General features: G+C 42.0%; 1 protein-coding gene, 2 long non-coding RNA genes and 2 pseudogenes across 7 annotated transcripts; 1 reads left to right on the top strand and 4 right to left on the bottom strand.

Moving 5' to 3' along the window:
- Positions 1 to 141,977: 141,977 nt before the first annotated feature.
- On the top strand, positions 141,978 to 799,500 carry AGBL1 (AGBL carboxypeptidase 1). Its single transcript, XM_044232424.1, has 23 exons — positions 141,978 to 142,065; positions 143,700 to 143,846; positions 146,532 to 146,663; positions 150,590 to 150,683; positions 201,967 to 202,004; positions 221,722 to 221,930; positions 228,528 to 228,693; positions 229,837 to 229,904; positions 233,700 to 233,816; positions 234,840 to 235,417; positions 237,152 to 237,235; positions 237,484 to 237,570; positions 240,201 to 240,349; positions 241,873 to 241,960; positions 250,124 to 250,268; positions 263,648 to 263,801; positions 358,020 to 358,200; positions 455,967 to 456,096; positions 473,420 to 473,551; positions 481,970 to 482,146; positions 581,111 to 581,274; positions 749,946 to 749,954; positions 795,273 to 799,500. Exons 1-23 carry the CDS (start codon positions 141,978 to 141,980, stop codon positions 795,469 to 795,471), a joined length of 3,336 nt encoding a protein of 1,111 aa, XP_044088359.1. The 3' UTR covers positions 795,472 to 799,500.
- On the bottom strand, positions 432,529 to 432,767 carry LOC122894827 (annotated as a pseudogene).
- A 7,527-nt stretch (positions 799,501 to 807,027) lies between the features above and the next one.
- LOC122894370 lies at positions 807,028 to 846,931 on the bottom strand. Of its 5 annotated transcripts, none has more exons than XR_006381782.1 (5): positions 846,013 to 846,302; positions 844,082 to 844,221; positions 841,272 to 841,456; positions 831,730 to 831,811; positions 807,028 to 807,067 (listed from the first exon to the last, which is right to left on the bottom strand). It is a non-coding gene; the product is annotated as an uncharacterized LOC122894370 (long non-coding RNA). The 5 variants fall into 5 exon arrangements; XR_006381781.1 differs by lacking the exon at positions 807,028 to 807,067 and adding an exon at positions 812,192 to 812,358; XR_006381780.1 differs by lacking the exons at positions 807,028 to 807,067; positions 831,730 to 831,811; positions 841,272 to 841,456 and adding exons at positions 843,356 to 843,919; positions 846,795 to 846,931 and having other exon boundaries at positions 846,013 to 846,217.
- A 1,313-nt stretch (positions 846,932 to 848,244) lies between these two features.
- Positions 848,245 to 899,442, bottom strand: LOC122893296. Its single transcript, XR_006381607.1, has 3 exons — positions 899,401 to 899,442; positions 892,442 to 892,506; positions 848,245 to 849,803 (listed from the first exon to the last, which is right to left on the bottom strand). It is a non-coding gene; the product is annotated as an uncharacterized LOC122893296 (long non-coding RNA).
- A 219,699-nt stretch (positions 899,443 to 1,119,141) lies between these two features.
- Positions 1,119,142 to 1,119,263, bottom strand: LOC122894815 (annotated as a pseudogene).
- Positions 1,119,264 to 1,153,433: the final 34,170 nt, after the last annotated feature.

Genomic DNA, 1,153,433 nt, shown 5'->3' on the forward strand with positions numbered 1-1,153,433 from the left:
ACCCATGAGAGGAATTTTTCTTGGCTTGCAGTGGCCACCTTGGCTTGTGTCTTCTGCTCTCTGGTCTCTGGTAGAGAATGTCAGAGGCTTACGGTTCCTTGTCATGATCTGGATGAGGAGCGTCCGGTGAACCTTGCTGGGGTGCGATGTTGCAGACGTGGGGTGGCTGTCGGCATCAGTCCCATCGGGTGACGCAGAGGCGCTGGCCGGGAAGGATGGCTGGTGTTTCCACACACCGAGTATGACAGTCTCCTTCTAGGGCTTCGGTGAGGATTGAGACATCATGTTTCTTTAAAGCCTTTTGGAAATAAGACATAAATACATATGTTTTTCACGTTTATTTTTTCATTGTGGAGATAACATAAAATTTACCAGCTTCATCACCGTTGAGCGTGCAGTTCTGTGGCGTGATGCACATTCACAGTAGTGTCCATGCATCCCCACCGTCCATCTCCAGAACTTTCTCATCTTCCCAGACTGAATCTCTGTCCTCATTAAACACTGACGTTCCATTCCCCACTGCCCCTGCATCCCCCGGTAAATACCCTTTTACCTTCTGTCTCCATGAATTTGACCATTCAAGGTAGTTCATATAAATGGAATCATATAAATTTTGCCCTTTTGTGCCTGGTTTATTTCATTTAGTGGGATGTTTTCAAGGTCATACATGCGGTAGCAGGTATTGGAATTTCTCTCCTTTTTAAGGGTCAAATAATATTCCTCTGTATGTATATACCACATTCTGTTGAACTTAGTCATCCATCCATGAACATTTGGATTATTTCCATCTTTTATTGTTTAAAGATTTTATTTATGGATTAATTTATGAATTTATTATTTTTTAATTTATCAGAGAGAGAGTGTGCTCAAGCAGGGGAAGTGGTAGGGAGAGGGAGAAACAGGCTCCCTGCTGAGCAAGGAGCTCTATCCCAGGACCCTGGGATCATGACCTTAGCCCAAAGGCAGATGCTTAACTGAGGCACCCAGGTGTCCCTGGATGGCTTCTTTTAACTGTTGTGAATAATGCCACTGTGAACATGTGTGTACAAATATCTATTTGAGTCTCTGCTTTCAACTCTGCTGGGTATATACCTAGACATTGAATCGCTGAATCATATGGCAATTATGTGTTTAGAAATACATATGTTTTAAAGATGAAATTATAGGGCAGTGTCTTGGTCTGCTCAAGCTGCTATAACCAGAATACCTTAGACTGGGTGGCTTACAAATGGCAAAAATTAATTTCTCATGGTTGTGGAAGCTGGGAAGCCCAAGGTCAAGGCACCAGCAAATTCTGTGTCTGGTAAGAGCCAGCTCCCTGGTTTATAGATGGTTGTCTTCTTGCTGTGTCACCACGTGGTGGCAAGGGCACGGAGGCTTTCTGGGGTCTCTTCTGTAAAGACACTAATCCCTTCCATAGGGGCTCCCCTCTCATGACCTAATCACCTCCCGAAGGCCTGATCTTCTAATATTGTTACATTGGGGATTAGGTTTCATTGTGTGAACAGGGGTGAGGGGAGGCACAAACATTCAGTCTATGACGGGAAGTGAAACTATTCTGTATGATACCATAATGCTGGATATGTGACGTTAAGCCTTTGTCCAAACCAACAGGATGTACAACATAAAGAATGAGCTCTAATGTCAACTGTGGACTTTAGTTAATAATAATGTCTACTGGGTGAGGTCAAGAAGATGTCACTGCTCATTGACCCAGGAGGTGAGGTCAAGAAGATTGACCCAGGAGTTGGACCCAGACAATGAGAGGCCTCTCACCCCTCCCTGTCCCTGGAATGTGTTCTTTGCTTGCCTTCCCCTCTCCCTGTAGCTGCCCCAAGAATATAGCCTTGAGAGGTGATGTGGTGTCGAGATCATCTGGATGGTATATGTGACTGAACACAGTTAAGGCCTTTCCAGAAACTTTTAAGATTTGGTGGGCAGGTGCAAAGGTGTCATCATCTTGATGTCACCCAAGCCAAGTCTTGTATGCAAGTCCCCTTGCTTATTAAACCTGCCACCTTCCAATCTGGAGTGACTGCTTATTCTTCTGAAGAATAGGGAAGAGGTATATTCCCTATACCTGATTTCCAAGTATAGGGACCTGTTTCAGATGTCACCTGGAAACTCCCTCATAGCTTGCAAACCAACAACATTTTAATATTGTCTCATTAATTGCGACAGTTGTGAGAAACCAAAGCAAGACGTTGACATTAGGAGAGACCATGGAGGGGGTTATGTGGGAGCTGGGGTATATGGGAATTCTTTGTGCTTTGGGATCAGCTTTTCTATAAACATAAAACTGCTGTAAAAATAAAGTTCACCAATGAGAGAGAGAGAGGGAGAGCACATGCAAGAGGGAACACATCATGGAACACTTCGCTGAGTAGATCCCACATGTATAAATGGTTGCTTCTCTTCCTTCACTTTCTCTGGCAATCACCCTGCCTTGTCTGGCTATTAAACATCGTGGGCATCGTCCTCTTCTAGGAGCCTGGGAAAGCACGCCAGGGACAGGATGGCACTTTAACTCATCATCTCATTCCCTAGGGGTCTGCTCTCTGGTACCCAATGCCTTGTCTTTGTCTGTCACTTCTAGTATCTGACCTTTCTCCTTATTTCTGGAATGTTCTGCGAACTCTCTCACCCTTGCTCGTGTCACACAGAAGAGGAGCTTTGCTCACTAGGGAGAAGGACATGGATCTCTAGAGAAATCTAGTGACCCCATCAGGGTCCCAGAGTGTGACCAGAGCACACGTAGGACTGGCTGCTGCCTCCAGGGCCCCTGATGGGTGCCTGTTTTGCAGAGTTTTCTAGAGAGCAACATTGTCAGTGAAAGAGGTCACTGTGGAGCCTTTTAGGTCTCCGGTTTTTCCTCAGGAAGATATAAAAATGACTTATTATGGTTTCTAAGTCTCCATTTGGGGCTTCTGGCCACACAGTGCCAGTGTGTCTGCTCCAAGACACAGATACTTTGTACAAAATAAATAAATAAATAAATAAATAAATAAATAAATAAAAAGAAAGAGAAGGGAAACCGTTGGTATTATAAAGATGAAAGGTGGTTGGAGTCAGAATGCTAAGATTTTACTGCTCGTGGCTGGCTGGGATTTTGACTGGATAGAGGTTTTGTGTCCTTGAGACCAAGATTCTGTTATTTATTCAGTGATAACAGATCTGGCTGAGGGCAAGTGAAAGCAGGAAGGGAAGGGAATAGCTAGAAGCCACATACCCTTCATAAAGCCTCAAAGATCCCATGAGTTCTGGGGACGAGGGAAGCTCTTCTCACCTGAGTAAAGGTTCTTGAAGGAAAATCTGCATCCAATCTGGTGTGGGGTCCAAGTTCACTGAAAAGCAAGGGATTCATATAAAAGTCGTCCAGACTGTCGAAGGTCTGGGAGCCTGACAGAAACAAACCCCAAGCTATTCTGTAATGATATTTTACAACCCAGAGCACATCAAAATCCAATAGGGCATACAATACTTGCTGAGAATGAGCTAACACAATGGTAATAAAAAAAAGACCCCTCAAAAACCATATAAGCAAACTAACCACCAAGAGAAACAGTCTGCTGAAAAAACAAACACAAATTAGTACCTCAAGACATAAAAATGATAGAATAAGCTGGGGGGAAAAAAACCCAACTCGGTAAAATAAGTATGTTCAAAAAAATAAGCAAGAAAAGATAAGGAGAATCATAGTAAAATAACAAGACTAACTATTTTCCTCACACATTGAACATTTGGAGACAAAGGATCACCTTATTTCATTCCCTCGGTGCCCCCAGAGCCTAGGATCCAGTAAGACTCCGTGAATGTTAGAGAGGCTGAGCATAGGTGATATGCATGTAGAGCCTGCCCCTATCTATTCCCTGTGTGCCAAGCTAGGACTGGCACGTGGTCTCCAGGGAATAACTCCAGGATCTCCTCTCTGGAGACCTGGTCTTCCTTTTCCTTCAGTGGTATAAGGGTATTAACCACAGAATCCAGTATATGCCTATTTCGTAAGCTGGCACAGGGTGAATGAAACAGAGTAAAAGTAACTTTCTGTTCAGAATGACCATTGGTACCAGAAGGTCTGATTTCTTCCCCCAAAAGGCTATGACACAGAACCCTGTAGGACTCACGCCCCTATGCCCACAGAGCTCCCCACTGTCCAGCTAATCCTGTGGGAGTCTGGTGAGGTTGGAAGACCTTGGACTTGTACCAGAAGCCTTGGGTTCAAGATATGTCCTAAGAAACGTTAGCCTAGTTCTTATGGGAATCTCGCGATGTTTCTGAGCTTCAGCTTGTACCATTGAATGGGGTGGATAAGACATGGCCAGACCTCTCAGGACTGCTGGGGAAGCTGAAATAACAGAGTGAGAACACTTGATAAAAGCTGAAGGGCAAAATAATATGAAGGAGGCTGACCTCTGACATAGAGAGTATGTAAGGGTTATATTGGAGATGAGGGTGCTGTGGTTTATAGGGATGGATCCTTGGAGGAGGTAACATACGATAAGACTAGCAGGAAGACTAGAAGTGGCCAAGAAAATGGGGAACGGGGAGAAAAAAGCCATTGCTGGCAAAAAGAAGAGTATGCACAAAGATCTAGAGAAAAAAAGCTCCTGGCATCTTGGAAAGAAAACCAGTGGGGCTGGATCATGTTTGGTTCATCCTGGCTGCTTCCATGGAGTCTGTGCCATGGAACTTTCCAGGTTTTGTCCCCATAAGCCATTGATCAATGACAGTGGCCCCCGTATCCCACCCCACAGTCTGCTCCATACCGTGCGCCCTGACTACTCAAGCTTTTTGGTACTAAGCTCTCCTTGACCTCACGTCAACCCTTGCTCTGTCATCTTCTGCATTAAATTCAGATATCCACAGTGCCAGGGGCTATGCCTCTTTTCCTTCACCACTCTCTCCTCTCTCCCCAAACCTTCTCTACCTAACTCTTTTTGTGATCCTCTTCCCCATTCATTTTCTTTTTCTCAGCTACCAGTTTATTTTAAATGAGAGGTGAGCTGATATTAAACAAGGTTAATTTCACAGCCAATCAGCACAACACACATGACAAGTATCTGTGAAAACAAGCATCTCAGGAGGGTTAAATCAGGCTAGAAAAGGACTTTCTAATGTCGGGCTTGGAAACATTGAATCTGGAAGGAGACAGATAAGGGAATCCAACCAACCCAAGTACAAGATCCTAAGTGAGTCAGCCATTCCACATGTTTTCTTACTCATCAGGCATTAGTGTTGGAGGTAGAGGGACACACTGAAATGTCTAAGATATGGTCCTTGCCAGAAGGATGTTCTAATTTATTTTAGAGAGATAAGAGGAAATTAGAAAGAAAATAGAAAGAGCAAACAGCCAACATTTTAGAGAGAGTTTATTAACTTCCCATTCACACGCTTGACTCCGAGCTAAAGAGAGATTATTTTCTTCAAACTTGCTGTTGAGCTATGTTCGGGAGACGGAGTTGGTTGAGTATGTCGTGGGCTGTGTTGAGAGCATGGAGTCAAAAGAGGACACTGCTTATGGTGTTCAGAATGTCTGGACAAAGAGGGGCACTGGGCTTGCTGTGACAGCAGGATCTGGCTTTTTTAGAGTTTGGTGGGTAGATTCTCTGTGGGGAGATACCTACAGTGATGGAAACTTGGAACTTCAAGAGCCTATAGCCTCCCACTTAAGGATGGAATCCCTTCCATGGTAACCCTCTCAGGAACACAGACCAGCTAAGGAGATAACACAAGGGGTTTTTGGAGTCACATGGATCTGATCTAGCTCCAGTTCTGTCACTTAGGACCATGGGGGAGTTGGTAAATTTTCTAAGCCTGGAATTCTTGAGGCTGGTTGCAAGTAACAGAAAATCCCATTGGAATGGGTTCACATGGTATTTTCTTCTGACAGCAAATGTGTGGCATTTTTCCCCATCCCAACAACCAATTCCCTAATTCTCTGACACCAACTGGGTGTCCAAGAATTCAGGTCAACTCTAACAGTATGGGGAATTAGTACAGACCCCACAGGATAGGAGTTCAGTTCCACAAGACCATCCTACTTCATTTACCAGTCAGAGGTCCTGGAGGTAATCTGAGCTTCTGATGGACCAGGTATAAATTCAAAGGACCACAGCTTCCCTTCACAGGTTCAATAATTTGCTAGAATGATTTGTAGAATTTAGGAAAGTGCTTTATTCATACTGCCTGTTTATTATAAAGGAAACAACATGTGTACTACCTTGGAAGCTCTCCAAACCTAGGTATTCAGGTCCCCTGCCCTTGCCCCCTGCCCCAGGGGGTGAGAAGCCCCATCTTAAATCATTCATTAGCATAAACTCAGGTGAGACCCAAAAGGGCTGGTATAAATAACAAGACACTCCTACCACTTAAGAAATGCCAAGGGTTTTAGGGACTCTGTGCCAGCAGCCAGGGACAAAGACCAAATACAGGCACTTTATTATATCACAGAGTTTAATTATGACCAGGGTTTTGGGACTGTTTGTCCTGTGTCATGGACATTCACAGCACGTGTTCTAGCTGTAGACACAGCTGGTTTGGGAGTTACTTCCCTCCCTTGTTCAGCCTCATCCTCCCTTGGTGGTGGCTACATTCTTGGTCAGGATCTTTGCAAGAGAAGGAAAACAGATGGCTAGCAGCCTGTGACTTTTCTTCTCGGAGCTTAGCAACCTCTACTACGGAAAACGTCCCATTCCTGATAATTTCAGCAGAAGAGTCTCCGGGTTTCTGTCTTTTGTCTGGCACGGGCCACATGTTCGGCCACGAGCTGACCATGTGGTCAGGTGGGCTCCCCTCCAAGTACAAGAGCCAAGAGTGGGGAATGAGCAGAAGAAAGGGGAGCTTGTGCCACCAGAAGGAAGGAACACAGTGGGCGGCAGGAGTTAGCTCTCGGATTCCTTTCCTTATCTGTAAAATCGGGCAATCACTTCTTCCCCGTGGGTCAGAGGTTTGCTCTGATGCCTCTTCTACCATAGTCTACACCTGCAGGGCTCCCTCCAGCACACAGGGTGTGTGCGCTCTGAGTATTTGCCCAGCCTGCGGTCCCTTCGGGTAGATGAAACCAGAGTTTAATCATGGTTCCCACTGGACAAAGTTTCTCCACCTTTTTTTTCTAGACTTCAGTGTATCCATTCCTCATCCTGGTTATACCGGGAGCATTTACAGAATACAATATTCTTCCTTGGCCTGTATCCTCTCACCACTTTATGTGTTTTTTATTCGAGCCCGTATTTCATCTGAAAATGTCAAAACAGTGCCCACACACGGCCAGCACCCAGCCAAGAAGACAGAGTCACTCGATAAGGCCTGCCAAATGGGGTTCAGTGCTTATCTGATCATGAATCACGAAAGCTTTTTGGACAGATGGTGTAATCATATCCGAGAATAATGACCTTTCAAGAGTGATGCTAATTGGATCACATGGCACGGGAGTTTCACATCTGTCACAAGAGCGTTCACACATGGCAGAGACTAAGTTTCCTTAAACTTTGGTTTGTTTCTATCTCCAGAAGTGAGTGGAGCTTACTTTGCCGTGTTCAGTAAATACTCGCCGCGTGCTAACGACATCGATTCACTCTCTCCATCCCTGCCTCATTCATTCATCCGTCCGTCAGGCACAAATCTTCTCACTATCTCCTACGTGCGAGACACTGTTCAACATGTTTTCACTCCGTGAAGATTTCTTTCCAGTTAGGGGAAGGTGAGGAACAACCAAGCAGACCAATAAATAAATAATAAGAATTCACCAACAAGAGACACTGTAAGCATGGCCAATAGGGGAGTCATAAGTGAGTGTGTGGGCATGTGTGTGTGTGCGTGTGCAGGAGACAGACTTGGGAAAGCTGATGGGGCCTAGGCAGTGACATTTCTGCTCATGTCTGAATGATGAGAGGGACCATGCGGTGACCTGTGGACAAGGGTGTCTGGAAGAGAGAACAGAGAACAGTAAATGCCAAAGGCCTGAGCTCCAAGTGAACTTGGTTTGTTTAAAGATCAAGAAGGGTACTGTAGCCTTGACCTGGCAAGGGAGGGGCAGAGTAGATCAGAATGAGGTCAGACAAAGAGGGAGGCGCCCTGGTAAGGAATTGGGTTTAATTTGCTTAAAACCCAATATTGGTGAATACTGACGTTATGCCACCTAACATACAATAACTCATGTAACTGTCTCGAAAATTATGTGGGGCGAGTACGGTTATTAACCTCATTGACAGAGCCAGACACAGAGGCACAGGGTTGTTAAGGTTTGAACTGAGATCCAAACCCAGCAGTTGGGTCCAGAATGGAAGCCTCTGTGTGCTTCGAAGCTGGGATAACATATCCATCTCACATTTTGCATGTCTCTCTGGCTGGGACGGATGACAGAGGAGCAAGAAGCTAGCAAGGACAAGAGTTAGGAGGCAGCCGTACGGACGCAGTCGACAACTCACTTTGTTGAGGGCTGTGGCCTTAGAGAGAGAAGCGGAGGGATTTGGGGTGTGTTTTTGGCATCAGGACTTCAGTGGGACCGGCTGTGCCTTGTGACCCAGAGCAGGCATGACACAGATTTCAGAGAGGGCAGTTCCGTCTCTGCTCTCACAAAGTCCCTGTCGAAGGGTGCAGACAGATGCATGCTTGTTATTTACATTGAGGGGCTCATTTGGCAGTGATCTTGGCTTCTGCACCCGTGCAATCATGGGAGTACGTTTATGCCACGGAGAGAGGGGAGCGTCATCATCAAGGAGGCCTTGGGCTAGAAACACACATGTTTATTTTCCTTGATCCTCCTCCCCCTTGGATTCTGGATGTACAAATGTAGAGTGAAGTCATGGTTTATTTCCTCTTCCTCCAGCCCCAATGACCCAGGGAAAGTGCTGGGGGCTCAGTTAGCGTCCTTAGCCACGGCCCAAGCTGACAGAAGCATTTGTTCTCTGAGGTCCTGAGCTCACCGTGTCCTGAACGTGCCAGGCTGCCTGCCCCTCCAGCCATCCTGCCCCTGTGTTTCCTTTCACCAAAGCCCTCCCTCCTATGCTCCCTGCCCTCCTCCTCACCCTTCAGATTTCCAGGCATCTCGCTGCCTGGAAGGGCGGTCTCTGACGCTTCCCAGCAAACCAGCCCCAAGCTCTGCTCCCCTCCTGCCTTTCCCCTTTACTCCATCAATCCTTTGGGTGAATGCTAACAGTCCCACTGCACTGCCGGCTTCTCAAGAGCTGGCTGTGTGTGGGTATGTGATTGTGTTCGCGTAGGTACACATGCCTGTGTGTGGATTTGTGTGTGTGTTTGTGTGGCTGTGTTTTTGTGTGTGTGTCTGTGCTACTGTATATGTGTGTGCCTGTGTGAGTGTATATGCGTGTGTTTGTGGGAATGTATATGTGTGTGTCTGTGTGAGTGTGTATGTCTGTGCTAGTATATATGTGTGGTCTGTGTGAGTACATATGTGTGTGAGTGTGTTTGGGTGTGTGTCTGTGAGTGTGTGTCTGTACTGGTGTATATACATGGTCCATGTGAGGGATATATCTGTGTGAGTGTATGTGGGTGTGTCTGTGTGAGTGGGTCTGTGTGACTGTATGTCTATGTGAGTGTGTGTCTGTGCTAGTGTATATTTTTTATTTTTTTAAAAGATTTATTTATTTATTTATTTGACAGGCAGAGATCACAAGTAGGTAGAGAGGCAGGCAGAGAGAGAGGAGGAAGCAGGCTCCCTGCTGAGCAGAGAACCCGATGCGGGGTTCGATCCCAGGACCTTGAGATCATGACCTGAGCCGAAGGCAGAGACTTTAACCCACTGCGCCCCCCAGGCATCCCTGTGCAAGTGTATTGTGGTCTGTGTGAGTATATGTGTATGTGAGTGTATGTGGGTGCGTCCGTGTGAGTGTGTGTCTGTGTGAGTATATATGTGTGTGAGTGTATGTGGGTGTGTCTCAGTGAGTATATGTGTGTGTGTGTGTATATGTGTTTGGGTGGGTGTCTATGTGAGTGTGTGTCTGTGTGAGTGTGTGTGTGAGTGTGTATGTCTGTGCTAGTATATATGTGTGGTCTTTGTGAATACATATGTGTGTGTGAGTGTGTTTGGGTGTGTGTCTGTGAGTGTGTTTCTATACTGGTGTATACACATGGTCCATGTGAGGATATATGTGTGTGAGTGTATGTGGGTGTGTCTGTGTGAGTGGGTCTGTGTGTCTGTGTGACTGTATGTCTATGTGGGTGCGTGTCTGTGCTAGTGTATATTGTGGTCTGTGTGAGTGTATGTGAGTGTATTTGGTTGTGTCTGTGTGAGTATATGTGTGTGTGAGTGTATTTGGTTGTGTCTGTGTGAGTATGTGTGTGTGTGTGAGTGTATGTGGGTGTGTCTGTGCTAGCGTACATGTGCGTGTCTGTGTGCATCGGTGTATTTGCTCTTGATATCCCCGTGTCTGGCCAAACACCTGTCATACATGGGCAAGAACTGCAAAAAGAGGTTTTAGGCTTTAAACAAAGAAGTCAAGGACGAATCGTGACAACGCAGAGAGAGCAGGAGCCACAGAGACACAATCATGCGTCGGCCCCTGTCGTCGGAGCTAGGACGGCTTCCTCAGGCTCTTGGCTCCCCGAGTAGGAGTGGCCTGTGGGAAGTCGGAGTAAAGACATTAACCCTGCTGAATCTGGCTCTTCCTCGGGGCAAAATCCCTCGGCACGCTGGCCGGTCAGGCTGTAGCTCGCAGTGAGCAGCTTTTCCAGTTGAAATGTTCAATCATTTTTCTTTCGTTATTTTTCCTCCCCTGGGCAAATTTACCTCCGCACAATAATTACCTTATTCAGATTCTTTGAAAATGTCATTGGGTTTGATAGCTTCTCTGGTTGGATTTGCCCTCATGGGCAGATGGGAGGGCTTTGACAGTATTTATGTCCCACTATGCAGAGTGAGCAGAACAGAGAAAAATGGGGAAGAAACACTTAGGTTTGGAGAGATGGTTACTTGGAAAAAAGCAAGTTTTGAAGAACAGGAAAAACAAGAGAGCCATCGATTACTTTATTAAATATATCTTAAAATTTTGTGTTTTCAAATGCATTATTTTTTTAGCCATCATTCATTCATTCATCATTTTCCGCACTAGACTTTCACAGTATATACCCCACATGCTGTAGGGGAAAGGACCACAGACCTAGAATTCGGAAACAAGACTTCACCGTGCACAAGATCTGCCTGGCTGGGAAGGAGGGGGAGTGTGCCCACCAGCAGCTCCCTCACACGTTAAAAAGTCAAAGCTTTCCTTTATACCTGAGTAAAACCCAAGACCCTTCCAAGGTTTGCCTTCTAATTCCCGGGGAAGAGGAGTCTTGTGACCCTCCTGCAGGGAAGGTGGAACTTGAAGACACAACCCAGAGGAGAAGGAGGAGGACCTTGGGGTTGGGAGTCAAACTCTTTGCAAGAGTTTTGGAAGGGTTACAAATGACATATATCTGTAAGGGGACACCATATTTATCCCACAAAATATTTGGGATCATAGCAGGTCACGGTATTTATGCAGGGGAGTGAAACAAACAAAGTCTACCTAGGAGTTACAGCATCTGTCCAGGAGAATAAAATATTATGACATCCAGATTCCGTTGGCTGGGCAAGATCCTTTTCATTTCCAGAATAGGTGACCTGAAGGTCTGAAGTTACAGAGGGACTGATTTCCTGGCCATATGTGTCTTCACTGTGTGGGAGTCGAAGGTGATTTAAGGAGATATCTAAAAGTGAGCCCCAAAGCATTGCACTTCTCCAAACACCCCAGTTGTGAAAATCTCATTCTGGATGCCCATCACAAGTTCACAACCAGACATTCAAGGAACCACGGGGAGATGGACTTGGAGGCCCAGCAGAGCCTCTCACCGGGGGCCGAGCGACTGTCACCAGTCACCTGGTGACGGAATCTACGGTGTCCCAGAATCTGTAGAACAGATTTCAGAGCCACATTGAAACCCTCTCACCACTCGGATGCTGCCGGCTTATGGGACTTCAGCACTAAAGTGGGTAGGGTCAGGAACACAGGACTGGTTATTGGTGGTCGCTGTGGGGTCTGGATTTCAGAGACTGGACGGTCAACTTCCTGGCTCAGAGGTGGCCTGGCTGCTCAGGACATGGCGGGGTGGGAGTGACGGGGCGTGGACCAACGACATTAGGTTCTCGGCATTTCACTCGGTTCTCGGCATTTCGCTCGGTGGCCATAGGGGAGGCTGTTTTCACATCAGGCAGGAACTATGGCTCATTATTCTGAGTTTTACTTTTGGACATTTAGCTTCTGATCTGTTTATCTCCTTGTGAGATAACTTACCTCCTTTAATAATTCCTGTTTCTGGGGCTGCCTGGGTGGCTCATGGGGTTAAGCCTCTGCCTTCATCTCAGGTCATGATCTCAGGGTCCTGGGATCAAGTCCCGCATCAGTCTCTCTGCTAGGCAGGAAGCCTGCTTCCTCCTCTCTCTCTCTCCCTCTCTGCCTACTTGTGATCTCTCTCTCTCTCTCTGTCAAGTAAATAAAATCTTTAAAAAAATAATTCCTGTTTCTGCTCAAACTAGCCAAAGTAGACTCTGTTGACAACTAAAAACCATGACTGGGCCACTATGTGTTTGAGGGACCTTGTCCTAAAAGTAAGATCAAAAGGGAGGTTGGAAAGGAGGGAGCAAGGGAGGAGAGAAAGGTTGACCAATGGATTGAGAATCCGAAGCCTCTGGTTATAGAACTGAGCAGTGACTCTGGGCAAGTTTTTTCTTATTTCTTAGCTCTAGAGAATTCATAGTATTCTGGGTAAGGTATTTAAAAATTATTATTATTATTTTTTTATGAGTAAGTTTTAAAGGTCCCTTCTGGTTTAAACATCCTTTGAAACAATGTGATAGTTCAATGTTTTATATGATATTTGCTTTTTGGGTCTTTATTTTTTGCCATCAAATGAGTAGAATAAAGTAAGATTTAGATGGGACCAGAGTCACTGATTTAGATCAATCCAAGAAAAAAAAAACAAAACCCATTACATTTTCTTCAGGAAACTGTGGGCAGCAGCATCCCCCTTTCCCCCACTACAGGGCTGGGGCTCAGGGAAGAAGGCAGAGCTCCCCATGCCTGGAAAAGGCTTCTCCTTGGCTGGCAAGCTTTGCATCATGAAGCAGCCCATTCCTGTCTTTCATGGTGTGATATAAAAATCCATGACATGAAAATATAAAAGAGACATTTATCAAAATCCTCAGCGTAGTTAAATCAGCGAACTGTGCACCAGCACATTTATTCTTATTAAGCATTAAAATGGCAGAAACAAGGGGTTGTCCCTGTATCCCCCAGCAGACCCACCTCCAATAAGGTGGGAAGACAACCTAGCAAAGTTTCCTTCTAGAAGACCACGTGGGCTGGCCAGCTTCGTGATATGGGGTGTGTATCAAGATGGTGGGGTCTGAGCTTTGTTTCTCTCTCTCTGGATGAAGGCACTGTCTTCCCGGCTGTGGATGCAACACCCTGTTTCAGGGACAGAGGAGACCAGGGCAGGGGACAGCCTGTCTGTCATGAGAAAAGTCTCAACATTTCCAAATTCTCCTCCACCCAGAAAGAGAAGCGGGGGTAAGACTACAGCTGGGATTCCAGCTGTCGGGGTTGGTTTTCTGTGTCAGCGTGGCTGATGCTTCCCAGTTGTTTGGTCAGACACTAGTCTGATGTTGCTGTGAGGGTATTTTTAAGATGTGCGTGACATTCAAATCAGTAGACTTTGAATAAGGCAGATTACCCTTCCTAAAGTGGAGAGGCTTCATCCAATCACTTGAAGTCCGGAAGAGCCAAGACTGAAGTTTCCTGAATAGGAAGGAAATCGCAAAAATGGCAGCACAGAAACCTGGCCTGAGTTTCCAGCCCATTGCCCTGTGGAGTTTGGACCCAAGATTACAACATCAACTCTGACCTGGATTTCCAGCCTGCCCTACAGTTTTCAGACCTGCCAGCCCCTACAGTCTTCTGAGCTGGTTCCTTAAAATCTCTCTCTCTCTATATATATATCTCCAATCTATGTCTATCTATATCTGATCTATATTTATCTAGCTCCTCTTGGTTCTGTTTCTTCGGAGAACCCTTCTGATTATTCTATCAGTCCCGTTGCTTTCCCCATTCATAGTGTTTCCTCCATATTGTCAATTTCTTCACCTGTAGAATGGGGATGAGACAATATCCCTATGAAGTCCACTAAGAGTTTTTGGAAATACACTCCCATCACCTTCCATGTTAAGATCTCTTCCTGGGCTGTAGTCTTTCGGTTATACAAATGCCTGGGCCCCCTCTGAGAGTCTGGGTCAGCGGACTCAGGGTGGGCATTGGGCATTCAGTCCTTAAAATGTGCTTCCAGATAGGATGTGTAGGGGGGCATAGTTGGTTAAGCATCTGACTCTTGGTTTTGATTCAGGTCAGGATCTCAGGGTTGTGAGATTGAGCTCTGCCTTGGGGTCTGTGCTCGGGGTTGAGTCCTTGGGATTCTCTCTCTCCCTCTCCTGCTGCCGGTTCCCTCCACTCACACGTGCTTTCTCTCTCAGAAATAAATAAATAAGGTAGTAAATAAAAACGTACCCTAGATAAGTTTGGTGTGAGGGAAGCTGAAGACCATCGGCTTGGTAATAACACTGGGCTTTCTTCCCATCCCAGGAGTGTGATGATCTGTTCACTCTCACCATCTCACACACCAGTGGAGATGTGTGGAACCTTCACACCTTCCTCTCTGACTATTCCTGCACACACTTTAATCCGACTGAAGTCCACCCCAGCAGACAGATGCTCTCAGGTTCAGCAAACTCCTATTCATCTTTGAAGGCTCTGCAGAGAGGCCATGTTGGCCGGGTCTCCAGGGCACTTGCCTATACGTCCAAATCCTCTGTGACATTGATGGCATCTCACGTTACCATGGTACCGTCTGCCTGCTCTTCTCTGGTGGGCTGCAAGCCCTCAGAGTGGAGCCTCACATCTTGGTGTCCTCATGACCCGACGTGGTTCCTGACATATAAAGTTCATTAAATTTTTGCTGAATTTAAATTGCAAAGCAAGCTTCTCTTGTATGGATGCCACGCTCACCAAGCAACCTTTTGATAATTTGACTTCCCTGGTGGCTGCCAGGGATGGAGCAAATGCGTGTTCCGACAGATGTGACTGTCTGAGCCACACGACAAGGCATTCATTTTTAGCAGGGAATTAATAAATTGGAGTCTTGGTTTACACATACAAAGTTGGCTGAATAAATGGCTTGCTTGTGGTCATAGCTCAATTACCCAAATACAGATGATCCTCCTAGCCTATTATTTGCAGACTGATTTTTATTTATTTTCTTGAATTGGCTCTTGTTTTCAGCCCTGACTTGTTTCCTCTCTCCTCCCTTCTTTATAAGCACCGATGTCATGTCACCGCTAATGTCCCCGATGGCTGGGCTCAGATCTAAGGCGGGATCCGCCAGATGTGGGTACCGTGGGTCCCAGCCCCATTCCTGATCTTCCTAGATTGCTGCGGCAAAATGTAGCTCGGGACTGTGTCTGCGTGCATGCCGTGAGGAAGACAGGGCCCTCACTTCTTGGTTGGAAGGTGGGTGCTGAGGGCTGAGTCAGGCTGACTTGTGTAAGTAGACTCTGATCTCTCCCCCGCCTTTTAGGTCTGAGACAGCTGGGCCATCTCACGTACTTTGCTCTTTGGAGCTGCTCTGACTGCAGACATTGGCATTCTAGCTCGGTTGCATAAAGCAGGCTCTCTTTGGTGGCTGTTGAAGGCTGTAAGCCCCATGGGCAGAGGAGTTTTCCCCAGATGAGCCCTGGAGTCAGTGCAGGATAGCCGGAGCCCCCCCAGCTAGGGATCGGTGCATGTGGGTCCCAGCTCTGCCTGCTTCGGTCCCTGTGCCTCCCTCCCGCCGTGGTCTTACCACCTGCATGAAACTTGTGGGGCTGCTGCAGGAATGAGACCCCCTCCCAGCCTACCATCCCGAGGAGCTACTGATCTTATGCTGAAGAGGGGAGGGTGACAGGGGCCGGAACAACCAGCTCTTGTGGCTTGGGCAAAGACATGTGATGAAACCGTAACACAGCTGCCCAGGAGACTGAGTGACCGCGCCCGTCCTCTGCGTTCTCTCTCTGAAAGTCTGATTTGGGGAGGTAGGGTGGGGGTCCTGATGCCTGGAGCAGCCTGGGGTGGGTCTTTCAGCCACTGACAGGGTGCTCTGTGTCCTGTGGGAGTCTGAGAAGGCAGTGGGGGCCGAGACGAATCAGGGAGAGCAGGTACAAAGCAGAGCCCAGAGGTGGGAGCTGGGGTGTGGATGTGGGCAGAGACCAGGCTGGAGCATGGAGAAGCCCCAAGCTGAGTGGGGGCAGGGCTGGTTCCAGGACACAGCAGGGTGAGTGTCATGGAGGAGAAGAGCCTGCCGGGGAGCCGTCTGTGCACTGTGCTGGGCAGTGACTCAACCTGTCCACGATGAACACTACAGGTGGCTCTCCCAGCCCCTCCTCCCTCTGACCCCAGCCAGCCTCCCCGCCCAAGAAGCTCTCTGTCTCTTCCTGGGCCAATCGCAACAGGCAAGAAATAACCACGAGGAACCCCGGATCACTGCTTCTCCCTCAAATTGCTTCATAATATGCCTGGGCCCCATCCACAATTCTTAAATTACGTTTTTCAGGGAAGGAGCCCAGGAATATGTATTTTTAAAAAAAGCTTTCTAGGGAATGCTCATCTGTCTCTCCAAAGGGGCTTTGCTATGATATGTCCGAGTACTTCTTACAGCTTACCCAGAAGTTGACACTCAGTCCCTGGTTCACCTTTTATGGCTCCTAGTCCTCTTTCACAGACAGCGCTAGGGAAAGGGCAGGAACTCTGGACATATTTAATAATGCGTGCGAGGCCTGGGAATTAAAGGCCACAATAAGCACACACACCCAAACACATAGACGTTCCCAGATGATTGCATATGATTCGTTCCACGGGAGAGAAGCGTCTGCTGCAGGAAAATGACAAAGGGCCAAAGAGAATGAAAAAGAAACCGGAAACCACCTACATTCTCTGTGGGCACTCAGAGACGGCCGATCCCAGGTGCTCGCGCGTGGTCTGTGGCTTTGGATCGACACGGGGTCATGCTGTGTACGCTCTTTTATTACTGTGCCCAAGCAATGATTTCATTAGGAAATCATTATGAAAAATATCTCAAGGATGGGATATGGGAATCCAAAATTAAAAGTTTGGGATCCCCCCCACCCCAATATGTATCTGACACGTACGTCCATCCACACACAACCTCAAAACATAGCATGACACATTAAATATTTAATTTGAACACATGATATGAACCTATTTTCATATGAACTATTTTCACTGTATTACTTTTCTGTTCCCTCTTTCCAATAATTTGGTGATCTATGAATAATCGTAACAAACTCCCCTCAAAGGTGGTGCCTTAAAACGACAATTCATCGTTTCTCGTGCTTCTTTGGGTCAGCGATTGGGACTGGGATCAGCCGGATGCTCCTCCTGCTGAACTCACCTGTAGGATTCTCAGATTTAGCGAGCAAGGATATCCCGTTAAATGGGAACCTCAGATGAGCCGTAGCTAATTTTTAGGGCAAGCATGTCCACGTGATATTTGGGAGAGAATAATGTCAACAATTACGCCTTCTACCATTTCAGCGGGTCAGCCTCCTCACCTGGGGTCACTCATTCTGGCTGGAGGGCCCTGGTTCCCCTCCAGGTGGCAGCTCACCTTGCTTTAAGCTGGATGGGAGTTCATCACAAGGTGGGCTCAGAGCAGTGTTTCAAAAGGGCAAAGGTGGAAGCATTGGAGGTCATGCAGTGTCCCTTCGTCCTCCTTCTAGAGGTCCAACAAGTCACAGGCCAGTCCAGTTCAACAGATGGGAACGAGTCTCTCACTTTTTTTTTTTTTTAAGATTTTTAAAATTTATTTGACAGAGAGAGAGAGAGAGATCACAAGTAGGCAGAGAGGCAGGCAGGGAGAGAGGGGGAAGCAGACTCCCTGCTGAGCAGAGAGCCTGAGCCCAGGACCCTGGGACTGTGACCTGAACCGAAGGCAGAGGCTTACCCCACTGAACCACTCAGGCGCCCCACAGACTCTCTCTTCTGATGGGAGGAACAGCAAGGTGACGCTGTGAAGGCCCTGAATCTGGGGTGGGAGGCATTCTTGCAGCCCTCTGTGCAAGCAGAGAGTCAGCATCCTTCTCTAGCATTGACGACATGGCCTTTTATTCTACGGTGCCGTGATTATTTCCCATGGTCCATATTTGATATTTAGATTTGATGCCAAGAACAGGATTTTTTTGTGTGTTTGTCTGATTTTCTTGTATACTTTTTTTCCTTTAAGAGTTAAAAACAACTGCCTAGGTTCAGAGCCCAGCTTTAGCATTTACTAGCTGTGTGTCCACGGGGAAAATCACTTGACATCTTTGAAACTCAGTTTTCTCATCTGCAAAATGGACACACCACTGTGACTCACCTCATCTCTTACTGGGATGCCTAGATAGATACTGAATTTCAAATGACCAGTAAGGAGGAGTCAAGATGGCGGAGAAGCAGCAGGCTGAGGCTACTTCAGCTAGCAGGAGATCAGCTAGAGAGCTTATCTAAAGATTGCAAACACCTGCAGATCCATCGGCAGATCGAAGAGAAGAACAGCAATTCTAGAAACAGAAAAACAACCACTTTCTGAAAGGTAGGACTGGCGGAGAAGTGAATCCAAAGCGACGGGAAGATAGACCCCGGGGGGAGGGGCCGCTCCCAGCAAGCGGCAGAGCAATGGAGCACAAAATCAGGACTTTTAAAAGTCTGTGCCGCTGAGGGACATCGCTCCGGAGGCTAAACCGGGGCGAAGCCCACGCGGGGTCGGTGTGGCCTCAGGTCCCGCGGGGTCACAGAAGGATCGGGGGTGTCTGAGTGTCGCAGAGCTTGAGGGTATTGGAGCGGGAAAGCCGGCTGCAGAGACAGAGCCGACAGTAAGCTCGCAGCTCGGGGTTACCTTGAAGCGGCCGCAGGCTCGGTGAGCTCGGAGCGTGGCCGGAGGTCAGGCAGACGGGAGATACTGGGCGCTGTTCTCTGAGGGCGCACTGAGGAGTGGGGCCCCGGGCTTTCGGCTCCTCCGGGCCGGAGACCAGGAGGCCGCCATTTGTATTGCCGGCCTCCGGAACTCTACGGAAAGCGCTCAGGGAACAAAAGCTCCTGAAAGCAAAGCCGAGCAGATCACTCAGCCCGGCCCCTGGTAAGGGCGGTGCAATTCCGCCTGGGGCAAAGACACTTGAGAATCACTACAACAGGCCCCTCCCCCAGAAGATCAACAAGAAATCCAGCCAAGACCAAGTTCACCTACCAAGGAGTGCGGTTTCAATACCAAGGAGAGCAGCAGAATTCCTGAAGAGGAGAAAGCAAAGCACGGAACTCATGGATTTCTCCTTGTGATTTTTTAGTCTTGCAGTTAAAGTAATTTTTTTCTTTTTCATTTTTTTCTCTTCTTTTCCTAAAATTTTTTTTAACTTTTACCCTTTTCCTTTTTAACGTTTTTTAACTAGTTTATCTAATATATATATTTTTTCTTTTTTATACTTTTATTTATTCATTCTCTCTCTTTTTTTCATTCTCTTTTTTTAATTCTTTTTTTTCCCTTTCTTTCTTTTTGAACCTCTTTTTATCCCCGTTCTCCCCCCTCACGATTTGGGATCTCTTCTGATTTGGTTAAAGCATATTTTCCTGGGGTTGTTGCCACCTTTTTAGTATTTTACTTGCTCCTTCATATACTCTTATCTGGACAAAATGACAAGGTGGAAAAATTCACCACAAAAAAAAAAAGAACAAGAGGTAGTACCGAAGGCTAGGGACCTAATCAATACAGACATTGGTAATATGTCAGATCTAGAGTTCAGAATGACAATTCTCAAGGTTCTAGCCGGGCTTGAAAAAGGCATGGAAGATATTAGAGAAACCCTCTCGGGAGATATAAAAGCCCTTTCTGGAGAAATAAAAGAACTAAAATCTAACCAAGTTGAAATCAAAAAAGCTATTAATGAGGTGCAGTAAAAAACGGAGGCTCTCACTGCTAGGATAAATGAGGCAGAAGAAAGAATTAGCAATATAGAAGACCAAATGACAGAGAATAAAGAAGCTGAGCAAAAGAGGGACAAACAGCTACTGGACCACGAGGGGAGAATTCGAGAGATAAGTGACACCATAAGATGAAACAACATTAGAATAATTGGGATTCCAGAAGAAGAAGAAAGAGAGAGGGGAGCAGAAGGTATACTGGAGAGAATTATTGGGGAGAATTTCCCCAATATGGCAAAGGGAACGAGCATCAAAATTCAGGAGGTTCAGAGAACGCCCCTCAAAATCAATAAGAATAGGCCCACACCCTGTCACTTAATAGTAAAATTTACAAGTCTTAGTGACAAAGAGAAAATCCTGAAAGCAGCCCGGGAAAAGAAATCTGTAACATACAATGGTAAAAATATTAGATTGGCAGCTGACTTATCCACAGAGACCTGGCAGGCCAGAAAGAGCTGGCATGATATTTTCAGAGCACTAAATGAGAAAAACATGCAGCCAAGAATACTATATCCAGCTAGGTTATCATTGAAAATAGAAGGAGAGATTAAAAGCTTCCAGGACAAACAAAAACTGAAAGAATTTGCAAACACCAAACCAGCTCTACAGGAAATATTGAAAGGGGTCCTCTGAGCAAAGAGAGAGCCTACAAGTGGTAGATCAGTAAGGAATAGAGACAATATACAGTAATAGTCACCTTACAGGCAATACAATGGCATTAAATTCATATCTCTCAATAGTTACCCTGAATGTTAATGGGCTAAATGCCCCAATCAAAAGACACAGGGTATCAGAATGGATAAAAAAACAAAACCCATCTATATGTTGCCTCCAAGAAACTCATTTTAAGCCCAACGACACCTCCAGATAAAGTGAGGGGATGGAAAAGAATTTACCATGCTAATGGACATCAGAAGAAAGCAGGAGTGGCAATCCTTATATCAGATCAATTAGATTTTAAGCCAAAGACTATAATAAGAGATGAGGAAGGACACTATATCATACTCAAAGGGTCTGTCCAACAAGAAGATCTAACAATTTTAAATATCTCTGCCCCCAACGTGGGAGCAGCCAACTATATAAACCAATTAATAACAAAATCAAAGAAACACATCAACAATAATACAATAATAGTAGGGGACTTTAACACTCCCCTCACTGAAATGGACAGATCATCCAAGCAAAAGATCAGCAAGGAAATAAAGGCCTTAAACGGCACACTGGACCAGATGGACGTCACAGATATATTCAGAACATTTCATCCCAAAGCAACAGAATACACATTTTTCTCTAGTGCACATGGGACACTCTCCAGAATAGATCACATCCTCGGTCCTAAATCAGGACTCAACTGGTATCAAAAGATTGGGATCATTCCCTGCATATTTTCAGACCACAATGCTCTGAAGCTAGAACTCAACCACAAGAGGAAGTTTGGAAAGAACCCAAATACATGGAGACTAAACAGCATCTTTCTAAAGAATGAATGGGTCAACCGGGAAATTAAAGAAGAATTGAAAAAAATCATGGAAACAAATGATAATGAAAATACAATGGTTCAAAATCTGTGGGACACAACAAAAGCAGTCCTGAGAGGAAAATATGTAGCGGTACAAGCCTTTCTCAAGAAACAAGAAGGGTCTCAGGTACACAACCTAACCCTACACCTAAAGGAGCTGGAGAAAGAACAAGAAAGAAACCCTAAGCCCAGCAGGAGAAGAGAAATCATAAAGATCAGAGCAGAAATCAATGAAATAGAAACCAAAAAAACAATAGAACAAATCAACGAAACTAGGAACTGGTTCTTTGAAAGAATTAATAAAATTGATAAACCCCTGGCCAGACTTATCAAAAAGAAAAGAGAAAGGACCCAAATAAATAAAATCATGAATGAAAGAGGAGAGATCACAACAAACACCAAAGAAATACAAACTATTATAAGAACGTATTATGAGCAACTCTACGCCAACAAATTTGACAATTTGGAAGAAATGGATGCATTCCTAGAAACATATAAACTACCACAACTGAACCAGGAAGAAATAGAAAGCCTGAACAGACCCATAACCAGTAAGGAGATTGAAATAGTCATTAAAAATCTCCAAACAAACAAAAGCCCGGGGCCAGACGGCTTCCCGGGGGAATTCTACCAAACATTTAAAGAAGAACTAATTCCTATTCTCCTGAAACTGTTCCAAAAAATAGAAATGGAAGGAAAATTTCCAAACTCATTTTATGAGGCCAGCATCACCTTGATCCCAAAACCAGACAAGGATCCCATCAAAAAAGAGAGCTATAGACCAATATCCTTGATGAACACAGATGCGAAAATTCTCACCAAAATACTAGCCAATAGGATTCAACAGTACATTAAAAGGATTATTCACCACAACCAAGTGGGATTTATCCCAGGGCTGCAAGGTTGGTTCAACATCCGCAAAGCAGTCAATGTGATACAACACATCAATAAAAGAAAGAACAAGAACCATATGATACTCTCAATAGATGCTGAAAAAGCATTTGACAAAGTACAGCATCCCTTCCTGATCAAAACTCTTCAAAGTATAGGGATAGAGGGCGCATACCTCAATATCATCAAAGCCATCTATGAAAAACCCACCGCAAATATCATTTTCAATGGAGAAAAACTGAAAGGTTTTCCGCTAAGGTCAGGAACACGGCAGTGATGTCCATTATCACCACTGCTATTCAACATAGTACTAGAAGTTCTAGCCTCAGCAATCAGACAACAAAAGGAAATTAAAGGCATCCAAATTGGCAAAGAAGAAGTCAAACTATCACTCTTCGCAGACGATATGATACTCTATGTGGAAAACCCAAAAGACTCCACTCCAAAACTGCTAGAACTTGTACAGGAATTCAGTAGAGTGTCAGGATATAAAATCAATGCACAGAAATCAGTTGCATTTCTCTACACCAACAACAAGACAGAAGAAAGAGAAATTAAGGAGTCAATCCCATTTACAATTGCACCCCAAACCATAAGATACCTAGGAATAAACCTAACCAAAGAGGCTAAGAATCTATACTCAGAAAACTATAAAGTACTCATGAAAGAAATTGAGGAAGACACAAAGAAATGGAAAAATGTTCCATGCTCCTGGATTGGAAGAATAAATATTGTGAAAATGTCTATGCTATCTAAAGCAATCTACACATTTAATGCAATTCCTATCAAAGTACCATCCATCTTTTTCAAAGAAATGGAACAAATAATTCTAAAATTTATATGGAACCAGAAAAGACCTCGAATAGCCAAAGGGATATTGAAAAAGAAAGCCAAAGTTGGTGGCATCACAATTCCGGACTTCAAGCTCTATTACAAAGCTGTCATCATCAAGACAGCATGGTACTGGCACAAAAGCAGACACATAGATCAATGGAACAGAATAGAGAGCCCAGAAATAGACCCTCAACTCTATGGTCAACTAATCTTCGACAAAGCAGGAAAGAATGTCCAGTGGAAAAAAGACGGCCTCTTCAATAAATGGTGTTGGGAAAATTGGACAGCCACATGTAGAAAAATGAAATTGGACCATTTCCTTACACCACACACAAAAATAGACTCAAAATGGATGAAGGACCTCAATGTAAGAAAGGAATCCATCAAAATCCTTGAGGAGAACACAGGCAGCAACCTCTTCGACCTCAGCCGCAGCAACATCTTCCTAGGAACATTGCCAAAGGCAAGGGAAACAAGGGCAAAAATGAACTATTGGGATTTCATCAAGATCAAAAGCTTTTGCACAGCAAAGGAAACAGTGAACAAAATCAAAAGACAACTGACAGAATGGGAGAAGATATTTGCAAATGACATATCAGATAAAGGACTAGTGTCCAAAATCTATAAAGAACTTAGCAAACTCAACACCCAAAGAACAAATAATCCAATCAAGAAATGGGCAGAGGACATGAACAGACATTTCTGCAAAGAAGACATCCAGATGGCCAACAGACACATGAAAATGTTCTCCATATCACTCGGCATCAGGGAAATACAAATCAAAACCACAATGAGATATCACCTCACACCAGTCAGAATGGCTAAAATCAACAAGTCAGGAAATGACAGATGCTGGCGAGGATGCGGAGAAAGGGGACCCCTCCTACACTGTTGGTGGGAATGCAAGCTGGTGCAACCACTCTGGAAAACAGCATGGAGGTTCCTCAAAATGTTGAAAATAGAACTGCCCTATGACCCAGCAATTGCACTACTGGGAATTTACCCTAAAGATACAAACGTAGTGATCCAAAGGGGCACGTGCACCCGAATGTTTATAGCAGCAATGTCCACAATAGCCAAACTATGGAAAGAACCTAGATGTCCATCAACAGATGAATGGATCAAGAAGATGTGGTATATATACACAATGGAATACTATGCAGCCATCAAAAGAAATGAAATCTTGCCATTTGCGACAACATGGATGGAGCTAGAGCGTATCATGCTTAGCGAAATAAGTCAAGCAGAGAAAGACAACTATCGTATGATCTCCCTGATATGAGGAAGTGGTGATGCAACATGGGCGTTTAAGTGGGTAGGAGAAGAATAAATGAAACAAGATGGGAATGGGAGGGAGACAAACCATAAGTGACTCTTAATCTCACAAAACAAACTGTGGGCTGCTGGGGGGAGGGGGGTTGGGAGAAGGGGGTTGGGGTTATGGACATTGGGGAGGGTATGTGCTTTGGTGAGTGCTGTGAAGTGTGTTAACCTGGCGATTCACAGACCTGTACCTCTGGGGATAAAAATATATGTTTATAAAAAATAAAAAAATAAAAAAAATAAAATAAAATGACCAGTAACTATTGGTCCTTATTAAAGGTAAATTCCTAGAAGTGGAATTTTTAGGTTAAGAGATGTAGAGATAGTTAAGACATTTGCTATCTATAAATTAAAGGAATCAGGTTTTGAATTAAGGAGAAGAAGGCTGAACTCAATAGCCTAGGGGTTAAGAATAAGACTTTAGAGCAGGAAGCAATCAAATATTACTATGACTTGGCATGTATGTATGTAGGTATGGTCTAGACTCAGTGTGGAGCCCAGTGCGGGGCTCAAACTCATTACCCTGAGATCAAGACATGAGCTGAAACTAAGAGTTGGATGCCTAACTGACTGAGCCACCCAGCTACCCCTGTTTTGTTGTTGTTGTTGTTGTTTGGTTGGTTTTATTGGAACACAGTTATGTCCTTCTACTAATGCATCATCTCACAGTGCTTTTGCCCTATGCAGGCAGAGTTGAGTGGTTGCTGCAGAGACCTATTGGCCCACAAAACTGAAAATATTTACCATCTGGCCCTTTCCAGAAAGTTCTTCCACTACCAGTTTGGAGTAGGAGAAGACTGCACTCTGCCAGGCACCCTCTGTGTGGTGGCAGGTGTGTGCGCATGTGTAACATGTATGTAGCCAGAGTATGGGGTATGACCATCTACCTTTGAGCTGTTTAGAAAATTTTCTGTACTCTTAATACTGCTATTGACAGAACGTGCTGAGCAATGCTAGAAGATGCTAGAGGAAGATGTGTGGAAGTCGGGCTGTGGGAAATATTTAAGGAAGTTTTCCATTGGCAGGAGCCTTTCCAGTGTGCCTGCTCACCCAACAACCAGTGGCCCTGGCCTTGCCTGCATGGCCTGACCTCTCCTAGCACATAGCTCTGGCCCTACCCACTCTCAATTCTGGAACCTTCTGAGCTCCTCACACTGCATCTGTGAAACCGGTTATCTGTCCTGCCTTCTGTTGACCAGAGGGCCATCGTGTGCCCTTCAGTCCATGGACCAGGGCAAGGGTACCTGTTAGGTCCTGAGCACTACACTCTAAGCTGGAAATTGGTTACCTTGGAAGCTCTGTTTCCATCTTTACACCAATGCTCTGAGGTGGGTCTTGTTCTCTTGGCTTTATAGACTCAGAAACTGAGGTTCAGAAAGGTCACATAACTTTCTCAAAGCCACACAGCCATGAAAGGACTGGAGCTGGCATTTGAGCTATGTGACTCCAAAAACTTGTTCTTACTACCACACCAGAGATCTGACAGTCTAGCAGAAAAGAGGTCATGGTACAAACATTTTAATGGAAGTCCCAAGGAGATCTCTTCCATATAAATGTAGATAAACACTAGGAGAGTCCAGAAGAATAAAGGGTTATCTTATTAGATAGAAACATTTGATCTTTTTTTTTAATTTTATTTTATTTTATTTTTTTTCCAATTTATTTATTTTCAGAAAAACAGTATTCATTATTTTTTCACCACACCCAGTGCTCCATGCAAGCTGTGCCCTCTATAATACCCACCACCTGGTACCCCAACCTCCCACCCCCCCGCCACTTCAAACCCCTCAGACTGTTTTTCAGAGTCCATAGTCTCTCATGGTTCATCTCCCCTTCCAATTTACCCAAAAGCACATACCCTCCCCAATGTCCATAACCTTCCACCCTTCTCCCAACCCCCCTCCCCCCAGCAACCCACAGTTTGTTTTGTGAGATTAAGAGTCACTTATGGTTTGTCTCCCTCCCTATCCCATCTTGTTTCATGGATTCTTCTCCTACCCACTTAAGCCCCCATGTTGCATCACCACTCCCTCATATCAGGGAGATCATATGATAGTTTGATCTTGATTGGAATTCCAGATGGCTAGGATAAGAATATATGTTTTTCCAAATCTGAGGTCTGTGGTAAAATTAAGGAGACAGAAACAGTGGAACCAGATATGTTGGGTCAAAAACTGGAAGGTAAATGATCATTTCACTGAAGAAAGAGGTTGACTCTGGGCGATGTCATGGGGAGGCCCTCCTGCTTGAAACCCACAGGCTGCTGTGGTGACTCCAGGGGGAGGTCCATCACGGGCCCCAGAAAATGTTTAAGGCAGACACACCATCACTTGTGTTGGGCTCTGTCTCTTGGCTCCCGAAGCCACCCCACCTGGTCTCCACTGCGTTTGCTGACAGTGCAGCCAGTTGAGGTACTAAAGTTAGGTTCTGGGCGCCCCCTCTGTCCAGTCCAATTCTGGAAGGGAATAATTGTCACTCTGCACTCTCTTTTTTTTTTTTTTTAAAGATTTTATTTATTTGACAGAGAGAAATCACAAGTAGATGGAGAGGCAGGCAGAGAGAGAGAGGGAAACAGGCTCCCCGCTGAGCAGAGAGCCCGATGCGGGACTCGATCCCAGGATCCTGAGATCATGACCCGAGCCGAAGGCAGCGGCTTAACCCACTGAGCCACCCAGGTGCCCCACTCTGCACTCTCTTCTCAAGTCTCGAGAAGCAGGAAACAGTCAGTCAACAGCACTGACAGGTGTTAACTGTGTGTCTGTGGACAGCAGTTCCCAACCTGTGCATCTGCCAGCCAAGCATCCAAGAACCTCATCTCCGGTCTAGGTGAGAACCGGTGAGACTTGTCCTTCAGAAGCATTATGAAGGGGTGATGAGACACACATGCTCACGCTCCCACCCAGGATGTGTTAGGTAGAGGAGCTCAGGAAGAGCCCATGGAGGGAAAGAAAGACAGAACACCACTGAATGTCTCCATCTTTAATTGCTGAGCCCAATGCTGTGCAGACGTGACACATTTCATTTTCAAAATATGATTCTCTGCATGGATGTTTAAGCTGGAACTAGAGGAGATCAAAGACAACTGAGTTCAGCTTCAGGTAGTCTGATTTCATTGGTCTGGGAAGGAACCTGGGATGATGTTCTTAAAATGCTCTCCTGGTGATTCTGACATGCTGTCAGGACTGAGAAGTGCTGGGATGTAATCCAACCTGAGTTCCAAACTTTGCAGGAAAAGAAACAGAGGCCAAGAGAAAGGCTGTTGCTGGGAAGCCACCTGCCATGAACCAAAATGCGGAAAATCTGCTAGGCTAACTCTTGGGGCTTCTTTCATTTTGTGTTCCTTGTTTCTCTTTCCTCTTCAAGAGAAGTTGAACTTGGACCTGTGGTCAAGTTCAGACATCGGACCCTTCCCCGGACCGTCTATGACCCTGTGACTCCCTCCTGTCCACTTGTTTCCCAAGTGACTTGGTTTCCACTTTTATTTTAATTGATAAAATGTCCCTTCTGGAATGTCATGTCTGTTTTTCCTGCTCATTCTCCTGGAAGCAAACGGGAAAGATTTATGGCTCCTTGTAAAACTCCAGCCTTGTTTAGAAATTGCTTGTGATTGATTAAGTAATAAAAATGCTTTTAAGACAGGGAGGTAAATCTCCCTGCTAATTGCCCTGTGCTTTACATTAGAACCTTGTTACACTGCCTGATGCTTTCCCAGGCTGGACAACTTTGTAATTTCCATCACCCTGAAAAGTCACATTGGAATCATTGTCTGCAGCTTTTTTCCAGGACCGAGACTGTTAAAAGACACAGACAGATAATTAATGGGCCAATAAACACAACCAGCAAAGCATTTGAAACAAGAGAGCAAATCCCTTCTTCCCTCTGAGTGTGAGTTCCGGCGTTCATCTGGGTGTGTGAATGGGAGCCAAGCCCCCATGGAAGGGTGGTCCAGATGGGAGATAGAAGAAGTTTCTCAGCCTCCACCCGCCCTTCCCCTCTTTCTAGCATAATGGTCTGCGGACCCTAAAAGATGAATGGATGATGAGTCAGGATCACTGGCTTCCAGCCAGAAGGGATGAAACTTGCATCCCAGGGGGGAGAGAACACATTCCTGGACAGGGGGACAGGGCACAGGGAGCATCTGGTATGGGGTCTAGTGTGCCTGGATTAGATGGTTGGCTCTCTGAGCCCTGAAGGGATACAGTGATGCAGCCATCACCAAATTCACTCTCATTCTCCATCAACAGAGTCATTGTACTCTTGTACAACCCTCTGCAGTTTTCAAAACTTTTGAAGCCCACAAGAATGGCATGAGATACTGAAACAGCTCTTTGTGCCCCTCTTCTGAGCTGTCTCTGGACACGGGCAGTTTCTAATCAATCTGGGAAGCCAGGGAAATACTTCCACTATGGAAACAGGAAACAAGTCCCCAGGGAAGGTGTGGTATAATAAGAGTGATATTTAGTCTTTGTCCCCGGTTCCTGGCACCGAGCTCCTAAGTCCTGGGAAGGTTTTGAGTGATAAGGGTGACAGAAATCCTTTTTGTTCTGAAGAGGTAGTGGGTCCCTAGACAGCTTCAGGATGGGGACTAGTAGTCAGAAAAATTAAACTTTGATTAGAAGCTTGGAACTTTCAACCTCACCTCCCAACCTCCTAGAAGGGGAAAGGGGCTGGAGATTAAGCTAATCAATAATAGCCAATAATTTATTCCATCATGCATATATAAAGAAACTTTAATAAAATTCCCTAAACAATAGGTTCAAAGAGCTTCCAAGTTGGAGAACAAATCCACATGCTGAGAGGATAACACACCCTAACTCCAGGAAGGCAGAAGCTCCTGTGGTCAGGACCCTTCTGGACCTCATCCTATGTACCTCTTCATCTGGCCATCAACTCATATGCTTTATAATAAACAGGTTACAATAAGTGTTTTCCAGAGTTTTGTGAACTATTCAAGCAAATGTGAAAGGGAGGTTTTGGGAACCCCCAGATTTTGTAGCCAAGTCAGAAAGATGTGTGGGTAATCCAGGGATCTGGTATTTGTGGCTGGCATCTGACGTGGGTGCAGGCTTGTGGGACTGAGCCCTCAGACCTGTGGAGTCTTTACTAACTCCAGGTAGTTAGGTTGGAATTGAATGGAATTGTAGGATACTAACCAATTCTGGTTTGGTGGGGGAAGTGTCAGAATTCTTACACATTTGGTGTCAGAAGTGTGAGTATAAACACCTGACAAGGGTTTCTGAGTGTGCGGGGAGAACTACCTAAGTGGCCTCTGACGTTTCTTGTCTCACCATGGCCAGCTGTCTGATTACCTCTACTTACCACTTTTTAACAGTAGCAGCTTTGGTAGGCATATTTGCCTTGGGGCAGATCCAATTAGCCAGCATATTCTGCCTAGTGCAGATGTTAGGGATAGCAAGTGCCTGAAAAAATAAGGCAAATTTGTAATTGGCCCAATGAACTCAAGAGAGCCCTAAGTAAAATTACTTAGAGAATGATTTATGGTTTTGAGCATTTTTCTGAGGAGGGTCCACTTCCTTTATCAAAGTTTTAAGGGGTTTACAAATCAAAGACAATTTTAAAAAATCCTAGGGGCACCTGGGTGGCTCAGTGTGTTAAGACTCTGCCTTTGGCTCAGGTCATGATCTCAGAATCCTGGGATAAAGCCCCGCATCAGGCTCTCTGCTCAGCAGGGAGCTTCCCCCTCTCTCTGCCTGCCTCTCTGCCTACTTGTGATGTCTCTCTGTCAAATAAATAAATAAAATCTTCTTTAAAAAACCCTAAAGTTGGGTTGAGACTGTAAGAAAGGTGGCAGGAGCATTAATTCTGACTCAGAGGGTCATGGTGGGGCTTTACAGAGGAAAGGGCATTTGGACTAGGACTTGAGGGAGAATAGGTTGTCCAGGAGACAACTAAGGGAATTGCAGCAGAGGTATCTTATGTGCAAAGGTTCAGAGTTCTGAATCATGACTTAACTACAGACCACAGGGAAAGGAGGTTGGAACAGAAGGCATCAAGGAGAATGCACCTGGAAAAGCAACACTGCGGGTTAGGGTTTAGGCTTGACCCTTAGGTCCCCAGACACTAACTCTCCCTTGTGTCTACTGCATGATTGTTCTGTTTGGAACAAGACTGTGACCAGTTCAGAGAAGGGAAGTGAAGTGAAGTATCAGTTAAGTCCAGCTGTCAGGGGGCAAAGCAACTTGGGGGACAGTGACATCCAGAGGACTGAGTGGGATAAAGAGAATACCCTACCTCAAATATATGGCTTGGCCAGCTATTCTCAAACTTACTTAGGACTCCCCTAGGACTTTCTGTCCTTCTGAGTCCCAGCATTTCTGGACCGGCTTCCATAAAAAGTCATTCTGCTCTAACAAGTCACTGTGGAAAGACTGTTTCCCCGAGGGAGTTTCAAGTTTGACCATGGCCAGCTGGGAGCTTTTTCACCTGTCTTAAGGATAATATGTAGGTCAAATGACAGAGACAGACCATAAGTGTAAATATGTCATTATGCTTTTGTCACAGCATTAATTTAGCTATTTCTTTCTTGTAATGCATCGGGGACACCCAAGCTTCAAGTTACCAAAGAGAGATGTTAGCTTTGTAGAGATGACTTCACTCAACTCCTGGCATCCTCAGCATCCCTGAGAAGAGGAGATCCATGTAGGAACAGGAAAATGATGAGAATCCACAGTGAAGGCGGGGTCTTGGGTGTAGAAATGCTTCTCTTTGGGTTATGCCTCTGGTCCTGCCATGAAGAAACTGCTCAGATTTGGTCTCAGATGAGTGACAGCATTCAAGCTCATGTGATAGTAGCAAACAGATGATGGGAAGCTCCCTAGCAGCTCTGCCCACTCCTTCTGACCATCCTGCTGGCCAGGCTCTCCTGAAGTCTTAAGCAGGGCTTGCAGTTCTGTCCTGGCAGTGGGCCAACTTGTCACTGCTATGTCCCCTATGAAAGGTAGAAACTGGGGAAACTTGGACAGACAGAAGGTCCCTGCCCTCCAAGACCTGGCTGTCTATATTGCTGAGTCTAACAGAGTAACAAATTCTGATCCAATAAAATAAGTAGTGAATCATTACTGAGTACATCCCAGGAGTTATGGTGCTTTGTGTCTGATTATTAGTGGGGTTATCTCATTGAGTCCTCCCAACTGCCCTGTGGACTAGGTACATGTACCCCCCCACTTTACTGATAAGAAAATCAACGATTAGAGGAGAATCAACTTGCCCAGATCCCCACAGCCAGTTAATAGTGGACTCATGATCCAGACCCAAGCCACCTGGCTTCAGAGGCACACACTTAACCACTATGCAGTCCTGCTGCTGAGGTCCATGGTCAGCTGGCCTCAGTCCCCTAGGCATCCTATACACAGGGCAAGGTGGAGGAAAAGGCTTCTGGGTGGCTCTTATTCTAGAAGTAAAGTGGAAAAAGAAGAGGTGTCTCTCAGAGATCCGAGTTGATGCGAGTACACAGGAAGCATGCCATAACTTATGGAGGGATGGTCTGGATGGCAACCAGGCAAGGTGCCAGGCTGTCCAGGGGGCTTGAGGCATAGAGGCTGCCCAGCAGGTCACTTCCAGATCTTTCTCCTGGGTGGAGAGAAAGCAGCCAAGTGGTTGATTCTTCTGGGGTGGACAGTCCTGTAGATCACTGAGTGAGGCTGGGAGTAACAGAGCCTGGCTTTGCTGAGGTCATTCTCACGTGGAGGGCATTATTTCCTCTCTTTGTCCATCTTTCCAAAATGCCGAGGAGAAGCAAGGGCACCATATGTCTCACCAGACGCACATAACAGTTACCACAGCCATCGCCATATTGAGGAACTTAGAGAAGTCTCATTTGTTGGCCTGAGTGGGCTTGGGGAACTCCTCTGTCCTCCAGAAGTGGTCTGTGGCAGTGACTAATGATGGCCTAATGGGGTGTAAACAAACAGGAGAACCTCAGCATCCTTCTGAGGAGCCACTGACTCAAACCACCTTTGGGGCTGGCCTGACCATGAGCCTTCTCCACTGTTCCTGAGTCCTCCCTGGGAAAAACCTCATGCCTCTTCCTTCCAAGCTATGTCTTATGGTGTCCAGTCGTTCATCGGGAGGAAAATATATTTCTCAAACATGTTGGTTTATCAGAGTTGAAAAGAAACATCATTTCTAATGGAAAGTGAAGTAGGTCAGCTCCTTTCTATTCCTTTTACAACGTGCAAAAGCTTAGTCTTGGGAAGTGTGTATGCAGGTTGAATAATTGCAGCAAATATTTTAACCATGGTGATCTCTTGAAGGTGTTTAAGCAGGGAAATACTACAATCAGATTTGTGAGTTCTTATTCAACAACTGAGGGTTATAGTTAATACTCTGCTTGGTTGGGATGCTCTTGAGGATAAGGAATGAAACCCTCTTTCTGCACCCCTAGCATCTGGCAAACAAGTGCCTTATACTTACTTGCTACTCAGCAAATCTTGAATACATGAAAGAATGTGCATGAAAGTCTGCAAGTGCAGGCAGGAATGAGGCCGGAGTTGGAGGTTGTGAATTGGAAACTGGAAGGGACTAGAACCAGGGGAAGAGGCCAGAGAACTCAGACATAAGGCCAGGGAGGCGGACCCATTATAGAAATGAGTTCTGGAAAGGGGAAAAAAATGGGCGGATGCAGGACATATCATGCAAGCAAGATGGTCACTTATTTCTATGATGTAGAGCTGCGCTGTCCAATAGAACTTTCTATAATGATGGAAACGCTCTGTATTTACATTGTCCAATATGGTAGCCATTAGCCATATGTGGCTCTTTGGCACTTGAAATGTGGTTAACGTGGCTGAGGAACTGAATTTTTAATTTAGGAAATTCGTAATTAAATTTAAATATCCACATGAGGCGAGTAGCTACCATATTGGGTAGTATACTCTATTATCTCCAAATCACAGAAATGGTTTTGTGGGTCCGGGAAAAAGATGGCAAAGAAATTGAAGACAAGAGTAGCAGCAGGAAATTCTACGGTGAAATCTCAGGCTTGGGCTGTTCATCGTAGGTGCAAAGTTGGGAAATAAATAAAATGACAGCATCCCAAAGATGGTCAATCTCATATCCTTGACATATGAGCTGACTTGCAGCTGGAGTCATTTTGCCATTAGTTTTACGGTAAAAAATGATACAAAGTGTCTCTCTGCTTCTTTGGCATCCCTTCTGGTCCAGGTGAGGATGCTATCTGTTTCCCTTTCTGTGCTTCATGCAGAGGTGTGTGGATGAGTTTTCACTGGGAAGGATAATCCAATCCAGCCAAATCTAGCCGGGCCTTTCATGGGCACTTACAGCAAATTAACCCATATTTGCTCTGGCAGAATATGGGGGGTAGGTTTTTATTTTGCTGGCATCATGTGCATGTAATAAAAGTGCCCTTTTTAATAAAAATCAATGACAACTCTAAATACACAGTAAATGTTGCAACATTAATAAAACACACTGTGTATTAAATCCAACTTTACTATGCAATGTGCACTATTTACAGCTTTCACTTCAGGCCCAATCATGCTTCTGGCAGTGAGTTAAATGGCCTCAAACAGCTGTCAGATGGTGTGAAATGAACACAGACACAGGGTAAATAAAACTCAAGTGAACCCGGATGTTCTTTCTCAGCACCGAGAACAGCCCTGGGTGACTAAGGTAGGTGTGTGGTCTGCAGCCATCTGCATGGTGTCATACAGCCTTCCTCCCTCTGACTCTTTCTTCTTCTCTTCCTCTCTGACTCTCTCTTCTTCCTTCTTAAGCGTACAACTTGAGCAACACAAAGGAGATTAAAGGCATCTCCTGTTATCTAGAGGCTTAACAGATGATTGTACAGATTAAACATGAACTATATACATGACAAAGTTCTTCACGGATTCCCTGATGTTTAAAGGATATAGGTTTCTGATTCATTGTATGTGCTATTTCCTCCCACTGAATTGCCCCGCCTTTTCTTCCCCACCTAGAAAACTCTTACTCATCCTTCAAAACCCGAATCAAATGTCACCTCCTCTGTGAAGACGTCCTTGAGCTCCCAGGAAGAGTCCATAACTATATTGTTTGTGCTTTCATCATACTATTTTTTCTATTTCCCAATTATAGAGATTATCACACACATACACACATTCTGTAGTGAAATTCCTTGTCTTCATATTTTGTGACTCTTACCCTGAGACCTCCAAGGATAGGAATTTTGATATGCACATTTCTGCATCTTCGGTGTCTCTGGCCTTGCCTAGCACATGGAAAGTTGCATGACCAACACTTCTTTCAAGTGAATTTGATGACATATGTAAGGCTGTGTTAATGTAGCATCACTAAGCACTGCAGAATCTGAAGGAAGTGTGTGGGTCAACTCCGTCTCTTCACCTAACTGAAGACCTATAATGTCTTCATCACTCAGAGTGGTGGGCCTTCGTCAGCCATGCTCCCTCTGTCTTGTGGCTCCATCGTCTTTAACACCTGTCTTCCAAGGTCCCTGGGCTTGACTTCCTCTAGCTGGCAGAAGGGAAAGAACTTGAAAGGTGTTAGGTGGTGATGGGGACCAGGTAGATGGAAGGGAAACGTGCATAGCACACTGTCTACAGCTCAGGCCATGGCCATGCTGAACTGCAAGACAGGCTGGGAAACAATTCAGCAAACTGCCCAGAGGAATAAGTCTGCTGCTCACATAGCCAGTTTGAAGAGGTAGGCAGGGCCCCAAACATCTCCCCTTTATTAGTGATGTCTGGACACGTTGGCTTTCCTGATTTTCTTTCTTTTTTTTTTTTAAATTTTATTTATTTATTTGAGAGAGAGACAGTGAGAGAGAGCATGAGCAAGGAGGTCAGAGGGAGAAACAGACTCCCCATGGAGCTGGGAGCCCGATGCGGGACTCGATCCCAGGACACCGGGATCATGACCTGAGCTGAAGGCAGTCGTCCAACCAACTGAGCCACCCAGGTATCCCGGCTTTCCTGATTTTCTTTGTGCCCAGCACATTCCCCCTCTAGGTGTGCTGTTTCCTCTGCCCAGATCTTTTTTCCCAGGTATCCTTGATCAGTCTCGAGAGGTTTACACTATTCTCCCACCCAGCTCCCCTCTTGCAGGTTTTATAGTGCTCAGTACTCACTATGGTCAAATTGTCACTCACCTCCACCGGGTTGCAAGTTCACCAGAGCATGGTCCCTTTTAGCAATAGACCACTGGCTGCTCCTGATTGCATCTCAAGGACCAACATCTGGGCCAGAAGCTCAGGTTCCTCCAGGGGCCAATCTGACAGTCTCATTCTCTTTCATATTGATGAGTCCCAAAGAAGATTCTTTCAGATCTTCTACTGGTTCTAAAGAACCAGTTGGCATGGAGGATGCCTGGATGACTCAGTCAGTTGAGCATCCGACTCTTGATTTTGGCTCAGGTCATGATCTCAGGGTCCTGGGATGGAGCCCCATGATGGGCTCTGGGCTTAGCAAGGAGTCTATTGGAGGATTCTCTCTCTCCTTCTCCCTGTGCCCCATCCCCACCCCCGCTCATGCTCTCTCCCTTTCTCTCTCTAAATAAAACCCCACAAACCAACCAAAAATACCCACTTGGCACAGGATGTGGGATAAGGCAGTCGAGATGTCTTAGGATCAGCCCCATCTTATAGGCAAATGCAACACATGATATGTTCTATAAAAATGAATGTTAGGAGGCTCTGTCTCTGGATGGTCAAACTGAAAATTTAGGAGATGACTCGAGACCAGCTACTTTCTTTTATGTGAACTTGGGAAACAACTTAAATTCCATGGAGTCAGTTTTCTGTTAAAGGGCCTGACAGTACAGAGCAGAGCACAAGTAGAAAGCATTGGGGCTGACGTCTAGTAGGAACTCAGTATGTACCTCTCCCATTTCTCTCCCACTTTATCCCTTATTTTCCTCCCTGCACCCCCACCATTTCCTTCCTCTTCCATGTTTGTTTGTTTGTTTTAAATAGCGTGGGTCTTATATGAAGATCTAGCAGTGTGTCTCCATTTGCCTCTCTCTCCCAGAGCTTGCAAACCTTTTCTGCCTACAGGACTCTTCCTAGGGCCTTGTTGACCTCCCTTGTCCCCCCAGCTTCCAGCACAGACCGACTTTCCTGAGAGACCATGTGACAGTAAATTTCTAGTACATGTAGTTAATAGGTTAATCGGTTTCAGGAGACCCAACTTGGCCCATATTCAGAATGTAATAATGATTTGTGCTTTAATTGGTTTTCCCTCATTTGGGGCCATGGGAACACAATTTCCGCAAATTCTCAGTAGGATTGATGGTTGAAGTAACCACTGACGTCTGCTTCAGTCAGACCGAATGTGAAAAGGTCCTTCTAGGACATAACACACATCTCTGTTCTTTCCCACAAATGGGGGCACCAAGTAAGGTGCCCACATGCCTGCTAAGGGACCGAATCCAGTCCCTAGAGAGACGCTTTCAACCAAGTCATTTACAACTGCGTCTGCTCCATTCGCTAGGCAGCCATGACAGCGTGGCTCTTCTGGAAATGCAAGTACCATATGGACAGGAGAGCCCGAAAATACTCTAAAGTTTTTTAATTGGCTTGCTTTCAATGAAGAGTGAGAAAGGTGATCATATAAAAAAATTCTGGGGAAGGACGTGAAGGTTTTGACACTCCCTGGGTTCCATCAAGTGATTGAAACGGACAGAGGCATGAGTACTGGTTCTTGGGTGAGCCCTTTGAGGGGATGTCTTTGTTTGCCTTTTTGTCCCAGGGCTTAGCCCATTAAAAATGCCTCATATTTGATTTCATGAAATAAAATTAAAAATTCCCTGGACTTTTAACTAAGGTTGGAAAAAATTGCACTGTACAAGAATACAGCTGGATGGGCGCCTGGGTGGCTCGGGGGGTTGGGCCGCTGCCTTCGGCTCAGGTCATGATCTCAGGGTCCTGGGATCGAGTCCCGCATCGGGCTCTCTGCTCAACAGGGGCCTGCTTCCCTTCCCCTCTCTCTTCCTGCCTCTCGGTCTACTGTGATCTCTCTCTGTCAAATAAATAAATAAAATCTTAAAAAAAAAAAAAAGAATACAGCTGGCTAGCATGTTAACTACATACTCTTTTCTCCACCCTATGGCTTGGTTTGTGTTGAAATCTCTCCTGTTCTTTTCTGGGCTGATTGAGCCTAGCTTTTTATTATCTGAGTGAGACAGAGAGACAGAAGGAGAGAGGGAGGAGAGGGCTCATGCTTTCTTCTGGTTTCGTCTTGTTCTTGAGTGTGTACTAGAAGGGATTCCCCGTTCCCGGCACTTTCACAAATGTGCTCTTGTTACTCTCATTTACGGATGTGAAAATCTCAGCCCAGAGAAGTTGAGGAATACGTCAAGGTTCCACATCTGAGCTAGCATCGAAACCATGGCTACCCACTCTAAGACAGAAGCTTCCCCCACCGCCCCCCAACTAAGTCCAGAAAAGGTCCAGGTGAGGTCAGCAGGAAACGAGGGAGGAAATGGGGTGCCCACAGCACGATTTTGCATGCCCGTTGGCCCGAGGAGTTACAGAAACCCTTCTGGGGCTGTTATCTCTCTATTCTCTGCCTTCCTCTGACAGCCTCAGTGGCTTACATTGTAGGTTATGTGATGGAAGGTGCAGGTGACCTTGAAATCCCCAAGGAGAGCCGTGATCACACAGTAAGGGATGGACCTGGTGGTTGTTTCCCTCACACTTAGAGACGGGGTCTTGGGAGGCTGGCACTTTTCTTAATCCCAGGGAGAATGTAATTCTGTTGTGATGAAGGAGGGGAGAGGTTTAGACTCATCTCTCTTTCTCTCCGACGGTTGCTCAGATGTGGTGATGGTGATACAGAGAAGACAAATTGTAGACTTTTGCAGCCTCTGGCTTCAGTTTCTGGGGACAGCTGGAGAAGAGAGTCTCCCCTTCTGTGCTCATGAGTTCCTCCAAACCTCTCCGCCAGACCTCCGGCAGTGCTTGGCCACCACACTTCAGGCCACCTTTTTGATCTTTTCTGCTACTCCCTCAACCCTCTTGGGGCCATGAGAGCAACATCAGACTTGCACCATGTGTAGCTTTCTGGGTATGAAATTTGATCTTTTTGAGACAACAAATCTTGTAGAAGAGCCAACGTGTCTCATGGGACAGTCCTTGGTGGCCTGGAGCCAGACGAACCTGGGTTGGAATCCAACCTGGAGCCTGTTTGATGAGGACCCGAGACTTCTGAGCATCAGTCTTCTCCTCCGGGAGACAGGGAGCATGAGTCCCACCCAGGGGAGTAGGGCCATCGGATATCTTTTGTGTAAAACTTAACAAGAACTTGCTAGGCCCTGGAGCGATATGACCGTTTCTGAAAGATGACGAGCCCAGGCTCTGGGGTCTGAAGTTGCTTTGTCAGATTCTGCACGTTACTGACCAGTGTGCACGCTTGCTTGTGTGACTGTTTGAACCTCTCTGATGCTGTAATTCGGTACTAACTAGAGGTCCATCCAGTATAACCACCTTCTAGGGTCAGTGCGAAGATGAAAAAATGTATGAGAGGGGGTAGCATAGATCTTGGTACAAAGAGGGCAGTTAATAAATGTTAATTTGCTATATTGTTAAATATTGCATGTCAATTGATATTGATATGCCAGTATTAAATATTACAGTAATACTGCTGTAACACAGTAATGATGTTGGGCTGTACTGCCCTGACTCTTCATTCAGGATCCAGATTCTCATTCCCTAGCTGCTGGGACTATTGGCTACTGACGGCTCATAGCCAACTTGGGGGCCCTTCGTTGAGGGGAGCAGCCTCACCCAGTGACAGGCCTCCTTGCTCCATTGGGAAAACTCTGCAGGACCCTGCCTGCTCCAGACTCCCCGAGGCTAAGGCCCCTATTGTAACTGCAATCTGACCAATCCTTCTTCCCTTCCCAAGGACTGACAAAAGCTCTAGGCAGGCTTTCTGAATTCCTCTTCCCTACCAGGCCTTGACTTCGGGGCTGCCATGTTTGTTTCTACATTGTCTGGTTTGGGCAAGGATCCTGGAAAGTTCGGTTGGCCAGAATTCCCCATCCCTGATATCTGATCATCTGGTCTACCTGGATATCTGAACAGGCTCCTTACTCCCCACTTTCCCTTGGTGATGTCTGGTCACCCTGAACTGCCTTCAGTAAGAACCCTGTTAGGTTGGCTTAGCTGGAATGCCCTTTACCCATCATGCCCCTCATGCTTCCTCTGAGAAATTTCCCCCATTCTGCTCCTTGGCTATAAATTCCCACTTTGCCCTGTTGACTGAGGAGCTGAGCCTGCTCTCTCTCCCCTGTTATAAAATCCTAATGGAGCAGTCCCTCGCCTCTTACATAATCTGTTTTGTGGTTTGTTAATGAATAGTTTTTTTTTAAGAAGGACTGTTCTCTAGCACTTGCATTAAGCCTCCTACATGAAAATCTCACCATCTCAGAATCTCCGTGTTTCTAGGATTTACTCTATTCAATATCTGAATCTTCTTTACAACAGAGTAAATCAGCACCAAGACCCTACCCGTGCCCCCCCCAGCCCTCGTGAGACAGGGAGCTCTCCCAAGCTACTCTGCAGACAATTCTAATAATTAGAAAATTTCTAAAAATAATATCCAACAATTATGTGGCTCTTTACTCTTACCAAGTATTTCTATATATCTTATTTCTCCTGAGTCCCACACAATCTTGGTAAGGCAGATCTTATTAATAGCCCCATTTTACAGAAGAACAATACCAGAAAAATCAACAAAATTAACTAACGTGCCCAAGATTACTTAAGGGATGATAACCAGAGACATATACAATCAAACTGGTTCCAGGATTTTTTTTTAATTAAAAAAATTGTTTTTATTTTACTGTTACTATTTTTTGGCTAATGCAGGTTTTAAAAACCAGGGTTGGAAGGACTCTAGTCTTCTTGCCACTACTCTCCTTATCTTTTTAGTGGATCACTTTACACATTTAAGTCACCCGTCTGGCCTCAGGAGAGAATGTGAATTCAGGGAATCTTACTTAGAAATGAAGGAAACTGGATTCAACCTCTGGTCTCTTAACTCCGGAACTGTCGGGCACTTACACCACGCCATCTGTTTTTCAATTTCCATGCATGTCCTCTGTTGGGGGTCCTACCACAAGCAGAAAATCCACCTGGCATATGACAATCCTTTAGTGAATTCAAGACCCCCTGTGCCTTCTTTTCCTCCATGTTGAGCTCCCCAGGCCCCTCCACTCTCCTTCATGAATCATATGCGATATTGTGATTTATAACCAAAAAATATATATTCGATCTGCATCCCTGTTTCTGGCACAGAATTCCTAAAATCCTTGGAATTTCCTAAGCGATGAGAGTCATAAAGGTGTCTTGTTTGATGAGGTGACTTTGGGAGGGCACTGGAGGTTGGGGGCTAGCTGCTGGGAGAAACAACCAGGTGACTGAGGTTTGGAAATTTCAGTCCCACCCCATGACTTCCAGTGAGAGGAGGGAGGCTGGAGATCAAATCAATAGCCAAGGGCTGATGGTTTATTTAATCAACCGTGCCTATGTAATGCAGCCTCTATAAAGACCCCCAAAGGACAGGGTTTGGATAACTTTCAGGTTGGTGAACATGTGGGGATTCAGGAAGAAGGGGCACGTTCAAAGACCATGGAAGTACTGTTCTCTTTCCAAAGCTTCCCTTTGCCCAGAGCTTCTCTCCCATCTGGCCGTTTCTGTGTTATATCCTTTTCTAATAAATTGGTGATCTAGTACGTACAATGTTTCTCTGAGGCTTGAGGGCCACTCTAGCAAATAAATCAAACCCAAACAGGTGGTCTTTGGAACCTCTGATTTAGAAGCCATTGGTCAGATGCACAGGTAACAACCAGGACTTACAGCTGGCATCTGATAGGGGCTCAGTCCATGGGACTAAGTCCCTAATCTGTGGTATCTGACACTCTCTCCGGGTTGATGGTGTCAGACTTGAGTTGAATCATGGGACACACAGCAGGTGTTGGAGACTTCCTGATAGTGTAGGGAACCCACCCCACCCCACGATGGAATTAGAATCAGAATCATAATATGGTTATGTGTTCACTTGTTATACTGGGTCCATTTAACTGGATGAGCTCCGGTTCGGTAATAGTGCTCTTAAAAATGGCCCTAGAACTTAAGATGGTTCAGATGTGACCTGACCGGGCATTGCTGTTTAATGGAAGCTCAGTGACCTCCAGAGCACCACAATCCCGGTTTAATGGCTGGTCACATAACTTCATAGATCTCTTAAGTGTTTAAGTCTTCCACTCAACCAGGAGAAACAAAGCTCATGCAAGAGTGTATCACTTTTTTTTATTATCTCTCTTAAAGTTTATGCGTTCAAATATGGTCTGGTTATGAGTTAACAACACAAGAACAATCAATACTCACAACATGTCTATAAAAGGAGAACTCACAACATGTCTATAAAAGTGAAATTAGCATCGTAAAACAATTATGGATTCAATTCTTATTTATTTATTTATTTATTTGTTTTTGCCTTGGCGAGGGGTAGGATTATCTCTGTGCTCCTAAATTAAAATTGCAATGTTTTCAAAATCCATGTTACCTTTTTTTGGAGGAGCGTGTACAGGATTTTACCATAATTTGGACCTGGCTGCACGGTCTTCTAGCTCGTTCCATTTGTGAGAAAATGATAATGAAAGAGAACATGAATTCAGGACATACCGTGTGCCCACAATCCTGCAAAGCAGGTCAGAGATATGTTCTTATTTTATCCTCACAACAGCCTGGAGGAGGAAGGTTTCCTTCCTGAGTAGCTTGCCCCGGATCACACAGTTATAAGGAGGGTCTGCAAGGATGTCTGAGAGCAGACTTGCTCCATGATAAGGTCGAAGCTTGCTTTCTTTCTGCCTATTGGCTGAGCCTATGACCCATGACCCAGTTGTTGTGAACTTGAGCAGCAAACATAGATATCCTTTTTGGTTCCCTGAACAAAATCACACACTGCGCAGAAAAGCCGGAAGGAGATCTCTGTCTCAGGGATCTAATCTGTCCCCCCTTGCCACCCCGGACCTACACCCTTTTCTGCTTCCTGTCTGAGATACGTTCTAAACTCCAAACAATTATGACTCTCCATCCTCTACTAACGTCCCAGAATAAACATTATTAGAGGTTTTAAAGATCACAGGAAAAGAAGAAGGAGGCAAACTGAGGAAAATGCCATCTAATTTTACAAGAACTAGTTGGCACTTCATTCAAAAATTCCCTTTCGAGGCACAAGTTCAAGATACCTAGTTGGAAGTTCAATCTTTAATGAATGAAAATGGCAGGGCCATTGGTTTTTAATATCCTATATAAAGTAATGACCTTATTCTATATAAGGTAATTACCCAAACAAGGTAATGACCAGTTTTGTAAGCTGCCTTTGGGGATGTGGCCAGGCAGACTGAATGAGACATGAGGTGACTCCTTGTGAAGTACATTTCCAAACACCTTTTATAAATGCCTGTTGTGGCTTCAATGGGCTTGTCAATTGTTAAGTGTTTCCAATGTCATCCTTGTGGGAGATGCCTTTTTACTATGCCGTGGCACTAATGGAGAGCCGTTTTGAGGGCATCTTTCCCACACATTGACTACTTGGCTTGAGGAGGAAAGGCCAGAAACTAAAGTTGTTGACATAGCTCTATTTATGGAAGCAATAATACTTGTTCTTGAAATGTCATTGCATATGGTTTCCTTTATGCAATAATTATACATTTAGTACCTTCATAGTTGATGTGATCTAGGGCTTATGTCTCTACAGTACCTCCTTCTCTTGGCCACAATGATGTCTTCAGAATGTCAGATATCTGTCTTCCTCCTCCTCATTGGTTACTTTTCTGTGATGGGTGAGAGTTTGCCTTTTAAAGGCAGAAAAGCATGTTGTCCCTTTGGGTTATTGATGTCACTCGTTCCCCTCAATCCTTGGTGACTCCTTGTAAGAAAGCAGAATATTTTCTTGTTTCCCAAGGTGATTTGGGATGAGAGGTGAAGGCAGAGAGCCCAGAATAAAGTTTGGGTGGTGGATAGAAATGGAAACTTGTTCCTAAAATTCTGATGGGTCTTGGTCTGATTGTGGGAAAATTGTGATACGACCAAGAGACTGATGTCTCCCACTCCATCTGCTGATTTCTATGATGACAATGACTGGGAACATATGGCCCTCTGGTCCCCTCTCCAGCCACGTGGATAGGACGTAAGTACTTGATGTCCTGCCCTAAACTTAGCGCAGTGGGCACGTACATGGACTGTGGGTCATGACAGTTTGGATGCCGACACCATCTTTTACTTCCTTGTGTGACACTTGGGGCCGGTTAAACTCTCTGTGCTTTAACTTGCTCATTTGCAAAATAATCATGATAGCGAGGAGAGGCTGAGTGTTAGAAAGTCCTAAGCAAGCAGTATGTGAGGCCAAACAGACCAGAATTTGAATTTTATCTGTGCCAGTTTCCAGTTTTCTGACCTTGAACATAGCTGACCTGTAAAATGGACGTGTTAACCATGATAATCCTCATCTCCTCCCCAGGACTTGGGGTGAGAACTGATAAAGGTGATTAATATACGCTCTATACTAAGGAGAGTGCCTGGCATATAAACACTCAATAATGATCAGTTTTATTTAACAATTAATATCATGGTTGTTTCAGTAAAAAAAAAAAAAATCTTTCTTTTTTTAATTTAAGAGCGTGTTGGTAGAGGCCAATCTGACCCCAGGTACTTGTTGTCAGACTCTGGGAACTCAGGGGAGGCACCAAATAACGGAGCTAGAGCAAGTCCCTAGCGGCAAAGGCACTGGGAGCAGGAAGGGGACAGGCAGCTGGCAGGGAGAAGGGCAGTCTGGGGGCGGGGGTACCGCCTGTCTGCAAATAGGCTGCCTTTGTGTGTGCCTCAGGCGGGCTTCTGAGAACCCTAGGCATCGCCCACCACCCCCACATGGTTCCACCTTGAGGCTGGTCCTGCAGATCCCGAGGGCTCGCTCACAAGTCCCACTGGCTCCCCGTGCGGGCTTGAGGCCGCAGTCAACACGCATTTTGAGACAAACGGGAGGTAAAGAAAGACAGCTTTAGCTTCCCATCCCAGAGCTACTCTTGGCACTAAAGAGCCTTATTAAGGTTTAGGGAGAGAGAGAAAAAAAAAACAGAGAGAAAGAGGAAAGAGGGTGGCAGGGGCAGGAGAAACACTGCCTCGTCTCACGTTCATAATATGGCACTCTCTTTCCAGGAGGAATGGATTAATAATTTACATAAGGCATTTAATTAAAAATGTGTCATCACCTCATTAATGTCTTCTCTGAGGATGCATCATTATTCTCTTTTGTTAATAGATTGGAGTGTGTGTGTGTGCCCCAGCCGCTGGCTTGCCGGCCCGAGGACCCGGCAGGTGCAGAAACAGGGGTGTGTGCGTTGGGGGGGGGGTGCTGCCTTCGTGGTGGCCTTCCACGTACTGCTCCAAGGATCAAGGAGGACAACCTTTCCCTCCCCACTCCTTGTGTCTCTTTCCGGGGCGCTGCCCTCCAGGGGGGGTTTGCTCCTGCTGGGTGCTGGGGAGTCAGGCTCTAGCAGCCTCCCAAGGCTGCCGGTGCGCGGTGCTGGGTGCTCGGGGCAGCTCCTCTCTCTCCCGGGAGATCAAGGAAGGTTGTGGAACCCCACACCGCGACAGTCCCCAGCCCTACGTTTCCTTTCAAATTTAAGTACAAGGAAGCAGAAAGGAGCACAGAGGGGCCCCAGAAGAAGGACAATGAATTATTCATCGCAGCGCCTCCTCTTCCCGTCCTGAAAGGCAGCCAATGAGAAAGGCACCTTATTCACTGGTTGAATTACCGCGGATGAATGGCTGGAGGATCCGTCTCAGAGCCGCACGTAGACTCGGCCTATTAAAAAGGCAGCCGGGATTTGTTTCAGAAGCTACCCTGGCAATGAATGAGGGCGCTTCCATCTCTGCTGCCTGTTAAAAAAGCTTCGCTTCTCACAGAGCAACTCTTTTAATTAAATCAATAATTATGTTTTATTGAATTCAATGCTCTTCAGCAAAAACCAGCACAGAGCCTCTCTGCCTTTTGAAAACTTAATTTAGGCCAACAGCGGGGTGGGGGAGGGAGGGGAGGCTGGGGAGGAAGGGGGGGCAGAGAATAGCGGAGGGAATTGGGTATTTTTAATGGCACCTGTTAGAATGTCTCCCTCCCCACTCCCCCCACCCCCTGCCCTGAGAGGCGCTGGTGGGAGTCCAGCTTCATTTTGAAACAGGTAGATTTTCCTTTTGGGTCGGGATGGAGTGGAGAGATGCTGTTTAAACCCAAGCTTTCCAATGTCCATTTTTGTTCTGGTTCCAAGATGCCTTCATTGTTCCCAGGCAACGGGAGGGAGTGTCCTGTTGGCTCTTGCCGGCTGCTCCACAGATATGATCGTGGATAGATTCTATTTTATTTTACTTATTTTTTAAGCCACAGGTTTAGGCTAGATTACTGATAATTGCAGTGACTTCCTAATTGGTCTTCTGGCTCTGTTCTGGGATCTCCCTCAACTCCAGAGTCTCAGACTGAACCTGTCTGGTCCAGTCACTTTCTTCCTTCGGAAAGGAGGCTGCGTCTTGCTGGTGTGCACCATCCGGGCCAGGCAGGGAACCTGAGCGAATGAGTGAGCAGGAGGTGGTGGGGACTGGGTCCAACTGGTGAGAGACACTCTTTGGTCTCAAAGCCAGCTCAGCTCCAACCAGTTGCTGGCACAGAGAAACAGAGCCCGCCATCGCCAGGTATTTTGACTTTTTTTCCCTCAATAAAACCTGGCAGTCCTGTCTTTTCTGTGCCATCTGTCAAGTTTTAAATATTGGCTACAGTGGTAACTAAAATAATTTGTTCAAAATACTCATTAAGTCCTTTTACTAGGCTCAGCTTGCAGGAGAACTTGTATTAACCAGCCTATGGGGGGGAGAGGGCTTTGTTTACAGGACAGGTTTTGCCAATGAAATACAGGTGGGATCAATGTGTAGGATCAGGAGCAGAAGCTTTAAGAACCATCGTGTGGCTGTGAAGTGTGTCAGACTGATGATTCGCAGACCTGTACCCCTGAAACAAATAATATATTATATGTTGATTTAAAAAAAAGAAAGAAAGGGAAAAAAAAAAGAACCATTGCATGGTTCTGCATTCTTTTTTCCTCCTCTCCAAGAATGCACCTCCCAGACAGGGGCTGCCCCCTCAGCCTCTGTGTCACATACACAGACCATGGGGGCAGGACTGGGGTCCGTGTGCAAGAAAGAAAGTGCAATTTATTAAAAGCCATTAAATGTATGGGTTATTTGTTACTCTGTTGATGCTGACTGATACACTTACTAATTAAAATATTCTTGGGGCACCTGGGTAGCTCAGTTGGTTAAGTGACTGCCTCCGGCTCAGGTCAAGATCCTGGAGTCCCAGGATAGAGTTCTGCATCAGGCTCCCTGCTGGCAGGGAGTCTGCTTCTCCCTCTGACCCTTCTCCCCCTGACCCTTCTCATGCTCTCTCTCTCTCTCTCTCTCTCTCAAATAAATAAATAAATAAAATCTTTAAAAAATATATTCTTTTGGAAACATGATGGAAACCATAAATCTATGGGTTGTCATTTTCAAACCTGGTTTCTGCAGAATAGAGTCTTTCTTTTCCTGACATGTGGGGCCCTTTCCTAGTTATGCGGCTCTCTTGTCTTGACCTTGGCTCTGCACTAGTCATGACACTCATTGTAAGTCACTGTGTACAAGGGACGCTTTGCATATGCCTGAACGTATTCTAGCCTCAGTCTGGAATACCTGCCTTCTTTTCTTCATCTAAATCTTTGCCTATAAGATGCAGCTTGAGATCTACCCTCTTTGAATCAGCTTTCTTGCCCTTATATCTCCCTATTCTCGTGCAGGATTAAGTTCCCTTCTACATACCTGCAGAGCACACCATTCAGATTTTGATCTTCCATAACCCTTATGATTTTTTATTGTAATTATTTGTAATGATTTTATATACAATACAATAATTACGATAATGTAATTATTGTAATGACTTTTATTGTAAGTATTGTTGTAATTGTCTGTCTGTCCCCACTGGAACAATGAGCTCTTGATGACAGGATCTGCACTGGTCTTGTTTACTGCAAGACCAAATGTCCCGTAGCAAATGTTAAATGGATGAATGAATGTTTTCTCACAAAGCTGTAAATGGATCAGTGTACCTCTCGGGGCTCTAACAATAACTGTATAATTTCTGAATATTAGAATACAAAATCCTAAAAGAAATCTGAGCTGGTCATAAGCATTTCAAGAATAAAACTTTATGTCAACTTCAGACATGCTTTAGGAGGATGAACAATGTTTAACTGAAATGGGGCGTAGAAGTATACTAAGAGTTTGCAATACACAGATCAAGATAACATGACCTTATGCCCCTTTAGAAGTTCACATAAAGAGGGACGCCTGGGTGGCTCAGTTGGTTGGACGACTGCCTTCGGCTCAGGTCATGATCTCGGAGTTCCGGGATCGAGTCCCGCATCGGGCTCCCAGCTCCACGGGGAGTCTGCTTCTCTCTCTGCCCTTCTCTTCACTCATGCTCTCTCTCCCTGTCTCTCTCTCAAATAAATAAATAAAAATAAAATCTTTAAAAAAAAAAAGTTCACATAAAGAATTGTGATTAAAAAAAAAAAAAAGGATCGTGATGAACACGGGTGCTGGGGTCGGTTAAGCCTCTGCCTTTGGCTCAGGTCATGATCTCAGGGTCCTGGGATCGAGCCCTGCACCAGGCTCCCTGCTCAGCACCGAGTCTGCTTGGGATTCTCTTTCTCTCCCTCTGCCTCTATCCCTGCTTACACATGTGCTCTCTCTCATTCTCTCTCAAATAAACAAATAAGTCTTAAAAAAAAAAAAGAATTGTGATGAGTAGATCTCACAGATGGGAAATATCTTAACTCCATAAATAATGCATTACTTTTCAGGAGAAAAAACAAGGATAGCTAGCAACTGGTGGGGCGGAAAGAAAAAATAATTTAAATTTAAGCAACAGATATCCTACAGGAAGAGTTTGAGCCACTTCTCAAGTTAAGTGGCCCTCCAAGGCGTCCAACCTCAATGACTGAGTAGCTCTTAGGCAGGTAGGTGGGCTCATTCATGGTGTGATAAAGGCTACCCTTTCTAATTCCTTCAATAGGCAGAGCTTGTCCTGGAGAGAGATGGGCAGATGGGTGTAAGAACCATGGGTCCCCTAGGGAGAAAAGGGAATACAATATATGACTCTACTTGAAGGTTCTATAATCCTAAAATATCTGTGTTGCCTTAAGAAAGTTTCTACAAAGGTAATTGTAAGAAAAAGACACAGGGCCTCCTTAGTGCAACTTATCATGAGGGGTAGGGTTCTGGGCTAGTGTTTCTCAGCACCAAGGCCTCAACATTTATTCCAGAAGGAAGGGTCACTTAAGGGTGACCAGTGGTGATATCTGGATCTACTCACTGTGATGGAGGGATCTCATTCCAAGCTCAAGGACTGAACACATAATTTAAAAAGCTGTGAATTGAGAAAGCTATGATCTTGGATATACAAGTCTGGGACTAGTACAGGAGTCTTTGGAAGGACCCAAGGACATCATGGCAACAGTGGATAAGAGCACATCTTCCTGGAAGGAACTAGTTTTCCAAAGAGGCACTGTTCAGAAACCATAGAAAAAATGGCCACCCAAAGTTGACAGCTAGTGGACTGACCATTGACTACCTACTTCCCTCCATCTGGTATTTGCAACAAGGACTGAGTAAACTCTGTACTAACAAAATGACCTAGCATAGACAGCAGCATCGGTGTATCTTAAGAGACTGATTTTTGAGCACCTGGGTGGCTCAGTGGGTTGGGCCTCTGCCTTCAGCTCAGGTCATGATCTCGGGGTCCTGGGATCGAGTCCCGCATCGGGCTCTCTGCTTGGCAGGAAGTCTGCTTCCCTCTCTCTCTCTCTCTGCTTGTCTGTCTGCCTACTTGTGATTTCGCTCTGTCAAATAAATAAATAAAATTAAAAAAAAACTTTAAGAGGCTGATTTTCTTAATATTATCGGCTAGACACGATTCCACATAATTTATATGTAATCCTTATCACAGTCCTTTAAGGGAGGTGCCCTTATCACTCCTATTTAACATGAGGGACTGGAGGCACAGAGAGGTTAAGTGACTTGGCCAAGGTCACATAGCTGCTAAGTTTTTGAACCAGCCTTCAGATCTGTGCAGACTAGAGTCAGACAGGAAAGCATTAACTGAGAAAATAGAAGCCTCCAGGTCTGTCCCTGAAGCTGATGAAAAGGGTGATGTGGGTTACATTAGGTGTGAAATGCAATTTAATAATTCATCTCGATTCAGTGCAATTCAACAAACCTCTACTGAGCAACATCTCCTTTTCAGTTGTTCTACTAACTCGAGGGATTCACAGAACAAACTGTATCTTTTCCCAAGGAGCTTTTGACCAAAAACCATTCTGTGCTCTGTCTCTGTTCAGACAGCGGCCTAAAGTTAATAGGGAAAATCCTCCATTTAAAGGAAAATTGCACCCAAAGAAACCCCCACACAAAAAAACCCCAACAACAACAAAAAACAGCTCTCCTGGTGTGTAGGAAGACTAAAAGATAAATCACCAGCCTGCTGCTCTGGGGCGTCTGCAGGAGAAGGAGTAAGGATGTGATAGGGTGTCACCAGTGCGTCCCCCCTCCACCCCCCGCCCCTGCAAGGAAGCACTCCACAGGAGCATGTTTAAAACCTCCTTTCATTAAGGTGTTTTCAAACTGTGACCACTGATGAGAGCTCTTCTATGGCTCAGAAACCTCCTTTGATGCTGAGTGGGTGCTCTGGAAAATCAAAGTGATTTGCTGTCTTTATAGAGTACCGTGCATGTGGGTGTCACTATTGCTTTGGGCGGCTAGAACAGAGCACCAGACCGGATGGCTTATAAATGACAGAAATGTATTTCTCTCAGTTGTGCAGGCTCGGAGGTCCAAGATTGAGGCAGCAGCTGATTCAGTGTCTGGGGAAGACCCTTCCTGGTTCATAGATGGATGTCTTCTTGCCGTGTCCCCGCATGACTGGGGGAGGCATGAAGCTCTGTTACATAGGCACTAATTCTAGTTTTGAAGGTGTTATCGTCATGACCTATTAATCTCCTAGTACTATGACCATGACCCCACCTCCTAGTACCATGGGTTAGGTCTCAATGTACGAATTCTGTGGGGGGACACAAACATTCAGTCTATAGCAATGTGTGTTGACGTATGAGAGAAATTGAGACATATCTTCTTCAGGCAGGACTCTCATGGGCAGCCAGAAACCATAGAGCTTAGCTTCCTAGAGTGGTGCCTGTTTGGGGAGGGAGAGTTCAACTTCATAGAGCAGAGGTTTGCAAATTTTTTCTTTAAAGGACGAGATAGCAAATATTTTAAGCTTTATAGACCGTATAGTCTCTGTGATGACAACTCAGCTCTGCCTTCATAGTATGGAAGCAGCCATAGGCAATATGTAAATGAGTGACCATGGTTGTGTTTCGATAAAACTTTATTAACAAACACTGATTGTGGACTGGATTTTTGCCCTCAGGCCCTAGTTTGGGGATCCCTACTTTAGATCCTTCAGTGCCAGGCCCATCTGGGCTATGGGAAGGTAAAGAAGAGTGTAAAACTTTATGCAGTGGTGACTCCTGGAGTGATATGGAAAGTCCGTGTGATGTAGAGTGTCGAGATAGATTTCTTGAATGCCTGGAATTTGCCAGATTCTGGAAAGTGAAGGTATCATTTGCTTTGGGGCATGGGCTTTGGACAGAGTTAGCACAGGTATGGTTATATAAACACCTTTTCGTTTTGGGATAATTTTAGACATACAGAGACATTGCAAAGATAATAGAGTTCACACACCTCTCATCCCCTTTCCCTTAGTGTTAATATATTTTTTATTTTTATTTTTTTATTTGGTAAATTTGACAAGTTACATTTTATAAATTTAAGTTATACAGGGTATTACTTTGATATATTTACATACTGTAGTATGATTGCATCGAAGCACTATTTGCCACATCACATTATAATAGTACAATATTTTTGTCTTTATTATAGTGTGCATTGGATCTCTCAAGCTGATTTAGTACTCAGCTGTACCGCTAAACACCATCCCCCATCCCCTAGTAACCACTGATTTTACTGTTTGTTTTTTTCTTACAGGTTTGACTTTTTTAGATTCCATATGAAAGTGATGTAGTACTTGTCTTTCTCTGTTTGACTTACTTCAATTAACATAATGGGTTCAAGATCCATTCATGTTGCAAATGGCAGGATATTCTCCTTTCTCAAGGGTGAATAAGGTTCCATTGTGTATCCCCATCACATCTCAAAAGAATTTTTTTTTTTTAGTTTAGTAGAAACACAATGTTACATTAGTTTCAAGTGTACAACCCAAGTGATTCCATTTCTCTGCATGTTTTGTGGTGCTCACCACAAGCCACCATCCATCACCAAACAACGCTGTTACAGTAGCATTGGCTATGTTCCCTATGCTGTGTCTTTTATCCCCATGACTTATTTATACCCAGAAATTGAATTGCTGCACCAGATAGTAATTCTGTTTTTTAACTTTGGAAACCTCCATATTGTTTTCCATAGTGGTTGGACTAATTTACATTCTCACCATCAGTGTAAACGGATCCCCTTTTTATCACATCCTTGCCAACACCTGTTGTCTCTTGTCTTGTTGATGATAGCCATTCTGACAGGTATGTGGTGATATCTCATTGTGGTTTTGATTTACATTTCCTTGATGATGAGTGATTTTGAGCATCTTTTCATGTGTCTGTTAGACATTTTGAAATCCTCTTCCACAAAATGTTTATTTAGTTCTTTTGCCTATTTTTCAAAACCTGAATTTTTTGTTGGTATTAAGTTGTGTTCTTTATATATTTTGGATATTAATCCTTTATCTCATAATGGTCTGCAAAGCTTCCATTCTGTAGGCTGCTGTTTCATTTTGTTACCTGATTCTTTTGTTGTGCAGAAGTTTTTGAGTCTGATGTCGATTAGTTGATTTTTGCTTCTGTTGTTGGTGCAATTGGTGTCATATTTTTAAGAAATCATTGCCAACATATATTTTTGTTCTGTATTGTTTGAGAGAGAGAGCAGGAGCATGAGTGCAGGGGGGCACAGAGGGAGAGAGAGAATCTCAAACAGGCTCCATGCTCAGCACAGAGCCTGATGTGAGGCTTGATCCCACAACCCTGAGATCATGACCTGAGCTGAAATCAAGAGTCAGATGCTGCATTAACTGAACCACCCAGGCACCCCCACACAGCCAAGACAAATACTGATGAACTTCTCCTCTATGTTTTCTTCTAGGACTTTTATGGTTTCTTGTCTTATGGTTAAATCTTTGATCCAGGCCAAGTTAATTTTTGTGAGTGGTGTGAGATAGGGTTCCAATTTCACTGTTCTTTCTGTGTTTCTTCACTCTTAATGTTCGTTTTTTCCATTACCATGGTGCATTTGTTAAATCAAAGTAACCTATTTGTGCTTTACTATGATATAATATAAGAACATGTTTGGTTTTTGTCTCTGGTTTCTGGCACAGAGCCCCTAAACCCCTTAGAATTTCTTATATGATAGCAATGTCTTTTGTAGTTCATAACAAGGCCCCTTAGACCACACCCGAGTTAATGCTAATGAGATGGTTCTTGGTTGCCAGAGGAACCAAGCCCTGTCAGCCCCTGGAGAAGGAGGGACTAGAGATTGAGTTCAATCACCAATGGCCAATGACTTAATCAATCATGCTTAATGTTACACAGCTTTGATAAAAACTCCTGAACAACAAGATTAGGAGAGCTTCTGGATTGGCAAAAACCATCCGTGTGCTGGGAGAGTGGATCACTTGGAGAGGGCATGGAAGCTCTGTGCCATGCTCCCCCTTCCCTAATACCTTGCCCTGTTCCTCTCTTCCATATGGTCATTCCTGAGTTGTATCCTTTATGATAAGCTGGTTATTTTAAGTAAAGTCCTTTCCTACATTCTGTGAGTCATTTAGTAAATTATGAAACCTGAGGAGGACTCTGTGGAAACCTCACATGTGTAGCTATTCGGTGGAATCTTACAGGGCTGCCAGGATGGGTAGGCTGGGCACCTCATATGCAGCTGACATCTGAAGTGGAAGCAGTCTTGTAGGACAGAATCATGAACCTGTGAGGGAGGTCTGTCCTAATTCTGGGTAGTTAGTATCAGAATTGAGTTGATTTGCAGGGCATCCAGTTGGTACTGGGGAATTGGCTGTCATTTGGAAAAACCATACACAATTGCTATTAACAAAATCCCAGATTTCATGTGGGACTGCATTTCCCAGAATGACTTGCAGCCAGGGCTAGTCACTTCAGAACCCATGGTGAAGGGCAGGCACGATTTGTGCATGCCTTCCTTTGGGAAACTCTCTTGTCTTCTCTCATCTGCAGACTGGCTGCAGAGGATTCTAAAGCCCTAGGGGCTGGTAGCACTTGGGTTTCTGCATCATATATGTCAAGGAAAGACACCTGTCATTTGGGAAATACGGCACTGGATTATTACATTGAGCAAGAAATAACCTTCTACTGTGTTAAGCCCGATTCATTTGCAGCAGCTGCTAGCAATCCTTTAATGAATAATACCTCCAGCAGAGGCTGGGGGCATCTTGACAACCAGAATTGGGGTGCTCCTGGAGCAGGGTACTGGGAAGAAACCAGTGGTGCTGAAACACATCCTCATTACAATTCATTGATCACCTACGATGCCTAGAGCACTGCACTCTGTATTAAAAAGCAAAACAAGAGAGACTATGGACTCTGCAAAACAGTCTGAGGGGTTTGAAGTGGCGGGGGGGTGGGAGGTTGGGGTACCAGGTGGTGGGTATTATAGAGGGCACGGCTTGCATGGAACACTGGGTGTGGTGAAAAAATAATGAATACTGTTTTTCTGAAAATAAATAAATTGGAAAAAAAAACTAAAAAAAAAAAAAGAATGTTTATACCGTATTAAAAAAAAAAGGCAAAACAAAACATAACAAGATAACAAGCAACTCCTTATACGGCTACTTATGTAGCCTTCTCTTGTTTACAGAATGCTTTCTTATTCATCTTTCTCATCTGACCTTGAAAAAAATCTTGCGAGGCTGCCAGAGTCAGGAAAACTCATCTCTGATGATGAAGCTTTTGGAAGACCAATTGGATGGGTTGATAATAAAATAACACAGGATTTGGCCCTTTTATGTGAACTCACAGCACATAAATATACATCCTTTCACCAACATTTTGATGTGGTCTTTTATGTGAGTGTGGATCTACTGATTGGGGATATACATTGTTTTTCATACACAAGCCTTATGCATAATGCATCAGCTACAATCTCTAGGGTTAGTTTCTTTAAAGTGAAATCAAAACGTAAAATACTTTCAAGGCATTAGGAGCTTAGAATTCTTCTAGATGTTATAAACTACCCCAATCATTTATGATTGTTTCACTCATACCTAATTACATGACAGTAAAAAAAAACAAACACACCCACTTCATGGAGGTATGATTGACGTGGCAAAAGCAGTGCTGTAAGTTTGGGAAGTGCACTAAGTAAGTTTGGGAATAAGTGTGCACCTGTGAAACCATCACCACGATTGAGGCCATACACATCCATCATCGTCCCAAGTTTCTCTCAACATCATCATTATTATTACTTTTTTTTTGTGGCAAGAGCACTTAATATAAGACCCACCTTCTCAGCAAATTTTAAGTAAACAGTGTAGTATTATTACCTATAGGCACTATGTGGTATAGTAGATCTCCAGATCTTACTTACCTTGCATCACTGAAATTTTATACCCATAACCAGAACCTCCCTATTTCCCCCCTCTCTCCAGACTTTGGCAACCACCATTTGTTCTCTGCTTCCTTAAGTGTGACTATTTTAGATTGCACATGTAAGTGGGATTATCAAGTATATTCTTTATGTGTCTTATTTCACTTAGCATAATACCTTTAAGATTTATCCATGTTGTTGCAAATGGCAGGATTTCCTTCTTTTTAAAGGCTAAGTAATGTTCCATTCTATATATATAGATAGATAGATATCTATCTATATATATATCACATTTTCTTTATGCATTTATCCATTGATGGACATTTAGGTTGTTTCCATATTTTGGCTATTGTAGATAATGCTGCAGTGATCATGGGTGCACAGGGTTTTTTGGTGGTTTTTATTTGTTTGCTTGTTAAGATCCTGATTCTGTTCCTTTGGATAAATACTCAGAAGTAGGATTGCTGGATCACACGATATTTCTGTTTTTAATCTTTTGAGAAACATCCATTGTTTTCCGTGATGGCTATACCATTTTACATTCTGGACACAATTTTTAAGGTCTATTGCCTCTGCTGTGATTTTCCCAAGTATTCAACTTAGTTTCCATAGAAATAAAATCTTTCTGCACTCATATTTCATTGGTCTAGATAATATTTAATAAAACCACACAGTTGTAATAATTGGCAGACCATGTTTGTGAACAAATGCGGCCGAGATTTGGTGAAAACAACAGCGTGAGGACACACTATGTATGTGAGTCAGTGCACTGTGGGCTCAGTCTGGGTATTTAGCAGAAGAAACAGAGAAGATCAGTTAGTTCAGTAAGTGATTATTAGACCTCCCACCCATCAGATACCTTTTCCTGGGCCGAATGGCCCCTTCCCATGTGCAAGGCTTGATGAGTGAGCCCCAGGCAGGATTTCAGTCCCCATACCCTCCATTAGTTAAAAAAAAAAAATTCTCATGTAGAGTACAGTCTGTATGTCCTCCTGTGGTGGTCCAGCCTATTACATCAGTAAAACTTAGACATGGCTCTGGATGAAAACAAATTAAGTGACTATCCCAAATCACCAAGTTACCAACTGGGGGCCTGGGACCTAGTTCTAAGCCTTCAACATCTGATCCAGAGAGGACTGAACGAGCTGGTCCAGGTATCTGGATAAGACATCTCGTCTTGTTTTGGTCATAACCTTTCCAGTCTTACCCAGCATTTAATATACCCCATCCAGCTCTGCACATGGCTGCTCCCAGGACTCTGCCCAAGTGTATTTTGATTTTCTCACCAAATAGGGCCTCAACCTCTGTACTTATTCTTCAAACACCTGCTCTCTCTCCTGTCCATTAAACTCCCTGACTTTTCAGGTGTCCTCCTGCTGCTGTGGTTCTCCACTCTGTACTTTTGTGCTGAAATTTAAAAAATTCCCATGCAGGGCAGCTGGCTTGCTCAGTCAGTTAAGGGGCTGACTCTGGATTTCGGCTCAGGTCATGATTTCAGGATCCTGGGATCGAATCCTGAATAGGACTCCCTGCTCACCGGGGAATCTGCTTATTAAACTGCCTCTGCCTTGCAACTCACTTCTGCTCTCTTCAATCAATCAATCAATCAATCAATCAAATCTTAGAAAAGAATTCCCATGCTGGGGTCCATGCACAACTAACTCAATCAGAATTTCTATGTATAGGACCCAGCCATCATCCAGGTGATTCAAATACACAGCCAGGATTGAAGACCACTGACTTAGAAGGGTCTGAATTATACAATCCGCCTCCAGATTGTGTCCTCTTGTGAATAGGTAATTAATTATCCCAACTTTGTATAGCTTATCATACCAACAACGCAACTCAGAGACTGGAGCCAGGAGTTTACTTTTCCTGCACATGAAGGATTCTTAATTTCTATTTGTTGGATGGTGTTTAATTGGATTTAGGGAGAAGCTCTGTTCCCAGGAGGAACTCTGTTGCATATTTTCTTGGCACAGCCAAGAGATGGCAAGGGTAAATCTGGGGAGTGGAGTCCAGCTCTCTGGCTCCAAATGATATGAATGTCCAGCTTTGTAATACGACTGTATAAGTCTGTAAGTGGTCAGCGTGTTTGGAGGAGAGTGACCGAACCCTCCACCATTATTCACTCCTTTGACCACAATGGCAACTTGAGGTCTACAGAATGAGCTTCACACTTCTTCTTCTGGCCTTTGTCATCTGGCCTCAACCTACGTACTTGTTCCAGCCTTCCATGTCCAAAGTCTTACCCTACAACTAGGTTAGTGTTATAAATACATAATGGTTCTCTTGTTCCAGACCCTTCCCTTGGCCCTTTCTAGAATTCTCTAGTTTCTTCAGAATTCTATTAATCTCTTCTATTGAGTTCTTTGCCAAGTTCTTTATGCGTCACTTCTGTGCCAGGGAGACTTCCCATTTTCTCCCCAGCACATCCTCTACCCAAGGAATTGCAACATAGTATGATTTTGTTAGGAACAAAGGCAGGCTACCTGCACCAAAAATGAACATTGAGGTTAGTATGATTTGCTCCTTTGAGAGAGACAAAGTTGGGGAGCAAGAATGGATGTACAGACCAAAAGATAGAATAATTGTCTTGGTTCCTGAGAGCTTTCAGATTTTCAGTTCTAGCATCCTCCCTCCCATGTATCCCTTGAACAAACATGTACCGAGGGTTTACTCTAGGCCAGGCCCTGTTGAAGGCATTGGTCATAGAACAAATGCAAGTGATTATTTTTGTCTTCATGGATGATCTTACATTCTAATGGGGGTAGGCATCCATAACTGAACTGGCCAGGTGTTGAGAAGTGCTATGGAGGAGGTTTAAGCTGAGTAAGGGCGATAAGGAGTCTTGGAGCAGGTGCTGTTTTCTTAGAGGGTGGTCAGCAGAGGCCTCTCTAGCAGGATATTTGAGCAGAGACCTAAATAAAACAAGGGAGCAAATGATGAGGATATCCGGGCAGGGGAAGGTGCCCCGGGCAGCTGGAACCAAGTGCCAAGTGCAAGAACTCCAAGGGATGGTTGGTGGGATTTTCATGGAACGCCAAGAGGCCCTTTGGGGCTAGTGCAGAGTAGGTAGCTACTACTTTGGGGCTAGTGCAGAGTGGGTACCAGGGAGGTTGATGGAAATGATGACGGACAGGGGAGCAGCAGGCAGCTGGGAGACGACTGCAGAGGCTTCAGGTTTTACTCGGAGTATGATGGCGAGCCACAGAAAGAGAGCAGCTTCTGGGCGCCTGGGTGGCTCAGTGGGTTAAGCCACTGCAGGTCCCCATGACCTGCTCCACATTCAGCGGGGAGCCTGGTTGTCCTTCTGTCTCTGCTCCTCCCCACTGGCATACACATGTTCTTTCTCTCTCTCAAAAAAAAAAAAAAATATATATATATATATATATATAAGTAAATCTCTTAAAAAAATTTTTTTTACAAATTATTTCGTCTACAAGTGATTATTGCTCCTGGTATGGCTTAGGCACTGTGCCGGGCTTACACGAAGTCCTCAAGCTTGGTGCATTTGCGGGCTAGTGGGGAGGCAGGTGAAGGAGCAGACTCCTCTGATACATAATATACCAGGTGTCTTAGCAGAGCTGCAAAGGGCTTTGGACAGCACCCAAGGAGGAAGGAGGACTTTTTATAAGACGAGCATCATTCTGTTGCAAGAAACAGAAATCCACTTACTCTAAGTAAAGAGGAATTTGTCGTGAAAATAAGGAAGTAGGATGTTGAAGTAGGTTATTGAAAATAAGGAAGCATTACAACAAAGATGAGAAGAGCATTACGTGTGTTTATTCATTCAACAAACGTCTGCTCGGGGTCTACGGTGTGCCAGGTACTGGGGATCGAGCAGGGAAGCTGTCGGGACAAAATGCCTGCCCTCTTGGAGCTGATATTCTGGTGGGAGGAAACAGACAATAAACGAAATGCACAGAAGGAGAGGAGACCCGGCAGCCGAGAAGGAACAGTGAGAGGAAGGAGGGGGCCCGCGTGAGGCTGTTACGCCTGCCTCACCCAGCAGGCCCGATTTCAACAAGGTCTTGAAGGAGATGAGAGTAAGCCTTACTGATCCAGGGGGAAGGAGCATTCCAGACCGAGGACGGGCGGGAGCAGAGGCCAGCGGCAGGGCCAGACCAGCGTGGCCCAGAACAGTGAGCAGGGGGACAGTCCCAGGGGACGAGGTCCGAGGCTCGGAGGCCAGAGCACGGGGGCCTCCACGGACTTCGGTTTTTACTCTGGGGGAAGTGAAACCCCACCAGAAGGGCGAAAACAGGCTTCCTGTGAACTAGACGTGCACGTGAGGGAAAGGGAAGCACCAAGGGGGCTCCAGACCCGCATATCCAGCTGGTCTGACTCCCTTCGCATCTCCTACCCCCTCCATTGATCTCAAACAGTCAACTCTTATACAGACGAGGCAAGACTCCCGATTCTCAGCCGAAGCCTCAGCTCGCCACAGTCTCTTCCAAAGACTTCGTCCTTCCTCTCACATACCCGTTTCAGCCAAACCCACTGACAAGTCTGTCTTCTCCACCTGGAAAGATACAGAATCTAACTCTCTCTGTCCTCATCTCCGGCTACCACCTTGGCCCAAAACGCAAAGTGGCCTCCTGGGCATCCCTGCTCCTGCCCCTTCCCTGTGTGGTTCAGCCTCTACACAACAGTTCAAGTGATCTTTTTTTTTTTTTTTTTTTTTTTAAATCAGATCCTTTCCTTTATTGGGATCTTCCATATAGCACTTCTTGGGATCCTACAATTTTTTTTAATTTAAATTCAATTGATTAACATATCATGTATTATTGGTTTCAGGGGTACAGGTCTGGGATTCATCCATCTTCTAGAATACCCAGTGCTCATGATATCACATGCCCTCCCCAAAGTCCACCCCCCAGTTGCCCCCATGCCCCTCTCCCCTCCGGCCACCTTCAGTTTGTTTCCTATGATTAAGGGTCTCCTATGGTTTGTCTCCCTCTCTGATCTCATCCTGTTTTATTTTTCCCTCCCTTCTCCTAATGATCCTCTTGTTTTATTTCTTATTCCTCTGTTTTATTTCTTATTTCTTATACACGTATGAGTGAGATCATGTCATTGTCCTTCTCTGATGGACTTATTTCGTCAAGCGATCCTTTTAAGCCAAAATCAGATGTTCTCTTTCTTTTTTTTCTTTTTAAAGATTTTATTTGTTTATTTGACAGACAGAGATCACAAGTAGACAGAGAGGCAGGCAGAGAGAGGAGGAAGCAGGCTCCCTGCTGAGCAGAGAGCCCGATGTGGGGCTTCATCCCAGGACCCTGAGATCATGACCCGAGCCGAAGGCAGTGGCTCAACTGACTGAGCCACCCAGGTACTCCTAGAATAATTCTAAGCAAAATATATATCCCTTTCAGGCTCAAAGGTGAGAAAAATTATAAGAGAAAAATAACTACCAAAGCATTCACCAAAGGTAAATCATTCAATTCTATCTTAGGACACATTTGCTTGGCAGACAGGAAGCTGAATTTCTTCTCCATGAGGACACCTCACAGGAGGGGATGCTCAGCTACTTGGGAGGAACATTTTGCTAAAACTGAACAAAAAGAAAACCTGAAAGGAACCATTCTGAGGACTTCAAATGTATTAGCTCCCTTATTCCTCATGACCTTCAGTCATTCTACAGATGCGAAAAACAAGTCTCAAAGAAAGGAAGCCACTGGCCTCAGGCTGCACAGCACATTGGGCCAGTAAACAGGGAACAGGGATTGAACTGAGATTATCTGGTTCCAAGGCACCACCCTCTAAGGAAACCAATGACTAGATGGGGGACAGTGAACCGTCCAGCGAATGATCCATGAGGGCTGGAGTCGTACAGTTGGCAGATGGAGAAAGGAAGGAGACAGCCTTGATCCCTCACGGCATGGGGCTCACACAGAAGCAGCCTCTGACCCCCTGCTGCCCCGGAAGAACTTGCCTCCTGTACTGGGGATGATCCAGCAGGTGGACCCTGTTTTCAGAGTTAACTGTTGAACCAGTTTTCAACCGTGTGACCCAGGCCTAGAGGTGCCTTTAGCAGCTCAGCTTCCGACTCCTCTTTCCTGCTGCTCCAGGAAGCTTCTCCATCCTTCTACCTTGCTTCCTGGGTGCCGGCTGGCCTGCCCTCTGAGTCCCATCTGTCTGGATGCCAGGCATAGCACTCACCCCCCCAGACACCTGGGTACCTGCTTTCCTTGTGGGGCCTAGCCCGGTTTCTCTTCTGAGCGGATTCTGGGACGGCTAACTGGATTTATTTATTTTTTTTTCTCTTCTGGGTGCCTTGTTCTTCTGTCCTGCCAGGTGGTGGTGGGGGGCATACCATGGAGGCAAGACCATTCTGGAAGCAACCCGTTAATCCACAGATGTCTTCTGAGTGCCTCATGCTTCTTCGTCATTATGTGACGTGCTACACAGAAGAAGTCAGGAATGTTAGCCTCAGGTCTCCCCTCGAAGCAGTCACACCATTCTTAGGAAGATGAGACTGTATGGAAAGTGATTATGGGTTGAGGGGACTGTGTGTCATGAATTACTAAATTGCACAGCGATGCTACAGGGGGCTGGGAGTCGGAGAGTGAATTCATCCGAGGTGCTTGGAATAAATCACAGAATGCCACAGTTGAAGAAGGCCTTGAATAGCATCCTGGTTGTCCCAAGGGGAAAAGAGAAGTGCAGAGAACCCAGGCCACTCACTGGAGATATGGCAGCAAAGGGCTGGCAGATCTGGTGTGGGGCTCCAAGTCTTCGAAAGCTGGGTCAAATACTCTTTTCACTCGCCTGAACTCGGTCTTTCAGGACTGGGCAAGCAAGGACGTTGGTGAGGGCTGCTGGTTACAAGGAGTTGATCGGTGGGGGTTGTAATGCCCCAATAATGGATCCGTGATTAAAGGAGCGAGACTGATACAAAACGAAGGTCAAGCAAAGCTTTATTTCATGCCAAGCATCAAGAATCTAACCGAACGTTCAGGGATGCACCTCTTACAAGAGAGGGCGACACTTCTCTGTTTCACAGACTAGCTTTTAAGGGCAAAGGCCATGCGGTCGGGCCTGGCCACGCACAGGTGGCCAATGGGATTGTAACACACACAGGAAACTCCACAGTGATGCTAGGTGACCAACTGTCTACCCTAGTAGACATGTGAACCAGCCTATTACACCTTGATTGGGATTGGCGCCCAAAGGGCGGGGCCCATACTTCTTGGTAGCCAGGGAGACAGTATGCATCCCCCCACTGATCGGATGTCTCCAGCTGGCCTGACCCACCTTTGTATCTGGGCTTTGTTACCTGAAGTTGGTTTCTGGGGACTTATCTCCAAGTAAATCCTCTGGGGGAAGGGGAGCAGGGACAATTTCTAAATAGGTCCTTACAGGGGTGTGAGCAGCCAGGAAGGAGGAGCAAGTATAAAGGTAAGGAGGAGACAAAAGGAAGATCCATCCAGGAGAGTGGTAGAGGGAGAAGCCCAGCAACCCTCTCTTGGTCAAGCCCAGTAACTTGGACGCTGTGTTGGTGGGTCCTGCCTGGCCATTAAAGTCTCGTTGCTAACTAAGCAGGCATCTCAATGTTTCAGAGTGTCCTTATGGGCAGTAAAACTACTGAGGTGTGAAGAGACGCACATCAGAGCCTTTGGATGAATCATTTCAGAAGGAAGGCAATGAAAGTCCCATCATGGGCATCATTTAGTCCCTCCATCTGGAGAGCAGGTTTTGACAGTCTTCCTAGAAGCTCGCCCAAGGGTTTCCGCTCCTGTAGGGGGTGTGAGGAGCATCTGGGGGTCCACAGAGCTGGCTGCCTCCTTCGTGTTGTTCCTGAACATGTTTATACACAGTTTATGCAGCTGCTCTGGGAAGACAGAGTGTGCTGACCTTGTTCCTTGGATAATTTGCTCTGTTTCTTACTGACTTGATTTGATAGGATAACATCACACACAGGGCTCTTCTGAGAGGCTGGGTTGATGCTGAAGGCATTGGGATGGGAGTTAGGGAAAAGGGTTTTTGACTCTACTACGAACTGGCTGGGTGACCCGTGGCCAGTAACCCAACCTCTCTGGGCCTCAGGCAGTTCAGACTAGATTATCTATGAGGTCCATTTTGGTTTTAATATTTTATGACCCTGAGAAGACAGTATTACAAAAGAAAAAGAGGGCACACACCACAGTCGGATGGACTAGATTCAGAATTAGGGCTCTGAACCTAATTTGTTGTGTGCCCTTGGGAATGTTGCTTAACTGCTCTGAGCCTTAGTTTTTCATATATAAAATACAGTGAGGGGGAAATAAAATAATGTATTTAGAATAAAGCCAGATTCATATATGCATGTAATAAAGGGTGATCTCTTCTATTTCTAGCAACATAAGGAAGCCAGCTAACCTTCATGTAAAAGTAAGTCTGCCCGCCTCCCTCTATTTCTACCTCTCTTCTACACACCTTTCCTGAGCATCTCTCTTCCACTTCCTGAGTTAGGGCTGGGGATGCACAGGTGAGTGTGGGAGAGTGTGATACCTTGTGGCATACCTTGAAGATACTGTGGGTTTGGTTCCATACCACAGTAAAGCGAGTCAAACGGATTTTTTGTTTCTCAGTGCATGTAAAAGTTATAGTCGCCCTATATTGTAATTTATTAAGTGTGCAATAGCAGTATGTCTGGGAAAAAAAACAGACACAGCTTCATTTAAAAAACACTAAAAAGTGCTAATCATCATCTGAGCTTTCAGTGAGTTGTAGTGACGTCACAGATCAGTATTGTTATATAATAATTAATTATAATTAACAGTTATAATTAATTATAAGTATAATAAATAAATTATAATTATAAATATATAGTATATATAATATAAATATATAATTATATAAATATAATCAATAAATTATAAATATAATAAATATAGTAAACAAATAATTGTTATATAAATATTAATCAATATTATTGTATTGTTACAAATACAATAATAAAGAAAAAGTTTGAAATGTTGTAAGAAGTCCCAAAATGGGATATACCCAGAGTGAACAAATGGTTTTGGAAAAATGGTGTTGACAGACTTGTTCATGCAGGGTTGCCACAAGCCTTCAATTTGTATTAAAAAATATAACATCTGTGAAGCACGATAAGGCTAAACAAAATAAAACAACATCCTCCTGTTCCCAGGAGGTCTCTGGGGATTCTTTACACAGGAGTCAGATTTGTGGCTGGTTTCTGGATGGAATCTTGTGGAAGCAGGAGAGAAGGAGGGTCTGCAAGTGGGCATGGGGGGCAGTTGTGATGTGGTTTGGGGCAAAGGACTGGGGAGTGGCTACAGGCTCGCTGTGCTGGGGCCAGAGTCTTTGCAGGCAGAGCAGGCGGCGGTTAGGGCCGTTACATTCTTCAGGCTCCATTAAACTATGCATCTTTCCCAGGGGTGGGGGGCAACAGGGCTCCAGGAGCACAGATTAATTGATCAGCCTGGCCAGCCCAGATGGGGCTACGTGGGTCCCTGGAATGCCCAACGGGACCATGGCAGGGGGGCCATATCTGGTTTGGGAAATGCCTGTAACTCGCCCGCAGGAAGTTTCAGGGGATCGCAGAATGCGTCTCTAGACTTCCCGGCCTTGGGACTGTCTGGCCCTCCCAGTGTCGCCTTGAGCTCTTGGAGAGGCGAGCAAATGGGTGTGTGTCCTGACCGAAGGTCAGCGGGCATCGCAACAAACCTGTAACCCTACCCAGGTCAAAGTGACAGAACCTGAGCCGCAGGATGAGCCAGACCTTTCCCTTCGGGGTGACATCCGAGCCACGGGCTCACCACTAAGTAGTAGTAACCTAAGAAACCCAGGGCCTCCCGGTCCAAGCTCCGGAGTGTTTACTTTCTCCTGGTGGCAGCCTGGGCCTTCGTTGACAGCCTGCCTAGGGGTTCGGTCCTGGGAGCTGCTCTCTTCCTCCGGGTTAACCCCTTCCTCAGTGACTCACACTGTGTTCCTGGGTGGGGGGGAGGCATTAAGTGGGAGGGTTCATGGGTTGGGGTGTCCCCCTTACAAATACACTTTGTCACCTACTTGTGTACCAAATGAAAGTTGAAAGGGAGGTGATGTCATTGCCTTAAAGCAGACCCCACTCTGCTCATTCGCCTCTCAGGGCTTGCCATTTTAAACCAGGAAAATAATTTTATTTGATCTATGGGACGCATTCCTCCTCCTCCTCTTTCCCCCCCCCTCCTACCCCCCGTGGTGATAAGAGGAGGTTTTCCCCCAGGATGGCGGGCATTCGCTACATCTGTCCTTAGGGGTGGCAGCTCTCCTGTCCCCATGTTCCGGAGCAGAAGGTCAGTGGGAGGGGCAGGGAGGCATCCCCGGGGGGGGGGTGCTGGCAGCCATGCCGACTTGAAGGTCCCCATCTTGGCAGTGGGGATTTGCGCTCTGGAAGGGGACGGCGGCCCATCTCTCCCAGGGCAGCGTTTCTTATTTTCCTCTGAAAATTCACGCTACAGGAATGGATCGTTTCTCACATCCTTCCTGACAGGTACAATTGTCGCCAGAAAGAGAATAAAGAGACAATGCAAAATAGCTCCTCTAAGTTGCCTTTAATTGGCTCTTAAAGTCATTTTCCCGAGATGGATTAATCGCAGCAAGACACAGTGTGCTAGCACAGCTCATAAAACCTGTTTCTCCCCCCGATCATCTTCCAAGGTGAGGGGATATTCTGGGCCGCTCTTGGTCCTAACTAAGGTCCTGTTATTAGATTTTGATAAGGGTCCGCTGAGGGGACATGCCCGCAAGGGTTTTCCCACTCAGTGCCTAGTGGACTGGTGTGGCTCCTAAGCTCAGAGGTGGGTTTTCTTTCTGTCTTAAGGTGCATATGAAATTCTTTCTGCCTGTGGAAGACGACAGACTCCCAAGCCACCATTCTGCCAACCCTGGCAGGGGGTTAGAGGTATTATGCAAAGTCTTATTCTGGGCTTGGCAGAGCTAACCATTAAAATTCTATTTCTTATTCAAAGAAGCGTCTATGCCGGTATTGATCTCAATGTTGGCTTCCATTTTCCTGTTGAGGGAGCATCCCAAGTGTAACTGATCCCCCCCACCCCACCTTCCCCAAAGTTAGTGAATTTGAAGAAATCCATTGGACGTGGCAGGTCTTTCAATTTTTGTTTTAAAGCTCTGTTACTTGGGAGAGAAAACCATGAAGGCTCAGCTTCCATGAAGAATTTAAGGCTGAAATCAAATAAAAACTTGCACAAGTTAATCTTAAACACTTAATGGTATGCAAATTTGAGTTCCTATTCATGTAAATCACTGTAATGAGAATTGGTTTCAACCAGCCAGATCAGATTTTACAGTTTCTCTCTTCTTGTTTCTTTATTTTTCTGTGAGAGTGATGCGCAGGCATGTGAGCAGTTTCCCTGGGCTTTCTGGGTGGAGGGAGGAGATTGCTGGGGTGTCGGGGGTCGGGGAGGGTACAGAGAGAGGGAAGGGAAGCAAGAAGGGCAGATGGAAGGCCAGCTGGGCTAGATGGTCTGTTCATGGCCTTGGCTTCCTCCCCCAGCCTTCAGTTTAATCCTCTTTAGGTGCTCAACATAATGGCGAAGGGGGCCAGGGTTGGAATCAGAGTCACGGGGCTCTGGCTTCTTGCTGGCTGGCTGTTGGATGCTGTCCACCACTCCTTGCCACGTGGGCTTTTCCAGCTTGTTGACTTACTTTATCACCCCAGCACAGGGTACTTCTACCACTAGTCTGTTAGCCAAGGGGAGTCATATAGTGCAATGTAATTGTGAGAGTGACATCTTATGACTCTTGCCATTTTTTTTTATTGGCTAGAATCAGGTCCTAGATCCCATCCGCACTCAAGGGGAGGGGATTCCACAAAGATGTGAACACCAGGAGGTAGGAATTATTGGCAGGGGGTGCAGGGGGCACCTTAGAGATTGTCCATCAGGTCATTTCTGGTGAACTCCATTACCAAAGGTCTTAAAAAGGTTAAATAATGTCATCTTTCAAGTTACCTTGGAAGGATATCCAGAGTAATTCCCAGGTTACCAGGGGGTGGTCCTCCTTACCTTTCAAATATTCCTACCTGTTTCAGATGTTTAATATTTCTCTAAAATGAGCTGATTTTTTTGTTGTTGTTGCTATAAATTGGTAGAAGAGAGAAGTCTTAAATGTCAAATGCTTCTCTGAGGTTAGTCATGATTGAATTTAGTTACCCCAACTTGGTCATCACAGTTCATGGCAAATGTCAGACCATTAATTATTTGCATGGGAAGGGAGATCTGTTAGGAGAAAGCAAAGGTCCCCCTGGATAAAGGAGGGATAAAAACTAAGAAGGGAGATAAGGGGCTTTGTCATTTCCATGGATCTTGCATCCTTGAGTGATACAAATCTAAATGATTGCCTGTACACATGGCTCAGCAAACGTATTGGCCAAAATGTCCCAGAAGGGAAATCCAGAGTCTCCCGTATGTTCACAAAATCCTGGTATTCCAAAAACAGTTCCATCAGAAGTTGTTAATCTGAATTATGTACTGTACAGTGGCTAATTGAACATAAGGGGAAAAAAAAGAAGTTGTTAATCAATTGTTTAACTGATAAAGAGAGCCTTCTATTGTGATGAACTTAGTAGACCCTGACCTGGAAAGATGAGAAGAGGGAATAGGGAGAAGTCCCCTGAATCACAAAAGACTTCCTCCAACCCCCGGATGATATCTCAGACTTCAGTTGTCCCTTGTAAACTGGAAATTCTCCTGGTGAAGCATTCTATCATGCTTTGTTAGTCATTCACAGTCTAGTATGAATGAGGGAAGAGGGAAATTAATTTGCCATATCTTTCACTGCCTCTGGAGTGAGAGAAACCTCACATTTCCATGGAGAAGACATTAAAACATGAAAATGAACTTTATCTATGTCCCTTCTCTGCTTGAGAATTTCAGTGGGCTCCCATTCCACATTATGGAAAATAAAACAATTTTATTTGGCTTGAGTTAACTCAATAGCTTTATCATGAATGCTCTGTCACTTGTACATTAACCTTTTGTCACATAAAATACCCCAAACTCCCTTACATAGGTTTGTTTTTCACTCTAATTTTACTCCTAGAGTGCCTCTCTGTTGTCTATAGCCTGGATGCCTGCTGAGGTCCAGTGCCAGGATCATACTGTTGGGGGAAGTTTCCCCAACTTCTCCAAGCAGGAGAAGTTGCTTTCTTCTGAGCCCTCCCATCCTGCAGCAGCCCTGGTCAGTTCATACCAGAAAAGGTTATATACAGGTTGATCTCTCCCACTATGTGAGGGCAGGAACTGTATTTTTTTTTCCACCTTAATCTCTGTGATACCATCCCAGGGGATGACAAAAACAATTACCAATTTCTATTAAACATTTATTATAGGGGTGCCTGAGTGGCCCAGTGGCTTAAGCCTCTGCCTTTGGCACAGGTCATGATCTCAGGATCTTGGGATCGAACCCTGCATTGGGTTCTCTGCTCAGCAGGTAGCCTGCTTCCTACCCCCTCTCTGTCAAATAAATAAATAAATAAATAAAAATCTTTAAAAAAAACCAAACCAAAACATTTATTATATACCAGACACTGGCTATACATTATGAATGTATCACGCATTCGAGTGAAAATAATCCTTTGTGTTATTATCCCTGTTTTAGTGAAGGGGAGACTGAGGTATAGAGTATTTATAACTTGTTAAAAGTCATGCAACTATAATTGGCAGAACCTAGATAGGAATCGAAGTTGTCTAATTCCAGAGATTTTGCTCTTAGCTATCAATGGTATTATGCATTCTACACAGCATAGAGCTCTGATGAATACATATTTGTGACATGAATGACTGAATGGATATGTCACAAGCTGGAGCATGGCCTTGTCCTCATAGCCCCTCCCCAGTGAAGCCATACCCCTGTCCAGTTTGGCATTTGGTTCCTGTAGTCCTGGCTTGCAGTCCTTGCCTTCATTGAAGCAGAAGGAAGCATCTGGACGGGTGGCCCTGATGGCTGATATCTCTATTTCTCCCCTGCCCCACTCTAGGCAGCCTGACCTTAGGAGCCCTTGGTTCCAGCTTGTTTGTGACCTGATACTTCAGCTTTGGGGCCCAGGAGCCATGAGCCTCTGGGCTGGCCCAGCTGCAAGGGCCTGATGTACATTCCACACCTGTCAGCACTCCAGGTCTGGCCACTGATGGGACAAGGCTGGACGGGAGGGTGCAGATTTTCTTGGCTCTTCTTGAAGAACTTTATCAGGTGTCCATAGCAACAAAGCCCCAAGTAGATGCTGAGCAGAGAGTTGGCCCTCTGCCTCATGGGGCCAAGGATACAGTGACCTTTGAGCTGCCACTTGTGACAAGGCTGGGAATACTGGCATGTAGCTAGCCTAAAGATGAGCTTTCCCCTTTCACTGGAGGCTACTGGAACTCAGTGTTTTCTGCCAACTACTATATGCCTGGCATTGTTTTGGGTGTTATAAACATAGAGGGCTCCCTTGGCCCTTGAAAGACTTTGAAACTAATGGCAATGGTGTCCACATAAACTAATTGTTGTAAAATATTATTATCTGAAAAACAGTCTGAGGGGTTTGAAGTGGCAGGGGGGTGGAAGGTTGGGGTACCAGGTGGTGGGTATTATAGAGGGCATGGCTTGCATGGAGCACTGGGTGTGGTGAAAAAAATAATGAATAATGTTTTTCTGAAAATAAATAAATTGGAAAAAATATTATTATCAGGACTACATTAGACATACAGGTGCTTTGGAGAGATTGAAAAGGGAGTTCTTAATTCTGCCACCCAGCAGAGTAGTGTTAGGGTAAGCTGCCAAAAGAAGACACGGTTTAGGGTAAAATAAAGTGAGTACAGCTCCTGCAGAGTGATGGGCACACGATAGTGTAAGCACAAACAGTGTCAGTGATATCAGATCGTATTATCAATAGCAACAGCAGTAGAACTCCTAGATCTAGAAGAATGGGTGAGTGATCTAAGGGACAGGTATCAGGAAATGGCTTAAGAAGAGAAAATATTATTCCTAAGGAATCCATTTAGAAAAGGTATTTTAAAAAGCAGTTAAGTTTTCAATTTGGGAAATTGGGAAGACACCCAACTTTAGCTCAGGGTTATACTTTCGGTTGGATACAACTGTGCTCTTTGGGCATATTCTTTCTCCCTGCTTTCATAATTAGTAAATGCAGAAAAATGGACTACATGTTATTCAAGTGTCCTTCTAATAGCAGAATCTACAATCTTCACAATGTCTCAATCAAAATGTCTTAGAATCAATAAAATATTAGTAGACATACATGTCTAGTAATAGAAGAGGAAAAAAATGTATTTCATAGTCAAGAGAAAAAACAATAGAGAATGACTCTGAGATATTGGAATGAACAGATTAGGACGTTAAAACATCTATTTTATTTTATTTTATTTAAGATTTTATTTATTTGTCAGAGAGAGAGAGGGAGAGAGAGCGAGCACAGGCAGACAGAATGGCAGGCAGAGACAGAGGGAGAAGCAGGCTCCCCGCGGAGCAAGGATCCCGATGTGGGACTCAATCCCAGGACGCTGGGATCATGACCTGAACCAAAGGCAGCTGCTTAACCAATTGAGCCACCCAGGCGTCCCTAAAATATCTATTTTAAACGTGCTTGAGAACTTGAAAAAAATCTGGTCACAGTGAATAAACAGATAGGTAATATTAACAGAGACATGTAAAGTACAAAAAAGAATCCAATGGATATTGTATAATTAAATATTAGAATGAAATTCCCCAAAGTTAAAAAATAATGTTAGGGAAGTGAACTTGGAAAATTAATAAGAACTCTTCATTCTGAAGAACAGAGGGAAAAAATCCTTGAAGAAAACCCAATTGAGCTCAAGAAACCAGTGTTACCGTATCAAGTGATCTAACATATATTAGTTGTAGTCCAAGAAGAAGAGAGTAGAAAGAATGGGGAATAAACAATATTTGAAAATATTGGAAATGCTAAAAATGTCTGAAATTTTGTGGAAGACAACAAACCTAACAGATCCAAAGAACGCATTGAACTCAAGAAAGATACATACAAAATAGGCCACACTGAGGTATTACATAGTAGATCTGCTAAAAGTCAAAGAAAGAGGAAAAAAGCAAAAACCTTGAAAGCAGACAAATATGACACAATATATACTGAGAACATTTATATGCGTGATCACCAGCTTCTCTGCAAAAAGAGTGGAGGCAAGAACACAGTATAAAATATCTCTTAAAAAACTGTCAACCCAGAATCCAGAAATTCTATATCCTTCAAAAACAATGGCAAAATGAATAATTTCCCAATAAATACATATTGAGGAAATTTGGTGTCAGAAGGTCACAATTTGAAAAATGCTGAAGAATTTTTTTGTTGTTGTTCAAGCTGAAGGAAAGTGATTCCTGATAGAATATCATGTCTACAGGAATAAATGACCAGCACTGGGAAAGGTAAATGAGTAAGTATAAAAGACTATATATTTTTTCTTCTTATAATTTCTTTAATAGATATATGACTGTGTTAAGCAAAATTAATATTGTGTGGGGTTTATAGCACACATTGATATACTATATATTACAGTGATATGAAAAATAGAGGAAGGCAAATGGAGTTACTCTGTTGTGTGGTTATAGTATCTTACAAGAGGTGGTTCTATGTAAACTCTAGACTGTGGTAAGTCGAGGATACATGATGCAATCTTTGGGCAAGTACTAAAATATAGTGCATAGAGGTAGAGCTGAAAAGCCAATAGCAGACTTAAAATGGAAAAAAAAAATGATTAAGCCTAGAGAAGGCAGAAGGGAAGGAAAGGAGGATCTAAAAGCAAATGAGACAAATAGAAAAATAATGGTAAATCTAAATAGAAAAAACACATGGCAGATCTAAATCCAATCATATTAATAATTACATTAAATGTAAATAAATGCACATGCCAGTTAAAAGGCAGAGATTGTCAGGCTGGATAAGAATTCCAAGACCCCACTATATTCTTTGTATAAGAAATGACATTAATGTAAAATGCAGATGGCTTGAAAGTAAAGGATGAAAAACGATAACACCATTCTTTATCAGGTAGACTACTTCTCTTCATTTTATTGAAGTCTTTTTCTGAGGTTTTGTCCTATTCTTTTGTTTGGAACATGTCTCTCTGCTTCCTCATTTTGCCTGGCTCTCTCTGTTTGTTTCTATGTATTAGGTAAAACAGCTGTCTATCTCAGTCTCGAGGACTAGCCTTGCATACGTGGCGAACTTCATTGTTCAACCTTGCCTTAACTCCTGGTTGTCCATTGAACCTTTGTGATTGTCTAAGCAGCCTGACTTATTCTTGATAGGTCCCTCTGCCAAGGCCAGTGTTCCAAGGGCAGGAGTAGGAGTTAGCGCCTAGTTTCAGGTTGATTAGAAGCTAGACCCTCATGCAGCACCTTTTAAAGTATGCAAATATAGGGGCACCTGGGGGGCTCAGTGGGTTAAAGCCTCTGCTTTCAGCTCAGGTCATGATCCCAGGGTCCTGGGATTGAGCCCCGCATCGGGCTCTCTGCTCAGCAGGGAGCCTGCTTCCTCCTCTTTCTCTGCCTGTCTCTCAGCCTACTTGTGATCTTTGTCAAATAAATAAATCAAAATTTTAAAAAAAATAAAGTATGCAAATATATATATATATATATATATATATATATATATATATATATATATATAATCCCATGGGATTGCAGTTATAAACCCTGCTAGCCTCCAGACCTGAAGAATTGATGGTATCCCCTGAGTCATAGTTGCAAAGATCAGGGCTCCAGATGGGTGTCTAAGCTTTTTCCTGGGGGTGGGGAGGAGTTACCAGCAAGTTGTAAACAGGTCAGGGGAGAGTGTAAGGAGGGTGTTTCCTGAGAGCTCTTCTGTAATTTCTAGATTTGTGGCCAACCTGACTCCTATCTCTCAGTCTGGGGATGCAGTAAATAGGGCTTCTTCACAGAAAGACTAAAGATGTGTTTCAGTTGACTGTGCTGTGCTTTGACCATGGCAGCCTACCAAGAATTGTCCTTCCTTTTCTTACAGTCCCATGGAGTCCAAGAATCCAGCCTCCCTGGCAACGAGGGCCAGAAAATCAAGGGGGTATTTCCTGTGTGGACTTCGAGTGCCTTCTAGCTTTAGCGGCAGAGTGGGAGGGCATGGTGGGCCGGGCATGCCCCCTGGCTTCAGGGAGGCAGCAAGAAAAGACTGTGTCTGTACGTGCCCACCAGCTCCAGCAAGGCAGGGGGAGAATGCCGTTGGCTGTTCAGACCCTCCGGCCCCAGCAAGGCAGCAGGAATGTGTGGTTCAATTGCACGTGCCTACCCATTTCAGCAAAGTGGTGGGCGCGCACCATGTCCATACCTGCCTAGCAGGGTAAAGAGAGAATGCAGAGAGGGTCCTTGCCGGGGTGTCTATCTCTGCAGACGTTCCCAGTTGTCCCCTGCCCTCTGGAAGATGCCTTAATATTAGCAAATGAGGGTCTGTCTCAGATATTTTAGGTGCTTTCCAAACTACTGCTTTGGCACTGGGTTCCGAGGGAGAGTGAGACCACATGTGAATCCTTTAAAAGGAGGATCTCAGTTCCCTATGGCCCTTTGGGTCCTTTGAACCCCAGTCCTGATGGTTTTGTAAGCCAGACGTTTTGGGGACTTGTCTCTCCAAGGCAGGTCACCAAGATTGGGTTGCCTGGTGGGGGTCACAAACCCTTTGCTCCTCCAGGAGAGAGTGCCGGCTTGTGAGATCCTCCCTATGGTGTCACTGCACCGCGGGGTGGGGGTTTGGTAAGACCACATCTTCCTCTCCAACGCATCTTGATGTGGTCCTTTTATCCTTTGTTGTGGTGGAACAGGTCAGGTGGTTTCTCGTTCTTTATCCGAGGGAACTCTCCTATGTGTAGCAGCAGACCCGGTGTGCCTATGGGAGGAGGTGAGCTCAGGATCTTCCTGTGACTGACCCAAGGACAGTCTTGATTTTAGTGTTGCCTGAAGACGCTCTCCCTGCCCAACTCTCTTGTGTCTCGTCACCAAGTCTGGTGGTAGCGGGGATGGCTATGCTGCTTCAGACTGCTTGCCTTTTTTTTTTTTTTTTTTAAAGATTTTATTTATTTATTTATTTGAGAGAGAGAGAGAGAACATGAGCAGGGGCAGAGGGAGAGGGAGAAGCAGACTCCCACTGAGCAGGGAGCAGGACATGGGGCTCGATCCCAGGACCCTGGGATCATGACCTGAGCCAAAGTCAGATACTTAACCAACTGAGCTGCTCAGGTGTCCCCAGACCCTTCACCTTGAAAGTGCCAAGTTAACCCTTATTCCAAGGGCAAAGCAGCCGGGGTGGTGCGGCCACAACTCCCGCAGGTTTGGCTCACATGGGCCCCCATCCATGGCTTATGGTGCCGTGGACTCCTTGTCCCTTCATCCAGGACGAGGCTGCTTTTTGCTTTGTCTGGTGTCTCAGCTCAGGCAGCTGGGCAGCAGTCGCGCAGGTGGCTCATGGTTAGGGGAGTTCATTTCAGAGTCACTTTGGTTGGACGAGAACTCACCACCTCCTTACTGGGCTGAAATATGGCTGTCAAGTCCCTTCCTCTAGCCAGCACCCTTTAATTTGCAGGGGGCCAGGACAGCACTGCTCAGTAATTTCCCATCCATTCCCCACCTTACATTCATCACTTCCGTGTGTAATTGCTCATTTCATCCTCCTACCAGGTGTTGGAGGTAGGCATTACTGAATCCTTAACAACAGTGATACTGATCAGAAGAACGACGGCGTCTATCGCGTGTGCCTGGGTGGGTCACGGTGCTGAGAACCTTGTGTTACTCCACTCAGTTCTCCTGGTCGCCCTGGAAGGTGGCCTTCTCACCCCGCCATTTAACGGAGGACAAACCTGAGGCACAGAGAGTTTAGGTAACTTTCCTGAAGTCACATAGCTCAGAAGTAAGGGGACAGAAGTTTGATCTCAGGTGGTCAGTGTTGAAAGTGGAAAGAGGCTTGTCAGAAGGGCTGCTCTCAGGTACAGTGGGAGAGGAAGTCTCTGTTGTCATCCTTCCTCTTCTGCTGGAGTCACCTGCCTTCCTGAGCATTTAAGTCACTGCATTACTTGCAGGCCTGCTAAAGGTTCTGGAGGCTGCTCTCCTATCCTCACTGCGGGACCCGCACTCACTCCTGTCCGCTGCTCTCTCCTCTGTTTCCAGGGAAAAGTCTGCATTTCTCCCTAGTGAATGTAAATCCACTGAATATCCTTCCAGGGCTTTTGTACCTTCAGCCTCTCCTCTTCTTGGAGAGCACACACACGGGCGCTTATAGATCCTGGAGTAAATCCCTGGGCAACTTCCTTATGTAACGAAACCCTAGTTTTCTCATCTGGAAATAGAAATGATGCCGCCGAGGGTTAGTACAGATTAAATTTGGATAATGTACCCCAAACAGCAGCTCCTGTCCCCAGATTTCCTTTTCTTCTACTCTGCTCCCCTCTTCCCTTAGGAATTTCATACATTCAGAGAAGTGAAGGAAATCTTTGGAGAGACCGGGGATAGTCTACCAACTCTGATATCGTGCTATCAATGCAGGCTTCTTCTGATTGGCAGAAGGCTATGGTGCATGTGTGTATCTGTGTGTGCATATGCTAGTGTGTATGCAGACGTGTGTGCTGGAGATGGGGCAGGAGAAAAAAAATCCCCAGGAAAGTAAAAATCAGGGAAACCAGAGCAGGAAATGGGAAGCTCAGGGACAGTAACAGTACATGTAAGTCACTGTTATAGATGGACTGGGCACATGCGTGTACTCGGGAAAATCGTTACACTAATCAGCTTAAAATGCATCTGAGGGGAGGGGGAGTTAGCTATTGTTTGAGTGAGATCTGGTTTCACTATCAGATTAGGGAGAAGATTACCTGAACTAAGTATTAGCAAGCATGGAGAAACATGGTCCTTCCAGTACTTTGAGCTTTTATCCTCCATCCCTCCAGACTTGCTGTGTCCGGGTGCCATGCGTACTACTCAACATTGACTCGTTTTTAAACTTTAAACTTCATCACAAGCATTAATACCTGAGAAAACATAGTTTTATTATGCTAATTAGGTTTTTTTTGGTAATATAGGTTGAAATATAAACTATAGAATTGCCTTTGAAATTTAAACTGGCACCAAAATCATTCCATGTGCCACTGGGGAGAGTGGGACACATTGCAGAGAGCTCGTGACCTGGGGCCAGTGAGTCCCTATTTTTCTCTTCATCTCAGCAACGCTGAATGTACGGTCTGGCTAAGACACCCCAGTCCCGGAATTCCCCTCTGCAACCTTTAGACCGAATGTTCTTTCAGTCCCTGCTGGGCACCCCCAGGGTTGTGGAATAGCCCTGTGGGGCAGCCCTATAAGCCCAGGGCTGTTCTGTACCTGTCCCAGATGGGACTCCCTGAAGCTCTGCCCTTTGCTTCTGGTTCTCCCTTTTGGAATACATTCCTCCTCCGCATCTTTGCCAGCCTTGGGGACAGCTGTCACATGCTTCTAGGAGGCTGAGCGGCAATGAGCAGGATAGGCTCTCATCTGTGACGCTTATGACACATCTGTTGGTGAAGTTTGTAAAAATAATGCCAGGCTCTCATCGATGGACACATCTCTGTGCAAGACACCATGTTGAACCCTGCACAGGGGGGGACCTCTGCTCAGCCTCCCTGTCATCCCTGCTATGGATGGGATGTTTGTCCCCACTTTGAGGACAATGACATTAGATCGAAAAGACGCTTTAGGATACAGGCCATGCTGAAAACTTGTATTGGTCTTACCTCTGTCTAAACCCTCAAGCTGTTCCTCTATCAACACTGTTTAGCCAAGTCTCCGTACCTTATTTTTGGTGTTGGGGATCCTGGGGAAGGAGCTCCCACTTGGCTCTGTTGCGTTTCATTCTGTAGGATCTGCTCCAACACGCAGGACTGGCTGAAGTCTTTTTGAATCCCAGCTGTGTCATATGACATATATCTATCTTTCTCAACTGAGTGTCATCAGAAAATTTGATGAGCATGCAGCCTTTATTTTCATCCTAGTCATTGATAAAAATGTTGACTAGGAAAGAGCCAGGGGACTAGATTCTCTGGGTGATGTTACACACCAGTGTCCATTTATTACTACTCTTTGTGTACTAGCATTATAGTAGCTATTAAGTCATCCTAATTGTCCAGACCTGTACTCATTCCTCCATCTTATCCATGAGATACTAGGAGAATCTTGGGTCTGGGATTATGGGGATGAGAGGAAAGGAGTGTGGTAGAGTTGACTTTGCCCAAAGAAAGGTCTGGCTCTTGCCCAGCTCTTGAAAGGTAACCTCTCAGTCCTTGGAATGTCCAAGCTTGATAAGAGTGTTTTTGTTTGCCTGGAGGCCTTGGGCCATGGTAGATAGTCTTTACCAACAATATGATTTAGGGGGGACCTCAGGCCACATGGTAGCTTGAGCTCTGGGGGAGCTAAAGTCAGCCATGTCTACATGACCAATCCCCAGTAAAAATCCTGGACAGCAAGGCTTGGGTGAGCTTCCCTGGTTGGCAGTGTAGTTGCTGGGACAAGTAGGCAGCATCTGCATGACTCCTCCGGGGGATGGACAACCGGAAGCTCATGGCCTGGTCGCTCTTGAAACCAGCCCTATATGCCTCTTCCCTTTGCTGATTTTAATCTGCATCCTTCCATGATAATAAACAATAACTGAGTATAATGGCTTTTCTGAGTTCTGTAAGTCCTTCTAGGGAATCGCTGAACCTGAGGGTGGTCTTGGGGACCCCTGAATTGCAACAGGAATCTCTGGACTATATTAAATGTGTTTTTCTTTGAAGCCAGAGGACTGAGTCTAGCTAAGCTTCTGCTTGGGTCTGCCTGTGGCTTCCCTAAATGCCTCCTTTGTAACATACAAAGAGAAGCAAGTAGGAGGACCTTTTTCTGGGTCTGCCCCAGGGCCTTACCTTCTGCTGTTGGCTGCCCCATGTGGTTTAATGCATGCTCATTTCAACTTACTGTGGGTGAGATATTATACTATCCAAGCTTGGGTCTCGGCTCCTGTCTTTTAGAAAATTCCTTGCTAAAATTCAAATACTAATGGGAAAGCACACACTAAGCTGCAGTCACCCACTCATATTCAGATTACGATAATCAGTCCACAAATAGAACCGGACTCTCATTATGATGGATTCCAGAAATGGGAGGTTTGGATGCAGGCACTGTGGGGGCTTTCCCATTCAGTTTGTGAGTGAAGAAGCTTCTGCTGTTGGGAGGGTGGTGGAAGTAGTGTTGTTCATGTCTCCACCGGGCAATGTTGAGGTGTGAGTGTTGGGGGAACCAAAGGAGGAGTGTGTTGAAGCAGACTGATGGAAAACTGAAAAAAGTTAGAGGCGAGCCCTAATTTTGTTAGAAAATCAGAAGACACAAACCAGAACTTCATTCCTAGTCTGGCATCTGTTGTGTCTCCTTGTGGGCAAATGGGCGATGATTGTCTAGAGCGTGGAGCTTTGTTGGGTGATGGGGAAGTGGATCCAAGCTGAACACGTGTCACAGATGTGTCTACTGAGAAAGAGGGAGTACACTCCTTGACTTATTTCTCAGGGGTCTTATTGAAAACAAGGTTCATGGTGCTGCAGGGGAAAGGTGTCATAAAGTAGAAGAGGGTGATTCCTTTCTGTATGGGGTTTTTACCTCGCTCTGTGCTACATAATTCTGGGGAGATGAAGCAAGAAGTGCTTTCAAATGGGGACAATTTTACTTGAGTGCTAACAGAAGGGATTATGACCACAATCTCTTTATTTTTGTCATCAGAGGTCATTTTGATGAATTCTCACTATGAGTGTGGTTTTTATTTAAAATGTTCTTTAGGTATATGTTGGGAGGTTTTATTCCCCTCACCCCTCCCTTTTCTTTCTTCTGCAGTCAAGGAGCATGGAGTAGTTTGCCCTTAAGATAACACTAGGGGGCGCCCGGGTGGCTCAGTGGGTTAAAGCCTCTGCCTTCTGCTTAGGTCATGATCTCAGGGTTGTGGAATTGAGTCCCCCTTCTGGCTCTCCACTCAGCAGGGAGCCTGCTTCCTCCTTCTCTCCCTTTGCTGCCTCTCTGCCTACTTGTGATCTCTCTCTGTCAAATAAATACATAAAATCTTAAAAAAAAAAAAAAAGATAATCTCTAGGGACCTACGAGGATCTTAGATCCTGTGCCCTGAAAAGCTCTACCCCTCACAGAAAAGGGAAATCCTCAGAAGTCTTTATTCCTTCCCTCCTGTCATTGCAAGGAGTAGGAAGTGCAAGGAGATAAGAGGGGCTCAACCAGAACCCCTCCCCAAGTAAACATGAGATGTTATAATCAGTTCCTGGCCTGACAAGTCTTCACATTTAAAAGCCATTAAGAGTGGAAGTTTCTGGAAGGCAGGGACCACATGAACTTGTCCTTGAATATGAGGGCTCAGCCAGGCCTGGCATTGAGGAGGGAATGACTAAGTTGCTGCCTGACTCCTGATTCAGGACCTTGGGACATGGAGGGCAAGGGGGATCAAGAAATGCAAATTCTCGTTCCTCTGTCATCCCAACATGCTCCGGCAGCTGCCAACTGGATGCCTTGACGGCTCATGAGCATTCCCCCAAACTCTGCACCGGGGTGTTGGCCACGAGCCAAGTCCCTTCTGTGTAGCCGTGCTCCTGGGCGGTCATGAACCTCAGTGAGCTCACTCTCCAATTTCACACACTGAAGTTGTGCCGTGAGTCTGCTGGGCCCCCGCTGTGGGATTAAAAATGGTCAGACATCACACACACGGGCTGCTCCTGGCGGTGGAATCAATTCAGTTAAAACAGGAGCCTCCCAGACTTTAGTACCCCAGTAATTTTGTTCATCAGCTGTGCCTCCTCTGGGGGATCTTGTGAAAATGCAGATTCTGATCCCGGAGCTGGGTTGGGGGCTGAGGGTTATCCACCAAGCTCCCCGGGGATGCCCCCCACCACGCTCCAAAAGCCGGCCCCTAAAGGACACCTAGGTGCTGACATGGTGAAGAGGATTAGGTGACCAGTTAGCCAGTCAAATGCTTCTGACACAGGCAAGGGGAAGGCCCAGAAAGAGGTCATGGATCCTGCCCTGGTCTCGAGGAGACTCAGCCCAGGCCACCTCACGGAGCTCCATTACCTGGATCACGTGCTTGCAGCAGCAAGAGGCCGGGTGGTGTCACGGTGAGTGCCCAGCTTCGGGGGCCAGCTTGCCTCTCTGCGAGCTGTTCCCCACACCTCGCTTTGGTCATTTGTGAAACGAAGATGCGGCGCTAATAGTACGGCCCCCCAGGGAGCCGGTGAAATTGAGCAGGTTACGCAAGGGACCCTGCTGGGAGAAGATGTCCTGTGCTTATTTGCCTCTCGGCCAGCGTTGCAGTCCCTGAGCCTGGGACCTCAGGGGGCCCTGGGCTTCGGTGCCCTGCCCGCACGGTTGTGCAAGCACTCTTGGGTCTCCTGTTACCCGGGAGCCGGCAACAGACCAAAATAAAGGGAGGGGACGAGCGGGGAGGGCCGAGCGAGCCTCTGCAGGGAGTCTGACCAGGTCAGCTGGGAATGCCTGTCAGCCGTCCAGGGTGGCTCCTGCGTGGGCCTGGAGGTGGGTGAGTGACTCACGCTAGTGCCCTCTCCACTCCCGCGCCCAAATGCTCAGCCCTCCCCAGCCCGGGGCTCACCTAATCCCCACAGTGGGAGTCGGGGGGCCTTTGCACCCGAGCCGAGGTCTAGGGTTGCACCACGGTGACTTCACACGCAGCGCCATGTGCAGCTGAGCGACCGTGCAGCCGTCTCCCGCGAGGTGGGCAGCGAGGTCAGCCTGGCAGCCGCTGCCTCCCTCTAGCCCCAATCTGGCCACAGGCAGCCGCTGCCCCAGGACCCAGCGAGGGGATGGCCGACCAGGAAGCCAGCGGGCTTCAGGTCCTGCTGCGCACGCTTCAGGTAGGAAGAGGTGGAGGGGGGCGCGGCCCGGCAGGCTGGGGCTCTGCTGGCCAGCCTGCCTCGGGGCTGTGCTCCCGCCGTCCCCTCTGGCACCGGTGGCCAGTTTGCTAACCAGGGACAGCAGAGCCTGGGAGCCAGCAGCAGCTCTCACCTTGAGGCTGAACTAAGTGATGCTGTGATCTTTAAATATTAACAACGACTGTGTCAATGAGTGTGTCTGTTTAAATTATTGAACCTGGTGGGATGAGAGGCTTGGGCTGAAGGACCTGGGTTTGCTAGAGGTGGGAAAGATGGAGAAAATGTCTGTATGACAAATGGACACCCGGCAGGAGCCCTGCCAGCAACACCTAGAAAAGCCTGGAACAAAAGGGGAGCAGGGGAGAGGACTCCTGTGGGCTTCTTCTGCTCCATGGTTATTGCAGGGGGCCCAGAGGGGGGTCTGCAGCAGGACTGCCTAGGATGCATGCGAAGCCTGCGTCTTCCCGAGTGGGATGTGGCCAGAAGGGATCGGAATCACCAGGGACCGGGCCTGGGAATCTGTCTCCTTCTGGGAGATCCTGTTCATTCCTGATTTGAAGAATTCTTGTCCTAGAATAGTAGTCTGCAAACTTGTCTGTGTGCTAGAATCACCTGCAGGGTGTTAAAAAATGGGGGCGTCTGGTACCCACTTGGCCAAATTTGGATTTGATTAGTCTGGGGAGCGACCTGAGCCCCAGAAACTTGAAAACTCCCTCAGGGGACTCCACATGCAGCTAAGGCCCAGAACCTTCGCTTTAAGGCTCAGGTAGATGCTCGCACTTAACCCGGGGCAGGGGATGTCCCACGAGGGCTGAAGAGGTCTTTTGCTACAGCATTCTAGACCAGAAGTCCATGGACGGACCTCACAAGGGGACAGGCTTTAGGGGCCCTGGGACCCCATTCCCTGATTCAGAAGGTAAATGTTTTGTACCGACGTTCCTCTTACCCTTCTATGAAAAGCTGTCTTAGTTTTCCTCTGATCCTTAAGGAAATCTGTATCCTAAAAAATTTAAGTACCAATATGGGGCGCCTGGGTGGCTCAGTGGGTTAAGCTTCTGCCTTCAGCTCAGGTCATGATCTCAGGGTCCTGGGATCAAGCCCCACATCGGGCTCTCTGCTCAGTGGGGAGCCTGCTTCCCTGCTTTCTCTGCCTGCCTCTCTGCCTACTTGTGATCTCTCTGTATCAAATAAATAAATAAAATCTTTAAAAAAATTTAAGTACCAATAAATTCCGCTTTCCAGAAGACAAAGAAACCGAGTCTGGGAAGTAAAACAGCTTCCCCAAAGGTCATGAAACTACCTAATAGAGAAACTGGGACACCCACCAAAGAACTCCCATATCCGGTAGACTTGGTGTCTCTTGACCCCTTCTCTCTGATGTATAAAAGGCAAGAATGCGTTTTAGAAGGGTTGGGGGTGGGAGTGGACCTCAAAATAAATTTGCATTTGGGCAGGTTCAATCTCCTGTATTTCCCACCAGTGGGGATTTGTAATTGATATTTAGAATGATCGCTCCAGGGCAACGCAAGATTCTCAATCATCAAAGAAAGATTTAATTATGTTCAATATACCCTACTTAGTTCCCAATTAACCAGAACATTAAAATAACCGGAGCATGCTTCCCCTGTGCGCCTCACTGATCAGAATCTAGCGGTTGAATTGGTTTGGGTTCCTGGCCCAGCCTTCTCCAAGTGCCTCCACCAGCCCCGTTCCCATGTTGCCAGCGGATGTCAGAGGTCTGACATACTTTAAAAAAAGAGAACCGGGATACTCTGTGGAATGACATTTCGCTATGGGTTTGACGCTCAGGAGATGCTGGGTTCCTGAGAAATGTTTTGCCAAAATTCTTTCCGTGGGGGAATCCCAAAGCTCTTACTAACTCAAGGCCGTCCCTCCTTCCTTGTGCACAAAGGTGATAGAAGGCTTTGTATTGCTTCTCAGACCTCTGAGGAAGACAGTGGTTACACGTGAGCAGAATGTGAATGGTGAGTTCCTTGTGTCTTTCGGGAGCACCCCAGAACGTTGCCAAGAGAAAGGAGAGAGAGAGAGAGAAGGCAAACAGACAGACAAAGCAAGCACAAGGCTGACAGATGTCCCCATGGTAGGAGAGTAGAAATCCTCACCCAAGAATCTCACCACTTCTGCCTCTTTGGGACACAACAATGAAATAAAAGGGGTCATGAAGAAATCTTCCATTTCCACATATTACCTTTCATTGTGCAAACAGGAAAGGGGGAATTGATTTTTCCCACCTCAGTTGAAATGCAGGTTACCTCTGTCCTGAAAGTATGAGAATCAGATTTTCACCCAGACGTTTTCCAAGTCTGAGGCAGAAAATCAGATTGCGTCTCGGGGGCCTGAGTGAGGGAGAGGCAGCCCACAGAGCAGGTGTGAGAGACAGAGAGAACGGGATCCCATCCCCATTTCTGGCACTTACCAGCTGTATGTCCTTCGGCAAGTCCCTCAACCTCTCAGCCTTCGTTTCTGTGTCTGGAAAAGGGGGACAATAATAACGATCCTCAGGGCCTTGTGCGAGGATTAAGAAAATCCATTTGACAAGGGTTTATAAACTATAAATGGGGAACGGCTGTTGAACAGTCGACTGTTCGAACGACTGTACTTTTTATGATTTCCCTGGTCGAGCGCACACTGGAGAAGCTGGGAACGCTTGCCTCCCCTGTTCTTCAACTTGTCCTGCTCTGCTTCCTGGGTGAACTCCAACATACTCGGAAAAAAAAGGAAGGTGTCTCAGTCTGTCCTGCTCTCGTCTCTCCGTGGGATTTGAGCTAATGGGGAAGATGGGGAGCTGCCAGGGTAGCAGGAAGTGGGCTCCGCGCCAGCTCCGATACCGCGAGTCCTCACCCGCCCGTCCTCACCCGCCCGCATCCCACAATGTGCCAATTAACTCCCTTATCAACACATGAAAAATGTATAATTATTCGGTCAGCTTTGGCGCGCTCTGAGCCGCAATGGGGACACAGTTTTCTGTTTGCATTCGTACTTTATTATTTTATGTTCTAGCTGCTCACTCTGAAACCAAAGTCTGCGTCTTTGCCAAAATGTGCATCGTGAACTCCTTTTTTCTCGACCTGGGCTCCAGGAACCTCATCTATTATGGATTGAGAGTCAGACTGTAGGATGTGTAGCTTCCTGCCTCGATTTAGTGTTAAGCTTAGATAGTAGAAAACCCAGATGGGACAACAACTTCTCTTTCTCCCTTGGACTTCTTCCTCCAAGGATTTGCAAGATAGTAACAGGTGATTTCAGCCCCTGGGCTGAGAAGAGGGAATGAGTGAAAAAAATGGTGATTGATATGTTTCATTCACAATGCTTAGGGGTTTTGTTTCTAAAAGATCTGCTTGAAAATTTCCTTTCTAGAATTCTCCATGGAGGATGTGGGAATATCCATATATTGTACATCCATAGGGCCAGGTGGAGTGGAAACTGAGCCTTCCCCCTGGACATAAACAGAAAGGTTTGGACAAATCAAGAGGACTTTAGGTAGAAAGCACCGTGTAGACTTTTAGAGATCACAGAAATGCTCTCTTGGGGTGTCTGAGATGGAGGGATTTGCAGAGCCCTATTTCAGCCTCAACACAAACGGGAAAAGAAACAGAAGTCTGTTTTAATTTCAAGCATCAGTAGAAGCAAAGAAAAAGAAAATCCCATAAGGACAAGAGCCAGATGAGAAAGGGACAGAATTGGCAAGAGTTAGCCTCTGTCAGTGTCTGAGGAAGTGAGTTGGTGCCAGTCAAACTGGAGAATGAAGGGGATGGAGGCATGGAGGCAGATGCTGAGCTTGAAGTGGGGAGAAGCCTTTATTTAATGCTTTGTTTTTCCAGGACCTGTTGCTGTCACTGTTCCTTAAGTTCTTCGGAATTAGAGATTGGAAAAAAACGAACATCTACTAAGGGTCCTCTCTATGCCAAGTTTTTCGCTCGTGACTTCACACCTCTCTCTGCCACCTGTGAGGGAGGTGTGGTTTTTCTGTCTTATAGACGAGACCACTGACTCCCAAGGGTTCATGAGAGAAACCTAGAAGATCCCTAGAGGAAAGGATAGGAAGTGCATCTTGTCAATCCGAAGTCCTTCCAGTGGTCTGTGGTTCTTACATGACCTAGGGAATGCCCACTCATTCTTTATTTTGAGGGCACTACCTTGGCCTGACAGAACCTGAAGGCTGAGGGGATGTGGGTTCTGAATGAAAGAGGGAAGCTTATTTAGAACTAAAACCTTCCATATCTTATTTGTTATGTGGATAAATAACTCTTGATAAGGGAAGGTAACACTTTTGATTTGGGTCAATTAGATATTTTCAGTATCCATCCCTCTGTCCATCTCTCGACCCATCTATCCATCCATCCTTCTATATGTTCATCCCTCCATCCCTCCCTTCATCCATCCGTCCGTCCATCCATCCACCCATCCATCCATAGTTTCTATGTGCTCAAAGAGATCAGAGGAGACTATTTGGTGGGGTGATGTATTGAGAAGGTCTTTGCCTCTTGGCTCAGTCATTCAAAACTTTTGTGCCCCAGGACAAACTACTAAACTATTCTTTACTGAAATTTTTTTAAATCTGTGAAACGAGAATTATAGTACTGACTCATGGGCTTATTATAGGTTTAGATAAAATGCATGTAAAATATGAGCATGGTGGTATGCACCCAATAGCTAATAATTACTGTAATTAAGCACAGTCCCTGCTCTCATGAAAATGTAGCATTCACGTGTAAAGGTAGGGAATGAAAAGGTTTGTAAAGCAAGTCTGCATGTGACAAATGCGATGGTAAATGTAAATATCAAAAGCAAATTCTACGGAAGTTGGGAGAAGAAACTTCTCCTGGCTGGAGATTCAGAGAAGGCCTCAGAAAATGGGTCAGATTTCAGCAGGGAAAGGGGTGGTTCCCACATTAGGGAGAGTACGCAGTGATCTTCCTCGTGTCAGGAGAGTGTGGAGAGGTTTCAGGACTTGCCATGGCACTAAGTTTGAGTAAAACTGGAAATTTATGAAGGGGAAGAAAGGAAATAGAAATGGGAGTTTGCCTAAATGCTGGAAAATCTTGAGTGCAAGCTTCAGATCTAACCAGGTCCTTGGGAATGGCTGCCTGTCTCTAAATCCAGGTGGTGGGGGCCACAGGCGAGTTAGCCAAGACAACAGTTCTAAAGAAATTTGGACAGGGGGGTCTTTTGACATGATCACATCCGTTTTTTTCTTGTCAGGTAATGTGACGTGTTCCCCATAACCACCCCATCTCTGACCTGTCTTCTGTTCCTCATCTTATTCCTACCCCTGCCCCTAGCCTCCAGCCCTAACCTGCAGACCTTTCCTTTTGATTTATTCAACCCTACACCTCACCCCAAACTGAGCCTCTCCCCATTCCTAATCCCACCTCAGGGGGAAAGCCTGGGATGAACGGAGGCTCAGGGATTGGGGGAGGAACACTGTTTTAAACATTTTCTCTTTTTCTTTCCTTTTTTTTTAATTTGGAAGAAACAAATTATTTGAGAAGCAGCATTCAAATGTTCCTGTGTCAAAGTGGCTCTGGTAACATGGTATACTAAAAGACCAGCATTGAGTTGAAAAGTCCTATCCTCTGTGAAAATACTGATTCGAAGGGGAACCTGCACCCAGATGTTCATAGCAGCATTATCAACAATAGTCCAATTATGGAAAGAGCCCCAAAGTCCATCAACTGATGAATGGATAGAGAAGATGTGGTGTATATAACTGCAGTGGAGTATTACGCAGCCATCAAAAGAATGAAATGTTGCCATTTGCAAGGACATGGATGGAACTGTAGTGTATTATACCAAGTGAAAGAAGTCAGTCAGAGAAACACAAATACCATATGATTTCATTCATATGTGGAATTTAAGTAACAAAACAGATGAACATAGGGGAAGGAAAAAGAAAAGAAAGGGAGGCAAACCCATAAGAGACTCTTAACTATAGAGAACAAGCTGAGAGTTGATGGAGGGAGGCGGGGGAGGGGCGGGCTGATGGGTGATGGGGACGAAGGAGGGCACTCGGTGTAATGAACACTGAATGTATGAAGTGTTGATCACTAAATTCTACTCCTGAAACCAACATTCCACGATATGTTAACTACCTAGAATTTAAATAAAAACTCGAAACTAACAAACAAAACAAGTGGGGTAGTTTAAAATAAGGTCACGCAGAAATGAAATGTTTCTGATTAAAAAAAAAAAAATTCGCATTACTGGTAACATGTTGAAGTAAATGGCCAACTTAGAGACCCGTACCCACAGTAGGAATCTGTAACCTGGCAACATTTACTCCACAATTTACTGTTACTAAAACTGGAGCCGCTTTTTAAAAAAGATTGTGGTAAAGGATTTGTTGTGTGAAATTCACCATTTTAATAATTCCTAAGTGTAGAGATCAGTGGCGTTAAACAATTTCACATTGTCGAGTGACCAACACCACCATCCATCTCCAGAACTTTTTCAAGTCCCCAAACTGAAACTTGGTGCCCATTAAACCCTGATTTCGCTCTCCCCCTCCCCCAGCCCTTGGCCATCTTCCTTCTACTTTCTGTCTCTGAATTCGACTGTTCCAGGTTCTTCATTTGAATGGAAGTCGCACAGTACTTGTCCTTTGTGTCTGGTTTATTTCACCTAGCGTGATGTTTCCACATGGACGCATTCTCACAAAAACTGAACAGTCTCAGTCTGAGCCCTGGGAACTGGGCAAGTATGGAACCCAGGAGGGGAATCTGGTCTGTGTTACCAATTACTGAGTCTGTGAGAGTCTCAGCTCTGAGTACGGCTGGGGGTGGGGGGGTCTCTTCATCTTTCAGAAATGGGCACAGAGAAATGCATCTTCTCGGGGGTCACCTCCAGATCCTTTTTGCTAAACCTGAAATGAAGGAAGTTGAGGGTCTGTGGGATCTGTACTTTTCCACTGAGCAAATATTACTTCAAAGTGTTAGATCTCCAAACCAGGCTGTCATGGGTGTGTAGGATGAGGCAGAGATTAATAATAGAAGAGCTTCTGGGAATGAAAGAATAGGGGGAACGAGGGACATGGAAACAAACAGCATTATGGGGAGTATGTACTCAATACATATTTTTTCTTTCCTTCCCTGCCCCTTCCTCTCCCTCCCCTCTTTCTTCCCTCCCCACTGTCTTCCCTATTTTAAATAAATTTTTGCAAACTGAATTCATCCCTGTCACTAGGACCCAGATGGAGTAACGGGGAACTCTCAGCATCCCAGAACACCCCCTTCCCTCCCTTCAGCCCACTGTTCTCACAGTGTAGATGCTAATTAGCAGCTAGCCAGGTAGCCTGGTTTCTACACCACAGATGAGTCCTACACACTCTGAACTTACATCAACGGAACCCTGCTGCCAGCCTGCTTTGTGTCTCGCTCGTCTGACTCAGCCCTGTGAGCTTCCTCTATGTGGCTGCCTGTAGTTGGAGATCATTCCCGTTCTCCCTGCTCCATTACTTGTTGTAGGAATATACCACGATTTATTTGTCCTTTCTAGAGTCGATGGTATCGGGGATAGTTTCCTTTACTGGGTTCTAACAAACATTGCTGCTGGGAACATTCTAGTACGTGTTTTTGTGAGCATCGGTGCGCATGTTGGAGGTGACTTGAGATGTTCTTCGGGGAGGGACCTTGTCAGCTTCCTGTTCTGTAGGTTTGGCTCCCCCTGTGTGATCCCTCTCATGGTACTAGTTCAAATAATAACTAACTTCTATTGAACAGTTGGGAGCCACGCAAATTCATTCCTCAAATGCCTTTTCTCATTTAATCCTTGCAGCAACCCTAAGAGGCAGGCAGTATCCGTATCCTCATTTTAAAGCACTAAAAGACTGGAGAGCTTGACAAGATTCCCTCTGTCACAAAGTGAGAGGGGGGGCATCGCTGGGATTTGAGTGACGGACTCTGACATCAGTGGTATTGCTGGGTGTCAATCGCCAGCTATACTGACTCTCTGAGGGCAAGGAAGGGCATCGAGAAGATTCTGAACAGGTGTGCCTGCTGGGAAAATGAAGGACCTCCTCCCCACCCCCCCACTCCCCCGCCTGGCACTGGGCATCCTTGGGGAGGATAGCGACTGTCCCCACAAGGCTGGAAAGACTAGCCCAGAGGATGAAGAATGAGTGCCTAGAGCAGAGGTCAGCAAACTCGGCCAGGGCCAGGGAGCACATTTTTGAGGATTTGTGGGCCACAGGGTCCCTGTCACAACTTCTTAATCTTGCCGCTGCTGCAGCTGTGGATGGTATAGAAGTAGATGGTATAGACAGGCACGACTGTGTTCTAGGAAATCTTTACGTGCAAAAGCAGGCAGGGGCCTGGGTTTGGCCGGCGGGCAGCGGTTTGCCGACCCCTGGTCGGGAGGCCTTCCGTCACAAGCCTGCTATGTCAGTAGCCGCAAAATGCCACGGGGGACCTCCCCTCCTCTTCCCTGGGTGTCCCGCTCCGCCCCTAGACTGCCCTTCTTGCTAAGGCAGCAGATCAAATGATGCTCTGGATGTCAGGGTCCCTCTGGGGGTGAGTCTTACAGAACCTGACGTGCCCAGTTCAGAAGCCGTGTCCCGAGCCCTTTCTGCTCCTGTGGCCTTCTCTGCTCTAGGGATCCGTGGAGGCAGTGACTGTGTCCGTCAGCCCTCTGGGCATGGGCTTCCAAGGTCCTTTCCACAGCACTCGTCAGCCTCACGGGTGGCGGTTTTGTTGTTGTAGCTCGCATCCCACAGCCCTGCCGGCTCAGGATATGGCTAAGCCTGCACTTCTCAAACTAGGTTCTATCGAACACCAATTTCCCAGTTTCCCAGGGATCCCAACAGGTGTTCCCCTTGCAGAGGGTTTTAGGGACAGATGGTTTTGAAATGTTGTGATCAATTGACAAGAGGTCTTTACTGAAAGATCATTAATCTTAAAATCTTTTCAAGTCTTTGTGTCTTTCAGCTCTCAGTTTAAATGTCTGTTTTTCAAAGAGCTGCCAGGCCACAAGGTCCCCTCTCTGTGGTTTGACTCTCTACATGGAACTTCTATTCTCTGGGGTGCCTGGGTGGCTCAGTTGGTTAAGCCTCTGCCTTCAGCTGGGGTTATGGTCCCAGGGTTTTGGGATCGAGTTCCCCATTGGGCTCTCTGCTCAGAGAGGAGCCTGCTTCACCTTCTGCCTGCCCCTCCCTCTGCTTGGGCTCTCTCTCTCTGACAAATAAATAAAATCTTTAGGGGGGAAAAAGAGCTTATATTCCCTGAATAATAATATTCTTTGTGTCCTCCCTTCCTTCTTCCATCAGGGTAGGAATCTCATGTGTCTTGTTTACTTCTTGTCTCTACTGCCTAAAGCACTGCCTAAATCATAGTAGGTGCTCAATAAATATTTGTTAATCAAATAATAAACGGTACATGGTATGTTAAGTTGGGGATTTAATATATAACATTTTCAAACTGTCTTGGGGACGAGATAATTTTTATGGCAAAATCCCACTCGTATCTCACAGGACATTAGGGAGACATGGAACACATTTGGGAAATGACAGTCATAGGCCAACGCTATGTTAAATCACTGTGAGTCTGTGAGGGTTGAATTTCCCCTGGTCTGGAAACAACCTCTGGCATGCCGAAACTATTCTGATCTAAGTGGCTGCAAAGGTCACTCCTTGGGAGACCTAGAGTCGTTCCTCTGTTCGGTGAATTCTACTAGCTGATGACTCCACCGCCTGTCTGCTGGTCTGGAGTAGATATGAATTCTGGTCCTTAATAAGGAGAAAGAATATAAGAAGTAGACAGGGAGGTTTAGTAGAAGTTTCTTCCTAGAGGTCAAGAGAGCCATTCTGCTTCTGATCAGGATGCCAGGTGGTGATAAGGATGGAATTAGTCTCAGGTTTCAGATGAAAGGCAAGGTCAGATTTCACAGTTGGGGTATCTGATGAAACTTTCCCTCAGGGACTTGGGGAGAAGGAAGCATCTGCAATAAATGTCAGTAATGAATTCTCTCCCTATCCTGCCGGAAAAAAACCCCAAACAAATCCAAGTGGTGTTAACATCTCTAATCTCTGGATCCCACCGATCAGTACAGTTCAATGCCCTGCATTTCTGAATACTAATCATCCTTATCCCGTCCCTCTAAAGACTCAAATTAATGCAAGTAGTTCCTATGACAATACAGGTATCTTTCACTTTTTATAATAGAAAGAGGTTATGAGCAAATCCCCTTTTCTCCTTGACTTTCACTATTAAATCATAAAATATATATTATATATATTATATATAATTATTATAATTATTATATATATTATACATCCTCATATATACATACATATCTATCATACATACATATCTATCTATCTATCTATATCTATATATCTATACATAAATATGCAATGTTTTAAAGAAAAATGATTCCCCAGGGGCGCCTTGGTGGCTCAGTTGGTTAAGCAACAGCCTTTGGCTCAGGTCATGATCCCAGAGTCCCGGAATCAAGTCCCGCCTCGGGCTCCCAGCTCCACAGGAAGTCTGCTTCTCCCGCGAACCTTCTCCCCTCTCATGCTCTCTTTCACTGTCTCTCCCTCAAATAAATAAAATCTTAAAAAGAAAAAGATTCCCAAATGACAAGCTAAAATTTTGGACTGAGGAAGAAATAAAGATGATGATAATATTTGAAGAAAAATGGGTATAAAAATTGAAGGAGTGTTTTTTGCTGCAAGCCGCTCCCACATTTGCTGAGCTCTTACTATATGCCAAGAATTATTCTAAGCACTTTACATGTATGTTTTCAGGCAACCTCACAAGACTCCTAGTGGGGTACAATTATTATCCTCATTTTACAGATGAGGAACACAAGGTGCTTGCTCCCTGTAAGTAGCAGAATCAGGATTCGAACCCAGGCACAGCCGGGCTCCAGACTGCTATTAATTAACCGCTATTTCTTAATCAGGTAGAGCATCTCTTCTGCTTTGATCTGTCCTTGTTACCACTAGACATTTTTTTCCTGATTGAAGAGGTATTACAAGAGGGATGGAGTTGAAGGGTATTAAGAGGTGTAAACTTCCAGTTATAAAATAAGCTTAAGTCATGAAGGTGAAACGTACAGCATAGGGAATAGAATCCATGACAGTGTAATAATGTTGTATGGTGACAGATGGTCACTACACTGAATGTCGAGAGCCTTGGGTAATGTATAGAATGGCTGAATCACTATGTTTTAGACCTGAAACTTATGTAACAGTGTGTATCAACCATACTTAAATAATATCAAATGAAAAAAGTAATGTAGGCTCATTCTTTTTTTTTTAAGATTTTATTTATTTATTTGACACAGAGAAAGAGAGATCACAAGTAGGCAGAGAGAGAGAGAAAGAGAGAGAGAGAGAGGAAAGTAGGCTCTCCGCTGAGCAGAGAGCCCAATGCGTGGCTCGATCCCAGGACCCTGAGGTCATGACCTGAGCCGAAGGCAGAGGCTTAACCCACTGAGCCACCCAGACACCCATTAGGCTAATTCTTATAAACATTTAATGAACACATAGATATAAATTATAGGGAGTAACCCTCCCCCCCCCCCCGCATCAAGTCCTGCTCCGAAAGATAACCCCGCAAGGGTCTGCCCTCTATTTTTTTAGATGGTTATATACATGCGGCAATATGTATGTTTCTACAACTATGTAACTATGTCTGTATCATTTTTTTTAAGATTTTATTTATTTATTTGAGAGAGAGAGACAGTGAGAGAGCACGAGCGAGGAGAAGGTCAGAGAGCGAAGCAGACTCCCCATGGAGCTGGGAGCCCGATGCGGGACTCGATCCCGGGACTCCAGGATCACGCCCTGAGCCGAAGGCAGTCGTCCAACCAACTGAGCCACCCAGGCGTCCCTGTCTGTATCATTTTAACACACTGTTGTTCAGTTTGCTTTTCCTACACATCAGTATAGCTGAGCATCTTTCAAGCTAACACATAATAGACCCAGCTCAATATTTTGTGGTAATTATATAGTAGTTTAGTATATGGATGTGCCATAATGTAAATAAAGAGAAGTGCATTTTCTTCTAGGGTTTCACTTGAATTTGACTCTGTTTTTTTCTTGTTTGATATTAGATATGTTACGTTTCAGTAGTCAACTTCACCAAACGCTTCTTTCATGGGTGATTATTATTACCGTTTTTGTAGGCACTGTTATATTGGTTTCCAGTGTACGATAGAGTGATTCAACAATCATGACAAGTGCTCTTCTTAATTTTCATGAATTATTTTTGTCCATGAGACATTTCTTCCCCATGGTCTCACTTTTACACCTAATGATGTTTCAATTTAACCCTGTTCCCTTCTCTTTTTCTTAAGTGTTCCTACTTTCAAAGAGCTGCCCTTCCAAAACCACACTTCACCAGTATGCGGCAAAACAGTTAAATTTATGTTTTTCACATTTCTTTCCTGGAAGATCCCAGTTCTGTAGCATCCAATAGAGTTCTGCTTCATAATATTTGGAAGCTTTACATTTGACATAAATGTTTCTTTAAAATGAACGCAAAAAGGTTTCTTGGCTGGGTTTCAGGAGGCCAGAGTTGATTTTGGATGCTGCCACTGATTTTCTGTTAGACTTGAATCCCCTGGGCTAGCATCCTCTATGTTTTGATGGTTTTCAGACTTCAGTGCTAGGAGATTTTCCCAGCAATATCATCTGCTTCTTTGCTATATTATGACTCTCTTGTTATGGTTCATTCATTTATTAAACAACTCTCTTGTGCCAGAGCCTGTACTAGGTAATGGGTGGCAAGATTCTCAGAATATTATCAACCAGGCACTATCCTGTTGAAAGTCTTCCAAATGCTAACGACTAATGTCAGGAAGAATGAGATCCAGAATGCTGTGGTCACACCTGTCCCCCTCTGCTGCATGGACCATTCTATCCTGTTGTGACTGGCTGAGAACACATTATTAGCATCACTCCAAGTCTCTGGAGGGAGATCAGAAGACTCAGCAGCTGTAATATGTTCAACTATGCCTATGCACCTTTGTTAATTCGTAGGTAGTCTTTTTTTTAAAAACTAAAGGGCAGTGATTCTCAATCTTTCTTTCTTTCTTTTTTTAATTCCTGGAAGCAGGGTATCACAGTTCACTTTTTGATGGCATTGGAGTCTAAAGACACTTTCCCCAGACAAATGCACGAACAAACTTTTGCAAATAATTTCAGGTTTCACTTTTTGGAAGTCTTTATTTGGGTCTGTTTCATGGCATGGAGCTCTCCAAAGTCAGAACGGTAGAGGCAAGTTCTGATTGCACAAGGGAAACCCTACAAGTCTGTCCAATTAAGTCATTTCCCTCATGTCTCCAAACTGGGCATAATATTCTTTTTTTTTTAAAGATTTTTATTCATTTATTTGAGAGAGAAAGAGACCACAAGCAGGGAGAGGGACAGAAGGAGAGGAAGAGGGAGAGAGAGAGAGAAGCAGACTCTTCAAGTGGAGAGCTCATTATGGGGCTTGATTCCAGGACCCTGAGATCACAACCTGAGCCAAAGTCAGACACTCAACCAACTGAGCCACCCAGGCACCCCTGGGCACAATATCCTTACTTCCAAATCATGACTTAGTCCTACATCTTTCATTCCTGATCTATACTTGTGAAAATCATAAATACCTTTGCTGGATCAACTGAAATGTTAATTTCCCTCCAAACAAAACAAAACAAAACAAAACAAAAAACAAACCCTAAAAACGAAAAACCAAAAAAAGCACCCTTCTCTGATAACCCGAGTAGATAACTCTCCCTCCTCTGAACCTGCAAGCCTCTGTACTTCTCAAATCATCTGTTCTTTGCTTTTTTATAAATATTGGTATTCTAGATGTTCTTTGTCTATTCAATAAACTTATATTAGGCATTGGGAATCCCAAAATAAATATGACCTGGTCGTTGTCCTCCGAGAACACACAGCACGAAGAGGAATCAGATATCCATTTGAGAATCTCCTGAAAGTTGCACACCCTCTCCCTAGACAAGCCTGTGTATACACTTTAACCAAGCACGTAAATCTTAGAGGATTTGCCTACAGTTTGAATAAGAATCTGTGCCATATGATTGCTCGGGTCGACATAGGAACAAGTGATTATAAGGCATTATTAAAAGTGAAGAGATAACAACATACCCCGTATATTTCTGGAAGAAGGGGAATCTCAAACAATCTCTAACCTTCTATGAACTTCTCCTCCTAAGGAATAGATTAGATAATTCAGAACAACCCTTGCACCGGACCCAGTTAAAAAGTGTGGATAAAATAGGGATACTTTTTCTATAGAGCTTCAATATTCTAATAAGGTAATGAACACTTAATGTACTGAGGTCAGGAGAGGTGGGCAACTCAGAGAGATGAGCAAAATTGTGGCTCTTCAGTCTTGGGAGTCATTTACTGTTTTGGAAGGTGTGGTTGGAAAGACTGAGTTGTGTGTATATTCTGTAGCTCTGCACACCAAGAACAACAAGAGTTAAGACATAGGACTTGCCGAGAATGGGGACCCTGGCCAACTACTCCTTGCTTTTGAGCTAATACCCAAAGGCCTGCTTCCTAAAAGTAAAAGTGAACTAGACATTATCTAATTTTCACGTTGAGCCATTCTTCACCTTATCTTGGTGGCCCAGAAGTATCTTCAGAATTGAACAGGTGGTCTCAGATTTCTAGAGCTCCTGTATGGCTGGAAGTACCAATTAAAATCTCATTAGTGAAAGAAAATGTCACACGAGGTCTTGCATCCGTTCTACCAATAATTTGAAAACTAGGCACAAGGGAAATAAATCAGTATAAGTAAATACCAGCAGAAATAACATGACAGAGTTAGACCTTCCAGAAAGGTCTCCAGAAACTGGAATTACCAGACCCAGAACCCAAGGGAGCTTTGGTTACTATATCCAGAGAGACTAAGGGCAAGTGTAAAAAATTTGGCAGTGAACTATAATCCATCGAAAGCGATATGGAAGATCTGAAAAGGAACCAAGTGGAAATTCTTGAACTGAAAAATAATAATTTCGATTACAAAATGAAGAACTCAATAGGGGAGGGGAGTTAAACTGTAGATGAGACTTGAGTAAGGAAAGAAGTGAAATTCAGGTCATCAGCAATTATCCAGAACGTAGCACAAAAGGCCGAAAGAATTGAACATGCAGAAGGGCAGGTAGGAGCCAAAGAAGACAGAGTGAGAAGGTCTAGCTTACATTTAGCTGAAGTCCTGGCAGGGTAGGACAGAATGAGGCAGGGGTCTTTAAAGGGAGCGTGATAGAGAGCCCCCAACCATCAAGATGCTCTCCATTCCTTGAAAACAGCCACAGTGCCTGACTCAAGTCTGTGCTCCCCAAAAAAACTAGAAGTATTTGATTGTTTGTTGAGGTTGTCAGGTGAGGAAACTTCCTTATGTTCTATTTCATTTTGTATTTTCAGAATTACATCAGAAGTTCTTTTAAAATAGTATATCTTGGGACGCCTGGGTGGCTCAGTTGGTTAAGCGGCTGCCTTCGGCTCGGGTCATGATCCCAGGTTCCTGGGATCGAGTCCCACATCGGGCTCCTTGCTCGGCAGGGAGCCTGCTTCTCCCTCTGCCTCTGCCTGCCTCTCTGTCTGCCTGTGCTCGCTCTCTCTCCCTCTCTCTCTCTGACAAATAAATAAATAAAATCTTTAAAAAAAATAAAAAAAAATAAAATAGTATATCTTTAAAACAATATTAGGAAATCACTGTCTGATGGAGATAAACATTCAAATAACCAAATCTCTGTATTTGCAATTGCCACTTCAAAATGTAGAACTTAATCTACAGCTGACGTTGTGTTTGAAGTTGCAGTTTTCGTTTGCGGTCCGATGATTTATTTCTGACCAAAAAATCCCCTCAAACTCGTTTATGTTATCTATTATACTCCATTTGGTTTCTTTGCTATTTAAGCTTTATAGCAGACTTTGGCAATGAGTTATCAATTCTAATCTGGTCACAACTAATTCAAGTATTCTATTTACTTGCCTTTGCACTATTCCCTTTAATGATATGGTATTCTGATAAGTAACTTTATGTTTTCCTTTAAAAGAGGAAACATGATGTTTTATAAGCTCCCTGGGAAATAGATTTGCAGACAGAGATCTTGCAGGAGGTTTCCTGGAGCGTGCCTGGGGTCCACACGTGGGGGGAAACAAGGAAACAGGATCGGACAGAGGGACAAGTCCAACCCCCGGTGTAGTCACAGCAAAAGTTCCAGCTGATCTCTCAGGGAGTTCTGGAACTCGGAAGGTCCTTTAGAAATTGTCCTGTTGTTTAGCGCGTGGGTGAGACTTTATGCCTCTGTCCCAGCACTGGGGACCCATTGTGGGACACGGGCTGTTTCCAGATATGGGACATGTCCTTAGAGACTCTCTAGCTCATCTCAATTCCCAGGGGGGGATGAATGAGAGGGGTCAATGAGTAAGGTTCCCTCTGGGTGGGGGTGGGGGAGAGGTGTGCCTCAGTCCTGAGGGGGAGACCCAGGAGGCCCACCAGCATCATCTATGATGCATGATGACTGATAAGACAGGGCATCAGGAGACCTAAGTTTGAATCCTACCTTTGCTGCTAAACAACTGTGGGATCTGGACAAAGGATAGAACTCTCTGAGTCATAGTTCCTCATCTTTAAAATAAGGAGTAGGGGCACCTGCGTGGCTCAGTGGGTTAAGCGTTTGCCTTGGGCTCCGGTCATGATCCCGGAGTCCTGGGATAGAGCCCCACATCGGGCTTTCTGCTCAGCAGGGAGCCTTCTTCCCCCTCCCTCTCTCTGCCTCTCTGCTACTTATGATCTGTCTCTCTCCGTCAAATAAATAAATAACATCTTTTAAAAAATAATAATAAAATAAAATAAGGTGTAGATGGAGCACGTGGGTGTCTCAGTCGTATGGTGTCTGCCTTCGGCTCCAGTCATGATCTCAGGGTCCTGGGATTGAGGTCCACATGGGGCTCTCTGCTCAGCAGGGAGCCTGCTTCTCCCTCTCTGCCTGCCTCTCTGCCTGTGATCTGTCAAACAAATAAAATCTTCAAAAAAATTTTTTTTTAAATCATTTAATGATTTAATGAGCCAGTGGGTGGCTCAGTGGGTTAAAGCCTCTGTCTTCGGCTCAGGTCATGATCCCAGGGTCCTGGGATCAAGCCCCGAATCAGGCTGCCTGCTCAGCAGGGAGCCTACTTCTCCCTCTCTCACTCCTTCCGCTTGTGTTCTCTCTTTTTGCTGAGTCTCTCTTTGTCAAACAAATAAATAAAATCTTGTAAAAAATAAAATAAGGAGTAGGAAAGAGGTCAGTGTTTCCTCCACTCTAGTTATTTGCGTGTGCCGGATCCATGCTTATTTTTTTCATACATTTAGATCTGCAGTACTGTTACTCAACACTATTGTTTACGTAACATGGTTTCTTTCCAGTAAATGTATTCATTTTGCCTTCACTGCAGGTGGCACTTTACATGCAACCATAAATATAGCAGTAGCTTTTAGCACAAATAGGAAGTGGTCGCAAAAATAAATTTAATTAATAAATTTAAATAACACAATGCCATCAAAGTCAAGGAAACACGGTCACCTGTGGACTCTCTCAGCCTGAGACCTGTCTTTTCCAAAAAGACCAGCAGCTGTTGGAGAGGAATTGGAAATACATTAACAACTAAGACTTTAACAGACATTTCCCAAAATAAGAATATACACTTTACGGAGAAGAAACATTTTTCTCCATGTGACTCAGTGATATTTAATGCTACGTTTCCTGTGGCACCAAATCCAGGTCATATCGTCTCAGTAGGGGGTTTCTGACCTTTCCAGAGAATCCTGGATTAGGTAGTTTGTTGGGTAAAAGCATCTTATCCTATGATTCTCTCTTTGCATGACAGGAGTGTTGGGGAGAAGACGTGTATGAGTTATCATTTTTTTTTAAGGTCCTACATTTATTAGACTTAGTACTGGCTTCAAGATGGAGGAATTAAATTTGTCCGTTAGGGTGCCTAATATTATGAAAACACCTTATCTGAGACGTAGCCACGGTGACAAGCAATGAGGATCTAGTGCGTTAGTCCTTCCAGTCTTCTTGGAAAAAGGAGCCTTTCACAGAAGGTAGACACCCTCTCCTTGAGCAGCCCAGCACAGCCTACCTTGTGCCCCAGCGTCCCCTCCTCAAGAGGGGTCAACCCCAAGTAGCAGCTGTAGGATGCTCTTATCCTAAGAACATGAATTTCTCGTTCAGATGCCTTTTTCCCATTGACCAAGGGCTTACCAATTTATCCTGGGACATTGAGGCTTTCACAGGAGGAGCCTAGAAAATTCTTCCCATCTTTCTGGAAGATATCAGAGCCCGCACTGAGCTGCCCCAACCTGCCGTCCTGCTTTCAGACTTCTCTCACTTCTGCACATGTTGGTCACACTCAGGAGTGGAGCTTTGAGTTTCCTCTAGAATTTCAGCTGTTGGGGCACTGGGGAGCTCTGTCAGCTAAGCCTCTGCCTTCAGCTCAGGTCATGATCCCGGGGTCCTGGGATCGAGTCCCTCTTTAGGCTTCCTGCCTGGAGATCCTGCTTTTCCCTCCTTTCCCTCTGCTCCTCCCACTGCTCATGCTCTCTCTCTCTCAAATAAGTAAATAAATAAATAAATAAATAAATAAGTAAATAAAATCTAGGGGCGCCTGGGTGGCTCAGTCATTAAGCAGCTGCCTTCGGCTCAGGTCATGATCCCAGGGTCCAGGGATTGAGTCCGCATGGGAATCCCTGTTCAGCGGGAAGCCTGCTTCTCCCTCTCCCACTCCCTCTGCTTGTGTTTCCTCTCTCACTGTGTCTCTCTCTGTCCAGTAAATAAATAAAATCTTCAAAAGAAATATAGAATTTCAGCTATATTCTAAGTTTCACTAGGGTCACTCTTCCTGATTCTTTGTTCAGCTGCTGGTAACAGATATTTTATCCCAGTTTTGGCTTCCTTTAATTCCTGAATGTTAGGATTTGGCATCTCCTACTGAATTCACCTAAACTAGTGAACCCCAGGGTGCCTAGAATTTGAGGTCGGTAAGTGCTGTCAGTAATTTCTCCCATAAGTAAATTAGGAAAATTGTCATCCTTGAGGCTCGTGAAGGCACACCTCTCCTTCAGTTAAACAAACATTCTGAAAATTCCTGAGGAATTGGGACCATGGGGCTCTTTGCGTCTAGCATAAAACCAATTTATGTCCATGTATAAATAATGATGATAACGGCGATCATCATCCTAATCGTAGAGGAGGAAGAAGGTGAGGCTGAGGAGGAGGGGCTACAAGAGGAGGGGACCAGAGAGACAGAAAGGGGAGAGCTTTACTGAGCACGTACTAGTTCCAGTGTGATCCTTTGCCTTTCCCAAGGGTAGGGCTGACAGTCTCTGTTTCTTGCTGTTTTGTTTTTAAACATATTTTATTTTTTTTAAAGTCATCTCTACACCCAACATGAGGCTCACTCCTACAATCCCAAGAACAAGGGTTGTGCGCTCTGCTGACTGAGCCAGCCAGGCGCCCTGATTTTCTTTGAATGCGGATGCCTCTGCCTGATGAAATGATCCCCCAAGATCTAGATAGAGTGCAGGTGCGCGAGCATCTGCTGTCTCTTATTCCTTCTAGACCAGCCAATCTCAGTAATTTTTATGGCTCTCTCTGTCTCTTGGAATATAGTCAGTCCTCAGGCCTGATTCAACAAGTTCGTGAAAGTGAGTTAGTTTTATAGATATGGTTTTATTTGGTGTGACTTACACGTCACATGGAATATGTGGTCTTTACAGAATGACCTGCCAAGTCAGCCCTCTGGTTTCTTCCGTCTCATCTGAGAATCATTTTTCTCTTTACCTCCAAATGTCTTGCTCCCCATGCTGTCATTTAGTTCTGAGAATGGCACAGAGGCAAAATGTATATGAGTAATAATGCGCAAATAAATGTGTGTTCAGTCGGATGCGTGGGTAACTTCTCCGGTGTCTTGTGAGCTGGTGTTCTGTTTTATTTGTCGAGCGCTTGGATATGCAGAGAGCAAGATTGTTCGATATTCATGAATGTGGTGCTTACATTACAAGTGCTTGATCTTTGTAAGATTTGGTTCATTGAATTGTTTTTAGGAGAGCTACATTCCCCATTGCTCAGAACAAAAATGCATTTGGATGTACTCAAAGTACCCACGGGCAAAGCAATTTTCATGCATGGTATGCTGGGGGTCATGAGGATGGAAGGCTGATACAACATAGAAGATCTCTGGACCTATCTAGGGGCCTAATTAGAGCCAGGAAGCCTCCGTTTGGGGGAAACCCATGTCTTTTCACTCGATTCCAGTGGTCGTCCACCAGGAAAATTTTGTGCCCCCCCCCCCCAGGGGACAATTGGCAATGTCTGGAGACAATATTGGTTGTTACAATGGCGGGGATGCCGCTGGCTCAACATCCTATAATGCTTAGATCCCAATGCTGCTAAATGCTAAGTGTCCTAGGACACACAGACTCCTGCCCCCTGCCGCCCCAATAAAGAATTACTCAGCTTAACACGTCGATACCACCGAGAGTCAAGTCCTGTTCTATTCGATCAACACTTTATTCTTTTTACTAATCGAGGCTGAAATTTAACATGGCACCATACCAGAGAGCACAGTGTAATTTCGTCCACATAACACTTTCTCTGAGAAAGATGGTGATGCTGTCCTTGCTAATTCTTGGAGTTGCTCATAGAAGAATCAGGCCAGTGAGTCTCAGGACATTTTCTCTCCTGAGCCATCTGCTCCTCGCTCCCCTCTGGCAATGTGCTGCCGAGCCCTGAGAACCAATTGGCAGTAATCAATGTGATTTGCTTTGATGCGTTCCTGGGGCCTGAGGAATTGTTGAACCCTTGAATGACACATGCCTGGAGGCAAAGAGTAATATAAGTCGCAAAGGGAAGAAGGAGACCAATTAGAGTTGATTAGAAACAGAACACTCTGTGGGAAATATATGAAGCCCAAAATCATTCAGGAAGATCCTGGCTTGCCAAAAAGCAGAGATGGACGCGGTGTCCTCTGCTTTACTAGCACACAGGAGACCACAGGACGAGGTGAACCAGGAGAACTTTATAAACACTTTGGTCCGCCATGATTTCTTTCCTGTTCTTCTGTTTTCTGCAGCATGATGAAAGACTGTAGAGCTTAATTTTGATCTGTCATGACCAGACAGTGGAATTAGCTTCAGAGAGAGCTGAATTTCAATCTTAGTTTACACATACAAACTACGGGCTCTTGGGCAAGTGGCCTAACTTCTTCAAATCTTGGTTTCCTCACCTACCAGATGGGGAACATGATATCTACCTGTCACGAAGAAGGAAGGAGAGTGTTTGGGAACATGCTGGGCTGTCTGGGCACACATAAGATGCTTGAGGAAGAGACACCTGCTTCTTTCTCCCCTGCAGCTGGAGTGGGGCCAACTCTCGCCATCCCACCAAATGTTGAGCTTCTCAGAGTGCTTATTTGGAAGTCTTTTGGGTGTGCAAGTCATGATCTAGAATTCTCAGTCGGGACAGGAGGATGGCTTACTATCCTTGCTTTACTGCTCATCTTTAACCAGCATTCTCTCGTCCATCATTAGTAGTGGGGCAAGGGGGGACGAGATGGAAGGAAGGAGGATGGCCAACGCTCGCGTCCAGTCTCTTCCCTGGTCTAGAAAACAGGAGTCTCTGAAACAGGCTAGCAGCTGTTTTGTCCTCTCAAGCATTTCTCGGACATTTGGGCATCCATGGGGGTTCCAATTCCAGTTGGAATAGTAACACCCTTGAATAGTAACACCCTGCTTTTCGTGACTCAGTTCTCTGGGAAGAGCAGTTCTCTCAAACCGTAACAGAACCGAGACCATAACCAATGAACACATGCGAAGGGCCCCAACTGGTATCATGGCATAAAACTCAGAACCGGCTTTAGGAGAGCCCCATGCTACCATGATCAGAGCTGCCTTACTCTTTAAAAAATTTTTTTTTTAAATTTTATCTATTTATTTGAGAGACTGAGTGAGAGAGAGCAGGAGCAGTGAAAGGCAGAGGGAGAAGCAGAGTCTCTGCCGAGCAGGGAGCCTGACGCGGGGCTCGATCCCAGGACCCTGAGATCATGACCTGAGCTGAAGGCAGACGCTTAACCAACTGAGCCACCCAGGTACCCCAGGGCTGCCTTACTCTTATATTACATGCAATTAAACAGAATTTTGGTTTAATTTGCAAGCCAATTATGTCACTGGGAACAACCGATTAAAGGTTAAAAGGGAAGAACACTAAAGGTAACTCTTTTAACAAAAGCCAAAAATGGCAACTCTATGTCCCAGCAGATACTTAACTTCACACATTGATTATAGTAATAATTAATTCTCATTATAATAAGACTGCATCCTCATCAAGAAAGCGGAAATGATTTTGGATGTCTCCTGCTTAAAAGAGAATGGGACATTTCAAAATGTTTTTCATATTAATCTATGTATCAGTATAGCTACATATATTTCTCTCCATATGTATCTAATATATGTGATAAAATAAAATAAAATAGGGATGAAATAAAGTGAAAAGGAATTATATATGTATTATAGTTCCTTGCTGTACTTACTAGGTACTTGGTAAATATTGCTATTAATATAAAACATTGCAATACAATAATAAGGGATAGACCCAGGTTTTCTGGGCCTGAAGCTTATACATCTTTTGGATCCCTTTTAAGAAAAAGAATACAAGGGGTGCCTGGGTGGCTCAGGGGTTTAAAGCCTCTGCCTTCAGCTCAGGTCGTGATTCCCAGGGTCTTGGGATGGAGCCCCGCATCGGGCATCGGGCTCTCTGCTCTGCAGGGAGCCTGCTTCCTCCTCTTTGTCTCTCTGCCTGCCTCTCTGCCTACTTGTGATCTCTGTCTGTCAAATAAATAAATAAAATCTTAAAAAAAAGGAAAAGAATACGAAATTATGAATATAAAATTAAAGATGAATGGGAATATGTATTTAGAATAATAAACTTTTACAAAGTAACAATTTTTAAAAAGCTGACAACACAGGCATCACAAAATCCAGAAAAATAACATATTTTTATTTACTTTTTTATTTTTTTTAAGATTTTATTTATTTATTTGACAGAGAGAGAGATCACAAGTAGGCAGAGAGGCAGGCAGAGAGAGAGGGGGAAGCAGGCTCCCTGCTGAGCAGGGAACCAGATGTGGGGCTCCATCCCAGGACTCTGGGATCATGACCTGAGCCGAAGGCAGAGGCTTTAACCCACTGAGTCACCCAGGCGCCCAATAACATGTTTTTTAAATTGACTTCCTGGCATTTGTTTATAATTCTTTTTTTCAAAAGTTTTTTTAGCTGAATATTCTCTGATTGACTTATTCACATGGCATTTTATAATTCTGCTTTCCAAAGAGAATAAGGGTAATTTAACCCATTCTTTAGCATGATGGATCAAAATTTATTTTTGAACTATTGATAATTAAAGAAAAATTTCTTTCGTCTTTCCAGCTTGTTTTGGGGTCATGTCAGATAAACTTTTAGGATTATTGTCAAATTTAAGAAAACCTCTGTTAAGTTTCTTGTAAAAGAGCTGCAAGGGGGCGCCTGGGTGTCTCAGTCTGTTAAGTGTCTGCCTTCGGCTCAGGTCAGGATCTCAAGGTCCTGGGATTGAGTCCCATGTCTGCCTTCCCACTCTGCGGAGAGACTACTTCTCCCTCTGCTTGTGCTCTCCCTCTCTCTGGCAAATAAATGAATAAAATTAAAAGAGAGAGAGAGAGAGAGAGAGAATAAACTATATTAAAAAATATAAAAATAAAAGAACTGTAATTTTTAAAATAGGTTTACTTACTTATTTTAGAGAGAGAGGGGGCTCATGAGTGGGAAGGGCAGAGGAAGAGAGAATCCCAGACAGGCGGATGCATGGCTTGATCTCACAATCCTGAGATCTGGGCCTGACTGGGAACTAAGAGGCAGATGCTTAACCCACTGCACCACCCAGGTGTCCCTCTAAGCTGTAAGTTTTGAAAGAATATGCCATAGACCATATTTCTGGCTTTGTACAATTGCCTGCCTTGTTTCTCCTGCATTTGTGTTCTCATCGTGACAGGACCTTTGGGTCATGATGCTGGCTGGTGAGTCTGCTTGGGTAGGAACGCTTCCAGAAGCCAGGATAGCTCGCCGTGACTTCACTAGACAGAAAGATTGCTACTGTACATCATAGAAATAAATCTGGCTGAACCTGGCTAACTGGGTCCTTAACTCCTAGGTCACTCAGTATGTGGACAAAGTGCTCTTGGGATGTCAAAGAGGAAAGAGACAGGGGTCTTAATGGTGGTTAAAATACCTTCCTTCTGCCAATGATATGAAAATAGCCAGGACCTCCGGTCTCAGAAGGGTCCCATGCACGTGGAGGGGGTCCTGGGCCTCAGGCTCCATGCGATTCATGGTCCGTCTACTCTGATAATAGTAAATAGCCCTGAGAAGAGAAGAGGATTAGTGGATGTGTGCCCTCAGTTGGTCAGGGAACTGGCCGGGTCACGTTGGGTAAATCATCTCACTTCTTATGGACCTTGCTTTCCTGTTTCCAAAGTGACAAGTGTGAATGCCATGATGTGCTAGGTTCCTGAGACCCCGCAGCAGTAGATGGCTTTTTGAGTGGGCTGGGCAGGGTCAGGGGGGATGGGGCCGAGCGAGAAGAAACAGTTCCTGCCTTAAGGACCGTCCCTCCTTTCCTCTCTCCCCCAGCAGAAGTTCGCAGAGCAAACAAGCCCCGTGTTTCCCAGCACAGCACAGCTAGGAAAACTCTGCCCCACTGAGTATTTCTACAATTACTGGCTGTGACAGGCCTATCTTTTAATTTCCCGGGAGCAAGTTGGAAGGAGTGAGCTTTCTGAGTGACTGACCCCAGAGTTCCCCTCGGAAAACCATCAGGGCTGAAGAATTGTCCTAGAGGCGGCAGGGCTCAGGCCAAAATCTCCCCGGCTGCTCCCAGCCGGGCTTGTTTCTGACCGTACCTAGAAGACGGGTCAGCCTAATTCTGGGGAAGGCTCCAGCGCTTTCTCTCTTCACCTCTTGGCTTTTTAATTCCTCTCCTTTGATGGGTGGATCGGGAATGGGAGACAGGTGAGTGGTGACTGGTCTCTCCTGGGCATTAATTACTTGGCACTTTTGATATGAGAACTCATTCTTTAAAATCTGAAATTCATTCCGATCTTAGCCAGCTTGACCGTGCACAGAATTCCTTTTCTGAGATTCCTTTTTGACAAACCACCTACATATGCTTTTATATCCATTCAGTTTTTGTCCTTTTTTCTTTTCTCATTCTGGAACAACCAGACATTATACTCTCCTAATCTGTTTTGCTTAGGTAGATTTTTCCTTTTACCCTTTTATTTCTAAGGAGTTTTAATGACATATACTGATTAGAATTCTTTTTTTTTTTTAAGATTTTATTTATTTATTTGACAGAGAGAGACACAGCGAGAGAAGGAACGCAAGCAGGAGGAGTGGGAGAGGGAAAAGTAGGCTTCCTGCCAAGCAGGGAGCCTGATGTGGGGCTTGATCTCAGGACCCTCAGATCATAACCTGAAGCAAAGGCAGACACTTAACCATTGAGCCACCCAGGTGCCTCTAGAATTTTTCATCCTTGGACCCCTTTGTGGATCTGTTACATTAGGGTCCTGTGGATTGGCAAATGTATAACTATGTTTCATAATTTCTAGAAGTGTATTCTTCCTCACAGTAAATTTTCCAGTGGGGCACAAAACCTGTTTACCTATAGACCCAAATATGTATAGTTGCTCTGTAAAAGGAAACCCATAGTGGACAATCCTCTGTTCAGTTATTAATGCTCCAGTATTTTATCTTAATTGGAGGCGATCTAGATAGTCCACGACTATCCATTGTTTAACTCATCTCACCAAAACTTGAAGGTTTCAAGTGACCAAAAAGATTTTGAAAACTATTTTTTTTTAAGATTTTATTTATTTATTTGACAGACAGAGATCACAAGTAGGACCTTGTTTTCAAGTAGGCAGAGAGACAGGCAGAGAGAGAGGAATGGAAGCAGGCTCCCTGCTGGGCAGAGAGCCCAATGTGGGGCTGGATCCCAGGACCCTGGGCTCATGACCTGAGCTGAAGGCAGAGGCTTTAACCCACTGAGCCACCCAGGCGCCCCTGGAAACTACTTTTTTTTTTTTTTTTAAGATTTTATTTATTCATCAGAGAGAGAGAGTGAGAGCGAGCACAGGCAGACAGAATGGCAGGCAGAGGCAGAGGGAGAAGCAGGCTCCCTGCCGAGCAAGGAGCCCAATGTGGGACTCGATCCCAGGACGCTGGGATCATGACCTGAGCCGAAGGCAGCTGCTTAACCAACTGAGCCACCCAGGCGTTCCTGGAAACTAATTTTTAAGTAGATATCCCATAAAGCATAATTATTGTTGAAAAGCTCATTTATAAAATTTTTATTTTACTTATATTTATTTGATTTACTCATTTTTTAAAAGATTTTTATTTATTTGACAGATAACAAGTAGGCAGAGAGACAGGCAGAGAAAGAGGAGGAAGCAGACTCCCTGCTGAGCAGAGAGCCTGATGTGGGGCTCGATCCCAGGATCCTGGGATCATGACCTCAGCAAAAGGCAGAGGCTTAACCCACTGAGCTACCCAGGCACTCCTGATTTACTCATTTTTAACAGTTGTTTTTAGATCCTTCATAAAAATCCCGTGAGATATTAAACAGCAGACCATCATTTTGTTATCTTTTTTTTTTTTAAGTTTTTTTTTTTTTTTTAGTAATCTCTACACCCAATGCAGGGCTCGAACTCATGACCCCTGAGATCAAGACTTGCATGCTCCTCTGACTGAGCCAGCCAGGCGTATCTTAAGTTATCTGTCTTGCTGGAACATTCTGTTACAGAGACATCTTTTTTTGGCTTTTAATTAACTTAGGTAGAATAAAAGTATTATGTTTCATGCGGATAACTCTAAAGACATGCCTGGGTTTTTTTTTGAGGTTTTTATTTTTTATTATTTTTTATTTTTTTTTTTCCAATTTATTTATTTTCAGAAAAACAGTATTATTTTTTCACCACACCCAGTGCTCCATGCAAGCTGTGCCCTTGAGACATGCCTGTTTTAACTGAGCCAACAAACTTAAGCTACCTTTTATTTACTAAAGATTATCCCTGATCACACGAATTTATAAAACATTAGGGCTAGTTTCTATATTTCTGAGAGTATACTTGATATATATAATGCTTGTTTGTCTTTAATTTGTCTCAATTAAATTGAGCTCTTTCCAAACTAATTTTGGCAATACCATCCAGACGTAGAAAAAGAATCACATGTCTAGAACATACACACAAAGACGCAGAAAACTTAGAGCTTTCATTAAACAATTATAGCCATGGGACAGGTACAATAATGCAAAAGTCACCAGTTTATAAAAGAACAGTTGGATCCAGATTGTGTTTTTGGCAGATGGAATAAGTTAAGGTTATCTGCTCATATGGGTATAGCTTTTTACTGGTATTTGTGAAAGAGACTTTTACGATTTTTCATGGACCTCGTTTTCAAAACAGCCTTTCCTTTTTTTTTTTTCTTCCTCCTTCTGATCAGAATTACCTCGGTCCCAGAGAGGAGTAGGTGGGGTATTTGCATCGCAAAAGGCACAGAGAAAGAAGGCAAGCTCCATCAGGATGAACTTTTGTTTAGTAAATCCAGATCTTTTATAATATCTGCAAGCTTTTAGAGATGAATAGGAAGGTTTTGAGATGGGTAAAAAGGATAGGCGGCCTTTGTATTATTTCTAGAGCCTCATTTCTGTTCTTGTAAAAACTCAACTCATAAGACAAAGACAGTTTTTTTTAATTCCTCTAAGTGCTGGTTGGAAACTTGAATGATATCAAGAAGCTGACCCACCCATCTAACTATATTTTCTTCGAAGTGCTTGAAAATTGGGAGAATTGCTTGAATCAGGGAGAACATCTTCAACTAAGACAGAAATCAGAAGATTCCTATGTTCTAGATCTAGGACTGTGTGTTTTGGGAATGTTTTAGTAAACCCTCCAACATGGCTTCAGAATATTTTTCTTTCCCTTTGAGTACATACCTTCATTTTAGCTTAGGGAAGAAGGCCAGAAATAAGCTTCTGTCTGGCTCTGGATATCAGCTTCCCATTTGGCCAACTTCTGACCATAGAGCTATCTAGAATAAAACAAAACAAGACGAAACAATCCACAGATCTTTTTGAATGTCTAGTCAGGTTTCAGCTGGGACAACCAGTAAATATTCCTGGCAGTACTGAACACCTCCTTGGTGTTCAAGGATGCGAGAGGCACTGGAGTCACTCCCAAAGATACCAAAAGAAAAACAGACTCAAACAGTTCTTCTGAGAGTGGGCAGCAGTGGGTAGGACCCTAGCCACATGGGGGATACAACCCATATTTCTGTGCAGACATATTTTGGGGACCCCCCAACCTAATGGTTTCTAAGTCAAGTTCTGAGGACACAAAAGGAGACAGAAGGCAATAGTTTTTTCCTGGGAAGAGAAGGGGTTATCCACCAGTGGGTATCCAAAATCAAATCCGTAAGTCACAATTAAAGATCTAAGTCTTACAAATGCTTTTTGCCTGTCAATTTATACTCGGGCGAGGAAGGGACATGAAATTTTATCTTCTTCTTTCAACCAGACACCCCAGACAGAGACCTGGGACAGCTGACCCTGCTAAGAATTGTCACCTGTTTCTAGCTTCTGTTGGGTTTCTTCTAAGCTTCTGTTGGGTGTCCCAGGATCCCGTCTACAGACTCTCGAGGAAGGTTGGTGTCCTACCAGTTCTCATCCTGGTCACCAGAAACTGTAGAGGAAGGAAAATAATTTTCCCTCTGTCATTTAGGGTTAGTGCTTGGCTGAGACCACTTTTTTTTTCCAGGACACTTCATAGATGAATAAGCTTATCTAGGTTGAAAGTTCTCCACTGAGGCCAGTGGAATTCAATATTATCTTTGTTAAGAGTAACCTGCTTGTTCAGCCATAAAATTGTATTTAGCTGAGGTCTTACAGTCAACCTCGTATAGCCCAAGTCAGACCTGGTCATTCCCCAGACCCAGTCCGGTTTCTCAGTCGAACTCGGTCTAGCTTTTGAGTCAAACCAGTGTTTCTCCAGCTAGTTTCTGGACCCAGTCTAGAAAAAGAAATGCTCCAATGAAGTCTCAAAGCACATAATGCGAAAGATGCAGAGTGAAGATGGGAGAGGGACTCACCCACCATCTCCAGAGATAGCAAGAAAGCAGTGAACTCAAAGAAAGGCTCAAGAGGTACCTACTTCTTGTTGCTCATTGCTCCTGGGGGCCCCTGGGGGCTTCCTGCAGTTCCCTCTTCTAATAGGCAGAACCGCTAAAAGATAAACGAAGGCATATGAAACATTTTAAGAGTTCATTTGAGCAAGACCTGGTCTGAATCTGTCAGTATCCAATTTAGCAGGCAGAAAGGAGCCCCGAGGAGCTGGACAAAATGGAGGACTTGAGTGTAGAAGGGTGCAGGAACAAAGAACTCATATGAGGCCCCAAGGGGGTTCCTTCTTGCAAAGTTACTTTCCTTTAGGGGATGGCAAGGGTCTGTCAGGCATATTACGTCACTAGTGCTGATCAGTCAGGCTACTCCTGACTCACTGGTTTAGGGTTCCGTTTCCGGGAGAGGGGACGCTGTAACAAAGTTGAGGCTTGTTTGGTGATGAGGAGCTTAGCGTGAGTGACTCCGATTTGGGGCTTTTTTTTTGTTTTTAATTGAAATATACTTGACATGCAATGTTACGTCAGTTTCAGGTGTCAACATATTGACTTGAGAACTACACAGGGCTCACCATGATAAATGTCATCCCTGTTGGACACCCTACAACGCTGCTACAATACCATTGACTCTATTCTCTGTGCTGTATTTTCATCTCTGTGACTTGCTTGTTTTATAAGTGGAGGTTTGTGACTCTCCATCCCCTTCACCTGTCTTGCCTACTCCAGCTTCCCTCTGGCAACCCCCAGTTTGTTCTGTATTCAAGACAACCGCTTGTTCATTTTTCAGTTAGTTAGTTGTTGTTGTTGTTGTTTTGTTTGTTTGTTTTTGTGGTTTTTTTAGATCCCACCTATAATCAAAATCATATGACATTTGTCTTGCTCAGTCTGATTTCTTTCATGGAACACAATACCCTCTAGGTCTGTCAATGCTGTTGAAAATGGCAAGATTTCATTCTTTTTGATGGCTGAGTAATAGCCTATCGTGTGTGTGTGTGTGTGTGTGTGTGTGTGTGTGTACCTTTATCCATTCATCTATTGGGCTGCTTCCACAGTTTGACTATTGTAAATAATGCTGCTATTATCTTTTTTTTTTTTTTTAACAAGTTACATTTTAAAGACTCAGGAAAAGTTTCTTAGAGAATCAAGTACAAGTGGTGCCTGGGTGGCTCAGTGGGTTAAGCATCTGCCTTCGGCTCAGGTCATGATCCCGGGGTCCTAGGATCGAGCCCCACATCGGGCTCTTTGCTTATCGGGGAGCCTGCTTCCTCCTCTCTCTCTGCCTGGTTCTCTGCCTACTTGTGATCTCCGTCTGTCAAATAAATAAATAAAATCTTAAAAAAAAAAAAAGAAAAAGAAAAGAAAATCAAGTACAAGGCATTTGTGGGAGAGTAAAAGGCATGCATTGAATTGTCCCACTGTCCCAGGCAAACAGAGACTTCCAATGGATAGAAAGGCTGTGGGTTATGGGTGTTTATATCACTCCAAATTTTTTTCTGTGCATTTCTCCATATAAATGCATGTTTAAGCAAAACAAACCAGACACACTATAAATGTATTTTGTACATTTAATAATATAACATGAATATATTTTTGCATTAACAAAAATGTTTTATGACAGTATTGTTACTGGTGATTTAATATCGTTCCATTGTATTATGGCAGTTTATTTAATGTTAGACATTTAGAGTGTTTTCAGTTTTTAACTGAAATGTTTGTCTCCATCTCCTGGGAATAATTGCAGTGGAATTGTTGGGTCAAAGGGTCTGTAAATTTTAAAGGCTTTTGATTAAGTATCTCTAAATTGCCCATCCAGAAAAGCTGAAGCAATTGAAGCTCTTCTTAGCAGTGTAGAAGAATGCCCATTTCCTTTCACCCTTACTCAGGCTAGATTTTATCATGCTTTTAAATCTTTGCCCATTTGAGAGGGGAAGATGGTAATTTGTTTTAATTTGCATTTTTTGATTACTAATGTGATTGAGCATTTTTTATAAGCCTATTAGCCATTTGCATTTCTGCTTTTGTAAATTGCCGGTTTATTTCTTTCAAGCAAGAGGATCTTCTGCTTCAGGAAACCCTCCCCTTGATACTAAGATCAGATTGATAAAACGCTGTCTTTTGTTTTCACACTTAAATGCCTCCCATTGGTAAAATGAAGACAGTCTAAAGGGAGGACGTGGTGTGGCTATAGCAACTGTTGAGTTCATCAACAATGGGAAAGGGCAGAATTTAGGCTTCTTGCCTCAAATGCTAGTTCTCAGCTCAGAGTTGCCTCTGATGACCAGTATTCATGACCATATAAGAATTTTACATTTCTCGGGGGTGCCTGGGTGACGCAGTGGGTTAAGCCTCTGCCTTCGGCTCTGGCCATAATCCCAGGGTCTTAGGATCAAGTCCTGCATTGGGTTCCCTGCTCAGCAGGGAATCTGCTGCTTCCTCTCCCTCTGCTGATCCTCTGTTTGTGCCCTCTCTCTCTCCCTCAAATAAATAAAATAATAAATTCTACACTTCTTCTACAGGAGTAACCTAAAGCTACCTTATAGTCTAGATATTTGAGTATCTATGTCAAGTAGATGTAATATAGTTTATGTTATGCAATTTCTCTTATTATCAAATAGACGGGGCATTGCCCTGCCCTATCCCTGGTTTTAAGCTCCGGAAAGGCAAGAAGATGTCTTTCTCACCTTTCAAAGTCCTCCCACACCTAAGCCAGTGGCTTATTCAGAGCAGGTGCTCTCTAATCAGTGTGAATGAATGGGTAAGGACACTTCCCAATAGTGCCATCTTTATTAGCCATTTTCTTTTATTATTTTTTTACAAGCTGTTCTTTTGAATGTCTTCAGCCACTATAATTGACTTGGTAAAGTCTGTATCCTGACCTACATCTATAATAACAAGGTTTTTAGAGAGTGAAACCCAGACTTAGCCCGATAGTACCATTTCCATTCTAGGAGATCTTGAGTTTTGTAGTCCTTTTGCAGCTTGCTATGTGGTCTTAGAAAAATGGCTTGACTTCACGGTGCTTCTCATTCTCCATGCCCCAAAGGAAAAGAGGTAATATTTGTTTGTAAGGTGCTGTGTGTTACACTGGTTCTTTGAAAATGATGAGAATTACTGTATTGCTAAAAAAAAAAAAAAACAAAAAACCCAATTAAGAGTATTCTATGCAGAGATCATTAACTACATTTGAAATAAAATGTGTGAGTTACCACTGACATTTCAAGGACTATATTTGCTAATAACTGAGCCTTGACAAATTGAAATTATTTATAAACTTGGCTGAAATGGGAATCCAATACTGTTTCTAGTCTTGTTGAACAATTCAATTAAGGAATTCTTTATACATAACATGTATGCCATTTTTCCACTTGAAATAGTACAATGATGTTACATTTGAAATCTGAAACTGGTTATTTTGACGTCGGTTCTGTCTGTTCAGCCTTGGACTAGGTGGGGTGGGGGTGGGAAGTAAATGCACACTCTGCCACAGCAGGGTTCCAGAAAAAAAGAGCTCAGAGGGACCATTTGCAGTGGAACTTGTGGGACATGACCTCTGTCCTCTACCCCAGTCTGCTTGTGTGGGCAAGTCTACTTGTTGATGATCCAGTGGGATTCCTGGAGCCCTGCTTTTGTGAAAAGCAGCAGGAACTTAATTCTTTATGGTTTGAATGTTGATTTGACCCCTGATATGGCAAGATATCTAAATTCCAGGACTGGAGTTCCTTTGCATCAGCTTGACCTCTAAAACAAAGAGAAGACTGGGGGGGGGGCGGGGGGGGGGAGGAGGAGAGGCCCAGGGAGTTCCAGGAAGGGCCTTTTCTTTTTCACTGATATTGTGGTAGGCTTCACGTATCTGAATCTTGTCTACGCTTTCGACTCTGTGACTTAGGGATCCTAGATGTCGGAGTAAGGCCAGTGAGATAACTGTGTGCTGGGTTTGGTGCAAATGACAACTCATCTCATCCTTGCTCACTTCAGAATCATTTAAGTGTGCACCAGTTTATTATGGCATTATTCACACCAATGCGGGGGCTCTTCAAGGGGTCCCTCTCTCAGTTGAATTCACTTGGAATCCAGTAAGAGTGGCCCGAGTGTTCAATGAGTTTGCTTCATTTATTGAGCTCCACAATACTCCGTAATGTAGAAAGGTAGGAAAAATTGCTGCAGACTTTCACTCACTTTTACCCCTGGGTTATGAGTAAATACCTAGTGGGGGCATGGGCTGAAGGGAATGCAGAGGACCTGAGCCAATGTCTTGGCTACTGCTACCTAAGAATGGCAGACGAGGCTGCTTTGGTTTTCCTGAAAATATCTTCCCTGAAGGATGCTGCAGGCATCCTCTACCTGGTTTGGGACACGCGTGCACTCATCCCGGTGGAGATGTGCCTGTCGAACACACTGCCACTATGTTGCGCTAGTGGATGAATGGAGCACTGTCACGCGTGCGCTGGTAAATCTTCCCTCTATTGGCTATTTCCTTCATTCTTTCATATAGACACGAAATTTCTTCTGTTTAATGGGGCTTGGAAGGACATATTAGGAAAATCATTGTGATCACTGTTCTTTAAGATATAGGACCTTTGAGGGTGCCTGGGTGGCTCAGTGGGTTAAGCCGCTGCCTTCGGCTTGGGTCATGATCTCAGAGTCCTGGGATCGGGTCCCGCATCGGGCTCTCTGCTCAGCAGGGAGCCTGCTTCTCTCTCTCTCTCTCTCTTTCTCTGCCTGCCTCTCCATCTACTTGTGATTTCTCTCTGTCAAATAAATAAATAAAAAAAAAATCTTAAAAAAAAAAAAAAAGATATAGGACCTTTGAGTGACTCTGTTGTGATTTCGTGAAGACCCGAGGGAGTATATGCTCAGAATTCCTTGCGCTCTTGCCTGGATACTGTTCAGTCGTGTCCCAATACCTGGTGCTTTGGGGTGAGGACTGCTGCTTCTCTACTTTCTTACCAGCTCCTCATTTTTTGCCCATCTTATAACACTGAAAGCTCAAAACTCTCTTGGGTTCCTCTGTCTTTTTTTTGTGTCTGTATACTCTCCTTAGACCACCTTAATCCCACACCATCTTTATGTCACTGATGCCCCCCACGCTATCTCTAGGCTTGACCTTTTCCAGAAAACTCCAGACTCAATCTAGGATGACCAAACATTCCAGCTCCTGGGAACAAACAGTCCCAATCTGTACTTGTTATCCCATTCTAATTACTAGTAGCTCCCCATTTCTCTCTCAGCAGGTCCTGGTTATGTCATGCTACACATATGTCTCTACCAGTCTGGCATCTTCACTTCAATACCTCCTAGACATCCCAATGACTGGGTCTGAAACGAAGTCCTTAATTCTTTAATCCAATTCCCTTCTTTCTTCTCAGTTAATGACATCCTCATCCACTGGCTTCAGCCAGTTATCTAGTACTTTTCCTTGATTATTTGATTTCTCTGATCCAATCAGTCAATAAACTCTACAGACTCTGCTTTCAAAAATACATCTTGGATCCGTTCAGTTCGCTCTCTTCCACTAACAATTCCAGTCCAAGACACAACTGTCTCCTACTTGGATAGATCTTAAAATCCATTCTCCATATGGTAATCAGGCTGGCATTTAAATCAGATCATGTCACTTTCTTGCCTGAAATCCTCTTATAAGAAGGTAAATAAATACTTGGGGACAATAACAGAACTTACTGTGCCACTAAAACAAGCAGGGGACCTAGAATTACTGAGTGTCATTGTGCTAAGTTGTTTGCATTTGTTCTCTCATTTAATTTAAGCTTCATCTCATCTCTGTACTGTAGGTATTATTCCAGCTTATTCCAGCTGAAACAAAGCAAAACAAAACAAGCTAACCAACAAACAAGAAAAATGAGTCTCAGAAAGAATGAAAATGTCCCTCAGCTAATAGGTGTTCAAACTGTATTTGAATCTTAGTTCTCTTAAGGACTAAAGCTCAAGGCTTATCTCTCTTTTTTCCAATCACTTTGTTGGCAAACAGTCATATTTCTTCATTTGGCCTCAAGAATACTTTCACTGAGGTTTTTGTGTTACTTGGGCATTTTGCCTAATGATGTATCAATTGTCGTCACCATAATCTTGTTGAAGGTTTTCTCTGGGGGCACTGTATTGATTAAAATTAGATTTGACTATGGATAATGAAAACAAACAAACAAAAAAATCGTTGCTTTATTTTTATTCTTTGTCACATAAAGAAATCTGGAGGTGAGCAGTCCTGAGCTGCTATGGAGCCCCATACCCATGGTTCTGGTTCTTTCCTGCTTTGACAGTGCAGTGCGTGGTTACCTCCCTTAAAATCACCCTATGTTCCAAGATGGCTGCTGGAAAGTTCTACAAAAATTGGTTCAGGTTCTAAGGAAGAGGGAGAGAAATGAACAGTTTGGTGATTGACTTTGTTTTCCTTTATTTATCATTATTTCAGTGTTTTTCTCTCCTAGTGAGAGTATGAGTGTATAAAAAATTCTCTCTCTCTCTCTCTAAATAAATAAATATTTAAAAAAAAGAATAAAGCATGGGACACCTGGGTGGCTCAGTCATTTCAACGTCCAACTCTTGGTTTCAGCTCAGGTCCTGATGTCAGGGTCATGAGACTGAGCCCTGCACTGGGCTCTGTGTTCCACGTGGAGTTTGCCTGAGGCAGTCTCTCTCCCTTTTCCTTCACCCTGACCCCCCACAAGCACACATACTCTCTCTCTCTCTTTAAAATAAATACATAAATCTTAAAAAAAGAAAAAGAATAAAGCATGGAATGAGATTGATTTGCCATCTGATTGACCTGGCTATAATTCCCAGCTTTCTCAGTGATGAACTTGGTTGTGTTGGACAAGGTGTGCAGCAACTGTAAGCAAGGTACTTTACACGGTCCTCTCAGTTGAACTCTTACTGAAGCTCCCAACGTGGACGTTATCTCTGTTTCACAGATGAGAAAACGAAGGCTCAGAATATGTTCCTGAATGTCAAGTAACGTACAATACACAATAATTAACATTTCACATGGCACCCGGGATGATCAAAACTCTTATTGACCTTGTTTTAATTCACAGTTTTCCTCCTGACTATCATATAGGGCCTTTTATCCTTCATTGTTTCCTCTTTGTTGAAGTTTTTGCAGAAAAAACCAAAACAATACAAGCTTAATGTTATCAGAGATGATTGAAGAATGTCACAGGACTTTGAAAAAAATGCATCTGTCTGAGATGTAACCCTATGGGCTTCTGATTTTGTAGGTCTGGATGTTCTTGAAGATCTGTGGGCTAAAAAATTGATGTATATCTCCATGAGGGAGACTCTGGCTGAAGAAGAGTAGCTGTCCACAAATGCTCTGCAAGTCTTAATTTGGTATCTTCCTGGGTAGAAAAGACTTTGCCTCTTCCGGAGTTTGTGCTATGATATTAAACAGCCATCCCTGAGGTTCTGGTCTCACTGACATTGTTACCACTCTCCTGGGAAGTGTCAATGTCGTCTATCTTCTCAGATTCATCCTCAGGAATTCACCCTGTCAGGAGACGCCACTCACCTTTTCCTGGGTGGGTTCGGTTTCATTTTTATAGGTACCGCCTAGGTTCTGGAAGAGCAGCTCTCATTCAAGGTCCTGGCGACCCTTGGTTCATCCTGCCCTTTTGCCTTCGCTTTTCTCTGTCTGGCAGGGGAGAATGAGAAGAAAAGCATCAAGATTCCCAATAGGCAGACTGGATTTCAGAGGACAAAAGTAATATTCAAGGCATCTCTCCCCTCTCTTTATGCTGACAAAAGGCTGTCTTTGCAGGAACTTATGGCACCGCGTACACTGTGGGCCCCCTGCAAATCAGCACCAAGGACAACATTATAATTACGCTTCTAAACAAAGGGAGCAAGAAGCTGCCTCTCAAATACCCTTTATTTGGTTGCTCGAGGGGTGCCTGTGTAAGTTCAGTGTTGGTGAGCAGGTGCAGAGGTTAAAAATACACCCAACAAAATCTAGAACCTGGCACCTTGCTTTCTGTCCTGTCAGGAATGTGAATACTTTCCTGGAGGCTTGGGTGTGAAGGGAGGTGACTGGCCAGGGTATAGGGGTCCTCTTCCCCTGGATTCTGTTCACAGTGTAGTAAAGCAAAGATAAGGAGGACTATCTAAAGCTTTGGGGGGTAGGTGGGGCTAGAAAGCAAATTTGTACTAATAAACAATCGTGAGCCTTTTTTTTTTTTTTTTAAAAATCATGAGCCTTTTAATTTCTCATATACTCTGAGAGTTAAGCCTCTGTGGCAGGAAGGGTCTCCTGGTGCACACACAATGCTAGTAACTCCCATCTTAGCTTCTACCATTTGCCACACAGACCACCAGGTACTTTGTAGTCATGAATTCTAGTTTCCACCACAAGATGATGGGGAAAGTATTGTAAAAGTCTGAGTGTCTCTCTGAGGGCACACAAAGGAGCATGTAGCTATGAAGTAGTAGAACCAAGATCCAAACCCAAAGGGTCCGAAATCTTTGCCGTCCTCTCTAAGTGATACCTCACTGTTGGCTTGGTTAGGGCTCACTGGGTTGCAAGTCATTCAAGTCTACTTTTGGATCCCTTCAAACCCCACTGAAAACACACTTGGAGTTTAATAAAATCCATTTGAACTCAATTCCAGTATACATGTAAGTGGGGATTAAGCGTGGAGATACAGACGCTCCTCACCCGACCCCCATGTCGTCTGCAGCTCCCGAATGAGCTGGAACCAGCACTTAGCTCCCGGCAGACCTCATGATGTTGTCTGTTTTGGCTTTTTCGTACACCTCAGCTCGCTCTTCTTTCTTGCTGTCAATGGGTGTCTCCTGGCTCTTCCTGTGAATTCTCTCCACGTGCCGCAGCTTCCAACCAGCAGTGGTTGAGGTGAATGTCAGACAGTCAAGGCCCCAGAGCGAGATACCACCTGCCGCAAGTCCTGATAAATAGATTAATTGGCCAAGTCTGACGGAACCTCCCCACCCCAGGACCCGTCATTTGGGACCAGCGGGGATACTAAAGCTATGTACATCTGGCTTGTGCCCACAGTAGCCAGGAAGGAAAAAGGAAGAGCAGCTCTCAGACAAGTTGGGAATGTGTGTGTGTGTGTGTATATGTGTGCACGTTTGCGTGTGTGTCTGCACGTGGAAACCAGGCCGGTAAATGTCCTGTAGGTCTGTGCAGATTACAGGGGTCTCCTGTTTGTGGTGATCCTGGTGGGGGCATAGTTTCCCACACTATCCCATTGAATTCTGTCCCTGGTGATGGCTTGCCACAAGGGATAAGATGGAGGGCGCTGGGTGGTGGCTGAAGGAAAGCCAGGGAAGAGAAGAACGTGCCTGTCACATTCTCGGCATCAGTTCCAGGCATCTGTGAGCTGCAAATAAGCCCAACAGACTGGCATTCATTCATTCATTCACTCATTCATTCCTTCACTCATCTGTTCATTCATTCACTCCATAACCCATTTTCCATTCAACCTACTGAACAGGAGAAACAGCCCTAAATACAAAGGCTCCCCATTGCCTGTAGGATAACCATCTGAACGCCTCACCAAGGCTACTTTTGCGGATCATCTGTCACTTTTCCTTGCACGTCCTTGCAGCCCTAGTCCAGGTCACAGGGCTCTTGTGCCTTCTTTATTCGATAAATGAGCATCAGTTGGCTTTAAAGCAAAGTCCCAGCATTCTCTTCCTAACTTCTCAGCAACCGTCCCCTCCTACCGCCAGAGCCAAGTGATGTCGTACCCACCACATTCCGTGGGCCTGTTTTCAGTACTCCACTAACTTGTGGGAATCCAAACTCCTCCCGGAGATCCCTTATCATCAGACGTTGGAAGGCTGTTGCAGTTAAATACGCACATCGGACCTGACTGCGATGGGAGACAGGGCCCTGAGACCTGGAGCACATGACGGAGCAAAGTAGTACGACAGGATGCAGTGGCCATAAGCCACCGTCACTATGCAACAGGCTGGATCAATCTGTTCGCATGTCTGTCTCCACCACGGTGCCACGGGCGCAATTTTTATCTCGCTAATTGTGTATGCCTTGTCCCTCGCAGAACTGTTGGCACGTAGTGGGTTCCCCATAAATTTCTGCTGAATTGATGCAAAAAAATGAGTCCAGTATAAGCATGAATGGCTATAAGGCAAGAATATTAAGTGCTGTAAAGATGTCTCTTCAATATAGGTGTCGGCCCTGGCCCGAGGATGTTGGAAGTTTTGGTCTCATGCATCCCTCACGGCACCCTTTCCTGGCTGATGTCCTACTTTACTGTTGGCATTTTTTAATTACAGAAGAAATCTACGGTTATTTCAGAAAAAATAGAAAATTGGATAAGCAAAAGTAATTTGTAATCCCACTCCTCAGGAATAACAACTGTTTACATCTGCTTCCCCAGATATTTTTCTATGCAAAACATATACATTGGTGTGGGTGATTATCTTAGACAAAGTTAATCATGCCCCTTAAATAGAGATTAGGCAAATATGGAAATTTGTAAACCGCAAAGAAATAGCCTAGCCTAACGATAACCTTCTTTATAATTAGAGTTTCAAACAGTAGGGTAAGCTGCTTTGGGACATGCTGGAGTCCCTGGATATATATATATATATATATATATTTAAATGAGAAAATTCCTTGTTTGCATCTTGTAGGTGTGATTCATGCCTCTGACGATGGCTGGATTAGAGAATTTCTAGAGTCTGAGATTCTGATCCATTAGGAGAATTCTCCTGGATTCCACAGGGGACACATTTTTCTAAAAGTGTGTGCTGTGTTGAGAGCCAGGATGGGTAGTATTCTGCTGTATTCTGCAGCCTTGTCTTAACCAGCCTAAAGCCCCAAGGCAGCCTCTCCGAAGTTGATCTTTGAACACTCTTAGGCTTACTTACACTTTTCAGGTCGACAGAGGAATTTTTGTCCCACGATGTGTCCAGTAATGCCCAATGTAGTCATTGTGCAATCAGCATTAAATTAGTTATAGGATAAAATGAAACAAATCTGGCGTTTTGAAAAGGGGGACTTTCCTACAAGGCCAGACTTGAGAGAAAGAAAGCCAAAGAACATTTCAACTCAAAAAGCAATTTGCTTTGCAAAAAGAAGTTGGAAAATTACAGCCCATCATACCTAATTACTGCACACATTTGCGTTTGAATGCAAGCTCTCCCTCCAAGGAGCTGTCTCCACAATCCTTCCACTTCACCTCTCAGCAGCCAGAATCCACTGCTGATGGCAAAACAGTCATCAGAACAACGTGATATTGTCCATTTCCTGACAGGGTCGCAGGAGTTACTGACAGATTGAGTGCTGTAGAAAGTCCTGTTCCAAGCAAAGTAATGGGCATGTGATTATGAAAAATAGGATGGAGGAGAATGTAGATATTCCCATGAAAGCTAAATGAACTAAGTGTTTCTCCCTCAAATGTTAAGGATTTGAAGGATAAGGGATGGAGCTTAATCTCACCCCTTCTGCTCCAGTGTAGCCTACCCTTAGTGATTTTCTGCCAAAAAAAAAAAAAAAAAAAAAAGAGTATGGCAAGCAATCAATAGTAACTTCACAGTGGGAGAAACTAGTAAATGCCACTTTACCCAAGTGAACCCAGGGATGACCTCATTGGTGATGTCATCATCTGTGATGTCATCTGGATATCATGCACTCTGATGGAGGATAGAAGGGCACTCCTCTGAAGACCCATAACCCTAGCCTGATAATGAAAGAAAAGTTGGTCTCACCCAAATGGGGGGTCATTTTAGAGGATACCTTTTGGTACTCCTCACGACTGTCAAGGTCATGGGAAAAAAAAAGAAAGACTGGGAAACTGTCAGAGACCAGAGCAGACTAGGGAGACTTGACAACTAAATGCAACGTAGTATCTGGGTTGGCAACTTGGAACAGAATGAGAACATGAGTGGAAAAACTGGTGAAATCCAAGGAAGTATAGAGTTTAGTTAATAATAACGTACCAATCAATGTCAGTGTGTTTGTTTTGACAAATGTGCCGTGCTATTGTAAGATGTTAACAGTGGGAAACCAGGATGACGAGTATCTTTGCAACATTTCTGTCAATCCAAAATTACTCTAAATTTAAAAGTTTACCTAAGATTCTCAAAGAATCTTTTCTTTTTTTCTGTGAAAATTTCTCTGTTATCTATTAATGGACCCAGTTTATGCCTCTGATTCTGATCCGTCAGGTGGTTTTAAAGAAATTAGTACATTCTTCATGAAGGGTGTCTATGCTTCCAACTCGATGGCTCAAACACCAGACTTGTGAGTCGTGTTTCGGGAAAGTAAAAGCTTAGCGGGAGCATTCATCATTAACTGCTTGACAGTTGACCAGATAGCGGCTCTGAAAATCAGAAGAGGGTCATAATGCTTACCCTAATTGTGTACAAAGTCACTCGTAACAGCCCGTGTAGTGGTAAGACACAATGATAATCATCCTAGGTAAAATGGGCGTAAGTGCAGTGATGTTAAAACAGTAGACTTTATTTTGTGCAGGAATGAGGAAAGGGGGCTTTAGAATGAATTAGGTCAAACACCGCTCCTAAGTACGGTTCTGCCTCTGCAGCATCTCTGAGTAAAGAAAGAGAACTTTCTTAGTTATGGTGAATCTCGTGCTTAATTTATGTGATTGGTTGACCTCCAAGAAGACAGGAGCCAAAACTTGATAGAATCAGTCATGGGGTGCCTGGTCAATTAAGTTAATCAGTCAGTTAAGTGGCTGACTCTTGATTTCAGTTCAGGTCATGATCTCAGGGTCGTGAGATGGAGCCCTGGGTGGGGCTCTGCACTCAGCGGGGAGTCTGCTTGAGGGTTCTTGCTCCCTCCCTCTTCCTCTGCCCTCCCCTATGAATAAATAAACAAATCTTTAAAAAAAATAAAAAAGGACAGAGTAGGTCAGAAACAATTCAAAAGGTTTTTAGAAGAGGTTTCCACCCTGGAATTGGGAGAGCCATGGCTAACCAAAAGAACCTACTGCCCCTTTAGAAAGAACTTCCTGCTTCCTCATTGTCCATCTCTATTAACTTTGTTTCCAAAATGAAACTTCTCATGAGTAGACGTTCCTTCTCCTCTCATACCTCTCCCTGATCTCCCACTCACTACTCTTATGTATTAAAATCAGTTTGGATTTGATCGTGATAACGCACCAATAATTTTTGTCTCTTTTGTCTTGTTTTGCAGCTGGATCGAGAACTTCCATAATGGTGGCACCCGCTGAGCCCCCCTCATCCAGGGTTTAATGTATTAATGAGTATCGCATAAGCTTAATAAACAATTGATTGAATGGATAGGTAGAATGACAGATAAATAGACATTCTGTCAAGTTATTGCCTATGGAGGAAGTCATGACTCTTTGTAACTGTACTTCTTGGGGATTTTCAAACAGTAATTTTCAATTCCTCCTCTTCAAACGAGATAGGGAGGTGTCCCTGGATCTTTGTGTTGGTGTCCCAGCCATGTCTTTCAGGTTCATCCAAAGGATCACTGTCCAAAGCAACTTTCATCACTATGACATTTATCTGAATTCCAGAAAGGAAAATCGAAACAAATTTGCACTCCTTAAGTGGGAGCATTGAATGGAGAGCTTGTAGAGTATCTCTTTAGTTTTTGGAATTCAGCCCTGGCAATTAGAGGAGAGTAGCCTGATGTCCTCTTTGTGGGTTATGTGATCCTACGCAGCTGCAGGCACTTTTCTGGGCTATTAAAATTGTGACTTAAATGGCTAATTGCCAAACATTCAGGGTTTGGTTGCTGAATCTTTTAATAGACTATTTTTCCTCCCACTGTCCCATTGTAATCTCTGACCCTTGAAGACTTGATCCATAATGAAACTACCATCTCCACCCTGAGAAACTCTTTTTTTCTATTACCTTTCCCATTTATTTAACCTCTCAACCCTCATTGATTTTATACCAGCCTGCTGACATTGATTTTCTGGAATCTTCTTGTTTCTTGGGCATGAACTATGAAAAAGACAAAATACCATCCATTTGTATTCAGTGTGGTCTTCAAGTAAAAACTGTTTACTTTCTCTTACTCTCCCTCTGCTTCATGAAATACAGTCTGGGTTCTTAAAGAACCTGGAGGGAAGCCATGAACAAGAGGAATTCACATTAAGTAGGCACAGTGTCCTTGGTAGGGTTATGGGGTGACATCTGTACATCTTTATGGCTCTGGTATGGGATGCTCACATTCTAAAGAGATATCCAGGATATTCATAAATAGAGGGTAGAGTCTGGATGAATTTAAGAATGCATTATACAGAAGTTCCTGTTGGTGAGGGATGAGCCTTTTCCAGGAGAATGGTTTACAGAATGCTGTCACATGTTACATGTTACCTAATGAGGATTAATTTTTGAACACTTTCATTTGCTAAAGGAGATCAACAGAACCTGTAGTAGAGATACAGATGAAAAAAAAAACATGTTATTAACCAAGTCTTTGGTCTTTGGATGATCTGGTTATGAATGTATAGGATATCTGGAAAGATTAATAAGATGACAAACTTATTTCCAAACTCCTTTCTGTTTAGCAGTTGCATTGCGGTTATAATTAATATAGCAAATCTTGCAAGGAATTCTCATTGCAGCTGGCCAATGACACTGAGGTTATTGGATGTATTTGGTTGGAAATATTTTCCTTTGAAGATGAGAATTACTGGAATGGAAATCATGGTTGAGTTTTCTCAGAGGTGCTTGGTGTGGACCAGCTGGTCCCACAGTGTCATGACAAGGGTTGAGATGTTTCTGATTTATGCTTCATGAGATAAAGGCATGCTATCTAGAGGGGATGAGTAATTTTTTTTCATAGTAACTTAAAGCTGAGCATTTGCAAGGTTTGTTCTGAGATGCTCACCACCAATTTGGCCTTCAAACAAGGAAATTACAATAGAAATTCTTCGACCTTAGCTACAGACCTTAGCAGCTGATGACTGTGTTTACGTGAGATAAGTCACCCAGAAGCATAAGGTCTCTTTGTGTTTTCAACCTCGGCCATAGGTTGTATGATATACTGACTCCCTCTTGTTACTGTTTGAATTTTTTCATATATAATATTGTGCTTTTCATTGAGGTTAAAGGCTTGGTTCCTCCTGAAAGGTTTAATCAATGCCAGCATAAATCTTTCGTGAATGGGGTGGGTTCTCATACGGGAAAGAAGAATTTGGAAAATATCCTTACATTGCAGGATAGTAAATCCAATGTCTCCTGATTTTACTGATTTGGCCTATAGTTTGGTGACTGTAGACATAATTTAGGGTAACCCCAGGTAGCATGGAAAGGTGGCATATACTAGAAGGATACCTACCAAAGGAAGGTGGGAGATCATACCTCTTGGGAAACCTTGGTGGGAGAGAAAGAAACTATAGTATGTTAGAGCCAAACTACCCATCTGCCAAACCCATTTTCTCTTCTTGTAATGCAAAAGCTGGAGTCATGGTAAAGTTTGTGTCCTAGTTCTATAATTTACTATGTCAGTTGTTTTGGTAAGAAGGTGAATCCCCAGGAGCAGACCATCTCCTAGTTGTACTGGCTATTCTCGGTAAAGTGCTCTCTCAACTTCTCCCGCTAACCTAACCTTAAAATATTTGGGCCTATTTTATTAATGGAGGCAAGAAGTTCCATATAGGTTATGCTAACTCATCCATATGACCAAAATCTACTAATCTTACCATAACCATACATTAGTCAAGAAAACACTTCTTAGACTGAGAGGTCCGTGACAACCAAGACTTTACTGACTTGTTTACAATGCATCTCCAGTTCCTTTACTACCCACCCAATACATACCCACCACTTACATCAACTCCGTGTTTTCAATAACTGAGTCTATCATGGGTAACTCATGAAGAATGTTGGAAATAAAACAAAGGAGAATCTTAGTCTGTGCATTCTAGAATGTGCTGGAAGTTCTTTAGTGAATCAGAACCAATCACTATAGAGGGTGGATGAACTAATAATCCTCCCAAAATAAATAGATGTAATGTCTCATGCTAACCAAAGTCACACCCTTAATTAATTCTTGGTTGTTGATGTTTTTTCAAGTAGTTGAGTAGATGATAGACATCACCGTAGAATGAGATATGCTAAATTCAACAAGTTGTTATGTAACCCTGTGTGTGTATCTGATTAATCATATGTCTGATCTGGTTTTGAGTGAAAGTAGAAACCAGGAAACTGTCTGGGAGAAGTAGTTTATGGGATGGTTGAAAGGATCCAGTTGCAAGAATATCTCTCTGACCTGGCTTTCACTGATCCCTGAAACAAAGAGAACTTTATTCTTTTGATTTATGTCATTATCCTCATTAGGTATCCTGGGAGGGTTACCATGTAACACAGGAATTAGTCATTAATGTATTAGTCTAGTTCTTGTCCAGGGCCAGTTTTGCATTTGGTAGTGTCTATAGACATTTTTGGTTGTCACAGTTTGGGGTAGGGTGGGCTAGACATTGGAATCCATTGGGGAGAAACCAGGGATACTGCTAAACATCTTACAGTGCATGGGATAGCACATCCCCGAACCACGCAAATAATTATCTGGCCCCAAATATCAATAGTGCTGAGGTACAGATGTTGGTCATAAACCCGAGTACAAGCTAAGTCATTGACAGATCCTCCCGAGGAGATAGCAGAGTGGAGGTTTTAAGAGAGGGTGGGCAAGGTAGACAGAAAGGCATTAATAGAAAATTTGGAAAGCTGGAAGCTGAATGCTGGAATATGCCTTAGAGGCTACTGGCCAACATCTGTGAACTGAAAGGAAAATAATTACATCTTCCTGGGAAAGATGCCAAATGTAGGCTCTAATTTTAGAATGTCAGAGTGTTACCTTAACTTGAGAAAGGTCAGGAGAGGTCTCTTGGTTGGGGTAAGAAGAGGGTTCATTGACCTGAAGTCAACACTGACCTCTTTAATGTGTCTCTCACTCGACTTATTCTGGATCCCAGGGGATACATTTAGGAGAGCTTTATGCTCTACCTCGGATCGCTGAGGGCACACCTGTCCCCAGAGACTCTTGGAGAACTTTCAAGCAGATGAACACATGTCACCTTTCTCTCTCTCATTCCTCTTTTCAGAGTCCAACCCATTAATTAACCACCACTGAACCCACAATACCCAAAGTAGAAAGTTGGTGTCCTACCATGAGGTCCTTTTACTGACCCCAGTCTGACATCACTGAATGCCACAGGGTCCTGGAACTGGAAGGGGCTCGACTTTTGATTATCTTAGTTGAATAATGAGGAAAGCAAGTAGGGGTCAGAGAAGGGAGGTTATTTGCTTAAAGTCATAAGGGAAAAATTAGGTTTGCATCAGATTAATCGAATCCAAGTCTCATGCTTTCTCTACTCAGTCATGTTTTCTTTTGCAAAAAAGCATTAAGAGAGAAAGAAGCTCAGTAAAATGTTTGTGATATTTTGCAGTTTAAATGATTGGTTTAGATCCTTTGTTTTTTTCTTTGCTGTCATGCATTTCAAATTCAGTTTTTAAAAATCAAATTTTCAATGTTTTTTATTGAATTGATAGTTGTTTTTTTTTTTTAAAAGATTTATTTATTTATTTTAGAGAAGGAGAGAAAATGTGGAAACTGGGGCAGAAGGAGAGGGAGAGAGTCTCAAGCAGACTCTGCTGAGCATGGAGCCTGATTAGGAACTCAATCTCATGACCCTGAGATCATGACCTGAACCCAAATTAAGACCCAACTGACTGGACCCGGGCTCCCTGTTGACAGGTTCTTTTTTTTTTTTTTTTAAGATTTTATTTATTTATTTGACAGACAGAGATCGCAAGTAGGCGGAGAGGCAAGCAGAGAGAAAGAGGGGGAAGCAGGCTCCCCACTGAGCAGAGAGCCTGATGTGGGGCTTGATCCCAGGACCCTGAGATCATGACCTAGGCCGAAGGCAGAGGCTCAACCCAGTGAACCACCCAGGCGCCCCTGTTGACAGGTTTTTGAGATTGGTGTGCATTTGCAGTTACTATTGCTGTGTCCAAAATTATCCCAACTTCATTGGCTCAAAATAACCATTTCGTTTTTCTCACCATTTTGAAAGGACTCAGCAGGGCAACTCTTACTCGGTGTCTCTTGTGTGATGGCCTTAGAAGCTGACTGAGGCTGCAATGATCTGAACATTCAACCCATCCAGATATCCAAAATTGCTCCTTCTCATAGTTCACAGCTGATGCCATGTGATCCCAGCTTTGTTGAGAGCTTAACTGGGGCTCTCTACCCACCACACCATATGGGTTTTTCCATATCTCCTGGGCTTCCTTACAGCATGGCTGCCTTAGAGAAGTCAGTGCTCTCACATCGGTGGCTCAGGGCTCCAGAGATGACTGTGCCAGGGGTCTGGGCATGAACTTTATTGGTTTTTATGGCTCCACCTTGGCAGTTAGTCCTACAGTCTACATTCTGTTTGGTGTTAAGAGAGTCCCTTGGCCAAGATTCAAGGCTGTGATTCCATGTCTTGGTAGTGGGTTGTGACAAAGCATTTGCAGACATGTTTTAAAATCGTCACAGTTTGGTTTCTAGAATTGAAGAGTTTTTCACTAAAGAGACATTAATTTAGTTACTTCAGCATGTCCTAATTTTTTTTTTTTTTTGGCAAACTTACTAACTTTTGAAACTCAATTCAGAAAATGCGAGGAAAAGTTACTCTTGTACAAATTGTTCAATGTCTTTCGGCCTCAATCTCTTCCTCAGTGCAGTAGGGAGAGGGGTACCAAATTGTAAGGTGGTTTTGAGGATTAAGCAGCAAGTGGTGTCTGAAACATAGTGGACACTTACACTATGATTATCAGTCATAATCATAGTATTGTTGGCTCTATGGGTTGCCAATTCATACCCTGATGCCTATGTCTTACTCTCAAACTGTCTAGACTATCTCTGAAAACCTGCTCTCCCAGAGTGGGTTGGGGAAGGCCATTACCTGCTGGGTTAGGGAACACTCAAGTGTTGGAGCAAGGCTGTGAGGTAACAGGCTCCTGAAAATGGGAGACACTCTAAGAGACCAGAGTCAATGTGTTCTTGCTTCATAGTTGTGTTTTAGACTACATTTCTTAGAAAATGCCATCTTCTTGGTGTTTTTGGAAACTGGTGGTCTGGTGTCCATCAGAGGCACGGCTGACCCAGCCCATCCTGGGTGCTCTTAATCTTTCATGTGTGTTTCGGAGGTGGATGGGTTCAGGGATTAAGGCAGTGAGTGGCAGATGCTGGCTAAACAAGAAGGCAGCAACTCACCTCCTCCACATTGGTGCCAAGCCTTGGGTGGGCTGGGACTTGTAAGTGCTATTTGCTTGCTGCGTTTAGATGTATTCAGAAGAGCCGAACACTATTTGGCACTTCTTCTCAGTAACCCTGAATTTTAATCTGCAAGTTTCACGCTGTAATTTGTCAACTGTGTTTGGAGAGATCTCACAGGACTCCTAGACATAGAGATGGAAACTGCTTTCCAATGAATGTCATTTAAAAGAAATCAGAGACCATTTCAGGGCTGCGATGCTGTTGATTGCTGTCATTATTACGATGACTCGAAGTCTTCACCATTTACGGGGTGGCAGCAAGTGTGCCTGGCGTTGACAAAGCACAGGATTCCAAACTGGGTCTTCCTAGAGGACACACCCTCAGCCTCTTTGAGTGTTTTGTTTATCATCACCTTCCCCCCAGTTAAGAGTGTTCCACTGCGTTGGGACCATGGTGAAGAGGGTGGAAGACTGATCCAAGAAGATGCATCTCAAAGGTCCTTCAGGTCTATTTTTAGGTTCTTCACTTTTTGTTGGGCAGCGTCATGGCGCATATTTATTTACCAGTGGTTTATTGAGCATGTGTTGTGACCAATGCAAAGAGCTAAACATTTCACACCCACTTTGGTACTTCTAACTCAACTGTACCCATGAGCTAGGTACAAGGATTAGTCCCGGGGTGCCTGGGTGGCTCAGTTGTTAAGTGTCTGCTTTCAGGTCCTGGGATTGCATCCCGCATTAGGCTCCCTGCTCTGCTGCAAGCCCAGTTCTTCCTCTCTCATTCCCACTGCTTTGTTGCTTCTCTTGCTGTGTCTCTCTCTGTCAAATAAATAAAATCTTAACAAGAAAAAAGGGACATTAGTCCCATAATGAGAGTGATAAAATGAAATCTTCAAGTGATTATGGTAACATAGGTTTATCTCACTTAAACGTACATGCTTTTGGGATGCTTGGGTGGCTCAGTTGGTTAAGCATCTGCCTGTGGCTCAGGTCATGATCCCAGGGTTCTGAGATCAAGTCCCCCATTGGGCTCCTTGCTCAGTGGGGAGCCTGTTTCTCCCTCTGCCTGCTACTCTGCCGGCTTATGCCCTCTCTATCTCTCTCTCTGATAAATAAATAAATACAATCTTTTAAAAAAGGACATGCTTTTATAATAGGTATGAAGTCTGCCCACCTGGAGCTGTCAGAGAAAGGGAAAATACTTATAGGCTTTTGGGTGCCCATGGGAACACAGGGCATGAGTGTGTGTGAATGTGTGCAGGGCCTAGACAGGGTTAAGAGGTGAAGGCTGAAACAGGCTTCTTTTATCACAATGCTTATCTTAAGGTGATGGAAAAAAAAGTACATCCTTTTAAACTCCTCTCCCTTTTCCCTACTCCAGCCTCGTGGGCTGTCTTCATGTCCCCTACCTTTGCCATGTTTCTGCCAGCCACCGGACTTTCTATACCACTCTGTATGCCACTCTCCTTTGGCTCTATTTCACCCTGAGCTTCCTTCCCTCCCATCTTCATCTGGTCAATTCCTGCTTATTCTTCAGTTCTTGGCCTTCTTGTGACTTCTTAAGGGAATCATTTTCTGACTCATGTCAAATAAGCTTATTTTACACGACAATACAAAACCTAGACACTTATCCCTAGTCTCAATTTTACACCCCTTTGGGTGACTACTTAGGCAATAGCTACTGCTCTAACTAGCTTGAGAGCCTCAGGAGGACAGGGATTGTGCATTTTTATGCTACCTGTGGTGTTCTGGTACCTAATACAGTGTTTGATACACAGTAAGTACTCAACAATGTCTGCCAAATGAATGAAAAATAGACCACATTCTATCCTACCCCACACTGGACTCTGGATATCCTCTTACCTGGGAGGAAGATCAGTGATTTCCTTAATAATTAATTACATAAGACTCAATTTCTAATTGGGATGTTTGTCAAATTCTGGGGCCTGAGAACTATGAGAAAAGAATGAGAACTATGGGATTGTTCATTCTTAAGGTTCCATCTAAAACACTCTAGCCAGAAAACATTACGCACCATTTTATTTTATTTTGTTTTACTTTATTTTGTAACACTGTGTTATAAAACCATGTCACCCATCATCCAGCTTCCGTAACTATGACAAACTCTTCTTTTTTATATGGACAAACTTTTTATACACCCCACTATTTCCACCAATACCCCCATAATATTGAAACAAATCTCATTTCATCTCATTCATAGATCTTTTGGCTCATATTCCTAAAACACCTCTCTCTTTTGAACCTGTTTCAGACTCAACAGGAAGTTTTACTTTCTTTCTTTTTTTTTTTTTTTTTAAAGATTTTACTTATTTGTCAGAGAGAGAGAGGGAGAAAGAGCGAGCACAGGCAGACAGAATGGCAGGCAGAGACAGAGGGAGAAGCAGGCTCCCCGCCGAGCAAGGAGCCCGATGTGGGACTCGATCCCAGGCAGCGGCTTAACCCACTGAGCCACCCAGGCGTCCCAGGAAGTTTTACTTTCTACCTAAACTATAGTTCTAATGATGCAGCTTCTGTCCATTTCCTCGGGTTAAAAACAGAGAACCACCTGTTACCACTTTTGGTCTTACAACCGCTTTTGGTAATTGAAGTTTGTGATTAGAGCTCCCTTCCGTCATTCATTACGAACTCCAAATTTAATAATGTCCTTTAGTTAACCAATGGACCATCACTAGTGAGTGTTCACACCGCATGACTGGAAGAACAAATTTATTTTCAGCAATATGGTTTTCTTGAGCTATGAGCTGTGTCCTGTGCTCCTGGCTCATGAGTTTGGAAGAGATTTTTGTCTTATTCTTTAGAGATCAAGAATTTCAGAATTCACAGGTTCTTCCAACCTGTGGGAAGAGTATGGTACCAGCGGTGCTATGCAAAATGGGATGGGGATGGATGGTTTTTTCACTGTCAGTAAAATTGGACCTGAACTTGAGAAAATTGGGGAGAGGGGCATGGGCTACTTCTTTTCTTCCTTCACTTTAAGCCTGTGATCGTGTTGATGTTTCTAGTTATTGGCATCCTACATTAGTCTCCTCTTTTTTTAATTTTTAATTTTTTAAGATTTTATTATTTATTTATTTGCCAGAAAGAGAGAGACAGAGAGTACAAGCAGGGTGAGTGGCAAGCAGAGGGAAGAGCAGGTTCCTCACTGAGCAAGGAACCCGATGCAGGGCTCAATCCCAGGACATTGGGATCATGACCTGAGCAGAAGACAGATGCTTAACGGACTGAGTCACCCAGCGCCTGCCAAACCACGACCCCCCCTCTGACCGTCACAATGCCTACCTGATTCACCTCGCTTCATACCATCACATAGGCATTTTACTCCCTGACCTCATCCCCAGGGGAAGGATGAGTGCAGAACAATAAGGTATTTTGTGTGTGTGAGAGAGAGACCACAGTCACATATGTTCTATGACAATATATCGATATAATTGTTCTGTTTTATTATCAGTTATTGCTGTTAATCTCTTCCTGTGCCTTATTTATGAGTGAAGATTTCTCAGAGATGTGTAGGTGTAAGAAAGCACGTAGGATAAATAGGATTCGCATATAGAGGATTCCTACTATCCGTGGTTTCAGGCACCCACTGGGGATCCTGTCAAGTGGGGACCGCTGTGTTCGATCATTTGTTCCGTCGCTGATAGAAACATTGAACTGCGTACCTTGTTAACTTCTGTAACAATGTTCTCACTGGAGTATACTTTGAGGTGAGTCGTTCATTGACTAGAAAAGGACAGCAAGACTCTGGCAGATCAGGCACTAAGCTTCCATTCCAGAATTTACCGTCGACTCTCTGCAAGATCCCATGCTAGGATCTGAAGATACCAAGGGGAACAAGACAAAATACTTGCTCCAGAGTTGCTCTCAGTCTAAAGGGAGTGTGCAAGATTAAAAAATGGTTTTCAATTCTCTACTACGCCTCCAGCTCAGAGGTGGAGCCTAACTCTGTCTACTTAAGTCTGGGCTTTGAACGGTGACTTGACAGACCAAGAGAATACAGCAGAGATGGTGGTTGGACTTTTGAGGCTTCCCCCCAGCCTCAAATGCCCCAGGATTCCAAGCCTGGAATCCTTGCTCTGGGGGAAACTAGTTGCCATGTAAAAAGTCCAATTACCTGTCATGCTGGAAAGGACACATGTGGGTACTCTGGTCAACAGTCCATGGTGAGCCCAGTTCTCCAACCTGCCAAGGGGACGCCATCCCTGCCAAGGTGTCACCGTCATAGAACTTTCAGACCAGCCAGCCCATCTACCTGCTGAGGACCACCAGGGACCTTGGTTGACACCATGGACAATAAAAGAATCCCCTAGGCAAGTTCTGCCCAAATCCCTCACCCACAAAATCCAGAGAGAAATAAAAAGGCTTTTGTTTTGACCCATTACATTTTGGCTCAGCTTGTCACTCCATAGTAGACCATCAGGACAAGGAGGTAAGAAAATGAGCAGGGTCTAGTAAGAATTCTCTCATAGGGGCACCTGGGTGGCTCAGTGGGTTAAAGCCTCTGCCTTCAGCTCAGGTCATGATCCCAGAGTCCTGGGATCGAGCCCCGCATTGGGCTCTCTGCTCAGCAGGGAGCCTGCTTCCCCCTTTCTCTCTCTCTCTCTGCCTGCCTCTCTGCCCGCTTGTGATCTCTCTCTGTCAAATAAATAAATAAAATCTTAAAAAAAAAGAATTCTCTCATAAAGGTAGGTACAAACAAATGGGTTGTGGGAAAACAAATGTAGAGCGAACAATTCAGAGAAGCTAAGACACCACATTGCATCACTTAAGGGAGCACCAATCATGTTGTAGTATTTATGAATGGCACCCCCTGGAGTTGTGCAGTGCCCAACATGAACGGACATATGGCGGTTTTGGGTATTGGGTGCCGGGAAGGCAGCTTAGCTGGGAAAACTGTATAAGAAGGGCACTGGAGCTTGGAACTGAGCTCCAAGTAGGTTTCATGGGCTAAGGCCGAGGGGAAAGAGCTAGTCCTCCAGCAGGGGGCAGCAACGTGGGCAAAGTTATGCAGTCAAGGGTACCCATGATGGACTTGGGGCATGGCCCCTGGTCTTGTGTGGTCAGCAGGCTCAGTGCTGGGAGGGATGGAGTGGCCACAGGTGAGCCTCAAAAGCTGTGTGATGTGAAGGGTCTTAATTACATATTATCATGAGGAGTCAGCAGGAGGAAAGCAATGGGAGCCGCAGATGATTTCAAAGCAAGGGAGCAACAAATGCGAAACAGTATTTGAGAAAATTGCAGTTCAAAACCCCACAGACTGTGAGAGACACTGTTTGTTCTTCCAACTGCCTGCCTCTCCATGAAAGCTTGGCAGAACCAGTTTTCATAGGAAAGTCTTAAACAACAGGGGATTACTCAATGATTCATTTAAAAGGATCATTAAAGGAAAATTGAGGCACATCACATCCTGCCTTCTTTAATTGCTCATTTATTATTACAGTGGGTGAGATAATGGCTTTGTGTTATTCTTCTAAACAGTGTAAAATATTTATTGGTAAATATAGCAGTGCATAAATTAATGCCAGTTGGGATTTGGTATCGCGTTTTTTTCTCCACCGATAGCCATAATTTTTATTTAAAGAAAAACAGTATTGTGCTGATTCCTTCTGGCTCAGGGCTGAGTGAGAATATTAGGAACACAACATCTATAGGATGATACGGTCTCTTCGTTTCCATGGGGGCTGCTGGCCTTCCAGTGGTTTGTGAAATTAATTTCTTTCCTGTTTATTAAGACCATAATGTTTGCTAAGAGGGCACGTGGAGGTGTGAAATTTTCTTCTTTGCTCCATCACATTAGAAGTTGGTAATGAACTACTTAACTAACAGTGGCTTTTACAAGGGCAGGTATTTATTATTTCACGTATCTGAAAGTGCCCAGATAGGGGGTTCCATAAAGTTGATTCAAGTGGCTTCACAATGTCAACAATGACCCAGGATCATGTCCTTATATGACAGCACCCAAAAACAGGAAAGAGAATTTTTTTTTGCCTTTTTTTCTTTTAAAGGTTTTATTTATTTATTTGACAGATAGAGATCACAAGTAGGCAGAGAGAAAGAGAGAGAAGCAGGCTCCCTGCCAAGCAGAGAACCTGATGCGGGGCTGGATCCCAGGACCCTGGGATCATGACCTGTGCTGAAGGAAGAGGCTTAACTCACTGAGGCACCCAGGCGCCCCCTGCCTTGTTTGTTTTTAAAGTTCTCTCTCTTTTTGGGGGGTGCCTGGGTGGCTCAGTGGGTTAAGCAACTGCCTTTTGGCTTGGGTCATGATCCTGGAGTCCTAGGATCGAGTCCCACATCTCGGCAGGGTGTCTGCTTTTCCCTATGACCTCTCCTCTCTCATGCTCTCTCTCTCTCTCAAATAAATGAATAAAATCTTAAAAAAAAAAAAAGAAAAGAAAAGGTCTGTCTCTCTCTCTTTTTAAATCCTAGGTGGGGGGAAATCTTTTTGGAATCTCAGCAGATGTTTATTGAGATTTCCTTATCCAGATCTGGGGTTAGACTCACCTCTTAATCAATCGCATGAAATGGAGAAAGGCTCAGAGGAGAGGCTCCGGGGCCCCTTCCTGGGGCAGGGGAGAGTATGACAAGTGTGCTCCATCAGCACACTGCTACAAATGGGGTTTTCTTGGAAGCAATTACAGAGGGATGTCTCAGGCATCTGCAGCCAAGTGTGTTGGCCACAGGTCAAACCAATTTAGGGGTGGTGATTTAGGATATTCTGCATGCCCAGCTCTATATCCCTGCTGGCAGATACAATAGAAGCATATAGAACAATGCTTGTTCTCAGAGAGTTTTAGTGGGCATTGCAATAAGGCAGGCAATTCTTAGGCTTGAGATATTAATTCAACACAATATATGGATGATCTATCACACCTTTGGAGATGGGGAATCAGAGATGAATAAGACCTAGTTCTTGCCCACAGGAATTCACAATTCCCTTCACCATCTGCCTCCTTCAATCTGGACATATGGAAGCAGTTTCATCCCCGGATGTCACCACACTCTGTCACGCTTCCCTGTGAGCTCACAGGGCTACAACATAGTTGGAACCCTCCCCTCCCACCCCCTTTCCGCCTGGCTTCTCTTAGTAGTCTCTCATGGACCTGGCTAGATTAGAGCTCCTTCCCTGGATCCTATAGCCTCTTCTCTTTGTCGTGGTCTTTACCATCCTAGGTCCTGATCGTGCGCCAGGCCTGGAACCCCATGAAGGCAGATTGCATTTTGATCAATTTGCATCTTTAGCCTGGTGCCTGGAACGTAGATGGTTTTCAGTGAACATTTGTGGGATGAGTGCATGAATAATTGAATGAAAGGAAATTAAATCTGGATCTTTTATTCCTCTTCAATAAGTTTCTACTGTATTAGTTTTTCTCTTTTCCTCTTTTTCTCATCTCCCCGTTTCCTCTCTTATGTTCCGTTTCTTGGCTCCTGATTCTAACACATGAATCCAGCATTTTACAAGTTACATAATATGGTAGAGCCTGGCTTTTACTTTTTATCCCCTTGCCTCTTCTTAAAAAGGAGAGCAATTTGGGGGGTGCTGGAGGTGGATCCAAAACCACTAGGGACTATCAGGAACCATTCAGGGACTTAGTTTTTTACCCTGAGCCACCTTTGGGTCCACTTTCAAAGGGCCGCAGTCCTGCTGTGATCGTGTGATTTATAACAAGAAAGAGAAATATATATACACATTTTAAAGATTTTATTTTTAAGTAATCTCTATACACAATGTGGGGCTTCAACTCACAACCCTGAGATCAAGAATCTCATGCTCTACCGATTGAGCCAGCCAGTTACCTATCCCCTTTTTAAAAAAAAAAATTAATACAAGTAAAACCCCAAAACGAGAGTGTTCAGAAAACTAGCTCGGTGGAGTAAAAATAAACAAAAGTAAGCCCGTTTAGAATGCAGTGGAGGGGCGAGCCCGGGGAGCTCCCTTGCCCTACCAGTTGTCAATTGCAGACCCAACAGGAAGAAACTTGCCTCCCAGGTAGATACATTTTACTTTACTATCCCAGCAGGAGGAAGAAAATTTTCCTTTCTGCCCTAGCAACAGCCCAGCCAATGAGGGGCCGCCACAACTCAGCCAATGAAAAGCCCGTATATTTTGAACTCCCGGTTTACTCCAATGGCTCTTTCGCTTGTAGTGGCCCCGCCCACCTTCCCTCTATAAAGGAGCCCCGCGCGGCTTCGTTCCCAGGACCTGGTTGTACATTTGCAGGAACGTGCGTGTGTGTTACTCCCAAACAAACCCGATGTTGCTGGTGAAATAACTGGCAGTTTTATTTTTAAGGCTACATGTGACCAGGCGGAGGTGCTCCGGGAGAATGCGGAAGCTCCCAGCTGTTCCTGAGTTACAACCTTTTTATAACAAACTGGTAACTTAGTAAGTAAAATGTTTCTCTGAGTTCTGTGAGCTGCTCTAGCGAATTAGTGGCGCCTGAGGAGGGAATCTTGAATTTGTAGCCGGTGGCTCAGAAGTACAGTTGACCCTGAACAACGTGGGCACTGACTCCCCACGCAGTCAAAAATCCTCCTATAACTTCTGTCTCCCCCAAAACTTTAACTAAGAAATAGACTAGGGTTGACTAGAAGCGGTACTGATGACGTGTACAGTCGATTAACACATATTCCGTGTGTTACCTGTATGATGTGCTGTATTCTTAAAGTCAGGTAGAGAAAGTTCCTTTAAAATAATAAGGGAAAATACATTTTTAGCACATTACTGTATTTATGGGGGAAAAAATCCCCATGCGAGTGGGCCTGTGCACTCAAACTCGTGTTGTTCAAGGGCCAGCTGTACAGTGACAACCTGGACATTGAGGCTGGAGTCTGAAGCAGCCAGTAGGGCTGTGGGACTGAACCCTTAGCCTGTGGAATCTATGCTGTCTCCGGGTACAAAGTGTCTGAATTGAGTTTAATCCTAGGACACACAGTGGCATCTGAAGCATGTTTTTTTGGTGTAGGGACACCTGTCCCCAAGCAAACACACATTGGAATTTGTACCAGAATCAAAGACCAGCAAACTCCCCAGAATGATGGCTCTGTGGCTTCTTGGTTTGCATTCCCAGGCCTGGGTAGACTCTGGAGGGGCAGGGAGGACTGACATTGTGCGCATGTATAGATGACATGTGCAGGAGGGTGGCACTCACGTGATGGGAGATGTCAGCCCAGTGCCTGCTGAGACTGTCCTCCTTAAGCCACAGCGCTCAGTGGAGATGGCAGAGCAAACCCAAGTCTTTTCCTGGGGACGTGTAGCTACCAAGTCTCAGATGTCTCATCACACCTGAAAAGGAGTTAAAGAGTTAAATATTGCTATTTTAAGCTCATTACAGATTTTTTAAAAATACGATTTTATTTATTTGAGAGAGAGCCCTCGAGCAGTATGGGGAGAGGCAGAGGGAGAAGCACATTCCCTGCTGAGCAGGGAGCCCAAACCGGGGCTTGATCCCAGGATCCTGGGATCATGACCTGATTGAAGGCAGGCACACAACCAACTAAGTCACCCAGGCTGCTCTTTAATCATTATGAATTTTTTTTCATTGATTTTCATTTGTTCAAAATAGAGCATTAATATATCATTTATCTTGATGACTGCATTTTTAAATTAAAATTTTGCACCCAAGCTGGGGCCTCATTTGCCACGTCCCAGTCCTGATCTTGGCTGAGCCATTGAAGTGTGAGTTCCTGGAAGGTGTTAAGCCTAGGATTGGAGAAAGTGTAAGCACCTCTCTGCCTTGGGGTGTGGTATTGGACTCGATGGCTCCTTTACGGTTCAGTTTGTTTGCCGTCTGAAAAACACTGCACACTTCCCCTGCAACAGCCTCAGTTGCAGGTGCTGGGAATACAGATAGGCACAAACTTTGGTCCCTTCTCTAGAGATTAATATCGAGTGGGAGTAGAGTGGGAAGCATGCCTAAGTACCATGTGGTGAGTGCGCTGTCAGAAGTAGCCCAGAGTGATGTGGGGAGCAGAGAGACCCAGACCCGGCCCGCAGGGGGGGTTGGAATCCTATAGGAGACATTGGTATACATGGGGGAAAACTGGCATTGACCAGGCTTCAGGAAGAGGGAACAGTGTGATCATAGGTACAGGGGCAAGACCTATGTGGCTGAGCAGAAAACGAGTAGTTCCACATTGTCAAAGCATATGCAGGGGTGTAGTAATGAATAACAAAGCTGGAGAGGTAAGTGGGACAGGACCATGAGGAGCTTTGGGAACCCTATTAAGGAGCTCTGACTTTATCCTACGGTAAGGGGGAGTTATTAAGGTCTTTGAAGTAGATGGGGAGCCTGAGACTTACTAATGTGAAGATTAAAGCTTTGCCTTAAATAACCTACCTAAAAAATATAGCATATAGGGCTCCTTTTTCTCCACATTCTTGCCAACATTTGTTATCTCTGGTCTTTTGATAAAAACCACTGTTGTAGGTCTGAGGTGGTTTCTCACTGTGTTTTGATTTGTATTTTCCTGATGATGAGTGATGTTGAGCATTTTTTCATGTATGTATCAGCCATCTGTATGTCTTCTTTGGAAAAATGTCTGTTCGGGTCTTTTGCCCATTTTAATATTGGATTATTTGTTTTTCTGCTATTGAGTTGTATTAATTTTTTAATATATGTTTTGGATATCAGTCCCTTATCAGATATTTGCTTTGAGAGTATTTTCTCCCATGTTGCCTTTTCAATTTATTAATTATTTGTTTTGCTGTGCAGAAGCTCTTTCTTTAGTATAATATGGTCCCAATTGTTTATTTTAGGTTTTGTTCCAGTTTCTTACCCCAGAAATCATCGCCAAAACCCATGTCAGGGCTTTTTTTCCCCGTGTGTGTGTGTGTGTGTGTGTGTGTTTCCCCTAGGAGTTTTGTGGATTCAGGTCTTACATTTGAATCTTTGAGCCATTTCAAGTTAATGTTCTTGAGTAGTATAAAAGATGGGATTCCTAGGTATTTATAAAAAAGAATTGAAATCAGACTCTTGGTGAGATACCTGTGCACACCCATGTTCACTGCAGCGGGCTTAACGATAGCCAAGACATGGAAGCAACCGAAGTGTCCATCAGTAGAAGAATGGATAGTGATACCAATCTTTAGAGAAGGGACAAAGTTTTGTGTACATCTGTGATCCTAGCACCTGGAACACAGTTTGTTCTAGGGAAAGTGTTTTGCAGAATGCTACCACACTGAACCATAAAGGAGCCATGAAGTCCGATACACACACACACCCATGCACACACACATCAGAATATTATTCAGCCATGAGAAAGAAAGTCCTCCCATTTGCAACAACATGGATGGACCTTGAGGACACCATGCTGTGTGAGATAAGTCACCCAGGGGAAGATGAATACTATAGGATATCACTTAAGTGTGCAGTGTAGAAAAAAACAGAGTAGAATGATGGTTACCAGGGCGTGGAAGTGGTGAGATTTGGTACTACCTTAGGTTTCTCTTGAGAAAATGAGTATTCATCCTTCCCACTCAGAGATGCCTTTCCCTCGGAACATTTTCGTGGATTTCTCTTCCTGCTCTCTGCCCTGTATTTCAAAGCAATCTAAGCCTGCTTCGCCAGCTTGGCGGGCAAAACCCCTTCTCATTTGCTATCTCTGCCTAAAGTATTGATGCTTCTTTTTTTTTCCCCATTATTTGTTGTTGTTGTTGTTGTTTAAGAAACACATTCTTTTCTTTTTTCTTTTTGCAAATTTTAATTCTAGTATAGCTAACATACAGTGTTCTGTTAGTTTCAGGTGTGCCCTGTAGGGATTCAGCAATTCTCTACGTCACTCAGGACTCATCAGGATAAGTGTGTCTTCATCCCCTTCACCTGTTTCCCCATCCCCCTACCTACCTCCGCTCCAGTCATCAGTTTGTTCTTTATAGTTGAAAGACTGTTTTTTGGTTGGTCTCCTTTCCCCCTTTCTTGGTTTTGTTTCTTAAATGCCATATAGGAACGACGTGTGTTGCTTATTCTCTTGCCCATCTTGCTGAGGTTACTACAAAATGGGCCCCCATACAAGGGGTCCTGCAGGCTAAATACGGAGGCAGAGCCCCTGGGACTCTTGTCTCGGTGAGTCCCCTCATGGCCACCATTGAAGGAACATCCCTTCAGCTGTTTCTCACTGCCGCCAAGTGTCTCTCAAAGGGAGCACAGCCCTGCCAGGTCCACGGGCGTCCGTGACCACACCGCGTCTCTCCTTGTGTGTTCCTTCATGACGATGGTGCCTGTGTTTTCATTGCAGAGGTCTTCTGACAAGGAGTCCATCCTGACCATCCTCCAGGTCCTCGGAGATCTGCTTTCTGTTGGTGAGTGGGAGGAGGTGGGGGGCCTGTGGCCGTGGTGTCTCCTGGATTCTGTGTGGTTTGCGGGTGGCGGTGCTCCCGGTCACGTTTTCTGTCAGAGACAATCAGCTGCCCCCAGAGTGGGCTGGTTGTACCTCGGGCTTAGTCAGGCTCTTTAATCTTGTCACCCACCCCATGGTGACCCAAACGTAAGAGGAAATTCGGCTGTGGGTGGTTATTCTATGGTGTCTTATCTGTGGTTAACCCAAGGTCCTCCGGGGGCCTGTGGCTGTCCTTGGAGGGCACCAGCCGTCCCGACTCTTCCCCACCCCTTCCTCTACTCCACTCCCTCCGCCCACTTAGAGAGTCAGGTATTGGCAGCTTCCTAACCTATGTCAAGTGCAGATGGGAATAGAGAAGCGATGACAGTTCACCACACTGGAATCAGCTGGTTAACTGGGTATGCCTCTGCTAGCTCACTTCAGTGTGAGGGTTCTGGAAAAAAGACCCTCTCAGACATTTCAGCACTCACTCGGTTTCCATTGCTACGGATGCCAGCCACATTGCATCAGGAAGAAATCTGCACACCAAAGGGGCAGGACCACAGGGAACCTCCCTCCCCAGTCCGGGCACACGGGGCTTCAGTTCCAGGAGGGAGGGTCCCTTCCCAGGGAGGTTTTCCCATAGGCTGTGCTGCCCTCCGATGGCAGGGTGACTTCCCTACAGCCTACTGCGTGTGGTACCCTGTGTAGATGGAAGTCTCTTATCTTGTGGGATGGGGACTCCTTCACTTTGCCCAGGTGCCTGGAACCCCTGCGCTGAAACCTTGCAGTTGCCCTTCTGCTATAGGAACTGACCACCGCTCCTTTCGTAGACAATGTTCCTTTTTGTCTGCTGAAACACCAGAGGGTCTTCTTTACTGATAAGGTCTCACCCTGTTGCCCACCTCGCTGGGTCAACCATGCATGGTGTGTGGACAACCACGGGGGTCCCCTTCCAAGTTGAAACGTAATCCCTGCTTTTGAGCTTGTCCTGGGGCAAAGTGGGGGAGATCCCTGTTGACGACTAGTCTTAGGTAGAAAGACCAATATACCTGATCCTAGCTCCAGGCCCTTTTCAAAACTCCCGATGTGGATGACTGGCTGGCTGTTTCTTAAAGGAGCACTCCAGCTGTTTCCCTATATGCCTTTTGTCAGTTGCTGGAGACCAGCACCATAAAGCTGTAACATCACCAATTAAATTATTTCAGGCAAACTGTCATCCGGATCCTCATTACAGAGGACTCAAGCCTACACCAGAGGGATACTGATATTCCCTTTTCTATTAAAGATATGATTCCACGGAAGCCACACACACAAGAACACACGCATACACTGAGACTCTGTTGGTTCTCAGGAAAGTGGTTTATGCAGGAGGACACACCTAGGTGCTTAAATATTCCATTATTTCTCCGTGTCTCACCCCCATGCCAGTCCCTTCCCTAAAAGTACAGCTTTACATGAGTTCCTTCAGAAACCACTCTGTTTTGGTTTCTGGTGTGAATCGTTTCTGGGGCGAACTGATCTTTGCTCTGTCTCTGTCTGAGGGGTCTGCTTTCTGCGCCAAGAAAATGAGGGTGATTATTTGGGGGCCTAGCTGTCCTCTGCTTTCTCCCTCAGGCACTGACCGAAGGATTCGCTACATGATCAGTAAAGGGGGCAGCGAGGCGCTTCTGCAGACCCTGGTGGACACAGCCAGGTCAGCTTCTCCGGACTACGATGTCCTGCTGCCCCTCTTCCGACTGCTGGCCAAAGTGGGCCTACGAGGTATCCACCCCCCCCCCGGATCTAAAGATGTGGCTGAAAAGGCACTTATGGGGTTGTTTTCATGACAGCAATTTAGGAAACTCTAGTGGGGAAGTGCAGGGAAGCCCTGGACACTTCAGAGCCGGGACCAGCCCCACAGGAGACGTCATTTTGTTGTCCAGTGCCAGGGCGCGGCCCCGAGCGGACAGGGGCTACATGGGTCATGGAGCGGATGGGGGACAGAAGGGAGGGGCTCCCAGGCAGTTTTTCAATCACTTTAAGAATAAACCGAACATTTCTACGAGCAGACTCTAACACAGAAGTTCATTATATGAGTGTATGAGTTTTCTGGGGCTCCTGTAACAAATTCTCAGAAACTGGATGGCTCCAAACAGCAGAAATCTATTCTCTCACAGTTCTGGAGGCCGGAAAGCCTGAAACGAGGGTGTTGGCAAGGTTGGTTCCTTCTGGAGGCTCCGAGGGAGAATCCGCTCCATGCCCTCTGCTAACTTCTGTGTTTCCAGTCATCCTTGGTGTTTCTTGGCTTGTACACATGTCACTTCAGTTTCTACCTGCGTCTTTACGTGGTGTCCTACTCTGTGTCCTTCTGTGTGTCCTCCTCTTCTTACAGGGACTTTGGTCACTGGATTCAGGGCCCACGTAAATCTGTGACCTCACTTTAAATAATTAAATCTGCAAAGACCCCATTTCCAAAGAATATAACATTCTGAGGTTCCAGGTGGACATGAATTTTGGGGGGTGAATTTTCAGCCTATTACTAGAAGCCACACGGAACCAGAGCTTCCCTAGTAGAGGATGGGGGCCTCGAACTCTTTCTCCTTAGGCTCCATACCCATTTCTTTTTGCTCAGAAAAGACCCTGAAGCTCCTCCCTAAAACCGTAGAACCTCTTGGCGCACAGTTTAAAAAGCCCGGACACTCAGGAGGCACGCAGCCCTTGCGACCTAGTCATTAACAGTCAAGCTCCAGTTGTGTGAGGCCTCATGTAAGTCACAGTGGGGGAGCTCCGGCGCTGCGGAAGGTGGACCTGAGTTGTCCAGTGCAGGCAGCGGCGGCCACAAGGGAGCAGGGGCTCAGGGGCGCCCTGACCTTGCACCGTCTGGATCTCTGCTTTGAGTCCATTCCACACTCCGCAGGTCACGATAGAGACCCAGGCCTCGGCCAGCACCTGCATGAGCATGTTCTCGACAAAACCAATCCAGTCCATTCATTGAATATTTAGCCCGGAATGTCTGGGCACTGTGCCAGGCGTTGGGAACACTGGTGACAAAGGCAGATAAGGGGCCCACTCTTACGGAACTTACATTCAAGTGGGGAAGGGCCGAAAGTGAATAATTCGCTAGGCAGAGTATGATAATTAGCTAGTAGCTGTGAGGGAAGGAAAAAAAGGGGAGATGTTCCTCCAAGATGGTGTGTTCAGAGAGAGGTAACAGGTGAGCCGACACTTGAAGGAGGAGGAGAAGTCAGCAGAGCAAAGAGTGGCCACGTGAACTGTAGAGAAAGATTGGAGAGACACCATCTCTACCCTGGTTGTAAGTAGTGTTAACCGAGAAGTCAAATCTGGGTTTCAGGCCTCACCCCAGCACTAATTAGCTGTGCTGCCTTGGGTAAGTTACTTACCCTTTCTGAGCCATTGGTCCCTCATCTACAAAATAGAGGTATGAGTCCTTAATTTTAGGGTTTGCTGTAAGGATTAAGTGAGGTTGGATGTCCCCTGCTTAGTGTGGGGGCCTGACAAACTAGAGTCATGTAGGTTTCATAGAAGAGAGAGAGATGCAGGATGGATCAAGGCCATCAGGGCCCTGATTCCCAAGCTCTGCACCTGGATAGTTCTACCGGCATCATTGTGTCACTGCAGCCTCTGCCATCGCCAGATTGTAGCCCTCCCCACTGCCGTGCAGGCTGCTGGGGGCTGTCCTAACGGAGCCCGAGAGACGCCTCTGTGCTGGTGAAGGGCTCCAGTCGTATTAGTTTGGTTGCTGTCTCTTTGCTGGTGTCCTTTGGTCTAGAGGTGGATATTGGCAAACTGGGTTTAGGATATTGTCTGTTTTACTCATTTCTACCTTCAGTGAGTCTGAGAGCAATTCAGGAAAATTACAGATAGAATTTTGCTCTTTAATACGTTGAGTGCCTTTCTTTGAAAAGACATTTTCCTACATAATCCTGATACCACGATTACAAATCTAACAAAATTGACAATACATGTATAATTTATACTCATTTCAGTTTCTCCAAATGTATCCCAATGGGGCAATTACAGATGTGTTCAAAGAAGAAGCCAATCAAGTTCCACACATTGCATTTGGACGTTCTGTATTTTAAGTGTCCTATATTCCAGAACTATCTTAAAGGAAGAAATTTATACCCTCCTAAACTGTAGTTCACATTTGAGGTCAGCCAGAAGCATGCGAACATACAGGGTGTGTGAGTCCTACAACCCACAAGGCCTCGTGTAAATATTACTTGAAGAATGAGTGGACTTTATTTACACCCTGCCTTGGCTCTTCTGGGCCCCCCCTGGTTCCAGTGGGGACATACTTGTAGCATTTTCCACTAGATGGGAAAAGTCACATTGGCTACGATCATTCTCTTGCCGTTTCCATCTTTGCCTTCCTGTGCTCCATGCATTGTACAGCCCTCCGAATTAGTGTGGAACATAACTAAGATGATTGATTTATGTTCCTAGATAAAAAGTTTGGACAGAAGGCCCTGGAATTGGAAGCACTCGATGTGACATTGATTCTGGCCAGGAAAAACCTGTCCCACAGCCAGAACCTCCTTCACTGTCTTTGGGCTCTGCGTGTGTTCGCCTCTAGTGGTAAGTGACTCAAATTATGGCTTTCTGGGGTGGCTTCCAGACCTGGGCCAGGACACCTAGCAACCATTTAGGGGCTGGGGTTGGAAGGAGGGTCTGGATGTAGGATATATGTTGTCCCAGCAAGATAAATAGGTCACGAAGAGTGTCATGTTCTGGAGGTTGTAGAGGTAAAAAGTTCTTTCTTTGTCTCTTCCTCATCCAGGTAGAACTCTTGAGCTCATTACTGAGGTTGGACGCCAGTATTGTTTGCCCTTGGGAACCACACATCATGTAGTCTAGGCTTCTCCATTAGTACCACATGGTGAAAAAGACTTACGACAGGAGAGAGTGTAGGGCTTTATTCAGGCCTTGTCATATTCAAGGCATAGGGCAATGTTAAGAATGACCTTCACATCACAGATCTTCGTACTGTGTCTCCGAAGTTGCCTGTTGATCACAACATTCTTTACCGAAACATCTTTACCTCATTTCTTCTCTGTGCTTCTCAACGTAGTCCTCCGGGTAACTAGATGCATCATGGCACATGGGTTCATACTTACCTGCTATCTCCTGCCTGGGATTATTTCAGGTTATCACAATAATCCTGTGTCTAGATTTACCATTTTTAGCCAAGAAGAGGGAAATGAAGCTTGGAAGAGAGAAGAAATTGCTTAAGTTTATGTGGACACGTTTGGGGGCTGAGTTTCTTTCTTTTTTTTTTTTTTTCAAAGACATGTAGGTGTTTATTATACTGTTTTTGTTTGTTTGTTTTTTTGTTTTTTTCCAATTTATTTATTTTCAGAAAAACAGTATTCATTATTTTTTCACCACACCCAGTGCTCCATGCAAGCCGTGCCCTCTATAATACCCTCCACCTGGTACCCCAACCTCCCACCCTCCCCCGCCACTTCAAACCCCTCAGACTGTTTTTCAGAGTCCATGGGGCTGAGTTTCTAACTCCAGATGTCATGTTGACTCTCCATGTGGGGACACTTGCTATGAACAGAGTAGATTCTGAACCTCCCTTCCTACATAGAATGAGCACAGACTTTATTTCTCGTTTCTGAGCCCCTTTCCTGCACAGTAGAAGTGATGTCATGCTCTCTAGTGGGAAGAACATGTCTTAGAACCAGGAAGACCTCGGTTTGACATTGATTTCATTCCTTGGGAGTCCTACGGCATGGGCACTTAACCTGTTTACCTCCCTTTCTTCCGTTGTAAAATTACAGTGGTTATAAGAGCTCCCTGACCTGGAAGATGGGATAAGGGAGGTGACTTCCATGGGTATGTCTGTCACATTGTAGCTGCTCAGTTAGTTTCCCTTCCCTGTTATACTCTTTCCCGTAGTCCTTTGAAATGATAGGAAAAGCACACCTAAGCAGAATGAGGAAGTGGCTTTTCCCCCAACTATCCTCAGAACTACTAAGATTAGTTAGCTATCTATTAAGTAGGTGGGGGTCCTATTTTATTGGTTAATTCCATTAATATCCACGGAGGACCCATAATGATAGAGTACTTTCAGGAAAAAACAAGATGGGTCCTTCACTCCATGTTCATGGAAGGAACCTCCTCCCACCCTCATATATGTTTCCAGAAAATCAGAATGGGAGAGGCTGAAAAGATCTGTACAAACCCGTCTTTAATTAAGGAAAGCCCAAGTGCAGAGCTGTGGCTTTGTGGAGAGGACAACTGTCATTAATAAGCAGCCCGAGGGTGGCTCACCCCCACTGGGAGTTTGCAACAGTGGAAAATTCAGAGTATCTTATTTTAGTTTCCTAAAGAATAATTAGGTTGAATAACTTAGCTTTCTTATTAAGTCTGTTGCTTGTAGATGTCTTGAAGAATTCCTTTTAGCAAGGGGCTCTAAAAATGTTGAGAGTTAACTGCAGGTATGAGGAGGTGGCCATCCGTCTCGTTCTAAGACCACATTTGTCGTACTTGTGAATTTTTCTATAAAGGTTATTTTAAAATTCATACCGTGAGTCTTTATACAATGACATGAGACGCAAGCAGAGTTCACGAAGTCTGTGGACTGATCGCTGTCTCTTTGGTGAATTGTTATCCACTGTCGAATGTTCCAGAAAGCTTTCTAAACAGTTCCTATCTGCGGAAAGAGTTGGCTGGAACCATAATGGGGCTGCCACAGGAAGTGAAGCCTTCGGCAGCTCTGCTGGTCAGTGGGGATGTTGGTGGAGCTGCTGGAGGCAGCTGACCTTGGGCAGGCAGCCAGCAAGGAAGAACTCGGCGGTGGGGGGGGTTTCTTATTGTCCCCATCTTTCAATTCCAAGTCTAAAGTCTTCCGTATGAGAACCCGTGCTCCTAAAACTAGTTCATCCCTAACACTACTTTATTACTAGAGTTTCGCTGAATGATTTGCCAAGAGATGGCTCCAGCATGTTTTCCCAGTTTAGAAATAAATGACTGAGTTGGTAGCCATGAGAATGGAAGATTGATGGGCAGGACCAGGATGCCAAATCTCTGAATTTGGATCCAGGCAGTTACTGCCTGTACCAGCCTCAGGAGGGACATATGCAGAGAGGGTGTTCCAGGAACACACAGTCTCTGTAATCACGAAGACATCAGCCTCAGTCTCTCTCTGGTGGACTGTACTGGGATGAACTATATTAGAGGCCCCAGATTTCCATCTCTCCTTCTTTCCCGAGGCTTGGAGCAAGCCAGGATAAGCCTCCCTTGTTTTTCTCTCTTTGTTTCTCCATGACCCCCTTGCTCTCACTCGTATTTCCTGGAAAAAGACTGGCTCAACACACAAGGCATTCCTGAGCCTTGGTTTCAGCACCCCCATTGTGGTGGAGGAAAGAGACAAGAGAGTCACATCATGCAAAATCCCTCCTTTCCTTCTTTCATGGGAACTTCTTCCCCTTGCCAGACTGATTCCGTTTTGTCTCTGGGAGGCTCTCCTTATTTTTTTGACACAACCAGAGCTCCTTCTAGCATGAGCTGAGTGCTGTGAGGAACTGGGGATGCCGCTGAGAGGCCACGGTGTCACTGGAGAGATGAGCGTGACATCCAGAGGTTTTGGGTGCAAATCACGTATCTGAAGCCCCTGGTCAGCCTGGGTCGACCAGATACCATTGTCCGTTATTTTCTCTCACTCAGATCTATGGCTTTTAAAAAAAAAAATAACCATTCAGTTGGACGAAAAGACAAAAATTTCCCAGGCTAGTGACCTTTGAGGAGGAAGAATTGATTCTTCCCTTGATGTGCTAGTAGATGGGGGCACAGTCAAGTCTGAGACTCAGTCATGGGAGATCCAACTACGAAAGCTGTTGGGGAACTTGGAACCAGAGTGCAAAAGAAAGGGGTCTGCCTTCTTCACTAGCTTGCCCCTCAAAGTTAAAGGAGCCAGTCCAAGTTGGATGGAACCTTAACCCACCCACCCATGACTTTTCTTTATGGTGAAGTCTCCCAATGGCAGAATGAGTCTAAGGAATGGTTTGGTCAGATACTGGCAGTGTGTGTGTGTGTGTGTGTGTGTGTGTGTGCGCGTGTGCGTGCGCTTGTGTGTGTGCTTGTGTGTGCCCGAGTGTATGTGTGCTCGTGTGTTTGCATCATGGGGCAAGTTGATGATGGGTGAAAGCACTTGAACGGAAAGCCGAAGGTCTGCTTTCTGAAAATCTTCTGCTTGGCATTGGCTTTGGCTATTCTGAGTAAGAACACAATGAAGAGGGACACTGGGCCATGAGGAATGAAAAAACATAATTTCGTGGCTTGGGCCCCCTTTGAGAAAATAGTATGAAAAGGCAATGTGTGCTTTACAGGTGATCTTTGCCTCCAGGCCAAGGATGCAAAGACCATCAAGTGTCCTTGCTTTTGAGTGGCCTTTGGCAAGAGATGGCGCTCCCCTATCTCTCAGGCCTACTCTGTAATGCCTAAAAGAATTCTTCATTTAGGTGGTTCAGTAACTACTGTGATTTGTTCTTTCACAGTCACCACGGGAGCCATGCTGGGAATTAATGGAGCCATGGAACTGCTTTTCAAGGTCATCACCCCTTATACCCAGAAGCGCACCCGAATAATCAGGTAGGGGCACTTGCGTAGTGCTTTTTCCCTCTTTGTAGCAGATGCAGAGCTGGAGAAGGCCTTGTGGACTCGCGCGGTGGCTTGCAGCTGAGTTGAGTGATAGCTGCCCTCTTGCAGATACGGTGCAGTAACTATCGCGTTTCAACGGGCATCCCTCCCCACCCATGCATCATTTCCTCTAATCCGCACGGTGCCCCTGAATGGCTATATTATCATCCTTGTTTTCAGATGAGGAAACCATGGGGAGAGAGCCTCATCCAAAGGTCACAATACTAAGAAATGGCAGAGCTGGGATTTGAACCTAGATCTTTCTGACTCAAAAGCCCATGTTTCTTGCCTGAAGCCTCAAGATATCCCTTTTTTGCTCATCATAACTCTACAGAGTTTGCGTAGCCCTTAAAAGAGGCAGCCTAGAGATGACAGGCAGAGGTGATGCCCCTCAGCACATCTCTAGAATTGGCCATTTCAATTTTGGTACGAGATCCGGGCCTTAGCACAGTCCATCATGGCTGCGTGCTGGTTTTGAGATGTACTTTTATGACTGGAAAATGAAATTCAGTCCCTTCTCTCTGGTGCTGCTTGCTGGAGTGGAGTGAATCACAAACCTAAAAAGGGAAAGATGGTTAGACATGAGGAGATATTTCGAACCATTAAGATCCATCATTTATGAGGGTGACTCAGCAAGGACCTTGAAAGAATATTAGAAAGAATTCGGCCAATTTCTGAGATATATGGGGTCATTTGGCAGAGTAGCATTTCCATGCCCGGCCGTGAGATTCTTCAGCATCTCAGCATCTATCTTAGGCTGTTGTTCCTCCTGACGGTTTTTCTCTTGGGTCACCCCCGGAATGCCATTAGCATTTATCCTCACCTGTGGCTCTCCACGCCAGCATTTCTTAGAGTGAAATACATTCTATTTTAGTAAAAAAAGTCCTCATCAGATACATCAAGAACTGTGGGGTTTACGGGAAGACTTTTCACGACCTCTGTGAAGCCCGAATACATCCAGAATATCCAGGATGGGTCCATGATTCACCCTGTCCTAAACCCAGTTTGGCCAGGGAATGGGTCTTGTTTGAAGACCACCATCTGGGGGGAGTCGCTGTTCTGTGTACCTCACTTTAGAAACTTCTGGAGATCAAATGTTCTGCCAAGTGGAAGTCAGTTGAATTCCACCAGGGGATCCTCAGTTAGTAATAGAGAACTTCAGGGTCACCAGCTTAGTGACCAATAAAGAGGAGCTTTCCTGAATTTCTGTAGTGGTCCCTTAGTTCCTAATAAACTTCCACTTAGTTCTATTTGGATGTGTATGACGTAGGTACATGCAGTGTTTCTCGTCCTGCGTGGGCCTTTGCTGCGGACATCTGCAGTCTCAACATGTCCTGTGGTCACCGGTCCATGAACTTGTATCTTTTTCCTCTATCGACAAGACCGCCTCTAATCTCACGGTGTTTCCATTCATCTGTTTGGCAGCTCAGGAGTATGTGGTTGCCTCCCGGACATTGTGTGAAAATCGGTGTGATGTCCCCCGGGCCCATCTGCGTAGGATGTCACCCAGTTATGTCTTCTTGCCACGCGCATGCCGTGCTGTTTGGAAGGCTTCTCTAGGACGCTTTCCCAGCCAGCCTTGGCACTAGGCTCCTCCCTTCTGGGGCACTGACAGCTTTTATTGTCTTCCTTGTTCAGGCCGAGCCGGGGCAGAGTAAGCCACAAGGCACAGAAGTCCCCTTCTCAGAGACTCCTGTCAGGTTGCTGTGTCTCTTGCTCTTTTTGCTGTAAAGTGAGTTAATTCAGGCGCAGATCGGATCAGCGTGCCGTGGGAAAAACCAGGGATTCAGAGGGGTGGGTGTTTGATATGACAAAACGAAACGTTCAGGGACCTCGGGCTGATTTCTGCATTTCTGGTCTGTTCTATAAAATGGAGACAAGATGATTTCCTCTTCCTGAGCCCAAGGCCCGATTAAACCAAGCCTCCACAGGGAAGGTGTTTCTTGGAACCACTACCGTGTGGCTCTCATGGCCGTGGCCTTCATGCTGTGCCCTGCCTTGTCCTGAGCTCTCAGCAGGCGTTATCCCATCTGAGTCTTCTCGGCGAGGCAGGGCCTATTCCTGTCCCCAATATTACGGGGGAGAAAATGGAAGCTGAACGAAGTTAAGTGATTTGCTGGGATTTAAGTGCAAGAGCTGGGATTTAAACCCAGGCTGATGCACGAGCTTTAGCTCTTTAAGCACCACTGGAGTGTCTTACACGGGTTGTTTCCAGCGTTTTATTTCTAAACCACCACGTGTAAGACGATCATAAGCACTTAGAGTTTGTTTAAATTTTTGTTGCCGTCTAAATGGCTCCTACTTGTGGAACAGTTTGCTTAACGATAGGGGAGTCTTTCTCCTCGGTAGAATGGCTATTTCCTCCCAAAGGCTAAATAATTATCTGCTCCCTCCACGTTTGGACTCTTTCCCACAGCTGCCTTGTTTTCGATCTTACTCCCAGCACCCCCATAGCCAGGTAAGGACAAAGGCACTGAAATCGGAAGACCAGCATTGTAGCCCTCTTTCTAGTAGATTCTGCGGCGAGTCATTTAACCTTTCTTCACCGAGCTTTCACATTCATCAAAGTGCGGATGTCAAGTCCTGCCTCCTTGTGGTGGTCATTAAGAAATAATGCATAAACATCTCGTGAGCCTGGAGGTGCCCTAATACTGTTAACCATTATTAATACAAATACCACTGGATACTGGGCTGGCTGCTTCAGATCAGAGAGCAGAGCCAGCGGAGAGCATGCAGATGGGAAGTTTCTGCCACTACTCACCTTCTCCCATGAACTCCTGTCCCCCCAAATAATGACTAAGATGTACCCAGTGAATTCTCAACTCCACTGGGATGCTAGAATCCGGGTTTGAAGGGGTCTTCCGGGAAGGAGATGAAGTACCACGTCAGAGGACGTGAATAGCCCTACTGAGTGTCATCCTCGAAATGCTAGCAATCTATGGGTGAGTTGTTCTCAGATGCCTTTGTGGGAGCAGATGCCCAGGGCCATCACTTTGACTCCTCCCTGCCCTGCCTGACTTCTCCAGCACAAACCTAAAATTAGTGGTGCAGCTGTCCTCCAGCGAAGCCCTGTCTCCATATAGTACTCAGGGGGAGATTTATGGCAGAAGCACTAGCCACACACCTTCTAGAGAGAAGGGACGTGCAGAGCAGTGCTCCAAGCCCTCTGTGGCCCTGTGCCTGTTCTCACTCCCAGGGGAGGTGGCTATTTTTGGCCTGGCTTTTTTCACTTCCCAAATAACCCACCATGCTGGCCTGCTTGCCCTGCCGTGTATTTGTTTTGGCCTGTACCTGTTCCCTCGTGACCGTCAGCCCAACAGGAGCAGCGTTTGCTCCTCCAGCCCTCTACCTGGTCTTGCCTGACTTCCAAGCCCTGAAGCCCCTGTCCCAGTCTCCATTCCATCCTTGGGTTCATCTACTGGTCTCTCTTCCCAGCCTACTCTCCCTGCATGTGGCCCTTGCTGTCCGGCCCCAGCTCTCCCCTCAGTGCGACCCCTGCCCTGGAATGGCATTGCTGCCTTATTGCGTGGTAGACATTCTCCCCATTCTCCAGGTCCCACCTGCTCCAGCTCGCCAGGCAGGAGGAATCGTCTCCCACAGTGCCGCTCTCGTATTTTGTTCATATTTTCATGACCCATACCAGATTTAACGTGGGCTCTGTTGGCCTACGTGTCTTCTTTTGTCTCTGAATTCTATACTTTGTAAAGGTAGAAATCCAATTATATTGACCTTGCTGCTCTCCGCAGGACCTATCTAAATGCCTGGATGATGGGAGACTGTTAATTCAATTAAAAAATGTTTTTTTGAATACCTTATCTAACTATGAGTAAAAGCCAGCATTTGGTAAGTGTACATTATAGCAGACATTTCGGATTTGTGAGCCCATTCTTCCTTGACTTCATGCTGGCTCCACATGCAAGGTTCCATCATGTCCAAACATGCCTGGGACATGGTGCGGCAGGTCTCCGTGAGTGCCGTCATGTGAGGGACTGAGGTGCCTTCTGGGAAATAACTCATTCTAGGAGAGTGAGAAGCGGAGTCCATCCGCTTGAAAGACAACACACCATCACTCACTACGGGGAAGGGAAAACTTGGGAGTCTTCTCTGTGTTCCTTACAGTTGTCCGGGGAACTGACCTCTCCTGGCGGAAGGGAAAGATCTGAGTTTGGGGGAACGCCAAGGGGCGGCATTCATATGAAAACTTCGCTTAGTTTTTGAGATAGGCTTCCAGGATTTGGTTTGATGATTGATTCAGCTGGGGCTTTAGAATTTATGGGGGAGCTTTTTATAGCAATTAGGGAGGGAGAAATGACACCGGGCCAGGGTGAGCTGGCTCTTGCTAACTTGTTCTGCTGTGGACAAGTTTGTTTATCTGCACCAGAGCTGTCTTAGTGCCATCCAGATTCACTAAGTGGGAAAATTTATTGAGTTGAAGAAGGATTGCTTGTCTGTGACCGAATCATACTGTGACCTTAGAGAAGATTATATTTGTCCCAGAAGCAGACACCTTCTGCTAGGAGCTGTGCCTCCTTCGCTCCTTTATTTCCTGAATGGACTTGAGGGTTTGGGTAATAATAATGGCCGTTTTACTGCTTATCCACCTGACCATTTCCAGAGCATGGCCGCATCTCCTCTGATCCTACTGGATTGTCACACTGTGATATTTAACCCAAGCTTTGAAGCTGAGTTACCAGCTGCTGTCATCAGTATTCCACCTGGGTCTCTAAACTCTACTGGCTTGTCTTCCCGCAAGAACATCAGCATCATTTAGAAATGGGTTGAGTCTTCCAGCAGAGAAGCTGGTTCTTAAACTCTGTCGTAGTCTCTGACCATTGTGCCACACTTTGGAAAAGAGGACTCAGGGCTGTCCTCTGGCTGAGCGAGTTCCTTCATCCCTCACCTTCATTTTCTCAATAGAGTGTTTCAAAGAACACAGGAGGTCAGGAAGTGTGTCGTTTAGGACCATGCTGGTCTCTCTCACACAGACGCAGACACCAGAATCACCAATGTCTACCCCCGCCAATGTCCTCTCAGATTATCAGCAGGGTTCCCATGCTATGATTTATACTCTTTAGGTTCAGGGGTTCCTGGGGGCCCGAGTTTCAGTGGGGCTAAGGGGGTTAGAGGCTGTGTGTTCTCCCTGTGCTCAGACACCTTGGTGACAGAAGGAGATGGATATGTCCGTCTTCAGCAAGCCCTACAAGCGAATTCTTTTGCTTACCCTCCTGTTGTAGTTCCCTGGGCTCAGAATACTTTTCGGTGATCTTCTCCCATCAAAGGCCTGATCTCAAGGCATCTCTGGCATTTGAGCTTTGCCCGAGTGCAGGATTACTGGGCATTGCTTCATTGGAAGTCCTTTATGGTGATTTCATCTTCAATTTATGAGCTATAAAAAATGTCCTGCTCCTCTTTTTCCTCCCCTGCAAATCACTGTGTTTTCCCAGAGCCTGGCCTTCTGGGCTTTCTCCAACCATCGCACCATTCCACTTTATCTGACAGATGAGTGGGGACTCAACCAAAGCTAATGGGTTCCCTGAGATTATGAGCGATTGGGTGACTCAGCTACTTTGTCACCAAGACAAAGAGGCAAATTTTCCTGTTCCTCAAAATAGCTTCTGAATTTCTCCCTGGGTGTTCATTTCCTCCTACCTCCCCATTTAATGGCTTTGTGACTTTTGCTGCTCTCCACTCAATATAATTAGACTCTGTGGTCTCTGGGGCATGGGCTCACATTAGGGGTTCCGAAGCTGTGTGCTCCAGATCACTTGGACTCAAATACCTTGGAACAGGGACAAAATTCCATCCCAGCCTCACAAGTGCTGATATTGGGAGTGTGCAACGTGGTCTCAACTTACTGACGGAGTGATTAGTGCATTTGCCACCTGACTCCAAGCCTGTAGCTGACGGTGGAATGAATAGTTTCCTACATGTATTAAGTCTTGGCAACTAGGTTGGTTGGTTTAAATCCCGTTCAGCTTCTTGGGAAGCCAGCGATCTCTCCCTGATTAGAGCCCTTCATAGATATTCAAGTCATGGAATCTAAAGTTGGAAGGTCTTTAAGGATCTGCTGGTCTAACTCTTTGATTTTAAGATGAGGTCACTGAGACCCAGAGAGGTTGAACTAATAAGTCTTCTCTCCTAGTTTCAGGACATTATTCACTTTCCTGAGATGCTCCGCTGCACAGTGCAAATTAAACATGCCCCAAAGTAGGATTTTTAACATTTATTCAACAGTATTCTATGGTCTGTCTTGGTGCTAGGCATGGGGGTTTGAAAACAACAGAAGGCACACCCTGTTCTCAAGTTGCTGATCGTATAGCTACAAGAAACATGCAGTAGCAATTTTCTGACCCAGTATTGGCTTGTGCAGTGGCTCAGCTTCCTGTTGTGTGGAAATGATTTCTTGTAATGTCTTTATCCCGAAGTGCCCTTATAACTATGCCCTGTGCCTCAGGAAACCCTGTACCCTGGAGAGCCTTCCTTGAAATGTATAAAAGTACTCCCTGGTGCCTGACATGGGCTGGGGTTGGCATGGCATCAGGCAAGGCTCTTAGTCTCTGCTCTCGCACTCTGACCCCCTGCCACCTGAGTGAGGTGGGCCAGACACCTTGAGCAGCAGGAGTTCTGGAACATGCCTGTGGGGTTTCCCTGAGTGTCCATGGCCAGTCCTTGATTAAAGTAGGATGGCTTGGAAAGCAGGTTACTCCTGCTATCTGGTATGGTATTTCTTCCTTAGCATGATGTGAGATGGCACAGACAGAAAGTTATTGACTTGTTGATTTGGGGCACATCAAATTGTATAGAAGGAGGCTCAGGAAAAAAAACAAACAAAAACCTTCTTGGACCCCGCGTATCCTGGGATGATGCTTCATGGGCCACTTCGCCATGGTGAGGTTCTCGATAGAAACTCCCATTTCCATCTTTATCTGCTGAAGCATGTACTGTCTGGACCTCTCCATTGATTTTCCCCCCCTTTATTCCCCTGGAGACTGGAGGCGGGCTGTTGAGGAACTTTTGCTTTCCATAGAAGTTAATCTTCTAGCCCAGCCTGACTCAGCAAGGAGCTTTGGCAAAGAAGGTTGTATCTTCCTGTAAATCGTACCCTCCCCGCAATACTGCAGCTGCCTACAAATATGTGGGAGAGGAGATTTGAAAAACAGGAGAGAGGTATGAAAAGATGCAATAGGTCAACAGAGCCTCTTGTGACTTTCACCCTCCACTTTGAGGAAAGTGATATTTCTAATAGGCCATTACCAAATTCAGGGACTGATTCCACACTCAGACATCACAAATGATAAAGCACATGGGGGGAGGAAACATACTCTGCTTTTCCTGTGGGGCTGTGAGTGGGTGCCTTGCCTGGAGATGTGCTTACTTAGCAGTGACAAGCCAGCTCAATTAGGTGGAAAGGAAAGGGTCAAAAGGAAGCCATTATGCAGATGTACAGTCATCTAAAGCTAGCTGCTTTTAAGAATTTAGGCAGAGGTTGTGGGATGGGAATAGATCGGAGGATTTCTCAGTTCATTTGTATTGCTACTTTAGTATTAGAGCTCACGCGATCATTAATTACATTCAACAGAGCCAATGAGAAAGATGGCTACACTACCATTTAAAATAAGTGAATTACTAAAAGTTAGGTTTGAATTTCTCTTAGGTGGTACATAATAGGTATTTAGTAAATGCTAGCTGAATGAATGAACGCTTTTATTTTAGTTTGAGTTGCCCTCTTTTAACCATTTATTCAGTAAGTGTTTTGGGGCATTTGTTATCAGCAGAGATGTGTGAGCTTTGAGATTAAAATAAATACTCCTTGCCCTCAAGGAGCTCAAAGATATATGTACACATCAGCATGTAAACCAACACACACACAAAAAATACTGTAATAGCAGGGCGTTTGAAGAAGGAAGACTTTAGTCTACCCAGGAACTGGCAAAGAGGAATTGACTGAGAAGGCAGCTTTTGCTTTGAAATAGGGAAAGAGTTTCCAGGATGTTAAGATTATAAAAGGGACAGAAGCAAGATAGGGACAGAAGCAAGTTCAAAGACTGAAAAAAGGAGAGAGAGAGAGAAACCTGTGAAGAAAATGGTGGGTTCTTATGAGGCTGGAGTATTTTGCAAGAAAGTAAGGTCCGGGACCTCACCCAAATTGATCTGGAACACTCTAGTATCTCACTAGACAATAAAAGAATGGGAATATATAATTCACAAAGAGGAAATAGAAAAACTGATAAACTCAAAAAATATTCAACTTGCCAATAATCAGAAAACACAGTTTAGATCAAGACACCAATTTAATAAATCAGAGCAGCAGACATTTTGAGAAATGAAAGTGGTGAGGATTCAATAAGATGGGCACTCACATACGCTGCTAGGAATGCAGGCTGAGAAAACCATCATGAGAATGATGGGGTGATGTACATAATTTTTTTTTGAAGTTTCCATTCCTACTCAATTTTTTCACTCCTTGAAATCTATCAAAAAGAATCCCTGAAAAAGGTAGATGAAGACTTGTGCACAAAAATATCAAACATAGTATCATTTATAATTGGAATTATAGCCAGAAAAAATCTGATAACAGGGGATGAGGTATAGTAATACTGATATAGTTATACATCATAATATTATGTATTATGGTAACACACAAAAATAGATTAGGAATGATGTATGCTAATGGTAATAGCTTATGATAAAATACTGACTAGAAAAAGTAAAGGTTCAAAATGCAGTATGATCCCAGTTACACACACACCTTCTGCTTTAGGCAGATATGAAAGAACTGGGGACAGATTCATCTTCCCACCTGAAAAAAATGAAATCATAGATAAAATATATAAAACAATGTTTTTAAGGATACTAGGCATCAGGGAATGAGGGACAGTGATCCCTGAAAGGTGAACCCTTGAATTACCATAGTTGATGACTTAGAGAGCTTCCAGGTTGCAGTAAAGAGCAGGGGACCCAAGATACAGCCTAACAGATGCCCTGACATTGATAGGACAGAGCTGAGGAGAGGACTCAGAGTCTGGAGAGAGCAAGCTGCCCAGAATTCACAGAACAGGTTGCTGGAAGGAAGAGAGAGAGAGAGAGAGAGAGAGAGAGAACTCTGAAGAACTTCAGAGGTTCTCCTTTAAGAATTCATCTGGATATTATCAGTGCGTACTTATGGGGAGACTACACAAAGCTAGGGAATGACCACCTAAAAGGAACGGAGGGAAAAATGCCTGGTGCTCACATAGAGCTAGATATAATGCTCAGTTCTACAAGGCAGACTGGAAAAACCTCATGATTTGTGGGATATTAGGTAGAATACACAGAAGAGTCTTGCCTTAGTAGTGGGGAGTAATTACCTCTAAACTGAACATTACTCTGATCCTGCCTATTATATTTTAAAAGCAGGAAGTGAAGAAATAAAACTGTGTCTAAGAAACTTACTTGCTTCAGAGTATTTGTAGGAACACAAAAATATTCAGCATTTAACAAAGTAAAAGTCACAGTGTCCAGAACCCAATAAAAATTATCAGACATTAAAAAGTTATTCTAACCATGTAACTATATATAAGATAATTTAAAAAGATACAAATTGAACTAGAGATGAAAGCTATGGTCTGCATGAATTAAGTCAAATTAGATCTGCCAGAAGAAAAGATGAGTGAACTTGAAGACATAATGACAGAAAGTACCCAGAATGAAACACAGAGAAGAAAAATAAGAAAAAAATACATGAAGAGAACACCAGTGAATCATGGGACAACTTCAAGTAGCCTAATAATATATGTATAATGGGAATCTCTGGAAAGAGTGGGGACAGAAAAAAATATTTGAAGAAACAATGGCTTAAATTTCCTAAATATGATGGAAACTCTAAATTCGGAGATCCAAGAAGCTTAATACACCACAAGCACAAGAAACATGAAAACTACCTAATACAAAACATAATCAGATCACTCAAAAGCTAATGGTAAAGAAAAAAAAATTTAAAAAGCAGCTGGAAAAAGAAGAGACATGTATGGACTTACATATGCCACTAACATATCTTTCAAAAATGCAGATGGAATAAAAACTTTTCAAACATACAAAAAAAGTAAAAGAATTCATTGGTAGTTGACAGGAAATTTCTCACAGGAAGTGTGAAAAGAAAACCTCATGCAGAAAGAAAGTAATATTGGGTGAAAAGATATTTACTCAGAAGACTGAAACACTGGAAGTAGTAACCACATGAGTAAATATATTTGATTCTTAGTTTATTATTTTAATCTCTCTTTTTTTAAAAGATTTTATTTATTTATTTGACAGAGAGAAATCACAAGTAGGCAGAGAGGCAGGCAGAGAGAGAGAGGAGGAAGCAGGCTCCCTGCTGAGCAGAGAGCCCGATGCAGGACTCGATCCCAGGACCCTGAGATCATGACCTAAGCCGAAGGCAGCGGCTTAACCCACTGAGCCACCCAGGCGCCCCTATTTTAATCTCTTTAAAAGATATGTAAGGGGCACCTGTAGCTAAGTCACATTAAATCACTGAGTCTTGGTTTCAGTTTAGGTCATGGTCTCAGGGTCATGGGATCAAGCCTTGTGTCAGGCTCCTCACTCAGCATGGAGTCTGCTTGAGATTCTCTCTCTCCCTTTCCCTCTGCTCCCCCCCCCCACTCACTTTCTTTCTGAAATAAATAAAATCTTAAACAGAAGAAAGTATTTCAGTAAAAATAATCACAATGTAGTCTGGAGTTATATTCTATGTAAAGTTAAAATGTAACTACAAGAGCACAAAGGTCAGCCTGAGAGAAATGCAAGTATTTTATTGCAGTGGTCTTATTGTGAACTGGAACAGTAACACTTAAAGGTAGACCATGATCTCTTAAGGCAAACAGTAAAATAATAAAACAAAGCATTATAGCTAAGACAATAAAGATGATACTATGGAATAAAAATATTCAATTTAATCCAAAAAAGGTGTAAGAAGAAGAAAGGATGATCAAGGAACAAGTGTTGCATGCAGACAATGAATAGGAAGATGGTAGATTCATACTTAAGTACATCAAAAAGGTATAAATGATCTAAACATCCCAGCTGAAGAATAAAGGCAATCGTATTGGTAGCTAAGCAAGACTCAAATATATGCTGCATACAAGAAACACACTTTAATATAAAGACACAAGTAAGTTTAAAGTAAAGGGATGACAAACATACACCAAGCTAATACTAACCAAAATAGTGCTGGATTACATTTACTAGTAATCAGATACAGTAGATTTCAGAGCAAAGAATATTACCCTGGATCATATAACGATAACGAAAAAGGGTCAATTTATCAAGAGGACTTGAAAACCTTAAGTATGTATGGACCCAATGACAGCACTTCAAAATCAAGGAGGTAAACATCAGTACAACTGAGGGGAGAAGTAGACACATCCATAATTAGAGTTAGAGAGTTTAATAACTCTCTCAAAAATTGACAGAATGAGTAGAGGGGAAATCTGTAAGAATATGGAAAAATTGAATAACACTATCAACCAATGTAACATAATTGATATTCATAGAATACCTACAAACAGCAGAATATAGATTCTTCTCAAGTGCCAATGGACCTTTTACAAAAGTAGAGAATATTAGGGCCATAATACCAGTCACAATAATTTCCAAAGAGTTCAAGCGGTATAAAATATAAAGTGTGTTCCTGACCATTATGCTGTTAAATTAGAAATCAATAAGAGAAGAATCTTTTGAGGAGCCCCCAAATGTTGGAAATTAAGTAACATATTTCTAGAGAAATCAGTGAGTTAAAGAAGAAATCCAAAGAGAAGATAGAAAATATTTTGAACTGAATGAAAATGAAATATAGCATATTAAAATCTCTGGGATGCCACATTCTTGGAAATTTATATATTACAGGTACATCTTGGAAAAGAAAGGCCATTCTAATTAATGGCCTCAGATTCCACCTTTAGAAACCTTTAGAAAAAGGTTAGTACCTGAAGTAAGTAAAAAGAAGGAAATAAGAAAGGTAAGAATAGAAATCCATGAAATGATAAAAGAAAAACAGTAGGGAAAAATTAATTTAATCGAAAGCTGATTCCTTGGGATCAATAAAATTGCTAAAATCCGTATTCCAACTGGCCAGGAAAAAGTGAGAGAAGACACTACTTACGATTATCAGGCACGAGAGATGAGATTGCCACAAGTTACATAGTTATGAAAAGAATAATAAGGGAATATTACAAACAACTTTATGCCAGTAAATGTGACAACTTAACATGAAATGGAAAAGTTCCTTGACACACTACCAGAGCTCACTCAGGAAGAAACAGATGACCTAAATAGCTCTATATTTACAAAAAGAATTGAAGGTATAGTTAAAATCATTCTCAGAAAGAAAATTCCAGGTTCAGATGTCTTCATTAATTAAAGAATCATATTAGCCATTGCATATAAACTATTCAGGAAAGGAAAGAGAATACTTTCCAATTTATTCTGTGAGGCCAGCATTACCCTGATGCCAAAAGTAGGCAAAGACATTACAAGGAAGGAAAACCACCAGCCAGTATCTCATATGACTAGAGATTCAAATATCCTTAACCCAAGTTTATAAAATTGATAACAACAGTGTATAAAAAGATCAAAACAAATTAAGATTTATCCCAGGAATGCAAGGCTGATTTAACATGAAGAAATCATTGTATATAATATCCCTTGTAAAAAAAATGAGAAAAGCAACAACATATGATTATCTTGATAGACATAGAAAAAACATTTGACAAAATTCAACACCATTTCCTCATAAAAATTCAACAAATAAGTAGAAAGGAACTTTCTCAATAAATCACAACTGGGAAAACCATCAAGTGATGTCATACTTAAGTGGCAAAAGACAATACTTTCCTCCTGAGGTCAGAAGCAAGACTAGAATGTCCACTTTCTCCACTTCTGTTCTACACTGTATTGGAGATTCTACTTAGGGCAAGTAGACAAGGTAAAAAATAAATAGGGACATCCATATGGGTAAGGAATAAGTACAGTTCTCTATTAGCAGATGATACGATTCTCTATACAGAAATTCTGATGGAATTTACACCCATACACAAGCTACCAGAACTATTAATTGAGTTTACCAAAGTTCTAGAATGCAAAATCAATACACAAAAATAAATTATATTTCTATATAATGCAGCAAAGCATTGGAAACTGAAAATTTTAGAATACAGTTTACAATAGCATCAAAAAATATGAAATACTTAATAAATCTGACAAAAGATGTTAAAGATCTATACACTGCAAACTATAAAACATTTCTGGAACAAATTTATGAAGACCTAAATAAAAAGAGTTAATGGCTTGGAAGACTCAATATTGTTAAGATGTCAATTTTTCTTTAATTGATTTGTAGATTGGATGCATTCCCAGTCAAAATTCTGAGGAATTTTTATTTGTAGAAACTGTTAAATTGATTCAGGAATTCATATGGAAATGCAAAGGATCTAGAATAGGCAACACGGTTTATATTTATTCTTATATTTCTTTTTTTTTTTTTAAAGATTTTATTTATTTGTCAGAGAGAGAGGGAGAGAGAGCGAGCACAGGCAGACAGAGTGGCAGGCAGAGGCAGAGGGAGAAGCAGGCTCCCCGCCGAGCAAGGAGCCCGATGTGGGACTCGATCCCAGGACGCTGGGATCATGACCTGAGCCGAAGGCAGTCGCTCAACCAACTGAGCCACCCAGGCGTCAAGATTGATTATAAAACTAGAGTAATCAAAGCAATGTAGTATTGATATCAAGATTTACAAATAGATTAATGAAACAGAATAGTTCAGAAATAAACCTGCATGTATAGAAACAACTGATGTTTGTCATATGCGAATTCCACATAGAAACAGTGGTCTCTTCAATGTATGGTCCTTGAAAAACTTGATGCCCATATGCAAAAGATAAATTTCAGCTTACATCTCACACTATAAAGATAAAATGGATAATAGCTCTAAGCTGGCAACCTACAGCTATAAAATTTCTAGGAGAAATCACTGGGGAAAACCTAGGTGACCTTTGGGCAAAAATTCTTCAGATGCAGTATAAAAAACACAGTCTATGAAGTAGCAAATGATAAAATGGACATCATCAGTATTAACAACTTTTATACTCTGAAAGTACTAGTAAGAGAATGAAGTTAGAGGTCCCAGACTGGGAAATGATTATTTGTCAGTCATATATATCATAAAGAAGTTTTATCCTGTATATATAAAGAAAACTCAAAATTCAATAATAATAAAATGAGCTATCTAATTTAAAAGGGGGCAAAAGATTTGAACAGATACACTTTAAAAAATCATTCACCGTGATTGAGTAGGATTTATTCCTGGGGTGCAAGGGTGGTTTCATATTTCCATATTAATTGACATGATATATCATGTCTATAAGAGAAAGGATAAGAACCATATGGTCATTTCAATGGATGCAAAAAAAGTATTTGACAAAGTACAGAATCCATCCATGATAAAAACCCTCAACAAATAGTAAAATAATAAAAGACTGGTTAATGATAACAATGCATCGTAAAACCTTCAGAAGGAAAGGAGAATGTTTTGTGGACCATTTGTTTTGTGTGTGTGTGTGTGTGTGGCAGTTTTAAGTTATTAGTTTTTAAAATCAGTACTTTTTAATGGAAACAACTTGACCAAAAATCTGTCACAGATTTTTGAGACCCATTAAAACAAAAGTTTAATGAGAAAAAAAAAAAGGTGTAGAGGGAACATATCTCAACATAATAAAGGCTGTTTATGAAAAACCCATAGCTAATGTCATACGTAGCGGGGAAAAATTGAGAGCTTTTCCCCTAAGCTCAGTAACAAGACAAAGATGTCCACTCTCATCACTTTTATTCAACGTAGCAGTGGAAGTCCTAGCCATAGCAATGAGATCACACAAGGAAATAAAAGGCATCCAACTTGGTAAGGAAGAAGTAAAACTCATTATTTGAAGATGACATGCTATTCTATATAGAAAACATTAAAGATTTTACCATAAATCTGGTAGAATTGATAAATTCAGTAAAGTCATAGGATACAGAATCAACATATAGAAATACCGAAATTGGTTACATTACGATACACCAATAATGAAGCAGAAGGAAGAAAAATTAAGGATTTACAATTGCACCACAAACAAGAGGATACCTAGGAATAAACTTAACTAAAGAGGTGAAAGACCTGTACTCTGAAGACTTATAAAACTCTTATGAAAGAAATTGAAGACTATGCAAAGGAATGGAAAGGCATTCCTCGCTCATGGATTGGAAGAACAAATATTGCCAAAATGTCCAGACCACCCAAACCAATCTACACATTTAGTACAATCCTTATCCAAATAACAACAGCCTTTTTCACAGAGCTAGAGTAAACAATCCTAAAATTTGTATAGAACCCCAGAAGACCCTAAATAGTTAAAGCAATTTTGTAAAAGAACAGCAAAGCTGAATGCATCATGGTTCCAGACTTCGATTATATTACAAAGCTGTAGTCCTATTGGCACAAAAACAGATTCATGGATCAATATAACAGAAGAGAAAACCCAGAAATAAATGCACAATTATATGGTCAGTTAATTTTTGCCAACGCAAGAAAGAATATCCAATGGGAAAAGACAAGTCTCTTCAACAGACGGTGTTGGGAAAACTGGACAGCAGCAGGCAGAAGAATGAAAATGGACCACTTTCTTAGACCACAAAAAATAATTTCAGGATGGATTAAAGACCTAAATGTGAGACCTGAAACCATAACAATCCTAAGAGAGAACACAGGCAGTAACTTCTTTGACATTGGCCATAACAACTTCTTTCTAGTTATGTCTCCTGAGGCAAGGGAAACAAAAGCAAAAATAGACTGTTGGAACCTCCATCAAAATAAAAGGTCCTGCATTGCAAAGGAAATAATCAACAAATCTTAAGGTCAACCCACTGAATGAGAGAAGATATTTACACATGACACATCTGATGAATGGTTAGTATTCAAAATACATACAACTCAACACCCCCAAAACGAATAAATGAATAATTAAAAAATGGGCAGAAGATATGAACAGATGTGTCTCCAAAGAAGACATGCAGATGGCCAACAGACACATGTAAAGATGCTCAACATCACTCCTTATCAGAAAAGTGTCAATCAGACATACAATGAGATACCACCTCACACCTGTCATAATGGCTAAAATCATCAGCATAAACAAACAGGTGTTGGAAAGAATGCAGAGACAAAGAAACCTCCTTGCACTGTTGGTGGGAATGCAGACTGGTGCAGCATTCCCATTATGGAGGTTAACAGTATGGAGGTTATTCAGAAAGTTAAAAATAGACCTACCTCATGATCTAACAATCACACTACTGGGGTATTTACCCAAAGAATACAAAAACACTAAATCAAAGGGATTATTGCAGCATTATTTACAATAGCTAAATTATGGAAGCAGCCCAAGAGTCTGTCAGTAGATGGATAAAGAAATTGTGGTATACATATACAATGGAATATTATTCAGCCATAAAAAATGAAATATTGCCATTTGCAATGATATAGGTGGAACTAGAGAATATAATGCTAAGTGAAATAAGAAAGACAAATACATTATGATTTCAATCAAATAAAGAATTTAAGAAAAAAAAACAAATGGGCAAAGGGAAAGAGAGAGAAAGAGAGACTAAGAAACAGGCTCTCAACTATAGAGAACAAAATGATGATGACCAGAGGGGAGGGAGGTGGGAGGCTGGGGTAGATCGGTGATGGGGATAAAGGAGACCACTTGTCCTGGGAACACCAGTTGTTGTATGGAAGTGTTGAATCACTGTGTCATACTCCTGAAACTAATATCACTCTGTATGTCAAGTAACTGGAATTAAAATAAAACAGTAAAAAAAAATTTGAATAGATATATCTCCAGAGAAGATATACAGGTGAATATGTGCACATAAAACAGGAGCAACATTAAAGTTCATGACAGAAATACATATTAAAACCACCCTATGATTCCACTATGTACCTGTTTAGTACAGTTAAAATAAAAAAGATTGATGATCACAAAGGTTGGCAAAGGTCTTGTAGAAGAAGTAGAACTCCCACATTCTGCTGGTGGAAGGATAACACCCCTTGGAAAACAGTCTGGCAGTTTCTGAAAATTGAGCGCATAACCTCTAAAAAGAGGACTACTCTTTTTCTGGGTATTTACTCAACAGAAATGATAGCATATATCCTTACAAAGATTTGTACAAATGTGTGTGGTAGCCCAAATCCAGAAACAGTAATAATTTCCACCAACTGGTGAGTAGATAAGCTGTGATACTTCCTTACAATGGAATATTACTCAGCAGTAAAAAGGGATGAGCTCTTTTTTTAAAAAAAAAGATTTGATTTTATGTATGTATGTATGTATGTATGTAGTATTTATGCATGAGCAGGGGAGGGGCAGAGGATGAGGAAAAGAGAGATTCTCAAGCAGATTCCATGCCTAACATGGGGCCTGATGCGGGATCGATCTCACAACCCTGAGATCATGACATGAGCCGAAACCAGGAGTGGGATGGTTAACCGACTGAACCACCCAGGTGCCCAAGGAACGACCTCTTGATATATGCAATAACATAAATAAATCTCAAAATAATTACACTGAGTGGAAGAAGCCAGACTAAAAAAAAAAATGTGCGCTACATGATTCCATTTATTTCAAATTCTAGCAAATGCGGAATAAAGCATAGTGACAGAAAGGAGATGAGTGGCTTTAGGGAGACAGGGATTGGGACTAAAGGAAAGGTGGAGGGGAAGGATTACCAAAAAGCACGAGGAAGACTTTGGGGGTTATGACTTGTTATGTTCTTGACGGTGATGAGGTTTCCAAGGTATATACATACGTAAAATCTTCTCAAATTGTATACTTTATATGTGTATAATTTATTGTATGCCAATTATATCTCAATATATCAGTCATAAAATCCCCACCAAAAGTGTTCTCTTTACATGGAAAATAGATGCATCAAAATATTTAAAGAACACCAATAACTAGTTATTATCTTGGGACTCTAAATTTATTTTGAATTGCTTTCTATAATTACTAGATATTAATTTCATAATTATGAAAACTAAAGCTAAATGAAAATAGTTGCAGTAGTGTCTAGTCCACCAAATATTTTATTTGCTCGTCGGGTACATGCACTGAAACTAACACCACCATTATTGAGCATTAGATCGGTCACTTCCTCGATTCATTCACAAGGGAATCAAAGTGGAATTTTGAAACTTGGGGAAGATTTCACTTCCCTGTGTCATGCATGGGGAATAGAGGATGCAAAACAGAGGTTGGTTTTCTGGGCACAGAGAAAAGCACTAGAAAATGCGGAGAAGCATGAAACAGACTGGTTTGGGGGTGAACAGGTAGTTGGTGATTTAGGTAAAGTTTGACATGAGTGGTGATAGGAGAGAAAGATGAACCCATCTAGGATCTTTTTCTCTATCTTCTCTTGCACTTTGGCTTCCTCTCTTATCCCCTTTCCTTTCTCCTCTTAGTTTGTTTTTGTTTTGTTTTGTCTTGTTTTTTGTTTTTGCATTCTAGGGAAATTCTTTGTTTTCAATTTGAATAATTCAGTCTTTTGCTATATGCTGTCTGCTATTCACTGCTTCCAACAAAGTTTCAAATTTGTGTATTTTTTTAAAAAAAGATTTTATTCATTTGACAGAGAACGTGTAAGCAGGGGGAGTGGCAGGCAGAGACAGAGGGAGAAGCAGGCTCCTTGCTGAGCAGGGAGCCCAACACAGGGCTAGATTCCAGCACCCTGGGATCATGACTTGAGCCAAAGGCAAGACGCCTAACCAACTGAGCCACCCAGGTGCCCCCAATTTCACATTTATAATCATGTATTTCATGTATATATTCAGTTCTTCACATTCTTAGTCTTATATGGCTTTGTGACAGTTTGCTCTAAGGATATAGGCATAGGTGCCATTTACAATATTCTTAAAGAAGAGACACCAAGTATTTTAGAATTCATTTCCCTTTTCTGACTGTATGTAAAGTGCATCACGGGGGGTAACCCTTGAGTATTAAGAAAACTAATGACTTCCTTTGGAAATGAACAGCAATTTTCTTTGTTGGTTCAGTAGTTTGTTGGTTCAGTTGGTTCAGTTGGTTCTGTAGACACTTGTGTTCTCTCCCATGTTGGTTTGTCATCAACAATTGAGCTCGATTATGTTGGAGTTTGGTAAAGGTTTCTGGTGAAATATTCCATGACAGGATCTTTAGGGTCAGATTAAGGGAGTGGGGGAAGAAAAAGCAACCCTAGCTGTTAGTATTTTGCCAGTTTCAAAATCTGGCAACCTAAAGAAACATCGTAGTGGACGAGGCCCATAGCCATAGCAACAGATTTTGCTTTTTTACTTCAGTATTGCTGAGATGGTGTGCCCCATCATGGCCCGCTCTCCAGTGTGTCGTCAGGAGCTGACCCTGGGTGTTCTCAGATGCGGGTATGCTAAGAGGAGGGTAACCACACTTGTGCTTTCTGAAAGATTTGCATGCTGCATTCATAGTGAGTTCTCATTTCTCTGGAATGGAGGTATTCTCCAGGAGTCAACAAGTCTCTCTGTCTGTTGTATTCTGGTGCTTCGTGGGTTAGTCTCATTCCTGATTCTCAGCAGTGCTAACATTTTTTGCAATTTAAATATTTCTACCATACTTTTTAAGGGTGAAGCCATTATAGACTCCATGACCTAGCAAAAAGTTTTTAATTTCCACTGAATCTTTAAATGTTTTATGTGGGAGGGAAAGTAGAGAGTACTCCTTCCCATACCCTCACTTGATAAATGCTCTGAGTCAGAAATAGGCGAGTTCCTGCAATTTACACAGGCAGTGGGTAGGAGAGAGGTAAGAGAAGATTTCAGTTCTCCTGGTATGAATATCCAAGTCTGTTTTCACCACACCGTGCTGCAGTGTGATGACTGCCTTTTCCTTAATGTTTAAAAGCAGGAATGATTAAATAGCTAGAATACATAAATAAAACATGTGCAGGGGACAGTTTTACTGGGGCCGGAGGGCTCTAAAAAGGAAAGAGGCAGCATCAGGCCTTGGTTTCCTTGAGGTTGAAATAATTTGTCTTTGAAAATGGCCCACCCTAATCATAGTAATCATCATCACATATAATAAAATCCCATTTTATGTGGCATGCTTCAGGCCAAATAAATCCCCCCAACATGCTTTTCAGAGTTAATATCAAGGTCTGCCAATTATAAGATGCTGTTATGGAATTAAATAATACAGTGGCAGAGTTATAATAATAAGAATGGGTAAGAGGTAAAGTGGGGAGTGATCAGGCAATAGCAAAGGAGGAAAGGAATGTTTCTGAAACAAGATCGAGAATCTATGACACGGAGAAACGGGAAAGGCAGCTCCCAGTGGTAGGGACCCACTAATCCTGAGCACATGGGTAGCCCACTGCCATCTCTTGGTGGCCATGGGTATTACAGCTCCAAATTGCCTCATCCACAAGCTGCCATACATTTTTTAAAATATTAGGAACATGTAAAATGTTATATATGATGAGAAGGCTTCATATATAGAGAGATGTTATTCCAAGACACTCAATATAGGTTTTAAAGAAACTCATAATTTTATTTTCTTACGTTGTTTGGAGAACCCATATACTGCCTTTCTGAATTTTGTTTGCGATGGGAATACAGATTCACCCCAAGTAGTATCCTGTTAGTATTCTTTTCTGATCAGAGTTGCTGGCGAAGGCTGAAATGGGTTCATTGAACCATTAGTCATATGACCATATGGGTCAATATGATTCTTTTGTTCAGAGCAGAAGTTGAACAGTGTATTTTGGAAGCCAACTGTTGAATGGCTTTTGATTTTCCATGGAATTTTATACATATTCTATTGTTTGTTTCAAAGGGAAAACAACTTTAAAAAGGAGTTCTAAGATAACTTCTGGTTTCTTAAAAGGGGGGAATTTAAAACAATTTTTTTTCCTCTTGATGCAACTTCTGTCCCTGAAAATTACCCTATAATGAGTTCTTAGAGGGTGGGACTTCATGGCTAGAACCGGTTTATGGGGGTCCAGGCCTTAGACAATTAAATTTACTCAGAAGCTGGTGTGGTTGACACGCCTCAAGATGGAGATGAAAATACCATGTGTTGTTGCAACAGAAATTTCAAACTCACATCATGATCAGTAAAAGGAAAAGTGGGGAAATTAATGACAGTGTAAGGATCGCTCTGTTTTGCATGGTGCTCCGGGCCTCTTAGCCCACCATGTCGAGTGTGGGGCTCAATTTGACAACAACCCCCTTGGACTTGTCAAAATTTTTGCTGTGGGAGTGGCATTTTAACCTTAAGAGCCAGTCTGATGGGGACCCCTGTGGCCTCCCCAGAGGTCTCTTCCAAATAAATCCCACAAAGGGTACCATTACCATAGGCTTTCAAGAATCTGATTCAGCACATTAATAAAAATGGAACATTAACTAGGAGCCTAAGATGTGCCAGACATTTTGATGGACATTATCTTATTTGGCTTCCACAGAATCACTGTGAAGTTGGCTTTTGTGCCCCCATATGACAAAAGAGGAAACAGAGTCTCAGAATTGTTTGGCAACATGTCATACCAGAGTGATATTCAAGTTAGAGTATCTCAGCCAAATTTCCAATTTTTATTTTCTTCAGACAGTACATAACCGGTTTTTCAGTTCCTTGAACCCCAGGCTACGCTTACTTCCATCTACATTGAGGATCTCCAGTCTATCATTGATACAATGCTATATCAAAGAAAGCTAAAGAACTTACATCTACACGTGCCATTTTGGTTGTAAGCAAAAACATCCCAACTCCTGTCCACTCACATATCCCCATGAAAACCAGCACATACCCACATCTATGGATCAGTTATCAAAATCCTATAAGAGTTTAGTGATAAGAAAGGATGTGGGGGAAGGAAATACATTGTTTTCCACTTTAAAAGTCTGACTTCTTTACAAAAAAAATATATATATATTTATAATTATATATATATATTTACATATATATGTGTATATATATATATATATATACATATATATATATATATAAATTTTAAGTGGAAGTTTCCAGTTCCTCTTTCCAAATAAAATCTCACATGGGGCTTCACAGTACAGCCCAGATAAGAGCAGCTTGTTGGAGGTGCTTGGAAATCTAGAGTTCTGCCTTCACTTTGTACCCTAAACTTCTCTTCCCCATCACATTCCCCAGCACTCCAGGACTTGGAGAAATGTGTGTTCTAAAAGCCCTCCAAATTATTGAAAATAACACTGGGTCTGTAGTCGTGGGTTTGGATTCAAGAGTGGGCTTCCCTTGTTTCAGTGACCTTAAGCAAATTTCACAACTTTGTTGAGTCTTAGTTTGTAAACTTTAAGAATGGGTACGGTAGTGCTTTATTCCGTGCAGCTGCTGATGGATTCAAATGGGTTGATGTACATAAAGGATATTGACTAGAACCTAATAAGCCTCAGTAAAGGACAGTACCAGTTACTGGTTACCACTCATTCTCAGTCACTCCCAAGTCCTTCTCTAAAACTACCAAGGTCAGAGGTAGGGCAGGGGATTAAACCTGTTACTGTTCAAGTGCACTACCCCCAAGGCGTATGCAGCCCAATCCCTTGGTTTACAGTGCACCTGCCATTAGACTCACCATCTTGCATTAGCATTTGTTCAAAGATCTACTTTGTTTCAGATTGTTTCCTCACCCTGTGACTTCAAGCATTCCTTCCTTTAAAGAGGAGTTGTGGGTGATGCTGGGTTTTTTGGCTAGACAGCAGTTGGAGCCAGGTTGTGTAACCCTGCTGCTCCAGAATCATTACTGACACGATAAAGAAGTAGATGATTAAGGGAAATGTTGCATCAGGATTGGAAATGAAGTACGGTTGTCATCCATTGTTAGAAGCTTCAAGGACTTCCTAGTAGATCTAGTACAGAAGGGTCCAGGCTGTGGAAAGGAGTCATGACATGAGCATCTGGTTATGTGCTTACTGACCATCTTCTTTGGACAAAGATCTACTCAAGTCCTTTACCTGTTCTTTATTTGGGTTGTTTGTCCTTTTGTTGTTGATCTAGCCAGCTTTTTAAAATATGTGCACACTATTCGGTGATGGACTCCACCCCACCTTTATGTCAGTTGTACAAGCAAGGCATTATTTCCATGGAAAGGAGAAGTAGACACTGGGCAGAAGAAGCAATGGTTGCCCACCATATTAGGGAAGTACATAAGGCAAGATTCTCTGAGGACCCCCTAAAGGAAGTTTCCCATTAACCTTGCAAAGCAATAACTCTCTACCTCAAACTTACCAGTTTTAACAAATATTTTTCTTTCCCTGGCTGGGAAGTCATTATAAATGGCTGCCAGGGAGGTAGATGGAGTGGGGAAAATGAACTAGATTTCATGATTTCTGTTGCCTTCACCCTCTATCCAAGGGATTATTAGAAGCTCATTATTCTTACCGTGTTCTACTATATTTTCAACCATGTGAAAGCCGTCACCAGATTTTTTTAAAAAAAATATTTATTTTAGGGAGAGAGAAAGAGAATATGAGCAGAGAATATGAGCAGGGCAGAGGGAGAGGGAGAGAATCCCAAGCAGACTCCGTGCCGAGCATGGAGCTCACCATAGGCTCTAGCAATACCAAGATCATGACCCCATCCAAAACCAAGAGTCAGATGCCCAACTGACTGAGCCACCCAGATGCTCCTGTCACCAGATTTTTAACAAATTCCAAAAGAAAGAGTGACCAGCCATCCTAGTTAGACTGGGCCAGTGTCAGTTTTGCTTTGCCTTGTGTTCTGGGAAATACCCCCATGAGATGTGAAAGGTCTTAATTCTGGTGATAGGTGTGGAAAGTTGAAGGGAAAGTACAAAACTCATAGGGCAACCCCAAAATAGGGGCTGAAAGTAATAGTGTCTTAAATGTCAAGTGGATTTGGCATAGACAGATAAATGGATAAATATATATCTTCTGTGGTCACCATTGTTGCCCCTGACCATTGATGCTAATGCCAGCATGGCCGAGATACTATTGAAAAAGAAAGCTGGGGGAGCCTGTGTGACTGAGTTGATTAAGTGTCTGGCTCTTGATTTTATCTCAGGCTATGATCTCTTTGATCTGTGATAGAGCCTCATGTCAGGCTTCATGCTGGCTGTGGAGCCTGATTAAGAGTATCTCCCTCTCCTTCTGCCTCCTCCTCTTCCTCTTTCTCTAAAAAAAAAAAAAAAAGGAAGAAGAAGAAGAAACAAGGTAAATGACTGTGTAAATTTTTTTTAGAAGATTTTATTTATTTATTTGACAGGTAGAGATTACAAGTAGGCTGAGAGGCAGGCAGAGGGAGAGGAAGAAGCAGGCATTGAGCAGAGAGCCTGATGCGGGGCTCGATCCCAGGACCCTGGGATCATGACCTGAGCCGAAGGCAGAGGCTTTAACCCACTGAGCCACCCAGGCGCCCCATGACTGTGTAAATTTAATGACAGACAGAAGAACACATACAACTAGACTAGGGAAGTAAATAACCAAAACCAAGCATACTGCACAATATGCAGAGAAGAATTTGGGATTGTGTGTGTTGGAGAAGAGGAAGAAAAATCACATACGATGAATCTCAGAAGCTTGGAAGGAGACAGTAAGGTACTTCTTAAACTTAAAGGTTTTCATCTCCCAAAAGACACTAAAGCTTAGTTGAAAATAGCAGCCTCTGAATTGGCTTGAGCATACTGCATGAATAAATATACATTATTGTATTATTTTCTGGAATGTTCTGTGAAACTGGATAGAGGTGCATTTTTTGATTCTGATGTCGCAGTTAAAGTATTCTGTGGTTGAACAAGAGGGGAAATTCGGTAATTAATCTGTTGGCCTTCCCACTCAAAACGCGCGGAAGCAATTAATACAATTTTTGGCTTTATAGAGATGAGATAACATCCTATAGGATGGCACATCTTGACACATTGTTGCTGGCTATGAAAAAGGTTTTAAAATGTCAGCCAGCTATAAAATATTTTCAAATGTGAGATAAGAAGAATCTCTTTCTCTAATTTGGAAATACCTTCAGTATGAGAATGGAGAAAAGGATTACTTTAAAACAGATTTATATACTGTTTCTCCAAAGCTGTTTGGCGATCTTGGAAGAGATATAAAGAAGCTTAGAAAAGGATGAACTGACTGCACTAGAATTGTTTTAGGTTGTGACAGATACTTGTGGGAAAAAACAAGAGACACATTTCTTTTAGAAATAAGACTGCTTCAGAATTTAAAAAAAAATGTCAACAGAAAGGGCAGCCAAATTAAACAGGATTTCTCAGTTTCTTTAGAAAAACTAGCTTACTTGGAATCGACCTTTGATTTCACAACTTTAGAATACTTCTGTGCTTTAAAACCATTTTCCTTGAGAGGGTTTTAACTTCGGAGTACTTCAGGATTATGGATTATTTTAGATGTGGGCATCTATTTGGTGAATTTAAAGATGCAAAAACCTGATGGAGGGACACTTGGTCTACTAAAGCAAGCCAGTGGATATGATGTGGATAAACATTTTTAAAAAAGATTTATTTATTTTGGAGAGAGAGTGAGAGAGAGAGCCAGTGGGGGAAGGGGCAAGGGGAGAGAATCTTCAAGCAGATTCCCTGCTGAGTGCAGAGCCTGAGGCAGGGCTTGGTTTCAGGGCTCATGAGATCATGACCTAAGCTGAAACAAAGAGTTGGATGCTTAACTGCTGAGCCAGCCAGGCACCCCATGGGTGGACATTCTTATGGAACTGGAAATAAATAAATAAATAAATAAAGTCTAAATACCTGGTATTGCTAATGAATAAGATCTTAAGTACTCCATGCTCACATGCTTTGTGGAGATGGTATTAGCTTGACATCTTCAAAACCAGAAGCCAGTGTAGTGTGGGTTTGATGAGAGCAGAGCTACCAGACAAAATGAATTGCATATTGGACTGTATTCAGGTTCTCCGCTACATAAAAGAGGGATGTCCTAAAGGCTGCAGGCAGTTCAGAGAAATATTATTAGAGAAGGATTTAGAAGGGTTACAGCTATTCTATTGTATCATGGGGCCAAAAGAAACATGTTGTTGTTATTTTTTATTGAATATGGATAATAAGCTTAATTAGTCCTATTACATATATCTTCTCACTTTAAAAATATTCATGTATCTTAAGAATACAGATTAAAATAGCATAATGTATATATAGCATAACTGTAACATACAATAGAGTTTTTCTTTTTAAAGATTTATTTATTTGAGAGAGAGATAATGAGAGTGAGGGAGGATGAGCGGTCAGCGGGAGAGGCAGACTCCTGCCGAGCAGGGAGCCCAATGCGGGACTCAGTCCTGGAACCCCAGGATCGTGACCCAAGCCAAAGGCAGTTGCTTAACCAGCTGAGCCACCCAGGTGCCCTACAATAGAGTTTTAAAGATTTAAGTACTCTATCAGAAGGCAGAAAGAAATATTCTAAAAATATTATTATACTTTCCTTATACATGTTATTTGTTTAGACCTACTATTAATTACTGCTAATTGCCACTTTAAGGTTTATTTTTATTTAAGTATTTGCATTATGTAACTGTAGAATAATTATAATTTCAAATGAACATCTACTCCATATTATTATATTAAAGTAATAACACATGTGTATATTTATTGTGTATTATGTTATTATGATTTTGTGTATTTGGTATGGGTTTGGTTTTCTAAAAAAGTTGGTGATTCTACCTAGATAAATGCATTACAACTACCTCTAGCCCCTCCTGGATGCCCTCTGCCTCTTCCCATTGGATGCATAAAAGCAAATATAACTTACTCAGTCCTGTAAAAACCGAGATAGCTTATAACAGTCTGGCTTACAACAGTCTGTCTTCCAACTGAAACTCTGAAGGGAAGCTAATCAGTTATCAAATAATGTGGGAATGGACTAATGGAGAATTCAACCATATCTATATAGAGCAAATATACAAAAAAGGCCATTTGAGTCAACGTGGAAAGTAATAGCATAGGGGAACACTGTGTAAAAGAAGCAAGAAGTCAGGCACTTAAAAAAAAAAAAAAAAACCAGAAGAATCTAAGCTCAAGAAAACATGACCTAAGAAGCAAATGAAAATTTGTAACAGCTGCTTTGCAATGTAGAACAATTTAAAGAGAACATGAATTCAGTGACTCAAGAGCTCCAAGTTGATAAAACAAGAGAATGAGCTGAAAAAGAATATTGCGGAGGAAGAGAAAAGTGAGTACAAATTCATTTTCCAATGAAATGAACAGAATAGGAATGGAAAAGAAACAGCGGAAAAGTGAATTCATGACTTAGAGCAAAGACTTGAAATGATAACCCTGAATGCACTAAGAAGATCAAAGAGATTAATTAATCAGAAAGACAATAATGGATACAAAGGGGAGAGGTGATGTTTTTAACTAAGAATAGTTGGTGTTCCTGAAGTACAGAGTAAAAAGAACACAACAGTGGTGAACGACAGAAAACCCCACCGTAGTGAGTCTCAGTAACCCCGGGTCCGGCGTCCTGGGACTGGCAGAATGACACCCATAAGCCGTCAGGAATTAGTCTCTTTCCAGACTTTTCTGTTCCACCAAGTTCAGTGTGTGGTTATCATGCCCTCGTGTACTAGGAGGGGAGATGCATGAAGACATGAGGCACATTGCTTTCCACTTTCTCTTTTCACTTCAGATGAATTAAGCTCTCCAGGGGATATTGGTGTATACTTATTGGCCAAAAGTTATCATATGACCACATCTAGCTTCAAGGGAGCCTAGAAAGGTGTTTTAATTTTCCTCCATCGTTGGGGAAGGCAAGACAAGAGGTTATCTATGACTTTTGGGAGCCCAGTCTGAGCCATCTACTGAAATAGCTGTCCTTGGGCATTGTCTAAACTTCAGGTCATTAAGTAGCATTATCAACATATTTGCAAGATTGATGGCAAACACTAGAATAAATAGCAAAAATATCCTTTATCAGGCTTACGGTTTGCAAATATTTTCTCCCATCCCATTGACTGCCTTTTGACTTTGTTGATTGTTTCCTTTGCTATACAGGAGCTTCTTAGTTTGATGTAAGTTTGACTTGCTTTTGTTTTTCATGCTTTTGGTATCATGACCAAAAAATTGTTGTCAAGACCAATGTCAGGAAGCTTTTCTCTAGGTTTTCTTCTAGTTGTTTCACATTTTTAGGTCTTACAGTTAAGTCTTTAATTCATCTTGAGTTGAATGTGTAAATGGTGTGAGATAAGGGTCCAGTTTATTCTTCTCCATGTTGATATCCAGTTTTTCCAATGCAAATTATTGAAGAGACTTAGACTTCTCTTTCCTCATTATGTGTTCTTGGCACCCTGGTAGAGGATTAGTTGACTAAAAATGGCCAATAAGTTTGTGAAAAGGTGCTTAGTATCACTAATCATCAGGGACATGCAGAGCAAAACCACAATGAGATAATCACTGCACATCTTTTAGAATGGGTATTACCAAAAAGACAGAAGTTAACAAGTGATGGTGAGGATATGCAAAAAAGGAAGCCCTTGTACATTGTTGGTGGGAAAGTACACTGGTGCAGCCATTGTGGAAAATAGTATGGGGGTTCCTCAAAAAATTAGAAAAAAGAAGTACTTTATGACCCAGCAGTCAGACTTTTGGGTGTGTATCCAAAGGAAACAGATGTATGCACTCTGGTCTACGGCCATACCACCCTGAACGCGCCCGATCTCGTCTGATGTATGCACTCTGACATTCATTGATGCATTAGTCATAATAGTCAAGAAATGGAAATAACTTAGGAGCCCACTGAGGGATGAATGTATAAAGAAAATGTGGAATACACACACAGTGGAATATTATTCAGCCGTAAAAAATAAGGAAATCCTTTCATTTACAACATTATGGGTAAAAATAGAGGACATTGTGCTAAGTGAAATAAGCCAGACAGAGAGACAAAGACACTGCATACGCTCACTTATATGTGGAATCTAAAAAAGTGGAACTCAGAGAAACAGAGAGTAGAAAGGTGGTTGCTGGGGACCAGAGGAAGGGAGATGAGATGTTGGTCAGAGGGTACAAAATTTCAGTTACACAAGATGAATGAAATTCGGAGGTCTAATGTACAGCATGGACATGATTATTAATAGTACTATATTATGCACCTCGTTATAAAATAGTATATGTAGTATGATCAATAGTACATATACATCTTGTTTAGCAGTCTGTTGGTTCACCCATTCATTCCATCTTTTGTCTTTATTTGATTTTTTATGGTGAAAATATCCATCTTTAGAATTAGTCAGCTGGAATCAGTTTAGATGCTCTCAATTTTGTTGGCAACATCTAAAGCCTCATGGTCAGGAGACTGATCACGGTGTTGACCTTGGCTCCATCAATGTCGTAAATTTCTTCACAGCCTGTTTGATCTGGTGCGTTTTCCTTGATATCCACGATGGGCACAAGTTGTGTTGTTTGTTATCTTCTATTTCTTCATGGTTGGGGGAACTTGATGACATGGTGGTCAGACTTGTTCCTCCGGGGGGCACCCGTCTGAGGTTATTTGGCCTGTGGTCAGCATTGTAGTGTCTTAGGCTGTTGGAAAGCCCGGTGACCTGCAGATCTTTTTTCTCTGGCTGTGGATGCCTTTCTGACCACCTTCTTGGCTTCAAAGACTTTGCTTTGACCTTGTCTTTGGGAAGGGCAGGGGCTTCCTTCGGTTTTGGTGCTACCTTTATTAAAAGCTCACCTCTCTATTGAGAGAAGACATGATAAATACCAAAAATAGATTTATTTTATAGTTGATTGTTTGACATTTTCTTTTGCTTGAAAGTACTTAAAATTATTTTTTAAAAACCTAATTTGGCTTTTTTGAAAAATAAATAAATATGAGCACATATATAACATCACCTTGATTTATTTGTAAATTTGATCACACCAGTTATTGTGATGGCTGTCTAAGGAAATTTTGGGAGTTCCTTTTGTCCCAGATGGGAATGCTGTCCCTGGCTCTATTTTGAGATGTCACTGAGAGGCAGGTGAATCGGTCCCTTACTATTGCCCCGTTTCCCCAAACCATTTCTTTCCCAGCAGAGGAGGTGACCATATGAAAGCTAGTGGATTTGGCGAAGCATAAGTCCAGAAACCAGGGCCAAGGAACACCATCATAGGGATGGGAGGTTGATCCATTAAGCAAAGACTGCTTCATTCCACTGGAATTCAGAACGATTCAACAGAGCCATGTAACCATTTGTTTCAAATGAGAAGGTGGCAGATGGAAAGTGTCATTCTGGCTCCTCATGGTTCTTTCTGGTCTTGACTCCATAGTTCCCTTGAGATGGATCCACCCCTTCATTCTGAGTAATTTTTGCTTAATGGGTAAACCTGAGGTGCTCAAGACTTGCACTCAGGCACAGAGCAGGGGGCTGGCTCCACGAGTCTCATTTGGGTGCTGGAAAGCCTTGACAGGACAGAGAAGTAGTTAGACCTCGGAATAAGGGGCTGGGCTTCTTCAGACCGTGGAGAAATCCAGCCCGTGAAGAGCAGTTCCTGTGGTTCCCTCTTGGGGTAGGTCAACATTTTAGCCAGAGCTTGAAGGTTGTTCAAAATCTATTAATTTAGGAATATTGTCCATATTTATTCTAACCGTCTGCCATCATAAACACAGAGCTGTTGGCAATAAACAGTCACACTAATTGGAAGTGACAGGACTCTTCTGGCTAGCCTGTCAGGCCAAGAGAGGGAGATCACAGAGAGAAACTGAGGTCTGCTCTGGAGAGGAGACAGCCTTGGGGGAGGATCTTTACAGAGTAACACATTCTCCTGAGAGGACTTTTGTCCTGACACTGGGTCTTGACATTCCCATTTTTTTATTTCTTCCTTTCCCTCCTCCTCACATCCTGTTGGAACAAGTCCTTGGGTTCCTAACCTGCTCTGGAGTTTGCTGCTAAGTGCCAAGTCGAAGTACATCTGCACTTTCTCAGCAAACTCATCATTTGGGTTGCTTCATAATTAGATTTTCCAAAAACCTCTCTCCTCATATATCAATTACTGCACTCCCTTAATCATCTTCCTCAATGTTCTCCATGATCCTACTCATTTGTCAAAATGTGTCTGTGCTGCGGCATTTTCAAAAAAAAAGGAAAAGAAAGGAAGAAAGAGTGATCCTTAGTAATAGTGTGCCGTGTGCAGTGTCTACTTAGCTGCAATCTTGAGATCTCCCTCCCACGTTTTTCCCTCTGCTCCCCACGTGCCCTGCCAGATGGGAGCACTGCTTTCCGAATCCGAAAAAGAGGCTTGTTCAGTTTAATGGACGTGTGGATTTCTGTGATGGGGGTTTTAGAAGGATATGCTCTGTGTCTATGTCCCTGTGTATGTAGATCTAACTTCCTGAAACATTCGCCAGTTTTACAACTAATTAACCTATGGTGACCTTGGTGATCACTCAAGAGACAAGATGAATTATGGGATGGATTCCTGATCCCTTGTTGGGTAGTCAGCACGAGGGAAGGATGTGCCCGAACTCGGACACAGAACAGGAAGCCCTTCATTCCAAAGGGAGTGCCGGAACTGCCCCCCATGCCCCTCAGTTCTGCCCTGTAATTTAATCTTGGTCCCGCCCCCACCAAAATATGCATGAAGGGAACAAGCGACCAAGTTTTAGGCAACAAACACATATAAGGAAAGATAGATATTTCCACAATTTGTCATGTAGGTCTTTCTGCAGAACCTGATGCAAATATACTGTCTTTGACATGTTCTCTTCTACTTGTAGACATTATTTTATAATGGACATATATTTATTCTTTATTGCAGTCACTAAACATGAGTGATTCACTTCTTCAGTTGATCTGTGAGAGTTTTTAAATGCCTTATTCACTGATGGATTCATTCTTTTATCACACATTTATTAAGAGTTTACAATAAGCTGGGTCCTGTGTAAGGCTGGGGACGGGATGGTGAGTAGAAACAGATACGGTCTCTGCCCTGATAGGTTTTCTAAATTCATAGAGAAAGACATATTAATCATAACATTCCATAAATACTTATAAAATCATAGTAATGATAACGTGTCTGCAAGGTGCCTCGATGAATGTCTTGTGGCTGGGTGTTTCAGATTTCTGATTAACTGAATTTGCCTGTGGTCATCCTGGACCAAATGAGACACCATGTATAGACATGCCTTTCTCTGTGATGACTGCGAAGCTGAGGTCATGTTGCATTGCCTATTTTGCTTAGGATTTGGTAGTTTTAATTAGTATTTACTACTTACTTAACATTGTTTAGCTTATGAGATTCATCAGATGAGTCCCAAATGTAATATCCCCATATTTCTAGGCATCCCCATGATGCCTAGAAAATTAATATATATATGTGTGTATTTGTACATATATATAAAAATATATATCTTAATAAAAGAGATATGTATAGCATTTGTATATAGTATTAGTAGACAGATCCTTGAAAGTCTGAAAATCATCTGGCTTGCTGGGATTCCATGTCCTTTGGATCACAGTGGAATTTGACTCCAAACCTGGTAGAAAATGAAGTTTCTTTTTACCCCGGTGTTCACTGATAAATGCCTGCATGGTAGGTTTTACTGAAGACTTGGGACCGAAGACAGTTGTGATGGTCATTAAACTTCAGGGCAGTATAGCAAAAACCCCACAAACAAAAACGGACATCCCAGAAGTTAAAAGTCCCTCAAGCATTTCCTTTCCTCTTTAGGGAATTTTTGCTTCTAGTCCCTTCAGTGCTGACTTTCATTTTCCCACATTGCTCTGTCTATCCCTGCTATGACCTGGGGGAGTCCTTCAACAATTATTCTCTTTTGTTGAAGATAATAGGATTTACTGAAGAGAACTAAAAGGGTCCCATAAGCAAATAAACTTGGGGAGCTCTGGTTCAAATACAGAGGATTTTGAAAACAGATTTGGCGGTCTTTAGTACACTAACATATGTTGTAAATTCCCAAGAAAGTGATTTTTTTTTAAAAGAAAGTGGATTTTAAAAATCTTTAAAAAGATCCATCCTAAGTATTTCTTAGCCCTTTATCATTTATGGTGACTCTGGCTGCACACAGCACAAACTCTGGCTTATAATCATCAGAGCAACAAGAAATTTTATTGTTTCACATGTCTGGAAGGTCAGCCATAGGTAGTTGATCTGTGGCTCAGTGACAAAATGAAGGGGTTAAGTCTTTCCCTTCTTTGCCTCTGCCATATTCAGTGCTGACTTTATACCTTGGTCACAGGATGGCTGAAGCAGGTGCAGATCTCAAATCTAAAATGACAGTATCCTTAAGAAAAGGAGTGACTGTTTCTTCCTGGGGCATTTTCTTAGGCGATAAGAAGCTTGTTCCCGGATCCCCCAGTAGACTATCTCTCACATGTCTTTGACTAGAATTGGGTCTCAACCTTATTGCCGAGCTAATCCATGGCAAGGAGGATGGATGAACCCTCCCTGAAGCACCTGGCTACACGGGGAGAAGTCAATACCTGCGCGAAATTGAGGTTCCGTTTGGAAGGAGATGACTGCTGGGCAGGCTGCTAATCATGGCCTTTAAAGAAACATTGACTGAATCGTGTCCTTCCCAATTTTTATATGTTGAAGCCTTAACCGTATTTAGAAATAGGGTCTTCAGGAAGTAATTAAGGTTAAATGAGGTCATAAGGGTAGGGCTCTAATCTGATAAGACCAGTAGCCTTAGAAGAAGAAGAGAAAGATCACGGGGGTGCACACATCCGAGAAAAGCCGGGCGAAGGTGGTACAGGAAGGCAGCCATCTGCAAGCAAGGAAGAGTGCTCTCCCCAGAAACCAGCCCTGTGGACCTTGATCTGCAACCTCTAGTCTCCAGACCTGTTTTTTTTTTTTAAAGATTTTATTTATTTGACAGAGATCACAAGTAGGCAGAGAGGCAGGCAAAGAGAGAGAGGGGGAAGCAGGCTCCCTGCTGAGCAGAGAGCCCGATGCGGGACTCGATCCCAGGACCCTGAGATCATGACCCGAGCCGAAGGCAGCGGCTTAACCCACTGAGCCACCCAGGCACACAAGTCTCCAGACCTGTAAGAAAATTAATTTCTGCTCTTTAGGCGGTGCAGTCTATATGGTGTTTTGTTACGGCAGCCCAAGCCGACTGATATACACAGCAGTATGATAGGAAATTAAAATAGTATGATTTCTAGAAAAATTATGAAATGCTCCTTTTTTAATACCAGTGCCATGCCCTCAAGCTGCTCAACAGAATTTGTGGTGTACTCTCCTCATCTTTTTAATGCTTACCAAAGGTCCTGTATGTTCACATGTACATACGTGTGTATACCATTATACACACTTGTTTTTTTGCTGATTACCTTTTATTTTTTAAGGTTGAATTTTACCTGCTGTTCTGCCAGTTGTTTATTCTTACTCAACAAAAACACAGAGCGCTACCCTGTTCCTTGGATGAATTGCGTAGACACGTCATGGAGACGTATTACCATTTCTTCAGCTCATCCCAGTGTGGGAGAACGTTGTGTGAAGGGGCTCCCATGCTTTGGTGAACACACGGCATCTGCTGGGATTGGTGTTCAGCACAGTAGCCTCTTGGACCTGCTGATTGTAGCATGACAGTTTCCCCCCCCCCCCGTAGGTTGTCCTAAAGAAGACTTAACTTCTTTGAGGCTCTCATGACCTTTGACCATAGCCACATGTAGTTGGCTGTTGGTGCCCAAAGGGCCAGATGACTCAGGGCACTACTGAATGACCATGTGCTGGACAGTCCTCATCTGATGCCTGTGTATCAGGAGTGCTAACATCCCAGTCTTCAGGGGACCAAACACTTGGTTCTTTCATGCACGACATTGTACTGTTACAGAAACTGCGACATAACTCAGCCGCTGACTTAGTCTGTCTTGGGTGAACTTTTCTACAAGCTACATAGCTTGAATAGAGTAAATCTGAATAATGAATTTATAACCAAGGTTTTGGCAACATAAAAAATTCTGGCCTCCCTAGAAAAGGTTTAAACATTTTCCTGTTGTTTACAAGGAAAATTATTTCCCATGATTTATGTTATTTGAATTTGATTCTGTTCATCAACAACACTCTGCAAATGTAGGAAACTCACCCTAGAAAGGCATTTAATCTTTAAGCCCACTTAATCCTACCAATTGGGGTTGTTAAAATAAACACAGGAGATTCTAACATGCCTGGGAGTTGACAAAACCACCCAGTTTGCAAAAGCCAAGATGTTGTTGTATTTATCATAGACAAAGATGACCTTCACTTGGGGACTGGATTGATTTCCAACAGAAGGATTATTCTGTAAATCCAGTTCCCATATGAGTGCTGTTCATTGTTTCACACACATCTCCGTTTGTTGACTCTGTTGTTGGAAGGTCCAGATACCCTCCAACAAGGTATTTTGAAAGGTTTGTCTAACAATCTAAGTTTTCATTTCTTCATTTTTAAAGCCTTACTTGGGTTGGGTTTATTTTAGGGGATAGCACATAGAAGTCGAGGCAAAGAAAAAGAAGCCGAGTCCTTAAACCGATGGATCGGAGAGTTAATTTTTTTTCAAATGAATCTTTTCTCGGGGACCTGGTTGGTGCAGTCCATTAAGCATCTGACTCTTGGTTTCGGCTTGGGTCCTGAGCTCAGGGCTGTGAGATGGAGCCCTGCATCAGGCTCTGTGCTCTGTGGAGCTGGCTTGGGATTCTCTCTACCTTTCTCTCTGACCCTCCCTTAGTCTCTCTCTCAAATAAATAAGTCTTTTTTAAAAAATGAACTTCTCTCTTGATTTAAAAAAAGTTAGATGGAAAAATATCTTTCCCAAGTCTACTCAATCCTTTGCACTTCTTTTATACCATCTATCATGACTTTCTAGGCAAGGGAACTTACCATTTACCCAGACTACAGACCCTGGATGGGGAGCTACTCCCCAAGCTTCATTGCTTAAAGGTGTTAACTTTATAGGAATTCTTAGTTCCATCATATTCTGCAAGAGTATAGCCACCCATATTTTTATTCATTTCCATCATGGTATTGCCACCAAGAATCGGGGCTTCTTTAAATTGGGAAAGAGGATATAGTCCTTATTCAAATTCCCACCCAAACACTTTCATGTATTACAAGGGCATGGCATATAATAATGAGGTAATAAGTACAATTATATACCTACTAATATACTTATTATCAAAAGTATATTAAGCATGTATTCAGTTATATAATCTGTGTGAATAAATTATATAAGATTAAAATGCGTATCTACTATTACCATCACACTCAGCTAATGCAATTTAATTTTATTTATTTTTAAAAATATTTTATTTATTCAAGAGGGAGGGGGAGATAGAATGAGCAGGAGGGAGGGGCAAAGGGACAAGCAGACTTCCTGCTGTGCCCGGAACCCGACATGGGCTCTATCCCAGGACCTGAGCTGAGCTGAAGTCAGACACTTAACTGACTGCGCCACCCAGGTGCCCCTTGGCTAATGCAATTTTCTTAATACATAGGGATAGTCTGGTCTACAGGTGTCCTAGAACCACTGCTGACTTGTCCATGGGTCCACTAACACCTAGGAAAGATACTGAGGGATTCTGTGTATATAGTTTCCAGATCTTTTCCTCTCTTCTCTAGAGAGAAGGGTCACCCATGAAATGTCTCCCTCAGGTAGAGGGAGAGTTTCTTGTGCTCTCATGTCCAGGGAGGCCATTTTGGGCAGGGTGTTGATTAAAGATGTCATTTGACTGTCATCTTCCTGGTCTTTTAAACTGGCTTAACTAACAAGCACATGCAGCTTCCTGCTGCCCACGTCTGAGATGTTTGACCACAGAGTAGGAGCTGCTTTAAGTAGAACATGACTTTTAGAAATCACAAAGATGATGGTGTCACATGACCCTGTGACTCAGTGGCTTGACAGACCCTTTTGTTTCTCAGCATGCAGAGACTGCTTGTTGTCCAGCTTCACGGAGCAAGCCTTGTCCAGGGGTCGGGTGATGGCATCTGGTCTTCGTCTCCACCCCCATGGCACACATCAGGCACCACCTGAGACACCTCATGGCTGGAGGGCGGGGCGGGAAGAGCAGTGGGGAGGTGCAGGGTTACAGATCGCTGAAGGATCTCAAGATGCTCATCTGCAAATGTAGAACGTGTCCAACTCTCACGCCACCTTGGGAATTTGGGGCCACCTTTTTATTGTTGAAATGCATCTATGTGGAGGTTTAGAAGCTTTGACTCTGTCCTCTCAGCCCCTTTAGATGCTGCATGGGCCCCAGAGGGCTGGAAGCTCCTTCTCTCCTAAGGGCCTTTGTAGCACAAGAGCAGGTGGTTCTGACCACATGGGGGGAGGTGCCATCAGACAAAGAAGGCCAGTTTGAGACCATCCATCTAACTTGATCACAAAAGTTCCATGAGGACTAAACTCTGTGTTGGACAGGGGAGGAAGGGGCACTTACATGTGACCCTGTTTCCTCACTTCTTCCTTCTCTTGGCTTGCCTGCCTTTCTGCCTTCATACCTTAGTGTCTTCCTTTGTTTTTCTTTAAGTAGGCTCCATGCCCAGCGTGGAGCCCAGTGTGGGTCTCGAACTCACGATCCGAGGTCAGGACCTGAGCTGACATCCAGAGCTACTCAGGTGTCCCTCTGCTTTTCTTTCTTTCTCTCTCTCTCTCTCTTTCTTTTTTTTTAAAGGTTTTATTTATTTGACATAGAGATAGAGAGTACAAGTAGGCAGAGTAGGAGGGAGAGGGAGAAGCAGGCTCCCCCCTGAGCAGAGAGCCCGATGCAGGGCTCGATCCCAGGACCCTGAGATCATAACCTGAGTCGAAGGCAGACGCTTAACCCACTGAGCCACCCAGGCGCCCCTCTGCTTTTCTTTCTTAATCAATTTCTTAGAAGAAAGTCATTGTGCTGTAAAACCAGCACCATACTTGGAATCAGAAAACCTGATTTTAGGGACACTGGGTGGCTCTGTTGGTTGAGCATCTGCCTTCGACTCAGGTCATGATCCCAAGGTCCTGGGATTGAGTCCTGCATCAGGCTCCTTGCTCAGTGGGGAGCCTGCCTCTCCCTCAGCCTGACATTCCCCCTGCTTGTGCTCTTTGTTTTTCTCTCTTACAGATAAATAAATAAAATCTCAAAAAAAAAAAACCCACCCTGGTTTTAAATATCTACTCTGAGAAAGTTTGTTCATCTCCCCAGTTTTAGTTTCTTCATAGTAAAATGGGACAATCTCAGAGCTGTTGTAGAAGATTTGAAATAAGGAAGTCAGGGCTTGGCATGGATCTTGCCACACAGTGACTGCTCAGTGGATTCCAGTGACTACCAATCCACTTTCAAAACAGGGAAGAACCTTCTGTTATGTTGAGGGCAACATATTAGTATCCTTAACATAGCAAAGCCTCAGTGTCTTTATTCCCTATGGTGTTTTTGAGAACCCAGGTAAAGAGGCCAGCCCATTGTACTGGCAAAATTGTTCTCTACCCCATGATTTGGAAGCTGGTAAACTTTCATTCAGACAACATCCCTGGAGACCTACCCCATGCAAAAGCCTTGGTGTCAGGTGTTACAAGACTTACCAGGGTACGTCCTTTCCCTGGAGAAGATGAGGTTGCATAATGGGTCTGAGGCGAAGGCATCAATGACTGTCCAACAATCCCCTCAGAAGGCTCTGAAAGAGGCTCCTGGGTGGCTCAGTGGGTTAAGCCCCTGCCTTTGGCTGAGGTCATGATCCCAGGATCCTGCGATGGAGTCCTGCATTGGGCTCTCTGCTCAGCAGGGAGCCTACTTCCCCCCTCCCTCTGCCTGCTGCTCTGCCTACTTGTGATCTCTCTCTCTGTCAAATAAATGAATGAAATATTGAAAAAAATAAAAAGGAAGAAAAAGGGCTCCCGAGAGGCCGAGGAGAATGCGAAGCGTGCGGAAATGTATCGTGGTGTAGTCTGTTTGCCAGTCTAGACAGAACACGTTCTCAGCAGTCGGAGCGCATCACATCATCTAAAAATGCTGTGCTTGTGTTTGAAAGTCGCCATGTACCATCTCACCTGAGATAGATACAACACTTGTCTTTTAAATGATAGCTCAGTGTTGAAAGTATTGTCGTAAGGCTCGTTCCTTAGGATATTGATTCCAGAAACCGCAGTCTGAATTTTTACTTCCCTTATAAGGTTTCTGGATCACTCAGGAGTAAGACACCATTGCTGGGGCTCAGGGGTGGCTCAGTCGTTTGAGCATCTGACTCTTGGTTTGGGCTCAGGTCATGACCTCAGGGTCTTGAGATCCAGCCCTGTGTTGGGCTCCGTGCTCAGCAGGGCGTCTGCTTGAGAGTCGCTCTGTCTCTGCCTCGGCCCCTCCCCACTCTCTCTCACTCCCTCTGTCTCTCGGAATAAATAAAGAAATCTTTATTTTTTATTTTATTTTTTTTTTAATAAAGAAATCTTTAAAAAAAAAAAAAAAAAGGAAACTGTTGTTTCAGAGAGAGTAGCTGGTTAGATAGAGTTTTGGTCCCCAGCTTTTCTGGCTTCTGATTGGGAGACGGAGCCCTACGTGTGCTCTGGCTCTCTCTGCCGTCCCGTCATAGCTGCGGTTTCCTTCCCAGGCTCATTCATCAGTAGACTTTCTAGTTCTTGTCTCCCGAAATGTGTTAAAACCTTGAGTTGCCGGATGACTTCCCCCTCCCACTACCTCCACAGTTAATGGAATTCTTTGTCTTTGTATTTCCCCAATGAAATTAATGGAGTTTCGGGAGGCGGGCACGTGAATTCACGGTACAAGTTTGCTTTGAATGAGAAGCCCGTGTCTGTTGTGCTGTCTTTCCACGCATCCCTCTGTCCATCCACTCACCATCCCCTCCTTTTGGTCAAGACTTGCTCAGGGTACAATAGATGAAAATAATTTAGTAATTCCAAGTGGAATAGAAAAACAGCTAAACGTGGAAGAAAAATTTCTTCCCCTGCAGTCTGAGCAAGCCATCAAACTTGCCGCGGCGTTTCTGGGTGAAGATTTTTTTTTTTTTTTTTAATATTAGTTATCATTTATTGAGTATTTTCAGAGAAATACAATATTACACCTGCATGGGAAAATCAAGGTTCAGAAAGGCAAAGGCACTTGTCCAAGGCCTCCTGTAGAAGGAGTGCCAGGATTTGAACCCAGGGTTTTGGCTCCAAGCCTCATGTCTTGACCGACTCCAGTCTCACTGCTGCCCCAGCCACAAGTCCACCCCTGCTGAGTCTCTGAAGTGTGGCACCACCATATGCTGGGCACTCTGGGTGAAGATTGACAGCTGAGGCTTATAGTAGTGGGGGCTCTGGGAAGATACCCAGGCTCTCTGGAGGGAGTCTGAAACAAAGCAGGGGGCCTCCACTGGTAGCTTTACTGTAGGCTTCACTACAAGCTTCTCGACTGCCCTGGAGGAATCGTTAGGCCGTGTCCCTGTTCTCAGCAGAGCTGAGCAACCCACCTAGCAGGACCCCGTACCCACTGCCCACCCAGTAGCTTCTTTGCTCCCTTGCCCTCCTCTCACCGCTCCAACTCACTCCTCGTATCCTTCAAAACAAAAACAAAGGGGCGCCTGGGTGGCTCAGTGGGTTAAAGCCTCTGCCTTCGGCTCAGGTCATGATCCCAGGGTGCTGGGATCGAGCCCCATGTCGGGCTCTCTGCTCACCAGGGAGCCTGCTTCCTCCTCTCTCTCTGCCTGCCTCTCTGCCTACTTGTGATCTATGTCTGTCAAATAAATAAATAAAATTAAAAACAAAAACAAAAACAAAAGCCTTCTTTGTGATACTTACTTTATGTGGTTTCTGGAGATAATATGGGGTTACAATTAAGGTACATTTAAGTTTAGCTGAAGACTTTTGAAGCCTATTCACTTATTAATTTATTTACACACCAAATGTATATTTAAAAATGACTGTGGAGCAGGAGCTATGGTAAATGTTCAGACTTAAAAGAGCATAACATAGTTTGTGTCCTCCAAGAGCTTCGAGCTGAATGTGGACCTAAATATACAAATAGATCATGTCTGTGTTACTGTACAAAGTCTGCGTGAAGAGAAAGTTCTTCAGAGGAAGACCTTTATGGAGGCTGGAACTTGAGCTGGGTGTGGGGAGATCGGTAGGAGTTAGCTAGATGGGAAAAGATACAGAGGGAAGGAAGGATTTCTAGAGAGTGGAAAGTCTGTGTCAAACCTGTGGAAAAACAGGAAAACACCAGACCGTGATGTGTGGAGGGGAATTTCAGGAGCATCACATGTCTCATGTTCTCTGGGAAGCTGTTGGATTTGTTGGCAGTAAACCTAAATCCTTTAAAGAAGTGGGGTTGCCACTCTCATCTGAGTTTATTTTTTTAAATTTTATTTTAAAAATATTTATTTTAGAGAGACAGAGAGCCAAGGGGTGGGTATGGGCAGAGGGAGAGAGAATCCTCAAGCAGACCCCCCACTGAATGTGGAGCCTGACGGGGGGCCTGGATGCCATGACCCTGAGATCATGACCTGAGCTGAAACTGAGAGCCAGCCGCCCAACCAACTGAACCTCCCAGGCGCCCCCATCATCTGAGTTTAGTGAATACCGCGATTTGTAGAAGAGAGAACTACTTTAAGGATGTTGGGATTCACAGGCATTAACCCCGTCAGTCAAGAACTGAGCCCCCAGTCACAGGGGGGCTTTGAGACAGATGTAAGTGAATAAGGGCCTCTACCGTCTGAACCTCAGGCTCTAGTTTGGAAAGAGCCTCTGAAAACTCTTGGATCTGCTTTTAAGCCCTTCGTTTTAGTTCAGAGAGAAGGATATTCATGAATCTTTGCTTGGAGGTCCAGCAATTGTGGCACCTGCAGGAGGCATCACTGAGGGTCCTGAGCATTTGGCCTGAAAGGAAGATGGCCCCGGGAGTGTTCCTCTCTGCCAGATCTACTGAGCACCGGTGGCTTGGGTCTGTGGTGGGCAAGAGTGATTCGGAGACCAGCAGCAGCACTCCTGAGAAGTCGAAGTGTGATTTCTGAGGCCCCCAACCTGGACCTCCTGAGTGAGAAATTCTGGGGATGTGGCCCCCCACCCTGTGTTAAGGGCCCTTCAGAGGATCCTGATGCTCGCTCCCGCTGGGGAATCCCAGCCCAGGGTGGGTGAACTTTTCTGGTGCGATTCCCATGCCCTGCCAAGAGAGGGAGCACTTTGCAGGCCTTTGCATCCTCTTTACCCCTTCTTTCCCAAAGACCTCAGTGGTTTTTTGAAGAGAGATGACTCACCATTAGATCCAATGACAACTTTTTTTTTCTAGTAAAATGCACATAACATATAATTTACCATTTTAACCATTTTTGAGTGTACGACTCATTGGCCTTAATTATATTCCCAGTGTTGTGCAAGCATTACCACTGCCTATTGCTAAAACTTTTTCATTACCCTAGACGGAACTCTGCAATTACTAAGGAATAGCTCCCGTTCCCCTCCCTCCAGCCCCAGATTGCCTTGAATCTGCTTATGAATTTGCCCATAAAAGTGGCTCATGTAAGTGGACAGAATCATAACAATATTTCTCTTTCTGGGAATGGCCGCCTTTTGCAGTGCTGGTTGTGTTGGTGCTGGGGGGCGCTAAGTCATGGTACTGAGCATGGGGCCCCCCGTTATACCTCAGCCAAACAGATCGTAATGGTCAGGCCTGTCTTTGTTCTGTCCTTTAGCTGGAGCAAAATCAGGTGCATTTTGATGCATTCATGAACTATTCCGGAACTATCTGTTGGGTCCTTGCTCTGTGCTCTGCAGTGAGCTAGGGATCCTGTCTCTCCTTTTGGGCATCCAGACATTTCTAGAGTGGATTGTATCCCATGGGTTTGACTAAGCAACAGTTGTACTGTAGCAATATAGCAAACACTCTGTCACATTTTATTTTGCATATATGTGCATAATTACACACTGTACTCATTATACATTTATATATGTGTTACAGTAGAGGATTATAGTCACACATCCCTGTATATTTTACTTTATGAATAATTTAAGAAAGCCCAAGGGTAATATTTGCTTTAAGTGCTAACGTGAGACTTACCCCCCCCATGTAGAGAAAGACTCCCCAGAATGTGCAAGAGCTTATTGGAATCCCCACCCTTCTTCCCCCTTAGGCATTCGTCTTCCCCGTCCTGGCCTTGGGGAGTCTCCAAAGCTTTTGCCCGAGTCCTTCATCCTCATGCTGCTGCCCCTGGATCTGGAAGTACTTCAACACTGGGTCCGCTTTGCAGAGCTGCTGCTTCTGACCAGGCGGGCGGGGTCCTTCCAGCCTTGCTCGCTACCTCTTGTCACACTCCCTGCCGACCGTTCCTCAGCGAGCCAGGCTGAGGTCTGGGTTTCAGTTTCTCTTATAAACATTTTTGGTGATGGAGGCGCCTGGGTGGCTCAGTCGGTGAAGCTTCTGCCTTCAGCTCAGGTCATGATCCCTGGGATTGAGCCCTGCAGCGGGGGTGGAGGGGTGTCCCTGCTCCGCAGGGAGTCTGCTTGTCAGCTTGTGTTCTCTCTGTCACTATTTCTGTTGCTATCTCTGTCTCTCTCTCCAATAATACAATCTTTAAAAAAAATTTTCAGGGATGGATGATGGCTCCCTTGAGCTGTCTTTGGCAGCATCTGGGTAGAGCTGGAGGGCAGGGATTGTTTTTCTTCCTCCCTGCCCTGCCCTCCCCCAAGAGAAAGAGGGACTTGTTCCATGCTGGACTCAACCTTTGCACTGTGTACTATGCATTCTTGGTTTTTTCTTTTCTTTCATGATGCAGGGGCCATCTTGGTTTGCATTTCTGTTTTGTCGTCTCTCCCTTGAAAATGGTGATTGGCAAGATCCATTTGCCATTCATTTTCCTTGGTAACCCAGCCCCGTGCATGTGTGTGTGTGTGTGTGTGTGCGCACGTGTGCATGCCTGCTTTTATCCATCCTGCTACTCTCTCTCAAGCCGGGCAGGAGGCCGGGACTGTGACAGATGGCGTTCTGGGCGCCTGTGCTCTGCAGGCAACGTGTTCTATCCCTTGTCAGCGTCCTCCTGCTTTATGCACCTGTTATTAACCAACTTCCCCGCCCCCCACCACTTTCTGTCTCTGCTGCTACACCCCCGTATTCCAGGCAGCCAGCTCTCAAGAGGCCTTAGGGTTAAGTTATCAGGACTGCTCCCTTCCTTCTTTCTGCCCACTTTTCTCCTTCTCTCTGAAAGCTCTGTGGGCCCAGTGGTGGGGTTAAGTGCCCAGAGGTTGGGGTCAGACAGACTCAAGGCCTAATTCCACCTCCGTTGCTTCCTAACGTTTCTTCGGGCAGGTTCATGTACCATGATTTGTTCCTTCATCTTTAAAATGGGGATCATTAGAGAAATAACTGAGCTAATGTTATTCTCACACTAAGCTGTGTTCGCTCTAAATTCAAAATAAATCGACACTCCTCTTGAGAGGATCGCTCTAGCTGTATCCGAAGAACAGTCTGAAGGAGGCCGGAAGTGTGTCTGGGTGCACTGATTGGGGGTTGATAGCAGTAGTTTGGGGACAGCTGAAATTTAGGTAGTTTCTGTTTATTTAAACGTTGAAGAATTTTTTCAACAACGTTTTCTGTTTTTCAGTGTAAAGGCCTTTGGTCTTTTTTGTTCAGTTTATTACTGAGAATTTTATTCTTTCTGCTGCCATTACAAGTGAGATTGCTTTTTTAAAATTTTCATTTCTGAACTACTCATTGCTAGTATACAAGCTACAATTGACTTTTGAAAAACTTTTTTTTTACTGAAATTCAGTGTAGTTCAATTCAATTTAGTGTATTATTGGTTTCAGGGCTAGAAACTAGTGATTTATCAGTTGCATATAACATCCAGTGCTCATCCCATTACCTGCCTTCCTTAATGCCCATCCCCCAGGGACCCCATCCCCCCACTTCCACTCCTCCCTTCCAGCAACCCCCAGTTTGTTTCCTAGAGTTAAGAGTCTCTTGTGATTTCCCTCCCTCTCTGCTCTTATTTTTCCTCCCCTTCCCCTATATTCATGTGTTTTGTTTCTTCAATTGCACATATGAGCGAAATCATATGGTATTTGTCTTCCTCTGACTGACTTATTTTGGTTAGCATAATACCCTCTAGGTCCGTCCATGTCATTGCAAATGACAAGATTTCATTCTTTTTGATGGCTGAGTAATAGTCCAACAGTTCACTTCTGTATATATATGTTTTTTGTGGCCACATGGCAGAACTTGTTCTGATAGTTTTTTGGTGGATTCTTTTAGACCTTGTATATACGAAACCAAGCCATCTGTAGGTAGAGAATCACTCTGCTTCCTCTTTCCCAGTCTGTATGCCCGTCACTTATTCATTCCTAAATGCCCTGGCTACGGCCTCCAGTACAATGTTGAACAGAGGTGGTGAGTGAGGATGGCCCTCCTTAGCTTGCTTCTGATCGTGGGGGAGAAAGCATTCAGTCTTTCTCTCCATGTATCACGTTAGCTGTGAGTTTCAAGTGGATCCCTTTATCAGGTGCGGAAGTTCTCTTCTGTCCCTAATGTGGTGAGGGTTTTTATCATGAGACTGTGATGGGTTTCGTCAAAAGCCTGTCCTGTGTTGGTTGAGACAATAATGTGGTTTTTATCCCATATTCTGTTATTATGGTGGATGATTACATTGGTTGATTTTCAGGTGTTAAACCAACCTTGTTCCTGGGATAAATGCCCCTTCACCATGGTATGTAACCCTTTTTGTTTGTTGCTGTATTTGGTTTGCTTCTTGTAGATTTCTACTGGTTTCTCTTCTAGTCCGTTTCTGGCTTCTACTCTTGCTTCCCTGGAGTCCTTTTTCATTTACTTTTCAAAAAATAGAGTATCCAGAGAAACCCTAAAACATGTTAGCTCATTTGCTCAAAATCCTATAGGGAATGCTTTGCTTGGAGAGAAGTGAAAGCCTTTGCCATGCTTTCCAGGTGCTGCGTGAATGGTCCCCGTTACTCCCCTTAGCTAACGCTCCCCTCCCTCACCCTCTTTGGCTCGGGAAGTCCCATGCAGCTTGCTTTTCCTCAAACAAATCAGCCTGTTGTCATTCAGAGGGTCTGTATAGGCTGCTTCTGATATTTGTATGACAACTTTGTTTCCTCCTTCACATCCCTGTTCAGAGCCGTTACCTTCGCTAGGAGGCCCATTTTAGACAATCTCTTAGATCTTAACCCATCCTGGTACATCTGATGTCTTTACCCTGTTTTTACTTTTTCTGTTTTTCCCTTAGCATTTATCACATTTTAGAATACAACTTTAATGTACTATTCTAAAATATATGTTCTGTTAACTACTTTTTTTTCACGCTGACTCAACCCTTTCGAGTGCAAAAAATCTTTGTTTTATCCATTTATCTCAGCACATAGCGTAGGTGCTCAATAAATATTTGTTTGATGAATGAATAGCACATTTAAAGTGCCTGGGCCAGAGCCTAATTTTTGGAGAAAGTTCCGTGAATATTTGATGGTGCTCTGTATTTAAATACTATTAAATGGTGGGGGTAGAATAATGCAAAATGAAAGTTTACTGTTTTCTGAAGTTTGCAAACTGGAAGAGGAGTCAGACATTAATAGACACAACTGAGTGAATAAATTACAAATTGAATTGTGCAATGAGAAGAGGGGGAAGAAAGGATAAACACACCAATAAAGGACCTGGGCCTAGACTGGCAGTCAGGGAAGGCTTCCCAGGGGAGGTGGCAGCTAAATTAGGATTTGAAGGATGAGGTATGAGCTACAGGTGAAGGAAAAGGTAAGGCTTAGAGCATTTTAGGCTGTGGCGTTAGCAAGAACAAAGGATAAGTGATGGGAACATGTTCCAAAGCTTGGCAAAAGGCTGAAGGGGCGGAAATATAGACCGTATGAAAGGGTGATGTGGGACAAGGCTAGGTGCAAGGGATGGCAGCACCGAGACTTGGTAGATTCTCCTGGACCATGTTTCGGATTTGGGTTTTCATCCAAGAGCAAGATTGGGTGTGGGGTAGCAATGGGTGGGTGCTCTAACCGGGGGTTCTTGAGAAGATCACCTTAGTTGCAACTTGAAGAACAACTTGAAGGGGGCCTAGAGTGCATATGGGTGGATTTGTTCTGGGGTTATGGCAGTAGTTAGGGGAGTGATAGGTGATTTTCATTTATTCCCTTTCTTTATGCTTAACTGTATTTTCTGATTTTTCTAAAAAGATCATGTAGCTCATTTGCATTTCTTATGCAAGAAATTAAACTGTAAATTTCAACCAAGGGCTAATAACTCTAGAAACTCTAGAAATCACATTTCTCATTGAGGTCCCAGACCCCCATGCACTTGGACTAGGGCAGAAACAACAGAAATCAAAAGGAGTGGACAACTTAAGAGCAGTCTAGACGTCAAAATGGAGGAATTTGGGTGTGTGCCCAGACATAGGTGGTCAGGTCAGGTGGCTAAGGAAGACGCAAGATCATTTTCTCAAAAAGTAGTTTTCCGTTCTCTGGGAAGGGGAGGAATGGGAGGATCCTGGCTGTGTGGAGAACATTAGGATCCTGGTACCTGATTCTAATGACTGTGAGAAGCTTTGTGTGGTGCATGTAACTGAAGACACCCTCCACCCCACGATCCCATCTCCTGGTATTCTGCTCCCCTGGAGTGTGTGTGTGGGGGGTGGGGTCCTGGGACTTGCTTCTAACCGAAAGAATATGAGAAAAGTGAGGACATGTTTGTGCTGTGATTATGTTGTGTTGTTCAAGACTCTGTCTTGTTGACACATGCACTATGGTAACTCTTCCTACTGGTGAAGAAAGTATTCATGTTGGGGAAGCCCACACTGCAGGTAGCCTCTAGAAGCTGAGAATGGTCTTCAGCCAACACACAGCAAGACACCAGGGTCCTCAGCACCAACGCTGCAATGAAATGACACTGCCAACCTCCGAAAGGTGGTTGAGGGGGAAGCAGACCCTTCCCCAGCAGAGCCTTCAGATAGAGACTCAGCCCTGACCGAGTCCCCATCTGATTATAGCCCATAGGACTGTCAACAGAGAATTTAGCTAAGCCATGGATTCCTGCCCCATGGAAACTGTAAGATAAATGAGTACTGTTTGAAACTGCTAAGTTTGTGGTAATTTATTAAACAACAATATCAATAAACTCTGTAGGTGGCAATTTCTAGATCGAAGCCATCTGGGTTACAGAATATTTCAGTTCCAAGAGGGGATTTGGTCATTTTGTTTCTCCATGTTTTGGGGGTGGGGACTCGTTTAACCCCAGGGACCTGTCCTGACTGGTAAACTTTTTTGTTTCAAAACAGAACCCCGTCATCCCCTCTCCTCCTACCTCCTTGACTGAACATTCTCTTGAGACTTTTAACATAGATGTTCTGGGGGCCAACCCTGTACTGCATTTCTTCACAGATATTTTCTGTTCCCTTGGCTTCAAGGGTCATTGCTACTAGAGTGACTCCTGAATCTCCTCAGGACCAGATCTCTTGAGAATCCTGTATTTGTGCTTCTAGCATGATTCTGAGAAGTTCATGTAGCTCTCTGCCCATCATCCTGAGCTAAGGATGTCCCAGACTGAAATGATTATCTTCTCTCGACACCTCTATTTCTCTCCTTAGCTGATTGATGTCTTTCTTGTTCTCCCATTTACGTGGACTAAGCATCTCGGGTCGTCACAAGCTGTTCCCTTTACTTGGCTCTCCACAACTAGCCTGTCCTCAAGTCCTATGAATTCTTTGCTTACAACCTTCACCTCACTTTTCCATCCTTGCCACCACCCTTTGATTAAAAATAATAATAAAAAAAAAATCCAGTGGCTTATTACCTGTGGACTTACACCTGATCTCTTTAGGATACTGGGTTATGGTCTCAAACCTTATGTCCATCACTGCCCTAATGGCGCCCCACAGTGCATTATGCATTGATCCCCAATTAGGAGCTGAGAAGAAGGAAATCTTTTCTTGTTACTCAGGAATCAGCCTCGCCTCTTTGACTACTACGACAGTTACCATGTATTTGCTGCCATATAATGTGACTGTTCGGATTCGTAGTTATTTGCTGTAGGGTGTCATGCTACTAGGTATTCTCTAGAGGGTTTGGATCTGGGAGTCACCTCGAATCTTCTGGGCAACATCAGAGGGTAACCAAGCCATACTGATGCTGTCCACTCTACCAGGCATTGTCTGACATTCATGTGCATGTCACTTACCTGCTGGCATGAAAGTTGTGATTCAGCCGCGCGTGGGGCTCGGGAGTCTCCCGCCTCGAGCAGCCAGGCTCCAGGCTTCTCGTCAACCCTTCTTTCTCCATTCTCCCTCCATGCCACCCTTTTGTCTGTTGGCCTTGTCGCCTCCTGTTGTCCTGACTGGTCTGCGTGCTGCCCATCCCTCCCCACCTCTCATGTGTCCCTCGTAAAACTATGATCTAACGGATCATTACTTCTGCAGTGAACGCCCCAAAACAAAAGTGCTGTGCAAGTCAGAAACGCAGGGTCACCTCACAGACCGGGCCTGTCATCCGGGATAGGGCTGGGTACTTTCTTTCCATGCTTCCTTCTCTGCTGACCCCCTTGATGTGGCCACTTTACTACCCCCCAAACCCTCAGAACTGATTTTCCTCTTGGGCCTTGTATACTGTGGCTCCTAGATTTGCACACTGTCTTGGGCCTCACAGTTACTCTTCCCATGTGTTTCTTTTTTAAGATTTTTATTTATTTATTTGAGAGAGAGAAAAGAGAGAGAAAGAGCACAAGCCAGGGGAAGGGGTAGAGGGAAGGGGAGAAGCTGACTTCCTACTGAGCAGGGAGCCCAATTCCAAGATACTGAGCTCATGACCTGAGCCGAAGGCAGACACTTAATCAGCTGAGCCATCCAGGGGTCCTTCAGTATGTTTCTTCTTAAATTTCATGGTCGCCAGATCATGTGGGTCATGAAGAGAGGGGCTGAAGAAGCTGAAAGGTGATTAGAAGAAAACGTGATCGGGAAGGATAAATGAAATGGCCCATCGGTGACAACTAGCCTCACCTTCTTGCCGAGCGCTGTGTGCTTGTGCTGCTCTGTCGGAGCTGGGGGTCACCCCTGCCATGGGTTTGCACTGGGGCTGGTGAGTCCCAGACCACTGATACCATAGGATTCTTCTGTCGGTTGTGGGTAGCCCTGATGTCTAACTGCTAGATTTTTATTTCAGTTTAGTTTAACTCATTATTTTTATTTTTACTGCCTCTCTGTTGCTCAGTATTGGATAATACATTGCAAAGAGGAATGTTGTTCATCAAGTGAGCAGAGATCAGGGCAGGGCCAGTGTGGGAGCCTCAGGAGAATAACAGGTGTGCAGCGAACAGGGGTGGGAAGTGCGGGTCCTGGGTGGGGGTCCCACTCTGTCTACATGTCTGTCGTCTTGGATGGGTGATCCGGCCTTGTTGACCTGTTCCCCCAGTTCTCAGGGTTGGGGGTGCTGATGGGGAAACAGATCACTCTTTAACAGGCCTTAAGGATGAGTTACTGGAACTGTGCAGAATACTCCTTTTCTTAAAAAAGAAAAAAAAAAAAAAAGCAAACAAGCAATAAACTCTCCCTTCCAGAATCACACCATTGTGTCCTTAACCTTGAAGTTTTCTTCTGTCCAGTGAGTGGTTCTTTGTACGACCTTCTCAGGCTCAGGGCACAAACTGAAAAGTCACTAAGACACGGGCCAAAGGATTTTCATTCTCATCTGTCTCCCATTGCTGCAAAGGTTGTGAAATTTTTCCATGGAATGAAACAGAAAAATCATGACCTAACTGTCGTCCCCCCCCCCCCCACATAAGGAACCAGCTCTGCTTTCCAACCCGTGAATGTTTTCCTGTGTGTCCCCAGGGCCACGAGTGTTGGAAGCAGTTCTCGCTGCAGGGCTCTCCCTCAGCCCACGCCCCAGCCCCTCCTAGCCCACCCTCCAGAGTCGCCAGGGTTCCCAAGTAGAAACCAAGAGACTGACAAGAGCCGGGGCAGGGATGTACAGCAGAAATAGAAGCAGCGTAGGGTAAGGAAGGTGGTGGAAGGTGGGAGGCAGGATGGGGAGGGGAAGGTATTTTCAGCAGCAGCCGGGACTCCTGAGACCCATTTTCAAGACAGACACTTTGCTTGGAGCAATTCTGCCTTTGTGCTTCTTTAATGGTCAGTGGTGCAATCAATAGAATGCCTGCTCGCTGGTTAATCATGCGGCTGTGTGGTGGCAGCAATGAGCCTGCTGGCTTTGGGATCCATGGGCTGACAAAAAGACCATTGAACATTGACTTTTTCACTTTTCTTTCTCTTTCCCCAGGGCAGCCGCCGAAGTCCTGGCAGCACTGCTGAAATCCAGTAAGCACCTCTTCTGGAAAGTGGTCATTTCTTTCCCCTCCGAGTTCAGTGAGAGATGCTCTCTCTATCTCCATGGCTCATTTTCAACCTGGAAGGCAATAGAGCCATTCCTGGGTCTTCGGGGGTGAGGTGGAGAGGGTTATGGCTGTTCCAAGTGCCAGGCTGCAAAGAGAGAGTGAGTATCTGTCCATAGGGGTGGGCGTGAGTGCAATGCCATCAAGGCGGTTTGCTCTAAAGGGAGTGTGCTGTCCTCTGCAGACCCGAGGAACTCTCCAGTTCCTTCTGACAGGAGCACTGTTGGAATAAGGTCCCGTTCCAGCAGGACTGTTCTGTAGAAGAAAAGGTGATGACACTGGGCGTGTGGGAAGCAGACTCTTGCTTTTGCTTCTGATCCCAGTTCATGCCTCTGTATTCTCGGGCAGGTGGGGTGCTGGGAATCGTTTGGAAAGTGTAGATCCTAATAACAAATTTATATTAAAAAGTTGGCTCTCTTCTCAGTCACTTGAGTGATTGCAAAAGAATAGCTCTGGGGGTCTGAATAATTTGAAGGTTTTTTGTTTGTTTTTTTTTTTTTTGCCTAGTAGCCCTGGTCTAATTACATCGAGAGTCAGTTTCATGTGTGCAGTATAATAGAAGGCACCATGTGTTTGGGAGCAAGGAAGTCTTAGTTTAATGTTTTTATTTTTTTCCCCCCTCCTTACCTTTTCATCTATTTTAATTTGGAGCCTTGGAAACCCGTTCCTTCAATTGTGATATTTGTTTCTCCATAGGGAGCCCGAGGCCTGTGGGTAATAGTTGAACTTTAATCAAACTTATAAATAAATAAATAAAAATAACACCTTCTCCCCCAACCATAGATCTTTGTCAACTCTCAGCACAGAGAAGGAGCCATGTCATGTAGCACTTCCTCTTGTAGGCTGAAGAAAAAGAAGAAATTATAGCTTGAATTCATGTGGTCATTTGGGACGCGATACAATACACAGGCGTGTTCACGGCTCTGGGGCCTGCAGGTGCACGGAGGGGTTTCGTACAGCCTGGGGGGGGTGCAGAGTGAGAGGTCACAGGCCTTGAGATAGGAGGGAAGAGGAGGTGTTACCTGTGGGTTACGGTCAGGTTAGGAAGGAGCCTGCCTCAGGCTGGCGTCTGGGTTCTAGTTATCTGTCCTGCCATTCCTGGTGATGATGCCACGTGGTTGGTGCTGGAAGAGTCCTGGGATTGCAGGGAGGAAGGGAGCTGAGAGGGGCTGGGGGGCCAGTGCAGTCTAGGTGGTGGAGTCCTTCATGTCTCCCAGGAAGAGAGCCCCGAGACTGGAGAAAGGCTGACTCCTTTTCTACACACACACACACACACACACACACACACACACACACCTTACACACATGCATATACACCTTACACATACACACATACACCGCAGTCTAGGTGGTGGAGGCCTTTATGTCTCACAGGAGGAGAGCCCCGAGACTGGAGAAAAGCTGACTCCTTACACACACACACACCCCTCACACACATACACACACACACCTTACACACACACCCCCAACACACACACACTTCTCAGCCTACAGAGTCCTGAGACACAATGTACCTACCATGTGTGGAAATCTGAAAGCAGGCACATGCCTGTTATTAAGTATTTCCATATGAGGCACCAGGCATGGACTCAAGGAAACCAAAAAGCAGTGACACCATAACAACTAATTCAGGCTTAGAACACATAGCCGGGTTTCTGGCACACCGGCTACACACAGCAAACTGAGTGTGCTGTGCTAGGGACCAGCTTTAAAGGTTTCTGACTTCTACTTTGCCTTCAGAGCTCAGTTCAGACTTTTGCTCTAAAAATCTTTCTCTGGGGTGCCCAGAAGGCTCAGTCACTTGAGTGACTGACTGTAGACTTTGGCTCATGTCATGATCTTGGGGTCCTGAGATGGAGCCTTGGGTCAGGCTCTGTGTTCATTGGGGAGTCTGCTTGAGGACTTCTCTCCCTACCCCTCTGCCCCTCCCCCTGCTATCTCTCTCAAATCAATAAATGAATCTTAAAACAACTTTTGTAGGCAAAGGCCATCTTTGTAGGTCGCTGAATTATTTGTGTCAGCACGTGAAAAGCTAGAAAAAAGGGTGTGGACTAAACATTAAAATGAATGAATGATTTCTGAAGGAATATATATGAATGGATAAAATGAATGAATGATACTTACATGTATGAGAACGGCAGTACCCCCCCTCTACTACCTGAACCCAACAACCCACACGTAGAACCAGTGATCTTAACATTTGTTGTTCTGATGTCTACTTAACTAGACTAATAGACTATTGGGAACCTGATAGCCTGCTGTCCTCCACATATAAAATGGGTTTTATCATCCCATCAGAAGGGTGTATGGAGTTATTTGCTAATTCTGCTTAGTCGTCTGCACAGACTTTCTCTGGATCTTGGGTTCTTTATAATGTGAGAGAGTCGGATGAGAGGTTCTCTAACATTCCTTCAATCTCTGAGTACTCTGCCATCATATATATCAGGATCTCCAGACCTTGACACTCTTGCATATTGGACTGGGTACTTTTTGGTTGCTGAGGCCTGTCCTATGCATTTCGGAATGGTTTAGCGGCATCGTGCACCTTGACTCACCAGATGCCGGTAGCACCCTCACTTAGAAAGAACACAGTTGTCTCCAGACACCACCAAATGTGCCCTGGGAGGTCAGAATTGCCTCCCATTGAAAATCACAGATACAGATGGGACCAAACGTGTGAATTGAAGGCCTTTCAAGGTTTCAGATAATCTCTCCTTGGATACTTTATTGGTATCTCATAGAAATGTTCTTCTTGCATAGCTAATCTTGAATTCCTCAGCTTTGGTCTCATTCCTGTAGGTTTAAAAGAGGTAAAAAGACTAATGGCAGAAAGTCACTTGTGGACGTGCAGAAATTACTTGGGAAGGAACAGGTTCTAAAGATCTAGAAGATCTTAGAACAAGGAGGGCAAATAGTTTCCATTACACGTGCCAGCTCCCACATGTGGGTGGAAGGATTCTGAGATCGTATTTGAGCTCAGCAGGAAAGGTGTTTAAATAGCAAAGTTTCTCATGGATTGGGGAGGAGCAGTGACAGAACTCCAGGTAGTCCCCATCTTGGTTCTACCAGCATAAGCCAAGTGTCGCATGGCCTGGAGGGTCTGGGCAAGGCTGGTGCTGCTCCACGTTGGCTGGGGCTGCTGTGCGGCAGGGGAATGTCACGGAATCCTCTAGTTGCTTTGTATGGTCTTCATGCACAGCTAAGACCTGACATGGAGTGTCTGTCTGTTTGGATCCCAGGCGAGTTTTTTTTTCAGCTGGACCTAAATTCAGGAAGTCAGTTTCTGCCTAAAATTCAAACCCTTACCATCTGGCCATGGATATCTGGGAATGTTTATGTGACCCTTTAGTTCTAAATGCATAATCCTTTCAGCTAATCATTAGTCTGGTTTTTGTTTGTTTTTTTTTGTTTTTGTGTCTTTGCTTGTCCGATCTTAATGCTTGCTTGTTGTATAAAAGTTGGCCCTGTAATGTATCTCTGTGATTGCTTCACAAAGAAGGCGCATTCCTCAGTCAAAATAAAGCCAGAAGGATGTATCTTTCTACCTTGGGGGCAGTCAGTGCTTCTGTGGCAATAAACTTGGGTGGGCTTGGGCCCCTGAGGCCAGTAGGGTCCTCTCTATACCTAATGGGTATAGAGAGTGGCTGGAGGCACTGTCCACCAGTATCAGGGAAAGCAGGACTTAGGATCTGGGCGACTTGGAGTTTGCCCACTTTAGCCACAAAAAGAGAGGGAAAGAGCACCGGGGTCGCATAGGACACTTGCTGAGTTGCCTCAGCTCTCTTCCATCCCGTAGCTACTCACGAGAAGCCAGTGTAGGGTAGGGTTTTCCTACCCTACACTGAGAAGAGGAAAACGATCCAGAAGGCATCTTTGTCTCTTTGCCTTCCTGGTGATAGCAGGCAGAATAAGCTCGGGTGTCCCAGACTGCTATTCCAGTTGTCTCCGCAATTGAGGACTCCCAACAATGAAAAGGCATTGCCCACTCAAGGGACCTTTCTGTACGTGCAGGGGCTAGAATGGTCTAATCCAAATCCCACACCGTTCATGGCATCCATTTCCCCACTCTGCTCACAGGAGCACAAACCCTACTTCGGTTTCCCTGTGTGGAAAGTGTTACCCTTGGATGCGTTAGCCTACGCAAGAACACTTAGCTTTTCATTACCAAAACTTAATAAAGGCTTTGATTAAGAAATAGTGCTTCTAGTGCAGGCAATTTTTTTCCCTCTAATAAACCCAAGCAACATACTGTCTTCTGTCTCTCTCCATCCTGTGGATTGCCTCCTGTCTGCCTTTCCCTCTGCCTGTACCCCGTGTGTGTTCCTTTCCCCCCCATCCTCTTTTCCTTCTCTCACTGTCTGCTCCCCCACCCCCACCGCCTCACCTCTTCCTCTCTTTTTTCTCTCCTTAACACCCCTTCCATGAGCATTAGGTATAAACACAGGGTGAAAACTTGCGGCCCTCGGAAATGGCGCTTGAATGAGCGTGTGGCAGGGGTCTCCTGCTTCCTGATGTGCACTGGCTCCGGCCACGAACCTTTAGGTCATGCCTCAGTGTTAACTTTGCTGCTCAGATTTAAAGGTCACATTCCCGTGACCTTTAACGGGAATCACCTGCGACATGTCCTGGTCCAGGCTCTAAGTCTCAAGAAGAAGAGAATGGTTTTACTGCAGACTACTCCCCAACTTAAGAATTAGCCTCTAGAGGAGTCTGGAAGTTGGCAGAAGCGAGGGCATGGGGAAGGTGGTGGAAATAGGAAAGTAAGTTAATAAAGGAAGGGGGATGGGGTGGAGGGAAGGAGAGATATGAGGGCGCTAATGGGAGGTTTGGCAGGAAGGTGACACTTGTCACGCGTCTTCCTAGGTAATGTTCTGGCCGGCTGGCTCCGGGAATGGGCCGTCCGCCTGTTGTGCTGGGAGTGTGGGGCGGGAGGGCCTTCCAGTGCCCAGAGCCCTGACCCTTAGAGACACCCTCATGTTCTCAGTGACCACGTCAACAGGGCAGTGACGAGAAGGCATGAGGGCCAGGCAGTTGCTTTGCTCCAAAATGTCAAAGAATGAGCCATTTTTGAGATGGACCCACCTGAGGACTTTGTAGGACATAGAGGAGCTCCAAGGAGTTCCAGAATGACAGTCTGTGTTGTAGGATGGTTGGCACTGTGATTCCTGCGCTCCCGTGGTGACACATAGTAGCAGTGGGTCAGCACAGCCTTTGGGGGACTCACATGTACCATCTGTGTCCCGTGGGGCCTGTCCTCCTGTGTCGTGCCCGCACATGTAATTTCCTCTCCTGTTACTGGGCAAGGGCCATGGGGTCAGACAGTCAGAGCTGGAAAAAACCTTTGAGGTTGCTTAGTGCAGTGGTATTCAAATTTTGTAAATTTTATTTATTTATTTATTTATTTATTTATTTTTGTAGAGAGCTCAGAGCCCTGTCTGTCCATTTTCACTGCTTTTCCCCCAAGATGGCCTCACAGACACATTGACAAAAATACAAGGCCCCCGAGAACCCACGCAACGACAACGATTGATCTTTTTTTAAAAAATTAAAATATACTTGGCATCCTAAAACATGGTATCAAGTAATAATGCACATTGATTTGATATCTTTATGTATTGTAATATAATTGTCATTATAGCAATAATTTGCACCTCTATCATGTCACATAATTATCAATTCTTTCTAGTGGTTGGAATAATTAAGATAAAATCTTCTAGCAGGTTTGGTGATTGTCATACAGTGTTGTCTATATCCCAGAAAACCGTTGGCATCATCCACCGCCGCCCACCCATTCATGTTCACACGGGGAAACTGAAGAGCAGAGAGAGGGGGGACCCCACCCCCCACCCCCAGATCTCTGAGGCTTTGAAAGGTTCCTGTCCCAGATGACTCTGGCTCCTTCTTCAGATCTCAGCACAAATGCCTTTGTCTGAGTTTTTTTTCCGAATACTAGACCCCCCACCCCACTGTCCAGTGTTAGATGCCCTGTTAAACCTTTTTATAGAACCTTGTATTTACTCTCCTAAGAACAAACCATACTGTAATGAATGATTGCTGTATCTTTGCCCATGTGTATGTGTGTATGCATTTTTCCTGCCAGGTATAGCTCCTTGAGGGTTGGGGTCCCTACTCTATTCTCCGTATTTTGCACTGGGCTGTGCCCAGAGATGCTGCAAACACATTAATGTTGATGGAGAAAGGATTCCAGCTTCTTGATTTAAGTCTCATACCCCCGCCCCTTTCTTTCTGTTCCCGGAAAGAATCAAATTGTGGTGTGATTATACACTCGATGTCTCTTCTTCCGCCATATCTTTTGGAGAAGCGTGCAATATATTTCTGTGATGAACCAAAAATCTGCTTCACATGGTATTGATAGATCTTTGCATTTGTCACACCGGGATGGACTGCTGCGATCGACTTTGTATGAATGCGGAATAACAAGCTACATCCATCACAGGCCCGATTGAAATGACAACGCAGATGTCTACAGTTTATTGAGTTCTTAGTGTGTCAACGACTCTATAGCCTATGAGGCAGGCATTGTCATCCCCATTTTACAGGCCTAAGACCCAAGGTTTTGGAAGCTTGTGTAACGCACAGTGCATGTGAGTTGGGCTGCCTTGCCCGTCTTGATGCCTGGGACCTGAGCCCTGTGCCTTCCAAGAAGAGAATAATGAGGATAGGCTTATTTAGACCAACAGCTAAAAGGCAGCTACATAAATACTTTCTAAGTATCTGAAGGATTTTGGGGGGTGGTGGTGGGAGAATTTGCCATTTAGTTGAGAAAAGAGCAGTGCATGGACCCATCCCATATAAGCATCGGAATGGGACCTGCTAAGAGTCGCCCAACACAGCAGCATGGCTGTGCCAAGGGCCAGAATCTCTGCTGTAAGGCAGAGCATCAGGGCGAACCTGATGAATGATGGGGTGAGGGAGAGGAAGGGAACCGGGACAGGAAGAATCACAGACTCCCATTATGTCATGCTGCGTTCAACTTGGCACATTGTTCCTCCCCCACCTTGGCTCAAAGTTCAGACGTCCCTGCCAAATATTTCTATCGTTTTCACAAGTACATAAAATATTCTTAGGGTTTAAGGGGAAAGGATACTGATTCTCCCCCGTGCTCCCCTTCCCTGCACCCTAGGTCAGACTCCTCTGGAGCCGGGTGGGCAGACCTGGACTGGCCGGACGGCAGCATGTGTAGTTCCACTTCTTGCCATGTGGTGGTGCTGTTCTTTTAGTTATCTTGGCTGCGGCAGTGGAATATTTATTTTCAGTGAGTAATTTGTTTATCAGGAGGTTATTTTAATCTAATTTTGGCCATATTTGCTATTCCACACTATCTGTACTTCCCAGCGTTAGCAGCTTGCATGTCTTGAAGGAAATTAGCTGAAGATGGTCTCAGAGGCATTTGCTCAGCCATTATTTAAGGGAGCTGGGAGGAGGCAGGGTGAGTGGAGCCCTGGGTTGGAAAAGCCTCTGGAATTTGTTGCATCCCCAGTGATGTGAGCATGATTGAGCAGGACTTATGGAGGGCAGGGAGCAGCCCCAGCAGCTTTTTTGAGGGCTGCCTCTGGAGAGCAGCAGCGAATCTTGCTGTTACCTTTCCCCATCTCCCTCACACCCTCACACCCTCCTGACAACCTCTCTCTTCCTCGCTTTTGCCGCCAAGGCCAAAGGCACCACTTAAGGGAAATGCCTGTCTGCCTTCCCACGGTCGGCAAGCATTCCTTATCCACTTAATAATATGCTTCTTGAACTGTTTACTGCCGACCCTGCAGGATGTAGGAAGCAGGGTGGGGTGTGGAAAGAGAATGGGCTGGGACCTGCTTAGAGTTGCCTAACACAGCAGCATGTCAGTGCCAAGGGCCAGAGTACCTTCAAGGAACAGTGATCATGGCTGTTGATTACAGAGCTCTGGCACTTACTAGGCGCCTTCCATGCCCATTTTACATACAGGGGAGGTATAGTGAGAAAGGTTCATGAATTTTCCCAAGGTCCCCAACAAGGTCAGCAGAGAGCTAGGATTTGAACTCCGTTATGGCGGTCTCTAAAACAGAAAACCTTGGGGTGCCTGGGTGGCTCAGGTCATGATCCCAGGGTCCTAGGATCGAGCCCCGCATCGGGCTCCCATGCTTATGTTCCTCTCTCACTGTCTCTCTCTCTCTGTGTCAAATAAACAAATAGAATCTTTAAAAGAATAAAACAGAAAACCTTTATCTTTCAAAGCTGATCTGTGCCCTCCACAAGAAACTGGGGAGACCTAGACTCTGCTTTTTGATGCCCTGTGTGCTCTTAAATTACTTCTTCATCGTTGCACTTGATTTCAGCTCAGCTCTGCAAAAATGGGAGGGCTCCACAAGATGAGTCGTTTGAGAATGACTTAGAAGAAGATCCCTCCCCCCCCAAAATTGAGGAAATGACACATCTTCAGCAGATAAAATAGAAGCAGAAAGGGGAGGTCCTGATGAATGATGGCCTGGTTTCTCCCTTGCTACCCCCTCTTTCCCTGGCTTGCTTGATTTATTTATTTGCTTGTTTATAATGGAAGTGTAGTTGCCATACACCCTTCTCTTGGTTTCTGATGTACAACATAGTGATTCCACAATTCTGTACGTCATGCAGTACTCGCCGTGATGAGGGTAGTCTGTCCCCATCTGTCGCCATCCAACGTCATTACTATATTATTGGTCATATTCCCTACACTCTGCTTTTTATCCCCTTGACTTACTTATTGTAAAACTCCCTTCTGTGGCTCTTGATTGCCTCCAAGAAACTTCCGTGGAAGGTCCTCAGGGCTTAAAGGAATCAAGTTTGAAAACTTCTGAAATAATTATTCACCGGACACTCTCAGAGCTCCGTCTGTTGTCTGAGATTGTGGTTTAAAGATGTGTGGACATGCCCTTCAGGGAGTTTGAAGAGTCTGCTCATTTTTACTATGTGGTGGTCCTAAGGAAGGGCTGATGTGACTCAGAAAGATCCAAAATGTTGTGTTCATTATGGAGCCCTACTGGAGGAACTTTGAAGGCTCTTGGGATTAAGAGACTTAATTAAACAATTGAACCCGGTCTCGTTAAATGGGGGAGCTTGAGCAGCCGGTGGAGATGATCATGGTTGGTAGTGTGGGCAGGAAGATGGTGGACCCCCTCCCAAGACAGCCAGGCTGTTCAGGGTACCAGCACTGCGTCCAACGGATGTGCACGTGGTGTTGAGTTTTTCCTGCTGGACACAAAAGTGTTGGCTACATAAAATACTGGAACTGGTCCCGGTTCTTACACCATGCAGGAGACTGACTTACAAGAGGTGATCTTGGACTCAGGCGGTCATGTAAAACTAGTTCTGTATCCAGAGCCTTCTCTCTTGCTTGATGATCTGCCTGAAGGTTCTTCCTCCCAAGGCCTCCTCGGGGAGGCTCAGGGTCATGTATGAAGGGTGTTTATTTGCTAAAAGCTCAAACCTCTTACTGTCTGAGGGGATGAGACCTGGCGGAGAACAGTGTTTGCCCTGTGGTCTCAAAGCTGGCTCTCAGGAGACTGTGGATTCCATTCTGAGCCTCTCGAGGTGCATTGCTTAGTGACTGTGCTGGAACCATCTCATCGGTAAGGCAGGAAATACGATACCCTCCAAGGAGACCTGGTAAGATTTAAACAAGGTGCTGGACATGTAGTGGGGGGAATCGAACACTAGACCTTAGTAAATCTCTGTAAAGATCATTTCTCACTTTGCTATCACCACCATTTTGGAAAATCCTGGGAGTTTCAGGAATTGGTCCCATAAAAGCATAAAGCTTGTTGCAATGTAAATTCATCTTACATCTCCCTGAGTGTCCGAATGATGCATCGCTGTTTTCAGCCTCTGTTCCCTCTAGAAGCTGTTTGTTGAATGCAGCATCATTGAATGAACTGGCCGGTTCAGCTGACCCACATACCCTCCTTTCCTTTCCAGTCTAGGGAATCAGGGGTTAACATTCAGGATTGCTGAGCTCTCAGTGTTTCAGATTTTAGAACTTGTGTCATCCTGGCGTAATGAATGACTGGCTGTGGATCGGCAAAGACAGAGTATCGCAGAGATTTAAAGAGATAGACAAAAAGATAAACATTTCCCCGCTCTGAAGGGGCACGGGGGCTCCTTCACCACATTCAGGATTGACTGTACAATTATTCGTTTACGCCGAGGTGTGAGTCAGGTGCTTCCTACAGACGTCTGGTATTAGCAGTTTACAAAGCACCTTTTCATGTATGATCCCATTTAATCTTCACGGTCGTCTTGCAAGACAGGTAAATATTTAACTGTAGTATAACAGTGGTTCTCAATGGGAGTTTTGTCCCAGAGGGGCCGTTTAGCGAGGTCTGAAGATAGTTTTGGTGGCCGTGTCTGCGGGGTTGGGGCTCTTGGGGGCATCTCTGGGGGGCAGAGGCCAGGATATTGCTGAACCTTCTCCAGTGCACAGAACAGCACCCCCTCCCCCCATCGCCAGGGAAGAATACTGTCCAGCCCCAGAAGGCAGTAGTGCAAGGTTGAGAAACTTCTGTAGGGAAAACATTGGGACCCAATGGGTTTGACTTACTTGCCCAAGATTTCGTATCTTTTTTTTTTTAATTAATTAAGAAATAAAAGTTGGCCTAGTCGAAATCCTGTGCAGAGGCACTGCGCAAACACGGATGACAATGAGGCTGCTCTGGTGGCAACGGGAGTTCGAGACCCCGTTTTCCCTCTCCCTTAGCCCCTCCTCCAGTCTTAGGGGTGCACAGCAACCACTGCCCTACCCACCCCCCCACCATGCGCCAGACCCCGTCCTGGCATCCCCAGACTTTTGGGTTTCCCTGCAGCCATTGCTTTTTTTTTTTTTTTTTTGAATAGGGGGTGATAACAGCCTCCTTGTGGTGCTTCAGCAAGGTGTTGGGCGGTGGAGGCAGCTGGAGTTGTAGAGGCCACTTAGGAGGCTACTGTGGACACAGTCTGGGTGGTAGGAGAGAGGACCAGATTGGATCACGGGGGACGGGAGTCAGGTTGCAACCAGTGAGCACAAGGTTCAGGTCCTGTGATTTTATAGTGATGTGCCGCTCAGGCTCCCCGTCTTCCCCCGGCGCCCCCTCCTGGCCCGGAGGCGTACTGCAGCATAAGCCTGTTGCACCATGTTTGCAGGGCTTGGCCGGTGCGTTTTCCCCCACAGTCTGTTCCCAGCCAGAAGCAGGGGACGCCACCGACAGACTGATAGCTCTCCTATCAGTCCACGGGGAAAGGCAGTGGGAAAGGCCTCAGCTTTCTCCTTCCTGGTGTTAATCCTGGCTTTCTTTGTCAAGTGTCATCGGATAAGTTGACAGCGGAAAGACAGTCAAACCAGGAAGGTTTTCTGCAGGAACCCAGAGGGGACAGTGGCTTGTCTTGGGCCTCCCAAGTACTTCTTTCCCTACTGAAGTGTAGACTCAAAATCAAACTCTAGATGGACAGGAAAACTGGAAACATTCAGGTTTAGGCAAAGATGATCATTCCTGAGGGCTTTCTTGCAGAGATGCCATAAACAAATAACCAAAAGGAGAGTGAGGCGACATATCAGCGCGATGTACCCCCTCCACTTTTGCTGAACCTGCCATGATGAATGTCCAAGTGGTGGAGGTCATGCATTCTGATCCCTGCCCTCCTTTTCAGTAATCCCCTACTGTTGTCCCTCAATTTTTTCACCTGGATTTAGCTGCAGACTCTTCATTTGTACTCACCAACTTTGGGCTTTTCCACTTGCTGGTGCCCTCAGGATTTCTGGAATTTGCTGCCACAAGAGCTCTGTTTCTTGATTTCTTCCTATCTTGCAGGTTCAGTACTAATATCCTCTCCTCAAAGGGTCTTCCCTGGCCACTCAGTCTGGAGTAGCTGTCCCCTGGTCATTCTACCATTGCCGTTTGAAAATTATTTTTAAGATTTATTTATTTATTTCGGAGAGTGAGAGACAGAGAACGAGGAAAAGCGTGCATGTGAGCTGGGGGAGGAGCAGAGGGAGAGGGACTCTCAAGTGACTTGCCACTGAGCGTAGAGCCCAACGTGGGGCTCAATCCTGGGGCCCTGAGATTTAAGATCTGAGCCAAAACCGAGAGTCAGATGCTTTACTGACTGAGCCCCCAAGCGCCACATCTACCATTACTGTTTTATTAGCAACATAACACTTGTCACTCTCTGAAATCACCTATATTTCCTTTGCACTACTTGGATCTGTGGCTCTTCAGCTCTGCCCCCGGCCCCCACCACTCCCTGCCGTGGGAAACCAGCCCCTTAATAGAAGAGACATGGTCTATCTCGTCCCTTGCTGTAGGACTCCTGTGCCTATAATAGTGCCTGGCCCATGCTGGCACCCAGTACTTGCCAAGTGTTTGTTGAATGAATGAATGGTGGTGCCTTGGGTTTTGGGTGAATGAGCCTGGTTTTAGTTGACAGTTTACCGAGTGCCTCACCACCGCAGGATCTGGCTTTCAGGACAAAATGCCTCTGCATGTTTGCCAATGCACAGCAAACCTCTCGAGTGAGTCCCTTGCAGAGAACAAATTTCAGATAGTTTTCAAACTAATAATGTTGAAAAATTAATCATAGTTCCTCAAATCTAAGCTGTCGTTGACTCTAAGATGCACCACTTTTTATGTGCCATGGAGTGAAAAAAACGCTGCCAGCTGTAATTGAAACACCGTTTTTGGTAAGAGGCACTTAATTTTGGAAATGCTAACCTGGGAAAAAAAAACACAAGCCTCGGAATGGATAAAGTGCAGGATGTGATGATTGATCCTTCTCGTGGGATGCCGAGTACCGAACTGGAGGAGTTTGGTGTCCAGAGTGTGTCCGTGATGGTGGTGGTGCCCCCGCCTCTAGCATCGCAGCCTGACACCCTTCCTTACACTTGGTTCCCACCGAGGGCCCGCGGGAGAGGCAGGTGTGGAATCCGAGGATTTCCTCAGAGTGGTACCACATAGGAATGCCTATGGTTTGGGAATGTCTCTGTGAAGAGGTATTAGAAGGAACTGGTGATTAACGCACAAAAGCAGTAGAAGACTCTAGATTTAAAACTGCTGCGAAGGATATTCTCTAACGCTTTCTATTTCTGGGGCTCATGAAAAGCCTCTTTCCTTTTTTTAAAGGCAGTCAACAGGCAAACAAGATTTGCCTGAAACTAAAATTTACTGACAGTCAAGTTTCCTGAATACACAGCTCTTCTACAAAGAGGGGGAAAAATGGATATACCTGTAAGTTAATTCAGTGTCATTATTCTTATTTGGGCTAATGATAATCGAGTAGAACTTCCAGGATCAGTGACATTAAGATTAGTTCTGCCTCAGTACATGGATGGCGGCTCCTCCCTTGTGAGCGAGCCATGGCCGCAGCTGCCTGGGGTGGGGGAGCCAGGAAGAGCTGCCTCAGTTTCTCCTTCCCAGCAGCACTGCTCATGTCTGGTCCTGACTTCCGGGCTGGCCTCGTTGAATCAAGGGCTGAGTGACAGGAAGACTCCAAACTTCTCCCGTGACCTGAGGAACTATGTGCCACGTCCTGGGGCCTTTAAAATCTTTTCAAATCTCTAATTAAAGATCAACTCTCTCCCTAATTTGGGGGATTGTGGGGGGGGGACAGAGAAGTTGGAGGGGAGGGTTGGGTGGAGGGGCTGAGCCACGGTGACATCAGCAGAAAGCCAGGAGTCCCCTCAGACACCTCAGGCTTCAGGTGTTCAAATGGCTTTATCTCCAGTAGCCTTTCAGAAACCTTCCTCAGGAAGTTGGTTATTCTGGTAATAGGTAAAAGGCTTCTTCTGGGTACAAAAAAAAAGTGTAAGCTGTCATCGCTTCATCATCAAAAGCTTTGGGAGTAACAGTCTGGGATGTAAGCTTTGGAGGCAGACGGGGAGTCCCATTGGAATCTGGAGAGGCCATTTTAAGCTCTAAGGGCTTCGGGAAGTTGTCTGGCTCCTCCCGGCCTCTACACCTTCATCTGTCAAAGGAGGACATTCGTGCTTATCTCAAAGCATTTTCATGAAATAAATGAGATAATCATTTAAAATGATTAGCCCAGTACTGAGCACATAGAAAACATTCAGTAAATAAATACTCCGTAATTGTAACTGGAGTTATTATGGGAAAGTAGGCAGCCTGTTGTTCATATAATATGATTTATAAGTCTTGGTAAAAGCCTGCTTTGTCCAGAAATATCTTCTAAATTGACTCCCTGAAAAGACTACAAAAGTAATGTGTTGCAAAGGCAAGCGTATTAGCTGTCAGTACCTCGGGTTTTAATAATGTCTCAAAGGTGGCATTCTCAGGTGGTTATTACAGAGGGGGAGTGCCGTGTCCAAAGTGGGTCTCAGTGTGGATTCCTGACAGAGATCAGGCAGTGTTTGTGATGGAATTGCTTGGGGTTGAGGGACACAGTGCAGAGAGGGTTTGGAAGCAAACCATGCTGAGTAAATGGGAGTTTGATCAGCCCAGCACAGTGGTCTTCTGCTCTGAGAAGGGGCCACTATCCTGAAAAGGACTAGCTGAATTGTTAGTAGTTTGTATGAATGGGATTTTCTGAAGTTCCTGAAAGAAGCGGTAAGGCTATTTAATTTCCCTCGGCAAGAATTCCTTGAGATGGTAATGTCAGAGCCCTCTGTGTGACTGAAGATGACTTTTGTTCTCAAGAGTGATGGGAACCTAGAATCCTTGTGTTTATTCCTGGTCAACTCTCCCTTATCCAAGGCAAGGGTGGGCTAATCACCTCTAGAACATTATCAGTTAAGAGGATCTTAGCACACTAACCTGTCTGCTAGAAAAGTGTTGGTGTAATGGGACCCAGCTGAGATAACTTTTGCCAGAGAGGGGAACAGTAAGCGTCTACAGTTTGGGCTTTTCTGCATGCACCCCTGGGATAAAGTGAGCTGTGACCCTCAGGATGTCTGGATGGGGGTGTCTAAGGACAGATGGGCAGCAAAGTAAAGCTGGTGGGATATTCTGGGGGGAGAAGTCATTACGTAGAGATTGAAGAAACTTGATATATTTTATTTATTTAGGAACTTTCCCTTGGGCAGTTATCACTGGTCAAAGCTATGTGACATTTGATGTCATCCTTATGGGGATGAGGGGATTATCATTCACGGAGCACCTGCCCTGTGCCCCGTGTTATGCTATGCACTCATCCCCTATAATAGACTTGGGAGGCTGATGTTGTAATTAATCTTTTTTCATCTTGCTTTAGTCTTTGCAGATGTTGGCAATCTAGTTCAGAGTGGCTAATCAGCGTCAGGAGGGTTACACAGCTAGGAACTGGTAGGACTCAGATTCACAGCAACAGCTCCGTGACTCTGGAGCTCCTGTTCTTGATGAGGCTGCCGCAAAGAATATGTTCACACCTTTGACCCTTTGGCACTTTATTGTCTAACAATAGAGGGGATGTTGGAATAATAAATGGATTTTGCTTCTGTTGTTAATGATAGTCCCATTATGTGTCCGATTATGTGCCCGGCATTGAGCTATCAACGTTATATGTATTATCTCATTTAATGTGCTCAACAGCTCCTGAGGAAGGGATATTATTAGTTTTGTTGTTCAGATAAAGACTTAGTGATAGGATCGTGAACCCACATGTCCCAGGCCACACGGCTAGAAAGCGGTGGAGCTCCCAGCCAGGTACGAGGAGTCCCAGAATTCCCCATTGACAGCAGGCCCAGTAAGGCCATGCAGGCTGTGTGTGGGACTATGGAAGGATAAGTTTAGAGTCTGCACTAACTTGTCTGTCTTGTTGGAGAGCCATTGGTGTTCTTTTGTTCAGCTCATTGCTCTGCTGCACATGCCTACCCGGCCTCTGTGAAGCCATCGCTTCACCCTCAACGGGCTGATGAAATCCCCAGATATGGGAAACGAAGAGCAGAGAGGGAATTTCCTTTGGTTTTGCCAAGGGGCAGTGGCAGAGGAGTGGGCCACTGGCAGGTGTAATAATCTGGGCCACAGAGCATTTCTCCACTAGCCCGTTGTGGGGCCGAATATGCCCCTAGACAAATTCCATCTTTGAGTCTTGAAGGTGTCTAGACTTTCCTCTTTAAAAGACAAACATCTTTGTAGAGATGATCTGGATCTCAAATGCCTTCGGGGGTAGTAGGCAGGTGATTCACTTTGGAAGGGGAGGGTGTAAGGCTGAACAAGGTGAGCTGGTTGCTATGGCAACGTGGGGACCATTGTCCCTGCCCATAGGCATTACAACATGGTGCGACCAACAGTCTACGGACCTGTCAAAAAGGTAACATTTTTTTACCCCTTCTGATTAGCAGAGTTCATCGTAGAGAACGTGGGGAATAAGGACTACAGAAAAGCCTAAATCAAATCTAAAAAGTCTAAAGCAAATAGAGTCCTCACTCTCTTCCTGCCCCGTAAGTCCTAGTGCCATCTTGGCAGAGTCCCCTCTAGTTATTCATTGTTTTCTTTTTAGCTGAGTGTGAAAATCTGCTGCATCAGTGGGGTCCGCACTAAAGAAAAAGTGAAACAAAATCACATTTGAACCTCAGAGAAGTAATACCTGGGGTGAAAATAAGGATCTCACTAGGTCACATTTCAGACTGATAATTAGCTACAAGGAAGACCTGGTTCAGGAGGATATGATCTGGAGAGGCCGAGGCAGGAGGCTATGAAAGGATGGGCTGGAGGGAAGGTCAAGTTTGCGTCCGTGGATTTGCCAAAGGAAAACTGGCCAGAGAGGAGCGTCAGCAGGATGGAGAGCGGGCACTGAGGGTAGCCTGGAGAGGAGAGGGGTAGTGCGGAGTGAGATGTTCAACTCAGCGCCTCTGTCTGTCCCTCCTACCCACATCCACCTACTAGTTAAGATAAACCATCCTACTTGGGAAATAAAAAAAAAAAAATTATGGAGCAGGAATTTCCAAGTAAACCTTAGCAAGAATCCCTTTATATATAAACAGACTTAAGGGTAGCTGATCAGGTTTTGAAGAGGGTCGGGGGACCTGGAGCCCTTTCCTGCTCCAGATCCTGAGCTTACCCAAAACCTTTTTTCCTGGCTCTTTGACCACCCTTGGAGACGTGTCATTTCTCTCTCAAATCGTCTAGAACTCCTGCACGTCGCTGATCTCGGTCACCCTCATTTCCTTCTTTGGCTCTCCTCCACATTTACTCCCCCTCAGTTTGCTGAATCTGCTCTTGTAGGGTTTCCGTTGCATACTGACTTGTGCAAAATTTGGTGAGGCATTCTGAGAGAAAGACTGACGGACGTAGGGATGGTGGGGGAAGGGGGTGTAGCCCTTTTAGATGTTAGTAAACATGGCCGCTTGCGGAGGATTAACAGGAAATCATGAATAAAATCATTAGGATTTAATAATGGCTTTTTCTCTGAGACAATTAAAGATTTTTTTTTCATTATCCACCCCCAAAAAGAGTGGGGGATGAAGGTCATTAAGGTAACATGTTATTAGTCTCCTACTCTTAAAACAGGTACAAGACAAACGTTCTTAACCTCTCCCTCCCCTCAGGACCTCTGTGCACCGTTTTGTTTTTTTGTTTTTTGTTTTTTTTGCTATTCTGGCATTTTTCCAGCAGGCAATACTCTAATACCTCCTACTTAATCCCCAATTTTCTTTTAAACATCAGATATTGGATAGGCTGGAACCTCATTTAAGCAGTAAAGGACTCTGGTGCTCTGTGGCTGGGACCAGCCAAGGAAAGAAATATTTTTGATGCAAAAGAATAATTCAGTAAAGGAGGTAATGAAGGAGATTTAAACCTTTCACAAACACATCAGTGGGCAAATAAAGCTCATTACTCTCAGTTCAGGGTCATGGCTGAATGAAATGTTGTAAAAGTGGGGGGGGGACACCCAACAGTACAAATGGGTCAAAAATCTCCATGGGGCTCAGCTAAGCCTGACAATTTAGAATTTGACAAACCTGCAGAAAAAAAAAATTCCTTTAATAGGAGAAAAACCCTCTGGAATAAAGCATTGAATTTTTATGTTATTTTTTCACTTATGTGCACTTACACGGTCTTAGGGAAAAATCTGACTTTGAGCTGAAATTTTGCTTCTCCAATTACCGCTCAGGGGATCTCTTTCACACACATTCTCGGCCAGAGGCCTTACTAAGCCGGCGTGAAGGGTTTGGGCAATGGAGAAATGGAGTAGTGAGAGCAGGGCTGTCGGAGTTGGGCATGCAAGGTGACGGTCTGTCTGTTACAATCCTGTGATGTGCCTGGCCACAGGCGCAGAGGTGACCAGCCACCTGCTGGAGAGATCCGGGCTCTGACCCGTTTGTCCACTGAGCCCGTAGCCCGGCTGAGGAGGTTACGCTGGAAAGGAGCGTGTGTTAAGTGCTGAGAGAGGTCTCTTGGACCATTCTTCCCTCCGTGTGTCCTCAAAGAGCATTTAAAGCATGTCTTGGGAAAATCAGGGTATCGCGCACGTATCCCGCAGGATATGTGTCTCACGGGGGGTCTCCACCGGCAGCCTTCAGTTACAAAGAAAAACTGTGCTAGTGAAGATGTGAAGGGAACCAGGAAAGCCCTCTGTTACATTTCCCCTTCGGATGGAAGAAAGCCCCATACCACATCCCCGCCTGGGGGGACTTCCAAGCACCGTCCAAACATTGTCAGGGTCCCGTTTTCCCAGTAGCACAAGGAATCCGCCTTCTCGTTGGGTAGCCTCGACGAGGAGAAATTCCTCCTGGGGCGGAGCCAGACCTCGAGTCTCCAGAAGCTGAGTTCCACGCTCTCTAGGAAAACACGCAGCACATCTGTGACTCGCAACAGCCTTTCGGCCATGGTCTCATTCAGTGACTTCTTCCCAAGCGAAGTCTGGTGATTTACTCAGCCCAGTGACTGTACCCTAAGTCTGCAGAGATTTAGCAAGGAGGAATGGAAATCTGGTAGAAATGTTTCTCTGTGTCTCTCTCTCGCGCTCATTCTTTCAACCTTGCCTCCCAACACGATTACAGTTTTTTTCTGAACTTTTCAAGGGCAAGTTACAGGTGTTCACATACTCTGATTGTGAATTTCCTAAACATAAGGATTTTCCTTTCCATAAGCGCAGTTTATCAGAACTTAATATATGCTGATATAATACTATTAGTGAATTTATAGACTTCATTTTACCAACTGTTTCACTAATGCCTTTTGTAGCCAAGGACAAAATTGTTTTCTGGCCCAGGATCTAAATTGCAATTCTGTATTGTACTTACATGTTATATAAATCCTTTAGCTCCCCCCTCCTCTCCCCTCCCCTTCCCTTCTCTTCTCTTCCCTCCTTTCCCCTGTTTTCCTCCCCCTCCCCTCCCCTCTCTCCTTCCCCTCCTTTTTTTTTCTTTGTTCCTTTTTTTTTTTTTTTTTGCCTACTTCTTTGAAGTGTATCAATCAGATGACTGGTAGCATGCCCCTCATTTGGGGTTTGCTGATTTTCCTTATGGTTAAATTCCGGCCGTGCCTTTTGGCCATGAAGACCATAGAAGTGATGCCGTGTCCTTCTCCGTGCAATGCACAAGGTGATGTTCACTTTCATCACTTGAGTAAGGAGGCGTCTGCCAGTTTCCTCCAGTGGAAAGTTACTAGTATCCGTTCACGATAAGCGTCTCGCGGTAGGAGCGCCGGACATGCCCAGAGGGGTGCGGCCGGGGGAGCCCACGACTGACATCCCTTTTCCACTGGTTTCAGAGTCCAACAGCCGCAGGGCCGTGAACAGAGGCTACGTCGCCAGCTTGCTCAGGCTGCATCTGGACTGGCACCACCGGGACGCCGCCGATGCCTACGTGCGGATCCGCCGGGCGCTGCTGCTCTGCCTCAGGCACATTGCCAACCTCCGGTCTGGCAGGGAGGCCTTCCTGGCAGCCCGGGGCATGGAGATCCTCTTCAGCTCCGCCCAGGTAAAGAGCCCTGGGGTCACCTCTGCAGGTGGGTGACACCTGGATGGTTCCCGAGGCACACAGCTGTGAGATTGTCAGTGCCTCTCTTGCTGCCTGCTGTGGGCAGAGGCTCTGGATTCAGACCCTCATCCGCTCGTTCGCTCCTGCGCGGGTGGATTCATTCATTCCGTTACGCGGGTATTGGCTGCGCTGTGCAGTGCGGTGGTCAGGAGTGTTCCCGGCCCTCGCCCTTGACGCTTGGGCAACTTTGAGACCCTCTGGGTCTCAGCTTTCCTCTTTTTTGAAAAGAGGGAAATACTAAAGCCTGGCTTGCGGCACGGCCTGACTACATTACCGTAGAGATGTGTTGGATTTAGTGGAGTGCTAGCCGCGACTTGGCTGGAGCGTGAGCGGTCTCTGGAATTACTAGCACTGGAATCTGGAGGTGACTGCGACAAGCAAGACCCCGGATCTTGTGGGGTAAACATTCTAGCAGGAGAGCCAGATACTAAGGAGGCAATGAATTCAATGAGGAGGATCATTTCATAGTGCTCCCTGACATCAGTTAAGTCAGGCCATCCTCGGTGACTCCCCCAGGTGGAGGGAGCACGTGTTCTGCGGGAGGAGCAGAGTCTTCTCTGAGCAGGTGCCACCAAGCCGAGACCTGAATTATTGGAAAAGCCGGTCCTGCCAGGTTCGAGAGGAACGGCATCCCAGGCAGAGGGGAGCACCTGCGCCGGCTGGGGCTGCTCGGAACCCCAGTAGGATATGTAGTCTCTGGTTTCCTGGATTTCAGCCCTTACAACAGTCCTTAAATGCACTTGCTTAGGACTAATTTAAACATCACAGTGCGAGGCTACATGCACCCTCTTTGTGGAGGAGGAGAAGGCTTCCCGAATATCCCTCATCTGCTCACTCCCCTTCCCTGGGGCTAGGGGCCAGCAGCCCTGCTCGATGCACACGGAGGCATGGAGCGCCCTGCTGTCTTCCCTTTACCTCCTCTTCTCTGCACCCCCTTCCTAGGTCTCCTCACTCCTCTCAGGACACGCTCCCCATTTTCTGTACCTGCACACATCCGAGGCAGGGACGCACTCAAGAGTGCTGTCTTCCAACTGTGGCATCTGCAGACTTTTCTGTTAAAACAGCATCCCCCTCTCCCCTGCGTCTGGACGATAACGTCGTCCTGGCCTGCAGACCAGTACCTGCCTTCCCGTGTGCTGTCACCCGTGGGCTTCTCTCCATCAGTGCGGCTTTCGCAGCCTCTCTTTCATGAACGAGCTTCACGGAACCTTCCTTTTCTCTGGACGAAGCTGTGCTTGGAATGTCTCCAAGCGTCACCGTACTTTGTAAGCTGTGTCCCCCCCAAATCTCGAGTGAGACACCCCCGCCGCCCCCACTGCTGATGCCTAGCAACCCCCGACGCCAGCTCCTGTGCTCTAGCCAAGTCCTCTGCCTCCTTTGGCTCTTTCTCTGCTCTGGATTAGGAGGAATTAAAAGGGCAGGAAAGGAAGAAGACAGCCCCGAAGTGCGTATCTGTGAGAGGGAGGGGGTGCAGAACGTGGCAAGAGAAGCACAGACACGAAAGGGCCCATGCGCCTGGAAACGGGGTGTACGTAAGGTCTGTCTACCTGTGTCAGGCTTGATCTTTCTCCTGGTGCCGTAGATTGCCTGGGTCCCCCAAACCCATGTGCCGAATCCCTGCTGCCCAAAGTGATGGCATGGGGGAGGTGGGGCCTTTGGAAGGGGTGAGATCATGAGGGTGCAGCCCCCGGGAATGGGATGTGTGCTCTTATTAAGAGAGGCCCCCGACAGCTCCCTGGTCCTCACTGCCTGGGAGAACTCGGCCATCTCCACCAGAAGGCAGGTTCTCCCCAGACGGGGAGCCTGCTGGTGCCTGAACCTAGACCTCAGCCTCCAGAGCCGCCTGAAACAAGCGTGGACTGTTTCCAGCCCCGGGTCTGTGGTGTCCTTCCAGGGCAGAGCGGACTGAGACAGCCGCCCCCCGCCGCGCAGGCCTCGCTCTTCGGCTGATCTTAATCCGTCCCGTTCATCCCCGGAAACCATGACCGCGCCTCCGGCAGTTCTGAGTGAGCTCTGAGCCTTTCTAGGCAATCGTCACAGCCAAGGGTGGCGGGAGGAACCCGGGAGTCTCCTGGGGCTGCCGGAACGGAGCCCCACAAACCAGAGTTCATTCCCTCCCAGGCCTGGGGGCTGGAGTCCCAAAGCAAGGTGGCGGCAGGGCTGGTTCCTTCTGGGGCCACGGAGGGGGGATCCTGCCCCAGGCTCTCTGGTAGGTCCTGCTTGCAGATTCTGCTGGTGCCTCTCAGCCTGCTGGAGCGGCCCCTCCTCTCTGCCTCCAGCTTCACAGGACGTTCTCCCTGGGTGCAAGTCTGTGTCCAAATGCCCCTTTTTGCAAGGACCCCAGTCCTATGGGAATAGAGTCCACCCTAATGGCCTCACTTTAATTTTTTTCCTTTCATCTTTTTTTTTTTATCTCAATTCCAGTTAGTTAGCATACAGTGTAATACTGGCTTCAGGTGCACCATGCAGTGTTTCCACATTTCCACACGTCACCTGGTGCTCGTCACGCGTTCACTCCTTAATCCCCGTCCCCTGTTTCCCCTCCCCCACCCACCTCTCCTCTGGTGACAAGCAGTGAGTTCTCTACGGTTAGGAGTCTGGTTCTGCAAACAGAATTTTATTTTATTTTGTTTTATTTTATTTATTTTAAAAGATTTTATTTATTTAGAAAGAGAGAGAGAATCTCAAGCCAACTCCACACTGAGTATAGAGCCCAATGTGAGCTCAGTGCAGGACCTCGATCTCAGGACCCTGAGATCATGACCTGAGTGGAAATCAAGAGTCGGACCCTTAACCCACTGAGCCACCCCTGCCCCAGGCAAGCAGGATTTTACAAGCAGTTCTCGGCAGGTCAGTGAAGACCTCGGGCTGTTCAGTAAATGAATTCACAGCAAGCTCCCAGCCTCCAGTTTCTTACAGGAGTGGACACAGGATACCAGCAGAGGCCGAACCAGGCCTGTGTGCCAGGCTGCTCTAGCCTGTGGGGCCTCTGCACCCGGGCTGCGTGCCATAAGCCCAGCACTGCTGAAGCTGTACTGATTTGAGCTGCTCATCAGTCCTCCCCCTTCTGCCAGGGAAGGGACTGCGGTCCTTGGATGGCCAACAAGGGAACCTGGGAACTAGTCTATGTCATCGTGGTGGCTGTTTGCAAATTCCAGTGATGCTGCTGCTGGTGTGCCCATAATAGCCAAAGACGAGGAAGAGACAGAATCAGAGGGACGAGGAGGAGAGAGAAGGGGAGGGGGTGGAGAGAGGGGAAGAAGAAGGGGAGGGCAGAACTTTCTAGACCATGAAAAGAAATTCTGATTTTATTTCTATCAGGTTTGAAGCAGGGGAGTGACATGATACAATGTAGGCTTTTTGTTTTTTTTTAATTGTGATAAAATCTGTACGACATAGAGTTGGCCATCTTGGCCATTTTCAAGTGTACGTTTGGTTGTATCGAGTGCGCCCACACTGTTGTATATCCCATCTGCAGAACTCTTTTCATCGTGCAAAACCGAACCTCTATACCCATTAAACTGATTGATGACCTTGACGGACCATTCCGGCTGCCGTTTGGACAGGAGGGCACCCGGGGGCACGGAAAGAAGGAGGGGGACGGGGGTTAGCTCAGGCAGAGATGCAGACGGCGTTGGCTCGTGGGGAGGAGAACTGGAACTTACAACAAGGCTTTCTGGATTTTTCCACTAAAGTGTCTCATTTTCTTATTGTGAAAGTTATTACCAGGGCTCTGTGCTGAGTAGCAGTGGCCTTCTGGGGTCTCCTTCTGCATTCTTAGGAGATTTTAGGAGCTTCGTGCTGCCTGTTGACATCCTGCTGGCGACCACGTACTGTGCAGTATCGGACAGGCACTTTGCCTGTTTTAACTCTAATTCACACACCTCCTTATGACAGAAGTTCTGTTAATATCTCTGTTCTACAGATGAGGGAAGGATAGCACAGAGCAGGTGTAGCAGCTTGCCAGGGTGATGCTGTTCGTGGTCATGGGCCGGGACTTGAATTCAGGTGGTCTTGCTCCAGGATTTGAACCGAGTGCTATACAGCAACCCCCCACCCCCTGCCTGCCAAGACCCCCAGTGGATGCGAAACTGGAGAGTACCAAAGCCATATCCACTCTGTTTTTTTCCTGTGCAATCATGCCTGTGATAAAATTAATTTATAAATTAAGCACAGCAAAAGATGAGCACCAGCAACAATTATAACATTGAACAATTACAGCAATATGCTATTATAAAAATTGTGAGGATATGGTCCCTCCCTCTTGAGATACCTTTCTGGGCTGTCCTCATCCTTCTCGGGCTGATATGAGATGATAAACTGCCCACGTGGTGAGATGAAGTGAGGCACTGGGACGTCGCGTGAGGCGGCCGACCTTCTGACGATACTGCAGAAGGAGCGTCGTCCGCTTCCAGACTGGGCTTGACCGCGGCCACCTCAGATCTGGGAATCACAGAACCGCGATAAGGAGCTCCTTTCCTCTTGCTTGCCCGCATCTCGCGGAAGTAGTGTATTTATTATTCCAAAGCTAATCCGGAGACGTTACGTGTGAATTGAGTATGGTAAGCGCTGTCATAGTTCATCATCTTTTCCAAGTAGCAGGTGTATTATTGGAAGTGATGGGGAAAGTGAGCCAGAAATTTTCACCTTTGCCCCCAATTCTGAGACAGTTGTTCTCAGGGATCCTGTTTCTTGGGGTCTTGTCATCTTTGATGCAGAACTGCCTAAGTGCCACCCTGGGATAGCAGGAGGCTGAGAGCGAGGCCCCCTTAAATTTTGCATCCAGAGCGCCTCCCATGGGCCACCTCCCGCCCTGCCCTGGGAGCCGGAAGTACCTGTCCCTTAACACTAGGGAAACCTTGGCAGGTGACTGTGGAAGCAAGGATGATTTTAAAATTCATAAAGGCTTTCCGCAGATTGTGTTTACTACACTGTTCGCTACCAACCTGATTTAGGCAGACATTCACTAAAATCCTAATACCTTGGTTCTGTTTATTTTAATACCTTGTGTATCCCCCATATTCATGGTGTGGCCCCGCCTATCAGGACAGGTGAACTTGCCTCTGTCCTTCCTCTCACTGGCCACCTGCACCATCCCATGCAAAGCAAAACACAGCATTATTGCCACATTCATCAATAATGGTACCAGTTACAATCACAGACACAACTGACTTGGAAAAGTTTTGACAGTTCCCTGGCTTGTTCCTGGCTCCGTGCTTCCTAAGAATAAAGCTCAGAACCTGACCCGTGATGAACCCATGTCCCTCCCTCTCTCCCTCCCCCAGACTCAGTTCTCGCTTTTTCCAATTACAGTACTTTTCACAAAGCACTAGAAACCATTTGACCAGTCTCAGGGGTGAGGTAGCCTTGACTGATTCCTTTTCCATGGAGAGTGTTTCCTGGGGTGGGTTCAGGACACCTGATGGGAACCATTTGAGCACACAGAAGGGGAAATGGCATTCTTGATTGTGTTAAAACATTCCTGGTTTGAACGTTGCGCTAACTGGTTTTTGCTTTTGTTCTTGTTTTTCAGTCATTTGGATAGTTTGAATTCATGGCTAAAAGTTTGTTAAATATTTTTCTCCTTTTTTTTGTTTTAAATGTGGAGCTGCCTGTAATGTGGGCCTGGATATACCGTAGTGTGGCGTCATCACAGCCCCTCTCCCCTGGGACAAGTGCTCAGCCTCCTCCCTGTCTCCTGCTATGACTTGTTGGCCCTAGAGCTCACTCGGAACCCCTGGGAATAGCAGATTAGAAGCTCACACTTGGCAACTTTCGGCACAAAGTCAGTAGACAAAGCATTTACTAAGAGCCTGAAGAAAATGGCCTAGTTTTGCCAAAGAGTTACCGGCTTATTCCCAACCCTCTCTCTCAATTTAGTAAACTTGTTTTTGCATTTTTCAAAGTGTCTGAAAAGAAGGGTCTTGTCAGGTTCCATCAGTATCAAAATGTTACATCTGCAAACCCAATTTTCCTTTGCTTTGGGTAGGTACCAAGAGGGCTCAACACCATGGGCTTTGAGAACAGGCATGTTATTTAATTTAGGTGCTTGGGATTTACTTAGTCTTTTTTTCTGATTTCATATTTTATCTTTTTCCTTTATGGTTTTCTATTCAGGTAATAGCTGAAAGAGAAGAGTAAGCCTTCCATCAATTTGGCTACTCATTCTCTAATTTAGGCAGTAATTCACAATGACACCATGATGGCTGAAGGAAGTCCCCCCCCCTTTCCTGCGCTCTCCTAGACAATGTCTTCCTTTAGCCACAGCATCCCCTGAAAGACTTTTGAGTCTATTTTCAGACTTAATTCCTTCCAATCACATATGAGCTGTGAAAAAGAAAGAAAAATGTTTCAGGTGATGCCCTGGGCCAAAGCAGTTCTACGTTAGACGGAATTCTCCATTAGAACATTCCAGGTAGACCTTCTCTGTTAAGGATGTTTGCTGTCCGCATGTGTAAGCCATGACTGGAACTACCCATCTAACAAGGGCACCCTGAGTAAGGTGTCGGCATCTGACAGGGTCTTCTCTTTGTTCAGAACTGCCTGGACGACAGACGCTTGGAGCCCGTCATCTCCGTCATGATTCAGATCCTGAGGCAGTGTTACCCAAGGAGCCCGCTTCCCTTGGTCACATCCAGCAGCGCGTATGCCTTCCCGGTCCCGGGGAGCGTCCCCCCTGAGCCTCCGTGTGCTCTCACTGAAGGTAAAGCCGGTGGGTGAGGATGAGCTTTCCGGCCAGTCTTGCAGGTTGGCAGTATTTCAGAGGGACATGGAGGAAAGTAGCATCAGTGCTTTTGCAGGCTAACCATACATTTCCAAGAAGCTAATTAGAGAAATGTATGAAAAAAAGCAAGCTTTCCATAGATGGAATGAACAGATACTAAGCTCACTTATTTTGTTCTTAATTATTAACTGTCGCCCCTTTGCCCGGTGGCTCTTGAATGCCTGTACAGTCATCTCAGCTAATTTAAAAAGAAAAAAAAGTATATCCTCGGTCCCATGATTGAGGCTCTTTACTGTACTGACTCGCTCTGGAATTAATTTGCCTTAAGGACAAACTTGAAATAAAGCTTTGGCTAGTTACAAGCCCATGCTAGTCACATGACATGCTTGAAAGTAGGATTATTTAATCTCCGTGAAGAATTTGCTGTCGAAAGATTCTAATGCCTTTCAACCCTGCCCTCTTTCACGGAACAGAGTTCCCTTGGCATCCTCTTGCCACAATGGCCCTAGATGCTTTCTGTGGTCTTTTGTTGTAACTAAGTCCCTTCTTATCAAAATTAGGGAGTCAATCAAGGTGCTGAATTACAGTGAATTTTGCCTGTATGTGATCTTTAAACTTTGGTGATGTTGTTTGCATAAGTAGTTGTAAGTTGGGCAGGGCAACCCAGAATGGTGTTCATGTGTCGTTTTTTTGTTTTCTGGTTTTTTTTTTCTTTTAAAGAATTTATTTATTTATTTGAGAGAGAGAGAGAGAGAGAACATGAGAGCTGAGAAGGTCAGAGGGAGAAGCAGGCTCCCCATGGAGCCAGGAGCCCAATGTGGGACTTGATCCTGGGACTCCAGGATCATGACCTGAGCTGAAGGCAGTTGCCCAGCCCACTGAGCCACCCAGGTGCCCTGTTCATGTGTCCTTTTATTCTGCGCTCGTTCTGCCTTCGACATGGGGCAGTTTAGACTTCATGGGTTGGTGCTTCCTCGTGCCTCTGTATGTATGATTTGCACGTGGCAATAAGCTTCAGGGTGTTGGGGGACAGTGCACTTGGTAATGAGAAAAAGGTAATGAGAACCCAGATCCGAGGCACAGGGGAAGCCGCAACCATTTTCTCTCTCTTTCTCCATGCAGAGGATTTTGAAGATGATGCTGATGAAGAAGTGGATCAAGATTCAGACTCCGAAGATACGAAAGAGCAAGTAGGTACAGCAGCCCTCACTTCCAGGGCTCTCCATATTCACGTGGTCCAGAGGGAAACACGCCTCTGTGTCCAGCTAAGACCAGTGTAACTTGTAAGGAGACACTTCTGTACTTCTACGCCAATGCCTGGCACACAGTGGTGCTCAATAAATGACAGCTACGATTGTCGACTTCCACCGAGCAATGTCTCATTGTAAAGTTGGAGGCCCTCCATTACCGAGCCACTAATGTCCTGTCAGGATGAGCCTCTCGATAGACCCTTCTGGTTGGTATATGTAATTGTGCGAATGGCTTCCGGGCAGAGACCATGGAAACATTTCCTAGCAAATTCTCTCTTGTCGATCTGTGCTTGGATCTCCTGTGGTGTTCACTTCCATTCACCGCCCAGTCTGTGCGAACTGTGCTCACTCGGGTATGGGATGTGTACGCGGGCCGGCAGGGAGGGGGGCTCTTTGGTCTCTGTCCCATGATGACCCGTGGTATGTAGAGCAGAGGTTAGCAGACTTTCTGTAAAAGATCAGACAAGGTTAGTCTAGGCTTTGTGGACCTCCAGTCTCGGCCGTAATTGCTCAGCGTCACTGTGATCGCACAGAAGCAACTGCAGACAGTAGGTAAGTGGCTGGGCACGGCTGGATTCCAGTAAAACTGTTCTTGATGAGAAACAGGCCATGGGACATAGTCCACTGACTGCACTTCTAGAAAAGGACTTTTGTCATTTCGCTGGGGAATTCTTTGCCATGGGGGATTATCCTGTGCATCGTGGGATGGTTGGCAAGGCCCTCGGCTTCTCTTCACCAGATACTGGGAGCACCTACCCTTGGCTCCTCCCTCCCCCAAAAGTCATGAACCAAAAATGTCTCCAGGAATTGCTGAGTGTCCTTTGGTGGGGGGTAGCAATGTCACTGTCCCAGAATAATGACAATGTGTCTCTGAGTTAGAATTCTGCTTCTGTTTCTGTTGGCCGAGATGGATGTGGAACAGCTCTTTCAAATTAGAGCCCCTTAAATTTGTCATCTGCAAAATAAGACTGAGAAGTAGATGCTACTTTTTATAATATTCCTGGAAATGAAACCTGAATTAAAAAAAAAAGTCTATCGTCTGTTTATTTGCCTGTCATCGTCTGTCTGTCCATCCATCCACCAACCCACCTCCTCTTTTCCTTCCCTTCCCTCCTACCTCCCTGCCTATCTAGAGAGTTGTCTGCAGTTGAGAGTTCTATCATAAGATGGTAGCTGCAGGCTCGTAGAGGCTATGGCTCAGTCTCTAGGTTAAGACCACTATTGACCCTTCAGTGTTCTCAGGGTTTTGTTGATAAATGGAATCATTTCCGAAGTCATCAGTAGTAAATTGGGTCTTTGCTGTGGCCTGGCAGCACAGGCCTATTGTGTACTCTGAGTTATTTGAATAATACAGTGCTGCGGCGATCATTTGTCAATGACACTTCCCCCTACCATCTTCCTGGCTGTCTGATGCAGAGTGCCGTCGCCTCCTGTATCTAATGTGCAGGGACAAGCAGCATGCCTTTGCCTGACTCAGGCCATTTGGAATGGAGTACTCAGGATGGTCTCCTTTTCCCCCGCCGCGCTGCAGATGATGGTGGGTTGGGGAGGAGAGAAACCTAAACAAATCAACAAATCCAGCTGGGAAAGCAGCACAGGACAAATTGGTGAGGGCCTGGAAACTATTCATCAAAGTCTTTGGGCCAAAAGCAGAGGATGAGAAGTCAGTGTGTGAGCGTGAGTTGTAGAGAAATGGGGCACATCGGAATCAGGGCTTGGTTCTGGGGTGTTGCAAAAGAGCAAGGGAACTGGCGCTCCAGCAAACTGATTTTCCTTCGTGAACCCAGAAGCATTTGCTGCAAGAAATGTGGGCAAGAAGCCAGGAATATTTGTTTCTGGTCATAGATCTGACCCAGGCTGTTAACTGATGGCCTTTTCATTTGAAAATTCTTAGTTAATAATTGGGCTCAGCTGTTTAGAAAGAATGATTAAAAGGAACTCTTGTAAGGGTCTTGAGAATGGAAAGTTGGGTGCTTTTCTTTGAAAACTCAACGTCAACATAAGAAAAGAGAAACTTGAAGTACAGACCAGATGTTGGCTATGGTTTTTTTTTTCTTTTAATATATATTTTTTATTCTTCGCAAACACAACTGTTAGACTTGGACAAGCTCTGAAGAAGAGGAGGATAAACAGAGTGTGACCTCAAGCTCTCCTCTTCTTTGCTTCCTCTTTCCTTCCTTTTTAGTTTTTTGTTTCTTGCAGGTACTTCCTTGGCCGAGATCCATTGAGAGGCTACAGGCTAAGTTCCTGGGGATGGTAATACGATAAAAAAGCAAACAAGACATAGATTTTTATCTTCAAAGAGTTTGCAGTCTAGTGAACTTAGAGATTATCCCTACCAGAGTTCAAGTCACCATCTTTGAAAGGGTGGTGAGCTCAAGTGTAAGGCGGGGGAAAGTCAATCATATCGGAAGGGTCCAATCTGAGGAAGAAGGACCAGAAAGCATGATCTGGATTATTTGGGTCCCAGAATCCTCAATGATGATCCCTGTTTGTGTTGCTGTGAGAACACGGAGGCAGGCCCATCACTGAATAAGTATAAGTGGCCTTTACAGAGGAAAGGTAGAACCCACCTGAGTGCCTAGATACTCAGGGACGGAGATACAAAGCTTTGGGGGACCAGAGATGGTCTCTGTTACCACTACTCTACTTCGCTGTTATACTGAGAAAACAACCATAGAAGGATGTGGCTGTGTTCCAGTAAAACTTTTATTTACAAAAAACCAACAGTTGCTTATAGTTAGTTACCTCCTGCTCTCAAGCTCGGTAGGTTTCCCAACCCCATGTAGAATGCATTAGGCAGCAGCTCATGGGCTCCTTACTCTGGTCATGCCAGTTACTCACTAGTGGTGCCAGATTGGGTTTCCATTGGAACCACTTCCCAGAACTTCCCACAACCCACTGCCCCTCTCAATATATCCGTGGCATTTATCGCCATTGGAAGTGACCTTCTTCATTTGTTTGCTGTCTTCCTTCTCTCCCCAGAAGGCAGATTCCACAGAACATCGACCTTTGTCTATTCCATTACCACTAACTCTTCAGTACCTAGAATGGTACCTGCTCATAGTAGGTGCTCATTAAACGTTTTTGAGAAGACCGAGGGACCTAAGTGGCAAGGGGGTTAGAAGAATAGGTGCAGTGGTCCTCATTCTGTGGTTGCTGGCGGTGGCAAGACACAGAATTCTTTCTTATCGCACTTTACTAATTTTTATATAAATTGGTTATTTATGGTGAGGACTGATAAATCCTGTGATGGATGCTGAGAAAATTTGTATACATTCTTCCTTTTCTTTTCTTTTTTAAAGATTTTATTTATTTATTTGACAGATCAAAAGTAGGCAGAGAGGCAGGCAGAGAGAGAGAGGAGGAAGCAGGCTCCCTGCTGAGCAGAGAGCCCGATGTGGGGCTTGATCCCAGGACCCTGAGATCATGACCTGAGCCGAAAGCAGAAGCTTAACCCACTGAGCCACCCAGGTGCCCCTACATTCTTTCTTTTCATTAAGAAGTATACAACCCGACGTCTTGAATTCTCCTTAGCGTAGGCTAGCACTATAATTTGGAATCAAGGAAACCATGTCCCAAGATTCTGAAAATTTGCACATATAGTAGCTTCACTTGATGCTTCTCAGGGTGGCTGTCTTGAGTGTAATATATATATATATAGATATAGATATAGATATACAGATATAGATATGTATTTAGATACTATATATATATTTCTGTATTCCATTATAGGATGATGACTTGGAAACAGATGTGAACAAGCTGAGTTCCAAGCCTGGTCTTGACCGGCCTGAAGAGGAGCTGAGGCAGTATGAGGCCATGTGCCTGGAGCTCTCCTGCAGCTTCGAGGTAGGGCATATGCCGTGGTTCTGCTCCCTGGTGATGCATGGTGGGTTCTTTGCAGAATGTGAGAGGCCAAGCAGGAGGTCTCCAGATGGAGAGCATTGCTTATCATTAGCAATCTGCTTCTGGGGTCTTTCTGAGAGTGAAGCAGAAGGCTAAGCAAAATGTGGAAAAGGGGGCCGAGCTGGATGCAGGCAAGGCACCTGGCGCCGAGAAGGGCATAGGATGACCGTACGCATCACCACCTATTGTCCGGAGGACAAAGTGCCTTGTCCTCACGTCCCGAAAGTGCACTGAAAACTCTCGATGATTTCTTGTTCCCCTGCACAACGGGAAGGTTGTCCTAGATGGCTTTCTGAAGGTGGCCAGTCCGATTCCAGGGTTTTTTGAGTAGAAACAAATTGAGAACCTTCCACCTGGTGAGGTAGTAGCTAATTGCTGCTCCCACTACGGTTGCTGTGACAAGATTTTAGACCTGCCTTTGGATCTCTGTTATTTTCTTATGGGTCTTAATATATCGTGAATTTGCCCACCTCTAAGCATACCAGCTAAATCCCATGGAGAAGGGGGGCAGCATATTCTGTTTTACTCCAGAAAATCGAAGGGGATCAGTAGGTAAAAATTTCAGCAAAGGAAATTTCAGTTCAGTGTAAGGAATACATTTTTTTTTTTTCCAAAAACAATCAGAATGGTCCTCAAGTGAAAGGTGTTGCCTTGGGGTGTAGTGAAAATAATGTAAATAAGTTTGTTCAACCAGGCTGTAAGTTTTGGGGATGTTCCAGAGGGCATTTGTGTGCTCTGTAGAATTACACTAGACCCACCCAATGCCCCTTCCAAACATGAGTTTCTATGATTCTCCCATTTCTTTGATTCTTGAAGCTAGCCTTTTCTTGTCTGACCTTAGAAAAAGCTTCTTAATTCACAGGATTTAAGCTTAACTCTGTGCCTGGAGAGTGAGGACAGGGGTCACATTGTATTTTCTATCAGGAAAGAAACACTGACATATTCTTTTTCAATTTAAACCCGAAGGAACTTGAGTCTAAACCTGGAGATAATTTGAACTTTGAAGAGACTCAGGATGCCGAGCACTACCACATTCCGCCTGTGACCTCCCCAAAGCAGCATTATTTGACTAAGGACCAAAGCTCCTGGGGGCAGGAAAGAGAAGACATGGTCCAGACTTCTCTTCTGAGCATGGTGAAGATGGGAAGGTCCACCATGCATCCAGCCTCCAAAAGAGGCCCTGGGATGAATGCATACCAAAATATGCAGTCAAATGGTCTTGGGATAGATTCTTCTGGAAGAGAAGCCCCTGACAGTCAAGCTTCCCTGAAACAGGATGCTTGGGACATAGATGTGATTTCCTGCCCAGTGATGAGTGCCTCCCTCTCCAGTTCTGCTAGGCCTACAGAAACCGCTGAAGTAGATAAGCTTCTGCAGACACATCCCAAGCATATCCCCTTCCATGACCCCCATCTCTATATGGCCAAAGCCAGAAGAACCAGATCTGTGGCTGACTTCAAGAGGATGGCATTTCCCGACCTCTGGGGTCACCGTCCACCTCCCTGTGCTCAGTCCATGCTGGAACGCAAATGTGGAGTCCAAAGGTGACATTGGTGCTGATTTGGAAGCTTTATTTTTCTCTTTAATATTTTAATTGGTAGAATGGTTTGTGTAGAGAGTTCTGCTGTCTTTGGGAAAATGAGAATCAGTCAGGAGCATGTTCAAATCCTTTGGGAAGCTTTTGCCAAAAGCAGAAGCTTGCCTCCCTCCCTGGACATGTCAGAACCACGTGTGGGATAGTGGCAGGCAGGTGTTGACAGAAAAAGAATCCCTTTGATGATTCTAATGCAACGCTGTATCCCAGAATGCTCTGTGGATCATAACAGGGAAAGACAACCCAGTTTGTCCAAATACTGGGATCATTCCTCAAAGGAAGGTTCTCAGAAAAAACAAACAAACAAAAAAAACACAAAAAAACCCCAAACCAAAACAAAACAAAAAACCAGTGTGGATTATTTGGGATCTCTCTCTCTTTTTTAAATTCACTGTAAATTGGTATTGGATCTCTTGTTGAGGACAGTTGGTGGCGTACCCCTACCTCAGAGTCTTGACCTTACAAAACCTGGCTTGGCTGGGAGAGTGTTTCTGCTGTAGCACTGAGGACTGGAGGGAAAATACGCATTCTCTAGGACAGAGACTTTAGTGGGAGGTTACTCCCAGAATGATGGAAAGGGAGCTTTGCCTTTGGATCAACATTGCGAGATTAAAATGTAAATGACTAAAGCCAAGGAAAAAGGATTTTCCCTGGAAAACAAACAGACAGACATTGACTATGCATATGCTAAGTCAGTGGGGCCAAGTGTGCGCACTAGAAAGTTTCAGGAACTTATTTCATCAGCAAGTAACTGCTCGGGCTTAGGCTCCTGCTGACATTTCTGACCTTACCCTTTGCCAGGCTCAAGTTCCTGAGAGCCACAGCACAGGGGCTGGCCCAGCAACACCTCCCCCCTTGAAAGAACATCTTGCCCTTGAGCCCAGGCCTCATGTCTACATCCTCTCTCCTCTCGCTGAACCCAAAAAGCATGGATTAGAGATTCAGGCCCATGATCCCTTGGGCTTCCTTCTGTCCCCTTACTTAAACTTCCTGACACGGGTATTTTTCAGACAGAAGATTGACCTTAATTTTCTGGGGATGACAGAACCCAAGGACTATAAATGACCCAAGAGTTCAGAGGCTTCCTGAAGCCTTGCAGGCCTTGAGGATGCTAACAGTCAACAATCCTAAAGTTTCCCTCAAAAATTGTCTCTGTGCAGGGGCACCTGGGTGGCTCAGTGGGTTAAAGCCTCTGCCTTCAGCTCAGGTCATGATCTCAGGGTCTTGGGATCGAGCCCCATATTGGGCTCTCTGCTCAGCAGGGAACCTGCTTCCTCCTCTCTCTCTGCCTGCCTCTCTGCCTACTTGTCATCTCTGTCTGTCAAATAAATAAATAAAATCTTTAAAAAAAAAATTGTTTCTGTGCCAAGGACCCTGTTACTCTCACAGCCAAGACCTTTGGAGCCTATTAGTGCAAATGCTCTTGAAAAAAATTCCCCCTCAAGTCACGAATCTTCTAGCTAAAACTCTGGAATCAGTCCGTTCTCCATTCCTGCTGTAGTTTCAGTTTTTGGTAAAGGAGGAAAGGAGGGTGAGGCAGTGCTTTACCCCCGGGTTGGGGCATCATTAATTTTTTTGTTCATAAATCTCTGATGACTCTCAAGGCCCCTCCCGGATGGCCTTAGGATGGACAGGGTAAGGAGTGAGAGCCAACCCTTCAAATGTTTCCAATTTTCCTTTCCAGGATCAAGATATTTGAGGATGTCCGGAGGCTCATCGAGCCAAGCGATGTTATAAATAAAGTCGTCTTCAGCTTAGATGAGCCTTGGTAGGTGGTCTTGAGCGTTGGTGGAATCTGGAAGATGTGTGTGTGTGTGGGGGGGGGTAGTATAGAATATCCTCTTAACGACACGAGAACAAGCGTGTTTGATGTTAGCAATCCATCCCTTCTCCCCGAAACACGGTCAGAATTCATGTTGGAGAAGCTGTGAGAAAAAGCTTATCTCTCAGAAATGTCAGGCTATGCCCAAGAATAGCAGTAACGCATGTGTTCACATGTTTCCTATTTCATTACAGGCCTTTGCAAGACACCGCTTCCGACTGCTTGCGGTTCTCCTCCAAGTTCGAGTCGGGAAATCTGCGCAAAGCCATCCGAGTGCGCGAGTGAGTACGGAAGCCCACAGAGGTAGCTCCTGGCAGCTTAAGGGAGCGGGTTGTGCCTCCCTCCTCCCTGTTCTCTGTACAGCGGTCTCGCATGGGTCCTTTGAAAACAGTCCTGGCTGGAGTGTTTATACCAGGGATACTGGCAAACAGGGCCCAGAAAGGTTTTCCGCTCAGTCTGTTGCTGGACGTCTGCGGGATCACCACTAGGGGGCTCACTGGCTGATGTCCCTGCCCGGAGGCCACTAGAGGTGAAGGTTAGGAATACACCTGTGTTCCAGATAACGGCTCCATCCGTGGGTGTGGGAGTCCTTTGACTGGGATGTTGGTACCTACGTTGATGCCGGGGCTTGTTCTGTTCACACAGCAGGGTACGTGGGGTCCCCTGGCCCTGTATGTTTTCACGTCCGTTGCTCCCATAGCTGTGGACGTAGGTGGCAGGAACGTTGGGCTACCCGTGGAGAGGAGTGTTGATCTTCGTTCAAGGGCATGTGTAGTGCCATGGCTCTCTGCCACGATCTCTCAGTCAGCTCCTATCACTAGACCAGTGTTTCCCAGGCGAGGGGGGTCTAGGGCTGTACAAACTACACAGGGAGAGAGGACACACAGCAAAAGCTTCCGGCGCAGAAGAGATGAGTATGGTATCGTTCTTCCCTTGATACCAGTGTGAACTCTGTTGTATGCCAGAAGTCAGGATTTGTCTCCATCTTCTATGGGTGAACTCCCGGAGACAGCAGTCCGGGACAGTTAATGTCGTGGGGGGTCACAGACTCGGGAATCAGAATGCCGGGGCCACCTCACCCCTGTCCACCAGGAGACTTCAAGCAATTCCCTGACTCTACTCCCTGCCTTTTCTTCCTCAGCCAGAAAATGGGGACAGTGATGGCACCCACATCATAGGGATTTTTTTTTTTTTTAATGTGAGTTAGCTAAAAATACGTCACACTCTCCGAATAGTGCCCGGCACTCAGTCAGCATGAGCTTGTCCTCGGCTGCATATTGGCCATACACAGCACAGAAATTCTGCTAGATCAGCCTGTTTTGTAGCTATCTGAGGAGTCATCTTCAAAATTCTTCTTTTTTGGGGGGGGAGGGCAGGTGAGCAGGGATCCTTTTCTGTTAGTTTGTTTGTACATGAACTATTTCAGGGAAACCCAGCGTATTAACCAAATACAGGTTGAGCTACGCGGGCTGAAGAGAGAAAGGCAGTTCTGTTAACATCCTTCTTAGCCTTCTTCTCTTTCTCTTGCCAGCTCAGCTTCTACGTCTTGTGGTAGTGCCTGCTTACATTACTCCGTTTCTCTCTATATCATGCTTAAGGGATCTGGGAGAGAACACCTAGGCCAGAGTCTCCCGGGTTTAGGGGACAGTGGTCAGTCCATGATGTGTCTGCCCTGCTGGCCTTGCTCTGGTCTCTCTTCAGAGATCTGCCTTTGCCAGAGCGTAGAACCGTAAACCAGTTAGTTATGGTCTGGGTGATGGAGTCAGAGGACGGAAAACAAACCTACGTATAGGCAAGTTTTGATGATTAGTTTTTGGAGAGGATGGTGGGCATAGCAGACCATTGGAGGGCTGTAGTCTTGTGGATTTGTTCGTATGAGTGTTGCTTCCTGGATTTTGCTTCATTTGTCGTATGTTGGGCTCGATGGTTCTCGGGAGATGCTTAGAGGGACGGTGTGAGCAGTGGGTCTCCATCGGGGAGCTCTGCTCTGCTCTGATATGCCTTCTGCAAAGCTCCCCCCTTCCAGAAACCTCACTGTACCACTTCTCAGGGGTCCAGAGTGGCAGAGTGTGAGTGGATTGGGGCAAATACCTTACCCTTTCTAGAGGAGCAGCTCAGAGAACACAGCACGGGGATGGAGCAAGCAATCATATTTTTGAACGAAGTCAAAACTGCATTGTTAATTTTGTTGCTACAGCTCAAAAAATGATTAGCTTTGCAGATAGTAACTGAGAGGGGGCATGCAGGAGTCTCCTGGGGCACTAGAACTGTTCTATATCTTGATCTGGGTAATTGCCAAACAGGAGTGTCCAGAAGAATTTATTGAAAGTCATTGAGTTGTGCACTTAAATTTTGTGCACTTTATTGCATGTAAGTTAAATCAATTAAAAAGGGACACAATGCCCACAAAACTCCTGCGCTGCTAGCCTAATTCATGTTTGCTGCTTTGCTGGGGGCTTACCTGTATGATACCACTTAATCTTTTCAAACAGCGCTGCAGGTTTAGGCACTAGTTCCATTTTCCATACGAGGAGACCCAGCCTCAAAAGTAAGGTGCAGCATCAAATAGGAATGACCTACACAACCAGATGTGATTGAATGTTCTCTGGGATAGAGCACAGTTGCATTTTTCCTGCTAGAGAGTTTCATTATTCATTTATTAAATCCCAGTTTAATTAAAAGATACGCTGTGATTGTGTAACTGATTCTCCTAATACCAAGAACCTGCTCCCCTCTCCTCCTATCTCTGCAGCCCCCAGTTTGGTGAGATGAGCTCAGTCACTGTAACTTACCAACCCGCTGAGGTCCCAGGTCTTAGATCTGTCCTCTGGAAACTGATGTGTGTGACCTCTCAGTGTTTGGTGTTTCCTTAAAGACTCGTAGCCCTCCAGCCTTGCTTCTGACTTCGCAGGTGGGAGTACGACTTGCTGGTCAACACCGATGTCAACAGCAGCCAGCACCAGCAGTGGTTCTACTTCCGGGTGAGCGGCACGAGGGCGGCCGTCCCTTACCGCTTCAACATCATCAACTGTGAGAAGCCCAACAGCCAGTTTAATTACGGTATGAGATCTTGGGCTAATGCCCTAAATCTTCTAGACCTTCCAGAAGGTCTAGAAGCTAGACCTTCTGGCTTACACCAGGAATGGCACCCCTCTGTGATTGATTGGCTTACTACTGGAAGCCCTTTTTGGGTTCCCAAAGAGTTTGATGTTGGGCAGAATGTTTCTTGTCACCATGTGTGGCAAGATGGTGGCCAACCTGTGGCAGACTGCCACCAGGGAAGGCAAGCCGGAAGTCCTCACTCTGCCATGGAATGTGAACACCATGCCTGCCATTCCACTGCTTCCTGACTGCCTTGCCCCCACCTTGAACTTTTGGAGGTCCATGAGAACCTCTCATTTATTCCTTCTCTTCATCCCCTAAATCCCACAGCAGCAAATATATTGGCCTGTTTGTCCGAGAAAGGAAAACAGCACGAGCCAGTCGGATGACACTGATTTGCACTCTCAGAAAATAACTTCTCAGGAAGTTCAAATTCTCCTGGATACTTCTCGGCCAATTTTGCGGGAGAAATTCCAGGGACAAAGTGACTGGCAGCCCACATTTACTTTGAGTGTTTCCAGGAATGGGAAATTCTACATTGCGTACGATTCAGCAAATTACTGCTGGATCGTTTACTAATTCATTGAGTGGCTTTGAGTAAGGAACGAATATTCTGGTATCTCTAGGTCTCTATTTTGTAGTGACTAAATAGATTCTTCCTGGTGTAGAAAGAAAAAGTATGAACCCTGAGTCTTGTATTTGCTCCTTGTGGCTGCTGTAACAAATTGTCAGAAACTTGGTGACTTAAACAAGACAGATTTACTCTCTTACAATTCTAGTGTCTACAAGTCCAAAATCAGTTTCACTGGGCTACAGTGAAGGTGCCTTAAAGGCCATGCCCACTGGAGCATCTGTGGGGTTTTCTCTTTGTTTGGTATTTTTTTCCCAGTGTTTAGAGTTAATGCTCCTTGGATCCCTTGGCTTGTGGCCCCTTCCTCCATCTTCAAAGCTAGCTGTGAAGCATCTCCCAGTCTCCTTCTGCCCCAGTCACATTGCTTCTCCTGTGCAGTCAAACTTCCCTCTGCCGCCCTCCCAAAAGGACATAAGGGATTGCATTTAGGGTCCACCAGGATAATCTCTCCATCTCAGAATCCTTAATTTAATTACATCTATTAAATCCCTTTTGCCATATAAGGCACCAGTCACAGGTTCTAGGGGTTAGGACCCGGATATCTCGGAGGGCTGTGATTCAGCCCATCACAGCTCTCTTTCCATTTTCTCTTTCCTCAGCGATTAATACTTTATTTTATTTTGTTTTATTTATTTATTTATTTATTTAAAATGTGGGGTGTAGGGGCAGAGAGAGAGGGAGAGGGAAAGAGACAATCTTAGGCAGGCTCCACGCTGGGCTTGGAGCCTGACACTTGATCTCATGACCCCGAGATTATGACCTGAGCTGAAATCAAGAGTCTGGGTGCTTAGCTGCCCGAGCCCCCCAGGTGCCCCTCCCTGGCGATTAATCCTGCCTTTGTTCTGTGCAGGGATGCAGCCGACTGTCTATTCTGTGAAGGAGGCTCTTCTGGGCAGACCCACCTGGATACGGATGGGCTATGAAATCTGTTATTACAAGTAAGTTAGAGCGTTGCTAGCTTCCTTTGGTCCGCTCTTTCATTCTTTCTCAATTTCCTGCTCTTCTCTGTTGACTGGAGAAACCTCAGCCCTCTTTCCATGTCCCAGTGGTGTGTGCCCTGCCCTTCAGAAGCACAAGTACGTTACATGGCGCCCACCATGGAGCCCAAGAAGAGAAGTCACCTGTCCTCACTTCGACACACTGAAACCCTTAGGCCCTGTTGTTGGATGTCAGGACTTGTGTGGACGCAGCCTGTGACTAGCTGGTCAAGCCTTCATTCTTGACTTCTTTCAGTGCAGTCCAGTGAACAAAAAATTCTGAGACGTTCTGGCCTACCCTTCTTCATCCAGTGCTTCAGTTTTCCAAAGTAGGTGGGAGCGGACTTGTGACAGGTGCACGGAAGTGACTGTTCCTCCACAGCGAGGTGACTTTTTGGGAAAAAAAAAAAAAGAGGGAGCATTTCTGGACTTCATCTTCATCCCTTGATCAGCAGCCAGTTTCATCAACTTATTCTGTAAAGTTGTGAGGGAAATCTAAATTATCCATATCTTTTGATGAAAGAAGTGGATTCCCAACCCGTCAATTGCCCATTTGTGCATTTTCTCTTGGTGGAAAATAAAATACAAATTCATACGGAAGAAAAGGGACAGGAACTGTGAGGATGGGCAGGAAATATGTAATTAATTATTAGCGCGTTGCTGGTTTCTTATAAAAACTGATAGGCTAGCACTTGTTTTATTGGATAAAGCAAGTTGTATCTCTTTCTGATATTACAAGAGGGCCGTGAGAAAAGTATTATCAGACATTCTAAAGTTTAGGATTGTTATTAATTTCAAAAAGAAAGGGGATATGTACTCCATGCCTTTTGGCTGTCGAGCCTGAGGACAGGAACACTGATAGAGCAACACAGTTCCTGACCTTGCCTATCCGTCAGACACAAAGGCAAAAATCACCATAGAGATAAGTACTGTCTACAGAACACAGAGCTGGGCTTTCTTACGGTTTGTAATAAAAGAGTTGACAGTCTTCAGTCCTTGATGTATTAGGATATGGACCTGGGCGGTATTTTCATTATACTCTTTAGAACGATAGCAAAATATTACGATTTTGTTGGTTTTCCATTCACCTATATATGGCAATTTCTCTCCGCCCTCCATATCTAGAAACTGTCAGGATCTTTTCATGTTCCAAAGAGATTTAGATTAAAACCCATCCAAAGTGGTAGAAGCCAACAATTGCAGGGAAAAACAGCGAAAGTCTGAATTTTGAATCTTGGGGTGTCCTGTGAAAATAGTAACCCTGAATAAACGTGAAGGACCAAGCTGGCTTCCGGCTTGGATCTGGAGCTTAGTAAGAGATGGGACAAGCATGACATTCAGTATTTTCTCCCAGGGGAGTAGAACTCTCCCTGGAGGCTGTTCCTCTGGGAGGTGGGGAGCAAGGAGCAGGCTTGAGGGGACTAAGCCTCTGCCAAAAAGAGAAGGAGGAAAGAAGCCTCACTTCCAAAAGCATAGCCTTGGCCTCAGGAAAGCCAAAGTTAACGTTAATAGCTGTTAGATTCATTAGCAAGACAATTGTTATGTGATTAAAGAGCAACAGAGGGGTAACATGAAAACCATGAATGTGTAATGTAATTCATTTTTCATATTGCAGTCATGAATACAACAGAGATGAATGGATAAGATTGCTACATTGTAGCGTAGTTTGTTTTACAATAATTCACCACATGATGTTAACATATTTCTAATAACGTGATTTAACCACAGGGTAGATGTGTGTGTCTCTATTCAACCACAGCTCCCTACTGTCCAATGCCTTAGATTGGAGAACATATTTCTCCCTTTTTACCCATCACAATCTTTGAGCTGATTTGCTCTAGAAGATCTGTTTGCTTTACCCCTGCCTTTGTTCTCTCCAGTGTATTAATTTGAGAGAAGTTTATATCCTATTTCTCTGTCTCCAGCACATCATCAGAAGCTTGGAAGTTCTATTTCTATTGTGCTGTTAAGTTCCCAGATTTAGTGCCACGTTCTAAAGGGGGCGCCAGGGTGCTCATTGGGCCTCAGTACATATAGGGAACCACAAATGAGAAAAGGACAGAGGGATGGGATATTCATTTCCTTCAGAAAGAGACAGCAGTGGTGATTAGTTAAGGATGTGGGCTGACAGCTTTGTGGGCCTCATCGTCCTCAGTTAGAGAGTGGTCTCCTGCCTGGTTTGATAAGATAGAGTCATGCGTGTCCTTCTAATACAGATTTGTTTATAAGTAACTTTAATCAGTTACATATGTATTATTCTACTAATATGTGCATCAGAAGACATGCAAAGAGTTAAAATTATAAGTGCTCAGAAAAAGATGGAACAATGAAAAATTACAAGTGTCTACCCAGTTGTTACATCTTTATTCTATTGATAACCAGGGCATACCGTATGCTTGGGGGTTCCCATGAAAAATACAGTTGTCAGTAGCCTTTTGCGTAGTTTTGAAAGATCTCATTAGCCAGATCGACTTTGCCAGAATCTTTGAGAACTAGTGGGAAGAGTAGAAAATAGGCCATGTCCATTCTTCCATTTTTGAGGGGTCCTTAGTGCTTAACATTTAATGTTACCATCAATCTGGCCTCCAACCAGAATAAACAACAACAAAACAACTAACGGTCTATATTGTGAGGTTTAGTTTAATTTAGGAAAATAGTCAGTCTGTCAGTCCACTAAAGTAGGCTTTTGCAGACCACCTTGCCAGAAGTTAAAAGCAAAAGATTGAGGCAGGTGCAGAGCTCTTCCCGTCCAGCAATCGATACTCAGCTTCCTGACGCATGAAAACCAGAGACGTATAATGTAATGTGTTGTTCGTATTCCGGCTCTGGAACCCAGCAGAGAAGAACAGATAAGATCGCTCTTACTCTAGTTTGCTATATAATTAGGCATCACATCAGGTTGACTTGGACGGCATAAGGACAGCAGTGTCAACCCCCCCATTAAACCTACAGGCAGCTGAATTTCCTCCTTAGTGCCTAGATCATACTCAGTTTGAGGAAAAATTCTAATATTTTCTCCTGTGCGCAGTTGACCATCTTGCCCGTCCCCCAGAATCCTCTCTCCTTCTCTGTCCCCTCCCCCCCACCCACTTTGCAGATGGGTAGGCCAGAAAGTAAAAGGGATCCTCAGGAGGGAAGGACCTAAATGAGCTGACTCCTTTATCCATGCCTCTCGTGAAAGTAAGCAAGGACACTTTCAGTTTCTGCTTTATTTACTTCCCCGTGCCTGCTTCTCCCTGCAACATACACAGCCTCACACCTTTCCGAATCCTTTCCCAGCTCCGGTCTAAAGTAATCTGGCTGCCGAAGGGCAGAGGGAGGGAAGCTGCAGGCTCAGAGCGGCCATGTAATACACAACGGCTGATCTCTTCTGACATTTATCTCCGCTCGCGAGAGGAGATGGAACAGCTCACTCATGAAGATGAATGTCGGACACGAGGGTCTGCCGGCATGCATCCTTCCGAGGGATCTCGGGGGGAGGTTTGGCGTTGTGTGGAGTGTGAGTAACGCTGCCGACACGGGGGAAGCCCGGTGGCCTGGCTGCTCTGCTTTATTAGACCCTGTTAAGTGAAATGATGCGCCCTCGTTAAACAGAGCCGGGTCATTGTAAGATTATCTACTTCACTTTCTCTCTTGGCGTTCGCTTATTTCATGCACCCGGAGGGGGGGGAAATGCGTTCCCAGCATATTTTTAAGTGCAAATGGAAATAGATTGAGTTCATAACTATGCATTTGTGTACTTTGCTCCTTGCTTCATTGAAGGCTTTATGATTATAAAAGTGTAGATTGGTCCTAAGACAAATAGTTCAGGGAGTGGAAAAGCAAAGGGGGAGCCTTTTAATGGGAAGTGCTGGCTCTATCTGACCCTGCGTCATCTTTGACCCAACATGACCTATCTAGGGTCCAGCAATTCTGAGCAAACCCTTGATTTTCACCAGGCTCCTTCTCCATCTCAAAGAGCAGATCAAGGGGAGAAGGTTCTTGGAATCAGGCTTCCGCCACGTCTCATCATTGTGTGACTGTGGGAAGATTACCCCAGCCTCAATGTCCTGATTCCTTATCTGTAAAATGGAGACAATAATGGGATGAGGAAAAGCAGGTGGAAAGTTGAGCACAGTGTCTGGGGCACAGTAGGTGTTCAGTGAATGTCAGCAGTCATCGGTAGCTGGTAGAAACTTCTCAGTGGCACCAGGGACATAAAGAGTCAGTGAAATGTTTCATTTTCATGAGTTCTCATCTGTTCTGAGTTATATTCATTCTGTTACTTTAGACTTTAAGCTTATAAGCAGCCCCGACTTGTGAAGGCCAGAACTTCACATTCTTACTTGCTCAATTGGGCCCAAAGACTTCTTTTCGTCTTACCCATTTCCAAGAGATATAATAAAAGAGATCTTGGTCTTGGGGCCCACTCGTGGGGTTGACACCCCACTTGTTATGCTTTCTGTGTGGAGTTGCTCGAGATGCTTCACGTCCATAACCCTTGATTTCCCCATCTGTGGAGTGTTCATTAACGCTTTACCTTAAAAAGATACCGGTAGGATTAGAGGTTGGAATATTGTAGGTGTTCTAGTTACTACTCCTGGAGTCCATTTGTTCTATAGACTATAACTGGACAGGTGCTAAGTCCAGCTCCCGTGTGGAGCATGAAAATACACAAGCAAAGAAGCAGAATAGCCATCATAAAGGGTTAGTCATGAGGGAGAGACAGAGTGTGGTAAGAACTGTGGAAAAGAGCAGGTATCCGGGAAAGCTTCCAGGAAGAGGAAACCCTCGGGTTGAGACTTGAAGGCAGAAGGAGTTGTCTGAATGAGGTAGAAGGAAAGGGTTGTCTGTGTAAAGAAAGAACATGGGACCCCCTGGAAATAGAAAGGATGAATGTTAACTTCCTTTCAAATATCCATCAGGATGTTCACATCACAGTTGGGGAAACAAAAGTCACTTGACCGTGCACAAACGAAATTGTTGCAAGAGAAGGTTTCACTTTAGAGTTTTACTGAACATTTCACTTTGAAGAAGGTGATCTTGGGGGACCTTCCAGGTCCCCGAAGAGGAGAGTTTTTGCTACTGGTAGAGCCATCTGGATTCTCCTGCTCTCCATGCACGGCCGCCAGGAGACTCCGGTGGGAAAACCTGACATTTGCTTTCGCCTCTGCTAGAGTTTCGATCCCAGACTAGGGTGGTCATGGAATCTCCTTCAGCAGAACCTCATCCTAAATGAGGGGATACACATTTTTAAATCCCAGCATTCTGCAGTCATCGTGGGGAGGGCTGGCTTACCGGTGAGGAGCATGTATGTATGTGTGTATGTATGTATTTATGTATTTATTGATTTAAAAGATTTTGTTTACTTTTGCGAGAGAGAGAGAGAGAGAGCAAGCATGAGTGGGGCGGGGGGAGAAGCAGACTTTCCAGGGAGCAGGGAGCCTGCTGTGGGACTTAGTTCCGGGACCCTGGGATCATGACCTGAGCCCAAGGCAGACGCTTAGGGGACTGAGCCACCCAGGCGCCCCAGTGAGGAGCTTCTAGTCTTGCCCACAAGATTCTTGCCCACCAAGCTTTAGAGAGAGAGAGAGAGAGAGAGAGAGAGTGTTTGTGTGTGTGTGTGTGTGTGTGTGTGTGTGTTGGGACCGTGATAAGGTGGATTTCATACAACCAAAATGGCTGTTCGAATTCCTTATACTTCCCTTAAATCATGGGAATGTAGGTCCACAGAAGTTCAAAAATGAAGAATCCTTTTATTTTATTTCTCTTTCTGTTTCACAGTAGCTCTTCCCTCCCTGGAGTGCAGGTTTGCTTTGAATGGTGGAAAGAGCCTAGGGGTGGGGATTTCACATCCTTGCTTTCTCTTCCTTTCATGCTCACTCTGATGGCTCGTGGGGTGAGGCTGAGTTTGCCTACAGCCAATGTCCCTGTGGTGTGACTTCGGTGTATCTAAGGGTAGAGTGCGAAGTAGACCAGGAAGTAGACCAGGAAGCAGAGCAGGAAGTAGACCAGGAAGCATGCCTTGTGTCGAAGGAGACCACCCCCAGGGAAATCTTCTATACCCAAGCAAGAAGCAGGCTCTGTGTCCACTCTTCATGGGTGAAGAACTTGGGGTTGGAGAGGCACTAGGTGTTCTGTTTCCACCTGTGTTTACCTGCATGAATATGCTATATGGGGTGTGCGCACACGTGTGTTCTCACGTGCGTGTGCTAATAGGTGATGTGCTTTTCCACATTTTGGTCGGCGGCCAACATCTTGATCATTTGACTGGCTCGTTTCCTATCCCGTGGTCGGCAGCGTAGAGAGGCGTGATTGACCAGTTCCTGTCATTCAGGTAGGTGTCCGCTGGGTGAGCATTTGCAGGGGACCCTTTTATGGGTGGAATCGGAGAGAAAAGGTAGAGCATATGTGCCGGGCACGCTTTCTGAGCTGCCATCTGCTTCTTGACATACTTTCTAATAACCAGAGCCTGAGCTCAGAAGGAAGTCCAGAACTTTGGGGAAATGTGGAGAAAGGAGACCCAATTAGGTATCAAGATCCAGATGGCACCATGGTGGAAGTTGCTGGCGCTGGAGTCATAAAGGAAATGGGTCCTCTTCATGTGATCCAAACAGTGACCGGGAGGGTCACTTGGGGCGTGCATTGTTAGGGGGTGTCCTTCTCTCCCAAAATGAGCAGGGCCCCAGGGTGCTGTGTTGGCAGAAGCTGAGGCAAGAGAAATGTGTCAGGCCATCGTCTTTGGGACAGCCACTCTAGTTGTATCAGTATCGAAAACCCACAAAACTGTAAGAAACAAGACAGTATGTTTTCTGTCTCTTCCTTTATTGCTTGCCTGATTTTGTTTGTTTGTTTGTTTGGTTTTTGTTTTGGTGGGGGAGGGGTTCATAGTGGCCCATAGGTAGCAAAAAGGCAGGAAAAAGGGCAGAAAAAAAATTTTTTTTTCCATTTTGCAAGAACAGAAATTCATTACCTGCTATTTTTTCCCTCTCCCTACCCTTTGCCCCAATAAAACCCCAAAGCACTACGGACAAGTAAGCGAATACTGTGAATGTTCAAAGGTGGAATTAATCTTTGGGTGTCCGGGCGTATTTTGCATCATAAAGCAGTCTTGATGATAACATTTCTCAGGGAAGCCCGCACAGCTGCCTCTTCATCAACAGGCAAGGCGCGGGCATAACCGGCAGCGTGTGGGGAAAATATTGCTCGGAATGTACTTCTGGGTGCAATTTACTTGGATACTGTTCTCTGAAGTATCAAAATTGGTTCTTCATCTTTGACAAAGGAAAATGCGTACTCTGAAGCTCTGAGACGCTGAACCACATTTAGGGTGACAAATGTATTCCTTTGGGAAGCAAGTATTGTACAGTGGAATGAACAAAGCCTTCCTAGACAGACAGATCTGGGTTCGAGTCCCATCCCAACCACGTTCGAGTCTTGCAACCTTTGACAAATTAATTTTCCTTAGCTTTTGTCTCTTCATGCACACGATGTGTTGTTGCAGTGATAACATAAGGTGACGTGGGTTAAGTGTCGTGTTGGAACTCAGTAGGTAGTAGTCATGACTGTTAACAAAACCACTTGGCTGGCAGAAGGGAAAGAAAGAGCTGAACTTGGGGCGGGGGTAAGGCAGGGGCTGGGGGAACCCACATTTGGGTAATAAAGTATATCTCTGCCATTGCGTCTTGAGATGCCCAGAATTATGCACATACCTGTCTGTTTTCTTGCTCCGTGACTCTGTAGCAGGGAAAGGCTCATGGTATGTGGGCCACAAGTAGGAGACAGATTAGACCTGGGGTGCCCCAGTGGCTCAGTCAGTTAAGTCTGACTCTTGATTTTGGTTTAGGTCTTGATCTCAGGGTTATGGGATCGAGCCCCGTGTCAGGCTCTGTGCTGACTGTGGAGCCTCCTTGAGATTCTCTCTCCCCTTCTCCCTCTGCCCCTCCACCCCTGCGTGAGTGTGCTCTCCCTCTCCCTAAAAAGAGAGAGAGACAGGTGGACCTGCCTACACGTTGCTGGTTTGGCTCATGACCTGTCAGTTTCCCCCTTTTCTAAACTTCACCCAAATAGATTTTCGAGTGAGGAACATTTGTCACTATATATCAGGGCAGGTTTATGGCCTCTGCCTTCTCCTTTGTCTTTCAGGAATCATTATCGCCAGCGCACAGCTGCCACGGGAGGAGCATCTGAGAAGTGTTTTTACACCCTCACCTTTGTGGTCACCTTCCCGCACAATGAGGACGCCTGCTACCTGGCCTACCACTATCCCTACACCTACACAGCCCTCCTGGTAATGTGCCCTCGGCAGCATCACCCCACATGGGCTGAAGGGGCTCTTTGGGGTTTCCCTGAAAATATTCAGTTAGGAGGCCCTGGCATCCTGGTGGGGAACGATAGTTGCCTTCCTAAGGGAGCCAGGCTTTGCTGTCACTGATCTGGTGACTTTCCGTGGGGTCCAGCTTCTTCTGTGGGCCGACCGGGAGGCTGGGGTCATGACAGGGATGTTCTGAGGCCCGCAGGAGCACCAAGGGCTCTGCATTGGCAGGTCGAGTATACGAGGAGCTGGGCCCGTGTTGTAGGGGCTCTGTCTTTAAGAAACCCTCAAGTTGAAACATGAAGTCATGAGATTGGAGTGAGATGATCTAGTCGAAATGGGGGTTAAAAAAAAAAAGGAAAAAAAGAAATGGGGGTAAAAACCATAAGGTCAGCCGAGAGGCAGATTTGCAGCCCATCGCCCCACTGAGAGGAGTGAAGCAGAAGGTAAAGACGAGGAGACGAAGCTGGAGGAAAGCACCTGAGCCCGTGAGCAAGCAGCCCCTTCAGCTTTTCTTGGTCGTGGTTCCCATGGCCTTGGACGGGGCGTGCTAGAAGAATCCATGGTATGCAGGAGGTGTGGAAGAAGCCAGCACAGAGTCACTGCAGATGAGGGCCTCATTCTGGCTACAAGAGGGGTGGAGTTCAAACTGATGTTAGCAGTCCTGGGTTGGGTCTGTCCGACCCGGCAGAAGCCTCACTGGACAGATCTGAGAAAACCGCTTAAACTGTGCGGTTGCCTGTCATTGGGAAAAGTTGGCCAACGATCCCCCGCTTCCCCCGCTGAGCTATTTCATGGCTACCCCGAGGATTAATGAGCTAGAAGTATCTTCAGTAAAGCACTCTCATCCTCTGTGTTAATGCAGAATGTTATTAGCATATTTGTAGTAATGTGTGCTCTGTGTGCTCTGTGTCTGTGTGTGTGTGTGTGTGTGTGTTATCTGTCACTTAGCCTGAAGGACGAGCATTCTCATTGTAAGTCTGTGATAAGGAGTAGGAAAAGATAATAACCAAGAACGTCCCTCCTTCAAAAGGAGCGTACAGGTATACATGAATGTTTTCCTCCATCGAGAAGGCCTGTCTGACACCACTTGGCTAACTGCTTCAGGAGAGTGTCTCCGCCCTGCGCCCCGTATCGTTGTCTGGCCTAAAGAGAAGGTTTTTTTTATTGTTTTCCCAGATTGCAAAAGATACACAACTAGTATTATTTGTGTTTCACACTCAGAGATCTCAAAAAGTTAACCCAAATGTTCGTCACAGGCGATGCCGTAACAAGCTATGTTTATTATAAAACGTGCTTTTCGCCTCTGGGGACGTAGAGCCGGCGAGATTCATGGTCGTCTTCAACAGCTGCTTTTATTGTCTTACCTGAGAAGCACCATGTGTAGAAAGTCGACTGGGGAAGGGGACTCCTCTGGGTGTGTATGTTTTGCCTTTTCTGTTGGGGGAAGGATCCGGGGGTCCCGGACCCTGTTCTTTGCCCTTGTTGGAATATCTAGACACTGATGTGATTCTCAGTGGCAGTTAATATACAGCTTTAGAGCTTGAAAGGGGTTTGGGAAATCATCTGATTCACCCTTAACATTTGCAGATGCAAACAGTGAGGCCTAGACACCTTGCACCTAGCCAGTGGTCAAGCAGGGAATTGAACCCCAGCCTTTGATGGCTAGTCCTGTCCCTTTCTGCTGTTCTCTAGAAAAAGTGTAGAAGAAATTCAGCAAAGTTCTGCTCTGGGATCAAGATCAGTGTCCTTGCCTCCTCTGATGGATAGTAGCTACTGTAACAGTAGTCTACCTTTATAGGTACATGTAGTATCAAGTTATGTGATTGTATAATGTCTGATGGTTGGTTCAAGTCATCAACCCATGGTTTTTATCTGTAACACTGAGTGCCTCAAATGTGGTTCAGCAGAATCATGTTGTTCCTCAAACACAGTGCAGTTCTTACCCCCAGAAGCTCTGTCAGGTTCTTGTGAGGGGCCTGCTGTTTCAAAGTCTAAAACTTAAGGTAAGAAGCCACATGCAGTCAGGCTCTGGCTGAAAAAGTTTCAGATTTGAATCAACTTGCAGGCACCTACCTCGCATGAACCCATGAGACCATCTCATGGTACGAATGGAACCCTGTTTGGTTCTCTCACTGTTTTTATCTTATTTTCTTTTTCCTTCCCTTCCCCTACGCTCATCTATTTTGTTTCTTAAATTCCACATTTGAATGAAATCATATGGTATTTGTCCTTCTCTGACTGACTTATCTCACTAAGCATAATACCCATAATACATCATCGCAAGTGGCAAGATTGCATTCTTTTTGATGGCCAAGTAATATTCCATTGTATAGACTTAACTGTAGGAAACACACTGAGAGGGGCTGGAGGAGACGTGGGTCAGGGGATGGGGTAACTGGGTGATGGGCATTAAGGAGGGCCCTTGATAGAATGAGCCCTGGGCGCTCTTACATTTACATTTACATTAACTGAGGAATCACTAAACTCTGCCCCTGAAACTAATAGTAGGCTCTATGTGAACTAAATTGAATTTAAATAACAAATTTTTAAAAAAGAAAATGGGACCGTGTTAGGGAAACAGCACTATCCAGATGAACCACGTCCATGGTTCTCAGTGTTACGGATGAAACCATGGGGTGCTGACTTGACCCCACCATCAGAGGTTTACCACACGCACAGCTCAGTGGCCGCGTGGACCTACAGCAGTGGGCTCCAGTTGGAGGAGCTACTGTCCGTCACACCTTATGCCTCTGGGATCCACTTACCTCTTGGGCTCTTGTCAGACCACAGGGTCTGGCATTTACAATCAACAAATAGCTTGGGAACCAGTCGAGTCAGTGGGGTGGTGATTTTGTCTGGAGGGGGGCACAAGAACACAAGAAAAGAGGAGCCCCCTCCTCTCCCCGTTCCTTGGTCTCCACGAGAGGAAGAGAGATCTTGTCAGAATCGAAGCTCACTGACTTGTCCCTTAGCCCGTGGACTGGAACCTCTTCCATTGAGCAAGTGTGAGGAGAGTTAAGAAGAGACAAAGGAGAAAGTTTCTGTTTTCAGTTCTCTTAAATGAGCAGAGCAGAGTAAGAAAGACATTTGTTACTTGAAGGTGAAAAATGATATATGATCGATTTTGGGTCTTACATTTCTGGTAATGCCCGGTCTTTATTCTCTCCAGGTTTAAGACTGTAATGGACTCTAAGTCTTCTCTTCAAAATCTCTTCCTCCCATTCTGCACACAAGGAGTACGTTCCACAGTGCACAGTACCCATTTTTATGTTTGGACATGTCCTAAGGAGAGACAGTTTTCCTTCCAGCAGATGAGTGATGAATTAAATGTGAATGACACCCTGAGGGCAGAATTAACTGCATGTTACCTGGGGTTGATGCTGAGGGGATGGAGAATACATTTCTGTGTGGAGTTTACAATTTGTAAATCTCCTCTAATATGGATTATGTTTAATAATCACAGGCATTTTTGAAGTGGAGGACATGTGTATTGGATGTTTTTCAACATGAATACAATTTTGCAACTTAAAACATTTTTATTATTCTCTTATAATATGAGAATTAGCATTTGGTCCTTTCCAACTGATGTCTTCCAGATGCTTGCCAGGAACTCTGTCAGATAATTCTCCAAATTATAGTATTAAAATAAAGCAAAAATAAAGAAATATAATATTATTATAGTTAGGAAGCAAGCAAGTGGCATTCTATTTTAACCATCCATATCAAGCTGTCAGTAATTGCAACGATGGTTCAAGTGTTAGCAATTCTCATTAAAGTATTTGGATTATGTTGTGGATTGTTCCAAGGTAGCCAGTAGTGTTGGTTGAAAATGGGGCCCCAAGAGAGTTTCTGATGGACATTTTAGAGGGCAGGAAGGTAGGATCTCACTGGGCACTTAAAACAGTACAAGTTGGCAGGAGTTAAGAAAAGTGATCATAAGTAGGGTCCATATGTTGGCAGAGCTTAAGGCTTTGAAAGTTGGAGCAGGATTTTTCAGTGGACATATATACGTATGGTGGCAGGCGTTCCCGCTATTATCTTTAGAGACGAAATGGAGTATAGTGTAGGGAAAGAGAGAATGGGAGAAGGAAAGAAAAGAGAAAATTAGAACGTCATTTGCACAGTCTTTTAGAAGAGCTCAGCATATAAGAGCAATTACCCCACGGGTTGTTATGAAGGGTAAATGACTTGCTACGTGGAAAGCGTTGGCCAAGCATGTGCGTGTACTGAGCGATATTAGATGGTAGGCATTAGAGCATTTATTCTCTTTTTTATAATGATGTGTAATCATTTTCTCCATCAGGCTGATGGGGAGATACCCATTCTCTAACTCACAATAAAATTAAAATTCTGTAAAAAAAAAAAAACAAAAACAAAAAAGAAATATAGGACCACAAGGAAATAAATACAAAGGCTACTGATGGCTGTCTTAGGGATGTTGATTAAAATAATTTTTAAACTCTCTTTTCTAAATCATCAGTGATATGACTTCATTTATTTTTAATGGAAAAAGAACATTAACATCATCTTTTCTTTCCAGTTGGCAAATCTGTGACCAGACACTTCTTAAATTAAGTCTGTTTAATGTAGGGAGAGAGGTACTGGCCGACGGGTGGTCCGAGAAAGCCCGTTAGAGCCCCGGGCGGCACGCTCTGTGGCTTCTGTTTAGCTTACCTGGGTCATTTGTTCTTACCTTGTGATGAGACACCTTCCAGTCTCCAACAAGTACATTTAAGTGACAACTGAGGACTAGTCTGTATACGGATAAAATTGGCTGTCTCCTTAGGAGTGAACTTTCTTCTGCGTTAAGGGAACAGAGAGCAGAGTAGTTTAAGGGCTACCAATGAAAAATGAGTGATTTTTGAGTGCAGGTGCTTCTCATTTTATCAGTAGCCGTTGGTGGGGGTAACCTGCTGTGGTCAAGTGAAACCTTTTCTGGAAGTTTTAAGAGAGCAGCTGTTAGGGGAGAAGGGGGCAGAAGGCTCTTGTCATCCTGGATCTCTCATGGAGAGGTAGGATTTGCTCCTAAGAAGACAGTCTCTCTGGGGCTCCCATCATTGCCGTGAACTCATTCCCATTTTTGTAAAGAAACCTGCCCCTGTGGCTCCCACAGAGCCACGATTATATCTGGTTGTTGACATGGGCTTTGAGAAGCCCTGCTCCTCTCCTCATTGATCCCAGCAAACCCCAATGACACATGGCCTTGCCGGACCCGAGGTGGACCGTTCGCCTCCAAACCGTTTTCCGGAGAACGATGCAGAGCCATTTCTGTAGAAGCAAACCCCACAGAAGTTGCTGGCTGGTTTGCCTCTGGACGTCTTCCGTATGACTGGAGTCAGGATAACGCCGTAAGGATGGAGGCGTTCCATATTCGGTGGCAGGTGGAATGGGGCAGAGATTCCCTTGAGGCGTGTGGGGAGATGGTTGCGCGAAAAAGTACAGTGTACAGAAAATGAACTTCGGCTGAAAGATGATCGGCAGCTGTTGAGTTGTGATAGTGTTAATCATAAAAAATAATCATCGAAAATTTCACAGAGAATTCACGGGAGAAGAAACCTGAAACCATGCTTGCTCCCGGATTTGCTGCGAGGCGGCACGCAATGGTGATGTTCTTGTTTATTTGAGTAAAGCGGATGCACGAAGTTACGGTGTCAGTTTCCGGTGTGTGGCAGGTGGTCGGACGTCTCTGTCTGTCCTGCGGCTATGAAGGGCAGTGTTCGCAGTGATGGTTTCTCTCTCTCTCTCTCTCTTTTTTTTTTTTTTACTTTTTTCTCTCATACTCAATTGTGTTTGGTGACTTCTGTCGTAGACACACTGCACCCAAACCTGCTTCCTATATATGATTTATAAAATCTGGATGTGTTGTTATTAATTTTTAGATTTAACATCAGACACCAAAGACCTGTGGCCTGTGTATAACTTTGTGACATCACAGAAAGATGACCAGTACTTCTGTTGAGAAGCCCTCCCCTCCCCACCTTCCATCCCGTAAGGACTCTTGTAGCCATAATGAAATGATAAATGAATTAACTTTGATGGCAAAAAAAAAAAATCCCCATAGAAACAGTTCAGCAAAGACTGCATTTTCCAAAGCACATTCTGTAGCATTCCAGTATCCTGAGATCTTTAAAGAAAAAGAGTTTAGTGGTCGTATAAATTCATGAAACACTGTGGGCTAGTTTTTCTTCTAGGTTCATAGCGCCTATTGGCAAATTGAAGAATCTGAAAAGTTCTGGGCCCGTGAAAATGTTTTCATTTTCTTTAACTCACCATGTTCCCAGGGCTTTGGCTGTGAATTTCCCACGTCTCCACCTCCCTGTCCACACCCCAGCCCTTGTAACATCCTGCAGAAGATATTTGGGGAAGATTCTGCAGAAGAGAATATTGCTTTCCCAGTTTGGGAATCTGGAATCTTGAGAGTAATCCGGAAGCAGGTGCCATGAAGTCTGGATTCAGTAATAACCAATACTGGGAGCAGCTTTCACGCAGAAACTTACAAAAGCGATTAAAATAATTCGTTTATGATCTCAGAGAGTTTCATCCAAATTCACGACTGTCTTTATTCTCTTAACCAATTTTCTGGAATCCCCTTTTACTGGGATGGATGAGACATGGCTGACAGCCTGAAAGGGACATTTCCTTCCTTGTCCTGGACCATCTCTCCCAGGAGACCAGATGGCCCACTCCTTCTACCAGGACTTTAATTACACCGATTTAATTGATTTCGCCATTTCATACATGAATTTCTTCCATGAGCTGCTTTCAGGAGGACATTTTTCTGTTCTCTAATGTTTTTTTTTTTTTAATTTTTTTAAAGATTTTTTATTTATTTATTTGAGAGAGAGAGACAGTGAGACAGAGCATGAGCAAGGAGAAGGTCAGAGAGCGAAGCAGACTCCCCATGGAGCTGGGAGCCTGATGTGGGACTCGATCCCGGGACTCCAGGATCACGCCCTGAGCCAAAGGCAGTAGTCCAACCAACTGAGCCACCCAGGCATCCCTGTTCTCTAATGTTTTGATGTTTGCTCTATTTCAAACCATTTTTACATATGCCTAATTTCATTTAATTATTGTCAGGTAATGTGGTTTGTACAGCTTCTACTTTTGGGGGGGAAAATTTAGGGAATTTTTAAAAAGCCCTGTATATGATTAGTTTTTATTACAGTTCCATGGATGTTTGAGGGAAAAAATGTTCCGTGCAGAGACAAAGTTTGACATTTATCTATAAAAACAATATTGTTCAAACACTCATATCATTATTTTTGTGCAGCTGATTTATTCAACACTTCCTTAAAGAGTCTCCTATTCCTCGTACCATTTTCCCTCTTCTGCTGTTTCTGTGATATATATTTCAATCTATGTTATTTGATTCTGAAGATTTATGAGTTTTATATGTTCATCGTGAATCGTGCCCTTTATCAAAATAAGATTTTTAAATCCCATTTAAGGTACTTGGTCTTAAACATGACTTTGTCATATATTACGATTGCCAGGCCTGCTTTAATTTATATTTGCTTATCCTTTAAGTTTCAATACTTCTTTCCTGAAATATTTTAGTGGAGGCAAACAAAATAGATCATTTAGGAGTGCTTTTCATATGCATTATGTATTTTTCTTTTCTCTCAGAGTACTTCTTATATACAGTATGTGGTGGGATTTAAAAGAAATGAATCTGAAAGTTTTTGTCATTTAATAAGGCTGTTTAATCTATTTATAGTTATAACAATTTTCAGTGTTCTTTCATTATGATTTTATACTATTTTCCATGCATCTTTGCTTTTCTTTCTGTCTCCCTCCCTCCCTTCCTTTCCTTCCTCCTTCTTCCTGTCTCCCTCCTCCTTCCTGCTTTTCTTCTTCCGTTCTCCCTCCTTCTCTCTCTCTCTTTCTTATGAAACATGGGCTGACCATATTTTCTTTCACTTTTTCCCCTTAGTGCTTATAATTCTACTAGTGTTTCACTTTTTGTTCTTAAAAAACATATTTGAGCCTATATTTCTCTATCAATAATAACAGCTAACACTGAGTGTTTCCTGTATGATAGGCACTTTTCACACTTTAAATTATAGCAACCACTGAATGAGGTGGGTATTTTTATATCCCTTTGAAAGATAAGAAAACTGAGTCACAAAGAGGCTAAGAATAGAATTTACATACCTTTTCCAGCTTCCACAGCTCAAATTTGAATCAGTTTGATGCAAGAGCCTACCCTCTCAGTCATCTTGCTATACTGCCTGTTTTCAAGGACGATACACTGTCACTATGTCTGTGTAAGTTAAGAAAGTTCATATTTTGCTTTAGTTTACTCTTCCCTCGCATATCACTTTTTAAAAAAGATTTATTTGAAAGAGAGAGAGAGAGAGCAAGTGAGCACACCGTGGGGAAGGGTGGAGGGAAAGGAGAGAGAAACTTAAGAAGACTCTGTACTGACCTTGGAGCCCAATACAAACATACTGTGCCCGTGACTGTGAGATTCCAGTCAGAACAGAAACCAAGAGTTGGGTGCTTAACAGACTGTACCCAGGTGCCCCTGCACATTGCTCTTAAATTTTTTTAAATTTAAATTCAATTTAATTAACATACAGTGTATTATTAGTTTCAGTGATTCATCAGTTGGATGTAACACCCTGGGCTCATTATGTCAAGTGCTCTTTTATTTAATGCCCGTCATGCAGTTACCCCATCTCCCCACCCGCTTCCCCTCCAGCAACATTTAATTTGTTTCCTAGAGCTAAGACTTTGTTATGGGGCATCTGGGTGGCTTGTGGGTTAAAGCCTCTGCCTTCAGCTTGGGTTGTGAACCCGGGATACTGGGATGAGCCCCACATCAGGCTCTCTGCTCGGCAGGGAGCCTGCTTCCCTTCCTCTCTCTCTCTGCCTGCCTTCTCTCTGCCTGCTTATGATCTCTGTCTGTCAAATAAATAAAATCTTAAAAAAAAAAAGAGTTTGTTATGGTTTGCCTCCCTCTCTGTTTTCATCTTATTTTATTTTTCCTTCCCTTCCTCTGCGTTCATCTATTTTATTTCTTAAATGCCACATATGAGTCAAATCGTATGGTATTTGTCTTTCTCTGACTGACTGACTTTGTTTAGCATAAAACCCTCTAGTTCCATCCACATCATTGCAAATGGCAAGATTTCATTCTTTTTGATGGCTGAGTCACACACCACGTGTTCTTTATCCATTCATCTATCGACGGACATTTGGGCTCTGTTCCTGTTTGGGCTATGGTGGATGTTGCTGCTATAAACATTAGGGAGCAGCTGCCCCTTCAAATGACTACATTTGTATCCTTTGGATATACACCTAGTAGTGTAATTGCTGCATTATAGTGTAGCTGTTTTTACCTTTTTGGAGGGACCTCCATACTGTTTTCCAGAGTGGCTATACCAGTTTGCATTCCCACCAAGGGCGTAAGAAAGTTCCCCTTTCTCCGCATTCTCACCAACATCTGTTTTTTCCTTAGTTGTTAATTTTAACCATTCTGACGGGTGACTGCCCATCTCTTTTGAATTTCATTTTAAAACTGGATGATGATACTAAGATTTGATAATCTTTATTTTCTCCCTACCTAATTATTTTTTGTAGTGGCATTATTATATTTTGATATATTTACATTTGTACTATATTTATATTTGCACTGTGTACTTGTATTATTAGATTATATTTTGTGTATTTGTATTTTATGTTTGTATTATGTAGTAACCCTGCTTTCAGTAGTCATGTAAACTCACACCTTGTTTTGTTTTTTTTTTTAAAGATTTTATTTATTTGTCAGAGAGAGAGAGAGAGTGAGAGCGAGCACAGGTAGTCAGAGTGGCAGGCAGAGGCAGAGGGGGAAGCAGATTCTCTGCGGAGCAAGGAGCCCGATGCAGGACTCGATCCCAGGACACCGGGATCATGACCTGAGCCGAAGGCAGCTGCTTAACCAACTGAGCCACCCAGGCGTCCCAAACTCACACCTTGTTTAACTGGGCTGTCTTATTATATTGTATTTTAGCTTGATTTGGGGGCAGACCAAGTATGTCTTCAAGTTACTATTTTCAGTAAAGATAAGGCGATATGTTTTCTGAGCTCTTGCCCATCTGAGCATGTACGCCACATGTGGTCATGCACGAACACTTGGCTGGTTATAGGTTTACCAGATAACAGTCCTTTCTACTTTCAAACACAACGTAGTACTCTTTTTCCTTTGGCATCTGGTGTTGCAGAAGGAAGTATAACCCAAGTATGATTTTTTTGTGTGTACATATATGTACCTGTGTAGGTTTACCTACACATGAAACACACATACCTGCTTTTTAAAAATAATCTTAATTGTAGGGTGCATCCTCCCATTCTGCCCGATAAGGAGTAGGGGTGTTGATTTTAGGTAGATCGGCAAATACACAAGATGAGGCTCTAGAAGTGTGTGGTCATGAGAGATGAAGCTGACCCTCGGCCGCAGGGTTTCTGCAACTTTCATATCTAGTTAGCTTCATAGGCCTTTTGGTCATGTGTGTTTGTGTACATGTACTTAGTCACCTTGTCTTCCCAGGGGTGTGAGACTACCTCCCAGTCTCCAGCCAGGGCATCTCAGCAATATCTGGTGCTTACTACTCAATGAACAATTGTAAGAATGGAATGCAGAGGCTTGGCTGGATACATGGGCCTCAGCTGAATTCTCCTCTTGAATCTGGGATAGACCTGCTCCTTCCAATTCCATTACTTAGTATCGTGTCAAATGCTCGTCCCAGAAATATCACCAGAGCAACCTGTTCCTAAGACAGAAGTGAGTTTATCATTTACCATGGTGTGTTGGGCTGAATAACGCCCCTCCCCACCAAAGACGTTCACATCTTCATTTCTGGAACTTGTGAAGATGTTACTTTATCTGGTATAAGAGATTTTGCAGATGTGATGGAGATGGGGAGATTGTCTTCAATTATCAGGTTGGGTCCAGTGTCATCACAAGGGTCCTTAGACATGAAAGAATGAGGCAGAAGAGTCAGGGTCAGAGGAGGAGATGTGAGCATGGAAGCAGAGGTGGGAACAATGGGATTGCTGGGGTTGGAGACGGAAGAAGGCACCATGAGGTAAGGCACCTATGTGACCTCTAGACGCTGCTGAAGGCAAGGGAATGAATTACCCTCTAGAGCCTCCAGAGAGAGTATAGTTCTCCCAACATCTTGACTTTTGCCAGTAAGGCTCATTTTGGACTTTGGACCTCCAGGACCATAAGATAATTAATTTGTGTTACCTCTGCCCACTAAATTTATGGTAATTTGTTATAGTAGCAAGAGGAAACCAACATACTTGCAAGGAAGAACGTAACAGTGTCTTGGCAGCACCTCAGAAGGGGAAGGGAGAAGGGGGGCTGTTTATTATGTCTTTAAAGTCTTGTTTAAGAGAAGGTTTTTTTTTTTTTAATGTGGGGGCTTGATTAGCATTGGGTAAAGATCATTATGCAGTGGTTTAAGATTGGGGGACAAGAATCTTGAGGAGAGGGGCTGTAAGGGTCTTGGATCAACGAGTCAGTTGTTGTTTTCTGCGGAAGAGTTGATGAGGTGTTCGTGGAATGAACAGTAAATTTATCTGTGATTTTTATTTTCCCAGGCAACAGTTTCTTAGACCAGTAGTTGTGTTGAGACAGGTAACAATAGTGTCAGAAGGCTATGTGGGGGTAGATGATTTGGGATCTCACTTGCAAAGAGTATATGACTCAGCGTCAGATCTTCAGATATTCCCGAGGCTTCTAGAAAGGTTATACAGAGGCATCTGGTAATCGCCTTCCTTGGGACTTTTTGTTTCTCCTTGCAACTCAGGTATTTTAATAGAGTACAAGTAAGTCTTAGTTTACATTTACCCAAATGCTAGGATTTTTCCTTAGTTTAGAAAATTATTTTTCTTGTTTATTTGTGAATTGATTTTTTTTGTTGCAGCTGTAACAAATTATCAAAACTTAGTTGCTCAAACAATAAGCATTTGTTTTGTTTTATAGCTCTTTAGAAGTTCGACATGGGCAAAGTCAAGGTTTTGGGGCCACGTTCCTTCTGGAGGCTATTGGAGAAGAATTCATTTCCTTGCCCTTTCCAGCTTTTAGAGGACACCATGTTCCCTGGCTTTTGGCTTGTTTCCCCCATCTTCCAAGCCAGCAGTGGTGGCCTAGTCCTTCTCTTGCTGCCATCTCTGGTTCTCTGCAGATAGGACAAGTTCCCTGCTTTTCAGCACTTGTAATTAGATTGGTCCCAGCTGAATAATGTGATATAACCTCCCCATTTCAAGTAGACCTTCATCCTAAATATATATGCAAAGTCCCTTTTGCCATGGAGGGTAAACTATTTACAAGTTCAGAAGATTAGGGTGTGGATCTTTGGGGGAGCTGTTAGCTTGCCTGCCACTTCCAAAGTAAGTCCTTTTTACGCAAGCACATCGTTTACTTTTTGAGGGCACTGCTTCCCTTTTCACAACACATTTTACAAATATTTTATATATATTTTCATAGGATTCATGTTTGTTTCATTTACCTAACAGGCTTGTCATTTGTCAAAAAAACAAGGTGGACAGTTTCCCCTTGGCTCTCGTAACTTCTCGATTATGGTGAAAACGTCAGCTCTTCAGCTGGAAGGATACATTTTGTGCAGTGACGTTCTTGGGCAGGAGGGGGCAGCTTCTCCCTCTGCTTACTGAGGTTACTACGTCGCTGTGCTCAGAGTGTGCAACGTGGGTGGGAGGAAATCTCTTAACCTCTTCCTGATCAGTGCCACTGTTTGAACAAGTGAAAATATAGGCAGAGGTCTTAAAGATTGTGGAGCTCTTAGTTCCAATGGCTAGCCCATTTCTGTAGCTTTCGGTGTTTTAAATGAGTGTGTGAATGGGAAGGTAGAAGAAGGAAATGAATCACTACCAGCTCATTGTTCTCCTCACCCAGCATCCCACGTGGATCCATGGTTCGTACTGTCCTTGGATGTGCTCACAACACTCTCCATATCTCTTGGTTCTAAAGTACCCCACGCTTCTGAAGTTCTCTGTCTCCTGTTCCCAAGCGTCCTGTCTTCGTGGCCACATTCTCTCCATATCGGGAAGCATGCTGTAGGCCTGCCCTCTTGCTTTGAGTGCGACTCGAAAACAGATACTCTCTATTGCGCAGACAGGTGTGAAAACTACATTTCCTGTTCAGCCTCCCTGACCGTCTAGCCAGTAGGAACAACCCCCTTGTTAATCATTTAATGCCTAATATTGGGCACACCAGATGAGCAAAAGGATGTCTAACCGAAGGGAGATAGATGATTATAAAACTCTGTTGCTGTTTTCTGTTGTTAGTGGTCAAAAATATTTCATGAACCATACTCGCTTCTGTTTCATCTCTGCTCCAGACTCACCTTGACACCCTGGAAAGAAGTGTGAACCCCAAGCAAGTCTACTTCCGCCAGGACGTTCTCTGCCAGACTCTGGGAGGGAATTCATGTCCACTGGTGACCATCACGGCCATGCCTGAGTCCAATAGTGCTGACCACCTGGAGCAGTTCCGTGAGTAAAAGATGACAACCCTCTTTGAAGATGTGGTGGTTATGGGGTGTCCTCACAGCCTGGGAATCTCCCTGTCCTGTTGGGATCAGAGGCTTCATAAAGGGCTGGGGATGGGTCTGTCTTATAGAAATGTACTCGCCACTCTTGGGACAACGGGAAGGCTAAATATTAACGTTGCCCTATTGTTAAAGGGAGAAAAAAATTGATTGCAAACTGTCAGGGAGAGGTACTGGTGTCACATTTTCCAGCCAGGCCCTCTTCTGCCCATAACCCACTGCGATTATACCGCTCCCAAGGCCAGGCAAGGGCTGGCAAGGAAGGAAGTTGAGTTTTGGAGCCCTGGCTGAAGAAGCCCCATCGTGGCTTGAACTGTCCAACCAAACCAGCACACGCGCGCGCGCACACACACACACACACACACACACTCGCGGCCCTGCAATGTTCCAGCCCTGTGTGCCAGTGTGACCTCCCTGTAACCAATTAGCTTGAAAAGGTGGCCTCTGGCATATCTTAGACCTTAGGTAGGCAAGAAAAACCCATCAGAATGAGGACTGCCTTGCAATACAGAAACATCTGCGCGATGAAAGAAAAGACGGGGGAGTAAAAACTCCAGCTGGTTCATCCCCAGAAGATGCAGCCTTCCCCGCTGCTGGGCTAACGGCCTTCAGGTGACTGTTGGGTGGATCCGGAATGTAATTTCTCGCATCCCGTCAGCATCTGACCATCGCGGCTTAGCAGCCTGGGTAATCAACCACCGATGATCCCGCCTGAATTAATGCCACCCGAAAATGCTATAATGAGTAGTCAGGGGTGTTCCAAAAATTCTCTTACCTGTTTTACGAATTTAAGAGCAATTTCTGTAACAGCCGCGGAGCCCTGGGCTCGCGCACGAGTAGTTTCTGGACGTTAGCGACAGCAGTCCTTCCGGCGCAGCCTTCGCTGGACGGTGTTGGTGTGAGACGGCGGGTCTGGGGAGCCTGTGTCCTTAGTGTCAGTGTCCGAGCGCGACCCGGGAGAGAACCCAGCGAGGGGTCAGCATGGAGCTGCCTCCACTTTGGCATTTTCGGGTACGCTGACCCTGGTGCACGTGCTGGTGTCAGAACTAGAGAGAGCCTTTCCCATGTTAAGGAGAGGACTTGCCATGTGGTAAAGATCCCTGAATAATTGGGCAGTCTGACATAGTTCCGTTAGTGAAAGAAAAGGCATTTCGGCACACCCTTCTAGGAGTCCGAGGAGGCTGGTTTCTCTCTGCTGCGTAAGATTAGTAATCCTAAGTGCATTCTCCTCTGTGTCTCTACAGTTTCTGCTCTTAAATGTGTGCCGAGGGGCATCGGGTTGGCTCAGCTGGTTGAGCTGCTGCCTCTTGGTTTTGGCTTAGGTCGTGGTCTCAGGGTCCTGGGATCGAGTCCTGCGTTGGGCTCTGCTCAGCAGGGGGTCCGAGTGGGGACTCTCTCTCTCCCTCTTCCCTACCCCCTGCTTCTCTCTCTCTCAAATGGGTAGATAAATCTTTTTTTTAAAAAAGTGCTGGTAGGTATAGCTGTTGTTCATTTTCAGAGGTATCGGAGGCCCTGGGTGGCTCAGTGGTGAAGCATCTGCCTTCGGCTCAGGTCATGATCTCGGGGTCTTGGGATCGAGTCCTGTGCCTGGCTTCCCGCTCAGCAGGGAGTCTGCTTCTCCCCCTCCCTACTTGTGTTCTCTTTCTCTTTCTCTCTCAAATAAATAAATAAATAAAATCTTTTATAAAAAAAGGGAATATCCCGCACAGGAGTGGGGAGGGCCCAGATGATGGTGCCATGATGCTGTTCATTTTCCTTGGGGCACAATAGACTTGCAAGTAAGTGGTGGTCATCAAGCTGAAACCAGAGCTCTGCCCCACAAGAGAGGATGGGGGAGAGCCCTTCTTCGTAGGTGTGCCAAATGCACAGTGGCCCAGGTCCCATGCTCAGAAGAAGGGCCAGGCACCTTGCTTCAGTTCTTAAAAAGGTTTTTCACAAGGGGCCCTGCGTTTTCATGTTGCAGTGGGTCCTGCAAATTGTGTAGCCAATCCTGGGACTAAGTTGAGGTCACACAGCTAAAGTGTGACAAAGCCTGGTGCCCTGCCTGTGCTACCATCCTTATCCTTTACTGCCAAGTCATGGAAGGTGAGTGGCAGCCTACCTTGCTAGTACCCTGAAAGTCGTCTTTGTGTGCACTGTGCAGTGGCTTGGTATCTTTTGTAATGATGGTCAAAGTCATCCATTTTACAGATGAGGTAAGTGGAGGCTTGGGGAGGTTCGATGGTAGTGCCCCATTAGTTTCCGATTTTGTTATTCTGATTCCAGAGTCCATACACACAACAGAACTCACACTAGGTTGACAACAAATAAGCGTATTAACCTCTTCCTGCTCACAGTGAATTTTATTTTCCTTTTCTAATCATGTGGAAACCTTCGTGTGGTGGGCGTTTCACATACTCTGGCAGGAAGACAGGGTGGAGAGAGGATTCAGAGCCGGCGGGTCCCAGTGCGGAGCTGCGGGGGCGTGGCTGGGCCGTCGTGCTGGGAACAGAGTCTCGGACCATGGGCTGCAGATCCTGGGCTACAGAATAAACTGCTTCCTTGGCAGGGTAGTGTGTGTGTGTGTACATATGTCATATGAATGTATGCCACTGCTGTGTTTCTGAGAGAGAAAAAAATCCAGCACGATATAAACACCACCTACCCTCCAAATTGCAACTATCCTTGCCTGTAAATCAGTAACAAAACCACTTAACTCCCTTTGAACCAAAAATGGGATGCCTTGCTTTGGGCAGGAAACTTACTTACCAAATGAGCCAGCACCTCAAGCCTCCCTCCAGGAGAGCCCCCGTTATGTCACCGGCTTCCCCCCTCCCAGAGACTAGGCCGTTTTCAGATCGCAGGTGTATTTAGCGGTGGTTTGGTAATTTCTGGTGTGGTGGCTGCCACTCACCAGAGGTGTTCGTGCCCTGAAAGACTTTCTTTCCCCTGTGTAGGATTATTGCTTTAGTATTTTATTTTATTTTACTTTATTTTATTTTATCTTAAGATGTTTTTTATTTGACAGAGAGAGAGGGAGCACACAAGCAGGGGGAGCAGCAGGCAGAGGGAGAAGCGGGCCCCTGCTGAGCAGGGAGCCCGATGCGGGACTCGATCCCAGGACGCTGGGGCCATGCCCCGAACCGAAGGCAGACGGAAGGCAGATGGCTAACTGACTGAGCCACCCAGGCATCCCCAGGCTTATTTTAGAAACCAAAGAAATAAAAGTGTGGCTCTGGGGCCCAGAGAGAAAGGCTCCTTACTTGAGGCTGTATCCCCTGGTGGTGGGGCCAAAAGTCCTGGACTTAGAGACGATCCGGACAATTTATTGATTACTTTTACTCCTTCCTGGGGTCTGGGCTCCAGGGAGTCTCCTTGAAGGATTAATTTGGTTTGATTTATTTTTCAAAAGAAATTTTTTTTTTTTAAAGATATTTTCCTGGAAACATTTCGCCTTATTTTCTTGATAAATATATTTTCAGCTCAGTGGTAGGCCAGCTTCCCTGGTGCATCTTTTCTCGCTGTCTGGAGAATTGAGGGGGGGCCGGTGCCTCCTCTTGGTGCTCCCAAGAGAGGAAACTCACTTCACACCTCAGAGCCAAAATGCTGCCAGAGCTCCAAGAGCAAAGTCACTCTCTGACCTTTTCAGTGCGACAGCGAACAGCGAAGTTGTCTGAGAAATTGCCCCCGAAATCATTACGGAGGAGACAGGCTTGAAGAGAAATTCAGGATGAAAGGAACCGTTGCAAAAGGACAAACAGTTCATCCTAGCTTCGGGCTCTCAGTGGTGGAGTCAGGGGGGAATTAGCAGGTCCAGGCCCTTGCTGCCTGGGAGGTTCCAGATGTTGGAGGAGCCCGGGGCCTTTGGGATTTGTAGAGCAGAGTGTGTGCGGAGTGAACAGCATCCGAAGGAAAGGGGCAGAGGCCCCGCTGGGTTGGAGCAGAAGGCCTCCCCCGAGCAGGTCTGGGGACAGGTGTGGCAGATGAGACCGATCCCAGAAGCTGCTGCTAGTGTTTTCGGAGACTAGGTTCCCTCGACTAGCGGTGATCCGGCATAATTACCCTTAGCATGGTCAGATCCTTCATACGTTCAAGTACAGTAAGTACTTGCATGAGCAGGTGCTTTGACTATGCAGCGTAGAAGTAGAGAGTTGAGAATTCATATTTTCTTAAGTTCATGTACTTTTCACAGACGGGGTGTGTGTGTCTGTGTGTGTGTGTGGTGTGCTTTTGGATTTGCAATGAAGGTCACTGTTTACTCAAACCCTAGTGAAAGTGAGTGAGAAACCCAGAGAGGAGAATGGTCGTGTGTCTCCGAGGCTGGGCCGTCCCCCAACCAGGCCTGCAGAAGGGCTGTCTCCGCGGCCTCAGACCTTCCTCTGCTTGCCGTTAGTTATCTGTATTTCAGGTGGCCAAGTTCAGGCTCACTTTGGTGAAAAAGCAGCCAGCTGCCAGGGTGGCAGGGGGTGCTCCGGGAAGAGACCCCAGGCTTCTCGCCCACAGTTCCAGGGCGGACCCCTCCTTCCGGAGCTGCCCTCATTGGGAGAGTCCTGGGAAAGGTGCATGAGGAGGACGCACCGCTTAGGAATGACCACCGTCATTTTGTTGACTTTTCCATTTCCTCCGCATTTCCCCCACAACCTCATATTCTAAATTACCATTTCAACCCAGAGGAGGTTGGGTCCCTTTCTAGTTTGGGGAGCTAGGTTTTTGTGATGGAGGCTTCCTTTTTTCCAGGGGCTTTATTGCCAAATTTCCCCCCTTTGGACAATGATGCATTCAGACGCTGCAGCAATATTGTCTTGGGCGCCTGGAGGCTCAGGGTCAGGTCCATGCCCACTCGGGTCATGATCTCAGGGCTGTGAGATCGAGCCCTGCGCTGGGCCCCACACTCAGCCGGGAGCCGCTTGAGCCGCCCCCCCCCCATCTTGTGCTTTCTCTCTCTCTCTCTTTCTCAAATCTCTCTCCCTTGCCCCTACCTCCCTCATGCTCTCTTTCTCTCTCTCTCTCTCTAAAACAAAGTAAAACAAAACAAAACAAAAAAACAGTGTTGTTGTCACTGGTCTCATGAGTTAACCAGAACGGAGGGACGAATCTGGGGGAATTTTCCAAGGGAAGACACCACTCTCTTATTAGAAACTCTCATCTTGAAGTGACTCGTCACTGGCTGACTCAGTGACTCCCAAGAAGCCAGGAAACAGCAAAGGTGGATGGGAGGGGGCGGACCTGCTATTTTTGGCCTCCGCAGACACCTCCAGCCTGCATCGTCACCGAGAGGAGCAGAGCGTAACCTTTGTGTGTTTCCGGAGGTGAGACATGTCACTGCACCGCCAGGGTCTCCTGTGGGCACGCGCTGTTCTTTCCGGGGGGGCTGAGCTGGGGGAGGCAAGAAGCTGCATCTGTGGTCGTTCAAGAACACCTTTCTTTTCTTTTCTTAAAAATATTCTCACAAAAAGCAATGTTCTATTCAGCCTGCCATTATGCTAAAAGCTTTTCCTTGGAAGACAATAGCTGTTCTCAGAAAAAAGATTTACACGGGGTCCCGAGGGTATAATGAGCTACCACACGGCACCTGCCTGGGGTTGGGAGTTGTCACTTGTAAGTGGTTTTAAATTAGAACAGAGTGGAAAAATACACAGTTACAGAGTTCCCCTCTTGGCTTCTTTGCAAATCATTTTGCATCCTCTCCGGCCTTTATTTCTTTTCAAGACACCTGATCAGGTATGCTGGGGAGGGTGAGAAGGGACAGAGCGGTCCAAGGAAAACAGAAACTTGAGTGAAGTGAAAACCTCTTCCTCAGAGAGTTTTTTTTTTTTTCTCCCTCACCCTCCTAGCCCCCACCAGATGTGTAGGGCCAAGGATTATTAAGGGATCACTAAATGTTAGAGCTTAGCAATCTGTAAAGACCACTGAGTTCAGATTTCTTACTTCCCAGGGGAGGGACTGAAGCCAGGGCTTGGCCTGACCTGTGTAGGGCACCTCGCTGGCTGATGGCAGGGGTGGCCCAAGGCCTTAGATCTCTCGTCTCCTGGTGGGATCCTTTTCTTTTCCTTCTCTGTAAAGCACTGCTTCTGACAAATATTAGAACTAACAAATGAGCTCTAAGAACATAAAGACTTCTCTCTGTGGACGTCTTTAGAATATAAGGAGTTAGAAGGGAGACACTGAACTGTGCCCTTTCCTTGTCAGGGGATTTCTGTCTCTTCAGGCAACCAGGCCTAGGACCCATGGAAGGTATTAGGAATATGAAGGTAAATACTATTTAATCCTCATCGTTGGGCACTCAGAACCTATGTGTCAGGTAGGGAAGGAGTGTGTGTATGTAAGTCTTGCTAACAGGACATCATGATATGCAGGTTAGCCCAGACCCCGAGGGATAAACACAGGTCATTGCAAGCAGACAGAAGATAGCATTTACCTGCGTGGTAGAATGTGATTCTGTTGGGGGCTTATACCCATAAGGGCGAGCTGTGTAAATCCCGTGTGTGTGGTAGTCTTCTGCTGACACAGCTGTCAAAGAAACCTCTGTCAGAAATGCTCAGAACCATTTGAAGACCTATTTGTATCTCTCTTGAGAAGACATGACAGAGGGAATACATAGAACACATCCAAACCATCTTAAATTTGTCCTCGTCTTTCTTCCTGTTATGGGTCTGTGTATACTTAAATAGGGGGTCACTATAACCCCCTCCCTTTTTCAGTACAAATCCTCAAACCTATGACATTTTGACTGGCCGACTGTCTCCTTTCTGCTTCCCATTTTCACCTCAGCAGTCCAAGAAAAGGAAGGCTACAGATCCTCTTTCCTTCCAAGGCTGGTTGCAGGGAGTGCGGAAGATTATAAAACCTTTCAGTTGAAGAGCTTTGCTTATTCCCCACCATGTAAGTATTTGGGTCTCACAAAGTTTCTACATAATACCATTTGGCCCTCAGAGTTCCCTTGTGAGCTGAGGAAGAGAATAGTTATGATGCCCGTTGTATATTGATAAAACCGAAGCTCAGTGACATTTCATCTGTATCTAGAAGTCAGACTGCCACATGCAGAGAAATGGGGGTGGGGAGTGTCTTATTTATTCGTTTCTTTATTTATTTGAGAGACGGTGTGCATCCGGGGAGAAGGAAGACAGTTGTTTTTTTTTTTAAAGATTTTATTTATTTATTTATCAGAGAGAGAGATCACAAATAGACAGAGAGGCAGGCAGAGAGAGAGGAAGGGAAGCAGGCTCCCTGCTGAGCAGAGAGCCCGATGTGGGACTCGATCCTAGGACCCTGGGATCATGACCTGAGCCGAAGGCAGTGGCTTTAACCCACTGAGCCACCCAGGCTCCCCAAGGAAGACAGTCTTAAGCAGACTCCATGCTGAGCACAGAGCCCAACGTGGGGCTCGATCTCATGACCCTGAGATCAAGCTCATGACCCTGAGACCATTATTTTTCCTGTTAGGAAGTGTCTCCTGTAGGCAATGATGGGCAATAGGATGTTATTAAGATCAGATTCGTTTTGGAGGAAAATTCTGTGGCAGTAACGTGGAGGGAAGTCCAGAGTGAGGGAGAAGTCAGGTGACATGGTCCCTGGCACAGAGGAATTTTTACACATGTAGACCCTAGATTCAGACTCACTAGGTGTGGGGGAGGAGTTCTCTAATCTTGGCTCTGCCATTTATCAGCTTGGTGGTCTTGAAAAGGGTGCTCAGACACTCTGTGCCCTGGTTTCCCTGTTTATAAACTATGAATAATAACTAGTACCTTCTTCCTGGGGCAATCTGAAGTTTGTAAAGGGCTTGGAGCAGGGCCTGGCCCTCAGTGAGTGCCCCAGAAATAACCAGAAGTGGTTAGTCATCCAGACGGGTGAGGAGGTCTTCAAGGAGGATACGTCTATGGAAATGGGAGGGAAGGGTCCGGATGTACAAGAGATGTCTCCGTTAGAAGTGAGAGGTCTCGGTGATTGGTCGGGACTAGGCACAGAGTGGAAGTATTTTGACTCTGGTTATGGGTGCACAGTGTAATGCCAACCAAGGCCTACAAGAGAACCAGAGCTTCCGTGGGGGCTGAAGGAATTCAGTTTTGGAAATGTTCATTTTCAGAGGCCTGCAAATTACATAAAAAGTCAGGCTAAACATAATTATAAAGTCAGTATGCTATAAAATATCCTCTATTTCAGAGGGAAATAAAATTTGTATTACCTGAACAATTTTCTCAATTAGCTGGGGTACTAAAAGTTGACTCTGTGTGGTTACTGAGGCAGGAACACATACTCTGTTCCTTTGACATCAATCACAGAACTTTCTATTGTGTAAGGATGCTCGTGAGCTAGAATTAATAGCTTTTAAGGGAATTAACTCCTTTACACAGTATGTACACATGATTCATTGTTCACAAAACAGCTCTGCGAGGTAAAGAAAAAAAAAAGAATTGTATTTATTATCTTCCTTTTTTGGTGGTAGAAATTGAGGCCCTGGAAAGTCCTATGAGGAGGAAAGGCCGGAACTCTAGTTGCTCCCAAAACCATCTGGAACGTAAGCCCCGTATTCTGCCACCTGTTTCAGCCGTCCAATAATGAGAGAAAATCCTCTGCCTTCAAGATGCAATTCCTTATATGTAGGGAAGGGTTGTTTACACCGCAAGTCAGGTGTGTTAGATTTCTCCAGATGTATGAGTGCATACATGGTCATGTGAACATTAATGACTATTGTGATGTTCCTACGATCTCAGTTATACCTCCTCTGCAAGGGTCCACACGCCTTTCTAACCTTCACTTACCATTTGTCACTCAGAACCTTCACCCACACTCTGTTCATTGAACACAGCATCCTAGCTGCGTCCCCTGGGCCTCTCTGCGTGTGCTGTTTCCTCTGAATAGAACCCTTTTTCTCCATAGCTTGACATGGTTGCTTTCTTCTTGTGATGGACTCTCTGCCTTGCTGGATCATTGTATTGAAAGGGACTCGTCCTTCCAGAGCCCCTGATCACGGGCCCCTGCTCTGTTTCCCTCATGGCCCTGTCGCATCCACGAGAGCACAGACTGTGTGTCACAGTTTGTCTCCACTGTTTCTCTAGGGCCTTAGACACCCTGAACACAACAGGCGTGCGCTCAGTGTTTACTACACAAATACATGAAATCCAGGTGTCTGTTCTTGTTAGCACCCACAGTTGTAGGGCCTCTAACCTTCCTTAAGAAAGAGAAGTTTCCTCTTTCCTGTTTCTTGGGGTACCCAAGGGGAGCCTCAGATTGGCTCCTAAAGCAGCCATGGCCTGCAGTCGACACTGATGGGCCACTCCGTTCTCCCTGACGGTTGGCCTTGGTTGCCTGCTGTCCCTGCTGTCGTGAAGGGACCCTCGCAGTGTCATGGCTGGGTTTCCAGAGAGCTGGATCCAGACTCTGTGCCACACCTTGACATCGCTTGTCACAAAGTCTCCCCGAGTTTCCTTTGGTAATAGCTCCTTCTTCACTGGCTAAGCGGGGACCAGGTGGCAGCCAGGGCCCGTTATCCGGGTACTTTTCTCTCTCAGGGTCCTTGTGCCTAAGGAACAAACACTAATCCAAACTTCTTTGTCCTCCAGACCTCCATGCAAAGGTTTTCATGTCTGTCAACACATGCTCGGGAAAGAGGCTCATCACCAACCCACCAGCTTCCAAAACAGTCAAACCCATGCTGTCAGGCTGTGTTAACCGGATGATACTTTGACACCTATGTTTCGGGGAAGTCTCACAACACGACCATGAACGTGTTATTAAATTTCGCATTAAGATACGTGGTTTTTAATATAACAAAAACAACGCAATTTATTTTTATGGATATTTACATATGTAGAAAAAGTGTAGAACCATGGTGAAAAAAGATACGGGTTCAAGACAGCGACACTGTCTGAGGATAGAGCAGAAGGAGAAAGAGAAATGTCTCTTAAATCTGTTTGGAAGTTTTATATTTTTCTTGTGGGGGGGGTAGTTTGTATTTTTTTTTTTTTTAAGATTTATTTGCTTTATTTTTATTTTTTATTTTTCTAAAGATTCTATTTATTTTAGAGACAGAGAGTGTGACCAGGGAGGGGGCAGAGGGGGAGGGAGAGCGAGGGACTTGGAAGCAGACTGTGTTGAGCGTGGAGCCCGATGTGGGGCTCGATCCCATCACCCCGAGATCATGGCCTGAGCAGAAACAGAGGCAGTCACCTCACCGACGGAGGCACTCAGGTGCCCCGGAAATTTGTATTTCTCAAAAGAAAAGAGTTGTAAGGAAAATCTGCCAAACTGTCGACTTTCCTATCTGTATGGGTAGGTACCTGGATGTCTGTCATATAATTTTCGTAGCGTCTCCAACTATATTTATATTTCCTTTTTAAAATTTAAAAGTTAAATTAGAAAGTGCCAACATGTCATCCTTGTTGAAGAAGTTGGTAAATTAGAGTAGAATGTGAAAATAACCTCATATTTCTCCTGTTACTTCTCACGAAGCAACGGCTGCTGACAGTCTCGTGTTTATTTTTCACAACACATGCACGTGTGCACGTACACACTCACACAGAGACACAGAAACTCATAAATACTAAGTCTTAAAATTAAGATAAAATGGACTTACTTTCATTAGCCTCCTGACAGTTCCGTCCTGTGGAGGCCTGAATTGCTTCCCCAGGAATTCTGAGAATTGACAGCCTCACCAGGTTCTATGCCATCAGTTTAAACAATCTCCAAAGAGGGGCAGGCTCACGTCATGATCACAGGGTCCTGGGATCGAGCCCCACATCGGGCTCTCTGCTCAGTGGGGGGCCTGCTTCCCCCTCTCTGCCTGCCTCTCTGCCTACTTGTGATCTCTGTCTGTCAAATAAATAAATAAAATCTTTAAAAAAAAAAAAAGGAGGTTTCCTCCTCTATGGCTCCATTAACAATGGATTTATCAATCTTCTACATTTTCTTACCTATTAGTAAAAATGACACCAGAGATCCCTCTCTCATACACCATTTCATTTTTTTTCCATACACCATTTCAATGTTATTTTAGTTTGAATTTCTTTGAGTGTAACTCAGGTGGTCCATACTTTTAAAAAACGATTTGTCATTTATATTTCTTCTTAACATTTTTAAAATAACATAATTGGCACATGATGTTACATTAGTTTTAGGTATCCATCATACTGATTTGACAAGTTTTTTTCTGATACGTTATTAGATGGTCTCTTTCTAAATGATTTATTTGGAACTGTTTGCATAGTAAGTATATTCTTTTTTTGTTAAACAGTAATTCATTCATTCTGCAGATATTTACTGAGTATATTGATGTTGCTCTGAGCACTGAGGATAGGGTGTTTAGCAGGTATGTTCTTTTTAGTCTGTCACTTTTTAAAACTTTGCTTTTTTGCCCAATTTTCATGGAGTGTCCTCTAACAGGATTTTCCTTTATACTTGTCACAGTAATGTGTTTGGGCGAAATTTCCCATTTTAAAGATGGTAGAAGTAAGACCCAGTGCATTGAAGTGACTTGTGCAGGGTTGTGTAGCTCTCCAGTGCAGAGCAAGAAACTGGAATCTAGGTCTTCTGTAATTAGGCAAAGTGCTTTATTTTTAATGTAATACTTAGAAAAGAATTTATATAACATACAGGTCTAGATTAGAGAATAACGATAAGGTACAGTATTGAACACCCAATTTAAGAAACACAATATGGTGCATATTTTAGCTCTCCTGTGACTCCTTCTGCAATGACTCCCCACCGTTCCTGCCTCAGAGTAACTGTTACTCTGAACTGTGGATTAAATGGTCTCTTGTTTCTCCTTATATTTTTAAATCACATTTTTACATCTCTCTAAACAGCCTCTTACTGAGTTTTCCTGTTTAGGGCTCTACCTATACAACCTGTATTGCGACTGGCTTATCTTGTTAAGCACGTTGGAGATTGAACCATGTTGATATGTTTGAGTCGGTACCTGAGTCATTCATTTCTCGTAGCTGTATAATATTCCTGCGTTAGAATTTAGGTCAGTTTATCCATTTTACTGTTGGTGGCTAGTTGGAATGTTCCCAGGTTGTGTTTTTCTGTTACAGATAGAGCCAAGAGTATATTACCATGGGCGTGGTTCCTAATGCATGGGCAAGAGTTATCTAGTATAGGTAATTCCAGTGACAGAATCGTAGGGTATCCTTTCGTTCAACTTGGTAAGGCCAGAGTTCTCAGGAATGGTTGTACCAGTTTGTACTCCCACAGTGTATGAACATGCCTATAGTGTCACACCTTCCCCAGGACTTGGTATCGTCTCACTTTAATTTTTGCCAGTCCAATCAGTCATGTTCAGCAGTATCCCACTGTGATTTTAATAAGGATTTCCCTCATGCCTAGTGACATTAAGCATCTTTTTTATATATTTAGGGGCCATTTATATTTTCTTTCCTTAAATATCTCGTTCATCTCAGTTCTGTGAAATGACCCATTTCCACTGGGTAGTTGGATTTATAAATTCAGTATAGCATAAATATATATATGTCTAATCTACTTAATCTTTGCTATTGTCTTGATGAGATTATTGATTATTTATGTTGCCATTATTTCAGGATTGGCTTTATTACAGTGTAATTTATAGCAGGAACGTAGACCTCTCTTAGGTGTACCATTAGGCGAATATTTAAAGTGTATGCAGGGACTCTGGGTGGCTCAGGTAAGCGTCTGACTCTTGATTGCAGCTCAGGTCTTGGTCACGGCAGTGAGTTCAAGCCCTGTGATCTGCTCCACATTGGGCATGGAGCCTACTTAAAAAAAAACAAACATGTATGCAGTCATGTGACCACCATCACAATAAAGAGCCCTAATATTTTTTCATCTCAGAAATTTTCTTTGTACCCCTTTGTGCTCAGTCCTTCCCTCTTCTCTCCCTAGCCCTGGCAACCACTGATTTTTGTTCATACAATTTTGCTTTTATCAGAATGCCATACAGGTGGAGTATGCGGTGTTTTGGCCATCTTCTTTCACTTAGTATAGTGCTCATGAGATCTTGTTGTTTGCGTGTGTCAGTCACTCATTCCTTTTTACTGTTGAGTATTATTTTTTTGAGTGGATATGCCATGGTTTGCTTTCCGTTCATCAGTAGGTAGACATGTGGGTTGTTTCCAGCCTGGCTATTACAGATAAAGCTGCTATTAACACATACAAGTCTTTCAGTGAACTTTTTTTTTTTTCATTTATATTGGGTAAAGAAGTGTGTATGTTTAAATTTCTAAGAAAGTTCCCAATTTTGCAAACTGGTGGTTCTTCCAAAGCGTTTCATTCCTGTCAGCATTATATGAGAGTCCCAGTTGGTTAATATCCTTGCTAGTACTTTGTATTTGTATTTTTTTAAAGGTTTTATTTATCAGCTAGAGATCACAAGTAGGCAGAGAGGCGGGCAGAGAGAGAGAGAGGGGGAAGCAGGCTCCCTCCTGAGCAGAGAGCCTGATGCGGGGCTTGATCCCAAGACACTGGGATCATGGCCTGAGTCGAAAGCAGAGGCTTTAACCCACTGAGTCATCCAGGTGCCCCTGTATTTTTATTTTTAAAATTTTACCATTTCTAGTAGGTGTGAAATAGTTATTTCACTGTTCTTGACTTTGTATTTCCTTAGCAATTAATGATTTACTGGAATATCTGTTAAAATTTTTTGCCCATTTTCTTATTAGGGTTGTTTGCCTTATGATTGAGTCAAAAGATTTCTTTATTCCGGATACAGATTTTTCATCAGATATGTGTTTTGCAAATATCTTTTCCTGATCTGTGAGTTGATTTTCATTTTCTTAAAAGTCTCCTAAGAAGTGGAAATTTTAAAATGATGGCATTCTATGGCCATTTGTCATTTTTTTAAAAGTTTAGGGTTAGTGCTTTCTATGTTGTAGATAAGAATTACTTACTTGACCCAGTGGTTGTTTACAGGATATTTTTACCCTTCAGGAGAAAATTGGCCATATCTGTAGACATTTCTGATTGCCACACTGGAGAGGTTACTGTCATCTAGAGTGAAGAGTCCAGAGATGCTACTGAATGGTCCTGTAATACACAGGACAGTCCCCCACAACCCACCCCAAAGTGTTAATAGTGCCGAGTCAAAGAAACCTGTGCCTACACCAAGGTCACAGAATTTTTATTCTAAAGTTTTACTTTATTTTTTTAAAGATTTTATTTATTTGAGAGAAAATGAGAGAGAACATGAGAGTGGGTGAGGGGCAGAGGGAGAAGCAGACTCCCCACTGAGCAGGGAGCCCGATGCAGGGCTTGATGCCAGGACCCTGGGACCCTGACTTGAGCTGAAGGCAGTCACTTAACGGACTGAGGTCCCTGTTCTAAAGTTTTAAAATAGTGTTAAGTTCTGCATTTAAGTATATCTGTCAAGGTGATTTTAGTTTATACTATGAGACGTGGATGAAGAACTCAGGTTCTTCTCTTTTTTTTTTTTTTTCTCTTTAAGAAAGCCTCCTGAGATTTTGAAATTTTAGAGGAATTGAAATCTTAACAATATTGTTTTTTCCTACTCATGAACATCGCATATCTCTCCATTTACTTAGGCCTTCTTTAATGTTAATGTAGTGTTTAGTATAAACTTCTTACATATATTTTTTTAGATGTATTTCGATGTATTTCACCTTTGATGCTATGGTAAGTGGCAAACATTTTCATTTTTTATTGGTAGTATATGAAGCTGCAATTGGTTTTTGTGTATCAACTTTGATTCATGTGACTTTGCTATCATTTTTCTTCCAGTAGTTTTTCGGGTAGTTTTTTTTTTCTTTTTTAATTTTTAGCATACAACATGTGCATGTTGACTGTGAACAAAGAATTTTATTTCTTTTTGTTCATTTTCTATTTTTAAATTTTTTCTTGCCTTATAATGCTGCTTGCAGACTCCAATATAATATTTAATAAGGTGGTGAGAGGAGATACTATTTCTTGTTATAGATTCGAGAGGGAAATGAGTCATTTACCATTAATGGTATTATTAGTAGCTCTTTCATAGATACCCTTGAAAAAGTTGAGTTGTGTTTTTAGTTTGCTGAGAATTTATATAAACTTGTGATTTTTTTCCTTTTTAACCTGTTCATTTGTTGCATTATAGTTTGATTTTCACTTGTTGACCCCACCTTGTTTTTTATTTTATTTTTAATTTTAATTCCAGTATGGTTAATATACAGTGTTATATTAGTTTCAAAGGTATAGCGTAGTGATTCTGCAGTTCCGGGTATTACTCAGTGCTCATCAAGATGAGTGGACTTGGGGTGCCTGGGTGGCTCAGTGGGTTAAAGCCTCTGCCTTCGGCTCAGGTCATGATCCCAGGGTCCTGGGATCGAGTCCCGCATCGGGCTCTCTGCTCAGCAGGGAGCCTGCTTCCCCTTCTCTCTGCCTGCCTCTCTGCCTACTTGTGATCTGACAAATAAGTAAATAAAATCTTAAAAAAAAATGAGTAGACTCTTTTGAGAAAAACTCCATTTAGTTGGAATATGTTTGCACCATGTTTATGAGGAATATCGATTTGTAGTTTCGTTTCTTTGCAATATATCTATTTTTAAAGGTTTGTTTATTTGAGAAAGAGGAATAGACGTAGCAGGAGAGAGAAAATTAAGCAGACCCTGCACTTGGCGTGGTGCCTGATGCAGGGCTCGATCTCACCACCCTTGAGATCATGACCTGAGCTGAAACCAAGAGTCAGACCATTAAGCCACGGCACCAGCCAGGCGCCCCTTCCTGCAATATCTTTATATGGTTTGGGTATCCGCGTAATGCTAGCTTCAGAAAATGAATTGGGAAGTGTTTTTATATTGTGGTAGTCTGGCTAAGGCCCTTCCTCTTCCCAAGACATTCATATCCTAATGAATCCTAATCCCTATTCATGTCCTGGAGCTTGTGAAAAATACCTTATATGGCAAAGACTCTGTAGATATGATTGATTAGGTTAGGGGTCCCGAGATGAGGAGACTGTACTGGATTATCTGGGTGGGGCCTCAGTGCCATCACAAGCAGGTTTGTAAGTGAGGGGGAGGAGGAGATTGCAAAGAGAAAGGTCATGGGGCAGAAGCAGAGGCGCCAAGAGAAGATGCTGCTCTAGCGTCTTTGAAGACACAGGAAAGGGTCACCGTGTCAGGAATGAAGGAATGGAGCTCTAGATGCTAGAAAAGGCCAGGAAATGGATTCTTTCCTAGAGCCTCCTGTAGGGGCATCATCCTGGCAACCCGCTGGTTTTGGCTCACTGAAACTGGTTTCATACTTCTTGAACTTCAGAACTGCATACAAGAATTAATTTGTGTGGTTGTTTTAAGCCACCTAATTTGTGGTAATTTGGTATAGCAGTCATAAGGAATTAATGCATATTATCTCTTATACTCTTACCCTTTTGAGTCTATATTGTTTATTTTAGATCCAATTTTTCACCTGAAAATTTTCCTTCTTTCTGAAGATCTTTAATATTTCTTGTATTTTGGCAGATCCATAAGCAATAACTTTTTGAGCTTTTATTTTTATGAAAAAAAAAAAGTTTTTCTATTTCCTTTTATTTTGGAACCATTTTTTGTTTTGTTGTTTTGTTTGTTTTTATTTGTTTGTTATTTTATTTATTTGTTTGTTATTTTAAACCCCTGAGTTTGGAATTCTAGGTTGGCAGTCTTTTTTTTTTTTTCCTTTTAGTATGTTAAGTATAATGTCTTCTGGCTGCGTAATTGCTGGTAAGAACTATGCTATAATTCTTATCTTTGCTTCTCCCTCTTCATTATTTTAGTTTTTCTCTGGTTGTCCTCAGTTTTTATCAGTTTGACTCTGATCTATGTGGGTGTGATGTATACATGTGGATGTATCTGTCATTTCTGTATCACTTCAAAGTTCTCTGAGCTACTTGTACCGGTGACTCATTTTTCATTAATTTTTGAAAAATCCCAGCCTTTATCTCTTCTGAATGTGTATTCTGCCTCATTCTGTCTTTCTGTGCTGGGACCCTGATTATATATGTGTTAGACCCTTTTGTATTATCCCACAGTTCTTGAATGCTTTGTTCTGTTTTTTTCTTTCATCGCACCTCCCTCCCCCGCTTGTTTGGTTTTGCAGAATTTTATTGGCCTTCCTTTAAATTCACTGATTGTTTCATTTTCTACCCAGTTTCCCAACATGCCCGCCAAGAACATTCATATCTGACACAATTTTTAAAAATTTATAGAATATCCACTTGGCTCTTTTTTAAAAAAGATTTTTTTAAAAAATTATTTTAGAGGGACAGAGCATACAGGCAAATGGGGGAGAAGGGCAGAGGGAAGGAGGGAGAGAAAGAGAACTTTTAGGCGGATTCCCCACTGATCACAGAGCCTGACATGGGCCTTGAACTTAGGACCCTTAGCTCATGACCTGAGGTGAAACCAAGAGGTGAACCACCCAGGTGCCCCTTGACTCTCTTTTTATAGTTTCCTTCTCCTTGTTAAAATTCCCCATCTGGTCATTTACATTTTCCTTCTTTTGCATGTGATCCTTAACATAGTAATCATATTTCTTCGAAAGTCCCTATTTAATAATTTTAGCATTGAACTCTTCTCTGAGCTTGTTTCTGCTTTGTATCTTGGTAGTGTTTTGTTTTGTTTGTTTTTAATTGAATGGTATTCAGCAGGTGTGGGAGAACAGCAGAGAATGAGACCAACACTATGTACATTCAGAAATGGATCTGCCTCTTTCTGTCCATGTGGAGTGCGGTGGATCTGGTCAGGAGAGGGTTTTGATCTCCTCGTTACTGTTAGCATGCGGCAGGCTTCCGTTTCCTCCAGTGGTAGTTGCTATTGTCATGCAGGTGGCTAAGAGTCTACTAGGAAGGGCTGCAGGGGGTGGGGGTGGGGGGAGCTCAGTGTTCCCGCCCCTCCACCCGGAGCCCTCTCCAGTACGTCTGCCTTACAGAGGACCTAAGGCTCCGCACACTGTTTCCCTCCCCAGGGAAAGACAATTTCTGCGTCTACCCCTATCTCAGAAGCACAGGTACTATCCAAGGTTCTGAGGGAGAGAGGGGCTGCTCCTCCCACAGCAGTGGGAGGTTTTGCTTTGTAGGAGAGAATCCTAAGAAGCTGGTGGTGTTTTTTCTTGTCCATCAACAGCAACTGACCTTCCACTTGCCTGTGCCACTGTGTTTGCCTGTAGGGGGAGCTCTTCTCACTCTCCTGCCCTACAGCGGATCCAAACAGAAGAGGATACAAGTTAGCGTGAGCTCCCCTTGTGTTCTGTGGATTCTAGTTCACACACAGTCCCACACATGGCTTTTAGGAATCTCAAAAAATTTTACTTTCTAATGAAGCAGTCCCCTCCTTCCTTCTGTACTCCAAGAAAGGGGAAAAGTTTGTGTGTCTATCTTATAGGGACTTACCATTATGGAGTTCAGTTCACTTGTCTGCTTTCTCATTTTAACCTCTGATAGGTTCAAGGAAAGTTACAATGAATGGATTATTTAGCTTTTTCTTAAGGGTAGGATGGGAGCAGTATTCTCCAGTGGCTTTCTGCATGTTTTCTTGAGAAGGTTTTTAAAGTAGTTTATTATCTTTCTACTGGTGGGTCTCCTTACCCTTGGGCTCTCCACTGAAAATCTTTCTCTCTATTGACTTTTTAGTTTCAATTATTAGAATTTTCACTTCTAGAAATTTATTTCTGCATCCGTGTTTCTGCTTTTATAGCCTTATTCTTTGCTCATATCTCAAATTTATTTTATTTCTTGATGTTCTGGGTAGTTATTTTATGTGGTTTCCATAAGTTTAGTATCTCAAGTCTCCCTTATTCTCAGTCTCCTGTTGCCTCTCACTCGTGGGGCTTTGTTTCCTGGTTTGTTTTGTGATTTTGACAGTAAGTCACTCACGATACTTGGAATTTTATCGGTGGAAAATCATCAAGGCTTGAATTGATGTTTCTTAATTTAAGAAAGCATTCGTATTGACTTCTGCTAGTCAGGTGAGAATACCAGCAAATTGAGATGACTGCATTACTTGCCTCAGATTTGGGGGCCACATATGGATACAGATTATGAATTCAAATGTATATGAAAATTTGCTTATAGGTGTGTATCCATGGGGAAGACTTGAGATAACACATTGTTCGTGCTCTCCTTTTCTGTGAATTGAGAGTGAAGACCTTTGGAGTCTCAACTTTATCCAAGAATTTCCTTTTGGATGCCCTGCGGTGGAGCAGACCTATGCTTCCCTTCTCCCCGGTCTCCTGCAGGCTTCAAAGCAGAAGCTCAAGGTCTCCAAGGCTTGGTAGAAACCCTCTGGGAGAAAGTTTGCTTTGATGTTTGCTTACGTTACAAAGTTGTTTTTTTTTTTTTTTTTTTTTTTGTCTTACTCTGTTTTTGGCAGCTACAGATTTCTCCTTTTCAGAGCGGTTCAGCAATGCATTAAAAATGACTTTTGAAACAAATATTTTATTTTAGCATTTGGTGGTTTTGTTCAGAGGAGTGTTCAGAATATTTAGTCTATTATTCGGCTGGAGATGGAGGTTCTCACTCCTTGAACTTTTCACTTTATGTGCTACTTCTTTCTATTACAAAGGAAAATGAAAGTCTGTTTTTTTTTGTTTACTATAATGGATAAGATGAATTTGAACGTCCGTTTGTGAATCTGAAATAACATGTCTGCTCTCCTATATTTAGAATTGACATTACTCCTGCTGAAAGAATGTTCTTTCTTTTCCGACTCTTGGAATACTTTTTTTTTTTTTCCTAGCGGAAAGTAAGAATTTTAATGAAGTATTTTGGAATTTCTGAATTTAGAATCCAACGAAGGGACTGGGTTTTCTCTGTTGCTTTTTCTTTTCTTTCTTTTCTTTGACATCATGACTATCATCAGAAGATGTTTGTTTTGTTGCCTTTAAGATGACTGATTTGCTCAGAGGCACCTCCTGGGTCTGATTTCAGCCATCCACATCCAACGTCAACACCAGAAACCTCAAAAAGATATGTTATTTAATCTCTCCCTGTTGTTCTGCCCTGGGAGGCTTGCTTGAGGGAACTCCAGCTGTGGGAGGAGCTCTTTGTTCCATTCCAGCTGGTAGAGATTCTTCTGGTCCCCACAGTGAAGTGTCTAAATTGTAACTTGTAGGGTAGGTGTATTTAGTGTGACTGGGACAGTGAGTGATTCTCAGCATAGCTGGTCAGTGTTCCCCATGCTCTCAGAAAGCCAGGACAGAGAGAGGGGTAGAGCCTGGAGATGGATCTTCTGTAATTAATGTCCATGAACCTACTGGGACCCTTGATTCCACTCAGGCAGAGGTGAGTGGTGAGTTTTGTGATAGCAGGAACTCCCTCTTGCTCAGTCACACAGCAAGGCTAACCTACAGAATGCCGGCAGCATTAGAGGACTCTTAGAAGTAGGGAGGGGCTGGATTAAGGTGGAGGGAAGCCAATGCCGTTGGTACATTTTCCAGTTTGTTTGCTGTGGTTTTCTATATCCCTATCCTCCCAAACAAAGCTGTAAAAAAAGGAAGTAGTTTGGCCAGACAGGCTTGTGTAAGCATGAGCGTCTTGAGGTCAGAGCTGAGAGATCACTCCACCGTTTCCAGTCACGGGAGACATCCAGGAGCATGGCTGAGTCACTGGGCGTAACTGCCCAAAATGTGATAATTAAAACGTACGCCCATAGCCACCTTGGTAATGATCTTGTGATGGAGTTCTCGCCTCAAGCTGGTGTGTGCAGTGTTGCCTTTCCCCAGCAACAGATGAGAGCATTAGGAGCTCTCATACCACAACTCAGAGGGAATCAGCAGTGCCCCAGTGTTCTCTGTGTACCTTTCCTGCAGCTGATTTTCTGTGGCTCATTGAACGTTGAGTCCAGGTGGCAGCTGTGGATTCTGACATCCCAGATTTTTACAGGGCAAGGCTGTCCTCAGCACGTAGCGATGCGCATCTGGGTTGGTAGCGGCTATTCACGAAACTGACAGGGTAAAACCCTAATTAGAAAGACCAGCAGGGCTCCCTGCACCCCAGGATGCTCCGACAGAGCTGTCACCGTCTCCCCTCGGGCAGGATCACTGAGTGGAACACGGAGCAAAAAACATTTTGTCCAATGTTCAACATAAATAACTGCCATCATTAGCAGTGTGACGAGTGAGAGGAGGACCCGCACGTTGACAAGACAAGGACGTAGGCATGGTGTTCGTGATGAGTGATGCCGAGAACTTGCAGCGGCTGGGGAAGCAGCTCTCAGCTTCTGGAAGATGCTAGCGGAGACTCGTCCTGTCGAATGGCTAGGCCCCTTGGTTTTCAGCTGACTGAAGCTTAATCTGAGGTGTTGGAACCACTTCTGGATAGGAAAGGGATTGAAGGGCATGGGAGCTCAAATCACAATTCATTTCAGTATTTTGCAGGGGCTTTTCATTTTTTGGAAGCTCAGTGATTTGGTTTTTAAAATGGAGCATTGCGAGCAGCTACCTATGCTTAGGTATGAAGTGCAACCCTGTTTATTAAGAATCTGAGTTCTCTCAAGGATTCACATATGCGGAATTGTACTCCGAGTACACTTGTGCAAACAGCATTTATTTTTATAATCAGAAAGAAATAGAGCCTGATTATACAGTTGTTTCTAAAGTTGTTATGAAAACCAAGAGTCCTTCTCTTAATTTCTTTTTGATCCATAACAATTCCTAATTCACAAGGAAGGAAAGTAGAATAGAAACTGCCCTTCTTTGAAGGAAGCTGTGATGTAATGATTTGGTGGGCAACTTACATAGTTTAATTAAGCACTCTGATTGAATCAATATGTATCCAAGAGTTCAGCCTGACAATCAGCTTAATCTCATTAAATGTTGTTCAGGCCCCAATAATTGATTAATAATACATTATCGTTTATGAATTATTGACTTCAAGTTATTATAATTGTGCCTGCTTTGTTCACAGCACCTGCTGCCACATGTTAATTATGAAATGCTCTAGCACTTTCCTTGGAATAACTTTAGAGATAAAGCTGATGGGGTTTTTAATGAAGTAAGATTATCTTTAGTTCAGAGCTGGTCAGAATGAGCTAGGCTTTCTCAACCCTGTATTATTTAATACAAGGGAACAGGCATTTGACTTTTTAAGAGCCGGGGCTGTAAGAATTAAAAGGCAGAGCTGGAGGGCCCCATGCCAGAGTTGGATGTTGAGCTTTTCTAATGAGGTAGGTGACGTCGTAGCCGTAAGCCGGGGATCCTGCTTACTGAGCGGGACGGTGCCAAACCGGTAGGGAATGGGGTAGGCCCTGAAAGAGATGCGTACTCCCATTGTCACTTGCCTAGGGGAAAGGTAAGTCCTCATAGATGGAAACAAAACAGGCAACAAACGTGCAAGATGAGTCTCCTGCCTTGCGGGAGGAACAACTCTTTGGAACTTCTGACATCAAGGATATGTACCAGTTGGTCACTGCTGGGATTGATGTTGGAGAAGACTTTCTCCTTCTGCTGAGATCATGTCAAAAAGTTAGTCTAAGGACACCTATTTTGTGCCACTAACTGGATCAGACAGTGGATATGTAGATATCATTCCTGTCCCTCTGGAGTTTAGTGCATCTGTCTTTGAGGTTTGGATATGCCCAAAGGTATTTGGGGATTCTGGTGGAATCATTGGACTGCTGTTGGTTAGGGACAGGAAGCATGAGGGCTATTCAGGGGAAATGTCCTTTAGAGGGGCCTTGGTTTGAGAAAGAGGAATTATCCCATCTAAACCAGGTTAGTTTTTGCGTGTTACTTCCCATTCTAGCTCCATTTGGTTATTTTTGCTGGTTAGTAAAATCTTGCTTCAGAGACCCTGCCTGGTGTCAGCTGCAGCACAGAGGTCCAAACAGGAGTAGCTGGGAATGAGTCCATACTTGAGGTCAGGCACAGGGATCCTGAGGGCAACCGGTGCTGGTAGCACAGTGGATTCACATTCCGTGCCGAAGGGGAGGGTGAAATCTGGGACCAGTTTGGAGAAGTCCCACTGTACCTTCCTACATTGTGAGTCTCTTTCCAAAGCCTTGTGGGAGGACCAAGGTCCTTGTGGGAGGACCGGACTGGATTTGGTTGGAGACTCCCTGGGATGTGTCATTCTCACCACTCTGGTTCTTCACACGGTGGGAGCTTTTCACTCCAGGATGAATGGGGGCTCCCACTAGAAGAGTGACAGGCTCCCCGAGAGACTGCTTCCCCACTTGGACCCCTCTTTGATCTCCAGCACCTGGCCTGGAGACCAGCAGAGTGAGAAATAAGGTCTAAGCTCTGTGTGTGTGTGTGTGTGTGTGTGTGTGTGTGTGTGTATTCCATAATAACTGCACGTTGTCAAGTATGTATCTCCAGGAGAGAAGACATTTTGACAGAGTTAGAGATAAAGCCTAGGTTTGTCATCAGTCTTGGGTTAGGCTCTTGGACTCTCTTCATGGATTTTGGAAAGTGACTTACACTCTCTCTGAGCTTCTGCTTCCTATTCTTTAAAATGGGGGTATTATCATCCTCATAACGTTGTGCTGAGAATTAGCACGGTAAGGTCAGTTTTCTGAACAGGGTGTTGGAGAGAAGGTCCTTGTTAAACGGCTCACATAAACACACTCTCACTCTGTCCTCCTTGTCTATGAGAAGCTGGTGTAACCGTCCATTTTTGGTGCCATTTTCACTCCCCAGTTAACCCACAGACTTCTGAATTGAGGGGTGCAGGGTGAGACGCAAATGGAGATAAGCTGTCTGAAGGTAATGCCAAGAACTACAGCTCAAGCACAGGTGTTTGAGTCATTTTGATCTGCGTGCAGATTTGGACTTTCTCTCATGGTAGCTGGGTAGGCTGCTCTGAAAACACTGGTCACTGGGCAGTCTCTGGTCTGAACCAGCCTCAGTTTCTTCATCCGTGATGTGACATCAGGAATATATTTTCCTGTGACTGTGGTGAAGCTTAAAACAGTCCATGCATATAAAGCACCATTCCAGATATGTAGTAGGTGCTCAGTAAAAATTAGTACTCAACACCCCCCTTACTCATTTTGTATGTGCATACTACAGCTAGTATTTATCTCCAAAATGGCATTGGTTAAAGAGGAGAACAAAACATTTCCTGTTTGTAAGCTCAGAACAGTACCTGTGGGCAGGAAGTAGCAAGAATTACACAACATCCTATCTTGAACAGCCTGAAGTTCTCCAAGGTGAGGGGGAGACTCTTTTCCATACACCAAGTTAAGGAACACCTTTGGACAGAGACTGAAGAATTTTCTCTTATTCTTGTTGTCCAAATGAACCCAAATGTATCTTACCTTAACATAAATGATGGATTTCCTTGTATCCCTTACCCCTTTCCTTATACCTAGCTTGTCTACCATGGGTGTACCCATGGTGAGTGCCTGAGAGGTTCCCCTTATGGCAGTGGAGAGAGTTGAGACAGAACTGCAGGGAGATGTGTCCTGATAACACTGATTGTGTGAAAGCAGTCTCTTAGTAGAGTCAGCTGCTGTTTCCTGACAGAAGAGAATCTCAGTTCATCTTTGGTGTGAGGAGATCCTCCAGAGACCTCACATAGTTCCCTAGAACTTCCGTTTTCTGAGTTGTGCTTGGTTCATTTTTGCTAGGATTCTCTCTCTTTCTCTCTCACACAGTTATGCCAAGTGAGTACATGCATCCATGGTGCAAGTGAAAGGTGCACACAGTAAACATAGAAATGAAGAGAGTGGGCTTTGAAGCCTGACTGTCCAGGTTCTCATACCAGGTCGGCCATTTTGTGATTGGAGCGTTTGCCTTAGAGGAAGTGATCCTGCTTTGAAAGATTTGGCAGTTGGCGGGTCCCTTGACTTTCTGCAGGCTGATATGCTCTTCCTGTCTGACTGGATTGTATCTGTAAATAGAGAACATGTTCCTGGAAAGGAGGTGACGGATCGGAGGATATAGTGACGGCATCATCACATTTTCTGGCTCATCCGGATTCGTACCTTCCGCTGCCGTGTTTCTAGCACCAGTCTGAGCTCTACTTTGTGCATCTCAAAATTTGGTCAAGTCACTGCGTGTCCTTCTCCCCCATCTTAGTTGGGTATGAGTCCTGATCTCTGGCTTCCTTTTCTTCCCTCCAAGGGATGAAGATCCTTGCCAGAACAATGCAATCCTGAGAGAAGAAGGTCTCTCAGGTGGTGGACACCTACAGTGGGACTTGCAGGGCTGGGAGCTGTCCTGTGGACAGACAGATGACATTGGCCTCTCCAGCCGCCAATCTGCGAACTTTCCTGTTGCCATATTCAGTCACGACACATATAAACATGCACTTTGGTGCTTCCTGCCTCTCATCTGTTTCCCACTTCCCCTTCCTCTCAGGTCTTTCTATCCAAGGAGATGTGCAAGAATTCAGGCTCTCGGTACTTTTCTTAAAGGAAGTCTCCACAAAAACCTTAAATCAACCTAATCTCTAGCTCACGTGTTTCCATAGCAGCTGGTCATGACGTCACAAACAGAAGTGATGACCTGAGGTGGGAATTAGGTAACAAGGGAGGTGGGCTTTTGGGAAAAAAACAAACAAACAAAAACCAAAAAACAAAAAAAAAGAAAGAAAGAAAAGGAAAACAATATCCTTTCCACACAGACTTCCTGGGTAATAAAGAACAAGGGGAAGAGATAAACAAAGAAGCAGTGAAAAAGAAGAATCATTTCCAGACCACATCAGAGAAATTAGGGGTGGAAATCAGCAATCCTTGTGAGCAGTACTTGTTTCCTTCCGGGCATTATTAGTGACGAATCTGAACAACTCTCTCAGGGTGATGAACCATGAGTAAGATGAGGAAATGAAACCCCTACTGGTTGAGGAACTTGCCAGGCCTGTGGAACACAACAAGGGCTAGCTTTGAGAGAAAGGTTGAGTTAGTATTCACAGTGAAATAGGGTAGGACAGACACACTTTTTCCATAAAGGGAGTAAAGATAAACTTTACTCTTTCTTCCATAAAGATAGTAAATTTTATAGGCTTTGTGGGCCAGATGGTCTCTGCCTCAACTACTCAACTTTGACTTTGTGAAACAAAAGCAGCTATAGTGAATACATGCATGAATGGCCATAGTTGTGTCCAATAAAACTTTATAAAATTGAAGGGGGGCTGGATTTGCACCAAGAAGTTCTTGAAATACGTTATAGAATATAAACACATTTGAGTGGAAAGATCCTTGATGGTAGTGTTGACAGCAGACTTCCTCCTGGGACTTTCTCATTTAGGCATTATGGTGTCATGAGTGAATAGAGGCATTCTAGCTTCTCCATGTAGTCAGACGAACATTTGTTGTGGGTCTGCTTCATGAACTATTCTGTTCTGGGCCTTTGGAATCCAGCAGTGTGCACATCTCTGTCATCAAAGGTTTTGCGTTATCATTAGCTGTGCTAGCTTGGGCAAACCATTGAACCAACATTACCCCGGTTTTCTCATTTGGAAATATAATTTTTTAAAAATCATGAGCCATATTATATATACAATCCAATCTATAATATGTGTATGTTGAGTATTAATAAAATAACCACCCATTTGCCCACCACCCGTGGTAAAAGAATATAGAAAGATACCAGTATCTATGAAGTCCTCTGTGTGTCTTTCCTAAGCCTTCTCCTTCTCTTCCCTCAGAATCTAGTGTTAATTATTTCTTTGCCTTATTTATAGTTTAACCGCATATATTTCATTAAAAATATATAGCTTCATTTTGCTTCTTTGATGTTTTAATTATTGGAGTGCTCTTCTTGGACATTTATCTTTTATTTAAGTGTTTGGCCTTTCATCCACGTAGATCTGTGTAGTTCTTGATAAAACCTGGGGCCCAAAGACCACTGGGGCCAGACCCGTAGTCACCCAGTGCTAGATGGAGAAACTTGCTGTAGCATGAGAGAATGGAGAATCACTTCTAAAGGGAAGTAGTAGGGAGGTATTTTAGGGTTTGGAGGCTGGCTTTGGTCATAGATTATCTTGGCAGGGATTGGTCAGAATTGGTAAGCCACGTTGCTGGAATAGTCAGAGATTGGAGCTTTAGAGCATACTGCGTTCGTGTAGAGATTCTGTTAGATCATTTTGTATGTGGTTTTATCTTGGGAGTATATAGATCCAGATAAAATGGTATGAAAAAGAGTTTGAGCTAGTATGATCTATGATGCGCATTGTGGCTCAGTTGCCTACAGCTTATCTCTCTTGTGAGTGAGGGTGCCTTCTGCAAGTTGTGGTTTCTTTCTTGGTTTCATTTTTTTCTTGGTGAAGTCACAATTTATTTATTTCTGTGTGTTAGCTTTTATTATCTCTTGTTTTTAATACATTGACTTGGATTTTCAGAACAATGTTTAGTAGAAACGGCAATGGTGAGCATTTTTTTATTGTTCTTGATCTTAAAAGAAATGCTTTCAACATTTCATCATTAAGGATGACATTTACTGAAGAGTGTGTGTGTTTCATTTATGAAGTTAAGAAATTGCCTTTCTGTTCCTCATTTGCTGAAGGATTTTTAATATGAATAGATGCTGAATTGTATTTGATGCTTCGTTCCACATCTATTGTAATTATCAGATTGTTTTTCCCTTTTAATCTGTTATTGAGATAAATCGCATTAATTGATTTTCTAATATTAAACTAAACTTGCAATCCTGGGATAAACCCATTTGTCATAACATATTATCTTTCTTATACATTGCTTGATTAAATTTGCTCTTATTTTATTTAGGATTTCCACATATGTCCATGGTTACAAGAAGCTTGTAATTTTCCTCTCTTTTGCTGTCCTTGTTTTTGTTATCAAGGCTGTGTTTGTCCCTTAAAGTGAGATGAGGGCATATTCTTTTTTGTTTGTTTTTTTTTCTGTTCTCTGGAAGAGTTCATATAATATTAGAATGGTATCTTTCCTATACATTTGGGGAAATTTTTTTCTCTGGCTTTCCCCTAGATTATGGTGCTTTCTTGTTAGGAGTTTATAACTTACTGATTCAGTTCTTTTAATGATTCAATAATTTGTTTTGGCTTTCCTGTTTCTTTTTGATACAAGTTGGGGAAGTTATCTTTTGTTTCCCTGTAATGTACCTATTTAATCTAAAATTTTTTAAATTGCTGGCATAACTGTGATTATATGTCCTTTTGTTGAATCTGTTTAAAAGTTTCAGTTTGTCTACTTATGACTTTATTTTCTTTGTTAACATTGTTTATATCGTAGTCGTTTATGCTTTTTCAAATACCAGATGCTTTTACAAGCATTTAAAGCAATCGTTTCCTTTTAAGGACCACTTAAGCTCCATACTACTGGCATTTCTATGTGTATTTTCATTTCCTGTTAGTACTAAACTTTTTCTAATATCTGTTATTATTCATTTTCTTACTCATGGGTTGCTTAGTAGTTTGTTGTAAATTTTCATATAGATGGTGTTTGTCTAGTTATTTATTTGATACTAATATTAAATTAACTTTATTATGAATATAGAATGTCATCTGCCTGCACTCAATATTTAAGGATTGTTGGGACTGTCTTTATGGCTTGGTATATTGGGTGAGTTTTGTAAATATCTACATGAAAGTTATACGTGTATTTCAACTATTAGAAACACCATTTTATATATATACATATGTATATATATAAACACATACTATACCTTATATATAATACACATATACTATTATATATAATACATATATATATTTCAAACATATATTTATGTATTTGAATCTCCTATATCTTGAATTACTTTTTTTTTAGTATATGTGCTGCCGAAGTGAGCACTTGAATAACTTTTTTTGATTGATTGACCTATAATATTTAAGAGAAGTGTGCTAAGATTTCCCATTACAGTGACCGAGTTGTTAATCTTCCCTTGTTTAGTTAACAAATTTTGCTTTACCTATTTTTTCTTTCTTTTTTTTTTTAATTTCTTTTCAGCATAACAGTATTCATTGTTTTTGCACCACACCCAGTGCTCCATGCAATCCGTGCCCTCTCTAATACCCACCACCTTGTTCCCCCAACCTCCCACTCCCCGCCCCTTAAAAACCCTCAGATTGTTTTTCAGAGTCCATAGTCTTTACCTATTTTTGAGGCTATGTTGTTAGTTGCATATAAATTTATAATTGTATTGTATTTTCCTAATTAACTGAAACATTAGTCATTATGTTAATCTTATTTATCTTAAGTGTCTCAAAAAGAATTTTGTCTTTGGACTCTTGGGTGGCTCAGTTGGTTAAATATCTGCCTTTGGTTCAGGTCATGATCCCAGGGTCCTGGGATTGAGCCCCGCATTGGGCTCCTTGCTCAGTGGGTAGCCTGCTTCTTCCTCTGCCTCTGCTCCCCTTGCTTGTGCTCTCTCTCTCTCTCTCTCTCTCTCTGTCAAATAAATAAATTAAAAATAAAATAATTTTGTCTGATATTAATAACTTTAAATTTTCTTCAGGTTTGTATTTGATTGGTTTATCTATTTTCAACAGTATAGGTATCTGAGAGCTAATTTTTTGTCAGTTGCTTCTGCTGGTTTTCATAGGTAGTACCCCATGTCTAGTATGCTTTATGACTATTGATTGTAAGATGCCCTTTTACTGGGAGCGGCATCTGAGGGACACGTTGTAGTTTGAGTTGAGGTTCCTTCTGAGAGCTTCTACCAGTCACCGGTAGCAGCCCTCTCAACATGGATACACCCTAAGTTAAATTCTTTCCTTGAGGGCTTTCAAACCACGTAAGTATGGTTTGGGACTAAATCCTAATACGTGGATACTTTTTCAGAGTAGTTATACATGGATAGTTTTTCAGAGTAGCCCCAGATTCAAGTAATGTTTCTTGTTGTCCCCTTTGAGAAAGGGTTTTACTTTTGGTTCACTTCTGATGATATGAGTAGCTCTTCGAAGTACCAGCTTTTTGTAGTGGTGTCCTGAATTCCACACATGGGCCAGACATTGGCTTCTGTCTCCTGGGCCATGTGTGTTGTCAGAGAAGAAATTCAGGTTTTTTTTAGGGGTTGGCAGGAAATTCTCTGGGTCAGAGATGGCCTCAACATTCACTTATTCCCAAGGTTTTCCGGTTTCATTTCACTCCGGAGTAGAGCACATTTCCTTTCTCGGTCCAGCGTGGCAATGCTTTGCATTTTATCCACCATTTCAGTTGCTTCTGTGGGGAGGTTGAATGAAACTGTCTTATCTACCACATTGCCAGAAATGGAAGCCTGACAAATATTTGTCATGTCTTCTTATCAGGTTGTGGGAATCAATAAAGTAATGTGTGCCAAATAGCTTTAGAAGCAATCAAGTATTTGGCTTTTCCGTAGTGACATAGACACCTGAATAACATCAGTAATTGATGTAAAACATGTCAGGCAGGCTCCATGCTTGGCAAAAAAATCAGATCAATTCACTGTATTGTAAACTGACTGTATGAGCCTTGATATTGTCTATCATTATATTGAAAAGTCATCCGATAAAGTTCCATCCATTTTTAGGAAAGGGGATCAGTTTTTTGGCAGATGATGCTAAGGATACTCTTGACTAGAGACAAGGGCATTTAGAAGTTAAGTAACTGTGAGTGCAAAGCCCTGCTCAGACCTTTGTGCTAAATGTGTTAGGATGTCTGGGTTTAATAGTGATACCTCTCATCTAGGTGTAAAAAATTAATCTCCAAAAGGTCAGTGCCCTGCCTCCACCTTGCTTGGCAGCCTCTGTGTTCAAGACTGCCAGAGTGACCTCTGAATCTATTCCTTTTGCTTGACTGAGGTCACGGACCACGGGTGCTCAGTTTTACGAAGTATTTTGCAAACTTAATGGATACTACTGGTCTCTCTTCATGGTGTTTCTCCTTTTGTCTTTTCAGTCTGACATGTCTTGCTTTTGGAAGGGATGTAATTTACTAGGTATTAACCTCTATTTTGCATTGTTGTACATCTTAGTACCCCAAGGAATGGGTGGCAGTGCGGGTAGAGAAGACTTTGTGATAATTTCTACAGTGAGATGTTTCATGTGTTGTTAAAAAAAAAAAATAGAGTCACAGCATGTTCAGTCATTCATTTGCTAATTCAAAAATCGTTAGAAGAGGGCTTATTTAGTTAGTTTCCAGCACTGGGCTGGGTATTATGGATACAGTGATGATGAAGACATAGTCTTTTCTTTAAGCAATAATGTTTCCTTAAGAGGGAACACAAAAATAGTATGCTTCAGTATTACAAACATCATGATAGAAGCTTATGCAAATTAGAGGGTATTATACATTGAGAGGAATTGAGAATGGCACATGGGAGGTAAGGGAAGAAATCAGGGGACATTTGGAAGAGGTATTGGTGCTAGCATTAAGGTGTGGAATCAGCATAGCCATTCCCCAGTATAGTGGACTAGACAGAGGGCCTTCTCTAAGCTAAAGGACAATAATGAGCAGAAGTCCACTGGTGAGAGGCAGCCATGTACATCTCACAGCCTGCCTTCATTCATTCATTCATTTATCAATTTATACTGGGTGTCTGTTAGGTGCCAGGGACTATATCAGGTATTAAATATTTGGATATAATCTCTGACCTTTTGGAGATTTCAGACTAAGGGGGAGCAGTCATAAAACAGTAATCAAATAAGTAAATAGTCACAGGATATAGTAATAGTCCTAAAGAAAATAAAGAGATTGAAGTGATAAAAAGGTGGGGTGGTGCTGGTGATTCCATTAGACAACAGTGCCTCTTTGAAGAGACATTTAGGCCAACCTCCCAACGATAAAGTGCTATACGAGAAGGGGAGTGAGCTAGGATGGTGTGTTGGGAAGAGGGCTAGAGGTTACAGGCAAATAGGGCCGGCCTGGGAGAAGCCACGTAGCAGGAATGAAGGTAGGAATGCATTCCAGGAATGAAAAGGAAGCCAGGGTGAATGGAGCCAAGCGGCCAAGGGGGAGGGTGGCCGTCCATGACACGGGCGAGCAGGCAGGTGACAGGCCTTGGAGACACAGTAGACCAGGCTAAGCAGTAGGTTTGATTTTATCCTGCAGTCAGTCTGGGGTCTTTAAAGAGTTTGGATTAAAAAAAAGTTATTGACAACTAGAATCTTAGGAACGTTACCCCGCCATTAGTAGGCAGGATAAATGGAAAGGCTAGACCAGGGAGAGAGGCAAGGAGTGATTTTTGTAAGCACATAAATAGGAAATAACTAGTATGAGTGGGAAGTAGAGAGGAAGAAAACACGTGAGAAATGTTTGGGTCCAAGAAGAGGAGGGATTGCAAATGACATCCTTGGATAGGTGGTGGTACAGTTTTTCAAATCTCTAAATTCAGCAGGAGGAGCTAGTTTTTAGGGGGAGGGCAAGTGAATTACTCTCAGAGGGATAACCTCTGAAGTCCTGGGAGCAAAAGGGAGGAGACCAGCATTCAGTCGACATGCAGATCTGTTTGGAGCTTCGGGGAGCAGTGAGGGGTTGAATTAGGGATGAACACAGGTTTGACAGGGCCCTCTTTCCTGTGACTTGCTCACTTACCTGGTGGGGAATCAGACCCCACACCTGAGGAGTGGTCGCCTCTGCCGCCAGCCCCGTGTGATTGTGCTATTGAGTCTGTCAGTCCCCTGGCCACACCTCAGCCTGCACAGCCATTGCTCAACGCCCTGGGCGAGATGAGTATAGATCAGTTAATGTCTCTTTTCTTTGTACTTCCTGGTTTGTTTTGTCAGGTGAAACACTGGACAAAATAGAAACACTGGTATTTTTTGTCAGTGTTCTTATAGAACTCACAGAGTGGGGCATTGTGAGGGAGGGAGGGCGTGGGGATGTTAGTGTTTTATCTGGCTTAGATGCTCTCTTGCATCCAGGTGGAAATAGCTGCTAGACATTGAAAAGGTGATCTTTCATGGGACTGATCCTTTACTTCAAATATTACTTCTTAATTGCTTTTCAATTTTCTGTTGGATCTCCTATAGTCAGGCCCCCAAAGGCAGTACCCCCACTTTCTCCCTGAGAAAATTCTAGCCATTCCCGCATGAACAGGAAGTTCAGTTCCCTCTCATTCTCTTGAACCTTCCAAATGTGACCACATACAGCTTCAGATAGGTGCTAAAGAGCTTTCCTTTAGTGAAAATAGAGGATGCTCTGATTGTTGACTAGTTCTCTCTTTCAACGAGTGCTGTAGTTGACTTCCTCACCACTACTGGAGAAGCTAACACGCGTTATCAAGGTGAGCACTTTTCTTCTATCAAAGCAACATAGATCAATCTCATATGCGCAATGGATATTCCTTCCCTTAAAAAGAAGATATTTTCCTCTCTCCTTGTGTATCAGGAAATGCAAAATTGTCAGGCTACACTCGCTGTGGGTACCTTTTTCTTAGCTATCTGGGCTGGCTCAAAACTAGTTCCATTGAATTCTTTTTTATTTATATGTTTTCTTTCAAGTAGAAAGGAGAGGGATATAGAGAGTGGTTTTTGGTTTATTTTTCAACGTAAATAAAGTTGTCAAATACTACAGTGAGACCACATAACTTGAGCGTGCAGAAGAATTTTGTTTCCATACTTGGGAAGGTTGGCTGGTGGGAAAGAAGATGGTAGATATAGTCTTCTTTTGAGAAACTTGATTGTAAAGAGGAAAAGAATATTAGGGCAGTAATTAGAGAAGTTTTAGGATTGAGATATATATATATATATATATATATATATATATATATATATATATATATATATATAGGTTTTTGCCTTTTTGGGCTTTTTATTTATTTATTTATTTATTTTTAAAGATTTTATTTATTTATTTGCCAGAGAGAGAGGGAGAGAGAGAGAGAGCGAGCGAGCACAGGCAGACAAAGAGGCAGGCAGAGGCAGAGGGAGAAGCAGGCTCCCTGCCGAGCAAGGAGCCCGATGTGGGACTCGATTCCAGGACCCTGGGATCATGACCTGAGCCGAAGGCAGCTGCTTAACCAACTGAGCCACCCAGGCGTCCTAACCTTTTTGGGCTTTTTTGCTTGTTTTATTTAAGAATGGAAACATTTGGGAAAGCTTCTAAAAACTTTTGGCCAGAATGGAAGCCAGTTTTGAAATAAAAGAGATTGAATACACAGCCCAAACTGGGAATGACTGATGGTGAAATGTTCCAAAGAAGCTAGAAGGAAATTAGATTAGGTTCATCATGAAAATTCATGAACAATTGAATAGGAACCTCTGCCTTGAGACTGGAAAGAAGAAAGTGGGTTTTAGACAAAAACAAAGACACGTTTGTGGATATGGGAATCAGCGAGTAGAAGGAGGTCACTCCCGTGAGCCTCAACTTTCTTCCTGGAGTAATTTGAGGTCATCCACTGATGGTGGGTTGGGTGGGAGAATAATCTGAGGATGGTCGAAGTAGAAAGTGTCATCAAAGGGAATGGGAGAAATAAGTGACCAGTGACAGAGATGGGTGATGGAGAGGGGCTTAAGGACCAATGATAAGGGAGATCGTGGGTTGGTTCCAGTCTATGTGGATGGGAGCTTTTCCCCAGCAGTGCCCAGCAGGGCTGTTGGAAGTGAGAAAGTCAAGGCGTGGACTGACCCAGTGTTGAAGGTGTGTAGGACAAGGAAGTGGAAAGACTGGGGATTAAAAGCAGACTTAGTTCATCAACTTCTGTTGAATAGAGTTAGAGTCCACTAAGTTCTTATCCAATAAATTGGTGATGTTCCATACCCCAGGTAACAGGTTTTCTCTGAACGTGTGAGAGCTACACATGTTGTCCTTTACCGAGGAAGCTGAAGGTCGAAACACCTCTGACTCACTCTCTGACAATAAATTTTATTTTTTTTTGGATGCAGACATTCTGGTCCTAATGCAAATGCCACCGGAAATTAGTTTAGTTTTTCTTATTTATTTCGAGGAACGATGGAAGCCACCTAGGAGAAGATAAATTGTAGGCATATATGCCAGCAGACGTGTTTGTGTACTTAGTGTTTGGTTATGTTTTTCCTTTAGGCATCAGCTGCTTTTTCTGTACATGTACCTCTGTGAGCATATGGCATTTTGAGGTGAGTCATAGAAAAAATTCAGCTGAGTCTGTTAATTGCCCAAAGAGACAGTTAAGAAAGCAGCCAGAATGTATCTACAAATGAACCTGAGGCAGGTGTGACTTGCCTAATTACTTGCTGATAGAAAAAGCACACCTATTCTAATTTATTTACACTCCAGTCGTGATAGGAGGAGTTGCAGCAACTGTCGGAGGGGGTCTGTTGTGGTCTCTCTGAGTAGCTTCAGGCAGTGTGTTTTAAAGGAGGGAGGGCTGTGACTTAGAATCTGGCTTTAAAGTGACGTGGACTTCATATTGACATGAACTTGAGCTAGTCTTTGTTCTGAAGCCTTAGTTTTTCTCTTACTTAAAAATGAGACCTAGAATCCTCATTTCCTCCTTTATGACTCCCACCTGTAGTAACTTCTGGTGCCTAAATATGGGAGATCAAGTTGATGCTTATTGTGGTTCTTTTCCCATAAGAACAAAAAGTATGGGATTGTAATACCACAATTTAGGGGCGCCTGGGTGGTTCAGTCAGTTAAAGATCTGTCTTCAGCTCAGGTCATGATCCCAATTGAGCCCTGTTTCGGGCTCCTTGCTCAGTGGGGAACCTGCTTCTCCATCTGCCCGCTGTTCCTCCTGCTTGTGCTTTCTCTCTCTGACAAAGAGATAAAAAAAAATTGCAGTGTAACCATTATAACTATATGGAACAAGAGGGAAGGGTAAAGCAAGTGTGGTAACAAATTAAGGTTTTGGGGAATCTAAGTGAAGTCCAGAAGAATGCTTTGAACTATGTTTTCCAGCTCTTCTGTAAATCTGACATTATTTCAAAGTGAAACTTAAACAAAAGAAAATCACAATTTGAAAACAAAGCACATCTAAGCCTAAAAGAAGGAAAAAAATGCCTGGGTGCCAGAGGTGAAGAAGAAATAGTCAGCCTGTCTGGTGAGGCTGGAGGAGATGTATGGATGTGAGCCCAGAACCATGTTCCACATGGAGACTCATGAAAACAGGCGATGTGCCCTTGTATACACAGGATGTGAGGCTGGTAGGAATGTCCCCCCATTGATGGCTCAAGTGAAAGGACCTCTTCTCCCAGCCTAGAGAAGCAAAGAGGAAGATTCTCCCTGCCCAGAGCTTAGATTGGGAAGAAAAAATTTTTTCTGAGAGACAACGAAGCCCAGATTTCTGCCACAGATGCAGAACACCAACTTGGCAGGAAGGGAATGGGTAAAGGCCCTGCTGGAACTGATTTTGTGCCCAGGAAAAGGTATGCAGAACCACTCTTGAGGAAACTTTTATAGCCAGGCGCACCTGACTTCTTCTATTGCTGAAGGCTCGCTGATGATAAAAGAGTATATACCCCACGCCACGAAATGATGCACCATGGAGGAAAACCAAAAATCACGGTAATCGGAATATTAGCCCCTAAAGAACTAGAGAAGATAGAATAATCTGAAAGAGGCTTCAGATTATTCACATTTAAAATGATCAACAAGATGGAAGAAGGAACCACGATCATAAAAGTAGAATAAGAAGTTACAGTGTAGGCATATCTAAGAAAATAAAACAAGTACACCCTTTAAAGGTTTTTTTTTTTTTTAATTCATTTGACAGACAGAGATCACAAGTAGGCAGAGAGGCAGGCAGAGAGAGAGAGGAGGAAGCAGGCTCCCTGCTGAGCAGAGAGCCCGATGCGGGGCTCGATCCCAGGACCCTGAGATCGTGATCTGAGCCAAAGGCAGAGGCTTTAACCCACTGAGACACCCAGGCACCCTTACCCCTTTTAGAAAAAAAAAATTACATTGAAATTAAAACCACAATAGACAGATGAAGTATCAGTTTAGACACAGTGAAAGAATTTAAGAAAACTGAAAATACAATTTGAGGTCATAACCTGGGATCCAGAGGGAAGTGAACACCAAGAAAGAGGCTGAGACCCATGAACAAGAGGGGGTGAGGGTCTAAGTGGATGCAGAAAGAGAGTGGAGCGTGGGAAGAGGCAATGTTTTATAGATATTGGTGGATAATCTTCCAGAAGGATGGAAGAAAGAAATCCTTATGCCGAGGATAAAGAATAATTTTGCACTTGGACACACTGAGATGAAATGTCAGGGCGCTAAATATCAAGGGAAATTCTAGAAGCAACCGAAGGGAAAAATACCTGAAATGATACAGTGCTTGATACATGTATTTCAAAATTCAAAAGTAAGATGACATGTTGGGAGAAATTTTAGAGAAAACTGTAGAGGAAAAGGACAAGGAAAAAAAAAAAGAGAGAGAGATTGAGAGGCAAATGTAAGCAATAAAAGAAAGTGCACCAGGGTGGCCCAGTCCATTGAGCGACAGGCTCTTGATTTTGGCTTGGGTCAAGATACTGGGGTCATGGGATTGAGCACCACATCGGGCTCTGTGCTTGGCACAGAGTCCGCTTGTCCCTCTCCCTCTGCTGTTCCCACTGCTCTCAAATAAATAAATAAAATTAAAAATAAAAAGTAAAAGAACAGTAGTAAGGGTACTGAAAAGAGGGAGAGTCACAGAACTCAGATCTGGGAGTCGGCAGCCCTGGGTCTGTCACCGTGGGAATTTCACCAAGTTACTTGTCTGATTGTGAACGTGGGCAGAAGGGGCACCTGGGTGCCTGAGTCAGTTAATTCATGAACTCTTGATTATGATCTCAGGGTCGTGAGATGGAGCCCAGATTCAATTCTCTCTCTCTCTCTCTGTCCCACTCCAACCCTTTTCCCCTCTCTAAAACAAAACAAAGCAAGTGCGCAGGATATTTTCTGTTTTTGTCTTTTTCTCAGCAAGCCTCAACCCTAAGATGTCAACTCCTGGCACACAGTGCTCGTTCTTTACCCCCGCAGAGCTGAGTGTGTTCGAGTTGTGACTTTGACACAGAGGTCAGCCTGCCAAGTGGTGGGGAGAAAGGGCGGAGAAATCCGGGAGGCTCCAGGAGAATCTAGGAAGAGGCCCGAACCAGCCTCCACCTGCTCCTTCAGAGCGCCCCGGCTGTTCGGTCCCTACTGGAGCTTTGAGAGCCTTGCACAGAGTAGAGGGGCCCAGGTGATCTCCCCAAACCAAAGACTATTGCTCCATCTGCCCCAGGCTCTTTGCTCAAGAGCCGCATTTTGCCCCGTTGAAGATGGGCTCTATCTCTGGAAGTCTGGGCCGTGCTTCTGTTTCGAGCTGCTGATCGTTAGTCTTGGTAACTGCAAGAGATCCCCCTGAGGTTTCACCGACTCAGGTAGAACAGAATATAAACTTATTATGGAGCATAAAACATGAGAGAATCAAACTGAAACAAGTTCAGAAAATAAATTGCATTTGGAGCTAAATGAATCATCTTCCCCACTTCTTGGGCTGGCTGGAGGAAGGCGCCTGTCAGGAATACCAACTGTGGCGTGCAAGTGGGCATTCGATGGTGCTGTCGGCACCCCCTGGTCTGGCTTTGGCCCGAAGAAAAGCAAGGGGAGTGTAGTTAGTGCAGACTTGCTGGGTGGGCTGGACGCCCTCCACTTCTGATTTGTACCAAGATGGTGACTGCAGGCAAGACTCTGCCCATTAACAGGGCCCTTGTGGGTGGATGAAGACCTGTCCCCTTACAGCCTCTCTGGGGGCACAGACTTATTGGGTGCTTCTTGGGGTTCTGAAAGCGAACAACAGACAGGCTACTGCCCCGAGAGAGACAGATGAAAGAGGCCCAAGGCAGGCTCCTGTTTTGAACATGTAATCTTTGAAAGCCTAAGCGAGAATTACCCTGTCACCCACCACTCCAGTAGGAATAGTCTTGGAGTGCCGAGGAATTATCTGCATTCGGGGGCCATGTCTTCTGTGTCTAGGATGTTGGGAGGCATTCTCAAGGACTGGCTGACAGGGAATGAGGCCAAGAATTATCATTATTAGCATGACTCTCAATAGTGAAGCATTTGATGGACATGTGAAATAATTAATTTAGAAATCCTGGGAGCTCTTGTGTTCCCAAGGCCTCTCTGTCCATTTCTCTGCTTGTTTCTATAGTAACTTGCACAGATTTACACTAGTGAAACTTTCATAAGCTGGGTTGCTATTTGCCTCTCCTGTGGTGTTTTGTGTGCTTGCCTGGATGTTTGCAGAGAACAGACAGACCTATTCACCCATGTTTTGTAAGACTCTAGTGCTACCTTGCACTCCCAGGAGACATTTGTATGTTTGATCCCAGGACCCTGGGATCATGACCTGAGCAGAAGGCAGATACTTAACCGATTGCACCACCCAGGTGCCCTTGCTGAGTGATTTTTTTGACTGAAACCTGGGCATTTTGGGGTATTATATTATAAGACTGTGGATCTTACTTAAAATTTGTTATAGCAGGTGTAGTGGGTTGAGTAGTGTGTACACCAGGAATACTCCTGTTTGCCTGGAAGCTCAGGTGGTGACCTTCTTTGGGAATAAGATCATTAATTAAGAGTCTTGAGATGAAATCATCCTGGATTTGGGATGGCCCCTAAATCCAATGTCTGGTGTCCTTATCAATAGAGGAGAGGATACAAAGAAATACACAGAAGAAAGCCATGGGAAGACAGAGCCAGGCATTAGAGTTACGTTGTCATAAGCCGCAGAACACCTGCCACAGCCAGAGCCTGGAAGAAGTGAGGGAGGGTTAGCTCCTAGAGCCTTCACAGTGAGCGTGGCCCTGCAGCAACTTAGTTGGACAGTTCTTTCTTTCTTTTTTATTTTTCTTTTTTAGTTCTATTTTTGTTTTCTTTTGTTTTGTTTTACCAGCAAAATAGGTTTATTTAGAAATAGTAGAGGAATTGCAGTTAGGGATGTTCAAGCAATGGAAAAGCACAGGCAAGTCAGGGGAGGAATATTGCTTTATGGAGAAAAGGAGGAAGTTGGGAGGGGCTGCTTTGTATGAAAGTCCATTGGAGGAAATGGAGAGTTTAGGGTGATGACAGTTCCTTATTGGCTGAGTCGTGGTATTTCCTTATTGGCTGAGCTTGTTGTTGGGCAAGGAGAAATTCTTCCTCCTGGAGGAGTAGTATAGCCTTCTTCCTATTGGGAATCAAGGTAAGTCTCTTCCTTTTGGGGTCTGCAATTAATAAGTGATGGGGTGCAAAGCCTCTCCTACAGGTCTCTCCCCCCATTTTAAAATTATTTAAATAATTTTTTAATGATTTATTTATTTTAGAGAGAGAGTGAGCACAGAGGGCACTGGTGTTACATGTAACTAACTGAACATAAGTTCTATTTTTTAAAATTCTAACTCCAGTGTAGTTAACATAGAGTTTTATAATATTTTCAGGTATACAATATGGTGACTCAACACTTCCACACGTCACCAGTGCTCATCACAACAAATGTACTCCTTAGTGCCATCACTTGTTTCCCCATCCCCCACCTACCTCCCTGCCCGTAATCACCTGTTAATAGAGTCTGTTTCTTGGTTTGTTTCTTTTTCTTTTCTTTGCTTACTTGTTTTGTTTCTTATATTCCACATAGGAGTGAGATCATATGGTATTGTCTTTCTCTAACTTGTTTTGCTTAGTGTTATACTCTCTGGATCCATCCACGGTCCGGCAAATGGCAAGAATTCATTCTTTTTTATGGCTGAGTGATGTTCCATGGTTTCACATTTCTGGCCCTAGAAGTATGAGAGAATAAATCCCCGTTTTTTGTTTTTTTTTTCCCAATTTATTTATTTTCAGAAAAACAGTATTCATTATTTTTTCACCACACCCAGTGCTCCATGCAAGCTGTGCCCTCTATAATACCCACCACCTGGCACCCCAACCTCCCACCCCCCCGCCACTTCAAACCCCTCAGACTGTTTTTCAGAGTCCATAGTCTCTCATGGTTCATCTCCCCTTCCAATTTACCCAAAAGCACATACCCTCCCCAATGTCCATAACCCTACCCCCCTTCTCCCAACCCCCCTCCCCCCAGAAACCCACAGTTTGTTTCATGAGATTAAGAGTCACTTATGGTTGGTCTCCCTCCCTATCCCATCTCGTTTCATGGATTCTTCTCCTACCCACTTAAGCCCCCATGTTGCATCACCACTTCCTCATATCAGGGAGATCATATGATAGTTGTCTCCCCGTTTTTTTTTTTTAAATTTAAGATTTATTTTATTTTTTTAAAATATTTTTATTCATTTATTTGACAGGCAGAGATCACAAGTAGGCAGAGAGGCAGGCAGAGAGAGAGGGGGAAGCAGGCTCCCTGCGGAGCCTGGGATCATGACCTGAGCCAAAGGCAGAGGCTTTAACCCGCTGAGCCACCCAAGTGCCCCTTATTTATTTTAGATAGAGAAAGCACACAAGAAAGAGGGGTAGGGAGAGAAGCCAGATATGGGGCTTGATCTCATGACCATGAGATCATGACCTCAGCTGAAACCAAGAGTCAGATGCTTATCCAACTGTGCCACTCGGGTGCCCTAAATTCCTGTTTTTTTGTTTTGTTTTGTTTTTGTTTGTTTGTTTTTAAAGCCATTACATTTGTGGTAATTTGCTATGGTTGTTCTAGGAAACAAGGTAGAATGCCTTCCTCTGGCACTGCTCTGGCGGGGGAAGGGGTGGGGTGCCCCTGTGTTACTGCCAGATGAGTGTAGACATCCTGGATCCTTGCTTAGCCTTTGTTGGCCCCCAAGGGGAGAAATCTTTCATATTATTACAGATTGGGGGTGGGGATTGTATACTAAGCTTCCAGTGATTTCATCTGGCAGGGAGGGTCTAGGGTCCCTCATGACTACTCCCTGTGTGACCTCTTCTGATAGCACACAGAAGGTGGCCTCATTACCAGGCAGTGGCAGGAGTCCTATGCCTATCAAGTGTCCTCTGACACCATCCCAGCAGAGGCTGGTGCCTCATTGCTGCGGGGGTAGGAGCAGAGGTCCGGTGTGATCTCCCCAGCACCACGTGTTCTCTGATCTCTGGCTTCTGACCTTTTTCACACGCCACTGCAGGAAGAAGGGGCAGAGGGTTGGGGTGTGTCCTTAAAGTCTACCCAGGGGATTTGCTGGTGTGGATGGGGCCTCAGTTTTTCTGTGGTGTTTGGCTGGAGTACAGTGGTTACTACCTAATTTTTCTGATCTGCGAGGCTGTCCTTTTCCTGATCCTGTGACTAGATAAAGCAGGCTTTTGTCGGGCCTTTTTGTTCCTGCCCATTGGGACTCTGGGTTTCTGACTTGCTGGGCTCCAGATTTGGGAAGCAGAAAGCAAAACTAAACCCAGGAACCTTCCTCCTGTGTCATTCTTTGGGTCGTGCAGTCCCTAGATAGTATACTTTCTTGTCTCCCTTTGTCATCATCGCCTTCTGTTTGTTTCATCTATTGCGACCAGAGATTTTAGTTGCACTTTGTGTGAGGAATGGGCAAAGATAAATCTACTGTATATTCCTCAATGTCAAAGTCTTTTGGGTGCCTTTTTAAGATTCCTCGTACCTTTACTCTTGCTAGGTTGTAGAGTTTATATTCTAAGCCCTTTCTTGATGAGTATCATCCTCCGGCCCTACAGAGATCTAGGGAATCCTCTTAGGTCGCCCTTTAATTATGAGCCCATAGACTAATCAAGTCTCCCAGATTTAAAAGGACCATGAACGTTAATGCAGTTTTGGTCAGAAATTTCCTTTGTCCTTTGCCTTTACTTGTGAATTAGCCACTTGAGTCATTGCTTTAAGGAGTAAGGAAAATGGATGGTAATTCACTTTTCTTTTCTTTCTTTTCTTTTTTTTAAAGAGAGCCTTCATTGTAGAATTTTCTGAACCATAGAATTTTTCAAAAAAAACTAGTCCTTTCAGTGTGAATAAAATGCTTTTCAGCTTACATGAATGTTTTCATGAATACAGATTTTAAAATCAACAGTTACTTATTGAAATCCTGATTCGTGAAAGGCCCTCCTGGTTTGTGGGCCTGGACCTGGCCCCTCCTTCTCCATGCTTTTCTCCTACCAAGAAAGGCTACTACCATAAGATCTCTCCTTTCCCAGTTTTGTTTTCACCTTGTTATCTAATATCCTTGCTTTATTGCCACTTTTCTGTCATCCGAGTTCCTACTCTGCTCTTGAGCATGATTTAAGCTTTCCTAGGATGAACATTTGGGAAATAGCTGAATTCCAGTCATCCTTTATGCACCATACGTAGTGTTTGATTAGGAATTCAGTTATGCTCCTTGGCTTGGAAACATTGCTTTTAGACCCAGGGCTATGTTTTCTGATTCTCTTCTGACTTTGGGGATGATTTAAAAAAAAAAAAAAGTACAGTCCCAATAATTGATTGTGTAATGAGTTAATGAAGGACATGAAGAGAATCTGGCCTAGGGGATAGGAATGAAGACTGAGAATTATGGTTTCCATAGAGTGTGTCCATTTACCCACCCAGCGAACAGAAGGAGGCCTGCTGTGTCTTATGCTGCTTACTAAGCATTGTAGAGATTTCGAAATTGAATAAAAGACAGAGTGACATGGTGGTTAGAAGCTTGAACTTGAGAGGAAGAGTTGAGTTTAGATCTCTGACCTGTTCTACTCTGGCCGTGTCACTTCGTGAAATTTAGTTTTTCTGAGCTTTGATTTCTTCATCTCTATGTTCATTATGATGAGCCAGTGACATATAACAGATGTGTGGATACCGGCATAAGGAGGTACTCAATTTATGTAGGTACTAACAAATCATGCTGCCTGCCTTGAAGGAGTTTTTATTATGGTAGAGAAGAAAATATCCTTCTGTTCAAAGTAATTAGAACATTTTTAGAATTTACCCCATGAGCCACATTTTGTGAATTCAGAGGAGAACGCTCACTTCAAACTGGCAATGGGCTGTGTAGCTCAGACTTAGTGCACTGCTGTACCCCAGTCTGGGGGTGCACAGGAAAATGGTCTTCACGAAATTGGAAGAGGAATTGGGGGGGGCAAGCATAAAAGGTGGGCTTTAAGAGTTTTCTTTAAGAGTTTCAAGAAAACTCTTAAGTTACCCCCTCCAGCATCCCAGATCTGATTTCCAGCCCTGGAGAGTGACTTTATGAATTGGCAGTGAGCTTTAGGGTTCATACCAATGGGGTCCTTAGCTGGAATGGCTGTGGTTTCATGGGGCCAATGGAAGACAGTCCAAGAGAATGGAGAAGGGAAGAGAGTGAGAGCAAAATCCTCATTCTCCCGGCTTCCTCCTTGGCTGCATGCCTCCTCTGAAGGGAGCGGCTCTTGCCGGACTCCCCCGTCCAGACCACTGTCCTTTTGAGCCGCCAGCAATGGCTCCTTCCCGTGCATGTCCCAGCCCGCGGCTGGTCACAGCTCACTCCAAGATCCTGTACTCTTCCTTTCTGTTTCCCTCAGTTTCTTGTGCTCTTTCCTCCCAGTGCTCTAAGTGACGCCCTGGTCTTCGTAGAAATTATTCTCGCTTCTGCATCTCCTCACAGGAGAGCTGCCTCATAGTGGGTTAATCCAAACACCATTCAAGCCCTCATTGAGCTCAGAAAAGCACGGATTAACGGGGCCTTGGTGGATTTTCATGGATGAGAAGGGGAAGGGGAAGTTGGAGAGCTTTTTTTCCCTCTGCATTCACCAGGGAAATTCGTGCCAACTTTTTCAGTGCTGGTGGAGGTTCTCAAGCTTCTTCTCATTCAGAGAAATGTATCTCTTTCTCTAGAATGTGACCAGCAGGCCCTGCAGTTGCTGCTTGCGGACCTTTTAATCACCTGTGTGAGCGTCTGAAAGGGCTGTGAAATATGGGCCCTGAAGGCCTCTGAACTGCCTTTTCCCTTCCTCAAATGGTGAATAATCATTGAACCACTCCACAGTTTCTGATACGAAGTTCAAATCAAGCCATGAAAAAACCCATATTTCACAAGGTAGCATATTTTTGGTTCCTGGCAGTAAATTTTCCTCACTCTCCCCGTGCCGTGGGACACATTTGGAAAGGTCAGTTTGGCACTGTGTAAATTAACCAGAGGACCAGTGGAGTTGAATGCAATCTGTTGTCAATGTGTACTGATGGGCAGAGCAACGGGGCGGGGGGCCTGGCTTGTGAGGCGGCGTGATTTGGGCAAAAAAGCAGAATTGTACCGGGGTCAGTTGTACCTTGGAGTCACTGTTGTGGCCATGCTGAGTAATCATTGGAATGGCATGATGAGGCAGTGGAAGGAAGACTTTTTCCAAAGCTTCCCTGGGGAGGGGAGTATTATACTTCCACCAAGGACGGAGCTGACAGCTCGGTGTCATGTGACCATACCACCTCTAGCGTGAGCTTTGCCGCCATGTTGCGTAAAGCCAGAGGGCGCCTTTCCCGTCATCCTCCATGGGAAGGGAGCGCCCTGGTGTGGTGCAGCGGCTGGGCTGTGCATCTGTTGGAGGGTGGGCCTGGGTCTGTAACCCCGTGGGTCTAGAAGGGGCAGCCTAGTCCAGTGGCCAAGAGTGAGAGCTCTGAGGTCCAACAGAGCTGGATGGAAACCAGATCTTGTACTTGGCAGCTGTGCGATCTGGAGCATGTCTTTTACATTTTTCTGAACCGTGGGGTCTTCACTTTAAGAATAGTGTTAACAACACCTCCGTGTGTGGTCTTGATGAAATCAGATAATGTAAGAGAGGCTCTTTGCTCAGCACGATAAGCAATCCCAGACTGTTAGCAATTACTGCTCTTATTATTGAAAATGTAGGCCCTTCCTGGGATCCCCGACCCCAAAATGGCCAGAAATGACAATGATTAATGGCAGAGCACAGAAAGGAACCCTGCTCTGAGTCTTTAGTCCATGCCTGACTCTTTTTCCTCCCTCAGTCGTGAGACGTCATCGGTGAGCACAGAGGAGCAGATCTTTTCTACAATTAATAACTTAATCAACCCATTCTTTCATTTCTTCAAAGTCTTAATCGAGACGTCCTCCTTCTCAGTACCCTCTCAGGTTCTGGAGAGCAGCAGTGAACAGAGAAGACAATCAACTCATCACATCCGAAGCTCTTTACAGTCCCTGCTTCTTGCTTGAGCGATCTATTTCTTCACTGTCTTCCTTGTCCCTGCTCTCATTCTGCCCGCAGGGAGCCTGTTGATTAAGAGGGAGAGAGGGAGAGAGAAAGAGAGGGAGGGAGGGGGGAAGGGGAACAGGGAGGGAGTAGATGAGGGGGAAAGGAGAGAGAAATGAAGGGAGGGGGTCGGGAACACTGACTGAAGATTTCTTATGGGTAGTAAAGCTAGAACTGTTAGTCAAGGCCTTGTTGCTTCCTGGAGAGACTGCTGCCTGCAAGCAATCCCATCAGGAGTGACCTCCTGCGGTCTGTGACACCAGCAGTCAATCAGTCGGCACCAACTAATTGCATATCTACTATGTGCCAGGCAATGTGCTAGGCACAGGGAGTCCTGTGGTGAACACATCAGAAATGTAGTTTAGCAATGCACACAGACATTGAAGAGGGTTTGAAAGCAGCTTCTTTAGTGATAGCAAATGTGCCAAGAAGTACAGAATGCCACAGCACTTACACTAGGAAGGAGCAGTCAGGGGAGGCTTTCCTGAGGAAGTGATCTTGTAACCTGACACTTGAAGGAGGCCTGGGAGTAGCAGGTGAAGGGCAGGTAGAGCTGCTGAGATTTCTAACAGTTCCTAAAAGAATAAAGATGTATGGCTTTTTTCTTCTTTTTTTTTGGTTTTATTAAAAATTATTTTTTTTTAAATTTTTAATTTTTTATAAATATATATTTTTATCCCCAGGGGTACAGGTCTGTGAATCACCAGGTTTACACACTTCACAGCACTCACCAAAGCACATACCCTCCTCAATGTCCATAACCCCACCCCCCTTCTCCCAACCCCCCTCCCCCCAGCAACCCTCAGTTTGTTTTGTGAGATTAAGAGTCACTTATGGTTTGTCTCCCTCCCAATCCCATCTTGTTTCATTTATTCTTCTCCTACCCACTTAAGCCCCCATGTTGCACCTCCACTTCCTCATATCAGGGAGATCATATGATAGTTATCTTTCTCCGCTTGACTTATTTCACTAAGCATGATACACTGTAGTTCCATCCATGTTGTTGCAATGGCAAGATTTCATTTCTTTTGATGGCTGCATAGTATTCCATTGTGTATATATACCACATCTTCTACACATTTAATGCAATTCCTATCAAAGTACCATCCATCTTTTTCAAAGAAATGGAACAAATAATTCTAAAATTTATATGAAACCAGAAAAGACCTCGAATAACCAAAGGGATATTGAAAAAGAAAGCCAAAGTTGGTGGCATCACAATTCCGGACTTCAAGCTCTATAACAAAGCTGTCATCATCAAGACAGCATGGTACTGGCACAAAAACAGACACATAGATCAATGGAACAGAATAGAAAGCCCAGAAATAGACCCTCAACTCTGTGGTCACCTAATCTTTGACAAAGCAGGAAAGAATGTCCTATGGCTGTTTTTTTAAAGCAGTCCTTTCCCATTCAAGGGTCTGGCATGAATCTGATGATTGGTTGGCTCGGTACTTAATTGTCAGACGACGGAGTGAATGGATGGATGAATCATTGAATGAGTGAATGCATGAGTGAATAAAATCCTCGAGTAGAGAAAACCCTAGAAGATTCTTGGATTAGGATAATTGGGATCTCAATATGTTGAGGGGGGGAAGTTACTCAGTATCTTTACTGCATGGGCCTCTTCTTGCTGCGTTTCAGCTTCTGTAATATCTCTCTCTAATGCTTCCTCCTCTTGTCGCTGGACATGAATACCTCCTCCTTGCACAGGGCACTTACCTGCTGCAGGTTGGGATCTCATTCTTTTTTTTTTTTTTTAAGATTTTATTTTATTTTATTTTTTTAGGATTTTACTTACTTATTTGACAGAGAGAGACAGTGAGAAAGGGAACACAAGCAGGGGAAGCGGGAGAGGGAGAAGCAGGCTTCCCGAGGAGCAGGGAGCCCGGTGTGGGGTTCGATCCCAGGACGCTGGGATCCTGACCTGAGCTGAAGGCAGACACTCAACGACTGAACCACTCAGACTCCCTGTAATCTCATTCTTTAGCAGCCTCTCCATTCATTCATTCTTGTATGTTGAAGAGGAGGAAGAGGAGGAAGCAGGGACTTCTGAAAAAATGGGCTTCTTGAAGTTAGTCCTGGATCACCAGCCCATAGGAAGAAGCTTGTGTACACGACAGCACTATTGGAAGCTTTGAAAATCAGTGTCAGCGATGGGCCATATAGTGAGACTCTGCCTTTGGGTCCAAGCACTGGCTGGTTTGTGTTGATCTACTTACTGTAGGCCAGGTTGGAAGGCAATGAAAAATCACCCCATTTGGTACCTCGTTTATACAATATGGATCCTGGTGGAGCTTTGAGGGAGGTATTAATAATAGCATCTGATGGCTTATTGGCCATGTGGTGCCCAATTACAGGGCTTGACAGTACAAGGTATATATTAATGACTTACTAGGGCAGATCTGGCTGGTAATTGATCACTAATGAGGCAGACTTCCTTGCATCCAGGCAAAGTAAGATTTTGAAACTCTTTTAGCCAGCCCTACGTGAATGCCTTAGGTGAAGTGATCTGCTAAACGAGTGGTAAATATTTCATGGAGAACATTTTACAGCACCCATTTGACTAATTTTTTTTCTTTTTCGTCTTCTTCTTCTTTTTTTTTTTTTTTAGAAAGTCTCAGTTGGCAGTTGCCTTTGGTGTTCCAAAGTCTTGAGTTTAGGATTGCCCCAGAGTAGTTGCAGACATTACCGGCTTTACCCTGCCATCCATGGCAACAGAGCTATGTCCAAATGACTGAGAATGCTTTCCTGGGACAGTTGAGTTACTGGCAAGTTTCATACTGGGTTCATGGAGACAAAACATAGTTTACGAATATTTCCCAAATGTCACACAAAAAAAGAACGATTTCAAGCACCTGTGATGCCACTGATGTGTCAGTGAAATGTTTTCCTTCCTTTTAGATCCTTAATTAAATCAGTGTGGGCTTTATGAAAGATGTTGTGGGTAGGTTTTCTAGAAAAGTGCTCTGAATCTGTTTTACAAATTTCGAATTTCCATCTGACCCTTTTCCTTTTTTATATTAATGAATTTCACCTAATTGAATCAGATGTCACAGATGACACGTGTTCATTCTGAATTTGAACTTCAGATCCCCTAGAAGGTATTTTCTTGGTAATGCTTAGCAAAATGATACCTATCAAATCGGTGGTGCAGTTAGAATTTGATTCACTCTATCAGCTGTATTGTCATGCGACTTAACTTTAAAAAAAGTGATTTTCCTCAAGACTTCATAATTCCTTTTACTTTTTTTTCTCTATTGAATGAATTTCACAAATTCTTGAAAGAGAAAAGATTGGGTGAGAGCCATTCTTCACGAGGTGACAGGAAAGCGAGCCCGTTGTGTACCCCCTCCTTTCCCAGCCGTGGCTGCCTGCCTGTCACCTGCCAGCCGACACCGGCCATGTTCCATGGCACCTGCCCGGCTGACTGAGGCTAGCCCGCAGAGTACCCGGAAGGACGGAGAATGAAAGGTACTGGCAGGAAGTAGGAGAAGGGGAGGGAAATGGAGACAAAGACAGACAGGGAAGATAAAATAAGAGGAGAAAAAAAAAACATTTAAAGGAAAGAAATAGCAATGAAGGTAGAAGAGCTATCAAGAGGGGGGAGCAGCTGGGAAAGGCCAGAGATACCGGGCTCCCTGGACCCCCATCTGGTCCGTCAAAGCCTTGACCGACTGCTCAGCTTGCATTTGTTTTTCCCTTTTCTGATCTCTGTAGAGCAGTGGTCCTTAACGACTGGTGATGCTTTCTTCCACCCGAGCAATGCCTAGAGATATTTTTGATTGCCAAATTGTGTGTGTGTGTGTGTGTGTGTGTGTGCACGCCTGTGTGTGTGCACATATCTATATCTATATATAGATAGATATATAGTGGGGTGGGTGTTATAGTGGTAGGAAACAGGTGTGTTGGGTTAATCGTGTTTGCAAAAATCCATGTCCATCTGGAACCTGTGAATGTGATCTTACTGGAAATAAGGTAGGTTTCCAGATGTAATTGACTTAAGATGAGATCATGCAGGATTAGAGCGGGCCCTGATTTGGTGACTGGTATCCTTATAAGAGAGGGAATTAGGGATGTAGAGACAGACACCGAGAAAAGAGAGCCATGTGAAGACAGAGGCGCGGACTGAAGGTAAGGCTGCCACAAGCCCGGCGACCGCAGATTGCTGGGAACCACTAGGAGCTTGAAGACACTAGGAAGAATTCTGTGCTGGAAACTTTGCAGGGAGCATGGCCTACTGATATCCTGATTTCGGACTTCTGGCATTGAGATCTGTGAGAGAATCCATTCCTATTGCTCTAAGCCACCCAGTCCGTGGCACTCTGTGTGATAGTAGCCCTAGGGATGTTGCTGAATACCCCACAGTGTACAAGCCAGCCCACCACGGCAATGAATTCTATGGCCCCCTGTTGATGGTGTCAAGACTGAGAAACCACTGGGGAGCTTAGGGATGTAGGTTATAAAATTTTAACACTTTATTATATATGTTTTGAGTCAGTCTTTGTGCTTGTGAATTTTTTATCTGATTCCTGTGTGTTGACTTTTTGCGCCTTTGTGTGTCCAAACAACACCTAAGTTGTGAACTCTTAGATGGTAGGGAGCATGCATTTGGTTCTTTGATTCCTTTACAGCTAATTAATATGCATTTAGTAGAAGCTTAATAAATGCTTCTTGGATGAATGAACGATGACTGTCAGCACATGATCCACTTCTGGTGGCACCTGTGCCCATTTATGTCAGTACAACACATTGTGAGGACTGAGGCTGTACTTTCCCAAATTGTGATCAACATCCCTTAAGTCTGACAATCCCGGTGGAACCTGCTGACCCAGTAAGGAAGGCTTGATGTGGACGAGATGTAGAGTGTGGTCTCATGGGGAGAGCTCTGGAGTGGACTCTTTGGGAATCTTGTATTCTCTCTGAGCTTTAATTTTCCCATCTGCAAATGAGAAGAATGATACCTCCTATGTAGTGTTGTTATGGTCAAACAGGCTACAACATAAGAAGTGTGACAAAGGTACTAAGGAAATATTTTTTATCTGTGGAAAAGCTGGGATGAGCCCCAGGGGATGTAAATACGTGCATGGTGAGGCTGTTGAGTTCTGCCTGGGGAGAAGGAAACGCGGAAGAGGAAGTAATACATAGTGTCGAGTACTTCCTGTGTGCCAGGCACTTTCTCCATTTTCTCATTTAATTGTTAGGACAAAACAATGAGGTAGCATTTGCTATTCTCACTTTGGAACAAGGGAATGAAGATCGCAAAACAGTGACAGACTCAGGTTTGAATTTTCGGCCCGTGATATTTCAGCTGTGCCTACTGCCTGCCAAGCTTCTGTGAGAAGTTCTGAGTGGTTGTTTGTTAAGTCAAGGGAAAGCGATGGGCCCAGAGAGTGCAGAAACAGAAGATAGCATATGGAGATAGCATCACGTGAGCCTGTGGCTTGTAAGGTGTTTTCTCTTTAGGAAGACAACATTCCTAGCCCGTTCTTGCCAGACCATATATCTGGGCTCTTTTTTCCCTAAGAGTAGCAGTAAGTCAGTGCTGACCACTGCTTGGTCTGCAGCACACAACAGCAGTATGTTAGGTGAAGGGTAAGAGCGTTGTCCATCACCACGGGATAGAGACAATGACGGGCCGTGATCTCAGGAGTTCCAGAGGGCACTGTACTGGGTTGTGGTCATGGAAAAATAGCTCTCAGAGTAAAGGCATGACAAGGGCAAGGTCTGGGGAAAAGATACAGGTTGTTAAGAGGCAATCCAAAAGAAGATTCCCAAACCATCTAGTTATGCTCATATTAGGGATTTATACCCTGGCAACTTCTCTGTGAAAATGTCCATGTCTCGGTGGGCCATGTCCTGATAGAAAAAAAAAATATGTGGATCCATGGGCAAGGTTTTAGCAGAACATTTTGTAGAAAAAATAAATAAGTGCATTTAAGTGATACCCAAGTGAGTAATTTTTGTATATTGTATTAGTCAACTTGCACTGTCTTAACAAAATACCAATGATCGAGTGGCTTAAACAACAGATATTTATTTTATCACTATTCTGGAGGCCAGAAGTCCCTGATCAAGGTGCACACACAAATTCACTCTTTGGTGAGAGCGCTCTTCCTGGCTTGTAGGATGCCCACCCCCCACTCCTGTGTCCACACGTGGCCTTTCCTCTGTGCTCAAACCGTCTCTTCCTCTTCTTAGAAGGACACCAGTCCTATTGGATTAGTGCCCTATCCTAGTGACCTCATTTAATGTGAATTATCTCCCGAAAGACCTTGTCTCCAAATCAGTCACACTGGTAGTTAGGACTTCCAGATATGAATGATGGAGGGTGGGGGGCAATTTAGTTGATAGCAATGACATTGACTTCTAGCCCTCCATGAATAGATGGAACATGTCTCTCAGTGTGTGGGTTGTCTACAGACAAGCTGCAACAAGAAACTTGCATGTCCAAATAGCCGGTGAAAGATAGGAATGGGAGATAATTTGTCTTACCATCTCACTTCTGCCTCTTTTTTCCAGTCTGTGAGAGTTTACTTCATAGGGTATGACATGCTTCTCCATATCTCGGTTGCTCTCGTGGCTCTGAGATGTCACATCCCACTCCTTCATTGTGGGGCTTCATCCCAGTCCAGAAATTCCTGGAAGAACCAGAAACCTAGGTTTGTTGCTGGTTAGCCCAGCTGCTCAGAGGCCCTCTGAGAGGGAGGGACTTAGAGCAAGTGACTGGTCAGCGCCTTGCGGCTGCCATGTTGTTCAGGAGGCGGATGGTGCCTCCCACAGGAAGAGGGGGATGACTGAGGAGATCCATAAGCCATGTGTCTGATACCATGGAATTTACTTCTAACGTGAGTACAAGACTCAAAGAACACCCTTCATGTGTGTTTTGTCAAAACTAGATGAGCCAAAGAATGAAAGTGTAAAAATCTTTCTGATGTCACCATTCATACAAAAATAAGTAGTTTCAGCTCGGGGAGAAAGCAGAAAATGGAACAAAGGAGTGGTGAATCCCAAAGCTGTCTGTCCCCAGTGGAGATGCGTGTAGAAATACATGTTTCGCATCTGACCCTTTTGGATATAAACTTATAAAAATCCAGAAATGTGAAAGTTTTAGTGTAGGATATCAATGGCAAATGCATTTGAATACAGGATAGTAGTAGCAAGTTAACCTTTTTCCTCTAGGGATCAAATGTCTGCTCTTGTAGAAACTCTGTGAAAGGAAATTACTTTTTTTCAAAAGATTTATTCATTTATTTGAGAGAGAGAGAGCACATGCTGTGTGTGTGTGTGTGTGTGTGTGTGTGTGTGTGTGTGTGAGAATGAGCATGTGAGTACAGAGAGGGGCAAAGGGAGAGGGGAAGTAGACTCCCTGCTGAGCATGGAGCCTGACTCAGGGCTAGATCACCCAACCTGGAGATCATGACCTGAGCTGAACCTGCTCAGATGCTTAACTGACTGAGCCACTCAGGCGCCCCAAAAGGAAGTCACCTTCAAAAATCTTTGATGATGATCACTATAAGAGAGGCCCATCCCTCACCAGCCCTTTAAAAAAAGCATGAAAGGGTAAACCTCAGTATCCACACGTGATCAGATTGACAGATGTCACATAAACCGAGTGATAAAAGCTGGAGCCTTCCAAACACAAGGTCTAGAGCATCACATATGTTAGGAGTGACCTTGACCCTTCAGTGGCACCATGGGTGCTACTGGTACCCGATCCATGGTCGGAGAAGACTGTGCTTCCTCTGCACACGGGCTTCCAACGTAAAGTTCCAGGGTAGCAGATCTGGTGTAACTATGCAGAATAGACTTAAGTCAGTTATGGGAATATAAGAATGATTTTCCCTTGCCTTAATTCTGTTCTCATATACAAAAATTGTCCACTGGAATATCACTTAAATGCACTTAATTTATTTTTTCTAGGAAATGTTCTGCTGAAAAGTTGCCCATGCATCCACATATTTTTTTTTCCTTCAGGACATGACCCACCAGGGCAGGGATATTTTCACAGAGCCATAGTCTCATTGTTTCATATCTTTTCTTGTGTTAAGCTCTCTAATTCTTCCCTACCAGTCTATTTTCTAGATCTCAGGATAAGACAAACCTCTTCAGTTAGAAAGAAAATGGCCTAGTAGTCATAAGAGATCATGCATTGCGCTGTGTTCTATAAATATGGTAGAAAGCATGCCAAGCCGTTGTTTTAATTATAAAAAAGAGATGTTAACAATCTTCTCTTAGGGAATATGTCATTCTTTTTATGAAGCATCTGTTTCAGTGGATGCCAGTTGAAAGAAATTCAGGGAGGTGGACAGAGAGTTGCCCACAAAGGGTCAGATGAGATTTTTAATTATGCCGAACTAACGGCCTGTTTTCTATTGTAGTTTTTCCTCCATGCTTTTGCAGAAGAGCTTTCGGGGAGGGATGTCAGTTGGTTTGGCAGTGGGCTATTTGAAAATATTTAGGCTGTTGCCAGGAAAAAGAGTTAAGACAAGAGTTTTATGGAACTCTATTTGTGAAATTAAATTGGCCAGGATCAGGACAGTCTTGTGGCTTCAGTCTGGTTGCGTGCCTGTAAACAAAGGCCATCAATACAAAGTGATGTTCTTCACTGTGAGGACGTAGCTAATGGGCTGCCACTGAGGCCAGCTCCAGGTCAAGCTTCATTTACTAATGAAAGAATAGTGGACTGGGGAGAACATTAATGAAACCCATCATGATTACAAAGTGGAAGGCCCTGCCTTGCTAGGAGAACAAAATAAATGTCATTCGTCTTTCTTCACATTTAGAAAGCCTTGCCAAAAATTTTGCAATGCATCTGATTTTATGATAAAATAATTTGAAGGATAAAGGAAAGTAATGAATGTGCCAGGGAAATACAGGTATAAGAGAGGTTTATTTTAGAAACTACAGGACATATCCTTTGGATGCAAGCCACTGGAATTCAGTTTTTGAGTGGGAGGGAGAATGCATAAATGGCCACAGAGGAGAGATTTCATAGCAAAAATATCCAATAACTGAGTCCAGATTTTTAGGGCACCATGGAAGTAAAATTAGAGAAAAGGAACCAGATGCCCCAACAAACACCTGGTAGATGAGACTCACAGGAGAACCAGGCCATGGAGTTGTGTTGGGCAATGAGAAGTCTACCGTAGCGGTGGTTGTTAGCGATAAAATTGATCTGAGCTACCTTAGACAAAGCAGCTGCTTTTTTCTCCCATGCATGTGTCAAGACAGAGTATACTGACTATACACGGGGTGATGTAGTCAACTTTAATTCCAGAGAGTGTGGCTCTGTGGGGGACATGGATGAGCCGTGTGGTCTGCACTTCACCTCCCCAAGAAGGCAGACTCCACGTGGCTGCTGTGCCTTCCATAGGCTCAAGCAGGGGGTGTGCCCAGACCTGGCATGTGGAACAACAGAATTTGTTTCTTACTCCAGAAACTGATCCCTGAGGGGCAGCCAAGTAGATGGAAAGTTAATGTAAAATTACTGGAAGATATGGGTGGGGTAGGCAGAAGTAAGAAAGGACTTCATTTGGTGCTTTTGGAAAATACCAGGAAAGCCCCGGGAGAGCTGATACAGTCATCTTGAGCAGTGATATGAGGATGCTGAGGTATTATATGGTTCATGATCGGATCTGTGATAATAGACAAAATGCAAGGACACGTTTTTAGCCTCTGTGTGAGATGGGCCAGTGGTCACGGCGCACTCTTGTTGACTTAGTTGCGGCATGGGCCTTTGGTCTTTGCCCTGTATGGAACGGTTCAGGAACTGAAGGGGGCCGAGGGGGAGTTATCAGTGGGATAATCAATGGCTAGATAAGCTTGAACGGATTTACAAAAATGTGTGATAACAGAGGCGGGACATCTTGAAGTGATATGCATGTTCTGGATCATCAGCTAATATTCCTGAAATGTCTGTTGGAAGTTTAGTATAAAAAGGAACTCAGATGATACATTCAGTGTAGTAAAACCAGATAATGGACCCTCTTAGATGTCCTTGCCTTAATCCCTTGATCCTGCCAGTAGGTTACTTTATATGTCAAAGGAGGCCTGCAGATATAATTAAAGTCATGGACCTTAACACGGGGAGGTTATCCTGCATTATAAAATGGGTCCAATCTATTCGCATCAGCCCTTGAAAACACAGAACGTGCCGCAGCTGCAGTCAGACGCAGTGGAGAAGGGTTCAGAAGCCACGTGGTAGAAGGGGAAGCTGGAAAGACTGGAATCATGGAAGGAAACTTGATGTTCTGTTGCTGACTCGGAAGATGGAGGAAGGAAGCTAAGAGGGGCCCCACCATGACGGCCAGCGAGGAGATGAGGCCCTGAGCCCTAAAACAGCAAGGAATGGAATTCTGCAAACACCTTGTATGAACCGGAACCAGAGCCGGAACCAGAGCCTCCACTCAAAGCTCTGGACAGGTGACACCTTGAGTTCTGCCCGGTGATGACTTTGTTGGGTTTCGAGCCTATGGAATGGTGTGAGAGATACTGCTTTTGTTTTAGGCCTCTTAAGTTTGTGGTAACTTTATGGCAGCAACAGAGAGAGAATTCATTCTCATATCTCTGTTTATATAGACAAATGCATCATTTTTAAAAAATGTGTGTGCACACAGTATCTCAGGAAAAGTGCCACACACTCCCTTAACAAGCTGGGATAAATAGAGTGCATGGGTGTATACAGTCTTGCCGTCAGGTGCTTCTGGTCCTCCCCGCCGAGGTTGGACTGGGAACATGGTGCACTCTGACCTTTTTAAAGGTCTTCAGTGATTAATTAAGGAAAGAGCCTCCCTCTGTGAGATTATCAAACTGTCTGCTTTTGAGAGCTGATGGCTCACAAAAATTTTCAGAAATTCAAACCCAGCTTCAGCCTTCATGTACACCTTTGTGAAATTTGATAAACCTTCCAGCCAGTATGTATGTGTGTGTAGTGTGAATGTGTGCAGGTACAGAACTCTTCTTTCCAAAAGGGTTTTCTAATGTGTTAAATATAGAACTGGAAATTAGCCCTTTGGAAACACCGAGATCTTGACTTCCTGTGGATTGGGACGTAGTGGGTGAAAAGAGGGTACCAGGATTTGGTTTCTATCACCACCGGTTTTCCTTATGCGTGATTTCCTGTGTTTTGAAAGCTCACTTATGAGTTTATGCAGAGAAGCAGCTCCTGCTTCTTTCTTCTCAAACATTCCGATCATAAGAATGTAATGAAATGCTCCTGGGAGCCACCCCGGTGTTTGTCTGTTTCGTTTTCAGTACCAGCAGGGATGGACAGCCCCCCCTAGGCTGCAGGGCTACGCGTGTGTGTGCGCTGCTTCTGTCGTCAACAGAGCTGTCTTTGTGTTACAAATCTCAGGGTGGATACTGAAAAATGCTAATTTATGATAAGCACGAGCTGGATTGACAGGAAGCACAACAGCAGAGGGAGAGGTTGTTTGGCGAGTCTGGGAAGGGGAGAAAGAGAATGGAAGTGAGAAATACGGAGACTAATTGGGAATCAAACCAGAGAGGTTAAAATAGAATTTTTTGGAGTTAACCCAGAGAGAGTCTTGGGTAGAAAAAACTTGGGGGGAGAAACATGTAGATTTACATGTAGGAAAACAGAAAATACATGTTTCTCTTCGATAATAGAGAAATGGTGGACGGGGGTGGGAAGAGGTGTTCAGGGAGTCAGACACCTTTCTGGAAGATCAATTAATGTCCAAATCTTGGTGCAGCCCTTGTTTTTCTGAGGATGAGGGATAGTAATAAGCCAGCATGCTGGGTCCAGTTTACAATCTAGGTAGAATTAGAAGCTATCCCAAGTTATCTCCTAGGATAAACCAGATGACTCAGCACAGGTCCTTGGCGGTGTCTCCTATTTTGATAATATGCAGAGGATTTCTACCCTGAGAGTTGCAAGGGAAGCATATGAGAACCAAGGGCTCCAGTTCCCATGACCCAAGCTTTTGTTTGGAGCAAGAGTTAGGGTTTTACCCAAAGGCAAATGAGGAGGTGTTCCTTTGGGCAGCATCTCTGGCATTTTGTTTTGTAGCCTCTTTTGTAGAGCATGATGGAGAAGTAAGGTGCAGGAGATTCTCACTTTACATTTGAGGCCACCAAGTCCCAGAGGAGTGCTGTGAATGTCCAGCATCACACAGCAGCATCACGCCAACTGATCCAAACACTGCATTTGTTTGAGTCCTAAAACCTAATACTATGCTTGTATCTCCTAAAGAGGACCTTGTTTCCTATTTTTCTGTGATCAAACATTGAGAGCCTCAGTGAGCTTTTCCATGGATAAGAGCACACTGAAGACTGAGAAATCTTCTCTTTTCTTTTTCTCAACATCAAAACTTTATTTTTTATTTTATTTTATTTTTTTTTTGTTTCAAGTTTTTATTTAAATTCTAGCTAGTTAACCTATAGTGTGATAATGGTTTCAGAGTAGTGGAATTTAGTGATTCATCACTTAGATCTAACACCCAGTGCTCATCACAAGTGCCCTCCTTACCCATTACCCATTTAGCCTATCTTCCCAACCCCCCTCCCTTGAGCAACGCTCACTCTCTTCTGTATAGTTAAGAGTCTTATGCTTTACCTCCCTTTCTTTTCCTATATTCATTTGTTTTGTTTCTTAAATTCCACAAATAAGTGAAATCATTTGTCTTTTTCTATTTTGCTCAGCATAATCCACTCTAGCTCCATTCACCTTTTGCAAATGGCAAGATTTCATCCTTTTTGATGGCTGAGTAATATTCTGTGTGTGTGTGTGTGTGTGTGTGTGTGTGTAAACTGCATTTTCTTTATCTGTTCATTGTCATTGGACATTTAGGCTCTTTCCACAGTTTGGCTATTGTTGATAATGCTGCTATAAACATCGGGAGGCAGGTGTGAGGACTCAAGAACTATTTTAGCCAGAACCAGGCAGCTCAGCTGGGACATGATTGTTATCTTGAGAGATTTGTTAGGGAGTCATGTAAAAGAGAGATTTACGGAAATTCCTGTGGTGTCAGTAGGCAGATGCACGCTTGAGGTGTAATAGTTACAGGAAAGCAGATCACAGTTCAGGATAAAGATAAGAACTTCCTTCCGACCTGAAAAGTCTAGAAATGAAATTCACTAATTTATGTGATAGTGAGTTCTTCTCTCCTAAAGTAAGTCAAGACTGACTGATTGTTTGCCAGGGATGCTGTAGAGAATTCTAGAACGGGCATGAGAGTGCAGTGAGCTTGTGCTTGATAACTCAGACCTTCAAATTCATTCATTGCTTCCCTCAAAATTAAAACTCTTCCACCCGAATGTCCTTCCCTCCCCCCCCTTTTTTTTTCAAATTTACTCTTGATATCTGTTCTCCATCTAAGCTTTTGTTCCTACAGAAGATTAAAAAAAAAAAAAGGACCTTTTGGATGGCAAAGTTCAACTTCCCTTTCTGGGCTTAATTCTCTCTTTTCCCACTTCCTTTTTGATGTGCTCATTGATTTATGTAAATGTCTCCTTCAATTTTCTGTATTCTTCTCCAGCGACACATTCTTTACACCTATATCCCATGGCTTCTTTACCCTAAAACGATATTCCTGTAGTAATTCTGCCACCTCTCCTATTTCCGTTCTGAACCTTTTCATGAAACAATAATTTGTTTACATTATTACACATTACACTTATTTAATACACTTCTTGACTCATGCTTACTCCTCAAACTCTTGTTATATGCCTCTTACCTAGTCATTCTGCTCAGCACTGGGTACATAGGTATTTGTTTCAATATTCTTTTTTTTTTTTAAGATTTTATTTATTTATTTAACAGACAGAGATCACAAGTAGGCAGAGAGGCAGGCAGAGACAGGGGGAAGCAGGCTCCCTGCGGAGCAGAGAGCCCGATGTGGGGCTCGATCCCAGGACGCTGAGATCATGACCTGAGCTGAAGGCAGAGGATGAACCCACTGAGCCACCCAGGCGCCCCTCCAATATTCTTATTCAACATTCTGGTTTTTTTTTTTTTAATTTTGTCAAAATAATTTTAAAAAAAGTTTCTTTAGGATGTTCTAATTGTCAGATCCAGCAATATCTTCTCTTTGTCCTCTTAATAAACTTCATGATCCTTTGGTACAAGTGATGCATTCTTTCACCTTCTGGAAGCCCTCTCTGCCCTTGATGTCTGTGGCAGTGATGCTGATTCCTTTTCTATTCCCCCTTCCCATTTGCTAATTACAGACTTCCCAGACAGCAGTGTTCACCCATTCTCTCTCTCCTTCTCTGTGTTTTACCCCTCAGCTATGTGATGTGTTAACTCAGGTTCAGCCACAGACTTCTATGCAAATGGCTCTCAAATTCATTAACTTAAGCCCCGACCTCTCTTCCAAATTACTGACGTGTATTTCTAAATGCCTGCTCGAGTGTTCTCCCTGGTTCCCGTAAGAATCTCAGAACCGGCATGGCAAAACCAAATTTATACCACTTCCTCCGCCCCCTTAACTGGCTCCCGATGCTCATTCTTTTTTTTTTTTTTTAAGATTTTATTTATTTATTTGACAGACAGAGATCACAAGTAGGCAGAGAGGCAGACAGAGAGGGGGGGAAGCAAGCTTCCCGCTGAACAGAGAGCCCAATGCGGGGCTCCATCCCAGGGCCCTGGGATCATGACCCGAGCTGAAGGCAGAGGCTTTAACCCACTGAGCCACCCAGGTGCCCCCTGATGCTCATTCTTTAAGTGCTGTCTGTGAAACCACCATTATTCAAGCGATCAGCCCCAAGATTTAGCAATCAGACTTGATTCTTCCTTCTTCTCACCCCATGACTCATGCCCATACCTTCCTGTCTTACCTATGATTCCTTTCAAGTGAGTATCCTCCTTTTGTATGTCCACCCTGTCTGCTTTAGTGTGGATCTGGTTATCTCTCTGTCACCCAAACCTCTGCAGTATCTTCGCCCATAATCTGTACACCTTCATTCTCTGTCCTCTTCAGTCATAACCTACATCCTCTAGAATGGTCATGCCCCGCTTCAGACACGAGCATTGGTTTCTTCTCACTGGCAAAATTCACTGCTCTCTGAAATTCCACATCGGACTTCCACAGTATAGGGCCCTGCTCCATATACCTTCACCACTGCTACTAACAGCTGCTTATCGTAGCTGACATATATGGGTGCCTGCTCTGGGCTAAGCATTGTGTTAAGTAATTGCAATAAGCCTATAAGGTACTATTAGTATAGTTTAAGGAACTTGCCATTGGTCACTGAGTTAGCAGTCATTTGATCCCAGGTGAAGGGATTCCAGAACCTTCAGCCATTCTGGTGTCCTTTGGCTTATTCCCTCCTTCTACCACATGCAGCATTAATCTGAAATTTTACCGCATCTGCCATTAACTCTGCCCCACCTCCCTCTGATTGGAATACTCTTCTATGGATTTTGTATTAGAAAATATCTGTTCTCCCAAGGACTCCTCACTGATTCTTGCCCCCCAATACAAATACATATGTATTTGTATACATATCCCATGTTTACTTTGTGTGTGTGTGTTTTTTTAATTTATAGTAATATGTATACTTTAGCTTCTTTTTTAAAAAACTTACTTTATTTAAATTCAACTAGTTAATGTGTAGTTTATCATTGGTTTCAGTAGAGTTTAGATATCCATCAGTTGCGTACAATACCCAGTGCTCATTACATCACGCGCCCTCCTAATGCCCCTCACCCACCTCCCCTCCAGCAACCTCAGTTTGTTTCCTAGAGTTAGAAGTCTCGTATGGTTTGTTTCCCTCTCTATTATGTCTTATTTTATTTTTCTCTCCCTTCCCCTATGATCTGTTTTGTTTCTTAATTTCTACATATGAGTGAAAACAGGTAGTTGTCTTTCACTGGTTGACTTACTTCGTTTAGCGTGATACCCTCCAGTTCCATCCAAATCATTGTAAATGGTAAGATTTCTTAGCTTCTTAACAGTGATATTTATCATCTCTGTAAAGGCATGGGCTGTGTCATTCACCATTTTTTGATACTTTAATAGAGCACCTTCCCTAGGACATAGTAAAATCTTCATTTAAATTGAATTGACAGGGTGCATTAACTAGATAACAGATCAAATCTTGTCCTAATTTAGTACAGTGCCCCCCTTTCATGCACTTATGATTATTACCTCTAGCACTAGTGTTTAGACAACCTGAAGTAGGCTCATTAATTTATGTCACGTGTGTGTGTTTGTGTGTGTGTGATTTCTTTACATATACAACAGTAGTATTTGTATACATATCATATGTTTACATCATAATTATATATATGTGTATAAATTTTTTCACTTCAAGAACTGCCCTTCCAAGTGAGGGAAAGAAAAGTCCCATTTCTATAATGGACAAATGATAATACCCGGAACAAGGGTAATACTGATTTCCAAATGGATGGCAGCATTTGAAAAAAATGGGTTAATTATAACCTTATTTGGGTCTCCTATATCAGACATTGAAGCTAGAGATTCATCATAACTATTCAAGTTGACATGAATAGTCTGAACTTTCTGATAGATTAGGAGCTCTTTTTTTTTTTTAAGATTTTTATTTATTTTCACGGAGAAAGACACAGCGAGAGAGGGAGCGCAAACAGGGTAAGTGGGAGAGGGAGAAGCAGGCTTCCTACCAAGCAGGGAGTCTTACATGGGGCTTGATCCCAGAACCCTGGGATCATGACCTGAGCCGAAGGCAGATGCCTAACCACTGAGCCAGCCAGGCCCCTAGAGGAGTGCCTTTTGCAAAGCTAATTTTGAGTCCTCTGACTCCTTCTGATCCCAGGAGTATGACTAGCGAAAGGTGAGCAACATGGATATGATTGGCACTTGGCTCCTTGCTGTAGATCCGTGTCCCAGGTGCCCAGGGTGGAGGGATGTGGTGGTCTCAGCAACTGTCTGCAAGAATGAATTGATATCGACCACTCGGCAGCCCTGTTTCCGAGGACGGATAATGGAATTTTGCCTCTCATGTAAAGCTCATGCTTGCAATCTCTCTCTACACCCCTTTCCTCTTCACTGAGCTGCCTGAAATTATTCATATTTCTGATTTTTTTCTTTTTCCTTTTTCTCTCTCATCCCTTTGATTTTCTCTCAATCACACCTGTTATTTGTCAGTTCTGCTTTCTAAGAGATTCTAAGTTTGTTTGGTGTGTGATGAATAAGTTTTTTTTTAATGTTTTGTGACAGAACATTTCTGGAGTGAAGGAGTGATAAATATCAAATCAAGTGGAGGCCAGAAATTTAATTTTCCCTATCAGGGCCAATCTGTGCTTCGTTTTATCCTGACAAAAATTGATATTTTATCCCTGTGATAATGGAAGCCTCTGATTGCAGTGCCTTTTCATAATTTAAAAAAAAAGAGAGAAAAACACCTTTCTCTTCCCCCAGAGAAGTTCAAATCAAAGCAGAGCAGATTCTGTGCACATCGTGAAGGAAGTCACCTTATATTCCTTCAGCCCTTTGTGTCCCCCAGCCTGGCGGCAAGTATTTCCATAAAGTTGCTCAGGTTCTTGATTTAATGTGTTGCTTTCCAGTTTTATCTCTGGTTCTCCTCCAGAAATTTATCTAGCCATGGCAGAGACACAGCCTCGCCTGCTCTCTCCATCCAGCCCCATTTCATAAATTAGGGAGGACTTGGGGAGTCCAAGATTATGTCTCAGAACTAGCCTTTTCCGTTAACTCATTAGAACTTGGCTAAGGATGGAGTGCGACCAATCGGTGCTTATTCATCAAACACTCACCTGCCTGAGTCAGATGGTGTTCCCAGGGCTCTTTAAATATCAACTCATTTACAGATTATAATAATCCTATGGTGTCCATCCCATTAAAAAAAAAGTTTTATTCATTTTAGAGGGGGGGTAGATGGCATGAGTCAGAAGGACAGAGGGAGGGAGGGAGAGAGAGAGAGACGAGACTCTCCAGCCAACGCCCTGCTGAGCATGGAGCCCAATGTGGAGCTCGATCCCCAAACCTTGAGATCATGGCCTGAGCCAAAACCAAGAGTCGGATGCTTCAGTGACTGTGCTACCCAGGTGCCCTGTCCATCTCATTTTTATAGCCATTTTGCAGAAGAGGAAATTGAGGCACAGGAAGGTTAATTAACATGAGTAAAGTTGCCATCAGGTGATGAAGCCAGGGTTCAAATGGAGCAAGGTGCCAGGATCCATGCTCTGAAGCAAGGGACAGTGCTCCCTCCACATTCCATTGTCCTGCTTGCCTTGCCTCTATGCTGGTATCATCTGCTTCTCCCAGATGCCTTTCTGGCTCCTCTTTGTTGAGTCTCTGGACTCCAGTAGAAGAATGTTGCAAACCACAATCCTTCACATTGTCCAAACTAGTTATGCTGGAAGCATTAGGATATGTTCAGATTCCCAAATCCTAGAATGACTTCTGCCTGAGAGATGCAGTCTCAGCTCACTCAGGAAGTAGCCCTATGGTTTTGGGGAAAACAGCTACTCAGCTGTTGTGTTCATCTGTGAAATGTGGTGAGGCTTGGCTAAGAGATTGTGTCTCTTCTCGCAGGAAGGTGTTAGGTTCCCACACTTGTCTGTGTATTCTTTGGGACACATAGGCTGTGTGGACTATGCTTAGAAATCTACCTCAGATGCAGCATCTATGTTCCCAGGCAGCTGGAGTCAGATTAAGCACCCTTCCCCCAAGTCTACTTTGTAGAACCTGCTAGTACTTTGACCGTCCTAGTTCTGTAGCATAGTAGGGTATTCCTCTTGCCCTTTTGACAGACTCTTTTACGATATCAAGGTATTTAGGATAAAAATGTTCCATGAGAACAAAGAGATGAAGGCCTTATGCAATCATCTGAGACTAAATTAGTGGGAGGCACAGAAGTCCTTTGAGGGAAGCCATTAATAAGTTGGTTTTTAATTCCCTATTTTGGACAAAATGCCTGATATGAAGCATGGTCTTAAATGAGGTACTTGGCATAGTGCTTGTTGTGTGGTAGCCATACAGGCCTATAGATGATGCTGTGCCTCCAGGGGCATTTTCCAAGGATTTTCACCCAGATTAATCATGTATTTATAGGTTTTATCATCTTGAGTGGATCTACTAAGAGAAAATGTGTTCTTAAGTCTAAGGGCTTCTTATTTCTGATTATTATGTCATATTCTCATAAATCTAAGTGTCCTTGTGCTAGAAATTATAGACCAGTGAGGCTCATGGATGGGTTCATTCATCTTTGAGTGCCTTGAAGTTATATTCATTTAATGTGTATATATGTATGAATATGTGCCTTTTAAATTTCACCTCATTCTATGAAAATTTGAGCATTAGTTATGAATGCTTTTGGAACCAAATGACAAAACTCAGTTCAAACTGGCTTTAGCAAGAGAGAAAATATATGGACTCATGTAATTCAGAAGTTCAGGGAATGGAAATCTTTAGGTATGATTTTATCCATGGACTAAACAATGTCATCAGGACTTGGTCTGTTGCCTTAGTCCTTCAGCCGTATTCCTCTCTCTATGGGATTCATTTTAGGCAGGCTGTTTCTACTTAGTCAACTTCTTTCAGCCCTGGATTTGCATGGTATTAATTAGCCAGTCCAGAGTCAGAAGAAAACATCTTTCCCTGTAGGTCAAGCACAAGGCCTGGAACCACTTCTTGGCGGACTGATTTCGATGCCAGTTTTTATCCAGATGCACAGTGATGATAGAACATGTGCAAGTTTCCATGCCTGCAACCCAGGGGAGAAGTCATACTCACCTGAATTGTGTGGATTGAAAGTAGAGAAGCAATAATTCACCCAGGAAAATTGAGTTTCTATTCTATTAGCAGAAGAAAGAAGATGGATGGGGAGGGGCAGGCAAAACCAAAGTGTATCATCCAGAGGTTGTGATGTCGGGCCCCTTCCTTCCACATTCACAAGCCACATGTAAGAAAAAGGCACTTATGATACTTTTCTCATGCTCTGAATATTCAGCACAGATTGATTAAAATATAAAAATGAAAAAGAAAAGAATATAAGCTAAAAAATAAGAAGCATGGACCAGAATTGGATCAGGAATTCAAAATACCAAACAGTTAGTTGACCACTGGGCTCTGAGGAGGGAAGGAGACAGTAGGCTCTTTCTGCTAAAATTGTTCCATGTGAGCTAGGGACCCAGCTCATGAGTAAGGCTCATATTTGAAATCAGAGGCTGGTGCTGAGCTCTGCCCACCCCCTACAAAGGAAAGTACACTGAAAAGAAAATTTCTGCTGACCCAGGGTTTGGGGATTTGGATTTTTAGGATTCTGCTTGTCTAGGGAGCCAGGATCAATATGCAAGCAGAAGTAGCACTGAGATGTGATAGTTCTGATATCACATTGGTTGAAGAATCCCCAAATGCTGGGGATCTCAGGGGAGGGGAAAGAAACTCAGAACTACTAGATAGGTATCTAGTGAGCACAGAAGGAAAGGGAAAGAGGAAAAAAACAAACAAGGGCAACAAAACACTCTAAAAATGAACCTATGAGTCAAAATCTGAAAATATGTGAAAAAAAGATAGCCAAAAAAGAAAAAAAAATCAATAATAAGACTATAAATTCAATCCAGGTGATTTCAAATATATGAAAATTTCATATTGAGTTTAAAGGTACTGCATTTAGGTTGTACAAAGTGATAAAAAGAGGAATAAGACCAATTAACAAGGATGGAATACATGAAACAGGAACAGGCAGAAATTAAACAAGAACAGGAAGGTGTGAGAAATAACCAGTTAGAAATATTATAAATAAAAAAAATTATATATAGCTCATTAAAAAAAAGTTAATAGGATCAGTTTAATTCTAGACACAGATGAAGAGAGAATTAATGAATTGGAAGAAATTTACTCAGATAGTAGCACAAAGAGAGAAGAAGCTAAAGTATGCCTTGAGACATGGAGGATGTATTGAGGGGCCCCCACATATATCTAATAGGACTTCAGGAATGTAATGAGAGAGTGATGGTGAAATAATACTTGAAGAAATAGTAACTTTGGATAGTATAGAAGGACCCAAGTCTTTCAAAAGCACATTCTCCATACCAAACTGAAGAAATAAAGATAAACCCACACCAGAAACATCGTGTTTAAACAGAACACCAGGATAAGAAAAATTTTTTTAAAACTATCCAAGGAAAAAAAGACAGATGGCTTTCAAAAAGCAAGTAGACTGAAAGAAACTGATTGGCAACAAGATGCAATGTTTTAAAAGAGAATGAAGTGAAAGACAAATACCATATGATCATACTCATATGTGGAATTTAAGAAAGAAAACAGATGAACATATGGAAGGGGGAAAAGAAAAAAAAAAGGAGAGAAAGAGAGGGAAACAAGCCATAAGTGACTGTAAGTGATAGAGAACAAACTGAGGGTTGCTGGAGGGAGGAGGGTGGGGGATGGGCTGGATGAAGGATGGGTGTTGAGGAGGGCATCTGTTGTGATGAGCACTGGGTATTATTACATTTAAGTGATGAATCACTGAATTCTCCTCCTAAAACCAATATTATACTGTATGTTCACTAACAAAATTTAAATAAAAAAACACAAGAAAACAAAAAACAACAAAAACATAAAAGAGAATGAAGTAGATACAAATATTTTAAATCATAAAAGATGCAGAGAGTTTAGCAGAGGACCTTCAGCCAGAGGGCAGTTAACAAATGTACTTTAGAAAGAATAGTGAACAAGACACAGAAGATGTGGTACCTGAGAGAGAATGGTGACATTGATACATTTTAGAAGAAAACTACAGTAAGGATTGGCTTCAAAAACTAATTTATTGTTTAATATTTAAACTCTAGACAGTAATAATGAGATGAAAGACAGTATTTAATGGGTACTTAAGATATGTTAAAATTCCTGTCATTTAGTGGGGGAGGGAATATATTGTGAATAACTTTAAATTTTGCCTAGAAGATTTATAGTATAATCTAGTACAAAGATAATCACTAAAACCACAGACCTAAAAATCCATAATTTTGAAACTATTAGAGAAAGAAAAGAGAGCAGATTAATTAAAATCCATTAACCTAAACCTCACCTGGAAAGGAGAGGGAAAAAGCAGAAAAGGAAAAAAAAGATGCAAATACAAAATAAATTGGTTGAAATGAATGTATATGTGTACCAATCATACCAATAAATATAATTGGATGAAAGCTATTTTTGACTGCAGTTATCAGATTGATAAAAATGGAATTTCTTTCCATCTTGCTAACAAGGGGCCTACCTGAGATGAAACTCAGGAAGTTTGAAACTATAAACCAAAAGCAAGCTTGCAGAATAACATCAGTATCAGATCGGAGAGAATTTAGGGAAAAAAATAAGAATAGGGATACAGGGGGCTACTATATAAAAATATAACTTTATATTTTTATACTGATATACTCTGATATACTGTGTTCCTACCAACAGAACAAAACCAGACAGCTTTACAAAAAGACATAGACCAATCTAGGCAGTGGATAATTTCAACAAACATGTCTCATTGGTATACATTTAATTCCACCCCCAACAAGTAGATTTACAAATCTAACCATATTCTAGGTCACAAAAATAGAATTCTCAGGCAGTTGCAACGAACCTATAACAAACAGACCAGGTTTTATGAGCAGAAGGCGATTTAATTCCCTATCAATTATACAAATATTTAGAAACTTCAGTCTTCAAGAAGATCACCCTGGAATATGAAAATGTCTTGAACTGAAGAATAGTGAAAGTACTATATGTCAAAATGTGTGGGGTAGAGCTAAAGGGATAATGAGAATAATTTTTTGCCCATTAAGCTGGCGTTGGACACCCTGTGTGATGAAGAGGCAGTTCGGGCCTGCGTGTCTGTGGGCTTGGTAAGAGGAGAGGGGCACAGAGACTCTTTGTCAAGAGTGGCTTCCGTCAAACCACATGGCCATGGCTTCTTCCATCTGGGGGAAGGGTCCCAAGCATCCTTCAGACATTACTCACACTCTTCTGCCACCCACCCCTCAACATCTCCCAGGAAAGTATAGCGCTCTAAGATCAGGAGATGCTGGGATTTTTCAACGGGCTGGCCTTTTCTTCTTGATCTGATGTGCTTGGGGTCAGGGTGGGGCTGGCTGCTGGGACACGTCCTTGTCTTTAGCTCTCTCCTGGGCATTAGTGAACTGTGGGTTCTGGGCACGCTCCAGGTTGTGCTTTCCCAGAGTTTGAAATGACAAGAGTCTCAGTTGATTCAGCCAAGAGTGGCGCCCGCTCTCCGTCTCCCTGCTTCTTGGCCTCAAATATAACATACGCTAAGGTCAAATGTAGATTTTCTTTCTTCTCTCCCTTCCTCCCTTTCTCCCCCCCTCTGCTTCACTCTCTCCGTGTGTCTCTGTCTCTTCTCTTCCTTTGAGTATCCGCCCCTCTTTCCATCTGTTTGCCCACCTCTTCCTGTCTCTCCTTCATGTTCTATTCATTTCTCCCCGTTCACACAGACACACATGTTTACACAAATGCAAATATGCACGTATATAGTTCATTCCAGTTTAGAAGTGCAGACTTCTGGCTCTTTCTCTCCTAACGGTAATGTCCCTGGCTGCCTCGGCATGCCAGCGGGGACCATCTCTGAGAACCCGTCTCCACAGGGGTGGCTGCTCTCTGGCACCCACCCCCCAGCCAGGTCGGCTGGGTTCTAGATGCTGGGAAGCCTTCTCTGGAGAAAGTACAAACCCAAGGACTCAAAGCCCACAGGGTTCAGATCAGAAGGTAGCAAACTAGTCATAGTGAGAGAGAGGTTCCTCCTGTCGCTGCTGCCCCCACAGACCCCAGCATCCAGCTGCTGTTGGGTGATGAGAGAGGGACTTAGATCTCACAGGAGTAGATTTTGGTCAAAGCACTGGCGTAACGGATCCGATCATTCTAATCCTTCTTTTCCTTCTTTCATTATTATTTTTTGTTGTTCAAAGTTTCATACATGTAATGAAATAATCCAACCAACATGAAATTTTGAAACTGGTCCCACATCCCTTTCAAATGGTCTGCAGCCTGAAGGACCATTACCTTTATAAATATACCTCCTCAGCTCTCAGTGGATTAACTCACTGTGGTTTAGTCCTTGCATCCCGGGGGAGACTTCGGTGTTACTCTGCTTGAAATTTTCCCGGCTGAATTTTTGTATGCAATGTGCTTTAACAGTGTGTGCCTCTTAAAATGTGATTAATTAGTTCCCCCAAATAGGCCTTGGCACCCTTCCAACATTTGGGAGTTCTGCTCCAACGGGCAGAGAAAATAACCTTGACATGCTGGTGCGTGAGCAGTAACAGATCAGGAATGGCCCAGAATGGGGTGGGGGTGGGGATGGGGATGGTAGTGGGCTTGTTCTGGAAGGCTGGGACCAGTGGTTTGGCTGTATGGATGGCGTCAGGAAGTTCTCTATGTCAGAGATGAGATCTAGGACACACAGCAGAAGGCGTGGGGCTGCAGACGGACAGGTGGACAGTAGCCCAGGGATTGTAATCCACAGAACTGGACAGAGTTCGGGCCAGAAGAACAGACACAGAAACTCAAGACCCAGATGGAGATTCTGCATATCACGAGGTCAGGAGCCTTTTGTCAATGATGTTGGTTAATGGAGGAGAAACCATCGGCCAGACACAGCATAACATGGGAAGACCAGAAGCTGCTAGGTCTCATACGCACGGAGGCTAGGCTTAAGTTCTTCTTGCCCTGTTTACCAGAAGTCTGACCATGAGCATAATTAACATCTGTCAGGCATTTATCTTACTTCAAGTAGAGCCAGTAAACTCCCTTCATTTTGTTATGGTGAGAATTATTTGGAATTTGGTGTGCAACCTGCTTAGTAATGGGCTTGCAGCATAGAAACTCTGAATAGCTGTTAGTTACCTCCCTCCTGCCCTGGGCAAGATGCTCTGGCCTGAGCTGCAAGAATGGAATTTGAGTCACCATCAGAGCTTTATGTAGGAGCTCCTACAGGTCTCCTACCCCAGCCTACCTTGCTTTCAGATTTGGATGGGAACTAGAGCCCAGGGTGGCTACTCAGCTTGGTGAAGGTCCTAGCGGTTGTTAGAAGCAAAGCCAGAAATATTACCGAGATTTTTCTCAATTCTAACCCACAGGCATCTCCAATTAAGCGTGTAAATACTTACTGATTTCAGTTGGAATTTGGGGTGAAATAAGATTTGTATCTTGGTGAGGAGACCTCTGGTGATTTATTACAGAGCCTATGAAGATAAGTGTAATTTTGTGTTTCAGGCATGCGTTTTTATGGCTGCCCTAGGGGTCTGCATGTTTGACTTTAATGCTTGCATTTATCTAAATATCGTAAAAGTAATAGTAAGAACATATGAGAAGACGATGTGATGTTCTTCAGGGCAGGCAACTCATCTTGCTTACACACTGGTGGTGATAGATTGCTCTTCTGTGGCCGTTTTCCATCCTGGTCCCTATGGCAAGGACAGCCATGAGCTGACTATGGAATGGAGTGAGCCAGTCTGTCTGTCTTTAACCTGTAAGCTGGGATCTCCATTCACAGCCCTGCTTCACTCATCTGTCTGGTCAGAGGAGACCCTCAGAATCCTTGCATTTCCCTCCAGTCACTGCCTAGCTTCTCTCTCAGTATACCAGCAATTGTATTGGTTTGCAAACCACCTCCCTTACCCAGTGGGCAGGGAGAGACGGAAGGAAGAAGCAGACCACTCTGGATGAGTAGGTGGTAATTTTTATAAGCAAGGGGACTTATTTAGGCAGTTTGTCTTGGGCATCTGGAAGATGAGTAGATCTCCATACCTGCCTTCCAGAATCTTAAGTCTTTGCCATAGAGGCTGTAATAGGATTCAGTCACATTTGCCATGTTGATGGTCTTAACAACACCTTTCTCTCAAGGCTATATCCTTGAAAGATGTGGGAATGGTGGGCAGAACATATATTCCAAGGGCAGGAGATGGGGATAAGGAGCTTCTGTTTGTTTGGGTTCAGCTCAAGGATTAACTGATGGCCATATCCTATTGATTACATGGAGTAATCAACATGGGGTATACCTCCCACAAGAATATCCATTTGAAGCTGACTTATACCTAGTATGTAGCAGAGCATAGTTAAGGAGGTAGGCTTAGGAGCAAGACTGCCTTAGTTGGAATCCAGCCTCTATCACTTGCTTTCTGTATGACCTTGAGCTAGTCATGTAACAATTCTGAGCCTCAGTTTTCCAATCTGTGAAATGGTGAGTATAATAGCACCCTCATCATGAGGTGTTTTGAGGATTACCATGTGTTCAAACGAAGTGCTTAGTTGGGGATAGATACATAGTGAATTCTTCTTAACTTGTTATTATTATCTGGTCCTAAAGCTACTGATTCTTGGCTTCTCTTCATGTAGTCTGCCATCCCTCCATACCCTACTCCACCATTTGGGATTCAACTCTTGATCTTGCCTTTGGGCTGAGCCCAAGGCAGCCTGTCTAAGTCGTGGCAAGATCAGAGCTGGGCATGGATCTTCCTTGAGAGCTGCAGGACTTTTGATGATGATTTATAGCATGATCTTGAGCTCCCTGGTGGACTCTACTGTCCCTTGGGCCCCAATGTCCTTCTTACAGATACATCTGTAGTGCCTTGCACAGTGCCTATGCAGAGAGGGCACTCAGTGAACTATGAGCTGACCACATGAATGAGTACATATGTGTCGTTATTCAGGGAAGAACTGCAGTCTCTTATGTACCCTTGAGTTGGTCCTACGACAGTGTACATACCATTCTGATTTCTTCTGTGTGTTACTTTCCTACTTTATAGTTTATCATGTGACAGGAAAGGGTAGCAGACTTAAGTAGGTGGGCCATGGATGAAGGAGAAGTGGAAGAACACCGTCATCAACAAGGAAATGTGTGAATTTGGACCTAGGTCAATGTCAAGGTGAGGCACATGTTGGAAACAGAAGAGTGAAGTCCTGACTTACTCCTCTTCTCAGAGTCTGAGGAAGGCAGGTGGTCACACTGTTTGGGACAAGGTGGTAGACCCCACATCAAGCTGAATCTGAGCAGATGTTTATTGAAGGAGGCCTGTGGTTGTGTGTGCAGAGAGAGAACAAAATTTTGCCAGAGAGATACCAGTGTGTCTTAGCCAGGGATAATGGATGTGTTTTAAGCACGAGTGGTAAGCAAGGAGCTCAGTGAGACAAAGGAGAAGGAGGGCTGGTGTCAGAATCAGGGAGCATTATAAGTAGGATGAGGAGTGGGTCAGTACTAGGTGAAAGTTACTACCCAAGGTTGATGAAGCTTTCAAGTCTGAGGGAACAGGCCCCACAAATCTGTCCTCACTTCTGACATCAACTGCTACTTTGGAGGCTTTCCGAAACCACCCCCAGTTTGGATAGTTTGTTGGAGGACTCAAAGAACTCACTGAAACTATGCCTTTAGTTATACTTTGTTACAGGGAAAGGATATAAGATGGAATCAGCCAAAGGAAGAGGCACAGGGGGCAGAGTCCAGGAGAGGGCCAAATGCAGAGACTCTGCTTATCTTCTCCCTGTGGAGTCATGGACAGTACTTCCTCCCCACCATGGTGTGTGATCGTGCCCACGAAGTATTGCCACCTAGGGAAGCTTCCCAGTGCCTTTGGCGTCCTGAGTTTTAATGGGGCTTGGTCACGTACTGCCCTTGTGGGTGACCTGTAATTTCCAGTTCCCCTGAAAGTCAGAAGTGATACCGCCTGGTCCAGAGCCCCATCAGAAATCACGCTGCTAACCTGTCAGGTCAGCAAAGTCCCTAGGCGAACAAAGACACTCCCATCAGGGAGGACATTCCTGGAGCCTCAGGCTCACCTCCAGGTAGCCCAGGGAAAAGGCTGGACTTTGCTTTGGGTACAGTTAATTCTTCTACTTACTAAGTGTTGGGTTGTCCTTCTCTGAATTTAATCTGTGGATGGTGATGCAAGAGGAGAAGCAGATTATAGGGGCGCCTGGGTGGCTCAGTGGGTTAAGGCCTCTGCCTTCGGCTCAGGTCATGATCTCAGGGTCCTGGGATCGAGCCCCGCATTGGACCCTCTGCTCAGGAGGGAGCCTGCTTCCTCCTCTCTCTCTGCCTGCCTCTCTGCCTACTTGTGATCTCTCCCTGTCAAATAAATAAATAAAAATCTTTAAGGAGAAGCAGATTATAAGAACTACACAGCTGGACCACATTCACTTGTGACCTTCTCTCCATGGGAAAGACAGATGGGTGGTTAGGTCTTTATGAGTAAGATCTATGTTGGCTGAGCCCAACGGGAAGAGCCCACCATGAGTCGAGCTGTAACCTTTGCTTTGCTTTCCGAGAAACCTGACTGTATCTGTTCATCCAGGTGGATTGAACTCCGTGGACCGAAGTCTCAAGAAACAGGTTTTAAAAATCATAGTCCCGTGTATTAATTTGTAACGAAGTACACACACTCACATACATACGTGTGCATGCCTTTACTAAGAACCAGGGGAAGTCACCCCCACATGGGGCCCCCGTGCCAGTGGTTCATCCACTCAGGACACCAGAATTCCCCAGAAGGCTGCTTGGTCAGCACAGAATCTGACCAAAGCAAGCTGGGTATCAGAGATAGTGGTTTCCACAGTCTGATGGGCTGGACTTCTCCCGTCTAGCAGCATTTTTGGTCTAAACAACTGTACCAGACTCCTAAAACGAGAGCACGGTTTCTCCTGGTCAGCGCTGACAAGTCCTGATTTTCCAGCTGTCCGTTTTCATTATTTCTTATCAGGTCCCAAAGGCTTCTCTCATTACCTTATTTTATATTACAATTTACAAGCTTATTTTATAGAAGTGACATTTCAGAGTAGCGGGTTCCCGGCACGTTAATCTCACTGATGAACTAGCTCTAAATCACCGCGTGGAGTGGGTTAATACTGCTTTCATCCGGCGGGGGCCGCTGTGCTGGCACGTTCTGGGGAGCTAGACTTCCCGCAGATTCCAGGACATGGTGGCGATCATCTGGAGATCAACTTTGAACCCTCTGTTCTCCTCCTCTGTAGAGACCCAGCAGGTGAGTGCTTGTATAATTGCCTGGGGGAAACAGCCAGGCTCAGGAGATGGATCTCCTCGAAACTGTTTCCCCACGGGAGATTAGAGACCATGAAAAAAATAATGGTGGGACAAAAATAGATGGTTGTTTCTGGGTGGGCATTTTAGGTTCTCAGGCAGCATCCTGGCATTGCATACCTAGGCTTTATGCTTTCCTTTGCCTGTGGGCAGACTTTGCTTCTCAATAGGGCTCATACCAGAATGTGTACATATGTATGTACCATATAAATCCAAAACGCTCTACATAGTACAGCAAGGAAACCGTGGGGCAAATTTCATAGTTTAAAATACAGCATCGTCATCTTTCTAGAGCCAGAGTCACCTTAATGTGCTGTCTGCCTCACTCAGGCAAACTTTAAAATAATATCATATTTCACAAAACCCTATTAAACTGTCACATAAATTCCCCTTATTTCCTTTTCCCGTCAATGCTGATTACCATGGAAGATATTTCTGTGTCAGTGGAAATTCTCTCCCTTCCCATCAGCCGCCCCCTCTTGCCTTGTGCTTTCGGGGGTCTGTCTCCAGAGAGCAGTCTCCTAGGATCTCTTTGCATCTTAGAACAGAGGGAAAGCCCGCCACCCTGCCCACCCCGTTGACCCATGCTGGGCTTTGTGTAAGCTCTGAGCAGCTTAAGCTTCCAGCTTTAATTGTCACAATAATACCACTGTGTTATTATTATTATGATGTTATTACTATTATGTGAGATTATTATTATTATGTTCCTTTGACAACCAGAAAAATTGAGGCTGAGTATAAATAGCTTACATGGGCTCAAGTTATTGTGACATGGAGGGACCAGGGGGTGGGGTGACCACTTGTCCTGTTTTGCCCAGGGCTGAGGTGGCGGTTCCACTGGACATGGGACTTTCAGTGATGGAACTGGGACAGTCCTGGGCAATGAGGAGAGTTGGTCACCTGGGTTTAGATCACAGTCCATTTGATTGGCTGGAAGCCCTTGATCTTAGCCATTATGGACACAGTCTCACCTTCAAAGAGTAGAATATGACATCATAATATCATGAATTCGTACGGCAATACTCGCTTTCTATTCCCATCTGTCTATATTGGGTTGTAGACACAAGTTTTTAAAGTCAAATTTGAATGATTCTCATTCAAAGTAGATGTTGTCATTCTAATAATTCACTCACCCATTGATTCATTCGTTCAATTTACTATAGCATGAATAATAATATAAATCTCCTTAATTGATCACTACACAAATTACTTAATTACATTATTGAGTAATTAGCATATACCTTATACTTTGCAGAATGCGCTATCATTGAATTTGGACAACAATGCTGTGAGATGGGTACTTTTTTTCCCCCAACTTTATTGGCATACGATTGACATCTAATGTTGTGTGAAATTTAAGATGTACAGTGTCGTGATTTGTTACACACACATGTTGTGAAATGATCACCATGATAAGGTCAGTGAACACATCCATTGCATGGTACAGTTTTTTCCCCCAGTTTTGAAATGAGGCACTGATGCTCAGAGAACTTAAGTGACTGGACAGGAAGAGCATGTTGAGCTGGGCTTCGCAGCCAAGTCCAAGGCCGGATTGCTGGCCAGCTCAGGGCATACAGGAGCACGGCTTACCTGCTCACTGTGCAGAGCTTTAGGGCTGTGTTTGAGTCTTTTTGTGTCCTTATGTCTCACTTCAAAATATAAATGCAAGAACTCTAACTTTCTGAGAAGATTCAAAATTGAGAGCTTGCTAAGTTTAAATGATGACTTGATATATAAAATATCCATTCACACGCAATCTGCAAGGCCCACCTCTGACACAATCCCGTGGCATGGTCTGGGGGATTCTTTTATTTTATATTTTATTTTAAATATTTGATTTATTTATTTGATAGACAGAGATCACAAGTAGGCGGAGAGGCAGGCAGAGAGAGAGGAGGAAGCAGGCTCCCTGCTGAGCAGAGAGCCCGATGCAGGGCTCGCTGCAGGGCTCAATGCAGGGCTCGATGCAGGGCTCGATGCAGGGCTCGATGCAGGGCTCGATGCAGGGCTCGATGCAGGGCTCGATGCAGGGCTCGATGCAGGGCTCGATCCCATGACCCTGGGACCATGACCTGAGCCGAAAGCAGAGGCTTTAACCCATTGAGCCACCCAGGCGCCCCCTGGGGGATTATTTTAAACTAAGGCACTAGTGGGATGTCATTTGGCTTGTATTAAATGGCTTTCTGGGGACCTTTAAATCTATATACTGTGCAGGAAGAACTGATGACCAAAGATCTCGTCTGATAGAATCGTTACACTTCGGGCCCACAGTCCCCGCCTTCTCATCCATCTGTCTGTGTCTTTCTCTCTGTTTCTCTGAGCATTTGTTCTCTCTCTCTTAAGCCCAGAGAGAAGAAAAGAAGCATTTCTTGCTTCTTTCATTCCTCTTAATGTATAAGGTCGTCCATACAGATGCATGGTTTAGAAACCTTTTCTGATCAAGCTCCATCTTTCCAGCTGTGCTGTTTTAAGGTTAGCCGTCCTCATAGGGATCCACGTCCCCAGCCACGGCTCAGAGGCTGCACAGTCCAACTTTACAAAGTCTTGCTTTCAGTGCCTGCCTGATTCTCAGACAGGGGACATTCCTCTCACTCGTCTTTGCTTCTCTAACCCATATTTTAATGAAATTTGTGTGTATAAGTATGCATGTGTGTGTGCGCACGTGCGTGTGTGCAGGGGACAGGTGTGTACCAGTCACAGAGCTAATTCTTAGTTCCTGGGAAAATAAAATTGAATTAAATATACATCCTCAGGGCCATTTTTAAGATCTTTTTAGGCCCAAGGCACTTTTAAGAGTTGTAGGCCCCATCCTGTGTCACACTGAACATAATAAAATGTGCTCAAATCCCACTTCAAGTATTTTTTTTTTTTTTTTTTTTTTTTACTGAAGTTGAAACAATTTCGTATGCTTTCACAATTATTTGGCTATGGCTGATAATTTATAGTTGGCTGTGATTCCTTAGCCATCAAGGTCTGTAATCAGTAATTCCTGCCAGGTACAAAAATCTAACCCTACAAATTATTTTCAAAGATAATAACATTTGTATGAATACTGAATTTAACAGTTAATGCAGTTGACATCATATTCTGTTTGGACAATCAAACATTTGTTTCAATTTCGTAGTTTCTTTTTATTTTTGAGGGCCAGTATACATGCTTTTTCAGATCTCAGATACTTTACTGAACTTTGCAAAGCAGGCTTGCTCTGAGCACTGTAGCCCACCTTGAGTTATGCTCCAGAGAGAGGCAGGTAAGCCAAGTGCAAAGCACGAGGCATAGTGGGCTCAAAGGACTTATGCTATGGTAGGTATGTGCCAGATGGCTGAAGAGACAGGCTCAGGAGTATTTAATTCAGACTCTGAAGGCAGTAAGAGGGAAATTAACCTGAAATGAGTGACATTTGAACTGAACTTAAAGTCCAGTGGAGCTCTCCAGCAGAGAGGGCACAGGAGGGCGGGCATTACGTAGAAAGAAGAGCCTGTACAAAGGGCAGAGTAGGGCACAGGGAAACAGGAGGGTTCTGGCTGTGCTCTGTGTGTGCGAGGGGGTTGCTGAGGCAGGGGTGGCCAGGGGTGAGGCTCCTTGCCCTGGGAAGGCAGATCATGAAGGGCCTTGTGCCCCAGTAAGAATTGTGCCCTTAATTTGATCCGAGGGCAGTGGGAGAGGTGTCACTGAGTATTTTGAATCAACAGGGATGCAGAAGATGGAAAATATCCAAAAGTTATTTTGGAGGCAGAAATGAGAGGCTGGGTCATTCTTTGCACGTGGAATCTGGTGAGACCTTCCCATTTGCAGTGGAGTTGTCCAAAAGGATGGTGATGGTTCACTGTCACCACGTCGGGCCACACACGGTGGTGATGAGACCCAGACACAGCTGGGTTCAAGGCCACATGCAGGGGCCGTGTGCCAGCTGCTGCCCCCACCACCAGGACCTGCGGGAGGGTTTTGGAAAGGCAGAAGGAAACACTGATGTGGCGGAGGGGCAGAAATACATCTTTGATGCTGACGGAAGCCTGGTTTGGAAGCAGCCAAAGACTTTGTATGCTGATCTCAATTTCTCATTTTCAGGCCTAAATGTGTCACTAATATCCTCTGTCAGGCTCTCTGACCAGACCAACTCTGCACACACTCTGTTGATTCCACACATCCTAAGAGCTCTTGGCCTGCCAGGGGCTCTTTCTTCTTGCCCAGTCATCTGTGAATATACCTAATTCAGAAGGTGAATACATTTAAATGGCTTAAACATAAAAGGCACGTTGCTGAGCAACTGTGAGTCTGGAATAGGCTTGTCGGGTTACGTAAGTGAAGACCTGGTGGGTCACCACTCGAGGCATTTGGTTTGGAACAGCAGCGATGATGACCCTCCTTCCCTTTCTTTTTCTCTTACTTCTTCCCTCGCTCCCTCCATTCGTCTCTATGCCAGCGCCCCCCACCCCGCTTCCATAAACACCTCCAGCTCCCCTCCACAACCCCACAACCTAGACCACGCCTTTACTCCATCGCAAGAGTAAAAATTTGCACAGTGCAAAGCAAGTAACGCAACTATTGAGATTTCCTGGCACAGTTTCAGTTCTAAAATGCTCTGCTCCACTGTCAGGTGGTGACATATGTTTGGGGCTTAAAACTCTTAAATTTTCTCCTCCTACCTTATTGGTCCTTATGACTCAGGCCCATAATTTATTCGTCGTGCAGTTTTGGCGTGGTGGCTTTTCTGCTGTCTTATATCGCCGGGTCTGGGAAGAGTTTGGGGGGAGCTGAGATTCCTGAAGGACGCGACACTGATGAGGGCAGGCTCTCACTTTGTCATTTCTAACCGAGAGAACCGTGCTGTTCAGCGGTCACACACGAGAGCGCGTTTCTGCCCCTCGCTTGGTTCATTGTCTCCTTCCCTCCCTCACGGGGGCATGTTAGCCTCCCTCGGTAAGGTGGCCCCAGCAGCCCGCGGTAACCCCGCAGGGGCAGAGACTCTGCTTCTGGAAGGAACTCTTGTCTGTCTCTGGAACCTGGAATCTGCTCCCTCAGGCACTTTGGATTCTACTCCCGTCCAGATACGTTCAGGCAAATACTGTGGGAAAGAACAAAGCAAGAGACCCGTTGTATGTGACCTGGGAGCAGAACGATTCATTAGAATATTTCAAAGTTTTCTGAGCAAAGCCTACAGCTCTTTAATTTCTTTCTTGAAGATTTGTAGCTTTTGGTGCCTTCTATTACACCTAAACCTAACGAAACATAATGTAGCTAGCGTACCCTGGTCGGATGTGTGGGATGAGTCTTCGTGGAGCATGAAAAGGTCTCCTTCCCTCTCGTTTTGGTTATTGGTATTTCTGGAAGATACTGTGATGCATAGTTCTGTTGAGATAGTGGCCAGGCCACGGGTTCTGGCCAGAGACTGCATGAGCCTTGACTGTGTCTTCACAAGGCCTCCATTTAGAAACAGTCCGTATTGATTTGGCCCCACTCTGAGTGGTCTGTAGGTGACAGAGTCCTCCTGGGACCTCCTGGAGCTTGAGGGAGTTAGTCAATGCTCTCCTCTGGGCAGTGTTCATTCTCCTGGGGAGATCGGGGGGCAGAGGCCCCAGTGCCCTGCGGTACCAGTGAGTCTGCAGATCCCAAGGCAGAATTACAAGCATCCCTGAGATCAGCTGACGGATTGGGGGTGGCGGAGTGGGGGGGGGAGCGCAGCAGCATCTGTCTGCAATTTTCCTGATGCGATTACACACTTCTCCCGAGTGACTGTCGTTTCTGTGTGTAGTAAATTCCTCAAACCCAATCCAAATACTCTATTATCGTACTGGATATATTATGTATCATTATAGCACAGATGTATTATTTTTTATTTCCAGCATATTATAATATAACAAAATCTCCTGAAAAATCTGTAGAGTTTGACGCAGATGAGGGAATGCAGATGAATTTTCTCACGTTTGTGCAGAGTCGAAAATTATTATCTCAGCCTCGATTATGCCACTTCCTCTTGGTTATCTGAAAATTGCTCAGGAATAGATTTCCTGATTTTCTCTTCATTTATACCCATTATCCAAGCCCAGTATATATATATATATATATAAAATTCAGAGGCAGAATGGAACAAAGTAAGATGGCAAGATTGCCCTTTGCAAAGAAATATGAGTTTGTAATATTTCGAAATTGGATTGTTTCACAAGAAAGAAGACAGTGGAACAGAATGTTTTGTTTGGGGAGGAAAAGCCTTATTCTTTTATTCATTTCCTTGGTGCCTTAGCTATATTCCATTGGAGTGTAATAAACTTCTACCGTTAAGTGTGGTGAAGGGGTTCAGTTAAGACAGTCAATAGAGGATCGAGGGCTGTGGTGTTCAGGTTAGCAGTCACAGGCCTCCTGAGGCTGCTGAGAAGTAACGTATGATTAGTCTGAATTGAGGTGTGCTGAAATTGTAAAATACACACCAGACTTCCAATGACTCAGGACCCTAGAATATAAAAGATCCCATTAATCATCTTCATATTAATTACACATTGAAATGGTAATATTTTTGATCTGTGGGGTTAAATGCAATTTATGAAAATTAATTTTGTGTTTTTAAAAAGATTTTATTTATTTACTTGAGGTGGGTAGAGGGAGAAGGAGCACAAACAGGGGGAGTGGGAGAGGCAGAAGCAGGCTCCCCGCTGAGCAGGAAGCCCGATGCGGGGCTCGATCCCAGGACCTGGGATCATGAACTGAGCCGAAGGCAGAGGCTTAACTGACTGAGCCACCCAGGTGTCCCTTTATATTTTTTTGTATTTTAGAAAACTGTAGCTATTAGAAAACACAGAATTTTGCACAATGTTTGTGTGGCTTGCATTATGTTTCTGTTGGATGGGGATAGCGTTGCTGCTCTGAGTGTGATCTTTGGACCAACCATGTTGGCATCCTCCCAAGAGCTTGGTAGAAATGCAGGATCTCAGGCCCCCTCTCCACAGTCACTGAAACAGAATTTTCTTTTTAGCAAGATTTCTGGAGGATTTACGTACACAATCCAGTTGGAGAAACACTGCCCTAGTGGAGAGAAGTTTCCAAAAGGCCAGAAGTCTTTCACTCCCAATAAATAATTACTTCCCTTTGGGATAAGTGATAGTTCCTTGAAGAGAGGTACTTGGTCTAGAACCCCTTGGCATCCCCAGTGTTTGATAAACAAAAGATACTCAATAAATGTTGAATAAAAGAATGGGTGCATCATCCTGCCTATTACTTGATGGGTGGAAACTTTCATAGTAGTCGCAGGAAGTGAAAGAAGCAGATGGTGATGCCTACTGAGGGCTAGTCATGTACAGTGATCTGTGCTCTTACAGCATCGTTTTGGTGTGTGAAGCGCAGAACAGCGTGTGATTGTTACATGTGAGGAACCCAGCCGGCCTCCCTGTCTGGTCTTCACAGACGTCATGCTGACTGTGGCGTGGGCAGCTGTCTTCAGGGGAGCAAAAGTACATATTGGATCCCGGTACTGCCCTCCTCGAAGCCTCCATGATTTCCCGTGACAAGCACAGCCTTTCTCTGTAAGACACGCATCGTGGGGCTCTTCCACTTTGCATTCTCTGTTCCAGCCCTGCTTAAGGCTGTGTTGGGAACCGGCTGAGTTTCCTCCTTCCAGGGGGGTCCGTTCTTAGGTGTCAGCCCCTCAGAGAGCCTTCTCTGGATTATCCTTTCTAAAATGATGACTCCGCCCTCTTCTGGATCCTCTGTTGCTTCCCCTCTGCTGTTTCTTTATTTTTTCCATAGAACTCAACATGGCATTATTGTTTGCCTTCCCCACAGGAAGGCAAGCTGCTGACAGCTAGGACTTCGACTCTCCCTGGTTCGGTGCCAGTCCCCATTACAGTGCCTCCTGAGGCACTCTTAAGAGCTCAATAAATCCTTGTTGAGTGAATGAAGGAATGAATTTGGGGGGGGGGGGAACCCAGTGAATTAATATGTTGTGGCACAGTTGGGCACAGAAGGGTTAATTATAGGAGATAATTACAGTGAATTACTCCCATCTAGTCACCAAACATCTTCTGGAAAGCCCCAATGTACACAGCTTTAGGAAGCAAGAAACGAGGCTCAGGAACTAGAGGGAAGAGCTCGGGCAGCAGTGCAGAGCCGCGGGAGGGACGGGACACGCTGGACCGGGAAACAGCACACAGCAGAGGGAAGACTGTTTGATTCAGGAGTGACGGGAAGCAAGACCAGACAGTCCAGCTGAGGCCAGCAGCTGGGGCGTTCACTGAGGGCTCTGTGAGGAGTGTAAACTCTAGCACCATTCATTATATGGGAGGTGATGCAGTCAGATTTGGGTTTTCCGTGTGTTTGTAGATCACTGGGGCTTCTGTGGGGCTAGAGCAGTTGCTGAGGGGAGGTGGGCTGTTTGTGGCAAAGAAGCGAGAGGGACGAGTGAGTGATGGAGAGAGGAGGAATGAGCGAGGGTGAGGCCTCAGAGGTCCCGGCATGATGGGGAGGACTCCTTGTCCTTAACACTTCCCAGCTCTGCTGTATGTGGTTCTTAGAATTTGTGAGAAGTTTAAGAAAGTCCAGAAGAAGATTCACGGGCTGCCAGTGGCAAGATGGCGACCTTCCTCCGGTCAGTTTCTGTAGCTCATCAGTGTGAAGAGCCTATGGTCCATGGCTTCCTTTACATCCCTGAGTCTCCTCCACGGGGCACGCTCCCCCGACGCTGGTCAGTGCAGGCGTCCCATGTCTCCTTGGTGATAATGAAGAAATATCCAAACAGAAGCCAGGGCTTTTAGGGCTCTGTGTCAGGCATTTGGGGGTATGAAGGTCACACCTCAGGCTTTGAAGGCAGGGCTCAAAGCGAGAAGGGGCAAGATCTGAGGCCACTTCCTGCCACTGGAGGAAACTGCAGTCTAGTCTGATGGCCTGTGGGCCGGAAGACCGCAGCTGGGGAGTTCGTACAGGAGGCCTTAGGAGCAGGCAGACCCCGCTCCTCTGGGAAGGATCGTGCCCCGTGTTTGGGGCCAGCAAGAGAGATCCAGCCCAACTTGGCCGTTCTGAAGTGGATTGTTAGCAGTGATTACCTTCCCTCTTTTCTTGTGCTGCCGTCTGACTTCTGACCACTTCGCCACTTATCAGCGCTTGCATCTGAATATTGGAAAAAGTGAGAAAAGAGATGAAGCTTCATGTAATTTTGTTTCTTGTTAGGAGCTCTATTAACACGGTACAGGAGAACATAATAGAACCAAAGGAGATTGAAACCCTTGGCTAAAACGTTTTATTTTTACCTACCATATTTCAGTTGCCATTGATAATCACTGAATTCAGTGCTGCGAAGACTTAAGAAAGCCTTGCTTTATAGGTCAGGAACTGTGATTTCAAAAGGGTTTAATTTTCCCAAATCCATTTAATCAGTCCGAGCCAGAAGCTGGTTGCCTGGTTCATAATTTGTGTGATACTTGATTGCCCTCAGTGTATCATCACGCATTGTCTCGATAGGATTCATTTCAGCCTTCCTCTGAAGTACACACACAGAATAATACATGGTCAAATGAAAAGAACATTGGATCTTGATTCAAAGCACCCCAGGTTTTTTTGTTTTGTTTTGTTTTTTTGTGTTTGTGTGTGTGTGTGTGTGTGTGTGTTTCCTTTTCTCCTTCTTGGCTTTATAAACAAGAAGAGAATAATACCTGTCTTTGCTTCCCAGATTTACAGTGAGGACCGAAGAAGTAATGGAGGGGAAAGTAGCTTCCCAACTGGAGGGTTCTATAGCAATGCCATCTGTGTGTTTCCCTATAATCTCACACTTTTAAAAAGCCCCAATTGTGTATTAATCTGTCAGAGAGCCAGCAGTTATGGTGACATTGAACGAAATGAAAGGGTTCTTCTGGTTCATACTGTTGAAGAAATTCAAAGAAATTAGAAATGTATGAGGAATAAGTGATACAAGCTTTGGCGAGAAGGAAATGTTTCATTACTTGCAGAGGTTAGGATAGACCATCTGCTAGTTCCAGCATGATCAACCGAAATGTGCCCACCCCCCCAAAAAAGAATATAACACAGTTCAAGAACCTGAAAATTCCAATGAAAACATTCTCCTTTCTTTTGGAAATCGTGTAAAGAGAGTGTACGTAGCAGAAAACAAAATCAGGCATTCCTACTTCTGCAGAACGAGAAGACAAACTTCTCAGTACTTGTAGGACTGCAGGATGTTGGTGGAAGGAACATGGAAAGCAATAGAAAACAGAGTTCAGCATCCGGAGTGTCACATTCCTACACTCAGCAAAAATACTTTTCAGAACTGAAGACGAGGTGGATTCATTTTCAGGCAAGGGAAGAAACCACAGAAAGGGAGAGTACTCAATTCCAGCAGACCCAAACTTCTTAGAAGCAACACTAACGGATGATTTTTCAAGCAGAAGAAGAGTGAAACCTCAATGCCACAAAGAGTGTAGAGTAATTAAAAAGGGCAAATATATCATTTGATTGAAATTAACACCATGTAAATGTTTTGTGAATCCTAAGACTTATAATGGAAATTAAAATAAAGTAATTATATTGTATTGTGATAAAGCAAAGATGCACATTATAATCTCTAAGGTAACTAATTAAGGAATTAAAGACCTATAAGTACCACACTAATAGTGCAGAAAAAAGGACCAATGTGAAAAAACTCTGCAGTTAATCCAACTGAAGACAAGATAGGACAGAAAATAGGACAGAAAATGATAGTGTTAAACCCACATATATCATTCATTTCATCAAGTATAAAAAGAGTAAATACTCCACTTAAAAATAAAATAATGTTACAGTGAATAAAATACAAATATCCAACTATACCGTACTTCCAAGAAATAAATACCTAATGAAAAATTACAGAAAGTCTGAAGGTAAAGGGATGAGAAAAGATGCACATTGTAAATACTAGCCAGAAGTCTAGTCTGTGTGAATACCTTGACAAATGAGAAGCTGAGGCAAAATATTTTAACGGAAATAGAATATTGTTATAAGGAAATAGAACCTTCTAACAGTGAAAAAAATCCAGTTAGGGTAACAAAGCAACTCTAAATCTAGGTTCAGTTAATAGCATAGCTTTAAAATAATTAACATTCCAAGGAAAAATGGATAATCTGAAGTATCTTTGGAGACTTGTTACATATGAGCTCTTTCAGGAGCTCATAGAATTATCAAGCAAGAATAATATCAATAATATGATATCACATAATATCAAGCAAGAATAAAGAAAATAGGAACTAATACTACTAACAAACTTGATATAATTGGTGTATGTGGAGCATGGCACTCAACATTCTTTTAAATACATAGATATTTATAAAACCTTATCATATGCTGAGCTAATGATCTAGGTATCATTTCAAGTTCTTTATAAATGAACAAAAATATGAAAGGCAAAGAAAGTGGAAGGAAGGATAAATAAAAATTAGAGGGCAAAATTAAAGAGAAAACGATTGATTGTAAAATAGTTTTTGGGAAAAAAGTAAATGTTATGCCCTTTATGAGAATGATTAAGGAAAAAAAAAAACCTCTGTATCAGAAATAAAGATAAGAGACCATCACTAGAGATTCTTATATATAAGAAGAGGTATTTAAAAAACAACTTTACGTTGACAAATTTGAAAATACAGTTTTCCATGCAAAATTACAGAAAAGTATAATTACCAAATGGGCATAAGAAGAAATAGAAAATCGGAACAGTTGGATTTTTATTACACAATTTGAATATGTTTTAAAGTAATTTGGAGGGGGGCGCCTGGGTGGCTCAGTGGGTTAAAGCCTCTGCCTTTGGATCAGGTCATGATCCTGGGGTCCTGGGATTGAGCCCGCATCTGGCTCTCTGCTCAGCGGGGAGCCTGCTTCCTCCCTCTCTCTCTCTCTGCCTGCCTCTCTGCCTACTTGTGTTCTCTGTCTGTCAAATAAATAAATAAAATAAAATAAATAGTTTGGAGGTCTGGGTGGCTCAGTAGGTTGAGCATCTGATTCTTGATTTTGGCTCAGGTCATGAGTTCAGGGTCCTGAGATTGAGCCTTGAGTCTGGCTCTAAGCTGACTAGGGAGTCTGCTTCTCTCCTTCCACCCCTCCCTTCATGTGTGAGCTCTGTCTCTCTAAAATAAGTAAATAAATCTTTAAGAACAAAATAAAATAAGTTCAATTTGTGATTATAGAAATCAGGTCATTATTAAAATCTTATGAGAAAGAAAATTCTAGGCTTAGCTAACTTCCCTAAGAAATATTACCATAAAATTTAAAGAAGAAGTATTTCCAATCTTCAAAAATCTTACACAGAAAAGAAAAAGAGGCAGTGCTTTCCAACTCTTCATAAGCTTGATAACTAAGCCTGACAAGGACATTACAAGAAAAGAAAGTCCTTACAGGTCATCTCTCTCATGGGACATAGATGCAAAAATTCTAAAGAAATAACCAATTCAGGATTACATTAAAGGATAATATAATCAAATTTATTATATTTCAGTAATGTCAGGTTGATAACACCACCCAGTTGAAAAAAATGCCTTGAGGTTTGGAGAGGAAAAATGAAATGTTGTTTTTGCCGAAGATAAGCTTGAATATGTAGGAAATGCTAAAGGATCTTATGGGAGGGAAAATGTGAATCTCAACCTTTACATCATATCGTAATCCAAAATTAACTTGAAACACCTTATGTAAATTGATCTGAATGTTAAACTGAGACTAACTCTTGCAGAAGAAAATTATTGTCACGTTGCGTTCGGCAAAGATTCCTTAGTGAAACACAAAGTATCCAAATTACAAAAGAAAAAGAGTGCATACATTTGGCTTTATCAAATAAGAAACTTTTGTGCCTCAAAAATACATAGTCTAGAAAACAAAAAGGTAAGCCAAAGACTTGGAGAAGTATTGACTGAACATATATCTTCCAGAGAATTACATTTAGAAGATCTGAAGAACCTGTCCCACTCAATAAAAGACAACCTGATTTTAAAATGGGCAAAAGAGCTGAACAGGTACTTAACTTAAGAAGGTATGGAAGTGGCCAAAAACAACACAAAGTTCTAACATCATTAGTCATCAGGGAAATGCAAATTGAAACAACAATTAGACGCTACTGTCTCCCCATGAGAATGGCTAAATTAAAAAGCCTGACAGTATTCAGGGTTGATCAACCAGAGGATCAGCTGGAACTCTCAGACATTGCTGGTGGGCATGCAAAATGGTCTGCATTCTTTGCAAAACAGTTTGGCAGCCCCTTGTAATAACCTACTCTCCTATTATCCTTACCGTAAGATGCACAAATTCTATAGTCAGGAATTCACTCCAAAGAAAGATGTGTATGCAAATTATAACAGCTTTGTTCATAATAGCCTTAAACTGGAAATAACTCAAATATTAAACCAATGTTTGATTGATTATATTGAGCTGATAAACCAGAGGTGTCACATCTATTGCTTTGTGGCACACGGGAATATGAGTCAGTGGCCAAAAGGAACAGATTATTGATACATTAATACAACAACGTGGATGATTCTTACAAACATTATGCTAAGTGAAAGAAGCCAGACAGGAAACTTATACGCTGTATGAATCAATTCTTATGAAATTCCAGAGAAGACAATGCTATTGAGATGAAAAGCAGATCACTGGTTGCTGTAGGCTAGGGATGGGGAGGGAGTTGCCAGCAAAACAGAATGAGGGGGATTTTTGTGATGGTAATAATGCTCTATATTATGATCGTAGTGGTTTTACAGCACTGAATCCATTTGTCAAAATTCACTGAATTGTAAAATTAAAATTGGTGAAATTTATTGAATATAAATTACACTATAAATAACGCTAATTTAAAAAGAGATGGAACACATGGTGCAGAAAATGTATATAGTGGGCCACCTTTGGTGGGAAACAGTATATTCTATAATGTATAAAAATTTTTCCCCACACCTATTTTCAGATTTTCTTTTTTCAGAATCTTCTTTCATTGACAGTTTTTCCCATATCTGTTTCCTTGCTCCTTCCTTACTCCCTTGGCCTTAAATAAATTTTTCTTAAAGATTTCACTTATTTATTTGAGAGAGAGAGAGAGAGAGAGAGTACAAGTGAGCATGAGCGTGGGGAGGGGCAGAGGCAGAGGGAAAGAGAGAGAAACAGGACTCCCCCTGCCACCAAGCGTGGACCCCTGACTCAGGGCTCCATTGCAGGACACTGAGATCATGACCTGAGCCAAAGCCAGACACCTAAACTGACCTAGCCACCCAGGCACCCCAATCAAGATGTTTTTATCCACTCTCCCAAAATGAAGGCAAAGGTAGTCTTCCTTAACTTTGAAAATCAGTCTCCTCTTTTGGCTATTTCTCCCACGACTCACCCCCAGTATCTGAGTCTTAAGCTCCCGTGAGACTTGCTGTTTGGTCATACCCTTGCATGAGGATTTTCCATGGGGCCTTCACAACTTGCAAGATGGTTTCCAGTCTCCTTAGCATTGGTTCCAAAGGTCTGCAGACACAGGTGCAAACCACTTCGTGGCTTTACTCCCATTTTACCTTCCGTATAGCTTCGGACTGTAACCACATCAAACCACTTTGCTCTTCCTCAGGCGTTAGGTGCTCTATGACGTTGTTATTTTGCAAATGCATCTACTTAGCCTTTTTCTGTCACCTTCTTCCTTTCTTTACTTCATCTGGAAAACTCCCACTCAATCTGGACAAACCAGATCCAATGTTACCTCTTCTGTGAAAATCCATTTCTTGCCTCTTTCTCCTCTGCGGTTTACTATTTGAAAATATTTTGCCTTTGGGAAAATTGACATATGCTTATTATTTTCTGAAGAGGAGAACATTCTAGGTAGGGATATAGAGGACATAAAAATTACTTAAATGACCTCCACCCACAACGTGTCCTATATATAGATACCTTTAAGAGAATGTGACAGCTACATAAAAATGGGATCCACTATGATGTAGCTCTCTTGCCTATATTTTGTCACTCATCATAGTGTCACAGATATCTTCTAGTGTCAACAGAAATATCCAGATGCCATTTTAACACTTGCCTTGCACTCTGTTTATGAATCCTTCCCTTAGCTAGTTTTTACGGGGGCACATTTAAGTCATTTTCAGTTGCTCACTTCTTTATAAATAACGTTGTGATGAGTGTTCCACGATGCTTTGAAAATGTCTTGACAAATGACCCTGATCCCACTGGATCCTGATCATCTGTGTGCCTCTCTTTCCCACCAGACTATGATTAGTTCCCTGAGGGCAGAAACCGCTATTTCCCTCCAATTTCCACAATCTTCCAGAGTGCCAGTGGGAATTTAATATAGATTATTGAAAGAAAAAAGGAAAAACTGGATGATGTTTATGGAGTTGGGTACACACGTGTATCATCACATATGTCTTCAATTCTGACTCAGTTTTTCACTGGCCGTGAGCCTGCTATCTCTTAGGCATTATATAATTCCCTCCTTGATTCTAACCTCTTTTTACAGATGTTCTTACCACTGACATAAATTCAATACTGAGCTTTAAGAATTAGCATATTGCCAAACCATGACTCCCCCATAGATTTTGGTGACCTCCGGAATAGATTTTATAAATTGCAGAGAAAAAAAAAAACAAAACGCAGATGCCTGATCCTCTTTGCCCTACCCTAAGCAGAAATGAGTTTTTAAAACCGAAATTGTCAATAACAAGAAAAAAACACATGTATGTGTGTTGCATACTCTTTGCAGCTGTTGTCTCTTAGGGGTTCTCTAGAACATCATTTGCGGCCGCCACTGAATGATCTCCTAAGTTTACTCACCAGTACAACTGTAAAATTGTCTTAAATCACAGAAGAAAGAGAGGAAAATCAACTGGAAATGGCTAACATGCTGCTTATGTCTTCATGAGAACCCACAGTTTTCCTCGTTTGCTCCATTATCATGCTCCGAGCAGCCTGCTAGGTCTTGTGGTATATTACAATACAGCACGTTATCAATCTGATTCTTCGAAGGAAAGGCACACTGTGGGCGTCTCTTTGCAAGGGCTCCGTTCACTTTATGGTCTGATGCATTGAATTGTACTGGGGAACAGGCAGTGGGAGCCAAGTGGCCCGGACAATGAGGGTGTTCAGTTGGTACTGGAAATTTACAAGAGCTTAAGCTATTTTTTATTTCTTCTTGCTGGGCTGGGAGTACTTACCATTGTTGTTCCATATGCTGTAAATGAACTTGGTTCAAAGACCACAAAGAGAGTGGTATGGAATTATAGAACTGAAAATAGTCTGCTGATTGGGTACGAATTCATCAAGCCTCTTTCTCAACAAGCTTTTTATCGGAGTGCCAATATGACTTGCTTTGGCGAGAGTGAGACATGATTGTGAGCAAATGATGGAGGAGGCACATTGGCCTTCAGTTAGGTTCTGCTCTGCTCAGCTAGCTAACTGTATATCTCTTTTCCTCCTCAATATGCTTATTTAGTAAGCTTCAGTTAGCAAGTCATTAGTCTTACCTGCAAGATGACCAATCCAATACTCGATTTCGTCAGAAACTTCCGTGACTCATTCTGTAGAAAATGGTGGGGCTGGAATGTGACCTCTGGAATTACGGCTCCAAAAGTCGTTCTGTACTCAACAGGCCATACTGTCTCTGACTCAGCAAATACATGACCTGCAATAATGTCAAAATGATTTTATGAAACGTGGCCTTTCACATGTCTTTCTCCTGCTGAAATACCATCATGGACTCTCTCCTCCTCCTCCTCCTCCTCCTTCTTCTTTTTTAAAGATTTTATTTATTTATTTGACAGAAAGAGATCCCAAGTAGGCAGAGAGGCAGGCAGAGAGAGAGGAGGAAGCAGGCTTCCTGCTGAGCAGAGAACCCTATGTGGGGCTCGATCCCAGGATCCTGAGATCATGACCTGAGCTGAAGGCAGAGGCTTTGACCCACTGAGTCACCCAGGCACCCCACCTTCTTTTTATTTTCTTTTTATGATTTTATTTATCCATTTATTTGAGAGAGACAGAGAGAGAGTGCGAGCACACACCTGTGAGTTGGGGGAGGGGCTGAGGAAGAGAGGATCTCAAGTAGACTCCATGCCGAGGCCATCTTGGCTTGATGTCATGTCCTGAGATCATGACCTGAATTGAAACCAAGAGGTGGACACTTAACCAACTGAGCCACCTAGGTGCTCCTGGACTCTCTACTTAAACTAGTGGCTCTCAACTCTCTTCCTTGCTGGGACATGCATATCAAATATTCTCACGAAGGCTCTTACTTTTTCCTCCCAAATCCAGAAAGCACACGAGACTGCATGCCATTCAAAGTAACATTATTAGGAGCAACTTGGGTGGCTCAGTCAGTTAAGCATCTGAATTTGGGTCAGGTCATGATCTCAGGGTCCTGGGATCAAGCCTCGCATCAGTCTCTCTGCTCAATGAGGACTCTCCTTGTCCCCCTATCTCTTCCCCTGCTTGTGCTCTCTCTTACATAAATAAATAACATCTTAAAACCACCAAAAACCCAAAGTAACAATGTTATCAGGATGACTTCAAACCTGATCTTATGTAAGTCAGACTTTGGTACTTTGTATATACTTCTGTTAGCTCACTTGTGGTGATTTGCTTGTGTGTTTGTCACTGTTGGCAAAGGCTATGGCCTCTTACAGAACAAGGACTATAATTTATTCAGCTTTTATATCCCAAGGCTTCTTTAGTTCCTGGAATATGCTCAAGACACCTGCTTAGGGAAAAACAACCAAATATTGTCTCCAATATATAAATGATCTATAATGGGCTGACGTGACCTGCTCCCACCATAGTCAGTAAAAATGTACCCATCTCTGCTCTTCAAACTAAGATCTCAGAGGTTGTCGGCAGATAGTGGTTTTTTGTTTTATTTTTTTTTGCCTAAATGGATGATAATAGTAATTCACTAGTACCTGTTCTTTAGCTCTGTTATTGAAAGTTGTTCAATTTTATTTATTTATTTATTTTTTGCACGGAATTAGAGACACAGTTTATTTCCTCAAAAAGGCTACAGTTTAAGGGAAGAAAAGGCATATTTAGCTCACAGTGATTTGAGTGAGTGGAAAGAAATGACTATTTTATTTATTTATTTTTTAAAAAGATTTTATTTATTTATTTGACAGAGATCACAAGTAGGCAGAGAGGCAGGCAGAGAGAGAGAGGGGGAAGCAGGTTCCCTGCTGAGCAGAGAGCCCTATGTGGGGCTCAACCCCAGTACCCTGGGATCATGACCTGAGCCACAGGCAGAGGTTGTAACCCACTGAGCTACCCAGGTGCCCCAAGAAATGACTACTTTAGCTGTTAGGCTGCTTGGTGGCTGGCATTTGATGGCAAATGCTTATTTCTTGTCCCTCAGGTGGGTTTAGGACCCGTAAGGAATTGGGTGAGGATACAAAAGGAAAAGAGAGTCAGAAAACACACACACACACAATCAGACAAGGAGTTAGAGCAGATGTGGTTAACTTCTGGTATGATGCCATGTATTCCCCCCACCTTCCCCAAGTGTATGGAGGACAGACACTATTAATCAATCAAAACACACTTTTCACCTGAGCCAGGATGTGGTCTTAGAATACATCTCAACATTACAATGGTCCAGATGTTTTCTATCAACAAGAAAGAAAGACAAGCCCATCTTTGGGCTTTTTGTCTATGCAGTCTCCATAAGGTCTCTTCAGATCGTGTATGCTCCCTGTGATTGGGCAAAGAGTGTTTTCCTGATTTTTTTTTTGCATGATTGAGATGCCAGGTGCTTCACTGTTGTCAAATCTTTTTCAATGTTTTTTGTTCAGTGTCCTGCAGACATAAAGTTCCCAGCACAAGTTCTGCCCTTGAATCCCATTTCTACTGGGGAATGAGAAGGGCCATCTTACCCACAGACCTCATAACTGAGGTGGGAGAAACTAACCTGTAGCGAATGCCAAGCAATATGCCAAGTGCCTTACTGACATCTTTTTGTTTCTCTAACACCCACACAAGATCAGTATCACTGTCCCCATTTTACAGATGAGATACTTACCTTGCAGAAATCAAATTACTCACCTAAGATCTTATAGCTGCTAAGTATGAAGATAAGATTCAATTTCAGATCTGTGACATACAGCATCATGCTATTGGATTCTGGAGAGTTAATTGTTCCTTTGGTAGTCTTGATAAAATCGGTTTCTTGGCTTCTTTTCATGCCGCTAAGTACTTCTGCTTTTGATAAAGCCTTGAGCTTTCACTTTATACTTTCTCGAGTCTTGCAGACTGTAGAGGCAAATGGAAGATGGATCAGTGTAGATCAGATATGTATGGGAAGCGGTCAGCCTATTTTGGACTTCATGCCGGTCAGGAGTCATTCTGGCCCCTGGGAGATGATCTTGTTGGAAATGGAGAGTGGACTTAGGTTTAAGTTTCTCCCGTTCCTCTCTCCGCAGGGCAGCGTCCATACCAGGTGATCACTGCCCGGGTGCATCCGGGAGAGAGCAACGCCAGCTGGGTGATGAAGGGGGCCCTGGAGTTCCTGGTCAGCAGTGACCCTGTGGCTAGACTTCTACGGGAAAACTTCATTTTCAAGATCATCCCCATGCTCAATCCAGATGGTGTCATCAATGGCAAGTACGTCAGGTGCCCAGCTCAACTGGGTCCTCATTTATGTCACCATTGGAATGCATTGTGTCGCTCAGTGGGTGTCACTAAAGAGACTTTGGTACTGTGGCAGGAATACATTTTTGGGGGCGTCTGTTAACGGGTACAAATAACAACGTGCTCTCCAAACACCCTGAGGTCATGTCAGGTTTTTGTTTTTGTTTTGTTTTGTTTTGCCTTGAATTCAAGGGCATAGGTTCATAGGCAATTAACTCCAGAGGGGTCCTTAGAAATAATCTGGTGTAATAGTCTTTTTCTTTTTTTAAGAGGAGAATATCAGTGTCTGTGGTAATCAAGTGATTGCCCAGGTCATATGGTGGGTTAGTGACTAAGTCAGAGCTCAAACTCTGATTTCTTTACAGTTAAGACCAGTGCTTTCATTTCCTTACTAATATTTACTGCAGGGGCATCTTTATTCTGAGTTGTATTTTGCTGGGTTCTGGATACAGTGCCAAGAAGGGTGTCGCTGTATGCAAATGGGATGGCTGGCATGGAATGGCTGGCGGGTCAGGGCTGGTTGAGGGAGAGATGGAAGCGGTGGGTGGTGCTTCTCCCCACTGCGTTCCCACACGCCTTCAGAACACAGGAATGGAACGAGGAAGTCCATTCCTAGGAGAATGGACTAGGAGGTCTGTTGGAAGAAGTCAGCATTTTTAGACGCTGTGAGCCGAAGTGCAGAACCAGAGCAGGTCCCCGAGGTGACGTGGCTGGTGGATGGAGCTGGTAGGATTAACTTTCACAAATTCTCAAACCCCGTGGAAAGAGACTCGAGCCTCTTCCTGTGGTCCTCGAGGATTCTTCTCACTAGGGGAATAGACATGGTATCAAAATAGAGCGTAAGATGCATTAAAAAATGAAAGAAATATAATTTCAGAGGCTATTCATGGGAAAGAATTTACAGTTTAAAATGTCAGTATTAAAGAAGCAAAGCACAAGTTTAGAAGATGAAGAAACGAGGGCAGTAGCAAAAGGTGAAACGAGATAAAATGAGAACTGCTAAAAAATATAAAAAAGAAAACAAAAATTTCAAAGAGATAAAATTTAAAATGGCTTCAACTGAACAAGAGACCCTTTTAAGAAAGATAAAATAGTAATTAATTTCTTTAAGGAAAAAAACGAAATACACGTCAAACAGCTGAGAATGGACTAGCTTCAAAGGATAAGCACAAAAAAGAATCCTGATCAGTTACAAAATTTAGAAATGTAAAGTATCATGATAAAATAGAAAAAGAGGAGCAGAGTACATTCCAAATGATAAAATATGCTAAACTATGCCAAAATGCAAGCAAGTCAAAGCTATAGACTTTAAAAATAAAATTTCAGTATATACAGCAAAAGAATAAAAAAGGCAAAGAAGTAAAGGATTCGTGTGTTCTAGCAAGTCTCCTCATTTTTGGTGGAGGTGCTTGATGGGCAGAGAGTAGGGTCCTTTGTCTTTGCCAGTGGTCACTGGTTGGTCTTCAAGCACATGGGAGGAGTAGGAGGCCAGGCCCCTCCAGCAGGAGCATTAATTAAGCCTCTGGCAGCAATTAGCCCTCTGAGACATGCGGTTGGACAAGGCTCTAGAGCGGTGTTCCCTCCTGGTCCAGTGGAACTGGGTGGGCCCCTGCCGTGTGCTATTGGCTCTGGAGATCAGGTCTAGGACATTAATGAGTGACTTCTGCCTGCTTGAGGTGCCCAGGATTTCACTAGCAAGCTCTGTCAGCCGAAATGGATGGAAAACAGCTCTGCAAGCCATCTTGAGGGACAGGATCCCGTTTCAGCATGTTCTCATCCAAGTTGGCTCTTTTCTGAAATCTCTCTTTCCATTGAATTGTCCGGGGTCTGGTAGAGAATGGAAAGCGTACTAGGTTTAGAGTCGTAACGCCTGTGTGTAATCTGGCTCTTTCCCCGAACGACTCAGTTTTCTCTTCTGTTGGAAGAGTAAGGGAACATGCTCCCTATTGACCTGGCTGGGAAAATGTCTCTTAAGCCCATGGCAAATTCAGGCTCAAGGATAAATATTGTAGTTTTTTCCATTACAACTGGTCACACCGAGACATCATGGGCTTGGTCCAGGTCTTTGGTTGAAAGGTTAATGTGGTCTCAGTCACGGAGCATCCTCCTGGCCTGGACACAGTCACTTTCAGCTCACAGCTGGTTGTTTTGGACTCCCTAATGGCAGGCCAGCTCCTTCTCAGTGACACTGCCATTCATCATCATTACCATTATTTATTATGACTAAAATTACCCTTTTTTTTATATTGCATCTTTCATCGTGGAGCTCAAAGCATATCATAGATTATTTGGATCACTCAAACAATTTTGGCTGAAAGGGACTTGGAAACCATAGTGTTATTGTACTGATCGGAAATCCACAAGTCACAGCACACCAATTTCAAAAGACACAAGACTACATCGGACACACAGCAGCTCACAGTTAAAGCCTTAAAAGTCTCAGCTCATGAACCCTTCTTCGAGCCTAGCAGACGTGTGGCTCATCTAACTTCTACTTGAACTTTCTCTGTGACTGACATTCCATTTCAGGGCATGACCATTCCGTTGTACGTAACTGGGTGGATTTGTATTTCTCTGTGCTCTGATCTTTGCCCTGTGAACTTCAAACATTTTATGCAGTCTTACCTTGGGGTGCCCCACAGAGAAAATCGAATCCCCCTTTTACATGCCTTAACTTCCCCATGGGAAGTCCGCTTTGAGTTTAATATAGTTTACCTAAATGTTGCTTATGTGATAGTGTTTCTGATGAAGATCAGTTCGCTGATTTTCTTCGGATGCATTTTTACTACTAGGCTTCTTAAAGCCTAGTGAACTGCCTTGTGTGTGGTCTGAATGACAGAGAAGCAAATTTTGCATAAAGACTGGAGAGCCTAAACCCAAGCATGGTACTTAACTTACTGGACTCTACTCTTCTTTCAAAATACTTCACGGGCCCCCGTGGGGTTTGTAAGAATGTGTAAAAGTAGAATAGTTTCCTTTTGTGGTGATGGTAATAGAGCCTCTGAGAATGGCTGAGAGGTTTTGATAATAGTGGTCAGAGAGACAAAGCCAGGATTCTCTAGCAAAAATTTAGTGGGTCTTGCCAAGCCAAAGATCTCTTAGCAACACATGTCTATAGCAGGAAAACAAACTATAAAGGTGGGTTCCCAAAGAAACAATCTACCATCTTGCTGGCCTGGTTGTTTATATGGAATTGGGCTGAGTTCTAAGGAATCCAGGAGGATCATTGACTCTTGTCATTCTTTGCTGCCTGGGATAAAAACCAAGGGGTCAACAAATTGGGTCAGGGTGGAAGTGACAATGGTGGCTTGTTCAGGGTCTGAAGTGGGGAGAAGGCAGATGATTGCAGAACATGCAGAAGGTTGGCATGGCATGTAGGGGAAGGGGTTGAAGAGATCTAGCCTGGTTTCCAATTTTTGGACTTTTGTTGTTGGGTAGAATGTAGTGACAAAATAATTTGTATGAAGTCAACACACAGCCCAACATTTTATTCACAGGAGAATTGGAGTATATTGATTCTTAGGATACATACAACTCTACAAACTTGATTTTCTTCTTCCAAGGCCATTGTGGAGCGAAACAACAATAAAGAGCAGAGGGCATCCTCTGAGTAAACACACCAAGGTATTAAGAAGTAATAGTTGAATGCTCTAGGGGAAACAAATGAAACTGTAAAAATCAGATAAAAAATCTTGACAATTTAAACTATCTGGGACCATTTAAAGTTAGTGCCAATATTCCTTTACTCCACTGTGGGTTGTAAAGGCTTTATTTTACTACAATAAGAGAACTCACAGACTTTATATAAAAAAAAAATCATTCAGCACTTTTTATGGGCCAAGAAAGAACCTGTTTGTTTGTTTTTACATAGATTTTCTTATGTAATTGTACCTATGGCCCCAAAATGCAGGTCTTCTAATATCTAGATACAAAATCTTGAGGACACAGAGGTGAAATCTTGGGTCCAGTTTAAAAACCTCGTGTTACAGAGGCAAACCAGAACTTCTGTCTGTGCTATACCACTTTTCTGTAAGGATTTAAGGGCATTCGAATTTTTTAAAAAAGTGTTCTAGCTAGGAGGGTTCATGTGTATCATTTCGTCCCGGTCCTTCAAATGTTAAGGAAACTGAAATCAGAGAGGTAAAAATGAGTTACCCAGATTAGAAAGTTAGTTCAAAACAGAAATGGCATGAGAAATTGTCTGAATAATTGAACTACCTGCACATAAACACACCTGTGCCCAAGGTTACATGGCCAGCTTGTGACAGAGCTGGGGTGTGAACCCACTCTGTCTAGCTCCAAAGCCCAGGTGCATTTTGGTCTACCAGCCCTTCCCACCCTTGGCTGGAGATGCAAATAGAGCTTCAGCGCTGTTCACAGGTACCATCAGGTGGTCTCTGAAATTAGTCTTATAGGCTTGGACCTTCATATCCAGTGTGCCTGGGACAAACCAACACACAGCTCTGTAATTTGGGCCTGGGATGAATGAATCAGTTCATTGTCAGTTTTCCTTCATGGGATCTGAATTTCCAGCTTGGCTTTGGCCTTGATGCTGCCTTGTCCTGCCAGCCTTCTTCATTGGAGAATATACCCTTTCTTGTTGCTGCCAGTTTTTGGCTATAGGCAACACCCAGCTAATTTTGAGTTGTTGTTGTTTTTTTTTTGGTCATGGAACTTGCATTCCCCTGCCCACTCCATAGTGTATTTTAATTCAGCTGAGTCTGCAGGATCCCAAAGGGCTGATGATTATCCTTCTTGGGGGGACTTCAGCTTGGGCAGGGCCATGTCCATTCCCTCCTGTTCTGATATGCTTAGGGCTTCCCTCTGATATGACCTCAACTCTCACTTTTTAATGTATTTCACATCTCTTCAGTATACTAGCATAGAGCAGTGGTTGCGTCTCAGACTTTTGGATCTCATGGAGCAGTTACATTTGAAAAGAAAATGGGCCATAGGAAGTACGTAATTTTATTATTATTATCTTTTTCAATTTGCACGAGTAAGAATGGAAGATACGCTCTGAGCTCCCTGATAACAGATCAGTGAGAAATCCCACATGGGATGTTGCTGGGGTTACCTCCCCACCTGCAGGTGATCACATGAGTGGCCTCGAGGTCTGTGTGCCGGGTTTTCAGATCACGGTGCATCAAGGCAGCCTTGCTCTCTGTGCTGTGATACATTGCGCTAGTGTGTCCGTGAACTTCCCTGTCAGAGGGAGTAGTATCGTCATTGACTGCCTTGCTTTTTCTTGTTGTTAAGCATCCCCTGGAACAAGAAAACAGGTCCTGGAACAAGAAAAGATGCCTGAAAAATGGGTCTTTAAGAAAAATAGATAATTCCCCTGGGCTTGCAATTGGTGAAACTCTGGTCTCAACCAGAGGTCACAGAGGAAAGATGGCATGTACCATTCGGAGGAAGCCAAAAGAAGCAATCAGTCCCTTAAGTGGCTACTTGAGAATGAAAACAGCTACACCAATAATCAGTTCCACATTTCCTGTGAGTAGTCCTCTTCTGTTCCATGATTTAGTAAAGTGTTAATCAGCCTTTCCATCTTGGTTCAGCTGCACTACGGAGACTGAAAGGAAGTACCTATGCCCAAGACTGGGGGTGGGGATAAGTGGCCATCATGCTTAGAGAAGAAATTCCTAAGGGAACAGTGAAGAAGAAATATAATAGTTGTGTTTTCAGAGTTATGCTCAGAAAAATTAGGACAGCAAAAAAAAAAAAAGCTTTTTTTTTTCTAGTTATAAAAATGATCCATGGTACAGCAAGAGGGTAGATGTTTCTAAAGATGAGATTTGGTTCACACTGGTGGCAGACGTCTAAAAGCTCAAAAAGGGATGCCAAAGAAGCCAAGAGACTGGTAATTGCAGAAGCAGGTCCCACCTACGAGGGTGAGGGAAGGAGGGGCAAGTGATGGAGGGATCGGAACCCAGGGGCCCGGGGGACGCTATGTAGAGTTTGGTATTTCCAATGCTGAGAAAGGGGTCTGACCTGGCCAGGGCCTCAGTGGCCTAGGGGACACAGGTGGGAGGATGGAAGAGTGTGGAGTGACCTGTGTCTGAATGCCAAGGGGACGTATCTGCCCCCTGCTGTCACCTGTGACGGCGTCTCGCAGCCTAAGAGGCAGGGCTTGAACCAGATGCCAGCTGCTGCTCTGGTCTCATTAACTGGACTGGAAAGCAGAGACGGTGCCCTTTGCTTTCTTTCCCTCCCTCAAGTGCCTGCTGTTGGCAGAACCTACCAGGAGGCCGACTGGCAAGGGAGTCTGAGCAGTGTAATTTGCAGTTTTAGCTGCCCTGTGGCAGGCCAGAGAGCTCAGAGGTGGTTGGTGAGAAGCGAACACGAAGCACCCATTTGCTGAGCTCGAATGCCCTAGCCTCGGGCTGATTACTGTATACATGTGACTTCTTTGTTTTCAAAAAATAAAATGGTTTCGTTTATGGTTTCCAATGGGGGGGGGAAAGGCATCATTACTGTAGAAAATTCCAGCGTAGAGAAGAAGCTGAGGGAAGAAATTAAAAAGCACCCAAACTCAGGGCTGCTGCATTGCGTGACTCCAAGGGACATTGTTCACATTATAATCTATGGTAATTACATAGCGCTTCTAGGGTTTGCTAACATGGAGGCCCTTTCTGAATCAGGCTGTCCAGACGTAAATGCTATTGTCAAGTGGGAGAACATTCATTAGCCATTTTTTTTGTAAGCTGACAACTCCGGGAATGTCAGCTATTTCTTTAAATATATTTCTATCTGTCTTAAGTAAGATCATATATTTTGTAGTAGAGTTTATAAACGAACATCTTCCTGTGGCAAAGAATACAAATAGCATTATTAGTTTTTAAAATGGCTATGTCATAGTATTGACATAATTAATTTTAAACAATTCTCCATTATAAACAGGAGACAGGGGAATATTCTTGTTATTCTCTTGGTGAATTCCTCTGGCTGTTTTCTTAAGATAAATTCTCAAGTCTGTTGAGTTGATGCTATGCATATTTTATATTTGAGACATTATTACCAGATTATTTAGAAAAAATGTGTAGATAGAGATTCCTACCACCAGTGGGTGAAAGTGCCTGTTCCCCATACCCTTGTCAATACATTGTATCAATCCTTTTAATTTGGGGGGGGTCAATCTGATAAGATTAAAGTATGATTTTAATTTTAATTTTTATACTTAGGAAAAAATTACTCCCACTTTGCAGGTGAAGAGAACACTGAGGCAAAAGATGAGATGACATACACAAGGTCAACACGTATCTGGTATTTTAGAGTCCGGGATTAAATTCAGGTTGGCCTGGTTGCAAAGCTTGTGTTCTTCCCACTTGGCTGTGAGCTCCGCTCATGTCCACAGTTCTAGGCAGTCATCTGGGTGACTTACCTCTTGAGTGTTTTTAACATAGAGTCTGGGAGGTAGTAAATGCCTGAGATGTTTGTTAAATCTAACCTGGGGTGCACCTCACCTTGCTAAAGTGTTTTAAGGTGTGGACTTCACATAGATCATTGTAGACCAGAGCAAGGGCTCTAAAAAGCTTTGGGCCACTTCTGTAAGAAATGAACTGTTGGATATATATTTAGTTAGATATTAGTACTGAGGTGCTGGTGCACTGCCCATAGTGTTTTAGTATAGGCTAGATTGCAAGGGGGGATTTGTATTCTACGCCTTTGAGGTGTGGTTCCTTTTGAAGCTGTGGGTGCCAAAATTACTTGGTCTTCTTTTCTTCTCTTTGTCTTAATCATCATTCATTGTCTTGAACAACAACTGAGCACACACTGGGGAGCCTGGTTGATTGTTCAGGCAGTCTCCAAAAGCCTACGGTTTAATAAGTATGGGGGCCTCTGGACCCTCCCAAGCTGGGAGGGTTTATACCCTTAGGCGGGAGTGACTCATTCCTTTATGGACTCACTGTCCATATTTGGCTTCCAAAACATTGATTTTTCCATGTGTCTGTGGCTGAGTTCTGCAGTGTTTTCTGCAAAGCGAGGGCAGTAGAGCAGGGATCCTTGGTCCAGGAGAGAAGTAAGGGTGGAGAAAAGCAGGGGGGACCAGTAAAGGCAGAGGGACACTAGCTGTCCCGTGGGCACCCTCCCAGTAGGTCTGACTGTTTCTCTTCCTCAGCACGGTGCTGTGTCCCCTTCCCTGAGGGCTTGGATGGCCACAAGCTAAAGAGGGTGTCAGGACAAAGGTCTCCATGCTGTGTGGCGTCTGGGAAGCTGAGTGACAGAGTCCCCGTGGTCTGTCCAGATGATGCTGGTGGTCACGATGCCATGCCAGGAGAGGATGTGAGTGTATTATTCTCCTTAAAACTCTCATTCCAGAGTTTCAACTCCAAATTCTCCCTCCAGCTAGGCCAGGGGAATGTGAAGTTTCTGCCGTGGAATCTCCCTGTGGAATGTTTGCTAGCCAGAGATCATATTTCTGAGCAAGTAAAGCTTAGCCTGTGCTAGTCATCCACTGTGTTACTGCGGAGCCCCGCGGCCCTTCCTGGGCGCTGACAGAGGAACGTTCACTTGCAGTCACGTACTTTTCAAAATTTAGACCGTTTTGCCAGTTTGCACTGCTTGTAACAGAGCAGAATGATCAGTGGTTGGCTATTTTGGCTCTATTTGTGTTTAGGAAAATTAAAATGTTCTGGACACGGTTGGCAATTTGGATGGAAATATCAGTGTGGGCCCAGTTCTAGCAGGTTTGTGTGTCTCTGTGTAAAGGATCTCTGGGGAGAGATGGGCAAAGGGCATTTAATCTCTTTCTCTTTGCTTTACTTTCCTTATATTTGAAAACTGGGAAAAATGTTATTTTGATCTGGAGGGGATTATTTGGTCTGAGGAACTATAATTTTCTTCGTTTACTTCCTGACTTCACTAGAAACAAGGAGGTCTCAGTCCATTTTGGATGCTAAGATAGTCTCCTGGAGGGGCACGTGGGTGGTTCAGTCATTAACGGTCTTCAGCTCAGATCATGATCCCAGGGTCCTGGGCTTGAGCCCCGCATCGGGCTCCCTGCTCAGCAGGAAGCCTGCTTCTTCCTCTCCCACTCCCCTGGCTTACATTCCCTTTCTCACTATCTCTGTCAAATAAATAAATAAAATCTTAAAAAAAAATAAAAAAAAGATATCCTCCTAGATACAGAAAGGAACATTTATAGGAATATTTTAATCTCACCAACTTCTTTTTACAACTTTATAAAATGAAGTTACACATTTAAGTTTTTTTTTTTTTTTTGAAGTTGCAGAAGTGACTTTTTGCCTTGAATTCTTCCCTTGCAAATCTGTCAGTAATTCTGAAATCATGGTCTACTGGGATTTTGTGCGACATCCAAGATTTTCCTTCTAGGATGTGGAAGGGGGAGAGGGAACCACGAAGAACTCGGCATTTGGCCAAGTTGTCCAGAGCTCTGGACATACAGCACAGAGCAGTGCGGGCCCAGAGATCGCTGAGGGTCCCGGTTCTAGAAGGAAATGTGGCATACAAAATCTTGCAGATTAACTTGTTCATAGAGATCAACATGACAATTATTTGCTCTGGGAACGCTTAAGGTCCTGCTGCTAAGTCATTTGCATAGTATTCAATGATGCATGGTGCTAGGGCCAGGGCGTTGTAGGAGAGATTTCCCAAGGGCTTCCTTGCCCACACCCGTTCCTACATACAGAGGGGAGTCAGGAGCTTGAGTACTCCATTTGCCTTTCTCAGACATTGCGGTTCTGAACAAATATTACTATTTATTATTCCTAAATTTAGGGTTATTAATTATATCAGCATAAACCTAATTTATGCCATCATAAACAGCAATAATAAATGCTGCCAAATGCTAATACCCAGCTCTTGCCAACTGTGCCTGTAGTTGATGGGTTTCCACCCCCCCTCACTTCCCAGAAGCATTAAATTAAAAATGATTCAATGTTGCAGAATCATTGATCAAGTTGGGGCTGAGGCTCTTGGGGAAATGTGCTTGTTTGTTAAATGCTGTGTTCCCTCATTGGCTGGGCCGCTTCGGATCTCTGTCTGCGCTCTGGTGTTTCTGTATTCCTTCCCCGGAGGAAGAAATGGGACCAGGATGCAGGCCGGGAGGGAGGTAGACAAACATCCATTCTTCCTTCTCGATTTCCCCTTCAGACTTCTCTCTTCCCAGTGCCCCTTGACTAACACTTTCTTTCAACATACACTTAGAAGTCTTTATAAAGCAATCCCTTGGGTATAATACAGATGTATTATTTCTCAATTCCCATCACATCTACCATGTACTTAGTGATGTATGTTCCATGCTCCCTGAAACACATGAGAGTCTCTATCTGGAGAATAGGAGGCACAGCTCTGACTAGCGCCCCCCACCCCCGCCTCTAATACTGTGTTTACTGTTCCTTCTGCCATTTACTCTTGGGGTGCTCTGCTTTGGGGAAGTAAGAGGAGATCCAGTCCCCTTGTTATCAGAGTCTTAATAAGATCTCACTGCCTTTCTCAAAGGAAACGATTTGTGCTTTTCCTGGTTTTGCTGACTTTCTTTATTTTGCTTCATCTGGGATGATTGTGATCATGATTCAGTATAAGGAATTCCTCCTGGGCAATCAGAAGGCCCAGGATTTGGTCAGGGTTAGCCTCTTTCCACCCACATGGCTTTGGACAAATCACTTAACCTTTGCACTCTTATTTCTTCAACTTACTAAGAGGTCAGTAAGCCCTAACCATGGTGCCTCCCTTGATTAGTGTCACGATCAAATACGTAGTGTTTGAAACTGTCTGAAAATACAAAAGTAAAGGTCCCTCTTGTTGTATTCTGTTGCTTGGATTTCAATGTGAGCCATGCAAAGCTCTTCTCAGTAGTCGAGACAAACAAGCTTAATGGTTTCCTACTTCCATTTCTCAGTTTCTCAAAGAGATCCAAGATAAGGTATGGCAGTGGGATAGAAATTCTGCAGAGGAAGGGACAAGGTCAATGATGAAAAAGGTGAAAAAGACTTCTTTATTTTATACATAATATATATAACTTATCATACTATATAGTATATATAATATTTATCTTAATATAATATATGTATTTTAAATATATAATATTTTACTAAAGCTTTGCTTGTCCTTGTGATTGTGATTTTAAAATTATGGAGAAGGTGTAGGACTGAATAAATTTTATAAAATATATAGCAGAATTGGAATTGGAAGAATTCAGGCAGTGCCTTTTTCCCTCCTCATGCTTACTCTTTTTTTTAAGATTTAGATATTTATTCCAGAGAGAGAAAGAGTGGGCATGAGTCAGGGTAAGGGCAGAGGGAATGAATCCTTGAACAGACTCCCCAGATGATTTCAGAATCCTGTATGCCTGGATGGGGGTCCCAGACTCACTACCCATGAGATCATGACCTGATCTGAAACCAAGAGTTGGCTGCCTAAGCAGCTGAGTCACCCGGGCTCCCCTCCTCATGCTCGCCCTTGAAATAGATCTAGTTGTCCCATCGGAATGGACGAAAGCCTGGCTTCTTGCCTTTTAGAAGCCCGCCTACCGTCAGCTTCAGGACATCTCACGTAGTGTTTCAGGGTATCTGTCATGAACAGTGTCTGTGGTTGGTGGAACCGGTCTTCTTCTCAGCCTGCAGACAGTCTCCTGGATGTACCCAGCCTGGGCATCACAGCCTTATGGCCCCCTGCTCCCATCTATCCCTGGGAGCCCCGGTTCCTAGGAAAGTGCGCCCCATCAGGAACCAGAAGGAATTGCACCTGTCAGGCTGCCCTGAGGACCAGTCTGGGGCCACAGGCTTTCCAGTTCTGGGTCCTTCCGCCTGCAGGCCCTCGTTTATTACCAGGAAAGTCGAATGCATTGCATTAGCCTTGGCAATGTGGAGCCACCCTCCCTGGCCCGACTTCCATGGTGTCTTTTCCTCAGTTATTTATCTCTCTGAGCCACCTAGCCCTTCTGAATTATTAGCCTTCTTCCTTCATTGCCCTGCTTCCTTCTTGCAAATATGCTCCTATACATCTTCACTCCGTAGGAAACACTTTCTTTTCTATTTACAGCTTCTCCCTGCTCCCCACCCCTCCCCCTGGCCCAATAACGGCCAAGGAGATAAATAAGAAACATAACTCTTTTTGGCTATTGTTTTTTTTCTTACTCTGCACAGTAATATATATAATAACAAGAAAACAAATCTTATTACTAAAGTAATTACAATAAATAAAAAATAACTGAGAGTGAGGCCTAAGGAAGGGGCACATCAGGGGAGTGATTGCGACAGGATTTTAAAAATTTAATTTACTAGTGCCAGTCTCACCGCTCTGTGGATGCCTCCCTTAGGAGATTGTGTCTAATTAGAGAGGGTTGTTATTGCTCTTTAGATACATACCCACCCCTGGTTGACTTATACTTGGGCCTTTAAAGGCAGATTCTGGCCCGAGGAATCCCTTGAGAAATTCCCTTGTCAGCAGCCCCATGCTGGGAACAGCACCATTTAGCATGTTATGGTTGTATCATCATCAAAGCTTGGGATTGCAAAGAATTGCTTGGCTTGCTTCCCCGTGACTGTAGATAATCTTCCCCTTAACCATCCAAACAGATGGGTATCCCCCCTGACATTTGTGAATGCAAGTAGAGGTCGCTGTGAATCCCTTTGTCAAATAGGCTGGTGCTGACCAGTTCTTAGAGCTCAAATGCTTCTCCGTGTCGTCAATCTAATTTTATCTGCAAGTGATTTCTGTCCATTTGTTCTTGCGTGGTCCGCAGTAGAAATGGGAACAGTTGTTTTTCTTCATTAAGTCTGACTATCATTCTGTTTATGAGAGCCATCTTTCTGAGTTCTTTTGAAAAGCTCCTTATTTGAGTTTCACTTCTCCTCTTTAACCTGAAGCATGTGTGGTTCACAGTTAGTCTCAACACGTGGCATTTTTTAACGATAATGTAATCGTCACTGGGTGGTTTTCAAGTCAGGCTTGAATGTGGAAGGCAGACTGGGCAGGGGTAGGACAGCCTAGCCAGGCTTCTCGGCAACATGTCGGCATCCTCCCAACCTAGGCTCACTTACTAAGGCATTATGGGCGGCCGTGCTCTCCGCGCTTACTCTGGCCGATTGGTCTTAGTCGTCCACACACCTGAAATCTGGGACAAATGCACAGTGCACTTATCTTATTTATTTATTTTTTTATGTCATTCCACCTCCTCTCCTGACTATCACCATCACCTGTCCCATGTCCATGATCACAACTGACATCAATGACAAGAAAATGGCCGGTATTGCTGAGTGCGTAACATGTGCTTGAAAAGGTGTAACATTTCACACCCACCGCCTCTGTTAGTCCTCACGACAGCTCTGTGGTATGTACTAATGTGACTTCACTCAGGAGAAAACTCATATTTTCAGGGCAGAATAAATGTCTCAGTGATGTAGGAAAGACATTAGCGTTCAAAGCCAATGGCCAAGAAAGAATTCTTAAGATGTCTTTGGTGCAAAAATGTGGTTTTATTAAAGCACAGGGATAGGACCCCTGGACAGAAAGAGCTGCACTGGGGTCATGGGGAGTGGTCCATTATGTACTTCCAAGTTGGGAGGCACTTAGGGAGAGCCTAAGGCCCTAAGGAATTTTGGAAACAAGGGAAGTGGAGGGGACTAGCTATTGTTGGGGAAAAGGTCTTTTAATACTGTCTAATAAAGTCTTAGTCATGAGACCCTTCAGATGTATATCAGTGGGCCATATGCTTGGGGGATGATGGACAACACTTATCTTGGGGGTTTAGAGATAAAGGGAATTTCCAAAGGAAGTTTTTTTATGTTAGAGTAGGTTTACAGGATCCTGGGGTGGGGAGGGTGGGCTGTCAGGCTAGGACTAGGATTGCCTTTTGCCCTTAGCAAAGTGTCAGCATTGAGGCAGTTGAGTCCCTAGAGGTATGTCGTTCTGCCCATTTCAAAGACTTGTTAATAGGCTGTAGGTAGTAAGGAACTGTAATAATTTCTCTTCTGCCTTTGTTTCCCACATCAAAGGGCATATAGAGCACAGAGATTGGGTGAAGAGGGTAATGAATCTGTGTGTGTGTGTGTGTGTGTGTGTGTGTGTGTGTGTATGATTTTAGAACCCACCAACTCAACCACTACAGTATGCAGGAAATCAGAAGGTGGTAGAATCCTATAAAATTAACATTGGAAGGGCTCTTGCATTTCAAAAATCTAGACCTGTCCCCTCTCCAGAGAAGAGACAAAAAAGATGCCCAGTAAGCTTCAGTTAGGTTTTTAAATTCTCACAGTGTTAGAGCTGAATTGAGAAGCCAGCCCTCTCCCACTGAATGGCCACTGAGTAGAAGGATAACATATTTGCAAACTGTGCAGATGTTGCTCATAATCTTATGCATGTAAAGTAAAGGGCTTTCTTAAGACAGAATGGGAAGTTCTGCACAGAAAAGGATAAAGTTGTTAGAAACACTTCAGTCCAGTCTGTCTGAGATGGCTTCTCAGAAGCAGTCAGACATCAAAGAGTTTTAAAAGGGGAGGGAGAAGGCCTTGGGAGTGGTGAAGGTTTCTCCAGGCTAGCATTTCCCAAACCGGTTCTGAGGGACACCAGCAGATTGGTACTAATAGATGTTTCTCTCTCTCTCTCTCTCTCTCTCTCTCTCTCACACACACACACACACACACACACAAAGAGTGCTTGGGTTGGAAACCACATTTCAAATTTCATATAAATAGACTTCTTTATTGCATAACTTACCAGTTGTGTTGAAATATTAAGGTGCCTGGAGACTATCTCATTGGGGATGGAATTTGTGACATTTACTGAATTTACTTGAACAGGGTCATATTTGTTGATGTGTATCTAGAATAGCTGGAGGATTATTAGTGATCCTTCAACTTAGCAAGTACTGCTCCAGGCTGTTAAGTGAGATGCAGACATTAAATGAAGCCTCCTTGTAAAGAAGCGCATTAGCTTTGTGGCTAAGGACATGGATTCTGAAGCCGGATTGCCTGGGTTTACCACTGATTAGCTGTGTGACCTTAGACAACCACCTGGCATGGTTGGGTTATCTCTGAAATGAGGGTTTGCTGCAGGATGTTTATTGTAGCATGTCCTTGGGGATGGGGGAAGCCGAATCAGGCACAGGGTAGAGTTGGATGTGACACGGTTATCACAGAGGTCGCAGCTGGCCGGTGAGGAACTCTGCAGCTGGAAAGGTCTTTCAGTGTCCTGGATTAAGGCAAGTAGACTCAATCTGTCTTCCGTACGTCCCACCAGTTGCACAGTCACTGAATGTGTACTGCCTCTAGAGAAGGGGCACTGACTTGCACAAAATGGTCCTTTTTAAAAAATTCAATTTATTTATTTATTTATTGTTAAATTAAATTTATTTATTTTCAGCATAACAGTATTCATTATTTTGCACCACACCCAGTGCTCCATGCAATCCGTGCCCTCTATAATACCCACCACCTGGCACCCCGACCTCCCACCACCCCCGCCACTTCAAACCACTCAGATTGTTTTTCAGAGTCCATAGTCTCTCATGATTCACCTCCCCTTCCAATTTCCCTCAACTCCCTTCTCCTCTCCATCTCCCCATGTCCACCATGCTATTTGTTATGCTCCACAAATAAGTGAAATCATATGATAATTGACTCTCTCTGCTTGGCTTATTTCTCTCAGCATAATCTCTTCCAGTCCCGTCCATGTTGCTACAAAAGTTGGGTATTCATCCTTTCTGATGGAGGCATAATACTCCATAGTGTATATGGACCACATCTTCCTTATCCATTCGTCCGTTGAAGGGCATCTTGGTTCTTTCCATAGTTTGGCAACCGTGGCCATTGCTGCTATAAACATTGGGGGTACAGATGGCCCTTCTTTTCACTACATCTGTATCTTCCACAAAACAGGAAAAAATATACAGTGGAAAAAAGACAGTCTCTTCAATAAATGGTGCTGGGAAAACTGGACAGCTATATGTAGAAGAATGAAACTCGACCATTCTCTTACACCGTACACAAAGATCAACTCAAAATGGATAAACCATTTTGACCTCAACGTGAGACAGGAATCCATCAGAATCCTAGAGGAGAACATAGGCAGTAATCTCTTCGATATCAGCCACAGCAACTTTCAAGATATGTCTCCAAAGGCAAAGGAAACAAAAGCGAAAATAAACTTTTGGGACTTCATCAAAATCAAAAGCTTCTGCACAGCAAAGGAAGCAGTCAAGAAAACAAAGAGGCAACCCACGGAATGGGAGAAGATATTTGCAAATGACAATACAGACAAAAGGTTGATATCCAGGATCTATAATGAACTCCTCAAACTCAACACACACAAGACAGGCAAACACATCAAAAAAATGGGCAGAAGATATGAACAGACACTTCTCCAATGAAGACATACAAATGGCTATCAGACACATGAAAAAATCTTCATCATCACTAGCCATCAGGGAGATTCAAATTAAAACCACATTGAGATACCACCTTACACTAGTTAGAATGGCCAAAATTAGCAAGACAGGAAACAACATGTGTTGGAGAGGATGTGGAGAAAGGGGAACCCTCTTACACTGTTGGTGGGAATGCAGGTTGGTGCAGCCTCTTTGGAAAACAGTGTGGAGATTCCTCAAGAAATTAAAAATAGAACTTCCCTATGACCCTGCAATTGCAAAAGAAGTTCCTTTTGTCTGAGGACAACTCTTTTCTTTTTCTTTTTAAGATTTTATTTATTTGTGAGAGAGAGGGAGAATGAGCACAAGGAGGGAGGAAGGAGCTGAGAGAGCGGGAGACAGACCCCCTGTTGCACAGGGAGCCCAATGTGGGGCTCCATCTCAGGACCCGGGGCTCGTCACCTGAGTCAAAGGCAGACACTTAACCAACTGAGCCAGCCAGGTGCCCTGAGGACAGTTCTGCAGGGAGGTACTCAGCTGTGAGCCTTAGCATCTGCGGAATGAGTTATTTAATTCTAAAGGGGCACTTGGAGGGACACAGCACAGCATCCACTTTGCTTTCCTTTCCTTGTTCGTGAAATGGGAACAGCAGTAGTATCTTAATAAGGTCATTGTGAATGAAATGAGTTCTTAACCAATGTGCCTGATACTTACTAATGCCATATGTGTTCCAAAAAGATCAAAAATCAGATAAATACCTAAGATAGATGCGAGCTGTTTACCCTGGAATTCGCAATTACAGTTGAGCCAGTGAAGACTGGAAGAACAAAGGTAATATATTTTTTACTTGCAGTGAGTTAAAAACTATTTCAGTGCCTATATGCAACCACAGACTCACTCCAGTGGGCCTTTTCATAGCTTTCATAGGCTGTGATGGAGAGGCCTGTACTGTGTCTTCTGCTGTGTTCTCTCCCTAATATTGTAATTATCTGATGAGAGCAGACCAGGCCATCAGAAGGCACTCCCTCAGACAGCCCATGTGTTTGGTAAAAAAAAAAAAATTCAATCCAGGCCAAGATGTGAATTGAGTAGAGATTGCTAACTATTGATCAGTGCCGACAAAGTTGATTGTGATGTTGCCCTGATCTGAAAGGAACTGTGTTCATGGACGAGATGGCCCCTCCTACAATTGATGTCAGAAGATTTGATGCTAGAGATGAACTGAGATCTTTTCCTAAGTGCAGTGTTAAGTGAAAACATCCAAAGCCTGGTCTGTACTTTTCCAATGTCAAGGCAAAGAATTCCAGTGTTTATGAGTCCTGATTGAGCTGGGCCTCTCTCCAGAAGGAGACGGCAGCACATTAATGCCCATCATTTGTAGTAGTAATTCTGGAAATTCAGACAGCAGGACTCCCTTCAACAGTAATCAAGGCCGTAGAAGTCCATCTGATCTAATGTGGGGGAGAATTTTTTTTTAATCTAATTCAACATCTAGCTATTAATCTAGTCATCTTGACACTGAATTACTGGATGTTCTAACTCAGTGGATATGGCCACTGAGAGAGTTAGTTTATAATGCATGTAGTGCAATGGATAGCCTCTGAAAAACAGCTTCTTCTCCTAGGGTAGGTCATTAAAGGTATTGCACGGTATAAAATAGATTATATATCTAGAAGAGTATTCAGAATCATTTGATTCAGCCTAGTATTCCATTGCACAGAGAAAGAAGTAGGCTTGGAGTTTTGATGCTCCTTATAAAAATTTACCCAGTTTCCTAGCATAGATGACATCAAGGCAAAAGACAATTGAATTTCCAATTTACTGATATTTCCAAGAATGCAGTTTCTTTTGGGTGGACTTTTTACCCCTAATAGATGATTCCACAGAAGAAGATAGTCTGAGTTATTGATGAATGTATTTCTGTGACTTGATCATAGAACCATGGGGTCCTAGGGAATCTTAGCATTTAGTTACACCTCCCATCCTGGGCTTGAATCTGTTTATGGCATTTCTGCCATGTATCCAGACAGTCTGTGCCACCGTGTGCCAATAGCTTGTGAACTTGTTTTCTGTGTTGGGGACTTACACCATTAATGGTAGTCCCATTGGGAAGTCATTTCCTGAACTATGGTAAAATAGGTCTCCTTGGAATTTCCACCCTTGATGCCATAAAGAATAAGTTGAGGCACTCCCCTTTGGACCTATGCATAATTGAAGACTGTCTCCATGTTCCTCCCATGTGTCTTCCTTTCTCCTAGGTAAGCATCTAGTTTCTTCCACTGCATTTGTGATATGTTTTTGGGTTCTTCTACTGCCCTGATTACTCTCTGAACTATGTTACTCATTCATTCAATAAAAGTTTATTGAACATCTGGTAAGAGATGTTTGTGAACCTGTGGATATAATGATGAACACAGCAAGCTGTTCACAGAGTAGAGGCAGAAATAGTTTAAAAACAGAACAAGATAGTGTCAGAAGTGATTTGATGGCTATTAACGCCACAGATGCCCAGAGAAAGGGTGCCTCACTTAACCCTGGGGTCAGGAACAACTTCCTGTGCCATCTGCATGGAGAGCTGAAAGAAGAGTTAGCCAGGAGCAAAGCATATGTGAGTTGGTAGAGGAAAGCGGTATGAGAGCTTTCTATAGAAGAAACTAGCATCCATATCCCTTTGAAGATGGGATTCCCAGATGACCGCCATTATCATTCTGAAAACCCAAATGCTATTCATGAAGCTTGTAGCATGAAGCATGAAGCTCTTTTGATGGCCTAATCACATTGCTAACTCATTTTCCATTTGGTGTCCAGCAAAGTCCCCAAGTCCCTTTTCATACTAATTGCCATCAGAATGAATGTTTCCTGCTGATTTCGCTGCGTGGCTGATCCAATAGGACCAACTGCTTGAACTACACTTAACTCAATTTCATCCAGTTGGATTTCATTCTTATGAGACCACTTTGGATCTTGACTCTGCCATTCATCTCACTTGGCTACCTCCTTACGTAATGCAGCCTTCAGTGCTGACAAGAATTTCTATAGTCTTTTTACCATGTCATTGATACATTTGTTGAACCTCAGTGAACCAAGGACCATATCCTAGAGTACATATCACCAAAGACATAGATGCATTTAGTTATGATCATTCAACCATTTTCCAATCTATTTTACTGCTGCCATCGAACCTATATTTCTTTATGTAACATGCAAGGGTATTTTGGGAGATTCTTGCAAATTCCTGCTGAAGGTGTGTTAAACTCTGTCTCCTTATCTAATAACCTGTCAAAGTCTGAAATGAGGTTGGGCTGGCACAGCTGGAAGGATTCACAAAGTTCTTCTTGGTGATCAGGGATGGCTTCTATGATTTCCTCTTCCTTTTCCAGGCAACCCCAAACTACCCCCCCACCCCAGTATGTTTCAGAATTTTACTACAGATCAGTGTCAAGCTGACGATTTCCTTGCTTTTTCTCATTTTCAAAAATGGAGGGGTATCTGCCAAAAAATCTCCAGTCTGTTTATTCAGAGTTGTTAGTAGATCACTGATCTTGCCTCAGGCTAATGGTGGGCTCAGCCAGAGTCTGTAAAGGGAGGAGGAGACCCCACCTCCTGATTTTGGGGTGACTCAGATTTCCTGGGGGCACCTCTCCCACTCGGGAGCTTGCAGTTCTTCGTCTTCCCTGCCCCGGAACAGACCATTCGCCATGCTTGTCAGGATGATTTAGTCTGGAGGCGTGAGAACTGCAGGGCTCTCGACCTTACCTCACGGAACTGATATGATACTCATGGGTCAGAATCATTGTGGCTTCAGGTATTTTAATCTAGAAACTTCTTTATTTTACTTCTGTTGACTTTCATGCTCTTTTGTACCAACAGCGTTCCCTCCTGGATATGATTAGATCATAGATTATAAAGATTGTCTGATTCTTTTTTTGATAGTATGACACACTACGAAAAATATGTCCAGTGTATTTTAGGCACTTTTTAATGCAAAAATGTTTTCCACATGTAGTACGCTTGATAGATAGCAAAATGCCCATTAATGTAACTTGGGAAGTGACTTTAAGTCAGTGATTCCTGCATAGTGTGAGAGACTTTTTCTACAAAAGTGTTAACTTCTTCAATGAAAATTCTGGTATTTTATAGCTGATTTTCAAATATAGTTGATCATCAGAATGCCCCAAGGAGCTTGGTAAAAGCTAGAATCCAGGGTCACCTCTGTGGAATTTCTGATTCAAGAGGGAGATGGGAGCCTACAAGTTCTTTTTTTTTTTTTTTTAAGATTTTATTTAGTTATTTGAGAGAGAAAGAGAGAGAGAGAGAGAGAGAGCATGAGAGAGGAGGTCAGAGGGAAAGCAGACTCCCCTGGAGCTGGGAGCCTGACGTGGGACTTGATCCCGGGACTCTGGGATCATGACCTGAGCCGAAGGCAGTCGCTTAACCAGCCACAAACTGGCGCCCTGCAAGTTTGTATTTTTAATACACTAGGTAATTCTGAAAATAGGCCAGTTGTATGCTACTTGTCTGTGGAATCATTCTGACTGTCACACTGTCAGATGATTATGGAGAAAGGCTGCTGCCATGGGCGTGTGTGTGTGTGTGTGTGTGTGCACGTGCGTGCATGCTTGTGAGGGAGAGAAAAAAACACAAAAAACAGTACACACAAAGAGAACTCAGCAAGAGAAACTAAAAGGAGCCTCCTCCAGAGGAGAGGCAGTAAATGCCTTTTGAAAGCATCCCATAGAGAGTTCCACCACATCTCTGTTCTGCCGTCGAACATTGTAACAGAACACACGTGGTAGAAAATAGAAACCAATAAAGAAATAAAACCAGCTAAGACTCTCTACTCAGAGCTTGAACATTAAAGCTTTGTAAATGGAAGGACCCAGAATTCTCTGAGATTGATGTCAGAGCCCTTATAAGAGGGCCTGTCTGTTTTGCCCCAGGCAGAGGCCAGGCCAATGAGCATCCGGTACAAGAAAGGTGAGTGGCCCGCCTAGAACCAACTTCAGTTTCACCAAAGACAGCGTTCTAACAGATCCGGGGCAAGGAAGATCTCCTCCGCCAGCTTTCACCTGTTCTTTTGTAAAGCAGGGTGGCAGGTCATCCTAACTGGAGAATTGTATCATTGTTTGTAAGTGTCTACTTAAGCAAATGGTTGGCCTGTAAAATATCTCCTGTGCATCAGCCATTTGCTGAGGTGAACCCAAAAGTGAGTTGCACATGGTCCCACAGTGTGGGTTCATCACATACGCACAGCATTGCCTACATTGCTTTGGTCCTGATTAAGGGGGTTCCTTCAGGGGCTCCCCACCTGAGCCAGCTAGAACCAGCTGATGACTGAGGGCTCCAGGATGGTGGGTAGAGTGGCCAGTGGAAGGGAGCTCTGTGTCCACTGAATGCACCCAAAGGAGGGGGGCTCCGCTCTTGAGAACACAGTGCAATAGAAAAGCACACACCAGTGGAAATCCTCCCCGAAGCCTGTACTAAAGGCCCATGTGGGGCTTCCCAGGTCTTTATGTTCTCTGTTTTGTTGTATACTTTGTCTTTATTTTATTTTGTTTGGGTCCAGCGGTGACCATTTAAAGAGAGAAATTCATTCATGTTTTCTTTGTCACCGCATTACTCTGTTTTTGACCGAGTGACCAAGTCAGTACGGGGATAGACACTGCATAGAAATATTTTTCATGGGGAGAAGGAAGAAGAGGAACATTTCATGGAATGAAATTATAAAAGCTTCATTTTGTAAGGGAGATGACAAATGTGCTAGACCTTTTTGTAACATCCATAACCAAGAAACAGAAATTGCATAGGGATGAATATTAGTGTCTTTCATAAGATATTTTAGTACATACTGGATCCCATTAATTAGGCAATATTTCTAGGAGTTTGAAACTAGGACATCTCCAGAGTCCTAAATGACATTTCCAACTTTATGCTGCCATTCTGTGTCTTTTATGTTGTTTTATTTTTTTCTTTCAGTCTATTGTAAGCATTTAGACCTATAATTTATCATAAAGCAGTGCAATTTGATACATAGTTAGCGAGAGTGACCATTCCATATGATTTGGATAATTTATGCCAGTTTTCACGGGGCAGTTTATGTCTGGTTTCCCAGTGTAATCATTCAGTATATATCCTTTTATTCTCAAAAGTGTGGATGATAGGTCACGTGACCATATTAAAAGGCAGTACGAGAGGTACCAACTTATTAGAATTTAACTGTGGCATTCGCAGTTTCTTTGCTTGGTCAGATTTACTCTTCGAGAAGCTGTGTTGTCTTCTCCAAGAATTGAAACTCCTGCTCCAGAACTTTTCTTGGGACCCAAACCTGGTGAACATAACAGCACTAGTTGACCAAGCATATAGATGTAGACCCTCTCCATTGTTTCTTATTCTTTCTTATTCTTGACCTTATAGACAGAAGTAACACAAAATAGAGGCAGGGGGCTATCTGAAACCCTTTCTTGCCTCGTGATTAAATAACTCTGCCCTTTTGGGGGCTTATGCTCTCAGCTATCAATGAAAGGAAAAAAGACATTGAAAGACTCATCTTCAGGGCGCCTGGGTGGCTCAGTCGGTTAAGCATCTGCCTTCAGCTCATCATGATCCCAGATTCCTGGGATGGAGCCCTGCATCAGGCTCCTTGCTGAGTGGGAATCCTGCTTGTGCACTCTCTCTGCTAGTCAAAGAAATAAATAAAAATCTTTATTTTAAAAGATAAGGCCCATCCTCCAGGCATTCCTGATTGTTCCATGTGTTCCAGAGGAGGTAGTCTTTTTGAGTGCAATGAGGCGGAGTGAGAAACAGAGTGGACCTAGGAGGGCAGGCATGGTTGCTGACTTCAGAGAAGGTTCTGGAAGCAGTGTCCTTCTGCTTCACAAACCATTGTAAAGGGTACCCAGCGACTAGATCATGAGAACCTTAGGTTTGGAATAGAAAGCAGGTTGGTCTCTCTGTTGGGAGGTGTCTGTCTTACCGGGAAAACAGGCAGGCAGGTCCATCTCCAAGGAGCAGCTTAAAACTTGTCAAATGTAGCAGCTTCACCTATGCCTTCCTCCTGGGCCAGCCTTGTGGCCAAGCTGTATGGGGTGGGCCCATTCTACCCCACTGAAACTGGAAAAAAAACCAAATAAACAAACTCTAAAACTCCATGTTTGCAACATAGATACGATGAATAGAAAAGAAGAAGAAGGCTTTTTCTTTGAAAGTTAAAGTTTTTAAAAAAATGCATTGAGCATAATAGACTGTCAGCCACACTATCAAACCTAAAATTACAGTGGGCACGGCAGACTCACGATGGAAATTTGACAGATGGGGCAACAGCCAAGTGTTGCACAAACGCTGCTGGGATCATAACTTCAATTCATCTCCGAGGAATCAGCATGAAAGGTCTCTCCCGGATACTCATGGCCCTATAATTTCAGGCTCTGTTCTCACCATGTGGGTGACTACCACCTTGAACCGTGTCAACATTTTTCATTTTATTTCAGGCAAATGAATTCCTCACTGGACATGTTGTTTGTGCAATCAGGCATCCTTCTTATCCTGGCCTCTGAGCTTTGCTGCTTATAATGCCAAGATAGGCAGAGACATAAATAAAAAGGAATGAAAGAAAAACCCGTGTTGCAACCAACAGCAATAATATATTGACTGTGATGAATCTTTGCTCTTGTCCACATACTGGCATGTGGTTTGGTTAGCTCTTTAGCTTTCAAAAGTCAGGGTTGGGGCTGTTCTTCTGGGAGATCCTCGCAATGAAATCCAGCTTATTTCAATTCCAGCATTTTGTACTTGGAAATAGAGTGTCAGCTTTGACTTATCCAGTCTTCGAGCTTCCAAGACACTGCAAACTAAAGCATAGTATTATTATTGTATATTGGGAGAGTACTTACAAAATGCAAGACATTATTTCAGTATATAGGTTTTAGCTGGGATATATAGGATGCTTTTGATATAGGGTTTGCTTAGCACCCCAAGAGGCAGAATTCAGTGATTGAAGATGTGTGTGTGTGTGTGTGTGTGTGTGTGTGTGTATGTGTGTGTTTTCCAAGTGCTAGACACTGTTCTGTGTCTCAGGGAAGCAGAGACATAATGTTGTCCTAAAAAGCACACAGTCAAGCTGGAGAGGCAGACCCAGAAGAGCTAATCACCACATGTTTTAATGGATGCGCCAGTTAAGTTGTGGAAGCAAAGAGGCACACAGAGAATTAATTCTGCTGCAGAGGCACACCAGAAGTACCCCTGTTTATAGGTGGTAATTAAGGCTTTAAGCTAGACTTTCAAAGAAAACGGACTTTATAGGATTTGTGAGGAAGTGAGATTGGATTATAGTTTAGCTCTGTGTAATGTGTCTTCTGAAAAAAAGAATCTTAGTGCGGGTGTTTACAACGTGACAGAAACCGTGTCAGACACTTCATATTACAGGAGCCTATTTCATTCTCATGACAGTTCTATGGGGAGGTAATGTTGAAATCCCTTTGTGCAGGCGAGGCAAGGGACACTCAGAGAGGTTAAGTAACTTACTCAAGGTCACACAGCTTTTGAGTGGTGGAGCTGGGAATCGAACCTGGTCTGTCTGACCGCGGAGTCCAGCGCATAGTGACGACTCTGCTGTGATGGGATTTTTCACTCCCCACGCTTATATTACCAGTATTTGAACAGCACCTTTTTGCTTAAAGACAGTGGTCTTATTAATTAGCTCACTGTTTTTGAACCCGCCCCTAGGAACCCACTTTTCAGAACCCACTGACATGAAGTCAGTGGAGGGTAGTGCCTGACTCGGAATATGGGGCTCTCCATTTCTGTGACTGTTTCCTACTAGAGCAGTCTTGGAAAAGTGGCTTTTCGCTGCTAGAGCGATCTTGGAAAAGTCAGATGGCTCTGTTTCCTCATCTGTAAAATGAATGTAAGGATAGAGTCTTTAGGAAGGTTAAAGGAAAGGACATTCACTGGGTGGCTTTCAGTGGTGCCTGGCACCTAGTGAGCAATTCAGGGAGGCAGTGGTTACTGTATAAATTTCTAGGTAATTTGTACTCCAGCAGCTCACATGATTGCCACTTTGTCAGGAAAGCCATCCTCAGAGTCTGCTCTGGTCTCACTCAGTCCTAGAGAGGGGAAGAACGGCTTGTGAGACCTCTCCAGAACCAGACTGACCTTCATCCTAATTAGCCTTAGTTAATATGATTCTCTATCACTTTATTACTAATTCTGGGTGTTTATGCAGTGTCTGCCAAGCCGTAGGATTCCGCATGCATTTTAAAATGTTAATGCTCATCTAATAGACTGTGTCAGCTTGGGGGCTGAACTGGGGTAATTATATTAGAGCCCTGCTCTGGGGCTGGCAAGTGTGACCTCCCTCTTTGTCTTCCTAGGATCTGCCTTCCATGACACCCCCCGCCCCTCAGCTGAGACTCCTGGTTGCCTTGACTTGGGGCAGGCAGTTGTATTTTTTGTTGTTGTTGTTTTTGTTACTTAGAGAGTGAGCAAGTGGTGGGGAAGGGGAGGGGGCAGAGGGGAAGAATTTCAAGCAGAGTCCCTGCCTAGCACAGAGCCCTATTCCAGCTTGATCTTACATCCCTGAGATGATGACGTGAACCGAAATCAAGAGCCAGATGCTGGACTGACTAAGTGCACCAGGCGCCTGCCACTCCAGACATTTTTAAATAACCTCAGAATGCTTCCCATCCCTCCAGCAGGTCTGAACGTGCCAGGGCCGATCCATGGGAGTCCTGAATCTCCTTTCCAGCCAGCCAGTGTGGGACTCAGGGACTTGCCTCTTATCCTCCCCTCCTACTCCTAAGTTGGGGTCCTCAGTGCTTCTTGCCCACCCCACTTCCCGACCCCTGCGGCTTCCAGAACAGGGCTTTTTTAACTTTGTGGATCAGGATTTCATTTGTCCAGGACCCAACTCGGGCTTTCCCAGGCATTCAGCCTCCCAACAAAGGACTGTGTACTTGCCAAATCGCAGTTAATATAAACTGATGTTCATACATTATTAGCTGAAGTCCACACTTTATTCAGATGCCCTTAGTTTTTACCTAATGCTTTTTTTTTTCTTTTTTCTTTTTCTTTTTTTTTTTTTTTTGGTCCTAGGATCCCATCCCTGATACCTCGTGATATTTCATTATCGTGTTTCCCTAGGCTTCACTTGGCTCTCAGTTTCTTGGGCTTTCTTTGTTTCAGGTGACCTTGACGGTTGTGCGGAGTACTGGTCTCTTTCTTAGAATGCCTTTTCATTGGGATTTGCCTGATGTTTCTCTTGTGATTAGACTGGGGTTATGAGTTTTAGAGAAGAAGGCCACAGGGTCCAGAGCCATTTCTATCACACTGTACTAAAGGCACATGCTATCAACATGATCTGTCACTATTGCCGTGGACCCGTGGACCTGGCTGAGCTGGATTTGTCACATGTCTCCACTATAGGGTTACTGCCCCTACCCCGCCTTTCCCGTCCTTACCATTTCTATACTGTACTCTTTTTGACCAGCCTTTTTCACTTAAATACCATCAGGAACCACAAAGGATGGCAGAGATAAAGAGGAGCTTTAGATGAAAGCCTGAAGGGGTTGGGAGATCAAAAGCCCGAGGCTATTCTGTTTTCAGTTTAATTTTTTTCTGGGTCCAGGGGCAGTAAAAATGGACAGAGTTATTCTTTGAGAATAATGAGGAGCTGACCCCCGGCAGGTGATTGTAAGCTGGTGTGTCGGCCCAGGGACAGGCCACCCTGATGGCAGTGACCTCTGTCTCCGTACTCCTGGGTGCTGGGATGGGGGGCAGGCTGCGTACCAGAGGGCTGCTGGGGACCATGCTGGAGGACAGTGCTGCCGATCACATCGGGGCCAGCTTTCCCCTCAATTAGGTGCCTTGGAGCAGAGGGGCTGGGGACATCTGGCAGGCAGCAGCTGAAGCTGATGGTCAGCAGCCTAGGAGGGATGGGGGGGGAGTGACCCAGTTGGCCTTGGAGAGATGAGGATTATGAGTGAATTCCTTGTAAGAGATGAATCTCCTTTCACTTTGTTTTTGGCCAGTGGCCACATATATAGTGGACGGTTGCAGGACCTGTAACAGGGTCCGGATGGACGGCATCATTCTAAGCAGGCTTGCTTTGCTCCTTGCAGAAGGGGAAGCTGACAGCTCCTGTTTAGGGCTGTGCCATAGAAATTAGTCCATGTATACAGTGAGAGGGAGTCTCAGGGACATTAAGTGGACCGCAGCCAGCCAACGAGACCAGTCCCTCCAAAACCCTTCCCTTGACACACAGCTCAGCAGCTCTGAGTGTGACTGGGGAGAGAAGTTGCACCGTTGGAGCATCTGCGTCTGTGGCTGGGTGGGGTCATGTCCTGGAGAACTCTGGCTTAGGCCGTGCTCACTGGCAGCCCCACAGAGGGTGCCCCTTGCCCGAACCTGCCAGTGACAACACCCACCCAGACTCCAAAGGTCAGCCTTTCTCTGTTGTAGAATGAATTCCTTAATGTGTGCACTAGGACGATCCAGAAATCAATGTTGAGACAAGACGGTAGGGATAGACCCAGTATCTTGCTCAGGCCGCTCTCTTCCTTCTTCCTCTGCCATCTAGACTTTATCCCTATGGCCCTTTCCCCCTTGGAGCCATGGTTTACCAAAGCGTTCGCTATGGGCTGCAAGGTTTTCCTGCCTATGTCCTGCCATCCAGAGTGGGGCCGGTGCGCGGAGCTCTGGCTGAGCCGGACCGTGGGGGAATCGGTTGTCCGCTTGAGACAGGCACTCACGCACCCAGCCAATCCGGCTGAAATACTTGATCACACTTGCCCAGCCATGTCCGCTTTTCAACAAAACAGAGTCCAGGTAGTTACTCGACCAAATCCACCTTTCTCACGACTGCTCCGGCCATCTGGGGTAATCACCACCGTGTAACAGTTGTTCCCATAGGCAGGATTTTATGAGTCTCACTTTCTTTGACCTTTACTCTCCCTGCCCCGTTACCGGACAACACGGATCTAAAAAGTAAAAAGGGCCCACTTGCTTTACACTGAACTCAGTGATACCTGACCTTGCTCCTCGGCTGTAGCATGTACTGTTTACATCGTGAAACTGATGAGCCGAGGAGAAGGGATGCTGGGAGGGAAATAGCCGGAGAGACCAGGAGCCGAGGAAAGGCCTCCCTGTGCAGTTTGCTTACATTTAAATTAACTGATGCTAATTTATTTACTTATTATATTTATGGGATGCGCCCATTGCTTATTAGCCCCTGGGCACATTTTAAGAGGATCATAAAAAGAGACACTCCTTGTCATTATGGCTAATTAACATTCAAATTGACTAACTAACTAACATTTAAGCGCTAAGAATAAAATCGGTCATGGGCCAGTCACCATTTTCATCAAATGTCCTTAAATAGAATCCGGGAGTTGGTCCCCACCCCCTCCTTTCCTACCTGCTGCCAAAAAGATCCTGCCCCAGAGAGTGAAGGAATTGGTCAGGGGAGCTGTGTTGTTACTCTGGTGACATCGGGTACCCGCTGTGTTTCTGGGCTCCTTACAAGGTAGTGGGCACAGCTCGATTGAGCGGTCGCCACCGCCTTCCCAGGGCGGCTTATCTTCTGGCCGTAATTGATCCAGAGCAAGCGAACACGTAGTATTTGGGGCTTATATGTCCTATTGTTTTGGATTCGTTTTGCTCACAGCCACAGCAATTACTGAAGCTTATAAATTAGGATGTGCATTCAGTAGTAAGTTTTCTTGATTGAATATATATGCCGAAATATCCTTGAGCTACTATAAATCCGTTCAGTTGAAACGGAAGCAGGACAGGGAGAAAACCCGATTGGCCACCTCAGACAGCTCTTGTCGCAATTTCCAGGAGGAGGGGAAGAGACAGGGCAGGAAACGCATTTTGCAGTCATTTACCTACCCAAATAATTCTCTCCATAAATACATAGGAGTCCCGCATTACAGACTTGTCCGTATTAAATTTTTTATCCCTTCTCCCATTGATGGTCTTGATTTTTCTCCTCCGTGCCCTCCCCCTCCCCCTGCCCCATTTCAGCTCTGAGTTGAGGTTGTGCTGGATATGCTGAAGGAAATCGGGGAAGTCTGAGACCAGGCAGGAGGAAAATAAACTGTGGGTGATGAAGGTTTTGCACTAAGTGTGGGGGGGAGGCCTCTTCTTGCTGGGGGAGGCCTGGGCTGGGGAGGCCTGGCTGTTTGAGAGAAGGTCCGGCTGAGCCTATGCGGAGCGATCATCGGCGGCTCTCCAGCGAGCTCTGATCTCTGCATGCACCTGCTCCTCAGCACCCCGAAGCTGTGGCTCCACCCGGGGGTTGCCCAAAACCCTTGGGTCTTTGTGGGGATGCAGATGTGTAGTGAGGACCCTCTGAAGACTGAGGGTCTGACCCGCTGAACCCACCTGGCGCCGTAGTTTCCCTTTAATCAGACTTGGGATAAATGCCCGTTTCTAAAGAATCTGAAGCTTTAAGCCTTTTAGAAAAGGTGTTCCACGTAGGCTAATTTTTCCTTTTCTTTTTTTTAAAGATCTTACTTATTTGATAGAGAGCAGGAGAGAGCGAGAGAGCATGCGTGAGGGGGAGGGGCAGAGGCAGAGGGAGAAGCAGGCTTCCCGATGAGCAAGGACCCTGTCCTGGGGCTCAAATCCATGACCCCAAGCCAAAGACAGGTGCTTAACTGACTGAGCCACCCAGGCGCTCCAGGCTAATTTTTCAAGAAGCATTTCCTTGTGAATTATCTTGAACCGCATGACAGATTTACAGCACTGTGTCATTTACTAAGACACAGTGGACTGACTTCTTTAGAATTTGGGACATCTGTGTTTAATTTTCCAGTAGGTCACGAGCCTAGGGTGCACTAGCAATGTAGCAAGTGGGCCCAGCAGCCAGAACTCTGGGTTCCCCAGACTGGCTGGTCACCTGGGGCTTGTTGGTTAACTCCCCGAGCACCACATTCCTCACCTGTGGGGTAGGGAGTAGAACCTGTCAGTTGAATGAGGTAATCCAATAAACTGCTTAATTCTCTGCCTGGCATATAATAAACGCTCAGTAAATTGTAGGTTAATATCAATATCCTAACAATACAAAAATAATTACTGACAACTGTATTGACTTCTTATTTTAGCTAAAATTTATTGTCACCATGAGTCATCAGAAGCTCAGGAGACATTTATTTTTTATTCTTTTAACTTTCAATAATATTTTTTATGTGTGTATATATACATATATGTATATATATAGAGAGAGAGAGCGTGCACGTGAGCGTGCACAGACAGGAGGAGGGGAAAAGAGAAGGAGAAGCAGACTCTGTGCTGAGTGGGGGCCCCACACAGAGTTTGATCCCAGGACCCTGAGATCATGACCTGAGCCGAAATCAAGAGCGAGAAACTAAGCTGACTAAGCCACCCAGGTGCCCCTCAAGAGACATTTGAATTCAGTTTCTTCCCCTTTAGTACTTTCAGGGCCTCCTTGGGTTGACTACAGTGAAGACCTCTTAGCTTTTTCTTATGGGCTCTTCTTCTTCTTCTTCTTCTTTTTAAGATTTTATATACTCATTTGACAGAGAGAGATCAGAAGCAGGCAGCGAGGCAAGCAGAGAGAGGGGGGAAGCAGGCTCCCTGCTGAGCAGAGAGCCCGATATGGAGCGCAATCCCAGGACCCTGAGATCATGACCTGAGCCAAAGGCAGAGCTTAACCTACTGAGCCACCCAGGCATCCTTATGGACTTTTCTTCTCTCCTTTATCATCTCTTACTGAACTTCCTAATTCTGAGCCTTGCATGCGTATAGACACTTGCTGACTTACCCATCCGTGTGGTGGTAGGAAGAGTGTGTGTTGGGGGGTGTCTCGTAGCATCCCACTGAGACTGAGGTAGTAGAAGGCCCATATCCTGCCAGGAGCTGTGCATCACTGGAGGCAGATGGGATGGAGGAGAAAGGCAAGGTCTGCATCAGGCGATAAACCGAGGAGAGTCAAATGAAGTAGCTAAAAATGGCTGACTATATAGAGGAGTAACATTAAGTGAAGGAACAAAATAGACCTTAAGTGGGACAAGTGTGTCCATTGGGTGTGTGGGAGCAAGTTTGTTGTTGAGAAGAATGGCCTTGTCTAGGATGGGCTTCATGTTCAAGGAGAGTTTGGAGGCCAGGAAACTCAACCTAGTTTCTCTCCATTCAGTGGAGAGTTGACATGTTCCCGCTGACTGACCAGCGCCATGCTAAGCATTGTTTAAGAGTAACAGATCCCAGAGGCACGGCCTTTGCTGTAATGGCAGATACACGAGGTGCATGGGAAGCATTGTATTAGTAATAATATTGGTTGACAACCACGATCTCACAATTACTATTTTGTAAACAGAACAGGGCAGCAGCTGTTAATGAGTCGGTACCCAAAGTTGATGACTTTTAACGACTCGGTTAAGGAAAGATTGAGGAAGGAATGTATGAACAGTGTTTAGAGAGAGAACCCGAGAACCTGCTTATGGTTCTGGAATGTAAGTGTCGGGGAATAAAGAATAAATAAGCACTGAAGTTAGCACTGCTCATGTTTTCAAGACTTCACCGGAGTGAAACAAATCTGCCTGGAAGAATCTGGAAATAGCATCTAGCATGTGGTCTGAGCGAGAGTCTCACATGTTTGCGTCCATCCCATGGGTGTGAACTCCTCAGTTTTTCCACTGAAATCATCTTAAGACAGCCTTGCCCCTAGTTACTATCACCAGAGACATTGCCCCTCAACACATTCTTGTTTTCATGATTTTATATATTAACTCAACTGGAGGACACTGAGACTGTGTATTAAGGTTCTTTCAGAAAGGTTCAATGAGAAACATTCATAATAAATATTGCTATCGAGTAAAGAATTCTAAGGATCTTGAGGCTTTGACCTAAACTCTCCTCCTCGAGGCCTGATATTGATAGAAATAATGTTGGCTTTTCGTGGAGCACCAGGACAGTAATGTGCTCCCGCCTTTCCCCCAGCGCAGACCGGAGCGCGGGCTGTAAATCAGAGAGAGCCAGGCCGGCTCCTGCTCTGGGCCTTCACTGTGTTATCATGATGAGACATTTATTGAGCACCATAATTTCAAGAAACACAGTGAGATGCCGTCCTTTCTCGACAGTCCAGTGCCTTCCTAGAACCATGTTATCTTGTCCTTTCAAATTCTTTCCCTCCCACCATTCATGGTACTGTCCCAACTCAGCTGGGCCCTGCTGCCTGTCTCATACCACCTCCCATGATCCTAATCCTGGCAGGTGACTAATGGGACTGCGCATCTTACTAGATCATCGACAAATCCATTTAATACTGATTGAACACTTCCGGGTGGAGATTAGTTGAAAAGAGGGCAAATTTTACTCTTAAGAACTCCAAATTTTACTCTTAAGTACTGTCCAACTTCTTCATCTCCTTCCTCCTCTCTTCCCATTCTTCTTAGGGGCAGCTGTGCTGAGTATAGGGTAAGAGCATGAGCTTGAGCCACTGGAGGTCAAATCCAGCCTTCCAGGGGCCAACAGGTCTCACTGGACATGATCCAGCTGGGTCTCAACAAAATGATCGCTATGGCTAGTTCTTATTTTTTCTTATCTCATTATCTCCTGATACCCACGAACCAGGAAGTTGCTTTGTCTTTCTCTCTCCTTTTTCAATACCACTCACTTTGTTAAGAATGACCTCCTCATTATCTCTTTTTTCCCCCATATCATCCAGGGTGACCAGATTTAGCTAGTAAAAATACAGGGCACCCAGTTAAATAGTTAAATTTGTGTTTTTAATTTTAATTTTTTAAAGATTTATTTATTTATGTGAGAGAGAACGAGAGTGAGCATGCACATGTTGGGGAGGGGCAGAAGGAGAAGGAGAAAGAATCTTAGGCAGACCCTTTGCTGAGTGTGGAGCCTGATGTGGGGCTCTATCTCATGACCCCTTGATCGTGACCTGAGCCAAAATCAAGAGTCCAACACTTAACCGACTGAGCTACCCACCCAGGTACCCTAAAGTTGAATTTTAAATAAACAATAGTTAGTGTTTCTTTAGGATCAGTATGTCCAATGCAGTATTTATGGGATATGCTTCTTCTCGAATTTTATGTAGTTACCAAATTTAAAATTCACGTTTGAAGAAGACTCTGTATTTTATCTGGCAACTTCCTCCCTCTCTCCCTTTTGCCTACCAAACCCTGTGTGTTACAGAAAGCCTTGTTCGGGAGTGGCAGAGTCCTATGTCTGTAGTGGCCGAGGGGGGATGCAGAGGGTTCAAAAGGAGGCTGTGGAGGCTGTTGTAACCCAGAAATGCACACAGCACAGAAGCATCTCACCTCCAGCTGGTTGTTTCTATGTGTGAATGGATGTGGGACTCATAGTGCTCACTTTCAAGTGTATTTGGAAACTTAAAAAAATAAATGTGCCGTCTGCCACCATTCAAACGTTAGAACTAGTGAAGTCTTTAAAAAGGTATTCATGGGTCACCAATGCCAAAACTCTGGCTGGGTACATTTCTTTCTTCCCATGCAGACTTCCTGTGATAGCTCGTACTAGAGATGCTGTCTCTTTCAGGTGACCTCCATGGGTGGCTCCATTCTGATGGCCCGGTTCTTATGGCCCTGGATGGTAGATCTTGATGTTTTTCAAGAAGGCTATCAACTTCAAGCTAGGGGGAACACTGTTCATCTCTGATTCTCTAGGGCTTCCTGTTTAATGCATTACTGGTTGAAAAGATGAATGAATACATACATACATACATACATACATACATGAATAAATAAATTCTAGCTTAGCTGGGTTCAACTAAGATGATCAACAGAGCCAAGAATAAAAGTAAGCAAAGGGCAATGTTGAACAAAGCACAGAAATCTACTTGTAAACTCTAACTGGGCAGGGACAACTTGATTCCATTCTGATGTGGCCCTGTGTCATCTACATTCTCTTCAGACATTGTGAAGTGAGTGAATGCCTCCTCTCTACAACAGCTGCACTCCACAGGCCTCATTCACTCAAACAGCCCATGGCAGAGAGGTTATATAAAGAGAAGCATGCCCAATTTACTTGGGGAGGATCTAATGTCAGTGCACACAGTCCAGGTGAGAATACCACTGAGGCACTGAAGAGCCCTCTAACAGGTGTCCTAGCTAGCTTTCTCTGTGGAAGTTCAGCAGTAAATCTTGCTCTGAAAAGAAATTAATTTTAAGTTCCTCAATATTAATAGAAGCATTAAGGACTGGTATAATAAAAGTTTATTGACTAATTTTCCACCATAATTTGTCTGTGATTCCTGTGCAGCCATATTATATTTTTATGAAATGGAAACACTGTGTTCGTAGGCTGCATAATAATGAAAATAAAAGAGCGAAAGATACTTTGAAAATCAGTCATTGGGATCTGAGGCATTTTGGGTGAGAAAATTTAATGTCATTTTCATGGGGGATGCATAGAGTAATTTACAAAAAAATCATAAGGGAATCTGTCCAACCGGGGAAATGCTAAAAAGCCCATAATCCACTCATGATTGGTTCATCTATTATTTGGTTATAGTCAAATGTAGACATCTTTGTAAAAGTCTTCTAGTTCTTCAAGAAAGGAGAGGTTGAAAGTTTGATCAAGAATCTGTCATCACGGAGGACACGTGAGTGGCTCAGTCAGTTAAGTGTCCAACTCGTTATTTTAGCTCAGGTCATGACCTCAGGGTTGTGGGGTGGAGCCCCATGTCAGGCTCCACATTCAGCAGGGAGTCTACTCCTCCCTTCCTTTGCCCCTCCCCCCCCTCAAATAAATAAATCTTAAAAGAATGGAATCTGTCATCATGCGCTATATTGACATGTGTGATCGCTTCACCCTGCTGTATGCTGGAGAAGATCATACTAACGATAACAGGACTCTTACTAGTGGATGAAAATTAACCACTTATTTTATTTCAGTCACTGCATACAGTATTTTATAGATAAGTATCTCACTTATTCCTGACAACCAACTTCTGAGTTCAGTTTTCTTACCGGACGAGGAAGCAGGGCCAGTATTTTGCCCCGACGCACATAGCTATGAATGACGTCACTGACACTCTCACCCGAGATGAAACACTCATGACCGTGCATGTAGGTGACCACCTGGGAATGTGACACAATGGGAATAGAGCCAGGAAGCAGCAATCACACTGCAGAACCATCTCATAAGCGAGTGGAACCAAGGGGCAACAGTCAGAGTAAAGGACCTTTCCTGAAGACAAGAGACGCCAAGAGTTAAGTGGAACAGGTGTCAGAGTCAGCGTCAGGTGTGGGAAGTGACATCGGGAAGCATCATGACCAAATGCAGTGGTGAGCTTGGGCGGTACAGAGTTTCACATCAGCGTGGGAGTCAGAAATGGATGGAGTGAAGCCCTAACCTGTACAGTTAGAGATGTAGTTGATGAACAAGGCCACAAGGACTCCAGAATGATAGCTGCTTAGATGCAGCAGATGAAGGCTTACTGGGACAGACCTGCTTTGTCAAGGGCTGTCCGTGTAGTCATTGCGCCATGTGGCTGCATGAAATATTTCAAAGACTGATGGCTGCTCATACAGCAAATTGGATTGGTGGATATGATTGCCATTGATCACAGAAGAATCCTTTAAACTAGTTAATTCCAAATTTGACTTTTTAAATTTCATATTGACCCAGTATTTTGCTTTGGTGCTCAAACCTTCATCTCCTGCTATGGAAAGGAAAAGAAAAATCCAGCAGCTCTCTGATTCCTGCTCAAACAAGGTTTATGGCCTTTGCGGAGAGATTAGCACATAGAGTGGATTGCTTCTAATGGCTCATTCCTTTATTTAAAAGGTTTTATTTATTTGAGAGAGAGAGTGCATGAGAATAGGTGCCAAGGCAGAGGGAGAGGGAGAAGAAGGTTCTCCACTGAGCAGGGAGCCCAACCTAGGCTCTGCCCTGGGATCATGACCTGAGCTAAAGGCAGATACCAACTGCGCCATTGACTGAGCCACCCAGGTGCCCTTCTAATGGCCAGTTCTGTTTAATTCATGACTTTGAGAACTGTAGAAGATGATATGACAGTGGGTGTGGCTGGACTATAGTTATGTTTCAAGGAGACCGTCCAGCTATCTGTGTCAACAGGCCCGTGTCATATCACCATAACCCATAAAGGGACTAAATGACTGAATGACGGTGTTCACCCTTATATTACAGGGACTTTGTGTCTATGTCATTGGAAGAAGTTAGGCAGCTTCCCTTCCCCAGGATCTAACTGTGGCAATTGTCCAACCAAAGGGTCAGTTTACTGGGTTGAATGTAATCACGGTGGAATTAGTGGGGTGAGCTAAGCCAGTCTCTTCCACCTGTGGTGACTGCATGAACCCGTGGTGAGATAAGCCTGGCAGGACACCAGCCCAATAGCGCAGTGTCCAGTTGAGTGCTCAGGGACTGGGGTGGGATCAGTTCTTGGAGAAGGTTCAGGTCATGCTCTGGAGAGCTCTGAACATCAAAAGGCGTCCAAAGGAGAAGAGTCCATAGAAGCAGGGCAAATCATATGGTGAGACTACTGATGGAGTTTGGGACATTAGGAGCCCAGGAGTCTCAGGAACTGAGAAGGAAACAAAACCTGGTAGGAGCAAAGCCTGATTTAAGATGGATTTGCATGGATCCGGGAGACTGAGCCAGGTTTTCACTGAGGGCCTGCCATGTGGTGTGCAGTGCTCAGCTGGATTTCAAAAGCCCATAGCCAGGTCATAAAAAACACACTGTCTATTTGAATCTGTAGGAGCAAAGTGAGAGTGGAATAGATGATATTTCCCCCTACCCTGAAGTATACCTAGGGCCACATTGTCCTATAAAGAGCTGTCGGGGTATAGTGTCATCAATGAGCTTGAATTTCAGAATCAGACAGAGCTGGTTTCATTTCTCGCCACCTGTATCAACTTAGTAGCCTGACTAGCCCCCACTTCCTCATTTGCAAAAGGAATAGAATCCTATTGACTTCATGGTGGTTTCTAAAAAAATCATTGAGAATTTCAAGCACAGACCCTGACCCAAAGTACGTTTTTAATATTTCAATTAATAATAATAATAATGAGAGGAGGATCATTTTAGATCTTTCCTTGTTGGTAAACCACTTTCTTTTCTTTCCTTCACTGTTAATGGCAGTAGAAAATGGGCCCTGCTGAATGTCATTTTGGGAAAGAAAAAGGTATAACAGGGAGTGAACCAATGATAGAAAAGAAGCAAAGTAAGGAGCCCATCTCTTATAGCTCTGGTGGGTTATGCGGAGGAAAGGAAAGGGGGCAAGGAGGCAGGTGGTTAGTCATATACATCCTGGCTTCCACGCAGAGGGGTAATGATTTCGGGGGGTGGGAATGTGTTAGAGAGTGGTAAAGAGGGAGCAGGAGAGATTGATTTCTCTGCTCAGCAATCTGGGAGACAAAGCAGAAACGTGAATAGGAGGGTCCCCCAGCAAGGCAAGAAGGCTGCAGCAAAATAAAAGTGGTGGGCTAGTATAGGGGTGTATTGCCATCCTCTCCAGATACCCCCTTGACTAGACTGTGCACTGCTCCCCAGATGCTGTGTTGGCTTTAATAAGAAACTGTTGTTTCTTTCTCCTGAAAGTTGCCCTCAGGCAGACAGGTCACCAAGCCAGGGAGGCTTAGTAGTTCCCTATCTCCATTCTTCCTCTGTGGCCCTTGGCTAATGACTGGCTGGACAAGTGTGCAGGCCCCCAGCTGGGATTCATGACCATCACTGGTGCGGTCCGTGGACTCCAGCCCTGCTGTGTGGTCACGTGGGTCTCCCCATGAGACCACATTTTAGCTAGTTCTTTATTTTGCTCTCTCCGGCTTCCCTCACTCCCCTGTTCTCCAGAGAATTCCCCACCCCAATAAATTCGCTGGCTAAGAATCCTTGCTTCAGGCTCTGCTTTTTGGAAACCCTTAGCAAAGATAAGCAGTGGTTAGTGAGAGAGAGAGAGAGAGAACTGGGATTAACCCTCCCTGATCTTGCTGAGCTGTGTGGTGGGGTGAGAAAAGATCTGGAAATTTTCCCACGACTCTCAGGGAATGAAAAGTTCCTGGATATCTAGCTGGAGAGTTTGCCAGAAGAGTTCATTACAATAAGGGTAAAGTGAGCTTAGGGCAAAAGTCTACCTGGGGACAGGCCATGTGGCTCAGTGCCTGCATAGAAGCTCCAGGCACTGAGAACCAACCAAAGTGGCAATTAGGATCTTTGGGAACATTGTGCAGCAAAAAGAAAGGGCAGGAGGACCACCTGGGGTGCCAAGCATTAGGAAACAGAGGGTGTCTAGCCCAACACCAGTGCCACCATGCTTTATAGATGCCATCAGCCCACATCTGTGGGTCAGCCCAGTCCTCTGTAGTCCAAGGACTCGATCAAGGCCAGAGGGCTCCTGCTCCCTGTGCTTTCATGGCCTAATAAGACATTTTGGAAAAACGGAAGGAGATGGAAAGAGCTCTAATAGAGATTTAAATTCTGAACTGGCTGTCTCTCCACCCCCCAGCAGGGTAGTTTTAAACCTAAAAAGACAATTTAAATCAGAAAATAACTGAGACATCCCAATTTGCAAATATAAGATTTTCCTTACGTGGTGGGCTGGAATGGTGTCTTCTTGGGAGAAAAGAAGGAAGCCACACGGCCTTCGTGTGCCTGAGCTGGAGTTGGAGCACACGCGTGGCTCTGCTCCGTCGGTGGCGTTATTTCTGTGGGTATCATCTCGTCTGCTTCCCACGGAGTGAGTGTGCGCCAGGTCAAAGGCCCGGGAGGTCAAGAACAACCACGCTGCTACTCTGCCTGACTTGAAGCCCCTCCCTCGGGGGAGATGGGACCTCCTGGCAAGCTGAGAGCAGTCGCCAAGTTCTCCACGGGGATCTGGAGAGAAAGGAAGCACAGAGCGTGTGCACTTGTGATAGCCTTTGGTGTTTATAGAGATGTGACTTGTTGCTATGGTGATACTTCTGGGACAAATGGGTTGTAACAGGAAATACCTTAGAACCCTTCTGCTTTAGCCAAAGCAGGAGCAGCTGCGGGGGAAGGCTTGGCCGGGGGAACCTCCTTTCTGGTGGATGCACTGAACTCCCTCCTTTGGGGACACAGCAGGGCACTCCTGGGTCAGTTTGGATCTGTAGATCTCCACCATTGAGCTCTCCTTGTCCTCAAGCGCGGTGGACACTGGACTCCATGGGAAACGAGCAGGGGCCAGTGTGGTGATATACTGCAGTCTGCGTTTAGCGAGCCCTTTGTGGACCCAGCTTCCCGTTCTCTTCCGCCCCGGAGCACGGCTGTGTGCGCCGTCTTCCCCTCCGTGCTGGCTCCGGCGAGCTCGCGCATCCACTCCTCGGGAGGAGTCCGCTGAAGCAAATCCAGAAGGTGGAGAGGAAAGAGAACTCAGCATCCCCAAGCCCTCCATTGAGCTGTGACTCAGGAATTACAGCACATTGTATTAAACCATTTCTTCTTGATGCATTGGGGCTGCGGAAAAGCCGACAGTGACATATGGGGAAGGGCCCGTTAGCAGGATTGGGGCTGTCGTGTGATAAATGACACAATATGTCAAAGAACATCTGTTATCCATCATGCCTCCTTCCTCGGAACCCTTGGAACGAAGGGGGTGAGACAGAAAGAAGTGATGGGGGGGGGCGTTGCAAATTAAGAGAAAGTGAGACAAGACAGCTGAGCGGGAACCTGCTGACCCTTGGAGAGCCCACGTGATGCCAGAAGATGAGTTAGCCCGAGCGGGTCCCACCACTCTCCCTGCTCCTTGCAACTCTCTCTTTCTCTTTATTTTTTAAAAAATTTAACTGGTCTAGGGTTGAATGTATGAAACCGTCACGCCAGCAAGTGAGGGCTCCGGCCTGGCGGCAGCGTTGCACTGGCCCACTCCTTCTCCAGACACAGCACTCTGGAGCCGCGCCAGATCTCTCCAGGGCCAGACAGTCAAGCATTCTGCAGCTTCACGGGCCCGACAAGCTAGATTAGAGTCGACCCAGGGACGCTCCGAAGCCCGGGTTCCCAGCGGGCTTTGTGCCGGGAGGGACCTTGCGTTGTGGATGTCTCAGTCTTTCCCCTTTCTAACTGTCTTCCCGAGCTGGGTGCAGAGTTTCTGGTACTGGGGTGGCCTCCGAGGAAACTTGCATTTGTTTTAGATTTTTCCTTTGTGGAATTATTTATGTAACTTTTCCACGATGAGGCTGTGGCACCCGGGAAGATAAATGGATTCCTTACTCCCTTCGAAGATGCAACCGCTCATCATGTTATCGGAGAGAATAAATCTGTATTAGTGAGTCTAGTGAGGAGAACCAGACATCCCTGGAGCTTCTGTGCTTTTATTTCAGATGAGAAGCAGGAATCTTATTGAAAATAATTACACTTTCATATTTACAGAGTCACTTTCCTTGGGGCTCATATTTCTTTCTAAGTATCACTTTATATCTTTTTAATATATGTCTGAATTACTTTCCTGTGTTATAGATGTCAAGAAAGGCACAGGCAGTAGGTAGCAAGACACTTTGATGCCCTCACCTGGGATCACCTGGGGACTCTCCAAAACGCAGATCCCAGACTGTAGAACAAGACTCTGATTCGGAAGTTTCGAGAGGAGCCCATAAATCGGGATGTGGGAGGGTTTATCCAGCTGACTCTGGTCATCAGTAGAGTGAAGGTATTTGTTGTGTCCTGAACATCAATTGTTTCCCTTCTCCTGCTACAAGGACCCAGATTTCCCTCTGTGTCTTTAGCCTGCCCGGTTCTCCACTGCATGCTTGCATTGTGAGCTAGACCCACCCCGACCCGGCTCAGGCCAGTGTGAAAGATTGAGTCCCAAGTCCTGGAGCTGTTACCAAAGACTCCTCTCCTCTGAAGGCGACAGATGAAGACGTGAGCCTTAGAGTTGCAATGGGGAAAGCCTTGGAATTTGCTGTAGCCGGGGAAAGCCTTGTGCTCCTGGGGGCCACTGTGTGCAGCCCGAGGAGGAAGCCGACACTGGAAAGCAGAGTGGAAAGAGGGAGAAAGAAACTTAATGAATCGAATGAGCCTTTGGTCAGGTTTGTCTGGCTGGAAATCTATGTCTAGATCTTTTGGTAGCATCAGCCAAAATGCTTAAGCCAGTACGAGTTGGGCTTTCAATCACTCACAACCAAAAGACTTCTACCTGACACAAACTGCCAAAGGTAGGAGACTCTGCTCTGACTTTCCTTCTAAAAGGTAGAGAATCCAAAATTAGCCTCAACTATGTACTTGACTCTAGGAATACCCATTGAGTATGTGCTGGGGCCCAGCACTGTTTAAGGAACAGTGTGGTTTATCAGGAGTTGTAAACCCCACTACCCCACTTCTTTTTTTTTTTTTTAAAGATTTTATTTATTATTTGACAGAGATCACGAGAGGCAGGGAGGCAGGCAGAGAGAGAGGAGGAAGCAGGCTCCCTGCCAAGCAGAGACCCGATGTGGGACTCGATCCCAAGACCCTGATATCATGACCTGAGCCGAAGGCAGAAGCTTAACCCACTGAGCCACCCAGGCACCCCAGTGAACCCTAATTCTTATCTTCAAGGAGCTGACTGAGGGAAGAGAGGGACCTGTGCCTTTAAAAAGAGCTAATGATTTAAGACAACACAAAGGTGTCAAGAGAGATGTACAAGCCCTAAGTACAAGGGTGTCAGAGGAAGAAGAGGTCTCTGTGAGCCAGTGAGATCAAAGCTGTACTTGAACTTGGTTCTCTTCGCTGACTCCCGAGAACCCCTCAGTCAGCCTTGTTTACTAAAACGTGCTTCTGTCTCCTTCCTGGACTATTCGTGGGTAACTACTCTGACCAAAGAGGCAAAGAGGAACATTCTCTATGAGGTGACCCCTCATACATTTCTGGCCTCATCTCCTCATACTTTCTCTGACCTTCCTTTCTGCTTCCGCTCCGCTGGCCTCTTTGCTCTTTTTTGGGGACTCATCAAGTACAGCCCAGACTCCTCCCCTTTGCACTGGCTGTTCCCTCTGGTCAGAACACTCTTCCCGCTGATATCTACATGGCTTGCTCAGCTCAGACGTCACCTTCATAGAGAGGTGTTCCCAATCACCTCATATGACACAGCACTGCCCCACACAGTACACTGTCTCCGCTTCGTTGTTCCCACAGTGCCCAGCACCGTCCGACATCACAGATGTTCCTCGCTGTATGTCCAGTGGGTTCTCCCTCTCTGTGGCAGGGGGTTCCATGAGGATAAAGACATTGTCTCGTCTGCAGACCCATCTCCAGCTTCTAGAATGGTGCCCAACACGGTGCCTAGATACTCAGGTACTCTCTGTTCAGTGAATGAGTACGTGTTAAAGGAATGGGACATGTAAGAGGGCGCATAGCACACAAAGTGACTGTGTTGGATGTTCTGTTCCCCCCCCCACCCTCAGCCGTCCATACTTCCCTTTCCACAGACACCTGCATTAAATATAGATGCATGTTCCTGAATCTTCAAGTCCAATACAGGCACAGTGGTATTAATAATACAAAATGCCAGCATGTCTGGCATCACTTGGTGAAGGAGATTGGGAATGGAGAGGAGAAGGCCTGAGCACTTCTCCCTACAACAGTCCCATGCCCTTCTTAATAATATTTTGGTAGTTCGATAGAGGCATTTATCCCAGAAACCATCCTGACATTTATCCAGGATTGCCTGAATTTACTACTGCAGTTACCAGCAAAAAGCCATCAGGTTTTAGAGTTTTCTCATCCATAGGAAGGTGGTCAATTTATTTTATTAGAACCTTTTCCAGTGCCTGACCCTAAAATCACTGATTTCAGTGTTTATATTCTTAGTGACAAGCTAATGAAGGTCTTGTCAGCTCTCGGTATCTGAGCAAAACCTAATACCAGAAACCAAAACCTGGAAAAAGAATTTTTGTCTAGTATCTTTAAAAACATCACTCTGGTTTCATGAAACAAAATTATTTACTTTGTTAAATTAATGGTGAAACAGATAATTAAAATAATCCTGTACTTTTTGTGGAGCTTATCTTTCTACCCTCTGCTCTGTGTCGGTAGCTGATGGATGTGACTTGTCTTTTTTAGGATAGTCTTTGTTTTACTCTTTGTTATTTTCCTCAGTTTCTCTCACCCATCTATGTTTTGGTTTTTGTTTTTTAATTTTGTTTTGTTTTGTTTTGTTTTGCTGGCTTTCTTTACTCAGTGCTAAAGGCTTGTTGGGATTGTAAGTCTATCACCTTAGAAAGAACACCTTGGAAAGTTCCCTAACAGGTTCCTTTAGAAGATCCTTCTGAGAGTTCTCTGTCTGTCTGCATGAGAATTGCTTCAGCCTTGTCACTGACAGTTCTACCCATTAAAATAGCCACCCGAGCAAGGGCAACAATGGAGAGCAACTGAAACCCTCCAGTGCTGCTGGTGGGAGTTTTAACAAGGTACAGCCCACTTGGGAGACCATTTTGATGTTTCTTTAAATTAAAAAAATACACTTATCATATAATTCAGTGATCTCCACTTCTAGGTATTTACCCAGGAGAAATAAAAACACATGTCCACGTGATTGTTGATAGCAACTCTACTCATAATCACCCCAAACTAGAAGCAACTCAGATGACTATCTGCAGATGCATGGATAACCAACTGAGGCACAAGTGTGCAGTGAATTAGTATTCAGGGACAACATGTTGATACGTACATGGCTGAGCCTCTAAAAGTGAAGGAAGCCAGGCACACTGGGCTACTGTGTGATTCTATGTTATGAAATTATTGACAAGGCAAAGCTAATTGAAAGTGATAGAAAGGAAATTGATGGTTGCCTGGGGGCGGGGGGGGGGGCTATTGAATATGAAGGAGAAGAGGAAACTTTTTAAGGCATTGAAAGTGCTCTCTATCTGATTGTGGGGGTGACTGCATGGAGGTATACACTTGGGAAAACTTACCAAACCCTACCCTACAGATGGCTGCGTATCAGCGTACGTATGTACAGCCATCCTCAAAACATTATTTATTTTTATTTTTTAAAAGATTTCATTTATTTATATGACAGAGAGTGACAGAGGGAGAGAGGGAACACAAACAGAAAGAGTGGGAGAGGGAGAAGCAGGCTTCCCATAGAGCAGGGAGCCCCACGGGGGTGCTCGATCCTAGGACCCCGGGATCATGACTTGAGCTAAAGGCAGACGCTTAATGACCGAGCCACCCAGGCTTCCCAACAGCATTAGTTTAAAATAAAAACAAACAAAATGAAAACAAAACAAATGTAGGTTAAAGTTGAAGAATTCATCCAAGTTCTTCATCTGCCAAGTCCTTTGTCCAAAAAGGTACTCCTGCCTCTTCAAAACTCTGCTGGCCATTTACCCATCAGGAGAATCTTACAACACTTCATTAAATTCTTAGAAAGAAGCAGGCTCTGAATTCCAGATCTGGTTCTGCTGGCCTCTCCCTGTGGGATCTCAGGAATAGTAACTGATGACAAAGGCGGTGAAAATGATGGGTGTTAGGGATTGCTGGAAATGCCTCTCATATGTAGGGCTTCTCTTCATTGCATCAAGTACTTAGTTTAGTGCCTGGTGCATAACAGACCCACTGTAAGTACTTAGTGAATGACAGGACAGACCTCCTAACAGTGTTGTAAGTGTCTTATTTTATCATCATTTTATAGATAAGGAAACTGAGGTCAGAGAGGTTAAGTGACTTTTCTAAAATCTCTGAGCTAATACTTGGCAAAGCCAGATGCAAGGCTAGGCCTCTGGCATCTGGTTTTCCATTAAATCAAAATTTGATTTAATACAAGGTATGCTACTTCCAAATTGTTTTTGTGTAAAATTGTTATTATATCTAAGTCGTATTCCTTGTGTTGATGGTCAAACAATTGAAAGTATGTGAACAATCCTTGTAAACTCTAAAGTTTTGTTAAAATGCAAGAAATAAGCAGTATGGTTAGGTGTAGAATTTGGCTTTCTTTTTAATCTATCATGAGCTAACTAACGTTTGTGGAGTGCTTATAATATAGCACACACGGTTTCAAGTGCTGTATAGCAGAAGGAACCACTCACTTCCTATGAAGTGTCATCATCATCATCATTATTTTATAGGGGAGAAGACCACAGTTCACTTAGGTTTTTCCAGCCAGAGAAGAATTAAGTGGCAGAGCCAGAATTTGAATCCAGATAGTCTATGTTCAGATATCTCATGATTATTAGTGTATACGCAGCCAGCCATCCATCCATTCATCCACCCATCTGTCATCAGTCCATCCATCCATCTGTCCATCCATCCCGTCTATCCATCCATCCATCCATCCATCCATTAGTCTGTATGTCCATCCATCCATCTGCCCATCTGTCATCAGTCTGTCTGTCCATCCATCCATCCATCCAACCGTCTATCCATCTGTCCATCTACCCATCCATCCATCAGTCTATCCACCTGTCCCCCTATCCATTCATCCCTCTATCCATCCATTTTTAGAGTAAGAGTTCTCAGGATTTTCCCTTTCTACACATCTGACAAACAGTGTTCATTCAGTGATACTGTCACATTATTGCCGCTCATGCCGGTTGACTGTAGAGATTAGCAGGCTGCAAGTTTTACAGGTTTATATGTGTCAGTTGAAATTTCGACCTTTTTCCTATTCAGAATGGAAACTGCTGTTCTAGGTTAGATCAACAACAACAAAAACGAATGAACAAACAAATAAAATGATGGCCCAGCTTGACTATTATTATCGCCAACCCAGGTAGGTTAAATTTAACGTTAGTAAATCATGTCACATTTATCTGGACAATGTGTTCTTAAGTGGAAGAAACACAAAGGGCTAATTCCTGCAGAAAGCCATGCTGCCTATTCCATCCATGGTGATTTTTTTTTTTCCTTCTATTGAAAATCTGTCTATTGGCCAGATCCATCCTGGAATGACCACACTTTGATTCTTCAGCTGAATGGTTAAAGGGTTCATGCACATCAGCTAATTAACATTCTTCCTGAGACCATACAGTGCTGGGCACAGCAGGTGATGGTGTTTTCCAGAGAAACTTAGAATAACCTCTGACCTAAGAGAAGAAGACCTCGAAGGGGCCAGGTAGTTTATTCTTCAGACAGGCATCCATGTCTGAAGGTGGGCTCTCGTGCTTGGTGTAAGAGTCCCAGAGGAGAATAAGTTTTTGGATGGGGTCTGGTCAAAGTCACAGCTTGATTAGGATGTTTCAGTGAGGAATCCATGATTAAGCATGCCTCCAGAGCAAATGAAGTTTAATCCAGTTCATGACAGCTTGGATGCTTCAGCCTAAGAAAAGAATAGTTGCATTTTTTAATGCATGTCAGTGTTACCTGATTGGTTTTATAAAACAGCATTTCTATTAATGGCTTCATGTTCAATCTCTATTACCTGTGCTGTTATGTCGATTGAGGAAGAATGGCCAACATTTGAACATCTCAAGAAAGGACTGCCTGAACTCTGCAGATGGATAGATTTCTAAGATACTCACTTAAAAAATATATATATGGGGGGGAGCATACACTATGTTTTGTCTAGATAGTAAACTAAATGGGAAAAAAAATTCCTTTCATCATAGCCAAAGTTACATTTTTCCCCCGCGGAAAACTGCGCAAAGAAGCAGAATAAAATGTCTCTCTTTCCCTAGCTCTGTTGTTATTTTTAGATTTATTTTTACCTAATTAAATAAATATTATTTTTTTTTCCTTTACGAAAGTAACTCCGTCCTTAAAGGCTGAACACTAGGATGATGACTTGGTCTGCTAGATATGCAACGTACTTTGATCTTTTGTGGGCATGCACAGAGAGCTTTTTATTTGTAATTGGGCTATCAGTGACACATTACAATTTTTGACCCTATCAAATGAAGGGGAGGGTTACTCAACAGGTTTGTGGCAGCTTTCTTATGATCCCACTGGGGGACAATTCTAACATCTGAAACCTCTGCTTTCTGAAGGGGGCAAGAGACCTAAGGAATACTTAACACAAAGGGGGTCATCATAAAATTTTATCTTAACTCATTCAGGAGGATTCTCGATCTAGGAAAGTATGATTAGAGTATCTTACGTCCAAGGACAGGTATCCCTAATATCTTGTAGGAAGATTTAAGACCCATCTGGAAGCCAAACAAGATTAGCAGCATTCCAGGAAACACTTGTAGGATATGTCTGCCTAATAGTTACATTATGCAGGATTATACAGGTGTGTTGGCTTAAAGAGCATCAGGGGATTATATAAATTACCCACTTTTGAAAAATTCAAAATAAAGGTTTACTTTCCGCCAGTAGCAGAAAGGATGTTAGAAACCCGTATTACAGCCATCCGTTCTCCTCATTCCTCTGAGATTTCTCTGCACCTGAGATGATGGAGGACCCTAGATTCTTCCACGTGAGGGGGTCTGCCTCTTTGCTCTATCAGTGCCTTCAGTCACAGGAGCACAGGTGTCTCCTCTTATTTGTGATTTTACTTCCAGTATCAGTGACCCGCAGCCACCCGTGGCCCGGAAGCAGATGATCCTCCTGACCTCTCCTCAGAGCATCAGTAGAAGCCTGATGCTCCATCCCTCAACTACTTCATTCACCTCGCTCCGTCTCCTCATGTAGGCATTTTACCATCTCAGTCCTCATGAGAAGAAGGGCGAATACAGAACAGTAAGATATTTGGGAGAGAGGGAGAGACCCCGTTCACATTACTTTTGTTATAGTGTGTTGTTATAATTGTTGTGGAATAAGGTGGCAAGAATGAGGGGCACCTGGGTGGCTTAGCCATTTGAGTGGTCAGTTCTGGATTTTGACTCGGGTCATGATCTCATGGTCGTGGGATCAAGCCCGAGTCAGGCTCTGTCTCAGAGGGAGTTCTGCTTGAGGGTTCTCTCTCTCCCCCTTTTCCTCCCCCTGCTTGTGTTCTCTTACCCACAACTCTCTCTCAAATAAATCAATCTTTTTAAAAAAATGGTGGCAAGAGGAGAAAAGATCATCCTGCTTTCCTTGTTGGAAGGCAAATGGACTAACCCCTTGTATTGCTGCTTTTATAAACGACTTAAACCCAATAACAAGGCTCAGAAGACCACATGAGATGAGGCCGACTAACAATGATGAGTTAGCAATCTGAAGAAATGTGAAAGTCAACCCAGTTTTTTCCCCAACAGTCAGAGAATGGATTTCTTTAAAAAAAAATGATGAATTTGAGAAGTGGACTATAAAATCAAAATCATAATCATAATTAATGTCATTCAATGAAACATAATATTATAATTAATATAGTCTGTATAGCGTAATTTATACTATGCTGTATTATAATGATTTGCATGTATGTATCAGGCACTGAACTCTCCATGTGCACCAGTTTCCTAATTCCTGCTTCTCCCAATAATTGTATGTGAGCGATAGTCTTATCGTCCTAATTATGAGATGAGAACGTTGAGGCGGATAGAGGTTGCATTCTCACCCAAGGGCACACCACCACTATGAGCTGGTGCGGGCTGATTATCTCAGATTGTGGGTTGTTTAGAGAATTTTTACATTTATCATAAGCTGTCACTTGCAGTTCAGTATTATGAGGAAGGTGAAGTTGGAAAGAAAACAGATGGGAAATGGCAGCTGATTTGTACTAGAGTCAAATAGACATAGCAAGGTCCCACTGAGTGCTGCTCAGACGAGGGCTTTATGAATTAATTATATTTTACAGAATTAGTTAATCATGAACTTATAACTCTTCTCACCTTTTTTGCCTTAAAAGCTTAGTAAAATTTCACAGATATCAAGTGAACTATTCCTCCTCAGTACGGTTGCTCACAAATTATCATTTGACCTGAGAAAATTGGGATTTTCTGCTTCTCTCTCTGGCTTGTACAGCAGTCTACCACCCCTACTCCCTGCCCATTTGCAGTTTTGCTTCCCATGGTTTCCCTTACCCATGGCCAACTGCATTCCAAAAATATTAAATGGAAAGTTCCAGAAATAAACAGTTCATAAGTTTTAAGTTAGGTGCCGTTCTGAGTAGTGTGATGAAATCTTGGGCTGTCCTCCTCTGTCCTGCCTGGGACGTGAATCGTCCCTTTGTCCAGCATATCCACACTGCGTATACTACCTGCCTACTAGTTACATATCATAGGTCTGCATGTCTAGGGGAAAACACAGTATAATAGGGTTTGGTACTATCTACAGTTTCAGGCATCCAGTGGGGGTCTTGGAATGTATTCCCCGCAGATAAGGGCAGGAACTATTGCATTCATTTCTTTTGGCACATAGCTTTTGCCTTCTTAGCCTCTGAATGTACAATAATCATGGGACCCTCTCTATATAATAGGCACTCTCTGACTGTGTCCACCTCAAGGACATATTCTCAAGGAGAACAGATGTATTGTTACTTTCACAGAAGGTTCACATTTTTGAGCTTGCTGCCGGTTTGGAAAGATGAGTAAGAATTGCAGTACTCTGGGTCTCCCGAGAGTTCTCTGGGCTCATTTCACTTTGACCTTGGAGTGCATACTCGAATACACGGGGGAGATAGAAGGTAAGGTCAGTGCAGACGTTCATTTGTCCCCAAGAGCTATTCCCCATAGTCTAGCTTGCCTAAAAATATGTAGCAATGAAATCTTCATTCCCTATTTTTATATAAAACACTAAAAACACAAATTTTCAATTCTCATTGTCATACGTAGTTAAGGGAAGAGGAAGGATGTGTGGATATAAATTTGAGATTCTGTGAAATTTTGCCCAATTTAAGCCTTAAATCTTTTATATAATGTTACTTGCTTCCTTAGGAAACAACGCTTGTATTAGAAGCAGCTTGCATAGCTGTAATGCCTAGTGACTTGCTACCTGTTTGAGACCCTAGAGCATTTCAAAATGAGGAAACAATTTTGAATCAAGCTTTGAGCAGAGTTTGATGTCAGAAGCTTACTGCTCCTGGGGAAGGTAGAGGAAAGAGCGCAAAAGTTGGACCAGTTTCGAGTCAAGGCTGGAGAGTCTCAGATAGAGTGGAGTATTTTCTGGACACTCAGTTCAAGTTGGTCTCCCGGTCTTGGGTCTTATCTGCAGCTGTGTAGACATGAAGAGTCCAATCGTATATTAAAAATTGTAAATGGGTGTTTGTTGGATGTAGAGCTTCCCAGGGTCCTCCCCATGAAGACTGGGATTCAGAGGGTCTGCGATATCATTATTAGCCTGTTTAACAAATACTCTAGGAGATCTTATTCTCAGAGAATTTTGAGATACTCTGCCGAGGGAAGGAAGATGTGGCCTGGCAGAATTCATTGAACTTCTCCTGCAACTTTTCCTTGGAACTTCTTTTAGGTTTCCTGAGCCTTTACTGCTAGTCCTAATGATGTTTCAGCTCAGCACTGCCTTCCTAGGGCCTCCAGAATCTTCTTGAGCTTTTGCCTATCTCCACCATCCTGCCTCTTGGGTCACAGTCACTTCCTATTTTTGCTGTTAACCCTGAGTTTATTTTTGTCATTTTGACCCACATGGAAGAGCTGGCAGATTAGTGCCTAAACCTTTTCCAGCCCAAGAGGTTAAAGAATGAAGTGATCCTTTTCTCTCATTAGTTCGGTTCTGGATAGATATGCCAGGCAAGCATATTTTAGGTCAATGGACCTCAACCTTGAATGGGCTTTCCTGGGGATCTTTCCCCATGTTCTGTTCCCATCATGATTCTGATGTGGGGTGTGGCTTGGGTGTCACAGTCATCAAAGGCCGTAGGTGCCTCTAAGGTGCCCTCTGGTTTAGGCCCACTGCTTTTGGATGTACTTCAACCACTGAACTTGTCCATCGGGAAGTGAAATTAGATTTGTAACAAACTTAGCTTCAACCATAGAAACCACTGAGCCATCTTGCAAGGGCTCGGCCAAGGTACCATATTGCTACCCAAACTCTCTTTTTGAGGAGAGAAGAAATTCCAGCGAACCTCTTTAATGCCTAGCCACTATTTTCCCCCAACCCCCATCTGAGAAGAACATGTTAAAATATCTGGTATTTACATAGCACTTATCTCCCTGGAGCGCATATACCATGTAGATTTTTAAAAGATCTCATTAATCCTCACAGATTTTTTTATTTAAGATTTCACAGGAGTATCACACCAATATATAAATGTTGAAAACACTATTTTAAAAATATGTATAAGTGCCACGATTTTCTAACTTAATATTTACATCCCATAACCGTTCACGTATATATATGTGTACATGTATATAGAAAACATATAAAATTATATAACATGCATAAAACAAATGCCCCAATTGTGCCTGCATTTGTCAGTAGTTCTTTCCAGAGCCTTCTTTTACTCTTTAGTGCCCTGTTTTTTTCTCTTTCCCTTTGCAAGAATGTTCATCTCTCTATGGCTGGAATTCCCATGGCTATGCTTTTAGGCGGACCATTCACTGTGTTGGCTGATTTCTCCTACATTCAGGTTGGGAGTTGTCCCCGCAGTCAGACTCTGGGAGCGTCCATTGCTTGCGATCCTCCCATATCAACCTTCCTGCCCTACTCGGTTCGTACAAAGCTTTGCTGTCTGCTTTTGGTTTCCTTTGGGTAGTTGCTCATGAACTTTGAGCTGCTCCATGCATTGAGCCATAAATAATGGTCACCCTAATTACCAGCATCTATTTCATTTTATTCCAAGATTCATTTCCTTCCTTCCTTCCTTCCTCCCTCCCTCCCTCCCTCCCTCCTTCCTTTCTCCTTCCTTCCTTGCCTCCTTTCTCCCTTCCTTCTTTTCTCCTTCCTTCCTCCCTCCCTCCTTCCTTCCTTCCTTCCTATCTATCAACCACGAGTAAGGGAAAGGGCAGAGGGAGAGGGAGAGCGGGAATCTTAAGCAGATTCCCTGCTGAGCATGGAGCCCAATGCAGGGCTTGATCTCATGACTCTGAGATCATGATCCGAGACAAAATCAAGAGTCAGATACTTAATTAAGCCCCCCCTCAAGCACCCCACCAGCCTCTGTTTCAAGGCCCAGTCATGTAGGCGTTGGGAATATACACTTAAGGGGTCAGACAGATCTGGATTCAGAGTCTACCATTTTAAAGTATATGACTGTTCTGTGCCTGTTCTCTTGGGGTGTTGCAAGGATTGACTGAGAGAGCCGTGCGCTGTGTGGAGTAGAGTGCATCCATGCGCGGTCTGGTGAGCCATCAGTGAAGTGATGTTCTTACGGACACTGCCAAACCTCCAGCTTTCAGCCCCAGCTTTTACTCGTTTTTAAGATCTTTTCTGACTCCTATAGGGAGATTCCATGACTTGTGTCCCTGTTGCCTCATTCCCGCTATTAATACCCCCTTTACAGACGCTCCTTTATTTCTTCTGGTAGCATTTCTCTGTCCCCTAGGCTATACATTCTAGAGGGAAGGGATGCGACTGAAACCTTGTCCTCCCACTGCCAGGTACACGAGCATATCGTGAACGTACAGAGCCGGGCAGGGAGCTTGCTACCTACATACACTTGGGTGATTCACACTGAAGCCTTGACTAGAAACAGCCTCTGAGTTTCCTCACTGGCTAGATCAGAAGAAAGCACTAGATAAGGCCTTCAGGGCCCTTTTCTAACTGGTCTTCGAGTAGACCTTGGCATACATTTTGCAAGGTCTGGTGTTCAGAATGGAACTAGGGCAGCTCCGTTCTTTGCGAGGTTGTGGTGCACTTACGCTCAGATGACTCAGTGTGTCCAGAGGATAAGCAGCCGAGCGTGGAGTCTCTCAGATGCCCTTCCCAGTATCTGCACCTCAGACACTTGGCTGTCGTGCCTTGGTTCCAGTGAATTCTAGGGGCAAGCCACATTCCCCACAAAGGGGCTTGCAATCCTCCGAGATGGGCTCCGCTACAGGTTTGCACGTCCTTACTCTTCTGGGGAGAGAATCATTTCGTGCATCTGGTCAAGAGTCAAGCAATCTTATCATCAGCCCTTGCTGGCCCGTTAGGAGCAGAGCATCTGTTCTGACAGGATCTGAGTTGCACTGAATCTGTCACTTGTAAGATTCATCTCCTTGTTTCCTCCGAATTGCAGCGTTCGTGTTTACGGCAATTCCTTTCATCACCGAGGATTAATGAGCAAGGTTTGTGACCTCCTTAGCTACGACAGAGGTGATCATGGCATTAAGACAATTGTGCGTCGTGGGCATCGGAGGAGAATGGAGGATTTAGGAGATTATTATTTCAAATAGTCTTGAAACTCAGTGGGAACAGACTTTTCTTCCATCTCCACCCGGTGAATCTCATTTGGCTTTAACGAAGTGGAGAAGGCAGAGGGGGTTGTGATTGGTACTTTCTGCTCATGTTTTCAGTAGTTGGTGAGGAGAGAAAGTTCCGGTGGTGGTGGCTTCTCCTTGCAAATGGTTTCCTCTTCAAGGCCTCCCCTCACTTCCATTTTCAAAGGGCGATGCGCCTAAGAGTGGAGTATGGAGGAAGTCGGGGACCATCTCAAGGGTGATATAATGAAGAGTGACCCCCCAAAAAAAGGGTGTCTTTATAAGAGACAATAAGAGAAGATACACAGAAATGAAGACCACAGGAAGCGGGGGCAGAGATTGCAAGAAGGACCCATATGCCAATGTCTGGAGTCCCCAGAAGCAGGAAGAGGCAAGGTCTCCCCGAGCGCCGCCCCTAGAGCACACCGCTCTGCCCATACCTTGATCCTGGACTTGCAGCGTCGACAACTGGGACAGAATAATTTCCATTGTTTTAAGTCACCAGATTTGGGATGATTTGTTCTCGCGGCTCCAGGAAGTGAATACAGATAACTAGAATGTATATCAGGGAGGCAAAGTGGCAAAGTTCATGGATTTTGGTGAATAAAAACCTTAGTTGAGGTGTAGTTTCTCACAGTATATAGCTTACACAGCCTTAGGCAAAAATATTCTCTCTGATATCTGCTTGGTTGGTCCGCTGATCAGTTCATTCATTAATTCATCATGAACCCAGTAATTTATTCAGTAAATACATAATGATTTCTGTGCTTCTGTGCTAGACATTGTGGGAGGTAGATGCATCTCGTAACATTAAACAATTTTACATCTAGTAAAAAGAGACCAGCTATCATAGTGTTTGTTAAATTTTCTTATATCTGATTGTAAATATCCTAGTCGAGAAAAAACTAATTGGAGAACGCTTAGAAAATATAGGCAGATGAAAATAAAGTAAACACAGACTTATTATTCTAACCCCAAGGGATTAATCACAGTAAACATTTTGACAAATTTCCTTCCACCCATTCTCTTTAAAGATTTTATTTATTTCAGAGAGAGAGAGAAAGAGGGAGAGGGAGCATGCATGCACAGATGGGGGGAGGGGCAGAGGGAGAAGCAGACTCCCCACTGAGCAGGGAGTCTGACATGGGGCTGGATCCCAGGACTCTGGGATCATGACCTGAGCGGAAGGCAGATGCTGAACTGACTGAGCCACCCAGGCAGACCACCTTCCTCCTATTTTATATACTGCTGTACTTTTATGTACTTCTGAATATTCTGCCCTACTTTAACATGCCATTAAGTATCTCCCCATAAGGTGAAATGCTACTTTAAAATATCATTCCAATGGCTTTACAAAGTCCTTTGCAGAGAAAACTCTTCTTGGATTGAATAGCATTTAGATTTCATCCAAATGTCTTATGTATACAAATACTCATTTGTGCTCTGAGCATTTGCTCTAGGAGCCCAAAGAAGGGGTGTCTGACTGAGGTTGGGAGGCATCTAGGAAAAATGAGATGTGATGATGACAGTGAGGTCCAGTTCACAAGACCATTCCAAGTGTGCTTGGGAGGATTTCTCTCTCTCTCTCTCCTCACCTTCCACTCTCTCTGTCTCTCTCTTCATCATCGGCTTTGATTTTTCAATAAATAAAAAATTAAAGTTAAAGAAAAGCACAAAACCCAAAATGGCTTGTAGTTTCATTTCTGTGAGATAACCATGGTTAATGTTTTGATGTATACATTTTCATCATTTTGAATATGTATAGTTTTGCTTGCCATTTTTTTCCTTTTTTATTTAAGATTTTTTTAAAAAAATTGATTTATTTGACAGACAGAGATCACAAGTAGGCAGAGAGGCAGGCAGAGAGGGGCAGGGGAAGCAGACTCCCCACCGAACCAAGAGCCTGATGTGGGGCTCAATCCCAGGATCCCGGGATCATGACCAGAGCTGAAGGCAGAGGCTTTAACCCACTGAGCCACCCAGGTGCCCCATCCTTTTTTATTTAAAGAAAAGACCATGTAACCCACTTTGTATTCATCCATTTTTCTCCTCGTATCAAAACTCTCCTGAGATGCCATTTTTAATGCCCATATTATAAGTATTTTATCACAGGAATGGAAAAGAATTGATCTGCCACCGTGCTGTCATTGGACTTGTAGTTACTTCTGTGAACGCTCTTGTTGTCAGTCTTTGCCCACACTGTTGAGTATAAGCTCAGAATTAATTCCCATAATGGAAATGCAGGATTGAGTCTCTTAACATTTTTATTGCTTTTAAAAAGTTGTACCAAATTGCCTTTGGAGGGTTGTCCTGACTTGCAACCTTTCCTTGAAGTGTGTGAGTGCCCATGTGTAGAATGTCTATGTCCTGAAGGCCATAAGGAACAGTACTGAGGCTAGAGAGAGTTTCGTAATGGTGAGCTGTCGAGCTAAAACCTAGAAAGAATGTGAAAGGCTTTGAGCAAAGTGCTAAGAATTTTGAACCCTATTCTAATGGCAAAGTACTATTTGGGTGCTTTTGGTGGTGTTTTCTTTTGTTTCTGCCATTAAATGCTGGTGACTATTTCCAATGGGTAGGATTCATCAGTCCAAAGGGAGGCAGTATTATACAAGGAGAGGAAGGAAAAAAAAAAGAGTGAAATATTTTCAGTGAAATGGAAATTAAACGTAACAGATGAAGGACAGAGAAAGAGCAGAGAAAAAGTGATTCTCCTCTCTTGGTCTTTAGAAAGACAGGACTACTGCTTCTCCTTCTTTCTTCTCCTCTTTCTCCTGCTCCTCCTCCTTTCTTCTGATTTTATTTATTTGAGAGAGAGAGAGAGCACAAACACAAGTGGGGGAAGGTGGAGAGGGAGAGGGAGAAGCAGACTCCCCGCTGAGCAGGGAGCCCGACCCAAGGCTCCATCCCAGGACCCCAAGACCATGCCCTGAGCCGAAGGCAGTTGCTTAACTGAGTCACCCAGGAGTCTCTAAGGTACAGGACTTCTTGATGGTTTTTTGGCAATAATGATAGCCACCATGTATTGAGTAACAATTATGTGTTGGATGGTTTTTTAACCTTTTACTGAATGTCCATAACAATTCGGGTGTTAAACTACATTTTATGGATAAGGAAGCCATAGACTAGTCAGTTCGTGTACCTTGTTCAAGATCATACAATTTGTAAATTACAGGAAATAAAACTCACTATCATTTGCTTCAAGAATGTTTCCATTATGTTTCCACACTGTCCTACGCTAGACATACAGGTTTCATAAGCAGGACTTTTTGGTTTTGTTATTAACTTATCTGTCTGAGCTCAGGGGCGTAGTGGGCTTGGGTTGACATATGCAATGAATGCCCAGCAGAGCTACCTGCCTTGCACATTATTTTCTGTCTGCCAGACTAGAGGGAACTTCAGTGGTCATCTTGTTCAGCATCTGCTGTACTCGAGTCCTCATTCACATCTAAGATGGGTAATTTCTGCTTCAAAACCTTACTGTATTACACTTGAAGGACTCACTTCATATAGTCGAGGAGTGGAATGAAAGAGAACAAGCCATGTTTGCTTCTAGAGAGGTTAATCATTGAATGGAAAACATGATGTATAGATAGTGCTAGAAGTCAGTCCAAGAGTCCGCTGTGTTGTTTTCAGCCTTATCCGTCTTTCAGAGCTTAGGCACTCTTGTGCTAAGGAGAGAAAAGAAATGCATTCCTGACCCATAACTGTGATGAGTGAACCTACTTTGGTAATATATTTATAATCCTTCTGAGGTCCTTGGAGGAAAGATGCAATATAAATATAAAATAATAACAGAGTTAACCTTCAAGCGTTTTCTGAATGCCCTGGTGTGGTTTGAGGCTTGATGAATTTGTGTTAGTAAAATATTCTGCGATCCTGGTTGACGGGACCTGGAGAACACAAACAGTTGTTAATTATTATTATTGTCGACTCCTGCTCAGAGTCACGGGGATGGATGGTCTCTGCCACTTCTTTATCTCCACGAGTGTAGCTTCAGGTGCCAGTCCAGTGTGCCCTAAATGCCTAATCCCTTAGAAGGATTAACTCTACTATGTTTAAAAAAAAAAAATAACAATTTTCCGTAATCTATTCTGAAAAAACGGTCCAGTTCCCCTCCTGTTCCATCTGGTGACTCTACGCATCTCTAATAAAAATACAGTCCTCTAAGACCCTGCCCAGACCCTTTCTGTTTCACACTGGCTAGCCCTGCAAAGAAACTTCACAGATTCACATATTTATGTAGTATCAGAAGACGACCAAGCGGGGAAGTGGTTTTGCTTCTTCTTTGGCTTTTGCCTACTTTGTGTGATCCTTAGCTCTTGCCACCCAGAACATTTATCCCAGGTCTATCTACAGTCAACCTCTACCGGGATTTTTATCACTTACTGTATTTTAAGTGTTCTTAACTATTCCAACAGAAGCTTCAAGAGCCACGCCACAGCATGCTCCCTCTGCTCCACGCTTGTCCCAAGGAGGCAAGGGGGGAAGTTGGTGGTGGTTTAACTCTGCCCCCAATCACGGTCTTTTGTCATCGGATGAGAAGCACAATGGAAAGATCTGGGCAGATGGAATGGTTCAAGTACATCTCAAAAGTGATTACAGAAAAGTTTCATTGGTTTTTGAGATACAAACATTTAGCTGTTAAAATAAACAAACTTCTACATCTCTGCAATTATTGCTTGCCAATGCAGATGCAGCCCAAATGAATCCCGGCTCATCTTGAATGCGGCATTGATGTCTCCAAATGAAGCTTTTTGCTATTTTAGCCAGAGAGGGAGCCGCTGGTATTCAGCTGAATGATCTTGTGACAATGTCCTCCCTGTTTTCCAGTGAAGTTTGAAGGACATTTCCAATCAGGTTAATGAGGACCTGCTGATTCAGGCCTGAAATGGTTTGTTTACAACCCTCCACTTGTCTGTCCGTGAAGAGCCGTTCTCTTTTCTCTGCCAGCCAATCCCAGCCTGCCAGTGTTAACATCTGGCTTGAGCAGCTGCCAAGAGAGGAAGCACACTTTCTGTCCCCTCCAGCTACTGGTAGCAAGTGTGTGTAATTGAGAACCTGTAATTGCAAGAATGCACAGACCTAGGCAGAAACCAGGAGGAGGAGCTGAGACAAGAGACAAGGAAGCAGAATGGGGGGGAGGTAGGCTTTGTGGGACTTCGAAGGGTGTGAGAATCACACAGCACAGGGCATCGATTCCATTTCATCTGTGCCTCTGCAAGAGAGGTTCTGGTAACACGTGCCCGACAATGCCAGTGCTTTTTTTTAATTAAACGAAAGTAACAAATAAATACCCAAGGAAGAAACAAGACAGAAAACAAAAGAAAGAGCGCAAGCAAGAAAACTTGCTGTTTTCTCAAACCGAAAATGTAAGGGATCGTTTATGCATCTGGGGGGTGTTGCTCTGATTCTGTGACTAAGTCTGCCCGGAGCCCAGATTTATCCTTACAGAGGCACGTGGCAGGCGAAGATAGAAACTGGTTTGTCGCTTCCATCTTTCCATGCAGGCTCGCTCCCCTGGGCACGCTGAAATGCTACTGCCCGCGTGCAGATGATTCATTTCAAGAGGACGGTCTATTAGCCATTTATTCTGTGTCTTCTCAAGAAATTCCCAAGTTCTCCCCTCTCTTGGGGTCTGTTTCCTTTCTACGACTAGGCTCCTTGCCCAGGGTAGTTGCTCTAAAGCTTCTCTGAGAACATTTTCAAAGCTATGGCTGGAGCTAGGTAAGGAACACTGAAGGTGATGGAACAAGTCTGAAAAGTCTCCTAGATTTTTCCAGTTGGCCTGACCTTCTCTACGACCCCCACCTCACTTAGGACATGTGTCTTTGTGAGTTTCCACCTGCTATTGGCTTGTGCAGCAGTAAAGCAACTAACTTTGAACCTCAGTGATCTCTGCAACCCCCTCGCAAAGAGAAGAATAGAGCACGTGGGGGGCCAAGTACAAGGCAGTGGGCAAAGTGGACTGTGCCGAAGGTTATGATCAAAGCATCCTGAGCAAGGTGTTGGCTGACATATTGATGATTCAGTCACCCTTTTTTTTTAAATGATTTTTTATAGATTATTTATTTGATAGAGATCACAAGTAGGCAGAGAGGCAGGCAGAGAGAGAAGAGGGGGAAGCAGGCTCCCTGCTGAGCAGAGAGCCCGACATGGGGCTCGATCCCAGGACCCTGAGATCATGACCTGAGCCGAAGGCAGAGGCTTAAACCACTGAGCCACCCAGGCGCCCCTCAGTCACCCTTTTGACTGGACCCGCCGACAGCATGCTCAGGACAAGTGCAAGAGCATAATGTGGTTCTAGGAAACTGACATTGCAGCTCAGCATTTCATAATACATTGCTTTTCATCTGGTGGTTAGGGGAGGTGTTAGGTCTGGTTATCCAGCAAAGGTTTACTGAATGCCAGGGACTTGGATCAAGAATATAATGGGAGCAAGATAGATGTCGTTTCCATGCAAACTACAGTTAAGTTTTCTGAGTCAACAGTAATGATTTCTGTTGGAAAGAACTTCTCTCCCAGGAGGAGACACATAAACTGATGACATAGAGGCAGTGACAGTGCAGGTGCAGTCCAGTCTAATAGAACTGCATGTTCAAAGGTCCTGTGGTGGGAAGAGAATGTGGTATGTTTGAAGGACTCAAGAAGACAAGAGTGGCTCTCAAGAAACAAGTGCCTTAAGTTGAGTTCTCTGGTGTATGTAGCAGCCTCAGAGAGAGAGAGAGAGAGAGAGAGAGCGCTCTGTGGGCAGGAAGTTTACTGGCGAGTATGTTCAAGATCAACACCCAAGGAATGGGCAGAGGGCAGAATGGGCTGCAAGGCAGTAGCAACAGAGGCCTCTTTTGTTTCCATAGATTGTTCTGCAGCTGAGACATTCTTCAGAGCCCTGAGGCTAGGGGGCCAAACCTTTCTGTTCCCACATAGAAGATCTTGTAGGGTATCCCCAAGGAAAGGATGTGAGCAAGGCTAGGGCAGATTTGGGGGCTGAAAGAAGTCATTCTCAGAGGAAAACTCAGCTTTGAGCTATGCAGGTTTTTTTGGGGAGAGGTTTACTGATCCGTGCGTGCTGGGTAAATCTCTGCCATCCTCAACCCACGTCTTCGGTGCTCTTATAAAACTACCTTGGTTGGTTATTGAGTTCTCTACTATAAATGCAGAAGAAGAATTAATTTTGAAGGGATAAATCTGTACCTGGAATGAAAAGTAAATACAGTTTAATATGTATCAAGAGTTGGCAAATGGTGGCCCTCGGGCTAAATCTGACCCGCTTCCTATGTCTTCAAGTCAGTCCTTTTGTAAAATCTTCCTGAACTCACCCCACTTCTTCCGTCTCCCACTGAGGTGAGAGTCATCCTTCCCTGCTTGACGCTTTGTTAATCACGTCGTCATCCTTGTCACATTTTATTATGCTCCTGTGTAAGTTGGCCTCGTTGGCAGGGTGACGAGATATTGCAGACACAGACTCTGGCCGCGCAGCCCGGAGCCCGAGCCCCCAGCATGGTCCGTTTCGCTCAGAAGGCACAAGACAGCTGTTTGCGTGGTAATGAATGAGATGTATGTAGCAGGTATACTTGGTATGAGCGCGGAGCCTGAGGAGAGCTTTGAGAACACTGTTAACGTGATCGAGAGCCTTTTATCATGACTGTGTTTTCTCAGTGTTATTCCTGTCGCTAAGACATCAGTCCGTGCACTGAGTATCCGTGTATCCTTCTCCTTCCTTGTGGCCCCCTGCTTGTAGAGACCTGGACCCAGCTACACCTGTCTCTGTTTCCCCTAGTCCTGCCAATGCTTTTATTCGCCTCGGATCTCTGCATGCTGGTTCCTGGTGACCTTTGGCAATATCTTTACCTAGTGGCCTAGTTCCCAGCTAGAGTCTTAATTGACAGTCTTCCCTGCACGGTTTTCCATATTCTTGTCTTTGCGTATCCTGCTAGAAGTTGATCTTCATGTCACGTTAAGCCATAGGACTCCAATGGCACTGCTCACCTCTTTCATGGAATTGGCCGGGATCAGTAGTCACTCAGTGCTCTGTGGTTTCAACCACTCTGCTAGCCCTTGGGCCTGTTGGCTCTGCCTTGCTCTGATCTGCAGTCTTCCCTGACCTTCTCGAACAGGCACCAGAAGGCATTCTGTAATCAGAAACAAGAGAGTGGAGAGGTCCCATTGCTAGGGGTCGGCTACCCAGTACAACATTTTTCCAGACGCAAGTTCTGCCTGAAATCTTCTTCTTCCATATTGCATCTCTTTGGGTGAGAAAGAAGTTTTCTTCCTCCAAAGGCAGGTTCTCCTGTCAGCCCTGTGACAGCTGAAGTGATGCCCAGCCCTGGGTGTGACAGCACAGTTGACTCCAATACCAGGGAACAGCCTGACAGCGGACGTCATAATTAACAGTGATGTGGCATTGTGGGCGCATCGCAAACATTTTGTACCGCGCTGGGTCAGTGCGGGATCTGCATCTCCCAAAGACACTTCTTAGAAACCCACGTGTCTTTAGCGATGCAGTGAACTCAAACTTGGTAAAGAAAAGGCCCCCTGGTTTTTTAAAACCACCCCAATGCAAGGGGAGCTGCAGGCTCAGTTGGCAAGGAGACACAGTACCCGCTAAGCAAGGCTAACACGTTTGGGCAGCCCCTCGACCTCAGCTAGAAAGGTCCCAACCGCAGGATTAATGTTGTTCCTGCAGTTGTCCAAGGTCTCATCCAGCAGCACCGCCCCCAACGCTGGATGTTGTGTTCATTCCTTCTCTAAGCAGACCAACTTACTTATTTGGAATTGAGTCCCTAACCTGGCAACCCCTGGGAAGTGGAGAAAGCCAGAAGCCAGCCTGATGGCGTGGTGCGTGTTGGACCTGAGTAATAATCCTTGAGAGAATATTGGCCTGCGGGGTGTGGCTCTCTCACATAAAGAGTTCTCGAGAAAGTGTCTGGATAGGTTTCCAGTCCCCTCCTTTGCCTTCTTGCACACAAGTGTGTGTTCACCTGGTTGAAGCAAAGGATGAGAATGCGAAACATCTTTAACTAACCCTGAGTTTTTTTGTTCACTCCCAATCTGGTTTCCGGTCATATTGGCCCACAATTTTAGTTGTGGTGTTTCAGCTAACCAACAGCTGGGGGTTGACAGCCAGCCAGCTGCAGCCTGCTAGAGCAAACACTTGAGCTCCTAAATGTATAAAAATGATAAAATGACTAGACATATAGGTTTCTAATTGCAGCCAGGATTCTGCAGCTGGGAAGTCACCAGAAGATATATATTCTGTGTTGTAATCCAGCAATCATGCGCTCCACCCCAACCGAAAAGCACTTCCCTTTCCCCCACCCCCAAGATCGCTGCCAAAACGCAAAGTCCATTTCCAGCCTGCAAATGATGTTCACTTCTTATTAAGGAGCTGACCCAGCTCCAGACTTGTAAATCCAGCCAAAGATTGAGCCAAGGAGACGGATCAGCTGGAGCTGGAGGGGGACATGATGATAAGGTTATGTCAGACATGAGACTCCGAGGCAGGCCTCCGGTGAGATGTGTGGGGGTCACAAAGGCAGCCCCCCAATCCAGCACCGCCTGCAACACCTTCCACAAGATGCAGAGCAGGGCCTCTTGCTTCTTCTCTTCAACCTTCCACCCTCCTCCTCCCTCCCCTCCTTCCCTCCTCTCTTTCCCCCTGTTTCTCTTATCTCTAGATGCATGCCCTCCTTCTTTCCTCCAACCAGACAACTCATCATTCTTTTCTGCTGGGCCCGTTCCAACCCCGGGCGGACGTTCGTCTTACTTGAATGTCTCTCCCAAGCGTTGAGGGGGCTCTCTTCTTCTTCTGTAGCGGGAATTTCCCTGACCTCAAATATTCATCCTTCTGTCTTTATACAGTCAATCTTCCAAGCATTTGTTCTTCATCTGCAAGGGAGAGACACAACCGAACTTTTATAGTTCGTTTTCTTCTGCTTGAAAGTTGGCTTGCAAGATGGTCATGTCACGGTGAATTTAAAAAGCTGAGCACTTTCTTTGTTCTGTCCCTCCCTGGAGTACTGATCTTCAGCCTGTTGGACTAACTAGTCTTAATAGCAGAAGGACTGGCAGGGCGAGGGAAGGAGAATGTGTGACAAAGGAGACCGAGAGCGGAAAACATTATCTGGCCATTTCATTGGGCCTATAGTACTACGCTGCCCTGGTTTTTTACTCTTTTGTGCTAGAACAAAAATCCTTAATGGAAGGGGCCTTTCTTCTGTTCTTCAGGGGTAAGCCCAGATCCTGACATCTGACATACCCTTAAAAGTGATGCTATTAATGAACAGTGAATGAATGAATGAACTCCAGTCAAATCTGTTCGGATCTGTTTGTGCTTATAGTCATAGCCCTACATTTGCAAGATTTCCCAGAGTGTTTCCACATATATCATCTTACTTGATGTGACTATTAGTGAGTTGTCACTTTTTTTTTCCTACTCTTACATGAATGAGCCAGAAAGCATAAAAATAAGTAAGTACTCTGAAGCAGAGAATTAAACCAGGAGGAACAGTGGCATTTATAATCCAGGTCTGTCACATACCTGGCCTGTAGTAGTGGCTTAGATCAGAGTCAGCAAATCAATAGCCTGTGAGCCAAATCTGGCCCGCAGGTCATTTTTATAAATAAAGTTTTATCAGAACCCAGCCATGCTCCTTCATTCCGTAATGTCTGTGGCTGTTTTCTCCCTACAGTGGCTGAGTTGAATAGTTGTAAGTGATGGTCAGGCCCACGAGGCCTAAGATACTGACTGCTTGGGCCTTGAAAGAGAAGATGTGTTGACCTCTGGTCTAGATTTTGCTAACAGCAGGTGCACATGTCATGTATTGGGATGTCAAAGAAGGTAGGGAAATCCTACCTGCATTCAGAGCACCTCTTGATTGTTGGGTGTATTTTTTTTCCTTTTTTAAGAAAGATTTTATTCATTCATTCACTCATTTATGAGAGAGAGTATGTGCTCTCTCTCTTGAGTTCATGCATGAACTCAGGCATGAGCGGGGGAGGGTGGGGCATAGGGAGAAGCAGGCTCCCCATTGAGCAGGGAGTCTGAGGCAGGACTAAATCCCAGGACCCCAAGATCATGATCTGAGCCAAAAGCAAATGCTTAATGGACTGAGCCACCCAGGTGCCCTGATAGGCATTTTCTGACCAATGATGTACAGAATACATTTAAAGAGAAAGTCTAGGGAGGAAGCCTGGGGAAGATAAATTTAAAAAGAACAGGAAAACGGGCACCTGGGTGGCTCAGTTGGTTGGGCAACTGCTTTCGGCTCAGGTCATGATCCCGGACTTCCAGGATCAAGTCCCGCATCAGGCTCCCAGCTCTTTGGGGAGTCTGCTTCTCCCTCTGACCTTCTCTTCTTTCATCCTCTCTCTCACTCATTCTCTCTCAAATAAATAAATAAAATCTTTAAAAAAAAAAAAAAAAGAACAGGAAAACAACCCCTTCCATCAACACGTGGGGAAAGGTACTCTAGAGCACCCAGAACTTTCTACTCCAGTTTATTGGGAGTTCGCTAAAGTCTCAGCGGGAGGCAGTCCTGAGGGCCCGCGGTTCCACAGGGCCTCTGTGACATTCTGTAGCCTTGCTCCTTCTCTCGTACTTTCTGTTATCTTCGCACTTGAGAAGTCGCTCCAGATGTAGTAATTAGGTCTGGGTGCCTTTCATCATCCACGGAGGGGGTGCAGACTGCCTTCGCTTGGAGAACTTAATTTTTTTCCCCAAAGGATTCCTGAGTTGAGTGAACAGATGGGACCTCACACACCTGTAGGCATTTTAGCTATTTCCTCTGATGAATCCATTTGTAACCCTCTGCTCAGTTATACCAGCAGCTTCCTCTTTTATTTATTTATTTTTTCTTGCAGCCTCTGAAAGATGTTGCCTTTCTCAGAGCTGGGGAGTCAGGAGACACCAAGAGATATCTGGTTAGCTGCGGGGAGATTTTCACATCCTGGTGACTCTGAGGCTCTGACAGGTTGGGGTGGGTCTTTCCACAGGCTCATGCTTTTTATTTACCTGCTCGACCACACCAGCATCCCTAGAACACGTCGAATTCCAGGATTTGCAGTCTGTCTCTTCTTTATCTTGGTGACTGACACTTAGCCTTACTGGTTTTACCACTGGGTTATAGATAAAAACGAATTGCAAACTAGTTAATTGACTTCAAGATTAGACTGAAATCCTGCAACTAAAAAGAATATTGAAATATCCTGTTTCGGGGAGTCATCGGCTATGCTAAAAATAGCATAGGCTTTGGGATAAGAGGATCTTATCAGAACCCAGTTCAAGCCACATCTCCATGACTCGACAAGCTCCAGGACTGTGCCTGATCTGCTCTGTAATTGCTCTGAGCCTCAGTTTCCTCTTCTGTGAGACCTGGGTGATCACAGGCCACCACCCTCACTGCACTCAACTCCATTCTCTTCGTTTTGACAGAATTCTCTTGAGCATATACTTTCTCTAGGCTCTTTGTCTAGCACTGTGATTGTACAAAAATATAATTTTCTTTCTCCTTCAGAGCTTACCCTGTGCAGAGGAGTCAGATACACAAAAAGATGATTTCTTTATGACTTGATACGATCCAATGGAATATGATCTGGGTTGTGTAGGGATATAGGAGAAGAATAGTTTACTCACTCTGAGTGCCCAGGGAAACATCCTCTGGGACAGGATGCCCAAACAGTGGTTGGGTTAGTGTCATCGAGCTAAGAAGACGAGTATTTGGGGAGGAAAGAGATTGGGGGTAGGACTCTGAGAGGTGTTTAGAGGACGCGTGGAAGAAGATGGACTGGCAGAGTGTGAGAGGCGAGGGAGAGAAACCTGGGGTGACTCCAACAGCCCAAAGGACGATGGCATCAATTATAGAGCCCAGTGCTCTCTCGTCAGGGGGAGTCTTGTGGCCCCTTGAGAAACAGAAAAGAGTCCCTTGAGCCCACCTTCCTTGTGGAAGTTTTAAAGCCTTCTGATAGTTCCAAGATTTCATGAGGCTTAAGTTCTCATGATCTCCTGAGTCTATGCACTTTCTTCTGTAATGCCGTGGGTTTCTACACAATATTTATGCACGTGCGAAACTGTCCACTTCACTTGTTGCTACAGATCACTCAGAGAAACCTTCCTGAACATTGTAGACTCCATCCTAGGTCTTGTGGACAGATGGTGATCACCATGGGTACCAGGAAAGAAAGCTTTCCAAATTATTTCCTTCACAAGCCTGTGCTCAAAAACCCCCTTGGCCTTTGTGCCCTCCTGCCTTTGGCCTCCTAGGAACACTTGACTCCCCTCTTCACTCCTTTGTTCACACTCTGTTCTCTCCTCCTCTTCCCTCTTTCTCTGGAGCCACAAACCACTTCCCAAACCTCCCCACTCTCAGGCAGAGCTGTTGCTCCTTATTCTCTGAACCTTTGGTCTTCATTGGCATCCTGGCTCTTGTGACCTGGAGACAGAAGGAGTTGGGGAAGCATCACCTTTTATTCTGTTTATTAAGATTTTCCTTTAGGGTGGAGTTCAGGCTCAGGGTTAGTACTTGTCTCCTGGACATCAAGTTTACTCCCTGCTTTTACTCCTTTTTGGAGATGCTTCTTAGAAGCGCTAGTTTTGTGGGTCATCCTGTCCTTTTCCTAAGGTTCATATTTAAAGAAACATGATTGTTGTGTATTATCTTCCCTTTTCAATGGCTGTTTCCATGTTGGTTTTATAGGTTCTGTAGGATCCTGTCTCAGGTTTGGGCAGAGGACCTCAGTTTGTCCTGGTGGGCTGCCCTGGAGAGGATGAGACTGTGCATCTAATCCTCAGGCTAGGCAGTCATACAATTAAAAAATCCCAGTTCCATTGCTACAGGCTGCACCTTCATTCTGCTAGCTGCCTCAAAGATCTATGCCATTGATCACAAAGTTAAATGGGTATGAATGACCTGGAAAAATCGATCACTGCCATGGGACTGTCAGCCTACTCTTACATCCATACATTCATTGGCCATGAAACTCTTTCTTTAGCAAGCACTAGGGGTTTTGCCTGGCTTTTATGCCTAGAATAAATGGACCAGGACCCTTTTACTTGTGACAAAAACTCATGAAAACTAGCTTAAGTCAAAAAGAGAATCAGTGCTCATTTATCGGAAAAATCAAGGGGACAATGAGCTTCCTTTCCTTTCCTCATTACTCCCTCTAAACCTGTCCCCTCTCTCTTTCCTGATTAGGCCCCCCAGATGATAGCAAAGATGATACCAGAAGCTTCAGCTACTCACACCCTTTCAGCACTCGTGGTTTCTAGATAGGGTTCCTCTTCCTTGACAATTTTAGCAGCAGTCCTAGGGGAGGCTTCCATCAGCACATGTTAGTTATCCGCATATCCAAGAACCATGGAGTGGGTGTGAAGGAATGTGGCACTCTGATTAGCCAGATCTGGGTCATGTGTTCAGCCCTGGAAATGAATATGAAATGAGCCTCTCCTGAAGCATTGGGATTGGGCATGAAGAGTACTGACTCACCCAATACATGCTGGGTTTATGCTTCCTGTCCTGCTGAACGCGAACAGTCCTGGTAGAGTGGGGTCCAGTCTCCACACCCTGCTGACCCTGCTGAGCACAAAATACAATGAAAGTAATTAATCCAAATAGGTCAGTGCTTCAGGTAAACATAAAATTAAGTAATCTTTTAAAAGATGCTACTGTGTATTGGATTTTCTAAAAACAAACATCCTGGCTACATAGAATTTAGAAGAAGAATACTTAAATTACCAGAGAAAGGTCAAAAATGCATCTTTGGGGAAAAAAAAGATTCACTAGATATTTTTCTATCTGACTTAGCTGTACTAGTATTGGGGGGAAATTAAATTTAAGACAAAAACATGAGACAAGAAAAAATAGTTCTAAGGACAAATAATATTGGGATTTTTTTTATTAATTAATTTATTTTCAGAAAAACAGTATTCATTATTTTTTCACCACACCCAGTGCTCCATGCAATCCGTGCCCTCTATAATATTGGGATTTTTTAATAAACTTCCTTTAGAAACTGATAAATAAAAAAAAGAAAAGAAAAAGGAAGATAAAAATATAAGTACTATAATCGAAAAGCTTGATCTTAAATAATTCTGCTCCCAACAGAGAATATGTCCATATTTATACCATGTATTAAACATTCATAAAAATTTGTCAGGTACTATATATGTCATAAAGAAGATTCAATACATATTGAAGAACTATTCCCATTTAGTCCAGGTTCCCTGATCACAATGGTGCTGAACTAGAAATCAAGCATCACCTCAAAGTTTATAAGAACACTTATTTTAACATTAATAGCCACCTCTACCACCATCAGATACCTAAGACAGAATTTAATCAATCCATAGATTTAAAGAAATAATGTTGAAAATTACAAACTAGGTAACAATATAAGAAAATAAAGCTTAGCAAATTTATATTACAAGTGATAAATATTATAAAATATAAAATGAATTTCTTCAAATCAAGGATCAAAAAGGAAAAAAAAATAGATTAAATCCAAAGAAAGAAGGTGAATGGAATATACATACACACACAAAGAATAAAAAAAGAATAAAATAGGAAAAGAGAGATGATCAGCAAACACAAAATATGAGAGAAAATAGAGTAACAAACCTCTAACAATTACTATTACATGGAAAAAATATTCAAGCAAAATTATTAATCAGAACAAAGGGGTAAAAATATAACCCCCAAAGGAACAATGCACTAAGAAGCTCTCAAAAACCATGAATATGTATATCCCTAGAAACATCATTTCATAACACAGAAGCAAAAATAATTACAAGCAGAAATCGACAAGATCACAATCATAGTGAGAGGTTTTTGTTTCTTTTCTTTTCTTTCTTTCTTTCTTTCTTTTTTTTTTTGACAAATATCTCACAAAAGCTGGTAGATCAACCTGGGAAAAGTTACATTTGAGAATTTTGTTGTTGTTGTTAATTTTAGGGTATTTTTCTGGGCGGTGATGGTGGTGTATGTGTTTACTTTTAATTAATGGAGAACTCAAACTAACATTTTCTTTTTTTTTAAGATAGTATTTATTTATCTGACACAGAGAGAGACACAGTGAGAGAGGGAACACAAGCAGGGGGAGTGGAGAGGGGGAAGCAGACTCCCTGTGGAGCAGGGAGCCTGCCTCGGGGCTGGATCCCAGCATCCGTGATCATGATCCAAGCCAGAGGCAGACGTCTAAAAACTGAGCCACCCAGGTGCCCCTTAAATTAACATTTTCTACAAAAACACTGTAAGTTAGTCATATACAGGTAAAGAAAAATTGGCCAAAAAAAGCAAAGAGAACATTCAAAATCAGAAGCAGAGAGAGTGATGGGTAGATGGAGAGATATGAATGACTAACACCAGCTCAGTGTATTTGTAATCTTGGAAAGGAAAGGATGGAAATTGGATTTTGAGTGGATACAAGGAGGCTTCAGCCCTCATCTTCAATATTTTCTGTTTAAAAATAAACCTGAAGCAAATATGTAAAAGCATCACCATTTGTCACATATTAGCATTAGTTTTAAGTGTATTCTTCACATTCTTCTCTGCATTACAGTATGTGCAAATTATTTTATAAACAAAACAAACACAGGAATAATAATGGCCCCTGGTATACTGGTTATGAAATGGGAATTATTGAAATTTATTTTTCAAAGATCAATGCTCCCAAGTAAAAGATTATATATGTGTATATATACTTTCATGAACTATATATTTTATATATAAAAACTACATTGTGTATAAAATATTATGTCTGTGTGTTAATACTTTTGTTTAGAACGACCCTTCTTTCCATATGTATGAGGACAGTGAGATACTGTGGCAGCAAACATGCAGTGTTGATGTCTGCTCTCAGGTGGCTATGGCACTACAGTAACTCTAGACAGTCTCACGACCGGATCCCAATCAACAAGTTGGGTATGGGGTCAAGATCCAGTGTTTTCGACCTTTCTCTGGTAATTTAAGTATTGTTCTTCTAAATTTTATGTAGCCCAGATGTTTGTTTATTTTTAGAAAATCCAATGAACAGTAGCATCTTTTAAAAGATTACTTAATTTTATGTTTACTGGAAGCAGTGATCTATTTGGGTTTATTTCTTTCATCGTATTTTATGCTATTTACTTAACAATTTTTTCTTTGCTTACTTTTTTTAAGCCCACCATTTCTTCCTTAGTTGGCTTACGGATTTCTAAAAATTCCATTGTTTCTCCCTTCTGCCAGATTAGAAGTTACTCATTTTTAAAATTATTTTTTAAAATTTTTCCTTAACTAAAAAAATATTGAAATATAATATATGTACAGAAAATTGCACACAACAAAAGTGAATTTAACACTAATTGAGCTTCCACGTACCTCACATACAAGAAATAAAACATTGTTGGGGTTCCTGGGTGGCTCAGTCGATTAAGCTTCGGACTCTATTTTTTTTTAAGATTTAATTTATTTTTTTATTTGACACAGAGAGAGAGAGATCACAAGTAGGCAGAGCAGCAGGCAGAGAGAGGGGAGATGCAGGCTCCCCACTGAGCAGACAGCCTGATGCGGGGCTTGATCCCAGGACCCTGCGATTGTGACCTGAGCTGAAGGCAGAGGCTCAATCCACTGAGCCACCCAAATGCCCCAAGCTTTGGACTCTTGATTTCAACTCAGGTCATGTTCTCAGGGTCCTCCTAGGTGAAGCCCCTGGTGAGTTTGTGACCTCAGAGTGGAGTATGCTTGATGTTCTCTCTCTCCCTCAGCCCTCCCCGCTTGCAATAAATAAATAAATAAATCTCTTTAAAAAAGCAATAAAACATTGTTAATATTTCAGGAGCACAAAACATTAATGCACTTTAAAAATAAACCTTTAAAGTTCATTAAATTCCACTCTCAGAAATTTCCTGCTCCTCTGTTGAAACCTTCAGCCTCTGGGACATGCTCCATCCTTCTAGCCTGCAGCTGGCAGCATAGAAAAAAAGAATCACATATCATTTTCTTGCCCTATACACACCTTGAGGTGAACAGAGAGATTAAAATAAATTTTAACCATAAGGGAAATCTTGCTCTTCCAGGCTGGTCAGTGGGGCAAGCAGATCAGTGCAGACTTCAGGTGATCACTGATGAGCCTGGGATCGACCCCACTGGAACCTGCCTGTAATGACCTTCAGCTGGACCACATCTCTGTGTGTCATGATGAAGCCACAGGTGGCAGATACAGTCCTCTTGCTGCCTTGGTGGATCTAGAACCCGGCGTGGTGGACCCTGTTCGTTCAGGTCCTTTTAGCCAGATAGGGAGACCGGACAGCCTGGTTTTTGGTAAGTCTGGGGCAGGCCAAGGACTGTTCTGTAGAGCTGTCAAGGTGATTGACTTGGTCCTGAATGTGGTACAGAAGGAGGTAGACGGCTCTGACTGCCTGCAGGGCTCCCAGGGGAGCCACTTGCTAGGCAAGGGGTCTGCCACACACTGTCAAGTAGGACCTTTCCCTTTCCTACTTTACCTCCTTCACATGTTGGATTCCTTCCTTCTCTCCTGGTCAGAGAAGGGGGCCAAGAGAGAGAAGAGAGACTGGCCTTGGTCCCAAAACCCCTGGAATGTCCCATCCCCACCTTTTCTTAACAAAACCCAGTCCTGCTGTATATATATGGAAAGCTGTGTACTGCCACCTAAATATTCGAGTCATTCCTTCAGAGAGGGGACAAGGAGATCCTTCGTCTTTTGGCAATATCTCATCCCTTCCTTTTGCTATTCCCTTCCGTTCCCCACCCTTGATTTTGTCTCATCCTATACTTCAAATTTCTATTTTGTGTTGAACTAGCTTTTTTTCCCATATTGAAGTGATGACATTGCCCCAAGAGCCAAAAATACATGAGAATTGAAAAAGAAATAAAGTTAATTAAGTTCCATAAATTAGCTAAAGTTATACAGTATCTCTGTACTTTCCCACCTGAGATGAGGACTTGAACAAACCTAACTAGTCATTAAACACTGTTTCTCACCTTCTTTAATGTTGTTTTTACTTTAATTCCACTTACCTGAAGCAAAGAAAGTCAATTATTTTAAATTCTGCAGTTACATAAGTTTACCCACTTGCCTCTCACTTCCTCTCTGTGTGCTGTTTTTGCTTCTTACTAAAGTACATCCTTGAGTAGTTCTTTCAGTACTGATTTATGGGAAGGAAACTCTAAGCTCATTTCATGTCTGAAAATATCTTTATTTCATCTGACTTGAATGAATTTTCATCCTGACAATTAAGAATTATCAAACTGGAAAGTCAACACTTTGAATTGTTTTTCTCTGTTGTTTTCAGGTGTTTATCATTAATAATGTTAAATCTACACACAAATTAATTGACATGTATTTGAAAGAAATTTGTCTTCTGTTTGACAGTTTTTGAGAACATTTCTTTCAACTTTCACTGTAGTGTGTCCTCTTGTTTTCAGTGTGGCATTTCACCCTTCTCCCATCTGTGCTTGATGACCCCATGTGTGGGTTCTGTATGGTTACGAGAATAAGTCTTCAGTATTCTGACATGGAAGGGAAAGAAAGGTTGCTTAGTCATATATCATGGGGGATGGGATCTGAGGGTCTGAATGCCTTTCATACAGACTTTCAACCAATACTGTGTTTGGAAGTTTTCTGTATTTCTTAGTGTCAGAGACATCATTTGCACCCATTTTCTGATCTCTTTCTCTTGTAAATTGGCTTGCTTCCTTTTGGTGTATAAATTTGAGGGATCTCTGATCTGCTAATTCACATAGCACTAGACCATCTGCTTTCAGTCTCTCAATATTTAGATATTTCTTGTCTGTTGTCATGTCTTCTATTTTCTGTGTGTTTGGAGATTTATGAATATTATTAAAATCCTTTACAATAATTTTGGAGGGGGTTTCCTGGAGATATAATGGATGAGTGCATATATTCTGTCTTCAGTATTTAAATAAAAATCCCTTCCATTAAGACTTTACAGACATTGGAAATTCTATTAACAGAAGATAGAGTCCTTCATTTCATAATTAGAAATATCCCAGGGAGACATAGCACATTAACTTATAATTATAAATGGCTGTTATGCTTCCCTCTTTATAATTGACCCCCGATTCAGAATTAATTGCTTCCATATCCCTGTTATATCTCCTTCACATATTTACAGTTTTTGGTTGGCAGGCCTCGATAACTAGAGTGTGAACTAGTTGGGATTATGTTCAAGGCACTTCTGCACTTGACTATCTTCGGTCTCGATCGCAGCGCTTGGTGCAGAGGATGCTTCGTAAATGCTTCTTCAATAAAATTGAATAATTTAGAATCAGAATAAGCACAGAAACTTCCAGCTATGACAAGAGTGTTTCTCACCCATTGGCGAGAAATTTCAACCAGATGTTCACTGTGTTCGCAGATTTTTCTCCCAGATTTGCCACACGATTTGATTGATCATTGGGTTTGGAAACTGGCATTATGAGGAGATAAAAACCTCAAGTAATGCTAAATTAACAATATTACTTTATGTTTGTATAATTATTTTATTGTCTTAAGATGTTTCTGTACTTGTATTTTTTTAACCTCATATATCCCAATATCAGAGAATTACAAGGTGTATTTTATTTTGTTTTTGTGTATTCTTTCAAAGAATACAAGATACTGGTAGGGATAATTATCATCAATTTGGGAAAATAAAAGAGTATTTTGTCTTTAATGTGATTTTCTGTAAGACTAGGAGAAGCAAAGGGTAAAGAGACCTCTGTTTATTCTTTTTATACATACAAATTAAGTTTCTATTTAGTACAAATGGCTAGACACAATTTTAAGTACCCCAGATATTCTTACCCACACAACAGCTGACTAACAACAACAGTCGGCAAAAGGATTAATGACTGCTTCTGCCTAGAGTAGAAAGAGTCGCCATTGTTAATTCTGAATATTGTCTGTTCTGTCCTGAAAGAACCAGGAGGCCTGGGGATTGTGACAGGAAAGAGGAAAGGTATAGGTTTGACAAAGGTGAGAGTCTGTGACTGGACACTTGGAACCAAGTGAAATAGAAGCATGAAGCTCTGATTACACAAAGGGATATTTTCAATTAGCAGTAATTGCGCCTCGGATAAACCTCATTGGCTACGATACTGCCACTGCGCAAAGCTACAAAGGGATATTTCAAAATCGAGGGAAAAGTCCCAGAGCAAGTCTGCCCATAAGAGCTTTAAAGGGTGCTAATTCAGACTAAAAAAGAAGGAATGCACATTGAATAGGTTTATTTATTGTGGAATAAACAAAGAATGCAACCTCCAACCTCCACTAATTGGTACTTACAGTTTAGTTCTCAACTAGGTTTATAGAATGAAGTGTGTATGTGTGTTTTAAAGTAAACTCTGTGGCCAACGTGGGGCTTGAACTCATGACCCCAAGATCAAGAGTTCCGTGCTCTACCTACTGAGCCAGCCAGGTGCCCCATGGAATGAGGTTTCGAGCTTCAGTTTAGCTCGTAGGTAATTGTGCATTTTTAAATGCATTAAAGGAAGCTAACGTGGTAAATAAATCATTCTGCCATCTTAAACTGTCCACAAGGTGTTCAGTGAAAGTAGTGACCTGCTTAGCAGCCAGGAGACCCAAGTTTCAAGTCTGCAGCTGAAACATTGAATTGTTATGTAAATGGTGGGGAATAGGGGAATACTCCTTCCCCTTCAGAAAGATCAAATTAATTAACATTGTATTATAGCATCAAGGATGTCCTCTGCTAATACCTAGCAGCTTTTCAGGTGTGACTCCTTTGGTTATCTAAAGAGCTTGTCAGTTTTCACTCTGAGCTATTTTTATGCGAGAAAGCCAAGTAACCGCAGCAGCGTGGGTAGTCATCGCTGACTGGTCAGACAGAATGGACAGCTAGTACTACTGTTTTCTTCTCTTGAAGAACAAACATCCATCCCATAGGTAGGACTTCAGAGCTTTATGGTGCCAGCTGATGGAAGTGCCTTTCATGCCACATTTGTGGAAGGTTTTGTCTCTGTCTCAGGGCTTGCTGATGTCCATTACCTTGTGGAGAATTTACTGACATCTTACGCTTGACCTCAAAATAGAAGTTGGAGATTCATGCTGTGGGTAAGAAAGTTGAGGACACGGGTGCTAGGTGGCTCAGTGGGTTAAGCCTCTGCCTTCGGCTCAGGTCATGGTCCCAGGGTCCTGGGATCGAGCCCTGTGCCAACCTCCCTGCTTCAGAGAAGTGTGCTTGTCCCTCTACTTCTGCCTCCTCCCTCATGCTCATGGTCTGTCTCTGTTTCTCTTTCTCTCTCTCCCTCAAATAAATAAATAAAATCTTAAAAAAAAAAGTTGAGGACAAGTCAAAACACCTGATATAATTTAAGCAAGACCCTTAATAAACAAGTGGAATCAAGATATACAAAATTAATGTAGTTCCTACATAAGTATATGTAGTAGGTTAGATGTATGTTAATGTATCATTGCTGTGATTTGGTATATGTGAAAGATTTTGGAAAGCAAGCTGTGTAGCTTCAGAATTTCTAACATTATTTTTAAGGCTGTTCTACACTTCATTTCCAGATAGATGATTAATAAATAGGAAAGTTAAGGTAATAAAAAAAATTTGAAGACCACTTATTCCACGTTTCAGTATGTAAATAGGTAGACAAATGCTGATAGGGTAAAACCTCAGCAGTTAGGGGGCTAATTGATGGAGTCTCTGTAATATGTAATACGGTTTTTTTTTTTTCACAAGTTTTAGGGATTGCATTTAAAAATTGGGGTATAATTCACATACTATGCAGTTCAGCCATTTCAAGTGTGTAACTAAGTGGTTTTTAATATATTCACCAAGCAGGGGTGCCTCAGTCCATTGAGCATCTGACAACAGCTCAGGTCATCACTTCCAGGTCCCGTGGGCTCAGGAGGGAGCCTGTTTCTCCTTCTCCCTCTGCCCCTCCCCATGCTTCCACTTTCTCTGTCTTTCAAATAAATAAATAAATAAATAAATAAAATATTTTAAAAATATATATTCACAAAGTGATAAAATCATCACCACTATCTTATTTCAGTACATTTTCATTCCCCCAGTGGAAGTGCTATGCCCATTAGTAGCCATTCCCAATTCTCCCGTCCTCACAGTCCCTGGAAATCATTAATGTATTTTGTCTCTATGAATTTGCCTGTTCTGGACATTTCATAAAAATAGTGTATATGATATATTGTTCTTTATACACGGCATCTTGGACTTAGCATAGTGTTTTCAAAGTTCATCCAAGTTGCATGTTTGACTCAATGATGACTTAATAATATTCATTGAATGGGCATACCACATTTGTTTATTCATCAGTTGATAGACATTTGACTTGTTTCTACTTTTTTGGTTGCTGTGAGTAATGCTGCTATGAACATCCACGTATAAGACTTGATGCGAACATATGTTTTTCACCTTTCTCAGGTCTCTAGGAGAGGCTCCTGGGTCATAGGGGTACTCTGTCCTTGACATTTTAAGGGTCTGCAAAACTACTCCAAAATAGCCGAACCATTTTGTATTCCGCGAGAATGCACAAGATTTTCAATTTATCCACATTCTCTATTATTTTCTGTCTTGTGTTAGCCATTCTAGTGGGTGTGAAGTGGTATTTATTATGGTTTTGATTTGCATTTACCTAATGATGTTGACCATATTTTCATGTGCTTTATTGCTCATTTGTATGTCTTTTTTGGAGAAATGTCTATTCAAATAATTTGCCTAGTTTTTAATTGGGTTGTCTTATCAGGTATGTGATTTGTAAATATATTCTTCCATTCTGTGGGATGTCTTTCACTTTCTTAATGGTGTCCTTTGATACCCAAGAGTTTTTAATTTTGATGAAAACCAGTTATCTGCTTTTTACTCTTTTGTCACTTTTGCTCTTGGTGCCATATCTGTGAAACCATTGCTTAATCCAAGGTCACAAAGATGTGATTCTGTGTTTCTTTCTAGGAATTTAATAATTTTACTCTTAATATTTAGGCTGAGGATCCATTCAGACTTGTATGATTTGAGGTGAGAATCCAAATTCATTCCTTTACATGTGGATATTCAGTTTTCCTAGCACCATTTATTGAAAAGACTACTCATTCCTCCTTGAACTGTCTTGGCACCTTTGTAGTAAATGAACTGACCAAAAAATGTGATGGTTATTTCTGGATGCTCAGTTACATATCCCTTGAGCTATATGTCTATCCTTATACCAGTTCCGTGCTATCTTAATAACTATCTTTGTAGTAGACTTTAAAATTTGGAAATAAGAATTCTTCAACTTTGTTCTTCTTTTTCAAGATTGTTTGTCTAGTCTGTGTCCCGTGTATGGCCATAAGAATTTTAAGTTCAGGTCATCGAGTTCGGGGCGGGGGGAGGTTGCCTAAAGTTTTGATAGAGATTGTGTTGAATTTTGGGGTCATCGTGGGAAGAATTGCCATTTTAACTCTATTAAAGTCTTCAAATTTATGAACAGGAGATATTCCCATTATTTAGGTGTCCTTTAATTTCAATAATTTTTTGTAGTTTTTAGTGTACAATTCTTGCATTTTCTAGATTAAATTGATTCCGAAGTATTTTATTCTTTTTGATGCTATTATAAGTTGAATTATTTTTTTAAAGATTTTATTTATTTATTTATTTGACAGGCAGAGATCACAAGTAGGCAGAGAGGCAGGCAGAGAGAGAGGTGGAAGCAGGCTCCCTGTTGAGCAGAGAGCCTGATGCGGGGCTCGATCCCAGGACCCTGGGATCATGACCTGAGCCAAAGACAGAGGCTTTAGCCCACTGAACCACCCAGGTGCCCCATAAGTTGAATTATTTTTAAATTTTATTTTCAGGTTTATTGCTTAATATACAGAAATGTAGTTCATGTTTGCACTTTGATCTTGTATCTTGCATTATTTCTGAATATATTTATCAGTTCTAGTGTTTTTTTTTTTTGTAGGTTCTTGAGAATTTTCTATATACAGCATTATTCATCGGCCAATAAGGATAGATTATTTCTCACTTTCTACTCTGGATGCTTTTTATTTCATTTCATACCCGATTTTTCTGACTAACATACCCAGTATGATGTTGAGGACATGTGGTGAGAACAGTCACTCTTGGTTCATTCTAGGTCTTGGGGGAAAAGTTTCAACCTTTCACCATTAAGTCTAATGACAACTGTGGGTTTTTCATAGATATCCTTTGTTAGGTTGAAGAATTTCTCTTCTATTCATAGTTTATTTTTTCATGTTTTCTATCATGAAAGCGTATTGCCCTTTGTAAAAATGGTTTCCTGCATGTACTGAGATGATAATGTGTGTTTTTGTCCTTTATTCTATTAATACAGTATATTACATTGATTGATTCTCAGCATGCATTGATTTTCACATTGAACAGACTTTCCAATTCTAGAACAAATCCCACTTACTTGTGAACAACATGTATAATCATTTTCATACATTGTTGAATTTGGTTTGACAGTTATGTTGTGGAGGATATTAAGATCTCTAGAGAATATTGATCTTCGGTTTTCTTTTCTGTGGTATCTTTGGTTTTGGTACTAATGTTAGTACTAGACTTACAGAAGGAGTTGGAAAGTGTTTTTTCTCCTTTTATATTTTGGAAGAGTTTGTGAAAAAATTGATTTTAATTCTTAAAAGTTGAGTAGCATTTACCAATGAAGTCATATGATCCTGCGCTCTCTTTTATGGAAACATTGAAAAAAAACCCCACATTTTTTACTATTAATTCAGTTTCTTTATTATAGTTATGTTCCAATTCCCTGTTTCTCTGTGAATCTAATGTGGTAGTTTGTGTCTTTTTAAATAAAATCTATACTTCCTTTAGCTCTTCTTTTTTAAAAGATATTTATTTATTTATTTATTTATTTGAGAGAGAGAGGACGAGTGAGCAGAGGGCGGCGCAGAGGGAATCTCAAGGTGCCTTTGCGCTGAAGGCAGTGCACCACACAGGGCTTGATCTCACCACCCCAAGATCATGACCTGAGCCAAAAATCATGAGTGGACACTTAACTGACTGAGCCGCCCAGGGGCCCTGACTTCTTCAGATTTTCTAATTTGTTGTTGTACAATTGTTTGTGCTATTTTCTTTTCTTTTTTTTTTTAAGATTTTATTTATTTATTTGACAGATCACAAGTAGGCAGAAAGGCAGGCAGAGAGAGAGAGGAGGAAGCAAGCTTCTTGCTGAGCAGGGAGCCTGATGGGGGGCTCGATCCCAGGATCCTGAGATCATGACCTGAACCGAAGCAGAGGCTTTAACCCACTGAGCCACCCAGGTGCCCCTGTTTGTGGTATTTTCTTTTAAACCCTTTAGCTTCTGTAATATTCATGTTCTCTCTTTCATCCCTTATTTTAACCATCTATGTCTTTTCTCTTATTCTGTCAGTTTAGTTGAAAGTTTATAAATTTTCTAAGACCCAGTTTTTACTTCATTGAGTTGTCTCTTATTTTTCTATTGTTTATTTCATTGATTTCTGTTTAGGTATTTTTTTTTCCCTCCCTTCTACTTGCTTTGGGTTTAATTTCCTCTTTATTCCCCCAGCTTCCTCCTTCCTTCCTTCCTTCCTTCCTTCCTTCCTTTCTTTCTTTCTTTCTAAAGATTTTATTTATTTATTTGACAGAGATCACAAGTAGGCAGAAAGGCAGGCAGAGAGAGAGGAGGAGGCAGGCTCCTTGCAAGCTTCTTGCTGAGCAGAGAGCCCAATGCGGGGCTCGATCCTAGGACCCCAAGATCATGACGTGAGCTGAAGGCAGAGGCTTAACCCACTGAGCCACCCAGGCGCCCCTTCCCCCTAGTTTCTTAAGATGGAAGTTGGGTTGTTGCTTTGAGGTCTTTTGTAATACAGGTACTTGTAACTATATATTTTCCTCTAAGCACTGCTTTTGCTGTGTCCCATACTTTTGATACATTGTGTTTTCTTTGCAATGCTCTCAAAAAGTTTCCTAATTTCCCTTATGATTTCTGCTTTGACCCATTGATTATTTAGTGATACACTGTTTATTTTCCACATATTTGTGAATTTCTTAAGGTTCTCTTTGTTATTGATTTCTAATTTCATTTGCTTTGGACGACAGAAATTACCTTGTGTGATTTTAAATCTTTTACATTTATTGAGACTTTTATTTTTTTTTTTCTGGTGCAAAAGGTACTTTCTCTATACAGCACAGGGACAGGATTGGGCACTGGGATTTTAAGGAATGACTGATTATATCCTTTCATTTAGTGGGGATTAGGGAGGGATAATGTAAGTCTCTAAGGAATCTGTAAGTGACGTTTTCAGGACCTTGAGGGTCTAGCCATTGTTCAGATATGGTTATTTTCTTGAAGTATACTCCATATGCATTAGAAAGGAATGTACAGGGCGCCTGGGTGGCTCAGTGGGTTAAGCCCCTGCCTTCGGCTCAGGTCATGATCTCAGGGTCCTGGGATTGAGTCCTGCATCGGGCTCTCTGCTTGGCAGGGAGCCTGCTTCCTCCTCTCTCTCTCTCTGCCTGCCTCTCTGCCTACTTGTGATCTCTCTCTGTCAAATAAATAAATTTAAAAAAAAAAGAAAGAAAAGAATGTACATTTTTCTGTTTTTGGACTAAGTGTTCAGTAGTTGTGTTAGTCTAAATGGTTTACAGTGCTAGGCAAGTCTTATCTTTTCTTGTTTATCTTCAACATAGTTGTCCTTTAATTACCGAAAGTGAGGAATTGAAGTCTGCAACTATTATGCTTGAATTGTCTATTTCTCACTTTGTTTCTGTCAGTTTCAACTTCATATATTATGGCTGTCATTACCAGTACATATGTTGATGGTTGTTATAACTCCTTAATGAACTGATTCTTTACTGTTTTATAATAACCTTTTTTGCCTCTTGCAAAACTTTTTGGCTTAAAGTCTATTTTGTCTGATACTAGTATAGCCCTCAATCTCTTATAATTGCTGTTTGTATGGTATATATATTTTTCCATCCTTTTACTTTTAATCCATTGTATCTTTGAATACAAAATATATTTGTTGTTGACAGCTTATAGCTGTAACACTTATTTTTTTTAAAATCCATTCTTAGGGCACATGGGTGGCTCAGTCATTAAGAGTATGCCTTCGGTTCACCTCATGAACCCAGGGTCCTGGGTTCGCGCCCCCCATTGGGCTCTCTGCTAGGCAGGAAGACTGCTTCTCCCTCTCCCACTCCTCCCGCTTGTGTTTTCTCTCTCGCTGTGTCTCTCTCTGTCAAATAAATAAAAGCTTCAAAAAATTATTTAAAAAATCCATTCTGTACATCTCTATCTTTAGATTGAATGGTTTAATTAATTTATATTTAATGTAATTATTGATCAGGGAAGATTTATAGCTGCCATTTTGTTATTTGTTTCCTATATTTCTTTTTTGTTTTTTTTTTGTTTCCTATATTTCTGTGTCCCTTTTTGTGTTATTTTCCTATACTTACAGTATTGCCCCCTTTTGCATTAAATCAGTATTTTTTAATATGTCATTTAAATTAATATGCCTATATATAATTCTTTTCTAAGAATTTTCCTTGGGGATTGCAATTAATGTGTTCATTTATAAAGATCTAGGTCATATTAATGCAATAGCATACAAAAATATGTTCTTACATAGCTTCATTTCCTCTTCCTTCCTTTGTGCTGTCATGCAAATTATACCTTTATATATTGTACACACATCAACACAATTTATAACTACTCCTTACGCAGTTGATTTTTAAATCAGGTGGAGAAAAAGTTACAATAAAAATGTTTGTACTGTCTTTTATATTTACCTATGTAGTTACCTTTGTCAGTGCCTTTATTTTTTTCATGTGTATTCTCATTATTGTCTAATCTGCTTTCATTTCAGCCTGAAAGTCTTCCTTTAGAATTTTTTGTAAGACCAAGCAGTTAGTAATGAACTCTCTATTTTTGTTTATCTGGAATCTTCTTAATTTCTCCTTCATTTTTAAAAACTATTTTTATTAACATATAATGTATTATTTGTCCCAGGGGTACAGATCTGAAAATCATCAGGTTTCTCCTTCATTTTTTAAAGGATTGTTTTCCTAGACATGATTCTCGGTTGGCAGTCTTATTCTTTCAATACTTCCAATATGTTATTTTATGACCTTCTGGCCCCCAATGTTTCTTTCTTTCTTTTTTTTTTAAACTTTTTATTATTATGTTCAATTAGTCAACATATAGTACATTAGGCCTCCAATGTTTCTAACGAGAAATTAGTTTTTAATCTCACTGTCGATCTCTTGTATAAGATTAGTCACTTCTCTATTGAGATTTTCTTTTTTTTTTTTAAGATTTTATGTATTTATTTGATGGATAGAGAGAGAGAACACAAACAGGGGGAGTGGCAGGCAGAGGGAGAGGGAGAAACAGGCTCCCCACCAAGCAGGGAGCTCAATGCAGGGCTCTGTCTAAGGACTCTGGGATCATGACCTGAGCCAAGGGCAGATGCTTAACTGGCTGAGCCACCCAGGCCTCCATCTATTGGTTTTTTCTTTCTTTCTTCTTCTTCTTCTTCTTTTTTTTTTTTTTTTTTGTCTTTTAACATTTTGATTATGATGTGTCTAACTGCACCCTGAGTTATCTGTCCTGGGGTTTGATGACCTTCTTAGACCTGTAGATTAACGCTTTCCATCAAATACAGGAAGTTTTTGGTCATTATTTCTTCAACTATTCTTTCTGTTTCTTTGTCCCTCTCTTTGATCTCTTTCTGTGACTCCTGTTAGGTGCATGTTGGTATACTTGGTGGTGTCCTTAACGGTATCTGAGACTGTTAATGGTTTTTTTGTTTTTTTGTGTGTGTGTGTGTGTGTTTTTTTTCCCTTTCTGTTCCTGAGACTGGGTAATCCCAACTGAATTATCTTCAAGTTCATTGGCTCTTTCTTTTGTCTGCTCAGGTCTTCTGCTGAATATCTCTAGTGAATTTGTCATTTCGGTTACTGTACTTTTCAACCCCAGAATATCTACGTGGTTCTTTCATGTAATTTTTATCTCGTTATTGATAATATCTATGCACGGAAACATGGTTTTCATAATTTCCTTTAGTTTTTCAGACCTTGTTTTCTTTTGTTCCTTGAACATTTTTACAGTAGCAGATTTAAATCTTTGTCAGTAAGTCCAATATCTGAACTTACACAGGGAGTTTCTGTTTGCTGTTTTATTTCCTAGGTATGGGTCTTTTTTTCTTTTTTTGTCCTGTCTAGTAATTTTTTGGCTGAAAAGTAGACATTTTAAATTGCATAGTGTTAACAATTCTATAAATTAGGGCCTTCCCCTCTACCAGCTTGCTGTTTGTTTAGTAAATTTGTTGAACCAAGTTTCTAAAGTCTATATTATTTGTCATGTGTAGTCACTGAAGTTTCTACTTGGCTAGCTTCATGATCGATTTAATTATTAGGTAGAGATTTTCTTGGTTGCCTGGAACTGATGAGTCTCATAGCCTCTGCTGGGGAGCATGTGAGCCTGTAGGGGGCATGCCTTCAACACTCAGTCAGGCAGATATGTATATTCTGTCTTAGTCTTTACTTCCTGCTTGTCAGAGCTTCACATTTAATCACAGGTGAGAGCCCAGGGCCTTCTCAGGTCCTTCTTGAGCACGGACATGCACATAGGCTAGGTGTGCGTGTAATCCAGTGCATTTATACTCCCAGGAATAGGTGAGAGCATTTCACATCCCCTTACAAACTTTTCTTCCCCAACTTTCAGTTTCATTTTTCGTAGTTAGTTCATTGTTTGCCAACTGCTCTCCACTGCCTCAGGTATCTGTGATGTTCAACAATTGCCTCTGATTGTTTTTGACAAATGCTCCTGGGAAAAAGGCTCTTTCCACTTGGCAAGCTCTGAACTAGGTATAATAAAGACCAGTGCTTCTGATTCCTTTTGCTTATAATCAAGGGATAGAGCTAACACTCATGCAGTGGCTTCTCAACAAAACTACCTTATTGAAGAGTCTTGACACAACTTATAAGATACCACTAATTAGATTTCATTTGCCATCTGCTGCACTATCCTTGTCAGAGACCAGTGAAATGTAAATTTAGAACAGATGACAGAGTGAAAGGAGAAAACAACAACTTCCTGTAATTGTGGATACCCAATCTATATCTTGGGGAAGGAAGGGGGCAATGGTGTCTAAAGGACTGCTTCTGGCTTTAGGATAAAGGGATTGGTATTGAATGAATAAATGTGTACATTTCATTACCTAATTTTTTTTGGGGGGGGACGATTTTCTTACTTTAAAGGAGGAGCAAGGAAGAAGAAAGCAAATATTATCTTATAGTGGAGAATTTTCCTGTGAACTATAACTTCGACAATTATTCTCTTTGATAGATGTAAAAGTTATATTAAATATGTTTAGATTGAAGTGTATATTTTAGTTGAAAATACACAGGAGATCAAAGATATTTTTTTTTTCTGGTCTGCAGTCAAATGCTCTACCACTGAGCTATACCCCCTGGTCTGTAAGACCTAGCTAGAAGGATGTTTTGATTTCTCATATTGATAAGATGATCCCCTGAATAAAATAACAGAACCAAGCTGCTAATGATAAATCTGTCTGATTTTATTCAGGGTCTTAGTGAAGATAAGCTAAAGCACCCCTTATTTCTGAGGGAGCTAGGCCATTGGAAAGGATTGAGCTTACTTCTTCATCAGTTAAAAGATAGGGATCTGACCTATCAGGGAGGAGCCATTCATACTAGATCCATACTCAGTCATACCCTTTCTGAAACTTAAATGTGCTCTGACCATACACCTGTGCTTCCCAGGAACTAGAGATAAGAGAATTCATTCCTTTTTTAATTTTTATTATTTTTTTTAAGATCTCATTTATTTGTCAGAGAGAGAAAGGGAGAGAGAGTGAGCACAGGCAGACAGAAACAGAGGGAGAAGCAGGCTCCCCACCGAGCAAGGAGCCCGATGCAGGACTCGATCCCAGGACACCAGGACCATGACCTGAGCCGAAGGCAGCTGCTTAACCAACTGAGCCACCCAGGCATCCCTCATTCCTTTTTTTAATTCACTCATTCATTCACTCATTCACTCATTCTTTTATTCATTCACTATCAATTATGTGCCTGCCATGTTCCAGCAATGTTCTTAGTGCTGAGGATACAGTAGTTGTAAGTTCCATGTCATCACCGAACCTATCCTCTAGTGGGAAGATTGAACACAAACTCAACTAGAGGGGATTGCAGACTAGAATGGCAGTGAGTGGTAAATGCAGTGATGAAAATGAAGTAAATGAGAACAGAGAGTAACAGGGTTGGGTGGAGGGGCATTGTGGGGGAGGGGGAGAAAGATGATCTCTGATAGCATGATATTTGTGCACAAATCTGAGAGAAAAAGTCATGCATATCTGGGAAAAGAGACTATCCGGTAGATGGAATAGTAAATGCAAACGCCCTGAGGGTGAAGTGTGCCCTGAGCACAGAGAAGCTAGTGTGGGTTGAGTGAAGGGAGCCCCTGAGCCCCAGGAGGGGAAAACACAGTGAAAGATGAGAGTAGGCCTTCTGGGGCGGGTGCCCTTCAGAATGAGTTTGGAAGCCACTGGAAGGTTTTGAGCAGAGAAATCACAAGGGGGGCACCTGGGTGGCTCCGTGGGTTAAGCCTCTGCCTTCGGCCCAGGTCATGATCTCAGGGTCCTGGGATCAAGCCCCGCATCAGGCTCTCTGCTCAGCAGGGAGCCTGCTTCTGCCTCTCTCTCTGCCTGACTCTCTGCCTACCTGTGATTTCTCTCTCTCTCTCTCTCTCTGTGTCAAATAAATAAACAAAATCTTAAAAAAAAAAAAAAAGAAATCACAAGGGTCTCAGGCAGTTGTATGCAGACTAGATGATGAGGAAGGGGGGTTGGCATGATCAAAACCAGAAATAGTTGGGCTTTTGTAGTGGTGTAGGTAAGAGGCGATTGTGGCAGGGCAGTGACAGCGAAGGTGGTGAGCTGTACTTGGTTTCTGTATATATTTTGAAGACAGAGCATGTGAGGTTGGCTGGCAAATGGGATGAGGGTCTGAAATAGGGAGGCACTGAATATGGGAGGTCACTAGAAGATATTTGGTTTGGTCAGAGCGACCAAAGGAACGGGGGAGCTCGTTTCTAGAACAGAGAGAAGGTAGTCCTGCTCCCTCTTTGGTTATGAAACCTAGTAAGCAGTTCCTTTGCTTTTATTCTTTTTTAGCATCCGGAAATTGTGTGTGTGTGTGTGTGTGTGTGTGTGTGTGAGAGAGAGAGAGAGAGAGAAGTTCAGCTGAAGAATGCAGATGGGCTGCAAGGAATGGATAAGGTTAAAGCCAACACAAGACCTTTCCTGCAGGAAGTGGTTTGGAGGGACTCCTGGGTGGCTCAGTGGGTTAGGCATCTGTGTCTGCCTTCAGGTCATGATCCCAGGGTTCTGGGATCCAGCCCCACATCAGGCTCCTTGCTCAGCAGGGAGCCTGCTTTTTCCCTCTGCCTGCTGCTCCCTCCTGCTTGTGCTCTTGCTCTCTTTCTGGCAAATAAATAAATAAATAAATAAATCTTTTTAAAAAAAAGAAAGAAAAAGAAAAGAAAATGGTACAGAGTATATCAACGGAGAATGAAGATAGCAAATGAGGCAAAAAGAAGATATTAGAAGATTGTGTTTTGGGTAAGGAAATTTCCAGACTTCTAAACCACCTATGTTCAATTTGGGAAAAGACCAGGGGTCAAGTTCTTGCTGGTAATAATGTGACACAGGATAGTTATGTATGCTTACACTGTCTCTTCATGTGTGAAACGGAAGCTTTTGGGGGATGAAGTGATAAATACAGCTTTTTTTCCCTCTTATATTTTAATTTTCCTTGTATGCTATACTGAAAGTCTCAAAAAAGAAAAAAAAGTCCTCTATTGATGGTCTAATTTGTCTCTAAGCTTTTATATAACAAGTAGTTCTAGAGAGTCATTAAATGTAGGGCGTGATGTTAAGGACTGCAGCACATTCAATAAACATACAAATTGGTTTTTCCTCCAGCGATTAATAATGTAAATACGTACTTCACTTAAGTGAAAGCTTAGGACAGTATTTGATGGTGATGCAAATATGAATGCTATGAAGAATTGCTCTTAAAAATCCAAATATTTATTGATCAGGAACTGTGTACTAGCCATTTTGTGCTAAGTGTCTTCCATGCGTCACATCACTTAATTCTGAGGAAAAAAGGAAATAAAACCCTGTGAGTTATCTACTAATTTTATCCTCAGGTAAAGATTGAGAGTCAGGGTCATTTCTTACCTGACATTGAGGAGTCTTACATTGAGTGAAGTAAGTTATTTGGCCAACTTTACATAGTAAGGGGTAAGAACCAGACTTGAATGAACAGTCCGACTTCTGGGACTAGACCCATAAACTCTTCACCATTTTGTTTTCCTAAGGGATTTCAGAGGTTAGAGTAAGTGCTATGGATTGAAGTAGTCAAATTAAGACTCACGGAAGAGGCAGGGCTTGGGAATTCTCTGAAAGAGGGTTAGCCTAAAAAAGAGAAAAAAATAATCAGATTTCAGACATGGTTCCGTGAGCAGTTGAGAGGATTTAATGGGTTGGCGAGCACAGAGTGTTGTGGGAACAACCAGGAAATCTGGCTTGCCTGTCACCGTGGGTTTCGGTTGGGCAGTAATAAGAGGTTAAGTTGGATTAGTGAGCTGAGACCAGTTTGTAGATCTTGAATGCCAGCCAAAGTGGTTTACACATCCTCTTTGAGGTAATGGGAAGCCATTGAAAGAATTTGGATATCATTTTGGAATTATGTCAAATTGGGAGAGAAACATGATGAGAGATAGGAGAGGAGAAAGCCAGTGGGGAGGCCATGGCTGCAGTTCAGGTAGGAGGTGATAAATCTTGGACAATTTCTCTTCTTATGAATCTGTGTTTCAAAAAATAAAACTGTACAGCCCACCTCCCTCCTCCCCTCCCCCCTTGTGTCTCCCTCTTTCTTTCTCTTTTCTTTTGAAAGTTTTTTTTTTCTAGAATTACAGGTTTTTAAAGGAGAAAATCACCTTGGATAGAGATCATGTGTCCTAATCTTTTTTTTTTTTTTTCTTTTAACATGACTGAGCCAAGCAAAATTAAGAAACTTGCCTAAGATCGCATGGTAACAAGTGTCAAAGCCAAGACTAAAATAAAATTTGTTTTCTGACTTTCTCTTCAGCACTGTAAGTGTTATCATTCCTTTCTCCACTTTCTCTTGCCAGGACTTCAAGGAAAAGGAACTCCAGTGTTCCCAGATAGTTCTCTCGCATTTCTTTTAACCCAGGATGGTCTTGGTGATCCTACTGCTTTTAGGAGATAAAGTTAATGTTTCCCGGCTATTGAAACTGACTTATAAGAAGTCATGATTTATAAGAAGTACATGTTTGGTCATTCAGTTGATCAAAATATGTTTCTCATATGTATTTGGTTTTTGTCCAGCGTTTCTGGCTCCGACAGCCCTGATAATTTCCTGTGATATGGGCTATATCTTGTTATAGCCTATCTTGTTATGTTAATGGACGTGACTTTTGGACCCCACTCAGTGGCAGAGACTGATTGCCAGGAGAACCAATCATGTGATTAGAGGATTGTAACTTAGAGTCTTATCCCCAGACCTCAGTGGAGGGAAAAGGGGCTGAAGGTTGAATCAGGCAATGGGCAAAGACTTAGTTAATTATGACCTGCCTTGAAGCTTCCGTAGAGACTTCTAGGGATTGTTGGCCGATGGGCCTCAGAACTGTTAGCTAACCCTCCAGGTTAGTGAGCCTGTGGAGGCCAGAGAGGGAGGTGCCTTGGAGAAGGCCAGGAAGCTCCGTGCCCTTTCTCCACACCTTACCCTCTATGTCTCTTCATCTGGGTCTTATTTATATGCTTTATCATATCCTTAATAAACTGGTAAACACAAGTGTTTCTCTGAGTTCTGTGAGCCCCTGTAGCAAATTAATCAAGCCTAAGGAGGAAGTCATTGGAACCTCCAGTCTGTAGCTGGTAGGTCAGAAGCACAGGGAAGCCTGAGGCATGGGGGTGGGGGCTATCTTGTAGGACTGTGGAATCTGATGCTATCTCTAGGTCGTGTCAGAACTGAGGTGAATTCTCAAATACCTTCTGGCCTTCTGAGAATTGCTTGGTGTTTTGTCTGGAGGAAATGCTCCCGTCTCTCCAGGTCAGAATTAGGTCCAGGAACCCATAAAGACCAATCAGCAGAAATAATTTTTTTACATCTGTTTTCCTTGCCTCAGGAGACTCATCTGGATTTTATTATACACCAGAGTTAAACACAGTGACATCCTCTGGAGAAAACAGAGAATCACCTTTCTGGCTACCTCTCCTAGTTAGCAGGGAAGGGAGGAGTTGTTATTCCCTGGAGATAACTTTTGGCTTGATGAATTCATCAGGGAGATGTAAATGCATGGTCTGCTTTCTGGTCCATAAGGAAAAATGACCTTAAAATGAAATAAGTCTCTGAGGCGTAGAAAAAGAGAAAAAATAAAGAGCTATGAATTCTTTCTATGCAGGAAGAGAAACATGGGGTGTTATTTAATCTCCTGGCCCACTAAAGAACCCTAATTTCTGAGCTTCCTTGGGAGGTCTCAGCTATAAACTTCTTCATCAACTCTTGCATTTAGGAAAAGAGAATAGAACTCCCACAGCCATTTTATTTTTTAAAAAAATTATTTTTTTCAGTGGTAATGGTTTTGAGCTTTACATGGAATTTTTTCATCAAAGGTTTCTCCCGAACAAGGAAAGTACAGTGACTTTTAATCCAAAGCAGACAGCAGCAGTACAGAGGCCCCTGCCAAGAGAGAGATGATAGGAAAAATCAATATCCCATAATTAAATCTGTTGAATTGACAGTGAAAAAAAAAAAAGTCACAGTTTTAATTTAGATATTGGCTGCCCAGAGAAGAAAGATTCTGACAGCAGTAAAATGGAGAGTTGGGTTTCATTTATTCCTTAGATGATGATGATGAGTTCCCCACCACATGCTGATCAGCACGCTGCGCTGGGTCTAAGACATTAACAGAACAAGATGTACCCGATGTCTGCCTTGTGCGGCCCCTCGATGATAACCCCTAGACTACATTCTTAGGAGGGCATGTTCACTGCCGTATTCGTCAGGAGAAGAGTAGTATCTGACATGTAGAAGATGTTGTGATAATAAATATTTGATGAATTAATGAATATGTTTTGATACAATACTTTCCTCTTTTGAATATAACTTTATACCTTATCCTAACTTGTCAAGTAGGCAGTGTCCATCAATCCTTTTTCTTTTTTTTTTAATTTTTTTTTAAAGATGTTATTTATCTATTTGACAGAGAAACACAGTGAGAGAGGAAACACAAGCAGAGGGAGTGGGAGAGGGAGAAGCAGGCTTCCTGCTGAGCAGGGAGCCTGGTGAGGGGCTCGATCCCGGGGCCCCGGGATCATGACCTGAGCCAAATGCAGATGCTTAACAACTGAGCCACCCAGACACCCCAGTCCTTATTTTCTTGATTGTCTTTGTCAGGAAATGAGTGTTAAATTTTTTTTTTCAAGGATTTGCTTTTTTCTTTTTTAACATGAGGGAGATAATCATTAGTTCTTGGTTTTTAAAATTTTTTCTTTTATAATTTCCCACTCTGACACCTTTTGGCAAAGACTGTTAATGGATTTTAAATCTCAGAAATTAAAGAAATCCTTCTTACTCACACCTGTTAAGTAATGTGATGTGGTCCAAAAGCCAGTTGTAATAGATGAATTCCGTGGATTGTTGGTCCGCTGGTCTCAGAACTGTTGGCAGAGGCTAAGGTTTGCTGTTGATGTGCATGTGTTTGACAAATCCTTCCCAGATACTTGATATCAAGACACAGCTTTAGAAACCTCAACCTTGGTATTAACTGTTTCAGTGGGAGTGATACCTATTTTTATGGAATCACTTGTATATGGAATCAAATGCTGTGTAGATAAGTGAATTAACTGGTTATCTATTCTTTTTTTTAAGATTATTATTTATTTGACAGAGAGAGATCACAAAGGCAGAGAAGCAGGCAGAGAGAGAGAGGAAGGGAAGCAGGCTCCCCGCTGAGCAGAGATCCCAACATGGGGCTTGATCCTAGGACCCTGGGATCATGACCCGAGCCGAAGGCAGAGGCTTTAACCCACTGAGCCACCCAGGTGCCCCTGGTTATCCTTGATTTAGACAAGTGATATTATGAGGCTCACTCTGTTTGCCAGTCTGGCCCACCCCTTAATTTGGTATGATTTCATATTTTTAAAAAAATTTTTAAAAAGATTATTTATCTATTTATGTATTTAGAGAACGTGCCTGCATGTGCAGTAAGTAGGGGGAGGCGCAGAAGGAGAGAGGAGAGAGAATCTCAAGCAGACTCTGCTTTGTGCGGAGATTATGACCTGAGCTGAAATCAAGAGTTGGAAGCTTAGCCAACTGAGCCACACAGGTGCCCCTACCCTGGTCTGATTTCAGCTGAACTTGTCCTTCCCTTGTTACCTTTTAAATTGTTCCATTGGGTGTTTGAATGGTATTATGAAACCAGACTTCTCAAAATAAGCTAGAGAAAACACGTTTTCATTTTAATTCTGTATTGGTTTGCAAATGAAATCATGTGGAAGTAATACAAGACCGGGGAAAGTGGAGTGGTGGGGGGAGGCGCATCCAGACTTTTGGGGCTGGGGCTGCTCCTGGTGAGATGCTAGCATGTGTTCCAGGTTCCAGAAATTGTGGGCATTGTAGACCTTTATAACATACCTGAGTTCCTTGTGAGTGTTAATTTTCTTTTTTTCCTCAAGTTTTGGTAGAAAACACTGCTTCTCACACTAAGTATGCATACAGATTCCTTGGGGGGGGGGGTCTTGTTAAAATGCAGATTCTGGGGTAGGACCCAAATTTCTGCATCTCTAACAAGCTCCCAGGTTGGTGGCCATACTTGGAGAAACAAGGACATAAAGACCCAACTGGTTTGGATTCGGACTGACGTAGGTTCAAGGGTCGACTGTGCATAACTTTCTTCTTGAAGAAGTTGACATTTGAACCCAGGTCAGTTCACCTGGCCCATCTTTTGGAGACTTCAAGTTCTCCTGTGCCTCGGCTCTGGGATGGTCAGACCTTTAGGGATGCACTGCTGGGTGTCGGAGGTGTTGGGGCACACCTGGGTTTAGTCTCCTCTGTTCCCCTGCTCTCTGGATTGTTGACTCTGAGCATTTTGTATGACAAAAAAAAATACCCTATGCTAACATGTCCTTGGCAACTCTGATCGTCTACAGCTTCACAGCAACCATGTTCTTCAGATGAAGCTGCCGTTGGTTTTCCCTTTTTCTCTAGCCAAGCAGCGTTTATTTAGAAAGCTCTGGGTGCAGTGTCTGGCTGATAGTGCCTCATGCTGTTCTGCCTTATTCCTGAAGCTTCCATGCGTCTCTTTACCTTTATAAATATTCTCCTCTTGCATCCACGCTGCCTCCTGTTACTCGGATGTGCAGGGAATGGGGAAGATGTTTACTAAGTCTCAAACACACGGCTTCTCTTCAGACTTCGGCGCTGGCTCTGCTGGGGGCCATGGAGATGATCAAGCCAGACGTCATTCATTCAGTCTGATGGGCCCCGTCTCTCCATTTATCAGTCACGGATGGTTGAGGGATTTTTGAATCATTTTATGTCTGACCGAAGTTAGATAGATTCTCATTTAAGAAGAGAATTGCTTTTCCTCCTTCTCTCTCTGACTTGTGGTCCTTTCTTTGTATTAGGGGTCCTGGCTGTTCAGGGTCTGCTTGTCAAGACTCTCAGCTATATTACTTGTTTCCCTGTCTCTGGCCAGGGTGATCCCTATTCTTAGCACATAGGAAAATATGTAATTCATGTTAAAAGAATGAATTCTAGTGACATCACTTGCCTTATGGTTGTTTGACTTTTGAGATCATTCTTTATCTGGGGTACCATGTTCCCCGTCAGTGACCTCTTAGGACTACTGCCATTGGTTCCCTGTTTATTTATTTTATATATATATATTTTTTAAATTTTTTATTTTTTATAAACATATATTTTTATCCCCAGGGGTACAGGTCTGTGAATCGCCAGGTTTACACACTTCACAGCACTCACCAAAGCACATACCCTCCCCAATGTCCATATTTTTATTTATATTTTTAAAGAATTTATTTATTTATTTGACAGAGAGAGATCACAAGGAGGCAGAGAGGCAGCAGAGAGAGAGAGAAAGAAACAGACTCCCCGCTGAACAGAAAGCCTGTTGCGGGGCTCAATTCCAGGACCCTGAGACCATGACCTGAGCCAAAGGCAGCGGCTTTAACCCACTGAGCCACCCAGGGGCCCTGATTCCCTATTGAATAGCTTCAGCTGAGATGCTTGTGTTTGACCATATTTTCAGGGGATCGGAGGCCTTTCTTGTATCTTTTTTTCCCCCATAGGAAAAAGTATGGCCTACCAAACACCACAGGTTTAAGACTTCCTGGACACAGGATGTTAATGCCTGAGAAGAGCAGGTGCCGAACATGTATGTAAAAGCAGTCAGTGGTAGAAACAGGCAGGCTGGTGGGAAGGTACACGTCCCACCTAAAACATTCAAAGTCAGTGTGAAACAGGGCAAATTTTGGCTCACATCTTACCTTGGAAACACCTTTCAGAATTTGAGATCTGGCTTTGAGGGGACCAACTGCTCCAGTTTTCCAGAAACTGAGGGGTTCTCTGGGAGGTAGCATTTTCAGAGCTAAAACTGCAACATTCCTGGACAAACCAGATGGTTTTTCACCCAAGCTCTAGCATGTTCAGTGCATATGAGCATTGTCTTAAACTAGACTGTAGTTAAACTAAAGCTTTAAAAATAGGGAAGACTTGTTGGATCAATTAGCATCACCTATTAAAACCAGAAAGAAGTGTTTCTTCTTTTTTTTTTTCTTTTTCTTTTTCCTCTGTAAGTTTGCAGTTTTCAATGGAGAAAAAAAGTAGCAGTGCTCACTCTTTTATTCTTATAAGCAAAGCAGGACTTTAAACTCTATTTGAGGGATGACCCCTTTTCAGAAATTAGAGGCACTGAATTTATTGCCAGCCAGTCATAGCTGCCCATCTGCTAATTCTCTCCACATAGTGGGAGCAGCTGTCATTTCAGAAATGCTACAGTAGATAATAAGATTGGGTACGTTTCATCTTCAAATGCTTAAAACAAATCTCTGGGAAGAACAGCGGCAGTTTCTCTGACTGCATGAATCTCTGATATTATTAACACAAAATGCCAAATGGATTTGGAGATTGGAAGCAAATGGATTTGCTTTAAAAGGAAAAGCACTCAAGTTACGTGTAGTACATATTGTGATAATCTGCACTTGCATAGATACAGGGACTGCTGTAGCAATAGGCAGACCCAGAGATACTCTCCAAATCATAGCCACGCAGAGAGCCCTGAGTACAAATACAAACACATGGGCTTCCAAATCCACACAACCTATGGATACAAAGGGAATGAATGCATCACTCTCTCCATACCCTGCACAACAAAATTTACCCAAAGCTAATGGCTTTCCTCCATCTTACATGGGTCATTTCTCCAAATCCACATAATTAGATAATCTCAGACGCCATCCACCAGCCCCCTCTGCACTGTTTAACAGCCTGAAGTCCAATTAAAAATTTACATTGTTACTGCCTCAGAGTTTTTTTTCTTAGATGAATTCTTTTCTTTTTAGTCTCATAGCTTCCACCTCTGAGTCTGCTCAAGTGAGCTGGTCATTGGACCACAGCCTCTTGTTTGGGGTTCCTAGCCAAGAGGATCCCTTCCAATCAACCTGCATAGAGCTCCTTCATTATTCTACATAATGAAAAAAAATTAGGGTGAGGTGAGCAACCAATGAACATTGTCCATGTGTTACTGTGCATCCCTGAGCCTTCCAGATGGGGACAAAGATGTAAATTTAGATAGAGATGGGGATGTGCACATGGATATAGGTATGGACATGACCTAAAGAGAGGCACGGGTAGAGAGAGAGTTCTGTAGATATTTCCCCATGGAAATATCATTTCACTTGATCTTCAGCATAATTCGGGCAAGTGGGTTACACATATTTTTATAGTTTTTGCCTATGGGGCTGTTGACTCTCAAAGAGAATCCCAAATCCCATATCCAGCAATAGGACTGTGAGTTGGGAGTTGTCCTCTTAACCCTAATCCAGGGCTTATTGTGACTGCAACACAAGCTTTACTTTTTTCTACTTTTGCTATGAGCATTTTCTCATGTAGACATTGTCCCCACACATGTTCTCCGTGGAGTCATTGTCCCCACACATGTTCTCCATGGAGATATTGTCCCCACACTTGTTCTCCAGGGAGCACATGGAAAGAGAGAGTTGACATGGAACTGATGGCTACTGGATATATACATTGCCTGCATTTTCATTTATACAGATAGAAGTGCTAATTTTAAAGGGTCTTACTGATTTCATCACTTCTAATGTTACCAAGAAAAAATACAAATCCCCAGTGTTGTTGAGAAACCAGGTCAAGGCAACGAGAATCACAGAGCGGTTCGTGTCCCAGGGCTCAGGGATGTTGTGCCTGCGAGTACCTTGATTTGAGAAAAGAAATTCATTTAAACACAGCAAATACACTCAGGACCAAGTCTGGGACGACTGCTTCGTTCCGCTGCTATCACTGTTCAAGATTTCCTTTATGTTTTACCTCCATCCCTGGTTGCCAGGCCGAACAGATAAACCCTATTTCTAGATGCCATTGCTATTAAAAAGAGGAAGGGAGAAAAAAATAGCAAGAAAAGGACAAAAAAAATCACAGAAGAAGGTGAAAAAAAACCTACTATTTCTCAAGTCAAAATATTTTAATGGTGAGATCGGGATAAATGATTAATCTAAAGATTTTTAGTTTCTAGCGATCTGTAAGAGGAGGCTGACAAGCACCGAGAAACTAATATTTAAAGATAATTTCAGAAACACGAAGATGAGAAAGTGGTGAAAGAAGGAGGCTGAACCTTTTTCCTTCCACCTCCAAGATTTATTGAAAATAGTGATTAAAAAACACACACACACACACACACACAGAAAACGTATCTGGTTCTATATTTAAATGCTAGTGCATTTATTCCTTCCAAATTATTTACCGAATACTGATTTTGGCAGTTACTCTATTAGGGTTTTGATGTTAACAAAGCACTGTTCCGGCCCCCAGGAGGCTCACCGTCCTAGGAAAGAGAGGTAAAAATAACTAAATAACAGTAAAACCCCGCCCAAAGTGGTTTATGAGAAACTCTGATTAAGGGGATCTCTGGCAGGTCTTGTAACTAATAGGAGCAGAAGGGAGTGGCCCGGCAAAGGGACAGCGGACAGGGTTGCTCTGAGGGATCTGTGACCTATTTGAAGGACCTGATGTGCGGAAGGACTAGGGCTGCAGGAGATTGGCCTGGGCATGGGGGAAGGAGGAGGGGGATGCTGGGCTGCCTCCCCTCCATTCGTGGCGTCTCTCCTGTTAGCTTGCCTGAGTAAATAGCATCGTAGCAGGCCTGCTGGGGGCCTCCCCCGAGCTTGGGCTGGCTGCACTTGGTCATTTCAGAGCATCTCTTTTTTTGGATGACCTGACCAGACAGCTCAGCATCTTGGCTTCCCCCTGAATCGCAGGCCGCTCTCTCATAACCAGCTGCGTCAACTTTGTAAAGTGACTTGATGCTTTCCAGTGTGAACATCTCCGTTTCCCAAAGGAGGGGACGGATGACTCCGCTCATGTGTCATGATGTCTTCGCAAAAGATACTCGGGCTCTCTGGGTAAAGGTCAAGTGTTCAGTGTCACCTGTATGGATAAGATGGGAGAAAGAGCCGTATGCTTTCTCCGAGGCAAATCAGCCCTGGATATGAAGCCTAGCTCTTAATTATGTGATCTTGGGCCATTTATGTAATCATTTTGAAGTTCTAGTCTCTTCACTGGGATGCAGTACTATCTACCTGGCAGAGTTATTGGGCCAGCCGGAAATAGTGTATACACGTCACCCGGCATGACAATTATTTGTAGAATTGAAGGCCCCAGAGCCCAGAAAAATTTATCGAATTCATTCTCTGTAGATGCATGTAACGGGGAACTATCATTTCCCAAACTTTGTCCTGAAACGGCGATAACCCAATAGCAAGTCAAATATGGCTCCATTTCTTTTGGGGGCCTGGGAATAATCCCAACCCTTCAGGAGCTTGAATGACAGATCCGCAGCTTTCTGGACATCTGCAATGGATGCCAGTTGGGCAGAAGTCAGAGGGATGCGGGATTCATTAGTTTGTTTGTCTTGTCGAGCTCTATTTTCTCAAGTTATTTTCTTCTCGACGAGTATTTATTTGCTCCTTGTTTGTTCCCGCAGCCACAGATGCTCACTGAAAGGGGAGGATTTGAACAGACAGTGGCTCTCTCCCAGCGCTCGACTCCAGCCAACGATCTACCACGCCAAAGGGCTCCTGTACTACCTGAGCAGTGTTGGCCGAAGTCCCAGGGTGAGTCACTTCCTTCTGCCTCCACACTCTTGGCTGGTTCCTTCCATCTTTCACGAGGAAGCTTACTTTCTGTCAAGGAAAGAAACCCGGATACAAGCCATAGACCTGTGTGTGACAGGCTTTAATGGGGGATGTATTCCTTTCCTAGGGCTGCCATAATAAAGCACCACAGACTGAGTACCTTGAAGCAGAACAGAAACACATTCTCTCACTTTTCTGGAAGCTAGACATCTAAGATCAGGACATCAGCCAGCCATGATATCTCCAAAGGCTCTAGGGAAAACCTTTCATTGCCTATTCCTGGCTTCAGCTGATTGCTGGGGGTCCCGAGTATCCCTTGGCTTGTGGCAGCCAGTCTCAATCCTCTGCCATCCTGTGTGTGTGTGTGTGTGTGTGTGTGTGTGTCTGCGTGTCTGCGTGTCTGTGTGTCTGTGTACAGACTTCCCTCTTCTCATAAGACAGCAGTCACTGGATTGGGGTGATTTCATTAGGGCCCACCACAGTGAGTAGGGCCTCATCTGAACTCAATTTCCTCTTCAAAGACTTGTCTCTAAATAAGGTCCCATTCACAGGCACTGAGAATAGAGCTTCAACATGCTTTTTATTTTTTGGAGGGGGGAGACACAGTTTAATCCACAATAGTGGAAAACATTGGTTCAACACCCGTTGGTAAGAGGTGTACAAAAAATGCATTTTATCCCATTTTCTATGTCTTTATTTTTCTGGGTTTTAAGTTATTGGTCAACAAAGGATATGTATCTAATAAGTAGTGTTTGGAAGAAATGCTCTCGATGTTCATATTCATGTTCAAGTAGTACTCACTCCGTTCCAGAGATGATCCTGGCACTGTCCCAGGTACTTTTATGAGTCGGGTTTAGCCACTGTACAATTGAGAGAAAACATGATGGATCATCCACCCTCAGACTTACTGATTGTTGCTACTTAGGATTTTCTTTCTTTCTTTCTTTCTTTCTTTGTTTCTTTTTTTTTTTAACTTTACTATCGAGTGACGCTGATTCACGTTCAGTAGGAACCATACTTCATATTTTGACCTTTGGTCTTTTCCTCAGGCAAGAGACACGTGGTTCGATCCTCCCTTGTGCTGCTGGGCAGCGGCTGCAAGCCAGAGCTCCCAGCCAGCCACACGATCAGGAGGATGAGCAACGTCTACCGGTGCCACAGTTCGGTATCCAAGCCGCCATCCTTTTGTTCGGTTTCAGTATAGTGTTCAATAAATTACATGAGATAATCAGCCCTTTATTATAAAATAGGCCTTGTGTTAGATGATTTCACCCGACTGCACGCTAATGTAAGTATCCTGAGTGCTGAGGGGAGGGGAGGCTAAGCTGTGTTTGGTAGGTTAGGTGTATTAAATACATTTTCAGTGTATGATATTTTCAATTGATGATGGACTTAACAGGTTGTAATTTCATCATCAATTGATGAGGGTGTGTATTTGGAACCAGAGGCCTAAGCTTAGGATAAGGAAAGAAGTAATGGCAGCCAAGTTAACGGTCTAAGAACAATAATTTATCGGCTACAAACTGTGAACATGTTCTCTGCAAAACTATTGAGGGGGCATATGTCCAGACTTAGAGTGCTTGTCTAACCAAGGAATGTAAAATAGTGTGGGGAAGCCCACAGATGGGCCAAACAATCACCTCTCCCATTAACCACTGTTTCAACATATACTATGTGATTAAAATGGTGGCATGTTCAATGAATATCTATTGAAATATTAAGTGAATATCTAGTATAGAATCTTACTATAGTCTCAAAAAGACTAAGGGGTCAAGTGATTTTCCTGAGGTCATCAGGAGGTATATTGGCAGAGTTGGCATTCAGTTCTGACCTGTTTTCCACCCTGGAACCCAGACTATCTTTATCACGTACTCTCTGAGAGAGGGTATTGTGGTCCCCAAGACTATCCTCTGGTTCACTGATTCCGTAGGACAAAGAGAACTGAGAATAGCTGCTGTGCTTATAATTATAGTTTATTATGGTGAAGGGATACAGATGAAAAGCAGCAAAGGTAAAGAGTGCATAGGGCAGAATCCAGGAGAGACAGGGTGGGTTTCTAGGCATCTGCTCCCCGTGGAGCTGTATGGACAGAGCTTAATTCAGCAGTGATGTGTGGTAACATGGAGAGTATTGCCAACCAGGAAAGTTCGTCTGAACTTTGATGTCCAGGATTTTTATTGGGGCTCAGGTATAGTAATAACCCCACACGGCTGATCTTACTTAGTTACTCCGTCTCCAGCCTCTTTAGAGGTCAGACTGACACATTATGGCCCAAGACCTTCACCATAGATTATACTGTCAGCATCAACCATCGGCATGACCCAAGGTCCTGGTAAAGAAGACAGTCTTGTCTAGAAGACTATTCTAAGAGTGTTCAAGTGATCTCTCAGGAGCCAGACCTTTCTTGGCAATGTGCAAGGTTTGAGGCAATACTTGACTACAAAGAGAACAAACAATGTAACAATGTCCTTTCTCCTTTAAAATCCTTGCTCTACACTGTACAGTGTGCAGTATTTTCATGCTAATCCTCGCCACCCCATCTAAGGAGACATTATAATCTATGTTGTCTACCCTCTAGAAGCAAGGTCATGGCCTGTATAGCAGAATACCAGTCTTACAATCAAGACCTGGGAAGGATGTGTTCTCTGAGAAAAGAAAACTTAGCCTCTGTGAGAAGAGAGATTACAGGGAAAGAAGTCCTCACCTGATACACATTTAAATATACACGCATTCAACCCATAACAAACAGAATTCTTCTCTACTCTGACAACCTCTAATTGAAGAGCAGAACATTTATTTTAAAGTGCGACAGGTGAATGCCTTGTTTAAAAAATATAAATAAACATTAATTAACTGTAAACATGACAGCTACAGACTTGTTTCCTGCTGGGAGCATCTGAGAGGTGGGTGAGAAACAGCTGAGTACTAAATGCTATTCACAGTGTTACAAAACTCTCTAATGGGCTCAACATCACCTTTTAGTTCCCTGTGAGGCTGTATTTAACCAGCCGCCTGCTGACAGCAGAAGCAGTGCCACTCTTACTAGAGCCAGACCTGTCCTGGACACAGAAACTTAACCATGGTGTCCAGATTGGCTCTTGGGCTATGTGGTTATAGATTAACTGACTCTGTCCAATCTCTAGCTCATAGGAACGAAAGTATCAGGAAGCTACTTCTGGTGGCTAGGAGATATAACCTGTAGGTGGTACTCGGACATTTGCCTGTTGATAAGTAGAATAATTTGAACTCCCAGAACCAATGAGAATGTGAGATAGTGAGAGAAAGAAATATCCTGATACTGCCAGGGGTTGCTGAAGACCAGACAGATCACTGAGTTTATAGAAAGTATGGCAATATTTACATACTGTTTCATCTATCCATCCATCCACCCATCCACCCATACATCTATCCATCCATATACGCATTCACCCATCCATCCACCCATCCAGCCATTGATCTACTCATCCAACCACCCATCCACCCATCCATCTATCCATCCATCCATTGATGCATCTACTCATCCACCCATCCATTCATTCATCCAATCATCCAACCATCCATCCATCAGTCCACCCATCTACCCATCTATCCACCAATCCACTTATTCATCCACTCATCCATCTATCCATCCATATACCCATTCACCTATCCACCCACCCATCCATCTGGGCAGTCATCCATGTGTCCATTCTTCTACAGCAAGTGTGTATAATCACCAGAAAGGAAAAAGATGGTCCTTTTTTTGCACATGGGGGCAGGTGGTTTCTATAGTTTACTTTGTTAGAAGGTCGGGTCTGCAAAGAACCAAGAAGTACAAAATGGTAAAAACTGCAACAAAAGTCCATGTGAGTTGTTGTAGGAACACAAATAAAAGGTTGAGTCATCTTCCCTCAAGGTTATGGAAAAACCAGAGAGGAGAGATGCCACTTAAGCTGCACTTGAAGGATTAATAAGAGTTTTTGTTTGTTTGTTTGTTTTTATTACAGTAAAGTACAGAAATATAATAGTCTTTTCCCAGAGGGTCAACAGGACTGCCTGTGATCTCTTAGATGTTCTTCCTTGTGAAACTGGTGTTCTGACAAGTTTTCTGCAGTTGGGGTGATTGCAAGGAGCAAAGGAAGGAACGCTTCTTATTACTTGCTGGCGTAGATTCGTTTGATATGACACTGACATTATAGTCTCTTTCCCATTTTGTTGAGCCCGATTTTCTGTCTCTAATTTATGAGAGAGGCTCAAAAATTCTGTTCCAGGTGTTGGATCCAAAACCCAGAAGCATAGTGAATAAGAGTATGCTCATACATTGGAATACTATTCAGTAAGAAATAAACAAGACAGAACCCAGCAGTAATGAGCTGCTGGTACATGCAGTAATAGATGGACTTCAGAAGCATGTTGAGTGACATAGGATAGACACTAGAGGGTATACCTCCTCTGTTTCTTCTTATGTAAAGTTCAAGATCGAGGAATCAGAACATTGGTTGCCTCTAGCAAGGGATCCAATAATGGAGTCCAGGGGGACTTTTGAGGTTAGTAGAAATGTTCTATATCTCAATTAAAGAGTCACTTACACCCAAACTCGTTGACTGAAAAGTCATTCGCTGTCTGTGCGTGTCACTGTAGGCACATATTTACATAAATATAGAAAATTAAAGGGAAACAAATCAAAGCATACTCACAGGGATTTGAAGCACAGCTAGGAGACAAAGGGACCTGCCCAAAATGAGGCAGACCAACATGCAGGCATGCACACAGCAGAGTGGAAAGGCTGTAGGAGAAAGATCTATTTATGAGTCAGAAATGTCCAGCCAAAGGACAAGCCATGCCAGCAGAGAAGCCCAAAGAACAGACTCCACAGCTAGTAGGAGGCACTGAATCTGTTCCTCTTTGGGGAGGTCCGCACGAGGGCCGGGAGGTGTGGACATGGCTAGGGGGATTGGAAGAAAACTGTGAGTCTCCCTCAGGCTCCCAAGAAGGCAGGCCAACAGCCTCTTCTAGGCTTCTGTGTTGCAGCTGGCCTGGCCCCTGTGTCCCTATGAAGAATCTGGGCTTTGGAATTAGGAGCAGTATCGATTCTTTCCTCCTGGATCTCACTATAGGAGTGCGTGCTGGTAAAGGGATTTCAGTGCTTTTTGAAGAGCTCATTGATTTCCATTTACAACTTATACAAACTAGGCCGCCTTCTGCCAAGGGACAGGGTGGGCATATTTTGGTTTTATCTTTCTCTGGGGCCCAGTGGAACAGAATTTTTAGCTACTTAAATGATTTTCCTGGTCTTATTCTGTCCCTCCGGCATATGTTTTTAGTTAATCAGCTTCTTCTAAGAGACACAAAAGGAGATTGCAGAAATGTATGGCATGTCTTTTCCTAAAACCTGAGTTCCCCAAGGCCTCAAGATACACTATACTCACTATTTATTTCCACTTTATGCCTCAGAAGTGGCAGAAGGACAAGTGTTATTTTTGCTCATTTTTGTTGATTCATGCTAAGGTACTACATCTAGAATTCCCCTCTTTTCATGTGTAAGGATATGGTTCGGGGGGCGGGGTACAGAATGTTCTTGGAGATCCTGGGTGAAAAAAAAATTAAATTTGATTTCATATTCTTTTATTTAAAATTGTTCCCACTGTATCAGAATACAGATTAAACAGTGCTTCTCTAAATACCAGAAACCATGTTCTGTAGGTATTTTTATAGACACCAGTACTTCCACATTTAAGTGAATTGCTAAAGTTTCTTGAATAAATTTATGTTGACAAGCAGAGAAGTTTTCTTTTTTCTCCCTTGCTGGTATCTCTAATGTATCTTTTGTGTGCATCACAGGGGTGGAAATCTGGGGTTTTCTATGTGCCATGGGGAGGGTCAGTCAGATTTTTCAAAGAACTTTGAGCCAGTTCCCTCTTTGTCATATTTTTGTGAGACAGAGCAAAGCTAGGAGGTTGAGTAGAGGGGAAAGTAGGAGGGTAGTTCCCTAAATTAATGTGATGGTGCCTCTGCCTAGAGCTTGTGGAGTGGGGAGGAGGCAAGAAATGTGTGGAGACAGGACCAGATGGGCTAGTTTTGCCATAAGACTGCTGTCTACGAGGGAGGGCCACAGGTAAAAACAGACATCAGATGAAGAAACAGGGGACTGTGCTGCATCTGTTCAGGACACATGTCTGAGGAGGACTGGTTGGTGAGTGGAGCAAGGTAACATTGATCACAGAAAATGGCACCAGAGGTAGACCTCGAAGTTCTAGTCCCAGAAAGTGGGAGTTGCCAACCATAAAGCCCAAAAGAGCCCCTCGGGGGCCAAGACTACTGGCAGCCCTTGAAGATAGGAATGCAAATCAGGAAACTGAGTTAAGCCTTTTTACATGGAGGAAGTAAGTATGGTAGTGGGTCAGCATTTGTACCCCAGCCTCTGGGTTTATCCAGACAACCTGGACATCTGCAATGGATCAAAAAGATTAGTCTAGGCCCCACGTCTTGGGGAAGACAGGGGTCCCAATAACCCATCTACCCTGATTGGGAGTGGTGCACAAAATGGGTAGATCAATACTTCTACATTGAGAACCTCAGTACCTATAACTGAGTGAGACAGAAGGCAGTGGCCTCACCCAGGCTGTGTCCAAACGTGACACCCAGGCTGGTGCTTCTCTCCCTCCCACCTCTAAAAGTGGGGAAAAGGAACAGTTCTAACTCCCGAGGAACCTTCTGAATGCCCTCTCAGGGTATCCCCCCTCACTGCTCACAGAGGTCCAGCCAGCCAGAGACAGGGAGTGGAAATTAGCCAAGGTAGGAGCTCAGAGTAAGCCCGGTAGTTCCATCTGAATATGGGTAATTGACAATCTTGTTATATTTTTCTTCATCACTGGCATGTCCGATGATTTAAAATATTTTGTGGAAAACCTTTAAAGCCAGACTGATCAAAGTCTGAGGTGAAACATTGCTTTGTAATGGGTGGCCATGGGCAAGCGGTTAATCTCCTTTAACTTTAGGAGAAGTGGGAACCTCATCTGAAAATTTGGATGATACTGTCCTTGCAGGATGTCGCTACTGAGTGTAGATGTGTGTAAAATCTTACCAGTGTGACTGATACCTATCAGGCAGTTTAGTAAATAGCAGATATTAAACTTAACATTAGTTACCGGAGACTGTTATGTCCGAGACAGAGCCACGTATTAGATTGTACGTTTCATGTTAATTTTCATGGGCATGTTCAGTGTAATTAAATTATCTTGGAAAGAAGGACAATGTAATACATAGCAATGGGATGTCAGAAAACGTCCTCCAGCATTTTATAACATGTAATAAAGGGTCCCACTCTGGGCAGTCTCATTGCTGGTTAGTTATTGAAGCTTCTTCTGAGTTTAATGTGAAATAATCACCCCACACTCGCCATTGGAGGGGACCCAAGTGATGTGTAAGCAAAGGCTGCTTTTTCTAAGGCCATGTTGGAACCTTAGCCCATAGTTGCCCAATTTTAGTAAAAGTCTTTCCCTTTAGGAAAGGGAATGGAGCGTAAAATCTCCTCTCAGGTAGTTTTAGGAATAAATTCTGCCCAGGCCCCCTGTGGTTCTCCTCAGCCATAACTGGATGTTGCTATCACTCAGATGAAACACTAAGGAGAGAGCATGACTGTCCGTAAAAGGTCTGAAAAATTTGGTCTTGCAGATGGGGCTCTTGGAAGACAGTTGGCTATGCCACCAATATCATTTCCCTCATAGAGATGTTCCACTCAAGCTTGGGCTGAATGCCGCCTGCAAAGTATTGTGCACACGTTGGAGTCTCCAGGGCCTTTGTGAGCCTTGCTGGGCTTAATTGGAAGCATTGCTGTTCTGGATTTCCATCACATACCCCAGAATGTGCCTTCTCACAGTTCAGCCTCACCTTCATTTTCCTGTGGCAGTGGCATAAATAATGCAGAGGTCTCACTGCTGGGAAGCGGGAATAAGACCCAGATGTCAGGAATGGAAAACACAGCAACTTAAAGCTGGCAGAGCAGTAAACACAATCAGGGATAGGTATGCTGTGGGGAGCAGGAGAATGCCTGGGTGGGGGGGTGCATTTGAGATGGGGGTTAACCTCGTGCATAAAGGGCCCAATTAGCTTACAGAGGAACAGGAATGGGACCAAGGAATGGAGGCAAAAGGTGGGGAAGGCACGTGAGGAGCATAGCAATGTGGCCCCAAACGATCTCTTTGTTGAGCAAGAAATGATGGAACTCACGTTTGCATGAATTAAATTAACCTTGCAATTTAGCTCAGACAAGAATTCATTGGCAAAGGTACCAGGGAGATGCAGAAGAGCCTGATTTTAAAATCGTAATCCAATCAACACCATATAGTTTGCTGATGGAAAAAGCGAGACGCAGGGGAGTCAGTTTAGCCCAGGGCAAGCAAGTTCAAAACTAACCACTCCAGCTCAAGCAAAACACAACTTAATGAAATGAAACCTCCAGATCTTCATCCCTGCCTATATTCTTTGCCTTGGGGAAAAGCACAATCATGTTGCCTGTTCACTTAAGCCAGAAATCTAGGGAGTATCCTTAACCTCTTCCTCACTTGGCCCTAGATCCATTTTGTCTCCAACTCCTGTAGATTTTACTTCCTTCCCCTCTCACTGAACTTCCTTTCTCTCCATGTGTAAGCTTCTTTAAGCACCATACTTCTGCTGCATTAGCTAGGCCTTTGTCAACTCTTGGGGCCTGGTGTCCATCCCTCTTGTCTACTCTTGGAACTCCTGTCCTGGTGACCTGACCATACTGCTCCTCCTGTGCAAACACTTTAATGGCTCCTTCACCACCTTCGGAGAAATGTCCAGACATCCCAGAGTGGTGTGCAGGGGTATCACTGATCTGCCCACTTGTAGGCTCCGAGGTCCGTTCTCCTTTCCTTTCACTCTGAAGTCTTATTCTCAATAGGTGAAACTCCTCCGATCCATGATGCCTTCTTCCTCATTCCCTTGGCTTGGATGGCTCTTACCCAGTGATACTCAAATTCGGAACACCCTCCCCTCTGCCTCGAGAATCCTAGGACCCCTACATCGCACACCCTCATGGATACCATCATTATGGAGCACAGTATGAATGATGCTCCTCGACTCGTGCACATACCCCCTTATCTGGGTTCCCATTGACCCTGTTCCTACCTCTACTTCCATCCTCCTCTCATGGCAATATGATTGCCTCTTTACTCATGGGATCATCCAAACACAAGTTCCTGGAAAAGGCAATACAGAAATTTTAAAAGTGTTTTGAAGCATTGCGACACCTGGGTGGCTCAGTGGGTTAAACCTCTGCCTTCGGCTCAGGTCATGATCTCAGGGTCCTGGGATGGAATCAAACCCCGCATTAGGCTCTCTGCTTGGCAGGGAGCCTGCTTCCTCCTCTCTCTCTGCCTGCCTCTCTGCTTACTTGTGATCTCTCTGTCAAATAAATAAATAAAATCTTTAATAAAAAGTGTTTTGAAGCATGGATTCTGGGTTAGGACATACTGGGTGGGGTTCAGATATTTATTCACGTACTTAAGAGAAGTACAGACTTGGGTGTGCCTGGAAAAGATAAGTTGCTTATTTGATCTGAATTCAGTTTTCTCAGCTGCAAAATGAGAATAATGGTAGCACCTGCTTCATCATGAGATAATGTGTATTAAGTTTTTAGTTCATTATCTGAAGCATTATAAGTCTTCAATAAAATAACTATTGTTCTATTAAGAATAACGCTGTATTAACATTTTAATTTCTCCTGCCACAAAGCAAGCATCCGGTAAGTATTTGCTGAGTCAATTGATAAATAAGCAAGATAAGACCATAGGTTAGCCCATGAATGTTCGAGTGCCGCCACTGGGCACACTTCCTACCCACCTGGCACAGAATTCTACCGAAAGGGAAAATAAGCACTACATCTTCCTTTGGAAAGAAAAAGCTCCCTCAACAGAAATAACTTGATAATTTGTCTTGTAATTACCACCTATAGTATAGTGGCATACATGTTTCTTATAATTAACAAGCATTTATTTTTAGAGATGTCATTTGAGCAAAAACAGGACAATGTCAGCGTCTCCTCTATTTTGAGTCTCCAGAGGCCGCTAGAAGTCCCAGGGCTAAGCAGGGCTCAGTCCCACAGGTGACTAGGTCTCTACTCCATCATTTACCTCAGCTTCCAGAGTCTGTCAGGTTTGGGGGGGGTGATAAAAAAAGAAAACTCTTTTCTTCAGTTGACTTGAGCATTTAAGGGGTGCCCTGTCACCACGAAGGCAAAGCTTCTGGCTTTATTGAGAAATCTGTTGCTAAGACACAGCTTCTTCTTCTTCTTCTTTTTTTTTTTTTGCACACTTTTCATAAGAATGGTGGGTGTTTAATTCACATAGAGACACTGAGGTGCAAAGGTTGGTGGCAAATTTGTGATGGCCGAGGATTAAAGATCCAACAGTTCTGTTGGTTCCGTTAGCCTAGAGACTTCCAAAACATGGACGTAGGTCCAAGGTCTCAGCATCACCAAGGACTTGCTAGAAATGCAAACTCCCGGCGCCCACCCCAGACTTACTTGAATCACATTAATGCTGGGGAGTGGTTTACAGACTGTACTTTGGAAACTCTTCCAGGCGATTCTAACACTCCTGACACGTGAGATCCACTGCTCTCAACTCTTGACGGGACCAGAGTGGTTTTCAACACCAGCTGCGCATTAGAATCACTTGGAAAAGTTTAAAAAATCCCACAGTTCTGGTGTCACTGCAGACCAATTACCTGAAACTTTCTGGAGGTGGGCTCCAGGCATCGGTATTTTTATAATCTCAGGAGACTTTAGTGCAGAGACAGGATGGAGAAACACTGGCCTAGGGGATCTATTGGTTAGAAGTAACAGCGTCTTGCTCAAAGTAACCCAAGTAGTAAGATAGAGCGTTTTGAAGGAAAAACGTCCTGTATTCTTAGAGCAATGGAAAGCACCAGGAGCCCGCACTGTTCTTCCCATCTCTCATGTTTCTCTTTCAACCCCCACGTTTTCTGTGTTCTGCTTTTCTCTGAGCCTTTGCTTGATTACCCCACTCTTTAGGGAACGACTTTCTCTGCTCATTCACTGTTTCTGTGCTTTTGTTTTGTGTCCTGTGTGAGACGTGACTTGTCATTGAACTGACTCCCTCCTCCCAAATCTGTTGATCATTTTGGCTCTGGCACCCAGAGCTCAGTGATCTCTAGAAGCTGGGGAGATTTATTTTCTTATTAGACTTCAACCTAAACCAAGACCAAAAGACCCCAATTAAGAAAGATAAAATTATTTTCTTGTTTTGTTGGAGAGAAAAAAATACTTAAATACTTTTCTGCTAACAGGAAATTTAAAATGTAATTTAATGATCCCCCCAATGTAGTAGTAGCTGTCTGTTATTGACAATCAGGAGAAAGAGAAGGATAGGAAGGTGAACATACAGAACAATTTAGAATCCATTAGTCCTTAAAACCCTCATCTCATACATACTTGGTCTGTCCAAAAACCCACGTTCTGGCTCCCGAGCAAATCAGCCCTCCTTGTTCTTCAACAAACTTGTTTCCAGAAAATCAGTCCTGATACCTCTCATGCTTCCCTACTCCCATGGCCCATCAACAGAGCAACACAGCTTCTCAGTTCTAAGCTGCCATCAGAGAGCTGGTCTTCCTCTTCGGCCGTGGCTGGGCAGACCATTAACTCACTTGGCCCTTTAGTGTTCTTTGACATGTGTGTGTGTTTATGGCTTTATTCATGCACCCCGGGCATCCTGGGCTGCCCTCCTGCTGTCAACAAATTCCTATTCATGCAGTGAACTTCAGGGCTTTAATCACGCACCAAAAAATCATCATCCAGTCTAACTTCACCAACAACATCACTGATAACCATTCATCTGGCTTCTGCTGAAACATTTCCAGAGAACGGAAGTTTTTAAAAGCGGGACACAGCATATCAAGACAGCTATAACCATGGAGAGTTATTTCTTGCCAGCAATAGATACTCAACAACTGTTGAATTTAATATAGAGCTGGAATCTGGGTGCACATGATCCTTCCTTTTGCCTTCCCCTGCTTTCTGACAGCAGGTACATTTATTCACGTTCCCACTGGGAGAATTCGGAATCTCCTATCAAGACCCCTTTGAGCCCTTTTCACTTCTGGGATAAACATCTCCCATATCTTTAGTTGTCCTTTTTTTTTTTTTTTAACTTAGAAATAGTTTTTATTCACATTACATGAAAAATATTCTTACACATGGATCTTCAACATTAGTGTAATTATAGAGTCAACTTTTGAATTAGCCAATGCAGATTTTAAGATTATAACATATTCTCTGCTTTCTAAGTTGTTTGAGATATAGAATTTTTTTTGTAATCTGAGCTGGGTTTATTTTCCACTAAAAAATGTTCTAAGTTAGAAGTAACTGCAACAACTGTACATCATTAATTGTCCTTTGTTTACAAACATTCCCATTTCTCCTGGTTTTCTGGTTCCTCCTCCTTGAGGTGTCCTGGTGTTTTCTAAAATGCCATACTCAGGCATGAGAAACACTCTATTAGACATAAATTGGCCAGTAGGAGGTACATTGGACTGATTATTCTCTTAATATATGGCCTCTTTACTTCTCCAGAGGCAATTGTGATTAAATTAATTTTTGACATCTGCGGCCTCTGATTTATTCTGAACAAATTGCCATCAAAAACCTCTGGCTCTCTCATTCAAAATCTACTTCTTAGCGAAATGTGTCTGTCCTTCACTTGGGCCCTTGTTTGACTCTAATTGTAGGACATTACATTTATTCCACTTTAAGTATTTCTATTTTTGCTAATCCTGTTCTTTTTGCCACTTAACAATTTCCATTCTAACTTGTTTACTCTGCTATTATGTACCCTCAATTCTGCATCATTATTAAATTTGACAAACACCTTAGGTACCTACTCTGTGTCCTTAACTTAATATGCAAAGGCTGGATTTCTAGAGACTAAGGAACCAATGTGAGGAAATAACTCTTTAAAATATTAGGATTTCTGGGACGCCTGGGTGGCTCAGTGGGTTAAAGCCTCTGCCTTCAGCTCAGGTCATGATCCCAGGGTCCTGGGATTGAGCCCCGCATCAGTCTCTCTGCTAAGCAGGGAGCCTGCTTCCTCCTCTCTCTGCCTGTCTCTCTGCCTACTTGCGATCTCGTCTGTCAAATAAATAAAAATCTTAAAAAAAAAAATTAGGATTTCTGTCTCTTTTGGAACACACAATGCATAGGGATCATCTGTTAATTTTAAGAACACAGATTACAACTGCACAGCTTGAGAAACTGTCTCAAAATGTACTCACCATGCAACCACCACCAAATCAAGAAAAAGAACTTGACCAGCAATCCAGACACATCAGACAATAATACCCTGTTCCCCAAAATAAACATAACCCTAATTTCTACCACCATATTAGTTTTGCCCGTTTCTGAGCATCATATAAAAGAAATCCCTGATCATGATCCCAGGGGCCTGGGACCAAGCCTTGCATCAGGCTCCCTGCTCAGCCCCTCCCCCTGCTCCTGTTCCCTCTCCACCCCGTCTCAAATAAATAAATAAAATCTTTAAAAAAAAAAGAGAAATCCTTGGATGTACTCTTTTGTGTCTAGCTTGCTTTTTTTTCTCTCTGTGTTCAACAATATTCTGTCAAATGATTTTATCACGATTAATTAATCCATTATGCTGGTTACAGTTTTAAGCTAATAAAAATAGTGCTGCTGTGTACATTCTTGATATCTTCTGGTGCTCAGTGTATGCATTTCTGCGGGGAGGTTTCTAGAATATCTGCATATTCAGCTTTAGAAGACAATCCCTAATTATTTTCTAAAGGAGTGTCATCAATTTATTGTCCACAAATTAGATTCAAGGGTTTGTTTTCTTCTGTCTTGTGGTTACCACTTGGTGTTGTCTGTCTTCATGATGTTAACATCCTTATAAGCCCTGAGAGACAGTGGCATCTCATTGTGGTATGCAAATTAGTGTTTCTTGATATTGATGATTAATAGCCCTTTGGACATTCTCTTGTGAAATGTCGATGGAAGATACTTTCCATTTAAAAAAAATGGGTTGTCTTTCTTTTCTTGTCTTTCTTTTCCTTGTTGATATATATATATATTATATAATATATATATAAATACATATATTTATATATATTATTTGTGAGGTATATATATATATTTGTGAGATATATGTATTACAAATAGGTCTTTTTCATTCTTTGGTTTGCCTTTTCACATTCTTAATAGCCCTTTGGACATTCTGTTCTGTGAAATGTCAGTGGAAGATTTTTACCCATTTAAAAAAAAATGGGTTGGGACGCCTGGGTGGCTCAGTTGGTTAAGCAGCTGCCTTCGGCTCAGGTCATGATCCCAGAGTCCTGGGATCGAGTCCCACATCGGGCTCCTTGCTCAGCGGGGAGCCTGCTTCTCCCTCTGCCTGCCTCTCTGTCTGCCTGTGCTCTCTCCCTCTGACAAATAAATAAATAAAATCTTTTAAAAAAATGGGTTGTTTTTCTTTTCCTTATTGATGTATAGAGGTATATATATATATATTTATTTGTGGGATATATATATTATAAATGGGTCTTTTCACTCTTTGGTTTACCTTTTTACATTCTTTGTAATGTCTTGGTAACATACAAAATCACAGGTTAGAATGTCAATATCTAAATGTCATGTCCACCTGTATACCCTATCAATGTACAAATGAAAATCTAAATTTAAAAAATTGGATTTTAAATAGTAGAAAAGCAGGATGCCTGGCTAGCTCAGTCAGTCAAACAACTGCCTTTCGACTATATCTAATGTTTTTAAAAGATTTCTTTATTTATTTGAGAGAGAGAGAGTATCAGAGGGGAGAGGGAGAGACAGACTCTCAAGTAGACGCCATGCTGAACTTGGAGACCAACACGGGACTCGATCTCACAACCCTGAAGTCATGGGCAGAGCCAAAACCAAGAGTCAGATGCTTAGCCAATGGAGCCACCCTGGCACCCCTGACTATATCTAATTTTTTTAAAGATTTTATTTTATTTATTTGACAGACAGAGATCACAAGTAGGCAGAGAGGCAGTCAGAGAGAGAGGAGAAAGGAGGAAGCAGGCTCCTCACTGAGCAGAGAGCCCGATGCGGGGCTCGATCCCAGGACCCTGGGATCATGACCTGAGCTGAAGGCAGAGGCTTTAATCCACTGAGCCACCCAGGCACCCCCTATATCTAATTTTTAAGTATTTTTCATTTATATGTATTTCTTGTTTGTTTCCTCCAAAAACTGTATTCCAGCTCCAGGGTCATACAGAGTAGCCTATTTTGTTATCCCCAAGTAGCTGTTTTACTTTATTTCTCCTATTAGGATTTACCTTCTGTGTGGAATTTATTTTTTTAATATAGTGTGAAGTAGGGATGCACATTTATTTTTATTTTCTACCTTTTTTACATGGGACCATGAGTCTTCCAAGACCATCTTTTCCCCAATGTATCAGGAGTATCAAATTTGTCATAAAGCAAATGACTATATATGAGAGTCCCTTTCTGGAATATCTGTTTTCCTCCATTGATTGATTTATGTTTTATCAATAATACTGCGTATGAAATACTGTAACTTCAAAACAAGTTTTGATATCTCTACGTAATTTGTCCAGTTTTCTCGTTCTTTGTCAAGACTGGCTCAGTCTTCTTGGTTCCTTGCATTTTCAGTTTGGTTTGAAATCAGCTTGTAAGTTTCCAGAAGGTAAAAAAACAACAAAACACCCTCTGTGGGTTTTGTCTGAAATTGCATTGAACCCTGGTAGGTAAATTTGCTAAGAATTGCAAATTTTCGTGTTTCTCAATAATGTGTCTTACACATCTTTAAAGTTATGAGATTAATGCTTTCTGCTATTTTTAAAAAGATTTAACTTATTTGTCAGAGAGACAGAGTGAGTGCACATGCAAGGGGAGCGGCAGAGAGAGGGAGACTCCCCACGTGGCAGGGAGCCTGATGTGGGACTCGATCCCAGGACCCCAGGATCATGACCTGAGCCAAAGGCAGATGCTTAACTGACTGAGCCACCCAGCCATCCCACTTTCCAGCTATTTAAAATCCCATTTTTAAATTTAGCCTTTTATTTGTACATTGATAGGATATATAAGTGGACTTAACTTTTAGATATTGACATTCTAACCTGTGATTTCATTTGTACATACAGATTTTTGATATTCTATGTTTTACAGTCTTTAAGAAAATAAAGACATTGCTATTTACACCTTTCGAATCTTACGCCTTTTATTTTTTCTCTTGCATTTATTTTTTTCTCTTTTCTCAATTGCATCACCAGATGCCATTGGTAGCACCAGGTCTTTCTCTGATTTCAGGGAGGAAACATAATATTTAATTAAATTATACTCCATATAGAGGAACCTCCCAGTGTCTGCCCACTATTATTTCAGAATCATTATGGACAAGTGACTGCTGTGTCCATCCTACTCCTCCTCTTTGAAGAAACATGAGTGTTTATTGGTAATAATGTTTCCTCATTCCACCAGTGTTGTAGGTGTTTGGAAGGCAGGTGGCTGGCCTTTTTAGTTCCTGGATCAGGAGGAGGCACATATGGGGTCTGGAAACCATCATGGGAGTTTGGACTGAGGGTCTGATCCTGTGACAGGATGGGTGTTCAGGGAGGCTTCCTTGGGGGAGGAGATGAGTGTATTTTACATGAGGAAGGAAGGGAAGTCAATATTTAGATTAAGAACACAGCTTATTGAAGCAGTTAGTTTTTGCTGGATATCAAACGGCCCCCAAACTCAGTGGCTTAAGCAGAAACTACACATTATTTCCAGTGAGACTATGTTAGAATCATCCAGGTAAGCCGGGTGGTTCTTTGGGTCTGAGCCAGATGGATTCATTCACAGGTCTAGTGGCTGAACCAATACAACCAACTCTTACCAAGATCACCAGTGATCCTCATGCAACAGGTTCTGCTAAGTAAGCAGTATTTGTCTGAGAAAGTTGACACTTCAGACTTTTAAGAAACCAATAGACTTGGGGTGCCTGGGTGGCTCCTTGGTTAACTTTCTGCCTTTGGCTCAGGTCATGATCTGAGGGTCCTGGGATTAAATCCCGCATCCAGCTCCCTGCTCAGCGGGGAGCCTGTTTCTTCCTTGCCCTCTTCCCCTCCTCCCTGCCTATGTTCTTTCTCTCTTCCTTTCTCTCTCTCTCTCTCTCTCAAATAAATAAATAAAATCTTAAAGAAGAAGAAGAAGAAGAAGCAGCCGCCGCCGCCAATAGACCTGACCTGGGTTTTGTTTTGTTTTTTCTCCTTTGTTTGGCCATTATAGGTCTTCTGTGATTTCCATGGCCACTCTCAAAAGAAGAATGTATTCCTTTATGGCTGTAGCATCAAGGAGACCTTGTGGCAAGCAGAGTCCAGTGTGGGCACATCGAATCTCTTGGAAGACATCGGCTACAGGGTAAGTCCCTGGGGACAATGACAAAAGACACGTTATGTCCATATTCTTGCCTTTGAGACACATGCCCCACCCATTTTTCCCCCTAAATAAGCATTTTCATTATTTCGACTATAGGATTATAATACAAACAGGTGGAGGTGTGTACAACCTCTCTCTATTTTTGATGAATAATAGCTTTCCTACCTGGTTGCTGTGTTTTGTTTTCTAGATGATATGATGTAGTGCAAAGGGCATAAAAATTGGAGACAGGGAGCCTCCGTTTAATGCCTGGCTTTACAATTATTAACTGTGCACCTAGGAGTCGTTACTAACGCCACCTCTCTGAACCACCATTCGTCCCCTGTGAAATGAGGAGAGTACAAATAGTGTTTCATGTTTATGAAAGCAACAAAATGATATACTGTATATGAAAGGATCTTAAATAAGTATGAAGGGTTGAAAGGAAATCAGACCTCTGCACCCCTCTGTGTGAGCACGCTCTGAAAAGCAGAGCAGTGATCCACTGAAGCTAATTCCGTTTTTTCTGGGTCCCAGTGGTTAGAGCTGAGGGATTCCCCCACTGAACCAATGGGGAAGATAAGTAGGGGTAAAGAAGGAGGGACTTCTTACTGTTAGGATACAGGGAAGAGACGTTGATGAGGCAACATTGTCCAAACACAAAATAAAAGCTGGCCTTTATTTCAAATGTGTATAGAAAACGAAGAAAAATTACTGAGTTGGAAAACCCTCCCGTTCTCCTGCGTCTTTCTCCTTTACTTTCACACAGAACTTCCGACACTTGTCACCAGCTCTGTGGGGGTTTTACCCCACCAGGGACTTCTGAGACAGCAGCTGGGTGTCCTACAGTGTAACTCAATCCTGACGCTATCCACCTAGAAACAGCAACAGATCCCACAGCTTAAGGATTCAGTCCCACAAGACTGCCTCCTCCTTCAGGTGCCTGTCACCAGTAGTCAGGTTCCAGGTTCCCCATGACTTCTGTCTGACTTAGCTCTCAATTGGAGGGTCCCATGACCTTCCCTCCTGCCATGGATTCAGTGATTTGCTGGAGTGGCTCACAGAGCTCAGGGAAGCACTTTCTGACCATTTCCTGTTTATTAAAGGGTATGATAAAGGATGCAGGTGAGCAGCCAGATAAGAAACATACAGGGCAGGGACTGGCAGTGTCCCAGTACAAGAGCTTCTGTCCTATGGGGTCGGGGGTGGGTATCATCCTCTGGGCGTGTGGATGTGCTCACCAACTTAGAAGCTTTCCAAACCCCATTTATTGGGATTTTATGGAGGCTTCTTCATATAGAATTTATATAGAAATTCATATAGAATTTACAGTTATTAACTTGTCCCCAGCTCCTCTTCCCGCTCCCATCCCCAGTGGGGATAGCCTGATCCAGGAGCCCTCCCAGAATCACCTCATTAGAACAAAAGATGCTCCTAATGCTCTTATCACTTCGGAATTTATAAGGGTTGTAGGAGCCCCATGTCAGGGACTAGGGATGAAGGACAAATACATATTTCCTACTATAAATCCCAATATTACAATTATCATGGTACCTACCTCTTCCAAATTCTTTATTATTCTGGATATATGAATTTACTGGGTTAATGAGTATAAAAGAGAGATCCACCAAACTGCTATTTCACCTAGAAATACCTCCCCTCCTGCCTCTGTCTTTCTTCACTCTCTCCTTCATGTCCTCCAGATACGGGGCTCCTGGTGATCAGTAGAGGGCCCCTCAAGGCGATTAGAGCAGAACCAACAAGTTATCTTCAATGTCCTATTTACTCCAAGCCCCAACCACAGTCATGGCGATTTTGATACAGAATTAGAATCTGAAAGAGAAGAAGGAAGGAAGGAAGGAAGGAAACCAATGAAGGAAGTAAAGGAGGGAAGGATGGAAAGAGGGAGGAGGACAGGAAGGAAATACAGAGGGAGAGAGGGATGGAGGAAGGAAGCAAGGAAATTCATTCTTGCACCGAAAAGTACCACAACCAAAGTGAAAGTTTCCCTAGATAGGATCATGAGCAGATCTGCAATGGCAGGAGAATCAGTCATTAAACTTGAAGGTCAAGCCAAAATTACTAATCTTAAGTAATAGAGAAACAAATGCTGAAAAAAAAAAGGCAACAACCTTCGAGACCTAGGATAACATCCAGTGTAATAGTGAATAGAATAATTAATCAGAAAGGTATAATGAATGTAAGTGAATGTGTATACCCCAAAATATATAAGCAAAAATTGGCAGAATTGAAGGAAGAAATTTAAAAATTCAGTAATGGTAGTTGGTTATTTTAATATTCCTCTCAGTAAGCAATAGAACAACCAAACAGAAAATTAGTAACTAGAGAAGACATGACCTGATTGGTACATAGGATTGATATATATATAACAATTCTTAAAACAGAAGAATATACATTGTCTTTGAGTCAGAATTATCCTAGGTAGACCTTATACTAGACCATACAAGTATGTTCATTTGCCATGACAGAATTAAACTTTGGATCAACTTCTGTAAGATTCTGGGAGATGTCTGAATATTTGGAAATTAAACAACGTACTCAAAAATAACTGCTGGGCCAGAGAAGAAATCAGAAGGAAATTAGAAAATGTCCTAAAATGAATAAAAGTAAAAATACAATATATCAAAAGTATGGTGTGTAGTTAAAATAGTGCTTAGAGAAAAGTTGTAGCTTTGAATGCTTCTATTAGAAAGGTGGAAAGAGGGCGCCTGGGTGGCTCAGTGGGTTAAGCCTCTGCCTTCGGCTCAGGTCGTGATCTCAGGGTCCTGGGATCGAGTCCCGCATCGGGCTCTCTGCTCAGCAGGGAGCCTGCTTCCCTCTCTCTCTCTGCCTGCCTCTCCATCTACTTGTGATTTCTCTCTGTAAATAAATAAATAAAATCTTAAAAAAAAAAAAAAAAAAGAAAGGTGGAAAGATCTAGGGCACCTTGGTGGCTCAGATAGTTAAGTGTCTGCCTTCAGCCCAGGTCATGATCCCAGGTCCTGGGATCGAGTCCCACGTGAGGCTCCTGGCTCAGTGGGAGTCTGCCTCTCCCTCCCCCTCTGCCTCTCCCTCCCCCTCTGCCTCTCCCCCAATAAAGAGAGATAAACTACCGGTATATGCAAAAACATAAACTTAAAAATAAATCAGAGGCAAACAAAAAAATGTAGGGTTCGATTTATGTGACATTTCCAAAAAAGTAAAAAATTATAGAGTAAAGAAGCAGATCAGGGGTTGCCTTGGGCAGGATTGACTGGAATGAACATAAAAGACATGTCTTTATGGTGACAAAAGTGTTCAAAAACTGGATTATTGATAATGGCTGCAAAACTCTGTACATTTCCTAAAAATCATCGCATTGTTCACATGCCTCAATAAAGCTGGTACACGTATTTTTAAAAAGTAAACATTCATTGATTATGTACCATGTGCCCGGCACTATGCTAGGTATTTATGTAATGAAGCTGAGCAGAGCATGGATTTCTAAGAAATAGCATTTGGGGAAAGAGGTAGAATATCAGAAACTTAAAAGGACAGAAAAAATACGTTCAAGAATGGAAATATTAGGAGGTAACACAGAGAAGACTGATTAACTCTCTATTGGTGCGGAGTTGAGTAGATGATCCCGACGGACAAATGTCTGAGGGGCAGATAGGAGCGGTGTTAGGACGTTCCCTGAAAAAAAAAAAAAAAAAAAAATATATATATATATATATATATATATATATAAATGATTTTTAACTAAGTTTGATTTTAAGAGAAATCTGAAGAAACGGAGTGACGTGAATTTTGTGATAATTAAAATTTGAGCCTTAAAGAATTTTAACCGCTAGTTGCGGATCACAGTGGATTGAGGGAGATAGATTGAGATGCGTTGTTCAGCACCTCTGCCTGGGAAGCATCTCTTGTTGGTGACCTTTCCTGGCGTTGATCTTTCTCCGAAGCTTCCAGCTGGGAACATCTGCAAGGAGACCACCGGGGCACCCACTCAGTCTTAATCTTCCCAACGACTGTGTATTCTCGAATAGGGTATGCTTAAGCAGTGTTTATGGAGTGAATAGGGACTTTGAACAGCACCCCATTTCCCACGTGAGGGAGGGGAGGCGCAGAGATGAGCAGAAATGTCCAACGGTCCCACAGGTAGCAAGAGCTGGGATGGGGCCCCGGGTGACTCAACGCCAGGGCTCGCCTCCGGTGCTGACCTCAGTGGTCTTCTAGAGCATGTGCTCAGTGAGACAGAAGCTAAACTGAGAGTCTCCTGCTCTGTAGTTCAGGATGAAAGAGGAGGTCAAAACGGGAAGGAATCCTCCTTGGGTGCTTAGTAAACAGATTATCTCAGTGAGGAGAAGGGAAATCTACAAAGCAAAGAGAGGTCTTCAGAGCTGTTTTTTCCATCTCGGAAGTTTGACATTTTGAGCAGAGCGACTCCCCTCTCTTCTAAAACCTTCACCCATCAGCAAAGTCTGCTCTTAAGAGCACAATAAACACTGCACGTTTACTGAAGGTGCCCATGGCTTTGCCCCTTCGCTCAAGGTCGGGTCTAGTCCTACCCCTCCCCCTTCAATGATGACAAAAATGAGGGTTAGCAGAGTTAAACGACTGCTCCAACTCAAACCGTGGAGTGTGAACCCCAGATTTTATACTTTTGACCCCTAGTCCCAGCCAGGTCCTTGCCCCATGCTTAATTCAGAGGAGAGAGAAGACATTTGAGTTCTGTAGGGTCGACCACAGGGAACCGGAGCCCCAGAGATGGCCTCTCCCTCGAAATGAGCCCTGAGCTGGGAGCTGTCTGGGGAGTTCGTAGTCAGCACATCTTTGAGAGTTATATTTTCTGTGAATTTGGGAAGCCAGACAGGGCTTGGAAGAGTCCGCAGAAAGCAGATGAATTGAAATGCAACTCGGGCTTCTACGGTATGCCTCAAAACCGGAATTAATGAATCAGGATCCTCCCCTCCCCCATCAGCGGAGGCTGCTCTTGACCCAGATGCTCCTGGAAAGATGGGATTCAGTGTCTGTGGGGATGCAGATGACTCTCAGCGCTGCTTCATGTCTAGTCTTTTGATCCCTGCTGGGTCTGTGTTGAGACCACACTGAAGGCCACCTCCTGGGCCACACCCTGTGTGTGTCCATTCTGCCATTCATTCCTTGTATCTCTTTACAGTCTATGGGATTATAATACTTACTGAAGAAGTAGTTCTTGGCAGTGGTTAGACTAAGCTCATGTGATCTATGTCAGAACATCTGGGTTGACATTCTGGATTTGCCCTTACTATCTCTGTGACCCTTGAAAAGAGACTTGACGGGTCTCTATATTATGAGATAATAACAGAACTTACTCCGAAGACTTGCAATGATTAAAAGAGCTAATGCATGTAAAATACATAGTGAGTGTCCAATGGAAAGGTATCTATTATAATTTTCAAGCTTTGGAAACCCAGATTAAGTTTAAGGGCTCAGAGCAAGCAGGAGGGAAAGAGTTGAGCGTCCCAAGTCTTTTCCCACCCAAGATGGGGGAGATCCCTGGGAGCACTGAAACAAGGCCTCGTGGGTCCGTTCACACACACAGTTCATCTGCGCCTCGTTCATTTACAAAACAGAGCAAGGCCGTCTCCAGCTGTTAGAGCTGTCATTATCTTCCTTTCTCGCTTGCCATAGATCAGTTTGTGTGAAATCAAGAGATATAGAATCAGGAGTTGACTGTCAATGCTGTAGTAGTTTTGGAATCCATTATTTAATGAATGGATAAATGATTGCTGTGGGTATATAGGAGGGGTACTCCGACTGCACCTTGTGAATGAGGGGATCACAGCTTGTAGAGCTTTCCAAGAGACACGCCGTTAAATTGAACGTGTGGTCATTTGCACAGGGGATATGTGAATTAAGAAAATCAGGGTCGCTTAAGAAAGAAAGGAGAGATCATTTAAATAATGTGCAATTAGAATTTTTACAGCAAGGTGAAACATTGATAAGTTAAAACTATTTTCAAGTTTTTTAAATCACTTTAGTTGAGATATATATAGATATAGATATAGATACACACACATACACTCTATGTGTTTCATATATATATGTATATGGTGTATTTATGTCCAAGCAGTCCCCTAAGGGTCTGGGCGAGCAGATTCTATTTATTTCAGCAACTAATTATGGAGTGCTCTCAATGGCTGCACATCTGGGTGTAGAGATTTTCCTGTGAATGAGAGACAGACCTGCCCTATGGAGCTCCTGGACTGCAGAGAAGATAGAAAATAAAGAGCTAATTACATGAACATTAATTTTACTGTAATTGTGGTGAACACTTTGAAGGAGAAAAGCAGGGTGAAGGAATCACAGGGAGAGGGGGACAAGGGTGGAGAGATGAAACCAGTTATGGGGGCAATTGTGGAAACTCAAGTGAGGACATTAGCAGCTCAGTTTCCTTGCTCAGATGCTGCTGCAAGTCTGCAAGCTGTGTGGGAACATAAAGATCATACTAAATTACATGAATAACTGTGTTACATTACACATATATCATAGGTAATTTATAATATAATTAACAATTGTATTGTTATAGTAATGTAATTAAGTTATAGCAAACATGGCGACAGTAAGAACCCAGGGATAGTAAAAGATCTGTTCAATGTCCTAGGAATTCACAAAATTGAATTTCTTTTTTTTTTTTTAAGATTTAAAAAATTTATTTGTGAGAGAGAGAGGGGGAAAAAGAGAAAGTACAACCAGAGGGAGTGGCAGGTAGAGACCACCCAGGCATCCCATAAAATTGCATTTCTTTAAAAATCATTTCTTAATTCATATTCTCATCCTGCTGCTCCGCCTTCTCCCCATAATTTGTCCAAAAGCCTGAGGTTTCACTGTTATCAAATGTACATAATTTTATATTATGTGCTAGTGTGTGGATATTCTGTGAACAGTGAAGTAGAAAAATCTTCTTGCTAATATCGCAGAAATTTGGGACTATCTAGGTCCAGCATTTCCACTAACCCAGGGACCTGATGTGCTATCATATCTTGAGTCATTGTCCTTGGATGGGGGAGATCTGGTGACTAGGAGCCCCTTCTCTGTCAATCAGAGAGTGGCAAGGATCTACAGATGCTTTCTTGACTTTAGGAAATGGTGGTCTAGAAGAACGCAGAGAAGAGGGGTGCCTGGGTGGCTCAGTCGGTTAAGCATCCAACTCTCGGTTTCGGCTCAGGTCGTGATCAGGCCCCACGTTATGGGCTCTGCGCTCAGCACAGAGTCTGCAGAAAATTATCAGCAGACTGATAATTCCTCCCCCTCTGCCTCTCCCTGCTTTCTATTGTGTGTGCCCTCTCTTTCTCAAATAAATAAATAAAATCATATATGTATATGTGTGTATATATATATGAACCCAGAGAGGACGTACATTAGAACCCAGAGAGGGCATACATTTTTAATGATTTTATTTATTTATTTGACAGAGAGAGACACACAGTGAGAGAGGGAATACGAGCAGGGGAGGCAGGAGAGGGAGAAGCAGGCTTCCTACGGAACAGGAAGCCTGATGTGGGACTTGATCCCAGGATGGTGGTACCATGATCTGGGCCGAAGGCAGATGCTTAACAACTGAACTGTCCAGACGCCCCCAGAAAAGGCATATTTTTTAGACTTTTGTAACTGGCCCAGCCTCAGATTTATGGATCACAAGATGAGACAGGAAGGGCGCCTGGGTGGCTTAGGTAAGCATCCTCCTTTGGCTGGTGGGATGATCCCAGGGTCCTGGGATCGAGCCTCATGGGTCTCCCTGATCAGTGGGGATCCTGCTTCTCCCTCTGCCCCTGCCCCTCCCTTTGTTTATTCTCTCTCTCTCTCTGTGTCATGAATAAAATCTTTAACAAACAAACAAAGTGGGGACTAGAAAGCTCATTTTGGCAGTCATACTCTTTCAGGAAACTTTATATGTGATCCCCCAGTGGTTATCGGTGACTTGTATACCTGGGATAAATGAACAGTCCCTAGTCTGACTTAGAGCTGGGAAACCGTGAGATTGGGGGGGTCACTCTGAACCTCAGTCCCTGTGGCATCTGTGGCTTTCCATGGAGCTCAGAACAGTGATGCATGAGCCTGAGTGTCCAGTGTCCATGCGACATTGGCCCACGGGGATGCTGAAACCCAGACCTGAAAGACTGTGGTCTTTGGGGTTGGCCCACTTGGCATTTGGCTCCCATGCCAGCCTCTTTGTAGTTGGACTCATGCTATTTCTTTCTTGCTTTTCTAAGTCTCAATTTCCTCATTTAAGAGCAAAAAGCGACAAACCCTTGGCGTCTCTTTCTTCAGGATGATGTAACAGTTGCAGCTGTATATATTAAGTGATTGATAGACTGAGATGCATAATAAATGTTGAGATGTTAATTTTTATGATGCTCTTCCCCAACTCATCACGACTTTATTTTTTTATCGTAGACTCTTCCCAAAATCCTTGATAAGCTCGCCCCAGCATTCACGATGAGTAGCTGCAGCTTCCTCGTGGAGAAATCCCGAGCCTCCACGGCCCGGGTGGTGGTGTGGAGAGAGATGGGGGTGTCCAAAAGCTACACCATGGAGAGCAGCTACTGTGGTTGCAACCAGGGACCCTATCAGGTATGTGAGACTCTGGCATCCATATGCTTTCCGGCAACAATATACCTTAAGGGTGGGGAGAGGCTGTCAAAGACCACTCGTTTCTTTCTTCTCTCCTGGGAGTGGAAGAAGCCTCCAGGTAGTCTGGCCCAGTGACCTGATCTTGCAGAACTAGCTCAACGATTGCCTTCCCTGGCAGCCCTGTCTGTGTTGATCCTGCCAGCAGTTTGTACGTGCCTGCTGATTTGCTTTCTCAATCATCTGCCCTTGCCAGCAAGGGGCAGGGAGCCTCCCTCAGACACGTATCCCCAGCTTTCCTGGAACCTCTGCCTGGCCCTGTGTGATGCACGGGGCTCCCTTGTTACCCCCTGCACCAGTCAACCAAGCTCCCCTTGCATCACCGTGGTTTGGTGGCCGTGATTTGGTGCATAGAGAGTGAGCTTTCCATCCAGATATTTTATGCCTCTAGCCTCCGTGCTTCTCTACATCAGCAGCTCGCTATTACCCTCTGTCATCAGAGTGCACAGAAGTGACTACCTGACATGCGTCTCCCCAACATGAGTGGATCTGGGACTCAGGCTCTGGTGTCAAGGGAAAGGCTCCTATAAATCATATTCTTTCTACAGCTATATTAACTGCATGAGCAGCTGGAGAGCTGCTGTAGCGGGCTATTCTAGCCGTTCTTCCCACTCCCCCACTAGAGGAGCATAAATAAGGGACACTGTGACAGTGCCATTGTAATAGATTCTTTTAAATTTGTTAGGTGAGCTGACAGCCTTCCATTCAACCCCAAGGATACCTGGACCTTATGAGCATTAAGGCTTGTTGTGTTGGCTTTGATATTCTCCTAGAACAGCCAGAAAGCACTTGGCATCTACATGGTCCTGTGCTTGTGAAAATCTTGTTAGCTATCAAAGGGAGTATAGGGAGTGACAGGTGAGGAATATTACCTAACTTCCCACCTGGCCAAGGTTTTTTTTTGGTTTTTTTTTGTTTTTTTTTTTTTTGATACACAGGGCTACTGAACCACCAGCTTTGACCTATTAATTCTGTTAAATAACCGGTTTGTTTAAGCAGTTGCTAAAAATAAATGTTGTGTTATTGAATTAATAAATTATTAGATTGAATTAGTCCACTTTACCCACATGAATGTCGATGCAGAATAAGAAGAGAGTATCGGAGCGGCCTAGGTAGGGGTCAGGCACCAACAGACCTCACTTTTCCATTTATCAGCAATGCCACAAGCCACATACCGCTATGAACCTGCGTGTCACGTATCAGATATTGATAATCTTAGGGATTCCTTTCCTCCCCACTGCACAAGAGTTTTGTAAAGGCCAAAAGAAAATTCAGATAGGAATGCAACTTGGAGGTTATATCATCACTAATAGGTTCAGTCTCTTGGCATTCAAAACCTGTAGGATGGGGAAAAATAAGCTTGGGGTATTGTGACTCGAAGGCATTATGGATATAGACTTGTTTCCCTCTAGCTGTGTGCCTCTTAATGGATAAGGGCCAGTCACTTGTTTAAAGGACAAATACATGCATCATTAACAGATCTATTGGATTGGTGACTTTCATTGACCTTGTTTCTCCAAGCCCCCATTCAGACTAAGAGCTTCTGGTCAGATAAGCATCAATGCCATTCACCATAAGTCAACTAGAAACTCAAAGTCCTCTGGAGTTGTTGTTTATAAACTAAATGAATCTTGGGTTCAGGTCCCTACCCTACCCCCCCTTGCCCAAAATCTGCCATGTAACAAACACAGGGGCTGCCAGAAATGACAAAGAATGGAAGAAGCTTGCCCAGTGGGATGGCTTTCACCTATCAGCCCAGCTTGCCCTGGGAAATTGTCCACGTGGCTTTTGCACGAGTCTTTGTAGGAAAGGATGGAGAACGAATTGGCTAGAGAAAAGCGCTAACAGTGCCAGACCTGGTTTTGCTTTAACAGTCCCGTTCTCTATATGAAACACCTCTCCGAGTGGATTGGTTTTCTCTTTCCCTTTGTTTCTCTATCCTTACAAACATTGTAGAGTCACTGAGCAGAGTCGCAGACAGTGAGTAAGAGAATGGTAAATAATTTTACATATGGGGGGGTACCCCAGGGGAAGGAAGGCAGCCCAGGGTTGGGTGTTTTGGTGATTTTGTTTGAGGTATATAATGAAGTCTATGAGCTATAAAGCAGCATAGAAATTTCCATCCTGAACATATTGCAAATGATTTTTGTACATTGAGAAGCTTAGTCCCAATTGAGTCCTGAGGTTATTATTCTAAGGTCATCTTTCCATTTTTTGTTCAGCATTACCATTTATCCAAAAGATGGAGGACACTTAAATACACCCAGGAGGGGCATTCCTTCCTTCCTTCATAAGAATATAAATATTTTTGCAGTTTCTCTGGTTAACACGGCTTTAAAGTAGTTCCAATCATTTCTCCCCCAGCACACTAAGTACCTGATTTGTTAGTATTGAAATGAAATATCATTTCTTACAGTGACATTTATGTTGGAACTGCATTAAAGAACATAAGCTATTGCCTTCGAATAATTATTATTAATATGATATTTTTTCTTCTATTTTCCAGTCTATACTTGGCTAATCTTAAAAAAAAAAACAAACCCAAAAAACAAAAAAACCCAACTCCCTTTTGTTTCTTTGCAATATGGTCTCTATTACCAGGTTATACACTTAGATCCATAATTTGTGTTTAATGTGAAAGTCCCACCCACTGAGAGATGGGCCCAAAGCTATTGAGGCTGTTGAGGGGAAAAGCCAAAATGGAATCATCCATCCCCTTGGGGCTCATTTTTTTTAGAGGTCCCCAGTCTACATAGATAGCCGTGTGCTTCCCACTGAGTGTTTGTGACCTGGGGTCACATCCACGGTGTGTGGGCACATACAAAGGCATGTGACCGGGCCCCATGGGCTGCTTGTGGCCTAGGAGGACAGTATGAGTATTCCCACCCAAGCAGGCTCTCCGTGCGCTCATTGGCAATGCGGCGGACTTGTGGACAGAGGGGGTCTGAGAGGAAGGACAGAGCTGGGAGACTCAGGGAGGTCTAAAGGTCTCAGCTAATATATATAGCCCCCACCTGCACTGCCTCCCGTGAGCCCTCCAGCAACCCATCTGCTCCGTCGCCGACAGAGGGGCTTTTCAGTGACCCAGACCTGTTCAAGTCACAGTATTGCCTATAATCCTTCAGGGTGTCAAGAGAAATTCTAGCTCCTTGTTATGACAGGTAAGACCTTTTACAATCTCATTCATCACTTGAATGCTCAGTACCTTCTTTAGTGTAGAGGACGTGTTGAATCTGTGTGACGGTTGACGAATGAATGGATGAGCGAACGGACAGATGGGTGGCGATTTCCAGGCAGAGTCAGAGGAGTATCCTCTCTGCCCAGAGATCACTAGAAAAAGGGGGGACTGCCATGGTCCAAATGTGATTAGAAGCCACTTTCAAGTGGAGATTCTTAGTCACTGTAGTGGGTAGTCATGGAAGAGGTGTGAGCGAGAGAGGGAAGTGTGTAAGAACGCAAGGCAGAGACCTCTCTGATCGTCGCTGTCTGCGTGATGCGAGAGCCCCTCAGACGCGATACCTGGCGTGGGTTCTTGCCCAGAGTAAGGAGATTCTAGTCCAGGCGGACTCTCACTTGGCCGCCTTCTCATAACAAATGGTGGTTCAACAAAAGGAAGGCCACTCGTACAAGGTGGGGGAAATGCTTCGATGCACCTGCCAGACCCTGGACCCAGCTGCGCATTCCCAGCTGCTTACAGCTGGATACATCACCGGAATCTGTCGCCGACAGAAGTAGCCTGGACCAAAGCTGTGGCTCTTGCGGGTGAGCCTCGTGCATCTAAGGGTAGGTCTAAGGAGGGCTGGGCCTCCTAGCCCAGGCTGGGAACCGTCCACAGGGCTCTTGCAGCTCCAGAAACTCCCTGCAGGACTGCCCAGGGCCTCTGTCACAGTTGTACTGGGCTTCCGCGTCCTCCTTGCCCCACCTCTGCTTTTTGCCCCACTGACAGGAGCTGTTCTGGTGCGTGTGCCCCCAAAACCCTTCCAGGGGCATCTCACACCTGTATCCCAGAATGCCAGGATTAGGCATTAGGGACTCAGTGCTCAGCTAGGGAAGATGGATTGGTGGGGATGACGTTCACGTAGGGAACTGAGTCATCTCACGTGGCTTTCCGGGCTCCCAGTGTCCTTTTATTCACACTCTGTGTCCTTAGCCGGTTAGGGAAGCCAGGCCTCCTGCTCCCTGCAGAAGTCAGGCTGCGTGTATTAGTGTCCTGTGGCTACCATCCCAAATCACCGTGAATTTGGTGGCTTACACCTGCATAAGTGCATTCTTTCACAGCGCTGGAGGCCAGAAGCCTGAAATTGGTGCCGATTACACTGTGTTCATTCTGAAGGCTCCAGGGGAGACCGTCCTGGGCCTTTCTCTTAGCTTCTGGTGTTTCTTGGCTCATAGATGTATCCCCTCTTTCTCTGTCTTCGTCCTTGCATGGCCTTCTCCACTGTGTATCCCACTGTCTTTATGACGTCTTTCCCCCACTTAAGAAGGTTATTATTGGTTTTCTTTTATTTTTTATCGAAGTATCGCCGACACATAAGTTACATTAGTCTCAGGTATGGACTATAGTGATTCAAAAACTAGACATTATTCTCCTCTTAAAAAGACACCAGACATAGTGGGTGTAGGGCCCACCATACCCTACTGTAGCCTCATCTTAGCTAATGACACCCGCAACATTCCTGTTTCCAGATCAGGTCACATCTTGCGGTTCTGAGAAGGACATGGATTTTGCGGGGGGGTGGGGAGGCACCATTCCACCTAGTATACTGGGTCAGGCAAGGAGGTACAGAATACACAGATCCAAGAACCAAAAAAGTTTTGTGTGTGTGTGTGTGTGTGTGTGTGTGTTTTAAAGATTAATCATTTGAGAGAAAGAGATGGAGGGGTAGGGGCAGACGGACACAGAAAGTGTCTTCAAGCAGACACTGCTGAGTGCAGAGCACAGAGCCCAACATGGGGCTCAACACGGACTTCAATCCCAGGGTCCTGAGATCATGACCTGAGCCAAAACCAAGAGTCAGGCACTCAACCAACTGAACCACCCAGGCACCCCCCCAAAAAAGTTTTTATTTCTGTCTTCCCATTGCCAGGCTGTGCTCCATGTCACATGGGATGTTTTAGAACCAAGATTTGAACCCAGGAGGATTGGCCCTGGAGTCTTGGCTCTTAGCCCTGTGCTTTCTGCCTAGTAGGATGTCACTGGGGAAAGTAACCCCGGGCTTTGGAAGCAGGAGACCTGGCTTCCGCTTTAGGCTGTCACTAAGTGGACCTGCAGCAACGTGTTTCTTAGTTGTAATCGAAAAACGTAATTAGAACGAAGAAATGGGCAGGGGCTCTGCTGAAATCATGCTTGGGCAAGGCTGCCTTTGCTGGGTATCTGAGGAGTTATGGATCCCCTAGACCAGGTGACCAGGCTCGATTCTGAAACCCCAAAGAATCTTCTGTGGCACATTCTGGGTACATGTTTTTAGGGAGAAAGTATTGAGCTTTTAGCACAAATTAGCTAATTGTCAGAAGACTTTGTTCTTTTACATCCCTCCACCTGCCTATTTAAAATTTTTTTTTTTTTTTTTTTTTACCTTAGCAGAGTAAATGAAGAGAAATTGGAAGGATGATATATGTAGTATGGCTTCCCTCACCACAGAAGGTGGGGGAAGCGGAGCTGGTCTTCAGGAAAATTCCTACTTAAGTTTACATTAGTCAACCTCCTAGTTGCTTTCTGTGCTCACTTCACTCCGTGGTGACTTCTCTCCTTGGCCCATGAGCAAATGATGGCTCTCAACAGCTCCTTGGGCTGGCACAGCCTTTATTTGAGGACATCTCTCTGCCCCAAGTGTCCTAAGCTCCAGAATTGCCTCTCTCCCAGGGTATACACATACATTCTTTCTCTCTCCACCGCACACCCATGTGTGTGTATCACACATACATATGCGGCCGTACATACATACCAGTGGTTCTGAATGATGGCTTCATGGGGGCATAACTTAACTGCTTAGTGTGGGCACTTGTGTCAGAGTTCCAAGGAGGGCTCTGCATTTAGCAGTCATGACCTTGAGACACTTATCTGTCCTCTGTGACTTTGGTTGTAAAAGTGGTATTCCTCACAGTTCCTACTTACAGAAATGTGATAAAGACTATATGAGCTACTGCTTATAAAACATTTAGTGCTATTTTCATACTAGACACTCAATACCTTTTATTCTTGTCTTCTTATTGATTGTATGTGAGAATATTTAACGGTGATTTTCTTTTTTATTTTAAACACAGATGATTAGAACCCCAACCCTTAGCCATAATTGTCTTATTCATACCTTCTTGATTAGAACCATTGAGGTTGGAGATTAGGTCTCTGTGATTTTATTCAACTTAATAGGAAGCCAGGGTTGAGAACCATAGGTTTTGGCTTTTATAGAGACTCATATCCATATACCAATATTAATAGATTTAGTTATATCAAAGCCATTTCTGTGTGTATTACCTTGACATTTCCTCTACTGCCTACTCTTTATTCTACAAACTTCCTACATAATCTGTCCCGTATTATAGCCAATTTATGTGAGGCCCTAGGAAAGGGAAGGGGATTTGTGAGCCTGAGTATAGGGGAAGAGAGGAAGGCAGGAATGAAGAGTGGAGCTCAGGACAGGAAACAGATTTGAATTCCTCCAAAGGTTGCTGAATTTAAAAGCCTATACTAATCATGAGTATAACTCAAGAATGCATTTTGGATCAGCGTTCTCTTGCAATCCATTTCTTTGTTCAAGGGCTGCCTCATACAGCATTTGACTCTTTCTGAGCTCTGAATGGGAGTGGGGGTAGGAGATCGCTTAATTTCATTAATGTAATCTGAGGCGTAGTATTTCTCAAACTTTAATGTGCATAGGAATTACCTAGGGGTCTTATATGATGCCAGTTTCTGAAGCATGTCTCCACGTGATCTGGGGTATGGCCCAGAAGTCCACATTTTATTGAGCACCCTTGAAGTTTCAGATTCTGGTGACCCAGGGGTTATTTGCTGAGAAATGGGGTGAGTTGCTAATTTTTGCAATTTCTGGTTTTGTTTGCTTGCCCCTGATCTCCTTTGGATAATTTTCTATGGCTTTTGTCTTAAAGTCAGAAAGTCTCAAATTCTCTGGTTCCCCCCACCCTTGTGCGTGTGTGTGCGTGTGTGTGCGTGTGTGTGTTTCATCTGTGCTTTTTGGTTGTTGGCTTAGCCCTCCCACAAGAGTTGCATTTAAAAACTGTTTCTATCCCAATAAGAGTTTAAAAATGTTTTCGTTTGTTTGTTTTTCTAGCTCCTGGGACGTCCCCAGGTCAAGATTTCTTAAATTGCTTATGGAACAAAAGAGTGTAGGAACAGATACAATTACATACAAACTTGTCTGTTGGCCTATGTGTACATTTCTCTGGGGGAGAGAATTTATGGTTTCTCAGGCATACTTGAAAGGGTGGATGACCCTAAAGTGATTAAGGCCTCATGCCTTAGTGTCCTGAACCCAAGATCTCCAGGAGGCCCTTCACAGCTTCCTGGTCTCTGCTCTTGATTCAGCTCTAGAAGTGCTTGGCTTGCCTTTGTGAAAGTCAGACAGAGTCTGTCCCTCACTGACTACGTCTCCTACTTATCAAGGAGCACAAGAGCAATGATGCAGCTCGTTAAGTGTGCACTGAGCTCCTTCCTTCTGGATTTTGTGTGATTACACGGGACACCAGTCTCTCCAGGATGATGCCGCTCACGGATGCTGGTTCTGAGTGGCCGTAGCCTCAGCTTCCACTGGGCCTTGTGAGAGATGCAGAATCCCGGGCTGCACAGACCGCCTCGAGATCTACATTTTAACAAGATCCTCAGGTAACCCGTGTCCCTAGGAAAGGCCGAGAAGCACCGAGTTAGAGCACCCATCGTCTGCAGGGAGGTGAGATAGGGTTAGGGCTCCGGAGAGGGAAGTTGGGGAGTTCTACGTTTTTTTACTGGGGCAAGGACATTGTTTCCAGAGTTTTTGTGAGCTAGAATGAGATGCTGTGTGTGAATGGGACTTAAAAATTACAAGTGACCCTTAGTAAGAGATATTCTGTTATCTTTGCCAACACTTGAATGCTAGATGAGTGTTCTGCTTTTTCCCTCTACCATTCCCCCTCCATCTCCCCATCTCTCTGCTCTGACCTTCTCTGCTCTAGGGCTTTGAAAAGAGAAGGACAATTTCCCAAAAGCGTGTTTGGCCATCAGAATGCCACTCAGTCCTTCGTAAATACAAATAGGAAACACAGACCTAATCTGTCATTTTAGAGTGAGCCACTATCTGAAACATTCACCTCAATACCCTTTTCTCTCTTATTAACTGTGATTCAACAAGTGTTGCCTTGGCATTCTGTTTTTTTAAAATCTCTTTGTATATGATCTCAAAGCACATTCTGAGCCATTTATTAACTCACTGCGGGCTTAATGATGTAGTGAAATAATTGTCTCATTCTGTAGCTCTCAATTCCATAATGTATGTCAGCATTATGGTAGAATATTAAAAGGAATTAAATAAAAATCAAGAGGCAGAGATGCTAATAAGATTGCCAGCAGGGGCCTTTCTTGGGATTACTAAGGCCCTGGGAGCTGTAAATTTTAAATGCCCATTGAAGAAAATGGTTCACTCTATCAAAAAAATAAGGACAGAATCTGGCCCTTGGGATAGTCCCATGAGCCTCAAATGACCTCTGATCCTTTAAAAATAATTTGGCTTCAAAGGACCAAGAGGAAGAAAAGATGGTTTATCTCTGTAAATCTCACTTTCCCCCTGTGATCAATGTAAGTGCAATCAACAAAATACCCTAAAGGAAAGGATTTAAACCAAAGAAAGGATTACTTTAATCCAGGGTTTTATGTAGTGTGTATGATAGGAAAAAGGACCAGCCAAACCTGAGATACGTTTCTGCGGTTGCGGGGCCCGATCCCAGGACCCTGAGACTGTGACCTGAGCCAAAGGCAGAGGCTTTAACCCACTGAGCCACCCAGGCGCCCCAAAGATTTCTTTTTTTTAACACTAAGCAGTCATTCTCTTTGGCCTATATTCCTTGAATGTAAATGAGAAGAGAACATTTTAGAATACTTTGAGCCATTAGCTAGTTTTCTAGAAACTTATACCTGTTTTATTGATTCATCAACACACATTTCTTAGGTATCGACTTTGCTTTAAGCCGAAGGTTGCGACTGGGGATAGTCACAGAAAACTAAGAACACTTAGCGAAGGCCAGACACACGGTCAATTCATCTTCATTTTTCCTTTCTTTCATTCATCATTCCGTAAACATTAAAAAAAAAAAATCCAGACAATATGTTAGGTGCCAAGAACATGACAGAGTGGAATTGACAGCTTCCTCCTCTCTCAGGTTTATAGTCCAGCCAGAAAGCAGTTAATTAAGTCGGTAATAACAGCAGAGAGTAATCTGGAAACAACTGGGTGCTGTAACAGCACATGGAAGGAGATAATTTAGGGCTCGGCTAACTGTGGGGTGAATTGAATATGAATTATCCACAAGTTGTGTGTGTGCGTGCACGCGCGTGCATGTGTGTGTGTGAGATTGGGAAAGGGAACTCACCTGGCAAAACAGAAAGGTACTTGTCTGAAGGCGGTAACATCAAGGAGTTCTTGATTTTTTCTTTCACCCTCCTTCGCTTTCCTGCTACTTCTGGCTCATTTTGTATTTCTCAATCTCACCCTGGAACTCCACACCGGGAGTGCACATGCTGCCGAATCTGAATGCACAAGAGCGTGCTAGAGTGTTCTACTCCCTCCTCCCGCACGCTCTCCTTAGGGACAGGTGGAAGGTGTCCCTTCCATGTCCGTGTTCCTAGGGTATCTTCTTACAGTTCACCACCACGCCCGGAAAGCAAACACAGAGCTGCAAACATCAGAAATGTTGCAAAATCCTTCTTAGACCGTACTGAGTGATGACACTTAAATAACCGTAATCTTGATTATCTTAATGAATGAATGTCTGTCTGAATGCCCCCGAGCATTCCTGAACGTCACAGAAAACACAGTAATAAAATACCCTTTGCTTCGTGGTTTATAACTCATAAATAACACTTGCATAAACTTCAGTACCTTGGGTGAGCCAGAAAACCAGCACGGACGGAGTGCGAGCGGCAATAGGAGTGAGAGGTGGGGACCGCAAGCCTGGGATGACCCAGAAAGTGGCACGGGGTGTTGCATTCCTGGGCATGTCAAAATGGTCCTCTGCGGGTTGGCTTGGCTATGTGGCACGTGTCGGGTTAAGGCAGTCTGCAGAACCGTTTCCCGGAGGAGGTGCTGAGAAGGAAGAAGGAACTTCCTTCTTGCCTGCTACACTCGCTCCACTTGCTCCTGGTTCCTGTTAGTCCAAGCGTGTCCCCAGAGAGGAAAGCTGACATGTTCCATCACTGGGCCCCTACTGCAGCCACTCATCTGGGTCCAGAAGTGGTGGGAGGGGCCAGCAGCTCAGGATGGGAGGCTGGTTGACCTGCTTCTAGAATAGCAGCAATGAAGGAAGTCCTCCTGAGGGTGCAGCTGGTCAGCCCCAGGGTGTGGAGCGTGAGGGCCCAAGCAGGATTGGTAGCACCCGAGGCAAAGCTCACCCCAGGGGGTCCAGAGCTGACGCCATCCAGGGACTCTGAGGGGGCACCTAACTTAAGTCCTTGCCAATTACCCCCCCAAAGATTTATGTTTTTAGTCATAAAAGTTAGAGCACAAAAATGACAATATTCAACAAAAATAGTCATAATCATCTATCCTAAAATTTCCACTTCTAGAAATTTAACTTCAGAAGGGTGCAAAGATACATGAACAGGCATGCCATTGCTTGTTAATGGGGAAAAAGGAGAAACGACCTTAATTCCCATCAGCCGAGGATCAGTGAAACAAACAGCTGTTTGAACGGTGGGCGACGCTCGCACAAGACATGTGCGCTCATGGGGGCTTCAGCATTTCTGTCTACTGGCGCCATCGTTTGTTGACCATGTACAGGGCAGGTTCTTTATTCTTTTTAACCTTCAGCGTGGTCATCAGAGAGATGGGGCTCCTGCCTGTACGTACCCTCCTCAGCATGTTTGTGGAGAAAGCGCTCAGGACAGCATCTGACACACAATGCTTAGCTAATCGTCATCTTCTCCGCATCGTCACACTAACGGTCATCTCCCTCAATCTCTCCTCCCAGCGGGGGGCTCAGACTCACAACCCCAAGATCAAGAGGCACGCATCCCACCAAGTGAGCCAGCCAGGGCCCCTTAAGGGGTAATCCTAACTGCTTGGCAACTTGTCCGTGGTGGGGTTAGAATTTAAACCATTCTAATTAAAATGGAACCACGAAATCCCGTGTTCCTCAGTTACAGCATGTCCCCTCATGTTAACAAAATGTTGGGATGATCCAGGGCTGGGGCAAGCAAGTGGTTCTGGTGTTATGTGGCAGAATTCGAAGTCCAAAAAGATCTTGGCAAAGTGGAATCTTAGGCGACTGTCAAAAGAGGAACTTCATACGGTTAATTGAGAAGTCCTACCTTTGGTTAAAACAAAAAGAAATCACTCAAGTACAAGAAAGTTTATAAAAAACAAGTATTTAGAGGTTTTACTTACTGATGATGTAACATGATTAAACGTGAAGTACATTACAATTGTGCGTATAATATTGGGCCACGTTAAGATCATCAGAATTGGTTAGAACGAGAAGGCTGATATTTTGCTTCTGGGGAATTGCACAGAGAAGAATGTGTTCTGTCAGCAACAGGACTTGACTTTTGAGAATTGTGGTAGAAATATGCAGTCATCGGGTAAAAAGTGCCTTTTGAGCCATCCTAAGGAGGATGGAGTTTATTTTCAAGGATAATCAATGTTCATCGGTGTAACTGAAGGAGAAACTTAATGGGATCCTATCTGTCTCCTAACAGCTGTGTGCTTGAAAGGGACCAGGGACAGAGACCAGTCAGGGAGCTGCAGTAGGTCCGAGACTGAAGGAGGGCGGAGGAGAGAGACAGACGCATCCAAGAAAGGTTCAGGATTTGGGGTAGACCAGTGCGGGTCCAGGGCTGGATGGGGTGGGGAGGGACGGAGAAGTGGGAGCAACTTGGGTGACTCCCAGGTGTCAGGACTGGGTTAAAGGTGCGAAGCGTCAGGGAAATCGTCTTATGGGCAGGTGTGAGAGAGGAAGGCTGGTCCTATGTATCAGGACATGAAGCACCGGCAGGAAACTCACTACTTCCTTACATGTCACAGAAGACTCTAAAGCAGAGTTTGCCTTGATATCTAAATCTATGCCAGTTTGCTCTGTGAAATTCTTGATTCTGTGATCAGGACATTAATGCAGAGAAGGTGAAGTGGCTGTGTTATCTTTATGAGGGACTTTTTAACATACACTCATTACTGCTTCAATACAACTGACCTTACCTTCCTTGCAGCTCAGTTTAAATTCTCAAGCTTAATCCATCTACGCACTCCAGAATGCTTGCTACAGGTTTCCCCATTGCTGCTAGCTCCCTGATGTTGTCTTGACTGGAGAAGGGCTCTGGGTCAAACTTGACTATAGTTAGATAGATAGATAGATACCTATCTATATACCTATCTAGATAGGTATCTATCTATCTATCTATCTATCTATAGATATAGGTATATTTGACTATAGATAGATAGGTACCTATCTATCTATCTATCTATCTATAGAAAGAGAGAGAGAGAAAGAGAGAAAGAGAGAGTGCATGTGTCTTAGAAGTCTTGGAGGTATATATATGTCCAAGACTATATATGTGTGTGTGTGAATATATATAGTGTCTATATATAATATATATACACAATATACATAATATATACAATATATATTTTAAGCATATGTTTTTTCTAACCATAATGTAGGAAAATCAAAGGGAAAAAAACAGCATGCCCCAGAAATATGTACACATATGTGCGCCATTGATTTGGTGGTTGTGGTGATTTACTCTAGACTTTGACCATATGTTCATCTTCTATAGAATTGTCATCAATCAGTACCTGTATTTCTGGATTATTCATTTAAAATTTTTTTTTGGATTATTCATTTTTTTGAAGATTTTGTTTATTTATTTGACAGAGGGAGAGATCACAAGCAAACAGAGAGACAGGCAGAGAGAGGGAGCAAAGCAGGCTCCCTGCTGGATCCCAGGACCCTAGATCATGACTGGAGCCGAAGGCATAGGCTCAACCCACTGAGCCACCCAGGTGCCCCAAGGATTATTCATTTTTTAATTAACATTACGTTGTAAGAGATTTCCAAATTTCTCTGAAGACTCCATGCTTTTAACAACTGCATCCCCCTCCCCAACACTGCATTTATCCCACAGCAGTTTATTTAAAATTGTTAGACAGGGGGCGCCTGGGTGGCTCAGTGGGTTAAGGCCTCTGCCTTCGGCTCAGGTCATGATCCCAGGGTCCTGGGATCGAGCCCCACGTTGGGCTCTCTGCTCATTGGGGAGCCTGCTTCCTCCTCTCTCTCTCTGCCTGCCTCTCTGCGTACTTGTAATCTCTGCCTGTCAAATAAATAAATAAAATCTTAAAAAAAAAATTGTTAGATAGGTTGCTTCCAAACTTTTGGGTATTTTATACTAACTCTTGAAAGGAGTTTATGTATAGTTTTTCCCCACTCACCCCCAATATTTTTAACTATTATAGGTTAGAGTCCCGAAGGGAAATTGTTAGGTTAAAGTGTTTTAGAAAACATTATGGAACTTGGTCTTACAAAATATCATTCAGCCGTTGAGAATGGACTTGGCCTTGACCTCTTGCTCATCATCACTGTTGAGAAGTTGAATTTCACTTGGGCTTTTTAGTTTAACGGTATACATAACACACTTCAGCTAAATGAGTCAGTGGGCAACTCAGCATAGATAGGAAGACAGGATAGAAATGGAATGGCTGCTTTTATTTTAAATATTTTTCTCAAATTCTGGCATCTCTTGATTTTGATAGGTTTCTTCTTTTCCCTTAGATCAGCTAATGGCAAGATGTAGTGCTAGTGTTCCTTACTTTTTTTTTTTAATGTGATACATTGTCATTGAAAGGAATTCAAAGGTTTGTCAATTTATTTTTTAGCTTTTGTGAAATGATATCCTAGAAGAAACCATTGAAACAGCCATCAGGTTGACTTCCAAATTGGATGGTCATTTTATCATTCATTTAGAATGTCATTTACCACTGACAGCCATTGCACATTACCATAACAAATCAGTTTTTGTGTCCTAACATTCCTTTATGCATTCCTCAGTCACCCATGAACTAGTTGAGTACAGCTGTTCACAATCGACTCCATAATATAGCCTAGAACTATAACCTTCCTCTCCCACAAATGGCTCTGGTAGAGGTACTCCCTCACTGAATCAATATTGGTGCAGAGATAAGACTTGTAATTTTAGTTGCTAAACACTAAAGAGATTACCAAGGAAGGTTTTCTTCTAGGACATGGAACCCAAAAGACTTCCCTTCTTTAAGGATTCAGGATACAAGTTTAATTTGGATTACCAGGTTGATATGCAATGATTATGGATATATGTTGGCCTGAGACAGTGAAAGGATTACTGAAGCAAGGTTGATCTCTCTAGTTCAGAGTTTCTCAAACTTGGTATGGCTATCATTTGGGGCTGAGCAATTCTTGGTTGTGGTGAGTGTCCTGTACATTGTAGAATGTTTGGAGGCATCCCTGGCCTTGACCCATCAGATAATCCCCTGGTCATGATAACCAAAATGTATCCAAACATTGTCAGTTGTCCCTTGTGTGTTAGAACCACCATCATTGAGAACCATGGTTTGCTATGTGTTTCATTTCCCAGTCCCCTCTTTGAGTCTTGGTCTTCCCATCTGAAAAATCAGGAAATTGAATTGGTTGATATCCATGTTACTCTCATGCCTGAGCCAGAGAAATGGACTTCATGTCTAAATGATCTTCCAAACCCTTGACTTTTGTGATTCTTCAAGTTAAACAATGACAACAATGTTTTTGAAAATATTTTCAGAGAAACACCATGGTGTTATCATTGGGGAATATAAACAAAATGGGCCACTGTTTTCCATAAGGGGAAAAAAGTCTTTACAGACCAATACTGGAAATTTTATTTGTGCTAAATGCCCTAAAGTTTTAAGATTGGAAACAGGCTGGAATATGATGGAGTCAGAAGACAGAAAAGTGACCAAAACTAAGAATAAAATAGGAGTGAAGGAAAAGCCAATAGGCTCCAAATCTGAAAATATACACCTCACTTTTCTTTTCTTTTTTTTTTTTTTTTTTTTTTTAAGTATAACGTAAACAAGTGGGAAGGGGGAAAAGCTCAAGAAGTCCAAGAACTGGTTTCCTAACAGCACATGTTTGCACTGGGAGGCTTGTTCTTTCATCATTTGACTGCTTACATTTCACAAAGATTGGAGACTAAGTGTGAAATTGTCAGTTGGTAGATGGGAAGGAGTGATTGATGAATTTTAAACCCTGGTGAGAAGCAGAGGCTCTGAAGTTCTACCATAGCTGTGAAGGTGGGTGGGACTATGCAGAAGGTGACTAAGAACAGCAGAGCCGGGTTCCACACTCCATGGCCATCATCATTGTCTGTGGACACACAGGCTTGTCAGCACACCCTGTGCACCCCTCCCTCCCTTCCTCTCTCACTCTCTCTCTCTCCTAACCCTGTACTTCCGAATTATCCCAGGCAGGACAACTTCTAAGAGTCGTACAGTAGGCATTTGGGACTATGAATGACAAGAAATGTTATTTAAGCGCTTGACCTTATAATAACTCATCATACTTGTTAGAGCTCTTACCTTTGCATGTGCTAGATTAACTGCCAATATAAACCCATAAGGTAGTCACTGCCTCTTAGGATAAGAGAATTAGGGTAGAGAATAGTTAGGTAACATGGAGAGGAAGTTGAAAGAGCTGGGCTCCGGACCCAATCAGACTCACTCCTGGAGTCTTTGCCTTTGACTGCTTTCTCATACCACTCCACTGAGTATGCGCCATCATGGCCTTGCATCATCATAACCACCTCCCTAGGACTAGGGATTATTTTTATCTTTTTCCCACAGATTAGGAAACCTAGTTGCACAGAGGTTGAATCTCTTGTCAAGGTCACGTAGGAACAAAGTAAGGAAACTTTACGTGGTTTGGACAACCCTCAGCCTTTGCTCTGACCTCCTTTGGAAGAGCTACAGGGCTTGTCTGAAGCAACTTGGCGAGATGGCAGGTATCACTGGAGTCACAGAGTATATAGGGTAGTGTACTCTCCTTTTCCAGAAAAGATGTGATACTTGGTTGCCTGGAAGGGCACATCCAAAAAGGCTTCATGGAGGGGTGGTATTGGCTAGGTCTTGGGAAAATGGGTTTAATTTTATGGGCAGAGATTGGGGGAGAGCCTCCTAGAAGTAAAAACAAGCATTCGCAAAGACATAGAGGTTGAATGGTGTAGGGTGTCCTTTTGGAAATGCCATCCAGCTGGTCAAGGAGAGGTTTAGGGCAGTGAGAGGGGTGTACCCTGTCCTGAAGATATTCTGGAAAGGACAGCAATTGGGGCGCCTGGGTGGCTCAGTGGGTTAAGCCTCTGCCTTCAGCTCAGGTCATGATCTCAGGGTCCTGGGATCGAGTCCCGCATCGGGCTCTCTGCTCAGCAGAGGGCCTGCTTCCCTTCCTCTCTCTCTGCCTGCCTCTCTGCCTACTTGTGATCTCTCTGTGTCAAATAAATAAATAAAATCTTTAAAAAAATTTAAAAAAAAAAAAAAGAAAGAAAGGACAGCAATACAGGGAAACTCAGAACTGAGAAAAAAAGGTTTGAGTTACCAAGAGATAAAGACACACTGACCAAAGCCAGTACAGATGGACGGCCTCAGAAGCTGACCAGGCCCAGCAAAGATGCTGCCCAGTGGACCTGTGCAGTGATCACCCAGCAGTGCCTGGGCAGGGAACCTTCCAGAGTGGGGGCCATGGGAGTAAAAATCCTGAAATGAGAGTCACAGCCCGATCGAAAGCTTCTGACTCTTCTACAGGCCCTGGAGACTCACTAGAAGGCCAGAGTTATCTTTAGCCACCATCTTTTTTCTGAAACAGGTTACTAGTGTATTCTGGTAGGTCCATGGAAAGTGTTACTAATCACTGACCTATATGTTCTGGGCACTTTTGTCAGCGATTCTGAAGATTAACTCATATAAAGACATCAATAATGTTGATGTTTGATTGTCACAATTAGCGAGTTACATTAAGGGATAAGAATAAAGTTTATGAAGAGAATTTTAGAAGTATGCGTTAATAGGATATCATGATATCTGAAATCAGAGTGAGCCTGGGGTGACTACTTACTTGACAGGAATATAATCCATCCCTTCAGTGAAGGTAAGTGAAGAGTCAAAGCTTTAGGGGATGGGGTCCCTTCCAGGTATTATCAAAGACTGATAGTAGGATGCCTGCCCGCCCACACAAAGGGACATACCTCAGGGGAAGAAAAGTGACTGTGGTAGCTATAGGGGACAAGCCTGGCTTTCGTGCCGTGCTTGAGGGAAGTTACTTCAGGCAGTGTGTTGGGATCTGTTGTTTTTGTCTTTTCAACATGTTTAATAAGTCTGAAGCACGCATATACATAAAACTCGTTTGCCTGGAGTCAGGCACCATGGTAACCACCATGGCAACCATTTGCCAACCCAGATCAATTAGGTTTCTCATTTCTAGCATTTCTATAACCTCTACACTCCTGTCTCTGCCTCCTTTGCTCAGTACAGTGCTTCTGAAATTCTTCATCTTTTGCAACATTGCTTTTTTTCAGTGATAAACCAACCTTGCATTCCTGAGATAAAGCCATATTTGCTCATGATTAATTTTCATTTTATGTGTTTTTTAGAGTCCGTTTGAAAATACTTTGTTACAGATGTTTGCATTTATGCTTTGGAGGTGTATTTGTTTTTAATTTTATTTCTGTATTTTCTTAAGTTTTTTATACAGTATAATGGTAGTCTCATAAAATGTGGTAGAAAATGTTTTTTCCCCCTATTTCATTAAGTAGGTTGGAGAATATTAGTATTATTAATTCTTTAAATATTGGATAGAATTCACCGGTGAAATAATCTAAACCTGTATTTTCTTTGTGGAAATGCTTTTCTTTTCTTTTTTTTTTTTTAATGTTAGGTTAGTCACCATACAAAATGTCATTAGTTTTTGGAAATGCTTTTTTTATAATGAGATTTTTTTATAATGAGATTAGGTTTTGGTCACTTTGTAGTACCTTCAAAACACACACACACATATCTATATATATATAGATATATAGATATGTATACACACACATATATTTTTAAATAAATAATATTATATATATGATTTTTTCCAGTATTGAGAGTTGTAACCTGGAGGCCAGTTAGTATGATACACATTGCTCCTTCATTATCAAAAGTATAACAAAGTAGAATCTAATTTTTAAAACTCAACAGTATATTGCAGCATATTTCTACATTAATAAATATACATGAGTACTCTAGAGTGTTTCATTCTGTGCCTATATGGCAATTTATTTACCTGATTTCTCCACTGGTATACTCACACTTATTTTCTTAAAACCCACTCTGCTGAGGCCTTCTTTACTGCAGTGATACCAGTGGCATGGCTAATGTCAAGCTCAGTCCTTTCCTACAGAAAGCTGTTTTCAAAACATGCTTAGAAGGATCCTTTTAAAGCCTGACTCCAGTTACAGCATTCCTCTACTCAAAACACTGCAATGTTTCTCAAATGTACTCAGGAAAAAATCCCACTCTTGGCGCAGTTTATAATGCCCTACATGATCTGGTCCCTGGTACATCTCCTCCTTCTTCACTGCTCCAGACATTGGTTTCCTTAAAATTCCTGAAGGGGCAGCCTGGGTGGCTCAGTTGGTGAAGCATTTGATGGTTGATCTCAGCTCAGGTCTTGATCTCAGAGTCATGAGTTTGAGCTCTGTGTTGGGCTTCGTGTTTGGCTTCATGTTGGGTGTGGAGTCTACTGAAATAAATAAATAAATAAATAAATAAATAAATTCATTCATTTATTCATTCCTGGTGCCCTCCTGCCTTAGAGGTTTGCACTGGCACTCCCTCTTTTGCAGAGGTCTTCATGGTGGTTGACCAACACCTTCAAGTCTTCACTCACTCTCCCTCCCTTCGCAACCTTGCCTGACCACCCTGCTAAAATCTGTAAATGCTTAGCTCCTTAACCCTCAGGGTTCCCAGTTCCCCTTGCTCCGCTTTTCCTTTTCCCCGTATCACTCAACACCTAATATTACGCAGTTTACTTATTTGTTAACATGTATTATTTATGGCTGATACTCCTGTTAAAATTTAATCCTCTCAAAGGCAATAATCTTTGTTTGGTTCACTAATATATCATGCCTCTAACCAATACATGGCAGACATTCTACTAATTCACATTGAGTGAGTGATTTAGACAGGTTGTTCCTGTTTTCTAAAATAAGGTAGATCTATCTATCACACGTCTCCCTCTTCATCCATTCAACCATGCATCCATCCATCATATAGCTATAATTATTGTCATATCTATGCCTATATCTCCATATCTACCATTTGCTATTTGACTCTCAACATTTACTTTTTGTTAGGCACAATGGTGAGCCTGGTGAAAAAATAAAGAAATGTCAGGGGTGCACTAAAGCTACTCTAATCAGCTTGTTGGAAGTGATTGTTAAATATCCAGGAATTTTACAAGCTGAATGGATGTTAAACCAACGATTGCTTGAAATTTGTCACAGTAAGAGCATTTGCGTCGTAGAAATCGGGAAACTCTATAAAGCAAAGTCTTTCTCATCACATCCAACCACAAACCAGTTTACCAGGGTCCCTGGAAGCATAAGACCTGTATCTCTTGCCATCAAGCCATTAAACTCCTAAGCATAGAGTTCCCATATAAAATAACTCAATGTGATCCTTAAAATGGACTCTTGCAGTATTTATGTTTTGTGGAAATAAATGCAGAAATCCTAGTTTAATTATTCACAGCTTACTATATCAAGGGAATAAGCCACTATCATCTATGGTTACTATAGACTCAAAAGCAGTCAGGTAGTTGGAAAACTTAAGGGTGAGAAAAGGGGAAGACTGCAGATTGGGGGCTGTAGGCATGGAGAAAATGGATAACCAGAAGTAGGGAAACTTATATGATTGGTTTGGGGAGAATATTCATCTTTCTCTAGTTGGATGAGAAAGAGGGGCAACAATGGGGACGTTGGCCATTGTTGACCCAGTTTTGACCATATTGGCTGATTGCTGCAGAATTTACAGTTTGGCTTTCTGGGCTTCTTTGGTGGATCAGAATTCAATTGTCATAAATCATCTTGCCATTGTCTATATATTCAGTCTCTTGTGCCTCTGGTTTAGACATTCTTTTGCTTATGAGAGATTGACTAATTCAGAGAAGGCCCAAATTCCGTATCTCCACTACTCAGGGATTGTCACCATCATCAACTGTCTTTGTGAGGTCTTCTTGACCTTTTTTTACTCTGTCATCATAGTGATGAGCTGTCGATGGAGTGTGCAGAAGCATTTAAAACTCTGGGTAGAATGTAATGGATGAGTGTTATTGCCTTTCTGACAAAAAGAACAATAAATAGTTCCTGTAAGATGCTTTGGGCCTGAGAGCCCCAATTGCCAAGAGTCCAAATCCCAGAAGCTATGAGCATCAAAGTCTAAGTAGACGAAGTCTGCTTAGTCTAAGTCTAAGTAGACTTTAACTTAATCCGAAGTGCAGCCTGTTCTACCTTGCCTGTTTGAGCCAAATGCAAAAAAGGGATTGGCAGTGATACGGATGCCACCATGACTAGCCCACAAGCAATATGGAGCAATGTGATTGTATCTTACTCTTCATGTCAACAAGTGAGGCTGATCTGTATTCCATCTAGGGCAGAGGCTGTATCCTTAATGACTTCTGCCACAGTTAATGTTAAGTTTTTCTGGTTTTTTTGTTTGTTTGTTTTTATGTGTACGCCTCTCACTCTTTGGAATGCTGCTCTGACTGTTCCCATAAACCCTGGGTCATTTAAAACATGGAAGCATCTGCACTATTGTATGGAGGTGACTTATAGACATGTTAATGGCATTTCAATAGAAGAATTCAACTTAGATGTTACTGTCCTTTAGGCAGTAAAACTGTGACCCATTGTCAACTGCCAATATATGGATGAATTTGACAAGAACTGTGCCGATGAAGCCGACTACCTTGAGAACGTGTTGGGCAGCTTGCTATGGAATGCTTTCAGGCAGTGCTTAGCCATTGCAGGGGCATCTTTGGGATAGTGTACAACATTCTGGCTTTTTTTTTTTTAAGATTTTATTTTTATTTATTTGAGAGAGAGGCAGCGAGAGAGAGCATGAGCAAGGAGAAGGTCAGAGGGAGAAGCAGACTCCCCGTGGAGCTGGGAGCCCGATGCGGGACTCGATCCCGGGACTCCGGGATCATGACCTGAGCCGAAGGCAGTCGTCCAACCAACTGAGCCACCCAGGCATCCCACATTCTGGCTTTAAATGGGAGGTTGAAATGGGTTAACTTTAATGTCTCTTTCAATGTTAAGAGTCCATGTCTCAGAACAATTCTTGAGAGATGCTGATTAATGACTGACTGCTGTAAGAAAAAGGGAAATGACATACTTTAGGGTGATCATATAGAGGGAACAGAGAGTGGTTTCGCATTGGATTGACTTATGCTTGGGTTTTGAGCCAAAGTTTTAAAGGGACATTTACTAGCCTTGTGTTGTGTTGTTCTTCCCCTAATAATTCAGTGTATTTTCTCTTAAATGACTATGTGAATCATGTAACTGAGGAATGTTCCCATTTTTGCTGGCATGAAACCCAGGGGCAAGTTTTCAGTTAAACTTTCTAGCTATGTAGGTTCAGGTTGTCTTTATGCTTTTTATTTGTGGTCTCGGTCTTCTCTTCTAAATGACATTGCCTTAGCGCTTTATTTTTATGTTTGGAGTTTACTTATATTATGCATTCTTCTAAGGACTTCAAATCCTTTGTGAAATGAGATGGAAAATAGACCAATGGCTGAATAAGTGGATACATGCATAATGATGGCAAATTAGTGTTCTTTTTGGGAAGTGTCAGGAAGTAGTGATGTCATCCTACCTCATAATGATCTGGTAAGCTAGATCTATAAATGCCAGCAATTTCCTCCATTACCCAATATCCTCGTGTTTCGTTCCCCATTGTGTTCCCATTGCGATAACCGTCAGCCTGAATTCAATCCTGATTCTGAATAATGGTGATAAAAAATGGAATAAATGGTTAATTGCAACTTGGTCGACAGTGTCCTAGGCTTTGTTTTGCATATCATTATTAGGGTTCAGTAGATGCTAGACGTATGCAAAAAAGGTGCGTCTCACACTATAGGACCTAGGTTCAAAGTAAAACTTCTGAAAATACCTGCTGAATTATGTATATATTGAGCTATTTACTGTGACTCATCCCAAAATTATAATATACTTGCACTACGATCGTTGCTAGATTTAACATTAAATTACTCATAGTACTAAAAAATGATTGCTTCTCCGCAGTTATTACTGACCTGAGAATGTCTAGAATGCCGTGTTTGGTTCTGGGCCCCAACTTTGGGGAAGGATGCTATGAAGCATGTTGAAATGGATTCAGAGGCAGTTAACAAATTAGTAGGGGGTTTTACAGGCTTGTCCCATCTCCTGCTGGAACCCTGAATGCTCAACCTGGGAAAGCAAATACTCTGAGTTGATAAGTTTACTTCTTTCCAATACCGGACTTGAATTGGTCCACTGTCCACTAAGCTTTGTACGTGAATGAAGTCTTCCAGAAGTGCAGATACACCTCTGCATGTGACGTACATTCCCGGTACCAAAATGGACTTCATGAAATGCCCAGAAGATTCTAAAAGGTCTGGTGAAAGGTCTGTATGGTGTGGTTTTCAGATTACTGCCGTGTGACTACCTATCTGTCAAGACCCCTCTGTACACATCTCCAAGACAGTGTTCTGGCGAAAGTCATCTCCTGGCAGTTCTGGGCTGGATTCCGTCTGTCCCTCAGTCTGCTCTTTGTTTTCCTGCTGAAGGCATTTCAGATGGATAGATTGGGAGGGTTGCTTGCAACCTGGGGACTGCTTCCTACGACAGGAAGCTGGATTGAAAAGAACCTGGGTAAGGAGCATGGCTTCTCCTCTTCTTTCTTTCACCCCCAAAGTGACTCTGGAATCTACTTTTATTGCTAACCAGTGTGACAATGAGAAAATGTGAAAGGGAGACAAAATTGAGCTGACTTGTTCTTTCAGTGGCAGAATCCCAAGGAGTTTATATCTTAAACATTCTGGACACCCCTGAAGTAGACCAGGAAAAGCTGATGCTTATTTAATCAGGATGAAGGCGGAAGTCTCTAGCAGGATTCCCTGGGCTCTGACACTCTCCAAGGGTCCAGAGCCTGCTGGACTTCATTGGTAATTTCTGTAGACTTCTCCTTTTGTGAAACTCTACTGAATGTTAAAATACCTTGATTGGTGGTAACTGAAACCATTTCTTCCCATCTGCTTATTTGCATTAACCTTCTGGCAGACCCCATGGTGCAAACAACCTGGAAGGAAGGCCCATTGTCAAGGGAGATGGTGGGGATAATACGGGGAGCAGGTCTTCTCGTGGACAGGCATTCGGTTAAAGGAGGAAGTTGTATAGATTCTTCTGCAGACAGCCAGCACTCAGCAGAGAGTTATCAAATCTTTAAGCCAGATGTTGTGAAAATAGCTGGGCAATAGACTGACTTATTTTTAGTATATTTACCTTTCTAATTATGCATTGCTTATGCTGATAATACAAGCAGTTTGCATTTCTTGAATTAGAATTGAGGGCTTCAGAACATGAGGTACATTGAACAAAAATTTGGCCATGAAGTTAGGCATCGATCATACACTAGTTGGGTACAGGTGGGTTAATCAAGTCAGGAAATGAATAAATTAATGATCATATTAATGATTTTTTAAAATATATCTAAGGTGCTTTCTCTCTTTGGAAGGACAGGCAACTTTCTATCCAACTATTTAAGAAGAAGCCAGGAGTGGTGGTGTACTGTGGGAACAAAAGGAAGGAAAGGGAAGCATTCTTTTTTTTTTTTTTTTTTTTAAGATTTTATTTTATTTATTTGACAGATAGAAATCACAAGTAGATGGAGAGGCAGGCAGAGAGAGAGAGGGGAAGCAGGCTCCCTGCTGAGCAGAGAGCCCGATGCGGGACTCTATCCCAGGACCCTGAGATCATGACCTGAGCCGAAGGCAGCGGCTTAACCCACTGAGCCACCCAGGCGCCCAAAGGGAAGCATTCTAACTGGGGTTTTAAGCAGAATCTGTCCGTAACAATGTACTCCATTTAATATCAGTTTTAATTTCCCAAAGCCCTCGACATGCAGCATATCATTTTATTTTGAGGGGATTTAGGCAAGTTATCATTATTATCCCATTCAGGAGATAAGGAAGTAGAGGCAGGCAGGGTCAATAATGTGCTTAGAGTCACACAGCTGGTTAAAAATGGATTGTACCAGGGACGCCTGGGTGGCTCAGTTGGTTGGACGACTGCCTTCGGCTCAGGGCGTGATCCTGGAGTCCCGGGATCGAGTCCCACATCAGGTTCCCAGCTCCACGGGGAGTCTGCTTCACTCTCTGACCTTCTCCTCGCTCATGCTCTCTCTCACTGTCTCTCTCTCTCAAATAAATAAATAAAAAATAAAAAATCTTTAAAAAAAAAAAAATGGATTGTACCAGGTAAACTTTCCACTCGCTCGTCTTACACTCGAGCCTATGGTCTCCACCCACTTTAAGCCAACAACAGCTGACCGTATCTTGATTCTTTCTTCCCTCCTTCTCGAGGTCTTTCTTTCTTTTCCTTTTTCCCCCCCTTCCTCTCTCTGTCTCTCCCTTCCTTGCTTTCTGGTTTCTTTTTTGTTGAAATACCATGACATCAGCAGACGTTAGTCACGTCCTTGTCTGAGGAATCCTCGGAAACCCTCGTCACCCCTCCTTTCTCATTCTGTGTGGCAGCCTGGCTACTCAGAGGGGACTTTACATCCTAAATATAACTAGTTGGCGTTGAGTACTGCATTCTCAAGCACACACTAACTGCAACCCTAAGCTTTACATTTTTGATTTATCGTATGAGGTCTGGTGGGAGCTGGGTTGGTATAAAAACAACTCCTCCTAGAATTCTTCCGAGCATCAAACTTGATTATTATGAGAAGTGCTTAGCACAAGTCCTAGCACATTTGGAGATGCGAGGACTCCATACATGGCAACTGTTGCTACTAAGTTGTTGTTATGCTCACCAAACAACAATGACATTGAAATTTAAACAAAGAAATATCCATCCTCATTTCGAAGAATGGGGATAGAGTCACAGAATGGACAACACTGAGTTGAGGTCAAGCTCAGGTATTTTATCAGTTGGTTTAGGGCCACTTCAGGCCAAATCCCAGTCAATGTTAACATCTTCTTGCATATGAAAATCTTTGTAATGGGATGAAAAAATGCACAGCTAGAAGGGAACGCATGAGTGATCTAGTTACCAATATGTTTGTGGAATCATAATCGGGAATTACTGGAATGGGTAACCACTGTTTTATCAACAAGATGGGAAATTATTTAAAGATCGGGACTTGACTGGAGAAATGTCTTCAGAATTTGAAAGTGAGAATGCTAAAGTTAAATGTGTTAGTAGGAAAAAGAAATAAGGTCCTTAAGGGGAGAGAGAGTTTAGTCATGGTTTTGTTCTCTTGGAGTCAGTTTCAAAAGCATTCCGTCTAAGTGGAATTCTAAGGTCTCTGCTCCTCCAGCAGTGGACCAGGAAAGCCCCTATTCACAGCCGTGACACCTCTTAAATCAGGCATCCTACTCTGCCTGTTGACACATTTTTGGGTGTGGACCGGCCTTGTAATTGGAGACGAAGCCCATGGCACATGGTTCACTTATAGTTCAGTAAAAAGCAATGACAGGATGAAGGCAGGATTGGTCAACATCCATTTGGAAGGTGGGGCCATTTCTAGCATCACTCAAGCAAGAGAAGCTGGTTTCAGCCTCTTCTCTGAATTGGAAGCTGTCTTATTCCTCCAAAGTCAACCATTCCTGCCACACGTATTTCTTTGCATTGCTCTCTAGACTTCCAAATACAGGTTTCCCAAGTTACAGCATTAACCCTCCCTTCTTCATTTTTTAGCTGTATTTATTTATTTGAGTGAGAGAGAGAGAGAGAGCCCGGTGGAAGGGCAGAGGGAGAGACTCTCCAGCAGAGTCCCCACCAAGCAGGGAGTCTGACAGGGGGCTCAGTCTCATGACCGTGAGATCAAGACCTGAGCAGAAACCAAGGCTTTGGATGCTCAACCAACTCAGGCGTCCTTAAACCCTTCTTTCTTTTTTTTTTTTTTTTAATTTTTTCAATTTATTTATTTTCAGAAAAACAGTATTCATTATTTTTTCACCACACCCAGTGCTCCATGCAATCCGTGCCCTCTATAATACCCACCACCTGGGACCCCAACCTACCACCCCCCCGCCACTTCAAACCCCTCAGATTGTTTTTCAGAGTCCATAGTCTCTCATGGTTCATCTCCCCCTCCAATCTCCCTCAACTCCCTTCTCTTCTCCATCTCGCCATGTCCTCCGAGTTATTTCTTATGCTCCCCAAATAAGTGAAACCATATGATAATTGACTCTCTCTGCTTGACTTATTTCACTCAGCAGAATCTCTTCCAGTTCCATCCATGTTGCTACAAAAGTTGGGTATTCATCCTTTCTGATGGAGGCATAATACTCCATAGTGTATATGGACCACATCTTCCTTATCCATTCGTCTGTTGAAGGGCATCTTGGTTCTTTCCACAGTTTGGCGACCGTGGCCATTGCTGCTATAAACATTGGGGTACAGATGGCCCTTCTTTTCAGTACATCTGTATCTTTGGGGTAAATACCCTGTAGTGCAATGGCAGGGTCATAGGGAAGTTCTATTTTTTTTTTCCAATTTATTTATAAAGACTCAATACCCGATTGTTGTTTTAGCATCCCACTATTTATATGTTAATGATCTTCTTTAACAGATAATTGGAAGCTGATTTAGGAATGGGACCTAAAATCCATTTCAGATTCCTCCTAAATGACATTCTTATTTCCCCCACTGCCTCCAGAATCTGGGCACTTGGCGGAAGGCTTAGTGTAATGTTGCAATGATGTATGCTTCCCCTCTTCCGTAGCCCCAACTTTCTCATACCCATCCATTTTGCTTCCAAGTTGGGCATTCTGCCTAAGAATGGGATCAAGCTGGCATATTATCTACCAGAAAAGGAATAATTTTCAAGAGGGGAACATTGAATCAACTCTGACAGAACAGGAGCCTGACCCCTTCCCTCTCTTCCCACCCCCTCCATCTGGAAGAAAAGAGAAACAGAGAGATTTGGGAGTTGCCAGAGTTTAATTACTTCTCCTAAAGGTGCCAAAAAAATGTGAAAGCTTATCCTTCAGTGGAAGGAACCCAGAAGGCCCTACGGACATTTGTAGCAGTCTGTTTGCCATTTGTTTTTTCTCTTTTCTTCTTTAGCCCCCAACTAGCAAATTTCCACTTTTCCTTTCCAAGAAGAGTGAGGACAGATTGTCCCTTAGAGACTTCCAAAGGGTGTTTCAGATTCTGCCATCAGAGACAGAACTGTTGAGCTATCCTCAAATACTTCTGCATTAAGAGTCCTACAACCTGGGGCACCTAGGTGGCTCAGTGGGTTAAGCCTCTGCCTTCTGGTCAGGTCATGATCTCAGGGTCCTGGGATGGAGCCCTGCATCAGGCTCCCTGTTTAGTGAGGAGTCAGCTTCTCCCTCTCCCTCTGCTCTTCCTTGCTGCTCTTGCTTTGTCTCTGTCTCTGCCTCTCTCTCTCAAATAAACAAATAAAAAATCTAAAAAGAGAGAGAGAGAGAGACGTACACCTGACCCTTCAGGAGAACATTTATTATACTTTTGCTCATCACATCAACCATCTACCCATATGCATTGTATGAAAATTATATCCATCTTTAATTAATCCATCCGGGTCTACCTCAGCAGATATTAAAGTAGGTGATTTTTAATTTTTGTGTGGGAAGGGGGTAGCAGAAGCTTAACAAACAAGCAAATAAACAACAGATTTAAAAAATTGTAATATGAAAGTGCAGGCAATTAGATGGCAATTAGCGTTATCATTAAGCAACAGTTACCAAGTATTTACCGTATGTCAAGTCCACACATTTTATTTGTCTTATAATTATTTCTCACAACAACCTCATTTAATAGATTCAGAGAAAGCCAAGGTTTTAGTGAAGTTAAGACTTGGCCAGTGTTACCCAGCCAATGAAGAGCAGCGTCCAAATTTCAGTTAGTGTTTTCTAATTCCAAGGCCAGGTAATGCCATTGGTGTTTTCACTAACACAGTGGCACAGAGCTTGTGGATTTCTTGTACTTCATTTATATGCCTTTTCTCTCCCTGTGGCTTATTTCCTATATGTTTAATCTTTTGGCAATTCCTGTATACTTGGGTTATAACATTACCATCCAAAAGGAAGAGGAAACAAAATTATCTCTGTTCCTTGTTGGTTGGGAGAGTAAGTGATTGAACCCATTAATTGAAATTATGTTGTAAATAATCAGTAAATTGCAGTGATCAGTGTTTTCTACCTTTCATACCAAGCAGTCAAAACTGATAGGATATAGATAATAAGTTTCTTGGGATCTTGAAGATGGTAATCAGCATTACTCAAAAGAAATGAAGCTAATGTTCTTTCAGCTTTAACCTACATACCTTTTATTGCAAAGTAAAGTCCTTTACATTACAAATGAAATATTGTAGGATTTCTGTCTTGTAGGTGATGCTTCAAAGAGCTTAGGAGAATCCTACATCTTTCTTTAAGTTTTCTGTGCAGTCAGCGTGATTTGCTTTTTGATTTCTTATGTCTCTTTCTATACATCTTGTTCTTAGCATAGATCTGTGCATAAGTTAAAAAATCCTCCTTTGATTCAACACATGCACTAAGCCCTAACTTCTTCCATGGGGGAAATGTTTATGGAGGTGGATGCTACAACTGGGGACTGGAAGCTAGTGGACTTTCTATTCTAAATCCTTTTTTCTTTTCAAATCTTTGATGTGCCTGGTCTCTTCTTAACATCACATGGAATATAGAAATTGCCCTTCAAAGTTAAGGGCTTGATTTGGATAGTCAGAGTTAAGTCTGTAGTTGAAACCGGGTTTTAATTTGTAGAATGTGTCAAAATGTGGATATTGTAGCGGGCTGAACTCAGGAATTTGTGCGTGCACGTGTGCGTATGTGTGTGCTGGCTAGGACTGGGGAAAGAACATGAATAGGAAGACAAAAGAGGAAAGTTGTCTGGTCTGGGTGGCAGAAGTTTTTTAATTACTGAATTAGTCACTTGGTGTTTTAAAGACGAAGTTACAAGGTTTGAGTTCCTTGGTTCTGCTGAAGCACAAAGGCACTTTGGGAGAAGTGGCAGCAGCCCTTCTAGTAACTCCTGAGAAACAGCTTCATAATAAATTTGTCGATGAGACTTGGCAATGTTGTAGTTTCTGTGAATTAGTTTGGGTAAAATATTCAGTAAAGACAGAGATGGCCAACATTCTCTTCATCTAAGTAAGATTTAGGGGAAGGTATATGAAGAGTCTGTTTTTTTAGTGTCTGACATGTGTTAGATACCTACTGATTGTGAATGGTTCTTTTACCTGGTTTTGTCTTTAAATCTTGTTAAGAATAAAGCGAGAGTAAAATGGTGTTTCTAGACACAACTCAGAAGCAGCCCTTCCTTTCTGATCTCTGTGAAATTAGCATGCTTTGTATTTTTTTAAAATTAGTATCTTTTTTAGTTTACAAAAAAGTTGGGCAGGAAGTAGAGAGTTCCCATACACCCTCTCCTCTTGTCCCCTTATAGTGATTATTATTAACTAATTATTACTGCTGATAACTAATTATTATTAATATTAACACCATTATTAACTGAAGTCCACAGTTTATGCTAGAGTTCATGCTTCTCTTAAACAATATTTATTATAGGGGCGCCTGGGTGGCCCAGTGGGTTAAGCCACTGCCTTCTGCTCAGGTCATGATCTCAGGGTCCTGGGATCGAGCCCCGCATCAGACTCTCTGCTCAGCAGGGAGCCTGCTCCCCCCTCCTCCTGCCTGCCTCTCTGCCTACTTGTGATCTCTCTCTGTCAAATAAATAAATAAAATCTAAAAAAATACATTTATTCATTTATTTATTTGGGAGAGAGAGGGAGAGAATCTCAGATAGCTCCAGCCAATGCAAGTCAGTCCCATCACCCTTAAGATCACTACCCAAATCCAGAAACCAAGAGCGGATCATGCAAAGGACTGAGCCCCCCAAGAGCTCCTCGAGTTCATTCTTTATGTTGTACATGCTATGGGTTTGGACTCATGGCAACAACGTAAGGCAACATTATAGTATCATATACAGTCGTATCACTGCCCTGAGAACTGTTTGTGCTTTGCCACTTCATCCCTCCTGCCCCCTCAACCCTTGGAGACCACTGGTCTTTTTACTCTCTCCATAGTTTCACCATTTCCAGGATGTCTTGTAGTTGGACCCATACCGTGTGTAGCCTTTTCAGATTGACTTCTTTCAATTAGAAATGTACATTTAGGTTTTCTCCATGTCTTTTCATAGCTTGGATTGCTCATTTCTTTTTATCACTGAATGCTATTTCATCGTCTGGATGTACAGTTTATTTATCTATCCCCTACTGAAGGACATCTTGTTTGCTTCCAAGTGTTTTAGCAGTTATGGGGAAAGCTGCTATACGCGTCCATAGGCAGGTTTTTGTGTGGACATACGCTTTCTACTCCTTTGGGTAAATACCAGGGAGCATGATGTCTGGATTGTATGGAAAAAGTATGTTCAGTTTTGTAAGACAATGCAAAACTGCCTTTAAGAGGAGTAGTGCCATTTTTCATTCCCAGCAGCAGTGAATGAGAGTTCTTATTGCTCCATATTCTCACCAGCAGTTTGGGTGGTCGGCGCTTGGACCATTCTCGAAGGTATGGAGCGGAATCTCGCTGATTGCATCCTAAGGCCATAGGATGTAGAGCATCTTTTCATCTCCCTGTTTGCCGTCTGTACATCTTTTTGGTGAGGTATATGTTCAGGTCTTTTGCCCTTTTAAAAACTGGGTTGTTTTATTTTCTTACTGTTGAGTTTGAAGTTGTGCTTGCTTTACTTTTGACTTCTCATGTATCACTGCTATTATACAGAGTTCATGTTTCGCAAAATCTGGGAGGTGCCTGGGTATACTGTCAGAGGTTTACAGATCGTTATGTTATTTGAGAGTCTGTCTGTAAACCATAAGGAAATCATGTACTGGAGAGCCAGGAGCGATCTTCCACATTCTGTACCTGTTTTTCCATTGGTATTGACAGTTTAACACCAATGACACAACAGTGACATCATCTCTGTTTAATGCAGTACTTTTAAAACCGAAGTTGATAGATTCCTGCTAATTTGTGGGTGTATTATTTGGGATCCAGGGGAATTTCATCCCTTTTCTCACTGGTGAGAAACACCAGAAATATCACTGCATGTCTTTGATCCCAAACTGCAATAATTTCCACTCTGTGAGGGGAAGATTTTCTTTGCCTTAGCCGGAGACAGGCTTGGGCTAGAACCAAAGCCAGCAAGAGGGCCAGCTGCCTTTCCCACTGATTCACTTCTCAATCTAGAGTTTTAAATCAGGAGCATATAGGAGCAAGGAAAATGTTTGCCCAAGTATAGCCTTGTCTTTTTTCCCCTATTCACAAGATTCTATCCCTAGATGCGGAACTCAAACTGTATAGTTTCATAACTTCTCATGGAGAAGTAAAATGCTTGATCTGGAGATGTATAAAGGAGGTAGTGGGAGCACAAAGAGGCCTCGAGCTGCCTTCCCTGAGAGTCCACTATAGCTGACAGGAGGCCGAATGGCAGCATTCACAGCCGGGACCCAGCAGGTGCCCGAGTGGGAGCTGGTGGCGAGCTGCTCTGCCCATCAGAAAGGGCAGTGGCCCTGGAGCCCAGTTCGTTGGTACAGGCTGAAATGGGGGCTCAAGTCAGATCTGACTTTTCAGAGGAAGCTGATAATCCGATTTTAACATGGCATCTCCTGAATTCCAAATATTAGCAATGGATTTGTATCTTTTTGAAAACTTTGTGAGCTTAATAAAGTGTATCTGTGCGTGAGATCTGGCCGATTGCTGCAAGACCTCGGGTCGGTGACTTCTGCTTTGCGTGGGTTCACTTTGGCGGTGATTTGCTGATGGGAAATTGCCCTTTGACAGACACAAGGTGTCTGTGCGGAAAATGACACATGGAGCACCCAGCATTTAATTTTGTAAGCGCATACTTTCTCTCTCTCTCTTTTTTTTTGAGAGAGAGAGAGAGAGAGAGAGAGAGAGAGAAAGTGTGTGTGTGTGTGTGTGTGTGTGTGTGTGTTTCAAGTAGTGCTGGAGGGACAGAGGGACAGAGAATCTTAAGCAGGATCCACACTAAGTATGGGTCTCAATCTCAAAACCCTGAGATCATGACTGGCGCTGAAATGAAGAGTCAGACACTTGACCGAGGCACCCACATGCCCCGTAAGCTCCTTACTTTTTTGTGGTCAAAGATATTTATGCCCAAACATGTTGGTCAACTTTTGAGAAAATGCAAGGTCACACTCCCTTTCTGTATGCCACCAGATCCAACCCATGCACCCCACTCAGAGAGATACATTTGTGAAGGAGTTGCTGTCTTTATCCAGGTCAAGATCCCTAGAACCGGTCTTGCTCTCATGCATTCCTAGACCCGAGGCTCTGCAAAGCAGGCACTGGTGCAAGGGGCGTGGCTGTAGGGAGGGCAGGATGGGGGAGGGACTCAGAGCAGGAATCCCAGGAAACAGGTTGTTGGGTTCTGGAGACCTGAGGGTCAGCCGTCCACTGATGCTGATCTCTGAAACCCTGTGGAAGACCAGCCTGGCCACCTGGGAAACGCTGCCTTGGCCAGAGAGGTCTGGTCCCTGGGCTGACTCATACTTCATTCATATGTAAGTCGCTGTGTCCAGGAGTGTGAGTATCCTGGGGTAGGGCCTGAGAACTTCTAGAAGTCGATTCCGGTTGGTTTACTTCTGGGCTTAATACTGCCTTCAGCACAAAGCTCATTTCCACAAAAAGCTTCTTGTTTAAAAAATTCCATTTATTCTAATAAATGACTTGGTAAAGTAAATGAGGATCATGTGAGAATCAACACCATAATAGCCACATGAACAAGGCATTCTCAAGAAGACAGCGGAGAGAAGGGTATTTAAGGGACTTACTATTGTAGAAAAAAAAAATAGCAAAGCAAAAGAAAATAACTACCTGGACCTCTAGTGGAGATCAAAATGGCTCATTCCCTTTTCCCCCAACTGCTTACTTATGGCAACAATATGCTAGTGTTTGCATTTCACAAAGTCTATCTCAGATTTCCATCACCAAATTTATAGATGAAACCAAGCATTGGGGAACATGTCACGTGCACAAGGTCACACAGCATATCGATGACAGAGCTATAAATTGACAAAGACCATGTGTGCCCCCCCCCTCCAGTGGCACCCAGGAACTTTAATTTCCCTTTGGGCACAACCATTAACATTAGGAACTCAGTTAGACCTCTGGTTTAATAAGCAGATGATCTCTCCTTTCCACAGCATAGCGCGTTCAGCTAAAGACAGTTACTGCATCTCTGTGGCCAAGAGAGAGGGACAAAGAGAAACGTGGGTGTGAAAAGTGCAGGTCTGGGTTTCCCCAGCACCCTGCCATTGGGTGACCGCTCTGTACAAACCAGCCCAGTGCAGCCGCTGGGAAAGAGGACGCCGTCGTCAGCCCACCGGTTCTTTGGTCCGCGTGGCCCTGCACCAGAATTTCAGATGAAGCGACATGGAAGGCTTGAAGAAAAATGGAAATGTTTCACAGGTAGCAGATGGGCTGAAATGTCTACCTTGGCCCTCAGTCGTGAAGAGACATTTTCTTGGATGGGAACGACGCACGTGCCATTGGTGATGGCTCAGAAAATGTGCCCGTTCTGCCCCAGAGAGGAGGAGATAAACTGATGGAAGTCTCTGGATGTGCGCAATGATGGAGTTCTTTTAAACTCCTCTCTCTTCACGTGGAACCCTGGACTTTTTCCTCCTGCTGTCAGTCGGTGTTTAAAATAGGAAACGCACAAATCTGGTTCCTAAACCATTTCCAGCAAATCTGTGAGGTGGGGGAGAAAGAAAGGATCTCTGATTTAGACTTTGAATGTAAAGCTCTACTTCACAGTCAATTTTGAGATATTCCAAGAGGGCTCCAAACTCAGGCCTAACCTTACTTCTTTAAGCACATTTAATTTTTCCTCCTTCTCCCTCCATTTTTTTTGCGTTTTGCCTTTCATTTAATGTTTGCAGAGGTCAATATATAAACAGACAACTAACTGTCCAGTGCTCTAGACCGCTGGTTCTTGAGGTCTGATCCCTGGACCCAAGGCTTCAGCGTCACTTGGGAATTGGTTGGAAATGCAGGTTCTTAGGCGCACTCTATACCTACAGAATCCTAAATGGAGGGGTGGGTCCCATGTGCCCTGAGAAGCCCGCCCACCACCCCACCCCTGCCTTGATGAGAACAGCTACTGGTCTAGACTACAAGATCAAACAGGTATCTGCCCTTGGTAGCTTACAATTTGGTCCTGGAAACACCATGAAGGCTACTGGTCTATGATAAATGATAGGATCCAGGCAGGCACAGAGTGCGTGGGACGAAAGAAGGAACAACAAAATGAAAATATGTTTGTCAGAAGAACTTCTCATGACACTTTATCTTCACTCTCTTGTCCTCTTTACGTTTACCTATTGCCATACCGGGTCCCTCCTAAACTAGCAGACACCCAGCCATTGCCTCTTTCTAACACCAAACCAGGAGAAAATCCTAACACCCTTTTGAGGCTTTTCTTTTTTAACACAGAGGGTATGAAACATGCCTTCAGTGCTTTTATGGATTTGGAAGCCATAAAATAAGCCTTAATTTTTTGAGGGTATAGGATCGAAACCCAACCAAAACCAAAAGGGGGTTAGAAAGAAGACTATTTACCAATATGGGGGGGGGGTGTCAGAGAGTTCATCTCAGCTGCTATTATAAGGTATCAGTGCAGTGTAGATGGGGTGTGGGGATCTATACTGATTTGTTGTAGCATTTTCTGCCAAGGTTTCTCCCCACCCGCTACCCTATAATCTAATCAGAAAGTCAGTTTACATTTATGTGGGATTTTTATTATCATTCTATTATTTTTAAAGCCTGGTATTCATTCCTCAGGTTACAAAGGGCAGGGAAGTGGTTCTCATTTAAGAGAGCAAGCCCATTTGCAAGATAATCCGGAAAGCAGCGCTCTGTGGCAAAAGGCTCAGAGGCCCATGTTTACTATAAATGGAGAGGGAGTCAACAGAATGACAAGATGCCTAGGAAGTTAATGGGATCTTGTGCTGCATTCCTAAGTGGCTGGTATTTAAAATAAGGGGCAGGCTGGTAGTGCTCTCCTCTCCCCGGTCAGAGCACACCTGGAGGACTGTGTTCTGTCTGGAGCCTTGTTACTGAGAGTAATTTAACAAATAAACCCCAAATTTAAAATCCAAAGCAGGCTCTTGCTGCCCTGCCTGTTACAGGTGAGGGAAAAGGAAAACAGTTACCATCAGTTAGGGGTACACTCTTCATCTTGGTCTTTCTTGGAAAGTGGTGTGTGTTGGGAGGAGAGAGGAAGGGATTGTGCCTCTTTCCAGAAGGACAGCGCATCCCTGGCTTGGGTCTCCAAGAACAGGATCCCAAGAACAGAGTCTGAGAGAAGGAGCTGAAATTGCCCTTGCTCAAGTCGCTCTCCTGGAGATCTTCCCTCATTTTCTGATTTTAAAGATCATCTCCCTCCCTCTGGCCACCTCTCTACTCGCTTTATTTTTCTTCCTAACTTGCCGCAGTAATTGACAACATGGTGTGTATCTATTTGTTTCCTCTGGGTCTCCTCCAGGGGGTGGGGACTTGCTTGTTGCATTCAGTGCCTGTTTCCTCCTAGAGCAGTATCTGACAGCCTCCGTTCTCCCTGGTTATTGAAAAAAGAACGAAGAGCAGAAGGGAACCATGTTTTTTCTCCCTGGGAACAGGAGAGGGGCGAGAAGAAAAGGAGAGTGATGAGGTCAGGAGCACAAAGGACCGTGTGAGTTTCTCTCTGTAAATCAGGGAAACGTGATGCGCGCCATGCTTGTGCTGTTGTCGGGAAGAGGATCAAAGAACAGCCTTAATGTGAACAGCCAAGTACAAGGACAGAGGAGAAGCAAGGATCAGAATCAGAGGTGACTGGAGATTAAAACCTCCGAGAACAGCAGCATGGGGGCAGCAGGGTTGTGTGGATTTTGAGGCAACAGTAGAAGGATCTCACAGGGCAGTGGCTCTGGTTGACATCTGGATGGCTGGAGGGTATGTGAAGATGGAGCCTGCCTGGCCTGTTGAGAAGATTCAGAACAGCATTGGAGTGAGTGCAGGAAGAAGGGGACATTTAGCGCAGAGTCGACTTGCTGTTAGTTACTTCAAGGCTGTTGTGTGAAAGAGCGATTAGAATTGTCCTCTTGTTGGCAAGAGTTAGAACAAGGAAATAGGGGACCATATTACTGGGAGCCAGCCTTCAAAGGAAAGGGAGTAAGAACTTCTCAGGAGGACACAGCTACCCAATGAAAGAGTGACATTTTTCAGGAGTAAGCTTCCTATTGAATTGAGGTAAACAACCCTTGGTTAGAATCCTGCTACTAAAAGAAGGGTTCATAAGTCAATAGGGTTCATAAGTCAAAAGTAGGATTCATAAGTCAATAGATGTCAATGCGTCATATGGGGGGCTGAATAGACATGCCGAATTGTAGGCCTCCCTGTGGACATACTATGTCACAATAATGCATCCTAGGGAAGTCCCCAGGTGATGCCATTACATATTAAAGTTTGAGAGGCCCTGAGTGAAATAATCTAATGTCGGGGTGTTATTAAAGGCAGTTCAGGTCGTTAATGGATATGCGGATTCCCGTTGGTCTCCTGGGGTAAAGGGGAGCTAAAGTGTTGTCGTAAATGTGAGAAGGGAAGCACTGTCCGTTCCCAGTTGTTGATTTCAAGCAGAATACAACTTAAGGACAAAAGCAAGTGCACGTCAGAACTAGTTACCGGGCTCCTGTTAGAAGATTCTCTCTATGCTTTGATTAAGAACTTACTGCGCTCCATCAGGCACTAAGAAGAAATGAAAATGGGTAATATGTGCATTGAGCTCTATGCACTAAGAGTATAGTACAGTCTACCCCCAGTGGGTGAAATCGTCCACTGACCCTGAGGCCCTGCCCTTGACTTCTGCATGAATTTAGCTCCTCCCCATGGTCAGTGTCCCTTAACACTGTTCCTTTCTTAGTTGGTAATATGGTAATATTACTGTGCACGTAGGTGATGCCGCTAATATCCTGGATTCCTCTACTTTGCTGTTTTTTATTTTCCATAGTACTTAGCACCTTTGGACATCTTAAGAATCATTTTCTTGTTTGGCATGTGTACTGTCTGCCTTTCTTTCATTAGAATATTTGTTTCACTAGGACACGGATTTTTGTCTGTGTGTACTCTCATGGAGTTCTGGTAAAACAGTTCCCAGGGCAGGGTGGGTGGTGGTGTGGGAGTGGACAGGAGGCTTGATTTGTTGTGTTGGCTGATTTCTGGGACGCAAATAGTCCCATGCTGGCCAATTTCAAACTACCTCTGTGGCATCACTGAATGTGGCATTGGGAAAGGCCATGCACCCTCAACCCCGGTGAGCTGGTCTGGGCAGGCTCCATGACACAGCAGGTCCTTGAAACATAGAAGAATGCCAATACCAAGTAGGCACTCAAAAAATATCTTAACTTCAATTAATGAAGGGATGGAGTGGGGAAATAGATGTCCTCCTCTCTTCTTCTAAAAGTGAGATGAAAGTGCTTTTGAGCAAATCATTCATTATGCCTACAAGTACCTACTGGGGTTTCTTTCTGGAGGTGACAGCCCAGCTGCATGCAGAGTTGACCAGGCTGTGAAGGTAGATCAAAGGGAGTGGGTCAGGTGGTTCTGGGATGAGAGAAAATTGGAGCGGTGAGATGTGATGGCATGGCGGTGTGGAGGAAATAATTATGACATCAAGAGTAGGGCTTTCAGGAGAGTTTAGAATTATAATGTCAAATGTCTGGACTGATTTGAGAAGCAGTCATGGGGAGCCGTTGAAGAAATCTAAAAATTTGAATGACAGTAGCAGGTTCACCTTCTAGAAAGTTCCCTCTGCCAAAAATGTGGGAGACTAACTCTCGCATTAAAGGTAGAACAGAGGACCAGGGAGATGAAGAACAGGAGTTACGGACTAAAAATCAGTTCAGAAAAAGAAGTGACGAGGGGCTGTGTAAGACCATAGTGGTAGGAATCAAGATTTGGGAGCACAGTTGAGAGCTACTTAGGGGTAGATCTGACACAGGGGGTGGCCATTGAGATGTGGGGTATGAGAGAAGAAGGCAAAAGGATTACAAAGTTGGCAGCTAAGCATGATTCGGTGGTTACTGTAGCTTTCACTGAAATAGACAACACAAATAGCAGGGACAGACATAGAAGATATGAGGAGAGCACTATTGGTAACACCCTGACCATGAGAAGGCCACACACCATCCAGATGGTGGAGATGACAGAATGCTGACCCAGAAGGAAGACAACGAACCTTCCATGGCCTTTGAAACAATCCTGTCTGGATCCAACAGGGCAGCCAGGACTCTGGTTGACATCTGGACGCTGGACCGGGCACCGTGAGAAGATCCAGACCAGAGTTAGAAACGTGAGCTCAGTGTTGAGAGGTCAAAGAAAGGGAACAGTCATCAATGTAGAGATTAAAGTCACGGGAGCAGGTGGACACCTAAGGAGAGATATTTGTTAAATGAAAGATGAAGAAGGATTAACGTGGAAATGAAAGATGAAGAAGGGAAATAACATGGAAAGGGGGTAGGTTTCAGCAAAGAAAATATTTCAATAAGAATGAAAGAAAGAAAATGCTCCCAGGGATGTGGAAGATCGTCCGCAGAAGAGTTTCAGGAGGCGGGAATAGGAGAGCAAGTCGACGAGTGTGTCAGTCCCTGCACTGCAGCGGATGATGACGGAAAACGGGGCTGGAGGTGGTTGTGAGAGCAGCTTCTAGAGCGGTAAGGACCGCAGAAACTGCACAGGGGTGAGTGACACATGGGAGGTGACGCAAAGGTGAGCAAGCAGAGGACACTTTCAGCAATGCCCGACCACTGGATAAATACAGAATTCAGTAGCCCTTGTCTCCTCTTATCGAGTTGATCTGATAGTGTCCCGGGCGAGGCTGTATCCAATGTTTATATATTAAATGATTTAATGTTTCCCCACATTCACAGAACTGGGAATATTATTGTGCTTGTCTCTATATTCAGAAAAAATACTCAGTTATCAATGAGTTTTTACCATTCCCTTGTCAATTGATCACATGTTTGGCATTTACATTGCCCATCTCTATCCCATTTCCCTATCCTTTTGTGAATTCTACTTAAAGTTTTAAGAATTAAAAAGGAATCTAAGAGGTATTAGCATATCTTCGGCTCAAAGTAAGTATTGTGAAAAAGGATCTGTGCCATGTGGTCTGTCTCTTCTGCCTCCTTGGTCACCAGGAACAATTGCTCCCTTGTAGGAAGGAGTTTATATTCTGATCCTTTACTGTTAATAAACGTTAGGATCACCTTCCCACATAAGCACTGCTTCCCTTACTCTCCGCCCAAATGTGAGAATCATCTCTGTGCCTTCTTCCCTTGACAAGCTACCTTTGACCTGCCCTAACCTTTGATCTGTGATTTCTAATTGCATTCCATGAGGGGTCCTGTTTTTACACAATTTATTGACCCCTTGACAGGAATTCGAGCTAGATTCATTTGACAAAACTGATGTTTTCTGCGGTCTGACAGTTTGGATTTCCAGGTCAATAGTCGAGAAAAATCTCCCTGTGGCCTCTTGAGAGCCACGGTTTCCTTTTGCTTTAAGGGCTAGACACAAGAGGTTCAAAAGAACTGTCCAAACTGGCTTTAACAATAGGAGAAATGATACCTCTGACTGAAGATAAGAAAGGCTTTATATTAATAGTATAAAATGTTCTCAAAGAGGGTCGAGGATGAGAAACACATCTACTAATGAGTTGTACATGTGTTGATATCCCGTAATTCACACGGAAGACCGACAACTGGAGCTAAAAGTAGAACCTTTGATTTTGGTGCAGTGAATGTGGATATGGGGTCATCAAAATCGATCATAGACGTATTAGGTGAAACTGTACGAAATTGCTGTTCTCGTAGATTGAAAATTGTTGATGACCCAACTGAATGCGGTTCCGCTTTATGTGGAGAGAGAGACAGAGATGGAGGCAGAGACCTAGCTTATTGTCTCAAAATGCAAGTCCTTGGCAACGGAACTTTGATAGCAAAGTGTTGATAGGCCTTTTTATTTTTTATTTTATTTTTTTATTTTTATTTTTTTTTAAAGATTTTATTTATTTATTTGACAGAGAGAGAGATCGCAAATAGGCAGAGAGGGAGACAGAGAGAGGGGGAAACAGGCTCCCCGCTGAGCAGAGAGCCAGAGGTGGGGCTCGACCCCAGGACCCTGAGATCATGACCTGGGCCAAAGGCAGAGGCTTAACCCACTGAGCTACCCAGGCGCCCCTTGATTGGCCCTTTTAAAAACAAAATATGTTACTGTTCTTGGATCAATGATTGTATGCTATTAGTGGAACTAATGTTCATTGAGGAATTCCTATGAGCCAGAAGTTTTAAGTATTTTATTTAACCATAATATTTCTGCACAGGATGCTTTTTTATTCCCATTCTGAAGATAAAGCTCAAAGAGAGGGAACAAGTATCATAAAGCAAAAAATAGAATGGAACTTTTCACTGCAGTATGCTTCCACCAAAGCCTACAATTTCTCATGCATATTTTGGAAATGGAAGTCTGGATGGGATATTCAATGAGGGGGAAAAGTATGGACCACAAAATTACTCTTAAATTCTGAATGGTGCAGGAGGCTAATTTTGATGCCAGAGAAGAGAATTTAATATAAATAAAGGAAAAAAGAATAATGTTAGCATAGTCTTGCCTTTAAGAAACTGCAGTTTTGGTTAAGAACAGGAAACTTTCTTGTACCATGGTTTCCTCATTTGTAAACCATTAGGATTTGGCCGGGATGATTTAAAAGATCCTTCCCACTCCCTATACGGCTCATTAAACGCATGATGACACAGGTCTATTAAGGTAATAAAGCAAGTGGAGATGGAACATCTTTCTCCGGGTTTAGTGCCAGGACCACCCTCATCAGGCTCAATTGGGGCTTTCATTAAAAATAAGGAGTTTGGGGCTCCAACTTCAGACCTGCTGAATTTGTGGGCATAGAGTCAGGGAATCTGTATTTTAACTAACTTTTCCAAAAGGCCTGGGGTTTTAGCCAGACTGTGCGACTGACCGCTCATACTGTAATATGAACACTACTGATCACTCTTAGCTCTCGGACTCCTGACAAGGGAATATCCCTAAACCACACATGTGGCATGAGGAAGACACATGTGTGTGTTTGTCATCGAACTCCCGTCCCTCACTCCATCAGACAGTGGGCAGTGGCTCATATCTTCATCTGTTGCAGTATATGGTAGAGAGTTACGAGTCTAATCTAAGGGCCCTTATTTTGCTCTTCACGGATCCTGCTGCTTGCCAGAGACCGTGCTCCATCTGGCCTGGCCTTATTTCCCTGGACCTCTGACATTAACCCTTTCCTTGGGCTACACGTCCTGCCCTTATTTTATAATCGCTCCTTCCCTCAGAACGGAGAACAAACATGGGCAGTAAATGTCATTAGAGACCATTTAGGTCTTGAAGGATTTAAAAAAAAAAAAAAAAAATCTGACTTTCAGTGCCAGAAAATTTTGTGGACCCTTCTGTGAGTAGGGCCCCCAGGAATCGGTGGCCAGGAGAAGCAGCGGTCTGGTTGAGCCCTCTTCATTCATTCATTCATTCATTCATTCACAAGCTGAACTATTACGCACTGAATGCCTGCTAGGAGCGGAGCACTATGCTAGACCCGGGAGGAACACCGGTTATCATGTCCAGCGTGTCATAGTAATACATCTTTTGTTTTTTTTACTGTTTCCAAAATTTGATTTATTTATTTATGGACTGACTGACTTGTTACTGGACACACAATGTTGACACATAATATTACATTAGTTTCAGGTGTACAGCACAGTGACTCAGGAAGTCCGTGTGCTATGCTCACCCACGGGGGACCTCCAGCCCGTCACGTGACAATGCTGTTACAACACGATGCTCTGTCTTCCCGGCGCTGTACCTCTCATCCCCGTGACTTCTTCATTCTCTAACCAGGAGCCTGGACTTCCCACCCCCCTTCACCCATTTTCCCCACTCCCCGCCCCTTCCCTTAATATATCTTTTCCAACAGACCTAACACCTCTCTTCACCAAGTCTGCAATGTCCTGTTTATCAACAACATGACTGTTCTTGGTGTTGGGCCTACGAATGGCAGAGCCTCTGAAGATCTCACTCCTGACTTCTACTTTTTCCCTTTTTCCTTGCTTCTCTCTCTCTCTCTCTCCCTCTCAATATCCTAAAATGAAATGAAAAGTTCAGTGGAAAATGGTAAAGTTCAGATTTCATTAGCTTTTGATATCACTGTTCCTTGGGGAAAAAAAAAAAAGTCACATTTTGGGGTGACCTTTTTAGTTAATTCACAGCCAGGAGAAAATCACCCTGAGTGTCTTTTCTATCTGTAGGCAATTAGACTCTGCTGCTAAGCGTGGCCCCGTGGGGTGGGCCGTGCAATGCGGGTGAAGAGAGGCGGAACCTGGCTCTCCTCCTTCCGACCTGTGGTTCTCAGATGCTCGGCTACAGTAGCCGGTGGAAGGAAGTAGGACAAGCACTGAAATAGGGATATGACACCCAGGTGAGGCCTTATGGGGTACATGACTGGGCTTTGGCTCAATAGGGCCCAGAAGAAGGCCATTTCAGACAGTGGACGCCACATACACAGAGGGCCCAAAATATGTCTGCCCATGGTGGGCAGATGGGCCAGCTCGATCTGTACAAGGCCCTGCTTCTGGAGAGTTCTGTCGGGAGTCAGCCACGTTTCTCCCGTCAGATCCCAGCCTCTGCTGCTCAAGGCCTTCCCAGACTCCCCGGTATTAGGTGTGTAACGTTTCTTCCAGACAGGCTGGGTCACAACTGACCTCACAGTGTTTTCATCAAAACAGCGTGGTCTCCAGTCCTGTCACTTACTGCTGAGTCTCCCAGGTGGAGAGGGTACAGAAATTGCTGGTGTCAGGTACAATTCTCACAAATAGAAGGTGAGGAGAACGATCCAGGAGGTCACGTCCAGCCTGTCTCTTGTGGTCCCCGGCGGGAGGATTCTGGGATGTGTTTATTTGCTGGCATTCTACCTGGAGCCGACTTACACGTCTGCCTTTATACAGCGCCTTTCCTCTGAGGAAATGACTTCACTCGTGCCACGATGGAAGGTCACTGGAAATTTGAGTTACACAGAGATGGAATAAAGTTTAGCCTGTCAGGAAGTTTGCACTGGGACTTAGTGAACGTTCCTCTGTGGTCTCTTCCTGACCCTCCCACAACCCTGCCTGTTCCCCTGCGATGCTCCAGCCTCTTCCCCACTCGCCTCCATGATGGCCTCGCTCACCTCCTCCCGGGCCGCTCCCAGAGTTTCCCCCGTGGCCTTGACTATCACCTCGTCAAGCGTACATGCGCAGAAATCAATCCATCTTCTCCATGCATGGCTTTCCTTTAACCCCTTCCTCGGGTTCCTGCCTTGTCCCGGTGCATTTCCACCTTTGGCTTTAAAATCTCTCGGAAATAACCCATCGTCTCATTAGAACCTCGTAAAAAGGGACTTGGCAGCTGTGTGAGTTTCCCCCTCTGTGAAAATGAACTTGGAAATGATCTTTGTGCTTTCTCTCTCTCTCTCTCTCTTTTCTCCGGGCTTGCATGGCCGTCTAAATCTGACTCCCCTCTTGCATGTCTCTTTTCACGCCTCCTTTTCAAGTTTGCTCTGTGCTTTGAATATTTCCCTTCAAAGGGAGCCGCTGCTCTTTCCCTCCAGTGAAATCTCTCTTTATTATTTTCTGCTCTCTTCGCTTGTGCTGCCGAGCTCCTCGGCAAGCCTCTTCTTTCTTTCCTGGCATTTGCAACCCTTTCATTTTGGAATCACCGGAGAGTTTCCTTAGTGTGAGGTCTTCTTTTGCATGTTGGGCATGAATATAGATGATAATGTGACCAAAGGTAACAAGCGTGCTTGCAGATTTCATTTGGTTATGGGGCTCTGCTTTTAAACCTTTCTGCATTGTTACAACGTGTCAGGCAAGCATGGCCTCCCTGCTGTAGAATTCAGAGGAGTTGCCTGGGATGGCGGGGTGAGTGCAGGATTTGGATGCAACAGATCCAAGTTCAAGTCCTTGCTGTGCCACTTACCAGCCAAAGTCTTGTACTAGCTGAGTAGGTTACAAATGGTTACAGATTGGAGAGCTCAGAACAGAAGAATATCCTCTCTCAGTTCTCAAAGCTGTAGGTCCGGGCCTCTTTCCTTGTTTCTGGGTGTTGTGAGCCACTCTTAGCTTTCCCTGACTTGTAGACACATCTCTCCAAGCTCTACCTTCAGCTTCTCATGGCTGTCCTCTCTGTGTCTCTGTGTCCTTTCCTCCTCTTACAAAGACACTGGTCATTGGACTTAGGACACACCCCACATCCAGTACAATATCATCTTGAGATCTTTAACTTAATTACATCGAAAAAGATCCTATTTCCAAATAAGGTTACATTTGCAGGTACCGGGGGTCAGGACTTGGGCATATCTTTTTAGGGGCCACATTCGACCCATTGCAGTCTTGGGCAGACTATTCTATCTCCACTTGTTTCCTCAAAATAGAAGTGATATTGCCAACCAGCATAGCTGTTGAGGGAAATAAATCACAAACTATTTGGAAAGCCTTTGGCCTTCGGCCAGGCAGATAGTAAGTGATGAGTAAATATTCATCCCTTTTCCCAAATTCCAGTTAGAGAGGGCCCCTGACTTAAGATGGTTTGACTTAAGATGTTCTAACACTGAGATGTGTGAAAGCGATATGCATTCAGTAGACTCTGTACTTAGAATTTTGGAGTTTGATCTTCTTCCAAGCTAGTTGTATGCGGGGAGATCCTCTTTCCTGATGTGGGGCAGTGACATCGTAAGCATGATAAGCACAGCTGATATGTGCCCATGCAGCTGTTCTGTTTGTCACTTTTGGTAGCGCTCAGTAAATCACATGTGGCATCCAACACTTTATCATAAAACAGGCTTTGTGTTAAATGATGTTGTCCAGCTATAGGCTAATGTGAGTGCTCTAAGCACATGAAGGTAGGCAAGGCTAAGCTATGATGTTCACTAGGCCTGGTGTATTAAATACATTTTGAACTTTTATTTTCAACCTACGATGAGTTTGTTGGTACGTGACTCCATTGTAACTTGAGGAATATCTGTACGCCTTTGATACGCCACTTAAGAATATGGATGCAGTCTTATTTTACAGACTGGAAAATTAATTTTCACAGATAGAGTGCTGTATTACTATACAAAATGGGTAAATAAGTTTTCCTTGTAATAATTGGTCTACAAGACAAAGTTGGAAATTTGGGCAGGAAGGGATTTAGACAAAAAGCCAGCAGACCAAATCTTTTCAGTCAATAAATGTTTATCGAGCACTTACCATGTAGCTAAACACTGACTAAAAGAGACAAGGGCCCAGGCCTCATAGAAAGTTAATAAATAATAACAGAGGAAATACATAATATAATTCCAGGTAAGTATAAATGAAATAGAGAAAAATACAACAGGACAGAGTTGGAGCATGATTGAAAAGCAGGTGGACAGGTGAGCTTTGAAAAAGTAATATTTAAGGCAAGTTCTGAATGAAGTGAAAGGTCATCCTATGCAAGAGGCTGGGGCATGTACATTCTCAGCAGAGAGAACAAGTGCAAAGGTCCTGTGGCAGATGGAAGAAAAGCAGGACAGCCAGAATTGCTATAACTTTAGGATATGAGGTAGAATTTGGAGGGGACAGGAGATGGATCATGCAGAGGTAAACCAGGGTCGAGATTGGACCTGCCATACATGCTAGGTAAGATCTAGTAACCAGCAGAGCACTGTTTCCAAGAGAGACAGCTACCATAAACGACAGTCTGGAAAGGTAGCCAGCCGGGACTGAGTTGTCTAGGTGACACCAAACTTGGCCCTTCTTTTCCAACTCTGGTCTCTTACTGCTGGCATATCTTCTGCCTATTCTCCAAACTATTCTCAAACCATGGGAATATCATCATCTCCTGATGCTTGTTCTTGCTCTCTTTCTAGTTTATTTTATTTTATATTTTCATTATCTGATAGAAGTAGATGGTAACATTCCAAGACACCTCTGGAAATCAGCATATGCCAAAGGAAGCATTCAGTCTGTCAGTTCCTCCAGAGCAAGTGACATGATTGTCCTTTTATAAACAGTTTCATAAAATTACAAATCCTGTAAAGTGAGTTTACTTCTGCTGACAGCTGTTGCTGTCTTGTTCACCTGAAAGCTTAACTGTTGTGTGCTTTATCTAGAAGAGGCCCTGGTTAGATTTAATCTCATTTCAGTCTGGTGCAACAGTGCTCAATTTTTTAATAACAATAACAACGACAATAATAATAATAACCAGAAAATTCTCATGGGATAAAGACAAGCACAAAAAGATAAAACTGGAATTAAGGGCCTTTCCAGAGGGGAAGGAAAAGAGATTGGAGCTAGAGTGGAAAATACCACAGAACAGAAACATGGCAGCTCACAGAAAGCCCAGGCTTCCGCGAATGGCGTTGTCTTGCTGTGGTGGAGAGAATTTCGTTCTATCCACACTCAGGCAGAATCCTGTCTTCTAAACTTCTCTGATAAGGCTCCACGTTCCTGCTGTTGGAGACTCAGTATAGATCACACGGGAATTTTACAAGGATGAGATTGACTTGTATTGATTTAATGTGACACAAGAGCATATGACAACTATCCGCCCTTGATCAAGCCGTGGGACATGGGACGCCTTCTGCCTTCAGTAACATTTGTTGAGCACCAACAGTATACAGCTCACTTGATGTGTGGAGGAGGGTGCCGTGGAAAGGAAGACAGGGCCATCTGGAGGGATTTGGTGCTGATTCTGGGTCTTCTGCTCTTCACCTCTGGTCCTTTTTACTTCCTCTCTTGGGGGGGGTATTCTGGATTCACGGAGGCCGAAGAGGGTGCACTTGAATCTAATGGAGGCAGAGGTGGGGTGGGGCTGGGCAGCGGAGGGGGGTGAGCATGAGGGGAAGCCAGGAGGCCCGATGCTCCACAAAGTCCGGGGACCGGCTCTCCCTTTCCTGCACCTCCCTCCTGCACTCTTTGTTTTACTAAGGGACACTCTGGTGTGATGAGCCAACCTGGCCACAGGGGGTCACAACTGCCCCAGAGACTCCCAGAGGCACTCAGGAGCCGTCTGCGGAGAGGTCAGACCCCAGCAGACTTCTGCCTCCATTGCTGAGCGAGTCAGCCCGGCTGCTACAGGAATCACCCCGGAGCTCGCTGCTGCCGGAGACTTGCCAAAATGCCTCCAAAATGGCTCCTCTGGCTTTTTGAGGCTCCTTGTGTAACAGGAGGGGATGTAAGTGCTGGCTGGTCCCCTGAGAGGGCGAGGGCTGGGGATAGCCCCGGCCTGTCTGGACTGGCTCCCTTCTAGGCCCTCAGCCACGCAGGCCCTGGAGGGCCTGGGAGGAATGGGTCTCATTTATCTGGAGAGGGACCCGGCAGAGAGTCAAGCGAGAGTGATTTTAACACCCGACTCTGCTTCCATCAAGCTGGTGACCAAAGAAGTGGGCCTTGGTGTCTTTATCTGTGAGATGAAAGCAAATCTGCAACTCTGGTTTTGTGACCTGCTGTTTTGCTAGACATTTCAGTTTTATAGCCTTATTTGGCTTTGACACCTTCCAAAGCAGGAAGAATTCATCCCTTTTTATAGGTACAGAAACCGAGTTTCTGAAAGACTGACAAAGGTCACACAGTATAGACATTTTTACCCAGATCTGCCTGGGTTAATTGCATCATAATCAAAATGATAATTTATAAGCCATACACCAACAGCCCATGAGCCCTGGGAAACTGGATTTAAGACCTGATGAGAGAAAAGGCACCGTGGATATATTTGAATTAGAGTCCATGAAAGGGAAATTCTAGATCGTTGCAGTGGAAGCTAAATCTGATTCGTGAATCAGTTATTGAGAACAAAATGGGATCATACGTTGGTGGTATGTAAGGGAGAAACAGAAGAAGGAAAACAAATCTCAATTATGTTTAACCAATATCTAATGAGTTTCTCCCTTGAGAAAGTTACCAGTTAGGGCAACAAAAGACATGCAGCTCTCCGGGGCTGGTGATAATCTGGCCTCACCAATATCCAAACACAAAAGAGAATAACCAAAAGCAGGGAAAGACCAGCAAAGAACTCTTGGAAGACTTTGGGAAGGCAACCAACCAAATCCCGTTGGTGGAACTAGGGCAGAGCCGTGAAGAAGGTGTTATTTCAGTTAGATCTCAAAGAAAAATAGGTTGTCGACAGGTAATAATGTGAAAGATGAACTAACACATAAACAAAACACAAAAACAGAAGTTAAACAAAAAATGGTTGCCTTTGGAAATATTTTATTGGTGGTCTCTCCTATGGAAATGATGGAGCACATAGGGAAGAAACACCTGGAGAAGTTCATTTGGAGGGAAAGAGAGAGCACGGCAGGAGGGGCAGAGGGAGAAGGAGAGAGAATTCCAAGCAGACCTGGCATTGACCGTGGAGCCCAACACGGGGCTCGATCTCACAACCCTGAGATCAAAACCTGAGCCAAAATCAAGAGTCGGACGCTTAACCACTTGTGCCCCCAGGTGCCCCTCAATGAGAGTTTTGAAGCCAGCTAGTGACACAGTTTTTATAAAGATGTCTTTGTCTATTCTGTTGGATGGGTTCTGGAGAGAGATGGGGAGGGCCAGATGCATGGTTGGCGAAACAAGTCTTTGTAAGAGGTGACGAAGGCGCAGCCTCACCTGGCGGCAGGGGGTGTGAAGACGAGGAGATGCTAGAGACACCCAGCATGACATGAGGACTTGGCCTCTGATTACTTTACGGTCGGGGGTGTTGGAGAAAGGGTGAAGGACTAGCCCGGGTTGTGAGCCTCAGTGGAAAATGACGGTGCCGTTAAGAGGCAGAAAATCCGGAGTTTGGAAGCTCTGAGAAGACGAACAGGAGGAGGTATGTAAGAGAGAAGGAGATGGAGGCGAGCGAGGTACTAAGGAGGGCTCATCCTGTGGTGGAATGAGCGGGGGAAGGTTAAGCTAAGGCGAGCACAGCGGAACCACCTGCCGGGGGGCAGAGTTACAGAAGGAGAGCGTCCTGGCCGGGAGCACGGTCGGTAGTGCCAGGTGCCTCCAGACCAGCAGGACAAGGTGTGCCCGTGACAAAGTCACCAATGACCGCTGTAGTGTTGTTCAGCGTCGCTGTTCCCTCTGAACACGGGACTGCATTGGTGCCTTTGGATGTGGAGTGCCCGGGGCGGCATCCCGACCCTCGAATGCGTCCAGTGCACAGTTGCTGAATGGAGAAAGGAGAACATGCAAGCAGGGCTGTTCAGAAAGCTGTGGGCATGGAAACAGAGTTGTTAAAGAGGGAGTGGCTTCTGGGTACAAGCTGACAATCAGCATCCTCTGTCTTTCCAGATAGTTCTGAAGGAGGACGCCTGGGCGGCTCAGTCAGTAAAGTGTCTGCCTTCGGCTCAGGTCATGATCCCAGGGTCCTGGGGTCGAGTCCCGCATCAGGCTCCCTGCACAGCGGGGAGCCTGCTTCTCCCTCTGCCTGCTGCTCCCCCCTGCTTGTGCTCTCTCTCTTTCTCTCTGGCAAATAAATAACTAAAATCTTAAAAAAAAAAAAATAAGTTCTGAAGGGCGAGACAGAAGCCAGGTCTGCAGAAGGACAGCCCTTTGCAAACTTGACAGCGAATCACCTATAGGCGTGTCATGTGGACTGCTGGGTTTCTGGTCAGTGGGTCTGGGATGAGTGCCCCCCTCCTGAGTTTTGCTCTAACAAGTTCTTAGAGGACCTCCGTTCTGCTGCTGTAGTGGCCACACTTTGAGAAGCACTGAGCTAATAAAAAGATCCCTGGATATTCAGTTTGAAATCCTAGATGGAACCCCAGCCCGTTCTCTTCTTGGCTGTTTGACTTCTTTCTGTGCATATTTGCTCGTATGCACGATGAGGACCATGGGGTGTAGACCGGAGCATTAAAGCGAGTCCCACCTCACAGTACGTAGTTAAAACACGTTGGCTGAAGCAAATAAAAAAAAAAAAAATTAGTAAGACAGAGACTGGTTGAGCTTGAGGACGTAGCATCCAGGAAGGAAATACTTTAATGTTGCTTATTTAAGAAATGGGGAAATCTGGGCATGTTTGAGGACGACAGATTTGGTCTGAATCAACTGATTTCTGTGAGATAGCATATGATTTCAGAGCTGGCTGGGTGAGCAGGACATAGCAGCCTGAAGGCAAGCTTTATCCTCTCCCCTGGACAGCGTTAAGCAGAGCACCCAAACCACACACATTTAGAAGGGGAAGAATAAAATGAAGCACCCTTTGAATCATCCAGAGATGCAAACTTTGCTTTCAATAAAAATGGAGATGAGGCTGCAGCCAGATAACCATCAGCTTGGTCCAAGGTACAAAGGTTTAATTTTTTATGTTCGCATTTAGTCATTTTTATGATACCGGCTTCCCAGCTCATTTCTGAATAAATCCATGCAGCACTGAAACAAATGCCAAAGAAAGAGAAAAACCCCTCTCAGAATTTCCCGTCCATATTTATAGTGAGTTGACAGATACTGCATTTTCTTCATTCCAGGCTCTAATCAATTCATGGCTAAAAGGGGGGAAAAAGGTGGGGGGAGAGTGAGAGAGAAAAGAAAACAGATGACGAACAATTTGTACGGGGCTTCTGGTCATTACCCTCCTGTTATAACTCTTATTAGCGGAACAAATTAGCATTACATTAATAAATACAAAGCAGAGACGATGCCCCAACCGACCTAGAGGGTTTATATAGCGGCAGATACATTGCTCCCATTTGCTTGCTAAATCCAACATCTTTAATTTTTCACTTTATCGCTCTGAAGATCCTAGAAGTTTCTCTTTATATAGGATCTCCTCTGTGGTCAGGAGGTGGGTCATGGGGTGAGGGCAGTAGGTCTGTGTCTGTCCAGCTGCCTTTGTGTCTAAGGAATATACTAAGCCTTGCTGGTGGGCCTTGCGCATTGTGAATCTATAACCTTTGCATCCTCGTTACCCTCCTGGCTGTTGGTGGGATTCTGGCCCGAGCCCTGACAAAGAGAACCAGCTTGTTCTAGGACAGTCTATGGAACTCAGCTCGGACGGGTCTTGTCACAGAACTACCAGGGAGTTCTGAATGACCCTGCCCTCAGCAGTGGATGCTGAGCAGAAGTAGGGCCTTCTGGACTCCACTCCAGACTTAGAAGAAGGGGATCAGGGCCAGTGGTGCCCAGGCAAAGGGAGGGTAGTACATACTGTGCTTCTCAAATGTTAATCTGCGTGCAAACCACCTAGGGTTTACTAAGAAACAGCTGATTCTACAAGCTGCCACAGATGCAGACACCGGTGGTCTATGAACCAGACTTTGAGTCACCCTGAAATTCCCTTCTCTTGCCCTGGGATAAGCCTCAGCATCCTCGGTGTAACTCTCTCATCCACGATAAGAACAACTGGACCTTTGCTTAGATTGCCACATAGCTTTTCTTTCAAAGTGGATGAAAATTAATCAGCAGGATTGAAATCTTGTATACGAGAAAAAGCTCTTGGTTTTTTAATTTAATTATTTAATTAATTTATTATTTTTTTTAAGATACGGAAGCAAGAGAGAGCAAGAAGCAGTAAGATTGTACAGTGAGAACAGTGAAGCTGGCTTGTTCAGTCTAACTCTAGTTATTAATTTTCAGGAATGGCTTCCTTGTGTCACAGGTTCCTAGGAAGAAGTGGGGGAGACCTGGATATGGGGAGAAGAAGTAACGTTTATTGGGCACTCTTTGTGCTTTGCTTAACAAATATTTCAGGCTTTAATGTTAGCAAGCCTTGACAGGTCAGTAATATCATATATCAAAGATAAAGGAATTCAGGGGGACTTAGAGAGATCTGGAGCGAGTGAGTCACTTGCCCAGAGCCAAGTTCGCTAGGAAGACCTATAGCCCATGTTCCTTTATTTATAAAGAATGCTGTTTCTGACTTACTCATTCTTGGAGACCTATAGTTTAATCTGAGCCCTGCTAAATTTTTTATTTATCCCTTTTGTCATTTCCCATGAGCCGTGTGTAGTTGCCTGAGTACTAGAACCTTCTGTACAGATAAACACATGTCCTTCACGAGAGGACGAAATGTTTCACGGTCTCTCAAGAGTCCCCAGGGAGATGTACAAAAATGCTATTAGGGAAGCAAGAGGGTCCGCTGGCCTCTTCCAGCCACCCACAAGTCCTAGATCTCTTTCTGTCTGAGCTGCTGTCTTTCCACAGAGCTGGTAGCCTCCTTCTCCTGCCTCTGCCTCCACCCCATGTTGGCCCTTCTTTTGTTGAGGATTTTCAGAAACTAATTGAACTCCCTTGTTGCCATTGGGTTCCGCGCTTTTCTTGGTTTTGAAGGTTAATTGGGTTTTGAACTACATGTGGTTATTCCTGACCAAGGGAGGAAGTTAGGTGGACCCCACAATCCATTCAAATCAAGCAGATCTTGCTCCTGGATGTCAAAATTCCTGGCATCCATCCTCAACAACCATGTTAATCACCAAAGCTCATCCTATCTGTTGGCCCAAAGGCTGCCTCAACTCACCTGTGATATTCTTTAGTTGAGGTCACCTAGCAGTAAAGGAATTTGAACAAGTATATGACTTACTACTGCTTTACAGAGGCAGGTGCCGCATATTTTAAGAGTGTCTTCCACAGCCTCATATTGTTTTCACAGTTGATTTGCAAAAAGATTTTGCTAATTCTATTACTGATTTCTTTTTTATCTTTCTATTATCTTGGAGATTGTCTTGCTCCAAACTATCGTTTGCTCACTTGCACTGCTCAATTATTAACCAGTAAGCCCACAAAACAAAATAAAACAAAACCCAAAAAGCCCTATTTGAAGACAAAATAGATGAGAACTTTCTAGATTTGCTGAACATTATGAAACTTACCAGTAGGTAGATATAATCAAGTCTTCATATGACAAGTAAAAATACACAGACACATTATAGTAAAAAAAAACAGAACAATGAAAACAAAGAAAATATCTTGAAGGCAACTGGAGAGAAAAAGTGGATTATGCAAACACCATTTAATACTTATAAAGAAGAGCAACAAATATAAGAAAGAAAAGCTGGTTTCTGTAACAATGAGTTGGTAGAACTTGGATGAATTATTACTTTCTGTGGCTTGTTACACATATACGAATTACTGTCTATAATTTAAGATATGTCAGTTTAGTTTTGTGTGTTTGACTGTACCATGAATTACTATTTATGTAATATGGTCACATGCTCCCAATTTAAAAGGAAAAGGGTCTTGGTTATGGAACACGGTAGACTGTGACATCTGACGCCATTTGACCATCTTTTATGAAATTTATATACCGGAATGTGTTTAGCAGAATGCAGAGCATATAGTGAGCTCCCAACACATAAATAAGGCTGAAAGAAAATTAGAATCCTTGACTGTCAGCTGAATTCTTATTTAAAAATTTCCAGGTCTTTTAGATAGATATTCCATTCCAAGTGGGACAAATTACTCCAGGAGAGTAAAAAGGACCATTCTGTGACATCTTGGAGAAAAATCTTAAAACTTCTTTCTTGTATTTAGAACATATTTTTAGTCAGTGTTTTATACAGTATACTGTATGCTACATTTGTACTGTACTATATGTGTACGAGTTTATAAATAACCCAGCACACATAACATGGGGTGCATACTCAAATGCTAATAGGTATGCAAAACGAAAAGTATTTGGAATGCAAATCAATACCACTATGAGATATTACTTCACACTCATTAAGTTGACTAAAATAAAAGAGACAGACAATAGCAAATGTTGACATGCATGTGGAGAAATTGGAGCCCTTATCTGCTACTGGTGAGGATGAAAAATGGTGCAGCCACTTTGGAAAACAATCTGGCAATCCTCTAAATTGTTAAAAATAGCGTTACCATACGGCCCAACAATTCCACCCCTGTGTATATATGCAAAGGAAATGAAAACATATGTCCACACAAAAACTTGTACATAGATATCCATAGCAGCATTATTCATAAGAGCCAAGAAGTAGAAATAACCCAAAAGCCCAACAACCAATTTGGGGGATGAGAGTATTCCAAACTTAGAGAGTGGTGAGGGGTGTATGACTCTGTGAATAAACTAAAAACACTTGATTGCACACTTTAAAGGGTGCATGTTACGATATTTGAATTACATCTCAATAGAGTTGTTATTGAAAAAAGGAAAAAAAAGAGAAGAAAACTCATCTGAATGCCACTGCTTTAGAGAAACTCACCCAAACTGGCTGAAGCCAGTGTCCCTGAGAAGACCATGAGAATAAAAATGTTCAACTCCATTTACGTTAAGTGGCCACATTTTCACCTGCGCTCCCCCCTTTTAAATAGCGCAATCTCTACACGATATGTGTCTTTAAATTATCATCATAAGCACTGGTTTCACAGGCGATGGTGTGTTCCATTTTGTGTGTCTTCATGGTGGTCTAAAAGGGAGCCCACTGGATGTATATTGAATTTGAACATGCTGTGTAAACTAAAAGAAAAATATTCTCTGAATTAGAAGAAAAGCAATTTTATCAAGGTTGTAATGTCTTTTTCTTTAAGGACTGTGAAGATGAGAGATTCTATTTTCTTCAGTTTAAGCCTGAAAACTCAGAGTTTACGCATAATCTCATTTCTTGCCCTGTTTTTGGATGATGGGGGGATATGGCCTTTTTCGTTGTTGTTGTTGTTCTCATTTCAAAGGCAAAATACTACTGCCTGAAGTGTTACTCAGGTTCCCATGGGGGTAACTTAGAGGAATAGCAGGTAGATGGCATCATCATCCGTGGAAGTCTAAGGTAAGAGATCCAGCCTGCTCTTGGGTGTTCTTGCCAAGAGTGGTCCTTTAAGGATTCAGTTGTGTTTGACAGTTACCCTGAGCTCTTATTAGAAAAGTCGCCCAATAGGGGTGAGGATGCTGGGAGTAAATCCAGCTTTTGTGGGGACTTCTGCTGAATTTGGGGGAATCCTTTTAAAAATTTAAAAATAGTTACTAAGGTGAATATTTAGAGAGAGAATAAATGTAACAAATCGCACAGGCAGAAATATTGCCAAATCTCACCAACACAAAATCTAGAAAAGAGTAATTCATTTCGTATCCTCCATCCTTCCCTCCTGTTAGTGCCACAAGCCCTCAGATGTATGTGGAACACAAGAGAATTACTCCTGGTCCTGACCTTTGTGTTGCATCACTAGATACATTGGCATAGTTGGTAGTGGGGGAATTCCGGAAGCTCTCTCTACCCTGGGATGATGGCAATGACTTATCTACATGTGGTATTCACCGTGAACCTCATACATGGGTACCGCGAACCAGGACCTAGGTATACCTCAGCATTTCTCCTGAGTGTGATAGCCCAAATGCCATGGCACCACTTACCATACGTGACAGGAAATGTGATGGAGGACATGGGAAAGTAGCAATGTCAGAGAGGGGGGAGTTAATAACAGTATTAACTCATGGCCATTAAAATACTTATGCAAATTTCATGATAATAGAGCGCTGGAAGGAGACTGGGAGAGATACCTAAGCTTCCGTGTCTTTGGCTCCATGGTAAATGCACCTCTACTGAACCCCTTTCTTCAGAGACATTTATAGATGTCCATTTAAATAAATCCGTTTCCCCCATTATTTCATGTGGCATAATGAGTCCATGGGACATTGTGAAACAGTCCAAGTTGAGACAGAGGGAATATAGTAGAAGAGGCAACATGAGAAAAATATTCTTTAATTTATCAACATGTATTTTTCTAGTATATCCCTCACTTTAAAGAAAAATCCTTATCACTAGGACAGAGATGAAATTTCTCTTCCATTCATAAATAAGGTACATTAAAACCAAAACCAAAATAAATCCTCTGTAATGTCCTCCCTGTGGGAGTCTGTTAGATTGCTGAGTCATTGTGAGTTAGAAATTTTAAATCTTATCATACTGGCTTACATCCCATGGAATCATCACTGATATATATATTTAGAAAGTCAGAAAGAGATCACATTCTTTAATATATTTAACCAAAACACCATGAAACCATCTCTAAAGACTCGTAAGACACAATTAAGTTGTCTTATCCATTCAATTCATATTTATTGAATTTATTGAGTGCCAGTTACATATAGGGCGGTGTGTTGAACCTAAGGTAGATCTGGAGATTTATAAGGCACAGACCCTGTCCTCAAGGAGCTCATAAATTTTTTAGACAAAATGAGGCATGTACACAAGTGACTATAATAAAAATGCTGGGTAACAGGTAGATAAAAAGAACTGTAAAAATTCAGAAGAGGGAGAGTATCATCCAGTCATTTATTGAAAGAGTCGAACAAAATATACTTGGTCCTGACCTGTCAGAGTTTGCGGTCTAGCGAGGAGGATATGCATAGCTAACTCAACACACTCATGAATATATAATCATAAATTGTGAAGTATTATAAAAAAGCAATTTTTATAGGCAACAAAAGAGCACCCTGATTAAGATTGGAAGTTTGTAAGTCCTGAGAAGGTGAGAGGTCAGGGACAGCCACGTACTGAGTGTGGGTGGCTTAGGTGGATGGGCTAGAATGTTCTAGGCAGAGAGAGACAGAGGTTGAAATGTTCTAAGGCTGGTTCTAATGGTTCCACGCTTGATGAGTTTAAGGAACTGAAAGAAGGTAAATGTGGTGAGTTACAGGGAGGGGTGAGTGTGGCATAAGGGGGTTCATAGAGGAGGGGCAGAAACTCATCCCCGAAGGAACTTAAGGACATGTTAATTCTGCGCTCTGGGAATCCCTTGGAGATACATCTTGGGTGATGTAGAGTATGTCTTGGAAGCAGCTACTGACAAGAGGTTGCTGGAGTCATCCAACGGAGAGGCTCTGGTGACGTGGACTAGGGCAGAAGCCATGTGGGAGAAAAGCGATCCAGTTGTGCAGGTGGAACCAACAAGTCCTGGATATGCACTGGGTGGGGAGAGTAGAAGGGAGGAACCATTCCAGACGTTTCTGGTTCTAGTATAAGCTTACCTCTGTGACAAGCCCTCAAGCTCTTGGAGGCAGTGGACGTGTTTTCTCCTTGATTCATGCTCCCGACATCATTAAGACTGTAGAAAGCAGTTAAAAGGTATTGATTTGGAGTTCGTTGTACTGGGTAGAAAAAAATCTCGTTTCCTTAGCCTTAGCTCTTCAGAATTCTCTTGTTCTCTTTCCATTACTGCGTATATGCTTCCTGTTCAGAACCCTGGAGGAAGAACAGGGGTAAAAAAATAACGTTCACACCTTGCACGCAGGGCTGCTTAATGACCTCTTTCAGCTTAGCACGGGCTGGAGACACCTAACTCTGCCTGCTCTTTTGGTGGCCGCCCTGAAAGGACTGTCACCAGGGTAGCAGTTGATGCTTTCTGAGATACGGCAGGGCAGTGTGGCGGTCGGAATGTATTCTGGTGGGCAGAGTGACCAGAGGAGCCCGACCTGGGAAGTGCCTTGAAATGCACCTTGCACATTTCCGTGCATATGTCCCAGAAAATGGTGTGGGATCTGGCGCTCTTCAGTGACCTTCAAAGGAGGCAGTGCTCTGGGTTTTCCCCACTGTCTGCACCTCCTGGCCTGTCTCAGGATGGGGAGGGCTGCCATCAAGCTGCCATCGATTTGTTTCTCAGTTGTGTGGGGAAGCGCCTGGGGGTCGTGAGCTCTGAGGGCAAAGGGGTTGCTCTGGGGGGGTGCAGGGAACTTAGCCGAAGCAGTATTTTCCTCCCCCTTTAGATGCGCTATTCTTCACGCCCTGCTTCAGTGTCCACACCATCAAGTGTCTACACCATTCAAGTGTCAACATTTGAATTAGGGAGAGGGTTGGGTTGATTTGGAGGAATAATGAGAAGCTTCTGGGAGAAAAAGCAAAAGGAAAGACAAAGTAAATATACAACTGGATTAGCCATCCTGCTGAGTAACAAAGTACCATGAAACATAGAGGCCTTAAAAACACCAGTCTGTTACCTCAGTGTCAGCATCAGAGTCTGGCATGGTGTCCCTGGGTCCTCAGCTTCAGGGGACTGTCCTCAGCTTCAGTCAGTTTGCCGGCTGGTCTGTAGTCACCACAAATGCACTTGGCGAGGGACACTTCCAAGTGCCCTCAGCGGTCGGCAGGACTCAGCTCCTCGCCGGCTGTTTTGTGGAGGCTACCTCACGCTTCTCATCATGTAGGCATCTTGCTTTAATCCATCTGTGTGAGTGAGAAGGTTCTAGAGACAGAACAAGGTCAGAATCCCAGCCTCGTATAACCTCTAATCACAGAATTGTCATCTCACTGCCTTCGGCGGCTGTACCCCATGGACTAGAAGAACGTCGTTGTTTCCAGCTCGAACTGAAGAAGAGGGTATTGCACCAAGAGGCACATACAGGAGATGGAGGTCACTGAAGGTCATTGTAGAAGTTGGCTTGCCCCAATGACCTTGAAGTAGATCTAGTCACAGATAATGAAACTGTCATGGCCCAGGGAGGGAAGAGAAGTTTCCTTGGTAAGTACCTTCCCTGCTGCTGTGACTCCAGTATTGAGCCCTGATTTAGGCTCAGATGAACGTGGTGGTCAGAGAAACAGTCTGGTGGCCAAAAGTGGTTTCTCACTGATTCAGGTTGTTTACTGCTCTTTCTCAGACGTCACGGAGGATGCGCAAATTCCACAGGATGCTGTTTCTCCTAAAAACCCCCTTTTATTTCCTACCCACCCACTTAACTCACCCTCTACTCTCAAATTGTCCCCAAACATCTCCCCCAATCTCTTGTCCTTTCACGCAGCTGTAGATTACAGAAGTCCAGAGAAGGGGCCCAGGGGCAGCCCAGAAACGGTCCCGCAGTGGCTGAACCCTCTGGGGGGCATGAAGGAGGCGAATGAACAGGGGGCAAAGCAAGTTCTCTTTAGCAGGCAGGAGAGGACCAAGGCTGGAAACCCACATTTATGATTATTTCTCATCACATAACCCGTATTTTGGGTGCAGGTTTTATCTCTCTAACCAGATATGCAAGCTCCTTGAAAACATCCTCTTATTGTCTGCTTTCTTGTGTTCCCGCCATAGCGAGTGTTGGGCTGAGTTGAGGGGAGCGGGGGCATTTGTGCTGCGCTGTAACATTTTTTCCATGGGACTGAGTGATTAAAAGACATTATGGGTCTGAAAGGGCTGTGTAAATTGTAACGCTCTGTATACATGTCACGGGGACTATTGTTGCTGCCACCACAAGCCGCCGCCTCCTCTAGCACATCTTTTAGGCACTATCTGAAAAATAAGTCCTTTCCGAGATAGATGCTCCGTCTAGACCTTTAGAATTTAAGCTCAGCAAAAGAAACAAATCCCTTCTAAAGATACATGCATGGGTGCGTCAATCTTCTGCTTTGAAATTCAGGACTATAAATGTTACAGAGTGGGACTATCACATAGTATGTCATTCATGTTTCCAAATATATTTTTTTCTGATTATGAAAGCCATCAGGTTTATTGTATAGAATTCAGAAATAGAATGAGGACATAGGGTAAACCACTGTTAACAGTTCAGAATTTATCTTTCCAGCCTTTATATATGTGAGTGTATATGCATGTATGTACACATAAGTACATATATAGGTATATACACATACATACATGTATACATATATACTCTCAAATGGAATATATGCACATGCTGAGATATCTGTGTGCATAGGTATTTATATAGATTTTTTGCCTTGTTGATTAGTAGGTTATCATAAGCAATTTTCTATATTACCAAATATGCTTGAAAATATTATTTTATTGGTGACACAATATTCTATTTAAATATAAGTGATTACATGTTTCACCATTTTTTCTGCTTCTTGGAGATTTAAATTTCTACCTCTTCTCTACTTATGAATAATACTCCAGTTAATGTTTAGTAAGAAGCCATTGCCCACCAACTTTAGTTATTTCCTGTGCGGTCTTAAGAGTTGAATTACTTACTCGATGATAGGAACTTTTACCACGTTTTAAAAAAAAAATTGGCAAAGCATACTTCTGGAAGGAATTGGCCAGGGTATATTCTTCTAGGAATCTAGAACATTGCCCCTCTTCTCACCCTCAAATGCATCAATAACATCATTTTTTATTTTATTTTTTTATTTTTTTTTATTGTGAATGTTCATTACTGTGCAATTTTTTTCCAATTTATTTATTTTCAGAAAAACAGTATTCATTATTTTTTCACCACACCCAGTGCTCCATGCAAGCTGTGCCCTCTATAATACCCACCACCTGGTACCCCAACCTCCCACCGCCCCACCACTTCAAACCCCTCAGATTGTTTTTCAGAGTCCATAGTCTCTCATGGTTCATCTCCCCTTCCAATTTACCCAAAAGCACATACCCTCCCCAATGTCCATAACCCTACCCCCTTCTCCCAACCCCCCTCCCCCAGCAACCCACAGTTTGTTTCGTGAGATTAAGAGTCACTTATGGTTTGTCTCCCTCCCTATCCCATCTTGTTTCATGGATTCTTCTCCTTTTTTAAATTACTGTTTATTTGATAGAGGTATACTTGCATTTTAATTGTATGTTTTAATTATTGAGGTTGACTTTTTCCCATATATATATATATATATATATATATATATATATTAGCTATTTATATTTATTTTCCTGTGAATGGCTTGTTCATAACTTTTGCTTATTTGACCTTGGATGGATCTTAATATTTTCTTTCTTAACTGATAAAGTTTCTTTAATAGCTTATTTTAACCTTTTGGGTATCATTTTGCAATCACTTTTAAGCCTTTTTCCTGTTTGCCTTAAGGATTCTGTTTCTGATGTTTTTGGTGTCTAAATAAATTAATTTCTTCTGTAGAGCTAGTGTATCATATTCAACTATTTTTCCAAAATTATTTAGTGCCATCACTTATTTAATTTTGTTTTAAAATATTTTTGTGCACATAGAATGTATAAAATATATACAGAAGGAAAGTGTAAAATATATTTGTACTATCTGAAGAATAATGATGAAATGAACATTCTCCTTTCTGCCACCCAAATTAAGAAAAGGAAGCATGCCAGCCCTTGCCTTCCCACCCTCTGCCCCACCTAATCACACCACTGCCCCCCACTCCCCAAGGTAACCACTATTCTGACTCTTGTGAACATTTCCTTCCATTTCTTTGTAACTTTGCAAGTATGTGTTCCCAATCAATGCATTGTTTCATTTTTCTCATATTTGAGCTTTCTATAAATGTAACCACACTGATTTTCTTTCTGGCATTTACTCCTTTCATTCAACAATACATAGTTCTAAATTGCTCATGTTGATACATGTCACTGTAATTCTTGCTCTCTGCAGTATAGTGAATATGCCACCATTTATCTATTCATTATACTCTTAATGGATATTTGAGTTGTTTTCAAGGGTTTTGTTGTTGTTTTGCAATTACAGACAATATTGGTTTGAACATTCTTGTACATGACATGTCTCCTGTTGCAAATTTGCAAAAATGTCTCAAGAGAATATAATGAGGAACCAAACCGTTGAGTTCCAGGATATGAATATGTTCAGTTTCGCTGGGTAAACACCAAAGTGTATCCTAAAGTGGTTATTCTAGCTTTCTTTTCCCTCAGCCATCGAAGAAGTGCTCATGTCTTTTCTTGGACAATATTAGGATTTGTATTTTTGAAGTTTGACTTTAGGGTATATATGAAATACATGATTCTAATTATAATTTTCCTGATTAGTAAATGGGCTAGAGCATATTCCACATGTTTAGGGGTTGCTCATGTTTCTTTTCCTGAGAAATGGTCAAATTTTTTGCTCATTTTTCTTTTTTTTAATCTTTTTCTAATTGATTCATTTCTAATTGAATCATGAATCATGAGTGTTCTTTGTTTTTATTCTAATTTTTTTTGTCATCATAAGTGTTGCAAATATATGCTGCTTATTTATGGCTTGACTTTTTACTCCTTATGACATATTTTGATTGATGAAATAAAATTCTTAATTTTACATAGATGGGTATATCAATCTTTGCCTCTAGGATCTATTCTTTCTGTACCTTATTTTTTTTTTAAAGATTTTATTTATTTATTTGACAGAGAGAGATCACAAGTAGGCAGAGAGGCAGGCAGAGAGAGAGAGGAGGAAGCAGGCTCCCCGCTGAGCAGGGAGCCCGATGCGGGACTCGATCCCAGGACCCTGAGATCATGACCTGAGCCGAAGGCAGCGGCTTAACCCACTGAGCCACCCAGGCGCCCTCTGTACCTTATTTTTAAATGTCTTTTGTTACCTTCTGAAGGGAGAAGCTCCATTTCCTCTACACACTAGGTACTGCACTTTGATACCTGATGTATCAAAGTGTTCTCCCCACATGGACCAATTCTCTGATGCCAACAGCTGAATGTCTTACGTTCACTTCAGTTCTGAGCTATCTGCCTAGAGTTAATGTCAGACCCTACAGGTTAGGGGTTCAGTCCCACAAAGTTCCCCTACATCAAACGCCAATCACATGTTAGGACCTCCAGCATTTCTGACTGACAGGATATAAATCAGTGGTTCCCATAACTCCCCTCTTCTACTCTTTTGTTATGAAGGCTCACAGAACTCAGGGGAATACTTACATCTGTTGGTAATAAAGCATTTGGTAACAGATACAGATACAGAGGTACATAGAGCAAGGTCCAGAATTGTCCTGTCCCCATTGATTTGGGGTGTGTCCTCTTCTGACGTGTTCACCAACTAAGATACTTAACCAGCATTCACTTTTTGTCTTTACAATTATCATGGTATTATTTTTGAGCATTTTACTTATTGTCATGAAATATTATATTAATGTGTTACTAAAATTGAACCACCTTTGTAGTCCTAGCATAAATCTTGTTTGGCCATAGTGAATTATTCTTAACATCATATTGAATTCTGTTTGCTCATAGTCTGTTTAGGATTTTGTGTTCTACGCTAGCAGTTGCCTTTTGTTTTCTTCATTCAGTTTGATAATCATGATTGTACTACCTTCACCAGAAGTGCTGAGGGAGTACCATCTTTTTCTGTGCGTTAGGAGAATGACTTGACTTTTTTATTACAATAGGAAAACTAACTCACACTGTTTATAAAACAACAACACGACAACAAAATGTGTTCATATGCTTGTCTACCCGGATAGTAAGGAGATTGGGCAGGTTATATGGTTGATTCAGTGATCATCTGACACTAGTAAATTGGTGTCTTTTTACAGTTCCATTCTGTCTTCTGGGGTGGCTGACTTTTCAGGCTGGCTCAGGGGGAAAGTGGCTGTAGCATTTTCAGGCATCACATCTTTGTGGTACTTTGTTCAGAAGATAGAGGGCTGGCTTCCATAAAGTCTCATGAGATGGAGGTATCTTCTTTTGAGAAGTCCATATACAATCTGCTCTTGGGTTTCATTCTGTTGAATTGAGTCATCTGTACTCTCTGGCCTTGCAAATGCCATGAATTGATGGGTTTATGGATGAGTCACCTGATCCAATTATGATAATAAAGGAATTGTTGCTTGGATTTCTTAAAACAGTGGGAGCCCCAGCCTGGAATTACTGGTGGGGACACTTCCCAGGACTTTTGACAGTGAGGGAAGGATAGATAGGTTATTGGAGAACTCAATGTTCACTAAAAAGAGTCCTTTAATAATTGAAGGCATCTACCTTTAAAACCATTTACACTTTCAGTATGTTTTGGATTTATTCTGCTTATTAATTTATTTAGGTTTCCTATGACTTACGAGTTTATTTTGTAATTTAAATCTATTCCAAGGGTATCATGCATTTTGTCCTGATTTTAAATGTTAGCCAACATTTTGTGTGGTGTTCTTATATTGTTTATTTCCTATGTGTCCCTGTATCTATTCCCATATCCTTGATTTTCTTTGTGAACAATAATAATAGAATTGAGAGCTTAATTTGGGTTAGGTACTGTGGAAAGAGCTTTACATATCTTATTTCTAATTCATCTCTTTTTCTTAATTAGATTGTTAAGCCTTTTTACAATTTTTGTTTTTTACCTTTTTTTAAATAATCAGTTCTTTCATTTACTTATTTCTGCTGGCTCTCACATTATTTAGTAATTATTTTTTGCTGCATTTCATCATTTCCTCCTTGAGGCTGCTTTTCTATTTTTTTCCTAAATTCTTGATAATTAAAAAAATTATTTAATAACAAAGTATTAAGGACTTGAATTTATGTATGCTTATATTTATTATGTAGACTTATGATATTCTCATTTAAGATGGTTTCTAACTACTTTACTACTTATTATGGTTTTAGTCTGTAATAGACTCATAGAATAGCAGCTTTCGATTTCTATGGTTAGGGCTTTGTAAACTTATTTTTGAAATTTTTGCTGTCGCTGAATTTTAAACAAATAATCTTGAACTCTACGTTTAATTTGGGGAACTCACTGCAGGCTTGTGTCCCAATAAACATTTTTTTTGAAGACCATTCCTTTCAAGCTTAAAAAGAAAGAATAATGTTTTAGTTTCTACTATATAAAATTCAAAAAATATCTATTCACACACTTTTGTTAATTATGTTAGTATAATCATTGATATCATCTATATTTTTGACTACTTTTTCCATTATATAGTGAAAATAAAGAGTTAAAGCAACTCCAATTATATTTGTTTCAATTTCTTGATTAATTTTATTTTGACAAATAATCACTTAATTTTAAATCATTGATTTCCTAAGTAATATGTGAACACACATTTACATAATCAGTACTGAGTCAAGGATTAGACTATTGATGGTTTAGCCTCATGTTTCTTCTAGTCAGTAACCCCTACACATCCCTAAGATTCCTGATTCTAACAGCAGATATAAGTTGGGTCTGTTTTTGTATTGTCTAATGTATGGCATTAGACATCTTTCACTTAGCATTGTGAGATTTGTTCATATGTTTTGTGTGGAATATTCTAAAAAACCACTGGCCTGAATACTAAAAAAAAAAAAAAAATCAGTATCATGAGACATCAGAAGCAAATAAGCAAACAAAGAACTGAAGGACTATTCTAGATTAAAGGCAAAAAAAAAAAAAGCCATGGCAACCTAAAATATGATTGAATTGGAGAAATTTGATTACAGATTGTTTATCAGTTAAGATTATTTTATCAGTGTAAAACTTTTTGAGTATGAAATGTTCTTGTTACATAGAATGTTCTTTGATGATGACATGATGATGTATTTAGGACTCAAATACAAATGCTGTACGGTCTGCAAGGTACTTTAAAATAGTTCAATAAAAGTAATACACATACACGTGAGTGTGCGTGTAGGAAAATAGCAAGGAAATGTGGTATAATGTTAAACACTGATGAAAGATATATGGGTGTCCGTGGACATTATTCTTTCAACTTTTCTGTGAATTTGAATTTATGAAAACTAAAAAAAATATGAAAAATAAACATACATTGTGAGTTACTCCTAACTTTCAAAATCTGAGAAGTAGATTTTCTGTTGTGATTCCATTTAACATGTGGGGAAACTGAGGCTCTTCGGAGTTGGTTAAACTGCTCAGAGCCGGGGCGCCTGGGTGGCTCAGTGGGTTAAGCCGCTGCCTTTGGCTCGGGTCATGGTCTCAGGGTCCTGGGATCGAGCCCCGCATCGGGCTCTCTGCTGAGCAGGGAGCCTGCTTCCTCCTCTCTCTCTGCCTTCCTCTCTGCCTGCTTGTCATCTCTCTCTGTCAAATAAATAAATAAAAAATCTTTAAAAAAAAAAAACAAAAAACAAACAAACAAACAAACAAAAAAACTGCTCAGAGCCCATGATGGGACTGTGACCCAGGTCCTCTGTCTTCTATGCTCCTTCCACAGAAGCCACAAGGATATTGTTGACCGACAGTTCATGAAGGTGAGAACTACAAGACATCCAGGAATTTGGTAGGAGATAGGGATCCTAGTGGTCAGCTAATCAGTACTCTAATCTTAGCAATGATGTCAAGAGGAGTTAAGTGTTTGGTCCAAGTTCACACAGTGAATAAGGAATGTTAAAGCCTGCATTACAGTCTGGGTTTTTGGATTTTTAGGTCAAAATTATTTTCACTACACCATAAAAACTCTGAAAATTTTTGCAGGAAGAATTCTGGGCCAGGAAACATTAGGACAACAAAGTTAAAACAAACAAACAAACAAACAAACAACACCTCCGATTCCTCAGCTTCCTTTTCAGGTTATGTCTAATCTCTGATCACATACCAGAGAGGCACTATTTATTGGTTGAGTTGGGAACATTTTGTATTTTTTCTCTCAATGTGTGATATCCTTTCTTTCTTTACCTGGCTAGGTGGGGAGTGAATCTTCACATGTAGTGGAATTTCTGGATGTTCATTTCCCTGTCTTACATCCACACTTTGCTGAATCATTTACTTTTTCCTTTAGACAGAGTTTCTATGCTGTCAGTTGAATATGCATCAGGACAGAAGGGAATTATCGTGGTGTCGAGCATTATGGGTAATTCCATGTAAATAGTTCTGCTGAGAGCCATGCCTACTTGCCTGGTGGCAGTAAAAACTCCACACAGAAGGCTTCCTTGTGTCTGGTTTTGTTCATTTCGGTTTAGTGGCTATTAGAGGGATTTTTGGAAATAGGTATGCTGGACCCTTGACAGTCCTCTTGAACTTGAGAGCACTATCCAGTCTTATTTATCCTCTTCTCATAGAGAAGGTTTTGTTTTCAATTTCCTTGTTTCCGTTATCCACATCTTTCTGTTTGCTTTTCCTTGGCCCCCAGCCTTCCCCGAGAGGAAAGAGATGTTTCTGGTGTTCCCTTCCCACACTTAGACACTGAGTCCTGATTTTGGGTTAGTTGGTGTTTTTTTGTTTGTTTTTGTTTTTAAGATAATGAAAGACCTTCTACAATATTATACTCTGCCTCACTGAAGAGAGATTTCCTGTAGAATCCCATGTGATATGATGGGAACAGTTCTGGACTGGGAATCAGGGGCTCACTTCTCAGTTTGCCTTTGGTCAGTACTACGACCTAAAATAAATCATTTTGCATCCTTAATGTGTGTGTGATACATGGTGAGAAATCAGGTTTTATTTGTTCTTAAGTTAAAATATAAAATACATGATGTGATGTGATGAGTACTGGCTGTTATGTGCAACTGATAAATCAATGAACACTACATCAAAAATTAGCGATGTACTATATGTTGGTTAATTGAATTTAAATTAAAAAAAAAACATTCCAAAAGATGTATTTTAAAAAAATCAATGCTTCCTTATCCAGGAGGAGTTGGAATTTTTGCTGCTTCATTTAAAAACAAAGCATCATCACAATCCTGTATGCTAGTATGACTTTACATATTGGAACATGCTTTGGTGCCGCCTTAGCTGGGATCTTCTTCAGCTCAGCCTAAACTAGCATTTTTTTAAATTTTTATTTTATTTATTTTTCTAAACTAGCATATTAAAAAGATAACAGCTAAAGTACAATAAGGTAATTGATTGATCTAATATTAAGTCTAATACTTGATTGAACTAGAAGTAAAACTAAGAGTTTAAGAATCTTAATTTTAATAGGTCATTTTTTACCATATAGTTAACAAAATGATGCATTAAAGATAATTTATAAAATAAGAAATATTTAAAACATGAGAAAATTACAAAAATATTACCCATGTCTCATATTTGTTAATTTCCTAAATATGTTGATAACCTGTTGGTGATCAACCATTGTTTTAAGGGCCAAGACCTATTGGTGATCAGCCATTTTTTTTTAAAGATTTTATTCATTTATTTGACAGACAGAGATCACAAGTAGGCAGACAGGCTGGCAGAGAGAGAGGAGGAAGCAGGCTCCCTGCTGAGTAGAGAGCCCAATGCGGGGCTTGATCCCAGGACCCTGGGATCATGACCTGAGCTGAAGGCAGAGGCTTTAACCCACTGAGCCACCCAGGTGCCCCGATCAGCCATTTTTTAAGGGCCAAGACCACATCTATGAACAAAACAAACATTAATTCTTATTCTTGTGCAGCCCACATTGTAATTTGTACAATTTTCAATATACATTTTTTGGTATTATATACACAAACAGATGAATACATGTAATACTGGAATCAGTTAGATTTTAGAAAGTGGGAAATTAAAATAACTGAGGAAAAGTGGCTTTGGGATTATCTAAGGTGAAGTGGAGGGGGTTATCATTGAGAAGGGGATGTTCGAGTGATGATTTGATATGTAAAAGACTGAGCCATGCAGGTAAGTTGTAGAAGAATATTTCAAAAAGAAGAATCAGCACAATGTGTGGGCATGTCTGATATTTCTGAGGAACAATAAGATGGCCAGTGTGACTTGAACATTCTAAACAATGAGTATAGTAGTAGGAAATAGGAGGTTGGCCAAGGGCTGTATCATGTCATATACATTAGGCTATGATAAAGACTTTGGGTTTTTCTGAGAACAATGAAAAGCCAGTGACATGATTTGACTTATTGTCTTGCTACACTTTTGAGAAAAATGTTTGGGATGTTGGAGGGTAGGAGGGAAGGGGCAAGCAGAGAGACTAGAAAGAGACTATATCCCGTAAAAGCTGATGATGTCTTGACCAGGGTGCTAGAAATGAAAGTGGTCAGTCAGATTCTACATATATACTGCGAGTAGAACCAGCAGGATTTTGTGATGAATTGGATGTGGCAGGTGAGGGAAAGAACAAGAATTACGAAAGACTCCCAGAGGTTGGTTGGTTGGTTGGTTTTTGCCTGAACCATTGGAAGGATGGAGGGATGGAATTGTCATCAGTTCAGATGAGGAAAACTTAACAGATCTATAGCAGGTAGGGCCATTATAGACAATTCAGTTTTGTAAATATTTAGAGATTCCTATTAGATATCTAAGAAGCAATGCCAACTAAGTAGTTGGATCATGAGCCAGGAGAGGAGAGGAGAGGTCTGGATTGGACATATATATTTGACTTAGTCCTGGGTGCTCTGTCATTGAGAATTTGAAGTAGAAAGACCTACAGATGAGACTGAGGAATGAGGTTGGAAGAAAACCAGAAGATGAACCAGAAGCATAGTGTTCCGGAAGCCCAGCGAGGAGTATTTTCTCTGGGATCATGACCTGAGCCAAAGGCAAACACTTAGTGACTGAGCCACCCATGCGCCCCTCCCATTATTTAATAGTAATAGAATCCCTTCCCCCATTTTCTAGTTTGGTACATAACCGCTAAAATAAAGACTTCTTGCCAGCTTCCTTGTAGTTAAGTATGGTCATGTGACCATCTTCGGCCTATTGGAGGAAGATGCAAGACATATCCCTCATCTGGGACCCTAACCTTGACCTTAGAAGCTACATCAACTTCTGTTATCAGGAAACTTGGTCTTTGATACCATGGGGGTAATACCAAAATAAGTATGAGAGAAAATTGGCATCTTTTATAAACCAGTGTCATTGTGAAATTCTGGGGGAATTCACAGGTAAATTGCTCCCATCCCAAAGTACAAAAGTTCAGTATGCCTTTTTCTCATAGGCTGAACATCTTTGTTCTTGCTTCTCTTTAGCCCACGTGAGATTATCTGAAAATAAGAGCAAAACAAATTACTTTGAAAAGAGCAAAGAAGAAAATAACTGAAAAAAAACCTGAATTTAAAAACCATAAGACAAGATGCGCATGAAGGTCAGATTTGTGGCCCTCCAGTAAATAATACTGAATCACATGGGCCGGCATTCAGCATCAGCCCAGTATCTAGAGTCTCCTTTCCCAAACTCCCTCATGCCTCAGATCTATGGGTGCTGAATATAGGTACTTGTATAATTTCCTGTAGCCTACAGCTGGTCTTAACCATGCTGCTCTCTGCCAAGGACAAATCCCAGATAGCACGGATTTGGGGATTTCATTGATTTCACAGTTCATTGACAAAGCAGTGATTCTTGAAAAACCCTGTAGTTAGTGAATCCCGCTAGCACTTCTTGGTTCAAATCCCCAAATTGGCTTGATTCTGAGACTGAAATTCTAATAATACTCTCTCATGTGTCTTCAAGAATTCCTTTCTTGTGTTTTCTCTATTGCTCCAACCTACAACTCAAGTAAGTGTTTCCCAACTTTTAATGGGTCTAAAATCATCTGGATAAAAAAATGCATCCTACCAGACCACCGTCTCACGGTTCCTTTTTTGGTGGATCTGGTGGTAAGGCCGAAAATTATTCACTTTTTTATATTTTACTTTATAATGTTACGTTTGTCACTATACAGGACATCATTAGTTTTTGATGTAATGTCATTCATTTTTAGCCATTATGAGCCCGTGGCTTTGATGTAGACATGGCAAGGGTTCCATTTTGAGAAATGGCACCAAGGCTTTCATGGGTCTTGAAGTCTCCAGTTCAGCTGGACTCTCATTTCTTGGAACAGTGTCATTGTGTGACATCGTTTAACCAGTGAATGGGCGTCACTATCTTTCTCCAATATGGTAAAAGAGAAACCTCTGCCAAAATAGGAACTTGGACACCTGTGCTTAAACCCAAGTGCACTTTCGATTTAAATGTTATTTGGGAATCAAAAGATTGGCGGGCAATACTTAGCGGCAACCCTGCCTCCACTCCCCATCTCTTGTTCAACTCGAGCAACATAGGGAGTTTTAAGCAACTATGACATGACTCCCTCTGAGTGAAAAAAGGAACAAAATTGGTGCCTCCTTCTGTGGTTTCTTACAGAGAAGCACACAGATATGTGTCTTAATTTCTTTGTTGTTGTTGTTGAAGATCTAAAGATAAGAACCAGGCTTTAATGTTGGAAGGTGGGGTGTTGGGGAACACAACACACTTCCTTTTTTTGCTGGTTATGGGAGGTTTTTCTCCTTTGTGGCTTAAAACTTCTAGAAAGATGTCCCAGGATTCAATATAAACACACAGAGATGTGGTTTAAGTACTTCGTATGTCACAGCTATGTGTGTCCCCCCCTTGGGCTGTAGATGGATGCATCTGCTGGGGTAAGACCTCCCTGGAACTAATACTCAACTGACTGATTATTTGCTTTTCTTTCTTAAAAAAAAAATCTGCCAATTTCGATTGCTGGGAACACATTCAGAGACTCATTTTGATAGAATTAAATGAATTATAATCATCATGTTTGAAGTTTTCTTGTTGAGTTTTATAACTTCATTACATTGTCCCAACAAGTATGTGTGCACGCGCACACACACACACACACACACTTCAGTTTGCGTAAAGCAGTGATCTAAACGGGGAGATATGTGCCCCCTGCCACTTTGCCAAGAACACATGGCCGTGTCTGGAGACATCTGAGGCTGTTATAACCCGGTGCAGGTATTACTGGCTTTGTGTGGGTCAAGACGAGAGATGTTACTGAACATCTTGTGATGTGTGGGACAGTCTCCACAACACAGATTTTTTTTTTAGATTTTTATTTATTTATTTGACAGACAGAGATCACAAGTAGGCAGAGAGATAGGCAGAGAGAGAGAGAGGGAAGCAGGCTCCCTGCCGAGCAGAAAGCCAGATGTGGGGCTAGATCCCAGGACCCTGGGATCATGACCTGGCTTAACCCACTGAGCCACGAAGGCACCCCCCTTCACACAACACAGATTTTTGCTGCCCAAATGTCACTAGTGCTGAGCTCGAGAATTCTTGATGTAGAGCTTTACAATGAGTTTATCCCTGAGAATGTATATTCCTTTTATTTTCATGAAAAGCTAATCCACCCATCAACCAATTGGGATATTGCCAAGTAGCCTTTTTGCTTTGTCCTCTCATAATCCCCTCAACTGAAAAGCAAGATGAGTTAAATCAGCACAAATATCCCAGGGGATCATGATTTACAAATAAGGAACAGCTCTGGCTTGGCGGGCTCCCTCCACATCCATTCAGTGACCTCATCGTAAATGATGGTCCTTACACTGTGATTTTTAGTGTCTGCTCATTTCCCCCTTCCCTGCCACCCGGGGTGTCGGGAGTAGACTTCTGCTCAAATCCTGTAATATTGCAAATCTCCCCCTTCCCTCTGTGTTATTCTCAAGGCCTAGCAGGACTTTTTGTGTTCAGGCAAATAAACACGCTACCAATAATCCAATAAAACCTTTACAGACATGGGATATAAACCATAGCAAAGAGCAGTGCAGAATCTATAACTGCTTGCTTCTTCTTCTTCTTCTTTTTTTTTTTAATAAACCCCACACTTGAGCCCTGAAAGCAATACAAATCAAGGCTAATAAAAGCACCCACGTTTTACCCTTATTGCTCCTAATGGGTTGATTCACCCTCCCTGTGCCGTCCCCTCTGGTGACCACAGGCTGTCTCGGTCCCATCTGGGAGAGACACAAGCCAACATATGGAATGAAGGAGAGGAGGAACGCATTTCATACACATCTTTAATCATGATGCCTTCCCCCTTTGTGTTAGGAGCTGCAGGCAAAGAAGTGCCTTCACCTTGGGCTGTAACTAGCCCATGTCTCATGCTCTCAGACAGAGCACGAAATAAAACTAAATTGTGGAGTTCATTTTTTTTCCCCAACTGTGTTTCCCCAGTCTTACTTTATGAGGGAGCTGCAGGTAGTCTCTGCTGTAAATGGAAACAGATCAGAACTGATGAATGTCAGTTGTTTAATAAGTAGCTTGCCCCAAAGCAGAGGTAAGAGGAAACCAAGTTTGAATGCTGGTCCTTTCATGGGGGAGACTCCATCGTCAGCAGAATGATGACAAGGGTTTGCTGGTAGTCAAAACACTAGCCTGTCTTTCTTCACCCCAGAGTCAGATATGTCTAGGGGCCAAGCAGGTGACATAAAGGAGTAAAACCCAGGGGGTAAGAGGACAATGGGGTTAGGGGTTAGGGTTAGACAAATGCCTCCTTTACTGTCTCTACCCTTCTTCCAACTGCTGTGCCTAGTTGTTGGCAATAGAAATGTGTTTTCAGATCTTCTCATTTTTCAAAGATATGTGATAAATACTTATTTTAATGAAAAATCTTCCAATTTATGTAACCCTAGTTGTGTAATTTTGTTTAGAAAAAAATATAGCCTGTGGGTTGTGGGTACCGGTGGCTTGTTGGTTGAGCATCTAACTCTTGATTTCTGCTCAGGTCTTGGTCTCAGGGTCCTGGGATTGAGTTGTGCTGGGCTCTGCACTGGGCATGGAGCCTGCTTGAGATTCTCTCTCCCTTTCTCTCTGTTCCTTCCCATCCCCCCCTAATAAATAAATACATACATAAAAATCTTAAAAGAAAGAAAGAAAGATAGATTGCATGAGCCAAAAAAACAAACTAAAATGTACCTGTGGGCTGGATCCAGCTGTGGGCCTCCAGACTGGGGCCCTCTCTTGCCCATGATCTTGTATTCAGTTGAAAAGAACTAGTTTATGATGTACATTAGTCCCAGGGCCCTGATCAAGGTTGTATAGAACACATCCTAGTGTTTTTTAACTTTCACAGTAGGAACTACATGCATTCCTAGAAGGTGGCCAGTGGCAGGGTGTCAGGATAGCCTCATCTTTCATTCAATGAAAGCATCTTTCATTCCAAGCCTTCTCCTCCAGGTGCCACTGATGTTTTCCTTTGGGAAGGGCCATGGCTATTGACCTCCCAGTCCCCTTCACAGTAAGTCTTTCCTGATGATCTGGCCCTGCCAAGTCAGCCAGCCATGGAGAAACAAAGATTACACACTGCCCTCCCTTGACTAAAGATGCCAGTAACCATCAAAATCAGATAAAAGCTTCATATAGCAAGGGGCTCCAAGAGATTGCCTCCCTGGAATCTCTCTTGATCTGGTTTCGCTCTGTTGGAATGAAACGTCTTCTCAACAGCTTCTCCTTTTCAGAGCAGCATTGCACTAAAGCAGTTGAGGATAGCTTGTTTTGACCAAAATTCATGCCACAGCCTGCCGGGAAAGGTGATGCATTCGTTCATAAGGGAAGGTCCAGGAAGGGGGGCAAGGGAAGGGCTTATTGGACAGCTGGCATTGTCATTCCAGATACATCCAATGGGACAGATCAGGAGCTACTGTCAATCCCCGGAAAGGCATTCTTCCCTGGAAGGATTATTAGCAAGGAGGTACAGGTGTTTAGGGAATGCAAACAAGTCTTCCTCTCATTTCTCTTTGAATTGTGAACACCTATGAACAACCTATTCTCCTACTGTTGGAGCATAACTGAGTGCAGAGTTGGAAGATAGAAATTGGACTAGCTGATTATCTACCAATACATACAACGATGTCTTCACTAATATTTGGTGGAAATATATAAACATACGAAGAATGTTTAAGTTTCTCCAAACTGACACTCAGAAGTAGATAATCAATATTTTCCCTCTCGTTTTTCTCTCTTTCCAGGGCTCCCCCCTCCTCTCCTAAGTATTTGTTAAAAATCTTCTATCATGCACAATGTTGGGACTAACTTCTAGGAGGGGGTTCCCTTACCATTGTGTTGACAGGAAGATCACACACCATTGGGGAAGTTAGAAATGGCACTTGGGTGTCGTTAGATGTTCAGTGCTGCTGTTGCTGCTGCCATCATTGTCGTTTTTGTTCTTTGGGAGATGGGAAGTCATCGTTAGCTTGTAGAGGTCAGGAAATTCGTCAAGCAGGTATACAATTTGGATCGTTAGGGAGGAGAAGGAGTTGGTAGAGTTGGGGCTGGGTTGAAGTAAACATGATGAGAGGACTATCTGGCTGTGGGCTTAGGAACGGTGTGACCACTGAAGGAGGTCCTTACAATGTAGTGTGGTACAGCAGGAAGACTGGTGGACACCTGAGATATTGGGCAAGTTCTTTCACTTTCCTGAGCACATGTAAAATGAGGATAATCATGGCTACTTCCACTGAGGTATTATATATTATACAATATATTATAAATTATATATCATATATCTTATATTTAATTATATTATGATGTTATATATTACAAGTGTAATTAAGTAAAATAAATGGGATAATGTACAGAGTGTGAAACGTGGTACCTGGCCCCTTTTTTACACTCTTAATTTAATAGATGAAATCATGGCGGTCTTTGATGAGTTTGGGTATTTTTCTGCCAGCCTTTGGCAATGGAAGTGTGATTTCTAGGAAGCCCCCATTCTATATTAAACACTCATCACTTGCTTTCAGCCATTAGAATTAGGAGAGGGTAAAGAACTGTGTAGGACATTACATTTTACTTGTAAATTTATATAATTTGAAATTTATAATAATTTGAGTATGACCAGCATTTCTAGAAAGAAAGAGTGGGCTAACAAAATTAATAGTGTTTAAAAAGTGCACAGATACCATCGTGGAGGTTTAGGAGGGTTATTGTTTACATTGTTTCGTAGAACAACTTTACCACTAATGCGAGGTTATGCAGTCCTAAAGGAAATGCTTCCTTGCCACGCACTGAGATCTAATTATGAATCACACTTGCCTCTTCATTGAAGGGAGCATTAGTGGACCTCTGCACTGCCAGATTTGGATGGTACAAGTCCTTTATGCACCAAAAAGTAAATATATATATATATATATATATCTTAAAACATGACGTGGTTCTGATTTGACTGACCATTGATCTCTGTAGCCTGGTTTCCCTGTTACTCTCTTCATAAACCTGCAAACTTTCAAATTCAAACAAGCGCATGTTGTTTGGGACGTCCTTGGGTGCCTCCGTCCTGAAGCACAGGACCCTGATCTTGTCACTCCACTTTCATATGAATTTCACAACCCTTGGGCACTCCTTGACTTTCTCCATCCACTCCCTTACTGCAGCTCCCGGTGGAGCCCTTCCCCTACCTTGAACCTGGAGCCCCGTGTTCTCCACTGTCTATTCTCTAGTAGAGAATGCTGGAAACAGGAAATGACGTGGGAGACTCAAGTGAGCTTTGGTAATGTAAGCCTGAGGCTCCTGCCTTTGTATATCTAGTGATAAAATGTTCTCTGGCTCTTTTGCCTCCTTAGTGAATATCAGGAAGGTCCTTCCTATCACAAAAGCCCTATTTCCTGGACAGGGTAGGACAGAGGTGGGCAGATGCCTCCTCTCCGTGGGAGGTTAGAAACACAGGTCAACTGACATTAGTTTTTATGTCACAGGCTCTGTTTTTGTTTTATAAAAGAATTTATTTATTTAGGAAGAGAGAGTGAGCGGGAGGGAGAAAATCTCCAGCAGACTCCCCACTGAGCAGGGTGCCCAGTGTGGGACTCAATCCCCTGAGTCTGAGATCATGACCTGAGCCGAAATCAAGAGTCGGTGCTCAACCAAATGAGCCACCAAGGTACCCCATGTGACAGACTTTTGTTTTCCCCTGTCCCTCCCTCTGTGAAATCTTATTTTCTTTGCCCTTGCTTCCACCTGCTTTCCCAGCTCTCTAACCCATCTAGTCATGTTGGTTTCCTGCCCTTGAACTTACCTCTCTTGATGATCCACTGACTTCCTTTCCTACCAACTATTGCTGCATTGGAGACCCTCACCCTCCTCATTGATCTGTTTGATTTCTTTTTGATAATAGGCTCCACACTCCATCCTAGCCATTTCGCCAAGCCCTAAGCAGTCTTTTCTCTGGTCCCTGAAGCCAACACCACAAGCCCCGAAGCCCCAGAGTCCCTCTGACCAATTGGTTTTTGGCCCCAGTAAGTGCTTCCTGCTTCTTGACACAAGGTTTTTTCACTTCATGAGAGTTTCTGATTAGTATTCTGAAACTGCTTTCTCTGATGGCATTAGTGGGAAACCAGACTGTCAATTTATTTATACCCAGCCTCGGGGCAGAACTACCCTGCGTGTGTAAAGCTATTGAGATGCAGAAAACAGTGTGTGTGTGTGTGTATATATACATATCGACTAGAGGTGACGTTTAGAGTGGAAATCCATTGCCCCACGGGTTGGAAAAGTGACTAGCAGTAGGACATAAAAATGCCAGGGAAAGACTGGGTGTTATTGCTAAATGCAGGGCACTTGTTCAAATTTGTGGTTAATCATTTTCTCCAGGAATGCTACATGCGCTATGTGGGTGATCACAGTGTCCTCCGTGTGGACTCCTTCTTCCCGACCTTGTTCTGTCTGAACTTAAGGGGGCCTGGTCTCACATCGTGGGAAAGGACACATCTTTGTTAAGTCTCCTACTTCTGGGATGGATAAAATGGGCCAGTGGCCTGGGGCATACCACAAGGGAAAACAGGGAGTAAGGGCTTCCAGTAGGCAAGGAGCTATGATGTCCTGGCAGAAAGCATCCTGGGCGTCAGATCAGGGGTCCTGCTCAATGAGGGTTCAAAGATAATCTCACTTTAACCTCCTCTCAACCTCCTCTTTAGGATTTATTAAGGATTAAACTATGTCTATATATCTGTATCTGTTATTTATCCAACTCTAGCAGAGTAGGACAGGCTATCCCAAAAGGGGCTACTTGGACATAAAGATTATTTTGAGTTAAAAATAATCAAAACCCAGCAGAGGAAGCTCTCTGTATCCCTCACAACTGCCTAAATTTGCACTGGAAAGGAGAGTCCGGAATAACAGAGAGTCCCCTTTACCTCCAGAATTTACCTGCATAATAGGGGAACTTTGTTTTTCCAAATATCCCTTTTCAACTTCTTGCAAATGAACTTTCTCCCCTAGTATTCTCAGACCCTGCCCCTCTCTTTAGCTCATATAATTTTCCTGTTGCCTCACCATCTTTGGAATTTCCATGTCTATGTGGATTCCTCTTACATATACCTATTAAATTTGTCTCATGTCTATTTGTTTCTTAAATCCAGCTAAAAGGACCATAGGGAAGAGGAAGGTCTTCCTCTGGGACAAACACATCTATGCTTCCATCCATCTATGTATTTATGTGTCTATGTGCCTAGTTTGTAAATGTCTATGGTATATAGGTCTAGAGTATATTTATTTATAAAGTGACAGGACCTGATCAGCATAATTATCTGGGCTCTGTTAGATTCCTTGTGTTCTCACAGTATCTGCATTTTTTGACCACAGCATTTTTAAAAAAAGATTTTATTTATTTATTTGACAGAGATCACAAGGAGGCAGAGAGGCAGGCAGGGAGAAAGGGGGAAGCAGGCTCCCCGCTGAGCAGAGAGCCCGATGTGGGGCTCAATCCCAGGACTCTGACACCATGGCCTGAGCTGAAGGCAGAGGCCCAACCCCCTGAGCTACCCAGGCGCCCCTGACCACAGCATTTTCAAAACTATAATAAAACAATTATTAAGTAACTGTTCTATACTAAGTTTCATGAGGGAGCAGGGGTTGTGTCCTCAGCCTGAGCACAATGTAACAGTGTTTGTCACTTGGAAGGAATTTATTGTATTTTTTTTAAAGAATGACTAGACAATTTTGATGTTTGTTAGGTCTGAGTATGAGGGTTTTCTGTTTTGTTTTGTTTCTGTGACTAATGGACACTGATATCCCTATTGGTGTCTCATGATTCTGGACTAAATATGATTCTGTGTTACCCTAGATGTTTATACTCCTAATAATTGTTATCTCATTTTTTTTAATAACTGCCTCACAAAATGAGAGCAGGAACCCCGTTTTACTCTTGAGGCCTCCAAGACTCTAATTTCAGCCAGTGTTCCTCGTTTGTAGACTGACTCTTGCCTGGAACCATAGGTCTTGACCTTTCCCAGGATTGCTGACCCAAAGCTGATGCAAGGATCTAGAGACAGAAACTCCATAGTTAGAATCCTAGGCTGGTGCACATTTCTGATGCCTACCCCAGGACTCTCACTAATAATCTAGGATTCACTTGGCTCTGCGTTTGGGTTTTTTTTTTTTTTAATTAATTTATTTATGTATATATTTGAGAGAAAGAGTGAGCATGACTGGGCAGAGGGACAGAAGGAGAGGGAGAAGAGGACTCCCTGCTCAGAGTGGGGCCCAACATGGGGCCAGATCCCAGGACCCTGAGATCGTGACTGAGCCAAAGGCAGAGGCTTACCCAACTAAGCTGCCCAGGCATCCCTGGAGTTGGATTTTAAAAACATGGTCACAGAAGGGCTAAGGAGGGCAGCTCTCCTTGTGAGCAGGGTGAGGTGAGTCAGGAGGCTTAGAACTGGGAGGAGCATAGGGACACCTGTGTGGCTCATTCGGTGAAGGGTCTGCCTTTGACTCAGGTCTTGATCCCAGGTCCTGGGATAGAGTCCTGCATTAGACTTCTTGCTCAGCAGGGACCCTACATCTTCCTCTGCCTGCTGCTCCCCCTCCTTGAGCTCTCCCCTTCTCTCTCTCTCTCTCAGTCACACACACACCCACACACATAGACACACACCCAGACACACACACAGAACTGGGAGAAGCATTGGAGTTGGCCTTTGGACCTCACTTCCAAACTGCATCTTATAGGTGAAGTGTGGAGACATCATAGAAATACTCAAAACTGCACATATAATTGTCCCCCTCCACAAAATTTTTGATGAGGGCAGAATTATAATTCAGGTTGCTAGTGTAGGAGAATTTTTTTTAAAAAAAGATTTTATTTAGGGCACCTGGGTGGCTCAGTGGTTTAAGCCACTGCCTTCGGCTCAGGTCATGATCTCAGGGCCCTGGGATCAAGCCCCGCATTGGGCTCTCTGCTCAGCAGGGAGCCTGCTTTCCTCTCAGAGACCACAAGTAGGCAGAGAGGCAGAGAGAGGGGGAAGCAGGTTCCCCGCTAAGCAGAGAGCCTGATACGGGGCTCGATCCCAGGACCCTGAGATCATGACCTGAGCCGAAGGCAGAGGCTTAACCCACAGAGCCACCCAGGCGCCCCATGCAGGAGAATTTTAATCAAGACTTCCCCTAGTTTTGGAATTTGCAGCTAGTAGATTGCAGTAAAAGTCATGAAAACAAAACAAAACAAAAAGTACAAAAACCAAAGAACAAGCAAAAAACTCATTGGGCAGATCCCTTCCCAGAACTTACTAAGAAGAGTCAGATTTAAGCCTACTTCTCCTGGCCCCACACCCCACTCCAAAATACAGGAAGGGAGACTGGTGGGGCAGCGTTGGGGGAATTGTCATCAACAGCCTCATGCAGGACCAGCTCACGTGAGAATGCTTCCTGTTTCCTCTGTCCTCAGAAGCCGAGTTAGCTAAGAGTTCCAGAGTAGTTGGTGGTAGAAACTGGAGGTGGCTACAAGAAAGAAAGATTGGCCTTTCCTTTCTGGCTGGCTGGATGCTTGCTGAGATGCAGGTCCTGTAGATCGAACGTACACGGAGGAAGCTGGGAGGCTATAGCTGGACAGCCGTTGGATGCTGGGCAGGCAGAGGAATTACACCACGATCGCCATCCTCCTTGGCACCTCTTTCCAAAGAGAAGACAGATGTCTGATGCCTCTATCTTGACCTCTAATACTTTGTTAGAAATTTCATATCTGGGTTCAGAGTTGCATGTTCTGTAGTTAGCATCATTTCCTAGAAGATTGCTATTGGTTTACTGCCTATTTTTTTTAAGATTTTATTTATTTGATAGCAATCACAAGTAGGCAGAGAGGCAAGCAGAGAGAGAGGGGGAAGCAGGCTCCATGCCAAGCAGAGAGCCCGATGTGGGGCTCAATCCCAGGACCCTGGGATCGTGACCTGAGCCAAAGGCCAAGGCTTTTACTCACTGAGCCACCCAGGTGCCTGTTTACTGCCTATTTTAAGCATTTTTTTTCTTACTATTTTTGCAGTATTTAGCTGGGGAGGGGATACTTTAGGGTTACAGACTTTCCCAGAAAAGAGATTCTATGGCTATGCCTAAACTGACAATTAATGTCTCTATGGTGTGGGATTGGACCCTAAGTAATCTGCCAGAGTCCTCACTCACGTATGTGGAAACCTAGAAGAATAAACAAGTAATTGAATGAATGAATGAATGAATGAACCCTAACAGAAACACACTAGAGTGCGTCAGTGAAGGACCTGATACTTAAACTGACCACGAAGGTCTATGTGTAATAACAGTAATAACTGTTGTACGACCACATGGATTCAGAGCCAGAAAATTTGGGGTTCACATCCCCAGTCTGGAAATTAGCAGCTGGATGGTCCTTGACCAGATACGTAATTTCTCTGTGCTCTGGTCTTCTCAACAATGAAATGGAGATGTTAACATCACCCTTTACAGGGTTGAGATGAGAACTGGAGATAATGCCTGGAAGATTCTCAGCAGAAGGCCTGATAGGAGATGTTCAATAGAAGCCTCCCTATTCAGCAGACACCGATCAATATCTAATCAATGCAAGGTCCGAGTAAGGGGAAACAGACATAGACACATTCATAAGGCAAAACCTGTTTCCTAGGAGGGCACAGTTTATCTGAGTGAAGAAGGAAAAAACAAATGGCCCTACCTAGGGAACTTAGTTTGCAAACTAAGGGAATGATTAAAAAGTCTTCCTTTTTGGAGTGATGAAAATATGTTATTATTATGTGTATGCTTAAAAATGTGACATTTACACATGGATTTGTCCACACAAATATCATAAAATAAACAAAATCAACCCTTTATTATATGAAATAAAGGGGGTAAAAGGAGAATTAAAATAAGCAACATCTGCAGGTGCCTTCATGGGTCCTGGGCGCTTAGCACAAGGGTTTTCTCCATGGCTGGAGGCACGGTTGTTGGAGACGAACAGTTGTTCCGTCACCCTGAACAGCATTAGAATCTTGCTTCCATTTGATCAGAGACTGTGGTCCTCCCTACGGTCAGTGAGCCTATTTTTCATAAATAAGTTTGTATAAGAGACTGGGGAAATCAGTGCAAAGCCCTCAACTCTTATATAGAAAATCCAGAATGTTAGCGTGGACTCAGAATGTAATCGGGTGTTAAAATTACCACTGAAGTTCCCAAGCATATGTGCTGCCCAGTACTAAAGATTTGTGTGTTGGAGGTGGGGGGTGGGGGGTGGTTTCAAAGGAAATATGTGCCATCAAATGCCGTGACCTTAGGACCTGGTAGCCAAACCAAGAATGTAGAAAGAGGCCAATGTAGAAAGAAGGTTGGTGAGGATAAGATTGTGTTATGGACTCCATCCCACCTCCCCTGCTCTTCCTTAAGCCTGGAGGAGCAGCTTCAGTGAGAACACGGAAAGAGCCCCAATATGTGACCCTGAAATCTGGGTGCCATTGTGGATTGGGGTTGAATTCCCACCCAGGTAATCTAGAGGATAAGCAATATGTTGAATAAGTACATCGATGGTGGGTCAGATGCAAGAGAGTTAGCAAAGGGCCACCTCTGGCTCCACCCACCTGAGCCATCTAGAGTGGTGAGTGGCATCATTCGGGAGAGGGAAGGCTCTGCAGGGACCGGACAGCAGGGTCTCAAGTGACCCTCTGGGACAGAGATCTATCTGCTTCGTCAGGACCTTCCAGAGAATAGCAGCTGTACATCTCTCCTTGGCCACCAGGTGGCCCCCGCGTCAGAGGGTAACCGCACCCACCCAATGAGACTGGACCTTTCCTTCTTATGCCCTCTCCTTGGGTCTAACGGGAGGCACCAAAATAGCAATAAAGGAGTTGGAAGGAAGCAGCCTTGACCAGGAGAACCCTTGCCTTTGAATAAGGATTAAATTACCTATCTACCTACTTCACAGGATGTTTCCAACTTGAACTTTGGTCACGTAAGAGCCAGAAGTCGTGCTCTGCCTGCACGTTCATTCCAGAGCGGGAGGAAGACGATGTCCATGAAGCAGTCTGGCAGGATGTAATGCCAAGCACATACACGGGTTTGGTGGCTGGGTCATGGTCACGTCCCTCCTGTACATGCAGAGTCTGTACTGGTTGGTTGAACTGCACAGAAAGCAAAAGGGGGTGTTTATGAGAACAAGGAAGGTGAGGTTTTTTAATTAAGGAAATTCCCTGCCTCCTCTATTACTGATCCGTCCTTCCCTGGTCCCCACCCTCAAGAAGGGCATAGAAAACCTGGAAATTTCCAGATTCCTGATACTTCTTCCAGAATGTACCTGTTCTCTGTCTCATTTCTTCCAGTCCCAAACCTCCAGCAGATGGCCAGGTGGTAGGAGTGCATTATAAGCTGTAACAGGACTCGGCGCGATTTTATTCATGGATATTGTTTTCAAGGGTTACTAAGAGGAGGCATCTGAGCACTGTCAGATTGGTAGAGGGGATGATTTGAAGCAGGGAGATCTTTGGTTTTGTTAAAATCAGACCTTGCTGACGTCCGGGCATCAGAAGGTCAAGGTGCTGAGCTCTGGGTCTGCAGGTGCACCTGGTATGTCTTCAGCCCCGCGCCCAGAGCTTCTCCCTCTCTGGGCAGCATCGGCGTTTCCTCTGGGGGACTTCAGCAGCCCGCTCCTGTCTTCCCCACCCTGCCCCTGCAACTTGAACTTCTAAGTCTCTTCCCCTGATGGGACATCCCTGTTCTTCAGCCAACAACAGGCTCTAACCTGAACACTCCCCCTTCCTGTAAGAAATGAGACAGCCAAAGGAGGCTGAAGCAGGAAGGGAGAAGACAGGACTGATTGGGAAGAGTTCCATTACAAAATAAAACATTCTCCCCTTTTGAAGTGAACACCGCCTGCTAATATGTCTCCCGCTTGCTGGGGTTTCCAGCTGTTTCCTCCTGAGCACTTGGGTATCAAAGCTGCACGGGCCGACTATAGGACTGTTTGCTCTGTTGCCAGAGTGATTATAGCCTGACAGTGCTCAGCTCTGCTCCTGTGTTTATTACTATTATTATTACTTCTCTGCTCATGGATTCTGAAGGCTTCCCTACACGGAAGCAAACCCTGGGGAATCACAAAGCCACAGGTGCGCAGTTGGCAGCCGTGGTGTGACTGTTCCTGCATTGAGAGGGGTTTAGCACATTCCCTTTATCCGGGGAGCGGAGCCAGGGGTGTTTAGACCTACACGCACAGGAAAGAGAGGGTTCCCTGCAGAAAATGTCAGCCTGCCACTCTAGGAAGTGAGCAGGTAGAAGGAGAGTAGCCTTTTCATTTTCATCTGAATGTGTTGCTACACCAGGGGCCTCCTGCCTACATCTGGGCTGAGAGGCATAGTCAAGGCCACATGGTTTGGGGCCTAGACTTGCAGCTGGTGAGTCTGTCAATGCTTTACACATAGCAAAAATTATTTTATTTTATTTAATTTTAGAGAGAGAGCGAGAGCGAGCGAGCGAGAGAGCACCAGCAGTGGGGAAGGGCAGAGGGAGAGGCAGAAGCAGACTCCCCTCTGAGCAGGGAGCCTGACATGGGGCTCCATCCCAGGACCCTGGGATCATGACCTGAGCCAAAGGCAGACACTTAACCGACTGAGCTACCCAGGCGTCTGCAAAAATAATTTTCTTAAATAAATTTGTGAATCACATTGCTTCTTACACTGTCACTGTACCTATATTTTTAAATGCAACATGTGTGCATACGGTCTCACACATCAACATCCCAAATCTATCTGCAATTTGGTAGGCGTGATTTGCTGAAAAACAGCAAAGTTTTAAAAGGATTCAGACTGTTTTTCTGAAAATAAATAAATTCGGAGGAAAAAAAAAAAAAAAAAGGATTCAGACATAATCTTTTCTCCCCTCCCGAATGTTAATTGTATTAATCAGTGCTGTCAATAAAATTTTCTTCCTGATTCCTTTAGTTCAAACACTTGAAAATTAACCATTATTTCTTAATTTACTTATCAACCCAATGTGGAAATTTTATGCAGCCATCTCATTGCTTTTAAGTCCTGAATGATGATTTTTCTCTGCATTTGGTCAGGCCTCATTTGCCGACTGAATATAAAGTTGTTCTATTGCTTTTGGTCAGATACTATCTTTCGGATCGTAACGTTCGACTCCTAGCCACACATAAATCTGTGCGCCCGAATGGATCTTAGCCCCTCTTTCTGTTCATTTTTGTTTTCTTCCCTCTCCGTCCCTCTCCAAAGTATTCAGTCAAGTGAAGCTTGAAGAGAAATAATCAAAGTATCAAAGGGGCAGTGTTAGTGACTAGAAATGCTCAGCACTTGAATGTCTGAAGGGGCTAGGCAGATAAAATGCAGAGGTTAGAAAGGTTTAAAATGGTTATGTGTTCAGTTGCTTGCGTCTTCCATCGCGATACTGCTCTGTTAGACTACCTTGATAGCATCGCGCAGGAGCAGGAAAAATGGCCGAACAAAATATATCTCCGGATCCGTAAGCTTCCAAGTCCAGCTGATGCCAGAGCTTTTACTCTTCCTCTCAACATCCAGAATGTTTTCCATTGTAGTGTATGTCCTGTATTGCCTAATAGATGGTAGGATCCAGGAGGACTGGTGTCTTCTTCTGTCTCTTTCCATGATCTCTAAATGCCCGCCCTGCACTCCGAAATCACACCCTGTGCCGTATACACTGGGAGACACAGAGATAGAGAAATGAAGTGCCCTCTGAGCACTGGGGCCATGCTTTCTCCTTCCGTAACGCCTAGCACAAGGTCATGTACGTGCAGAGAGCTATAAGTGTCTAATGAATGAGTGAGCAGAGAGTAGACTCTCATAATTGTTTGCTGAAACTGAGCCTGCTCACCAACCTTCAGAAGACTCTCGAATTCTTCATGAAGCCGAGGATGCTCTTAGAAGACCCCAGGCATAAATGCACATGTGATTGGAGAGCAGCTATCAGCTGCTGACGGGTCCCTGTTGGTTGGTTAAACCTCGTTAGGAGCCTCACGGCTGGAACAGGCTAACAGTCCCCAGACAAGCTGGTCTAGGGTTTTGGGAAGTTGTGGTAGCAATGGTGATGTTGCTAAGATATTATCAGGTGCAGGGCTTCCCCCGAAGTCACTCTGGTCCCCTTGGACTGTCGCGTGGCTCCGTCTCACTCTTTGACCAACTTGCTTGATTTATCAAATGAAGCTTTCTTTTGGGGGTGATTTCTCTCTTTTCTGCTCAAGCTCGGTATTTTCTTTAATTCAGCTTTTCCTTTCCATAAAAATGTCATATGCTAGGAATATAATTCTCCTATCTCACCCTGTTCGGTAACCTGATGCCCTTTGGTGGATGAAAGCTCTAGCTTCCCTGAATGTCAAGGTCCATACTTTGCCCCTCTGTGTCTTATCCACATCATCTGACCAGGTTATAATGGAGGAAAACAGAGGTTTAAGTTAGAAGAAAGGACATGAAAACCAAGCAAAACTGAGGGCCTATTCACACATGTGCGTATCCATGGATTTATAGGTATATGTGTATATATTTGTAATCTGTAGCGATTCTACTGTGCCCTTGTGTGTAAGTGCATGTGGGAAAAAGTGCTTGAAATGCACGTTGATAGGGCATCTACCCTGCACTTCTGCCCAGAGCAGCTGTATATTATACTCCATTTAATCTGCACGAAAACATTTAAGCGATAGGTTCTGTTTTCCCATTTTAAGGATGAAGACATTGGGCTTGGTGAGGTTGTGCAACTTGAATGTGGTCATTTGGCCAGGAAGTGGCAGAGCTGGGATTCCCATTCCAGGCAGCTGACTACCAGAATATTCCCTCTTCAGGAGTCTAAGCAGGGATTCCCATTCCAGGCAGCTGACTACCAGAATATTCCCTCTGCAGGAGTCCAAGCAGAGGCCTTCTCGGGGATGATGTTTTGAAGTATTGCTGTACGAAGTAACTGGGCCATGAGCTGTTGATCCCCTTGTTGCTGCAAAGAGATTAGGAACTTGTACCAGAACGCAGAGGGACATGCTCCCGGTGCTTCCTTCCCTGCAAGAGGAGCTAGAAACGTGTTCTTTATAACATGATTGACTCACATGTGGGCTGAGGCCCCCTGTTTGATCACAGATCAGTGTTTGTGAACAGGCCGACACCCATCTGGAAATCATGCATCGAGAGGTACTGATCTGAATATCACCATGGAGTGCATACCTTTTGCAAAAGCTGCTGGCCTTCCGGTGTGATCCTTGAGGACATGTGTGGTGGGCCACTCGCTGAGGACCCACCATACATACGGGAAAGCTGGGAGCTGAGGCTTCACCTTAATGTCATCCTACCTTTTTGTGAAGGTCATTTGGTCTGTCTTGCCGCCTCATCTCACAAGGAGGCTGGCTGCACTTCGATAGGCTGGTGTAGGGCGTGGAGGCCTGGGTCAGGGTCAGGGATGGTATTCCAGTATGGCCATGCCGATTATCAGTTTACTAAAATGCTTGCAACCTTTGGGCTCCAAGGCACTGCCCATGCCTACCCAGCAAAGCCTCCCACTGCCCCCTCACTATCCTAGCCTCCCTCGCTCCTCTGCCATGCCCCTCGGGACCTGATCGGGCTTCAGAAACTGAATTGGATTGAAACCTGGCAAAGCAGAACTCTGCTCTGTTGCTGTGACCAGCATCTACTCTCAGGAATCTTGGCCCTCTGCAGATGAGTTTCATACAATATGTATAAGACTCATATGGGCCTAGGCAGGAGGACCTTCTCTCTTTTCTCTCCAGTCTGGAGTTCTAGAAGGGAAGGTTAAGAGTGGGTCTGAGAGAACCCATAGTGACCACAGCTAGAGAGATCGTTCGTGGTAGTCACCTAGAGCGGTTTCAGAAGCCAGGGACGGGGCTGCAGGTCAAAGAGAAGGGGAGTATGAGGACGAGGGACAGTGGGTGGCAAATAGTGGAAGAGGGGGATGACCTCCTTTTGTCCACGGCTGGAGTCGTGCATGCCCCTGGTGCCATATTGGGTGAGCCTTCTGGTAGGAAAGGGAATGGGGAATTTAATTTAATTTATTTTTTAAAAGATTTATTTATTTATTTGACAGACAGAGATCACAAGTAGGCAGAGAGGCAGGTAGAGAAAGGGAGGGGGCAGCAGGCTCCCTGCTGAGCAGAGAGCCCGATGTGGGGCTCGATCACAGGACCCTGAGATCGTGACCCGAGCCGAAAGCAGAGGCTTAACCTACTGAGCCACCCAGGTGTCCTGGGAATGGGGAATTTTAAAAATGCAGGACTTACAGGGTCATATAACCTCTAAGAACACATGACCTCAAAACCACCAAAAGCTTTTTATAAACAAACATGTGAAGTTTAAACCCTGTGTACTGACATGGACGTTTGACTTGTGTTGGGAGAACATTTCCTGTAACCGTCTTTCTGGTGTGCTCAGCGACATAAACTCGTGTTAGCTGTGGCCCTTTTGTGCATCTGTAGAAGAGGGTTGGGCTCGCTTAGAATGCTCTCTCCGCTCAAATCCTAGGCTGCCTGGGTTTCAGGCTCTGTTCCTACTGACCCTCACATGCATGGTCCAGGAGGACATGGACAACAGTCCCCGAGGACTTGACTGTCCGCTGCATCATTCATGGCTTGCACACGAATTCACCAATAAAAGGTGCAAGGAAGGTCCAGCACTGAAATAAAGGACACATTGGAAGTCCAGCCCACACCCTCTGGCCTGCCGTTCCAGTGAATGTAGGGCCTTTTTGCAGTTACTACGGAAACAGTTGTCAGTAACAGGTCAGGAAACTGGGGCTGGAAGAATGGACACAGAGGGGCTTCTTTGTGTGCAGAGGAGCCCGTCAGATGGCGGAGGCACCAACATGCCTGGGGAAGGGTTCTGAAGCTTCAGAGTCCATTTGATGGGTTTGGGGAGCCGAGGAGCCCTCTACCGGCCCTCTGGCTCGCCTCCCTGGCTGCCTGCGTGACTTCCCAGATCTGAGGGCCTGGATTGGCTCTAACTTCCCTGCTCTGTGCATGTCAAGGCAGAGGGTGTGCAAAGTTAATTTGTTCACAGACTCTCCAAACTCGGTTAAAACTCTAAAACTCACTGCCTCTAGCTCATGCTGACACTTTGGGAAGATTCTGAAAATGTTTCCGGGACTAGATTTCTTACTGCAGGCTGTTTACCCCGAAAGGAAAACAGGCTCAGGCCAGTGACCTGGAGAAATGGAAAGACCCCAGAGGATGCTGGGTAGCATGCGAAGGGAGAAGCGAGAAACTGACTATACCCAACCAGGGTTCCTCTGCCTTCTGTTACTATTAGATATTTAATTATTTTGTTGAAATATTTAATTACACTAACAATATAGAAGATTGAATTTTGAATTTAATTTTACTTTTAAATTTTAATTCACACAGTATCTAAAATAAGGTATTGATTCAGATACCTCACTATTTCCAGGCTCCCAAGCATTGTTTAAGGAAGGATGAATGGCAAAAGCAATGTCGTAGTTTTCATGATTAAAAATAAAATAAGAGAAACGAAGAACACATGCACCCCCCCCACCATGTATTTCTAACCGCTGTGAACGTTTTAGCGCACATCAATCATTTTAACAATTTTAAATAATATTGAGACCGTAACGGACGTGTCACACTCTAGTCAACCTACTGAACTTCGGTGCTATCCCATGAATTCTGTCGCCATGGTGTTGGGGACAAAACACATCACAGTCTTAATATTCCAGGTTGTGGGTACGTTCAAACTTGACTAGAAATATTATTGCCACACATTTAGGATTTTTTTTTTCTATTGTTCCTCTTACGATTATTTTCTTAAGATGAATTTCTGGAATTTGAATTGTGAGCTCCAAGAGGTAAACATTCTTAAGGCTTTTGAAATAGATTTCCAAATTACCCTATGGAAATAGCATAGATATGACCTTCCATCAGCAACAGGTTATGATAATGTCCGTTTATAGCCCTTTACCAGCAGAGCGTGATGATTTGGGGAGTGAGAGGTAAACGTGAATCGAAAAGCAAATTATGGCATTTCATTGCTCTATTAATTTGCTTTTTATATCATGTTATTTTTTTTTCCTTTATTGCAATTACATCTGTTGTTTTTTTTTTAAAGCATGGTTTCTGATATTTCAGGCTAATGAGATACATTTAAATTTTATTTATTCAATCATTACTATTTTCCTTTATGGTTTCTTCTCTGAGGATATGCATAGGAAGACCTTCTCCTAGTCTGGAGATGATAGAACATTGGAATATATGTTTTATTCTTCTTCTAATCATTCAAGATTTTTTTTTAACATTTAATCCTTTCATCAAAATGGAATAATTTTGTGTTTGGGTTAAGATTTTCCCCCGGAGTATTAACCAGTGATTTTTATTTTAGCCCCATTACAGTCCATTTGCTGGTGACTTGGAAGGCACCTTTACTGTATGCAAACCTGTACACATTCCACAGGCTTTGGCATTTTCCTTATTCTTCTCTTTATCTGCCATGTCTTGCCATGTCTTGTGTTAATGCCATAGCATTGAATTATTGTAAGTGCATAAGATCTTCCCATTGTTATTTTTTTTTCCACTCCTCATTCCAAAATTATTCTTGGATACTTTTGCTGTTTATTCTTCTAAAATGGAATTAATTTGCCAAGTTTGAAAATCCCCATTGGTGTTTTACTGATATGAGGAGAATTGATACGGCATGGTATTGCTTTCCCAGAATTCAGCATATTGCTTTATTCTTTTAAATTTTCCTTGTTATCTCTTGGTGAGGTCCTGGGATTTATCATATAACCCTTGGGGTATTTATTATTAATTCTATTCCTAGATATTTTATAGTTGTGTTCCTATTGTGAATGGGGTTTTTATTATACTTAATAATTTATTTTGCTGGTTTATAGAAAGAAAATTGATTTCTGCATGTTTAATTTGTAACCTGTCTACTTACTCGATTCTTGCCTTATATCTAATAGATTTTCTGTTTCAGCTGATTCCTTTGGTTTGTTTTAGTACATAATCAGTCTTCAAATAATGATAATGTGATTCCTTCCTTTCTAATATGTATGACTCATTTTTTCTTATCTTAATGAATTGTTTGGAATCTGTCAAAAATGATAAATAACAGTAATGAGAGCAGGCCATAGTTTTGGTCATAGTATTAATAAGGACTGTTCATGTCAAGTCTGGCTTGGAATATTGGTTTATCTAAGTATTTGCTATTATTAGTGGTAATAATAAATACTTATATTACCTGCAAGGGGCCAAGTGCCAATGTAAATTTGTATATATAAAACTCATTGAATTATCTCCATACCTCCATGAGATATTAGTATTTTCCCCATTACACAGATGGGAAAATTGAGACACTGATAGGTCAAATGACTGCCCCAAGACCATACAGTTAGCACATGGCAGCACTGGAATTGGGATGCCAGCAACCTGGGCCTCAGGGCCTGTGTTGACACCCACCCCGCCATGCTACCCCTTCAGGTCTAGAAAGAGCTCAGATACTAAGACTTGTATTGGAAATGGATGCATCCATCCAGAAGTTCTTGTTTTTCACTCTTCCGGCTTTTGATTTATTTATGTACTAATATTTATGTTAGTAGATTTCCTAGTGATATCATCCCCCTGCCTTTCTTAGAAAAATACTCTCTAGATCACGCTGCATAATTATTTTTATATATTCCTATTTCTGAACACAAACAACATTTTCTTTAATTGGGTTATGTCTGTATGTGGATATATGTATTATCTGTAGGTTTACATAGGCATATGTAGATATAATTGGAAGATAGCATTATATTAGTTTCAGGTGTATGACACAGTGATTCAACATATGTCTATATTGTGAAATGAACACAATAAATCTTGGTAGTGTGAATCACCACACATAGTTACAACATTTTTTTTTCCCTTGGGAGGGAAACTCTTTAAGATCAACTCTCTTAGTAACTTTCAAATAAACAATACAGTGTATTAATTATGGTTACCAAGATGTGCATTACATTACATGACTGACTTATTTCATAACTAAAAGCTTGTACCTTTTTCGTACCCCCTACCCTTCTATCTCTAACAACCATCAATCTGTTCTCCTAATCTATGAGTTCACCTTTTTTTCATTTTTTAGATTCTACAAATAAGTGAGAAAATACGGTACTTATTTCTCTATGCCTGACTTATTTCACTTAAAATGATGCCCTTCAGGTCCATCCATGTGGTAACAGATGACAGGATTTCCTTCCTTTTTATAGCTGAGTAATATTCCACAACACACACACACACACACACACACACACACATCTTTATTATCCATTCATCCACTGATGGACACTTAGGTTGTTTCCATGTGTTGGATGTTGTAAATGTAAATGTAAATATTTTAAGAGACATTTTGACACTTTACATTTTCTAAATTTTTAAAAATTTTATTTAATTTTATTTATTTTCAGTGTTCCAAAATTTGTTGTTTATGCACCAAACCCAGTGCCCCATGCAGTATGGTTTACATTTAATGCCTTCTCTTCTTTGGGTTTCTCACCTTGAGGCCATCACACATAAACACCATTTTTGAGGCACAACTTTTCCTCCCAGTTCTGTACATGTTGCTTCATTGTCTTTGATATTTATGAGTGTGACTAAATTTCAGGGTTTTTTTTTAAAGATTTTATTTATTTATTTATTTATTTATTTATTTGACAGAGGGAGAGAGATCACAAGTAGGCAGAGAAGCAGGCAGAGAGAGAGGAGGAAGCAGGCTTCCCACTGAGCAGAGAGCCCAATGCGGGGCTTGATCCCAGGACCCCAAGATCATGACCTGAGCCGAAGGCAGAGGCTTAACCCACTGAGCCAACCAGGTGCTCCAATTTTAGGTTATTTAATTTTGATTATTTATAGAGTCCCCAATGCTTTTCTTGTTTCTTTTTATTAATTATGTCTCATATATTTGGTGAACCTGTCTGATCTGCAGACTGATTCTTTTTTTAAAGATTGTATTTATTTATTAGAGAGAGAGAGAGAGAGCATGAGCAGTGGGGAAGAGCAGAGGGAAAAGAAGGCTCCCCACTGAGCAGGAAGCCCGATGTAGGACTCAATCCCAAGACCTGGAGGTCGTGACCTGTGCCAAAGGCAGATGCTTGACTGACTGAGCCACCTATGTACACCATTATTTTAAAATACAAAATAGTTCTTCCTTCCTTTTCCTCATCCCCTTTCCCCTCTTTTTTCTTTTTCTTGGCTTCTGTGGCGTTTACCCAACTTGTCTGAATCTGAAATTGGAAAGGGAATTAGATCACTTTTCCTTAAGGTGCTTTAAAATTCTTATTCTCATATATATATGAATAATACACATACACATACATATATATATGTGTATATATATTTCACACACATACACATATATATACATATATGCCATTCATGTATATGTAATATATGTATATATGTGTCATTATTTTAACCTATTTTTTTCTTGAGATATTGGGAAATTTCTTGAGGCTGTCTGCTACGTAATGGATTTTATTTTCTGCATTGAACAGTCTGTTAACTCTTTCCATTTGTTCAATTTAAAAATTATATTTTCCATCTCAACATATCGTTACTTCTGAGCTTCTGTCACATCTTTAACTGTAATTTACCAATGCAATCTACTCTTGATCCTTTATGAGATTATAAACAAGAAATGTCCTAGATTTTTCTCATTTCTGGCGGTAAATCTTTTTCATAAAAAAAGACATTTGTTCAGTGTTTCAGAGTGTCATTCTCTTAACTGTAGTATTTTTGCATAGGTGTAACATTTTCCCCTCTGTGTGTGCTTTAGAGGGTGTCCAATTTTACCAAAAGAGACAGGCTTTGCCAAAAGGTGTTGTAGATCTTTGGATCTATAAGACTGTCGAATCTATAGGATACTAATTCCTCTCCACTTACAACTTGGGTTTAGGGATGGAAACAGAGGCCCGTGCAAACTTTGAGAACCAAGTGAAGAGCACTTGGGAGGCAGGACCTCCCAAGATGAGGACATCTTGCTAAATCAGTGACATCACAGTGTGTGAAGGGAGGGCGTGAGGATGCTTGACTGTCTTGGCCATGGCTTTGGGTATAGCAGACAGAAAAGGAACAGTCCTCATTCATAATTTATAAACACAAATCTTCTTTTAAGCAGGCTAGGGGTCAAAGCTTAAGTGTATGCTGTGGCCCTAAAGGCTTTAAGCTGAGGCTTTAGCCAGTAGTGGTCCCCGATGGGTAGTCCCCAAGTACCTCATAGAAGAAAACACAAACTCTGGAGCAAAGAGCCTTGAGACCTTTCCACAGAGACTTTCTTCAAATTCAAAAAATGTGAATTTAGAGTCTCAAAATATCATGAAGTATTTGAGCAGGCAGACCTACAGAATTGACATTAAACAGGAAGTCAGACAAATGATGGGTGCCCACAAAGACCGTATATACAGGACTAATCGGGAAGGGGAATATAAAATAACCATGTTTATAGTGTTCCAGAGACAGTTTTTGAGATGAATGAGTCAAAGAGCAGATTCAGTGAAGCTGGAGAGCAAATTGTTAAAACGGAACATTGATATGAAAAGATACTCCGAATTTATTGAATTGATAGAGAAATTTTAAAAATATAAAAGTAAAGTTAAGAGATATGGACAACAGAGTAAAAATAAATAAGTTTAATAGGAGTGTTATGCTTGTCTTTGCTTTCTTTTGGGGGAAAGGGGAAGAGGCAACACCCAGAGAGATAGTGGCTTACAGTTTTCTGAAACTGCTAAGAGACACCAGTCTGTAGTGTCAATAAATTACACGTAAAAGAAATAAAAGTAAATCTAAATGTAATCCAGGAGTGTACTGCAGAAGGGAAGTCTCCTCCTTTATTAGCATGCTAAACTTTTTAAAAAAGTTTCTGGTATGTGGATCTTCTCTTGATAACATCTCTCCTCCAAATTTCTCTGTTTTATCAGCAAATCACACCAAAAATGTCTAAAGGGTGTATGTGGTATTGGTGGTGGTCACCTCCATCTTCACTGTGAGATGGTCACCAGAAATCACGTCATTATGTGTTTTGTACTTTGCTTTTTTCAAACCCACCTGTGGTTAAATCATAAGTGTTTTCCATATTGTTAAATGGCTATAATTATCTCTTTAATGGCTTTATTATAACTCATCAAATTTATTCCATTATAATTTCCTTAGCCATTTCTCCCTTACTAGATATTTAGTGTTTTATTTCCTTCAAATTTTGAGTATTACATATAACTTTGACACAGTATATATATTTTATGCATATAGCTTCACTTTTATTTTGAATCAGTCCCTCAGGAAAAATTTACAGAAGTGACATTACCATGTCAGATGTCATTGCATTTTGATATGTGCCAGCTTTTATCATAAGAGTCCACACTATGTATCATAAATTTGAATGTATTTCTACCCATTTTCTGGGTGTAAGAGGCATTTTTATTTAAATAATAAAATAAAATATTTTTTCCATGCTTGGTTATTAATTGTTTTCCTCCTTTTGTTCACCAATTATCAATATATGTACTTTTTAAACATGTTTGTGGACCCTGTGTTTATCTTACCAATATGTAATTTTCTTAATTAACACAAATATTCCTCCCATATCTATGGTACTTAAAAATTGTGTGATGGTGAGGGTAGTAGCCAATTATGGAGACAAATATACATGTGAATCAACTGTCTGGCTCTGCTAACACTCATTTCTAACACTGTTGTCTCTTTCCTTTCCCTTTTAAAGTAGTTGAACAAGCAAAAATATTCAGCTCCCAGACCATTGTAAAGCTGGAGTTGGCTCTATTACACAGGTCTGGCCAATAAAATATAAGCAAGAGTGTGCTGGTACCTCCATTCTCCATTTTCTCTTTCTCTTTCCTTGAATGATGTGCTGGCTGAAGCTACAGCAGCCTCCTTGCAATCATGAGAAAACCTGGAGAATGACAGATACGGTACTTCTGATTTTCTTAGGGCACTGATGTTTAATGCCATAAACTTTCTACCTGAAAACTTATCATGGAAAATAAAACTCCATTCATGTTAAAGTCACTATAGTCAGTCTTTCTGTTACTGGCTATGGAGAAAAAAATCGTAATTAACACATATAGGCTGAGAGGAGAGGAGAGTTGGATCTCTATTTTGACAGACAGGGATCCCAAGTAGGCAGAGAGGCAGACAGAGAGACGGGGGGAAGCAGGCTCCCTGCGGAGCAGAGAGCCCAATGCGGGGCTCGATCCCAGGACCCTGGGATCATGACTTGAGCCAAAGGCAGAGGCTTTACCCCACTGAGCCACCCAGGTGCCCCGAGTCTCTATTTTAATAAAACTCACTTTTAAAGTAGCCCAAAGCCAGTTTCATTTATGAACTTGTAACTGTAGACCCATGATAACTGATGCAGGCAGATCTCAGCTTTCGAAATTTTGTCTACCTGTTTTCTGGATCATATCCAGAGATGTGAATGCATCCCCTGAAGCAAAAATGAAGTATTTCACTCTTCGTGACATTTGGCAGTGGTGGAACATAATTAAAGGCATTCATATATTTGCTACCCAAAAAAGCGAAGTTCCACTTGACAAATAGGGTGTGTTTCCAAGAGACGGTACATTCATGCTGCTCCACAGCCGTCCACGTAAAGCCATTGCTTATCCATTTCTCATATTTTGAAAATAAGCTATGTAATAGGCTATTGGCTCTGGGCCAGGGATCATGCTCGGTCCTTGCCTTTGAGGATTTCATTTCTAGATTGTGTATGGTGGTAAGAAGAGACTATCCATATCAGTAAATTTTTTGGATACTGAGTGAGTGTAAAAAGAGTGTATTAAAGAAATATTCATAATCTTTCTTTATGAACCACGAAGCCAGTAAGTGGTACAAGTTCCTTAAATCCAGGTCTTCTCAACAAGTCTTTTTTAGAATACCAACCATTGCTTGAAATAAATGGACTGATATTTGGGATATGGAAATATTTTTTGTTATAAAATTGCTATTGTTTTGGCTGTTTTTTATAGAAGCTGACTTATACCATGGTGTTGCCCCTGACCTCCCAAGATGGCTCATGCAGTGAGATTTGTTTCCACCAAGGACTTGTCCTCCTTTTGACCTGTAGGTGCTCTGCTAGATGCTGGGGTTACACATATGTATCAGGCATCCTGCCTGCCTTGAGGGGCCAGATTTAGTTCATATGCTCCTTGTTTACTCTTTCTTGCCACCAGCGAGGTGGCTGATTGAGGAGGAGGGCATGGCCTTCGCTTTGTAACTCCCCACGCAGCTGGCCATTCTAGAAGGAAGAACAGCCAGGAAAACCAGGTGTAAGAACAAGGTTGGAACTTGAGCTCATGGAAAGAGACTGAGATGTTTCTCTCTTTAAACAGTGATCTTTTCTACCGACTGAAGAAAAATTACTTGTTAAACATCTGTCTTCCCCTCCCATGTCTGTTGTTTACAGAGGAACAGACTTCCCTTAACTCTGAAGCAGTGTCTCCTTTCTTTAGGAAAACAGGTGTCCAAACATGCAGCAAGTAAAATTTCCAAACAACTTTGAAATAAGCTGAAATAGACCTACTTTCCTTTATCCTTTTACCTAGAAATTCTTTCGTAGGCTGATAAATTCCCAGTTTGGAATTTTGTTTTCCGTTGTGATGCTTATGACCAATCTTTTTGGATTTTTACTATTACATCTGTTTCCTGTATCACTGCTATTTGGATATGAAAATCTCTTTAAAAAATAATATTCAACTATTAATAATTTTTCATTGAAATGAAATATATTTATAGAGATAGAGAACTCAGGACCACGTTGAATTCTGTCATATTAGATATATTTGCTAGGCATAAGGAAGGGCAAATTGAGCTGATATTGACCAGCATTTTGTAGACTCTGCATTATCACCACATGCCCAAACGTGTGGAGGGAAGAATTTTGATCTCATTTTTCAGATGAGAAAATTGGAGCTAATAGTGTTCATTAAGTCCAAGATCACACAATCAGAAAATGGGTGAAGTCAAGATTCAAATCCAATTCCTATCTAATTTCAAAAACCATGCAGTTTGTACTTCATTATGTAATGGAGTCCTTCCTAGTCTTTGTATAACACTTTGTTGAAGAGTCAACTCATGATTCACTTACTAGTCCCTATCACTGTGCGTTCATGGATAAACTATCAGCTGCATGGGTCTAACTCTCCTTTCCCTGTGTAATGGATGAAATAGCAACACCTACCTCATATAACTTTAATAAGTATTCATTGAATTAAACCCATGTGAATGGGCTCAGAACAGCGTGTGGCACCTAGTAAATGCTCAATAAAATTGTTTATTATTGTATGTTGCTTCATGGGTAATAGCACAGAGTAAATATCATGACTTTTCTCTTATGTACTATCACATTACAGATTAAATAAATGCTGGTGTTGTTGTCCTTAAGTTTTGGTATTTATATATAAAGGATCTCCCTCATTCTTGTCCACTGGTTGACAGAAAGGAAAGGGCATCTCTTAATACAGTCATTTACAATCTTTTGTTTCAACAATAGAACGCTTTTTAAAAATACAGATGGAAGCACTGTTGTTTTGATTGAAGAGGGGGAAGTGACTTCTGGAACCCCACATACCTCTCTGCCCTTCAGGACCCCTGCCAGCGCATTATTGTCCTTGGGGGGTGGGGGGTGGTTCCTTCTGGGAAACCCTGGATGACACATAACGCAGACTGAGAACTACCAATCCAGAAAACACCCAACAAAGCCCATTAGATAGGGGCTGATGAATGCTATTAATTCTCAATTTCTGTGATAGTCATGTGTCCAGGAGTTCTCTCTCTCTATTCCAAATTGTCTTCACTCCATTCCCATTATATAGTCTCTTCTGATGGTTTTATTTACCTGGCAGGGTCTCCAGTTTGGCACCAGTGAGCTGGAGGAGATGGGAGCCATGTTCTGCTTGAGTTTACTCATCTTGGAACTCAAGTCCGTAAGCTGCAGCCGTCAGCTCCTGACCCAGGCCACAACTCTCCTGAATGCGGTTGAAGAAGCCCTGGACCACCACCTCCAACGGTAAGTTGCTCACAGCAGTGGGAGGGAGATTTGGACCTCGGTGTTCCATCTTGGAGGTGAAAGCCAAGTGGTCCTACAGGTCTTTGACGAGGAGACCATACGGAGAAGCCGCCAACTGAAGGTAAGGACAATGGTGGTCTAATGCAGCCAGACCCAGGGCATCCTCACTTCTTGCTGAACACAGGGAGATGGTGCCTACTTGTACACATAAAAGCATATATAAAGCTACATGTATCTATAAACATGCATTATTTATAAATTTTGCTTATGGTAGAGAAGATGCAGCTTAGCAAACACACACACATCGACCTATGCGTCTGCTTGCCAGTAGTGTGTTTGTATGTATACAAGCATCATTTTGGAGCCATTACTCAGCAAAAAAAGGCAATCTCATGGCCAACATCTAGGAACTTGGGGACAAGAAATATTGGACTCTCCCTGTTCTTAAAAAGCACTGTTCCTTCTCAGATCATGAGAAGAACCACCTAACGGTGATTTATGTATTGGCCTGGAGACCCTGACTCACAGCCATCGCAGGGGAATGAGGGATCTCCAAGAACTGTGAGGATCATTAGTGGTGTTGAGTCAAGAGAGGGAGAACCATTATCCAAATGAGCTCTTTTGATGGTCTTTACTATAGACAGATATTTTAGACTTGATCAAAACAGAAGCAGGGGGCAAGAAAGAAAGAATGGCCGTGTGGGAGAAGAGAGGACCAAGAAAAGAGGAGTCAAAGCTTTGAGGCAGGGAATGGATGGGGCCTTGAGCGGCTGGGGGAGGAAGTGGCTGCTGGTAAACCAGGAAGCATCTCCTCATGCCCTTCCGGTCCAAAGGCAGAGATGAAGCCATTGATACTGGGGCTGTTTTATTTCTAGCGTATTTTCATTAATCTTCTTCCTGCGGCTGTGAGGCTGCGGTTCCAGCGTGACTTCTCACCAAATGGCCAGTCAAGCCTGGAAAGATCTAGCAGTGTAAATTAATTTTGCTTTGGAAGGTACTGGTTTCTCTGAGACTTAATTACCTAAATGCAGTAATTAACTTGCTCATCACACTGTACTGTAGATCACAGACCATGGAGACCTAAGTAAATCTGGACCTCTTTCCTCCCTCGAGACACGGGCCCTGATTTCTTTTGTTTTGACATCATCCCGACTGCTGTCCGCCCCCTGCTCCCTTCGGTCCCGCTAGCACCCCCAGGCGTGGTGCGTTGGGCATCACTGTGGCGGGTCAGCGTCTTCCCTCTTGACAGCAAGTGCTTCCACCTGCCAGGATACATATTTCAACTTGTCTTTTCATCTTTTCCTTTGCTAAGCTGTGTTGGGTGCAGGCATGCCTGAATTTTCTTTCTTTCTTTCCTCCCCCCCACCCCACCTTCTTCTCTGCTGCTCATTGAGGGAAGATTGAGCAGACCTGGCATTGCTTGCTTTCCCTGAATTGATTGCGCCCGTCTGTTTGATCCAATGCAGTGAGGATTAGTTGCCTGCAAACTGGAACAAGAGGAAATCTATCAAACAAGTGCCTCTTCTAATTCAAGTCTAAAGAATTTGGTGTCGAGCTCCAAATACAATGGCTGCTGTGTGGGTTGTCATAAGAAGATGGTATTTCACGCTCCTCCCTGCCACCCCGCACTCCTGTTAATGTTTCAGTCGCAGGCAGCGCATGCGTCCTGACGCTTGACATCCTCCACGACCTCTGGCCCTCCTTAGGCTGGTGCAGCTTCTTAAGGGCAGGATACCTACATGCAGGATGTGATTCATGTGTGTGTTTTATTTATTTATTTTATTATTTTATTTTTTTCATGTGTCTGTTTTAATTAGATTTGAATTCAGTTTAAGAGGCACTGAGTTTTGGTGCCGACAGCAGGATGGAATTTGCCCATTTCACCCAAATGTGTGTATCTCAATCCGTCTTTCTGTTCATCCAGGCAGTTGATCGAAATAGATGTGGTTCCTGCCCAAAGGACCCAAAACTACCTGAGAGGAAAATCACCTTGAACCTATCTTGACCCAGTAAATACTCGAGCCAATAAGTGTATATCCATTAAAGGATGGCAGAGGGGAACTTAAGACAGTAATATCTGTTGGTTTGCAATCAACAGCAGGCTGTTCGAGTACCCTTTGATTAGTTTCTGATGAATAGGGCTCCATCACAAGATATAATAATCAGGACAGCCAAGCAAATCCTAGGGATCAAGTTAGCAACAGGTTCTCCCTCTAATACGAAGGTTGTGACTAATGTTTATCGACACTGCGCTCCGTATGGTTTCAAGAGGAGAGATCTGCCACCCCCTTCCCCACCTAACCTTTCCCTGGGCATGCTCTGCAGGACAGGCTTGCAGACTTCAGGAGGATTCTTTTTTAGTTGCACAGAAGGAAATACCAGGGAAGGTAAAGGTCAGATTTTTACCTAAAACTCTGTCTTTTTTTTTGTTTTTTAGATTTTTTTTTCAAATAAATAAATAAAACTTATTTATTTGAGAGAGCAAGAGATCACAAGTAGGCAGAGAGCCAGGCAGAGAGAGAGAGGGAGAAGCAGGCTTCCCGCTGAGCAGAGAACCCAATGCGGGGCTTGATCCCAGGACCCTGGGATCATGACCTGAACCGAAGGCAGAGGCTTAAACCACTGAGCCACGCAGGTTCCCCTAAAACTCTGTATTTACAGAAACGCGAGGACATGGTATTTTGAATCTCTTCGGCCCCATAGAAATTGTTCACCCCTGGGGAGTGATGTGCTGGGAAGATAAAATATGGCTCTGCGCCCGAACAACGTGTTTTTTGACAATAGGTTTCATGCCTCATTTACCATCAAAACAATTAGAGTGTAGTCCACATCCACGGAGCAACTTCACCATTTTTCATGAGCGGAGAAAGAGCAGAAATTGTGGATGTCTGCCCAGGGACCGGAGCTCAGACTGAAGTACGGTGCGGGCTTCTTTGTCGGTTTGTCTTCTCCAGGTCCCTTCTTCTCAGTTGCTCGTTTAAGAAAAATGCCTGCAGACTCCTTCCCTCCTCCTTTTTCTCGGCCCTGTCCCCGGAAATCATTGCGCACATGCTGCAGGAATGCTCGGCCGTGTCTTCCGAGGTGTCGTGTATCCGTTGTGACAGGTCTTTTGCAAAGTCATTTCACAGGTTTGCTGCGCCAGCCCGTGCGCCTCTGCATCTGTATCCCTTCACAACCTCCAGCTCTTCTGCGCTGAGCTCCCCATCTCCGCTTCTCCCTCCAGTAATAACAGACTCGCTCAGAGTTTCCGAGCTGTGCCTGGCTGATGGCTCAGTGTCTGGTTTATTCTCCTAAACTGTGGTCTCCGGGGCATGAACCTGGGCTTCCCAGAGCGTCAGGGTCAGGCCTTCATTCGGTCCTCTCTTGAGTTGGTTGAGGCAAGACTGAAAAAGTAAAAATGTGCCCTAGACTTGAGAACACATAATTAGATTTTATTAATTAAAAAACACTTGATTTTTTTAAAAAAGATTTTATTTATTTATTTGACAGAGATCACAGGCACCCCACAAGATCAAAACTATTTTTAAATAAAAATCAAGTATCTTTTAGGGCCACCTGAGTAGCTCAGTGGGTTATGGCCTCTGCCTTGGGCTCGGGTCATGATCCCAGGGTTCTGGGATCGAGCCCCGCATCGGGCTCTCTGCTCAGTGGGGAGCCTGCTTCCCTCTCTCTCTCTCTGCCTGCCTCTCTGCCTACTTGTGATCTCTGTCTGCCAAATAAATAAATAAATAAAATCTTAAAAAAAAAAGTTTTGCCCTTCTGAATCACATATTTTGAATTATATGAAATTAATACATTAAATTTAAATTATATTAACTTACCTTTTGGAGAGCACACACAAAAACACCATTTCCCTGTCTTTAACCACCCTGCCTTTGATAGAGAACCATTGTCAACATTTTGGTGAAATTAGATTTTTTTTTCACCTATGAATAAACAAATATGTAATACCTTTAATGTCCAGGTATGAAAGTTCTTTTTTCTGTAACTTTATAGACACTGTTTTATTCTTTTTAAAATAGATTTCATTTCTAAGAGCTGTTTTAGCTTCACAGTAAAATTGGGAGGAAAGTATGAATGTCTCATGTATATTTTGCCCCCAACATATACAGCCTCTCCTATTATCAACATCCCCCACTGGAATGGAGACATTTGTGACAGTTGATGTAGTGACATTGACACATCATTATCATCCAAAGTCCATCGTTTACCTTAGGGTTCACTCTTGCTGTTGTGTATTCTGTGGGTTTGGACAAGTGTATAATGACATGTGTTATCATTATAGTTTCATACAGCGTTAGTTTCAATGCCCTAAAAATCCTCTGTACTCTGCCTATTCAACCCTCCCTTCCCATGAACCCCTGGCAGCCACTGATCTTTTTACTGTGCCCATAGTTTTACCTTTTCCAGAAAGTCAAATAATTGGAACCATATAGTATGCAGGCTCTTCAGATTGGCCTTTTTCTCATAGAAATATGTGTTCATGTTTCCTCCATGTCTTTTCGTGACTCGATAGTTCATTTAGTGTTAGCACTGACAAATATTCCATTGTCTGGATGATTCACAGTTTACCCATTTGGGCACTGAAGGACATCTTGCCTGCCTCTAAGTTTTGGCAATTATGAATAAAGCTGCTATGAACATCCGTGGACAGGTTTTGTGTGGACAGAAGTTTTCAGCTCCTTCGGGTAAACACCAAAGAGTGTGATTGCTGGATCGTATGGTAAAAGCATGTTTCATTTTGTAAGAAATCACCAAACTGTTTTCCAGAGTGGCTGCACTGTTTTGCACTCCCAGCAGCCATGAATGAGAGTTCCTACTGCTCCACATCCTCACCAACATTTGTCTTTGTCAGTGTTCTGAATTTTGGCCATTCTTACAGGTGTCTAATGGCATCATTTCAATTTGCATTTTCCAGATGACATACCAGGTGGAACGTCTTTTCATATACTTATTTACCAGATGTATGTCTGTCTTCTTTAGTGAGGAGTCTTTAAGGTCCTTGGCCCATTTTTTAATCAGGTTGTTTCCTTATTGTTGAATTTTAAGAGCTCTTTGTATATTTTGGGTAACAGTCCTTTCTCAGATGTGTCTTTTGCAAATATTTTCTCCCAGTCTGTGGCTTGTCTTCTCCTTCTCTTCACAGTATCTTTCCCAGAGCAGAAATCTTTCATTTTAATGAAGTCAAGCTTATCATTTACTCCTTTCATTCATCCTGCCTTTGTTTGGTGTTTTATCTGAAGAGTCATCGCCAAACCCAAGCTCAACTGGATTTTCTCTAACATGTCTTCTAGACACACCCGTTGCTTTTGCATTACAGTGTTTGCCATTTTTAGGTGAAAAGAGGATGTGGTTTTAATTTATAGTGTTACCTTTTCTGATATAGATAAAATGTTTCTATATCATTTCTTTTTAAAATAAATTTCCTGGGTATGTCTTTTGGTTTTTATTCCTTTCAGCATCATGTTTTTTCCTTTCTTAAAATTTAATTGAAATTTCTGTGTTAAAGATATTCAACACCTCTTTGTCATGGATATTGCAAATACTTTTCCTATTTACCTTTCACATTTTTTTTAATGTAGTTTCTTGACTTTGGATGTTTTTGTTTTCACATGGACAGGTGTACCAGTTTTTTTCTTTGTCCCTTTTAGCTTTGACAGCATACCTACTTCAGTTGAATAACAAATAATTCATAACTCAATTATCCAAATAATTATCCAATAATTCATTGTAAAAATGTGTTAATTGATATTATTATACTGAGGTAGATGCTTTTATAATGAGTCTATTTACATATTATAATTTCTTTTCCAGTTACAATTAAATAATTCTGTATTTCTAAATTATTCACCATTTGCCCTAGTAATTACTAAATAATCCATCATTAATTAGTAATGTCAGTCTCTTTACAGTATCTACATGTGAATGTACCTAGGTATATTTTTTGATGTTCTGTTCTCTTCAGTTTTTAGAAGAGAACCATTTCTGTAGCTGTACAACTTAAATACGTAATGTTACAAGCACCACCTCATTAATATTTGTTTTAAAAATGTGCTTTGCTATTTTCCCTTCCTTGTTTTTTTTTTTTTCACTGATGAGCCCTATAATGAGTTGTTAACTGCCAAGAATGAAACCACTGGGATTTTAACTCAAACTACATTAAAATTATAGATTTTTTGGTCTGTTGACTGTTTGCCCATATTGCTTTTTCAAAATCTGAAATTTTGTCCCACTTATTTAGCTCTTCTTCGGTGTTCACAAAGGAAGTATTGTAGGGGTTCCTTTTGTACCCTTTTGTGCAATTCTTAGATAAATCATCAAAAGCTTTTAATCTTCATATTTTAAATTCTCTCATTACTCTTAAAAGTCTTTTCTCCACACCCAGTGCTCCTGAATACTGTTTTTCTGAAAATAAATAAATTGGGGGAAAAAAAAAAAGTCTTTTCTCCATATTTTTTTAAATGGCTGTCATCATGATATAGGAAAATTCTGATTATATATATATATATATATATATATTTATATATTTATAATTTTATTGAACTCTGTAGTTATACCTAAAAGTGTTTCCATGGATTTTTCTGTTTTTTTTTTTTTTTTAGAGAGGTTGTCATGCCATTTATAAATTTTGATAATTAGCTTTACTCGTTTTCATGTTTTTTTAAGACTTGACTTATTTATTTGACAGAGAGAGAGAGCACAAGCAGGAGGAGCTGCAGAGGGAGAAGGAGAAGCAGGCTCCCCGCTGAGCAGGGAGCCCAATGTGGGGCTTGATCCCAAGACCCTGAGATCATGACCTGACTTGAAGGCAGACGCTTAAGCCACTGAGCCACCCAGGCAGACCTATAGCTTTACTCAGTTTTTATTCCTTTTTATAGTATTGGCTAAAGTTTGAGAACATTATTTAAGGCTGGTTCTATTCAGATCCTATATTCTATTCAGATCCTTGCTGTGAACCTAACTTCAAAATGGGAATGACTCTAAACATTTGAACATTAAGTAAAATGTCTGGTTTTGTTTTTTAATTTACTTGAGATAGAGAAAGAGAGCATGAGAGAACAGGAGGTGGGGGAGGGGCAGATGGAGAGGGAGAAGCAGATGCCCCATTGAGCAGGGAGCCCAGCATGGGGCTGGATCCCAGGACCCTGAGATCATGACCGGAGCCCAAAGCAAATGCTAACTGACTGATCCACCTGGGCACCCCCATCTGTTGTTTTGATATTAATGTCTGATAACTTCTTTATAAATTAGCTTTTTAGCATATTAATTTAAAAAAGCAGGGTTGGATGATGAATTTCATCCATTTGTTTGGTATCTAGAAAAATGATTATTACTTTTTTTAAAATTTATTTTCAGCATAACAGTATTCATCGTTTTTGCACCACACCCAGTGCTCCATGCAACCCGTGCCCTCTCTAATACCCGCCACCTGGTTCCCCCAACCTCCCACCCCCCCCCGCCCCTTCAGACCCTCAGATTGTTATTCAGAGTCTATAGTCCCTCGTGAACCATGAGAGACTATGATTATTACTTTGAATTAATAAAGTCTAAAATTATGTTAGTAGAGTCTCTAATACTCATCCATCCTTGAAAATCTAAGATACCATTTTATCATAGATATTGGTATTATTTACTGTGAATTGAGGAGGTTTATGCCTGTATTTGTGAATGAGTAAAATCTGTGTGTAGTGTGTATTGTTCTATGATGTGGAACACTTTCCATTTCCTAGGATTTATCCTTGAACATACACATCTTGAACATATACAAATTACCTGTAAAACCATTTGTTTCCCATTTGTTTGAAACAAAGATATTATTTTTCCACTTCTCTTTTCCCATATAAGGAGTATCTGTGACATTTAGACTGCCTTATAGTCATAGTCAAATCACTTTAAAATTCAGTTTTGTTTAATTACTTGCATTGCTCTTTTCTATCCATTCCATACAATCATGTCCCCATTATTTTTTCTGGGTTGATTCATGTCACATTTTTTGCTAGAGCATACCTTAAAAAAACAACAAAAAAATTTTTTTAATGAATTTTTTTTGGGGGTAAAGTAAATGAAAGGTATATTCTCCTTTTTTATAAAAAGATTTTATTTATTTATTTGAAAAAGAGAGAATGAGGGAGAGAGAGAGAGAGCACGCACATGAGAGGGGTGAGGGTTAGAAGGAAAAGCAGACTCCCCGCTGGGCAGGGAGCCTGATGTGGGACTTGATCCTGGGACTCCAGGATTATGACCTGAGCTGAAGGAAGTCGCTTAACCAACTGAGCCACGCAGACGCCCTCAAAGGTATATTCTTGGCACATTCATATCCGTTTGACTCTTTCTTCCCCTTACACAGGAATTCCACTGAGCCTCCCCGGAGAGTTCATTCGCTGTAACAGTGTGGACATACTCTGCTGTTTAATCCTGCCACACTCAGCCTGGTTGGGCACCCTCAGCACGCACCCTGATTTTGTTGCCTTAATAGTTGTCCTGGTTTTTTTTTGTTCATTAACGTCAACATTCTTTTTCTAGCACATCAAAAATATTTATTTCTTCTTTGGCATTTAGGTACTTCTGGTTGATTTCCATTCGAACCTTTCTTCCCCTCTGACATGGCTTTCAATTCCCAGAAAGCAGGGATTCCATACCACGTCTTCGTCTTTGTTTCTCTGGAATGTTTGGCATCTGCTTCCCAACCTCTGCCTCTGTCTCTTCCTCCCCCTTCATCATCTTTCTTCTTCAGTCCCATTCACCAAGTTCTGGAGGCTGTTTGTCCTCACAGAGTTTCTCCTCTTTGCTAACAATGTGTTTTGATTTCCGTTACTTTACATTGAGATTCGTTGCTCCTGTTTCATTATTTCTCTTCAGCATCTCTTTTATTCTTTTTGTAATATGGTCTGTTCCTGTTCCATTTCAATCTGTACTTTTTTCATATAATGTTTCATAAATGCCATTTTTAAAAAATTTTCCTGATACCTTCCCAGGAACTACATCAGACTGGCTTCCGTTTCTGGTGGCCGGTCCTTCCCCAAAGCGTGCATCTCTCTGTTGCTTGGTGGAGGCATCCATTTCTTTGTACATCAACATTTCAACATTTCACCACATCACATTTCTCCTCCCGGATTGTTCTGATCCGTCCCTCCTCTTCTTTCAGCTTCTATTGCCTCATTTCTTGTTGACTCATCTTTAAATCGTGAGAGCTCTGTCAAGACTTAAAATTGCATGATAATCCAGGCTTTGGATGTTCTTTGAACTCTGCTGCAGTCTCACCCAATGCAGATCGTTCCCCTGTGTGTAGTGACTTGATTTAGATGGTGCTTTTTCTTTGAGACTTCATGGTACTTTGGCTTTTATCTGAGAGTATAGATTTTAGGATGATTGTATTGGGGAAGTTAAGGAGGAAGGAAGAGTTCTACGCATCCCTGGACACGCTCTGACTTTCTCAGGATGACCACTTAATATTTTCTGAGAGAATATGTGAATTAATTGAGATTTACTACTATCAGTGAACTAGTATTAGAAGTGAGTTCATATTTTAGATTCCTTTTGGAGGAAATTAATGACAGTTGTGATGGCGATGATGGGCTCTCCGAAGTCATTTGCTGTATCATCTCATTGAAGCATTTCAGTAGCCCTACAAAGTAGGCATTGTTATGTCCATGTACTGGTAAACCCATTGTAACTTAGAAAGACCCTGAGGCTTGCCTAAAATGGCAGAGTTGGTAAATTGTAGAGCTAGCATTTGAACCAGGCCAAAGAATCAGTGCTCTTAATCACAAAGACATTCTGTCTTCCAATAGATAGTAATAGTGAACACATAAGAAACATTTACTCTTTTCACTACCGGACTGTGCATTTTGCATGCATCACTCTTTCCTTGTTTTATCTTTTAAACTGGGGGTTGGCAGACTTTTTCTGGAAAGAGACAGAAGACGTTTTAAGTTTTGTGGACCATATGGTCTCTTTGCGACTGCTCAGCTCTGCTGTGTTAGCATAGAAGTAGCCATAGACAGTATGTAAATATATGGACATGGCTGTATTTCACAAAAACGTTATTTACAAAAATAAGCAATGGACTGGATTTGTCCGACTAAGCTGTAGTTCGCCAACTCTTGCTTTCAACACTTCTTTGAAGCGTGTACGATTATTATCTGCCCTGTGCAGATGAAGAAACTGGAACTCGGAGAAGCCATGTGACTTGCCTTTCCCCGAAGCTGGTAAAAAGATTAGGGGTAAAACCAGTTAGTATGGCTAGGCATCCTTGATGCTTAATGACTACAAATACTAAGCCTTACTGGCCTTTAGGATGGTCAGTGAATGGTACCTATCTCATCTCTCCTGAGTTCCAAATCAAATAAGAAACAGAATACAGGAGCTGATCAGATTGAAATAAAACATAACTGCTTTATTACTGGTAATGAGTTTGTGATCATGTCCCCACCAGAATTGAACTTCCTCACCCTGAACTATAGGGTTAGAGTCTGCCTTGCTAAGCCGATCATGCATGGGAGCAGTGGGTGTGTCCTGAGTCAGGTCCTACAGGAAGAGAAGGAACGCTGAGGCCACAGGGTGCTGAAGTTCACTCAGCATCTCCCCCCAAACCACCAGTTCCATGTTATTCTTCCTCCCTTAGAGAGAATGAATGGGGACAGAAAGTGGAGTACAAATGTCTACTCTGGGGCCAAAATGGGCCAAAATGGGGACTCTAGAAATGGGCAGAATCCCTCCCCAAAAGGTACCATTATAATGAAACAGTCATAAGTCTCAGTGTTTTATACTCTATTTCCATCAATTCCCATTCTTATTACCTTGAAATTTTGATAATACCATTCTTCCTTTGTCTTTTGTCACCCTTACTACATTCAAATTATTTTTAAAAAGTAGCCCGTGGTATCCAAATAGGAGAATATTTTTAGTTTCATTCTATAGTTGTAGGCAGAGAAATGCCCAGTGATTACAAGAAGGGAAATGCTGGAATGGGACCTAGGCTGGGGGGTCTCTTGAGACTGAATATCATATGTTCCTTTAAAACAATAAATGGTTCCCTAGTGGATCAAAGTAAATGAACTAACCAGGAAGAAATGCTAATCTTAGCTTGGAAAAATAGCAACAGAAAACCCAATTCCATTTGTAAAGAAAGGCAAAGTCAAGTATTTTTGTTATTTAAAATAATCTGTTAAATAAAATAATTGAAATACAAATGTTAGTGTGTCTATGAGGAGGGAGATTTAATATCATACAGCTGTCTGTAAACTGGTTTACTTTCCTCTGGAGAGGAATCTAGCAACTTGTAAAATGGTCCATCAAAACCTCTCATTTAATCCTGTATTTCCAGCTCAAATATCCCTTAAGAAAATAAACTTAACAGAAAACAATATTTAATATGTAGGTATTTATAGCAATGATACTTATATCCCCCAGTGAATTTAAACAGCCCAAATTCTTAGCAGTAGTAAGAAGAAAAGAAAACCATTGTTGATTAATTTTGTAGAATAGTATGAAACTGTAAAAATAATTTGTATGTTAATGTGTGTGTGTATATATATATATATATATATAGAGAGAGAGAGAGAGAGAGAGAGAATAACAATAATAACAAACATTCATTAGAGCTTAACTATGAATCAGTTGCTGGGCTAAGCATTTTAAAATTATTATGTCAATCAGATGTATAATCCTGTGTGACAGATGCTATTATTAGCCTCCCCTTTTGCAAACAAAGAAATTAAGTTTTATGGAGGTTAAGAGTTTTGCCAAATGTCATGAATCTTTTTTTAAATTTTTTTAAAAGATTTTATTTATCTATTTGACAGACAGAGATCACAAGTAGGCAGAGAGACAGGCAGAAAGAGAGGGGGAAGCAGGCTCCCCGCTGAGCAGAGAGCCCAATGTGGGGCTCGATCCCAGGACCCTGGGATCATGACCTGAGCCGAAGGCAGAGGCTTTAACCCACTGAGCCACCCAGGTGCCCCAAATGTCATGAATCTTAAGAGACTGCTGGCTTTTGAAGCTGATCTGTGTAACTCCTAGAGTTGGGGGCCATTAAGGTTATAATATAAATTGAAGGTAATGCTATTAGTTTCTTGAATCGTACAGTCCCCCAACAATATGTCTTGAGTGCACATACGTCTGTGTGTGTTTGTTAAGTTTTAAAATCTGAATGATTTGGGTCATTTGGGCCCAGAAATATCCCTTGATTGTTTTAATACCATTCAGGGACGTCGGCACATGTCACCTTCGATGGAATGTTTATCTCTGTAGGTGGGATGCATCGCAAACCATGGGGAGAAGAATTCAAAAGAGGAAGATGAAAGAGATTACAGACAGAGAGGAGTCAAAGTGCATTTTTTTTTCATATTGCATTTGCTATTTGCAAAATGTTCACACTTAATAACAACCATGGACGCTAACCTAAAAGAAATCCCATTTTACGAGTGATTCCATGGGAGCCCAGGGAAGCTAAGTGACTTGCTAGGTGTAGTTAAGTGATTTACCTACTGCCAGTCAACACTGGGGATATCGTTCGCCTATGCCTCAGGCTCAACCAAATGAACAGCTGGTCTCCTGCCTATGAATCTATAAATACCTGAAAGTAAAATAGGCTACCAGACCCTAGAGAAGGTTTTCCATCAGGAAACTTGCTCCTCCTACCCTTTGTCAACTTCAGCCTATTCTGTCTTTGTCTTTGTTGTTAATTCTAAAAATGGAAGGCAAATAAAACCTGTGAAGTTTTCCCAAATAGGAGAGCCTGTTTTTACTTAAGAAGGCTGCAAATAGCCTGGCATGGGTAGCTAAGTTAATTCAGTAGCTTTTCATTAATTTTTAGAGTACTTCCTTGTTCTATTTATTCTCCATGTTGACTCTCTGTTATGTAACCCCAGGGCCTCTCTGTGACCTTTTCAAGGACCTGGCCCTTTAGTGTTGTGGTTCAAGGCCACTTCACCTGTAGGAGTTAGTTTACCAGCTATAACTAGTAGGGGAAAATCAAACTATGGATTTGATAAAGGTGAAGGAAGGAAGGAGTGAAGAAAGGGAAGGAGGAAGAGAGGAAGCAAGGGGAAAAGGGAGGGAGGAAGAAAAGGAGGGAGGTAAAGAAAGGAGGAAGAAAGGAAGGGAAGGAGGGAGAAGGGAAGAAAAAGGGAGGAAGGGAAGAGGATTCCAGGGATGGATAAGGAAGGGAAGGAGGAAGGGAGGAAAGGAAACAATCTCAGGAGAAGAAATCAAGGTCATGATATTCAAACCAGGATATCCTTAATAGGATAAAAAGACTCACAGAAAGCTTACATTTTTGGTTCGTAAGATCCTGAACTTAGATGATTCTGATGCAGAAGGAAGAAGGCTGCTTTTAAATTTCTAAGAACATTTCCATGTTTTGCCTGATTTCTTGATCCTGGCCAGGTGTCCAGTTCCCCTGTCTGGAGGGGACCAAACAAAGAAGCCTGGGCACATCCACTGCACCCAAGAGGGAAGAGTCTGTCATGGGTTTTGCTCTCCCACAAGTTTCCATAAAGCCCCACTTTAATGCCCAGCTTGGTTTTCCTTAAGGACACATGGCTTTGATTCCAGGAAGCTAGGTTCTGGCTCAGAGTATTGCTGGCTCTGTGACTCTGGAGAGGTGGCTTACCTTGTTTATCCTCAGGTTTCTTAGCTTCCAACTTAAAGGTCTTTGAATTTCTTTTAGCTCTAATATCCTGTGTTCATTTTCAAGACTGCTGCCATTGACATCCTCCCATTCCAACTTGGATAGTAAGATTGCAACCCTGAATTCAAGACATGAAAGGAAAGGCAATTGAATTATGCTAAATGGCACAAAGCTGATATTTGATTGCATGAAAATTGAATTTTATCTTGATGCCTACTGGATATATAATAAAGGGACAGAGCATAACCATGCATGGACAAATTAAAGGAGATACAAATAATGATGAAGAAAAGGAGGCAGGAAAATTAAGACACAAGAGGTAAATGCAGAAGGCAATGTCACAAATTTGGGGTGAAATTATGTAGTAGGGAGGGATGTCCAACTAGCCATCCAATATTAAGGCAGAATCAGGTACAAGATGACCCTTTAAAAGGGGGCTTTAAATAATCTTAATAGGAATCAGAACATGTACTGTTTTCTGTTCCTAGAGGTAGATGGTTCAGGAGAAAGGAATCCTGACTCACTTCTGCTTGACCACTTAATTTTTTAAAGATTTTATTTATTTATTTAAAAGAGAGAGATAGAAAAAACACAGACGGGGGAAGGGCAGAGGAAGACGGAGAAGCAGACTCCCTGCTGAGCAAGGAGCCCAATGTGGGACTTGATCCCAGAACCCTGGGGTCATGACTGGAGCTGAAGGCAGATGCTTAGCCAACTGAGCCACCCTAGAATCCTCTGCTTGGAGGATCCCTTTAGACAAGGTTGTCCAACCCAGACCTCAGGTATGTCCTAAGAAGGCAAAAAGTCTCTTCAGTCATGTGATAGCTCATCACAGACTTACTGATTCTGTCTGTGGTAAAAGACGAGTCTACTGGAAAACAGAGATAACAGAGCAGGAACCAATATGGCCCCAGGACAGTGGGAATGGAAACTAAATGAGAGCCAGTGTGTGTATGGTGACTTGGTATGCATCATTTTGTTATGTGGCTTTGAAACCAGGAGGCTGACTGGTTCCCTGTGCTTTGCCAGTGTGTGACAAAATATATACCTAGAAGAGCAGAATAGTGCTAATAGAATAGCATGTGCCAGGGAGTGTGATAAGGATTTGATATGCCATATCTTAAAGAAGGCAAGCCCTAGGAAACCAGCAGTAGTAGTAGTAGCCACCATAGTACTTGTGTCGTAGATGAATGGAAGGAGTCTTAAGATATCCTGCATCTGAAAAAGGCTAACCCTCTACTGTGTAACTGATCCACAGTTCAAACACAAGTAACTGAATCCAAATTTCTTCTTTTTCTTTCTGAAATGTGTTGCCTATTATTCCCCCCCAAAACCCATAAAGCACTCTTCAGTACAAATGGGGAAAACTTAGGCTATGAAATTTGATCTACATAAATCAACATTCTTAACCAAACAGCTGGCTCCTTTAGGTTCATTGCCAACATCACAGCATCCTCCATGGTAGGGAGGATACATGGTAGGGAAACATACATGCCCATAAATCTCAACTTGGTCAGTCTTTTACCCACTTAATGTTCAAAGGCCATGAGGCAAAACCAGCTAACCCATCTTTGTTGGTGTTCTTGTTGTTTGTGTATTTAATCACATAGGGATGACCTAGTGAGGGTCAAGGAACTTCTCATTCTAAACAAAGGGTGTGCAGTTAGCTTCCAGGTCTACCTACATCAGTGACTGAAGGTGTACTTTAGAAAGGGTTGATCTAACTTTTGGAAAAAGGGCTTGGAGAGGTTGAATGGTGTCTGCTTCCTATCAGTGAAGCCCCCAGGACCTGGGGGTGATTGGCAGTCCAGCCTCAGCTGTAGCTGAAGCACTCAGGCATTAGTACAGTGGGCAGATAAACACCAGGGAATTGGATATACTCATCCAAAAAACCGTGCATGGAACCACTGATAATAATAAATAATGTTTATTAATTACTCAGCATATGCCAGACACTATTTTAAGTTTTTATCCATACAAGATTTTTAATCCTCATAGATAGTCCTAAGAGGTAAATATTCTTTTTCTCTCATTATGTAGAGATGAACCCGAGGCCCAGGAAGTTAAATAACTTGCCTAAAGTGACTTGTGAGTGATCGTGCTAAGACCAGCGTGTTTAACCATGGTACCAGTTTTAGCAATAGCAGTGGTTTTGTGAAATTTAATCTCTGGTTTCTAACTGATTCCTACCTGTATCTGTACTTGTTTACCTTATCAGGAAAACAGGATGCATGTTATAAATTCTAAATCTGAGTGTTGCATAAAGGGAATGAGAAGCTTATTAGAAAATTGGAAAGGCTAGGGGTAAAGGCAAGGACTCTGTGGCCAGATAATGTTCAGTAGCAAAGCGAGGGGTTTTTGAGAACCTGCCCAGAAGCTGCTGAGAATCTCAAGAACTTCCAGGACATGGCCATCCATCTGTAGGGTCCGCTGGGTGCTTCCAGCAAAAGTGCCCTCACCTATCTTTGTGGCCTGTGGCTGTCTAAGGCTGTCTGAATGCTGACACAAGACCCTGGCCTCCACTGTCTCCACATCCAACCACTGCAAATGCCCACCCCCTTCCCTAGGACGAATGACCTCTCCTCTTCTCCTAATAAATCTGAGCAATAGATTGGTAGAATCTAACCCCAAACCTTGAAAAATCAGACAGATAGAATTACTATATGGCTGTACTAGGTGATAATTTTTAGTACATTTTTAGTATATTTTTTATGAGTGATTCCAAAAAACTCATGGCTGGCAAATGGAGGGATGTGAGGGTTCAGAGCCAGAGATGTGACTGTTATCAAAATAAAACATGATGCTATGTTCGTTCCGCAAGTTCCCACAGAGTAGAGCGATGGTGTTTCTTAAATATGCATGTTTTTGTTGCATTCCCAATGTGTACGTAATGATTACAGTAACTTTAATTTGTATAATTCTTCACTCTTTACAAGTGTTTCAGCTTCTGTTTATAACAACTGTGTGTGAGCCCGTCGGTGGGAACCGGAATGGAGAGAGGGTAACATAAGTGTTCGCTTGGGCAGCCAGGGCTGCAGAATTACCTCTCGGGATTTGTGACAGTTGTCTCAGATGTCCCTGTTCCTCCCGGAGGGTGGTTGTCACTAACGCTACTGGCAGCTCAGAGTTTGCGTCTTCCCCAAGTCCTTCTTCTAACTTTTGTTAGCAGCAGAAGAATAGGGTCAGGGACACTTAATTTCCTAAAGGGGTTAGAATTTATAAAACCAGTGCAAGAGGGAACAAAACCTTCCAGTTATAAGTTATTCCTAAATGCAGTTAAGGGAAGGCACACCTCTTGGTGTTGTAAGTAATTGATGCTTAACGGGGGGGGGGGGGATCTTCTGTGACTCATAGCATGCTCCTTTCTTCACTTCGTAAAGAACGGTGTTTAGAGGGAAAAAAAAAAAGTGATATTTAGACCAAGGAAGAGGAAGAGGAGGAGAAGAAGGAGAAGAGAATCAAATTGCCAAGAAGGAACAGATGTCCAAGGTGAGAGAGGGAATTTAAATATGTATATATTTATATTTATATTCAACTAATATTATATAATGTTTATATATATAAATTCCCAAACCCTGAACTCATTTAGAGTAATATATAATTATATATTATATATCCCATAATATACATATTTCTTAATATACATTTATATGTGTGTATATATACTCCTCTAAATGAGTTCAGGGTTTCTAGATTAGCTGAATTAAAATGCAATTCTGAAATTATATGCAAATTAGGTCCTCTAACTCCTGCCAAGATCTTCGAGGAGACCTGTTTGCGAACTGAAGTTGGACAAACACCCTTTCACTGTTTAAAACTGGGAAAGAGATATGGTCTTTTTGATATCGGCAAATGAGTGTGATGGAGATAGCAGGAAAGCCCGGGTTGTATTATCGAGGGAGGCTTATTACGTCTTAGGAAATAAACGGGGCATGTCTGGGGACTGTGACGTATTGCTTATGAAAGAAAATGCTTGAACATTTGATTTTATTATGGTTTTATAAAGGTATAATTAGTGTACAAGAACCTGCACATATTTAAAATTTGTAATTTGATGAGTTTGGGCATATAAAAATGTGCTCATGAGACCATCGCCACAACAAAAATGATAGTCATTCCCATAATTTCCCATGCTATCCTTGAATCCCATGATAATCCAGCCGTCACTAAGATGACCACTGATTTGCTTTCTGTTTCTAAAGATTGGTCTGTATTTTTAGAACATCCCATAAATGGGATTATGCAGTATTTACTTTTTCCCCCTTTGCCTTTCTTTTTTCAATTAGCATATTTTTTCAATAGCATTCTTTTTTCAATTAGCATATTTTTTCATTTTTTCAATTAGCATATTTTCAGATTTATACAGGTTCTATTCTGATTTTATTTTATATGTTTACTAGCCAGTGGGTCAAGGAAATCTTTTATCTGGGCTTCCGAGTAGATGTTCTGTTTCTTTAACAGCCTGAGATGGATCAGTCCTAACTTAGAGTTTTTTTCACTTGCCGTTTCCTCTGCCTGGTGTCCGCTTCCTACAGATCTTGCATTGCTGGCTTCTCCTTGACATTCAAGCCTCAGTTTAAATGTCATAATCTCAGCTTCAATTTCACCATCTCAGCCATACTTTTCACGACCACCTTGCCTAAAGTAGCATGACCAGTCACTACTATATGCCATGACACCATTAAGTTAGTATCATCTGTCTCTCCCAGCTAGAATGTACAATCTGTGAGCAAAGGAAATTTATTTGTCTTGTTATATTCTTAGCACCTAGAACAACACCTGATGCATTGGAGGTAATCAATAATGTGAACAAATAAATATTTGCCAAGCCTTTCATCTTATGTTTGTGGGAAAATATGGAGACCGATGGGCTAAATAATAGCATAATTCAAGGAAGTTTTTATTAGTTGAAGGAATATATTCAGAGGATGCTGATTAATGGGTACTTTTCAACCTGAATAGGAATTTATATTCATGGCTTTACCTTAAACCCTGTCCAATTCCATAATTTTATTCATTTAAAAAATAGAGCACTTAGCTCTATTTATAGAAATAAGGATTACTCCTTTCTGAATGATATTCATACTGAGAAGGAGGATGAGGAAGAGGATGAGGAGGAGGGAAAGGAGGAAGGGGAGGAGGAGAAGGAGAATAAAATCACACTTGCCAAGAAGGAAGAGATCAAAGGTGAGAAAGGGAATTTAAAAAGATAGTATTACTTTAAATACTTATTGTGAATGGGTTGCACATAATGATTAATAATGGATATTCCACAATATATTTACAGATTGAAATGATGGATGGCACTCAAATGATGAAACTAGATAAAGATAAATGCTGCTCAGAGAACCCCCAACTAAGGACACACCCCCTTGGAAGAGTAGACAGTTGTCCATATGGGGGTTGTTACGAACAGTGAGCTTAGTATGGCTCAGGGTGCTAAACGCGCCGAGGCAAAAACTCAGCGGCTTTGGTAGAAGTATAAGATCCAGAATTAGATCGAGAAGTGTTTCCTTTTGCTTCGCCCTCATCAGCACAAAACCTATTATCGTTCATTCTGGAGCCTCAAAAATGGGAATGGGTTCAGTGGATGCATATACAATGATGTGAAGACTGATGTAAAAAGTGTAGTGCATATACATGGTAGAAGGAAGGTTAACTGTCTTCAAACAATTCCCTAACAAAAAGAAATTAAAGCTAGTCCTGGTTTGACTCAAAGCAAGGAACTAATATCTATTAATATCTGACACTACCTAGTTTGTTAGTTTGCTCAGGAGAGCTATCTGATGGTCAAAGATGCCCAAAGGTAGAATGAACTCTTACTGCCTTTGGGCACATATAGTATTTGGAAAAGGCTTTGTAGGACAGACTTAAGAATATGAATTGCTCCTTGGATCACAGCATGGTTAGACTCTGTATCAACTCTGAGATATAAGTTAAAATGTATCCTTGTATTAATAATGAAAGCCACTCGTTTTTATTTCATTCATTTGGAGTGAGATTTAGCCTGTTCACCTTCTAAAATAGCTGAAACCCTGAATTCTTCCCTAAATTCCTTATTGACACAGGCACCTCACTGTAGAGCCAAGTTTGAAGTGTGGCTACTGGGCAGGGTGGACAAAGTGTGTGTGTGTTTGCTTGTTTTAAGCCAGAGAAGAGTAGTTTGTAGCACAGTTTAGGGAGGGTACATGGAAGACTCTGGTATATGGAGATCTTAATCACCACGGAAAATCATTCTTTGTTCCTCAGTTTTCATTGAGTGGGGTGGTTTTGCTGAGATGGTACTGTCCACCAGCATGGGTGCTGAATTGTAGGGCTCTTAAAGGGAAGTTTTCTTAGCAATATCATTAGTAAAATGAAACTGCAGGCGATAAGGTAAGCTTGCTCAATTTATTTACTTAGGCATTCTATTTTTGAAAATTGTATTATTACCCAGGGAAAAGCATCATCTATTGCTGTATCTTTCTTTTATACGGACATTTATTGCAAATTGTAAGATGTACAAAACATATAATCTATATTAAGTTGTAGGTTGCATTTTTTTCTAGACCATTTTCTTTATTAACAAGAAATGGAGACAAAGGAAGAACAAAGACATATTTGTTACGTGATGTGGAAGCAAAACTGTTTCTAAATAATACTGTTGTGTGGTGTATTCTTGGAGGTACTGACAGCTCCTTGTAAGGCAAATGAACATTGCAGCTAAAGTTTGCAAGCAAAACACAAGGCTAATTACAAAATACTCCTTTGTCCCTCAGCAGACTGCAGGGGGCAAGAGTGAGCTTGTGTATGCGCTAAGAGCCTAGATTTCCCTGGGTGCTATCTTCTCACATGTGTTTTTAAATCTTCCAAGTTGTGATTATTATTTTTCAGCACTGAATTAGTGAATCATTTTACATAGCGCCATTATGTAAAATAAAATGATACTTTGTTTCTCTGCATTGACCAATTACTGGGAGGAGAAAATTAGGCTTCTAAAAGACACATGTGTGCATAGTTTGGCAGATTACAGGAAAGCCTTATAAAATGCTCCCAGATGTTTGATGCAAAAGAGGGAAAATGCCAGGAACAAGGAGCAAATTGAGGTGGGTTTCAGGCATTATATAATCTACTGAAGTAAAAGCTAAAGAAACATAAGATCATAGACATGAAATCCCTTTAAAAGGTCGATAATCATAGAGTTTTACTATATAAAACCTATTTCATCCTTTCCTTCCCCCACCTTTTGCCTGGGGCTATTATAGAACATACTAAGGAACATTATTACTAATCCTTAATAAATAGTACATTAAGTATGAACACAAGAATAAAGAATTTTGTTATTTAAGAGTTGAAGTATCCTAACTGAAATCTCCTTTTAATGTCAAAAAGCAATTGGAGAGCCTTCTCCTCCCTTGGTTTGAGGTCTCTTAAACTTGACTGCAGCCCAGGCAGAAGAAGTAAGGGTTGTGAAACTGACCTCCTTTGAGTGCCAGTCTGTATGCCTCCAGCAAAGAGCTGGCACATGGCATAGGCATAAGTGAGGAGATTTCAATAAAGAGACTATTCACAAAGGCAAGACTAAGGTAAGCAATAAAGGATGGGGATACACTCTGGGAAGAGTAGTAGTGGGAAGATAGTATCATGTTCATGAAGTAAAGTGGTAGAGCCAGGGAAGAGTTGCCCTAACCTGTGAGAGCTATATCTGCAGAAGAAAGGCTGTCCATCAGGAACTGCTCAGACAGAATCATGTGGCCACTGTCAGAGAGTGGGGAAATGGAGGAATCGGTACCACACCTTTTTCTCTTACGAACTCCCAAACCTCTAGATAATGCCTCTAGATAATGTCTCAACCCAACCAGTAGCCCAACCTAAGGAGTCTCAGTTGACACAGTTCTTGAAGTCAGCTTTCTAGGACACACAGTAGGATGGAGAAAAATGAAGAGCAGTTCTGGGTGGTGGTGGGAGGGGAGATGGAGAATATATAGCACATTCCACATTTCAGCTTACTTATTCTTTGAAATATCCCATCCCTAAACCAATTAGTTTTCATGATTTTATAGATAAGTATATTGGGGTTCAATGTGGTTAAATAATTTCCCAACATTTAAAGTGTGTGTGACCTCACACTTCATGTTCTTTCCCCTGTAACATGCTACTTCCCCACCCCCGCCAACTCCCCAGGGCTTCCAATGATGATCTTTAGGGAAGATAATCTATAGAAGGAGGAAAATATATTGTTATATTGCCTCTCCTCCTTACTGAGATTTATATCATACGTAGTACTTATCACAGTTTTCAAAAGGAGACTGACAGGAGCTTATTAGCAGGAACTTATTAGGCAATGAAGCTCAGTCCTATTGTTCTAACAGCATGCCCTTTATCCATTGCTGTTAGTTTCTATGGGATGTCTAAAATAAGCAAGAGGAAATTGAGCCAAGGATTCTGGGCAAGCCCTGAAATGCCATTCTGGGAACTTGTGCCATTAGTGAAATGGACCTTGAAGGCACATTGTGAAGGTTATATACAGATCAGTGCTGGACAAATTATAGATTTATTGAATATGTTTGTGTTGTTGTATACATAATTTAGACTTCTGTGGACTCCTTTTAGTAAGATGAGACAGAATCTTGGTTTTTAAAACTTTCTTTTAAAATAATAAAGTTGAGGTAAAAAAAAAATAGTATCTTTAAGACCAGGACGATTAAGTATTGTCAATCTGAGGTAACATACCTATCTTTTTTTTTTTCTTTTTTATGTATTAAACTTTTATCTTTAAGTAATTTTAGCCTTACAAAAAAGAAGTTGTGCAGGTATCCATATATCTTTATTGAGATTCTTCAAATGTTATTATTTTATTATATTTTCTTTCTCTCTTCACCCCCTCACCACATGCGCAACACACACACACACACACACACCCAGACATACACTATTATTTTTTTCTGAGGTATTGGAGAATAAATTGTAGACATAATACAGCCTCACCCTTGCATATGTAAATATGCATTTCCTAAAAACAAGGGTATTCCTATATATAATCACAGTATAATTATAAACATCAATGGTAATCAGTACTATAAAAAATAATCTATAGCTCTTAGGCAAAATTTTAATTTCTTCAGTAGTGCCCTTTATAGCAGAAGAACAAATAAACAAACAAAAAACAAAAAAAGCCAAAAAACTTGGGCATAGGATCCAAGTCAGAATCGCAACTTTCATTTAGTTGTCAAATCTCCTGGGTCTTCTTTAATCTAGAATCGTTCCTTGATGTTACTTTACATTTTATGACCTTTGTATTTTTTAAAAATTTTATATTTTTTTCAGTGTTCCAAAATTCATTGTTTATGCACCACACCCAGTGCTCCATACAGTATGCGCCCTCCATAATACCCATTACCAGCTCACCCAACCCTCCATCCTCCTCCCCTCCAAAACCCTCAGTTTGTTTCTCAAAGTCTGTAGTCTCTCATGGTTTGTCTGCCCCTCCGATTTCCCCTAATTCATTTCTCCTTTCCATCTCCCAGTCTCCTCTTTATTATTCCTTATGGTCCACAAATAAGCAAAACCATATGATAATTGACTCTCTCTGCTTGACTTATTTCTCTCACCATAATGTCTTCCAGTCCTGTCCATGTTGATACAAAAGTTGGGTATTCGTCCTTTCTGATGGAGGCATAATACTCCATTGTATATATAGACCATATCTTCTTTATCTATTCTACCATTGAAGGGCATCTTGGTTCTTTCCACAGTTTGGCAACTGTGGCCATTGCTGCTATGAACGTTGGGGTATAGATGGCCCTTCTTTTCACCACATCTGTATCTTTGGGGTAAATACCCAGTAGTGCAATCACAGGGTCATAGGATAACTCTATTATTAATTTCTTGAGGAATCTCCACACTGTTTTCCAAAGTGGCTGCACCAACTTGCATTCCCACCAACAGTGTAAGAAGGTTCCCCTTTCTCCACATCCTCTCCAACACTTGTTGTTTACTGTCTTGTTGATTTTGGCCTTTCTAACTGGTGTAAGGTGGTCTCTCAATGTGGTTTTGATTTGAATCTCCCTGATGGCTAATAATGATAACACTTTTTCATGTGTTTGTTAGCCATTTTTATGTCTTCTTTGGAGAAGTTTCTGTTCATGTCTTCTGCCCATTTTTTGATGTGATTATCTGTTTTGTGTATGTTGAGTTTGAGGAGTTCTTTATAGATCTTGGATATCAGTCCTTTGTCTGTACAGTCATTTGCGAATATCTTCTCCCATTCCGTGGGTTGCCTCTTGGTTTTGCTGATTGTCTCCTTTGCTGTGCAGAAGCTTTTGATCTTGATAAAGTCCCAGAAGTTTATTTTCGCTTTTGTTTTCTTTGCCTTTGGAGACATATCTCGAAAGAAGTTGGCCGATGTCAAAGAGGTTACTGCTTATGTTCTCCTCTAGGATTTTGATAGATTCCTGCCTGACATTGAGGTCTTTTATTCATTTCAAGTTTATCTTTGTGTATGGTGTAAGAGAATGGTCGAGTTTCATTCTTCTACACAAAGCTGTCCATTTTTTCCAGCACCATTTATTGAAGAGACTGTCTTTTTTTCCATTGTTTTTTTTTTTTTTCTGCTTTGTCGAAGATTATTTGACCATAGAGTGTGGAGGGTGCATATCTGAGCTCTCTACTCTGTTCCACTGGTCTATGTGTCTGTTTTTGTGCCAGTACCATGCTGTCTTGGTGATCACAGCTTTGTAGTAAAGCTTGAAATCAGGCAATGTGATGCCCCCAGTTTTGTTTTTCTTTTTCAACATTTCCTTAGTAATTCGGGGTCTCTTCTTGTTCCATACAAATTTTATAATTGTTTGTTCCAGCTCTTTGAGAAATGCTGGTGGAATTTTGATCGGGATGGCACTGAAAGTATAAATTGCTCTAGGCAATATAACATTGTAACAATGTTTATTCTTCCGATCCATGAGCATGGAATGCTTTTCCATCTTTTTGTGTCTTCAATTTCTTTTATGAGTGTTCTGTAGTTTCTTGAGTACAGATTCTTTACCTCTTTGGTTGGGTTTATTCCCAGGTATCTTATAGTTCTTGGTGCTATAGTAAATGGAATTGATTCTATAATTTCCCTTTTCATATTTTCATAGTTAGTGTATAAGAAAGCAACTGATTTCTGTACATTGATTTTGTATCCTGCCACATTACTAAATTGCTATATGAGTTCTAGCAGTTTGGGAGTGGAGCCTTTGGGTTTTCCATATAAATTATCATGTCATCTGTGAAGAGAGAGAGTTTGACTTCTTTGCCAGTTTGAATACCTTTTATTTCTTTTTGTTGTCTGATTGCTCTTGTTAGGACTTCTAGTACTATGTTGAACAATAGTGGTGAGAGTGGACATCCTTTTTGTGTTCCTGATCTCAAAGGGAAGGCTGACAGCTTTTCCCCTTTGAGGTTGATGTTCGTTGTAAAGCTTCTCAACAAGATCCTAGCTAATAGGATCCAACAGTACATTAAAAAGATGATCTACTATGTCCAGGTGGGATTTATCCATGGGATGGAAGGGTGGTTCAACATTCGCAAATCCATCAATGCGATAAAACAAATCAGTAAGAGAAGAGAGAAGAACTGTGTGGTCCTTTCAATTGATGAAGAAAAAGCATTTGACAAGATACAGTGTCCATTCCTGATTAAAATGATTCAAAGTATAGGGATAGAGGGAACATTCCTCAACTAAATAAAATCTATCTATGACCTTTACATTTTTAAAAAAGATTTCAGGCCAGTTATTTTGGAAAATGTCTCTCAATCTGGGTTTGCCTGATGTCTTCACATGATTAAATTTAGGCTATGTGCTTTTGGCAAGAATACCACAGAAATGGTTTCGTCTTTCTCAGTGCTTCCGATCAAGAGGGAGGTGATGCATATTTGTCCCATTACTGGCGGTGTTAACTTTGATCACTTGTTTAAGGTGATATCTGCCAAGTTTCTACAAAGTTACTATTTTCCCTTTTCAGTTGAAGGTATCTTGTGGGAAGATTCCCTGAGACCATAGAAATGTTCCACTTTCATCAAACATTCACCCACCAGTTTTAGCATCTATTGATGTATTTCTGACTGAAATAATTATTATGGCAGAAGCCAAATGGTTATTTTCCAATTCCATTATTCCCTCCACATTTATTAGTTGGCATGCACTGGGCTATAAGGAAGAGCTATTCCTTCCCATTTACTCATTCATTCATTCATTCTGTTCATTCATTCATTCATCTACCTCTCTGGATTCATGGATTACTATTTCCTTCAATGAACTCTAATCAATTACTATCAGCATTTATTTATTTATTTTTATTTTTTATTATTATGTTCAGTTAGCTAACATATAGTATTTATTTATTTTTAAAGGTTTATTTATTTATTTGAGAGAAAGAGAGAGAAAGAGCTAGTCAGGAGAGGGAGAGGATCTTCAAGCAGACTTCCCATTGAGTGCGATCTTACCACCCATGAGATCGTGACCTGTGCCAAAACCAAGAGTTGGATGCATATCCAACTAAGCCACCCAGCTTCTCCTCATTATTTATTTTGATGCTCAAATTGTCCAAAATTAGATAGTGGGGGATTCCTTCACATTGACTCCTGTATCCTTTTGACATATACCATCATTGTTTGAACCTGTCTTTATGTTAGGGCACAGCAGTATGTTCTAAGTTTGTCTTGTACTTTCCATGATTCATCTCTGGAACCACTCATTTTTCCAAGGATTCCTGGTCCTTTTTATGGAAATGGTATTTAAAAACCAAGATCTAGGTGTTAGGTGTGCATATTACTTTTTTTAGCAATTTAGACCAATACACATCTACATATCTTGAAGTGGTCTTTATGTTGACGAGGAATAATTTAAGCAACCTATGGAGCCTTCCTTTAGGAAAGATGTAAGCATTTGGCATTAACACTCTTGAAGTTATAATCAGAAACTGCAGTTTTCAGCTGGGGGAAATGAGGACAAAGATAAAACAAATGACATGCCAAGGGTACAGGCAAGGCTTTTTGTTGCCTAGACATTCCATTCTCTTGCCTCAAGTACTCCAACTTTTACTTCTCTCATGTTTCCAGAGAAATTTCTGTATGAGGTTTAGTTTATTACCAAGAAACATGATGTCACCAAACTTCAGATTCAAGTTTATGTTAAATCAGTGTAGCCAACCGAAAACATTGGTGTTTGAGATGGTGTGTGTCAGCCTTCACATACAGTCCCAAGAGACAAACAGAGTCTGCAGGTTAGGAATCACATGGAAGCTCTGAGTCTAAGGGCAATAAGATGCTGGAAGGGCTTCTCCACAACTGACCCCATGCTAACTCCCCCCAAAATTCCAGGTGCGTATTAACACTTTAACTTTGTTAAGAAGGTGTCAGCCTCGCATGATTTGCATTCCATTACCCACAATGCTTTTTAATTTTGTGCCTGCTTGAAAAGCAAATGATATTCCGCCGGGAGGATCTCAGCCTGCACACACTTTATAAAGTAACGAAGTGGAGTAGTTATTGCTGAGAAGGGGAAAAGAGAAGATACGTTTTTCATATTTGGCGCTTAAAGAGCAAAATATGTGCATGGGTGTGTGCGCACGTGTGTGTGTGTGTGTGTGTGTGCGCATGTGTGTGTATGTGTGTTGAGAGGTTGTATTGGGAAGAAGTGACGGGTAGGGAAATAAATCATGACACTGATTGTGTGCTCATGCAATCAGAGTATGTGAACCACAAGTTGTGGAATTTCTGAAAGTCCTTCTAAATAGGGTAGGAATCCGCTCTGTTGTTACAAATGACCAAGAGGAATTGTGTTGAGTGTGTGCTAGTAAGACACATGTTGTTGGGACCCTGGGTAAACTGAGATTAGGCTATGAAAACAGCAAGAGCCTTAGACTCAAGTATTAAAACTGATCTTATCTCATGGGTGGTCCAAGGAAGAGAGAGGGAAGTAGAGCAGATTGGGAGTACAAAGTAGCATGTTACAGTACATGTGTCCTCTTCTCTCCTTCCCACTCTCCTCATTCTGTTTTGGTCTGCCACAACAGACCAAAGGTCCTACCATACCTTCTTGCAATCCATAGCTTATGTATTTTTAAAAATTTTTTTTTAAATTTATTTTTAATTTTCAGCATAACAGTATTCATTATTTTTGCACGAAACCCAGTGTTCCATGCAATCCATGCCCTCTATAATACCCACCACCTGGTACCCCAACCCCCCACCCCCCACCTCTTCAAACCCCTCAGATTGTTTTTCAGAGTCCATAGTCTCTCATGGTTCATCTCCCCTTCCAATTTCCCCCAACTCCCTTCTCCTCTCTAACTCCCCTTGTCCTCCATGCTATTTGTTATGCTCCACAAATAAGTGAAACCATATGATAATTGACTCTCTCTGCTTGACTGATTTCACTCAGCATAATCTCTTCTAGTCCCATCCATTTGCTACAAAAGTTGGGTATTCATCCTTTCTGATGGAGGCATAATACCCCATAGTGTATATGGACCACATCTTCCTTATCCATTCGTCCATTGAAGGGCATATTGGTTCTTTCCACAGTTTGGCGACCGTGGCCATTGCTGCTATAAACATTGGGTTACAGATGGCCCTTCTTTTCACGACATCTGTATCTTTGGAGTAAATACCCAAGAGTGGTGGGAATGCAAGTTGGTGCAGCCTCTTTGGAGAACAGTGTGGAGATTCCTCAAGAAATTAAAAAATAGAACTTCCCTATGGCCCTGCAATTGCAATCCATAGCTTATATTAAACAAATTCAAATATCGGAGGGTACAGGCAGGAAATACAGAAGTGAAAAAAGTGAGGAGTTTTTGTTTTTATTTTGGAAACTGTAATTATAGGGGCACCTGGGTGGCTCAGTCAGTTAAGCTCTTGTCTTTGGCTCAGGTCATGATTTCAGGGTCCTGGGGGAGTCTGCTTCTCCATCTGCTCCTTCCCCTTCCCCAACTTGTGCTCTTTCTTTCACTCTTTCTCTCTCTCAAATAAATAACTGAAGTCTTAAAAAAAGAAAACATAAATTTTAGTAAATAAGGGAGGATAGATATGAAATTAGTATGATAAAGGTACTAAGAAGCCATATGTATTACACATACAATCATTCCCCATAGGTAAATAAAATGTATTTATCTCTGTCAAGTCCATCAGGATGGAACTGTAGGTGGACAGGGTTTGTCTTCCTGTTTTTGTCAGTGTCATGCATTCGATTGCTTAAATAATTTTTACACAAATAATAGGTGCTCAATAAATACTGAATGGATGAGATGAAGGAAGGTGTCTATATGTTTTAATTGCCATTTATTTCTCTCTCTTCCTCTTTATCATGAACTCCACTTTCTCCTTTGCCATAAACCTCTTACCTCATGCTACCACCACTCCGCTGAAATGGCTTTCAGCAGAGAGAGTGCAGCGCACCAAATCCATTTTCCCCTTTTATGCTCTCAGTATACTTTCCTCTTCGTATCAAATACAGCAGCTCAGGGCTTCCTCTGCTTTCAAACTCTCTTGTCCCTTTATTTTCTCCCACATTTTACTGTTCCTCCCTCTCCTCTGGCTCTCCTCCTAACAGTCTGAATATTCCCTAGTATCACTCATTTGCTCTTACTTTATTTTTAAAATAAAAATGGCCTATATTTCAGGTGTACAGCGTGATGATTTGACGGATATTTACATAGGGAAATGGTTACTGTAGTCAAGCTAATGAACGTATCTGCTCACATAGAAGTCAGATGCATTCGTACCCAAACACACACATGCTCACGCAAAACAATCATTTGCTCTCCTTCATTGCTGTTGTTTCAAGGAGTTCCTTAGCTCCCTTTTCTTTTCTTTCTTTCTTTCTTTCTTTTTTTTCCCTGCCTATTCTGCTGGGGTGATCACATCAACCTCACAGGACTGGGATCTCTGTGATTAAAAATATGCATTCAAAGAAGCAAGTATAGATGGGGGAAAAAAAAAAAGTTGTCCAAGGACTGAGTCCTGGGGACTCCAGCTTTTAAGGGGCTGAGAGATAAGAAGAAATTACCAAAGTAGAGTGAGAATTTATGGCCAGGCTTTTGGAGGAAGAGCAGGTTGATTGTAGTGTCCTAAGAGTCAACAGAAGGAGGTGTTTCAAGGAGAAAGGTCTTTTAAGCCATCAAAGATGGCTCTTGTAACCTGGGTGAAGTGGTGACAGGGGATCAGCATTTCCAGCCACAGATATAGTATGCTGATAAGGTGACCCTATGACAAGTGGTTATAGCACTTTTGTTTCTTTTCTTTTCTTTCTTTTTTTTTTTTTAAAGATTTTATTTATTTATTTGACAGAGAGATCACAAGTAGGCAGAGAGGCAGGCAGAGAGAGAGAGAGTAGGAAGTAGGCTCCCTGCTGAGCAGAGAGCCCAATGCAGGACTTGATCCCAGGACCCTGGGATCATGACCTGAGCCGAAGGCAGAGGCTTTAACCCACTGAGCCACTCAGGCGCCCCACTTTTGTTTCTTTTCTTGTATTTTTTTATTATGTTCAGTTAGCCAGCATATAGTACATCATTAGTTTTTGATGTAGTGTTCAGTGATTTATTAGTTGTGTGTAACACTCAGTGCTCATAAGAACATGTGAGATAGATAGATAGATAAACAGGACTGGATAAACTTGGTTTGAATACTGGCTCTGCCTCCAGTGAGCACAGCATGGTGGCAAGAACTTGAACCCTGAAGTCAGGTGACCTGAGTTTAACTCTGGCTCTTTTTATCAGCATATCGTTTGATGTTAGATGAGCTTTTTATGCTAAATCTCAATTTCGTTATCCATACAATGGGAATGATAGTAGCATCTCATTCATAAAGCTGCTCAAGGGATTAGCTGACGAAATGTATTTAAAGAGCTTAGAAGAGGGGCGCCTGGGTAGCTCAGTGGGTTAAAGCCTCTGCCTTCGGCTCAGGTCATGATCCCAGGGTCCTGGGATCAAGCCCCGCATCGGGCTCTCTGCTCAGTAGGGAGCCTGCTTCCCCCACTCTCTCTCTCTGCCTGCCTCTCTGCCTACTTCTGCTCTGTCAAATAAATAAATAAATAAAATCTTTAAAAAAATCAAGCAAGAGCTTAGAAGAGTGCCATACAGTAAGCACTCGTGACTAGTACTTTATGAGTTTCCTCACATGCTGGATGTAAGTAATCAGGGTTCCAGACTCATTGAGGAGTTGTGAAAAATCAAACTAGATTGTCCATGTAAAGTGTTCTGTGCATGGTAAGATCTCCATACACAGGGACTGAAATACTGTTCGATGTGTTCATCACTTGTTTTGGTTTACATGACCCAGCCATTCAGTCTATCCCTGAGTTGAACACTGCTAGTCGTTATGGGGATGGAAGCATTGCACGGCGTTAAGTTGTTTTATTTTGAGTCCTGTATGGTTTGATTTATACTCACAACATGCTGCTGGTTGAAGACGGGAGGCGTAAGGCGCACTGATGTGCATGCATTTTCACTGGATCTTTAAGATGCATTTATCTGATCAAAATTCTCATAGAGCACATCAAGGTGTCTCTAGTGCTTTGAAAACCAATGTTAAAAAGAAAAAATTTAGTGGTGATTATATCCAATTTGATTTTCATTTGGGGGGAATAAACACTCTCCTCACAAATAACGTGTTATATGTGAAGTGTTTGAAGGTAGAAAGCTGGAAGCATCTCTCCTATCTCATCTTCTAGAAACAAATTTAAAAATAAACGAAATGTTTTCTCAATAGGAAATGCAGTAATTCCACCCATTAGGACTGCAAAGCAATGTTTAATTTCATGGTTTAATGTTAGCCTGAAATTAAGTATTAAATAATGCACATGAGTTATTAAATGGAAAAAGTAAAATTTGTCCATATTATATGAATATTCTTGAAGGTAGGATAAATTAACTTTCTATTATAGTGTATCATACTTCACTGAGCAAATATAAATATTGCTTTTACCTCAGTCTACTTTTTATTTGTCACAATAACAAATTGCAAAATATTTTGGGAAATCTTGAGAATTTTACAAAACTGTGTATGATTATGAAATGAGTTCATAAAGGAAAAAAAAAAGATTGGGAAGTGCCTTATTTAATAATCAGAGAGGAAGAACTTAGTTTCTTATGACTGGGCTGTTAATTTTTGGGGGGTAGAATATAAACCTTTAGATTCTTAAATAAGATTATCATTCTTATTTATGATAATCAGTGCTTATGATAATCATTGTTAATTCCCTCCCTTCACCTCATGCTCATCTCCTAGAAAACATCCTCTTCAGAAAAGCTTTAAGTTTGTTCTGTGAAACTTACTATAATGTGATTAATCACGATTTATTAAGATTCATAATTTATTCTGTAATCAAGGGTCATAACAACTTCAACATATGGTCCCCATTGGTAGTTAACATTCTTGCCAAACCTCCCCCTGCCCAACCTGGCATCCTAACACCAGACTTTTCTCCTTGTGAGATGAACTCATCTCATTGCTCCAAATTTTTCTAGTATATTTCATTCTAATCTGTGAGGATTTCACACAATAAGTCTATTCAGTAGAAGCATTCCAGCAAGCCCCAGTGCAAATCTAGGCACTGGCACTAATTTGTTGTGGGACAGTAGAAAAATCTATTTAGTTTACATGACTTTTCTTAACCTCAGTTAGTTGATCTGTAAAATTATGTATTTTCCCATGGAGAATTAAAAAAAAAAAAGTATAGGAGTGAAGAAGGTATTCAAAGGGATAAATGAGTAGACACAAAATAGAGGGAGCTTGCATGCACCAGAGATGACAATAGGGCAGGAACCAAGGACTATGACTACATACAGCCTTCTCTCCCTGAGCTGTAAATCTCTACGTGTCCATCTGGTCTGTCTTTACTAGCTACCTACTGTAGCCTAACAAAGCACTTCATGTGCCAGGTACCTGACATACAGAGGTTCCTTTTTCTCCTTCCCCACTCTGTTTCTGCTGGCAACACCACATCACCTTTGTATCGGTGCACAAAACCATAATAGGGAACAAAGATCCACTCCAACCAGTGAATTGAAATACGGAAATAAAAACAAATACAAATACACAGTAAGTTCCATTTTTCTCAGTAGTCTTGTGGGCATGACTCCCGCTTAATCAGTTGGCAGCATCTCCAGAAGTATCACTTTCCAGTCCAGCAAAGAGGAAAGAATATGTTTCCATGAAACACACAGTTCTATTCTCCCTCTTCTACCTGTTCTGAGTAAAGGAATCATTAAACAAAGCACATGCACACACACACACACCCCTTTGTGGGCTCTAAACATGATTCACTGTAGAAATGCAACATGCCCTTTTCCCGTAATTTGGTAAAGAGACAAAACCAAATGGATGGAATTTACAGCAACCTCATTAATAAAAAGAAAGTACCCAGAGTTTGATGAAAAACTTTTCCAGACTTTCTGTATAAAATATTGGGGCAACATTGAATAAGGCCATGTTGAACTTCTTCCATGACAGATACCACCAGAGAGGATATCATGAAATCCTCTGAAAATTTTTCTCAAAATAGAAGCAAAATTGAAGGTGGTTGTTTTTTTTTTTTTCCTTTCCTTAAATGCAGATGAGGAGCTAGGTATGGTTTTGAAGAGCCATCCTTGATTAGACCATGAATGACTCTTCCTTGGGAATTTGAAGTTGGGGAAGGAATAAATAGATGAAGATGGAAGGCATTAGCGGAACATTGGCCACGATTCCTGGAACCACTCAGGCTCAAAACTTTGACCTTCCATTTAATTTGTCCTTTGTCTTCATTTTCTTTTTCCCAGTTAGTAGCTATGTATTGCCAGTTCCCTTCTTAATATTCTCCATGCTAATCCTCTTAATGGAATGGCCATTAACGCGTATAGGCCAGCATGGACTGAATTGTGTCCCTCTATGCTGAATTTGTATATTGAAGTCATAACCCCTCTTGTGATTGTATTTGGAAATGGGGCCTTTAAGGAACTTATTAAGGTTGAATAGGTCATAAGGGTAGGGTCCCAATCCAATAGGATTAGTGTTCCTCTACAAAGGAACACCAGAGAGCTTGTTCTCTTTCCATGTGCAAACACCTAGGAAAGGCTATGTGAGAACACAATGGAAAGGCAGCTATCTGCAAACCAGAAAGGGAGCCTGCATTAGAAGTGGAGCCCTGGTAGACTTTGATCTTGAGCTTTCAGACTTCTAGAACTGTGAGAAAATAAATTTCTGGTGTTTAAACCATCTGGTATATGATACTTGTTATGGTAGTTGGAGCTAAGGCATAGATTAATTATAATATTCCAAAATCAGAGCTGTTATATATGGTGCCAGACTTAAATAAATCCTCAAAAAAAAAAAAAAAGCCTATGATGAGGTTTTATTACAAATGAGGGCTTTAATTTTCTAAGAGGTTAAATTATTTTCTCCAAGCACTCAGAAGTAAAGATGAAAGAAATAGGATTTGAACCCTGCTCTATTTGAAGACTATGTTTCTTCCATGCTAGCATGAACATTTTCACCCAAGGCCAGGCCCTCTTTATTTAGGTTCCCAGAATCTTCCTACAGTTCTCCAGCACTCTTGTTAATCTTGTAAACTCATCAAGTCCTGGAGTATACATTTTGTTACTTGGCCTTCACCACTTAAGCTCATTTGATGCACCTCTAAGTGTTCATAGGAAAAGCCCCAAATCCTTAACCGGTCTTTAAAGATATGTTCAAAAACTGAGCCCACTTAATTAAAATATGTTACTGCTTTGAAATGCATATGCACATTCCCCATTTAGCACACTCTACCAAGAACATACCACATTCAATATCATCTTGTGATCTTATCTGTGGCATTCCCTCTCTTGGAAAACACTTTCCTCTCCTATCTACACACAAAAAATTCTTCTTATCATCTGAGGCTAAACTCAGTCCAACAGTTGGTATAAATTTTTTCCTATGTCCATCTATATTGATCCTCTGCTTGGAACTCCTCCAATTTTAAAGGTTTTTTGTTTGTTTGTTTGCTTGTCTGTGTGCAGGGGGCGGGGGGTTTGCAATGTATTAATTTTTTACTATCTGGTTACATATTCTTCCATAGTTTACAAGGACCTCCCCCCAAGCCCCGCCCCCTCATTAAAAAAAAAAAAGAAAAAGAGAAAGAAAACAGAAAACTCCTTGAATGCATGGTTCAAATACCTAACAAACCAAGCTACAAATCTACCAAACAAGAAGCAGTTTCTTATCACTTACTATAATCTAGGCTTTGTGGAGACTGAAATGGCATTGGATAAGAATAGACAGTAGACCACCTTATCCATGGTTTCAGTTACCCTCAGTCAACCTCAGGCTGAAAGCAGATGATCCTCCTTCTGACATATCAACAGAAGGTCCATGGTAAGTAGCCTAATGATAGATCATAAGGATTCCGTTATTCACCTCAACTTTATCTCATCACATAGACATCTTATCATCTCACATTGTCATAAGAAGGGTGATTACATCACAGATATTTTGAGATAGAGACCATATTCACATGACTTTTGTTATAGTATATTGTTATATATATATTTTATATATATAATATGCTATTTTATTATTAGTTACTGTTAATGTCTTACTTTGCCCAAGTTTTAAGTTATACTATATCATAGGTATGTATGTATAGGGCAAAAATATAGGGTTCGGTACTATCCCCAGTTTCAGGCATCACTGGGGGTCCCCTGCAGATAAAGGAGGACTGCTTCTCCATTCTTCTTTAGTAGATTTCATAACTAAGTCTAATGCTTCAAAGGTACAAAGCACTTGATAAATGGTAGACCATTTTATGAATGCATGATGATACTACTTCCGTGCGCTCAGAAAAACAAAGAATATCCAGCACAGTCTCATTTTTGTTCACCACCCATACCATCCAGGGACTATGAATGGGCTGGCTGTCTCATGCAGAGGAAAACAGTGTGGTGGGATGGAAGCCATATGGACTGAGCTTGAATCTTATCTTCATCCACTTCCTCATTTTATTTCCGTAGGAAGTTACTTGACTTTCTCAAGTACAGTCTCCTTATGTAAAGCCGCCACAGAACCTGGCTCACCGCAAATGCCAAAAAAAAATATCCTAATTGCTATTTGTGGCCATTGGAAATCACTGTGTAGAGAACCTGGTTCTCTGGTTACTCTCACTCATGCTCTACATCTCTTCCTTCTCCAACTTTTCCCTGATTCACAGATGACAAATACTCATAACTGGTTCTAAAACATAGCCAGATTACCATCCTGGCTTTGCATGGGGGAAAAAATAAAAAGCAAGCAAACAAACAAACAAAAAACCTGGAGGCAGTGTCCTACAGCAAAGGTATTCGTGAATAGAAATGCTGTGTACCATCACTTTTCATCATACTTATCTTCCCGTACAGGAGCAATGCATTTGCTCAACTTAAAGAGAAAATAGGAACCAGCCAATCCTACAGATGCATTACTGTTGGGAAAGGATCGCCCCATATTGATGGGTTTCATCTTGGGGTGACACACCTGATTAGAGAAGCCATTGTTTCACTTAGCAACACTCATTACATCTATTTTAGGAGTGAATTGGGAGACATAATGAATGAATGAAAAACTGAAAAACTGAAAATAACATCCTTTTAGTTCTTTAAGTAAAGAATGAAGGACTGTGGACCAAGGTAGTTCTATTATTTCCAGTGGGAGGATAATTTTAGCTGATACTTAAGGCTCCGCTCAGCATTACGTTTGGAAGAGTGCAATTTAATTGGTGCGAGACAGCACAGATTTGTGAAAATAAATCATGTCAAACACATTTGATTACTTTTTAAAATTAAATTGCCATTGCAATAGATAGAAGAAGAAACAAGTAAATTCAGTGCAACTGATTTTTTTTTTTTTTAAAGCCACCTGGCAACATTCTTTATCGGTGTTAAGCATAGGGAAGTATAGGCATTACTTTCAGGTGTGTTTATGAGCAAATAGTCCAGAGGCAACAGACAATGTGTACTAAGGGTTTGAGGATCTAGAAAGAAACAGTAGTTTTTTGGAATGGCTAGAAAAACGCCACATGCCGGAAGTGGAGAGCTTTAGAGACAAATCTGAGGTCACATATTGGCACTGTCAATTACTGGCTTTGTGATAAGTCACAACCTTCCTGAACTTCAATTTTCTCATCTCTAAAATAAAGATCATAATAGTTACCTTCCAGGACTCTTGAGAAGAGCAAATTAGATGGTTTTTACAGAGTGCAGCTCAGGGCCCGACATGGACCCAGCATCCATGTGTTATTTCTCACTTAGCTCCAGACCCCTTATGACCAGATGGCTTCTCCTAATCACACGGGACCCGAGCGAGTTTGAGGAGGACGCCACTTCAATATCCAGTTGAGACTCTGGGCAATATTGAGGTCTAAGCTCTACTGTGTCCTTGAACCATTGGCACCTTATATTACGTTTCAAGTATTTTTACCTCTCTGTAAACACCTGTTCAAGAGGTCAGCCCTGAAGAGCCCAGCTTGGTTCTTTGGAAACAAGAAACTCGAAAACTTGAAAATCTTTGCCACAGCCCTAAGATAAAAGCTCCAACAGGATCAATGAAAGCTTTTTAGGAAATGGCTTCTGGAGGACTCTAGGTATTGAGTACTGAGACAGAGCTGACATAGGGCAAGAAGCCTCCTGTAGCCAGCTGCCCCTCCCCCGTTAATAATTCCTACGTAGTCTACACTGTCGAAGACTTTTCTCATTTACTTCCTCGTGTGCTTGCTTGTTCTGTGCCTTCTATCCCAAGAAGGTCGGTAGACCCTATACAAACAGATTTTTTTCCCTCTCTTTCTTATTGCTCTCTTCCCTGAGTTGTAAGCCCTTAGCATTCCTAGTCCAGTTCCAGTTGCTCGTCCATCACAAGCACTCAAATAAAGACTTTCTGAATGAATTAATAGCTGGTAGCATAGAACAGAAGCCAGCAAACTATGGCCCACCAGTCAGTCCTGCAGGCTATTTGCTTTGCACAGCCTACAGGCTGTCCTCATTCACTTGTCTGTTCCCGAGGGCTGCTTTCCTGCTACGGTGGCAGAGTGTGTAGCCTGGTAACCCACCAAGTCTAACTATTTATTATCTGGGGCTTTAAAGAAAAACATTGTCCTCGCCTGGCTTAGAAGATAGAGAACAATAATGTGATGCCCAAAACATCATCGTCCTTGTCAACAGTGACATCAACATAGCAGTGCTCTGGGGGCTGGATGTCTTAGATGCTTTTGTTTGGTCCCTTTACGGCCTTTGCAAAGCCAATCTTACTTCCTCTGTCTTGCACATGAGGGAACGGACCCTCAAGAGGAACCACTTCTGCAAGGATCTAGCAGGAGCTCAACAGTGTCTGAGCTCAGATCCACCCTCCTTCCCCTCAACCTGTCTCCAAAGCCTCTGGTCTTTATACTGTTCTGAGCTACTAACATTTTTTTTTAAAGATTTTATTTATTTATTTGACAGAGAGAGATCACAAGTAGGCAGAGAGGCAGGCAGAGAGAGACGGGGAAGCAGGCTCCCTACTGAGCAGAGAGCCCAATGCGGAACTCGATCCCAGAACCCTGGGATCACGACCAGAGCCAAAGGCAGCAGCTTAACCGACTGAGCCACCCAGATGCCCCAGCTACTAACCTTTTTACCATGGGCATTTTAAGAATTCTCAGTGTCTCCATTTCCTTTTCCTTCACGGGCTTAGGGCCAAAATAATTTAAAAACACGATGCCGGGATGCCTGGGTGGCTCAGTTGGTTGGACAACTGCCTTCAGCTCAGGTCATGATCCCGGAGTCCCAGGATCGAGTCCCGCATCAGGCTCCCAGCTCCACGGGGAGTCTGCTTCTCCCTCTGACCTTCTCCTTGCTCATGCTCTCTCTCACTGTCTCTCTCTCAAATAAATAAATAAAATCTTTAAAATAAAAAAATAAAAACACGATGCCAAACAAAACAAACAAAAATAAACAAGAGCACTCCGGACTGGTTTTGTGAAGTTTGGTTGCCCCAAATAATTACTTTATTATGCTTCTTTCTTGCTTTGCTTGTTTTTAATAGAAGTGGTTACGTAAGTGATATGCACATTTTTTACACTTACCTCTGACATTAAAATAGAGGGAATGTGAAGAAACCCAGATAGAACCATTTCACAGGATAAACTCTGAAAGAGTAGGCAAATGGGCTTCAACGTGGACTATGAAATGTAATGTGGAAATGTAATGTGGCTAAGCGATGCACTTGGGTAGAAACAATGCCCAGGCTAAGTACAATTTAAGTGGTGCTTAATTAGTTAATATGACAGAGAAGAAAGATCCACATGCACTCGGAGAATGAACATTTACATCTGGGGTTCCGTGTGCAGCGGTGATGGGCCGAGCTAATGTGCTGTCAGCTCGTGCCCAGAGGGCTATGCTGTTCATCCTGGGATGCCAGGCCTTTTGGAAGGTGCTGATTAGAACACACCAAGGCATCTGGTCCAATTTCGGACTCATTAGGTAACAAAAGAGAAGAGAAGTGTGTTTCCAGGAACTAGAAATGACTGCCAAGGGTTCGAAGACTGCTTGATAGTGAAGCTGCCAGAGAGAGCCGGGGCTGCTGAGCCTTCTGAACAAAAGCCCTAAAGGACCAGGTGGGACAGGGCATCCTGTCTCCACAGCCGCATGCATGCGTCCTGTGAGCTGGGTCACTTCTGTGCGACCAGGTCCTAACAGATGCGGGTCTCCCGATGCGCAGAGGGTGTGTATTACAGCCCAGCGGGCGGAAGGTGTGACGACGCCCAAGTGTCCATCTCTCCGCTAGAGTCCTCCTGTTGACGTCAGGGTCTTTATCGTATTTCCATGTGCAGAACGGGCGCCTGTACTTCCCTTCCTGCTACAGCATCTTGGTTTTGCCCTTTGCTTTCTCCTTTTCTTCCTCCTAAGGAGGGAGGGAGGCTAAGTATAGCTGCATCATTAATTATGAAAGAGACTGGGGAAGGACAAAGATAGAAAATTCAGGCAGCATGTTTGTAGAGTTCTGCTGGGGAGAGGATGTGGGCATTCTGGAGGGGCAGAGGGCGCTGGAAGCAGAGGGACGTATTACAAAGCATTGACCAGTTTATGAGTGGGACCAGTTTATTACAAAGCATTGACCAGTTTATGTATTTCTCAAATACATAAATGCCTGTGTTAAGTTCCCGTTTGCTTCATTGTGGCTATTGAACTGCATTTCTTTAAACACGATCCCGCGCTTGGTCTGGACTGCACGGATTACTAGAACAGGAAGCATTACATGGTCTGTATCCCCAGAGTCCAGGACAGCACTGGACACAGTGTGGAGATTAAAGGGTGTGTCAAATAAAGGAATGAGTAAGAGGGAAAGCAGGGTGCTGCTAATTGCAGGGAGTTGACGGCAGACAGAACTGGGCTCCGGAACTCTCCCGGCTCTGAGACCTGGCTTTGAGATCAGCTGGGAAGCATACACCTGCTTCTTCAGGGTACGTAACTCACTAGGCCCTGATTCGGGAGCTCATTCAGCCCTCTAAGAAGAGGCAAAGCTAAGGTGAATGGGGTAGAAAATGAACTTTCTTTTCTAAGTATGGAACTATTAAAAGAAATCCACTAGAATTGAATTAATCATGGCAGAGCTATAAAGTCGGCACAGAGGAGTCAAGTGTCTGCTAATTAGTTAGCTTGTGCCCCGGTTCAGCACACCTTGTCAGAGCACGTTAGGCCACGTATGGGGACACGGGCAACAGGAAAGAATAACCTACATCAGTTGCTGAATTCTTACTCTTTCTGGTCAAAGAATTTATATTGGACACTGGTGAGGAGGCACAGGAGTTATAAATATTACTATGACCTAGAGGCTCATATAGTATCGGGAGAGGGTGGGTGTATAAACACAGAATTAATTATGTGACAATGGTCAGGGGCCCAAGAAATACAACCCATGTGCCACAGAGTTTTGGACGAGGGTGAAGGCATCATTCAATGGCGACAGGGATAGAGGAGTTCAAGGCTTAGGTGATACTGGAACCAGACCCCGAAGTGTCGTTGAATTCTGGTGGCCTAAGATTGGGGTGAGCAGCGGTGGAAGCAGAAAATACAGCACAGATTCAAAGCCATAAACGCAGGTGTGTTATCTGTCAGGGGTAAGACTGGAGGAGAAGAGTTAAAGGAGGTTAAGCTCTGGGGAATTCGGGGACAGTGCTGCCGTGGGAAGGCACCTGTGTGTGTAGATAACCAGGGGTCTTGGAGTGAACCCGAATAACGGATCTGGATTGGTGTGAGCAACAGAGAATGGTAGAGTCTATAAAAAACAGCAACTACGAGGATTCCAATGTTTGAAAAAAAAAAAAAGGCAGTTACAGATCCTGGATGCTTATTTTGGCCATTTGGAGCTCTCACAGTGGTTCAGTTCGCAGAGTCTTGTGGACCAAGGTCAAGACTGCAAGTCAGCAACCTTCTAAAAGTCAATATTGCACAAAAGAGAAAAAGCCACTTCCTGACAGTTCTTGAGGCCCCTTGCATCTACAGTCCACTAAGACATAAAGGATTCTGTCCAGGGAAACGGGCAGGACCCCTCAGCCTCTCCTGCTTGAGCTTCCTCGGCCGACTTTCCCCATCGGGCGTGCCATAAGCCTGCACTCCCAAGTGTGTTCAGCTGTGTTCTCACCTCCTGAAACTTGGGGATTATTGAAATTTAGGGTCACTCAAATAAAGTTAAAGTACTTTAATGGAATTCCCTATGGCTTCACTTCCACAGGGGTCCCCCTGTGATCCCCCCAGGCATCTGTACTCCCTGCAGCACTTCTGCTGGTCCAGACTTGTGAACTTCATCTGCATTTAGGAAAGGACATGTGCGAAATTGACCTGACCCGGCAAGTTGACTTGATTTAAGCGCACAAGGCCAAATGCTCAGAATGGAGTTGTCCCACCGGTTCTGGAGTCAGACATGGGGAGGAAAGTCACCTAAATCCCGCGCAGGGAATTAGTGGCGGAGACCTATGTACTTGTTATTGTGGCCGCTCCTTATTTCTATAATGGCAGTTACCCTTATCACACACAGCACAGAGGAGCCACAAGGAGAAAGACTCTGATGAACTACCATCACAGCCTGCTCTGCTCTTACAGAGACAATCTGGGGTCTCCTCATAGAAGAAGAGTTTAAACCTGAGTATTTAATGCTGAGAAATGGGAATGTGCAGTTCTGTAACTCATGATTGAATGGATTGTGTTTTCTTCGTGATTGATTTTTGCTTCTCTTCTTTGGATCTCCAGCAACCAGAATAGTTACTGGTTGGTATGGAACTGATCGTTAGGAATGAAAACTATATTAATATTATTTTCTGAATTCTTTTGGGAGAAAGGATAGGATGGTGGATCTGTTTTATTTGCAAGGTTGTACGACTAAGAACAAAGGTGGCAGTTGGAATTTCAGAGAATAGAAAGGGAGAGGAGAGGAAAGCACAGCAAAAGGTATATTTGATGAGTGTTCAATGATCAGCCTGTGTTTGTTTAAATAGGAAAGAAATCAGTTATTTTCCCCTCTTGCATCTTTGTTGGCTAGCCTGTTGGTAACAATAGTAATCTAAGCTTTGAAGCATCTACTACTTAATGTACAATTTAAGAGCAATTTTTATTTTTCCCCTAGCCTTCTGAAATGCATGCTTTTAAAATATTTTCTCCAGTGGTGATTTCCTCAATCCATCCCCAGCTCCTCTACACCTGCCATGGTATAAATGGGATAGACAATGACATCTTCTCTCTACAGATACATCAGGGAGTCCCCCTCCATTCCTGGAGCCTCTCTGCCATTCCCAGGTCTCTCTTAGGAGTCTTGCACTGAAATGACTATAACAATTACCAAACACACAGACCAGTCTATTTCTCTAGTTGGCATTATTGCACAGCAAAAACCTTAAGGGCTATTCATATGCAGTGGGGTCCCATGGAGGACTTCATTTTATGGTTGTAGATGAACATCTGTGCCAGAACTAGGTAGGGTTCTTCACACCTCCATTTCGTGTGACATTCGGCCCAGTTTGAGTCATAGCTGCATTGAATATGTCATTGAAAATCATTGTTTATATTTTCTGTAGCTTAGAAGATCCCAGGAAGATTAAAAATAAATAAACAACCAATTAAGACTTGGAAAATTTTCAGTTATGCAAGGATCAATAAGTTCTTGACATCTGCTCTACAACGTAGGGACCTATAGTCAACAATACTGTATTATGCACTTCTAAAAATTTGTTATGCTATAGCTCTCATGTTAAGTGCAAAGCAAAAACAAAAGGGCATGAAGAAACTTCTGGAAGTGATGAATATGTTTATTACCATGATTATGTTAATGGTTTCATAGGTGTGTGGATATGTCCAAACTCATGGAATTGTATAAATTAAATATAGGCAGTTTTTTTTATGTGTCAGTTACACCTCAATAAAGCTGTAAAAGAAAGAAAGAAAGAAAGAAAGAAAGAAGCAAGCAGATGGAAAAGATGGCATAAATAAACGTCCATGAATATCCCCAGAAAATACACAGATTTCAGATGTGAGTAGGAAGGACTCCCTGACCTGAAGCAATCAACAAATTTGATCCAAGAGCTCTTAACTTGGATCTCAGTCATCTTAAAGCTAGTATGGCATTATTCAGAGTAGATACATAAACCAAATTCATTTTCACCAACAAATTGTTATGTTTCACTTAAAACAACAAGACCTCATGGACTGAATGGGAATCCAGTTGAACTAGGCAGGTTAAGGGTCAGGCTCTGCAGTCAGAGAGCCTGGGTTGGAATTCTAGTTTACTATCTACTAGGTATGTGATTTGGGATGAGTTTTTTTTCTTTCTTTCTTTCTTTCTTTCTGTGCTTCAGGGGGTTTCGTTTTGTTTTGTGATTATCTATAAGAGATAATAATATAACCTAACTCAAAAACTGTTTTGTGAAATAAGCAATGCAACGTGCTTTAGACAATTTCCTGACATATAACAGGGGCTCAACTACTAATTACTAGTGTTAAGGCATGATAGAAAGGTGTCCAAAGTGACAGAATGGTTCAGAGGGGAAGACTGAAGAAATTGCAAGGAAAGGGCCAGGTAAATTTCAAGACAAAACAGAACAGAGGAGCAGTGGGAAGGTGTGGGGTGGCATTTAATAATGAGAAATATTAGTTTCTATTCCATTACCTCTGTTTCTGCAGATGAAGTTAATATGTTAAGGACAAAACAGTGAGCTAATATGGGCCTTGTGGATCTTGGCAAATTTTTCTGCATAATATGCTAAACCCAGGGGAGATTGTGGTATCCAAGGGTTTTATAGGCTAAACAAAAAAGCACCATTGGATCCAACAAAAAAGGACTCTAAGACCAAATGCTATGATTATATGGTGATTGTAAACACAACAAATGCATGTGTTTCCTCAATAATAATCCTTATGCATCTCCTCATTTTGAGGTTCTCAACCTGTTTTGTAGAGTTTTCCCAGAACCTTTCCAGTTCACTAACTGACCAGTTGCCCCAGAGAGCAGACACGGCCTCAGCCAGTGCTGAGAACAAAGGCCTGGTTCCTTGAGAAGCGCATCTGAACTTCCTCCTATCAGCCTGTGCTTCAGGGATCTTACTCCATTTCCAGAATGCCCCCCTCACCTATCCCCGAAGAAGTGGGGTCACAGCATCACAATCACCTTGAAGACCACAGATTTGGGAAAATTGAAAGCCCTAGTCATTGTAGGAACCCAAGAAGACACTCAGCTCTCTGTGTGTCAGCAGCTTAGCTGGGACCATACCGTTGAAGTAAGGCAGTTCATTGATCAACCTCTTGTTCTTTAGATAGGAAAGAAATCAGCTACTTTCCTTCTTGCATGTTGGTTGGCTAGCATGGACATTGAAGAGAACAGTTGAGCTACAAAATATCCTGTGATCACGCAGGACAAGCGAATAGTATAGCTTCATGGAGGCTAGTCAGAGGAACAAACAAACTGTGCCCCAAACCAAGGAAAGATGAGGGCAAAGACAAGAAAGCTCTTGGCTTAAGTTATGGAGAAAAAATAGTGCTTGGAAAATCGGAGGTAAAGTTAATGGTTGGAAAAGGGGCATGGAGCAAGGGGACCACAGGAGGCCAAAATTAAAGGAGGTTTTGGTTTTTGTTTTTTGTTTTTTTTCTTTTTAAATTGTATTTTGTAAATCTGTCTTTGGAATAGGAAAAACAAATGAAAGAAGACTTAGGGGGGCAAAGCAAGGGGCCAATCATGATCTCATTGAAATAACCATTAACCTTGACCCCCTGGAAGTTAAGCATTTCTGAATAAAGAGAACTAGGATCCCTACACCTGGCACTTCTAAAAGATTATTTGTAGGCATAAAGTATATGGTCCCCAAAACTTCCCACCGGCAGTTCCTATCTACTCTTCAAAGGAGGGGGAGTTGATGAGAATGGACTTGCTGGAAAACCTCACTGATAATTACTCGGTGGTGAAACAAATAAAATGAGAAAAATCTGTAAGCATATGACAGTAGAGCAGGAATGATCCAGAAGCCAAACATCAAGTCTGTGAGGGAGAAATCGTGTCCCACTCACTTGATAGCCTTTTCTTTGCCTAATCTAATGACGAGAACAGTGACACGGGGAAGGCCGTAGTGGTTATGTAGGAAACAACTCTTTTTTTTAGACATGTATAGTCCCAGTTCTCTGCTACCCTCCAAGCACTTGACAGATATTAAGTTAATTATTATCAACCCCTGAATAGGCATCCATGCTAAAGATGAGGTAGGGGGAAATCTATCAGTCTTTAAGAAAAAAAAAAGAAGAAGAAAAGAAGAGCGTCCCTATCGTGGTGGTTGACATTCTTCATGGGGAGTGAAGACCCCTCTGCATTCCTGTATAAGCTTATAGAGCTTGATAAATTTCCCAGTTGTGAACCTTTACTTTCTGTTATGATTCTTTCACCCATTCATTCATCCCTCCTTTTGCCTCTCTTTCCCTTCCTCCCTTCATTCCTTTTTATTCTCACTGGAGATAATAAGAAGTGAGTTCTGAGGTCAGCAGACATCAGGTTGATTACTACTGCTGAAATAAATTCCTTGAGTGAACTTGGATGTGGTCATCATTGTAGTTCTTGGTGGACTCCCCCATTAAATGGTGGCAGGAACACCCAGCAAGGTGAGAGGATCAGGATGCTGTGTATGAAGTCTTTGACACAAACCAGTGCCCTCCTGGTTTCCATAATACCACTTTCCAGTCTCTCTGGTCACTGATTCTCAAGTTTCTTTGCTGACTTAGTCACTAACTTTCTCATTGGACCTGTAAATGTTGGTGTGCCATGATGCCTTGATGATCTTAGCCCTTGGCTTCTGCTTATCTACATTCCATCCTTAAAGGAACCTATTATGTTCAAATGCCAAATATGTGCAGATTGTATTCAAATTAGTATCTCTAGCCCTGACTTCTCCCCAGAACCCCAAACTTGGATGTCCAGTCACCTCTCTGAACACTTCCCTTGGATGACTCAGACAGCCTGACCAGTGGAGATAAAGACCTTTCTGTCCACATCCCAATCCTGTACCTCTTCCTCCTTAGTCTTTTTTTTTTTAAGTTGGATAACTAACCAGTATCTACCCAATTATCAGACTCAAAACCTGAGAGTCATTTTTTATTTCTTTTTCTTTATGTTACCTTTCTTTTGTTTTCTATCTTCAAAATAGATCTTCAATAGACATTTTTATTTTTATTGCCCCCTCTCCAGATTATATTAATGTTCCCAGGTATTTATTCTCTCCTTCTTCTGTGAAGGAATGACTGCATCTGCTCTTTGCCCTGGAACTTACAGGACCTCCTGTGAGGGGACATCCCCTCCCTGCTCGAGGGGCCAAGTATAATATGTGGTCATGAATGTTAAGTACAGCTGGTTCCCCAGCTGGCTGTCGTAGCTCTGGTCAGACCTGCGGTGGACAGTAGTTATTTCTAGCCCTGGGCTTTGCCATACAAGCATGATGGGGGGAAAGACAGCAACAGTGTTAAAAGCAAATGTCAGGAGTGATTGTAATGATGGTGCATGGAATGTAGGCTTGGCAAGAAAGGCAGTGAGAATGTGGAAGAGATGAGAGGCATGGAAAGTGTCAGGACCAATGGAATGGAGTTAGTTCATTGGTTAGCTAGTTAGTTGCGGCTACACCAATGACGGGGGCAAGTGGTTTTCTCATTGGTCAGAAGCACAAGGAGATGCTCCTCTCTGTGCCTTGGCCTGGTTAAGAATGTATGTGGAGAAAAGGAGATGAAAGCGTAGACCCCATTTTATCTTCCTTCTTGACTGTGTTGAGTCAGAGGGGAGGAAGAGGAAGAGTCAGGCAAGACTGGAAATGATAGAGGATGCCCGTGTTAATGGCAGTAAGTCAGCAGGTAGGGCAGTGATGAACCAGTGGCCTCAGAACGGGGAGGGTTTGCTCCATCCAAATGTTTACCAAGTGGAAAATGAGAAACGTGGGAAGGTATGAGACATCTTGCCATGCTCAAGGACCTTCCACACCACAAAGGTGACACAGAAATTAAGACTCAGGAAGACTCTAGTGACCCAGAGACTGGCTGAATGTGGGAATTCTTCTGAATGTCAGCTGAAATACCCAGCAGTAACGTGTGGGCTAGCAAAGACTGTGTTGCTTTGGACAAATGGCTTGGGAAGGAGACATTATCGTAAAAAGTGTTTAACCTTCAGATTAGCTCCCGGGTCCTATGGCTCTGAAAATAGACTCACTGTGAAGGAGAAAGGTCTTTATTGGAAAAGAGAGAAGCATGGGGATAGTACTTGCCCAAAATCTCATTGTCATTCCCCATGACAAAGAAATGAATCATTCTTAGATTCATTATCTCTGCAGATGTAAAGAAAGATCAGCAGGGCCAAATGTAATGGAACCTAGAAAATTTGAAAAAAAATAATCTAATAATAATGGTGTATTTTCCATGGGGCAGCAGCTGGTTTCTGATTTCCTGGCTTGGAGACACTGTATTTGATCAGGCTGTGAAGCTGTGACACCACAGATCATCAAGTCTATCTCCTGTTTTCTAAATGAAAGAACTGAGGTCCAGAGAAGTTCAGTGGCTTGCCCACAGTTATCTGGTGAGTTTACTGGGTCACATCAGCACAGGTGCCCTTAGGATGAGGATTCCTGGATATAGAATTAGTTCCTATGGAGACTTACTTTGTACCCATATGCAAAAATTTCATAATAGGCAAGTTCCCCAGTTTCCCTACATGAAAATAAAATATATCAAGCGTATTTTTTTGGTTTGTTTGTTTTTGTTTTGGACTTGACCTCAAAATGTACCCCGAAGCTGGACAAAATGGACTAAGTTTTTGGTTCCAAAGCATCACGTAAAGGCAAGTAGATATCGTCGTCCTCACTGTGAAGCCACATTTGGGCCAGCTGGTCAGAGTCTGCTGGATCCTGAGCTGGAAAGGATGTGCCTGTTTTATAGATGTCATACATGAAGCCTAGAAAAGCTAGTGACATCAGAAATAAATGGTGCTGGAAACACCGGCCCTTTGGCTTTCTACTTTTGAGTTCTGTTCCTTCTATCCTGGGGCAACATTAACTACGAGCACATTGGAACTGACAAAAGCAGCGTTGTGCTTCATTTGCAGGAGTCGCTACACTTCTAAGTTCCATTTGCAAGTTGACAGGTGCCGGGGTTGGGTTAGGAAGGTGCCCTCAGGGCCTGCAACTGGACAGGTGCCCCCACAAGCATTAACAGAGCTTCCCTTTTTGCCCTTAGCCTCTACCTACTCACTCAGAGCCCTGTGGAGCCAGACTAAAGGGAAAAGCTTGCCTTTATTTCGAATTTCGGTATTATGCTCATTATTGAGTTTTTGCATTAATTTTGATTTTTAAGAATATTGCATTAAGGTATTGCTTCTTTTGGGGAGCCTGGGTGGCTCAGTTGCTTAATTGGGCTACTCTTGATTCATCTCAGGTCAGTGGGGAGTCTGATGGAGACTCTCTCTCCTTCTTCCTCTGCTTTTCCCCCTGCCCTCTCCATCTCTCTAAAATACATACGTAAATCTTTAAAAGAAAAATACATTGTTTGTCTTGATTACTGAGTTTCTTTGTATCCTCTAAAATTCTGTGTCCAGGATTCTAGATTGACTAGAATTTCATGCTTCTCTTGACTTGCTATAGACTTAGGGCTCACTGCCAACTTTCAGATAGAAACTACGTACATCCCACACGTTTTCCATAAAAATCTAACTTACCCATTCAGATGTAGTTTGCATTAGGAAATGGATTTGTGCAGCCACAGAACGTAAGTTCCATGGGGGCAGGGAATTTGTGTATTTTGTTCTCTGATGTATCCGCAGAGCTTACTACAGCAGGAGTATAAAATGCACAGCTGTTTGTTGATCAAATAAAGAAATGCAGCAAAACTCTACAGTTCTTAGTGTCTATGATCTGCTATTTAACTTGTACTTGTTTCTTCCAACATAGTCTCCTGATAGTTCTTTGTGAATTGGGCTCTCTGTCTTGGTTGACTACTAGAATATTCTAAGAGAAGAGAGAACAATGATGATTCTCAATCCAATACTAATATTAGGTTGTTAACTGCAGAGTAGCTCAAATGGTTTTATAACTGTTCTCTGAAATCTTCACTTTCTAATTGTCCTTAAACTTTAGAACATTTTATTTTTGGTCCACAGATTTTTTTTTTTTAATCATCCCCGCCTCATTTCAGATACAGTTCAGGATCTCTTGCTATTAGTATTCCCATAGTTAAATTTGTATGCCACCATTTACTTGTTTGGTAGCTTTGGCCATATTTTTTCATATTTCTGGACATATAATTATTCACGTGTCATCTGGCAATAATACAAGTTATCACAAACGGTTTAGTAAGGATTAAATAAGGATGCATCAGAGCAGACATTATAAGTGGTAAAGAATGCAAATTTAAGAGTGTATATATTACTAATTCCATGCAGAAGCAAAAATCAGATTTATACTTTTATTTTTTGAATTTTTTATTTTCTTTAAAGATTTATTTTACTCTAAAGATTGTATCTATTTATTTGACACACACAAAGAGAGAACATTAGCAGGGGAAGTGAGAGGGAGAGAGAGAGAGAAGCAGGTCCTCTGCAGAACAGGGAACCTGACTCGGGCCTCATCCCAGGACCCTGGGATCCTAACCTGAGCTGAAGGCAGATGCTTAACCAACTGAGCAACACAGATGCCCCTTTATTTCTTTATTTGAGAGAGAGAGAGAGAGCGCATGAGCAGGAGGGACAGAGGAGGGGAAAGAATCTAGAGCCGACGCTGTGCTGAGCAGGGAGCCAAATGTGGGGCTTAATCCCAGGACCCTGAGATCACAACCCAAACCAGGAGTCAGAGACTTAACCGACTGAACCACCCAGGTGCCCCCTGTACTTTTATATAAACAAACTGGGAGTCAAAAAGGAAAAAAAAAAAAAAGATGTGATTGTATGCCCCACGTTATTGAGTTATGTTTGTGGCCTTTCTGGGTTGGCCCTGGGCTCAGCTGGGCTTTTCCTACACAGACTGACCGCGAATGAAATTCATGTGCCTGAAGCCCTCTCTCGGGAGTAACTGTAGGGGTGAGGAGTGGGGAGACTGCCTCAGTTTCTTACTCTGACATCCACGTCAAGCTTTCCCCTCAGGAAGCAGATTTCCTCCCCTGTCAAAAGCAGCGGATACCACGGGGGATCCCCAAATCACACTGTGATCTTTCTGCCTCTTTACATTGTCACCAGCAATAAATATTCTGCAGTGAGATTGTAGCTGAAGGCTTAGCCGATGATTTGCCAAGGAGCGAGTTTTGTTTTTCTGGGTTCTGTCAGATCCTGCAGGGCTAACAAGAAGGGAATCTTGTGGTTTTCTTTTCCCCTTCTGAAAGGCTAATAGATAAAACTTGGTCATAAGCAGGAGAGTAAGACCGAGGAAGAAGGTATTATTTTCACACAGGAATTTTCTCCCACCAGGTTGACTTTTGAGTTTCAAGGGAAGTCACTGGCCTGAGGCAACTCAGAGTAAGCTGTGTTTTCTGGGCGCCTTTGAAGTAGAGACTGCTTGCTTATGGGCAAGGCAGTAGATTTGGAAGCCAGAGATTTGGAATTTAGATGTTAGTAGGCTCCAGGACACCAATTTAGCCACTGGGTATGGATAAAGAGAAATCCCAGCCCTTGATGGTCTGATTTCTAGTCCATTTTTCCTCCCCACACTTCCTCAAGGGATGTTCCTCAAGGACATTGGCTGGCCGCTGCTCTGTTTGACTGGCTGTCTCAGGAAGATTGAGAGAAAAATTTGCTGGACAGTCATAGGAGACAGGTCTTATTATCCCCATTTTGCAGATGTGACTACTGAGGCCCAGCAAGGTTGACGGCCATGCCCAAGACCATGGAGTTCGTAAATGGTAGGGTCAAGCTTTGAATGCAGGCATGGGGCTCCAGGGTCTATGTGTTTAATGTAGTTTGTAGTTTCTTCCAACAGACGTTAGGGGTGTGTGCTTACATGTGTGTGTGAGATTTTATCCAGGTTTACCATTCTCAGTAAGAGGGGGTCTGATACAGTCTCTTCCACTGGAGCTGAGGTTAGACATTTCTGGCGATACGATATGTTAGGTCATTTTAACTGCAGGCATTGCTGCCGGGACCTTCTCTCTGATCTTGGTTCTTCAGAATTCTGGTTCATGCTGTGAATCCCCCTGTATTTCTTCTATGTGCTCCTAAATCAGACAAATTTGGTTTCAGTCCCTTGCACTTAGAAACTGTGACTGAGGGGTGCCTGGGTGGCTCAGCCGCTTAGGCATCTGACTTGATTTTGGCTCAGGTCATGATCTCAGGGGGTGGGATTGAGCCCCACGATGGGTCCCACACTGAGTGTGGAGTCGGCTTGAGATTCCCTCTCCCTCTCCCTTACCCCCTACTCATGTGCTCGGTCTCTTTCTAAAAGAAAGAAAAGAAAAAGAAAAGAAACCATGATTGATAATGAATTATTACAGAGATTAAGAAGAAAGGTTTTACTCTTGAAGTTCTCAAATACAGGGTATTGTGGCAAGGAGTTCATTTTTCTGAATTTTGGAGGCAGAGTAGTGGGTTGATTAATAAGAAAGATTCTGGGGGCACCTGAGTAGCCCAGCTCTTGGTTTCAGCTCAGGTTGTGATCTCAGGGCAGTGAGATGGAGCCTGCGTCAGGCTCCATGCTGAGCAGGGAGTCTGCTTGACATTCTCTCTCCTTCTCCTTCTGCCCGCCACCCTCTCCCCCGCTCATGCTCACTCTCGCCTTTTCTGTAAAATAAAATAAAGAAAATCTTAAAAACAAAACAAAAACAGATTCTGAAGCCTGACTGCTTGGAATAGAGGTGTTGACTCCAGGCTCTGCCGCGTACTAGCCATGGGCCTTAGGCAAGTCAGGTGATGCCCCGAGCTCTGTTTCCATTTCCCCCTCTTACCACAGAGAAATGATAGTGTCTATGTCGTAGGTTTCCTGTGAGCACTGAAATTCAGTGAATACTTCTCCGAGAAAAATCAGTACCTGTTTAGAATAATGCCCAAGGCTCAGTAATCACAGTATTAGCATTGATGACTATTATTGAAAACCCAGGAATTCTCTTGGAAATCTAACTAACCTGTATTGACTGTTTACCATGGGAGAGGCATGGTGCTAATCATTCTATGTGAACTCACAACAATCTTGCCAGGGGCTCTCTTTATCCAATTTTATAAATGAAGAAACCGATACCAGAAAGGTCAGAGATCTTTCCTGGAATCTCACAAGCAGAAATGGGAAAGGCTGGTATTTTTACCTGGTTTATGCGTACCTGTTTGCAAGTCTCTCTCCCCTCCACATCGGTGAGATCTCTTTTGGGAAAGGGGCAAAGTCATCTGCATATGACATAAGTATCGAGAGGATTCCCCATTCTTACGCTGAACTGCAGACGAAATGGACGGCTCTTCTCATTCTGTACGAAACTTCTACCTCTGCTGGGTCTGTGACATTTTCAGTGACCCCTGGCATGGATTTGGTTCCCTCTGATATCTTGGTAAGAAGGGAGGTGACCTTTATTGAAGCTGTACTTTGTCCTGGACCCTGATTTTAGTAGCTGACATTTGTTTTTCAAGTGCTCAGGCTGTCAGTGACCTTGGGACAGACAGACAGCTAGATTCGTGTTGGATCCAAGAAACTTAGGTTCTCAGAGGCTATGAAACTTGCTCAAGGACACACAGCGATCTGGAGGTATAGTCAGGATTGAAATTTAGGCCGTGCGACTCTAAAGTATGTATTTCTAATGTAATGTGACCATGAGCCAGCTTCTCCAATAAGAAGGATGGCCAGCGCGGTAATGAAATCATAATTCACGTTGTAGGGAGGTGTATGGCATAATGGCTTTCACGAAGTTTATGGCAGGGGGTGAGAAGGAGATCTGCAGTCAGGAATGATGCAGAGACGGGCAGCTGTTGAGGGACAGCCGTGATGAGTAAGATGATTTAGGTGAAGGCACGAGAGCCGTGACCATGCCTCCATCTACAAGGGGAGGAGGCTGAGAGATGGAAGGACTGGACACCATTGGTTTGCAGAAATGATCCCCTGATGCTGGCTTTCCTGCATGCCCAGAGCCACAGCCGGCCACTTCCTGTGTTATGGGAACAGTGTCCCTTATGGTCCCTTGGCTTCCCTGTTGCCGCAAAGCAGTGAAGTCACTTTAGAAAACACATCAGCTCCCTCCCTGATGGGGCCTGACAACTCCCTCCCACTGCTTCCGTAGCTCTCCGTTGTTTTCAGATTGATCCTCTGCAGACAGGCAGCAAAGAAAATGGAAAAGCAAGACTTTCCTCCTGTTTCTGCCATTATTCCCTCAGTGGGCTGATGAGGAACACATTCCAGAATGGGTGAGAAAAACCTCAGGGGACCGAAGAGAAAGGGGAGTCTCTCCTCTCCCAGGCTCACGATGTGTTTTCCCCAGGTTTGCTTTTTCTTTTGTGCTCACCCTTCCAGAGGTTTACAGGTGCCCCATTCAACGTGAAATAAGGGTGTTGTTCCTTGGCGTATAATTATATCAAAGCTGTTTCACGTGACTTACACACACACACACACACACACACACGTGTATTTGTAATCCCCTTTCCTGCTCCTGCCATACTTTTATTTTTACTACTGTTAATACCTTCTAGTTCTAGCCATTTAGAAGTGGAGATAAGTTTTGAAGGAACATGCACATATATACGTGAGTAAATATTTCCTTCTTTTTACAAAGCATCTGTGTGTGCACTTTTTGTCTCTATGCTTGCTCTTGGGGTCTCTTTGGAGAGCCTTTTGTCAAGTGAGATTAAACTTGTAAAAATGTGTAAACGTGCTTGGCACAAGTATGCTCCATTGTATAAACAGGGAAGGGCTTGGTCCAGAGCCTGGCGGGTAGTAGTACCTCCATGGACGAGAGCAGAACCACACCGTCTCACAGGTATGGAAGCTAGAATTCCAACAGCGTCGGGGCGGTTGGTGACTCAGAGCCTTCTCATAGCTCCTGATGTTGTTTTTCTTTCTTTCTTTTTTAAAGATTTTATTTATTTATTTGACAGAGAGAGAGATCACAAGTAGGCAGAGAGGCAGGCAGAGAGAGAAAGAGGGGGAAACAGGCTCCCTACGAGCAAAAAGCCCGATGTGGAGCTCGATCCCAGGACCCTGAGATCATGACCTGAGCCGAAGGCAGCAGCTTAATCCACTGAGCCACCCAGGCACCCCACTGATGTCATTTTTCATCGTGCGGCAAGGATTTGTGGAGTTGCTGGTGGTGTTTGTTTAGTGCGGTGCTTGGGGATGGATTTGGGGATTTCCATGGTGAGACCCTGACATTGAAGAGCTCAGTCCAGCGGGCGAGATAGGTAGTAATTCTCCGCAGATAAAACATATTGAATACCAATGTCCTGCTACTCTGCTTGGTGTATTCATACCATCTCCAAGTTAATCCCCTTACCAACTTTCTGAGTGGACTCCCTTACCGAATCTTTATAGGGAGGGAAACTGAGACTTTAGCCGTAGCTTTCCCAGTGCCCAGTATTACTGAAATTCAAAGCCATGTCCACGTGAGGCCAGCTACTGCCCTTCTTCATATTGTTCTTCATATTGTTACTGCCATTTGGTTCTTCCAGTGACTTCATTCCATTATTTCTCAATATTCATGTAAAATTGTTCACTGTCTCCATGGGGCATAAGTACATAGTGCGTGTGCATGTTGGTGAGTGTGAACAGACCTATAATACTTATGTGTGGCTACTGCACTGGTTCATGGATATCCTTAAATTCCCTCCAACCACTTAGTTCTTTATGATCTCTAAACTCTTAGCTCAAGGAGGCACTGTTTGATGATTGGTCATTTCTGGTATATGTATATTTGAGTCTCAGAATGCCAAGTCTCTGGAGTCACAGATGATAGTTGACAATACCTTCCTCTTTTTTTTTTTTTTAAACAGATTTCATTTATTTGTTTGAGAGAGAGAGTAACAGGTAAGGGGGAGGGACAGAAGGAGAAGCAGAGTCTCCAATGAGCAGGGAGCCCAATGTGGGGGGCTCAATGCCAGGACCCTGGGTCTATGACCTGAGTCAAAGGCAGACACTTAAATTACTGAGCCACCCACGCGCCCCTATAATACCTTTCTCTTTTATCTCTTTCTGGATGATATTTATTGGGCGTGTGTATGCCCTCTTCTGCACTGCACGCTATGTGTAGAAGACACTGTGCTTACAACACATGCCTTGCTTTCAAAGAGCTGATAGTGTCCTGGAGAAGACAGACACAGAATAAGACTGAAACCACGGGGTGAGTGATGTGGGAGCGGCAAACAGTGGGTTCTGTGAGCACCTGGGGAGTGGAGGTGAGAAGGTCAATGGGAAAGTCACAGGGCCTTGCAAAGTTTTGTGGAGGAGGTGACCTTTGATCTGGGGCCGATCAAGTGAACAGGACTTTGCCGCGTAGAGAAACAGCAGGTGCGATTTCCAGGCAAAGGGAACATCACTTTTGTCAAACTTAACTGAGAGCCGTGGTAATCGGTGACTTGTTGAAGGTGCTTCAGATGCATTATTTCTAGCTATACAACACTCTTGCAGAGTAAAGATTTTTTTTTTAATCACTGTTTTACATCAGGAAACTGAGGTTTCAAAAGGGTAGCAAAGCGTCTGTGACACCTTAGGTTCTGCTGAGAGAACAAAGCAGACTCAGGAGCCTGGCTGTTTCCACTACAACAACACTGGACTGGCAAAACCAGGCTTTCTGGCTTTTTCCTTTCTTTATTATTTTCCCTTTCCTTTCCTTTTCTTTCCCTTCCCTGCCCTGCCCTGCCCTTCTCTACCATTCCCTTCCCTTCCTGTTTCCCTTCCCTTTCCTCTCCCCTTCCCCTCCCCTGCCCTTTCCTTCTCTTCCCTTCCTCTCCCTTTTCCTCCCCTGCCCTCCCCTGCCCTTTCCTTCCTCTTCATTCCCCTTCCCTTCCCTTCCAGTATAGTTGACACCCCAGGTTACCTTAGTTTCAGGTGTACAGCATAGTGATTCAGGAAGTCTGTATGGTATGCTCTGCTCCCCACAAGTGTAGCTCCCATCTGCCACCAAACAAGGCTATTACAATACCACTGACTATATTATATTCCCTATACTGTACCTTTTATCCTTGTGACTTGGTCATCCCGTAACTGGAAGACTGAACCTCCCACTCCCCTTCATCCATGTTGCCCAGAACCTCCCCCACCCCAGAGCTGCAGCAGGCTCCATTTTCCAAAAATAAACCTGGGAGAATGAGCACAACTGAGCATGGTCACTATCCTGCTGACTCCGGCTCTGCTCCTCTTACACTTCTCCATAAGGGAAAATATTATTCCATTTTCAACTAGGTAAGGTTCCGCTGGCCAAGCCTGTATTTGGCATGCATCCTTATCCAAGAGGTGTCCATGGCAATAGACTGTTGCCTCATGTGATAGGAAATGGAATTCTCATGACTTTGGGAAACTTGCATTGTATAAGAAAAGCATGCACCTGTATTGCGGACCTTCTCAGATCCTTTAATATACTAGTGTGCCTCCTGAAACCCCCAGATTTAGAAGTTGTGGGTGCATAATTTGATTATTAAGTCCTTCCTCCTTAACTTTTAAAGAAGTTTCCCATGAGATCAATCAGATTAGTGTTCCTTGGAGAGAAGAGATTAGAAATGTCAGAGTACCAGGTTAGCAGTCTCCCAAAGACTCAGGTTCAAATTCCAGCTCTGCCTCTAACTTGCTGTATCATTTCCTGTAAGTAACCTACTGACCCTTAGGAAAATAGATTCACCCTTGCACTTGGAAAGTGGCAGGAAATGGTGATTCTTATCATTATCATTATCCCTTGGAAAACCCTAATGCCATCAGGTTAAGGGAGGACAGATAGATCATTTTTACTTCCCTTGAACTGTTCACCTAGAAAGTAGGATGGCAGCGAGGGCTAGACACCTCAAGGGTTGTGTGACAGTAAGTTTCAAAGACCCTTTCCCTGCAGCAGGGTGGCGGAATGAGTGACCGAGCCCTGCTATGGAGGGAAACATTTATGGTCTTCTTTTTTTTTTTTTTTTAAATTTTATTTCTTTTCAGTGTTCTGATACCGTATGTGTTTGCAGCTGGCTAGTTCTGGTAACACTCTAAAATAACCCCTTTCACCTTTAAAGCCTAATACATTCACCTCCTGTTTACTGTTCTAGGAGGTCTATTGCTATAAAAATAACCTGGCTTAAAAAAGGCAATACAATTAAAAAAAAAAAGAAGAAGAAGAAGAAGAAGAATAGACGTGCCCTGATTAGAGCTTCAGTAACTCAAAGAATAGATGTCCTGCCAGTATGTTTCATGATGGCCTCGCTGGTCTTTTATCAATGAAAAGCTCGGTGGTTCTGTCTCTTTCATTTTCAAATACAAAGAGTAAAATTCTGTCTCTGTCTTCCGTAGTTGCCTTGCTCGAGAGCTGATGCTGAGCCTTCTCAGCTGACTGACCATTAGCGGCTCCGCACTTTCCTATATGTAAATTCAAGAGGTTCCTGCATATATCCCTGCAGCCTGATCACCCAGAAGGTTCTATGACTCGGCATAAACGTGTTGCTAGGCATAAACCACATAGTTGGCTTCTTTGCCTCTGAGGATCTGATAGAAGGGATGAGATTAGAGGTTCTGCTGGGATTCAGGCAGATGCAAGTTAATCCCAAGTTGTCCCTGATCTTAAGGAGATGGCTGTCTATTGGGGGACATAAGAAGGACAGAGAAATCAGCCAGTCAGTGAGAAGAGGAGGGGGGACTCCAGCACACCCGTAACAAGTGCCTGCAGGGGACTCGCAGGCAGGGAGAGATCACTTACGTTCAGGTACGGCTTCCTGGGGAGATGGGTAGACAGAGCGGTAGATCAAAAGAAAGAAGTTCCTCCTTCATTTGTGAGAAATTGTCCTTTCATTTGCAAGAAAGATGGGGTGACTTAAGGTGTCCCAAGTGAAAAAAAATCAAGTTTTAGAACAAGGATAAAGTAATTTTGCTAATTCCAGATAGGAAAGGAAATTCAACCCAGTTTTAGGTGACTAGAAATTGAGAAATGAAAGGTCAGGGTCCAGAGACATCACCATCTGTAGACCTCAGAAGACAGGTAGATGCCTGTAGATCTCAAGAATGCCTGTGGGACCTCTTTTCTCTAGAAAAACATACTGCATATTCATTCTCTTGCCTGGAGCCCCACCCCTCTGTGGGGACAGAACCCTACACATCAGCTTGCTAGGAAACAGCCTGTTGGTCCCTTCCTCCTGTGTTAGGGGCCCATGGTGGGCTAGTCAGCCATTCCTAGGGTTAAGGAGGGCCACACAGTATAGCGTATAGAACTTTTTTCTCCAGGGTCTGGAAGCAGGAAAGGGTCCCCTCACAAGGAAGGGGAATGACACCAATAGTGCAAAATGGCACACCATGCTAGGGGAAAGTAGGGGCCAAGACCAAGATTATGAGCAGACTGCTGGCTGGAGTGGTCAGTGCTTTAGAGCCAAACTCAGAAGAGAGAATTCAGCCAGATCAGGCATGGTTTTGCAATTCAAGAAAATGATGAACGAGTGGAAAGAGAATAAACACTGACAAGGTAAATAAATAGCATCGTGAGTTGTTGACCGTGAAGATGGAGATGGCGATGTTCAAGCCTTGAAGGGTGATAAGGCAACAAGCGGCAAGTCCGCGGAGCCTTTTACATTTCAGATCATCGGGTGATCAAACAGGAATGGGAAAGAAACTTTATACGCTGTTCTAATTGGCCTTTGAGAAAAGAGTTTGGTTCTTTATTGGATTTTGAAACACCACAGCTTGATGGAAAAGAAGCCAGGCTCAAGTTTTAAATCTGGCTTCAGTGTTCACTAGTAAGCATTTCACTTAACTTCCACCTGTTTTATTCAATCAATGAAACAGGGAGGCAATGATTACATCTGAGAGTTGTTTTAAGGGTTAAGGCCGTGTGTCTGGCAGAGTGCCCAGATATATGGTAGATGTTTGTTAAGGGTAATTCCCTTCCCGCCTAACTTTCTTTAGATCTAGGTCTGTATTAATTCTCCTTGTCTACTGGGGATTTTTATTTTAAGATTTACTTATGTATTTGAGAAAGAGAGACAGAGAATAGAGTGGGAGAGGCAGAGAGAGAGAGAGAGAGAGAGAGAATCTCCAGCAGACTCCCCGTTGAGTGCGGAGCCTGACACGGGGCTTGATCTCACGACCTTGGGATCGTGACTTGAGCCAAAACCAGGAGTTGGATGCTTAACCGACTGAACCATCCAGGCATGCCTGGGATTCTTTTCTTTCTTTCTTTTTTTTAAATTAAAAAAAAATTAACTATGGGTGGTTTAGATCCTGTGTCAGGTGGAGTGTAAAGAAAGGGAAGGTGAAGGCCCTTTGAGCGCAGAGGAAGGGCAGAGAGGCTGGCACTGAGACCCAGCGCCGAGTCACTGAGCCATCCATGCTCACTGACGACACAGGCATCCCTCTGATCGGGTAGAAATTAAGTGAAGTAACCCAGACAGCAAAGCACCAACTGTGTCAGAACTCTGTCCCTCCAGGATTTCCATTTTGCCCTCCTTATGAGCCCTGGCAAATGGGATCAGACTGCGTGGTTTCCCAGGCGCCTGAAAAAGGAAGATGGATTAGAATTAGTTACAGATGGAACAATGCCCTCTGGTTTCCGGAGTCTCTCTGCAACCAAATAAATGACACGATGACTAGACCTTTCTGTCCCTACACTTCTACAACAGCCCGAAGTCCTGACTCTGGTCATCTGACCTTACACTTGTTCACCAATGATGTATTCTTTAGCTCGTTGTTCCCACGGGATTGGAGTCTCATGAAATCCAATTATGGGATGCAGGCAAGGAAAAGGGAGCACCTGCCCCTCATCTTTGGCTCGTCTCGAGGTGCTGCCGAGGTCCCCTGCCTGTCCAAGTCCCGTCCCTCTATGCCATTCCCCGAGCTGTGTCTTTCCTAGTGTTTGCCTAGATTGTCACAGAGAGGGAGCTGGACCTGATGTCTGAGGCATTAGCGGTGTCAGAGAAAAGAAACCCTTCCCTGCAGTGCTTGTGCTCCCTGGATAGATACAATCACAGTAAACACAAGTCTCCTTATGCAGATCAAATGGTCCCCGCCGCTTTCTCTGCTTTGGTCTATTAGTCACCAAATTAAATTCTGCATTGGAAAGAGTCAGAAGCCTACAGGTAGCTTTATACAGCAAATAATGAGGGAACCAAACTAAAAAATCAGCATACCTCAATGCTTGTTATATGGACAAATTCTCCAGTAATGGTAGTGTATACAGTTTCTTGGAAGATTTTCCCCCACCTTCATATCATAGAAGCTAGTCTTAAACTGTGGCTAGATCAGGACTCAGTAATTATTCACTGGGTGAATGGGTGCATTTTGGAGAGGCCCAGAGAACTTAACCATGGAGCTATTAAAGGCGTGAACACATCAGCAATGGAAGATACTCACACTCCAGTTATACTCACTTAAAAATTTTTTTTTCTTTACATTTTACTTATTTCAACAATTTTATTGACCCCAACGTTGCATTTATTCTTGACTCAACTCTTGTTCTAATGAAAGGGAGAGTGACTCTCTGAATCTTTTGGGGAACCTAGGGAGGTTAAAGCTTACCATCAAAGCTGTAACTGCTAGGATCCCAGAAAACATTGCTTTCTTGCAAGCCCACTTGGTCTCAGAACCCGCTGGCCTCATAGAAGGCTAAGCTCCTGGCGGGAGAGCTTTCTGCGCTGTCAGGTTATGAGACAAAGGAACGGCTGGGGCCACAGTGCTCCTGGGCTCTACACCTGTGTTCCCACTACAGACTTCTTACCTGAATAGCCCAGTGGATCCCAGTCAGGGTCATGTTCAACATGCAGATTCCTGAGTTCTGCCTCCCCAAAATGCTTGGTTCAGGAGGATGTAGAGTCCCTGAAGCTGTTCTGAGAGATGCTGGACAGACCCACAGCAACATCAGCACGGCTGGAGGCTGGAAATGTTGACGTCATTGCTCTAAGCATTTCTAGTGCTATCCTGGCCCTTCTGGTGCATCTAATGAAACACACACATAGGTACACGTTTCTCTTTGGCCAGAATAAAGGGCAATCTAATATGGATGAGGCAGAAAAAGTAGCATAGACCTTAAATATCTATCATTTCCCCATGACAATAATTTTTAGAACAATGTCACATCTTGTTTAAATATAGATACCCATTTGAAAATGTTAGCTGAGCCTGGATCCCTGCTGGGAAATGAATGGAATGGGGGAATTAAAGCCTCCTCTGAAACACAAGAACATTTCTGATGACTAATGGTCTCAGGCCACCTTAGTTAAGGCAGGACTTCCTATTGACAGAAATAATTAGCTTTGGAAATAAAAGTTGAGATAGGACACTCGCTGAGGAGCCTGCTTTGCATATTACATAATCTGCTAGGTCCTTGCATTGTGCTTTCTGCTTAGGAATAAACTGGCTTTTATTGTTGGTCACTGCCTCCCCCATTCTCACAGAGCCCCTGCCGTGCCAAGAGAGATGTGAAAAAAAGCCAAGTGATCTGCTATTGAAGCTGGAAGAAATATCTCTCTTCCAGTGACCTTCCTAGATAATGAGAAGATATGGTTTTCTAATATAAAGGGAATAAATCAAGAGATCTTTCAGAGAGCTGGGGCAGTAACAGTAGAGTCCAAGACCATCAATTCTGGAGGCAAAGGGCAGAGGTGCTTTCCTCTATAGATCAACATTAGACTAAGACAAGATGGGAGACATTCACCGGCATAGGGGGAGGGGTTAACACAAGCCCCCTCCCCACTTCTCCCCTCCCTCCCTACCCCCCACCCACCATACTCTGTGTCCCGGAATTCAGCTGGAAGAAACTCTCACCTTCACAGGATGGTTTACTGTCTATTTTTTGTTGTTGTTGATTGCGTTAATGCAGTTTTGAGAGATGGGGTTGTTTGTTTTTATCTTTAGCTCTTTTTAATTTTTCTCTGTGAATGCGGTGCTAGATACAGGTGTGGGATCGGTGTCGTTTCGAAGTCTTCCGTTGCTCCATAATGCAGCTCTGCCCTGCTCCTGGTCTGCATCAGCAACCACTGGTCTCTCTGCAGAGTCACCTGTTAGGGATGGGGCTAGAAGTGGGACCACCAAGTCCCAAGGGCCACCAGGTAGCCACTGGGTCAAGACGAGTTCATGGGGCATCTCCACACTAGACCTGTTGCTTCTCACCTGACCCATTTGTTATTTATGTGACATCATAATCTACCAAGGAGAGCAAAGAGGGAGAGTATGTTTAATTCAGGCCATGACCTCAATATGTGGTATATGAAAAATAATCAATTATATAGATGATGGTGAGAACAGTGGCTGCTGTTTGCTGAGATCTACGTGCCGGACATTGTGCCGCATCTTTCTTAAACATGTCAGCCCTTAAGTGGGGGTATCGTTAGCCCCATTTAACAGATGGGGATACAGAGGCTCTGAAAGTTTTAAGTGATTTGTTCTGGGTCACATGTGTGGAAAATATTAAGTGAAGCCTATCTTGCTTGGGGCTCTCTGACCCCAAAGCCCATACTTCCAAGCACGCTTCCGTGCCACAAGAAAGGGCATGCACGTGGCACTGTATGAAGGAGCTGGGAGGAATTGGGAGCTAGCCCCCGAGGCAGTTCGCTCTTTTCTGGACCTTGGGTAGAAGCCAACCATTTGGACTAAAGTCTTGCTCTACGTGAGACCGCATAGAGAGCTTACCATATTAAAATGTCCCGTGGTGCCCGTCAGATTTCAGAAATCACAGTAGGACACGCCCCCTCCTGCCTTTTATCCCTGAGGAAATAGACAAGAGAAGGACATGGCGAGTCCACGGCTGACACAAAGCTGTCACTCAGGTCCGCGGGGTTTATAAGTCTTTTCCTTCCCCTGGTAACTAATCCTTTCCTACTCGAGGTAGTTAAAGCGTCTTGTTTAAGGTCCATTTGGGCCATCTCTCCTGGACCACCTGCAGAACTCCAAGTGACTTTGTCTCATCAAGCCAGCTGCCAGCAAGAGTCTGGGGACAGGAGCCCGTGGGGACCAGATCACGTCTCCTTATTTCGTCTCACCCAGATGCTCTGATGTTTCTTTCCTGATTAGAGTGGGGGGAGGGAGTCTTCCATTCCTTGCTGTGTGTTCAGAAGCCAGGGCAGCAGAGAGCAGTGACCATTTTGGTGCCTGGTGGCGTCTCACTCAGTACTTTGTCCCAGTTAAGGCCTCTTCTCCGCCTCTTTTCTCTCTTCCCTGAAGTCTGTCCCCTACGCTATAGCCAAAGAGACCTTTCCAAAACGCACCTGCCCACAACCCACCCCACTGAAAAGATGGACTTGGATCCTCTTGCATGTCCTTCCTTTAAAAAAAAATAATAATTTTTTGAAGTTTTTACTTAAATTCTAGTAACTCTTTTTTAATTTTTAAAGTTTATTATTATTATTATTATTATTTAAATTCCAGTTACTCATTAGTTGCAGGTGTGCAGTACAGTGATTCAGCCCTTCCATACAACACCCAGTGCTCAGCATGGCAGGTGCCCTCCTTCATCCTCATCACCTGTTTCCCCATCCCCATCCCACCTCCCGTCTGGTCCCCGGCAATGCGTTCACCATAGTTAAGAGTCTCTTCCTTGGTTTCCTCTCTCTTTCTTTTTTTCCCCTTTGCTCATTCACTTTGTTTCTTAAATTCCACATCTGAGGGAATCATAATGGTATTTTCCTCTGACCAGCTTATTTCACTTAGCATTATCCTCTCCAGCTCTGTCCCTGTCATTGCAAATGGTCAGAGTTCATTCTTTTTTTATGACTGAGTAATACTCCACGGTATATGTTTACCATCTCTTTTTTATCCATTCATCAATCAATGGATTTGGGGCTCTTTCCATAATTTGGCTATTGTGGATTTTTAAAGATTTTATTTACATAATTTGGCTATTGTTGATCATTGCATGTCCTTCTTAACGTGACTCCCACAGCATCCTGCAAGATAAGGTCCTTGTTCTAGAATCACCATCCGTATTGAAATGGTTTTATTCTCTCAAACAAGACGTGGTTTCTTTTGCTGTAGAGTCTTTAAACTTGCTATTCCCAAGGCCTAAATCCTCTTTATCAGGCTGGTGAAGTCTTCCTCATTCACTTCTCTCAAGAAACTCATTCTGGATCCCTTATGATGTGCTCAGAACACACCCTGCATGTACTCCATCCCTCACACTCACCACCCTGTATTGTAGTGCCCTGAATGTGCACAACAGTCTCCACCTGTGGGCGGTGAGCCCCAGGGGACTGGGAACCTTGTCTCATACATCATGATGGCCTCCGCATTTAGCACCAGGCTGGCCCCAAAACAGGTATCAATTAAATATTTGTTAAATGAGGAAATGCTTCATGGGTGTTTGGTAAACGGCTCTTCCCTTCTCTGCAGCACACTTGATTCCAGCCACGAGCCTAGTGCTGGTGATAATAATGGAGAGGAAAGCTAGTGTGAAGACTGACCTCATGGAGCTCGCCGTCTATCGGTAGAAATGCGTAACTACACAACTACATAAACCCACTACCGTGGAAAATTCTGATTAAGTTCCGTGCAAAAATATTGCAACAGACCCTATTACCAGTCATAGATTGACATTGTTTAGCAGTCATGGAGTAGATGAGGTCACGTGAAAATTTAGTGCTTAGTATCTCAGCCATTAAGTGCTGTGCTCATTAGCATAATGGAAATAGAAAATGAGGGGCCAGGGCACAGCCCTGTGTGTCAGCCTTCACACCTCCCCGGGCATTTCCAGCCCAGGAATCTAGAGGGCGCGCTTTCCCCCTTTCTCCTTCTTAGGAGTGAGGGGGCCAACTCTATGCGTCATGCTTTCCTGCTCTTCTCACCTGGAACTCACAGTCAAACATGGAAGCATCTTCCAGCTTAAGATAATTTTTTTAGATACATTCTAAAAAAATATTTGAAAGAGAACAATAGTGGTCCATGTCCCCATTTTCCAGAAAGTTTGCTGATGACATTCTGTAAATTAAAACATTACGTATGCTTAGTTAGGAAATGGAAATGGTATAAAAAATTCAGCATATAAAAAGTTTAACATGTATAAAACTGCAAAATAGGGGCACCTGAGTGGCTCAGTTGGTGAAGCGTCTGACTCTTGATTTCAGCTCAGGTCTCTATCTCAGGGTTGAGAGTTCAAGCCCTGTGTTGGGCTCAGGGCTTAAAAAAAAAATGTGTAATATATAAAAGGTGGTAAAAGCATAAAAAACATGAAACAGTTCTTCCTGCTAAAGGTAATGATTCTTAATATTCTCTTAAGATTTCCTACAGAAAAAAATTTGTCCAACTCTGTGTGTGTAATTACTCTTAATAGAAAAAGGAACCGCACTATGCATGTGGTCTGTAGTTACTTGTCTGTTGAAAAATATATCCTGGTACCTCCTCTATGACAACACACAGGAGATGACCTTTTCACTTTTTATCAGCCGTGTAATATTCTTTTTTATGACTGTCACATCATTTATTTAGTTAGCCTCCACTCTTGTACCTTTGGGTTGTTGTCCAGTAGTGTTTGTTGTCGCCGTGTTGTTTTTGCTTTGAAAAACAATGTTGGTGGGAACATTCATTGACATTTTCCTTCTAGCATAACTCCAAAATAAATATTAAGCAGTGGGCTTGCTGGTAAGACAAGTGATCGTTTATATTTTATAAGATTTTTCTCGCTTACCGTAACTCCACATCCCATTGATCAGTGTAGGGGCAGAACGATTTCTAGCAGACACCCCAGCAATAGGAAATGCTCGTTAATCTGATCGATGAAAAATTCTATCTCATGTTTTTATTTAAATATCTTCTTTATAAATGAGATTGCACATCTTTTCTTGTTTATTACTATGCATTTATCTTGGATGCTGTACTGAAATCAGCTAAAAATAAAACAAAAACAAAAAACCCAACAGCTTTTTTGTGAAAGCAAATCATAAATCGAGACAGGATTACATAGGCAATGGCAAGACCCTTTTAGAGAAAAATGTATTTTAATCACAGGTCCCAGAATTTTAGAAATGCTCATTCAACATTAAAGGAGTGATATTCTCTTTATAAACTACCCTAACATATTTATCTAAGTTGTTCTGTAAGGATCTTTCTTAGGCAGCCCTTTATTGCCTTGGTTTACTTTGTTACATAAAGGGAATAAATTAACTTTCACCTTATGCTGTTCTGCGAATCACATTCCTATCCCGGTGGCCTGTCTTGGTGGGGAGTTAATGTTCCGTAGGTGGATGTTCTGGAACCTCCACTCATCTCTCCGTGGTGTCACCATCACGGAGACCAAAAGGCAAAGTGAAACCTTCAGATCACATAGTAGTAATTCCATTCGTGCAGACCTCTGCCCTCCCCGACCCGTTCCAGTTTTCCTGGTTTGATGCTTATCCATCTTTGATTTGCATTGGAACCAGCATTTGTAACCTGTGGGTTTGGGACATGTTGAATGCTGAAGCAAAACAGATATGTTTCTGAAATAAGTCTTAATCCATCCAGGTTTAGGGGACAAAGTCATTTCATCTTTTATCTGGTGTAGAGGGATTTCTAGGTACTTCCCCAGGTAATGAGTTTGATTCAGATGACGTGGTGACAGCAGAAGGAGGCAGGTTATGTCCCTGTTGTCACCACCCTGCAGGGTCTCCTGTCCTAACGACAACCTCAAGCTCAGGACCCCAGCCCTGTTCTTCCTCATCGCCCCTATACCATTCCTAGGGGGTCAGAGACCAGGCAGAAAGGGCTCCCATACCCTCTTTATTATTACAGATGTATTTTTAAGGCTGACGTGAGGGGGGACAATCTTACCCCACCTTCCACAAAACAGATACATTAGGAACTATATTTTTGAGGAAGGAAACGGGGTGAAGCAGACTCTGTGACCCAACCCTTTTATGTTCCACGAAGAGTGGTTATATTTGTGCTATTCTTTCATTTTTCAAGCCAGACATTTTCCGAACCAAACATCGAGGACATACGATTAGATAAGGGGACAGCGAATTAGCAGAATTAATGGACCAGAGTATTGCAATATTTACGCACAAAATTCTGCGATATTCACAAATAAAATCTCCTGAGTACAGAATAACCAATCTGCGTCTCCTTCCTCCCTCCCTCCTTTTCCCCCTCTCTTCCTCTGTCTTTGGTCCTTTCAAAATCAAGGTGCTGTTTATAAGAGACTCTATTCTACCTACTCATCCCTGACAATTTCTTCCTTTTAAACTCACTCTGTTTCATGACCTCATGGCCCATCTGTATAAATCAGTTAAGAGCAGAGACTAAATGCACTTAGAGAATGTGTGTCTCTGTTATATGGATAATATATTATGTATATTATCCTATGGTGTGGTCACAGCGTGGCCCTGCGAGCCCTGGGACAGGACTTCTCCTGCTCCGTCTCCATTCTGGCTGTGCTGGCCAAGGAGTCTGGCCGGTGATGAGGCACCAGTGACTGTTTAGATCAGCTCCAAGGAGCCACATTTTATACAGATTTGCTCGGGGATGCGTAAGAGTCATCCAAGGCAGGAATCAAGGCTGACATTCTAACCGTCGATCCTAACTGCTACACCAAGACCATACTAAGGAGGGAGGGGAAAGGTGCCCTTTGTCTCTCCAGCAACATTTGTCCATGGGGATCTCTGAATGTCAGGGCACTGAGTCTATGAAATGTAAGTCTGTCCCTCCTTAGACACAGGTCCCCTGTGTTCTGATGTCTCTCCAGCGGAGCCTCTGTAGCAAGGCCCAAATAACTCAACAGCAAGGGTAGTGAGCCTCCCATGCCTCCCGTGCCCTAAGGAACCAAGTCTAAGTAACATTGTGTTGAGAACCTTCCTGTCTCCCTAGGCTATGACCGAAGCTGCTTGGGTCCCACACCAGGGAAGCCAAAAATCATGGAGTCTATGTCACCGGTTTCGTGTTAGCGGAAGAACAATGCCTAGCCCACTAAATTATAACAATGCACTGCAATTTCCTTAGTGTTGTGGTGTGAGAGCTGTAAATACAGTGTCATGTTTCGTGTTGGTGCAGGTTGGAATGCTATCATTTAAAAAATTAAGAGCTTGAAGGGAACATTCATTTATCTTTAAAAGGGGATTTGTGCTTACTCCAAGTTTGAGAAACACGGCCTTTATTAATACGGCCATCCATGTTTTTTGTTGTTGCTGTTTGTTTGTTTGTTTGTTTGTCCCCCCCACCCCCACACACACACATATGTATGTCTTACTTGCCCAGCTAGATGGCGAGATTCCTAAGGGCAGAAGGCAGGACTCACATGAGTTCTGAAGCCTCCATCCAGCGAAGAACGTTCATGATGTTCAAACAACATCGTCTGGGTTTTTCCTTTGCTCTGCGGTTATTCAAAGATGGAGGGACTTCTGTCAAGAAGTGGGCACACAGGGACGCCTGGGTGGCTCAGTTGGTTAAACGACTGCCTTCGGCTCAGGGCGTGATCCTGGAGTCCCGGGATCGAGTCCCACATCAGGCTCCCAGCTCCATGGGGAGTCTGCTTCGCTCTCTGACCTTCTCCTCGCTCATGCTCTCTCTCACTGTCTCTCTCTCTCAAATAAATAAATAAATAATCTTTAAAAAAAAAAAAAAAAAAAAAAGAAGTGGGCACACATACCAACTCTGTCGTGTTTTGTTGTTGGGATCATTGAGATCTGACCCCGAGGATCCTTGGCGATGCTTTGGTGCTCACGCTGCCGCCACGGGACGTGTGTTCCGCGCAGCCGCAAAGCGCCAGCCAGGCCCTGCCCAGTGTCATCTTCCACCCGATGCTCTTCGATCCTGGCCCTGCTTCTTTATTGCTGCTGATAGCACTAAAATCCCCGTGCAAAGTGCTCTCTTTGTTTCCATCCTTTTATCCTTTTGTATTTCTCTACAGCAGTGCTGACCTTTTAGCTTGCACGCTTTGCCAAGCTCGAGAGGAAACCCAATCTGTCCTTCCTTTACCTGGCAATCGCTGCTCTCTGCCATTTCTCTCTCCCCCTCCTCCCTTCCCCCATGCGCCCCTCCCTTCCTCCTCTAGCATTTCGACTTCATTTTCTCCCCTGGAGCACCTTTGGAGTCTCACTAGCCAAAGAGAACAGGGGACGTGTGACACGAAGTTTGAGATTTATCAGAAGCTTTCAGTGCAAAGTGATGGGACATGCATACATTCGTCTGAGGAAAAAAGGCCAGATGGAGAAGATGTGTATATAAAAAAGACAAAAGAGGAGGAAGAATGGAAGAAGAAAGATACACGAGGACAAATGCAAGTGGGGATGGATGACCTCAGGCTTTTGGCTGCTTCCCTCGAAGACTGAGAAGAAGCCGATTCATCTAGACTCCGTTCAAAATTAGGATGAAAACACCGAGTGCCCTGTGGAGTGGGGAGTGCAGAAAATTCAATCCTGTGTTTCACTTCAGATACAGTTATGTTATCGTGGAGCAGCAGACTGGCCAGAACCGCGAGAGTCCTTGAGAGGGCAAGCCTTTGCTTTTGGGTTTGGAGTGAGCAAAAAATAGAGGAAAGTGGCTCCCAAAATGTCAAAATCCAGTAACAAGTCCAGCGGCCTGTCTTCTCTAAGGGGCGATGGGCACTGATGCCATTTCTTAAAGACCTCTTGTGTTGTTAGAGATGAAGTAGCATTGGTTTTAGGTTGACCTCAAATCCCCCTCTGCTTGGAACAGGAATCTTCACTTTTCCCAAGGTCACATACCCCAACTTGCTTTTATGAAAGACCTACATTAATACCTCTTTTCGCTTACTGAAAGAAATCCGAAGAGGATTTTTGCTTTTGTATGTTAAAAAAATATATAGGGTTCAGACTTGGTTTTCCAGTGAGCTGTTTTAGAAGCAGCATGCTCCCCGAGCAGTGAGGGGGTGCCCCCCGCCAGCCCCTTCCCCAGAGCTACCCTTAGCATCTCAGCATCGAGCTGAGAGATCTTTGAACTGTGTGTGTGAGCATCCGGGCTCACTTTATCTCATGCATCCCTTAGCCAGATGTATTATTAGGGTATCAGGAACGCCTAAGAGTGAGGCTATTGGGGGGATCTGGGAATGCTCAAGTATTTTTCTGCGTAAACTAATGGTAACGGCTTCTTGGCTTTTCACCATTTCGGTTTAATGAAAGATTTTATAGGAACACGCTACTTCTGGAGTAGTGGGGGAAACCTGTTTTCTTCCTTGATTGACTGCCTACCCCTCTGTACACTTCTGTGCTTCTGTCTTCCTTTGGTGTGCACGTCAGCTTCTTTTGTGCCTCTCCTTCTGTGCCTTCCTGCCTGGCTGTTGAAGGTAGACATGGAATGCTTTGATTTTAGCTTTTGTTTATCTCTCGTCTCTTGACTCATAGAGTCAAGACTTGCTTGCGCTTTACTTGCGCTCGTATATGTGGGCTTTCTCGCCACGAAGGGACTTCTCTCCAGCACAGAACTTCTTGCTTCACCTTTACTAAGGGAGGGAGAGGCAGCATGGGGGGAGGGACCCATGGGGGGCAGTCGGGAAGGCTGTGGCGCACATGGGCTTATTCCCTGAGAGGTGGACCCTAAAAAAGTGGCTAGAGGTTGAGATTTAATTACACTAGTTATGAAGGACCCAGAAGGCTTGGATGGGCTGCCATCTTTCTCAGCTGGGAAGAGCACATCCCCCAGGGGTATCTGAGAATATGTATGTAGTGACGGTGCTGGGGTCACTTGTAAGTTTCACGATGACTCGAGGGTGGGAGGGGTAAGAGGAGCACTGAATGCCTGGAGACAGGAATGAGTGATAAATACCCTAAGATATGCGGAAAAGGCCCACACCATGAGATATGTCCCACAAATTTCCCTTTAGTGCCCCCATTTTAAAACAAACAAAACAAAACAAGACCACAGAGCCCTTTTTTCACAGATTTCTTGGGCTCTGGGTCAGGTTTGCTCTGAAGACTTCAAATCCCTTTTCTGGAATTCACTTATTCATGTGTGGGACTTCTAGAGGAAGCACTGTGTGTTGGGCACTGGGGATATGGTTGTTTGTAAGATGGAGAAGACCGCCTGGTCTTAGAGGCTTGTGGCCAGGTGAGAGCTGTGAGCCAGGGAACAGCATGTGTGCCGACCTGGTGGTGACATCCTGAGTTTGCAGGAAAGGAGAGCTGTTCAATATGGCTGCTTCTGGGAGAGGCAGACAGAAGGTAAGAGGGTTGTTGACACTGGGGAGGTAGGCTGAGCCCATCGTATAAATAATGGTAAGGAGTTTGGCTTTTATTAATAGGCTGATGGAAGCCCCTTTGGTGTTTTAAGCAAGAAAATTGGCTATTCACATACCTCTGGCCATAGGTTGATATTCGAATCCAGTTAGCACCTTTTTTCCCCTTCCATCCTCCCCATCATTCAAGTTGTAAGTAATTATGCAGCAACCACGTCCCAGAGAGTGACATATCTTGGGTTTCACAAATTGTTCATTGAGACTCTATTGACAACTGATAACAGTGTAAGATTTGTCCTGCCTTTTAAATTCCTGTCATCTCGGGACGTCTAGGCGAGCTTATTCATGATTGATGTCCAATGCTGCTTTCTGAAGTGGCATAGAGAAAGCCCCGTCCTCTTGGCAGTGTAGAGACAGCCCCACCCTTCTGGCATGCTTCTTGTATAAGCTGGGTGCTGCTTTTCTTGCCCAATCTAGGCAGTCGGGGAGTGCCTCCACATTGTCCCATTTTAATCTGGTGGCCTGACTGCAGGTGGGATGAGTGCGTAGTATTGGTATTCTGCGCCTCCCAGATGAGGAAGCAGATCACTTCCTTAGCTGTCAACTTTAATGTTCTGCTGTGAACTAGAAGAGTGACCGAATTTTTTAGTGAGCAGCTGCCCAAGTGAAAAATACTTGCCACTGGCATTCCTTTTTGATCCCTTCTAGGACAGTTTGGAGAAGGATTTATTAACTCTAATTTTACAAAGGAGAAAACCAAGGCTCAGTGGGGCTAAGTGACTTGACCAAGGGTCACAGAGCTCTGGAATATTCCTTGGAAAACAGAAAAAGAAATGGATATGTTTGGTTTAAATGCCAAATGGTCTTGCCTTGGCTCTGTCCTCTGAATCTCTCAGGATTTCCTTTTTATTTTTCTCCCTCTGGTCCTCTTATCTGGCCCGTTATGACTCTAAGCTGATTTAGAGCTTCTAGTCTTGAACCATATTTGCTTCTGCCACCTAGGACTCTGCTCTTTGACCAGAGGGTAGGAGGGTATAAATGCAGATGTGAATCGCAGAAACCCAGATTCTCTTTCTGATTCTGATCTTGAAAAGTGGGACAAGAAAGATTTGGGGCACTTCATTCCTCCTGATGGAGCTGGCACCGTCTCATCTCTGATGTAGAGATTGGCATTCTTGCTCTTAAAGTGTGGGGCGATCTTGAAACAAGCAATTATTAAGGCTTCTAAAATACTATCTATTTATTTTGACACCAAGTCAGGGTCCACATGGCTTCCCACTGCGTTTATACTTAAAACCAAGAGCTTTGCCATGGCCTCCAAAGCTGACTCTTGTCCATGCTCCTGCCCCCCCCACACACATCTCATCTGGTATCCTAAGACCCTTTATTTTTCATGCTTCATCCCTACTGGTATTCTTTTTGTTTCTCAAATACCCAACTCCCTCCTGCTCTAACAACTTTACCTAGTCACTTTTTGCCTGGAAACCTCTTACTGACCCTCTAGTTAACATCTTCTCATTTTCTTCTTCTCTCACTCAAGGAAGTGTTTACTAGCTGCTAGAATAGTTCAGACTCTTGCTCCCAGGGTACCATGAATCATTCCTTTAGAATGGTTGTTCTGGTTACTTGCGTTCTGTGTTGCAATTAACTGATAAATGACTGTCCCCTGCACTGGGTGAGAGGCCTCGTGATTGAGACCATGAGGTCTGCTCATGCACATCCTGCCGTCTCTGTCCCTGGTGCTGACATGCTTGGTGAGCCTGTTACAAGTTTGACTCCCTGCTCTGGGTTACATTATGGGTGACTCAGTTGCCCTTGGAATGGTTCTGATCCATTTCCATTAGAATTTAACTAACACTGGGGGACCTTAGTGGTTTAGTTAGCAAAGAATCCATCTCTTGATTTCAGCTCAGGTCATGATCTCAGGGTCATGAGATCAAGCTCCCGGAGTCGGGCTTCACACTCAGCGGGGAATCTGCTTGAGGATTCTCTCTCTCTCTCTTTCCCTCTGCCCCTCCCCCTGCTTGTGCATGTGCTCTCTCTAAAACCAATCTATCAATCCTTGAAACAAAAAGTATTTAAACTACTACTCTGTGAGGCTAGATAAAGAGAATGACCAGGTTTGATACAGATTTCTGTAGCTTGAAGGAGTTCTGAGTTGTATCTTTTTTTTTTTAAGATTTTATTTATTTATTTGACAGAGAGAGAGATTACAAGTAGGCAGAGAGGCAGGCAGAGAGAGGAGGAAGCAGGCTCCCCGCTGAGCAGAGAGCCCGATGTGGGACTCAATCCCAGGACCCTGAGATCATGACCCGAGCCGAAGGCAGTGGCTTAACCCACTGAGCCACCCAGGCGCCCCCTGAGTTATATCTTCATAGAGAACCGTGTTCCTATGCAGATCAGTTCCAAATTCTGCATTTCATGCAAAATGTTATAGGACTCATGGTTAGTTTGGAACTCCTAAATACTCTGGGATTGATTTATGCTGATTACCATCCATTGGCCTGTAGAAGGTGAATGTCACAGAGGGAGGCAGGCAGGAGATTGTGGTACTATGAGGCTAGAAGCTCGGTTCTAGCGTCAGACTTCTTCACATCAAATACTGCTTAGTGGTATGTGACCTTGTGTCAATTGTTTAATTTCCCTCTGTTTCCTAACTTGTAAAACAGAAATAATATTAGTAACTTCCAGCTAAGATTGATAAGGCTAAAACAAAATAATCTTTACAAAGTACATAAATAATATAGTACTAGGCATTAATTAAGTGCCCAATAAATGTTAGATCTTATGTAATTAAGGGATTCATGCATATTATTAAATTACTAAGGAATTAATAAATATTAATTTATTTCATTTGGCTTTCTTCCAAAATCCACAGACCACACCTCATTTTGCAACACTTGCATTAGAAAGTCATGACTTTAGATGCCATCAAGACATTCTTTCAGATATGTGGGTGGCTCAGTGGGTTAAAGCCTCTGCATTCAGCTCAAGTCATGATCCTAGGGTCCTGGGATCCAACCCCACATCAGGCTTTCTGCTCAGGCTCTATGCTCAGCAGGGAGCTTGCTTCCCCCTCTCTCTGCCTGCTTCTCTGCCTACTTGTCATCTTTGTCTGTCAAATGAATAAATAAAATCCTAAAATAAAAAGACACTCTTTTAAAATACTGATATAGCACTTTGGAAGATAGTAAAATCTTTGATAGAAAACCAGCAAGTAGATTCCGTTAGGGAGGGAAAGATTTTGATGACTCCACATTCTTTTGGATGATCTTCACATGATCCTAATTTCTCTTGGCCCACAATGGGAACTTTTTTTTTTTTTTTTTTTTTGTCATCACTTTTAAAAACCACAGTGCCCACATTGTGTCTGAGTGAGTACTTACGGTAACCTTATAACCTTTCCTAAAGGAGTAAAGGCAGGCACTCTGACATTTGGAAAAATGAGGTGTGCAGTTTATTTTTAGATGAACTGAAATAGCAACAGCAGGTTTCCATTTATAGGAACTGTAGGGACCTTCCCCTCTGTCTGGGACAAGGTAATGACTTCTATGAAGTAATGACTTTGCCATCATAAACTTTATCCCGCTGATGATTACCTGCCTCTTTAGTGGTCTCTGTATTATGCTATTTTGTCTTTTTAGTATTAAGAGAATGAGGCTCCTGTTGTTCTTTACATTTTATCATTTCTTTCTTCTTGGGCTGGAAGAAAATGAGAAGCAGGGGCAGACTACCTCTCATGACTAAATTGTTCCTGGCTAATAAAACTGCAGGAACTGTACGTTAGGGTGTCTTCCATAAATCAGCCTTGGGGAGAATTAGGTGCTGAGAGATGGAGGAACGATGTTTAATCATCACTTGTAGGAAATCATTAGCTGCAAACCCTCATTCCGCTACTCACCCATTCGTCATTCCCCAATCGCTAGTCTTCCCCTAGACCATTAACATTTCTCAATGACTTTCTAAATGCGGAGAAAAACCACAGAAGGGGTGAAGGATGGGGGGACATTATGGAAACACACAACTGAGAGATGTCTCTGCTGCTTGCCTCCTGCTCCTGTGAATGTAAATGGACCAATGTAAGAACAAAATGATGGATAACTCAGCCAGCCAGATGCTGCTGGGAGAGCTACAGAAGCTTTTGCCTCCCGTTCTCCTCTTCCCCCTGCAAAAATAAATAACTTGGTCTCCACCCAGATAGCTTTCCTCCTGCGATGTGGAAGACAGCTCTGTCTTTACTTGGTTATCATATCCTGATGGACAAGGAAAGTGGCGAGGTTGAGTGCTTTGTGGAGGAAATGTCAGCTTTGGGAAATTAATCGGATCTCCCCAAATTTGCTCCCCTCATCCTGGAGCGGAACACCACAACTGAAGATGCTCTAGAGGTCTGCAAATGAGAGAAGCGGGAAGTTCAGTAAAACTGAGCTAGTTAGTTCATAGACTGATTAGGTTGGTGGACACCTTTATAAAAGTTGATTCCGTAGTGATGTGTGGACAGAGAGCTCCGTTCAGTAATTTTTAGGAGGAAACAGTATTCTCGCCTCATATCTTACTTTTGGAACAGACTTTTTGGTGCTGATGCATGTACACAAAGTGATTTGGGGCTCTTTTTCTTAGGCAGGTATCCTAGGTTTTTGCCTCTGATTGCATACCCAATTGATTATGATGATGGAACTTAGAAGCTCGTAGCTCCCATTTACTGGGGTCTTCCAGGCAAGACTAGAAAGTCAGTAATAACAAGAATATATTCACTGGGGGCTGACTATACGTCAGATACTGGGATGAGTTAACTGGACATACACTAAAAGAACTGATCTGTACAACTGTACTGCAAAGTAAGGATTATTATCCTATTTTTGCGATGAGAAAACTGATGTTAGTGATGATCTTCCTAGGTTCATGCAGCTTAGACAGGAAAGATCCAAGTTCTTTGGTGCCTAAGAATTATACTATTTGAAGAGCCTCTGAGGAAAGAAATGAATACGAATTTAGGTATAGGCCTGCAGGAGGAGTCTCTGCGGGCGGTAGGGGGGACCCTCTAGGTAGAGCTTTACCTGCTCCATGGTATGTGGGCTTCCATTCAGCTTGTCCTAGGAGAGGCCAGTGTGATGCAGGCTCATCTGAGGTGTTTGTTTGTTTTTATGTTGTATGGTTTTTGTTTTGGTTTTGTTTGTTTGTTTGTTTGCTCTTAGTAGGCTCAAATCCAGAAGAGAGCCCAACATGGGGCTTGAACTCAGGACCCTGAGCTCAAGACCTGAGCTGAGATTAAGAGTCCGATGCCCAACTGACTGAGCCACCCAGGTGCTCTCCCCTCCCCCATCTGAGGTCTTAACTACAGTGATTTTCTGCATCTAGAAAAGAGGACTGTCCTACCAATTCAAACCCAAGTGTGGGATAGTAGAGAGTGATGTCAGTATCCCAGTAGCTGGGAGGAGATTTGGGAAAGTTCAGGGGAGAGAGGAAACTAATCCTGGAGGTGTCTCCCTAGCTGGGGAATCTTTCCCAGCCATCATGAAAACAGAGCAAGCCATGACTGGCGGGCCCTGGACAGCTCCACAAGGACACAAAGTCTATTGAGATGGGACAGAAATGGGATTGGGGGGACCTGGGTTCTAGCTCTGGAACTGTCACTCCTGAGCCCCGTGACTTTAGGGAAGTTAAATTTGGTTTCCTCAGCTGTGAAACCAAAGAGTTTTTACTACAGCTTTCGAATTCTGTGATTCCAACTCAAAGAATGTACTCCCTTCCACATATATTTGGTGTTCTTCCTTGCTGAATATTTATGGGAGAGTAGAGTATGTTTTGAGTGAATGCATTCAGGTGAAGAGCAGAAGTGGAGGGAGGGGAAAGGTGATTTTGATTAGGATGGGTAGAGACAGAAACAGAGTGCAACACCAACAAAACACACACATACACCATGGGGCTAAAGTTAGAGTCCAGTACCTAATCACAGAAAATCCAGAGTTGCATAATAGTGTGTAAGTGAAATGCTAGGTTGTTGAGCAGCGGAAGGCAGGAGCAGTAATGGGCCACATCATGGTTGAATTTCATCGGTGTGGTGCATTTTTGTTTTCTATCACACTCTCTTGCCTGCATTCCATTGATAATAGCAGCAATGGTTAACTCTACCAGTCATAACTCTACAGATATTTATTGACTGTGAGCTTTGTGTTTTATGCATATGGACACCTAGGAGGTGGTTCACTCAGGCACTCTCCCAAATATTTTCCCATAAGAAAAATTTTCTGAATTATTTGCAGATTCTCAAGAAACATCACTAAAGAACTATTTGACTCACAAAGTGTCTGGGAATTTCTTATCCTCAATAAATAGCATCAGGAAATATTACTAATGTTGATAATTTATGCTCAACAACTTAGAAAAATATATATGTATATGAGTCAGTCTTGTTTTAATGAAAAAAAGCATCTGCATTTAAGAAAGATGGGGAAATGACTGAAATTCTAAGATCCATTTCTGGGCAGTGTCTAGGACTTGAGAGATGGCCGCCTTGCTTCTTTATCATTATTTTACTTCTAAGTCTATAACATTTCTTTGTTGCCGATGGAGGTGCATGGCTAATGCAACTCTCACCTTTGTTCCCCAGGACTGTTGTCACTTGTCAGGAGATAAATCAAAAATGGAAAGAAGTGAGGGTTGGATATTTTTCCATGTGTAGGAAATGAATGGACAGAAAGGTTGGGTGAGTATGTGTGAAGAGCTCGTTTGATGAGAAGAGGGAGAGAGAAAAGAGAAGATGTCTTACTTGTATGATCTCTGAGGAGCAGGAAAGCAAATTGGCTTGGGAAGCTGGCCCAGTTGCCACTTCTTGGGACTACTGAGCCTTATAAGACCCTTGCTTCCAGAAATAAGCAAGGGGTTGGAAGGGAGGGAGATAAAAAAGGAAAGTAGTGCAATAATATAGATCGTTAGGTGGGTAAATGCAGGATGATGAGGTATGAGCTGTTTATGGATACAACCATATGTAGTAGAAGTTTAAAAACATTGACAAGACAGAAACATGCTATTGTCAGGTAGAGTTACCAGGGAGGCAAGACAGGGATGGGGTGTGGGCACGGGCTGAAGTATTTAACTGAACTTATTCTAATGATGTGTGTGTGTGTGTTTAGGAAGAATGTGAGACAAATACATAAAATGTTAACATGGGTTAGGTCTATAAAATGGGTATATGGGTGCCTGTTATAAATCTTCCTTATGCTTTTGTATATTTAAGTTCTATTTTATGATAAAAATTTTAAACATGAAATTAGTACATTATTTATAATCCTTAGCAGTTCTGATAATAGTGTTATAAATCTGATAATCTACTCCATAAAGACTTTACTTTTTTTTTTTTTTAAGACTTTGTAACATAAATTTCTTATGGTTGCTTTGTTTCAGTGCCTGGGGTCATTAGGAGGTCATAAATGTCTAAGCCATTTCTGGCCACGAAGTTTTTTTTAAGATCTTGCAGGTGAACCTTAAATGACTTGTTAATGTTAATTTGGGCCATTTTGGGGCTGGGTGGATATAGATTATACAGAAAACACCTGATTAATCTCTACTCTAATGAACCTATTTCCAGACAATGATAAAGAGCACCGAACCTCTGTAATCAGTTACACCAGGATGCCTTTGATTCCCCAAGAGAGGTGTTTCCATTGCAGGTGGGAAGATGGGAAGGTGGCGGCCTGGTGTTCTTGGGAGAAACCAGGATAAGAAACATGGAAAAGCAGCCCAGGGTCTGTCTTGTGACTGGAATGAACTTTAACTTGTTCTACCCCATATCATGATGCCCATCTACAGCAGGATCGCACATGTGATTTTCCACATCCGAAGATGATTCAGATCTAGATGCAGGAACATACTTGTCTTGGATTTTTCCAGTAGTTGAGATTGTCTGTGTCCAGTTCCCTTGCTTTATTCCCATTGTGATAAATCATTTTTTAAGACAAATGATCATTTTCCAAATAAGTACCATGCACTGTCACAGGCCCGGGAGACACAGAGATACACAGAGATACTTTCATCAAGGCCCTCACGGATCAGTGAGAAAGAGAAATGGGCTGTAGACAACAGCAGTCCCAATGGGCAAGCTCTACTGGTAAAGACGCTCAGTGTAGTAGGGCGGGGGCAGGATGGGGACCTGGCAGGAGGCAAACCTGGAGAAAGTACCACTTGGTGAGAAGAAACTTTTGGCTAACTGAAAAAGAGAAGAGCGTGTGTCAGAGTTCTCCAAATATTCTGAACTAATAAGATATATAGAAATACATGTAAGAAGAGATTTTTTAAATATATTTTATTTATTTATTTATTTATTTATTTGAGAGAGAGAGAGAGAGAGGATGAGCAAGGAGAAGGGACAGAGGGAGAGGGAGAAGCAGGCTCCCCGCTGAGCAGGGCGCCCAGCTCTGGGCTGGATCCCAGGACCCTGAGATCATGAGATGACGCAAATGCAGACACTTAACTGACTGAGCCACCCAGGTACCCCAAGATTTTTAAAAAGATTTTATTTATTTATTTGGAGAGAGAGTAAATGGGAGGGAGAGGGAGAGAGAATATGAAGCAGACCCCCCCCCCACTGAGTGCGGAGCCCAACATGGGGCTAGATCTCAGGACCACGAGATCATGACCTGAGCTGAAACCAAGAGCCGGATGCTCAGCTGACTGAGCCACCCAGACGCACCAGAAGAAATGTATTATAGGAGTTGGCTCATGTGGGTATGGAGATTGTAGAGTCCCACCACCTAAGTCTATAAGCTAGAGACCCAGGAAAGCTGCTGGTATGATATTCAGTCTGAGTCCAAAGGCCTGAGAATCAGGAATGCCAGTGTCTGAGGCAGGAGAAGATGGACATCCAGGCTCAAGCAGAAAGCACAGATTCCCCCCCTTCCTCCGCCTTTTTGTTCTATTCAAGCCCCTAAAGGATGAGATGTTGCCCACTTGAATTGGTGTGGAAGCTCTCCTGATAGTAACACTAGTCTCTTCCGGAAACCCTCTCACAGACGCACCCAGAAATGGTGTTTTACAGGCTCTCAGCCCATTCCCTTTCACTTATAAAATTAACCAACAAGGACAGCACATCCCACATGGTAGGGGCAGTACTTTTAAATCCCTGGAGCCTCAGGGGCTGAGGTCTGACAGGAACTACCTAACGACAGACCATACTCATGGCATGCTGTAAAAATTCTGAGGCGGTGACTAGACTTCTGTCACCCTCCATACCAGGGTGCGTGCTGCCTTCTTGGGGGAATGAGTCTGAAGACAGAAAGCTGTCTTTGGCTGGGAAATAATTTATAGCAAGGGAGAGAGAAAAATTAACCAAAATTACAGGGATCTGATTCAACACTCTGGCTCCTTGATGTTTTCAGTAGACTGAGCTTGAAGGATTCACTAGGCTGTTTGTAACAAAGGAGCAGATTCCAACTTAGAGACAGTTATTTGCTGTAAAGTACCTTTAGTTCTTTAATACCATGTTTGTTGTATTACCTCACAATTATAAAACAACAACCACACTTACTGAATTCTTTTCTGGTGCCAGGTATTGATCTAGAAGTTCATGGACGTTCCCTGAACTCTCATACCAACCCAATGAGATAAGTGGCAGTTATCCTCTCATTTTACAGATAAAGCACAGAGAGGTTAAGTAATTTTCTCAGGGTCACACAGCCAGTGAGTACATCCAGGAGTCAAACCCTGGTCTTCTGGCCCTAGAGTCCATACTCTCACTCCCGTGCTATACCACCTTCTAGAGTAAAACCGTTTCCTGTTTCCATTAATAAAGCCATTCCACTGTGTGGCTTGTTTGACTTTCTGCATGTTATTTAGAATTTATTTTCTTTAGACCAGATGCTGGTCTTTTTATAAAGATGGTGTAACATGAGGATTCTGTAACTCAGTGTCCTAGACAAGTTAATAATTGATGTTGTCATTAAGCTCATTGATAATGAAATTATTTCATTCAACATTTTTATTTCATCCTTGACCCATCAATTATAAGAGATTCAAAATTTATATGAAAAGATAGATGGTCATATAAAATTGTTTCTAATATAAGGGAAAAAAGTCATAGTGATTTATATTTCAGTGTGAATTCCCTTATTCATCCATCCATCCATTCATTTGTCAAATATTTATTGAGTGTTAATTATATCCTGGATGCTGCTCATGTACAAGGGACATAAAGTCCAAAAGACACGGTCCTAACTCTCAAAATCTCTCAGTCAATTGGGCCTAATCAAATTCCTATTTCTGCTGCTGTCTCTAATGGGAGAGACAGGACAATGGGAATCAGGAAGCCTGGAGAGCAGAGGTTCTCTTTCATTTAGTTAAACCAAAATTATGAAATCAAATGATCAGAGAAATTTTTTTAGAAAAAAAATATTTTTTTAAGGAAAAATCTTGGCAAAAGAATCTCAACATACACACCTCTGCTCTGAGAATCTACAAGACAATCTACCGAGCCACTTTTTGAAATCTGACTGGGAGCCGTAGAGGGGGCTGCTGTAGCTCTCACAGAAGGATTCTGGGTAAGTGAGTAAAAAGGGTTATACTAAAATTTAGGTAAGACATTTATTTATCTTGTATTAAATAGTAATGCATAGTAATGTTTAAGAATTCATGACAAAGCATCCCATTGTGTTTAATGCTTACTTCCTTTGAGCTATTATTTAAAGAAGTATCACTATTTTAAAAACATAATTAACAGGACAAGTGAAGTTCAGATTTTGAAATATTTGTTTGGAGAATGAAATCCCACACAGAGATGAATCCTCAAAGTCCGGGGAAAGAGATAGCCACCCTGCACCGGGAATTAATCTGTGGCCCTTCAGGGTAGCTGCAGTGGAGGCATTCTGGTGATGCCTCTAGGGATACAGACCAATTAGCCTTGGTCTTGTGCCATTACAGATTCGTCTGAAATAAGTAAAGCTAAGCTCGGGAAAGAGAGTTCTTTTTCTCTTTTTGCTTGTTTGTCTTCCTTTTCCTTTAAGAACTTAACCATGCTTTTTACTGTTATTAGATCCCCTTGTAAGAAATGCAGAGGAGATTTGTTTACTCAAAGCCTGGTTTTAATTTTAGGAGATAACAAAGATTCCAGAGGCAAACAGACACGGAAGCCCGTGTCTTAAACTGAAGGAAAGGATATAGGATTTACTGGGCCCCAGATTGTCTGTTTCAGGAGTAGAGTTTAGTGGTTCATCACTTACATACAATACCCAGTGCTCATCACAACAAGTGGCCTCCTTAATACCCATCACCCATTTAGCCTATTCCCCACCCACCTCTGTCTGTAACCCTCAGTTTGTTCTCTATCTTTAGGAGTCTTTTGTGCTTTGTCTCCCTTTCTCCAGTTTTTTTTTTTTTATTTGCTATGTTACTTGGCTTATATTTCTCAATGACTCGTCATGGATTTATTAATATTCCCATTTTGTAGTTGAGAAAATTGAGCCTTGCTTCTGAGGTTTTTCCCATGGGAGTAAGAATAGAGGTTTTAATATCAGAATTTCTCTCTTTCTCTCTCTCTCACTTTTTTAAAGATTTTATTTATTTATTTGAGAGAGAGAGAGAGAGAGCTTGAGTAGGGAGAGGGGCAGAGGGAGAGGCAGACTCCTCGATGAGCCGGGAGCCCAACACAAGGCTCCACCCCAGGACCCTGAGGTCATGACCTGAGCTGAAGTCAAATGCTTAAAAGGCTGAGTCACCCAGGTGCCCCTCAAGTCAGATTTTCTGATGCCATGGACAGTGCTGTTCCTTATTCTTGATATTCTTACTATAACACATGCCACTGTCCCTCTGGTGACATCAGATGTGAAGCTGAGAAATCAGACAAACTTGCATTCTCTGCGAATGTGAGATTTTGCAGAACTTACCCCAAGGGTAGGAAAGATACAGACGTCTCCTTGCCCTCATCAGAGAATATTTGCTTATACTCTAGAGTGAAAATGGGATATATTCCTCCCTATCCCAACCTCTTCCCCGACCACCCCCATTCCCTCTCTCTCTCCCGCTGTCTCCCTGCCTCTCCAGACCAGCAGCCCACCAGCGGCTCTCCTTCCGGGTCCCTCCCTTGTTAATAGACCCGGCACATGCGCAGGAGCCCTCGCTGCATCCGGGGAATGGGCCCTGGGAACTGATGAAACAGGCTGCTTTGGCAGCTGCTTCTGTTGTGAGTAATACACTGTCTTTATCTCTGACCCGGAGGTCTCATGTTATCTGGCAAGTAGGTTACAATCTCATACCCTTCACAGTGGCTGACAGAACACCATGTTTTAAATGTTTAATCTCTTCAACCATTCATTCATCCAGGAGCTTTCTTTTTCTTCTTCTTCTTTTTAAGATTTTATTTATTTATTTGACACGGAGAGAGAGCACAAGCAGGGGGAGCAGCAGGCAGAGGGAGAGGGAGAAGCAGGCTCCCCAGTGAGCAAGGAGCCAGAGGCGGGACTCGATCCTGGGACTCTGGGATCATGACCTGAGCTAAAGGGTGGCTTAACCGACTGAACCACCCCGACAGCAGCTTTCTTAAAGAGCATTTCTCTTTAAGAGGGTGACTTAAAGAGAGAGACTTCGAGACTCCTCTAAGCCCTTGGGACACAACAGTAAATTGCATAGAAGAGCCCCCTGACTTGATGGGCCTTAACGTTGCAGGGGATGAAGAAAACAAGGAATCAAGTCAAGAAGCTAATCTGGGGGCACCTGGGTGGCTCAGTGAGTTAAGCTTCTGCCTTCGGCTCAGGTCATGATCCCAGGGTCCTGGGATCGAGCCCCGCATCGTGCCCTCTGCTCAGCGGGGAACCTGCTTCCTTCTCTCTCTCTGTCTGCCTCTCTGCCTACTTGTGACCTCTGTCTGACAAATAAATAAGTAAAATCCTTAAAAACAATGCTAATCTGTAGCTGGTGTTAACTTCTGTGAAGGAAATTTTAGGAGTACAGTATGGGAGAGAGTGACTCGATGTGAAGCAGAGTCCAGTTTGGAGAGGCGGCCAGACATGACCTCTCGGGATGGGTAACATAATGAAAATAGGGCTGTGGTTCCTATGTGGGGTTGATTTTGTCCCCCACCTCCATCCCAGCAGGCCTTTGCAATATCTGGACACATTTGACTGTCATGACTGGGGGAAGGTGGGATTACTACCGGCATGTACTGGGCAGAGGCCCGTGATGGGGCGAGACATCCTACAATTCACAGTCCTCTTCTCCCACAACAGGGAATTATCTGATTCAAAATGTCAACAGCGCTGAGATTTAGGGACTCTGTGATAGGGTAATAGGGCTGCATCCAAAGTAAGAAATGCACAGAGTGGCACAGGGGGAGGGGCTGATAACTCACTGGAGGGTGGCAGGGACAGTCCCAGAGGCTGGAACTGAAGGATCGAGCCTTGAGCTGAACCTCACAGGGTACGAGCGGTTTTCCGAGTAGATGCTGTGGACGGTGCAGGTGGGCTCTCTCCCCGGCTGGGACTCACGGCACTTGTGTCCTACCAGAGCACTTCCTGACCCCCAAGAATACCAGGAACCTTTGGAGGTAGGACATAGGAATAGTTGGAGTGAGCATAGGATCTGCTCTCTCAAAACTTTTGAAATCACTTGATCTGACGTGTGCTGTGGGCATACGCTTGCACAGAGCAATGACGTCATGACCACGTTCAAACTCCCTGTCTCAGAAACAGGGGGCCTGGGGCACCTGGGGGGCTTAGTCCATTAAGCATCTGCCTTTGGCTCAGGTCATGATCCCAGGGTTCCGGGATTGAGTTCCCCATCGGGCTCCCTGCTCAGTGGGGAAATCTGCTTCTCTTTCTGTCCCTCCCCTACTCATACTCTCTCTCTCTCTCAGACTTTCACTCTTTCTAATAAATAATCTTAAAAAGAAGAAGAAGAAGAGCAGGGGGGCAGACTGGCCAGCTCTGCTCAGACCTGTCTTCTGTTCCACTTGGCCAAGCAGCTAAATGACCTGTTCAGCCATATTCTCCGGTAGAGGCAGCCGTGTGACTGCGCGCGGCCACAGACTGCGGGCAAGCATGGGCTGTCCACCTCCAGGCTCCCAAAGCCTCCCGTGTGTGGCCCTCGCTGTCTTTCCCCGACCCTGGCTGGGAGCCAAGGATGATAAGAGCCTGGGGATGAAGGTGCCACAGGCGGAAAGAGGCTGGACTTTGAATCACTGTGTGAAAGGCCATGCACTGGGTTTTCCTGCAGCAAACACTAAATTTTCATGGTATTAAGTCCCTGGGATTTCAGGGCTTATGTGTTCTAGTAGGAGGGCTACCATAATTAAACCAGTAGGCCCAGGTCCTTGAAGCACATTACCCCTACTTCTTTCAGGAACCTTGCAAGATGGGTGTTATTTTCAGTATTTAAACATACGGAGAGGGGCGCCTGGGTGCCTCAGTGGGTTAAGCCGCTGCCTTTAGCTCAGGTCATGATCTCACGGTCCTGGGATGGGGTCCCGCATCTGGCTCTCTGCTCAGCAGGGGGCCTGCTTCCCTTCCTCTCTCTCTGCCTACTAGTGATCTCTGTCAAGTAAATAAATAAAATCTTTAAAAAAAAAAAAAAAAAAACATACAGAGAAAGGGCCAGGTGTGCCGAAGTAATCTAAGTTACTAAGTGGAGAGATTCCGGAGCCAAATGAATGGTCTTTTCACTGTGCTGACTTAGCTCTGCTCCTTTCCTCTGTCGGAACTAGTTTGGAATGACTCCGGATAACTTTTTTGAGGGAGAGCTTCTCTCCAGAGATTTGCATCCTTCTCTTCTCTTCTGGTTTAGAGGAAGAACCACCAGTTTTCTTCCCGGTCTCCAAGGCTGGTTTATATCAACACCGCATTCCCATTGCTTCGGATATTTAACCCAGGATAAGAAGTGACATGGTCATTAAATAGGAACTACTCTGGCAGGAGCTGAACATTGCTGTCAAACACTCCCAGATGGATGAAAACAAAACCTTCACAAATGGGGTTGTTTGCAATTTTCCTTTATATATTTTTTTTCTTCAATGAACTGAGAATATACAGGAAGCAAAGAACCTTCTGCCTCTCCCAGTGGCTGGAAGTTGCATTTTCCTTCCCAGTCAGAGACTTTATTGGTCCCCAAGGCTGCTGGAAGGGGAAGTTAGCAGTAGCCAAAGAGCCATTAAAGGAAATGGATGTTCACCTCTACCAGCCGTGGGAGATCCGGGCAGCTCTTGTATAGACAGGGCTGAGATGGGCAACGTGGCTATCTTCGAGGGGCTCCTTCTAGGGCTGGTGTGGGTGGGTCTCCCAAGTGTGAGAAATGAGGCTGGGGAGACATTGAGATGGGCGTGGGTTTTTAACTCTGTCCGGCACCTCTTTGGGAAACCACTCTCCTCCATGTTTAGGCTTTGGAATGAAGTTGTGGCTGAACACCTCTACTTCCAGGATGGAGAATCTGATCCAGACTTGACCCATCACTTCTTTCCGTCCTCAACTCCCACCATAACCCCAATCCCAGTGACCGCTTTAGGCCTGGGCATATTACCTTCTCAGCACCAATAGGAGTTATCCCGAGGATGTCTCTGCTCCTGGGAACTGTTTCTCTGATTACAGACATATTTAACTGCCTTGTCCAGTGGGGTGTTAGGAATAGTCCTTGAGAAGAACCTGTTTAAGAATGCAGCCTCACAGAAGAAAGCTATTTTAGAGGATTGGGGGAGGAAAAAAAAAAAAAAAGAAAAACTCATCCAGATAATGTTGTTTAGCCCTAGATATAGTCATAAATAAAATCAACCAAATGCTTTAAGATTTCAGTTTTAGGGGGCACCTGGGTGGTTCCGTTGGTTAAGCATCTGACTCTCGATTTTGGCTCAGATCATGATCTCAGGGTCGTGAGTTCAAGTTCTCTGTTGCTCTGGGCTCAGCTGGGTGTCTTCTTGAGATTTTCTTCTTCCGCCTTCTGCTCCTCTGGCTCATACTCTCTCTCTATCAAATAAATAAATATTTTTAAAAAAAGTTTTCAGTTTTAAGAGCTATACTTTCCTGTGTTCTTTCTAAATTAATTTTAGTTGGGATGTTCTCATTTGCAACCCAAAGGAACACATATACTAAAGGTTCTTGTAGATCAGGATAAGCACTTGGACCTATTCCCTAGCAGCAGTGAGAAGTTACTGATGGATTGAAGCAAGAGAGAGACATGCTCACAGGTGTGCTTCAATGACATGACACCGGCTGTCCCGTGGAGGACGTGGAGAGAGCCAGAAAGGATGTGGGTGGACTGGCTAGAAGGGGATTATGGTAATGGAGATGAGAGAGGTGAGTAGCATAGATTTGAGTAGTGGAGCTCAGAGTGGAGAAAATAGCACAGATAATTTAGGGGATAAAATATAACACATGTATTAATGAATCAAGTATGGAAAAGAAAAGGAATTGTTAAGGATCACTCCTATGTTTCCGGCTTAGGAGAGTGGTTGAACTGGGGGGTTGTTCAAGGAAAAACAGAGCAATCTTAAGACTAACAAATTTGGAGGGGGTGTAGAGATCATGAGTTTCACTTTTGAATCTATTACATTTTCGCTGTTCTTGTTTCACTCATATGGAAATTTCAATTAGGCGGCTGGAAAGTTGGACCTGAGTTTCAGGGAAGAACTCTGGCCAGGAGTAAACACTTGCAAGTCATCTGTGCATTGATGGCAATTTAATCTATGGGCTTGCATAAGATCATGGAGTGAAAGGTTAAGAGTGAGTGGGGAATATGCCTGGGGCTGTGCCTCGGCTATTCATTGGGTCCAGTATGTAATGGCTAAGCAGAAAAGAGTGAGTCTACAATTGAAGACAGAGGAAGGGCAACCAGAGAGGTAGGAGGAAATCAAGGGGGCCACCGTGTCAGCCAAGGCAGGAGAAATGTGCTTGCGGATGTTGTGGTCAGCATTGCTGATTGCTGCTGACAGGTCTAATAAGCTGAGAACTGAAAAATGCTAATCAAATTTAGCAACACGCATGCCACTGGTGACCTTGCTTCAATATTGTGATCAGAGCACAGGTCAGATGGAGTGAGTGGAGGAGGGAGTGAGGAGGGATGAAATGCAGATGGGTCTCATAAACCACACTTTCAAGGCAGTAAAACTTGCACGTGCAAAAAGGAATCAGCAGCAGCTAGATGCATGCCTGACCAATTGAAGTGGGGGTAAGATCTGCCTAGATTTCTCAGAGCACAATTATGCTTGGCTCTTTGTCCATTGTTCAGTTATGTTCATGCAGATTATTTGATATACACCCTTTGTTAATTTCTGCGTTATATAGAGAGTTGAACAAGACTTGGTACTTGGCTTTGAGGAACTGATCATCTAGCTGGGGAGACAGACTTGTAAAAACAGTGTTCTAATTCAACATGGTAGTGCAGTGAAGGAATGCAGAGGAAATGTTTCTGAGAGGAGCAGCCAAGGCCCCTTGGTGGAGGGGACAGCTGAACCAAATCTTGAAGGATACCAAGTCTTGTAGGATTTGTGTCTCTCTCTGTAGAATTAGAACAGTTTGGTACATGGAGCCAATCCATAGGAAAAAAAATGGGCATCAATACAATAAGCCTTCATGCACCTAATGGAATAAATGTACAGAAAGCCAGAAGTCAGTTTGCTTCTACTGATGATGTAGTCTTACCAGCACTAGTTGGCTCTGTACCCGCTGAAAAGGGAAAAAGCAAAGCTGTTAGGTGTGAATCGAAAAGAACCTCTCCTGAACTTCTTATCTCCATGGGGTTTCAGAATGAAATACATCAGCTCCACAGGGACGCCTCTGACAGATGGGAACCTATTTAACAAGCCATAGAAAATGAATAGGTTGGCTCTAAGAGGGACCACACAGTCTCAGAAATCTATTCTCAGAGATGTGGGTGTTGGTGGGACCCAATGACCCACATTCAGGAATATTTGTCTATTAATTAGGGCAGGTGGTTCCATCCCAGAAGGCTTTGCCTAGCAACTGTAACCAAGATCATCCGCAACTTCAGTCTTGTGAAAGAACTCCAAGTGTGAGAAATCAGGTGGTGTGTACAGAAGAAAGAGGGCTCTGAACCTGAGCCAAATGCTCTATCTCTTCCCCTATTTTCCTCACCTAGGTGAGTCATTTTGACAGCCCAATAGATCCCCAAAACAGAATCACTCTGCCCCCAGAAACTTAAACTCTCTACGGCCTTTTCATCTGGCACCAGCAAGCCAACAATGGATGGTCTCAAATAAGGATATGAACACGATGTTTGAATGTCATTACAGGATGGATGGGACATGGAATAGGGACGATGTCCTGCATACACTATTGGCTCGCCTTTTGTTTCATTCAGCTCATTCACTGAGCAAATATTTATTTAGCATTTTTCATAGACTGGGGGCACAATATTGTTTAAGACAAATGACATCGACTAGGTCATTTCAGTGCAGTGAGATAATTGCCACAGTAGGGAGGCTTAGGTTCGGGAGCTGTAAGTTTAGGGAGCCTCAAGAAGAGGTGGGTGATCCAGTCTTTGAGTGGTCATGGAAGGCTGACAGGGGGAGGTATAATGAAAGAAACCTTAGGGTTTATGTTGAGGAAGAAGGAAGGGATGGAGTTGTATGAAGTGAGGATAGGTATCAAGATCAGGAGACATGAGTGAGGCATATTTGCTGAATGACTCATGGCTTGGGATTTCCAGGACAAAGAGAGAAGTATAAGAAATGAGGTGCAGAGGTCAGCTGGGGCTAGATCATGTAGAGTCTCAGATGGCCCGCTAAGGAGTTCTGATGTTATCCTTTAGGTAACCATAGAACAGGTTTCACTGGAAAGGAGGTATCCTTATGTTTGTACTTCGGAAACTATTCATTAATTCACTCATGTTCAGAAAATACTTCTTAGTCTCTGTTCTATGCCAGATGCTCTACTGACCACTGGAAATACTGTGATATTCCAAGCAGGCAGCGTCCCCGCTCTTCAAGAGCTTATAAGTGACACAGATATTATGCAGGTGATTTAATGGGTCATTGAGATAGCATTGTGGAATGCAGAGAGGGGGGTTTGGGGGCAGGTGGTCAGGATCATCTTAAAGTCCTGTGGCAGTGAACCAGACAGAAGATGGTGGTGGCTTGTACCAAGGCAGAGAGCTGGAATGAATGGATCAATTCCATGGATGGAATAAAAGTAGCGGCCATAAGACACCAGCAACAAATATATGAAGGAAGGAAGGTACAAAAGGCAACTGGGATCTTCTGGTGATGATAAATGTCGCTTGATGAAATGACATGATAGGGCTCAGCCTTCTCTATGAAGAAAAAGGAGGCCACCCAAACTTTGCAGTTCAGTTGGTGCATCCCCGAAATAAATGCTGAGGTGGCGAGAGATGGCATACAAGTCCAAGGATGTGATCTCAATACCTCACACCTCAGGAGAAGATCACTCGGCAGAGCCAGTTTCTGGGCAGCTAACATGAGAAAGCCTTAGTACAAGGTAATACGCAAGAAAGGCCCATTCAGAGTTCCTATCTAGGACTTTTCTTGGGCCAGAGCTCTGCAGTTGCAGATTCTTCTATTTGTAACTCAGGTCAGGAGATTATTTTCCCCAAGATATAGCTGTATTTTATATTAAAATTTTAATTATGAATATTTCAAACAAAAATGTGCAGGAAATAATATGACATCTATGTAGCCATCACTGATATTTTATTTTATTTTTGTAAAATATCTTATTTATTTATTTGACAGACAGAGATCACAGCAGGTAGAGAGGCAGACAGCGGGGGGGGAGCGGGATGTAGGCTCCCCGCTGAGCAGAGAGCCCAATGCGGGGCTCAATCCCGGGATTCTGAGACCATGACCTGAGCTGAAGGCAGAGGCTTAATCCACTGAGCCACCCAGGTGCCCCAATCACTGATATTTTAGAGTGACATCTCATCCTGTTTGTTTCAGAGATCTTACTTGGGCAGTTCAAGTGTAATCAAATCATTGTTCATCTCTCTTCATCATCCTGAACATCTCAGAGGAAACTGTCACTGTAAGTCAGTGAATGTCCTTGCCTGTCCTTCCAGGTTTGGTGGACATACACGTATCCACAAACAACTCATCGTTTGTGTTAAAAACTTACAGAAACTGAATCACACCTGATCATTTCCCATCTCGTCGTCATTCAAAATGTCGCCCTTGAGATTTTCCCATGTTGACAAAAGTGGATTCAGTTCATTCATTCTGTCTTCGTGTGTAAACCCTTGCAAAGATAGTTACCATTTATAGATCCATCTTCCTTGTTGAGAGATCGTAACTTTCTCTCCACTTTTTCCCTTAGGTAAAAGTTTCTCTGTGTTCGCTATTGTAGCCGGCTGTATCCTCCTCAAAACCTGGTGATATCCTTATAGTTGCTTTTTGACAGTCTGGAAGTGAATTTGTATCTCATTAATCGTTTAAGTATTTACTTTCCTGATTATGAGTGAGGTCGAGGGTTTTTCCCTCACTATTATCAGCTATTTGAGGTTCTTCCGCCATCAGTTACCCATCGACAGGCTTGTCCATTTGTTGTTTCTCTTTCTGTTATATTGATTTTCTGACTGACTTGTAGAAATGTGTTCTACATCATGCGTGCTTGGTTCTTTTTTGGTCCAGGGGTTGCAATTGGCTTCACCTAGTCTGTGATTTTCTTTTCATTTTTTGGTATTTTTTTTTCTTTATGGCAAAAAAAAAAATTTGTTTTGTTGTTTATTTGTTCATTTAATTTAATATGCATTTTAACTATGAATTTTCTCCCTTAGAATTTATGTTTCTTTTGTGCTGCTTGAGAAAGTTTTGCCTAATTCAACACAATCAAGCTTTTTTTCCTCTATTTTTTTGTTCTTCTAAATGTTTTATGGGACTTCCATAATTAGGTATTTGATCCATCTGAAATTTATTTTTACACATAGGCAGGGCTGGGTTCTCATTTTATCTTTTTCATTATGGACAGTCAATTCACAGTCTCCACACCATTACCGAGTCGTCTCTGTAACACCACCTCTGTCATGCAAACTCCCATACACACAAGAGTCTGTGTCTTTGTTCTCTTCCCTGGATTATTTTTTCCTGTACATGTGCTACCTGATTAAAATATTAACATTTTAATTAATATTACTATTGTTAATGTGACATATCATATTAATAATCTATATGCAAATATATGCAGATTAAGCATATTACATGTTTCCATTAAAATAAAATATTCCTAATACCAACCCATACTCATCCTGTGTCTCCCCCTTCTCCCTCCTTCTCATCAAAGTTGCCTTTTTCATGTACATGTTTTTTCCTTTCTCAAGGCTGTCTTAGCCTATTTGATGTTCAGTTTCCACAGGAATTTTACAATCTTTTTATCCAGGTTCACAAAAAGTCCTGTTGGAAATCTGACTGCAATCACACTGAATTTGCAGATTAACTTTGGAGCAGTTGGAGTCTTTGTTATATTGGTAATGGCCATCCGTGTTAGATTTATCTCTTTTCATTCATAGGATTTCTTTTTCGTCTTTTTGTAAAATCCTACATTCTGGACAGAAGGGTTTTGTACATTAAAATTTTTATTTGGAATATATTTTGGCTGGAAAATAAGTCCCCATTTGCATTTGACAACAACTGTATACCTCTTCTCTGCTTCTTTTCTTTTAGTTTTTATCGACATATCACGTAGATACAGATAAGGGGACAAATCGTAACTGGAAGGGTTGGTTACAAAGCGGTTGTGGTAAAAAAGTGTCACCCAGATCACGAAAGAGAATGTGCACTTTCCAGAAGCCCCCTCATGCCTGCTTTGAGTCATTGCCCTTCCTAGAGATCTTTTGCTATCTTTTTTATCAAACCATAAAACAGTTTGTCTTTTAAAAAATGTTATGTAAATTGGACCATATACTATGCATTCTTTTGGATTTGACTTTTTGGTTGTTCTTACTCAACATAGGGTTTTAGAATTCATCCATATTTTTGCATAAAGTTGTCATTTATTTATTTTCACTGCTGTATAATGTTCTATTATGTGAATATTACTTATCTATTTATTTATCTATTGAAACTTTGATGGACATTTGGGTAGCTCCTAGTGGAGGGCCATTATCAATACTGTTGCTATGAACATTATTGTGTCTTTCAATAAATATATGCATACAATTATTTGGGTATACACTTAGGTGTGGGATCACTGGATCACAGGTAAATGGGTATTCAGTGTGTAACAAGTACTTCCAAAAAGTTTTTAGGCACTATATGGAGAATTTTGGGGCTCTACAATACCAATCGTTGGTTTTATCTTTCTTTTTCACTGATTATTTATAATGAGAGAATAGTGATATCTCATTATGTTTTAATTTGCATTTTTTCAGAAGACTAATGAAATACAGTATTTCATTTTTCTATTTTGTTAGTCTCTTGAGTGTCCTCATTTGTGAAGAGCCTGTTAAGATTTTTCATTATTCTTCTTCTGTTGAGTTGGTTGTATTTCTCTGATTGATTTGGACAAGTGTGTATTTGGGCGCTTGCATGTGCGCATGCACGCGCGCACACACACACATACACACACACACTCTGCTTTTCATTGCCTTCCCAGTGTATTTTGATAAACAGTCATTCTTAATATAATGTAGTATCACTTATCACTGTTTTCTTATATGGCTAGTGCTGTTTGTGTCCTATTTAAGAAATTCTTACTACCCCAATGTCATGAAACCATCCTCTTCTGTGTTCTTTAAAAGCTTTATTATCTTGCTTTCATATGTAGGTCTATGATCTATGTCTAGTTACCTTTTGTAAACAGTATGATGAGGGAGTCAAGATATGTCATCTTTCCTTTGGGATATCCAGCTGACGCATTGCCATTGATTGACAAGAACATTCTTGCACTTACTACATTGAAGTGTCACTTTCATCATAAATCAGATGACCACATATGTTAGAAACTATTGTTGGACTCTATTCTGTTCCAGTGACCTATTTGTCTATCATTAGGCCAATATCACACTGTCTTAATTATCATAGTTTTATAACAAGCCTTGGTATCTTATTGGGTGTGTCCTTTGATTTGGTTTTTCTTCTTCCATATTACCTTGCCTATTCTTGGACATTTGCATTGTCATAGATTTAGAATTAACTAATAAATTTCCACAAAAATTATATTCTGGGGGAGAATTTGCAACCTGACAACATGAAATCTCTCATACTATGAGTAGAGAGTAACTTTCTAATTAATTGGATCTCTTAACTTCTCTCAATAATTATTAAAATTTCTCATTTCAGAAGTCTTGTAGAACTTTCATTAACTTAATTTATTCACAGATATTTGACATCTTATGATAAGTAGCATCTCTTAAAAATCACATCTTTGTTAAGGCTATATTATGTTTTATATCCTTTTAAATAACATGAAGATGATTTTTTTTCAAGCTGACCATTTCTGTCTTTTCTGACAAGTTTAGTCCATTTACATCACTGATGTGTGTTAATTTGTTTTCTCTCACCTATTTTGAATTGTCTACATATCATGTTTTTTCTTTACTTTTATCTCCATATTTTCTGTCTTCCATGGGATTGATCAATTTTATTTATTCCAGTCTCCTCCTTACTGTTTTGGAAGGTGCACATTATGCTTTTATTCTTTTATTGGTTTCCCTTAATATTTCAACATAACACCTCCTTTGTGGGAGGTGATATGAGAATTTAGTAGCAATAATGAGGCAGTGTATTCTGAGTGCACGGCCCATGATATGTGCTCAAAAAAATGGTAATTATCGTTATGAGTATTCCTGCCTGACTTTTAGAAATATTATCAAGATCCAAAATTCATCATCTTCCCTTACTTCCTCTCATTGTGTATCTCTCTGGATCACTCCCTAGATCTTTGTACAACTGGATATCAAACCTGTGGTAACCAAAGGATTTTGATATTTGAGTTTTCTCATCAGAAGAACAAAATCGAGTTACTAAAAGCACCAAGGATGCCTGTACACAGAATAGCTTCCAAAGATGTCTGAGGCCAGGATAGTGGAGTCTCCCCTTGAAGCTTTTGAGCCTAGACGCTGATGTGTGCTGTTTCCAGCTGGCCTAAATGTGACTTGTAAAAGATTGGTTGTGATCCACAGTAAATGATCAGAGTGTCACTGTATTGATCTTTGGGGATTTCTGCCCCCCCAAAGTATTTAATTGGGATGCTTTCATTTATTAACAGAATTGTGCCTTCTCATTTCCATGAAAGAGTTTCTCCTTGATGTTCATAATTTCTTTCTTCTTCTTTTTTATTTAAGAATTTTTTTTATTTGAGAGAGAGCATGATTTGGGGGGTGGTGGGCAGAGGGAAAAGCAGACTCACTGCTGAGTGGGGAGCCCAGCTTGGGGCTTGATCCCAGGACCCCAAGATCATAAACTGAGCCAACATCAGATGTTTCACCAACTGAGCCACCCCGTGCCCCTGTTCATAATCCCTTCCAGTCATAATTCATGGGTCTCTGGCTCTGAGGAACAGTTATGGATTCTGGGTTCACGGTCTTTTCAGTCTGCAAAATTTCTGACTGTAATGTCATCATCTTACAACACTGTTCATGGTTCATGCAAATATCAGCCCTGATGTAATCTGGGAACACATCTAACAAAGGGCCTTGACTCATTTCAAAATCTTTATGATTTTTTTTGTTCTTGTTACTTGAGGATTACATAATACTAATACTGTGTGAGGATTACATAACACTAATACTTGTATACCTTTCAGATGTAATGTCCGACTCATTATTACACTCAGTGCTACCTGGTAGATTTGATTTCTTATTCCAATATCCTACTTTCCCCTGCAAAAGCAGACAGGACGATTTGGGTGTAAATTCTATAGGGGAAGCAGTAAGAGTTTACCCCTTCCCACTTTAAAAAGAAAAATGTTTCTGAAATATTACCTAGTCCATTCTGATCTTACTTGGGGAATTGGAAGCAAGATCCAGAAACAACAATCTCCTTCTTTGGTGTGGACCTCCAAAAGGCGTCTAGAAACTAATTTGTGAGTGAAGCTGATCTTTGATCATAACTCCAACACTTGCATTAATTTCTGCTTCAAGTTGACATTACACTTTGAGTATATCAAACAAATTCAAGGTTGACCAAGATGGGGACAGACATTAGGTGATAGTGGAGAAGGAAGGAAGAACAACCATTTAGCCCTAGAAAGCATTTTTATAATCATGGAGATCATCTGGAACTTTGCTTCGCAATGGTAAAGCAGATATCTTATCCTCAGGACAGTCAGCCATGAAATGTTTTAAGATTTAAAGACAGTGGGGATATCTTTACTAAATTTGCCAGAAGCCCCAGAGCTAACTGCTTTCCATGGGAGCTTTTGATTGAAGTGAAATTAGTTCCCACTTGCAGTAACCAAACTCTCTGGCCACTTTTTGCTTGTTTGTTTCTTTTAAGTGGTGCTCCATCTCTCCAGTGGCATGCACAATTAGTTAAAAGGCTGAGAAAAACAGCTGGATCTCCGGGGAATCCATATCCATGAAATTGCTTCATTCTTTCCAAATTGCTTGTGTTTTCCAGTTGTTGTAAGGAAGTTCTTCCACTAAATGAAATTGTTATTTTAATCCTTACCCTTTTGTGAACCCCCACCCCCCCCCCCGCCATGTCCCCACTGCCACCTTCCTTCCTGTTAATCCATTTGAAGGCATGTACATTCCCCTAACAGGAGTCCTAAAACTAAGCTCGGGTCTTCTGTTCACTCTTCTTTCTCATCTTCTTCAAAGGCATGCACCTGCTTTGTGTTCAGGGCGATCAGCTACTATGGAGTTTTCTAATGTCTGAAGCTCTCTAGAAATAAATTACATCCTTTGAAACAAACTTTCCTATTTATTTTTTACCTTCTCTCTCCCTTTCCGGGTAGAAACAGTCTTGCTTTCCTTCACAGCATTGCAAACAGGAGAAGTATTTATCTGTGTGCTCAAGACTGTCTTGTATCCACACCATCCTGGCTCCGTCTCCAAGCTGCGAGACTCCCGGCCGCCAGTCTGCTCCGCATCTCTGTTTTTCAGTCTCATTAGAAGGGATATGGGGAAACGTTGGTCCAAAGGTACGGAGTTGCAGTTACACAGGCTGAATAACTTCGAGACACCTAATGTACAGCACGGTGATGATCATGAATAATACTACATCGTATACTTGCAGTTTCCTGAGAGAATAGATTTGAAGGTCCTCACCATGCACAAATGATGGTAACTATGGGAGATGATAGGTACACACATTTTTTTAATAGGGTACACACATGTACACACATTAATTAGCTGGATTATAGCGATCGCTCCATGACATATACATGTGGGAAACATCACATTGTATATTTTCACAACATGCAATTTTAATTTATCAGTTATACCTCAATTAAGCTGTTGATTTTTTCTTTAATTTAAAAAAAAGGTGAAAAATACATTAGAAGAAACTACTGTGAATTTCTGTGGGGCTCTGACCCATTCACTGAGAAAATCACATTTCTGGGCTACAGCAGAGACAGCATTGGAGGAGAGATTAGAGCATAGATTTTGAGGTCTGAGTGACATGACTTTAGGTCCCTTATCCGGTATTTACTTGCTGTACACCTTTGCACAATCTCTTAACCTCAGCTCCCCATCTGTAACTTGTGAATAATAGTAATAATACTTGCCATAAAGGAGTGTTAATTTTAAATGAGATAACTTATATAAAGCGTTTAGGACAGAGCTGGCACATTATAAGCTCCTAATGCCATGTTAAATATTAATAATGATATTAATAATGTTGGGGCATAGAGAGTACTGTTCCCCACAGAGGCAACCTACTGATGGAATTCAGGAAAAAATATAGCCAGAAAGTTAATTTGCTTTGTGAACTGGTCGACTGCAAACAGGAGATGTGGTTATGCAAATTCCAGAAATAATAGCTAACATTTATTTCAGCTTGCCAGAGTATATTCACTGCCCCAATGGTTTTCAAATCTTACTGTGAATAAAAATCCCCAGGAAGCTTGTTACAAATGCAGAAGCCCAGGTTCCATCCTTATAGGTTTTATTTTGGTCCCCCTGGAAGTAAGGATTCTGCTTTTTAGGAAGTAACCTACATGTTTCCATTAACTCTACATAATAAACCACCCTAGTCTAGTTCCAAAGGTAACTGTGACTCCTGGTGCTTTAGAGAATTGTCCTTGAAGTCAGGTCAGTCAGCCTGTCTTGGCCTCTAGAATATTCTAGAACAATGGTCTTCCATATATCTTGCCTGAGTCCCTTCAAAGGCACTAGAACCCTTCCGGTATTAAGCTCATTGGTCAAAATGAAGTCTCACATCATTAGAACAAGAAGTCTTTATACTCTCTTTTCAACTTTTCTGTAGATCTAAAGTTATCCCCAAAGAAAAAGGTTATTTTAAAAAATTGGGTTATTAATTCTTATTATTATCCCAAGTGCCTTTTCAACTCCTGGTATTCCATGTAGTAGTAATAATTATCATCCTAGATTCAGGAAGTCTGCATTTTTTCATGCTAGGACCCTTAATGTGATTTTGCAGGAGACCATCCATTCATAAGGGACTCTGTCAGCCCTTTCATGTCTCTGAGGCCCGAGGTCAAGGAGAAGGGAGAACCAGGGTCTGACTGTAGAGAAGCACACGCAGGCAGCTCAGGGGATGCCCCACTGGATGGGAGGTGGGGTGAGAGAATCAGGAGGAAGCATGGCCCAGCTCAGTGTTTTGCAGACAAGCAGAATCCCTGAGGTGTCTTGCTGATTCGAAAGCCCTGGGGTAAGTAGTCAGTAGTGATTATGATGACTGGCCAGGTTTGGGAACCACAGATATCAGTAAAGAATTAGAAGCTAGAAGAAAATCACAAGTTGTGTATTCAGATAATTGGACCCCAGGAGAACGTGCCCCCTGAGAGTTCTTCCCAATGGGGCACAGAGGGTAGGAGCTAGTATGTCATTGCAGAAACTCAAGACAGGAGGGCTGGGGCTGTAGCAGAGGCAGATGCTGTATCTGAGACCCAAGATGGGAAATTATTTTGGTGTTCTGGGCTAGCACCAATGCTGCAGGATCAAAGCTCTAGGAGAATTATCAGGTGAATTGTACACAGACACCACTGGGTAAATAGTAGTGAAAGGGTTTGCTTTCTCTTCAGAGGCTTTGCACTTTTCTGGATTTTTCTCGGAGGGTTCTTACTGGTTTCCAAGACTTACCTTTGTGCGACAGCCTTGGTTCTGAAGGCTCATGACTGCTGGAGACTGTGAGTTGTAGGAAGAGCGTAGGGCCAGATGTGGCCTGTGCCAAGCCATCCCGCATACTTGTCCTCTTCTGGGCACATTTTCCTGAAGGAGACAGTGTGCCTGTGTTGGTCCTGGGAAAAGGGAAGAGCCAGGCAGGTGTCAGAGACCTCTGGTCCTTGTCTAGAACCATGGTACTAGGGAATAACAGGTGCAAAGGACAGCAGGTACAGTGATTTTTTAATAAAATATTTAAGGCATATAAAACATATATAGACGAATATAAAAGGCACACTAGTACTTACTCTCAAGCTTAGACAATAAAACACCACAAATAAAATGGATGCACTCTTTATGCTTGTGTCATAATGCATTTTCCTCTTTACAACCTCAGGTGGCCACTATTTTGAATTTAGCTTGTAACAGTCCAAGGCCTCTCTTCTATCTTTACTATTTCTGCATGTATCTATAAACCACATTTATATGATTTTTTATCATGTTTTAACTTTTATATAATTGTTGCCATGCTTTATGTATTCTTCTGCTACTTTCTTTTTTAATTCAATGTGTATTTTTGAGAATTATGCATGTTAATATATGTAGGTCCAGGACTTTTATTGAATTCTTTTGTAGTATAAATACATCACAATTTATTCACTTGTTACTAAATATTGTGCTGCACTGAACTCTCTTGCATATATTTCCTATGCCCTTGTGTAATTGTTCCTGCAACAACGTAGGTGGAACTAGAGGATATTATGCTAAGCTAAATAAGTCAATCTGAGAAAGACAATTATCATATGATCTCCCTGATATAGGGATTTGAGAGGCAGGGCAGGGGGTCATAGGGGATAGGGAGGAAACGATGAAAATTGATGGGATCGGGAGGGAGACAAACCATAAGAGACTCTTAATCTCAGAAAATAAACTGAGGGTTGCTGGTGGCAGTGGGGGAGGGGAGGGCTGGGAGGGATGGGGTGGCTGGATTATGGACGTTGGGGAGGGTATGTGCTATGGTGAGTGCTCTGAATTGTCTGAGACTCATGACTCACAGATCTGTACCCCTGAAGCAAATAATACATTATATCTTAGGAAAAAAAAAAAAAGAATAGAGCTTTCTGTGCTGTCATGTGTGCACATCTTCTAGATATTTCCATATTGCTCTCCGTGGCGTGGAGACCAGCAGTGTATGACCTCTCCACGCTCCACTTTGTTGTCAATAGTTGGTCTTGGTTGGCTTTTCATTTCTACTAGTCAAATATTTGATTGGTCATCTGATTGTGGTTTTACTTTGCATTTTCTTGCTTATTATTGAGGTGGGACATTTAGGTTTTCTCTTCCAAGGATATCCTATTAATATCTTATACCTCTTTGACCTCTGATTATAGTTTCCTTTTTTAAATGTTGATTTCAAGGAGTCCTTTACGTATTCTGGACAGTAATTCTAGTTGTTAAATTGTATTAAAAAGTATCTCTCAGGCTGTGGGGTATCTTTGGGGGGAGAGACATCTTCGTGAACATAAAGGATCAAACAAGAGAAGGAAGAAGCATGCACTTAACATGAAAAACAGGAGGTGTGAGAATGGAAAATAACAATGGATTGCTAAGGTCAGAGGGATGGGATCAAGAGCCAAAAGTTAGAGTCTGAGGCTGAGCCCTTGGAAGAATCTTCATGCTTTCTTTGGTCTCTCCCTTGTGGGCTCAGGCAGTACCATCGTCACAGAACCAAGTATGAATCAAGGGAAGAATAAGAAACTGAGTTGTTATTTTTGTCAGTACTCAGTGAACGCACACTACACACCAGTCTTGTGCACCGGCTCACTCATGTTATACACACACTACATATAGTATATGCAGATGACATAGACCTTGACCTTCAGGAGCTCTCAGTATGGCCAGAGGGACCCACCTCTAAAGAGGCCATTGTGTGATGATTTGACAAGAGCCTTAAGAGAGCTGAGGACAGGGTAATATTGGAGTCATTGATTTCTTCATTCATGTGTGAAGTATTTTCTGAACACCTACTATGGGGACAAGGGACATGGCAGTGAACAAGAGAGACAAGAACTCCAGGAGCCCATATTTTAAAGATGCGAGATGACTAATAAACTCTCAGCAAATAAAGCTACTGCCATGAATAAATAAATATTAGAAAGTTCCTCAGCAAGCTAATTCACATAATGATGAATTGCATGCTGGACATATTTTAAAAAGGATAACGCAGTGGCAAGTATAGAGAGGTGGTGTATACAGATGGTGTGGCCAAAGAAGTCCTGTCTGAGGAGCCACTGTTTGAGATGTATCCAATGGGAAAGACTTGGCCATATGACTTCCAGAAGGATAATATTCCATGTACAGAAGGAGTCAAGTGCAGGTCTGCAAGGGAAGAATTAGCTTAGGCTTCAGGGATAAACAGAAACCACAGAAAAAGAGAGAGATGGGAACTGTTGGCAGGGGAGCTTTGAGATTGAAGGTAGGTTGTGAAGCAGAGCTCATATTAGGCAAAATCTGGAAGGATGGAAACTAAAGAACATTCTAACTATAGGAAATACATGAACAGAGATTAGGAGAGTAAATACACTGGGCAAAGTCAAAGTTTCAGCATCTAAGTCCATTAATCTGTGTAACTACAGAGTCAGATGCAAGGTCCAGCAGGCCACGGCATGTGGTTCTTCCTGATGCATGAGCTCAGCCCAATTGCCTGCACACTTGTGTCTCCTAATCTACAGTCCCGAAACCGCTATAGGTTCCATCTTCAGACAAAAGCCATCAAGTAATCCAGCTAGGGGAGATTTTTTTTTCCCCCAGGGATGTGACTGGAACAGAATTCAGATTCTGATTGTTTAGCAAGGGGTAAGAGGATTAGTTAGTTTCAACCAAATTCCCATCACTGAAGCTTCTACTTTGGCTTTGGTAGTAGCTGTTGGGTGACATTTTCTTTGCCAGATGTATCATGCAGGTTTCTAGATGATCTCATTACTGGGGATAAACAGCTGACAAATGGACCAGGCTTCATCACAATGCTGAACAGGGGCAAGCCATGAAACTTTAAATCATACCTCCTGGTCAATGACCGGGGTCTACGCAGTACTGCAGTCCAGCCCCAACCCCCAAATCTCCAAACTGCCCCTCTCAGCTCTCAACATCACTCACTCAAAGGGGTAGTTTTAAACACATGCATGTTTAGAGAAGACTCTTAGGAGTCTTCCTAAGCCCTAGAGAAACCCCCCTTTGCTTTTGAGAGAATAGAAATGTTCACTTGACCTGCTGAATGCTGCTTGATGATAGGGGGCATAGGATAGCTCTTCCTTCCCAGGAGCTAGCTCTGGAAAGTCTTTTCAAATCACTTTATGGCTCTTAGTTCTGCTTAAATGCCTCCAATCATTTGAATAGTCTCTGGTGATGAAAATAGTTACCAAGAGACTCAGAGACACCACTCCCCTTAATCAGAAACATACTCATTCCTGATTTGCACTCTCTTCCCTTCTTCTTTTATCAGATTTCTTAAAGTTAGACATTATTTTAAAAGTGTTTTGTTTTCATGGTTTTCTGTCCATAGCAGTGTACTCTCATTCCTTAATTTTCTTCCCAAGGAATGCACGGTCTTCTCAAGAAGGTGCCCACAGCTGCATTTTTGCTCTGGGCAATCATTTCCCAATCATAAAGCGCACCTACCTTTCATGGGGGACAGCACTGTATTTCTCCAGAAGAAAGATACTATAGATATTATCCCATCAAGACATTTGTGTGACTCTGGCATCCTTGGGAAAGGAGCTTCTGTGGTGTATTGATTTCACCAGCAGAACAGAAAGGGAGACACACATACACACACCGATTGCGAGCTTTATTTTGCAAAGACTGCATTTCTGCCGTCTCTGTCCTCTAAGGCTGTCTCAGGGGTTGGTGGACCGCTGCCGGGCAAACTTGCAACTTGAGCCTTATTTCTAGAATATTGTGCCATAAGAGATGATCATTTGGACTCTTATTTTGTATTTTATTATTATTATTTTGGGGGGATCCTGTTACTTCCTATTGTATGGCTGTGGGAAATGGTTTCCATTGAAATAGTAATAAGGGAAGGCAGGATGAAATCAGCAGAGCCTTGGAATTTATAGTGATTGCTCCCTCTTCATCTGATGTGGCTGAAAGTCTCTCCCGTTAGAAAGATCTACCGTGCCTTCAATTTAATTCAGCGAGCACTTGCGAATTGTGTAACTGTTCCATGAAGTAGCAACTCCCTTCACATACTGCATGGCGTCCGTAACCCATAGGAAGTCATTTCATGAGAGAATGGTAATGAGTCCCAAACCCTAAACAGAGATGAAATAGGTTAAGTTGCAAAATCCGTCAGTAAAATAACCAAATAATTCATGCTTCAGGAGGATAAGAAGGAGGAAGGTCAGTCTTTATCAGAATTTTCAGACTATCAGTAGTCATCAAGAGAGAGGTAGCATTGGCCTATGGGGACTATTCAGAACTGTATAAAGACCCAGCCTTCAGTCTGAGATCTTAATCGTGGTCTGGAAAACACATGAATGTGAAATTACCTTCTGCTGAGGGTGAACCTCTCCAGTTTTCTGCCATTTGACGATGCCACTTTAGTGATCTGCTGAGGTCTGAAAACGACATCCTGACAAGGCTAAGGCCAGAATTTCTGAATGGGTTAGCGCCAAGTGAATCTCAGTCCTTCCCTTTGTTATTTTTTTTATCACTTTGAGTAAATATTTAAACTCCCTAACTTTCACTTTTTTTAAACTTAGGGATGTTCTTAGTTCATGTAATTACTTGGAGAAGTAAGTAATTTGTGCTAAACACCTCACCCATAGCGGTTAGTAAAGGCTTAGTAAAGGCTAGCTTGTGTTCTTGGGGTAGGAAAGCTGAAAGCTGAAAACAATGGTTGGCCTTTTCCAAGGCAGTATTCTTTAGAAGAGTAAAGTCAGATGGAAATTTGAATGAGAAATGTTTCCTTCCTTCAAATTGCTTTCTCACCAAACTACTGTCACTGAATATCCCCGGGGTACCTCTGTTTCTCACCTAGGTCTTTAATCAAGACAACAGTCATTATGTTTTCCCTCTGATTTAAAAAATATATATTTATTTATATGACACAGAGAGAGAGAACACAAGCAGGGAGAGTGGGAGTAACAGGCTTCCTGCTTGAGCTAGAAGTGGGACTTGATCCCAGGACCCTAGGATCATGACCTGAGCCGAAGGCAGATGCTTAACTGACTGAGCCACCCAGGGTTCCCTTTCCTCTGATTTTTGCCGTATTAGCTGGATTCCAAAACCATCTTTACTGGTTTCATACAGACTTAACACAGTTCTTTGCCCAAATCCATATCTGATTTTATCTGGCTAACATTCTGTGACTCCAGTGCCCACACCTATTCTGAAACAGTCCTGCTCTAAATTTGCGTAATAACTACATTTATCACCTGCCCCCTGCCCTGAGCAGGACACCAGAAGGGCCTTTACCTTTGCTCTACATCAGAATTACAGAGGGTTTTGTTTATTTCTTTTCCTCTCCAGTTCCCTTCCCCTTTTCTTCCCCCTTTCATATTCCGATTTGATTGATCTGAGTAGATTTTGGAATTCTGTACCCAGGTGATTCTTTTATAACCCGTCCATTGGCTAAAATTTGGGAAGCATTATTATGGATTGAAAATTCTCCAGAGGGTTGGGGATATAATATGAATGAGGATGCCAAGCCGGGTATGAACATGGTTTATTCAGTGTTGGTCGGGGGTGGGGGGCTATCAAGGGGTTGTTGATGTTTGCTGGGAGTATCCAGAATTATGTGTACAGCATGGATCCAGATTATGAAGAAATTTATTGGAGAGAATAAAGCAGTTAAACAGGCTTTGTAATCATTACCTACTGTGCCCATATTTATTTGTCAGGGCTAGGTTTTTGCAATACTCCGCATAAAATGTAACAACATCCAGAGATCGTAAGACAGAAATTAGAAAGTCAAAGATGTATTTCCATGATTCTTGGTGTATTAATTTTAATTCCAGTATAATTAATATACAGTGTTGTGTTAGTTTTAGGTATACATTATAGTGATTCAGCAATTCTTTGTGTTATGATTCTTAGTAACTTTATCCAAAAAATGTGGATATTCATCCCTTCTGTTGCCAAAGCAGCCCTATTTCTTATGTATCTTAAAACTACAGAGCTGTTTTCACTTTTGTGGTCACTTAATGCCCCACAAATACTGACAGTATCCATACTTAAAATTTTTTATTAAACTCTATATACAAAGGATTAAAAGTAGTCTATAGAATTTACCATTCTTTATATGATTTTAATAGTAATAAAATGTTCATAAGAAAACATTTGTTCTGGGAATTAGAGAAGCACTGTAGAATATTATTCTTGCATCTGCCTCCTTGCCATGTATATACTTTGAATATGTTAAATTTGAGATGCAGAACAGATTAAGTTGACTAAAAGAGCATTGGAGGGGCTGGTGTAAATGTAGACCTATGAATCAGTGGGATAGAATTGAAAGTCCAGATATAAACCCCAACATCTAGAGGCAGTTGCAACAAGGGTGTCAAGCCCATTCAGTGGGCAAAGAATAATTTTTTAAGGAAATGATGTTGGGACAAGTAGATACCCACAAGCAAAAAAAAAAAAAAAAAGGAAGCTGGATCCCTACTTCACATCATAAAGAAATTAGCATGAAATGGAGGAACCCTCTTACACTGTTGGTGGGAATGCAAGTTGGTGCAGCCTCTTTGGAGAACAGTGTGGATCATAGGCCTAAATGCAAGGGCTAAACTTATAAAAGTCCTAGAAGAAAGCATAGATGTAAACTCCATGATCTTAGATTTGGCAGTGGTTTCTTAAATATTACACCAAAAGTACAAATGATGAAAGGAAAAATAGATAAGTTAGACTTTATCAAAATCAAAAGCTTTTCTGCATTAAAGGATGATAGAAAGTAAAAAAAAAAAAAAAAAACAACCTGCAGAATGGGAGAAAATATTTTCCTATCCTGTATCTGCTGATGGGTTAGTATCCAGAATATGTAAAAACAGAACAACAAACAACTCAATTTAAACAATGGGCAAAGGACATGAATAGACATATCTCCAAAGATATACAAATGGCCAAAAAGTAAAGAAAAAGATGCTCAGAGTCATTAGTCATCAGAGAAATGCAAATAAAATGCACATAAATGTGCATTTAAAATGCAAATAAAACCCACAATGAGATACCATTTTATACCCAGGAGGGTACGTATGTATAATCAAAAACACTGGAAGTCACAAGTACTGTTGAAGTTATGTAGAAATTGTTGGTAAGAATATAAAATGGTGTACTGTAAGTTATTATAGAAAGAAGTTTGTTGTTTCCTCAAAACCATTAAACGTAAAATCACCGTATGACACAGCAGTTGTACTAGACATATAACTAGAGAATGAAAGACACATGTCCAAACAAAAACTTGTACATGAACGCTCACAGCAGTACTATTCACAATAGCCAAAGGGAGGAAACAACCTAATCGCCCATCAACTGATGAACGGAGAAACAAACCGTAGTATATTCACGCAATGGAATATTATTCCGCCGTAATGAGCAGTAAAGGACTGATACGCTCTACAACAATAGAGGTAAACCTTAAACACATTATAGTAAGCGAAAAAAGACAGCTTGTCTCCCAAAGATTATTCAACCAGAAAATTCATTAAACTTTGTTATAACAACCACACAAATTAATAAAATCCCATTGTTCTGGGGCACCTGGGTGGCTCAGTGGGTTAAGCCTCTGCCTTCAGCCCAAGTCATGATCTCAGGGTCCTGGGATCGAGCCCCGCATCGGGTTCTCTGCTCAGCAGGGGGCCTGCTTCCGCCTGCCCCACTCCCTGCCTCTTTGCCTACATGTGATCTCTCTCCCTCTCTCTGTCAAATAAATAAATAAAATCTTAAAATAAAAACACTCATTGTTCTGCCTAAAAAGAGATTTGCAGCTTCATCTGTATGGTTTTTTTTTTAAGTTACTAGGCAGCCTTCTTAGAAATATCAATTATAATAAACTGTGAATGCTTCACTCAAAGAAAAAAAAAGGAAAAGAAAAGAAAGAAGTCAGCTGCACAAGACCACATCTTGTATGATTGCATTCTTACTAAGTGACCGAAGTAGGCAAGTCGATAGAGACAGAAAGCAAATGACAGAGTAGGTGCCAGATTCCCATGAGGAAGAGGGGATGGGGCAGGGGTGACTCCTTAATGGGGTTTCTTTTGGGGTGATGTCCTGGAATTAGATGGTGGTCATGATTGCACAACATTTTGAATGTACTAAAAGCCACTTAATTCTATACTTTGAAGAGGTTAAAATGCGGGATTTTGTGTTATGTGAATCTTATCTCAGTGGAGAAAAATGACAACAACCAAAAGCATGTGGGGTCTCAAGTTGACTACTATCACATTGGGGCTCTTTCCCCCAGTGCTGTGTTCCATGATTTTTTGAAACTGGACAGCCTTCGGATATATTCCTGGGGATTTTCCATGTAATGGAAAATATTTCGCTCATCCCCAGTGAAGCTAGGAGTGGATAGCACTAGTCTTCCCGTCCTGAACAAAGCGCTGTGCACAGACAGTTGAACAGCTAGTTTTGTAGAGAGGGTCCCAAAGTGGACATGGTGATCTGAGGCATCGCATCACAGAAACTTCCTAATTAGAGGGCCACCTGGGGACCAGTATCTGCCAAAAAGCAAAAAAATCGCCAAAGGAGGAAAAGTGGTAGACTCCACACCCCAGGGACAATCAGTTAATCAGCTTCAGAACGTAGTGCTGAGGGCCATCTGCTAAAGGTCATCTGAAGAAGATGGCTATCAGAATTAGAAATTTTGTCTCCGTAGCTCTGACAGCGACAGGGTCCAGCTCAGGCACTTCAGCCACAATTGGAATCCTCAGCTTTAATTGTCAGATCATCAATTCCCATTGACTACTTGCTCTTGCCAGGATCCCCCAGTGGTAAGGAGAAATGGGGGAAAAGATAAATCGTTCTGTGGAAGGAGGTTGATTGGCTGAGCCCTGTTGCAATATCTGACAGCCAATCTTTTATGAAAGCTTCTGAGCTTTAGGACCAGGACTGGAATTGTGTGGAGCACTCAGAAATGCTCATCCTTGAAATAAAAGCTTCCTGAACATTCTCCGGGGGCTCCCATTACCTGGGCCAGGGAGCAGGACTCTGCAAGTGCTTGTTGGAGATTGAGTTCCAGTGTGATGTTCAGAAGCTCAAACTTCCTTCCCATCAGAAGGGCACTGTCTTCCTCCACACCACCCCCCCCCAACACAGGCATCAGGCTGGTAAGCAGCCTGCTTGCTTCTTGGTCTTGTAGTCCAAAGGCAGGCTTACTGGTACACGGGAAAGCAGCTATAGACCACTTTCCTGAAGATAATGGCCTTCAGTTTCACATGCTTATGGAATTGTCATGTGTCTACTTTGCGCCGAGGGCCTGTTCGGTAGCCCTCTGATATGTGCTCAACAACTAAATTTTCACATCAAGCCTGGGAGGCTCCCATTGGTTTTCTTACCTTCAAGTCAGGATCCACATACATACTCAGGCTCAGAAGCATAAAATGATTTGCCCAAGGTCATACAAAAAAGCAGCTGCTGCAACCAGCATTCTCTCCTTCTTTCTGATCCAAAGGCCACATTCATTCCACCTCACATTGGGGAAAGTGAAGAGACAGGTTGCCTGACTGGACATTTGGTCTGTCAGAAAAGTAAATGTCATCAGACTTTGAACGTGATGCACTCTGTCCTTTCATGTCTGTCATAAAGGATCTGAGCCCCACAAGCTCACCAGTGAACTCTCCAAAACCCAAAGTAGTTAGTCTCAGTCTATCCGTTGACATCAACTAGGGCAGGGGTTGAAGATGAAAATAGTATTGCTTGCCTCTCATGTGTCACTGGTCAAAGTGACTCTGACCACCTGCAACTCGTACCTAAGGCATGACGAGTGTCTTTAAAAATGACCAAAAATTTAGCTATGGCCTCAGAACTTTAAAGCCATTCTAGTTCATACCACTTAGCAGCTCGTGGAACACCAAAAGGCTTTGGCTTTAGAGCTCAAGGACAAAATCTAGTCCTCTAACTGTTTTTGTTTTTGTGTTTGGTTTTGTTTGTAAATAAAGTTTTATTGGAACATAGCCACACGCACTCATTCACAAGTGGTTTAAGGCTGGTTCTGTGCTACAAGGCTGAGTTGGGGGGTAGTATCAGAGACTGTAAGACCCATAAAGCTTAAAATTTACTACTTGGCCCTGTACAGAGGAAGGTTTTAGAGCCCTGTTTGATGGCTCAGGAGGGAGGGCTCTCTGGTGCTTCCTCATGCTGAAGTGTAACTCCCAGTGTCAGTGAAAGTAGATTGTGCAGGGCTGAGTGGGCTGAGATGCTTCCTGAGAAGGAGTGATAGAGAACACGGACTCTGGAAATCAGAAAATCCCAAGCTCTTCTAGTTGTGCACTCATAGGGAAGTCACTCGGCTCCTCTCAATTTCTTCCTCTGGGAAGTACACATAATAATCTTACCTTGCAGGATTATTTAAAGATTAAATTGGGTACCCAAGTGCCTGATACATAGCAGATCTTACTAAGTGATATTTTCTTTATGGCCCTCCAAAGACTGCATTGCCACATGGTGAAGGCCTCAGTGATGCTGGCGCGTTGGAGGTCTGCACACACCAGCTCTTACCGTTGGTGGGCTGGCAGATTGTTTTATACATCCCATAATGCACAGCCTGCAGGAGGCTGGGTGCCTTGAAGCCCTATGAATGGAATGGAAAAGCAGAGCCATTTCAAACAAGTAGCAAAACTGTCTCTTCTTTCCTTTCCCTCATTTGTCTTTCTTAGGCCAGAGACCTGTTATCCTACAGGTATCTCAACCTGCCTGCTCTGATGCATCAAATATGTCCCAGGGAGTTGCTAACTGCTGATCGCTCCCTCCCTATGATCTCCCCTTTGGCTCCACCGTCTCATGTTACAGAACAAGCCTTCCAACTACTCACAACTGAGATGGGTCAGGACATAGAGGCCCTATTTAAATATTTCAGTGGCAGAGTGTCTGCAGGGAACACAGACACACACACACACACACACACACACCGAGTACAGATGCATTTTAAGAGACATGACAGGCTTCCCATCACATTTAAGTAGAGGCATGGGAAAGGTCATCAACAAGAAGGATCAGGACAAAATCTGGACCAACATGCAATGGGAAGAAGGTAGCCTGTTGGATGTGAAGCAAAGCTTTTTTGGATATGACTGTGTTATCAGATTATAGTCTGCTAATGTATCAAAGTTTTAGTTTAAGCAGGAAAAGATTTATTAAGGGCAATGATTATTACACCGAATTTCTTGGAGGTTCATGTAACTAAGCTTGGGTGCTACCCAGCCACAAGTAATACAGCCAGGAGAAATGCCCAGCCGCTCAGGGCAAATGTCCCAACTGAAATCCTGAGGCTGTCACTGCAGTCCTTCAGTAGCCATTAGATGGCCAACCACAAAATCAAACTGCTGCTATTTTTGCAGGAAAAAACCACCTATAATGTCCTCAATCACACGCTCGCTTAAAGAGCCAGGAAGCCACGGCTCGCCGTATCAGCTTCTGCCTTCAAAGTCCTGAGTAAAAGTGTCAGCTTGGTGGCAGCCAGGATACCCTTGGAATCCTGGCTGCAAGGGAGGCTGGGAAATGTAGACTCTAGCTTGCCAACATTTAAGTACACTGTAATGTGTGCCATGAGTATGTTGGAATAGAGTTCAGTGAATCTGTCTATAATGTCTGTAAAACCGGAATTACATTTTAAAGACTGCATAAACAAATCACCTGGGTTGCTGAAACAGCCTTTTTTTTCATCGCAGGAGTATTTTCAATCCCTGGACATTCTTAGAAATTTGAATCAAGAGGATCCTACTTTCCTATGTGACTAAGATTAGTTACCAGCTAACTAACTGGGCCATTGAATGGGCCATTACTCTCCAATAGCAAAAAGGTTAGACTCTGCACGCCACACTTTAGTCCCATAACAACCATATGAGATACATGTTATTTATCCCGTTTAGCCTTTGGACAACTGTAGGGTAGATGACTTAACTTGTCCTGTTTACACCACATATATGGTAGGTAGTATGTCTAGATATCCAAGTTGTGCCCTTAGATCACTGGGTTGGGGAGCTTAGGATCTTCTTACTGGAGAGTTGGATGAAACAACAGGTAGGAGATATTTGGTGGTTGTTGGTGGTTCTTGCTTTTGTTTGTCCCTTTTTTTTTTTTTAATTGTTGTTTTAAGTGAAACTCCTTGAATGGGGAGACTGAGGACTTATTACGTGTTGGGGTAGAAGCTCGTTTGCTTGGCAATCTTTGTTTGGGACCCTGAGCATAAGTTAAATACCTATCCATCCAAGGAAAGTCTTCCTTTTAGAAACATGTTTCTTTTATCCTGCCGTGTTTTACTAGCATTCAGGATCTGGATAGTAGCCAGGCTGTTGATTCAGAGTCCTATCTGGTTTGAATGTCATCCCTGATTCCTTTTGTTTGCATCTGAATGTAATTATGACTTTCAAGGGCCTCTTACTATGGGCAGAAGTCCTTAGACAGTCCCCCCATATTAAATAAACCTATCTCTGATATCTTCAAAAATGCATAAGCGCTGGGGCTCCTGGGTGCCTCAGTCAGTTAAGTATCTGCCTTTGGCTCAGGTATGATCCTGGGGTCCTGGGATCAAGACCCATGTTGGGATGTTGGGCTCTCTGCTCAGTGGGTAGTCTGCTGCTCCCTCTGTCCCTCCCCCTGCTCATTCTCTCTCTCTCTCAAATACTTAAATAAAATCTTTTTAAAAATGTATGGACACATAGAAATGAGCAGTCTGAAGGGTAGGCAAAAGGGGTGGGTATTAAGAGATTAATCTGGCACAAAAGGTATCACTGTCTTCTCTAGATCAAGATAATTCATGTACTCAGTCATCCATAAACATTGATTTCCTAATGCTCTTTCTTTTTTTCGGAGTAGCTCATCAGATTAAAAAAAAAAAAAAAAAGGGCCTCCAATGTTCTGAATCAATTAGCTAAATTCTAGAATTCTTCCTCTAGGCGAATCTTGCATGCTCCAGGCGGTTGGGGAGATGGAAGAAGTACTCTGACCTTCACTTCTATTTTTTGTTGACTTTGGACAAGAAAATGAAACCCCAACATCTTCATCTTGAATCTCTAAGCCATTTTGAAATTCTTAGCTGAAAAGTGCTAGAGAATTGCATATAAAACTAATTATTACCTTGTAATGAAATGGTTCTGCAAATTACTGCTTAATAATTCTTGAAGTCATCAGAAAGTTCAAAGATTAATTACCATGTAACTGGCAGTGTTTAGATCAGAAAATTAAGGTTCCAGTGAAGAACAGAAAAATATCCACATAATTACCCAGGTATAATGCAGCTTAATACATTCAGGAATACAGGCTTCTCAAAATAGCAAATTTCTTTTGAGAACATTAAGTAATTTTTCATTATTCTCACTTCTCTTAATATCGGAGCCAATATCATGCTTGTTTACTAATTTATGTCTAATGGACCCTTTCTCTTGCAAACACCTGCACCATCATAAAATAATTTAAGTGATATCACTTCATAGGATATTATTGTTTTTGTCATGGATCCTGGCCATTAATAGGCACATATTCTTTGGGGACATTCTTACGGACCTTAGGTGGCAAAAGAGTATACCGCAGAACTACAAAATGTTTGAAAGTAGGGAAAGAGACTCTTAAGTTTGCCGATGTACCATTCGAATCAAGGAGTTTTAAGTTTATTTTATCTTTCTGTCTTTTCTATATTCTTGCAAAGAGACACTCTTGACGACAAGCAATTAGACGGGGTCAGCCTGTCCCTGCAGAGTTTCTAGGACTGAGAGAAAGCTGCAATCTGGAGCCCCAAGTACATTCCTTCCATAAGCATATTTGGTATTCGACACCCCACCTCTTGTTATTTCCAACGACAGCAACCTCGCTCTACATACCTCGTTCAAAAGTCTGGCTGAGGAAACTGGCCTCTTAGGTTTTTAGGGGATTTTTTTTTTTTTAAAGTGAGACATAATTTAAAAATTGAATTTGGCAAGCCGTGCCAGGTTCAGGCAGGAGCCATATGCTAGCAGCCACCATCTGGCAAGTTCGTTTCAGAACACTCTCGGCACGCCGTCTGCCCCATCTGAAAATGTTTGCTCTACAGTTACCTGGCGGATTGTAGAAAAGAAGGTCACTTACAAAGAGAGAAGTGGAATGTAAGGAGAGGGTAGAAGACGGACCACAAGGAGAGAACTGAATCATCTAATTTGAGGACAATATATATATATATATTTTTTATTTCTTTTCAGCATAACAGAATTCATTGTTTTTGCACCGCACCCAGTGCCCCATGCAATCCGTGCCCTCTCTAATACCCACCACCTGGTACCCCGACCTCCCACCCCCCGCCTGCCCCTTTAAAACCCTCAGATGGTTTTTCAGAGTCCATAGTCTCTCATGGTTCACCTCCCCTTCCAATTTCCCTCAACTCCCTTCTCCTCTCCATCTCCCCCTTGTCCTCCATGCTATTTGTTATGCTCCACAAATAAGTGAAAACATATGATAATTGACTCTCTCTGCTTAATTCACTCAGCGTAATCTCTTCCAGTCCCATCCATGTTGCTACAAAAGTTGGATATTCATCCTTTATGATGGAGGACAATACATTTAAAAATTTTTTTTTCATCAGAAGCAGCAGTGGCTGAATTAGGTCATAGCAGGTGGCATTTCATGAGGGCAGATAAGTAAAATACCAACTAAAGATGAGCACTGAGGAAATTTTTTTAAAGTCAATTTCCCCAGCCAAGGGTTATTGAGTATGGAATCGAGGTCTCTTGGTACACACTTGCCTTCAGACAAAACAAAACAAAACAAAACAAAACAAAAGGAACCTAGAACTTCCATGTGTGATGCCTCTTTGGGACCCAACTTCAAAGTGCCTCTCACATTCACCATCACTCAGCCTCCAAGACCACTTCCTCTTGGGGCAACCATCATGGATGTCTCCCTTGGTTCTCTTGAGTTCGTTTTCTAAATTCTATCTGGGGGCAAAACTCTTGCTTGGAAAAATGTGGGGAAGAAGCAGAAAAGAACTAAGTGTGTTTTTTTCTTAGCGTCCACCCGTTCAGCCTGTCCCCTTATTTATGTAACCGTATACAAAAGCCTGTCACAACCCTTACACATTACCTCACATCCAGCTCTTCTGAATCCGCCATCGTGTTGCTGCCTGATGAGCTACTTTGAGTTTATTTGATCTGCCTACGGACACTTGTCCCCCTGCACATTATGTCATGCTTTATTTTCCTTTGTAAGGTAGTCCCCCCTTTGAACAACAGAATATGTTCTCATAATGGAAGATGTTGCATCGCTGAGGACATCTTCTGACCTCCAACTATCTCTGTACCTATCTCTCTATAGGTACAGATATAGATTATTACTATAAAAATATAGATTATTATAATAATAATGTAGATTATTCTCAGCCTGCATTATGAAGGTCTCCCTATCACAGCAGGGACTTAAAGTCTCCTCCAATACTTGTTACACTAAGATTTGATGGATTTATGATTAAGGCCCTGGAAGTATGCAGGGGGGTGATGGGGAGCGGGGAGGGGAGCAAGAGCCAATAAGCTCAAAGACTACTGCTATTGTTATTACATGTACCCTCTGGAGAAAGGCGAGAGGAACCTGGAGTCCTAGACTCTTGAAGGGAGTGAGATTCGAAATCTGGTCAGTTTACATTAAGGAAGAGAAATGTTTAAGCTCATCCAACAACTCATGGATGCTATTAAGGTTTGGAAGAATTAAACTTTATTTCCTTTGGAGATTAAACAACTCTCTGGACAGTGGGAATAAATCCTAAAAACATTTTTGATGATAGTAGAAGGATTTAAATTTGTCCAGTACTTTTTTGTGGTTATGGAGGGATCCTGAGTTTATGAGTCTCCATGAATGGTTCTACTAACAGAACCAGTGGGCAGCACTTGTTTCTTCATATTAAACTCACCAGCTCTATTTTTTTTTTTAGACTTGGGACTGCTATTCCCACTCTCAAATGAATCAGTGTCTTCTCTAATGAGTTTTTCAAATCTTTTAATGTTCAATAAAAGGAAACTTGTGGTGACAGAGTTGTGTCTACTAATTCACCAGTGTATCCCAGTTCTTAGCATAGAGCCTGGCACTTGGCAGGGCCTAAAACACATATCTCTTGCTTAATGTGCTTGTGGTAGGCAAATGTCCAATCTCAGACACACCTCTATTGCATCTCTCCCTTATATCATAAAGTAGAGCCATGTTTCTTAAGCCTAACATATACTCAGCACTAAATATGTCAACTTAGCACATGAAAGCAAATCAAACGATTTAGTTCTTTTTTTAAGATTTTATTTATTTGACAGAGACATCACAAGTAGGCAGAGAGGCAGGCAGGGGGTGGGGGGAAGCAGGCTCCCTGCTGAGCAGAGAGCCCAATGTGGGGCTCCATCCCAGGACCCTGAGATCATGACCTGAGCTGAAGGCAGAAGCTTAACCCACTGAGCCACCCAGGCGCACCTTGTATTTGTTTTATAGGAAACTCCAGGACAATACCATGGGGAGGAATTTAGATTTGTTTAACATAAGAAGCATCATATGCAGCATTGATATATATATATATATATATATAGAGAGAGAGAGAGAGAGAGAGAGATGTGTATAATTTTATATATACATATATATGTATATGTGTGTGTATATACATATATACATGCACACACACACACACACGTGTGTGTGTGTGTGTGTGTCCGTGTGTCTCAATATTTACCCTGCTTCATTTTGGAAAAGATTAGAGGCAACTCTTGTGTGTGTGTCATGTGTGATCCATGTGAATCCTGTCGGTCACTGGCCTTTCTCCTTTGAGTTTTCCCTGATCTTTTGGCTGTTTGGACTTTTCTGACCAATATGGCAAATTATTTCTGTTTTTTGGTAAGGAGCAAGTTTATCCCAAGAGTCTTGAGAGAAAGAGACTGGGAAGGGCATCGGGCAGTGGCTCTTAACCAGGGGTGATTGTGCCCTCCAAGAGACATTTGATAATACGAAGGAGACTTTGGGGTTGTCACACCCAGGGAGGACGATGCTACTGGCATCAATGAGGACAGGCCAACAGTGATTGCTAAACATCTGGCAATGCACAGGGCAGTCCCCACAACAAACGTATCTGTCCCAACATGTCAGTGGTGCCAAGATTGAGGAATACTGTCATAGGGAAACGAGAATGGTCTAGTGTTCATAACAAGTCTGCCACTCAATGGTTTCTTGAGGACATCTCAAGAAAAGAGACATTATAGAAACCTTCTTTGAAGAAAGGAATACTAAGTATGGTTTGGAAGACAACGGGGTTTAGACAAAGGGAAGGGAGTGAAAATCTAGCACCATGAATTTTTATGTAATTGTGTAATCTAAAAATTAATAAGGAATATTAAGAGAGTGAAAAGAATTGACATAATTTCCAAAGGGAGTCATTCACTAGTCATATTAGTGAATGTGAAACAGGGGAAGAAGACAGGCATCTGTTGAGGAAATGTTTTGTGACAAGTTTTATGTATATCTCATGCTAATTATCATAAAAAACAAGCTCAGGTAAGCAGCTTCATTTACGGTTGTAAAGATGAGCTCACAAACATGGAACTGGTTACTGACAGGACCAGAATTTAACACAGAACTTTCTGACCCATTTCTAACTCATCATATTTCTCCCTTTGCTGGTTTTCTGCGTCATGTCAATGGTGAAGGCAGGAAAAAAGCAAAAGCCGAAATGAAAAATAACAACTACAGGAACAACAGATCTGGCCTGGGGAAAGATACAAAACTGAAGGAAGGAAAGCCAAGGGTACACGCCGTGCATGGGTCCTGATTGCAATTTGATGTGCTTTTAAACTGGAAGGCAAGCTAGGCCAGTTCTCTAGGCTCTGGCCCAAGACACACCTCCAGCAGCTTGGGCCATGCTGTTCTCTCTCACACAGAAATAGCTGGATCACTGTTCCTGGGGAAGGCATCACAGAGGTCCTGGAGGGAAACACGGCAGAGTGGGTTCTGAGGGAAAGGGTCCTGAGTTCTTACCTCTATGTGAAAGGGAAGTTCTAGAAGATCTTAGTATCACAATGCCAAAAACATTTTGGAAGAATTATTTTCCAAGCATTCATAGAGAAAAGAGGTATCAGCAGCCAGAAATCATGGAATATGAGCCAGAGTTTCAGAGTTGAAGTAGGAAAAGTGTAGATTAGCCAGTAAGGGAAATGTTGAGACAGAACCATCGGGGAGTGAGCAGGGTCCCACGGGAAGGGGCTTAGGGACTCCCAGTGCCAAACTTCTAGAACACATTAGATAAAGCGATTGCAAAGGACTTCAGCGGTCTTTTCTGGCCCCAGGAGATAATTGGCTAGCTGAGCAGAGCAGTCTCACCCATGGGCCAATGATAAATTATAACAACCCATTATTTTTATAAAAAAAAAAAAAAAGGAAAAAGACGGTGGTTTTTCTTTTCCACTCGTTCTCAAAATGAATTTTATGTCTGTAAGGAGCACCCGGCAAATAGACCCTAGAGACTGAGGTTTTCTATTAGCTCACATAACAGTGACTTCACTGAGCAAAAACACTGCATCTCCTCTGTAAATTCTTCCAGCATCCCTCAAAACTTACCTCAAGAGCTCAGTTTCTCTGCCCACCCTACCACCTACACAACACCCCTACTTGGTATGAGAGAGTTCCTTGGTACTGAGGGCCACTCAGCATCTGATCCCCTTTTGTGAGCCTGCCAACAAAGGAGCTAGTTGAAATGTGTAGGACTCTGTTATGTGGCCATGTGCTCATTAGGATGTTGGATGGCAACGTGTAGCATAGAAGACAAGATCAGGGATAGCTCGGAATGATTTTTAGCTGTTAGGAAGACATAAAAGGACCATGATATGGTCCCTTGCAGTTGGTGGGACCTGCCTGTTGATTTTCTCAGTATTCTCTGAAATGCCTATCTTTCTCCAATTTTCAATGGAAAGAAGTATGTTCCTCTAAATGAAATACTGGTTTTTCTCTAAAAGCACAAAAAAAGGTATTGAAAGCTGAGTTTCCATAACCAATGATAGCACACAGCTATTTATAACCCAGTTACAATCCCTGAAAGTCCATTTGCACTATACTGGTCCTAATGAGTTCTTGGTAGGTGTGTAGCAGCAGGAAAAACCAAGACAACCTGTAACACTGGAGTTAGGGCTCAGCAGCATCGCAGTCTCTGGCAAACACCCCTGCAGTCTACACTGACCTCAAGAGTCGCCTTCCCCAGAGAATTCTTCCTGCCAAGAACTCCTCAGAGCTCAAGGCCCAACATACTCATATCTTGGCTCTCCTGACTGGGGGCCCTTCGGGGATTAGGTATTGGAAAGAAGGTTGGAGTGCTCGTAGAAACATGAAGATACATTCCAGAGCCTTGGAACGAGCTGTGGGATTTGGTACTCAATGACTGAGATGATGAGAAGGTGCTCATAGTCTAGATCAATGCTGTCAAACTGAAAGCTAGAGACATCTCCACCACTCCAGAGGGACCCTGTCAGATCAGTCTGAAGCAGACCAGGAAGGCACAAAACTCTAATAAACAAGAAGAGGAAACATGACCTGGGAAAGAAACACTGGGGAGATATTTCACTTGCATGGCTAAGCAGAACTGAAGCTCCCCAAAGAAGAACAAGTTGTTCATGCCTTATAGAATGCATGTTCCTGGTCTGGGCGTCCCAAGAGGTGTACCTTGTTCCTTTCACATGCTGTGATGGTCGGTAATTAAAGGCAGGGACTCTGGAGCTGGCGGTGTCCACATTCTGGTTTTAGCATTAGTTATGCAAACTTAGGCAAGTTACATAGCTTATCTGTACCTTCCTTTCCTTATTTCTAAAATGGGAATAACAGCACTTAACCTTAGAGCATTGTTGTGAGGATGAGTTGAGCTAAGTTATATATGAAAGCACTTGCGACAGTGCTGATGCATAGAAAGTGATGTGTAAAGTGCCCATTGTTGTATTACTGTTCTACATTTATTATATTATACATAATGTATACAACATAGAATTATGTAATACATATTTCACTTAATTATGTAACATATAAAATATTATAATTAATAACTATTATATATAACCATGGATTATATTCTATTATATTGTGATATGGTATATACTGTATGTTATATATCATATCATGTATCATATATTCTTCTTTATTGGTGACTACATCTGTGTTGAAGCTTTGAGGATAAACTGATGTCCACTCTTTTCTCAAAATTTGTAATTGCTTTCTAAGTTTTATGAAAAATAGTCTGCATAAGCTGACTCAAGACTAGCTCTGACATGTACTAGCTGTAGGAGCTTGACAGAGACCTGCTTCACATCCTAGTTTACTGAACTTGGAAACAAGGTCAAATGGGGATTTGACTAAGAGAGAGCAAAGTGGCTGAGTCGGTGTGCTCTGCATGAGTTACAATGGGGCCACGCAGGGAGCACTTTCGCCTCACAAATGGGCAGCAGGATCTAGGAAAATAGGAACATTTGGCTGGTTGTCTCTCACAACAACTGTTCTCTTATCTTAGTGTGGCCTACAAATATTATCACTTTCTCTGAGTTCATAACAGAAAGTCTGAGAAGGACATTGCATGTGAGGTATTGAGTTCCAGGCCTGGTACATAGTAAGTGCACCGAAAGCACTGTCTTGTGGGCAGGGTGATGGCAGCGGTGAAGGAGAAGGACAAAAGGAACAACTGTCTTTGCTGTAGTTACTTGTTTCTGGTAAAGGGGAGTTGGAACCTCCCGTAATTTCCCTGCTTCAAGCCAGGAGGCCACGCAGGCCACCAGGGTTGTCCGTGTACCTTGGAAGTCCTGGGTATTATGAAAAGTATATTGACCGTGAAACCATGAATGGTTAAGGTGGTGTTCTGTTGCAGCTTGGCTGGAGGGAGAAGGTTTCCAGGGTGTGGGACTTGCAGTGCTTTCAAGTGAATCCTCACGTCGAATGTGGGAGTTAGACTTTCTGAATCACATTTTCCAGTTGTCACATGTGGAAAATAAAGCCTGACTTACAGAAATTTTTTTAAAAGAAAAGATTATATATATATATATTTTTTTTATTTTGTAGAGAAAGAGAGAGAGAGAGAGAGTGCACAGGGGCCGAGGGGCAGAGGGAAAGAGTGTCCCAAGCAGACTCCCTGCTGAGCTCAGAACCCTACAAGGGGCTCGATCTCAGACCTTGAGATCACAGCCGGAGCTGAAACCAACAGTCGGACACTTCACTGACTGTGCCACACAGGTGCCCTTAGAACTCTCATTATCAAATAAGAAAGTCTACATCAAGTACATGAGACAGAGTAGAAGTAGAACAAATGTGACACATGTTCTTTCCCCTGGTAGTGACATCAGAGTGTGAATAGAGGCTCCGCAACTTGGTGGCTGTGTAAAATCGGGCAAACCATGGAAATTTTCAGGGTCTGAATTTTATCATCTGTGAAGTGTTCATAATAGTGTTGACCTCAGTGGGTTAGAATGGGATTGAATGGAAAAAGAGAATTACTCCAAGGGAGAAATTAATAGATAGGATTTCCCTTCTTGCCTTCCTCCCTTCTTTTCTTCCAATGGATTTTTAGTCCATGACTTTTATACAAAAATGATCCTTCTGAGAAATAAGGCTTCCAAACACTGATTGACCCATGGTAACCTCTGCATTTCTCAGTCAAGAGATTCCGAAAGTGGTACTTCTCCATGTTACGCATGCCCTTCCCTGGAGGAGATGGTGTTCTGTGGAGACCTTTACAAGGCTTTATAAAACGACCTTGAGGAACACTGAGGAGCTGGCCAAGATTGGAATAGCATGGCACTAACCTGACACAGCTGATGAGTTCTGGTTTCTAACTCCCACTGGTCTTCCTTCATCTTTAAAATGCCCCATGGGAACTGAGTGAGGAATATAAAAATGGGTATAAACCTCTCCCACATCTGCTAGAATGAAAAGCTGATGTTTCTGCTCAATTTTATGGTGTTTCTCTTCCTCCCTGCCTCCCCTCCCTCCATCTTTCCTTCCCCTTCTTGCTTCTTTTCAACTTTTCCATTGTTTCTTTAGTTGCTTCCATTCTCATCGGAATCATCTTTTCTTTACCTCTCTTAATTCTTCTTTGACTTCATTTTAGTTAGCTCTATCCTTTATGAGCAGTAATCATGGATAGATTTTGTTTTTCTTTGGATAATTCATTCAGTCTTATACTTTATGAATATTTATTGGTCACTTTCAATTGGTCCAGACACTGTGTGAGATGCTGATGAAGAGAACAAAGGTACAATCTCATAGTTTCTTTGATGAATCACTCTTCTGTATTCAAAAAATTATATATGAATACATAAAAAAAGAGAGGCTTGTCACATACATTGTCTCATTTTATTCTCACTCATGTAAGGATTAGGGAAAATAATTAACTTGCCTAAGGTCACTAGCTAGAAAGTGATAAGATTCATGATTCAATCCAAGATATTTCACTGAAGCACAATGGTTCATTCTAATTTGGGTGAGCAGTGAAATAATTCATGTTGGTCTTCTAATTTTTCTTCTTTTAGAATGGTTACTTGAACGTTTTTACTACTAAGGTCTTCCTTGGACAAAATACGAGCTCAAAAGAGTTTAAAGACTGCTTCTCCCCAAAACAGTCCCTATCTTCAGCATGTCAAGTTTAACAGCTTTATTTTTTTTTAAAGATTTTATTTATTTATTTATTTATTTATTTATTTGAGAGAGAGAGGAGGAGGAGTGAGAAGGAGAAGCAGACTCCCCACTGAGCAGGGAGCCTAGTGTGGGACTCAATCTCGGACACTGGGACCATGACCTGAGCCAAAGGCAGACGCTTAACCAACTGAGCCACCCAGGCACCCAAGTTTAACATCTTTAAAAGCCACCTGCCCCCACATACAACCACATAATCTGATCCATCCCATATCCAGGATTCTTTCTCCCCCCCAACCCCATTGTGTCTGGTAGCTTTCGGATTCCCTTATTCTCTGAAACCAGCTAACTTGATACACTAATGTTAACTTGTGTGCTAACTTGTGAGCAGCTGTTAGTGTCAATGATACTTTATTTTGGCTGGAATGTTCTGGAGATATTGCCTTAACCCACAAAAATAGTGGCTGAGAGAGTCAGGCAGTGCCTGGACATTACGGAAAGATCATGTGGGCTTGGGGAACTTCTAGTCATACTGGATCATTTTGTAAAGACATTAAGATCTATTTGACTTAAAGGAACAGTATTTAGCAGTGTCAGTAGTCTATAGCCGTTGGGTAGACCACAATGTTTTGATGTAATATTGAAATTGAGGCTATCCAGGAAAGACTAGAAATTTCTAAGAGGACAAATAGCTAAGAATCTGGCTTTTGTCTTCTTTCTGTGTGTGTGTGCGCGCGCGTGAGTGTGTGCGTTTGCGTGTGTGTGTGTGCGTGTGTGTATTACGTGTTGTTTGGTCAATTCTTTTTTGGATTATTAGACTTTTAACAAGGTAAATGAATGATTACCTCTATACTTGGAATGGAAACATTGGGTTTCAGGCTTTGATTTTTTTTTTCAAGTCCATTAAAACGGCACATTAGTTTGGCCCTAGATTCCTGCCATCTTGAAGTAAGAGATTTGGCAGCCCTGCTGGGTATGTGTCAAATGAGTTCAAAAGCAGGAATGTTTGGTGGAAAATATCAGTTCTCCTTTCCTCAGGACTAGGTATATTTTCAGTTCTGCCGCAGTGGGTGCTAAGAAAGAGAGAGAAGCACGTGCCATTGCCATGCAGTTCTATGAGCTTCTTAGGCATTTGACCCATCACTGTCCCTCATGAGTGAGAAGGGGCTTTCTCATCTGGCATTTAGCACCAACACAACCAAAGGTTTTCTTGCCTGTTTCCAACACACACAGCCTATGGAGAATGATCATTTCACCTTCTAGCCTCAAAGACATGAGATTGCCCATCTCTCTCCCTGTGTACCTTATCATACGCCTTCCATCTTGCAGTCTTTCTTTAAACCCTATTAATCAGTACCTCTGAAAGGCCCCATTACTGAGAATATTTAAAGAGTGACAGGATAATACACTAGGAAATATACTGTGGGGAATATTATAGTCCTGGCAGGGCTAAATGACCTGAAGTCATCTCAGTCTCCTGTGTTGCTTTGATTAATTAGCCCCATTTCTCAGAATCCTTCAGAGTCCAGATCTCTCTCTGTGCTGAAGCTTCTGAGGGAACGTTCAGAGAAGTTTTTCACTCACTGATGCCCTTTCTTTGCTTTAGGAGTGTCCTTACCCTTAAACTCTGGCTCTTATCTCTAAACAGTCATTTGACCAACAAATACGATTACAGTTTGGTATGTGTTAGGCACAGCACATGGGGCTGCTGAGGACACAGCTGTGATCCCCAAATAACACTGAAGCAGCTCTCCGTCTGGAAGGGGAAGCTGGTCAGAAAGAGTCCCTTGGGGTACACAGAGGAGGAAGTGCTGAACTTTGCCTACAGTACAGAGGGGGCAACACATGAACCAAATCTCATAGACTTGGTTAATTATTTGCCAAGCAGATAGGACACAGAAGGTTATTTTAAGCAGGGAGCTATGATGATGTGCAAATATATAGATAATGATTGGACTGAAATAATTCAGTATATCCAAAGTTTCAGGGTCAGGTGGAATAGTGGCAAAAGATAAGCATCAATATCAGCTAAATAAAGAAATGTTATATAGAATAAGCCAAGGAGCCCAGTCTTTGTCCTATAGGTAGTGGGGAACCATCAGACATGTTTTAGCAGAGGTGAGTGTTGGAAAGATCAGTCTGGTAGAATAAAGGATAGAACCTGAGGGGGGACAAAAGGTGGGAGGGAATAGTCAAGAGGCTATAGGAAAAATTGAGATATGAGAAAATTATAGAGTCATGGGATTTGGGGCCTCCGATGTGACTGTGCTTCTTTCTGCTGATACATTTCTCTCTCATGGCCCCAACATTTTCCTTCACTTGAAAGAAAATAGGTAAATAAACTCTCTGTGATGAACCAGTACATTCTAATGTGTTCTAACAGGCTTTCGGTGCCCTTCCAGGCCCTGAATAAAAATTAAAAAGAAAAATCTCCAAAGTTCCCTTCTGATTTAAGTATAATTGAATATTTAAATCTGTAGCACTGCTGCAATCAATGATCATGGAATATTCTTGGTCTTCTATGATTTAGAGAGGTCAGTCCCAAATTTCAAGGTTTTGGGGGGTGTCTGGGTAACACAGAGTTTTAAGTATCTGCCTTTGGCTCAGGTCATGATCTCAGGGTCCCGGCATCGAGTCTTACACTGGGCTCCCTGCTCAGTGGAGGTAGGGGGCTCTGCTTCTCCCTCTGCCCCTTGCCCTCCACTCCTTCTCTCTCTCTCCTTCTCTCTCTTGTGCACACACACAAAAATAAATAAATCTTAAGAAAATATTCAAGATGTTGGAAATAACTCTTGGAAGCACAATAGTAAAAAGAAAGTTATAGGTCAATATAAGATGTGACAACAATTTTGAGTGAGGTTTTTTTTTTAAGATTTTATTTATTTATTTGACAGACAGAGATCACAAGTAGGCAGAGAGGCAGGCAGAGAGAGAGGAAGGGAAGCAGGCTCCCTGCTGAGCAGAGAGCCCAGTGCGGGGCTTGATCCCAGGATCCTGAGATCATGACCTGAGCTGAAAGCTGAGACTTTAACCCACTAAGCCATCTGGGTTTCCCTGAATGAGTCTTTTTTAAACTGACAGAATAACACCTGCCATTGAGTTTGGAAGCAGTTATAAAACACATACAGTTTAAGTTGCTGATTTAGAGTCATTTCCATTTCTAACATGTCTATGAATTCATATTAATTAGCTTTACCCATGTTCAAGCTGCTTATCCACTCCAGGACTCATTTCTTCAACTTGGAAAACCAGGGGGAAATAGCTGTGTTTGCCCCCTTTTCAGATCAGTCAACATGTGGAAAAACAGTTTGTGAACTTTAATGTACTCTCAGAATAGATGACTTTAATTAGAATGTCTAAGGGCAAGTAACTAATTAATGACAGAGCCAGTATTAAAGCCCAGATCTTCTGACTTCTAGCCTAACCATATGGTAATTTGTTTACTTTTTATTTTATATATATGTGTGTGTGTGTTTGTGTGTGTGTGTGTGTATATACACCTCAGTCTGTTTCCAAGAGAATTTAGCTACAGTTTGTTTATTTTTTCCACACAGCAAACTGACTTTGTCATCTCTCTCTCTCTCTCATACACACACACACACACACACACACACACACACACACTGACCCCATGTTCTCTTCCTAATTCTGACCACTCTGTTTGGTACTTAGAGCAAAAATCTTAGAAGAATCTACAAAGAAAAGAAGGATTTGTTAAACTGCTATTTTTATTTATTTATTTGTTTGTTTGTTTCAATGACCAATAGAATTCTCAGCTCTGCTTTGGTATTAGAATCCCCTGTAGAGTTCTCTTAAAAAGTTTTCATGTCAAAACCCCACCAAGGACCTCTAAAATTAGAATGTCCTGAATAGCATAGAGTGGTTAAATCTCAGCACATGGATTTAGCTAAAGAGAACTAAAAAGAGCCAAATGTGATTCGTGTGTGTGTGTGTGTGTGTGTGTGTGCATCAGTCCGTACCCGTGGTCTCAGGCATATAAATTCATGCAACACAACTGATCTGGTATGTTGCTCTATCCCCTTACTTACCCCATAGCCACTCCTCCCCGTACTGTGGACAAAAGGCAAGCCCACTGAGATCTATGGTTATTTTACAAGTCCAAACATGATGCTAGATATACAGATGAATAAACACAGTTGCTGCCCATGGGGCACTCTGGGGGTGAATGGGGCACTTAAAGATGTAAACCTAATAAGAATTTGATACTTGCTTAAAAAAAAAAAGAATTTGATACTTGCAGTGATATTCATATGTAAAGTCCATTAGGCATTCAAGAACAGGGAGTACTTTGTTAGAGAAGAGGGCAGGAAGGAAGGAGACTCTACAGGGGAGACTATCCCTGGGCAAGATTTGAGGGGTGAATGAGAATTTTCCAGCCAGAGAAAAGTGGGTCAAGCCAAGGCAAACAGAGAACAGGGAGCTGGTAGAAGAAGGTAGAAAGAAGATATTCTTGGAGGAGGACGGAGCATGTGTAAGGAGTCACAAACAGCCTTGAGCTTTTCTTGGGAACAGCTATTTGTGGGAACTGTGGATAGGCATGATCAGTAACGAGTAATGTGTGAGGAGATGGAGGCATCCGTGAGATCAGTGACATCTCCCTTGTCATGTGGATGACAAGGGAGAGACCAGCAGGGGCCAGTGAAAAAGATTCAGATTTAGATGCCATGCTTGACACTGTGCTGTTCTCAAGACATAGCGTGGCTTTCCGTTCTCATTGTTCTAATAAGATTATGTAGTATATGTGTGTGTGTGTGTGTGTGTGTGTGTGTGTGTGTACAGCTAAATTAAATATATGATTGATATAAATATAATATATATTAATATAAACCCAACTAAAGAGCTATTCCTAATAACATTTCTGAACCAATAGAGATGTTCTGATGCAAATGGTTCTATCATCTGTTTCCTTTTTAGTCAAAAGGGGCACAGATGTTTTTTGGAACCCCTGTCCACTCGTCTGCTGCTTTCCAACACAGGTTACTGCCGGAGAACATTTTCCCGATGTCCGCTTTGCCCTCCTTTCCTCCCATGCCAGCCTACAGAGCCTCTGAAATCCTCACCGGCTCTCATTTCTTGAGGGTGGCAGCATCTTTGTTCTGAGGAGAACTGTTGAGATTAAAACAAGCTGTGTGTCAGTCACTGGACAGGAGGGAACAGCATTCCGGATAGAGAGAGAACTTGCAATGACAAGGCAGAGGCTACAGTGCTAATAAAATCATAGGAGATTCAGGACTGAGCTCTAGGTCCAGAGGACACTAGTGATCTAAGCTGAGATACGAACCACACACCTGCTGTTAGAGTTAAGGAGAAGCACTGCTTCCTTTTCCACCTGTGTTTGGCCCTGGGTCTTGACTGGGAATGAGAGGAGAGCAGACTCAAGACTGTAGAGCGGAATCCAGATGCCCATATCACCTGCCAACTGCCCTCACCTGACTTAGCTTAAGACCTGGGAAGAAAGAGGGTGTAGACGGACAAGAAGGGATGGGCGACCAGGCAGGACTGAACTCAGATAGGAAAGTCAAGATGAATATTGACCATTAACATACTACAGATATACACAAGTGCTCACCTGTGGAAGTGTCCAGGTCACAGAAAAATACTCTTTGGAACTCATAAGGGATGGCTCCTCATATTCCAGGAAGTAAGAGGAGAGTGGAAGAGGAGAAAGTGTTACCTGGAGTAGGAGTTAGGACCTGATACCTGGATGATCTTGTTCAAATCCGATTCTGTTATCACTGGTGATACCTATATCTCACTAGGGCAGAGGTTGTGTCTGTCTTTGTCATCCTGATACCCCAGAACCCACCATGGAAAATAATAAATTTGTACTGATTTCTTTAAATAGTTGATTCTTGGGGATTTTTAAAATAACTTTGAACTTCATTTCCCTCCTCTATTAAGTGTAACTAGAAATACCCAGCATGTTCTGATGATGATCACCTAGTTGAACACATGAAAGTCCCTCCCAGAGTGCCAACTTCCTAGTCATAATAGATTGCAAATAAATGTTGCTTGGCTTCTCTCTTTCACCTTCTAGTGTCCCTGTGTAATTTACATAGAATACTTCAAGAATCAGACTGTTGGTTATACAGTAGTTGACCACTGGTGTATCTCCTGGGAAGGAATTATGGGACAGTATAATATAATATTATGTGTACCAGTAAGTAACTGGCATTTATTTGTGAGGTAATTGACTGAGAAACTGCCTCATACTTTAATCTTCCTTCAGTAATGATCTAAGTAGCTTGCACTCAGCAGCGATTCAAGAAATTTTTATTGATTGGATAATTTAAGAGATATTTGCAACTTTTACTCTTTAAATGTTAGACTTGGGAATACTCAAGTCAATGAGGTTACAAGTATGAGGTGAGCTGGGCTAGATCAGTGAGCAGGAGTTAGTACCGCTCCCAATTTCTAGGATGCTTGTTGGTATTCTTTTTGGTAAAACATTCTAAGATTTTCCTTCCCCCTGCAAGGATTTGGGGGCAGGGGGGCAGAATCTGTGCATGAGAGAGATTAAAGAAATGGGTCATTCTGGTAAAATGTTCATGTTTAGAAAGTCATGAACATTTAAGAAGTCAGCCAGGCTCACAGTTGCAAGTTACTAGGAGTTGTTGAAGAAAGGGAGGCACCTAATTGTACTTTTGTACACAATTGTACTTTTAGGGAGACTTGTTTTAGAAAAGAGGAAAGACCAATGAGGAATTTAGTGAAGGATGCTTTGGTGAATCAAGGACTGCGGAAGGAAAAAAGCACGCTTGTCATTTATATTTGTTGATAGCAGGAATCACGGGCATATATTTCAAGTGCTGGTGAGTACTTTCCAACTTCAGCCAGGCATAAAAGATAGGTACACAGTAAGAAGGTAGGGCTGGATGATGAGTATAAGGTGTCTGTCAAAGCCATAGAAAACATGAGTCTTCCAGAGGCATTAAAGAAAGGACACATTATGAAAGCCTGAGAATTGGACAACACCCACCAGGAGGACACAGAAGAAAACTCTCTGTGTAGTCAGGCAGGATTGAGAGGTCTTATTCACAAAGGTGAAAGGACCAAGAGAGCCTTTGGTCATATCACAGAAGTCAAGACAAAGAGAAGGTCAAGAAGGAGGGGTGGCCGGCTGGGATACACAACAGAATTGTCAAGAGCATGGAGACCAAGGAGAAACATATTTGCACCCAGCCAGTTGCTTTCAATGCCAAGATCCTTTAATGCCCTTGTGACTTTCATAAAGGCAGCTCAGTTGACAAGTGACACCAATGTCAAAGAAATATCAGGGAGATTGGTTAAAAGGAAATGAAAGCACAAGTGTAGAGCATTCATCTGGAAGTTGGCCGTGAAGGGAAGAGACAAGCAGAAGTAGTGAGTAGAGCCCTTTAAAAATCATTTCAAGATTTAGGGGGAAAAAAAAACGACAAAACAGTGTATTTGAGGCTGATTCAATTGAGGGAGAAAATCTGGAGATACCAAGATGGAGAACTATAGTAAGGAAGGAAAAAATCCCTCAGCAGGCAGAGAGGAGCTCAGGGCAACCAGAAAACTGGCCCCTCCCTGAGATCAATGCCAGAGGAAAAGAGGTAAATGCGTACAAATGAAGATCATGTTATTTTACCTTTGAAAATATCTCATGGCTTACAGGATCTATCAGCCCAATTTCTCATTTACCATTTTCCTTAGATCATTAAACCTTCACACTGACTCTGTTAAGAAAAAACATTATTATTCCCATCTTACATTGTGTAAATGATGTCTTAGATTAGGCAAGTGAACTCATCAATATATATATAGGAGAGTTGTGGAATTTATATATATATGTGTACACACACACACACACACATATGGGAGAGTGGTGGCATTAGGCCAACAATTCACATGTCCTAGTCTGAGGATAGTAGGCAAGGGCCTAGCCTTCGCCATGCTCATCACACATCTGCACTTATGCTGGAGTATAAATCAAAAATGGCAGTGATGCTGTTGGGTGGCTTTAAGCTGTTAAATAAGATGTAGGTGTCTGTGTGTGCGTGTGTGGGTGCGTGCACACACGCACATGTGCACACTCATTGGGGAATGTTATGGATTGAATTATGTCCCCCAAAAGGTATGTTGAAGCCCTAACCCTTGCCACCTGGGAATATAAATTTATTTGGAAATAGGCTATTTGCAGATGCAATTAAGATGTAAGTTAAATGAGGTCATAGTAGAGTAGAGTAGGCCTTTAATCTTATGTAACTGGTGTTCTTCCAAGAGGAGATGCACAGAGATGGACACACAGAGAGATGACAGGTGATGATGGAGGCAGAGACTGGAACAAGCCAAGGATTGCCAACAAACACCAGATTCTAGAAGGTGCAAGGAAGGATTTGCAAAGAAAGATTCTTTCCTGTAGTTTTCTGAGGGAGCAAGGCCCTGCTGGCACCTTGATTGCAGACTTGTGGTCTCCAGAACAGTAAGACAATAAATTTACATGGCTTTAAGCTACTAATTTATGATACTTTATTATGGCAGCCTTAGAAAACTGCACAGAGGGGTATCATTTAAGTGGTTCGTGAAAATCTGAACAGAAAAGAGAAGGTGTGAATGACCAAAATGGAGGGTAAGTGTAGGAGCCCACAAAGGAGTAAAGAAAGCCCCGGAGTATTTGCAGTGGACCAAGACTGGTAAGATATTACTGTGGCTAAACAGTATTTTTGGAACCAGAAACAAATAGTTTCAAATCGTTGCCTGCCTTTATTTAGCTGGGAGGCACTGAGGATGTTATTTAAGGATTTTAAGACCACTTACTTATTTGCAGAATAAATATAATAGTTCTGACACCATGGAATTATTTTGAAGATTAAATGGCATGGACATGTACAAGGTGAACCACTGTACCTTTTAGTGCTTGATAAATTTGAGCTGGTAATGGTTGTAATAGAGTTGTTGTTTATGTCATTCCCATATATGCCTTTTTCTAGCAGCATTTTTGTCCAGAGCTACAGACAGTAGAAGCTGAGAATGACGACAAAAGAATGTAACACTAAAATAACTTGTTTTATATTAAAGATACCATAATGCTGTAGGTAGTGGTATTATTCGTAGTAGAGGTTGTGGTAAGAAGAAAGGTAAAGAGGAAAGGGAACTGTGGCTTTTGATTATTATGCTCCAAACATCTTCCAGGTGATTTGCATGTATTAGAATGTGAGATGTAGTGGAGAGGACAACATTCACATTCCAAACCCAAGACTGAGAATGAATTCAGTTGATACAAGGGACATGGTTTTGGTCTCAGGTAGGAAAACTGAAAGTAATTCCAGGTAACAGAGAGGAGATGGAGGACAAGACCAAGTATTTACAAAAAAAAAAAAGAAAAAAAAAGTAATGGGTTAAAAAAGATAGTTGGCGAAGACAGGGAACTCAAAATGAATCGTTTGTGTAACAGAGCAGTATGTTATATTGACGGATCTTTTCCCTGTTATGTGATGGCTTTAGAAGCCAGGAGGTGGTATAAACGTACATTACTGGTATTCATGATTTTATTGAGCATTTACTATTTTCCTCTTACAGTCTTAAGGATATTTATGAGCATGAGGTCATACAATTCTTTTTTTATAATTTTTTTATTATGTTATGTTAGTCACCATACAGTACATTAGTTTTGAGGTAGTGTTCCATGATTCATTTTTTGTGTATAACACCCAGTGCTCCGTACAATATATGCCCTTCTTAATACTTATCACCAGGATCACCCATTCCACCCCCCCCCCAGAACTCTCAGTTTGATTCTTGGAGTCCATAGTCTCTCATGGCTTGTCTCCCCCTCTGACTTCTCCCCCCTTCATTTTGCCCTTCCTTCTTTTAATGTCCTCCATGCTATTCCTTATGTTCCACAAATAAGTGAAACTGTATGATGATTGACTTTCTCTGCTTGACTTCTTTCACTCAGCATAATCTCTTCCAGTCCCGTCCATGTTGATGCAAAAGTTGGGTATTCATCCTCTCTGCTGGCTGAGTAATATTCTATTGTATATAAGGACTACATCTTTTTTATCCATACATCTGTTGAAGGGCATCTCAGCTCTTTCCACAGTTTGGCTATTGGGGACATTGCTTCTATGAACAGTGGGGTGCAATGTGGCCCTTCTTTTCACTACATCTGTATCTTTGTGGTAAATACCCAGTAGTGCAATTGCTGGTTCATAGGGTTGCTCTATTTTTAACTTTCTGAGGAATCTCCACACTGTTCTCCAAACTGACTGCACCAGCTTGCATTCCCACCAGCAGCATAAGAGGGTTCTCCTTTCCCCACATTTGTTGTTTCTTTTCTTGCCAATTTTCTTTCCATTCTAACTGGTGTAAGGTGGTATCTCAATGTCATTTTTTCATGTGTCTGTTAGCCATTTAGATCATACAATTCTTAACCCTTTGAGCTAGCATTTCACGTTTCCAACATGCTGCGTCCGATCTGCCCAGCCTCACTCATTTCCAGAGCTTTTGGCTTCTTGTTCCATTCCATATGCCCCTGCAGTAACTAACTTTGCATGGGTTCCAACCACCGTCATTGGGCACAACCCAACAGCACCTTAGCACCTATCTGTGCTGCTCACCTTTTCCCTCTTACCCCAGAGCTTCCTAATAATCCTTGAGATATGCAGTGGCACAGTCTATGTGTGCAGCCTCCTAAAGTGTAGGAGATTTAATACCATACAGGATGAAACAATAACCAATGGGTAATGGGCATCAGTGAATATGTTTGTCTCCCTTCCTCTCTCTGTATTGACTTTCCTATGATGCAATAACACAGAGATAAGAATCTCCCAAGGTAGAGAAATCCCTTGTTCCTGATCACAAGGAGTATGTTCCACAGATATTCAGCCTCATTTATTGTCACTGTTTTTCTCTGTCCCATTAAATTTTCCCTCACTCTACTCCTGCTCTTCTGGTATTTCTCTTCCCAATGAACAACTAGGCCATGAACGTTGACCTTTCTGAGAATCCAGGCTAAGACAATGGCATCAGGATTGGATGGTTATCTGTCTGCTGTGCATCACTATCTCTGTGGCCTTCACTTGTGGATGATTGGGGTGAGAGACAGGCAGAAGGTGAAGCATTGGCTATATGGAGGCTATATGGAGATGGTACCCAATGGACACAATGACCATTGTAAGGATTATAGATTAGAATGGCTTCTGTTAACAGCGCTGGTGGCCTTGACAACAGATGATTTAGGCTCAGGGCAGTCTACTGCAAGCTTAAGTCATGCTATGAAGCCTGGAATACCTTTGAAACAGACTCTCATCTTCTGTAACCATAAAGCTCATGGTACTGAAAGTCAGGGACAGAGTTCACTCTAAGGATAACAGAACTGTAAATGAACCTGACTGTTGGCATTCAATAAATCACCTTGGAAAACTTTGAAAACCTGAATGGAAGACAAATGGACACAGAAATCTGGGATGTGGACATTTGGCTGAACGTGCCTGAGAATCTTTAAACCTCAAATTCCCCCTGGAATTCTTGAAGCCAGCAGAAATAACCCTCCTCCCACTTACTGCAGGAGAGCAGTCTCTTTGGGCCTAGAAACTTTCAATCTCTTTACTAGAAGAAAAAACCTTGCAAGGTTAAGCTTATACTCCTCAAGGTCTTCCCTCTTACCCTCTGATGCCCCCAGGCCAATAGTCTGGGTTAGGTTATAGCACAGCTCAATTAAGAAAGTGTAGTTTGCTCCAGGATGATATAACCTCATGTGAAAGGAAAGCATTTGTAGGTCCTTGCTAATGCGTTTAAGTAAGAAATGGGAGAGTCTGTACAGGCATGCCTCTTGAGGAAGGGCGATTGGGGTAGGGATAGACAACTTTGAGACCGGGGAGGGGAGAGTGTATGGACAGAGGAGTGCTCACCTGAGACTCCGAGTTTAATGTTCTATCACAGACAACTAGAAGAGATTCTAAATGTCTGCTATATTCACCATATCAATAGGCTAAAGAAGAAAAATCATATAATCAGACACAATTGATGCAGAAAACAGCATCTGGCACAATCCAACATCCATTCGTGATAAAAACTTCCAGAAAGTGAAGAATGCAAAAGAATTATTTTAACTGGCTCTATGAAAACCTCACAGCTAATATCATATCTACTAGTAAAAACAGTCTTTCCCCCCTAAGATTGGGAACAGAACAAGGATGTGTGCTCTTACCATTGCTATCTCATGTAGGACTGGAAGCTCTAGAAAGTACAATAAGGCAAGAAAAGGAAATAAAAGACATAGAAGGAAAGAAAGAAAATTGTCCTGATTTTTGGATGACATAATTCTCTATATAGAAATTCATTATCCAAACATACACTACCCTCCAGGAAAAAACCCTCCAAGAACTCATAAGTGGGATGATCAAGACTGCAGGACATAAGAGCACCACACAAAAGTCAGGTACATTTCTATGTACTAAAACTGGATATGCTGAAGCAGAAATTAAAAATACAGCACAGTTTATAATTGCTGCAAAGAAATTAAAACACCTGGGCAGACACTTAACAAAACAGAGACAAGATCTGTATGGTAAAAATTCAAAACGCTGTGGCAGACATCAAAGAGGCAGGTAAATGGAGAGACATACCGTGTTCATGAATGGAAAGACAATTCCGATGGTAAAGATGAAAATACTCCCCAAATTGATCTACAATTTGAAAACCCTATCAAAATACCAGCAAGGTTTTTTGGTGGAAAGGCTTATTGTAAAATTTGTTTGGAAAGACACAGCTGAAATAATCTTGATGAAAAGAATAAAATGGGAGGAATCACCTTCCACATTAAGGCTCCCAGCTACAGTAATCAAGACAGTTCAATCTTAGCAGAGGAATGGGTACATAGATCAATGCAGAAATAGACCCAGAACCCAGAAATAGACACACATAAATATGTTTAACTGACTTTGACAAGATGCAAAAGCAATTCAGTGGAGGAACCCTTTTTCATAAGCGGTGCTGGAACAATTGGCCCTCCATAGGCAGTAAAATGAAACCTAACCTATACTGCACACCCTATTCAAAAATCAACTGGATTTTTAGAATTGATGCCAAAAGTATGATCCACTAAAGGAAAAAATGAGGAACTAGACTTCATAGAAATTACAAATTTTGTTCTGGTACAGACGATGCAAAGGCCTTGAAAGTCCAAGCTACAAGTTTGAATAAAATAGGTGCAAACGGCAGAGCTGACAAAGGGCTTATATATAGACGATATGGTGAATGCTCAGAGGTCATCAGTAAAATCTAATAATGCGATTAGAAAACAGACGCAAAAGCTAACTTTATTGAAGGAGATAGGTAGATGGCAGGGAAATGCAAAAGAAAAAAACAACTGACCAAGCATACAAAAACCCACAGTGGGATAGTGGCAACACCAAATGCCGACGAGGATGCAGAGAAAATGGGTTCCTCGTTCTTTGCTAGTAGGATTGTAAAATACTGATAGATGATAGATAGGTAGATACTTAGATACTTAGATACATGAGATTAATAAATACATGATAGATTGCTAGGTGATAGGGGATAGATACGTAGATAGATTTTAGGTGATAGGTGATAGATAGTTGCTAGATAGATTGAGGTGGGTCATATGCAGCTGTAAGAAATTATATAGAGATCCCATGTATACTTTACTCTGTTTCCCCCAGTGGTAACTTCCTACAAAACAATAGTCCAGTATCAGAATATTCACATTGATGCAGCTCATTGATTTCTTCAGCTTTCTTTTGTTTTCCTTGTATTAACAAAAATCTGCCGAGTAGCTCTCTAGAGCTTCTACACATCCAAGTCCTACATGAATAAGACAGAGATGCCTTTGCAGAATATTGAGGATGAAATCTGAGAACTCAGAGCAGTGGAAATATTAGAATGAGTATCTTAGTATCTTAGACGATACTCCTCTCTTTAAGGCAGTGGTTCTCAAACTTGACCTGCTATGGGCATCTCTAGGAGGGCTTGTGAAACATCACATTCTGGGCCCCACCTCCCAAGTCTGATGAGGTATGCCCTGAAATTTGGGGTTATCCATTTTGCATTTCTAAAAAGTTCCTTGGTGATGCTTACCTATGTTAGTTCTGAGGGCCACACTTGGAGAGAACTCGGCACTAAGGGAATGGGAAAGGTGCTGGACGGGGCGCAGCACCAGCATCTTGGAGAAGTTCAGTGGTGGCTATCCTCTGCAGGCCAAGTTTGACAAGCGGGAGAGATGAACACAACGTAAGCTGTCTGACATCAGTGGCCAGATGCCAGAACAACTGAAGCTAGGTGGCAGCACCTGACCATCAGAGACAGAGACCCTGTGGGGCACCTGCTGTCATCACTCTGATGGGTAGGAAGGCTGCACTGCCCAACAGGGTGCCTGGGCCTGCAGTGCTTTGTAGCAGTGGCGGGAAGATCAGGACTTAAAAAACAGTTTCTGACTTAAAGAATATCTCCACCTCATGAGTCAAGGCTTTTCGACTCTTTTGCAAGTAGATGTCGTGAGGATCAGTGTGATCCTTTCAGAGACCTGTGCGAGGGTTGCTGTGCATACACAGACTAGGAAATGCCCCAAATTTTTGAGGATTATTAGAGGGGCCTTCTCACACTAATTCCAGGAGACCTGCTATGCTTTCACAATCCTCCAGTGGAGTTGAGGTATAGGAAAGCCAGATAATACATGGACTTTAACCCAAGTCATAGTGCATATCTGATGGGACCTGAACCTGGCTTGTAGTTATTTCCCTGGATCCTGCATGTATAATTGATGTGGACTTACTAAATAGCATCACCGGGTGGTTACCTGCTGGAGTGTAAGGGATGTTACATTAGGAAGGGCTAAGTGCCAACTCCTGAAGCTACCTTTGATCACCACGAGGGGTTGCATTTGCTCCAACACAATGTGGAACAATGCCTGATCCTAAGGGATTCACTGGGACATCTCAGTGCTTCCTTCCCAGATAGACGCAAACAAGTGTCTGTATAACCACAGCACCCCAGCAATGGCAAGACAGCTGAGACTTCACACCCTTTAGGGATGAAGATCTGGGTTGCTCCATCAGGCAAACAACACAGACCAGCTCATGTCCTGGTCAGGTGTGGGAAGTCATGAAAGGAAGGAAGAGAAGAGAGATCATGAGTGTCATGGTCCTCGTATCAGCTGTGGTTCCAGGGGATTTCATCTGTTTCATGAACACCCTCGCCTTAATTCTTCACAGGGATGAGCTGCCACCAGCTGAGTGGAACTCTAGGAATGGTTGACTCTTTACCTGCCCTCTCAGGGATGTGATTAGTATCTTCTCATAAAGATGGAGGTATGCCCTGGGTGTTGAGAGGTTGGTATGATGAAAGGGCCCACATGGATCCAAGTGTTTCAAGTGAGGGACAAATCAGACAGCTCTTAGGCACCACTCAGGTCATCTCAGCCTCTTCTTTCTGGAGGCTTCTTGTTTTGCATGGCTTCCAGGAGGCAGCCAGCTCTGTGGCCTGTGACCTGCCTCACAAGGATACAAACCAATACCCTTTGCCCCATGCCCATGCCAGACTACTCTTGCTCTCTACCCTGGAGCTGCCCTCTTGATACTAGGTATGAGATGCTGTGAACCTGGGCACCAACCAGGTATACACAAGTCAGAACTGTGGAACAGTTAATTCCCTTTGGGGAAAACCTATGGAATATGGGATCCAGAGGACCAGTTCTTCTTTCCTGCTCCACAGACTCTCTTGACAAGTGCTATTTATTATGAACACCCAGAAGATGTCCCATTACATTGACCAATCATGGGAGCTTGTGACCCAGCAGTGACCACCTCAGTGAGGTGGCCTCCTATTGGCTCTCCTCTTCCCTGACTCACTCCCCTTTCTCTTGACCCTTGGTTCCCTGGGGCTGTACTTCCTGGTTAGTTAGTAGCCTCAGTCACTTCCTTCTGGGTAGTACAGGCTAAGACAGTGTATACAGTTTATCCCCATTTTATAGATGAGAAACTGAGGCACAAAGAAGTTACCCAACTTGCTAAAGTTCACATATCTAGCTTCTTTAAACATGGGCCCACCTGACTCACAATCCAGCTCTTAATTAAAAGGCTTAATAGAAGACAAACATGACCTAATTTTTGAAGACATCTAGAATGATTAAAAAAAAAAAACCAACAACAACAAAATAGTTTTGTAGATTCAGCAGTCCCAGTTTGCATGGGATGGTACATGATGAAAGTCCTGGACTAGAAATGATTAGAAGTGAAATGATGGTTAATCAGTGAGATTGAACGCAAGGCCAGTGCCTTCCCATGTGGAGTAGACCAGTATAGCGAAAGTGTTCTATACTATGGACATACTAAGGCAAAACATGCTGCTAGAGAAAGGGAGGGTGTCTTTGGTAAGCAGCTTTAAAAAAAAAAAAAAGTGAGGAGAGAGAAGCGTGGGAGGAAAGAAAGGGAGGAAAATAATTTAGAAATAGTTGCAGGGCAAGGGGATTTCTCTAATGTATTGGCACATAAAGTATATAGCAGGGGTGTGAACTAGAAGTTGATACGCCCTGGGGTGTGAAGGACTAAGCTGAGAAGCCTGGGCAGGGTTCAGAGATGTGCGGTGTTAACTCACAAGGAGGAGTTAACAGAGGAGATATCAGAGAGGGACCTGCCTCCGTACTCAGGCATATACAGTATCCAGTTAGTTTCTGAATCATGTCAAGAGAAGTCCACCCTCTCTCACCCAGGCATGTGAGCCAGACTATATTTCATAATTTTTAAAAATTATTTTGGCAGGAAGGGAGAGAAAGAATCTGAAGCAGACTCCAGTGGGGAGCCTGGTGCAGAGTTTGATGTTAAGACCCTGAGATGGTGACCTAAGTCAAAATCAAGAGTCGGTCACTTCACTGACTGAGTCACCCAGGTGTCTCAACTCCTTTTATTCTGCTGATTAAGGGAGAAACCACTTGTATATCCTTAGAGACGGAGAGGTCGGAGTTCAATTTTGCATTGCTTAACAAAGATTGGCTGTTTAAGAAAACTAGAAAGTGGTGCCAGATTAGAAGCATAGTCACTGACAAAAATACTGAAGACTGTGTTCTGAAACCCAGTAGGTACTCTGTCCAATAGGCCATGTTGGTTTGTGCTTAATATAGAATCTGATGAAATCAGGAGGGTTAGTATAGAAGGTTAGTGATTTAAGAGTTAAGACAACAAAGGATCCATTCCCAGCAGACCCAGACATTGATCCTTTTTGTAGAATTAACTTGTCATAGTAATAGGGCTTAAAATGCCAATTTCCTCCAAGGTCTACATTTGAAATACATTGATACAGTGGGGACAGATGAAAGAAGCTCTCTAGGCCAAGCCACCATCATGCAAGAGTCTCCTAACTTGTCCCCCAGTCAATAATGTCCCTCAACCCCTCCAAGAATTTGTGCTCACATCCCAATAAGAACTGTCCTTTAAAGAATCTAGTGAGATAGCATCATCTTTCCTATCAAACCATGAAATGCATTCTCCTGCGGTTAAAAATACAATCAAACATCAGCACCCAGTCCCAAGGCATAGCCTGGCTCTGGCTTACTTCTGTCACCTTGTGTCTGGTGTTCTCCACCACACTCCAGCTCCAACCGTACCAGTGTTATTTTTTTTCTTTTCTGAAGTCTTTTTGCAGGAGATTTGCCATCTTCAGTCTCAGCTTAAGGGTCCCTGTCAGAGGGGCCTTCTTCAACTTCCCAAGCTATGGCAGCAGCTAATTACCTACACATGTTCCATATTACATCATTTTATTTCCATTCTAGTAATTTCCATTACTGCAATCATCTTGCTTGTATCTTCATCTGTTCACTGTCATGGTCCCCAAAAGAGCAGGAACCATTTCTGTCTTATGCACTGTGACATCCTTAGAACCTAGAAGAGTGCTTGGAACCAATAGCAACACGCACCCCAGTGTCTATACAAATACTGCTGAGCCAATGAAGAAGAGCCAGTGAACGAAGCTAAGTATCCTTGATGCATTTTTCCATTTGTCTACTACCAGGATTCCTGCATTGATTACTGCTTTTATTCCAAGCTGGTCTTAAAGTCTTAGCTCTCAGAGGAAAATGCCATTTTGTATAAAACGACCACCATGTCTTTGAAGAAATTAAGAAAGCTATTTTATGTCGGTCATTTATTTCATTTATTATTTTGCTTTGCATGTTATCTTGGTTACGATTTTGTATATGGAGCAAACTACAGCACTGCAGCGTATGCGACCTCCCATCTATCTTTGTAGAAAAAGCTATATTGGAGCACAGCCCATAGTCACTTGTTTATATGTTTTCTATGGCTGCTTTTGGACCATAACAGCAGAGTCAAGAGTATTTCCTAACTGGTCCTTTACAGAAAAAGTTGGCCGACCCTGATACAAAGCAACGTGTGTTAAAGATAGGAAGATGCATGAGAAAAAGACCTCAGAACATCAGGGAAAAATCAAGAGCGTTGACTAGTATTGGCTTTGGGTAAAATCGAGGAACATTGATAGTGATCAAATTGGAAGTGCATCCTCAAAATGGTCTGGGTTAAAGCCTTAGGGAGACACCTACATTTCAGTGGTTAGGTCAGAAATCCAGTTTACAGGATGAAGACCAAGCTCCCCTTTCAGGCTAGTGCTGCATTCTCCTATGAAGAAGTGTGTTGTTCTTCTCCTCTGATTCATACCAGCCCCCAAGCCCTGCCTTTGTCAGTGTTTCCTCTCCATGCAGTCTGGAATGTAGGGAACACTGCCATCTTCATGATGAATGGTTTCCTCCATTGAATTGCAATTACAGGTTTTAATCAGTTCATTATTCCACCTAGTTTTTGGGTCCTGACAGTTATGCTGCAAAAACTAATTGAATTGGCTTTACCTCAAGGCATTCCCACAAGATCTTACCTTGCTATTTGGGGATTTTTTTTTTTTTTTTTTTTTTTTTGTCTGATAGACCAACTTAGCCTCAATTTCCTGTTCCAGCCTTATGAAAAAAAAAAGTTTTATTTTCATATTTCCCCTTTGAAACATTTCACACCCTTTTCCTACTTTGAAAAGGTATACTTTATTAAAAAAAATCAGTAACCTACAATATATTGTAGTATACATTGAGCTTCTTATATAAGAAGCTTTAGAATGGATACAAAGTAAACCCTTACTCTTTTCCATAAACTCCCTTTAGATCACTTAGAGGGGAAAAAAAAAAAGTATGGAAGGGCTGAATTAGTTCTTTTTAAATCTTTGCTCTTCCAGGTGCCATGAATTTTAGGCTATGAAAGAGATATTGCCCAGAGATCATGTTTAGCTGGCTGTCAACAGTGGAATTATCCTAGTAAGGATTGGGTTCTCAGGTTTTTGGGTGCCTCTCACAGGACTGACCCCCACAAAATTCCCAAGGCTTCATCTGGTAAAGTAATCAAAATGCCAGTTTATCAAATCACTACAAGAGATAGAACAGCCAAGGAGATCAGAATAATTTTCTTTCTTTGGTCAGCACATTATGTTCCTCTAGGACATGCTACATGAGAAGCCAAGCTATAACCCAGAAGGTTGTTTGGTGAGTACAGGAATCAAGCAGATGGTGGTGAGATTAGACAGTTGGCAATAGGTACACAGCTGTTTCTAGACTATTTAAGAGCTGCATCTTCAGAAGACAACAAAACCGCATTGTGGGTCGAAGTAATTTATCCTCTGAACAGTCCTGGATGAATATCTCTAGCATTGGCCTCTACAGAGCCGATTTTCTACATGCATTTTATAGAGACATTCTTGCTTTAGATATTGTCACATAATCATTTACTCCATTAAAGCCTACTCTTTCTGCCATAAGAATGCTCATCCTCCAAAGGCAATGTCATTATTTCTCATTTGATCTGTTGTATGTTAAATGTATCAGTTCGATTCACAAAGTTCTAGAGTATCTCGCTGTGGTCTCTAGGTACCGTCAATATATAGCAAACTTCCTCACCCTTAGCACTACTGACAGTTTGGTTTGGGCAATATTTAGTTGTGAGAACCAAAAATGTTCCCAGACATTGCTAAATCTCTTCCGGGACCCAAATCCTTCCTGGTTGAAAAACACTTTGATAGAGGATAGAAGGGTACAAGGGAGAAAGTCTTTTCAAGAATGTCGGGGAAGAGCCTTCAAACCCGTCAGGCCAGATTCTAACTTCACACTAATAACTGTCCTAGCTTTTATTCCTCTGAGGTTCCCCTTACCATAATCAAAGTATTTATGAGAAGCAAATCTCAACTCAGACTTCTTTCCATGAAATTACTATGTTTAAGTATCTTTCCAGGCAGCTCACAATTTTCTCATATCTTGTTGGGCAGGAAGTTTATAGTGCCTAAGGAGAGAAATTTGCTCAGTTATACAGAGCATATTTTTATGGGGAGAGAAAAAAATATTGCCTAATATGAGAGAGGTATAGTATCTATGAGAACCCACAACTGACTGAACCCTGAAACCCAACTGATGTGCCTTTCAATTCCCTTTCATTAGAAAACTGACTCATGGAGCTTGAGATAGAAGAGATCTTCTGGTTCAACAACGTCATTTTCAAATAAGGAAAATGAATCTCAGAGGAGTGAATTGATGTGCTTCAAAACAGTACTAAAAAGAGGGATTTGAACTTGGGTTTTCTGACACCAAGTGGTGTGGTTTTATACTATGTAACTCCACACTGCCTCATATGTGGGTAGGTGATATATTGGGCATCCTACTTCAAGCAAATAGATATGATTGTTCATACATTACTTATAAGTCTTCTATTCCCCACCATGTAACCATACCTGGTAATGCTTTTGTAATACACTCCTGTGTATTGCTTCTTCCCATGGCCAGTGATCTGTCTGCATCTATTATGAATGTGGAGTACATCATGTTTAGATCAGGACATTAAAGTTTTCTTGCCCAAAAGTCTAGTGGTATCATCTTAGAGCATGAAGAATTCCTCACTTATCCACTTACAGAATTTCACCCCTACCATTAAATAACTATTTCTTTGGCTTCTTTTAACTTGTTAAAATGAGAACTATTTCTCATCCATAAACCTTAAGTTCCAAAAAGCTACATCCCAAGCTTTTCTGCCCAAATGCATGTCTATTCTTAGACATAGTAAGCCATGCTCATTTCTATCCTCTTCTTCCTGTCCTTCCCTCCATCACATTTGAATCACCTATGTCCCTGTCTTTTGTTTCTTTAGGTCATGCCCGACCCTGCTAGTTCTCCAGAACTACAAACCAAAGTATCCCCAACAGAAGATGTACTACATCATTTTCACTGCAATTCACAAACAGCAGCCCACGTCCTTTACCATCCCCATCCAAAAAAGGGTGCTCTTTGAAAATAATACTACAAGGTCACTTTTCCCCAAAAATCGTTTAAAATGTTTCTTTTCTATTAATCAGAAGGTCCTAGGACAAGCCCAGTGCTGCTTATACTTGGGGAGAAGGAAGCAACCTGGATGAGGAACGGCATTTACCAGCCCTAGGCAGCTCCCCTGTATTTCTTTGTGTGCTCCCTTTTGACAAGAAGGAAGAGCGGTAGGGCAGTTGATCAGACAAAATGTAGTTATTGCTAAAAGGATTCAAAGGTGCATCATTCAGTAGTAGCTAACTTCCAGATTCTTTCCAGAAATAGTTTTCTTTTAACAAAAGTGACAGAACAGAGGAGCTCTAAGGAGTGAGGGCAGAAGAGGAAACTAATGCGGTAGGTAGAGAATTCTTTGTGGAAAAATGCAAGCCCGGTAGGCACATGCTGAATGAAGATAAGAATTCCAGAGAAGGCTTTGATGTGATATTAGTGTCTTCAAGGGTCTAGGACAGATTTTTTAAAAATCCATTTTAAGTTTATTATTTTAAATTTTATGTTTAACCACTCTGTCTCCAAAACTTAGCATTTCCAGCATACATATCAGGATTTGGGCTCTTAAACCAGACAAATCAGGATTAAATACCAGCTCTGGTCCTGGTTAGATATGGGAGTTGATTCAGTTCAATTATCGCGAGACTCTGTTTTCTCATCTATAAAGCAGAATAAATCCATTAACAGAGCCAGACTCATATTTAATGGTCAAGAAGGGCAAGGATGGTAGATGAATGGATATGTGGGTGAGTGGGTAGAAGAACCCGAAACTCTGGGTCCATCAGGAGTCTAAATATAATCTGAATTCTTACCTAAAGGAAACAGCTTCGTTTTGGTAGCCTTTATTGACAGTGCGAAAGAATTAAGTGTTCATTCTTCAGGAAGGACAAGAGACCTCAGCCATTGATGTCGAAGAAAGTAAAACTTCATCTGCCGTGAGTGTTTTTGCTTTCAGGAAGTGGAAGGCTTTTATTGAAGTGGTGACGCAAGAATTGCCTCAGAACTTTGTTCTGGACTCCGAGCTCCTCAGATAGATCGATTTTTCTCTAATGAACCAAACCTCTGAAACTTGCTCTGTGATATTGCAGGCACCTCTGCCTGAGCTCCGTGGCCAGGCAGAGCCCAGCTGCCACGGGGCTGGTCTTCCATTTCCATCTCGATGTAATTAGAAGGTTTCCTTCCTCTGAGTCGAAGAGCGGCTGGCAGAAGAAATGGTACGGGCACGTCCCACAGGGTCCTCTGGAGGAACAGGCAATCTAACTGCTGATGAAGGGGCCGTCGGGGCTCATTATTATGTAGGGAAATGCTCCTCTCTGCGGCAAAAAGGTAAGGGGTTATGCTTCCTGCTGATGAGCTGATTATTTGGCTCATTCCAATTAGTACTGGATCCAAATGGGATCATGTATTTTTCCTTAATTCTTCCAATCATCCAAAGACTCTCTGGGAGAGACATTCCTTCCTTCCAACCAGAAGCACAAAATAACTCTCGACCAGAGGCTTGGTGATTAGCACAGCAGATCTGCCTGAGCAGTAGCTTCCTTCGCCAGCATGCAGTTGTCCATCAGGCTAGATGATTAAAGATGGACCATGCTGGCTCTCCCTTGCTTCCTTAATGACCTTACTCGACAGTGAATCCCATCTGGAACGTGCGTGCAAGCCTCTCAACGTGTGTAATTGCCTCCACGATAGGGTTTAGGGCTCCTGCAGACCAGGTCAGCAGTCACACCTTGGGGCAGAGAGGGCACCATGATTAGAAGGGACTTAGGGAGCATGGATGTGGGGACAGTTCTCTAAGCAAAGAACAGCAGGTGTGAGGGTGCGCCTCTGACTCAAAGACACAGCGAGCTATAATAGCATCCTTAATGGGCAACAGCAACAAAGAAGCCAGTTGCCTAAAGAGAATACGTCTGGATCCACCACAGCCCGATGCTTCCGACTGGGCTCTACAGAGGGGCACAGGGATCAGCAAAGCTTCCCTCAGCCCTGCCAGCTTGATGGTCCTGCTGTGGAGAGAATGACAGATGTTGTAACAGCAAGAACAGATTGAATGCAGTCGCCATGGGGCCATTTATTTATTTATTTATTTATACAGTGATTTACAAATGGTGAAGGGTCAGAATTTTAAGGCAAAAGGAACAAGGCAGGTGTGAGAAAAACAAGTAGAGAGGTTGGATTCAAAGAATTTCCATGGTAAGGATATTTGATAGACATTTAGCTTTGGAAAATTAACCAAACCAGAAAAACCAGCCGATCAGCCAACAGACCAATGACCTAGGCTTTTTGTTTGTTCTTTTTCTTTTTTTTAAATTTCTATTCTTCTTTCTTTTTTTCTTTTCTTTTCTTTTTTAAAGTTATCTATGGATGAACTTAGCTGGGTTGGAGGTACCTAGAACATTATTCCCCAGGCAAGGGAATAAGGCCATCTAGAATGAATAAATGCTTACCTTCCTCTTTTCAACCCTAATCACTTGATTGAAATTAAAGTCTTCAAACTGAACTCTGTGGTGGGAACTCTGACCTCAAGAATCTTATAGTCAAGATTTTTTTTTTTTTACAGCTTCATTGAGATATAAATTACATGCCATAAATTTCATCCACAGTGAGTGTAAGAGTCAATCATTTTTAGTTACTTACAGTCATGCAATCCCACCACAACCCAGGTTAGAATATTACCATCATCCTGAATTTCCTTGTGCCCACCTGGAATCAATCCTAGTACCCCTCCTCTCAGACACAGCCCAGCAAACCATCAGTCCTTTTCCTAGAGGTAATTTCTTCCTCTGGACATCTCATACACATCATTATCATATAATATGTAATCTTCTACATCTTGCTTTTCTCACGCAGCAATGTCTTTGAGACTCCTCTCTCTTGGAGTATATATCAAGAGTCTGTTTCTTTTCTGTGGATGAATAGTGTTCTTTTGTATGGGTAAACCTACCACCTCCGGTTTGTCACGCATCAGTTGATAGACACTGAGATTGTTCCAGTTTGGAGTTATTACACATAATGCTGCCATGAACATCCACGCACCATCTTTGTGCGGACGCATGTTGCAATTCCATTAGGAATGGAATTGCTTCATTAGATGATAAGGGTATATTTAACTTTTAAGTCACTGGTAAAGTTTTTAAAGTAGCTATATCATTTCAACAATTCCATAAGCAGTGTGTGAAGTTTCCAATTTCCCCCCATCCTTGCCAAGAGTTGTTAGTGTCCATCTTTATTATGGGTGTTCTAGTGACTGTGAAGTTACATCTCACTGTGGTTCTGATTTACATTTCCCTAATGACTAATGATCTGAACATTTTTTCTTATGCCTGTTAGCCCTTTGAACATCTTGCTGAAATGTTTATTCAAATATTTAGTCCATTTTATAATTATGCTTTTTTGTCTACTTATTAATCAGTCATTAGAATTCTTTATACTAATAGAAATCCTTTATCAGATGAATAATTTGCAAATATTATTTCTCAGTCTGTAGCTTGTATTTTTTTGTTTTTCTCACTGTATTTTCTGAAGTACAAATATTTTTTAATTTTAATTTTAATTTTATTTTTATATCACTTTATATATTTGAATACATACTCAAATATATATTTTTATATCATTATGTAAGTTTAATATTTTAGAATTAATCTTGTTTGATCTGTATCATTATGGATGTACCCACTGTCTAGATGACTATAGATTTATAGTAAGGTTTAAAAGTGAAGTCCTCCAGCTTTGTTCTTTATTATAAGTTTTGGTTATTCTGGGTCCTATACATTTTAAAATCAGTTTGTCAGTTTCCACAAAAAGTCCATTGGGATTTTGTTATAGATGACTTTGAATCTATAAATCAATTTGGGGAGAATTTCATCTTGCTAATATTGAATCTTCTACTCCATGAACAGGAATGTCTTTCCATTTATTTAAACTTTAATCTCAGTGATGTTTTGTAGTTTTTAGTATATGAATTTACACTATGTTTGTTGAATATATTTATATCTTTATACATTCCTATAACTTTGCTAAACTCATTTATTCTAGAAAGGGGTGTGTGTGTGTGCGTGTGTGTGCACAAATGCACACATTGCTTCTTCCTTTCCAATCTGGCTATCTTTTTAAAATCCCTTATTGTACTAGTTAGAATTTCCAGTATAGTGCTGAATAGAATAGAGTTCAGGCATCCTTGCTTTGTTCATGATCTTTAAGGGACATTGACTCTTTCACTATTAAATATGATGTTAGTTGTGGGAATTTTCATAAATGCCCATTATCAGATTAATGGGGTTTTCTTCTCTTCCTAGTTTAAGAGTCTTATAATTAATGAGTATTAGATTTTGTCAATTCCTTTTGTATGCAGCAATTGAGATGATTATGCTGTCTCTATTGCAATATACACCATACACAATACATTGTACACTATAACACAGTGCACTATATACTATTCATTATATTAATTGGGATGTGAATATTCAGTCAGCCTTACATTGTTAAGATCAATCTCAGTCATGGAGTACAATCCTTCTTTATATTTTGCTGGATTTTGTTTCTGATACTGTGCTAAATTTTTATTTTGATGTTTATGAAGAATATTGATCTGTAGTTATTACATTTTTTTCCTTTGTATTGTTTTTCTCTGGCTTTGATATCATAGTAATACCAATCTCATACAATGTGTTGGGAAATGCTTCCTTCTCCTCTATTATCTGAAAGATTTTGTGAAAGATCAATATTATTTTATTTTATTTTTGATAGAACACCAGTGAAGCCATCTGGGCCTCAGTTTTTCTTGGTAGGAAGTTTTATAATCACTAATTTAATTTTCTTACTTGTTATGGGTCTATTTAGATTTTTCATTTCTTCTTGAGTCAGTTTTAGTTGTGTCTGTAAGAATCTATCCATTTCATCTAAATTGTTGTGGTATCTCTGTTGCCTTAAACAGTACCTTTCCATTTTTTAAGGCTCCTTTATTCCGGATTTTGTTAAATTGTTGGATTTCTTATCAGTATAAATAGTTGTCAATACTGTGAATCGTTACGAAGAACAAACTTTTGGGACTATTGAGGGAGGTCATTGAGAGTATGTGACCACTAAATTGACCCATGAGCTGGAACCTGGTGATTAGAGACTCCTCACCCCATTTCCAGTCCTTGGAATGTGCATTCTGCTCCCAGAAGCTGCTGCAAGGACATAGACTTGAGATTGTGTTTTAGTGTTGAGACCATCTGGATAGTAGTAATGGGTGAGCCCAGTGAAGGTCTCTGTATAAACTTTTGATTATGGCATGCAGGTCCAGACATCTACTCATTTTGCAGCTGCCCACAACAAGCCTCTTAAGGAAGTTCCCTTGCTCATTAAACCTGTCATCTACTAATCTGGAGTGGCCTGCCTCTTTGGTCTTTCCCTGCTCTCTCTGTATGACAGCTGGTTTTAAATCACACCCAGGGAGCTTCTGAGGAAATTGCAAACTAACACCATCACTGATTATTGTTTTTTTCTGTTTTCTGTCTTATTAACTTCCACCAGAATATTTATTATTTGCTTTCTTCTGCTTAGTTACACTTTAGTCTGTTTGCATTTTTCTAATCTGTTATGGTTTAAGGCACTGATTTTAAGACCCATGTGATTTTCAAATATAGTTATTTAAAGCTATAAATTCCCTCTAATCATTGATTTAGTTGCATCCTATATATTTGGATATATTGTGTTTTATTTTTCAAGCAGTTCAAAATGTTTTCTAATTTTTTTGTAATTTGTTTACCTATGATTTATTTAGATATGAGTTTCTTTTTTTTTTACAATTTATTTATTTATTTTAGAAAGAGAGAGCATGAGCAGGAGTGGCAGAGGCAGAGGGAGAGAGAATCTGAAGCAGACTCTGCACTGAGTGGGGAATGTGATGAGGGGCTAGATCTCACGACCCTGAGATCACAACCTGAGCTGAAACCAAGAGTCAGCAACTTAACTGTACCACTCAGGTACCCCTAGATAGGAGATTTTTTAAATTTCCAACTATGTAGGGCATTCTCTCCCTCTTTTTTAAATTTCTGATTTAATTTTTGCTTTGGGAAAATTTTCATGAAGGACTTGTTCCACTATATCTTCTAGACTTCTTTCTTTCTCCTCCCCTTCAGGGATTCCAATAATTCTGATGTTGGAACGTCTCATGGCATCATTTATTTCCCTGATTCTGTTTTCATGGTTTCTAAGCTGTTTGTTCCAGGCTTCCTCCTGATCCTCTCTCTCTATCTGTTTGTCCTCCAGATCACTAATTCTATCTTCTGTCTCAGTTACCTTAGCTTTGAGAGAGTTTAGATTAGATTGGAACTTATTGAGAGCATTGTGAACCTCCTCCCTGGTAGCTTTAAGCTCCGCCCTAACATTGTGAACATCCTGTCTGGTCGCTTTCAGCTCGGCCCTAATCAATTCTGTTTGGTCATCCATGGCTTTCTCCAACCTAACTATGGTTAGAGAACATATTTTGAATGATTTAAACTCTTTTACATGTACTGAAACTTACTCAGTAGTTTAGCATATGATCTTCCCTGAGAAATGCACCCTTAAAATGAATACATATTTTGCAGTATTAGGTGAAAGGTGCTACATATGTTGATCACATCAAGTTAGAGAATAGTACTAATTAAGTATCTATAGTCTTTCTCATTGTCTTGGGAATGGGGTATTTATGTCTTCAAATATTGTTGTACTCTATATTTATATTTTTACCTCTGTCCTATTTTTCATGTGTTTTGGGACTTTGTTGTTAAGTGTGGATAGATTTGTAATTATTGTATCTTCCCAGTGAATTGATCATGTTATCATCATTTAATATCCTTCATTGTTCATAGTGAACTTTTTTTTAAGGAATACAGAATGATGGTTTAATTTACATATATAGCAAAATGATTGCCACAGTAGGTTCAGCTCACATCCATATTTTCAAACAGAGGAAACAAGAAAGAAAGGAAAAAAAAAATTTCTCCTCCTGATGAGAACTCTTAGGATTTTACTCTCTTTAATAGCTTTCCTATGTATCATACAGTGGTGTTAGCTAAATTCTCCTGTTATACATTACATCCCTTATTTATCCTCTTTATCCTGTAACTAGAAGTTTGTATCTTTTTTTAAGTTTATTTTTTATTTTTTTATTAACATATAATGTATTATTTGCCCCAGGGGTACAGGTCTATGAACCGCAAGGCTTACAAACTTCAGAGCACTAACCATAGAACATACCCACCCCAATGTCCATAACCCAGCCACCCTCTCCATACCCCACTTCCCCCAACAACCCTGTTTGTTTTGTGAGTTTGAGAGTCTCTTATGGTTTGTCTCCCTCCCAGTCCCATCTTGTTTCATTTTTTTTTCCTTCCCTACCCCTCAGACCCCCCTATCTGTCTCTCAATTTCCTCATATCAGGGAGATCATATGTTAATTGTCTTTATCTGATCGACTTAATTCGCTCAGCATAATACCCTCTAGTTCCATCCATGTCATAGCAAATGGCAAGATTTTGCTTCTTTTGATGGCTTCATAGTATTCCATTTTGTGTGTGTGTGTGTGTGTGTGTGTGTGTGTATAATATACCACTTCTTCTTTATTCTTCTTTATCCATTCATTTGTTGGTGGACATCTAGGTTCTTTCCATAGTTTGGCTATTATGGACATTGCTGCTATAAACATTAGGGTGCGTGTGTCCCTTTGGATCCCTACATTTGTATCTTTAGGGTAAATACCCAATAGTGTGATTTCTGATTCATAGGGTAGCTCTATTTTCAACTTTTTGAGGAACCTCTATGCTGCTTTTCCAGAGTGGCTGCACCAGCTTGCATTCCGACCAACAGCGGAGGAGGGTTCCCCTTTCTCCGCATCCTTGCCAGCATCTTTTGTTTCCTGGCTTGTTAATTTTAGCCATTCTGAGTGGTGTGAGGTGGTACCTCATTGTGGTTTTGATTTGTATTTCCCTGATGCCGAGTGATGTGGAGCACTTTTTCATGTGTCTATTGGCCATCTGACGATGTCTTCTTTGGAGAAATGTCTGTTCATGTCCTCTGTCCATTTCTTGATTGGATTATGTGTTCTTTGGGTGTTGAGTTTGATAAATTCTTTATAGATTTTGGATACTAACCCTTTGTCTGATATGTCATTTTTTAATATCTTCTCCCATTCTGTCAGTTGTCTTTGGTTCTATTGACTGTTTCCTTTGCTGTGCAAAAGCTCCTAATGAATTCCCAATAGTTCATTTTTGCCCTTGCTTCCATTGCCTTTGGCTATGTTTCTAGAAAGAAGTTGCTTTGGCTGAGGTCGAAGAGCTTGATGCCTGTGTTCTCCTCAAGGATTAGGATGGATTCCTTTCTCACATTGAGGTTTTTCATCCATTTTGAGTCTATTGTGTTCTCCTCAAGGATTAGGATGGATTCCTTTCTCACATTGAGGTTTTTCATCCATTTTGAGTCTATTGTGTTCTCCTCAAGGATTAGGATGGATTCCTTTCTCACATTGAGGTTTTTCATCCATTTTGAGTCTATTGTGTTGGCAGTATAGTGGCGAGCATAGCTGCCTTCCATTTTGAGTCTATTTTTGTGTGTGGTGTAAGGAAATGGAAAGGATCCAGTTTCATTTTTTTGCATGTGGCTATCTAATTTTCCTAACACCGGGGCGCCTGGGTGGCTCAGTGGGTTAAGCCGCTGCCTTCGGCTCGGGTCATGATCTCAGGGTCCTGGGATCGGGTCCCGCATCGGGCTCTCTGCTCAGCAGGGAGCCTGCTTCCTCCTCTTTCTCTGCCTGCCTCTCTGCCTACTTGTAATCTCTCTCTGTCAAATAAATGAATAAAATCTTAATTTTCCCAACACCATTTGTTAAAGAGACTGTCTTTTTTCCATTGGTCATTATTTCCTGCTTTGTTAAAGATTAGTTGACCATAGAGTTGAGGGTCTATTTCTGGGCTCTATTCTGTTCCATTGATCTATATATTTGTTTTTTTGCCAGTACCATACTGTCTTGATGATGACAGATTTGTAATAGAGCTTGAAGTCTGGAATTGTGATACCACTAACTTTGGCTTGTACAACATTCCTCTGGCTATTCAGGGTCTTTTCTGGTTCCATACAAATTTTAGGATTATTTGTTCCATTTCTTTGAACAAAATTGATGGGATTTTGATATGAATTGCATTAAACATGTAGATTGCTTTAGGTAGCATAGAGATTTTAATAATATTTATTCTTCTAATCCATGAGCATAGACCGTTTTTCCATTTCTTTGTGTCTTCCTCAGTTTCTTTCATGAGTACTTCATAGTTTTTGACTATAGATTCTTAGTCTCTTTGGTTAGGTTTATTCCTAGGTATCTTATGGTTTGGGGTGCAGTTGTAAATGGGATCAGCTCCTTAATTTCTCTTTTTCTGTCTTGTTGTTGTTGTATAGAAATGCAATGATTTCTGTGCTTTGATTTTATATCCTGAAACTTTACTGATTTCCTGAATGAGTTCTAGCAGTTTTGGAGTGGAGTCTTTTGGGTGTTCCACATAAAGTATCATATTATCTGCAAAGAGTGAGAGTTTGACTTCTTTGCCAATTTGGATGCCTTTAATTTCTTTTTTTTTTTTAAAGATTTTTTATTTATTTATTTGAGAGAGAGAGACAGTGAGAGAGAGCATGAGCGAGGAGAAGGTCAGAGAGCGAAGCAGACTCCCCATGGAGCTGGGAGCCTGATGTGGGACTCGATCCCGGGACTCCAGGATCACGCCCTGAGCCGAAGGCAGTCGTCCAACCAACTGAGCCACCCAGGCGTCCCTGCCTTTAATTTCTTTTTGTTGTCTGATTCCTGAGGCTAGGATTTCTAGTACTATGTTGAATAACAGTGTTGATAATGGACACCCCTGCCATGTTCCTGACCTTAGCAGAAAAGCTCTCAGTGTTTCCCCATTGAGGATGATATTCGCTGTGAGTTTTTCATAGATGGCTTTAATGATATTGAGGTATGTACCACCCTCTATCCCTACACTTTGAAGAGTTTTGATCAAGAAAGGATGCTGTACTTTGTGAAATGCTTTTTAGCATCTATTGAGAGTATCATATAGCTATTGTTCTTTCTTTTATTAATGTATTGTATCACATTGATTAGTGGATGTTGAACCAACCTTGCAGCCCTGGAATAAATCCCACTTGGTCATGAGGAATAATCCTTTTAATGTACTGTTGAGTCCTATTGGCTAGTATTTTGGTGAGAAATTTTGCATCCGTGTTCATCAAGGATATTAGTCTGTAATTCTCTTTTTTGATGGGGTCTTTGTCTGTTTTGGGGAGCAATGTAATGCTGGCCTCATAAAATGACTTTGGAAGTTTTCCTTCCATTTCTATTTTTTGCAGCAGTTTCAGGAGAATAGGTATTAATTCTTCTTTAAATGTTTGGTAGAATTCCCCTGGGAAGCCATCTGGCCCTGGGCTCTTGTTTGTAGGGAGACTTTTGATGACTGCTTCAATCTCCTTACTGGTTATGGGTCTGTTCAGGTTTTCTATTTCTTCCTGGTTCAGTTTTGGTAGTTTATATGTCTCTATGAATGCATTCATTTCTTCCAGATTGTCAAATTTGCTGGCGTATAGTTGCTCATAGTATGTTCTTAAAATTGTTTGTATTCCTTTGGTGTTGGTTGTGATCTCTCTTCTTTCATTCATGACTTTATTTATTTGGATCCTTTGTCTTTTTTTTTTTTTTTTGATAAGTTTGGCCAGGTGTTTATCAATCTTAGTAATTCTTTCAAAGAACCAACTCCTAGTTTCGTGGATTTGTTCTCCTGTTCTTTTGGTTTCTATTTCATTGATTTTTGCTCTGTTCTTTATGATTTCTCTTCTTCTACTGGGTTTAGGCTTTCTTTGCTATTCTTACTCTAGCTCCTTTAGGGGTAGGGGTAGGTTATGTACTTGAGACTCTTCTTATTTCTTGAGAAAGGCTTGTATCACTATATAGTTTTTTCTCAGGACTGCCTTTGCTATGTCCCAGAGATTTCTTTTTTTTTTTTTTTAAGATTTATTTATTTGACAGAGAGATCACAAGTAGAGAGGCAGGCAGAGAGGGAGAGAGAGAGAGAGAGAGAGAGAGAAGCAGGCTCCCTGCTGAGCAGAGAGCCCAACGCGGGACTCGATCCCAGGACCCCGAGATCATGACCTGAGCCGAAGGCAGCAGCTTAACCCACTGAGCCACCCAGGCGCCCTGTCCCAGAGATTTCTAACATCTGTGTATTTTTTTTTTAAGATTTTATTTATTTATTTGACAGAGACAGATCACAAGTAGACAGAGAGGCAGGCAGAGAGAGAGAGGAGGAAGCAGGCTCCCTGCCGAGCAGAGAGCCCGACGCGGGACTCGATCCCAGGACCCTGAGATCATGACCTGAGCCGAAGGCAGTGGCTTAACCCACTGAGCCACCCAGGCGCCCAACATCTGTGTATTCATTTTCATTTGTTTCCATGCATTTTTTTGGGAGGGGATCCATAATTTTATCTGACTATGTATTTAAATCTTAAATGCATTTTTTTTAATTCTTTAGTTTCCTGGTTGACCCATTCATACTTTAGTAGGATGCTCTTTAGCCTCCATGTATTTGAGTTCTGTCCAGCTTTCCTCTTGTGATTGAGTTCTAGCTTCAGAGCATTATGGTCTGAAATATGCAGGGAATGATCCCAATCTTTTGGTGCTGGTTGAGACCTGATTTGTGACCCAGAATATGATCTATTCTTGAGAATGTTCCATGTGCACTAGAGAAGAATATGTATTCTATTGCTTTGGGATGGAATGTTCTGAATATATCTGTGATGTCCATCTGCTCCAGTGTGTCAATTTAAGGCTTTTATTTCCTTGTTTATCTTTTGCTTGGATGATCTGTCCATTTCAGTGAGGGGGGTGTTAAAGTCCCCTATTACTACCATATTATTGTTACTGTGTTTCTTTGATTTTGTTATTAATTGATTTAAATAATTGGCTGCTCCCATGTTAGGGGCATAGATATTTAAAATTGTTAGATCTTCTTGTTGGACAGGCCATTTGAGTATGATATAGTGTCCTTCCTCATCTCTTAGTATAGTCTTTGGCTTTAAATCTAATTGATCTGATATAACGATTGCCACCCCAGCTTTCTTTTGATGTCCATCAGTATGGTAAATTGTTTCCCAGCCCCTCACTTTAAGTCTGGAGGTGTCTTTTGGTCTAAAATTAGTTTCTTGTAGACAGCATATTGATGGGTCTTGTGTTTTTATCCTTTGGATACCCTGTGTCTTTTGATTGGGGCATTTAACCCATTTACATACAGGGTAACTATTGAAAGATACGAATTTAGTGCCATTGTATTGTCTGTAAGGTAACTGTTACTGTATATTGTCTCTCTTCCTTTCTGATCTACGACTGTCTTTGCTTAGAAGACCCCTTTCAATATTTCCTGTAGGGCGGGTTTGGTGTCTACAAATTGTTTTAGTTTTTGTTTGTCTGGAAGTTTTTATCTCTCCTTCTATTTTCAATGATAGCCTAGCTGGCTATAGTATTCTTGGCTGCATGTTTTTCTTATTTAGTAATCTGAATACTTCATTCCAGTTCTTTCTGGCCTGCCAGGTCTCTGTGGATAAGTCTGCTGCCAATCTAATATTTTTACCATTGTATGTTACAGACTTCTTGTCCAGAGCTGCTTTTAGGACTTTCTCTTTGTTGCTAAGACTTGTAAGTTTTACTATTAGATGACAGGATGTGGTCCTATTTTTATTGATTTTGATGGGGTTCTCTGTGCCTCCTGGATTTTGATGCTTGTTCCCTTTGCCATATTTGGGAACTTCTCTACTAGAATTCTCTTCAATATACTTCTGTCCCTCTCTTTCTTCTTGTTCTGGAATCCCAATTATTCAAATATTGTTCATCTTATGATATCACTTATCTCTCAAATTCTCTCCTCGTGGTCCAGTAGTTGTTTGTCTCTCTTTTGCTCAGCTTCTTTATTCTCCTTCATTTGGTCTTCTATATTACTAATTCTCTCTTCTGCCTCATTTATCCTAGCAGTAAGAGCCTCCATTTTTTATTGTACCTCATTAAAAGCTTTTTTGTTAACAGCTTGGTTAGATTTTAGTTCTTTTATTTCTCCAGAAAGGCCTTTTATTTCTCCAAGACATGGTTTCTCTAATATCTTCCATGTCTTTTTCGAGCCCAGCTAGCACCTTGAGAATCATCATTCTGAACTATAGATCTGACACATTCCTAATGTCCATATTGATTAGGGCCCTGGCCTTCAGTACTGCTTCTTGGTTTGTTTGTTTGTTTGTTTTTTGGTGACTTTTTCTGCCTTGTCATTTTATCCAGATAAGAATATATGAAAGAGGGGCACCTGGATGGCTCAGTGGGATAAAGCCTCTGCCTTTGGCTCAGGTCATGATTTTAGGGTCCTGGGATCGAGGCTCATATCGGGCTTTCTGCACAGCAGGGAGCCTGCTTCCTCCTCTCTCTCTGCCTGCCTCTCTGCCTACTTGTGATCTCTCTCTGTCAAATAAATAAATAAAATTTTTAGAAAATACCATAAGAATATATGAAAGAGAGAATTAAATACTAAAAGGGTGGGAAAGACCCTAGGAAAAGGTACACTAACCAAATCAGAAGAGACCCCAAATTAGGGGAGAAGAAAGGGAGTAAAAAGAAATTAAAAAAATTTACATATATATTAGACTGGTGAATATATATTAGACAGAATGACCTGCTTGATTTTGGGTGTATTTTGGTCTCTTAGAAGAAACTACCTCTCAAAATTTTAAAGAAGGAAAAAGTCATATATATTCGAAAACAAGGGTAAACATGATGAAGGGATGGACTATGACTGTAAAGATGAAAATTTAAAAAAAAATTTCTAAAAAAAGAAATTGGTAAGTTGGCTGGGAAAAGAAAGTGGAGAGAATTTGCTCAGACTGGAGACCAGAACAAAACCCTGTGCTAGATTTAGGGTATATTTTGATCTATTAGAAGAAATTGGGGGCGCCTGGGTGGCTCAGTGGGTTGAGCTGCTGCCTTCGGCTCGGGTCGTGATCTCAGGGTCTTGGGATCGAGTCCCGCGTCGAGCTCTCTGCTCAGCGGGGAGCCTGCTTCCCTCTCTCTCTCTGCCTGCCTCTCTGCCTGCTTGTGATCTCTCTCTGTCAAATAAATAAATAAAATCTTAAAAAAAAAAAAGAAGAAATTGTATCCCAAAATTTTTTAGAAGAAAAAAGCCTATATGTATGCAAAAATAAAGTTAGATACAATGAAGGATAAAATATGACTATAATAATGAAGGTTTAGAAAAAAATTTTTTTACAAAGGTATTAAGATAAACTAGTTAAAAAGTGTTAAAAGATGAAAGAGGAAATGTTTAAAAATATAATTAGGAAAAAAATAAAATTTAAAAAATTTAATTAAATTGTAAGACTAAAGAATCATGAGGAGAAAGCCATGAATTCCATGCTTTGGTTTCCCCTCCTCTGGAATTCCGCCGTTCTCCTTGATCAGTGAGCTTGGTCTTCGCTGGATTTCTTGCTGATCTTCTGCGGGAGGGGCCTGTTGCCGTGATTCTCAAGTGTCTCTGCCTGAGGCGGAATTGCACTGCCCTTGCCAGGGGCGGGGCTAAGTCATCTGCTCGGTTTGCTCTCGGAGCTTTTGTTCCCTGAGCGCTTTCCGTAGAGTTCCGGAGGACGGGAATAAAGATGGCGTCTCCCAATCTCGGCCCAGAGGAGCCGCGTGCTCAGGGCCCCACTCCTCAGTGCGGCCTCAGAGAAAAGCTGTCAATCCCTCCCATTTCCCGGTCTCCTGCCGCGCTCTGAGCTCACCCAGCCTGTGACCAAGTGTTTCTGTCTTTGGCGCACGGCCTGTTTGGAGTCTCCAAACCCAGCAGATTCCTGCAGCCCGGCTCCTCCCAGAGGACGGTAAGTCTTCCCGAATTTGCCACTTTTGGAATCCGTGCTCAAAGATCAGTGACTCGACTGTGTCTTGGATCACAATTTAAGGTGACCCTGAGCTGAGAGCCCCCCGCCCCCCCGCCCTAGCTCCATCTCTGCAGCCGACTTCCCCGCTCTGACATCTGGCAGCTCTGCCACATTCAGAGACCCCAGGTCTTTCTGTGAACCCGCAGGTCCTGAGACCACACTGTCCCCACAACCCCACCCCGCATAGCTTCTGGAGCGATGTCCCTCAGTGCAGCAGACTTCTAAAAGTTTGATTTTGTGCTCCGCTGCTCCACCGCTTGCTGGGAGCCGACCCTACCCCACCCCCATCACCTCGGGTTCACTTCTCCACATGTACCTTTCAGAAAGCGGTCAATTTTCTGTTTCTAGAATGCTGCTCTTCTTCTCTTCGATGTCCCATTGGGTTTATAGGTGTTCAGAATGGTTTGATAACTATCTAGCTAAACTCCTGCGACCTGAAGTCATCTCAGTCTGCTACTGAGACTTGCCATCTTGTCTCCCCCACCCCGTGATCTTTTTTAAACAATGTAATTGATATTAATATAATCATTCCAGCTCTCTTATGGTTATGTTTGCATGGCATATTGTTTGACGGCTTTTTAATTTCACCCCATTTGTATCTTTGAATTTAAGTGTGTCTCCTATAGAGAAGATATATTTGGACTGTGATCCTTAAATCCCGTCTAACAATTTCTGTCATTTGATGGCAATTCCAAAGTCCATTCACATTTAATGTAATTATTGTCAGGTTAGAATTACATCTACCATTTTGGTCTTTGTGTTCTATACGTTTCTGGTCTTTTTTGCTCCTTTATTGTGCCTATGATTTTTGTTAAATAGAATTTTTAATTGTATCATTTTAATTCCTTCACCGGTTTTCTTACTATTTTATTTTTCTAGTGGTTGTTCTAAGGACTATAACATGTACTTTAACTTATGACAATCTTCTTTAGACTGATAGTAAACTCCTACTTTTCTTGCCCTCTTTATTTTTTTATGTGGATTTGAGTACCATCTGGTGTCATTTTATTTCAACTTAATATGAACTTAAATGAAATATTTTTAAGTATTTTTCTTATGACAAGTCAGCTAAAAAAATAACTCAGCCTTTGCTTGGCAATCTTTTATTTTGTCTTCATTTTGAAGAATAGCTTTTCAGAATACAGAATTATGGTTGACAACTTTTGTTTTGATTTGGTTTTGGCTTTCATCACTCTGAATATGTCATTCCATTGCATTCTGACTTCTATTGTTTCTGATAGTAAGTCAACTGTTGGTTTCATTTTCGGTGTTCTTTATATTAAGAGCATATTTTCCTTGCCTTTGGCTATGAACAGTTTGGGTACAGTGTGTCTAATGGATCTTACTTGGAACTTTTTGAGATTCTTTGTTTTGGAGGCTATATTGTTCATTGGATTTGGGAAGTGTTTGTCCACTTATCTTTCACAATTTTTTTCTGGCAGTTCTCTGTCCTCTTTTATTCTGGGACTGCATTGATATGTCTTTTGGTATCCTCCGAGTTTGAGGTCTTTATTCCTCATAACCTTTTCTTCTCTGTTCTTCAGAGTGGATAATTTCTATTGATCTATCTTTAAGTTTACTGATTCCTTCTTCTGACATCTCAATTCTGCTATTGTCTTCCTCTAATGAAATTTTCATTCTAGTTATTATATTTTTTGACAGGCAAAACAATTTATTTATGTGGACAAAGTGGTTTACAATGATTTGTAAACAGTCAACAATGATTAATGAGGTTATATTAGATAAAATGATTTTTTTCTGTATCTTATTGTGTTGCTCTAGCCCATGTGCATTGCTGGTTAATAGAAACTTTTGCCAATACTACAAAATGAAGTGGTCCTTCTTTGCTTTCTATGTCAAAAGCTTGAGTCCTTAACAAAGCTATACATGCTTCTGTGGCAAAGCCTGTAGTGTGCTGTGAAAAGAAAATTGACACTGTAGCTATAGTCATTTTCTATGTTGTGGTGCAAATTACTACAAGATTAGTAACTTGAAATAACACTAATTTCTGCAGTTCCTATCATGCACATGTAAAAACAGAGTCACACAATGATATGTGGATAACTTAGATTCTGTTTGGTTTACTTTGCTTGTGTGCACAGCTTTCCAGTCAGCTGGGTATAAGTGGAAAAGTTAGCAAGGCCCCTTATCACTATGTCATTTCCCAGATTTTCCTGCTAAATTTCTGACTATTATGCCACTTCATTGCTTAACCCAATGAGGTCTACATCTTAGACTAACTGAGCTGTTGGTCTCTGACTTCACTTGTGGCAGAGCTAGCTATGATAACCAACAATGCTGTTAGGTACAGTATTGTTTTTCCCTCTTGTTGCAAATACAGTCAGCCCTCTTCATCAGTGAAACTTCTAGTTTTCACAGACTGGCCCACTCTGGTAGAACTATCGTGTTAATGATTGAGGAGGAGGGGATGGGAGTACCCCAAAACAAGGATGCCACAGACTTCCAGTTGTCTATTCTTTCATTGGTAACTGCTTCCCAACTTGATATATACATACGGTTGATTTCCAAAGCCCTCAAATTTATCTTTTAATATTTTTTTCTGGTTTTATAGCTGGTTTGTGGGGAGAGGATTTGCTGGGCAAAAACTGCCATGTTGGAAGTTCTGTCTCAAAAAATTATTCTTGAAAGAAGGAATAAATGATTCAATAAGAATGCAGCTATCATCATTCCCCCATTAAAACAAAAATTCAGACATGGTATCTCATGCTCATCCTTTTTATTATATATCAAGCCCCCTCATGATCTTAATCTAGATCTTTGGTTACTAACACCCCTTTTTAATTTGTGGTCCCTGGACTGGATGCAGTTTTGCAGACGTTCTCCCTCATTTAAGTAGTATGGTTTACCTCTGGAGGACAGATTCCCTGGGACTCTTCTTCCTGTGTTCAGTAGTCAACAATAAAGGTTAATCTTTTCAATAGTCTTTGTTTAGGCTTAGACTGAAGGTCCAGGGTAGGAAAGTAGTGAGAAAAGCCACTAGAATAAATTGCCATAGGAGAATTTGGGGTTGATACCATAACTCTTTATCAATCTGGTTTTGTTGGTGGCCATAGAAATAACCTTAGGAATAAAAGCCAACTGTAGTAGTATCAATAAAAACCAACATTTCTTGAAGTATTTTCCTATTTCAGGCACCTTTTTGGGTGATTTACAGGTTACTTATTATCCCTTTAATCTTCACAATGCCACTGATGACAAAACCGAAATCAGCTGGAGTAAGCAACCTGCCTAAAATTGCTGAACTGGCAAACGGCTGAGCTGGAGTTTGAGTGCGGATACTGTGGGTCCAGAGCTGGTCACCTACTGACCAGGCCATGCTGATCCTTATCCAGTGAGGGGAGTTTTCTCATTCGGGAGTGCCTTGCCTTACTGTTGCCAGTTCTGGGGCAGACTGAGGGAAGATGACGGGTGTACAATTTTAAAACAAGTCCAATTTACAGCACATTTTAGCGTTGCATGGTCCCAGTTCATGCAGATGTCTCTGCTTTACCTCAAAAACTTACAAGTCCCTAGGAAAATTCCCTAAGAAGCAGGTCCTCTGGTTGCTGAAGCAGCCACACTGCTCTGCAGGGCGGAAGTACCTCCAGCATGATAAGTAGCCCCATTGCCTCCACTAGAACAATGGTACACAAATCACGATGGGGCTGGGGAATTTAGATCACAATTGCTGGCAGTCCCTGAATCAGAGGGCATTGGATAAGTGGAACAAGAGGTTGTGAAAATAAGGTGATAGTTTCCAATGTTTTTTTGTTTTCTTTCTTTCTTTCTTTTTTTTTTTTGACCAATCTTATGCAAACCACACAGAAAGAACCAGAATACCAAGTTGCTTGAGAATAATGTTGCTGAAATCCTGATAGATCTTATAACAGAAAAAAAATGGAATCGTGTCTGGAATGGAGAAAGCTCTATCCAATTTCATCCCCGAGTTCTGGAAGTGACAGAAAAGGCACAGGTTATGCCAGCTCAGCCTCTACGACCCCCTGAGCGCATTTCTATTAGCCTGTGAGCCCAAATCCTCCTCCGAGGAGAACAAAGCTGCTCCTGCCTCAGCAGCAATCTGCTTCCCTTGGAAACAGAGTGGGTAGGGCCTCTGTCCATAATATGCTTTAGTTTTAATAGGAGGTTCATAGAAGGAGCTGTTCTTTTCAATCTTATTATGGTTTTGAAAATAGAGAAGGATTTGTTACTCTTCCCATTGGTTCTCCAGCCAATCGTTTTGGCCAAGGAGACCTCAACCCTTTTGCTTTGTGGTTTCCATAGCATAAGTATACCCACCTAAGTGGTGGTATGATACTCAGTCTCTCTCAACTCAATTGTGTGCAATGGGAATGATAAAAAGATGTTGTATGGCTATTTCCCAACTATAAAACACCAATTTAGTACTGGTTAAAATGTACTGACAGCTGGATTCCAAAGGACAGTCATGTTCAGGGCTTGGGAAATAGAAAGATGTTACCGTGCTTGCTGCCTTAGGCTATGGACATTACTTATTCATTCCATCGTTCATTATTTTATTAAATAGTGTCTGCACATGGCATGGATTAAATGCAGAGAACTACCAATATGCAGAGGGCACGTGAATTGCCTTACTTGACTTCTCCATCTTTCCTCTGTCACTCTCGTTCCCTCCTCCATCCTATTGTTCACTCACGTCTGCATCTATCACATGTCCTTTCTGTGAATACAACTTCACTGTTTTTTCACCAAAGAACCAAGCATTCAGTTGCCTCCTACCACAGTTTGCCTCCTACCTGCCATCATGTTGGCTCTTTCTTTTTCGTTTGCACCTGTTTCAGATTATTTCTCCCTCAACCCCCCCCCCACCTTTTTTCTCTCTCTTTCATTTCCCTTGGAATCTACCACATGTTTTTATTAATGCAGAGAAAGAATAATTATTGGTATGCTTACTTAAATTCTCTCTGGTCATTTCCCTCAACTATAAAATGAGAGTGATAACAGTAGCTATCTGATATGTTGTTGTTAGGCTTAAATGAGATCATATTAGAGAAGTGCTTAAAATAATACATACCACGTGGCAAGCACTCATTCATCACTCTTCACATCATCGGGTCATTCCAAACCCTTCTAAAAAAGTACACAATCATTTTCTCCTGGTAACTAACAACATCAGTAATAATAGACAGCATTGGCATCAATTAGATTCCATGTAAAGTACCTTATCTCATTAATTATTACCATGTCTGTTTTACTGATAAGGAAACAGGGCTATAGAAAATTAAAAGTAGTTCTCTGACTTCACCTCTGAAATGTGTTTGGATGGGCTTTTTGATCAACTTCTGAATGGACTAGATTTATAAGGTACTTTAGACCATCTGATTAAGGGTGAGTGATGTCACAAATCACAGTAGTGAAGGGATTACCCACTCTTATCCCTTCTAAGTGCTTTCCTGACAGCATCACCCTCATCAACTATTTTGGGAAAGAGGGCAATAAGTGTGAGAAAGGAGTGCAGGTAGAAAGCCACAGAGAGGAAATTGGCAGCTGGACCTGTGGGCTCTCTTGTTTCTGAGAATACAAATCGCCAGGATCTGGGGCAGGTGGTGACCCTCTCTCACAGCTAAGTCTACCACAACTGGTGAATTCTGCCAACCCGACCCTAAGGAAGGGTCCACAAATGATGGATGGGATGAACAATAAAGACAGAAAGGCTCATCTCACAATCAAGGACAAGACATTGCTGCACTGCTCTAGGCATCAAGAACTAGAAATGTAGTTGAAGTGGTAAGACACATATTGAACCTGTTCAGTGAGTGAAACTTTCTGTTTTCCTAGAGTTTTATGAAAACTCCTTTAAAAGAGCATGCTTTTCAGACCCAATCAGCAAGGCTTAGTTTCAGATGATTCATGGATTACCCCCAAAGTTCTTCCATTCTCATGGTCTCTTAAGTGGTAACTGGCTTGATTAAAATAAATAAATAGGTAGATAGATGGATGGATGGAGTCTGGATCTGGGTAGGGCAGGATCAGGGAAGAAAGGGAGGGCATCATCTCGAGCTTGGGTTGGGAAGGCATGGGGATGATGAGCAGTGGGGTCTGTGACAAGCATTCATATATGGGACATGCTAGAGCCTTTCTTGAAGAGCAGCAGGGATGACCAACAGAGATTGGGGTTTAACATAAGAAAGAGTTGGTGGTGAGCTCAGGCTCATTTTATTGAATGGCTTGCCTACAGCAGGGGTCAGTTTTTATTTTTTACGTCTACCTTGCTCAAAATGGCGCTGCACCTATGACAGTGGCACAACTCTATAGACCTTAGTTGAATGGATGGTCTGATGGCCAGTCCCTTTCCTGAGAGTCTCTTGAAGCACCTCCTGAATTCTTCACTACTTGGAAGCTCTATTCTGATGCATGTTCGGCTTCCGTGCACAATGCAGACCCTATGACTTGAAGAAACGTAGCTACTTTGCTTATGCCCCTGCTGCGTCGGCATTGGTTATAATCCCCTTCCTTCATTCCTGAGAATTTGAAATGCCCCAGGGCTTGTGTAGCTACAGCTGGCCTATCCTCTGAGATCAACACCTGGTGGGTTATAGGAAGTGCCTGTCCTACCATCCTGTAAGCCCTTTTTATGGATGGAGGGAAAAGGAGTGAGGTGGGGAGGTAGGGAGTAGATCTCTTATCCATGTGGCATCTTCCTGAGAAGGTTTGAAGCTGTGGTTCTCTGCTGGAGCTGCACATTAGAGTCACCTGGGTGAACTTCTAACGTGCCCAGCTGCCCACATTCCACCCAGGACCAATGAAATCAGAACCTCTTGATGTGAGGCTCAGGCTTGGTCTTTTTTAAGCTCCCCAGATAGATCATATTGTACTCAGAGTTAAAAGCCCATGAGTTATGGTTCTCTAACTATGCTGCAATCAGAATCCAGAATCGCATGGGTTGGTTGCAAAATCCTCAAAGCCCAGGCCCACACTCCATACCATTTAAATAAAACTCTCTGGGGTGGGGCCCAGGTATCATGATTTTTACAAGTCTCCTAATGATCCCAGCGAACAGTCAGGTTCGGGAGTATACAGTTTAGGAGAAGGTGAGGACGCGTATGTCCTCGGTATGCTGAACCACTATTATTTGCTAGTTGAATGCCAATTAAATGCACTGATTTGGGGTTTTGACTAAAACTACATTATATGCCTTCTGCTCATACAAGGTTCAGCCTTGACACAAATAAGCATTAGTGGTTAAGGAAGCAGCAGAGAGCTAATTATTTTTTATATCGTAATTCTTAGGCATCAGAAATAACAGAAATAAAATTAGCTGTTATGGCTTCACTTCTGATTATCATAGCAATCTTGAGAAGTAGATAATATTATGCCAGTTTTTAAAGATGAAGAAATTTATATGTAAAGAAATTAAGGCACCTATCCAAGGTTACCTAGGGCATAAAGTGCTGGAATCAGGATCTGGACCATAATATAATGACAGCAGATCCCACGCTCTGCTGACTACACTTGGCTGCTTTATTTTTAAGGGCAGCTTGAAATATAATTTACATACCATAAAGTTCACCTGTTTTAAGTGCACGGTGATTTTTAGAAAATTTACAGAGTTGTGCAACCAGTTTTGAAACATTTCCATCATCCCTAAAACATCCCTTGTGCCCATTTACTTGACTGGCTTTTAAAGAACATTGGGCTAGAAATCAGAAGAGCTGGGTTTTACTCCCAAGCCCGTCATTCACCTAATCCTCTGACCTTGAAGAGTCCCTTAAACATTCTGGATCTCCTTTTTTTTTTTTTTTTTTTTTTTAATTTTTAGAATGAGTCACTTAGAGATGGTAATTCCTGCCATAGGATCAAGGTCAAATAAAATATTGCTTAGAGAAGTGCTTGGTAGCTCAGAAGAGCTCAGAAGAGTAGAAAGGCTGCATTTTTTTTTCTGTAATATGCTGAAAACCATTTTGCACCTTCCAAGTGCTTTCGATCTGAAACTGAACTCAGAAAGTTGCAATAACACAAGGTGAGCTGTTTCCCCCTCCTCCTTGTTTTTCTCTTCCACCAACACCTTCACCCCCTTGAGGCCTGTCTCACAACACTCCTTTGGGTGTCAGAAACCTACACCAGTCATCGGATCTCGTGACAGTGTGGATCCCTTCCGAGCACCAGGGTAGCCCAGAGCTCTGCTTGGGTTCTTACGGGCCTTAGCGGTCCCTGGCAGGAGCCTGCGGTGCCCATATGCTCCCGTAATGACTAGCTGTCAGGGAGATGCATGGCGTCCTTTAGCTGGAGAATAAAAACAGATGAGGTGGGTGTTAGCACTTCTCTGGCCCTGTGATTAGCCTCTGATGGGTGAAGAGGGGCCCATCTCAGAGGCGTTACATCATGGCGGCTGGGGAATGAGGCCAAAGGTGTATGACATTCATCTAGGTCCCAAAGCAACAGTCAACTCTGTTGGAGCTCAGCATTTCACCTTTTATGTCCATTTTTTAAACTCTTTGCCTGAGCTGGTTCTCCAACCTTCATACAGCTTGGACTGTGAACATCCTGAGAGCGTGTTTAGCCTTATGATTTATTCTAGATGCTAGCATTAGTAAGTATTCACTGAAATAATAATGGAGCTTCAGTCTTCATGCGATTCCTTGCATGTCATTTTGTCTCCCTCTCGCAGTATTTGGGTCTTGCCTTCCTGATAGCGACAACACATAGAAATTCACAGACTTGCCACTTAGCCTCTCAGAGATCTTCATCACTGCTTTTTGATGACTTCAGTGATGCTTTACCTGATTGTGATTTGTCATCCCCTTTCAAGCCGGGTCCATGTTTAATGGCCTGTCCAGCACACAGAGAAGATAAGAACCTTCTGTGGGCAGAGGGAAAGATAATTGGGATGCTTAGCCCCCTAACTCTTCTGGAAAGGTCAGTCGAGAAGACTTGAATTTATCATTCAGGCCCCGGAATGCTGTGGCATTTCTGACGGTGCCCAGAGCTCCTCCTACAGTCCTGGGACCAGGCACCCACATGAGAGAAGTGGGGCTTCCTCCTCCTGAGATGCAGACGGATTTCAGTATCTCCAGCCACAATGAGAAGCAGGAATAGACAGCTGCACAGAGAAAGGCAATGGTGATATAAATACATGTTTAATTGCACATCAATTACAATTACTTACTAGGCTGCATTTATTTAAAGGCAGTGTAATTAGAGCAAAAACCTTGATTTAATCATAACCTTATCAAACACAGACCCCGTCATCTTCCTGTGCTTGCGCAGTCTGTGTTTCCCTCTGTGCCACTTGCCAAGGGGAGGGGGGCATGGCACTGCCCGTTTGGGACAGGAAGGAAGCCCTTGCCAAGAATTCTCATCTCATCTGGGACGCCTGCTCAGAAGCTGCTGAGCGGCTCATCCTGTCTCTTCTTCAGCAGCTCATGATGAGAAAGCCTGATTAGCTAGAATGACTTATTGGAAATATAACTCATCCCTGACGGCAGGCTTCATAACCCAGGAGCCCGAGATTAGTAAGGACATTACATAGGTTCAGCCTCCAGAGATAAATTACTCCTTGGAATGTACCTTCTCACAGCCCCTAGATCTGATTTCTCATCAACAGTGATGGGCCCCGACTTGACATAGCCGCATAGGGGTGGACAGCAGGCAGGCCGACTGTCTCTCACGGTTCGCTCCAGGCTATGTCTTTGTCCACCTCCCTCTCTCTTTCTCTTGGCTTTTCTGTCTCGTGGCTCCCTGGAGGCTGAGATGCTATCTCGGACTTTCCTGAAGAAGAACCCACTCTTCCCGTGAGCGTGTTGAGAAGCAGTGATCTGTTGTTCCCCAGGTACCCGGGGTCCTTTCTTCCATGACCTTCTCCACGGTTCCTGGGAGATAAACTGGAAACAGACTCTACCTCCATTTCACAGATTGGAAAGAGGCGGTCCAGACCCAGCAGACAACTCTGTCAAAGGCGGGCAGTAACGAAAACAGGCAAATGTCTGACGTTTTGCTCTTGGCTGATTTGCCCCTTCGTGCAGTTGTTTCCTACTCTTTCAGCTAAACAGAAAACAGGTACATTTCTGGAACGTTGGTATTAGTAAGTCATGTGTGCTGAGCAGGTGCAGCAAGTGCTTCCTCTGTGCTGAGCGCAAGGTGGCCGCCATTGTTCTTCCACCCCGGGTGAGAGAGAGGTGAGTTGCCTGGCTTGAGATCATGGCGTTAGAGATGCAGTGACCGCTACTGTCTGTGGAACGCGGGCTTCCAGCTGGGTGCTGCAGCGCACCCTTTATGTATCTTGTCTCATCTAATTTTTACAACTCTGGGCTGGGAGTTGTTATCCTCACTTTGCAAATGAAGAAAATAAGCTTTGAAAAGTGAAGCTCGTGGCATACATGTTTCATGACTAGTAAGTCGGTTAAAGCCAACTTTTGGACCCAAACTCCCAAATGCTTTCCTCTAGACCCACCTGTCCTCACCCACGTTGCTCCCCTAGCCATTTAGCAGCACAACCCGAAAACCCAGGCGCCGTGCTGGAAACTGCCGTCACCTGGCATATTGTGTCTGTTACCAATTCCTGGCCGTTTCATATTCTGTACCTCTTGAATATATCCCCATTCTTCTTCTGCTCATGGCCAGCATGCTGGTCCGAACCATCATAACTTCCTGTATGGACTCTTGCAGCTACTGTCCAGTGGGTTCTCCTCTGTTTCTTCCCTCTATTCCATCCACACCATTTCCTATATATTAACCAGAATGAACTTTAGAAAATGCAAATGGTGACAGATCACTCTTCTGCTAAAATCACTCCAGTAGCTTCCCACCCTTCTTACGGTAGAGGCCATAATCCCTTCTGTGGTCTTTGCTTCTCTCCAGGGTGGGATCCCTACCTATCTCTCTGGCCTCTTCTCAAACTGATCTCCATATCTCCTTGATCCAGCCCTTGGGTCTCCTTTCATTTCCTCTTACGTGTTCTCTCCCCAGATACAAGCTCCGTGGCTGTCATCTCCTCGACTTGGACTCCCTGCCAACCCTCCTCACCTTCCTCTGCCTCCTTAACTGTAACTCTTCCTCATCTTTGAATCTCAACTTAACGGTGGCCTCTCTGAGGAGGCCCTTCCTGACCCTTCTGGGTAGCTCAGAACCTCCCGTCACACACATGCGCACACACACACACATACACACACCCCTCTTCATTATGTACTCACATGACCAGTCCATTTGTGCTTGGCTCCCCGCTGGGCTCCAAGATGTAGCGCTGTGGGAACTATGTCCGTCTCATCCGGGTCTCCTTGGCACCCAGTACAGCAGCTGACACCTAGAAGGTACTCAACAAGTATTAATTGAAATAATGACTGAACAGGCTCAAATCAGTCTAGAATCCATCATCCATTCCTACATTTCTTTCTATCTGGCTTCCTCCTTATTCCACAACTTTTTTACTGTATCCCACAGCCAGGTTCTTCTTTCACAAATGTTTTTTTGGCATGCTCATCTTGGGCTCTTGCCTTGAATATGAGCCCTAGCCAGAACTTTCCTTTCCTTCCAGAATAGTCTTTCCAGCTCCCTTTCTTCATTCTGCCCAAGTAACACCTTGTAGCCCCTCTACACAGGCTGGGCTCCCCAGATACCACTTTGGCAAAGATGATATCAGCGGGTGCTGCTGATGTAATATCTATAGCACAGACTTCAACATAGTTGCCCAGGAGGAAGACATGTCGTTCAGCAGTAGATGACGGTATCGCAAGGGGAAAAAAAAATGCAAAAACTCAGAATGAAAAATGGAGAAATAATTGCTCAGAAGGAAATATTGAAAAAAACTACGGGGAAAAAAGTGAAGAAAAGAATTGAAAAATGAGACTTAATAGAGCCTATTAAAACTGAATAGAATGGGGCTCTGGAGGACATTCTGGGGAGAAGCTTTACCAACCAGAACCATTGGTCCTTGAAGGCTGGGCCAGGCACTGTGCTGAAGCCTGGGACCAGAGTCAATGCAAAACTGTTGCTGACCTCAAGGAGTTCCCAGTACCAAGCCAGGTGTGCCAGGAGTGCACGTGTGTGTGTATGTGTGTGTGTATATTTGCATGTTAGGGAAGGAGAGACGAGCTGCAAAATGGTAAATAATCACTCTTTCATCCGTTCACTAAACATTCACTGAGAGCCTGCTCTGCACAGGACACTGTTCCAGGCACCGTGTCTCTTGAGACACGACAGTGAATAAGGAGACGTAGCCTCCTGCTCTGAGAGTTTGGGTTCTCGGATGGGAGTGGGGAGCAGCAGGGAGAGAGTAAATAACAAAGGTAAGACCTAGGGTATATAGGAAGGTGGGGAGTGCACTGGAGAACAGGAATTTGGGAGTGCTGGGGGGATTCTGAGTGCCTGGGGATGGAATGTGTGTGTGTGTGTGTGTGTGTGTGTATGCACGCGTGTGAAATAAAGTAGTCACGATCTGTCAGAAAGATACCTTGTGCCCGCCGTCGGACCTGTGTGTCTCCCCGCTCAGCACATAATGAGTTCTCAACGTGCTGTAGCCATAATTGTCTTAGTATCACAGCTCCAATGAACTCCCTTCATTCCTCTTTTGCAAGGGAAATTATTAGGAATATGATTTTCCTTCTTTCCCTCCTGGTATATTTTTTTATTTCTTCCATTTCCTACCAACTGAGAAGTGAGAAAGAGTTAAGTGCAGTCCTAAAGCACAGAGGGTGTTCATTAGGGTCTGATTTATAAACGTTTTACACGGCCGCCCAGGTGTGTTGGCATGCACTACCTGCCTACAAATTAGGCCTTGGTACCTGGTTCTGCAGCAGGGGGTTCCTGTTCAACAACCAAGCCCAGGGAGCTGGATTTCGTGTAGGCTCCACCATCCCTGACGTCTCTTTTCCTCTGAGTGTCTGCTTATGTCTGCATATGTAGACATACGGCGTCTGGATGAACATAGTCTTCTGTGCTTTGGAACGTGTGACTGGGCCTGCCACCTGCTCCAGGTAAATCTATGCTCTGAGTGTGTCCCTTGTGGGTAGGAGGCAATGATGAGGTGAAGGCATCAATCATAGCCATTTGATTCCTCTTTCTTGGCGTTTGGCTGTTCTGTGGCTCTGGCCAGCCCATTCAGAGGGCGACGGTAGGAGGTAGGAATTTGCATCAGTCTCATTCCTGTGGTTAGGGAAGTCAGTGGAATTCCAAAGAGATAAGGCTTTTTCAGATTAGATTTTATTGCATGGATGGAAGGGGACTTATCAAGCAACCACACCCTTCTCCAAGCCCCCGGGCATTCCTGAAATCCACTCACCTAAATCCCTCCTGAGGGATTCTGATCCCCTTTGCCTGAACCCCATTTTCTGCTCAGTTTTATTCAAAAGCATTTATTATGTGCCAACCCTAGGCAGCAGCACACTTCCTGGGGTCCTGGGGGTGAGATATCAAAGGACACTAAAGACATGATAATCTGCACTCAGAGAGCTTGAACTCTAGCAGCTGTGAACACGAATGATTAATATGGATTGAGCTCACCCTTCAACATGCCAAGAACTATGTCAAGAATGTAGTATCTCATTAATTCCCGTAACACTGTGAGTTAGGTAATATCATTAACTCTGTTAAATTTATACCTGAAATGACGCTCAACCATAGGGGGGCTTTGGAGACTGAGTATCAGTGCCCATACCCTGGCTTAAATTGTTAATATCAATGTTACTTAAGTAACGACCAAGTTACTTAAACTTCTGTTACTGAGTTTCCACATCCACTGAGCTGGAGTAACAATGTTATCTACCTCATAGGGTTGTTGTAAGGCTCAAAGAAGATAGTATATATTGAGTTGTTGGTTTTGGGTGTTGGCATGTAGCAAGCATACCAGATATGTTAGGTGTTTTTATTTTATTTTTTTAAAAGATTTTTTATTTATCAGAGGGAGAGAGGGAGAGCGAGTGAGCACAGGCAGACAGAATGGCAGGCAGAAGCAGAGGGAGAAGCAGGCTCCCAGCTGAGCAAGGAGCCCGATGCGGGACTCGATCCCAGGACGCCGGGATCATGACCTGAGCCGAAGGCAGCTGCTTAACCCACTGAGCCACCCAGGCGTCCCTGTTAGGTGTTTTTAAAGCAGTAGTTTCATCAGTGTCCTCAATCTGTCATCAGTATTCCCCAGAAGAGACCAACATGTTTAAAATGGCCAACTCCAGACCCTCCGTATTCATTTGCATTTGTGACCTACCTGCCCAGTTTCGTCACATTCTCAAGCCCACCGGATGGCCCTGAACTATCACAACACGATAACATAAGTGCACTCTGGAGATAGCAGTAACTCATACCATCAAGTCAAATCTACAGAGCCAAACACACTGTTTAGGCGCCGAGGAGTCAACAGTAAATAGTTTATTTGGCGCTTTGTGTCCAGAAAGATGAGGACTGGCATCTTGCTTGCCTGCCCTTGTAGTTGTGTGTTTTTATGCAAGTTACCAACCTCTATGCCAATCCGTGTTCTCATCTTTTGAAACTAGAATAACAAGAGTGTCTACCTCTTAGAGGTATTTGGAGCTTAAGTGAATTGAAAAATATGAACAATAGTCCCTGCACAGAGAAATTTTTTTTAAGATTTTATTTATTTTTTCGACAGAGACACAGTGAGAGAGAGAAAACAAGCAGGGGGAATGGGAGAGGGAGAAGCAAGCTTCCCACCGAGCAGGGAGCCCAAAGTGGGGCTCGATCCCAGGACCCTGGGATCATGACCTGAGTTGAAGGCAGAGGCTTAACGACTGAGCCACCCAGGTGCCTCCACAGAGAAAGTTCTAGCAAATATTTATAGAAAGGTCTTGAGAAAGTATTTCACAGAAAACCAGGATTTATAGGCAGAGCAGGTAATTTATAGCATCCCCTCCACAAAAACAGTAAGATTAGTGTTATTAATCGGGTCCTACCGATGAGGAGACTTAAATAGTTTATGTTAACCCAAAGTGGTGTAGTGATAAAATTGGGCTTGAACTCACATTTCCATAATGTAAAACAAATGTATATCCCCATCATGTTGGCCACGAGCATTAGGGAACAGTCACTGGTTGTGCCAAGGATGTGCATATGTGTGAACATTCACAGGAGGGTCCAAAGAGGAAGGAAGTGGGAAAGGCGGATGCAGGAAATGCACTGAATAAGGAAAGAACCCTGTGTTGGTTAGGACAGACGTGCTCAATAGAAACGAACATAGTGGCTGATTGATGTGGGGAGAAACTATGAATGGACAGACACATGACTTGCCAATAGGTTTTCTGTGGGGAGACGCTGACGTCGAGGAACTCAGGCTTCCACCTGGCAGGAGTGGAATTGCTGGGGGCGCTACTTAGAGATGTGGAAACAATTAGGGCGCTGGGTTCCGTGCACATAAATAGAAAGAGCGTGTGGCTGTATGGGTGCCCGTGCGGTGAGCGGTAATGTGACAGCTGAATACGGGAGCTGGAAAGGCACACGGAGACGCGGGATAAATGATTCCTATAAATAAGTATCGCTCGCAGGTATTTCGGATGCTTCTCTGTTTATGAACATTTGACATTCACCCCTAAGGGATTGCATATTTCCTCATCAAAAGGAAAAGCAACCGTGAAGCTGGTGACTGGATGTCTGATTAGAGCTTTAAACATTTACATCGTGTTAGCTGCCGCAGCCGCTGCTCTGGCTCTAGCTCTGAGCGCATGGGGTCTAACGGATGCCTCGCGTGCGACGTGTTGGGGAAGCCTTAGCCATCAGTGCTGGTGAAAGCTTACCACCAACTGCAGAGGCCAGTTTTCTTTAAAAAAAAAAAAAATCCTCGTTTTTCTTTCCTGTGGTTAGTAAAAGGAGTCAATGTCCCCTACTCAAGGCAAAGGTATTCATGGTGCTTATTAGCCATGATGCCCAGTATGGGTGGCAAGGTTTGGGCACTTATTTATTTATTTATTTATTTAAGAGGGAGAGAGAGAGAGAGAGAGAGAGAGAATGAGTTGGTGAGGGGCGGAGGGAGAGGGAGAACTTCAAGCCGACTCCATGCTCACTGCAGAGCCCATTGCGGGGCTCAATTCCCATGACCTCGAGATCACGACATGAGCTGAAATCAAGAGGCAGATGTTCAACTGACTGAGCCACCCAGGCTCCCCACTTTTTGCATGTTAAATTTCAGAAAGCCGTCTTTCATGGCATCATGAACATTGTGCCGTGATAATTTTAGGAACTTGATCATCTCTATGCAGTGCTTTGTAGTGGAAGCCGCACAGGCTGGAAATCAGATGGACCATTTGTGTGGTACCGAATGAGTTCCATGCCTGCCTTCTCTCAAGTTTAAAAGTAGGATAATAACAACTATTCTGAAAAAATTAAATGTTATATATAAACTGTGTAGCCTAGGGTCTGGTATAGAGCAGGGTTTCCACAAAAGGTAATCATTATGATTATGCCCTAGAGTCAGAGCGGCAAAGGGGACAACCCGTTTGTCCCCACGGCAGGCATCCTGGTGTGCGGAGCTGGTGTCACTGCTTCGGTGCCACAGCTTTGCATGAGGACGGAAGGCAAAGAATCCATGCAGAGCTGCTGTACGTTCTTTCTTCCTGAGGGGTATAGAGGAAAGAAAGTCTACTCACTCTGTAGCCTGATCCCTTTGAAAAAATATCCCATGCCCAGAGGGACAGCTGAACCTACGGTTATGAGTTGTAGTAGATGTAAATACTGAACAGTACATTGATTTTTAAATGCTTTTCCACTAACTTGACTTTGACTCATGGGAAAGTAACTTGAGGTCTTCAGTTTTCTCATCTATGAAGGGAAAGAAAGAACAGAGGAAGGACAGAGGGAGGGATGGTCAGAGTGATGGAAGAAGAGAGGAAACCTGTAATAATCAACATGTATTGAAAGTGTACCATATTCGGGAACCATTCTAAGTACTTTCTACAGTAGTGTGGGTCATACAGTCAACAATCCCATGAGTTAAGGTACTTTTACTACCCGGCTTTGTAGATGAGAAAGTGAGTATACAGAGTTTAAGTAACTTAGCCTGGTAATTGGATTAAGCTAAGGGTAATTCCTGGGCTTGCGTTTATGCTATCCTAGTAGAGTGTGCTACTCTACGATGTGCATTTATTCTGAACTACCTCTACCAAAGTCACGACATTGAGCTCATTAAAGCCCTAAGTTACCTTTTAACTCGACATGCCATAACCCTTTTATGAATCCTTCATGGCAAGGGGACACCAGGAAATCACCAGTCACAGACATGCACTTACTGGAGTGTTGCAAGCATGTGTTCGATGTGTTTACTGGGTGGCAGGTGGCAAAAGTTACAGCGGGCTCTCAACAGCGCAGCAAATCACTCTGGATTTCACACTGCCGTGGTATGAATGCCTAGAAGATACGTTTATGTGAGTATTCTGCAATCCGTCATTGCTAGTGGTTGGAATATGGTGTAGCACGAAACAGCCAAAAATCTCTCCACAGTTTGATTTTTCATAGTACTTAGCATCTGAGATGATTATATTTGTTTACTGGCTTATTGCCTTTCTCCCTTTGTCCACCCTGTGGACATATTTGTTTCCCCCCGGAGTAGGTGTCTTGTTTACTTGTTCATTCTAGAATCCCCAACACCCACAACAGAGCTCACGCACTGCGGGAATTACGTACATAGCTGTTGAGTGAACAGCGAGTGAACACGACAATGATGAACCCTCGTACAACACTTTACATCATCTCCCCAAAGCTTAGAAAATGCTGGCAAATGTAATGTTCCATTTGATATTCATCAACAGCCCCATGAGAGAGCTAAAATTACTCTCCTCACTCTACAGAAGAGGAATCTGAGCATCAAAGAGGTTATTTGAATTATCCAAAGGCATACAGCATGGAAGGCTCCAATCCCTTTGACTCAAAGCCTCACACTTTTTGTTTTGCCACATTGCAAATGAAACTATGAAAACATTTTGGAGGTACCACATCACTGAGCATTTCACAAACCCAGGTCCTTAACATAATTGGATCAGTAAGCGAGGAAAGGCAAACAATTTCTACCTTCCGAGTTCCACAATGACTCTGAAGAAAAGAGAGTACATGACTGAGGTAGATGACCAATGGAGTAGATGAACTCCATTTAATTTTCTTTACTGGGTAGAACTAAGAGGAAAAATCCATCTCCTAAAGCCAATCCCTGCACTTGCTGTCCAAAGCAAAACCTTAGCTTCATCCGTAAGAATCTCAACCACAGCGAGCCATACTCACAGAGTATTGTACTGCTTCCGTTTCTACCTCCCCTTCTTCCCTGCCCCATCTGAAGGAACTGGCATCCGCAGTTAGCCTGCCCAGGTTCAACCCCTAGGTCTGCCTCTTTCCTTCTGTGCAGCTTTGGGGCAAGATAGGTAACCTCCTGGTGCTTCACACCTTCACAGAATTGTGAGAAGATTAACTATGTGACCATATATGAAGTCCTCAGCTCTAGACCCGGCATGTGACCAAGGGCTTGTTCACTCATGGCTGTTACCATCATGGTTTTCATTGTTGTTAGTGTTCTCCCGTCCAGGTGATCTTGCCTCAGCCATCTTCTCCTCCCCCAGGGTCACACTGGGAGAAACAGCTCCTCCTTCTCTGCCTTTCTCTTTACCTCCCTTCCAAATTCTCAAACCACAGTTTCCTTTCATTATAGTCCTAAATACAAGAACGAGACCATTTGTTCTCTCACAGCCGGGGTATGACTCAAAATGAACATTCCCTTGAATTGGAAGTCATCTTGTCAAATGAAGGACAATCGATTTATTTATTTGTTTGCTTGTTTGTTTATTTATTTATTTTTAGAGCATGAGAGAGAGAGAGCACGTGTGTGTAGAAGTGGGTGGTGGAGGGGGACAGAGGGAAGGGGAGAGAGAGAGAGAGAGACAATCTTGAGCAGGTGCCACACCCAGCACAGAGCCTGATGTGGGGCTCAATCTCATGACCTGTGATCATGACCTGACCTGGAATCCAGAGTCAGATGCATATTAACTGACTGAGGCACACAGGTGCCTCTAGATTTCTTTTTTTTTTAAATAGTGACCAAGATCACTGGCTATCTATCGCTTCCTCATTGTGCTTCTCCTGAGTAGTCTATTGAACCCCAGTCCCAAACGCCACCCCCCGATGGCCTCAGTGATACTTACTTCATATCAATCTGGCGTTGATCACATTTGTGAGGGCAACATGTGAGTTGGGCTCCTGTTTCTGCAGACAAAACCAGGTGGTAAGGGGAGGGGGGGTGGTGATTAATTTACTTCCTCTTTCAAGGGTCTTTGAGGAAATAATCTTTGAGCACTTACTATTTGTCAAAGAAGGCACCGTGCTAAACTCTGGTGAATCAACAACAAACAGAATGCCCTGTCTGATCTCAAACAACGGACTCACTGGAGAAAAGGTTATATTGTAGAGAAATACCACATGTCCTGTAACAGAACTGCGCTTGGTCTGCTATGTCCCCATTAAACATGGGCTGCAGAAATTAGGAAAGTTTCTTAGAGAAGAGACTATCATAAGAGAATTTGGAAGGATGGATGGAAGTCCACAGAGTGGGTATCAGAGCTCCTGTCTGATGAAGGCATGAGATGCAAAGGCATGGGGTGAGGGTATAGATGCCCCCCCTTGATGGATATGGACCATAGTGTGGCTACGGCATGGGGAGGTGGGGGGCATTTAGGGGAGAGAAAAGTAATCTCATCAAAACACTCACATCTCATGCTTCAGGGCTTTAGGTTTTATCCGTGTCTTAGGGGTGGGTAAATTCTGTCACAGAATCATAAATGGTTATGATAATGATAGAATTAACTGGGGTTTTACTCTGCCCTCAATTTCCCTTTGCCCATACTGGTCACAGTCTGGATGATACCAGTACGACACTTCCTTCAAAACCATGCTGGAAGTGCTGGCACTTCAATTTCCCTCTCGCCCAGAGCTGGCAGGATGCTAACTCTACATTTTACAAATCAACTCTCCCACTCGGTAGGTGAGAATAACTTTCTGAATTTTGCGGTATGTATTTCAACTTACTGGCCCCCTCAGGAATGTGGGATTCTGTATGTGGCAACAGTAAAAACAGTCGTTAACAAAATAAATGTAAGTGCCAAATTATATTTGGTACTTTTAATTTTTATTTGCAGTAATGGGTTTTTGGTATTTTAGTAAATGGACATAGTGTGGTACTTGAGATGGGACCATCCCCTGTGAGCAGAGCTATGAGGGGAGACCATCCTCTCTACCTCTGAAAACCAAGAGAACAACAAGAAAATGGCAAAATGTAGGTTGGCCACGTACGGCTTTGGTGCCAGTTGTTTGGGGTTCCATTGTATTCTTCTCGGCATCGTATAAAAATAGATGGGCATTCGGTAGAAACACGATCTACGTTGGTGTAAAAGCTGAGGGAAATAAATCAGTAGATAGAATTTGAAACCGAGGAGATAGGTAAGGTTGAGTTTAAAGACTGAGACATGAATATGTCTCTTGGAGGCAAATTTCTCAGCTTTGTTGTGAATGCCAAAAATACAGTGAATCCAGAGGCTTTTGTGACAGGGACAAAGGGAAATCATAACCACCACCGAAGGGTGAGCGCATATTGGTGTTTCATTCGTGTCTGGATCTGGATCAGGCTTCTGGGGCAGTATCCGAGAGACAGATGTACGGCGGTGTGTCTTCTACAGTTTGTCAGAAGGATGAATTGTCAGCGTGGCTCATCCACTCTCTGATCCAAAATGGAAGTCAGAATGTGATACCAGATGAAATGAAAGAATGCCAGGCATCCGGGGAGCTTGAAAAAATAATCCCCTCTCCATGCACACAGGCACATACACATAGGCAGGAAGCAAAGGAACAGGTCGAGAAATGGAGTGTAGATGCTTTTGTTCAATGGGCCAGAAGAGAAGCTTCCAGCACTGCTAGGTCACCAGAGAGTACTTATATGTTTTGCCGATTTCATGGTACAAGGTTCTCCTGTAACTAACCAAGCCACACAAGACTGCAGCCTCTTGAGTCGTTTCCAGATGAGAAGTCTTATTTGCACAGCAATTAAGCAAGCCTTTTATGACCTTTCTTCCTAGTCCTGAGCCCAGGGAATTCTTACAGATTAAGTAGCTAAAAACCATGGAAGAAGAATCCAGTTCCCCCCAAAAGGATGATACGTATGGCTCAGGTTCAGCTCTCTCACAGAATTCTGAGTATTTTAAAATCTGGTAGGCAGGCATGCTGAAGAAATAGAGAGGTGTGAGGAAATCATGAAGACGGTCAGGAAAGATGACTACCTAGAACCATATTAAATCAATTCCCACTCACCCTGGGAGTTCATTAAATAGAGGAGAGCTTTCTTCTGTGGCTTCACACTGCCTGGGTTGTATCTGGGCTTATATCCAACAAAACTGCTAAAAGTGGGGCCCATGAACCATTAGCAGGTATGAGTGGGGGTGAACAAATTAATGGAATGGTGACAGAAAGCAGATGTTGAGAAAATGAAAAGCCGTCTCAAAGTAGGAAGAACAGGAAAAAAAAAATACTTACTAATGAAAGAACCATGCTTTCAATTGAGGGTAATGAAAGAAAGTGGCATGCCCACCTTGGCCCACAGCTTAGGATATTGCAAGCCTTTAAATCACACAGTTTCAAGGACCAAGCAAAGGCATCATTTTGAAATAATTTTTAGAGCATTTGTATCCTAGCTGTCAGCTGCCTTGGTGGCAGGGTGATAAATTGCCTTTGAATTTGAGTTAAGCAGACTAAAGTCTATGAATCTCTACTTGAATGACTGCCATACTGTCTCATGGTCTGTCCCCACACTCCTCACTGGAGAGGTCACTGGCGGATGCCAGTGGAAAAACTGGGAGGGGGCTGGGGGATCGGGGCACAACTCTGCAAAAGCTACCCACTACCTCTTCCCAGCGGTCAGTGGGACGGGTGCTCCTAACACCGTGGTAGAGTTGAACCTGCTCATCATGGAGACCCCAGCATTTGTCTCCTCCCTGCCCTGAGCCCCCGACCATCCTTGGACTAGTAATCATGGCCATTTTCTGGGCCTTAGTTTCCTTCTTTAGAAATTAATCTGTAGACATTTTAGTCCCAAGATGTGATAAAGCTGAACAAGGTTCTGTGTGGCGTTAACAATCCTGGAGAAGAACCTAGAGCAGAGTCCAGAAATCCCAAGAGGTGCCTTCATAGGATGTCCATTTAGAACCTGTAAGTCCAATACATAGGTAGAACGAAACACACGCAAAATAGGGTGCTATCAGACTTTGCCTTGATTTGATTCCAGACAAATACTTCCAGGTAACAACCCAAACAGCCTTTAAAACCCCAACTATCACAAGCATTGATGAGCATTGCCCTGTACCAAGTGTTTTGCCCACATTAGCTCAGTTGGCCAACACCTCCACTGAAGCATCTCTTGATATCCTTCCCGTGTCTAGAACCATTATTAAATGGATTCCCCACTTTTTCAGGGAGTTCATGAAGGAGAGACCAGCATCATTTTTTTGACTTGACAGTCTCTGGCTCCTTAGCTGGGCTTGTATCCAGCAGAGCTGGAAAACAGGCCATCCCAAGGCCCACAGGCTTGTGCTGTGGAACAAATTCAGCAAAGCCGCCGCCCCCTTCCTCCTCCTGGGCTCATCCACTCCCATTCTGACTGCAGTGCCTTTGCGACCCCCCTATTCTATTCTAAGTTATCAGATAACTTTGATGTTTTTAAGCCATTCGTGTTTATAATTGAACGTCATCATCTTGAATTGTCTTAAGAGAGTCTAATCAGAAAAGGAAAGGAAAGGGAATCAACTTATGGCCATTTATATCCAGTCTCTTTTTAAGAACCAAGTGCAATCCTCTTAGGCTGCTTTATTTTCCACCCCCAGTTTACTAGGAAGATATCTGAGGCTTAGGGAATTTAAGTCACATGTTGAAGGTTAAATAGGTAGTGAGTCACAGAGCTGGGATTTAAGCTGTTCCATGACCTCTTTCTGCCTCAGAAAGGACATGTAAAAGGACCCAGAGCCTGTATCTGACGGTGGTAAAAAGGACATAGAGCATACCTGCCAAAACAAAAAACCCAAAAACAAAAGAAAAACATGCAGACACATAATCCCTTCGACACTTAAACATTGTTCTATGAAAACACAAGGAGGGAAGTTGTACACGTGCTTACACGAGCAGGAATATTCTTGGGAGTCCTGGGATTTATTTCAGACCTATTTCAAATAGATATATGGAAAGCAAGAAAGGCGAGGAGGCAAAAAAAAAAAAAAAAAAAGTATCTGATGAAGAAGCGAGTGGGAGAGGCCATGAGAAATAAAGCTGCAGTATAATTGTAGCCTCGATGCCTTCTGGGATGTTCTGGGATGCCGATGCTGTCTGTACTGCAGGGAATACATCGGATGGACTGAGATTACTGTTTCATCAAAGTTGATATTGGATCTGATCTTTCAATTTGGCTGGTTGGCTGTAGAAATGACATTGGAAGTTTCCAAACAAAGTTTGTAGCTGGAATGAATATCTAAAATATGGATCCCTTAGTTGTCAAGACAGAGGGACTGGGTAAATTGCCTTTGGAACCCAGTAGCTAATTGACTAGGTCTTGTGGTTTATATCTTGCCATACCTAGCAACCCGTGCTGTGCTTTGTTGGTAGAATCATTCCATTCATCGGCTAGACTTCCTTGACTGGCCTAACCGGGAAGCCTTCTTGAGGCTTCAAACCAGGGAAAGCCAGTGTCATGTTGCTTTTGTGTCTTTTCTAATGAGCTGTGGATAGGAGCCTGGGATGGGGAGTGGCTCCTGTGTCCATGACCGCTGGAGACATCTGTCTCTCACAAGTGGGGCCATCCTTCAGAGGGAATGTCCAGGGGTGCCTGGGTGGCTCAGTGGGTTAAAGCCTCTGCCTTCGGCTCAGGTCATGATCCCAGGGTCCTGGGATCGAGCCCCGCGTCAGGCTCTCTGCTCAGCAGGGAACCTGCTTCCTCCTCTCTCTCTCTGTCTGCCTCTCTGCCTACTTGTGATCTCTACCTGTCAAATAAATAAAACCTTTAAAAAAAAATTTTTAAAAAAAGGGAATATCCATTGGCTGAGACACTCAGAAGGGTCCGGCTCAGGCTCAGCCTGTCAGCGTTGACATCTGTGCTGTCAGGATGTCCAGCTACTAGAACGTTCTTCACTCATCAAACAAGCTGATGTGGATTCCTCGGCTCACCATAACAGTGGTATTATTCAACCTGTAGACTAAACGGACTGACCACACTTCTTTCTTCCTTCCCACAAGCTCCTTGGGAAGAGGCTAGCATGCCTGTGGTGTAGCTCTTCAGGGACTCCTATCTTTCTACCTGCTCTCCTCCTTCCTCACCTGTTGACTTAACTCGGAGGTATCTAACTGCCTCAGTGCCTTGGAATTAGGGCAGCTGAGGGGTGCTTTGCTCCACCTTCAGATTTTTCTCTGATACTACACTTGGACTCTTGGATACTCTTTGCCTTTTGTGCTTTTCCCAGTAACCTCAGGCTCTGATCTTTCTCCATACCTAATGGCCCACCTCCCACAAGGCTTCCCTCAATATGAAGTCCAGAACCACCCCTTGTGTCAAGAGAGTCTAAACACATACACTTTGTCTTTCCACATCATTCCTCAAATGGAAGAACAACTGGCCAGATGGTTTATTGGAATTATTGCCACCTGATACAGCGAACTTTATAATACTCAACAACTACAATTATGAAGCCCTTTGGTGCATATTTTTTCATGGCTTCTCCTACTAATCAACCTGAGATTTTCATATCCCCATTTCCTCATTCAGATGAGAAAGTAGTTGGTGTGATGTCGAAATGGATTTCTCACATTCATATCGATCAACAGAGGCATATCTAGCATGTGAACAAAGAGGGGATTTCAGAGCTCACATGCAGTCCCAAGCACACTCAGACGCTCTATCAAGGCAACCACAGTAATTAGATCATGGAGACAGAAGACTTGCTTGCTTGAATCACAAAGCGTCCTGTGGATTCCCACCATCCCCTTGCCCATCTCTTCTTGGTAGATTTTTTGAAGTCAAGAAGGGAAGCATTCCCATTCTTCATATTTTCAGAAGCGGGAAACTGAGGCACCAACTGGCCTGACCTGACTATACCTGGGCAACTGGAAGACAGATTAGCAGCTCCAAGTTCTGAATCCTCAGCCAACTGTAACCACTAGGTCAAATTTTCCTCATTCAAGAATCAGTGTATTGGACTCTGCTGCTCATGGTAGGGTAAGCCTGGTAATTATTATTGCAGACAGAATAACAAAAATACGGGGGTGCCTGGGTGGCTCAGTAGGTTAAGCATCTACCTTCAGTTCAGGTTGTGATTCCAGGGTCCTGGGATCGAGCCCTTCACTGGGCTCCCTGCTCAGCGGAGAGCCTGCTTCTCCCTCTCCTGCTCCCCCTGCTTGTGCTCTCTCTCTGCAAAAAATAAATAAAATCTTCAAAAAAAAAAAAAAGATAAAAATACAGAGAAAGTGCTTCCTAGGTCACCTGCAAATCTACAATGATATGATTAGCAAATCTTGTTTATTTAATTTTCAGTACTCACTCACAATTCAATAGGCAGACCTAGTTCTATATACACAACCAGTGTGATATGTTCACTCTCAAACATGCAAGTATTATACACCTCATCTCCTTTCCCTCTACGGACAGTCAGCCTTTGGCTGTGGTGTCTACCAGACGGTCGGCTTCCTAATTAGGGAGGGATCTGGCATTTGTCTTTGTGACTACACTTTGTAAAGCTCCAGTTGCTGCCAAACCTTGGGTCTCCACAGGTGGGAACAGAAGAAAAAAGAAAATTCTGCCCTGGTTTCCTTTCAAACATGAAGTTTTCATCTCTGCAGGAGCAATTAATTTTCCATGTTTAAAATGACAGAGAAAACGCTTATCTCTTGGTTTTCACTCTCAGAGCTGGGGAATGCAGTGGGAACAGAGGCCTGTTGGTCCGTCCTGTCTCCCTGCTGAGCCAGATGAGTTGATCTCTAAACAAAATTCTCAGGATTCTGTAAAGGAGTTTGTAATCTGGCTAATTACCATGAAGTGCCAGATGATATTAATAATGAGAATAGAAATTTTAGAAATCCATTTTTATTCAGTGGTTTTGAAGATGTTTGAAAATCTCTACTCCATAGTCTTCATAATGTCTGCTTTTCCTCCTTTTCTTTTTATGCTAATTTTTTTTTTTTTTGCCTCCAGTAGTAAAAACTGTAGACTACTACTCAAGACACAGTCTTTATGCCCTCATAACAATGGTAGAAATACACCAAACAGCAGTGGACTTGGAAGCAGAGCAGTGGGTTCAAGCTCTGTTAAGCGTGGGAGTGAACGGCCCTCTCGAATGTCAGTTTTTCAATCTGTACAATGGGGACAATACTTCCCCGAACTAACTGACAGATAGGTGGTGAGGGTCGAGTCAGATAAGACTATGGGAGTGGTTTGTTAATTGTGAAACCTGATATGTAAAGTGTCTTTATGGACGGCCACTGTTTTTTCAGTACTTCCCAACTCTTTCCAGAAAGAATGGTAACAGTTTTAGGAGTCACTTATGTGTAAGAAAAAAATGATTTTAAAAAATGTTAGGGGCTGCCTGGGTGGCTCAGTGGGTTAAGCCTCTGCCTTCAGCTCAGGTCATGATCTTGGGGTCCTGGCATCGAGTCCCACATCGGGCTCCCTGCTAGGCAGGGAGCCTGCTTCCTCCTCCCTCTCTCTCTCTCTCTCTCTCCCTCTCTGCCTACTTGTGATCTTTCTCTGTCAAATAAATAAAATCCTTTAAAAAAAATGTTAGACAGTAAGGTCTTTTGCAAAAAAAAAAAAGAAAAAAAAAAGTCATGGTGCTGCGTCTCACAACCTCCATTTCCTTATGTGCAAAAGTAAGTAAGATGCCTTCCTTAAAAAAAACTGTCCTAGGATTATTGTGTATCATAGATATATAAAATACATATTTTATACATATATATAGTATACATATAATACAATATACATTAATATGTGCATGTATCTATTATATTATGTGTGTGTATATATGCATATATAGGTAATATGCATATTGTAAATACATTAATATATAATATACATATATAATACACAATACTATCGTATAATATAATGTATATAATATACAATATCTATTATTATATACATTAATGCTTTGGGTCAAGTACCCAACACATAGTAAGTACCAAATTAAGGTTAGTTCCTTCTTTGACTGTCTATTCAGTCTGGTTTGCTCCTGGTTTGAGGAAAGCCCTGAGTCCTTTTTGAGGGAGTACCAGAGTGGATGCATGGGGTCTCTATTATAGGAGCCCAGAAACACTAGCTGCCTCTTGAGCACCAGACAGTACAGTATTGAAAGTTTTATCCCCTATGTGGGATAAACCACATGAAGGAGAAGTGGTGGTATTCTTTGCCCCTCTAACTGATCTGGAGTTAAACATTAGATCATAGTTTTTCAAAATAATTTTTAATGCAACCCACATTATGAAGTACATTTTATACAGAGACTCTTTATACTTCAACATACACAGATACAACCAAAGATAAAATTTTTGATTTTCCTGTTCATATTATATGCGAGTTCCTGGTATATTTATCTTATGATCTTTAAATATAAGATTTTGTGACACCCTAATTGGTAGCAATCCAACAGTTTAAAAATGCTTCTTGAGAGGGTCTCCAAGCATGGCATCCAACACCACAACTTCATTTGTCCCTTCCTAAGATATCCCTATCTGAGAAGTAACAAAGCCAACTGTTACTGTGTCGCAAATATGAAAACAGAGAGGTCATAACCAGGACTGTGAATTTAGAGGAGATAAAAAACACAGAACAGGAAATATATATATATATATACCTTGTTCTTTCTTGGACTTTTTGTTAATGAGTCCCAGAGAAAAAGTCCCACAATCTCCTCCCCACATTCCACTCAGGGCACCCGCTTCATCAGGCTTTGCCACTGCCACCGTAAGTAACACGTAGGTCTCACACGCAAGCCTGCTGTCTGGGATGAGTCCAGAGCCACATCACAGCTCGGTATCCAGATTGTGGGTGACAAACGTGCCCACTTCCCTTAGACACACAGCATGTTCTTTGCCACAGTGTAATTGAAGATTTCCCATTTAAAAAAAATAATTGAATGGAAGTTTCCATAGAAGAAGAGGGGATGAGTTAGCAATTGGGGTTAGTATTGAGCCTCATGGCTTTCTCTTTAGTGTCTGAGTCACATCTGTTCAAGTCAGTTTGTTTTATTAATGCTCACTGGCCTAAAGCTACTGCCGTGATGTTAGAGATGCAATGTTAGCATAGCACTGACATACAGATTTGTTTCCTATGAGACAGAAATTAACGACTGCATAGGATATTGAACCCCTGGCTTTTCTCCAACTTTCTGGCCTCTCTGTTCAAAGGCTGGATTAAAGATAGAGGTTAGCAAGGGACCCTTAAGGGGGTGATCATTAAGAATGGGGTGGAGGTCAGGAGAACCTAGACTGGAAGATCCAGGCTAAAATATCACCTTACCTCAACATGAGACTTGACTTCCTGCCCATCGCTCATCCTCCACGAGCAGGCAATTCGTATGGACCATGAGGCAGTTTGTATAGAAAGAAACAAAGTGGTCCCTTGACTCCTGAATCATCCTAGCAGCTTTGTCAGACAGAATACAGGATCTTATTTACCATAAGTATTGGGGGCCCTTTTGTCATCAAGTATTAAACGGAGTATAACCAACTCTAATTTGATCCAGGCCAGTCAAAACCGTGAAAGATGGAACCCTCAGATTCAGTTTCTAGGGAGCTGCCATCTTGGATTCAAGTCACACAACCAGGAGGCCCATCTAAGCAGAAGGGAACAATGAGGGAGGGAGGCCTCAACCACAAGGGAAGGCACCATGGGGGACATGAGGAAAGATCCCATCCCAGTAACCTGGTCCATGGTTCAAGGCAAGAGGACCTCAGGCCAGCAAGGAATCAAGTAGATCTTAGAAGCCAGGGGTAGTCAGGAGCCTGGAAGTGATGCTCCTGTGGGCTCCCAGAGTGATGTTCAGGTCGGATGCTCTGGATGAAAGAAAAGGACTTCTCCCAGATCCTCCTTTGTTGTGGGAGAGAGTCCCTGCGGGGAATGATTGCCCCTGGTTCAGGGTCAGGGAGAGATTAAGTGTGTAGCTGACCAGCTGATGTATGCTTTGGGCTCCCTAAGCCTTGGTTTCCTCATTTATAAAATGGAATAAGGACACCTACCTCTAGGGTTGTTGAAAGGTTGAGAGAGTAGAGGGTAATCATGCAGTCTAGTGCCTGGCAGTTACAGTGGTAACAATCCCAAGACCAATAGAATGTTCATTGTCTTTATTAATACTAATTTTCTATTCCTTGGCTATGAAGGAGTGTGCATGGACCAATTCTCACTTATCTCACTCCCTGGGCTTGAGAAAATCTTCCCAGGTCCCCATGATACAGCGTACATGGGTCATCTACCAAATCTCAAACTTGTATCTGTTCAGATTTATTAAAAAAAAAAACCATAATCAATGCCCATCCCATCCTCTGTGTGTTTGCCGAAGGCTCGTCTAGCTTAGTGGGCTTCAGTCATCCTAGTTGCCACTCAGCAGTGGACTAGTTAAGGAAACCTGAGTTATGATCCCTGGATGGGAAGAAGGTGGCAGGTGCCTAGCTATTCGCTAAGTAGATAGCACAAATTTGTTTATACTTAACCGAATGGATTGCTAAAACTTATATCCCCAGACCTGGCTGAAGTGCTCTTCTGTGAAGAAGAGATTGGGCAGAAAACCACCCCTTCTATAGAAAATTAAGTAGTCTTCTTGGAGGGAGGGGGAAATCAGTGACCACTAAAGACAGACCTTGTCAAAAGATACTTGGAAGCTATTCTTCCTGGGAGCATGGTGGGGATGGGGGGGACAAGCAGAAAGTAAAGAGGCATGAGCCTCACACACGGGGAAAACTCCAGTCTGGGCATCTCCAAGTTCAATTAGACGTTTGCCATCCTTACTGAGAAGGCTTACTCTCTGAATCCTGAAGATACTAAGCACTTATCTACATTTTGTATTTGTCAGCTATCAGAAATACATCCAGTCAAGAGACCTGGGGGCCACTTGTTGCTCCATAGTTTAGCAACATTCTTCTGGCTATTGTTTTGGATTAAACACTTCCTTCCAGTACCACCCCTCCGCCTCACATGCAGTGTGGTTACTGGCCTGCTTCTCTCTTCTCACTTGCTTCCTCCCCAAGATCAAAACTAACTAAATGGGTGCCTGGGTGGCTCAGTGGGTTAAGCCGCTGCCTTCAGCTCAGGTCATGATCTCAGGGTCCTGGGATCGAGTCCCGCATCGGGCTCTCTGCTCAGCAGGGGGCCTGCTTGCCTTCCTTTCTCTCTGCCTGCCTCTCTGTCTACTGTGATCTCTCTCTGTCAAATAAATAAATAAAATCTTTAAAAAAAAAAAAACTAACTAACAATGGTGATATTTCTAACAGTACACATCTGTATTTTATTTTATTTTTAAATTTTATTTTATTATATTATTTTATCTTAAGGATTTTATTTTTTAAAAGACTTTATTTATTATTTATTTGACAGAGAGAGAGAGAACACAAGCAGGGGGAGTAGCAGGCAGAGGGAGAGGGAGAAGTAGACTCCCGACTGAGCAGGGAGCCCCACAATGGACTCGATCTCAGGACCCTGGGATCATAACCTGAGCCAAAGGCGAAATTTCAACCCTCAAAGATTTATTTTTAAGTAATGCACCCGACTCGAACTTACAGAGGGGGAGATCAAGAGTCTCATGTTTTTCCGACTGAGCCAGCGACTGAGCCCCATCTGTATTTTAAAATGGAGTCATCCCCATTCTGGTGAGACCTACTTCCTCCTCACGCCATGTTGACAGGGGGAAAGATGAGTAACACTGGCGAATGTGACTTCTCTCTCTCCTGGAGCAGAACATATCCCCCAGCAGGGCTGATCTCTACCTGGATCTCGAAAAGCAGACCCCTGTCAGTCAATCCCGGAGAGAGAATGGACACGTGCTCTCGTTTGTGGAGAAGACTTATGTGATTAGGGTTTTATTCTAGAACAGGGCTTAGCAAACTTCTTCCATAAAGAGTAGGTGAATATTTCTGGCTTTGATGATATCTCTCATGCAGGTATTCAACTCTGCCGTTGTAGGACACAAACAACCAGCGACAATATGTGAATGAACAGGCATGTCTGTGTCCCAATAAAACTTTATTTACAAAAACAGGCAGTGGGCTATAGTTTGCAGAAGTCTGTTACAGAGAATATCAGTCTTTTCTCTGTGAGGATTTCCCTCCTTTTTGTTGGCCCAGTGCGGGTGTCTCTCTCCACTTCTCTTTCCCTCCCTTATCTTTTGATCTCCCTTCTGTACGCCTCCCTTTGATTTCCTTTTCTAGGTCCTCAATCTCTTTTATCCTTATCTCTTCTAAAGCCTTTGCTCACCGTATTGTCCTATAACCCTCCCCACCTGCCCACTACTAGACTTCCCTGAAGCTCTGTGGTTGAGAGTTTCTTAAGTTTTCCTGCAGTACTTCTTTTTTTTTTGGGGGGGGGGTAGGGGATTTTATTTATTTATCAGAGAGAACGAGAATGAGCATAAGCAGGGGGAGCAGCAGACTGAGGGAGAGGGAGAAGCAGACTCCCACTGAGCAGGAAGCCCTATGCGGGCCTTGATCCCAGGACCCTGGGATCATGACCTGAGCCGAAGGCAGACATTTAGCCGACTGAGGCACCCAGGCACTCCCCTGCAGTACTTTGTACATAGCAAGCGTTCCATGAGTCTAGCTAACATGCCCACTAAACTGAGCTTAATCATCTTCTCCTAAATCTCTGTACTTGGTCTTCCATCCACAACCCCACAGCATCCGTCTTCCAGGAGCACCTCATCACCCCTGTGTTAAGACTTGTCAGCGTCAGGGGTGAGGGTGTGGCCTTTTGGATGGGATGCTCTGAGTCCCAGCCCCTGCCGAAGAGTGGGGCGCTGGTCTGGTTCACCACAGCATGACCAGTGGGGACAGATGCATGAAGGACTCCTGGCAGGAGCTCGAGTAAGGCAGACAGGGAGCAAGAGTCTTTCTGGAAGGGTCCCAGAGGACAGGAAGCCATCCCCAGGACTTAGGAGGGAGGCATTCGGCCCCAGAGTTTGTCTTGCGGGGGACAGCTCCCTCTCAACATCCCTGCCCCCTTCCTCCTGGCCTGGCTCCTCCTCCCTGCCAGGAGAAGGGCTCTTTCCTTCTGTTTTGTGGACTGATTGAGATTCAGTTATGCCCATCTTGTTGGCCTGACCACTATCAAGGTGGAACTGAGGGAGCTATCGGACTTTCTAAGGCCCTGGGGAAAGCTCTCCTCAAGGAGAGTTGTTAAAAGAGCTGCTCAGGAGACATCTGGTCACCTCCCCATAGGTAGACCCCCCCCATGGGGTCTTTTTGGGGAAAGATCTCTCCTGCTGAGTGAACAGTCTTAGATGTCTGCTGGGATTTTGACTCCAGAGAAGGTATCTATCATCTGGAGCTGGGCCTGAGGCCCACTGGTTCCTCATCTCATAGGTAAGACATTTCCTCCTCCCACTTCTTCTTGGCTCCTTGCTAATTTCACGGATGCACCAAAGCATCCATTTTTAATCTAGCCAAATCAATTACAAATGTTACAGATTGTAATTACCCAAGGAACTCCTGAAAACTAATTAATACACAATCCACACAATAAATTACCCCTTTCCTTGGCTTTATATTCCAGAAAACTCTTAGAGGAGGCAGATTAAGTGTGCCTCTCAGCCCTGCCAGGGGTGACCGTGAGTCTGCTCTTGATTTGGCTGTGCTGTGTGTTTTTGGGTGTCTGTCGGCAGTGGCCCTAAGGTCCCCTCTGGGAAGCAGCCATGCCGCCAATAACTTTGGTGGAATGGACGTTAGAAGGTGATCCCTGAGCCTCTGTGCTGTCATCCCGCCACAGGGAGGAGCTTCGGTTTACCTGGTGAAAATCTTGTAGGGTAGGGGGTGTGGGGGGGCAATGGGAAAGCAAAGGGGCAGGGGGATTTTAGAATGGAAAACGAAGCACCATGTTTCTGTTGGCCCCAGCAGTAATCAGAGCGTCCTTCAGTGAGAAGGTCTGTCAGGGAAGAAACTCAGAAGCAGACTTTGGAAATCTGTGTTTCTCTTTTTCTTTTTTCCCCCCAGTAACAACAGAGCCTGGAATCTTAAAGTTTGCTGAATCTCAGCATTAGGTACCATTAAAGGCTTTCCTTGACTGAAGGGAAGTGGGAAAGCAGATTCTAGAATTATATCAATAATAAAGAATACGCGATGAACCCATTCTTAGGACCCATAGCCTTAAAGTAGAAGACAGCTTTGCCTGGGACTGCCATCCGTGGGAGGGGTTCTCTGGAACTGTTAATATAATTATCAGGACAAAAGAAGAAAGGAAACAGGGAGGCAAAGTTGTAAGCATTCCAGGCAGGGAATCAGAGGATGGAGAAATTTAGAAGCAATTGTATGTGTCAGGAGAGCCAAGGATGGCTGAGAAAAGGAAAAATGTTCCTTGTATCTGAACCGTAATGAGGATGTTCCGATTCAGGATATCCTGGGGGCGGTGACGGTTGTGTGTCTTTCCGCGTGCACAGTTGTGGTACGTGTGTGGCTGGATATGGGCATGTGTGTGGATGGGTATAGATTTGAATTGTGGGCGAGTGTGTGTGCAAGTGTGTATGTGTGGGTGTAGGCGTGAGTGTGTGCCCCTGAACGTGTGCCGATGTGCATATTCACGTGTGCACACGTGGGTGCAGAGGTGAGTGTGTGTGTGTCCAGTATATATATATGTGGGTATGAATTTGTGCAAGTGTGTGTGTGTGTTTATATGTGCACGCGTATGGGTGTGAGTGCATGGATGTGTGTGTGCTTATAGGGAGCACTGATACACACTAGATCAGCTAAGACCCTCATTACTCCTCCACCCGCCCCCCTCAGCTGCCTGCACAGCTGGTGTCGCAAATGCACATCTCATTGACCCCTACTAGGTAGGGCAGAGCAGGGGAAAGCCTGTATTCTTCACCCCACGCCCAGCAGCTGACTCTGAGCCTGACTCCTGGTAGGTTGCCAAGTGGAGAAACTACACCATGCTGAGGAGAATCAGAGATGTGGGGCGCGCCTGACTGGCACTTACTCCCTCCTTCCCCATCAGAAGGGCTAAGTTCAGTTTTGCAGCTTTGGGAGTCTGGGATTCATTGCTTTTTTTTTTTTTTTTTTTCCTTCTTTCTTTTGTGCTTTTTTTTTTTTTTTTGCCTTTTTTTAAAAGATTTTATTCATTTATTTGACAGAGAGATCGCAAGTAGGCAGAGAGGCAGGCAGAGAGAGAAAAGGGGGAAGCAGGCTCCCTGCTGAGCAGAGAGCCAGACATGGGACTCGATCCCAGGACCCTGGGATCATGACCTGAGCCAAAGGCAGAGGCTTTACCCACTGAGCCACCCAGGCGCCCTGGTATGTTTGTTTTTTAAAACAGAAATATATTTCTCAAATTAGCATGGAAACCAGCATGAAATAGAGAAAAACTCCTGTAGGCACAAGAAGAAAATATTTTTAAAAATAATTCTTCAGGTTGGAAGAAACCTTATCTCATTTAAACACTCTCAGTTTCTCCCCCCCCCCCCGAAAGTCCCAGTGTCATCCTGTTATATCTCTCTCTACCCCCTCCTCATGTCCACATGGTTATGTCTTAGTCTGGCTTGCAGATGATTCGGGAACCTATCAGCGTCTTCGTTAGTTGCTTTTCTGAACAGTCATTCTTTCTCGTGGGTATCATGGCAAGAACATTCCAACTTCTTTTCCTGTTCCATTTCTCCTTCTCCGTGCTAGTCCCCTTCCCAAGGTGACCTTCCCATAGAAAGGGATCGTCCCATAGAAAGATCTTATTGTATTAAGGTCAAACATTGGCAGTGTTTGCACCTCTCTTGACCTCAAAAAGCACCATTTAATAGAATTTACTAGATACCAGCATGTTGCTTGCAAGTCTTTGGTGACATCCAGTGACAGCAGTTTTGTGAGGGGACATCGCTGTACTGTGTTTCCTAGTCACTTACTCGGAATTACATATGTGCCTTATTTCTCGTAGATGCTATTTGCTAGAAAACAGACGGCAAAGAGCAGATATATACTATTACAATGCAACGTTCAAATCAAATGATAAAACACGTCAATGCCTACATTTAATGCTTGCCTGTATTATCAATGGAACTGTATCCTTTCTGAGATCAGTGCATGATTTCTCTCACTATGGAATACTCACAACCTCAGAGCCAGACTTGATGCTATTAATTATTAGCTGAATGACCTTGGGCAAGTCACTTAACCTCTTTGAGCTTCATTTTCCTTATATACGAATTAGGCATAGAAATAGCACTTCTCCCTCTGCTTCTCCCCTGCTTGTGTTCGTTCTGTCTCTGTCTGTGTCTTTCTCTCTCTCAAATGAGTAAATAAAATCTTCCCCCCAAATAAATAAATAAATAAATGGCGAATCTCGGGAGGCGGGTAGGTGGCAGTCTCTCCAAGTCCCCTGAAGTCTTAGAGGAGAGATGAGACCTTTTTATAAATTCACATGTACTTAATGGGAGTTTTACTCCGTCCTTTTTTTCTTTAACCTATTCCTTATGAAAATATTATTATATTCTTCTTATACTTATATGACTTGATGTGGAGAGATTTTAGATAGATTTTCTAAATTCGAGCGGTTATTGCCAGGGATGTGAATTTCAAAATGAACTTAGTCAAGTTGCTAAGTCGCTTTGTGGATAATAATTCTTGCTTCATTTTATGAGAAAATATTGGTATTGCACTAAGTTTTTAAATAGCACATATAATTATATCCTCATTAATGATGTCAAATATTATTATTTAATACATTGCTCCAATTAATTATGTTTTTTAAATTAAACAGCTAATCTCTAACAAGTTATATTTAAATAATTATGTCTAATGCTAATGGGATAAGGAGTGTGCTCCAGCATTTTCTTTATAAATACAAAATAAGATGACCTGTAAAATTAAGTCTGACTTCTTTTCCTTGGCTACCAGCCCCCTTAGCTTCTGCCCTTAGACCCCCAGCCTCTTGTGTCCCCACCAACCACAAGAAGCTTATGCTTCCAGCACCCCGAAGGGTTTACCGTCACTGGGGATCATGATGCTGGAACTACACACACATTACTCTTCACCCTGGGGAGTCCTGTCCTCCCTTGGCCTGGATGGAACTCACATGTTCAGACCCAAGAGAAAGCTTTCATGCCTCCCTCTGACAGACTGACTTGTTCCATACACTGAGCTCCCAGGGTGCATTGCCTGCTTCTCTACTAGAACATTCACTGAACATCCGCTAGCTGACCTCTGAGGGCATCTGACCCCCCACTCCCCACCCCTAACTCCACTCCTGGGCTCTTTTGTGTTCACTTCCCAAGCAACAGCCCCCAGTACATGAGAGGTGGATTAAGGGTTGTTTCACTTCCCCTTTTTATTCCTCAGTTAATGAATACAAACATGAATAAAAGAAAATCTCTAGACAATCAATAAATGTTTATTGCATGAGTGAGTAGATTAAATTTGTAACTCTAAGATACTAGATATCTAGCATTGAAGCACATAGATTTCTTTCATGGTGCTCTTATCATTATTGCTATGTTAATCAGTAATTAGTAAAAATACTGCCTCATACAACATGCTACCAGATGAAGGTAAAACATCTATATAATAGTGCTATTTTCCCTTAAAGAGGCTTTTGAAGTATAATAATAAGAAAATGTGGTTTATATATAATGTATGAAATAATTTTTACATATGTAGACTCTGTTCTTTGTTAGAATTGTGTTCCTACCATATCATGGATTCGTTAAGGGCTATTTATTTATTCCTACCCTAGGCCAACTTGCTAGGACGTATTATGCATCAATTAAATGTTATCATAATAAATTACATAATGCATTTTATTATGATGTTTATAATGAATTATCACAGCCCCTCCTACAGCAATTTTATTTGTGACTCTCTGTGACCAGCTTGTGCTGGCTTGCTTCTGATCATCACCTCTGTCCCCGTCACGATCGTGATCATCAGAAGCTGTCTTCTAATGAGTTAATCATTCGATATTCCAAAATAGGCCGTATTTGTCCCTTAAAATTATAACTTTTTTTCATCAACCCAATGCAAGCTGTGCCTAGTTAACTGCTCAAATCCAACTACTTCCTTGAAGGTCAACAGTCACGTTTAGAGTAAAATTGATTCGGTTAATGCCCTATTAGTTAAATTCCCTTAGAACTGCATGTGACGTAAATTAAAATGGACTTATTAGGGTTAGGGCAACCCCCCTCGGAAGGTACTGATCACTTTCTCTCACACACACCGTGTGAAAACACTCAATTTTTCTGCACTCTGCTTGTACAACAGGGGAGTCGATCAGAAACGATTCACATCTTTTAAAACTTCTGTGAGGCAGAGGGTCGCAATCCTTTTTGCCATCAGGAAGATAAATAACCAATGTCGTATACTCTCTGATAATATAGCGACTGCATTCTTGTCCCACTTATCCTGTGATTCCTCCCAATGATGCTTATGGCACTGGTTGGTACCCATCACTCTGCCTGACCATCATGTAACTTCATTATCAGGGGAAAGATGTGTGGTCACAGCGATGACCAGCAGATAACTGTAAATGGGTTACTTTTAGCCAAAATAGAACCATGTGTCCACAAAATGGTGGTTTTCACCCTAGGCTTGAGGTAGGTGGTACATATATGGCTCTCACTCAGAAACCACTAGCTCTCTGGTTTTGGTTTTGGGGTGTGTGTGTGTGTGTGTGTGTGTGTATGTGTGTGTATTTTTCTTTACAACTGAGATCAGAATTCATTGCTCTGTAAACTCCTTGGAATCCCTGGGTGTTTCAGAAGGCAGGGAGATTTGATTGTGTCCTTACAACAAAAAGGCCTGTGTAAAGAATTCTTTTAGGCTGTAACAATAGCAACACAAAATCCTTTTATCTGAAACCTGAGAGCCTGATAGAAACATAGAACTTGGGAGACAGCTCCCGAGGTAACAAAACAGAGCCTTTAAATAGCAGTGCGGGAGTTTGTTTTTCCATGGAGAATCTCCACCTTCCACCTCGTCCTGCAAATCTGGAACTTCTGTCCATGTCTGTCCTTTTCATTTTATCTGGAAACACCTGATTCTAGTCCGTCCATTCCTAGAGCAGAGAACACAGATACTTGCCTAGGGCAAGCAAACTGGGATCTCATGTAAAAACCCCAATTACATTGAATTTTAGCAAATGATCTTGTAGAGAAGGGGCTAGTCGAGCCTGTCACTTACGCAGTTTCAAAATTCAAAGTATGAATTCTCTTACACACCACACCTCTTTGATTTCTGTGGCTGGCCAGTAGAAATCACAAGAGACATCGGGCTGTCCCTCATCTGGGAGTGGAGTGTGGAGTGCGTTTTTCTTACATTAGGAAAGGGTTTTTTTTTTTTTTTTTCTGCCATTCCTTAATTGGTATTTTATTTTGAACATTTTCTGTGTATAAGGCAAGGAGGAAGAACTAGGAAAGCTTCACATGAATCTGAAACACATCTTTGACCCCCAAGGGATGGTAGGGTAATGAATAAGTGGCGCTAAAGTCAGATGAGTAATTCTTTCTAGCCCGTGGAGTCACAGGCTCTTTATCAGGGAAGTAAGATTTGGGCTTGATCTTCAGCCATCTGAGGGTTTGTGTTGCCAGGGTTGAGAAGGGCAAGCACTGCAGGTAGCGTCCACGTGAGCCAAGTCAGAGCAGCAGCAAAGCCCCTCACGGATTTGAGGAGAGGCGAGAGAACAACTTTAATGGAGGGATTATGTGGGAGAATATAGTTTGAAAAGTGGGATAAAGAAGTAAGTAGAGATCAGATTGCAGGAGCTCCTTTTTCTCCCAGGTTTGTAATATCAAGTCTCTATAATAGAAGTATTGATATAAACGAAAACTCTATTAACTTAAGGGGTAGAGAAATCAACCAGGATTTTCTGAGAGCTCACAGAGTGCCCACTGTGAAGGGTCTTTGGTTATAATATGTGTTTAAGATATGGATACTAACTAAAAAAATGTTTAAACTGTTTATATAAAGACCGCCTCATAAAAGTCATTTACTAAAACAAATAGAAATGATAGGATACATATATGGAAAGATACGTATGTCTGTGGATCTCTCCATCTTGGTTCTTACTTTCAAACTTTTCCATCTTTTGAACCATAAATCTCAGCTTTTTTTATTGAAATATATTTGGCATATAACATCCTTGTAACTTTAAGGTGTGCAGCATGTGAATTTGATACATTTATATATTGTAATGTTACTGAAACACTTTCTCTGCTGCTTGCCCACCTAATCACTTAAAGCCACCAGTCTGAGCTCAGACTACATACTCACCAGGACTTTTGTTCCTTAAGACTCATTCCTCCAGTATTGCTTAAGCTTCCCCCTCAAGCTGTATCCCGCTGTGCTCTCTTATGAATCTTTCGGTTTCTAGTATGTACAGCCATTCTGACTTGAGAGGGGAGAAGGTGTTTGTGGAAAGGGGAATTCCACCTGAATCAAATCAAATCCTTGCAAGTCCTGTGACACAAAGTCCCTTTGCAGAGGAGTTTCTGACATCATACTGCAGAACTGCAGGGAATTACTTGTAATTCCCTGACATTTTTCCGGCACCCACCATAGATTCTTCTGGCTACAGATGACGCAGTTTGAGGTTAGGGATCTCACAGGATACAGTGGGGTTTATGAAGCTCTCAATAATGTCAAAGGACTTCTACAGAGATCCAGTTAAGTTTGTATGATTGGGGGAATAAAAACAAAACAAAGCAAAACAAAAAAAGAAAACATGGTCCCCTGCCCCCGGATAAAGGGATCTCGGCACAGAACCATAGATGCACAACGATGTGCATAAACCCCAGCAAGCTGTTAATTTCCCATCAGTTACTCTCAGCACCTTGGGGAAGAATGGGGAGGAAGTGTAGCAAAAAGAGGAGTTTAGGTGACAGTCTCTCATCATTCCTGCCGCCCATACATGCCAACGGTAGGAAAGAGAAGCTGCATCCTTGTGGGAGTCTCAGGGTTTTGGAAAGCTGGATTCTTTTTCTTTGGGCTCAAGGAGTACATAACTTCAGTCCTGGAACCAGCAAGGGGGAAAGGAGCAACATGAACCATGACCCATTTTGTCACCTTAGACTTTATCAGAGGGTCGTCCTCATTACTCATGCTAACCAGCCACGTGCATATGTCTGGGTGTGTCAGAAGTCCTCTCAGCCAGCGTTGTATCTGGGCTGATAGGTGTCAACAATGCCAGGAGAGAGGATGGTAAAGCAAAGAAGATCCAAATATAAAATGGAATTTTCTGGAGACAGAAGAAATCGGGGTGATTCTAAACCCCGGTAAAAATGGGGTTTCCTCCGTGACCTCCATGGAGACCTCAGTTGGCCCTGGACATGACCATCAGTTCCCTTACCCTTAATTTCCTTAAATGTGCTCATGGCCTCCAAACACTTTAAAACCAGTGTTCCCCGTCTGTACCATCGGCACTATTATCCGCATGTCTTTTGTGAGCCATTATGAGTCAAAACTGTTCACCAGAACATAAAATCATGTCAGAAAGAGAAAAATGTGGAGGAGTTTAAAAATGAGCACTTTCTAAAATAAAAAGAGGGCAGAATGGCATACTGCTTTCATTGGCTGAGCCCAATAGATGGTGTTCGCTTCCACCGTGAGACCAACAATACATAAACATTTATAACATTAAGAGTTCTATAGCAAATAAGTGTGGGGTGGCACTTAAGGAGATATGCCTATAAAATTATGAGTCAGAACATCAATGCACAGATTACCTTTTAACTTTTCAAAGGATCAAAACCTATGTCCGCCTTTTAAAATTTCTTAATTTGATTTGTTTTTGCTGAGAAATCACCCCTGACCTTTCCCATCGCATATTTTATCCTTGAAATGTTGTTTATTTTATTTCTGGTAACGAGGTTTCTTTCTCTGTGGTTTCGAAGCACATAAGAACAAAAGAAAGTCCTTCTCTCTTAATGCTGGAATGGCGATGCCTCTCAGCAGAGAAAAGTTGGACCAAAAATTACACAGAAATCTAAGTGCTTTCCGCAAATGTGTACTTCTCTCAGATGTTCTGTTCTCCAGACAATGAGAAAATGTTCTCTGGCAAGGTTTTGAAGTGGTAAGTGTGACAGTGTCACTGAGTGAGACCCAATCACAGTTCTATTATTTGATGCCACGTAGATTGGTTTTGGGGCTTTTGTTTTGTTTTGATCCATTGAAACTGACATTGCACCATGTGTCCCACTGCTCAGGGGAATGTTGCAAATGGCAACGTATTTCAGCTTGCCCCACTCTGTTGTGGCTCTTGGGCATTTACTCGCAAATGTTCGATAGGATGTATTTGGAACTGTTCAATGAGAAAACATGGTGAGAATGGAGGAGAACAGGTGGGAAAGTGGGTGTCTTTGGAACACGGTGACGTGAGAGAGACTGAGCTATACCGTCATCATTCATTTCGGAAGCGATGAGCTGACTTGCTCACAGACACCTTCTCTAGTCAGTTGACATCGGTCATCCCGCTCGTGCACTGGATACCTGTATGGGCTAGTTCCCTTCTCTAGATCCCTTAGCGACAGAGTATGGCCAACCACACACCCCAGACGCACACCCTGTTTTACCACCAGATATATTTCTAAAGCGAAAGACGGAGCCAGAGACTATGATTTGGCTCAGCAGTACTTCATCGACTGTTCTAGATGAATAATGTAAAGTGAATGTCTGAAACCTCCGTGGATCCCTCAAAAATCTTCTGTCATACAACTTTTTCAGCTCTTCATTATCCTCCACAGTAACCCCGCATCTTACATATCTCCCCCCGCTTTCCCCCCAGGCCATTTAGGTCAACTCACTTATCACAGAAGTAAAGCTCTTGCTGACCGACACGTTTCCTGAACACCTCCTACGCCATCTCCATCTCTGTCTCTCCTGTCTCTCTCATCCTCGTTTTGTTTTCATTCTTTTCTCTTAAACCCACTCTCATCCTTTTTTATTCTGTATTTCTATTTTTGTGAAGAATTGGGACCACATCCCCCCACATGGATTCACTTGTTCATTAAGAAGCAGGACATTGAGGGACGCATGGGGGCTCAGTCAGTGGATCGTCTGCCTCTTGATTTCAGCTCAGCTCATGAACTCAGGGTCATGAGATCAAGCCCCACATCAGGCTCTGTACTCAGCATGGAATCTGCTTGGGATTCTCTCTCCCTTTCTCTCTCTCTGCCCCTTTCCTGGCTCATGCTCTCTCTCTCTTTCTAAAATAAATAAATAATACATCTTTAAAAAAACAAACAAAAAGAAGCGAGACATTTATTGCCATGACTTTTTGGTGAGAATGGCATTGGACTTTTTCCAGACCACTTTACAGAGCCCATGGCTTTGATTTTGGCTGAATTAATACCTCCTCCATTTCTCCCTCAGGCAAAGTAGATTTCATACATCAGTATTTGTTGATTGAATTGAGGGACACAGAAACCCTCAGTCTTATCTGATTATCATACATCTTCTGTGCCATGTGTAGCTTTAAGATACTGCGAACATTTTCTAAATGCCCAAGATCTCTCTTTTCCCAGCTATAAAATCATAATATCACCCCATAGATATGCATATTGGTTTGCATTTTGAGTGAAATGAAACAAATGCAAAACATCTGACATACAGTAGGTGATGAGCAGTGCTATTTTTGCCCCCATTTACCAATGGTGCCTGGTGCTTTTCTCTGTATACAGGAAATTCTCCATTACTGGGTTATTTTCATAAACAAAACCAAAAGGAAAAAAAAAAAAAACCAAATCCCAGGGAAATAATAAATTATATCCTTCCCTGTCGAAACAGTGACAGACTTCGTGATGGTGTGAAGAACTAGGCAAATGGGAAACTCTAGGGAATTGTGCTAATTGTTCTGGGTGAGGATGGATGGGGAGATACCCGTGGTGGGCAAGATCCGTATGTCTTCACGTGTTTATGTGTTGTCCGCTGGGCTGCTGCTGCCTCTCGGATGGGGCACAGAATTCACGCACAGCTCTGCTCCTGCAGAAAATAAATAGAAGGTCCAGGATGAAAAGCCCAGTGTGAACAGCATGTCCAGATACTCCCCTGGGATGCATCCACCGAGGAAATTCGGATGCATTTTCTCCTCTCCAAAAGCCAAGAAGCAAGAGAGGCATTTCGAAGAGGCATTTGATGGGGCTTAGCTTTTTCAGGAGGGAGACGGGTGATAGGTAGTCTGGGGAGAACATGTAGGATGAGTACAAGTGTCTGGAATTTTAAAAGAGTTCTCTTGCTTCTCAGTAGGTGGCTGCCTCTTGAGGTCTGGCATTCACCCAAGTCTTTAGCATTACCTCAGCATTTAAAGAGAAAACAAGTGAAAAGAGACTCCACAAAGCTGCATTTTAAGCAGCATCAACATCAAGGAGCGCCACAGGCTGGGTTTGGCTCACCCTGTTAGCATGCAGAATTATTTTGCACTATAGAAAGCTGTCTTTTCCCAACCAGGAAGACAAACAAAACAAAAAAGGCAGAACTAATTAAGATCGTCATATCTCAATAAATATGCAAATGCAAAATCAAAACAAAGAAATTCTATCTATCACATCATAAATTTGCAAATTGCTGTACTGGGCTGGCTTGGAAGGATTGCAAGGGACGGAGACTTCTTAATGGCTTTGCTTAGAAACTGTTTGCCAGCCGCATTTATTGGGTTTATGTGGGACCATCAAGACGATGGACTTGCCAGGATAAAAAATATTTTCATGCCTTGTCTTCAAACGCTATGGAGAGGAAGAGGAATCAAAATTCAGTCAAGGTTTTGTGCTGCGAAATTTGCTTCCCCTATAGCATTTCAAGAAGAAAGCTAGTAGGATGCCCATTATATAAATGAAGACAGTGCAGCCCAGAGAAAGTAAGTTTACCATTTTTCGTTTGGGCTTTGGAGCCAGGTTTCAAGCCTTCAAGTTTACATTCTCACTCCAAGTTTACATTCTGTTCCTGATCTGCATTTTTTCCTACTGTACCACATGATTCTCCAACACAATCCAGTGTGAGATCTGAATGTGTATCTCCAAGCTAACGAAGCATCCAGGTGAGAAGGAAGAAATGAAATCACTTTTCGGGTGTTTACTCCATACACTTCCCACATCTGGGTATTAAGGAGCTGGAAAGACTGTTTGATTTCTGCATGAAGTTCATTCCTTTTATTTCTATTTAGAGGATGATTCCTTCTTACCGAATTCATCAGTCTGGGAAAATAAGAGAAAGAGAGAAGAAGCTAGTAAGTAGCTGAATCTGTAAGCTACAGTGAGCAACCACAGCTTCATTTTAGAAACTCAAGCCTGCGCTCTGTCACATGGAACACTGTTCCTAGAAGGTTCTCCCTGGATGCCGGGGCTCTGTTTACTCTTCTGGTGTGCTGGGCTAACATTAGGGTGAGGCTCTTGAGGAAGGTGGGGAATTGCAGAGAGCAAGCAAACCGCTCAGGAGCTCGGGCCAGTCCGGCTCCGATGTACTCATCACTGCCTTGGGCATAGGGCAGTGCAACGAGTAGTCTGGCCCCTAACCAGAGATCAGCCTACAGGGAATCGCTTTTAACACGGACGGTAATATTAGACAGTAGCATGTGCTGCAGACAGTGGACCCACTATGTGCTTGAACCAGTAAAGAAAGGAGAGAGGCCACTGTTCTTGGCCAAGATTTCAAAGGAGAGGCGGGATGCAAGCTTTGCCTTCAAGATGGGCGAGATAGTCAGGAGTGTCAGGACAATGTCACTGCATTTTACTGGATGTGAGCAATTCCGTTCAAAGGAAATAAGATGATGGGTGACTTGGTGGCAGGACCTTGTCAAGTACACCTGCCACCAACAGCTTATCTTCCCTATCCCTCGCTCTTCCACCCTCTGCCCCCCTCCCTCTTTGGCTCCCTCCTTTTCTTCCTTATTCCTTCCTTCCCTCCTTCCTCCCTTCCTTCCCTCTTTTTCTCTTTACTTTTTTTTTTAAATTTATGTTTTTATTTAAATTCCATTAGCCAGCATATAGTAGTACATCATTAGTTTTTGATGCAGTTTCTTTCTCATTTTTTTCTTTACATTTCCCCTCCTGCCCCCACCTTTCTTTTATCTTTTGTATTAAAATCATTTTAATATCATTTTTTCTCACTAATATAATCATTTGATGGCATGTGTATATATACTATAATATTAGAAAACACAGAATCATGGAGGATTGCTTGCTCAGGGCACCCCAAGGCCAGGCTTAAGTCTGACTATCCAGGTGCAACCACGGAATATACTTTTCCTAGTATCCCACGTTTAGCAGGTTTTTTCCTACAAAATTATTTCTCGAGATCTTACCTCTTCTTTCTGAGGTCAGTTTCTTTCATATAGAAGTATACACGGTAGCGGTTCTTTCAGGGATGGTCCATGTGAGGGAAAGTGTATTTGTTTTTTCCTCTTTCACAAAAAATAAAGTCCTGTTTGTTTGTTTCAGTATGTAATTGCAACTTGGGGTTTGTTTTTCCTCAGCATTTCCAAGACATTCATTCATTGTTTTTGTTTTGTTTGGTTTTTCTGGCTATGTGTAACGTTTATATTGCTTTTCAAGCTTCTAAAAATTAACTTTTTAGAGTTTTAGGTTTTTTAGTTTTGGGGTTTTTGTTTTGGTTTTGGTTTTGGTTTTGGTTTTAGGTTTATAGGGAGGCTGCCAAGATAGAGAGTTCCCTTTACCTGGTCCCCCCTATTTATATGTTTGTTTTGTTTTAATGGGAAATCTGTTGCTCTAAATGTCATTCATTTAAGGATAATCTGTATTTTCTTTCCTAGTTTCTCTGATTCACCCTTTTTTTAAAAATTGATATTCATCCTGATATGTATAATCATGGACTTTGTTTTGTTGCTTAAATTTTCCTGGGTTCCAGAGTACTTTTTTAAAAAAAGATTTTATTTATTTATTTATCAGAGAAAGAGAGAGAGCACAAACAGGGGGAGCAGCAGACAGAGGGAGAAGCAGGCTCCCCGCTGAGCAGGGAGCCCAATGTGGGGCTGGATCCCAGGACCCTGAGTTCATGACTTGACTGAACCATCCAGGCATCCCCCAGAGCATTTCTTCAATTTGAGAATTTACCACTTTCCACTATTATCTTTTTGATTGCCCATTACCAATTTAACCTACAACCCCCTATATACCTCTGTCTTCTTATTTATGAATTCTGTTTAACTGTGTCTTTTGTGCTGTCAAACTGCCCATTGATCTTATAATGCAATTATAAGAGGAATCTGTTCAATTTCTAAATTCTCCTATTTTTTCTTCAAGAGGATCTTATTCTTTCATGTTTATGGAATTTATTCTAATCCCCGCATCATTTTAAATGCCCTTATTCTATTTTGTCTTCCAGATTGTCATATTGTTACAGGTTTGTGGATATCTGAATAATTTCCTCACCTAATCCATAACTTGTTTTTGCGGGTGTACCTTCAACAAGCCATATCCTTCACCTCCACCCTGGGATTTGGAAGAATACCTCCATGGTAGTTTCATACTGGTTTCAGAGGCAGACCTTAGGATTTTGCCAACCAGAATCGCACTGGTTATACGCACCGTGCAATTTTTGGGTCCCGAATCTCCTCTATCATCCATGTTTTCTTTAGTTTGTCAAGTTCTTTCCCCTTTCCGCAATTAAATTTTCCAAATTATTACATTGTTAACATTACTTTATTTTTGAACTAATTATGTTATCTATTGACACGTGTGGTAAATGATCAAACAATGCCAATTTGCATTTCCTTTCCACTCCTACGTTATTTGTATGTTACAACATTGTTTTCACATTGACAAGATTTGTAACTTTATATTCTGTTCTCTAAACGTCATCTCCAGATTAGCCTTACTTATTTAACGTGGTTCTATGCTCATCAACGTTTTTCTAACTATGGCTTTTCCGATTCTGAAATCTTTATTCTATGTCATCTTTGAGTCACTTAGACTTTCTCACATGAAGTCTTCCTCAGCCTCAACTTCACCTCCCTGAGAAAAACAAATTGCTTTATATTTCTTGAAGTCTTGCACGTTTGCTGATGTCTTTCTTTCGTAAAATCGGCTTTGTGTAAATATAAAATTAAAAACTTCCCTCATGGTCGAGTTTGCTTTTGGTTAAAAATCAGTTGGTCTTACCTATGTAGACAGATTTCTGGGTTCTCTGTCCGATTTTGTTGACCTACGTGTCTGTTTCTTTGCCAGAACTCTATAGTCTTGGTAACTGTAGATACAGAACACATCATGAAATTTGAGCAGAGGGATCCCTCCCTCCTGCTTAATTTTTGTTTTCAAAGGTGTTTTAGCTATTTGTAATTCCTTAGCCTTTCCACATGAATGTTAATATAACCTCATCCAGATCAACAAAAGTATTTTTGGAATCTTGTTAAGAGTCCTGTTAAAGTTGTATACCACTTCGGGGAAAATTACCAGCTTTACCATGTTGAGCCTTCTGGGCCATATACGTTTCTCCATTTATTTAAATTTTCTTGGACTTCTGTCATCAGCTTTTTTTCATTTTTTTTAGTATACCGGGCTGGTATATCTTTTGTGCTTTTAACATCTAGGTGTTTGATTTTTGTCTAGTGATTATAAAAGTTTAGTGATGTTTACATTACCCTTTTTACTAACTGAAGTAGAATTGATTTTTGTATATTGATCTTATTATCTATGACCTGATGGACCTCAGTTATAGCTCTAGGAGTCATTTTTTGTTTACTTGGTTTTTGTTTTTGTACATCCCCAAAATACAGATGGTTTTATTTCTTGCTTTCCCATCTATATGCTTTTATATTCTTTCCCTGTCTCACTGTGCTGGCTAGAGCTTCTAAAACTATGCTGAATCTCAGTGATGACAATAGACATACATTTTTTTTTAACGTTATGTTAGTAACCATACAGTACATCATTAGTTTTTAATGCGTGTTCCATGATTCGTTGTTATGTATAATACCGAGTGCTCCATACAATTTGTGACCTCCTTAATACCCATCACTGGGCTAACCCATCCCCAGCTCCTTCCCCTCTAAAACCCTCAGTTTGCTTCCCAGAGTCCATGGTTTGTCTCTCATGGTTTGTCTCCGCTTCCAAATTCCCCCTCTTCATTTTCCCCTTCCTCCTCTTAATGTCCTCCACACTATTTTTTATGTTGCACAAATGAATGAAACCACACAATAATTGTCTTTCTCTGCTTGATTTATTTCACACAGCATAATTTCCTCCAGACCTGTCCATGTTGATACAAAAGTTGAGTATTCATCCTTTCTGGTGATGGAGTAATAGTCCATTGTATATATGGATCACATCTTCTTTAGACATTCATTTGCTGAAGAGCATCTCAGCTCCTTCCACAGTTTGGCTATTGTGGACATTGCTGCTATGAACACTGGGGTGCATTTGGCCCTTCTTTTCACTACATCTGTATCTTTCGTTTGGGCTTTGGAGCCAGGTTCACTGGTTCACTACCCAGTAGTGCAATTGCCTGGTCAAGGGTAGCCAGTTTTTAATTTTTTGAGGAATCTCAACACTGGTTTCCAAAGTGGCTACACCAGCTTGCATTCCCACCAACAGTGTAAGAGGGTTCCTCTTTTTTCATAGTCTGTCCAACACTTGTTGTTTGTTGTCAACTTTTGCCATTCTAACTGGTGTAAGGAGGTATCTCGATGTGCTTTTGATTTTAATTTCCCCGATGGCTAATGATGAACATTTTTTCATGTGTCTGTTAGCCATTTGTATATCTTCTTTTGAGAAGTGTCTGTTCATGTCTTCTGCCCATTTTTTGACTTACTTGTTTTTTGAGTGTTGACTTTAACAGTAGACATCTTTGATTTGTTCCTGATCACAGGGGAAAAGCATTCAGTCTTTCACCATTAAGTAGAATAGTAATTGTAGGTTTTCATACATGTTCTTTATCAAGGCCTTCTTTATAATATCTTTTCTGATGATTTTTCTCTTTTATGGATGTTGAATTTTGTCAAATGCATTTTCTGAATAAATTTATATGATCATTTGATTTTTCTTCATTAGCCTGTTAGTATATGGCTTCTGCTGATTGCTTTTTGAATATTGAACCAGTTTTGAATCCCTGGAAGTAACTCAACTTCATCAGGGTGGATAATTCTTTTTTATATAATGCTGAACTCAACTTGCTGATAGTTTATTAAGGATTTATATTCATGGGGTATATTGGTCAGTAGTTTTCTTTCCTCCTTCTTACTGTCTTTGTCTAGATTTAGTCTCAGGGTAATACTTGACTCATGAAATGAATAGGAATTTGGTTTAGTTTTCTGCAAAGGATTATGTAGAACTGGTGTTAATCCTTTTTAAATCATGTTGTAGAATTCTCCAGTGAAAATATCTGACCCTAGAGATTTCTTCTTCAAGAGTTTAAATTATAAATTTAAGTTTCTTAAGAGTTATAGAACTATTCAATCTATTTAATATTACATGAATTGTTGTAGTTTATACTTTTTGAGGAATTGGTCCATACTATCTAAGTTGTCAAATTTATGTGCATAGAGTTTTTTGTGGTATTTCCTTCTCCTCTCAATGCCTGCAGAGTCTATAGTGATAGTCCTGTTTCATTCCTGTTGTGGTATTTAATGCCTTCCTTCTTTTTTTGTTAGTCTAGTTAGAGGCAAGTCAATTTTATAGATTTTTTTTTTCAAACAGCTCTTTTTTTCATTGATTTTTCTCCATTGTTTTTGTTTCAATTACATTGGTTTCTGTTTCTTTATTATTTCCTTCCCTTTTTTCTACTTGCTTTGGGTTTATTTTGCTCTTAGGTTTCTACTTCTTAAGGTAATACCTTAGATTTTTGGTTTTTGACTTTTTCTAAGGTAAGCATTTACTACTATAAATCTCCATCCCACTATGGCTCTATCTGTGTCCACAGAGTTTGATAGGTTATATTTGAAATTTCATTCAATTAAATGTATTTTTTTTCTTTCCCTTGAAATATCCTATTTGACCTCCTGAATTATTTTAAAGTGTATTTACTTACTTTCCAAGTGCTTGGGAACTTTCCTTTTGTCTTTCCGTTTTCGATTTCTGGCTTGATTCCACTGTGGTCAGAGAATACAGTCAGTACAGTTTTGCTCCTTTTAAATTTATTGAGCTTTATATATGGTGGAGCATATGATCTTTCTCATGTATTCCATGTACATTGAAATAGAATATGTATTATGTTGTTTAGGGCTGAAGTATTTTATTAATGTCAATTATATTCAGTTAGTTGATAGTGTTGTCGTTGATTTTCTGTCTAGTTGTTTAATCAACTATTGAGAAAGGAATGTTGAAGTCTTGAGCTATATTTATAGATTTGTTTAATTCTCCTTTCAGTTCTATCAGGTTTTGCTTCACATTTTATGCAGTTTTGTTTGGTGCATTCACATACAGGAGTGCTACGATTCTGGATGTGTAGACATTTTTATCATCATACACCTCTGTGTCCCTGGCCATTTTCCTTTACCTGATGGTTAACTTATCTGATTAATGTTTGAATGGAGTATCTTTTCCATCCTTTCACTTTCTACCTACCTTTTTCATTATATTTTCAGTGAGTAATTATAGACAGCATACAATTTGATCATGTTTTTTATTCCACTCTGACAATCTCTGTTAATTGGTGTGTTTAGACAACTTACATTTAAGGTTATTGGTACGTTAAGGCTAAGCCTTCCATTCATTGTTTTTCCATTTGTTCTTTCTCCATTTTCTCCTAGCCTCTGTGGTTTCTGAGGAGAACACTACTACCATTCAAGTTATGTTTTCCCTAGAGTGTTGTTCCCCTGAAGTTTCTCTCTCACTGCGTACAAGATTTTTAATGTGTTTTCAGAAGATTGTCAGCAGTCTGTCTTAGTGTGGATTTCTTTGGGTTTATCTCTTTGGGGTTTGCTCAGCTTCTTGTGCTTGTAGGTTTATGTCTTTGCCAAGTTTAAGAAGTTTTCAAGCATTGCTTTGAAAAGTTTTTCCGATTTTCTTCTTTTTGAGACTCTGATGGGATGAATGATAGATCTTTTGTTATAGTGCCACAAGTCTTGATGTCCTGCTCATTAGCTTAGTCTATTTTCACTCTGTTTCAATTGAGTAATTTCTATTGTTCTATTTTCAAATCCACTGAATCTTTCCACAGTCTCTTCCATGCTGCTGCTGAATTTTTTATTCATTCATTTATTTTTATTTTCAGTTTTCAACTTTCTACCTGATTTTTTTATATCTTACATTTCTCTGCAAGACCTTCTATTCTTTGTCACATTTTACATTTCTGTTATTGTATACCTCTAAAATTTCATTTGTTTTTTTCCTCATACTCCATATATAAAAATATATATGTAAATAATGTATACCCCATATACATAAATAATACATAAAAATATATTTTTTTCTTTGCTGAGATTTTCTATTTCTTTACTGAGACATTCTATTTCTTTTTATGTGTGTTCATAATTCTCAGTAGAGCACTTGCGAGATACTTGTTTTAAAATCCTCATTAGATAATTCTAACTTCTCTGTCATGTTGATGCTAGTATCTGTTAGTTGTCCTGATTCTCGGTGTGGTGAATCCTTTTACATTGAAACCTGGACATTTTGGGGATTATTTTATGAGACTAAGATCTTATTTGAATCTTTTGTTTGAACTTGTCCCCTCCAAACCACTCAGATAGGAGAAGAAGGGGCCCATTATGGGAAGGTGGAGGTGAAAGTCTAGGTTCACTGTTTAGCCACACTGACACTCTGGGTGTGAGGGTCCTTGTTGCTGATGGGCAGTGGGGAGAGTTTCAGAGTTTTAGGTTCGCCCCCCACCTTTACTAATACCACTCTGAGTCAAGGGGCAGGAGGGCCTTGCTGCTGCTCTCCATTGACACTGGTAGGGGTCAGTCTTGTTACCAACAGTTGTGTGTGGAAGTTCAGGCTCCCGCATGGCCTGCAGTGGTATTGAGAGGTCAGGAACCTCACTACTCTACACTAGGAATGAAAGTTCCAGCTTCCTATCCTACCTTCTCTGATGCCTTAGTTTGGGGGAAAGAAAGGGATTGTGAGCACCTTGTTATAGTCTAGTGAGAGTGGAAGTTTAGGCTCCCTGCTTCTCTTGGTAGGGTAAGGTTGGAGCCACTGGTTTTTCTGTGGTTTTTGGCTAGAGTAGAGCTAGTATAGCTTAAACTCATCTTTCTGGCTAGGCTGCCTCTTTCCTTATTATTTGGCTAGAGAGAACTAGCTCCATTTGGGGCTGTTTTTGTCCATACCTGTTAGCATTTCCAGGTTGTCAGCTTGTCTAGCTCCAAGTCTGGGATATAAGAAGCCAAGAGAAATGTCAGGGAGCTCACCACCATATTGTCCTTTAGTCCTGGGACCACATCTCATCTGCTTCCTTCCCTCCATATGTCATCCACATTTCAGAATCTTCTTATGTTTGTTTTATATAAAATATCCAGAATAATGTATGAGGAAGAAAAAAGAGAAGTACTTCTCTCTACATACAGAAGTGGAAGTCCCTCAACATGTAATTTGATTTTCTAAGTTATAAGAATAATTGTACTTTATTTGGAGAAATAAGTGAAAGACGTAATTCAACTTTTTTAAGTTTACAAATATAATTTAAATGTAAATATATATCTCTATATAAATAAATATAATATATTATTTAATACTGTATTATACATTGAATATTATACAATATATATATCAATTACAAAGGAAACTATATTTGTTGAAATCAATAATGTGATAATTTTGGCTTAATTCATTTATAAAACCTTTGAAAAAAATCAAGACCAAAGTAATTCCTTCCAAACATGGTCCAAAATGGCATGTATGTATTTCTCTACATACATACGTGTTATATGTTCAGTTTGGGAACTGTTTATTGCATGCCTACTGTGTTCTTAGCACATTTTAGACTTCCTATAGAATAATATAGAATTAGGCAGAGGCTTGGGCTTTATTCACAAATGTTACTAAGGATCAAAACAAATTAAGTGAATCTGTGAAGATCAAAATTCAAAGGGAGAATATTTCAAAGAGATAGAGCTATTGAGATAGTCATTTGGTGGAAATTAAGATGAGCCTTTTTTAGGGGCACCTGGGTGGCTCAGTGGGTTAAGCCGCTGCCTTCGGCTCAGGTCATGATCTCAGGGTTCTGGGATTGAGTCCCGCATCGGGCTCTCTGCTCGGTAGGGAGCCTGCTTCCTCCTCTCTCTCTCTCTGCCTGCCTCTAAGATGAGCCTTTTTAAAAAAATGGTGTATCTTATTTGGTTGGATGCTGAGGAATTGGAAGATCATTTTAGAGATGAGAAATCTTTACCTGACTAAAGGCTTGGAAAAACATGCAGTCTGGTATGTTTGAATGACCACAACCAGAACAGCTTGATGACTTGACTGTGGTGGGAAAGGTCCAGGTCCAGGAATGATTGGGGCAGACTCCACAGTGGAGGAAAGACAGGCCCTCATTAGAGGAGGACTGACTGTGGTGTTTATTGATAGACTTCTGCCCACGGGACCCCATGGGGAGTATCCCATCCATCAATACCCACACTGCATTAATACGCAAGGAAAAGTCATGGAAAATTCCAAATTTGGAAGTGGCATAATCAAAATGATGCTTTAGAGAAGCTATCAGCAGTGTAAATTTGAATGGTTTTGCTATTGTTATGACTCAGGTGTGAAGCAACAACGCTCAGTGCTTTTCTCCTTCAAGACCATGATCCACTCTCTTCTTCCATATCCACAGTAGAGCATGGAATGAAGATTTGTTGATGGCCTTTTCTCTGCCAGACACTCTGCTAGATAGCATCTGTGTGCTTTCTCATTTAGTCTGCACAATAGCTCTTAAGGTATTATTCTTGCTATCCTATGGGCTGGGGGTTTTCTAAGGTCTCATGGCCAGGATTGAAGCTCAGACTCTTGACACTGTACTTGACACTGTACAGCATGTCATCTCAGTCCCTAGTATGGTGATGGCTTAGTCACAGGCCATCAGTTCTTGCTGACTTGAGCTCGTGTTACACTTGGGTAGCTCGTACCTTCCTTTACTCAACTGCTTTATCACCTACAATTCAGCTTGTAAAATATGATAACAGTTTAATGCTGTGCTACTGTGGGAACAAGATCCATATTTCTTCCCCTTCCCCTGCACTCAGGCAGTGTCCCACCAGACCTTCGGTTTAGGGTACTGAGGGCCTGGAGAACATAGAGGCTGCTCCCATCAGTCAGTGGACAATTAGGAAACTGGACTCTGATTCATTTCCCAAGCTAACATGTAACCATGCTGCTGATTACCCATTTTCATTGTTTATGGCGAGGCAGGTGGATGAACAGCTCTGCCTGATTTATGAAGTGCTTGCCTTCTATAAATCACAGAGTAGAACCCCAGCACGCTGTTAATCCTAATTGGTTAAGTCCTAAGTAGGGAGTGATTAGAAAGTCTTCAGGAAAGAAGGTACCTCATGCAAATGAGATAGATACACAGTTCGTTGGGAAGAAATATCCTCTGCTCTCAATATGTGGTCAAGGTTTGTTGTCCATTCCTGCTGTACCCTTCTACCTCTTGCTGGTCACCCCCTGCTGATCTTCCATTTGTAAATAAACTAACATAAATGGCAGAGAAGGAAGATGATGGCATGCACGAACGTCGCAGAAAGAGAATGCTATTTGCCTGCTTACTCTCTCCTGTATTAATTTCAACCTGGATTAATTGTCTAATTCCAACAAACCATCCATCACGATGAACGAGAGCTATGCAGTGAATCATAGCACTGTGAGTTGCCATGGGACACATTAGGGCTTTTGGTCTTAGCTACTCAAATGCCAACCCCACCCTTCCCCAGACACAGTTGATGTGACATTCTCCAATACTCAGTGACAGTGACACCCTTCTCTGATGTTTCACTTTGAGCCAAAAAGACCCTGAAGACCTTAAATGCATGAGGTCGTCCACCTCTTCTGACTGGAAATCTGATCCGACTTAGAAATGCAGACTGTTCTGGCCAAGGACAAAGGAATCCCAAAGATTTTATGTGATTTCCTCTGCCATCTCAAAATAATGGTTGAGGTCCCAGGGACTGTGTATGGGACACGTTTAAAGGAGCAGGGGCTGTTGAGATGCAGACTCAGAGAAGACAACTTTCCTTCTCCCTTTCCAGTCTACTGTAACTGCTCCTTCCTTTGAGTAACTTTTCTTTTCATCTCCTTCTCCTTTCTCCCCACCCACCCCCACTCTCTGTTTCCCTCCCCTTCTGTATTTTTCATCCCTTTCCCTTCCTGCCCTCTCTTCCTCCGTTTCCTGGGAACCCATGGCCGACGTAGCAGCAGCAGCAGCGTGACGTCAGAACTGGATGATGAGCCCCCCTGCATGGAGGAGATTGACTACAGTACAGACAGCAGCTCAGACCTAGAACGGAGCTTCTCTGAGCTGGACCGGCAGATCCAAGAGTGCGCTTTCAACACGGACGAGGAAGGGGAAGAAGAAGAGGGGCCGGGCCAGGGAAGAAAAGCCATCCCTTAGCCCTGAAGTTCAGAGCGAGCTCCGTGTCTTTAACCATGGGACTAGCAGCTGTGTTGTTTCTTCGCCGTCAGACTTGTACAGCGTCGCTGGCAAAAGCCAGCCCGTGTGAGCCCAGCAACCGATGCCAGGTTTTGTTTCAGTTTCACTAGGCATAGAGACTGGCTACATTACAATTCTACCTTTTACATACATCGTTAGGTGGCCTTTGGAGCCCACGCAAGCTGCCATTATTCTAGAAAGGGCTACTCTCAGGATTACCGTGGATCTTCTCATCACTATTTTGAGCTCTTCTCCCTTCCTGTGCTTGAAACTGGAGCCGACTGCAAGTTGGAGTTGGGCTTCTTTTTGACTTCTCAGCCAGATTTCTGTACGGTTGTCTAAGCTGTTCTACATATGAATGTTCTCTCTGATAGTTGTATTCCTACTCTAGCGTCTGAACTCCTCAGCACAAATTATGAGCCCCACTGAGAACCTCTGAGGGTCCTAGCAGGGTCTTCAGTTGCTAAATTCTTGAGCCTGAATGGCCGCACAACAGAGGGGAATTTGCAAGCATCATGCTTAGTCTGTTTTAACAACATCTATTTTACAGATCCAGTATACCCAGAAACCGTCCTAGATTCTAAGGGAAAAGGCACAGTACCGAATAAGACATGGCCATTGGTCTTTACAAACTTTAAAATCCTATGAATTCAGGCCACTAACCATGATGCTGGAAGGCAGCAAGTCATGGTGGAAAAATCATTCATTTCAGACGGAGACAGATGGGGCTCATATCCTGGATTTGGCAGTCAGTTGTTAGGAGAACTAAGGCAACTAATTAGATTTTCCCAAACCTCAGTTTTCTTGTATATACAATGGAGATGAACATTATCTATATGATAAAGTTATTGTGAAGATGAAATGAGATAATATCTAAAAGTATACAGATTGGCCCATGGTAGGTACCCAATAATGCTGGCTGATTTTCTTCCCTAACACAAGTAGAGCATTCTGCATAGGCATTCTCACAGTTACAGAAGACATCACCTGCAGTCACATGGTTAGAAGGTACTCCCTCTTCCTGGGAAGAATCTGGGAAGGAGGTTACAGAGGAGCGGAGTGTAGGAGGTTGAAAAGTCATAAAGTAAGTGAAATGGAGTAAGGCCCTTTGGCACGCAGAGGCGAATAGCTTAGAGACTTAGATGATCTTTAGCTGGACAGGACCCAAGCAGAAAGGATGAGAAGGCAGATACTGAAATGAGAGATAATCTAGAGAAAATATAGTAGGTAGAATTTATATTTGTCCAGATGCCATCAATACTTAGTTATGATTAGGTTTAGCTATAAGAAAAGGATAATCCAAAATTGCAGTACCTTTGTAAAACAAAATCTGTTTATCTTCTATGTGGATTCCAGATATAGGCAGGCCAGAGCTGGTATCCTGAGTACCTGGTGTCCAGGACCCAGTTTCTATGGCTTTTTAGCGTTGCTGTTTGTTGCTTCTGTCTAGCCGAAGATGGCTACCAAAGCATCAGCCTTTGCATCTACCTCCCAGTCAGCAATAAGAAGGATAGAGAAAGAAGAACTCATTCGCCATATTTCAAAAAGTTATACAATGCACTTCTCCACAATTCCACCATCTAACAAGTGGCCCTGTGGCCACAGGTACCTGCAAGAGAGGTTGGAAAATAGAGTCTGTGTTTGAGTTGGGCATAGGGAAAAGAGGATAATGCACACTGGGCATCAAATATTGCCAAATACTTCTCTTGATAAACCAATCACCACTGTGAGATTTTGGAAACAATAATTTCAGAAAACTCTCAGCATCCCTCTAGACCAGCAGAAAGCCACACTGTAAGACTTTGCCATCATTTAGCCCTGAGGCATAGGAGAAAGGCAGGTGTGTTATGATTCGAAGAGCTGATAATATTATTCTATGATTATTATTATTACTTTTACTGCTACTACTACTATGACTGATAATCCCTTCTTTTTCCAACCCCTTTCCGAATTTCCTTGCTATAGTTCAGAAACCACATATCCATTCTTGGTGTTAAGACACTCAAATGTCTGAAACATATATAAGAGGTTTAAGGGAAGTAGCAAAGACACCACATTCAAATCCTAGATAACAGGAGGGCTTAACTGCTCTTATAAACCTTTCCACTCTTAAATAGAGGATAGCAAAATGTTTCTGTTCTCCCCTTGCTTGGAGGAGTCAGGAAGACAGTTGTGTTGAAAACGTAAACGTTGGGAGGGATGGGAATAATAGTGACTCATCGTCGCCACCTTATGCCTCATCTGGCATTCATTTACGGGGTGAGCTTCCAGTCACCTGACATTGTTTCTGAAGGCAAGTGACCCAGACATGAAAACTTCTATGTAGCAGGTTTAGGAAAAGCTGGGGACATGGAACATGTGATTGAGTCATGTAACAAACATACATTAAGCACCTACTGTGTATCGTGCATTCCACTAAGCCCCAAGGATGCAGAGGAAAGGAACTATTCTGTTTGCAAGTGGGAAAGATGAGCAGTAAACATCTTAATACAGTGGCTCATGCCTCTGTCGAACTCTGGAGAAGATCATCTAATGGGGCAGTGGTGGTGGGAAACGTCTACCGAGAGATGATAATTGAGGTGATGATTGAAGGACTCGCAAGAGTTGCCAGGTAAAAAGGAACGAACATGCTAAGGAGTAGAATGACTTTGTGCAAAAGCCCTGTGGTGGGGTTAGAGCTTGGAACAAAATCATGATTGTGATTGGTTTAAAAGATGTGTTTGTATGTGGGCACCGGAGGGGAGTGACAAGAGATGAACGTGAGAACATTGGCCTCAACCTGATCAAGGAACATTGGACATGGAAAGGGCCGGATGGGAAGGCTGGTCTTTGTTCTGAATGTGCTGGCAGAGACCAAGAATCTTCAGCAGAAGCATGCCCAGGAATGATGTCCGCGGGCATCGTTAGGACTGCCGTCCCACTGACTGGGTACTCTGCTATAGTGGTAGCTCGGTTGTATGAGAGCCCTCGGGGTGACATGACCCTCTTTGCAGATCAGCAGGTTTTCAGTAAGAGGAGAGATCATGAGTGCAGTTTGGGGTCATGTTGAATAGTGGGCGCCGATGACAGGTCTATCGGGAATGGGCTTCTAGAAGTGCATCAGTAGAAGAAGAGGCATAAACAGCAAGATGGGGACTGGTGGGAGTCTTGAGTAAGCCCAGGTGCCAGTCAGCTGAGGAGGAGTTTGCTCAGAGGGAACAAAAGAGTTAGAGAGAGAGCTGACTTCCGTCCCTTCTCACTGGGACTGAAGACCACTGTGTGCTACACCTCACGGATTCTCAGTCTTGGGGGAGAGAGGGCTCACTGGCAAGCCAACTCCAGATAGTGATAGGAGTGGCTTTTCCAGCCCGGCCAGACATGTGTCTTGCTGGCCAAACCACTACAGTGAATTGTTCTGAAAACCCTCTTCCACCAAACTCAGAGCCAAACAAGATTACCCAAGGATTCCAGACAGTGATGGGCTCTAATGGGAAGCAGACGTGGTTCAAAGTGTGCAGGGGGGATGCGAGTCTGGAGCACTGATGCTGGAGCCAGACCGTGGGCACAGGTGTGCCGGACCAGCTGGTCCCCAGTGCCCTGCCTGGCCCGGCTAGGACAGGAAGGGGGTGAGCAGTGGGGCTGCAGTTTCCTGGGGGTAGCCTTTCTCAGGTGGGCAAATGTGGGTAGCTAGCCTTTTACACCTCTAGGACATCCCATTTGGGGTAGAGAAGTACAAGGCTTCTTGTGATCCCCTATGGATCATACTTTCAGGATCCCCTAAGGGTGGAATCTGCTGGCTGCTCTTGATCCTTCTCTGTGGCAAAGGACTTTTTAGCTCCATAGTTCCCACAGAAGAAAGAGCCCTGCACAACCCAGCCCCCAGTCTTCTCTGCTGACTTAGTTTCTGCTTATCTGCAGTCTCTTCCATTTGCCATGGGACATAGCTTTATTTTATCTCACTGCACATATGTGTGTGTAAACATGCATAGACACACACAGAGATGTGTGTGCTCACTCACACACACACATACAATCATTTCTCGAGCCACAACGCTCCCTAAATAATTTCTTTGATTTTTCACACATTTTCACATTTTCCCTCTGTCTCTGATGAGCATCTCCTGTTATGCGATTTGGGCATTTCAAGACTAGTTCAAATAACACCCTCCTTCTATTAGACCTTTCCTAATCAGCCCAGCCAAGTTCTAGAGTCTCTCATCTAGGTCTCTGCTGCACTATTTCTACGTCCCTCCTGAAGGGTGCTCTTTATTTACAATTTTATTCATGGGGTTTGCATAGCCTCACTCCCACCGGCCAGTGGGTGGAGAACTCCTAAGATGCCTGGGCCTGAGTCTGTCTTACCATCTCTTCCTGCAGCTGGCATTCGTCTTGATACGTTGGTGGCAGTCAAAATATATCTTCCCCCAACCTCAAACTTGAACGTCCAATGTTTCAGTGAAATCCCATATATTTCCCTTCGATTCCTTCCTCTCCCATCTCAAATCAGAGTTTATGTCACAGAAAAGGTAACTGATTTCACTAACAGGGCATCGAGCACAGGCACACTTCAGGCTCTCAAGCGGATGGCTTCCGTGGAAGACTGACTCCCATGTGAGGCAAGCCTGAGAAGGAGCCGAGTGGCCTTGCCCTTGCCTGTATTGTGCAAATGTTTAGCTAGAGCAGATAGAATGGGGGAGCAGAATCCCCAGGCATTGCCAATGACAGCAGGATTCAGCCAGGTGCTCTGCACCGAGGATTGCCTTTGGTGGGAACGGGCATGGGGCTCTGTGTGCTTCGTGCCAACTTGGCCGCCTGGGGCCTTCTTACAGTCCTGTCTGTGAGACTCCAAGCATTCCAGCCATTGGCTCCCGTTTCTGCCAGGCCTCCAGAAAAACAAAGCGTTCAGAGCCACAAAGCACATTTTGAAAATAACCTGAATCTTGAGTTATGGGCTCACATCGAGGGATGCCAGCACTCGTCGGGGCACGTGACACCCCTAACAGGAGAAGTTCTGATGCCCGGTTTTTATTTCGCAGCCTGGACAGCTGAGCTGCCGAAATAATTTCATATTCCAAGGGGAGCCTCTGCTCTCTGCCAAGGGAAGGAGCTTCCATGGAACGCCTGACATAAGTCATCCTTGTTAGGGACTCAGGACAGTGGCCTGCATGGTGGGTGTGAACATTTGCATCTGCCTTAGAGTGATAGATTCCTTTTGCCCTGCCGGTGCAATCCGCTCCAGCCCCCTAAAGGCTCCAGGCTTGGAAAGGCCTGGGTCCTCACCATGAGAGCTTTTTTTGGGCAAAAAATAATTCATTAGGTCTGGAGCCTGCTGCTGTCTTCCCAACAGATGTCCTCTTTTGTTCATGTTGTGCTTTGGCTTCCTGAGTGCCCAACTGATTCTTGATTAAAAAAAAAAAAAAAAGTGTTGCTTAGAAAAAAGAAAGTGGTAAAAAGACACTTTGGGATAAAAACAGATTGTATTACAGCCGCTCCGTGCCTAATAATGAAAAGAATACGATTGTGTGTAACTTAACATCATCTACTGCACACATTCCAACTCAATGGAGATGATGGAATTGAGTTTGAGTTCCCTTACACACACACACACGCACACACACTCAAAATATTAAGTGCAGGGCTTTAAGCAAGAAAACAGCGAGTGAGGGGAAGTTTATGATCAGACACATGATCGTAAAAGTGGGCAGCAGCTAGACCGTGTTTTACCCCACGCTGCCAGACACAATTGAGATGGAAGACTTCAGGAAGAAGGTGAAGCCTGCTTATCAGCATATGGTATAAAGTAGTCTGTGTTTATTTCGAGCCTGCTTAGGTCACGAGGGAAAAAAATGGATCCAGTCTCTCTGGAAGAGAATGCATCCTTGTAGGAGAATTACCAGATAAACCACATTTGGGTCTTATGACAAGACAGCAACAGAGCAGTGGATGACTATCTGGAACAAACTGGTTTATTCTGGTTAGGAGCTTCTGATCTTTTCTAGGGCTGATGACTTCTTAGCAGTAGACAAATATTATCACTACTACCCCCTCACCCCTGACAAAATACTACTAGTAATAATTAAGCGCCATTGTTGGAGCAGTTCAGTTGGGGTATCTGAGTGTGGCTTTGTGCTTTGGGGGTCAGGATGAGCAGCGGCATTGAGGTCGGTTCCGTGTGCTAGCTGGGGGACAGGGAGAGGGAGCAAAGACATGGACAGCCCTGTCAGCCGGAATGTGGAGCTTAATGAAAGGATGTTCTCAGACAGAGAACTGGTCCCCACCTACGCTTCCGTCCGAAGAATCAGTGATTTTAGAAGGTAATGGGGAGGGAAAAAACCTGTCTGTGATTCCCTCTCTGCTCATACTCATTTAAGCTCTCCCTACGGCTCCGTGTGATAGACGGGCATCAGTACTGCCATTTTCAAAGTGAGGACCAGCTGCACTTTCCGTAGGTGTCGGGGCTAGAGCCTGCTCCCGGGAAAGTTCTGATCCGCACCCCCCCCACACACACACATCATGCTAACATTGACCTGTGCTGAACATGAAGGCACATGTCCAAGGCCATGTGCTGTCATGTGATGCTTCATAACTGAACCCAGAGGTAAGCCCTCTGGTCATCCCTACTGTGGCAGGAAGGATGCTCCGGCATAAGAAGGCAAGTACTCGCCTACGATGATGCAGCCACTAAGTGGTAGGCTCATGGTCCCAAGCGGTCTGACACCCCAGTCTGCCCTCCAAAGACAAGCGGGCTCTTTAGAGACCCCTGAGGGCGTTTTAGAAGCCACAGAGCAGTTCCCTGTCTCCATGAAGGGCAGAATTGTTGTTTTCCATCCGTGATTCAGACACCATATCTCGTCTGGACATCCCTGCAGAACGCCCAACTCCACCTCAAACTCACAGGTTCAAAGTCACATCTTCGTGATTTCCTCCCACCAAGCCTACTGCCAAGTTCCTTACTTGATCACCTTGACAGGAATCTATGTCATCTTGTTTTTTGTGTACCCGATGCACAGCCCCAAGTCTGAGCAAGACAGGCATGAAGCACCCACTAAACCCATAGACCCACTGGTCTTGCCAAGTCTTGCTCTTCTTACCTTCAGTTTAAATGCATCTGCCCCTTACTCACTCTTCTTGGTTCATTTCTTGCCTGGGTTTCAGTGATCGTTTCCCCATGGCTCTCCTCACCTGTGATTTTGCCTCCTTTCCAGTCCCTTCTTCCCTGTGCAGCCAGATGTTTGGAATGAGCTTCTGTTTTCTGTTTCCGGGGCTTACCACCTTTCAGTGGCCTCCCCTGGTCCCAAGGATAAAATGCAAATAGCCTCTGGCCCTTGAGGCCTTGGGGATCCAGCCACTGGCTAACTTTCTGGTATCCCGTCTTAACACAAGCCTCTATTGAAGCCATAAAAAATCACTTTCAGTTTCCAGAAAGCACTTTCCTCTTTCGCTGTCTCTGTTTCCACCTCTGGGTCTAATTCTGTTCACAATGGCCTAAATGTATCCTCCCTTACCTGACTCCAAGCTCTCCTCTGGTCCTGTAGAAACCCCGCCATAGCTTCTGTTGGATGCTGTGGCCTCTGGGTTTTCTGCCCACCCAACCCCGCCCCCCGAGACTTTGAATTTTTATTGAAGAGAGACGTGGTTCACTGCTATATCCTGAGGGCCCAGCATCGTGCCCAAGACTTGGAGGGCCTTCATTAAATATGTGTTGAGTGACTGAGATCTTAATTTCCATTCCGAAGGTCTCCTGAGAATGACCTCGTCCTCGTTGCCTCAGTAACCTAGTAAACATGAAAAGCAGAGCTGCAGAAAAGTAGGGCACGCCTGTGTCCAGTACACTCAGAGCAGCCTGGAAGCCTCCAGGAAAAAATCTCCCTCAGCCCGTGCTCTGTGATGCCTTCCACTGTTATTTTCCAGAAGCAGCTTCCTTTTTTCCTCCAAATGGCCTGTAGAGGTCAGAAAAGGGCCTTGGTTTCAGATGCAGGCTGCCCTCCGCTCCATTAGCATTCACCCCGGGTGTCTACAATTAAGCAAACCTAGGCGCCGCGCATAGGAACGGAAATGCATTGACTTTAATAAAACAGAGTGTAAAACAACTTTAGATTGACTCCGGCCTTGTTTATTCTTGCACACTTGTAATTCTGGTTCGGTATATTCCCAGTCAAAGAGCCCATTGTCCAGGGAACTGAAGCTCGTCCCTTCTGCATCGCTGCAGCAGCCCCTTGGAGGAGGCGAGCCACACCAGCTCACTGTTCCTGACTCACAGCAAAAATGTTTTCGTATCTCTTAAAGAAAAACAACAAAAAAAATAGAAGGGCCTCTGGGCACGATGAGAGGCGCTCCCACTGTTGTCCTAGCCTTTTATTTTTTTCCCCCATGAATGGGAGTCCATTCAGAGTCCAGGGGATGGGGGAGATGGTGCAATAAAGACAGAGCAGGCAGCCTGGTGGCCTCCCATCATGAAATTTAGGAACTGATGACTCTGTTCCAGAAATTATTTTCTCATGCATGGGAAAGAGCCTTGGAACAGAATTTGAGAGTCCATGACTTGAGGTCTGGCTCTGCAACCTCAATGTGTGATTTGCGGGAAGGACGCTTCATTTCTAGGGGTCTCAGTTTCTCCACTCGAGTACCGGACCTTGTGAAATGTGCTGTCGCTTCTCTCTGTCCCCCTTACCGTGGCTGTGCCGGCAGGCCCACGGAGAGGGCCTCCAAGCCTTGGGCTGGCCCAGCGCACCCAGGGGCAGCGCGAGCTGGCTCACACTAGCGCTCTGTCCGTCCGGGGCCCGAGGCCAGGCGCGCACAATGATCTTTTCAGAGCCCAGGCCGATGCCGTTGAGACACTGCCAGTGCCCGGCAGAATCAAAGCTTCCGAAATCAGAGCTAAAAATAAATAATGAAACAAAGGGACATCAACAGGAAGACCTAAAAGTGGGGGAGGGGGACAAATTGAGTCAGCAGAGTCAGGGGGCATTGTGGGGGGCAGTGAAATTCTCATCGGAGCTCATGGCCCCGCTGGGTGACTGTGGGGTGGCCAGTGCTCTGGGAACGGGCGGTGTGATGCCGGGAGAGGATGCTCCGGGAGCAGAGGTGTGACTGGCTCTTGGGCTCATTTCCTCTCTGGGCACAGCTGACCCGCCCACTCGTAGCCCCGCTCTTTGTTGGCAGCTCAGAGAGTTCTTTAACAGTCAAGTCCTGTCGTGGGCCCTCTACTGGGGCCCGGGCCAGCTGCCCTCATTGACCTTGTCCCCCCCCCCCCCAGCCCAGATTTGGGACCAGCTTCCTCTTTGCCCACACTCAGGATTTCAGTGCAAATGACTTTAGGATCTGGTGAGTCGGGCTGGAGGTTGCAAGAGGATTAGGCAGGGAAACGGAGCTAATAGACACGAAGCCTGTTCCACGTGCTGCCCCTGGAGCTCGGAACTTCCTGCCCTAGTGGGGTCGGAGCAGCAACTGCGGGGGAAGTCGCGGGTGAACTCCACTCCTGCCCCAACGCCACCCTTGCATGCCTGCAGGCCCTTCCAGGTTCTCCCTCCAACTTGCCCAGGGTGGAGAGCAAAAGCAGGTGGAGGTGCTGTTTGGCAAGTCAGCTCAGTGAACTTGGGGATGTGCAGTGTGGGTGTCATTGGGGTGAAAGTCCAGGAGCTGCTGGCTGTCTTTAGATGGTGACAGAGATTGGGGTCTCACATGCTGGCTGAAAAGGAGAGGGAAGAATTGGAAAAGAGGGGGCTTCCCTGGGAGGCCGGAGGCCAGAATCCAAGGAGAATTCAGGCCTTGTGAGAAACCCTGACTCATAAAATTATAAACAATGTGTAGAGTTTAAGTCAATTCCTGATCTGTGGGGTCTAATTTCAGGCCTCTACTACACCCTCAAAACTTCTGTAAAAGCCAGGGTGCCTGGGTGGCTCAGTCAGTTAAACACCAGAGTCTTGGTTTCAGCTCAGGTCATGATCTCAGGCTCGGGGGCGTCTGCTTCAGTCTCCCACCCTCTCTCCCTTTCCCCCGTGTTTATGCTCTCTTTCTCTCTCTCTTCCTCTCTCTCTCTCTCTCACTCACTCACTCTCTGTCTCTCCCAAATAAATAAATAAAATCTTTAAAGTCAGTAAAGTTGACTTTCCCCAAGAGTGGGGTTCTGATGACATTTTGAGGAAATGGAAGATGAGCTTATGCATTTTGGATAAAAAGACTACATGTACAGTTCCCACACTATTCCTTGGAAGCTTCAGCCATTTTATTCAGATATGAAAATGATGAAGATAATAATGATGGTAATAGTCACCAAGTTACCAGGGACACTGACTATGTACCAGTTCTTAGGCTGAGGGTTTATTATTCACAAAATCCCTGTGAGGTAAGTGACTATCACTGTCCCCATTTTGTAAAGGTGCTCAGTAGTGTGTGCTAAGTAAGTAGCTAGGAGATAGGCTCTGAGCTAAGCTCATTTTCTCCATGGTATAATAATCCCTAAAAGGAAATTATCTTTAGTGAATCATTTGCTGGAAGTTCCTTGTATCTCTTCCCTTCCCTTCCCTTCCCTTCTCTTCCTTTCCCTTCCCTTCCCTTCCCTTCTTTTCTCTTCCCTTCCCTTCCTTTCCCTACCCCTCTTCTTTGTTTCCTGAATATCCTTCTCTTCCCTTCCCCTCCCTCCTTCCTTCCTTCCTTTTATTCTTTTTCTTGAAGCAAACTAGCCTTCATGCTTCCTTCCTCAGATTTAACTAGAAGTTTATCTGTAATTTTCAGCATCTTATTTTCAAACTTCATCAGGAACTATTCTTTCCCCACACACCTATTAATCTTAATTTTACTCAGTCTTCTTTCCATATTTCTAGCTGAAAATGCTGCATGACCTTTTAAAGGGATCTCCCAATGGGTTGAAGGTGGTGGATGGCACCGTGCATATGAAATTCACGAAGCACACTGAAGCAAATGCCGAGAGCAACGTTTTTAAAGATAAATAACATGTATTTCAGATGGGTTAAGTGAACATCATGGAGGAATGTGGTCCCATCCCAACAAAATCAGGGTTGGGTTAGGATAAGGAAAGATTTTCCTTATGATGTTTGCCGTGGGTCAGGAGATAGATTTTCAGATCTCCATCTGTCATGCCATGAGTGTTCTGGACAAATAGGAGATGTTCCCAGTGGCCATATTTTTGTTAGAGTTCTATCTTGCTGACACCTTAGGGTGAGGGCACTTAGGATTCCCTTCAATGTTACATATGGAAAACTATGAGCATCACATAGCCATTACCTAGTTTCAAGTATTCTCAACTGATTCGTCCAGGATCTCTGATCTCTGAAACCTAATCTATCACTACCTCTCAGCTTCACTTAATTTCTGTTTACCAGTGCTCAAGGGAGCCAGCCATGTCAACAAGGCCATTCAGCAAGCAGCAACAGGATGAACTTGCCCTCTTCGGTTGGAAATGGATTTCCACGTCATGTGGCATTAAGTCAATGATATTCCACAAAGACAGTTTACCTGAGTCATGTTACTCTTCTTCTGAATGTCTTTGTTCTTTTTGATTCATTTGTTTTGTTCTCATCTGCTCTGGCTCTATAATAACAGGACCAGAGACATTTAACTAAAAAAAAAAAAGGAAAGTCAGAACCCAGAGAATTAGAGAGAAGTCAAATCTCAGGATCATCAACGATTAGCTGCTCACTGTGGCCATGCGTGCACGTGCACACACACACACACACACACACACACACAGCTTTCTTAAGTATTCTTATGGATCAAGAGCAAAATGGAGCATTCGAGAATACTGATTTGGTGACCACTGCAGAGAACAGGATTTTTGTGGCAAGAGGAAGAAGATTATAAATAGAAGATACTGAAGCAGACTTTCTCATGATGCGTTATAATTGGTGTCACAAGATCTTATGCAAGGAAATATGGCAAAGATGGTGTCATGGGGATGTCTCCAGCTGAGGACACATCCTCACTGGTAGAAGAACTATAGGATCAGAGTGGGACAAGGGAGAAAGAGTGGGCTGGGGCTGCCTCACCCACTCTGTCATGGACCTCGGGAGGCAAGGGCCATCCCATAGGTAATATCAGTTATTATGCCTTAGTTATATATTGCTGCAAAGTCAGTTGCCACAAATTTAGCAGTACAAGTCAACCTCTACTTACTACCTCACAGTTCTGCCCTCAGAAGTATGGGAAAACTCCACCAGGTTCTCTGCTTCCTTTCTCTAAGCCAAGGAACCCAAGTATCAGCCAGCCTGGGATCTGACGTGGAGGCTCAGGAAAAGAATCTGCTTCTGGGCTTGGTCATAAGTTTGGCTGAATTCAGTTCATGTGGTTATTGGACTAAACTTCCTGTGTTCCTGCTGGTTGTCACCTGGGGGGCTGTTTTGTGCTCAGCCCTCATTCCGTAGAAGGTGGCACCTAAAACCATGAATAGTATGTTGAACCGCCTTCACGCTTCCACTCTTGATTTCTTCTGCTACTAGCTGGAGGAAACGCTCTGCTTATGAAAGGCTGGTGCAATTAAATTGGGCTTACCCTGTTCCTTATGATACAACATAATCACAATAGTAAAATCTCACCATCTTCATAGGTTCCACCTCTGATTAAAAGGGAATGTTAGGGGTGAGCCTGAGTGGCTCAGTTGGTTAATCATAGGCCTCGATTTTAGCTTAGCTAAATGATCTCTGGGTCAGGGGATTGAACCCCGAGTTGGGCTCTGCACTCAATGGGGAATCTGATTGAAGAGTCTCTCTCCCCCTCTCCCTTTACCCCTCCCCTGCACACATGCACTCATGCAAGCTCTCTCTCTCTAAAAGCAGCAAATAAATCTTAAAAAAAAAAAAAAAAGGGAATGGGAATTATGTAAGAACAAAATTCACAGGGGTTCATTTGTGTAATTCTTCTTACCCAAATAGTAGTATTAGTAAATATGATATAACATTTTCCACATGCCAGGAACAGTATAAACATTTTACACACATTAGCTCATTGAATTCCACAGCAACCTTATGAGGTTGTGCACAGGCACACACTGTGCCTCAGTCTCCACTTTACAGTAGAGGAAACTGAGGCACAGTGTGTTGGTGTAGTATATACAACTAGCAAGGGGTTGAGCTGAGACTTGAACACAAGTTTGTGCCAGTTTTCTTAACCACAGATCCATGGATCTGTTGGAAAAGTGTGCTCTCTTGGGTGTGTTTTTTCTTTCTTTCGCCAAGCTTGTGTGTGAATGTGAGATCCAGACTTCTGTAGTGGGGCAGGACAGGATACATGTGGAAGGTGGCATAGCATTTGTGGTTCAGATAGCCCATGGCCTGGACTTTAATCAAGGCTTACATGTAGCAGGCCTACTTCTCCTGGGCTTCCCATCTTGTAGTTAAAGTCTTAGCTAATTGTAGAGTTTGTGTTTTCCTAGAGGGCTTCCTCCTCATGTATCCTTCAGGAGCAGTGGATCTAGGTGTTTGAGGTACAGTGAGGTCTTCCTGAAACAGACTTACCATTCCCATGCCCCTGGGGCTCTTCCCACCCAAATTATAGGCTGTGCTTTGCAGGTCCTAAGGTCTGTATTGAAAATTTACTTAATAAACTGATGCTTACTCTATATGGTCTTATTTGAAAGTGGTGATGCTCAGTTACAAAGGAGAAACTGAGGTAATATTATAGTTTTTCAATCTTTCACTGACTGGGTGACACTATCTTGGCCTAGACTCCAGTTGATGAAAAATCCTTGAGGATGCAACTAGTTTAGAATCAGAATTTAGCAAGGAAAAAGACTAATAAATATGAAACAAAGTTGACTTTCATAATAGCATTTTATTTCAAAATGCCTTAATACATAAGTAATAAGTAACACTGGGAATTCACCAGTAATATCACAGTGAAATAATATAGTTCACATAACAAAAGGCAGAACAGGAAAGCAAAGCCAAGAGATGTTTAAAAAGTGGAAAAAACAAACAGAAGGCGGAAAACTGACAGCATTGAATAATTACAGTTATAAATGTAAATGCTATAAATTATACCCCTAATTGACATAGAATATCAACGATGACCAGAAAGGGAATCTGGAACTCTTTTTCATTCATTATACCCAAAGATTCTGGAAACAGATTCATAGTGAAATAATGCAGAGAGGACAAGAGGTCAAGGATAAAGATGTCTAGGGAGCCATTGCCAATGGGAAGAGTTGCAAACACAGAAACTGAAGTCTAGAATGGACCATAGAGATGCAGGACTAGTTTAAGTAACTGAGTGACACATGAATCTGTTTATCAGCGGAGCCTCGAGAGAAGGCCTTGGTCATGAGGGGGAGTCGTTTTCAGTACCACAGCACATGAAATAAAACACGATAGAAAGTGCAGAAGGATTCCCACCAGAGCTCTGCTGCCAGAAGGGAGCCATGAGCCTAAGGCCAGAGGGTGGCGGTCCAAGTGATGCTGTCACAGAGCTGAATGTCAGTAGTGAGTCAGGGTGCCCATCTCTTACTTCCCCCCACCGCCTCACTTGTACACCAGGTAACTCAGAAAACATAATGGATACGTGGAAGGGGTAACTAGATCTGTTGGGTTGCTTGGGTTTAGGGCAGATCAAAGTGAATCGGAAAGACAGTCTCCTTCAGTTGTCCATATAATGCATTAGCTTGGCATTCAAGGGCCTCTTCAGCATAGCCTGCCCCCATCTGCTTTTGTAGGTTATCTTCAAATACATGTGACCCCAGAGCCAGCTTCTCAGCATGAGGGCCCTATCCCCTGCTCACCTTCTCTTGTTCTTCATTCTTCCCTTCAAGGACTACTTCAGATCCAAATCTCCCATAACTCTTGCTTTCTCCGTTCTTCCATCTATGACCTCTTATGGCATTTATTATGCAATTAACTATATCCTTTCATGCTCTGCTAATTGGCCATTGATCTCTTTTACTGTGGTTTGATGTTCCACATGTGTCTGTCATTTCTTAGCAAGTACACTATTTGCTCCTTGGGAGCAGGGCCATGTCTTTTTATAACACTATTCATTATTTAGCACCTTCTAATTTCAGTTTGCTTACCAGCATGCTGTCACACAAAATGCTCCCTGTAAAGTGTCAGGTTAAATTTTATTTCTTTCTTTGTACAGACTAGGTCACTGAGGCTTAGAGATGTTCAGAAACCTACCCTATAGCTTATAAGTGGCATAACAAAAATTTGAAACTGTGTGAGTGGAACACAAAGTGCTCTCCCCCACTAGGTCATGATTTCATTACACCTATCTAGAGCCATCAATCCAGGTGATGTACCAAAATAAAACATTCATAAGACATGCACATACAAAAGAGAATCTCCATTAATATATTTCAGTTACTCTATTTCATTTGCACACATTTTTTTTAATAATTATAGCAGGGGGATAGAATCCCCAAATTAAATCTAATGCCTAGACAGAATAGCTATTCATGCATGCACATACACATACATGTGCATACACATGTATAGATGCACACGTACATATCCAGAAATGTTTGCACCATGATAGCTAAGCTGGTAAATGCTGCACATAGGTCTGCCCGAAAGGACATTTCTACACCAATGGAGGATGGATGGTCTTCATCGGCAAGGACATGGAGAATTTATAATCCCATTTAGAGTAGAAAAGTGTATAATCTCAGCAGGATGCTTAACATTTCAATTTGACTGCAAGGGTACCCAGAGATTACTGATTGGGTTTTTGGCCAGCACATTATTTTGAAACAGAGCCCTGTTAGTTATGATATTTGCTTTGAAGGGGCTCCTCTACTGAAGAGCTTTGCGTCAATTCATCTGCTAATTGTGATCCCAGTAAACGTAACGAGTGGGAAGGGTGCTCAGTAGTCCTGTAGTTTTTACAGGTTCTAGGTTTGTTTCCTTCAGGATGGAGAGGCATAACAACTCTGAAACCTATTCGCTTTTGCAAGCGGGAAGAAGCCTGACAATTAGAGAGGGAACTATGGAGGAGAAGAAACCAGACCCAGAGGTTCATAGGTTTCCTAGATAACTTGACTTCACCTCCTGGCACCAGGTACTCTCCCTGAGCCTGATGTGAATCATGGCATTTCCTTCCACTGTGGCTCTTAAACTTCAGCCACACAGAAATCAGCTGGATAGCTTGTTAAAACACAGGGTCCAGAACCACAATCCTGGAAGTTCTGATTCAACACATATATGGTGGGGCTCAATCACTTGTATTTCTGGTAAGTTCCCAGGTCATTCATGCTGATACTGTTTGGCTTAGGGAACATGTTTTAAGAACCACTGTCCCAATAGACATGGGTGTTTAGGACATAGGGACATCAGGTCCTCTCAAGAAAATGTAGTGTCATACTAATGGTTAGGAAACTTTTCCTAAGACCAATCCTAAATATTTTCTTCTATTCAGTGCCAAAGCTCTGTCTTGCATTATGGAGCATGTAAAGAACTTTGCAGTTCTACACGCATAGATGCTTGTGCCATCTCGTGCCTTGTTCTTGTATCAGCTAAGTTGCTGTCCACCGAATAGGTGCTGATAGGCTCCGTATCGTTGATGGGAGCTTTTCTTCTTTTCTTGAGAGGAGAGTTAACGGTCACTGGACCAGGCAGAATAGAAGAACTCTAATCTATAAGGAAGGAAAACATTAATACTTGCTTCTTCTACCCACTTTTCCTTCCACTTTCCTTCTCTTCTACTTTCTTTTTACCCTTACTCTCCTTTTAGGCCTCTTTCCTCTTGCCTTGTCCTCTCTCATTTTCTTCTCTTTAGAAAGGTTTGTCTTTCTTTCCTTTATCTTCTCATTTTTTTTTTCCTGAAGAAGTTAGTGTGGACGAGTTCACCATGGTCTGGTCTGCCTTGCCAACATCCATCTCCTTGACTTTCCTTCCTCTTACTTGGTCCTACATGTGTAAATGTTTTCTGAACAAAAGGACAACATGAGTATCATTAGTTCTGATCCTAGAAACTTGTCTAGATGCCAAGCCTTTCAGACCAAGGAAGATGTTTTCCAGGTATAATGACCTTTTCTGAAAAGCTTAGGCATCTGCCATGTATTAAACCCCTTACGAAGACACTCAGTATGCATGGAGTGCTCTATCTGTGCCCAGTCATGATGACCCTAAAAACAATGGGTTTGACTCCCAGCCCCAAAGGATTCTGTTAGTTTAGAGACATTCCTTGGATTTATGAAATTCCTTGATACGAGGCTCCATCTAACACCAGCAAGAGTGTCTTTTACTGAACAGTGACTTTCCAAGCCAATCAAATTTTTGTTTGTTGAAGAGTTTGACTTTAAGACACATGCAGAATTGGGCACCTGGGTGGCTCAGAGGGTTAAGCCTCTACCTTCTGCTCAGGTCATGATCTCAGGGTCTTGGGATGGAGTCCCACATCGGGCTCTCTGCTCGGAGGGGAGCCTGCTTCTCTCTCTCTCTCTCTCTCTCTCTCTCTGCCTACTTGTGATCTCACTCTCTGTCAAATAATTAAACAAAATCTTAAAAAACACACACATACACACACACACACACACAAGACACATGCAAAATAATTATACAGAAGTTTACTAACAATAAAAATAAGAGATAAAGACCAAGTCACTCAAGCAATAGTTTGAAGAATTGGATGCCATGGAATGGCCACCAGAATTTTAGTGCATCATCAAGGCAGCTGTTGGATCTTTAAAACTGCTGCCATGACCTGAATAAGGTTTTGAGCTCTAGGTAACCTGACTGTATATTACAATAACAAACTGTGTGGGATAAACTAAGAATCTCTCTTCCTTATGACTCAATGGGCTTAATGTATAAATAATAAGTTATTTCAGATAAGCCCAGGAAGAAGGCTGTAATAAATAGATGAAAGATCAATATCATAATCCAGGGTTGATAATCAATTTGTATAAGCTACTTAAAAAAAAATTCCCATGTACAGAGGTACTAGAAATTTTAATCATGTGTCTACCTGCCTCTTAGAGACCTCTAGGGCAGTCACACCTCTCATAGAAACTGGTGGAAAATATGAACCTAGATTACAATATTGGGAGTTACATGGCCCCACCCTTCTCATTGACCTCATTAGACCAAAGATGTGTTACTAATTCAAGGACAGCCAAAACAGCCACACAAAACACACGCACGTGTGCATGCACACACACGTGCATGGCAGTTAAAGTGTATGTGTTTTATATAAGTTATAAGAATAAATCTAAAAAGATTTGTAAGAAATAAGAATAAATCTAAAAAGCAAAAAATGGATGAGCTCGGTCTGTCAGATCCCTGCATGAGCCTTTTCACTAAGGTGATAATTTCATTAGCTCAGGGAACAGAGATTTCAAAAAGTCACAAGGCAAAATTGTGACCACAAAGAATGATACGCAAACTGGAGGTATAAAGATGTTGAGCCCTCGTGTTGGCAGAGGGAGACAGATGGAGACCAGAGGGATAGGGAGAAGCTAAGACAGAGAAAGCACATGGCTCACTCGGGAGGATGAGGGAGGACCTGGTTCGAGACACGTTTTATTTGTACAAAGATTTTTCCCAGCCCAGTTTCAGTCTGTTTCAGTCCCGACTATAAACCTGGTTTTCCTGGAGGATCAGAGATGTAAAGCCGCTTACCTGAGATGATTCAGCTCAGATGTTTGCTCCAACGCTTCCGCTCTCTCTATGACATGGTTCATTTTTTTTTTTTTTAAGATTTTATTTATTTATTTGACAGATAGAGATCACAAGTAGGCAGAGAGGCAGGCAGAGAGAGAGGGAGGGAAGCAGGCTCCCTGCGGAGCAGAAAGCGGGATGCGGGACTTAATCCCAGGAGCCTGAGATCACGACCTGAGCCGAAGGCAGAGGCTTAACCCACTGAGCCACCCAGGTGCCCCTCTATGACATGGTTCTGTGCTACGGAACCCTAACAAACGTGGACGAGGGTATCAGTCTTAACGACAAGTATCTCTCAGTGTTTTATGTGTGGCTGTGAGAATTACAGCCTTCTTTTGACAATTTAGAGTGTCTCTCTATCTCTTCCATTCAGCCTCCTCTAACCACGTTTTTTTCAGCCATAGAGTATGTCAATGGAATGACTGAAATTAAATAACAAAGCTTCACTTATATTTTACCTGCTTTTTTATTTTTTTAAGATTTTATTTATTTATTTGACAGAGGGAGAGAGGTCACAAGTAGGCAGAGAGGCAGGCAAAGAGAGAGGGGGAAGCAGGCTCCGTGCTGAGCAGAGAGCCCGATGCGGGGCTCAATCCCAGGACCCTGAGATCATGACCTGAGCCGAAGGCAGAGGCTTAACTCATTGAGCCACCCAGACACCCCTCCTTGTGTAAATTTTTGAGTCATTTACAATTTTTTCCCCCAATGCCTGCCATTCCCTCCTATCCCTTCCACCACCATTCACTTGTGTTCTTTCATATGTAATTTTTATTTACTTCTCTTCAGTCTCCTCAGAGCAGGTATTGAGCCATTTTCTTAATAAGAAAATAGCTGATGTAGATAGTGGTAGTAGGAAAACATGGTCTAGCCTCTTTTGAGTGGGGAAGACCCTATACTGAGATAGTCCTTTAAGGTTTAGTCTTTGTGGCTCCGGACAAAAAGAGTATAAATGTGATCAAAGAAGGACTTTTACCCTAGCTTTTCCTGAGTTTCTAGACAATACACAAATTGGGAAAGTTGACTGTCATAATCCTGGCAACTGATCACGTTCCTCAAATACCAGCCCAGAGGATTTACTCCGTCCATGACTTTTTACCACCTCAGCCTGCATGACCCCCAGCTTAGGGAGAGGCATCTAAATAACATCAGTACCCAGAAGGGAAAATCTTCCCAGTGTAAAAAGTCACAAATCATATGAAAACAGTGTCCAGATATTCCTTTCAGATAACCAGCTGCACACCCAGGAGTTCCTAAAACCTCAGAACTGCTTGGTATTGTCAGCCAGCCTTCTGATCTTCAGGGGAGTCAGGCTTTCCAGAAAGCCAGCATTCAGCTTTGAGTAAAACTGGCAAACTCCCAATAATAGTCCTCTTTACGGTCATTGGCATTTATCCTTGGTGTACAACTGAAGTCCTATATACCATATTCATAGATAAACAGAACATGACCTCTGGGCTGTGTAAGCCAGGAGGTGCCTTTCCCTGGAGATCACCCACACGCCTTCCCCCAATTCTCTTCACACTCTTTGGCTTGCTAATACTTCGGGAAGGCATTTGGCTATCTTGAATCCAAATGATCTCCCCCATCCTTTCTTCTTCGCTATCAGGCCTGTGTTTCCAAGGACCCGTGCCATAAAACTTGTAACTGTCTTGCCCCAAATTCTGATAAAAAGGGCACAAATACATGAGAAAGAAGAATATAGCTAAAGGCTCCCTTCTCCTCATCGCACAGATACAGTGCAGACATTCCTGGGCAGGAAGTTAAGAGATCTGGATTCTTGTCTCAGCTTAATTGCTGATAGTGTGACAGCAGGTAAGTAGTTAAGTCCCTGCAAAACCCTCTAGAATGAAAATGAAAGCACTGCCCTGCCTTCCACTTGGGGCAACTATGAAACAGATGAAATGATGCATGAGGCAACTTATTTACACTCTTGTGTAAGCACCAGGGGTCAGTCCAAGAAGGGAGAAGGAGCGCTCGGAGCCTGCCAGGGAGAGGGGAAGGTCCACTGTGGTGGGGACGCTGTTTTAAGAGCTTTGTTTATTTTCTAATTACCAGAAAGCAAGGGAGGCCTTTAAAATGCTTTATTAGAGGTGAGCTTAGTGGGACCCCATTATTTAATAAATACTTTCACTTGTTGTGGGTAGATCTCTTCAATAACTAAGACAATGATTATGGTACCATTTGGGGCATATGATGAAAGGGAACATGTGTATGTGCCATGATGTCAAAATCGCATTAGGTTTCTAGTTCAAGATTTTGGGATCTGGGAAATAAAATGATAATAAAAGAAGTACCCAACAATGATTTGGACAACCATCCTCATAAAAAGTCTTGAATTGAAAAATATAGCGGGAACAAGGGTGTCAGGGGGCCCCTGGTGGCTCAGTTGGTTAAGTGGCAGACTCTTGGTTTCGGCTCAGGTCGTGATCTCAGGGTTGTGGGATCAAGCCCTGGGTCAAGGTCCACGCTCATGTGGGAGTCTGCTCAAGATTTTTTCCCCTCTCTCTTCCCATCTGCTCATCCCCCTGCTCACTGTGCCCAAGTAGGATCTCTCTAAAATACGTAAATAAAATCTTTTTTTTTTAAGAAAAATAGAACAACAAAAAATGGTGTTTTTGATGTCATTTTGTCATATTCTCTCCATGCTGACGTGCCTTCCTTTTTCATTTTATGCATTTTGAAGCTTTCAAGTATTTGTGTGGGGTCAGGGTGGGGGAGGACTTTGGGTGGGAACACATTGAATTCTTTTTATTTTTTTTTTAATTTTTTTTTTAACACATTGAATTTTGTTGAAAGACATTTTCCGGGAGTTATTTGCTTCTTAAAACAAGCCAATACCATCATTTATAACCATAACCCTGAAGGCACCATAGTTGCCTAAATACATAAACAAAATGAAACGTGCAATTTGCAGGATCTTTAGCTGAGTGCTTTAAAAATCTGGAATGGTTTGGGGGAAGACAGACAAGCAGTTAAAAAAAAAAATCATATGTGATGCTACCCAGCAATGTATATTAAACGCTTATGTGTGGTTTGTGTTTGGCATTCTAAAGGACAAGATAAATGTAATTGTGCGATCATAGAATTAATAGAGCTGGAAGGGACTTCGAATGTGTCTTCCGTAGCTCAACAACTTCACTGATGCAGGAAGTGAGGCTGAAATCAGTTGAGTTCTAAGGCCGATCAGCAGAGAAAGAGGACTCACATGTTTTCCCAGGCCTGGTCCACAGTCCCCTTAAACGTGCTTTTATGTCGTCAGCTGCCGCTCCCTAACCCTAACAACTGAGCGATTTTCTAAACGTGGCCTTAAACCAAGAATCCACCTGACCATACACTTTAGGTTCCTTCAACGCAGGTGAATGCGGGGAATGTGAATGTTCAGCCATGATTTAAGTCGCTCGATTAACGCTAACAGCCCAGATCTTTCAGGTTCTAAAATGCATCGCCGTGTGGACAGGGAACCGATTGGATAGCCCAGAGGGCAGATGTGCAACGGGTGCATGGGAGCTCTTCCCTTCTGGTTGCATAGACTGGCCTGGGAGTGGGGAGGCCAGGCAATTGTTAGGAAAGAGAATTGCTGAGAATAAATCAAATCACCAGTCTTTAGAGGAAAACAATCAATTAGGTCACATGTAGTCAAGCCCAGAAGACAAGGGCAAGATTGCTTCTCATGGGCTGGACCTGAGCGTCGTATTTTCTTCCAGAATTGCTTTGCGATGACATCAACTAGGGCACGCTCCCCATTCTCCTGCTCCACTGTTTACCATAGAATGGCCCATTAGGAAGGTTCTGCTGAAGGCAGAAATTAACCTTTTGGAGAAATTTCATCCTATTAAGTCTAGTTACATGAATCCAGGCTGATTTTCTTTCTGATGGGAAGATTTTCCTAGCCAGTATTTAAGGGCTCAGAAAAGCGTTCCGGGCTTGACTGTCTGCGAGAGCCTTCCTGGTGGAGACAGAATTGTTAGTCAGTTACGGTCTCCATGGTGATTTTTTTTTTTTTTTAAGGGAAAGTTTGATTCAATCTTCTAAACATTGAGGCATAATTTGTGAATGCAATTGAATGAATAATAGCAGAATTATCAGCAAGATGGCATTACCTTTTAGTAGTTGAGACTTTCCACAGTCTAGTTTACTACTAGCCTTCAAATTGGTCCTGAACATGACCTTAGGAGCCTTCCTGCTTCTAGCATAACATTCTAGCTGCCTGCCTACGCTTTCCTTCATTCTGTCCGCTTTCCGTGTATCGGGTCCTGAGCCTTTTCCTCAGACTGTCTCCTTGTAATCCCTAGTATCTTATGCAATCCAGGTAATGTAGGGTCTCTTGCCCTAGGACCTGCTGCATTGAAAGAGACACCTGGTTTGGATGTCGGGAGACCCGAGTTGGAGCTGTAACTGTCAAAAGCAAAGCTCTGTGGCTTTATTTCAGTTTCCTGATCTCCCTGTTTTCCCAGCTAAAAATGGAGCAAGTTGGGCAAGGTATTTCCAATGTTTACAGATTCCATGATGAATCTCAGTTACAGAAAACAAAATCAGATAGTCATTAGACGGCACTGTTTTCCTGCTCTGTATTTTTAATAGAGTGTTCGCCATCCATTATCTGTTGCAATTTGTGTTCAAAGGTCAGAATTATGAAATGCAGCTAAAAGCTGCTGTCAGCTAGGGAGAGGAAGTGAATTCACCTCTCCAAGGAGACTCATATTCTGATAAACCATCAGAATGTGTCCGCAGGCTGGGCGTGCTGTGAACCAAACGTTTTCCATGGCAAGATAGAGGCATCAAATTATCTCTTCTTTATTATCTGTCTCTAAGTGTCTAGAAAACTGTTCCAACAAGGAAAAGGCCTAATAGCTCTTTGTTGGCCAAGACTAAGTCAGTCTTTGGGGGTTATCCATTTCGGACAATAGAGCATTTGAGGAAATGAACCAAGGAGAGGGAAAATGAAACTCCTAGTGTTTCCTGTGTTTTCATGTAGTTTCTTCCCTTCTGTGACTTTTCTCCCCTATTTTTAACAATGCATAAGTAACAGGGACATAACAGAAGAAGCAAACCACCGCTAAAGCTCTTGGAATGTGCTCCTTCCAGTGGCTACTATGTTATATTTACAACATATGATATATAATGTTGGGGGCGGTCAGTATAGTATAGCGGTTCAGATTATGGCCCCCGGAATCAGTTAATACAGTAGCTAAGGCAGCACTTGCTTGTCTCGTCGTTAGCACACGGTAATTGTTAGCTTTAATAGCATTACTAGTGGTTTCTGCTGGTGTATGCTGGGGACCAGATACAAAGTGAGGGAAATAATGAGGTTTCTGCCTTCCTAGACAACCAAAAGAAACCCTACATACATTAATAAATATTTTTAAAACACTGAGCTTGAGATGATTATGGCTAGGAGAATAGCGTGTACTCCAACATTCTGGACTGTTCTTCTCTTAGATACATCCCAGCACATTTCCCAAACTCATGTTATAATAAATTGGACAAACATAGGATTTAACTTAAAATGTACAAGGCGCAGAATAAATTTACACTGCAACCCGGGTCACATTGGTCTTGCCCTATTTTATAATCCCCCAGGCTGTAAGAATTTTCTTGTTATTATGGGCATGAAAATGAGCTCAGCTGGTTTTCTCCGAGGCTCCTCTCCCTTCCCACACTTCCAGACCCCTCCATCCTATCCGTCGGTCCACTGAGTCCCCTCCTCATGTTTTGTGTGACAGCCGGTGTCCATCAGAGGCCCATTCAGTGTTGTACCAGTTGCTTGGTGTAGATGGTTATGTGGGCGCCGTGTGTGGCCCTGGGGGAGGATGCCATTGTGCCCGTGATGCCTAATTAAATTAATTGTACACTTGAATCTGTTGGCTGTGCTGGGAGAAGATCCGCTGGGATAAAGGGATGGCTCAGGAGAAGGCAGAGAGGGCCAGGGCAAATCCTAGCCAATGGGACACCTTTCCTGGCCACCACCCTAACGGTGACAGCCAGCAGAGAGGCTGATCTCCTCCAGGGCTGAGCTGGGACACAGTTCCTCATGCCTTCAGGGGTCTCTAGTCTCTGAAATCACCGTGGCCACACCACCCACCGGCATAGCACGGCGTTCTTTGACTGGCACGCATGTCTCGGTTTCCTCAGCTCCCTCGACAGCTCCGTGAGGAGAGACTTTATGGAAATGTCAAGAGTCCGTGTTAGTGTGTAGCCGTGTCAAGTCTGACTAAACATGAAATCTTGTCCCTGTTGTGCTGTGGGACTGCAGAGAGCCACGCGGAGACTGGAAAGCGGAGGAACTTAAGGCGATGATTTTATGTGGGGTTTTAAAGGGCACTTGTGATTAGAAATGTGACTGTAAAAAGCACATTTCAATGTTCCAGATTCACTCCCCCTGGTGACTTGCATGTCACATTCACTTAGTTTACAAATATAAACAGAAGAGGCCCCGCGGCAGCTGTGGGAGGCTCAGAAGGAGACTTGAACAAGAGAGCATCGAGTCCTGTCCCTTGAGCGTTTGAAGGGCCCTGACCACTGGCTCAGAGGCGTGGGGGGAGGTGACAGATGGGTCTGACAGCCCTCGGGTTTCTGCCCTGCTGATTTCCTCCAAGCATCTTGGCCACCCTCACTGCAGCCCGACTCTGTGAATAGGTGCTTCTCAAAAGACAGCGAAGTAATTTCCAAATGGTAAACAGAGCAAGTGGCTTTTTAAAAAAAAAAAAAAAAGAAGAAGAAGAAGAAGAAAGAAAAAAGAAAAGAAATGAATGAAAGAAAAAAGAAAAGAAATGGGAAAAAAAAAAAAAAAAGAATGCTCTCACAAACTCAGTGTGCGCCAGGCTTCCATCAGGCTGTGGAAATTGCAGACCTGTGTCTTCTCGGGGCAAACTGGCCATCACCTGGTGCATTCCGACACATACCCTCAACTAGATGTCTGAGAAGCCCAGACTCCACGCCGTACCTCATGCTGGGCCCTGGGACACTGCTTTCACGTCAGTATGGGAGGAATGCTCACAAGACTCTTCACCTTTTTAGTTCAACAATGTTATTGCATGCCAGCTGCCATCTGTTGCAAAACTCCATGGGGACCCATTCCTTCTAGAGCCCGGATTCTGGACAGAAAGCCAAAGCTTGCAGGGACCTCAGGACGAATGATGACATGCAAAACAACAGAGCTGGGGTGCCTGGGTGGCTTAGTGGGTTAAAGCCTCTGCCTTCGGCTCAGGTCATGATCCCAGGGTCCTAGGATGGAGCCCTGCATTGGGCTCTCTGCTCTGCAGGGAACCTGCTTCCTCCTCTCTCTCTCTCTGCCTGCCTCTCTGCCTACTTGTGATCTGTCTGTCAAATAAGTAAATAAAAACAAAACAAAAACCCTGAAAAAATAAAAACCCCAAAAACAATAGAGCTAAGAGGTGTGGCCAAGATAGTCAATTACCCGCTTAGTATTTAGTCTCCCAGGATTCCTTGCTCTGAGAAACCCACCTTTTGGGGGATGGAGCAGTGTGCCCATCTAAGGCATGGTTGCTCAGAGACAGTCCTGATTCTCCATTTTCCAGCAACTATGAGAAGACTTGCAACCTGCACCCAGCCAATAGAATCCAAATGGAAATCCATCGGGAAAGGGGTAGAAAGAGGTGAACCATAAAAATGTTTGCTTTTCTTTTCTTTTTTTTTTTTTTAAAGATTTTATTTATTTATTTGACAGACAGAGATCACAAGTAGGCAGAGAGGCAGGCAGAGAGAGAGAGGAGGAAGCAGGCTCCCTGCTGAGCAGAGAGCTTGATGCGGGGCTCGATCCCAGGACCCTGAGATCACGACCTGAGCCAAAGGCAGAGGCTTAACCCACTGAGCCACACAGGCGCCCCAATGTTTGCTTTTCTGATACAGAAAACAGATGTGGCTTCTAACACCTCTTCCCCCTTCCATAGCTTTCCTGTCTTGTGCATGTAGATATGATGGCTGGAGCTGCAGCAGCCTTTCTGTGACCAGCGGAGTAAGGCCACAGGAATGGCAGAGAGGCTGGCCCTAACAAAGCTGTGTCATTAACAGGACAGTAGTCCTTGCCTCCCTCTGTTGTTGTTGTGGGAGAAAAACACAGCTTTGTTCTTCAAAGCCTCTATCATCAGAGTTTCTATTACAAACAGCTAAACCTGATCCTAATGTGGTAGAAAGGGAGGGATTGCTCCCTTTCTCTGGAGGGAGACTCCTCAGTTGCAAGCACCTAGTCCTAGGTGCATAACAGAACCGAGACTGACCCAAGTGAATATCATCGTGCACGTGCTTGGGCTAAACAAGAGCTGGCAGGTGGAATTCTCAGGATGGCTGGAGACCAGTGTTGAAATACCAAAAGGCCTTTTGAGGGTGTGCTGACCCCCTAAATCAGGGCATATGAAAAGACTCTGGCCCTGGTAGAGGTGAACAGACCCAAGCAGGAAGGCTGGATTTCTCCCCTAACTGGTTTTATTTTTTTGGGGAATGGCATTAACACAACACAAAACAAACAAACAAGAAAACACCTGTCTTCCAGTGGGGCCCTATAGCATGCATCATTTCCATGCCTAAGGGGAGCTCCAGTGACATCTTGCTGTAAACATCCACGTCGCCAGTGCCGCCCTCTATGCCTCTCTCTTGCCATCCTGCTTCTCGACAGTTCTGACGCTCACCATTCTCCTGCTCAGATCCCTGCATAGCTTGTTCCTGACCTTCTCTCTCCCCCCCAGCTTTACGTGGTGTCTCTCCCAGTGCGTTGGGTCAGCATGTATCCTTTCCATCAGTGGCTACTTTCCTTGAGCTTTCGCTGATCCCTTGAGTGGGAAATAACCAAAACCCAGAATAAGGAAGAAAGCCAGACGGAGGCTTTGGTCATTGTGACGGAATACCGATGGCGATGAGGAGAAGGTGTCATAGAGCATTTCTTGTGGAGGGCTTTGGATTTGATCTTTCTTGCTTTGAAATGCATCTTCTTTTAGAGGAACATACTTAATCTTTCAGCTCCTTACTTTGTTCATCTGCGCGGGGGTAATGATAGTGTAGAACTGGCAGGGTTGTTGTCTTAGGTGAGATGATTTCTCAAAGCGCTGGGCATAGTGCCTGATGCATAGTAAGTCCCCAAGAAGCCTCACCTATTTGAGTGATGAGGACATCATTTTGTCAACAGGTATTTATGAAGTATTGTTTATATTGCTGGAATCCTGAAATACAGGGCTTGCCATTAAGCTTTGGTCCCTACCTTCAGGGGTCTTACAATTTACTATAATTTGAAGTCAGTAGCGAATCCCCTCTCTTTGGTGTTACAAGTGCGGTAATACATAATAAAAAATCCAAGGTGCTGAAAACATGTAACCTACTTGCAGAGAAGACTGGGAAACATGTAGAATCCCAAGATTCAGTTAGGGAGCACAAATTCTCTTTGCCACAGTAAGTCCATCTGGTCACTATATATCCCGATTCCTCTTCTGCTGGGTGTGAAATATATTTACCTTCCCAAGGGACACAGCCTTAATTCAACCCAGTCAATGCACTGTATTTTCTGATCCAATCGGAAGAAAGAAACCACATTGTGATTTGGCCAGGGAAATATTAATATCAAGAACTACCAGCTATAATAGTTGTTTGGAGTGTTCAGGGATTAGCTAGTGAGAAGTCAGGAGAACTATAGAGAACAGAGGGAGAGCAGAGATAAGGAGCAGTCCCATGTGTGGGGCTGAGATAGCATCCCCAAGGAAGAGTCTCAGGCAGTGTCCACTCCCCCTCCCCAGCATCCAGATCTGAGACCCAGCCTGATTGGGAAGGCCATTGTGTCTCAAGATGACAGAGAAGCCACTGTGAGGTCATGCTGGCAGGACTTGCTGGGAATCTATCCTCTGGAAGTTGCTGGAAAATTCCCTCTAGGAAAGCTGTCTGCAAAGAGGCATCTCTTGGGCGGTGCCCTGCTAGGAAACGGGCACAGAGAGGATGGCAAGCAAGCTGTTGGGTGCCAGGAGTGACTGGTCTCCGTACACTGCAGAAGCCTGACCTTGAGGAAGCCTCAGTTCCTGCAGGAGCACACCCAGGGAGCACAGCACAGGCAGGGAGCAAACCCTTTCCCTCCTGGAATCTCTCTCCAGCACCGTGTACTGAGTCAGCACAAGCTGGCCAAGGGAAAATACTTAAGAGTCCACATTCATTATGACAGAAGAGTCACAAGGTCTGAATTAGCCTCAAAGCCAAACCAGACATGTGCGGAATTCTCTCCATTCGGCAGAAGGGTTGCCTCTGAGGCCGGGGACTGGAGAACTCAAGTGTTACCTTCCTTATGGCAGTCAACAGGCCTGGCTACCTTAAAAGCCATGGATTTTAGAGCCATTATTTTACCTTTCTAGTTTGTCCTCAACCCTCCCTCTTGACTTGATTAAAACGAACTCTCAGACTCAATCTGGCCTCTACACTGAATCACTTTCTCTTACTGAGAGGTTATTCTGGACATTTGTCATTCAAAGCTGTTTCCAGTGCCTTCTCTTACGCTTGGGCTTCAGAAACAGTTCGGTTTTCCAGCCCTGCAAAGGTCCCAGATTTCCAGGCTCTTCCTATGTCATTCCAATTCGTGTTTTCTTGTAAACAGGCTGATTCTTCATGGAGCCCTCTCTTTTCTTGTGAAACCTTCCTATATCCACAGTTGTAGCTAATATATCACTAATAATAACTGTTCTCACTGTTTTCATTGTTAAACATGAATCATTTTTTTACCCTTCTGTACCAGGTTCTTCCTAGTTTACTGATCAACCCTTATCTAACGCCATATACACTAGGTTGTTCTAATGTCAGCACCCCTTTTTTGGGACCAGTATTCACGTTAGTCGGGATAACGAATGTTTGCTGTGGCAGCCCACCCATCCTAAAATCTCAGTGGCTTGACAAGATAAAGGATTATTTCTCATTTAATCCAACTCTGATATAAATAGAAGATCCCTCTTGTATCTTCAAGCTACACTTCTGGAACATACCACAGGAGGAGAGAAGAAAAAGAATGTATCAAAAAGGGCTTCTCAAAATAAAGGGGAGGGCAAGGATGTTTTAGCATGAGGAATTAGCATGTGCAGGGAAAGCATGGTATCACTTTGGAAATATACAAGGGACTAACTCAAAATCATTCTTGATGATGGAGAGATATATCCCAAGATATCATTAGATTGGAATTCTCTTTGCTCAGGGCTTTGGAAATGTTGAGGTCACATGGAAATCATGTTAGGACTAAAATATGAAGGCACGGAGGTACACTATTTGGAAGCTTCCACGAATATATAGTACCTATGGATGTAATCAAAATATATTTTTTTAAGATTTTGTTTATTCATTTGATAGATCACAAGTAGGCAGAGAAGGGAAGCAGGATCCCCAAAGTGGGGCTTGATCCTGGGACCCTGAGACCATGACCCAAGCCAAAGGCAGAGGCTTAACCCACTGAGCCACCAGGCACCCCTATAATCAAAATATTTTTAATGTCTTTAGTGAATGTATGTTTCCCGTTATTTAGGAAACAGGTATAATTCCTCTTTCACTCATCAATTCTGCTTTTAGGAGTTGTACTAAGGGCAATCATGAATTACTAGATAGAGTGATGTATAAGGTACTGACCAACTCCCACTTTTGTGAGTGAAAGGTGCTATAAAGGATTACATCGGGACAAGAGGGTGAATTAGTTCTATCCTGGACCAACTGAGATTACGGTATCATGAAATTTCTATGTAAGCATCATGAAATGTGTCACATCACCATTTACAGTGTAAAAATGATTAATAGTAATAAACGGGTATAATTCTCATATAAAATGATGTTATAAGCAGCTGATAAAGTGATGTTAGAAATAAAATATGTAACACCATAGAAAGAGTTCATGACATATCGAGATGTAAAAAAAAAATAGTTTAAAAATTTATTTCGAGGGGCACCTGGGTGGCTCAGTGGGTTAAGCCGCTGCCTTCGGCTCAGGTCATGATCTCAGGGTCCTGGGATCGAGTCCCGCATCAGGCTCTCTGCTCAGCAGGGAGCCTGCTTCCTCCTCTCTCTCTCTGCCTACTTGTGATCTCTCTCTGTCAAATAAATAATAAAAATCTTAAAAAAAAATTATTTCCAGGGGTACCTGGGTGGCTCAGTTGGTTAAGTGCCTGCCTTAGGCTCAGGTCATGATCCCGGGGTCTGGGATCAAGCCCCACATCAGGCTCCCTGCTCAGCTTGGAGCCTGCTTCTTCCTTTCCCTCTGCAGCCCCACTTCTTGTGGTCTCTTGCATTCTCAAATTAGTAAACAAAATCTTTTGAAAAATTATCTCCCTTCGTAGTGTGGGGGAAAAAAAGAGTAAAAAACTGCCGCGGTTTATTAAAATTGTTTAATTCAAATGGATGAGTGATAGAATTATGTGTGTTAGTAAAAATACATTTATAGATATTTAAAATATATTTTCTTCTATATATATTAAATACATATATATATATATATATATATTTTTTTTTTTTTTTTAGATTATCATACTTTTTAGCTTGATTCATTCTTACTAGTCAGCAGTCAAGGGAGTCTGCACTTTATCAAGTTGTGTTTGGATCTCACCAAGGTTTTTACAAGTGGATTCAGCTGAAGGGCAGCTCAGAGTCAAAGAATAATAATTCTTCCCAAATGTATAGCACTTCCACGTTAAAGTGCTTTCATGTGCATTATCTGATTTGATCTACTCACCAGGAGACAGGCATTATAATTCTCATTTTATAGTTTCAGAACCAGAATTTCTGAAAGATTAACTTAATTGCCCAAAGTCAAACAGATATTTTGAGGCAAAAATTGGAATTATAATTCACATTGCCCAACTTATTCTGAGTTTGATTTCTTTCAAAGGGAGCTTCTTCTGAGTAGCTAGTTGTGATCCCAAATTTTATTATGGACAGTGCTAAGGGGCCACTATTTATTTGGTAGGAAGGGACCTCTGGAAAATTTGTCTTGAAACAAGTGGTGTGCTTAGCAGTCTTGTTCTTGCCTAATGAGCAGAAAGTTAAAATGCTGAAATTGATAAAAATTCAAATGCTATTATCATGATCGAAGATTGAGTTTTAGGGATATGTCATTTAGGATTTTGTGGGTGCCTAGGTGGCTTAGTCAGTTAAACTTCTGCGTTCAGCTCAGGTCATGATCCCAGGGTCCTGAGGTCGAGCCCCACATTGGCTCCCCCTCAGCAGAGGGTCTGCTTTTCCCTCTGCCCTCTACAGATGTCCTGCTTCCCCGCCTCCTGCTCGCTCTCTCTCTCTCTCTCTCTCTCTCTTTCTTTTCTCTCTCTCTCTGTCAAATAAATAAAATCTTTAAAAATTTTTTAAAAATAGCATTTTAGATTTTCTTTTTCTTCATTGAATTTATTATGTATTATTCAGTCCTCAGGAACTTCTTGAGGATATGAACAATATTCTTTGCAGAGCTCAAGTTTAGCCAGGGGATACTGAATTAATCAGCTAGAAACATCTTCCATTGCAGTTTCTTTGGAAATTAAATGCTAAATTTGGGAAAGGTGATGGGGTGAAGTTATGGGGTAAATCCCTGCTCTATGTTTTCCTTGGCTTATTCTAATGAACAGAAGCTGCCTTGTTTCTGTTGACCATGCAGATTGTTGAGTTTGCGCAACCACATAACTTTCATATTTTATCGTTGCTTTAAGTGATCAGAGAACTGAAGGAGGACCACGGACACCTGCGTGGCTTCTAGTCCTGAAACCTGACAACACCATCTTACAGACCTCACCTCAGTTTCTGTTGTTAATGTTTAATATTTACTATGCCTTAAAAATTGACATCAGATATTTAATCTATATTTTCAGTAGATTTTATGTCAGATGATTCACAGTTTTATGTTGTTCTGAGATTCAGTCATTTGTAGATACGATGTGGACTTGGGCGTGGCTGTCTGGCTGGGCGTTCAGGTGGGAAGGAAGAGGACTTGGGGAGCCAATTCTAGGGAACATATTTTTATTGATTTATTCTAATTTTCTGGACATTTTCTTGTAACTTCATTTGCAGGTGGTAAACAAATAAAATTAGATTTTGTTTTATGACCTCAAAGGAAGGACCTGTGACTGCAGTGGTCAAAAGAGTGTCCACATGGAGTGGGGCCCACGGCTCAAATCCCAGCCTCACCGTTTAGCAGCTGAATGACTAAGGTCAAGTCAGTCTTCACATTTTTCCTCTCATTCCCTCATCTAGAAAACGTCTAACTCATGGTGTGGTGAGGATTACGTGAATAATGTTTATAGAATGTCTGACAAAGAGTAGGTATGTTTTTCTCCCCCCTTTAGGTTTTATGTTAAAAATATAGTATTGGGTTTGTTGTGTCGGATGATGATGGGATGTTAGGGGAAACGTGATTATCTGGTTTAGCTTAAATTGTTCTCTTTATGAGCCACTTACATGATTTTCCCCATTAACATGATGTTAATTTTGGCATTGCCTCAAAAGATGAATTAAGTTCTTTTGATTCTGTAACGCGGTGGAGTACACTAGTTGAAAATACCCCGAGTGACACTGACCAGGAGAGAATTCAGAGCCACGAGAATGAGCCTGTGTCATGACACCATAGCACACTGCCGAGGTGGCGAAACAGGAGGTTGATTAAGATCAAAGCCTCTGCCTTCGGCTCAGGTCATGATCCCAGGGTCCTGGGATCGAGTCCCGCATCGGGCTCTCTGCTCAGCGGGGAGCCTGCTTCCTCCTCTCTCTCTGCCTGCCTCTCTGCCTACTTGTGATCTCTGTCAAATAAATGAATAAAATCTTTAAAAAAAAAGATTAAATATACAAAATAGATACCCATGGGATATGCTATAAACTATTAAAAAGGTTAAATAAATGAATAAAAATGCAGAAGACACGAAGGTAAGTAGATAATATTTTTAAGTGGCATATTCGAAAAATAACCATATAGAGTTTTTAAAACTCAAAAGGAGTCATTCAAATTCAAACTTAAATGGGCATTTAAAAGAAAAGATGTAGACATATCTGAGTCAAGAGATGGTAAACAAGAAATAGATCTAAGGCCAGTAATATCAGAAGGAAAAATACATCGAAACTATGAAAGATAGTTTAAAACCCCCCAAAGTTGGCATTAATATCACTCAAGAAATGTGTCTGTTCCTTTATTACTATATTGGCACATATAGGATTGCATTTCTTGGTCACATTATGCAGGGGCTGGATTGAATGATGGGCTCTGGCCAATGAATAACAAATGGGTTTTATGAGTATTTCTTCTCAAGCAACCGTATCATTCCTGGAGTATTATTTTCTCTTTGTTATTTTTTTTATTTTTTTATATATTTGACAGACACACACTGAGAGAGGGAACACAAGCAGGGGGAGTGGGAGAGGGAGAAACAGGCTTCCTGCTGAGCAGGCAGCCTGATGCCAGGCTCGATTCCAGGATCCCCGGATCACAACCCAAGGCAAAGGCAGACGCTTAACTACTGAGCTACCCAGGTGCCCCTTATTTTCTCTTTAAAAGGAGACAAGGTCACTAAGGACTTGAGACCCTGAGGGACTACAATGAGCAGAATATCTCTGATGAATCCAAAATTAACATATTAACATGAGCAAGAAATAAATGAGATACACCCTGGATGATTTGGACCGCTGAGATTTGGGGAACATTTGCTACATCAGTATAATTTAGCCCAGGGATTAATAAATTAAGATCTAGGGCCCTGCCACCTCTTTTTGTAAATGTCAGTGAAACAGCCACACTCATTCACTTAGGTGATATCCGTGACTTCTCTTGTACTGGAGCAGCAGAGTTGAAAAGTTGTGACAGGTGTCCAATTATACGGTCCACAAAGCCTAAAATATCTGTCCCTTTAACAAGGTGTTGCTAATCTCTGACTTAGCCTAAAATCTCTGGTAAGAGTATGGAGAGAACAGAAACTAGCAAATGTCTTGTAAAAGTCTCAACTAGTAATAATTTAGAAGAAAAGGCAAAGCAATATCAGACATATAATAGCAGAGAACTGTCATTAATTCATAAATTAAAACATAAAAATATAATATTCCATTGAGATTTATGTTTTCCTCTATGATAGAGTAGATCACAGCAGACCATTGTTCCTTGCTGGAAAACTTTAGAAAGTCAAGATAAAATTTAAATATATAAATATAAATTAAAATGTATATATTTGAAAGCATTAGACACCTGCCAAGGAAACCAGACTGACTCAGTTAAAAAAGCTAGAATCACAGAAAGAACAGAATTGGAGAGAGGTATGCCCAGTTCTGTAACAGCTTCATCCTTCAAGGAGTTTGCAAATTTCTGGTGACAAATCAGGCAGAAGACCACTGTTAAGACATAAAGAAACTGGGGAACATTTTAGAACTTACGGGAGTAGAGAGAGCAAATGAGTTTTAAACTGTCAGATAACCTAGGACCTGGGGGACCGTAATTCCGTTGAGGTGCTAGACTTAGGGTAGTGACACCAACATTTTGCTGGGGTCCCAGGAGGAATCTGGAGTGTAAAAATGTATGATGATAAGTAGCTAGGAAGGGAAAAAAAAAAAGCAGAGGAAAAGTCTTATAACCATCTCTAAGACCTGATAGAGTGGACACCATGGGTGAGACCAATAGTAACAGTCATGATACTTGCAAACCAGAATTAAATAACCTCCCTCTCTTGTTGGAGTAATTTTATCTGTTGCTACTCAAGCTGCCTTATAATGGAGAAGCCTGTGCTGGAGAAAGACAGACCATGCAAACTCCTTCAAATTTATCATGCACGAAATAAATTATCATACATGACATCTAGCACTCAACAACAACAAAAGTACAAGAAAAAGAAAGGGGAAAAAAGTATAAAACAGGAGAAACAAAAATGAAAAGAAATAATATAGTAGCTGTACAACTAAGTTTAAGTGCTGATTATAGTGCTTTAAATGATCCAAATACTCCAACTAAAAAACAAAAAACATAAAACCAAATTAAAGGAAAACAGGCATACTTTTAAAACGTGAGAGTACCAAAATTTTAAACTTAGTGGATAAAAAACAATATGCCAGGCAAATACTAATCAAAGGAAAGTTGGTTTAAATATATTAATAAGCTGGACTCTAAGGGGTGCCTTGGTGGCTCAGTCCGTTAAGCATCCAACTCTTGATTCTGGTTCAGGTCATGTTCTCAGGGTTGTGAGTTGGAGCCCAGCATTGGCTTTACCCTCTCCCTCTGCTTCTACCCCTGCTTGCGCGCTCACTCTTTCTTCCCCCACCAATTAAATAAATAAATTAATTAATTAAATAAAATCTTGAAAAAATAAGTCAGATTCTAAGACAAAAGTATTATCAGAAAATGAGCGAGATGATATAACCAAAGGGTTAATCTATAAGGATCATACACAAATAATAAATTTCTATGTGTTTAATAATATTATTTTGAAATATATGTAGTAAAAATAGAAAGACTAAAGTGGGAAATAGAAACCTACCGAGTTGTAGTGGGAGATACTAATATAATAACTGATAGAACAAGTCAACAAAAAAACCTAGCAATCATATGGCTCATCAAAACAGCAACATTTACAGAACTAAGTTAATAGACACACACAGATCTCTACCCCCAATGATAACAAAATGCATTTTTTTTTAAATTGTGCTTAGGACATTTATCAAAAGTACTCACATGCTGGGCTTTAAAGCAAGATTAGCAAATTTCAAAGGAATGTTGTACTCAGAGTAAGTTTTCTGTTCACAGTGGAATCAAGCTATAAATCAATAACAAAAAGCAAATTCTCAGCTCTTTAGGAAATTAGACTGTTTCCAAATAAGCTAGGGATCAAAGAACCATATTGTAAATTAGAAAATATTTTGAACTAAATAATAATAAAAATCCACATTATTAAAACATGTGTGATAAATTTAAATCTCTGTTTAGAGGAGAAATAACCTTAACTTAATACACTTAAAAAAGAAATCCTAAAACACACACACACACACACACACACACACACAAAAAAAAAAAAACCTATGTTTCTATCTCAAGAAGATAGGGCAAAAAGAGTAAGTTAACCCCAAATTAAGTTAAGATAAGGAAGTAATAGAAATAAGACGTATTAGTGGAATCAGAAACAAATATACAACAGAGAAAATAAAATCAAATTTAGTTTTGTGAAAAGACTAAATTTATAGAATTGTACTAAGACTTTCTTTTCTTTTTAAAGATTTTATTTGAGAGAGAGTGAGTGAGAGAGAAAGAGCATGAGGTGGGGGGGAGGGGCAGAGGGAGAGGAAGAAGCAGACTCCCTGCTGAGCAGTGAGCTCCACATGGGGCTCCATCTTAGGACCCCAGGATTTTGACCTGACTCTAATCAGATGCTCAACTGACTGAGCCACCCAGGTGTCCCTCTACTAAGACTTTCAATAGAAAATACTAGGATCAGGAATAGTAAAAGAGATTCATGATAGATTTCACAAATACAGAGGGGAAAAGGAGGAGAGGCAGAGGAAGAGGGGGAAGGCAGGGAAGAGTTACCATCAAATTTAGAAGATAAATTTGAAAATAAAATTAAACTGGTAAATTTTTAGAAAAGAAAAACAATTTACCCAAATTAATACCAAGAGAGATTTTTAAATTGCAAACCATATGACTATTAATAAAGTTGAATGTGAATGCCATAAGTTCTTCATAAGAAATTTCTAAAGCAAAAAAAAAAAATTTTTTTCTAAAGCAAGTAGTTTCTTGGGTGAATTTTTACAAATATATAAGAAAGGACATGAGACTTACTGAATACTCTATTTCAGAGAATACTAAATAAAAAGAATGACTTCTCAAATAGCTTCATGAGGCCAGCATAATTTGGTTCAAAAATCTTACAAAGGTGTCACAATAATGAAAATTATACACGCTCACATGCACACAGTAATGCATCATGCAAGTCTGAGTTTATTCCAAGAGTGTATATGTTGTTTAACCTTTGAAAATCAATTAAATGTTGTACCATACTGAGTGAGGAGAAAAATGACAGAATATTCTCAATAGAAATATTTGAGAAAATTCAGCACCTACTAATGACAGTAGCAAAAATAAAATCCTCGTACTAAACTATGACTACACAGTAAATGCCATCATCTGATAAGCAGTATCTAAAACAGAACCAGTAGCAAATATACTGAATTGTGAATCCTAAGCTTGCCCCAGAAACTGGGAGTCAGAAAAGAAGGCCTGCTACCATCACTCCTGAAGCTACTTGAGTACATTAAGACAAAAAGCAATTCAGGGGCGCCTGGGTGGCTCAGTGGGTTAAGCCTCTGCCTTCAGTTCAGGTCATGATCTCAGGGTCCAGGGATCGAGCCGAGGATCCAGCCCAGCACTGAGCCCCAGGTCAGGCTCTCTGCTCAGCAGCGGGCCCGCTTCCCCCCACCGCCTCTGCCTACCTCTCTGCCTACTTGTGATCTCTCTCTGTGTCAAATAAATAAATCTTTAAAAACAGAGACAAAAGAAAGCAATTCAAAGCATAAAGAATAGAAGGAGGTAACAACTTTTATTTATGGTTGACACAATTGTTTATGTAACTATTAAAACTAATAAGTTAGTAGGGTTGCTTGATATAAGGCCATTATAAAACATCTGTTGTATTTCTATATAGTCATAACAAATAAAAAGAAAACAAAATGTTAATGACACATTTTATATTAGAATAAAATATCGAATACTTAGTAATAATTCTAACATTCTAACAAAAGAAAATCTCAAGAGACCTACTCTGAAAATCTATAAAACATACTGAAAAATTTGAAGAAGGATTAAATAAATGGGATCATATATTATGTTCATGGGTTGGAAGGATTGATATTGTATAGATATCAACTTGCCCCACATTAGTCTATAGATTCAGTGCATTTCCAATGAGAATATTGAGGGGTTTTTTTGGTGGTGGGGGGTAGTGGAGAGAATACTTACTGATTCTAAAGTTTGTATGGAAATGAAAAGGGATAAGAATATCCAAAACTGTCTTGAGGAAGAACAGAGCTAGAGAATTTGCAAAACCAGAAAGCAAGACTAATTACAAAGTTATGGAAATTAAGATAAGAGTTTTTAGAAATAGAACAAAGGAACAGAATAAAGAGATCATATTCTTAGGTTCATTCGATATGAGCCAAGATGACACTACGGTAGACTAGGGAGAAGATGATAATTATAATAAATGATGTTGAGTTAACTGATACACGTGTTAAAAAAATCTTGACCTTGATCTCACATTAAGCACTAACATCAATTCCAAGTATACTGTACATCTCATTACAAAATGCAAATAAAGCTCTTAAAAGAAAACATAGTCGAATAAATTAGTGGCCTTGGGATAGGACAGAAAAGCAGTAACCAAAAGGGAAAAACCCATTAATAAATTAGACTCAATTAAAACTAAGGAATTGTATTTATTAGAAGAAAGCATTCAAGAGTAAAAAGGAAAGGCAGAATAGGAGAAGATATTTGCAATAGAAAAATAAAGGATGCCTGCAGAATACTCAAAAAGAACTTCAAATAATTAATAACAGGAAACATAGCTAATCCAATTAAAATTGGACAAAAGACTTGAACAGATCATTCACAAAAGAGGACATCAAAATGATCAGTAAACATATGAAAATGTACTGCATACTCAACATCATTAATTACCAAAGAAATGTAAATAAAAACCACGGTGTAATAGTACCACACATCTACTGAAGAAATAGAAAGGAGTAACTATCTCAAATAGGGTTGAGAGTGGAGTTCGGAGTGAAGCATCTCAGGTGCAAAATTTATGAAGGTGCTTACTCTTAAATTTGATCAAGTGCAGAGTCCTGCACAAATCTGAAAGTAAGTGCCTCCATAAATTCTGTGCTTTAGGCATCTAATTCTTAAGGAGAGACCCTCTTAGGTTCATGCAAGTGGCCAAAGTGAAGAACTCAATGCGAGTGAGCACTGTCTTCAATTTTCTGCCCTAGTTGCTCCACCTGACTCATGGCCCCGATGTTGAATATTGGTAAGGACAGAAGCTGTCTGAGTATTAATTGGTACAACCACCTTGATAAACTTTTTGGCATATTTACTAAAGATGCATTTCCACATGCCCTATGATACAGCTACCCTTTATTATTAGACTCAAGAGAAATAAATGCGTACATTTGTCAAAAGTTAAGTATGGCAATGCTTGTGATGGCAACATTCCTAAATTGCCCCCAAAGAACAGAATTCTAATGTCAGTCAAAAGAAGAATCTGTAAATACACTTAGGTATAATAATTCAGTGGCATAGCATTAAACAATAAGGGTGAACAATATGGATTTATACATAAAATGGATCATCTCACAAATATAATTCTGAATTGAAAGCAGGTGAACAAAAAGGATCATATTAATGGATTTATAGTAATTTTATTTTAAAGACTTATTTATTTTAAAGAGAGAGAGAGCATGGGGGAAAAGGGCAGTGAGAGAGGGAGAGAGAAACCCAAGCAGACTGCATGCTGAACCCAATGTGGGGCTTGATCCCATGACCCATGAGATCATTAACCATGAGATCATAACTCACGAGATCATGAGCTGAGCTGAAACTAAGCATCAGATGCTTAACTGACTGCATCACAGATTTATAGTGATTTTAAAAGAAGGTAAAACTTATCTATGGGATTAAAAGGTAGAAAAATGGGCTTGGCAAAAAGGTGTTACAGAGAAGAGAAACTTCTGGAATGCCAGTGATGTCACACTTCTTGATTTGAAACTTCTGAAAATGTAAGTATATTTACCTATGCCCTTACTATTTGGGCAGATTTTGTCTGTTGCTCCTTGCAAGTCTGTTGATTTTGTCTTCCTATATTTTGAAATTCTGTTATGAGGCGCATAGACGTTTAGGATTGCCATATCCTTCTTATCCCCCTTTTATCATTATGAAATGACCCTGTATATTTATGGAACTATTTCTTGCTCTGAAATTAAAATAGACACTCCTGTTTTCTTTTTGATTAGTGTTAGTTTGGTATGTCTTTTCCCATCCTTTTACTTGTAACCTATCTGCTTCTTTATATTTAAAATTTGTTTTTTCACAGGCAACATGTATTAGGGTTTTGATATGTTATCTAACCTAGCAATCCCTGCTTTTTAAGTGAGTGAATGTTTAGATTATTTACATTTAATATAGTTATTGATATGGTTGTATTTTTTTAAATATTTTATTTATTTGAGAGAGAACAATATTTATTTGAGAGTGGGGAGAGGGACAGAAAGAGAGGAAGAAGCAGGCTCCCCAATAAGCAAGGAGACTGATGCAGGGGTGGATCCCAAAACCCTGGGATCATGACCTGAGCTGAAGGCAGTCACTTAACCAACTGAGCCACCCAGGATCCCTGGTTGAGTTTGAAACTACCATCTTTTTTTTTTAAACTTAACTTTTTTGTTGCTTATTCCACTTTTACTGTTTTTCTTCTTTCTTTGGATTAATTAAAGGCTATTTTCTGTTGTTATTCTATCTCCTTCTTTGCTTATGAATTACATCTAATATCAACTTAATAGCTTTATTATTTTAGTAATGCTTTGGGTTTAGACATCTTAACTTATCATAGTCTAAACTCTACTCTGTAAGTTCCCATATGGTACAAGAATCTTACAAAATGTACTTCCATTTCTCTTCTCTTGGTCTCTCTGCCATTGCTGTCACATTTCCTGCTAAATGTGTTATAAATCCTGCAATCCTGTTGTTATTTTTGCTTGCAGATTTATACACATTGTGCAGAAAATTTTTACTCCAGTAAAAAGCTGACTAAAAATGAGAGAAGTTTTCAGTATCACAACTCAATGTCTAAACTTAAAATAATTTTCTTAAATATCCACTCTGCTTATATTAAAAAAAAACAAAACCCTAAACACAATTAGCAAATACTTACAAATGAATCACACAATCACAGTGAATATCCTACAGGTTTAAGCGAGTGGATTGTTTAAAAAAAAAAAAAAAAAGCCTATAAAAGGAAAATTTATATTTCTAACTACCCTTAACAGAAAACAAGTAAGTTCAGAATCAAAAAAACTAATGCTTCAATTCAAATAGTGAGAAGTAGAAATGAGTAAACCCAAATCAAGAAGCAGAAATGAGGGGCGCCTGGGTGGCACAGTGGGTTAAAGGCTCTGCCTTCGGCTCAGGTCATGAGGCTCAGGTCATGATCCCACATCCTGGGATTGAGCCCCACATCGGGATTTCTGCTCTGCAGGAAGCCTGCTTCCCCTCCTCTCTCTTCCTCTCTCTCTGCCTACTTGTGATCTCTGTCAAATAAATAAATAAAATCTTCAAAAAAAAAAACAATCAAATGAATGGAAAACATGATAGAAAAAAAATTTAAAAAGAAGGAAAGAAGAAAAATGTGAAAACAAAACTACATGTCTGTTTCTAAAAGAGCAAGATAGACAAACCTCTAAGAAGCATGATTTTTTTAAAAGATGAAAAATAAATGCTGACTGAATCTAGATATAATGTCAAAATTAACAGATCTTACAATGTTGAAAGGGTACTATGATAATAATTGAGTGCTTAAAATTATAGAAAGTAAGTTTAATTTCTCAACATATATGAACCAAACTTGACAAAAAACTAAAAGATCAATTAGACTACATTTTTAATATATTAAAATGGAATTCCAAACCTTTGCTCCACACACAGAAAAAAAGAAAATTTGAAATTCAAAAAGCTATATGTTTTCATGAGCATGGAGAAACAAATGCCCCCAGTATTGGTGGGGAAGGGAGTCCTGGAGCCATGGTTTTAGAAAACAGTCAGGACACAGATTTTGCAGAATCACCTCACATGATTTGGCAGGTAGCAAGGCCTATATCCTTAGGGCACGTCCAATAGGCTAGAGATTCAAATAAGAGTTAATCCAAAGGCTGGAGACTCGGGCAGAATTTCTATAAGGCTGTCTGAAGGGATAATTCTTTCTTTTCTTTCTTCTTTGGGAATACTCAATCTTTTGCTCTTTAGTTGATTAAATGAAGCCTACCTATATCCACATTTGGAAGGCTAATCTGCTTTACTTAAAATAATCTGATTTTATTTTACTTTATTGAAATACAGTTGACACACAGTGGTATATCACTTCAGGTGTATAACATAATGATTCAACAAGTCTATACGTTCTGCAGTGCTCAGCAGAAGTGAAGTCACTGCCTGTCACCATACAATACTATCACAATACCACTGACTATATTCCCTGAACTTACTTTTTATTCCCTGGACGTATTCATTCCATAACCTGAAGCCTGTACCTCCCATTCCCCTTCATCCCTTTTGCCCATTGCTTCCTCCCCTGTCCTTTGGCAGCAAGCACTTTGTTCTTTATATATATGGGTCTGTTTCTGCTTTTTGTTTGCTTATTCATTTTGTTTTCGATTCCACACATTCATCAAATTATTTAGTGTTTGACTTATTTCACTTGGGATAATACCCTAGAGGTCCATCCATTTTGTCACAAATGGCAATATCTCTTTCTTTTTTATGGCCAAGTGGTAGTCAGTTGCTTATACATATATGCCACATATTTTCTATCCATTCATCTATGGATGGACACTTGGGTTGCATCCATATCTTGGCAATTGTAAATGATGCTACAATAAACATAGAGGTATATGTCTTTTCAAATTACTGTTTTTGTTTTCTTTGGATAAATATCTGGCAGTGGAATTACTAGGTTGTATGGTATTTCCATTTAAAAAAAATTTTAAGGAACCTCTATACTGTTTTCCACAGTGACTGTACCAATTTACATTCCCACCACCTGTATACAAGAATTCCTTTTCTCCACATCTTTACCAACACTTGTCTTTTGTCTTTTTGATACTAGCTGTTTTGAGAGGTGTGAGGTGACACCTCATTATAGTTTTGATTTGTATTTCCCTGATGATTAGTGTTAATGAGCACCTTTTCATCTGTGCATTGGCCATCTGTATGTCTTATTTGGAGAAAGGTGGCTTTTTTTTTTCATGTTGGATTGTTTAAGTCCTTTATATATTTTGGCTCTTAACCTTTTTTAAAAAATTGATTTAAATTCTAGTTAGTTAACATATAGTGTAATACTTGTTTCAAGAGTACAGTTCATTGATTCATCAGTTACATCTTAGACCCATCGCTCAACACAGGTGCCCTCCTCAATACCCATCACCATTTAGTATTTTGTCTATTAACCTCATACTGCATATATCATTTGCAAATATCCCGCCTCATTTAGTAGGTTGTCTTTTCATTGCCTTGATGGTCTCCTTTACTGTGCAAAAGTCTTTTATTTTGCTGTAGTCCCAATAGTTTATTTTTGCTTTTGTTTCCCTGGCCCGAGGAGATCTATCTAAAATATGTTGCTGAGGCCACTGCCAAAGAGATTACTGCCTATGCTTTCCTCAAGGAGTTCTATCATTTCAGGTCTCACATTTAGGTTCTCAGAGCATTTTGAGTTTTTTGTGTATGGTGTAACAAAATGCTTCAGTTTCATTTTGCATGGAGCTATCCAGTTTTCCCAACACCATTTTTTGAAGTGTATTTTCCCCATTGTATATTCTTACCTCCTTTGTCATAGATAAAGCCAATTGCTTTTAAATGTTAGTCACACCTAAAAAACACCTTTGTAGCAAGGATTTACACTTATGTTTGACCAAACAACGGTTCACCACTGTCTATCCAAGTTGACACATAAAATTAACCATCACGTATGTCAAAGATGAATTACTATTTGACAGAAGTAATGAGCTATATTTTAAAATGCAATGATATCTCAAAATTATTAGCAAAATAAATAAGAACTATGAGATGACTATTTAGGTAAGTGCAACACATGTACCCTAAAACACAATGCCCACGTAAACGCATACGTGAACATGTACAGAACGGAGTAGCATAGAGTGTTCAAAATGAAGTAGAAGTCTCTGTGGGAATGTGCAAAGGTGATGAAGCACAAAAAGAAACAAAATGACATGAAACATTAGAGGTGCCTTGCATAATGTGATGATAAGAGCCGCCATCCATTAGGGACTGAAGAGTATGATTAACTCAGTTCTGCGCAAGTGACATGAGATTCAAGTGCACTGTCTTAATGCAATGCAGTAACAAGTTAACTATTGTTTTAAAGATTTTATTTATTTGTTTTTCAGAGAGAGAGAGAAAGAGACATTACAAGCATGGGGAGAGGCAAGCAGAAGGAGAGGGAAAAACAGACTCCCCACTAAGTAGGGAGCCTGATGCAGGGCTTGATCCCAGGGCCCTGGGATCATGACCTGAGCCAAAGGCAGATGCTTAACCAACTGAGCCACCCAGGCATCCCAGGTTAAACTATTTTTAAAGTTCATGTTAAATATTCTATGGCAACTTGAGATTAAAAGACATTTACTGAACCTGCTAAGTGTACCTACTAAAATCCTATGAAAAATGTCATTCTTTAGGGTTGAGATAAGCCATCTCTGTCATCACACAGGTAGTGAGGCACACAGAACTACCACAGAACAAGAAAAGAAATACAACGTATGGTGATTGAAAGAAAGTTATAATCTCCTCATTATGCTCAGATGATAGAAGAATTTCTACAAAGAAAAACATAGGGGAATGTACAGAAAAATATTTAGATAGACTGGAAGAGTTCAACAAGGTTGCTGAATTATTTTTTTTTTTAAGTAATCTCTATGCCCAACATGGGGCTTGAACTTTGGACTCTGAGATCAAGAACTACAAGCTCCACTAATGAGCCAGCCAGGAATCCTGTGAATATATGATGTAATATAAAATGCAATATATAAAATTAATCACATGCCTGTCAGCAGACAATAACATATAATTTAAACAACTGCAGCAAAAAAGAAATCAGGTATTAATCCTGTAATGTATCTAACAAAAATATAAATGTTTTTCAGAGTAAAAATATGTATTTTACATTAAAGGGCCTTTCAAAAGACCAAAATAAACATAGATTTATATCATACTAAATAGGAAGAATCAATATAATAAAACTGTCAATTGCTTCCATATTAATTGATTAACTGAATGCAAATTAATTAAAATCCTAAAAGCGTTTCTCTTGAGAAAGTAATCCTAAAATCCATCCAGAAGAATAAAAAGCCAAGCACATCCAGTGTGGTGGTGGGGGGTCATAAAAGGCAGTGGGGTGGAGGATAGTTAAAATTCCAAAAAAAAGTATGATGCCGAATTTCTCGACTTACCACGTAGTCACATCAGTTTCCCAACGTTGGCACTATTGACATTTGGACCAGAGCATTCTCTCTTGTGAGGAACTGCTCTGTGCATTGTAGGATGTTTTGTAGCATCCTTGGCTTCTACTTCTGCAGTTGTGGCCATCAAAAATGTCTGCAGACATTGCCAGATGTCCCCTTCTGGGAAAATTGCCCTGGTTGAGCACCACAGAGTTAAAATAATTAAAATCATTTGATATTGGCATAGGTATAAACAAATAGGCTCATTACAAAGAGGAAAGAAACAGGAATCAGATATACATGAAAATCTGGCGCATATAGAAGTGCTATTACAAATTGGAGGGGAAAGCTTCAACAGAGGATTTTATAATAATTAGCTCTTTATGGAAAATGATAAGCTGAATAGATCTATTATAGCATACACAAAATAAATCTCTGATTAATTAACAAACTAAGGGTGAAGATCTGAATGCAAAATTAATGCATTAATTTTAAAACATATACAATGTCTTACCAGCATTTTCCTTTATATCAATCAATCCTAGAAAAACTACACACACACATATATTCAAGGAGATATTTAAGAAGATGTTTCTTGTGGCATAGTCTGTATTAGCAAAATCATGCAATGCAAACAATTTTATTTTCCCTCACTTTATTTTTTAATTTGATCGAATGCTATGTATCCGTTTAAATGAACATTTCTCCAAAGAAAACACACAAATGGCCAACAGACACAAGAAAAATTGTTCAGCATCACTCAGGATCAGGGAAATACAGATCAAAACCACAATGAGATGTCACCTCACACCAATGAGAATGGATAGAACAACTCAGGAAACAACAGATGTGGCAAGCTTGCAGAGCAAGGGGAAGCCTCTTACACTGCTGGTGGGAATAGCAAACTGTTGCAGCCAGTATGGAGGTTCCTCAGGAAGTTAAAAATAGAACAACCCTACAACCCAGCAATTGCACTACTGGGTATTTATTGAAAGGATACAAACATAATGATTCCAAGGGCTACCTGCACCCCCGTGTTTATGGCAGCAATGTCCACAATAGCCAAACTGTGGAAAAAGCCAAGATGTCCACTGACAGATGAATGGATGAAGAGTGGTATATATACACAATGGAATATTACTCAGCCATGAAAAAGGTAAAATCTTGCCATTTGTAACAATGAGGGTACAACTAGAGGATATTATGCTAAGCGAAATAAGTCAGAAAAAAACAAATACCGTATGATTCAATCAGAAGCAGATGAATATAGGGGAAGGGAAGGAAAAATAAAATGAGATGAAAATAGAGTGGCTGGCAAACCATAAGAGACCCTTAACTCTAGAAAACAAACTGAGGGTTGCTGGAGGGGATGTAGCTAGGGGGACTGGGTAACTGGGTGATGGGAATTAAAGAGGACATTTCATGTAATAAGCATTGGATGCCATATGCAACTGATAAATCACTAAATTCTACTCCTGAATCTAATAATACACTGTGTTGACTAAATTGATCTGAAATAAAGAATTTAAAAGGATTTTTTAAAAAAATTAAATAAGTAAATAAATAAATAGTCTGGATCTAAAACTCTCAGCATGAGCAAACCTCCAGAAATACAATACCAAGAGAAGAAAACAAGTTACAAAGCGATACTTACGAAGATATCATACGTTTAAAAAGTCAAAACACTAAAAACAATAGTATATATTTCACAGTAGCCTACAAAGGGATTAAATAGATAGAAGCCCACGAGGAAAAATTTTATCTTTCTGAGCAGGAGAGGAGAAATAATGTGAGATTTTAATTACAGATCTACTTAAATCTGTAACTTAAAAAAATGTTCTGAAGTCCATGTGGCATAATTTTAATTTTTTTAAAAGATTTTTTTCATTTATTTGACAGAGAGAGAGATCACAAGCAGGCAGAGAGGCAGGCAGAGAGAGAGGGGGAAGCAGGCTCGCTGCTGAGCAGAGAGCCTGATGTGGGGCTCGATCCCAGGACCCTGAGATCATGACCTGAGCCGAAGGCAGAGGCTTAGCTCAGAGCCACCCAGGCGCCCCAATTTTAAAATTTGTTAATGTTTGAGGATCAAACATAAAAATATGTTTTTATATATTTCTATGTGTGGAAAATGTGTTCCTAAAAAAAATAAGGCATTCCTGGTTATGTCTGTGCCATTGATTAAAGATATTTTTATTGTCTAGAGATAAAATTAAATCTACCTATAAATATAAAAATGCAATGAACATGAATGGTTCAGAGGCCAACAGCGACCTCCAATGTAGGCTTTCTATTAGCATTCCTCCCCTCTAAAAGTATCCTTGCATGAGAAACAGGGCGCTCCCTGGTTTTCGCAGCAGAAGTTCCACATTCTCACATGCAGACCAGCTGAACAGACAGATGACCTCCTGCTCAGGATGTCATCATTACAGCATACAGTCTCAAAGCCGCCTTCTGTTTTGTTTCATGGCTTTCCAGCAGGGAAGAATGAAAATTTAAGTTCTACAGGGACACCTGGGTAGCTCAGTCGGTTCAGCCTCCAACTCTTGATTTCAGCTCCGGTCATGATCTCTGGGTCATGGAATCGAGCCCTCCTGGAGCTTGCTTGAGATTCTCTCTTATCCTCTGGGCCTCCCTCACCCCAATCTCTCTCCCTCTCTCTAAAAAAAAAAAAGAAAGAAAAAGAAAGAAAGAAAGAAAAGAAAAATTCAAGTTCTATATTACAGATAACTAACCGATGAGTCAACATGATTTTTCTTCCCTGTTTATTCATGAGCTCTCTCTCTCTCCTCCCGCCTTCACTCCTTCCTTCTTTTACTCACCTCGACACATTTGTCTCTGTTCTCATTTGCTTGAATGTCCTTTCACCGGGCTTATCTTTTTCTTCCAAAGCCAAAATAATGATGCACATTATTCTTATCTGGGTCTCTCCTTACTTCTCTATTTCCAGAACAGATCTGGCCTAACCAGAGGATCATTGATTAGATGTTTACACAGCACACTGGATCTTTATTGCCCTGTTCATTTGTCTTATTCAGGGGAAATAAGATTAGGTCTACTTTAATTGTGTCATCTCTAATGATACACAAGAACTCTTTTAAAGTTTGGGACAAACCAGAGTGGATAATGTTTCAAAATATCTTTTTAAAATAATTCAATAATAGGCCTCCTACCTCTTTAACCTTTCCATGTTGAATTGAAGACAAAACAAAACAAAATAAAAGCCCAGGGTATGATTTATCTTGCTCTCCACATGGCCTGACTCTGTATCTTCTTGGTTGGTAAGGAGATGCGGGACCAGGACTCGAGCGGATGTTTCCTCTCTGTGTCTGTTTGGGCACCTCTTCCAAATCTCACATCCACTCAGGCCTTTGCCACTCCTACACCTTCTCTTTCCATATATCACTCGCCCACTCAGCTCTATAAACTCTAGGCACTCCCTTCGCAGCGACAAGTGTGAATTACCTGATTGAGGTGAATGAGGTGAACCCAATTCACCACTCCCTTTGGAAAAATAAGAGGTGCTTTATTTCCAACAGGTGCAGAGCAGACCGGAATTTGGTTTGACACAAGAGACCGTCATTGTCATGACTTCTGGGAGAGGACCAATCGTCTACCCAGGGTTCAAGTTCCTCTCTCACTCGCAGAAGCATAAAGCAGCTGAAGAAGGTCCACACCACAGCACTACTGTGGGATTCCTGAAGAATCAGTCAGTATAAGGTCAGCTCTGTCACCATGGTGATCAAGGTAACCTGAACCCAGCTTTCCTGGGGACTGCAGCAGAGGTAGTGGAAAGATGGCGGCCATTCAGAAGCACCTGACACCAGCCAGGTTGTGCGGTGGCCAGAAAAGCCGGGAAGTCAGGGTAACTCATCATTTGCTCCATTTCTCCCCATAAAACCCTAAACAATCCTGTGGTGATGTGTCAGAAGGTCCTTATTTGCAGTCATCTGATGATACCATTTTCTATTACAAATTGCAAATTCAATTCTCAAATTCAATTATCCCAGAGACAGCCAACCAATAAGCTCGGCAGTGTTTGAAAAGAAGAACAAGTAGTACACAGGTTTCTAAACACAGAGATAAATATGAAACTGTTCAGTATAAGCCCCAGCAAAATAAAAAAAATGGGCACTTCATAGCCCCGGACTGGGACAGGAAAGGAGGAAAGGAGTTTTGGTGGTCACACAGAAGACAGAATCTTAATTTGTGTGTTTTCTGAATTGCAAATTAGCTTGATGAAGGACACTTCTTTTTTTCAATGGCCACTGAAGCTTGGGAAACTGTATAACCCAACTTCTTCTAGAGATTCATAAAAGGTATTGACATATCTAAGATCCTAAAAATCCTTAACAAAACCTCTCTTTACTTTGTTTACTTAACATTCCCCATATTTGTCCAACCATAAACCATTTTTTCATAGGAAGCCTTTTCGAGGGGCATCTGGATGGCTTAGTCAGTTAAGCATCTGCCTTCGGCTCAGGTCATGATATCTGGGTCCTGGGATCGAGTCCCACATCTGGCTCCCTGCTCATCGGGGAGCCTGCTTCTCCCTCTGCCCCTCTCCTTGCTCTCTCGCTCTCTCTCAAATAAATAAATAAAATCTTGAAAAGAAGAAGAAGAAGAAGTAGTTGTTGCTGCCATCTTTTTACCAGTTGTCAGAACTTGTTTTCCCACACAGCTCACTTTGGGAAACAATGATGTCAAGAGATTTCAAATTATGGACAACATCCCATGAAAGATTAAGACTCACGTTTCAAGATACTGTCTTCCCATGAAAAGTCACAGACATTTACGAGACATGTTTGAGGCAGGCCTGTTTAGGACTTTGCTATTCAATATGTGGTTCTTGGAACAGCAACATTGGCATCACCACTGAGCCTGCTGGAAATGGAGAACTCTGGTCCTGCCCCAGAGCTGTGGAATCAGAATCTTGGAGCATGTGTAATGTGATCCTTCTGCACAAAAAGGGAGGAAGACTATTTTAGGAGACTCATATTCTCTAAAGTGTATCTATTTCATGCTTTTCTGCATGCAAACTGTAAAATACGAACTAGAATTATATAATTGAGGTTAATGGCTTTTATCTTTTAATATTTGAACACTGAAACAATTTTATGAGAGAGTAAAAATTATAGTGAGCTATAAGGTAATAAGCCTGGGTGCCTGGGTGGCTCAGTGGGTTAAGCCTCTGCCTTTGGCTCAGGTCATGATCTCAAGGTCCTGGGATAGAGCCCCACGTCGGGCTCTCTGCTCAGCGGGGAGTCTGCTTCCTTCTCTGTCTCTGCCTGCCTCTCTGCCTACTTGTGATCTCGTTCTCTCTGTCAAATAAATAAATAAAAATCTAAAAAAAAAGATTAAAAAGAAAAAGATACAAGGTAAGCCTTGAGAAGATGACCAGTTTGAATGAACACCTATGAGCACTGGATCTGGATCAAAATAACTGGGTCGGCCTGTAGAATGAAATCAGGAGAATGGAAAAACACACAGACAAAACTGAAGCAAAACTAGAGCTCCCACCTGATTGGGACTTACAGCAATTTTCTTGTGAGAAGGAGAAAGCATTTGGTCACATATAAGGTCATCTTGACACATTATATGCAGAATCCTCATTTCATTCATATTTTTTAGAAGAGGCGGGACGCCTGGGTGTCTCAGTCGTTAAGCGTCTGCCTTCGGCTCAGGTCATGATCCCAGGCTTCTGGGATTGAGTCCCACATCGGGCTCCATTTAAAAAAAAAAAAAGAGGCATGTGTCAGGTTTTGAAATATTGCCATTATTTGAAAATATCTATCTTAATATGTATTTTTTTACTCATTTACTGGTTTATTAATTCATTTCACAAGTATTTTCCTTGGATTTAGCACCATCCTCAGAGCAGTAAGACACAAAGTTTCCCATGAGAGGGCACATAATCTTGTTTATTAGATGGATTATAATTAATCCACCAGGTTAAAAGCTTGCACATTGCCATGTTATAGCAAAGAGTTCCATAAATAGAAGACATACATGACAAATGTTAGGTACATATTAGAGTGTGATTAAGGATCTGGGAAAATCTCCATGTCATTATTTATCGGTGTATTCTCATATTACTCAAGAGTGGTGGAGAGTTAGCGTAGTATATAGGTAGAAAGTAGAGTAAGATTCTCTTTCTCTCAATTCTCTGTGTTAGTCCTTTTTGACTTCCTCCCTTCCTTACTGTACTACTGTTCAATGATTTTTCTGAACAATGGTTCTTTGAAGATAGTAGCTTCCCAGTGGATGACTGATTCTTCCCCACACTACCTAGTACAAGGCTGATCTCAGAGTTCATACTTGTAAAGCTCGAGATAAGAGATCTTGGAGGAAGAACTATGAGTGATTCAGAGGTAAAACACTGGCATAATTTAAGAAGAAAAAGCCAGATTTGCATGAAATCAAGATAAAGGACTACTTGAGCCCAGAAATTTACTGATTTACTGTGTGTTCATGCATGTGTGTGTGTGTGTGTGTGTGTGTGTGTGTCCCCTGGCTTTTGGCTTAGCAGCTATTCCCTAAACTAAAGGTCACCAAAATATAAGAAGATAATTTAATAAAGTTTAATTGGGGACATCTGTGTTAAAGTATAAGTATAAGTATAAAGTATAAGTATTCATACTTATTAAAAGAAGAATGGTATGATCATATTTGTTGGGATTTAGAAAAAGATAAGACATAAGTCTATCAAGAATGGCCCCAGGATGCCTGGGTGGCTCAGTTGGTTAAGCATCTGCCTTCGGTTCAGGCCATGATCCCAGCATCCTGGGATCAAGTCCCATATCTTGCTCGGCAGGGATCCTGCTTCTCCCTCTGCCTGTGCCTGCCACTCTGCCTGCCTGTGTGCTCTCTCTCTCTGACAAATAAATAAATTAAAAAAAAAAAGAATGGCCCCAAATTGGGGCATCCTGGCTGGGTCAGGGAAGCGTGGGACTCTTGATCTTGGGGTTATAAGTTTGAGCACCACATTAAGTGTAGAGATTACTTAAGAATAAAATATTTTAAAAAAAAGAATGGCCCAAAATATGCATAAAATGGTATTAGGAACAGAGAAGAGACTGTGTCAGTAACTTCACTGAGCGATGATAAGGATATGAAACAAGACATGTTCCATGGAGATAAAGTAGCAGGTAGATAAGGACTCTATTTAGCTACAGTGGAGTTAAATGGCCTCACAGACCGCGTGAGTAACCCTTGCCAGAGCAGATGTACAGGGAAGTATTTACAAATATCAAGTGGCTATAATGGTTTATTGGAGAAATTTCATAAGACTTTGGGAATAGAGAGCAAACGATTGTGTCACATTCATTTTAAGCACTTGGCATGACCTCCTTACTTCTGGAAAACCAAGAGATATTCTGACATAACCCAAAGTAAAGGAGATGGAAGACCAGCTGTTTTACCTTCCTGAACTAAGCTGAAGCTCACGATAAAGTACGAGGGTTCTCAGTTTTCCTTGTCCATGTTGTGACTTATTTTGCTGGAACAGCCAGGAAATCAACAGTCAGGGTGGCCAGGAACAAAGATTACATCTTTGGTATAAGAAATGCTGCCATTACATCTCCACAGAACCATGGCACGGTTGATAGGATAGATGGAGGGGGAAGCACGAAGAAGACAGAGCGGAGTAGAAAGAATGAGGAGAAGGACAAGGGAGAAAAGAGAAGAAGAGGAGAGATAAGCAATGAATAAGCAGCTCCCATTATCTTGGAAGCCACCTCCTCTGGTATGGACCCTGTTCTTCTAATGGGACCTACCATTGGGAGCCTATGAATATCAAAGAAGGAGAACTCTTCCATCCAAGGTGTCAATGATAATAATGAAAAGATTTTCATAGGCAAATTGTTTACAAGGTCATCTGCAATGAGGTGAAAACCTTGTAATAAGAGAGGTCATGTCTATAAAATTTGACACAAGTACCAAATCCTGACTTACTATTCTACCAACCCAGGAAGTCAATGAGGGCTACACTTTTTAGCTGAATAGGACAAAGCAGAAGATACTGACTGACTCCATGAGAAAGGTAAAGGAAAAAAAAAAATAGAAGTTGCTGGTATCTCAGAATGTAGGGTGTTACTAAGAAAGTAAAATGTGTGGTCTTTCCTCTTAACTGCCTAGATTACTTACATTATTAGGCTTCTGTCTTTGTTCAGAGATGACAAATGTCTGGAAACATGTCAGCCCCCTCCCTTTGCACCCCTTGGCTGATTAAACTAACTGATTGTGATCGTTTTCCATTTACCCCGGATAATACCTCAGAATCTTTCTTAACACAGTATGTCATAAAGTCACTACCGATAGATGATTATTACTCTATAAACCCTACTTAGCAAATCTGTCATAAATTACTTATCTGAGGAAAGAAGGAGAACAAAGTTTCACAGGTGGCATCCTTGAAATAGGCTGAGTTGGTCCAACATGCAACAAAGAGGTAGAAATTCTGGCAACTTCCATGAGATGATGACATGTTTCGATGTGGCTCAAGACTAAGACTTAGACTTTATCCAAGCTTAGGTGATGAATGGTCTGTTGGAAATAAAAATACATATTTCATTTAAAGCATTTTGTTTACTAACATTATTAAATGCATAATCTCTGGAGTTAGAGAGGAGAAGGGAATTGCGGGAAATTGGAAGGGGAGGTGAACCACGAGAGACTATGGACTCTGAAAAACAATCTGAGGGTTTTGAAGGTGGGGGGTGGGAGGTCGGGGTACCAGGTGGTGGGTATTAGAGAGGGCACGGATTGCATGGAGCACTGGGTGTGGTTCAAAAACAATGAATATTGTTACGCTGAAAAGAAATAAAAAATAAATTAAAAATAAAATAAAATAAAATAAAATAGGGAGTCTTATCCATTGGATGTTTACCATATAGATACAATTGTCAAGGCTACCCTCACATAACGGATGCATTGAATTTTCAGCTGCCTGCCATTAAGTATCTGAATTATAAAACTCATTTGTGTTTGTCTTCTTTGATGACCATCACACATTTGTGTATTTGTTTGCTTCCCCTTTTCCTACAGGGAAAGAATGCGCTGATCATGCTAATGTAAATATTCTGTTTTACAAAAGCTAGACTTCTCCCATGTATTCTATATGAATATAGTACAATTCTTATTCTGTTTATTCCCTAAAACGTAGTTTTGCATAGCACTACAACTGATTTCCCTGGCCCTTCCTCCTTTTCTACTTCCTCTGCTTCTTCCCTGTCCCCTCCCCCTTCCCCTCCTCCCTCTTGGGACTGTGTTTAGATCCAAGGTCTCAATAAACCCCATCCCAAACCAACTTTCTGCTCTTTTCATCTGCTCTTTTCATCATAAATCTGGGCATTAGCAGTATAGCTCAGTGGTTGAGAGCAAGACATTTGTATCAGACAAACTAGATTTTGCAACTTTCTGGCTCTGTGACCTTTGGTGAACTTCAAAAATCTCTCTCCCATTCAGCTTTGGTGCTTGGGAAATGGTAATAACAGTGTATTACCGAAGCTGTAAGCTTTAGTAAGATCAAATGAAATGATGAAGAGATGTGCTTAGCAGTCCCATTAGTTAGCACTCAGTGAGTATTAGCTTTTGTTATTATTCTTTCTTTGTAACTCCCATGGCATTAAATTACCGCATGGAAAACCCAGTGACATGTGAGCAGCCTTAGGTCCATAACGATTTTATGCCCATGATACCTAAACTTACTTTTGTGACTTAATCTAACTGTTGCTCGTTGCTATACCATTAATAGCTGAAGCTTCTGGATGGTGAGAAATCTATTTTACATATAATTACTTAAAAGGACATTTTAACGACGGTAGCAATTTCGTCTGACTTCATGCCATTTCGAAGTCACTCAGTGTCAGAAAGCCTACGTACTCTTCAGGGAACTAGTTCTTCCCAAGATTCCCCATGTCAAGTTGTCCTAGCGCCATCAGGAAAAATAACAGGTAGGCTATCAATCATCCAAAGGCATTTCTCAGGCACCTAAAAGAGCATAATGCTATGCTAACTCCAGTGTGCGATGGGAATTACACAGATAGAGCCCTAGAATCTAGTACCTTATCTGAAAACAAAACATTTCTCCAGGGAGAAGGAGACAGTGTCTTTGCATAGAATGAGAAGGGGAGTGTCAAGGTGAACAGAGGATTCACTCAAGTGTCAAGAGACTCAACTTCCCCAGGTTGATCTTTCAGTGTTTCACTTTATATCTCAGAATCTTTTTCTTCACTGAAAAGAAGAATTATAAAATCTGTGTACTTGCCACGGATGCTTTGAGAACATCTGTCATTTGCCATAAATATGAATAAGTCACTTTCCCACAAAATAATAATAATAATAATGATAATAATAATAATATCAGAACAGAGAAGACATGAGCCATGATAGATAATTATAAGTTTTCTTTTTTTTCTGAATTTCAAGTGTGAGCCAGATAGAAAACAGAATCTCAGGCAAGTCAGTTGGGGGTACCAACAGGTTGGTTAGTGGTAACAATCTAGTGAGCTGAAAACAGAGAAATCCTAATTCTAGGTAGTGTTTTTCTATTAGTTAAGCAGAGATCTGAAAGGGTTGGTTTTTTTTGTTTTGTTTTTGAGCAAAAAGGCCATTTTTCATGGTGTGAGGGAGTACTGGCCAGGGAATAAGAGGTCTTGAGAAGTTGTTCTTGGACCTCTTCAGGGAGCAGCATTTCTCCCCAGCTCTGGGCTCTGGAGACAGGACCAGACCCACCCTCCCAAAGCACTTTTGACAGAAGCGCTGGGGTCAAGGTTCCCAATGACTTCCCACCGCTCCTAAGATACAAACTCAGTCTATCTTCTACAACTTGAAACTATCTCCACGCGTCCCCGTTGTTCTCCATCCTCAACAGCCCCTCTTCTGCCATTTTTCTAACGCGTCAGACTCCCTCCTGCCACAAAAAAAGGAGTATTGCAAGTAATGCCTGTCTGTCTCAGACCTTCTTTCTTGACCTCTTTGCTTAGTCAACTCACCCTCAGGCTGTAGCCTTCAGTTAAATGTCCCTTTCCTCGGGAAGCCACCCTCTGAGTCTCCGCACCGAGTCAGACCCTGTGATAAGTTCTTGAGAGCATCAGACTCATTCTATTCCTGGATGGCCGAAGTGTTCGTAATCAGGGAAATTTCTGCATGGCTGTTTGGCCGGCTACCCAATAGCCTGCAAGCCCCCATGGCAGAGACAGTGTTAAGTGGCACCTTTAGTACCTAATGGAAGTTCTGCACAGTTGCTAAGTATGTTAATGAATAGCTTCACGAACAACAAAGGAACCACACACTTTAAAATTATAAAAATACATCTTACTATATTAGTTACATGTATTCACTGTAGAAAATTTCAAAAACCACAAAACTATAAATAGAACAAAATAGGTATTCCTATCATAAGATTAATAATTTATTCTAATTTTATTCATTTATTATTTACTTACCATTCCGTATATTGATAAAAGTTTACTTTTCATTCAGTATATCACTCAGTATATTATTTAAGTCATTACAGTCCTTCCAGTCATATATGAATGCAGATGTTTTATATATTTACACACACACACATAAATATATAATTGGATTATTGGGCATTCCTTGCTCATAAGTCTTTTTTTATAACCTAGTGATACCATGAAAATTTTTCAGAATTATCAAATGCTCTTTACCAGAATGGGAATCAATTAAGTCATCTCCTGGATTTTTGTTAAGTATCTTGGTTTAATAACTTGCTGTTGGCATTTAGATTATTTTAAATATTTTATAATAAACAATAGTGGAATAATTAGTTGTTTTGCTAATGTCCTCATGCCCTTCTCTTAGGATAATTTTTTTAAGATTTTATTTATTTATTTGACAGAGATCACAAGTAGGCAGAGAGGCAGGCAGAGGGGGGGTAGGGAAGCAGGCTCCACAGTGAGCAGGGAGCCTGTTATGGGGCTCGATCCCAGGACCCTGAGATCATGGCATGCTACTTTGTATCTCTTGATTATAAAGAAGGTTGAATTTATACATAACCACATACATGCAAACATATGTAGATTTATACACAAAGCATATTTACCATATATGAACATCTTACTTTGTTCATGTTGTATTTCTTGGATTTTGTGTATATATTACACATACTGACCATTTTCTGAATATCATACTGTGTTCATATTTTACATATATCTGTTGCTTTTCTTACCTGAGATGTTTATCTTTTTTTTTTCTTGAAGATGCCTAAATATCTGTATTTACCTTAATGATCTTATACTACTTTTAGAGCATATTATATTTTCTCAGCTGGTTGATCCCTTTTAATTTGGATTCACTGATTTGCTATATAGTGGTACACATTTTAATGCATTGACAGTTACATCTTCTTTCATTGTTTCCTTCCATTATTTATAGGGTATGTGTGTACATCTTAATAAAGATTTCATATTTCTGTTGCTATAAATGACAAAGTAACATTTTCCCATATTTTTTCCAAGTAAATTTCCAGTTGTTCCATCAATTATTGATGCCATCAGTCTGGGTCCAAGGACCCAGAGGTGGTCACAGGACCAGATAAGAGGGTCCTTGGCTGAAGGTGCCTGGGTGGCTTAATCATCATTAAGTGTCTGCCTTCGGCTCAGGTCATGATTACAGGACCCTGGGATCGAGCCCTGCATCAGGCTCCCTGCTCAGCCGAAAGCCTGCTTCTCCCTCTCCCACTCCCCCTGCTTGTGTTCCTTCTCTCGCTATCTCTCTCTCTGTCAAATATATAAATAAAATATTTATTTAAAAAAAAAAAAAAAGAGCACCCCTGGCTGCACACAGAAATCAAATGCACGCCAGCAGGAGTGAAAGCAGAGGTCACTAAAGATACAGAGAGAGCAGGGCCAGACAGGGTGTCCGGGAGTCTATTCTCTGCAGTCTGGGGTACACATCCTCTCAGGCATCCAAGAACAAGGGCCCAGGGGTTATTTCTTGGACGCAGGGGATCTTGGCATCTAGATGTCTAGTGCTGGTCTCATGGGATTCACACAAGTGTGGATGCACCTATTATCCTGTTAGAAGTGAGGCCCCCTGTATTTATGCTTGCATTTTGAACACTGCCCTGAATTTTCCATATTGCCCCCAAATGGGTTTTCTTAAAGAAAAGCCACCCATGGTGGCCTCTTCCAGCCATTTTCACCTGGTCCTTCCTTAGATAGTATCTATTCTAGAGAAATCATGGTCTCCTTGTCCCTTACAAGGAGGACATACACTGTTTTAGTTCTGGGGCATGCGTAAAGTGGGGGTGCAGGTCCCAGCCAGAATAGCAGCAAGAAAAGGAGCAGAAAGCAGATTTTTATGGAGCCCTTTAGTTTCCCTATCTTAATAGTACTTATACAAAATTTCACTTTTTTCCCTTAACATTCCACTCTTTTTGCATAATTTTTCAAATTTTTATTATTTAGGTAGAGTTGATAGATAATGTTACGCTAGTTTCAGGGGCACAACATGTGATTTGACAATTTTATACATTATGCAATGTTCACAATGATTCTTATATGCATTTGATCAGTCCTAAAAGTAGAAGACAGGCCAAACTTAACAATGAGGCATTGGGACAAGATTCTGAGAGGTGGCTATGAGCTATAGAGCCTCATTTTCTAGGTTTGAGGGGTTAAGGACCAAGCCAAGTCCTTAGAGCAAGGCAATACTAGAAGTATTCCCTTTCAGGAATAGTGGTAACTCAGGAAAGTTACCCACTTAGATCCTAAATATGGATTAGCACAGAAACCAAGATCCAAGAGTGGACCCCAGCTGGAAGAGCAGACATGTGATTCCTGAAGCTCCCGTGTCACAACAGCATCCTTAAGGTCAAGCTCAGGTTCAGCCAACAGGGAGAGGATTAGTGATTAGTTTGGATTACTGTTTGCTGGGTGCCTAAAATAACAAATACCAAAAGGCCTTCCAGGCAGGCAGGGCACCATGCCTCTTCATGCTTCCCATCTTCAACCTGTCTTCCTCTTAGAGATAAATCTGAACTTGCGTAGACCAATGGGTCCAGTAAGGGGGACCCCACAAGAGGTAGAGAATTGAGGCAGAAGGCTGACAGATATAATCTAATGAACTCTTATGTTCACATTCACATAAAAATTGAGGGGACGTATTAATGTGTCTGTGTGAGCATCGAATTGATGCGGGCAGAAAAACTTTATCCTCTTCCTTGGCGTGCAACACTGAGTAGTAAAATCCTACTGGTAATGCTTGGTGTCACTTTTATCTCAGCTGCCATTAAAACCAAACAAATCCTGTAAATTTTGCCCATTTGTCCTTGAATTACTTGAAGACTAAGACAGGGATGCCTGTGGCTCAATCGGTTAAGTGGCTGCCTTTGGCTCAGGTCATGATCCTAGCTTCCTGGGATCAAGTTCCACATCAGGCTCCTTGCTCCGCAGGGAGCCTGCTTCTCCCTCTGCCTCTGCCTGCCACTCTGCCTGCCTGTGCTCTCTGTCCCTCTGACAAATAAATAAATAAAATCTTTAAAATAAAATAAAAGACTAAGACATATCTATCTGAACAATTAAAATATAAACCATAGAAAAACCCCATTTTCTTTAAGAAAACCCATTTTGGGGCCATATGGAAAACTCAGGGCAGTGTTCAAAATGCAAACATAAATATGGGATTTGGGGGGCTCACTTCTAACAGGATAATAGGTGTATCCACACCTGTGAAGCCAATACATTTCCCCAAATATCCTCAAATTACAAAATCATTTTACTGTATTAATACACGAGGCGATCTGGGAATAATCCTGTATTTGGAATTATTTGCAAACACACAGGTAAGTGAGCCAGTAATTAAAAGCAACATAGAGGCAGCTTGTTGGGGAACTTGAAACAATCTTGCAGTGAAGGATCCCCTACCTCCCTCCTACCCTCCCCCTCCCACCCCCTCCACCTCCCATCCCACGCCATCAGAGATTGCCACTGATGGATTTTTGCTGGGATCCATTAAGAGTTTTTTTTTTTTTTAAATGGCTGAGAGTAATTTCTCCCTTATTTCCCTCTTTGTCTCCCCTAATGCACATACCCTCAAATACTGCTTGAAAAATTGTTGGGATCAAAGACCTGAAAGAGGTTTGTTAAAAGTAAGAAACCTTTACCATGTTAACTGTCTCTACCTTACATCTTGAATTTTTATACCTTCCCGGAGCTGCTCAACACAATAATAAGATCCTAGTCTCAAACCAGAAGTGGTATTTTAACCACTATCCTTTGAGGAATTGTTTGATCCAAGAATTTAACCACCTGTTTCTAGGGGGGCAGCCAGGAGTTCCAGAGAGCTTCATGCTGGTTGTTGTTTTTCTGTGCTGTGATTTTAAACTGTATTTAATGGGCCATTTGAAGGGGGAGTGTTGCCACCTGGGGGAACGTTCCTGAAAACAGCATCGGTTGCTGGGCATATGAATAGCAAAGTCGGTTTTACACTGCAAAGAGGCTGCAAAAATGGTGAGGGGAAATGATCCAGAAAATCCAGGAAAGCAGCTCCCCACCCCCCCAACCACCACCGAAATCTAACCGGCTGACAGTGTTTACAAAGCAACTTCCCTGCCTCCTCTAGGGTCACCAACTTCTCTCCTAAACTGTGAAATGAGAAAGATATCAGAGGGACTCGTATAGGAAACCTGCCTTTTCTTTCTTTTTCTGCAAACAGGGATGGCTAGCCCACCACCCACATGTAATAGAATACTGACACCAGAAAAGACGCAGTGTCCTGCAATGAGTTCTTGTTAAATATTGTGTCCTGACTCATCCCCCTTGCTTTTAATATTATAAAATGCAACATTAGGAGGGCGACTAGGTGCCTCAGTCCCTTGGGCATCTGACTCTTGATTTCGGCTGGGGTCCATGATCCCAGGGTCCTGAGATAGAGCCTTGCAGGCCAGGTAGACTCTGCACTCAGCAGGAAGTTGGCCTGTCCCTTTCCCTTAGCTCCCCCCATCCCCTCTCCCGCTCTCTCCCTCTCTCTCAAGGAAATAAATAAATATTTTTTTAAAAAAATCCAAAATTATGTAGCATACTATTCTTAAAGCACAACTCTATAAAGATAATTTTTTTCTGAAGAACTTTTAAGCTTTATCTAATTATTAAATATTATAAATAGAGGTGCCTGAGTGGCTTAGTGGGTTAAAGCCTCTGCCTTAGGCTCAGGTCATGGTCCCAGGGTGCTAGGATGGAGCCCCACATCGGGCTGTCTGCTCAGCAGAGAGCCTGCTTCTCTCCTCTGTCTCTGCCTGCCTCTCTGCCTACTGGTGATCTCTTTCTGTCAAAAAAAAAAAAAAAATGGCATAAAAACAGACACATAGACCAGTGGAACAGAATAGAGAGCCCAGATATGGACCCTCAACTCTATGGTCAATTAATCTTCGACAAAACAGGAAAAAATATACAGTGGAAAAAAGACAGTCTCTTCAATAAATGGTGCTGGGAAAACTGGACAGCTATATGTAGAAGAATGAAACTCAACCATTCTCTTACACCGTACACAAAGATCAACTCAAAATGGATAAAAGACCTCAACGTGAGACAGGAATCCATCAGAATCCTAGAGGAGAACATAGGCAGTAACCTCTTCGATATCAGCCACAGCAACTTCTTTCAAGATATGTCTCCAAAGACAAAGGAAACAAAAGCGAAGATTAACTTTTGGGACTTCATCAAGATCAAAAGTTTTGCAAAGCAAAGGAAATAGTCAAAAAAACAAAGAGGCAACCCACGGAATGGGAGAAGATATTTGCAAATGACAGTACCAACAAAAGTTTGATATCCAGGATCTATAAAGAACTCCTGAAACTCAACACACACAAAACAGAAAATCGTATCAAAAAATGGGCAGAAGATATGAACAGACACTTCTCCAATGAAGACATACAAATGGCTATCAGACACATGAAAAAATATTCATCATCACTAGCCCTCAGGGAGATTCAAATTAAAACCACATTGAGATACCACCTTACACCAGTTAGAATGGCCAAAATTAGCAAGACAGGAAACAACATGTGTTGGAGAGGATGTGGAGAAAGGGGAACCCTCTTACACTGTTGGTGGGAATGCAAGTTGGTGCAGCCACTTTGGAGAACAGTGTGGAGATTCCTCAAGAAATTAAAAATAGAGCTTCCCTGTGACCCTGCAATTGCACTACTGGGTATTTGCCCCAAAGATACAGAAGTAGTGAAAAGAAGGGCCTTCTGTACCCCAATGTTTATAGCAGCAATGGCTACAGTCGCCAAACTGGAAAGAACCAAGATGCCCTTCAGCGGACAAATGGATAAGGACGATGTGGTCCATATACACTATGGAGTATTATGCCTCCATCAGAAAGGATGAATACCTGAAGATGGCGGAGAAGTAGCAGGCTGAGACTACCTCAGCTAGCAGGAGATCAGCTAGAGAGCTTATCTAGAGATTGCAAACACCTGCAAATCCATCGGCAGATCGAAGAGAAGAAGAACAGCAATTCTAGAAACAGAAAAACAACCACTTTCTGAAAGGTAGGACTGGCGGAGAAGTGAATCCAAAGCGACGGGAAGATAGACCCCGGGGGGAGGGGCCGCTCCTGGCAAGCGGCGGAGCAACGGAGCACAAAATCAGGACTTTTAAAAGCCTGTTCCGCTGAGGGACATCGCTCCGGAGGCTAAACCGGGGCGAAGCCCACACGGGGTCGGCGTGACCTCAGGTCCCGCGGGGTCACAGAAGGATCGGGGGTATCTGAGTGTCGCAGAGCTTGCGGATATTGGAACGGGAAAGCCGGCTGCAGAGACAGAGCCGACAGTAAGCTCGCAGCTCGGGGTTACCTTGAACCGGCCGCAGGCTCGGTGAGCTCGGAGCGCGGCTGGAGGTTAGGCAGACGCGAGTTACTAGGAGCTGTTCGCTGAGGGTGCACAGGGGAGCGGGGCCCCGGGCTCTCGGCTCCTCCGGGCCGGAGACCAGGAGGCCGCCATTTGTATTCCCGTCCTCCAGAACTCGACGGAAAGCGCTCAGGGAACAAAAGCTCCTGAAAGCAAAGCCGAGCAGATCACTCAGCCCGGCCCCTGGTAAGGGCGGTGTAATTCCGCCTGGGGCAAAGACACTTGAGAATCACTACACCAGGCCCCTCCCCCAGAAGATCAACAATAAATCCAGGCAAGACCAAGTTCACCTACCAAGGAGTGCAGTTTCAATACCAAGGAGAGAGCCGCAGAATTCCAGAGGAGAAAACAAACCACGGAACTCATGGCTTTCTGCCTGTGAGTTTTTAGTCTTGCAGTTTATTTAATTTTTTTCTTTTTCATTTTTTTTTCTCTTCTTCTGCTAAAATTTTTTATAACTTTTACCCTTTTCTTTTTTAACGTTTTTAAACTAGATTATCTAATATATATATTTTTTTCTTTTTTATACTTTTGTTTATTCATTTTCTTTTTTTAATTCTTTTTTTTTCTTTCTTTCCTTTTGAACCTCTTTTTATCCCTAAATCAGAAGAGATCCTAATCTCTTCAATCTTTTTTTTTCTTAATTCTTTTTTAAATTCTTGATTGAATTTTTAATTCAATCCCTTTTTTTAAATTCTTTTTTTCTTTTTTTTCTTTCTTTCTTTTTGAACCTCTTTTTATCCCCAAATCAGAAGAGATCCCAATCAGAAGAGATTGGGAGATCCCAATCAAAGGAGATCCCAATCAGGGGAGATCCCTCACCCAATCGTGAGGGGGGAGAAATCCCCCCTCACATCTTGGGATCTCTTCTGATTTGGTTAAAGCATATTTTCCTGGGATTGTTGCCACCCTTTTAGTATTTTACTTGCTCCTTCATATACTCTTAGCTGGACAAAATGACAAGGCGGAAAAATTCACAACAAAAAAAAGAACAAGAGGCAGTACCGAAGGCTAGGGACCTAATCAATACAGACATTGGTAATATGTCAGATCTAGAGTTCAAAATGACAATTCTCAAGGTTATAGCCGGGCTTGAAAAAGGCATGGAAGATATTAGAGAAACCCTCTCCAGAGATATAAAAGCCCTTTCTGGAGAAATAAAAGAACTAAAATCTAACCAAGTTGAAATCAAAAAAGCTATTAATGAAGTTCAATCAAAAATGGAGGCTCTCACTGCTAGGATAAATGAGGCAGAAGAAAGAATTAGCGATATAGAAGACCAAATGACAGAGAATAAAGAAGCTGAGCAAAAGAGGGACAAACAGCTACTGGACCATGAGGGGAGAATTCGAGAAATAAGTGACACCATAAGACGAAACAACATTGGAATAATTGGGATTCCAGAAGAAGAAGAAAGAGAGAGGGGAGCAGAAGGTATACTGGAGAGAATTATTGGGGAGAATTTCCCCAATATGGCAAAGGGAACGAGCATCAAAATTCAGGAGGTTCAGAGAACGCCCCTCAAAATCAATAAGAATAGGCCCACACCCCGTCACCTAATAGTAAAATTTACAAGCCTTAGTGACAAAGAGAAAATCCTGAAAGCAGCCCGGGAAAAGAAGTCTGTAACATACAATGGTAAAAGTATTAGATTGGCAGCTGACTTATCCACAGAGACCTGGGAGGCCAGAAAGAGCTGGCATGATATATTCAGGGCACTAAACGAGAAAAACATGCAGCCAAGAATACTATATCCAGCTAGGCTATCATTGAAAATAGAAGGAGAGATTAAAAGCTTCCAGGACAAACAAAAACTGAAAGAATTTGCAAACACCAAACCAGCTCTACAGGAAATACTGAAAGGGGTCCTCTAAGCAAAGAGAGAGCCTACAAGTGGTAGATCAGAAAGGAACAGAGACAATATATAGTAACAGTCACCTTACAGGCAATACAATGGCACTAAAATCATATCTCTCAATAGTTACCCTGAATGTTAATGGGCTAAATGCCCCAATCAAAAGACACAGGGTATCAGAATGGATAAAAAAACAAAACCCATCTATATGTTGCCTCCAAGAAACTCATTTTAAACCCGAAGACACCTCCAGACTTAAAGTGAGGGGGTGGAAAAGAATTTACCATGCTAATGGACATCAGAAAAAAGCAGGAGTGGCAATCCTTATATCAGATCAATTAGATTTTAAGCCAAAGAATATAATAAGAGATGAGGAAGGACACTATATCATACTCAAAGGGTCTGTCCAACAAGAAGATCTAACAATTTTAAATATCTATGCCCCCAACGTGGGCGCAGCAAACTATATAAACCAATTAATAACAAAATCAAAGAAACACATCAACAATAATACAATAATAGTAGGGGACTTTAACACTCCCCTCACTGAAATGGACAGATCATCCAAGCAAAAGATCAACAGGGAAATAAAGGCCTTAAATGATACACTGGATGAGATGGACATCACAGATATATTCAGAACATTTCATCCCAAAGCAACAGAATACACATTCTTCTCTAGTGCACATGGAACATTCTCCAGAATAGATCACATCCTCGGTCCTAAATCAGGACTCAACCAGTATCAAAAGATTGGGATCATTCCCTGCATATTTTCAGACCACAGTGCTCTGAAGCTAGAACTCAACCACAAGAGGAAGTTTGGAAAGAACACAAATACATGGAGACTAAACAGCATCCTTCTAAAGAATGAATGGGTCAACCGGGAAATTAAAGAAGAATTGAAAAAAATCATGGAAACAAATGATAATGAAAATACAATGGTTCAAAATCTGTGGGACACAACAAAGGCAGTCCTGAGAGGAAAATATATAGCGGTACAAGCTTTTCTCAAGAAACAAGAAAGGTCTCAGGTACACAACTTAACCCTACACCTAAAGGAGCTGGAGAAAGAACAAGAAAGAAACCCTAAGCCCAGCAGAAGAAGAGAAATCATAAAGATCAGAGCAGAAATCAATGAAATAGAAACCAAAAAAACAATAGAACAAATCAACCAAACTAGGAGCTGGTTCTTTGAAAGAATTAATAAAATTGATAAACCCTTGGCCAGATTTATCAAAAAGAAAAGAGAAAGGACACAAATAAATAAAATCATGAATGAAAGAGGAGAGATCACAACTAACACCAAAGAAATACAAACTATTATAAGAACATACTATGAGCAACTCTACGCCAACAAATTTGACAATCTGGAAGAAATGGATGCATTCCTAGAAACATATAAACTACCAAAATTGAACCAGGAAGAAATAGAAAGCCTGAACAGACCCATAACCAGTAAGGAGATTGAAACAGTCATTAAAAATCTCCAAACAAACAAAAGCCCAGGGCCAGATGGCTTCCCGGGGGAATTCTACCAAACATTTAAAGAAGAACTAATTCCTATTCTCCTGAAACTGTTCCAAAAAATAGAAATGGAAGGAAAACTCCCAAACTCATTTTATGAGGCCAGCATCACCTTGATCCCAAAACCAGACAAGGATCCCATCAAAAAAGAGAGCTATAGACCAATATCCTTGATGAACACAGATGCAAAAATTCTCACCAAAATACTAGCCAATAGGATTCAACAGTACATTAAAAGGATTATTCACCACGACCAAGTGGGATTTATCCCTGGGCTGCAAGGTTGGTTCAACATCTGCAAATCAGTCAATGTGATACAACACATCAATAAAAGAAAGAACAAGAACCATATGATACTCTCAATAGATGCTGAAAAAGCATTTGACAAAGTACAGCATCCCTTCCTGATCAAAACCCTTCAAAGTGTAGGGATAGAGGGCACATACCTCAATATCATCAAAGCCATCTATGAAAAACCCACTGCAAATATCATTCTCAATGGAGAAAAACTGAAAGCTTTTCCACTAAGGTCAGGAACACGGCAGGGATGTCCATTATCACCACTGCTATTCAACATAATACTAGAAGTCCTAGCCTCAGCAATCAGACAACAAAAGGAAATTAAAGGCATCCAAATCGGCAAAGAAGTCAAATTATCACTCTTCGCAGATGATATGATACTCTATGTGGAAAACCCAAAAGACTCCACTCCAAAACTGCTAGAACTTATACAGGAATTCAGTAAAGTGTCAGGATATAAGATCAATGCACAGAAATCAGTTGCATTTCTCTACACCAACAACAAGACAGAAGAAAGAGAAATTAAGGAGTCCATCCCATTTACAATTGCACCCCAAACCATAAGCTACCTAGGAATAAACCTAACCAAAGAGGCTAAGAATCTATACTCAGAAAACTATAAAGTACTCATGAAAGAAATTGAGGAAGACACAAAGAAATGAAAAAATGTTCCATGCTCCTGGATTGGAAGAATAAATATTGTGAAAATGTCTATGCTACCTAAAGCAATCTACACATTTAATGCAATTCCTATCAAAGTACCATCCATCTTTTTCAAAGAAATGGAACAAATAATTTTAAAATTTATATGGAACCAGAAAAGACCTCGAGTAGCCAAAGGGATATTGAAAAACAAAGCCAAAGTTGGTGGCATCACAATTCCGGACTTCAAGCTTTATTACAAAGCTGTCATCATCAAGACAGCATGGTACTGGCACAAAAACAGACACATAGACCAATGGAACAGAATAGAGAGCCCAGAAATAGACCCTCAACTCTATGGTCAACTAATCTTCGACAAAGCAGGAAAGAATGTCCAATGGAAAAAAGACAGCCTCTTCAATAAATGGTGTTGGGAAAATTGGACAGCCACGTGCAGAAAAATGAAATTGGACCATTTCCTTACACCACACACAAAAATAGATTCAAAATGGATTAAGGACCTCAATGTGAGAAAGGAATCCATCAAAATCCTTGAGGAGAACACAGGCAGCAACCTCTTCGACCTCAGCCGCAGCAACATCTTCCTAGGAACATCGCCAAAGGCAAGGGAAGCAAGGGCAAAAATGAACTTTTGGGATTTCATCAAAATCAAAAGCTTTTGCACAGCAAAGGAAACAGTTAACAAAACCAAAAGACAACTGACAGAATGGGAGAAGATATTTGCAAACGACATATCAGATAAAGGACTAGTGTCCAAAATCTATAAAGAACTTAACAAACTCAACACCCAAAGAACAAATAATCCAATCAAGAAATGGGCAGAGGACATGAGCAGACGTTTCTGCAAAGAAGACATCCAGATGGCCAACAGACACATGAAAAAGTGCTCCATATCACTCGGCATCAGGGAAATACAAATCAAAACCACAATGAGATATCACCTCACACCAGTCAGAATGGCTAAAATCAACAAGTCAGGAAATGACAGATGCTGGCGAGGATGCGGAGAAAGGGGAACCCTCCTACACTGTTGGTGGGAATGCAAGCTGGTGCAACCACTCTGGAAAACAGCATGGAGGTTCCTCAGAATGTTGAAAATAGAACTGCCCTATGACCCAGCAATTGCACTACTGGGAATTTACCCTAAAGATACAAACGTAGTGATCCAAAGGGGCACGTGCACCCGAATGTTTATAGCAGCAATGTCCACAATAGCCAAACTATGGAAAGAACCTAGATGTCCATCAACAGATGAATGGATCAAGAAGACGTGGTATATATACACAATGGAATACTATGCAGCCATCAAAAGAAACGAAATCTTGCCATTTGCGACAACATGGATGGAACTAGAGCGTATCATGCTTAGCGAAATAAGTCAAGCGGAGAAAGACAAATATCGTATGATCTCCCTGATATGAGGAAGTGGTGATGCAACAGGGGGGCTTAAGTGGGTAGGAGAAGAATCCATGAAACAAGATGGGATAGGGAGGGAGACAAACCATAAGTGACTCTTAATCTCACGAAACAAACTGTGGGTTGCTGGGGGGAGGGGGGTTGGGAGAAGGGAGGTAGGGTTATGGACATTGGGGAGGGTATGTGCTTTTGGGTAAATTGGAAGGGGAGATGAACCATGAGAGACTATGGACTCTGAAAAACAATCTGAGGGGTTTGAAGTGGCGGGGGGGTGGGAGGTTGGGGTACCAGGTGGTGGGTATTATAGAGGGCACGGCTTGCATGGAGCACTGGGTATGGTGAAAAAATAATGAATACTGTTTTTCTGAAAATAAATAAATTGGAAAAAAAAAAAAAAAAGAAAGGATGAATACCCAACTTTTGTAGCAACATGGACAGGACTGGAAGAGATTATGCTGAGTGAAATAAGTCAAGCAGAGAAAGTCAATTATCATTTGGTTTCACTTATTTGTGGAGCATAGCAAATAGCATAGAGGACAAGGGGAGATGGAGAGGAGAAGGGAGTTGAGCGAAATTAGAGAGGGAGGTGAACCATGAGAGACTATGGACTCTGAAAAACAATCTGAGGGTTTTGAAGGGGCAGGGGGTGGGAGGTTGGGGGATCCAGGTGGTGGGTATTGGAGAGGGCACGGATTGCATGGAGCACTGGGTGTGGTGCAAAAATCACGAATAATGTTATGCTGAAAAAATTAAAAAATTAAAAAAAATAAATAAAGTATCTATGAAAAAAATGAATTAAAAAATCTTAAAAAAATAAAAATAAATAAATAAATATTATAAATGATGCTTCAAGAAAACCTCTTCCATAGATATATGTTCTCCATTTCTTTTGGAATATTTACCTGCGAAGGGGAACCCTTTTTTAATTTCTTTGTCCATTCCCACTTAGCTTTCTTCAGCATTTCCCTTCAACATTTCCCTTAAGTACATCCACAATTTTTCAGATCATGTAACTTAGAATCCAAAGCAAATAAACCTTTGTCTGCACATCTTACTATCTCCTTATAATATATTCCACAATACTAATTACTTGGCCAGAACACATGAATATTTTAAAACTATTAATGTATTTTGACGATGTACTTTCCAGAAAAAAATTACCAATTTTCATTCTCCAAAGTTGCATTGGAAAATGTCATTCTTACTGTACTCCGTACAACAATCTGATCTTTGCTTTTTCACATTTGCCTGCTTGACAAACAGAAAAGCTGCCTTTTTGCTTAATTTGCAGCTTATTAGCTACTCATAGGAAATGTCTGTATGTATTTTAGCTCTGTGTATCTGTTTTTGGAGTATTTTGTCCAGATACCTTATTGGTACAAGTTTTCTTTCTATGACTTTTAAGTGTTCTTTACGTAGTTGTGGTATAAACTTTGGTCATGAATTTTTTTTTAAGATTTTATTTATTTATTTGAGAGACAGAGATCACGACTAGGCAGAGAAGCAGGCAGAGAGAGAGAGAGAGAGGAGGAAGCAGGCTCCCTGCAGAGCAGAGAGCCCAATGCGGAGCTTGATCCCAGGACCCTGGAACCATGACCTGAGCCAAAAGCAGAGACTTTAACCCACTGAGCCACCCAGGCGCCCCTGGTCATGGATTTTGATTCTCTGTTACTAGGCACACGAATAGGGGATATTTATGAAACTGTCTATGTAGATGCCCTTTTGTGAACTTGAAAGCTTTTTACTTTGAATCCCCGTATGTCACACCTGCATCTTAAGAAGAACAGTTTCTGCATCCAGGAAAACTGAAATTATCTTGGGACAAAACAAGATCCATTACAATTCCAAATCATTAGCCTTGTAGACCTGTCAGAACTGAGTTGTGTCTGGAGAAATAGAGTTTAATCTCATCTTGTCCACCAGAAGGTTGCTTCCTGGGGCCAGACAACTCCCCGTACCTTCTGTTTCCTTCATGATAAACACTTGTGTACTAAATGCTCAGCTTAAGAAGTAATGATCACGAAGATTGAAGGCACCTCTGTACCTCGTGCTGATTGTAGTCTTTTTTTTTTAAGATTTTATTTATTTATTTAACAGAGAGAGAGCGAGCACAAGCAGAGGAACAGCAGGCAGAGGAGGCAGAGGGAGAATCAGGCTCCCTGCTGAGCGAGGAGCTCAATGTGGGACTCAGTCCTAGCACCCTGGGATCATGACCTGAGCTGAAGGCAACCACTTAACAGACTGAGCCACCCAGGGGATCCCATGATTGCAGTCTTCTTAATTCCCTCTCCAACTAGGAAAAGCTGCTGTCCTCATATTATCACTGCGTTTATCATTGTTAAGAATTTCTTCATGGGGCGCCTGGGTGGCTCAGTGGGGTAAAGCCTCTGCTTTCAGCTCAGGTCATGATCTCAGGGTCCTGGGATCCAGCCCCACATCGGGCTCTCTGCTCCGTGGGGAGCCTGCTTCCTCCTCTCTCTCTCTGCCTTGCCTCTCTGCCTACTTGGGATCTCTCTCTGTCAAATAAAATCTTAAAAAAAAAAAATAATTTCTTCATAATTACATAGCTACAGAATCCTAACAATCCTAAACAATATTTAGGATGGTTTAAACTTCTGATATATATAAATATAATATATATTATATGTACTAATATAATATTTTAAGAGGTATGGTATAGATTCCTAAGTATAGAATAAAGTTTTCACCCAACACTGTGGTTTGAAATTTGCCCAACACTATGGTTTGAATTTGTCCGTATTAATATTAGTTCTCCTGTATTACAGTATTCCACTGTAAGTATAATGTTGATGGATATTTCATTTGTCTTTCTCCTCCTCCTCCTCCTTCACCACTGTTACGAACATTACCGATAGGAAATTTTATACATATCTTTGAGTACCTGTGGGAAAGTTCCTCTAGACCAGAATATGCTGCTTTTTCAGCTTGACTTGAAATTTGCTTTTCAAGGTGGTTTTACCAATTTAAATTCACATGCCTCTGCAGAATGTACCATTACCAGACCTTTTTATTAGTGATGTTCTGGCTGTGATCATAGGTGTCTTATGGTTTTAATTTGCATTTCCATGACTCATTGAGTGAAGCTTCTTTTTATATGTATATTGACCTTCATATTTCCTCCTGGTTGAATTGCCTTCTCATAGATCTTGCCCAATTTTTATTGGATTGTTTATCTTTTCTTATTGATTTGCAGGAATTTTTAATATCGTCAGTATATTAGTATTTGTCAGTTACATGCATAGCACTATCATCTCCCAGACCACAGCTAATTTATTTTTTATTATGAAGTATTTCATCCATACAAAGTACAGATATGATGTACATACAGAAAGCTTAAAATACAATACAACAAAAACCCTTCTGCTCTTGTACCAAACACACCTCATATCACTTGATAATAAACATATCACCAATGCCTTTGAAGCCCTCTGGATGTCCTTTACTCTATCCTATGTTAACCACACTTCTGAATTTTTTTTTTTAGTTCAACTTCATTAAGATTTAATTATGTACAATAAAATGCACACAAATTAAAGTGTACAGTTGGATATTTTTGACATGCCCATAATCAAGAGATAGAGCGTGCCCATTACCCCCTAGTGCTCCCATGTGCTTTTTTGCAAGTAATAGCCCCTCTCCTAACCCTATGCCCCAAATAACCAAAACAAGCTGACATAGATTATCTTGACTGTTCTAGAATTTCATATAAATATAATCTTAGTTTATATTTATATACTCGGTGTCTCTGGCTTCTTTAGCTCAGCATGATGTTTTTGAGATTTATCCGTGTTGCTTTATGTATAAGTAGGCAGTTCCTTTTTAGTTCAGAGATGCATTTCATCATAGACCACAATCTGCTTACCCACTCTCCTGCTGATGGGCAGCTGAGTTGTTTCCATTATTTTTAGCTATTATTAATATAGCTACTATAAATATTTATGTACAAGCCTGGGCATATCCTTTGTGCAGGCTTATGATTTTATTTCTCTTGGATATATATAGAGAGGAGAAATTGCTGGATTATATATAAAACTTACTATGTGTAACTGTATGTAAGCTTATGTTTAACTCAACATTCTTAAAGTGTTTGTAGTATGTTACATTCACAGCAGAGATGCATGAATGCTCCCATTAAATCTATATCCACTAGATAGGTTTAGTCTGTCTTTCTTTCTTTCTTTCTTAAATTGTAGCTGCTGTGATTTTAATTTGCATTCCTTGAGGAGTATGCTGTTGAGCATCTTTCCTTGCATTTATTGGTCCATTCATATATCTTCTTTGTAATGTGTCTATTGACATTTTTTTTCAAATTAGGTTGTGTTTTTATTATTGAGTTAAAAATGTTTTTCATATATTCTGGATACAAGAGTTTTGTGCATATATATATGTATATATACATTTATATCTTATCTATAAGACATCTATTTCTAATGCATATTCTTATATAATTACATATTTTTATCAGTGTATGCCTTTTCATTTTCTTAATGAATCATTTTTATCAAACTTATTGAAGTAAAATTTATGTACAAGGGGCGCCTGGGTGGCTCAGTGGGTTAAAGCCTCTACCATCGGCTCAGGTCATGATCTCAGGGTCCTGGGATGGAGCCCCACATCAGGCTTTCTGCTCAGCAGGGAGTCTGCTTCCCTCTCTCTCTCTCTCTCTGCCTGCCTTTCTGCCTACTTTTGATCTCTGTCTGTCAAATAAATAAGTAAATAAATAAATAATTTATGTACGATTACAGCATCCACTTCAAATGCACATTGTGGTGAATTTTGACAGACGAAGACACCTGTTAAACCACCACCACCATAAATCCATAAATATATGGACCCTTTCCAGCACCATAAGAAGTATTTCTTTCCCTTGCCCATCCATCCTTGCCTCCAATCCAGGCTGATCACAAGAAACTGCAGATCTGCCTTCTGTCAAAATAGATTAGTTGGCATTTTTCAGATTTTATGTAAGTGGAAACATGCAGTTTTTATATCTGATCCTTTCACTCAGTGTTATGATTCATCCATGGAGAGTCATCTAATTGTTACTGGTTTTAGTAGTTTACTACTTTAATTTGCTACTTATTTATTGTATTCCACTGTATACATTATGCCACATCATGTTCATCCATTCTCTGTTAGATGGGCGTGTGGATCACATCTTGTTTTATGCTTATGGTCAATAAAGCCATTAGGAACATTCATGCACAAGTTTTTGTGCAGGTGTAGATTTTCATTCCTTTTGGGTAAATATCTAGGAATGGAATGACAGGTTCTTATGGTAGGTTGGTTTAATTCATGTCTTCAGTTGTCTGTGTCCTTATTTGGGTTTGTAAGAATTTTTCTATTTATTTTGGATGCAATTCTTTATCAGATATGAGTTTTGCCAATATTTTCTCCTATTCTGTGGCTCGCCTTTAGTTATTCTGGAGTTATCTTTCCAAGAGGAAAAGTTTTTAATCTAAAGTTCGTCCGACTTAACTCCTTGTTTATAGTTAATACTGTCGGTGTCATATAAAAGTTTCTTCTTAAGTTTCTATCTAGAAGGTTTGTAATTTTAGCTTTGGCGTTTAGTCCTGTGTTTCATTGTGAGTTCATCTGTGCATGCAATACGAGGTAACTGTTCAGGCTCACTCATGAGCATCAACTATTTCAGCACTATTTGCATAAAAACAAAAACAAAACTGCTTTCATTTCCTCTATTGCTAAGTACATTTTATGAGAATCGATTGACCATATATGTTTGAACCTATTTCTGAAGTTCCCATTCAGTTCTATTGATCTCTATATACTTTTATAAAATACCATACACTGGGACTGGCCATAATACCATAATACCATAATATCATAAATGGGAAGCCCAACAACAAACACCAACAGTCTTTGGCTTTACAAGAAGATGCCTACTTTTTTCCAAAGTGGTTGCACCAATTTACATTCACACAGGATGACCTGATTAATGTTTCATATGCGTACAAACTCTTAGTAGCTTCTGCCTTTTATTTCTATTATATATAATATATATGTATAAGTATTAATACACATACACAGAGAGAGAGAGAGAGCAGGAGTGTGGGAAGGGACAGAGGGAGAGGGTGGGAAAACCCCAAGCAGACTCCTGAGCCTAAATCAAGCATCAGAGGCTCAACTGACTGAGCTGTCCAGAAGCCCTATGTCTGCCTTTCAAAGTTGTTTTCTTTTCAGCATAGTTCATGCAAACTGATACCCCTTTATAGATTTACTTGTTGGTATAAAACATCAGGACTTATGTGGCTTTTTTTTTTTTTTTTTGCTTATTTTGGAATCCATTTGTCTTTGAGATACCTGCTTACATCTGATCTAGGCTGCAGTGATATTAAATTATACAGAGTAATTGGGAGAGAATTAAGTTTTTATGATATTGAATAAACCTATTAAAAATCATTTACTTTTGCCATCCTTAATGTCATTAAATAAAGATATATTATTTTCTCGGGATGCCAAAACTATTTCTCGGGACTGAGCCTGCGTGGCTCAGTCGGTTAAGCGTCTGCCTTCAGCTCAGGTCATGATCCCAGGGTTCTGGGATCCACCCCTGATCTCTCTCACGATCTCTGTCTCTCTTTCTCTCTCAAATAAATAAATAAATGAAATCTTAACAAAAAAGATATATCATTTTCTCCATGTATCTTTGTTGTTAGAGTTATCCCAAGATTATTAAGTTTCTAACACTTTGGGAATGTAAAGGGTGTGTTAAAATTATACTTACACTGGGTGTCTCAGTCAGTTAAGAATCTGTCTTAGCTCAGGTCATGATCTTGGGGTCCTGGGATGGAGCCCTGTGTCGGGCTCCCTTCTCAGTAAGGAGTCTGCTTCTCCCTCTTCCTCTGCCGATTCCCCCCGGCCCACCCCCACTCATGCTAATGCTAACCTGTCTCTGTCTCAACTCAATAAATAAATAAATAAATAAATAAATATCCAAATTATCTAAATTTATCCAAATAAATAAAATCTTTTAAAATTTTAGAAAAATCACACTTTGGACTGTGTATTGAAAGTGTATAAGACTTCACCTTATTTTTATTTTGGTCTTATGTCCAGAAACCTTGTTATACTTTTTAAATTATTTTTTTATACTTTTAAAATCTTTAATTTTAGTAAATTAACTGTCAATTCCCATGCTTATTTTATGCCTATATTAATATTCTCCCTTACGATCAGTATTTATTTAATATTTTTATTTTACTGGTAAAGGCTTTTTTTTAAAAAAAAAGATTTTATTTATTTATTTGACAGAGATCACAAGTAGGCAGAGAGGCAGGCAGAGAGAGAGGAGGAAGCAGGCTCCTTGCTGTGCAGAGAGCCCGATGCGGGGCTCGATCCCAGGACCCCGGGATCACGACCTGAGCCAAAGGCAGAGGCTTAACCCACTGAGCCACCCAGACACCCCTTACTGGCAAAGACTTCTAATAGAATACTGAATAAAAGTGGTGATTGATTTTTTTTTTGTTTCTTATTTAAAAGTAGTACTTCTAAGTGTTTATTGTAAAGTCTAATGAGTTTTTGATAGATAATCTTTATTAGGATGGAGACTTCCCTTCTACTCCAAGTGTGAAGAGAATTTTACTATTATTATAAATAGATGCGTAATTTTATCAATTTTCCCCTTTCCATTGAAGAGATCATAAGGATTTTCTCCTTCAATCTATTAGCATGAGCACCTACTAAAAGGTTTTCTAAAATAAAATCAATTGAATTTGCTTCTCTACTCAGCAACTATTCATTAAGTGTCTTCATTGTGCCAGGTATTTTGCTAGGATATGGAATTAAGTCTATAGCAATGAGGAAAGAAAGAATGATGATTAAAGCCTTTACTGTTAAAAGAAAGCAAAACAAGCAAATAGATATATAAGATGGCATGTGACACTAAGAGTTTTAAATACAAATGAAACAAAGTAGAGATTGGTAGGTGCTTGTCTTAGTCGGTTCAGGCTGGTGTAACCAAATGCCAGACTGGTAGCTTAAAAACAACAGAAATGATACTTTTCACAGTTCTGAAACTTGGGAACTACAAGCTCAAAGCACCACTGTGGTCTCATTCCAGTGAAGGCCCTCTTCCTGGTTCATTGCAGGGCCTTGAGAGAGTAGAAGAAGGTAAGAAAATGAACTATGTGGATCTATGCAGGAAGAGCTTTCCAGGCAAAGGGAATGGCAAGTGCAAAGGCCCTGCAGCAGAAACACAGAGAACTGATTGGTCATTGTGAGTAGCAAGGAGCAAGCAACAGGGTGAATGATAGTGGATCATGTCAAGGAGACAGAAGAATATCAAATTATACAGGTTCTAAACCATAAGATGCTTTCCCAAAGGGCCTTAACCATGGTCAGAACTTAGACTGTTTTTCTGAAACCGATAAAACACTAGAGACTTTAAGCATGCCTTAATCTTTAATAGGATATTCCAGGGGCACCTGGGTGGCTCAGTCATTAAGCATCTGCCTTCAGATCAGGTCATGATCCACGGGTCCTGGGATCGAGCCCCACATCAGGCTCCCCGCTCAGTGGGAAGCCTGCTTCTCCCTCTCATACTCCCCCTGCTTGTACTTTCTCATTTGCTGTCTCTATCTCTCTGTGTGTCAATTAAATATATAAATAAAATCTTTTTAAAAAGGATAATAGGATACTCTAACTCCTTTGTGCAAGATAGAGAGAATCCAAGAGGTCAGAGGTACACACAAGCAGGCTGATAGAAACCTACAGTTAGGAGGCTGATGGAAAACTCCAGGTGAGAGAAGAAGGAAACTTGGGTGTGCAAGAAAGGGTTGGCTTCTGTGCACATACTGAATATCCATGATAATAGCAAATACTTTTATGACACTATTTGCTGGGTCCTCTTCTATGGAGTTTGTGAATACATACTCATTTCATTCACTCATAACATCCTCAGAAGGTAACTACTAAATTGCTTTCATTACATGTTAAGAATTTGAGATACAGAGAGGTAAAATATCTGTACGTGTTTTAAAAGGGTCAAGGAATAGCTTGGAGACCCAGAAAAAAACAAGCAAAGTCTACCTGTAAAGATGGCACTAGAAAAGTGTTCAATGCCAAGGAGCGAGGGCAGGGATATTCCTTGCCTTCTGAGAATTCAGCAGGGGGGCAGGGGGCTTATAGGATGCCCCCTGGGGAGAGCCAAAGAGGCTTTAATTGTTTATGATTCTAGGATGTGTGGCTTAGGATGTAAATCTACACTCTTGGAAAGGATATAAGAAGATTCCCTATTGGAGCACCTGCGTGGCTCAGTTGGTTAAGCATCTGCCTTCAGCTCAGGGTCCTGGAATTGAGCCCTGCCTTAGGGTCCCTGCTCAGCATGGAGTCTGATTCTCCTTCTCCCTTTGCCCCTCCCCCAGCTTATGCTCTCTCTTTTCCAAATAAATACATATTTTTTTGAAGAAGATTCCCTACTGAAGCTAATGGAAGAGGCGTAGGGTTACATAATGTATTCTTTTGCTACTATTAGTCACTATTACATTTTAAAAGGGATACCTAGTTTCCTTGAGTCTGAAGAGCCACAGTGAACATTTCTATAATAGGCACAAGGTAGACAAAGAAGTAGAGTCTGGATTCTTGCTATATTCTCCTGCCATGTTGACAATGAATGATCATTATTTAAAATGAAAGCTGAATCTGAATGTTCTTGGAGAAATGAGAAAAAAGTCTTTCTTCCTCCTCCTACTCCTTCCTCTTCTTCAAATAAAGCCCTGTGTGTTTTCAGTATGATGGCACAGTTTTCTTCCTTGCAGAAAACTGTCAATCACAAGGCTCTAAAAATCCCTCAGCATCTTAGCTGCTTGCACATGCTTGGTCATTTCTACCATTTCCCCAAGAGTGAAGTCTTCCAGATCCCTTAGGTACTCTGTGTTCATCTCAGATTTATCTTTAGTTTTTTAAAAAATGGTTTTCTTAAGAAATCTCCGGAGATAAAGATATAGTGAAAAGAAGGGCCATCTGTACCCCAGTGTTCATAGCAGTAATGGCCACAGTCGCTAAACTGTGGAAAGAACCAAGATGCCCTTCAACCGACAAATGGATAAAGAAGATATGGTCCATATATACAATGGAGTATTATGCCTCCATCAGAAAGATGAATACCCAACTTCTGTATCAACATGGACGGGACTGGAAGAGATTATGTTGAGTGAAATAAGTCAAGCAGAGAGAGTCAATTATCATATGGTTTCACTGACTTGTGGAGCATAAGGAATAACACGGAGGACATTGGGAGACAGAGAGGAGAAGTGGGTTGGGGGAAATTGGAGGGGGAGACAAACCATGAAAGACTATGTTCTCTGAGAAATAAACTGAGGGTTTGGGAGAAGAGGGGGGTGGGGGGTGGGGTGAGCCTGGTGGTGGGTATTATAGAGGGCATATATTGCATGGAGCACTGGGTTGGTGCATAAACAATAAATTTTGGAATACTGAAAAAATTTAAATTAAACTTTAAAAAAAAGACCAGTAAGTGATCTGAAGGGGCACGTGCACCCAAATGTTTATAGCAGCATTGTCCACAATAGTCAAACTATGGAAAGAACCTAGATGTCTATCAACAGTTGAATGGATAAAGAAGATGTGGTACGTACACACACACACACACACACACACACACACACACAATGGAATACTATGCAGCCATCAAAAGAAATGAAATCTTGCCATTTGCAATGACACAGATGGAACTAAAGGTTATTATACTGAGCGAAATAAGTCAATCAGAGAAAGACAATTATCATATGATCTCCCTGATATGAGGAATTTGAGAGGCAGTATGGGGGGTTTGGCAGGGAGGGAAGAAAAAAATGAAACAAGATGGGATCAGGAGGGAGACAAATCATAAGGGACTCTTAATCTCACAAAACAAACTGAGGGTTGCCGGGGATGGGGGGTATGGAGAGGGTGGTGGGTTATGAACATTGGGGAGGGCATGTGCTATGGTGAGTGCAGTGAAGTGTGTAAACCTGGCGATTCACAGACCTGTACCCCTGGGGTACATACATTGTATGTTAATAAAAAATTAAAAATTTAAAAAATTTTAAAAAAAAGAAGAACAAAAACAAAAAAAGAAAGTATAGTTCAGATAAAGCCAAGTCAAAGGAAAGGGAGGAGAGAATTCTGCTAGTTTTCTGTATGCACCCTTGCCCATGTGAAATGAAATTCTTTGTGCATCCTAAAAACAAAACAAAACAAAACAAAAAACCAGTAATTACACAATCATTAAAAAATATCAATTTCAGCTTTTCAAGTCTAAAAAATAAAAAATTAAAAAAATTAAAAATGATTTTCAAAATGCTTAGGAAACCATATGAGAAAATAAAAGGACAGGAAGTACAGAAGAAAATATTTTATGTAAACATCTAGAATGTACCACAGTAAATGGCCGCCCTGCTAAATACTGTGTATGAAATGAATGTACAGGTTTACATTTTGCATACATGTATGCCTATAATATGTACATGTGTTATAGTCAACATAACAAATATGTACACACATATACACACATATAGATATTATATATTTGTATTATGTATATTTATAATGCTTATAATTCTATGCAATACTATGTGCTTTATATAGTGATAGGTAATCCAGTATATAATGCAATCTATAATGTTATAAAGTTTGAGAATTTTTCAAATTCTCCAAGAGCACATATCAGGTAGTTGCCTCTCTGATGTTGGTATGTATTTATGACTTGTGAAACTTGGAGAGACTGGTTAGTAGGCCAACTAAGAATTTGGGACAAACCCAGGCATTAGTACTTCAGCTGAATAAATGTACAAATGTATATGGTAATGAGTTATGGGTAGAGAACTCTATTAGGGGCTTTGGAGGCAAATAATATTGTAATAAATGGCCTCTGATTTGTCGATCACAGATATTAGCAAGAGGAGACACACACGTAATGACAGACAAAGGCAATGTAGGGCATGTTCCATAATATGTGTATATACATAAAATATATATACATATATATACATAGTATGTGTTAGATACATATTACATAATATATGTATACGTATATACACACATACGCATATATATGTATACATATATACACACATATGTATACATATATACATATTATGTATATACACATACATATGTATGTATGTGTATATACATGTGTATGTGTATATACATAAAATGTTTTCATACACATGTGCATTAATTTCATGCACAGTATTTAGTAGTGTGCCCATTCACAGAGATACAGCCTAGATGTATACGTAAAATGATCTAGTCAAAAAGACATAATTTCAGAGGAAGGAAAAAAAGACCTTTCACTGAGAAACCAGGGAGGACTTGGGGAAGGACTAAGATTTGAATCTGATGGACAGTGCTGCGTATACTTTGTCCAGACAGAGGGAAGGAGATGCCTGCCTCTTCAGATCAGCATCGATTCTTCTCTTCTAACTCACAAATTTTGTCTACTTATGGTTTCCCCATACATTCTGGTCAGTATCCATCTCTGAGTAATCATCAAGGACGTCCAGAATCCCAATCTCACCTTTACTTGCTCCAGAGTCTTGGAATTAATTACTTTTCTTTTTTGAAGATTTTATTTTTTATTTGAGAGCGTGGTTAAAAGAGAGATAGTGAGAGAGAGCGCAAGCAGAGGGGAGGGGGAGAAGCAGGCTCCCCACTGAGCAGGAAGCCTGACACGGGGCTCAATCCCAAGACCCCGGGATCATGACCTGAGCCGAAGGTAGATGCTTAATCGACTGAGCCACACTGGCGCCCCTTGGAGTTCACTTGGAACTAAATCTTAACTGAAAAGATCGTATAAGTTGGGTAGAAGCCAAAACTGTCAACTTTGTTCCTCCCTGCATCTTCCCTATACCAGGTACATACTGGACGCTTAGCAACTGTTCGGTTAATTCAAGAATAGATTCCCATTCAGTTGGAAATCTTCTGAATTTCACTCCACACACCCCCAGCAAACCACAGAGTTTATTGTGCTGACCACAGAACGGGATGCATTATGAGGTCTATTTCCCGGTGACCAGCGATCTGCTATAACTAGTGTCCCTGAGAAATTCCAGCATATTGGGCAGGTGTTGCCACTGCACTTTGCTTGTCACTGCCTTCATCTAGGGTGTGCCACTGTGAACCGCCACATCACCATGGGGACAGGGCTGCGGCCTGCCTGAGCTTGAACATTCCTTGCCAGCCAGGCTTGCCTTCTTTTGTGCTCTGTGCAGTGATTTTCACCGTCCTCCCTAATTCGAAGTCTGTCCAATAACAACAGCCTGAACCGTGTCTAAACTGCTAAATACTGTACAATGGCTGTCTGACACATTTCAGGACAACGTCTGTTCCTGGCTCGGTTTTTCAAATCTGTTATTATCAAGTCATGGTTTCCTTCCAGGTGGTCATTCCAAATGGAAGGAATGGCTTGAGCAGTGTGCAAAGAGGCATGAACATGCCAAAAGTGTTCCAAGCTCAGCGGGCGGGTGCAACGATTTAAATAGAGCAGTTTTTCTCAACCCAGTAAGGATAAACACCCTTTTAAGTGACAAATATTTATAATGTTGTTATTATCCTGAAATGAAAAGGAAAGGTGATGTAACATTCTGCATAGCTTCAAAATGTCAGCATTATGCCTTAACCATAATGTAAGGGTCTTAATGAGAAATGTAATGGGGGGGGTGCAGAAGGCTAGGTGGCTCAGGCAGTTAAGCATCGACTCTTGATCTCAGCTTAGGTCTTGATCTCAGGGTCATGAGATTGAGCCCCACATTGGGCTCCATGCTGGGAATGGAGCCTACTTAGAAGAGGGAGGGGAGGGGAGGGGAGGGAAGGAGAGGGGAGAGGAGGGGAGGGGAAGGGAGGGGAGGGGGAAAAAAGAAAAAAGAAAAAAAAATGTGGATGATCACAGTTCACTGGATACAAATGTTCTTAAGTGGTTAGGTCCCTATTTTCTCTCCTTTGAGTTACAGGTTATTCCCAAGATGTTTTGTAAAGCAACTCCTGTATTCCCTTTAGATCTACATTCCAAATCTTTATTGAGCATCAACCATGTGCTAGGCTGTGACATTGGTATGAAACTCCTCCACCTGGCAAATGAGGAAAGCAACAGGTTAACCAAATTCTCCTAAGTCTTGTTGTTGGGAGGCAAGGGGAACCAAGTTTCCAAAGCAAAGCTTCCGTAGCCTGTAGGAGAACTGCTGCCTAACTTAAGTGTAATCCCTTGAAGGAGCCATGGCTGGGGGAGGGGAGATTGGGGGGAAAAAGCTGGTATTCTATTACCTTTTAATCTGGCTGCTAATGACACGGGTATGCTTAATTTGTGAAAGTTCAGGGAGATTTCCACTTGTGATATGCGTTATGTGTTCTTTACGTATGATATTCTTCAGTGAAATTTGGGGAAGAAAAAAAAATTACTATCTGAATCCAAAACTATGTCTTTTGCCTGAAGTCAGACTCTTTTTAAAAAAAGCAAAACAAAACAAAACAAAAAACGATTTCATTCATTTGCCAGGAAGAGAGGGAGCGAGTCAGAGCACGTGAGCACAAGCAGAGGGAGCTGCAGGCAGATGGAGAGGGAGAAGCAGGCTCCCCACTGAGCAAGGACCCCCCCCCACACCCCACACCCCATGAAGGACTTGATCCCAGGACCCTGGGATCATGACCTGAACTGAAGGCAGAGGCTTTAACCCACTGAGCCACCCAGGCACCCCCTGAAGCCAGACTCTTAATGAATCTCCACTCCAAATACCAGATTGCCTTCTCGGTACGCTTTTCATCATTTTATTAGCACTGCTCTGCCTTTGAAAGATGGCTCTTTACACCCTCCTTTACTGAGCAACAGTATGAAAAACCGGATTTCTCTGGGCAGGCGGATGTGAGAGATTTCTGAGACACTGATTCTAGCATAAGCTCTACATGAGCTCCTTTCCAACCTAGCAAAACACAACCTGCCATTGCCATCCGGGTTCTAAAACTATAGTTGGAGCCAACGGGGACCTCCAAAGGAGGAGCCTTGCTGCATCAAAGAAAGTAGCCAAATGTGAGTTTTGTGTGGAAAACTGGAACTTGTTCCCCACAAGCACAGTGGTGGGTTCAATTACTTATCAATGACCTAGATTTAGAACGAGCATGACATTCAGGCAGTGGGGCCCTTGACTTGAACAGTGTTGAAAAAACTGAAGGAGTTGATAAATATGCATTTATGCATTTACTTTAATTCAATTATAAATAGTCTAAAAAGAGGGGGAAGAGAAAGAAAAGAACTAAGCACCGTCTACCATACTGCTCTAACTCAAGCCGTGGAAAGAGTTCAGTCTGAGACGGTTAGTGGTCATGGAAGCCAGGCTGATGACTTGAAAGGCTTTCCAGCCACGGAAGAAGGGAAGCATTTATTTCTAGATGAGTGGATCCGTTTACATCTTCATCATAGAAGAATTTGACAAGTTAAATGAGGATCGAAAATAAAAGGATCAAAGAAGAGCTTCTTACAAAGTTGTTTTCAAATAACATGTATACCCTTTCATATCAGATGTCGTCCAAAGGTTTTCCAAGAATAAATTTAAATATTCCAATCAGTCACCTTGCAAGCTGGTGTTAGAACATAATGTCCATGTAAGATTTAACATTGTTTTATTACCTAGCCTTATAATGCCCCAAAACAACTGATACTATCAGATGAAATAAAAATCTGTGACCAGATGAAAAGGAATGTAGAAAATAATATATAATAAAGTTTCTCTCTCTCTCTCTCTTTTTTTTTAAACCTGGTGTTTACCAAGCACAAAACTAAATATTTTGGTGGCAAAACCATATTATACTTGTTGTTGGGCTAGGCACTAGGATGAGGACTTTATGATAAATTTCCTTTAATCAGTACTATAATCCCATGAGGTAGATATTATATTTTGCTTTAAAAATAAAGATCCTGGGCCACCTGGGTGGCTCAGGGGGTTAAAGCCTCTGCTTTCGGCTCAGGTCATGATCCCAGGGTACTGGGATCAAGCCCCATATCAGGCTCTCTGCTCAGCGGGGAGCCTGCTTCCCCCTCTCTCTCTGCCTGCCTCTCTGCCTACTTGTGATCTGTCTGTCAAATAAATAAATAAAAATCTTTAAAAAAAAAAAACAAAAAAAATAAAGATCCTGCGGCATATAGAGGCTACCCTCCCTGCTCCTGTTGGTGAGCCCACAATTCCCCGGCAAACAGAACCAACCTTGTCCCCGGGACACTCCTCAGGTGGAAGCTTTGTAGGAGACACAGACATGTTTAAAACAAAACACGAAACTTCAAAATGGTCTAAATATGATTTCCCCAGGGACAGAACAGAAAGGAGAAAATACACGAAGAATAGAACCATGTCCCCTGACCTGAAAGACTACGTGTTGTCGGTGATGTCTCTGGCGATATTAATCATACTTTGCCAGTCAGTTTTCCTTTTCACATGTTAACTATTTTTCCTCCTGGGCTTGCATTGGGAGTGTTTGGTGCCGTACTTTCTCTCACAGCGGTGGGTTGTCTCCCGTGTTTAGGGATGCTAAATCATCCACATATATTTGGGCATAAGACTCTGCCTTGATTGGGCTTGGAAGCAGGATGTTTTCTCCAGCCCCCAGGATCTGTCTATATGACACCATGGCCTGTTGTCTTGAGATTTCTTTGAACTTAAAGGGAAAAAAAAAAAATCACCTTGTAAAGGTTCTCGTCTTCACCTGCATGTGCTAGCAATTTTCTCAGCTTCTGTGTATTTTATTGTCTCTTATACTCTTTCCATCAGCTTTCCATCTTTTAGCTAAGATGATCATGTGGGCTGATGGCCCGGCCTCTCCCGGCTTTCCAGCCCTGCTCCCGATTCTGTATTTATTCATTTAGTAACATATCCAGTTTGTTAGTAAAACGCATACATACAGAAGATTTCACATGAGTACAACTAGATTACTTTTCAGAAAGAGCACACTTCTATAACCAGCTCACGGATTAAGAAAAGACCCTCACCAGGGACGCCTGGGTGGCTCAGTTGGTTAAGCGGCTGCCTTCGGCTCAGGTCATGATCCCAGCATCCTGGGATCGAGTCCCCACATCGGGCTCCTTGCTTGGCGGGAAGCCTGCTTCTCCTTCTGCCTCTGCCTGCCACTCTGTCTGCCTGTGCTTGCTCTCGCTTCTCTCTCTATGACAAATAAATAAATAAATAATCTTTAAAAAAAAAAAATAAATAAAAGGCCATCTTGCGCCTTTAAAAAAAAAAAAAAGAAAAGAAAAGACCCTCACCAGATATCTCAGAAACCTGCTTCTCTGCCTGAATCATCACCAGCCCTCATCCTGCCCAATGGTTCCATTTCCTAACACCATATCCGTTTTGTCTCTTTTATGTATTTTTTATAGATTATTTATTTATTTGAGAGAGAATGAGTAGGAGGGGGGCAGGGGCAGTGGAGAGGCAGCGGCAGAAGGAGAGAGAAGCAGACTCCCCGCTGAGCAGGGAACTGGATGGACCCAGCTGGACACCGAGGCAGGTCTCGATCCCAGGACCCTGAGATCATGACCTCAGCCAAAGGCAGGTGCTTCACCGCCTGAGCCACCCAGGTGCCCCAGATTTGTTTGCTGTAATGCTTCATATAAGTGGGTGCCTATACTATATATTTTTGCATCTGACTTCTTTCGTTCAGCCTCATATTTGGAGATCCACTCGTGATGTTGCATGCATTTACTTCCTCGGTTCTCACTGTTGCATCTAATACAGACATGAGACGATTCCCCATTTGCCTATTCTTTCTCTTCTTGCCGGGGTTCAGTTAGTGTTCAGTTCCCGATTATTACGAATACGGCTGCTATGAACTTACTATTGCGTGTCTTTCTGCAAACATATATATGAGTTTCTTTTAGGCGTATACCTAGGAGTGGAATTGCTGGTTTTCATTTCTTTTATTAAATATGTGCTGTCATTTCAATAGTTTTTGGAATAGAAGGAAAATAACTACACTGGCTCAATCTGCCATCTTTTCCTTGAAAGTCTAATGTATGATTTTGACTGATAAGAATCATTTAAAATCCAATACTAATGATATTGCTGATACTTTTTTGACTTTAACGTAAACCAAAATGAGGAAACTTTGAGTTCAATATTATTAAAGAAAAAGAAAGACCCCAAAACAAACAACCTATAAACACTGAATATTTCTTTTTATTCCCTCTTAATACTTTAGTGATATATAACTTTCAGCATTATTTAAGAAAGGCAGGTACAGGAAATATCCATTATTAAACTTGTTTTTCTAAAATTGCGATCTTATCATCTCTATAGAGCTGCAGTTGAAAACAAATATAAAAAGAAAGTAAAAAAGCATTCCATAGCTGATTTTTTTTCTTGCTTGCTGTTTTGATTCGTATTTGTTCAATTATACATCTCTGAATGAACCTAGCCCCTCATCCTCTAACCTTCTTCTGAACTTAAATGATTTGTATGTGGTATAATCATATTTCTTGGTCCCACAGCACTCCAGAGTCTAACTGTGCATGCCTGCATCTCATTTCCATACATTGTATCTCGGAGAAAACCAAATGCATGGCCAACTTCCCTAATTAGAGTCGCTGGGTCCCTGTGGCCTCCTGATAGTACCCTCTCTTCCCTGCATTCTTTCAGTATTGTGCTTTTTTTTCCCCCCCATCTCTCCCTGAAGTATCCTCTCCTTCGATTTCCCCTGCCCCTAAGGAATCGGCTTCCACATTTGTTTATATATCAAAAATAATTGAGGGCTAAATTAATTCTCAGTTTCAATGTATCAAGCTCCTTTTCAATTGTGGTAGCACTCCCCCCTCCCAATCCCTGCTTCAGACTCCAGACTTTGGCAACTGGCAAAGGTTTTGAAAACAGAAAGTACACGATAGATATTGATTGATTGGTTGATAGACTATGTCCTCCGGGCCTGGAGTCTCTGATTTTATGACTGATTGACTTGCTGGATTTTCTCTTCTGTGGATTCCCTGTACCTGATTATTAAATTATGCACAGAGCCTCTGAGCATGTCTGTGAAGTCCACTCTCTTAATATCTCTGCTCCTTTCGTAAAAGAGGCTTAATGGAAGAACGGATATAAGTCCATTTACTGTGAGTTACTTAAATGACAGGGAAACATATTTCATGTCTTTTTATATACTAAACACCCAATATATTGGGCAAGACACAGCAGAAGCTAAAGCATAGGAGACTATATGATCAAGAAGTATGCTGAGGCAGCTTCAAGATGGTCCCTGATGGTTTCCACCTCCTGATATGTATGCCCTGGGTGACCCCTCCCCTCGAGGCGTAGGCCAGCCTAGTGACTGGCTTTTAAGTAATAGAATATAGCAAAGGGGGTGGGACCTCACCTTAGTGACTGCTTACAAGAGATCGTAAGTTCCATATTCCTAGCAGATTCTCTTGACTGACTGCCTCCCACACTACCTTTAATAAAGCAAATTGCAAGGAATTGAGGACAACCTTTGCCAAACAGCCATGTAGGAACTGAGGCCATCAGTCCAACAGCCCTTGAAGAACTGAGTTCTGGCAACAACGGTATCAGCCTGGAAATGAATTCTTCCCCCGTTGTGCGTTTAGATGAGATCCTAGATCAGACCAGTACTTTAATTGTAGCCTCCAGGAGACTCTGAAATGGAGGACCCTAGTAAGTCATGCCCAGACTCTGATTCACAGCAAGTATGGGATAATAAGTGGGCATTGTTTTAAGGCACCAAGTTTGTTATGATCTGTTACCAAGCAATAGATAATTCATAGAGAAAGGTCACTTTTGTGGAGTGCCATTTCTCTCCTGGACCCTGAAAGAGAGCTGTCAGAGCTGCACAAAAACTCATTTTGTCTTAACAACCATCCCTCAAGATACGGCTTCGGCGGGCATATAGACATGACTCTAAATTGCAAAGATACAGGAAAAAGAAATAGTTTAGAGAAATCAGCCCAACTTGCCCAAAACTGCACAGAGCCAAAATTCTAAAACCTGGACTAGATCCTGTGAAAGTAGGAATAGGAAAAAAGAAAGGAGCCAGCTCTGAGTCCTGGTTCCGTGTGTCAAGAATGAAGTAGGGCCGGGGTGCCTGGGTGGCTCAGTCAGTTAAGCATCTGCTTTCAGCTCTGGTCATGATCCCAGGGTCCTGGGATCGAGCCTCACATCGGGCTCCCTGCTCGGCAGGAAACCTGTTTCTCCCTCTCCTCCTCCGCTTGCTTGTGTTCCTTCTCTTGCTATCTCTCTCTCTCTCTGTCAAATGAATAAATAAAATTTAAAAAAAAGAAAAGAAAAGGAATGAGGTAGAGAATTGAGCTTGAGATTAATGTGGATGATGGTGTCTTCCCCCACCCAATACAAGAAAAGATAAAGTAAAAATGCCCAAGTTATGATCTATGGAAATGATACTCTAGGGAAAGTAGAAAATCAGTTTAAACTCTCCAGTATTGGATAAGAATCAGTTGACAAAAGAAGTTACAAAAAGAATTCAAAAAAGAGCCACAGAGATGGTATCCATTTTTTCTTTTAAACTAGTGCAGAGAATTTTTTTTTTTTTTGGTAGTCATTTAAAATGTGTAGCAGATTTTTTCCAGGTAGGCAATGTTTTACATTACTACAAGGTTTTTAGGGTAGCTAGAAATATATATAACAAGAAGGCAGCTGAAATGCTACACATTTGTAATGAAACTAACAGAAGGCCAGACTGTAGAAATGAAACATATTAGATAACAACAACAGAATAAACCCCAATAAGATAGAAAAAATAAATTGCCTAACTAAATTATTTCCTCCAGAAAGTCAGTTGTAGTGGAAAATTTGTGGGGATGCTGGGATTTTGTAAGAGCTTTAAAATTGCTACCACTAGCTCTATATTGTTACTTATAATTTCTTTACAAAGCAACATACTTTTTCTTGATAAAAATATATTGCTAGTACTCTTCTCTTTCATGACAGGCATGACTAGGGATACAGAGATTGAAGTGTTTTGTTAAGAGATAACTAGATAAGAAGCTGGAAGGGAGAGTACAAACGAGAAAGGAATCAAGAAAATAACTGGGTACCAAAAATAGATAAATAAAATAAAATGTTTGCTGATAAAAGAATTGGCTCAGTTAGATGTCTTAGTAAATCCATCACAGGAATGAATGGGGAGGCTGACCTGACCAATGACATCCTGTATATGCTTTGTCAATTCTGGGCCTCGATTTCTCATCTTAAAACTCAGATTCTAATGTTTATTTCTACATTAGATGACCAAAGGCAGATGATGATTCCTTGTAGTGTGCCCGCCGTGTAGCGGACTTGGAATGAAGTTTATGGAATCTGAAACGGAGTCTGTGTTACCTCCATAAAGGGAATGAATGGAAGTCATAAAGAAAAACATTTTGATTCTCACCTTCCCATGGCAGTTTTTTTTGGTGACACTGAAGGAAGAGAACTAGGAAAGGAATAAGAAAAGATCAAACAGAGGCAAAGCCTAGAAAATATGACAGAGGCTAGCCCAATGCCTCCAGGCACATTTCTTCTCCTCTAAATGCGGATGAGCTATGGGACCCCCTTGCAGGTAAGCGAGACCTTGGGAGCAGGTCTGGCCAATGGATAGTGAGTTCAAGTAATTTTCTATTCTAGTTAAGTGACTGTACCTAAGTGTGTCTTCCCTGTGTGCTCTGTCCCTCCTATCTGCCAACTGGGTTATGCGGGGGAAACCCTAAACCGTGTTTTGAAGAAGACCTACTGCATAATAGGAGCCCCAATCACCGAATGGTTGCCTGGAGTGCAGATCCGTTCCCGTAATGTCCTCAGTGGGCCAGCGGGGAAGGAAAAGGAAACCTTCAGTGTGTTGATCCATTCAGGATATGAAATCGTAAATGCATCTCCTATTATTTACAAATAGAGCATGAATGGGAGAGAGACGGGAGCATTATGTAACCGACAGATGAATTTATATATACATTTAGGAAGCAAAAGTCTAGATTCAGAGAACAATTTGGCCATTTCTTATGTCAGAGAAATAGTCCCCTTGGATTCCTATCAGTGGTCAATCTCTCCTGTCCATTTAAAATTATTGTATTTACAGCATAATTCTGCATGTATATGAGGGGGTACCAGCATGCTGCCGACCTGATTGCACCCAAATGGACTCCCAAAGAGGATGAGGCACCTCTCTCCTGGAGAGATGTTTATTTTGTAGCTAACAAAGTGCAAGAATGTATTTTTTTTGAGATATTTGCTTAGGAGCTCAGAATTTAAACTTGCAACATTGGCTCAGCCACTCATTTAAGGTAATAAAAGTTGCTTCCATTGGAGATATAATATTCAGAATACCCATTGTGTATATTTTCCCAATTAATTGGACTTTAATTACCTTGCAGAAAATCTATAAAAGAGTCATCAAAGTTTTCAAGATGAGAGCAAGCTGGTACATATTCCATTTACCTTCCACACAGCTATCTTATTATGAAACTTAAAAAAAAAAAAAAAACAATAGCCAATTTAATTTTCTTCTGTTGAGGCTTATAAAAGACCCCATAGAGGCTACTATCTCTAGTTTTTAATAACGATAGCTCTATTTAAAAGTATAAATGCTGAGAAGGAGAACAGTCTTAGGAATGCTGTTTTAAATCAAGGTGACCCATTATATTAATTTCTTATAATGCCTTTGTACATGTGTGTGTATACAAATGTACACACACAGTTGTATGACTGTATCAATATTCAGCCCAAGTGAGACAAAAAAAAAAAATCCAATAAGGGGGAAGTAATATAAAACTAATTTCTTCATTTTTCTCATGTCCATATCAATTATTTTTTGGAATACTTTCTTCCCATTGGAGGGGGCAATAAAAATGATGTTTAGTAAAATGATGTTTAGTAAAGATGATATTTAATAAATGTATTTATATAAATGTTTAATAAAATCTATATAACTTCCATTATGAAATACGTATGTTCAGTGAGGCAGACAGTAGAGATACACCATCGAAATAGACATGATGGCTTGACTTGAAGGAAATTATTTACAGTCAGCTGATGAGAACGGCTTAGGTAACTTGATGCCCAAAGGAAAGATGGGGGGTTTAGATGAGAGGGAAGCAGTGCTGAGTGGGAGCTGGGTTGTATCCTGCCATTTCCTCTGTTACAATATTGGTGTTAAAATAGGGAGGAGCCACTTTTAAATCCCATCCTAAACATGTCCAGTGTGGTCAATGAAAAATATTATTTTTGGCATTTGCAGCAGAAAAGCTGCCCAGATGGGGAGCCAGAAGCTAAATAAAAAGTGAAACCTGAAATTAAAAACATGTCAGAACCCATCAGTTTGGTGTGGCTGAAATATATTCTTACCTAGAAGGAACCGATTGCCCTTGAGGGCGTCTCAAATCTCTTTCTAGCCCTGCACTTTGATGCTTTAAGATTCGGAGCTAGAAGATAATTGGCTGAATATTTTGCCTTTGATTAGGAATTTCTAATCTCCTACCCCAGCCCTGGATGCTCTGGCTACAATGTTTATTTCCTGATCGGACCCCTTGCACCAACTTCATGATACTGTTGGGTACTTTCCTGGAGCCTGAATTAGTTTAATAGTCTGGACAATGAATTTCCAAGTAATTGCAATGGCTTCACTCCACGATATGTCTCACAGGGCACTCTTGGAAATTAAATGTTACTTCTCAACAGTTATTTGCTTACTTCATCCCCATTTTATTAAATAATCATAAAAGCCCTCTTGCATTTAAATATGCATGCTCTGTTATCTGAAAGGTTTGGCAAGATGAAGAGGATGGAGGAAATGAAGCCAATGTCACCCTCTCTTTGCTCTCTCTCCCTGGATGTTCCGCTGACACTGCGTGCTCCCAAAATCTTAGGCTTTCTGGACTCTCTGACCCGGACCCACCAGGGTCTTGCTTTCTTTACCACAATTATAGCAGAAATCCCTGCTGTTTAGAAGTGGCTTGAACCTTTCATCAACATTGAAAACCTTTCAGCCAAGTTACAGTGAAGGAATGAGTTGAATATTCTTCCCCGTTGCATGAATATTCAACGAGATTTCTGAGGATTTGTTTTGATGGAAACATGGGCAGTGTCCTGAGACACATGCAGGTGATCTTGTGGCGATGATGACACACTTTCTCTGGGTCCAGTTGAGAAGAGGAGCTTGCCCCTCCTTCTTAGACCACTTCCCTACTAGAGGACTGTATGAGGTTGTCTACCTGCAGAATTTGGAGAGGAAGGTGTTGCTTTCATTTGAAGAATTTCACTCAATGAGTTAGTAAGTGACTTGTTCAAATTCAACAGAGTTCTGCCATATTCTTGTTTCAAATATTCTAGAGCAGCGTGGGGTTAGTAGAGAGGGCCCCAACTTTGGACATAGCCACACTGGATTTGAGTTCTGGGGATACCCCTTACTATCTGTATGACTGTTCACATAATAGCACCTGATCTTCAGCTCTTAAAGAAATAGTCTATCTTTCCAGGGTTGTTGTCAGTCTTATAAAAATGCCTTTAATCTACCCAAAGTATAATAGATACTAATAAATAATAAATACTATAATTATCCGTTCTGTCATTATGGTTTCCAACAGTCAGCTTGGTTGAACACTGGCACTCAGGATAGGAGTCATCATAGAGCTCAGAAATTGTGCTTAGAAAATGGTAAGTTGTATTCCTTTTATGTGAAATTTACCTGACCACTTGGCATGGTAGTTTCTTGTTCATCAAAAGCACAATATACAGATCTGATGATTTCATAAAGGAAGGCCACCTGTATTAGCTAATGGAAAAGACAGAATTTGCATTTTCATCCCCATTTCCCCTGTCTGGCTCTATTGTGTGATCTTAGGCAAGCAAGTACATTTTTCCATCTCTTTGGGGAGGAAGAGCAGAGGGCTTTATCTGCAATATCAAGGCTATATCTGTGTAAATTATTTCCAAGAGACGAGTGAGAGTGACTGCAATATTGTCCCTCAGGTACTTGGCATTCCTTGGAAGAAAACATGATGTAATTGGACTTTAATAACTTGGATGAAAATGTATCTTAGGGCCATAAAATGGTTCCCGACAACATTAGATCTAGGCGAGTTATTATGATTACTTCCTAAGAAGTGTTCGGATTAACGGATATGTGATTATAAAGTTCATTACAAAGGCAGAATCAGAAGAAGGAAGAGGTAAAGCGAAGTACGCTGATATTTCAATGCTTCACACTCTGGACATTTTAGGCAGAGACTTTATTTTAGCACTTGTACTGCCAGGCTCTGTGGGGGAATAGCTGAATGTGGAGGACTGTCCTGAATACCATTTCCACTTTCCTACTTCCTCTGCATCACAGGCTGCTTCTGGGAACCTCCTTCTGTCACGGTGTGTCAGTAAGAGCAGCAATAGGAGAAGCAACACACTTGGGTCTATTAGTTCTTCCCCCAGCAGGGGAAGCATTCCTATAACATCCAGTCAGCGAACTTGGGGCACCTTCTGTGGGAGGTGTTATATGTGCACAAACATAAATACATGATTCTTGACCTTGGTTAAAAGCAGTCTAATGGAGGAGGCCAGGTGTTTGTGCAAATACACCTCTTTACAGATTCCTAAAGTATTTTATGGCTGATTCCCACTGATGATTATTCCTAGTTGGTTATGTTAATCTCATTCTCACCACCCTGTTATTATTAATGGATTCAGGGATGGATGTGGGTCTAAGCCAGTTGATGGGTATTGAAACACTAGAAGTGACGTTCTAGAGATTTCTGGTGCTGGAGGGAAAATCTTTCCCCAATGTTTGGTTGGTCTTAAAAGACCATTTAATCCCCATAAGTGAAACAGCAGATAGAGAGAGAAGAAAAGAAGAAGAAGAAAAAAATTCTGTCCTGGAAAACATAATTAAGCAACTAGTTAAATCTTGCTCTGCATTTGGACTTCATGTTATGTGAGGTAATGAGTCACTTTATTGCTTACGTCAACCCAAACTAAATGTTCACTTACTTGCAACCAGAAACACTGCAACTGAATACTCGTTTAATTTAATGCTTTCCAAATTGCACTACTGGGAATTTACCCTAAAGATACAAACGTAGTGATCCAAAGGGGCACGTGCACCTGAATGTTTATAGCAGCAATGTCCACAATAGCCAAACTATGGAAAGAACCTAGATGTCCATCAACAGATGAATGGATCAAGAAGATGTGGTATATATACACAATGGAATACTATGCAGCCATCAAAAGAAACGAAATCTTGCCATTTGCGACAACATGGATGGAACTAGAGCGTATCATGCTTAGCGAAATAAGTCAAGCGGAGAAAGACAACTCTCATATGATCTCCCTGATATAAGGGAGTTGTGATGCAACATGGGGGCTTAAGTGGGTAGGAGAAGAATCCATGAAACAAGATGGGATAGGGAGGGAGACAAACCATAAGTGACTCTTAATCTCACGAAAAAAACTGTGGGTTGCTGAGGGGAGGGGCGTTGGGAGAAGGGGGGAAGGTTATGGACATTGGGGAGGGTATGTGCTTTTGGGTAAATTGGAAGGGGAGATGAACCATGAGAGACTATGGACTCTGAAAAACAGTCTGAGGGGTTTGAAGTGGCGGGGGGGTGGGAGGTTGGGGTACCAGGTGGTGGGTATTATAGAGGGCACAGCTTGCATGGAGCACTGGGTGTGGTGAAAAAATAATGAATACTGTTTTTCTGAAAATAAATAAATTGGAAAAAAAAATGAAAAAAGAAAAAAAAAAAACAAAAAACATTTTGACAATGACAAGTGCTAATGATATGGGGACCTGGCTCACTTACGTATTGCTGGTTGGAATAAAAAATGGTACAGACATGCTGGAAAAAAAAAAAAAAAATTAATGCTTTCCATGTCCCCTGTCACAACAGTCCCCTCAGATTCTTACTTAAGAGACAGACTCTGGGGAACCTGGGTGGCTCCGTTGGTGGGACATCTGAGTCTTGATTTCTGCTCAGGTTGTGATCTCAGTATCATGAGATAAAACCTCACTTCAGGCTCCACATTCAGCGGGGATGGGAGTCTGCTTGACACATTCCCTCTCCATCCGCCCCTCCCCCTCACACTCTCTCCCTCTCTCTCAAATAAATAAATAAATCTTAAAAAAAAAAGACACAGACTCCAGGTGATGTATATGGAGACTCAGAACCTCTGATCCACATGTACCAAAATGGGGCCTCAGGTGATTCTTATGATCAGGAAAATCTCAGATGATTCTTCTGATTACTTATAGAATTAAGGAAAGGATTAAGTGCAGGTTAAGCAATCAACTCAGCCTGGAAGAGTTACAAATGATTTCTCTAAGGGACATTTGATCTATGCCTTGAACAATGAATGGGGCTTACTATGCTGAGAAGAGAAGGAAAGATGGTACCCACGAAGGGGAGCTCAAAAAAATCTTCATCTCTGTGGTCTTGGTTGCCTCATTTATAAAATCAACACATTAGAAAATCCTGCTCCCTTTCTCCTCTAATGTCCTCTGTTTTGATGATAACTTTAGAAACTAGGCAATTTCAATGTTACTTACCTCTTATCCACCTCGAAAGTGTTCACCATAGTAACTTGTGGAATTTTCTTTATGAGAACTTCTCTCTATTGGAAAAATAGAAATATTTAGTAAGCTTCATTATAATGTAGCTGTCATACAGGTGGAGACTATCTTTCTTGTCCACTTTTGTATCCACATGGACTTTCAAAGGACCTGGCCCAGATGCACTCAATTGTGGTTATTGCATAACTGGATTGAATTAATTATATTCAAGTGCTCAATTTCATATAGACCCTTTAAAGATTAATTGCACATGTAAAGTGAATAATACTTTAGTTATAGTGATGATACTATCAATAATGTAAATATTTGGAATTTGCCTACCCACCTTATCTTTTTTAAAGCCATCCCATCATTGAGCTTGTATTTATGGAACATTTTCTAGGTGTCAGGTACTATTCTGGGTGCTGGGAATAAAGCCATAAACAAAACACAAAAATCCAAGCCTGTATAGTTTTATATTCTGGTGGGAGAGTGAGGATATCATTTCTGTTTATAACCTGAATTCAGGCATAGTTACCTCTAATTCATAGATGAGGAAAATTTCAAAGGATTTCATGTCTTTATGAGGTCACTCATTTTGTCAAACCCGTGATAGAAACCAGAAGTTACGTGACTTCAGCACAATGATGAGCACACCATTCCTTCACAGGGACTGTGTGACACTTAATGAGACTGTCTTCAAATGAGCAAGTAGTTAAGTTCTTGCCCTGTGTCAAGTTCCTCCTCTGTCAGTGGGAATATATTTAAAGCCCATAAGATACAATATCTGTCTTAAAGAATCTGTTGCTTTCCTGTCTCTGTGCCCCTCACCTACTGTGCCTCCTTGGATAAGAAAATATAAGCACACACAAACTTCATAAAAATGGATTCCACTTATCTGGGTCATAGTTCCCAGATGTCAGAGCAATGGGAGGGTAGACCAACACTCAAAGTCGTATTAACTAAATAAAGGAAATGTTGTAAAAGCACTTGATTTAGGCCATTTTCAACTCACGCCTTAAAATTATCTTTTTCTAGGACTGCATTGTCTTAGAGACAGTGCTTCTCTTCTTGGTTTAAAGAACCACAAGAGATTTTCACAACATCAGGATCTAATATCCTTTACACGGTACAGAAACAACTCCTTTATCCAGAGATTACTTTCCAGGAGCAACTCCTAAGTGAAACATAGACTGAAACTAAGATGAATCGGAGCAGCCAGGAGAGACTCATGCATGGTTCTGATGTGCTACTGCTTCACTCCTTGCACTGTTCTTCCATCCTCTTCACAGGAGGTTCACAACAGCCCCAACAGTGAGGAAATGGCAACAATAATGAGAATAGTGAGGACACCTGCCTCTCTGGGAGTACTTACACACAACACCTTATTTCATCTTTCCACCAACCCTGTAAAGTGAGTGTCATTATTATGCCCACCTTTTAATGAAGAAACTGAAATTTTAGAGAGTTTAATTTTTTTTCAGTGTCAAAAAGGTAATCAGCAGGGAAATGAGAATTTTAATGTCTTTATATATCTATCTGTCTCTAAAATAAAATCTCTGCCTTCAATGATCAGATTTCCTAACCTGCAGTAGCTAATAAATGGAGAGAGGTGGAAAGAAAACACAGAAAGAATTCATAAAACAAAAATGCACGGGAGCTCTGGGCATGTTAGTCTAGTGGCTTACAACCCTCTACCCCTCCTTGGCTTCTAGGATAGATAGCATATTAATTAAGATATATAAAGATAATTCTGAATCAGGAAGTAAAAGTGAAATTCCACTGAATCCTTTGGCCTAAGTGTAAATGGAAAAGATATCTGCATTTTCAAAACATGTCTATGTAAATTATGAAAATTGAAAGTTTAGGTACTTAAAATGCACTAAACTTTAGGTGTGTGGACTATTTGCTTATATTGAACAGCCCATTTATAGCTGCAGTTGGTGTTAATCTTGCCAATATTACCTTCATGCATCTACTGGATATCTCTACCATTTTTAGCACAGAACAAGGATTTAGAAATCTTACAGTGGACACAAGGTCAACCACCTGAATAGATACAAATTAGAAAGAACTGATTCTATCAGTAAGACTATATCAAACTCAACTTTGGGTATCAGTGTCCAAATACTTACTGGTTTAAAGAACCAAATTCCTGGATTTTATTTTTATTTCTACTGAGGCAACTTGAACATAGAAGTATTTCTTTTTACTTTTTTTTTTTTTTAAGATTTTATTTTTTTGACAGGGAGAGAGAGAGTACAACCAGGGGGAGCGGTATGCAGAGGGAGAGGGAGAAGCAGGCTCCCCACTGAGCAGAGAATCAGACATGGGACTCTGAGATCATGACCTGAGTGGAAATCAGATCCTTAATCAACTGGGCCACCTAGGTGCCCCCAGAGAAGTGTTTCTTACTAAGTGTTCGTAAGTAAGGTAGATGTTCTTCCTTTCCCTTCACTGTATTTATAAAGGTTTTTTTTAAGATTTTATTTATTCACTTGACAGAGATCACAAGTAGGCAGAGAGGCAGGCAGAGAGAGAGAGGAGGAAGCAGGCTCCTCGAGGAACAGAGAACCCGATGCGGGGCCCAATCCCAGGACCCTGGGATCATAACCTGAGCCGAAGACAGAGGCTTTAACCCACTGAGCCACCCAGGCGCCCCATCCTTCACTGTATTTAAAAGTCTGTGTGTGGATAGAGATTATATTACTAACAAGTCCACTGATATTAATTAAGCACATAAGAATAATCCAAGTCTGGGGCGCCTTGTTGGCTCAGTCCATTAAGGCTTTGACTCTTGATTTCGGCTCAGGTCACGATCTGCTGCAGTGAAATTGAGCCCAGCATCAGGCTCTGAGCTCAATGGGGAACCTGCTTAAGATTCTCTGCCTCTCCGTCTGTCCTCCCCCTGATTATTTGCACTCTCAAAACAAACAAACAAATAAATAAAATATTGAAAAAAATGATCCAAGTCAGCTTGCCATTATGGCAAATACCCAAGAAAAGAATGGAGGGAGCAGTGCTGTTGTCCGTAAGCCCAGCAAAACTATTCCTGGTATTTTGTGAATATGAATGAAGCTGCTTTGAGCCTCTTATTTTTTCCCTTATTTTAAATCATTTGTGTAATGGTATTCTTAACCATATTTGGTAAATTGACCAATTTCCTACCTTCTCATAAAATATATATATATATATATATTTTTTTTTCCCCCTTGGAAAAACCTTCCCAACACCTTCACTGGGTGGGTGTATTTTTTCCAGCTACCACTCAGTCTCTTTCACTCTGCTTGCCTCCACCCCGCCCCCCGGGCCTGACACGGCCAGGTTAGAAATGGCCACTGGTTAGAAACCTCCCTTCCCATGGGGCACCTGGGTGGCTGAGTGGGTTAAAGCCTCTGCTTCGGCTCAGGTCATGATCCCAGGGTCCTGGGATCGAGCACTGCATCAGACTCTCTGCTCAGCAGGGAGCCTGTTTCCCTTCCTCCCTCTCTGCCTTCTTGTGATCTCTGTCTGTCAAATAAATAAATAAAATCTTAAAAAAAAAAAAAGGAAGAAACCTTTCTTCCCTATGAGATGCTGCTGCCAAGATGAGGAAGGGTAGAGGATGGAGTCACAGGGTCTTGTTTTTCAATGCAACCAACACTACTTCCAAGAAGAGTGATGCTGATTTGCTCTCAACTGATGGCAAATATTTGCTATTAAAAAAAAGGATTTTTTCATTTTCAAGCAAACGTATTTGCCTACTTCTTTGATTCCCACTATAACACCTTGGGCTTTCTATAAGCCAGAACAAATTCAACATTCTCTTATATTTTTATGTGTCAGCTCTGTGTATTAAAGGAAGAAACTTTCAAAACATTTCCTGATATTTTGCCTCATTAGCCTCTCAGTGTATTTTTTAACCAACATCTGTGATCCTCTGATGTAACTATAATTGCAAAGTGGGGGATTAGTCAGTGAGAAGATTGGAAAAAGGAGATGTATTAATAGGCTAGAGACATCTTTTTTACAGAAAAATGTACATTTATACCAAACAGGAATACATTACTCACCTCTGTACTAAGACAACAGAACAGACATAACAGCAAATAAAGACTTCTATATTTATTTCAAACCACATTATGTTTTTAACATGGGAAAATAAAGGGATTTTTATTATTTGCTGTATTTTTTTTAAAAGATTTATTTATTTATTTGTGAGCGCCTGGGTGGCTCAGTCATGAAGCATCTGCCTTTTTTTTTTTTTTAAAGATTTTATTTATTTATTTGACAGAGAGAGATCACAAGCAGGCAGAGAGGCAGGCAGAGAGAGAGGAGGAAGCAGGCTCCCTGCTGAGCAGAGAGCCCGATGCGGGCCTCGATCCCAGGACCCTGAGATCATGACCTGAGCCAAAGGCAGCGGCTTAACCCACTGAGCCACCCAGGCGCCCGAAGCATCTGCCTTTGACTCAGGTCATGATCCCAGGGTCCTGGGATTGAGCCCCATATCAGGCTCTCTGCTTGGTGGGAAGCCTGCTTCTCCCTCTCCCACTCCCCCTGCCTGTATTCCTTCTCTCACCATGTATCTCTCTGTTAAATAAATAAATAAAATCTTTAAACAATAAATAAAGTAAAAAATAAATAAACGATTTATTTATTAATTTTTTTATTTGAGAGAGAGTGTATGTGTGTGAATTATGGGGGGGGAGGGCAGAAGGGGAGGGAGAGAGAGGGTATCTTAAGCAGACTCCCCACTGAGCACGGAGGCTGACTCAGGGTTTAAGCTCAGGACGCATGAGATCATAACCTGAGCCAAAACCAATAGTGTGACGTTCAACTGACTGAGCCCTCTGGTGCCCCTTATTCACTGTATATTTTCTTCTCAGTTTCTTTACTAAAGTTCTATTCTTTTTCAGTATCTTCAATTTTTATTGAACTGACTTTAGCACATTTTGTTACATCCTTCTGAGTTAATTTGTTATTGTTGTTTTGTTGCTTTGCTTTGTTTGGCCAGTGTGGAAGCTGGGAATTCATTCATATTTCATCTGACAAATAGTCCTGGCAGGTCCTGGGGACACTTAAAATTAGCCAGCGATGTCCCATCACCTGCCACGCATGCCCTGCACATGTGTACACATGACATCTGAGAAAGAACAACCAAAAACATTTTTCCTCTAAGTCAGAAGATGATTTTTCAGATCAAGTTGGTCTTCTTTGGGAGAAAATTACTTTTCCCAGTAGCCGAACACAAAAGACTTCTCATAATTTGACATCATCCTACAGAATACTTTTCTCTCACTTAAAAACAGAAATATAGATTAAGACCCTGCTGTTGTAGATTTCTGTACCTTCCATGACTCTAAGCAAAATATTATCTGAAGCATAGGAGAGAGTGTGGCTTACTAGAAATCATAGCCTTACTACTCAAATTGGCCCAACTGCCACTTAAAGGAAATCACCGCCTGTCTTTGGTTGGACTCCCTAGAAGCAGAGTCTGAGACGAGGATTCACAAGCCAGGGATTTCTTAAGGTAGTGTCCCCAAGATATACTGGGAAAAGATTAGGGAGGAAGGACAGGGAATGGAGAAGTTTATAAAGTGTGATTTCAGGTTGATCCTGCAGTACTCTCTGGAATGGAGTTCACACCTCATAGTTTGTCAAAACTCAAGGCACAGGGGCAGGGTTTTCTTAATCATGGAACAGTCAACCATTTGGCTATAAACTGTTCAAGAGGCATGGAAGCCCCTCTGGGCATGTAGAGGGAGGTGGCTTTGGTAGCCAAAAGGAATTTATAGAATGAGGTAGTGGCCATTAGAAGCAAAGAACATAGAAGAGGGAGATAAATGCACAGATATGACAAAGGAAATCCAAGAGGAGCTTGGAGGTGCACTGATAGTGTTTGCGATGCTGTGTTTACTTCCAGAAATATTGGCACATGTTTTGTGTGTTCATTCAGTGTCAAAATGTACTATGAATCCAGTTCAGCAATGTGCCATAGAGATAGAACGTGAGTAAGATGGCCAACACATTCATGAAAAGTGCTCAACATCACTAATTATGAAGGAAATGCAAATCATCACCACAATGGGATATTGCCCCACACACGTTAGAATAGCTATTAACATAAAGACCAGAAATAACAAGCGCTGGCAAGCACGTGAAGAAAAGGGAACCCTTGTGCACTGCTGTTGGGAATGTAAATTGGTGCAGTCACTATGGAAAATAGTTGCTGTTTCCTCAAAAAATTAAAAATAAAATTACCTTAAGATCCAGCAATTCCACTTCTAGGTATTTACCCAAAGAAAACAGAAATACTAATTCAGAAAGATATGTGAACCCCCATGTTCATTACAGTATTATTTACAATAGCCAAGATAGGAAAAAACCAAAGTGTCTGTCCATAGATGAATGGGTAAAGAAAATGTGGTGTTTGGAGCAAGATGGCGGAGGAGTAGCCGACTGAAACAGCATTAGGTCCCAGAAGTTCAGGGAAATAGTTATCAAATCATTCCAAACACCTACAAACTCAACAGGAGACTGAAGAGAAAAAAAGCAGCAATTCTAGGAACAGAAAATCAACCAGTTTTTGGAAGGTAGGACCTGCGGAGAAGTGAATCCAAAGCCATGGGAAGATAGACCACAGAGTGGGGGTGGGGGGACAGGTCCTGGCAAGCAGAGGAGCAATGGAGCTCAAAATCCTAACTTTTAAAAGTCTGAAGGGACATGCTTCAGAGGCTAATTGAGGGTGGAGCCCTCACGGGGACAGTGTGGTCTCAAATCCCTCGAGGTCACAGAAGGATCAGGGGTGTCTGAGTGTTGCAGAGCTGCCAGATATCGGAGCAGGGAAGCCGACTACAGAGACGGAGCTGAGGAGGGAGCTCTCACCTCAGGGTCACCTTAAATTGTGATCCAAGGCACAGTCGGGTCACTGCTTTTTGAGGAGGGACCCCAAAAGTGGCAGGTCAGGGGAGACTTACCTTCCTCTGGGAGGAGCAGGGCTGCAGGAATCTGCTGGGTTTGGAGACTCCGGACGGGGCCAAGCGCCAGAGACAGAAACACTCGGTCACAGGCCGGGTGAGCTCGGAGCGGGGCCGGAGCCCAGGGAGACGGAAGGACTGAGGGCTTTTCTCTGAGGCTGCACTGAGGAGGGGCCCTGAGCTCTCAGCAACTCCAGACCAGAGACTGGGCGGCCGCCATCTTTATTCCCGTCCTCTGGAGCTCTACGGAAAGCGCTCAGGGAACAAAAGCTCCGAGAGCAAACCGGGCGGATGACTTAGCCCCGCCCCTAGCAAGAGCGGTGCAATTCCCCCTCAGGCAAAGACAATTGAGAATCTTGGCAACAGGCCCCTCCCGCAGAAGATCAGCAAGAAATCCAGCCAAGACCAAGCTCACTGATCAAGTAGAACAGTGGAATTCCAGAGGAGGGGAAACCAAAGCATGGAATTCATGACTTTCTCCCCATGATTCTTTAATCTTGCAAAGTTAATTCTTTTTAATTCTATTTTTTTCTTACTCTAGTTTTTTTTTAACTTTTCCTCTTTCCTCTTTTAACATTTTTTAACTAGTTTATCTTAACAATACCTTTCTTTAAAAGAACTTTCTAAACCTTCATTAGGTTTAGTCATATTTTATCCTTCATTGTATCTAACTTTATTTTTGCATACATATAAGGTTTTTTTCTTCTAAAAATTTTTGGGTTACACTTTCTTCTAATAGATCAAAATATACCCTAAATCTAGCACAGGGCTTTGTTCTGGTCTCCAGCCTGAGCAAATTCTCTCCATTTTCTTTTTCTTTCTTTTCCAACCAACTTATTTTATCAATTTCTTTTTTAGAATTTATTTTTAATTTTCATCTTTACAGTCATATTCCATCCCTTCATCATGTTTACCCTTGTTTTTGAATATATATGAGTTTTTCCTTCTTTAAAAATTTGAGAGGTAGTTTCTTCTAAGAGACCAAAATACACCCAAATCAAGTAAGTCATTCTGTCTAATATATATTCACCAGACTAATAGATATATATAAATATTTTTTCCAGTCTAAAATATATATGTATAAATTTAAAAAAAAATTTTTTTTCTCCCTTTCTTCTCCCCTGATTTGGGGTCTCTTCTGATTTGGTTAGTGTACATTTTTCTGGGGTCTTTGTCACCCTTTTAGTATTTTATTCTCTCAGTCATATATTCTTAACAGGATAAAATTACAAGGTGGAAACACTCACCACAAAAGAACAAGAGGCAGTCCAATTAGGCTAGGGACCTAATCAATATGGGCATTGGGAATAGGTCAGAGCTAGAGTTCAGAATGACAATTCTCAAGGTGCTAGCTGGGTTCAAAAAAGGCATGGAAGACATTAGATAAATGCTGTCTGGAGAAATAAAAGCCCTTTCTGGAGAAATAAAAGAACTAAAATCTAATGAAGCTGAAATCAAAAAAGGTATTAATAAGGTACAATTAAAAATGGACGCTCTTACTGTTAGGATAAATGAGGCAGAAGAGAGACTTAGTGATATAGAAGACCAAATGACAGAGAATAAAGAAGCTGAGCAAAAGAGAGACAAACAACTACTGGACCATGAGGGGAGAATTTGAGAGATAACTGATACCGTAAGATGAAACAATATTAGGATAATTGGGATTCTAGAAGAAGAAGAAAGAGAGAGGGGAGGCAGAAGGCATATTGGAGCGAATTATAATAGAGAATTTCTCTAATATGGCAAAGGGAACATGCATTAAAATCCAGAAGGCACAGAGAACCCCCATCAAAATCAATAAAAATAGGACCACACCCTGTCATCTAACAGTAAAACTTATAAGCCTTAGTGAAGGAGAAAATCCTGAAAGCAGCTCAGGACAAGAAGTCTGTAACACACAATGGTAAAAATATTAGATTGGCAGCAGACTTATCCACAGAAACCTGGCAGGCCAGAAAGAACTGGCATGAAGTATTCAGAGTACTAAATAAGAAAAACATGCAGCCAAGAATACTATAACCAGCTAGGCTATCATTGAAAATAGAAGGAGAGATAAAAAGCTTCCAGGACAAACAAAACCTAAAAGAATTTGTAGACACCAAACCCGCCCTAAAGGAAATATTGAAAGGGGTCCTCTAAGCAAAGAGAGTCCTAGATCAGAAAGGAAGAGAAACAATATACAGTAACAGTTACCTTACAGGCAATACAATGGCACTAAATTCATATCCTTTAATTGTTACCCTGTATGTAAATGGGCTAAATGTCCCAATCAAAAGACACAGGGTATCAAAATGGATAAAAACACAAGACCCATCAATATGCTGTCTACAAGAAACTAATTTTAGACCAAAAGACACCTCCAGACTTAAAGTGAGGGGGGTGGAAAACAATTTACCATGCTAATGGACATCAGAAGAAAGCTAGGGTGGCAACCCTTATGTCAGATCAATTAGATTTAAAGCCAAAGACTATCATAAGAGTTAAGGAGGGACACTATATCATACTTAAAGGGTCTGTCCAACAAGAAGTTCTAACAATTTTAAATATCTATGCCCCTAACATGGGAGCAGCCAATTATATAAATCAGTTAATAACAAAGTCAAAGAAACACAGCAACAATAATACGGTAATAATAGGGGACTTTAAACCCCCCTCACTGAAATGGACAGATCATCCAAGCAAAAGATCAACAAGGAAATAAAGGCTTTAAATGACACACTGGAACAGATGGTCATCACAAATATATTCAGAACATTCCATCCCAAAGCAACAGAATACACATTCTTCTCTAGTGCACACGGAACATTCTCAAGAAGAGATCACATCCTGGGTGACACATCAGGTCTTAACTGGTAGCAAAAGGTTGGGATTTTTCCCTGCATATTTTCAGACCATAATGCTTTGAAGCTAGAACTCAATCACAAGAGGAAAGCTGGAAATACATGGAGGCTAAAGAGCATCCTATTAAAGAATGAATGGGTCAACAAGGAAGTTAAAAAAGAATTGAAAAAATTCATGGAAACAAATGAACATTAACACACAACTGCTCAAAATCTGTGGGACACAGCAAAAGCATCCCTGAAAGGAAAGTGATACAAGCCTTTCTCAAGAAACAAGAAAGGTCTCAAGTACACAACCTAACCCTACCCCTAAAGTGGCTGGAGAAAGAACAGCAAAGAAAGCCTAAGCCCAGCCAGAGAAGAGAAATCATAAAGATCAGAGCAGAAATTAATGAAATAGAAACCAAAAGAACAGGAGAGCAAATTAATGAAACTAGGAGCTGGTTCTTCGAATGAATTAGTAAGATTGATAACGCCCTGGCTAGACTTATCAAAAAGAAAAGAGAAAGGACCCAAATAAATAAAATCACAAATGAAAGAGGAGAGATCACAACCAACACCAGGGAAATACAAACAAGTATAAGAACATATTATGAGCAACTATATGCCAGCAAATTTGACAATCTGGAAGAAGTGGATGCATTCCTAGAGACATATAAACTAACAAAACTGAGCCAGGAAGAAATAGAAAACCTGAAAAGACCCATAACCAGTAAGGAGATTGAAGCAGTCATCAAAAATCCCCCAACAAACAAGAGCCCAGGGCCACATGGCATCCCAGGGGAATTCCACCAAACAGTTAACGATAAATTGATACCTATTCTCCTGAAACTCTTCCAAAAAATGGAAAATGAAGGAAAATGTCCAAACTCATTGAGGCCAGCATTATCTTGATCCCAAACCAGACAAAGACCCCACCAAAAAGGATAATTACAGACCAATATCCTTGATGAACACAGATGCAAAAATTCTCACCAAAATACTAGCCAATAAGATCGAACAGTACATTAAAAGTATTATTCACCACGACCAAGTAGGATTTATTCCAGGGCTGCAAGATTGGTTCAACATCCACAAACCAATCAATGTGATACAATACATTAATAAAAGAAAGAACAAGAACCATATGATACTCTCAGTAGATGATGAAAAAGCATGTGACAAAGTACAACACCATTTCTTGATCAAAAGTCTTCACAGTGTAGGCCTAGAGGGCCCATACCCCAATATTATCAAAGCCATCTATGAAAAGCTCACAGCAAATATCGTCCTCGATGGGGAAAAACTGAAAGCTTTTCAGTTGTCCATTATCACCACTGCTATTCAACATAGTATTAGAAGTCCTAGCCTCGGCAATCAGACAACAGAAAGAAATTAAAGGCATCCAGATCAGCAAAGAAGAAGTCAAACTCTCACACTCCGCAGAAGATATGCTACTTTATGTGGAAAACCCAAAAGACCCCACTCCAAAAGTGCTAGAACTTGTACAGGAATTCAGTAAAGTGTCAGGATATAAAATCAAAGCACAGGAATCAGTTGCATTTCTGTACACCAACAGCAAGACAAAAGAAAGAAAAAGAGTCGATTCCATTTACAATTGCACCCAAAACCATAAGATACCTAGGAATAAACCTAACCAAAGAGGCAAAGAATCTATATTTGGAAAACTATAAAGTACTCATGAAAGAAATTGAGGAAGACAAAGAAGTGGAAAAATGTTCCATGCTTATGGATTGGAAGAACAAATATTGTGAAAATGTCTATGTTACCTAAAGCAATCTACACATTTAATGCAATCCCTATCAAAATACCATCAATTTTTTTCAAAGAAATGGAACAAATAATCCTAAAATTTATATGGAACCAGAAAAGACCTTGAATAGCCAGAGGAATGTTGAATAAGATAGCCAAAGTTGGTGGCATCACAATTCCAGACTTCAAGCTCTATTACAAAGCTGTCATCATCAAGACAGTATGGTACTGGCACAAAAACAGACATATAGATCAATAGAACAGAATAGAGAGCCCAGAAATAGACCCTCAACTCTATGGCCAACTAATCTTCAACAAAGCAGGAAAGAACGTCTAATGGAAAAAAGTCTCTTCAACAAATGGTGTTGGGAAAATTGGACAGCCACATGCAGAAGAATGAAACTGGACCATTTCCTTACACCACACACAAAAATAGACTCAAAATGGATGAACAACCTCAATTTCAGACAGGAACCCATCAAAATCCTTGAGGAGAACATAGGCAGCAACCTCTTCAACCTCAGTCACAGCAACTTCTTCCTAGAAACATTGCCAAAGGGAAGGGATGGCAAGGGAAGCAAGGGCATAAATGAACTATTGGGACTTCCTCAAGATCAAAAGCTTTTGCACAGCAAAGGAAACAGTCAACAAAACCAAAAGACAACTGACAGAATGGGAGAAGATATTTGCAAATGACATATTAGACAAAGGGCTAGTATCTAAAATTTATTAAGAACTTATTAAACTCAACACCCAAAGAACAAAAAATCCAATGAAGAAATGGGCAGAAGACATGGACATGTCTCCAAGGAAGACATCCAGATGGCCAACAGACACATGAAAAAGTGCTCCACATCACTCGGCATCAGGGAAATATGACTCAAAACCACAATGAGATATAACCTTACACCAGTCAGAATGGCTAAAATCAACAAGTTAGGAAATGACAGATGCTGGCAAGGATGCGGAGAAAGGGGAACCCTCCTACACTGTTGGTGGGAATGCAAGCTGGTGCAGCCACTCTAGAAAACAGCATGGAGGTTCCTCAAAAAGTTGAAAATAGAGCTACCCTATGACCTAGCAATCACACTACTGGGTATTTATCTTAAAGATAAAAATGTAGGGATCCAAAGGGGTGTGTGCACCTGTTTATAGCAGCATTGTCCACAATATCCAAACTATGGAAAGAACCTAGATGTCCATCAACAGATGAATGGATAAAAAATAAAGAAGAAATGGTATATATATCACTCCTTCTATATAAACTCCTATATATATAGGTGTATATATATAGGAATATATATATATATATATATACACATAGGAATATAAATACATATATATATATAGGAATGTATATATATATAGGAATACTATGCAGCCATAAAAAGAAAAGAAATCTTGCCATTTGCAATGACATGAATGGAACTAGAGGGTATTATGCTGAGTGAAATAAGTCAATCAGAGAATGAAAAGTATCATATGATATCTCTGATATGAGGAATTTGAGAGGCAGGGTGGAGAGTTTGGGGGATAGGGAAGGAAAAAATTTAAAACGATGGGATCTGGAGGGAGACAAACCATATGAGACACAATCTCTTAAAACAAACTGAGGGTCGCTGGGGTGGTGGGGAGTAGGGAGAGGGTGGTTGGGTTATGGATATTAGGGATGGTATGTGCTAATGGAGAGTGTTGTTATATGTGCAAGCCTTATGATTCACAGACCTGTACCCCTGGGGCTAACAATACATTATATATTAATAAAAATGGTAATATAAAAAAGATAATGTGGCATGTACACACACACACACGCACAGAGGACTATTATTCAGCCATAAAAAAAGGAAATCTTGCTATTTGTGACAACATGGAGGGATCTTGAGGACATTATGCTAAGTAGGATAAGTCAGAGAAAGGCAAATACTATGGGACTTCATTTATGTGTGGAATCTAAAAAAAGAGAGAGAGAATAAGGTAGAATAGATACAGAGAACAAATTGGTGGTTGCCAGGGGTGGGGGTTAAGAGGTGGATGAAATGGGTAAAGGGAATCAAAAGGTACAAGCTTCCAGTTATAATATAAATAAGTCACAGGGAGTAATGTATAGCATGGTGACTTAGTGAATAATAAGGTACTGCACATTAGAAAGTTTCTAAGAGGGACACCTGGGTGGCTCTGTTGGTAAAACGTCTGTCTTCAACTCAGGTCGTGATCTGAGGGTCCTGGGATCAAGCTCTGCATCAGGTTCCCTGCTCGGTAGGGAGTCTGCTTATCCCTCTCCCTTCACCCCTCCCCCTGCTCATATGTGTTCTCTTTCTCTCTCTCTCAAATAAATAAATAAAATGTTTTTTAAAAAATAAAATATCTAAGAGAGTAGACCTTCACAAGTTCTCATCACAAGGAAAAGAAAAATGCTAACTACCCAGTTACTGATGTTAACTAGACTTACTGTGGTGATCATTCTTCAACATATACAAATATCAAAAATTTTTTTAAGATGTTATTTATTTATTTGACAGAGAGAGAGACACAGCGAGAGAGGGAACACAAATAGGGGAAGCAGAAGAGGGAGAATCAGGCTTCCGAATGAGCAGGAAGCCTGATGTAGGGCTCGATACCAGGACTCCAGGATCATGACCTGAGCGGAAGGCAGATGCTTAACGACTGAGCCATTCAGGTGCCCCACAAATATCAAATTGTTACATTGCACACCTGAAACTAATATAATGTTACATGTCAATTATGACTTAATTAAGAAAACAATGAGACTGAGAAAAAAATTTAAAGAAATACAATATGAGCTAAATATGTAACCTAAAATTTTCAAGTAGCCTCGATGAAGAAAATAAAAATAAATAGATAAAATTAATTTTAGAAATATATTTTATTTTATGCAATATATCAACATGTCATTGATAAATATTACGGAGATGGTTTACATTATGTTTGTGCAACTGGCCTTCAAAATCAAATATGCATTTTGTGCTTGATGTACATCTTACTTTGGACCAGTTTCATTTAAAGTGTCCAATAACCACATATGACTAGGGGCTAATGGTTTTCTTGAGCTAATCTACTAGGCCTTTACTGAGGTACAATCAGAAAAAATATGTTAAATAACTTAATAACTTATGTTAAATAATTTAAATGACTTAATATCTTATATTAAATAACTTAAATAAGTTGCTCTACAATATACTATATATAATCTAATCTATACTACAAGGGAAACAACACAATTCTTGAATGATCTTTAAAAAAAAAAAAAGTACCCCAACTCCTTCCACAAGGGGGCCTCCTATGGCTACCTTTGTACAAGACTGTCCAACTGGACTTCATCCTGATAATTTGACCCAAGCTGGCCCAACTCTTCACTTTCCTGAGCATAACCTGCTTCCCAATGGCTAGCCAAATCTTGACTCCAGCACTTCCTGAGGCATGGCTTCTTTTTTGCCCTTGGGTTTCTTGAAATATGATGAGAACCTTTAAAAAAAAAATCCTTTATTTTTACTAAGTTGCTTGCAACTCAGGTAATCATAACTAGTAATAAAAAGTGGTATCCAAGTGCAGAGACACTGTGACTCTCACAGACTCAAGGCAAAGGGCATTGCATCTTGCCCATACTGGATTGGGAAGCAATAGACCATGAAATGATGTTGATGTTCACTGTCTTGAGACCAAGACCAATAGATCTCATTAATAAGCTTTAGAGGACGTGGTTACAAAATGTAAGCGTGTCATATCATTGTGTCTAATTCTTCTTGGAAACCCCAGATAGGTGCCGCAGGATAAAGAAACAGGGTTAACCCAGCTGGAAAGAGATAAAGAAAATACCTTTATACCTGTTACCTTAGAGTTCATTGTCAATGTAACACTGGAAGGATTATTTTAAAATCTACATCAGATCATGTCACTTCCTTCCTAAAAATATTCAGATGGCTTCCTGTACTCTCAGATTAAGAGCCAAAATCCTTAAAATGGTCCATAATATCCCACAGGAGCTGACCTTTAAGAACATCTCTGACCGGATGTGAGGGCGATCTGGCTGTGACATCTGTCACCCCATTGATCGCCAGGGTTGATTCGGCTGATCTGGCTGGCTAGGCGGGTGTCCCCTTCCTCCCTCACCGCTCCATGTGCGTCCCTCCCGAAGCTGCGCGCTCGGTCGAAGAGGACGACCATCCCCGATAGAGGAGAGGACCGTTCTTCGGTCAAGGGTATACGAGTAGCTGCGCTCCCCTGCTAGAACCTCCAAACAAGCTCTCAAGAACATCTCTGACCCATTTCCCATTACTCATTCCACACTGGACCCTTCATTATGGCTCACATAGGCCATGTACACTTCTACATTGGGCCCTTTGCAGTAAAGCCCTCTTCCTGAGCCAGTTTTACTTCTTCTCTCACCCTCTTTAACACAGTCCTCAAATGTCACCTTCTCAATTAGGCTGACCCTGACCATTTTCTTAAATTATCACCCTTTGTCATTGGAAGTGCTACCCAACTCTCCTCAGCCTACTCTACTGTTTGTGTGTGTGTGTGTGTGTGTGTTTTTAATATACCACATAATACATGCATTTTTTTTTAATTGTTTATTTGGGTATTCACCAGAAAAACTCTGACCCTGACCTTCATGAGGTCAGGAATTTCTTCTTCATAGATCTATAGCAATGAGTATATATTGATATATACTTGAACCTTGCATTATATGTATCAGGAGCTTATTATATATTCGTTGAATGAGTAAATAATGAACACACACTGCCAGGATTCATTATTTGAAAATACAGACAAAAAAATTAATTGGGAACATTGCCACATTTCAGGGTCAGATTATTGTTTAGTCTCCTTTTCTGTTGCTAAGATCCACACAGTGATTGTGAAAATGTGGAACTATTTAAATTAGATTGGAGATCTCCCTTAGGAGCCAGAGATACTCAAGACAACATGGTCACACCTCCCTTCAGACACCTCCACCTGACTTTGACCACGAGTTGGTGGAAGTCCATGTTGACTTCTATTTCAAAGTCAATTCTAAGAGTAGAACAGAAATGGAGCAAAGGTTTCCTCCCCTATTTTGTCTGTTTCTTTCTTGGTGTCTACCAGTCACAACGTAGAAAAAAAGAAACAAAGAAATATGTAAAAACAGAGATGAGGTCAGCAAACATAGGGGAGTAGGCAACTCCCAATAGCCCATTTTCCCAACAGAAACAGAAAATTCAACCAGAGTTGTCAGAATCAACTTTGTCAGACATCTGGGGGAAAAAAGTTTAAAGAAGTTTACAGCAACCAAGTGGTGGGAAGCTGTGTTGCACAATTACTTGCCCTTGCTTTATGCATGCCACAGCTTGATGGTAGTCCTAAAGACAGTAGCTCATTTTCTCAGTGTGGGGCCCGAGTCCCTGATTCTGGGGGGAGCAGAAGAGACCTTCTTGGCAAAGGATTGTATTTGTCTGTTCTCATCTACCTTAGGGCTGCTTAAAGGGCCAACACAAGCCTTTAGTCTTTGTTTCTCTTCTCTAGGAACTCACTTGGGGTGGAAAAGCACCAGGAATTCCTCAAAAACATCTTAAAGCAAATAAACACCCTATGGTCCCTCAGGTCAAAGATTATGGTTGAGGCATAAAATAGGGCAACAGAGACTCTGGGAACAAAAGCTTGGAAGAAGATTCTTTCACAAATGAGGTCAGTAAAAAGCAAGCACATGTGTTTACTTGGGAATTGAGAGGGCCAGGCATAGGGACAGGGCAGGATCCGTGCTCCAGAAAGACTTGAGAGAACCATCAGCTCTCACCTCTGGCCGATCTCAAAATTCAGAGCAAGCAGAAAGTGAAGGCCAAGGCAGAGCTGTAAATGGTCTGGCTAAGTGTTGGAGGAGGTCCCCAGCCCATAGCCGAAGTGAAAAGACTAGAATAAATTTGTTATCATTGTTACTGTTACCATCATTATCATTATCATCCGTGTTTCTTCTTTGTTTTCCCATTCTTTCCCATTTTTATGGGGGCAAGAGCTTGGCATTCAAGGACATATCTGTCAAAAAAACTGGCTGAACATTAGCTGTTCCTTTAACAGAGACTTCAGAACCATACATGATAAAGAAAATACACTTTATAAAATGAGTCTGCAAAGTCACTACAAAAGCAGCTAGAGTCTACAGCAAGTGATGAAAATGAACCGGAGGCAGATGAGAGAATCTCCTTACCAGAGCTACCACATTATAATACTTAAAATGTTCACTTTTTCACTAAAAATGTATATAGCACACAAAGAAACAAGAATGTATTTCTCTTCACAGAAGAATCTTATAAAAAATACCCCTGAGAAAGCATAGACATTTGACTTGTTAGAGGAAGATTTTAGATCAACTGCCTCAAATATGCTCAAATTGCTAAAGGAAAACATGGACAAAGAGGTCAAGAAAAACCAGAGGATCATGTGTAAACAAATAGAAAATATCAATAAAGGGATAGGAATTATAAAAAGAAACCAAACAGGAATCCCAGAGCTGAAGATTTTAAAACTGAAATGAAAAACTCACTAGGGGTATTTTGGATGATTAATTTTTATGTATCAGTTTGGGCTGAGGGATACCCAGAGAGCTGGGGAAAGATTGTTTCTGGGCTTAAGAGTATGTTCCCAAAAGCGATTAACATTTGAAATCCTAGAATGAGTAAAGAAGATGGTCTTTACCAATGCTGATGGGCATGATCCAGAAGGAAGTGAAAATTGGCTATCTTTGCTTGAGCTGGGACATCCATTTTTTCCTTCCCTTAGACATTAGTGCTCCTGGTCCTCAGGCCTTGTACCATTGCTACCACTCCATTTCTTTAACTTCTTGGTACTTACCCAAGAAAGCATGATCGTAAAGAGACTTACACATGAATATTCACAGCAACTTTATTTGCAATAGAAAAAAAATGTTAGAAAGAAACCATTTAAATGTACATCAGCAGGTGCACAGGAAAATAAGATGGGGTATGTTTATACCATGGAATGCTACTTGACAATATAAGGAAATTAACTATCAATACATGAAAGAATCTTAAATGCTTGCTTACACTGTTGAATAATCCAGGCACCGTAAAGTACATTCTGTATAATATCATTTATGTGAAATTCTATTGCAGGAACACTAATCCATAAAGGGTATGAAAGATCAGTAGTTCCTTGGCTCTTGGAATTGCTAGAGGTGGGAAGGAGTGGAAGAGAGCTGGGAGGAAACATTTTTTAAAAAAGGGGTGGAAATGTTCTTTATCTTAATCGTATTGGTGGTCAGTTCCATGTTGACGATCGTTGAACCTCACCAAACTGCACACACACAATTTAATGGTACACAAAATATACTTAAATGAAGTTGATTAAAAGATACATGGAGGGCGCCTGGGTGGCTCAGTGGGTTAAGCTGCTGCCTTCGGCTTGGGTCATGATCTCAGGGTCCTGGGATCGAGTCCCACATCAGGCTCTCTGCTCAGCAGGGAGCCTGCTTCCTCCTCTCTCTCTCTGCCTGCCTCTCTGCCTACTTGTGATCTCTCTCTGTCAATAAATAAATAAAATCTTTTAAAAAAAAAGATACATGGAAAATCAGACATAGAGAGATTTTTAAAATCACTCATTTTCTTTTGCTCAAGTCAACTAAACCCAACTCTCGTGGACTCATAAGACCTGGGGATAGGAGATTTAAAACAAAACAGAACAAAACAACAACAACAACAACAAAAAGCCTGACCTGCAATTAAGAAAATTAGAGTACTGATTCAGTAGCATCTCTATAGAATCTTTAAGCTATGATGAAAATTTGGTAGCCCATGTGGCAGATGCTTACCCAAGGGAGGACAAGGATTTACTTCCTAGTCAAGGCACTAGCTAGAACATGTTGGAGCATGTTGAAAGTCGGAGCGGAACTGGCAGACTGATCGGACAAAATAGGCTAGCGTTTCCTCTTAGAAGAAGGAAGATTATATAAGGAGACTGTGGTGATCTGTTTGTAATCTATTACGTCTGTTGCTCTTGGCTCATTCTCTCCCTTGAATCTGAATTGGAACTATGGCTAGCTTAATCAATGGAGTGTAGCAGAAGTGATTCAGGTCAATTTCCATGATTGAGCTTCAAGGGTTATACAGCTTTTTTTTCTACTTTGGGACTGTTCCTTCTTGGAAAACAGCTATTATGTAAAATGTATGGTTATTCAGAAACCACCATGCTCTGAGGAGGCTCGGTCTATCCACAGAGAGAGGGAGGAGCCATGGGAAGGACCCAAGACACCAGTGGACCCACATGGAATGGCGGAAATGACCAGCTGAAACTTGTGCATCCCAGACCCACAGACTTATTATTATTTTTTTAAATTAATTTTATTTTTTTCAGTGTTCCAAGGTTCATTGTTTATGCACCACACCCAGTGCTCCATACAATACATGCCCTCCTTAATACCCACCACCAGGCTCACCCATTCCCCTCCCCCAAACCCCTCAGTTTGTTTCTCAGAGTGCACAGTCTCTCATGGTTCATTTCCCCCTCTGATTTCCCCCAACTCACTTCTCCTCTCCTTCTCCCAATGTCCTCCATGTTATTCCTTATGTTCCACAAGTAAGTGAAACCATATGATAATTGACTCTCTCTGCTTGACTTACTTCACTCAGCATAATCTCTTCCAGTCCCGTCCATGTTGATACAAAAGTTGGATATTCATCCTTTCTGATGGAGGCATAATACTCCATTGTATATATGGACCATATCTTCTTTATCCATTCACCTGTTGAAGGGCATCTTGGCTCTTTCCACAGTTTGACAACTATGGCCATTGCTGCTATGAACTTTGGGGTAGAGATGGCCCTTCTTTTGACTACATCTGTAACTTTGGGGTAAATACCCAGTAGTGTAATTACAGGGACAGACCCACAGAATTATGAGAAAATAGAATGGTGTTTATTTAAGTCACCATTTCTTGGGACTCTTTGAAAGGCCATCATAATAAATACCCAAAACTGAATTCAACACCTTGAAATGGTGTGCCACCATAAAAACAAAACAAAACAAAACAAAACAACTAAAATGTGCAATTTGGGGACTGAATGGCAAATAGGTTCCCAAAGGTAAAAGAAGCCCATCATCAGAGGCTAGGAAGGAATAGAAAAACTACAAATAGAGGTTGGAGGAAAAGTAATTCATGTAATAATGGTGACAAAACATTTGGCAATCCTACCTTTGGTCACCTGGAAGATAGGAAATTTAGTCAATGAATCTGTGCATCTAGCTGAGATTTCCATGTTGAGTGTTAAAAGTACAACAGCCTCTTTCTAGCTGTGTTTGATAACAGACGAACAGAGGAAGATGAAATAAAGAATGAACTGTTCTTTTTTTTTTTTTTTTTTGTAAAAGTAGAATCTAAAAATAAAATCAAATCTGAACTTACTAGTTTGGAAAATAGAACTCTTTTTCACTCCCAGCGTTTCCAGTGAGAAAGAGAGTCTTGAAGTAAGAAATGGTCACAGAGCTTGGATCAAATCCAGGGCTCTGGCAGAAAAAGATGGCCTCCAGGTCAGATCAAATCAAGAATGCAGGTGTAAATCCTTTGTTAAGACTTCAGAAAGATTTAATATGGCATCTTGTGGACTAAACCAAAGACAGAAGGACTTCTAAGAATATTAAGAACATGGTATCACAGCTGCTCAAGGGAGAACAAATCCTTTGTCTTGAGGATTTGTGAGGGTGAGTCTTTTGTCTGTTGAAATAAACACTGACACAATCCAGAGGAAATCTGCAGAGTTTTTAATATAATTAAACTGATGGAAACACTACCGGTGTGGACTAAAAGGGACAGGGATAGTTCTAAATGATGACAGGCTTTAGGGCTCTTGACCATCTATACACAGGAAATGGTCTGAGAGGATCCTTAACTACAAACATAGGCTATGCCATCTTTAAAAGAGAGAATGGTAGATGCTATGGAAGGCAAGACCAGCACCTCGTACACCTCTAGTCCTGACCCTGCTCTGGAATCAGGCTCAGCCTGTCACTTGCTTTAGCAAAGTGGAGTGTGTTGGAAGCGATGCCGTGCGGGTCCCAGACCTAACCCTTATAAAGGCTTGGAGGCTACTTCTTTTGTCCTCTCAATAACGTTGAGTCTCCATCGAGCTATGGTCGAGAGCTCATGAAAAGACAAAGTGGAGAGCCCATGTGGAGTGGGAGAGGCTCTGGGGCCACGAAGCAAAGATGGCTGGTGGGGCCGGCTTCCCAGCTCCCAACTGAGCTTCAAACCAAATGCAATCACAGGAGTGAGCACCGGCAAGACCAGGGGAGCCCCGCCTGCACATTATAATCATGGACAAATAAAATAATGGTTGTTTTAAGCCACTAAGTTTTAGTGCATTTGTTAGGAAGCAAGAAGTAACCAGAACAGAAATCATCCTTGTCTGTTTTGGCTGCTCTGATGACTTAAGCAGCTGATCTAAATCATCACAGGAGGGGACAGAGAGAAGAAAGGCACAGAGGATAGCAGCCGGAAGGCAAAACAAACAAACAAACAAACATCTATAAGATTTTCTTGCAGATTCCCAGAGGTAGGTGGGCTAGAGGTCTGGACACTCAGAGTGGATGGGGGTCAAAGACTAGAAATACTATTTTGTAGCAAAGTCACTTTTTATCACTAATCTGGTTCGGTCTGGGACAAAGCGACTCTTCATCTGATAGTGTTATTATAAATGTAAGTCAGTGTTCTTAACTGAGCTCGAAAGAAAAATGTTCAGACAGGTCAGGGGCCTGGGGGATCTCACCCAGCAGAGAGTACCACCGTGCTTGGCCTACTCACGGCTCTGTCGCAGTTCTGGGGCAACAGGCAAGGACCCAGATGGCACTATATCAAATGTCTCGCACATAAATCTGGTGATATGGATGTGGCGTGGGAGGCACGAGAACCGCTGCACAAGGTAGGCATCCTGGGAAGACACTGGAGACCACTTCTCCCCTGCTGGGTTCTATGTCTGGGTCTAGCAGCAACGCACCAATTACTAGACCTGGGGAGCCTCCAGAGTAACTGAATGTAAATGAATGGGGCCTCCCAGGAAATACAAATATGAGCTCATTATTTTGTTTTCCAATCCAGAAAGGAACACACTTTGAAATGGCAGTTTCAGGCAAGAATGAAATAACAATAATAATAATAATATTAATAATAATAATAAAAGTTAGCTCTGCCTAAGTCAATTTTCTGCAAGTGGCAGAATCTGATAGGCCTTCATGAGGTAAAGGAACGTCTACCTGCCTGAAGTACAGCGACCTCCAGAGAATTTTTCCTGAATCCACCAGAACTGGGCCTTTTCCCCCACAGCATTTCTTCAGCATCATTATCCTATGTGGGGGTGGGTGTGGTGAGGGCATTACTGTACCCTTTATGAGGTCTTCACAAATTGTATTAAGAGGTGAGTAATAGGGGTGCCTGGGTGGCTCAGTCGTTAAGTGTCTGCCTTTGGCTCAGGGCATGATTCCAGGGTCCTGGAATCAAGCCCCATGTTGGGCTCTCTGCTCAGCAGAAAGCCTGCTTCTCCCTCTCCCACTCCCCCTGCCTGTGTTCCCTCTCTTCCTGTATGTCTCTCTGTCAAATAAATAAATAAAATCTTAAAAAAAAAAAAAAAGGTGAGTAATAGACGAGGTGAGGTGAAAATGCTTCATTTTAAGCATCTTCAAATTGGCCAATTTCCTTGATCTTTAAAAATATTTGCAAAGCACTGCGGTGATGGAAACATTTTGCTATCTATAAAATTCATAGACTAGATTCATTTTGGGGATGGTTGTGCTATTAGAATATTTTATGGAGGCCATTTCTGAAAGCCTTGGAGAACTGATACTTGGAGAACTTAAGACACGGTGCCAGGGGTGTTTGCTGGGTTGGCTTCTTCGGTTGCTCGTTTGGACTTCTTGCTACAGGAGGCTTTAGTTCATGGAAGGCCCTGCCGAGCTGCGACTTCTTGGTCAAAAGTCACCTTTTTCAGTTAGGTCAACCATTCTATTAATACTAAAACCTGTCCCATAGCCCCCCCCCATTTACTGATTCCCCCTTATTCTGCTCTACTTACAAAGAAGTCCATGAATTATTTCTGTTAACTACAGATGGAATGCCTGTTCTATAAAAGCAGAGGTCTTGTTTTTTTTTTTTCCCTCTTGAAGTATTCATGAGTCTAGCACACTGCCCGCAGCTCAAGAAACATGTGTGGAATGAATAAATACGATAATAAATGCATCTTTGGGAAGGCGCTGTACTTTCTGATACATAACTGTCATCTCAGTGGGAATGATTATTCTTGTCTTCAGGAACTATAACCTATATAACCAAGGATGGTTCCTTGCAAATCTAGTTCATGTTGGATGTGACCGGAGGATGGTTCACTTTTTTACATAATCCCAATGACTAGCGCTATCAGGAGATTTCAGCTTTTGATTTTCAACAAAGAAATGTTCTCCAAGGAGATCCAAACTCTTAGTTTACACAGCACACACCTTCCTAATAGGATTGAACCAGTATGACTCATTCACGCAGTTGTAAAAGATACATTTATTTAAGAGCCTACTGTTCATCAGATACTGGGTTTAGCCAGTGGATGCAGAAGTGAATCAATTGTCAGCATGTGTCCTCAAGGAGCTCACAATCTGTACAAGACAGAGCTGAGAACATTTATACAATAGGGCTCTAGTATTTAGCTTTTGCTACAAAAGAGGCAGGTGCAGAATGCTGACAGAGCACAGAGGAGAGAGCCTGATGCAGAAGAGGTGACAAAGGAACTGGTTTTTGGAGGAAGAACTGGAATTGTCCATGTGATTTGGGTGATGAAAAAGGAGAGTCAAAGAAAAAGCATTATGGGTAGAGCATACCCAAAGGGAGAGGGAACAGGGTGATCAAGGAACATTAGGAGTTTGGAGTGGGATAAATGTTTTGGGGGGATACTGGATAACTTGATTAAATGAGTTATTGACAAAGCCTCCCTGACAAAGAAATGACACAGCTTCTCAGTCTCTGAGACAACTCACCCTACTATGGACACAGCATCTTTGGAAGCAAGATGCCTAGATGTGATGTTGACCTATATGTATATGTTTTCATCCGAGTTGCTCCATGTTCTCAGTTTCATAGGTACCCAAGCATGTCACCTGGTCTAAAAATGATAGCAATAAGCGATACCACCTGGAACAAGCCCATTAGCAAGCTTCCTGTGAATAGATATGTAATTTGTGCAGAAAGATGCACACAGACACACACATTTAAGAAAAGCAATGTTGGTTAAGTCTTTGTCCAATGAAAGCATTGGGAGCGGTTGGTATCTCAATGAAGATGATGCAGAAGGTGATTTAGCTGCAGTATTTTTCACTACAGGTATCACCCGGGTTCTCCAATTTGACCTGCTTGGCTAGAAGATTAAATGTTTCTCTTATATGTTTCCAAATACACCTCTTACTATCTGTTGGACATGATCTGGAGTTTTCAATGGCCGTGGCCTCTACCAGGAATGCTATTCCACCTGATGTCCTCATGGATTTCTCTCTCACCTACTTTAAATCATGACTCAAATGTCACCTTCTCCATAATGTTTGCCTTGAACACACTATTTAAAATTGCTCCCCCATATCCTTCCCTGGGCTCCAACACTCACAAATGCCCTCTCTGCTATTGAATTTTTCCCACAGCAGAGGGTGGGAGGATTCAAATTAGATATTTGCAGTCTTGCTCTGGGACCTGCTGAGGAAGAAGAGAGGAGGAAGTTTAACAGGTAGGGTCTACTTTACAGGCACTTACTTTAATTTAGCTCTCTTTGTGGGCTTTATATTATTAGACTCAATAGAATATATCACGTAAATTGTTCTGGGCTTTACAAAGTTAGAGAAAGTCTGGTAGATAAGAAAGCTCACAAGACTACGTTTAGGAAAGTCAGATTCCAATCCTCATCTCATACAGTCAAGCTGTGTGGGAACTTAGAGTGTCTTGCTCCTACTTTGTACCTGCAAGATGGTAGGCAAAACAACAGTGTCTTGGTTCTTTTCAAATAGATTTATTCTGTGATCTGAATAGCTCCATATACTCCCTGTTGTTGCAGAACAAAGAAGTGGTTGCTCATGAAAACTGTAATCATCAGAAGACAGAAACAAAAGCAGGAGCTGACATTAACTAGGTGTGAGGCTACGCATTCGTAAATCACAAAATGATGTTCACAAAGGGAGCAGGGACCAAAAACATAAGTAGCTGGAAATAGAAAACAGGATGAATGCCAAGAAGGTGAGAAGAAAGGTCAGTTAGGACCATTCAGAAACAAATACAAGGATTCTTGGAATTCGGAGGGAGGGATTTGGAGTCTGGCTTTTCAGTAATCAATCTGTTGAGGACTAAGGTTAAGGCATGTCCTGCTGCCAAAGCCATGTTTTGAGACTCATCCCATAAACGTACCTTCCCACACTGTGAGCCTTCTTTGGGAAATAGGGACCATTTTGCTCTTGTTTTTTTTGTTTTGTCTTGTTTTTTTTGTTTTTTGTTTTTTGTTTTTTTTTTCAGTATCAAAAGCAACAGCAGCTTCTTGCACAGTTTCAAAGGAAACTGGATATCTTCAGACACACCCGTAGGATTCCTGAGAGCAGCTGTCACGGACATCCTACTCCACGTCCTGAGGGCATCATAGTGAACATGAGCCTGCTCTCACTGAAAGGTCAAAAGGGAAATCAATGGAGAGAGTAACTTGAAACAGTGTAGGTTCCCTGTATCTGTGATGTGTTGAAAAAAATTCCTGCCTATCAGCCTCTGCTAAGCTCCATTTCCCTCCCTTTGATTATGTACTGATTTCAAAGGACTAAAGAAGACCCAACCCTTGTAAGAACTAATTTATCCTTATGATACCATGTTATTAATTCTGGCCCAAATGTCATGATTTTTACAAGTTCTTTGAATTATGGTTTACTTTTGCACTGAGGGAAATAAAATTTGTGATTTTTTAAATTTGTTTTCGAAAAAACAAATGGTACCTTACAGCATTTTATTTAGAGCTTAACCTCCAAATTAAGAAGCTGATTAAAAACAAAATAAAACAACAACAAAACCCCCTAAATCTCCTCCTAAATTTCTTGATTTAGATACTAATAGAGTAAATTGGATCTCTGACTTTCTGGATTATATCGTGTTAGAACAACTTTTAAGACTGGGAACATGACTAACTATTAAACATCATAATAGTAGCTGGGTAAGAACTGTGATCATAATAATAGCAAAGGAGAAGATGAAAAATTACAAGAAATGAGATTCAAGTACTTCCATAACAACAACAAGAAAATGGTCATTATAGAATGTTTACAAAATATGTACTTACTTTGAAATTGAAAAAAAAAATAGATAAAACAGCCTGCTTAATAGCTCGAGGATGAAAAACAAAGCAATTTGTCCAGCTACAGTCTTAAATATTAATGCCAATTAGAACAATAAATATATATGAAAACTTCAAGAAGGCAGGAAAATCTGTTTTTAGAAGCACACTCATTAATTATTGAAGTAGAAAAATGACAATTAACTCTTCAAATGATGACTCCCCCCTCGTTCCCCCTCCAAAAAAAAAAAAAAAAAAGGTGGGGAGCTATGATAAAATTAAAAAGATAAAATCTGAGATTAATATATTAGAAAACTGAGAAAATTAAAAAGATAAATAAATGTAAGAACTAGTTTTTTTTCCCCATAAACTCTAATAATAATCAAATTTCTTGTAAAGGTAATCAAGCAAATATCAGGAAATTAAAAATAAGAACTCTATACCACCAAGGGGGCACAGATATGGGAGAGATTAAAAATTTAGAAGAGTAATACAGTCTAATTGTATGGATACCATTGAAAAATCTATACAAAATGGGCTATTGTCTGTGCTTTGTCTCAAAATAGGAGAGGTATGATAATAAATTTATTAAAAAGGAAGAAATTAAACATGTAATTAACTACCCCCCAAACTCTGGGTCCAGAGTTAAGTTTGATAAAAATAAAAAAAGAAGAAATTATGTCCACGCCTTCTAAATCTTTCTCTATTGTGGAAAGCAGTTTCTCTCCTCAATTAAGTTTATAAATCAGGTATAATTTTCATAAGAAATCATGAAGATAACTCAAGAAATCTAGAAACTTTTTTTAAGAACAGAAATATATTAATAAAACATTAATAATTCTAAATAAACAGTAAGATAATAACATAAAATTAATGTTTATACAAGAATGTGAGACTATCCAACTTAAGAAATATATTGATATAATATATCACTTTAATAAGCAAAGAAGGGAAAATATTAATAGATGTTAAAAATAATTTGAAGAAAATCTATATTTCTTTTTTTTTAAATTTTATTTATTTATTTGACAGAGAGAGAGAGAGAGAGATAGCAAGGGAGAGAGCACAAATAGGGGGAGCAGCAGGCTGAGGTAGAGGGAGAAGCAGGTTTCCCACTGAGCAAGGAGCCTGATGTGGGGCCCAATCCCAGGATCCTGGGATTGTGATCCGAGCTGAAGGCAGATGCTTAAGCACTGAGCCACCCAGGTGTCCCAAAAAATCTATATTTCTTTACATTCAAGAACATTTAAAGAAAAGCTTTGAACAAACTGTAGATAGAAAGATACTAACTCTACATGATGAAGATTTCAAAACCAATAGCTAGTATCAATAAAATTAAATAATGGAAAATTTTTATCACATGTATACTATAATAAATAATATGCAATATTTTATAATATATTCTTTCTATAAAACATATCTTTAAACTTATCATCATATTATATTTAAGGTTTCCCTCAAAGTTCCAACCAGTAAAATAGTAAAAAGGAAGAAATAAGAGTATTAATTAGAAAAAGGAAGATTTAAAAAAAATAAAAATTTTGAGAATTTAGTAATTGGATTACATACAAAGTAGATACATAAAAGTAAAGAGTTTTCCTTTATAGCAACAATAACAGGTCAAATCACCAGGCACGTAAAGAAAACCTGCGTGTGCATGTGCGTGCGCGCGCGCACACACACACACACACACACACACTCATTAGAAACAGACCAATTGAACCTGAAAGTAAAATAAATTATTTAGGTAACAGAAAAGACATTTAAAGGATTTTTTTCATCAGAAGGATTAAAGAAGAAATTATAGAAAAATATGATTTAATATTATGTCACAAAATAGTAGTTCTCAGAGAAAATAAAACTATGTCATTTAGGTAAAAGTTAATTTGGAAGATGTGTAAATATATTTTTGTTAGAAGTTTAGAATTTTGGGCAAAACAAAAATGATGGAATAAAACTAAGTGTAAGAATTAACCAGGTGAGGGGCACATGGGTGGCTCAGTCAGTTAGGTGGCTGCCTTAAGATCAGGTCATGATCTCAGGGTCCTGGGACTGAGCCCTGAGTCAGGCTCCCTGCTCAGCGGGGAGTCTGTTTCTCCCTTTCCCTCTGCACCTCCCCCTGCTCATTCTCTCTCTCTCTCTCTTTCTCTCATATTAATAAATAAAATCTAAAAAATAATAATAATAACTAGGAGCACAACAAGCATTTAATAGGAGTTTATAATAAAGAAAATAAAAAAGGGCACCTGGGTGGCTCAGTTGGTTGAACATCTGCCTCCTGATTTCAGGGTCCTATGATCCAGATCCTTGTAAGGTTCCCCACTCAGCGGGGAGTCTGCTTTTCCCTTTCCCTCTGCCACTCCCCCTACCTCCTATGGGCATTCTCTTTCTTTCAAGTAAATAAGTAAAACCTTTTTTTTAAGAAAAAAGAAAAGAAAGACATGTGAATGGAGGATATAATCAGTAATCTAAAGGAATAAATGTTACCAGAATTTAAGAACAAAGGAGTCTTCATATGGCAAGAACCCAACAAGTGTCAAGTCAGATGAATGAAAGAAACCACATCTCTGCAAAAAAAAAGAAAAAGAAAAAGAAAAGAGAGAGAGAGAAAAGAGGGCTTCCAAAGTGCCAGAGATTAATAAAACAAAGAAACAAACAAACAAAAAGCAAGGCAAAACAAAACAAAACATTGTTCCTCACAAAGGAAAAATAAAAAGAAGTCAAAAGCTTCAGCCCTCTGTTCAGCAACACTCAATGCCAAGAAAACAATGAAGTAATGTTTTCAAAGCTTTGAGGGAAAATAACTTTGTACTTAGAATTCTACATCTATCAAAAGTATGTCAAGTGTGAATACAAATTTAAAATGTGTTTGAATGTATAAGAACTGGAAAAAGTTATTTCCCATGTACTGCTTCTCAGGGAAAAATATCTTAAGGTAATGCTTCAGCCAATGAGAACAAAACCTAGAAGGAATGAGAACAAACCAAACTTGGAATCAAATCACAATGCAGTTACATCACAAGTGCATCACAGTACTTCAAATTGGGCTTGTGGGGAAAAAAAAATAGGCCAATCTAAAAGAGGAAATAAATTGGCCCTGAAAATGATGTCCCCAATAAGAAAGTGGTTTTTATTTTAAAAGTAGTTTGAAGAAGCCGAATGACTAACAGACACATTTTTATCTGCTAACCACCACAACAAAGAGAACGATAACAAAATAAGTGGAGAGAAAAGCAAAGCTGTCTATGAACACCATAAACCAAGTGCAAAAAACAAAAACAAAAACAAAACAATCTGAGGTGTGGAAGAGTTTGTAAAAATGGATGAAATTCTCAAGCCATAGAAATCTATGAATGTACAAGTAACAAACTGAATGTTATTCTTTTAAAATACTTTTTAAACATCTAGTAGGACACCCTTTCATTATTCTTCTAACTATTCTAACTTTTCTTTTTTTTTAAAAAAAGATTTTATTTATTTATTTGACAGAGTGAGAGATCACAAGCAGGCAGAGAGGCAGACAGAGGGGGAGGGAGGAGCAGGCTCCCCTTTGAGCAGAGAACCCTTTGTGGTGCTCAATTCCAGGACCTTGAGATCATGGCCTGAGCCAAAGGCAGAGGCTTTAACCCACTGAGCCACCCAGGCACCCCTAACTTTTCTTGATCTCAAGAATTGGAAACTAAATATTCTTCACAGGCAAAAATAATACATTAACACCTAATTATTTTTTGAAATTAATTGCATTATCAGGATAACCTTCATTATATACTTTTTTATGTACTATAATGCTCTTGAGGACTTTGGCACTTACATTTATGAGGAGCTGTGCTTGGTAAATTTCTTTTCTTGTATGTCTTTGTCTTGTTTTTGGCATGGTGACACAGGCATAATAATACAAGCTGAGAAGCTTCATCTTTTCTATTTTCTGGAGGGATCTGCATATACCTGGTATTAATCCATTCTTTTTTTTTTTTTTAAAGATTTTTATTTATTTATTTGACAGAGAGAAAGCACAAGTAGGCAGAGAGGCAGGCAGAGAGAGAGAGGAAAGAAGGCTCCCTGCTGAGCAGAGAGCCCGATGCGGGACTCGATCCCAGGACCCTGAGATCATGACCTGAGCCGAAGGCAGCGGCTTAACCCACTGAGCCACCCAGGCACCCGTATTAATCCATTCTTAAATGTTTGGTAGAATTTGCCAGTGAAACTATCTGGAACTGGAAAGTTTGCTGTTGAAATTTTTAATTTCCAATTCAATTTGTTTAATAGAGATTGGGCTATTCAGATGACCACCTCTTCATGCAGGGGAGCTAGGCAGTATATATATATTTGAAGGAATTGACTTATTTCATCTAAGTTGTCAAATGTATGGATGTCTTTGTTCATTCAAGCTGCTATACCCACAAACTGGGGAGCTTATAAATAACAGGAATCTATGTCTCACAGTTATAGAGGTTGGAAGTCTGGGATCAGGGTGTGAGCATGGTTGGGTGAGGCCTCTCTTCCAGCCTGCAGACTACTACTGACTTCTCGCTGCATCTTCACACAGTGGAAAGAGCATGAGATCTCTCTGAAATCCTTTATAACTGTTCCATTGTCATGATTTAAGCAACCCGCAAAGGCTGCACCTACTAATACAATCACCTTTGGGAATGAACGTTTCAACATGTGAACTTGGGGAGCAGTGAACACAAATATTCAGACCCTAGCCATGGGCATAAATAACACACTATTCCTTTATTATTCATTGAATGCCTGTAGGATCTGTAATGATGTTGCTTATTTCATTCCTGGTATTTTCAATCTGTATTTCACTCTTTTTGTCCTCACCAGCCTGGTTTGAGGTGTAAACAAATGTATAGATTCTTGGAAAGAATCAGCTTTTGGTTTCATTTATTTTCTTTTTTTTTTGCTCTGTTTCTATTTTTTCCAAATTTATTGAGATGTGGTTGACATACTGTGTATGTTTAAGGTGAACAACCTGTTGATTGGATATACGCACCTATTCCAAAATGATTACCACCATAGCCTTAACTAACACATCCATCCTGTCATATAATTACGTATTATTTCATTTTTTGTGGTGAGCATATTTAAGATTTCTCTTAGCAACTTTCAAGCATATAATAGAGCTTCATGAGCTATAATCAACATGCTGCACATTCGATCCCCAGAGATTTTTATAAATAGAAATTTGTACCCTTTAACCAATATATCCCCTATTTACATCATTCTCCCTGTCCCTGGTAACCACAGCTCTGCTATTTTTCTTTGAGATCAGCCTTTTTAGATCCCATATACAAGGGACCATCATCTATTATTTACCTTTCTCTGTCTGACATTTCACTTAGCATATTTGCCCTCAAGTTTCTTCCAAGTTGTCACAAATGTCAGGATTTCCTTTTATCTCATGGCTGAATAATTATATCTTATTAGATTACATTATATTAGTATAATAATATGTATGGTATATAATATAAATTATATAAAAATATTATATGTGGACATAAATATATATTCCACAAGTATCACATCTCCTTTATCCATTCATTTGTTAAAAACACATGGCTTATTTCTGTATCTTGACTCTTGTCAATAATGCTGCAATAAACATGGGATGCAGATATCTCTGAGATCCTGTTTTTATTTTCTTTGGATACACAGAAGTGGGATTGCGAGGTCATATGGTAGTTCAATTTTTAGCTTTTTGGACAAATCTCTGTACTGTTTTTCATAGTGGCTGCACCAATTTACATTATCGACAGTGTGCAATGGTTTCTTTTTCTTCACACCCCCACCAACACTTGCTATCTCTTGGTATTTTTTGTTTTTGTTTTTGTTATGTTTTGTTTTGTTTTTTTGATCCTAGCCATTCTAACAAGTGTGAGATGGTATCTCCTCATTGTGGTTTTGATTTGCATTTCCCTGATGATGATTGTTGCTGAGTGCCTTTTCATGGACCCATTGGCCATTTATGTCTTTGGGGGAAAATAATGTCCAGTTCCTCTGCCCATTTTTATTCAAATTATTTGTTTTTGTACTATTGGGTTGTATAAATTCTTTATATATTTTTGGATATTAACATCTTGTCAGCTATTGGATTGCAAATATTTTTTCTCATTTTGTAGGTTGCCTTTCCATTTTGTTGATTGCTTCTTTCATGGTGCAAAAGATTTTTAATTTGATGTAGTCTCACTTGTCAATTTTTGCTTTTATTGCTTATGCTTTCAGTGTCATATCCAGAAAATTGTTGCCAAGACAAATGTGAAGGAGATTTTCCCTTGTATTTTCTTCTAATAGTTTTGCACTGTCAGGTCTTATTCTTAAGCCCTTAATCCATTTCAGGCTAATTTTTGTGTGCAATGTAAGACAGGGGTCTAATTTCATTTTTCTGTGTGTAGTTATCCAGATTTTCCAAGACTAGTTATTGAAGATCTACCCTTTCCCCACTGAGTATTTGTGGCTTCATTGTCGAATATTATTGACCATATATGCATATATGTATATGCATATATGGCCATATGAATTGATTCTTTTCCATATGTCTATGTGTCCATGCCAGTACCATGCTGGTTGGATTACTATAGCTTTGTAATATAGTTTGAAATCAGGCAGTGTGAAGTCTTCAGCATTGTTCTCCCTTAGAATTGATTTAGCTTTTTGGGGTCTTTCATGGCTCCATACAAACTTTAGACAGTTTTTTGTTTTTTGTTTTTGTCAAGTATGCCATTGGAATTTTGATAGGAATTGCATTAAGTCTATAGATGGCTTTAAGTAGTATGGATAATATAACAATATTAATTTTCCCAATTGATGAACACAGACTACTTATCTGCTCTACTTTACCATTCTCTTCATTCTACTTTCTTTGGTTTTAATTGACTCTTCTTTTTCTACTTTATCATATGGAAGCTAAGTTAATTTGAGACTTTTATTCTTTTCGTGTATAAGCTCCATGTTATAAACTGTCCTCTCAGCACTGCTTTTAGCAGCAACCCACACATTTTAATATGCTGTATTTCCATTTTCATTCACTTCAAAATATCTGCTAATTTCACTAGAATGAGTTCTATTGTGATCCAGGGGTGTTTAGTGGTGGATATTTAATTTCTAAATACTTGGAGGTTTTCTAGATAATCCCCTATTTTCAATTTCTAGATTAATTCTTTATGTCCAAGAATATACTCTGTATCATGTCAATTCATTTAAATTTTTAAAGTTTTTTAAAAAGATTTTATTTATTAATTTGAGAGAGAGAGAGTGCAAGCTGGGGGAGCAGCAGGAGAAGGAGAGGCAGGCTCCCCATTGAGCAGGGAGACCAACTCAGGCTTGATCCTATGACCCTGGAATCATGACCTGAGCTGAAGGCAGACGCTTAACCAACTGAGCCACCTTGGTATCCCTTAAAGTTTATTTTTGGTCCTAGGGTATGGGTCATGATAAGAATTCCATGTGTACATGAAATGAGTGAGCAATCCACTATTATTGGTCACATTGTTCTGAGTGGAAGATTTTTTTATTTGTTCCCTTCTTTCAGAGATAATGAGTTTTTCACATGTCCTAAGAACAATGGCATAACATTTCAGATTTTCGTTCTGTAAGAAATAAAACATAAGAGGCTACAGGTGGGTTTTCACCCCTCCCTATAGTCCTTTTATCTTGCTTTCTCTGATGGCTTCAAGAAAAATTGTAAATTTTCAGGATGCTCAAATTTATTGTTGTTTTTGCAAGGGAAAGGATACCACTCTTTCCAGCTTTCTGCATTCTAGGCCAAAGCTGGGAAATTTATATGTATTTTTCCAATGATAATAAATAAAACTTTAAAAAAATTTTATTATATATCTGAGAGAGAGAGAGAACATGAGCAGTGGGGCAGAAAGAGAGGGAGAAGCAAGCTCCTGCTGAGCAGAGAGCCCAATGCAGGACTGGATCCCAGCACCCTGGGATCAGGACCTGAGCTGAAGGCAGACACTTAACTGACTGAGCCACTCAGGTGCCCCACCAGAGTAAAACAATGTTCTTAGTATATTCAAAATATGTAAGAAAAAGAAATTCACTTAGACTTATCGGTTAGAAAATAGAAGCTCTATACAGTTGTTGGATTGGATAGCAGTTTTTTAATATATGCAATAAGCAAACCACAAAATATTTGTGATGAAACCAGTACTGAATTAAGAAGTATGTGAACATGAGAGACATATTTTCTCTCTGCCATCTGTCACTGATCAGATTTTAGAAATACTTGAACTTTTGAAACACTCTTTGGGAAATGAAGCAACATTGCTTACAATGGTCATTAACACTTTAAAAAAATTTTCTCTCAATTTTGTTTGTATTTTTTTTTTTTTGCAAATTTAGTTGAGAATCTTTAATCAAAGTATTCAACAAATAAAATGCCCAACTGCACAGCAGATTACACTCTTCATTAAATGTATCAGTTGGAAACAAAGTTTGAAAAAGAGAAGACATAAAGGAGTATGTACAAAAGCAATGAAAAGTATAACAGCGAGAGCAACAACAAAAAGAAAACAAAAATTCTACCTCTGCATATTGCACCATTTTTAAATCCAAAACATGCCACTGAATTGGATAATCTATTTGACAAATAAACATATTAAGGCTAAAATATTTATACACTTAAATATGATAAAAATAGAAGTTAGACTAGTTCTCTTTTAGAAAATTCTTTTCAGAGCTCAACAGATACATCAGTTACCTAGAGAGAAAATGTTTTCTAAATTAAAGTATTATGTTCTTCCATTTATGGGTAAAATTTTAAACTTAGGTTTATCTGTACTATTGACAGAGGTAAAAAGCATGTTATACACTTAGAGAAGACTGAGAAAGATTTGCATTCGATACAATTGAAGAATCCCTTCTAATCTATAAGAAAAAGACAACTAATTTTTAAAAAGGCACAAAAAATGCCACCAACAAAAAATGTGCAACTATGACACCCCACCAGAAAATCTAAAACACAGAACATCTGAAAACACCAAAGCTTGTTAAGAATGTGGAGCAACTGGAACTCTCGTAAATAAGAATGCATGCACACCCTATGAAATAGGACTTCCTCTCCAACTTGCACATCCCAAAGAAATGTGTTTGTCAGTTCTCCATGAGACACACAATAAACTATCCATAGCACCACTCGCCATTATAGCTCCAAACTGAAAAATATCACAATGTAGAATAGATAAATTATGACCTATGTATACAATGGTATAATAGCAATAAAAATAAGTCAACTGCAACTGTTCTCCAAAACATGATAGAATCTTACAAATATAATGTCCATTAAAAAAAAGCCAGATATGAAAACTACATTCTCTAAAATGGCATTTATGTAAAGTATACAAGGAGGCCAATCTAATCCATGGTGTTAGAAATCAAGTTAGTGGTGTCTTTGTTGAAGGATGGGTATGGTCACTGCAAGGAGACAGGAAGGGGAGTGGGGCTGGTGGTTTGGAACATGGGCAATGTTCTTCTTGAACTGGAACTGGTTGCTGGATCAAAGTGTAAGATTATTATACTTACACTTCTTTGTATGTGTGTATTACATAAAGATATACCCCCAAAGGCCAAAAACACCCCAAGTAAGTTAAATAAAAAGAGTTCAAAGAGTGTAACAGATTTAATGTTAAATTTGAACAATTGTATTTTGAAATATCTCACCCGATAGGGAAATATTCTGATGGTTTCTACTTTTAGTTAGATACATTTCTTCTATTCTAGAGTAGAGTAACATCAAAACTCTGTGATTTCATGGTAATAAAATTGTCAAAAATTCAAAATAATTATAGAGAAGATCAGTGGATTATTTTGTTTTATGAAGATATTTGTCAAAGGGGTGCCTGGGTGGTACAGTTGGTTAAACGTCTGACTCTTGGTTTCAGCTCAGGTCATGATCTCAGGGTTGTGAGATCAAGCCTCATGTGGGACTCCATACTCAGAACCAAGTCTGCTTAGGATTCTCTCTCTCCCTCTCTCTCTTCCTCTGACACTCCCACTCATTTTCTTTTTTTTTTCTAAAACAAACAAATATTCAAAAAAAAATAAGATGTTTGTAAAAAAAAACTTATTGTATACATGGGAAGAATAGATTCAAGATAGTGACAGTTTTGAGTTTATTAATCATAAATTGTACTTTGAGGTCAATTAAAAAAATTTTAAAAATAACAAAAAATCCTTCATAAAAATGTCATTTACTCTGTATTATAAACAGAAAGACCTAAGAAATCGCTTGAATATTTGTGTTAAGAATAGCCATTCTGCTTATGTTGCATTTTAATAGCCCAAAACAAGATCATTTTCCTAATTTTATCCCCTTATACACAGATACTTGTCACTTTTCTTTTTAGGTATAATTTAATCTTTGAAACTAGGTTTTTTCTTTTTTCTTTTTTTTTTTTTAAGATTTTATTTATTTATTTGACAGAGAGAGATCATAAGCAGGCAGAGAGGCAGGCAGAGAGAGAGGAGGAAGCAGGCTCCCTGCTGAGCAGAGAGCCCGATGCGGGCCTCGATCCCAGGACCCTGAGATCATGACCTGAGCCGAAGGCAGTGGCTTAACCCACTGAGCCACCCAGGCGCCCTGAAACTAGGTTTTGAAGGGAATTATTTTATAGTTTCATCAATGTAAGAACAATATGGTGACCAATACATAAATATCTCATAGCTATACATCTGCCATTTGATGATAATTTATATGGCCACCCTATGGACACAGAAACTCAACAGATAAAGTAGTAAATCTCCCCCAAACAAATTTATAAATTGAAAGCATTTCAACTCAAAACCACAAAGGTCTTATCATGGAACTGTTAAAATAGATTCTAAAATGGGCCTCAAAGAACAAAAGCCTTGAAATAATCAAGTTACCGGAGAATCAAAGGTTGACTTGTCATAATAAATACCAAGAATTATTACAAGCTATAGTAACTAAGACAATATCGTCTTGATGCAAGGATAAAAAAGGATAAAATGAACAGAATAGGATTTTAGAAACAAAAAATATCTAGACAGTGCTGATACCTGACGGAAGTGCCATTCCGAGTCAGTAATGAAAACACGTTCTGTATTTAGCTGTGCTGTGGGAAAATTATGGTCCTCTTAGGGGAAAAAAAGGTACGTCTATCAATGAAACTATTTTCATATGGAATATTGATCTCAAAGTGAACAACCAAAATTTAAATAAAGACAGTACAGAAAAATACCTTTTTCTGAATTTTACCAAAATTCCCCACAGACCATAAGGGAAAAGCTTGATTGGGATTATACAAAGAAATTAAAATGTTAGGTCACAAAAGTAGTGACGATACCACGTACAATCTGGCCACATGTCATCATTGTATTGGGTGGGACCAGTAAAGACTTAGTATGCGAATTATATGACGTATCCCTAAAATAAGGTAGATAAATGTAAACAATCTAATAAAAATATAGGCCTCAATGTTAACCTGTTAGGAGAGCAAACTTGAGTGGCCAATGACTATATGAAAAAAAATAGGGGCACCTAGATGCGTCAATCAGTTAAGCATCAGACTCTTGATTTCAGCTCAGGTCATGATCTCAGGGTCGTGGGATTAAGCCTCACCTGGGGCTCCCCACTCAGTGTGGACCCTACTTAAAATTATGTCTCTCCCTCTTCCCCATCCCAACTTGTGCTCTCTCTCTCTCCCTCTCTCAAATAAATAAATAAATAAATAAATCTTGACCAAAAAAAAGTATTGAGTCTCATAGTTGTGAAAGAATTGCAAATCAGTTCTTTTCCTGGGCATACCCATAAAACTGGCAAAAATTTTAAAATCTGGTATCATACCAAGTATTGGCAAGTATGTTGAACAACATGAACTCATGTACAGTGCGACTGAGAATTTGAATGGGTACACCTGCTTTGGAGAGACATCAACAAGATTTAATAAAACTGAAATTGCTTGCAATCCCATGATTATACACATATCCATAGCCGATGGGAATGCTTTTCCCCTTCATCCATTCTCTGATGTGCACCTTGTGCTGGCCAAGGTGGAAAAGCCTAGTAGAAAGGAGATGCTAAGGGATTTAAGGTGAAGGGGCCCTGGGGAACACCCTTTGATTTCAAACAGGGACCCCAAAATGTTCAGAGAGTCAACAGGACTATGTCTTGCAAAACCTAAAAATCAACCTCTATTTCTTTCCACCCCGGATTGGTTGTCCACTACTAACCTTATTCCAAATCACAATCTGAAGGACTCAAGAAAATAAGAGAAATCTGAAATAAAAGAATATCATCCGGAAACTCCCTAGACAAGGTATGTAACATCTTTGCCTATTGTGCATCTGCGATTCTGTTAAAAATTATGGGAATTCCAAGAAAAAGGACAAGAGAAGAAATAGATGATTATACACGTAACCATAGCTGATGGAGATATTGAAGCTGTCAGACATAGGACTTAACATAACTTTGAATATATTTATTTTTATTTTTTAAATAACTTTATATGACAAGATGGAAAATTTCACTAGAAATCAAGTATACAATATAGACATGATATATATGATAAAAATAAATATACAGAAATCACATATATGATAGAAATATATATAGAAATAATATATATCATATATATATTCTGTTATGTATATGAAACACTAGAATTTAAAATCTACCTCAAAATTAGATAGAAATATTCATATATATTATATATACACACACATATATATGTATAAATCACATATATAGGATAGAATATATGTATATATAAATTGCACATTTATATACATATAAACTATATATATAGGATGGAATATATATAAATCAAATATATATCTATATATATTATTGTATATTCTATTATATATATGAAACACCAGAATTTAAAATCTCAATACCTCAAAATAAGAATGCTATCCCTTTCTTTTGTTTTCTTTAAAAAAAAATTCTATATCCATGTCTTTCTTTGTCTCCCATTTCTTTGTTTTTCTTATCTTCTTTGAGGTGACTAGGCCAGTGGTCCCTGACTGAGGAGCCCCATCAAGGCTGACAGGTGGCCTGGTTGGTGGGGATGGGGGTAAGGGGGTACTTGGGAGATGGAATTGAGAAGACAGACAGGCAGCAGCTGTGGCTGGTAAGGTATGGGGGTTGGGCTTGAAGAGGTGACCAGGTTCAAGCAGGTGACCAAAACCTACTCACACATAAATGTACACATGCATTATCATTCCATGCATTGGAAGTTTATAAACTGGCAGAAATCACTAGCAGTGACAAGTCCTTCCCTTTTGGGAGGGAGGCAGAGACTATGGGTGCCTAGGCTGGGTTCTGGCATGCACAACATGTCTGTCTTCTCAGTGGAGAGTCAAATACTTGACTATGTATTTTTGTGTGTCAATGAGTGAAGGTTCATCAAGCTGTCCCCTCAAAATTTGTAACTTTCTATATGCAAGTTATATTTCAATAAAACTTTTCTCGAAGTATAAATATAAATTCTGACCTGAAAGTTTTTGAATAAACAAGAATTAGCTGAAAATAAGGCAAGGAGAATGAAGTATTTGGCAGTGTGAGTGCCTGTCCAGGAGCATCGAAGAGCACATCAATGAGTAAATGATCACGGATGGACCAGTGAAATGGGAACATGGAGGCAGGAATTGATGGGGGCAGAGCTAGGAAGGGAGAAAGGGACAAACGATGGAAAGACTTGAGTCTAATACTCAGAGTTGTGGCCTCTAAGCTGTAGAAAATGGGGAACCTTGCAGAGTTATGGGGAGATGTGGAAGGTGGGGAGCCCGAGATGGTGTTTTTCAAAGATGGTAAAGATGGCAATGTTCCAGCAAGCGAATGGTTAAAGAAAGTGAAAAGCTCCAGGTAGGAGCTGAGACAGGAAGGGCTGGGTGGCAGGCATTGGTTCCATTTATATTTAAAACTGTGGCTAAACAGTTGTAGTAAGTTTCACAGAAAAGTGTAAATGTGTTTTTTAACCTGACAATTTAAAAATCATAATGTAACTTACCAATATTTGGTGTTAAATGTAGAGAGAGGTTGGGAGAAATTGTCCGAGTATTACGGTCCTCACTTTTTATTTGATACTACTTGAAATTGACAGATTAGTAAGAATATTTCTATATATTATGGTACTTAAAGTTATGAAGGCAAGGATAGAAAAAATAGAGTCTCTAAACATTACAACCTATGAAAAGTAAACCAAAATCATACAAAGCAAGAAAAAACGTCGACCGTGAGAAAATAGCAGACATCGTAAGAAATGTTAAAAATGGAATATCATAAACGCTAGAATTCAGAACAAAAATAGCTGTTAGAGCAACAAATGTCAGTGGGATAAACTAAGCCATTGAAAGAAAAAGACTCAGATTATATAAAAAAATAAAACCTAACTACATACCATTTATATGAAACATATCTAAAATGGACTCAGCAGGGTTGAAAGTGACATACAGACCAAAATCCCACCAGAGAAAAACAAAAACGTAAATCAGAGGTTGCAATGTTAACATCACCGTTAATGCCAAGACATAAACAAAAATGACAGAAGTGCTTTATCATAATAAAACGCACAAACACACAGAAGATCAAATGCTCATGAGTCTTCATGCCCCAAATAACAAAATAATTAAAATCTGTAACCAAGAATTGCAGGCAGTAGAAAGAGGAAAGAAAAACAAACAAACTAGAAAAATGTTAACTAGCAGAGTTCAACCTCTGCCTCCTCCATGGCTGATCCCATTGATCCATTTTAACCTTACACCAGTTAGAATGGCCAAAATTAGCAAGACAGGAAACAACATGTGTTGGAGAGGATGTGGAGAAAGGGGAACCCTTTTCCACTGTTGGTGGGAATGCAAGTTGGTGCAGCCACTTTGGAGAACAGTGTGGAGATTCCTCAAGAAATTAAAAATAGAGCTTCCCTATGACCCTGCAATTGCACTACTGGGTATTTACCCCAAAAATACAGATGTAGTGAAAAGAAGGGCCATCTGTACCCCAATGTTTATAGCAGCAATGGCCACGGCTGCCAAACTGTGGAAAGAACGAAGAAGCCCTTCAACGGACGAATGGATAAGGAAGATGTGGTCCATATACACTATGGAGTATTATGCCTCCATCAGAAAGGATGAATACCCAATTTTTGTTTCAACATGGATGGGACTGGAAGAGATTATGCTGAGTGAAATAAGTCAAGCAGAGAGAGTCAATTATCATATGGTTTCACTTATTTGTGGAGCATAACAAATAGCATGGAGGACATTGGGAGATGGAGAGGAGAAGGGATTTGAGGGTAATTGGAAGGGGAGGTGAACCATGAGAGACTATGGGCTCTGAAAAACAACCTGAGGGTCTTGAAGGGGCGGGGGGTGGGAGGTTGAGGGAACAAGGTGGTGGGTATTAGGGAGGGCACATATTGCATGGAGCATTGGGTGTGGTGCAAAAACAATAAATATTGTTAAGCTGAAAAGAAATTTAAAAATAAATACATAAAAAAATAAAAGTTACACGGGGGACTTAAAGTGTAATTTAAAAGGTAGACCCAATAGAGGGCCATCTTCCCTCTTGTACACTGGAAGGCAGCGTTTTTCCAAGTAAAACGTTGGAAAAGTAAAATAAACACTGAACACGTATTAGGAAATAAACAATCCTTAGTCAATCCTGAAGTGAAAATAATGTGGATCACATTCCTGAATAATATGTATGAAAACTACTAAGTAATTCTCAAAATAAAAACCAAAATTTAAAAATGTATCCAGAAATGCAAGGAATATCTTTTTTCTATTGAAAAAGAAATCAAAAGGTATTAACTTCCAGTCCTGAAATGGAGGAGTCCTGGGGCTCTAGGGCACAGCATGGTGACTAGTGTTTACAATCTTGAATTGTATCCTCCACAGTTGCTATGAAAACAGAGCTTTAATGTTCCCATCATCACAAGGACAACAACACAGTTAATTATGTGAGGTTTACGGCGGTATACAATTCATGATATACACATGTATCAAACCATTGCATTGTACACCTTAAACTTACAGGATTATGTTAATTATATTACAGTAAAGCTGGAAAAAAATACAATATAAATTTTAAAATGAAAACGTTGTATTTGGTTGTCATTACCATGGCATTTGAAACATGAAAAACTGATAGATAATTTGGAAGAAAGGAAGTGAAAGAAGGAGTTTCAGAAAAAAAAGAGAGAGAGAAGGAAGGAAAAAAGGAAGGAAGGAAGGAAAAGAAAGGAAGGAAGGAAGGGAAGGAGGGAGAGAGGAAGGAATAGAAAGAAAGAAAAGAAAGAAAGAACGAATGAACAGATCTGAGGTCTGGGGGACTCTGCCCGTGTCAGGCAGCATCAGTGAGCTTAGGAGGCTCTCCCAAGGGCTCTGTTGACACTACAAGATGATGCTTCTCGCCACCTAACACAGATGGGGTGCTTCCCTTGAAGCTGTTGCTGATTGAACAAGAGAGACCTGAGTGAGCATCTCTGCATCAGCTCCACACTGCTGGGAGAACCCCAAACGACCAAAGAAGCAACAGGGGCCTAAGCAAAAAACTGGTTCCATAATGACTCCATTCTTATTGTCCTCATCACCTCTGGGAGATCCAGGTGTCCCTGGTTGTTCATTATAACTAGGATTTTCTTTTCTTTCTCCAACTCATTGGATATATTCTAGTCGGATTACATTCCCTAGCCATGCCCCACTGCAAACTCTTCTACTCTATTTTCTGCAAGATACTGCAATGTACTTGATCATATCAGATGTTCTCACCACCACCTCACCATAATTAAAAACCCACTGTCATGGGAGGACATTGATTTCTCTGTCTCCATCTTGATCTTTAACCTTGACCAAGACAAAGACAGCACTGACACTGCCCACCCCCCAGACAACATACACACTTTAGAGGGCCCCACATAACACACATGAACAAAAGGTTTGTTAAGAAACACAGGGAAGGGGGTGCCTGGGTGGCTCAGTCAGTAAAGCATCTGCCTTTGGCTCATGTCATGATCCCAGGGTCCTGGGATGGAGTCAGTGTCTGGCTCCTGGCTCAGTGGGGAGCCTGCTTCTTCCTCTGCCTCTCTTCCCCCTTGTGCTTGCTCTTTCACTCTCTCTTTCTCAAATAAATAAATAAAATTCTTAAAAAAAGAAAAAAGGAACATGTGGAGGATCCAGCACTCAGATGTATAAGCCATAGCTCTAAACATCTACCCTCATAACTAACATGATTGGGGTCCCAGAGAAATGCTGCTCCAAGTTTCTGGTCCTGTGTTTTTGAAACAGAAGTCAGCTACATCAGGAATGTCATTTGTGGGCTGGGCCACCACCTATGTCAGAGATAAATACCATCTCAGAGCCTAGGGAGCATTCAAGAAGTGCAAATTAAAAAAAACAAAAAGTGGGGGAAGGACAGATTCACTTTTCAGATCCTTATTTTTCATTATAGCAAACAAAATTTTGAAAAGTTTTGAAAAACTGATTATAATTTCCCAGTGGTCTTGAGTGTCAATTTTCATGTAGTGTCTTTCTTTTCCTCCCTTCCTTCCCCTACTCTGTACTGGTCTTCCATCTTCCAAACTGCGCACTCAACACCCAGTTTCCAAATATAGAAGCGTACCCACCATCTTATGACCTTTCCAACCTCAGTTCCTCACCTAGAATCTAGCAACAAAGCCTCTCTTTAGCACTTCCATGATATTTCTGGTCTAATCTTAGGTCCCTTCTCATACCACCATCTTCCTCTAAATCAGTGTCTCTCACTGAGATTCCTCCAACTGACTCTCACCTTGGTTCTCCTAACTGAGCTCTTCCCATCCCATTCTCCAGACCTGATCTCAGTCAGTCAGTAGACAGAGATCTCCCCCAATTAAAGTTAAGAAACAATCTCCCTAAGAATATTGAGCCAAACACCATAAATAAATTACTAACTGGGATTCCATGACACATTAAGAAATTAATATGTACTAACAGAAAAGAATGGATGTTACAACATTAAAAATTGTGTCTAACTTATTAATGACCTTCTCCATGCAGATCAGAAATTCTATTGATAAAATGAAGCACTTATTTCTGATCTAAGTTATATTCTTTTATGATGTTGTCAATACCTTGCAAAAAGTCAGCACATCTTAATTTAGTTAATGTAAGTAGATATAAGTGCACCATATTTCATTTATGGATAATTGTATGCATATATGTTTTTAAATACACACACACATATAAATAGATTATTTATATCATTGCATAGATGTGATCTTAGGCTTATTTATCAGTGTATACATTTTTGCTTGTTTTTCTCTTCTTCCCTCCCCTTCAACCTTCATCTTCCCCACCAAGTAAGCTGGGTCATCAACTTAGCATATGGACTTTCTAATTTTCTGCCTATGTAATTACATGCAAACATATATGTATGCACATACAAACAGACTCACACATACACAAAATCCATATACACAAGGAGGTTTTATATGAGTTTTGATATTATTTAACAAAATATATTTTTATGATGTACAGAATTTTCTACATATTGCTTTTCTCCCTCAACAAAATACCTAGTGGGAATCCTTCCACTTCAACATCTATAGCCCTAGATCATTTTCTTGATCTATGGTAGGGATATATCATAATATATTTTGTATATTGGAATTCATATAATTTCCTCATTTTGCCCCTACAAACAATGCATTACAGGATAGCTATATGTAATTATAATGGGTTGGGTGTCCTGGAAAACTAATTTTTAGGGCCTGAGAATTGCTGCAGGAGGCTTATTGGGGGTTGCTCCCAAGATCAATATCTATTTAGAGTGAGAGGCAAGGTTTGGACAGAAGGTGAGTTTGAACTACAGGATCAGAAGCCTCAAGGAGTTTGGTATCTTGGACATTGGGTGGTTGCTTGAAGTCATACCCGTTGAGGCAGGGAAATCAAACCTTTGTACCACCATAGAAGATGCTGATTCCAGGGAAGGGTTGCCCCTGGATGGATGTGGTAGCTCCCTTTAGATGATGATAATTCCTTCAGGAGTAACTCGGAGTAACTTCTCTGCGAGTTATTGCACAGTGTTGTCTTGTATCACTTTAGCTAATCTGGAAGTACATTGCCCAGAATTCCCTTCCCTGGATTGCTCCAGGTTAGTATTAATCACACAAGAAAGCTGTGTGAGATTCAGAGGGCAGATGTAAAGGGACAGCCATTTTGTTATGTCTGAAAAATCCATGTAGATCACCAGGCATGGGTAGCTGGCACACACTTTTGTTAATCTACTAGCTCACCTGAGTGCATGCACCCATAATCCCTCCCACATCTATTCCTATAGTTTCCTGAGTCTTGGGCCAAGTAAGCATGCAGGTCCTTATGAAGGGTCCTATGGCATTGTAATTGGAGCTCCTGGAAGACCTGTTTGTGGTCATGCTTCTCCTTCAGGTCCTATGGCATTGTAATTAGAGCTCCTGGAAGACCTGTTTGTGGTCATGCAGTCAGCACATCCTACTGGGTGTGATGTGCTCTTTTTCTGGTCTAGGCTCAGTGTTCCTTCCTCACTGCTGGTCTGGCTGACCTATAGTGACTTCTGCCCGAACGCCAGACACTGGCTACCAGACAATGCCACTACCTCCTACGATTGTGTCAAGTCTAATCTCTATAACACGTTCCTCCTCCTTTTCTTTTTTTTTTCTTTTAAGATTTATTTATTTATTTTAAAGACAGTGTGTGTGAAAGTGGGGGGAGGGGCAGGAATAGAGGAAGAGGAGTCCCTAGCAGACTCTGCACTAGCCCAGAGCCTAATAAGGGGCTCAATCTCATGACCCTGAGATCATGACCTGAGCTGAAACTGAGAGTCGGGCGGTTAAGCTACTGACCAACCCAGGTGCCCCTGTTCCTCATTCTGTATCGCACAAAGCAGGTCTGCTCGCTGATGGAGCACTGACTCAGCACTCCTCACCGGCAGAGGAACGAGGGAATGGGTCTTGAAGAGGCCATCTGGTGGTATGCTAGAGTGTCCATCACAGTACCCAGAAAACTGATCCCCAAGATTAAGCTGGCTCGGCTTAATACGGATTTTGAAATTTAATGGATGAGGCAAGATTTATAGTTTCAAAACCTGTAAAAATTCAAATCTGCACAAGTAATATAAGAGTGCTCTATCTGACTCTTGATCTCAAGAGGGTTGCTGAGGGAGGGGGTAGGAAAAAGGTAGTTGGATGACGGACACTGGGGAGGGCATGTGCTATGATGAGTGCTGTGAAGTATGTAAGCCTAATGACTCACAGACCTGTACCCCGGGGCTAATAATACATTATATGTTAATAAAAAAATTTTTAATTAAAAAAAAGTGTGCTCTATCTGCACCCTATACCATACTTGATGCTATTTCTTTTTTGCTATCTGATGGTCCTAAGAATATATCTTCTTATGATTTAAATTCATATTTCCCTCTCTGCTAGTGAATGGGAGTCCCACATGTATGATGGCCATTTGAGTATGTTCTTTTGTGAATTTCTCTTTTACAGCCTTTGGCCACTTATTTTTTCCCCTGTTAGAGTCTATATTTATCTGGTAAGTTTGTAAATGTTCTTTGGGCATTATACACATGACCCTTTATGTGCTATCTTTGGTATCCATCTGCATTGAAAAAAATTTAGTAAAATCTATTTTTATCAATTATTGACTTTGTTAAGCATATTTTTACCATCAGTATTGTATTTTTTTAAACACGGAATGTTTATGCCAGTGGAAATTCCTTTGGGAAACAATATAAAGTAGAGGTCCAAATATATTTTCTTCTGATGGATAATATTCCATTAGTACCATTTATTAAATAATCCATCATTTTCCACTGACTTGAGAAATGAATTTTACCATATTAATTCACTTATATACAAGGATCAATTTCTGAGTTCTTTATTTACTTCTACCAATAAAAAATTCAATAAATTATGAATATATTTATAAATCTTTAATCTGATAAGTACACATGAAATGCCAGGTAAACATCATGATTGATAAGTGAAATACAAGAAGAGTTACCATTAAAATCAGGAACAAAGCACCTTTCACTTCAATTGTTTTGAAAGTATTAATCAATGCAGTAAAAAAAGAAGTATCGAGTATCAAAATGCAGAGTCAAATGTATTTGTATTTGACATGGTATGATTGTATACTTGGGAAGAGATTTAACTGAAAAATTATAGTAACAGTAAGAGATTATAAATTTCCTGGTTAAGAAATTAATATTAAAAAAAATCAATCACTTCCTAGACACAGAGAGGGAAGTCAAAAAATCAAATTCAGGAAAGATCCCATTTGCAAGAGCAACAAAAAAGATAAACTATCTAGGAATAAACTGGAGAAATGGTCAGTGTTTGTTGGAAGAAAATGACAAAACTCTACCGGGAGGCATAAAAGAAGAATTGAAAAAGAATTGAGGAAAGTACACTTCTTATAAAGATTCAATATTGTGAAGAGCCCGATTCTCTCTACATTTATCTATAAGTTTATTGTAGGGTTTTGGTACCTCAAGGATAGTGGAGAGGTCTTAGGTTCCAGCACAAGGGGAAGGAGTAGATCTAGTTGAAAGTTAAGATACAATTTGCTTCCACTATTTTCCTACTTCTATGTAGTAAGAAATAACAAAATGGTTTCTTATATATTCTTTTCAATTTATGCTTTGTGATTGGTTAAGTAGGCTAATTCCTCAGTAAGTCTTAACAAGTCTGGCTTTTGTATCAGTCCTAGAGGACAGTGGTTCAAGAATTTCTTAACTTACAGCGCGTCTGTGGGCAAGACCAACAGAGAAGAAACATGAAAATACTTCCTTAGCTTAAAATTGTCCCTTCAAGCAGTCTGCAGACTAAGTATTCAGTTCACTTAGAAGATGCTCTGTCATTGTTTCTCTGTGTTGCATTATCATATCTTTATCAGGTGTCTGTTTAGATCAGTAGTCAGCAAACTATAGCCCAAGAGTCAAATCTGGTCTATGGCCTGTTTTTTATAAATAAAGTTTTATTGGGACACAGCCACACTCATCCATTTACATTTTGTCTATAGATGCTTTCACTCTGCATGGGCAGAGCTCAGGAGCTCTAACAGATCACATGGCCCACAAAACCAAAAACGTTTAACATCTGACCCTTTACAGGCAAAAATGCCTGATACTGTTCTTGACCATAAAAATCTTGAGGACAAAGTCAGTGCTACCTCCTCGCATCATACTCAGCACTTAAGTTACAGATGTTGCTCCAAAACATTGTTTTGTATGAACATATTAACAGAAAGAATAATCTTTCGATTTTGTGTTAAGCTTAGGTTATTAAAATTTTACTTGTTTACCTGTGTTTTCTTGACTATTTTTCATGGAAAATGGGGTGGGGAGTAAATCTGGGCAGCAAAAAGCTGTGGGTCAGAAATGGATAAAGGGTGAGATTGAGATATGAAGTAAAAACAAAAGAGAAAGGATTATAATAGGGACAAAAAGTGTGGCAGGATACATCACGGGGGGCTGGGAGAGGGGCAGTAATAGTAAAATCTCTGCAAATCTAAAGGTCTGGGGTTGATTTCTGTTCCCGATTCTAGAATAGTCTCCACTCCTTCACCCATGCAGAATTAAGCCCCATAATTTCTTATTTCCAAATATGTGGGAACTCTTCACTTCCCTCCATTCCCAATTCTATCACTCTCTTGCTCTCAGCCAACACGGTACATTTCTTGGTTCTACACTAGACTCCTAATTGGATTCTCTGTTATCACTATTAGTCAGGATGTTTTGGGTGCAAATAAGTGAAAATCCAAATCTAAGTAGCTGAGAGATAAAGATAATCTGTTGTATTACTTAATTAGAAATTCTAGCAACAGTTCCGACTTTGGGCATGATTGTGTTGGAAATCTAGGTCTTTATCTCTGCAATTCTTTCATTTTTGCAGTCCTCCATGGTGGATCTTGTCCTTAGGTGGGCTTCCCTCCTGGTGCAGGACAGCTACTGGCAGCAACCCACAGCTTAGCTTTCCTGGTTCACATCCAAGGGGAGAGATTAGATGTCTTGTTTACCAAGTATGGATGGAAAGTCATGGGCTTTAAAACAGTTGAACCAACCTGAGCCAGTCACCGTGGCAAGGGAGATGAGACCACTTTGCATGGCTTCTCATGTTTAGGTTGGTAGAGGTGCTTAAAAATCGGGTTACAGTTGGCCTTGAAACTAACTGTGTATCTAAATCTTCTGAGGGCTTGTAGAAACACAGATCACAGCATCCATCTCTCAACTTATGATCTTGTAGGTTTTGGGTGAGACCCAGAATTCTGAAATTCTTATAAATTCCTAGGTGGGAATTTATGCTGATGCTGCTGGTTTATGCGTGGGGAGCAACTGATACAGAGAAAGATGCCTTGGAAAATGCTTTCCAAAGTCATAGAAGCCAGCATACATGCAGAACACCACTTCCTTCAGAGAAAGCATAAATAGACTAGTAGGTACAAGACTGTTAAATCTTTTCATTTTGCAGACGTGGAGCCTTGAATTCTGAGAATTTTGACTGGGGTTGCATTACGTGCCTGGTTTGAGTCTTGACACAGATCTTTCATTTTTCCAACTGGGCAACTTTGGGCCGTGAATTCTTCCTTCAAGTCCCAGGTCTAAGGAAAGGAGGGAAATTCCCTAACATCTCTGGAAATATATGGGAGGGGGACCGAAGCTTCATTTGGACCCCCACTCTTGGGAGGCTGAGTCTAAGGATGGACTTAGAATCAAGATCAAGGAACTCAGAAAGTCCATTTGTCCTCGTGCCGCAAACTTCTATTCTCAAGATGATCTAAACCACTTGGAGACCGATATTAATAATAACAGAAGTTACCTCTGATGGTAGGTTAAAAATGGCCAAAAATCAATGCCTTGCTGGACTGGCCTTTGCTGATGTTATTAAGGAGTCCAAGGGGTGCTTTGAATCAAGAGAAGCTTAAAAGCAAGGCAGAACCCCACTGAGCGAAGTGCTAGCTGAAGCCAATTTGCCCCTCTGGCCCTGGTCACCCTCTGCAGGTGATAAATGAAAGGGCATTTCACCTGATTCACCCAGTAGCCACAGCTTCCTCTGAGGTCACAACAGTGACTTTTTTTTATATCTTTCTTCCCCCTCCCCCTCCATTAGATGGTAGCTTCTAATTACTTTAGCAAGCTTGGGCTACCGTAACAAAATACCACAGACTGGGTGACTTTAACAGCAGAAATTTGTATTTCACAGTTCGGGAAGCTGGAAGTCCAAGGTCAAGGTGTCAGTGAGGTAGGTGTCCTCTCTGCTTCTAGGCATCCTCTCGTGTGTCCTCATGTGGCCTTTCCACTGTGTGTGTGTGCAGAGAGATCTCTATCTCTCCAGTGTCTTTTCTGATTAGGGTCATAATCTCCTCATGAGACCCCACTTTCATGACCCCACTAAACTCTCATTACCTCCAAATACCATGTGTCTCCAAATACCATCACATTGGAGGTGAGGGCAACTCACCTCCAATTGGGGGGACAACTCACCCCCCAGTTGAGGGGACAACTTCAGTCCATAACACTGGCCCTTGATTTAATTAGATGACAATCATTCTTCTCCTTTAAAAACAGAATGGGAGGGGTGGGGAGGAAACCCGAGCTGGGAGAGAAAATCCTACTTGGGCAAAGAAACTAGAACTGGCTCTCTGGCTCTCCCCAGTTAAGAAGATTCCAGGATGGATATGTGTAATTGTGGGCAGCTATCAGCAGTGCATGGAAAAGCTTTCAAAACCCCTGCTGCAGCTCAGACCAATATCCCTCTCTCTTCTTCACAGGGAGAGGACACAAGTAAAAGGCAATGCGGGAAGCTTGGAGAACAAGCCTGCAAAAGCCCCCTCCCCAGGCTGTCAGTCAGGCAATTGCTTTTGTCCCAGGAACTAGGAACTGTGAAGGACAGATTCCCGGGTCCCCACCTAAGTGGCCCCCTCCCTCGAGTGTCACTTTCCGGTGATTTCAGACGCCTATAAAACCACCCTGGGTTTAGAAGCCCTTGTTGTGAAGGGAGAGAAAGCCAGTGGGTAACTACCCCCACTGCGCAATGCCACGGCAGAGGCAATGCCTTTCACCAAAGAGCTTGTGCCCGAAGGCATTTATGGGGCATGATCAGACTTGCCTCTCTAGGTAGAAGAAGAAGAAGACACAGGTCGCAATTTGTAATATGCACACACAAATCCAGGCATATCATCTGAGTTGATTCAAGGAGTAACACATGAGTTTAGAATTAGAATGAGTGCCCCCCCAACCTTGGGGTGCCTGGGTGGCTCAGTCAGTTGACCCTCTGCCTTTGGCTCAGGTCATGGTCTTGGGGTCCTGGGATCGAGCCCCACATTGGGCTCCCTGCTCAGCGGGGAGCCTGTTTCTCCCTCTCCCTCTGCCTCTGCCTGCATCTCCCCCTGCTTCTGCTCACTCTTCTTCTGTCAAATACAGAAATAAAATCTTAAAAAAGAAAAAAGCTTTAAAAAAAGAATGAACCCCCCGCTTTACAAATGAAGCTATATGAATTGCATCATGTTTTCCTACGAGGGCATTTTTGGGCTGTGGGATTGTGGACATCAGAGTCCCTTAATCTAGGAAAGGGCTGTGGGAGGTGCGGTTCGAGAAAGGAAAGGTGGCTGTGCCAATACACACACACACACACACCCCACACACTGTAGCCGAAGTAGTCTTGTCAAAATAGAAGTTTGAGCATGTCCCTCAGACAAGCAACAAGGTAACAGACTCTTGATACCAGTGCAGGTCAGGCTCTGCCCTAGCTGTGTGATGGGGCAAATCACACTCTTCTGTAGATCTGTGTTAATAACAAAGCACTCACACTACATGTTTCCAGACGGCAAGCATTTACTGTATTCCAGGCACAATGGGAGAACTGCTTTAATTATATCTCTTATAGTCCTTCCAGAAGAGTTTGGTGATTAGGAATATCGTTATGCATTTTTTTTAAAATTTTTTTTAAAATTTTTTAATTTTTTTGCAGATAAGGGATTCTAGGCTGGGGGAATAAATTGCTTTGCATGTTACATTGTTAGGAATTGGAGAATAAGATATAAACAAAGGTCGGCACTGGTCCAGCTATTCGTGCAGCATTCATTCATTTAACTAAATTATTACTGCTTGCTTACTTCGTCCAGACACTGCTCTAGGCCTGAGACACAAAAAGCTGCTTGGGCTCTGCTACTACAGAATTTACCTATTTAAGTAGGCCAAGAATAATCCAATGAGTAAAACTATATTTGCAAAGTGACTCTTCCAAGTGCTGTGAAGGATGAGCTCCTGGTGATATGAAAACATATGACAGGAGAAGTTTACCTTGTCTGTGGTCAAGGAAAAGTTCTTCTGGGAAGTGATATTTGAGATAAAATCTGATGACTGACCAGGATTTAGCCAACTGAATGGGGTGAGCATTCCAGGTGGAGGAAATAGCAGGTGCCAAGGCCCTGGGCTTGAAGAGACCACGGAAGAAAAAGAGGCCAAATTTTATTGCCTTTCAGATCATGCTAAGAATTCGGGGATGATGAAGATAAGGAGGAGGAGGATTTAAGTGTCGGATTGGGGTATGGTAGTGCCATGAACAGACCTTCATTTTGAAATATAAACTCAGCTACAAAGCAAACTGGGCTGGAGCGACACAAAAGTAAAGCTTGTCTCAGTATCCCAAGCAAAGATGAGGGCTGTCTGTACTAACTCAGTGGCTCTGCAGATGGAAACTGCATCTCCCCATTAGGAAGTGCTAACCATGCCTTGGATCTGGATTCATCTCAGAACCGACTTTGACCAACAGAATATTTTGAATCTGGGACCATAATACTTCTGAGACTAGGCCTGGCAAGGTCCTACAGGCTCTGCTTTCCCTCCCTTGTAATCTTTGCAAGCTGGTCTGACCTACTGGAGGATAAAAAGACTACATTGGAAAGAACCCAGGCAACCCGACCATACACCCAGCACCCACTGCCAAACACGTATGGGAGAAGGTCTTAGACATTTCAGACTGCTGGTCCCCCGACTGAATAACCCCAAGGAATCAGAAAAGGGACCTTCCCATCAGCCCCACATCTGTAAGAAATAACACATTGCTGATTCAGCCTAATGTTGCAATGGTTTGTTATGCCCTCATAGGTAACTACAGTGGACCGGCTGGGGATAAGACAGGCTTTGGTTATCCTGAGTTTGAGCTGCCTCCGAGGGATCCAAGGCAGGAGACAGAGGATCTGAAAAATCACAACTGGGTTTCTCCTATAGTCACTGGATTACACTGCATTTACTAGTAGGTAAGATTGGGGGGGGCGGTGAGTTTCTTTGTCAAAAAGACCATTTGAGTATAGTTCCCGAGTTCAGAGGAAAGGTCAGAATTGGAGATAATACAAGGGCATCATCAGCCTACAGATATTATGTGAATAACATATGTAAGGGGTTATATATAATATTGTTAGGTAAGGGATATAGATGAGATTGCCTAGAGTTGATATACTATAGTGGTTTCTCCAGCCTCTGGGCTGCCTAGACTGGTAAGCAAGCCCCACTTATTAATTAGTATGTGGTTTTGGGCATGATCCCTTGTGTGATCTCTCACAGGGTTACTGTGGCGATTACATGAGCTAAGTATTTATGTAAGTGTTTGGGACAACAGGTGAGCCACATGGTTACTAATTCTTTTAAAGGACAGAGCAGGAAGAGGAGATAGGCTAAAGTCTGATGTTGAGGGACATCAGCACACAATTCCTGAGGGGAAGAGACACACACACAGAGATAGAGAAAGGGGCAGCCCGAGAAGTTCTAGGCTATTATAGAAGCCAAGGGCGGAAGACAGTGTTAAGAAGAGGAGTACTAACTGGGTCAAGTGCTAATAAAATGTCAGGAAACGTGAGTTCCTTAAAATGCTCACTGGTTTTAGTAACAGAGAGGTCTTTGGGGAGACTAGAAATAGCTTCTCAATGGAAGACGGAGTTCAGAAGCCAGGTAGGATTGTCTTGAGGAGTTGAGAAGGAGGTAAGGAAATGAAGACAACGATTTCTTTTGAGAATGTTTCCTGTGAAGAAGAGATTGACAAATGGAAGATGTGCGGTCTTAGGAAGCTTTCCTTCCCCCACCTACCTACCTACCTTCTTTCCTTCTTTCCTTCCTCTCCTTCTTCTCCTACCTCCTTTCCTCCCTCCCACTTTCCCTCCCTCCCTTCCTTCCTTCCTTCTTCTTTCTTTCTTCCTTTTTGATGTAAGGAACTTACATTAGTTTTCTGTTGCTATATAACAAATTCCTATACACGTAGCCATGTTAAACAACTCCCATTTGCTGTCTCCTAGTTCAGTAGGGCAGCTATCTGGGTAGGCAAAACTGGATTCTCTGCTCAGGGACTGCCGTGGCTGAAATCAAGGTATTAGCAAGCCAAGACGCTTCCCTGGAGGTTGGAGGAAGAACTTACTTCCAAGCTCGTTCAACTTGTTGGCACAATTCAGTTCCTTGTTCCCGTCGGACTGAACAGATCTATTGGGGATCATCTACACCTTCTTGGAAATATGTCTATCGGATCCTGTGCCTATATTTTTGTGTGTTTAATTGTCAGAGTTTTTTTTTAATATATTCTATTTAAAGTCCCTTATTAGTTACATAATTTTCAAATATTTTCTCCCATTCTGTGGATGATGTCCTTAAAGTGCAAAAGTTTTAAATTTTGATGAAATCCAATGTATTCACTTTTTCTTTTGTCACTCGTGGTTTTGAATTTCTATCTGAGAAACTATTTTGCCTAATTCAAAAATCACGGGATTTACCCTTATGTTTTCTTCTAAGAATTTCATTTGCCCTTATGTTCTCTTCTAAATTTCACCTTTAGGTCTTCAATTCACTTTGAGTAAATTTTTGTATACGGTGTGAGGAAGAGATCCAAATTCATTCTTTTGCATGTGGTTAACCAGTTGTCTCAGCAGCATTTATTGGAATGATCATTCTTCTCCTCATTTAATTATCTTGGCGGACTTGTTGAAAGCTGGTTGACCATAAATACAATATTTATTTCTGGAATTTCAGTTATACTTGCTAACCTACTGGTCTATTCTTGAGCTAGTATGATTACTCTATAGTGGGATTACTTTAGCTTTGCCATTAAGTTTTGAAATTGAGAATTGGAACTTCCAGCTTTGTTCTTCTATTTCAAGATTGATTTGGATATTTTGGGTCCCTTGCCTTTCCATATGAATTTTATTATCAACTTGACAATTCCAAGGAAAAAAGGGCAGTTGGAATATTGATATGAATTTCATTAATCTGTGAGTCAATTTGGGTATTATTTCCATTTTAATAATAATCTATGGCAAATAGATTATAATAATAATAGTCTATGGCAAAGGGTATCTTTCCATTTGGTTAGGTCTTTAATTTTTAACAATGTTTTATGGTTTTCAGTGTACAATTCTTACATTTCTTCAGTTAAATTTGTTCCTGTATATTTATTATTTTTGATACTACTACAAATATAACTGCTTTTTAAAATGGTTTATTTATTTATTTGACACAGAGAGAGAGCTCACAAGCAGGGGGAGTATCAGGCAGAGGAAGAAGCAGGCTCTCCACTCAGCAGGGAGTCCAAATTGGGGCTCAATCCTGAAACCCTGGGATCATGACTAGAACCAAAGGCAGACGCGTAGCCACCCAGGTGCCCTAATGTAAATGCTTTTAAATTTCATCTTAGGATTATTTATCACTAAGGTATAGAAATTTTGTATATTGATAGCTTATCCTGTAATTTTGCTGAAGTTATTTGTTGCCTCTAATTGAGTTTCTGTGGACTTTTATATAAAAGATCTTGTCATCTGTAAATAGTGATAATTTTACATCTTTTTTTCTTCTGATCTGGATACCTTTTATTTTCTTTTTCTTGTTTAAGTACCTCGGGCAAAATCCTCCAGTACAATGTCGAATAGGAGTTGTGAAACCTTGTTTTCGGGCTTAGGTAGAAAGCATCCAGGTTCTCTCCATTAGGAAAATGTTAGCTGTGGGTTGTTCCTAGATGGCCTTTACCAGCATGAGGCACCTTCCTTCAATTCCCAGTTTGTTGACTGCTTTTATCATGAAATGATACCAAATATTGAAAAATCACTTTTTTCTTCATCTATTGAGATGATCATGTAGTTTTTGCCTTTATTATTATCATAATGTATTACTTTGTGATTGATTTTCATGTGTTAAACCAACCTAGTAATCCTGGGGTAAAGATCACTTGGTCTTGGTGTATAATCCTTCTAATATGTTGCTGGTTTCATTTTGCTAGTATTTTATTGAGGATTTGGGGATTCATATTCATAAGGGATATTTATCTGTAGCTTTATTTTCTTGTGATATCTTTGTCTGGTTCTGGTTTCAGAATAACATTGGTCTCTTAGTGTGATTTGGGAACCAGGACTTATTTAGCATTCCATGTCTTATTAGCAGATACCCCCAGAGTCCCAATTTTCCTTTTTCTGAATGGAATCCCATGCTTCTTCACCTATGTAGGTGTAGATTTTCATAGCTCTAGTTCAATATAATCTTTCTCAGTTAATCCCCCTCTGGAAAAAAAAAAAAGGCAAACAAAACAAAACAAAAAATAAATAAAACAAAACCAAAATCAAAACCAAAACAAACAAATAAAAAAACAACTTCTGTCTTGGATTATTCTGCCTCCTGCTAGCTTCCTATAAGAGTCTCTGCACCAGTTCTTCATTCATTGCACCCACAAGGTCCCATGGACATGTATCTTGGGAAGACTTGTCTAAGGAAAGGACTATTCTCAAGGTCTCTAACTCTTCTTACCTTGGGCTGATCCAGCTGACCCAGACCAATCACGGAGAGCGTAGGAAACACAAAAGGTCAAAGTAAAGAATGCCTGTGGCTGTTCTAGCTTATAGAATGGTCAAATGTAATTAACCTAGAGTTCTACTGAGACATACACAACGATGTGGAATATGGCTGATCAGAGAGGAAGAAATGGAAGGAACCAGGCTATATCTCTTCAGTTGAGGAACTAGAGAAAAATTATTAGTCAGCGCTGAAGAGTCTCATTGGACCAAGTTCCAAAGTTGGAGTCATTTGGGATGGAGTTATTTTGTGGGGAAGATGTATTCTAATCTTAAGCAGCTACCTATAATGTTAAGTAAAACCATCTCCAACCAGGGTGACCAAAGTACAGAGAAACTACATGAATATAAGGGCAAGAACAGGCTCCAGGCTGGTTAGGATAGTAGCTGAGATAAACAGTTCAGGTTTTGGCCCATTAGACTACATCCAAATGAAAGCATTAAAAATCTAGTGTATATCCTCCTCGAAATGAATTCCCTTTCTGACTATTTCCACTTACAAATTTGATGAGAAATATCCTCAGTTGTCTGTGTCCAAGAAGCAACTTCTCTTTGCCACATCCTCAAGTGAGCCTCTCATTCTTTTACCCAACAGTTTTGTTTTGTTCTTTTAATTATATCTTATGTCCTCTCTCTCCATCTCCTTGGTCCTCATTGTACTTTCTATTTATGGTTTGTCTCTGGGTAATGGAGGCATGAGGAAACAAAGAAACAACACATTTTAAGAAACTTTGGATCTGCTTTCGACTGGGATCTCCTTGGTAGTCTTGGGGTAGAATGTGCTGTTACAAAGGGATTTCTTAACCATCTTCATTGGGGTTTCTGAAGTTCAGAACCAACACAAGCATCTGGTTATTTGTCATTTCCAAGGAATCTCAGGATAAAATAAAATTAGAAGATCCTTAGCTCTAAACTAACATTTTTTTAAATATTTTATTTATTTATTTGACAGACAGAGATCACAAGTAGGCAGCGAGGCAGGCAGACAGAGAGGGGGAAGCAGGCTCCCCGCTGAGCAGGGAGTCCGACATGGGGCTCGATCCCAGGACCCTGGGATCATGACCTGAGCGGAAGGCAGAGGCTTTAACCCACTGAGCCACTCAGGTGCCCCTAAACTAACATTGTTAAGGGCATCTACATTTTGATCTTCCTGTTATCATGTGTATAGTAATGTTACTAGATCAGAGTTTCCAAGAATGTCATACACACAACAAAAAACCAAACTGGATTCTCCAAGGGATCCATCTGAATCCCCTGAGAAGCTAAGGTACCCACAACTCCAAGAAATCAAGACTAAAAGACTAGAAGACTAGAAGACTAGAGGCTAGCTGGCCTGTTACATTACTGAAGCAAAAGATGAACCCAGGCGAAAAATAAAGTGGCGAGGCGAATTTTAAATCTGCTGTTAATAAGATGAAAAACAGACATTGGTCCTTTAAAGCTTAATTAAGATCTTGGCAAAGAGCTGTTATTTTATAAAGTAGATAAAGAAAAATTAAGTAGAAATTGTTAGCTATAAAATCAGTATGTCTGAATGATATTTATGGACTTTTCTAATTTATTGAATCATTTCCACTTAGTTTTAAGTGAAATGAAAGATGAGAAGGATCTGTGGGTAAGAAGAAGAAACAGTGTTATTTCCTGGTAATTCTCATCATTACTTATTCTTGTCCCTTTAGGAATTAAGCTTAAAAAGTAGGGCAGAACCAAAAAAATGTAGCCAAGCAGTGTGGAATTTTGAGGTACGTTCCCAAGAATGTAATACTTTAAAAAGTACAAGAGATTAAAATCCTTTCAACAAGCCACAGCTGGGCAGGAAGAATGTAAGGGATCTTGTTTTGGGGTCAGAGTTGCTAATTTCTTGAGTGTCTTCAAGTTTCTCTCATTATGTTGACAAAGGATCTGAAGAAAGTTCCAACATGGTGATCAGACACGGTGACAACAGACGGGACCTGGGCCATGAGGCATCCATGTGGTTGACATTTGAAAGGACAAGAGAGAAAAAGTGTGGGAAGGCCAAGCATGGGGTTAGCACTTCATGAAGCTCTATACAGAGTGATACTGTTTATCTCAGAGTGGTGGAAGGAGCAAACTCTATGGTCAGCCTGCCCAGGGTTTGAATCCTGGCTCTCCTCACTCACTGTGTAGCGTTAGGAAATTCTCTCATGCTCTCTGCCCTCTTTTTCTTCTCTATGAAATGTGTGTCATAGTAGGATGTGGCTCAGAAGATTAAGTTGCAGGAAGAACATGTTGTGTTATTCTCTGAATGTTAGAAATCATTGTGAGGACAATTGGGGTAATGTTAATCACTGTGCAGGGCTGCCCAGAGATGACCGTGGGCTCATTCTGAATGGCACTGATACAGAAGGTTCAGTTTTGTGCCTTTTTCCTTATTAGTCTCTAAGGAGTGGGAATACCCAGTAATAGTGGAGTTTGGGTTCTAGACCCTGTTTTCTTATGTGAATAAAGTTCCTAGATAGCTGCTGATTGGATGAAGGGATGGGGACTGCCAAGGGTTTGAAATACTTTCAAGGCCCAGTCAAGTGGGTTGAGCTTCCAGGAAGATCTCCCATCCTTCCAGGAGGAGCAGACAGGAAATCAGGAAGTTAAGTCTTGCAGACTAGCTTACTACGGTGACAGGAAGAATAATGACAGTAGGAATGACTTTAGCTTCTTAGATAGTAAGTGGACTACCGAGTATTACTGTGTGCCTCCCAGGGCATCCTGGTTATTGTCTTGCTCTTTCTGTAGAATTGCTACCAGATAGGTCATTAGGTGACATGTCATATCACCCATACCTACCACAGCTGACAACACCAGGGATGGTATCAGACCTAAAGGCAGACATCTCCAGTCTGGCCAGGTGCCCAGGTACTTCCAGAGCATTTTCCTAGCAACAATTACTTAGAACTGTCAGTTCTAAGATGTGACAGCTGACCTACTAACACAAAGGCATGGATGGGAACTTGAGTCCACTCAATAAGGTGGAAATAAAAAGAAGTATTAGTAACTATGGAGGTGAACCTTATGGAAAAATCAAGGTAATAATAACTGTATGACAATGAGATATGATAACTAGATTTTGTAACCCCTGAGCGATCAGTAAACCTATATGTTATGTTCAATATACTGTGTCTCAATAGTGTGAAAAAAAGTTTAATAGATGTTAAAAATATGGCTAAATTAGGAAGATTTTACAGAAGCTTTTGAAAATTACAAAAATGTACACTGAGCTCTCTGTAAAGCAGAACTAGATAATGCATTCTTTGGTGTTTCTGAATGGTTGAGATTTAGCTGTTATTAAAACTAGTGACTGACAAAATAATGGATGATTCTAAGTGCATCCCTTTTTGGAGGATATGCACTTAGAATCATGAGGGTATGAACTTAGGTAGCTAAATATAGACCTACAAATATTATAATCACAAATGTATAGAGTGTTAGAACTAGAGGGAAGGGGAAGCGACATATTACAAATTTCCTCTTGCCAAGTCATATGCTAAGGAATTTTCCTAATTATATTTAAATCCTTTCCATATTCTCATGTGCTGGGCCTCAGTACTTCTGTTTCTTAGATAGGGAAACTGAGCTACCGGCACGCATATTCTAGGTAACCTTTAGCTTCTGGGCAAATCATTTGAAATGTAGTGGTCTCAAGCAATTCTAAGATCTTTCATAACTTTGTGGGGTGACTTGGACCAACTGGATGGTTTTTGCTCAAGTCTTCTAACACTTCGCTGAGGCTAAATTCATCTGAAAACCCTACTGAGCCAGAAGTCCAAGATGGCACATTTTCGTCTGGTTACTTGAGATGGCTTGATCAGCAGGGCCCAGGTGGAGCTTGTCTCTTTCTTTCTCTCCATGTGACCTTCCCTATGGCGAATGTGGGCTTCCTCACAGCATAGCAATGTGAGGTTTGTCAAGGTCTTTATTTGGTGGCTGGTGTCTTCCAGACAGGGCAGTGAGCAGCCTAAGGGGTCCTATGTCCTGTCTGAGAACGTCACTTCTTCTGGTAAAGTTGGTTAGTAAGAGCAGCTCAAATACAAGGAGAGGGAATTTGACACCCCCTGTCATTGGAAGGAATGTCAAAATCTATGGCAATCTTTAAAAATTATACCATGGTAACCCAGTTAGTATGAGAATTGAATCTTGATATACCATACACCAGCATCATTTTATCCTATTTCAGGTAATTGAACCCTGGAGGATGACTTATTTTGCTGAAGTAGCTCAGATGCAGATGGGTAAAGTCATGTAATCAAATTCACAGCGTTTTCTAGGACCTTTCCCGCATATAAGCCTGCCTAATATCGATCTGTTCAAAAAATAAGAAACTGCCTCTAGGAAGGTGCAAATGCAAATGATTTAAAACAATTCAACACAAAGCATCATGAAAAACCCTCCAGGGAGCCCGCCAGAACAGGTTGGACATGGACGGATCTATAAGGCCCTAAAACCTAATGGCCATGCCAGGACAGAGAGCCACATGCCCTTTCTGCATAATCACCAGGTGGCTGAGGCTGAGGCCAGATGAGGAACATCCCAGAGAGCAGCTTGTGTCTTACATCTGAGATATTAACATTTTGGGGGTGGAAAGCCCTAGTGGGCATAGTAGCAGAAAGTTGAGCTGAATTTCTCATGCTTCTATCTGCATTTAGAACCATGAAACAAAATCTCTACTAACCTGTGAATATCAAGAGGAAACCCAACAGTGATGGTAGTGCTGTGATCCAAAAGGAAAGACAGAAGAGGAGAACATCCCCTGATTTTAGTGTTTAACATATGTAACAGGTCATACCCAGGTGGGTTTGGAGGTGCCAAGAGTGGTGAGTAGGAGAGATCCCCTAGAGAATGGGGAGAAGAATGTTATTGGCTTTTTTTTTTCCAATAGTGATAATGAGAAATTAGACCAGAAATCATTGTAAAAAAGCCATCCCTACAAAACTGTTTTATATAAAAAATAATGAGAACAGAACTAATTTAGTTAGCTAATTATCACATGCATTTCACATCAGCCCACAAGCAACCAGAAATCATTAGCAGTACACCCCACCGTTCTCATCAAGCAGGGGATTAATGGGAACAAACCTGGAATTGGCTTTTGCAGAAATGATTCCACCATCTTCAAAAGGTAATAATCGCCATAGGCCTCCCCTTGTGATCTACACTATGCAGTAAGGTTCTCCCTAGAGCTTTAGGGATTGGGAAAATCCTCGTCCCTGGTTGCTCCCACCCCAGAGTGCTGGAGGTACAAGATACATCTTTTTTTTGCAGATAGTCCCAGTGCTTCTTTCCTCCCATTAATGACAGGGCAGAATTCCATGACGGTCTAGGAACCTACACACAATGTTGGCCGGTTCTCATCAAGATAAGAGATTTGGAGGGATTTTCCCTTCTGTGTCCATCCTTAGACAGTTCATGTCATTTAAACTCTTGCTTATATTGCAAATCTTAAATATTCATGTTGTCATTCATTCATTCAGGTAGTCACTGTTAGGGAACTTAGGGTGCACATCGTATTACGTGATGAGAAAGAAGAAAAAGAATTCCAGGATTTAATGCGCTCATGTTATGATGCGGAAGAAAACCTAAGAGGGTAAACTAAAATTAGAGCGCTGTGTGGTGTGTTAGGATGGGTCATTTGTATCCAAACTTTCTGGACAGGACGTGGATGATAGAAGGGGTTGGGGGCCTGTGATCTGAGCCCTGAAAAATATAAAGGCCTAAACAAGATGCTAATTTGGGCAGTTCTCCTAGACAAGGGCAAACAACATGGGCAAAACATAAAAATAAAAAAAAATTACAAGTCTTTTGCAAGATCGCAGTATAGAATGCATATGGAGAAGTCGCAGGTGAATTGAAGCTACTACCTTGTAATCCAGGTGTGGCGCATGCACCACCGTGACCAGCAGCCCTTGCGAGCGCCTTGGACATCCAGGATCTCAGGCTGTGTTCCAGACCTGCTGAATCCAAATCTACATTGTGACAAGACCTCCAGTTGGCTTGCGTGCATGCTAAGTGGGAGTAGCCCTGGAGCAGGGCACAGAAAAACGGAGAGATTGGCCAAAAAAAAAAAAAAAAGGGTAAAAATAAAAACAGAGTTTCCAGCCTTTGACAGACACAAACCTGCCAGGAAGCAAGAGGATGGACGACTGAACTATTTATGAAGATCCTTAGGATTCTCCTTGTTTCTCTGTCCTTTGCAAAAGAGATTATGCCTCACAGCTCATGGCTGGGAAGACTGTCAGGGCTTTCAATGCATTTGCCCACATAGCTTCCTCATTGATAGCATATGTGCCAGAGCACTACTTGACCAGTGTGTTTTCATTCCTACCATTTTTTTTTTTTTTTACAAGCTCATAGTTTTTCTCCATCTATAACAGACTCCGAAAGATCTGCTGCCTCGGGTTAGGGTTGTTACAGTAAAATCTAGAAAATAAAGAAGTCAATTCTAGGCTTTTGTGTTTCAAGATGGATTCTGAAGGGGAATGCTTTGGGAATTGGCAAACATAAACTTTTATCTTCAAAATCCTAAACCACAAAGAATTGGGGGCATAAAACTCAGGTTATCCATGATGGATGATGAAGAGATAGGGTCAAGGATATTTGCTCCCCTATGAGGTAGAAAGTCCATGGAGAAGAGAGTCAGGAGACCAAAGGGGGAACAGAGGGGTTCAGGAGTCCTATATGAGGCACCCCATACCCTGAATTCCAGACTGAGACCTAGAACCCCACTGGTACGAGGGAGAGAAGATCTGAGCTTTGCCTCTGGGTTGCCTCAGATTTCCGGGAGCATCTCATGGGAAGGGAGGTATCTTGGTGTCCCTGAGCACAGAGGGGCAGTAGGATGCTCTCTGTGATTCAGGAAGAGATGATGACAACATGGATGGAGAAGGAAGTAAAAACATGAAGAGGTCATCCTGCTGGTTTCCAGAATGAGGACCAGCAATCTGCAGAGACCGATAATATTTTACCTTCATCCCCAGCAAAGCTTGGTTGTCTGATGACTGTTCCCCCACCATAAAGGAGACCCAACCCAGGGGATAAGGAAACTCTGAAATCTATAGAGATTAAATGTTTGTGTCTGTCAACATGGGGACTTAAAACAGATATTAAAGCCTACCTTAGATAAAAAAAGGGATACTCCTTTTTACCACTCTGTGTATATGATATGAACATATACAAGTGTCTGTTGCAGACACTTGTGGCTCAAGAGCAGAATGGGTCCCAGCCCTGCCACACAGATCTGGGATGAGCCCACCAGTCAAGCAGAAGCACACGATAAGGAATATTCACATGGACAGCTCATACACGGTCTTGCAACACATCAGGAATAGGGAGGAAAGAATGAGCTCAGGAAAAGAGAATCAATCCCTTCTTCTCTGGGGCAGCCCAGCTAGTTTCCGGTCAGCTCTAGACTCTGAGTCTTAAAATAATAATAATAATAATTATATATATATATATATATATATATATATATATATATATATATGAAGATGTACTTCTGCTGATTCCATTCTTGGACCCTGTGCCCAATTAATCTCTCCATGTCACCTGAACTAACAAGCCTGTAAAAAGTGTTTGTACCTCCAAGTCCCTCCAAGTGCCACTCTGTTTCCTTTCCCATCCTGTGTTTGGACATCTGTTCTGGACTTAGCTCATTTTCCCACATCCACACGGACATGCCCCTTGTCACCTTGCCCCTTTCGATTTCCTGTCACTGGATCCTAATCACTTTCTGTTTAGGAGCTGGTGACTAACCAGGGTGGCCCTCTAATATATATTTGAGATAATCAAAGTGTTTTTATATCAGGACCCCCTGAGAATGTAACAAAGCTTAGAAGCTGTCCCTTCTAAGGAACAAAAAGAATGGTCAGTGATTTAAAGTAGTCAATGGAACATACAAAAATACTGTAACAATGACAGTATTCAATAAAAAGGAAAAATCATAAACTCTCAATCCCATAGAAACTTAATTATTCATTTTCCATATCTTCTATATATATAAATTTTTACACTTATAATCATAGAATATATATATAATTTTATACTCTGTTTTTTTCTCACTTATATCACAGTGGAAATGCTTTTCCTTATTTCACTGTAATCTTAATTATTACTTTTAGTGGCTTCATAATATTACATATAAAGAAATGTACCTTGTCTTAAATATCTTGTTGGACATTCAGGCTGTTTTAAAATTCTTGACTATTTTGAATAATGCTGAAATGAACATTTTTATGAAAATGGTGTTTTTCATCTTTGGGAACAATTTCCATAGGAAATGGCCAAGTAAAAAAAAAATCTGAGTATTTTTATAATTTTAAAAGCATATCAAATCTTCAAAGGACCCTGCCAATTTACATGGCCTGCAGCGATGTATAATGTACAACTTTCATTACAACCTCATCTGAAATTGACATTATCGGTATTTTTCATTTTTTTTTAACAAAAGTGAAACGCAACCTTATTTTTATTTTGATCATAATTCCTTGATCAGAATGTTCTATTTTAGACTTCTTCTAGTTTGTGAATTCATATTCCTATTAGGAGGTAAGTAAAGTCATGGTGGGAGAAATGAATATTCAGTACCCATTATTTGCCAGTTTAGTGGGGATTTTAGAAATGCTTCTTTTTTGAACTTTGCAATACCCCAGATGGGTCACTTGAGACTTTGTGTGGTGAAGGAACTGTCCAGAGTCACAAGTCGAGTGGGTCAAGGAATTGAAATAAAACTCAGAATTGTCTCCAGAGGTGAAATGACTGATACAGTGAGAAACTTGATTTATACACGTCAAAGTGTTCATGCATAAGTTCACTCGAGGCCAGAAACGAAGAATGATCTGCAGTTAAATTGGGTTATCTGGGTCTTGGACTCAGAGATTCAGAGCGAGTGAGACCTGGGTGTGGTCGGCAAGTCTGCATCCTGAACTAACCACCCTGGGGATTCTCAGCATCAAGCACGATTTGAGTTGGCGTTTGATGGTGGTTTCCAGTCTAAACACAGAGACTCACCTGCAGAGCTTTGTAAAAGTATCCAAACACTCCAGACCCACTGAATGGACTCTCCCCAAGTATCTTATCAGGCTGTCCAGCTCATTTTTACCAAGCAGCCACACAGGGCTCTTCAAGGAGCCTTTTGGAAAGCCTTGAGCAAAAGGAGCCTTGGAAAGCCATTTGGAAAGCCTTGAGCAAGGACCTCACTGCTCTGGCTCTTTGGATCTAAGTTGCGGGATCCTGTCTTAAGTGAAGGTCTTTTAAAGGTGTCTTTAGTTAATTAAATAGAAGCCTCTGGAATTCGGTGCAGGAACATCTGAGCCACCCAGTAACTGAGTCAGCTTGCCTTTTTAGAATCTCCCTGAAGATCACTACAAGAACTTAAAAGATCTTTGAAAACCTATAATTTATCACATCTCTTAGATACGCTCATGCATCTTAGTTCCTATATACGGTGGAATGGTATTTCTTCCTGGCTGCCAAAAAACACAATATCTGCTCTCATGATAAGGCATGTTTCTGAAACCACCTTCCTTTTAGCTACCCGGTAATTGTTATATGCCCACTTTGGATGGAGAGTCTGAGATAAGGATTTAACTTGGATTAATAGGATAATTACTGGGTGACAAATGAATGCCAAATAATGTGAGGAACTGCTTTGTAAGGGAGTTCTCGGTTTGACAAGGTTTGTTTTTGGGTACACGGCCTGAATTTAGAACTTCAGAAATACTTCCCAGGCTTCCGATGAAATTTATATTTAAACATACAATGCAACCTTGCCATTTTCTTGGGTATTTTTAAGAGTCAAGCTTGAACTCCACACTGGAATCTTTCTCTCTTCCCCTGGGCTTTGCTGAGGTGACCGGATTGCCACCTCAACATTGCAGATACCCTCAAGGGCAGCTTCCTGAAAATGAGGAGGCAGAGCCTCTAAGGGGCAGGTGTGAGGAAAGTGTTTAGTCGGCAGCTCCAGGAGTGCAGGAGGAACAATAAAAATGGCCGCTGGGCCATCATCTTCCAGGCCACCCTCTTCCTTTATCCATGACTCTCCCACCGGAAGGACGTATGCAGAGGACACGTCACCATAAGTAAACCGATACCTATGCAGGAAACAGGAACATCAGGACTCCCCCTACCCTCCAATCACCAATACCTTACCTTATATAGCTGTGAACCTATGCCCTGTCTTAACCCAAATAAAAGACCCACTCGACCCCCTCCCGGGCACGACTTCCCTGACTCAGGACTCTCCTCTCCTGAGTCATGGAACCTTGCCCAAGGGCGCCTTTAATAAATCTCGCCTTGCGCTTATCTTGCCCTTGTCGTGTGTATCTCGCCTATAAAACCTTACAGAAAGCATCTTGCCTCCAGAGCTCACGCCTGTCTTCACCAGGGCTCCCATCACCCTCCATGTGATGGTTTACGTGTTTGTCATTTTGACAACAGGGTGAGTTTTATCCCTGGCAAGGGCTCTGCCTTACTCCTGGGGTCATGATGACAAGACATCATCAACCACTAAAGAGTTTTTGAGCCATTTTTGAGAAAAGGGAAATGTAATGAAGAAGGTAAGGAAGCTTGCCAAAGTTCCAATGAATTGTAAGTGGCGGGCTTGGGATTCGAACTCTGAATTGCCTGACGCCAAGGCCTGTGGCGTTCTGCCCTGTGTCTGTGTCACCACTACCTAACCCCTTGCAGAGATTTTGCGCGTACTAGGTATTGATCCCACTGAGGAACAGGCTACTATTCATGGCGGGTCAACCCTTTGATATTGGGCTTGGTTCTTCAGGGGTATTAATGGGTATTATCAGCTCCCGGCATGGACCCACCACACTTTTGTGCAGGGCTTGCCTGTGGAGTTGGTACAAGCCTGAGGACAGGCATGGGAAAGACCGGCTCTGGCTGGGACTAATTAGCTGACTGCAACGAAGTTTCTGAGGCTGGTAATTAAATGAAATTTTATGTAAGTTGACTGTGTTCTCTGAAACATCTCAGCATCTACTGACCCCATCTTTCACGTTCCCCTTCCCTGTGCTGGGTGCCCATAGATCCCGGTCCCCTGACAGGTAAACCTCCCTTACCAGACATCTACTCTGAGTCCATACTCCTAGCACAAGTCGTGGAAGAAATAAGGAGAGACTGGGGAGGCAGAGAGTCAGGACAGGGAAAGATAAGAGATTAAAGGAGAACAAAGCCTGGAGGACACGAATATTTATGGAGGGTTTGACAAGTAACAGGCACTTTATATGACTAACCTTGTTTATCTTCACAGTAAGGAGGTACTGTTACTCGCATTCTTGGAGAAAAGTTCCCATCAGTTAACTGACTTCATTGAAGCCAGGAGTGATGAGCGCGATCACTCACGGGGGTCCTCATGACTCAGCCCCTCCTGCTTCATCTCACCCAGCACCGGCCACATCATGGCACCCCGGTAAATGCAGAAAGCTGGCAGCTCTCCCAAATCCCACAGCAAGGAGGGACTGAGTTAGGGAATGGAGCTCCAATGCATACAAAATCATCTCACTGCTTTATTTACTACCAATCCCTACTGTAATGAAGTAGTTTCTTTTCTCAGCAGTAGCTACCAGTGTCATTACTGGGAGAAGTTTGCAAGATTGGGATTGTCCTCAAGTCCTGGGTCCAACTAACAGAGTAGCTCAAACTCACATGACTCCTTGTAAGAATGCAGGTAAAGCCCTAGGGGAGATGGGGAGATTTTGTTGTCAGTTCTCAGGTTATTTGGTTTATTTTATATGCCAGATAATATCCACCCGGTTCCAAATGTTCCCCCCAAACTGTTCATACTCCCACATCTTTTGAAAGAAGGCAGCCACTATTCTGAAGACACGTTATTTGGTGGCACAAAGATTTCGAGGATGGTGACAATGTATTATTCAAGTCATGGATCCATGTTAGTGCATAAGACATTCTAAGACAGATTTGTTGCTTATACACAGGAGCAATATCATGGTGACACTCACGGGGTCCATTGGGCGGAACTGTGCCTTATATTTTGGAATGTGGATTCAACTGCACTTGCAGCTGGGCCAGCTCCCACCTGGTCCCTTGGCAGACAAGTGGGATTGAATGAGAACCATTGTTGTGCTTAATAATCTCTGACCCGTCTGATATTCATTCTGGCATCGACTCAGCCATTCAGACATGCTTTCGCACACTCACCAATAGACACCAATTGCCTATTGTGTCAACAATTCTGTTTTGCTCAAAGTTCCTCCCTGAATTAAGAAAGAAGAGTTGATACAAATTACGAATGACACACCAAGCTGATGAAAACACTTATTGACACCAATAAACTGTTCATTCTTGTTCAAATGTTCATTCATTTAGATTTTACAAATACCGAGATGTGCAGACACTCTCTCAGATGTTTCTAATCAGTATTAGCATGCGGACGCACCAACTCAAAATCTGAAATGCTGAGGGAGAAATCTCCAGCTTTCTGCGTGGAATATTGAGTTATTCTAAGTCTCCCCTATTCCCTTATTTACAATTCTAAAATTCAGAAAACAGAAAAGCACAAAGGCAGAAAAAAGAAACCTATTATTCCAACATTCTGAAATAATTACTTTCAATATTTTGGTCTTCACCTTTTTAATCTTTCTTGCAAAAGATTTAAATTTATATATAAATGTATACAAACATACAGATGAAAATTTATAGATATTTTCTACCCCCCAAAAGCATATCATGCTCAGTATTTTATAGGTGTACACTCACTTAGCTAGTATATTCTGAGCATTTTCCATGCCAGTGAATAGTCTTCAATAATACAGTTATCGTGTGAATATACCATATTTTACTTAAACAATCTTATTGTTGAATAGTCAACCTGTATCTGAATTTTTCTATAGTGCAGATTACGCTGTTGTATCTGTCAGCTATTAAAATAATGCTGGGAACAAACTACTACCAAACTCAGTGGCTTAAAATAATAATCTTTATATTCATACATCTGCTGGTTGGCCATGGCAGCTCTGCAATTCGAGATCTTTCCCATATGAGTCCCATCTTTCTGGAACCTTCCGCCAACAGGGCATGCCATTTCCATAAAAATAGCAGAGACAAGCTCGATTTTGCAAGCACATCCCAAACCCTTGTTGACCTTAAGTCTGTCTGCAGACATTGTTCAAAGCAAATCACATATGCAAGCTCAAGTGCACTCCACCTGTATGAAGAGAAACTGTAAAAGAACAGGAAACAAACATGGAAGCAAGGAGAGATGGGAATTTGGCACCGTTGCGCAAAAGGACCACAATTATAACGAGCATTGTTTATGCATATGTTTATGAAATGTTGTTTCTTTAAAATTATCTTCTGAAAGTAAAGTTGGACGATATACTTTACTTATCTACATACATGTACGTAATTTGCATACACTGCGTGCATGAGTTATAGAAATCTGCTATATACTTAAGCTTCTCTCTAAGGGGTTGATTCAGGCCATCTCAAGATTGCTGCTATTTATTTCCCTGTTCTTGATCTGCTGGTTGTTGCTATGTCTCAGGTACCATCTTTCCTTTGGCTCTCCTGGTCAATGATCTCAGATGATCTTAATTTTCTTCTTTGATGAACATCATAACTATTATTTGTGACCCATGCTTGATACTTGGACTTCTGCACCAAGCAAGGTGACCTTGTGGGAAGGATACTGGCAGGATATACTCTCCAGCCTCTTGCTAGTTCCCAGCCTAACCTAAGCTAGGAGAGACCAATCAATGTTAGACCAATGATTTTATTCATAAGAAGGTTTTTCTCCCTTCCTTATTAAGATGTGGCTTCCCTGGTTCTTTTCTACCAACTATTGCTTTTAAGCTGATCTTACATTTTCTTTTTTGAGAGGATTAAAAAAGCAACAGTGACTGAGCCCCACTCCCCAAACTTTTATTTAGCTGGTTTTGAATGGGGTTGAAACAAATATCCTATAGAAATCCCCCCCAGATAGTTTTGTAGGTAGACAGTGAGAATTATTTAAGAATTAATAGATGTTGCTGTTTAAACACACACACACACACACACACACCCTCAGGACATTCTTTTCTGTATTTTTCTTGTTTAGTTTTTCACCCTCACCCCTCCCCACTCCCCCCCTCCCCCAGGGAGAAGAGAAAGACCTGTCTGTTGTTAACTACAACACTAGATTTATTGTAAGAACATTTCTCAAGGAGAATTTATGATACAAAAGTCGCTCCCTGGGACTTCTAGTTTCAGCGCTTACATCTAAAAAGCTCAGAACCCATCATTCCTATACTTGCAACAAGAAAAAGCTGGAAATATGGAACAGCAATGACTTTTCTTATACCTCTCTGAGAACGGAGGTTATGCAATCAACTATTAGCCTGCAATCTTGGGAGACAGCCAAATCCAGAGAGATACTGAGCCATTGAAATCTGCTTGTTTGCAGCAGAAGCCACTGGAATCACAAACTGGTAGAAACAATGTGCAGAACAGCTAACACAGCTGGCCCGAGATCGCCAGCCTTAAGAGAGACCTGCCCACAGGGTTGGTCCTTGGCTGGTGTCTGGGAACGTTCATTTTAGAAGGGCTTTCATTATTCCCAAAACTGACAATAGTGCCCACGGCGCTTAGACTGTTGGTACAAGGCAGGTGGTTTAGGCTGACACCTGTTTTCCTTCTGGGAGACTGAAACTCTGATATGTGCAGGGCAGAGGGTGACCCCAATAAAAACCTTTGGCAGAGTTTCCCATGCGCTTCCCTTAGAGGCAATATTTAATACGCATTGTGACACTCATTGCATAGGAATTGAGAGCATCCTCTGTGTGTTCTCTGGGAGAGTACTCTGTGAAGCTTGTGCCTGGTTTCTTCCAGACGTCACGCATACGTCTTTTCCTTTTGATAATTTTGCTTTGTATCACTGTAATAAATCATAGCTGTATATGATACGCTGGGTCTTGTGAGTACTTCTACTAAATTACTGAACCTGGGGTGGTCTTGGGGACCCCAACAGAGACATTTAAATAACAAATTTGATGAATTGCAGGAGGGTGAATGTTAATAAGCATGAGAGTGAGAAACTCCTGAAGACCATTGTCTTGAAGGGAAGCTCCCATATATTCATGGGCTTTATCTCCAGGACCCAACCCAGTTCTTGGGTGGAGTTTTGAGAAAGATCCTTTCCTTGTTTTGTCAGGGAAAGGGGGAGAGTAAACATTGTGAAATACACTCAAAGACTTTTAATAACAAGATCCCACTCCCTGGGGGGGGGGTTGCCAAAGGCTTATGCCAGGAAGATAATTCCTTCTATTCCTGACCCCGTCAGGATTCCTGTGTCACCTAAGAGGAAAAATATTCAATAGGAGTCAGAATTTCAAGGAAATGGATTGGCAGCATTGCATCTAAGGAAGCAATTTGAGATCTACGGGAAAAACAAAACAAAAAAAAGCTATGCCGCTGAAGAGACAACTGTGGAAAATACAGCCCTGAGACATACGCCCCCTAAAAGACTGATACTTAACAAGAAGACTACACAATGCTTTCCATCCACCCACACTGACTACTACAACGGGGTTACATTATAAACATAGTGGATTATAGCTGAAACAAGGGCAAAACACAGACTTTAAGGAGAGGTACTTAGGGAAACCAAAGGTCTAGAGGAAATAAAAACACGATTACAGGAATTGGAAGTCTTTGGTACCTATAGCTTAACAGATATTAAACACCACCCTTCTTAAAACCAGATTGACAAAAATTCTCACTTTAAAGACTTTATTTATTTTGTTTCTTATTATCTTATACAACATGACTATCTTTTAACAAAAATATTACAAGCCACACCTAAAGGAAGATAGTCCGGGGAGACAAATCAATCATCAGAGCCAGACTGCGATATAACACAATATTAAAATTATCAGCCAAGGAATTTTAAATGACTATGATTAAATTTTTAAAGGTTCTAATGGAAACAAGATGGGATAGGGAGGGAGACAAACCATAAGTGACTCTCAATCTCACGAAACAAACTGTGGGTTGCTGGGGGGAGGGGGGTTGGGAGAAGGGAAGTAGGGTTATGGACATTGGGGAGGGTATGTGCTTTTGGGTAAATTGGAAGGGGAGGTGAACCATGAGAGACTATGGACTCTGAAAAACAATCTGAGGGGTTTGAAGTGGCGGGGGGGGGGGGGTGGGAGGTACCAGGTGGTGGGTATTATAGAGGGCACAGCTTGCATGGAGCACTGGGTGTGGTGAAAAAATAATGAATACTGTTTTTCTGAAAATAAATAAATTGGAAAAAAAAAAAAAAAAAAAAAGAAGGAGCCATTTCTGAACCAGAAATCAAGTTGTTACCAAACACCATATCTGCTGGTACTGTGACCCTGGACTCCAAAACTGTGAGAAATAAATTTCTATCATTTGTAAGAAAAAAAAAAAAAAAGTAGGTATTACGGAGGAACAAGTAGGTAACATAAGGAGAAAAACAGCAATACTAACAAAGGAATCAAGAGGAAATCCTGTAAGTCAAAAACATAGTCAGGAGTGAAGAATACCTTTGATGGGCTCATCAGTAGACTAGGAATGACTAAGAAAAGAATCAGAGCTAAATACTAGTGAAAAGAAATTCCTCAAAGTGAGATGCAAAGAAAATGAATGAAGACAAGAACAGACATTTTAAGTTCTCTGCCAAAACTTCTATAGAGGTAACATGTGTAACTAGAATGCAACAAGGCAAACAGAATGGAGTTTTGAAGTAATAATGGCAGAAACTTTCCAGAACTAATAAAATACACCAAACCAAAGATCCAAGAAGTTCAGAGAAGACTAAACAAGATAAATAAACATGCACACTTCGTCTTATGATATTGAAACTTCATAAACCAAAAACACTGAGAAAATTCTGAAAGAGAGAGAAAAGCACCTCACTTTTAGATGACAAGAATGAGAATTATGACAGACTTCTCATCAGAAACCATGCAAGCAAAAAGAGAATGGTGTGAAATTTTGCAGTACTGAAAAAAAATACACAACCTAGAGTTATATGTAGTAAAATTCATATTTTACTTCATGTAAAAAGAAAGAAGAAATGAAAGCTTATTCAGACAAGTAAAAATTGATCAAATTCTTCATGAGCAGAACTTCTCTGCAAGAAGTACTAAAAGACAGTTTTTAGTCAGAATGACAATGGCATAGGTCAGAATTTTGAATCTCCATAAAGAACAGAAGAACATAATAGAAGGAACCTATGTAAGAAAAAAATAGTTTTATTAGTTGTAATTGATCTAAAAGATTAGTGTTTAAAGTAATAATGGTAATATTATACTGGGTGATTGTAGTATATAATTTATGTATAATGGGAGTGAATGACAGCATTATTACAAGGAATAGAGAGAGGATTCAAGAATACATGTTATAAAGTATCTGCCCTACACCTGAAACAATATAGTGTCATCTGAAGTAGATTTGTATTAGTTGTAAAAGTATACTAAAACTCGGGAGCAGAGTTTTCTCTGCTAAATTTTTAAATGTTAAGACAATTGATATGGTAAGTACGAAGAGGCACTGAAATCACATAAAATGCTGATATAAACTCAAATAAGTCAAAAATAGAAAAAAAGAAACAAAGGACAAAGGCAGCAAATAGAAAACAGTCAAAAACAAGTGTATCAATTATCACCGCAAGTGTGAATAGTATAAATATACTAACTTTAAGGATCAACGTTTGTCAGAATGCTAAAAATTGAAACCCAACTCTGTGTTGACTACCAGGAACTCACATTAAAAACAAAGAGTCCTATAAGTTAAAAGTAAAGGAATGGGAAAAGATATATCATGCTAACACCAACTGAAAGAAAGTTCAAGTAGCTATACTAATTTCAGAAAAAGCTAACTCTAGAGCAAGGAATATTACTGGGAATAAATAGAAGACACTCTGTAATGAAAAAAGAGGCAGTTCTCCAATAAGGCATAATACTGTTGAAAATAAATGCACCTAACAACAGAACTTCTAAGTACATGAGGCAAATACTGATAAAATGGACAAACACTTTCAAAGTTAGAGACTTCAGTACAGTTCTGCCAGTAATTGATAGATTAACCAGGAAGAAAGTCAGCAAAGCTATAGATGATCTGAAAATCACTATCGATGAACTTATCTCATTGACATTTATAGAACAGTCCATCCAACAAAACCAGAAGACACATTCTTTTTAAACTTATCTGGGACATTCACCAAAATAGACCACACTGTGGGCCATAAGTCACAACATAACAAGTGTAAAAGAATAGAAATCATGCAAAATATGTTCCTAGATCACAATAATTGAACTACAAGTCAATAATAGAAAGCAAGCCAGAAAATTATCAAATATTTGGAAATTAAACAACACAGTTGTAAATAATGAATGGACTAAAAATTTTTCAAAAAATTAAAATATGTTTGATTGAATGAAAATGAAAATTCAACTTACCAAAATTCATGGGATGCATCAAAAGTAGTGGTTACAGAGAAATTTGTAGCACTTAATGCATGTATTAGAAGAAAAGGAAGATACAAAAAAATCAAAACAAAATCTAATCTATCATTTTAGGAAACTATAAAGAGAAGAATAATTTAACCCTAAAACAATCAAAAAAAAAAAAAGAGGAAAAATTGTAACAATTATTAATGAAAATGAAACAGGAAAAAAATAGAGAAAATCAATGAAACTATAGATGAAACAAACAAACCTCAGTGGACCTCAGTTTGTGTTAAACAATAAAGAAAGGAGAAACAAATTGCCAATATCTTAAAAGAAAAACATATTATAAATACTGGTTCAACAGACATTATGCCAACATTCAGGGGAGAAATAAAACCAATCCTCTACAGTCTCTTCCAGCAAATAAAATCAGAAAAAGATTTCCTAACTCATTCCATTAGGGCAGCATTGCCCTAATACTAAAACCAGATAAAGATATTAGGAGGGGGAAAAAACAAACAAACAAACAAAAACAAACCTGAAGATACATCTTTCATAAACATTGATACAAATATCCTCAAAATATATTAGCAAGTCAAATCCCACAACATCTGAAAGAACCATGCACCGTGATGAAGTGGGATTTATTCCAGGTGTGCAAAATCTTCTCAAAAACAGGTGCTTAGACAATTGGATGTTCATATGTAAACAAAACTAAACAAGGAACTCAGAGCCTAGATATAAACCTTATAACTTACAAAAAATTAATTCAGAATAGATATTTGACTAAAATGTAAAATGTAAAAATATAAGTTTTTATTAAAAACTTTATGAAAAAAAATAGAAAAATCTATATAACGTTGAGTTTCATGATAAGTTTTCAAATACAAGACAAAATTCATGATTCATGAATACATTGATAAGGTGGGCCTTATTAATATCATAAGCTACTCTGAGAAAGATACTGTTAAGGAAAAGAGAAGATGGGCATGTCTCCATGACAAGACAAGAGGTAACAAATGCTGTTGAGGATGTGGATAAGAGGGAACTGTGTGCACTGTCAGTGTGGCAGTGAACTGGGGTATAGCCACTGTGGAAAATAGTATGGAGGATCCTCAGAAAATTGAAAATAGAAATGTCCTGTGATCCAGCAATTTTACTTCTGGGAATATATTCAAAGTAAACGAAAACACTAAGTGGAAAATACACCTGCATTCTCATGTTCATAGCAGAATTTTTACGAACTCCAAGACATGGAAACAGGGGCGCCTTGGTGGCTCAGTGGGTTAAAGCCTCTGCTTTCGGCTCAGGTCATGATCCCAGGGTCCTGGGATCAAGCCCTGTATCGGGCTCAGCAGGAAGCCTGCTTTCCTTCCTCTCTCTCTGCCTGCCTCCCTGCCTACTTGTGATCTCTGTCAAATAAATTAAAGAAAAAAAATTTAAAAAAAAAAGACATGGAAACAATCTAAGTGCCCATGAACAGAGGAATGCATAAAGAAGTGCAATATATTTACAATAGATTATTACTCAGTCATCAGGTAGAAGACAATCCTGCCATTTGTGACCAAAAATGTTGGATGGATCTTGAGGGCATTAGGCTACATGAAATAAATCAGACAGAGAGACAAATATGGTATGATCTCACTTACATATAAAATCTAAAACAAAAACAAAATAAAATGAAGAACCACATATTAAAAAAAAAAAACAAAACAACAACAACCTATAGACAGAGCTCAGATTGGTGGATTTTAGAGGTGGGGATTGGGGAAAGGGGAAATTGAAGGAAGGGGTCAAAGGTACAAACTTCCAATTTTAAGATAAGTAAATAAGGGAAGGTACCGTACAGCATGGTGACTATAGTTAACACGGCTATATGGTATATACAGAAATTATGAAGAGTAAATCCTAAGAGCTCTCATCACAAGAAATTTTTTTCCCTATTTTTGCCTTTTTGCTTTATCATATCTATAAGAGATGATGGATGCTGACTAAACCTACTACACCAATAATTTCACACTATATGTAAGTCAAACCATTGTGCTGTACACTTCAAACTTAGAGTTGTTCATGCCAATTACATCTCAATAAAACTGGGGGGAAAAGACAGACACGGGCTGGAGAAAATATTTGTAAAAGACGTATCTGATAAAGGACTTATATCTAACACATACCAAAAAAAAAAAAAGAACCAAACAAAACCCAAAACCCTTCTAAAACTCAGTAATAAGAAAACAAAAATTCCTATTAAAAAATGAGCAAAAGACCTGACTGGATACCTCAGCAAAGAAATATACAGATGGCAAAAAAAAAAAAAAAAAAAAAAAAAGAAGAATATACAGATGGCAAATAAACATATGAAAAACTGCTCGACATCGTTTGTCATTGAGGAAATGCAAAAACAGTAAGATGCCACTTCCTACCTAGTAGGGTGGCTATAATTCAAACAATTAGAATACCAACTACTGGTGAGGGTACAGAGTGCCAGGAACCCTTAAATCATTGTTGTCAGAATGCAAAATACACAGTCACTTTGGAAGACAGCTTGGCAGTTTCTCACAAAGCTAAGACATGATATTATCATGCAGTCCAGCAATTGGGAACCTGGGTATTTGCTCATTTGATTTGAAAACTTATATTCATACAACACCTGCACGCAAATGTTTATGGAAATTTTATTCATAATGACCAAAAGCTGGAAGCAATCAAAATGTCCTTCAGGGGCACCTGTGTGGCTCAATTGGTTGAGCAGCCAATTCTCGATTTCTCAGCTCAGGTCATGGGTCTCAGGATCCTGGGATGGAGCCCCTCATTGGGCTTCATGCTCAGCGGAGAGTCTGCTTGGGGATTCTCTCTCTCTCTCCCTCTCCCTCTGCCCCTCCCCCCTCCTCCACTCCCACTCTCCTTCTCTCTCAAGTAAATATATAAATCTTTTCAAAGAATGTCCTTCAATAGGTGGATGGATATTTAAATTGTGTTAAGTCATAGAATGGAATACTACTCAATAATATGAAGGCAGGAGCTGTCCAACCAGAAACAGACAAACAAAAACTAGGTTGAACTTTAAATGCATATTACTAAGTGAAGGAAGCCAGTCTGAAAAGGTTACATATTGTATGATTGCAATTACATGACAGGTGTAAAACCTAAAAACCACAATGATATGGTAAACAGATCAGTAGTTACAAGGGATGCCGCATAAAGAGGAAATATTAATGCATGCAGAAATAAAAGGGCATTTAGGAGGCTGGGGGATCCAAGCATGGAAAATAGGTAGTGACAACATAATGTGACTATGACACATGTATGAAACAACCTCCCTGGACAGTTCAGGAAAAGGTGTTGACCTAAGAAGCTGGAAATGAATGGAAACTGTAGGAGTAAAAACAAAGAGATCACTCCATGGCAATCCACTCTAATTGATGAAACTATTTCTCATAGAAATATGGGTTAAGAATTCTAAAAACATTAGAAATATATACTGGCATTAATCAAAACAGAGAGCAGATAGTAGGAAGCATGTTTCTCACTATCAGAATGGTAGGTTACAAGACTGGAATGACCCATGTAGGAATATGTTACAGTTGGAGACATCTGAATGAACTCATATCTAGCTCATAGATAGAGATGGTCACATGGCAAAATATTTATAGGTATATGTAAATGTCTGTGTACAGGTGAGTACACAGACCTAGATTTCCTTGCTTTAATAGCCAGAAAGCCTAGAAGCCATGCCAGTCTCCTAGCAAAAAGCACCTAGCTCCCTGATCTTGGTTGTCAGTGCCATTCTCCAATTAAAGGAATGGAGGTCCTTTGGGAAAAGGCTGATTTTAAGACTGATGCAGGAGGCGTGCCTGGGTGGCTCAGTAGGTGAAGCATCTGCCTTTATTTCAGGTCATGATCCCAGGGTCCTGGAATCAAGCCCCATAGGCTCCCTGCTAGGCAGGCTTCCCCTCTCTCCAGCTCATGCTTTCTCTCTCTCTCTCTCTCTCTCTCTCACTCCCTCTCAAATAAATAAATAAAATCTCACACACATGCAAAAAAAGATTGGGACTAGAAATTGTCAAGATGAGCCTGTAGAATCTTGTAGCACCAGAAAGTAAACATTTGCTAAACACACACACACACACACACACACACAAAGACAAATAAACAAAATGATGGGAAGATGTCAAAGGTATATCAGAAGCAAATGAAGGAGAACCTGATGGCCACAGCTAGAAGGATTTGAGCAATGAAATTGCAACAAAATAAAGTAATTTTGGATGATAACCCAAAATATAAAATAAATATATGCAAGTCTATATTGATATAAATAAATGATTGGATAGATACATCATTAAATAAATGGTGGAGAACAGACACATCTCCCACGCAGAAGAGTTTCAAATAATTCATGTGGCTACTCCACCTTCAAGGAAATGGAATTTAATCCCTCCTTCATTCTCTAGGTGTGGAATGTGCATAGTGATTTCCTTCGAATGAATACAGTACAGAAAGTGGTAAAATAGAGTAACTTTACAATGGAGAAACGTCCCAAATCCTACTGCAGCCGGGTGGTCAAGGTTAACATAGCAGTGACAAGACTATGTCTTGACATAGATGTACGTGGTCTCTCTTCCCCCAAACACATGACCCGAGTCTAACAAAACATCAGCTGCCTCCCAGAAGACAGATACTGTACAAAATATCTAGCTACGAATCCTCAAAATTGTCAAGGTCATCAGAAACTAAGCAATGTCTGAGGAACTGTCCCAGTCAAGAGGGGCTTAGGGATAAATGCCAATGTTCCTTGTGGTACTTTGGATGAACAGAAATAGGACATGAATATGAGTATATAAATATGAATATGAATATAAAAATGAATATGAGTAAATATGGACTTCCATGAATTTTTTTTAAAAATTACCTTCAACCGACAGCCATGCATTACACTTTCCATTCATTTTTACTTTGTTGTATTTTAATTGCTGTGAGTTAACCTTAGGCCAGACTTCTTCCATTGTCTTCGAATACTGGAAATGAGATAACCTGTACTTGGTTTTAAGAGCCTTTCCCTAACACTAGCACTACACAGGAAAACCAAGGCCTCCCGACCCGTCGGGTTATTCTCCAGGATAACCTGATTTGATGGCCCCATGGAAACCACAGTTCACTCCAACCTGGAGAAAGTCATGGCCTCTACAACAGTCATGGTGAAAACAACATTGTTTCTGACAGATACCTCAGAGGTGAACGGAGCTTGTAATGTAAGTAGGCATACTTGTTCCAGAAAACAGCATTTCTTTTTCAGAATTTTTAATTTATGAGTTTAAACTAGTTTCCCACTCTGTGTCTCAAGCCTCACCTCTCTGCTAGGCAGGTTAATCTCACACAGAACAATTAATCTCTCTTTCGGGCAGCGTTTAAAAAGCAAACAATTAATTCTGTAAGTGATTTCACATTGCTTGGAATATTAATAAAAATCTAAAAAAAGTTTATGTTATGTTGTCTTACTTAGGAAATCCAGTCGTTCACTGAACAAATATTTACTAAGCATCTACTATATTCAAAATAGTGCATCTGAGCATTGGGGTCTTTCCAAACTGAAGCTCCCTGCCTTGCTAGAGTTTTCAGTCTTATTGAGGAGATAAAATTGCTGATCAAACATTTCTAACTCAACAGGGTACGGGGGTAACTCTGATAGTATTATAAACTTCCGAAAACCAGGACATTATGGGCTGGGATTACCAGGAAAGATTTCTTTGAAGACTTCCAGAATCTTACTAAATAGAACCAGTTCAAAAGGACACTCCAGAAAGGCTTAATGAAAAATCTGCATGGCAAAATACAGTTAACATTTCAGAGGATGGAAATTGGTACTCTCTGCTCTGAGTAGAGGGATGGGGGAGGAGGGTCAAGAGAGGGGGACACATTACAAGGATTGGGTCCTCTGTGGCACAAGAGAAGAGTCTATGTTTTCTTTGGTAAGCAATGAGGTGCCACTTCTGATCAGAAAATTATCATGATCAGATTGATAATTAAGAAATTCAGTGGTAATTAAGAAAAATCATTCTGACATCAGAGTGGAAGATGGATGCAAAGAGAATTCGAGGGACCAAACCTAGAATCTAATGAACTAAAACAGATAATGAGCTGTGGGACTAGAACAGAGGAAACGTGTATGGGAGACACAAGGTAATTAAAGATGACGTTTCAAGCCTGGATAGTTGGGTTGGTTGGGTCACTATTACCAGAAATAAGAAGGTGAAGAAAACCGACCTTGAAGAGGAGACAAGAACAGAAGCATGATTTCTGCAGGGAGGTCCTGAGCCCGATATCTCAGGGATCAGCCTTCCAAAATAATTCTTCCCCAATTAATATTCAACCCAAGAACATTCACTGAGGAACAAAATAGGTGTCTAGACCTATTTTTCCTAGCTTCCACATTTGCAAGTAGTGATTATGACCACTGATGACAGATGCCTGAGTATGTCCTTTGCCACCAAAGGAACTCATTCCTCCAAGCTCAGTAACCAGCCCTGGTTTTTCAAACAACTAATTAGTAAGGAAGGTGTCCAAGAGATAGTCCTCTGTTTCCGCACTTCCTACTACAAAGCACCAATTCAAGGTCAGTTCCTTGAAGACAGGGAGCATGCCCTATTATTTGTCCTACAGATACGTAAAGGGGAAATAATGTGATGGGAAAAGAAGAGCGATTTGCTTTTCTGATGTTGCTAGGTCAGCTACTGATATTGTAGGAAGGTATCTCTCATATGTTTTTCCACCACAACCCCATGTGGACCTAATGGCAAAGGAGGCTGAGAAGAGATCCCCAAGGGATCTTGAGGTGTAGACACAGTGGCTTGCAGGAAGCCTGGGCATGTCTTTAAAGTTTATGCTTTAAGTGTGTGGCTTTTTAAAAAGATTTTATTTATTCAGTTGAGAAAGAGAGAGAGTGGGCACACAGTTGGGGGAGGAGAAGAAAGAGAGAGGGAAAAGCCGACTCCCCACTGAGCAGGGAACCTGATGCGGGCCTCCATTCCAGGACCCTGCGATCACAAACAGAGCCGAAGGCAGATGCTTAACCACTGAGCCATCCAGGCACCCTAAAGTTTATGTTTCATATTTTAACTTTTATGTTTATGCTTTATTTCTAGAATTGTGAATTTTTGTCTTCTGCTTCACATCTGTGTTTACTCTGATATAAAAGTGATGTGTTCTTTTCTATTATTGGTGTAAAATTTCTACTACTGGAAGATGAGCCATGCTAACTCAATGGCTTTGATTACTCACTGCAGATCCCTATGCCACTCTATGGGACTCATACCCCTGTATGACAAATGTCAGTAAGATATTTTTTTTCCCCCCAGAAGTAGGCAATGTGGAAAGAGGGCAGCTCTCACATCTACCAAGCTCAACTGAAGGACAAGTGAGAATTTAAAAGCCAGCTGGACCTATAAGTGCTGAACCTCTAAAAGGAACTGAGGCATGCAGGTCCCTGCCCTCCCCAACCCCCATGATCAGCTCTTCTTCCCATTCTGGCAGAGGAAAATACCAACCAATGCCTTTGGAGACTAAATGGTCAATCTCGAAATAATCAAAGCCTGTAGCTTGGAACAAGAGAGCCAGACTTTTCCTAACTCCATTAGCATTTTCCTCCATCCAAATATGAAAAATGGGCCTATTTATTATTTATCATCTTTCTATCTGATATTTCACCTGCTGCCAACACAGCTAAATCCAGCCAAGCTCTCCCTGTGGCAGACCTGAAGGCAAATGATCCCGGCAAAGTGGAATCATCACACCCAGGGAACCAGATGGGTGACCTTTCTCTCTCCCTCTTTCCAGACTAGAGAACAGACAGTCAAAATCTCTAGGTGGCTCATATCTTGGCTTCTATAAATTAAAATGTATATTTTTCAACCGATGATGGTCTGTTTCGCAAAAACATCGATCGCATGTTCGTCAAACACCATCTTTCATGCATTATGCCAGAGCAGCCCGCTTTTCCCTTTTTTGAAATCCCTAACATGAAGCCCCCTCTCTCTTTGCCGACCTCCACTCAAAATAACATGGTGTGAACTCCTTCCATGGCTTTTTTTTCCCCCTTCTCTTGTGTAGCCATGTGTTTGAAGTTAAGATATTGTCACATCTCACATTTTAAATATCATGAGGATAGGCCAATTCCATGATATTTTAAGTGCCCTCATTACGAAACATATGGCTAGAGGGGTGGGGATAAGGAGGTGGGGAAAGAAATATGGCAAATGCAATATTTTCCCAAGGGGGATGGTGGGGAACATGACCTGCAAGATGTAAGAATCTATGTGCACCACCACTGAAATACCATCTGTTTGCATTCAAATTATCATCTTGAAATTATGACTTTTTTTTTCATATGCCATAATGTATAGGATTCAAGGGCCAAAACACATCATAGTGTTTGCAACCAAATGATCCAGTTGCTGTCAAAGCTGTGGCAATTTAAAAAATAGAAAAGAAAAACAAGACAATGTTGCATTTGTGGTGTTTTTACTTCTTTTCAAAATAGAGGCATTGTTATAACAGAAATAGTGATAGGGGCAGTCTTAACCCCATTGTTCCTTGGTTCATTCCTTCACTCATTTATGCTTTTATCCATTTGGCATTAACTCCATGTATTTTATGAACCACATGCAATGTGGGGAGGTGGAGGTACAGAGGGGAAAGTGCCTTTATCCAAAGTGATCAGAAACCAGAGTGAGAAGCTGGTGAGCAGACTGTTGAAATATGAACGCTAAGGCCGGTGGCTGAAGTTAACAGAGGTATGATTGGAGTACCCACAGATTTGGAAGAAGAGTGGCATTACCCAGTTAGAGAGACATCTTCCTGAAGGAGCCTCTTTTTAAAGCTGATTTAAATATTAAATAGGATTTAACCATACAAAGTAGATGTTGACCTTCCTAGGCTTTGGAACTAGAACATGCAAAGATTTAAAAGTATCAGTGACCTCTGGTTACAAAGAATTCATTCTGGCTGGAACACAGAAAGCCAGAAATGCAAGATATGCAGATAGAGACAGTGGTTGGAGCAACTCCTCTAAGAGCTCAGTTTGTCTGAAGTCCGACAAAGACTTTAACAGCTTATGTCTGGATTCCCGCTAGGACAATAAACTGTCTTTGGTTGAAACAGTATCTTGATTAAACACTTTGTATACAAACTGCTGTAAGGGCCTCAGAGAATCAGGCAAAACTTCTTTAAGTAAAGTACAGAGAATAAGTGTATTTCCCCTGGCAAGGGTGGGGAAGAGTAGAAATGGAGAGGAAGACATGGAAGGATCAGTGGATGGTAGGAAAAGGGACATTAAGAACAAAGGGCCAAGAGAGGGGTTCCAAGTGACAGCCAGAATGGAGAGGACTCTCAGAGGAAAGGACTCTGTCATGTGCAATCGCTTGTCCCTCTTCGTCACTGGGATACATGACCCCTCCATGTCCCCTTATTCCTCTCCAGGCTTTACAAAGTCTTCTGCAGTCTTGTATATTTTTATGGTGTGTTAAATCTTCTTTTGGGAAAGTTAGCAAGGCATGATGTTTCTTTCCTAAAGCAGTGTCATGTATTGAAGGGGTCACAGGTAAGAGAACAAGTAGGATGCATATGAGCCTTCCAGAAATTTAAAAAAAAAATCATCATAGCGTGGATGGGATTTGAATTTCCACAAAATCCATAAACAAGGTTTCAAACCAACATCCTTAGACTCTCAGATATAAGAAGGCATTCCTCATTGACATTTAGGCTGTGTCAGCAAAGATTTTAACTGTCATAACCATAGTTAGGAATAAACATATGAGAAAGATCTGATCTCTTTACTGCAGAACATATAGACAAATCGAGGAGACAGTCACACACATAAAAAAGGAACAAGGTCACTTTGAGCCAGGTACCATAATTCATTCTTAGCAGGGCCCCCTGACCATTTCTCTCTGACACTCTGAGAGCTCTCTGGAAATCACAAAATAAGGTACTGACCCTTAGACTTTGGGAAGCAATCATTGCCAGCAAAAAACCAAACCAAACCAAACAAACAAACCACCAGCAAATGAAAATTTTCCATATATCCAGACTACTTTTGACTATCCTCTCTTGCCACCCACACATTTTTTTTCTCTTTCACATTATACTTCAAGATATAGAAGAGTCCTATGGATATGTTCCTCTTGGAATCTTCAGTGTTGTTCTCTGTGTCCCCAGGAGTGAGCTAAAACACTAATTATCTTGTATATTTACAGTTTAAAAAATATTGGTTGAATTAATAAGTGCATGCCTGAGTTTCTGTGGATTGATGAATAGTAGGTTTTTCAAAGAAATTGCCCAAAATCTATTTCTTAGTGATACACATATTTTTAGCAGATTAAGGAATCTGAGTAATTTTTACTACTTCTACATGAGTGACATACCAATATTGAAATTTAAAAGTATATGATCAGAAAGGATCACTAATAAAACTGATCATTAACAGATATTGTTCATCAGAATCTTTATTTGGCCAGTTCTTGTTTTTAGGCATTTCACAGTTTATTATTTCATCTACTCCTTACTACACGATGGAGGGATGGGGAACAAATATATCATTCCTCTTTTTCAATGAGGACACTGAAACCTACTGATAATCACCGCTGGGACTTATACTTGGGTCGTTTGATTCCTTCCCAGGACCCATGCAGCCTCACTGGATAAAGAGTAAGGAAATAAGAGTTTTAGACCATTGCCATTGATTTACTCTCTGATGCAAACCAAGGCAAGTCATTTCTCTAATCACACCGAGCCTCCCTCCTCTCCCATCTCTGCATCCCTCCTCTTGGCTTCCCAGTAGTACTTAACCTCCATGTCAGACATGGAAGACATCAGACATTGTTTGCAGGACAAACCTTTTCTGCAGGCACAGGAGTTGGGGCAGTCTGATTAAATACCCAGTAAGGCCTTTAGCATTAACTGCCATTCACTTTGTCAGCCATTGTTCTGAGTGCGTGCTATTTGCCAAGCACTATTCTAGGTTTGGGGGACAGAGCAGTCACTAACACTAGAGTCCCATCCTGGTGCTGGGCAATGAGGGTCTCCCTAAGTTAAGAGGCGGCGTGATGTAGTGGGGACAACTTGAACTTCAGATGTGACTCCCAGGTTCAAATTCCTTTGCAGGTGGGACAGTGGGCAAATCAACTTAAGTCTCTTAGTTTTTATCTGTAAAATGGGGGTCCTCAGCCGTGTAATAGGTGACAGGTGAAATAGCATTGTCAGAGTGTCTGGCCAATGGCCAATGTGACACAGGTGCACACACAGCTGCTGTTTCCAGCACCTCCTCTCTTAGGGGCCATGACACTTCCTGCTTTAAAACCCACTTGTTTCCTTTGAGAGCTGGCCTCTTCTTCTTTCTCCTTCTCCTTCTCCCTCTTCTTCTTCTTCTTTTTTAACAGATTTATTTATTTGAGGGAGATAAAGAGAGTGGGGTGGGGAGGAGAGAGAAACTTAAGCAGATTCCATGTTGAGCATGGAGCCCAACATAGGACTTGATCTCATGATCCTGAGATCAGGACCTGAGCTCAACCAAGAGTCAGATGCTAAACTCACTGAGCCACCCCTGAGTGCTAGCCTTTTTACATCTGTTATTGGGCAGAATGGCCCCCAGGTTTTCCTACTTTCTTCCCTCCATCTAATGATTCTCCATTCAGCATGAGAGAAATGTTTCAAAACTATGAACTTGATCATGTCAACCTTTTGATGAAAGCTCTTCAGTAGTTTCCCACGTTCTTAGAATGAAATTTAAACAACTCATCATGGTTGGGGATCACATCTCCTATGTATCCTCCTACGTCATCCCTGATCATATTTTCTGCGGGCACTGCATCTAGCCCTTCTTGTCTTGTTGCTGTCACTCAAAATGACGATTTCATTTCTACCTGAAGGTATTGTATGTCCCTTTGCCTTCTGTCACTCATTCTATTCTCACCTCCAGACCCATCTTAGCAAAAATCCTACCTTACTCACAGAACCACTCACTCATCATACAATCTAAAATACCCCCATCCTGAGTCATGTACTCTTTAATGTTATTTATTTATTTGCTGATATATGTTCTGTTTTCCCCCCTCCATGCAAAAAAAAAAAAAATGTAAGCTCTATAGGAACGTCATGGATTTGAATGTCAAGATGTGTCTATCTGATTCACTGCTCTGTCCCCAGTACCTGGAACAGTATCCAGTACATAGTAGGTCCTCATCAGATACTTAATGAATGCATAAAGGATGCTTCTCCTTTTGCATACTTAGCCCAGCTGCTGGGCAAAACCTCATATTAGCTTGTCTATAGTTAGCAAAAACTGAACTTTAACTCTTTAGAAAGAGGAAACACTAAGCTAGTTAAAAGAAATAGGGAGCTATAATTGTCTAAAAAAACACCCATAAGCAATGTACTTTCCTTATTCAAAGGAGCCCCTTTGGGCTGTGGTGTGGGTAGCTGTTTCATAAGGACATGAGGGTAGATGGCCTGATTACAGAGGTCATTCCCTGTAAACAAGTTTCTAAAAAAGTACATGAGATGTTCACTCATGATTTCAGATTGTCTGTCTTCCTTCTCCTCTTGTCTGTCTTCCTTCTCTTGTCCCTCTCTCCTAGGCACAGATTTGGAGGTATCTGGGCTGTCATCCCATTGCGGACAAATTGCTTCTCTCACCTCCCCTTCATTGCCCTGCCTTCCTCCCAAACATAATTACCATCTTACTAATAAGTCAAATGAGTGGGTACAGTGAAGTGGGCAGCTCCATTTGGCTGCCTCACTGAACATTGGCATGGGGCGAATGGGAAATTGGGATAATGGGGCCACTGCTGCCCCCAGAGCTCCAAGGGAAGCCTGCTAACCGTTTTTTTCCTCAGTGGCTTTTGCTTACAGGGATGGCACAGGGAACCAGCTGAAAGAAGGCAGGGCCATGGCCCCATCTTGGTCCCCATGCTGTGCCACGTTTGTCACAGCAGTGATTCCCCAGTCACCACAGAGGAGACAGCCAGATGCTTCTAGGAAAGGATTCAAACTATCCTGTGCTGCTTTCCATCACAAACCCAAGCCCATCACTTTCAGACATAATTCTGAGTGGATGATGCCCTTCCTTCCATCTGTGTTGCCCTACAACCCACACTTTCCAATGAGCTTACCAGCCAGCAACTCCCACCTGGCAAATCCTAACTCTGGGCTGCATGAAGGGTTCTGGGGGGGGAGGGAAGCAGCAGACCTTTCCTCCTCCAGGCTGGCGAGCCAGGCATCGAGGCGACTGCGCAGACCACAAGACTTTAAAGGGACACAAAATCTGCACTAATGTATGTGATTTTGCTAACACATTAGCATGAACATTTCAACAACAGCATAAAGAGTGCCAAGTGCTTAAAATGCAATACTGGAGTTATTGGTGTAGTATTTCTTAATTTTGTTTAAAACCCAGTAGAGTATGGGTGATGATTTAAAAAAAAAAAGGAGTCTGAGTGGTAAAGGTGTAGCCTTGCTCTTGCCCAATGCCAAAGAATGCCCGGTTGAAATCACTGTGGCAGGAAAAATGCCAATGCTTGGGCACCAACTCAACCTTATTAAACCAGGGTGCACTTTCTTTTTTTCCTCATGCATACAACAGAGCTCCACATGATGCCATGTCTAGGTGGGTGTGATAGAAAGGAAATGAACACCATCTCATCTCATGAATTATCCCTGAGTATGCTTTTAAAATATTAATCTGTGTCAGATTATTAATCATTAGGAAGGCAGCAAGGGGTACTGGCCACACAGACCTCATCTTTGATCACTCAGATCTCAGGATACTGAAAGAGTTGATAAAAAATTATTACTGGAAGACCACCTAAGATCCCTTCCCCTTGTCACCTTGTCCTTCCCTCCCTGGGACCACCAGGGGCTGCATGAACACCCTCCCTGCCTCTAGTGTACAAAATAAAGGAAAAAAAAAAAACACATAGGGTTCTTTAAATGCAGTCAGGCCTCACTGACTTGAATTGAAGGGGTGAAGTTTAGTGCAGATGAACAGAGAGCTCAAATTCAAAATATTCTTTATTTAAGGAGCGGGGGGAGGGAGAGACTGTCAGGCCAGCTCTATGCCCAGTGGAGAGCCCAACTTGGGGCTCAATCTCATGAATCATCATGATCTGAGCTGAAATCAAGATTCAGACATCCAACCGATGGAGCCACCCAGGTGCCCCAAATTCAGAATATTCTTAAATAAATCTTTGGATACCTCTTTTACATATATACAAGTATGAGAGAAGATTCCAAAGGGAAGTAAGCATTGCTAAGAGAGTCATTCAGAAGAGGATCCGGGAAGATATCGAGGAAGCAAGGCCAATCCTTGTCTCCTATTTCAATTTTTTTTTTAAGATTTTATTTATTTATTTGACAAAGAGAGATCACAAGTAGGCTGAGAGGCAGGCAAAGGGGGAAGGGGAAGCAGGCTCCCTGCTGAGCAGAGAGCCCGATGCGGACCCTGGGACCATGACCTGAGTGGAAGGCAGAGGCTTTAACCCACTGAGCCACCCAGGTGCCCCTCCTATTTCAATTTTTCAAACACCATGAATTCTTGACTGTTGTCAGTTGTACCTTGACCACCTTCTGGGACATATCCTACTTTGGACTGAAACAGAGGTGATGTAACATCTGTTAGCTACAGAGACAATTGGGTATTAGACAGTGGAATTCTGTCAGCACTAATATAATTCTTTCAAAACAAGTTATGTAAGCTTGTGGGTGTTGCCTTCAGAAGCCTGCATTAGAGCATGCTTTCACTTTCGGTGAACCCTGTGCTTCCAGAATCATAATCCCAAAGACCCCAAATAAATAGTTTTCATTGCTTTACAGCCTCTTCCTGGTTGACACAAGTAACATACAATTATGGTTAATGAAGTGTTGTCCAAAAGGAGGCCAATGGGGACCAGGTAAATATCATTTTGAGAACCTTATTGTTTATACATCAATGGCTGATGATAATTGGGCTACAGGAAAGTGCTTTTGAAAACATGTTTCCTATATAATTTTTCATGTATGCTTCTGGTCTTTCAGGTTTGACATTATAATGATCTTTGACTTCGCCACTGCAATTTTATTTTTTTTTTAATTTTTTGCCAGTTTTTCTTTTGTAAGAGCTAATGTTGCCTGAGTGACTCGAATAGGTCAGGTTGGCTCTTATTTGAAATTTTGATCTTGACTGTGAAGTCGATAATTCTAGGCCCACCTAGCAGATGGGAAAATTAAAGTTTAGGGAGATTAAGGGATTTGTTTCATTAAAGAATAAGTAAGGTACCCTCAGTTTAGAGAGATTAAGGGGTTTAATTCCATTAAAAAATAAGTAAGGTAAACTCACTATCACACCACCCTCTATCTACCTTTAATAGAATTACTGGATTGTGGATCAGAGCTATGCTGAACCAGGTGTAATATATCCGGGTTTTATCAGGCATCTGTTGTGGACTGAATGTTTGTGTCCTCCCAAAGTGCGTATGTTGAAAGCTACCCCTCAGTGTGATGGCATTTGGAGGTGGGGCCTCTGGGAGGTCATGGGGCTAGAGCCAACACACATGGGATAAATGTCCTTTTCAGGAAGGACAGAGAGCTAGCTGTCTCTCTTTCTGCCATATGATGGTACAACACGGCATCAACAGTCTGCAAGCAAAAGAGGATTCTCACCAGGACTTGGTCATTCTAGCACCGTGATCTCAGACTGCTGGCCTCCAGAATTGTGAGAAGTAAATTCCTGTTGTTTGTAAGCCACTAAGTCCATGGTACTCATTACAGAAGCCCAAACTAGCTGAGCATTTAATCAACATTGGACTCTGAGAAACAAACTGAGGGTTTTGGAGGGGAACGGGGTGGGGGGTCAGGTGACCCTGGTGATGGGTATTAAGGAGGGCATGTATTGCATGGAGCACTGCATGTGGTGCATAAACAATGAATTCTGGAACACCAAAAATAAATTTAAAAAAAATTTTTTAAGTTATAGAAAATATGGACTCAAATATTAATCAAGCTAAACTGACCCTTATTATAAATTATCACTGAAAGACCCTTTCTCAAGTAAATAGATAAATCATGTCCATGACATAGTTCTGCTTGGTTCCACTATTATTGACATTCCAAGGAACTTCTTTCTGATCATTGTTGTCCAATCTCAGGATGTCATGTCCAAGGCTACATTTACTATATGCTACATTACATGACCCAAAGACCAATAACTAATGGATGGGTTTAACCCTGCAAGAACACACCCTTTAGTCATGACATTGGCTTACCCCTAAGCAACAGGCAGTTTTTTGTTAGTTTTTTTGTTTGTTTTGTTTTTTCTTAACTTAGACGAGAACACATATGGCTAAATCAACCTGCCCATGACACAGAGCCAGGAAGGAGAGTTAAAAGGGAATCAAGAAAAAGTTCCAAAAGCTGCAATAAAGGACTGAACAAAACATGATGAAATTTAACAGGCATGGATATAAATTTAAAAATAAAAACTGCCAACAACTCCACACATGAATAATTGGGGGAGGGGATTTATCAATAACACATGGGAAAAAGACACAAGGGTTTTAATTGACTTTGAGCTCAGTATGGGTCAACTATGTGATGCTGTTGCCAAAATACTAATGCAGTCTTATGCAACAAGAACAGAAATAGGAACAACATTTCAGAACAAAAGGCAATCATCCCACTCCTTTCTGAGCCAATGAGACCACACCTGGAGTGTTGGGTTACTTTCTGGGGAGCACCCAAGTAGTGGAGAGACCAGGATCCATGTTGTATAAAGAACGATTGAAGGAATACACAGGATGGAAAAAAAGCCATGATAAGTATCTGAGGATTGCTGCGTAGATGGAGAAAGAAAGTCCTCCTCTGTGATTCTATATACAGGAAATGAAAGGGAGTCTGGGATTAATATAATGGGGATTTTTTTTTTTTTTTGTGATTTGGAATGTTCTAAAATGGAATGGGTTGCATTTGGAAAATATGAGTTGTCATTCAGCAGATTTAACGGATTCTTAGAGGAGATTTATCTTCAACGAATCAAGGTTGGAGAAGACAAACTGCAGCTCATGAACCCAACTGTCATTAGGTCATAGCCCATGCAACTTACACATTGTGGGACAATCATGAATCATTTGGTACATTTTCCCATGATTTCAATTAACATGGAAGCTCTCTGAAAGTCAGAGATGGTATCTTTATCAAGTGCTTCTCCTACCCTTCTCCTTGTTCCTTCTACTGTGGCACCAAGATAAACCCATAATAAATATGTATTGGTTGACAGCTGGATTTATTAACTTCTGTAGCGAGTATCTTTCCTATGGAAAGATAAAGGTGTATGCCGGTCCAACCTATGTCAAGATCGCCCCATGTCATTCAAGTTAATATTCTATGATTTTGGCAAGCCACTGCTTGTTTTATCTCATATGAAAGCACCAAGGTTTGATCTAGAGATACCCAGTTCTGAGTACTATGGACATGCTGGAAAACCTCCCCCTGGTGTAGTGCTCTCTTTGTGAAACAAAGAGATGGGATTTTCAAGGTCCCTTTCAATTCTGTCATTCTGTGAATCTCGTCACATGGGCTACTTTAGTTTTGATTATTTTGTCTTTTCCATACATTTCCTTTATCTCTCGCCTTCTCTATGTCTTCAATGACTTTGATAGTATCAGCACTGAGCCACTGATGTTAGTATCACATTCTGAACATAGCATCTCAAGAACTCTTAAAGATTAAATATGTAGAGAATTATAAATATTTGAAATACCCTGGGGATGCTGTATGTACTGTCTTTAAACAGATTTTTTGATCTAGTATCTTTTATTTGCTTGCTTATGTGCTGGTCCCCCCCCCCCTTTTAGAGCATCAGAAACTTGGCAGGTTTTAAGAATAGCAAAAGGCCCTGCAGACAGTTAAAACACCCTAAGTTCATGTCCTCAAAACCTGCTGGAGGTTGAAGAAAAACCTGGAAAACCCACCATCTCTGGTACCACAACAGACTACAATACTAGGATTTGCTTTTGTTAACGCAGAACTCTCTCAACAGTTAACTATTGAGAGGTTCAAGCTCTGGTTTTAGGTTCACTCCCTTAGGAAAGATGAACAGCCTTGTTGGCAATCACTTCCAGGATGATGACCCTGCATTCCACAAGCATTTCTCTTATGTCTTTCTCAAACATCTATCTCCTAACTCTTGATCTGTTAAAATCAAAATTTCGTAATTATCCTTCTGCCAGAGATGTAATTCAAATAGGCACAGACCATTTACTTATTAAGATATCTCATGTTTTCCTTTCCTCATTTCTTTTCTTCCTTCTTATTTCGGCTCTCCCCATCACTCTTTTCTCTTTCTTCACTGTATTTCCTCCAAAAATGTTTTAGGGTGGCTTACAGAAAGGCACAGACTACAAGTGAAATTGAAATAAAGAAAGAAGTTAAGGCAAAAGGAACAGTTGGATGAGCCCAGCATGGAGATATCTATCTATCTATCTATCTACACAAAATACATAGCAAATGTCTACTACTCTATCTGGGGTGTTGTCCTGTGTAATAGAAAGGAAAGGGAAAAAAATGGGAAATTAAGTATTTCAACATGACTACAAGATAAAACAAAAACCTGTTGACTGAAGGATGACTACTCCTGGTCTGAGAGTAGAGAGAAAAAAGGAAAATCCCATGGGTTTTTTCAGACATGGTTCTCAATATGATATTTACAAAAAGACAACTTTTAGAAAACTTGTTTTAATATTCCTCAAAGTAACCATTGGTTACAATTCCAAATGGCTCCCCTTTTGAAGGTGTTATTAATGGTAAAGATGGATGATAGGAAGAAGTGGTAGAAAGAAGGGAATGCCACAGTGTTTCTGTGATTGTCCAGCTCAACCCAATGATGGGTTTTCAAATCCTAGAAATCTGGGCCAGCTGCATGTCTTTCAGACAGCTCTCTATAAACTGAGGAACCCAAACTCTCTCATAGGATGAACAGAGCTCTTGGTAATTGTTGATGTTCATGAGTTTGAAGTTATGATACTTGATGTGTACCCAAATACTGAGATTTGCTATTTCCAGCAAAATCCCACCCTAAGCATTCAACAGTCAAATTTGGATTAAGGTATACAACCTGCCAGTTCTATTATGTACAGCATCTCTAATATTTAAACAACCCCTCAAAGTAAGTATCATGTCACAAAGGGAGTATGAAAATTCCATTTCAGTAACTTGTCTAAAGTCACACAGCAAACAGAGAGGCCAGAATTCCAACTCACATCTCTCTGTGAAAACGGCTGCTCAGTTGTCCCTCCTGAAGATTCACCTTGGTTAACTCCCTGACTAATGTTTATTTTGTCTTTGGATTTTTTTTTAAAACAGTCATCGTTGAGATATTTGTATGCTTTTCCAAAGGATTTTGTGATTCATTTTGGTCATAAAGAGTAAGGATTATAAAATGAGATTCATAGTCTCTCTCTCTTTCTCTTTCCCTCTCTCTTTTCTCTGACTTTACAAAGCTGGTCAATGCCTTGGAAGAACATAACAGATTTCCTACTTTTTCTCCAGCCTCAGAAGATAAATTTTGTCTCTGACAGGGCCAAGGTTTTGTGGGATATCATAGACTAAGAAAAGCAAATGTTGAGTTCAGCCCTAAGCAGAAGAGAACTAGCCACCTCCAGTATGATTTTATTTGTCTGTTGTAAATGGTCATTGTTTTTTATGCTCCTCTTGCTCCAAAAGAAGGTTCTCTGATGTTATAATCAGAATGTGTAGGGGTGGAAATCAATACAAGAACCATACCCATGACATCACAGTCACACTTGCCCAGGCTTCCATGTAGAGTCCCAAATCTTTCTTATATCAGTGCAAAGAAATTTGAGAGACATTATCTCACCATTCCTGCCCCCACACAACATTTGTGCCACTGATCTCTTAAAACTTACGAACTTAATCTGAGGAAACAAACTGAGGGTTGCTAGGGAGGGAGGGAAGGGAGAGGGTGGCTGGGTGATGGACATTGGGGAGGGTATGTGCTATGATGAGTGCTGTGAATTCTGTAAGACTGATGATTCACAGACCTGTACCCCTGAAGCAAATAATATATATTAATAAAAACAAAACAAAACAAACCTTAAAAGTAACCTAAAATTTTATATTTTATAAAATAGTTTCAAAGATGAATACTTATAAAGACTATAACCATATTGGGGCATCCAAGTGGCTCAGTTGGTTAAGTATCCCACTCTTAATTTTGGCTCTGGTCACCATCTCAGTGTCGTGAGATACAGCGTCAAGCCCAGCATTGGACATGGGTCTGCTTAAGACTCTATGTACCTGGTTAGCTCAGTCAGTTAAGCATCCGAGTTCAGCTCAGGTCATGATTCAGGGACCCAGACTGCACTGGGCTCCCTGCTCACTGGAGACTCTGCTTCTTCCTCTCCCTCCGCCTGCCGATTCTACTGCTTATGTTCTCTCTCTCTCTCTCTGACAAATAAATAAAATCTTAAAAAAAAAAACCAATAAAACAAAAAACAACTCTCTTGCTCTCTCCTTCTGACCATCCCCCCTTAAAAATAAGAAAGTATTTTTTTTTTTAAGGACTCTAACAATACCATAGTGGATGTGTAAAATACAGGAAACCAAAATGTGGAAATAAGAAAATTTAAAAAATCAACTATGATTTTATATCAATGACATTACAGTTTACTATTTGTGAACACAAGTGTAGGTTTTTTTTTTTTTTGGTGTGTATATATGTACTAATGTGTGCACATACCCACAGATTTGATTTTTAGAGAATTAGAATTTCATTTAATTCATCCCAAATAATTGTGTTATTTTAAATTTAATTTTATAAGCATATTACAAGTTTATTGAATTTTTAAGTATGTTTTAAATGAATGCATAATATTCCAACATAGGTTATCCTATAACTTCTTTAATTATACCAATATTAGTGTATATTTATGTTTTCAATTTTTCACTATGTAAAATAATGCTGTAATGATCACTGTTGCTTTAATACATAAGATTCTGATTCACATTTAATAGCTTCATCTCCAAGAAGCAAGGCAGGGAGGTCCTGAGTTAACTGTCTCCAGAGAACATGGGAAGAACTTCAATATCAAAGAGAACAGCATGTGCAAGCATCCTGTGATAGAGAGGAGGATGGCAAAAAACCCACAACAAACTCTAACTAACAAACCAAACCCATAAGGCCTGGAGTGCAAAGAAGCTTCTTTCTCTTTTTATAAAGGTATTAATCCCATAAAGAAGGCCCCACCCTTAGGATCTCATTCAATGCTAATAACTTGCTAACATTCTCATTTCCAAATACCATCACATTGGGTTTTAAGTCTTCAATGTATGAATTCTGGTAGGACTCAAAAGTTCATGAAGCCCATAGCAGAAACCTTCTGAGAAAGGGAGTAGGAAGGGTACAGGATCCAGACTGGAAAAACTCTAAAAAGCTGAACATTTCCAACAGCCTGCCTTTGCTATTTTGTTTCTCCAATTCCCTGTACTGATCCACAAAGGAAGCCCCATGGCCAAAAGATTCTTTCTTTGCATTTGTTCTTAAAAGTAACTGGGGTGGGGGAGTGGGAGGCAAAAAAGGAAAAACTGTGCCCCCAAATGCTTCTAATCTTGGGACTAAAAAAGACCAAAGGATGAAGTGTGTTTGGCCCTTATAAAATAAATGGCCAACCAGACTGAGTTAAATGAGCCCCAAGGATTCATTCTGGAATAATTAGGACCTTGGAAGAAGACAGAGGTGGAGGTAAATAGCATCGATAAAATGTTTATTGAGATCCTAAATGTGTACCAAGTCTATGAGCTACCTAAGGATCCGGCTCTTATTAGGAAGTATAATTATATTTTCTAGTGAGGGTTTTTTTTTTTTGAAGATTTTATTTATTTATTTATTTGTCAGAGAGAGAAAGAGAGAGAGAAAGCACACAAGCAGGCAGAGTGGAAGAGAGAAGCAGGCTCCCTGCCGAGCAAGGAGCCTGATGCGGAACTCGATCCCAGGTCCCTGGGATCATGACGTGAGCCGAAGGCAGTGGCTTAAATGACTGAGACACCCAGGTGTCCCTCTAGTGAGTTTTTAACATTAATTCATTATTTATTCATTTATTTTTAAACATTTTCATTGAAAGCATAGTGTGTCTCAGGCACTGAATGCATATTACCAAGAAAAGCAGACCTGGTCCTTAACATTTGAAATCTTCACTTGAGTCTGTAACAAAGTATAGGACCCCTGGGTCTACCTCAATGTTGCAACTTGAAACACTTTTCTATGTGGTCTCAGATCAGTGCCTGTCCTAAGCCTGATCCACAAATATTCCTGAACTATGTCCTCATCTTCCTGAACATCTAGCCAGTACAAGGGTCCCAGAAAGACCAGTTTACACACATTTCCTTCCCTAATCCCTCCCCCTGTTATTCCCCCAAAGGCTCAAGTTCTTAATGTTCTGTCCTCTCTTCTTCCTAAAGTCATCAGGGAACCCTGGGGCACATTATTCACTTCCACAGTTCTTACTCTAATCAACTCCTTGTTAAAGAAATTAGCACAAAAATATAAGATATCTAAAATCCAATTATATTTTAGTTACTCTGGCCACAGACAAATTGGGTTGTTTTGAAACCACATGTTAATTGGAAGTAGAAGATAATTTTGTGGTTGTTTTCAGAGCATTTGTTTTAAATTGTCCTTCATCGGATCTTCTCTTAGGCTCATCTCCTCGGGAAGTGGGATTTCTCTTCACAGACATACATGGCTTTCTCCAGTTGAACCAGAACCTGAATTTTTATTGCTTCTTTATGTACATTCCTTCTATTTCAAACCATGTCCTTCACATGTCTTCCCTAATGAACCCTGACCTTTGGGATGCACCGTTATCTGTGATTTGTAGTTCTCCCATTTCCACAGCTGAGCCCTTAAGATATACAATGACACATTTAAAATACACAAAATGATTCTTTCTTTTTCAGACTCAAAGCATGCTTTAAAGGGGACATTATACCCAAGTAGAGGTGACTGAGGGCATTCATTAAAGTGATTTTTTTAAAGCACCTAGTAAATACCAAGGAAAGTCTTATGACCCAGTAATTTTGTTTCTAGGAATCTACTCCTGAAATACACTGATGAGAACATGAACTATAGAATACACAGCTATTTATCGTAGTACTTTAATATGTCAAACAATTGAAAACTACTTAAATACCCAAATGGCCATTATAGGGACTGGTAAAATAAACTATAAAGTCTGCACAGAATAGAATAGCAAGAAACTAGAAAAAAATAAAGAATAAGAATTTATATATATATATGATATGTAATTTGTTATTACATATATATAGTATAACATAGTATGAATATATATATTATAGAGAGACAGAAACAGCAGAGACTGAGAAAGACAATGAGAGAAAGAGGAAGAGACAGAGAGATTGGTTTATTTTAATGATTGGTTCACACAGTCATAGGGACTGGGAAGTCCAAAATCTCTAGGGCAGGCTCAGAGGCTGGAGACCCGGGCAAGAATTAATGATGCAATCATTAGTCTGAAGACAGCAGACAGAAGTCATGTCTCTTCCAGGGAGCTCCGTCTCCTCTCTTGGAACTTTCAACAGATTGGATGAGATCCACTCACATTATGGAGGTTAATGATGGATGGTACTGATTTAGATGTTAATCACATCTTTAAAAATTACCTTTATGCAACATCTCACTGGTGTTTGACCAGATAACTGGGCACTATGGTCTAGCCAGGATGGCATATAAAATGAGCTATTACATACACAAAATATTGAGGAAGTTCAGTTTTACATAACTATACCTATACTTTATATAATTATAAATTTATGTATAATTTATATTTACATATAATTTAGATTATATTATCCATCTCTCTGTCTTTATCTATTTGTCTATCTACTTATCTATATATATATAAAAAAAAAACTTCTGTCCTTCTATGCAAAAAAGAATTCATGTAGGAAGCCTGATCTGGCTATCTTTAGAAATAGCTTCTTATGGGGATAAAGCATGGGACTCTTGATTTCAGGTCAGGGTCAAAATCATGAGCTTGAGCCCTGCCTTGGGCTCCATACTGGGTGTGGAGTCTGCTCTCCAAGAAAAAAAAAAAAAAAGGGAGGGCCAGCTGTGTCAAGGTGAAGTCTAAGCAGTAGGCAGGGCCAGACCATGTAGGACTGTGTAGGCCCTGTTAAAAATTTTCCAGTTTCTTCAAAACCTGGTGGTAAGTCACTGGAAAATTTTTGAGCAAAAGACTGAGGCAGTCTGATTTTCTTGCTAAGAAGGATCTCCTAGCTGCTGTACTTGAAGAAGTCACTGCTGGGGACAAAGGACAGTTGTGGCAAGTACAGAAGCAGGGAATTCCATTAAAGGTCTTCCGTGGTAGTCTATGGGAGACACCCATGTTTCCACATTTTTGTTCTGAGATTGAGACAACAGTGAGCTGTGTGTGGAAGGAGAGAGCATAAAAAAGTCTGCACATGGATTCCTTTTATTCAGTATCTCAGAATATACTGGTTCTTTCCAGAATCTCCTAGCACAGGACCACTTCTGTGGGTCCTGTGCGACCAATCCTTGGGGAAGTCCAATACATCTATCCCTCAAGAATTTTTTTTTCAGCCTAATAATTATTTTTTAAATAAACTTTAATTTTGGATTACTTTCAGATTTACAGAGAAGTTTCATATATAGTGCAAGGTCACATATACTCCTTAACCAGTTTCCTATATAATTATCATGGTACATCTGTCACAACTAAGAAACATTTTATTTGGATTTCACTTGTTTTTCCCTAATATCCTTTGCATGTTCCAGAAACCCAACCAGGATACCGCATAACATTTTATTGTCTTAACACATAGGTAACACACAATATAGCTCCCTTTGCCCTATGACCATTTCTCATACTTTCCTTATTTTCCAAGAAGTATTTTATTCTTTTTTTTCTTAACAGCTTTTTCTCCTGCTAATTATCTCTACTACTCATTTGTATTCTATTTCATTAATTTCTGCTTTTTAACTTCTATTATACTTTTCCTTTTAGTATTTTCTTTGTGTTTACTCTTTTTTCTTTGCTAGTTGAATGGAATTCTTAGTTCATTATTTCTCAATTTTTCTTGTTTTCTAAAATTTTAATTTAAGGATATGAATATTCCTCTCTTTTTACATCTGTCATCTCTGTGCTACATTTGGGTAATTCCTTTAGATTTTGTTTTTTCCAATTCAGTAATGCTTTCTTCAGCTGCATCTAGTCTATTAGTACAGGTATAAATAGGTGTGGATAAATATTACCTATTAAGAGTAGTCATATAAGGGAGAAGGGGTAGAAAAGAGTGGAGAGGATGGAATAAAAGCTAAATTTCTCTAACTCTACATTGTCAAGCAATTTTGTCTTTGGAAATGTATAAATGACTTCATAATTATGAAACAAAGTTAAACCAAAATGAAATAGAAAGTATACCTAAATATTAAAAATAAAATAAAACAAGATTCTAACTGTATATAAAGTTGGTGGATTAAAAAAACACTACTTGACTCCACAGGCTTTGGGGGATGCATTGTAAAGATCAAAAGAACTGCAATCAAGCAAAATCATAACCGGTATTTAGTTTTCATATTGTTAGTAATAGTGTTGTTTTTGTTAATATACATATCATTTATATAGACATATATATAAATACATATATATACATATATACAAACTAGTAATAAATAAATTAAAAATGAATATTAATATATATGTACATATATCAGTAAAAAAACCTAAATACCCAACATTTGTTTCAGACTAAGATTTTTAATGAAAAAGAAAGAAAAGGAAAATAACAAAATTAAGTAAGTCAATATCCTTTATCTTAAATGTGAATTAAAAATATTTTATAAATATATGATGCATTTTATCTTTAGAAGAAGTAGCTATATCCTAGTTTTGGGTACTGACATGGTCTACAACTGACAGCAATACCCATTAGCAATAATAACTTTTGGACTCAAAATTATTAACTCCAAATACTATTTCACACTAAAAGGAATCAATAATTCTTGGTGAAATGACTGATTCTAGCTCTAAAACAGGAAATGTACAAAGAAGCTTAATATATTTATTTACCAGAAAACATAAAAGCTATCAATGCCTACTGGAGCTATGGCAATAAAGGTCATCAGCACCAATGTGACCAGCATCTTACTGATGAAAAAAAAGGAACAATTAATATATCAAAAGAAAACCGGGTTATAATAGATTAGAACTCATCATCTTTGACTTTGTAATGACACAAAAATCAATCTCACTAATCACTTTAGGAAACTGTCAAGGCATAAACCCATTATTCTAAAAACTGGTAGAAGGGGGGGGGAATCAATCATTTATCCTGCCTTTCCCATACCAATTATACCCCAAGATCATTTAAAAGTAGAAGAGTGAAGTTCTTCATGGACGATTCCCTCATCTCCTAAGAACAGATTTTTTTTCCCACCCCTTAAGGTAATAAGTTGTCTCGACAATGATCCTCAATGATGGCTAAACCTAGTAGGTGAAAAGATAATGGAGAACTTAAAAGTGGATGAATGAAACTTGACACCAAAAAAGAGACATAACAAGATATGAAGTGATTCTTGAAATTATAAAATATAGACAAGTATTTATGAATATTAAAAGAAAATCAAACATGGAATGGCTCAGTTGAGTCTCCATCAAGGCTCAGCATTTACAGAGGAAAGTAGAACATGTTTAATGACACCACAAGGCCAAATCCAGAATATGAGAAAGATGGCAGAAAGAAGGACTTGTTTTTTTCTCTAAGTACATGAGAGAGAGAGAGAAGGAAGGGAGAGAGAGGGAGAAAGGAATAAAGAAAGAGGAACAGAGAGAGAGAGAGAAAGAGAGACAGAAAGGAAGGAACAGAGAGAATAAACTTTTTTTTTTTTAAGATTTTTATTTATTTGTTTGACAGAGAGAGATCACAAGTAGGCAGAGAGGCAGGCAGAGAAAGAGGAAGGGAAGCAGGCTCCCTCTCCCTGCTGAGCAGAGAGCCCTATGTGGGACTCGATCCCATGACCCTGGGATCGTGACCTGAGCTAAAGGCAGAGGCTTAACCCACTGAGCCACCCAGGTACCCCAAGAATAAACTTTTATAGATAAAAAAAGCTCAAGTTATATCAATCAAATATAATACATACACATTGTTCAGATATCGACTTACAAACCAAGAAAAGTAAATGATGGCACAATTGATGAAATTGAACTCTACATAATGGTACTGTTGATATAAAGGATTATTCTTTTCTTATTCTTTATTTTATTCTAACTTTTTGATTGAGTATTAGTTTCTGCTTACTTTTTTAAAGGTTATTTCTGGCACTTGAATGTCAGCTAGTTTTGAGAAATGTAGCCTTAAAATTATGAAGTTTATGAGTTCCTTCCACATACTATCTCCTTGGATCCCCACGAACAACTAAAGAATGATAAAGGGCAGGGTATTATTATCCATTATTTTTCTAGTGGCAAAATGAGACTTTAAAAATGCAAATGTTTTATCCCAGCATCTTCCAGAAATTAGAATAATCAAGATCCCTAGTGATTGGCACTGTGCCCTGTTGGTTCACTACCTCAGCTGCCCACGTTTACACATTAGCAAAAAGCAGAAGGAAATAGTCACAGTTTAGGATTCTCTAGGCTTTAAATTTTCTCTTTTATCAAATGAGCTTAGTTTCACTTAACACATTCAGACAAAACACAGACAGACACACGCACACACACAGTGAGAAATGGCTTAAAATCCCTGTCCTCTTTTTGACTTAACCGAGGCTAAATATTAGAAGTTCTACTCCCGTGCACATTTCCTAGATGCACTTTAGAACAAAGCAATTCCCAAGTAATTTAAAATTTCAACACTCTTGATTTTAATACTAACAAAGCTGTATTCAGTGAGTCACTCCAAGAACTGAAGATTTAAGGTCAGGTTCCTGAAGTTCTCCATTGCAATGAGTAGGGTGTCCTTATGATGTAATGTACAAATCCAAGTTTACTAACCGTGTGAATCCCACAGAAGCTTCTTCTTCTTTGTACGGTTCATTCCACATCACCCATTTTTATGCAAAGATAATCTTAAGGGTTGGATAATATCTCAACAAAATTTCTAAATATTTGCTCAAATGGAGCATATAGATATTGTTTTCTAAATTCTGTATGATGGACAAGCTTTGCTTCACATTCAGACACACGAGCTTTTCTACGAATTGTGAGCTAATTCTTCAGGATTGCTTCCCAGAAGTGGGATTAACGGATCAAAGGAGTTTTAAGGCTCTCCGCTCCTATTGCCAAAATGTTCTCCAAAAGTGCTGTACTGAGTTGCATATCCATTAGCAAACCCCTCTCAACCCCCACTGCCCCAGCGAGACCATAGACCTCTACACCTAAGTAGATTGCACTTGAATCTCTTCCGGGTCTCATATTTCTTGTGGGATGGGGGTAAGAGTGAACAAGTTGGTGGTGTTTCCCACTCCTCAACCCTTGAGCTGCCTTTTATAAAGGTCCTTTTCTGTGTAGTCACTTCGCCTGGAAATGGTTTCATTCAACACTTTCCTGTTTTGCTGTATGAAGTCACTGAGTTTCTCTGCTTTTTAATCTCCTTAATTCTTTGGATCTGCTGGCTGGTTGAAAACCAAAGGAGTACATAGCTGGTGCAGAGGAAGCAATGCATGTTTCAAGTGAAGTTTCCTCTTTGTAAAGCTGGGCGAATGCAGCTTGGCTCTCTCTGCCTCTACTGCGAATGGTTCTGTGCACAGCTGTGACGGTGTCTGGTTCCATGACAACGTCGTCCAGGCTGCTGGTCAGAATGAGACTTAGTTGGGAGCTGCTCTTCTGGGCCGTAATTAGGATGTGCTAATCAGCGAATTGCAACAGTGTGCAAATCAAAGACCAGTGTCCTTTAGAAAGTGGTGGTGGGAGGGTTGGTGTTTATTTCTTCCTGCCCTCTTCCCATGTCTAACTCCCTGGGCAGCTTGGTGCTTATCATACACACATATAAAGTTATTATTTGAAGTGATGTTTGTTTGCTAAATATCATGGCAACCGTTTTGTGATTTATACATGTTTTAAATCATTATGTTGCACATCTTAAGGTTATACAATGTTGTATGTCAATTACAGCTCAGAAAAACCAGAAAAAAAATATGTTTGGTGCTTTGAAAAGGGGCATGGGACTTAAAAACATGGTGTGGCCCTAAAAAAAAGTATACCATATTGTTGAGGCTCCTTTTTCTAAGTTTGTTTTTTTACCATTACTAAGATCTTTGAAGGCCTTGCTGAAAAGTTAAAGCAAGGTTAGAAAACACAGAGCTTCCCTTGAAGCTGGATCTCTATTAGTCACTCATAAACTTTAGGGCTTGGGTCATAATATGCATTCATACATTCATTCATTTATTCATCTAATAGCCATCTGTTTTTCACCTTATGACAGCAACATGCTTGGCAAAAAGAAGATTCATGACTAAAAATGATACAATTCTTGTTTCTAAGAAGGTCCAATTCAAGGACCATTTATGGTTAACTAATATAGAACCTTCCAGAAGTTCACACAGCTTTGACTCCTGAGACTGTGAAAACATAAGGAAAGGCAAATAAGCAGCACAAAAATGTCCAGCATATTACAAACCACCTTGACCATCTTCACTATGTAGTTGTTATGCCAATTTTGTATATTTTCTCAAAAATGGCCTTCTACCATTAGTGAATAATTTTTTGTTAATGTACTTTTTTTCTTTTCCTTTCTTCTATTTTATTTTCATCAACAGACCATTAAGATTCTCTGAATTCTGGTGTTTTTTGTTTTGTTTGTTTGTTCGTTTTCTGGAAAAGTGTCACAAAACCATCTGACACAGCTTTGGTTTATTAGAAAGTGTCCTGAAGTATCAGGACTCGGTGATCCAGAGATGTCCCCCACCAGTTGGGACAAGGAAAAGGTATCCTAGCTCTTTGACTCACTCTAGTTGGATTTGGTCTTGTTGAACTCTCAGCCTCATTTTTCTGTGGTAGAAAACTGGCTGGTAATTGTTGGTCTTGAAGACTGAGCAGGAGCATCGACAGCCGTGGGGATCCTTCTCCGTGACATGTAGGACTCGCCTTGCCAGAATTCTCTTCCGCCTAACATTTCAGTGGGTAATGACTTCTGGGTAATCTCTGATTCCCCCATCTACGCCTTTGTTATGTCTCCCAAACTCCAGGAATATCCACAAAAACAAAAGGAATGTTCCCCCATTTCAGAAATTATCCATGGTGCAGTCCGGAGAGACTTGACTGACATGAGCTCCATAGGACCCTGACCGGTTTTAATCATCACAGAATCTTGAAGAGTTAACAGGCTCCAGCACAGAGTAGATGTTTAATCAGTACTTTTGGAATAAGTAATGAGAGGGTGTACTAATATATTTTCCTGATTAATGCAGGATGGAAAAAAGAAGGGCACCTACCTTGCTTTGTACAGTCCATCAATTTCATGGCACTTTCCACGGTGACACAGTGACATCACCGGGCAAAACACCTGCTCCCAGATTCCAGAGTGTTCTTTCCCATCTCACTTCCATCCACCGAGGCCCCCCCAAGTGTTTGGAAAAATAGCCTCTTCTCATGGAGTGACCTTTTGTTCTGGCTAGTCTCGGTTTTTAATGCCTTTCTTGGTTAAAAAAAAAAATAAGTAAGCAAAGAAACAATAAATGAATAAATAAATAAATAAAATTCTTTTTTTAAGTATAAATAAAAACCAGACTCAATGGCATAAACATCTCCAGCTGCATTGATTTTTTGTCTTTGACCTAATCAAGCTCTTTCTTGGCTTTGAACTTTCGCCTCCATATTTTCCTGTATTTGGAATATTTCCCTGTTTTTTCTTCTTTTGTTTGTTTTTTTCGTGATTGGCTCCTGTTGTTTACATCAGTCTCCATTTCATTGTAATCTTTTCTGAGACAGTTACTACTAGATCAGGGTATCCCTCCACTGCACACCTCTCTTTCTTCAGTCCATGTTTGTTACACAAATCATCCACACAAATTTTCTCTCTTGTTTATGAGTGAGTTTCCAGTGCCTAGCACCATGCCTGACCCAAAGAAGAGATTCAATAAATTATCTGTCAACTCAATTAATAAGTGGATTCATTTAAGAAATACATCAGGTGACCTGAAATATCCCTCTCTACTTTCAGATTTCTTGACAACCTGATGCATCAGATACTAACTTTTTTACTTCCAAGAGGGCTGCTCGGGCAGTGTCCAGACTTCACATATCATGAACCTTGTGAGCTGAGATAATTGAAAGGAGCTTGCTTACTTAAGAGGCTGAGAGCTTAGAACATACATGAATTGCTGCCCATTTTACCAAATCTGAGAAAGATGATTGGTGAAAAATTGCCTTCATTCAAAAGCCTCTGAGCATCGACAAGATTGACTGATGGCCATTAGGAGTCTGAAGAGGAAATTCCTACAAACAATAGCCGATTGATAATGAAATATTGATCGGGGATGCACTTACAGGGCAATTCTGTCCATTTCCTTGTGTTCTTTCCTGGGAACTTCCTCAGGCTGGAAGGAGGGTCTGGAGTGGCGTCGCTACCATTTCCTTCCTCCAAGGCTGATAGCGATGCTTATTTGGAGCTGTCTGTAAAGTATGCCAAGATCTAATTTTCTTTGGGGCCTGAGGATCTCCCTTTCTTCTCCTCATCCTTGCACCCTCTCTCCTTAAATACAGCTTTGAAAATTAGATAGTGTGGCCTGGGAAAGGTTCAGGCAAGGCAAACTTGGAAATCGATCAATCAGGCTGACTCCATGCAGAGGCTGTAGGTCAGGGATGACCCTGCGGCCTGCTCAACCCTTACTTACATCCAAGATTACATCCTCTGCTTTCTTGCCCACCTGTGCCCAGATGAACCCTAGGCAAATAGAGCACTTTTATGGATCATACTGCCTTCTGGCTGGAGTGCAAATCGGATAGTCTTGGTGCCACCAATCTTTTGACCTTAGCACAGAACAGATAATCTGCAGGCAACATGAGTATGGGCTCTCACCAAATATCTCCTTCAGTTCTTCATATTCTGGGTTGCTCTCGACCCTGGGATATTTGTTCTCTGGGGATAGAGAGAGATGCTTTCCTTCTCAGAAGCCAGTGTGATCAGGAATGAAGAAGTGGGCTTAAATGCAACAAGATTCATCATTGGAATCTGGCCCTGCCTCTTCTTTTTTTTTTTTTTTTAAAGATTTTATTATTTATTTGACAGAGAGAGAGATCACAAGTAGGCAGAGAGGCAGGCAGAGAGAGAGGGGGAAGCTGAGCAGAGAGCCCAATGCAGGGCTCGATCCCAGGACCCTGGGATCATGACCTGAGCCAAAGGCAGAGGCTTAACCCACTGAGCCACCTAGGCACCCTTGGCCCTGCTTCTTCTTCACTTCGAAACCTCACATGGTAAAGTAGAAAATATAAGAATTGTATGGTCCTGGTTTAAATTTCATTTCCATCGCTTACCAATGGAGACAGGCACCTTGTCTCTAGGACATAATTTCCTTGGCTCAAAAATAAAATTATAATCCCTACACTGCAAGGTTTCTGTAAAAAAATAAATAATAAATAAATAAATAAATAAAAATGAGAGGATCAACAGCATATTACCTGAGGCCCTTCCACTGGGTCTCAATTCTCTGATCTATAGAAGAGGGAATGTCAGGGGGTGGGTATTATAGAGGGCACGGCTTGCATGGAGCACTGGGTGTGGTGAAAAACTAATGAATACTGTTTTTCTGAAAATAAATAAATTGGAAAAAAAAAAAGAAGAAAAAGAAAAAAAAAAAAAAAGAAGAGGGAATGTCAGCTGGCTATAACCTTCTATATCCACCTGAAAGTGGAAGAAACTTCCTCATCTCACAGAACCACTGAGAGGATTATGTCAGAATACAAGCATTTATGCTATGCACTAAGAACTTGTACCTGCACAAAATGTCGTGATTGCTTCCCCACATGGATTCTAAAGAGGAGAAAAAAAAAAAAAGATTATTGCCCTAAACGAAAAGTATCACACTGGTGAAGTAGACCAACCATGGGAACCAAGTTGAAAACCAGCTATAAATTAAACTAGAATCCCCTCTGAGTCGAGAAAACCTGGATACTTGACTCATAGGACTGTACCTCCACAAAGCTCAAAAATGAATGGGCTCAGAGGCATGATGGATAATAGGAAAGGCAGGACTAAAGGGAGATAGATTCTTGAAAGCTTCATGGGGATGAGGGTAGTTCAACAGAAAGGTTTAGCAGTACCGATCATTAAATAAAATTGGTTCGAGTCTGAGTTAATCTGATCCAAGGGTCCCACGTCCTCTGTGGGAAGCATACATTCTCCTAATTCCCTGATGTCCATGGGGTTCTATTACAGACGTACTCTGATACAAATGCTCTTTATGCACATCCTAAGATCTGCCCCCAAACCTTTGACATTTCTATATAAACTTGACAATTTTAACTTCCTTTTTTTCTGGTAAGGTGTAATGGGTCCCAGCAGGCAACTATCCCTACTACAATGACTAGAAGGGGGAACGATATACTGGAAAAATATTTTAAATACATTGGAGAGCTAGGGAAGCAACATAGACCAGATCAACTAAAACTCAAGAGAGGGAAGAGCTCTACCTAGGTGAGCTGAAGACCACCAACAATAGGCTTCCCCTGGGTCATTTTCTGATTCCAATCTTATCCCAGATTGGGATAAAGGAACAGTCCCAGAAGAAAAGAAACCAGTGGGAGCCTTGGTGCTTACACAGCACTAGATGAATGGATTAAAAGCTAGTTGAGTCTTAAAACATGGTTAGATTTCCTCCTGGGTAAGGCACTGAATTTTTTTTTCCCTAAAGATCTTACATTTTTAGAGTAGTTTTAGGTTTGCAACAAAAACTGAAAACATAGAGATTCTGTCCATAGCTCCTACTCCCACACATGCACCTTCTCCCCCATGATCAGCATCCTTGACCAGAGTGGCATGTTTGTTACAATTGACAAACGTACATTGATGCATCATCATCACCCAAAGTCTATAGTTTGCCTTAGGTATTATACCTTCTATGGTTTTGGGCAAATGTATATAAATTTTTGAATTTTGGTCTGATGGGAGACTGGAAGTTTCATCTGAAAGAATCAAATTACCCATAGAAAAACAGGGTTTACGAGTATGTCTCTCTGGAAGGAGAAGGACTGGTACAAACTCATGGTTGATCTCTTCTTCAAGATGTCTCTTGGTTTGACTATGCATGGCATCAGAGGCTAAAGAGAGAAACTTAAAAATTCCAAGGGCCATGACTTAAATCTTACAACCTCTCATTTCTTAGGAGACATACACACTGCCATACCCCCAAGGAGAAGTTCTGAGGAAAGAGGACCAACTTGAGCAGATCAGATTTTTACTAGATCTGCCACTGTGTTCGGATTCAAATTGCTGTTTGAATTGGAATGATCAGTTCCTCATCTTTGTGAAAAGAGGAAAGAGGAAAATTTCTTTGACAGACAACTATATTGTTTAGATCCTCTAAAATTCTTTGATATTCAGTGTTAAGCATTTAATTAAAATTATTAGATATGAGAAGAGGCAAAAGTGTGACACATAATAATTAGAATTTTAAAAAGAGACCTAGAGATCATCCAAATATTGGTGTTAGCAGATAATGAAAATGTTAAGATAAAGAAATTATCAAAAAAATTGATGAAAAAGATAGGAGCTATCCACAGGGATTTTTTAATTAATACAAAACAAAATTTAATGGATAATATATTACTGAAATATATAATATTTGAAATTAAGAACTCATTGGAAAATCATAAAAAACAACTCCCCAAACTTGCTGATTTAATAAATCTTTATTTCTTATAAATGCACAGCTCCAATGAGTGTTTATGAAGACCTGAGTCAGACTCAGCTGATTTGGGTGGCCATGTTCATTTTCGTAATAAATTGGTGGATTGGTTGGCAGCTGTCCTAGTTTAGGATGGCCTTACTTTGATGTTTCTTCTCTGCTCCATGTAGCCTCTCATATTTCAGAGTCTGGTCAAAGAAGTGACAGAGGTTCAAGACAGAGAGAGGAAGTGTGCATGTCCCTCTGGGACCTTGGCTCAAGAATGATACACTGTCACTTCTGCTGAATTCTATTAAGTAAAGCAAGCCAAGGTAAACCCCAATTGAAATTCAGGGAAGCAGAATGACTTTCTTGAAAGAAATTCAGAGAAACTGCGAAGTCATACTGCAAAGACCATACAAGGATGGGTCGAGAACTGAAGCCAGTTGCATTTAATCTACCACAGATGAGATTAACATCTGACTGGACATACCAGAAGGCCGCAACCAGTGAACTTGAATTAGGTCAATTGAAAATATTGGAAGTGCAGTACCAGAAAAAAAAAATTAAAAAACAAAACAAAACCAGAATAGAGTAGGGAAAACACATGTAACATATTGACGAGATGCAAAATATGTGTATTTAAAGTCTCAGATGGGAAGGAAAAAAAAGAGAGAGAGAATAGAGTAGAATAGTATTTGAAGAGACAATGACCAAGAATTTTTCAAAATGATCAAAGTTATCAATGCATACTCAAGAAGATCAACAAACTCCAAGCAAGATAAACAGAAAAAAAAAGACAAAAAAACCAAACACCATACTGATGGTATTTTCAATAGTCTGCAACGATTCAACATGCCTATAGACAAAGTAATGAAACTTGACCCTTATATTATGCAGTATGGAAATTTTAAAATCAAACATAAATTGTAAATCTAGATATTGAAGAAAACAGAAGACTTTGTGTGCTTGAGAAGAGAAAACATTCTTAAACAAAACAGAAGAGGGGATCACCATGAATAAACAATTAATTGACCTCAATGATCTAAAGAACTTCTATCATGCATCATTGAGGCACCTGGGTGGTGCAGTTGGTTGGGCTTCTGACTCTAGGTTTCAGCTTGGGTAGTGATCTCAGAATCACGAGATCAGGCCTGGTGCTGGGCTCTATACTTAAGGAAGAGTCTGCTTGGGACTCTTTCTCCCCCTCCCACAATCCCTCCCCTCCTGGCCCCAAACATGCTATCTCTTTCTCTCTCTCTCAAATAAATAAATCAATCTTAAAAAGAAAAAAAAAACCACCATTATGAGAGTAAGCTGTAAACTGGGAGAAGATATTTACAATGCATATATTTCACAGAAGACCTGATAAAAAATACTCAGAGTGATGTCAGAAAAATGGCCAAATAAGAAATCCCTCACATGAATCTCTCCCTCAACAATAACTGTTGCATCCATCCATGGACAAAATACCTTCATGAGAGCTTTGGGATCCAAGTAGGAGATTGTAAAACCTCAGTGCAGTATAGAACCAAAAAGAGTCATTTAAGAAAAACATATTCACAACCAGGTGGCTGAGTCGCCAACCCTGGTCCAGACTACAGAAAGTTAAATAGCTTTGTACCTCTGAGAACTTGGTTACAAGTTCAAACTTTTGTTTGGGGAACAGACCAACACCATATGCCAAGGGACCTGAGGGGAGTTGCAGCCACCCATGCATTTGATAGTAAACATAGACTTTCCACCAAAACCCTTTACAAGAGATGAAGATCCCTATAGTTTGATGAAGACGTTAATCAATCAAGGGCATATATCAATTATAAATATATATACGCCCAACATTATAGCATCTACATATTTGAAGCAAATATTAACAAAACTGAAGGGAGAGATAGCAAGCAATGCAACAGTAGTAGGGGACTTCAATATTCCACTTTCAACATTGGATAGATCCCTGATACAGAAAATAAGGATACAGCATACCTGAGAAACAATACAGATCAAATGATCCTAATAGACATATGCATTCTATCCCACAACATTAAAATACACATTTTTCTCAAACACACATGGAACATTCTCTATGATAGACCATATGATAGGCCACAAAACAAATCCTAACATATTTAAAAAGATTAGAATCATATCTAGTATCTTTTTTTTTAAGTTTTTATTTATTTATGATAGAGAAAGATAGTGAGAGAGGGAATACAAGTACAGGAGAGCTGGAGAGGGAGAAACGGGGAGTCCTATATGGGAGTCTATCCCAGGACACTGGGATCATGACCTGAGTTGAAGGCAGATGGTTAATGACTGAGCCACCAGACGTCCCTCTAGTATCTTTTCTGACCACAACGGTAAAAACCTAGAAACCAATAAGATGGAAAAATTCACAAGCATGTGGAAATCAAACAGCACCCTTTTCAACAATCAGTGGGTCAAAGAAGCAATCAAAAGAGAAGTCAGAAGGTATCTTGAGACCAATGAAAATAAAAATCCAACATACCAAATATTATGGGATGCAGCAACAGCACTGCTAGGAGAGACTCTTGTAGCTAAATGCCTCCATTAAGAAAAAAGAAAGAATTCAAATGAACAACTCCATCTCAAGGAGTTGGAAAAAAGAAACTAATCCAAAGTTGGCAGAGGGAAGGAAATAGCAAATACCAGAGCAGAAATAAAGAGAGACTAGAAAGACACATGTAAAAAATCAGCAGAAGTAATACCTGTTTTAAGATAAACAAAAAAACTAATAAAACTTTAGCTATAGTAACTGAGATAAAAAACAAAGATGGCTCATACAAAATTATAAATGAAAGAAGAAACATTACATGAAACACCACAGAAATATAACAGATCACAAGATATTACTACAAATAATTATATATAGGCAAATAAGAAATCCTTGAGTAAATGAAAAATTCTTTGAAACATACAACTTACCAAGATTGAATCATGAATAAATAGAAAATCTGAAATCACCAGTAAAGACAGAAACTAAAGCAGGAGTTAAAAAATCAACCAATCAATCAGCCAATCCATCCAGGACCAGATAATTTCACTGCTAATTCCACCAAACTTTTTAAAGAAGAAATAATGCCAATCCTTCCAAAACTCTTCCACAAAATCAAAGAGGATGGAATACTACCAAATTTATTTTATGAGGCCATAATTATCCTTACACCAAACCCAGAAAAGAAAACTACAGGCTAATACACTACAATCAATTGGAATTTATTGCTAGGATGGAAGGATGGATAAACATGCACAAATCAATAAACGTGATACAACATATTGATAGAATGAAGGATAAAAGTCATATGATCCTCCCAATAAATGCAGAAAAAGCACTTGATAATGTGCTTTTTTGACAATGGTGAAAAGCACCATTTCATGATAAAAGCTCTCAAAAAATAGAAGGAATCTACCCCAACTTAATAAAAGCTTTGTATGACAAATCCACTGTTAACATCATACTCAGCAGTGAAAAGCTAAAGGCTTTTCCCTAAAATCAGGACCAAGACATGGATGCCTATTCTCACCACTTCTATTTAAAATAATACTCTAAGTCCTAGCTAAGCAACTGGATGAGAAAGAAAAATTAAAAGCAGTAAAATCAGAAAGGGGAAAGAAATATTGTTTCCATTTTCAGATGACAAAATATCATATATAAAAACCTTGATAACTCCCCTCAAAAATGTTGAAACTCATGAATGAATCCAATAAAGTTGTAGAATATAAAATCAGCATATAGAAATCAATAGTATTTCAGTACACTAATAACAAAATATCTAAAAAAGAAATAAAAAACAATCCCATCAACAATAGTACCAAAAATAATAAAGTAATTAGACGTACATTTGCTCAAGGGGTGAAAGATATTAATACTGAAAATAATAAAGTGTTGATGAAAGAAATTGTAAAAGACACAAGTAAATGGAAATATACCTCATGTTCATGGATGGGAAGAATTAATATTGTTGAAATGTCTGTATTATCCAAAGCCATCTTCATCTACAGATTCGATGCAATCCCTATTGGATTCTAATGGCCTTTTTCACAGAACTAGAGAAAACAATCCTAAAATTTGTATGGATTCACAACAGACCCTGAAGAGCCAAAGCAAGTTGAGAAATAAGAATAAAACCATAGGCACCATGTTTCTTGATTTCAAACTCTACTACAAAGGTATAACAATGAAAATAGTATGGTACCAGCAAAAAACAGGCACATAGATAAATGGAATACAAATGAGATTTTAGAAATAAACCTGCACATATAGAGGCCACTAATATCTGGCAAGGAAGCTGACAATATTAAGGGGAAAAGAATGAGTCTCTTCAATAGGTGTTGCTGGAAAAAATGGAGATTCCTAAGTAAAAAAGTGAAATTGGACCCTATCTTATACCACTCACAGAAGTTAACTTGAAAGAAATTAAAGACTTAGATGTAAGCTCTGATACCTAGAAGGTTTGAAAACACAGGGAGAAATCTCCTTGACATTGGTCGTGGCAATGATTTGTTGGATATGACACCAAAAGCACAAGCAACAAAGGCGAAAAATAAGCAAGACAGACTTCATTAAACTAAAAAGCCCTGCACAGCTTTTCATTAACAAAATGAAAAGGCAACCTACAAAATGGGACAAAATATTTGTAAACCATATATCTGATAAAAGGTTAATTTCAAAAAATATATAAGGAATGCATACAACTCAATCGGAAAACCCCAAACAATCTGATTTAGAAATGGGCAAAGGATCTGCACAGACATTTTTTGCAGAGAAGACATATAGATCACCACTAGGTACATGAGACGATGCTCAATAAAATCAATTACCAGGGACGCCTGGGTGGCTCAATTGGTTAAGCGACTGCCTCTGGCTCTGGTTATGATCCTGGAGTCCCAGAATTGATCCTGTATCCAGCTCCCTGCTCAGCAGGGAGTCTGCTTCTCCTTCTGACCCTCCCCCCTCTCGTGCTCCATCTCTCTCTATCTCTCTCATTCTCTCTCTCTCAAATAAATAATATCTTTTAAAAAATAATAATATCAATTACCAGGAAGATCCGAATGAAAACCACAATGAACTATCTCCTCACACCTGTTATAATGGTTAGTATCGAAAAAATAAGAGATAACAAATGTTGGTGAGAATGTCCCAAAACAACGAATTTGAACAGCCCAGATAGAATTATCAGCGTACCCTTTTGCTTGGGTGAGCATAAACCAAGTAAGTCTACACCATGCTAAAAACAATGATTCAAGTCTCTGACCATCTTTGATCGGGAGGTCGACTTCTTGAGAAAGGCTTGAATCACGTACTTGTGGAATATAAGGAATAGCATGGAGGACATTAGAAGGAAGGGAAAAATGAATGGGGGGAGACAGAGGGGGAGAAGAACCATGAGAAACTAAGGATTCTGGGAATCAGACTGAGGGTTTTAGAGGGGAGGGGGCTGGGGGCGATGGGTGAGCCCAGTGATGGGTATTAAGGTATTAAGGATGGGTATTAGCATGCATGTATTGCATAGAGCACTGAGTATTATAAGCAAACAATAAATCATGGACCACTACATCAAAATCTGATGATGTACTATATGGTGACTAATATAACATGATAAAAAAATTATAAAAAATAAAAATGCTAATGTAAAAAAATGATGGTCTCTCTAGATTTGCAGTATAATAAGAAATGTTACCGCCTGGAGATGCTGTACAAAGAAACTTTTAATATGTCATCCAAGACCTAAATACTGAAAAATAAGCTTTTGTGATATTGGAAATTAGCACTGGCTTGGGAGTTACGAGACCTAGAGTCTAAACTTCACTTTGATATGAAAACCAACTATAGGATCTTCAATGATTTCTACTTTATTTGAACCCAAGATTACCTTCCTATAAAATGCACAAGTATTTTTTTTTCATTTTTCCAAACAGCAGAATTATTTTTCCAAAGGAATTTTTTAAATACAAAATTCTGAAACTGAGATCTGTTCTGGTTGATGATTAGGTGGTGTTATGGTCTAAGCACTGCCCCCCCCATCTCCCATTTTGTCCCTCAACTCTCCAAAGAAGACCGTTGAAAACCCATTGGAAGTAGATAACACTGGCATTGGAGGATGAAAGAGAAATCTCAAAGGCATTGCCAAGATAGGCTCGCTTATCACTTTGAATTTTAGTCAGATTCTGTTTTAGCCACGGTGCTCAGAAGAGGCAATATTATTCCTTTTCATGTTCAGAGAGATCCCTGGTTGCAATGCTGACTACCTTCAACTTCACAAGAAACACTGTACAGAAAGAGGAAGCCTAGAATGGAGGCAAAATTGGTCTTAGAAGCCCTTTTTCCTACCCTTCTAAGATGTACCACCTTATCATTATGTCCTTGACCCTCCATGACAATCCTCTGGAAAACTGTGTATTCCCTCCCAAGGATCTAATTGATGTTGGCATATAAAGACCGGGTTAACAATGTTAGTTCTGACATCAGGAGTAATTTTTTAAAAAAGTATAGAATAGTATAGTGAAAGGGACTTTGAAGGTGGTCATCTTGGACCTTGGCTTTGCTGGATGGTCTTGACGAAGACAATATAATTCTCTGAGTGACTTTCATCATTTGCAAAATGGGAGTCATAAACTTGTAGAAAGCTACATGAAATAAAGTTAGTATATATGAAATACTTAATACCATCTTTGGCACATAGCATGCATTACAAAAATGATGATAGACTGGATGAATTTATACTAACTTGTACAATTAGATCATCTTAAACTTCCCGTGGTACTTTTATTTCAGAAAGAATATTGGACCATCTGAGTCATGGTTTTCTGACATATGGTAGAATATGTCTTTATGGGACTAGGATTGGCCAGTAGAGCCTTAATCTTAAGAACACCTCAGTTTTGAGGGTGTGTCTGCAGTGACAATGTGAGCATTTTTTTTTTTTAAAGATTTTGTTTATTTGACAGACAGAGACCACAAGCAGACAGAGAGGCAGGCAGAGAGAGAGAGGGAAGCAGGCTCCCCGCTGAGCAGAGAGCCCCATGTGGGACTCGATCCCAGGACCCCGGGATCATGACCTGAGCCGAAGGCAGCGGCTTAACCCACTGAGCCACCCAGGCGCCCCGACAATGTGAGCATATTAAGCAACTGTTATTTGTCTTGGTTTCCATATAAGTAAAATGGGAGTAATAATGTTTTCTGCCTAGACCTAACTGTGAAGATTAAATGAGTCAGTTCATTGGCATATGGTAATGGCTCACCAAATGTCAGTAGTTAATTTCTGAAGAAAGAGAACTGGCCTAAAATCTGGATATACAGGATATACACTTGATTTTTCTTATACCAGGTTAGGTTACTCTTTTTCATTTTGATTTTGTTACCTATTAAACAAAATGTGGGGGGATATTGAATTGTATGACTTCAGAGATCCTTTTTTAATTTTAAGGTTTTGAATCCCTCAAAACCAAAGATACTTCCACATTATAGAAAAAGTAGTTTTTTAAGTTCTCTGCTCTACTCTCAACCTTCTCCCTTGAGACAGGCATCGAATACAACTTTAGGGACTTGGAAGACATCTATGTTTAATGTGATGCCTTGATAACTCAATTTGTTAATCAATAAATATATCCTTATCATTCAATACACAAATATGATGTAGGAAGCTACACTATTTACTTAGCAAGTCATAATGTTTGATAAAGAAGGGGATGTAGAGATCATTTCTTGAGAAAGAATGGGATCTCCACCTAGAAAATCAGAAGCAAACATCCTGAAAGATGAATCAGTTCAATGAATCATATGGGCAAGTCAAAGTCTCAAGACAAAAAAAAGAAGAAGAAGAAGAAGAAGCAGTTGCATCCAGTGCCACTGATAAAACCTGTAGATGTGTCAGAGACAACGCAGGTAATCTTTGAGAAGACAGGGAGATTGGGGGTTATGTCAAAAGACTAAAGAAATGGATGACAGGGAGGAAAACCAGGATTCGGTAAGGACCTATACAGCACAGCAGGCATTTCACATGCTTGATTTCAGAACAATCCATTTTTAGTGGGAGGCATCTAAAGATCTATGAGACTATGTGACCTGCCTAAAGGAATACAGCTGGTGAGTGGCTGAACTAGGATTTTAACTCAGGCCTGTCTACTTGTCCCGCCCATGAGTTTTCATTAACGTCTCATTCACACAGTGATGCGCGCCTTCCTTCAACCACTCAACAGTGTCAGGTGATGAGAGTAAAGTGGTGACCCCCGCACACACGAGCTCAGCATGGCTGGAGCTTACTGTCTGGTGGAAAGGAGAGCCAAAATCCAATCAATAAATATCAACAATTGGGGCACCTAGGTGGCTCAGTGGGTTAAAGCCTCTGCCTTCGGCTCAGGTCATGATCCCAGGGTCCTGGGATCGAGCCCCACATCGGGCTCTCTGCTCCGTGGAGAGCCTGCTTCCTCCTCTCTCTCTGCCTGCCTCTCTGCCTACTTGTGATCTCTCTCTCTGTCAAATAAATAAATAAAATTTTTTAAAAAAATAAATAAATATCAACAATTATGTTAAATGGTACTTTGATACATACGGCTTATAACAATACCTTTACCCATGCCATTGGTAATTCAATAAATATATTTATAAATAATTATGGCAAATTCCACAAAGGAAGCTAGCAGGATGGTGAGATGAAGCATAAAGGGTGTTGTGAGCAGGGTTTATTTTAGGAAGAGGGATCAAATGGGTCCTCTGAGAGGCAGTAAGATCAATGCTGAAAGCTGAAGCCTGAGAATGAACCGGGCAGGGAGAGGGCAGGGAGGGGGACAGGAACACCAGGCCTTCCCACTACCAAACAAGGAAAGCAAGGTCAACTACATCAAAATTCCGCAGCATGTTAAGATGCAGGTGGCTTGAGAGGGTTTACAAAAGATTACATAGAACTACCCAGATGTCAAGGGGTGCCTGACTGACACCGTGAGTTTAGCCTCTGGCTCTTGGTTTCAGCGCAGGTCACGATCTCAGGGTGGAGAGATCCAGCCCCATGTGGGGCTCTGTGCTCAATGGGGAGCCTGCTTCAGAGTTTCTCTCCCTCCCCCTCTGCTCCTCCTGCTAGCCTCTCTCTCTCTAAAATAAATGTTAAAAAATCTTAAAAATAAAACCAAAAGGGGGGGGGCGCCTGGGTGACTCAGTAGGTTAAAGCCTCTGCCTTTGGCTCAGGTCATGATCCCAGGGTCCTGAGATTGAGCCCCGCATTGGGCTCTCCGCTTGGCGGGGAGCCTGCTTCCCTCCTTCTCTCTCTGCCTGCCTCTCTGCCTGCTTGTGATCTCTGTCTGTCAAATAAAAAAATAAAATCTTTAAAAAACAAAAACAAAAACAAAAACTTCTTAGGTGTCCTGACAGGGGAGTAGGCCAAATTCAGTCTTTTTTTTCCCATCCTTTTGTTTGTACATTTGCTCGTTCATTCTTTATTATTTTCATTCATTTATTTGTTTTTCATTCAGTTTAGTTCCTTAGTTGAAAAATAAAAAGAATGCTAAATCTGTTTTAGCTTCATGAATACACTGGACGTAATCTCTCATAGCATACTTGCGAAAAACATGATTAAATTGAGAGTACGATGTTACGTGATGATTGAACTGGTTAAGCATCCGTGTTGAAACATACTGACGGCTCTGAAGGTAGAGGAAAGTTCCTCTGGAGCAGAGGTGTGGGATTCGACCTGTTTTCTTAAACATCTTGATCCAAGAGTTGCATAAAAACACAGAAAGTATGTTTCACAAGTTACAGTCAGATGGCTAGATTAGAACAGAGGCTGAGACAAAATTCAAAATGCCTTAGAGTGGCTGTACTCTATGTAAACAAAAACACTAAAAATAAAAGGGAAAATAAGAGGATTCCTATAGTCCCATGATTGATTTCACAAATGCAGAGGTAGAGAGATCAGGTTGAGGGCGGATCATGTGAGTTCTACAAGCGCATCTTGCTGGAAGCTTAGAGAAGTCAACTGTGTTTTAAGGCAACTGACACCTGACCCCTTACAGTAAGCCCAAGTCAGAGGCATCTACTCCATTGTGCTCCGTTCTGAACACCTTCCTTTAAGTGTAATCTGCAAAAATTGGAAATTGTCAAGAGCTCAGCCATTCAGTTATATTATTGCTGTTTCTGTTCAGGGCCTATAGAGCTCTGTGTTTTTATTATAACATTCCGGCTTCTGAATTTTTTATGGCTGGATCCCCCTTTTGGAATGGAATGTATGCTTAAATGTAAATGAGCATCCCTTGGAGCCCTTCTCTGACTGCATTATCAAAAATTAACCACTTAACTAACCCCAACCCCACTGGTCACGCTCTTTCATGTTACCGTAATTTATTTTCCTCATTTTATCCTTACTTCTTTGAAATTATCTTCTGCATCTATGTGTCTAGGTGCTTGAAATGGAAGAATTTCTCATTTCCACTAGTAGCGGAAGAAGGAAGGCAGGGTTTGCTTATCTTGTCTCTCTCCCTATGTTACCACACAGAAGTGCTCAAAATAAATTTGTTTGAAAATGAGTCAAGTAAAGAACAAGTGAAGGCAACTGCTAACTTTATCCTGAGCTGACGGGTTATAGCAGAGTTGCCTGCAAATGTATGAAGAATCGTCACGGGAAATAAAGAGAACTGTGGTCCAGGAATTACACTAGAGACAGATTTAAGATCTGTAAGTAGAATTAAAAAATTATTTTTTATTCAAGTATAATTAACATACAGTGTTGTATTAGTTTAGGTGTCCAACATAGTGATTCAACAATTCTATGCATTTCTCAACACTCATCAAGATAAATGTACCCTTAATCTCCTATCTATTTCACCCATCCCCCACTCACCTCCCCTCTGGCGACCACCAGTTTGTTCTCTGCATTTAAGATTCTGGTTTTTTTAATCCCTTTTTACTTTGTTTTGTTTCTTAAATTCCACGTACAAGTGAAATTAAAAACAACAACAACCCAGAAATAATCCAATTTAAAAACAGGCAGAGGACCTGAATAGACATTTTTCCAAAGAAGACATACAGATGGCTAACAGACATATGAAAAGATGCTCAACATCACTAAAAATCAGATAAATGCAAATTAAAACCACAGTGAGATATCACCTTACACCTGTCAGAATGGCTAAAATCAAAAACATGAGAAGTAACAAGTATTGGCAAGGATATAGTGAAAAAGAAATCTTTGCGCACTGTTGGTGGGAATGCAAATTGGTGGCTACTTTGGAATTCAGTATGGAGTTTCATCAGAAAATTAAAAATAGAATTACCATATGTTCCAGTAATCCCACTACTGGGTACTTACCCAAAGAAAACAAAACCACTAATCTGAAAAGATATATCTACCCCTATGTTTACTGGAGAGTTATTTACAATAACCAAGGTATGGAAGCAGCCCAAGTGTCCATCCATTGAGGAATGGATAAGGAAAATGTGGCAGGTTGACAGAAGGAACATAACTAAACAACAAAAAAAGAATGAGATCTTGCCATTCGGAATGACACTGATGGACCTAGAGGGCATGATGCTGAGCGAAATAATTCAGTGAAAGAAAATAAATATCACATGGTCAGTAAGTAGAATGTAAGGGGTCTCGTTTTGACTCAGAATTAGGAGGCGCTTCCTGCTATTTTGGTCTACAACAGTATAAGCAGCATGAAGCTATGAGTCACATTGTAGTCAAACATCCAGAAACTGGGTGGTTGTGCATTGGAAAATCACACCACACAGCCTCGTATAGATGGGAGACTGAACTAAATGGTGTTTAAAGTTATCTTTAGTTGGAATTGTTTCTCTATCTGTAACACCAGTAAAGATCCAGAAAAGCTTTTGTTTCGTTCTGGTATTGAACCAAGGAGGAATCCAACTGTGGAGATGAACATACAGTAAAGCTTAGACCCGAGAAAACCTCCATTCGTTTATATTTATTTTTCTCTTACGTCACTGGGTTCAGGAAAAGGAAAAAAAAACAAACAGGAAAGAAAACAGAATGGGTGAGGAGGGGAGCCTCATTTATAAAACCAAGATTCTAACATCCTGTTGAGCAAAGGCCCTAATTATTAATTAATAAGACAATTTCCCTAAGACATTATTTACCAGATTGGCTGTGTTAATGAGGGTGTTTTGCATCTAATTTAATGCACTGCAATGAGGATTTTTATCACAAAAAGGCGAACCTTCTCTATATAATCAAAGCTCTTGTTAGCAGCAAACTTCTGGCAAATAATCCCTCATTCCTAAATGGAAGCCCCATGCAACACACAGTCTCTCCCAGGGGAAGGTGAGACTTTCAAGTGTGCATTTCATGTGAGACGTTCCCTCAGAAAATGCTCTGAAGATTCCATATGTTCATCTTCCAATGATTTCCGAGGTCTGCTGAGCATTCATCGACGTGAACTGACCCCAGAAGGTTACTGTTCTGTTTACGTAAAAACCTGCTTTTTAGGTGCTTCCTGATCACTCGCAATTGAGTATTTCTCTAAGTAACATCCCACATCACTTCCTCTACTCAGCACTGAAATCAGTTAACGGTGTCATTATTCTCACCCAACAGTTTCCAAACATCAGGGTCTACCCCGAGGCGTCAATTTCCACCCCCATTTATCTCCAGTTAGTTTGCAAGTTATTTGCATTTGACATGAATCTCGGAGCACAGGAGGCTTCCAGAACTCAGCTGCTTTGGTCTGGCCATGATAATCCCACCAATAGAGACATGCTCAAGAATGTGAGATTCAAGGGGCACCTGGGTGGCTCAGTGGGTTAAGCCTCTGCCTTTGGCTTAGGTCATGATCTCAAGGGCCTGGGATCGAGTCCCGCATCAGGCTCTCTGCCCAGCAGGGAGCCTGCTTCCCCCTCTCTCTCTGCCTGCCTCTCTGCCTCCTTGTGATGGCTGGCTGTCAAATAAAGAAATAAAATGTTTAATAAAAAAAAAAAGAATGTGAGATTCAAAATAGGTTAATGGGAAGACTAACGGGAGTTCCTTTTCTCACTTCAACTCACCTTCCTTTGGCCCACTTAAGTATACTACCCCGAAAATATTCCTTCTTGGGCACAGCCAGGATTGGTCCTTCGCTTTCCCATTCTGTCACCCCACACATTAAGATGATATTTTAAAACTTTATTTTTTTAAAAAAGAGTTTTCTTTCTTTCCTTTGTTCTAAAACAAAGACTTCTTCTAGAATCTTCTTCTATTCCCTCTCATCCAAAGTGAAAACTACCACAGTATTACAAGAAACACACATCTTATTATTTCCCTTGGGCACAGCAAATTACTGCTTTGCACAGTAGAGAAGAGGGACAGTATATGGGCGGGGGTGGGCTATAGAGTCATATGCATGTAGGTTCAAATCCCTCACAGCAGCTCTGCTGCTTTGAGAATATGGGCAAGTTACTTAGCTTCATAAAGCATCAACGTTCTTACCTACAAGAGTAGGATAATAATAGGCCTGCCTCACAGAGTGGTTGAGGACAGCCCATGAATTAATGAATGTAAAACATGGCATGATACATGTCTGATGTAGAGTGAGCACTCAGTAATAACTAGTTATTATGCTTTTATTATAAATAATAGCATGATAATAACAGTAGCAGCAGAGCAAAGAGGCTAGCATCCATTTCTCGTGTTGTGTGTTGGGGTTGCTATAAATCCATACGTCTTGAGACAGCATTCACACTGCCATTTTCTTGTAATGTCAGCAGCATAGCTAATATTCATGGCCTCACCTGGACCAAAGCCTTCTACCATGGTTTCCACTTTCCACTCTTTCGAAATTACCATCTAACTCATTTTTTATTTTTTCTTTTTTTTTAAGATTTTATTTATTTATTTGACAGCCAGAGATCACAAGTAGGCAGAGAGGCAGGCAGACAGAGAGGAGGAAGCAGGCTCTCCACGGAGCAGAGAGCTCAATGCAGGACTCGATCCCAGGACCCTGGGATCATGACCTGAGCCAAGGGCAGAGGCTTTAACCCACTGAGCCACCCAGGCACCCCTCTAACTCATTTTTTCAACACCACTACAACTATATTCCTTAAGGACATTTTTGATTATTTTACTCTTCTCTTTGTGATAGATTCTAAGGTCTTTCCAAATACCATTGGATGCTGCTAGCATAACATATGGGGTCCTCTAAAGTCTAGGCTCAAATTACTGCCTGCCCAACTTCCATTTTAAGGCTAGAGAACAAATATAAAGATGCAATCTAGTGTTGGTGGCATAGATAAGAAGTCATGAAGAAAAACAAGGGTGTTTTGAGGTTGATGGATTTCTTCTCCCCCTCTTTCCTCCATAGGATCAGCACAACTAGTAAGGGGGAAAGGAGCACATCTATCGCTACAACTTCACTTTACTTTCTAAAAGTTAAAAATAACAACTTAAAAGAGATCCCTACCACTGTTACCCATTTATGTGTCCTAAATATTTCACTTGGCAAATACTATGACATTCAAAAAAAAAAAAAAATGTTAGCAGTATCCTCTTCAGAAAGGCTTTGAAATTTGTTGCCTATGACAAATTTTATCTTCTCCCTCAATGCTGAGTGTCACAGATCTTTGTTTCCTACCTACCTATTATGTCACAAGTCCTCTGCTTTCTTAAGATCACAGGCATGAAGGTGGTTCTCAGTGTCTGGGTGGCCCCCTGATGCTGGGACCCTTTCTTACTTCCAGAGATTCTGTCTTAATAAACAACAAAGACTTGCCCAAGTCTGGAGTCTCAGAAAATGAGGGAATAGAAGGCTATTGGACAGTGTTTGGAAGGCTATGGACAGTGTTTCCTCTGGTAGTATTCTCTCCACTTGACCCCTTGGTATGATGTCTTCATTTTATTCAAATGTGTGTCTGTTGAGAACTTCTTAAGTACTCAGTATTATATAAGACTGTACTTCGCTGGATAGGGCTTCAAGATAAGGTCATTTTTTAGGCTTATTAGAGCCTTCAACATGACCCTAGTTTTCACTGAGAACATGAAGCTATCTTCCGTCACTGAAATTACGAGGAAGCATGGTGTTTTCTAGAATCAAACAGCTTGTCCCCACCCTCACTAAATTATTTCAGTTATACCCTAAGGGTCCATTCCTTCTTTTCCCCAAAGAGACAACAACTAGTGACTCACTGTACAAACAGTGACAAATATTCTGCAAACTGCTTTAGATAAGACGATTTTGACTTCCACTTGCAGAGACTGATAAATGACAGAGGCCAGAAAAGAAGTATGGATGCAGAGGGACAGGGGAGACATAGTGAAAGGGTAAGATAAACATCCATCTTTGAGGGAAAAAATTGCAAGGATGAGGAACAAGCTTCACTGCAGATGAGTCCCTCTTACTGCCCTCCAGCAGAGCTTACTGATTGCCCTCACTGTCAGCCCATCACTCACAAAATATCCACTTTGAAAGGATGTTCATCTGTGTCCCCAGAGAGTCTATTAGTCCCCCTCTAACCACAACCAATTCTTCTTCAGCGAGAAGCAAAAGCTTGATGGCCTAGACAAATGTAAGCCCCACCCACCCAGAAAAATAATGTGGGTCTTAAATACCTTCTTTCTGAGGTGGTAGCCCGAAAAGAAAGGCCAGAATTTACCCCCAAACCAAGATTTAGGCTCACTCAATTTGTCTAGATTGAGTGAGCCTAAATTTATTTTTGCCAAATGAGGTTGGAGGAACGTACCACCAAGCTACATATAAATTAATTCCATGCCACAGTTAATTCTGATGATGGTAGAGGTATCAGTCCATGCCATGGGAAAATATTGCTTCCGATAAGTCAAACCACTCAGTATCCAATGCAAAAAGAACTTAGGTGTCCTGTTGTGGGTGGGGCTGGGAGTGGGGAGGTAGGCGGAGTCTAACTTCCTGTTTGTCTCTCAGCCCCAGGTAACCAAAGCTAAAGGCAGAGTATGTGGGTGTTTCTCACTGCCCAAGCATTGAAAACGTCCTCCTGAGACTTAATTGAAACAGGTCCAAAAATCAGATTCAACCTCTTCAACTGAATGGAAACTGATCTATCAGAATTGGATTTACACCTAAACTGATGGCAAGATTGTAAAACACCTCATGCACCAGGGGCCTGTCTGTGTGAAGATTCCTAAGGAGACCCAAGAAGTGATACAACTACTCTGGTCTTGTGTCTTCTCAGCCATTTGGGTGCAGGCCATTTTCTAAAGGCTCCAAATCCTTTCATTATCATTCCTTTTCCCATCACATTAGGCCACATAAAGGGGTAGTTTCTTCTGTCCATTGGACATATGAACAAACAGAGGTACCCAAAGAAGAAATTAGTGATCTGTTTGATTTGTTTCCTATACCAAGTCAGTGACATAGCTGTACTCTGAATCACTTCCTGGAAATGTCTTCACCAAGTTGGTTTAAATGGTTGGTCCTTGGGTCAACCACAAATAAGTAATGGAAATTAGAATGAGAAAAGCCCTGAGGAAGATAACTGACCCCAAGGAAATAAAGCTTTACTCTACCCATATGAAGTTCAGAGAGGTTAAGTGGCTTAGTCAAGGTCACACAGTTATTATGTGGTAGGAAGTAGGATGGGGAACATATTTAGTCTTGGTGTCCTTCTTCTTCTTAAGTTCTCTTTTGACTACTTCAGAAACAAACGAACAGAAATCACTAGTTCTGACATGTGCATTTTCCACTGGGGGTATGTGAGAAAAGAGGCTGGAGGTTTGGTCTGAGAATGAAGGAAGTGAAGAGTCAAGAACCAGAGCAGTAACGTGCTCTGAGATGACAAACCTTGAAACAACAGATCAGTGGCATCTGAGGAGGAATTTGTTGAAGAGCACAAAAGCTAGGTTTTTCAATGAAATTTTATCTTTCTCCTTTGTGAGAATTAGCAGATTCTAGGAGCAACATTACAATGAGAGAAGTGAGTCAGAGAGCTACTGTTGACTGTCAAAGAACCAACAGAGTGTTTCCAGAATGAAGAATGACACAGAATCCATGTTGCCTGGTTAAATTCTATCTTCTCAATGTAGTCTAGAGTTGGGGTGCTGGTCTCCATCCAGGTGCCTTCCTCCCTATATTAAATGCATGTTCTCATTGATGGGATAATACTAATTTCTTATATTCATTATGGCATGGAAATTTCTAAAAAATATCACTAAAACTATACAATCTAATGAGGTTGGTGAATATTTCAATTTTATTAGACAATATTCAATTTTATTAGAAAATGGTCATATAACTAATTAATATAGCAATTGATTTAACAACCATTTATTGACTATTTACGATGTGTCAGGCACTGTTACATGCAGTGAGGACAGTTAAGTAATGCCAGGCAGGTTTCTGCTCTCTCTTTAGGATCCAGTATAGGAAGCAGACAAGTAACCAGTAAATAAATACACATTTATGATGGATTAGTCTCAACACTGTGGGATTGAAATGTTTCTACAATGGGTAGCAATCTACCTCCCTGCATTTTCTAATGAACTCAAGTCCTCAATAAACTTAAATCAAATTGTATTTATGGGCCCAGGATTATATTTCAGATCTGAGGACCTACCATGTTTCACAAAATGGAACCAGGCTACCAGGTATTTGGAGAGCAACAATCTGCTTTTTCTTTTCTCTTTATTCCCATTTTTTAAAAATTTCTTCCTGGCTGTCACCTTCTCCCATATTACTCACTGCTGTTATCATAAAAGGACAGAATACTCACTATTTCGACCTCCCGCTGCCATCCTCCACTGAGCTCCTGTGAGTTTGCTCTAGTTTTGGCAACTGATTCATATTAATGTAGTTCAATTATGGGGGAGGACTTGAAAGAAGTTTCTATGACAAGAAAGTATAATTTTGAATATAGGCTCTATGACATTTATTTTGGTAGGCTTTTGTTTTTATGTTAGATGTTGATAGTATCCCAAGTAAGTGGGAAGTAGGGTTGGGAGAAAAAAAAAACTCTAGATAACAGGTAATATAATTGTATTATTATTATTATTATTATTTTATTATTTTATTGACTTCTCAGGGGGATGGACACGAATTTGAACTTTTAGTGTCAGGCTAGCAGGTATAACACATAGATTAGAGCAGATACTATGCACTGATACAGTGGAAAAACATTAAATTTTAAATCATATAAACTAGTCCTCATTCTTACTTTGTTACTAAATTCTTGTGTGATACTGTGAAGGCTATCTAACTTCTCTGTGCCCAGTTAGATCAACAAGAAAATGGGTCAGATCACAATTAATTGATCTGCCTCACAACGTTTCTTGAGAATGAACTGACGGAGTAAGTATGGAAAATCTCTTGAAAAATAACAAGTACTATATGCATGGATGTGTGGTTGCTGTTAATTATTTTTCAGTCTCTGTCCTAATTTTCCCTGTGATAATGACTGGTTGAAACCAGAATATTAAGGAAGAAAACAGTCAAGTCAAAAACAAAAATCCAGAGCAGTCAAATCAACAAAAAACTAGAAATAATCAGGGGAAAAAAAAAAAAAAACTTCACTTCTTGTAAACAAAATGATTATTTGATTGTAAATGAGTAGCATAAAACTTGGTGTAATTATGCCACTTTTTTCAGTACAATATTTAGATAATTTCAACTCTGCTTGAAATGCCACTGATCAGCATCCTGGGCTAGAAACTGGGATACTTGGTCTTTACTTGAACTTTAAAATTAAGTGGCTGTGCATCATTGGACAGATCACTTCCTCCATCTAGATCTGATTTTTCTGAGGAATGAAGGGACTCAACGTCATCCCTTAAATTCCTTCAGTTTTGCTACTTCTACGACTTGAAATAAGAGGAGAAAGAAGTCCCTCTTTGTCTGGGACATGGGCCATCTGCTTCAGACAGACTCTGGGAATTCTGGGCATGTGTCCCATCTCCTTGTTTGTGGGAAAAGGCACACCATTCATAGGTAAGGGGTTGTTGGAGGACAGGCCCAGGGTCCTGTGTTCTTCAAAGCAGCAATACCTTGACAACCCTTCCATGTTTATCATTAGCCATTGCAATAAGGCTTTGACAGTCCCATGTTTCATGCTCTGGGGGTCATTAGTTAATTAGGAGCATAGAAGAAAGAGTAAGAACAGTCTAGTTGAGTATACCCTTGGTTGGGTATCCAAAATGGCTGGCACTGATGTACCCCAGTGGATGAAAGGGTCACTCCTACTGGTATGTTCACTCCCTCTGGGATAAGGGTAGTAGGCAGAACCACCCACGACAGCCTCAGGTTAGATCACTGGGAGGTCATGAACTGGGAGCAGTCTCAACCAGGTCTCTAGCTCCTTTTCTTCCTTTGTCTGGGATCTCTGTGTCTATCTTTTAAAATTGTGTATGATAAAAACACTCTCAAAACTAATGTATTTACCTGATTTAATTTGTGAAACGAGCACCACCTAATTTAGGAGCTGGTGCCAAGGGGTTGTCATGGCAATAGATGTTCACTAATTTAAAGGATGATCTGGTCTTGTCCTCTCTCTCCAAATATAATTTCTAGTTCCAGTGGAGATCTCCGATGCCCAAGGTTATATCAAACACAAGTTTCCTCTCCTGGGAAGAGGGCTTGGCTACAAAGTCGGGAGTCTTGATGTAGTTGAGTAAGTACTCATCCAGAGAGAAAGTTATGGCCTCCAATAGCCAAGATAGTTGGATCAGCACAGTAAGATCACCTCCTGAATCACAGTCTCCCGAGTGACCCCCACCCACATCAGGCTCCCGCAGACACTTGCAGTTTCGATGTGGCTTCAGAGACATGGCCATGGGAATGTCTCTGAATCCGGGGGAATCCAGAGATCTGTGTTCAGGGTCATTACCAATGTTAACTGATATTAAGCAGATCATTTAAATTAATCCCACTGGGCTTTAGTGTCCCTAGCTGGGGAATGAAACTATTGTCTCCGCAAAGCAGGATTTAGCCCCGTTGCTACCTCGCCAGGCTCAGACAACATGTCAGATGTTGCTGTTTGATGTTAGTCCACTTTCACGCCTCATGCTCCTTCGCAAAACTGTGCTCCAAGGAATCATTTGCTTGGTCAAACAGAATAGACAGGAGAGATGCAGCATCCTTGAGATCTCTGATCCTGAGGAAGAGATGCCTTCCTAGGAACAAACTAGGGCCATTGCAAGCTAAGAGCACAATGACCGGTTTGCAGGATTCCTAAAACTTTTGCAAATGTCTCTTGCAAAACAGCTCCAGCACACATCTCTCAGGGGCTTCCTGGGTGAGGTGTAATAGAATATACAGCCTCAAGGAAATTGAGTGCCAGAGTGGGTACAACCATCTAATTCTTTCTGGGTAGCTGATCCCCAGTTTTCATCAGACATTTGATGAGTTCATGATCCAAATAAGATTCACCAGCTAGATGAGATCTCTAGTAGATATGGTAATTAATGGCTGGCCCAATTTTCTTTCCAAGTATCTGGAAGACATTCCTCTGTTGTTAGTCAAGGCCATGTAACTAATTCTGGTAGGTGAGCCATGAGCATAAATGACATGTATCACTTCCAAGGCAAACGTGAGCATTTAGAATATGTCTGTCTGGGTCTCTGAATGGTTACAGGGAGCAGAGGCTCTGCCAGGCCACAAGAGGTAAATAGAATAGTAAGAAATAGCTTTATACTATTAAAGACTTATTTATTGGCCAACCCTCTCGGACTCCCTCCATCTTTGGGAACTTTGTACTACTGCTCAATAAACTTTGCTTTGCCGCTCACCAAAAAAACCCAAAAGATTTATTTATTTCAGAGAGAGCAGGGAGGGGCTGGGCAGAGGGAGAGGGAAAGAATCCTCAAGCAGGCTCCCCACTGAGCACAGAGCCCGATGTGAGGCTCAACCGCAGGACCCTGAGATCATGACCTGAGAGAAAATCAAGAGGAGGATGCTTAACCAACTGAGTCATGCAGGTGGCCCAGAAATAGCTTTACCCTCTTAAATCACTGGCATCGAGGGGGTAAAGGGGACACCACAAACAAAACAAAGCAAAACAAAACTAGACTATTCTGACCACTACAATGAACCAAATGCTATTGAGACCTCGAATTATGTACACTTGAATAAATTATCCAAGGTGACAGAATCCTAAATGGATTTCTTAATCTATGACTAATCTTTTCTTGGGACTATAGCTCCCTCTTCAATTGTCCTCTGAGGCCCCTAAGCCAAACCTAGATTATTCTGGTTTCCTTTCTGGTCACAACTTTCTTCAAAGCCACTTTCCAAGCAGCTAGACTGCACCATGGGTCCCTTTCACCCCATGAAGGGCATGGTTTTGTTCATACAGGACTAGTTCCACATACCCTATCCTTCACCCATGTTGGACGCATCTGTGGCATTGCATCGTATCACAGCAATCACAATCTTGGTGAGCGTTATGTATGGCACGTTTAAAAGTCAGTCAATTGGGCAGACGTGGCCTCAGGTATAGATGAGAAAGGTGGCTATTTGCACTTCAATTTTAAGAGAACTTAAGAATTCTCCCCAGACCCAAATAGCTTCCCAGTGAGTTGATAACGCAGCCTGCAGTGCCGTCCTTAGAATTGTATCATTGGGCCAAATAAGCCCCACGCTTCATACAAATTTCCCTGGGAAGGGTGTGAATCAATCATCAGTCGCTTCCATCCTTGTTGGCATAGGGATACTTGAGAGAATTCCTCCCTAGAAGTTGGATGAGAGCAACGTACTGAAGAATTAGAATTTGTGTGAGAGAAGAGAAATGAGGGAGAGAAAAAAAATGGTCATTGGGGAGCAAGAACACTGCCTAAGGAAACCACCTTTAATTCCCTCAGCAATGCGTGAAGTAGTAAAAGAAGGTACAATTGTCACTGACATTTTATGTATGAGGAAAAGAACGGGAGTCAGAAAAATGAAATGTCTTGTCGTAGGTAACGTAGCTTATCATGGATGAAGAGTTCATTTAAACCTAAGGGGGTGGTGGTAGAGTTTATTCCAAATAGAGGATATTTTCATTTATTGTATCTCTAAAGTACAGAAGTAGTCTTCCTTTCCCAGATTTCTTTTCATCTGGAAGTCATAGACCACAATGCTCCAGAAAGAAATTCAGAAGCAACATGGCTTAGTATGGTGGAGACCACACTGAGGCCATGAGGAAGGGCCTGGGACTGCCTGGGGGTCCTAATTCCCAGCCATGGAAAGGATGGAGGGACCAAAATTACACGGAGCACACGGGTTGTATATTGCATCATGTTTGACCTGTACCTATCTGCCCATTCCCCTCATACATTTACTTTTTTTTCAAGCAATGAACATCTTTGCCTCTCCTACTAGGCCAGACACTACTCTGTTTACAGCAGCAAAGGAAGCAATTCTGCTCTCAGGAGTTACCAATTTGTGGAGGGAATAAGAAAATAAATGATAAATTAATAAACCGCATGTGTGGCAAACGCTATAAAGTGAAAATAATGCCTCGTGAAATAATTGCAGGCTTGATCTTCTATAAAATCTCCCAGTGCAGGAATGAGGCAAGGGCAGGCATGGGATCTCCAAAATGTTTTAAGGCCAAAGATAGCAAGATTTGGCTGATTTCCTCTCACTGACTCAATTCCAACTCCACCCTACCAAACCCCATGAAACCCCACAGATATAAGGATAGAAGCATGAGAACGTAGATATAACAATGAAAATAAGGTAAAACCAAACTGCTCATAATGATAAATTTAGGAGCCCCATAGCAGGAATTCTAAGCCTTGGGCTTTTAGGTGATTATCTGCATGCTGCCTGACAAGGCAAAAACACAGTCAATGTCAATAATTATCAGGAGTTTGGACTAACTGGGCACGATGCTGGAGCCTGTGCTTGTGAACAACCTAGACAGGAAAACGAGGTAAGATTCCGTGCAAAGAAAGCTAAGAACGATGAGTTACGAGGGACCAGAGAAACAGGGTAATGATGACCAGGTGCATGTGCTTTGCAATCATTTCCCATTTCCTGCACAACTATGTGACATATTTCTAATTTAACAACAAACATAGCTGAGTGTGGGCCTACTACAAAGGGTCGGCCATATTATCATGTTCACGGTTATGTCACATTATTTAAAGTCTCCATGTTGGGCCAAAAATATAAAATAGCAATTTTAGACACAGCAAGATCAGGCACTCCTACAATAAAGGAACCTTGGAAAGCTCATCTAATTTCGTTTATGTTCCAACTCCAGGCAAAGATGAACAGTTGGAGGCTTTCCATTTGGACTCCAATAAAGGCATTTCTCTAGGATTTCCCCATAGTGGCCTTACCTGGAGCTTCCTAGAGTTCTGATTATTCGTTCTAAGTAGGCCATCAAGGACAGCTTGAATAGAGGATCTGAAAACCAGAACAAGATTTGAAGGAAATGTCAAGGTATTGGATATAGTTTCTATAGTCAGATCTACCAGGATTCAAATCCAAGCTTAGCTAATTTCTATGTGAACTTTGGGCAATTACTTAAACATGATGTCGGTCAGGATCCAGCTGGGATTCAAATGTCATCTGAATATTTAAGCAGAAGGAATTTAATTCAGGATTTACACAGGTAATGAGAGAGCTTAGTGGTCTGATAGAAGAGAGTCAGGCAATCCAGCCCTGAGTAATAGCAGGAAACCTGTCTCTACCTTAGACCAGAGAGAACAGAGGACATGAGTGCTGATAACGCCATTCGATGATGGGAACACCTTATAGAAGCTGGCCTCATGGCAGATCTCTTTGTCAGGAGCTGAAACCAAAAAGATGAAGCCACTACAGGAGACCTGAGGCAGAGATAGGGGGATGGAAATATCCTTGCCTTCCTTCTGTCAGTCACTCCCAACTCCGCATCAGTGCCATCAATGGCCATACCTAGCTAGACACCTGCTGACATGGAGACCTTGAAAACAAAGCATGAAGGGGTCAGCTGGCCTGTGTCCATTCACTGTGGACAGTTAATCATAAAAGGTTATTATTACAAAAATCACTGTCAGCAAATATTTGAATTGTAACCAGTGATATGCTGGCAAATATTTAACAGTTGATTCTCTGGAGAAAAAGCCCTGATTTGTTGTTTGTTTCCATGCTTTGAAGACTACCATCATGAGTAATTTCAAACTTCCAATGTAAAGGCCTTGAACACAGCATTGAGAAGACTGGCTTATATAAGTGAATGTAAACAATTTCAGCACAGTGCTGAAAGGTGGCATGTCAAAAATAGCAAACATCCTTAAACAGTTCCAAGAGAACAGCCCCAATACTAACAGATGAAAATTGTAGAGGGAGATCTCTGTTTAACTAAAACTTCTCAGATTAGACTATACCCTCCTTTGAGTCCATAAATTCCTCATCACTTGGAGCTACATTTTTAGGTAGTTGGTCCTTCCTTTCTAGATATTTCTGAAGAGCTCTACATTATATAAGTGATAAGCCATGATGGTTCATGGGTTTTTGCTCTGTGCAGAAATAATCCCAAACTTCCACTTTGCTTTGGAGCCAAATTTTTAAGCCCTGGCCCTCAAGAATTCCTCTTAATGTCAATGGGATGTCATCAACCCTTATTACCTGAACACTCAGTAGGAATTGCTTTTGCATTCATTTGGGGTGCAAATGAGATCTTGATGTTATCTTGATGCTTTCTTGGGCTGTGTTTCCCTCTATCTTTCACTCCCCTTGACATGCTGTCACTGAATAAAGTAAGGACACACTGGCAGAGCTCCTCATAGACACTGATGTATGACATGTTTGCATTTCTGATCTGATGACTTCTTTGATTATGTGAAAATACAATGACCATTACCAGACCAGTCCATGCTTCTAAGAGCTCCCTGCAGAGCTGTTGTATCACTATTGCTTTCAGCATTTGAAGAGGAGATCTCTTGGGCATATGTTGACCTGTGTCCTTTAGTCTGGCATTGGCAGGTCAGAGGACATGCTAGAGCATGGTAGCTGGTTAGGCCAATACTCCAATATCTGGCCAAATATGTCTGAGTAAGATATCCTTAGGAAGATGTGCCTCTTTTGTTTTCTCTAGTGTTTTAATTCTTATGTTGAAATCAATCAAGAGTTGGTCTATTAGCTCATTTGCACTTTGCATTTTTTCCCAATAAACTTCTTTTTATTGTTAGTAATTACAACACTTACATAAAATACAACATAATGAATGGATTAACAAAATAAATATACAAGAAGACAAGGGCAAGTAAGAGGGGCTGTGGGTGTACACTTGCAGAGAAGATGCTATGAGAAAAGGGAGGTGGGACCCTGTGAGCAAAGACCCAGGTAGCTTGCCTTATGAAAGGAACAATGGTCCAAGGGTACCCGGACAGTCTCTAAGTAGGCTGGCATTCAGAGCTAGAGTTGACTCTGACAAGATGTTTGAAAAAAAAAAACAAAAAAAAAAAAACAAAACAAAACTAAGGCGAGAATGAGTAGAGACTAAAAAGGAAAAAAACTACACAGTTTGGGGGCTGATGGGTGTTGTTGGCAGAGACTGGGGATCAACAGCTTTTTTCCAAGCCTGCAGTTTTTGTTTGCCCCGCACATCTGGTGTCCTACAAAAGAATACTCTGAAATCCCGTCTTTTTATTTATGCCTTCTCTATCTTCAACTGCATTCCAGATGTCTACAGAGCATACATTTTGCCTAACGTTTGTCATCTTAGCCTGCCTTGGCTAATGTTGGATAAATGTGGAAGATAACAAAGTCTCACCATCCCAAAACCTTGCCCTGGGGAAGTCTTTTCCCATTTGTTGGGTGAGTTCATCCCTCTAGCCTGAAGCTATGAATGTTCTCTGAAGAACATATGTAAAGCTCAATGCAAGACCTGTGGACATAATGGTGGGAAGAAAGTAATATCTGTTCCCATGATGCCTTCAAGATCCAAGTTTCCAGTCTGGTAGAATAGAGGACAATGAAAACTCAGGGTCAATAGTATTAATATTAAGGGAGGTTAAGTCTGAGGTGTTCCAGGAGCACTAAGTAAAGACAGCTGTGAGATCACCTAGGAGAATTACTGGCTTAATGAAGACCTGAAATACATGTAAAGGATTATGAAAAGAGAGGAAACACTATTCAGGTAAAGCCAATAGCTTTTACAAAAGCCAAGAACAAAAAAGAATCAGAGGGGAATTCTATTTCTGGCTAGATGCTGAATTTACCTTCCTACCTGAAATAAGCAAACATACATGAATCTATGGTTTTCAAGCCCTGGACCTGAAGCCACAAAATCTAGTGATCACTTCTCAGGGAAGTGAGAAGTAATTAAGGTAAGCCCTAGAATTGTCTTGGCTCATGGCCTTGAAAGAATTTCCAGGCAAACCAACAGGGGATGGGAAACCAAGGAGAGACGAGTGGACTCCTAATTGCTGAGTGCAGAGCAAACAATATGGCTAGAGTTTTCAGGGAAGTGTACCAGAGAGGAGAGACATGCTCAGAGAGAGAATTCTAAGAATACGCTGAGGGTCTCCTTTACACATTCAGTAGAGTGCTTACCACATGTATATGAAAAACCAGGCAGGGCAGAGGAAAAAACAATACAAACAAATTAGAGGGAAAACACTCAGTGCTCACGCAGGGCCATAAATAGTGTCTGTACCCAAAAGCCAGACTGGAAAGCCTCATAATTAAGTGTGTGTCACGTAGAATACTCCATGGGTCTTGTGTCAGTAGTGGGAAATAATTAGCTTTAGACCAAACCCTGCTCTAGACACGCCTAACAAATTTTAAAAGTAAGATCTAAAAGGGTCAAACTATTTCTAAGTAACTTAACTGCATCTTAGATGAAAGTTAAAGTCTATTTATAGAAATACAAAAATATCCAGCACCCAATAAGATAAAATTCACAAAGTCTTGCATCCAATTAAATATTAACAAACACAATGCAGAAAAATATGACCCATAATGAGAAGAAAAATCCAACAAAACTAATACAGAACAGATACAGATACTAAAATAAGCATGCAGCTATCACTTTATTCCAAACTTCTAGAGATGAAAACTATAGTGCATACACTGGATAAGAGTCATGACAAATTAAAAATAAGAGATTGCAGAAAAAAAGCTTAATGAACTCTGGGAAAACTTTAAGTAGCCAAATGCATAGGTAATTGGAGTCCCCAAGAGAGAAGCTTATGGGCATTTGAAGAAAAATAGGCAAAATTTTACAAATTTGATGAAAACTTAAACCAACAGACACAAGAAGATAAAAAATATTGGAAATAGAAGGAAAATAAAGAAAATCACATATACATCCTAGTCAATTTGCTCAAGATCAGTAAGAAAGAAGAGCATAATGGCAGGCAGGAAAAAAAAAGAGACAAATTATGAACACAGGAACACAGATAAGGAGGAGTGCTGATTTCTCATTGAAAGCATGGCAGGAGAAAAGATTGTGGAGCAACATTTTTAAAGTATTGAGTAAAAAGAGTGGTCACATGAGTTTTATACCTAGTGAAAATATGTTTCAAAGCTGAAAGCAAAATAAAGACTTTTTCAAACATTCAAAAGCTAAAAAAATAAAAAATAAAAAATAAATCAACAGCAATCGGCTCACTATATAAAACATGTTAAAGGGATTCATTCAGCCAGAAAAGAAATGATACTATGGAGAAATGCAGAATGATGAACAGAAACTGGTAACTACATGGGTAAATAAATAAGATTTAAAAAATTTAAATAGTTAAAATAACTGTCTAAATAGAAATAATAACAGTAAGATGAGAAGTTTAATGATTTATATATTTAGGGGCACCTGGGTGGCTCAATGGGTTAAAGCCTCTGCCATCAGATCAGGTCATGATCCCAGGGTCTTGGATCGAGCCCCGCATCAGGCTCTCTGCTCAGCCAGGATCCTGCTTCCTCCTCTCTTTCTGCCTGCTTCTCTGCCTACTTGTAATCCCTGTCTGTCAAATAAATAAAATCTTAAAAAAATTTTTGTATATTTAATTTACATCCAGTTATTTATATGAACTTAATTTATTTACATTTTATATATATGCATGTGTGTGTGTGTTGTGTGTGTATATAAAATGCTCAACAAGAATAACCCCAAGGCCAGGAGGAGAGATATGGAAATATGTTATTTTAAGGTTATAGTATGCTATACCTGAAGTGGCATAATAGTACGTAAAAGTAGACAGTTATAAGTTAAAAGTATATCTAAATATATCCAAGCAGCACTAAATTAATGAAAAACTATTGTCAGCAAATCAACAAAGGAAATAAAATACAATCATAAAAATCTACTTAATCCAAAGAATGCCAAAATAGAACAACAAACAAATGAGTCAGAAACAATAACAAGATAACAAACGTATACCTAACTTTATTAATAATCACATTAAGTGTGAATGAGTTGCAATTCCCAATTAAAAGGCAGAGATTTTCTGATTAGATTTTTTAAAAAAATGAATAAACTGCATATCCTCCTTCAAAGAAACACACTTTAAATGTAAGGACACTAATAGGTTAAAACCAAAAGGATGAAAAAAAAAAGATATACCATGCCAATGCTAGTTAAAAGAAAGCTGAACTATGTATGTTAAAATCAGACAGAGAAGATTTCATAAAAAAGAATGTACCATGGACCAAAAAGATTATTTCATAATAACAATGGCATTAATCCATCAAGAGAATATAATCATCCTGTTTATAAAACTGAAAAAAGAAATAGACAAACCTATAACTTGTAGTCAAAGATTTCAACTTCCTAATCTCAGAAATTATTAAATGGTAGATTGAAAACTCAGTAAGGATAAAGAGGATTTGAATTGCACATCGACTCCCTCAATGAAATTGACATGTATAGAACACTCCACCAAACAACAGAAGAACACACATTCCTATAATGCAAACAGAACATTTACAAATTCAGACTCTATTCTAATTCACATATCAATACATTTAAAATGATTAAAGTAATATAAACCACAGTGGAACGTAATTATACATCATTAACATAAAAAGTTCTAGAAAACTAAATATATCCCTTCCAAATAACCCTTGGACCTGAATTATCCAAAGGGAAAATAGAGTAATTTTAACTAAATTAAAATAAAAACATAGTAGTACTTGAAGGAAATTTATCGCACTAAATGGCTTTGGTAGAAAATAACAAAGAATTCAAATCAATTATCTCTGTTTCCATCTTAGAAAATCAGAAACTATAAATATAGGCACAAGTTAATCCAAACAAACTTCAGAAATGAAATATTTAGGGTTGCCTGGGTGACTCATGGGCTAAGCGTCCAACTCTTGATTTCAGCTCAGGTCATGATCTCAAGGATGGGAGACTGGGCCACATTGAGATCCATGCTGGACGTGGAATCTGCTTAAGATTCTCTGGCCCTCTCTCTTTGCCCCTCTCCCCAGTCATGTGTGTGCTCTCACTCTCTTTCAAAACAACAACAACAACAACAAACAAAACAAAACAAAACCACAAATAAATAAAAGAGAAAGTAGTAAAATAATAAAGAAAATCCATGTAACCAAAAGATCTGTCTTTAAAGATCAAAAAACTGATATAACTGTATCTTTAAAAAGATAAAAAAACTGATTTAAAAAAAGGGTGGATATGTATAAGCAATATCATGAATAACAGTAGTGGCATCACTACAGACTCTACAGATATTAAATGGATAATAACAGAATATTTTATAATTTTTGAATTATTTTGACAACTTATATGACATGCACACATTTCCTAAAAGATACGAACTACCTAAGCAGAGTCAAGAAGAAATAAATAACATGCATAGCTCCGTAATGGTTAATGAAATCAAATCTGTAGATAAACACATCTCCTCTTTCCTCCCCAAAAGAATACTCCAGATTCCGATAGCTTCAGTCATGAAACCAAACATTTAAGAAGGAAATTATATGAATGCTCCACAAAGTCTTCTACAAAACTGAAGAGGAACATATCCTTATTAAGCCAACCTTGCTTTGATACCTTAACCAAAGACCTTGTAATAAAACTACATTATCAGCATTTTTCAAATACCAAAATAAAAACTTCTAAAAAATTTAGCAAACAAATCCAACATTATATAAAACTGATAATATGTCATGCTCAGAGTGTAAGCCAGAAAATACAAACATTGGTTTAACGTTTGAAAATCAGTCAAAGCAAACTAAAAAAGAAAAACAACAAGATTTTCTTAATAAAAGCACGGGAGGTGAAACAAATGAGAAAATTTGATTTCCGTTCATGATAAAAACTCTCAGAAAACCAAAGACAGAAGGGAAATTCCTCAATATGGTAATTTACAACAAAACAAAAGGAAACAGAACTATACCTAACACTATATGTAATGGTGAGGAATGAAAGTTTCCCCTAAGATCTGAAACAAGACAGGGATGCCTGCTTTCACCCTTTCTATTCAACATTTTAATGAAAGTTGTACATAACATAATAAAGCAAGACAAAATAAATAATATTGTCCAGCTTGGAGAGGAAGAAGTCAATTTTCTTTTTATTTTCAAGTATCATGATTGTCTATATAGAAAATTAGATAGCACCTCCAGAATCACTACTAGAATTCATGTGAGTTTGATATACCTGCATTAGTTGTATTTCTGTGTAAAAACAACAACAACAACAACAACAACAACAAAGCCCCCCAGGAAATATTTAAAAAAATTAAATAGCATTTACAGTGTATTGAAATATGAAATTTTTAGGGATAAATTTGACAATAATGCACAAGGACTCTGTACTAAATATTATAAGACATTCCTGAGAGAAATTAAAGAAGCCTAAATAAATTGTTATTAAATTTTCAAAGTCTAAATAAATTGTGTTATATACAATGTTAATGGGTCAGATGATTTGATCAGTCTGGTAGGAAACCAAGCTCCCTAAATCAACCTATAGATTCAACACAGTATCAACTGAAACTGAGTAGACTTTTAAATTTTTGGGTAGAAATTAGCAACCTTACTTTGAAATTACAGATATACAACAATACCCAAAACAACTCTGGAAAGAAGAAGGAAACTGCAGATTGAAATGGTCTGATTTTAAAACTTCTAAGCTGTATTAACTATACTGCCTGTATTAATAAAGGCAGTATAGTATTGACATAAAGATGAATTAATGGAACAGAAATAGAATTACACAGATATGGACAACTAATTTTGAACAAAATTGCAATTCAGTAGAGGGAAGATTATCCTTTTTACCAAATAGTGCTGGTGCAATTTGATAACATACACAAAAAATGAACTTCAATTTATACCTCATACAATAAACAAAATTTAACTCAAATGGATCATAAACCTCAACGTAAAAGCCTAAAACCATGAAACAGAAAAAAAAAATATTTGTGACCTCGGGTTAGGTAAAGATTTCTTAAATAGGACACTAAAAGCATAGCCCATAAAATTTTAAACTTGGTACACTGGACCTCATTAAAATTATAAACTTATTCGCAAAACACTGTTGAGAGAAGGGAAGAGAAACCACAAACTGGGAGACAGTATTTTCCAAACATCTATCTGATAAAGGTCTTTCATCCAGACTACGTAAATGTTTCCTGCAACTCAAAAATAAGCAATAAGCAACCTAATAAATAAATGGACAAAACATTTGAAAAGACACTTCATCAAAAGGAGTATGGGCAGCAAATAAATGCATGGAAAGATGCCCAACATGATTAATAATTAGGAAGAGGCAAATTAAGTCCACAACAAGAAACTAATCCACTTCTATTAGAACTGCAAACATGAAAGGGATTGACCATATCAAGTGTTAACTGGGCGAGAATGGGTAGGGGCTAGAAATTGTATATATTGTTGATGAGAAGGTACAACTACATTGTGCATGAATGGTCCAACTACATTGGAAAAGAGGTTGGGAGTTTCTTTAAAAGTCGAACATAGACCGATCAACACCTACTATCTGATCTAGATACTCCATTCCTACGTATTTAACCAAGAGACATGAAAGCATATGTTCATACAAAGACTTACAGAAAAATGCTCATAGCATCTTTATACGTAATATGCCCTAACTGGAAGGAGCTGGGGAATGGCTTAACAAATTGTGGTATGTCCATGTATCAGAATCCCATCAATAGTACGAAGAAATCCTGATATACACAAGGACAGCGATCCCAAAATATTGAATCCAACATAATTATGCAGAGCAAAAGAGTCAGACAAAGAAATATAAGCTCCAGGATTCCATTTATAAAAGTCTCTAGAAAATTCAAACTAATCGATAGTGACAGCAAGCAGATCGGTACTGGCTTAGCGAAGGGAGAGATACAGGCAGGAGGGAATACAAAGGAGCAAGAGGGAACTTTTGGGATAATTGGTACGTTCACTGTCCTCATTGGGTGATAGCTTCACAGGGGTATATGCATGTCAAAACTTATCAGATTGTACACTTTAAATATGTATATTTTCTTGTATGTCAATTATACCTCAATAAAGCTGTTTAGAAAGGCAGAAACAGAATTGGATGAAGCTGCTGAGCCTGGCTGGGGCCCCAACATGATCTATGATGCAGAACAGGAAGGGTTGGAGGGAACTGGGCCAGGGGCTGAAAGTGCCTTTTAAGCCACAAAAGGAGTTTGCACTCATCACTAAGGACAAAAGGAAGCCTTGGAACATTCGAAAGTGCGCGCGTGTGTGCATGCGTGCGTGTTTTCTGTAAAGTTAATCCATATTAATTGTATTGACATCTTAGCAAAGTTACAAAACCAAACCAAATACAAAAATAAAGACACTTTTCCAAATACTTGTATCTTAAAAAGTTTTTTTTTTTAATTTTTATTTATTTATTTGACAGAGAGAGATCACAAGTAGGCAGAGAGTCAGGCAGAGAGAGAGGAGGAAGCAGGTTCCCCGCTGAGCAGAGAGCCCGATGTGGGGCTCAATCCCAGGACCTTGGGATCATGACCTGGGCCACAGGCAGAAGCTTTAACCCACGGAGCCACCCAGGTGCCCCCAATACTTGTATCCTAAATGCTCATCAGGACCTACCAGAGTCTTCCTCAGGATGGACCATCCCTAGACTTTCCGATCTCACTAGGACCTGCTGATGAAGACTGACATGTTGAATAGGCTTCCCAAATCTTAGGTTATATGCATGGATCTATGCAAGGAAGACAGCTTCTTCATAATGCATTTTCTACAGAGACCGCTGCATCAGTTTGATTTTCCCCTGCGTGCCTGTCTTCCCTTCCCAGTAGAAAGCAGACGTTAAGAATGAAGAATTCGGCAGAGGTCTTAAGTCCTAACCTCCGTCATTTTGGCATAACCTTGGGCTGATCACAATGTCTTTTTGAAACACAGCTCCCTCATACGTGAGAGGGGCTCATCGCACAGGCTTCATTGTGTTGCGGTGACGGTAATAAGCCTCAACATAATGTAAAGCCCCTGGCAGAGAACCTTTGACAGAGCTGAGGTTAATTTCCCCTGGTCTGCTTTTATCTCTTCCCATCCTCCTCTCTCTCAGGAATATTTCCACCAGATGATGAGCTCTGAGTACCACATTTTGAGCCTCAGTTACAAATTTAGTTGGGTGTAAACCTATGATCATTTATAAGAAGCATTGTTTCAATTTTTTTTTTTTTAAATACACAAAACCAAGGCTATTATTATGAGAAAGACAGATTCAGAACTGGCTTGAGTATGAGCCCTGGCCTGGATTTTAATCAACATAGCCAGTGTTTTCAAGTCAGGGCCAAATTTTTGTGACACATAATACAAAATTTATGAACTTACTGAAACTGATTTATAAACTGATAGAGGATAATATAACCATACAGAGCTGGTTGCAAAATAACCAGAGGGCAAAATTGAAGTTTTATTAAAATGACCTCAGTCATTTTATCTCATACCTACGCTGGATAAATAGTCCTTTTTGTAGGATCCGTAAGCACCCAAGAGTTCCTACCCCCTGTTTCTAATGCATGAGGTACCAGAGTTAGAAGAAAGTCATCCCAGGAAATGAGGCTCATACCAAAATGAATTCAATAAACTTTTATTAAGTGCCTACTCCGTGCCAGGCTCCAGGACAGACAGACATTAAAAACGCGTTCCCTCTCCAGGGGTTCTTAGCACAATGGAGAAGGGCAAACATGTCAACGGAAAGAAGAACTAAGGCACAGGGTGTTGAGGCACAAAACAGGGAGAGGTCAGGAGAAGCTTTACTGGAAAAGCAAGTTAATGTTTACGCTCCATAACTGAGTAGATTTCTGACCTCCAGATTCATTTCTTCATTCACTTCGTAAACATTGAATTTCTTTATACACCAGGCATAGTGCTAGGCACTTTACTCTAGGAGCCTCATTTTGTTTTTTCCATCAGATTGATATATATGACATGTTTACTTTTCCAACTTCCCCAATAAAACCAAGTTCCTGGAGAACAGACACTCTTTCTAGTTTTCTCAGCAATAAGACACTTCGTCTTTTAAATTGTTCAATATTTACTGAAATGATACAAGATCAATTCTTATAAACTGGCTTTGTTAGAAGAGAAAGAGAGGGAATAACAAGGAAGCTCTTGAGATGAAGAAAGAAAATACTTCCACATTTTCCTAACAGTGCTCTTTGAGTCTCCCCCACTCTCGGCCGGCAGGGCCTGTGTGGTCTTCATGTGGAGATGTTCTGCAAGGACCGTGACTTGCATATCTTCAACCTTCAGGTTCCCAACCCAAATCCTCTTGCCAAATAAACGTCAAGTCTCCTGTAGGAACTGGGGTGGGGTTTGGGAAGAACCTAGTATTTTATTAGAAATTCAAGACTGGGGTGCCGGTGTGACGGAGTCTGTTCAGTGTCTGCCTTCAGCTCAGGTCATGGCCCAAGGGTCCTAGGATGAGTCCTGCATTCTCCCTCTGCCTCTCTCTCACTCCTTCTCTCTCTCTCTCTCTCTGACTGTCATGAATACATTTAAGAAAAAAAAAAAAAAAGGAGAAGTTTCAGACTTTAATTAGCTATATTCACACATATTTTAAGTTCCCAATTCAGAAAGCTTCCTCCCACTGTGAGTCTGGCCATACCAGTAACTCTTTGTACCTCTTGGCATCTGTCATAATAAGAAAACATGGAGGGGGATGTCTGGGTGGCTCAGTCCGTTAAGGGTCCCCCTCTTAGTTTCCACTCAGGTCATGATCTCAGGGTCTGCGACGGAGCCCTGCGTCAGGCTCCGCACTCGGTATAGAGTCTGCTGTCCCTCTTCCTCCCCCTGCTTACGTGCACTCCCTCTCTCCCTCTCTTTCAAATAAACAAATGAAATCTTTAAAAATAATAATAATAATAAATCATGGAGGTGGGAAGAAATATTAGAGATCTAGTTTTAGCCGAGCTTTCTCCTGGCGATTCTGTATACCTTTCCTGTTTCACCACTACAACTCTCTGATGCAGGATTTTTTTTTTTTCATATTTGCAGATTAGAAAATAGAAATCAGTAAAGACGAAGAACACTGCAAAATGTCTATATGAGAAAAATTAGGACTTATCGCCAAGTTTGGTTTGCTTCAGAACCCACAAGCGTCCACTACTCCACACAGGGCTCAGAAAGGCCATTTAATCCAATGTGACTTGCAATAGAGGTCTGGATAACTAGTCACCCCCTCTTTGATCAATCCCCTCTTTCATCGGGGTGTTAAATGCCAGAAAAGAGGCTCCATGTGGACCATGACCAAGCAACTCTAATTCCAAGCTTTCTAAACTCCTGGTATTTAGGTTCCCCCTTCAGGACCTTTTATTACTATTTAATATTTATTTAATATTTAATTTGCTTTAACTTCTTTTACTGAAATAAACTTGTTCCAAGTAGGTATTTTATATCATAACAACAGTAGAGTGATTAAGAGCGCATACTAAATTTGTCTCCACCACATACTAGCTGTGTGATCTCACATGACTTACTCTAACTCTCTGCCTCAGTTTCCTCATCTGTAAAAGGAAGTAACAGCAGCACCCAACTCATGGAGCTGCCATGGGGCTGAGATCAGAACATGGTAAACACAATGGTGCCTTGCGAAGGTCAGATAATGAAGAACTATTCGCCTATTGTTATCATTAGCACAGAAGTAGAATGCCCAAATCATCTGTTAACCAAAGGTCATACCAACCCTATAACATCAAGCCATTAGTGTTTAATTCTGGCTACACAGTGCTTATCTTGAAGGCGGCAGGCCTCAGGCTCACTCTCTTTTTGTTAAAAGGCAATAATATTTCTAAGTGTCCCAGGTTGGTTAAGAACTAGCACCAAACTGAGTCAGGACGATAAAAGGCAACTCAAAGGAAAGTAAATTTCATGATTCATGATTCAATGGTGTTCAATTTCTTGCCTAGGCACCCCCTAAAAACCACAGCGCTGCCAGCTGGTCATGAACCACATGTTCATAACAATGTGTTGGGAAGTATGTCAAGGCATATGGGGAAGGACTTTCTTGTCTCCATCCCAAGAGATTTTGACAACTGCTAGGTAAGTGTTCTGTATTGGATGCCCCCCAAAGGTCGCGATGGCATCCTGATTTTATTCCATACTTGTTATTCCACATGGGAGGTTGCCCTCATATAAGGTTGAGTAAGTGTTGACATGGGGAGGGGAGACGCCTTGCCTAATAATAAGGAGGTACCCAAAGGGGTCAGGGTCAGTGGGAAGAAGGCCTCTTCTTCAGAGAATCAGATTGTTACAATGTACATTCACAAACAGAGGCCACTGTCCAGCTTAAGATATGATAATGGGTGTCAGGACACTCGTGCTTCCGCCAGCACTTGCTTCATCCAGGAGATCCTGGAAGGACACACCAGCTAGAACTGGAAAGGCCTCAGGCCTGGTCTGTCATCAAGTCTGGAATCAGCAACAGCTGACATTCCAATGATCCACAGAGGGCTGGAGAAGGGATGGGAAGAAATCCAAAGGATTGGCTATGGGGAAAGGCATTAACCTGTCTCTTCTCTTTTTCGCTGATTAAATATGAAGCAGACAGTCATGAAAGATATTGAGCACCTACTGTATACATAGATATTAAGTTACCAGGCCAGACAAAAATGTTCGTTTCTAAGGTCTTCTGGTTCAGTTAGGACCTGTATAAGGAACTACATCCAACATGGAAAGGAAAGCATTAACTGAACAATAGAAATAAGTTACCAAGGAGATTTATGTAAGAAAGGAGTTATTTCCAACCACAGGAGCTGGGTCTTTATGGATGGTAGGACGCCGACAATCAAAGCTAAGGAAAAGGGCAGAAGACAGAGGAGAGCATGCAAGCCGACCTGTGTGGGAAGTAGATGCCATGTTCTAGAAATGGTCAGCGGTCAAATAAAGCTGGAATCCCGTGGAGAGCTTCAAGAATTGAGTACAACGGCTTGGGACCAGTTAATGGAGGGTCTTTGAATGACAAGCTAAGGAGTTTCTGGTGCTGGAAGCAAACTCCATCTTTCCCTAAACTCTGCTGGGGACTCCGGGGTGTGAGACATCAAGGAGGTTGTCTAGGTTGCCCATGTTGTCACGGGCAACCTGTTCTTCACCGTTGCCCCCAGCTCCGGACCCACACTCAACCGTGTCGATGCCTTCACTCCATCCCCTCCACCACGCACAGCCCATGCACGCTCCTGTTTTTGGAGAGTATGTGCGCTCCCGCTGGAGAACTGAGAGCCAGATAAAGGTCCAAGTGCTTAAATTATTGGGCTGGGTGGGCCAAGGCACTTTTCTCCACAGCCGGAAGGTAGACAGTTCTGGGAGATGAGCAAAGGGAAGACGTAAATCTCTGAGCCCTTCTGAGATAGTCACCACACGGCCAAGCTCACTGCTCTGCAGCTGAACGGAACGGGACACGTTTTTCCCTTCTCCCCTCTTTGCCCCGACCCACACGATGAGCGCTGGGATGAAATGCCCCCTTGCTGAGCAGGGAAGCGGAGGCAGCAGCTGTGGCCCTCTCTTCAGCGAGGTAATGAGGATTCATTTCCATTTTATCCCTTCTGTCATGTCTGCTTTTCTCCCTCTGCATTATTGTATTATTACGGTTGAAACTGATTGCCGTAACTGAGCAGACAGCTAAATCCCATCCCTTCATCCTCCCTCCCTCCCTCCAGCTCCCTCGAGTCCTTTCCTCTCCACCTTGTCTCTCTTGGCTCCGTCTCTTTCCCCTGGCCGCCTCCTCCTGCCGTGGTATGTTCACGGGAAAGAAAAACTCATCTGAAGCAATTTACGAGGTGACTCAGCAATCCCTGTTCTCCTAACCTCCGGGCCAGGCTGGAGGCCGAAAGCGGGTTCTCTGCAGGGAGACAGCAGCCTCTCAGGGGTGTCAGGCTTCTGAATGGCTCCCTGGAGTTGCTTCTGTTCCGGGGGATGAGAGAAGAGCCAGGAGGGCCCCCAAGGACCCCCAACAGTGCAGGACTGCACAGAAGGTGCCGGAAGGGTCATGCCCCAGGGGGTATTGGAAAGGCGGCAGAGAACAGGGTGAAAGCGTAGCTATTGTATGGGGCAACTCCTTGCCATGTTGCATTGTCCGTGACTGCATGCGAGACAGACTGGCTTCTGGAGGTTGCCGTGGATTGCAGGATTCCCTCTGGGACTTGAAGCCTGATTTCTCGAGCTCATTTTCTTACAGTTTCTTGAATCTTGGCTCCAAGTATGCACGGAGAGATGGAAGAAGGGACGGGGCAGATGGGGGAGGAAATCTATCCTGTATAACCATGAATGGGTGTATTTAAGAATACCCCTCCTTAGAGAGAAAGAAGGAGGGAATACAAACCCGAGAAAAGGGAGAGTTTAGAGAAGTTACTCGGCGTGTATTAAATGCTTGGTAGGTCTGTGATTGCAACTCAGATCTCTCTGAGCACAAGTCACATGGCCTTTCCATTTGACCAACACTGGGTATATGGCAGAATCAGTCCCCACCCTAGTTAGTTTAATCTGAAGGGACCTATGTTTGCATTCACTTATGTATATTAATAAGACCTGGGGCTGTAAGTGTTTTTGTTTTTGTTGTTGTTGTTGTTGTTGTTGTTGTTTTGCCATTTTTAGAACATGGGGAAATTTTTGAATTCTAATCTACCCGAAAAATGCCAATTTTCCAGCCTAGGATAAGACAACTGGGTGAAAGTCATTCTATCTGGCCTGGTAAATCTAAGAAATAAGTCTTAGAAGTTGGGTTTGTTTTCAAATTTCTCTGGCCACTTGAGAAAAGAGGTATTTTTTTTTTTTTTTCTACTTCTTAAGAAAAAGCGAGTCCAGATGGGCAGTCTAAACATGGAGCTTAGGACATTTTAGCAGGCATGATTTGTGAGCGGGCCTGACTTGGTGCCATACGAACCTGTTGATCTTTTTGGATCCCTTGAATGGATTATATCAGACTTTGAGAAACCCTGGGGTGTTGGTTTAGAGGCCGTGGGATAGAGGAAAACAATGTCTGTAACTTCCAAAGCCCAGAGTGCTTTCAGAACTGCTAAAACTTGCTTAACTTGCTGCCCCTTAATCTTTTCTTCTGCAGCCCACATGTTTCAGATCTTATTTGCCTTCTTTTAGGGGATCTGGTTTGCATATGTGCTAAGAAGTGTGTAGGTCCTGGGTGAGAAATACGGGAAGCAGCCAGCCTTGTTTGCATTCCTGATTCTTCCTGGCTACACTACCGGGTTCTGGGTCTGCCGCGCTGCCTGCACAGACTTGCCTTCCTCTTGTCCCCTCCCCCAGCCGGAGGATATGCCATGTCGGTCCAAGGACATTAACCCTCATCCAGCTTAATGCAACTTCTGGGCTGGCTGTAGTAGATGGAGAGTTTGGCTGTTTGTAGCAATCCTTTACTAACTTGCCAAAATACATGTTGGTGGAGTGAATGAACACATGATTGAACAAATGCCCCTCCTCCGATGATCTCCTTACCTGAGCCTTTCTGTCTGATTCCAGATGTTGCTCTCGGGCCTGGGAATCCGGCATGTTCAGAGTGAGTTGGACCCTGGGTGACTGCGGATTGCGCTCTCCTTGTGTTCTGAGAATGTTAACATTTTTGTTGTCTGTATTTCCTGCATCTGGGAAGCCTGAGCTTTCAAATACAGCCTTAGAGAATGAGAATCTCTTTTTTTTTTTTTTTTTTTTTGGCTGGCAGCAGGAAGGCCACTCGACCCCAGGAAAATAAGGATTTAATGTTTCTTAACTCCATAAATCTGGCTTCCTTCTACTTGAATCACTGAAACCTGATTCAGATGTAGTGTGTGAAATGACTGAAGGCGACTGCTCTGGCTCTTACACTGTCAAGAATGATGCTCGGCGGCCCTAGGCAGGTCAGAGCTCAAAGGAGGAGACAAGAGAAGCTCTAACAAAAGAGGTCTGGGAGGGGCGGCACTTTTGGGGGAGGCACAGCTGGGTGAGCACCGGACCCTTGATTTTGGCTCAGGTCCTGATCTCAGGGTCATGAGATCAAGCCCGGCATTGGGCTCTGAGAACTCAGTGCACAAGTCTGCTTGGGACTCTCTTGCCCTCTCTCTCTGCCCCTCCTTGTCTCTAAAATAAATAGAGACAGCTTTTAAAAATAAATAAATAAAAAACAAAAGAGGTCCAGGAGCTGAGTAAGAGGATGCTGGCATCCTGCAGGCCTGAGTAGCAATCCTGGTTCTGCCACCTTTTATGTTATATGAGCTTCGGGGTGTGTTATCAAATCTCGCAGAGAACCCATTGTCTCATCTGAATGTGGTGACACTAATTCCTTGCCTCTAGCCTTGTTGAATGGCTTGGCAGATGAGAAAGTTTCCTTTGCTTTTATTTAAAGATTTTATTTTATTATTTTTTAAAGATTTGATGGATAATTGATTGATTTATCTAGAGCATAAGCTGGAGGAGGGGCAGAGGGAGAAGGAGAGAGAGAACCCCAAGCAGACTCTGCGCTGTACGTGAAGCCTGACGAGGGGCTTGACCCCATGACTCTGAGATCAGGACCTGAGCCAAAATCAAGAGCCATTTGATTAATCGACTGAACCACCCAGGTGCCACCAAGATTTTAAAGTAATCTCCACATCCCACATAGCTCGAACTTCCAACCCCGAGATCAAGAGCCTTATGCTTTACAGACTGAACCAGTTGGGCACCCCAGATGAGAAAGTTCCTAACGTGATGCCTGGCCTTCTAGCCATGTACGTTCCCTTCTGATACTCTTGGGGCTGTTAGAGTGTGTTTTCCCCAGCCAGAGACATCTTCAAACTCTCTCGGGTCAAAACTTCAGATATTGAGCTTTCTTTCCCCCAGTTCCTTAAAATCCGTATGTCAAAATCATAAAATCCAGCTTCCATGGTATTCACTGTTCCCCTGGCACTGGCTTCCGAGGTTCTGCCATTTCGATTGCCATATACCTTTTCAGTTAAGGATGTCTATTTAAGAACTCTCTATGCATCTGGCAAGCTCAAGTTTATTGCTTGAAAATCTCCAAAAAACTTGGCTTAAGGAAAGGGTTCATTTATACTCCTAGCTACACTAGATCCTAAATCCAAAAGAACCTGATCCCAAATCCCATACATTAGGATATATGAGAACACCGTACATCAAATGTAGGACTCCAGTTCCTACTGCCAAATTCCCTGACACACTGCAAATTTTCACAAGTTCCCCAACCCTAGAGAAGATTTCATCTGCTGGAGAGCTCAGAGTTGAGCAAGGGTACAGGGAATCAGATCCCACACCGTGATTGAAGGCAGATGTCCTGTCTTCCATCTCGACATTGACACTTCAAGACTAGATGGCGTGGGTTTCCCAACTCTGCCCAAATAAATACCTGCAGAGACCAACACTTGGCTCACTCTCCTCTGAGCTCTGACTGAAGGCCATGACTCTTGTCCTTAACATTGGATCCACCCCACCCCCCAACTCTCTTAGACCCTAGAGTGCCTCTTTCCTATTAATGTGACATCTCTTAGCTTTGATATCCGATTTTCCTATTCTCCCGGGATTTCTTATAACTCCATATGCTTTTTGCTTTACAACTTATAACACCCTTGACCTTTCCCTCCCAGTATCTTCTTTCTGTGGCAAACTCCAATATGACCCAGCTCAAATCTTTTCTTTTCTACGAAGCCTTCCCTATTTCCTGATCAGTTTGGCTTACTCAAGTACTTTATAATGGAGGCTTTTATGTATTTTCCCATCTATCACCAGACTGGGAAATCTTGCCTGTATTTTTAGCACTCAGTGCATAGCTGGAAACACAAGTGGAATGTGTAAATAAACAAACAGTGTAATCATCTATTATTTTTATTTTTATTTGTTCTCAGCTCAGTTGCTGGGATGGTAAAGTATGTGCTGAGTGTGGACCCCATTCTCTCCATAAACTGGTTCTTACAAGTTCTAGACACAGAAGTAGTGGGTCTCAAACTTTGGCATGTATCAGAATAACCTGGATGGCTCATTAAAGCTCAGATTGCTGAATTCTGATCCCAGAGTCTCTGGTTCACTAGGTCTGGGGTGGGGCCCGAGAATTTGCTTTTCTAACAAATTTCCTAGGATTGTGGATGCTGCTGGTCCCCGAGCCATGCTCTGAGCACCTTGGCTCTAAAATGTATCTGCCTATGAAATGTATTACTCTTGACAATGTCTCACCCATTTTACTTTTTTTTTAAGATTCTATTCAGTTATTTGAGTGAGAGAGAAAGAGAGAGAGCAAGCAGGAGGGGTGCACGGAGAGGGGAGACAAGCAGACTTCCTACTGAGCAGGGATCCAGGCCCTAAGCTCTATCCTAGGACCCTGAGATCATGACCTGAGCTGAAGACAGATGCTTAACTCGCTGAGCCCTCCAAGTGCTCCTCAGCCATTTTATAATGCTTTTTGGTTTTCCAGGTTCTTCTCACAAGCAGCTGCTCCAGTTGGTGACCACCGTTGAGCTTGGAGGTCACTACCCAGACATTCACCTCAAGCTTACAAGCCCTTTTTCTCTTGTGTACTTGAAGGGATGAGAAAAAAGATGTACAGTTACCTTGAGAATGGAGCATGGTACAGAAAAAAAAATAGCATCTAATATGATAGTAATGACACAAAATTTGCCTTCTACCTCCCTTTTAAAATCAACAGGATAGGGTAGAGCTACCCTATGACCCAGCAATCATACTTCTGACAATTTACCCTAAAGACACAAATGCAGTGATCTGAAGGGGCACGTGCACCTGAATGTTTATAGCAGCAGTGTCCACAGTAGCCAAACTATGAAAGGAACCAGATTGCCATTAACAGATGAATGGATAAAGATGTGGTATATATAGAGTGATATATATATATATATATATATATATAGTGATGTGTGTGTGTATGTGTGTGTATGTGTGTGTGTGTATTGGAATACTATGCAACCATCAAAACCCCTGAAATCTTGTCAAGTGCAATGACATCGATGGAACTAGAGGGTATTGTCCTAAGTGAAATAAGTCAATCAGAGAAAGACAATTATCATATGATCTCTCTGATATAAAGAATTTGAGAAGCAGGATGGGGGTGGGGGGAGGGAGGGAAAAATGAAACAAGATGGGACTGGGGAGGGAGACAAACCATAAGGGATTCTTTTTTTTTTTTTTTTTAAGATTTTATTTATTTATTTGAGAAAGAAACAATGAGAGAGAGCATGAGAGAGGAGAAGGTCAGAGGAAGAAGCAGACTCCCTGTGGAGCTGGGAGCCCAATGCTGAACTCGATCCGGGAACTCCAGGATCATGACCTGAGCCGAAGGCAGTCACCCAACCAACTGAGCCACCCAGGCATCCCACCATAAAGGATTCTTATTCTCAGGAAACAAACGGAGGGTTGTTGGCGGAAAGGGGGTTGGGAGGGATAGAGTGGCTGGGTGATGGGCATCGGGGAGGGTATGTGCTATGGTGAATGCTGTGAATTGTATAAGACAGATGACTCACAGACCTGTACCCCTGCGGCAAATAATACATGATATCTTAATAAATTTAAAAAATGTAAATGGGGAAAAAACCCAAAATCTACATGATTAAAACAAAAACAAAACAAAAGAAAGCATCCTCAGCTAAGACGGTGAATCTGAAATGTTTCAAACTATGGGAGAAGTTATTCCTCTCCACATTTGCAAAGAACTGATTAGTTCAAAGATTATTGCTTATGCCTGGTTCACTTAAACAGCCACAAGGCTAGTGGACAGAGAGGTAGGACAATAAAGGCCCAAATTATAAATTCTATAATAATGATATAGAGATGGATTTGGTTGAAATGTGGTCTGAAATAAAAAAGAAGATTTTGCAAAGTTTTCAAACAGTAAGTGAAAAAAAAATTAAATTTAAAGAACTCTATAGAATAGAATTAATAAGGTAGGAAATTCCAGTAGTAGTAGTAGGTGGATGATAAATGACATCTAAGAATGCAGAGAGAAATAACAAAAAAATTAAAAAGATATAAGACAAACTAACAGATACAGGGCTAAACAGAATTAATTGACTAATTAATTAATTAATTAATCAATCTACTTATTTATTATCTTAGACTATCAGCTCCAAAAGTTAGGGACCTTTCTTTTGTGTATCCACTGTTGTCTTTCTAGCACACATTAGTCACTTGCACATTCTTTGTTTGTCTGTTTTTAAGGAATGTTCAGAATGACAGAAAATAAAGACTCGTATTAATAAATGACATCGTCAGGAAGGATCCAAAACCAACAAGCAAAAATAATCATTAAACACTTATCAGAAGAAAACATTCTTATACTGAAAAAAAAAATCCATTCTTTCATAATCCCAAATTACTGACCAACAAAATAAGGTAATTTTAAAGCATTCAAGAGAAATTCTTATAAAGCAGACAAATAGAAAAATTTTTAGAAAGGAAAAAAAAAAAGCCGATATTAAACTTTTTTATTTACAGCATTATCAGCTGATAAATTTCTATTTAATTTTAAGTGGGAAATTGTTCTTACCTAAGAATTCTATTCCTAGCTAACATTTTATTTTCATGTGTGATTATGAAAAGAGCCTTGTGCCGAAATGTGTAGGTCTAGAAAAAGGTCATCTATTAAAAAAATCTCAAAGGCTAAACCTGCCAGCTGTGACATGAATCAGAAATAAAAATCTTATGAAGCACTCTATTCACTATTTTTATTTTTTCCTGTTGTCTAAGTTACCAATTTCAACTTTTATATTTAGGAGCTCCTTCATCAACTTTTTCAGCATATTTTGGTATTTTTCTTGCTTCTTCATTGAATAAAATTTACTTAATTTTATTATTTTTTTAAATTTTCATGCACTTCGTTCATCCCCTCCCTTGTTTCACTTCTGGCAATCACCAATCTGTTCTGTATTTACTAAGATCTTCATTTCTTTTTCTTTCTCTCTCTCTCTCTCACTCCTTTTACGTTTTTTTGGATTTCACACGCAAATGAGAGCATACAGTATTTGTCTTTTTCTGTGTAACTTATTTCATTTAGTATAATGCTTCAAGATCCATCCATGTTGTTACAAATGATAGAATTTCCTTTTATTCATGGCTGAATAAAATATAGATTATATATGCTTATGCAATATATATTATTACGTTATGTTATGTATATAATATTATCTATAATACATATTATATAATCTCACATTTTCTTTATTCGTTCATCTGTCAATGGGCATTTGGGTTGTTTACATTTCTTGGCCATTGTAAATAATGTCCCAGTGAATATGAAGGAGCAAAGTCTTTTTGAGATAGTGATTGTGTTCTCTTTTGATAAACACCTGAGAATATACCACGCTGTATCACCTGGTAGTCCTATCTGTAATCTTTTGAGGAAATACCATACTGTTTTTCATAGAGGCTACTCCAATTTACATTCCCACCAACAGTGAACAAGGTTCCTTTTTCTCCACATCCTCGGTAACACTGGTTATTTATTGTCTTTTTGTTAATAGCCATTCTGACAGGTGTATGATAACATATCTCTGTCATTTTGATTTGCATTTCTCTGATGATTAGTGATGCTGAGCACCTTTCCATGTACCTGTTGGCCATCTGTGTGTTTTCTTTGGAAAAAAAAAAAGTCTATAATCCTTAACCTATTTTTAAAAATCAGTTTTTTTTTCTATTGAGTTATATGAGTTATTTATAGATATTAGATATTAACCCCTTGCTGGATTTGTGATTTGCAAATATTTTTTCCTATTCCATAGATTGTCTTTTTATTTTGTTTATAGTTTATTTTGCTGCCCAGTAGCTATTTAGCTTGATGTAGTCCTACTTGTTTATTATTGCATTTTTCACCTTTGCTTTTGGTGTCAAATCCAAAAAATCATTACTCAGACTGATATGTAGGAGCTTACCTTTGTGTTTTTGTCTATGAGTTTTATGGTTTCAAGTCTTATGTTGAAGTCTTTAATTCATTTTGAGTTGATTTTTGTGTATGATGTAAGATAGTGGCCCACTTTTATTCTTTTCCATGTGACTGTCCAGTTTTCCCAACAGCATTTACTGAAGACTATCCTTTCCATATTATATATCCTTGGTTTCTTGACCTATATGCATGAGTTTATTTCTGTTCTGTTCCATTAATCTATGTGTCTGTTTTTATGTCAATACCATATTGTTTTGATGACTATAACATTGTAATACGCTTTGAAATCGGGAAATATGATGCTTCCTTTGTTCTTTCTCAAGATCGTTTTGGCCATGTGGGGTCTTCTGTGGTCCCACATAAGCTTTAAGATTTTTTTGTTCTATTTCTGGAAAGATACCATTGTAATTTTGATAGGGATTGCACTGAATTTGTGTTTTGGGTAGAGTGGACATTTAACAATATTAATTATTTCGATCCATAGCATGGGGTATTTTTCCAATTGACTTGTGTCTTTTTTAGTTTTTTTCCATCAATGTCTTATGGTGTTCAATGTACAGGACTTGTACCTCCTTGGTTAAACTTATTTCAAGGTATCTTACTCTTTTTGGTGCAGGATTAACTTAATTTTAATCACCTTTTTTGTAGTGAGGACAGCTTTCGAGGTTATGAATTTGTCTCTGTCTACAGCTTTAATTGCACTCCATAAATTCTATTTAATTGTTTTAAATTGGCATACTGTAAATATTCAATAGCTGTATATCTGAATGCTTTTTTTATATATAAGAAAATAAGGTAATACTGGGTATATTTTGTTGTTTTTGTTTATGGCTTACTTTTTAATTGCCATTTTTATTGTGTTGTAAGAATATTCCGTATATATATTTTTTAAAAATTGAAGGTCCTGTTTCTAATTTACATATGGATTTTCTAATAATTTTTAAAGGTTGGGTTTATTGCCATGGACCATTCTAGACTCCTATCCTAATATATTTATGACCAGAAAATAAAGGCTTGATATGTGAAGAATGGAAAGACAAAGAGGTATTGTAAAATCTCCTTGCCTATAGTGACTCTACTTCTCATTATTGTCCATGAAAAAGTCTATAAACAGCCCTCATACCATTCCGATTAGCATCTCTAGAGGAAAATAGATTTAAATGCCAATAAAAATGCATTAAGAGACCTGATTATATATAATTTCCTAGCATAGATCATTTCTCCTCTCAATGGTTACTACAAAGCATTAGTACATGTCTCATTCCCACGAAGTGTGTTAGATTTCTCCTTTTTTCTCAATTTTATGGGTATTCTGATTCATCTGATATTCACAGAGTAAGTCAACTTGGTAGCATGTTTAATAACATAGAGTCAGGTATTTTTTTAAAACTTCTGTAAATCTCAGTAAAGTTTGTAGTTATTTGGTTGTGTGGGGTTTGCTGATGGGAGCAGAGCAAGGTGAGGAGAATAAAGGTTAGCTACAGGACTTGCTGACCCTGTGCTATTCTAAACACCTCACTTTTGGAACACTTCGGCCTAGAGTCAAGCCACGTGGCCATTTGCCAGAAGACGATATCAAGTCTCCTTCAAAGCTCATGGCAATGGCACCACCCACCACCACCTCTGCCTAGGTTACCACTTCTCCTATAAAATCTGTGACTCTCAAATCTTTTCCTTGATAATTTGACTCTATCAGCTCCAGTGTTGACATGATCCCCATTGTAAAGCTTCCTCCTCTAGAACGGTTGAGAGTTGGCTCTTCTAATGATTTACACCGCCATTTTTGGAACAAGACTTCCATAAGCCATGAAGTTCATCTCCCCTCATTGAAACAACTCTGCCTGAATAAATGTTTTGCAATCCTTGTGCAAGGCATCAGATGGAGCTTCTAACACTACTTTCAGAACCTAGAGGCCATATTTCTTCTCTAGGTTCACTTGTATTTTTTTTCCTGATTTTTTCCTATCTAGTTTGTCTGGGGGAACCAAGAAACTGAATCTCTCCCCTATCTCTCACCCCTCTCCAAATCTCTTTCAACATTCTTTTATGTAAATTCACTTCACAAAAAATAAAGTGCCGTAGAACCTCAAGACATTTCTGATGAGGCCTTCTAAATCACATTAGGGTTGCACAAACATCTTTCCAGAATGGAGGTTGTAACACAGAGATTAAACATGTCCTAGTCACTTCCAAAATGTACTGGCCTTTATTTCTACCATATCAAAGCCTACAAGGACAATATCTCTCTCATATTAACTTGATGTGATGCCTGTTGCCAACATGAGGGTTTCATCTAGCAAGACCACCACTTACTTGGGAATTAGTATTTGGGAAGTACTTATCATCCCATGTTTGCAGAATATTGGAGCTGCAATGGGAAAATTGGTATGCTATAAAGAAAAGACTATGGTCTGGTATATTCTTAAAGGTTTCTTCTATAATATACGGTTCCATATGGAATATAAAATGCCCTAGGCTTGAAGTAGGGCAAAATATTTTAGAAGTACCGTAATATACAAAACACCAATTTGAAAGTTTGAATACTGGCTTTTCTCTATATGTTAATCTTAATTCTTCACCAACAAAGTATGCATAAAAGTACATTCTTAATGATTGGGAAGATTAGAAATGCATATGTAAATCGTCTGCACCACTGCCTGGCCAAGAGCAAGTCAGATACCCAATCATGGTAGCTCATTTGTAATCTTTGGCATGTTAAATAATATGTTAAATAATATGATGAGATGAAAACAAACAAACCGAAAAAACAAAACAAAAACAATATCTATCATGAGATGAATCTTTGGTCTTATTTCCCTTCTAGACATAACAGCTGTATTTAGATTATGACTTAAAAATCTGGTTATTTATAGAAACACATTTTTTTCTTTCTTTTTTTTAAAGATTTATTTATTTATTTGAGAGAGAGAGAGTGTGTGTGTGTAAGCAGGGAGAGGGAGAGAGGGAGAAGGAGAGAGAGAATCCTCAAGCATGCTCCGAGGACCTCAGGATAATGACCAGAGCCAAATACAAGAGTAGACGTTTGACTGAGCCACCTAGGAGTGCCTACAGATAAATTCTGATGAGAAATCTGTGGTTTTCCCTCCTAATTTCCAGTCTTTGTCCATGTATATGCCTCTGTTTATGGTCATAAACCACTTGGGATCAACTAGATCTTCAACAGAACCAATAGGAGAAAATTTGTATGTATCATTGAGCTCTTTTCTGTTTGCCAAACCAGTATCCATTTCTCATTTGTTAATATCTGTTTATGATTTTTAATTTTATGTTTTCATATTTTATATCAGTTTTAAATTTGAATATTCTTCTCACTTTCTCATTCCAGGTTGTTCATTTTATGAACAAGAGATTGGCACAGAATACAGTCTCGCCAACTGGAGACTTATAGTTCTCTGGCTTGTTCATGCACAAACTCACTAGCTAGTCCAAGCAATATAGGACTTTTGTCAGAAGTGTTGGAACTACTGTGGAGATAAGGTAGAAGTCTGTCACTACTGACAGCCATCTTGCTACCACAAGATAAGGCTGGACTGAGAATGGAATTAGCATAGAAGGCAGAAAAAGAAAAAAAAAAGGAGCTAAGGGATGAGAAAGATGAGACTGAGTCCTCATAGTATAATTAGAGACTTTGGGTCCTGCCATATTTGATTTTTTATACTTTAGTTCTTTTTGTCTAAATTGAGTTGAGTTTCTGCCACTTACAACTAACAGATACTGACTGACATGGGGTAGATCCAGGTTTCTTTTAGCCTGAAGATTATATAATTTATGGTTTCCCTCTTTAAGAAAAAGAGTACAACACTATAAAAAGGAAATATGATGGAAAGTAATTAGTTAATGTGAATTTGAAAAGAAATCATGGCAAATATAAATTTTAAAGGGCTAACAAATATCACAAACTTTACAAAAGCCAAAAAACACAATTTTTTATCAATTAAGTATTTATAGAATGTTTTATTTTGCATTTTTTTGGACTGTATACTCTGTTTGCCTTGTTCTGAGACAACTATTTTTGGTATCATTTGTCTAAAGGCAGAATAAAATAAAATTTATATTTCTTCTGCTGGTTGATCAAAATTTATTTTCGTTTTAAAATGTTAATAGTTTCAGATTTTTTTCCCCAGATATACAAACCATTATTGGTAAGGGCATTACTATCCAAATGTGAATTATTATAACTTTGGAAAACTTCTATTAGGATTCTTTTACATAGAAACGGGAGAGTTTTAGAGAATTTCAAGTTTTCTTGTATAGTGACTTCTCCTGGATACTCTGTGCATTGCTGCCATTCTCTTTCCATTTAATCCTCATTATTGTCCATCTACTAGTTATAATGGCATAATCTGATCTGTATGTTCCCTTTGCCCATGCCAATATTTCATGTAATATTAACCAGAGTATTATGTTTAATTATTTTCCAGTCTGTTCAAATGATTCATTTCTCTTTATGAATTGGATTGTCAAGCAATCTGAGGACCTATCTTTGATGAGTTTAATATATGTATGCTGTATTATTGGGTATATTCTTCACTCTTGACAAGAGAGAACTTTTGTTTTGACTAAATGTGGAAGAGAACTTCATCTTCCACTTATAGCTTTGTGTGTGTGTGTGTGTGTGTGTGTATGAAGATTTTATTTATTTCTTTGAGAGAGTGAGTGAGATAGCACTAGCAGGAGCAGAGGGAGAGGGAGGAAACAGGCTCCTTGCTCAAGGGGCTTGGTCCTGGGACTCCCGAGATCATGACCTGAGCCAAAGGCAGACAATTAACCGACTGAGCCACCCAGGTGTCCTACATGTATATATTGATAGAATTTCCCATAGCCTAGCTTTTGGCACTATTTATAACAGACTCTGTTATTCCTTCTCTACCACCCATTTTGGTGTTGAACACCTTCGATCATATTACAATATGAGACCCCAAACTACAACTTGGTGCCACAACACTGGGTCACCCGACACAGTGAACAAGTGGGGGATCCTAACAGCTATTCCTATGCGAAGTGGGCCAGCAATCCCCTAACTCTAGACATGACTATAAACCACATAAAAATATCTCACCAAACTCAACCTAAATACCAACAATGCCCACAGCCCCTCCAGCGGTATCCCACAGGAAGAAAGGGAAGTCTGGGGGAGGGGTGATGGTCGTTGGAGTGAAACAAGATGAGAGTCTTAGTGGAATGTGGTTAGAATAGCTCACTTCTGCAACTGTTACAAAAATATATAACCACCTTAAAATATTGCAAGTCCTCTTTCAGAGTCTAAGCAGAAGCCCATGCAAAGGTGGGACCCTGAATCTTATTATTCATTAAGCATTTACCTCTACTGTTGCAGTATATGATTTGAGGCTCTGGGAAGCACACGGACCCACCAGAAAGCAGGAACACCCTTTGTGCTCTACCTCCTCTAAGAACTCAGGAGAAACCCTGCACCATGACACTCTGAATGTCAACATCTGCGATGCCCTGTTGGCCTCCACTGAGTGGCTAGTATGGCTGCTTAAACATTTATGCAATACTCTTGGACTTTCATGTAATCATAATGTCATGCTAGGTCCAATCAAAGAGTGCATGGTGCTTTGACAGCAGCCCTAAGAATCATTTTCAGAAAAGCGAGAGATGTTCCTTCTTTTTCAACCTCCAAAGATTAGGTTTTTCTGTTTAATGATCCCTGAGAACGGAGTGACTTACATCTGAAACACTGAGAATTAATGAAAGACCTTGCATAATACAAGATCAATGTGAATAACAGGGGATTTGAAGGAGCTTTTCCCTAGGTCAAAGTAGGTCGCATGCCAAGAAAGATTTATGCTGATTTAACCAGTGAGGAGAAATTGAGGATTAGATTTTCAATTTGAGAAGTCAACTGGAGCCTGGGGAATTCAGTCGGCCACTCTCCACATGCTTCACTGCTTACTAGCAATCTGGAGACCTGTCTGCTCTGTGGAAATATGCAGAGTGAGTGAATCTTGATAATTCTCAATTTACCTAATCAGATCATCTCCTTGTCTGAATGCAGACTGACAGGTGGAAGACAGACCCGGAACTGGGGTGCATTCAGTCGGGGCTCATGCTCTTCCACTGGCTTGTCCTCCAAATGGCTCTTCAGAGAAGTTAATGAGCACAGAGCTGGAGGGCTGGAGGTCTGCATCTGGCAAGGCCTGGCGTCGGACTTGGCAAGGTTCTGTGGAGGAACCTTGTCAGTGCGTTCACCTGTGGCAGAGGCCGAGAAATTGCCATCTGCTCAAGCCTCATTCAGTTCACTGGGGGAGATTAGAGGATCTCACTTCCCTGTCCCAGGCGGACCATTCAGCATTCAGGTGCATGGATGCTTCCGGAGATGCTACAGGAGACACAGATCAGAAGGACCCCCATGCACTGGCACACTGGCTTAAGACTTCTGGTATCTTACCTTGTTCGGCCTCAACTCCAAATCGAGTTAGCATAGACTTTGGTATCAGACAGACCTAAGTTCGAATTTTCTAGTGGTGGGAACTTTGGTAAGTTACTTGGTCACTCTGTGCTTAATTTCCTTCTCTAAACCATGGTATATAAGAAAATCAATTCTTATATGTGTTGTTCTGAAATACCAGTATGGTTAAAGTGGATGAAAGTGTCCACTACGGGGCTGGGCGTAGAGTGACATTCAGATGACCTTTGACCCTGGAATAATGTTATACACATTCATTGGCATCAGTAGGATGCTGTGAGCCCGTTCATGTCCGTCATCCAATGTTAGCATTCGAAAATTTCTCCTTGCGAAGGGTGGGAATACAGACTCAGGAGAGCCAGATTCAAAGTTTTAACTTGGATCAGGTTCAGAAGAGGAAGTTAAGAGAGAGCAGACGCTCTCTCAGACCCAGCAATGATGCCACACTGGCTCACACCTCCAGGATTAGAACCGTTTGCAGTGGTGTTAAGATAGGGTACCTGGTAGTTTGTTGCTTGGTCAACCCATTCTCTGTATTCATATTCCTGAACACTAATTTTTGTGGAATACCAGTAGAGAAAAAGGACGCCAGCTTTCTGAAATGGGCAAGGAGCACCAAAGGATTCCTTTTTTTTTTTTTTTAAAGATTTTATTTATTATTTGACAAAGAGAGAGAGAGAGAACACAAGCAGGGGGAGTGGGAGAGGAAGAAGCAGGCTTCTCACCAAGCAGTGAGTCCAATATGGGACTCAATCCCAGGACCCTGGGATTGTGACCTGAGCCGAAAGCAGATGCTCAATGACTGAGCCACCTAGGCGCCTCAACCAGAGGATTTTTTTTTATAAAGAAACATCCCTTTGATGATGGCCTCAAGTAACAAGCCATGTAGTTAGAAAACTTTTCATTTGGAACAAAACACTCCCCCCAAGTGAGCTATGTCTATCAAACATTTTGTCTTGTTCCATTCTTTTAATTGGGATGATACCTTACGATATACTGATTGACAAACATCAGACTGTTCTCCCTTGAACTTCATACCTTTGCTGTTTCTACCTGAATTGAAGGCAAGTCAGTTCGCCTTAACAAATATTTGCTGAGCTCACACTGTATTCCAGACAATGTGCTAGGAAATAATGATATGATGATAATGAAGAGACTGGCTTTTTGCTTGTGGGAATACTGACTTCACACCCAGTTTGCAACAGATACAAATGATTAATTATCATGCAGTGAGGTAAGTGCCATCGTAGAAGGAATTTAATAATAATTTATAGCACTATTTTTTTTTTTTAAATAAGGGACTTTGTGATGCTTCTTGATGGTAGAGTCAGAGAACCTTCCAGAGGTAGGGCCATGTTTTCTGTTTCTTTAAGAATAAGTAGATGTTTGTCATGGCAGTTGGGGAATGGACATTAACAGTAGTCCGGGGATTGGTAAGATATGGCGGCAAAGAGGAGGAGAAAAATAAAAACATGTTTTTGAGGGGACAGTAATAAAGCAGAGTGAGGCTGTGAAAGAAATGTCGAGAGAGAGCGGGGCTGCACACGGAGTGCAGGGGTGAGTCTGGTGGGACCCCAAGGAGGATACCAGGTCTAACGATGAACATTTTTGTATGATCTGTAGCCATATAATGGTTCGAGTCAGGTGTTTTCACCACAGTTTTCTGAGCTACGCAAACTTGTATTTGAATGCTGGTCCATCACCTACTAGATACGTAACTTGATAAAATAGTAAACCTCAGGTCAAATAAGGACAGTATCACCCTCGTGGTTTTGCTGTGAGGATTAAATAAGGCAACAAAAATAAAATGTGTTACATTTTAGCTGCCACGTGGTGAGAACAGGTTACTTCAAGGTTATCCTTCGACACAAGATGGCAAACGGAGACGCTACAGTGAAGGAGCTCCAGGGGTGGGCTGCAGAGGGTCAATGAAATTTTATGTGTATTTGCACTTGTCTGAGGAGATGGACTTTTAGCTTTTGACTTTTATATTATTCTCCAAAGTCTGTCTCCCAGAGAAAAGTACTAGTTCCTGAAAGTGCAAGAAAGAGCTGTAAACAATGAGTGTTGAGGGATATCAACCATATGGAGGTAGGAGAAAGAACAGAAAAACTATGAAGATGAAAAATGGTTCATAGTCCATTGTTGTCATGGGACACAGATATTCCTAAAAGCCACCAAATGGTAGGCAGAAAGATGGCCCCCATGACCTCACATCTGGTTTGGATATATCATGTTACAGGGAAAAAAAATACTTCACAGATGTGATAAAGGTTAGTAAATCAGTTAACCTTAAAATAGGGAGACGGGATATATTTACACAGACCTGCATGCAGAGCTTTTCTTCTAGCTGAGGGCAGAAGAGGAAATCAGGAGATAAAGCAGAAGGGGAAAGCAGAAAGATTTGTAGCAAAAGAAGGATTTCATGCACTGTTGCTTGCTTTGAAGATAGAAGAGACCAGGAATCAAGGCACACAGGCAGGCATTAAAAGCTGAGAATAGCCTCTGGCCAATAGCCATTAAGGAAATGTGGATCTCAACCTGACAACCATTCCTAACTGAATTGTTCCAACAGCTTGAATGAGCCTAGAGGAGGACTCTCCGCCAAGAGCTTTGTTTAAGAGCCCAGCTTGATTTGGCTGTGTGACATTCTAAACAGAGAGCCTACCTGATCTATGCTATGCATGGACATTTGACTCACAGAAACTGTGAGCTAATAAATTTGTATTGTTTTAAATAGCCATGTCATTTATTATAACAGCAGTAGAAAACTAATACACCTTGCTGTGAAAGAATTGTGCAATGAAAATCACGGGGATGAAGGATAAAACACTTGGGGCATCTGGATATCTCACAGTCAGATGAACCTCTGGTTCTTAGTTTCGGCTCAGATTGTGATCTCAGGGTCATGGGGTCGAGCCTCAGTGGGCCTCCTTACTCAGTGGGCCGTCGGCTTGGGATTCTTGTTCTCCTTTACCTCCCCTACCCTTGCACTCTCTCTCTCAGTCTCTCTCCCAAATAAATAAATAAAATCTTTTTTTAAAAAAAGGATAAATCATGGGGTGCCTGGGTAGCTCAGCAGGTTAAGCCTCTGCCTTCGGCTCAGGTCATGATCCCTGGGTTCTGGGCTGGAGCCCCACAGTGGGCTCCCTGCTCAGTGGTGAGCCTGCTTCTCCTTTTCCCTCTGTCTGCCGCTCTGCCTACTTGTGCTATCTCTCTGTCAAATAAATAAAATAAAATAAAATAAAATAAAATTTAAAAAAGGATAAATCACTCAAAAGAGACATAGGCCAAAATAGACAAAAATAATCATGGCAACATAGTTTTACATAACCCATCTGTAAGCTCTATAATAAATGCAGCACTTTACCTTCACTAAGACCTGAAGTTTGCTTCTGGAATTAGGAATCAGAAGGACAGTAGCTCTCGCATTCTTGTGAAGTGGTGGAAGCAGGATTATCTGAAATCAGACAGAAAATTTAATATCAGGTACGGAAAGGTGTGGCTCAGAACACATGGGTGAATGGAGTTCCCTAGTAGATTTTTAAGGGGAGTGTGTGTGTGTGTGTGTGTGTGTGCGCATTTTCTATATTCTTACCTGACTTGGGTGGTTCTCTGTGTTCACCAAGTGTTTTTCATTGATGTGAACAAAATCATACATAAGCAAATCTAAAAATTTGCATTATGATCAAATGGTTCACGAATCTATCAATTATTTTAAATTCATATTTTCAAAATAAGTTACTCAGTAGAGGAATAATGGTGAGAAAAAACTGTAGAACTGACTGATCATGCCAGATATACATCAATCTTCTTGACAGGCTGACCAGCTGAACGGTTGTACTTAGGGGAAGCTATGGTCACTCTACATGACTCTGTGTTGTCACAGGCAACTCAACAGGTCAAGTGTAGCAGCAGGTGCCCTCAAAGTCATCAACATCAAAATAATTCATCAATATGCCTCACTTTCTCAAAAGGTGGCCAGTATGAAACTAAACCATCTTTGGGATCCATACTTCAATCTTAGGATTCAATTTCTCATTTTGCAGTGGCCTGGATGTTATAAATCTCTTTGTAAATCTTTTAAACACAATCTCACACTGGTGTGTTTCTAGCTGTCGAACAATTAGTGTTTCTCATTGATTGTTTTTCTGCATGATCGCCTATGCAAAGTCAAAAGGAAGCCAGTCTGGGAAAAATGATCACATACCCCTCGATGGCCAGGGGCAACTCTAGGGGGAAAAATTAACCCAAGGATGTAGCTTCATGAGAAAGATACACACCAGCTATGGCAAAGCTGAGATTTATTTTATAATCTCTGTAATTTGGAAGGTGCCTTTGACTTTAGTCCAACTCCTTCATGGGGTCACTTGAAGCCCAGCAAATAGAGTGCTGTGTCCAAGATCAGAGAGCAACTTAAACTTAGTCTCAGAGCACAGGAAATAACTCAGGTTCTCTAATAACTTGCAATGTGTGGTGGCCATACACAATTTGCAAATTTTATGAAACCTCAAGGTCTTTTTCACAAAAATAACCACTTTTTTTTTAAAGTTGTGCACCACAGCAGCGAAAAGGAAATACGAATGTCCCACATTGCTTTCATGAAAATGTCTTTAGATTACGCAATTCTATCATTCCAATTGATCTCATCATGTCTTCAGCATTATTTCCTTCCTTAATTGCACTTGAACAAGAAGTTAGGTACATCCTGCCTGTGGTCAATGTAACAGCGGTTGAGAAGATGAGGAACTACACAATCTGACATCTAGTGTGTGAATTTATTTACAACCTCATTCTTGACCCTCTAACCCAGATCAAGTCGTCCCCCTCAAGAAAATATGTTCTGAAATACTTCATTTCCATCTACCCCTACCATGTTTGCAAACACTGGACTCCTATCATAAAGGTCAGAGAGTCATTGTTTATTTATAAAAGACGTGTGTGTGTGTGTGTGTGTGTGTATTATAAAAAAGAAATGCGAAAGGCTGGCCCATTGTACTGTTTAGAAGCTCAATTCTAGGTCCTTTGCTATCTGCCACAGAAAAGGGTCAAGCATCCTTATAGTTTCAAGTTCTTTCCAGAAGATGTACCATCATCTTCCATCATCAAAACCTCAGAGGTTTCTATGGCAACCTCCTCCTCAAACCCATCAATTTTTCTGGCAATGCCATTTCATTCTGTCCCAAGGCCTGCACTGAAGTTGTGTGTGTGTGTGTGTGTGTGTGTGTGTGTGTGTTTTAATAAAACTCTCAAAAATGAAGATGGGAAAATACCAACAGGCAAAAATAAAATAAATATAACTCTAACAACATCCTGAGCATAATAAGATGGAGAGAAGAAAACATTCCCTGGCACTATTGGGTTCAGGGTGTTAATGAAGATTTACCACAACGAATAATATTATAAAAGAGGATAAAAGAATGGCGGCAGGGAAGAGCCAGCCCCAAGAGCGAAGACTGCACAATGGTTGGGGTACAGCTGCTATCTTCTCCTTGCTTCTCTTTCTTCTCTGATAAGCATACGGTTGCCGGCATCGGAAGAGAATTAAGCTAACGCTGTAAATGAGGTTTCCACTAGGAAAAGCTGTCTCTTGCCGTGTTCAGGGCAGAGCCGGGAGCAGTGCCAAGTGCTCATGAAGCAATTTCGGAAGGTTCTGCTGGAAATGCAGGAACCCCTGTCCTTCTATCACTCACAGCCCTTTATAACAACTGGCATATCAGGGCATCGGGATCTTACGGTGAAAGTCAGGATTCGAAGCAGCTTGGGCAGGGCACAGGAAATAACTCAGGTTCTCTAATAACTTGCAATGTGTGGTGGCCATACACAATTTGCAAATTTTATGAAACCTCAAGGTCTTTTTCACAAAAATAACCACTTTTTTTTTAAAGTTGTGCACCACAGCAGCGAAAAGGAAATACGAATGTCCCACATTGCTTTCATGAAAATGTCTTTAGATTACGCAATTCTATCATTCCAATTGATCTCATCATGTCTTCAGCATTATTTCCTTCCTTAATTGCACTTGAACAAGAAGTTAGTTGGGCAGTATCCATCTGTCTTATCCCACACGGTTACATTTCTATTACCACCTTAACTTGAGCCAGTCCTAATTGTAAGAAATGCCCATTTCTCCTCCATGGCCGAGGCTCAGAGAAGACCCATCTCTCATCTTCTGAATCCCAATTCTGTCTTAGAGAGTACCATACCATTTTCTGAGTCATGTTTTCTTATTGTATTTGCAAGCATCAATCTCACTGTGTTATGAACTCTTCAGGGGTAAGGAAGGTGGTCCTTGGGCCACTCACAGTATTTTCTGCCACAGATAATGTTGCTGTCGATTCCCAGGGACTAGAGTGTGGGGGATCTGCACAGGTAGGCAGGAACAGGTTTTAGTGTTCAGATGAATCGCCTGCCTGTCTTTACTCAATCCAGCAGCCAGTGGTCAGGACAAATAGCAAGGAAAGAAGCTCACAGGAACTTTAATCTCGCTCTGAAACGCGATTCCTTTGCTCTGAACCCAGGAACTCAAAAAGAAAGAGGGTCAGTTTCCCAGGGAAGGTTTTATCCTGGTAGCAATGGCAGAAAAAAAAGGGGGAAAAAAAAAGTTTTCACATCCAGTAAAGGGTCTCTTTAGAGAAATAAATGGATTCGACCCCCCTCAAAAGAGAAGAAAAAGAAAGAAAGAGCTAGGGGAGAAATCAATAGAATTTGCAGTGCGCGACACAGAGGATACGTTGAAAGTTTGATAAACTCTCCCCAGAGTGGAATCAGTCACTCTAGGTTAGATTACTCTGGGGTAACAAACAACTCCAAACTATGGCTTCAAATGACATTTATTTCCTGTTAGGCTACAGAGCAACTGTGTGTTGGCTGGGGCTTGGCTGGATATGATCCTAACTCAAGACTGAGGGATGCCTGGGTGGTTCAGTCAGTTAAGGTGCTGCCATCAGCTCAGGTCATGATCCTGGGTCCTGGGATCAAGCCCTGCATCAGGCTCTCAGCTCAGCAGAAAGTCTGCTTCTCCCTCTCCCTCTGCTGGTCCCCCTGTCAAATAAATAAATAAAATCTTAAAAAAAAAAAAAAAAAGACTGAGACTGACAACACAGCCATTCACTGGAACTCTGCGGGCACCTGTGACAGAAATGAAACATCTGGAGGGCCAGAGTTTCAGCCCAGAAGACACAGTTTCTCTGCTCACATCTCATTGGCTAGAACCACCCACGTGATCCCTTCTGACCCCAGGGAGATTTGCAGGAGGAGCTGGGCACATTTGCTGAGTGAAACTGAGGACCATTACAAGGGGAAAAACTTCAAAGCACCTTTTAAATTTCTAGTTTTATGTGTGATTAATTCAGAATTAGCAACTACAAGAAGAAAAACAAAGGGCAGGTAAATAACATCATTTCTTCATCAGCCTCTTTCCAAAGCAGCCTTGCTCAGTCTTTGAATAGCATGGGAAACCTGAGAAGTCATTACACTTTCCTTCATTTTTTTTCAACTGATAGTTACTGATTTCTGTACTAAGTCCTGGGTAAGGCAACGTAATATAAAGGTGTTTATGTCACCTTTCTAAGCCCATGATACTTCCTGATCTATGATTATCCCATTATTCCAACCTGCTCCGTGCTTCCAGAAAAAAGCTTCTGGGATTCATTTCTGGCTTAGGTTATAATAGAATTCATAACAGTACCTACAGAGACAGGTTTGAGATTGAGATTCTGACCCTTCTCTATTCCAGCTAGTTTTTCTGACCCTAATACCTCATCCCCCGTGGTACTCTTAGCTTGTTCTTCCTTCCTCACTAAGTGATAACAGACAGCATCTGTTTGAGTCAATTTGGATCTGATTACACTGGATGTTTGAGATTACTCCCTAGAGTAGTTCAGTAACCACAGCCAGAATAAATCATTTTTGCTTCTTCATCCTTGATACTTTTAAAAAAAAAATCTATCCTCTGACTTCTTCCCCTATCTGTGTGAACCTGGGTCCTGGATCCTGATTTATCTGATACGTCTAGAATTCAAAAATCATCATTATAACAAAATTATGCCTCCATAATATATTTTCAGGCATGAAATAGAATGCTAACAAAATATTTAAGTGTTAAACTTTGAATCAGGCGATTAATATTTATTGAAGAAATACTAATGTGTTCCTTGATCAGAAGTGTTTCTATAGGAAAGGCTGAATGATTTCAGTCCTAGATATAAGCAGTATATCTTGACAAATCAACCCACTTTGAAATCTAATTCATTCTCTAATTGTCTTTAGGAAGTATAATGGAGACACCATTTACTAAGTAAACTTGATAGGGACTGCAAGTTGCCTAATGTAAATCGATTTTCCCTGTTCACCTTAAAAATGGACCCAATCTATGAGATGGCATGAATGGACCCAGATAAAGGATTGCATTTTCCAATTGCTTACAACAAGATGTAGTCATGTGACTAAGTTCTGGCCAATGAAGTTATAGCCAAGACTGTCAGTGACCTACCTACATTCACCTGAACTCTGCAGTCTGCTCTAGCAGCCAAGGATTTGCATTTCTGCATCTGGAACACCTTTTCCCAGCGCTGTGGAGAGCCACTGCCTACATATGGTGTACCAGAAGAGCAAATTGGCACAGTGGAGAACAGTCCTCAATCAGTGCTTCCTAGAATTGGTACAAAAACACTCCAGCTTCCTCACTCTTTGGGTGGGAACATTTTAAGTCATGTATTTTATACAATTGCTCAGAACTGATTTCCCAGTTGTCCTCTCATTGTCCACTTTGATGGCTGGTGTAGCAGTAAATTATCTTTTAACAACTCCCTTCTCCCTATATCATTCTTCATTTCTCTCCTGGTCTTCTCTACCCTTCCAAATAAACTACTAGCAGTGCTTGAAGATCCCTTGTTCTCAGGATCTTCCTCTGGGGTCATTTGGGCTAAAACTGAAATGTAAGCACAATGTCAACAAAGCTCTATAGCCATCCTGAGCCATGAGAAGGAGGACCCCATCTATGTAAATGAAAAGCCAAGGAATGGAAGGAACATGGAGTCCTGAGGATTGTGGAACCTTCATCTTGGGCCTTGACTTCTTACCTCCAGCATCATTCAGCATGAAAGAGAACTACATTTCTATCTTGATCTATACTAGGAAATACCTTAAGCATATCTGCTTCTTTTTAATATTTACTTATTTTTCTCTTAACTAATCCAAACATATATATTTTATATGTGTATGTATATATATATATGTGTGTGTGTGTATATATATATACATATATGTGCATCTGTACATTTATGTGTGTGTGTATATATATATATATATATATACACACACATGGGGGAACTTCCTTCTTTGAAATGGAATGGGGGGTCATTTATGAGTTTGGAAATAATAGCTAGAGTGTGAAATCGTGATTCCTCCAGGGTCAGAATTCACCTGGCTGTGATCATTTAGATCCAGGCCTTAAGAACTCTAAAAATCTCAGGGCACCTAGGTGGCTCAGTTATGTGTCTGACTCTTTATCTGGACTCAGGTCATGATCTCAGGATCCTGGGATGGAGCCCCGAGTTTGGCTCTGTGTTCAGTCTGCTGGAGGATTCTCTCTCCCTGTGCTTCTGCCCCTCTTCCTTCTCGTACTTCCTCCCCCACACCAAATAAATACATAAATCTTAAAAAAAAAAAAAAGCAAGAAGAAAAGCAACTCTAAAAATCTAAAAAGCTCGAAGGATTTCCACCTGTGGGAAAGATCTCAGTCCTACCCAGCTCACCTGGATTCCAGCCCTTCCTAGGTCAGCTGCATCTGTGGCTCTTTCAGGTATAGGGGAAGGTCTACGCCCTGCCTCACTAGTGGATTCCCTTATTCTGGCCCATCTTTAACTATCCTGTCTTATCTCTACTCATGCTTTAGTTTGAAAATTAGATAGTATTAGGGGAAAAAAAAATGCCACAAACCATCCTATTTTTTCCGTGTATTTTCAGTACTGTGCTTATTTCTACATTGTTAGCTTGTTAGGATCAGCCCCTTGGGATGGAGTTCGTGTTTTGCATTTGTACTAAAAGCCAGTTGTAGGGGAGTAACTAATGAGAACAAGGCTCTACTGGGGCCTGTGCTGTCTGGAAGGTGTGGAAAGAGAATCAGAGCATTCGTGTGCACATCTCCTGTGTGGGGAGGAACGGCTGCTGTTCCTCATATGTCACCTTTTCTCGAAGCATAAGGCTTATGCAGCTCCAAAAGATCATGATCTATGGAAAGTCTTTAAGTCACTGCCCCATCGGGCCAAAGACTCACCGGATTATCTAGTCTGTCTCTTCATCTCAGAATCCTGGACCCAGAAGTAGAACACAGACATTCAAAGAACAGGACGAGGGAAATGGGAGTTGTCTCTGCTCCAGCCCGACCAGGGTCACTGGTCAGATGTTGTTCTTTTTGACATACTGGGTTGCTGGTTCTAGACACAGGGGAACCTGCAATTCCTGAAGAGCATGGACATTGCCTCGAGGTCAGAAAATACTTGACTTTCTGACCCATTGTAGTTCTGGCACTTTCTGATTCATATCCTCCACGGAATTCATCGTACAAAGCGATGAGGAAAGTAGATGGGGAAACAAGTACTTGCCATGTACCTTACATGGACCAAACAGTAGCCTAATGACTTAATGCATGTTATCTCATGTAGTATGTTTTACACTCAGTGCAGAAACATGCATTGTTACCTTCATTTTACAGCAAGGAGAGGCTATAGCTGTCAAGTGTGAAGGCTGGGATTTAAACCAAGATTTGAATAATCCAACATATACCCACCAGTATTGAGGCTTTGAGCTTGCCAGTATCTTGATCCCCACTATGAATTCACGGTGACGGATCTGAACCTCAGGGGTGCTTCTGATGGGGAGACCTAGTGCCTAGTGCCTGAAGCACAGATCTCATGGATGACTTCCAAGTCTGTCCTGAGATTGGCAAATACAGAGAAAACTATAGACGAGTAAAAGAGTTTAATCCTAGGTTGCTGACCAGAAAAAGCAGGGTGGTTTGGAGGGGCGAGGTCTGAGCAGAAAAATCTTGGTTCTTGGGAAAATTGCTGTTAATAGTCTCATTTAACTTTTAGGCTACAAGGCTGTGGGAATATCTGCTTCAACATTTTGCCATGGGTCCTGACTCTGCCAGCCAGCTCAGTCCCCCAACAAGTGGAAGAAGCTGTGAGAGATGCCTCTTGACTCCTGTCCTAAGTTAGCTTCAGTGAGACCTTCAGGTTTGCCTTTGCTTTCTTAATTACCAGTGACAAATGTGACCAGAAGACCATTAAAATGTCTGATTCTGTGTCAGTTAAGACATTGCAGAGAGGGCAATGTCCCCAAAGCAAACTTGGCCCATGGCAATGTGAGCATTTTAAGGTCAAGGAAGTATAGTTATGTTGTGGAGAGTATCCAAAGAACACTGGGCCTGAGGTCAGAGAATACAGAAATGACTCCTTATTCCATGAGTTGGTAGTTCTGTGATCTCTGGCAAGTCACATACGCTTTAGAACCTTTACTTATTGGTAGAAACAAAAAATAAGGATAGAATATGAAAGATACAAAGTGTTTATCTGTGGATGACCTTTATGAAGTACAGAACATGATTAAACTCTACAGTGATATTTGTGGAACCACTAGGAGTGGGTAACTCGGTGGCAATCCCAAGAGTCTGGGGTTAGAACGTCTTCTCCACTACTCTAGTGTGATAAGCCAGGGTTCTGGGACTATAAAAGAGTATGACAAAGAGGAAGTTGGAAGAGCATCTCTAAAATAGAGCCATGCCTTTGGATTGTGTACCTAAGTCTAGGAAACCCAAGGCGTTTGAAAACTAAGGACAAGAGATTGCCATGCAAGTATAGACCGAAACCTGGATAAGCCAGGGAAGCAACTGGGGTTCTGTGGCTTGGGCCGAGTACCACATGTGTATTCCTGACTCATCTGAAGGCCAAGAGTGTGGACCCATGTGTGGACTGTTGCTCTGTTACAATGAAAAACTAAACCCTAATCAATATGAAGCCAGAAGGTATAGGTTAATACCCAAGATTATATGAAGAACAGGAAGATAATCAGTTCGTGGCAACTTTTTGTACCAGACACAGTCTGGGTGCCCTATGGATATAAAAGAGTGGGACACAAGCCTATTCTTCCAGGAAAGTTGAAATTTATTAGGGGGCTATGACAAGTAGACAAAGTGTTAGCCTGTGGAATGGAGAAGGAAATGTCAGAGAAAAGATACAAAGCATTGCAAGGAAGAAGTTAAGAAAGCCACTTTGCTGGGTTGGAGACCGATCAGAAAATTGTCCCTAAAGGAAACGCTATCTGAAACAGGCTGGACTTGGCCAGATGGAGCTGAGAGCAAGGGGCCAAGGATAGAATTCTTGACTCAGAATCAAAATCAAAGATAATTGGAGAGCAGGAGACCAACCTTAGAGGAAACTTACGTATGCCTTCGATTTTACCTGGTTTCATTTTGTTATGTTAAAGGGACATGAGTTTCCAAAGAATGGAACTCCAGAGGAACATTTCATAAATGGCCAGGATAGCTTTTGTCATGCAATGGCATTGGGTGAGTTTTTCAGGATTTCACCATAAAAGTCACTGGCTCAGCCCAGGGTGTCCAGGTGACTCCACTTGACCCAGAGGCTGCCCTGGAGTTTATGCTGCCACGCAAAGATGCTCTTCGTGGATTTCCTTCCCCATCTTTACGCTCCCTTAAGGACTGAAAGGGAAAGAGGTGGGGATACTTCTAAGCTAGTCATTCCAGGAAAAGGAACCTTCGCCTATGTGCCAGACATTTGACATTGGTATGCAAAGGCTTTTGTGGGGCATGTTGTGGTGGTAAATAACCACAGGGCTCATTTGTGTGCATTACAGCTTTAACGTGATGGGGACCCCGAGGTGTGACCTCCCTTTGCGGGCCTCTCTTGCTGCTGGGAGAGCCATGTAGAGCAGGGAAACCAGTCCCGATATCTCAGCGCCAAGCTCAGCCCTGAGTTATGCTAATTACCATCCCAGAGCCAGTTAAGAAAAACACATATTGTCAAGCTGGGGCTTTGAAAGAGAAAACAATGAATATTTCTTTGCCACTCTCCTCTTTTTTGCCTCAACTAATTGGTCCATTTCTCTGCTACAATCACTGGGAAGATGGATTCCCCCCCTCCCTCCCCTGTTTATAAAATAAGCTGAAATCTATTTTTCTTTTGCATCCATTAGAGCCAGCTCCTTGCTAATTGTGCCTATAAATGAGTAGAGAGTTAAAACATTACATTGGGGGAAGTTTTCTTGTATGTTTTTTTCATTGGTTTGTTGTGTTTTCCCGGCATTTTGTGGAAGACAATTTTTTCTTCCCCTTTTCTTTCCCCGAAGAAATGAAGCAATGTTTAGAACCTTTCCCATTTCAAGTAGAAGCCTTTCAAAATGAAAGGAAAAAAATATTTCAAACCTTGGCATTTAGAGTCCATATGGTCTCTATTCAGAGTGAACAATTAACGCATTGCTGGCAACGATGCTAGGGAGACAGACGTGCGTAGCTTCCAAGAAGGCTGATAGATTTTTGGTGGCAGATCTAACATTTAAGGCCTTGAGTGCCTTGCTGCCAGAAAAGTGACATATGAGCTATAACTAAGAGTCAAAGGTGCTGCTCAGGTGTTCTCTGTTGTTAAGGCAGGTGGAAATCTATAAGGTTCACACAGAGAAGCAGGCACCATGTAAATTGCAACTTTGTCTCCCAAGTGCTGGCTATATCATGATAATCATGTGTTTTGACTTCTGTTTTGACTAATAATCAGTGCAACAAGTTAGATTTTTTATGTCACCTAACGGTAATGATATTCACCCCAATTTCACGCATGCGTAAAGTGGAAATACCAAAAGCTAACCTAAACAGTATAGCCCCTGGAAATTAAACCTGATCGGAGCTGGCCTGGAATGCTCCTGCAGTGACTTCCCCAACGATCAATTAACAGGAGGTACTGGCCAATCTCATGGTCAAGAGCATAGCCTTAAGAAAGAGAAAAAAGAAAGAAAGAAAGAAAAAAAAAGGCCTTAGGGAATGAATGCCTTTGAGGCATTATTGTACCTAGCACAGACCACACCTGTGGCAGTCAAGGAGGTAGAACATCTTAGCCTCTATGTCCCGGTGAACCTTCCAAGAGGAAGAGCCAAAATGTGCATGCCTTTTTCTCTAGCAATATTTCGAGTTTGTAATGTGCTTTCCAAATTCATTATGAAGTTAAATGAGATATGTTTGAAAAGCAGCTCACCTAGATCTTGACTTAACGTCATCCTTAGAATATATTAATTTCCTTCCTCCATTCTTGCATTTGAATTCCCAGACAGAGCGCCATGGTGTAACTTTGAAACGACAAAATTGATCCTACAAGTTACACTCACAAATCAGCTTCAAGATTACCACAGTTTGGAGCAGACAGAAGTCCAGCCAATTTAAGCTAAGCATCAAGAGTCTATCAATCTTAATTTGGGGGCCAACAGTACCCCCTTCCAAGTCCTAAAAACCTATATATTGGTTTGGAATACAGAAAAGATGGGGTGCATATAGTGACTTAATTGTTTGAGAAGGCAACGAAGACCCAAGGTAAGTGGGTTCCTGGCAAAGAGCATCGCTTGTTCCTTATGTTCCCTAGAAGTTAGATTTATAGGACTTTCTGCACCCTTTCACCATCCTCATCCCAAATACTCCATTCACTTGGAATAGCCCTTTCTCTTATTCCTATGCTTTTGATTTTTTTCCTGCCTATCTGGGCAATTAACTCTAGTCCAACTCTAACACACACACACACACACACACACACACACAACCTTTCTTCTGATCAGTTTCACAATGATCACCTTTTGTATACTAGATCTTTCCTATAGATAATATCAGGTAACACCAAGTTATAGGTACAGGGTCCATGTCCAGTTTCTCTCTCTTCTCCATGAACAAGCCAAGAACCCAGCACACACTATCTGTTCAATGAATTTCAGATGAATGAGAGAGATGACATACATTACTGGTGAAGTTTCATGCATGTAGGATTATAGCCTCATAAATGTATTGTAAACTAATAAATGTAAGAGGTGATTATTTCTCTTTTATTTCTATTGTAAACAGCCTGGGTGAAACCAACGTCAAGTCCATGTGCTACCATTCACTGCCTTTTTTATCTGGCTGACATCATTCTGATTCCTATTAAACCAGATGCAAGACTCACAGTCATTCTGAGAACAGCACTCAATGCTGTCCTCCAATCAAATGAAATTGGCAAATGCAATAAAACCTAATTGCCAACTTCTACTAGTTTAACACCTAAGACAACCCCAAATATGGTGAATATTTGTCAAAATAAATGAGTCATAGTTAAGAAGAGCCTAAGACATACCACAAATGTAATGTGGTATCCTGAATGGGGCCCTAAAACAGAAATCAAACAATAAACAAACAAACAAAAGCATTAGGTAAAAAAATAAAGAAATCTAAATGAAGCTTAGACTTCAGTTAATAATATATAGCATTATTGGTTTATTAATTACAAAAAATGTAAGATGTTATTTATAAGAGAAATGGGATGTGGGTGTATGGGAACTACTATCTTTGCAATAATACTATAAGTCTAAAACTGTTCTAAACTAAAAAGTTTATGTAAAAAATTTTAAAGGAATGAAAAGATTTCTAAAAAATGGAAATAATGAGTAAGTATGGATCTAGAAGCCTTAAATCAAATATTGTCACCATGGTATAAAAAACTGAATATTTTTTACCAATGGCTTTCATTTTGGTCATTACCTATGATTAGTCTCTGACCTTCTTTTCCTGAACTTAAAAACAAAGGATAAAGCAAATTTCAATTTGATTCTTTTAAATTTTTATTAATATGTATAATGTATTATATGCCCCAGGGGTACAGGTTTGTGAATCATCAGGCTTACACGTTTCACAGAGAGAGTGCAATCTCACGATCCATGAGATCATCGCCTGAGCCAAAACCAGGATTGGGATGCTTAGCTGCCTGAGCCACAGGTGCCCCTGAAAATTGATTTTTAAAAGGAAATTTATTCACGATTAGATGAAGATTTAAGCAGTGGTAATCTGTAAAGAAAATTGCATGATGAAAAAATCTTTTCTTATGTAGCATTTCCATTTCTTTATGTTTTGCTCAAAGTTACATTTTCTTTTATTACGTGTGTACTCACCATTAGTCAATGGCTAAGACTAATATGGATAAAGTGAGGAGCTGCTCAACTACATACTTTCACTTAGTGATTCTTCCAGTGAAACTAAATACCCATTATGCATCTGCCAGGTATCCCTGTTATTGAAGAATCGTCTCATTTAATTGGGCACAACTATTCTCTTGGCCAAAGCTAACTGATTTTAGACACGCAGAAAGGAATAATCAACCTCAAACTACTCTGAGACAAAAAAAAAAAAAAAAAAAACCTATGAAAACTATACAATTCATTTTTAAAAAATGAACTAAAAATGAAGAATAAAAATTATTTAATTTTACCACTAAAGTTCAGAGGTAGAATCTGCATTTACCGAGAATAACATGCGTCGGAAAGACACAGAAAGAAGACTTCACCTCATTCCTTAGCAACACTACAGATAATGCTCTTTCATTATACGGTCAGTCTCTTTATCTGAATGGGGAGGTTCTTCACTCAGCCTTTGAAAAGGCCCCGGGAGATGAATAGCATGAATAAATTGCATAGCAGGCATCTTCCTAGGAAGGCACTGTAAAGTTTTGGTGAAGAGCCAAAACTTTGAGAAAATGCTGTTCTTGCATTAGCCGGGGTCTTATCCCGAAAATGCCAAGGTATCATGAGGAAAAGTGCTTCTCTTAGTTCCCGACATACAAGAAGTTTGGATGGTTCACAAACACTTTTGATTAAGCATCTGGCCATCTGGGTTCAGGTCCAAACCATACTTCTGAAGTCTTTAAGATGTATCCATCTATGCTCATTATGTAGGAAACAACTGTGGATAAAAGGCACATACCAAATTGTTGTAAGACAATGTCTTGGCACCTATTGTCCATGATTAAGAAGTAAGCGGGGAGTTCCTTTCTGTGGACAAGTGTAGATGGTGCATTTGTCTATCCACCAAGTTCAAGCCAGCCAGGAATCTAAAATGATCCTTGGTCTTTCTATTTCAGAAAGGAAAAAAGTTAGCCAAAAATTATTGGCCAAGAACTGATGGTTGAGCATAGAGGCTTTTGACAACTGGATTCGAAAGTAACTCTCTCTCCTTTACAGTGTGTCTACAAGAAAATGTATGTGTGAGATTGAACCTGACTTTCACCTTTCTCTCTCACCTATGAGACAGGACCACCTTGCATCATTAGTGCCATTAAACCATAGCCACAACCCTTTCCCTGAGGTCCTGAAATTATCTACTCACATCCAAGGAGACAACAATTGCAGTATGTTGCCAATAATCATAACCCAATAAGAAGCAGAGACTCGGGGTTCCCTCTGAAAACAGGACAGGGGAAGTGGGCTGGCCTCTAGCCTACCAACACATGAATAAGTATCACTACATGAGGGTAGAGACTTCCTCCAGAGCTGATTACTAATTCATCTAAAGGTGACTACCATCGTCACCCAGAAAGAAAATGAAGTTCTTTTCTTCCATTTTCCTTCAGACATGATCCGTATTTGACATCTGTGATCTCCTGTGTTTTAAGTTTTATAAGCTCCTTGGTGTGGGCAGAAATGTTAATCCTCTAAAAAGAAAACATTAGCCTTCTTATTCTTCCTAGCCACCCTAGCGAATAGTAATAAAACATCTTCTGAACACAGCCACTCCTATGTTTTTATCCACAGTCCCAATATCCCCAGCCTTGATTCTGACCTCCACAGTCACTGTGTACTCCAGGATGGGAAGAAGGGAAAGGAGGTGGGTGAGGAAAAGCAAAAAGATGGAGAAGAGGAAAAGGTGGGGGAGATCAACATCCCATGTATTTCCACTGAGGAAAGAAGAAAGAAGATGGTGAGCAAAAAACATATAAGATAGAATCTCGTGTATTTATGTTTCTGTGTGAGGCTCTGGGGGATACAGAAATGAATCATATATTATCAATATCTTCCAGGAATTCACAGTCTAATGAAAGGAAAAATATGCAAACCAATGATCTCAACTCACTTCTGTAAGTGCTATGAGATGCCAGAGAAAGGTCTTAGCTTTTCCTGGAGGGTCTCAGGATAGATAGATTTCCTGGCAGGGATGATGCCTAAACCAGATATCAAAAGTTGGCCAGGTGAGGCAGAGGAGAAGGGTGTGAGAAAGACTCGCAAGAACACAGAAAGGTATTTATGAAGGTAGAAAAAAATTGGGGGAAGAGGAGACAGTTTGCTCAAGAAGACCAAAGGACATAGACCCCAATTTTGTTTTAGAGAAGTTTCACTGAAAAACAGCAGCATCAAAATTACCTGTTTTATGGCTCTGTAAAGAGGAGACATCCCATGCCAGGGGAATGCAGAAAGGTGTGTGGTTTTGCACAGGGAAATTAGGCAGCTTCCTAGCTCATGATATTAAGAGTGCTCTTCCCCTCCCCCACACAGGCTTCAGTCTCAATACTGACATTCCTACTTATAGGATTCCCAACAATTTTCTGGAAAGTTTGTTCGAATTATGGAGAACATTGGGAGATGGAGAGGAGAAGTGAATTGGGGGAAATCAGAGGGGAAGACAAACTATGAAAGACTGTGGACTCTGAGAAACAAACTGAGGGTTTGGGAGGAGACAGGGTGGGAGGTTGCGTGAGCCTGGTGGTGGGTATTAAGGAGGGCACATATTACATGGAGCATTGGGTGTGGTGCATAAACAATGAATTTTGGAACACAAGAAATTAAATTAAATTAAATTTAAAGAAAATTATGATTCTTGGACCCTACTTAATTAGAAAGAAGTTTCCAAGAATATGCATTTTTTTTAAAAAAAGTTCCCAAGATATTCCCATGCCCATACACATCCAAGAACCACCACCCACAATACTATTTCAGTCATTGCAAGATTTATGTATATGTTATTTGGAAGACAAATTGAATCCAAAGTCTCAGTTTGACTGGTTTCAGGTGCCCAGCTGAACTGCCTTAACTGCATTTGGGTAGGAGGGGGAGAGCATCGGGAGAACTCCAATGACCGTGTGTTGCAATGGGCGTGGTGTGAATGGGCTTGAATCGACGCAGAGGAGCTACTGTGCTGGTAAAGAGTAGCATGGTAGCAGGAGGTCAATGAAGGGAAAGGAGGGGTCAAAAGAAGACAATATTCAAAGGCATGATCATCTTATGACATGTAACATATTGCAATATATCTCTTTTCCCCTTACACCTCCCAACACCACTAACCCAACAATATAGCCATGACTATCCCCATTTTACACAGGGGGATAAGAAGAATCAGACATCCTAAATGTTATATCCTGTCCTCACTCCTCAGGAAAGCAATTACTAGAGTTTCAGAATGCAGAAAAAAATCCGTATTTTTTCTATGAATCCTGTCCACGTTCAATAACATCAATGGTCAATTTTCAATGGCCAATTTTCATACATATATATGAACCTAGCTCTAACCGCCTCCATTTGAGGATGTTAGCTCTTTGCATATTTCCATAATAATGGTAATAATAATGGTGATCATCACCATTACGGTAATAGCTACCATTTATTGAGTGTTGAAATTGCTAGCCTCAGTACAAGATGTCTTAAAATACACTATCTAATTTAATTCTCACAACAACCTTGTGTCATAGGTCATTTTATTCTTATCTTATAGATGAAGAAACAAATGCTCAGAGAGGCCAAGTGACTTGCACTGGATTCACAGATGCTGACAGCTGCCACTAGAACATAGCTCTTCCTGATTTGAAACCCTGTGCCCATAACCATAATTCCTTTTTCCCTTTCCTTAGTTAGTCTTCCTTCTGGGAAATCATGCCAATGGCTAGGTTAGATTCAGGGAAACAGATATTTTTTTTTTTCAGTTTCAGCTGTAAAATATGAAAAATGTGGTTAATGAGAAGGGAGCAGCATGAGATATAAAGCGGAAATAAATTATAGGCTGGTGGCTGCCTGAAATAGTGTTACAAATGAAGACCTGCTCCTATAAATGCATGCATTTTATGAAGCCTAGCAATGTAGAATGGAGGCAACCTTCCCATTGGCTGGAGGCTGCTAAGGGAAGAACTAGCAGTAAATCCCCCGAAGGGCTAGCTGCATATGCCCTGTGTGTGAGATCACCATAGGTGGCCATGTTTGTTTTTACAGATCATAAGCAAGACCCTTCTGTTGAAGCTGACTGCCTAGGATTAGGAGGCACTGACAGTGGGCTTGGGAGAGTGACAGGTATATGTACTGGCTCTGGGCTAGCCCATCGTTCTTGATTGCTACGTGGGATAGATTTGATGAGAAGATTAATGCTGGTGAGAACACAAGTTAATGTCCATGTCACTTACTCATTCTGACTCCATCAGAAGAATGGTTAGGGGCAGCTGTGACTAGGGCGGTGGCATGGGGTCAGAAGCAGTCAGACATGAAGCTAGATGAGAGGGGAAGATAATTAGATCACCTGTGTATCACAAGGAGACCACTAATTGCTTTGTCTGAGACTGGACCAATGTTTTTTCTAATCTGGACTTTGGGCCCCGAACACATCCTTCTGGCATGCCAGTTTATTTCTGTTATATCTACTAGCACCTCCACTTAAAATTTGAGTAGTGTTTTGGTTTTTTTGTTTGCTTGTTTTGTTTTGTTTTATTCTTGTAATCATGACTGCCCATAGGCTGGTAGAACTGCAGATGATTCTTTTGTTCAGCTAGTCTAATAACTTTCTCCTTTCTTCCCTCCCTCACTCTTTCCTTCTTTCCTTCCTTTTTCTTCCCTTCCTTTCTCTCTCTCTTTCTTTCTTTGTCCCTTTCTTTCCTTTGGTGGACAGAAAGGAAAAAAAAACACAGAGACGTCAATCTAATAGCGGTAGAGTGTGGATGAAAATGCAAACCCCCTTTGTAATGTTCCTTAGCATGGTAGACAGTCCTGCAGTTCCTGAGTCCACCTATGCGTGCCAACATTTATTTACCACCAGCTCCCAGTGAGTTTTGAGTGTGCAGCTCATGTCAGTGACAGACATGACAGAAACAACAAGGGTGGTGGACTTGAAGCCATCGCTGCAATCTGCAACCCAGGAAGAGAGGCAGTGTGGCCTAGGGGATTCTAAGCCTTTGTTCAACAGAGCCACAAGCACTCCTGCCCGAGCTGTTGTTGTTGTTTTACAACCAACATTAATACTCTTGGGGGATATTCGGTTGCCTGGAAACAGAAGCCCATCACTGAATTCATTAATATTCAGCCAGTATGCTTTTATGAGCTTTATTATATGATTTTTCTCCTTTGATCCTAATTAACAGGTAAATACCATCAAATGAAACATTCTCAGGGATTTATGGAGCTGAGTTTGAATTTCCAATTTTCTCTTTCCATTCCCAGCTTCTCTGTTTTTAGGTTGATATTTCTTTCCCCTGTATTCTTATTCTGATTAAGAAACGAGATGACATAAGATGCATTCATTGAGAAAGAAAAGAAGCTCAGGTCAGTATCACTCAATTTGGGGTGGGAATGAAGGGTAAAATCCACCTATTTAAGAAAGAATGGTTAACATTTTATCCAACTCTGTGGGAGCCGACCTGAAATTCTGTCCAGAGATGAAGCTAGATTGTATGATTCTGAATTAAATTCATGAACAGCACAAGTGTGTTTTTAAATGGATGGTTAAAGTAAAAGATGCATCAGGTGTGGGACGCCAGGGTAGCTGAGGTGGTTAAACATCTGCCTTTGGCTCTAGTCAGGATCCTGAGGGCCTGGGATTAAGCTCCACGTGGGGCTCACTGCTCAGTGGGGAGTCTGCTTCTCCCTCTCTTTCTGCCCCTCCCCCTCGCTTGTGCTCTCTCTCTCCCAAAATAAATAAGCAAAATCTTTTAAAAAAGATGCATCAAGTGAAAACGTGTAGCTAGAAAAGTGCTAACAATTCTTAGACAACTGCTTTCAAAGGTTTTCCATTGGCGCTTTTTGTTCACCTTAACTGAAAGTCATTCATCACATGGTGCACTGAATTCTACCTCCCCCCAAAATATGTTGAAGTCCTAACCCCCAGTTCCCGTGAACATGATTTTATCTGGAAATAAGGTCTTTTGCAGAGATAGTCAAGATGCGGTTCCCAACCCAACAGACCTTATACCCTTATAAGAAAGGACAAGACACATGGAGAATGAGGCACCAGGAAGAATGCCACATGACAAGGAGGTAAGGTTAGTGAGGGAGTGATACACTTACAAGCCAAGGAATGCTTGGGATTGCTGACAATATCAGAAACTAAGAGAGGGACAGTGAACAGATTCTCCTCTATTGTATTCAGAGAAAGTATAGCCCTGTAAACATCCTGATTGTAGACTTGTAACCTCCAGAACTGTAGAAGAATAAATTTCTGTGTTTTGTTTCATTTTGTTTGTTTTGATACCCAGTTTGTGGCAAACTATTTTGGCAGCCCTAGCAAATCAATACAGATATATAATCACCTCTTTTACGTGGATTAAATTTGCTTTATTGCTAAGTACTGAATTTACCAAAATCTTCTGGAATAGTTTGAACAATGGGATCTGTAACTAAACATTCTGTTCAAATGCACAAAATAGAAGTACTGCCAGTTCTTAGCAGACTCTTTCTAAGAAATTTGATTAACTGAGGCTATACTAAATCTTTGTTATGAAAGGCATTTTCAGGAAGATTTAGGTTTTGTAAATATAATCCATAAGAAATAAAACAACTTGAAAACAAAAAAGTATTTCATAAAGATCTGGGCTATATTTTATTTTTTAATGCTTTCTTTAAGATTTTTGGTTGGAGACCTAAATCATTAATTCATTAATTCATGAATTTAATTAATAATCCATTCATAAGTCATTCTTTCAGAATGCACTTATAATGTTTTATAGATGCTTTTTGTTCTCATCTGTCCTCTCAACTGATGCTTTCACAAACCAGAATTATCAATATTTGACAGAGATCCATGGCATCAAGATAGTCATATAATAGTGACTCAAGAGACATCTTGTCAGTTACCAGGAACTTCTCTTTAGTTTTTAAACAAAATACCCTAGTTATTCCGCTAACGTATTTCTATTACTGTCATATTAAATGGGGTATACCAGTTTCCTGAAAGAATGAACTCTTGAGATAAAATTAAAAAGTCTTTACAACTTACAGCTAGTCTTATTTACTGAACTTGAAATTTGGAGCTTTGAGAATGCTCTATCACCTTTCCTAGAACACCCGGCTTTTACACTTATTGGTTTGGGAGACATGATATTGCATGGATTAAGACAAAGCCTTGATCTCTTTGTTCAAAATAATCAGACACTTTAAAAGAATGGGTCCTACAAAATGTTGGGCAAATATTTTCAAGTTAAAGAATTGTAGATGGTTTAAAGAAATAATTTGTCTTTCTGAAGAAAGAGACCAAAGTCATACATCAGACAGTTAAGGGAAGATATTGTTGTCACCAATGTAAGCCAATATTAGAAATATAAGTATGAAGTTATATTATTAATAAAATAGCAATTCATCAGGAAGAGATAATCATATATAGAGAGAGATGATATACATACATGCATATACAGTGCTTCTCAAATCCTTCTCAATAAAGAATCACAAACAGAGAGACTAATTGCCAGGTTTTGAGGGCATAATCTAATGTAATTGCCACAAGTGCAGATTTTTTTTTTTGTCTTTTAATGTCAGCATTAATGAAAACATATTCTTTGTATGACCGCCAGGATGATAAAAAATATCCAGTCATTTCCAACCATGCAGCAGAGTCAATCACAGAGCAGCTTGTGTGAAGTGGACATAACCAGCATCCCACCCTCCCGGTCTCCTCAATTTTGTGGGACATGAGAAGGCTATATATTTCAATTCAGAGTCCCTTGGAGTGGTCAAGGTCAAGTGATGACTCTCTTGGTAGATTATGAACACAAGTGAGTTGTATCACTTGCTGTTCAGATAATGAAAATCCCTCTCTTAACCTTCCAGCCATGTTTCCCCTTGGGTGGTGAGTGTGGGAGTGGTGCCTTCAGATGATGAAGCCACATGAACAGATTCGATCACTATGCCATTGAGCAGGAGGCTGTGTTCAGGGCCCAACCTGGAACAGACTGGGCATTTAAGGAATAAACTATGTAATAAACCACTGAGATCGGATCGTGGGTGTTGTTGTTGTTATTGTTCTGTCATCACAGCACAAGCCCAGCCGAGCCTGACCAAGAAAACAGGCCATGACTACCATTTGGCTTCATTGGTTTCCTGGCCAACCAAAGACTAGTGGGAGTGGGAGTTGTTCAATCATGAAGAGTTGGCTTCCTGAATATCCCAGTTTACCAGGGCACTATCAACATCCCATTTTGTTTAGCTCTGGGTATATTTCGGGAATGGTCCCCTTGTATTTCTACCTTTTTACTCCTGTAAGGGAATAACTTCCCCATACAAACCATTCTCAACAAAGGAAGGGCTGGTGTTTTCTGTACTACAAAGTAGATCTACTGATTCATCTAGATGGGCAAAGCCACAATCTTGTGAACTAAAAGAAGAGTTGCAGCTAAAAGGTTAGTGTCGCTGTGCTCACTATTTGCCTGTTTTCTCTCAGCCACCTGCTACACCACCTTAGCCCTATTTCTCTGTCCTGTGCTCCTGGGCCAAGGAGATAGCAAGCAATACTTTGCAGACTCCTAGTCTACCTGATTTCTGTTGGGTTCCACCAATGGGAACCAGGGTTGGGGAATCAGAGGTCAAGGAAAAGAGAGATAATTCCTGCTTCTGGATCTGGCAGTGTGGCATTTGATTAGAGAAAACAGAGATAGTGTGATTTCAGTCTCCAGCCTCCCAGATAGGGACTGCATGTTCTCACTTCTTCCAGCCCCTATCAGTGGAAGTGACCACAACAGCACAACTAGCAATGTACCAAGAGGTACAGTACCTTCCTGTGGGTCTACTGAGAACATTAATAGCTCTTAATCTTTGAGTATTCTTTTTTATTCTGCTCCTCTAGCCTTCTGTCTGTCCCCTTTTAACTCTTAGAGTACTTTTTACCCCATGGCAGCCAACTTTCTGAAATAAATCCTGTGTGTTTGAAATACCTAGAATGGTTGACAAGGTCCTGAGGTTGTAATGACTTTAAATTATATTTGTGTACTGAGTCAAAGGGAAGCATTGTGATAGCCACATTTGAAGCATGCTATGAAATAAAAAAAGACTATATTTTAATAGCTAGGACACACCCACAGTGTTCAGTGTCATTGAGTCTCACTAGCCTTTTCTATAAAATGTACATGATAATACTGTCATAGTATTAAAGTTCACTCATGATAATGTATTAGTTATAATATAAGTGCTAAGTGAGATTAATAATGATTGCTAATATTTTCAAGTACTGGTACTGCCAGTCATGGGCTAGTCCTTCTTCATGGGGACTGTTGTACAGTCAATAATGCTGTGATGTGGGTTTCATTGTTATACACTTTTCATAGATAAAGAACTTCAGCATAAAGAAGGTAAAGAATTTGCTCAAGTCAATGATTTTGTATGTTTGAAGCCAATACTCTAAACTCTGCAGTCTGTAATTGGACTCCCAAGCCAGCAACTTAATCACCATGAGATAACACCATCCTCATCATATGAACTGCCAAAGGCAGTGCCTGCCACACAAAGTCATCTAGTAAATGGCAGATATTATTACTTACCATTAATAACTACAGGGGTCACTTGGGCTGAGGGCAACTGACCATGCTCCGCCAAGAACATCAGAGCTTAGACTAGGATGCCACCTTGGACTTGGTCCCCTGTTTCATCTCACATGGGGCCCGCTTGGCAGGTGCAATGCACTATGACAATGTGTTGAGCCATAATGCCTGTATCCCAGGGGGGTCAGAAGGGGGTTCACATTTCCTCTGCCTATATATCCCAAATACAGAGGGCCCCAGAAGTTGAGCTACTTGCAGATAGACAGTATACCCATTCCTCCTTACTGTGAGCCAAGTTCTTCTGCTGGAATACTGATTAAAATAACCATGTCAGAGGGGCGCCTGGGTGGCTCAGTGAGTTAAGATGCTGCCTTCGGCTCAGGTCATGATCTCAGGGTCCTGGGATCGAGCCCCATGTCGGGCTCTCTGCTCAGCAGGGAGCCTGCTTCCTCCTCTTTCTGCCTGCCTCTCTGCCTGCTTGTGATCTCTCTCTGTCAAATAAATAAATAAAATCTTAAAAAAAAAAAAAAAAAACCATGTCAGAGCTGAATCAGCAAGATGACCTAATCCAACAAAATCACTGGGACCCTCCAAGCGAAGTATCACTCTCTTAACACTTTTTTTCTCCTCTGATCATTTTAAATGACCTCCTCTCTGAATCTTGCCTGAAAACCCTGCCTCCTTTTGTGTTTCCCCTTGAAGCAGTTTGTGATATGATGGATGGTGCATGCCAAATAAAAATAAATTGGATGATATTCTCTCCTATTATCTATGATTCCTTGATCGTCCAACAGAGTTTTTAATAAACATTTGAATTATTTACAGTAATCTACAAAGGCATATTAATCGTGCATGTGGTAGACGGAAGAGAGTGAAAAATGTCTTTGTTTCACCCTGACAGAGCCAATGAACCATGACACAAATGATCGCCTGCTTCATTTGTAATTATTCATGGTAAAGATCTTCATTCAGTGGTAGAAATTTTCTGGCTCTGGGTCCTAGTGATTATGCAAGCATGAGAGTTATTGGTCACCGTCTCACCCAGGGACAAACTGTACTGCACACAAAATTTGGGATGGACTTCACTGAAGCAAAGGCAGAAGGTGACAGTTATTCCTGCCAGTCAGGTCACTTTCAACCCGAGTCCCAGAGTCATAAGCTTTAGGTTCTACCTTTCCCACCCATAAAGACATCACAGTGTGGTCGCTCTGACCCACAGTTGATATCTGTGTTCAATTATTTTGAGAAAAAAAAAAAATAGCCAGGGCACCTGGGTGGCTCAGTGGGTTAAAAACCTCTGCCTTTGGCTTGGGTCATGATCCAGGGTCCTGGGATTGAGCCCCACGTCGGGCTCTCTGCTCCAAGGGGAGCCTGCTTTCTCCTCTCTCTCTGCCTGCCTCTCTGCCTTTGTGATCTCTGGCTGTCAAATAAATAAATAAATAATCTTAAAAAAAAAGAGGTATTTAAAAAAAAATAACCAGCTGCTGTACACCCTATTACAGTCTTACCCAAGCTGTCATAGCCCACTGTGGATTAAGTCGATGGAGACTGTCTGATGAAACCAGGTGTCTTTAAGCTAACTCAGACTGGACACTGAGATGTAAATAATTCAGGCTTGGCTAACATCTGTAGTCTTATTGGCTTTGTTCTCCAGCTAGCTTCTATTCTAGTCCATCTGCTCCCTAGGTTTTGACTTAACCTTTTATTCTGATCTGTGTCCACTCTCTGGAGTTTTCTTATAATGGATCATTTTCTTTTTTACAGGTTGATTTTCTATGTTCTCTAAGAATTTGGGGACTATCTCTCGTCTCTAGACTCTTGTGTGAAAGCCTCTAGCTATAGCTTCTTGGGATAAAATGGCCAGTGGCATCTGGGAAAGGAAATTCCAAAAGCCAGATAAATCGGTGGCCCTCTACTCTGGGGCACCTGAGAATTACTGGAGACTTTGAAGCAAACCAACATTCAGGTTCTTGTCCAGACTTATGGAATTAGAATTTGGAGGGGGTTAGTCTAGGCATTGAATTGTTTAAAGTTTCAGGATGATTTTAATATTTCACTGGACCTGAAAACGGCAGATTAGGACAATCCGAGATGTCACTTTCGATTAGGAAAGAAGAAAATACTAATCAGTTGTGGTCGATTTATATCTACACAGATTGAATTAATTGAAAATTGAGCTTCAGTCAAAAATTATTGATCAAGGATTGCCCATGCACCAAGTCTTTGCAGAAGCCAACCCTGAACATGGTACCTTTTAGTCATATGAGCCAAACCAACCTCTTTTTGCTCAAGCTAGCTCGGTTGGGTTTCTGCCCCCTTAAAGTTGTCCTTGATATGAATAGGAAGGTAAATAAGGATATGTGCGTGTGTAAGAGGGAGAGTGTGTGTGTGTGTGTGTGTGCGTGTGTCTATTAGTGACTATGTGAGGGAGTGTGTGTGAGGGATAGATTATCTAAATAAAAGAAAACAGGGGTTCCTGGGTGGCTCAGTGGGTTAAAGCCTCTGCCTTTGGCTCAGGTCATGGTCCCAGGGTCCTGGGATGGAGCCCTGCATCGGACTCTCTGCTCAGCAGGGAGCCTGCTCCCCCCCCCACCCCGCCTGCCTCTCTGCCTACTTGTGATCTCTCTCTCTATCAAATAATAAATAAATAAATAAATAAATAAATAAAAGAAAACATTATCACACCATTCAGAGGAAAAGGAGGGCATTGAAACCATTGTCTTTTGGAGGTGTTTTAACTTATAGTAACTGAGTCTTTTCACTAAGTTGCTATATTTTATGATCAAATAAATAAAATAGAGCATCGTTTTATCATCATGTGGGTACCACGTATCTGGTGGGGGTCGGGGCACAGGGGGCAAAGAGAGACAGAGGCAGAGAAAGAAGTGTAAGTGGGCAGGATTTGCAACGAAGCTCCTTTATCACAAATTTTATTCTCTCAGAGGATGCTTTACCCTGAACAGATATTAGAGTGTAAGAGCCCATTGTGATGGAATAAAACATTTGAAATGCAAGCTTCACAACATTTAAATGTGCCGTGAGAGGTCTCCCCTGGAGATGAACAATGGAGAGGCAGGAAAGGAAGCTTACACAAGGAGTTATAGCCCTGACCATGAATGTAGACCATGAGGACATATTTAAGGATTGCTGAAGAGCCAAATGCATAGAATTGAGGTCAGGAACAGACCTGGACATTATGAGTTGCAAGGTTAAAGGCACATACAATGAAGGGACTGTGGAAACCAGAATGAAACCAGGAAACCTTAGGTCTCCCCCTTTGAACTTGGGTTTTGAAGCTTCGAGCTCCAATTGACAATGCTGTTGCATAGCCTCTACAATTAGGAAAACTACAATTAGAACAGAATCACAGAATACTTACTAATATTTTTAGTCTCTTTGTTTTCATCAGTGTTCAAAATTTTTCTTTATAACTAATGTGTTTTCATGTGAGGAGAGTGTGTTTACTTATTTATTTTACTAATCTACCTCCTACTGAAAATAGTACCCCCTGCATCGCCTGCATATTTTCAAGGAAAATAGCATGGCACGTCTCTCTGGAGCGGCATGAGAACAAGCACATGACTGTAAAGAAATACATTTCCTTTTAATTTTAAAAAAGTTATCTGGAGCCCTACTGTGTGCATTGGACTAGAAACAAAGCCTGAAATACACAATATATCCATTCCTTCAACAAAGATTTCCTGGACATCTATTATACTCCAGTCTTCCTGTTGTATGTTATATGCATGATTTAATTTAATCATTATGACAAGCCAGTAAGATGTATAGATAAGGAAAACTGAAGGCATTATGTTTGTCCAAACATAAAACCCATGTGTTTTCAATTGTGTTAAATTTTGATGAGGACCTATGATGTGCTAAGTACATTATAAATGCTTTATTAATTACTTATGTTGAGTTCCCTGTTATGATTCACATTTTAGTGCAGAAGGAAATGAGGCTCAGACAGAATAAATAAGTTCACATTCACAGAACAGCCATTTAAATCCAAGTGTGTCTGACTACAAACCCCACTCTCTTTTCTCATCCGCTGACCACCTAGAAGCGGGACTCAGGATAGGGAGAGAGGCAAAAGAAGATGAAGGAGATAAGATGCATATTAAAAATTAGAAGTTGTAGGGGTGCCTGGTTGGCTCAGTAAACTGGTTAAGTGTCTTAAACATTTACCTTCAGCTCAGGTCATGATCCTAAGGTCCTGGGTTTGAGCCCCATGTCTGTCTGTCTCCCTGCTTAAGCAGGAAGTCTGCTTCTCCTTATCCTTCTTCTCTTACCCCCCCCATCCATGCTCTCTCTCACACTATCTCAAATAAATAAACAGAATCATTAAAAAAAAAAATTAGAAGTTGTACATTTACATCTTCACACTTCCAAGTAATAGAATGTATTACTTTCTGGATGACTTTCTACAATCATGTGTAGCTTTTATTTTGAGCTACAACTTAGTGGTCATCCTAGGAAGTTTATAAGATCTCCAGTCTCCAGTAAGTGAAATGTAAAACAGATGGAAAAAATAAGAAAATAATGCCAAATATTTACAAACAAGAACAGTAAGATTACAGGTGCTTTTCCCCTTTTTTAAAAATCTGTATATTCTCATTATTTAATTAAAATTAGTGAGCATATATGGATTTTGAAATAAAAAGACAAATGTTGCTTAAAAGAATAAGGAGAAGATGTGAATCAATCTTATTCCTTTGCATTCATATTTTGGTGTTGACTATGTATACTGATGTCTGGCTCAACAGCACTTACTCATCAGGCTTGGGTTGAGGGGAGGAAACACTAACCCTCCAACAAAATTATCTTTCAGAACATAATTATGTGCTATCAATGAGTATCCTAAGGGAGACGATGGTAATTCCCCCAAATAGAGTTCTGCACATGACTTGGGCAAAACAGCCTTATTTTTGGAAGTACATGTCCTCCCAAGGGGGCTATTTCGAAGGGGATAAGATAATCTTAGTGCTCTCAGTTTGTAAAACATGTCGGAGTAGATCACAGACCCACCCAGTTGTCTACCAAACCAAAGGGAAGAGAGAGAGAGAGAGATTTAAAAAGCAAACAAAAATGTTGATGGATTGGAAATTGGAAACTTGGAGAAGTAGCTTTCTTCTCTCCAGTCCTAGAGCCCTACACTCATCTGGTTTTCAACCCACTTCACTGGCCACTCCCTCTGAAGCTATCACTCCGTTGATGGCTCCTGGCTCCTCCTTTTCTCTCAGGGGTGAGTACTTGAGCTCTTCTGTATACTCAATCATTCCTCACATGATATCATCTAATACGTGTCTTTAAATTCTATCTCTATGTTGACAGCTACAAGAATTACAGTTCAACTTTGATCACTCCCCTGACATCCAGGCTCTGATGTCCAGCTACCTACTTAACATCCTCACATGAATAACTAGTACGTATTTGAAACTTACCATGCCTAAAATCACATTTCAGATTTTCCCTCCAACCTGACTGTCCTTTATGTTTTTCTTTCTTTCTTTTTTCTCAGCTCATTTAAGGGCAAATCCATATTTCCGTTTGCTCAGGCTCAAACCTTTGCAGTCATCTTGAATTCCTCTATCCATCTCTCATACCACACAGCGAATCCACCAGCAAATCCTTTAAACCATAACAAGAACTCAGTACTTCCCGGGACCTTCATCACTACCTCCTTGGTCAAACCATCCCCTCTCACTCCAAACTAGAGGTTTGCCCATCTCTAGTCACTCCTAATGTAGCAAACACAGAAACTTTCTCAGAAGGTAAGTTAAACCATGTTCTGATGTTACTCAAAATTCACATTATTTCTCTGACCACCTTACCTACAACTCATCCTCACTCCTTCTGCCCAGCTAGCTGACCTTCTTGTTGTACTTTAAATCTCACTATCACCTCGAAGCTTCTGCCCTTGCTGTTGTTGGCACCAGGAACACTCCCATACCACTAGCATCAGATTTCTCTTCCGCATTGGTGAGATGAGTTTACTTTGTATTCTCCAAAGGAAACTTACCATCCTTATAAAATGGAACAGATTCAGTAGTTAGCTTCTGATTTACTTTCTATCAAAAAGGGCAAGTTCCATGAAAGCAGAGCTCCCAAATTCCAAACCAAAGCTAACCCACCCAACACCAGGCATGTGCCAGGAGAATGAGATGGGAACCAAAAGCTGAGTTAAGTGGGGAGTCTTCTATTCCCATGGAATAAAGCTCAAGCAGGAGACCTCACAACCTCAAACAGCCTAAGTCTAAGAAACTAGGAAATCACATGTTATTTTTGCTTGCAAAGACTCTTAGCCTAGTGATCTTGAACAGAAGCTCTACTTTCCTTATAGGTGCTATTTTCACTCTATTTCATATACCAGTCAAACCTGCTCTTCCTCTTGAATGTATTTCTTTTTTATATTTCCTATCAGTAGATCAAAATACAGATACTACATCAAAAACTAATAATATACTATATGTTGGCTAATTGAATTTAAATTAAAAAGAAAGGTAGATAAATATATACAGAATAGTTTTTTGTGGAGCCAAGCCCTTAGAGAATTAGTTAAAGTAATGCTACATTTAAAATTCATGTGATCTACCTTCAAGTAAACCATGGTCATTAGACCTACTGTATGCAAAGACCATGGTAATCACCATTGATCTGATAAAATAAAGAAAACACAACTTTGACCCTCAAGGAGTTTACAAACTAGTGCAGAGACACACAACTCTTAAATATAATTAACAGGGTGGAAAAGGCTACAAATAACCTACAAAGAACTTTAAACAGAAAAAGAAGATGGAGCAAATTTAATTAAAATAATACAATTAGAATGTTTCATGAGGTGACATTTTTTAATGTAGGCTTTGAAGGACAAAAAGAATGTCAATAAAGTAGGAATGGAAAAGAGCCAGAAAAGGTTTCGATTACAGAGCTATTCACTCCTTCATTCATGGCAAGAATTACTTATTGAGAACCTTCTATGTATCAAGAAATGTGTTAGAGACAAGAAAGACATCTCCCATTCAGAAGGAAGCAAAATGACAGAGGTAAGAAAAAGAAACTGGCTGAGAAATTGGTAAGACAGAATGTAAAGGAATGGTTAGTTGAGGAGACTGGTAGAGTGGGAACCAAGATACCAAGAAATGGTATCTTATTTCTAAAAGTGTATGATGCTATTGTAAAACTCAATGAAATATTGATTTCTATTACTAAAATCAATAGCGTTGCATGGTGAACTTCAATACTTGGAGTTCATGGAATAGAAAGGTTTTCTGAGTAGGGAAATGACATTCTCAGTACTCTTCTCAAGAGGGGAAAAAAAAAATCACTACCATGCCCCAAGGAGCACTGGGATGATAGGGTTCCTCAACTCAAATCCCACAAATGCCTCAAAAAGAGTCTATTTTATGTTTGCTCCCAGGCAATCTTAACCCACTTAGACAGAAAGTAAAACAGGGAAGCCCAAGGCACCAAATTTGGTTATAAAGAAATTTGCTTTAAAGGGATTTTCTTAAAACTATTAAATATGTCTGATATCCTAAACACAATTGTCTTTGGACTGGAGTTATGAAGTGTTAAAGCATTTGTTTGGACTGATTGATCCAGTGATGATCCCCAGCCATTTCTCTTTAAAACTCTGAGTGCCCAAACAGCCAGTCTCTTGGCTATGACCATATTGCACATTTCCATGTGCCAGCAGAACAGGCCTCACATTTCCAATCTATACAATAAGCCATTGCAATTAAATATACCTCAGGCTCTCTATTCTTCCTTGTTCTATAAACACAATTACCATCAGTGTTTGTGTATTTAGAAACTTGTATTCGATTTGTATGGACTACAGTAACATTAAGTAAGGTAATCCCACCTGTCCTGAGAATGTTCATCTTCATTCCCTACAGAATCTGGTTAGGATGCTGGCCTGCCTGCCAAGAAGTAAAAGGTACACCACAATCCATCTTGGATACCTGACACTAGGGCATAGATTGAACCAAAGTCAATTCAATTAGAAATAGAATTTAGTGCCTGGTTCAGCCAAACCCCTAATCTTCACAGAGTAGAGTCAATAAACTACCATTTGAACATAAAGAGAAATTTCTAACTATATCATACACTGAAATTTACCAAACAGTATAGCTTCCCTCCCCCCCCCAAATGGATATCCACTTTCCCTTTGTGATCATTCTGCCATATAATTTCATTGCCGTCCAAACTCAATACTTCCTAGATGGCTTTTGTGATATATGCACACTAAACTACAAATAAACCCGAGCTAGTGTACCCAAAGGAGTGGATGGCTAGGGCAATGTTCCCAGTACCTACACATAGAGTCCTTGGACTCCTAAAAGGATGAGAGTTGACTTCTTCCCACTAAAAGAAACAACAGAGATATTCAAGGGCAAGCTACGGGGCAATAAGATAAGGAGGTAAAACAAACAAACAAACAATCAGAGGTTAACCCTTCTCCCTTTGCCCAGGTCTGTAGATTGGTAGTTTGTCTTGTGAGTGGAGGGGCTCATGGTATCCCAAGTAGCTGAGCCCAGTTGGGCAAACGCTGGAGTTGGCATGGCCACAGTGGGTCTCCAAAAGGATGGAAGTAGAAGATATACCTGAAACTTCATCTCCCGATGCTCAGTCTTTAGCTCCCGTCTCCTCTTTACCCTGATGACTCCCGAATTTGTATTTTTCGGATTCAACCTCTTCCCTTCAGACCCGTTTATTCAACTGCCAACTCCATTTAGATGTACTGCAGTCTTCTGAAACCAAATGTCCAAAATAGAAACTCCTTCCTAAATCCACTTCTCCCAAAAACTTCTCCATGTAATTAAATGGCACCACTCTTCCCCCAGTTACAGAGTGCAAAAGTCCCATCATCTTCCTTGGTTTCTTTTCTCTGACAGTCTTTATATAATCCATTCAGCAAGTCCTGATACAACTGTTAGAATTATACTACAGACTCAATCAATTCTTTCCAAATCTATGGCTAACCATATGAAGCCAACCCCAATCATGTCTCCCCTAGACTACCATGGAAGACCTTTAATGGAATTCCCTGTTTCTGTACTTGCCACACACTGTCCTGTGTCCCCATAGTGGTGTCTCCAGACACAGGAGCCAGAGGAATCCTTCTTAGCAAGAAAATCAAACTTCCTCAGTCCTCTCCTCAAAAATGTTCCAATGACTTGCCACCAGATTTTGAAGAAGCTGGAAAATCTTTAGCCAGGTCTACAAGGTCTTATATAATCTGGCCCAGCCTACTGCTTAGACTTCACCTTGACACAGCTGGCCCTCACGCATCTTGCTACACCCTCACTCTTGCTGTGTTTTCAGCATGGTCTGTTCTTTGCTGCTTCCAATACTGTACACTAGCTCTTACTTCTTATCAGTCTGTGTTCCCCACAATTTTTAAAGGGACGGACACTTTATATCATATGGGGTTTTATCCATCCTACCTAAAAAACCCTTACCTCTACCCTCTATACACTGACCCAAAGACACCCAATTACATTTTTTCCTTTAGCATTCATACCACCTGAAACATTACCTCTTTGCTTGTTTAATACCTGTAGCGTTCAAAGGAAAATAATTCCCTAGGAGGTTAAAATTATATCATTCGCCATTGTTTCTGCAAAACTGCCTGGCACATCATAGATGCTAAATACATATATGTTAAATTAAAACATTATCTTGGGGTGAAACAAGATAGCTGTCAACCTTCCAGCCACAGTGCACAACAACTGCATTTAAACTATTTGGAATTACTTTAAAGGAAATTTCTATTTCTGTTCACCGTCTTATAAATTCAATGCTTTTTGTGCATAGTTTCTTATTTAGCTTTTTTTTCCCCATTTTTTTTCTTTTTAATGAGTACAAATAAAATGAATGGCCATGACTCTTCTTATTTTGTATAGCAATCATTCCCTTGAGTGTTGAAATGGAAAATTAGATACAAAGACTTTTTTTTTCTTAAAATAAAGGCCGAAGGAATGGTGAAAAAAAATGCTTTGAGGCTAGAATAATAAATTCTATGTGTGAGAGTAGATGTTTCTTAGAGAAAAACCTCAGTCCTGTGCAGGAATTCCTGTCTTTGAATTAACTATCAGGGCACCCTGTAAAGGTTTAGGCATAGGGCAACCTAAATAAAAGTCAGAATTTAATTAAACTTCCACATATGCACTATTGTGGATCTTACTATATATGAAATAAAACAAATATCCTTTGCTTATGTTTTAAAATTCCAAATAAAAGACTAATATAAAAAGTGTCAATCTTGGCAACCACTTGAGAGAGTAGCTGAACTTTGGGTGTTCCATCTGAAAAAATAAGACTAATGACAGCCCCCCACACACACACAACTATGATGAGGACTGAATAAGAAAAAGTGAGTAGGCTTTAATTAGTATAATGTGTTGCAGTCATCAAACATAAGGATCACCAAGAGTATTGGCAATCAAGGGCATTCCATCAAGTCTGGGAAAGCCCCATACCCAATTAGACATGGTTTGGCCCAGGTGCACCCCTTTCTTTTGGCTTAGCAGAAAGACAATGTGGTGTCGCAGAACAAACACAGATGTGGAAAGCAGGATACTGGGACCATAGTCTCAACTCCAGCATTAGCTCACTGGGTACCCTTGGGTCTTCTGCATTATCTCTCTAGACTTGATTTTATTAATTTTTTTTAAAAGCCTCTGCAAGCTGTACACATTATGCTTTTTATAGTCCTTGGCTCAACTATCGTACGATGCTGTTAAACTATGAGAACCTGAGTTGATGCTATCCATGCCCAGTCCTTATATTTCCTACCAGGACAATTAATTGAGGTAAATTTCTTTAAGATAAGAGACACTCTCATGGGCCGATAAGCCAGTCTCAGCCTTGGCACTTCAACAAGAGCTGGGCCAGGTTTGAGCACAGGTTTGGCCACAGTCTGAGCTGTGCTAGACCGTGAGAGGTAGACTGTGGCCTGAGAAGTTATCCCACTGGACACTCCCCTTTACTCCAAGAGACAGAAACTTGCATATTACATTAACTGGTTTTAACTAAACTATCATAAAATGGACAAATGGCTTAAACGATTTTTCTCCCAAGAGCTGCAGATACTGAAGACAAAACAATAAAATTAACCCTATTATACTTCAGGGCAGCTTCTCCCCATATTTTGCTGTGTGAAGTGAAGGTCTCTTTGTCTCTGCCTTTCATGTCCAACCAAATGAAATACAAAGTCTAGTAAGGAGATACTAATGTTCTCAGCTTCTGTCTAGACTTCCACGATCTTATATAACTGTTTGTATCTGCTGCTGCAGTTTTTCCTTCCATAAGCACAAAACTAATAGAACATTTTTTACATTAAATAAATAAACAAATAAATGAAGATTTACTTTCAGCCTAAAAGGAAGGTGAAATGGGAAAGTGAGCTTTAACTATTTTCCTATGTTTAGTTTCAGTCCTTTCCTCTGGCCAGTGCTGCATCCTACAGAGGACAAATAGAGGGAGATTGTTTGATTTAATTTTGTAGATTTTATCACAAGATATTTATTTTTGGTTTATTAAGACTATTTAGTTTATTAATCCAATCTTTTAACTATCTTAACACTGACCAAGATTTCCCATGCCTCTAGCATAAACTCAGGCTGACTCAGTTGAATACCTTAAGGAAAAAGAACAGATTTCCAGGAGTCACTAAAACCTAAGAAGTAAAAAAGGAAGAAGGTGAGAGAAGAGGAAGAGAGGATATGGAAGGGAGAGGAGAGGAAGGGGAAGGAGAATAAAGGAAGACTAAGGGGGAGAAGGAGGAAGAAGGAAGGAAAGGAGGGAGGGAAAAGAGAGAGGAAGGGAAGGAAGGGAGTGAGAGGCTTTCCCAGTGAAAGAAACAAGAAAAAAGGGGCACCTGGGTGGCTCAGTGGGTTAAAGCCTCTGCCTTCAGCTCAGGTCATGATCCCAGGGTTCTGGGATCAAGCCCCACATCGGGCTCTCTGCTCAGCGGGGAGCCTGCTTCCCCCTCTCTCTCTGCCTGCCTCTCTGCCTACTTGTGATCTCTGTCTGTCAAATAAATAAATAAAATCTTTAAAAAAAAAAAAAAGAAAAGAAACAAGAAAAAAATACTATCAGGCAAGTCTTTAGCACTGCAGGAACACAAGCAACAGAATCCAAGGGTCTGGTTTAGGAATAAGAATCAGGTATGGCATGTGCAGTCCTCAGGAAACCACACACCCAATTTCTGGTAGAGTTGAGCCAAGCCTTTATCCTTCTACTAATCAAAAGTAGATCCCTTTAGTTTTGAGTATAGTATTTTCTTTTCTAACCACAGTATGAAAAGCCAAAGTCACGGATGCTCCAAAAAACTATTAACAATCCCTGTCTTAGTTTTGTTTCCTTCCAAAGGAAGACTGAAAGAATTAGTCTGTCTGTGCATCAGAATTTCACTTCCTCACTGCCCATTCGTCAGAGAAACTGCGAGCACATCTGGCAGAAGGATGGAACGAACACAGTGGGATCATGCATCATCTCGTATCCACCCAAATTATATTTTCTGCAGGTCACAGATTATTATATTGGAAATAAGAGAGGAAATAAGTAAGCAATTGGTATCATGGGAGGAAGGAAAAAACATGAGCCTCCATAACTCCGTAACTCTGGAAAGACTTTATGGATTATTATAGTATCGAATAGGTAGACAATCACTGAATTCTCCATGAGTTACACTGTTGAGCACCTCTTCTTTGTTCTGTAATATAACAATGCATGAAGAAATGCACAACTAATGCTTGAATTAAGAACTTTATTTAATATGGTTCAAAGATCCCTAAATCAATCGAATGACTTTAGACCCATTTGACAAAAATAAAGGCATCACTGACTTACCACTAGTGCACAAAAAAGTAAGCTGTGAAGAGATTTGTAGATGAGAAAGTATGTGAGTGTTGCCCTAGTCAAGAGAGTTTCTCTAAGCCTGAGTAGCCTCATCTAATAAATATTGCATTAGGAATTTGAGTTTTATCCTCAAGACCAGCAGTCTTTGTAGGGGGCAACACAACCCACTGGGACACAGAAAGAAATTGTTAGACTTCCTATTCATAATATTAAGCTTAAAAATATATACATATATAAAAATATATATATGTCATATACATATATATGTATATATATTTATATATATGTATATATATGTGTGTGTATATATATACATATATATGTGTATATATATATATATATGTGTATATATATATATAAGCTTCACTCACATCACCATGTGGATTATCTCTGGAGCCCTTGCTTGGGTCAAACATAAGATGGTTCCAGGTCCCATGGGGTAGACAGGTGTCTTATTGGCACCCTGAAGGACCAAGACAGCTTTAGCCTTTCTGGTCAGCTCACTTTAAGCACATTGCAACATGCTATAGTTCCTGTGGGCAGGGTTGAGCAGACTTGTGTATTACATTAACTCGTTTTAATTAAACTATCATAAAGTGGACAAATGGTTTAAATGATTTTTCTCCCAAGAGCCACAGACTGAAGATAGTACGAATAATGCAAGTGAAAGCAAGCAAGTGAAAAAAGGCAAAGTTGACACTTTCCCTTAACCTTGTAGGTAGCTCTTTCTTTATCAGCCATGAGATGAAGCAAAAATGATGACTATGTAAGCAGTTCTGACAAGGCATCAGCTAAAAATACTAAAAATCATCAGGAAGATTTTCTGAAATATTTACAGCTGCTATTGTCAAGAATGAACTTTGTCCTAAATGTGTATTTTGTTATAAGCGTAATTAGCTAGTTATAGTATAAATTCAGTATAATTAGTAAGACATAATAAAATACTTGTTTTCAATAAAATACTTTTCTTTCATTCTAGTCTCAAGTCTTTCACAAGTAGTATAGTAACATACATACTACTATATACTATGTATACTACTGATGACTTAATGTTGTAACTCATGGATAAATTTTATAGATATTAATATACAATTTAAATACAAACATTGAGCAATCCTGCATTCAATAATGTATAATGCTAGGATTCTTGAAAAGAAATGGAACCCCCAATGGGGCACCTGGGTGACTCAGTGGGTTAAAGCCTCTGCCTTCAACTCAGGTCATGAGCTCACGATCCTGGGATGGAGCCCCACATGGGGTTCTCTGTTCAGCCAGGAGCCTGCTTTCTCTTTCTCTCTCTGCCTGCCTCTCTGCCTACTTGTGGTCTCTGTCTGTCAAATAAATAAATAAAATCTTCAAAAAATAAAAAAATAGAAATAAAAACAATTAAAAAAAAAAGAAATGGAAACCACTGTTTTAAGAAAATGTTTTTTTTAAATAGAGGAAAAACCTGAAAATCTAGTTTTGGAAAGGTAATGAACTTAGAGTATTACAGGGAGTGGACTGTAGGAAAATACAAGAGTTGAATTATCCACCGAGAAGCTGATTCAATAGTGAAAACAAGAGCCAAAGCATATCTCAAGGAACAAGGCAGACTTTGCTCTAGTTTCTACACTGCAAAATAGTCCTGTGTAAAAGTATTTGTCCGCAGGGAATTGTCTTTTAGAGAAATAATATAACCCAGAGGAAAAGCATAATAGGGTTAAAAACAAGAACAAGGGGGAAAAACTGACCAAGGAAGTCACACCACTGCTCTGCATTAGCTGTTCTGAGCTAAAACTGAGGGGAGGGGAAAAAAGAGGTGGTCTCCCTCTCCTAGTGAGAGAATGAAATCTGCTCTTTCCCTCCATAGGATCCCTGTGACTTACATTTGAAAGGATCTACAAGGCCAGCCCTCTGTGCTTCTCAAATTTTACTAGGCAAAGAAATCTTCTGAGGATCTAACGAAAATGAGGATTTTGACTCAGTAACTAGCTTGGGACCTGGGAATCTGCCTTTCAAACAGTATCTCTGATGATGCTCTTGCTGGTGGTTGATGGAGCCCATGTAGAGGAGCGAGGCTTTAGAGGAATCATCTCCGAATGTAATTGAATTTGTATTATGTACCATAGAAGATGTGAGAGCATACCTTTCCCCATATTCGTGGATTTATTAACGTGTAAAGTAATGGCTTTTGTATCACTTGCTACCAATATTATGGGTGTTATAAAATGCCACTAAAAGTAGAAAATTGCAAATGATCGTATTCACAACAAATGTAAGTAGAAGTTCTGATGTCTCCTTCCTTTACCCTCTCCCACAAAAGATCATATTTCATATCCCCAGTAGAGGTAGCCAACTCCGAGGCTGCAGGTCTAGAAGGTAAATATTAGTTTCTTAGCTTTGTTTTTGTTTTTCTTGTTTGTCTGAAATGTGGGTAGTAACTCCAGGTAAATAACAATGCCCTAAGGTATTTACATAAGCCAGCTCTCAAAGCTTCCAAAATGGGAATTGGTTGAATCTTGTGTGTATTTCTCATATATAATTTCTTATAAACTTAATTCTTTTGGAAAATAGCATAATTATTCATCACTAATTATTAACCCTTAAAAAACATGTTTATGTTAAAATAAATACCAATTTTCAAATAAAGACAGAAAACCTAGAATCAATCAAGTGCTTTTCTAACTAAGCTGAATTGAAATCATGCAAATTCCCACATAATCAAACACTTGTATGTTCTTTTGGCTATTTTTCCACTTACATTCTGGATAATCAAGAATCTCATTTTGTGTACATGATGTAAAACAGTGCTAAACTGTCTGAAAGTGGGTCCATCAAAACAGAATCAACCACCTTCCCAAATTTTCAAAATGATTCATAAAAGAAATGGAGAAAATAAGGGTAAGTGTCTTTCTTGTGCTAATTATGAAACTATATGGTTATCTCCCAAAGCAAGGAAAGTTTTCTTGACAACAGCCTCTCTGCTATTAACTCACCAATCTTACTGAATTAGTAAAAAATTTAAGCAAGTTCTCAAGATCTAGCATGTATAAGAATTCCCTATAGAATTTGTTTAAAACACAGATTCTTTCATCTCACAGATTCTTACTCAGAAATCTGAACAAAATAAAAACTAGAGAGCTCAGAAACAGACCCATAAATCTATGAAAATGTGATTTTTTAAAAGATTTTATTTATTTATCTTAAAGAGAGATGAAGACAGAACATGAAAGTGGGGAGGAGCAGAGGGGGAGGGAGAAAGAGAATCCTGAGCAGACTCTGTGCTGAGTGGGGAGCCCAATGTAGGGCTCAATCTCATGATGCTGAGATCATGACCTAAGCTGAATCAAGAGTTTGATGCTTAAAAAAAAAAAAAAAGAGTTTGATGCTTAGTTGACTGAGCCAGCCAGACACCCCTATGAAAATGATTTTTAATATAAGTGATATTTTTAATCAATAAAGAAATGATGGAATATTCAATAAATAGCACTAGAATAATTGGGTTTCCATACTGATAAAAACTAAAAGGAGTCATTTTGATCTCAGCAGAAAATAGATGGAGTGACATATAAGGTACTTTGAAAAAGTTTTTTTTTCTTTTTTAAGATTTTATTTATTTATTTGACAGAGAGAGAGAGAGAGTGCACACAAGCAGGGGAAGTGTCAAGCAGAGGGGAAACAGGCTCTCCACTGAGCAGAGAGCCAGACAAGGGGCTGGATCCCAGAAACCCAAGATCATGACTTGAGCTGAAGGCAGATGTTTAACTGACTGAGCCACTCAGGTGCTCCTGAAAAAGGTTTTATAAAAGAATTATTTCCAACAATGCCAGCAAGATACAGAGAAGCCACAAAGAATGTCCTCCCCAAGGCTAAAAACACAGAAATATCACTACCCCTAGATCAAAAGAGAAAAAGTCTTACTGGAATCTGGAGGTAGAGGTGTTGAATAAGAGCAACCTTGACAGTAGATGTAACTGTGAATCTAGAGGCACAATAAGCCACAGGCAACACTTGCGGGAAGAAGCTAGGCTATGTCACTCTGGTGGTATCTATAAATAACCATCTCACTTCCTTCCCTCCCTCCAATTTCCTTTGTTCCCTCAACAACTGAAACCAACCAAAAGCCTGGGTTCAAGGGAGCTCTTTGGTTTAGAAGATACAGATGAGTATTTCTGGGCAGAGGGCAGGATGCAAAAAAAGAAAAGAACTGGCGTAGAGGGACAAACATAAGAGATCCAGCAAAGATTGCTAATGTACGTCATACCTATAATCAACTCAAGATGTATTAAGATTCCTCTGCTTAATTCTTGTATTCTTAAAATGTGGTTACTACTAGTTTAGATTTATGTAAACTTCGTGTTGTTCAGAGGAAAAGTTTCTCACCCTAAGTTAAAACAGAATCATTATTTTATGGTTACAGTCCTTATCAAGATACTGAACTAGTTAAGTCTCTGCCTGTCTCCTCCAAGAACAAAACCAAAAGCCGTATAGAAGAAAAACCACGACAGGGGAAAAACTGAAAAACGTCGAGGTTGCACACTTGTTCGTGTGGTGTTGTGGTTTTGTCATAGCATAAATAATGAGAGTTCTCTTGTTTATTCCTGACCATTGCTTTGGGATCAACTCATGATTCTCAAAGCCTGGTTCTAGGCCAACAACATCACCATCACCTGGGAACCTGTGACAAATTTAAGTTCCTAGCCCTTATTCCAGACAAACTCTATCAGAAATGGAAGAAGTAGAGCCCATAAATCTGTGTTTTAAGAAGCCTTCCAAGAGACGCTGATACTCACTGAAGTTAGAGAACCAGTGAGATCATCGATGTCAACATCCAGACTAAGGGCTGTCAGATTTAGCAAATAAAATTATAATGTAGCCAGTTAAATTTGAATTTCAGATAAACAACAAGTAATTTTTTTATTGTAAATATACTGTAGGAATTCAAATTTAACTGTGAATCTTGAATTTTATCGGGCAACCCTATCTATACCTATATTCAGAACGCTAGTCCAGGCTATCTTCTAAGGTAAACTCAAGAACAGTTCAGAAGCACATTGATGGTGAGGGACTGGGAAATTTAGATGAATACTAACTCAGTACTAGTCCAAATATGGTATTCCAACTAGAAGTAATTGGCTGAGAGCTTGTAAGAAATTATCTGGCCCACCTTAGAACCACAGAATCAGAAACTCTGGGGATGGGACCAAAGAATCTGTGGCTTATCAACCCCACTAAGTGATTCTTCGTACCCTGAAATTTGAGAACCATTGTACTACCTAATCTCAGGTGATGAATTTCACCAGTTTCCTATAGGATTCAGCAAACAAAATGAGTCATGGGATACTTATAATCTTAAGTACTTACATAAGAAAAGGGGAAACCCTCAAGATTTATGAGTGAAGTGCTAATTTTCAGAAGTTACCCAGAGAATATAGGAAAAGGGAGGAGGAGAAGAAAGAAGGAGGGGGAAGGGGAGAAGGAGGAGAAAAGGGAGAAGGAAGAGGAGAAGGAGGGGGAGGGGAGGGAAGATGAGGGTAGGATGGGGGAGGGAAGGAGATGAAGAGGAAGAGGAAGAAGAAGAAGAGGCAGCAGCAGCAGAGGAAGAAATGCAATAAAGGTAAGGCACAAATTAATAAAAGAGAAAATAAATGCAATGATAATATACAAAAGAATATACCTGAGTTGGTTCTGTGAAAATAATTAAAATAGTGTCTATTTTATCTCTAGCAAAAATAATCAAGAAATAAAACAAAAATAGCCTTAAAAAGGAATATTATGAAGATCAGGACAAAGGCAGAGTAAAAACTTACAAGGAGATAAAGAGTATGTCAATAATTATATTATAAAAATTAAAAATTCAAAAGAGGTAGACAAAGTCCCCCCAAAATATAACTTATCAAAACCGAGTAAAAATGCCATCAAAATTTGATGAATTTTATGACTATGAAGAATTCTAGCAGTTAAAGAAAACACTAAACCAAGAGGGATTTTTAGTATTAATTTTATCCATCTTTCAAGGTGAAAAAAAAAGTCAGTGTTAGAAGGATTAGCCAGTGCAATAAGATTTAAGAAAAGAGAAAGAAAAAAAAAAGTAGATGCAAAAGGAGAAAACGAAAGTGTCCTCATTGGAAGATAATACAAATGCAAACATAGAAAATGTGAAATAATAGAGAAAATGTTTGGAAATAATGGGAGCACTTAACAAGACAGCTATGTTAATTTGTCAAAAGCAGTTGCTTAAATAACACAGGAATAGTGAAGAATATAAAATATCAGTAAGATTGGCTACGCTAATATGTAGATTTTATTTATCAAAAGACACCTTCAAGAACGTGGAAAAAATAAGTTGCAAACTGGAAAAGGATATCTGGAATACAGAAAAGAAAATTAACATCAAAAATACATTTGAAAAATTCAAAAAACTAACGAGAAACCAACACCAAGAAACTAATAGAAAAAAGTAGGGGAGAGGGGGGAACGAGAACAGATCTTTCATGGAGGAGTAAATGCAGATAACCAAGTAAACCTAAGAAGAATTGTTCAACATAACAGCGATCAGGATCACGCCAATCATAACCACAATGACGTACCATTTTAAATGATTTAATTGACCAAACTTAAAAGTGTGACGACATCAAGTATTAAAGGGAAGTGCACTGACAGACGATTCTGTACCTTGCTGGAGGAGGTGTAACTCAGACAACTATTTTAGGAAAGGGTTTAGTATTTTGGAAATACACCTGCCTCCCTTGGGGAAGTGGGCGTGGTTACAGAGATGCTGGCCAGAGTAGTCTGCAGTTTTTCCTTCCTTCCTTCCTCTCTTTCTCTTTTTTTTTTTTCTTTTTTTACTTGAGTATAGTTGACACACAATGTCATATTAGCTAGACAGCTTTTTACTTTACTTTACATCAGGCCTTTTACTTCCCTGAGAAGGTGTTCTGTGTCCTTTGTGGTGGACAGGAGTCACCTATTCTGCTGCTTTCTCTTGAAGCAGAGACCTCTAGCTAGGAAAGCAAATTCCACAGTGAACTTAAGTGAGAAAGGCTGGTCCACATATGCTGTGTCATAGCCCTTTCATTTTATGGACGTAGATATGTACGTATGCTTGCTTGCCTCTTTATTTATTTATTTATTTCTAGAACCATTTCATTTTAATTAATACCACTCCAGTTGCCCCCACAGCCAGATCCTATAGCCTGCCACTACTGTGATCCTAGGGAGACCCCTCTTTTTAGACCCTCTCTTTCCTATTTTGTATGTTGAGATACTCACTTTATTCTTTATCATGCTCTCAGTTACAGGATTTTGTAGTATCCACAGATGCTTAAATGTATCTATGCATTTAAGTTTTCTGATGGACAGGTCCCCAGGCTTGTACTGGTGCTGTGGGTTAGTTGGTTTGTTTGTTTTTTCTCCTGTCATTTCACTGGCTTGCAGTAGGAAGCAGGTATAACCTCAAATGATTCATCAGCCATTTTGAACTCAAAGTTCTCAGAAATTCCTTTAGAATGAGGACAGGGAGTCGGGACTAGTTTGATCTCTTTAAAAAAAAAAATGTTGCTGATGGTTTAGAAAGATGTGTTCCAGTGGTTTGAGTCAGGATTCTTAAATTATTTACCAGACTCAGGCTGAGCTGTTAGAAATGAACAAAAACAAACAGAATGAATCTAAAAGAAAATTGGGTTGCCAACAATTGAGGCTTTAAATAGCAAGTCTGCACCCCCAGTGTGAGGACTGTATTCCTCACATGACAGTGGTTTTCAGGCATCCAAACCATGTACACATGGTAAGTACATTAAGACCTGTTGAAATGATAACAAGGGGAATTTTAAATAATCTGTTAGAATGGCTTTTCTCTCTCACTCCGTTCTTTTCTCCCATTGGAAATGGTCACTTACATTCTACCCAAAGAGTGGTCTGAAATTTTGATTTAATTTTGTTTGTAAGACATTCTAACCTACTGAAATGATGGATATGGGGAAGAATTGAATGCAAGTTTTCTTTCTTCCTTTCTTCTTCCTTTCTTCCTTTCTTTCTCTCTTTCTCCCTTTTCTCTCCTTTCCTTCTTTTTTCTCTTTCTCTTTCTTTCTTTTTTTCCTTCCTTCTTCCTTTTCTGTTTTTCTTTTCTTTTTTCCTTTCTTTCTTTCCTCCCATGGCCCCATTAGGACATTTTCTGTCCAAGCCATTGAAAGCGGGTAGTTTGGTTAGGTTACACAAATGATAAGCACCAACATTTCCAGACATTCTGTCTACTGGGGCATCTAAGGTTGTCTTCACTATTATTCAAGATCTTCATCAAAGAACTTCCCCCTTTCTTCAATACTCCTGTCATATTCCCAACCTCTTTGGCTATACCCTAGCTTTTGATCATATCTACAATCCAAATGCTATCCTTTCTATGTCCTTATGATGGTTTGCAATGATCTAGACCTGCCCTTCTTTCTCCCTGTTACTAGCCTTTAATCACATCACCTTTGGTTTCTAAAACATATTGCAAACCTCCCCTCTGTGCTTTTCTTCCCTCTGCCTGGAATATTCTTACTCCTATACCTGTCCTCGCTGGCCTTTGTTGACTTCCATTTTAAGTACCTCTGTTTCTAAGAAGGAATTTCTGACCTTCTCATGCAAACCCCTAGCACCTTGAGTTTTTCCAATAGAGAAATTGTTAAAATGGTAATATTATACCTGTTTCTTGTTTAATGAGCCTCCAAATTCAATAATTTAATGAGCCTGTCCTACACTAGGACAGGCATAGTCCTGATTTGGTTTCCCATATGCGTGCTATCAATGCACAGAGCCTAAAATGTAAGCGTTTTTCTAAAACATATTTACCAAGAAGGTAGAGTTTTAGGTAAATGAGTGCTGAAGTATGCACTTGAGGCATCAGCCAGCTCAGATTCAGCAGGTCACATGTTGCAGACATCTCAAGTACTAAACAACAGTGACCTTGCTTTCATCACTTTCCATTGGCTTGGCGGGTCCTCCTTACAGCCCTGGCTATGCGCCCCTGGTGGGACCTAATTCCACCATTAGTTCTAAAAAGGAATTCTACCCAAAACATTAGAGACCTGAGTATATTTCTTGGGCTTAGCATCTTCAAGTAAGTCACAAAAGCTCTCCAAGCCATAGTTTCTTCACCTGGAAACAGGATAATTACAGTGCTGTCCCAGGTCAGCTGGGGGTGTTATAAGACCCCTCAAATACTGGTCGTGGAGCATAAACTGATGCTGGTTCCTTCCTTCACTGTTGCAGTTGTGCCTAAGATTAGGCCAAGTCTGAAGGCATGTAGTTCATGCAAGACCACCCTCCCTTTGGCCACCAATTGCAAGTGAGGGATGGTGATTCTTCAAACCACACTTAGGTTCAATAGTTTGCAAGAGCAATATGCAGAACTCACTGAAAACTGTTATATATGCAGTTACACATGGTTTCACAATGAGAAGACAAAGGTTAAAATCAGCAAAGGAAGAGGCAGTCTTGGAGGACTCCAGATGTGGGACTTTCAACCATCTCCTCTCTCTGGAATCTACATAGCATCAACACCTCCATGTGTGTGACAGTAGACATGGAGCATGGTCAACCAGGGCATACATCCATCTGAGCCTCAGTTTTCAGACTTTGTATTGACATGATTGATTGCCCATGTGGTTGACCTTTATCTCCAGTTTAACTGATCCTGTGTGACCCAAAATCCCCACCTTAAGGCATATTGTTACTGCCTGGCTTGGTCCAAAGTCCCCAGTGTGACTGAAGGCCCCAGGCAAACAAAAATACTCCCATCAGACATGACATTCCAAGGAACTTAGAGACAAGCTACTAGAAAAGAAAGGCCAACTCCTCTTTGGGCAAAGTAAACCATTTAGTACCCAAATTGGACATAGCATGTTCCACCTATTTGTTCCTTAGACAAATGCTCAGTTTTCACACTCATCTTCCTCATCAGTTCAAAATCCATCTCAACTTCCCTGGAAAATTTATTTTTCTTGGTACCTTCTCCTTGGCCTTTGACATGGACTCCTCCACAGGATGAATGTAGGAGGTATGTTTGTTAATATATTCTAGAAATCATGTTATGCCTTTCTCTAGGTCTCTCCAAAATGGACGTTTTAGCTAAATTCTATGGCAATATGGTATAGTAGTTCAGATGTACTTTGGAGTCAGAATCCTAGCTGCCACTGACCAGCTCTATCACCATCAAAAAGTTATTTAACTTCCCTGGTCTCCTTTTCTTTATCTGCAAAGTGGAAACAAATATCTGAGTATCTACCTCATAGAGTTGTGAAGTTTCAATGACTCCATAGATATGAAGCTTGTAGAACAGTGTCTAGCATTCTGCTAAATAATGTTTGCTAGTTTTTAAAATTAATACTTATTTTCCACTATACTTATATAGCCCATTTGTTCCACTTGCCATTCTACTGCATATAAACTTTAAATGGTATCTCCACTAATTTATTCATTCACCAAGTATTTATGAGTACCCACTATGTCCCAGGCACTATCTTAAATTCTTAGACTAGAGCAAAATAATCACTTGCTCGTGTGATTAAAACTAAAAGCTACTGGGGGGGGCATTGTGAAGGGAAACCTATAAATCATAATCATATATACATATATATAAATAATTTAATATAGCTATGAGAAAAGTCAGATCATGGAATGAGTATGAAGAACTTCAGATAGTAAGATAATACAATCAGGGATGCCTATTCTGGGTAATATTTTGAACCAAGATCAGTATATTGAAACGGATCCAAACATCTGAATGTTTTGGTAGGATTCTTAGTTATTAATATGTATTTTACTTTCTCGAAGACCAACTTTTTCTAGTCATGGACAATCATTGTAGGACCCCTGAATTTCAAGAGCATTGTCTTAATTCTTTTGCTGTAGAATTGGTTCCTTGGTCAGGGAGTGCTGCTGAATAGTGCATTTATTCAGTCACAGCTTATATTGCCCATGGAAACATGGCAGATAGGAAGACAAATCTAAATCTAGGATCGATATAGATCCTGGGGAGGACAAATGACTCACCCCTCCAGGACAAAAGAGTCCCCATATCATCAGCCTACGAGTAGAAGGTTGGCTGGCCCTTCTCATGTATAGTATGTTAACTGGGCTCACAGTTGGTCAACTGAAAAATTTAGCACTCATTCCTGGCAGTTGCCAACTCACTGTAGGAGGAAAGCCATCCACGCTGTTCAGCCCTGTGTAATCTCCATGTCTTCTCCATGAACCCGTTGAGCAAGCCCTGGAGTTGCTGATGAAAATAAAGTGTTATAAATTGGGTAGTCCATTTTGTCCACCTCATTACTGACATTCTTCCTTGATGCCAGGGACTTCTGGCGAACATTTACTTGGAAAATAAATTACATCACTCAAGGTCCATTCTGACATTCCCTTCCATAAAATTATTACCTAAAATTCTTTATCACCAACACACCAGACTCCTTATTTTCAAATCCTTGAGCACCCAGCCAAAACAAAGCTTAGGGAAAAAAAAATAAAGAGAGAAATGAAACAAGCCATAATAAAATAAATGTCACACTGGAAGTAATAAAAATGAGAATTGGTATTACCAAAAACAAAGAAGGGGCAAGAATGGCCAGGAAAAAGACATCAAAATGATACTGAAACAAAATAATTAAATAAACAGAACTAAAATACAAAATTAAAATGAGAGAAGAAACGATTAATCTAGAAGACATAAATGTCATTCAACATGAATCTAACTGATGTCTATATAGAAGGGAGTTAAACAATTTAGACAAAACAAAATTTGGGCAAAGCATTAACTATATAAATCAGGAAACCTTTTCAGACCTAAAAATAAAATGCATAAATTTAAAGATTTGAAAGGCAGCTTAGGTCTTGGTAAATATGCTGGATTTTATTTTTTTTATTTATTTTTTAAGATTTTATTTATCTATTTGAGAAAGAGCAAGAGAGAAAGAGAGAGAGAGCACAAGCAGCATGAAGTGCAGAGAAGAAGCAGTCTCCCTGCTGAGCAGGAGCTTTTTTTCCTTCCTGCCCCAAAGCAGGACTCAATCCTAGGACTCTAGGATCATGACCTGAGCCAAAAGCAGATGCCCAACTGACTGAGCCACCTAAGCACTCCTGGACTTTTAAATTAAAGAAAAAATTCTTTGGATGTCATGCCACGCACAAAATAATATGTGTTATAAAGGGGGCATGGACTCCCTACAGCATGCACTAAAGATGATGGATCTATACCTCAAAAACCTTTAGGGAAAAGAAGTACAATCAATAATTTTCTAATCCTCCAAGATATTGTTCTAATTCAAAGGTGACACTAAGATATTTTTGACCATTCAAATCTTGGGAATGTTACAAGCTCTCCCAGAATAAATTCTATAGAGAAAAAAACTTCAGTCAACCAAGGGAGGAATAGAAAAACAAGGGCTAAAATACCTGAGGAAAGTACTGAACACATTCAGAGGAAAGACTCAAACAAGAATGAGAATTATTCAGGAATTATTCAGAAAACAGGTAAACGTTGCAGGCTATGATAATGTGGAAGTAATATAACTAGCAAAGCTGGCAGGAAACAAAGATAAAAAGGAAGAGTTTATGAAATGTTTGATCCCTTCAACTTTTTATTCAATGGTATCAAATGGTCTAATTTAAATCTAAAATAGTATGTAATGAGATGTAGGAATACTTAAAAGTATAAAAGTAAACACTAGAAAAAATGAAGAAATAGAAAATAATTAACAAAAACTAAATGTAGGAAGGAAGGGAAGGCTGGTGGAAGCTAGTTTATTTTGTCATCACTTCTATCTGAGAATCAGCAGGTGCTATTTATAGAAATAGGAGAAAAGGTGTATTTTATAAAATTGTCTTCTGAAATTTATATGGCTTATATATCTTCTAAGTCTAATATATAAAACTTATAGAATATATATTACATATTGAAACTTAGTTATTAAACAAAATTAATTCATAAGTTAAATGAAATTAATATAAATTTATATTAAATATAAACAAAGTATAAAAATGTCATGAAATAAAACAAATTGGTTTTATTTAATTATGCTAAGTAAAGATGATGGCTCCTCATTGCCCATGAGATACTACTAAGATTCCATAACATGGCACGCCGCATACTTCCTCATGTACCTTTCCATTCTAGAGTCCTCCCCAACCAGAGCGAATCCTGTATGCTATGCCCCTGCAGCTTGACTAGGGGCACATTTCCCAAAAGGTATTTGCTTCCTGACTTCTGTGTTCCACTGACCTCAGTGGCTTCCTCTTCCCACCTCTGTGCCTTCCTCCACTGGAATGTATTTAGGAGCTTTCTTTGAAATCTTCTTGACACCTCTAGATGTTGTGCATTGTTATATTTAGTATATAGGGTATAGCTTTAGTTATTGAAGTCCTTTTAATTTTCCCTGCTATACTGTATACCCCAACAGGGTAAAGACAAAGTTTTATATGTCCTTTTAATTTCAAGACTTAGCACAGTTAACACAAGCAATAAATGATCTAGAATAGTGTCTCCTGTATATATTTTCTTCATTGTTAAAATGTTTAATAAAAAATTTTGTTTACAAATGAAATTATACAAATATGTAGATACAGATTTTATAGATATATAGAGACTCACACTCAAGACTTCAGTGTTCCTTGAAGAAAACAATGTTTTCATCCCCATTTACAAATTCAATAGCACTTCGCATAGTATTTAGCTCTGAGCTGAAATCCAATTATTACCTGTGAATTAATTTCATCCATGATCATTGGAAAGAAAAGAAATTCTGAAGACTTTAACAATCATCTTCTGATTTTATATGGACAAAGCCTTTCATTCACCTGATAATACTACATTCTTCTCTAAAAGGTAAGTTGATTTTCTCAAAAGGAGACCTTGACATTGCTCACGAGAAGTTTCTTTATTCTACTCTCTTAATGATTACTGTGAAACACTTAATTTTCAGGATTATTTATCTTCTCTCTTTGGAAGATCAGAAAACTATATTTATATCTATATCTACATATATATATAACATATATGTATCAGGATAAACCTATCTATATTCTATCATATCATATATAGATATCTATCATATTATATGTAGATATATGTGTATATATCTATCAAGATATATATATCACACACACAGAAATAGATAGATACATATTCTATCATATCATATGTAGATATATAGAGATAGGTAGATAGAATGTACATATAGAAAGATACTCTCCCAATATCCCAATATAATATTCTCCCAATTCCCTGTAACTGCAGTAGTCTAATTACTTGAAATCTTCCAATGGCACATCATCTGGTCAAATCAACCAACTCATGTTCACATATCCTCAGAATTAGTTATTCTTTACTCAGCCTCTCACAAAAAGGACTTTTTGTAAAAGGCAAAAACTCAAAATTACCCTCTCATTATCTCTATTTCTTATATTACATTATTTCTTAAACTACAAAAAGGTGGATTTCAAATTTGTCATTTCAACCAGATCCATATACCATGAAATTTCTGCTTTTTAATTGTTTGTTTGTTAACCTAGAAAAACTAGATCCATCACCCTCTTTGGTGTCCCATCATCCCATTCGATGTTTCACTGAGGATCCTCTTTATTTCTTCATTTGCACTAACTCAATCTGTGTGTTTACCCACTTCGTGCTTCTTTCTGTAGAGGTAGTTTTCACCATTAGGCATTCCTCGCATTTACTGCTTCCTTCCTTCTCTCTTGGTTACTGATTTCCACGTGGCCTGCCCACCAGGAAGCAACCCTTCATAAAGTCAAGTTAGATAATTTTTAAGAGTATTATCCTTTACCAGTCCAGTTAAAGAGGGTGTTTCAGAAGCTGGGAGGTTATTAATAAATCCTACTCATGTTTATAAAGTGAACTGTATGGAAGTGTTTATTGGGGTTTGCACATGGGCTGCTGAGAAATTGTGCATTATGACCTCTGGGTAGAGCTGCCAGTCAACATAACTGTCCTTGCTGTTGTATCAGTGTATCACAAAAAGGAGGTCAACAGAGTTCATCATGTTTAGTATATAAACCGTCAACACCTCCAAGAACAGCCTTTTAAACAAATGTGACTCCAAAGCTAGTATATTGTAAATTCTTAACTGGTCTTATAAAAGGTAAATTATGAGTACTGCCTTGTTTTTTGCATCTGTATTGATTTTATGTCTTAAAGCAAAACTGAATCGGTTCACAAACTGTGCTGGAGTTGGGCTCTGTCTTTTCTTTTTCTGTTTATTTCAAGTGGCTCAATAGGATATGCGCTTTAATATCACGTGGTCAAGATAAAGGCAATATTCTTTGTTGTCTTAGAATATCTATATCAGACACATATTCCACTGCTAATGTGGGCTCTCATTCTCCATGTCCAACATTCTACCCAGAAGCATATTCTAAGACCCCATTCAGTTCATAGCAGTATTGAGAGCAACCTGTGGGAATAACTCATTATTTCATGGTTTCCTGATGGGCTTATGCTATAAAAAGATATGCCAACCCTCAAGCCATGGAGCCCTCAATTCAATGTCTCCACTGATCTTGTCCTCAGTCTAGAGTTTATAGTTTTAGTCACAACTGAGAGATGAAACAAAATACAGCAGAATTGAAGATGGTTTATAGGAGTGTATTGTGCAGAGAAAACAAACACAGACACAAAATTCACTTCATAAAGAGAACTTTAAAAATCTGGCAAACCAAGTATATTTAGAGACCCCATGGATCTCTGGGGCAGATGCTAAGGCTTTCAAAATGGAAAATGAATATGATAAGTTTAAACAGGCATTGTTGCTTCCTCTCTCTATCTCCTTGTTCACAAAAAACATTGACAAGATAGATGAGTGATTGGCAAGTGTCTCAAAATGGGGATAAAAATAGGGGTCTTTATTGATCCTAAAGTGGAATTCTTTTTTTAAAGTAGTCTCTATGCCCAACATAGGGCTTGGACTCAGGACCCTGAGATCAAGAGTTGCATGTTCTACCCACTGAGCCAGCCAGGAGTCACACAGTGGAATTTTTAAAACCAACTGGGAATTGATTTAGTTTCCACCCCCAATGACATCTACCTCTGCTTTTTGAAAACATAATCACCCCAGTAGGCTACATGCTACTTATGTCTTTGCCAGGATTTTGTCCAATGAGTCAGTGAAGAATATCCTGGGAAGTATTTGTGATGTGCTCATCTGCTTAATTACTGATCCAAGGTATGAAGAAGTCTGAAGTTGAAGGTTAGACAACCCCAGAGGAAGGAGAACAAATGGAGGGTACACATTAACAGAGCCCAAACTTTCAAAAACAAATGAGTACAATTAGGTTGCAACACATATCCCATTCTCTTCTTTGGAGTGAGGAAGTCCTTGCCTTAATTGTCATTGGGCTCAACTTTGATGATTGTATGATTTACAACAATATCCTTTTTATCAAACTGAGGACAAGAAACCACAGGTGCCTAAGACAATACCACTATTATTTTTTTGTTTTCCTTTAGAAACTCCGTGTGTGTGTGTGTGTGTGTGTGTGTGTGTGTAACTGTAGCAAATAAGACACAGGAAAATCCCAGACACGCAGATTTATTCCTCATAAAAGTGTCCTCCTTTCAAGTTTAATTCAGTGTGAAAGCCATTTCTGTGAAACCTGGTTAATATTAACCTTAAGTCAATCCTATTTTGAGCTAAAGATAAAGGAGGAGATAGGAGGTTGAAAATTTCTTTTCTTCCAAATTGTGTAAGGTGAATAAAACACTTGAGTGAGCCTATCCCCTTGAAGATCGATGACCCTGGTGAGGCTAATTACCCCAATCCTCTAACTCTAAATTAAAAAAGACCTCAGTAACTGGAAAGACTCTATGATTAACTGGCTGGGAAGATTAACCGTGGTAAGAGTGGTCTAGTGCTTGCAGGTTTCCTCTCAGTTGCCTATTTGTCACTTGCAGAATATACCCTGTGCCTAAGAGCTGAATCTCAAAGGCTGGGTGATTCCTTCACAGAGATTGATCACAGTGGCGTGAGGGTGGGGAAGGATATTTCAGGTCTTAATGAGCTTGTGCTTCCAGGGGAAATGTGAGATGTCAGCAGGACTCTAGGTACTCAGCTGTTATGGGCATGTCCAGATGACATCATCCCATTTCGTTTCACACCATAATCCAGATTTCCTGTGGAACATGGTGCCACTTTTGGCTTCCAGACATCGCTCTCCATGTGAGATAGACACTACATCAAAAACTAATGATGCACTGTATGGTGACTAACATAACACAATAAAGAAAATAAAAATAAAATTAAAAAAAAGATGGACACTGTCTTTATTATAATGAAAATGAAGGTTAATTGAAACTATTTCTTTTTACTTTTTACATTTTTTTCATATCTGTTTGTGGCCATCATTCTATCTGTCGATTTGTGTGTGAGCTCTTGTCTCATGCTTCCATTGGGAAGCTAGTCATCCTATCACAGTCCCTAGTCCCATCCTGCCTTTTCTTTGGCCTTTTTTTTCAACCTAATGCTTCCTCACCTCACAAGTCTGAATGCAGTCTCCCATTGTGCTAGAATAACAAAGACATCACACGAGTGAAAGCTGAATTAGCATGTTTTCTAAAGTTATATTTAATGAAAAATTCTGCTGGTGCCCAAATACATTTGTCTATTTATTTATTTATTTATTTAGGTGTATTTATTTATTTCACAGAGAGAGCACGCGCACAGGGGCAGAAGGAGAGGGAGAGAGAATCTCAGGCAGACTACACACTCAGCACAGAGACTGATGGGGGGCTCCATCTCACGACCCTGAGATCATGACCTTAGCCAAAACCAAGAGTCAGACACATAACTGACTGAGCCAACCCTAACTCTTTGGATCCATGAACTTATTTGTACACTTTGGTTCAGGAATAGCATTCCCAGGAATTTATCCTAAAAAATAATATTAATACTTCAGCAGATATGAAAACAAACATAGCATTTATTAAAATATCCTAAGAGCTATTAGAAGCTATCTAATGATCTAAAATTATCTAAAAGCTATTAGAAGCTATCTAAATGTCTACCTATGGGGCGCCTGGGTGGCTCAGTGGGTTAAAGCCTCTGCCTTTGGCTCAGGTCATGATCCCAGGGTGCTGTTATCGAGCCCCACATCGAGTTGTCTGCTCAGTAGGGAGCCTGCTCCCCTCTCTCTCTCTGCCTGCCTCTCTGCCTACTTGTGATCTCTGTCTGTCAAATAAATAAATAAATAAATAAATAAAATCTTAAAAAAAGTGTCTGCCTATAGGAGAACAACTAAGCAGATGGTATATCATTTAATGGATACTTGGGTACAAATTCAAAAGATATAATGATTAAGACAGTAAAGGAAACCAAAATAGTTTATAATGTAGTGTTAATTAAAAAGCATTATATTAAATAATGCTATATTTTATATTTATAATTATATGAAATATAACCATTGCAGATCAGGAGTACACAGTAATATGCAAAAAAGAAAACAAATGCTATGTTTAATGAGGGCATTGTTAGTGAAGTTTTTAAAGAAATCTTTATTATTGTCGTTACCTCACTTTTTTCTTTGAATTTTATTTTATTGATATTTTTCATCATAAAATATGTTAATGTCCATGTATCAAATCTGTATACTCTTCAATTCTTCCAGCTAAAGATGGTAAATGTTGAATGAAATGAAACTTACAATTTAAAATTTATTAAAAGACATTGTTCTTTCAGTCATTCATTTTACTTCATATTTTTTATTCAGTATTTTTCATGTGCTATTTCTTTCATATTTCCATAAAAATTTAAGTCCTTTACATTAAGAAAAATAAAATGTATTACTAAAACTTCACAAAACTATGAAGAGTAAAATAGATTTAAATAGTTAATAGTTCAAATTATGTTCTTATAAGTGCGTACTGTTTATAGTCCATAAGGTTATTAAAACTTCAATCTCCACTAAGCATTTTGGTTTTCTCTGTCTATATATATGCACCCTTATTTGTTTTACCTAAAATTGTTTTACCATTTGAGAGTAAGCTAAAAACAGTGTGCCTGTCTACTGAAAATACTAAAGTGTGTTTCCACAGAAAAAGAACACACTCAGATATAGCCACAGTACAATATTCAAATTTTTATAAATTGACATTTTCTATTACTATTATCTAATCAATAATGCATATTCAGATTCTGTCCAATGTCCCAATAATATTTTTATAATTAGTTTTGTTTTTTGTTGATATTTAGGATCCAGTCCAGGGTCTAGCAGTGCATTTCATTGTCATAGTTCTTTAGTGTCCACTTACAGAGTGTCCTTCCGTTGGGTGTGTCTGATCTTTTCTCATGACTTGACTCAAGGGTTTTATTTTTATTTATTTACTTATTTATTATCTATTTATTTTTAAGGACTTCATTTATCTTTTTCTTCTATTTTTATTTTTAATTTTTAATTTTTTTTATTTTTATTTTTAATTTTTTCTTCTTATGTTAGTCACCATAGAGTACATCATTAGTTTTTGATCTGGCGTTCCAAATATTTATTTACTTGAGAGAGAGAGAGCAAGTGAGAGAGAGAGTGAGTGAGTGAGTAAGCACAAGTTGGGGGAGGTGCAGAGGCAGAGGGAGAAGCAGACTCCCCACTGAGCAAGGAGCCTGACAAAGGGTTCAATCCCAGGACACCAGGACCATGACGTGAGCCAAAGGCAGACACATAACGGACTGAGCCACACAGGCACCTCACAATTTAGATGTTGTAGTTGGAATGCCACAGAAATGATAAAATTCTACACATTTTTAAAATTATTAATGAAAAGGTGAAATGATGAAATCATCAATTGTTACGTATATGCAACCACACCCATAAAATAGTAAGTCACTGGAGGTAGATTACATAATTTTACATTGAAAAACTTAAGTCTAATGAGAAAATGATGCATTGTTGGGTGTGAAATCTGCTCGCTAAAGAATGCCAGTGGAGGCAGAGTTAACGGTTGTAAGATCCATAGGTGAAGCAAATCTTTCCACCAGATGAGGAGTTTGGATGGATTTAATTTCCAGAACCTTGTTTATAGCCCCCATTTCTTTGGCTTAAGAGAAATGGTGAGGGCCACAGGACTTTGAAATATAGTTCTGGCTCAGAACAATTTAATCAAATTGATGCTCTCTTCTACATTTCAAGATCATCCCAACCCTTCTCTAGCTTGTGGCCCTGCTCAACTTCAGCTCATAAGAGCTTCCAACTAATCTAACAAGGGACTAGCTTCTGGGCTAGGAACATCTGTAAGCAAAACATTTCTGGATCCAGTGAGTCAGCTCTGCCATTATCAGGGATGCTTCTAGAAAAGACAATGGGTTCACAGCATGGTTGTCAAACCCAAAAACAGGTTTGCTTCTAGCCTGGCAATGACAAAATTCAAGAAGCTGTATGCTAAGAAAATGCATTTGGATGCCATAAACAATAAAGAAAAAAATCCTGAATCTCATGTTTTTCAGACTCTTCTAAGTAAGCTCTATGCCCAATGTGGGACTTGACCTTATGACCCTAAGATCAAGAGTTGCATGCCTACCAGCTGATCCAGGCTGGTGTCTCATATTCTTTTCTTTTTCAACTGAATTAAACTAGTATATAATACTATATAAGTTTCAAAGGTAAAAACATTATAATTAAACATCAGTTTGCACTTGTTCCTGATGTTAGAGGAAAAGTCTTCACTTTATCGCCTTTGAGTATGATGTTAGCTGCAGGTTTGCCAAATAATGACCTATATTATGTTGAGATACATTCCCTCTATATCAACTTTGTTGAGAGTTTTTATCATAAATGGATGTTGACTTTTGTCAAATCCCTTTTCTGCATCTATCAAGATGATTGTATGTTTTTTATCCTTCATTTTGTTAATGGGGTTTATCACATTGATTGATTTGCTGATGTTGAACTATCCTTGCATTTGTGGAATAACTCCCACTTAATCATGATCTATGATCCTTTTAATGTGCTGTTGAATTCAGTTTGCTAATATTTTGTTGAGGATTTTTGCCCCTTTGTTCATCAAGGATATTGGCCTATAGTTTTCTTCTTTTTGTGGTGCCTTGACTAGTTTTGTTATCAGTATAATTTTGGCTTCATCAAATGTATTTGGAAATGTTCCCTCCTCTTCAATATGGTGGAAAGTTTTGAGAAAATGGGTATTAAATCTTCATTGAATATTTGGTAGAATTCATTAAGAAAACCATCTGGTCCTCGGCTTTGGTTTGGGGGAGGTTTTTTATTACTGATTCAAGCTCCATACTAGAAATCAATCTATTTAGATTTTCTATTTCTTCATGATTCAGTCTTAGAAGATTATATGTTTCTAGGAATTTATCCATTTCTTCTAGGCTGTTCAGTTTTCTTGGCATATGATTTTTCATAGTAGCTTTTTTAATGATTCTTTTTATTTCTGTGTCATCAGTTGTAACTTCTCTTTTATTTCTAATTTTATTTATTTGAATCCTCTCTTTTTCTCGTTTAGTCTAGCTAAATTTGTCAATTTTGTTTATATTTTTAAAAACTCATACTTTAGTTTCATTGATCTTTTCTATTTTCTTTTTCTCTTCTATTTTGTTTATTTCCACTTTGATTTTTTTAATGTTTCTTTTATTTTACTGTTTGTTCTTCTTTTTCTAACTCTTTTAGGTTTATATTTAGACTATTAATTTAAGATTTTTCTTTTTCTTAAGGTAGACCTGTATTACTATAATCTTCTCTCCTAGAACAACTTTTGCTTCATCCCATAGATTTTAGTGTGTGATATTTCTTTTTTTTTTTTTAAGATTTTATTTATTTATTTTATAGAGAGAGTGTATACAACAGGGGAAGGGGCAAGGGGAGAGGGAGAGAATTTCCAGCAGACTCTCCCTGAGTGAGGAGCCGCACATGGGGCTCAATCCCACAACCCTGAGATCATGACCTGAACCAAAATCAGCAGTCAGAGGCTTAACTGACTGAGCTACCCAGGTGCCCCTGGAGTAGGGTATTCCTATTTTTAATTTGTCTCTCTGTATTTTTTTTAAATTTCGACTTTAATTTTCTTGAGGAGCCATTATTTGTCTCTCTGTATTTTTTTTTTTAATTTTGACTATAATTTCCTTGAGGAGCCATTGGTTGTTCAGTAGTATGTTGTTGAACTTCCACATTGTTTTAGTTTTTCTACTCTTCTTATAACTGATTTCTAGTTTCAAACCATTGTAAGAAAATACTTGGTATTCTTTCTTGAATTTGTTAACACTTGTTTTATGGCCTAATATGTTATCTACTTTGGAGAATGTTCAAGCTATATTGAGAAGAATTTATATTTTGTTGCTTTTGGATGGAAAGTTCTGCATATATCTGTTAAGTCCATCCATCTAATGTGTTGTTTAAAGCCAATGTTGTCTTATTAATGTTATGTTTGGATTATCTATCTATTGATGTAAGTGGGGTTTTAAAGAACCTTATGATTACTGTATTGTTGTCAATTTCTACCTTTAGGTCTCCTAATATTTGATTTACATATCTTGATGTTCCTGTGTTGGGTGCATGGTTATTTGTAAATGTTATGTCTTTTTGATGAACTGACCCCTTTATCATTTTGTAATTCCCTTCTTAGTTATTACAGTCTTTTTTAAAAAATCTATTTTGTCTGAAATATATATATATAATTATCCCAGTTTTCTTTTTTACCCCCATTTGTATGGAATATTTCTCCATCTATTCACTTTCAGCTAGTGTTTGTCCTTAAACCTGAAGTGAGTCTCTTAAAAACAGCATATGGATGAATCTTGTTTTTCAAATCTATTCAGCTGTTCTGTGTCTTTTGATTGGAGAATTTAGTCCATTTACATTTAAACTAATTATTGATAGATATGTATTTATTGACATTCTTTCATTGTTTTCTGGCTGTTTTTGTAGTTCCTCTATTCTTTTATTCTTCTTTTTCTTTCTTCCCTTGTGGTCTGATGACTTTCTTTAGTGTTATGTTTAGATTCCTTTCTTATTTTATTTTGTGTCTTTACTATAAATTTTGATTTATGGGTACCATGAATTTGGCATGTAATATCCTATGTATGTAACAGTTGGTTTTAAACTGATAGGAATTTAAATTTGAACACACTCCAAAACTATATTTTTACTCCCACTCCACATATTATATTTTTGATGTCACATTTTACATCTTTTATTTTATGCATAGTGATTATAGTTCTCACTAATTTTACTGCTGAGTCTTTTATCATTCATATTTGCCTTACAAGTGATTGATCCACTATCTTTGTTATATATTTACCTTTTATTTTTGTTATATATTTACCTTTGTGGTGAGATTTTTACTTTAATATATTTTCTTTTTTTTTCTCTTTTATTTTTTTTCCAATTTATTTATTTTCAGAAAAACAGTATTCATTATTTTTTCACCACACCCAGTGCTCCATGCAAGCCGTGCCCTCTATAATACCCACCACCTGGTATCCCAACCTATTAATTAGTGCTCTTTCTGTTCGAAGGTCCCTTACAGTATCTTTACTTTAAAAAAATTTTTTTTTTCTTTTGGCTGCCCTGTCTGGGCGAATTTCATTATTTTGTCCCCCAGCTCTCTGAACTGTTTTTCTGCTTCATCCAGTTGGCCATTGAACTCCTCTAATGTATTTTCAGTTCATTTATTCTATTCTTATTATTCTATTATTCAGTTCTGTAGCTTCTGTTTGATACTTTTAAAATATTTTCTATCTCTCTGTTGAGGCTTTCAGTGTGTTCAGTCACTCTTCTCCTGAGTTTGGTGAGCATTTTGTGACCATTACTTTGAACTTTTTATCAGGTAGATTGCTGATTTCTGTTTAATTAAGGATTTCTTCAGGGGTTTTGTCTTGTCTTTCATTGTCTTTGACTCTCTGTGTTTGTTTCTATGTATTAGGCAAGTCAGTGACCTCTTCCAGCTTTTGGGAGGAGTGGCCTGTGGAGGTTAGAAATGCTATTTCCTCTGGACTCTATGCCAGGTGCTCAAGGGGCATCCTTGTGTGAGCTCCATGTGCCCTCCTGCTGAGGTGATGTTGTAGCGATGGAACAGGGATTGGCAAGGTTCTTACCCAGTTAAGCTATACATGAAGCTGTGGTGTAAGGGTGGACAGGGCCCTCAGCACACACATCCTTCAATGTCAACAAGCTAGAGGAAGAGTTTCAAAATGGTACCCATCAGCACTGGCACCAAGTTAGGATGAGATTGCAAAAATGACACCTGCCACTGTTTCTATTTCTGCAGAAAGTCCCAATGAGTTCCTGCCTCTTCAGAAGACACTTCAGGATTAGCAGTCGGTCTTCCTCATGTATGATCTAGGTGCTTTTAAAACCAGTACATTTGAGTTGGGTCTCAGAGTGAGTAAATCTCTCATGTTACAAGTGGTTTGTCCATTCCCTATAGTTCTGTAGTTTTCCTAGATGTAATCCCCAGTGGTTTTCAATTAGCAATAATCGCGCCTCGGATAAACCTCATTGGCTACGATACTGCCACTGCGCAAAGCTCCCCAGTGGTTTTCAAAGTCAGGCATTTTCTCTTCTCTTCTGCTCAGTATCTAGGAGTTGGCATGCCTGATGTAGACCACAAAGCCCTCATTTCTCAAGGAAAAGTGTCATGTTTTGAGATCCCTCCCAATCATGGATCACTGCCACTGAATCATTTTGAGTTTTAGATTTGTTTTTTCCCCTTTTGGGTGAGACTTTTTCCCCCCCTTTTTGGTGAGACTGCCTCTGCCTCTTTTACCTGTTTCAGTGTTGACCTTTTATCCTTTGTTGTGGAGATTCTGTTTACCCAGCTTTCAGGACTTTTTCAGGTAACGTTATTCCATATGTAGTTGCAAAATTTCTTGTGACTGTGGTTGGAGGTGAGTTCAGGATCTTACTAGGACACCATCTTGAACCTCTCCAGGCTCTCTGTTATTGGAATCATAATAACTCCTCTGCTTTCTGCAAACAATTCTTCTGGAACATGATGCTACTTGATTTATTTATTTAGGTTCCTCTGCATTATTCCAAAGCAAATCTTTACAAGTTATATTTGATGAGATATGAGCTGGGAAGACCTTTAGAAAAGAGAATTCATTCAATCCACAAAAGCCACTATAGACTTCCCTGCCAGCATCTCTGTTTATTCCATTTATAATGCATGTTTGTTCAACAAAAGAAGTACACAATCACTGTTACACATCCACATATGTGACATATGATCTGACCATTTCTCACCTTTCAAGCTATAATTTAAAAAAAAAATTCTAAGTGAATGAATACTCTTTCTCACTGTTCTTGCCAGTATGATGCTTAAAGGGCTCTTGTTTATATTTCCAGCGGAGCATCATTGAACAGAAACACACAGGGTGAGGTCACCGAATACCAACTTTCTCACCATAATATAGATGAAAGTAAAGGTGGGAAAATCAAACAGGCTTAAGAAGAATGACTCTGTTTCCAGGGTAAAGAAAGGGAGTCAGGCTGCCATCCTTTGCAAAACCTACAACAAGCCTAGGCAGGATAGTAGAAACATAAACAAAGAGAAAGAAAACAAACAAACAAAAAGACTTGGGACACTATAATTTAGCTATTGCTATCTAACGAAACATCTCAAAATCTAACAAAACATCTCAAAAACTAATGACTTAAAACAATAGTCTAGTGTTTTTTGCTAGACCATTGACTCTTTATGCAATTCTCTAGATCTGGGTTGGCTCGATAGGCTCATGCATGCATTTTTGATCAACTGCAGGTCAATGGTTTCTTGACCGAACTTGGATAGACTTTGTTGCAGATGTGGGCCTTAACTGGAACTGCTCCATGTGTCTCATCCTCCAATAGGCTAGCCCAGATAAAATCTTATGTCAAAGAAAGAGGAGCAAAAAGGAGAGAAGAAGCATTCAAGGCTCCATGAAGTCTCAGAACTGTCATATCATCACATCCATTATATTCTGTTGAGTCAAGTGAGTCACATGGCAACCCAGATTTAAGGGAAGAGCTGCAAAGTCAGATTGTAAGTGATGTAGATTCAGAGATAGAACTGGGGTCAGTTTTGCAATCAATCTATCATAGGAATGTTTAGGAAAGAGCTAACAGTTATATTTGGCTAAACACTATGACTACAGATAAAGGTCAGTGGTAGGGGAAAAGGCTGGGCTTATAATTAAAGGCATAATTAGGCTTAATGTATTTTTGACTGGTTGACAATGGGAGAAGCACAAAATTGACAGGATTGAGAACATTAATTTGAAAATCTGATGTAGAATTAACTGGAGTAGGAAGGGACAATAGGAGGCTATTGGAGGGGAGGAGTGAGATTTCATGTGGAACAGGGCCCTGAAGACAGAGGTGAAGTTGAAGAGAAGCAGGCAGGCTTGAGAGACCTAACAGACATAAAATCACATGACCTGGTATCTAAAATCTACAGAAGAAGAAAAATCCAAGTTTCTCTGAGGGTGTCCAGGTTTCATGCTGATGAGATATTTAGAGAGTGAATATACATAGCAGAATGCCTCAGAAAATGTTCCAGGAGGTAGGAGATCAGTTCCTTCATTGGGAGTGTTGTGTTTAGTGCTTAGGATAAACAAGGTATGCTATGTTATGTACAAAGTAACCTCAAAGGCTTATCACAACCAAAACCCATTTCTCCCAAATGCACCATGACCCATGTGAGTCACAGAGACACTATTCCACATAGACTCTCCACAGCCATTATGGGACCCTACCATCTTGTAGCAGTGCTATCTTTAGAGTAATTAATTTGTTCCAGTTTTCCTGGGACTTTTCTATTTTAGCTCTGAAGGCTCCAGATCCCAGCAAACCACTCAGTCTCAGACGCAACAGGGTAGTTAGTTGATCACCCAATTCTGGTTTAAATAGTATTTTGAGAAGAGTCACTTGATTATTCCTTTTTGCTTTCTCCAAAAACATACATATTATTTCCTCTTACTTGTCACTGGCCAAGATTTGCCCTGGGGCCCTACCTAACTGCAAAGAGGCTGGGAACGAGGACAGAGCAGAAGGAATGTTTATTGAACACTAATGTTCCTGCTTTGAGATTTTTCGGGTGCCTTGTCAAGCTGAGTCTATAAAAACAAACTGTTTTGGGGCACCTGGGTGGCTCAGTGGGTTAAGGCCTCTGCCTTCGGCTCAGGTCATGATCTCAGGGACCTGGGATTGAGCCCCGCATCGGGCTCTCTCCTCAGCGGGGAGCCTGCTTCCTCCTCTCTCTCTCTGTCTACTTGAGATCTCTGCCTGTCAAATAAATAAATAAAATCTTAAAAATAAATAAATAAAAAAAAATAAAAACAAACTGCTTTTAGGGCACCTAGATGCCGTGGTCGTTAAGTGACTGACTCTTGATTTTGGCTCAGGTCATGATCTTGGTGTTGTACAATCAAGCCCCACATCAGCTCCATGCTCAGCATGGAGTCTGTTTGAGATTCACTCGCCCCCGCCCTCTGCTCCCTACCATGCGTGCTCTCGGTTGTCCTCTCTCTCTCTCTCTAACTAAATAAAATCTTTTTAAAAATTTATAGCCCTTAAAAACAATGTATAGAACTAAGACATTTTGTAGTCAAATCGTGAGAGCCATAGGCTCATAGCCATAGGACAAATTGTAGGCAACCTTTAGAGTCATTTGCAAATGGACTACAGGTTTCAATGTCAAATCTCACGTGTGAACATAAATACTGCAGTTCCTTTTGTGCTGCTGTCATTCGCTCAGTTTTTCTATTAGCCCATGCACAGCACTTTTGCTTTGTTTTGTTTTATTTCTTAGAGGGAGAGACCACATTGGTATGAGGGTACACACACAAGTGTGGAGAGGAAAGGGGTAGATGAAGAGGGAGAGAGAGCATCTCAAGCAGGGTCCATGCCCAGCAGGGAGCCCATATGAGCCCACATGAGTCAGTGTCACAGCCCTGACTCATGACCTAAGTTAAATCTAGAGTCAGATGCTTAACTGACTGAGCCACCCAGGAGCCCTCTATGCACAGTACTTTTAAAGTCTTATGTTCTCTAGGAGACACAGTCATGGACCAAGCTACACCACGAGTGGATTGAAAGCTGGGTTGTTTCCCCACCTCCTTTTACAGGAGCTCTAGGTAGGGAAGAACTTGCCCAAAGGTATGAAGAGTCCCTATCTCTCCCACATAGTTTCCATAATACGTTTGAAGGAAGGTTTAAGATAGAGCAACCAACAGATCTCTCCTGAAAACCCCATCTCCTTCTGTCTGAGATAGGCAAGAATTCTGAAACACTGCACTCTTAAGAACTTGAAATAACAGAATCCTCACTGGATTTTATGTTCTTGAGCCATTCTCACCTGAGATTTCATTATGTCTACAGCAATATACGATACCCCGAGGATTTAGCTTCAACTGAGCGCAAGCGACATCAACAAAAACTTGGCTCCATTTTTTTTGTTTTTTTTTGTTTTTTCCTAAAGAAATAAACTCGGATTTGAGTAAGCCAGCAGGTTAATTCAACAATCAGAAAATATTAAAATAATGAGTCACAGCTCAACCCAGCTGATCTCCTTGTATATCTGTGCCTATGTCTATAAACATCATTAGCATTGTGAATATGTTCAAGTTCACAACCTAGCCCCTTCCCTTTCTTAGTGGCTGAAGAGGGCAGGCATGACGGTCTAGAAGAATGCTGCCAGCTACAGAGGGAGGACTTTGCAGGATCAAGCTGGGTGAGATAAAATGGCATAGGCCGAGAAAGGGACTCGAAAGGATTAAGCAATTTGCTTAGGATGCAGAGGCAGTAAGTGACAGTGCTGGGGGTTAAATCAGGCCTTCTGGTTGCTAAGAATGCCTTCTCCCTGCATGTCAAACCGCCTCCCATGAGGAGTGTGATGTATCTTCAGCATCCATGCCCAACCTGCTGACTCCATATTTTCCTTTAGTCTGTTATCATTAGAACTTCTTTATATAGTCTTATACTACAAACATCTTCAAGATGGGGGGTGGAAGACACTATCTGATCAATAGAGCAGATCTGCCCTGGAGGACTGGTAGAGATACAATGGAAGAAGGCAATGCAGGCTTGGCAAAAAACCATAACTGAACAAAATTTAAGAGTAATCCAGGGACAGCAGGTGGAAAGTCAAGGAACCAGGACAGATCATGGCAAGGAGCTTGCTAGCCTGGATACTATGACTGGTTTGGAAGTGTAGTCAGATTTGAGGCCCAAGGATTAAGTGACACATTCTTCCTCATAAATTATTTTGGCAAAATCATGTGTGTATACATGTATGTATACATATATGTACAGGTGATTTCATACACACATGCATCCATCTATCTATCTACACATGCACATACAGTAGCATAGACTGAAGTCTGTCATGAATGCCTCAGCTGAGGCAGTTTCTGAATTTCCATAGAGGAAGGGCTTAACAACAACAATGCAGCGGCAAATGAGGTGAACAGTATACTCAAAGCCTTATTTGAATATTAAACACAACATTTCTGCTTTATTCAAGGCGACACTATATGACTTCTGAAGCTGAAATGGAAAGATGACACAGCTTCTGTCTGGTTTTCCTGGGACACTCATCCTTGGGACTGAGCCATGAAGCCATGAAGAAGAGACTACATGGAAAGCCCACATGGGGTCCCAGCCTACAGCCAGCAGCAGCTGCTGCTTGTGTAAATGAATGAACCTTCACAATATTCCAGCCCCCTTCAGGCTGCCCCCACACCCCCGGGCTGCTACCAGCTAAAGTTGAGCTGTCCCTGCTAGTCCTGACTCAATTCAGATTGGTGAGCAAAGTAATGCTGTCATCATTTTCAGTCACTAAATTGTAGGGCCATTTGTTATGCGGCAGTAGGCAGCTGGAACAGAGAGAAAAATGTGATTCTTTATCAATCAATGACAAAGACTGCTATAAACAGGAAGCTATAACTTATTAAGAGATATTTTAGGAGTATTTTGTATTCAAGAGGCCATTTTCTCTCCATCTTTCCTTCTATACTTTACATTTAATGAACAGATACATTTATGTAATTAAGAAGAAAGAAACGGTCATTTGCTGACTAACCACAAAGTACTAAGTATTCTAGCTTCATACTCTGTATACATTATCTTATTTAATTGTCACAGCAGATTTATAAGGTAAGTATATTATTAACCCTCAAAGACTCCTTCCTGTTAACACCCCACTCCCCTAAGTACTTCAAAAACTTACTCATTTCAAGCACCCTTGGTTAAAATGATGATTTATATTTTGTTGCTATGTATGTACATAAATTTATAACCACATACACACACACACACACACACACACACACACACACATACGTATATATACATATATATGTCAGGAATAATCTAGTGTTTTATGTGTCAGGAATAATCTAGTATTTTATGTGAATTATTTAAATTCTCAAACTAACTGTATAAAGCAGGTATGATTATTCTTGTCCTACTGATGATAAAACAGGCCCAGGGAGGTTAAGCTACTTTCCCAAGGACTTCATAACCAGTAAGTGACAGCCCTGGGTTTGAATCAGACTTCCTTCTCCCTGTATAATACTGCATTTCCATTGAAGTGTGTATAAACTATAAACAAAACCAAATGGAATAACATTTTTTATACACACAAGAGTGAGTCTTTCGTGACAATTCCTTAAAATCCTCAATGCCTTGTATTTATTACTTGATCAATCACACCCTCGTCATGTCTACACTCTCATTGTGCAGCTGCAAGGACATAGCTCATGCTCTTGCTTGACCTTGGCTATGTCTTTTACTGACTTTCCCTGACCTTCATTCCTGTATCTCTTCTTTCTTTCCATCACTGGCTCTCTGCCCGTCCACCCTCGACCTCCACAGTGGGTCCTCCAAGAAACCAGTCTTCTTTCTGCCTTTTTGTTCTTCTTTAATGCTCACCCTGGGAGAGCCCATCTATTCTCATAGCTTTAAACATCACATCTATGCTAATGATGCCCACATTTACATTTTCAGCCCCATCTTCAATCAAAGCAAATCCTCATTAATCACCAAGCTTCTGTTTCCTGCCTTTAGTTGCCTACTGGACACATTCAGCAGGAATATCTTACTGTCACCACAGACTTAAAACAGAGCACAGCATTTACCCACCAAAATTAAACATTCTGAACTGCCTTTCATGGTCAGTGGCACCATCATTCCACTCCTTGGGTGGCTCCCACTAGCTGCTTCCACCTAGATTCTAGATACATACTATAACCTGAATATTTCCCATATTAATTTAATTTTTATCAGTACAAAAAGCTAAAGGAAAAAAATATGTAATGCATGCTGAGAAGTATTTGAATCTCCAGCTAGATTCACAGGATATGTGTGGTTCAGCTTCTCTTCTGATGATAAGGATGATAATGATAATGGTTAAAATCTGTGGCCACTCTCTATGAATTAGGTACTATACCTAGCACTTCACACATGTTAGTTAAATCCCAGATCCTCAAGTGAGAGACTTTTCTACCCGATAGCAGACTGTGCACCAACTTTCAGATCACACCAGAATGATTTGATTTCATGGCTTCTGTTCTCACAGTTTGAACACCCCATTCAGCATTCTCAGAACTGGGGCACACACAAATCGCTCCCATTCTATCAACCAGCTGGTCTCTCTTTTTCTTCTACACCTTTAGTTCCTTCTTCTTCCAGTCATTACCAATGTCATCCTCCTGACTCCCCAGTCTCATTGCTCTTTGGAACTGTTCTCAGTGGGGCACTTGGTCCCTCTCCTTTTTAGCTGCCTCATCCTGATGCCATCATTTATCCTTTCAACCAATTCCATAGTCCTCCTGGATGGACCTCCTGCCATAATCTGACAAGACCGTCTCTTGGTTGCAGTCCACACTGTGTGCTGGTTATCAGATAGATCTTCCATATGCAACCTGTTCACCCTGAGAGCCTACTTCTGCCAGGACATAGTAAATATCTATGTGTTCAGGAGCAAGCCCGGAAATCTATCTTCAAGTGCTCACAACTATTGGTTGTGAAAGTGTTTTTCCACCTAATTTTGTTTTTGTAGGCATTTAAAAATCTATACATTTCAGGTACACACACATATATACACATATGCATTATTTTCAAAAGCTTATGTAAAAGCTGCTAAAATCTGAAAAATTTCTGTGATTTAATTAATAGTTTGCTATGTCATTATCAATCTCTTGGTTTTGGTATTGAGCTGAGGCTATGCAAGATGGTATTACTGAGAGAAGCTAGGTAAGGGGTATGTAGGAACTCACTGTCTTATTTTAGCAAGTTATTGTCTTATTTATTTCAAAATAAAAAGTTATAAATATCCTAAGGCGAAAGCCTTTTCCTTTTTATGGTACATAATTCTATTTTGTTTGAAAATTTTACTAGATAAATATATCTGTGTATACTTTGTATAAAAATAAAACGTACAAATTCAAAAAAATCTAATGCATTTTTTAGTGTAAATATATGTATTTGAATTTCAAATTCTTAATTACCAACCTTATTACAATCCAACATTATTTTGTATTACTTATAAGTATGATCCTTTTACTCTGGGCAGGTGGTCACCTTAAAATTCCAGACACAATCTTGCCCACTCTTGTCTTTCTTTGCTCACTCTTTTTGCAACCTATGCTATTTGAGCAGATGACTTCCAAATATGTCTCTTCCTGGCTCCCTTATTTCACATCACTCTACGCCTGAATTTCAACTGCTGTTGGGTCTTTGCATGTAGACTTCTAGCTGGTATCTCCCCTCAGTTTGGTAGGAGCTCTTTTTTCCCTTTCAAGCAGTGTCCTCCTTTAGTGCTATTCACATCTGTTAATAATAACCATCTTCTTCAGCCTGACTCGTACTCAATCATGCTAGAATCATCTTTTCTTATTCTTGCCCCTTTTCTTCCAAATTGTTGTCATCAGTATCTCTGTATGCACACTTGGGTTTCTCGTCTTTTCATCACGGCGTTTAATGACATAAAATGTCTGATCTCAGACAGCATTACCTACTCCCAAAGCCAGACGCTTCAAGAAATTAAAATTACAGGCTTATATTCCTGAAGAACCCAGATGAAAAATCCTCACCAAATACTAGCAAACTGAATTCAGCAATACATTAAAAGAATCATACATCATGATCAAGTGGGTTCCAGGGATGCAAGGATGGTTTGACATGGACAAATCAATAAATGTAATACACTACATTAGTAAAATGAAGGACAAAAATCATATGATCATCTTAATTCACACAGAAAAAGTACTTGGAAAAATCAAACAACTGTTCATGATTAAAAACTTCTAGCAAACTGGGTAGAGACAGAATATACCTCAACATAAAAGAGGCTATATGTGTCAGGTCCACAGGTAACAGCATACTTATCAGTGACAAGCTGAAATCTTTTCTTGTAAGATTAAGAACAGGATGAGTATGCCACTCTAACCACTTTTATTCAGCACAGTACTAGAATAGCAAATGGGGGTGGGGGAAATAAAAGGTATCCAAGTCAGAAAGGAAGAAGTAAAGGTGTCTCTATTTGTAGACAACATAATACATCACATGGAAAACTTTAAAATCTCTGCCAAAAAAACCTGTTAGAACTAATAATTAATTCAAGATACAAATTCAATATACAATAATTAGTTGCACTTCTATACACTAATAATAAGCTATTGGAAAGAGAAATGAAGACAGAAATCTCATTTATAGTCATATCAAAGAAATACAAAATTTGGAAATAAATTTAACAAAGAAGATGATAGGTTTGTACAAAGAAGACTATCATAAATTGCTGAAAGAAAGTGAAGAGGACACAGATAATGGGACACAGATAAAGGACACAGAGGACACAGATACTCCATGTTCATGGATTGGAAGAATTAATAATACTGTTAAATTGTCCATATTTCCCAAAGTGATCTATAGATTCAGTGCAATCTCCATCAAAATTCCAATGTCATTTCTCACTGAACTAGAAAAAATATCCCTAAAATTTGTATGAAATCACAAAAGATCCCAAACAGCCAAAGCCATAATAAAAGAAAAACAAAGCCAGAGGACTCACACTTTCGGATTTCAAACTGTATTACACAATCTATAGTGATCAAAACAATATGATATTGGCATAAAAACAGACACATTAATCAATGGAACAAAAGAGAGCCCAGAAATAAATCCACACATGTATGGTCAATTAGGTTAGGGTAAATAAGCCAAGAATATGCATGGGGGAAGGGTAGTCTCCTCAATAAACAATAATGGGAAAACTGGACAACCACATGCAAAAGAATGTATCATTCACATAATTCAACTCAAAATGAACTAAAGATTTGCACTGAAAAAAATGAAGTTTAAATTAAAAAAAAAATTTGAACAAAGATCTGAAAACATAGAAGTCCTAGAAGAAAATAAAGGAGGTAGGCTACTTGACATTAGTTTTGACAATGATTTTTTTTAATATGACACCAAAAGCAAAAGTTTTGTAACAAAGCAAAAGTAAATAAGCGGGACTAAAAGGCTTCTGTCTGGCAAAGGAAACCACCAACAAAATGAAAAGGTTGACTTATGGAATGGGAGAAAATATTTGCAAACCTTTTATCCAATAAAAGGCTAACATCCAAGATATATAAGGAATTCATGCTACTTAATAACAATAAAATAAAGAAATAACCCAATTAAAAATTGACAAAGGACCTAAACAACAATTTTTCCAAAGAAGACATACTAATGACCAAATAAATGTTTGTAAAGGTATGCAGCATTTATAATAATTGGGGAAAACAAACCACAGTGAGATGTTACGTTGCATCTGGTGGGAGATCTTTTATCAAAAAGACAGGAGAGAGCAAATGCTGATGAGGATGTGGAGAAACCTTCCCTCTGAAACACTGAGCCCTTGCACACTGTTGATGGGAATGTAAACTGGGACAGCCCCGGTAGAAAGCAACATGGGTGCTCCTCAAGAAATTAAAAACAGAAGTACCATTTGATCCAGCAATCCCAATTTTGGGTATAAAACCAAAGGAAATGAAATCATCTCAAAGACATATATGTAGCACCACCATGTTCATATCAGCATTGTTTCTAATAGCCAACAAATGGAAATAAATTCTGTGCCCATCCATGGATGAAATGGATAAAAAGAATGGTGGTATATGTATACAATGGAATATTATTCAGCCTTAAAAAAGGGTCATTTTGTATTTGGGAAAATGTGGATGAATCAGGAGGACATTATGCTAAGTGAAATGTGCCAAACAGGAAAAGGTAAATACCACAGGAATCACTTATTCATTGAGGGGAGGGGGGTCAAACTCAGAAACAGAGTCGAGAAGTGGTTGCCAAGGACTGGAAGTTGGGAGAAATAGGCAAGTTTAGTAAGAGTACAGTCAGTTATGAGATGAGTAAACTCTGAAGCTCTACTATATAACATGCAGAATATAGCTGATAAAACTATTGTATAGTTAAAATTATAATTTCAGTGTAATAAAGTATTATTTAGGATTTTAGTAAAATTGTTAAGAGAACAGAATTTAAATGTTCTCAGCAGTAAAAAAAATAATAATAATAACAATAATAATAATAATAAAGTGAGGTGACAGATGTATTAATTCCATGGGTGAATCCTTTTGCAATATGTGTTTATATCAAGTCATCTATCCCAATTTGGGGCTGGCTTAACCGGGTGACTTAGTTGGTTAAGCGCATGCCTTTGGCTCAGGTCATGATCTTGGGGTCTTGGGATCTTGGGATTGAGCTCCCTGTTCAGCAAGAAACCTTCTTCTCACTCTGCTCCTCCCCTCCTGTTCATGGTCTCTCTCACTGGTTCTCTCTCTCTCTCAAATAATTAAAAATCTTAAAAAAAATAAATATATCACAATTTGACTTGTTGATTATACCTCAATAAAGCTGGAAAATAAATAAATAAAATAAAATCTGACTATGGCATATTTTCCTGGGTTCCTTACAAGCTCCTTACATTTTCATGAGAATGCTCACCATTTTACTAACACGTCTCTTTTGATCTCTCTACCCCATGTAAGTAGATAGCAACGTTTCAGAGGGAAGTCATCATATTTTTTTATCTTTATATCACTTTCCTGATATTATGCCATGCTCAATAGACACTCTAGAAATATTTGTTGAATTGAATGAGTTTTCCTAATCAGATTGTAGTGCTCGGAAAACAGACTCTTTCACATAAGAACAAATGTGAACACTTAGTAGGAGCTTAATAAATATTCATTGATTGATTAGATTTGGCTAGCCTGGTTTCATTACTCGGGCAAAATGAAATATGGAAAATAAACTGCCATCGCAGGCTGACTTCCTCTCCCAGAAATGAGTAGAGATAAATGATCCCATTGAGTTACACGAGATGAGTATCTGGTCTGGCATCCATAGAGAAGAGTAAATTAGATTTTTAAAATAGTTTCAGGGTTAAAAATGTAAGATGTTATTAGTAACAAGAGTAAGGAATCATTATTAATGTAGTCAACGACCTTTATCTTGATGTACTGGAATAAGAGATTTATACATCTGAAGGGGATGAATTGTTCATTTCCATCAAAGATTTGGAAACAAGAGGCAGAAGCACAGTTTGGGAACATTTAGGTTTGTCTAAGGACCAACTGGAAGAACACACTGCAGTTTCCCAAGGCTTGTGCAGGGCTTTCAGGAATTGAATCAGCCCAGAGGAGAAGGGATTTAGGAACAAGAAAGCTACTTTTTTTTTTTTTTAAAGATTTTATTTATTTATTTGAGAGAGAGAGACAGTGAGAGAGAGCATGAGCGAGGAGAAGGTCAGAGAGCGAAGCAGACTCCCCATGGAGCTGGGAGCCCGATGTGGGACTCGATCCCGGGACTCCAGGATCACGCCCTGAGCCGAAGGCAGTCGTCCAACCAACTGAGCCACCCAGGCGTCCCAAGAAAGCTACTTTTTACAGATAAATATGTAAGTAATAACCAGCAATAATTCAAAAGGAAATAAAGGACATCCAAAAACCACATATGTCAGTTTAATGAGATTTGGGGAAAAAAATATTTTATTCTTTTAAAGTTTGCTTCAATACGATAGGGCCTCTTTAACACATTCTTCATTGGATTTATAGAGGTTAAAAAGATTTAACCAATCTTAACCCAGATTTATTAAATATTATGCAGATTTGGTAAACTCACCAGAGATTCAATACTAGTTATTGTAGAATTAGTAAATCTTCCTTCATGCTTGTTAGCACTTTCTATAATTTAACAAGGAGCTGAGTATAACCAACGCTAAGGTTTAATATTTAGAGTCTTATTGAAAAAAAAAGTGATTCCAAGATTTATTCAATATGCTTAAGACTTAACAAATATTGTCTCAACTCAGAAAAATAAATATGGAATGAAAACAGCCCTAATTGCTTGCTCTGAGGCAAATGTTCAATTTACCATTTTTTTTATGTATTTAATAAATAGATTATTAAATCAAGTGCAACACTCATTAAAGATGGTATCAATTTAAGGAATTCATCTCAGCTATGATTTATTCAATCTAATGCCCCATTGATTAAATGTTCTTCAGATCTTAAAAGTCCACTTCAGGATTAATAGGTATCAGGTCAATTTAGAACAGCATTCAGCACACATGAAAGCCAATGAGCGAGGAGGTGATTTATACGCTCCATGCTGAATGGGCGCCATAAGTGTTTGCGATGTGGGGAAATAGTGCATTTAAAATGCTGCTCAAAAACATTTCCGAGGGTAAATATGCAGTTCTTAAGCTTCTCAAGTGCCTCCAAGTGGGACAGATGCAGAACGAATAAAGTAACCTGGGAAGAGGGTGGTGGGTAGAAGTTCTTGGGAGTCAACCTGGGAATATGGCTTTCTGGCCTGTCGACTTAATAGCTCACATGATTTCCCTGGAAGTTATGTGCCTGCCGGGGGTTGCGGGGTAGAGGCACAGCCCTACCTCTGAGCTTCTGGGGATGTGTTTCACGGATGTGTAGATGTTCGCAGGAGGTCCAACAGAATTACAGCTTTGTCCTCTGGAATACATTTGGCCATGGTGAAATTCCATATTGATGGGCTATCCTTATTTCAAGATTTGATTTCTGCTGGTTTTTGATATTTTGGGTGTGATTTGATAGCGACAGAATAGATCATAGAGCAGGTTCCAGTTTGAAACTCTATCTTGGATACTGTGTCCAAATTGTGACTCTGTTTAGGGACAGAAGATAGCAGAGCATTTTCTACCTAACTCTTAAGTCAAAAGGCCCCGGATATCAGTGTAGGTAATTAGCAGGGCTCCTATAGAAGCTTCTCATTTGCCTTTTCATACCAAAAGAATCTGTTAGTTCTCATTTATTTACTAGCTTCTATGTACCAGACCCCATTTCTTTTTTTATTTTAAATATCCTAAAAGCAGTTCTAAATATCTGCTACTTACAGAATAATAAACCAAGATTTAGTAATTCAATAACTTGCTCCAATTTAAATTGCTCATGGGTGGCAGAAATGAGGTTAGAAATCAAAAGGATCTCACTGCAAAGCCTATGATATTCCACAGTTTCTGTGGACTATCCAGGACAAATTCAATTAACACCAAGAATTGAGGGGGACCTGGGTGGCTCAGTGGGTTAAGCCTCTGCCTTCAGCTCAGGGTCCTGGGATGGAGCCCTGCATCGGCCTCTCTGCTTAGCGGGGAGCCTGCTTCTGCCTCTCTCTCTCTTCTTGTCTCTCTGCCTATTTGTGATCTCTCTTTCTCTCTGTGTCAAATAAATAAAAAATGAAATCTTAAAAAAACAACAACAACAAGAATTGAGTGGCTACCTTTTTTCCCTGTCACAGTGCTAAGCACTAAGGATATGAAAATAAAAAGACAAGACTGTCTTCAAGTAAATCACTGTCTTATTGTGGAGACAGTCAAATAAAGAGAAAATTAGCATGCAGTAAGACAAGCATTTTGAAAGGGAAATTCACAGTGCTATATAAGAACCCAAGAGTTAGTTAGCTATACCATATGGGAAAATTCAAGGAAGGTTTCTGAGACTATTAAGCTGCGCTTTGGGTAGTGCTAAGGAAAAAGATATTGTGGCAAATGAAACTGCATATGCAAAAGCATGGTGAAATGATCCGTAATATTTGACGTATGGATGAAATCATCCACATGCCTCTGAAAATGCAGGGGATACTGGCAATATCATTTCTGAATGCTAGGAGGTGTTCATGTGCCAAGTTGAATAAATGGAGTAAGGCCATTCTTCTCAACAGACGGTGCTAAAAAAAATAGATGCCCAATAAACAATGTAATTCTTGACCTCAAATTCACTCTGGGCACAAAAATTAATTAGAGGTGGCATGGAGTCCTAGAACTAAAAGGTAAAACCGTAAAACTTCTAGAAGAAAATATAGGAACAAATCTTCACAAATGTGGGTTAGGCAAAATTTTCTTCAACAGAATTCAGAAATCATTAATCATAAAAGAAAAATAATTGTTAACACTTCATCAAAATTAAAAGTGTGCATTCATAATAAAACAACACTAAGAAAATAAGTTGGCAAGTAACAGACAAGAAGAAAAAGTTTACAGTGTATAATATTGGGCATGGAAATCATATCCAGAATATATAAAGAGTTCCTAGAAATTGTAACAACAACAATAAAGACAACAAAATGTAGTTTTCAAAATGGGCCAAAGGCTTGAGACTACAGATAAATCACGAAGAAAATGTATGAACTGACAATAAGCTTATGATAAGACACTACATTGGTCCTCAGGGAAATGCTAACTGAAAACACTATAAAAAACCATTTAGTATATTCTGGAACGGTTAACTTTTATAGAAAGACTGATAATATCAAATGAGGTAGAGGAAATGAAACAACCAAACACCCAAACACTGTTTGTAGAAATCGCTTGGAAAACGATTGGAAATGCTTGGAAAAAGAAAAAAATCTTTTATGAAGTTAGGCATACACATAGCCTGTACTCCAACAATTCCAATCCTAGGTATGTACCCAAGAGAAATGAAAACATATCTGCACAAGAATTATGCAAGAAAGCTGAAAGCAGCTCTGCTCATAATAGACTCAAAATGAAAATAGTCATCAAGAAAATTTAGAGAAAGGCAAACCATAAGAGATGCTGAACTCTGGGAAACAAACTGAGGGTTGCTGGAGGTGAGGGGGTAAGGTGTGGGGTAACAAGGTGATGGGCACTGGGAAATGCACCTGGGTGTTATATGCAACTGATGAATCACTAAATTCTATGTCTGAAACTAATTAAAAAAAAAAAAAAAGAAAATAGCCATCAAGAGGTATTTGAATAAACACATTGTAACACGTCACTAGACTATTCCTTGGCAACAAAATGAAGAAATCACTGAGAAATAACAACACTATGGATCAATCTCAAAGATACACTTTGCATATACAAAATAAATAAGACACCAAAGAATGTATACTATCAAGAGGCAATTGCCTCTTTGGGGTACAGGATGGAGAATACTGGAAAAGGTCAGGAGGAAACCTTCTGGGAAGCCAGAAATATTCTATATTTTGATTTGGGTAGCCATTACACAGATACGCATTCAATAGTCAAAACTCATCCACCTAAAGATCTTAACAATGTATTTTTGATTCTTATAGCTCAGTTAACAAAAATAAGTGGTCTTCCGTAATCATAAGAACCCACCTAAAATCTTCTACTCAGTTGCAGATAACAACTGGGGAGAATGAAGAGGGAGACCAATTTTAAATTCTTCCTCCAGAAAAAGTAGCATATTGATAGGCTTTCCAGTTAGAATGTAAAATATGTTCTCAGTATTTGAATCCACTGGCTAGAGAAGCCAAGCCATGCAATTTGCTCTCCTGAAATAAGTGTTAGAATTTGGAGATCAAAATCATTTAATGTGAAGAAAGTAGTTGAGATTTTAGAGGGGTTAGACATTTGAATCTGAAGTCAGCAAGCATATGTGTGATTTCAGGCGAGTCCACGAACCATTCTGGAGCTCAGTTTCGTGTGTGTGTGTGTGTGTGTGTGTGTGTGTGTTTTGGTAGAGGCGGTGTAATACCTAGCAATGGGCATATACTCTATGACAGTGATATTATGAGAGATTGAGCACAAAGGAGAGTTTAATAGCAAGAGTCCAGAGAGACAGAAACTGACCTCTTTTCATTCTAAGATGCTTTAAGGCACCGACTGATCAATAAACATTGTTAGCATGAGCTGAAATTAGTAATCTGGAATTGATTTCCCCATGTGGGGTCTGGATGTGTGGGACTGATATGCCAGAGGCCTTTTAGTGCAAAAAGCAAGAAAAGAAAACTCTTTGTAAAGACCATGAATATCATAAATTTAAAAAAAAAAATCAGACTGATTTTGAAATACTCATGTGTGCACTTAGTATGCACATACTAAGAGAGGTGCACACTCTTTTCCTTTCTCTTGTACACCCCCACATGCATTTTAAATATATACTCCATATCTGTAGTCCTGTATGAAGAGCATTTGAAACCTGGGGCCAGAACAGGGTCAATTAGTATATTAGGTATATACAGGTGTGCTTGGCACAGTAAGTATAGTAGGTCAAACATATAGGGCAGCTTCCTAAAAATAGTGTGGCAAGATAACACTTTAAAGCATTAATCAGTGAGATTTGAATTTCATATTAATGAAATTAATGGTAGTTACCTGGTAGTTACCTGGGTTCTTATCATAAATCAGGAACGATATGTCTCTTTTAAATGATGAATTTCAATACATTAGCCTTGCATAACCTGTTGTAGGAACATATGAATCTAAGCAGCATTTTGCTTTGGAAATATTCTTTGTTAGGAAGCTGAATGTATTATTGGGGATGTGCCATTAGTCCCCTCAATCAAAATCTTTTCACTGTTCTCCAGTTTGTTATTGAAGAAAGTGTTTTCAAGACCATTACATGGCTCATATCCTACTGAGTGTTGCAGGTCCAGGAGGATATCCCCACACCAGCAAGAATCCATGCTTAGTTTCAGAACATTTAATGGGCTACCATGTTCAAGTATGGCTAAGGAAAGTAGAAGATAAACACTTATGTAAGCATGCTTCACAGCAATCTGATATTTATGCATTCACTAGAATTTCCCAATGACTGTCAAATGTTAGGGCAGGTATCATTACCTCCATTTCACAGATAAGGAAACTGAGGCTCAAACATTTGGTAATTTGACTAATGAAACCCAGGTACTAATAGGCATGATAGCAATTTAACCTTGGTCTTCTGATTTAGATAGTAAAGGACTTTTCACAACCCCAAATGATCTCTCTGACTTCTACCTTATTTCTAGAATCTGATACACTTTTAGTCATAAAAGTTACAGAGCTTATCTTTTACACAAAGAGTAACAATGACTCATGTCCTTGATGTTGAGCTGCTAACCTTTAGCAGGATAGGAAAAGAGACTTCAGAATTTAAGACAAAGAGACCTAGAGGGAAAGTAGACTCAATACAAGTGAGCCTAGTTATCCCTAGCTAATGCTCTTTTAAAATAGATCAGCCAAAGGGATTTCTGGAGGGAAAAAAAGGAGAAACCATCACTCAGAGAAGATAATAATCTTAATTGAAATCAGAAATCCTTCAAATCTCTTTGTGTATAAATGTGTGTGCTATAATAGTGAACATTTAGAATCCCTCTGGATTTTAAAAATTCTGGACAGTGTTTTATCAATCTTTTTTTTTTTTTAATTGGAGGAGGTGGGGCAGAGGAGGCTGTGGGAAATCATTACCCCTGAGCCATCTATCCTCTGCTTCCTAAAAAGTCTTTCTGCACAGCTTTACCGGACTCACTGGAACCCAGGATCTTGAAGGAATGCAATGATTTGGCATTCTAGTGAGGGAAATATGCTGTGGTTGCAGGAATCCAAGCATCCCTTTGGAGGATGGAAATAAAGTTCGTTAAAATTCTTCAACTCAACACAATAAAGATAGAGAGGAGGGTGGGAAGGAGAGATCACTCTGCTATGATTCAGCTCACAACACCCATTGGAGAAACAATTATAAAATGCAAATATAATGGTGACATCCTTAAATAGAGCCTATCCATGAAACGTCCTACTCTTTTCTGTTCTCAAGCATCAGATGAAAAAGAGATACCTCCAGGGCAAAACCAACTTAGAGAAAATTATTCATATGATTCTCCAGCCACAGGTATGGGAGGATGATATAGCCCAGGTGAGGAACTTTCTTAAATTGTCCCTGGTGGTTCCATTCTTTAAAATGATAATTGGGGGGCCTGGGTGTCTTAGTGGGTTAAGCACCTGACTCCTGATTTTGGCTCAGGTCATGGTCTCAGGGTCCTGGGATCAAGCTCCACTTCAGACTCTGCACTCAGAGTGAAGTCTGCTTGTCCTTCTCCCTCTTCCCCTCCCCTTGCTCACACTCCCTCTCCTTCAAATAAAGAAGTAAATAAAATATTTTTTAAAAATAAAATTATAATCCTCACCCTTACCTCCTATGTGAAAGTGTATCAGGTTATGAGATCCTCAACTCTCCAAAAGAAAATGTAGAGATTTCCAGTGTCAGCCCTGACACGTAAAGAACTTTGAACTTATCGCTCCCAACCTTACAAAAAAAAGCTGGGCAAACTGAAAACCAAATGACTTCTGTGGACTCATCACAGAAATGACTTTGCAGGGCAAATGTCTTGCCTGAAATCTGGAAAGAGAGGTGAATTCAAGAAGTCGCAGCTGAGAAAGATCTGCTTACATAGAGCAGAGACCATTGAAGTCAGAAATTGGTAGAAACACTTAAATGATCATCCCAGTGAACTCTGGGAGGGTGAATGTGGCCTAATTTGAGTTTAAAAAACCTGTGGGTTGCTATCTTAGGTGGGAGGGGGTCTTCCACACTTTGCGGAACTTGTTTCCAAGAATGTACAGTGATCTTCACATGGTCAAAGTCTAGAAAGATCCCTTCCTAATCATGGTAGGAAGGGAGAAAGAATAATCCTTGTGAAATATGACCAGAGCTTTCCCTGGATGAAAAAACTTTAACAGAACTTTGTCTTGAAGCCATGGGAGAAGCCATCCTGTCTAGACTTCCTTTCTCAACAAAAGGGAAGATGGGACTCTAAGCAAAGAAACACTTATGGAGGTGAGAAGCCAGAGGCCAGAGAAGCAAGCTTATGGGAAGACTGGGGATGAAGTGGACATTGGTAGAACACTTCCCTTTTCCCAGGCCTTGCACCACAGAAACATGGCTCCAGCATCATAAGAGTTGTGCAGATTATAGCTGAAATAAGTGCAAGACACAGACTCTCTTGGAGGAGGAGAACTCAAGGGAACCAATGTCAAGAGGGAAGACAAGACAAAAATACTAGAGGAATGTGAAGCCTCTGGCACCTAAAGTTACAAAAGCATTACACAAAAGCCAACTCCCAGTCAAATCAACATAATACTGCATGCTAAAGTCCTACTTATTTCTGTTCCTATTACTACATACACCATGTCCAGCTTTCAACCAATTACAAGGCATACTAAAAGGCAAGAAAGCAACAGAATATGAAAAGGTTGTGCATCAAAACCCATCTCAGATGTGATACTGATGTTGGAATTATAACACAGGGAACTTAAAATACTTATGATTCATAAGTTACGAACTTTAGTGGATAAAAAGACCACATGAGGAAACAGATGCATAAAATAAGCCAAGATAAAAATTCTAAGAACAAATCAAATGGAAAGGGTAGAAATAAAAAGAAAAGATATAAAGAATGTTTTTTATGGCTCACTCTTTGGTCAAAATTAAAGCAAAGAATCAGTGAGTTTGAAGATATAAGCTTCCTAAATTGAAATAGAAAGGGAAAAATAATAGTTAAAAATAGTTTTAAAAAGTTTAAAAAATAGTTAAAAAAAAGAGAACAATCAGTAGCAATTGGAAACTTTCAAAAGATGTAATATACACATTATTGTAACACCAGTAGAAAAAAGGGAGAATGGAACAGAAGGAACACATAAAATAATACTGATGAGGAATGTCCCCAAATTAATGAGAACTGGCAGCTTTTTTTTTTTTTTTTAAGATTTTATTTATTTGACAGACAGAGATCACAAGTAGCCAGAGAGTCAGGTCAAAAAAGAGGGGGAAGCAGGCCCCCCACCAAGCAGAAAGCCCAATGTGGGGCTTGATCCCCAAACCCTGGGATCATGACCTGAGCTGAAGGCAGAGGTTTTAACCCACTGAGCCACCCATATGCTCCCCCCCGCCAAAATTAATGACAGACACCAAATCACAGACCCAGGAATGTAGAGAACTCCCACATGGAATAAATAAAAAAAGAAAAAAAAAGTTGTGCCTATGCATATTATATTTAAACTACAGAAAACCAAAAAGAGGATATTTTGAAAATAGCAGTGTGTGCAGGAGACCTTACTTATAATGAAACATTAATAAAAATGCTTCAATATTGGTTTATGATTTGTGACAACTGTAGCATACTAATGTAAAATGTTAATAAGCAGAAACTCACTGTGAATTAGAAAGAGCTCTCCATACTATCTTCCTAGCAATGCTGCAAATCTGAAACTGTTTTAAAATAAAATGTCTATTTTTAAAAAGAAAATACAGACATTTCAAATGGATATCTTTTGAATCATCATTGTCTTGGAATTACAGCAACGTTATGGACAAGCAACATCTCAACACTGCTCATGTTTTTCTTCCTGTTATCTTTTAGTAGATGGAAAACATGTCATTTTAATTATCTGGTAAACATATCCCATCACATGGTCTTGGTTTGCTGTGTGCAACATTTTGAGATTCTTTTAGGATAAGCTTGACAGGCATTTTTTAGAAAGCGAGTAATGGAAGAAGACCTTTAGGATCTCCAATGATGATTCATTCATTTTTAAAACAAGTACAAAAATGTCCAGACAGTTAAGTAACTTCCTCCCAATAACACAAGTCTATCAGAACAAGGACTTTAACTCGGTTACCAATTTTTTTCTTATTGATTTTGTTTTGTCTGTACTATTTACATTAATTTGAATTTGTTGAAAAATGTTGACAGAATGTCCCATGACATCATAATATCATACCATCATGCATCCTGAATGAGATAATTCAATGTCAGAATTGTTCGTAGATAATCAATCTAACTCAATATGTGCTTACTGTGTGTTTCCAAAGTAAAGTCTGAAAAGTGGAAAACACATGAGTAAAAGTAGAACAATATGCTTCGGTGTGACTAGAGCCCATACCACAAGAAGAGAAAAGTAGGGTCCCATGTACTCAGTGGAGGCCCAATTCATGACTGATAACCCATTCTCTTATATATATATAAAAAAAATGTATCCTAGCTTAGGTAATAAATCATGAAGCTGTTCTTTGAAAGGGCCTCAACTGCCATCTTGGAGCTACCTAAATCAATACGTGCCTATAGACCTATCCTGAACCACAGCACTCCCAGTCAGGTTGCTCTGGTCCTGAGACTTTACTCTTCTACTTCTTTCTTCAGAGGAAGATACGTACTCTGCTTAACACTATGTACCCACATGACCTTACTCAAGTTACGCAGACTCTGCAAGGCTGTTTCCTCATCTGTAAGATGGAGATATACCAGAGTCTTCCTTATATAGTTCCTATTAGGAGTAAACTTAAACGGGCCTACCACATAGTAGGTATTTGATAAATTTAGCTGTTATTTTCATTATTCTCGATAACTTTAGAAGTTTTGAATTTTAGGTCATTTTTCCGATTCGTCATTAATTGAATTTCTCTAAAGCAGAGCAATGGATTTTGGAGGAAGGGATTCCCCCCCACCATCATTTACTTCCCAAATATTACTGGGCACCTCCTGTGTTCCAGGCACTGTTCTGAGTGCTGAAACTACAACAGCAAATGAGACCAACGAACACCATGCTCTCATGGAGGTTTCTTTAAAATTTAGACATTTTAGGTTAATTTGCCTTTGTGTGTGTTTAAAAAAAAAATTATGTCCCTTATTGGAGGGAACAGTTCCATGAGTCCACGACTTGGTAGGAGCTCAGTTCCTTCTGGTGAGATAAATCATACCCCTTCCCTCTGCCAGGGCCGTGCCATGTTGAGCATAAGGCTTAGTCTCTGGAACACAGACACCGGCTGGGTGTCAACCCTTTACACACTCTCTGCTGAATCACACTGTGTACAACACATGGTATTAGACTATCTTGTGGGAAGAAAGAAAGAAAGGAAGGAAGGAAGGAAGGAAGGAAGGAAGGAAGGAAGGGAAAAAAATGAAGAAAGCACTGGATAGACCAGTTTGGTTTCCAGGACAAGATCCTGGCTAGTGATGCAGACTCAGGATTTGCTAAAAACAGATAATATTTAAGTTAAAGGACTGAATGACTTGAGGGCATAGAATATATTTGGGAGTACTGTCCCCATTAGAGGATCAACAGAGGAGGAGGAAGAGCTAGAGAAGAATATCCGGGAAATTGCCAACAATACAGAAGGGCTAGAAACCAGAAGATAGGGTGGAAGGAGAGATTGTGTAACAAAGCTAGGGCTAAAAGCAAGAACCAGGTTGGTGCTGTCTTACACATGCCTGTTAAGGAACTTGCCAGCTACATCAGAAACAGAAAAGGATTCCTTAAAAATGGAAGCTCCTCTAAACCACCTTGTTTTCTTGATTTGGCCTCTGAAAATAATGCTTTGGGAGTCAGTGGTGACTGAGAATTAGCACGACTGGTGAATTAAACTTTATAATTACTGAAATATTTACATAAAAACATAATAGACAGGAATCTTCCCTACTTCGGGAGAATTAGGGAAGACTTGCAAGAGCACAGCCTCTGGGGCTGGGATTCAGTCCTCACTGGGAAGACCCGATGGCAGAGAAAAATGACGGAGGCAGTTCACAAGGCGGGAATCATTGTGGTAAGTATAGCCTAGAGCTTTTGAGAGAGACCCAAGAGTCAAGAGCTAGATAGATCACATGATGAAGTTCAAGTGGCCAAAGCTATACCTAAGACAAAGAGAGAGAATCCAAGGTCAAGAATCATGTTGAATAAAAGGTGGAACAAGTCATCACTTAGCAAGTCAAGCTTGGGTAAGGACTATGAACAGCAGCCATGCCATAAAGAGCTGTCCGGGGTTGCACAAGTTACAGAACCTTCTTGTCCCTTAGTTCTCTCCTCTATGAGATGGGGAGAGTAACCACATGGAACTGTTGAGTTTGCCCCAAGGGGTAAATGGAATAATGCACATAGAAGTTGGCCTGGTACTCAGCAGGGGCTCAACACCCATTAGCTCTCAGTATTCATATTGTATTGCTTTGCAGACCTGCTGGGGTGGGGTATGGAGAACTAACCAGAGCAGAGAGAACTGGGAAAGAGAAGCAGAAGGAATCTTTTCAGGCTGCCTGAAAGGTGAGGGTTGAAGTATTCTAATCCATATTTGTGCAGGGACACCCAGGCTCCTTCACTAAAGCTCTGGAGTGTCTGTGGATTGCCAACAGAATCCTCATCACTCCCCTTCCCAAGAGACCTCCCTGCTGAATATAGAATGGCTTAGTTTACAGTGTAAGGCATTAAGTTAAGACACACAAAGAGGGAGACAAAATCGTCTTCCCTTCCAAATGCCAGTGTGCCGGAAAACAGGTGCAGAGAGAGTATACAATTCCTCCAAGCAGTCTCTTTGATGTGCTCAAACTGTCCGCCCTTTCTGTATTTGTTTATTTCGTGTTAACTGTAACTCTGCTTGTTCCTTCCCAGATGTTTGGACATCCATTAATTAGCACACCCTCTACAACATATTTGTGAATGCTTCTCACCAAGTGAAAGCAAAGGCTGGAATCCAGCTGGAAAGAAACCACAATTAAGAAAACACACACACACACACACACACACCCCACCACCACCACCACCAACAACAACAACAAAACTGTCTTTAGGACAGCATGAGAGTGAGACAGGAAGACAACAGGAAAATATGAGTCTCAAGGGGCAGAGATCCAATGGGACTCATAATTCTTTTTATTTTTTTTTAATATTTAATTTATTTATTTGAGAGGGAGAAAGAGTGAGTGTTGGGGGTGGGCAGAGGAAGAGGGAGAGAGAATCTCAAGCAGACTCTGCTGAATGAGGAGCCTGAGGCAGGGCTCAATCTCACGACTCTGAGATCAGGACCTGAGCCAAAACCAAGAATTGGATGCTTAACTGACTGTGAGCCCAAGGCGCTCCCCACCCCCCCGCGCCACAATAGGTTCATTTTCAAGCTCACATGTCAACAAACATTAATCTGACAGGTAACTCCAGGATCAAATTAATTCAGGAAACTAATTCTAGAAGGAAAAAAAGCCAGAGTAGAGAATGAAGGCCTTTACCCTATCACATAAAATTAACTAAAGTAAGACTTTTCAAAACCCATTATTTTTCTTGACCATCATTTTCATTGTTTTGTCCTGGTCAGGGAACCATCAAAGTAACTGGAACATTCTGTGCAAAAAAGGCAATATTGATTTTTTTTTTTTTAAATGAAACAGTCTATGTTGTTGAGAGATGATTAAGCTGCCTCAACATCCATCTGATAAAGCACAGAGTACAAGCTGAAAGAAGTGTTTGGTTGCCTTTCCAGAAAGGCATGCCCTGTCTCCCAACCGATCCCTCCCGCCATCTTTCTTGGAGAACTGACCTGCCACAGTGGTCACACTGCCTTCTGGTAGGCATTTGATTCCTTTATAAAACACTGGTGGTATCACATAAAACTTTCATTAGTCAGATTTCACCCTTTGGAGCCTATGGTTTTTGGTTTTTTGGTTTTTTGTTTGTTGGTTTTTTGTTTTTTAATCTTTTAAAGTCAAGCCTCTCTTCCCCTGGCCCACGGCACTGCCCTTTTTATGGACAAAGATGCAATGACATACAGAAGGCCAGTCAGCACGACCTGGAAAATTTCTCGTCTAGCCTCAGCTATATCTCTTTGGAAAATTAATAATCCCTATAAAACCTTATTCTCCAAATCCCAGTAACTAATTTTTAATTTTCAATGGGTCATTTCACAGTTAGCCAAAACCACAACATTAAGACCACGGCTAGCAAAGATTACTTCAGTTTTCATCAGAATTCGTCATTTTAACATTTTACCTCTGGTTGTGTTTCTGAGAAGGAAGTCAGGCAAGATGCCCACGGAATCTTAATGAAACTCACTAGGTATTAAGGATCTACTCTATAAAGGGATTATAATAAAACAAACAAGGAAAGGAAAGTTAAAGCTATTTCTGTGACAGTTTGTGAGTGAGATGAGAAGACATGGGAGGGCTGGTGACATGCGCTAAGTACATGATCTCCCCTGAATCCCCAAAAACAGTAGTGCAGATTTGCCATTATTAGTTCTGTGGACAGATAAGGAAGCTGAAGCTCAGAGAGATTAAGTCAGAGATCCAGGAGTGATATTTGCAGAGCTATTAACACTGGTTAAGAGCAGTGGCTTAGGCACCTGGCAATAAAGGGGTCAGATCTTGGCTCGGTCAGTAAAAGAGCAGTGGTGGAGGGGAGGCCTGGGATTCAGTCTGCGATGACAGTCTGGTACGAAGCATGGCGTTCCGAGGGCAGAGCGCAGTGGGAGTGGGCACGTAGAGAGGGAAGAGACAGGACAGGACAATATTGTGAGTTCAGAAGGCCCTCATTTTCAGCCAGCCCTTAGTTTCAGAATCCAAGCAGGGAAATGAAATGATTAGATAGAGACCACACTGTATCAGCTTCAGCACTAGGATTGATTTAGAATGTGTGAGTCAGCTACTCTCGTTGCTGGGGACTAGGGCAAAAACCAAATCGAGGAGCCCAAGCTTCGAACCCATCCAGAATGCCGAATAAACCTGGGCAGGGGGAACCTGGGTGGCTCAGTGGGTAAGAGCCTCTGCCTTTGACTCAGGTCATGATCCCAGGACCCTGGGATCAAGCCCCGCATCAGGCTTTCTGTCTGCTTCCTCCTCTCTCTGCCTGTCTCTCTGCCTACTTGTGATTTCTATCTGTCAAATAAATAAAATCTTAAAAAAAAAAAAAAACCTGGGCAGAATTGATCACTCCATTGGGTCAATCCCAACGGCCTACATGGCATTTCACATGTGTTCCCATCTTATCACATGTATCCCCATCTTAACACAGGCGTGCATACACACAAACGCTCTTCATGGGGTAGGCGTGATCGTACTGGTGTTATAGCCAGGAAAGCAGGATCAGCATAAGTGGATAACTTGCTGTAGCACCACACCTAGACAACGGCACAACTGGGATTTGAATCTAGATATGACTGACTCCAAAGCCCATGCTCTATTCATGCTGTCAATTAGAGATTAGGGCCAACCAGATGCTGAGTCACTTGAGGCAGGTGTCAGCAATCAGAAGGAACCCACAGAAATATAACCAAGGATAGTAGTAGTTTATAGGAAAAGAAATCAAAATGGCCGTGGAGGGGCACCTGGGTGGCTCAGTGGGTTAAGCCTCTGCCTTCAGCTCAGGTCATGATCCCAGGGTCCTGGGATTGAGCCCTGCATTGGGCTCTCCACTCTACGGGGAGCCTGCTTCCCTTCCTCTCTCTCTGCCTGCCTCTCTGCCTACTTGTGATCTCTGTCTGTCAAATAAATAAATAAAATCCTTAAAAAAATTTAAAAAAAAAATGGCCATGGAGTGATGAAAATACGCTCAGCACTATTGATCACGAGGAAGATGAAATTAATGTATTAAGGAGATACCACTGGTATCTTCCTCTCTCTCTGCCTGCCTCTCTCTCTGCCTGCCTCTCTGCCTACTTGTGATCTCTGTCTGTCAAATAAATAAATAAAATCTTTTAAAAAAATTTTTAAAAAATGGCCATGGAGTGATGAAAATACACTCAGCACTACTGATCACGAGGAAGATGAAATTAATGCACTAAGGAGATACCACTGGTAGGCTACTAGACTGAACAAAAAATTTGAATGTTTGATGACATCAAGTATTATTAAGACTGTGAGGTTGTGAATAATTTTGGACACTACTAATAGGAATACCTACTTATTCAGCTATTTTGGAGAACAATCTGGCAATATCTATTAACACTTAAAATATAAATGACCTTAACTCAACAATTCCACTTTTGGTATATGTCCAAGAAATATTTGCACAAAGATGTGTGCATGTACACAAAGATACATATATAAAGACACTGGCTGCAGCCTTGCTTGCAGTTAAACACACACACACACACACACACACACTCTCAAAAATAATCAAAATGTCCAAATAAGGGAAACAGGTAAATCAAAATTGTGGTTGGATACATTGTAGAAGTTTACATTTGATCTTAGCCAAAAGGCCGAGAAGCGATCATCATAGAAGTTTAAAAATGAGTTAGATTTATGTGTAGTGATGCAGGAAAATCTTTCAGATATATTATTTTTAGAAAAGTTTTAGAATGTCTTCATTCCCATAAACAAACACACATATACAAAATTCCCTACTTCCACCCTACAAATATATATGCATCTAAAAGGCACAGAAAAAGATATGGAAGAATATGCACAGAACATAAAATAATGGTTCATGTAGAAGGGGATATGAGAGGAGGTCAAGAGGAATTTTCCTTCATTAGATAAAGTTGACTTGTCTGAAATCGTTTGAATTTTTAAAGACATATATTCATATCCTGCTTGAATAATTAAAAATAAATAAATATTTAAGCAAAACAAATGAATCAAAGTACATAAGATCAGAAGGAGTAAGGTGGGTCTTACCTACAAAGTTCTGGGCTAATAAAGTAGGTGTGTTATGCAGTAAGGAAGGAGGGGGAAGACAAGAGTTCCAACACCTAGTCCCAGGACAAAGGCCTTCCTGGAATCAAGTAGCAAACATGACTGCTGTAATAGGATGGTGTTTTTTGAAGGTTTTATTTATTTCTTTGACAGAGAGAGACACAGAGAGAGCAGAAATACAAGCAGGGGGAGCAGGAGAGGGAGAAGCAGACTTCCCGCCAAGCAGGGAGCTTGATGCAGGGCTCGAGCCCAGGACCCTGGGATCATGACCTGAGCTAAAGGCAGACGCTTAACAACTGAGCCACCCAGGTGCCCCAGAATGGTCCTTTTTGATCCATTTAGCCCTTTCATTATTTCTTATTGCTCTGGTGACCATGGTGGCAGGGGGCAGGGAGTGTTTTGATTTTTTTTTTTTTTTAAGATTTATTTATTCTACCGAGAGAGAGAGAAAGCATGCGTGGAAGTGGGGCAAGGACAGAAAGAGAGAGAGAGAAGTCTCCAGCAGACTTCCCTCTGAGCACAGAGCCCGATGCTGGGCTCAATCCCTTGACCCTGAGATCATGACCTGAGCAGAAACCACCAGTGTGGGATGCTCAACTGACTAAGCCACCCAGGCACCCCAAGTTTTTGATTTTTTTTTTAAAGATTTTATTTATTTATTTGACAGACAGAGATCACAAGTAGGCAGAGAGGCAGGCAGAGAGAGAGGAGGAAGCAGGCTCCCCGCTGAGCAGAGAGCCCGATGCAGGCCTCGATCCCAGAACCCTGGGATCATGACCTGAGCTGAAGGCAGAGGTTTTAACCCACTGAGCCACCCAGGCACCCCAAGTTTTTGGTTTTTAAGAACAAGTCAATGTGATGCTAGAAGAGTGAATTGGTACCAGCAGAAACGAACCATATCTGTTCTGTACTCATGCAACACTTTAGGTTCATCCCAGGACCTGAGCAAACAGGTAAGAGAAGGCCAAGCAGATGGTTCCCGCTTGCTTGCTCTGTGAAAGTTGTTTCAGGCCTGGGATGGAGTGAGGGTGTTTGGGTCCCAGAGAGCCCACTGAACTTCAGGGTCACAGGTTCCTCACAGGCATGCTTGTGGCCAGAGAGGATAGAATGTTGCTTGCCATCTTTGTGGGCACTTTGAGTGCATAGGATCTATGGGCTGTCTCCTCCTTGGTTCTTGGAGGGACAGACTAAAAGACCACTGGAGAGTCCTCTGGACAAACATCTAGGGATAGGGTGGTCATGAATGGAGACAAGAGAAGGAACGGAGGAGCATTAAGGACAAATACAGCCCTGGAAATGGACATGAGGGGAACAAGAAAGAAATCGTTCCATTTAGTCTTTGAAGGAAGGACAGCCAAGAAAAAATAAAGGAAAAGAACGTAAGGAAGGAAAAATAAGACACAAATGGAAGCATGAGCTCCTCCCACTGCTGATTCTGAGGGGAAGAATCGCCAAGCCAGAGGGGGACCGTGCCCCCGAACCTCCCTGGGGTGAATCGTGCCAGATGCAACCAGCCATGGGGTGGGGGGCAGTACCCCCCAACACCTCTTTGTAGACAAAGCCAATTACTTCCAAATGACGGGAAATGATTAGTCATGTTAATTAAAAATAATTTCCATTCCCACTCTTAAAAAGGTCAGACTGTCAGCTCTATGGAAAATTGAGCCTCCTTGCATTTTCGTTTGATTTCATCTTCAGAGTCTAATTAGTCACAATTCGTTGTTAAAAGTGATCAGTTTTGTGATAATGTCGTTGCTTTTGATCCCGGTGCCTTCATTATCATGGCTGCGTGGTCCTTAACGCCGTCACGGGGCGGTTTTTATTCTTCCTGACTCATGCAAGAAGGGGCAGTGCTTCCTTGAGACTGTAGGTCAAGTTCAGAAGCAGCACAGATGTCTGAGTGGGAGGCAACAGACAGCTGTTTCCTTGTCTAGATGACATGGTGTTCGTAATAGAAAAGGGGGTAGGGGACAAAAAGTAAATAAACTTTAGACTTTAGGATCAGAGTGACCTGTGCTCGGTCCCAGCTCTGTCACTTACCAGCTGTGTGACCACAGGCGACCCACCTTCCCTCTTAGATCATAAGATTCCCCAACATAAAAATGGAGACAATAATGCCTATCTCATTGATCGTCTGGCCTTCAGGAGGCAGGCAACAAATGTTAGAGAGGAGAGGCCCGTTTGAGAGATAATGAATCTATTTCCTCCTAACTGATGCAGGATCTAAATGATAGTATTAAAAATAACCTCAGAGCTTTAAATTTTACAACATTCTTTTACATGGATCATATTACTTCAGCTTCCTGCTCGCTGATGAGATATGTCATGACAGAAATAAAGTGATTTGCTCAAAGTTGCACGAGGAGTGAATGGGACAGCAAGACCACACAGATCCCGTTTTGCACTCAGAATAATTGTTTGCACTACACTAATTTTTAAAGGGCTGTTAGCACCCTTTGCAACATACGGAATGTTGGTTGCCCGTGGTAACGGACCGCAAGCAGAAAGTACAATCACCTTTAGTATTCTCTCTGTTCTGTTTGGGGATCTGAGAACAGACCTCTTTATGTTAAAGGAAGGCTTGGAACAAAGGTCTCATCGCCCCTACCCACCCACCAAAACATTCGAATAATCTAGAAGCCAAATAATAAAGCATCCAATCCCGGTCCTCAGAGTCCGAGGAGAGATTTTGGAGAGCTTACCCTTATTCCCTTTGAACCTCAAACTATTCCCATCCGGGATCTGAGTAAACAGGAGAAATGAGCTGAACTCTTCACTTAATGCTAACCTACTGTGGTCATGCTTGATATATATTGACGTGATTGTCCTATGTAAGTGCACACATTGTCACTTAAGGCAAACTTAAAAAAAATAGAATAAAGGCAAATAAAAGAGCACAGTTTTGATTCAATACAAAAAACAGCATGTCTTAATAGCACCCATCAACAGGGAAAGTCCATTCAATAATGCCAGTCAGAGGAGAAACCACTTAGGAAAGCAGCAGCGTGGTGGATTAAAAAGGCTTTTTGTCAAATATAAAGGTCACTGAGGCAGTAAACTCCTTAAAGGGAAAGACAATGCATTTCACGCATGAGAAGCCCAGCCTGAAACAAGACATGTTGACCATACGAATGGATAATCCTGTCTGAGTGGAAACAGACTCAGAGCCATCATTTGCAGACTTAATGGCATAAAAAGGTGTCATCAAAGAGAATGGGTACGTTCACGACTGACCTAGATGCCACCTCCAGGTAAGTGTCCTTGGGAATCTCCGAAAGTGCAGTAGAACCTTCTAGAAGATCTTCCCTGAGGCCGTGACCTAAATTTTTTTGTGGCTTCTAGTTGCACATTCAGGTAAAAAGGCTCACAGGCCAGAAGCTTCCCAGAGTCACATAGAAAACCTACTCCCTCCCGTTCCTTAATGGGAAATGTTAATTTTGAGACACGTCCTCTTGTAGGACCAGTTCATCTGCCCCTCTGGGCTATGACCTCATTAGTGGACTAAAGCAGAACAGATTGCTGGAGCTCATGTTACCTAATAGCTATCACTGGGTGCACTACGCAGGCCAACAAAATAATTTTGGAAGAACTTGCTTGTCCACTAATTCATTCTCTCCAAGGCACTCCCCAGCTTGCTGAGTCATCAGATCTGACTATGTATGGTAATCATGCAGGTCGAGTCAGGAGTCAGGGAATAGGGCTCCAGAAGGCAAATCTGTCACTGCTACATTGTTGATAGAGGGTCTCAGGGCCCAGTTTCCCTCCCCTGTGCTATTAAAAGACTGTCATAATCCTTTACCTTAGAAATTTCCCACTCAGAGTAGTCTTTGGACAAGGTATGGTCCAAAGCTCCACTGAATAAGTTGTTTCCAAGTGGTCCATGTGTTTTAGACCTTCTCTGAGCCTGCTCACTTCTGTGTCTGCACCACTGAATGAAATGAAAGCCAAACTGCCTTCAGAAATGAAGGGGAGTTTCCAGGCCACCGCATAGTTGTACGTGTTGTGCACTGCTGAAATATTGTTGTACACTACTTCGATTCCCCAGAAAATACCTCCGGATAAGAACATCAAATCAGTTGGATTAAGATGTTTTCTGGGACTTATCTGTCCTTCCCTCTTTGTGAGCAGATTTGCCTCTGATGGAACAGTATATAAAATAGTTGCATTAATAGTTGCATTAATTCTCCTTTGGTTGTAGGCAACACAAGTAGTCTTTGGATATAATTTATGAAAAAAGAAACTTATGGAAATGATTTTGTACATCTTTAGAGGATATGTTCGAACAACTAACTAATTTTCCTTACTGGGTCTTATTTGGTAGTTGAACTAGCAATGTTTTTGATTGAATTTGACAGTTAATGCATTCATTATGTTATCATTGTGTGGTCCTAACTAGAAAGCTTATCTTTCTTGGCTCTTGTATAAATAGTTGGCATAAGGAACCCAGTGGTCTGTCTCATTTCTCAGGTAGTATGTGTTTTGCCAGGCTGTGGCTGTGAGCGCCTTGGGTGACTGACACAGCTGTGTTCATACATCCTGTGAACAGCTTTCCTCTGTCTACAGAAATATTGGCAGAGGACCACGATTGCCTTATCCTTGTCATGGGGGTTTACTAAGGAAGGGGCATGAACCAAAATGAAGTGACTAATACAGAAGGAATAAGAGAGAAAGCCCTGGGGGTATGTGTGGGTGGGGCTGATTCACATTCAGATTACTTGTGTGTTTCTTTGTGGCTAAACTCAAGCAGTTTGGAAGAAAGGTACCATTTTACTCTAAACACTAGTTTGTGACTTAAGGGTAAAAAGAGCATCTATTTCCTTGGCTGGGGCTTGAGCTGAGCGATGCTGTACATTCCCCTTAGCCACCTGTGTACCTACAAATTATGATTGAGTGTCTGGCCTCACGCTGGCCTGTCTCCATATTAATAATGGAAAAATTCTCAATCCTCTCTCCAAACCACACGTCTTAAAATTAGGCAACGGGTCTTTTCAGGAGGGGAATCTCTCTCCATGTCATTTACTCAAATCTGTATATCTGTGTGCACTTGTGTTTAGGATTACATATATTCCCCAAAAATGCCAAACAGCTTTAGCAGTAATGTTCCCAAGGCTATGTGTCCTTCAATCAAAATCAGGACATAGAGTGGCCGAGAAAAGAGAAGAGCCCCCACACTCACGGCCAGTGTAATACTGAATCACGCAAGCCACCTTCTCGCAGAAGAACACCCAAGTACGGGTCTTTGCTGCTGTCCCAGATGTTGGCCTTCAAGTCTCTCTTCGCTGGGTTGGTGACACTCTCCAGTTGCTCAGAATCTCCTCTCCCTTGCAAACTTGAGGAGAGAACAGCTCCTTATGCCCTTTCCATTTCCCCCACCAAAACGGCCCTGATACCCACAACCACAAGGAGAAAAGAACTTGTAAATGCTTTAAGGAAATGAAACCACACACCAAACGGGCTCTTGTAGACCATGAAGGGGCCAAAGCAGCTCAGTATTTCATCCCAGTGTTCGGCGTGTTAGAAGAGTTTCATGAGGATCTTGTTTATAATCCTACTGAAAATAAAGTGCTCAAAAATAAAAGCTGTTTGGTCTTTTCAAGCGAACTGTCCTTTGTTCACGATGCATTAATGGAGCAATTTTTAAATAATGACTACATTATTTTTTTTCCATGTGAAAGATGTTTTCTGCTGTCAAACGGGGTGGGGGGGGGTCTTTATTCTCTAGCCTGGCACACACATTCATTAGAACTAGTTGCATCCAAGTAGCAGAGGCTTATTTGTTCAGCTGGAAATGGGACATTAACATTTTAAGAGGATGATGCATAAGCTTTTACAGATCATATTCTCCCTGCCCTCTTGCTGCTTTCTTTAAAACTACAAAATGCAACATATTTTTTTTCATTTTTTTTCCTGAGAAGTGATGAGCTTATAATAAACATTTTATCATGAGTGTGATTTTTTTTTGCAACCCCCTCCGCATTAAAACAAAAC

This window comes from Neovison vison, chromosome 13 (genome assembly GCF_020171115.1).
Source record: "Neovison vison isolate M4711 chromosome 13, ASM_NN_V1, whole genome shotgun sequence".
In the NCBI taxonomy this organism is placed as follows: Eukaryota; Metazoa; Chordata; class Mammalia; order Carnivora; family Mustelidae; genus Neogale; species Neogale vison.

What these genes read in the sequence shown, in the direction of transcription:
- AGBL1 (XM_044232424.1), top strand. Translation starts at nt 141,978, where the DNA reads ATGGTGCCTGTGTTTTCATTGCAGAGGTCTTCTGACAAGGAGTCCATC. An exon ending in AAAGCCATCCGAGTGCGCGA is followed by an intron (nt 237,571 to 240,200) that starts GTGAGTACGGAA and finishes CTGACTTCGCAG; the next exon opens with GTGGGAGTACGACTTGCTGG. An exon ending in GATGGTGTCATCAATGGCAA is followed by an intron (nt 358,201 to 455,966) that starts GTACGTCAGGTG and finishes TTGTTCCCGCAG; the next exon opens with CCACAGATGCTCACTGAAAG.